The following is a 932,366-nucleotide window of genomic DNA, read 5'->3' on the forward strand; positions in this document are numbered from 1 at the left end:
TGGCAGAAAATAGAATATTCTGCGTCTCTTTGTTGCTATCTGAATTTTTATAGCTCAGGTCTACCAGTATGATCTTTCTTTCCATTTAGGATAGAATGAGGTTGAGGAGAATTGAGGTATTCCAGTGAAGGGAAAGTGGTGAATATGTAGAAATGCCCTTATCATGAGTTCCAATTTCTCCAGACTACTAAAGAATTTGCTTCTCCTCTCCTGTTTCAATCATCATGTAACCTGCAGTGATGGTTAAAGGAGATGAAAAAAGCACCTGATTGTAAAAATTGATGGTGTGATAATGATATCAGTTTTACAACTCCCAGTGCTATTTTTAATATAAAGTAATGTTTGCATGATATTCAGGCAGCTTCAGCTTATTGCAAATACCATTTCTATGGTGCTGGAGAAGATTCCTCCAAGTCCCTTGGACTGCAAGGCAATCAAACCGGTCAGTCCTAGAGGAGATCAACCCTGACTGCTTCTTAGAAGGCCAGATCCTGAAGATGAAACTCAACTACTTTGGCCACCTAATGAGAAGGAAGGACTCACTGGAGAAGAGCCTAATGCTGGGAAAGATTGAGGGCAAAAGAAGAAGGGGACGACAGAGAACGAGGTGGCTGGATGGAGTCACTGAAGCAGTAGGCATGAGCTTAAATGGACTCCAGAGGATGGTAGGGGACAGGATAGTAGGGGACAGGAAGGAATATTGTCCATGGAGTCGTGATGGGTCGGACACAACTTCGCAACTAACAACAACAATAACAACAAATTTCATCTTTCTTATAAACAAAAAACCCTAAACACTTGAAATTCCCTTTAAAGGAAGAGATTTCACTTATTCCTTTGAAAATGTTTGTGCATTTTTTTCCACAAACAGAGGGACCAACAATTATTACAGATACTAAAAGCACACAAGAACAGTGTGTGTGCTAGCAGTTTATTTCCTTTTCATGTGGTATGTAAGGGGAGTTCACACTTGGATAGGGCACTGTTTTAATGGCCTTTCTCTACATGCTGTATTGACCAGGCAGCTGGTTGAGCTCATGTTTTTCAGCATATTCGTAGTATTCCTGGTTCTGAAGTGAAAAGTGAAAGGTTTTTGACACTTGACACTCCTAGAATTTTTAGTAATGTCTAGAAAAATACAACCCATTTGAAATAAAGCAACTGTAATCCCTGGTTATCATTTTATTTACCTAGACAAATGCGTAGATATAAATAATAAAAGAGCAACTGGCACGCATACTAGCATTCAGATTTCAATCTGCTACAAGAACAATTACATTTTATGAAGCTACAAATCCTAAGATAGAAGAAGACCAAAAGAAGAAGAAAAAAAAGAAAGTTTCTCATGTTAAGAGATGACTCTCCGGTATCAAAATCAAACAGCAATTCAGCAAATTAGCTGTAATTGAATTACCATTATAAATTGTGAAATAACTTTGTACATGGGTATATTTACATAAGACGTTAAATAAAGCAATTCTTCTGAGTCAGGAATATCTCAGATACTTCCTCATGGAGAATTTCAAAAGTCTGTAAGAGTTCTTTCCGGGATTTATTCAACAAATATATATACTACACAGCTCCTAGTAAAGCCAGACTGCTGTGATTAGCAATGGGAACTAATCAACCACAATAGTATCCAATTAAATGGCTTTAAAGATAAATAAGAATAAATAAACAATACACAAAAACAAAAGCATCATCATAAAGTTAGACAACCTAGCAATTATCAAATTCCTATAGGGCAGGGGTGTCAAACCCGCTCATATCGTGGGCCATATTGTGATGTATCGTGATGTTTTTTACCTTTGTGGAGCCGGGGTGGGCGTGGCCTGTGCAGGCTGCCATTTTGACAGGCCTGCTATAGGGAAAAATATAAAGCATATAGATAAGGGGTATTTTTAAGTTCTTTTTAAAGTAGTTCAAAGAATGTGCAGATTTTACTTCTCTTGATTTCATTCCAGTTTATTTCTTGTCTATGTTTCAGTGTCTCACATAATGTTATTATTTCATATTTTCTCCAGTAGTTTTCTGAGCAAAAGAAAGAGTAATTATAAAGAAAATACTATATATCTGAGCTTAATGGTGCTTTGGCAGTGTTGTATGCCATAGTTCTATAAATGCAAAGATAAATAGGCTATCATATTTCATTAGCTAGTTTCATATTAAAACATCCTTTACACACCTCAAATATTCCAGACAGAAGCATTCTGGAATTACTTCTTTGGGCTATGCTTTAAATTGTCATTTATGGCTTACCTAATCTCCTTCAATCATACTATCACGTAAAGATTAAGTTATTTTATTTTATGATATTTGAGCATAGAGATCTCCATGTGTCTTTGGTCTCTGGAATTTTTCAAAGATATGCTCATTATTTTATTGTGCCATATAATAAAATTATCTATTGATTAATATTTCCTATCAAGATATAAACCCCAATTTAGATATTCATTAGAATATAGATAAATACAAGGTATATAAAATCTGTTAAAGTATTGCTACTTTTACTTTTAAATTGGTGTAAAACTTTCTAAAATAACATTGACCAGGTGGCATTGGAGTGGGGTGGGAGTGAAAATTTTACAGTATCCTTCCCCTGCCACACGCACCAAGCCACACCCACCAAGCCATGCCACGCCCACCAAGCCACACCCACAGAATTGGTAGAAAAAAATTTTGAAACCCACCACTGGACTTGGGAGGCAGAGAATAGGTGGTGGCTGGGCCAGTCAGAGGTGGTATTTACCAATTCTCCGAGCTACTCAAAATTTCTGCTACCAGTTCCCCAGAACTGGTCAGAACCTGCTGAAACCCACCTCTGCAATATACTAGTCTTTATGATAACTTTGATTCATTGTTTATCCACCCTTAGCTTATTATTTGTACCATGTTTCCTATCTTCTTACATGTTCTGCATTCCTTTTTATTTATATTCTTTCTTTTTAAAAAATCTGAAAAAAGAAGAAAAAGATACAAGGGAGGGTTACTAACTTAATCTAGGGTTATCCAACCAATATTATGCCAACGTTATAATAAATAATGAAGGCAGGCTTTCTATCACTTCAGTTATGCTTGAGTGATGCTGGAAGTAGAGAACCTGCCAAAAACAGGAGTCCATGCTATAAAATATTTGGCTGATTAAAGTTGAAATTAAATAAGATGCATTCGAAGAGATGTTTCTCTAGACAATTTAAGCCTATATTTAGAAACTCCAAATGGCATATTAGCCCCAACTTTGCTTATATTTGATCTGCAAACATTGTACACTAGCAATTTGACATATGCTGCAGAGACTTCAACAATGGTCGGCCAACTATCACCCAAACCTCCCCATATTTTAATAAAAAGTTTAATTTTAGTCTTGGAAATACTAAATCTTCAGCTTTCTGATAGGATTTGCACAAAATTATAATAAGCATTCATAATTAGCATATTAATGAGAATGCGATCAAGCAGGTGCACCCTTTCTAATACTCTTTGGTCTGTTTTGTTTTATCTGTTTCCTCTCTGTTGTGGAGAGAATATTTCTTATATCTGGCAAATATTGCTCAGCATAAACTGCTTTAAGCTGTTTTATATTGCAAACCATTATTGAGGTTCCCAATTAGCACATCTTTCTTCAAAAAGGGCAGCCACACATCAGCCATGAGTTAAACCACTTGTTTTAACTGACTTTTTTTCCCTACAGTGCAACCATCAGAACATGGAGACAATGGTTATTTGAGGAACCATCAATTCTATAGTTGTTCCTTCTCTTCTTCGTTGCCACAGTGATCCTTCCACCATGTCACTAAAAGCCAAACCACAGTTCAATTAGTCAGGAGCAAAGTGATCTCTGTGGCAACAGAGAATAGTCCAGGGCAAGAGCTACTGTTTTCCTCTCTTCACCATCTGTTCTTTCTGCTTACCCTCATAATTGTATTGTTTGGCTGTGTTAAAGGCTTTACTTGAGGAAGAAAGGAAGGAGGGAAATTATAGCTGAAATGCAAAGAACAATATCATGAATATGCTGCTTTTGTTTGAGTCATGTGCAGTTCTTGCACATTTATTTGGGAATGGTCTGCAAAAATTTATTTTGGCAACAATTAGGCATTCTAAACAGGATGCATGGAAACTGACCCATTTTTGAACAACTTAAGTGGCATGTGGTCAGACTAGCTATCATTATAGGACAAAATGCTAGACCAATTTTAGAGTATTGTTCAACTGTTTGGAATCCCCACCATATATCTGACATCAGTACAATCGAGCGAGTTCAGAAGTACTTCACGAAAAAAGTCTTGCACTCTTCTGTACACAATAGAATTCCTTATGCTACTAGGCTCAAAATTCTCGGTTTGGATAACTTAGAACTGCATCGCTTGCGGTCAGACATAGGTATTGCATACAAAATTATACATAGTAATGTTTTCTGTTTTAATCGCAATAATACGTGTGCGAACAACTGCTTTAAGCTCAATGTAAATTGTTCTAAATTTGACTGTAAAAAACCTGATTTCTGTAATAGAGTTGTCAAAGTCTGGAATGCCCTACCTGAGTCAGTTGTCTCAGCTACAAATTTTCACAGTTTCAGTCACAAATTTACTTCCGTGGACCTTACCTCATACTTAAGTGGTCAGTAGAAGAGGGGTGTGCATAAGTACATTACCGTGCCTATTGTCCCTGTCATTGTATTTTTATTCTCTTATTCTTGTTCTCGTTTTTGTTTGAAAAATTCCAGTAAATAAATAAATAAAATGGAATCAAGGACTGCTACCAGTGATGTAAAGAGGGCATGTTCCTTGCACAGTCCCCAATAGGTAACTGGAGTGGAGCAGTTGGCACACAAAGAAGTGAAACACAGCCAATAACCTGGGAAACTGAAACAAACTGGAAAATCTATTTTTGATTTAGAGCAGGAAAACAGAGTTATGGGGGAATCAAAGATAATATTGTTCATTTCTATTTCCAAGCAATAGTAAGTGGTCCATACTCATATAATGGGGCAACCCGGCAAGCAGAATCAACCCTGAGAAAAGAAATGGTGGCCAGAGCAGGAGGATTCTAAGCAGTGGTGGGATTCAGCCAGTTCGCACCACTTCGGGAGAACCGGTTGTTAACTTTCGGAGCAGTTTGGCAGACGGGTTGTTGGAAGAAATCATTAGGGCAGAGAACCGATTGTTAAATTACTTGAATCCCACCACTGGTTCTAAGTGTAACATTGCTTTCAGTTTTTGACATGGTATTTCTCTAGAATTGTTCACTAAACTTCATTCTGCCTTCACCAGAGGGAAGGACAAGAAAACAATGCTTGGAAACTAATCAACTAGAGAAGCAATCTGGAATTAAGGAGAAACTTCCTAACAGTGAGGAGAATTAACCAGTGGAACAGCTTGCCTTCAGAAATCATGGGTGCTCCATTACAGGAAGTTTTTAAGAAGAGACTAGACCCGTGATGGAGAACCTATGGCACGCAGAGCCCTCTTTGTGGGCACGCGCACGCACACTGTTGCCAGCTGCTCTTCCGGGTTCTGGCACGCGCATGTGTGGTGGTCAGCTGGTCTGGCATACATGCGCATGATGGAATCCAGAAGAGAGCAGCTGGTCCAGCGTGCATGCACACAATGGAACCCGGAAGAGAGCAGTTGGCCAGCACGCATGCAAACAACAGAACCCAGAAGGGAGCAGCTGGTTGGTGCACATGTGCAACGGACCGGCTGGCCAACGCACATGTGCATGCTGGAATCCGGAAGAGAGCAGCTGGCTCACTTATTTGAAATAGTAGGTTCTCCTGCTTGAGCAAGGGGCTGGACTAGATGACCTCCAATGTCCCTTCCAGATCTATTCCATTCTATTCTATTCTATTCGCTAGATGTGATGGTTGCTAAACAATCTTTTGGCTTCTAAGGATATTTTACAAAGTCCTGCGCAAAGTTTTGAATATAGGGAAAGTGTTTGTTTGAATTCTTTTCTAGACCTGATCTTAAGGGAACAAGAGCTATCATTAGTGTTGTGCCTTATATATAGATTGCATCACTGTCCTATTAGAGTGTAAAAATGGACTCTGGATGTGTGGATATGGATGTCTTTGCTGATATGAATGTGGATGTATTCAATCTTGGGTTTTCTTTTTAATGGAAATTAGTCACATATTTCTAAATCAATAACATGAGAGACATGAGATGTGCTACTAAAATATTATGAAGTAAACTCCATCTTCAACATTAAAGTAATATCAGTTGCTGATGCTATATGATTACAGCTCCTTTGATTTCTGTGCTTCCATTAGCAAGTCAGTTGTTCTAAAATAAGTATCTTTGAATCCTTTCTCCCAATAAACTGATCTGAGAGACATAAACACACTCGTTGAGACTACTTTTTCCCCAGAAGTAATTATCTTGTTTATCAATCTAAGAATTCTTTGCCAAATAAAACTCTTCACAAAGAACATTTTTCTTGGGCAGATAAGAACACGTCCTCTCATTTTTATTCTTTATTCAGACTAGCTCATTGAAAGCCTGCTTTATAACAGAACTGAAAAGCCCTCTTCAGGGGGTTACTTGAACAGGTGAGGCTTGGAGGTAGAACATAGAGCGGGACCGTGACCTCCAGCAGTTCTCCTCTGTGTGCAGCCTCCACACTGACTGGGTAGCTAGGCAAAAGACAGCTATTTAGCAGAAGCAGTTTTTCAGTGCTTTACTTCTGAGTAAAGAGAAGTAAATCTCTTTACTCAGTAAAGAGATTTACTGATGTGGGCAGAGTACATCTGCCCATACCACAGAAAAGTGAAAAGATCCATACCACAGTCACTATCGCAGGAGTGTTTTTTTTTTACCACAGAGTTTTTACCACAGTCACTATTGCACTATTGCCACCTCAAGGAGCAGAAGCAACTTATATCATGTTCTCAATTTTTTCAATTTATTGATTTCCAGAATGATGCACGTCAGTGTCTTTCTAAACAGAGGTGGGCAGCATTTCTGTTGAGAACAATGTTGCCTCAAAGATAATTTGGAAATGGGCATGATGAAGGGGTTAAAGCAAGCATGGGTAGGACTGATGCCAAAAAATAGTTCGGGATATCGATTATATCCCTGGCATCCTCTTGTTGTTGTTTTTTCCTTTCTCGTATGCTCTTCCCTCTTCTTTCCCTTCTAAGCAACTGGTTTCAGGGAGTGTACACCAGTGGTGGGTTGCCCCCGGTTCGGACCAATTCACAAGAACCGGTAGTAAAACTGGTGGGAGGCTCTGCCCACCAACCTCGACATCATCGGCCCCATTGCGAACCAGTAATAAAGGTAAGTAGAACCCACCCCTGGCGTACACAGATCTAAACAGAGATCTGAACTACTCTCAAAAATTGAATCTGAAAAAGAAGTATGAAATGACATTGCGGAATCTCACTACCTCCCTTTCACTTCTCAAAGGAATAGGCATCCATAACGCTTATCTGAAATATTCGATATTACTTAAGCCAGCAAAAATATTATTAAAAGCCTTGATATACTGCCATTTGTTTGTTTGTTTTTAAGATTGAGCACACCCTGATTGGAAATAATAATGGAAGTTTTTATCATGTACAGGTAATCCTAAATTTATGACCAGAATTGGAACCAGAATGTCCCTTGCTCAGCAAGGCAGTTGTACAGGGAGTCAAGTCATGTCTAATTTTACAACCTTTTTTGTCATGATTGTTAAGCAAATTACCACAGTTAAGTGAATCACACAGTCATTAAGCAAATATGGCTTCCTCCATTGACTCTGCTTATTGGAAGCTGTCCGGGAAGGTCACAAACAGCAGTCACGTGACCTTGGAATGCTGAAACTGTCATACATAAATGCCAATTGCCAAACACCCTCATTTTGATCATGTGACCATGAGGACGCTGCAATGGTTGTAAGCATGAGAATTAGTCACATATCATTTTTTTTCAATGCCACTGTAACTTCATACAGTCACTAAACAAATGATTGTAAATCAAGGACTTCCAAGATTTTAATGGAAGGAGAGTCCGTACCATCTCGTCATTCTCCCTTTCTAGCCTTCCTATATTTCTCCATCATTTCTTCCCTCTTCGTATACTATGAAATATTATCTTAGGAAAGGAAGGCATGCAGTGTCTTCTGAATGGTAGTACAAGGCAGCGCCTAGTGTGAGGCACTTTGAATATCATGAATACCACAGAAGCTTGGATGCAGGAAGTCATTTTAGCCTTCCAAGTTGGTACTCAGGAAAGACAAGAAGGTAACTGGCTGGCACCAATGTGGAACAACAGGGAAGGAGGAGATCAATTTGACATGGTTAATTGGGCATTGGTTTCCATTATCTGATTAGGCAAAACAATCACAAACAAGATAACGTTTTAAAATGAAGAAGTGGTTACACTAAAAAAGCAAGTTGTTTAAAAGGCAGCGGTCAGAGGGAGGGAACCAATTTAGAAAATTGTAAAAGAAGCTCTTAACCATTTCCTGTTGCTTCTATCTTCAGGTGGACAAGAAATCATTATTATTATTTTATATCACAAACAGATCAGGGCTTTTCTAAACAAATCAAATGAATATATCTGCTTTTAACTAAATATAAAGATATAAGAAGGAAAGTGTTGATCACGTTTTAGATTTGTGCATTTTCAATCAACAGGCCAGCCCAATATTATTGGATGTTAAAGCACCAACTCTTTGGTTGTTTAGCTTCCATTTGTTTTGAGGAATCATACAGGGCACTAGGATTAGAATAGCGTATCTGACATTTTTTGATCCTTGGAATTTATTTCAGAAAGTGTTGTGGAAATGAAATTTACTTTTCTGAGCTGACCTTCTGAAAATAAATACGGTCAAATCAGGAGGCACACCATGAGGAGAGTGAAGTTTACATACACTTGTTGGAGAATGTTTTTATTTTTTTAAAAAAAACCTACAACCATCCTTTTGTTATTGAGTTCATGGTTCTCCCACACTATTTGTACAGTGTGTAAGTAATTATATTCTCCCTCAGTATTTGTATAGTGTGTATGTAATAGTATGTATTGTATTTATACATGAAATGTATACATTTATGCTTTAAATTACACCAATAATGCACTAAAAAGAATCTATTTGCTTACTATCTAAATAATGTATAATGCTCTGTCTCACTTGATACTGCTTAATAGCAGATTTCTAGAGCTGTTAATTTCAAAGTGTAGCCATAGTAGCATTGGAAGATTTTTTTTCAGGTTCTTCAGTAAGAAAACAAATTTTGATAACCAAGACTCTTTTAGAAAAAACACTTCATTTGCCCACCAAGCACACCACTAGTGTCTTTTACATGGTGAAGTTGAAGAGAGTATTCAATTTGTTCAATTGGGGTGGGCAAATCTTTTGACATGAAGTAGCCATGTCAATCTCCAGATTCTAGCATTTGGAAGTTTGTTTGTTTATCAAATTTAGAAACTACCCATTTCCCTCACAAAAGTCAAATGTCTTCGCCAGAATCAGCAACCAGATACAGCTTCCAAAAAGGTTCACAACCTTGAAGAAAGATACCGCCTCTTTCTTTCTTTCTTTCTTTCTTTCTTTCTTTCTTTCTTTCTTTCTCTTTCTTTCTTTCTTTTCTTTCTTTTTCTTTCTTTCTTTCAAAGGCTCCATTCATCCCCAGAATCTTGCGCAAACCAACAGATACAATATTAAATGAGAGACTTTTAAAACCCAGTGACTTTTCCCAGAAGGTGATGCCCATCAATAAAAGTAATATCAGTATGCAGAATACAAATATTGGCACACAAAATTGATTTTTAAAAAAGGATTCTGGATGAGGAAGCTAAAGGGGGAGGATGGAAATTACCGGTGTCACTTTGCTTGTTTAATCAGCATATCCATTCCTTAAATAAAATATTGAGTATTGAGAATTGTATTAGGATTAATAGTTATATAGTACTGATTCTCAGAAATGGTGTATTTCAACATAAAGATGCATAATATATCAGTGATTTAGAAGAAGCTTTTCAACTTTTTTCTTTTTCAATTTTTGATCCAAAATTTATCTATTTTCAAGAAAATTTGGGAAACCTCATCTGGTACCCAAGACAAGATTCAAAGGCCTATTGCTTCCCTTAACCAAACAGCAGTAGTGATAAACACTTCTGCATATGAGTTTTCTTATGGATCTTCCATTTATAATCAATTGGAAAATATTATTTTATAATTTTCTGTAGGTTGGTCTTATAAATCTCTTAGATTAGCCTTCTCTGATTTAGATACCCTCTGATAACAAGAAGTTCAACTCTCAAAAATGGGTAGGCTGACTGGAAAATTCTGGGAGATGAAATTCACATATCTGGCCAGCATCCAGTTGGGAAAATTTTATTTCAATAACTTTAGCTCTTTTCTGGAATGTCCCTCCAGATGTTGATTCAATAGCTCCCTGAGTCTTCACACCTATGGCCTTGATATCTGTTTAGAAAACTTTTCTTTTTCCTGTCTTGCCATGCTCCAAGAACCAGAATCTGTTTTCCTTTCTGCTTTAAGCCTGAAGTCACAGCAGACCAGCATAAAAGCAGAGGTTGTTTTAAAAAAAAAAAATTGAAAAGGTATTATACTAGCAAGACACACATGATCTGGTTTACGCTCTAATTTTTGAGGTGCATAACTAAGAGTTGTTGTGTAGCTAAAAATAAAATATATAATGATACAAGAAACCCAGCATATCACAGCTTTAAACAAGTGTCCTTGAAAAATACACATAAAGCATGTGTATTATTCAAATATATTTATCAAAACACTGAGATTCGCTGGAGTAGCAAGCTGAGTATGCATTCAGTGGCCAAACATAAAAAAGATTTGTTGCTAAGCAGCAATGAAATGGCCTTTTAAATGGAGAGTAGGTGGAAAAATAAGTTAGCATTTCACATAGCTACCCAAATGCTATTTTTGCTTAAATCAGTCGTGATTTATTGCAAATTCTCACTGTAAAATATATCAGTAATATCATCAACTTTTGTTCAACTTTTAATCTAAAATAAATATACACTTTTAGAGTGGAACTTAAAATGCACTTCCAGTTGAAAATACAAGCTTTTTGTTTTAAGTATACAATTACTTCAGTAAGTATAATCCTAAAAGAAGCATCACTTACATGCTTAAGAAAACAATACCTTACTCCCATCAGACCCAAATGCATTCTGAACAATCCCTCCTATTCATAGTTTAGTACAAGAAGCCTTCAAGAGCCTACAGCAGCTAATTCTACTAACAGCAAGGACTCTTGGATGCTGAGTACACTTCCAGTTGTTTCCTTGACAAGCTTTAACCAAGAAATGCCAGTGTCTCCCTGTTTCTAACATAAAATAACAAAAAAAATTTTATCTCTCTTTTTTTTCTCCCTCCCTCCCTCCACCCTGTCTCTCTCCTTTTACAGATTGAAATGCAATAAATATACTAAATATAAGACCAATGGTTTTTTTCCTTAAAAGAGGAAATTTTGAAGGAATTCGATGTTTTATCAAATCTTAATTCAACTATAGTAGGTCTCTTAGGGCCAGGCAGCATGGCTTGAAAGAAAGCACCAGACTGAACCTATGGATCACCTGTCTGCAATTTAAACAATGACAGGCTCAAACAATGTTTAAAGATCATCTTCAGTTCTTAGGAAGCCAAACAGATTCTGTTATATACTGCATTAAAGCAAGATTAGACAAAAGATTATTTTGTTTCTCTCACTTTCTCCCAGAAGGTGTGAAATGTTCAAGGGGTGGAGTGGGATGGGATTGTGATATGAAGGAAATTGTGCAAAAGTAATGGTTTCATGACTAAGTTCCTGCAATGTTCCTGAGACATTATATTCTTCTGAGTTCATCAACTCTTTTTATCTAATAAAACCACTCCAGGGATCAAAGTTCAAGAGAATCAATGATGCATTTGAGTATCCTAGCGTGCAATAAGCCACTCCTGAGTGCTACCGTTTATTGGGATGTAGAAGGTCATCCTGTGAATTGTTCAAGGCCGAAGCATCAGGAGATGCAATCCATGTGACTGCACACCTTATAACTTTTAAGAACTGCACATACTATTTTTATGGTATGACAACTTTTTTTAAAAGAAGAGAAACCCAGTTTTAATTGTTTTATTCAGCATTACTCATGAATAATATAAGCAATAAAAAAAATCCAGAGGTCTCTGGCCTCTAGATTTTAGTCTGTACTTTTAGACATTTAAAAAAACAAGAATTTTACTTGGGATATGCATATCAAAGCAGAAGTTGTTTTCTGGACTGGTTATTTCCTGGAGCTTTACTTAAACTTCTACTGCCCCATTGAAGATGGATTTGCATGATCACATATATATTTATCCATTCAGGAAAAGTATCCTGTTTTCTCCATTATTTCTTTTTCCCAGGTGCCTACATCACATTTCATTTAACTATCCTTTGGGAATCTCCTCCAGCTTCTGGGTGGAGATATTCATCCAATCCAACGCATGCTTCAAAAGGCCAAAGATTCATAACTACTTAAAATTAACTGTCTATAAAATAAGATTCTTTGCTAATTGACCCACATCTGCAATATTTGAAGCTATTTGCACCTCCATAAGTTAAGATAACTATAATTAAGCAAGAGAGGCTACTCTTAACAACCATACAATATTAAAACATCCTCCTTCTATTAATTAGTAGCAAATCACTGAACCCTGGATTAACAATTAAACAAAATGATCACATGCTTGGGGGACCAAAAGTAGGGGGATACCACAGAGGTTCTTCTCCTAGCTATCATGCCCTTAATTCTTTCACTGCCACACTCAATTTTAGTCTATGTTTTTGCCATTGTCCTTATCAGCCATGTACAACTTTAATATTTGTTTAAAAAAGGAATTTTCTATGGCATGATGAGTAACTAAAGTTAAAATTTGATTTGAAGGTATTGTCAGATATTATAGATATTACACTGTGAGAATTTTGCTTCGGTCAGGGGCACCATGGCTTGTCTATTCTTAGGACATCAGTTGGCCTTAATCTAGCCCCGAGTTAATAGCATTAAATCCTAAAAAAGCAAAATACAAAATACACTTGGGAGTGGGAGGTGCCAAGAATGAGCTTTCCTCATCAAGCAATTATCATAAAATCCACTTGCTTACTTCCATTGGTGAAAGCAAACACTGAGGGAAACTTTATGGTCCTCCAGCTCATATTTTGAAGCATCCCCAGTTCACATCACTGAACTTCAGGAGAAAAATAACTGATTTTTACTTAATGGGCTGGGGAGAGTAGAGGCACAGATATTTTAGCAAAAGTAAGATGGGAATAAGTTTGATGCAGTGGTTAGGACAGTAGACTAGAAACTGGGAGACTGTGAATTCTAGTTCTGCCTTAGGCACAAAATCAGCCAGATAACTTTGGGCCAGTCACTCTCTCGCTCAACACTAGGAAGGAGACAGGAAAAAACTTTGTCCAGAAAAGTGCAAGGACTAATCCAGGCATCAACAATATCTCTGAGGCACATATACAACAATAAAGAGTGGAGAAAATATGTTAATTCTCAGTGAGGAAACCATATCAATCTCGGCCTGAAATGTCTAACCTACAAAAAATTGATTTCTTACTAGGCATTCATCCCATGACATTGCCATATTACCAGACTTATATCCAGCATATCTGAGACAGCATAATCCAAACAATTTATTTAAACTACATACTATGAATTGGGAAAAGCTGAGGAATATAGGTGAGGATATTGAGCACTGCAATTAGAAAGCACAATGGTTAAAAAACAAACTTTTAAAATAGCCCAAATTTTATTCCTTACAAATTGGAATGCATCTGTTAAGGATTAGATCAGACTATCAATATTTTAATCTGGGCAAATAATTCATGTCTCTATTTTTAAGACATCGATTTTAACCTTAACAGATACTAAACCAGAGTTTATTAAATTTATGAAATGGGTAAAATGGATAAACAGATTATCATCCAGGGAATAAGAACAGGCATACAGAAATGTGTAATTGAGGAAAAAGTTCCCATTTTGAATATTTTATAGTTTTTAGGTCATGCTCTGCAAGAGCAGTTATTCTAGGATCAATATGCAGTGATCTAGTTCTACAAATACTGGGGCGGACTGTTACCAGTGTTATAAACCCCAGCAGAAAAGGTGAAGTGTTAAACTTCCCTCATTAATTAATTGTGTTTCACACAATCTTGTCAGTTACTTTTGAAAGGTCAGGTTGATTTCCTGCCTGGCTGATTCACAGAAAGCGGCATGTGTAAATATCTAATTTAATACACCGAACAAACAGATTAAGCATTTTCTCTGCTATAGTTTCTGGCCACGGTTTAGTGAATGCTGCACAGAAAACTCCAAGAAAATGAAATTTTTAAGAAATAAAAGAGGGGGTTTTTTTACCATTTTTTGTTGGATGTTGTTTCTAGTCATTCCAAAATGTTTTGAGTTTTTGTTTACTTGCTGTTTTTTTAAAAAAAAGAAAAGTCACAAGTTCCCTGCATCTAGAAATCACATAGAAGGTTACCCGTTTCAGATATTCCTAAATCAACAAGATATGTAGTAGCTATAGCCATACTTACCATCATTCCAATCTTACCATCTCCAGCTTCTTTCTCAAGATTTATTAGAAATCCATGGCTTAAGTCAGTCTTCTCCAAAGTAGAGCCTCAAAATGTGTTAGACTACAACTTTTAGAATTTTCGGCTGCTGTGGTCATGTTGTAGAAGGTTGTCAAGGTCTTTAAATTTCAATGTTTCTCGGCCATATTAAGATGCGTTGACTTCAACTCCCAGAGTTCCCCTGCCAGCATGCTAGCTGGGAAACTCTGGGAGCTGAAGTTCACACATCTTAAAATGGCCAAGGTTGAGAAACACTTGTCTACTCTAATTAAATAGACCTTGGCATAGAAGCAGATGCATGTTTCCATCATTCTTTTAATAAGAAGAAATATACAAAGCCAATGTACATAACTGAGCAACATTACTAATTTCAAGTGTATATTACATTTTTTTTTTCTTTTAGCGACTCTGTAACTCCTTACATCGGGGTGGAGTTGGAGCGACTAAATAGAGCTGAACTTTTAATGGCTGTTTGTCCTTCCTGATGCCTGTGCAGAGTTCACAGAAAATTTCTCTTTGTGCCCAGAGAGAAAAATATCTGCAGTACCTAGGACTGAACTCACAGCCTCCTGATTGTGAGGCAAGAGCTCTGCTTCTAGGGCTAGGCCATCATGCCGCTCACATGTATTATACATATAAATTTAATAAATAAATATATTTTTTTAAAACTATGGTATAAATCTGTTAGAAATAGCACTTTTCTTATGCCAAAGCACAACAGTTCCTCTTATTCAGGGCCATCGTATGCCACAATACTAACCAGTCTGCTTGAGGAACTGAGTGCCACTGAGGTAATCTAGTTAAGTGCAATTAATTAGACCTCCATATCTGAAACAGCACAACTCCTTATATCAGATCACAAGATATGATATCACCTTCTACAAAAATGTTTTTGATAGTATTATTTTGATTTGAATATGTCTTTTGCATGCAAGAGCTCCAACTGCATTCATGGCAGGTATAAAAAGATATTTGTAGCAGTGGTGAAATTCAATTTTTTTTACTACCGGTTCTGTGGACATGGCTTGGTGGGCATGGTGTGGCTTGGTGGGTGTGGCAGAGAAGGATACTGCAAAATCTCCATTTCCACCCCACTCCAGGGGAAGGATACTGCAAAATCTCCATTTCCACCCCACTCCAGGGGAAAGATATTGCAAAATCTCCATTCTCACCCCACTCCAGGGGAAGGATATTGCAAAATCTCCATTCCCACCGCACTCTGGGACCAGCAGAGTTGGTATTTGCTGGTTCTCTGAACTACTCAAAATTTCCGCTACCGGTTCTCCAGAACCTGTCAGAACCTGCTGGATTTCACCCCTGATCTGTAGGCAAGAAATTACTTTACATGTTGGTATAAAGGAAAACAATATCGTTGGATTGCCACATACGGAACAAATATCCTACAGGGGTTTACTGATACTGTACTTCTTGACATGAGTACATAAATACTTGTATATTATCTGGAAATTATCTTATTAAACCTATTTAACCAAGATGTTGTAAAGAAAAAAGAGAATTGACCTTTTCTTAAGCTCCTGGAAAAAGGCAGAAAATAAGTGAAATACAAGCCAAAAAAAGTTGCATACTTATTAACACTTTCATAAGAGTAAGTCTATAAAATGCAGATATGTGTGTATGCGCGCACGCACGTACACAATACATTTATCTGCCATAAACTAGAATTCAATTGTGATACATACAGACATTCATAGCTTCTGTGCTCTTTTACAAGTGTAGGAACGAAAATGGGAGATGTCAGTGAAGTGGCTCTTTCTAATGGCAAAGGTGTGTCTAAATTTCAAGATTAGTGACAATGTTATATGAAATTACCAGTTAAAAGACCATCCTAATTGAAATCATCCCTTCTTAAGCATGAAGCATGTCTCCCAAGCTTTCAGAGTGGTTTTTCCTATGTGCAAACAGTACAAAAGAAAATAAATCAGCGTGTGAATTCTGAATTGTGTCTATGTTCCTATGTTCCAAGCTATGGGTAGGGATCTGAGCAGAAAAATAGATGAACATAATGATGTGCCTTAGGCTAATCATGAAGAACTTTGAGGATAACTCATCGCCAAAGCCTTTTGTTTCTCTGTCCATTATAATCCTTGTGCACAAGGAAAGTGGACTAAGGGAAAGCAATAATCACTTGTACTTACAGATGAAAATCAAACTTAGATTACACAAGGGCTTCAAGCTACGTTTCAATGGAATTTATGATTTTAAGAAAGAGGTTTACTGGTGTCAGTTAACAGCTTGAAGAATTTCTAGTAATGGTCTTCTTAAATAGCAATTTTTCAATTATTTATTTCGAATAGTTTTTAAGTCATTTCATTGTCACAGCATTCCTCCACTTAAATACATCATTTTCTGCATTTAGCTATTTCCCACATCAAATATATCTTTGAGCATCTCTAGTACTATTACCGTATTTTTCGGAGTATAAAATGCTCCAAAGTATAAGATGCACATTAGTTTTTGGGGAGAAAAACAAGGGAAAAAAATCTGCCTCTGCCTACCAGCATCCATTGGTATTCATCTGGCTAGCGTCCTTGCAGCAAACAGCAAACAGCCTGGTCAGCTTCAACACGTTATCGCAGCCTGATTCAGCACAAGCAGCTGATTGGCGGTTGGATCGGCCTCCCGGAATACTGCCAATCAGCTGTTCCAGGCTGCAGGGATCGCCACAGCCCATCGCCACCTCTGCGCATCATGTTTTTGGCCTCCGCACACTCCATTTTAGACCCGTTCTAGGCTGCTGGGATCACCACAGCACGTCACTGCCGGTCGCCGCCTCCGCATGTCATGTTTTCGGCCTCCATGTGCCGCATTTTCGGCCTCCCCCCCACTCCATTTTTGGCCTCTGCACATCACATTTTCAGCCTGTTCTAGGTGGTGGGGATCACCGCCTCCGCCGCTGCCGATCTCTGCTGCCTGGAACCAGCCAAAACACGACACGTGGAGGCTGAAAACAGTCGAAGGGTGGGGGCCAGTGGGTGGGCAGGGCTTCGGCAACATTTGCTGTATAAGAAGCACAGACATTTCCACTCACTTTTAGGGCAGAAGTGCGTCTTATACTCTGAAAAATATGGTAGTTAAACAGGTAAATGCTGGTGATATAGGTTAGAATAAAGTAAAAGAAGAAGAAACAAAAGAGAATATACTTCTTACCAAATTAGGGCTTTATAGATTCATTTAAATATGCGCCTATTTAAACCTCACATACAGAGGTGATGGGAAGGGCACATTCAGGTTAATATTGATAAAAATCACAAGCACAATTAACACTTTCAAAACCTGTTGATTCCCAAAAGAGGATTTAACACTTGCCATGTTTAATCTCTCTCCCTGAAAAAAATGCCTTGCCTGAATGAAAACCACTCTCTCTTTTTTCCCTAAACCTGGAACCTTCTACCTCAGGGGTCCCCAAACCTCAAGCCGTAGCCCGGGACTGGACTGCAGCCTATTCAGAACCAGGCCACACAAGTGGCAGCAAAGCGCAAGGAGCTCATTTGCATGAGTGATGGGCACACACATATGCCTGCTACACACAGAGAACCATTTCCTCTCTCTCCCCATCAGTCCACAAATCTGGAAAGGTTAGGAACCACTACCTCAGTGGTCCCCAACCTTAAACCTCCCACAGACTGGGCACCAGCAGTAGCAAAGGGGAGAGGATGATTTCACATGTGCAACCTAATCCCCCGTGGACTGGGAGTTGGGGACCCCTGCTCTACCTGATTTCATGCATTGCTAAAACTGTTACATCCAACCTCAACATCAACAGCTTTCAGAAAAACACTTTTATATTGTTATTATACTTATGAACATAAAATATGTGTTTTGCAATACAGATACATTCCAAAATTACAAGCATCAACTTCACTGCTAATTCCCTCCCAAATAATGGGAAGGGAGAGAAAGAGAACAGGCTATGGAAAGCAACCTGACTTGGATTTGCCAGAATTTAACATTAAGCAATGGAAAAGTTACAAAATATCCTAGTCTCAACTTGAGGGCAAGCTTTCCAGAAAATTATCCACAACCAATGTATGAATCAAAAAAGAGTTTGTATTCTCTGAACAATGTAGCTTGGATAGTTCCTTCCTCCACTGAATGTCTCAGGAAGGAAAGCAAGCAATCACCCAATCAATCAATTTTGGCTTTTACTCCCTGAATCCATTACTTTGGTGAACCTCAGTGGAAACTGAGAATTTGCCATAGGCTGCCATGCTACCGGTAAGTTTAAATAATGGCTGATATCTGGAGCCTGTGTGTCATTTCACTGACTGATAAATGATGCTTGTACTATTTCACAGACCACACTAGAGATAATTCTTGTTTACACCAAGCCAACTTCAAAATCCGCTGTCTTCTGCCTAGCATTCTTCATTCCTGACAGCTATTGTTGGCCCACTCTTAGTTGCATTTGTTTATTTTACAGGACTAATTTTAGAGGTTTCTTTTCTGTAACATAGAATAAAATAAGAATCTTCTTGTAATATGTTACATGATCATTCATAAAGAACCACCATTACAGCTCCCCTACAACAGAAGGTTCCACATCTTATAGTGCCTAATTGTTCGTGGGCTTGAACCTATAAAATGCATATGTACATAAGATCCATATCATCTAGAAATTTAATTTCTAGCCATTTCAAAAAAGGAACTTGGTAATAAAAATTAAATTCTCCAAGAGGACAAAGTAAGCCTTGCTGTTTATTCAGGATATAAACCTTGAAAATTGGAATCCTCCTTAACAAATATAGGAAGATGTATTATTTATAACTGTGATTTTTTTTAAACCAATAATACTCATACCAAAAGTGGGATTCAGAAGTACATTAGGTGAGTTTCAGAGTAAATCCCTGAGATTTTAAATAAGTTTTTAAAGTATACACACATGAGTGAGCATACACCCTTCTTCAGGAAAAATATTTCTTTTTGTTTTTTTTTATCATGATGGAACATTGGGCTTTTGATAGACTTCAGTTCTTTGGTGAAATTTAAGACATATAAAGAAATTGAGTACAACTGTACTACAATTTTATTTTATTGTCAGAACCAGGCTCATGAAGGCAGGGGAATGAGTATTTTCCTGAAATTCAGGACAGACAGGTTGCAGTATAATTAAGTAGATTTTGAAAGGAAGAATATTATGTTACACCAAGAACTGTAGGTTTTTATTCTTGCCAGTCTTTTCTGTCCACCAACAGAGGCAAACTAGTTGCAACAGCCAATTTTAAGTCAGAAGAGACAAAATACCATTATCACCTGAAAACACAAGGATTTAAATGCTAAGATTTTGGAAACAAAAGCCCATATAAGTATAGAATAATAAGAATAAGAATAAGAACAGAGTAGAATAGAATAGAATAGAATAGAATAGAATAGAATAGAATAGAATAGAATAGAATAGAATAGAATAGAATAGAATAGAATAGAATAGAATAACAGAGCTGGGGGGGGGGGCTTTGGAGGTCTTCTAGTCCAATCTCCTGCTCAGGCAGGAAGCCCTATACCAGTGATGGCTAACCTTTTTGCCATTGCATGCCAAAAGTGGGGGGAGCACGGGAGGTCACACACGCACATGCCCACACCCATAATTCTACGCTCCCCACAACATCCCCCACACACATGCACGTGCGAGCCCCCCTCCGCTCCCCACGCTTTTGGCACATGATGGCATGATGGGCCCAGTAGGCCCATTTTTCGCCCTCCCCAGGCTCCAGAGCCTTTCTAGGAGCCTGGAGAGAGCAAAAAAGGCCTTCCCCACCCCCCATCCCCGGAGGCCTTCCGGAGGCCTGAAATGGCCCGTTTGCTGCCAGAAGTCTGAGCTCGCGTGCCAATATGGCTCCATATCGTGCCATAGGTTCGCTATCATGGCCCTATACCATTTCAGACAAACGATTATCTCTTCTTTAAAACTTCCAGTGTTGGAGTGTTCACAAGTTCTGTGGGCAAAATGTTCCACTGATTAATTGTCCTAACTGTCAAGGAAATTTCTCCTTAGTTCTAGGTCGCTTCTTTCCTTGATTAGTTTCCATCCATTGCTTCTTGTCCTGTTCTCAGGTGCTTTGGAGTATAGCTTGACTCCCTCTTCTTTGTGGCAACCGCTGAGATAAGAAATATCATTAGTTCCCAAAGACAAGGAACCATGTCAAAAGGGGGGTGTCGCCCTGACACTCCTCCGAATTAAGGGATTACAGGATTGTAAAAATGGAGCTTTTTTTATCTGTATCACTTATAAATTTAACAGGTAGCCTCTTCTGTCTATAGAGAGAAATCAACAAACTAAAAACGTATTTTATTTTATTTTTTTAAATAATAGCTAATGCTCTTGTTGTTGTTGTTAATATTTGAAAAGCACCAAGGAATTGTAGGAGAGGCAGGAGGAGAAAAAGAGAAATATTATAATTTATGTCAATCCAAATCAGTATATCTGGTCACTATTTCTTTCGCTTGTTATTGAAATGTAGTGAAGCTGGCACATGCAAATATGCCTATGCTTATATTTAGCTCCTTAAACCCTGCATGTTCACAGTAACGTGAGAGAAATAATTGTTTATGACAAATACTGTATTCTTATTGCTTATTGAATTTGTTCCTGTTTTTACCCTCTTCGTAACTATTGCTGCCTCTTTCTAAGGACCACCTTCAAAATGTTTTAACAAAATCTTAAGTGCCATAGTGACCCCTGGTGGCTATTCTTGTTCAATCAACCCCTTGACTGCTCAGAAAAAATCAAATTAAAGTGGTAAGTAACTGAGCCCTGATCATTATCAAAATGTGACATACTGAATAGGAACCAGAGACAGAAGATTCATCCACCACATCTTGGATTTACATCAAAGCTGAAATGTTAGCTGTATTATCTCTTACACTAGGGAGACTTGACTTTAAAGCGCTCATTATTGAATCGCTCTGTTAGCAGTCATATCTTAATTAAAATACAGCTGACAGTGCACCTGTCTATAAATCTTCTTAATAAAAACCCATTCATTTGAAGAAGGTGGGTAAAAGCAAGTAGCTCCCCTCTCTTCTTCCTAAATTGAAAACATTTTATTATTATTAATTTTATTTCAGCACAGTTTGAATAATTCATGAAAGCATTGAACATTAGGAGACTGAGAAAGTTTACTTAAGAACGATGGACACTTTCAAGTAATTTAAGAAGGGGAGGGGAGACAGGTGAGGTCAAAATTCCAGCTGCTAACTCTTCCATGCTTACAGGATGCTGATCCTCCTGGGAGAATATCTGTTTACATTATGACTCTCTTCTAAGGTTGGTATGTCATATTCTTTTGTTAAGTCCTTATTTATTATCTCCCTTTATATTCTGCTTATGTGTCTTCCCAAACTCTTCCTTCCTGCCTGGATACTAAAATAAATAATTAAATCAGAATTGTCACCAAGCAGCACACAAGAACAAAAAAAAATAGTCTCAAGATGACCAAATACAGTATACTTTTATAAAATTGAGATCAAGCCTTTTCAGCCTCCTTCGGAGACTATTATTTAATAAATCAACAACAAATGCTATTTTCTTTTTTTCTTTTTTTTTAAACCCTACATTAAGCAAACCAAAACTTAGTTATACTTCCTTTAAAGCATTACTTATGCACATATTGTAGAATTTCAGAAGTACGGACCAGTATTTGCCACAGTTGGGATTCCCTGGAATGTTGCAAACAGATTACCTGTAAAGAAATAACAAAGAAATGTACAGTAGTGGCCAAAATTGTGGAAACCTTTTTGGAAAAGTGTATTTTCTAAAACTAGCTAATAACACCACTTTTTTTTTTTTTGGAGTAGTACCATAAAATTATATATCAATGGAAAGATAATTTAATCAAGAATGTAATGCAATAACTTTTATGAAGGATTTGCTATTAGAATAGCAGTTACAGTATAAAGAAGAAAAGTGAAACACATAGAAAAAACCGAGATATACAAAAATTATCACCATAGGAAAAATGAGATATATAAAAATTATCACCATGTCAGTTAATACTTAGTTGGGTAACCTTTAACATGAATTATGGCCTTACAACGTCTTCCCATGGAGTGAACCAAGTCTTTTAGTTCTACAGCTGTTATAATGTGAAACCAAGATTGAATGATTGCTTCTCTTAACTGGGTTTTATTGCTGGGTCGCTTCTGACTAACAAGTTTCTTTAGTCAGTTCCATAGATTTTCAATTGGGTTAAGGTCTAGGCTATTCCCAGACCATTCCAGCAGTGGAATATGATTATCTTGAAACTCAAAAAAAAAAAAAAAGTGGTGTTATTAGCTATCAAACCTCAAAAATACACTTTTCCCAAAAGGTTTCCACAATTTTGGCCACTACTGTAATAGGTCATTCCTTCAACTTTTTAACAGACGCTCTATTTGCATTTATGAATATATCTTCATGCTGTATTCAGTGCCAATATGGGACTTGCACACAGTCCAATCTCCTCTAACTCTCCTTTGACAAGCTTAAATGTCATGCCCCCCAGCATATAATTTGTGTATATACTGTTGTTTTCCCTCTGGCCCCATCTAGTGGCCGGGGCCAAATACCAATCTTTATCATTTGAAAACTGATCCGGCCATTTAAAATCTTCATTCCCATCACCCCCCGTTCCAAAAACAAATGCATCCTGGAAAGTCCGATACTATTTTCTTTTAGCATTCTAAGGAAACAGAAGCATCAAGAAGAATCCAGCTTAATCTGTAACATACATTCATCTGAAGACAAAAATCCACATACCATACATGCAGCATCACTGGTAAGATTTAGATTTATCTGTATTTGTTAATTGTTATGCTCACCAGCAGCTCAACATCGCTTATTTTGTATTTGGGTTCTTATTGTATGTATTTCTATTTTTCCCACTTTCACCCATCCTGTTCCTTTAATAAAGCATCTAGATCAGAGGTGTCAGGATCCGGCCCATGGGATGCTTAGAACTAGCCCGCGGGGCCACCCTGGAAACAGCAAAGGATTGGCTCTGCCAGCAAAAATGGAACTCGGGAGGACCCCACACAGCCCTCCCGAGATCCATTTTCATTGGCAGAGGGTTGCAGGAGCCTGTAGCAGCCAAAAACAGAGCTGGCAGAACGCTCAAACCACCATAGGTGCCCCCAACATAAGTGATGTGGAGCTAGCCATGCCCATCCCGGCCCACCCAAGGCCAAACACAACCCTGATGACGGCCCTCAATGAAATCGAGTTTGACACCCCTGATCTAGATCTATGCACATGGGTTTTTTTTTAATCGGAGGATAGGTAGGTTTATCTGCATTGCAAGCTGCACAGAGAGTAACATGTAGTGAGAACAGAACAGTAGAAGTGAGTAGTAGTGTCATTAGAACTGGTCCCTGAGCCTTAAATCAACATTTCCCATTCCCACAACCATGATGAGAAGAGCAAAGTGGCCCAACATTGATGGTAAGAAGGGAAATCAGGCACCGATATAGGCACAGGTGCTCTTTTTATTAGTTGCATTTTAAGTAGAGGCTGTTCTTTTTCTCAACAAAATCACAATTCCGTCTAACAAAAGATGGTCATCTAAAAGTGGGCTCAGCAGAACTATCTATCTGCACTTTCTTCTGCAAAGAACCATTAAGCACAATGTCACCACCCCATTATGGAATCATCTTGGCTATGGCTTCCATATGCTGCTCATGTAGCATCAAAATCAATATTCAAAAGATGCTCGGAGTGTAAAGTGTACCACTGAAGAAAACTATCTTGAATCAAGAAATATGCATGGTTAAATTTCAATTTTGCAGATAGTTCTAGTTAATGATCCGTTATAAATGACATGGTCATATAGTGCAATGTCATATGAGTGTGGCACTTAACAATAGCAGTTCCAGCAGTCCCGATTGCCATTGTTAAATGAGGACCGCACATGATCATAACTTTTGACTTCCTGAAGGCTTCCCAATTAACTTTGCTTAAGGAAAGCCAGCAGGGAATATCAGAAATTTCAATCATTCGACGGAAGCTCACTGCAACATTGTAATCACAATCCAGGCACCGAATGCCAAGCTTGTGATCGTGTGACCACAAGGATGCTGCAATAGTCAGAACTATGAAGACCAGTTGTAAGTGCCAATTGCCAATGTACTTACATACAATGAACCGAGGATTTTCTGTATCTGCATAGAATTGTTATTGAATGCTAATGCTTTTATAGATACAATACAACAGTTTTAAAATGTGATTGAATGTGATAGCAGAGCTACTAAGATCTAAGGATAAAGGGAAATGGGAGAAACATGTTACCCAAATTTCAGATTCTCAGTCAAGACCAACCTTCAGCATTTTTGTTCTTGGAGCAGAGATTTGAAATGACACATGTCTTCTTACTTGGGCCCAAATTTTGAAAGTACTGCTTTCTTCGTGTTCTACTCCTCTCAAGGCAGAGGTGAAATTTAGCAGGTTCTGACAGGTTCTGGAGAACCGGTAGCGGAAATTTTGAGCAGTTCAGAGAACCGGCAAATACCACCTCTGGCTGGGCCCAGAGTGGGGTGGGAATGGAGATTTTGCAATATCCTTCCCCCAAGAGTGGGGAGGGAATGGGGATTTTGCAATATCCTTTCCCTGGAGTGGGATGGAAATAGAGATTTTGCAGTATCCTGCCCCTGCCACGCCCACCAAGCCATGCCCACAGAACTGGTAGTAAAAAAATTTGAATTCCACCACTATCTCAAGGTATCATTCCACTACCACTATCAAATCAACAGTGAAGCAAGAACCATTTAGCATGCCTTGTTCAAAAACTCTAAATAACTTGCAGACAACTAAACGTAAAATGTAAGTTTTCTTGCATGCACAATTGAAACTGGCATCTTTATCTGAATAATCAAAGCAATTATTTTTTCCTGCTATCTTGCCTGCAAAAACCTTCATGAAATCCCCAGGCCTGGACCAGCCTAGTTTCTAACAAGATGATTGTTAAAGGTTGACTATGCCCTCTGTGTCTCTCTGGAATGTAGTTGTGTTATTAACTTCAGCTTGAAAAACCTACATTCCCCACTGGTAACTCTTCTAGGAAGTATTAAATGTATGTACGAAACCACAAAAGGATGTTGAAAGAGGTCAATCATCTTTCTTGTGTACATATATTAAATGCCACTTTCCTTATAAGATAAGGAATTATAACTCTCACATTTTGTGGGGCCTCTGAATATAAAACAATGACTAAATGTCAAGTCTTACTTCACTGCTCAGAAAAATAAAGAGAAAAAATATCACAGCGAGTCCATTATTTTGTGATTATTTTTATCTAGCACTGTTTTAAGAGACAAAATCCGAGTATTCAGAGGTGGGACAAGAACCAGAAGAGGAAGGCTGTAAGAATAAGGTGTGCCAGTATGACTTTGCTTTCTCCAATTGTTACGTTATTTCAAATATAACAAGATCAACACCTGGCAGTCTCCTGCTTATATTTATTTCAAACAGTATCTCATGCCACTAGACTAATCTACACGGAAAGTATGTTTTTCAGATAATTCATTTCCCCTTGTCGCTGTTTTGTCATGAACCATTTCTGCCAAGCATTATCTCCTATAATGACAACAAGGACACCATCTATCTTCCACTTTGATGTTTGATGGGCTTTATAGCATCCTCTTGGCTTTCCATCATATACTATACAGTGGTTTCAATGTCAAAGAGATGTTTCCAGATTTTGCTTCACAGTTTGCCACCAAAGGATCACACAGATGTTTTGAATTACTTTAAAACATTTAATAACCTGATCCAGAAGCTGATCTAGCATCGCTGACATCAAAATTCAATGAATGTTTCCTAAGATATTTCGCCTTTCCTCTTGACTCTAACCCTATATCTCCTGTCTTAAAGTCAATCCATCCCAATGAAGATATCCCAGAAGACAATTTCCTAAGTGCCAGTTACTAATATAATACTTACAAGAGTAAACAGTGATTCATAGGGAGGGATGACTATAAAATAATATCCAGGAAACAGGTCTGCTCTTTTCTTCTTTCCTCCTATGAAAAGACCCATTATATTATTTGCTTCTAATTTAATTTGCTTCTTTTGCTTTAACTCAGTTGGTTAAAAATATTAAATCCATTGCTGAACCTGTAGGAAAGATATGGTGAACTGTAGACAGCTGTTCATATCAATTACTGAAATGCACAAAATGACATTAAACATAACACTGGAAATATTAAAGGAGATCTTCCAAGAATGGAGCAGGAATTAGTAACTACAATATCAATGCTGTCAGTAATGATATCTAACTCTATGGATAGAGCATATCTAAGAGGTGTTAATGAAGGAATGATAAATGCAGACAAGACGGAGAAAATATCAAAAGTGGAACTAGAAATGACAGGCCAAGAGAATGATTTGAAAAAGAACACTTTACTGAATGTACAAAGGAAACTGGCTAAAGTTTTAAAAATTAAAAGAGAAACACAGATGATAAACCAGAGTGATCTGGAAAGTGCTTTTGTATTGGATGTGCAAAAGAAACTTGTTAATGCCTTGAAGAAATCTGTGCAATAGGATTAGAACTGAAAAGAAATCAAATCCTTTGGGAATATTTAATTCAATTAAAGATTAACACTATTAGAAGTAAAATGAAGGAATATAAAGTTGATTTATTTGATCAAGGTTAAAATACAACCTTTTTTAAAGTTCTGGCAACCCTTTATGAACTTTTTGCTGACACCAGGATTGAAAGTTGACATTTTATCAATTTGTTTATACATAAGAAAAGGGAGAGGAGATGAAGAAATATTTATTTAACCTCATAGGGGTGAAGTTATTAAACGTGGTTATATTTGTTATGATGAAAGCTAGACATACACACACACACACACACACACACATACAGAGAGAGAGAGAGAGAATATATATATATTCTTTTTCTTCATTCATTTTTATTCTTTCTTTCCATTGTCTTTTCATTCTCTAAATTTAGTATTGTAATTAAAGTTAAAATTATTATAAAATTAAAATTATTATAAAAATAAATTTTAAGTCCACTGTATTCTAAATTCTCATCAAATTAAGATGGCCAACTACAATGATCTTCATACCTTCTCCATAGTAATGAGACATTGTTTTACTTCACTTATCTTAGCTGGGTCTGCTACTTGGTAGATCTAAGTTTTGAAAGTCTTAATATTGGGCAATCTGTAAGTGAATTTATGCTATTAGACCTAGTGAGAATACTTTCTGCAAAACAAGAGATTCAATTATACTGTTAAAACTTATCTACTTAACTTTATTGTGACATTAACCAGCACAAGAAAATTGGAATTCAAATATCCAAAACATCCAAAAGTAAATTGACAATGTCAGGATAATTAAGAAAAGTACATACAGACAAAAAAAAATTAGCTAAAAGATCACATTAAACCAAAATATGCTAAAGTGCTCACTCAGGCTATGCATATGCAACAAGAAGAACTTAAAATTAACAATCTGGATAATATAAAGTAAAAATTGCTTGTATGGTTGTTGATATGATTGTTGTATCCTGTTTTGCTAATCAGTTATGGGGTAATTAGAGCTTTTCAAAGTTCTGTTTTAAAACTGACAATATAAAACAATATGTCCAATAGTTTCTACCTGTCCTGAGCTGCAAAGACATACTCTTAATGAATATGGGATATTTTTGTATCTTCCAGCTAGACATGCTGAGAGCATTGCATGGGGCTAAGATTAAAATCCCTTCTCTGATTTGGGATGTTAAACTGTGTAAGATATATAGCTGTACCACAGTTTATCTCCTGCTGTCTGACATGGGATGCTGAGTGATATTACTGGCATCCATTTGAGTTAAGAACATCCATGTGCTGTATTAATACTAAAGCCTTGGAGGAGCCCTGGTGGCACAGTGGTTAGAATGCAGTATTGTATGCTAACTCTGCCCACAGTCTGGAGTTTAATCCTGACAGAGCTCAAAGTTGGCTCAGTCTTTCATCTTTCCAAGGTCAGTAAAATGAGGACCCAGATTGTTGGTGGCAAGATGCTGACATGCCACCCAAAAAGTGTCTCAAGTGTGCTTTTTCAAAAGGCAACTGGACTGTTTTTCCTTCAGAAAAGAGGAAGAAGAAGATGTTTCGTTTCTCTTCCAAGAAGCTTCATCAGTTGTGACTGGATGGTGCGGGGATAGAAGGATAGATTCTGACTGGGGGGAGGGAATGGAAGGATTTATTTCTTTGCGGTCATCTAGTCATTAGCATTTTCTCTGAGAGCCTCTGAGGCCACTTTATCTGTGCCCTCAGGGTGACCTGAATCAGAGCACAAATGGGTGTGGAATCTTTTTGGAAGAAGCTGATGAAGCTTCTTGGATGAACAGCAAAATGTCTTCTTCTTCCTCAAGGAAAAATAGTCCAGAGACAACTATGTCCTGGATGACTGAGAATCTCCAGTCTATGACATTCACTCAGAGAGTGCTATAAAAGCACTATGGAGTGGTACATCAGTCTAAGTATTATTGCTATTGCTAAAACCATTCTAGGCCTCTGTGGACAAGTGGTGCTCCAGGCAAAACTTTGGTTCTGGAGAACTGATAGCAGAAATTTTGAGTAGTTTTACCGGTAGTAAAAATTTTGACTGGCCCCGCCCCATATATTCTCTGCCTCCCAAGTTCCAGCTGATCGGAAGGAAATGGGGATTTTGCAGTATCCTTCCCTTGCCATGCCCACCAAGCCATGCCCATCAAGCCACATCCACAGAACTGGTAGTAAAAATTTTTGAAAGCCACCACTGGCAAGATGGTATCCTTCCCAGAAAGCTGTTGTTCTTGAAAGAATAATATGACTCTCGTTGAATGCGTGCTAGCTTCTGTATGAAAATGCAGCATCCTGGCTTGTATGAAAGCCAAACCATCTCTAACTATGCTTAATAGAAGGATGTCTGGAAAACTTGATAAAGTGACATTAGCAGGATGTTACCCAGATTGCATATATGAACTCTACATGGGCAGAGAAAGAATGCAAGTAATAAAAATAAAAGGTAATCACAATATGAGATTGAAAGCAATAAAACAAACATCAGCTACTCTTTTTCTTCATTCTCTCACTCGTTCATTCACTACCACTTTCATACATACAACATGCTAATCTGAATGTGGAACATTAATCCAGAAATTACACACACAACATTTTTTCCAAGCATTTTGAAAAAGAATCTGTGGACAGAAGATGAAGACACAAGAAAACTTTTTCTCTGTTTACTGCTGTTGAGCTCACATATGTGTCAAAAGATGCCAGATTGAGCTATATTTTAGAGAAATGTATCATGCACACAGCATCTTTATGCCCTGTGTTTTACTCCTTGAAGAATAATTGCTTCTAAAATAGGAAATAATTAGCAACAATCATCCAAGTTCAAAAATAAATGAGGAATAATTAGTTAAACATCCATCCAAGTTCAAAAACTTTGTAGGTTTATTTTTAACGTATATAGAGACAGGCAAGAGACGTGTTACAAAGAGAAAAATGACTCCATCTTACTGCATATACCTAGATATTAACAGTTTGAACTTAGACAGGAAGACAGAGAGTGGCGTTGTTAAAATTTTCCAAATAACAAGTGAAAGGAAACAATTGGAAATTCCAGGGCATGGCATTGATACAAATTGTGAACTGGGAGGAAAAATAAATTTATGCCACTAACAAGAGCACAAACATGCATTGGTAAACATTTTTAGAGGATATATCCTCATGAGCTTGCCTCCATTTCATCCCTAGTGCCATCTTCCTGGCACCCAAAATTGCTGTTCTTGTTTTTAAAGTAGTGTTCTTCCCCTTGTTCTAATGCAATTTATATCACACAACATGCAGAATACAAAACAAAAGAGTTGGAAGGGACCTTGGAGGTCTTCTAGTCCAACCCTCAGCTGAAGCTACTCATTGCCAGTCCTGCCATTCCCTTAAGAACTTTACCTTTGGGGCAGTGATGAAATCCAATTTTTTTTACTACTGGTTCTGTGGGCGTGGCTTGGTGGGCGTGGCTTGGTGGGCGTGGCAGGGGAAGGATACTGAAAAATCTCCATTCCCACCCCATTCCAGGGCAAGGATACTGCAAAATCCCCATTCCACTCTGGGGCAAGCCAGAGGTGGTATTTGCCAGTTCTCCGAACTGCTCAAAATTTCTGCTACCAGTTCTCTGAACTGCTCAAAATTTCCGCTACCAGTTCTCCAGAACCTGTCAGAACCTGTTTTGGGATACATGGAAATTGGAATGACAAGAGTTCCCTCTTTCCTTTAGTCTGAGTGGCAGGTCACTGGCACAGAAAAAGGATGTGGGAAGAAATAAAAAGAGACAATCCAAAGCACCTCCCAACCCTTCCAGTGTATCGATAAGCTGTCATTTGGGCTATTTCTGGAGAGGAGTGTAGCAGTCTTCTCGAAAATCACTTAATTGTGTCAAAATTAGCCTGGCATATATTGGTAAAGTAGAGGAAAAAAATGCAGGACAAAACAGGACGTATAACAGAAGATTCTATCTAGTTTCAGCCAGCACCAGCGATTTGACACTCAGAAACTTGAAAAGCAGCTACAGTAAATCCCTCCTCTTAGGCACCCAGCCATAGTCACCCAAGTACATCCATCACAGATGCATGACAGTGATTGTTGGCTGTTTCTCCTGCTGTCAGGTGATGCTACACAGGGGGAAAAAGCAGCCAGGAGAGTCCACCCATTTGCTTTTTCCCAGTCATCAGCCTCATCACTCATGCAGAATGAAGCTCGCTTATGAAGGCATACTTTTCTGCCAACACAAGGACAAGAGGCACGAATATGAATGCAGCCATGGGAAAGAGCCTCTCAAGTGGAAACAATTGAGCAGAATGTGCATAATTATCATTATCATTGCCAGGAAGAATGACAACAAAAAGACCCCCACTCCATGTCAATATGAACACAATGAGTTTCAAAAATTATTGTGGGCATAGTTCAACTTTAAGCAAAATTCTGTAATGGGAAAATTTGCCCTATTTTTCACACCTTGGAATACAGAAATCAACAAATGGAACACTCGCCGATGCCTGATAGAACCAAAGATGTACCACCATGCCAACTAAATCAAATATAAATACATTTAAACATTGCCAGAAGATTAACATGATCATAAAGTCTCATGATATAGATAGATAGATAGATAGATAGATAGATAGATAGATAGATAGATAGATAGATAGATAGATAGATAGATAGATAGATAGATATAGATATAGATATAGATATAGATATAGATAGATATAGATATAGATATATTTCAATCTTGGTACCAGAACCATTGAGCAAATTGTAAAACAGTGCCTGGGAAAAGAATAAGTTCTGTCCTTATAAGATCCTAGACCTACCCTGACGAACAATTCTGCGGTACACAAAATAATGCACATTTTTTGGTGGCATTCAGGGTGAAATCATGATTTGTGGTATGTTTTCATTAGCCACTATAGCTTCGTTTCTTATCTTTCATGTCAAAAAGAAGGCGTGGCTTGCTTCAGTTATCCCAGCATTCCAACGCAGCATTTTTAATTTTAGTGCAGAGATTAACCAAAATTTATTATCTTAAATTTAGAATAGAATAGAATAGAATAGAATAGAATAGAATAGAATAGAATAGAATAGAATAGAATAGAATAGAATAGAATAGAATAGACCTCAGAGATCTTCTAGTCCAACCTCCAGCTCAGGCAGGAAACTCTATACCGTTCAGACAAATGGTTATCCAATCTCTTCTTAAAAACTTCCAGTGTTGGAGAATTCACAACTTCTGGAGGCAAGTTGTTCCACTGGTTAATTGTTCTGTCAGGAAATTTCTCCTTAGTTTTACGTTGCTTCTTTCCTTGATTAGTTTCCACCTATTGTTTCTTGTCCTGTCCTCAGGTGCTTTGGAGAATAGCTTGACTCCCTCTTCATTATGACAAACCCTGAGATATTGGAAAACTGTTATTATGTCACTCCTAATCCATCTTTTCATTAAACTAGACATACCCAATTTCAGCAACCGTGCTTTATATGTTTTAGCATCCAGTCCCCTAATCATCTTTGTTGCTCTTCTCTGCACTCTTTCTAGAGTCTCAACATCTTTTTTACATCGTGGTGACCAAAACTGGATGCAGTATTCCAAGTGTGGCCTTACCAAGGCATTATAAAGTGGCTTTACCACTTCACTTGATCTTGATTCTATCCCTCTGTTTATGCAGCCCAGAACTGTGTTGGCTTTTTTGGCAGCTGTGTATAGTCCAAAGTGGCATAACACCCAAATCCGCCAATGCATAATCAAATGCAATGTGACAAAACCCAACTGCACTGGATGCCACACTATTTATAGTGGAGAACGTATCATGCAGCACAAAGTGGAAGCAATTCCTAGTAGAGGGCACGTATAAATTGCACACCAATGAAAATCTAGTATATAATAAAATGAAGTCAAAGATTTACAGGAGATGGGAAGGTTACTACCAATTTCACTTTGAATTATTTTACGGGTATTTCTTGCTTGACTATTTATTAGGACTGTAACAAACCAAGCTCCCATTGGAATGTATGATTCAATCTAACAATTCAAGTCCAGTCAAACCCTTGATTCAAAACATCAATCAATTAATACAACAATTTGATGAAAGTATTTGCCCATTCAGAAAGGTCCATTAAACCTTAAGATCGATTCAGAGATTCCTGGTTTAATTAACAAAGCAAGCCAACTCAGTGATCTAACTCAAAGATTTAATTTGAAGAAATAATTTGATTGAATCGTCTTTGAATGAAATCAAATTAAATCACACTGCAACCCTATATACAATAGGATATCACAAGTAGGTAGGAAGGGAGGTAGAAGATACCTCGGGCCATTCCTCTCTCAAGGCATTCTCAGGGTTAAACCAGGTGTAAAATCCAGCAGGTTCTGTAGAACCGGTAGCAGAAATTTTGAGTAGTTCGGAGGACCAGTAGCAGAAATTTTGAGTAGTTCAGAGAACTGGTAAATACCACCTCTGGCTGGCCCCAGAGTGGAGTGGGAATGGGGATTTTGCAATATCTTTCCCCAAGGAGTGGGGAGGGAATGGGGATTTTGCAGTATTCTTCCCCTGGAGTGGGGTGGGAATGGAGATTTTGCAGTATCCTTCCTCTGCCACACCCACCAAGCCACGTCCACAGAACTGGTAGTAAAAAAAATTGGATTTCACCACTGGGTTAAACTGGTAAATGTTAAATGAATAGCTGTTTTTCAAGCTGACCTAAGGATTTCAATCTTATGATGGGCTGTGCATTGTCCTGGTGAGTAGGGAGAGCTTTGTTGTTCAGCATCCTTGACCATACCTGAATGAGAACTTGGGGTGGTATGTTATTGCTATGTACTGATAACCAGTGCACAGGAGGGGGATGCAATGTGCCAGAGATGATGCTCATTTTCTGGCAGAGTTGGAGATTGACCATTTGAGTGTGGGCACTGTTAAGCCATATGTTGGCACAATATTCAGTTGTGGAATAAACCAAAGCCAAGGGGAGCAATAGTCACCCATGTCTGTAGCATTCCTTAAGCTACATGTGGTCCCTGGGTGGTGCTAAATGGGAGACAATGACCAGATGCAGCCGTACTGCCCTTACGACTATCACAAACAGAAGTGCACAAAATCAAATTCAAGGTGGTTCAAGGTGGTGAACACACACAATACTCCTGCCTCCTATTTTCCCCACCACAACAACCATGTGAGGTGAGTTATGCTGAGAATGAGTGACGGACTGAAAACTATCCAGTCAACTCTCATGCCTAAGGCGGGGCTAGAACTCACATCTTGTGGCTTCTAGCTTGTTGCCTTAACCACCAGACCAAACTAGCTCTTATGATTACAAGACTGCAAACTTGCACTTACGATTGCAAGACTACTACGATAGGATTATCCAGGGTTTCAAGACAAGGGTAGAAAACTTGAGCTTCTTAACTAGTTCCTTATTGTTGTGGTCCGCCAGCAGCCTTCAGACCTAGCAGTAGAGTCGGACAGTGAGGAGACTGGGGAGGACAATGGGCCAGTCCTGGAGTCTGGGGAAGGCCCAGACGAGGGCTCTGCATCAGAGGCAGAGCGGAGGCCAGGGCCATCTGGGAGCGATGCGCAGACTACGGAGCCTCCAAAGGTGGACAACAAAGAGGCAGAGGAGCAGGCTCCTCCTGTTCCTAGTGCACGCATGCGAAGAGCTGCCAGAAGGCAAGAGCAGCTGAAGAAAAAAGGACAACTCAGGAGTAAGATCAGAAGAGGATTGGCCACTCCCATAAGGCTTAAAAGAGCATCAACGAGCCATTGGGTTCTTTGTAGAAAAGCAACGTTGATTTCCGTGCTTCTCGTCAGCATCTCTTGAACTTTGTGGGGGTTTTGCCAAGAAAAGCCTTTGGCAGGTTGCCAAAGACATCAAAGGTTGGTGATAAGATCGACGGACTGGTTATTAAGAATTTTGTTTTGGAATAATTAATTCATTCTCAGCTGTTTTAATAAAATAAGTTTGTGGAGGACTGAATTGTGTTTGACAATCACTACTTGGGCCTTGGTCACAACATATATAGCCTTTGCAGTAATTTCAAATCCTTCCTTCCAAAGGAATCAGGCCACTCTTCTGATAAGTGCTCCCGTCTTTTCTTGTAGCTTGGAAGAAAAAACAGATGATGGAAACATAGTTCTACCCACTGTGTTGCACTCAACAGATCTTCCCTCAGCTAAAGGGGGTCAAAGAAGGATTGTTCGCCTCTTTTATAAGAGATTAACTCTTTTCTTTTGCATTTTGTATAAAGTGATTCCATGCCATTCCTATCCCAAGATCCTTGACCTTCAGCTTCTTAAGTAATCTCCCAGCAGGATGCTCCCAAGATTGAAAACTTGCTCTGACTTCAAATTGGCGATTTGTTCCTTTTCCCAATGAACAGCCATTGCCAACTGACCTCCCCTTGTTTAATGTATTGAGTGTCTCTTTGAAGATTACTTCTCACAGTGACTGATTAAGACAACATCAGCTCACTAAAGTACAATGCAAAGTGATCAGTTCAGCTTCAGGCCTGTGCACCCTCCGCTTCTTCATGGTGGAGAAAAGGAAGAAAACTAGGAAGAATAGGCAAGGGTGAGGAAAGAGATCTTTGACTTACTGGAACTCTTGGCTAAGTGGCAAAAATCTCCCCTAGTATGTAAGAATGTAATTTTTTAACCAACAGAATCCACAGCAGTGGTGGGTTCCTCCCGGTTCGGTCCGGTTCGGCCGAGCCGGTAGCGGTGATGATATGACATCACCGAACCGGTTCTCCCCCCGCCCCGCCCTCCCCCCCCCACGTTATTCTTACCTTTTATTTGGTCCCACCCCCAATCTATTGCTGCCTCCTGAGTCCCAGCTGATGACTAGAGGGAAAAAAATTGTTTAAACTCTTGCCGCGGGGCTTCAAAGGGCCGCCCTACAGCTGATCAGTGTTAAAAGCAAACAAATGAGTCGGGTCATAAGTGCGAGGACTGGTCGTAAGTGCGAGGACTTTCCAGAAATGACTCTGACCAGTTAGCCACGCCACCTAATCACATGACCTCCAAGCCACACCCACAAAATAAGCCACGCCCACAGAACCGGTAGTAAAAAAATTTAGAACCCACCCCTGATCCACAGCATGCCTTTCCTGCCTGACTGGGTGAGATTGGTCGAAATAATTGGGATGAGGTGGTTCCTTGGGTAACCTAAAGCTATGAGGGGCTTTAAAAGTGATAAACAATACTTTGAACTGGATCTGGAAGCAAATTGGCACACAACGTCGTTTGCATAGCAAAGATGTTACATGAGGAAACTTAGGGGTTCCCAGAACTATTCATGCCACTACATTCTGCACCAGTCTTAGCTCCTGGATAGTCTTCAAGGATAGCCTCATATAGAGCGCATTGCAGTAATCCCTCCAGGAGTGATTGAAAGGACGGCTTCTCAAATCAGGAAGGGGCATACCTAGCACACAACCTGAAGTTGAACAAAGGCCTTCCTAGCCACATCTGCCACCTGCTCCTCAAGCAGGAGTCATGAGTCCAGGAGGACTCCCTAGATTACACACCGGTATATTATCAAGAAACATTTTCCAGTTGTCTTAACTTTCATTCTTAAGGAATAGATTTTACTATGCATACAGATTTTGTGCAAGAAATGTACATCTGTGCTGCCACCTTGTGGAAATGTGGGAGCCAAGCAAGATGAAGCAATGCACTGAAATAACTTTAAAGCTGAATTAGTTGTCAAAAACAAAACCAAGAGCCTGGGACATCCATCAGATGCTTACCTAAACACATTTTACTTGTGCCTTTTCTGCTTGTGAGTCTTGTCACAGTGTCCTAAAAAACAATACCACTTTATACAGCACTTGTAGGACCAATAAGATTTTGAAAATTGTATTTAAAAATACTATTGTTGCTCAAAAATACTATTGTTACTCGTATCTTTCTTTAGATATGAAAGAGAGTCACAGAATGAGACTGAAGGATTTCAAGGTCTGCTATTCAAATTATTTATTTGTTGTTCCTATCAATTTAGAAGTTATACCTCTTGACTTGGGTTCAGGTCAGTGGTGAAATCCAAATTTTTTTACTACCGGTTCTGTGGGCGTGGCTTGGTGGGCATGGTGTGGCTTGGTGGGCATGGCAGGTGAAGGATACTGCAAAATCTCCATTCCCTCCCCACTCCTGGGGGAAGGATATTGCAAAATCTCTATTCCCATTCCACTCTGGGGCCAGCCAGTGGTGGCATTTGCTGGTTCTCCAAACTACTCAAATTGTCCGCTACCGGTTCTCCAGAACCTGTCAGAACCTGCTGGATTTCACCCCTGCATCTTAATGTACAACTGTTATTTCGTGACTATTTGAAATGTCAATGGATCTGAAAAAAGTGACTTACGACAGGTTCTTGCACTTATGACTGCTGCACTATCCCTGTGATCAATGGGGGAAGCCAGATTTCCTTAATACTACGGCAAAAAAAATCATAAAATCAGGTGTGGCTCCCATAACAACTGCACTGCTTAGTGACGGTGTTTCCAGTCCCAATTGTGGTTGTAAGTTGAGGAGTACCTGTGTCCAGCAAAACATACCAGAACAGAAAAATATGTTCCATTTTAACTTTCGAGTTCTGAAAAAAATAACTTTTTTATTTAAAGATAGTAATGCTTACTCCAATGTGTTATTTGTACCCCTAGGTAGGCCCAAACCAGGGGTGCTATTCACTTACCTTTGCTACCGGTTCGCGAATATGAATACGTGCATGCGCAGAGCGTCAAAAATGTGGATAAATGGGATGTGATTACATCCGGGTGGGTGGGCGGAGCCTCCCGCAGCCGCCGCTACCAGTTCACTGAAACTGGATAGAGCCGGCTGAATACCACCACTGGCCCAATCCAACCTCCTGTATAAAACAGTCCTTTGCCATTCTTTACCACAGCATTGTCTAGATGTTTTTAAAAAAGAAACTGTGGAGGAGTAGAAATAATGAAAATAATGATAGATGCCCCATCACATCCTATTTGGATGGAAGGAACAGAGTCAGAGTCTGGGCACCATGGGAACCTCTGCCTGCATTTATACCATTAAAGTGCACAGTCATCTTTCAATGGGTGAAACAAAATTGATATTGTACATGGTGACAGCAGCTAGGTTACTGATTGGTCAATATTGGAAAAGGGATGTTTTGCCTACTATTGAAAAATGGACTTTGAAGGTGGCCAGTTTTGCAGAAATGGCGAAGATATCAGCATACTTAAAAGACCGGACTCAAGAGACTTATGTATGGGAGTGGAAGAAATGGATAGATTATGTGCAGAATAAATACCAAACTAGGAAGTATCAGATAGCTTTTAGTTGAATGTTGTGTAGAAATGTATAGTATATAGGGGGTAGAATAGTTCAGTGTTATGTAGAAATGTATAGTACACAGGGGGGAGATTAGAAGGGCGGTAAAGTATGATATAATATGATGTGGATTTGGATTTCACCTTGGGGAAGTTATGGGAGGAGGGGAGGGCTAGGGAGGGTTAGGGAGGGAAAGGGGGGGAAATGGGAAAATTTGTACTTGTAAAACTTTTTCAATAAAAAAAAAAGTGCACAGTCATCTATTCAAGTATTTAAAGTCCAGGTTTTGCACATGAAAGAGAAATAATATGGCTGGAATTACTCTTTCTATATTCTCCAAACCTGGATCTGTGAAGGCTTTGTACCAGTAATGACAGTTTAAATGCTGTGGTTCACATTTCCAAGCAGCTATGAGAAGGTTAAGTAAATAGATTTATTGCAAAGAATAAGGAATCCCTCATTTATGCAGTCATTTTATAACTCCTACTTCCAAAACTCAAGGTGGTTTATTGAACACACAAGTCACTACTGTCTAAAAAGGTTTTGTGTAACAGCTCCTAAAATCTTGTCTCCTATATGTATATTATGTATATTAGCTCCCAGGTTTAAATTCTGGGTCTCTCCCTCCATTTTCTTTAGTCAACAGCCACAGTGACATTTTTTGCCAACTGCCCATGTCTACAAAAACAGTTTTCCTTAATGTGAGGATTAGTTATTCCTGCCTCCCAGTTTCAACACTTTCAATAACTGTGGGAGGAATCTTGGGGTCCTAACGGACAATTGCTTAAATATGAGCCAACAGTGGAAACAAAAAATGCCAATGCAATCCTGGGCTATATTAAGAGAGGGATAGAATCAAGATCACATGAAGTTCTAGTACCGCTTTACAAAGCCTTAGTAAGACCATATTTGGAACACTGTATCCTGTTTTGGTCACCACAATACAAAAAAGATGTTGAGACCCTGAAAAGAGTGCAGAGAAGACCAACAAATATGATTAGGGGGTCTGGAGGTTAAAACATATGAAGAAAGCTTACATGAATTGGGTATGTCTAGCCTAAAGAAAAGAAGGACTACGGGAGACATGATAGCACTGTTCCAATATTTCAGGGGCTCCTACAAAGAAGAGGGGCTCATGCTATTTTCCAAATCACCAATAGGCAAAACAAGAAACAATGGTTGGAAATTAATCAAGGAGAAAAGCAACCTAGAACTAAGGAGAAATTTCCTAACGGTGAGAGCAATTATCCAATGGAATAACTTGCCTTCAGAAATTGTTGGTGCTCCATCACTGAAGGCTTTCAAAAAGAGACTGGACAACCATTTGTCTGAAATTATATAGGGTTTCCTGCTCCAGCAGGGAGTTGGACTAAAAGACCTCTGAGGTCCCTTCCAACTCTTTATTCTATGTTCTAATATTGTGGCTTGTTCGTTGTTCTATCTGGGTCTTAGTTTTAATGATGAGTCTGAAGAAGATGAAAATGTTAAACAGAGGAATATGAGCCAATATGATAATTAAATAGCATCCCTTTTATTAAGGAAAACATGAAGCTTTAGAAGGGTGTTCATTTTTTTAATACATCCCAATTCCTGACAGCCACTATAACTATTACAACTATTAAAATTCAGTCCTGGTTATTACTTAATGGGAATTAGCCATTACCCCCTACTCCTTTCCAGAAAACATGACAAGCTTTGGATATAAATTTAATAAATAAATAAAAGTTGATAAGGCAGGCAATTGAGTCTTCCTTAGGCATTATCAGTGGAATAGCATTTATCAGAAGTAAAGATACATAGCCCACTTTCCTGCACACACAATATGTGTTGCCTTGAAGCAACCATCTCTCTCTACTTTATCACAGCAGGTTAACCTGCCACCCTTGAAATAATCAAAATATCAATTGAGAATGTAGGGTTAACCTGGCAGTTCATAACTTATTCATATAAAATCATGCAACTGAATTTTAGTTTTATAATAATCATCATCACAGTAGCCTGGATCTGTTGTTAAACTGAAATGTTGATAAGAAATAAAATATTTGAGTACTCCAGCAACTTTGCACATTCAGAAGTGGAAAATCAGGCAAATTAACTTGCTTGATTTTGATCCTATTACATATTTCCTTAACTTCCTATAACTTTGTTGGTTGTATCTTAGAATTTACGTTGATTGGATATTTAGTAGCCTATGACTATCACAGTCATATATCTTATGATTTATGATTATTGTATTTTTTTATTTATGATCATGATTTATCACTTGTTGCTTTTATGTACAATGAGAGCTTATGGACTAGAGACAAATTCTTTATGTGTTCAATCACACTTGGCCAATAAATAATTCTATTCTTTTCTATTACACTGGCTAATTATCAACAACCAACAGGCAGGATGTATTCATTGGAGTTGTTTTGGCTTCTTCTTTGCTCTAAACAGGGTTATATTTAAACTAGGAAAATCAGAAATCATTTCCAGATGGAACATTTTTTTGAATTGGTCCACAAACCAGTTTTCACTTTCCAGTCTGAACCGCATGGCCCAGATGATGGTGGTATTATCCATACACAAATGATCAAAGGTTAGAAGCAGCTCCTCCAGGTAAGGATGGTTGTATACAACATCAGCAGCCAATATATAGTCAAACTGAGATGAAGATCTGGGGAAATTCTTCTGCAGGTCCACCCCCCAGACCAAAGCTTTCACCTGAGGCTCATGTTTGCATTTCAGTTTTGTGTTTCTGACAAGATTGTACTGAAGGTTTCCTAGCACTTCAGGCAAGTCAGTGGAAATCACATGAGCACCTGTGACAAAAGGGACCACAATGACATTATTTATTGAGGAGAGTTGATGAAACTAGTGCAAATTCTTTTTATAATTCCCTGTGGCATAAGCAAAAATGATGAGCTGTGGCCCATTGCAGGAAACACAATATTCTTATGTGTTCTCCAGTTCCTTACTTGATGAAATTCCAGGGCAATTTTGGATTATAGTTTTGTAATACTTATTCAACTTACAACTGTAAGCAGAACAAACTTGAGCAGAAAGGCACTCCACAACTGTACATTAAGTTTGTAGGCTCAATGAATCACTATGGGCTTAGGGTCACATTGCCAAAGTACTCAGGAAGCTCACTAGATAACTTCAGACCATTTACTACAGGGTCTTCCGTGTAACAGGACTAAACCGCTACTATCCAAGATGGGAGAGGTCCATGGGAATAAAGCCCATTGCTCCCCATACTAGAATTTGATCCACATCAGCCCAAGTACAAACACCTAAGCAGTTTACTTTAGAAACTGATGAACCCCACTGCTCCGTATGGAGAACCGGGCAGGCAGAGTCTGAGGCTTGGCTATTTAAACACAATATGTTTATTGCTAACACAACAACAGCTAACAAAACAAGGCAACTACCGCTCCGCGCGAGCGGTAACACTGACAGAACTGTTGCCGTCTGACAGCTGCTTAAATAAGGAGCTGTCAGACGGAAGGAACCAATAGGAGAGCAGAGATTTCCAACTGTTTGGCTGCTCGCGTCTTAGCCAATCAGGGATGACCAGCAACAGGGCAGGCTTGGGCTGAGTCGTAACTGCAAGGATTTAACACCCACAAATACTAATTTCAAGATTGGTGTCTTGTTCAAAGAGGCTGTGCTCTGAGAACAAATCGATTTTGCACCTGTTTTTTTCCCACCTGTTTTATGTCCTTCAAGATACCAGTATCACATGTGCTATTTTTAAAACGGAGGGCACAGCAGGAGATACTACCACTTACCTAGCAAGCTGGCCACTACAGACACAAGGCCTGTTCCAGCTCCAATTTCAATAACATTTTTGTCAACCAAGTTACAAAGCTTCACATTTGTTTCCAAAAAATAGCACAGAACAAGAGCCTGAAAATGAAAAAGAACAAGAATAAACTGACAATTGGCAATTCTGAAAAAGAATAATGAAACAATGCCTTTCGCTCCACGAGGCCACCCTTTAATTACTATTAAGTAACCAAGAGGAGAAAGAAACTTCAGTTTATATGAGCAAAAGTATCTCTTGACACAAAAAGTATGTATGAAAAGCATGAATCTTAGGAAGTTAGAGAAATATTGAGAAGCTCAAGGTTGTTTTAAATGAACTGGTTTTAGACAATTGGCCAATCTAGGGTTTTTCAGATTATTTGGATTATAAATGCTCCATGATTCTTAATCAACATGCCAGGGGATGGTGAGATTTGCAGCCCAAAACATACGGAAACCAATAGTCATCTGCTGTAAACTGTAAAACTGCTGTGTTAATTACAAGGGGAGTTTATCTGGCCTGTTTAGCAAAGGGTCTTCTACAGGGGTGGGCTGCTGGGCAGTGGTGGGTTTCAAAAAATTTTACTACCATTTCTGTGGGTGTGGCTTTGTGGGCAGGCTATGGCTTGGTGGGTGTGGCTTGGTGGGCGTGGCAGGGGACGAATACTGTAAAATCTCCATTCCCTCCCCAATCCAGGGGAAGGTTATTACAAAATCTCCATTTCCTCCCAATCAGCTGGGACTTGGGAGGCAGAGAATAGATGGGGGCAGGGCCAGTCAGAATTTTTACTACTGGTTCTTCCAAACTACTCAAAATTTCCGCTACCGGTTCTCCAGAACTGGTCAGAACCTGCTGAAACCCACCTCTGCTGCTGGGGGTTCACAGGGATTCAGGAGAACCTCTAGCTAAGATTCTGTGCAGTTTGGAGAACCCCCAAATCCCACTCTTGGCTCACCCCACCTGCCCCGCCCTTCCCAGAAGTCCCCAAGTGGCCCATTTTGGATGCAGGTAAGTATGGAGGCTTCCCTCCACATGCAGAGGCTTGGGGAGTGCCTACCAGAAGTTCAGGACCTTCCGGGTCCTTCCGGGCCTACCGGAAGTTCAGGAAGGCCAGAAACAGGCCCATTTCTGGCCTCTAGAGGGTCTCCGGAGCCTGGTGAGGCTGTTTCACCCTCCCAGAGGCTCAAGGAAAGACTCCAGAGCCCGGGAAGGGCAAAAATGCCTCCCCACCATGGTGCAGGAGGCCGACAAGGCCATGCCCACCATAGCCACATCCACCCAGCAACTGGGCAGAGAACCCCTTGTTAAAATTTTTGAAGCCCATCCCTGGTCTTCTAGCACCATGCAATTAATTCCTGACCATGTCTATTCTAAACCTTCCCAACATTGTTATCGGTGCCATTCTGGACAGCTAGCATGCTACTGCCAAAAACGGGAACTAGGAACAATATATTTCGCTTCTCATCCAAAGCTGAAGAAGCTTCTTGGATGAGAAGCAAAAAGTCTTCAAAGAAAAAAAAAACAGAAACTCCAGTTGCCTCTTGGAAAAGCACCTTTGGGACAGCCATGATCTGGAAGACTGAGAATCTCCATAATATTTAGGAACAATTCCTAATTGTTCAGAATTAAAAGGGGCAAAAAGCATGCATACCAGTGGTGGGTTCCTCCCGGTTTGGTCCGGTTCAGCCAAGCCGGTAGCGGTGACGATATGACCTCCCACCCTCCTACCCACCCACGTTATTCTTACCTTTTATTTGGTCCCACCCCCAATCTATTGCTGCCTACTGAGTCCCAGCTGATGACTAGAGGGAAGAAAATTGTTTAAACTCTTGCCACGAGGCTTCAAAGGGCCGTCCTACAGCTAATCAGTGTTAAAAGCTAACAAATGAGTCGGGTCGTAAGTGCGAGGACTGGTCGTAAGTGCGAGGACCTTCCAGAAATGACTCTGACCAGCTAGCCACGCCCACCTAGTCACATGACCTCCAAGCCACACCCACAAAATAAGCCACGCCCACAGAACCGATAGTAAAAAAAATTAGAACCCACCCCTGATGCATACCATGTGAGGGATAGTATAAAACTAGACTTCTTGAGATTTACAGTATTTTTCTCCTTTTTCTTTAAATAAATAAAATGCAATGTGAACCACTGATTTCGATAAGAGAATGGAACTGTCTCCATCCATTATCATTCCATCTAACTGAATCATGGGTAACAAAGCACACATGAATAACTTCCAGGATCAAATATCTTTTCACCTTAAGCCAACTGCTAATAAGGTAATTGCTATTATTTTTGTTTCATTCTTTTTTCATCCCTTTGTTTCAACTGTAAACTTTAGTAGTTGGCAGATGAAGATTTGCTTTGAAATAACACCTTTTACCCTTGGTAATTAACATTTTTAAATTACAATATAAATGTCACACAGTACATTATTTTCAGATTCTGATATCTTCTTTAATAAAATGTTTAGGATCATACTAACCCATTACACAAGTTGCTTGTGCAGGATTGGAACAAAGGCTTATCTAAATCAGGTTGAATTTCTGGAGTGATGAACCAAATGTCTATTGGTATATATTAGTAAAATATACTGTAAAGATAATTATCATTTTAATATCACACACTCCTAACTGTCTGGGTTTGTATATCTCCATGCACCCTTGACCCATTCTTTTACAATCAGGATGATGTGCTGAAGTTAATATTTGGAGCAAACTGGTAGAGAATGATATTATCTAATTGCAAAGGGCTGTAATTGGGGGAAGTTGGAATCAAATGGGGATAAGAACTTTCAGAAAAAGCAAATAGAAGATGAGATTAAGACAAAATGAATTGTTGCTGCAGACAAAAAGTTGGACAGTTTAGAGCAGTGAAAGAATATAGAATTGGAAACTTCTTGATGTGGAAGCTAGTTGTCCCAAAGAGTAAACTGGCATAAAAAATATTCAGAAATTAGAAAACTGTAACAATGAGCTGTAGAGCTGGGACTGGAGAAGAACTGAAGAGGTTTAGTCTAGAACAGGGGTGTCAAACTCAATTTCATTGAGGGCCACATCAAGGTTGTGTTTGACCTCGGTGGGATGGGGTGGGTGTGGCCAGAGTGTGGCCAGCTCAACATCACACCCATAGGGGCTCCTGTGGAGGCCCGAGCGCTCTGCCAGCAAAACCAGGCTCCTGAGCTCCGTTTTTGGCTTCCACAGCCTCCTGCAACCCTCTGCCAATGAAAATGGAGCTCAGGAAGGCCCTCCTGAGCTCCGTTTTCACTGGCAAAGGGTTGCAGGAGGCCGTGGCAGCCGAAAACGGAGCTTGGGAGCTCATTTTCACTGGCAGAAGTATCCTGCAGGTCAGATCTGGCCCCCGGGCCTTGAGTTTGACACCCCTGGTCTAGAAGGTTTCTCTAGAAAGGGAGAGCTTAAGGAGAAAAAAAAAAGGCTACTTGAGAGTGAATAAGAGATAAAGTGGGGGGGAGGAGTACAAGGCTTCTCTCCCAACAGCATTCTGCTCAGCTGGGGCTCCATATTTGCAAGTGTATTTGGAAGTACACATTATCGTTGGCAATTCTCAGTCAATGGCAAGAGAGTGGAAGGCTGATGGATTGTCACCAACAAGGAAAAAATCCAGTGGGAAAAGCACCAAAAGGAGAAGTGGACAGAGTTAAATGGGCCAGAGGAGGGGAGGTCCAACCCAAATGAAGCACTCAGACAGTGAGATTTGGATGTTACAACAGAATTAAGTATCATCTAATTAATGATTCATGGTTAAATGCTTCTGAAAATGCAACATGTGAATGGCATACTTTTTAATTTGAAATATAGGCAATGGTCATAAAGAGCAATGTAGAGCAAATAAAATATGTTCAAAATCTGGACTGAAACTGCCTAGGAGCATTACTGATAAAAGAGAGGTGGGCTATGCTTTTAATAAATCTAAGATAATTTCACGCTTCTGACATCTGATAAATTACATTGTCAAAAGATTCCCTTTTGATCCGTGAATATTAAATCTGTATCTGCCCAAGAATAGAGATGTGGAAGTCCTAACCTTAATATTCCACTGTCCAAGAATAGAGATGTGGAAGTCCTAACCTTAATATTCCACTGTGTGTGGACTTTCCACATTTATATTTTTGAGCATTGTTTTTTTCAAATTTTACACAAAAAAATCCAAATACATGTAGTGCTTGTTTAGCAACCAGAATGGGGATCAGCAATTCTGTGACACAGTTGATACATGGGAAATCACATGATGCAACTGTGCTTCCCTTTTTTCCCCACTCTCCTCACCTTTGGAAGGCTCACTCCAGCACTGAGATAATTAGCAGGAATGGATTTAATGGTTGTATTAACATTCATTGGAGAGGAAGGGACAACAAGAGAGTAATCAGGTACACAATGGGAAATATACATCGAAAAAATGTGTAGCATCATCTGGTTGCCTAGTATGCTTGGGGTTGGGAACTGCAAATGTTCTAGGCAAACAGCTGGTACTTACTCATTCCTTTTGATGTGCCATTTTGATTTCCCACTGTGTGCCTGTTTACTCCTTTTTAATCCCTTCCTCTCCAATTTCTCTGCTCTGTGAGAAGGGGAGGAGAAAAAAAAACAGTCAGGCCCAGAAGAGAGTATTTAGGTACCTCTCACACTACAAGAAGGGTAAAAGAAGAAAAAGCAGGTGAGGCACAAGATACGTGCGAAAGCAGTATAATGAGAAACATGTGACTGAGAGAGAGTGGAAAGGTCATAAATATGTACCTTGGGTGCAAAGGTGTGGTTTTTTGTACCCTTATAGAGGCAAATGGCCATTGCATGAGGCATTTGATAAGCAAGGTCTACCTGTATTTCATATATTTAATCATTTTCCTTGTGGCCATAGGTGATTAGGAATCCCATGGGACGTGAGTGGAGTACTGCAGGAAAGACAAGACTCCATCCTGGTCAGCCAACTTGCTTGCTTCCTGTGCTAACTACAGAGGATAGGTTCTTAGCCCAAAACTAAATCAGAAATTCAGCAGAATGATGAAGGGAAGTCCCCTCTGCATTAACAAGAAGGAAGCAAGGTAAGCTAATTACTTCTAGGGCAGTGGTGAAATGTAAAATTTGTTACTACTGGTTCTGTGGGTGTGGCTTCGGCTGAAGAGGTTGCAGAAAAAAATGCTTTTAAAAGCCTCTGACGATCGGGCAACTCAGCTGGGATCTCAGAGGCTTTTAAAAGCATTTTTTTTCTACAACCCCTTCAGCTGAAGAGGTTGCAGAAAAAAATGCTTTTAAAAGGCTCTGACAATCCCGTCTGAGCCGCGTGATCATCAGAGGCTTTTTTTTTTTTTTACTTTTAAAAGCATTTTTTTGGCCGAAGAGGTTGTAGAAAAAATGCTTTTAAAAGTAAAAAAAACAGCCTCTGATGATCACGCAGCTCACCTGAGCATGGGGGGGGGAGTGCAGGGATTTTTGCTACCAGTTCTCCGAACCACCCGCCTCCATCGCTACTGGATCGGGCAATCCGGTCCGAACCGGGAGCATTTCACTCCTGTTCTATGACCTTATTTCCAAGGCAGATATAGGCCTGTACTTTGTTTCAGATACCAAAGACAATAATATTGCATGGCAATACCGAAGGCCAAACCACAGCTCCATAACTGTCTGTAGCTTCTGTAATCTTGATCCTGTGGCCAGCAAAATTGAATTCTTCCCAAGTATGGGTGGTTATCAAAGAAGGACAGAAACGTCGTCCCTTGATCTCTGCAACTATGTCTTCATCTCCATTTGGTCCTAATTTAAAATAATAACAAACATGTAACAATGACAGTCAAAATTCTTCAACCTCTAGGAATAACAATAGCCCACAAACCCATAACCATACTCTGCCAGGAATTATCCAGAACCAAAGACAAGATATAGAAGGATGCAAGAAACAATGTAATTTACCAAATCAACTGTAACAATTGCAAATAACTTGGGAAAAACATCATATCAATTGAAAACAAGAATCCATGAACATTAGCTGGCACCACAATCCCAAATTCCTAATTGCTACCTACACTGACACCAAAAAGCACCAGTTTGATATTTCCTATTTACAAATCAGAGAAATTAACACCGTTTTTTAAAAAAAATAGTAATATGTTATATGGTATGGCATGAATCAATTTTCAGAGAAATTGCCTTGGGATGTTTTTTACAAAAAATAGTCATAATTTCTTTGAACTCTGCAGAAGTCAGATTATGACTGCAGGAAAGCTTTTCTGTTCTAAAGGTCTGTGAGATTTACTACTGCAGAGAAGAGAATTGATTACCAAGCTAAACAATTTTAAAATAAGACTCATGCTCTTGAAGGCAATCAATGGCTAATAATCATTAGCTATATACCATGTTTCCCCAAAAATACGGCCGCAGAAGTCAAGCAGCAGCACGACAGGTGTCAGGGCATGGGAGGCGTGGCTGCGGTGGTCCTAAAATAAGCGGGTAAGACATCCCCCGAAAATAAGATCTGGTGCTTATTTTTGGGCCGAAAAGAAAATAAGACCCGGTCTTATTTTCAGGGAAACACAGTATTACCTGCAGCATCTAGAGACAGTCAGTACCAGTTGCTGAGAAAGACAATGTGCATAACAGGAGTGGGTTCCACTTACCTTTACTACCAGTTCGCAATGGGAGCATGTACGCAGATCACCCATGATTACGTCGTGGCGGGTGGGTGGAGCCTCCAACCGGTTTTATTACCGGTTCTATAGAACCGGACCAAACCAGGAGCAACCTACCACTGGTACATAGGATTATGAAGTTCATAATCTGTTTGTAGATTTCTAGCAAGTCTTTGATTGGCTACTGTACTTAGGGAACACATTAGCCTTTGGACATATCTGGTGTAACTCTTCTTATACAAGAAACTGATCTTAGGGTAAATTTCAGCTTTTACTAGATGTTAAGAATTAACCTTGATTGAACTATGCTTGTTATCTCAAATTAGTTTTGGTATCCAATTGCAAGTAAACAATGAACATCAAGAGGACCTACTACCCTCAAAGATGTCATCAAGTCTCCTCCTGAAGCATTCTCACCTGGTACAATTAGAGAAAGCCTATATTGTGGCAAGGTGTTGATGTGATAGAGTTGGCTTCTTGGCCACATTCTTTTTCTAGATGGAAATGACCAATGGTCTATACAAAAATTGGACAAATTATTTTCCAAATATTATGCATTTAAAAATGTTTTCAATGGGTTAAAAAAAGTCCCGTTTCAATGGACGTCAAGCTGAAATGAAGGGAAATTACCCGTTTTTTGCACCATTTTCTAGTTAAAATCATACCTATAACTTCTAATTTTCCCTCAGGTTGTAATTTCACTAGATTGGAAAAATATAGACTGAACATTCCTATACCTAATATGACTTGAAAAAAACATACATATGGTCACTAGATGGCAGCCATGAGATACAGAAACTGTTGCATATCCAGGAAGTTGAAGAGTTCTGATTAGCTGTTAGAATGTCGTTGTTCTCATTGGTTGTTTCGTTGACAGCTCTGCTATATAAGGAGCTGTCAAGTGCGGTATGGTCACTAGATGGCAGCCATGAGATACAGAAACTTCCACTTTTTCTTTTTTTTACTGACATCTAGTGGTCATCTTGATTTCTAACCTTAGTCTTGTGTCATATTTGTATAGCTTGGCTTCAAAGAGTTTCAATTAAAACTATGGTATTTTAGACCTCAACTGTGTCAGCCTGATTGCCCTTTAAAATATATTTTTAATACCCAATCAAAAACAGTCCTCACAGAAATGTAAATGTGAGATAGGTTGACCTGTGTGTGGCTTTGCAAAAGTTAAATTGTAGTTATCTCTCTCATATTACACACACATACACATACAGAGCTGGAATAAATCCCTTTGAACTCTGTAAAATCTGGTTCTACGTCTTATATAATAGGGTACAATCAAGCAAATTGAAGTTGATTGCTTTATAAAAGGAAATTGAGGATCAGAATAAATCACAGATACCGGGTTTTTTTGCACATGAATATTTAAACCATCAATTAACAGCTTAGAATGTTAATGTTTGCGCATATTCTATTCCATTTTATCAGATCCTATTAAAACCCTATAAACTAATTTTCTATCTTATTAGATTGCTCATCCAAGCATTTTTCTTGTATAAATCTGTCTTCTTTTTTTTTTTTCCTTGTTTCTATTCTAAGGAAACTGAAACCCTTTACATGCTAAGTCCCCATTCACTATATCATTCTTCAGTGAGTCTCATTCCTTTCTAACGTAATAATCTTTTTTTTTCCTTATCACTTCAACAAGTACATTCTAAAAGCTGCATCTCTCTGGGTCATCATCCTAACAAAGTGAAATGATAGAGATTTCAGCAAGTGAGAACATCTCTACAAAAGTGAACGCAACACACCCTTTGCAAACACTGAAATAGGATACAAGTGTTACAAGATGAACCTTTTTTAAATATTGCCAAGGGAAATGATACTCCTGCTAAGTCCCTGATGACCTGGGGACCTTAGTTGCTCTTTTCAAGAGTCATTCCTTCATAAGCATATTGTTCAACCTAACCTTGAATGTATGCTATGATTCCATCTCTTTCCCCTGACCTAGCAATTACCAAAAAGTCTGAACAACCATCCAGCATGTTCTTAAAGGAGATGATATTATTGGGCATGGATCTGGGGTGAAATCCAACAGGTTCTAACAGGTTCTGGAGAACCAGTAGCAGAAATTTTGAGCAGTTCGGAGAACCGGCAGCGGAAATGTTGAGTAGTTCAGAGAACCGGCAAATACAACCTCTGGCTTGCCCCAGAGTGGGGTGGGAATAGAGATTTTGCAGTATCCTTCCCCTGCCATGCCACCAAGCCACACCCACCAAGCCACACCACACCCACCAAGCCACACCCACAGAACCGGTAGTAAAAAAAATTGGATTTCACCACTGGCATGGATAGGTAATAGTCTAATTCATTGAGGAAGGGCAATATATTTGCAACGTATTAGTTGTTCATCTCTATTATAAAGCCATTTTCACAGTCTTGCTTAGGGTATACTCTGTGCTACTCTGCTATTTCATTAATTTTGTCTCTATTCCCCTAATTGTCTCTTCCTGACTAAACAGTGGGCAACAGTGATCATGGGACATGAATTTAGTAGAGGTAGTCCTTGACTTAGGACCGCAATTGTTCCCAAAATTTCTGCTGTTATGTGAGACAGTTGTTAAATGGGTTTTTTCCCATTTTACAACCTTTCTTGCCACAGTTGAATCACTAAAGTTGATGCTAGTAACCTGGTTGTTTAGTGAATCTGTGCCCCTAAAAATTTTATTTTATTTTAGAAAATTTATATAGCTGCCTACTCGCTCATGGCAACTCTAGCAGCTTACAGACAAAAAACAATGTACAAGAAATAAAAATAATAAAAAATAATAAAATTATAACCCCCCACTCCTCCTTGGTGACATCACACACTCAAATCCGCCATTTAATGGGCTCCATCCCACTCTGGGTTCCTCAGGCCCACTGGCAAAACCACATCTTCAAGGACTTCCAAAAGAGTGGGAGCCATCTAATTTCTGGAGGGATGATGTTCCAGAGGGAGGGAGCCACCACGAAGAAGGCCTTTCTTCTGGGTCTTGCCAAATGTACCTCCTTAGGGGACATGATCCACAACATTCCTTGCCTCTACTATATTCTACGATAATATTTTGAGAACATGAAAATGATGGGTGACTATAATCCAAAATTTTGTTTGGAACTGCATTCTGTGACTCATACCACAGACATTAACTGGGGAGAATAGACAGCATCCTGGGAGGACCAGAATGAGTCATAAGAACATCCTCACTATGTCCTCCAATAAATGGCTCCTTTGTGATATCATTTAAAGGTGAAATCTCTTTTGCATCAGTTTTATTTCTTGGTGATTTCATAAAGACATCCACATAATTTTCTTGGCAAAAATGAGAGTAGGTGATTACTCTCATCTTCTACACTGTTTTTAGGCTTCCCAGCCTAGTATTCCCTGATAATTTTCTATCCAATACTAACCAGGCTTAGTTTCCAAGCCCAAAGATAAGCAGAAGCTATCATCCACAGGTAGTTCTCAATTTATGGTTGATCCAGTGGTGAAATGTAAAATTCGTTACTACCGGTTCTGTGGGTGTGGCTTGGTGGGGGGTAATGTGACTGGGTGGGCATGGCCAACTTTTTTTTTCCTTTTAAAAGCATTTTTTCTACAACAAAAAATGCTTTTAAAAGGCTCTCATGATCCCAGCTGAGTTACCTGATCATCAGAGGCTTTTTTTTCTTTTAAAAACTTTTTTTTTTACAACCTCTTCAGCCGATCATGTCCGAACCGGGAGCATTTCACCCCTGGGTTGATCATATTATGACCTTCCAGAGTTATAACAACCTCAGAAAGGCCATCATGAAATTTTGCACATGCCCCCCTGACAGTTATCTGACTACATTTTGGGCACTTGGCAACCAACCAGCCTTTACGACTGGTTGCAGCAGCCACCAGCAGTGAAATGACCACAATTTGTGGTGTTTTTTTGCCAGTTCCAGCAAAAAACCACATTTGTAAGCATGGGTTCATTTAACAGACACATCACTCACTTAATGACTGCAGTGATTTGCATAACATTCACTGCAAAAAATATCCAAAAAATGGTTCATTTACATCGGTGCCTCAACTTATTATCACAATGATTTACGACCGATTTCCAGTCCCAACTATGGTTCTAACTTGAGGATTACCTGTACTGAGAGACTACTATTTATCAGAATATTGAAAATAATACATTCATCTCTAAATATCAACATGTGGTTATCAGCTAAATTTGTCTACTACTGTTGGTGGTTTTGTTATAAGGTCTGTTATATCACCAGTTACAAATATGAAACATAGCAAGCTTGCCACAAAACCAGGTAGAAGAATGGGTAATATTTACCTTTGTTATGGTCTGGCTTTCTAGGTATTTCATATTTTTGTTGAGAGGATTTTGAATCCATGTCATACAAAGTCCTGGGTTAACAATCCTAGAAATGAAACCAAATAACACCATGTAATAATATAAGAAGTAATAATTAAGTCAAATCTGATTCTGTGAAAAAGTAGAGCTCTCCCATTATCTTCAAAAATCATGCTTTCTTGGTTGATAGGTTAAATAAATAAGAATTTTCCTGTAATGGTCAACATCCAGTGATAATTTGGTAGTTAGATTATTATTAGCTATTGACAGGAATGGCTCCAATAGCAAAGAACAAGTCTAAATTTATGTTGAGGAAAGCCAACTTTGTGGACACACTTTGTGGAGCTATGTCACATCTCAAGTTTTCACAGATTTCAGAATATCTCAAAAAGAACTTAACCTAGACATGTAAAAACAAAACAAAAAACCACTAACCACCACCCCCAAAACATCTGAGATAAATTCCTACTCAACAAAAGTGCAAGAACTATCAAGAGGGAGTTATGACAGTGATAGGTGTGTTTCTGATCTCAAATACTCTCCATATTTTCAAATCTGCACATCATAAAAAGATGTATCATTGGGAAAGTGTTGAAAAGGTCATATTTAGAAAACTAAATCCATGTATTTAATACTTAATAAAATGTATACAAATTGTTTAGGTTTTAGAAAATTATAAATGACACAAGTTATTTATAAATCTAGATCGATATTCAAAGTCTTAATTGAAACATCTTGACTGATATATTTGTTTTATTTGTTTTACTAGCTAATTTAGTTCACATGTGAATACTGACATCTCCAGGTTGTATAAATGTTTTGTTATATATTGACAAATGCTTCACAATAATTGTCCAGAAATATATCTCGTTAGTGCACTGTCAACATTATTATGAAAACTTAAAATTGTTAAAAATATCCCTGTAATAAAAAGTATTGAAAGAAGATGGGCTCCAGTGCAAATCCAAAAGCTCCGAAGACAAAACCTCTGATTCTGGTAACCGACCCAGACTGGATCCTGCAGTGATTAAAGAATTACCAAACAGCATATACATTAAATTGAATGGGAAGAAATGCAGGAAAAAAAATAAAATATAAAATAATAACAACATAGAAAGGATATGTGTAAAAAGATGATTCTTCAATAGCAGGAGCAGTGTAATAGTAGATGCTCCTGAAATATTTCAGTTAATAGGTACCGTGGCTGAGAAATCTGTAAGTAACACATAATCCACATTTAATGACACCGCAATAAGATCTCCCCAGATTATTAGTGATCATGCAAATTTACACCAGGGAAGGTGATCTTTGTGTCCTTGTTTCAAGTTGACTAAGGCTTCCTATGCCTTATAAAGTATTTAATATTAAAATATCAAACTTGACCAATATCTAATTGGTAACCAATTGTTTTTGTCCATATGAACTGAAGTTTCTTTTTTTTTTCGTTTTATTTAAATTTGTATACCGCCCTTCTCCTGGTGGACTCAGGGCGGTGCACAGCCAAGTAAAAAACATCCAATACAAAATTTAGAAATTTAAAAGAATTATACCTTTTGGCCAAAAATTAAGAGTGAAGAGAGGCAATTGAAAGAACAGTCTAAGCAGGAATTAGAAAACGTGCAAGGTGCAGAAGGAGGTTTTCTGAGTGAGCCCTTGTTGGATTCTTCTCCAATTTTGGATTTGATTCAGTTGACAGAAGTTAAAGATCAACGTATAACTAGAGCCCAATCCAAGCTACTTAAACAACAGCAACAACAACAACAGGAAAGACAAGACAAGAAGGCAGTTAAGAGTACCGTACAAGAGAGTGGAGCTATGGGAGGAGCGAGATCGAAGCTCTCGGATGAACTTCAAATATTTTGCTCTGTGCTCCAGAAAGAGGCTGATGACCTTTAAGTGTCTATCTTGGAATGTCAATGGGTTGAATTCAGCACAGAAAAGGAAGAAATTATTTACATATTTGAAACAATTTAATAATGATATAATATGTTTACAAGAAACGCATATCACAACTCAAGATCAAAAATATTTGATAAACTCAAAACTAGGAGCACATTATATATCTTCAACTTCGCAGAAAAAGAATGGTGTGGTTATTTATGTAAATAAAAAACTAACAGCGAAAGTTATAGAAGCAGATCAAGATGGTAGGTTTGTAGCAATTGAATTGCTCACAGCAAATGGTCAAATTCTTTTGATTGGAATCTATGCTCCCAACCAACAACAGGATTATTTTTATAAGATGTTACATACTAAAATATTGCAATGGGACTATAGATCTATTTTAATTATGGGAGACTGGAATGGAGTAATTGATTCTAAACTAGATAAAAAGAGCTTGGCAAAGTCTAGAATTAGACTACCACAGACTTTTTTTGATATGAAAGAAGATATGGAATTAAAAGATGTTTGGAGAATACATAATCCAAATGAATTGGACTACACTTTTTTCTCGGATAGACATAGATCTTTTTCTAGGATTGATTTTATCCTGTTGTCAAATGATCTACTTGTTAAGACAAAAAGAACAAAGATTTTTCCAAGAACTCTGACTGACCATAGCCCTGTATGGATAGAAATTGAGATGGATAAGGTTGAGAGACGTTCTTGGAGATTAAATGAGAACTTGTTCAGATATGAAAAAAATACAATAGAACTTAAAAAGCATTTGAAAGAATTTTTTGAAATAAATTTGAATAAAGGTACCCCAATTGAAATTGTTTGGGATGCAAGTAAAGCTTATATGAGAGGGGTACTCATCTACATGAATTCTAAACATAGACTGTTTCGACAAAAGAAAAGATTTGAGTTGGAAATGGAAATAAAGAATAAAGAACAGTTACTCATTAAAAATCCAACAGATGAAAGAATACGAAATGCTATAAAACTTTTGAAAGACCAATTTCAAATGCTTATGGCGGAACAAGTTGCAACAAGTTTACAATACGCGAAGCATAATACATTTTGCAACGTTAACAAACCGGGCAGATGGTTGGCTTACACATTGAGGAAAAAACAAAGTATACGGACTATTGATAGTATTGATATTGGAGGGAAAGAAATCTTTCAACAAAAACTAATTAAAGAAGCTTTTGTGGATTATTATACTAAACTATATGCTAAAGAAGAGGTGCAGAATGGACTTATAGAAAAATATTTAAAGGATAAGAGAGTTACAAAAATTACTGATCAACAAAAGGAAAGAATGAATTATCCTATAACAGAGGAGGAGATAACAGCAGCAATTAAACAGCTAAAAACAGCCAAAGCTCCTGGCACGGATGGTTTGACCGCAGTGTATTACAAAACTTTACAAGCTGAAATGGTGGGACAACTTAGAGATTTATTCTGCAATATTCAACAAGGGGGCAAAATACCCCCATCTTGGACAACTGCTTATATATCTTTGATACCAAAAGAACAAGTTGGTCCTAAAAAACCAGAGAACTACAGACCAATATCTCTTTTGAACACAGACTATAAAATTTATGCGAAGGTATTAGCCAACAGGTTGATGCCAGTAATCCAAAAGGTGATTCATGCGGACCAAGCGGGATTTATTGAGGGCAGATATATGAAGGACAATGTAAGGCAAGTAATAGACTTATTGGAATATCTTGACAAGAATAAACAGATCTCTGCAGTGCTGGTTTTTTTGGATGCGGAGAAGGCCTTTGATAGAGTGGATTGGAATTTTCTACTAAAGACTTTAAAAAAGATGGGCTTTGGGGACCAATTTATACAGGCGATCTCAGCAATTTATCAAGAGCAAAAAGCACAGATTATTATTAATGGAAGTTTGACGACAGAGTTTAAAATTGAAAAAGGAACAAGACAGGGATGTCCGTTGTCCCCACTTTTATTTATTTTAACATTGGAAGTCTTGCTAAATACAATACGGGACTCAAAAATTTTGAAAGGCATAATGATAAGGCAAGAGGATTATAGAATAAAGGCATTTGCAGATGATCTGGTGGTTACCCTATCACAACCAATGGAATCAACAATCCTGATGAATGACATTATACAAGACTATGGTAGAGTTTCAGGTTTTAGACTGAATTCAAAAAAGACTAAAATGATAGCTAAAAACATGACACAAGATTGCAAACATGAGCTTGAAAGGAGGGCAGGTTTTGAAATTGTACCTAAGGTAAAATATCTTGGAGTTCAGGTTGCAGAATCAAACATGAAATTGTTTCAAAATAACTATGAGGTGTTGTGGCGAGAGGTTCAGAAAAACATGGAGACTTGGAAAAAGCTGCAACTGTCTTTACTTGGAAGAATAGCAGCAGTTAAGATGAACATTTTGCCAAGATTTCTGTTTTTGTTTCAAATGATTCCGGTGCTTAAAAGTGATAAACAACTGAAAGTTTGGCAAACTGGACTTAATAAGTTTGTCTGGAACGAGAAAAAGCCGAGAGTGAAATTGAAAATTATGCAAGATGTTCCAGAAAGAGGAGGCCTTAAACTTCCAAACCTACAGTTATATTATGATGCAGCAGCTTTAACTTTAACAAGTGATTGGTTTGGAAGTAAAAAGGCTGGAATATTGAATGCAGAAAGTTTTGATCTTGAATTTGGATGGCATGCTTATCTATTTTATGATGACAAAGTTGATAAAGTATTTAAAAGTCATATACTTAGAGACTCTTTGATGAGAGTTTGGAAGAAGCACCGACTCAAATGGGATTATAAAATACCGCTATGGCTGGATCTTGGTCATACCTTGTGGAATACAAATATAATGTCACTCGGGGGGTTTTTATACAAAGAGGTTCTTTTTACAGATGCGGGCAGATGGCAGCTGAAGACATTGCAGACACTGTTGGACGAAGGGATTAATTTAACCTGGTTACAATATAATCAATTACAATTGAGATGGAAAGAGGACCAAAAAACTGGTATTATGTTGCATGAGGAAGAATTGGTTAGACATATAAGAGAGAAAGGTCCAATGCATATTAAAAGGCTTTATAATGTTTTGCTAGAAAGGGATTCAGAAACGGAATTAGTTAAAGATTGCATGATTAAGTGGGCACAAAATTTTGAAGAACCAGTGATGTTGGAAACATGGGAAAAAATTTGGGTTCAGAATGTTAAATTTACACAGTCGCAGAATTTGAGGGAAAATTTTTATAAAATGTTTTATAGATGGCATTTAGATCCTAAAAAGTTGTCATGTATGTACCCTAATGTTCAGCCAAAATGTTGGAGATGCGAATGTTTGGATGCTACGTATTATCATGTTTGGTGGACCTGTAGGAAAGTTAAGGCTTTTTGGATAAAAATATGGTGGGTCATGCAGAATGTTTTGAAGAAAAAAATTCAATTTTCTCCACAATTGTTTTTATTGGGTATAGTTAAGGGTTTCACACGGGGTGAAACAAAATTAATATTGCATATGATAACAGCAGCAAGATTGTTGATAGGTAAATATTGGAAGAATGAAGCTTTGCCTACAATCGAGGAATGGACTTTGAAGATGGCCAGTTTTGCAGAGATGGCGAAGATTTCAGCATATTTAAAAGATTGTTCACAAGAGACTTATGAATGGGAATGGAAAAGGTGGATAGAATATGTTCAGAACAAATACCAAACTAGAAAGTACCAAATAGCTTTTATTTGAAAACAATGTATTAGAAATATTTTAATGTGAAGAGATAAAGAGGGAAAATTATATAGGGGGAGGGATGGGTTCAGGTATATATATCAGTGTTATTAGTTATGAGTACATAATAGGGAAGTCTGGGGGGGAGGGTTAGGGAGGGTTAGGGAGGACGGGAAGTTTGGGGAGGGAGGTGGGGGGGTGAAAAAAGGGGTGAAAATGTAATTGTAAAACTTTTGCAATAAAAAAAAAAAAAGAACCTTACAACTAAAACCCATCAAACAATTAAAAATCTAATATCTCAAAAACGGGGGGGGGTTGCTTCAATCTAGATGAAATATGTAGATAGTGACCCTCAGCACAGTCTACATCAATTGCATCTTCTGCACTCAACACAAGAGTAGTTCCACAAAGAGGATACAGGTGCACAGACAACAGTTTTTAAGCTATCCATGTCTGACTGAAAAAATAACTGAAACTAGAAATAGGCATTCTCAACCTAGAGATCACTTGGGCCTTTAGTAACAGTGATAGTTCTAGGAACATCGAAGGCACGGGTGTCAAACTCAATTGAGTCATGTGATGTATCATGATGTATCGCAATGTTTTTTGCCTTTGTGGAGCCAGGTGGGCTTGGCTGCATGTGATGCATTCAGCCCATGGGCTGCCAGTTTGACAGGCCTGACCTCAGTGGTGGGTTGCCCCCAGTTCGGACCAGTTCTATAGAACTGGTAGTAAAACCGGCGGGAGGCTCCACCCACTGACCCTGACATCATCAGAAGTGATCTGCGCATACGCAGAAGCAAGGCGCGTGCGTGAGTGAAGCGAGCGCGCACGTGCGATCCCATTGCGAACCAGTAGTAAAGGTAAGTAGAACCCAGCCCTGCCTGACCTAAGGCATATTTCCTGTGCTGAGAGTGCCTCCCCATTAAGAAAACTCCCAAATTCCTATACCAAGGATCCATTCACTCACATACATCCACTGACAAGATTCAATATTGATTTCTTTGTTCTCATCCAACCAATTCTAGATACCACTTTGGAGCATACATATATCCTACTGAATAACAATAGCAATAGCACTTAGACCAGTGGTGAAATCCGGCCGATCTATCCAGCTCACACGATCCGGTAGGGCCGGCAGCAGGAGGCTCTGCCCACACGCCAGAATGTCATCATGTCCCATTTTTGACCCTCTACGCATGCACAGAAGGCTCTGAGCATGTGCAGAAGAGGCGCGCACGCTCACATTTCCAATCCAGTAGCAAAGATAAGTGCAGTTTACCCCTGACTTATATACCACTTCACAGTGCTTTACAGCCCTAAGTGGTTTACAGAGTTGGCATGTTGTCCCCAAATATTTGGGTCCTCGTTTTACCCACCTCGGAAGAATGGAAGGCTGAGTCAACCTTGAGCCTGATGAGATTTGAACTGCCAAATTGAATCAGATGTCATAGACAGTATCACCAGCATATTGATGGCAACTCCTAATGGCTGCTGCCATAGAGAACAAGATAAGGTGCCTTATAATATTGGTAGCATAACTGCCCAGATGTCAGAGCACAAATTAGTATCAGATGATTAATAATAAAATTTACTGAAAGATCCTTCAAAACCATAAAAGGTCTATTTCTTTCCCATTTGAGATCATTATCAGGACAATGAAGAATGATTCATTCATATACCCATCTCTCAATCCAGACAGAAGTGGATTAAGATACTTTATTTCTTTGTGAAATGTTGCCTGTCTTCTCTAAGTGTCCAAAAGGGGTCAAATTTGTAACTGGGCAGTAATTGTTATAAATTTCTGAATCCTGTAAAAATTTTTCTTTAAGATGTGGATGCATTACTACCTTTTGTAAGATTAGCAGTAGCACTTATTACATAAAACATTTTTACTCATTGGATCCACTAGTCTCACAGATACTAGCTGCATTGAATAAACCAAGATGGGTAAGGCTCAGTTGAACAGACTGTAGGCTATCTAGCTACCAGTGTCTTGTCTATGTTCTCCAGCCTCAAAAATTGAAAGGAATCCTACATCCGGGGTCCCCAACCTGTGGGCTGCAGTCCACTAGAGGGCCGTGAGGGCTTTGCAACTGGGCTGTGGAAACAGTCAGCGAGCGTGCACGCATGCACGTCCTCACTTGTGCGAGCGGCAGGTGAGTCCATGCACTTCATTTGCATGAGCGGCAGGCGCTTGCCAACAGTTTGCGCATACCATCCCCTCCCCTCCGCCAGTCCACAAAGCCGGAAACATTGGGGAACTCTGTCCTACATAACTGGACCAGAGAATGCTTTGACTCCATCACTAGATATTTATATCAAGGGAAAGATACAAGAATCCATTGGAGTTGGGCAACTTAAGGATGGAAGATGGATGGATGGATGGATGGATGGATGGATGGATGGATGGAAGAAAGATGGATGGATGGATGAAAGATGGATGGATGGATGTGGGGGAGGGAGGGAGAATGATAGATAGGTAAGGCACAAGTTCCACCATGAGATCATTCACAACAAATGACAATATGCCCTTAACTATTCCAGAAAGCTCTGCTTGCTGTGTACAGTATTTGCAGGATCTAAAACAAATCTTTTTTATTCTTATGAAATAGGCATGGCTATATACATTGTTATATTTGTCCAGCTGTCCTCAGAATAGGTATTACACCATTTATACTCCAGGTGTCCCTTGGCCCATTTCATTGCTTGGAGCTCCTCAGAAAAGCAGGGGGCTTAGGATATGAAAAAGCCAAAAAAGGGCATTTGGAGACAACTTTGTTCATTTTGTCTTACCTTCTGAAGTTCAGCTAAGACTTTGACAGACTTATCAGCTTTGCCTTCTGAAAAATTTCCCCAAACAATTCAAGTATTTCTTGCATTCTATAAAGCTCTGGGAGGAGCATCTTAATGTCCTCTGTTTCCACTTATCCCATTAACACAGCAAAGCAAGTAGCAGGAAGTACAGCATGTTTGCCAAATGCTTCTAAAAACACAAGTGCATGCCAACAGTAGGCTTAAACAACAGTTACAGAGAACCTTTTTTCTCAGGTTTAACACGTTTCGAGAACATTTTCTGCCATATCATTGGAATTGGTTTGAGCCTCTTACAAAAGCTTATTCTTATATAGTAACTTCTAGATTTGCAGAAGCAACGTGTGCATTCATTGACTTAAGCTAGCAAAGCAAGGCTGAAGCTATAAAACCAACAAACAAGTATAGTAGTTGCATCTATATAGAACATAAACAGATTTTGTGATAAATTTGTGATAAGCAAGTTTACGCAGAATAAACAAACATATTTAGATCTAGTTCATTGTAATAGTTGCAGTGGCAGGAAAAAAATTATCAAAGGAATTTTCTGCACTGCTCATTCCTCAGTTGTAAATAAATTCCCCTTCATTGGTATTTCACAAAATGTTTTTTCTTTTCCATATGATCTGGTGATCTGTAATCTAGAATGGCCTGCAAAGCCTAAAAAAAGAGTTAGTTGTCCAGCTGTTGGATTGTTTGCTGTTTTGACTACAGTATTCTAGCAACAATTGCATTACTAAACATAGTTCAGAGTAACTTTAAAAACTGTTTCCAGAATCTGAAAATGTATCCATGCAATCTATTCAAGCAACATACCTTTTGTTGTTATTTATATTCAGAAAAAGTAGAGGCAAAATGAGGCAGGATGAAAAAGCTGTTAATTCTCACTACCACTACCCCCAGCATTAACTACCTGATGAAGCGCTAGAAAGAAATAACGGATCAGTCTGAATTGCAATCTGTCAACAACTCCAATAAGAGAATTAGTAAAACCAACAGCTGCCCTTGAATTTCATTGGGAGAAGAAAGCCGACACAAAGTACGCTTACGTAAAACAGAGGGGACAGTGATGATGACAACATGCAAGCCAGACACTGACCTCAAATTAGCAAAATCAGACTGGAGTCCTACTGTGTATCCCAAGTTGAAGACGACCAACTCAGTACGGCATAATTTTGAGTTGACACCTAGTTTTACAGAATGGTGTTTTAATGCCTCGTATCCCACAGATACACCATACTGGGCGACAGTCTTTGCAGAAATACGATTCTTTTCTTATTTTAGAACGTACAAGGCAAGTGTTGAGTGAAACTGAAATTAAAGCATCCTCACAGTCCAGATATCATTTTTCTCAAGAAGAGCGGATACCAATATGCAAGAAAGATTTAAACTGCCACGTTTTAAACTGTTTTGAAATGCCTACATCAGCCTTTCTCAGCCTCATGCCATCTTTCAGAACTACCAAACAATATGGCTTTGGTACAATGGCTGAAGTTTCTGGGAACTGTCATCCCCATGGCATCAAGTTGGAGAAGGTAGGAGTAAATGGGGGAAAAAAATAGTAAGAATCAAGGAAATGGATGGTATGGGATGGTATTAAGCAGTATCCAAGACAATAGAGTGATCATAGAACTGGGATAAAACGATACTTGTACTTTTCCCTACCTGTTGTACATCAGCTGTGTTAATTCCATCACCCTCAAGATTCGTGTTGGCTAGACATTATGTATAAAGGCTGGTAAAAATGGACTATAACACCCCTCCATTTCTCTTCCGAATTTAATATACACCAATCTGGGCGTAGAGGAGAAACATGAACAGAGAAATTTGCTATCCCTTACTTCTTCTTCTCAGAGGCAATTCTGGTTTTGTCATATCAAATAAGCTGAAATGTCACGCAAACATTTAATATGTAATGCTCCAGATCAAAATATTGCATTTAGTGATCATAGGGACGAAAACAACTAAAAGTTAACATCTCTCTATCCTGTGAGATAACCAGAGTTTCTGTCATTGCATCTTTTAACACTTCATTGTAGACCTGAAGCAGGAAGTCAAGATGTACAGTATTCCAAGTTCACATCCAATTTCCAACTCTCAGCTGTTGTTCACCAAAATTAAGCAAAGTTAACGATTCTTCATCCCATTATTTGCTTGTGGTACACAACACAGCCTATTCAATAACTAAAACCACTTTTCTATGTCACTGTAGAATAAAAAAAGGAGGAATATCACTGCATTATCATAGCTAATATCTTTTCCTAATTTAATAATTTTGCAAGTACAATAAATGAAAGCAATAAAAGAATAAAAAGAACAGAAAATACATTAAAAGATGTACAAGTATTACAGTTAGCTAAAATTCAAAACAACATTAATCTAATTTGCATGTTGGAATATCTCATTTCAATCTGAAATATTATATTAGTAGTTTCTCTTTGAATTGAATAAATATTTCTTGTATTAGTAGTAAAAAAAGGCAATATCTATGTTCAATACATTTAGATCACCGTACAATTATAATATTATATAAAAGAAAACCTAAACTTTGGATGTGATCTGAACCTATTTGTAAGAATTATAATTCAAACAATCATAGTTTCTACATTGTGGTAAATTCTGTATCAGATTTATTGTTTATACATAAACTTAATATTGACATTACTTCATCCCAATTCAACCATCAGTTTAGCAGTATAGCGCATTATATTAATTGAATTATATTCAATTAATATAATGCGCTATAGCTCACAAATGTTTGGTTTTTAATAAAATTTCTTCATCTGAAAAAGATCTACCAAACTGGGTTTTGTTTTGTTTTTTTGCTACAATAGACTGACAGAGACAGTAGAATATACTCCTACAATTTGCTTTCTCATTCTTCTATGGAAGAAATTGTATTTTCAGTTGAAGACATACAGAGGGATACAAAATTCTTGCAGCCCTTACATGTACAAACCCAAATCAGTATACCTTATGGGAATATAAAGTTTAGCAATATTAACAAAAATCTGACAGTCTGGAATGGAACATTTATTTCATTCTATTATAAATCATTTTCCACAACTGTTGGACTTTACACGACATAACATCACACAGGAAAAATGATCCAGTATCATTAGCACATTTCCAGGAATATTTTAAGAATAAATTGTCTAATCAACACTAGAGTAAAACACCACCAGTAAAATATCTGATAACCAAATTGTTGTAGTGGCTAAGGCATCAAGACTAGAAAGTGGGAGACTGTGAATTCTAGTCCTACTTTGGGCATGAAGCCAACTGGGTGTCCTCAGGCAAGTCACTTTCTCTGAACCCTAGGAAGGCATTGGCAAATCACTTCTGAAAAACCTTGCCAGGAAGAGTCTCTGAGAATCAGATATGATCGAATGGAAGGAAAAAAATCTGATACCAATTTTCTCTGAGGATAGTACTGACTAAATATTTTTATCCCGTTGATATTATTGTTGCATATTGATCGTTCTCTTTAAATTCTGCATTCATTTAATCACTCTTTAACTTGTTCACTTTGTGAATCAAACTTCCCTGCAATTTATAGTTAAGCTCTAATAAATGGTCTTAATTAAATATAATACATTTTGAAACTTAGATCTCTAAGCATTTTCTTTCGTTTTCATAATTCTTTTTGGACACTAGTGGGCCAGGAGGTCCTAACTTTCCTAACTTGAAATAGTTAGCATTATATTTCTCTAAGTCTAAGTAATTATTCTTAAATAAATCTTTATTATTTTTTGTTAAACAAATCCCCAGATAAATGATCTTTTTAGCAATGATGTTAAAGCTCCTTGTTTCAGGAAATAGATTTCTTCCTGAAATAAGTTTCATACCCATATTTGGATCTTGTATTTATTAATCCAATAGACTGATAATGAATCATACTGCTGTATATATTCTATTAAGCTTTATTAAGAATCCTTTGGATAAATAATTATAAATTCAACATAATCTCATATAATTTTGTTTTTGGTTTGACAGTTTGATTTCAAAATGTCTATTATTCTGTTGCATCCTATAACAACCATCTTTTTAGTGATTAAAGTTTAGTTTTGTATTTCATCTGCTTCTTGTGTGTTGTTAGATGAATGTAAGTGTGTTTGGACAGAAAACTGAAATTCAGTTAATATGAGGAATTCAGTTAATGCAACAAATGTACAAAGCATTCATTTTATAAAACAAGAAATGAAAACAGGAGTTTATATATTTTGCACATTTTTGTCTACAAAAACTGTGTGTGGAATTTCCTTTATATTGGGCATCTGAAGGATGAACCAGACTGACACAGCAGACTTCATAATTTAACTACACAAAAATGAATTTTAAATCTCATCTAAACTTTGAGCCAAGCTTTGCTTTTCTTCAATTTATTTACATCCCTTGTTTGGTATCTCATTTCCATTTCATTTGTTTAATATCCATTTGTAGTAAGATAAAAATGATCAACTCTCTTTTTTCCATTGAAGTTTCTTTGTACTGCAAAATGCACAAACTGATGTTTAATGTAAGTGGGATGGCAAGATACGAAGGAAGTTAGGCTGTCCACATATTTCCTGCTAATGAGCTACAAAAGCTCTGAACTGCAGGGCACTTGTGTGTTTTTTTGTTTTTGTGAAGTGTGAAGCTTAATGTCAGATGAGAAGTACCATACATTGAATTCATTTTCTTTCTTCTTTTTTTTATTAATATTTTTTCATTGAATTCATTTTCATTCTGAAAATCATACAAATCACCTTCAGATAATTCTCAAAACTGACAAACCTTAGCAGAAGCTTTCTTGAGGAGAAAACAGATGTTTCCTATTTAAAAAGTTTTTTAAATTCATACATGCTGTTATTAATTTTGTGAACAGTCTCAATGTATTCAAAATTAAATGAGATGGGGATTGATAAAGAAAGTGGAAAATAGTATCTTTCTAGAGAACCAAATATTTGTACGATAATGCAGTGCTTCTTAATCTTAACAGATTAAGTTTTATGGACTTCAAGTCCCAGAACTCCCCAGCCAGCCTTGAAGTTTATACATCTTCAAGTTACCAAGATTAAGATAATTTTTAAAGCCCCATATATGTTTCCAGCTAGCATTATTTCTTCTGTCTTTTCCTTAAAGTCTTGCCTCGTGCTTTTTTGCCCTCAAACACTGGCCTGGCTGTCACCATCTGCATTTCTTCCTCTGCACTGGAGCTGCTACTCCTTGCTTCACTTTGTGCAGATGCAACTTCTAGGCTAGTTTTGTGACTTGCCATGTTCGTTTCGAGCATCTTTGCATTCTCCCCTTTTCTGTGCTTTCTGGAAGCTTCATTCTCCAAATCATCAGCTGAAGACTCGCTGGATGCCTCCGAGAGCAGAACCTCTCCTATGAAGCCACCACACAGAACGCTCTGTTGCTCAGATGGTGGACATTTTTTCCGTTTGCTTCCTCGTTTCTGGCATCCAGCCCTTCCTTTATTGAATGCCTGCCCTTTCTTCTGTTTCAATTCTTTTTCTAGGACAGCAGTTGCCTCCTGGACTTCACTGTCGTCTTCCTCCTTCTCTTTTCTCCTCATGCAGGTCACAGCTCGGCGAACCCTCTGACTCTTGATGGCTTGTTTTTCATGTTGTGCCAGTCTGAAGAAGGAGTCAATACGCAGCTGAGTCTACAAAAGAAAGAAAAGTACCCCTGTAAGATTCTGTAAGGGTTATGGCGGATACTATCTGCAGTGGAGAAAACATGCAACAAAATGCACATCCTTGACAAGAGAATATTTGTTCAGAGCTCCGGCTGCTTGTGCCTAGTCCTGATACATTTAAGATAGGGTAGGGACTATCTAGCCCTCCAGCTGATGCTAAACTACAGTTCTCAGCAACCTCATCTAGCACTGACAATGGTGAGGAATGCTGGGAAATGAAGTTCCACAATACTTGGATTGCCAGATATTCCCTACCATCTCAAGATGTTTTATGGAGGTCAAGCAGGCCAATTCACTCCAAGTCTATATTCGGTTTCCATTAGGGTTCGGCCAATGTTCTAATATCCCACCCTAGTCTCTTAGTAGCCCCATTTAGGTTCCATTTTTGTTGATACAGAAGGATTCCATTGAAATAAATAACAGATTCATGTCCTGTAGATGTTTTGGCTCCAGTACAGGCTGCAACCGGCAGTTTGCTCTTAGAGGTACCTATACAACTTTTTAAAAGCTTTCCCAGGGCTTGATACCAGACTGCTTTTATAGGTGGATAGCAACCTGTTTATTTAGACAACTTTTAAGAAGCAATCATTTTGTACAATCTGCTGTTGTTTGTATTGCTATTATGTCATTAAAATATTAACTCTTGATGGCCACATGTTTACTTTATGCTTCCTGTCAGAGTTTACTTGGAAAAATTACAAATTACCATGTTTTCCCAAAAATAAGACCTTGGCTTATATTTTTTTGAATCCCGAAATAAGCGCTTGGCCTTATTTTTGGGGAGGTCTTATTATTTTGGGGCGTGTGGAACAAGATGGGGCTCCTCTTGCTGTCTTACCTGATTTCCAGTTCTGCGGTTAAATATTTTCGGGGAGGGTTTATTTTTGGGGAGGCTTATTTTAATGCATGCGCTCAGAAGCCTGATTGGGCTTATTATCAGGGGATGTCTTATTTTTGGAAAAACAGGGTATTAGAAAAAAACATGCAGATTGCAAAATAGCAGCAACCAACAACTTATACAATTGTCAGGACTGTTATATTTTTGTGCTTTTTCTACATATATATTTGCCTAGATTTGACCCTAACCAAGTCTGGGATATAGAAAATCAGACTCCCTTCATCTAGAATCTTTTTTGCCATTTCTAATCAGCTACTACATGACTGAAGCCTAGTCTTTTGACAATGAACCCTTCATCTAACCAATTCTAAATGCTGGGATTATAAACACTGTGCATTCAAACAGTGACTCTGCCATTCCCTATGGTTGCTTTCAATCTCTGAACAAACAGGAATATTCTGGGGAAAATAGCCTGCTTTATTCCAGGACACTGACCCGTGAAAACAAGTGGTCTAGATATAACTTTTGTCTACTCAGTATTAAGATTCAGTACTGCTCTTTTCAGACTGTATATAAAGTAACAGTTCTGAAATAATGAAACACATAGCTTACTTCCTTATTATATTTTCATCTGATCCAACCAATTTTTATACCAAATTCTAATTACTCATCTGCTTTTTAAAAATTTATTTTCAGAGATGTTTCAGTTCCCACAACTGATATAGTATGATAACTTAAATATTAATTATATATTTTGTGGAAGGGAGAAATATAAGCTGTATTCATTATTACACGTACAGATAGTTTTGTAAGTTTACGGCAAATCTGACCTGGACACTTCAAGTCTACCAAGATCACTGTCAAAGAAAAGGTTTCATTTTCAGTAATACCTGTTGAATATTCAGTTGTTTGAGAACAGGAAAGAGAACTTCGTCCGTTTTTAACTTAGTCCATCCAAAATGACTTTGGCAAAATATGCAAACAGTTAAGGACCAGTAGTAACAAGCAAGCATTCGCGAAAGATTTCTAAAGATGTGTCTGAATTAGACATTTTGAAGCCCTTCTGCTAATTTTGAACTTACATTACTTTTCACATGCAAAAACTGTATTCCCAAACTATTTTGTACTGACAATTGCACCAGGCAAGTAAACAATGATCACTTTTTAAAAAACCAATAGACCAAATATGGGGTTTAATATGCTGAGCTTCTTAATTTTATTTATACTAGGGTAGAGACTCTGCATCAACCAAACATATAACAAGTAATATATAAGGAAGTGCTACTAATTAGTATTCAGAAAAATTAAATTTGCATTAGCCAAATAAGTAATTTACTAGCTATAGAATCTAGAATTCTTCCACTCAAAGAAGGAAACAAGAAACCACCATACTGAAACACAGTTCATCTATGCCAGGGGTGTCAAACTCAAGGCCCATGGGCCAGATCCAGCCCATGTGGTACTTAGATCTGGCCCATGGGGACCCCCCGGTCTCAGTTTTCACTGGCAGAGGATTGCAGGAGGCCGAAAATCCAGACCACCACAGGCTTCTCCGACACGAGTGATGTCAAGCTGGCCACACCCACCCCAGCCATGCCTATCCCGGCCACACACACCCCGAGGTCAAACACAACCCTGATGCAGCCCTCAATGAAATTGAGTTTGACACCCCTGATCTATGCAAACGTTTGCACTAGAATATCTTTTTTTTTTATAAACAATTTGTTAAGAGAACAAACGGTGGAAAGGATATTCTCTAATTTGTTCCACATTAGGTCTTCCCCAAGCAAAGGATGCCTTTGACTCATCCACCACAGGGTGCAAATAAGCTTCCGCCACAGAAAGATTTGGGAAACCAGGAGCAATTTCTATGTGCCGCAGTTTTTTCTTCACTTTAGTATCATATGGATTAGGACGTATTTTCTTATTCTTTTGAGCCTCAGCCCACCATTCCCTAAAAAAGAAGAGAAAGAGAGAAAAAGAGGCATATTTTAAAAAATGATTTGACTTAGGCTTTGGAAATGAAAAAAATGAAAGCCGCACAATGAAAATTGCCTACAGGAGTTTCAAGAGAGGCTCCAGTCCACGTCCAGGGAACTCATTCAAAATCTCCATTGCAGTTACATAGCCAACGTTAGGGATGCCCTCAGTGTAGTCGCTGCCCAGGAGATAGGCCAGATTAATCAACTTGTTTCGATCCAAGCCTGAGGGGGGGAAAGGAAGTGATCATGTGCAAGTTTCTTATCAGGTAGCAGAAAAAAAAGAATTTCTTTCTTTCTTTCTTTCTTTCAGGGATTCAAACAAGGTAACTCGAGACAGAGTACAACAAAAACAAACAATAAACAAAGGAAGCTAACTATACAATGTTAAAAAGAACAACCCAATATAGAAAATACAAAATGATGACCCACGGGGATAATTAGTCAACTAAAAGAGGATATAAATACCTTGGGGGGGGGGGAGTTATAGCCACTTATAGCAAGCAGAGTTGGGACCTGTTATATATTGGAGAGAGTTTGTTCCTATGCACATATCCTAGGAGCACACACCCCCAATGAGAATTTATTTGGGTAAGTGGAACATACTTATATCCGTTTTGTTACATGGAAATTAGCATTGGGAATGTCAGAAAAAACATAAAAGTAAATTAGTTTATCGAAGTATAAAATACAAAGAAAAAAAACATGGAAAAGTAAGAATTCTGAAAGGAAGGGAAAAAGAGGAGGTATAGAGTAACTAATAAAAAACTAATAAAAAAGTTTAAATTTGGAAGAAATATAAAAATAAATTAAATGAAGCAGGAATAGCAGACTTTAGAAATATTTAGGGTACACCAAAAAGAGATGTTATTCTGTAAGAATAAACGGGTGCGCCAATCTTGAAGACTGAATATAAAACTGAGAGATCACGTATGTTGAAGTTGTTTGATCCTACAGGTGAATAAAGGCCAAATCACAAAGAAGTATATGGAGGAAGCATTAATAAATCAAGAGGGAGGGGTAAACTAAAAACGTTGCATTGAGATGGTGCTGATAAGATAATCAAACAGAGAGAAATAATAATCTGAAGAATAAAAGGGAATGTATAACAAAGTGTACAGATAAAATGGAAGCAATACTTTTTTGTAAGGCAGAATGGTATGGAGAGGAATAATTATTAGTTTGGCATAAACTAGATTTAGCCTCTTCTTTATCCTTATCTCATGATTCAATTCCTTTGGCTTTCTATTTCTTCCTCATCGTCTGCCCTTTGTTTACAGTTGTTTACTTCAAAAGGGAGTAGTGTGATGAGTGTGCGAGTTTACCACTGAAATTAAGTTATATCTTTGGAAAAAGATAAAAGAAACCATGATTCAAGGTCTCATATCATGAATTACCTAGCTGATTTTGGAAGTCCACAAACTGATAATATTCGACGTACTTGCTTTGATTGAAGAAGTTTTTGTACACATGACGTCCTCCAAACAACCAAATATCACTGTCATCTGTGATTGTCCCAGAAGTTTGATCAGTAAGATCCAAGACAGCACACTGAGCTTCTGCTTCCATTGGAGCCTCGATGTATGGAATGCCAAAGAGGCGCAGAAGTTCCTGCGAACAAGCAGGAAAAACCATTCCAAAATTAGTTGGTGGTGAAATCTGCTAAGGGTCGGTTCATCCATCACACATGCTAATTTCCTGGTGATGAATGGACTTGTAGAAGATACATCTTTAAAACTGTTCTTCAAAGCAAGATTTGGGCATTATTTTTATAATTAGTCAGATACATTAACCAGTTCGAGCAATAATTAGTGTAAATGAATCAGATGCAATTTTTTTCAGATACTAAGAGCAATAAAGACTCTTAGTATTTAGTAAATTCTTTTTTATTTTGCTTTATTTTAAGATTTCTAGCGTAGAATATGAGAAAAAACAAAGGTTTAGGGTCTAACAATAGAATATAATTGGCAGAAAACATATTTGTTTTTGTTAAAAACCTAAGAAGCATAAGCTAGCTGCAATTTGAAATGTATTTTATTCAGCCTTCTATATATATTATGTTAATTAATACTGATTATGAGTTACAGGAACAATTTCAAAAACTATTAAATTTGCAGCATTCCTGATGAATTGAGATATCTAGGAGTAATTATTGCTAAAATTGGCACCAAGTAAAAAATAAAAATCTAGTTTGGTGTTGTGATTAAGGCATCAGATTAGAAACCAGGAGACTGTGAGTTCTAGTCCTGCCTTAAGCATACAGCCAGCTGGGTGACCTTGGGCCGGTCACTCTTTTTCAGCCCGAGGAAAGACGTAATGGCAAACTACTTCTGAAATCTTGTGCAGAGAAATGCAGACATGTCCATGCAGTTGCCAGGAGTGATTCGAGGATATGCCTCACCCTCTTGATAGAATCGTGATATATGCCTATTTTTATTTCTAAAACACTCAATTCCATCACCATGTTTTATTTTCTTTAACAAAAAAAATGATAAGCTATATCATATAAGCAAAACACATCTAAATATGAAATATTGTTTTGATGGATTTTATTAATGATAACTTGTATCATTAGGAATTCAAATAGAAGCTTGTGAAGCACTACTGCTGTTTGTATTGGAAACGCCTACCAAGGAAACACCTTTCAGGTTGAAAGGATTAGCCAGTGACATTGACCTGTGCCCAGGGGATGACCGAGGCGGCTCCCTTCATGTCTCTGTCATTTTCCCATCAAAGTGGTCCTTTCGGTTCAGTTCTGAACAGGAAAGGCACCTTTGGGACAACCATGACCTGGATGATTGAGAATCTTCATAGACAATACAATGCTACTATGAATATTTTCTCAAACAACACTGTTCGGGCACTTCACATCCCATCTAAAATACAGATTTCTCTAGATAGTCTTGCCAAATCAACACTCTCATTTTCCTCTTCTATATAATAGGCCGTCTCCATCACCCGCTGAGAACAAATGAAATAGATCATAAACACAAACCTGACTCTCTAAGAACATCTGTCCTGTCACAGTGGCAGCTGTACGTTCCTGCTGCTGTTTCTGAGCTTGAAGTGCTGTTTGTTCAACAGACAAATTTGTTTCCAAGACCTCCAAATCCTCCTACAAAGATACAAACCAAAACATTGTTAAATCTAAAGTACTGAGGTCTGTTAACTGTCTTCCTTTAAGCTTCTTATAGGTATAATTAGAAACCAATTCTCTCAGTTCCTGCCAAAGGACCCTATAAAAATTAAATCTAGGAGAGTTATGTCATAGGTGGTAATATTAAATTAGGTGTGCTCCCACCAACAAATCCACAATTTTCATCTTTAAATGAACACACATATACACACACACCTTTTCCAGTGCTCACAATTACAGGGAAAAGTTATCCCTACGTATTTTTAAGTCATCTCATTCTTCATTATTTCCACGTGTCTCCCCAAAGTTTCCAAAATAAAAACGGTTCACAGCTCATAGTTCTGCCTTGTTATTCCTCAAATACAGATAGTTGAAAAATAATTACCATATTAATATTCTGCCATTCATTAATTTCAGCTTTCTCTGTGCTTTCCATTCCAGCATTTTGTAGCATAGCAAGTTCTGCATCTTCACCATTTTCTGATTTATTCTCTGTAGCATCCTCACTCCCCTCTTTCATTTCCAATGAAGCTTCAGACGCCACTCCAACCTCCTCTTCAGTGGAGGCAAGTGATGTCTCAGATGTTCGATCTTGTTCACCACTTGGTTCAGTCTCTACTTCAATGAAACTACCTATAAAAATATTGCATTATATATTACATATCATGTTAATAGTGCATAACTGATTTTGTTGCATTATGTTAGATGCCTTCTTGCCATCGCTTGCCACAATATTCTTTGCATTTTATCACTATTTAGTTAATAAACTTTGGCTGCTGATATAATATACACATCTATCTGTATTTTTAAATGGGCTTTACTTTTTTTTATGAAATGAAAACATTTTTCAATATTAAAAAATAGCACTAGAAGCCAACTTAAAAAATGAAAAATGCATGCCTTCCAAAACCAAACAGTTTAAAATCAATCTCTGAATTACCTGAACATGCATATTCACAAGCCAACTTGCCAGGAAAGTTCATAGAATTTCTTACTTTCCGACTTATATAATTTTAAAATTATTCCAGTTAATGTTAATGTTTAATGTTACATTAAAACTTACATACCATCAGAATCACTTTCTTCAAACCGTGATTGATGTTCCACACTCTCTTCAAGTTTAGGGATATTGAAAGGAAACAAAAATTCATTCTGTGTACAGGACACATTTTTTTCTGAATGGCTAGCCAATTCCTTTAAACACTGAAGTTTTCCAGTTTGGGCTAACTCTGCAAAACCTGAATGACTTGAGCCAACTGATGGAATTGGAGACAAAGACATTTCTGGCTGCTTTATGCTGTTGTTTGGACTCTGACATGGTTCAGGGCTTACATCTATTTGAGAAATCCCGGTTTCTACACTTTTTTCTTCATTTTCTTCCTCAGGCAAAAGTCGTTTTTGCACAGCAGGAATGCATGGGCTTTTTTTAATATTTCTACTTTCCAATTTCTGTACTGGTAAAAGTTGTTTTTCATTCTGCTCTTCAGGAACTGCTTCTTCTTCATCATCTGAACTGCTAGCAAGATGGTCCTTCATGGACGTTCTTTCTCCTTGAGTAATATTAGTCCTATTGATAAATGGTGCTGTGATAATCTCCTCCTCCTCCTCCTCCTCCTCCTCCTCACATAATGCCTGCTGAATAGCCTTGATTGTTCGTGGAGACATGTTACCTTTGTCTACACTGGGCGTGAACTCAGACTTGTCTAAATTAAGGTGGTTCTTGTTTCCATCTTCCAACTCATCTTCTGAGCCGCTTCCCAAAATAGCAGCCTGGATAGCAAGCATCGTTCTGGGAGAAGGGGGCGTTGCATAAGCACTACTGGTTGATTCCATTGAAAGCTCACATGTGACTGGCTTAACTTGCATGTCGTTGATATTTTTGCTAGGTTTGAAATCTTTCGACATTGTAGAAGAATGGATTGCAGATGTCACAGAACTAGAAGTATTTCCTTTGGACTGGGTACCTGAAAGAGAAAAGGCATAAACAAAGGAATTTTATTCGTATGGTAAAAGAGATGGAGTAAAATTTAAATGCAATTTTTAAAAACATTATTTGAAACTACGCTACAGTAATCAGTTATTGCGGAACTCTCAATAGTACTCTGAATCTGTTCTGCCCCAGCTACAGATCCCGAAGAATGCAGCACACACAAAGTCTGTACAAACCTTAGTTTACTAAATTAAATCAGTCTTTTTCAAACAAAGGCTGTTAATTAACTTTCTTAACAGCCTAAAAGACTCCAAAGAATAAATAATCATAATCTTACTAGGATTGGCAGAAAGCCCAGAAGTAATTTGCAGGTAACTGATAAAAGAACTAAGATCAAGACACGAAGGAAAGTGAACTAAGTTGTTCCCTGCAAATTGCCTCAGTCATCATCCATCCTTAAATAGGCTAAAGGAGTGGCCAATTAGCCCCAAGCCTTACTCTCGAGGAGACCTTTTCCTGAGGAGCCACTCCTGCCTTTTGGCAGCTCTGCACACCCGTGCATCGAGAAGAGGCTCCTCCTCTTCTTCCTCTTCACCCATGGAAGCTTCTGGAGGTTCTGAAGGCCCTAGCTGAATCCCCGCCTCTGGCACCACATCTTCTCCAGCCTCCTCACTGTCCAACTCAAATGCCAGCTGGACAGGCTGCTGGCGCAACACCACACCAGCCTCCTCACTGTTGGAATCAGCTACTAGCTGCACAGGCCACTGACGGGCCACAACAGAATCTGGAGGATTCCCTTGATACCTTTTAATAGGATGTAATGAGAGGTATCTTCAGATACAACCCTCCTGGTTTCCAATTCTTTCAAGAAACCCCCATCTTCTTCATACTGGTGCTGGATTTGGCCAGAGTGTTGTTCATTCATCTCCTTCTGCACTTTTTCTATGTGTCGATTTAAGCTGCTTTTCTTAAGCAAACCCTTGAGCTGATACTGGGAGAAGTCATCGGATTCCTTGAAAGAAATAATGGAATTAAATGACAGTCTGAAAGAACTAGACTTCCTATATTTTTAGAATACATGTATTGACAAAAACAGGATTTGAAACAAGAAGGATTTCTAGAGGCAAAAGCAACATCATGTTTAAAATTTCCTCAAAGGATTTTATTTCATTTTTTAATAGTACCAACATTCTGGGTCTTGGTGGGATGAACATATTTAACATGAAAGCACATCTACTGACTTTGAAATACTTGAACATGAGTAGGAATAGTTCTTCCCCACATATGACAAGTCCTTACCGTAGTGTCACACAGGTATTCCTCTGGTTAGGACCACAATTGAGTCCAAAATATATGTTGCTAAGTGAAACATTTGTTAAATGAGTTTGCCCCAATTTACGACTTTCTTGCCATAGTTGTTAAGTGAATCAATACATTTGTTAAGTTAGTAACATGGTTGTTAAGTGAATCTGGATTCCCCATTTACTTTGCTTATCAGAAGGTCCCCAAAGCTGATCACGTGACCCCAGGGCACTGCAGCCGTCATAAATATGAACCATTTGCCAAGCCTCTGAACTTTGATCATGTGACCAGAGAGATGCTGCAATGGCTGTAAGCATGAAACCATTAATGAATTGTCACTAAACCAACTGTTGTAAGTCAAGGACTACCTATACTAAGTCCCTGGCTAGAGACACTGCAAGTAGAGAGCAAGGAAGGTTGCATTCTCTGTGACCACACATGCCCTATAGAACAGTATCCCTTTGGAAATCCAGGTGGCCTGTTAGCCTTTGGTAAGGCACTGAAGAGCTGTCTGTTCTCCCAACCATAACAGATCGGGCAGGTTTCGCTGCTTTTATGAGGTGGGTTCATTGGTTTGACCTCAGAGGTCGTAGTTTAGATGGTTAAATGAAATACACAGACACATAAACACATGCTTGTGTATGTTTGTATGTATGAGAGCGAGGACATCATCAGTGCTGTCGTTATCCATACACTGGGCATGATGATGTTACCTAGTTGGGTAATGAAATGTCTGCAAGCAAACAACCAAGCTCAGAGAACACCAAGAACTCCACAGTCCCACCCTGAGTTAGATATTCTCTTCTGAGTAGACACTCACAATGTGTCTGTCTGTCTGTCTATCTATTTGTGTATCTATCTGAAAAACAACTCACCAAGGAGACACCAAAACTCTCCTTTTGCTACCATGTTTCCCCGAAAATAAGACCTCCCCGATAATAAGCCCAATCGGGCTTTTGAGCGCATGGGCTAAAATAAGCCCACCCCAAAAAAATAAGCCCTCCCTGAAAATAAGCCCTCCCTGAAAATATTAAAACGCATGTGCAGCCGGTCCCCGCCATTTCCTCTGGTTAGGGCTAGGGAGACAAAGCTGGAAATCAGGTAAGACAGCAAGAGGAGCCCCATCTTGCTCCACACGCCCCAAAATAATAAGACTTCCCTGAAAATAAGGCCACGCACTTATTTCAGGGTTCAAAAAAATATAAGACAGGGTCTTATTTTCGGGGGAACACGGTATTACTTTTACAATTGGTATTTTAACTGTTTACACTAGGGATATTTGAATTTTACTTCCTAATAAATGTTAAATACGAGGTCAGCTGCTTTTCTTGTTTTACAAAACAGCAAGATAAAAATGTAACAAGAATCTATAGATAAGTACAAACCCAGAAGTTAAGTGCACAAATAAGGAAATCTGCCTGAAAGGAAACTTCGCTTACTGTAAATTGTCATTCAAACTATCCAGAGATGATAAATAATAACAAATATCCTATTTCCCAAGATATCCTCATTTAAGCAGTCATAGTATGAATGTTCTACTATTGAAACACTGTTAAGACCTGTATACTCATAATTATCACCTAAGTCCGTGATAGCGAACCTATGACACATGTGCCAGAGGGGGCACGCAGAGCCCCCTCTGTGGGCACGTGCGCTCTCGCCAGCTGCTCTTCTGGTTTCTGGGGTGCCAGCTGGTCTTCACGCGTGCTGGAGTGCCGGAAACCCAAACACGTCTCCGGCATTCCGGTGTGTGCCCACATGCACGCGTTCTGGTTTGGGCACTCGGTGCCGAAAACGTTCGCCATCACTGACCTAAGTATTTTCAACATTATTACTTAACAAAAATACAGGATTGCCTAACAGGGATTCATCAGCTCCAGACAAGGCACCCTTCTGCTTGAAAAGGCAAAGGAAAGCCTGTCCATTACCTCAGGCATGGCTTCAAATAATGTTCTTCTTCGTTTAGTGAATTCCTTCATGTCAGTAAGGATCTCGTGTTTTATTTCAGGAGGCAAGCTCAAGAAATCGTCTGATTCAACATCAACGGAACGAGGGTTTTCCAGCAATTCTTCCTTTGCAGAGGAGGGAGGAGGAGCACAAAAACATTTTATAAAATGAGTGGCATAAGATATGCACATAGATTAGGCAAGGACCATAAAAAGGACTAACCAAACTTCCTTTACCCTGATTGAAGATGGTTTTCTGAAACAAGGAGCAGAATGTACATTAGGAATTTAGTGGATCAGCATTAGAAAAGAGTCCATCCGGTATCAACCTTTGTCAATAAAGTCCAAAGTATACCTCTGGTATATGGGGTGGGGGGTGGGGACTAAATCGCAGTGTTTTCAGATTAAAGAACAAATCTGCCCCTTATGTTTTCATTAAAGTCTGAGACAAAATTTGCCCTTCTAAGAATATTTTTTATTATTATAAGAGGAAAAATCAGACAAACTTTAGGGCATCTCTGATGCCATGCCAAAGACCACAAGATGAAAGTATCTATGAGATATAGGGTCTTCCTGCATATATAAGGAGGAAAAGCCAAGAGATCTGGCTTGTTATCACCAGGATCTTTGAAAAATCAGTTTCTACCGTATTTGTCCTCACAAATCTTCCTCTATGAGCTTCCCAGGAATACTTGGTTGACCATAATGGGAAGACGCTAGAGTAGATTGGACAAAAAATATATAATTATAGCAAACATGATTAATGAAGTCATTAGAGTCAGCATAAAAACCTTGTTCCTCCTGATTTGCAGCTTAATCCCTTTTTGGCACACTATCCTGTCCTTATTAATTGCATTATGAAAGTTAAGTTTTTAAAAAATCCAGTATTTTATAGCTCCGAAAGTTTATGCAGAAGTTCCTTACCTACAGATTGCAAGCACTTCCCCTTTCCTCAAAATTCTTCTCCATTTATGCTATTGCCTGAATCCTGAAGCACAATAAACTGAACTTTGGACACTTTCCAAAATAGAAATAAATTTTATTAAATTTCAGACAGCATCACAAGCCTCTGAAGTTGCCTTTTAGAGGGTTAAACCTCTGTTTCAACGAGACCAGTATTGTCTGCTCTGTCTAGAATGAGCTTCCAATGATCTCATGCTAAAATCTTTAACTGTTCCACTGCTTTTAAAATATGTAATCGTCTTCTAACTTACAACCACACAGCAAGCCAAGAGCTCCGCTTCAAAAATGAGCATGCTCAGGACAAAACTACAGGTAGTCCTCAACTTAAAACCATTTGTTTAGTGACCTTTCAAAATTACAACGGCACTGAAAATAGTGACTTATGAACGTTTTTCACTCTTATGACCATTGCAGCATCTTTGATCGTGTGATCAAAATTCAGATGCTTAGCAACTGGCATGTATTTAACATCTCGAGGTGAAGTGATCACCTTTTGTGACCTTCTGACAAGCAAATCAATGGGGAAGCCAGATTCACTTAACAACCGTGTTACTAACTTTACATTGCACTGAATCACTTAACAATTGTAGCAATAAAGATTGTAAAATGAGGCCAAACTCACTTAACAACTGTCTTGCTGAGCAATGGAAACTTTGGACTCAATTATGGTTGTAAGTTGAGGGCTACCGGTATGTTCATTTTAACTATAACTGAAGTAAATGTAACTAAACACAGCTAACGTTGGTTCCTCCACATATGTAATACGTATCCTGTCATTAAAAACAACCATTTGGAAGCAACTTTTGGAGCCATCTGAGAGAATCCCACTGAAGTCATTCAAGGCTTATAGATCTAGCATTATGTACAATGCGAACAACCACAGTTAAGAGAAATTGTGGCTTCAAATTCTGGCATATTAGAGGAACCATGATTCCTGACCCAAAATTAAATAAGCCATGGGAATAAATTATTCAAAGTTCTAGTTTACTGTGCCATGTAAAGTGGTCTAGTGTTTTTCAGTGTAGCATATAGACCCCTTGATCCTTATAAATCACAGGGAGTTAGGCAGCAAATAAATGCAATAACTTTTAATATTATTATGTTTGGTCATACAGTCAACCAATTGCTTAGACTGGATTTGACGTTTCAAACGGTTAATGAAGTTTTTGGGGGGGAAACAGTTTAGTATGGGTTTGATTATTATTATATACACAATGTGAAGTCACAGCTGCCAGCTCTTTAGCTGGTGTTGGCCTTCACTCGCACTGAGTTCTTCCAAAGAATCTAGGGTGCCATAATGTATCAGCATAATATATCTACAAATCCAGTGTGGCTGTTTATAAATGATAGATGGAAATTTGGCCAATATGGAGATTTTCTAAGTACTGTTCAAGATCTTTTGGTATGGCATCCAGTATGCCAGAACCTCTGGTATCACCATTATTATTACTATCCATTTGTTTTCAAAGGATTGCAATGTAATATAAAATATATAGGGGCCTTACTTGCAATATTTTCTTCTGGGTCATCCTTTCTTCCCACTCTTTTTCATCTTCCTCTTCCGAGCTAGGCCATAAAAATACAGAACTAGTTTGCTAAATGTCAAAATTTGTCCACAGAAAACAAAAGACTATTTTAGATTCTATTGCTTCTTAATGTTTACATAATAATCTAATTTTTAAAATTTGTTTCACTCACCTATTTTTTTTATCTTCTTGTAAGGCAGGGAGCACATAAATGTCATCCACCTCTTCTCTTCTCACCTCTGCAAGACTAGGAAATTCAGCATTGCTGGGAATACAAGGGTATTTCATGTTAGGGAAACCAAAATACTTAAAAATTGAAAGTTCCCATAGGCATTTATAAACAGAGGTTTATAAATAAGGTTGTTCTTGCCTCTTGCCTGCTAAAGCAGCCTTGATTGCTTGTCGTTTCAGGAAGGTTTTCAAAAGCTTCTCCTTGGTTTTCTTTGAATCTGTGACTGCAGCTTCTTTTTGCTGCTTTCGTTTAGCCTGCAATAACATTGAGTAAAATACTTTGTAGTCACTGCTTTTATTAAAGCCTTTATTTGTCTCTCACCTTGTTGCTAGCAAGGCTGCCCCAGTAACTTGGAGATAAAGAAAAGGCAATTCTTGTCCTCGGAATTACCACTTTAAAAACACAGAGAAGAAAAAGGATTGGGAAGAGTCTATGGAAAAAGGGATATTCAGCTACTGATTCTTAATGATACACAAATCTTGTAATTACTAGAAGAGATTAGTGAATAACCCCACTGAAGTGGAAATTGCTCGGAGGAAAAGCCCCCAATTAGTGGTGGCTCATCTGGATGAGGGCATGACCCTATTCCATACTGGAATCCTAATGTAATCATTGTTGGAAGAAGCAGCAAAGCCCAATGAAACTAAATTCGCTGTGGTAATTTTCCTAAATTTAATTTTCATTTCAATGAAGACAGTAGATTAACAAGAGCCTTTCTTTTTAAAGTATTTCTTAGATTGCTGACTGTGACTGTGGAAGACAACTGTACTGGTCTGGAGATTGAAATTACTGATCTTTCTATGAGTCCCTGTATCAGATCACTTTTCTTCTGCATCCTCTTGCACAGTCTGGCCATGTAAGCTTTAGATTTCTTAAAGAAAGCCTTCGAGAACTTCTTTCTCCCTCTGCCCCACCCTACATCTTCTGATGTAGCCTAGTTTAAGAATATTCTTTCTTCTTTCTAGATAGGCAGCATATAAATGTAATAATGGTTCTGCAACCCAACAAGACTTCAAAGGATAATTAGAACCGCAGAAAAAACAATTGCTACCAACCTGCCTTCCATTGAGGACCTGTATACTGCACGAGTCAAAAAGAGGGCTGTGAAAATATTTAGACCCCTCGCATCCTGGACATAAATTGTTTCAACTCCTACCCTCAAAATGACGCTATAGAGCACTGCACACCAGACCAACTAGACACAAGAACAGTTTTTTCCCAAACGCCATCACTCTGCTAAACAACTAATTCCCTCAACACTGTCAAACTATGCACTAAGGCTGCATTACTATTACTAATAGTCTTCTCATCGTTCCTATCTCCCATCTCCTCCCACTTATGACTGCATGACTGTAACTTTGTTGCTTGTATCCTTACAATTTATATTGATATTGTTTCCTAATATGATTGCTTATTTGTACCCTATGACTATCATTAAGTGTTGTACCTTGTGATTCTTGACAAATGTATCTTGTCTTTTTATGTACACTGAGAGCATATGCACCAAAGACAAATTCCTTGTTTGTCCAATCAAACTTGGCCAATAAAGAATTCTATTCTATTCTATTCTATTCTATTCTATTCTATTCTATTCTATTCTATTCTATTCTATTCTATTCTATTCTATTCTAATAAATAAGTGGCTTGCCAAGGTAAGTCACTGGCAGGGAGGTTTTTGTTTTGCTAATGCTCTCTCACATGTTTTGTTAATTGATAAGTAAGAAGCCTATGTAATAAATGCACTTAACCAAAAATATGAGTAATGGTAAAGGAATACTACATAATTTCTGGGACTCCTCCTAAAGTTGAGCTTCTGTTATTTTAGGAATAACGCTATGCTTTAGATGAAATAATCTGGGCAACAGTTTTAAAAAGGATGAGATTCCCGGTTGGTGAGGGATGTGAGATGCTCCTCTACAGAAAGTTGCCATGTTGTGTTTTATTTTTCTGCCTAAAAGTATACTTTTGCTTTGTTTATCAAATTTGTCCCTCCAGTTTCCACCTAATTTGTATATTCATTGTTTTTAAATATGGGCTGGATTTGGGGTTTTGATTTACTGAGGGACAACCCGGAATTCTCAAATTTGGGTTTTCCCAGATGTGCCAGTATACCTACTCTAATAAATGGAAGATTTGAGATGCCTGTCTCGGAGTCTTTGATTCTGGTTAGTGTCAACATTCCAGAACAACCCAACTCCAATCAAAGACTCCGAGATAGGCATCATCTCAAATCTTCCATTTCTTAGAGTAGGTATACTGGCACATCTGGGAAAACCTGAATTTGAGAGTTCCGGGTTTTCTCTCAGTAAATCAAAACCCCAAATCCAGCCCCTGCACCCATCAATCCATCACATGGCCCAATCACCATCCGTCCCAACTTGAGCCACCACTGCAACCACTCCTCCTCCAGATGCAGAAACACCATAACCTTGATCAAAAAGAAGAATGCTATTATGCCTAACCACAATCTCTCTAATAAATTCCCCCTCCTACTGTCCCAAGCTCAAGAAGGTGGCAGCGTGGAAGCTCCTGGTGTTAATATGGCTTCCAAAGCTGACAGCGCCCACATTTTGTTGTGGCAAATCAAGTTATTCCAAAATTAGACCATTATTTTTAAAAGCAAGTAAAGAGGGATTAAATACAATAGTCTGAATCATTAAGAAAACAAGATTTTAATTCCAATCTCTCCTATTCCTTTATTCTATTTTATTTATTCTATTCTAGCAAGTCACACTTGCTAAATTCTCTAATCCTTGGTTTACTAAATTTGTCTGAAAGTAACATGCACTGAAATTAGTAATTCCAATTTCAATGTGGCTTACATACCAAAGTTTGCCTCTTCAATAGAGGAGCTTCTCCATCAAAAACAAAAATGGGGCGGATCCGAAAGAAGAGCAGTTTGCAAAGTCGGCGAAACAATATGAGGAGATGAGCATTATGGATGGAATTCCCATGACGGTCTCTTGCTCCTTTAATAGCTTGATTCAACCAAATACTAATATCTTACGAAAGCATTTAAAGGAAGACAACAGAAAAGCGGCATATACAAAGAAGCATTGAGCTGTTTAAGCATACCAATCATTGATGCTTATATAACCAGCACTTTACAAAGCACACTTTATTACAAAAAGCTTATACTATAAATTTTATTTGGGTTTGAGATGTTTTTCCTTATTTTGCCACTTCTGTATATGAGAGGCTACATCTCTCAGAAGAGCCAGTAGAGCTATCTGACATTATGAGAGTAATATAACTGCTACGCATCATGTTGTGTGCAAATAGGTAGAGAAAAAAAAATACTACACTGCTGTTAATTTTAGCTGATGTGGTAATTTTCCTGAGATCGTAAAACAAATATATCAGGTAAATTTAACAAGAAGACTGAAAATAAAATATTGGCTTTCAAATATTTATTGATTGAAGAAAATCAGCAATTATACATACAATCTATTAAAAAGTTCTTAAGGAAGCTCATTTTTTAAGGATACCAACAGCAAGAATTTTTCCTTCCAATGTTTCTGGGTTTACAGGTCTTCCTGAGCATTCCAGTAACTTCCAAAGCCCGTGAACTCCCATTATTTGTTAGCTAATATAATGAAAGTGAAATCTGTTGGAAGTAATAAAGATATTGATCAATTGCTTATATATTAAATATGACAATCATAACATCTTACTGTATCTAGTATTTGCAGAACTGCAATCTTGCTAGACAATTTAAAAATATTTAACTCAACCTTTTTCCAAACTTGTGCCTTCCAAAGAGATTGTTTCCTTCCCAATTATTAGCCATATTGAACAGTGACAGAGTTAAGAAACCCACAGATAACTGCACAATTTGGGGAAGGCCTGATTTACCTGAACAGGAACTTTAAACAATACCTTTAAACAATACCTATTAAAATGTCAGTTTTTCTACTAAAAACATTATGAAAATAGTACATAGACAGATAAAATAGCTTAATGAAAAAAAACTGGTCAAGAACACCCTTCCTCGCATCATTACCTATAAACCAATAAATCAATAGTTAAATCTTACAAGAAAAGGAATAATACTTATAAAATATTGCTTTCTTCATATATATTTTCATTTAATCAAGCCAATTATGAAGATTGCTTATAAATGAGCAAACATAGTTTTTTAAAAATAGAAATAATCCCTGCACCAACTACAATAGTATCCACCTCAGGATGGCAATCAGAGCTACATGACCTAATCAGCATTAGCATTCACATGAAAAACTGTGTAAAATAAATATATTATAAATAACCGGGTAAAATAAAATTACCCTGCAGTTTTAATAACGTAATTCACTCTCGCTCCATTTTCTCAACAAGATGGCAGTTGACAAGCAGAATAGAACAGTGAAAGGGTTTGAAGTGTATTTTTTAAATTAATCCTGAATTAGCACTGGTCTGAATTATTTAAAAGGTTTATTCCCCCCCCACAAGGACAAATAAGAGATCTGGTGCCATTAAAGCGCTGGTAAGGCAATTTTTCAGGTAGTCTTGGAAATGCTATCGAATGTCTTCGTTTTAAAGTAGGAAATCCAATCCCAACTCCAATTCTTTTAACTGCCTTGCCTTAACTGCGCAGATACAAACCCTTAACTAAACTGGCTTGCATATTCTGCATTTCTCCTCTGTGCTTTAGGTCTCCTAAGACAAATTCCCCACTGCAATCTTCTTCTTTTGCACTTTTTCCTACAACTCCATAAAGCCATTATGGTCCTTGTGTAATCGCTCCTGCTGCCTTCCTCCCTATCGATTTCCGACACCGAAACCAGAATTCACATGGGCGAAACTTCTAATAAAGGGAATTGCTGCAACGCAGGGCGAAAAAAAAACCAACGAACCTTAATTGGTGTAAAGCGAAGAAGATAAGCTTCTTTGGGGGCGGGGGGGGACGCAGGACGAATCCACCCGGGAACCTAGAATATACAGGGAAGAGCATTCGAAAGCAAAGCGCCGCTCATCCAGCCAGCGCCATGTTATTACGTCACAGACTGCGCTTCCCGCTGGGAAATGTAGTTCTTACACAGAGGCTGTGAGAGTATCAGGACGAGAAATATTCAAGTACTTCTATCGTTTTTGCAATCGCAGCAGAACTGTCATTTCTTCATTCTTTCTCCTGCTGTTCCTTAACATCGAAGGAAGAATTTTGCTGAGAAAGTAGGATCAAAAAGCAACTGGCATAAATTCGTGTGTCCGTCTGTACACTGTAGACACGCACAGTTACCTAGAAATTAGGGTAGAGGTCCAGGTGATTTTTTTTTTAGCAGAAATACTAATTAATGTCATTTGTTACCTCCTTTTCCTGGTTCCCCCCCCCCCTTCTTATTCCGAACCTTCTGGCTTTCCCATTCAAACATTACCAGTTTTGTCCTATTTTAAGATCAGGCTAGCAAGCTGTTATGAAAGCCTGAACTACTTCCCAGTAAACATGTGCATTCCTCCTCCCCCTTCCTTTACCATTGGAGAGTGAGATGCTAAGGCTTAAACAAAAACTGGAATCAGAGTAGGGTGTTTTTTTCCCAAGTGTTTCATTTTGTAGAACCCCCCCCCCAAGAATGAAATATTTTGGGAAATATTAAAAAGGCAGGATAAAATATTTCCCAAAGGAGAAATAAAAAATCTGTAAGGGAGGCAGAAACCAGCCTACCCCCACCTTCCTTATTTCCCTGCCCCAAGCAGAAACTGAGGCCAGCTTTTAGAAATGCAGATTTGGTAATCCATTCAGAAAGACTGGGTCAAGACAGAAACTCAGACAAGCAACAAACAAAAGGTTGACAAAATTAGCTCAGACACCTGGGATTTGCATTTCCTCTTTTGCCTATAGAGCCAGCTATGACCCCTACATAACCCTACATGACCCACATAGGAATCCAGAAGTTATAAAAACCCACTCACTCTAAACTCCATTTTGTCAGCTGCCCAGAACCACAAACCCTGGTGGTTCTGTTCACCAATAAATGGATCTTCTTTCCAATCAGCTTCCAGCCTCAATTTATTTCCAGCATCTTTCTCCCAGCTTGGAACTGTACCAGATGGATTTTCCTTCCAACAATTTCATTGCCTTTAGATTTGAAATGTTAGTTATTTTCCATATAGGTTGTCCTCAACTCACAATCATAATAGGCATTAGAATTTCTGTTCCTAAGCAAAGCAGCTATTAAGTTTGCTCTGCCCAATTTTAGCAACTTTTTTGCCATGGTTAAATGAATCACTGTTGTTAAATGAATCACATGATCATTAAGCAAATCTGACTTCTGCCATTGACTTTGCTTGTCAGAGCTAGTTGGGAAGGTTGCAAATGGTAAAATATGTGCCCAGGACATTGCAACAGATGTAAATACATTCTGGTTGCTAAGTGCCTGAATTTTGATCACATGGCCATGGGGCTGCTGCAAAATGTGAGAAACAGTTATAAGTGTGAGAACAAGTCATAAGTTACTTTTTTAGTGCTCTTGTAACTTCAAACAGTTGCTAAACAAATGCATTTAAATCAGAGACTGCTTGTAATCATTTAATAAGAATAATAAAATGGTTCTAAGCAATGTTGACTTTTAGCAACAGATGGCAGTAAGGAGTTGGAAAAAATTTATTGAGGAAACTACTGAATTAAATATAGCTGAAATTCCTTACATGATTGGGGAAAAGCACTAAAATCAAATAAATGCATTAAAATGTGAAATTTTTCTTCATTATATTTTGAAAGATCTTGGATAAGTGTATATACCAGTCATTGCATTAATTGTTGAGAAGAACATATCAAGAATCTTGAAGAAACTGTTTTACTATCATTATCATTAGATAAAGTTACTGTCATTCATCTATATAATTATTGAAAATAACATTCAGTTTAAACTCTTTGAATGTGAACAACTACCAACCCACTATCTATTCCCAGTATTTTGAATCATCCTCATCTGTAAACCCATTCTGGTAGTATACTATGTTCGCATTTTGTTCTTTAAAATATTTACTAACAATTCTCCATACAGTTAATAATAGTTGGCCTAGAAAGTCTGCACTGAAAAACTGTAGTGACTATCTGATATTACATTTTTTATATGATAAAAATATTACATTATTGATATTACATTATGATATTACATTATTTTAAACAGTTTTTAGATTTTGTATGTTTGTATGTATGTCTTGTTTTTACTTTGGCTGTTCACCGCCCTGAGTCCTACATTGGAGAAGGGCGGTATAGAAATTTAAACAAATAAATAAATAAATAAATAAATTTAATCTGAAGCAAATAAATCCTATTTTTAGATGCAATTCCATTTCTATATCATTATATTGTCATGCCAAAATAGGTTAAAAACTGAAAGACTTTGTAACTACCAAACTAACTTTCACTTTAAAGAACTTGTTTTAAAAGAAAGTTGCTGGTCCCACTTAAAAGATTACTTATTAATTCAAGCATGTTAGTCATTTTAAACAGAAAGGGGCTTAATCACTAAAGTTTAGGCATCATAAATAACATTAACAATGAATAGCTAACTATTGCAATGAGATCAGTAAAGTAGCCTAATACCTACAAAAGCTATTTCTGCAGAATTCCCATAAACTCATAGATGCCAGATACGCTTCCATCTTTTGCTATTTTTCTGTAGTCTTGCAATCATTCTGTTTTAAAGCAGATTATACAACGGCAAAGCTGGGCCGAGAATTGCTCACTCCTCTTAATAATTGTTTATGCTACAAATTGTTAATTAGATTGAATACTAAGATTTTTGTAACCAACAATATTGTCATTGCTGACTGTTTTATAAAGTTTAGAACAGATAAAGTTAAGCTCCTTCCAAATATAACAAAGATGTTACCATTTTATGTTCCCCAAATGCTCTTGGGCTTTAACAGCTGTCACTTTACTCTTCAACAGGGATTATTAACCTGATGTCAACAGATCCCTTGGGGAAGGAAGGATACCTGCTTTTTTGTCCATGGAGAAAAAATTACAACCATATTTTCACCAACTTCTAACAAGTTTAATTTTTCATTCAATAGCATATGCAAATAAAGTAATTCCTGGCTTCCAGAATTCCAAAAACATCAGTCAACATCCCTAATTCCCCTGAGCAAATAATATAAACCATAGGAACCAATGATAAAACTCTGTCATATTTTATTCTTTTCATAAGCTGTTTTCTTCAAAGCTTATAAATGTAGGACTTACACAGCAGGCTTTCTGAATGTGTTCCTGTTATGTTTGTTAATCTTCAAAGATTAACAAAGATCCTTGCTTGAATCTATACTTATTCTTCCTTTCAGACATGCTGCACCTGTTTTATAATCATTCAACTGTTCATACAGTATTGAAAACAACTTTCATTAATTGAGGCTAAAAAATCCTTAGAAATTAGGTTCCTTATTTTAAACTTGGTTACAACCTCAACCATGCCCATAATGCAGCTGGCTGGCTATAATTGCCATATTACTTTTCCTTTCGCTGTTTATTGTGTTATGCCAGAGACCTGTTAACTAGCCGGAGAGATTAATTATGGAAGAGGAAGATCTCCTCTCTTGCACATCTGTACACTCGCAGACTCAGTCACGAGGCAGGTTACACAGATTTAAATATTTTACTGTAAAACGTTTTCTACTCAAAACTACAGCTTCCGTTTCAATCCACGAAAACGCTCCTGGGAATTTCCAGTCTAATCGTTCGGATGCTTCGAGATATGCAAGTGACGATGACGAAGCCAGGCGGGTTCTGCCCGATACGGTCGCGCTCAACTCATCCGGGGAAGAGCCGATGGGGAAAGATCTGCCTTGGCACAGAAACCCCACCGCCACCACCGCAGCAAAAAGGCGCCTAACCTAACCCTTCCTCCTTTCTTTCAAAGGACTCGCGCCCCCAACACGCAACGTGGGAAGCGGCAACCCAGGTCATCATTTCGGCAAACGTGTCGAGCCAGGCTTTATGAGGGTCCCGGGAGAAAAGTAGCGGAAAAAAGACTCGAACTGCGCCAGGGAGCCTCTTCTGGCTCCCCTTGGGAGCCCCTCACGGGCGCGCATCCCGGCGCTTCCCTCCATTGGCCGAACCCCCACTTCCCAGCCGGCGTTTTTCCCGCCACCAAGAGCTCGGCTATCCCCAACCCCCCCCTCCCCTCCCCTCCCAATACCAGCCCTGGCCGAGGCTGCCCCCTAGGAGAAAAAAAAAAAGCGTTGGAGTAACCAGAGGAGAAAGGGAAGTGACCTCACAATGGGTCTTTCCCGCCCAATCATAAAGCCCCTGCTTTCGCCGCCCAATCGTAGCCCACGCCCGCCAGACCGCAGCCAATGAGCGCGCGGCATTCCGGCGCCGGCAGGAGGGGTTTGTCTAGCCGGGAGGGAGGGGAGAGGTTCCCAAGAGCTCGGCAGTGGCGGCGGCTCCGCCTTCCTGTGGTCGGTGCGCGGCCTCGCGTCCCCTTCTTCCTCCTCCTCCCCGCCCGGCTGGCCCCTCTCTCTTCGGCAGCCATGGCGGTGGCAGCGGAGCAGGAACAGCAGCAGTTCTACCTCCTTCTCGGCAACCTGCTTAGTCCGGACAACGTCGTCCGCAAACAAGCCGAGGTGAGTGGCTCGCGTGGCTCCCGCTATGCCCGTCCTCTCCCTCCGGCCGCCGCCGCCGCCGCCGCGCACGAGGTTTCGCCTCCTGGCCTTTGCCTGTCAGCAGTGGACGCGTCGCGGAGGGCCTCCGCCGGGCCCACGTGCTCCGGCCAAGCCGGCGGCCGTTACAGCCGTTGGCCCGGGAACTAAGAACACGGCTCGGGGGAGGAGAGAGGCCACCAACTGCTCTTCCCGCTAAACTCCGGCCGGGTCTTCTCCTCCGCCTGTTCTCTTTCGCCCATCCTCGGCTCCGATCCCCCGGTTCTCTCCACCCCACCGATCCTTATGGAGGCTTTCTCTCCCCTTCCCTCCGATGGGGCTTCTTCCACTGGTCCGCTGGCCTTTCCCTCCCCGCGCAGAGCCGGCTTCTCTCCTGCTGGATCCCCATTTTCTCTGCCTTTCCCCAACTCTTCGCGGCCCCTCTCCTCTCCTCCCCTCCCCAATCCGATGCTTCGCTTTCGGTCCTGACCCTTGTGATTCGGACAACGACAACCTCCCCCAGCTCTCTTTAAGAAGTGCAGGAGGAAACCCTTAAAAGAGTCTCGCTTCTTACTTCTTAAAGTATGTCTCTGTTCCCGCCACCCCTCTTCCCCGTTTGGGATGAATGAGAATGATATGCTGTACGTGGAAGAGCTAGGGTTGCAGCTGATGAGTAATTAAATGATGGGGTGGGGTGGGGGGTTTGTAGTAAGTTAAGTAATACATAACTAAGGAGGGGAACTCCTCAGTTGGTAGGCGGCCCAGTTGATCTCTTGTTTCTAGGGTGCTTAATAATATTTCTATTATGCCGGGCTTGGAAATCACTAAGCTAAGGAAGTGAGGAGTCAGAACTGGTCTCTTGGCTCTTGTCCTCTTGTCCCATACTCAACAGTAGAATGAGCATTGTGACTAAGTTCATTTTCTGTAGGAGTTTCCAGTTAAAAAAAAGCAGGGAAATATTTCTGCTTCCCAGAATATTCTGAGCTCAAGATGCTGGCTTTGAATAAAGGAATGATGGCAATAGGTTTCCTTCAGAAACTAGCTGAACTGAAAATTATATAGAAGGGTAAAAGGGCTGCTGTTTCCCACGAATTATACTTGAAACCAGGGTTTCTTTTCATAGTGCAGGAACATGCTATACCTAACTGCTTTATTACTCTTGTTCAGAATAGCCTTTTTTTATTATAAGTTACAATTCCAAACTACAGGATTTCTCTATAATTGGTATACAGGGATAATACTTTTTCCGCTCCAGACTGCTTTTCATTCTTTGTTATGAAAAAAAAAAATAGTGGGGAATCTTTGTCCCTTGAAAATAAATGCCGGTGTCTGGGTTAGGGTTTTCTCATTGTATGGCTGTGGCTGGGCTTTTATCATTTACATCACTTGAGTGATCAGCAGAGTTCAGCACATTCTTTCACTGTGAATAGTTGTACAAAAAGCTGTTCTCAGTGCCCAAATGTAAAACAATATGGTCTGATTTTTCTTTCTGGATCTGAAATAGGCATCCATCATTCAGAGTCAAAATTCTGCATATCGCTGCAATCTGTTTAAGTATTGTGGGTATCAGATCTGCTGAAAATTAGACAGAAGAAGAGGCAAATGGTGGAAGATATTATTTTGAGTTAGTACGACCAGATTCTAAAGAATTCTGTGAAATAGGATGTAGAAAAAGGCATTATTTATGTATGAATAAGATGGCAACTGATAGGTATAAATCTTGCCTAATTGTGATAATATCCCAGTTTTACTGTGGCAGTGTATACAAAGTTCCACATTCTGAGTTCCATATCTGAATATTTAAATGTTAGATACAAAAAGTAGGGGATTGTTCCCTGGTTAGTCTTGAGAGTTTCCAGAATCATTGGCTATATAAATCCTATTCATTACCATATAGTTCTAAACCACACTGGAGGACATCGCTGTAGTGAAATCCTGAAAAGCCAGATCGATAAAAACCTTCAGATTATATGAATAGCAATATCATCTGAAGAGGTTTGTGAGCCACTATAATGATCATCCATGTGTATGTTAAGAGAAGGGAGAGTTTTGTCTTTTTTCAGCAGTGACAGCTGCTTCATTAATACCATTAGTGTAAGTTTATGGCTGTTTGTGCAGGTTACTGACATCATAGATTCCACAAAACAATGATGCTTGTATGAGACAGGAGCGTCTGTGCACTAGCATTTGCATTTTACACCATGTAGCTGGATAACATGTATTCACAGACTTTGTTAAAACACATGTATAAAAGATGAGATCGTGATTGCATTTATATAACTATTAAAACTACAAATGACCATATTTATAAGTCTCAGCAACTTTAAAATTTGATTTAAAAAAGCCAGTTGTTGAGAAAAGCTAACCTGGCATGTCTGAAATCTTTTTAAGTTGTGCACCTCTTATTTACTGAAGTAATAAATTTAAGCAATCATTTCTAACCACTTTTAACCATTATAATTATTTCTTGAGTAATTTAATGATGACTTTTAAGCTCTGGTTGCCAGAATTCCACAAGATCCTACTGCCAAAATGCAGCAGTAAACTTCCCTAATAAGAGTAGTATGACTTTAAAAAAAAAAAAACAATAGTTCTTGGACAGAAATAAAAGCTGTGTTGAACTGTAATCAAATAAAGACACTGGCACAGTTTGGTGATGCTCAGAGTTCTGGCTATCACTTCAAGGCATAAGACCTGGTTTTTGAGAAGCCACCTGTGCCCCATAGTTTTCTGCTTAACCCACATGATCTGTCACCATGCTTGAAATCTCACTTTTAAACATTGTCATCCAACAGGACTCTAGAAGTGGTCTTTTCTCTCATGGCACCTACCATCTAGAACACTCCTGCTATTATAGGAGGAGTGACAGAACCCAGGACAGAGTTAAAATAGGGATCACCATAGGAGTGACAGAACCCAGGACAGAGTTAAAATAGGGATCACCATAGAATCCCTACATAGCCACAAGTAAACTAAGTCCCCCTCTCCAATTATGTAGATCCTTAATTAGCTGCAAGCAGGTGTTAACTATTAATTGAGAAGATTCCTGCGCAAAGGTTGTTTAGCTATAAATCAGTTTAATTGGACCTTAAACACCCATCCTCCTCCTTAAATGAACCCTTAAAAGTATAACCCCTAAGACCTAAGTCAGAGTAGGTGATGAACCACTTGTGTGATGTTTTGATTTTTTAATGTTTGTTGCTTATTTTCTGAACTTTCTGATTTTCATTATGTACTTTCGTTTTTTTTAAATATTGCATCTGGTAAATTATCTAGAGTTGTAACAGATTAGGGTGGCCTTTAAATCCCATAAATAAATAAGTTCTATTACTGGTGTATTGAATGTGGCTTTCAGTGGCTGAAAAAAATTAAACTGTAGCCTCTGGATGGCAAATGTTGCCCACTCATGCTCCCAAATAGCTGGAAGAGTATTAGCACATCAGTGTTAGAACATTTAGCGACCTGACACTTTCCAGAAAACCTGGGCTGTTTTCCAACATTTGTAAAATTTACCCTGATGGGTACAGCATATGAATTTATTGTCAAGTTCATTTGAAGATCACCAGGTTGATACCATTCTGACATATCATAGCTAATAGTGTGGTACTAAAGTGTTGATAGTACTAAAAAAAAGATAAATTTTGTTTTAAAGTGTTCTAGGAAGAAAAAATAGGATTAAATACAAGAAAACAAAGTTACAATTTCTTTTAACTAGCTGCTATATATCTTCATGTATTTCATTAGCAGGATAATAATTGAGATGAAGAAAAAGGCTGAATCTACATGAGTAAATTCAATATATTTCTCTGAAGCAGAAGAAAATCTTTTGCTGTCTTCCTCATATGCTTTAAAATATTTTTTGTGGATTGAAGGTTCCTTTCATATTATAATTTCTCTGCTGTTTGAGATTTGAGATCCTGTATCTATCCCAATATAGTACTTCATATTCCTGCTTTGAGTAAAATAACTACTGTAATAGATTTTTTTTTTTTTTGGTAAATCTTAAACAGTTGTCTACTTAGAACATATTAAGTGGCTGTTTTAATGTTAAAATGTTTCTGATCTTTTTTAGGAAACATACGAGAACATACCAGGCCAGTCTAAAATTACGTTCCTTCTACAGGCTGTCAGAAATACTACGGTTGCCGAAGAGGTATTTTTCACCTAAGGAACTTAAAAGAATTGCAGGAATGTTTTTTATGTTGTAAAACATTGTTTTGTGATTGTGACTCATATGGTCATACCATCTAAAGTGGAATATATTACTAACGCTACAACTTCATTAAAGAACCAAATGGTCAGGAAATTACATCATTAGTGTTTGCTATTCCTATATTGCTAAACCGTAACTCATCACATATATAGAAGTTTTCATTCCTAGTTTTGTAACAAACCAGCATTTCACTTATAAAGTTGATAAATTTGGTTTCAATTTGCTTTTCATGAACAGAACATGGCTTTTCTGCTTTCTGTGGCCCCTTGTACTTCCACAAAATCCATTTCAACTAGGTACAAGGGCTTTGAGATAAAGGAGTCAAATATGTGTTACATTCTTTATTTGAATGGAGAAATGCCTTGAGCTATAACTCTATGATTACATTAAATTTCTAAAGAGATACAAGAAAATAATAGTGGTTTAAATGTAGTATGTGTATATTAAATGAAGCATATATCAATTGTACAGGTAGTCCTCAACTTAAAACCACAATTGAACCCAAAATTTCAGTTGTTGAAACATTGGTTAAGTGAGTTTTGCCCCATTTTACGACCTACCTTGCTACCATTGTTGAGTGAATCACTGCAGTTGATAAGTTAGTATCCTGTTAAGTGAATCTGGCTTCCCCATTGCCTTTGCTTGTCAGAAAGTCTCAGAGGGGCATGACCCTGGGACACAGCAGTGGTCATAAGTATGAACCAAGCATCTGAAGTTTGATCACATGATTACAGGGATGCTACAAAGATTGTAAGTGAAAAGTAGTCATAAGTCACTTTTTTCAGTGTCATTGTAACTTTAAACAGTCACTAAATTAATGGTTGTAAATTGAGGACTACCTGTATAGTGGATAGGTTGTCTAATCTTGTCTTTGGAAGAACACAAACAAGAATACATGACATGATGATGATAATTTCTATATACTACAGGTGGAGATTGTTAATCAGTTCTCCAAAATTTCCAATTATGTGATCTTTAATGCAATAATTATGTTTATATTTTGGCTGTTTATTTGATTAACTGTCTTCTTTCCCTGTTCCTATAATTTACTGTAATGTTTTAAGCTTAGGTGGGATACTGTTACCTAATTGTGGGCTTTGTATTTATTTAGCAGTTTAGTCTAACATGTGAAGATTAATTAACATTGAATTAAAATAGCTGATATTTATATTGTTACAGCTGCGATTGGTAGTCAATGTGGAATTGAATAATCTTTACTCAATTTTTTTTAATTATTAAATTTATGTTGTCCATCTCACTATCCAAAGTGTCTGTTTCTTCTATCGTTTGTTATTGAACAACACTTTCTGTTAAAAAGTTTTATTTTAGTTCTAGAACTTGAGTTTTACTTCCTTTGCATTTTTTCATATACTAAGTCATTCAGTTATTTTAAAATAACATACCTTATTCCTCTACATTAATAGTTTTTATATTGTCCAGAAGTCATGTTTACATTTTAATGTATAGTAGAATGTCATTCTTTAATTTATTACTACGTGCTTAGTTCATAGTGCTTTTGCTATAGAGTCAGATGACTCATTTAGTCCTTATATTAGTTATGGAGTGAAATACTTGAGGGGGATGGAATAACTAAAGATACAAAAATAGATCAGCTGAGTCAGCATTTTGGCTCAGCTGCTAAATTTTTATATATGCAAGAAAAATGTCTTTACAAAATCACTATTAGGTTTTTTAAAAAATAAAAGAAACCGTTTACCATGTATTTGTCTTAACAGGCTAGACAAATGGCTGCTGTCCTTCTGCGGAGACTTTTGTCAGCTTCTTTTGAGGAAGTTTATCCAACATTACCTTCTGAAGTCCAAACTGCCATCAAAAGTGAACTGCTTGTGATTATTCAGTTGGAAACACAATCCAGTATGAGGAGAAAAATCTGTGATATTGTAGCTGAACTGGCCAGGAATCTAATAGGTATAAAATCTTATTTTGGTACAGATGCATAAAGGAAGAATATTTTAGCTGACATGATGGTTGTGTAAAAAAATGCTTTTCTGTATCTGCAGCTATGTTGATAGATTGTGCTAAGTCATAATAGGGTTCATTTGTCTTTAGATTAGCATGTTGGGTGAACCAAGTCAATTGTGATTTATTCTTTAAAGTTAGCCCATGACATAATATAAACACGGTTAAGCCATGACATAGTATGTGTCTGAAGCTGGAATTTTTATTTTTCTTGTACTCTTTATCATGCTTTGGCTCCATTATTGGCTTTGAATGAAGATAACACTTTTAAATAATGATTAAACATCTACCACTTTAAATATGCATTTTCATATTTAGAAATATTATCTTTAGATATGCTGCGCAAGCCTTGAGGAGTATAGCAATCCACAACCTTATGTGATCTCTGTGCAGCCTTTTCTGTTTGACATTAGTGAGTATGGCATCTCTGCACGTGACTTTTCTGCATTGGTGGAATGATCTCTTCTGAAATAATGGGGTATTCACTCAGATTACTTTTTAGTTTAGCGAAACAGTATGCAACCACTGTCCTTTCAGTGTATTATGCTTCATGGGTGCTTTACTTACTCTTTTCCATTTGCTTTTTCAACAGCCAGTATAAGATCAGTTGAAATCACAAGTGAAAGGGTGGAGGTTAAAGTGCAGATTTTCTAAGCATTGTGAAATTTTTGCAAATAGACAACCAGGCTAGGATGTGAAATTTTAGGAAGGAAAATTCACTGTGTTCATCAGAGTTCAGAGCTAACAAGACATTGAAGCAGAAGAATATGCATCAGAGTTCATTGATCTAATTTGGTTAAATGCCATGATTTCCATTTTATTTTTATTTAATTTTAAAAATTGTATACCTTAAATGTTAATTTTCTCTCTCACATAGATGAAGATGGCAACAACCAGTGGCCAGAAGGTCTGAAATTCTTGTTTGACTCAGTCAGCTCTCAAAACGTGGGACTGCGTGAAGCTGCTCTACATATCTTTTGGTATATAATTACTCTTAAATAGTTCATGAGGCCTTTATATACTCTGATAGAAATTGTGAAAGAAGGAGAAGTTGTCAGTTTGTTTAAAAGGATTGTCGCTGGCTCACACACATTATTCATTACATCTGGACAAAGTTTCTTTGTTTCAAGCCCGTCAGTCCTGACCATTATTTCACAATATGTTCAGAATGAAAAATTGATGACTAAAACAGGAGCGGGGGCTGTCAGGGGTCATCTGTGCCTAGCTGGGAAATGCCTCTTTACTATCAATGAATAATTAGTGCAAAATTTGTATCTTCGTCTTGATTAGTCTTTCATTTACATTGCTTCCCAGCAGGGATGCACTTCAGATCATAGAACTGCAGGATATTATGGTTTAGAAATTTATATTAATATATTTTAATCCGTTTTTTTTTTTAAATCACTAAAAGGACTACATGTCCAACAAGCAATGTTCAAAGACTTTGATGGCTTGCAAAGATAGTAAGACAAAATAGTGATGATAGATTTAGTTTCTTACATTTTCCATGCAGAATAGTTGCAATATTGTTTAGATGGGCACTGAAATTCATTTAGATTGCTTGTGTTATTATTGGGTCTTCATCAGTGAAATAAGTAATGACAAAGAAACAGCCACAAGTGAATTTTTAGTACATTTTAATAATTCAATAAGTATTTATTTTATTCTCTGTTTAGGAACTTTCCTGGTATTTTTGGAAATCAACAGCAACATTATTTGGAGGTCATCAAACGAATGTTGGTGCAATGTATGCAAGATCAAGAGAATCCAACAGTAATTCAACATTTATTTAATTTTGTCTTTTAATGCTGTTGCAAAAAAATTGTCTTGTTTAAGTTCTCCATTCTCTTTAGTAATTTACATGAAATAACTACGTTGGGATCATTTTAGATAAATGCTTCTGGGGAATTATTGTGATCTGTTCTTCATGGAGCTGATGTTTAAGAGATTATTAGTTCAGAATACTGACCTTGGAATCACGTAGACAGCAGTATTTTCTTTGCCAAATTAATGGAAATCTGGGTGATGTCAGTGTGTTTCATTACTTTTCATTGGATTTGAACAGCTATATATATCCCCCTCCCCTCTCTGAGTATGTCTGATAGATATTGAATAGAATTAAGCCCCATACTGTACTGACTATTGGTTTTCTTTCTAGATCAGGACACTATCTGCTAGGGCTGCAGCTGCATTTGTTCTTGCTAATGAGCAAAATCTTCCCCTTCTTAAACATTTTGCAGACTTACTTCCTGGAATTTTACAGGTAAAAATCTCATAAAATTATGGTGACTGAAATGCTAAGCTTATTGTCATTATTTGTTGTACAGTGGGTGCCACTCAAAATAATAGGATAGTTTTTAAATATCATTTAGTACAGGCAACAATGCAGCTTGATTAAACGATGCATGGGACTTATGCAAGAGCAACTACTACATTCAAATGCTGCAAGGAATGAAGTTTGAGAAATCAAGATGGTATTTTTGTTGATCTAAAATCTAAACCTTTAGTTTCTAACTGTACATAGCACAATATGCAATGTAAAAATGGTGTCCATATACTAAGCTTCAGGAAGAGCTGAAGTACACACATAAATATATTTATTGTTTTTACAATGTTAATTACAGAAAATCCTTTTGAAACTTGCAAACAAACTTGATTTAAAGAGTCAGTTGAGAAAATCAAAAGCATGAACTGTGTTGATAAATAACATGAAATATCCAGCACACAATGTACCATTTATTCTAGCAGCCCCCAACCCTTCCAGCTTGGCAGACCGACGGGGAGAGAAGGGGAGGGTTCTCTGAGTAGTATGCACTCTGTACTCCCACAATTGGAGCTTCATGTCACTTATAGAAATGAGCTTCACACACGTGCTCAGCCTCTACTTCCACGGCCCAGTTCCGAATGTGCCATGGCCATGGAGTTGGGGACCCCTGATTTATCCTATTGCTAATGACAATTCCCAAGTTTTTGCATAGCTAGTTTATTCTATAAGATACTCAAAAAAGTGAAATTATTGAAATTTATTATTATATACAACACTGCAACTTACCAGGTAGAAAAAAAATTCTGAAATTCTAAGCAAAGCTAAAACCTCTGTTATTTTGAGAATATATTTGTTTTAAAGTTACACAGATACTGTCTGTTGCCTGTAGGTGTAACGACATAATTCTGAAAAAACTAGGGCACAGTTAAAATAGATGATGGTTTCTCCAGAAAGGTAATGATATGCAACAAGAAAAAAAAATAATAGAAAAACAATTATTGCATCAATGAGTTATAGAAGAGGTGAACATAAATAAGTCTCACTTGATTAGCATGTGCTAAAACAGTGCTTCCCAGACCTAGCTGAAATTACCCAGAATTGGGTAAATGTGTTTTTTTCTTTGGTAGCAACTTATGAATTCATTGCCAAACTCCAAAAGGGACAGTTAAATTAAAGTGTTTTACCTACATTGGATAAAAAGGACTTTCTGATAAAATAATTTGGGATAATGAAAGAAAAAGTTTGGGAAACACTGTGCTAAAATTATATTACCCATATTAAGGGGAACGTTTGATGCTAACTTCAAATGTCTTTGTGGTGGAAGTTTGCAAAATGTTGAGTGGTTGCCTGTTAATGCTTTTGAGTGCAAATTACAAGGGAAAATTACTGTTTTTCTTCAGGCAGTCAATGACTCGTGTTATCAAAATGATGATTCGGTCCTAAAGTCTCTTGTAGAGATTGCAGATACAGTTCCAAAATATTTACGTCCGCACTTAGAACCTACATTACAACTGAGTTTGAAAGTAAGTTTGTATTCTAGCACTTCAATTTGACATATTTATTTGTTAAAGCTCTGGCCTTGATTTTAGAATTTTCCTGAAATATTTTTCAATTCCAGCTATGTGCAGATACAAGCCTCAATAATATGCAACGTCAATTGGCCCTTGAAGTAATAGTCACATTATCAGAGACTGCTGCTGCTATGCTGAGAAGACATATCAACATCGTTGCACAAGCTAGTAAGTAAGCCATTTTTGTTACTTTAGTCAAATTTCTAACACAGGTAATCCTCGACTTATGACCACAATTGAGCCCAACATTCATGTTGCGAAGTGAGACTTTTGTTAAGTGAGTTTTGTCCCATTTTATGATCTTGCCACAGTTGTTAAGTGAATCATTGCAAGTGTTAAATTAGTAACACAGTTTTTAAGTGAATCTGGCTTGTCAGGAGGTTGCAAAAGGTGATCACATGACCCTGGGACACTGCAGTTATCATAAATATGAGACAGTCGACAAGCATCCAAATCGATGGTGCAATAGCTGTAGATGTGAAAAAACAGTCATAAATCACTATCAGTGCCATTGTAACTTTGAATGGTCAATAAACTGTTGTAAGTCAAGGGCTACCTGTATATAAAAAGAGGATTTTTTTAAAAAAAGAAAGTCTTATGTTGGAATTTAAAAGCCAAAATCCTGATGGTAAAGTATAGCAAGTGTTCCCAACCTTTCTGGCTCGATGGACCTGCAGGAGTGGCAGCAGGGAGAGGGAATGGTTTTACGCACGCAGCCTAGCTCCTGCACATGTGCAAATGAAGCTTTGCGCGCCTGCCCATCACTTGCATGGCCCAGTTCCCAATGGGCCGCAGACCAGTACCAGTCCACGGACCAGGTGTTGGAGACCCCTGAAGTATAGAATAGAATACTTCATTGCCAAGTGTGGTTTCAAAGTGCTAGCCACCCATATCTCTCATGAATGAAGGCGAATATAAGTATCCCAGGATAATGTTGCAGGATCCAATCAGGGTTGGCAACTGGTAAAGAGAAGTTCCCTGAGGATGGGCTCCAACACGAGTCAGAAAGTTCGGAAGACTAAACCTCTGATCCCAATGACTGACCTGGATTTGATCCTGCAACATTATCCTGGGACATCTATATTCGCTTTCATTCGTGTAATAATAATAATGTACAAATTATAATCAAATCTTAATTGCCTCCCATGACCACCAGTGCTCCAGAAATCCCTGTGGAGATTTATAACCAAAGTCAAGGCTTTTAATTGTTACTACTTCTTTATTTACACAGAGGCTAATTAAGTTCATAGTTTAAAGTTAAAGGTACATTTTCATTTGCTGTTTAAAGCTATCCAAAATCAGACAAACACTAGATTGCAGTGCTGAAGCAGAGAAAGCATAAATGTATAATGTTTAGGAAAATGTATGCCTATAGAGATAAAGGTTTCCCAGTCCAATCAAGTCCGACTCTAGGAAATGGTGCTGATCTCCATTTCTTAGCTGAGGGAGCCAGTGTTGTCCAAGAACATTTCTGTGATCATGTGGCCAGCTATATGCCAAGGTGCACAGAAAGCTATTATTTTCCCACTGAAGTGGTACCATGTTTCTCCCAAAATAAGACATCCCCTGATAATAAGCCCAATCGGGCTTTTGAGCGCATGGCAATAAGGCCAAGCGCTTATTTCAGAGTTCAAAAAAGTATAAGACAGGGTCTTATTTTCGGGGAAACATGGTACCTATTTATTTCCTTGCATTTGCATAGTAATGGGAACTCACCCCATTGCACTTTTTTGGGTATTGAACCTGGGCTGTCAGCTTTTTTAACCGCTGAGCCATTGCACCCTCATCTAAGACTATACATTTCTTCAAATCAGGAAATGTCAGTATTCTTCATATACTTTCTGTAATTTCATATAAACCATATCTTTGTGGATTTATTGATAAAAAGAGCTATTGGCTAGAACGGTTATGATAACTAATTGGCTGAAATGCCAAAATGAAGTAAAATCTTCAGAACTGAAACATTTTATATAGCAATAGCACTTAGATTTATATACTGCTTCATAGTGCTTTACAGCCCTCTAAGTGGTTTACAGAGTCAGCATATTGTCCCCAACAATCTGGGTCCTCATATCATGATACTATAAGTCTAACTTGGACTTAGCTATGTTATTTCTGATTTTAAATCTTTTTTTTTAAATAAATATTGCTTAGGACAGTATATTATTAAAATATGTAGGTTCTATGTAGAAGATTTTTGGAGACCTGGTTTCATTGCCTGCAAATTAATAAAAGAAAAATGATTTAAGTATGAAATATAATATTAGCAATTGCCTATTTAATCCCTGTTATTCAAATGTCACTCAGTGTATTGAAGCAAATCTTACATCTGAGTTTAGATCTATTAGCATGCTTGAATTGGAGACACTGCAACCTATCGTATTTTTTGGAGTATAAGACGCAGTTTTTGGGGAGGAAAATCTGCCTAACAGTATTCATCTGCCTAACTGGTATTCATCTGGCTAGCGTCCTTAGTCTGGTCAGCTTCAGCACATTTGTTTGCTGGTTTTGAGCGCACGCACATGCGCTTTTTATCCCCTGCTTGGGGATAAAAAACAGCTTCTAAAGCAAAGCTGATCTTTGGAGAGAGAAGCAATGAGAAAAGTAGGTGAAGCTCGGAAGATCGTTTCACATGCTAGCTCCTCGTTAGGGTATTGCTTCAAGCTACTACCTCGTTAGGGCTGAAAAAAAGCTTCCAAAGCACAGCTGAGAGTCAGAGGGAGCAGTCCAAGCGGCTTCACTCGGAGTATAAGACGCACCCAAATTTTCAGCCTCTTTGGGGGGGGGGAGTGTGTCTTATACTCCAAAAGATACGGTAATTTCTTCCTTCCTGTAGGTTATTTTATGGATTTATCACTTGCTTCTTTCTAGAGTATTCTGAAACTAACATCTCTGTTTAGATTATAATGATCATGTATGGTGTCCACACAGGACTGCTTTTTAATCAGGTTCTATTCTTAATTATGACTTCAGAATGTATCTTATCTTTGATTTTCTGCATATCTAGAAACCTGGTGTTTGTTTCAGTAGGGCTTTTGTCATATATTAAATGCTTTTGCTATTGTTTGTTATTGCTTTCATCAAGAACTTTCAATCTCCTTTCATTTATTCAATATGTGGCTCTTTTCAGCTCTGTAATTTTAAACGAGAAGCAAAATATGTTACTTCTAGCCTAGCCTAGCCTCCCACTCTCTTCTCTTTTCAAAATGTAAGCTACAAAAACATAAAGGGAAATGGATAAAATATCATTTTAGATTGAAAAGCAGTAAGTATACACACTTGCACAAATCCTGTATATCAAACATATTCATGATGAAGGCATAGATTAATGGTTGTAATTAAGAACAGAAAGAAGTAGTTATTTTATAAAATTCTAACATTTGTGAACCATTTTGTTTTAACCAAGTTCAAACACTAACTACTCACTAGTATCTTTTATCTGAATCATTTAGTTACCAATTAGATGAGTATGGCTCACCAGGATCTGCAAATATAGTCTGTACATTATATAGAGAGATTGTATATAAAATGATAGAACAATGAGATGATCAAGAGCTTGGAACAAGCCATTTAAAATATCAATATTTTGTTTCCGGTTCAGAACAAATGTGTTTTGTGCTGAGGATGGGATAAAATCAATATGTTTTGTTTTGAGTCTTGAAAAATGTTGGGAACATGCATGTTCTGTTTCAACTTCAAAGTACTCGGAATATATTGCATATCCTTATTTTACTTTACTTAGCTATAATAATTCCAAATATCAAACTGATCAGCAATTTTTTCACAAATTGTGTCAATGTATAATACAGTAAGTGAAAAACCCACATTTGTTTTTGAGATTGTTAGAGACTGTTAGCATCCAATTCATTGTTGGAAATTTGTTAATAAGCACTATTAAATTTGTTTTAGTCCCTCAGATGTTAGCAATGATGGTTGATCTAGAAGAAGATGAAGATTGGGCAAATTCTGATGAATTAGAAGATGATGACTTTGACAGGTAAAGATGGCTATTTTAGAAATTAAACGTAGGATCCTTGATTTTCCCCAGGATTATTTTGTACTTTAATCTGTGTTGACATTTAATTCATGTCAAGGCCCAGCCCTAAACGTTTGGATACACCATCCATTTCAACTGGTTAAGGTTCAATAGTAGACACATTTTCTTTCTCATTAAAAAGATGTACAATATTCAAGAAATTATATTGAGAGGAGCCGTTGTTTGTACTGAAAAATAAAAGTTTAATCCATTTGTTTAATGAAGTATAAAGCGAATCAAAATCATCCTCACAGAAAGAAAAATAATAATTTCCAATTTGATAGAAAGAAGGATCCATACAGAGAATGAATTTACTCTAGAAATCAAGGATCACATGTCCTAGTTCTTTATCATATGAAATTCCTAGAGTTTCCTTCTAGTTCACTTCAAGATTCATGGTCACAATTCATTGCGTTTAAAAACACTTTGTTATTTGTGAAGTAGTATGGCAGTAGGTTGACAATTTTGTAATGGAGGGTTTTTCAGAATAACTGACCATCATTTTATGCTAGAGTAGTCACTGAATTGGGGAGGGTGAATTAAAATCTATACAATATATACAGTAAGAGACAATGTCCAGGAACAGAATATTGAAGATGAGATGAGAGATAGAGAGTGAACATCAGATGGCTCCGTCTCTGTGGATAGAATGATTTGCCACAGGACATGGAGTAATGCAATGATTTAAAAGGAAAATGCAAAGTTTGCTGAAGTTCATAGCATTCCAAAGCAGAGTCAAAAGTAAATTGGATGACGCCCCAGGAACACATAATATGTATAATAAATTAATATGGAACTCATCACAATGTGGTTTGAAAGCTCTCTGTCATAACAAGAATGCAGTTGAAGCAATTCTATTGTCAGTAACACCCCCAACGAAATCAAATTCCAAGGCTTGAAGTTCCTTAAAGCTAACTTTTATTAGGGATGTCATATTGGCACATCTGGGAAAACCTGAATCTGAAAGCTTCCGGGTTTTCCTCACCCACAAGAAAGTTCAAGACCTTGCCCACGTCTCCCAAATGTCCACACAGCTTCAATCAGTTCTTTCCCGAACAGAAGACGTCCTCCAATTTCTTCTTTGCACAGCTGCCGGACACCATGGCCTTGAACATCTCTTAGAGAAGTTTGTTATGGCTAAGCTCTACTTCACTTATACAATCCCCCCTCCCAACTTCCCACGGTATGATTGTGGCAGGCCTGGATCGTCAAAGCACACAGGTAATATGACTTCCAGGCATGACATCTATATTACCTCCAGGAAAGCAGTGGTAGATAAGATGTATATACTATGCAGCGTAAGATCTTCTGGAGGTTCAGATTTCATTTAGGAAAATGCGATGGATAAGCACAAAATTATTCAAGTATTTTGATATAAAAATTGTATTTGAAACTCTATGTTAAGCAGGATTTTCTTTGAAACAAAAGTCTAAAGAATAGGAACATAGCCTAAATATTATTCTGATTGATTTTTTGCAAATTTTAGCAATGCGGTTGCTGGTGAGAGTGCACTGGATAGAATGGCATGTGGCCTTGGTGGAAAACTTGTCTTACCTATGATTAAAGAGCATATTATGCAAATGCTTCAGAATCGTAAGTAATTTTGTTTTGGATTTTGAGCTACTGTTAAATGATGTAAAAACTGAGTGGTTAAAAATGGGTTTAAACAAATTTATAGTCAAGTAACCCTTGCATGAAAACTAATTTGGTATTGCAGTTAGAGCACCAGGCTAGAAATTGAGAGTCTTGAATTGCAGTCCCACCTGTAACACAAAGCCAGCCAAAGTGACTGGATGACCTTGGGCCAATCATTCACTCTCAGACTTAGAAAGCAAGCAAGAACAAACCGCTTCCAAAAATCCTGCCAAGAAAACTGCAGAGATTAGTCCAAGTAGTCCCCAGGAGTCAACACTGACTTGAGGGTACAAATATATATAAATGTATAATGGTTACAGAGTGTCCAAATCACAAGCATGGAGGCAGTGCATGGATCAATCATAATATCACTTTTTTTAGCACTATCATAATTTGAAATAGTCACTAGTTGCAATTGAGAACTGCCTGTATCATGAAGATTTCTTCCAATTCATTGAAATAGACGCCCATGACCACACACTGCACTTCTCTGCACCAATTTTACCAAATTGCCAACTGGGATGCAAGAGGGGGGAGTATAGCCATTCTGGAATGCAAAAGAAACTAGTTTGAACAGATTCATGTTGTGAACAAAAACATATTGTTATCTTTACCTTTTTTCCTGACTCGGAATTCTTCCATTTAATTACAGCTGACTGGAAATGCAGGCATGCCGGCTTGATGGCTCTATCAGCTATTGGCGAAGGCTGCCACCAACAAATGGAGGGGATTTTGAATGAAATAGTTAACTTGGTATTGCTTTTCCTTCAGGATCCTGTAAGTTGAATAGCATTTTCCTCTTCCAAATGTTTATTTTGGTGCTTTATTTTATGATCTTACTAATTCAGTATAAATATTTCAGCATCCACGAGTCAGATACGCAGCTTGTAATGCGATTGGCCAAATGGCTACAGACTTTGCACCAAGCTTCCAGAAGAAATTCCATGAGAAGGCAAGTATGAAGCTTTGTATTGCGCAGTTATTAACAAAGCTTATTTAGGGACCTGTCACTCATGGTTGCTATCTTTGTTGTAGGTAATTGCAGCTCTTCTGCAGACCATGGAAGACCAAGGCAACCAACGTGTTCAGGCTCATGCAGCTGCTGCTCTGATCAACTTTACTGAAGACTGTCCAAAATCACTGCTTATTCCATATTTAGATAACTTAGTGAAGCACCTTCATTCCACTATGGTATTAAAATTACAGGAGGTAAAGATATTTTAAGATGAAATGGAATAAATTTAAGTTACTGTTTCAGCAAGAAACAATTTTATTTTTATTTATTTGCCTCTTTTTTCACAGTTGATAGAAAAAGGTACCAAGCTTGTTTTGGAACAAGTCGTTACATCCATTGCCTCTGTGGCTGATACAGCAGAAGAAAAGTTCGTTCCATACTACGATTTGTTTATGCCTTCTCTGAAACACATAGTTGAAAATGCTGTGCAAAAGGAACTTAGGCTCTTAAGAGGCAAAACTATAGAATGTATCAGCTTAATAGGCCTTGCAGTAGGCAAAGAGAAGGTAGGTATCAAGTTAATTCTCTGCTATCTTCAGCTTTGTAGGTACATTGAGTTGCTTCTGCATTCATAAATTGAAACCATTCTTGGTTTTTAGCTTCAGCTTTAATGCTTTGGTAATTTCTATATCTTTTTTTAACTTACACTCTTCAATACATTATTATAAAGATAATAATTAAAAAACTGCCACAGCTTGATTTGGGTTCTCTCTTTTTTTCTAGTTTATGCAGGATGCATCTGATGTGATGCAGCTCTTGCTGAAAACACAGACTGACTTTAACGACTTGGAAGATGACGATCCTCAGGTATGTGAGAGAGAACATCTTGCTTTGGTCCAACTTTCTAAAACTCCACATATTTGAGTTGATTCAAGATTTCGCAATACATGTATGGTAGAAATCTACATTTTACCCAGTGACAGCACAGTTTTAATTGACATACCACAGTAGGGATAAGGAAGAATTTTAGCTCCAAACCACCTAAAAGCTTACTATGCATAATCAGGATAGGCCTGAAAAGTTTGAAGTTTTTCTCCAAATGCACTCAACATCTTCCAGGCTTTAGCAACTTCTGCAATTTCAAAATATTTTTAGTTTGCCCATTTTACTCATGCAGGTTCTCCTTAGGTAACTATTACTCGTTCAGCAAGCATTGAAAGTTGCAGTGGCACTGAACAAACAAGTCCTTAAAACCAGTCCTTAAAGTTCCGTCTCTCACAGTACCTCCCTACCTCCTTCCATAGTGCTCACCTGTCCCCCCAACCTGCTTACAAGTCACCCAGGACTTGAAACTTCAACTGGCTTCCTCATTGACTTTGTTTGTGGAAAGCCAGGAAGAAGTCATAAATTGCGGTCATGTAAGGTTCTCACTTAATGACCTGTGATTTTGCTTAGCAGCAGCAGTTAGCAAAATTGCTCTCACTAAGCAATGTGTTCTCACAACATCACACCTTATTATTGCATCACTTAGCAGTGGCAATTCCAGTCCCAGTTACCATAGATACATAAGAAACATGTTCATGTCCAGAAATTATTGTACAAAAATGTGCTTTATCCTTTAATGTGATAAAATCTCATTGGATATCTTTTAGCAAAGTGCTGTTGCAATGCTTATGCCAAGCCTCTGTAATGGAGATTTCATATTCCATAGTTATTAAAACTGATCTATGAAAGTTTCTTTTCTCATTTATGCCATGAATTTGTTAGTTCAAGCCCAATTAATTTTTGGAGAACACTAATATTTTCTAATAGTTTTGTAAACATAGTCTTTTTTGAAGGGCATTTCAGATTTTTCAAAGTACTACACAAATCTGTATAGTTACCTTTAAACAAGTTTGTTAGGGTTTTTATATAATCCCAGCTGTAATATAGCTTTATAATCATTCTTGAAGAAAATGAAATCTCATTTTATTAATTTACAGATATCATATATGATTTCTGCATGGGCTAGAATGTGCAAAATTCTTGGAAAGGAATTCCAACAATACCTTCCAGTTGTTATGGGTCCTTTAATGAAAACTGCATCAATTAAACCTGAAGTGGCCCTTCTTGACAGTAGGTTCTGATATTTTAATTTATATTTCTTAGTTAATAAGGAATGATACAACTTTACTAAAATTAACCTTTTTTTTTACTAGCTCAAGATATGGAAAATATGAGTGATGATGATGGCTGGGAATTTGTAAATTTAGGGGATCAACAGAGTTTCGGTATTAAGACTGCAGGTCTCGAAGAAAAAGCAACTGCATGCCAGATGTTGGTAGGTACTATTTTAATTAATTTTTTAAAATAAAAAATTGGCATCTGATGCCCAAAATGTTTGGGAATGAGACTCCTCAAAGTTGAAGAGTTTAAAAGCAAGATGGAACTCTTTGAAGGGAAATTATTGAAACACCCACTACTCTTATGAAATATATGTTAAATTACTAATAGCAAGAAAATATTCTTGTATAAAATACATTCTTCCATTATTCATTTACAACGCTACAATTTTCTTTTAAATGTGTAGTCTATTTATGTTCAAAGAGAATTTCACAATTTGGGAAAATATATTTATTTATCTGTATTCTCCTTTATTTGTATTTATTTATCCATTTTATCAGTTTTAAGTCTACCACTAGTAGTTTGTTTATTCATGATCCAGCTTGCTTTGCTGAAGAAATTTATGTTTGGATTTTAGGTCTGTTACGCCAAAGAATTGAAAGAAGGATTTGTGGAGTACACTGAACAAGTTGTAAAGCTAATGGTTCCTTTGCTGAAGTTCTACTTCCATGATGATATCTTTTTCTAAGTCTATTCTATTTTCCATGATAGTCCTACGAACTATTAATGTGACAGTTTTTAGTGTTTATTATCAAATTCTTTGCTGCCATTCTATATATAGCTTATTCAAGAAGATGACAATATTCCATCCTTCTTATTTGTCCAAGTAAATCCTTTTGTTGCAAACCCAGATATGCAATTCCCGCCGTTTTATGGTACAAATATTTTTAAAATGTAATGTGAGACCTAAAATAGAGAATGTGGCTTGTATTTTAAAAAGCATTCTCAATTTCACTTGATTTCAATCTGTGTTAGTTAAGCAAAATTAAATTGTAACAGTTATACTGCTTCATCCTTAATTGTTACTAATATTTATTATTAGTTTGGTCTAGTGATTGAAGCATCAGACTAAAAAGCCAGGAGGCTGTGAATCCTGCCTCAGGCATGAAAGCCAGCTGGGTGACTTTGGACCAGTTACTTTCTCCCAGCCCACCCCACCTTGTGAAGGAAGAGGAAGGGATATGGTGTGTGTTCATGCCTTGACTTTTAAACTAGAAAAGGGGGGTGTGGTACATTGATCCCATTTTCTGAAATCTTTACATTGCTAGAAAATTATAATAATTTCCCTTAATGAATTTAACGTGTTCGTGTGGCAGCTGCAGAATCAATGCCTTTACTTCTGGAATGTGCAAGAGTTCGTGGCCCAGAGTATCTCACCCAAATGTGGCATTTTATGTGTGATGCTCTTATCAAGGCTATAGGAACAGAACCTGACTCAGATGTCCTATCAGAAATAATGCATTCTTTTGCCAAGGTAAAAAGATGTTATACGTGGGTAGCATTTTGCTTCTGTTAATAATAGCTGATCTCCTATGACCTAGGATCTTTATTGAGTAGAAATAAAGTAGAATATACATAATTATTCAGAATAATTTAGCTTATGTTTATTGGCTTAATTTTTCTATCCTATTATTCAGATATTCATTAAAAACATGGATAATTTTAATCTTCCAACTCCCAGAATGGTTCTGCCATTTTACTTTTTCTTTTGTATCACAGTAATTCAGTCCACTGTTGCATTGAACTTAACATAAAGAAAACTTTTTTTACCATTTCATTTCCTAACATGGGGGGGGGGCAGATTTCTAATCTTCTTCCCCTTACAATGTAAAGAAAGGAGGAAAATATGAATTTAACCACAGGTTTCTGATCTTCTATTTCTTTAATATAATCTTTATCTTGAAATTTCTACATGTGGATAGAACAGTGTTTATCAATGGGAAGAACTAGATTTGTCCTTGTAATTCTATTCCAGACAAATGTGATCAGTAGTTTTATGTGCATTCATTGAAAGAAGGGCAAATATTTCCTTACTTTTAATCAAAACCCTGAACTTCTATTACCCAAAACATGTTTCACTGCAACATGCAAGAAGGAAGCTACTTTCCTATTTCATTATTTGTCACTCAGTAGCAGAAGTTTTATGTGCTATATAAAAAAAAAATTTCAATCTTGCAAAATCAAGCTGCATTTTTATAGTACTTAATTATACAAGATGCAAGAAATTACAGTGATGGCAATAGTTATTGTTAAATATGTTTTCAAATTAATGTTATTTCTTTAGTGTATTGAAGTAATGGGAGATGGCTGCTTAAACAACGAACATTTTGAAGAACTTGGAGGAATATTGAAAGGAAAATTAGAAGAGCACTTTAAGAATCAAGAATTAAGACAAGGTAAATCAATTAAATGTTGCTAGATATTAATTAAATATGCATTTCAGAGCAAGAGTTTCAAAATGTAAACACACATTTATCCTACCAAATTCCAGTGTTTTAGGGAACTTAAAATGTAAATACTTAAAAGAAAAATGATAGCTCACACCTAAGGTTAAAATTGCAATCTGGGCAATTCAGAAGTTTTTCCAAAGTTCTTCCAAATATGTTCCAAGAACTTCCAAGTTCTTCCAAATATGCTTTGAAGTTCTGCATGAACTTATTACAACACTTTATAAAGAAATTAGGAATAAATGCAAGTTCCTCCTTATTTACACTATTGCTAAGCAATATTATTAATTTATTATTAATATTAATAATTATTAATTATTAATATTAATTAACTGATAACTTTGTGATATTTCAGTAGAACAAGAACTCCTCAAACTGCGAGATTCCCCCCTCTTGCAGGCTTGGCCCTCTGCTCTATCGAGGGCCTATCTCGATGACGGACTTTGGAGTCCGGAGAGATGGCATACAGCAAAAAGAGGGTTATGGGGTTTTTAGGGAAATTTTTAAATAAGATTTTAAGGGATTCTGGGAGGAGGGTAGGTTACGTGGGTTTGGGGGAAAACCCGCGGGGGAGGGTATCTGGGCCAGCTGAGGGGCGCTGCATGGGAGGTGCGGACTCAGGGGTCAAGAAGGGGGTTAGAGCTTATGATGCAGATGGCCATGACATCAATACTGTAGGTGGGAGGGGCAGATATGGCGGGAGCAGGGGGCCACATCCTTTGGTGGGAGTGCGTCCTCGCTGGTTGCAAGCGGTGGCACGCTCCGGCCCCCAAAGCTCTTCTCGTTCCCCAGGTTGTACGGGCCCCAGGCCTTCGGCTGATGCTGTGCAATGCCAGGTCCGTGGTAAATAAAGCCCCCCTCATTTGTGACCTTATTCAGGAGGGGGGTGCGGACCTGGCGGGTATTACGGAGACCTGGTTGGGCCAGGAGGGGGGAGCCCCCCTTGTTGATATGTGCCCACCCGGTTTCCGTGCATTCCATCAGCCAAGGTCACGGGAGGGGAGGGGGGTGGCGGTTGCCATTAACGAGGATCTTAGACCGAGGGAGGCCACTGTTCCTCAGACGGCTGGATGTGAGTCCCTCCTTGTGAAGTGGGTTCATAGGGTGCAGTTGGGCTTGCTAGTCACGTACCTGGCTCCCTGCCACGTGGCAGCAGCCCTGCCCGAGCTCCTCGACGTTATAGCCGCGGTAGCGGTTGACACCCCCAGGTTTATGATCATAGGGGATTTTAACCTGCCATCAGTCGGCGGGACGTCCAAGGCAGCTCGGGAGTTCATGGCTTCCATGACGGCCATGGACCTGACCCAGTTAATTTATGGCCCTACTCTCATGGGGGGACACACACTGGACCTGGTTTTTGTCTCTGGACAGTGGTTGAGTGATCTTGAGATAGGGGATATAGCGATTGAACCCTTGTCATGGTCAGATCACTCCCTCCTTCGCCTGGACCTTCGAACCGCCACACCCTGCCGCAGGGAGGCGGAACCGACCAGGTGGTTCTGCCCCAGGCGCTTGATGGATCCTGATAGGTTCCAGATGGAGCTTGGGCCATTTCCTGAGGTTCTGGCACACGACTCGGCTGAGGACTTAGTAGCCGCCTGGGATAGAGCGACTGATGGGGCTTTGGACCGAGTCGTGCCTTTGCGGCCTCTGACCCGGCGCCGGTCTCACCTGGCTCCTTGGTATACTGAGGGAGATGAAGTGCCGGAAAAGACGCCTAGAGAGCAGTTGGAGGGCTAGTCGTTCTGAATCCGACCGGACACTGGTAAGATCTCATATTAAGAATTACCTAGTGGCGATAAGAGTAGAGAATAGTAACTACTTTTCTGCTCTTATTGCGTCATCAGATAATCGCCCAGCCGCCCTGTTTAGGGTGACCCGCTCCCTGCTCCACCAGGGGGCGCAGGAGGACCCCTTGGAGGGTAGAGCTGAGGATTTTGTACAATATCTGTATGACAAAATTGCTCAGATTCGGGAACAGCTGGACTCTGACTGGGTAGATCCAAGGGAGATGACGGGGGCTGGTCCTGAGAATATTATATGGGAAGAGTTTGATCCTGTGACTCCCGAAAGCGTGGACAGGATACTGAGCAGACTGAGTGTAGCCACATGTTTATTGGACCCGTGTCCCTCCTGGCTGGTGCTGGCCTCCCGGGAGGTTATACGAGGCTGGCTCCAGGGGATTATAAATGCTTCTTTGAGTGAGGGTGTCTTTCCCGCCGCCCTGAAAGAAGCGGTGGTGAGGCCCCTCCTCAAGAAGTGGTGGTGAGGCCCCTCCTCAAGAAGTGGACCTGGCTGTGTTAGCAAATTATCGTCCTGTCTCCAACCTTCGCTTTGTTGCGAAGGTTGTTGAGAGTGTGGTTGCACGACAGCTGCCTCAGTAGCTGGATGAATCGACTTATCTAGATCCGTTCCAGTCGGGCTTCAGGCCCGGGTACAGCACGGAGACGGCATTGGTCGCATTGGTTGATGATCTCTAGAGGGCTCGGGACAGGGGTTGCTCCTCTGTCCTGGTCCTATTAGACCTCTCAGCGGCTTTTGATACCATCGACCATGGTATCATGCTGCACCAGTTGGAAGGGTTGGGGGTGGGGGGCACTGTTTTACAGTGGTTCTCCTCCTTTCTCTCCGACCGGTCGCAGTCTGTGTTGACAGGGGGGCAGAGGTCGACCCCGAGGCCCCTTGTATGTGGGGTGCCGCAAGGATCGGTCCTCTCGCCCCTTCTGTTCAACATTTATGTGAAGCCGCTGGGTGAGATCATCCGTGGTTTTGGGGTGAAGTACCATCAGTACGCTGATGACACCCAACTGTACATCTCCACCCCAGACCACCCCAATGATGCCCTCGAGGTGATGTCCCGGTGCCTGGAGGCCATACGGATCTGGATGGGGAGGAACAGACTCAGACTCAACCCATCCAAGACCGAGTGGCTGTGGTTTCCAACGTCCCGATATAGTCAGTTGGCGCCATCACTGACTATTGAGGGCGAGTCGTTGGCCCCCACAGATGGGGTTCGCAACTTGGGCATCCTCCTGGATTCACGGCTGTCTTTAGAAGAGCATATGGCGGCCGTGGCCAGGAGGACTTTTTATCAGGTTCGCCTGATTCGCCAGTTGCGTCCCTTTCTGGATCAGGACTCGTTACGCACGGTCACTCACGCCCTTGTCACCTCACGCCTGGACTATTGCAATGCTCTCTACATGGGGTTCCCCTTGAGGAGCACCCGGAAGCTCCAACTGGTCCAGAATGCGGCCGCGCGGGTGGTGACGGGAGCGACGTGGCGCTCCCATGTGACCCCCCTCCTGCGCGAGCTGCACTGGCTCCCAGTGGTCTTCCGGGTGCGCTTCAAGGTTTTGGTTACCACCTTTAGAGCGCTCCATGGCTCAGGACCAGGATACTTACGAGACCGCCTTCTGCCACCAGTAGCCTCTCACCGACCAGTTCACTCCCATAGAGAGGGGCTCCTCAGGGTGTCGTCGGCCAAACAATGCCAACTGGCGGCCCCCAGGGAGAGAGCCTTCTCTGTGGGGGCACCTGCCATCTGGAACGAGCTCCCCCCGGAGATACGGAGGATCCAAGACTTACGCATCTTCTGCCACGCCCTAAAAACGTTTTTATTCCCACAGGCTGGTCTGGCCTAACTCTCCCTTTTAAATTGGGTTTTAAATGTTTTTAGATAAATTGGATGTCTTAAATTGGTTTTTTGAGCCCAAATTATTTAATCTATTTTTAATAGTTTTTAACTTTTGTATGTTCTTTGTATTTTTATCTTGGCTGTTCACCGCCCTGAGTCCTCCGGGAATAGGGCGGTATACAACTATGATAGATAGATAGATAGATAGATAGATAGATAGATAGATAGATAGATAGATAGATAGATAGATAGATAGATAGATAGATGATAGATAGATGGATGGATGGATGGATGGATGGATGGATGGATGGATGGATGGATGGATGGATGGATAGATAGATAGATAGATAGATAGATAGATAGATAGATAGATAGATAGATAGATAGATAGATAGATAGATAGATAAAGGTATTGTGATATGCTTTTAAAAATCTCTTTCCCTGGCACCTTCCTATTATATTACTGTAATAAAGAAAAATTATGAGTAGGTTATCAGCTGTGGGGGAACACATTTCAATTTTAGTACCCAGAATAACTTTTTGGACATATTTATTTTCTGATTTTATATGTATGTATTATCTTCCTTGACTCTATTTTGAACCAAATTAGTTTCAAAAGTTGAGGAGGCCTACAAATCTGAGCCTACATGATAGCTTGGTGATAATTTATCCATGTTAACTAGGATGATAATACCAAATAATTCCCCAGTGTTCCTTTTGTATACCTTTCTTACAGAAAGCCGGAATATTTATGAAAATAAGCCATGCTAATACATTATAAATTTTATTTTTTAATTAGTGAAAAGGCAAGATGAAGACTATGATGAACAAGTTGAGGAGTCCTTGCAAGATGAAGTAAGGCTCTTATTATTTGTTCCTTGTTGAAGGTATAATTGTTGAAATGTATAATTTCATGTGATAAACGTGAGAATTTGAAAAGGAAACACAACTTTCGAAGGCTTTGCTCATGTATCTCTACAAAAATTTCATGTGGTCAGAATCAGTGTATATACATCAGCAGTATCAGCTGTTCAGCAAAAAAGGAAAAGATTGTCCAGTGTATAGTAATTTTTTTTAAATTCTCATGTTATTAGGTTCAATATAGTGACAGAAGTCATTAACAGTATCTGGAATGTCAGATTATTCACACTTGCTTTGACCTGCACACAATTTTCATATTTATACCTAAAAAATAATTTGTTTGCAGAAATAGCAGAACATAAAATATATAGCTTACAGTGCCAACTTGGGCAAATCAATTAAAAAATGTTGGCAGAAAAATTTAGTTTGATCTCCATTATCACCACCATACTGCCTTAACACCCAATAAAACTGTAGCTAATCCTAGTAGCGCTTTACTTGCTGCAGAAATCTTATTTTCCAAACAAGTCATGAAATAAATTTATATTAGAATGATGAATATAGCTCAGGCAATGAGGAATTTCTCATTCTCAAACATTTATGTTGGGATAATCAATCAAAATAACAATGAGTAGTTTAGAACCATGCTTGTCTTTGAATTTTTATCCGATGGACCAGTTAACCCAACAACCACAACTTACAACTGGAGTACAATTTAGCGCTCTACTTTCTGCCAAGCTAATTCAATATATTTTTTGAGATTTTCCATAAGTCATTAAATCCTTGCTGGCGGCAGTGTTAGAACTTTTGTATTTTGAGCCCACTAATGTCCTTACTCAGACTGGCCCATTTGTCAATTCTTCCTCTTAAGAAACAGAAATTGTTTTAAACACAAAGCTTGTGAAATATATAACATTTAAGAGAGTTACAATTATTCAAATACATAGAAATTTCCCTGTCAGTCATATCTGACTCTAGGATGCAATTATTTAGTACTGATCAAATTTCACTTTTTTTCCTCTTCATCAGCATGACAGTGATGTCTACATTTTGACTAAAGTTTCAGATATTTTGCACTCAATATTCAGTAGCTACAAAGCAAACGTGTTACCATGGTTTGAACAGCTGTTGCCACAAATTGTCAACTTAATTGTAAGTAATCTGTATTGAGCAGTAAAGTATCACTTTAAGACCAATAAGAGAAGGGGGGTGGGGGAGTGCATGGGAATGATACTTAACTTTGTTTATGTTGGTTTGCCTATTTATTTTTACCTGGTAGTAATGCCATCAATGCGAACTTAGACATGTACAATATATACCATGCTAGTTGCAAAGCATCCCAGATAACGTGGGAATATTCCATTTCTTCTCTGGATCAGGTCATTTTAAGAGTGATCTGGCAGTTTTCCAAAAGAAAAAGCGTCTCCTGCACGAAAAAACATTAGATGGTAGATTAATCTCCTGAACAAATGAATGGAAAATAGACATAAGGAAAGATGATATGGAAACTGCATGGAAAAGAGAAAAATACATGTTGTAAAATGCTACACAATTGTGGATTTATGCTAAGAAGAATTATGAAAAATAAGAGAGTATTTAAAAGGAGTGGTGCGGTGGCCTAGAGGTGGAGCTCTCGCCTCACAATCAGGAGGCTGTGAGTTCGATTCTAGGTAGAGACAGATATTTCTCTGGGCACAATGAGGCTATATCTGCTGAATATAACTCCGCATTGGCAACAGGAAGGGTATCCAGCCAGTAAACACTCAGCTCCATTCAGTTGCCCAGGCTCTACCCTGCAAGGGATTATTGGGTCATTAGAAGAAGATGAATATAGTACTTAAGAGAATTATAAAGTGAAAGAAGCTGTGAATGCATGAAATAAAATGCTTACTGCAAATACATAATACATAATACATAAATGGAGAGGAAAAGTAATAAAAATTTATTAACAAGACAGCAAATAGAGGTTAAGAAAAACCAGAAAATGCAGACCAATTTTGATGGAAATAAAACATAACTTTTGAAGTTGATTAAAAGGTCCAAGAGGTTCCATCAGAATGAATGGGATTTAACATAACTTTGATGAAATTATTTGAGATGAAACTGAAGTGACACAATGCTGCTAGGAGTACTTCAGAGATTTGTATGAGAATGAAAGTTATATTTTGAAGGCTGCTTGCCATAAATGCTGTAGTCCAAGAAAGAATGATAAAAAGAAAGTAATAAATGCTTGTGAGAAAGTTGAAAATGATCTAGGTACAGCTCCTGTTGGACCAGAAATAATTTATTTATGGCATGGCTGTGTAATTTGCTTAATATGTATATGAAAACTGCATCCATCCTTCATTGTTAGAAGGGAACTGTCATTTTTTCTTCTACAAGGGAAATAATAATTATGTACTTTACATAACACTACTTAATCTGAAAGAGAAAGTACAGCAGAATGTATGTACTCTTCTGAAATGAAAGCATTTCATGGATGCTTCCATTTCAGCATTTCATGGACAACACATTTCCAGAACCCTATGAACTTCTGGTTCAGGACTAACTTTGGGAAACATCTGATCCACACCCAAACTTAGATCAACCTGGCGAAATGGCATATTCTGAAATATGAACTATTCTTCACTGGATCAGTAGGCTTTATCCATCCCTAGCAATTCCTTTGGTCTGGAATGATTTCCCATATTGACTTTAGAAGAATATGTTCATCCACAATGATTTAAAAACCTATAGAATGATATTGAAAAAGGCAAAAAAAAAAGTCAGGCTTTGTTTTGTAAATATGTTTTAACATGTTTATTGCAATGTGATTTTTTCAGATCTTAGCAATAAATTGTCGTATGTTCACATAAACCACTTAGGAAAAGTTTGTATGTATGCTGTATTCAGCAATATGTACAGCTGAGTAAGCAATAAAGCTGTTAAAATGGCTATGCTCTGACTTATCACAAGAATATTGAAAGGCATTTCAAGCAGCAGGGAGACTACTGTTCATATAGGGTGAGGTAGGATGGTAGAGATACACTTTGAATAAACAAAAAGCTGGATATTTATTTCTTTGTTTTTCTTCAAAGTGTCCACATAGGCCATGGCCTGACAGGCAGTGGGGTTTGTGCATTTTTGATGATGTCATAGAACACTGCAGTCCATCCTCATTCAAATACGCAGAATACTTCTTGAGACCTATGCTACAGTCTGTGTGTGATAACAGTCCAGAAGTTAGGCAAGCAGCTGCATATGGTATTGGAGTTATGGCACAGTTTGGTGGGGACAACTATCGGCCTTTCTGCACAGGTATGCACTTTTAATGAAAGATATTTCTCAGCATGATCTAAATAAAAACATCATTGACCAATGTATTTCTTAAAAAATGGTGCTTTATCATGTTTAGCATATAGAATAACCAATAGAATGATGCATTGCTTCATGCTTAAGATTCATTGTCTATATTCAGACATAGGTATCTGGATATAGAATCTGTCCCTGTTTAAAGTTTATGTGCCCTGGCACTGTGTAACAGGCATGTAGGATATTTCTAATCTCGAACATGTTTGTTGGAATGTCTAATTCAGTCAGTGATGAGCATGCTGAATGGAAAAAATGAAATTTGTATACAGGTTACAACCACTTGTTCAACAACTGGCAGTGGTGACAAATGAGGGGAACTTTGATTTCTGGCCATCGCAGTAAGCCATGATCATACAATCATTATTTCCAAAGTCCCCTGCTGATTTCCACAAGCAAAGTTTATGGGGAAACCAGCAGGAGTCAAAGTCACAGTCATGAAGTCCTCACTTAATATTGTTCTCATTTATTGACAGCATCCCTGACTGCTCCTTTTTCACTTTTTTAAAAGATTATTGAGAAGAATGTATGTGACTATTTTTTAATTATGTTGTGCAGTACCATGATTAGAAGCCATATTCTGGCTGGAAAAGGGCACTTTATTCTCCAGTATTCTCTTGCAAGCCCAAGTAGCCAAGAGGGCTTTAAAATGCTATATTAGAATGGTGATATTAAATTATTATTACTCAAGGATTTTTTTTTTCAAATTTCATTTTATCAGAGGCACTTCCGTTACTCGTACAAGTAATTCAGTCAGCAGAGGCCAAAACCAAAGAAAATGTCAACGCAACAGAAAACTGCATTTCAGCAGTGGGGAAAATCATGAAGTTCAAACCTGACTGTATAAATGTTGAAGAAGTTCTGCCTCACTGGTTATCATGGCTTCCTCTTCATGAAGACAAAGAGGAAGCTGTCCATACATTCAATTACTTGTGTGACTTAATAGAGAGGTAAGAAGAAAACTATTTGTTTAATTTGATGGGCATATTTGAATGTTGGGAATTTTAAAGCTTTTTTTTCCTTTTTGGAAAAATAATTAGGGATAATTTACACTAGTGGTTCTCAACCTTTTCTTCACCACACTCACTTCCCCCCTTTAAATATCTTTTGTGGCCATGGACCACCAAGACTTAACTCAAGATTTAAATAATAACATTTCTTCAAACCTTCACAAGACCCCCTGTGATAACTTTGCAACCCCCAGGGTCCACGGACCCTGGGATGATTTATACCAGGGGTGTCAAACTCAAGGCCCACAGGGCCGGCCTGGAAATATCAGAGTACCGGCCCACGGTGCCTCTCCCAGACCCTTGTAATGCCCATTATTGGCTGGCAGGGTGCTGCAGGAGGCGTCCATCCCACCTCTTTCTCTCCCCTCCCCCCCCCCCCGGCCCACAGAGGGGAACTACAATGCTGATCCGGCCCTCAAAGAAATCCAGTTTGACCCCCCCGATTTACACCATTGATTAATGGACAAAATAATACAGTTGCAAGAAAAAGTATGTGAACCCCTTGGGATTACGTGGAGTTTTGCATGAATTGGTCATAAAATGTGCTCTGAACTTCATCTAAGTCACAACAATAGAAAAACACAGTCTGCTTAAAATAATACTACGCAAACATTAGATGTTGCCATGGTTTAATTGAACATAACATGTAAACATTCACAGTGCAGGGAGGAAAAAGTATGTGAGCCCCTAGCCTAATGACTTCTCCAAGAGCTAATTGGAGCCAGGAGTGAGCCAACCTTGACTCCAATCAGTGTGATGATATTTGATGTGTTGCTGACAGCTATCCTGCCCTTTAAAAACACACACCTGTTTTGGGTTTACTGGTGTCAAGAAGCACTGTCTGATGTGAACCATGCCTCGCAGAAAAGAGCTCTCAGAAGACCTACGATCAAGAATTGTTGACTTGCATGAAGCTGGAAAGGGTTACAAAAGTATCTCCAAAAGCCTTGATGTTCATGTGTCCACGGTAAGACAGACTGTCTACAAATGGAGAAAGTTTAGCACTGTTGCTACTCTCCCACTGTGGTCGTCCTGTAAAAATGACTGCAAGAGCACAGCGCAGAATGCTTCATGAGGTAAAGAAGAATCCTAGAGTGTCAGCTAAAGACCTACAGAAATCTCTGGCACATGCTAACATTTTTGTTGACACATCTACAATAAGGAAAACATTAAACAAGAATGGAGTACATAGGAGGACACCATGGAGGAAGCCATTGCTGTCCAAAAAAAATATTGCAGCACATTTGAAGTTTGCAAAAGAGCACCTGGATGTTCCACAGCACTACTGGCAAAATATACTGTGGACAGATGAAACCAAAATTGAGTTGTTTGGGAAGAACACACAACACTATGTGTGGAGAAAAAAGGCACAGCACACCAACATCAAAACCTCATCCCCACTGTAAAACATGGCGGAGGGAGCATCATGGTTTGGAGCTGCTTTGCTGCCTCGGCCTGGGCGGATTGTTGTCATTGATGGGAAAATGAATTCCAGAGTTTATCAAGACATTTTGCAGGAAAACATACGACCATCTGTCCGCCAACTGAAGCTCCGCAGAGGATGGGTGATGCAACAGGACAATGACCCAAAGCATACAAGTAATTCAACAAAAAAATGGCTTCAACGGCACAGAATACGCCTTCTGGAGTGGCCCAGTCAGAGTCCTGACCTCAACCCGATTGAAATGCTGTGGCATGACCTTAAGAGAGCGATTCACACCAGACATCCCAAGAATATTGCTACACTGAAACAGTTTTGTGAAGAGGAGTGGTCCAAAATTACTCCAGATCGTTGTGCAGGTCTGATCTGCAACTACAGGAAATGTTTGGTTGAGGTTATTGCTGCCAAAGGAGGGTCAACCAGTTATTAAGTCCAAAGGTTCACATACTTTTTTCCTCCCTGTACTGTGAATGTTTACATGTTATGTTCAATTAAACCATGGCAACATCTAATGTTTGTGTAGTATTATTTTAAGCAGATTGTGTTTTTCTATTGTTGTGACTTAGATGAAGTTCAGAGCACATTTTATGACCAATTCATGCAAAACTCCACGTAATCCCAAGGGGTTCACATACTTTTTCTTGCAGCTGTATATCCGTATCTCCTAGAAAGGATTACTGATTTCATTTTAATGAATGAAATTATTGTTTAGCAAATGCAACTTTATATTAAATTATCCTTATATGTTTTATAAAATAGAATCTAATGAATTTATTTTGAATTCTTATTGCTACATTTGTTTCAATAAAGCTGCTTTAATGCATGCTTTCATAGATACAGGGTCTCAATTGATAAAACACTTTTAACATAAGAAATTTATGATTATTAGATCAAGAGATCAAAACTATGTCCAATTTTTATTGAGTATTTAGTGCATTTAGTACTGTTGTTTTGAGAGATCTAGTAAAACCTGGTTTATATTGGCTTGCCCTTTTGTACATTCTTCAACTTTTTATCATTCTAATGAGAAAAAGACAAAAATAAGAGCAGTGTTGATCAGTTTTCAGATGATTTCTGGTGGGAGGAGCAAGGGAATAGTGTGTTCATCCTTGCTCTTGACCTACCGGCTTTCAATACCACTGATCTTCAGCCATAGCTGCAGAGGTTGGCAGTTGGGGAGAGAATCTTTTGCTCGTTCTTCTCCCTTCCTCTTGGTCTGTTCCAGTCAGTGTTGATAGAAGTCCGAGATTGACCCCCAAACCCATTTCTTTGCAGGCTGCATCAGGGCTCAGGGCTCTCTACACTCTTATTTAACATGTACACAAAACCACTGGACAAGGCCATTCAACAGCACAGGGTGAATTATTATCAATATGCTGATAATAATCAGGTGTACATTTCTCTTAAGATCTGGCTTTTATCCCAGATACATGGGTTGGAAGATTAGGTGATCTTAAACTTATTGTCATTGCTGATGGTTATTTTCAGTTTGCATTAACATTAAACATTTGCTTATATTCTCAACAGTAATAATCCCATTGTCCTGGGTCCTAACAACACTAATCTGCCCAAAATATTTGGTATAATTGCGGACGGTGAAATTAGTGAAGCAATCAAGCAAGGAGATCCATGTACCAAACGACTGGCAAATGTAGTTCGACAAGTACAGGTAAATGCCGATTAAGATATTGATAGGCAGATTACTGTATTGTTTGATATAATTCTACCTTCATTTCCACCCTCCTCAATCAGTGGGTGGGGACTATAGATAAAGGCAATTTTCAAATTTTATTTCAAATAGCAGATTCAGTGCTTTTGTGTTCTAATCAGCATATAATTGCATTTTAGTAGTAGCAGATAGAAAGAAAGGACTGATTGGGATGAGATTGCATTTCATCAAGCATAAGCAGCCTGCCTGAGCGATTATAGGCAACACAATTGAGATTTCAGATTTTCAGATTTGACTAAAGGCAAAAAGGCAACAAAAAAAAACCCCTTAGGAATAAGGAAGAGAATGTGCTGTGAAAATCAGTTTTGGTCATCTCATTTAGTGTCATGTGGACACTAAGTGAGATGACATGTGGACATGTTTACTCAATTGCCCTAGCAATTTTTAAAAATTCTTTATATCACTACATGTATTTGAACCCAAAATTTTCTATCTATTACAATTCCACAAATCAGTAAAATGACCCTTCTTGTTGGTTTGCATATTGGTTTCCTAATTTCCAGCACAGATTTGTTTTTTTATATGTTTTACGTAATTTTTCTGGTATCATATACCAATGGTACATCGTTTTTAAAATATCAGGACCCAGATTGTTGGGGACAATATGCTGACATTTGTAAACTGCTCAGAGAATGTTGTAAAATACTATGGAGCGGTATATAAGTCTAAGTGCTATTGCTATTCTATTAAAAAAAATGTAAAAATGTCATTTTAAGAGCTTCTTTTCAGTCTTCTATAGTAAAAGCACCTTACACTTTCTCTAAAATGATGAATTTTGGGAAAAAAAATAGCTGTTGATTATATTAGAGAGATTTTATTATTTCTTTCATCATATAAAATTGTCATATAAAATTGTTAAATCTGTTTTGGATCACATTTAAAACTAAGATGGGATATCTTAAACATTGGAAAAAATTAACAGAAAATGTCATTTCCATGTTATCTTGTTTGAAATACATTTTGGATATATTCTTGGTGTTGTGTGGATGGATTTTCCATTTTGTTCTTTAGTTTCTATCTATTGCATATTGTTATTTAGTTCTTTTTATCTAATGAGCCACCCAGAGTTGGTTTGGAGTTGGTCAAAAAATAAATTTTAGGCCATGTGTAGAGTGCGCACATGTTCACGCTTCATTTATCTGTTATCTCTCTTTTCTTCTGTAGACTTCTGGAGGCTTGTGGACAGAATGCATATCTCAGCTAAATGCAGACCAGCAGGCAGCCATACAGGAGCTCCTGAACTCTCCATAAAGGGCCTTAATTATCATCCACAAAAACTCCAAATAAACATTTACCCTTCGGTTTAGGTTTCTTTGTTTTGTTTCTAAGAGAAAACTGCAGTGCATGTAAGTCATTCTGCAACCTACATGCTGTAAGCAGCAGGAAGAAGCAGTTACAAACGGTGTTGCTAAGAATTTCTACCCCATCAGCACAGACACAATTCCCTTTAAATCCTGCAATAGCACTGAAGAGTATTTTTCTAATGGTATGAACCAACTATATGGCAGTGAAAGGGAAAAAAGTTGAAATTTCTTTTAAGCATAAACTGATTAAGACAGCTTTAAAGCAGGTATTTCATAGGGTCCCATTATAAAACAGATTAATGCATTTTTACCCTCTAGTGTTGAAACATATTGGAGTGTATTTTTGTAGGGTAGAAAACCTCCTTTTGCCCACCAATCCAATAGATTAAGGATCTATAAATTGAAGGCGCCATCAAGCATGAAGACTTCATTGATATCAAATTCAGTTTTCTGAAGCAGGCTCATATAGTGGCTCAAGAAAACCATTGAGTTCTCAGCCTTGAATGTGAAGTGTCTGGCATGTCTGACGGTATCTCATCCACTCCCTCAATAAATGACATTGAATACAATCAGAGCTTGTGTGAAAATCAAGTGCTGTGTGGTTTCTTTTTTGCTTTCAGTAAAAATAGATTGTTTCCAAATACATATATTATCCACATCCCAAATAGTTACTCTTTAATCACTCATGTTTTTACCCTTCCTACTACACTGTAAAGCTATGGAAAGCCCATTTATGTTTGTGTTTCTTTTTGTATTCAGCTTTCCATGTTGGCTTAATTTCATATGCCTTCTTAAAGTGATATAAGATCGAATCTGGGTAAATCACCGGGACCAGATATTTATTCTTCCTAGTTTTTGGACTAATACTGGAGTCCATCTTCAGGGAACTACTCTACTGGAATATGTTCCTTAGGCTCTTCTGTGAGTCGTGTTTATGTGGTGCCTTCATATTCCTATAATGTGTCCCTTAACAGGAGTGCTGATTTACCACCAGCTTATCAAATACCTAGGAGTCAAGGACTTGACAGCACAAAGAAATAACACAATAGCCAGCCATCAACACACCAGTCAGTAGGAAGGCATCACATAAATACGACTCAGAACAGTCCAAAGCATGTTTTCAGTAGAGAGTGGTTCCCTGAAGATGGTCTCCAGCATGAGTCCTAAAGCTTAGAGTAAATCACTGGTCCTAGTAACCAACTCAGATTTGATCTTGCATCATTATCCTGGGACATACATTTGCCCTCAAAAGTAGTATAGTCAACCTAACAAATGGTTCTGGTTTGATATGTATATGATTTGTCAGTAATTTACAACTGATAAGCATGCAGTACTTCCTCTCTAGGAGTTAATAACTTATTGTGGAAAGGAGGTGTGGCCCAGAACAATCTTGCCTACCAGTCAGTTCATGTGTTTGTTAATTCATGGTTTTAACTACAACACTACATATTGTGCTGTAGCATTCCAGGGTTCAGAAAAATTCTTCCAATTAACTGAAATCTCTCCATGTCAATTTAGAAATAAGCACCACTAACTTCGGTGAGGTTTATTCCCTGTAAATTGATAGCTGCATTGTTTCCAAGGGTAAGCCATTTTAGAATGATAAAACGGGTTTTCTGTAAGTTCTATTGAAATACTTGGAGTAATAAATATTTTTGAGTGAAGTGACAGAGGGCACAGAGCGGGATCTGTTTTGTTTTCTGAAACAGTTACTCCTGAAGACCAAATATGTTAGTCATTATAGGATATTACAGAACAAATCTAGATTCTGTGCTATTAGTTAATTTCCAGTGAAACTTGGAAAGTGTTATCAATTAAAAAGGGGAAAACCCAATTCTCTTTACTTATTTTCTGTGTTAATTGATTCTGCAGATACTCATCTTTGTTTCTCATAATTTTGTGGTTCTGTTTTAATGGTATCCTGTTCTGGTTTTCAGAGTTCTCTGGCACATGCCAGATTGGTCTGGGCAATCCATATTCTGCAGGCTGTATGTTTGAAACTTTTGGAAGCAATACTAAGAATTTACAGAGGTGGACCTCTATGAAATGCTGATGGCCTTATCAAAACTTTTCAACTTTCTGCAAAATATTTTCCCTTTTTTTTCCCCCTCTCGTAAAATGCTCTTGGTGACAATTCTGTATTGCTTATTGCCACTAGATGGAGGTAGTGCAGTTTAAGAGAGGTACCTTACTTGGAAGAACACCCCCTATTCTATTCCATACTATCACACAGTATGGAAAATACAGATGAATGAACAAAATATTTCTTTAAGAATATCTGGCTAAATATTCCACTACAATAAAAAGTGAGGATTGACAAAATAAGTAAAAATGGGATTTTACCAATGACAGCAGGAACAGATTTGTTTCACCCCAGCTATATCCATAGGATGCCTTGTTAAATTTTATAACAACTATGTTGCTGTTTGCACACCTGGACAAAGTAAACCACCTGGGACAGAATAAAACTTGACAACCGATACTGGGAGATCCAAACTTAACTTTGCTGGTAGGAGAGAGAGAAGAGAGCTATTTCACCCTTAACCTTTGGAAGAAATGACTAGCTCACCTCAGCTTGTGGTCAGTACCTGTCTGGCCCTACCTAGATTTGGAAGCTAAATAGGGTTGGCTCTGAATGAGAAATCACCAAAAAAATCCTGATCTAGACCGTGAAGTTGATAAATATTCTGGAAGAAGGCAATGGCAAATCATTTTTGTGAGCTGCCCAGAGTAGCCGCATGGCAAGATAGGCAGCAAGTAAATTTAACAAATCAGTAAGTAAAGACTACATGACTGCTCATTAAGTTATCAGGATTCTAATTTAACTTGAAGTAGAAATTAGTTTTATTTAAGAAATGTATACGCCATCTGGATCAGATTCTAGATGATTTACAAGGAAAATTGTTGTTAGTTGTGAAGTCGTGTCCGACCCATCGCGACCCCATGGACAATTTAAACTCACGCCGACGGCTTCAGTGACTCCATCCAGCCACCCCATTCTCTGTTGTCGTCCTCTTCTTTTTCCCTCAATCGTTCCCAGCATTAGGAAAATAAAACAATACAAAATAATACCAAACATCAAAAAGTTTGGTTCATCTTCACCTCAGGATGAAGACTCAGGGCCATGTAAGAACAGCAAAGAAAAAACAATTTCATTAGAACTGGTAATTTTCAAAACAAGAAAGGAAAGCCAATAAAATAACTGACATGCCATACAGTCACATTTTTGAAATTCTGTTGTGGTTCAACAGTTTTTATTCCAATGAGGGCAAGACACTTTAGTTAACACTGGAGAGAGGTATTAATGGTCCTTTTATGGTTTTATGAATATCTCTCTTAAAACACAATGATCTCCAAGGCCCAATTGCTTTTCCATAACTACTTCTTACATTGCACTGATACAACAGATTGGGCCTTCTGTATTCCTCAAGGAAACCAATTTTAGATCTTTCTAAAGCAAGAACAGCTTTCTCCCCGTTTATTAATTTTCTGTTAGTATCACAGACTGATATTCAGATTCCTATTTTTACAGCTCTCATTTTAAAGACAAGACTAATTTCAAAAATTGCAACTACGAAGAATGCACATATATTGCAATAGTTATAAATAACTAAGCACCATATAGCATTGAGCCCAGCACTTTAGCCTTAAATAATTTGACAGCTGCTGGTACGTAGCTGTTACCATTTTGATATGCATATTTAATGATCACAAAGAATGCTTTGGGGGCTTTTACATGAAAGTTACTTGATTGATCCAGTGAGTAATTGATTGAAAGTGAATGCCTGCATACTTAAAGGTTACCACTTGCTCAATAGGTCTGTCATTAATCTTCCAGCTAATCAGTGACTTGAAGCACTTTCTGGAAAAAATTAAGACCTTTGTTTAGGGTGATTGACCTCAAGCCATTTCCTATGGCAATAAGGAGAATACTTCAAGGCATCCAAACAGTCTCACCTGGGTTATGAAAAGTATGGAGGTATCATCAACATAGAGAAATATAAGAAATAGTGCAGCGGGAAATTCTAGTTTAGCAAAAGTTTCAATCACATCATTTATATATTCATTTAACAATAATGGGGTTAGAATGCAACCTCTTTTTATACTTTTAGCTTAAGGATAGATTTAGTTAGTTTTCCTTTACAATTTATCTTAACTTGCATGGTACTTTCTATAGTCATATTAATTTAAGATTATGATCAATGTTATAGCTGATTTTCTTTGGAGTCTCACATGCTATAGAATCAAAGGCCATCTTTAATTCTATGAAAGCCACAAAGACTGCCTTTGGTAAGGCTATTTCTGTTAGCTAATGTACTTTTCTGCCTTGGTCCAAGGTTGAACAGCTGGGCATAAATCCTGCCTGCTTTGGTGCCAGGATGTTTTTGGAAAGCCCCAAATCAGTAAGTTTATAACAGAAGAACTGGTATATGATTTACTGATTACAGATAAGGGACTGATATGGCAATGGTTTGCACAATGATTTGTCTGTGTATGGGAAGAATAATGGAATTATCACATAATTTGGAAAATTAGGGTAGTGAAGAAAAGAGCTAAAACAGATGCCATTGGATGAAATTGAATTTTAAGAATTTGGGTAAAACTGTTAACCCACTCTTTGATTAGGTTAACTTTGTTATTTTTCAACTGAGAAATTAATTTTTGAACTTGTGTATATGAGACCAGAGCCATTACAGTTTATTATTATTTTCAGATAATTTTCTTGTTTTTATGATGATCTGGATTGCTCTGAACATTCAGGAATATGAAGTATTCAAAATAAAGGCATATAAATAAAAATAAGGGTCCTCTCCTAGTTTTCCTTATAATACGTATTTTTTGTATTTTGATATATTTTACAGCTCTTTGTGCTGTAGAAATGACATCACAATGAATCAAAATAGGCTACTAGCTCAATGCCTAGTTTTCCTTCTTTGAAACTTCTGCAATTCACAGTGTGTGTTAAGGTAGAAAAACATTCCCCTTTAGGAAATCTAGTTGCAGATAGTTCTTGATTTACAACCAAAATTGAACCAGGGGTTCGGACCAGATCGCCCAATCCGGTAGCGATGGAGGCGGATGGTTCAGAGAACCAGTAACAAAAATCCCTGCGCCTCCCCCCCCCATGCCCAGCTGAGCCACACAATCATCAGAGGCTTTTTTTTTTTTCAAGCATTTTTTCTACAACCTCTTCGGCCGAAAAAATGCTTTTAAAAGTAAAAAAAAAGCCTCTGATGATCGCGCGGCTTAGCTAGGATCATCAAAGGCTTTTAAAAGAAAAAAAAGCTTTTTTTCTTTTAAATGCCTCTGACGATCCCAGCTGAGTTGCCTGATCAGCAGAGACTTACTTTCTTTTAAATGCTTCTAACGATCAGACAACTCAGCTGGGATCGTCAGAGGCATTTAAAAGAAAAAAAGTCTCTGCCGATCAGGCAACTCAGCTGGGATCGTCAGAGCCTTTTGAAAGCATTTTTTACAACCTCTTCTCCAAAGAGGTTGTAGAAAAAATGGTTTTAAAAGAAAAAAAAAATTGGCCACACCCACCGTCACATTACCCCCGCACCAAGCCATGCCCACAGAAGTAACAAATTTTAGATTTCACCACTGAATTGAGCCCAACATTTCTGTTGCTAAGTGAAACATTTGTTAAAATGAATTTTGTCCCATTTTACGACCTTCTTTGCCACAGTTAAGTGAATCACTGCAGTTGTTAATAACATGGTTGTTAAGTGCATCTGGATTCCTCATTGACTTTGCTTGTGAGGTCATAAAAAGTGATGACTTGGGACACAGCAACAGTCATAAATATGACAACTACAGTTGTCAAGCATCCGAATTTTGATCACGTGATCATAGGGATGCTGCAACAATTGTGAAAAACAGTGATATATCACTTTTTTCAGAGTGGTTGTAACTCCGGTCACTAACCGAATGGTTGTAAGTTGAGGACAACCCATATTCAGTCAGGCAAAAGGATTTCCTTGCTAAATTGCACATAGGCCCAATGAAGCAGATTAGTAGCTGATCAGGGGAAAAAGCAAGTGTATGCAAAATCCTAAGATTTGTCAGATCCAACACTCACTGACTAATCTGACCGGTAATTCAGTAGCATTGATGTTCCCAGCAAGAAAAGATGTATTCAGAAAACCTGAACTGCTACCATTTTATTAGATTTGCAGCATACATTGATTCAGGAACTCAAAGTAGTGTACAGAATGCCCTACCCTCTCACTTTTCCTCACAACTCTGTAAGTTAAGTAAAATGAAAATAATTGAGAATGAGCTCCATTCTCCTAGTTTTAAGATTTTAACACCTTAACCATTAAGCATAACAGGGTTTTTTTTTATTGCCTACCCTAGGGGGAAAAACTTGAGTTCTTTATAGTTGGTTTTCAATAATATGCTGAACAATATGCTATTATCTCCAATGCTTCTGTATATCAGGTGTTAAAAACAGGAGAGAATTGTTTTCTTCGATTTCTGATTTTCTTTAGATACTGCAAACTGTTGTGAACAAGATTTTTGGTTGATAATTTATATATGTTCGGCTACAACACTCATTGGATTCAGATGTAGCATGTTTCTTCTAGGTAAATTGGCATTCAATTGCAGCCTAAAGTGAGCTTTTATTTTATCAAGCAAAGCTACACATCCTCATCCTGAAGCATGATTTATATTGCAATAAATTGATCCTCAAAGGTGAGATGCTATTATGCAGTGAAGGGAAAATTAATAACCATTTACAAACATATATAGGTTAAATATCCAATCACTGAAGAAATGTACAAAAGTGCTTCCATTTCTTTTCTTTTCTTTTCTTCAATTGAAGAAAATGTGCTTCAATTGTACTTTAATTATAGAATTTCACAATGGATTCAGGAAGCATTTTTTTTAATTAGCAAACTTCGCTTTCTTCGACGTTCTTCCATTCTTCTCTGCAGACAAACATTGTTAAAGAGAACAAAACAAAACAATTTCACCACACCTTTTGGGCAGTGCTATCTAGAACTGCCATTCTGAGAACATGTCAGGCCAGGGGATTCTGGACAGCTCCTGGCACAATCTAAAAATACTTTAACCACACTACTGCTGTGGAGTTACACATCCATGTATCCCTTAAATAAATAAATAAAGTAGCTTAATGTATTTTTCAGTATGCATGCTTGCCAATAAAGCTTGTATGGGGGGAACCAATCTGCCTCATTCTCAAACCAGACACTGCTGCTTTCCAGTCACCTCCCATTTCCTACCCAGTGCAATTTTCTCTTATCACAGATCATTGTTCGGGAAGGAAATCTTGGCAAGCCACACACACACACACACACACACACACACACACACACACACACCCCTTGGGACTGATAATTCTAGGATCTGTCGGTGTAGAAACTAAAAAAAAAAAAGCGGGAAACGTCACCTAGGGAAAGATACGCTACTCTGGACCCCTTGTAACATTCTGGGAGTGTCAGACGGTAAACGACCTTCGCTTTTCAACAGCGTTAGAAGTAACATTTTGATCGGGTTTCCTCCAGAGGAGGTGAGGAGTTTCTGTCGGATGGGTGGTGGTGGCGTCTTCAGCCAGGCTTGCGGGACCCGGAGCCGCCCGCGCTGACCGTCCCGATCCGTTTCCCTTTGTTCCAGCTTTGTACCGGATTCAATCCCGCGCTGCCCCCTCTGTAGAAGCTTGGCACACTTGTAGCCGCCGCCACGCCTCTTTGCGCAGGAAAGGTGCACACCTTAAACACCGTGGCCGTCCAAGGAGCTCCGGAGCCGCCACGCTCCCCCCCCCCCGCCCCACTCCCTTCCTCTCTCCCTCCGCGGGCTGCCCCCGAGCTTGGTCCAGCGGGAGGAGGTGGTTTCCACGGGAAAAGAAGACCCAGCCCTTCGAGGCTGAGGCGGCGCTGTGCTTCTGGGAGGAGGAGGAGGAGGCGGGGGCCGAAGCTGTGCAGCGGGGGCAGGACGCGCCCACGGACGCTGGAGGGGGCTCTACACCGCCGCGGTTTCCCTCCCCGCCTCCCCTTTAGGCGGGGGCCGGAGCGCTAGTGGGAGGAGAAGGAGCGGGAGGCGACCACAGCCACAGCCACCCGGAGCTGCTGCGCCGCTTCCCCACTCTTGCCTCGGCTGGACATCTCGAGCTCCCGCTCCCGCCCTTTTGGCCGGGGCGCCTTTTGGCTTTCCTCTCGAGTCTCAGCCATGGCGACCTCGGTCCCGTCGCACCCTCGGTGTTGCCCCCGTTGCCCTCCTGCTGCTGCCGTCGCACCCGCCCCCTACTCCTCCTCCTCCTCCTCCTCCGTCTCCTCGAGGACCCTTTAATGGCTCGGACCCTCCAGAGACCGCCACCCCGACTTGTTTGCGCCGCCGGTGGCCGCCACAACGAGCAAAAAAAAAAAAAAAAGCCCGAGAGGAGCGCCGCGAACGGTGAGGGGGCGCAGGACTTGGAAACAATGGGAAGAAGCGGCTGGGGTGCGCGCGCGTCCGCCGGCTGGCTGGCGAGGAGATGGGGAGGGGGATTTGGGGGAAGCTCCGGGGGCGCGCGGGGAGAGGGGCTGGTTGGCGGGGGTCGGCCTGGGGCGGGGAGAAGCGGACGGCGACACTTCAGCGGCGTGTGTGTGTGTAGTGGGGGGGGGGGCAGAGGGAGGAAGAATCTCTTGCCCTGCAAATCCGCTTTAAGCAGGCTAAGGTGTTTGCGTTGGTCTCTTTTCCCCCGCTCTCCAGAACATCCCCGCCCCGCCCTGGGCTTGGTAAGCAAAGACTACTTTGCGAAGTTGGTGCCTTTTGTTTCTCTGGGATTCGGAACTTGTTCGCGGGAAGGGCCTTCGCTCCCGGCTCCCCTGACTTCGCTCTCCCCGCCCCCTTTGCTCTTTGCAGGATAGACCGCCGATGGGTGGATTCAGATTTCACAGAGTTGGAAGGGACCTTTGCAGGTCATCTAGTCCAACCCCCTGCCCAAGCAGGAGACCCTACATCTGCCTCTACCTAGGATCGAACTCACAACCTCCTGATTGTGAGGCAAGAGCTCCACCAGGAGGAGGGGGCGACATCATCCGAGCCTCCCTCTTTCCCCCCCCCAAGTCCTTTACACCTGATCACTCTTCAGACAGAGACACACACTTATGACCATCCTGACTATTCCCCCCTCTTCGGTCAGAATAGAATTGAATAGAATTCTTTATTGGCCAAGTGTGTTTGGACACACAGGGAATTTGTCAAGTGGGGCTGGGCACAAAGGAAGGTGAGGGAGATTGTCCTGGGTGTGAGAAACCAGACCTGGGTCTCTCTGTGGTGTCATAGTGAAAGGTTGACTGTCGACTTCCCTGGGAAGGGAAGCTGATCAGGACTTTGGAAAATGTGTTGTGGGAAGGGCAGAAGTGACCCTGGTAGCGGGGCTGAGCAGAACTGGCTTTGTACAGAGAGTCAAGGTAAAAGGTGGACGGTTTGGGGCCAGGTCCTGTGGGTGGTTGGAACTTGAGTGTTTTTGGCGGGCAGGAGAAGGCAAAGGGACATAACATTTGTGAGAAGTTTTATATCCAAATATATTTTATTCTTTATGCTGTTTCCATCTTCCCTTAAGATATTAACAGGATCCATAATGGTCTGAGAATCAGTGTCCTTGCTGGATAATTGACAGTCAAATTTGAAACTAAGTGAATCAACTAAAATTAGCAAACTTCCTCAAACCCCAAACAAGTTACCCAGATCCAATCTGCATATCAATTGCAAACACAGTTAATTAGGTTTTCCAAAGGAACTGCATGTTCACAAGAGTAAACATACCTACACACACATGCCCCTCAGGTGTCACATAGACACTTCACCCTGGACAAGCTCCCCCTCTAAAAATCTGCTGCTGTACCCCATTTCTCTGCAGCCTGCCACTAAAGGCAAACTGTTTTGCTTTTAGGAATAAATATTTCTTCTTTCCTCACAGCTGTCTGGATCTCATTTTTATTTATTCTTGTGTAGCCCCAGCTGAAGTTGGAATCCCAAATTATTGTTCTGACATAATGAAGATTTTGATGTTCAGGGCCAGGACACCTCAAATATATATCAGATGTTCTGAGTAATTTTCTGGTGGATTGTGTCTCGCTTTGTTAATTATTAGGCAAAAGCTGCATTGGGTTATATTCTGCTTCTGGTATTGAAACCTTTTAGCTTGACCTTGAAGTGGTTGACCAGAAGCCAAATCTTTCCTTTAAAAAAAACCATTCTATCCTGGGGAAGCAATGGTGTAACCTATTAAAAGTGCAACAGCTTTCAGTTTAGTGAAAGACATCATATCTTGATATTTGCACCAGGCACTTAATACCAGTGATATTTGTGAATTTGAAAACTGAGCAGAACAATGGTGGAAGTTACAAAATGGAAGAATTCCTGTAATTGCATGCAGTGGACTAGAATACACGCCTATATTCTAGTCATAGGTATATTTCAGATGTCAGTAGAAATGAAATATATTTCATTGGGCAACCCTTCTGAACTTGATGCCCTTCAAAAGTTTTGGACAACTCCCTGTTACTAGATTGCATGGGAATGAATAAGAATTGAAATCCAAACATCTGGAGAACACCAAGTGAGACTGTACACATTATATGAATTGTACTATGATACACAGCTCCTAAATTAGATGAGCTACTTTCAGATCCCTCACAAATAAGTTTTTTTCTTATCACTCAATTATTCTGTGCCTAATGAATTAAACTGATTAAGTGGATATTTTATTTACCTAAGTGACTCTGGGAAGTTTACAGATAAATGAGTAGAATGGAAAAGCACTGTGACAAGAAATAATATGATATTTTTATTAGATGCTGGTAACTTAGTATCATTTGTAAGTTATCAATGCATTCTTATGTTTTGGATGCTTGACATTTGTCATTTATTTTATTTTTTTACTGGGGTTTCTATGCCACTGTAGTCCAACAGGATTGTTGGAAAACTCTGCTGGCTCTTCTCCCACTGAAACCATATTATCTATTTCACTCTTTCTCAGCTGAATGCTCTTCATCTGACCTCAACCTCATCCCCAACAGTGTGACGGGCAACATTCGGAGCATAGTAGATTAAAGAATACTGGAATTTTTAACACTATTAGGCATCCGGTTAATTCAATACATTCACAAAGAATTTCATGTTTCTCATCTATCAGTGAACAGGTTTAAGATAGCTAGAATGTTTTGAATTAAGGTATTTGTTGTGCCACTATCATTGATATGCCTATTCTGTGGATGCAAGTCATACGTTTTGCCATTCTGTGCAGCCCTGCTCCTTAATAATTGATATGTTATGATGACTGCTGCATGTCAGAGATACATTCCATGAATTAATCCTTTTCCACATATATTTAGCTAGTAAGTCAGTGTAATTGCAGTTTGTCATAACTAGGATACTTCCCATACAACAAACTATCTAATGAGGCACAAATATTACAAACTGGATGCAAAGAAGTTTGAAAGCGAGCAAGACTAGAGTTTCTAGGATGGTGCAGACTAGTTTCTTCACAGCCAAAATGCACACAGGTTTTGAATCTCTTTGAAACGAATTCCATTTTTGTTCTCTTGAAAAAATAAGTGGCTCTAGATTTGAATTCCCTTGTACAATTTGCTATGTGACTGGGTCAGTCTCCCTTCCTTAGCCCAACTTATTTTGCAGCATTGTTGTTTCAAAAATAAAACCAAGAGGAAAGCCTCTGTATAAATACCTTCAGAAAAGGTAGGATATAAATGCAACCGAGAAAGTACTAAGTCAGGACAACCAGTGAGTCTATTGAATTTGCTTTTGGGAGAAAGGATGTAATGAAGAGACAAAGGTCTTCTGTAGGACAAAATAGAGAAACTCAAGGAAGGGCCAGCAAAGTAATTGCTTTCATGTGCTATGCTGGCTCCTCTGGAAGGACAGAAGGGACTTCAGTTTGTAGAGTCCTGTCAAGGCATTGCTTTATGAAAGGTATGATTGAAACAAAGCACCTCTCGGAAGTTTCACACATACATGATAGTTATTTCAATATGAAAAATAAAGATTGTTTAGTTTTATTCCCTTCCTTTTAAAAAAAAGCAAAAAAGCATTTATTGCTTTTGACATTCTTTAACCGAAGCATGATACACTGAATGTAATGAGCTTTTCAGTCATGATCTCAAGGTTACTTTCAAATTAATAGGTCTTTGGGGAATGAGAAGATAACTACCGGTACTTAGGCCCTAGGATTATTTGATTATTTGTATTTTAACTTTTTAGTATGCATTCTTGTTGTAAAGCATCCAACATAAACCTTGGGAGAAGCCGTTGATGTTGGCTATGACCCAGTTTAAATAATATTACAATGCTGTTTTTTAACAGTCTCTCCAAATTCTTTTGCTAGTAAAAGTATGGCAAACAGTAATGTGCTCACATTAAAAATATTACTCTGCAGTTTGATGTTTAAGTAATCAGATTACATATAATGTAGTATCATGGGTCTTAAGGAAGCTTAACTGAATTAATTAATTAGTGTAGCTGAATTCAGTGTTTAATTGGACTGGAATCTGCATTGACTATATAATATATAATCTTCCAGCAAACCAGAACTGGAATCTTGCTTTAAAATGACTTCATAAACCTGGACTCGTGCTTGCTGCTTTGATGACTAATACCTAAAACCATTACTCTTCCCAGGAACAGTAGCAGAAGAAACACAGCAAGACTAAGGAGATGAAAATCATGACTAGCTATAGATTGCTGGATTCGACAGAAAGTCCAAACATGGTTTGCGCTTTATTCTGTCTCTGGAGCAAACCACAGCCTATTGCAATGTATGAATTGAGCAAACTGAATGGTTGAGGATAGACTGGTGTATAGTCAGTATTTCCTTGAGCATCTTATGAGCATATGAAAAGTTGCCCTGATAATATTAATTGTACAATATGTGTTTCTTGAGCTTTCTCTGTTTTTTTTTATGTTATTTTATTATAAACATTGTACAAAGTGGGAGATCAAAAGCAGAGATAGATATTATATCATAAAATATATTAAGAAAATTAAGTGAATTTTGCTCCATTTTACAACCTTTTTTGCCACAGTTCTAAATGAATCACTGCAATGGTTAAAGTTAGTAACACAGTTGTTAAGTGAATCTGGCTTCGTCATTGACTTTGCTTGTCAGAAGGCCACAAAAGTTGATCCCGTGACCCCAGGACACTGCAACTGTCATAAATATGAGCCAAGCCTCTGAATTTGGATCACATGACCTTGGGGTTGCTGCAATGGCCGTAAGTGTGAAAACGGTCATAAATCATTTTTTTAAATGCTATTGTAACTTTAAATAGCCACTAAAAGAACTGTTGTAAATCCAGGACTACCTGTAATTGTGTTTTTGTAGCAGTCACCACACAATTTCTCTAAGATCGTCCCTGTAGCTCACCACACTGTGATAGAAGAACTGCTAACAGATCACAGTTTCTTCATGGCTCAGATTAACCAGGGTATATAATGGGGAAGAGTTTTTCTTTTCCTTTCTTTCCCTCCACCCAACTGCAGATTTTGCATCTCTCTCAATCTTTTCTGGAAGTAAAGTATTTAGAAGGAATGTGAAGATTTTTTAAAAAAATTGTATTACATTATTTACATCTATTTGATATAACTTTGGAAGACCACGACACTCAATTTCCTATTGATTGCAGCATTGAACTTGGTATTATCTAATTCAGTATATGTACTATTGATGTAAGACTGATGATTATGACAGTTAGACCCACTGTTAAAAACCATTTTCAAGCTTATTGGTAATAATGGCAGCTAAGATTAATCCATCGTCGTCTAATGAGAACCAGTATTTTTTATTTAGGTCTCCTCAGTAATATAAGAATGATACAGATATCACTCTAGTGTTACTTTCATTTTGCTGATGTTTAGTCTTGAAGGACTATTCTAGGATTTTAGAGGATTCAAAATGACAGCTGACACTCACCATGGGATTACATCAGTGGTGGGTTTCAAAAATTTTTACTACCGGTTCTGTGGGCGTGGCGTGGCTTGGTGGGCATGGCAGGGGAAGGATACTGTAAAAAATCCATTTCCACCCCAATCCAGGGGAAAGTTACTGCAAAATTCCCATTTTCTCCCAGTCAGCTGGGACTTGGGAGGCAGAGAATAGATGGGGATGGGGCCAGTCCGAATTTTTACTACCGGTTCTCCAAACTACTCAAAATGTCCTCTACCAGTTCTCCAAAACTGGTCAGAACCTGCTGAAACCCACCTCTGGATTACATACTGTCGGAATGCTTCAATATTGGTAATTTATGTAGAGGTGATGGCAATCCAAGTGAAACTCTATGTTCCCCAACACTATGTGTATAAATTCAGCATTTCCCCCCATATTTCAAACAAGTGACATTACAAACAAGTTACACTGAGCTATCTTTTTTGGACTATATGCATGTTTTCTAAATAATGTATATGCACAATAGACAGAAGAGTAGTGCCAGGAGGCATGTAATGGAATTCATAGCCCAGTACCTGATCCACAGAGATAAGCATGGAAATGAACTTTCCTGTGATACGACTCTCACTGGACTTAAAATTGCTTAGTTGAAGCAAGTGCATTACCTTTAATTATAGCATAGAATATGTTCCTAGCTAGTTCTTTAAGTACATTTGTCCAGTAACTTGTGTTCTTGCCTGGTGATGTCACTCTTAAGTGCTCCATTATCCAGTATGATACATGTGAAATGTTTACCTCCAAAGAGTCCAGGTTTTTATACTCTTAAAATGCAACTTATATGGTAGTCTTCCTTTATGAGTCTTTATTTGAAAGTTTCATTGCTCATTTCTCAGTGCTACTTTTGATACATTACTCCCAAATTATTTGATAACTGATTAGTAGCCCAGAACATCCTTTTAATTGTTGTGGTATGCAGAGACAAAATATGTGCTGGTGCAGTTTTTATTCAAATAGTGTTAGCTTTGTGTTTATATCCTGCTTATATTTGTTACTGATTTGCAATGTTTTGGAAATCTCTAACTATACAAAGGATGGCAGAGATCTTATACTGGTATTCCTTAGTTGGAGGCTAGAAGAAATCAAGATGAACTGAGTGTAACCATATTTCCATGTAAAGCATGCTTATGATTTGTGGAATGATATTTTCTAACCTTCTCAATCCCTTTGGTGTGCTTGGAAGTTATAGAAGGAGGAAGAATTGGCTGATTTCCCCCTGCTATTGTGTAAATAGAGGTCTTGGAATCAAACACATATCTTTTCTGAATCTTAATGAATGAACTGATTTATTGCTCTGGCTTGCTGTAATTTTCTGCAAATTCCAAACTTCTTTCAACAGAAACTGTTATAAACAACGGCCACTGAACCAAATATCGTTTTGGCAAGCTATGTAACTATAGGACGTTACAGACAGCTTTGTACGCTACCATTAATGGTGAAATGTTTTTCCCATGGCATACTTTGATATTGGTGAAATGAATAAAGACATTGTGTGCTACTTGGATAGAGAGGAAAACTAGCATCTTAGTGGTATCAGAATGTGAACTTCGGGTTTTCTTCCCATGTCAGGCTGACTTACTGTTCTTGCCTTTCTTTTGGGTGCTCCAGAATTCATATGTCACAGCAACCCTGGCTATTTAATAGAAGAGGCTGGAGTTGTAATATAGCTAAATGCAGATTATTGAATGCAATAATTTTTCTAAATTGCTACCCATGATTATGAAACTTGGACCCTAAAAAGGCAGATAAGAGAAAGGTGGATGCCTTTGAACTATGGTGCTGGAGGTGACTATTACAAATCCCATGGACTGCAAAAATAACAAACAAAGAAGTCCTAGACGGAGCCTCACCAAAAATATCACTTGAAGCCAGGATTGCCAAACAGAGGTTGTTATACTTTGAGCATATCATGCGAGCTGACTTGAAAAGTCAATCATGCTGGGAGTGATAGAAAAAGGAGAAGGAACTACTCTAATACCCTCTTGTTGGACACTAAAGAACACTGGGAGGACCATGACAGATCTGAAGGATGCAGTGTGACAAAGAAAGTCATGGAGATTGCTGATCCATAGAGTGGCTGAGGGTCACACCCAACTGAATGGCTGACGACTATCCTTACAACCAAGGATGGAATGACAGTAATACCATCCTCATATAGTGCCAGACACTTTTTTTATTATTAAAAATGTAATATAAATGAATTAGAATACCCCTGAGAAAATATTGTAGCTTTCCAAGAGGTGAAAAGAATTGAAAGAATTGATGTTTGGGATCATTTTCCATAAGGAAGTTTTCCAGGATATTATATTTCAGAAATTTGTTTTACAAAAGGATGGGAAAAAAGGAAATATGTGCACTGCAGAAAATAATGTCTCACAAACCTATTATTCATGAGATGTGATCTGCATTCTGTTTTGCCATTTATATTTTATAATACTTTCCCTATGTTTTTAAAATAATTTTTCAATTTTTTTTGTGTTTGCTTTTTGATATGGTGAGCTAAAGAAGTCCTATTATACTAGATAAATTACACTGTAAGTGTTGAGGAAAAGAATATAATTGTGTGAAACAGCTGTGTTTAGTCAAAGGATACTGACATTTTTTGAGGTCACATTTTGAAATGAAAACATATTTTCCAGGAATTCAAAGGAAATACTCAATATGACTGCCAAATTGGACATTTGCAAACACACTCCCATACTTATTGTATGGGATAGAAAATCAATCCAGATTGAATTTTGAAAGGAAGTGCTGAAGATGATCTTCATTTCTTACTAATTTTTAAAACATTGTGAGATGCTTTTAAAATTTGGGGCTTATTTTTTTTTTCTTTTGTAGAAAACGACTTCAAATTGATTTCTGAATTTTGCAGAACATGATACCCATCTGGGCGTTTTCAAGTGGTTCTGTTGCCACTAAAACTATACTGAATGATGTGAAAGATCCATCTTTTGTTTTGAAAAAAATACAAAAATGCTGCTTAAAGAAGTGATCAAATATTAATTTATTGTAGGACTTGGAACCAATGTACATTTAGTTTGTAATCACTTTGTAATTAATCAGATTACAAATATATGAATCAAATTTACTTGGCTTGGTGGTTGAGAAATACAAATAGGCTAACTTAATAAAGGAAAACATTTCAAGTTTTAAGGCTGGGGAAAACTAGTACAGTACTTTGTATATGCTGTAGCTTCTTTGTGGGCTAAACAGCACATCCTGTAATAGAGCACATGCTTTGCATGCCAAAGGCCCAGATCAATCATTAGGATTTCCAAACAAGGTAAAGATAAAGACTTCCTTGAGTCAATCCTAACCACAGTTTGCTTGCTCCTTTGGAAGTGCATTGTCATTGCCTCATTCCCAGATCCTACCCCTTCCCCCCCAGTTTAGCCAGTAGCTTTAGGATTTCAAGGAATGTGGTAACTTGATTCAGCTTAGTTTTCAGGATATAAGTCAAAGTTTGCTGAATAGAGCCACCTATTCTGAAATTGTAGAGTTTTTCTACTAGTTCAGATAAAACAACACAAATTTTCCAGATGTGGACTCTGACATCTCTAGCTTTTGTATAAAAAGAATAATTTGGCAATATATAACTAAATAGATTGACAATATGACTGAGTAGAAAGCAAATTTCTATCTCACGGTTTGTTGAGTTACATATAGCACATATGCATCTGAATTGTACACTTCTTGTACACCCAAATATTCAAAGTAATTATTTATTATAATGATCAGAAAAAGAGTATGAATGGGAAGTTGTTATCAGGATTATCAGATCAGACTCCAATAGTCAATATATTGTACAAACCGTATTCAGAATTTTACAAAAAAATTAGCAGGGCACTTTTCTTAACATTTAGGATACAGATTTTACTTTAAAAGCATCTTAGGCAGAATGTATTGATTTTTTTTCTGGCAAAAATCTCTGTAATTGGGAAATACTTTTCACTAACATTTTAGATAAATTTAAAATAACTATAGAATTATTTGTCTTGTTTTTTAGCATTTAATCAATGTCTCTTATTATGCAGTTATAGATTTCCTTTACAGTCAGAAAGAATGAAATAATAATGCGTGATTAGATGTGTTCATTAGCCACCTAATATAATCTACTATAAAAAGAGTTTAAGCAACTCATAAAATTAGCTGCAAATGTGGCATCACTTTTCCAGCAAGAATGATTTGTATAAGGCTACAATCCTGTTTGGAGTTTCCACTGAATTTCCAAGTTTGTCACGTTTCTCACTGGCATATTACAGCATACCCAGAATATTTGGAGAGTAACCTAGCCAGATGGTTATGGATACTGGTCTTAAAAGCCAAATTTGCATTTGTATCCATCCTCATAACACTTAATTAATAATGCATCCCATCAAAAATATTATATGGGACTTAAAGAATTTTTAAATGGATGCAAATTTGGCAATATATAGTGTAGGGCTTGGTAGCTGGCTTTTATCCTTTTGCAAGCTTTATTGATTGATTTCACACATTTTAAAATATGGATTCATTTTACATCTTAACTCTTTTAAGTATCATTTTAAGGGATACTATTAGAAGAAATACATTGCAGTCTTTTTTTTCCCTTTGGGGAAGGGAACATCCAAATAAAATAAAACAAAGGGAAAGGAGAGAAAAGATTTCCCCTTAATTTTTTCCCAATTTTTGCTTCCTGAATTTTTACAGTCAAGGGGAGACCAAATTTTTGGGCTAGTGATTATTACAGAAATCTTGAAACCACAGTGACTTCCCTCAGGAGGAGGAGAGCATGGCAGTCTAGAAAATGTCTGTGAGGTGACTGTGGAGAACAATAGATCACCAATTTATCATAAGACAAATAGCTGAGTTTGCACTCTATTATCTGCTCTGAACTTACTTTGTACCTCATTAGCTTAGCTTGTCTCATTTTATTTTCTAAGAAAGGCCTAAGATGGTGTTTTTAAAACATGGCAAGTTTAAGGTGTGGACCTCAACTCCCAAAATTTTCTAGCCAGCATGCTGGCTTGGGAATTCTGAGAATTGAAGTCCATTACTTCTTAAAGTTGCCAAGTTTGAAAAACATTAGTCTAAGGTACCTATTTTGGCTGAGTAGCATTCTTACAAATAACAATATGCAAGAGATTTAGTCTATCAGCTTCCAAAATATGGCTTGAGGAATTCCTAGGAAGAGACTTGTAGATGCTGCAATGAAGGGATGAGCTATTGCTCATGCAACCTTCTGACATTATACCTTTTAGCCTTTAAATTGCTTAATCCTTAAGGATTATTGTAGTGTTTTGCAGCTGCAGACTAAAATAACCTCAACAGACTTGAGTGAATTAATAAAGGCAATCATTTCAGATTGGAACAAATATTTTACATAAATCTGCGTATTTGATAGGCAATATGTAGCCTTCCTGATGATATTGGATAGCTGTTCCCATCAGAAGTTGAAAGGAGTAGTGCTAGAAAGCAATGAAGCCAAATAAAATTTTAAATGGTGCCAACTTTCTTGTATTTCCAAAATTGAAAGTAGTCTTGAACTGCCTCCAAGAATAAGTTTTGGCTGCTTTTGTTTTTTCTTCAAAATTAATATGTTTCATTGGGGTTCTTTTTCAAATTGCTGTTCTTTAGCACACTTCTGGAAGACACCAGGTCTATATTTCAAACATTAGTATCACAAATATATATGTATCTACAACTTGCAGCTTGTGTTATTGTTGCAGAAAACTGAAATTAAGTTAATTTTTCTTAATTTAAATATTCTTGCCTTTAAAGAAAAGTGTTTATATTATACCTAGGGAGTGAGCATGCTTATTTCAACATGCCGTGAGTTCTTTTATTGAGAATTGTTAAGAAATTTTTATTCCTTTATCTTCTATGACATGTAATTTAAAGGACTACAGGTAGTTCTCAAAACCATAAAACCATCCATTTAGTGATCAGTCAAAGTTACCACAGCATTGAAAAAAGTGACTTATAATCAGTCCTTTATGCATACAGCCACTGCAGCATCTTCATAATCACCTGGTCACGTATTTTCAATGGTTGCAGGCTCCCAGGGTCATTTATGACTTTCCCAGCTGGCTTCCAACTATTAAAGTAAGTGGGGGAAGCTGGATTTGCTAAATGGCCATGTGCTTCACTTAATAGCTGGAATGGTTCATTTAACAAGTACGGAAAAAAATGTTGTAAAATAAGGAACTCACTTGGCAGCTGGCTTGCTTAGTAGCTGGAATTCCGGTCTTAACTATGGTCATAAGTCAAGAACTACTTGTATGTAGCTGAGTGAATGATGTTTTCCAGCTGGTACAAGAATTTTATTTTTTAATGGGGCGTGCGTTACAGTTTTCATATATCTGTGCTTTTGTTAATTTCATTAAAATGGAATTGAAAGTGTATCCAAGATTCTATTCATCTTCTCATATTCTGGAATAATTGCAAGGTACTTATTGTAGCTCATGGGTTGTATTAACTACTCAGCTGTCTGAAAGTGGAAATGTGTGCTTAAAGGTATAACCTAAGAGCATTCAGCCAGGAGTTTATTTATTTTATGTATTAAATTTATATGCTGCCCAGCTTGCTAACAAGTGATTCTGAGCAGCTGAGATCCACAGAACTCAATGGATTATAATTAAACATTTTTAAGCCCTGTAAATGGCTTACTTTGTAACAAAATATGATACTAAAGAAAGATTAAAATATTGATCATTTAGAATTAAAGTCTTTTAAAGTGTGTTTTTTCAAAGAGAATTAAAATAATATACTGTGGTAGTTCTTTACATTTGAAATCATCAGGACATGAAGCAGTATGTTAATATAGATTTGAAAATTATTTTTCTAGAAGCTATGTAAATAAAATAAACTAGTTCCCTTTAAACCAAGAAAGGGCAGTTTTAGCTATCACTACCTCCAGTAAGCTTGAAAATTGTTTAACTGCTGAGCAGATTGTTCTTCATGTAATCATTCTTCTATCAATGCTACATTATTTCAAATTAGATAATAATGAAGTCCACTACCATACTGCATTGATTAGGAAATTGGGGTAGAGTTCTTCAATGGTTAAAAAAAATAGACATAAAATACGTTACCATTTAAAATGTCTTCTATTCTCAAACTGGGAAATACGGTAAGACTTACATTTGGTTCCTATATGATGAGTGTTAACACAAACTCATTTAATAAATATTAGGTTTTTATCTATGTTCTGTTGAATAGCTAGTTCTTCACATTGCTTGGATGTGTGCCATGGACTTACTCTGATTTCCTCCATATGGATAAACTCTTACCAGAATTTGTACTTCTTTGATTTCTCTTTTATTATTTATTTTCCATTTCTAACCATGTTTGTATTTCAGAGAAATATTCTATGTATCTGATCATTTTAGTACATGAAAGATTACTCATAGATAAAACTCTGTTACTGTGAAGATGCGTATTTTGACAGATAAATTTACTCCATTCATCTGAAGAAATAGCCTTGATCCATGCAATCTTTATGACAGAATAAAATAAATTTGCTTTAAAAGACCCATCAGTGTCTTTATTATTCTTACAGAAACAAACTGCTGCATGAGACAACTTTTTTAGCTTCCAGTTTTAAATAATTTCACTCAAATAACTTGGTGACATTTAGATAATTTGCATCATATTTCCCTTAAGGTTGGCTATAGTTATGACATTTAGGTCTGGTGGGACTTGAAGGTCAAAATTTATGGAAGATATCAGGTAGCATATTGCTTATACAGTTGAAATGCTATAATTAAGAAAGAGAGCATAGCCTAATATTTTGCAATAGGCAATCACTCCCCCATATTGAATGTTCCAGCTGGCAAGCTAACCTCTACGGTTTTTGTTCTATGGAAAGTTGCAGACCAGACTGAAGTCCAGGAATGTAGAATGGCTACTCCCACACCTCCAACAATACATACATTGGTCTAAGTCAGTATTCAAACTTGTCACCGTATAGGGGAGGTGGGTGACATAAAAATTAATAAAATAATAAATAAAATTTACATCATCATCATTTTAGCCATTGTCTATCCACTCCATGATGAAGGCCTCTTCTGCATGTTTCCAGCCAATTTTCCAAATATGGAAAATTTACATACATTCCTCTAAATCAGTATTTCTCAATACTGACAGCTTGACATATATGGATTACAACTCAACATGTGAGCTGGGGAATTCTGGGAGTTGAAGTTCACACACCTTAAAACCATCAAGATTGAGAAACCCTGCTTTTATTTAGCTTAAAATGTATTGGCAGTTTCTTCCTCCATCAGAGTCCACTGGGCATTTGCCAGCTCTGGTTAACACACATGATCAACTCTGTAACTAGCCAAAAGAACAGACTGATATACTGTATATGTTACCAATAGAAGAGAATAGGTAGTTCAGGGTTGAACTGTGAAGTCCTTGGTGCTCTCTGAACTTGGTTGTTTGTTTGCATACATAGCCAACCAGATAATATTGGTGCAAGCATGTTTACTCCTTGTTTATATAAAGAAGTTTGCCCTGTCAATGTTGGTGGGGGTGTGATTTTCTTGAAGGATATTTTCTGTTTGATAGTTTGTCTGTGTTAATCTCTGCTTAATTCAGTTGGCTACTGAAGAGGATGTGTTCTGGTTGGTTGGTTTGCTGCCTATCTTTTTTATGGTCTCTTTTGAATGGTGTGTAAATGTGTCTGGTTTTTATCTCTATGTGCCTGTTGGTAACTGATACGCCTGAGTGACAAGCTTCCAGGAATACCTTAGCATTTTTGCATTTAGCTTGGTCTAAGATACTGACAGTTTCCCGGTTGAAAATATGATTGAGACTACATATATTGTGAATAAAATGAGATTGAGTAAAATGACAGGTAGTAACATTTGTATAAATTACTTTCTTCTTAGGCCAGCAGTAAACAGAACCTGAGAATATATGAGCTTTACATGAGTCTCAAAAGTATCTTGCTTTACTGTTTCTGGACAGTGAAGCTAACTAAATCAGTAGATCTTTTAATCATAACAGATATAGTTTCTTTCTTTTGCTATTCTTTTCAATATTTGTTCCTCTTTATTTTTCTTTGTAATAAGTCATTTCGGTTAGGTACTTTTCTTCCTCTATTGTATTTTTTCATAATCTCTGTTTAGGACTTCATAAATATGACCATTGAAGCCAATATTATAATTGGCAATCACATCTGTAATAGTTATAGGAAAACTTTGTCCTTTGTTTATATAACAACACAAGGCTGGCTTTAGCTGCTGTGTCTATAATATCATTTTTTATGATCAGTTCATATTATCTTTTGGTGACCAGAAGATATTGTATTTGTATTTTTCCACTTGTAGAAACTTAATGTTTTGTACATGTCCAGCTTCTGTAAGAATTATTTTCCAAGATTCTGGAGACCATTGGATAGGTGGACCCAAGTGAAGTGATAAAACTGCCTCTTGGAATGAATGAATGAATGAATGAATGAATGAATGAATGAATGTCCAAAATTTTCTACTGTAATTTCCATGAATCAGTTCTAAATGGGAAATAGTTTAATTGCTGAAATATTTGTAACACAATTCTTCTCAAATAAACCTTGTTAAAGAGACTGCTACCCATCCCTCTCACTTACATTTGCAGCTTATTACTGGAACTATCAACAAGGGACAAATTTGAGGAGTTTTCTAGCTGAGAAGGGAAAGCTTAAATTACTCTTCCCTGAATACCATTGGACTTACTCCAGAGTAAAATAGAGAAGTACATTCTGAATGATTAATATAAGATGTAGTTAGATACTTGTTTCAAGACGTTTTCAAACATTGTTTATTTCCTACTCCTCACATATTGGAATGGCCTTGGAATAAATTTAATCATAACAATCTCTAAGTAGTCCATGTTGTTTTCTTGGCAACAACGTGGAAACTGTTTGCCACTGTTTTCTGCTGGGATTTATTTTTACGCTTCTCAATTCAGGCTACAGCCCTGGAATTTTGAGCCAAATTCAACCCCAACCTTTTTGAACATCAGTCAAACTCAGTTCTATAGTACTACCTGTTCAGACCTTGCTATAAATAGAAGAGAATAATCAACGTTAAGTTTCCTACAGCAAATAGGATACAATTTGACTCAGAGAGATTAAGTAAACTTAATGGGGAGGTTAATAATTTTGTGTCCTCATGCTTCATTGCAGGAGGATGTGCTTCATTTTATAGCTATCAAATAATTAGCTTAGGACAAGGGTGTCAAACTCGCCATGTCACGTTGCCATCACATGACGTTTCACAATGTTTTTCCCATTCACGGAGGTGGAGTGGGCGTGGCCTGGCTGTGACGCATCCGGCCCGTGGGCCACCAGTTTGACACCTCTGGCCTAGGATAATATGTGGGAGGAAAATAATATCCTATTAAACCTTACTGAAGATGCCATTTGTTTCAGATACCTATTTAATTGCAGTGAAGCAAATATTTATTCCATAGCCTTCGGTAACTTCAACTTCATTAAACACAGAGGCAGAAATCAATTAAAAATATATGTCCTACTGGCTAAGAACCTTTTCCTTTTTTTAAAACACCTAAATTTGTATAGCTAATTATGCAAAATAAAAAACCCCAAAAGAACTAACATCCAACTGATAGTCAGCCTGCAGCGAAAACATTCACAGTAATGAATATTTTGAAATATGAATGTTTTCAGAAGTTTTTTGTATATTAATTAAACGTGTGATTTTCAAAAACAGTGCTTGTGATAAATTATACTTATAAGTGTGCCAGTCAGGAAAACATTTTATTTCTTTCATATCTTTCACTTTGTTATGTCTTTAGGAATTATAGTTCATGAATGCATAAAAGACATAAAGGATGGCTTATGAGCAACAGCAGAAGACTTGAACTAAGCTTCATTTTGGCTATCAGAAGAGCAAAAGAAAAGATGAAATAATGATCTGGTATATCAGACAAATAACATTTACATCCATCAGTTACAGTGCAGTGTTCCATAGAATCATCTTAACTGTTACCCACAAAGAGTAGAAAATATATAACCCTGCTTAAAAAAACAGAAAGTTCAAAAACCAATTAACTTACAGTAAAATCATTGGAACAGTTCCTTGACTGGAATTTCTTTTCCAGAATAAATTAATTGAATTTGCATTAATTAAAAAAGCAAATCACTATTTTGGGCAATATTAAAGCCAAAAAATCCTGATCATACCTTCATTAATTTTCATAATTTCTCTAGGATTCCAAGCACATTGCAGCCAGTGACTGGCTGTATCATCATCACTCTTACTTTACATATTTTTGAGTAATTTTTGTTGTGAAGACTGATTAGTGAAAATATGAATAATTCACAATCCATTGTCATTTCAGATAAACAATTTTATTGGGAAATATTTCTTTCCCAATAAGTGTAGCCTACAAGTAATTCTTGACTTACAACTATTCATTTAGTGACTGTTCAAAGTCACAACGGCATTGAAAAATATGACTTACAACCAGTCCTCACACTTACAACCAACCTAGCATCCCCACATGATCACAATTTGGTTGCTTGGCATTCAGCATGTATTTAAACTGGCTGCAGATTCCTGGAATCACATTATTGCCATTTGGAACCCTTCCAGATGGCTTCTCATAAGCAAAGCCAATGGGAAAAGTCAGATTTGCTTAAAGATTGTGTGACTCACTTAGCGACTGAAATGATTCACTTAACAACCATGGCACAAAAGGTCATAAAATTGGGCATGACTAATTTAAGAACTGCATTGCTTAACAAAGAAATTCTAGTCTCAGATGTGGCTGTAAGCCACTTGAAGTTTCAGAGTAATTGAAATAACATGATACCATATTTTCTTTTTCTTTGCCCCTCTCTTAGAAGTAGAAGCTTGTCTCTTCAGATATGGGCGAAGTGGAGCAAAGAGCGACAACAGGATCTCGGCTAGGAGTACAGGAGAATGCTGGCATCAGTACTCTGGAACATGGACAGAAACTGCCGTCAACACCTACAGGAAAACTTATTTCTATCAAAGTCCAAATGCTGGATGATACACAGGAAACATTTGAAATTCCGGTAAGGTGATATTCTGAGTTTACGATTCATTCTTGGCTGGGGACTAGGGGGGCACAAAAAGTTCACCCAGGCAGATCTGCCTCTAGTTTTGTGACTTTGTATAATGTGATAATAGCCCACATATGAGAGCAGTATTAAAAATCTTAATATTTAAAAGGTAGTTAAAATTGCAATAAGGGTACAATATTTCATATGTTCCTGGTATCAACACAAACTATTTGGAAAATAAATACTTTTTAGGCTGCTATAATTATCTAAATCACAATCTTTTAACACTAACTGAAACTGTCAGTTGCAAGATACACTACCATAAACTAAGAACTATGAAATAACTGAATAATTAGCCTTACAAAGAAAAAAATCTAATACTAACAACTTCAGTTATTTCACTTTAACTATTCTGTAGATACTCTAAAAGTAATTTCGATCTTACATTTTAAATCTTAAGTATTGTAACTAAATAAGGCGATTGCATTCTAACTGGTACATAATTAGTGCATTACCACTTGTTTGATTTTCTTTATATATTTTGAGAATTTCTTTGTAACAGAATGTGCCTATCTTTAATTGCCTGAAATCACTGGTTTTTAAAAGTTATTTGTACATTTAAATCCATCTTGTCTCTGGCAGCTCACGGCTATATATAATAATTCTCTTGCAAAACCTACAGTAGATCTGTGAGATAATATAGCCAGCAAAATGAATGTAAATATTTATGTTTGGGAAGTTAGGACTGACTTTGATTAAGATGCATATTATCTATACGAGAGGGATTTCTGAATTGCTAAGATGTATTCTTTTATATTCTCAGTTAAAGAGAAAGCATCCCTATGATAATTGCTGAGAATGCAGAATTAATCAAAGAACTAATAGATTTTATATCTGTTTTAAACAAGCTCAGCTTTGGTAATCATGTTGTCATATTATGAAATTTATTGTAATTTTTAATATGTTAGTTATATGGTTTATTTAGTTATATGGTTTATTTAATATGTTAGTTATATGTTAGTTATATGGTCCATTATGCCATAAGATTTTAGACTTTAATCTCTATCTCAATTAAAGGTTATGCTCAAACAAGCATCTGCAAAAAACAGTAGCTGATGTATGAATTATTTGATCCATTGTCATCCAGCACTCATAAGGACATTCACTTCATTATTCTCCTACATTAGTCAACAAAAGTCAACAATTGTCATTAGTAGAAAGTCTGTGTTGTTTGTACCTTGATCGGTTCCTCATAAATGCATTCTCCTGATCTATAAGTGAAGATTTTTTTTTCTATTCATAAAGAATCTTCTGCATTTTTTCATCCTGAGCATTAGTATATAATGGAAAGAGCCTTTAGCTTCCCACATGAACTGGCCGAGAACTAATTCTTAGAACTAGTTCAGTATTTTTAATCAGACAAGAACTCTGATTTGGGTGGGGAGTTTCTTCTAGATGCTCTTCCATTACGGTGTGTCTCTCCATAGTGCTCTTGATAGTATCCCTTAAGGACTAATTCTTGTGCTTTTTTTAAAGCAAGACTAGGGAGGTGGGTGGATGGGAGAAGATAGGATTGATTTATGTCTGGCTAATGACATTCAGTGTCAGATGAGATGCCATTCTAGTATGTAGGAAAACCCTAGATCAGATTAGTATGTTATGGTTTATGATGATAATTTTAAAACTCCTATAGTAAGGGTAAAAGTATAATCAAGTTTTTGTAGCAGTGGACAAGGATTTTGAGTTAATATTAGAGGAAAAAACCACTCCTCAATCCCCAATTCCTATAAATAAATGCTCCAGGGACAGATTGCCTTCTTTGGGTATGCACATCTGTAACAAATCTGTCCTTTTAGTATCACATTAAGGTTCTCCACTGCCAATTGTTCAAACATGCTTTTTGCTGGTTTAATTTTTAGTAACTCTCCATATGGATTTTTAAAATCTTCTTTCCTTGTATCACTTCCAGTGTATCAACTCTTATATTGTATGCCAACCTGACAGTGCTGTTGAAAGAAGGATACTTTCTAAATTGATTGAAATAAACTTAGAAAGCTTCAGTACATGGTTATCCATTTGTGGGATCAGTTCAGCATGAGACATCAGGAGTGTCAAGTCATTTTAATGTAATCTTTGTTTGTGTCAGATATTGTGGTAGCTAGGCTCAGTAGGGTTTTTTTTTGTTCATGTCATTTTTCTCACTTCTTATCCTCTACCTGCCCTGTCAAGCTTGAAATTCTAATTTGGCAAAACTATCAAGTAAAAATTTGTGAAAAACCCATGAAGCAATCTTTTAAGCTTTCCCTACCTGTTTCATTGTGGTGTAAATTGATTCTCACTCTAACTTTAGACATGAACAGTAAAACAGGTTCCATTTTTGTTTATCTTGGGCTTTATTTCACCATGCCTGAAAGAATACTATTCACACTCTCCCAACAGATCAAACATTAAAATAATTATGAAAGCAGACCTGAGAACAAGTTTGGCCTATGAAATTAAGAATAAAACCATTGACAATTTTTCCTGTTTATAACAGGGACTGTGTTAATATTAATTCTCCTTAGAAGCACATAATAGATTTTCTTTAAAGATTGATTTTTCACTAAAAGTTAATTGTCTCACTTAAAATGCAGATAATTTGTGCCATATCTTTTAAAATGTTAGTAAAAAACATGTAGTATTGAGAGATTTGATTGTTTAGCTTCATTAGATATGGCAGCATTGTTTTAAATAATTTTATGGTCAGGGAGGCGTTTCAGAATTGATGTGTAAAAAGGCTTCAATAATTTTCTGTTGTTATCCCCTCTGATTTTCTTTTACGATGGTTCTAGCTACTACTATGGACAAATTATTGTTCCCATGCGCATGATAAAGAACGCTTGGTAAAGCCATAAATTAAGATGTAAAATGATATCCATATCATAGGATATATCTTGCACAAGAGATTGTAGATAATTTTGTATGTATGTTGCGGATGAGAAAGATGGCAGCTAAGTAAACTGTAACAGACAAGTAGTTTTTTATTGTCAGCATTATTCACAAACAATATCCGTATTATAGTACAAATAGCAAATGTTAGGTTGAAATTTGTGCCAGTTAGCATCTTAATGCCAAATAGAATGACATGCATAAAATTAGCTGACAAAATAACAGCTGCTTTTTAAAAATTTTCTAATCTCTCCCCTTTATCATAAGGGTTTGTATCTTCCTCATTTACATGGATTAATTCTGTTTCTCAGTTGTTTTTTATTGATCCACATATTTCTCATAAAGTTTGTAAAATGGAATTGTTTCACATTAATTATAGATATTATTCCTATTATTTGAATAACTATTATTAGAATTAGTTTTTCCTTCTTGATTATGTTTTTAATCTATATTATGCTGGATCCTCCATCTGGATAGGGAATTTTCCCCTGTTCAGTCTTTAAATTCCACATAGTATTTGGAAATGGCTGCAATGTCGATATAACACTTGAATAGATTCTTAAATGATACCATATTTTTGGATACCAAGGTTGCTCTGGGCTAAATAATAATATTGGGTTACATTCTTGGAAATCAGCAACATTTATATATTCCTGGATATTTATTTTAGTTTTCTCTGTATAACCTTGATTTCACCTTTTGTAAGTTTTTCAGTGTGCTGTATATAAACATGTTTTATAACCCTATATTGTGTTATATTATTTTAAAACCTTTGGATTTGATCTAAGAGCCTCCATGCACTTGGTATAATACAGTGAGGGGTAACCTTTAGGCACTGAATGCTGAAACTGGAGCACGCACCGGAACCCAGAAGAGAGCAGCTGGCCAGTGCTCATGCACGTGACGGAACCTGGAAAAGTAGATGGCAACGCCGTGTGGGCCCACAGAGAGGGCTCTGTGTGCCACAGGTTCGCCATCACGGCTTTGTTGTAGCATTGTTTGCTACAACAATGCTACAACAAACATTGTTTGTAACAATGCTTTGTAGCATTGTTGTATATGATTTACTGGGCTAAGAATCCTGTGTTGATTTCCCTGTAAAATATATTTTTATGGTGGATGGCAGAGTTGTGTAACAACCTAATATTTAAATTTACTGAATATATCTACCATAAAATTAGACAGCATCATAAACTGCAGCTTTAGGTAGGCTTGCACTATAATGCACTAGGCTAATAAAATATAGTTATTGTGAACACAAACATGCTGTGCTCAAGCAATTTGTCGGGTAGATTATAGGATTATATGATGTTTATACACTATGCTAAGGCAATAGCTGGGTTTCCATGCTAAACCATTTTATCTTGTTCTAGGATGCTATGTAAATCCAGTGGCATTTCATCTATCAGAATGGTATATACAGAGTATCTTCCTTCAAGGTTTCTGAATAGAAAATCTTCATTTAGTGATTGTAATTGGCAACTTGATAGTTAAGTAAAGCAGTTGCTAAATGAAAATCTGATTGTGCTTATGATTTTACTTCAATTTTTCTTTGCTTCTTGCTACTTTCTTTAAGTGAACAGGTGAACTCTTTGAGGACATCTTGGTATGGGGTGAATATACCTGCTGTGAAGGTCATAAATGTGAGGACTGGTTGCTAAGTTGTTTTTTAGCATCATCATAACTTTGAATACTAGCTAAACAAGGCAGTCGCTAAGTGAGCACTATCTCCATAAATATTGTATTTCTGAGGGAGAGAGGGTCTCTGTGTTTATAGAGTGTAGACCCTGTATGTTTTTTTCAGGTTTCAGTAGTGCTCTCAGTTGTCAGTATAACCAACAGCATTTAACAATCACTCAGTACTTCTAGGTTTTAAAATCTCCACTCCTTATTTACTATAAGTTATGACAAGATACAAAATAAATACAAGTTATTTTATATGCTAGTTGTTTCAGATCATTCCAGGAAATTCCTTTCTGTCCGAAAGACCAAAGCAAGGTTTGGAAAGTTGGCAAAGTATATTTGTTTCCTCTACAAAACACTTTTTAGAAATACGCTGAACTGTGAGAGAAGAACGTATCTAAAAAAAGTATTGGTAGAGCAGAGAATACTCTGGTTGCTTTCAGTTTTAGGGTGCTGAATTAGTGCCTGTTCTCCCAACCATATAGTCATACAAAGAGGATCTCTGGATTGAGTTGGACCTGGAATCAATAGTATAACACAAATGTAAAATAATCATGGTGATGCCAGTGTGTGTGTATGTGTGTGTGTGTGTGTTCTTTTGTTGATTCTGAGAATAATGAGAAACTATTAGTTCCTTGACGGCAGCCTGTGTAGTTAGTTTTATTTAGATTAATCCCAGATAAAAGCAACTCAGCACTCATTTCTTTGCCAGAGCAGATAGAATGAAGCCCTTTAAGGATCATGAGCAGTTCATTAGTTTATTTATTTTTTCCCTGACTGAAGCTATTATTGGGTTCTCTTAAATAGAAAATGAATGAGAAGGGAATGAGATTCTGGTTGAGAATGCAGAACGAATATATGGAACCATAATTTGGTAAATTGAGACTGGGTCAGGTATACTACTTAATGAATCATATAGGCTTGGAATGTAAATGGGGCTGTCCCTTATTAAGGGAAGTTGGAAAATACCCTGGAACAGGACAATGGTGAACTACTTTCATGTTGCTGACAATGAAATTACGTGGACATGTAGAGTTCCAAGAAACCAATTCAAAGGAGACATAGTCCAGCTAGATAGCAACACATAGCCAATCTTGACTAATCCAGAAAGCTAGAACAGGTTAGTATTTGGAAGGAAGACATCCAGGACTGTGGGATTGACAGTTTGAACAAGAATTCTTGAAGAAGACACTGGTCAATCATCTCTGTATCACCTTTAAAAGATTGCATGGATTTCTCCTTGTAAATCACAAGGAGTCATGCTGTGAAGATGATTTGATTTTATTCTAGGACCAAGAAAATAAAGGTTTAGATTCTCACTTAGCTATTCTCTGGGTAGCTTCTACTACTCAGCATGCTCAAACATTCTCTGGTGAGAATAATAGGGGAGGCGTAGTATAGCACACATTGCTTTCAGCTCTTAGAAAGAAAAATGAGATGTAATTGACATGAAATAAATCACGCTTCTTTCCTTGTTTCTTACTTCCTTTCTCACGCCACCTCATGAAAAAGAAGCAGTGATGTTCTGTTTATGGACAGATAATTTCTTCCCTCTAGCTTTACAAGATGCTTGACAATAAGAATTACTTCTGGACCATGCCATGATAATAAAAAAATTGGCAATAATTATTAACATAATTAAACAAAAGTTCCATGTTTGATTATCTGCTGCTGATAGGAAACAGCTTCTGGCTACTGTTTAATGGAGGCAAAATGTGGAACTAGGTTGGTCAGCCAAATATAACCTGCAATGTAATTCATGAAGTTGTGACAATTTGTGTAATATATGATCAAACACTGAATTATCCAACATGGGAACTTTGGAATCCTATCCTACCAAGGTTATGCGAATTCTGAATGTGTATGTGTGTGCCTTCAAGTCAGTGTCAATTTCTGGTGATTGCCTAGACAGGTTCCTGCAGTTTTCTTGGCATAATTTTCAGAAGTGGTTCCCTTCAGAAGTGACTTATTTAGGGCCACCCAGCAAGCTTTGTGCCTAAGGCAGGATTAGAACGCATGGTCTTCCATTTTCTGGTTCCCTGTCTTTGCCATTATACCAAACTGTCTGGCTATCTTGTAACAAAGAAAATACTGTATATAACACATAAAACTGTATTGTAGCTCTTAATGTGTCCTGTTTATGGAGCTATTAAAATTCAGTACCAGTTTCGACAGAGCTTTATGCCCATGGATGCCTTCTCTGCTTCAAAGTGTGTCCTTTTTGTCCCTTTCCTCTGAAGAAACTTGAAATAATTTTTGATGTATACTTTGTGAGTTTTACAGCTGCGTTAGAGATTTCCTTTTTTTCCTCTGCCCTATAAATATGTGAATAAAATAACTTCTGTTCTGATGTTAGATATTTCTGTCTTTCTCAAGGCTTCCTTTCTGAACTGCCACTGAGTCCAGCTGGGAATTGGAGAAAGATTTTCTTTCAAAAATAAGATGGTGACATTTGAAAGATAGTTCAGGCTATTCAGTTAAAGTCTTTTTGTTTATTGTTTACATTAAGCTTTACTTTTACAAGTCTATAGAGAACTTGATGTTTGGTATCTCTATTGCTCATATAAATGCCTTGTTAAGATTTAGCTTTAATAGATCCCATCTGGTGGGGTTTTTTTTAAATTTAATTTTTACTCTCTATATTAAAAAAAAGACACAGGCTTCTCTTCCAGTGTTTACTTTTGGGATATACTTCTCTATAAAAAAATCCTGGTAGACTGGGCAGTTTTTCAGTTTTGGTTTGAGTGTCTCTTTTTGCTCAAACTAGAATCCATTGTAGACTGTTCCATTTTATAACATCAATAAAAAAAGGCCTAGGAAAGCCATTAAAGTCAGCATTGTCTTCTTCCTTGAGGACAATCAGTAATTGAAAAATGTAAAAAAAAAAATCTCTCAGTACCTGGTCATTCTTCCCCTAGAATATGAAGGATAGATTTAATAAGTATAGGTGTTGTGTCAGGTGCAAATAACCAGGAGCTTTTATTGAGTTCAAACCACAGAAGAGTTTATTATTGCTACCTCTAATGAAAGAATCTTGTGAACTAATGGTCAAAGCTAAATTGGTGCTAGATAAGAGTCTACAGAATTCATGGGAGGTTGCACTTGGGTCTTTTGTGGCAACGCAATGACTCTAAGCATATGACACATTTAAGTCCACCTTCTCTTCTCCTACATGTGCTTGAACCTCCCCCCCCCGATGATTCGTTCTGACATATGGTAATAAGGCTACCATCTTATTTAATCTTATTAATGAGTCTTTGATAAAACTTTAGAGTGCTTATGGCAACATGTTGTTCTTTTCACGTAGTAATTTTTTCACGGTGTAAACACGGGAAAAAATCCTTTCATTAATCTGAAATTGTTTTCCTTCACTGTACGCACATACATTGTCCACAAACAGTATTACAGGAAGGACGCCCCATGAGATGGTGATGCAGGAGGCTGTACATATATAAGCACCATCTGATATTTTAAATTTTATATCATAAACATTGGGTAAGTAAAAAAAAAAATTGTAGCATTCAGTATCAGCTGTGGTTTGACTGCAAAAAGCTTAGCAATTGTAGAAGTGTGATGTTCTGATAAACGAACAATGTAAACTAAAGATAGAACCCTAAGCCTCTTATCTCCCAAAACTCACTTAACTCCCCTAATGGCAGCCTGTTAGTAAAGCTGAGAGCACTTACTGCAGGAGGATAGAAGAATGATTGATAACAAGAAGAGCTGTTGTTGTTATTTAAATACTCAAAATGGCCCTCACAAGAAGTGGCTATCCTCAGCTCAGAATAGGACATCACATATTTTTTTCTGTCCATCAAACTACCTCTTGTTTTAAAGGCCCATTGCCCCAAATGAGGCCCTACAGAGTGAAGTCATTCCACAACTGGTCATTAGGGCACTATTGTATGTTTACGAAAGAGCTAGAGGAAACCTAGCCAAGGAATTTGCCCTCATGGATCAACAATCTTATATATTGACAACAAATGACACTTTCATAGAGAGGAACTGGACTATGCTGTGAAGTAAAGAGACTGAGAATAAAATTGACCCTCCAACTAGAAGATTAACCATTGAAAATTCTAATGAATCGTTAATATTAGGTTTATTAATCTTAACAGATATACAGTATTTAGCAAACAACAATCAAAGCTAAATAGCCTAGCATCCACTTGGGCACAGGGCATCTCCATGATGGAATTCTTTTTAGCAGAATGTAAATACTGACTGCAAACATTAATGGAATTGACTCTTAAAACAATATATGGAAAGAAACGAAACCAAAAGACCACAGAACCAGAACTGGAATATCCACAATTACAGTAGGCTATATTCCTAATTTTGAAGGAGAGGTGGTAGAAATAATAACCGGGAAACAAAAAATAAAAACATCCAAAGGAAGTATTAACCCAGGATAGAAGACTAATGAAAAAGGAAATCAACTCAACAAAAGTAAAAACATTAAAAACATGGAATCTCGTAGATCAACAAAGAAATTCAACCTAAACAAGCTACTGCATATCATGGAAACTGAATGCAAAAAGGGAAAATACAGGTAGTCCTCCATTTACTACCACAATTGAGCCCAAAATTTCTGTTGATATCGATATCAACGATACCTCCCGCCTACTGGACATCTGGAAACTAGCCCTAGTCAACAGAAGAGTCCCAGCCACGAAGATTAACACCTGACCCAAGATAACACATGACACCATCACCAATCATCCTCACCAGATTCAAGCCCAAACCCATCCCATAAACGAAGTACAACCACCATCCAGAAGCCAGACCATGGTGGCATCACCAGCTGCTGCACCCCCCTCTGATCCCCACACAAAGCAAACTGACACATGCCATGAACTCATGGCAAGACCTCAAACTTGGAGCCAAACCAAAGCCTGGGATGTGGCATCACAGCCATCTGCTCAGGACATTACATCAAAAAACTCAGGATATCATAACACTAGAACTCAGGATGTTAACACACAGCCCATTACCCAGGTCGTTAAAACACAAAAGACTAATGGGCACACATCAAGGACCTCACCCGTACAGGATGTTACGAAACAGCTGACTAATATACAAACATCAACTCATCAAGATGTAACAACACAGGCAACCAATCCACTCACAGCAACAAAGCCAGCACCCCACACCTCCCCACCAGTATTTATAGAGAGACGGCAGCTCCAATCACGCTTTCCTCCCACAAGCACGAAGCCGAAGACACCAGCCTGAAGATGACGAGTGGGACCTTGTCGAAACATCACCAAGATTCTCTCAATCTTACATGGGAAAAGACCCAAATACACTAAAACTTGCATACCTCTACCCGTGAAAATCTACGAAAACTGCTTGCCACTGTTGTTAAGTGAATCACTGCAGTTGTTAAGTTAGTAACATAGTTGTTAAGTGCATCTGGCTTCCTCATTGACTTCGCTTGTCAGAAGATCGCAAAAGGGGGTCATATAACCTGAGGACACAGCAACGATCATAAATATGAACCAAGTGCCAAGCATCTGAATTTTGATCACATGACAATGGGGATGCTGCAGTGGTCATAAGTGTGAAAAACAGTCATAAGAAGTTTTTACAGTGCCCTTGTAACTTTGAACAGTCACTAAATGAATCGTCGAAGATTACCTGTACAGGGGAATAGAGAGAAGCAGATATCACAAAACAAATTCAAAACAAAGAGTAGTAAAGGCAAACAAGTAAGCTCTATCCAACTAGGAGACAATAAATGCATAGAATTTCATGTACTTAATACACAATTCCACTGAAGCTTCCTCTTTAAAAACTAATTAATATTGTGATTGAACAAAATACTTGACATTTACAATTGATCTTTGTCAAACTGACCTGTCATAGTAACAGCTCCAGACATGTAACGTGGAATGAATTTAAATTAAGAAATGGAAGATGGGATCTACTTGCATAAAACAGGGGGCTACTTGCATAATAGGATAAAACCAAAACTAACAGTATATATGGCTTTCTGAGGGTAGGGTTCTACTCTGGATATTATTATGCAAAATAATTACACTATGATAGATAAGTTTATTTCTATTCAGTATTTTTTTTTAAAAAAATCACAATTTATAATTTATAATCCATTTAATTTATATGGCTGCCCAACTCACTCTCCATGATTCCTGGTGGTTTACAAAGATAAAACCCCAATAAGCAATAACACCCACCCCTAGGGCAACAAAAATCAGATGAGCCACTCGATGGGCTCCATATGCATCTGAGGTCCCCAGGCCAGTGGTGGGTTTCAATTTTTTTTACTACCTGTTCTGTGGGTGTGGCTTGGTGGGCATGGCTTGGTGTGCGTGGCAGGGGAAGGATACTATAAAATCTTCATTCCCACCCCACTCCAGGGGAAGGATACTGTAAAATCTCCAGTCCTTCCCCAATCCAGGGGAAGGTTACTGCAAAATCACCATTTCCTCCTGATCAGCTGGGACTTGGGAGGCAGAGAATAGTTGGGGGTGGGGCCAGTCAGAATTTTTATTACCGGTTCTTTGAACTACTCAAAATTTCCATTACCAGTTCTCCAGAACTGGTCAGAACGTGCTGAAACCACCAAAGGCAAACCACCTTTGCCCCAGGCCCATTGGCAGAATTGGGGCCTTGTGAAATAGTGTCAAAGTGGGGGCCAATCTTAACTCTGCAGGAATGATGTTCAGCAGAGAGGGAGCCATCATGGAGAAGGTTCTTCTTTTTGATCCCACCAGATGCACCTCCTTATGAGAGGCAAGCCATGACATTTCCTGCCTCCCTGCTTTGGTGTGTCTGGTAGATATGACTGAAAAAATAAACTGTTCCCAAACAGATTATAGGGCTTTGAAGGTGACAACCAACATGTTGTATTGGACCTGGAAGCAGCTCCCTCAGGAGAGAGGGTGCATGTGCAAATCTAGATTTGCACAAAACCATGTGGGCCACTGCATTTTGAACCACTTTCCGGATACTGTTCAAGGACAGACCCTTGTAGAGTACATTGCAATAGTCAAGATGAGAGGTGACTAGGGTGTGGGTAATTGTGAGCATGAGTCCAGAAAAAGGCATAACTGATGCACAACCCACAATTGCACAAAGGCCTCCTGGCCATGGCTGCCACCTTCTCCTTTTTTTTTTTTTTTATTTGATTTATATGCCGCCCTTCTCCGAAGACTCAGGGCGGCTTACAATGTGCTCAGCCTTAAGGAGGAGTCCAGGAGAACCTCTAAATTACACACTAGGTCTTTCTGCAACAGTGCCAATAGTGCCAACCCGTCCAAGACCAAAGATAGCAATACTCCAAGGACCAAACAGCCCCAAGCCCAGAGCCATTCCATCTTGCCAGGTTCAGTTTCACTCATCCACCTGTTAATAGTCTAACAGCATCCATGCACTGAAAGAGGGAGGTCATGGCATTGCTTAAATCACCATGGACTGAGTCGTATACCTATGTATCATCAGCATATTGACGATATCTCACCTTGCAGTGGCAGATATAGTCCATCTGTTCTTGGATACAGATAACCAGTCTCTGTGGGTTCTTTGGTCGTTAAATTGATTGAGACTGGTTGAAGTAAAGAGCATTCAATTAGATTGATTGGGGCTGTTTTAAGTAAAGAGCATTTGGTATGCTGATGAAAGAAGGTCCAATCTTTATCGTTCATTCTTTTCAGAGGAATTTTCCCTCAAAACTTCTCTGACTATTCATTTCCCTTTCTAGTTTTATGGCAACACCATGTTTGGTGGCTTGAGAATTAAATTTGAAGAAGAAAATATTGCATGCCAAAATTCCCTGTATTTCAGCTGCAGCTGTGGAAGCTTATGAAGCCAAGTCTCTGAGGACTGGAGGCAGCCAATTGGCGGCACAAGAGGAGATGCTTACTTTCCCCCTTGACCTGAAAGGAGGGAGGGTAATAAGCCAAGTGAACTGTTCTTCTCCTGAGAAAACGAGAAAAGGAACAGACTCCTTCTGCATTCCAAAGAGCTTGAAATAATCCCTGAAGTCAAAGGAACAAAAACAGGGCTCCATAGAAATGTTGTCCGTATTCTCTTTTCAGATTTTTGCAGTTCAACTGGCTGTTGTGTATGGCCTTCCTTTGTATAATTGATGTTAATACAAGACTTGAGATTTTATCCATCTTTGCAAACTTTCAGTTGTTATCTAGACAAGAGGAAATGATGAATGGGAAGATAAAAAGGATGGATGGATTTGCCATAGGAGTATACAGGCATGGGCAAAAGGCCTCATATTGAAAAGATGTGCATTTGAGTCTTGTGTGAGTAGCTTGAACTATTATTTTGTTGTCTGTGCAGGCTTGTGACATTTCCCAGGCAATCTTTTTTTTCCCTTTTGGTGTCATTTGAAGATTATTGCATGAAAATACAGGTGTTCATTTACATCTTTTCTGCCCTAAACAAACAAGTAATTTTTAAACTATTAATATTGACTTGAATACTGATGACTAAGAACTGTCAACATTATTTTCCACTGTTGAAAGAAAAACTGTATTTTTTATTTACACAGTTATTTTATGAGTATACTATACAATTAAACAAGCAAATTGTGAATGTACCTTGTTAAGGATTGCTGGGCAAAGTTCAGTTAGAATTGCTAACAAAAGAAAGAGCATTTTTTAAAACATGAAAGAAGCCACTAGCAGTCTGTAATATTGTAAAAATACTGGATCTTTGTGGACTTACATACAGATTTACCAAACAGTATGTTTGTCAATTTAATACCAATCAGTTTAAGGAAGTAGATTCTTGCTATGCCAGTTCTGTTCAAACTCTAATGAGCAAATTTTTCAACTGCTTTGAAATTTGAACTGCCTGAGACTATTTGGATTGAAAGGACAGTGAAAGGTGACACTTTCTTCCATACTAGCTTAAGTTCTATTGATTTCATTGATATGTCTGTGGACATAAGGCACAGAATTTGCAGACTTATTATTAGTCTGAAAATAGATGGGGGAGAAAAAGCATTTATAATACTCCCTGATATGATTTTAATGTCAGTCATCAGTTTTGCTTGTTTTAAAACACACACACCCCATTCTGCTATGGAATAAAAAACAAAAATTGATAAGAAAACTTTGTAACTATTTTAAAATCAGGAATTTATTCTAGAATCTAGATGAAAAGGTATGCAATATTTTTGTCAGCTGAGATCTGTTTGTTTGTTGGTTTAATTGAATTAGAATGTGCCCATCTTTCCATGCTGTGATGTATCAATATTTAACCAGCATGAAATTTGCAAGTTTTGTGGAAGATGAGATGGCATAAACAACCCAAATCATTTTGCTGAAATTGAGTGGCAAACTGCTTTAAATTAATTGATGTGGGAGAAGAAGTGGCAGAACATGGGGTGGAATTAAAAGAGGACTCAGCCTAGAATCCCTCACATAGCCACAAGCAGACTAAGTTCAACCCTTCTTGAGTGCTGTTGACCCTTATTCTAACTCTAAGCAGGTGCTATAAGAAGATTCTTGTGCATAGGTTGTAACAATAAATCACGTGTGGACCTGGTGTTTCATGCCTGCCATTTGTGCAGTTTTCTGCCAAATACTGGCAAGGAAACAAGTGAGATATACTAAAAACTAGTTATTGGTTTTACAGTATCATGGGATCCTCTCAGTCAAAAGCCATCCTTGCTTTCATGATTATCTTGTTCCCAGCCTCCCTGATTCTATTAACATTTTAGTTCCTTCAACATTACTTACTTCCCGGATCCTTAGGAAGGGAAAGATTTATTATCTCATTTTTAAAACGAAAGGCTTAAGGAATTCAAGCAGTGGAAACAGTTCCCTTGAGCATTTTGTTCTTCTTCTCCTTTCCAGCCACTTTAAATATCTTCATAATCTCAGTGAAAAAAAGAAATTAGACTAGAATACCAGTTGCAGCAGGGGTGAAATACAGCAGGTTCTGACAGGTTCTGGAGAACTGGTAGCAGAAATTTTGAGTAGTTTGGAAAACCGGCAAATGCCACCTCTGGCTGGCTCCAGAGTGGGGTGGGAATGGAGATTTTGCAATATCCTTCCCCCAGGAGTGGGGAGGGAATGGGGATTTTGCAGTATCCTTCCCCTGGAGTGGGGTGGGAATGGAGATTTTGCTGTATCCTTCCCCCAGGAGTGGGGAAGGAATGGGAATTTTGTAGTATCCTTCCCCTGGAGTCGGGTGGGAATGGAGATTTTGCTGTATCCTTCCCCCAGGAGTGGGGAAGGAATGGGAATTTTGTAGTATCCTTCCCCTGGAGTCGGGTGGGAATGGAGATTTTGCAGTATACTTCCCCTGCCACACCCACAGAACCAGTAGTAAAAAAAATTGAATTTCACCACTGACTTGCAGGATATTTGATGAGAGAATACAACAAGAAGTGACTGCACTGGATAAATTCCAAGGACCTCTACGATTTTTCAGGAAAAACAGACTTCTTCACTTCTTTTTACTTTGGCAGATTTTGAGCTTCAAGGAAGGAACTAAAATCAATAAAATTATACAGTCCTTGTTCTTGGCCTGTTTTTAAAGAATTAAGAACAGCACATTTTTTTAAAAAAATATATAAATGTGAAAGTCATAATAGATATTACACCTGATGTTTAGTGAGAACCTAGAGTAGAGTATCTTCAACAATGAAACCTATTAAAAACTGCCCAGTTTTATTTAATTCAAGCCCCCTCTTTCTTCAAATTGGTATTTTATTTTTGTAACTTTTAACAACTTACTTTATTTAAGCAGGAAGATTAAAATATCATGGCTGTTTTGTTTTGGGAAGAGCCTTTCCTTTCCCACAGAGTAACAAAACATTTAGTGAGGAAACAAAACCAAAGATTTCACACAGGCTATTAAAAGAGATTAATGTATCCTGTTAGATTTCGCCTGTGGAAGTTAGCATCTTTTGTGGCAAAAGAAGACCCAGAACAGCAGTCTTTTTTTAGCTTCTGCAGGTGGTAAAAATAACCCTGTTTCAATAGCTCATTCCTTCAGTTAAGTAGGAGACAAAGTAAGGCACAGGTTGGATCAATTTATTTTAAATGTAAAGAACCAAACAATTAATCCTTAACTTTTCAGACCAGCCAGAGAGGATGATTGGGACGTTGCCTGTAGCATGTTTTTTTTCTGGCATTTTGTGTTGTGGAAGAAGCTCATATTCAGTCTCCTCTTGAGGTGCGAAAGGTTTAGTTCTGCAGCTGTCAACAGTGCTTCAGATCCTGCAAGAACACAGCAATGCATTTTTTTCAGGGTTCAAATTGCAGGCTCAGGAAAATGCATGTTTGAGTTGAGAAAGCAGCAGGAGGATCATAACCTTTGGTTGTATCTTGTTGCCACCTCCACAATGGACCTTAAACTCGAATGTGTAGACTGATAGTGGCATGCAGTTTGTCATGCACAACATTGTTTATTCAGGTGCAAAACTTTGCATACCCAGAGGGAATATACAAGGACTGAAAGGCTCTTCACTATTGCCCAATGCGCTTGCAAACAGAGTTTGTACTTACATAAATAAATCCTTTTGGGCTCTTTTGCCTGTTCAGTGTAGCTCGCCATGCCTCCTCCCACCCCCCAAAGCTGCTCTGCATTTCCTCCTTAGGACTGGTATAGCAAGTACCGGTAGTTTTAGCCAGAGAAATCTCATTTATGTTGAAAAAGCCCTTCATTTTGCTTTTAGATGTTTTTCCTCGTGGGCCTCACATTTCTTGGACCTCACATCCTTGCCCTAAAATTCCTGGAAGGCTACCTGATAGCCCTATTTTATCATCACCCCCAGTTGTAAAAGTTGCTGTCAGATTGTAATGTTTGGTATGAGAAATAGGGAATATTCCTATTAGCAGTACTTAATTAATTATATTTTAACTTTTAAATTCAACATTAGTTCTAATTCGCATAACAGTCATAAGAGAGGGAGATAGGAAATATGTATTTATTTATTTATTTATTTATTGGTTCGATTTATATGCCGCCCTTTTCCAGAGACTCAGGGCAGCTTACAATGCGTTAAGCAATAGCCTTCATATTTTTGTATATACCTGCTTAGTAGGGCTTTGCCCCCCCCCCAAGCGGTGTTCTTTTTTATACAAAGTCAGCTTATTGCCTTCACAAACCGGGTCCTCATTTTACCTACCTCGGAAGGATGGAAGGCTGAGTCAACCTTGAGGCTGGTGAGATTTGAACTTGCAGTAATTGCAGGCAGCTGGTGTTACTTAACAGTGCTTTAGTCTGCTGCGCCACCAAAGCTCTATCCATATTGCTGTATCCATATTGCTGAGTCAGACCCACCTGATATAATTATTTATTTTAAATTTAGAAACCAATTTTGTGGAATCCTATCACACAGGAACCTGACTGAAACACCAGTGATGTTTAGATGTCTGTCTTATTTCAAGAAAGTTTACATCATTGATTAGCTTTGAGCTGCGATATTTATAATCTGATGCCCTCCAGATGTTTTGTACAACAGTTCCTACAATCAGTTGCTATTGGCTAAGACTAATGGAAATTTAACCATAGCATCTGGAAGGCATCTGGTTATGTATCTTTCATCTAAAAGTACAGACTACTGCCAATGGCTGCTTCTGTTTTTAATACCAAGAACAGGACTACTGCAGCTGAGAAATCAGTCAGTTTTTCTTCCAAGACTCATCATCTTGCCTTAACTAAAATGTTGTATGTCATTGTTTTATAAAGATATCAACATGTAATTAAACTAATTAATGTTTTGAAAGAAATTAATTTTTGTGGGTTAGATGCAAGAGCCACCATATTAAGCATATTTTAAAATTGCATTGGTGTTAAGTACTCTTAACACATGTGTTATGCTGTTATGTTAAGAGTATTTTGGTGCATTCATGACACAAAAACATAATGTGAACTTTGTCTGTTTATGGACTCATTAATTAGGACTTGACTATATATGTGTTAGACTTCTATGGCTTATTCAACAAACAGTGGACTCTTGCCTCTTGAATTTAGCTCTGTTTTGATTTTCAAAGCCATAATGTGGTTTGTCTGGGTTTGGCTCTGTACCCTGTATAAATGCCACTATTGTGTCCATGCCATTGTTTATGATTAAATGCTACGTGTAAATCCAGCCAATTATGGTATGGTTAAATGATTGTTTAACATGAAGTTTAAATCTTGCCGTTATGTCATGAATCTATGTGACAGAGTAATAAGACATTAATATCACTGTCATTTATTATTAGTTGTTTTGTAATAGTAGTAGAATTACTTCAGAAATTAAGATTTGCCACTTGTCTTTTAGTAACCGCTGCTTGAATTTGATTTGATGGCATGTTGATCTTAATTATGTTGTACTAACAGCCACATCACAGGTTATTATTGTGTCGTGTTTTATTTCTGAGACAACTGATAGAAGATTATTTGTTCCACTACTAGCCATGCTGGCTAAAATTTTGTTGGTTGTCAGGGTGCAAAAACAAAATGGGAGGGTTGGCATATTAATACCACTACATTCATTTTGCTGAAAACACCAGTGGAGTTAATGGAAAGCTTTTAACTATGGGTTTCATCTCAAGAGATGGCAACATCTGGATGAGACCTGAGCTGAAATTTTCAATTTTCAAATCTTTATTGTCAGTGCACAACATATATATGATGAGATTGGTTGAGCTCCCTCAGTGCACCCCCCCAACACAATACAATTCAGAGTGAAGACAGAAAATCTCTAACCCAATAAATCATATTAACAAAACACCCAGTCCTATTGCACCAGTGTGAACATGTTACACGTTGCGCCGGCCCTGCAAGTCCATCGTACTACGTAGTTATGATGTTCTAAGAAGGATCAGGCCTGTTTAATACTTCAGTGGGACACCAACAAGGGATACTGAAGATCTGGAAGCTAAACTGAAGGAAAATTCCAGAAGATGGGATATTGTTGTAATATTTATTATTCAGAATTTGAACACCCTAGCCTGAAGAAGTGTGAATTAGAAAGTGCAAGTGTATGTGTATATGTATATATCAGTGGTGAAATGTAAAATTTGTTACTACTGGTTCTGGGGGCGTGGCTTGGTGGGAGGGTAATGTGACTGGGTGGGCATGGTCAACTTTTTTTTTTTTTTTTTACTTTTAAAAGCATTTTTTCTACAACCTCTTCGGCCGAAGAGGTTGTAAAAAAATTCTTTTAAAGGGCTCTGACGATCCCAGCTGAGTTGCCTGATCATCAGAGGCTTTTGTTTTCTTTTAAAATCTTTTTTTTTTTTTTTTTTGCTTTTAAAAGGGAAAAAAAGCCTCTGATGATCAGGCAACTCAGCTGGGATTGTCGGAGCCGTTTAAAAACATTTTTTTTACAACCTCTTCGAGTAGAAAAAATGCTTTTAAAAGTCTCTGACAATCCCAGCTGAGCCGCGTGATCATCTGAGGCTTTTTTTTTTACTTTTAAAAGCATTTTTTTTTTAGAAAAAATGTTTTTAAAAGTAAAAAAAAAAAAGCCTCTGATGATTGCACAGCTCAGCTGGGTGGGTGTGGGGCAGGGATTTTTGCTACCGGTTCTCCGAACCACCCACTGCCATCACTACCGGATCGGGTGATCCGGTCTGAACCGGGAGCATTTCACCCCTGGTATATATGTGTATATACAGTATACATGTGTGTGTATGTGCAAGCAGTTCATATCCTTTTATTTCCAAAGCAACAATTGCTTTTTTCACAGTTCTATTACATTGTTACATAAGAAGAATATTATAAAAAAATGTTTAAGTTTTGGGGATAATAATGTCTTGGTGTTTCTATTGGAAGTACAATTTCCAGAATTCCCAGCTAGCTATTATTATTTTGTTCTCCTTTTCTTGAAAGTAAACAAGTTTGTTCATATTCCAGAATAACACTACACAGCAGCTATAACAAAGTTTCGTGATGAAATGACAAAATACTGGAAAACTCTTGTTGCACAATCGTATTTGGTTTTCTTGCTGCCCAATCAGTCACTTCCTCTATAAATCTGTTCTTTGCCTGTCCATCCCTTAGAATTCATGTTGTCTTACTGATGGCGGAATTATTTCTATTTTTTTGTTTGTTTGTTTAAAGAACCCTAGGAATCCTCTAGGCAGCCAATTAGCTACAGAGAAATCACTCCTAGCAGCAAAGCAGAATTGTGAATTCTCAGCAGTTTTTGGAATTTGTGCTTTTGTATTGGTTCTATTTATATCAAAGTTCGATATGAACAGCTGCTTGTATTTAACAAGTTTTTTTTAAAGAAAAAAATTGACTGAAATATTCTGTTGAGTTGGCAAATAAAGATTGAAAATGTTAACACCGTATTTCGTAGGGTTAATTCACAGCATTTTTAAATAAATTATACCTGGAAACGCTTTTACATTTTCATGTGGATATGATCTCCAAAGATCCCATTCCAAAGAACTTTTTTCCTCTTGATGGCTAAGATTTTTTTTAAATAGAAATTTTAAAACCGAATCTAGAATTATCTTTATTTTTGATTTATAACAGTTGGCCATATCGCTTCAAACTTTAGACAGATGCATTTTGCCTAATTCCATTTTCAATGCTAAAACTATTAGGCAGCTTTAAGATCTGTTTCATTACAGATACCAAAATTAAATAAAGTATTCCACCAGACTGTAATGGGTATGTAAGGGGAGGGACAGACAAGAGAAAATTGCCTCATTGTAACACAAATCCCACAGTTTACTTGCCTGTGATATTGCAGTACAAATACAAAAGGGTGGAGGTTGTATCATAACATCTTGATACACTTTCCATTATTTGGGGGTCATCATAGTTTAGAAGGGCACATGTGATCCAGTGATAAGATAATTAATTTCAAAAGCAAGCAGATTGTGTTTTTAAATGATGCAATACTTCAGCTTCAGAATGAACTGGATCAGGGATGGGCTCTAAATTTTTTTACTACCAGTTCAGTGGGTGTGGCTTACTTTGTGGGTGTGGCTTGGTCATGTGACAGTGGGAGTGGCTTCGTGGTCATGTGACTGGATGGACGTGGCCAACTCAATGTCACCCACGTCAAGGGGTCCCTCGCCTGGCCCCTCCCCTCCCAGCCATTCCTTGTCACACCCAGCTCAATGTATCTATAGTTCTGTAACAATGTTGTTCAACTTTTTTCAACTTTATTATCTACATACTATAGATGTACTTTCATGGACCACTGAAAGAAGGAAATGGCTCACATGCTTTGCCCAAGAGTGTCATAGGCAACAGGCTTTTAAGGGGCGGCCAGAAAGAATGTATAGGCAATGTATTTTCCAAAGTACCACAAGGAAAAACAAGAAGCAGTGGATGGAAACTGAACAAAGAGAGAAGTTCGTTTTTCTCCTAAAACTAAGGAGAAACTTCCTGACAGTGAGAACCAATATAGGTGCAGAAATATTTCAGTCATAATTTCACATATAAAATAGCCATTCGTGCATATTGTTCAAAACAGTAATTAGTATTATGGCTGATGTTTGATAGCAAGCGTAAAAGTCAAAGATCACAAGAGTGCTTTTTTCTCTGTATGTATACAAAACATCACATACTAGGAATAGCATATTAAGATGGACTTACACAACCTGATGTACAAAATAAACACACACATATTTATGCTCTGGACTATAGACATTGAATGCATGTAAATCCCTGAAAAATATGTGGTAGCCCTGGGCAAAAGAAAGGCAGTAAAATCACTCTAGGTGTAGGGACATGATAAATAATGGAACAATTAAAAATAATAGCACAGAGCTCTCTCTCTCCCTCCCTCCTTTCCTTCCTCTTTTTCTTTTTCTTTCTCTTTCTTTTCTCTCTCTCTCTCTCTTTTTTTCTCCCTCTCTTTCTCCTTTCTCCCTTTCTGTGAAGAACCCCAGAAGATCTTTGATAGGAGGAAGAAAAGCCAGACGTTTTGAAACTCAGAACATGCCCATTGATCATCTGGCATTCTTAGAGCTCACTATTGATTAGTGTCTTGCTAGGCACCCCGGTGCCCCATTTTGGGCTTAGCAAGCCTCCCTGCAGCCCCTGGGAGCCAAAATGGGCCTCGGGGGGGGCACTGTGGCCCCTGCCCCATTTTAGGTTTAGCAAGCCTCCCTGCAGCCCCTGGGAGCCAAAACGGGGCATGGGGGGACTCCTGTAAGGGGCTGGGAAGGTAAGGTCATGAGCCTGGTGGGGGTGGTGCAGCATGCTCGGGGGGGGCTAGCGCGACTTACCTGTAGGCAGGAGGAGGCAGCTCAGTTGGGGCGCAGGGCAGGTACCACGTGGGAAGGCAGCTTAGGCAGGCAAGCCGCCTGGGTGGTGGGGAGGAAAAGGAAGTGACTGGGCGGGGCGGTGACCAGGGGACCGGTTCGGGGGCATGTCCAGCCAGCCATTAATACCGGTTCTGCGACCCTTGCCAATTTATTGCTACTGGTTCTCCCAAACCGGTGCAAACCGGTAGAAACCCACCATTGGACTGGAGGGTGAGCCTTTGACCATGAGCTGAAATGGCCAGGTAAAACTGTAAGTCTCAAAAAGAATAGTTAATATTATTTTTTATTGTTTTTAGGGAAGGAACTGTAAAATCGGATAAAAGAGCTGGTATTGTATCGGAACCAGAAAACAGTTCTTCATTCCAGTTTGCTCTCTGCAGCATTGTCTCCTAATCAAATCTGAGTCAGTTCTTTTATCTCACACTTGTATGAGCCATGATTGGCTGGTACTTTGTGCCTATATATTTTTTGTTATTTAAATATGGAGCACCAAAGCTGCAGATGAGGGGGAATAAGTAGTTGTAAACATGCATTAGCCAGAAAACAACAAAGGTAATTTCTTTCAATCATTTCAATTGACCCACTTACATTTTTATGCATAAAACTTCATGCACACATTTTAAATAGCATAGTCTCTGTTGAACATCTGGAAATGAATGCCATCTGTGTTTTCAAAGAGACTGGCTTACTGAAAGAGAGCTAATATATATTAGAGAAATATATTTTAAAAGTACTGGGTCTATACAGAAAGTTAAAAGATATATTTTTAAATGGTCTTATTGTCACATTACTCACATCCCATAATGGCATTTGCTGTCATTTAAAGGTTGTCTGGATTTGTGCAACCAAAATAATTTTTCTAGACTAGTTGCTTTTTTTGCACCTTCAATCGGGGATGAAATCCAGCAGGTTCTGACAGGTTCTGGAGAACCGGTAGTGGAAATTTTGAGCAGTTCGGAGAACCTGTAGCAGAAATTTTGGGTAGTTCGGAGAACTGGCAAATACCACTTCTGGCTGGCCCCAGAGTGTGGTGGGAGTGGATATTTTGTAATATCCTTCCCCCAGGAGTGGGGAGGGAATGGGGATTTTGCAGTATCCTTCCCCTGGAGAAGGGTGAGAATGGAGATTTTGCAGTATCCTTCCCTTGGAGTGGGGTGGGAATGGAGATTTTGCAGTATCCTTCCCCTGCCATGCCCACCAAGCCACGCCCACAGAACTGGTAGTTAAAAAAATTGGGATTTCACCACTGCCTTCAATGTATTACATAGATAGAGCTTTTGTATCACATCTTTGGGTGTTCTAATATAGTGTTTCTCAACTTCAGCAAATAAAAAACATGTGGACCAACTCCCAGAATTGCCCAGCCAGCATCAACACATTTTAAAGTTGTTCAAGGTGAGAAACATTTTAAGGCTGAGGTCCCCAAACCCTGTGCCACAGCCCACTACCAGGCAATGGCCTATTTGAAATTGTGAGCCGCATGTGCACACAGCTCAACTTGTGCATGATGGGCTGGTGGGCAGTTACACACATACATGCTAGCCTGCTACTTATGCAAGGGCTGTGCACATGCGCTGGCCCACCGCTTGCGTAGTCCAGTTCCCCTCTTCTCCCACCACCAGCCCCCCTCAGCCTGGCTGCCAAGCTGCAAAGATTGGGGACTGCTGTTTTAAGGGAGCAATTGTTTACATGGAAGCACAAAACTTTTAAGTACACTGGATCTTGGAGTAGCAACTGAAGTCAGGAAGTTGGTACCTTGAATTGCACAATTAATCCATCCACAATACACTTATCTATCCTGGAGTACCACAGTTCTTTTTAAACTCCTTTCTCCAAAATCTTTTTAACTGTACAGGCATCTGTATAAAAGCATTTACTGCCAGATAATTTCTTTTCCTATAGTAACCCAGACAAGCTCCTACTTTTTAACCCTTGATTAAATTATGCTAATAAACCCAAAGTCATTGAATTTATTTCATAATTCTTTAAATAATTTAATGATTAATAAAAATTAATAGACAAAATAAATTTATTAAAACAATTTAATAAAACAACTCAATGATTTAAATTATATAACGATTGAAGAATCTCCAAGTATCTAGACAAATTTCTGAGAATCGAAACAAAATGGTTTGGTTAAAGGATAAAATGCTTGATAGATTAATTTAATTAATATACTATAGGAATTCCAGTTTTCGGGAAAGATTTGTATAAATACTATACTCTAGATTCAGTGGCATTGACTTGCTTCCTCCAGTTTTGAGAACTCTGCTAGAGAAAGATCTTAATTCATAAAAATAATTAAATACTCTTGAGCAGTTCTGAGATAAAACATGCTAATTGCAGATCAGTTGTGAAGTACTAACTTCATTCATTAAGAATCTGCTAATTGGCAATTAAGTAACTGAACAAAGATTTTTAAATTAAAAGTTAAAGCTTTTAGTATGACATATCTAGAGGGAAATAATAAATGGCACAAATAATGAATAAATAAAATGAATAAGCAAAGAGTTATATTTTGTTATTCAACAAAGCCTCAACAGGCATGTATGCTTTGTTAATCCTTCAAAGACAGGAACTTGGAGAGCAGGATATCATGAGTACATTATGTGCTCCTCCTCTCTTTCCATGGCTTTGTCTCATGACTCTTGATTTGCAGTAGGCCAGAATGCCCTTGATGAACTCTGAGTTAGTGTCTATTTTTTATTAACATTAATAATGTTAATAAGGTACAGAACAATTAGAGAAGGGCAAATAAGGAACATGTCAGGGTAAATGTCTAATTCTCCCAGGCAGGGGCTGGCACCTCCCCATATCCCATCATATCCCCTTACCTCAGACTCCTCCCCTGGTATATAAAAGGGTCCTACAAGTGGGCATCCAGCAGTTCCAGATGTGTGCCTGCAAAGACAAGACAGAGGTCAGTGACCTTTACCCTGAATTGGGCCTAGGAGGACTCCAGGCCTAGAATAAAGAATCAATGAAGAGATTCCATTGTCTCCTGTGAGTTATTGGGTTAGATCCATCCAGCATTAACAAAATGGCAGCAGAGGATGGTTGCTCTGCTGCCAGCTCAGTGTCTTAGCCATTGAGCCACCACGTCCCCTTATCCCACAACATATACCATTATGTTTAACAGGAATATTGAAAGAACGTTAAATTCTGAGATTTGGAATGGATGTTGTTGGAAAGTGCAATGTATGAATGTACTCTCCCAATAACTTCTTACTCTTTCTTGACACAACTATCAAGTTCTGGGCACTGAATTTTAAGAATAAGTTAGAAAAGTTGGAGCAGGTATAAGAGAAGACTATAAGGATACACAGGAGACTGTAAACAGTTTTATGAGAAGGACCTGAAGCAATTTCTCTATCCTTGAGAAAAAATGATTGAAAAGGTTTCCAAGCACCTGAAGAAGCATAACAAAGAAGAAGGCAATCTCTCTTGATGCAAAGTGCAGGCAATGCGATGATAACCTTTTCTTGAACAATTTGACAGTGGTACCAATAATAATAATAATAATAATAATAATAATAATAATAATAATAATAATAATAATAATAATAATAATAATAATAATAATAATAGTAGTAGTACAAGGAGATGAGCTCTCTTTCATTGTGCTGGAAAAAATGGCTGGCAATTACTAGCTGTGGATGCTTTAATTGGGATTCCTGCCCTAAACAGAAAACTGGTCTTGATAAATTCAGTGGTGACTGCTAACTCTGATGGTAGGACTCAAATGTTAACATAATAAATGTTGCCTGGAGGAATTCATTCAAAATTTGGTTGTGGGCCTCTGGAGAAAATATCAGTGGATATTTAATAACTTTCATTTATAGATTAATAGGTTTCACCAGTCAATTGTTCATAGAATTATAGAAGAAAAAAAAGAACATTTTCCAAAAAAAATTGCCTACAGTTTTGCTCAGCAGCTATTCTTTTTCACTCCTTTTTCTTTTTTGAATTAGCAAAGTTTAACACTGCCTATATGTTGATTCATTAAGTCTGGTGCACTAGACCGTAGATAATGGTTTAGATTGCAGCGACTGGACTCACACAGTCTGCTAAACAAGAGCCAAACCACAGCATAATTCAATGTGAGCTTTGAACCAATGATGATGCCTAATAATATTTTTTTTCTTGAAGTGATTAATCACTGTTTCGCTAGTGCAGTTGTCTCCTTACATTCCATTCCCCATGTATTATTAATTATTTGCACAAGTAAATTATTGAAATATACCTACTGGGGCTGGAAACTGTCAAACATTGTTACCAATTGCAGAAAAAACAGCCATACCCCTTTCCAGAGTTTCAGATCAGAAAGAAGTTGGTAAGTGCAACTGTTGGGATAGATTATTGTGAGCAGCCCATCATATTTCAATTGCTTGTCTTTCTGATGATCATCCAGAGTGATCTTGCTAGCTTTAATGTCAATGTCATTTACTGAATAACATGTGATATATACTTCTTGAACCTTGGACATTCTTGATTATAACCAGGAGTCTCCAAACTTGACAGCTTTAAGACTTTTAGACATCAACTTCCAGAATTCCTCAGCCAGCATGACTATTATAGCCAGATCCCTGGTTATAACCAATGTCTTTTATCAAACCAAATGGAGGATTATAAGTGCAAATGTATAAATTGAAAAATGCACACTTTTAAAAAATGTTTCATCCCTCCCCTCAAAAATAAATTGATTTCCCCCTCCCCCCAAATATATCCAGAGGTTGCCTAAGGAAGGTGTTTACTTTTGCCAGCTGTAATTAACTTCCCTGTTGGATGACGTTAGTTGTTTGCAGGAAAACCATATATTTTCTTATTTCAATAAAGTACTTGTTTTGTTTTCTCATTGAAAGGTAGAAAGATTCTAAAAATAATTTATTTACTTATACCACAGTAAATTGGGAAGAAAATGGCAACACTGAAAATGCTTGACACCAAAAGATCATATGAAATTATTATGATCAGAGCACCTTTATTATTTATTTAGTTATTAAGGCTGGCTTGCTGTTCTAATCCATGGAGATTTATGGCGGATTACAAACCCTCTCCAGTAAGAGGATTAAAAACAATACATCAAAGTAACAAAAATGAAGCAACAGATTACAGTTACAATAAACTTTATACCAAAGGAATTAACCAATATCAACACATGCTGTAGCAGAGGATCTTCACCCCAAATCATCTGGAATAGCCAAATATTAATGGCTATTCTAGAATATGTACAAGAAGAAACTAGGTTATTTTAATTATTTGGGGGGAGAGGGGAAGAAATGCTATTACAAAGAAAGAAACGAGGACACAACTGAGAAGGCTGGTCTCCAAGATCCCTCTGATGACATCATCTTAAAGAAGGGACTCCAAGAGAGCCCACTCTTCAAGTCTTATTGGGTGGACAGAAATGACAAGACTAGGCCATCTCAAAGACATCCCATCCCATGCCATACTTCATAAATGATGACCAGCACCTTGAATTGCACCTGTACAGTGTAGCTCCTGAAACAGAGATATTACATGGAAAATCTTCCTGGTGCCTATCACTAATTGGGTTGTGGCATACTATAGCACCGTGATGGCAAACCTATGGCACGTGTGCCGGAAGTGGCATGCAGAGCCATCGCTCCAGGCATGCGAGCCATTGCCCGTTGTTCTTCTGGGTTCCATCGTGCCGGTCAGCTGGCTTTTACATGCATGGGAGTGCTGGAAATCAGAAGAGCAGCTGCCCGCTGTGCATGTGCATGCTGGGAAGATGATCTTCCGGTTTCTGGTACATGCATGCGCACCGGCCACCTGGTCTTCCAGTTTCCGGCATGCATGCACATGGGAAGAACAGGTGGCTGGTGTGCATGTGCGCATAGGAAACCAGAAGATCATCTTCCCAACGCATGCATGTGCGCCGGGCGGCTGTTCTTCCGGTTTCCAGCATGCATGCGCACTGGACAGATGGTCTTCACACATGCATGCATGTCAGAAACAGGAAGACCAGGTGGCCTGTGCACATGCACATGCTGGAAACCAGAAGATTCATATCTTCTGAAAACCAAGCAGATTCATTGGAAGGGTTGACCAGTTTATCCTCCCTGCAGATGATCAAATGTTGCTGATCATTTCCATAGCATCAGTCATTGATCTGACCATGACAAAGGATAAACATTACTGTCTCCCACACTCAATCATATCACATTTGTCTCAGACAAAACACAGGTCTAATGTGTAGCCTCCCACTATGATGACTTGTGACATGCCGGTGATTTTCATGATGGTCATGAACTCACATTGGCCTTCACTCCCTTCGTGTATCTGGATAGTTTCATCAGTTTTCCAGAAGTGAGGTTGAGCAACCCACTGAGGAATGCCATTGTGCAGCAGGTGGGATGGTACAATGGCAGCACCAGTTGTCACTTTTCCCTGGGACTTAATTTTATGAGTAAGAAATTATGCCTGGATAGCCTTGGAAGGGCACTTCTAGTCACTAGTTCAGTCTTTTGTATGACAGTAGCCTTTCCATCTTCACCATTCTGAGCTCAGGGCTGATGACATACCCAAAATCTGGATAGGCATATTCCATAATTTTGGTCACCTAGATCTCAGGGATACGGATAGACCAGGCTTACTCTCAGTCATTAATTAATTACAATTAAATCATGAACATCAGAGAACTTGGCAGCCTGGCTCTTGAGATGAGACTGGGGTGGAGAGGCTAAAAGATGAAATTGGGCTCAGATACACAGTCCCTGCTTCCACAAGAGCACCTATTCTCCGCCTTCTACCTCATATCTCCCTCTGGCCATCATAATCTTTACTTCCATCCCTTTCTGAGCTTTTCCTGCTCTGAGCTAGTCTCCACTACACCAAAGCAAGACTTCACCATTATGCCATTTTTAGCTGGGAAATATAATATCAAAAGTATTTTTTTTTTAAGTTTCAGCTTAGTTTTAAAAACAGAATCAGAACTTCCCACCAAAATCCTGGAGTAGGGAGACCACAAAACATCACATGCATGATACATGTCCACTTAATCTTACCATTCCTACAGCCCTCACCTTCTCCTAAAATGTTGCAACTAAATCACTGTCCAATCCTGCCATAAATCCTGGTTTACAAATCACAATGACCAGCTTTATGTAATACAGTAACACTAAACCATATTATTGGTTGACATGATACTATAAAACATTCAGCTGTTTTACTTTTCCCCTTGTGTCTTACTATGACTTTCAGTAGGTTGTTGCTAGCCGAATGAAGGTATTGTTCAACTATGTACTCACGTTGGGATTAAGTTACTCACCTAAACAAATATGCATATGTAATAGACTTTTTAAATTGATAACCCAGCAGTTTTTATGATTGCTCACCATCTGTTACTTCTTGCTGTTTTGCTTGCTGGTGCTGTTTTGTAAACAAGAATTCCACTTTCCCAAAATAGGTTTGGAAGGAAGAGGGGGAAGAATATTTCATTAAGAGAGATAAAGAGAGAGAGATTTATTTATTTCAGAGATGAAAACTAACGTGTAACAGCAGGTACTGGTACACAAACAAGATATTCTGCTATTCCTCCTCAGAAACACATTCTTTTCCTGGATGACTAATGTCTGTTTAGCTATCAGCTGACTAGTAATCTTAAATACTCATTACATCCTATACTTAACCAAGAACTATCCATTCTACAACAATTTCAGAATGTTTTAAACAAATGTATAGCTAGTAACTGTTAATAGTTCAAGACAGCATTTTCTTAAAAATACTGCTGATTAGGAGGAATGCAAATTCAAGTTGGATTTAGGTAAAATAAAACCTGAGGCAACATTTTTATTATATGCACTAATAAGCTGCCATTCGTAGGCAGAATTGTTTAGCTGGCCTCATATTTCTGCAAAGCCTGACTATTGTGCTAATAGAGATGGTATAAATATCTATGTTTAGCAGAACACTTGAGTAATGAAAATGAGAGGATTATAGGAGTGTGAGATTAACTGTCTAGACAACTCTCCCACTCTTTAATAATTTCATTCTGGGCATACCAAATTTGTATGGTTAATTAAAATTAAGCTTTATATTTGATTGCGTAGTACATTGATTTTCTGCTTTCCTAAGACTTCCTTTCAGTGTCATAGTATTGTAAAAAAAAAAAAAATAAAATAAAGACCATGGAGAAAAAATGACTATGGAGGTTCTTCTCATTTATTTAAAATAAATGCTTACTTGTCTACTTGTCTGGATTCTACTTTGCTTTTATGCTGTAGAGCATTTAAGATATCTTGTGGAAATTTGCAGTGGATATCAAATGCCATTATTCAAATCTGTCTGTTCTTATAGTACAAACAGAAATAACCAAGTTAAAAAAAAAGATTTGTAGAAGTAGGAAATTCTACATTACCTCAGAATTGCATTTTGCTAGCTGCTGCTATAGAAAACCAATGAAATTAATGTTAAGGCTGATTGTATAATGTATTTTAACACTGTCAGCTGTAGAGTTCCTTTAAAAGGAAATTCAATCCTATATGTCAGTTACAGAAATCATGCTGGATAAGAGAAAAACGTTGAATCAAATGCTTTTCTTTCCATATGGATATCTGTAAGAGATCCACAAACAGAACATGAGCACCAAAATGTTTTTGTTCAGTTGTTTTCAACTGTTGAAACTTGAAAGGCTTACTATCTGATATTAGAGGTACTTTATGAATTCCATAGTTTAACAATATACTATGTGATAAACTCCCTTTTATCTTTCTTGTGCCTTTGACCACCCAGCTCATGGAATGACTTTGAGTTTTCATAAGGATTCTGAATTGAGAATGAGTAAATGGCTTATTCCAGTTTTTGATGGAAACAGGTTGTTTTAACCAGCTGACTTTTGGCAGGCATTATGTCATGAAGCATAGATGAGTAAGTTCAGTATATCTCTGCCAGACAATAGTACCTGCTACTATTTAACCCTAAGGCCCTTTGGCAAAATCGATTAATATATGTAAACAAAACACTCATACAGGAAATTTTATGATAACAATTATAAATATAACATAGTAAGTACTGAGTTCACAATGTAGTAATTGCTATAAACAAGTGCATACTTTTTAATGGTCACATTAACATCTTTTTTACTAAAATGCATAGACATCTGAACAGCTATGTAGAAATGTATTTTTAAGATTAAAATGTTGCATACTTAGCCACAGTTGCACATTTATGTGCATTGAAAATTATGTGTGTGTCCACCCCCAATATAAATTAACCAGCAATTTTTATTATCACATTATCAGACCATAGATTTCTATTTCCAGTTTCCTAGATCAACAGTCCCCAATATTTGCAGCTTGACAGCCTGACGGGGTGGGGAGAGTGAATGGTTCTGTTTGAGTGGCACGTGCACACACAGCTCCATTTTCAAGTGGAGCTGCGCATGTGTGCATGCTCACCCACCATTTGTTCCGAATGGGCCGCGGCCCCGTAATGGGCCACAGCCCAAGAGTTGGGGACCTCTGTACTAGATCATTACTTTTAACCGGGGAGACTCAATATTAAAATATTCATTCAGGTACGCTCATAGGATAGTCATTGGTAGGCAATCTCAGTTAATTAAGAGCCTTGATAGTACAGTCGTTTAAGCACCCTGTTATTAACACAGCTGCCTGCAATTTACTGCTGGTTCGAATCTCTCCAAGGCTCAAGGTTGACTCAGCCTTCCATCCTTTCTAAGGTAGGTGAAATGAGGACCCAGTTTGTGGGGGCAATAAGCTAACTTTGTATAAATATACAAAAGTATGAAGGCTATTGCTTAACTCATTGTAAGCCGCCCCGAGTCTCCGGAGAAGGGCGGCATATAAATCAAATTTTTAAAAAAAATTGATGGGTTTTCTAATAAAATGTGGAAATTGAAAAATGAAGTAATTATGTATGTTATTCTTAGATTCTTGGAAGAAGGGTGAAATACAAATAAATGAATATATTGTTTGATGGCTGCATCAATATTATATGTATTCCGGGAATAAATGTTACCACACGAAATATAAAAATGACTATGTATAAATAATTAGACCAGTAGTAAGAAAATTCAACAGTGATATCTATATAACACCTTGAAATTACAGCTTTATCCATTCTACTTACAAATAAATTCCAGACAATTTGATGGAATTGCACTCTAGCAAATGAACATAGGATTGTATCTTTAGATATTTATAGACACCCACATTATTTTAGTAAAACATTCAGACATTAATAGCAATAACATTAATAAATCTTGCTGATAATTTCTATTATTATCTTATCCTTAAATGTTCAAATTATTTCACATGAAGGGTGTAGTCATCTTTGTTACAGAAATCTTTCGAAGTATGTCAACAGTATTATCACTCTGCTATAAATGGAGTGGGAATTTCAAAATCTGATCTAAGATTGAAGCTTAGTTTAGGCCATCTAAAAACATCATGGCTAAGGTACAGATTGAACATTGCACTGGCCAATTTGTTTTGAAAATGTTAAGCAGAGTTAGACTTTGTTAAATTTTAAATGAAAGATCACTAGGAAATCCTTGGATTTAATTTAATTTAATTTATTTAATTTATTGTTCCTGTTAAAAGAACATTGTGAAAAAAAGTAGTGGCAATCTACTTTTTGGCAATCCACTTCTTAGCATGGATGTAAGTACCAGGCGACCAACTATTTGTTGGTTTTAGTTTCTACTAAAATTGGGACTTTTTGATCCACAGCCTATCACAGTGGCCTTTAAACTGAGGGTAATTATCTCCCCCACGCCACAAGACACTTGTGCAAAACAACAGAATATTTTTTTGTGGAGAGAATCTCAAAGGTGCTTTTCCAAAAGGCAATTGGACTGTTTGTTCCTTGAGGAAGAACAACACCACATTTCACTTCTCATCCAAGGAGCTTCATCAATTGTGATGCTGGGTGATGGAAGAATAGTTACTGATCGTTGAGATTGGATGGTGGGGAGGGATGGAAGGATTGTATTTTTTTGCAGTCATCTGGTCCTTAGCATTCTCCCTGAGACCTCATGAGGCCACTTGGAGATTTATCTTTGCGCTCAGGGACACCTGAATCACAGTGCAATTGGTTATGGAATCTTCTTGAAATTGTTGAAAGGGCTGTGTTGTAGACTGAAGATAGTTGGTGTCTTATCCCTCCCCCTTGTGACATTGAGACAGGGCTGCTCAATGTTAACATAAATGGCCTCGTTTACCCCTCTTTAAAACCCATCCCCCACACTATCCAGTCTCAATGGTCAGTACCTATCCTTCCATCCCCCCTCCCCCTACTTCACAACTGATGAAGCTTCTTGGATGAGAAGCAAAACATTTTGTTCTTCTTCCTCAAGGGAAAAACAGTCCAGTTACCTTTTGAAAAAGCACCTTTGAGACAACTATGACCTGGATGACTGAGAACCTCCACAGATTTGTGAGGAGAATGACCTTATTGGACACTGATAAAAGGAATAAATCAGGTCAAACAATGAAAGAACCACTGGTATATCACTTACACACTGTGCATTCTCTTGGATACAGATATTGCTGTTTTCAAGCTCACAATGCATGGAGTTTGGCTTTGACCATCTCAGGTAGGATTTAGCGTCATGATTGCACTTTGTCTTGTTATATTACAGTAGAAGAAGGAATGGCAGAATCTTGGAGCAGAGTGAAAAGGTGCATCAGCCTAGAATCCTTACATAGTCACAAATGAACTAATTCCAATCCACCATTGACTGCAGTTGACCCTTATCTAACTCTAGCCAGGTACTGATCGTTCCTTGAAAAGATTCCTGTGCATAGGTTTTTAGCAACAAATTAGCTTAAAGTATGTCTTTTGTGCCTGATAATTACCATTCCAATTTGTATCCAGATTGTATTGTTTTCTAAACAGAGGCTAACCTCAACCACATGAGGCACTCAGCATTCGTCCTGTTATTTGAAATGCTGACACTATGGCACTCACTAAAAGCAGAGATTCCTTTGTTCAACCGATCATGCATAGCTTCCCAGCAACAGAGCAGACTGTCCATACTAGGTCATAATCAGGACAAGTCAAAAATCCCAACTCCAGAGTCAGCAAGTGAGGGACCTACCAGCCGCTTATTTTTACTTCCTCCTTGCAGTCTTGCTGTGAAATTGAAACCAAACTCACTCAATCAGGGCTGAATTTAGTTGCCATGACAGCAGATATGTCACAGAGGAGGCTTGTGTGATAATACTTCCTGCCACACTATTAGATTATTTTTGCTGCAGATAAAAGTCTGTTTCACACTAGATACTAATACAAAGTGCACAGTGCAATGTTGCATGTTAGACAATATAGATAAAAACATAATTTACTAAATAAATGGCAATTTACAGACATAATCCTTTCAGTAGATAATAGAACTTTTCAAGGAAAGCTTTTATATTACACTTCCAATTCCCTCAAGATGTCATGGTTCTGTTTGCTGCAGATATAGAAAGAAGTACTGAACAATAGTGGGTGATGTCCATTGATACTTGGTCCTGGGTTGACAGAAAATAGTAAAGAGACTTCTTATTGTGAGGGGTCCTTGGTGTTCTCTGAGCTTGGTTGTTTTCTGGCAGATATTTCATTACCTAAACTTGGTAACATCATTGGCACTGATGATAATGTTACCTAGTTTGGGTAATGAAACATCTGGAAGAAAACAACCAAGCTCAGAGAGCACCAAGGAGCCCTCTTTTCAACCCTCATCTACAAATATTCTCCTTTATTGGTGGTACTTCTTGTTTTAAGAATTGGTCAGTTCTAGCGTTAACCCAGTGCTTCCCAAGCATGGGTAAATTGCCCCAAATTAAAAGTAATTCCTTTGGGTAATGCTTTGGGTAATGCTCATCACACCAGGGACATTTAAATTTAAAGTGAGAGGCCGTGAGTTCAGGTTCTGCCTTAGCCATGAAAGGCAACTGGGTGACTGAGTTAGTTCAGGGGTCAGCAACCTGCGGCTCTGGAGCTGCATGTGGCTCTTTCACACCCCCTGCTGCGGCTCCCTGTCACTCAAAATATGCATCACAACTGCCAATGTGCAACACCCGCTGGCACACGATTTATTGAGCTTTTCAACATCCAGTAGGCCAACCATTGATAAATCCAAGAAAAGGAAAGTTTCAGAAGAAAACAGAATGTTTCATTCAACTACATATGCTATTTTTGTGGCCGCTCAAGAAATAGTCAGGCACGGGAAGAATTTTGTGGCTCCCGGTGTTTTTTTTTTTTCCTGTGAGAAACAGGTCCAAATGGCTCTTTGAGTGTTTAAGGTTGCAGACCCCTGAGTTAGTTAGTCACTCTCTCTCAACGTAATCTACTTTGCAGGGTGGTGGTGTGGGGAAAACAAGTAAATGAATCTGTATTGGAACATCACCTTGAGTTACTTGCAAAAATTATAAAGGCAGGATACAAATAAATAAATATAATTGACTTAGGTTGCCATATGTACCAAAATATATTTGGAAATCTTATTTAGCATTCCTAATATCCATTTTAAGTTCTCTTGGTTAAGACAAAAATGATGAAATTACCAATGATAACATTGAAATGACATAAACTTCATTCAGTGATATCCTTTTTATAATTCAGGTAGTCTTTAAGACGTGACTGGCCCTTGAAGTTTGATAAGACCATTTTTGGAGCCCTCAAAGTCTCTTATCATTTATTGTGGTCACTCCTGTAAGGGACTTGATGCTTCTGAGTGGCAGAGGTTAGCCTTCATCATTTCGCTTTGTAGCTCCCATATAGAACAACAGTTGTTTTCTCCTTATCCTGGCCCACACAGTGCTTTAGTCATGCCTGAAGGGCTTGTCCTCTACCCTAGTGAACAAGGCCTCCTTTATTCAAGTGTGTAACAAGTTTTTAGCTTTTTTCTTTAATGGCACCATATAAAAACAACAACCCACAGTCTAGCCTAGCTGATTCCTTTTTTAAGTCTCAAACATTCTCCTTTCTAACATGGTATGTTAAAATTGTAAATGAGATGGCTGAAAGAATTTTTTAGAGAAATAAACTAGTATAAGATGATTCAGTGTGGCAATGTACATAAAAAGGAACACATTTTCAGTTTTAAAGCTGGGGTAAGTCTGAAAGAGGATCTTGTTTTATTCCTATGGTGCAGTCAGAGAATTCGATGGTGGGATTTTGATCCCTTATTAAGAGATTCCCTTGAGGGTGTGTCCTGCAGAAGAAGATGGCTCTATTCCCATTCCATCTTCACTTTGCTTTGGGGAATATAGCAGGTTTATAAAATGTTCATTTGACCAGTCAAGCTTCCAATCCCTAGATATTTTTCTTATTTCATGCCTTAAAAAGTGTATGCTTGTTTCCTTAGTTCATTTTTCTTTATAAAAATATTTTAAGACTGTATTTCTTTACCATACTATGTATATTGTCCCTGTATTTTTTAATCAGCAATTTACCTCTGTGGGCAGGGGTGAAATCCAGCAGGTTCTGACTGGTTCTGGAGAATCGGTAGCAGAAATTTTGAGCAGTTCGCAGAACCGGTAGTGGAAATTTTGAGTAGTTCAGAGAACTGGCAAATGCCACCTCTGGCTGGCCCCAGAATGGGGTGGGAATGGAGATTTTGCAATATCCTGCCCCCAGGAGTGGGGAGGGAATGGGGATTTTGCAGTATCTTTCCCCTGGAGTGGGGTGGGAATGGGGATTTTGCAGTATCCTTTCCCTTGGAGTGGGGTGGGAATGGAGATTTTGCAGTATCTTTCTCCTGCCGCTCCCACCAAGCCACACCACGCCCACCAAGCCACGCCCACAGAACTGGTAGTTAAAAAAATTTGGATATCACCACTGTCTGTGGAGGTCTAATTTATGCCAACTAGATATATACAAAGTATTATGGTATTTTAATTTTAATGTTAGTAAAATTATTACACAAATATATTGATAAATTGTGTCTCAGCTTGTTCTTATTATGTCGTTAGGTAGGTTGTATCAGCTTGTTCTTACTACGGTACGGTAATTAAGATCATCTTTTCATTGCCTCAAATGTGTGTGCACAGATATGAAGTAGTGATTTAGTAAAGAAATGACTAACTAGCCAGGAGTTCTTTTGTCAAGGAGATTAAGTTATCTATAATAAAATTATACACATGGATTTATACTATAGTCTTCAGGCGCAAGAGTCTTTTTCCTGAATTGGGATATCTTCCTGCCACTTTTCTATGAGCTAAATTCAAAAATTCTTTGTGATGTTTTAGCATTAAAGCTCTCTCGGGAATTTAGTGTCTGGTCTGCCTGAAGTACCTTGTCTGCCAGCTTTCCATTTGTAATTTTGTAATCCTTCTTAATTGAGATTACATTTGGTCCCTGGGTTGTCTGTCCCTAAAAAGCTTTAAAATAACCCAAAACATAGCATGCTGTATAGTTTTGTCCAAATCGAAGTCACAAGGAGACTTTGTTAGGAACATATCAATCTATGATTCACAATGTCATGTTTTCTATAAAAGGTCAGTTTGTGAAATGCACAGAGGAAATACCTGACATTGTTTGCCTATAAAACATAAAAATAAATCCATTTAATGCATGTTAGAAAATAATTGGACAGGAAACTTGTCTGGCAGTAACTTGCAGCTCATTTGTTTTCATTTCAATATAAACACTTGCAAAATATTTTTTCTTAAAAGTACATTCCTTTTTATGGCTCTAGTATACGGAAAAGACAACAAGAAAAATATGATTTATTGTATATCTAGAAAACATCTTAGATCTTAAATACAGCATAAAATCTACAAGACACCAAATGATATTGATTAATCTTTCAGTTTTATTGATAAACAGCCAGTTCATAAACAAAGACATATAATAAGTCCAGGATGGTAATCCTGAAATGACTCTGCCCGTTTGCCTGCCTGCCTGCCTGCCTGCCTGCCTGCCTGCCTGCCTGCCTGCCTGCCTGTCTATCTATCTATCTATCTATCTATCTATCTATCTATCTATCTATCTATCTATCTATCTATCTATCTATCTGGGGTTTTTATACAATTTGAAATCACATTAATATTTTTAAACTATTTTATTTTCCCCCAAAACTAATTTAGAACATGGACCATTAATGAGCTATACCTGTTTCATTTGTGTATGTGTGTTCCTGTATTCCTGAAATATATGAATCATCACTTATCTCCTGTTTCAGAAATGGTTTAAATGCTATAAAAGAATGGTTCAGGAACTAGGAAATTATAGCAGTCTTATTGTACCTATATTTCATTATGTTGTGCAAGATATATGTGTGTGTGTGTATATACTTTAATAATATCCTAAATACTTTTTATATTCTATATCTGATTAGTTCATATTACATTTTGTTGGAAATTGGAAGGTTTAAATATAGAAAAGTTTATGGCTATTATATAAGTACATTTAAAACTTAACAACTCTTGCTTGTTATCTTGTTATTCTCTTCATTCAATATGCTGGCCATTACTTAAAAATAGGAATTTAGAAGATATATGTTAAACAAATTGTAAAAATTTACATATCTTTCTATGGAATAGGTAATCTGGCAAGTCAAATGGATTTTTATTTCCACTGTGAGTATAGTCCCATATAGTTACATGTAATATATGATTCATATTTTCAGGAGCTGGGAAGATAATTCAAGCTATTATATAATAATCTTCACACTCTTAAAGTCTCTTTTAAGTTTCTTTTTCTTTCTGGAGGAGTTATATTCAAATGTTGGCCTCTTCCAATCTATTGGCCATTGTGTCGCTCTCCAGATTTGCTGGCATGGCTTGTTTAGAATTATTACTGATTCTCCCCTGTTGTTTGCCATATTTTAGTGGGGATTTCATCAATTCCTGTAGCCTTCTGACTTGATAATGACTAGCATGTTGATCTAATTTTATCTTCTAGTACTAGAGGTCCTTGAAAGTATGGAACATCTTCTAATGTATCTTGATTGACATCTCTAATACACTCATGTCCTTTATCATAACAATTTAAAGCTGAAATCTCCTGAGTTCGAAGATCTTTTGGAAATCTTCCCGTTTGTCTATGTCTGTTTCCATCATTTTGCTCCACTGATGGTCTTAGGCAGAGGTGGGCAACTATGGCCCTTTTATGACTTGTGGACTTCAATTCCCAGAATTCCTGAACTAACATGGCTGGTTCAGGAATTCTGGGAGTTTAAGTCCACAAGTCATAAAAGGGCCATAGTTGCCCACCCCTGGTCTTAGGAATTCTTTGTTAAGTGCCTTCCTAAGATCTTTTTCTCTGTTTTGTTTTGTTTTGGCTTCAATTTTCAGAATTTGTTTTGAGATCACTTTCTTTTGTTTCTTGCTCTTTGGCTGTCTATTTTCACATTCACCCTTGTCAAGTTTAAATTCATGCTTTGTTCCTCTGGCTGTCCAATCAATGAAGTTCAAAACTTTAAAGCAATTCCTGATGTTTTCCTTGAAAATATTGGGTATATACTCAAGATCATATCATGGAAACTGATTGGCTTCTTATTCTGCTTTAGCTTAACTTGAGTTTGTACATGAGCCATTTGTGATCCATTCCATTAACTTTGCTGTTATAATTGAGTATGGAAGGGCATAGTTTTTAAACAAGTTTGCAAATGAGATCAGTATTACCATCTTTTGATTAAAAATGATACTTATATTGACATATCTATTGTAATGAATTCATCACAGATCTGCAGTTCAAATATATTCTAATTCAGATATCATTGACACACAGTGCTTCCCAGATATGTCAGGATTGCCATTTCCAGAATTCTCAGACAATATCTCATTCTGACAGTGAATTTTTGGAGTGGATAACTATGCTAGTTATCACCATGTGAATATTTATCATCCCTCTGAGGTAGACCAAGGAAAAGAGGACACTACAGTACTTATTAATATAAACGGAAGTTAATGGTATCTTGAAAGCCTGACAGAGTTTCTCTTTCCCTCCCTCTCATATGAAGTATAAGGAAGGCAGTGCAGTCTTGAGTTTCTTTCTCATTATGTAAAGAGATGCTCTCACCATGGCCCAGGCATTTGCAAGTATTAGTAGTTGTTAAAGGGTGAGATTAGGGATATATTTAAAAGGCAGCTAATTGTTTGTCTGTTTCTGAATGGCTTCATACATTACACTAAGCTGTAATATGATTTGATTTTGGCCTAAATGCTATGTGAAAGTGACCTGCTGCAATTTATTTATTTTTTTAAAAAAAAACATATATACATGTGGGTAGTGCCATGCATACAAATAATCTCACTGTAGTTATCATGCAAAAAGTAAAATTCCATGACTTTTTTCCCAATTGTTTGTCCATCAGTTCCAAAAGAAAAACCTCTGACTTCAAGTATATACAGGTAGTTCTTGACTTGTGACTGGTTTTTAACAACTGTTTTTCGAGTTATGACAGCTTCAGAAAGGGTCCTTCACAGCATATAAAGCATTTACAGGTGACATAATATGTCACACCATTTCCTCCCCCCAGTCACATGACTGCATTTGAGTTGCTTGGCAACCGGCTCACATTTATGCCTGGTTGCTGCACCTTGTGTCACATGACTACAATTTGTGAGGCTTTCTGCCAATTTCCAGCAGAAAAGGCCTAATTCAGGAGAACGGGTTTGCACTTAAAGCACGTGTTTTGGACTTATGACTGTGTGATTTGCTTAATGACCACTGTAAAAATGGTCATAAAATTGTGTTATGACTGTCACAACTTGATACCAGAATCCAGAACTCAGAACTTTCTAGCTTTTTTATACCACCAAACAAGAATTGTTTGTTCACATGTTCATGTTCACATTTCCAACAGCTGAGACAGTAATTTTGATTGTCTGAATGGCCATCAAAGAGTTAAGTGAGGATCTTGATGGAAGGAGCCCCCACCCTATCCAGTCCTGCCATATGCCATCAACAACCATAGTCAATGTCATTTCAGTATGGTGCCCAGGCCTGAAAACCAACTGAATGGGTCCAGATAGTGTGCTTCCTCCAGAATTCTCTGAAGCAACAGACTGACCATTTCGTTGCAAAAAGGGACTTGAAAATGGGCCAGAAATGTTCTAATGCTGGCTTCTTGAGTTCGTTTGTCAAATGGAGCATTTCCAGCAGTGCTCAGTTGCTAGTTTCACATACCAGCTATTGGTAAAGACAGATTAACATGCTCTAATTGAGGGTTACTTTATAGGTACTGCTTATTGCATTTATGAGAAATCCTGTTGTTTTCTAAGCAATTGTATTCTGTTCAACTTTTTTTGCCTTTCCCCATAGCTGACAAAGATATTTCTTTCTGAAATCCTATGTAATGGCTGCTAATAAATGGTTAATGGTTGGACATACCCAATTGTCTGCATTACCATTAAACCATTTATACTCCTGGTATTTTTAATGATTTTAAGACACTTCTTTCAAAGCCACGAACAAGAAATTCAATATTTTTATGAAGTTTGATACTACCATTATTCTCTCTGACAGAGTGTACATACTTCCTTTGTTCTGTTTTTTCAGCAAGCAGACAAATATCAAGAGAATCTAAAGAGCTGTTAGCACAGAAAAGCAACTCGTTAATTTTGCGCTGAAGCAGAAAGCAAAACTCAGCAGTGCAGACTAATTCCTCAACTGGTTCTGCAGAAAATCCTTCGGGGCTGAAATGTATCACATTTCAGTCTATTCTAATATTGTTTCATTTCCATTGTCAAGAGAATAGTGGTTTTACTTTGTGAAATGCAAAATCTTGGTTCTTCTACAGCATGTCTCCAGATATATATAATACACGTACAGGCCTGCCATGTCTTTTAGTATAGCATGTTTTTTTTAATATAAAATAATAACAGTTTCTCTTTTTTTGAAAAAAACAGAACACTTGAAAGAGAGATAATTTCTATGATGGATATAGATTGTTAACTGAGAAACACAGCAAAGATTCCTTTATTTTTTTTTAAACTGCGTCCTAATTGTTCCACTTCTCTCTAATTGTCAAATAAATTCATGCTGTGGAGGCAGTCTAATTGCAGAAAACCAGACTTCTGTGCATAATTCAGTTGGATGTTCTTCAATTATATTGGACTCTTGTTTGGTTTGCATTTACTCAGTCATTTCTGTCATGTTGCAATATTTTTAGGATCAGACTCAATAATGATAATAAAGATTAGAGGTTCAAATATATCTCTTTTTAATCTTAACAGGCATTCTATATTCACTGAATATTTACAGATAGAAGCGAAGGAAAAGGTGAGGGTGGCTCCTTATATATACAGGAGGCGGAGTCAAGGATGGGAGTGGTGAATTATGAATACATTAGGAAACAAAGAATAAGTTAACCCCTGATACCCCATATATACATTATTTACAGATTAGGGAATAAGGCATTTACATCTGACAAATCCCCCTCTAAATGCCGGTTCGCTATACAACACCAATTACATTCAGATTCAGGACAATATAAGACATATAATTTTGAAGTTAAATATTTGTGCTGTTTAGAAGGTAAAGGCTTCGTTAATATGTCAGCTAATTGTTCAGAGGTATCACAATGCACTGCTTTGATAAATCCATCTTGAGACAATTGTCTCACATGTTTGAACTTTATATCTATATGCCTGGATCTTTGTCCAATGGCATCGGATCTGGATATTTCAATGGCTGCTTTATTATCTTCATGCATAACAAAAGGTAAAGCAGGTTTTTTCCAGACATCTGAAATCAAATCATTAAACCATACAAGGTTATTTGCAGCTTTGGATAAACAAACATATTCCGCTTCTGTGGTTGAAGTGGCTACCAGTTCTTGTTTACCAGTGTACCAGTAAACTGGACAGTTATTTAATAGAAAAATATAACCAGAAGTGCTCTTTCTGCATGATATATCTCCAGCCCAATCCGCATCTGCGTAACAAGTAAGTTTTGGCTCTTTGTCATTACTAGGTTCTAATACTAAACAAAAATCTAATGTACTTTTTAGATATCTTAGAATTCTTTTGACAGCTTCCCAATGATACATAGTTGGTTTACTAACATGTCTTGACAATAAATTGAGAGGTAATGCAATATCTGGCCTGGTCCAATTAGATATATAAAGAAGTGAACCTATGACTGACCTATAGAATGTATTGTCTTTAAATTCAGGGGAAGACTCATCATTGTTTCTAAGGAAATCAGTTTGCATGGGAGTATCACATGGTTTAGCGTTGTTTAAATTGCATTTGTTTAGAAGTTCAATAATCTTGTCTTTCTGAGTGAGTTTGAATCCCCTTCTAGTTTTGTTAATTTGTACACCAAGGTATTTGTTTACTTTACCTAGAGATTTCAACGAAAAATGTTCGTTTAGCTTATTTACAAAGGTTTCTCTTCTCTCCTTGTGTTTTCCTATATATAAAATATCATCTACATAAATTAACACGAATTCAATGTGATCATCACTTTTTTTTACAAAGAAACAGTTATCAGCGGTGGTAGCGTTAAAATCCATGGTCTTAAGTACTTTTACCAAACAATCATACCATCTTTTGCCAGATTGTTTTAACCCATATAGACTTTTGTTCAATAGCCAGATTTCATTCTTATTAGTGTATTGACTGTGTGGTGCCCTTACATATATTTCCTTATCTAGTTTCGCGTGTAAGTACGCAGTCTGTATGTCATATTGGAACACATCAAGATTGAGTGCAGATGCCACTACCAGAGCTGTTTTAACACTCTCTGTTCTCACTGTGGGAGAGTATGTGTCAGTATAGTCCTCCGGATATTTTTGTGCATAACCTTGTGCAACTAATCTGGCTTTGTATAGAGTATTGCCTCCTTCTAGATTCTTAATTTTATAAATCCACCTAGTACCTATGATTGTTTTATCTTTAGGTGCGGTCGCAGGTGTGAATACATTTAATCCTTGCAAACTTTCCATCTCCTTTTTCATAGCTAGTTCCCATTTTTCTTTTTCTTCATAAGGGAGTTTTAATACTTCCTCATATGTATTAGGTGTTATTTGTTCACCATCCATATACATTATATAATCTCTGTATTTACCTGGTATTTGATTTCTATTGTTTCTAATAGCTCTTTTAGGTTTGCTATGGTTGTCATGCAAATATCTTGCTTCCTTTTTTGTTAATGTGTCTGTCTTTATTTTGTGCTGACTATTTGTCCAAGTTTTGGTTTTGTTTGTATTTTTGTTGATATTTTGATTCTCTATTGTTCCTTCCTCACGAGATTTTGTATCTTTGTATTTATCTGGAAATATTTCATTAAGATGTAATTTAGACCAATTTGCTTGTTCATGGAACACAGCTGTTCTGGAGACTATAAATTTGTTACTATTATCAATGAATCTGTACCCTTTGGTGCCAGTTTCATATCCCATAAATCTTAATCTTCTGGATACGTTTTCTCCCTTTCTTCTCAACTGCTTAGGTATATGTACGTCTGCAGTGACTCCAAATATGTGCATGTGTGCTAATTTGGGTTTCCTATTATACATCACCTCATATGGTGTTTTATTCACAATACTGGACCAGGTTCTATTTTGGGTGTAATTTGAATAATGTAAGGCTTCTGACCAAAATTGTTTGCCTAAACCAGCATCCTCTAATGTGCATCTAATCATGGTTTGCAGTGTGGAATTTTTTCTCTCTGCAACCCCATTTTGGAATGCAGAAAATGGACTAGACGTGAAATGTAGCATTCCTCTATCCTTTAACCATTGGGAGAATTCTTTAGACATGAATTCACATCCCCTATCTGTCATAATTTGTTTTATCCTGATATTATGTTGTGTTTCTATGCGTTTGTAGAATTCCTTAAATTTCTGAAAGGTTTCATCCTTGTGTTTTAATGTGTAAACAAAACCATAGCGACTATAGTCATCTACTATTGTTAGGAAGTAACGCTTTCTATAAGTGATTGATGGAGTTAATGGACCAACTAAGTCCATATGTACTAAGTCAAAGATTTTGTTAGTCGATCTGTTGGATTTTTTTGGTCTGGGACTAGTTTTTAGTTTAGTGGATTTACATACTGAGCATTCCAAATAATTTTCACAATTTTTTATTTTGACACCTTCTGCGTGTTCAGTCATTTTTTGTACTACAGGAAAACTTGCATGTCCTAACTTCCTATGTAATATGTGAGCACACTCATCATGAATTGGTTTACCTATTCTTGGTCTCTTCTCTTTGTGTGTATTTGTGTGATCATGAGATATTTCACATTCATCATTGTCACTGTTACTAACATTTTCATCATCTGCCTCAATACAATCCTCCATATTTGAGTCAATGTTATGTAACCATCTTTCTTTTGTTACTAGATAGGGTAGGCCTCCTTTAATCATCACAGTACCTACATTTGTTTTGTTCTTCTCTAAAGTTGCTTTCCCCTTTGAGAAAACTATATTGATATCAGAATCTCTACTTAGTTTTACGACACTTAGTATGTTATGAGGTATTTCAGGGATTAACAATACCCCCTCTATTTTTCCTAGACCAGGCAATGTTATGTTTCCTCTGCCTAATACTTGAACTTTTTCTTGATTAGCCACCTTTATTACAAACTTATCTTCTGTAAACGAAGATAGAATATTTTTGTTATTAGTGGTGTGATTGGTTGCCCCAGAATCGATAAGCCAATTATTGTTCTCATTTTGTTGTGTTTTAGTGTTGTCTTGTTTATTTAGTCCATTCAGTGAACCAGATTTTCTCTCTTTTGAATTTTCTCTACCCCCTCTACTCTCTCTGTAGTTTGGTGGGCTTCTATATTTATATCTATCTGTGGAAGACTGTCTATAATTGTATCTGCTTCTATATTCTGGTCTATGTCTCTCCTTTGATATTTTGGGACAGTCTCTTCTATTGTGTTCCCTGGACCCACAATTGTGGCATTTAAAAGTTTCATTGTATTTTTCTTGGAAAGCTACCTTCCTAAAAGATTTGTGTTCTGTGTGATTGCTAGAACGATTTTTTCTTGAATTGTCTTCAGCTATCAATTTGTTAGATAGACTCTCTATGGATAAATATCCAAGATTGATGGTGTCTAAGTGTGACATAAAACTATCCCATGATGAATCAAGTGAATTGATAATAACACTTTTCATTGTTTGATCTGAAATCACTTCCCCCCTCAGATGCAGTTCAGCTCTTATTTTGTTTAGAGATATCAAATGCTCACTTATGGAAACCCCTGGTTTTACTCTAGAAGAAAAGAAATCCTTAGACATTCTCGTAGTGGTAGCTACACTGTCGCTGTGGAATAGATTAAACATGCATTGAATTATTTCTGAGACAGTTAGGTTTGGTTTGATACTATGATACATTGCAGGAGATACGCTAGATATTATTAAGAAGAATGCTCTATGATGTAAACAATCTATTTTTAAAGTCCAAGGTCTTCTTGGAGGACTAGTGATAAAGAATAGTAAATTTTCTTTCATAAAGACAACCTGGAGCTGTTGATACCACTCTTGCAAATTAATGCCATCAACTCTAAGCTTTGGGAAGTCACTGGGTAAGTTTCCCACATTATTTTGTCCATTACTTACAACCTGAGGTAGTCCGTGATCTCGCAAGTGCAGGAAATTGCAAAACGGCATAGGGATGCTCGCAACGAGTCTGCGCGGTTCTCTGGCCAGTTCAAGTCTTTCCGGACCATCTGCGTGGTTTCGCACATGCGCGCTGCTCATTTCTTCTTTGGCATCGTCGTGGAAGGTTCTCTCCATTTCAGCTCGTTCGCTCTGCTCCTCTTCAGATGAGTCGGTCTCTGGCTCGGTTTTAGGAGTTCTGATGGCGGCGGCTGTTCTTCTCTTTCTCCTGTGTGCGTTGATGTTTGATCCGGTCTGCGGCGTGGGGCGGAATCGGCATGGCTCTCTGGGCTCGGGCGTCGTCGCTCTCGAAGTCAGGATGGGAGCGTGTAGGTCTTGAGGTATCGGCTTGTTCTTTTGCTTCTTCGTTGGCGCTTTGGAGATTTTTAATTTTGGCCCAAATGCAGCAAAAAGCGTCTTCATTGCTGATTTTATTTGGGATTTGGCAAAATCGTCTTCGCTATCTGATTCGGGTTCTTCTGGAGATTTCGAATCTTCCTTTTCGCTTTCGTTGTCTGATAACGTTTTTCGCGCCAGAAATTTTGAACTGAGCATTTTGATTGGCTCTGCTTCGCTCCCTTTGGAGGCTTGTTGAAACCAAGATGGCTGCCATTCAAAATTTCGCGCGGCATCACATCTTTTCTTTTTCATAACGACTTTCTCTGTAGTCATTTCACTCACAGTTTTTTGGTCTTTGGGTTTCTCTTTGACGATGTTTTTCTCTCTCGCTGCTCCGCTGTTTTTCAGTATTTCTTGGAGATTCACGATGATACTTTCATCATTCTTCTGGCTTTTTAATATCTTTAATATTTCTGACCTGAGTTCGTTATTTTCTATTTCGATTTCCTCCTGGTCATTATTTTCATTTATTAGTTCTTCTTCTTCTGTGGTGTACTCTTCGGATTCTCTCGAAATCGCGTTTGTGGATTCGTTGATTATTTCTTGTTCAGTTTATATTTCTTTGCTGTAGGCCCTGGTGTTGGGCCTATCTTTCTTAGACATTTTTAATTATTTATTGAGTCAATTAACCATCCTCTGCTACCAGTTTGTTGCAATATTTTTAGGATCAGACTCAATAATGATAATAAAGATTAGAGGTTCAAATATATCTCTTTTTAATCTTAACAGGCATTCTATATTCACTGAATATTTACAGATAGAAGCGAAGGAAAAGGTGAGGGTGGCTCCTTATATATACAGGAGGCGGAGTCAAGGATGGGAGTGGTGAATTATGAATACATTAGGAAACAAAGAATAAGTTAACCCCTGATACCCCATATATACATTATTTACAGATTAGGGAATAAGGCATTTACATCTGACATGTCAGTTAGGGGATCAAATATTTATGGAGCCGGCAGGAAAATTTCAAGAGCTGATCAGAATTTTTCTCCTTTAAGATAAGAACTTACACTTAGCCTGATGCAACATGTTTGCTAATTTGTGAATGTAACAAATGTGTTTCCTGAAGTGAAATTTTAATTCAATAGAGTTGGAACTGATAACTAGGGTAGTGCTCTGATCCTTCCTGTGACTTGAATATATATTTCTGTTTTATAACTTTCCAGATTTAGTACTGTTCTTCAGCTACTTCTGGTAATGATTGTTAATCATTAAAATCTACCATCACCGAAAGAGTGTTAGGCTATAAATGATTAATCCAATTTTTAGAAGGTTTTCAACCACATGACTTATTATTTGACATTTACAGTAGTTGTTAACAATAGTTTTCACATTGCTGTCAACTGACTGTTATACTTGGTGTTTTAAAACAACAAAATATCTTTTCGTCTTCTTTTGGTGGTGTAGGCTGGTACCCATGTCTTTGTTACATTATTTTTAACACAGACTGTAACCCTAGAAGTTGTTGTTGTGGTTAGTAGGTTGAAAATTGTACATTATGAAAAGAATGTAGAAAAAGTAAAAAAAAAAATCTAAAAAGGTCAGTATTTATTTATGAAATTTCTATTCTGCTTTTTCATGATTAAAAACAATCCCTAAAGTGCAGTTTGTTAAAAGATGAGAAAAATCTCTAAAAACATGTCTAAGGTCTTAAATTGGTATTTTAAAAAAATTCTAAACATGGAACATACTCAACGAAGCACAGCTGCATCTCCAGAAGCCTAAATCATGCCACATAAAGCTGCAGATATGCGATTGTGTGTTTGTATGTCGGATTTTTTCCATAGCTAAACCGCATTTAAGTATAAAATTAGTATCAGGAGAAGGAGTTCAGTTTAAATCAGGCATGTGTGCAATCCATGAACTGCATTAGGTGCATATGTAGTCCCTTGTGACATTTGTGAAGCTTACCTGCTTTCCTGTTCCCCATCCCTGCCATTCCTTAATTCTGGAGAAAAGACCACACTGAGGAGTATCTTGTTGGAAAAAAAATCACATTTCAGAAGAGGACCCAAAAGGAGAGACATTCTTGGATGTGATCTTTACCATAGTAGAATTCCTGCAAAATGGAAGGGAATCCAGGTACAATAAGCACAGGTACAAGATATGTATATTAAGTGTACTTGGCTCTCTTCATCTCATATTAGACTAAGATTAAGATTTAAGACTAAGCAGGTTGCCCATCCCATTATATTTTCCTACTTTATTTGCTGTTTTCCTTTGAGTATTAAGAGAGGGAGGGAAAAAAAGCTTTTCTTTGTAGGGAAAGCATTAAGACATATTTCTTGTTGGAACAATTTACGTTTGAAAAAGCCATTACAGTTTGCTGCTTTAAGAAATTAACTTTTACTTGCTTTAATTCATGGAAGTAAAAGCCTTCCTACTACTACTACTACTACTACTACTACTACTACTAATACTAATACTAATACTAATAATAATAATAATAATAATAATAATAATAATAATAATAATAATAATAATAATAATAATAATATTTATATACCGCCCTCCTCCCAAAGGACTCGGGGCGGTGTACAGCCACAATTAAAACATAAATATACAATATCATAGTTAAAATTAATTAAAATCATTAAATAGTTTTGGCCGAATTTTAAAACCCAAAGTTAAAACCCAATTTAAAATCATTCAATTAGACAGCCCTGCCTGTCAGAACAGTAGGGTCTTGAGGGCACAGCGAAAGACCCGGAGATCAGAGATGTTACGAATATCCGGGGGCAATTCATTCCAAAGGGCAGGGGCTCCGACAGAGAAGGCTCTCCTCCTGGGTGTCGCCAGCCGGCATAACTTGGCCGACAGCACCCTGAGGAGTCCCTCTCTGTGGGAGCGAACTGGTCGGTGGGAGGCTGTTGGTGGCAGAAGGCGGTCCCGTAGATAATAGCATCATACAATATTATTTGCCTATATAATTTATATTTCCCAAATCTAAGTAATACTGCATTCCTCAGAACTTTTCCTAAGCCTCTTTTCAGAAAACCTGAATTTGTATGCTGATCCTGGTTTAGCTTTCATATTACTAGTAAAATGTAACAGTTGGCAGAATATTAGACAGATTACTGTATTTAGCTCACAAGATTTTCTCTATAATGTCAAATGCCTTTTCCATAGCATACTGGAGATAGGGAAGGTTGCAGAGAAGAAATGAAGAATTAAAATAGTATCATAGCTTCTGTTTTGAAACTGGCCAAAGTTAAGTACATCTTGAAAGAGAACGCTGCTCTTTTATGGTTAATATCTGATAAAGGAAACAGAATTACATATAAAGCATGTAAATTGAGAACTGAGGCTCTGAAAACATTATTGATTTTCCTTAAGATAATCTGAAATATCTTTATTTTAAATGTTGCCTCTAAAGAGTAGAAAAAAAACAAAAGATTGTTTTAAATTCTGCTTCTCAGCACCTTAGTAACCCAATAGTGATAAGCAAGAAGACACATCAATCTCACTTATATTATACCAAGTTAAATAAATGCTGATTGGGTTAAAATTATCAAATTCTCCTTAATTAATCCTCACCATGGCAGAAAGTTTTTGATGATGGTGGGGAAAAGTTTTCTTCTGGATTCATTCTTCTATGTTATTGTCATTTATTTACACCAGCCTTTCCCAACTTACTGCCACCCATATATGTTGGCCTACAACTACCACATTCTTAGTTTGCATATGTGATGGGAGCTTATGTAAAACCAATAAATAAATCTTTATCTCATCCCTTTTTCAGGCATGTAGTCAGTGTTATGGAGGGTACCAGATTGAAGGGAATTTTATTTCTAAAAAGAGTAGAGATGTCATCCTCAGATGTACATCTGATGAGGACAACAGAAAAGGACCTTCTCAGTGATGGCCCCTTCTGTATGGAACATCATTCCCCCCCCCAAAAAAAGTGTAGTTTCCCTCCCCCCCCCATTGCTTTTCCAAAGGCTTTAGCGGTTTTGTTGGCGCTGGTTTATTCTCTGAGCTTGCTGTTTAATTTCGAACATTTCAGGATCAGGCTAGGTGACATACTAGTGGGACTTCAGTTGAAGTATCTTGTTTCAGTTCTTCACCGCTTTTATTGTGGTCATGTGGTCGGTGGGTCATGTGACCAGCTGGTAATGCCATGTGACCTTAGTGGTTTTGTTAGACCTGGGGCCATGAATGGAGAGGGGGCTGCACCAAGTCAGAAAGATCTGGGACTGTCTGAAGACATGATGTTGTCTTTCTTTCAGTTTATGGTACCTTCCCTTCAGAGCATAACAGTTCTGTCACTTTTCCTCTCAAAGTGTTTTCAAATATCACATATTTCTATGACTCACAGAAGAAAGTGGGAACTGAGGTGGAGGTTAGATGTGTTTATGTGTAGACAGGATTTCAAAAAATAGATGAGGCTACATTAATCATGTGTAAAGTGCTCTCACCAGCTTGGAATCTGCAAGGTCATCTTTTCAGACTATGGAAAATAATTATTTAAAGTGTTTAAGGTTATTCAATGGGTTGCTTGAGTAAATTAAATTGGCAGAGCGCATCATTCCTGGCAGTCTGCATTTTAATCTCAGAAAAAACTACAAAGCATATTGAAAATGAATTCTTAAAACCAGTCAAGAACTCACACTAAGGAATTGATTCCTTAAACAGCATCTTTCTTTTTTTTAGTCTCCTCTCAAGGGCTAGAAAAAGCTGGGCTGTTTTAATGCATAGCAGAGCATTCACATGAAGTCACAAGGGCTTCTTCCTAATCATTTTCAAAGTGTACATGGCCCTTGTTGAAATATTTGATCCATTTTATAACTATCTGGGTTCTGGCAGTCCTAACCAATTTTAACACAAGGCTTGGCAAAAAAATGTTCAGCCATAAGGAACAACAGAGGGAGAGAGAGAGAGAGAGAGAGAGAAAGAGAGAGATATATATTTCACACTGGAATGTTACAGTAGTGATTTAGGCAGTACCATGACATCGGGTGGGTTCTAAATTTTTTTATTACTGGTTCTGTGGGTGTGGCTTATTTTGTGGGCGTGGCTTGATGGTCATGTGACAGTTCTTTAGGATTTAGCAGAGGTACTGGTCTACCAGGCTTTTAACTGCTTGCAGCGCTGTACCGGTCTACCCATTTGTTTTTGGAGGCACTGGTCTACCTATTTATTTTTGCAGGCACTGGTCTACTCATTTGTTTTCTTTTAACACTGATCAGCTGTAGGGCGGCCCTTTGAAGCCCTGCGGCAAGAGTTTAAACAGTTTTTTCCCTCTAGCCAATCAGCTGGGACTCAGGAAGCAGCAATAGATTGGGGGTGGGGCCAAATAAAAGGTAAGAATAATGCGGGGGGGGCAGAACCGGTTCGGTGATGTCATATCGTCACCGCTACCGATTCGGCGGAACCGGGAGGAACCCACCACTGCATGGCATATATGTTCTTATAACTCTTAAGTTAGTTGGCATTTATCCATGGTGGTTTGCATGGTCAGTCACTCTAACCCTAATATAAATATTTAGCATTACATAAATTGGTGTCTTTTTGATAAGATAAAACTAATAACTACTGACCGTCGGTTGTTATTATCAGAAACATTGCTCATGTGTGTTCCAGTTTCTGTGCATTTCTGTTACAGTTCCAAGTCTGCTCTTGGATAATACCATACCATTTAAGAAGTAGTATTTGATAGCACCTGCGTTTGCAGACCTGGCTTTTCCTAAATGTCTTTTAGCCTTGCTATACCTCTCATGTTGTGAAAAAGAATGTCAATGCAGCTTTTGCAAGTAAGAGAACTAAAAGTATTTGCGGATAAAGCTACCTACACAACATTTCTTTTTGCCACTGGATGCTCCAATTACTATTACCTATTATAATCTTGCATTTCTAATTTGAGACTCTTAGACACCAGCGTGCCTGCCTGTAGCCGTTGACTTTTTACATTTAAAAATAATGTTAATATAAAAAATGAAGCTGGAACCCTACAGAGTAAAACAGAAAAACCCATTTTTATGTCCAACAATATTTCTACCCCCCCAAATGAGTCCTGTTAGCTTTGCTAGAACATAAAGTTGAGTGACTGCAGACCACTTTTCTATTTTGAAATACAGGTAGTCCTCGATTTACAACCACAATGGAGCCAAAAAATTCTGTTGCTAAGCAAGACAGTTGTTAAATGAATTTTGCCCCTTTTGCCCCAATTTACGACCTTTCCTGCCACAGTTGTTAAGTGAGTCATTGCATTGTTTATTAGTAGCATGGTTGTTAAACAAATTTGACATTCCCATTGATTTTGCTTGCCAGAAGGTGATCTCATGATCCAGTACATGGCAACCATCATAAATATGAGTCAGTTGTGCCAAGCCTCTGAATTTTGATCACGTGACTATGGGAATGCTGAAATGGTTGTGAGTAAGTCACTTTTTTCAGAGCCGTTGCAACTTCAAACAGTCACTGAATGAAAGGTTGTAAATTGATGGTTACCTGTGTGCTCGTCTGTTCTAAAAAAAAGATTAAAATGCACAAACCATTTGGAAAAGAAGTTAGGCAGGGTAAATGAAGCATATTTGTGTCTTGGAAGGTCCGCCATCGCAATCATGTTGTCAAGAGTGACTGGGAGATGCTTTCAGAATTCCAGCCTAGCACTGATGATGTTATGTCTGCAAGAGAGCATCCAAACTCAAGAGAGAACCAAGGACCCCTCATTTCAATGTTGAGCTATAAATATTCTCCTTTATAGATACTACTCTGCTAAAAGGCTGCTCTGATTAGCACCATTTATACTAAGAGCTCAATTAGATGCTGTCTTTCAAGAAATAAAAATGGATGGAGAAATTTTAACATGTCAAAATACCAGCGAAAAGTGGATAATGGGTTCTGTTGCCAAGAAAGATTGTTTGTCAAAAGAAGCACAAATGTATATACAAAAGCATTTTGGCCCATTTTGATATATGATAGTATTTTAGGAGAAATTATGAATTCAGGGAAAATAGGTTGCTTAAGTGTAGGTGGTTAAAGAAATGGATTTAACCTATAATGAATGGGTCTTAATAAATATGGAATATATGGAAAAGTGAGTGACCAGGATGAAAGAAATACACAGAAGGGATTTGGTCTTGAAGACTGAATGAAGATTGAACTGCAAAGCAAATAAATGAAGGGACAGTGAATGGAATGAGGCGATGGAGAAGACTAAAAGAATCACAATTATACAGAATTAGTGAGTTCTTCAGAGCATAGAAGTGAGGAATTTAAAGAACAAAAAGATAATGCATTCAGTGTATGGGCATGATGGAGGCAGGATTTTAAGGCATAGGAAGTATGAAGAGAAATAATGTACGCAGGCCTGCTGCTCATGAGGCCTAGTTTCCTCCCCCCCCCCCCCCCCCCCAGCCAGGCCACCAAGCCACAAAGGTTGGAGACTGCTGCTTTGGGAATAGGGAGGATAAAGTGAGGGAAGGAGGGAAATAAATTTAAAAACCTCCAAAGTAGTGTCTTCCTTTTTTTTATGCAATAAAATACATAATAAAGTTATAATGCCAACTTTTTAGTTATGCAAAATAATAACCCCTAGCCATTTCTGTAACAATAATCCACTTATTTGTCAAAACCCAAAATCAAATTTTCATTTTTTCCCCCCTCTTTCATGCAAAGTCCAGAAGTGATTTCAGTTTCCAAATAACCACTAAACTATTTGCCATCACCACCTGGAGAAACTACCAAGCAGCCACTTATAGCTATCCAAGGAAGGTTGAGTTACTGCTCTGTGGATTATTGGCTCCTCTGCTCTTCATTTTAGTCTCTTAAGTTCTTAACAGATGCTAAAGCTGGTGCTCTCCCATTGATTTATTTTTAATTTGCAAAAATAAAGTCATACAGGATAAGAAGTTTAAAGGCCCCAAGGGAGTGGACAGCACAATGTCTGTCTCTGGCACTTCCTTTCAAGAGATAAAGTGAGCCGCGGTGGTGCAGTGGTTAGAGTGCAGTACTGCAGGCTCCTTCTGCTGGCTGCCTGCAATTTGCCAGTTCAAATCTCACCAGGCTCAAGGCTGACTCAGCCTTCCATCCTTCCGAGGTGGGTAAAATGAGGACCCAAATTGTTGGGAGCAATATGCTGACTCTGTAAACCACTTGGAGAGGGCTGTAAAGCACTGTAAAATAGTATGTAAGTCTAAGTGCTATTGCTACTGCTAAAGTTAGTCAGAAACAAGAAAAATTAGGATGATCAGATGGGGAGGAGGGAGTGATTCTCGGTGATGAGTCTTTGTATCAGAGACACACAACTGAGATCCAGAGTGTCTGAAAACCTGAAAGCCATGGATGTTTCTTTATTAAAGTTGATACTACATTTTAATATTTGGTGTGAGAGGAGTGCATACTCGATTGTGAAATATCCAGTTGGATGGTGGTATAACGGCATTATATTAATTGTATTGAAATTTTCCAAAATTGGTCCTTTTGGATGTTATCTAAAAAAACAAATCAGATATGGAGATTTGGAAATTCTAATGATTATCTTCTTGACCCAAAGTTGAGTTTTTCACTTCAGAAAAGTCGCAAATGTCTTTTACAAGGTCTCTGAGTTGCTTCTTGTTGGGGAATGTTAGGAAATCTAGTTAATAAATTCTTTATTACAGCCATTGTCTGACCAGATTTTTTCTTACAGTTGGATGGAATTACATCAGTCTTCTGCTATCTGTTCCTGGGCTAAATGCCAAAAGTAGCTAGCAATTTCCACAGGGAGATTGCTGGTTTATTGATGGCCTTTAATGCAGAGATACAGATGTTGGATAATAGTCCCAGCTCAGAAATCTTTGGATCAGGAGGACCTGTTGCTGGACTCTACTTAATGTCAGAGACAAACCTGAGTATTTTATGGTACATCAGCTTTTTATTTTGTCTCTGATTTTCTGTCAAGCTGTTGCTAGTAATCAGGAACATTGTCATAATAGTTTAAAACAGTGTTTCTCAACCTTAGCAACTTTAAGGTGTGTGGACTTTACAACTTCCAGAATTCCCCAGCCAGCATGAAGTCAAAGTCCATATATCTTAAAGTTGCCAAGGTTGAGAAAGACTGGTTTAAAGGAACATAGTAGAATTTTTTAAAAGATGCTATGTCTGCCTACTTGTTTTGTCTTTCACTATTATTAAAATTTTAAGTGCAGGTGGTCCTCGACTTAACAACATCGTTCAAAGTTACAACTGCACTGAAAAAAGTGACTGATTGTTTTTCACACAACCCTTGCCGCATCCCCATCGTCACGTGATCAAAATTCATATGCTTGACAACTGACTCATATTTATGACAGTTGTAGTGTCTTGGGGTCATGTGATCACCTTTTGTGACCTTCTTAATAAGCAAAGTCAATGGGGAAACCAGCTTCACTTAACTGTGTTATTAACAACTGCAGTGAGTCAATTAACAACTGTGGCAAAAAATGTCATAAAATGGGGCAAATTCACATAACAGCTGTTTTACTTAGCAACAGTAATGTTGGGCTCAATTATGGTTAAAAGTTGAGCCCCAAATCTTGTATACTTTAAATTGCAATTTTATATCTGTTTCCCAGACAGCAGGTCTCCTTGAGTGAACTTGCTTTTGAGTGAACATACATTGGATAGGGCTGCTAATTTATTTCTATAAATGGCAAATAATATCTCTATTTTCATGAGACCAATTGCCTTTGATAATATTACACTACCTCTTTGTCAGCTATTTGAGATAGTCCAGGTCAGAAAACAGACATTGCAAAGATTAAAGGAATGCTATTAAATTGTTGTAGGATATAATTACAGAATCTTGAAATCTTGCCAGAGTGTCAAGCAGGGGTTATTTTATTTCTCATGCCGTCCCTTTTCCAGGCATGGAGATTGAGGTTTTTTTTTCTCTTTAACTGCTCCTAGAGATCCTTCAGCAAGATTATCTTCACATTCCTCTATGTGAGTTGTACTGAGTTGCTTAATTCTGGAAGAAAGGATGAAGTCTGGAGGATAACTTGTGTCCTTTCAGCATTTTCTCCCATTTTGTTCCTCTCAGCACACTTTCTTTGCATGTTTAGCAAACACTTTGTAACTTTACGAGCTCATAGTAGCTACAGGAGAGGAATAAGTATGTGGAAGTGATAAGTAAATACTTAAGAAGAACAAGTATTTGAAGTAGTGCAGTAGTGAAATCCCCGTTTTTGAATTATAGCACTAATTTATTCTGTATGTACTAGGATGTGTAAATAGATGTTGTTTCTGCTTTTTAAAAATTATTTTTATCCTGTTGTTTTTATGGTATTACAGGAACAAGACTGAAAAGAAAATAATTTTAAAAGTATAAATATAAGACCTATTTAATAGAAAAGAAATATATAAATTAGAGCAAAATATATTGTTCTTCTCCTACTTGTATGTATACAGGTAGTCCTTGTTTTATGACCACATTTGAGCCCAAATTTTTTGTTGCTAAGTGAGACATTTGTTAAATAAATTTTGCCCAATTTTACAACCTTTCTTTCCACAGTTGTTAAGTGAATCACTGCAGTTGTTAAATTAGTAACATGGTTGATAAATATATTTGGCTTCCCCATTGACTTGTCAGAAGGTCACAAAAGGGAATTACATGACCCCAGGACACTGCAACCATCGTAAATGTGAGTCAGTTGCCAAGCATCTGAATTTTGATCATGTGACCGTGGGGATACTGCAATGGTCGTAAGTATGAAAAATGATTATAAGTCACTTTTCTCAGTGCGGTTGTAACTTTGAACAGTCACTAAATGAACTGTTGTAAATCAAGGACCACCTGTACTCCGTTTCAAATATTCAACAATTGGGGGAAAACCCTTTTTTGCACAGGCTTAGTATAAAATAAGTCTGCTTGAAACAAAAGCAAAAGAAATGTAAAATAAGTGCAATGGAATACCTAATTAGGAGAAGTTTGTGAGAATAAACCCTGGATTAGATATTTGTACGTATACCAAGTTTGTATATTTAATTAAATTTGTGTCAAGATATTTTTGCAATTGGATTTATTTTTCTCTCATGTTAGAAAATAATTTAGTAATCTGGAGAACTTGCAGTTCTTAATCAGCATCTTCTTGTCTTAAAGTATAGGTATTCCTCAATTTACAACCAGTCACTAAGCCCTATAGCATACAATTGGTTTATGTATAAATATCTAATCCATTGTTTAACAACTATGGCATTTTCTTAATTACCATGGATTCATTTAATGACCATGGTAATTTACTTAAAGACTTCCACAAAAATGTAAAATCAGATTAGTTGCATGATGACCCCTTTATTACCATCATGACTTATGGGCAGGCTCCATTGCAGTTGTAAATTGAATACTACCAATAGTTCCTACTTCCCCAGTGTCAAGTGATTAAAATTCAGGTGCTTGGCAATTGGCATATTATGATGGTTGTGATAGTCCTGGGGTCCTGTAATTGCCATTGGCGATATTCCCAACCCAGCTTCCCACAAGAAAAGTCAATGGGGGAAGCCAGATTCACTTAACAACCATGTTATTAAGTTATTAAGCCACTGTGGTGGTGCAGTGATTAGAATGCAGAATTGCAGGCTAATTCAGCTCACTGCCAGGAGTTCAATCAGCACCGGCTCAAGATTGACTCAGCGTTTCATCCTTCTGAGGTCAGTAAAATGAGAAACCAGATTGTTGGGGGCAATATGCTGACTCTGTAAACCGCTTAGAGAGGACTGTAAAGCACTGTAAAACGGTATGTAAGTCTAAGTGCTATTGCTGTTAACAACTGCAAGTGATTTGCTTAACAAGCATGGCAAGAAAGGTTGTAAAATTGGGTGTGACTCACTTAACAGCTGCCTTGCTTAACAGCAGAAATTCTGGTCTCAGTTGTGGTGGTAGAGTGAGGAGTACCTATGTTTTAACCAACTTTAAAAGATAACCATATAACAGGCTCACCCCATAAAATAGGCCTAAGCAGTATTTGACTTATTTAATATCCTAGCTCAGTGCCTGGAGGAAAATCTGAGTCTATGATTTTTTCAGAAGACCAAGATAATTGGGACTTTTTTGTAACATTGCAAGTTTTATTGATTTTTTTTTTTGAATGACTGATTGTTATAACACAATGTTCTAACTCTTTTTACAAGAATAAAGTATCAATAGTGCAACAATAAACTAAAATAAGACTGTAAAAGAACATCATCATTCATTTACTACCAGAGTCCTTAAATGTAGCAGCAGCAACAAATATAAGAATTAAAGAATGGGGTAGCTAAAGCTGTAGACTGTGCAGGAGATTAAAGGTGTTTTTATTGAACAAATTCTGTGTACATGAATGGGTCCATCATAAAATGGATTTAACGGCTAACTTGAATATGATTGCTTGTATGATAATTAAGATAGTTAAGAATTGCTAAAACCATAAGGTTCAGGAAAGCATTATTAGTGTAATTTTTGCTATATCATAAGTAGTTTAAAAAAAGTGAGACAGGGAATAGCTTTTGTAATATTTTGCTCTAAAACAGATGCCTTAAAAAGAATGTAGTTTAAGAAAACGCTGCCTTTTAAAACTTTGAAATTTTTACATGGCATTTGGTTCCTAAATGATGTCTCAGAAATACAGTAAAGTCTTGATGCCAGAAATTATTTAAGGCTGATATGTCAAATTTGAATTGGATGTAAATTAACCAAATATAAATATATACATGTCCCTTGTAACTGTGACCTATTGAGAAAGAGAGATTGCAGATGTGGTGATACCTAGTGACCACTGCAGTTTTCTTAGCAAATTTTTCAGAAGTGCTTTGCTATTGCCTCCTTACTAGGGTTAAGAGGGAGATTGGCTCAAAGTCATCCAGCTGGCTTTGTCCCTAAGGCAGGACTAGAACTCATGGTTTTTCCAGTTTCTAGCCTGGTGCCTTAAACTGTGCCAAACTAACTCTTTGGATGAAGGATTATAACAATTGAAATCCAATATAACTGGTTGTTAGAGGAAGGCTGATAGGCAGATAACTATAGATTTGAACTCTGTTCAGGAATTGTTCCAACTTGTTTGTAATTATATTATGCAATATTAATATGGAAGCAGAATGATATCATGATTTAATACTGTTTTAGTGGATGGATGTATATGTATTTATATCAAAAAATATCAAATAGGATATAATTTAACATAGGTACAGCATCTTTCATTGCACTCTAGTGATGACTTTAATGCTTCAAGTTCAATCTGTTTTACTCTACATATATTAACATTTGTATGCAAAAGGGATGGTATTGTTTGTCTAAAGAATTCATGAGCATTTAAGTATGAGCCAGGGGTCTTTTTTTTGCAAGTAGCAGTTCAGTCCAACTGAAACTGAATCAATTTAGAGTGATTGATGAAGTGAATTATAGTAAAAACAATATAGCATTATAAATGGGACTTCTTCCAATATTGCTTAGGATTTGGAACAGTAGTGAAATCCAAAAATTTTTACTGCCGGTTCTGTGGGCGTGGCTTGGTGGGCATGGTGTGGCTTGGTGGGCGTGGCAGGGGAAGGATACTGCAAAATCTCCATTCCCACCCCAATCCAGGGGAAGGATACTGCAAAATCCCCATTCTCTCCCCACTCCTAGGGGGAAGGATATTGCAAAATCTCCATTCCCACCCCACTCTGGGGCCAGCCAGAGGTGGTATTTTCTGGTTCTCCGAACTACTCAAAATTTCTGCTACTGGTTCTCCAGAACCTGTCAGAACCTGCTGGATTTCACCCCTGATTTGGAAACCTAGTATTAAGTCTAATTAATGAAATGGTATTGATATAGGGTTTCCTGCCAGAGCAGGGGGTTAGACTAGAAGACCTCCAAGGACCCTTCCAACTCTGTTATTCAGTACTATCTCAAAGGTGCTTTTTTCTTCAAAAGACAACCGAACTGTTTTTTCCTAGAGGAAGGAGAAGAAAAAAACGGTTCACTTCTCATCCATCCATCCATTTTCTTCTTCTTCCTCAAGGAAAAAACAGTCCAGCTGCCTTTTGAAGGAAAAAAAAAACACCCTTGAGACAACTGTGTTCTGGATAACTGAGAATCTCCACAGACATTAATTCAGTATTAGCTTCTCACCAGCCACTTCTGCGCTACTATACAATAGCAATGCTCTAGGGGTAGCAGCTTGATTTTCTAGCAAGCTGATCTACTCTCAGCTGCTGAGTGAATACACTGTTCACAGGGTGACTCAAGGTTGAAAGAGGAGGAGGAGGAGGAGGAGGAGGAGGAGGAGACTGAGACGGCAAAATAATTGCTTTGCAGCTGTTCCCACCACTCCCCCTTTAGGAGGCATCAACAGCAATGGCACACTTTTTGCAGTTTATTTGAGTATAGCTCAGCTGAGAAAAAAAAAACGGTGGGAGGGATCAAGAAGTAATTAGAGGATGTTTGCCTGGTTGCCTGGTAACCACACAAGTAATTTGAGTTTATTTTCACCTTCCCAGCCTCTCCAGCATTAACTCTTTCTCAGCACTTGAAAAGTGTTATTACACCGTCATGTCAGACATCCACCAATTTATGCAATAGTTGTAGGAGTATCATTAGAGTGTTTAGTCAAAAGTGTGTTTGATTAAACACTATAACAATACAGGTAGTCCTTGACTTATGGCCACAAATGAGCCCAAATCTTACATTGCTAAGTGAGAAATTTGTCAAGTGAGTTTTGCCCCATTTTACAACTTTTCTTGCCACACTTGTTAAGCGAATCACTGCAGTTGTGAAGTCAGCAACATGGTGGTTCTTAAGTGAATCTGGCTTCCCCACTGACTTTGCTGACCAGAAAGTTTGAAAAGGTGATCCCATGACCCCGGGACACTGCAACCATCTTAAATATCAACCAATTGTCACGCATCCAAATGTGATCACATGACCATGGGGATGCTGCAAAGGTCATAAATGTGAAAAATGGTCATGTTAATTTATTGGTGCAATTGTAACTTCAAACAGTCACTAAATGAACTAAATCAAAGACTACCAGTAGTTTTATAGTGTTACAATATACCGTATTTTTCAGAGTATAAGACGCACTGGAGTATAAGACGCAGCTTAGTTTTTCGGGAGGAAAATAGGGGGAAAAAATCTGCCTACCAGGTATTTATCTGGGTAGTGTCCTTAGTCTGGTCAGCTTCAGCACATTAGTTTGCTGGTTTTTGATCCCCTGCTTGGGGATCTAAGGCACAGCTTCTAAGTTTCTAAGGCACAGCTGAGAGGAAGCAGCAGTGAGAAAAGCAGGCAAAGCATGGGGAGATCGCTTCACTCAGCTAGCGCCTAGTTAGGGCTGAAAAAAAGCTTCTAAAGAATAGCTGAGAGTCGGAGCAAAGCATGGAGATCGCCTCCCTCGTTAAAGCACAGCTTAAAGCACAGCGGAGAGTCGAGGGAGCAGGCAAAGCTGGGAAGACTCGTTAGCGCCTCATTAGGACTCAAAAAAAGCTTCGGAAAAGCTACATTTGGAGTATAAGACGCACCCAAATTTTTAGTTTCTTTTGGGGGGAAAAGATGTGTCTTATACTCCAAAAAATACGGTAAGTATCTAATCCTCTTTCAATGCAGGAGGACGAAGCTGGAAGAGTATGTTATGTATAGTTAAAGAACAAGCTATTGTAAAACTATAAAGAATATTTTGGTGCTTTCCCATCTTTTCAGTCTTTAGATGTGCATCGACCTTGTTTATTTTACATCGTAGAGGTCTTGAATTTCATATTTGTGTCCTCTAAATATAATTTTAGGTGCTATCAAATAAAACAGTAACAAGAAGCCATGTAAGGAACTGTTGCTTAGCTAGTGTTTTTTAAGTCAGTCAGCGAGGTAGATTCTGCTCCTATCCATTCTACTCCAGATTAGCAGTTTTTGATGGACCTGTTTTCATGAATAATAGTAGAGTTGTACAGTTCTCATTTAAATGTAGGTGCCTTATATATAACTGAAGGACCATCTCTTGCTGGTCACATCCACCCAACCCACTAGAGTGGGGAGGCAAGTAATGTTGAGTCCCATCCCCTAAAGAAGGTACATCTGGTGGGATCCAGAAGAAGGGCCTTCTTCATGGAAGCTCCTCCCTCTGGAACATCATCCCTCCAGAAATTAGGCTAGTCCCCACTCTGACCCTCTTCCAGAAGGCCCTGAAAGCGTGGTTTTGCCAGCAGGCCTAGGGAACTCAGAGTGGGATAGAGTCCAATAAATGGCTGGTTTGAGTGTATTGTCACCAAGGGGGGGGGTATTATTCTATTATTTTATTATTTTTATTATTTTATTTCTTTTACATTTTGGTTTTATTTTCTGTAAGCTACCTAGAGTTGCCATGAATGAGTAGGTGGCTATATAAATTTTCCAAAATAAATAAATAAATAACAACTCCCTTAGATAGTAAAAAAGAAAAAAAAGTACTTTTGTCTTAAAAACACTTTTAATTAAGTTGGGGGTGAATTCAAATGATTACATTACCTGGTTATAATTTCTGAAACTTCTATGTGCAATCAGTTTACAACTTTTACTTCTGACCAGAATCCAGGTTGGTATTCATAAGGGCTTTATAACAGAAGTCCCTTAAGATCAGGGGTGGGCTGTTGGGGGTTTGCAGGGGTTCGGGAGAACCTCTGGCTAAGATTCTGTGCAGTTCGGAGAACCCCCAAATCCCATTCCTGGCTGGCCCCGCCCTACCCACCCCTCCCAGGAGTCCCCACACGGCCCATTTTGGATGCAGGTAAGTGCAGGGTGCACGCGGAAGCTCGGGGAGGATGAAAAATGAGCCTACCAGAAGTTTGAGCCCATTTCCAGCCTCCAGAGGGCCTCTGGAGCCTATGGAGGCCATTTTCGCCCTTCAAGCCTCCAGAGTCTGGGGAGGGCAAAAACACCACCACCATCACCTCCCCCCCCCCCCCGCTGTGGTACAGGAGGCCGACTAGGCCATGCCCACCATGGTCACACCCACCCAGCAACCGGGCAGAGAACCCCTTGCTAAAATTTTTGAAGCCTACCCCTGCTTAAGATTATCAGGAAATAAAAGAAACAATAATTAGAAACAAATTCTTCCTCCTCCTCCTTTCCCATAGAAGGGAGGTGGTCTGCATCTTGACCTTGCCATCTAATCTACTTCTGTTTTCTTCTCAGATAGGTATTCGTCCAAAGGCTAGAATCTAATACTGAAAATAGATTCAGTGTGATTAGAAATGTGACTAGGCTAACATTGTGCTTTGCGCATTTATTCAAAAATAATATGTTATCTGTTTAACAGTGCTTACTCTCATGTCAAATGTAGGAGGCTGCAATCTTAATTTTTTGGTTTGGGCAACGTTTTCATATTCTGAACTTGGATTTTATATTTTTCCTCTACCTCAGAGTAAGTTGCTTTGTGCATAAAAGGATATTAAACACATTTTAGGATTTAGTTTTTTGTTGTTTTCTTTTTCATGATGGCAGGAAACATTGTTCTCAAAAGGTAGTCCAGAGATTTCAAAAAAGGAGGTTTGGGATTGGGTGTACCTCTTAAGTTTCAAAGATTGTCTTTCTGGTTGCATATATTCAGGAGACCCCAAAGAGTTAATTTTTCTTACTTACTTTCTTACTTATTTATTTATTGGGGGGAGGGAAACCTAATGTAACTGCCTATTAATAAATGTTCTATTCCATAGGACTTCACCCAAGTTGTTATTGTCAAGGTTTAGTATGTGATTTGTGGTTTACTAATCATATGTTTAAAACTCTGCGGAATTGTACTCTCATCTAGTTTCTTAGCTTTTAGAAATGATTGGTTGCTGTGAAACTTTCAGTTTGAAACTGAGTTTAGAACAGGGACGTTTTAAAGTTTATTTCTTACCTGCTGCTTCTTTTGCTAGAGTTGCCAGGTGTCCACTATTTGAGCGGACAGTCCACTTTTTTCACATTATGTTCACTATTTTTTTTCACAAAATAGTGGACTTTTTTTATTCAAAAGCTTTATGATGAAATGGTACGTAATCTAAAGCTGTACAGTCTAAGAGAATAAGGATAGGAGAATCGCGTTTTGTCTTTTTTTTCATAAGTTAGAATGAGACAAAGATCGAATATCCATTGAACTTGATTCTCCAAAAAAATTAATGATGAGATTAAAATAAAAATATATTATAAAATTATGTACAGTTCACATTTTTAAAATGTATTGTAGCTTGTGTCGACTGACCTAAAATGGCGTCGAGTGATGAGAGTGACAACGGCGAGATTTCGAATTCTTTAAAACAAAAGAGAGGAGTGTGCAAATACACCAAAGACTGGGAAGCTACTTTTGCATGGATTACCAACAACGAAACCGATAGAACAAATACGACGGCCTACTGTAAATTGTGTCAGAAATAGTTCACAATTGAATATAATGGTATAAAAGCTGTCACACAGCATGCAAGCACAAAAAATCATTTAGATAAGGAGAAAATAGCTTCCAGCAACAAGCGAATCAATTCGTTTTTCATTGTTAAAGACTCCTCTTTCAGTGAGAAAGTGACTGTAGCTAAACACCGTATTTCTTTCCTGGCTCAAGATTGCAGTATTAAGTTAATGAAGCAAATTTTTGATGATTCAGAAATTGTAAAAAAGAACCAAATCATCAGCTATTGTCAATGAGGTTTTGTATCCTTTTTCTATTGAGTTGGTTCTCAATGATCTTAAAACTGGAATTCCATTTTCTCTCTCCACTGACGCATCAAACAAGGGAAATCGCAAAATGTATTCCGTTGTTGCACAATATTTTACTTGTGAAGAAGGACTGTGTGTGAAAATTTTAGATTTTTATGAGGAGTCTTTCGAAGATTCTACATTAATAAAAAATCAGCTGTGTCGAGTTCTTAGTGATAACGAATTGGAAATAAATAATGTTTCAGCTTACTGAGCAGATAATGCATCGGTCAATTATGGAGTGAACAAATCTGTTTACCAAAAATTATTGCTGGAAAATGACAATATTGTAGCTGCTCATTGCAATAATCACATTTTACACAACAGCGCAAAAAATGCATTAAAGCAGTTATCTTTTGATATCGAAAATGTAGTGCTGAAGGTTTTTGCCGAATTTTTGAATTCTGCGAAGAAACGAGAAGACTTGAAATCATTTTTTGAGTTTTGCGAGTCAGAATTCCATGAAGTTTTGCGCCATGTTCCAACATGTTGGTTAAGTTTGTTTAAAGCGGTTGAAAGACTTCTTTTAAACTGGATACCTCTAAAATCGTATTTTATTTCTCTTGGATCTGATGAGTGCCATAAGGTTATCTGGAACCTTATTTCGGATCAGGAAAATGAACTCGCGAAGGACGATGAACCAACAATTTCAGAATTGTATTTATATTTCACGCACTTCTTCATGTCAATAATGCAAGACACCCTACTGAAGCTGGAAAGCAAGAAAATTCTTGCATGTGATCTTCACATTATCATGGGCGTGATTCTTTGCAAAAAAAATACGATGAGCAGTTTTTTGGAATGAAAGTTTTATTTGCCTTACGTAAAAAACATTTGCCTGAGAATGCTGTGCAAAAGTTCAAGAAAAAAGCCATCAACGTGTATCAAAGAGCCATTGTGTACCTAGAAAAGTGGTATAATTTCACCGATTCAGTATATGAGACGCTAAGTTGTTTCAATCTAATTGATCGCAATAATCTTCCAACTTTAGAAGAAATGACGAACATCTGGTTATTATCACCATGGCGAGAAGAACTTCCACCCAACACTCTCTTCGATGAAATTTCTGCCTTAGAAGAAGTTTATGTTCATCTGCAGGGTGATTCATCCCTTGATAAGTGGACGTACTTTTTCAAGAAAGAGCCAGCTCCGAGTTTACTGAAACTGTTCCAGTATTATGCATCAATTCCGGTATCAAATGCAAACATTGAACGAATTTTCAGCGTCATGGGAAATTTGTGGACTGACGAACGTAACCGACTGCTTGTACCATCAGTTCGAAGTGAACTTTGTATATTTTTTAATATTTCTCAACGTTGTACTGAAATTAAAGAATTATTCCTTAAACACAAAGAATTGATCAAAGCTGCGCAGTCAAATAAAAAATACACACGACAGCAAAGTAAAATGTAATTTAATATTTTACATATTATTATAATGTATTTGATGTTTTGAATTTTAAGTAAAGTTTGGAAGTGATTATTTTAATACGTGTTAAAATGTTTGTAAGAAAATATATAATTTAATTGTAATTTTTTTTTATTTTTTTACTACTTAACTCTCTCCCCCCCCCACGCTTGTCTGCTATTTTTTGGAAGCAGACCTGGCAACCCTATCTTTTGCTATGAAGTGTACTTTTCAGTAGTATTTTGTAGCTGCTGAAGAACAAACTGATCGTTTTGACGCAAACTGCCAGTAAAATGTATAGTTCAATTTTCAAACAGAGTGCTTTTCCTTTAGCTGCTCATGGTAACATGCATAGCACTCCCTTCTCCCATTTTTCCCACAACAATTCTGTGATTGCGTATGTTGTGACTTTGTGGAAAAAAAAACATTGTTAGGTTCTTTCATGTCCTCGGCAGGTTATTTTGGGGGATGAGGGGTAGGGAGGTAATAAATGCTACTTCCTCTGACATTTAGACTTCTGTACCAGCCTGATTAGTGAAAAACGGAATGACTGCATGCAGATGAATGGAGTTTATATCAGCACCTAAGGGAGAAGTCTGAGGTTAGCTCTTATCTCTAACTTATTTTCATGTTTAATGTAGCCTCTACCATGGTTCTATGAAAAGCAGGCCTTCCTTTTCCTTTTCCCAGCAATCTGTTGTTAGTACAAAATGTGATATGGTGTCATTTCTTCCCTCTCATAGCTGTTATTTACAGGAAAAATTCATGATATTAAGTATTACATTTCATTTATACTCTTACAGCAGATGAGAAGGGAACCAATAAATAAAGAAACATGTACACATATACACAAATCTACTGTATATACACACAGAGAGAAACACAAGCACAAGCATAGCAGCAGCAGCTGTGCCATCTCCACTATATCTTCTTTTATTTATCCTTAGTTCTGCTTAGTCAGTGCTCTGTTACTTCCTCTAATAATTTAATTGCTGGGTTTAGGTGACTGCAGTAATCTTAGTGGAATCAATCAAAAGAGAAAGTGAGACAAGAGAATGATAGGCTAAGATCTAACCATAGAGAAATCATTTATGACCATTTAGTCAGGCTATAGACACTCTATAAAATAAACCCACAGCAAACAACGCCCAAATTTTTGTCCATCAGATTCATATCTTGGGGTAGGAATGAATAGGAAATTTCCTGTGCCTCTTTATACTATGTTTGCTGCATAGATACACTGAACTGAATGGCACTATTATATTATTCCCCTGAAGTTACGAACTATGAAATTCAATCTCAGGTTTTCCTAATAAACATTCTGAAACTTGTTTTAGGTTTAGTGAAAGAAAGAAGGAACATAGTGTACTTTTGACTAGCTTGGAGACCAGGGGAATACATTTTTTCCCTCAGTACTGTCAGGAAATACTGAGGAAAGAAAAGAAAAATGGTTTGTTGTTTGTTGAAGCCGAATATGCTTGTTATGAAATCAGCACTTTTGGGGGGGGGGGAATAAAATGTAAAAAAATAGGTTAATTGAAATTGTCCGGATTGCTTCTTGGAACTGAACACATTTCCTTCCAAATTAAGATGCATAAATATCACTTCATCTATTAGTGCAGAACTTCATGAGAATTATTATTGATCTCTATGTCAAGGGAATCGCTAACATTACATAGGTAAGGCAACCTGTCTTCAGATGCCAAATGTTGGGCAACAACACCTCTTCACCCACTCCTTTTAATGCTAGTACCATTCGTGAGTGGCAAGTTTCATTAGATAATTTTTCAAGAAAGCATTCAGGAGATTCCTTTTCCATCTTTACAGTCAAAGGCATTCATAGTCAAATAAGTCAGGATCAAACCCTGCTTTTGTATATGCACCCTTGTTTCCTTCCTGTTGGAGTGATAAGGATTGGCTGATGATTGTGAGTCTTTTAGGCCTCTTCCTTAATACTCCGAGGCTCCTAGGAACACATGAGTGTCATTTTTTAAAATCTATCAATACCGCTGTTATTGACCTGAGGAAATTCCTTTGCCATTTCCAAGTAAAAAAGGATGCTTTTGAATATGTACAGATGGCCTTAATTATGGTCTTAATTATGAGACTCATATTGTTACTCCTTCTCCTTATTCTTTAGCAACTGGTGGATAGATGGAAAGAAATAAATTACATCCAAAACTTTGAAGTAGATTTGGCCTTTGGATATCACAAACCTAAGATTTCAAAATTATTTATTATGCTAATGATTAGGGGAAGGACTGACAGAACCTGGGGGTGGAGTTAAAAGAAGGATCAGCATAGGATCTCTGAATAGCCACAATAGGGCTAAGTCCAACCCTTCTTGAATTCTGTTGATCTTTAGCACTCCTAACAGGTGCTAACTTTTAGTTGAGAAAATTCCTGTGCATAGGCATGAGTAGCAATAAATCAATATAGTTAGACCTTCATGTGTGGACATGATCTTTGGTGCATGACAGATGATAGTATTATACATAACTTTGAGAATCTGAAATTAAGTCCATATTGTATTTATTTATTGAAGAAAGATTGAAGCCATCCATCTCCCTTATAGAGGGACTATTTCATATGATAACCCATTCATATGGCTTACTGTGTGCATTTCATTTTTTTTATTAATCTATAGTATGCATGAATTTCCCCCATAATCCATTTATATAGTCACAAATAGCAATCAATATTGTAATTAAAAGTGCAGGAGCTCAATGAAAATGAGAGAGAGAAAAGAGAGAGAGGAGGAGGAGGATTCGATAGCTATGAAAAAACTTTCTTTTAGTTGGTTAAATTACTTTAGTTGGTTAAAAGCTTCTAGAATATTAAATGTGTTTATTGGTAGTTCAGTTTGATAAACTTTATGATATATTTTCATTTAGAAATCTTTTACTTGAAACAGATGATAAAAAATTGAAGGTCATGTGTTATATCAACATTACAAGTTTTTTTTTTCTCTGTCTCAATCCTTTCTTTATTAAAAGTTCACATTAAAGAATGTAGCACATACAGCCCTGTCTAGAGTAGTAGAGCATTTGTTTATTGATCCGGAATTTCTTTAGGGTGAGTCAAACATTGAAAGTACTGTAATAGAGTCTAAAAATGTGATGTGCAATGAAAGAAGAATGAAAATCCTTATTCCAAGAGAGTGTTAAGGAGAAGGGAGGGAATGAGGAATGCTGGAGGGTGCAGATGAAAAGCAAACTGCAGGACAATAATCGGAAATAATACCGGGAATTACATCTGAACAAATTTACATAGACTTTTATGGTAAATCCTGAAAACCTCAATGTCAGCACTGGTGTTTCAGGGTTTATATAGGGCAGTTTACAATTACATTGTCAATAGACTTATCTGAAATGGAAATTTATGTTTTCCAAAACAAAAAACAAAAAGAGTTGGGAGGAGAGTTTAAAATATGCTTAATTTCAGATTATTATAGTTGTTGGGGGGATTAGAATCTCTTGTTGGCTATTGTTGCAATTGTTCCTTTTTTTAAAGAGGTGTGTGTCCATCCCAAAGGTGCTTTTTCAAGAGGCAACTGGACTTTCTTGTTTTTCTTTGAAGACATTTCACTTCTCTTCCAAGAAGCTTCTTTAGCTCTGGAAGGTGGTGATTGGAAGGATTTAAACTCCTTGCAGATAGCTGGCCATTTGCATTCTTTTAGAGAGCCATTTAGGCTACCTGGAAGTTTATCTGTGTTGTCAGGTTCACCTGGGTAATGCAAATCGGTCTGGAGCCTTCTTGGAACAGTTGAAACTGGATTGTTGTAGACTGGAGATAGATGATGTTGTATCTCCCCCTCTGTTGAGAGAGGGCCATTCAATTTTGACATAGATAGCCTCTTTAATCACTCTTTCAAACCAGCTGTTCTTGCTGTTCAAAATGTGGACTTTGCTGTCTTCAAAAGAGTGGCTGTTGTCTTTTAAATGTAGATGGACTTCTGAATCTTGTCCTGATGAATTTGTTCTCCTATGTTGTGTCATGTGCTTATGAAGTGGTTGTTTTGTTTCCCCAATGTACAGAACTGCACATGGCTCACTGCATTGTACTGCATATACCACTCAGTTTGTGTCTGAATGTTTTATCTTGGCATGTATGTTGTGTTGGCTGAAGATCCTCCCTGAGCTTTTCCGATATTCCTGCAACATATGGAATAACAACATTGCTTCGTTTATTTGGGTTTTGATGAAGGACTTCTTGGGATAGCCACATGTTCTGAGGCCTTCCTTGATGTGTTTTAGTTCTCTTTCTGTCTCATTTTTGCTGGTAGGCAGGCCTTCAGCTCGGTGGTATAAGGTTCTGATAACTCCCATTTTGTGCTCCAGTGGGTGGTGAGAATCAAAATGTAAAAATTGATCTATGTGCTTGAGTTTTCTGTAGACTCCAATATTTTCTGTCTTCTTTAATATGCTTCTGTCTTCTTTAATGTGTACTGCACAGTCCAGGAAGGCTAGACTATTTTCCTTAACATCTTCCCTTGTGAATTCGATGTATCTGTCCATAGAGTTGATATGTTTGGTGAATGTTTCCAATTCCTGTGTTTTGATCTTGACCCAAGTATCATATGTGTGTGTGTGTGTGTTGTGTAAATTTCAAACCTAGAAATCAGTTGTCCCCTTTCCTCCTATTTCTTAAAGGGAAAATAGCTACTTGGCAGCTGACGAATTAAATGGAAGAGCATGCAGCTAGCTTACTTGGTGCCTTTCTGTCCACTTTTCAACTAACTCATTGTATTATATAGTAAAGCAGAGACACCATAGAGCCGTGATGGTGAACCTATAGCACACATGCCCAAAGTGGTACGTAAAGCCATGTCACCCAGCATGTGCAGCCTTGCCTGTTTGTCTTCCGGGTTTCTGGCGCGCATGCACACATGACGATCAGCTGTCCTTCGTGCACGCGGCAGTGCCGAAAACCAGTGTGTGCATGCGCATCAGCCAGCTGATTATCAGGTGCACATGTGCGCCAGAACCTGGAAGTTCAGCTTTTCCAGAGCGTGATAACTTTGCACGTGCAGCAGTGCCGAAAACTAGTCTGCGCATGCGTGCCAGCCAGCTGATCGTCGGGCGCGCATGTGTGCTGGGACCTGGAAGTTCAGCTTTTCCGAAAGTGCAGCCCCAATGAGCAGGCATGCACGTGACATTTCCATGCGAGTGCCAAAAAGGTTCACCATCACTGCCATAGAGCCTTCAGTACTTTGACATTCACCTAAAAATAGACTGTACACAGGACTGTTATCTGCTCACCTATATGTGAGAAGACAAAATAACTTGAATTTGAAATGGATTTTTAATGTTAGTTTTTCATTTTCGCATATAATGTATAATCTTTGTTTTTCAATACAGCAAAGAGCTCCAGGAAAGATTTTATTAGATGCAGTCTGCAACCATCTGAATCTTGTTGAAGGTGATTATTTTGGCCTTGAGTTTCTGGATCATAAGAAGGTCATGGTATGTAAAGATATTTTGCCTAAATCATCTCTCCCATGATATCATTTTATAATCTTTTCATGCTCCTAAATGTTTGCCACTTCCTACCTGCCTTACAATATTTTCTATTTTTCTCACTAGAAAGCAAAGTAGATAAGCAAGAGCATATGAGTAAATATTCTTGTTTCCCAGCTCACAACCAATCAATCAGAAATGTGCAATATGTTTGTCCATAAATAATATACACAGCAGTAGAGCGAAACATACTGTTCTAAATAGACTACAGAACTTACACTTGTTATATTAAAATGTGTGCACATATCTATTGGACAGGTTTTTTATTATTTCAAGAATAAAACCATTCTTGATGGAAAGATAATGAATCGTGGACTGAGTGATAGCTGTCCAGTTCATTATGCTTAACATTATGAAAATAACATCTGTTCATCCTTTTCTTCCTCTCTTCTGATGGAAACAAATCTGTTGTACCTAGGCAACTGCTGTGTATTTTAAGCTTTTCTAAAAGTATCACTTGCTACCACAGAGGAGTGTAGTCTGTGCTGTTTTCTTTCTGAGTTTATCATTTCTGCACCAGAAATAACATTGTAAAGCCTTTTACTCCTGTGCTGGGTACCCATGCAATTATAACTGGGTTGTATTTTAGTCATTCTTTTCAGAAATTTGGCAGAGCACACATTTTTCAGGGTGCCAAGTGTGAAGTTCAAAACAAAATATGATTACAATGCCAAGAAATATCAAGATCTGTTTTTTAAAAAAAAATCTAAAAATTGTGTTTTTTCCCAGATGAACATACTGTAAATGACTAAGACATAGATGTTTTTATTGGCTAACAAAAACAATTTTAAATTAATAGCTTTTTTCCTCAAAATAATCAAAACACATTAATGGGTCAGAACTTGGACACAGTTTTTTGTGTGGGTCCTGAGTTATTTTTCTGAAAGGAAGATATGCTTTTAACTTGGTGAAACAAAGAGCTATTCAAGTTTTGTCTTGAACAAATGTACGATTCTTTCGAGCTTTCTTGTTCAGGACAAAAGTGAGTTTTCTTTTTGTGAGAGAAATGTTTGCCTTCTTACTATCTAGGAGTTTAACTCCGTGGGAATCTGTGTGTGTGTGTGTGTTGTTTTTGTGTGTGTGTGTGTGTGTGTGTGTGTTGCATCCACAAATACATTAGTATGAATACAATGTACAGTGGTGCTTAAAAGTTTGTGAACTCTTTGAATTTTCAATATTTCTCCATAAATATCATGATCAATACCAAAATACCAAAATGATCTGTTCTTCACACAACTATTAAAAATAAACAAATGAGTCAAAAACATTATGCTTGTTCACTTATTTATTTTTTAAAAAATGATCGAAAGATATATATGTGTGTGTGTGTATGTGTGTGTGGCAAAAGTATGTCAACCTCTTGGAATATCAATTTATTTGAAAGAGAAATTGGTCAGTTATTTTAATCAAAGAGATGATAATCAGGTATGAGTGTGTGAGGTCCTGCCATATTTAAAGAAGAGAATTCTGGGCGTTTACTATCAAGGACGTAAACAACAACTATCATTGTTACATTTTGCATGTAATACTTCAAGATGTCTTCAAGAGCCCAGGTAATGTCTAAAAAGTAATTGTGCACTTGCATTGGAAAATGTTGATATTCATGAGACTGCCAGCAGGGCAACACTGAATAACAATGGTGAGCATGGCAAGACTGCAAGGAGAAAGCTACTATACAAAAAGAACATTGCTACCTATCTACAGTTTATGGGGGAAAAAAACCATATGGATTAACAAGAAGGCTATTGGAAGAATGTTCTGTGGATGGATGAGACAAAAATAGAAATTTTTGGCTTAAATAAAAATTTTATATTTAGCGAAAGGCAAATACTGCATTCCAGCAGGAGAACCTTAGCCCATTTGTGAAACACAATGGTGACAGTATCATGGTTTCTTTGCAGCCTCTAAACCAAGATGGAACTTTGAATTCTGAATTGTTCCAATCAATTCTGTAAGATGTTTGTAATCTGGAGCTCAAGAAAAAGTGGTCATTCAGCAAGACAGTGACCCAAAGCACAGAAGTTGTATAAAGCAGAAGAAAGTTAATGTTTTGGAATGGCAAGTCAAAATCCTGATCTTCAAAATATTGTTGAAGGATCTGAAGTAGGTACCCTGTTTCCCAGAAAATAAGACATCCCCTGATAATAAGCCCAATCGGGCTTTTGAGTGTATGCGCTAAAATAAGCCTCCTCCCAATAATAAGCCCTCCCTGAAAATATTTAAACGCAGAGCTGGAAATCAGGTAAGGTGGTAAGAGGAGCCCCATCTTGCTCCACGCGCCCCAAAATAAGGCCAAGCGCTTATTTCGGGTTCAAAAAAATATAAGACAGGATCTTATTTTCAGGGAAACACGGTAGTTCATGCAAGGAAACCCACCAATATTCCAGAGTTGAAGCTGGACTAAAATCCAAATCAATGAAGGACTGATCAAGTATTATCAGAAACTTTTAGTTGCAGTTATTGCTGTCCAAGTGGGGCACAGTTACTAAAAGCAAAGGTTCACATTATTCTATCACACACCAATATGCAGCTTTGGATCATTTTCCTCCATAAATAAACAAACAAGTATAATGGTTTTGACTAATTTGTTTAATTGGGTACTCTTTATTTAATTTTAGTACTTATGTGGAGAACAAATCATGCTATAATTATTTTGGTGGGGGTTTTAGCAAGATATCACTATTCTGAACATGTTTTTTCCTCTGAAAATTCAGTTTAATACAGTTTATATCCTACTATGTGTATGATTGCTCCTGGAGTTTGTAATCCAGATTTGTGCCTCCTGTCCTGGTTGCACTCTGTCCAATGAAATTAGCTGTTTTCACCTTCATCTTAAAATAGGTCTATGAAATCTAACCTGGATAAAAAAACTAGCACGATTATCCATTGATCATCCAAATTTATACATTTCAGATCTGGTAAAATGATGCAATCTAGGAATTATTGGATTAGAAATTAAATTGCGGAGCTCTTGTTTCTTGCTTTAGCTGCACCAGTGATTATTTTTCCTTTTTCCCCAGGTTTGGCTGGATCTTTTGAAACCTATCATAAAACAAATCAAAAGTAAGTGTTGACAATTTTTTTTTTTTGATGCAAATATAGACCCAGTTTCATACTTAGCCTTCCCTGATTTTATTTCAACTAAATGTATAGACAAAATAATGTGTCTAATTTTGAATTTTACATGCATAGGCCTTATTTGAACATTGCCCTGATTATAAATGTTTGAGAATGTTGGAGTTATAACAAATGTACCAAATAAAGAAGAGTAGATGCAACTATCCTCTCAGCAGATGGTTAGGACGGAGAGTGTCAATGAAGACTAGAATTTATTTGATTTAGGATAGAAAAAAATTGTTATTTTTGAATACTATGTATTTATTAAATATATACTATGTATTTATTTATGCAGTCTTTCTGCCTGCAGTTACAGCATACAAACTTAGGTGTGAAGTTTACTCCTAGTAATATCTTCACTAAACCAATCCTGACTAACAGAGTAGTGAAACAAGTTTATTAATTGTACATTTTCCTTTTAATCAATTAAATATTTAGTTGAGGAACTACCATAAGTAAGAAACTGCACTTTTGAGCAGAGAATTTTTTTCTCTATGTAGAGTATAGGAGAAGAAAAACCCTCAAAAATCAGAGATTAGTATTTGCAAGATAATTTCATATAAATTGGTTTGCCCTTCAAAAAAAAATTTTTTTTCAAGAGTCTAGGATTATTAAGAGTGGCTACATTTCTTTTACTCTGAGACGTAGTTGGTTTAGTCCATTATATTTGATTTTGCATTCCTTAACTTTTCATTAATATTACATAGTTTATGTTCAGCCACTTAAGTCTTACTATGAATGAAATATTTGCATGCTATATATGTAAACAATAAATTGGTGACGTTTGTCATTGTTGTGCCTCATTTTGTCTTTTAGGACCTAAGCATGTCATTCTAAAATTTGTGGTAAAATTCTTCCCACCTGATCATGCTCAGCTGCAAGAAGAATTAACAAGGTTGGTGTAAGCATCCGTTTTAAATTCCTCTTCATCAAGACAACAAGAATTGGAAATATTCATACCAAATTTTAAAATAAACCATATTAAGGTGAGGTCAGGAGTTTACTTGAAAGGATTCCAGGCTTTCAAATGTCTGATATAAAATTTGGTTTAACTTGTTCTATTGTTATATTCAGATTTATTTTTTAAGTGGGAATGAAGCTGATTTTTATTTCCATACCTCAATATCTTCATACTTTAAAATGAATTGTCAGTACTTGCTAATATTATAATTTCATCTCTTAATCCATAATTGTTTATTTTATACTGCTGTTACTCAGCATGCTAGATTAGTAACAATGAAAAGACAGTTTTTTTCAGGATAAAGAAGGGCAACTTGTATTTCATCGTTGACTGAAATATTTGTTGGTATTTTTCCCTCTTCTAAAAGGGCTGAATCGATGGTCACAATAGGGAAAATAATAATCTATGGTGCTCATAATTTGTAAAAATATTTTGTGATGTTTGTTTTTGTAAGGATAAATTAGTGACATTTGAACAATATACACATTCAGAATTACAAATAATAACATAAAAATAAATATTTAGAAATGGAAACATTGAAATAGTTTACACAAAAAAATAGGGAGAGGCTTGACTGGTTACCACAAATATTCTAATAGTGTCAGCGGTGAGACTTCCGTAAAGAAGGTATTCCAAGGTGCTTGAACCAAAAATGTGTAGGCACACTTTATATGTAAATAATGTATCAGGTTCTCAGAGAAAGACCCTACCTGATAACCTTAATCTATGGGCAGGTTGTTCATCCCAAGTAAACTTGTTAGCAAAGGATATGTAAACATTCTGATTTTACGAACACTCCATAAAAGTGTCAGTAATATTTTCTTTTTTATATGCCCTTTCAGGTACTTATTTGCATTGCAAGTTAAACAGGATTTAGCACAAGGAAGACTAACCTGTAATGACACTAGTGCTGCTCTCTTAATATCACACATTGTACAGTGTAAGTAAAACTTTTTCATTTTTGAATTTCTGCATTTTGAACAGTATAATGTTAGGTAATATTTTTCTATAGATTACAAAGATGAAAATAAAACTGTTCCCAGAAGTTTATTTTTTGTTTCTTGTATTCTTGTATCTCAAATATTATGCAATATTTACCTAAAATACTTGTTCAGTGGTAGATCTACAATGTCTACGTTTAGAGGGGGAAAGGCTAGCAATTTCTAATAAACTGTTCCCTTGTTTACAATCAGGGTTACATTTGTTGACTTCTAAAGTCACCGACTTTATCCCCATAACACTAAGGGCTGAAGCTGTAAAAGTGGGAATACATTCAATCTTTAAAAATAGAATGTGAAATAACAATGTGGGGGGGGGGGGGAATGTATAACTCCCTTAGCCAAATCCCAGCTTTTTCTTATTGGAGCTCGCTTAATTTTTTGGAGGGAGGGGAGGGAGTTTTTTCATTCCCCTCTCTGAAATGGCCAGAAAGATTAGCTGCTTTGAATTTAGATATGCAAGTGTAAGCACAAACAGGAGCTACTGGAAACAATCAAATAAAAAACATTTCTGTGTTCTGGCAAAAATCTCTGTTGTACTAGAAAATAGAATTTTAGATTAATTTCAGTGTCTGAATGTAGATCAGATGGCTGCTACAAATAGAGTCAGCACAGCTGCTGTATATGTATGTAATTTTATTGAAGCCCATATCAATAGATGACATCCAGTGGAATGCAGAAGAAAAATCTGTGATTCCATTTTTCAAGTCTTCTTTTCTCCATATTCCAAGTATCCCAGTCCATGAAGAGCTTTAAATTGATACATGGAGATCCATCCTCCTTTTCTTAGAATAGCAATTTTGAAAGTTTGGAGACCAATTCTCCAAACTTTCTCTAAACCAGCCTGGTGGTGCAGTGGACTAAACTACTGTTAAAGTAGTATTTAGCTGCCAGCTGCCTGCAATTACTGCGAGTTCATTCTCACCAGGCTCAAGGTTGACTCAGCCTTCCATCCTTCCAAGGTAGGTAAAATGAGGACCCGGTTTGTGGGGGCAATAAGCTGCCTTTGTATAAAATAGAACACCGCTTAGGGGTGGCTAAAAACCCTACTAAGTAGGTATATACAAAAGTATGAAGGCTATTGCTTAAAAGCATTGTAAGCCGCCCTGAGTCTCCGGAGAAGGGGCAGCATATAAATCAAACTAATAAATAAATAATAAATAAATTCTATTGGGATTAATGAAACAAAGTGAAAAATAAGCTACATGAGGTGCTGGGAATCAAAGTGCTCCTACAAAAGAAACAGTGATTCTTCAATTTCACTTTTTTCAGTGAAAATATGAAGGACAAAGAACAATGTTGGTCTAGTCATATCAGAGACCTGAAATTTCAAGACATTCTAGAAAGTAATCTTTTTAGAATGACATTAGCAACTGAATATGCTTTCAAAAATGGTTCTTGTTGGCAAGAAGATTTTATCTATTATACCTGTCTGGTATCATATTTATTAGTTAAGTATGCAACTTAAAATGATATTTCTCAAGTACATAAGACAGTACTATTCTTTAAAAATCCTATATACTTTTGATAATTTTGTCAATGAAGGAAGATGACTTAAATATCTGACAGCATATGATAAACTCATGATCTAACGATATTCTTTTTTTATGTAGAAAACATTGTCTATTTAAATTTCTCTATTGTGTGTATGCATACCAATCCATAATGATGTGAGTGTCACAAAAGATTTCTCTTTATAATACTTGTTAGTCTACATTGGATCAAGCCTTGTGTGGTGTCTAAGTGTCTAAGACATAACAGGTTAACCACAGATAGCTAGTATTTGCATTCAGAGTTTCAAATGGAAGTCTTCAAGATGTGTCTTAATGATATCTGACAATACCTACTGAAACTCTAAATGTTGTAAAGAATTAGAAGGACTTGGGGCATTATAGTGGTTATGGTGTGTGTGTGTGTGTGTGTGTGTGTGTGTCCATGTCCATTTGAAACACTTACTAATAGGTGTAGGGTTTTTTAAAAAAAATTAAATTCATGTTAGCTGCAGTTGCCCAGTATTTTATCTTTGTGTTTTCACACCTTCACATGAAAAATACATTGTGCCATCTTGAGAATGAAAATTGAAAACTCTGGAGGGACATCCTATTGAATTAACTACAATGTATTGCTAATGTTTATAGAATCAGGATGATTTATACTTTCCAGTGGAAGTCTCCTCTCTAACCTAGATTTTTATCCATTGAGTATTTTTTTCCTTTAGCTGAAATCGGGGATTTTGATGAAACCATTGATCATGAACACTTAGCAAAAAACAAATATATACCTCAACAAGAAGCTTTAGAAGACAAAATAATGGAATTTCATCATAATCATATGTAAGTATATTATACTTAAGCGTTACTATTAAGTAATGTTGGAATGCCAATATCAGACTTGATACAGTAAGAAATATATCAAGTATAATTTTTATTTTAATTCTAAAGTATGTCTGAGAAATATAAAAGGGTGGTGAAGAGAACTGGATATGGTAATAGATAGAGTGGGGAGATTAATACAAAATATTTGCCTTATCAATGAATAATCTTTTTTTAAAGTAAGCAATTAGTATCTTCCAAATTTGAAAGAAGCATTAGGTTACTTTGCAGAGGAATGGGAAGACAAGGAGATTATACTTCTGGTTTATTACTCTTGTATATGAAACTCTCAGCTCTGTTAAATGGTATATTCTAGTGGATATTGTGCTGGACAATATGACTTATAAAGTCAACTTCTGTTTTACAATGAATAACAGAGCATGTTGAGGAAGAGATAGTATTTCCTTGGAAAGGCAGGTTCTTCAAAACTACTTTCATTTTACCTTGTGAAATGCATTATAACTCCTTCAGTGGTCAGACACCAGCAGAATCCGATTTCCAGCTGCTTGAAATTGCCCGTCGTTTGGAAATGTATGGAATCCGGTTGCATCCAGCTAAGGACAGAGAAGGAACCAAGATCAACCTAGGAGTGGCTCATACAGGCATTCTGGTGTTTCAGGTCCGTAAATGGTTCTAATTATAGTTAATCCAGATTGCAAACAGCAAAGGTTGGATTGTTGTGACTATTCCTCCAGATCATAAATCACTGGTGAAATCTGTGGTAGAAGGAATATGCAGAAGGAATATGCCATGCAGAGGTGGGCTGCACTTTCTTTAACAAAAATTTCGCTGGTTGTGAGCACACACCCCTTTGGGAGAGAAACGGAGCTTCAAACAGGCTCCTAATCAGCTCAGGCAGGTCCGGTGAGAACAGCAGGGGTGGCGCAGAACACAGCTGGGCCAGCCAACGAGCCAGAAAGTAAGTTATAAATGGATAGCATAGAACAGGGGCAGGTGGGCAGGCCCAACCAGCAATCAGAGCTAAGGGTTCACCTGAACCCTTGCGACCATGCAGCAACCCATCACTGTCTTTGTTAATTGGGTATGGTTAACAAAATCCAGTATCAATCTACAGTACGAGGGAATTTTTGTTTGTTTTTTGTTTGATGTGGGCCAATAATGCAAACTGACTAGCAAATACCTTATTCTCTTTCATTATGTATCATAATTAGGGTTACACGAAGATAAATGCATTCAACTGGTCTAAAGTTCGGAAACTCAGCTTTAAGAGGAAGCGTTTTCTTATCAAACTACGGCCAGATGTAAATGTAAGTCTCTTGAAGGGCAGACCCTCTTGGCATTTTAGTATTTTAGGATACTTTTCATTACTTCCTTAAATCAAGTCCTCATTTATTCCTGGTGTGTTTCTGTGCCCCAGGTTTTTCTCCAGACCACAAAGGTACAAGGCAAGAGTAACTTTAAAAGGCACTGTTTTCCAGATCAACTTTCTGTCTTCCAACTCCTACTTCACCCTGGCAACACTTATTATACCCATGTCCAGTTCATTCTCGAGCACAAGGCAGAAATAACAATCAGACTCCCAATTGCAAAACATACTGTACATTTTTCTCATAAAGGATAATCGAATATCCATTTCACAGGTGGGAAACTAGTGCTAGTGCAGAAAAACACACAAGCAAAGCAACACCCAGTCTTCATTTTCAAAAACATGACTGTCCTTCAGAATGAGCACAACACAGAGCAAAAGCAATTATCTCACAGGTGGAAGAGACCTGAGAAACACAAACTCACAACTTAAGCAAATTGCAGAAATACATTAGCTACATGATCACATAAAAATAATTCCAGGCACCCGACAGGAATATTCTTCGTCTTCCTCCCAAGAAGCATGCATGGCCTTAAAATGAAAGAAAAGAACATGAACAAAATAAAGCCAGGTACCAATCTTTAAAAAGACTGCCATAAATGAAATACAGAACACACAAGGCCAAACATATAGATGCAAAATAGCCTTTTATTGCTGCTGGGATTTTGAGAGAACCTAACAAAAGAGGTTGAGGTAGAACAAATTTAGAATTGATAAAATGTAGTAGTAATATTTTCACACCTCTGCAAAACTGCATCAGGGGAAGATAACCTTAGCCAGTAATTAAACTTAAGAAGCGTTGCTTTAAAGAAATGAAAATGGTCATGTTAATATTGTTGGGATTTGCACAAAATATTCCTTCAAAGGTCACAGGTCCATTTTGCTTTTCATCTAAAAGAATAACAGGAATAATCTATTATTTCACCTGGATCTTGTCTGGATGCTATCTACACTTAGGAGGAAAACAAGCGTAGATTCAAAGAACCAGTCTCGTAACACATAATTATAAAGGTTTTCATCTTCATTGCAGATAAAATACCGTGTTTTTCGGAGTATAAGACACATCTTTTTCCCCCCTAAAAGGGGGTGAAAATTTAGATGCGTCTTATACACCGAATGTAGCCCTGCCCACCCACTGGCCCCCACTCTTTGGCCTCTGCCTCGCAGCAGTTACCTCCTTGCAAGCAAACAGCAAGAAAAAACAGCTCCTTTCAGCTTCAGCACAGCCTAATTAGCACAAGTTGATTCCATCAGCCTCCCGACTCTCACCTGATTTGCTCTCAGCTGTTTTGCGCAGGGCTCTGCTGCTTGGGGCAAAGAGGTAAATTGCTGGAGCAGATTTTTTTTTTCCTTGTTGCTAATCAAGCTATGCTGAAAACGAAAATGAAAGTAAAGCAGGCTGTTTGCTGCTTGCTGCAATGAGGCAAAATTGCTCAGAGGCAGAGGGAGATTTCTTTTTCTTCTTTTCCTCACCAAAAAAGGTAGGTGCCTCTTATACTCCGAAAAATACGGTATGTTCTATCTTTAAGTAAACCAGACCGTCAAAGCAAAAATGCTTACTTCAAAGCAAAACAAAAATCTCTCTTTTTATTCCTTTTCTTTTTCCAATACTAAACCAAGTTTTATTATTTTTTAGAGTAACTTCCAAGACACACTGGAATTTCTAATGGCTAATCGGGATTTGTGCAAGGCTTTTTGGAAAATTTGTGTAGAACACCATGCCTTCTTCAGGCTGTTTGAGGAACCCAAACCCAAACCTAAACCTGTTCTTTTTACCAGAGGTTCATCTTTTAGGTTCAGGTAGGATTTTGTTTTTCATTATCATAATCACGAAAAAGTTTGTTCATTCCTTTTGAGACAGAATGGATTGGTTCAAATATAATTCCCAACAACCTGCTATGTTAAATTTTAATGGCCAAACTAACTTTTCCCCAATTTGACTTAAATCTACTAGGAATGCTACAGGTTACCAGATTCACAAAGTATTTCAGTGTTTTTCCAGAGTCAAAATGAAAACACATCTAGATAATGTCAATTGGGGCTAGAATTTCCATCACTAAGTGACACTGTTATAAAACACAATGCCACATGACTGCCCCATTTAGTAATGACAATTCCAGAGCTTCCAGTTGCCATCATTAAGGAAATCTCACACTGTGATTAAATGAGGATGTCATGTGGTCACCATTTGCCTCCCCATGGGCTGCTTGTAGGGAGTCAGCAGAGAACATCACAACTGGCAGCCATGTGACCACAGAAAGTTCTGATGGCCAGAACTTCAAGGACCATTGTAAGGATCACTAATTTAGTGCTGTTGTAAATTTGAATGGTTGCTGAACAAGTGCTTCTTAAATAGATGTATTGTATATTCTCAAGGATAAACTGAGACTCTAATGTGCCAAAATAAACACCCAAATTGGATTCAGTTTATCCATTATATATGGTAATTCCTTTCACAATTAGCTATATATTCCACAAATTTACATGTGCATGTAAGCCCATCCATGACTAAGCAGACCCTCAAAGTACCATGGAAAAATGTGGTCAGCATATCCATAGGTGATCGCATTTTTCATGGTATTTGGGTTAAAAAATTGAGGGTCAGTTTATCCACAAATATGTGGATAATATGTGGTACATCATGATGTTATCACAGAAATATGGTAATTATATGCCTGCATAATGAAGTTTGATGTAAGAATGCAAGTTGTAACATTTGTACTAATGTCATGATGCGCATTCCATCTTTGTCCCACCTTTGCCACCACCTGGATACAAGTAGATGGGCAGGGGATCATGTCTGCCTCATTAAATCTATGGTGATGACAGACTTTTCTTATAAATGTAAAAAACAAAATCACTGTATAACTATTGGAATTTACAACATATAGTACTATTACCCATCTCAATATTTTTTTGCAATATTTCGTTTTTGTTTTTTCTGTCTCCTTAGAAAGTTTATGAGCTCCCTAAGGATGTAGCCAAAGGATTGCATTTAACATTAAGGCAGACAATTATTGCCAGTGTGTACAAATACCATGTTTCCCCAAAAATAAGACCCACCCCAAAAAGAAGCCCTACCTTGATGGTTTGAGGTGGGCCTAATATAAACCCTATCCCAAAAATAAGCCCGGGAGGATGGGGGTGGCCAGCACGAAAGGCGGTGAGCACATGGAGGCCGACGGTGTCCGGAAGCAGTCGCAGCCTACCAGCTCCTTGGCGCAGCACAAATACCAATAAGTCTGAGCATGGAGGGGGAGGGAAGAAGACAGGCAAGCCAGACGTGCTGCACGGCTGCCTGACTCACAGGAGGCTTGCACAGCGGCACCGGCAGCAGGTGGAGGCAGAGGGATGGGGGAGGCAGGCGATTCCGATGCCCTGCATGGCTGGCTGGCGTGGCCGCAAGCAAGCCGAGAGACGGTAGGACAGAGTGGGCAGCATGTTGGGATCGCCACCTGGCTCTGCTGTGCACTTTTTGCCCTGAGGGAGATGAAGCTTTGTCTGCTTGCAAAGGGGACACTTTGAAATGGAGCTAATCGCTCCATTTAAACCGTCTCCTTTGCAAGAACACAAAGTTTTGAGTCTCTGGCATTTCTCCATCCAGGCGAAAAGCGTTTGGCAAATTGCTCCGTTCCCAAGCGCCCCATAGGCGACCAAACACTTCACCCGGGTGGAGAAATGATGGAGACTCAAAAACTTTGTGTGCTTGCAAAGGGGATGGTTTGAAACAGAGCAATTAGCTCCGTTTCAGAGTGTCCTCTTTGCAAGCAGACAAAGCTTCGCCCCCCTCTGGGTGAAAAGTGTTTGGGCAGCTACCACCAGCCCTGCCCTTTCCATCCCACTGTCTGTTTGCCTACAGCCTCAATCAGGGCCAAGCTCTCAGCAGGCCCTGGCCTCCACCCGCCCTGCCAGGAGGGCAAAGAATCCCCGTGAGGCCAGCAGCAGCATGGGCAGCCGCTTGGTAGCCAGCACGGCACCCGCCATGGCTGAGAAGTGTCCAGGCAGCAGCTGGGCCAGCAGGGTGGGTGGAAGCCAGAGCATTCCAAGAGCTTGGTTCGTTGCAGCCACAGGCAAGCAGACAGTGGAATGGACAGGGCAGGGCCAGCGGTAGCTGTGCTCCCACTCTTGTAGGCCCCCGCACTCACCGCTTCCTGCACTTAAAAAAAAATAAGACCTCCCTGAAAATAAGCTGAAGTGCTTATTTTCAAGCCCAAAAGAAAATAAGACCAGGTCAGGAAAACATGATAGTATAATTAATATTTGAGCCTCTTAAAAATTATAAACCCAGTAGACCTTCTAATATTATTTTTAGAGTAGTTGACTCAACAGCACAGAGGCTCTTTTCAGAGCCATAATTGGGATGACCACAATGAATGCTGCACTTTTCATCCTTTTTTTTTTCCTGACATCAACTGCTGCCCATAAGAAAACAAAATGCAATAGGGACATATAGGAATGAAAATTACAAAACTAATGTATTAGTTATTAATTTTCTGTTTTTTTATAATTGTTTCTTTCTCTCCCTCCTTCTCTTCCTCTCTTTCCCTCCTTCCTTCCCTTTAGTGGCCGTACTCAGAAGCAAGTCCTTGACTATGTTAAAGAAGGAGGACATAAAAAAGTGCAATTTGAGAGGTTTGAGATACTTTTTGATGATGATGGTGATGATGATATATCTTTTGCTTTTGAGATCTTTCTCTTGTGTCAGGAATCCTGATTTTTCTGAGTTAACCAGTTGGGATTGAAGTTGATTGCATATTTGCTAAAACAAAGGCAACCAGAATGCAGGAAAAGAGCATTGTATATTTTTCCCCATCCACAAGCCCTTAGATACTTGCTCCTCTAGCAGAAATAGTGGTATTTTGACTCTGAGAACATTTGTTCAGTGACTAATTATATTGCTCTTTGTCCCCTTTGTTGGAGTAAATACTTCCAACTTGCCAGCTCCTGCATGTTACCTTTCTATTAGAATCATCCCTTCTGAAACTTTTAGTCAGCTTAGTGCTTCTGCTGGGAGACTTGGCTGGCAGAGAATTACGGTAAGAGCAGAAAAGGTTTTCTGCCTAAAGAAGGTAGCTCTGATGAAAGATGTAGTTGTTCCAAAACATCTCTTTGGATTATAGCGTTAATAATGTTTAGCGTTTTTCTGCCTTAAAAAAAAAAGTCAGTTTGACTACTGGTGGTGAAATGTTAGACAGTAATAGAGTAGTTTTTGGCGTGTCATTTTTTTTTTTATTTGATTTATATGCCGCCCTTCTCCGGAGACTCAGGGTGGCTTACAATGCGTTAAGCAATAGCCTTCATACTTTTGTATATTTATACAAAGTCAGCTTATTGCCCCCACAAACTGGGTCCTCAATTTACCTACCTTAGAAAGGATGGAAGGCTGAGTCAGCCTTGAGCCTGGTAAGATTCGATCTTCCTTTAATTGCAGACAGCTGGTGTTAAATTACAGAGCTCTGTCTATTGAGCTATCCAGGCTGCCAAATGACCAAATCTGTTTCCAAAGCCCTCTAACATTGTGAGTTAAAACTTGATTTTAGCCACAGGTTTTACATTCTGAGTCAGCTTTTGGAATCAGAAGTCCTTTTCTTAAGTTTTTGTAATATGTTCAGTGAGGTATGTATCTGTCACCATAATGATACACCTCACATAGATACCCCAAAAGAATATGTTTGTTTGGGGTTTTTGTTTTCCACAATTACTACAAGAGTTAAGGAAATTGAGGGATTGAGTGCAAATATTTTTAATTTTGAATTAATTTTGTGGATTAATTTTATAGTCTACCTTTCTTCCAAAAGCTCAAGGCAACACCCAAAACTGTCTCTGCTTCAGTGGTTCTTTTTCTCTCCACAGAAAACACAGCAAGATCCAGTCTGTTAGGAGTCTGACTCCAAAATCTACAGAGCAACTTTCTGTGGTGCCAAAACAAGTCAGTTATCTTTCATGCTTTTTTGCTAACTAAAAATCCAAAAGAAAAGTTTTGTTCTTTGTTGTGTACTGTTGTTTAAGGAGGGTAAACAAATTGCTTGACGGAAAGTATTCTTCCCTCTGGTTTGGAATGCTGCTGAATAAATGGAAAATGCAAGCAGACAGAAAGGATTTAACTTCAACAGGCTTTACCAATGAAAATACTGAAACTGTGTATCTAGCAAATTCATACAAATCTTTTGGGAGGTCTAACGGGTTTGAGGCATTGTTTGTAAGGACAAAGAACAAGAGGAGATGTAGACACATGCCCAAAATCAATCTTGGAGAAATGTTTAAACAAAGAAGGTCTAAATAAATACAGTTGAAACATTGTAGACAAAATAATGTAAATGCTTGGAAATGGATGTTGGGGAAAGAATAGATCAAAGAGATAATAAAAGTGTCAAGAATAAGCAATGATGACAAATTAAACGAAGGAGAAAGTATGTCAATCTGTTCACTTATAAGAGGATGTGCCATTGTGCGAAGGCTAAGCAACAATGATGTGATACTGTAAGTGAAACACATACTTATTTTTTACTCCTCTGTCTTCAGCTGTGTCTTCAGTCATTGCGACCGAGGCAAATAATAGGAGTGTGAGCTCAAGGGTCACTCGCATTTTAAAACAGAACAAATGATCCCTGAATCTTGTTCTTTTTCTCTTCAGTCCTTCCTTTCCCTCTCCTCCTCCTACTCCCAACCCCGCTTCATTCCTTTCTATGCCATGCAATTTTACGGAAGCAGAGTTTTTTTGTTACAGTATTTTTTTTTGTTATGGTATTACCTTTGGTAGCTTCATGGAAGGGTTTAACTTGGTCTAGGGTGGATTGAGTCATTTGCTGTACTTGAATTTTCTGTCAATGTTTTCAGTTATCCTCATCTGTTTCCTTGCTTATTCAAAGGTTACTCCTAAAGCCCACAAAACGGACAGGTGTGAGATTACATTCACCCATTCATGTTGTAGTGAGATGTGTTGCTTCTACTCTAGATGCATATAAAACCATAGTTAATTGCTTTTTGTATTTTTATCTGCTATAATTTCGTGCTTATTTTTTTCATATTGCAGTAGTAAATTACATGATTGGGGTGTATTTAATCTGCATGTTCTGATATAATTTCATGAGAGTTAAAACTATTTTCTTCCAGTATTTTAGGGAAAGGACTAAGCTATTACAGAAAGAAAACTAGGGAATGAACACCCTAGATGTTAATATCAAAGGTGGTTTTAATGGAGGGCAGCTGAAAATAAAGAGTTTCTTATACTGAATAGAGTCCTATTTATGTTGAATTTGTAAAACAGTTGCTATAAAGATTGATGATAATTTATTGCCTTCTGTATCACATTTCTTCCTTTCTCTTTCCAGAGTTGTAGTTTTACATATGGAGATGGTGCTGATTCCCTGGTTGTGCAAAGCTGCCAACAGGGAAAGGAATTAAATATTTCAGTGGAAGATGGTGGACCACACTCAACTCCTTCCCTGAAAAAAAGCCCTAAGGAAGGCCAGGGGATAGATGGTACTACAATGGCAACGATGGAGGAGGAAGAGGAGGTCGTAAAGGACAGGTCACAACTCAGCAGATCTCAGAGGCAGCAGCCAAGCACAGGTCCTGCATCTCGAGCTACTCATGGCAGTAGCACATCAATACCTTTTATTGACTGCAGTGACGTAGATAGCGAGTATGATCTCCTCAGAGGGCAAATGAGTCAGTCACATTCCCAAACAAATGACAATTATGAGGGTGATTTAACCAGTGGAGTCTATGTTGATTGTAGAGGTGAAAATCATAATAAAAATAGGTACAAGGAATCTTCTACTTCCCCTATAAAGGCATTCTACAAGGTTATGGAAGACTGCATTGATAATAGCTCTAGTAATATGTCCTTCTCTCTTGGTGAGAATCTCAGATTCCCACAACATAGTACACTGGTTGAAGAAATGTTTAATGGCCCGGATATCCGTAGTCCACTGGCTACTCCCTTACATTCGAGCAGCAAAAGATCAAGTCCGCTCATGAGTATGGGTAGTCCAGGTACTCAAATCTTTGAAGAATGTAGGGCAAAGAGGAAAAATAACGATGGACATACTTTTAGCTACCATAATTATACCAGGTTTTCCCCAGCTTTGCAAAGACCACAGTTGCAAAGGTTTCAGAATGCTTGTAACAAATCTGAAACAGATCCATTTATTTTGAGCCAAGGATCTTCAACTCTAGATCAAGAATATACAGCAGAGAGGTTTTGCAAAAGGCAAATGGTTAAAATGGTCCCTTTAGAAGGCAAAAATATGGCAAATGGTATGCCAGCAACTGCACCATCAAAACGAAGTCCCATCATGCAATCTTTGTATGCTAGGGGCATGATGGACCGCATGCCTGCTGTACAAATGACAGAAGGGTCTACAAGCAGTGGAACAGAGTCTAGTGACTCTGATTCAGAAATGGTCAATTCTTTCACACAGCCTCTTGTGTTTAGTAATCCCATAGTGCTAAATTCATCTCCAGGGTCCAGGAATAAGTATCCCTCTAGCAGCCTTCAATTGAGTGGAGAAGCTGAAGATGACAAAGAGGGTGCTCATGTCTTCAGTTGTTGAGATTCTTGGACAGTCTTTCAAAGAAGAGGTTAAGGAATATCCAGTCAAGTCACTGTTGGAGTAGCTTTCCACAGCTTGGCATTTGCAGATATATCCTGTCTCAGTAAGAGATTAACTATGAGTATAAACTTTGACTGGGAATTGTCCAAGTTATATAAAGGATATCATGCTGTTATTTGATTATCAAGCAAAAAAACATACTGACCTTTAAAATATAGAATGATCTTGAGATGATAAATGAAGAATTTGATATGGTAGTTTAAAGTGGTTTACAATAAAATACAATGATGGCATATTCATTATTTGTTTTTGAAAGATAATATAGTCTCAGCAGTAGATTTTTCATTAAGGAAAAGGACTCTATTGCTATAAATGGTGCACTTAATGAAGTCTAAGCAGGATAAACGCAAAGAGATGACTTGCAGATCAGTAATGTTGGTTCTTATTTAGAAATAACTTACTACTTTTCTCATTAAGATTTATCCGTGAGTAGATGTGTTTAGGGCTGCAGCCATTGCTGTTTTTGAAACAGCATAATATTATATAAATATATATATTTCTCTCGTACTGAGAGGAATTTACAATTCAGTGCCTCTATTTCAAGTTTTATACTGCAGTCAAAATGAAAGAAATTTGTTATTTGAGCAAATACTTTTTATAAGGTTTGATTATGCCTCTTTACAAGAACTAATGCGATGTTTTACCAATCAACATTATATATCAGACATACTTCAAGTATTACAAATGTCAGGTTTTTATTCTAAACATTTCTAAACAACAGAAAAGAGAAAAAGCAGAGATTTTAAAAATGGGACCCTTGAGCAATTATTTGAAAAGCCTCATTATGATTTCTAGAAGTTTGCTACAAAATTAATCTCGACAGAATTGATTCCGCAAAGTTCTCAGCAATAATTAAGCCAGGATTCAGATGGGAGTTAAAAACATGACAATAATTTTCACACATATATTCTCAGCTGAGTGAGGAACCATATCAGTGGTGTCAAACTCGAGGCCTGAGGGTTGTAATTCAACTTTTTCAGGAGAAAAGTAACAGAATCACCATCCTATGTCTAGTCAGCATAACAGTTTGCGTGTTTACATGTCAAGGCATAAAATATTATTATCCCAAATCACATTTAATGATTTAACAAATGCAGGAAGAGAAAGCATAAACATTCAGGAGTTCATTAAAGGAACAGCATTTTAAATGAATCCTTGCATTTAGATGAGCTTTTTTGATGTAAATAATTATGCCCAGGCAGAATAAAATGTTTATTATCTGCCCTTAGCATTATTATGAACTGTGTTTTTGTGGGTAATACTGAGGGGAAAGCATCAGAAATAAGAAATGGAATTGGCAGGTTTTTGCTGCATGTTGTTGATTCTACACAGTTTTCAGAATTGTTTTAAAAGCAGAGGTTTAATGGCTTCATGGGTTTATAGAACACCCAACAGGAAATGTTGATAACTATTTCTGATGCCTTCAAAAAAGAAATAGTAGGAATAAATCTGTATAAATATTTGGACTGAACTCAGTATATAGATACCAAATGTGGTAATGATTTAACTCTTAGGAGGGTCAGCCTTTTTGCACTAAATTAGCCTTCTCCAATATCAGACGATCTCCTGTTGGACTTCAGTTTATATGTGTTTCAGCCAACATAAGAAATATTGACATCTTTTAAGCAAAATTATCTCTGTAGTTAATGCAGGCTGACTGGAAACTGAAATTTTCAGATTTCTGTAAAAATCTCGAAGTATTAGCTTTTAAAAAGAATTTTACCTCATGCTGTCCAGCTTTGGGAATGTAGGTATATACATAGGAACATTTATTGTGCTTATACTTAATAGGTTCTCTTTTTCTACCCTAGTAACTGCTTAATATGGGTGCTGAACTTATAGGCATACAGTTCAGATACTTGTTTAGGCAGTAGACAACAAGAAAATAGATGGGCAAATCTACCACTCTGGTTAGAAAAAAAATGTGAAGATTTTATTTCACATCAAGAGAATCAAATTGGGGAATAGTTTGTCAAATAATTGCCTTTAATTTCCTAAATTTTTGCTTTAAAATAGATCTAAACAAAAATGACAGTAGAAGTATAAATCTAGTATCTTGTATGTCAAACATTGGTGGATTAAGAATTCTTGTTACCACTAGTTACGACAATTATTTCTCCAAGCATTTTCAAGTGTATAATTTCCCTTTTAGGAAAAAAAAAATAATTCCACAGTTTCTGATTACTTTAATCAGAACTGGCAAACCAGATCCATGAAATACACGTCTAATATTAATTTTATGTGACTAAGAATGTTGATAAGCAGCTGCAGTTGCATTTAGCAAATATTGTAAGAAAGATTAAGAAATATATGGGATTTTACATGTAATGCAGCATTCTGGCCAATTTAGTCATATAAATGCCAGCCATGCATATTTTTATGTGATAGACATTTCATATTCAGTATGCAAAACAGAATCTTGTGATGTAATTTAAACAGCTCCTTTTCTGTAATTGAAATAAATACACTCACTTCGTTATTTAGATGAATGTGCATGATAATAATAATAATAATAATAATAATAATGACGTCCTTGAGAAGAACTCGTTAGGTGGATAAAAATGCCAAATCCAGTTTGAAAATCTGGCTAACTGTGCAACAAACTATAATAATAGTTCACCTATAATCTTCTGTCAGATGTTCTTAATTCCAGCAAATGCTGGTTTGGGGTTGGGTAAGTGTATTAATATCAATTTATTATTTCTAATCCTTTTTTAAACTTGGGTCTTTGACACACCAGCTAGTGTCTAGGTAAGCAAGTTAAAAACTAGAAAATATATGAAAAGCAGCCTGGCATTTTGCAATGATGCCATAAATATGTAGGACATCTTTGGCATAATACTTAATACTTGTGGAACTGATGCATGGAACAGACATGAGTACTTGATGGTAGCAAATAAACAGTTGTCTTCTCTCATTTAAGTTTCTTTAAAATCACATTAAATGTTATTGCTAGCATAAAATTATGAACCATATCAAGAGACATTCATTAGATTACTAACCGACTCAAAAATATAAAAATTAGAGTCTCATGGCCATTTCCATGTCTATACTTTTCGCGTCACTTTGATGGATTAAATATTGAAATTCTGTAATAAAGCAATAAACATATCATTTAACAGTAGGGAAAAGATTAAACTTTGATCATTCATGGAAACAGCAGTCCTATCCTAACAGTTTCCCTGGGTGATTTTTGGGTGGGGGGAGATGAAAAATAATTGATATGTCTGTATGCGTGTCTGTGCACACGCCAATGGTGGGTTTCAATTGGTGTAACAGCCAGTTGAAACGCATTGCATTTCAGAACAGCTAAAGTCCGGCAATTTGCTCTGCCGCACCTATCAGCTGGGCTAAAAATGATGGAATATAGGTAGGTATAGCGCAGGGGCAGGTAGGAGGGCCCAGTTGATGGTCGGAGCTAACGGGTTCGTTCTCAGCTCACCATCGCCGCTACTGGTTTGCCCGAACCGGAGCGAACCGGTAGAATATATATTCCAGAGGGAAAGAAATGCATAATGATTTTCTTGAAAAATCATATTCTAGAAGGAGAGAAATTCATTTCTCTATTCTCCCAGAATACATCATTATCTTTTGTTGTTTCTATGGAATATATCAAATAATTCTCAATTAAAAATGATTTTTCAATAATGTCATTATTTACTGACTCTTGACACGCTTAGTGGTCCATGAATGAACTGTTGCCTGCATGTTTATTTCCTAATGAGGGGGAATCTTTCCGTGGCTATTGTTTCTTTTTTCTCCCCACTTAAAATAGTATACATGTTTAATCTGTCTGGTAATAAGAATTAAGGTACTATATTATTTATTATTTAGAGGGTCTGTCCTCCCCATATACCACTGATTTTAATTTACTCAGACATCAACCATTATTAGAGGGATGTGTGAATATAGTAGTTTTTATAAAGGATAAAATGAAAACATTTTTAAAATTTAAAAAAGCCAGTTTGGTCTAGTGATTCAGGCACCAGATTAAAAACCAGGAAACTGTGAATTATAGTTTGAATTTAGGCATGAAAGCCAGTTGGGTGACTTTGAGCAAGTCATTTTCAGCCCAACTCACTCCACAGGGTTGTTGTTATGGGGAAAATAGGAAAGGGGAGTATTAATTATGTTCGCTACCTTGAGTTACTTATAGAGAGGAGGATTTAAGAAAAATCTGAAAAAATAGGGCTATTCCCAATAAAATCAGTATGATCACTCTTTTGGGTTTGGGCAAAAAAAAATATGTATCTACTGTAGTGAGATAACTTACTATTTATTTGCCAATGTTCTTTCCAGAGGAGTTCTCTGGCACGGCTTTTCTCCAATTCTGCCTCACCCCCAGAACATTAGCAATTAAAACAAGTTTATCATATCTCTTTTCAAAACAGGGAAAACAAAACTCATCTATTTTATCTGCATATGACCATTAGAAGCAAAGTGTCATCATTCATATCTTTAACAGATTATGTTAAAGAATGCTGAAATTCCAGTGTGAGTAATATGGATTTTGGCTTCAAAAGAATCATGAAGCACCTATCAGTTTATAGCTCTTGCTCATTAGAATTTCTTAGGCTGCCCATCTTTTTTGACAAATGTTGAGCAACTAACAAAATCTGAGATACAAATTACTGCCTTATTTCTATCATCCATTTCTTTTCTGGTCATATTACAAATTCTAAATCTAAGTCTAACATTAAGATCGTTTTAAAAATTGCTGGGACTTTCATGCTCATTCTTGTCATTTGTTTAATAAGGTTATAACTTTTTTTTAATTATTTCACTGTTTGCATTGTTTTATCAGCATGTGCCTCTATGTAAGGAAGAAGCTTTTTTGCACTATTCTATCTTTATACTAAAAGCATGATATATCTTATGTTCTTTGCATTGTTTATCACTCACCCCAATATCCCTTACCTAGAGGGAGAAATAATGCAGAATGGAAAGACTTCTTTTTACTGTGATTCATCTAAAATTTTTCAGTTTGTGAAAGGATCCAGCTTTGCAAAACTCAAAAGTGAAAATCAGTATGATGGGCAATAGTGACCTCAGGCACATATTGCAGCCATATATTAACTCTATGGAACACTTGGTCCTTCATTTCTTAGTAAAAGAAACATTAAGAATAATTGAAAACTTATTTTAAATGTAAACTTTCTCTTAAGCAGAGTCACTGCTGTATTGAGAGAGGTTAAGCCAAAATAGACAATAACTATACCTGAGCGATAGTTTGGGTCCATTGCCCATTGTGCAAAGATAAGCACTGTTTAATGTGTATTTATTTTGTTTGTTTTTGTATTTATACTTAAAGAAAGGCTCATCTTTTTCTCAGTTTTTCTCAGTGGTAGAAAAAATAAAGATAGAAAAGAGCAATACCATATTCTTTTAAATTCACGCATCCTATTCCGTTATTAGAAAGTTTGCAATGCCCTGTCATTTTTTTTTTTCTGTCAAAAGTGTTCAACTATACTCTAAACTGCTGTGGTTACTGTTCAGTTTTGTACTTGCCACTGTTTAACTCTATTTTATATCACTTTATCCTGAAATTTGTATTCAAGAGGTGGTGTTACTGGCTGCGAAATCTAGTTATGAATTTGGTGATTGTTTGTAAGCATGTCAAGCCAAAGCTATTTATTCACCTATATATGCATGATCTTAAATTTGTTTTGCTTTCTGTTACTTGTACTGAAGGTTTTCCTCTCTTTCTGGCTGGTATCTTGCTTTAAAACACTTCTTTGCTTATTGTGCTCTCAAATTATTGGCTGAATTGCTTGACCAAGTTAAGGGTCTGTGTTCTTAGTATGATTTTCCAAATTCACATACAGTATCATTCACCATCACCATTACCGTGATTATCCTTTTTAAGCTAGGAATCCAGCTTTTTCTTCCTTCCATTTTTTCCCTGTGGATAATAACTACATAATTTCCAGAGCAGCAATTGTTATTAATAATAATATAGTCAGAAAAATGCATTCTATTCCTTTAACAGTGTAATAATTTTGCCCAAATTGAATTTCTTTTTGAGGTGGTGAAAAAAAAAACATGAACACTGTTCCCTACCTCCTAACATGATCCTTTTTCTCCACGGGAAGATATATTATGTCATTCTGATTCAGAATACAAATATTGATTCTTAAATTCTATAGTCCTTTTTATCCCTCCATGCAGCTTCCTTGTATGATTGAATTAGGAAGAGATTCAATAATAATAACAATACTGCACTCAGAATTTACTACAGACTTATGATCAGAAACATAAAGGATGCCAGCTTTTGAAAGCTGATTTTGCATCTTCATTTTTCTAATAGATACTTTGTTGAATGTGTCTGCTTTCCATTCATCTTTGAAAATGTCTGTTTGGAAGTTAACAAAAGTTTTGGTTTTGGTTCTGGTTCTTCGTCAACTGAAAATAGCTCTACAATAGACCTGTGCAAAGTCTATTAAAAAGATTCTTGAGCACAATTAAAGCATCTCTGTTCAAATGGTTAAAGCACCACACTTAGTATACATGCAGTTTATGAAAAGATGCATGCAAATTGTGTGGCTATTTTAACCCCTTTCTAATACTTTCCAAAGCCATAATGGTTAAATCAGTGTAACCTTGATTCTACCTTCCCAAACAGAAGTTTCAATTATTGATTGGGGAAAAGAAAGTACTGATGGTGATATGCGGCATCGTAAAAACACAGCTTATTTTCAAATCACAGCACCAATAAGCTGTTTGATTGGCAACAAATTACTTCATTTGCTATTTATAAACATGAATGTGAAATGCATTTCCATTTCTCTCTTGAGTTCATATCAAGCAAAATTTGAAATAATAAATATTTATGAGGTCTGTAGTAACATAATCTAGGAATGCTCAGAAATATTCTGATTTAATGACGTCTAGAAGTCTAAAGGAAAGCTTAACCCTTGATATACTTGCTAAGAATTCTTTTAGGGAATGTGTTACCCATTATCTGCTATATTCTTCCGGACATCTGATTTTGGGGAAAGCCTTGTTGTACAATGAAACAGCTTCAGTCCTGTGAGTAAAGTAAAAGGTTAAATGTTAATTCATATAAAGATGCAGCCCCTCAAAGGAATTAGCACCATTTTTATCACTATGGCGTAGTTTTACAGCAGAAACATGAGTGTAATAATGTATTAACAAAAAGTTCTCTACATTGCTTACAGGGAAAATAATGCACATTATATCAATTTAAACGAGGTGTGATTCTTGGGGGCACTAAAATATCATTTGTTTTTTATAAAAATTTTATATTTGTGCATAAAAATATGCAGAGCATAGCAAACTTTTCACACCTTCAGATTATAATAGTATAATAATGTTTTGCATTATCAGTTTTTTACAGTTTTTAAAATTATTGCTTTTAAGAGCTATTCAAAACAGAAAAAAATCTCCTAAACATAGGAGCTTTCTCCCTTTGAAATGTTTTTCTTAGACGGAAAGTGGAAAACATACTGATTGATGTGCACAATCATTTTGATACATACAAAGTAATCCATTTATTTGGCATACAAGGTACAAAATATTAATTTTGTTAGAAATGCATATTTAGAAAAGAAAAAAAAATAGAACCTAAAAATCTATTATAGTTGTTATCTTTCGGCCTAGAATATATTTTACTCACCATCTCTTGATTCCTAGATATTTTGATAAGTGATCAATATTGAGTAAAACCTCTAGAAATGCAATCCAGATACATTTGGATTCATCCATTAAATTGAGCCTTAACTGCTCAATTACTACACAGTCTCCAACCTATCAGCTTAATCCAGATAAGCACTTAATGCCAATTCTTACTATACTTAGTCTGGGTTGATGGATTCCTTAGCTCCAATTTGGATTCCTGTATGTGGGGTTCCTGTGCAGTCCCAGTAGGATGGTGAATCTGAAAGTTCCCCAAAACCCTATATAGCAATGCCCCCCCCCCACCTTTTGGGCAACAGGGACCTCCTTTTGGAGAGAGGCTTTTCCGTGAACCGGAAGGAGTGTGGTTTCATGTGCTGCCTGCATCCCGCTTTGCTTGCTTGCACGGCCCAGTTGCTGGTGTGCATCAGCCTGTTGCCGGTCCACGGCCCAGGAGTTGGAACCACCTGCTATATGGGATACTATGTGGTACGAGAGCTTCTGAACAACTTTGGGGTACAGCTTCTTCTTTTTTTAAGCACTTCCCAGATAAATAGAAAATGATGTGCATCTGCCATTGTTTAAATTTTTCTCTGGCAAGTTTATAAAACTTTGAAATTTGGACTATGTTTAATTTGGGTAGTTTAGATATTTTCCAATGAAATGTATGTTTTCATCCTGTAATGAGACCACTATAGCACCAGAATTCCTGCCTTTTTACTTTCATATTTAAAACGACACCTTCGTTTCCGTAGTAAATGTAGTTTGAATATGTACCAGTTATAAACTTAGAAGGTATCTTTTCATGAGTATAAATCCTTTCCTCTCCTTTTTCTTATATGTGGACACTTTATTATGAAAATATTGTATAAGGTTGTGTACTAGTGTCAATAAAATTGACATTGTGTTAACAAGCTGTGACTTTTCTGTCAGATTCTTAGTATATTAAGAACAAAAAACTTTAATGCAGGCAAATCTCTCATTGTAATTTGGGGTTTGATTTGGTGCTGGAAAAGATAATGGGATGAATATGAATCTTGGGGATTTATTTAAAGACGTATTAATTACACATATTACTGAAAAATAAATTACTCCCTGATCCTGCTCTTATCTAATGCACATTTCCCTAGTATTTCTATGCTCAGGTCCAAATTAAAATTCTAACTTTATTTTCTTTTCTTTTTTTATTTAAAAAGTTTTACAAATACATTTTCTCCCCAGTTTCCCCCCCAAACCCTCCCTGACCCTCCCTAACCCTCCCCTCCCCCCATGACTTCCTCAAAATATAATCCAAATCAAAATCACATTTTATAAAACTTGAACCCTTCCACCCCCTGTATATTATTCAAATCTTCATAAAATTCAATTATTCTATCCCTATATAATACATTCAGTTAAAAGCTATCTGATATTTCCTAGTTTGATATTTATTCTGCACATAATCTATCCACTTTTTCCACTCCCATACATAAGTCTCTTGAGTCCGATCTTATAGATATGCTGAAATCTTCGCCAATTCTAACTTTATTTTCAACAAAGAAAAAAATATTTATGAGTGTGAAACATTGCAGAAATTTCACTTGCATTTTAGCTTTGGGTCTTAATAACATCCTAGTTGACTGCATATCCACTTTTCTAAATTAAAATTCTGTGGAAAGTATGGGATATAAGGAAAAGTTATATAAAGAAATAGCTGGAATCATTATAAAAACCTCCATAGATTTTTATGCTATGCCTTTGCAGAATCTGTAACCCACTTGCCTTCTAAGGAAAGGGAATTGAAACTTTTTTTTCACTGTTGTGTATTTCACATTACGATAAATGTGTACTATCAGACACTTAACATAACTCTGCACATTTGAAACTGTCCTATTACAAGCTTTGAAATAATCCCTCTTCTATTATTTGCAATGTAGCATTTCTATCCCAAACAATCAAAGGAGCAACTCATCAAGGTATACTCTACTAATTTTCTTGGATATAGCCAGAGGGCGTGAAATAGTTTACTCCATATGTTCTAGATGTGACTTTCTCCTAGTCATTTCTTTAGCACCTTGTGCAGTAAAATTGACAAACTGCATTAGGTTTTTAAAAAATTGCAGTAATGCCCTGGTTGTTTGCGATATTAAAAACTTAAGTAAAAATCTGAAAAAATAAATTACAAGATCTTTAGATGTGATTCTGTCCCCTCACAAAGCTGTACACACATAGGGAGCCTAGGTTGCCTCTAGGAATTATGGGAAGTAGGGGCTGAAATTACCGTAAATATCCCATTTAATCTAAATATGGCTTCTCTAATCATATGACTTCACCCACTTTTCAAGGAATGGATCAAGTGATAAGGGAAATGTGTAGAGAAGATGGAGGGTTACCTGCTCCTACCTTGCGTGTAATGACTGGGATGGGGCGGGATGAGTAAATCACAGTTTCTCAATGATATAAATTAGATAGTAATTATTAACTGGTGATAATAGTAATCATATTTGTAGAGAAATGTGACTTTTGTTACTTACAAATGATTTTTTACTCAACTTTAGTTGCAGGTAAGTAAGCATAAACAGTGCAAAAGTTCATATTCCTTTCTTTTTTTAAAAAAAAAGGTGCAGTGTAAATTACTTAGCTGTGGTTTTGAGTAAGCAACCATTTCCATGATATCTGGTTACATAAATATGGTTCATCTCATTTTAATTAGTTGGCAAACCATGATAGGAAAATTGGGATTTAACGTGGATTGGTCATTGAACACATCAATTGTTTTATTTAGGTATAACTAAACCTAGTCCGTTGAAAACCATAATTAGAAGCCTTAATTTTTTCCTGCTATGCATGAAGAAGGAACACAATAGGAGAAGTGTTTGAGGACAAGTGTAGCACCTGCCCTGTTTACAACAACGTGTTTGTTGTGTGAGATCTAAGAAAGGCTTATACATCTTCCATAACTATTCATGAGGCCTAGAGCTGGTTACATTCAATTCAATAGAGGCTAAGAAAGATTTTTTTCCACTGCTACAAGCAATGTGAAACTTATTCCAACCAGTTGTCTGTATTCAGAACAGATTATGTTACTACTTAGAGAACCCTGCCAAAAAGATTGTAGTCATTTAAATGCCAATAGTTCCTCTGAATCTTATGATGCCCTACTACTTAAATGGGTTGAGGGGATTTAATCTTCATATCTGCTAAATTAAAGTTTTCTGAATTTATCGTATTGTTCCTTCAGCAGGCTCTCTTGCTGGCAGCCCTCACCTTTCAGAACTGTCAATCAATTCTCAAGGTGGACCAGCCATAGCAAATGCAACTTTGTCTCCTAATTTGAGTCCTGATAATAGGCAAGCTTCTCCATTGATCAGTCCCTTGCTGAATGATCAAACTGGAGTCCGCGCTGATGATGAAGAGGAGGTCAGGAGAAAGGTACTGATGTTGGCTCTACCTATTAGGTATGCAAAGGACATTTAGCAATTTTTCTTTGTTTTCAATTGACGACTGTTTTAAAAACTTCCATGCTGAAAAAAAATGGCTACATAAGCAGTAGGGACTTAGAAGTGGTGACAGAGTTGCCTCTATTCATATGCATACATACCACTTCTGAATATAGAATTATTTTGTAAATTTTGTATTTTTGGAATAAAGCTATTCCTATTTGCTGATCTTGGGCATTTTTCCTTAATTCTCTGTAATTTTGCAGCATCCAACTCTTTTAATACCCAAAGCTAACTATAAGAGTCCTATCATTGTCATTTGAGTACAGATTAAATCATTTTGTCTTCTGATTAATTTCAGAGGTTTCCAACTGACAAGGCATACTTCATTGCTAAAGAAGTTGCCACTACAGAACGGACTTACCTGAAAGATCTTGAAGTCATCACATCGGTATGTTTCTTTTCCCCCCCCTTAAATTAAAAATTATGGAGCCCATCTTTCCCTAAATATCTTTCTTCCTGTCTTTTACTACATCTTCCACTATCCCCAGCAACATAATCTTTAATCACAGGTGTACTCAATCACAAAATGTATCTGATGAGATTGGAATTTCATCTAAGTTACTGTAGCAGAACCGAAGATAAAAATTTAATTGTGTGTGTGTGTTTGTTTAAATGCACAGATGGATCATTTAATTTCTGATAGTTTTGTTCTCTTTGTTGCAGTTTTAATGCTTTGTATTTTGGATCTTTATCTTATTTCAATATACCCACAAAGCAGCGTCCCTATTGTCATTTGTCATTACTGTTATATCACTTTCAGCAATACTTTAAAATGGGAGAAAATCAAAGGATGCCTGCTTAATAAGCAGAAAAATTGATTAAGCAACAGTATCCCAATCTGTCTGAGTTCCCAGAGTGGATATGTTTAGCTTTCTACAATTGAACTCAACAGAGGCTGTGCAGATAATACTTAATTTGGGATTCTATAGCCTTGTCAGTTCTGTCTACAACATCTTGTTAATGGAGTAAAAACACCAAATTAACTGAAATATTGCTCAGCTGCTCTTTTTCAGTAGAATCCTAAAGTGAATTATTTTTTCACAAGTACTTTCCCATAGATTGTGAACTTTATAGCTTTCCTGGATTTGAACTCAAGGCTCTGCATTAGGATATGCTTAGATATACCATGAAGAGCACCGAATGGGGATATTCTAAACAACATCTTTAGAAATCTTTCCTTTTCCGAAATTACAGTGCTAAAACAAATACCCCGAAGAATCAGGAACCAGCGTCAACAATACCAGTTCCTAACAAATCAGTTGAATAAATACAAAATAACCTTTAGATGGCTAACTCCGGAAGGGATTTTGGCCACCTGGGAAGACAAAAAATATAAAATAGACATGCTAGAAAAAGCAAGGGAATTCTACAATGCACATTTTAATCAGGAAGATGAACAGGAAAGTAAAGAAGAAATAGAAAGTAGAAGTCAGGAAGAAGAGCAAATAGAAGTGGTGCAAGAAAAGGAAGTAAGGACAAGCCAAGAGAAAGAAAGGGAGGAAAGAGGGTGCAAGAACGAAATCACGGATGGAAACAAGACATACTAAAAAACAATTACATTAGGCAATGGATGAGGCAATGAAACTTTTCTCTGTAAATATAAATGGCCTGAATGCACCAAAGAAAAGATCTCAAATTTTCACAAAATTACAAAAAATAGGAGTAGATGTGACTTGCCTTCAGGAAGTACCCATTAAAAAAGGACACCAAAAAATATTAGAAAACTCAAAACTAGGGAAATTATATGTATCCCCGATTCAAAAAAAGAAAAGAGGAGTAGCTGTTTATGTTAAAGATAGGATTCAATCGAAATTAATACATGCAGATGAGGATAGTAGAACGGTGATAGTTGAGTTAGTACTGGAAAACAAGAAAATATTATTAGTAGTAATATACGCCCCTAACCAAAACCAACAGGAATTTTTCAAGGGATTACATAACAAAATGGTAGAATTGGATTACGAAGATATTTGTTTAATTGGAAATTACAATGCAATAGCAGATGTGAAAAAAGATTATAAAACGAGTAAAAAGAATAAGAAAAAAAAAGAAATACTCCCAAAAGAATTTTTTGATATGGCCTTGGAAATAAATTTGAGAGATGTTTGGAGGGAAACCCATGAGGATCAGAATCAGTTCACCTTTTACTCTCATCCCCATCAATCCTGGTCCAGGATTGACATGGCTTGGATGACTGCGAATATTAGAAATGGGGTTGAAAAAATAGAGATAGAAGTAAATCAATGGGCAGACCATAACCCAATTCTGGTAAATTGGAAAGGAGAAAAAAGATTTAGGAGGTGGACAATGAATCAAAGAATTTGTAAACAAAAAGAATTCAAACAGATGTTAGAAAAGGAACTAGAATTATTCTTTAAAATAAATAAAAAAGAGTACACTTCCTTACAGAATACTTGGGATATGGCAAAAGCATATATAAGGGGCTGACTATCGCATATATAGGGAAAAAGAATAAAGAAAAGAAACAACAGTTAGACAAATTGTATCAAGAATTTAAAAATATAGAATATAAACTTCAACAATATCCCCATAGTAAAAAAATAAAAGAAGAATGGAAAACAATTAAACATAACTTAAACTTGATAAACCAAAAAGAACTAGGTCAGAAAATAAAAATGGCCAAACAGAATTACTTTGAGTTTGCGAACAAAACTGGTAGATGGCTGGCCTACAGATTGAAAAAAGATAAAGATAAAAGGATGATACACCAATTTAGAGATGCAAATGGAGAAATCCACTACAGCAGGAAAGTGAAAAAAATTATCCAGACATTTTATGCAAATTTATATAAACAAGAAGAAGTAGAAGATGAAAAGATAAAACAATATATAAAAAGATCAGATATTCCAGTAATTACAGACGAACAAAGAGAAATGTTAAATAGGCCAATAACTAAGATGGAATTGGATGCTGCACTGAAAAACAAAAAAATAATAAAACTCCGGGACCAGATGGCTTACCGGTGGAATTATATAAAACTGTACAAGAAATAATAGGAGAGATCATGCTGGAGCTGTATAATGAGGCCTTAGAGAAGACAAAAATCCCGCTAACCTGGACGGAAGCAATAATTACAATCATACCTAAAGATGATACTGATCACCAATTAATTCAAAATTATAGACCAATATCTCTATTGAATACAGATTATAAAGTATTTGCAATAATTATAGCGGAAAGAATTTAAAAAGTACTGAATAATTATATTCATATGGACCAAAATGGATTTTTGCCGGGCTGCCAAATTAAGAACAATATGAGAGTAATAATAAATGCACTTGAATATTACAAAGCACATCCGGAAAAACAAGCTTCACTGGTTTTCCTTGATACCCAAAAAGCATTTGACAACTTAAATTGGAAATTTTTAAAAGGGCAATTAGAGAGTATGCAATTCGGAACAAACTTCGAAAAAATTATAGGAGAAATATATACTAAACAAACAGCAAAAGTAATTTTGAATGACGACACGACCGATCAATTTGATATAACAAAAGGGGTTAGACAAGGCTGTCCACTTTCTCCACTATTGTATATTTTAACATTGGAGATTTTGCTAAAAAAAATTAGGGAAGACCATGAAATCAAAGGGTTAAAAATAAGACGAGAGGAGTACAAGGCTCAGGCTTTTGCTGATGACCTTGTATTTATAGCAGAAGAGCCATTAGAAGTAGTACCAAAGCTGTTTAAGAAAATAGAAGAATTTGGGGAGGTGGCCGGTCTAAAAATAAATAGGAATAAATCAAAATTAATACTAAAAAACCTTACGAAGATCCAAGAGACAGAATTGGAGAACAGGATACAAATTCAAGCAACGAAGAAAATAAAATACTTAGGGATCTGGCTGTCACCAAGAACCTCATCAATAAGAGAAAACAATTATGATAAATTAATGATACAGATAAAAAAAGATTTGGATAATTGGAAAAGCCTACAGATCTCATTAATGGGAAGAATTTCCACTATTAAAATGAATATTTTACCAAAACTGCTATACCTGTTCCAGGTTGTGCCAATAAAATTAGAGGAAAAATTATTTGAAACTTTAAATAAGATGATTTCTAAATTCATATGGCAGGGGAAACGACCACGAATAAAATTGGAAGTTACTCCAGGACACTAAGGACAAGGGAGGAACAGCATTCCCGGATTGGGAACTCTACTATCAAGCGGCAGTGTTATCATGGGTTAAAGATTGGATGGAACTGAAAAACAGCAGAACATTAACAATAGAAGGTCATGATTTACAAGCGGGCTGGCACTCCTTTCTATGGGACGAAAAATATAAAACACATACTTACTTTAAAAGACACACAATTAGGAACACATTACTATTAATCTGGCTCAAAATTAAAAAAACAACAGTATATAAAAATCCCGATTTGGCTTTCACCATCATAAGCGCTAAGGCATCCAAACATAATAGAACCCAAAGATATAATTAGATACAAAGACTTAACTGATTATCAAGGGAAATTGAAAACTAAACAACAATTGGAAACAGATTTAAATAGAGAAATTGATTGGTGGACCGTCTCACAGATTCAATCGAAACATAAGGAATATATAAAAACATACGAAATTTACAAAGAAAAACAAGAATTAGATTAAATCATACTAGACTCAGAAGAGAAACTAATTAATAAAATTTATAAATTCCTGTTGCTATACAAGATGGAGGAGGAAACAGTTAAGAATACGATGATTAAATGGATGCAGAACTTCAAATATACAATAGATCTGGAGAAATGGGAAGAACTTTGGCAACTGAACATAAAAGTAACATTAGCGGTGGCATACAAGGAAAACCAGCTGAAGATGTTTTATAGGTGGCATATGTCGCCCACAAGATTGGCTAAAATTCATCCGAAAAACAGCTCACTATGTTGGAAATGTAAAAACTCACAAGGTACCTTTTACCATCTATGGTGGACATGCCCGGCGGCAAAAAAAATTTGTTCCAATATTAAGAAATGGCTGGAACAAATTACTAAGCTACAAATAGAGAAGAAACCAGAAACTTTCCTGTTAGGAATCTTCACCAAAACATATCCTAAAGAAATAAAATATTTGTTGATACATATTCTAACGGCAGCGCGGATAACATATGCCAAAAACTGGAAACAGGAAAAAATCCCAATGAAAGAAGAAGTAATGGACAAAACTACACAGTGCTTCGAAATGGATATACTAACGAAAGAGTTAAAGGAAAAGGAAGAGACAGAGTACTACAAAATATGGAATAAGTGGTACCAATGGCATAATGCCACTACCAAAGAAATACAATTAGAAGAAGGATAGAATAAAAATGTAAATATGTATATAAATAACTTCCTACGGGCAGATAAATCTGTAGAGGGAAATTTAAAAAGAAAGGGATAATCCAAATATATAGTATATAGATTAATAAGGGGGAGTATTAATAAGTGGAATATTTTCCACTTATTTTGGGTCAGGAGAACTTTAGCTTGGGGTACAACCTTCTCCAAAAGTAAGTCCTAGCTTGATTTTTACACGTGCGCCCAATATAATCCCTACCCCCAAAATAAGCCCTAATCAAGACCCCGCCCACTCCAGGGTGCACAGGTAAAAATTAAGCTAGGGTGGTGATGGGGGTTGGAGCTACTCTTTACTTACCTTCAGACAGTTGCAGCCAGGCTTCACACACCTCAGCCCATTCATTCTGCAGCCAGCAATGCTTTCCTGAAGGCCTCTGTAGCCGATAACAGAGTTTCGGATCAATCCATAACTCTGTTATTGGCTGCAGAGGCCTTCAGGAAAGCCTTGCCGGCCAAAGAAGTTCCTGAAAGCCTCTGACAGCAAAAAGGAGTCCGGGGGGGGATGCACACAAATGAGATGAGTCAGTGGATGACATCCCCCTCCCCAAAAAATAAGACTTGATGCCTTTTTTAGTGGCAATTTATATATATATATAAATAAGACAGGGTCTTATTTTCGAGAAAACACAGGGTAGTAAATGTAGAAGCATTCCTCTTAAATAAAAGAAGCTCAAAAAACCTAACTTCAGGATTATAATACTAATTTATTGGTAAGGCTATTACCATTAAATAAGTACTGTCTGATTCCCCTATATACATATTCTAACCAGGAATGTCTGTGCCAAGAGTTCCTCTGATTACTATGCTTGGCTTTTCTAGTGGTTCCAGAGCACAGTAAGTAAAGATGACTGCATTCCAGAAGCATTGAAGAGCCTCGTCTTTTCAAACTTTCAACCTTTGCACAAATTTCACACCAACTTTCTAAAGGAGGTAGAACAGCGAATTGCTTTGTGGTAAGAATTCCAGCAGTTATTTTAATAAAATGACATTTTGATGCTAAATATTTTACATTCTGTTCTACCATGTTCAATCCAGAATGGATATACTGTCAATTCCAGATTGATAAGAACAGAACAGAATTCTTTGTTGGTCAAGTGTGATTGGACCAGGGGCGGGTTCTAAATTTTTTTACTACCGGTTCTGTGGGTGTGGCTTATTTTGTGGGCGTGGTTTGATGGTCATGTGACAAACAATTCTTTAGGATTTAGCAGAGATACTGGTTTACCAGGCTTTTAACTGTTTGCAGAGCCGTACCGGTCTACCCATTTGTTTTTGGAGCGCACTGGTCTACCACCACACTGCCTTTTACTGCTGATCAGCTGTAGGGCGGCCCTTTGAAGCTCTGTGGCAAGAGTTTAAACAGTTTTTTGCTGCTCTGCCACCACCGAGAGCATCGGAAACCGCTTTCAGGCAGCTTGGCCTCAACACAGAGCCTTGGTAGTACAGGGGTTTAAGGCACCCTGTTATTAAGCTTATTAAGACCAGCTGCCTGCAATTACTGCAGGGTTCGAATCTCGCCAAGGCTCAAGGTTGACTCAGCCTTCCATCCTTTCTAAGGTAGGTGAAATGAGGACCCAGTTGTGGGGGCAATAAGCTGACTTTGTATAAATATATACAAAAGGATGAAGGCTATTGCTGAGCACATTGTAAGCCGCCCTGAGTCTTCGGAGAAGGGCGGCATATAAATCAAATTAAAAAAAAAATTGCCAATCTACCACCACCGAGCGGTTTACAAGGAGCGGATCGGTTCTAGCTGATCAGTTGGGAGGCTTCTTGGCTTCTCAATTTAAAGCTAAGGTGTCCTGTTTTTTTTTTTCTTTTCTTTGTCAAGTGAGCCTTGATTTTTTTCCTTCTAGCCAATCAGCTGGGACTCTGAGAGGCAGCGAATAGATTGGGGGCGGGGCCAGCAGAGGTGGTATTTACCGGTTCTCTGAACTACTCAAAATTTCCACAACTGGTTCACAAGAACCGGGGAGAACCAGTAGCAACCCACCACTGGATTGAATACACACACGGAATTTGTCTCCGGTGCATAAGCTCTCAGAGTAACATACAAGCAACAAGTGATAAATCATGATCATAACCATAAATCATCATAAAGTCTTAGCGCTATAAATTAGATTTTAAAACTGCAGCAGATTCCTGTATGTCTGACTGTTCCTAGATATTTTCTTTTAATAAGTTAAATTAGAAGAATTTCAATCTCAGTAGACACTTGTGTCAAGATATTGTTATTTAGAACTATTAAGCTTTTGCTTGACATTTGCAATACAGAAGTACACATTTTTAAAGTATCTTAGTAAATTAGTTTCCTTTTCTTTAGTACATACCACAGACTTAATTTCAAGTTCTGGAATAATAGTCCAATTTAGAATCTACTTTGATTTCATCCCATCAGATGTTTATATTTAATTCAGTTTTATCCATCTCCTTTTTTCTTATTTATTTTTTATTTAATTTATGTGCCCCCCCCCGCCACCCATCTTGCTATCAAGAGCGACTCTTGGAGGCTTTCTTTCCCCCTAGAGAAAAATAAATATAGAAGGGAGTATGCCTCACCAAAAATAAAATGTGCAGTGGCCTTCTAATTGGGTATGTATTCACTGCACTATGAAACAGATCTATTTTGCTACTTCTTTTTGCTAAATATGTTGCACCACTAGATAAAGAAGCTATCGAGGCTCTAAGTTCTTTAAAATAAAGGAAGAGTATAAGAGAATACAGATAATTGAGGTATGTGAGTGGAGGTCCTATGAGTCGATCAGTGTAATAAGCCATAGAAGACTATGTCGGCTGGCGACACCCAGGGGGAGGGCCTTCTCTGTGGGAGCCCCAGCCCTGTGGAATGAACTGCCCCCGGAAATACGTAAGATCCCCGACCTCCGGGTATTTCGCTGTGCACTGAAGACCCTGTTGTTCCGCCAGGCCGGGCTAGCGACATGATAATTTTAAATTGGGGTATTTTAAATTTCTGGGGTTTTAAATGGAGCCAAATTTATTTAATAATTTTACATTTTAAATTGATGTTTGTCTTGTGTTTTTAAATAGGCTGTACACCGCCCTGAGTCCCTCGGGAGAAGGGCGGTATAGAAATAAAATTATTATTATTATTATTATTATTATTATTATTATTATTATTATTATTATTAACCATTTTCCATCTACTACATACATTGCAACAAAGATCAACTGATTTGCAAATCTGTAACCAATCTGGATTCCTTCTAATGTCAATATTTCTTTGCCAGATCCCATATTATGAGTTCAAAATGATAGCTGCCAAGAACCAGATAATGAGGTGTAGTTGCCTATATAATACAGGTAGCCCTCAACTTATATCCACTGGTTTAGTGATCATTTGAATTTATAATGGCACTGAAAAAAGTAATTTATGACCGTTTTTCACACTTATGACTGTTACAGCATCCCCACAATCAGGTGATCAAAATTCGCTTGGCAACTGACATGCATTTATGACTGTTGCAGTGTCCTGGGATCACCGTTTGTGACTTTATGACAAGAAGAGTCGATGGGGAAGCCAGATTCGCTTAACAACCATGTTACTAACTAAACTGCAGTGATTCACTTAACAACTGTGGCAAGAAAGGTCATAAAATGGGGCAAAACTCATTTTTTTAAATTTAAATTAAAACTCATTTAATAACTGTCTTACTTTGCAAAGGATATTTTGGGCTCTATTGTGGTCGCAAGTTGAGGGCTATCTATAGAAGCATTTTCTTTAAAAAATTCTTCCACTGAAGTTAGTGGAATATGAGCTTTTAGATTTTAATACAATAATACAATGGCATTGCAGATAGGGCCAAGCGCTAGTAAGAACAACAGATTGCACAGTATAGGTACCTTTCTAAATTACAAAGGAGCCTTTCTAAATTATTTTTGTTGAGTCTGTATTCTCAAATTCCCAAATTATTTTCTGAGTATTTGATTTGATTGCATTGCTAATAAACAAAAGAGTTGTTACAGGTTTTAAAATTAGCGTCTAAAACATATTTTGATTGCTTTGTTGTATTGATTAAAAGAAAGATAGCAGTAATAAAATCTTAATAGTCTAGTGAGACATTTTATTTGTAATAAATATTTATCAAAAGAGACCTTCTTTAATCAATTAGCTAAGCACATTTAGAATTCCATTGCTTTTAATAAGAATCTCTTTATTCTTTCATCTCCGTGGATTAGGAGAGGCTGTTTATTTTCATTCCTGAAGCCGATAGTTATATAAAGGAACAATAATCTTGCAATCTGAATGACTGTAGATTACAGAAGAAAAGAGACTGCTCTAATTCACTGTGCTTTAATCATCCCTTCCAAATAAATCCAAAGAAGGAAGTGTAACAGCAGGATGCTGTTATTTATTATATGATACATTTTAAGCCTATGAACTCACCAATAGTGTGTGCATCTATTATCACTCCTTCAGTTACCTATTAGTCATAGACATAATTTTGACTAGAAATTTTTCTTCAGACTGTTTTGGTCAAGAGAAACTATGATCTTTAGATGTAGTTTTTCATCCTGTTCCAGCAATCCTTCCCCAGGTTTACCACCCCCTCTTTAGCAAACAGGGAACCTGATTCCCTGCTTGTTGGCTATTGATCATGATCTGTTCATGGTGGGTAAAGCAGATGGATTTTGCTAGTGACAGAGTCTCTGAAAGCAACATGTTGACCACGTCTGAGCTTTTTGTTGTAAGGCAGCAATGATATCAACTGAGGAAACAGGAATCTAATTGAGCTAATATATTACCTGAGTGACACAAGGGAAACAAGATTTGGCATGCCAGATTTTAAACATGTGGGCTACTTTTATCATTTTTTTTTATCATAGAATGGCTGTACTTGTGGATCCCCATTTTCCTTTATTTGCTGTTATTTTGGATTTGTAGAGTTATCTCATTTTGGCTGTAAGTGACAGTTATGATTTATTTGCCTTTCATTCAATACTTCCTTGGAAATTGAGGCTTCCCTCCCACACTCTTCTGAATGTAGGTTTAGAGCTCTTAAATTATTCCTTACTGTCTTTTTACATTCCACCTTTCTACCATGATTCCTGCTTTTGAGACATGGCTGTCACTGGATGTGCTAATTTTGACTGTCTCAGCAGTTGAATTGACTGGCTGTAAGCTTAATAAAGGTCTCTTTTAGAGCTTCCGCCTTGCTGTTAACGCAGTTAGAACTTCAAAATTTGACAATACAGTTTGTGCTGTCAATGGGCGTTGTCTGGCTATAAAATCAGTAACATTTTCCTTTTTAAAGTCCTCATCCCCTTGTTGTACCAGCCAGACATGGAAATGGAAAGATTTAAAATTGGGAGCAACTCCATTTGTAGATTCCACATAATTGGGTGATGTCTTTTAGAGAAGCTATTGGGAAGAGTAAAGAGGGAAGGCGCTAGTTACTTACAGCAAATAATTGTTTGCTTTTTAGGCATCTGTCAACTTTTGAGCTGTCTGGTAGGCTTAACTGAAGTTTAGGAAGCAGAATATGACGACAGCCTCTTTTTCCTTTTCCTTGTAGTACAAATATAGATCTTGGCTTTGATCTCAGAGTACATCCAAAACTCCAGCAGAACAAAAATGAAAATAAAAGCAAAACAAAAGAGCAAATTAAAAATTGATTTTAGAGGGAGCTCTTAGCAATAGATACTACCTGAACGCCAGTTTTCTGGCTACTTAAAGATCAGCTTTAAATAGAGAATTCACATATGTTTGCATGTGCCTTTTTCTAAATACCTTGGGGAAAAAAGTTAGTACTTTAATGTATTCATCAGATGATTTTCATGAATGTAAGCAGGTTTGTTGAGCTTCCTCCAATCTTTTATTTATTTATATATACAAACAAACAAACATTTGGTCTGGTGATATTATTAGTTTAAATATGGGTTCAAAAGGTAAAATTACAGAATTACAGAATTCTATTAAATGAATTAAAATGTGATTTGATTTGATTTGATTTTGATTTTGATTTTATTATATTTTTATACCGCCCTTCTCCTGAAGGACTCAGGGCGGTGAACAGCCATAATAAAACAATATACAAGACAAATTTAAAAACCATATTAAAATAATTCAATTTTTGGCCGAATTTAAAATTCCCATTCTACAACCCTTATAAAACCATGTTAAAAACCCATATTTAAAACCCAATTAAAATTATTGTCCCATCAGACCAGCTTGCTGGAATAATAGGGTCTTCAGTGCATGACGGAAGGCACAGAGGTCGGGGATCCTTTGTATATCCGGGGGCAGTTTGTTCCATAGGGCAGGAGCCCCCACAGAGAAGGCTCTCCCCCTGGGAGTCGCCAGTCGACATTGTTTGGCTGACAGCACCCTGAGGAGGCCCTCTCTGTGGGAGCGTATCAGTTGGTGGGAGGCAGTCAGTGGGAGCAGGCGGTCCTGTAAATATCCAGGCCCTAAGCCATGGAGCGCTTTAAAGGTAGTAACCAACACCTTGAAACGCACCCAGAAGACCACCGGGAGCCAGTGCAGCTCGTGCAAGAGAGGCGTTACATGGGAGCGACGGGTCGCCCCCATTATCACTCACGCGGCCGCATTCTGGACCAGTTGGAGCCTCCGGGTGCTTCTCAAGGGGAGCCCCATGTAGAGAGCATTGCAGTAGTCCAGACGGGAAGTGACGAGGGCGTGGGTGACTGCGCAAGGCACAGTTCATTACTAAGCAGAGTATAAAAGTGATACCCAAATGATGATATGTAGCATGAGATTTGTGGGAAAGAAAATTATAAGGGAGAAAATAAATCGACCCATTCCTTTGCAGAAGCCCCTTGCCCACCCTAATGCAGACTTGTATGCTTGTTTTCCAACAGTAGAATTAGTCCAGATTTATTGTGTCTTATTTCAATGTTAAATATTTTCATGAAGGAACCAGCAACTTGGGACTGGCAACAATTGGGACCGGCAATTTAGTCATTAAGTGAAGCAGTTGTTAAGTGAAACCACCACTGGGCATATAATTTCCTTCAGCTTTTCTTTGCTTTACAGACCTTCAAAGGTTGTAAGTGCGAGTACTTGTTGTAAAGTTATTTTTTTATCACTGGTGTAACTAAAAATGGTTGCTAAATGAGGACTCTACTGTACTGCCTGTACATCACATTGACTCTCTATAATTTCATATTTTATAAAATTTGAGATATTTTATACTCTGAAGGTACGTTTAAATCTCCTATTTTTCTTGTTTCTTACAATCTCGAATATATGCAGATCAGGCGTCAGTGCCTTGACGGCAGCCCACTCACACTGAAGTCAAGCATTATTATCTTCCAGTTTGCAGTTAAATAAATATTACCACATGTTTCTCCAACTGTTCAATTTTATTTATCCAAAGATTGACTACTCTAATTGTTGGAACCAAGTTAGCTGACTTACTGATTTCAGTGAGGCGATATTTCATGTTTGCAACAACAGTAACAAAAAATAGCAAACTATTTGTGTTTTGCTGTTCTTCCAGTATAATCCATTAGCATTAAAGATCTAGATGACCGTATTTGGGAAATAGAGTGGAGTTTTGTAGTAGTTTTTCATGGTTTCAAAAGAGTCCACCTGCTATATGCAATAAACCACCCCTGGTTTCAAAAGATGCAGGCCTTATATGTGAATATATACAGCAATATGCTCACAGCAAAACTAGGGTTATTTCACAAGGATATTTTGCTGTGCTTGGTAGTGTTTTAGCCAAGAATATATTAAAAACCAGGTCTATCCAAGTTTACTCTTCCTGTGTAGAGCTATTTCTTGTTATTTTCTAAGTTATTTTGGCCAAAGAGGTTGTAGAAAAAATGCTTTTAAAAGCCTCTGACGATCCCAGCTGAGCCGCGGGATCATCAGAGGCTTTTTTTTTACTTTTAAAAGCATTTTTTTGGCCGAAGAGGTTGTAGAAAAAATGCTTTTAAAAATTTTTTAAAAAAAAGCCTCTGATGATTGCGCGGTTCAGCTGAACATGGGGGGGTGGGCACAGGGATTTTTGCTACCGGTTCTCAGAACCACCTACCACCATCGCTACCAGATCGGGCGATCTGGTCCGAACCGGGAGCATTTCACCCCTGGTCCAATCCCAGGTTTCATTAAATGAGTGCTCATCCAGGTTTGCAAATATTCATTACGAGTACATTTTGGAATAGATTTATAAACTCTAAACACCAGATGTTTGACTGCTTTGATCACTCTGCTGAACACCTAACTCCCACAGCCTAAAGATATTTACCCATGTAGTAGGCTGTATTGCTATTATTCTTCTCATCTTCTCATATTTCTAATCTCATCTTTCCTACTATCTTCTCCTATTGGTTTCTTATGATTAATTATTGTAACTATGATTATGACCTATTTTGTATGTACACTGAGAGCTTGTGCATCGGAGACAAATTCCTTCTGTGTCCATTGTGATCCATGCTCTGAGGTCCATGGACCTGTTTTTGGAAACATTACCCACAGTTGGGTATAGTTGGAAATATTTTGGATTCAAATGCATTCTTGGGATTCTTAAAGAAAATATCCCTCAAGTCAAGTTCAGTTCTTGGTCACACCATTAACATATTTATCTAGTATTCTTGGCAATGATATATAAATTACTTATTATTGACTGCCTTTGGGATTTTTTAAGAAAAAGTTCCCAGTCTAACTTGCATCCCTGGAGGTTGCCCATTTCTGCACTTCCTATGTCCAACCCTACTTAGCTTTTTCAAGATCAGCCATTAACAGTTTCATGCTGCCACCTGCTGTTAACAAAATTTGGCTCTGGCCTTGGGGCTAGAACATTTACCTGAATCAGTAATTATAACATAATACAAATATCATCCAGGTTGTCTCAAAAAAGTGCTAGCTTTCAGAGAATCAAGAAAGAAGAAATACCTATTTTCTTCATTATTTGGATCCATATGCAAATAACATAGTTCATTTTGTCCAACCCAAAAGTCTTCTTTCTATTACTTGCCATTATGTAAGAGTATTTGTGGGGAAATGGAAGGGTAACCTTCCCTCCTCTTTCTCCCTTTGCTTCCATTGTTTTGAGATGTTCCATCTAAAGCAGGATTTGAGGTGCTCCTTAGGAATAGCACATGTTCCATTGCCACACTCTTTGCATCTAGATATGAAGTTGTATGTGGAAGGAATGCAGGGCGGAAGGAACAGAAAAAGGAGCTTCTCTCTTCTTCTTCTTCTTCTTCAGACATTGGTCCTTCTTCAGGAGACTGCTTGGCAGGAGGAAGGGATCTTTTATTTCCTGAGCAACTCTAATTGACCTGGGAAACAAACTGATTTGTTTGTCATTATATGCATGAGTTGAGGGAAAGGGGAGAAATCAGTCGTGGTTCTTTAGTACTTCAAGATGTTAAAATCAGTTATTAAATGTGTGAAATGTGTATATGAACTCTCCTGCTATAAGAATCTTTATTTTCTGGGCTTTTTTTCTAAACTCTCTTTTTTCCTTCATTGTATCACAAATGACAGCCCATTTTGGCGCCATCTGCTACTTCCAGTTACTTGTCAAAGAGGGGTCAGGTCTCACATATACCATTGCAATTGCCATCTTGCCTCTTTTTTTGTGCCCATTTCCCATGAATTCCCTGCTTCCAGCATTGCCTTATTATTTACCATCTCTGTTCTGTTCATTCCATAGATGATTTTCTAAGATTTGGCTAACATGGATAATTCTATTTTTGGCAGGGAAGGCCGTTCTAATGCCCACTTGAAAGGAGATTTCCAGAAAATTGGAGATGTTATGCTAAAGAATATTCAGAGCATGAAGGTATGAACTAGATGCGATTATGTGCTAGCTGTTTCTTGGAATGATAATCATGCATGAGCTTCTGCTCTGTTTGCTCACTGAAATTAAAACAAGTCAATGTATTTCTGAACATTTGGTCTGAAGAGATAACAAATCTGTCTGTGTGGAAGCAGTTCTTCAATTCTACTTCGTTCCAGCCTGATTTATGATCCAACACAAGCATTGAGTGCCTTTTTCCTACACGCTATCTCCCCAAGGCCTTCCTAATCTTAGCTGTGCTCGGTCATTCTATGGTAGCTGGATTCACATATTGATTCATGGTTTGTTTTAATCATGATTAAATGAATAAAAACATAGTGCTTGAGTTCCCACAGAAAATTAAGCCAAACAGTCAAATTGTACTAAGCTTGTTGGGAATGGAGCATTGCACTGGGAAGAGGATGTCTTTAGGTTAATTCTGCTCTTTGTGGTGGCCATCACAGACTTCAAGAGTGTGTGACAAAGAAGACTCATAGGGCAAGAGTAGAAAATTTGTGGCTCTCTTAATATGGTTGGATTATAATAATTATGGTTCCTGGCCATTGATTACTTATCTGCGGCTGATGGGATTTTGATTCCAATAATATGTTAAGAATTCAGGTGAGGGAGAAGTTCTGTAAAAGATTCTAGGTCTAGATCATTTCTGTGAGTTGGTTGCCCTTCTGCATATCCTGGGAACTCTTTGTTAGAAAAGCAAAAGGGTCCCACCCTTTTTGCATCTTAAAACTGGACTTTGACAGTCATCCCAAGCGTAATTGAAAGTATAGCTCCAGGGGTTTCACTTAGGAATTACTATGAAGGGGCAACCAAAGATAGATCCTTCTCAGTCGGTCTCCCACACACACACTTCTAGAATCTCCTTGTGAAGGCTTGCCTAGCCTTTTATCTCATCTTGTTGCAACAGTGAACAAGATTCTTCTCAGACTTCTAATACCTGCTGAACCCCCTTGGAAATTACTATCATCTCTTCTATGTTTGATTAATTGTCATATTGTATTACAGTCTGGCTTTTATTGTGTTGTTTTTTAAATCAAAAATTGCATCACAGCAGATATTGTGTGGAAACAAACCTAAATAAACAAAACTTACCCTCTTTTTTCTCTTTCTCTCTCTCTTCTAGCAACTAATGGTTCATTTGCGAAAGCACAGCGAAATTCTGCTAGAACTGGAAAATGGAATCAAGAACTCTCGCAGGCTGGAGGCCTTGTGCAGAGATTTTGAGATGCAAAAAGTCTGCTATCTTCCCCTCAATATCTTCCTTCTCAGGCCACTGCATAGGCTGATGCACTACAAGCAGATAATGGAAAGGCTCTGCAAACATTATCCACCCAATCATGGGGACTTCAGGGATTCCAGAGGTAAACGTGTGAACTCTTCCTGCAGCAATTCTCTTAATTTTAAATTTTGGATGAAGTGACTTGACTGTTTTCTTGGAGAGCAGGAATCTAACCTGAGTAACAATGAGTACTTTGCATCTTTAACAGAAAAAAAGATTAGTTACAGAGAATTAAAATATGCTTCCCATGTTATTTTTGGGGGGGTTTTTTGTATTTGCTTTATTGTTTCTGTTGAGTTTTAGTTGTAAGTTCTGAGCCTTTTCATTTTGGCAGCATAAATTTAATAAAATAATAACAACAATCACATAAAATGGGAGGGCAGGCAAAGCCTAGCTCTAGCTAGCAACATTAGGTAGAGAGTCAGACAGTAAGTGAGCCTGGAAAGAAATTCCTTGAGATTAGCAATCTTACAGAAAAGAGCAGGCAGAGTGAGGAAATAATCAAGGACTATAGAAGAAAATTCTAGATATCTACAACCAGTCCAGAGTAGAGTAGCTTTCAGGCGTATGAGCATGATTGAAAGAATCTTGATAAATGCATAAAGGTGATAGATATGTCTAGTAATTTATTCTTTTTTTTATTGAAAAGTTTTACAAAAAAAAGAATTCCCCCCCCCAATATTCCCCTCCCCTTTCCCTCCCTCCCCCCCCCAGACTTCCCAGAGCAAGATACAGGGTATTTCAATTAACAATCATAAGCTAAATTAACCTCTACTCTGGACTGGTTGTAGAGATCTAGAATTTTCTTCTATAGTCCATTGTTATTGAATATTGTTAATAGTAACATGGACCAAATCAGTTAAGTCTGTCAAATAATTTATATAGTTCACTAGCAAACATCCATGGAAACTCGTCATCTCCAAGTGAAATTCAGGAATATTTTGAGGGGGCAGATTGAACTGGAAACTGGAAGTCTTGTGGCTATAGATTCTATTTCATTGTTCTCAAAATGTTAAATATTGCATGTTTGTTCTTCAGACTTGTAATAGAGTAGCTCTATTTGATGGCACAGTTTCTTTGTTTGTTATTTTTTTTCCCCTTTCACAGCTGCTCTGGCAGAAATTTCAGAGATGGTGGCCCAGCTCCATAGCACTATGCTAAAAATGGAAAACTTCCAGAAACTGCATGAACTGAAAAAGGACTTGATAGCTATGGACAATTTGGTGACTCCAGGAAGGGTAGGTATTTGGAATAAAATATTTGGCTGAAAAAATGAGAGTTGTAGGATTCTAGTCAGAATGAGATTGCATCTTGTGTTGCTGTGGGCTGTGGGTATGTTTTCTCTAGAACCTACCAAATTAATTTTTTAACCATGTTAGATTTGAGAAAATCTGTTGATTGGACCTGTGCTTAAGTTCAGCATGTCCAGAACCAATGACATATCATCATATGGGAGGGAGCATACTGCTTCCCTTTCGCCTTTCAGCTCCAATCCAGAAGTCCTCATATTGGGGTAGACCAGGTGCTTTGATAGAAAAACACTTAATCTCTCCCCTGGCTCAAGATAATAAAGGGAGGAGAACTTGTGGCTTAGAGGTTAATACAACTGCCTAATATGCAGGCAGCCCAAGTTTGAATCCGAGTAAGGGTATGGCTAGCAGATGAGAGCTAAATAGCTTGAAATAGTTCTATACTAGTCTCCCTTTATTTCTTTATCAGCAAAATATAAATTTGGTATAAAATGGTTTGTTGTGAATGTGACTGCTTGAGGGCTCCTGGATTGGAGCTGAAAATCTCCTCAATGGCATCGTATCATTAAGTGAATGATACAGCATTAATGAATGGATCTAGGAAAGATTTATATTCATTTCCCTACCCTTTAGAGTGGGGAGGCAAGGAATGATGTAGGTCTCGTTCCCTAAGGAGGTACATATGGTAGAACCCAGAAAAAGGGCCTTCTCTGTGCTGGCTCCCTCCCTCTGGAATATCATCCCTCCAGAAGTTAAATGGCTCCCATTCTGACCTCTCTCACAAGGCCCTGAAGACGTGGCTTGGCCAGCAGGCCTGGGGAACCCAGAGTGGGATGGAACCCATTAAATGGCTGATATGAGTGTGTGTTGTTGCCAAGGGGTGGGCTGGGGGGGTGTTATTATTTTATTATTTTTATTTCTTCCACATTGTTTTTATTTTCTGTAAGCAGCTTAGAGTCACCTTGAGCGAGTGGACAGCTATATACATTTTCCTAAATAAATAAATAAATTTCCAAAAATATCCTTTGGAATTCAGGGGGCACAAATACAAAAACCCTGTCTACAATGCTTTAAAGTGTGTCTTTTTCCAGGATCACAGGACAACTGAAAGGTTTTGGGAAAAGGCATAGGTGCTATACTGTCTTCCAAAGCACTTTTTGGGGAACTGAATTTCAAATGCTGCCGGCCTTATTAATTACCACGCATGCCAACGTTCAGCCTGAGGTTTGATGTTTTCTGTTTTGTGTCTGTTCCTCCACAGGAATTTATTAGGTTGGGTAGTCTCAGCAAACTGTCTGGAAAAGGCTTACAGCAGCGGATGTTCTTCTTGGTAAGTGACAGGAACTGCTTAGAATGTGTGCAATTAAATACAATTGTGCCACAAATGTCAAGGGAAAAGGAAGGGGAGGAAATTCACAGAAACAGTAAGATGCAAATTGTGGAGTAATCTAAGAAGAGACCTGCAGCTTTCTGTTCTCCTGGATGAAAGGAAGCTCAGCCAAATGTTAAATAAACCAACAATAGATGGAATAAATATAGAGTGATTCTTAAGAAAACAAAATCTGCATTCACACATCGTGCATTTTTGCTGCTCTTCCTGAGAATTATGAAATATATGCAGCCCAATACATAGATATCAGAAAATGATGCATTTAGGATTAATTTAATAGTGAAACTGTCAGCCGTCCCATCTAAACCAGCAGTCCCCAACCTTTGCAGCTTGGCAGCCCCATTGGGAGGGTGAATGGGAACCAGGCCGCGTAAGTGGTGGCCAGGGAGCACATGCACAGCTCAACTTGCACAGGCAGCGGGCCGGTATGCACACGCATGCATGCACAGCTAAGCATGCACAAATTGAACTGCGGTGCATGTGTACATGCACTGACCCACTGTGGGTGCAAGTTGAGCTGCGCATGCATGCGCACAGACCCACCGCTCTCGTGGCCCCATTGTGAATAGGCCATGGCTCGGTAATGGGATTGGAGACCCCTGGGTCAGACAGTCAGTAGATCATAGAGGTTTTTTTATTAACTAACCTACAGGACAAAGCTGATTATAAAGCACAAAGTGTTATCACACAGCAAAGAAAAACCCCTTTATAGATATAGCATGGCTTCTGATTAGACATCAGCTAGTTGGAATATAACATGAAAGCATTTGTTCTACATAAAGAAGAAATCTCAATACAGTGTAGAAAGTAGGAGAATGAGTTGAATCTTCCCAAGAGCCAAACCAGGCCCTGTCTGACTTTGGCCACTAAATCCTGACATTAAAAGCTTACAATATGAGATAATTCTTTGTCATTCAAATCTCCCATACAAAAGAAAGATCTGCATGTTTTATCTCAAGGAAACGAAGCTAGCTTCCAAAATACCAGCATATATTATTACACTTTTTTCAGGAAAAGCTCCTACATCTCTAGTGAACAGTGATGAAGATATGTATTTGTGTGTGCTTTAAGTGGTTTTGGAAGAAAATGGGAAGCTATTGTATCATTATAGGTACTGGATAGAATAGAATAGAATAGAATAGAATAGAATAGAATAGAATAGAATAGAATAGAATAGAATAGAATAGAACAGAACACAACAGAATAGAATAGAATAGAATAGAACACAACAGAATAGAATAGAATAGAATAGAATAGAATAGAATAGAATAGAATAGAATAGAATAGAATAGAATAGAATAGAATAGAATAGAATTCTTTATTGGCCAAGTGTGATTGGACACATAAGGAATTTGTCTTGGTGCATACGCTCTCGGAGTACATAAAAGAAAAGATACATTCGTCAAGAATCAGAAGGTACAACACTTAATGATAGTCATAGGGAAACAGTCAATAGGAATCTTAAAGATACCAGGAACAAGGATGGAAAAATTCTCAAAATAATGATTGGATGAGTATGGTTTTCTCCCATGTTCTTAAGAGTCAGTTCCTATGATTAATCCTCTGAGTTAAAGTAGATATACTGGGATATGCATTTTATCCTGCGAAAAACGTAGCTTGTTTATTAGATCTAATGACAACAGGGCTGCAAACGCCAATGATCTCATGTTCATAATGTCACATATAGAATATTAGATGTATTTAGAGTTCTCTGTTTACTTTGTTCTGACTATATTCTTGCCTGCTATGTTTCAGTTCAATGATGTCTTGCTGTACACAAGTCGGGGCCTAACAGCATCAAATCAGTTCAAAGTTCACGGGCAGCTTCCACTGTATGGCATGATGGTAAGTAAATGCTTAGTTGAGACTGGATTGGTTACTGCTGAATCTCTTAAAATGTAAATGGTGTTTATAGAAATGTACACCTTCTCAATTACTGTACTCTGAATAGAATAATTAGAAATTTGAAGGAATAAATGTAGCTGGGAGGAAACGGAAAGTTTGAAAATTTAATGGGTTTGACTTCAATCATAGCCATCTTTTCAGATTGTGGGAATTGTTGCTCCATAGTGCAGCTTTTGTTAATCTTTTCAGATCTGAAGAGCCATTAGGTTCTAGATCAGTTCTTTGGTGACTTGCATAGGAGGGTTTATGTGAATATTTGCTTTTGAATGTTTACACCCGAACATCACCCCCCTACCAATACATATTTATTCAGACGATAACTCACAAGTGATGCATGGGATTTGTGCACAAATGGAGATGTGGAGGGAAATGAAATTTCCATTTGCCACAGTGATTTGAAACCCCTTTGCTGGCAAAAAACAAGCCAGAAGATTCATGTCTCCCTTCCAAGAGAGTGGGAGGAAACTCATTGTGACCTCAGTGCAAGTCCTGGCAATTTTTGAGCTCTCTTGTTGAAGGGGATAATCAGCAAGACTGGTCCCTTCCACACAATGGAGAAGAGCAGTAAAAAAGGGTGGAGATCATCACCCTGTTGCTTCTACTAGCAACAACAATATGAAGCCACATTTTCTTTGCTAGAAAGAATGAACTTGATAGGATGCTGCTCAGATAAGAATGGCAGCAGGCATAGATGACCCACAGATTCTTCCATACCACATGCCAAGTTCCAGCATTTTTAAGCAATGCACCCTTTGAAAATATTCAGAACATTTGCCCTTAATTTGACATCTACCATAGAAAATAAAACAGCTGCCTGTATTTCAACCCTGAGGTTGGCCTATCTTATGCCAAGGAGGTGGTGTATATGATTCTGATGCCCATATTCTCTCTTTGATTGATTTATTTTTCATTGTGGTTTTTAATGCATGTGGACACACTCCAGATCTAACTAGAATGAGTTTTCCCACCCCTAAATAGCCTTGCATTTTATCTTATCCACTAACTCTGCATACTAGCAGGAATGGCTAGTAATCTTGGAGCAACAGACTTTAAATAGCTACTATTGTGAAATCCTTTGTGTTCTGTGAGCTTAGTTATTTACTTGCCCAACTAGGTAACCTCATCAGTGCTAGTGGTTGTGGGGTATGCTCTCTGTTTCTACACAATAGCTTGTCCTGCCCAGTATTAGGGGTGGGTTTCTCCTTGATAGTTCCATGATGAAGGTATTGTTTTCTGCTTGATTGTTTGTCTGGTATTGTCTGGGCCCTACGAATCTAGATTTCGGCTGCTTGAAAGGATGTGTTCTGCACTTTTTGCTTCCTTCTTAACTTTTTTATTGTCTCTTTTAAATGGTGTATAAACGTGGTATATGAGTCTATTGATGGCTGATTTGTCTGAAAGTCAAGTTTCCGGTCTAGGATGCTTACAGTTTCCCAGTTGAAACTATGGTTGAGTCTCTTCATGAGTTATGAAAGTAAGGAGTTTTCATTGTATCTTCTGATTACTAGTTAGTGTTCATAGATGTGCTCTGCTAGTTTTTTTGTTTGTCAGTACTAAATAGTGGCTGTTACATAGTAACAGCTATAATTATTTCTTTCCAGAATTTCCATATTGGTGAAAAGAAAAAAAATTGTTGCATTTCTAGTGAAAAACAATCAGACGTAGTAGCTTGCATTTTTGTACATTATTGTCTACATGTGTTTGAAAATTACTTTTCCTATTGTATGATGATGACTATATTTTTATTTTCTCAGATAGAAGAGAGTGAAGAAGAATGGGGGGTTCCTCACTGCTTTACACTTAGAAGTCAACACCAATCCATTGTTGTTGCTGCGAGGTAATTGCCTTGAACCATATGCTTTTAGAACATCTATGTAGAGATTTGAGACAGTGATGCCTGTACCATAGAAGATAGGCTTTGGATTGTTGTAGGTAGCTAGGTACAATGGTCATTCTGAATTCATTTGTAATCACCCTTTTGTAGTAAATAAGCAGTAGTTAATATAAAGTAAGGTAAACTTGCAGAATAGGAGGCGATAGTATGCTTTTTTGTAATTTTATCTGGCCTGGTTACAAAAATGTTTACCCCCCCCCCTTAATATTGACCAACGTCTGAAGTTCACTGCTATTTGCAATGAAAAAAATCAAAATCTACCCTTTCAGCATTCACAGGGGGCTGTGAAGATCTTCCCAAAAGTATTGGGCTAGGATAGGGATAGAGCTAGGAGGATGTGCGGCCTGGCACCTGAGGGAAGGGTACTTCTGTTTTTATCTTTGCTTTTATGTGTTGTATGAGCTGCCTAGAATTGTTATATGTAAATAAACAATAAATAAACCTCTATTATTTTCCTAGTAATCGCATTGAAATGGACAAGTGGACTGAGGACATACAAATGGCCATTGACTTGGCAGAGAACTGTAATGATCCTGCTTCTGAATTCCATGGAAATAGCCCACCTGATACAAGTAAGTCCAGAACCAGGAAAGGTGGGGTAAATCCTACAGTTCCAAAGTATCATTATGCATACAGAACATTTTGCAGGATGTTTTAAAAACAAGGAATATCTGTATGGTCTTTTCCTATCTAATTTCAGTTCAGATAGATTACATGGCAATTGATTTGTGGGTACCAAATCTATATTAAGAATTTGAAAAATGTGTTTAATAGCAGTAAATGGAATAGTATGTAAATAGTATGTAAAGTAGTAAATGATATAATACTGAAATTAAAGAATGCCTTCTGTGTCCCAAAACAATACACTTAGTACACTGAAGTGTGTACTAAATCACTCTATTTACAGCACAGAATTACCAGGGCCCAAATTATAAATCAGTGTTTCACAACCTTGGCAAATTTAAAACTTCAGTAGCTCCCAGAATTCCCCAGCCAACATGATCCATGCTGGCTGGGAAATTCTAGGAGTTGAAATCAACACATCTTAAACTTGCTACGGTTGAGAAATACTGTTATAGATAATAATAATAATGTTCCTGTGCACAATCCTATATTGGATTATTGATTAATCAATTGGTCATTAATTTCTTGTTGGGATGCTTTCCTCAGGGAAAAAATACCTTTCTCTTTCCATATTCCTGTTTTCCCTACACAACCAACTCAAAACACTAATATGGCTTCTTCAACCATTTTGGAGATTTCCCCATATCAGAGACAATCTTTTGCTTATGATTTCATGCTCCGTATACAAGGGGGGAGAAAAAGAGGCTTTTTCCCTGCATTTCGTAGAATCCCCTGAGGAGCCCACTGTAGACCAGGAATCGGAAGACGATCTCAATGCATCCCGCACCTCACTTGAACGTCAAGCTCCTCACCGTGGCAACACTACGGTGCACGTCTGCTGGCACAGAAATACCAGTGTCTCCATGGTCGACTTTAGTATTGCAGTGGAGGTATCTGGCTCAAAATGGCTTGGACTGCAGCTCGAAAGAACCATCTTCTTCAGGCACCATTTCCTTTCCAGTCATTGCCCTCTTGGTTAATTGGAAACTATTAGGTCCATTCAAAAGACATGATTTTAACAGGCGATTTATGAATAATTTGGATTTCCATGTGACACCTTTCATACTTCTAAATTAATTTCTATATATTGATATCAAGAGGGGTTCTTCTGAGTATTTTTTTAAAAAAAAATCCTCAGTGTATTTGGAAAGGGCAATAAGTCTATCCGCTGCAGTCTGAAATGTGCATTTCTATGCAACTTGTTTTATTTTCTGCTGTCTATTGTTCTCTGGAGCCTTACAATATTCTCCTCTCAGCCTCATCTGCCTCTCTCATGTTTTCTTTACCAGAGGAAATCTCTCTGTGTATTTTTAAAGATGCATTTTGACTGTAGCTAAACCAATTTGACACAGAGTAACGAGGTATGGAATCCAAAACATTCTCATCTCAAATCAGGGAAATTTGCATGGAAAGTATTGCATTCTCATATCAACTCATGTGAGTTCTTATGTGGAACTTCAGTGTTCAATTTTATCAAAGGTAAAGGGGATATTTGTGGAGATCATCATTATTGTTCTGCTTTCAGTTCTTCTTCATAAAGTAAGGCTCCATTCAACTCTGTTGAAAAGTAGAAGGAAACAGTTCTTCTGAAGCACTTACATTTTCTATAAAATTGAGTTCAAGAGGAAAAAATAACATAGAATTTCATTTAAATTAGAAATTGGTTTAGCTTCTTTAAGGTACCTGCAGACACCCATTTCCAAAGGAATGCCTCTAGGTTGTTTTGTCTACATGGGGGAACACATTGGATATACATGCCTTAATTTTATAGAATAAAAGGTTCTATAGATTTAAAAATAAAAATTTTAAAGAACTAAATCTTTCCCTTGGATTCAGACACACTTGGTTGCAATTTCCTCCAAATACATTTGCTTCTGAGAGTGTGTGTTGCATGTTCTACCAGTATCATCCTACTACTTCACCTCTGGAGATCAAATGTCGCAGCCAGATCTCCCACTCTGGAATTTATCCCATCAAACAACCTAGAAGCAGATCCATGTGCACTCACACATCTGTCTTTAGTTCCACAGCTTTTCCCATGACCAGCAAGTTACAGTCCTACTTTCCTAATTCTGTGTTTAATGTCACATCAGCATTATAGTTTATGCTTTCTCTCTGTGTCTTTCCTTCTTTCCCTCCTTCTTTTCTCTTTTTCTTGTGGTAGAAGACCCTCTCACTGTCAGTGACTGTCCTTCCCCACCTGTTGGACTGATCAGTGATCAGCGGCCTGTTTCCATTTCATATGTCTGCTGGTACCGAATGCAAAGCCTGTCCTTTTATGATACCCTTCAGAAAATGAGGTAACCAAAATCAAAAAGTAGAGAATTGGGACTACATGTGTGTTATGGTAGCCCAGTACACACACATCCTTGTCTGGTTTTTTTGAAACTGGAATGGTTCAAAATGAAAGCTTTCAAAATGCAGTAAAATGCTTGTTAGCCCTGTTGACAATTTGGAAGGCAATAGTGTTTCCTTTTAGCTGTTTTGATAAGAGCGTAGTTCATTATGCTGCTAATCGTCAAGCAGAACAAAAAAGAATAATAAAACATTTCCACTAAGAGAACAGAGATTCAGAAAGATTGATTATTTTTAAGCTGATGTGTGGGTTTATCTCCCCTTTGTCATAATCATTGGATGTGTTTGATATTTGGCATCTAGCTTCTTTCAAGTATATGATAGGCACACATTGAATCCAAAGCACTTTAACTATTTCACACACCCCAAAATTTTTTTCAAAAACTTAATTCAAAGCAAAGCCTCTTATTTATGCAAGTTTACAATCTACCTATGTTTTACCTATTAAAATCAGTGGGGCTTAAGTTATTGTGATTAAGCTACCTTTCTAAAGATGACTTAAGAGAAATGTATTCATTTTTCTGGACCCTTTTAAATAGTCGTGTCAGGTGAAATATTCTTTATAAATTTCCCCACCAGCACAAAGAATTATAATTTAGAATCATAGTAAAATTGTCTTCTAACCACACACCCTTAAAATTAAATACTCCAGCATCAAATCTGCTTCAGCAAGTGGCTAGATTTAGCTAGTCTTTGCTGATCTCTGGAGCAAAGCAGCCCTGGTAACTAGTTGGAAATGTTGGAAGCCATGAATTTTAGGCCTAGAACATAAGACGGGAAGTCAAGAGATCATTCTGGAAAAAAGGGCAAGGGCAAAATACTTCTTTAACTTTGTCAAGAAAATTGCATGTCTGCCAAACCACCTCAGTTTGAGTGGGGCTTCTAATAAGGTAACAGCAGATAATTTATTTCTTGCTAGCTCAACTTACAAACCGATCTCACTCAGAAGCTATTACCGTTTACAACAGACAGAAATTGTTCCAATTTAGGCCGGGAAAAAATGCCATTCTACATGAGCCTTGCCTGCTTTCCCTCAGCTTGTTTTACCATCTCCGTGTATTTTATTTCGTTTGTTGTACTATTTCCCTCCTTTTTTCAGAACCAACTTTCTGGAAACCTCCTGCGAAAATTCAAAAACAGCAATGGGTGGCAGAAGCTTTGGGTAGTGTTCACCAACTTCTGCATGTTTTTCTACAAATCTCACCAGGTAATTGATTCTTCTGAAAGCAGAAAATAATCTTTATGTTAGGTTTTTCACATTAGAGGATTGAAATGCAGGATTGATTAGCCTCAGGAGAGCTAGTATCGATAGTCCTTGAGTTATGACAGCAATTGGGGTAAGAATTTTCATTGCTAAGTGAGGTAGTTGTAAAGCCTGACTGTATCACTGAACAATGGCAATGGCAGAACAAGTGCTGGTTATTACAATCATTAGATGAGTTAAATTCTTGCCAGCTTCCCACATCCAACAGTCTTGGGAAAGGCGGAAGGAAGTTGTAAGTCACTCATGGGCAGGAGAGTGGCTGTTGCCAAGTGAGAGATGGAACAAGGGGGTATGGGGAAGTTGTCAGAGAGAGTGTGTGTGTGACAGTGCAAGGGATTGTGCAAGAGGTGTCACATGGGTTGTGGAGAGTGAGAGGGGCTGTGTGGATCGAAAAAGATGGTAGGTGAATGAGAAGTATGGTGTGGGTCAAGGAGAGTGCAAGGGAGTGCGCTGGAGTTGCGTGGGTCAGGCAGAGTGTGAGGGGATGTGCAAGATATGCATGAGGGGCATTGCATGGATTGGGGAGGATATAAGAGGGTCCATGAGAGCTGTTGTGTGGGTCAGGAAGGATAAAGGACTATGTGAGAGGGTACATAAGAGGTTTAATGAGAGTCAGGAGGAGTGCAAGGGGTGTGCAAGAGGTGCTACACAAATAAGAGACAGTGCGTGGGGGCAGTGTGGGTTGGGGACGATATGCAGGATGAGTGGCTGACACAGTGCAATTGCAGAGGATCTGGGAGAGGGTACACAAGTGGGAAGACTTACCTCAAGTGACTGGCGTCCTTCCTGCTGGCTTTCCCATAGATTTTCTTAGGAAGCCAGCAGGAAAGGTTGCAAAATGGCAATTGCATAATTGCACTGCGTTTGGCAACCAGTCATAAGTGCAAGTGGAGTTGCCAAGCACCCAGATCGTGATCACATGACTATGGGGCTGTTGGGACTGCTGGAACGCCCAAGGACTGGTTGTAACCACCATTTGTTCAGCGCCATTGTAACTTTGTTGCTGATAGTTACTGATTTATTTATTACATTTTAATCCTGCTTTTATTACTGTTTATAAGTAACTCAAGGTGGTAAGCATACCTAATAGTCCTTCCTTCTCTTTTTGGGGTGTGCTGAGAGAATGACTGGCCCAAAGTCATTCATCCAACTTTCATGACTAAGGTCAGACTAGAACTCATAAGTCTCCTGGTTTCTCACCTGGTGCCTTAACTACTAGACCAGTGATGGCTAACCTTTTTGCTGTTGTGTGCCAAAAGTGGGAATGCCGGGGGGGTCACGCACGTGCACGTGGGTATAATTCAATACCCACCACGCCCCACCCCCCTGCACATGCATGCGTGATCCCCTGCGCTCAAAAAGTTACCAATAGGCCCGTTTTTTGCCCTCCCCGGGCTCCAGACACTTTCTTGGAGCCTGGGAAGGGCAAAAACGGCCTTCCCCACCCGCCTAGAGGCCATCCAGAGGCAGGAAACGGCCCATTTCTGAGTTCTGATGGGACCGGAAGGCCCAAAAATCAGCTGGCCAGCATGCACATGCACACTGGAGCTGAGTTAGAGCAACGCTTGCGTGCCCACAGATATTGCTCTGCGTGCCACCTGTGGCACATGTGCCATAGGTTCGCCATCACGGTACTAGACCAAACTGGGTCTTAGCTGAATGAATGTTGAACGGTTTAATCAGGTGGTTTGAATGGTCATAAGTCAAGGACAGCCTGTATTAGAAATTTCTGCAATGAAATTGTGCACTTCCATGAGTGCTGTTTGAAAGCAGCTATTCTGTTAATGGTGGCTTTGGTTCCTACATTTCATTTCTCTGAGGAAGGGTACACCCAAGGATATTTGAGATTAATTAATATGAAGCACTTTACAGAAAATGGATCAGCTGCAGGGAAAATTAATTATGGATAAACAACTTGGAGAGAAAAATCAGCACTGAATTCTACAGTTTATTCCAAAGGCACTTGATGGATTTTTGAGAATTCCAAACGCTTCAGTATTTCAGAATTGGGGGGTTTAAGTGGAAGTGTACGATTAATAACCCTGCAGATAAAACTAATATAATTTTTATCTGCAGAAGCCTGCACCGCTACAGAAATCTGCTGTCCAGACCTCTACTTAACTTGCAGAGTTGTTAATCCTTTAAAAAAAAAAATAGGTACATTCCTGCTTGCCCTCAAAAGAGAAGTTTATTCTTAGTGTGGTATTTTGCTACTGGAAAAGGTTAAATTTATAGTAAGAAAGTAGCAGTTGAAATGTGATGTCCAGATTTACATTGGCACAGATATGGCTATGTGTGGAAAACAGAGGAACCGAACAGATTGTGAGCAGATGGAGCACAGAAAATCAACGAGGGAACACAATAAGCAATGCGGCCTCATTCTTTCTGCTTCTTGCCTTCTTGTTCCATCCAGTGGTTTCTTTATGGACTCTGTGCATCACACATAAGAGTGTAAGCCTACAGAGCCCCCTCATAATGTTAGACTTTTCAGCCCTCTTTCATCTATTGCACTAACAACAATGTAATTCTTTGCTTCATTACTATACCATCGTTATCTTGAAGATCAGAGCAATCGCCTGAATTATGGGCCTTTTCTTGAGAAAATCCTTATTCAGCTATCTTCAAATATAGTTGTGATGTCAGCTAAGCAGGAGGTTCAAGAAGAAGATGGTGCTCTCCCTATTTCTCCTTGTGCTTCCTGTCTTATATTAAGATACTGTGCCACAAATGTATGAAATGCTGTAGTTAATTACTTGCCTTGGACAGAGATTTCTTGTGGAAACTATATGTGTGGTGGGCTTTTCTTAATAGTCCAAATTTCATGAAGCAAGCCCACCAAAGCTAGTACAACTAGTCCAGAATCCCCATCATTAAGCAACATAGTCATAAAGTTCAACATTGCATATCTGTGCCATTTAGCAATGGCAGTTCCTGCAGTCCCATTTGTCATTAAGGGAGGACATCATGTGACTGAGACTTCCAAATTCCTTCCAGCTTCTTCATTGCCTTTGCTTTTGGGAAGCCAGTAGGGAACATCAGAAATTGCAGCTATATGACCGCTTTCTTGTTAACTTGCACATTACATTATTTTTCATGTATAGAAGAGCTAACAGTTTATTCTCAGTCTCTTCTTCTGTGATCTCTCTGCTCTTCCCTCCTTTGCAGAGCAAAGAGATTGGATAAAAAGAGATTTCATGAAAATATTGCAAGCTGTTTGCATAGTGCATTTGTGGGTCCTAGCTCCAGGCTGCCAGTATAATTGCATTGTTTTTGATGTGTAGAAGAACAAACAGCTTACTCCCTTGCAACCCTTCCTCTTCAATCCCTCTGCTCTTCAAGTAGATGGGAGAAAAAAACCACAGGTCAGATTCAGAACACAACATATTGACTGTAATGGTATTCATGAACTGAGGGATTCTTCAAAGGTAACAAATGGTCATCAATTGATTATATAATTATTTTTTCAGCACCTTTGAATGGTTGCTGACTGAGTAGTTGGTAAGCAAGGACCAGCCGTATGTACTGTGGAAACTTTGCTTGCATCAACTCAAGAAACTGAGATAAGGAACAAGGTTGCCAGTGGATGAAGGTAGTCCTCAAAGAGTCTACCATGAACCATACAATATTCTAACCATCCTCTCCATTCCATATAACTCACAAATAACCACTGAATGATGAGCAGCCATTCCTTTCCACTTATACATCTGGCCAAAAATAAATACAGTAGACAACAGGAGAATGAGAAGCTATGTTTTCAGCCATCATGTTACAGGGAGTATAGTAATTGTCCCAGGAGTGATTCACATTTAGGTGCAACTTGTGTGGAGTCCCTTTCACAGAAACTCTTCTCAGTTCCAGTGAGATACAGAATATGGGGAAGAGACTGCCTTCTGCATATGAGAGTAACCTTTTTATAAAGCACTAAAGACATGGTTGTTTCCCTAGGACAGTGATGGCTAACCTTTTTGCCATTGCGTGCTAGAGGGGGCGGCGGGGGAGGTTCTCTTGCACACGTGCCCACACCCATAATTCTATGCGCCCCATCCTGCGCATGTGCGTGCAATCCCCCTCCCCCCTGCTCCTGCATGCGATGGCTCGGTAGGCCCGTTTTTCTTTCTCACCTGGCTCCAGATCCTCTCTATGCATCTGGGGAGGGTGAAAACAGCCTTCTCCACCCCCTCGAAGGCCCTCCAGAGGCCTGAAACAGCCCATTTCCCAACTCCCAGTTGGACAGGAAGTGACTTTTTTGCTGTCCCCAGCTTCCAGAGCCTGTCTAAGAGTTTCTGGAGGCTGGGAACAGCAAAAAATGTCACTTCCTGTCCAACTGGGAGTTGGGAAATGGGCCGTTTCAGGCCTCCAGAGGGCCTCCGAGGGGGTGGGGAAGGCTGTTTTCGCCCTCCCCAGACGCATAGAGAGGATTTGGAGTTAGGTGAGAAAGAAAAACGGGCCTTCCCGACCTTCCCAGGCCCTCCAGATGCAGGAAACAGCCTGTTTCCCTACTTCTGGTGGGCCCAGAAGGCCCGAAAATCAGCTGGCCGGCATGCACATGCGCGTCAGAGCTGAGCTGGTGTGCCCATTGATATGGCTATGCGAGCCACCTGTGGCAGGCATGCCATAGGTTCGCCATCACAGCCCTAGGAGGTTAGGTAAACTCTGCTGTTGATTTTTATGAGCAGAGTCTTTGTTTTATCCTTGGGTGCTGCTCAGAGTCAGCTGTGTGAGATGAGCAGTCATATAAGTCATGTAAATTCCTTCATTCACTCACTGGGCTCTGAGTGTAATGGTGAAGGTGCTGGCCAAGAAACCAGGAGGCAGTGAGTTCTAATCCCACCTTGGGCATGAAGAAACAGCTGGGTAACTTTGAGCCAGGCACTCCTTGTTAACTCACCAAACAGGGTTGTTTTTCTGGGGAAAATAGGGAGGGGAATTGGCATGTTTGCTGCCTTGAGTTGTACATGAAAGAAAAGATGTGATTAAAAAAAATCTAAGGAAAGGGAATCTTGGGCAAATCCCAGCCCCTAGGCATGTGCACAGTGCAAGATAAGAAGCCAATGTCTTTTGGGGGAGGACATTCCTGGGTTGTCTTTTGCTTGAAACATACTGGGATTTGATGTTAGGAAGGTAGTTTTAAAGTTCTTTGCATGTAGTTTTGTCAATTTTTGAAGCGGGGCCTTTGCTATTGCCACAACCTCTCTTGCCTTTTGTTTTTAGGACAATCATCCCTTAGCTAGCCTTCCTCTGCTGGGCTATTCTCTTACCATTCCTTCTGAATCTGAGAACATTAATAAAGACTATGTCTTTAAGCTACATTTCAAATCCCATGTGTACTATTTTAGGGCGGAGAGTGAATATACATTTGAAAGGTATGTTTGTTTACTATAATTTTACTACATACTACGCTGTTAAATTCTATCATTAAAAAAGGATGGGTAAACAAGTACTGTTATAATCCAGCCAATTTAAGTAAAACATGAAGTCTGTCAAAGAGCTAAAATATCAAATTGTTTGTTTCCTGCAAAATGTAAGTTGGATACAGACTTCTCCAGTCTAGATCCAGGAATTTTCCAAGATTACTAAATCACATTTTATTTTGCTTATCTCATGAATCATTTCCAAAATCTTACATCGTTCTTAAGACAAGTTGTCACAAGCATTTTAAAAAGCACTAAAATCTGGTAACATCTTGTGAAAGAATATCAAAATGTTGTGAAACTGAAATGTGCGGTATCTAAAGTTTTGAAACGGGGAGTAGGGATTGTAATTTTAAAAATTCCCCAAATATTTGATAGCTCTTTAAGAGAATACTAAATCAATATAAAGAATTTATCATATTTGTAACATGTGCAGAATTATTCGCCCAGGAAAGGAAATATTGTATAAGGCCTCTCATACCCCACAAGCTGTTACAAGGGATTCATTTTTGTTGAGAAACAAAAGTTATATAGTTCATACTAGAGGTGAACAAAATGTTCTGTGCATGACTTAGATCTAAGCTAGTTTGTGTTTGAATCCGGACATGTACATTTAGGATATTATGGCCCATAGATTGTTTACTTACATGTACAGACTGAAATGTGATTGTGCAGGACAGAAATTATTTGGGATGGGATTGATAGGTAAGAGTAAGAAACAGCCAAGAACATTAACAATCTGAATAATCATTTCCATCTAACAAGAAAGTGAAAAACGTGGTACTGGTCTTGTAAATTTTCAAACGTTATATAGTGAAACTTAAATATTCTATAGCAAAATGCATTTAAATAAATGTGTCTTGCTCTATAATATAGGTAATGTTTAGTTTACAAATGGTAGCTGAGTGCAGGATTTCTCAAATTCCAACTACTTTAGTGTGTGTGGACTTTAATGCTGGCTGGGGAACACTCATCTTAATCCTGCTGAGGTGAGAAACCTCTTGCACGGAACCACTACTACACTCTTTTTCCCTCTACCATCACACTGTTCAGAGTTGAGGTTTTAAGCTCTTCCCATATGAGATCCCATCAGAATTCCCATGCCTAGTTGGTTATCCCAGAGAAATGAACTTGAAAAGGGTGGAACAAAGATTGGCATTCCAGTTCACTTTTTTTTTCTGTATCCCACTGTGGTCCTCTTAATGTTTAGCAAGGCTATTAGGATGGAAAAAGCAACCTATGTCTTTGGGACAACCTATGGGAAGAGTTATCTTCATTGTTCTTCCCCAACTCCATACCATTCTGGCCAACCAGATCAGCTGTTGGAAAAACAGACTGGAATAGAATTGAGAAAGAATATGTTTTGCAGACTGGAGATCTGTTCCTTCCCTTTTCCCAACCTACTGAGCTCTCCCAAACTCACCTAATAAACAAACATCTTCTGTGAAGCCACATCCACAACAAAAAAGCTTCCCACCTGTGCAGTGTAGCAAGTCCTGATGTTTGTCTTTCTTCTTGCTTAGGTGGATGGAGGTCATCCGAAGTGCTACAGGCCCAGCCTCACGGGTCCGTGTATTAAGTCATGAAGAATCCCATGTTTATTGATGGCTGAACTCCAAATGGTTCATTCCAGCAACTGCTGCTTTTTTAGAGGATATTTGAATTTACTTTCCCCTTTTAAGATTTAGTAAAATACAAATCTATTAAAAATGTTTTGGATCAGCTTTTGAAATAATGCCTCAGCAGATTCGTTTACTATTATCAGCCACATGAGGGTTTCATGTCTTGTATTTGTTCTTTAGTGTGGTTTTTTAGCTTGTGCCAGTATTAAAATATTGTTCCTTGGAGTGCCAAATGCCAAAAGATATTTCTTTGCCTCAAAAATTTGCACCTGAAATATATAGACCAATTTTGTAGCAACTTCATTTTTTTGTATTTCCTTAAAAACAAGATGCCTCTTCTTTAATATACAGACCCTCACAATGAGCTTTGGACTGATTTTTGTTTTGGTTATTTTTATCTTCTATTCACTTCACCACCTCAACATAAATCTTCAAGGTAAAAGTTCTTTTATTTTTCATGTTTCTACACAGTTTGCTTGTAAGAATTAAAACTGGCAGCCAAATATGTAGTTTGTTCAATTCATCTCACTTCTGGAAGTTGGAAATATTTCCTTCCTTTACTGTCAGATGGGTTTGCTTGCTTTTTTCTGATGAAAATTCGTATTGAGATAGAAAATCATGCCTGAAAAAGAGTTTACATATTTTACCCCATGAAATACTCGTAACAATGTCTTAGGAAGTTTAAGATGGTATAAATAATTTGTGTAACAAAATGTCAATATCTGTGTTCTACAAGGATTGTGGCATTAATTTTTTGTCAAAATTGGTGTTTCAATAAGAACAGGTGCAGGTGCATCTCTTCAAAGGAAACATTTGTTTCTGTAATGTTTTGTCCCAATATATTCTGTGCTTCTGCACCTTTATAAGTGGTACTATAAATCAATTCATATTTTGTCTGTACAAATTTGGAAGCAATTAGATAGCCTTAAATATGTTCATTTAATCAATGTCCAGCCCACTTAAAGAGTCCAAAACAGCCTTTCTCAACCATTTTTCCCCCTGGAGGAAGCCTTGAAATAATTTTCAGGGCTCAGAGAACCGTTGCATAAAAATCGTTCTATCTGAAGCTCACGGTACATTACTATGATTAGCGAGCTGGGTTGCAACATATAAAAATTCCAACCTTTGGGAGTATTGGCATTTAATGGCACACAAAATTTAAAAAACAGTATTTTTTTCATATAATAATGACCTCTCATGGAACCCAAGTTGAGAAAGGCTGTTCTAAAGATTTGACTGAGAATATACACTTTCCAGCAGTTGAAATAGATTTATTGTGTATTATTAGGTGTAATATGGATCCCAGCACATTTGTCACACATTTTAAGAGAAATGGTTACCACCGTATCAATCAATCTCTTGCTTTAAGAGCAAGTTTGCCAAATATAGAGGCTCTGTTGTATAAACATGTTTTAAGATTTGCTTACTGAAAAGGGAATAAAATACCTCAACAGCTTTAAACACTGTATAGCTTTGAGGGTTTCTTTTGAGGATGTTTGTTTCTTGCCATTTACAAAACAAGTTATTTTGAACGTGCATAATTGATAACACATAATTTATATGTGTGCAGCTGATTTAGGCAACTTAACATAAGTTCATCAAAATGAGCCCATGAAACGTTGTCCAGCCACATGCATGAGCCTTCCTTTGGCCTACATATCCCAACATGCATTTTGCAATCCAGGTTTGGTTCAAAAGTTTTTCTCTCCAATACCTCTTCCCCTCTCTCTCTCATACACACACACCCCCGCCCCCAGGCTATGTTTGATTTTTCCAGCTAAACCATGAGATTGAAGCTGAATCCTGGAAGATCCTTGTTGCTGTAAAAAGAGCCACTCCTTTTTAATTGTTGTTTTGTTTTTAAGTGGTGGAAAGAAGATGTACCAAGTCAACTAGGCTGCTTCTGACCTCATTATGTCTCTTTGAAACCTCCCCAGCTTCTTTTGTTTCTTAGAGAAGTAAACAGCTACAAATAGATTGGGGAGAAGAAAGAAGTAAAACCAAAAACAGCTGGAACTATAGTTAAAGAAGGTTTTGCATATAATTTTGAGGGTCATATAAAATCATCATGCAAACTTATGACCATCTTCCTTATTTACTACCGTAGCTGCAGCTTTTAGCTTGTGCCTTTTCTGTTCAGCAAGGTTTGCAATGGTCTGGATTCAGGAGCTGGATTTGCTTCCTGGGAAGTCACAGTATTGTAATGCTAACGGTGGCACAGGTTTTCAGCTTTTGCCATTGTCTGTTCCTCAGGGTATAAATACCATGAGCACAAATCACTTATTCACTGTTTTCTATTACCTATCAGAGACTCTTGCAGGAACATTGCTTTATAACAATTTATTTCTGCTATTGCTATTTAGATTTCCATACAAAATATAATAATCACACCTCCTTTTTTTAACATTGTTCCTAAATAAAGCAGCAACAGCACTGAAAGTGGATGTAAAGGTTTTCCCCATTTTACTCCAAAGCTATACCTTCCAGATACAATATGGATGCCAGGGGTGTCAAACTGGCGGCCCGCGGCTTGGATGCATCATGTGCAGGCCACGCTCACCGCAGCTCCACGAATGGGAAAACGTCACAAAACATCACGTGATGGCAACGTGACACCATGAGTTTGACACCCGTGGTTTATGCACTTCTATGTTTGGTTTCAAATAATTAACTGAAACAGTTTGTGCCAATTGCATTGATATATATATATGATCAAGGAAATATCAATGCAATTGGCACAAACTGTTTCAGTTAATTATTTGAAACCAAACATAGAAGTGCATAAACCATGGGTGTCAAACTCGTGGTGTCACGTTGCCATCACGTGATGTTTCATGACGTTTTTCCCATTCGTGGGAATATATATATGGAATTCTGTTTAATCTAGCCATGATTGGGGGGAAAATACTCAAAATTCTTAGGTAATATTTCCATCTGTACACAACCTAACAGTTTGATAAGAATATTTACATCCGTTCTTCCAGAACACTGCAGCCATAACAGAATTTGGACTTGCAATAACACAATAGCTTATGATTCTGTTTTTCCCTTTGTCACTAAATTCTGAAGTGTACTTTCTTGTAAAGTATGTGATATAAATACGCTGCTCAATGACATATCAAAATGGTTGTATTTCTTTATTTCTGTGTCATGAAACATACAAGGTTTTGAGAATAGGTTGATATCTGACATAAGCAAATATACTGTATACAGGTTATAAACAGCAGAATTACAGAAGTAAACAGAGCCTGATCAAAGAATAGGTCTTCATTGCATATGTCACTTGATGGCTAAAAATGGGACCTCCATGGATAGAGATTTTAAAAAGGCATTCCCAGATGCTTATGAAAAAAATAAGCCAGATATTAGACTGCTATGTTGTGCATTTCCAAAAAGCAACTGTTGGCCAGAGTTAGACCTTTGCTATAATTTAGCAAGGAAATCATAATTTTATGCTTCTCAAAAAAAAACACCAAAAAAAAAAACCATCCAATTCATAATTAGAATATTTTATCCAGCTACTGTGAATTCCTCAAGTATGTAGATGTTTTGTATATTCAGACTCTACTAAAAGTTATTAGATGATAGAAGTATACAATTACTGCTCTCTTTCTAGTATCAATAATTTTAAATCTGAAGACCTTTAAAGTTGATTTATGGCTCTAACAATTAAACATCTCTAAGAACATTTCTAGTTCACCATAATGTACAACAGTAACTATGCTAACCTAAAAAGAGCAAAAATAATGTCTTGTGACATCTTAACCAATTTATTATGGCATAAATTGGATTAGAGATCAGAGAGATTGATTTACTACAGTGTTTTGAATTGAAAACTTTCCAGGAAATATTCTGGGATACTTAGTGTAATTTTCTGAAATATTACAAGTATTCTAGTGTACAGTGTTATATACTCTTTATGTTGTGTATATAATGGGAAGGAGGATTTTATATGCTAATTTAAGCACTTTCAATGTTCTATGCATCATATATGCACATATCTTTGCTAGAATAGCCTCCACCTTCCACCCTAAAACCCCTGTGTGAAATGACTTGTTTGGACATAATGAAAGAGCCATAAGTTACATTGCTAATTCATTTTATAAATTTTGAAAATGAAAAGCAAAGAAACAAATCCTTTCCACATTGCTGGACTAACCTTCTACTTTGTCAGGTGCACAAGTGTTACTAAGATTTTGTATACATCCATATACATTATGGGTGCCAAAGGGGGGGGGGAATCAATAGATGGAAAATCCACCAAATTCTACATGTAACTTTGCAAAATTAAGTTATTTGCATTCTACAGGTATTTCACAGCATTCCATACCCCCAATAAATAATTGCTGACTAGTAAAATTTCATTCGTGTGATAAAATGGACTCCTGCACATGAACATTTATAGTAGTATATCAGGAAGCCTTTAAAATGCCAAAATAATTGCTTTGCCATTTTGTGTTATTTACGACTTCAATTCAGTAGCAGATTGACAAGGATACAATGAAATCTAGTTTTATGTTTGTGCTTTGGCTCACTGCCTATATATAAGGGAGGAAACCGAATTGAGGACTTTGTATCCCAACATACCTGTCATCTTTCAACTTCCAAAATTAAATCCTTCCATCCATTGATACATATATAAGCCAATATACAATACACCCCCGTTTGCACTAATGGCTGCAAAATTCCACTATTATCGAAAGCAACTTCAATAGGTTCTAAACTATTACAAAAATATCAATACTGAAAATTATGTAACATACAAAATGCTTCATATACTGTAAGGGTCAAGAATCAATCAAAATACAGTGCAATGAACTCGGGGGTGGTGGTGGAGGGTGGCACCTAAATGATTGTGAGTAAACAGAAGCAACTTCTCACAATTCCACAAGAAAAATCAGTGGTCTCAAGAGTTCATTTACAAGTGTGTGGCTATAATGGAAATATATATTCTAATTAATAGTTAAAAAGTGGCCCAACAGACCCAGATAGAAAACCTTTGCAGTTTGAAAGACTTGGCTTGCTTTCAGATTGTTTAGCAATTTCATTATGAAAAATGGGAAATTTGTCCACTCTACACCAGCAAATCTTGGTGCCCTTTAGTAAAACGAAATATTACCTTATTTAATATGCAGGAAACTGCTATCAACCGCCAAAGACTAATCCTGAATACATACAACACTGCAATGCTGGATTTTTTTAGGACAGTTCTAAAACAATACTTAAAGGCTCAATAAACAGTATTGTAAAGTTAAACAGAGTAAAAACGGACTCGAAACAACAAAAGGTGTTTTAGAGTTTAAATTTGGTTACAATATAATGCAAAGACAATTTGCTTTCACCAAGTTGTTTCATTTATACCAAACAAGATGTCATTTTGAAATTCTGCATATTTACAATTTATATGGGATTAAGTCAATTAAACTGATATTTAAATAAACTGCACTGGCTCAAACAGCAAACTGGCAAAATAGTAATCTTTTAACTGATTTAAAATAAACAAGCGTTTGTTGGAAAAACCATGTCTGTAAAAGAACATAGCTCTGACAAAATATTAATTTACTAATTTTAAAAGAGCCAGTCATTGAGGTCCTTTTGGTTTCCATTTAACAAAATCTTTCAGTCAACATTCTTGCAATCCAAAATCTTAAAAGGTTACCAGATCTGGGACTGCATACAAGCTTAGCTGAAAATTCGAGAGAGATTTCTCACCTACCTCGCCCTAATTCAATGTGTAGCTTACTTCATGCTACATTTCACAGACTGTAAACACTGGAGTAGAGACTAATACAAAATCCATCCAGTTAACATCACGTCCATTCTAATGGGATGGCAACATGGCTGACTCAAACACAAGGCAGTAAAATATTATTTCCACTCAATTTAGTAAATTGTTCAATCTTTACATTGATAAGAGGATATTACAGGTTCTAAACATTCAGTGAGTTCATTTCCATTGACACAATGGGCCCATCCTTTATACCATTATTATACTTTTCTCAAAACAAATTAGAAAGGAGATTTTCACCAAAGGCTTGGTCATAGGGTTAAATCTTCTACAGCAAGTTGTCTTTTGGAGTTACTGTGTTATTTATTTTTTTAAGATTACAATACAGATTTCATATTGAAATCAAAACAGTGTAATAATATTGAAAGCATTAATTTATTGTAAATCAACAAAGAGCAAGCCCTTTCTAAAATTCTTGACTAACCACAACCTTTTAACTACATTTTTATTCCACTTTTCTCCAAATACCTCAAAATAAAAATTCAGATGGGATTTCTATCATGTAGTTATTTTAACAATAGATAAGAGTTATACTGTACTAGTTCTTACCTATTAAAGTGAACTGTAGTTTTCTATTTTAGATCTTAACGAAATTTCATATATCTTCCTCTACCACACAATGAATTTCAGATATTAAACTAAGCCCAAATATTGATTTCAATGATTGTAACTAAAGTTGCTCGCATTTTTAAAATTCTTTTTATAACCAGTATTTTGCAAAATTGCCATTATTTATCCAGAATTTCTAGGAAGCATATAAAAAAGTGCCTTTTTCAGTTATATGTTAACATTAATTCCAAAAGAAAACTATTAAAAACAAATTTAAACTTTGGATTGGCACAATTTTAAACAAGATATAAAACCATGAAGATAAGCAAAACTAGAGAACTGCAAAGAATATGATATCCTAAATTAAAACAATCAATTTCGTACCATGATTAGAAACAAAAAAAAAAAAATGCTACTGTGTAACACAAAAAAAAAAAAACTGCATCTGAGGTATAAACTGGATTTTTATAGCACGGCTTTATTTCTGACCTATAAACAAAGGTCAAGCAAACCCTGCTATAATACAATTTAAAATTTTCATAGAAACAAAGACAAGCCTATAATAAGTTGATCTATCTGTCAAAATATTTACCTCACTAGTATCATCTACAGAAGCTCTTGGCAATTTGTACAGAGGAATCCGTATGCATGTCAAGCAAATTTCAGTAAAAAAGTGACTATATACAAATTTGTACACAGAGCCAATAATACATCCAATTCACAGATTTTTTTTTTTTTAACTTAAAGAGGTTGCCTTCAATTCTTTTAAACCCCAATCCATGTTAAATGTAAACGTGGAACATGGGACTGAACTCCAGACTTCCATTTCTTTCTTAAAACAAAACCTTAAAACAAAGAAAATGGTGGCAGTGCCACTAGTGCACACATTTCAGATTGAAATGCCACCCACCTATGGATCCTTGAGCTGAAGGCCAATGACTTAACACAAGATACCTGAGATTTCACAATAGCTTTAGTTCCTAACTGAAATCCTAAATTTACATCTCAGAAATGTATAAAGATACCTCCTTTGAATATGTGCATTATTTTTTAAAAAAAAAACCTATACAGAGTTGAAAAACAGTGCTCTTGCTAAAACACCTTCTTCTGTTGATGCACTTTCAGAAATGTCCATGTGATTGCCTGCCAATTGTGGAAGACCAGCCTGAGAACAGGTGCCTGCAGGCGCCCCACTGAAGTAGCAAAAATGGCCACAGGGTCAGACTTCAGTGGGATGAGCTGCTCCCTCCAGCTACTGAGTACCTGGGAAGGGAAAAAGCATGTTGTTAAAACAAAAGTAGTGAACAAAATGTTTTACACAGAAAATAAAAATAAATGTATCTCAGTTGCAACCTTTTAGAAAAATATACTCCTGCACTTAAAAGCAGAGTCTTGAGCAAGAATTACGATTGGGAACTAGCTTTCCAAAGCTACCTTTCTTATAGGTTTTTTTAGAAAACTACCAATTTTCTAAATATGCAGTACCAATGACCAACACATGCATACGCAGAATATAAAACCACTTTCACTATCAAAGAACGTTATGAGCTTAGCGGGTGTTTTTCTGAGTTTATATTATCTGAAATAGATATAACCAAAACATATTTGCTATTCTGGAAGTATCTATGACTTTCAGCTGGCTTAACTTCACCAACATCAAAACAAAAAGGCAAATATTTCCATCAGTAAAATACATGTTGTTCCTATTCTGATAGAAACTAATATTTGCTATGGTCCAATAGGAACAATCCAATAAAAAATTAAATCAAAACTGCTTTAAGTTGATATTGCTATTTTTGATACACTAATAAGAGTTCTAAACATTCTAAGAATGTCATTATCATCATCATCATCATCCTTTTTATAAAGATCCAAAAAACACAGTTCCAATGATTTTAATATGAATAACAAGGATAGGAAATGTGTGTAGTAACTCTGTCCAAAGGGAATGTTATTGTTAACATTATTGTAATTAATACCTCTGAAGCCGCTGTACTAGCTCAGACACCATGGTATCTGAAATTCCCGGGCAAGCTTCTTCAGCTAAATAAATAGCCTCTCTCAGTTCTTCTATGGAGCCCATGTTTCCCCCACAAGCTTGGCTTCTCTCTTTCAACTAAAAATCAGAAGAGGATTAGTTCTAAGCATCTGAAACGTTTGCAAAAAAAATGTGTATGGATAAAAAAAAAAATAACAACAGAGCTCTGCGCTTTGTAGAGATTGTGTGGAAACATACAGGGTGCATATAAACCATTTTATAGAGTCTGAATAAGCCTTAAATCAATGCAAATTAGAAAATACACATTTTCTATGGAACTCTAGGAAGTAAATGAACTTCAAATTAGCAACTGTTTGTCAATTTACATAAGAGATGTAATCCAGATGGTTCACCACTAACACAACAGGACCATTTCTGTTATTTTGATCACAACTATTCCTGCTCTTTACCACTTCTCTTTCCCTACATTAGAAATCCTTTTTATAAGTAGAGGAGAAAGTAACACAAGCGAGGCTGAGGTGTTTAAAAAAAAAAATTACACTTCATCATTTACACTACATCAAAAATCCTACTAGCATTTGAAACTATCTTATTTTAAATTGCTTTTAATTTTTATATTGTTATGGTTTTATTTCTGGCTGTACACCACCCTGAGTCCCTCGGGAGAAGGGCGGTATAGAAATGTAATAAAATAATCAATAATAATAATAATCTTTAGGGAAGTGAATTTCCCCTGGTACAAGCCGAAAAGAAGGTATTTTTATTGCCTTTTTAAAAAAGAAGTCCTTACTGATGCCCAAGACGCAGCATGAATAACAGTTTAAGAAATGGCAAAGTAGGAACTGCATCACTAAATGCCTAGTTAAGTCTGTGTGGAACAACTTCACATAGGACAACCCACATCCTCCTTCGCTGGGAGCTGTTTTCCCCCTTGTGGCATCACAAAGGCGCCAGGTTCTTCCACTGCTGCTGCTCCCAGACCAAAGTTGCTGGTTTCTCCACCCACCCTGCTCTCGGCTGACTTTAAAGCCATGGAAAAGAAGATGGTTCTCCTTTCTTGAGAACCAGTTCCACTTAGAAGAGAAGTGAGAAGTCTGGCCCTAGCCCCCTGCGTGTCGGATGCCTCAGAGCTTGACAGCCTCCTCTCTCCTACTTAACATTCACATGAAGCTGATGATGGAGGTCATCTGGTGACACAGATTACTTGGCTCCCCTTTCACCCAACTAATGTCTTCAAGGTTCCATCTCCATTTAGAAGGCTGGGTGGGGTATGGATGGAGAAATGGCTCAGGCTCAGCTCTAGCAACATCAAGTGCTGTGCGATTTAGGATGACAAGATCATGGAGATCTTCCATCTTTTTTTGTGGAGGGGACTGGGCTGCCTCAGTCACAAATGGTATGCAGTTTGGTCTTGCTACTTATGCTTCTGGAGCAGATGAAAGTCTTGGTTAGAAGGGCTTTTGCCTAAATCCATCTTACATGTCTATGGCAACCATGCCTAGATTGGGAGGCTCAGCTATTGCACAGTCATACCTTAGTGACTTCTTTACTGCATTACTACAAGGCATTCTAGATGGGACTCCCTTTGAAGAATCCACAGTTCAGCAGTGCAGGTAATTATGGGCATGGTATGCATGTAACACTTTTTACCAGAAGGTTTCTGGCTATAAAACAAGGTACTGGTTATCTATCATGCATAAACTCCTCCATGGTACAACCAGAGGATATTTAAGGGACTGTCTATCTCCAAGGGTTGCTGCCCACCCAACAAGTTTGGATCCCATCTATTGAACTGTGCATCAGGTGAGTTTTGGAAAGTCCATCGTTGCCCCGAGATCTGGATGCTTCCAACCATACTGGTTTTTAGTAAATGCCATGGGTCTTCCTTTGGATTCAGGGCCAGGAGACTGCATGAACCATTAATGTGTTGATATTAATGCAAAATTAACTTTGACCTCAGCACTACAAGTTTATATACTCTTTGTTTTTATATATCTGTTTTTCCTGGATTCTTACTTATTTTTATTTCTTTACTGTTTTTATGTTGTAGACTGCCCAGAATTTTTTTGAGTGGGTAGCTCTATACACTGAAATAAATATAATTAAACTGAAACAAATAGGTGCTGTCACTCCAACACGTGGCACTTGCCACAATTTTGCTGTGACAATCACCACGTCAAGATCAGTGTACCCTCCTCCCTCACCTTACACCTTTGGTGGAAGCAATCATGGAGTCAATAACGTGGATGGCCCCCTTTAAAAAATCCCTATCCAGGATTCCCACCTGCTCTAAAAAAAAGGTAAGTCATGGCCTTTCTGAAGACATCAACATCCCTTTTATTTATATTTATATGTCTATTTAAAACTTTTATATAGTTGCCCATTCAATATCAAATTTCGGATGGCTTCTAATCAAAAATTAAAACAATGACCAAAAAAACAACATAAAAACCATACCAAAATCTATTAAAATCGTAAGCATTAAAAACTTGGCCCAAGTTAAGCTTCCAACATGCAATCATTCATTAAATGCTCTCCCCATGCATCACAAGAATTGAGCAGCTTCTCTTTCAAAAATGCTTGAAAGATTCGCTCATAAGAACAACTCTGACTGCATTAATTTTCCCTTATTTTCTCCCAACTTTTTCATACAATCTCTAAATGGGAGAAGAAATGATTAATCCAATGATATTACCTCTGTGAATAATGGCGATATAATTGTAGATAAGCTTCGAGATGCAGGGCGCCTTTGAATGGTATTTTCCTTTCAGAAAAAATATATATATATTGCAAATTAGTTAAAAGAGAATATAAAGACTTGTAAGAAGCCAGATTGCCTGTAAAATTGCTTATTAAATTCTTAAGCTACAAACAAGATAATAGATATGTATCAAATTATGTGCATGGCAAAAAGCCTGCTGGAATTGAACAATGCATTCAAACCCTAACCGAAAAATTAAATGTAGCAAAATACATATATCTGATGGAACTTTGGAATGAGCCAATGGAATAAGTCAGAAAGAGAAACAAAATAAGAGAAGGGAATACAAGAACATAGGTTCACACCCTAATTGTACAACTGCTTTGTTTTTTCCCTCTCCAACAATAGCTCTTCAAATGCTTAATCAAGGATTCCTTTGAACCACATCTTGAGCTTTTCATTGGAATGGGGGACAACGAGTGGCTGTGGCTGCCGGCGTCCCGGTATAGCCAGCTGGCGCCATCGCTGGTTATTGGGGGCAACTCATTGGCCCCCACGGAAAGGGCCCGCAACTTGGGTGTCCTCCTGGACGCACGGCTGTCTTTAGAAGGGCATACGACAGCCGTGGCCGGGGGGCCTTCTATCAGGTCCGCCTGATTTGCCAGTTGCGCCCCTTTCTGGATCAGGACTCCCTACGCACGGTCACTCAAGCACTCGTCACCTCTCGTCTGGACTATTGTAACGCTCTCTACATGGGGCTCCCCTTGGGGTGCACCCGGAGGCTCCAACTGGTGCAGAATGCAGCCGCGCGGGGGATTATGGGAGCGACGGGGCGCTCCCATGTGACTCCTCTCCTGTGCGAGCTACATTGGCTTCCGGTGGACTTCCGGGTGCACTTCAAGGTGTTGGTGATCACCTTTAAAGCGCTCCATGGCTTAGGGCCGGGGTATCTACGGGACCGCCTCCTGCCACCAATTGCCTCCCACCGGCCAGTTCGCTCCCACAGAGAGGGCCTCCTCAGGGTGCCGTCGGCCAGGCAATGTCGGCTGGCGACCCCCAGGGGGAGAGCCTTCTCTGTAGTAGTACCCACCCTCTGGAACAATCTACCCCCAGAGATACGAGTGATCCCAGACCTCCGGACTTTTCGTCGGGCTCTCAAAACCTATTTTTTTTCAGTTAGCCGGGCTGTCCTGATTTTATGATTGGTTTTAATAATTTTGATATGGCTTTTAATTGGAATGTTTTAAATTAATGGGCCAAATTTATTTAATTATTTTAAATTTATTTTAACTTTTGTATACAAAATGTTTTATTTTTTGGCTGTTCACCGCCCTGAGTCCGAAAGGAGAAGGGCGGTATAGAAATTTGAATAAAGATAAAGATAAAGATTCTCAAATCAGGTCTGAGAGTTTTAGAAGATTAAGCAGGGCCAGCATTTCCATTTCTTGGGAAAAGGGAGGTTCGGTGGAATTTGAGGATGATAAACGTGCAACCTTTATTTTGGCCCTCAAAAAGAGGAAAAACACTGCCGCTGAAAACTTTTGCTAACTTTTCAACATATTCTTGGGGAGGGAAAGATTTTGCTGCTAAATTGCAGGGACAGTGATCTAAGGATGCTTTGTTGCAGTGTTTTTCAAATTTGGCAAGTTTAAGGTGTGTGATTCAACTTCAAGGCAAACTACAAGTTTAAGATAACAACTCCCGGAATCGAAGTCCATGCATCTTAAACTTGCAAAATTTCAAAACCACTGCTTTAGGGACTGCAGAAACAAAGCTGGAGACAATTGGGCTCATGGACTCAGTGGTGGAATTCTATTTTTTTTACTACCGGTTCTGTGGGCGTGGTTTGGTGGGCATGGTGTGGCTTGGTGGGCGTGGCAGGGGAAGAATACTGCAAAATTCCCATTCCCTCCCCACTCTGGGGCCAGCCAGAGGTGGTATTTGCCGGTTCTCTGAACTGCTCAAAATTTCTGCTACTGGTTCTCCAGAACCTGTCAGAACTTGCTGAATAGCACCCCTGTTCATGGTGTTTTGGAGAACATAAGCAGACTCCCAGTTCTTTGGATTTCAGCCGCTGCTGCCCTTTCAACTGATTCTAAATAAAATGATAACTGTCCAGACTTTCCAACTTGCAGGATAGAGAACATGTAAGAGCTTACTACAGGTAATCAAACAATAATTCAGACTGTATTTCATGCTGCTTTGCAGCTGCCAACCACTGTTGAGAAACCATTTGTCTCAAAGAAACAACAGCCTTGGGTTTTACATTTGAGTTTTCAAATTTCACCAGGCTCAAGGTTGACTCAGCCTTTCATCCTTTCGAGGTAGGTAAAATGAGGACCCGGATTGTGGGAGCAATAAGCTGACTTTGTATAAAAAAGAACACCGCTTGGGGGGGCCGAAAGCCCTACTAAGCAGGTATATACAAAAGTATGAAGGCTATTGCTTAACGCATTGTAAGCCGCCCTGAGTCTCCGGAGAAAGGGCAGCATATAAATTGAACCAATAAAATAAATAAATCTGCATAGAGTTAGACCTCACAATTTAGAAGAGACTTCAAGATAAGTCAGCCATCAAAACAGGCATTACTGTTTAAAATACTACATTAATGCCCCACAATATTAATAGTAAAATACCTTGTTTCTTTCCCACTCGTGGAGTTGGGTCGCTCCGTTCTCCAGATTCTTCGGATCTTTTTCTCGGATCGTGAATATCCAGTCACCCGAGTCACTGCCACCTGATGCCTGCTCATCTGTTTCACTTTAACACAAATAAATTTCTGACATTTACAAGATGGTCTTGTTATTTATGAAGAACTGATGACAGTACAAAACTGGCATATTCAATCATATTTGAAGGCAACAACAAAAATCTAACTTATATTAGAAATAAAAATGATACAAGGGATGTTTTTACTAATTACGAATTAAGGCTCCTTAGTTTAGCTCAGATAACAACCTTTGTATCTCTTGGAAACTTGTAGGAAGCAAATTAAAGCAAACAAGCAATGTATTTGTTTATCCCACCCTCATTTGTCTTGATTAAAATGTTAATGTTTGTTCAAGTTAAAATAAGTCAAGTCTGTGAGCGGACAGAAAGATCTTTTAATAGCAAGTCAAAATCCTACAAAATGTTAAGATAAGTAGTATTTGTATTTGCTTTATCAAATTTTGTATTTGACAAAGTAGACCACAACCTACTTCTTGGAAAAATGTGGGATAGACAGCATCACCACCTGGTGGATTTGTAACTGGCTAACAAACCATACTCAATGTGTAGTCCTCAAAGGAACTACATCCACACTGAGGGAAGTAAGCAGTGGAGTACCCCAAGGTTCCATTTTAGGCCCAGTACTCTTCAATATCTTCATAAATAATCTAGATGAGGGAGTAGAAGGGGAACTCATCAAATCTGCAGATGACACCAAGATGGCAGGAATAGCTAACACCTCAGAAGATAGACTCAAGATCCAGATGGATCTCAACAGACTTGAATATTGGGTCCTGTCTAACAAAATGAAATTCAATGTAGATAAAAGGTTTTACACTTAAACAAGAAAAACCAACTGTACAGGTATAGACTAGGTCAAACCTGGCTCAATGCCAGCAACTATGAGAGGGATCTTTGAATCCAAGTGGACAATCACTTAAATATGAGCCAACAGTGTGTGGCAGTAGCCAAAAAAGCCAATGCAATTCTAGGCTGCATTAATATAGAATCAAGATCATGTAAAGTATTAGTACCATTTTACAAAGCCTTAGTACAGGCACACTTGGAATACTGCAAACAGTTTTGGTCACCACAATATAAAAAAAAAATGTAAAGACTCTGGAAAGAGTGGAGAAAAGTGTAACAAAGATTATTGGGGGCTGGACACTAAGACATATGAAGTTGCAGAAATTGGTTATATCTAGTAAAAAGAAGAACTAGGAGAAATATAATAGCAGTACTCCAGTATTTGAGGGGTTGTCACAAAGATTAGGGAGGTAAACTACCATATTTTTCGGAGTATAAGACGCACCTTTTTTCCCCCAAAAAGGGGGTAAAAATTTAGGTGTGTCTTATACACCGAATGTAGCACCGCCCACCCACTGGCCCCCACCCTTTGGCCTCTGCCTCCCAGCAGTTTACCTCCTTGTAGCAAGCAGCAAGAAGCAGCTCGTTTCAGCTTCAGCACAGCCTAATTAGCACAAGTTGATTGGATCGGCCTCCCGACTCTCAGCTGTTTTGTCTCAGCTGTTTTCCATGGGCCTCTGCTACTTGCTGCAAGGAGGTAAATTGCTGGAGCAGATTTTTTTTTTTCCTTGTGCTAATCAAGCTATGCTGAAAACGAAAACGAAAGTAAAGCAGGCTGTTTGCTGTAACGAGGCAAAATTGCTGGGAGGCAGAGGCAGATTTCTTTTTCTTGTTTTCCTCACCAAAAAAGGTAGATGCGTCTTATACTCCAAAAAATACGGTATTTTCAATAGCACCAGAAGGCAAGAAAAGAACCAATGGATGGAAACTAATCAAAAAAAGAGAAGCTACCTAGAACTAAGGAGAAATTTCCTTACAGTGAGAACAATCAACCAGTGGAATGTCTTGTCTTCAGAAGTTGTGGGTGCCCCATCAGTGAAGGCTTTCAAGAAGAGACTGGAAAGCCACTTGTATAAATTCTTCTGCTTGTGCAGGGAGTTGGATTAGATGACCTCCAAAGTCCCATCCAACTCTGTTATTCTATGTGCTATGTATATTTGTGAATACATGTTTAGTGCCCAAATATATAGTAATCAATTTGTTCTTTCAAATAGATTAAATATACAATAGAGAATAACCTAACATTTATTCTGTTTTCTCCTTCCCACTATAGAGTATATATTTATTCCCTATATTTTCTTCTCAAATGAGAAGATCCATTTGCATGATTCATGGTTAGAATCAGTAAGAAAGAGAATTGGATATGGCCAGTGGAAAGACTAAGGTTATGGAGAAAGCCTCTAAGAGAAATTCAGGAAAACTTTCAAGACCTTGAAGACTCTTCAAAATCAGGGATGATGGTAATGATTTTTAATTTCTGTATATAAAGTGGTAACAGAATTGCCAAGAATTAGAAATACTGAGATAAGGGATGATATTTGTCTAAAACTTTGCATTCTTAGAATGGTAGAGTATGCACATATTTACTTGAACATAATTTTCGAGAACATTACGTTGGCTACAAATCTTTTGCTACTTTTTAAGAGATTGATTCAGAACACATCTAAGAATAGACTTCTGAACCTCTCTGTGAATCTCATCCATCGTATCTGAAGTACTCCTTCATCCTCAAACACCAAACTGATAACTTTTGGGCTCACACTCACCCATCTGAATCTTCAGAGCTGGAATTATCATGATTCTGCTCGGCCTTCCATCTTTTATGTCTGTCAATGAGATCTGTCAAGTAGGAAGTTTTCTTTGCATTTCGTATTATAAATTTGTGCTTCAGGAGTTCTTTGGCCGTTGGTCTCTTAAAAATAGAAAGTAAGTTTCTTTACTAAACTGATTGTAACTATTGTAACTAATCAGTTACAATATGGCTAAATTTATTTATTTGTTTATAAAATTTATTGGCCGCCCATCTTAGAAAGAGTGGTTAAGAGTTTCCACAAATTTTGAAGCAATGGGGAGGAGGGATCAATGAAAATAAAAGTGATATTACTTGTATAGCTCTTATTATCAATCCTATTGATCTCACCTCCACCCATTTATCCATGCCTCAGAATCTCATATATTTGTAAAAAAAATGTTCTGCAATTGCTCTTTATAGAATAGATTATGTATAATTCATTTTTCTTACTAAAAGTACATTTTTCATATAATGGAAAAGTAACATTTATTCAAACAGTAATTGTGTTTATTTTGAATTTACATTATAATGTTTTCATTCTTGTAGCAAATTAAGTGTATAAACCCAGGAGCTTCTCTTTTTGTTTAATATGTGGAATAAGAAACTATCAATGTTGACTTCTGGTTGACACTGCAGTGAGATCAGACACAAGGAGTGGGTCTTCGCACTCCTGTGCCAAGTTCTCACTGTTGGTGGGCTCCAAAAGGAGCCAAAGCCACCCTGTAGTGCTTAACTACAGGGTGTAGTGTATGATTAACAGCGCTATTTTTATTTGTACTAAAATGTATGATACCCAGATGCCACATTGTTCATGCATTGATATGGATATATTGTAAAATAAAATAAAAAACTTGAAAAAAGAAAGAAAGAAAGAAAGAAAGAAAGAAAGAAAGAAAGAAAGAAAGAAAGAAAGAAAGAAAGAAAGAAACTTATCAATGCTGTAAATTAAGACAGGTTATTTCTGTAGAAAGTGTAGAAAGAAAAATACATATTTTCCAAGTGAAACAATCCAATTTGTCTCATGTAATGAATCTGAAATGTTATCATTACCATCATTTATTACTTCTCATTCTTTATTATTTCATTTTCATGAATTTCTATAAATGTTTTACATAAACTGTATTTATGCAAATATATTTGAATATATTTCTCCACCTTTCCCCAATCAGTTTATTTCTTTAGTTGATATATTTCTTTCAAGTCTTAATTGCCTTACGTATCATTAAAAATAAAATATTAATATTTCATAATCCTTTTTTTAATTTCCCGGTTTTGGGGAAGGAGGATTTCTGAAACTAGAAAAAATAAAAATGTTTTTATTTCAGGTCTTCACTATTTCAAACTTTCAACAAGTTTTCAATTATGGAACAGTTCCAAATATCCTCACTATTTTATACAGCACTTGAACAAAATTGTGAGTAGGACAGAAGTAAAGTAGGTAGGTAGGTAGGTAGGTAGGTAGGTAGGTAGGAAGGAAGGAAGGAAGGAAGGAAGGAAGGAAGGAAGGAAGAGAGAAAGAAAGAAAGAAAGAAAGAAAGAAAGAAAGAAAGAAAGAAAGAAAGAAAGAAAGAAAGAAAGAAAGAAAGAAAGAAAGAAAGAATTCTCTTTGGCCAAGTATGACTGGACGCACAAGGAATTTGTCTTTGGTGCATATGCTCTCAGTGTATGTAAAAAGAAAAGATACATTCGTCAAGAATCATAAGGTACAACACTTGATAGGTCATTCAGTGTATACACTATATACACTTAATTATGTATATATGTATACATTAAATATACAATAAATGCATACTTCTTCAAATGAAAAGAAGATAGTACTCCATCCTTGGTTTTGAGTAAGGAGCATAAAACAAGTTTAGATTTAACTCTTAGATAGTATACTTATTATTTTTAAAATAAATGTTAAATGGCATGAAAATTCATGTAGGTTCATTCCTAGGGCTCTGAAAAACAAAGACGGAGACAGCTCTTCTGCTGCTACAACATGCAGAGACACCCACCAAAATCTAGTAACTTACAAAGCTGGGATCTTTGTTCAAGCAGGCCTCAACGAACTCCTTTAAAGGTTTGCTGTAGTTTCCTTCCAACGTTGGTGGGTTGTTCTTTGGGATCAGAAATAAAACTTTCATTGGATGTAGTTCAGAATGTGGTGGTTCTCCTTTTGCAAGCTCTATGGCCGTTATGCCCAGGGACCATATATCTGCCTATTAACAGAGGGATGAATTTATAATTTGACGGAAATGAAAAAGTGAAATCATTTACATCTTTTTTTACCAACTGTTCATTTTCAAATGTACCTGTTTTCCTCTCTGCTTCTTAACTTTAGCTACAAAAACAGCTGCTTGGAAAGAAATGCCCAGGGTTGCAAGCATGAGCAAAGCGAGCTTGCCCTTTACATTAACCTCAGTCAAGGAACATCATATTAGTGAAAAAGATGAGAGTTTTAGCCAAGGGTAGAAATGGATTAATATACACATTTCACAGAGGTCAAATCTACTTCTCTTAGCAGACCCGGTCTCACAACTTTTTGTACCTTCTAGAAATGAATCAACTGTTCTCCAATGCTTTTCAGGATTCTTTTATAATGAGCAATCTACATAAATGGCAGCTACACAAAGAATTTTTGTTGTCAGTCGCGTATCAGGTGATATAAAAGCTGCATTATTTTAGCTGGTGCAAAAAGTAGCAGTTAACGATAACGGAGAATATTTGTAACTCAGGTTGAAATGAGGTGTCCTTGGTGGTCTTTGAGCTTGTTTTCTTGCATATGTTTTATTACCCTAACTAGGTAACATCATCAGTGCTCTGATGATGTTACCTAGTTAGGGTAATGAAATGTCTGCAAGAAAACAAGGAAGCTCAGAAAGCACTAAGGGCCCCTCAGTAGCAGTTAACAATAACCAAAGAATTGAGTTGGCGCAGTGGTTAGAGTGCAGTACTGCAGCTACTTCAGCTGACTGCTAGTTCAGCAGATCAGCGGATCAAATCTCACCGGCTCAAGGTTGACTCAGCCTTCCATCCTTCCGAGGTGGGTAAAATGAGGACCCAGATTGTTGGGGGCAATATGCTATTTAGTATACTGTCTTTGGTGTACACGAGACAAAGGTGGAACTCTCTCCTCATGTATCACTCTCCTCGTTGCGTGTATCTGCATTGTAGTTCTCCGTGTAGAGTTGAAGAAGACTGATTGCTTGCCTGGTTTTGCTTAGCATGTGTATGCATATATACTGTATTTAACTTGTATATAAGCCACTGTTTGTAAAGACAAAACCTCTGTATCCTGTATTTTGCTCCTGGGTTGTCTCAAAATAGTAGTCACACTGTGAACACTCTGACACTTTCTCCATTTTTAATAATAGTCTTTATTTCAAATAAACGTGTATTGGAATCCACAGGCCTCTTCTGTAAAGGTCACCTACATGGACCAGCTCTCAAACTCCTACAATTTTCTGCCACTCAGATTAAGCTTCTAAGTATTCTGGAATGTGACTGTAAGCAGAATGCAAACAAGTGGAAAATGCACATCTTTTCCAGCATTCCCATATCATTCCACATGTGAAAATTACAATTGGAAACCATGGAATGGCCGTGCTCTCTTTTATAAAAATTCCCACGGATGAGTTGCCAAAATGCACATTTACACATCTCACAGTGCAAAATATGTTTCCGTCTGAGTGATGCCTGAAAATATTAAGTAGCACATTAATCTTACCTTTGAATCATAAGCAGATTGCTTTATTACTTCTGGTGCCATCCAAAATGGTGTGCCCACAAATGTATTTCTCTTTATTTGTGTATCAGTTAATTGTCCAGCTACACCAAAGTCTGCTAGCTTGACTTCCCCTTGTTCTGAGAGGAGCACATTAGCAGCTAGAAAATATTTTAGAAGAAATTTGTAATTGGAAAAAATAAGCTTAAATTGTTAAAATGCTAACAGAGCCCCAATAGGTTTTTTTTACCTTTAATATCTCTATGAATTTTCTTTTCTGAATGCAAATAATCAAGTCCTTTCAGAATCTCTCTTAATATTGTAGCAATCTGGATTTCATCAAGTGAACCTGGTTCTAACTAGAATAAAATACATTATTTTCAGGACAAAACGCCAAATAATTAATGATCAATAACTTGAAACACTGAAGTCCAATAAAGTACATTTTTATTTATTCTAGTTTTATTTATATTTGTTATAATGCTCAACAATTCTGTCAAGTCCAGGGATATCAACTGGCACAAAGTCACCCAGAAGCATTCTTGGCTGAGAATGTACTTGAATTTAGGCCCTTCAGACATGTTAATCCCTCATATATTTATTTTTGGGGATAGCAAACACGCAGGTTTCTATGAGGCCCATCCATGAATAGAATTTCAAGGTATGGTTTGGATGTGAAAGACTCATCCATCTGCACATTTGATTAGAAAAATAAAAGCTGTAATTGGATACCCATAAGCTCTAAATGCACTTTCAAATACGTTTCCAATATTATTCAACCAAGATTTTTTTCAGTATATAATTCTTCCTTATTACATGAATAATTAAAATTCTGTTTGTGAAGTTTACAGTTCAGTGGCCATAGATCTATTTTTATGATATACATAAGACACAAAAGCTGCAAGATAATATTTAAAAATTCAGATGAATTATAGAAATTGAAATAAAAACTGGTTACTTACAAGGTCAAGGGCAGATCCACCACCAAGATATTCCATTATTATCCATAATTTTGTGTCCTGTTAATGTATACAAAATGACATTCAAATAATGAAAAAAACTAACATCATCATAATTTTAAGTGTTTACTACATTATGCCTGCCCCTTATCATATCTGTATCTTAATAACTCAAAGAAAGCACATAGAGAATGATAAAATAAATATGATTTGCCACCATAAATAATGGCTTATTTGTCAGAATAAACAAACAGATGTACCAGTTACAGGTAGTCCTCAATATATGACCACTGCTGTGATCAGAGCTTCCGTTGCTAAGCAAAGTAGCTGTTAATTGAGTCATGTCTTATTTCCCAGTCATTTTTGCCACGGTTTAGCAAATCACTGTGATTGTTCACTAAAGCATGTGGTCATTAATTATATCCTGCTTCTTCCATTGATTTTCCTTTTTGGAAGCTGGCTGAGAAGATTGCAAGTGACAATCGCATGACCTTGGAATACTGCAACCATTATAAAATCCATGCCAGGTATCAAAGTCCTGAATTTTGATCATGTGGCTGAAGCACTGTGAAGGTCAGTCAATAAGTGCAAGGACCAGTCAAAAGTAACCATTTTTGGTGCCGCAGTAATTTTATATAAGCCTAGCAGGTCTTATAGAATTAAAGGACAAATTTGGAACTTACAACAAGCCCTCAAAAATATCTTCGAGCTATTCAAAGCAGTTTTACTATACAACAGAAGCAACTAAAAAACCCTGGATTTCAAAAGCACAGAAATGTTTATCTTCTGCCAAATAATCTTAGATACAAGTCCTAATTTAAGTGATGAGATGCAACCACGCTTTGGACTGAAAATGCCATTGAAACTGCTTTTCTAAAGAATGTGTATTTTAAGCAACAAAGAAGAATTGGTGTGAAAAGGCAAGTTGCCCTGTCATCTCATTCTCTGGCCTTGGCCCTTCACTTGCCAGAATGCCTTTGGTCTCAGATCAGAAGGACAGACCAGCAGGAGGCTAGGCAGGCAAAGGAGGAAAGGAGCCAGGCAGGATGGAGGAAGGACAGGACATTTCAGGGATGGGATAAGCTGGCTGAGTCACCTTAATGTGGAGGAACCTATGAATGGGTATGAACATGGTTCATTTCTACAAATTTGTGTTTTTGATAGGGTGAGTCTTTAGGCTCAGCCATATAATAAGTGTGCACTAGGGGAACACTAACCTTGTGGAATCACTTGCATTATTTGGGAAAAATCGTTTATCGTTTTTTAGCAGCTGTATAGAAAAAAACATGCAACTTACTCAGCATCTGCACTGCTTTATTGATCTACAAAACAGCCATTCACTGGACAACTTTGATTACAATCAAAGGAATGGTATTAGAAATGGCTCTATGGCTGGGTTTCAAAGTTGAAAAATTCAGTGAAATGCCATCTATTCTGGAAATGGTAAAGTGGAATTGTGGCATTAAAAATACGTGCAGGCTAATATAAAGCAAATAAGAAACTGGAAGGGACTGAAAGCAATACAAAGCTGTAATAAACTATCATTCCAATGGCAAGAGATCAAGTAATTCTTGCTTATTTTTTTACTGAGCATAATAAGAGTGAAGACTGTTCAGAGCTCCGATCACATCCTTGTATGGGTAAAGGTTTAGTATCATTTAAAGAAAAAAAAAGGAAATTATCTTTAAAGCCTATTGACTATGGCTTCAGAAAAATAGGAGGGAAGACCTAGAACAGGGGTGTCAAACTCACGGTGTCATGATGGCATCACGTGACATATCACAACTTTTCCCCCTTCGCTAAATCGGGCATGGGCGTGGCCAGCACGTGACACATCCAGCCTGTGGGCCGCGAGTTTGACAGCCCTGACCTAGAAGATGGCCTTATTCTGACTATTTCCTTCCTACTGCATCTATATGTAATATGAACATCTCTCTCATAGGACTTTATCTATCTAATGAAGAGGACATGAACCACAAAATAAGATGCCCCAAGACTCCCTGTTTTGTTTTTATTGAAAGGATCTAATCCCAGACAAGAAATGAATCCAGTTTTTTAGCTATATTGGAGAAAAACTATTGAAGCTAAAAACTGAGACCATGGCAATAAATTGCCTAAACCCACTTGAATTTCTATGATCAGGTGTTTTCTTTTGTTTGGTATGGTACTGTATTGTTTTACAAAAATCTCTAGATCTTTACTAACTTGATAATACAAAAACTCAATGGCAAAGAAATCAGCTTCTAAAGTCAGTCAATTCTGGGGGGGGGGTTGTCATTACAACTGAAAGCCTTACATCGATTTACTTATCCCTCTACTCTCACTTCAGCTTTCTTGATTTTCACAATCTGAATTAGGAAGGTAATGTTTTTCTCTATTCTTCTCCCCAGCTAAATCACTGATCTGGAAATCCTCGCCAATCTACAGCAATTGGCCAAAAATATACCAGTACATTCAAATTTATTTTAGCCTGTTCTGCACTAAAGAACATGTCCAACAAACTTTAACTGAATTCTTTCAGATTGACTTAGTCCATTAAGCTATAGCTAAAAGTAGCCTCAGGACACTTACACGTCTCAGTTCAAGGGCATTCAGTACCGAAATTAAAAGTAGCCAGTGCTAGACAGAATTCTTGTTCTTCAAGGTGACATTTGTAATGACTTAAAATATCTGCATACTCAATTCAGTAAATAAGGGTTCTGAAAACTAAGATTAATAAAATGGGCTGGCAACTTATGGAACAGCATTCCCTTAGAGCAGGGGTGTCAAACTCGCAGCCTGCGGGCCAGATGCGTCACACGCTGGCCACCCCCACCCCCGGTTTAGCGATATATCACGTGATGACAACGTGATGCCACAAGTTTGAAACCCCTGCCCTAGAGATTCAAATACTCATGATCCTATTAGTCTTTCACAAGGCGTGGAAGTTTTCCTCAAGATTTGGGTCAGGAGGTTAGCTGAATTCTGTTGTTACTGATGTGTTTTTTTATGAACAGGGACACTGTTCATTCTTGGGCACTACACTTATGGTTTTCAAGTTTTTAAATCTGGGTGAGATAGCAATCATATAAATAAATAATAACCTGCATGTAATCCTAAAATCTCTTCTTCAGTCTCCAAAACACAGCTTCCTAGAGCATATTTCACATTTTTAAGTCAGGATGGGGTTCACCCATTTTTTAAAAAAGAAGACCCGCACTGCAGCTCTTGGAAACAGTACAATAAATACATTTGGTTGTGTGGTTGTGCGCTTCCACAATAAAGGATGTGTGGCAAGACTTTTTTGAGAAACACAAACTGTTCATGACACATCTACCAAAGAAAAGATTTCATAGGAATTTAATATTTGGCTTCTGTCACCTTAGAACAATTTCAGTATTACTATTAGATAATATGCATATATATGTGTGTGCGCGAGTATCACATACATACAAACATGTTTACCTTAATCTCTATTCTCAATTTATGAATTTTGACTGAGGGCAATACTGGAACCTTTCATGTAACATCTTTACAACAACAAAATGCAGATTCATTAACAAATATTTTGGATTACAAAAAGTAGGTTTGTGTTTCGAAAACAGGAACTGTTTCTTGTAATAATAAACTCAAAATAGAATCTTAAAAATCCTCAGAAACATAAGCATCTGCAGGGAAGAGCCTGTTTTGCCAGAAGAACAAGTAAAACCTGTGTTTGTTCAATTGCTGTTGAAGCTGCAATGAGGTCAAACAGGACAGGCAAAAAAAGGGAACAGCAAGCATTTATGGAAACTTCTCAGTTCTGATAGAGTGGTTCAGCAGGACATCAAGAATTAATGCCAAATGAGAAAGCTGTTTTACTTCAAATCCAAGTGCCAGTAGGGTCTTTTAATAACGTGATATGAAAAAACTATTTTTCTCAATGACTGAATTTATCTTGTCAATAATTGTGCAGTAACTTTAAACATTAAAAAGGTTTGGAAACTGAAAAAAGTTATACATGTTTGATCATTTTACTTAACAATACTCTTGAGATAGCTTTAATCTTTATTATTATTTAAACCCTGGGTATCATGATGATCAACTGTCCTCAGATATTGGTATATTTTTTTGAGGGGAAATACAGATCAACTTCCAATTTATCTTCTGAATGCTAATCCTTGCAAGAAAAGGAATATTAATGTCTGTCATGTTTAGTTTTCCACTCAGCTACAAGGAAAATGCACATCTTAACTATGAAGAATATATTTGGCAAAACAAATTGTAAGATAATTTACAGTTGGGAGACAACTAAGGAAGCTGTAACACAAATAGCTTCAACGTGATAGGAAAGTAATATCCATATATAGGTTTATTAGTAAAACCAGTCAATTTGTTAAACTGGATTCTTAGTCAGATTTTGAATTTTATCTACATTATTACTGCATACAAATCACTGCAAAAGACCTGATCTGTCTAAACAACATATTTTTACATATCTGTATCTTTCTACATTACAGTAAAATATACAGATAGGGAGCTGTAGACTTAAAAATTATAGTCTTTATGCGTGACTATAACGTACCATACAATTGTTGCTTCTTCTTTTTAAGGATTTCAGAATTTGCGGCCTGTAACAAAATTGGCCAAAAGTGGAGCCAGCCCTACCATTCTGACATTTTAAATCTCATAACTCATTGGACAATTATTTCTGTGCTACTTTTCAGTTATAGCATTCGGCTTTTATTGACAGACGTCATTTCTTTCTCTTTTTTCCCCCTGCTACAAATACAGCAATATTCCATTAAAGGTAGTCCACATTTAGTAGATACAATTCAGACCAGCAACTCTGTAGCTAAGCAAAAGATTGAGTTATGATGTCATTTCCCATTTGGTCATTAAGCAAATCACCATGGGTTATTAAGCAAGACATTAGGTGACCATGACTTGTGATTTTACTGCCGGCTTCTCCATTGACTTGTTAAAAGCTGGTTGTTAAGTACACAAATAGCAATCAAATTACCACGGGACACTGCAGCAGTCATAAATGTGAGGACTGATTGCAAAAGTACTTTTTCAGTACCATCATAACTTCAAACCATTACTAAACATAGTCATTAGGGGAGATATACCTATAGTACAATCCCACAATCAATCCTACATAACCAATCCAACAAATTTGGAAAGTATCTATTGTACTTCTAACTGGAATATAATCAGCCATATATCCACAGAAAAGCAAAAAATAAAAAAGGAAAATAAGCAGAAACAAACTATATCATAATCAAGATAATACTAAATTTGTAACAGTTCAACTATTTCAAGGGTGTCAAACTGAAGGGTCGAATCTGGCCCGCTGGGTGCTTAGATCTGGCCCACAGGCCACCCTGGAAACAGCGAAAGACTGCCCCACAGTGCCTGCCAGCAAAAACGGAGCTTGGGAGGGCCACACGTGGTCCTCCCAAGCTCCATTTTCAGCTGTGATGGCCTCCTGCAGCCCTCTGCCAGTGAAAACGTCCACGTCCATCCTGGCCACGCCTCCCCCAGCCCACTCGAGGTCAGACACAATCCTGTTGCGGCCCTCAATGAAATAGAGTTTGACACCCCTGAACTATTGTATACATAACTAGTTTTTTTTAATTCTCTTTAAGAAATGAGCCTTTATGGAAGACTTATAATAAAGGATATAAGAAGAGGTTATCTCAACAGTCCCTAGATTCTACTTCTGTAGCGACAGCATAAGCCATTCACTTCACTCTGAACATCTATCATTATGTATCACCCGCACAACTGTCCTTCCAAAGCAACCAAGAGTCTCAAATACTTTTATTCTGCAAGCTATCATACATTTCCAACATGGGTCTCTCTATAGGTTTTCAGATATCTGACTCATTTGACTTTGGTAAGCCAGGGTTTTGTGCCATCTGGATTCTGAGAATATTTTATTTAGCATCTGTTATCTTCTGTAAATTATATTTCTAAAAGGTTTGTGGATATTTTGAGGATTGCTTATTTTGCCTATTTTTTTTTCCAAGGCTCTCAGCGCGCATTTGAGAGCACAAGGCAGTTTGACATTTTAGCGCCACCTTCTGGGAAAATAGAAGAATGAAACAGAAATAATGATCCGTTTCTAAAGTCTCATTTAAAGGACAACTATACTGCAGGCACATGTTCGATACTGTTTGAGGAAAGCCATGAAATCTCACTGTCTCTTGTTGGATTAGTGCAAAAGGAAAAAAATATATTTGAAACCAGGAATTCCTAGTCACTGTGGTGGTAGGGAAAGCAACAATGATTCAGCACCTAGCCCATCCATGCTATTGCCATGCTGATCCTCTTCCTAGACTTAGTTTAAATATAGACTCTTAGACTACACAGTGTTAGTGTACTATAGGTGCAAAACAAAAATCAAATAGTAACTAAAATATCCTTGTGCACTGACATGATTCTCCAGGACAGATCTAGTGACCTTCAAGAACTTTTATCTAATTCTACAAGCTGAGAACATTTCGTTCTCCAAACTACAAAACTCACTCATGCACTGTTTCTTTTAATACCAAACTTGGCATCTCTGTGGAGTTTCTACAGGAAAATGCAGCGGCTTTTCCAATTTATACCGAGTTCTGGTTTCTACTCTCACAGGCCCCCAAACGTTCAGGGCAAGTTCTTAAAGACTGAAGTACAAAACCTGGATACACACAGCATTCACATTATTAGCAACTGAGAATTACCTATGGTAACTCTGCCTCAGCTACTATCTCTCTAGATATATGCAAAAAGAAGAACCACCCACATTGCATGGATCATGGACACTGGTACCTGATGTCACATGAGCCCTACAGGAATTTCCAAAATCCAGAAACCAACTCTTAGACTTCTGACCACCTGTCTGAAAAGTCCACCATGGTCCATTCCTATTCATTCCTAAGTGTTAGACTAGGTATCATCTAAAATTTATTGGATCAAGAACTACTAGGAGCTTCTGCTTTGCTCCTTCAATAACCACATCAAAGTTATTATTTATTTAATTTATATCCACCTTAACTACCTTAGTTAAAAATATCAATCTAAGTAAAATTTAATAAAAGCAGTTACACACAACTATTCCCTTAGTCTGATGAACAAGAGCTAAGCTGGCTAGGAAGACTTTCTTAACCACAGTAATATTTGGTACTGAGAACATCTCCAAAGAGAAGTACATTCCATAGTAAGAAGCAAGATGAGGGAAAACCCTCTTCTGGGTATCCACGAAACAAGTTAGGAAAACTTTTAAGAATCTTTTTGGCTGATCTTAATGTCCAGAAAACTTCAACAGTGAGGGAGATAGTTCCTGAAATTGTCATATCATAAGCTATTTAAGCCTTTAAAATGCAACACCAAATCTTCTGAGGCTTCCCAAGCTAAGGAAACCGTCAGTGTTGGTGAAGGGGATTGCAAATGGAAAGAGACAAGAAATGAGAGTTGTGCAAAAGAACTTCCCTCGCTGCGGATAAGATGAAGGAACAACCTGCAAAATGAGTCAGGATTATCTTGCATTCTGGATGCTTTCCAAATGACAACTCCCAAGATTCTTCATAAGAAAAGTAGTAATTAAAAGGTTAAATTAGCACCAAAGTTGTATTTATTCATGAAAAAGTTATGTGTGGGGATATATCACCCCGCATAACATACATACATGTATGCATGTATATAAACGTATATACACCTTCTCTAAATATTCTGACTTTATAAGAACACATGTACTTCAATATTATATTGATCAGTTTTCAGCATATATTGATGTCTCTATATAAATAAGCAGAAAGGTCTTACAGAATGAATGAATGAATGTTTCATTTTGTCTAGGCTTCCAAATGTCAGAGGGCTTCATTATAGATGTTTTACAAATACTCCGATTCATAAAATAGGCACACTGTGAAGAAAACACTTACCTTTAAATAAGACCCATAATATTTGGTGACATATGGACTGTCACACTGACTGAGTACTGTTATTTCTTGCTGTATATCTTCTATTTCATCTTCAGCTTCTTCAAGATCAATGATTTTTATAGCAACAACTTTCTGTGTTCGATTGTCAATGCCTTTAAAAACTTCACCAAACGAACCTTTGCCAATCTTCTCCAGTTTTGTAAAGAGTTCTTCTGGATCTGCCTTCAAATTCTGGAAGAAATATTTCAAGGAACATAATAAATAAAGCTGAGGTTCCTGGATTCATGATTCTTCCACTTAAAATGGAGGAAATTCCAGAAACAAGAAATATAAAAGACTCAAAACAAAGGATCCATGAAAAATAAAGCAAAAGTAGAAATAAAATTAGATTTGGTTTTTAAAAATTATAGATTATATTTGGGGGGTTTGCAAAACTGAAGGACTTGAGCAAACAACCAGGATGTTGGTTAAAAACAAAACAAAATTGGAAGGGGAAGTGAGGGACAAAGGTAAAGAGAAGACAAGGGTATATTATCTTCTGTTTTGGCTATTATCTCTGCAATTACTTTGAAGACTAAGATTTACACACCATTTGCGACCTATCTCATCAATTTAAAATTCAACCTACAAACATGATAGCATACTTTAACTTCCTTTTTCAATAAGCACCTAAAATTACAACAGAAATGCAGTTTCACACTGTGGAGTCTAATATTAAATATACTAGTGCTGTAATAAATCTTTTTATTATAAACAACAGGGAGCAGATTGATCACAGTCAAGTATAACTTGAACATTACACAAAGTTAACACCATTATTGAAGTTCCATTATTACTTAAGATTAAAACACCATCCATATTTGGATGGGTTACAAATCTTCATAGGTAACAGCCATAAATTGAAATAGTGGGAAAGGATGAGAGGCAGCTCAAGAAAAAATAACAAGCAATCATCACTCTGGAATAGTCTGCCACTGTGACTTCCACAGAATTGATCCACATCATCAGTTACTGGAAGATGTATTTTAATTAGTCTGTTTTTGATTTCAATATTTTTGCATAGGCACAGAATGAATATATTTGATATATAATTTAAAAAGTACCTAAGCAGTTTAACTCTAGTTTAGTTTGGCTGATGTCAAGAAAATCTAAGCAGGATTGAGACACCGTGAAGTCCCTATGGTTTTGATGGTGAAACAAAAAAAAAAAAGCACTTCCTGGAAGTAGCAATAGTAAACCATTATTGTCAAAATAATAACATGATCATACTCATGAAATCAGCAACAGTCAGTTTACACACCAGAAAGTATTTTCCTTCTATGGTTCTGTGCCATGAACCTTTTGGAGAAAAGACTGCGAAACCTACAGATTTCCAACCTCTTTTCAGGAAAATGTATTTAAATGCATAGATCTAGGCCGGGGTCCCCAACTTTGGCAACTTTAAGCCTGGCGGACTTCAATTCCCAGAATTCCTCAGCCATTTTATTTTCTTCATAAAGATAGTCCCCAACTTACAACCACAAATGGGACTGGAATTTGCACCCCTGAGCAATGTGGTCATAAAGCAAGATGCCATGTGACTTAGAAACCGCAATCCCAGCACTCCCTGTTAACTGAGAACTGCAGGTCATTAAGCGAATACCCATCCTTATCCAAGATACTTTGGGCATGATTTCTCCCAGTCCCAAATCTCAGTAATGTGTTGTTTCTAATTTCCTCCACCTGCCTACCTCCCCGCCATCTCTGCCCTTCTGGCTGCCCTGCACCCTGCCTAGTGGGTAGAGGCAGCCCCCCCAAAACATGCAGCACTGAGACTGTAGTGCAGGGAGAAGCCACAGCCACTCCAGTCCGCTCTAGAAGCCCAGCGCCAAACCGCAGTGTCTGGGAAGCCCAGTAAGCACCAGCATTTGTTCGCCTAGTTGCCTTCTCTCCCACCTTCCCACGCTATCCTCTTACCATTTGTGCCAACCATCACAGTTGAAGCAGAAGCACCTCACTGCCTTTGCTGTCTTTTTGGACCAGCTTGTATCCACTTCTCCAGCAAATGCTTCCTACATGTGCCCGCCCCCCTCCCAACCCTGATCTAGCAGCCTGGCAAAAATAAGAATGCCAGCCAATGGGGAAAGCCAGAACTAGTTTCACCCAGTGGAAAAACACAGGTGGTTGGCTCCAGGAGCCACATGTAGGAAGTATGAACCAACCCTATGCCAACTTGCAGCGTTTTCCCATTGGGTGAAATCAGTGGTGAAATCCAAATTTTTTTACTACCGGTTCTGAGGGCATGGCTTGGTGGGTGTGATGTGGCTTGGTGGGCGTGGCAGGAGAAGGGTACTGCAAAATCCCCATTCCCTCCCCACTTCTGGGAGAAGGATATTGCAAAATCTCCATTCCCACCCCACTCTGGGGCCAGCCAGAGGTGGCATTTGCTGGTTCTCTGAACTACTCAAAATTTCCGCTAACAGTTCTCCAGAACCTGTCAGAACCTGCTGGATTTCACCCCGTGTGAAACCATTTCGGGCCTTACCCCACGGACTAGAATTCTTATTTGCACCATGCTACTGGGCCAGACTGGGGACACACATGTAGGAAATGTTTGCCAGAGATGCTGGAGCACCATGGTGGCCCCAGGTCCAAAAAGGAGACAGCAAAGGCAATGAGGCAAAGTCAAAAGTGGATGTGGGGAACTGGAGGAGAAGGCAGCTGGGTGAATGAATGCTTGCTGGTGCTTCCTGGGCACCGAGGTCTGGTGGCAGGCTGGGTTGGCCATGACTTCCAGGGGCTTTGTACCGTGCTGCGACTCAAGATCGTCTTGCAGCCCTAAAGGCACAGGGTTCTGTGTCTGCTTGCAAGGCAGGATATAGGGTGAGGGTGGCCCAAAGGCAGAAATGGGAGGGGGATGGAGGGGGGGAGATATAAGTGCAAGTGAGCTGCCCAGCAGCCAAATTTTGATCACATGACTGGAGACACTGCAACGTCCGTAACTTCAGAGAAGGATCATAAGTTGATTATTTTTTTCAGCACCATCGTAACTTTTTTTTTTTTTAATTTATATGCCGCCCTTCTCCGGAGACTCAGGGTGGCTTACAATGCGTTAAGCAATAGTGACTTTGAACAGTCACTGTACAAACACTTGTAAGTCAAGGATTCCAGGTATTGCTAAAAGTCAACAATGACCCAACCCAGGCTGGAGGCATCATGCATAGGATGAAGAAAGCCTAAGTCATCTCTCAGCCCCTAAACCCTCTTATACACCATGAAGAGGGAGCAGCTCGGTACAGGTAGTCCTCGAATTACAACAGCTCATTTAGTGACCCTTCAAAGTTACAACAGCACTGAAAAAAGGGACTTATGATCATTTTTCACACTTACGACTGTTGTCCCCATGGTCCCGTGATCAACATTTGGATACCTGGCAACTCGTTCATATTTATGACGGTTGCAACGTCCTGGGGTTATGTGATCTGCTTTTGCGACCTTCTGATAAGCAAAATTGATGAGGAATCTAAATTCACTTAACGTTACTAACAAATGCAATGGTTCACTTAACAACGGTGGCAAAAAAAGTCATAAAATGGGGCATAACTCACTCAACAAATGTTTCGCTTAGCAACATAATTTTTGGGTCCAATTATGGTCGTAATTCAAGGACTACCTGTACAGTCAGATGCATGGCTCCACTTTGTGGTTATTTCTAACCTCATTTCTTTGGAGAATAAATGTCTACTTAAGCATAAGCATCAGTTCAGGTTTAGACAACAATCTGTCTCACAGAATGTGGAGAAGAATGCCGAGAATTCATCCTGAGAGCCAAATTTGTCTTAGATTAATCTGTGTTAGATTAAACACTGAAGCAAGCAGTATAAGGAAACAAAGGGCAACTGAGAATGGAAAATTGATAAAGCATGAAGATGATATTGAAATTGTGACTTTGAACAATAATTTATAACCATACTGCATGAAAGACTATTAACAGGATATAAAATTCCATATTCAATAGCGCTTTTTGGCGCTAATCCTAATACTGTAGATATACACAAAAATCCAACATGCCAAATATAAATATAATGCTTTGATTGAGTTGACTATCTATACATGTGTGTGTGTAGGTAGGACATCATGATGATGATGATGGTGATGATGATGATGATGATATATCTAAATCCCAACTTTCCTCTATCATAGTTTTCAAGGTTAATATGTAGGCAGAACCAGGCCCACATAGTTTCAGCAAAGTTCCTGTATTTTTAACTTGCTCTTTCATTAATCCTATTTAAAAGTAAATCCTATTTAAAAATATTAAGAGCCCAAATTAATTAAGCAGCAACCACACACTGAAAAGTCCTGAGCAACTGAATAGTTTGTTCCCTTTCCTCAAGACAACTGGAACACAAAATGATTCACCTCAATCTGACAAAATGGTGTTGGAACGGAATGTACAGAAAATCAGTTAAGTATATCCTATATTCCCTTTAATTTTGAACAATGACATTATGATTCTAGACACAAGAGCTATACACAGCATTTTCAAGAGGTGTTTCCCAGAATACTTTAAAATAAAGCAAGGATCTCTCTTTGGAGCATTCAACTAGCTACATCTTTTGCAAAGCTCACCTGTCCCTAACCATTTTAATGTCTGTGTGCATAAGCAACACTTCTTGCTAGTCCCAGTGAAACTGTTCCCTGGAAATGCCCACACAGGCAACAGGGGACAAATAACAATGCATTTAAAGATTAGTGCTACAATAAAATAACCAGATGCATTTTCTTTGGACAGGCAAGTCTTTTTACAAGTAGTAGTAACTTTTTACATTTTAGTTTTAGCTAGAAGTGCACAGAATCCTAGGGATGTGTGGTTGAAATAGCAATAAAAGTAAATATATATATATACAGATACATGATCATCCCAGAAAGAAGGAAGTAAATGAGTCAAAAGGAAGCAGATTCATCTATCACACTGATTTTGCCCTTTTTGTGCTTCCCGAAATGTAAGAAATTATGCTATGAAAAGTCACTTAAAGGCCACTAAAATGAAGCTGGAGGGTTAATCACAGTCCATCTACATTGTGTGCTTGATTTTATTGTACTGGCTGTTGACTTGTTTAACTACATGGGTTGGCTTCACTGCGAGCCTCTGAAATATGTAATTTTAATAAATAAGCAAACAATGCTGCCTTAACCAGTTTGATGTCCCTTCCAGGTATGTTCAACTAAAGTTTCTATCATCCTCAGGCAGCATGGCTAATACTGGTAATTAGGACAGGAACTGCATTACAACACACCTGGAAAACATTTGGGAATGACTACATAGCAAATTATTCCAGATGAACAATAGGGAATCTTTTCCAAAGGTTTAAATTGTAAGGATTTTCCCCCTTTAATTTAACTAACATAAGAAGACATGCAGACTAGGAAGTTTTGAGGAATTGAGAGTTTCAATTTAAGATAGTCCAAAAGCCTTGTTAAAAATACAATACAGGTAGTCCTCGATTTACAATCATTTGTTTAGTGACCATCTGAAGTTACAACGGCACCAAAGCAAGTAACTTACGACCATTTTTTAAAATCATGACCACTGCAGCATCCTCATGGTCACGTGATCAAAATTCAGACACTTGGCAACTAAATCGTATTTTTTATGGTTGCAGTGGCGGGGGTGATGTGATCACCTTTTGCAACCTTCTGACAAGTAAAGTCAATGGGAAAGCCAGATTCACTTAACAACTTTGTTACTATCTTAATAACTGCAGTGATTCATTTAACAACTGTGGCAAGAAATATCATAAAACGGGGCAAAACTCACTTTACAACTCTCTTGCTTAGCAACAAAAATTTTGGGCTCAATTGTGGTCCTAAGCCGAGAATTACCTGTATAGACTATATTTGCAAAGAACTAAGACAATAAATTAAAAATGTAAACTAAAAGGACTTACTATATGACAATATTGTGGAATAGTATCAAAAACTCTTTTTGAGAAATGATTCAGAAGAATTGAGATATAAAGTGCTATTTACACAATTATGCTGTGGAGGATAGAAGACTAACAGGTAACCTATATGCAATTTTCTGATACAACTTGATTCATCCACTGGATACAAGACTGATCCAATGGGAATAAGGTGACTTTAAGTAGTCTTCTCCCATTTAAAAAAGCATATTTAAATATAGCTGTACTTGGATAATATCATACTGTATTTGTCAAAGTTTTAAATCTCTTTTGATGATATTTTGAGATAGGTTAAACTATGAATTACATTTTTATAAGTAAAAATGTCCTATTTTTACCATTTATAATTCAACACCAGGGAGTCCAATCACGGTAAATCTCACTTTCACCAATAATTATACCTATATTTCAAACCATGTAAACTACATTGAATTCACACAGAAATCCACTCCCACTTCCACTACCCAAGAAGCACCTGGAGACTTTTGTACTATGATCCTGGACCCATCACTATAATGGACTTTTATCTGCCAAAAAACAGCTTACCTGCCAGGTAAGAGCAAAGTAAGTAGTCATAATTTATTTTGGCCTACTTTAAAACAAAATAAAATCCCTTTGTTTTTGTTCCTTGTTTTGTGCTAGCTTGACTTGCATTGTACACAATGCTGTAAGAGGTATATGATATATCTGATATGTGTATATCAGATATATGCAACCCTCATTTATCAGAGCTCTGCTGTACAGTTATTGGAGGAGGCAGCACAAAATGAGAAATAAGCAGAAGATGGGGAAAAACAGAAAACATGGGAATCTTTATAACTTCTACTTCTTAGTCAAACACTGATAGGACCTAACTTCAGCGTACGATTAATGTCTTTTTAAAAGATGAAGAAGGTGACCTTTGAAAGGAACTACCGGTATGAGAAAAAAATCAATGATCTGAGCAGAGGATCTGGACATACAACAATTTTGAGGTCAGAGAAATTGGATAATATTCTGAATGCTATACAGAGTCTGTTAGTTAATTGAGGAAAAACTCAGCATCTTTGGTTCAAAACTCTCCTCCCACTTCCATTTTCTGATCTACAGGGTATAAGGTAAGGTCCTATACAACATTTCAGAGCTCTGGAATTCATAGGGCCTCCTAAAGTGAACAAGTCATTGAGGATTTGAGTTATCAGGCCCAGCAAGTCCTAGAATTCAAAATAAAAAGATACAGTAACCTGGAAGTCCACTACATGGTTTTTTTTTCTAGCTACAGCTTCCCAATTGCCATTCAGTCTCTCAAATGTATATGCACAGTCCAAATACCACTTGTAAAACATAGCCATCAAAGTAGAAGAGCCTGAAAGGATCCTTTTCATTAGTAATTTTCCTTAACATGTAAATTTTAAACTCTCTACCCACCCCCAAGGATTACCTCAGGAATGCCATCCCAATGCTGCCTTCCTGCATCTTGATTTTGTTAACCAACATTAACCAAAAGAGCAAGTGAAGATATAAAACATTTAAAAGAGAGAGGGAGTGTTTGTGTGTGTGTGGGGGGGAGAATAGGGTGTGAGAAAGAGAGAGAGCTGAGAGGGTGGGAAGGACAGGGGGAGGGGAAGGGAGAATAGGGGTGAGAGAAAGAGTGTGTGGGAGACGGAGAAAAAGGAGGAGAGAGGGAGAGAGAGGAGAGGGGGAAGAACAGGGGAAGAGAGGGAGGGAAAAGGGGAGAGGGAGGAGAAAAGGGGTAAGAGAAAGAGTGCATGGGGAGGGAGAGAAAGGAGGAGAGAGGCAGAGTTGGGGGGAGAGAAAGGGAAAGAGGAGAGGGTGGGAAGGACAGGGGGAGGGGAAGGGAGAATAGGGGTGAGAGAAAGAGTGTGTGGGAGAGGGAGAAAAAGGAGGAGAGAGGGAGAGAGAGGAGAAGGGGGAAGGACAGGGGGAAGAGAGGGGAGAGGGAGGGAAAAGGGGTAAGAGAAAGAGTGCATGGGGGAGAGAAAGGAGGAGAGAGGCAGAGTTGGGAGAGAAAGGGAAAGAGAGGAGAGGGTGGGAAGGACAGAGGGGAGAGAGGGAGGAGAATAGGGGTGAGAGAAAGAGTGTGTGGGAGAGGGAGAGAAAGAAGGAGAGAGGGAGAGGTGGGAGAGAGAGAGGGAGAGGAGAGGGTGGGAAGGAAAGAAGGAGAGAGGGAGGGAGGGAGAGAGATGGATCCCCAAATAACATCTGCGGTGTCCTCTACAAGTCAGCTCCAAATGAGAAGCTGGGCACGTACACTAGGGAGCAGCGCAGGACGCCTGAAGGTCAACCCTTCTGCCAGCAGATCAAGAGGGGTCCGCAAAGGTTGTTGTTGTTGTTGTTGTTTTTGCCAACCCCACTTACCCCAGGCAACTTAGTGGGCAAGAGAGGAGGCGAGCGGGGCGCTCTCCTCGCCCTCCCTCGTTGCCAGGGGCGCAGATGGAAGAGTGGCTGCACCAGCAGCCCCCGCCTCCCCTCGCCCCCTCCCCGCACGTGCCTCCTCGCCCGCCTCTCTCCCCGCCTGCTGCCGGCGCCCCTGCCGGGGCTGACACCCGCCGGGCGAGGAACCTCGTGCCAGCCCCCGACCAGATAGCCGCAGCGGACCCCCACCCCCACCCTCCCTCAAAAGCCCTCCTCCCGCCAGGACCCCCGAGCAGCTCCAAGCCCAAGCAGGGAAAGCGAGGGAGGAGGCAAGAGAAGGCCGGTGGGGTGGGGAAGGGAGGGGGGAAGCGGGCTGCTTGCTCACCTGCATCCCCGGCAGGCCAGGCTGCTGGACAGGGGAGTGAGCCATGATGACGGAAGCGGCAGAAGCAGCGCTGCTCTTCCTCCTCCTCCCCTCCTCGAGCCCCCCTCCCCCTTCCACCAGCTCCAGGCAGGACCCGAAGGATTCACATCAGCCTCCGCTCCGCACAGCGATCCTCCGCTCCCCTCCGGCCCCCACCCCCCCCCAACACACACACACACACACACACACACACACACACAATCACGCCAGAAAGAACCAGGGACCGAGTACGGAAGGAACGTGCGAGAGGAGGCTGGCTGGTTGGTTGGTTGGTTGGTTGGTTGGCTGCTGGGCTGCGTGCGCGCGCGCACAACAGCCGGGTGGGAAAGGAGGCGGAGCCAGAGCGGCCCCGCCTCCTGGCGGAGAGTGTGGGAGGGGGGTGGAGGAGGACACGCCGCGAGTGGGGAAAAACGTAAGCGGGAGGAGGGAGGAGGGCAGCGCGCGGGGTTTTCCGGGTCTTTCTGCCCCCCCCCCCCCACCAGCTGCGCCCTGGAAGGACCTTTATTATCATCATCATCATCATCATCATCATCATCATCATCATTATTATTATTATTATTATTATTATTATTATTATTATTATTATTATTATTATTATTATTATTTCTCGATCAAGGTGGCAGCGTCTTCTGCAGGAGGCCCTAATCCCGCCGTGTCAAAGGAGGCGGCAGCAGTGCGGGGGCATCTTTAAAGCTCTGGATTCCCAACCACGTGCTAGGGACGCGTGGAAAAAAAAAAAGCCGAGGGAGCCGCTTTGCCGTGTCTCGTTCCAGGGCGCTTTCCTGGACTCCCACCGCTAATCCTTTCCGGGGAGTCCTGGTCTCCCGAGGGCCCCTCTGACCCGCATCCTTTGCCAAGGTCAGCTCCGGGGCTTCGCGCTCCCTGCGACCTGAAAGGCTGTGTGTGTGTGGGGGGGGGGGGATTGTAAGGGAAGGCCGCCTGCGTCTTCTGCGAGAGCCGCCCGGAGAGGCTTTGCCCTCTAATGCGGGTAACGGCTCCGTCCTCCCGGTTCCTGCCTGCCCCTCGCTGACCCGCGGCCGGAGGAAGGCGGAGCGAGCGCCCTTGAACGGCCGAGAGCTGGAAGGAGGAGGAGGAGGGCCGGGCCGCTTCCTGCTCTCCTCCCGCCGCCTTTGCCGCAGAGGGCGACCTTGGCCGACTCCCGCCTCAGCTGCAGATCCAGCCCCAACGGCCACCTGCGCCTGGCCCGGGGCGCCCAACTCGGGCAGGTGCGGATGAGGGGAAAAAAACCAAACCAGATTATTTCATTTGCCTGAAATCCCGATAGTAGGCATCTTTTTTTCCAAGGACCTTTCCGGTTCGACCTGATGACAAAATGAGCCTCCTCAGTGCCGGATGTATTTGGGTTTTTTTTTTTTTTTGTTTGTTTCTAATTGACCAAATTCGGAATAAGATCCCTTCACCTACTCCTTGGGATGCAAGGGCCTTAATTTGGCTTTTTTAAAGTGTGAGGTACAGGTAGTCCTCGGTTTTACGACCACAGTTGAGCCTGAACTTTCTGTTGCAAAGTGAGATATTTGTTAAATGGATTTTTGCCCTGTTTTACGATCTTTCTTGCTCCAGTTGTTAAGCGAATCACTGCAGTCGTTAAGTTGGTGGCAAGGTTGTTAAGTGAATCTGGCTTCCCTGTTGGCTTTGCTTGTCATAAGGTCGCAAAAGGATGACCCCAGGATGCTGCAACCATCATAAATATAAGTCAGTTGCTAAGTCTCTGCATTTTGATTACATGACATCACTTTCACACTTACAAATTCATGCTGCAATGGTCGTAAGCGTGAAAAATGGTCATAAGTCACTTTTCAATGCCATTGTAACTGAACGGTCATTAAATGAACTGTTGTAAATCGAGGACTACCTGTATGTTACTGCAGTCCCTTTTTCAAATATCCTGTGATAGTTAACTACTGATGTGTTTGTATTTGTTTGCGCTTTAAAATACAAACAAAAATTACCAGTTTGCTCTTTTTTTACTTAATAACAGAATGGATGGATAGAGATGTCCAATTCCCAGGTTGCTTTGGGAGAAAGTTTAATTCACTGTTAGGCACCTCTGCTTTGTTTGGATCTGTCTTCATTATTAAATGCGTGATTTTATCCTGTTTGAGAAAGTTGTTAATGTAAAGAATGAGGAGAGAAAACTAGGATGCTGGAAAATCAAGGGTACTTCTTATTGAGATCTTTTTTGTTAATACAAAAAAAGAAACTATCTTCATTATTGATGGGAGGATTTTCTGAGGAAAAACTGGGCACATCCTGGTAGAATTGGCCCACTCAAGTACTACCATTTCTTTAATCTGTGTATCCCTGCAGAATAGTAAGCATGTGCATCATAGTTCATATATTTTCACAGACAAAATGCAGCAGGGTAACATTAGGGAGTAATTTGATGACCAAAGACATGCTTTGATTTTTTCAAATTCCTGGGAACCATCCTAAAAGTATATTTTACCTTTTCGATCTCTAGGTTTTGCCATCTGATTTCTTCAGTATATTTTCAATGATCTGGGGACTGCAAAAATAATAGATATCAAGTGGTGGTGTTACAGGGTCTGTCTGATTAAAAGCAGTACTGAACTACATGAGTCATGGCATCTCTCTCTCCCACACACACACACACCACACAAACCAAAGAGGAAAGCCTTGCATCACAAGACCATAGTTCCCGATTTTGTCATTCTGACAAAACATGGTCTGAGAGATTCCATAGTTGGCCCCATTCCTAGCTATGGTTTGGTTTGGTTCACCCATTGCACAGTGGTGCTTAAAAGTTTCAATTTTCAATATTTTTGCAAAAATCTGACCTTCAGTGTGATTAGTTCCCTACACAAATCCTAAAAATAGATAAAGATAACACAAGTCAAAAATAATAAACTTCATTTATTTCTTGAGGAAAATTGTTCAAAGCTATACATTTGCTTATATGGATTAACAGTAATTAATACCAAAAGTAATTAACGTGATGTAATTTGCATGGTCCTGTTTGTATACAGTTTTCCTTAAAATATAATTGCAGGTAGTCCTCGACTTAAACCGTTCATTTAGTGACCAAAGTTATAACGACACTGAAAATGTGACTTATGACCACTTTTCACAGTTAAGACCTTTGCACCATCCCCATGACCATGTGATCAAAATTCAGATGCTTGGCAACTGGTTCATATTTATGTCTAGCGCTGTATCCCATGGTCATGTGATCCCCTTTTGCGACCTGACAAGCGAAGTCAATGGGGAAGCCAGGTTCACATAACAACCGGTATTACTAATTTATCAACTGCAATGATTCGCTTAACAGCTGTGGCAACAAAAGTCAAAAAATGGGGCAAAACTCATTTAACAAATGTTTCACTTAGCAACATAAATTTTGGGCCCAATTATAGTCGTAACTCGAGGACTATCTGTACAATCAGAGGCACAGCTCCATTTTGTGTGACCCATTGGGTCATTATTTCAGAGATATTCCCTTACCAGAGTTCCCCAACCTTTCCAAATTTGCGGCTCCTCTACCAGAAGGCAGGCAAGCACATGCATGCAGCTCCATTTGTGTGAGCAGCAGGCATGTACGCCCACCACTCACGCAAATAGAGCGCGGGCACACACTCATCTGCTGTTCGTGCACGTGGAAATGCATGTCTGCACACGCTTACCCACCACTTCCATGGCCCAGTTCCAGACGGATCAAGGCCCAGTAGTGGACTGCGGCCCAGGGGTTGGGAGACCCCTGCCTTACCAGATTCCTCAATTCCTTCAACAAATTGCAAAGCTAGTCTATTGGAAAAGTTCTCAAAAATTCAGGGGGATACTCAGAGATGAATCTGCCTTGAAAGTAGCCCACAGTGAACAGTATAGCATAGTCAAACATCAGAGGTTGGCCACAGAAAATGTTTTATAAAATTTGCCAAATTTCAATTCAAGGAGAATCCTGGGTTTTGGATGCTTTACATTTAGCTCATTTGAGATACCTTGGTTGAAAAGGTTTTGTCTTGTGATGCACCGGTTTGCCCAGTTACAGACATGAGAGTTTTAGCAGTATACAGATGATCCAGTCATTGTCACCTCTTAGCAACCACATACATAGATTTCTTCCACGACAATCTGTCCCTAACATGGTCTTTCAGGTCTTCTAATGGTGCACCCATCACTCTTGTAAACTGAGTCAATTGCTTTTCTACTTTTTCCAAGCTTTCCCAGCATTAGAGCCTTTTCAACAGATCTAGATCTTCTCCTAAATTGTCCAAAGTAGAATCATTTGAGTTTGAATATGCAATAGACTTGGATGAATATCTTATAAGACCAGAGTATAAGGTTTAAATCAAAAAGAAAAAGACACCTGAGGTTCCAAGGATTAGAAGCTACATAATCCCAACGATTCCATAAAGTAGTGGATTCAATTAGAAACAGGGTACTTCTTGATTTCTTCTGAACTAGTCACTGCCTGTTGAGGACTATATATAAACTTTTTTTGGATATATCTCCAGCCACTTGAAGATGCTACTTCAGTTCTGGGCACTAGCCACAATATGTACTGTACCTACTGCAAAATCTCTAAGCCTCTGCTTCTCTGGCAGAAGAAAATGTTTTTCTTCCACCCTATTCCATAAATGGATTATACAAGGTCATCCTAGGACCTAGGTTGTGTAGATGCCTTAGATGCCTGTCCTACAGTCCAGCTTGAGAAAAAACTGTTTTGTGTGTTAATTAAAAGACAAAAAGGAAGAGTGACAGTGTATCAGCTGACTGATCCACTCACCAAGAATGAAGTAGAGCTTTTCTTCCATCTGCAGCATTGTGTAATGGTGCTCCCTGATTGCTCAGGATAATTCTAAACATGTTTGAGGTCCCTGAGTGGTGAGGACAAAGTGGAGAAAGACATGCATTGAGTTTAAAGGGCCTTTGGGATACTTTGCAAATGAGCAGATAATGATGTGGCGGAGCTCGGTATGTATATTTAATTAGACAGAAAGGGTGAAGGAGGGATGAGTAGACCAATTTCTCCTGCTTGTGTAGTGAATGTAGAGTCTGAGGACCTGAAAAAGAGAGATTATCCACTAGCAGAGACATAAATTTATAAAGCCATCCCCAAATTGTTCGGAACAGTGGGAGTACTTGAAATTTTAAGAGGTGTGTCATGCATGCATTTGCAAAATGGTTGCCAATGGAGAAGATTGCTTATCAAGTCACACAAAACAGTTGTCATCGTGAAAATCATATCATGAGACACTTAACATACTGCAAAGCGAGAATGTAAGTTGTTGATAGCAAGCAATGTCCTTTTTGGGGGCAGCCATTATTTTGATGGGTTATGAACATGCGCTAGCTGATCTCAAAACAGTGGTCTTTCCAGTTCTACCTAGAAACACCTTGAACCATTCTGCACATCTTCTCCAACCAGCTAGGCATCTTAGCCATATAACAATCCCAAAATTCAGGAGGATTTTACCTTTGGTATGCCCTCTGAACAGCTGTTACTGAAAGAAAATATGAGAAGATCCCCTTTGAACAGAGACGCTCCATGTGGTGGTGGAATAACTGAACTGAGGGAACACATCATTCTGTATTGCCTCCTCTGCCCAGATACTCACCAGGAACTTATCTCCTTTCCTAAATATCTACCTGGGAAGTGATGGACACACTTCCCAGGACTTTGGGAGGAAAATGTGGAGGTGTTCAGAGAGGTGCTTCTGAGCACTATTTTAGAAATTCCAGTATTAGAAATATTTACATGAATCAATTTACAGGATGTGGTTGGACTGGAAAAGGGTAAGATAAAAGTAATTAAAAATGTAAAAAAAGAGAGAGAGCAGGCAGAATAATGATGCAAGAATGGAGACATTTAGACTGCAAAGGTCCAGATGACCTCTAGATCAGTGGTCACCAACCGATGGTCTGCAAGAAAATGTTGGTGGTCCACAGAGAAATCTTTGCATTTTTTATATTGCACTTCAGCGAGCACTCCTCAAGAGATGAGAGTTTGCAGGGGGCCGATCTAGCATCTGGGCAGACTACAAGAGAAACGTTCATTCTCGGTCATATTTGAGATTTCTAGCTGCAATGAACAGCAAAGCTAGGGTTGACTCCGGCTGCTGGTTTCTGCTGTAGTGCTTCCTGGATGCGGTTTACCACTCCAAACCCCAAGCAGCAGGAGACGAGGGCTGCCTTGGGGCCACCAGCTGGTGCAAAAATACTGTGGCAAAGGCAGAATGCTGATGCCGCGCAAATGTAAGTAGCGCTTTGCTCTTGCACCTTCCAGTCATTGCTACCGCCGCTTGGGCCACACACATACCCCTCCACAACAGCATCATTACCTCGTTCCAGCTGGTGAGGGCTGCGCTCCTTTTTGCATGTTGCACCACCTGTGAAGTTGCACATTGCACGTGCCACCCCCTATGGCGGAGATTTCCAGCCCCACCACAGGCTGGTTCCATATTCCAGAGGTATAGTAGTCACAGGACTGGCCCTTTGGTCATCCCGGAGCAGCTCCTCCATCCAAGTGCAGTCCCCTGCAGGCCAATGCACCCCGTCACAGTGCATCCTGTGACTACTACTACACCTCTGGAATATGGGACCGACTTTCCCACCAACATCAGCAAGCCACCGTCAGTCTGCCCATCTTCGTTTTCCTTCACTCAGATTGACCAAGCTTCTTGAGGAAGGAACACAAAAGACGTTTCCAGGCCGTGTGCCTTGACCAGGCACTTTCTCTTGGGCCTCCCACCCGGAGGTCTCGCAGAAGCAGAGAGGTAGGTCTGAAAGGCGGCTGAGCCTCACCCTCCCAGTGGTCCGCAGGACTTAAAATTATGAATTTGGTGGTCCCTGAGTTCCAAAAGGTTGGAGACCCCTGCTCTAGATGATAGCAGGAGATAAGAAAACCTAACTCTGCTTCCATCTAGTGGTCATCTGAATGTTTGCAGTCCAGATTTGGTAGCTAATGGGGAAAAAAAATTATAAATATCTTGGACTTAACATCATATTATTAATGTATTACTAACTTACAACTGCATCAAGATCAGGGAAGATGAGAGATGTGTGGAGTCCATTTTTTGTGAGTCTGAAAATTCTACTTGAATTTTGGCATGGGTCTTTTTCAGCCAGTCCCCAGAGATGAGAGGAAATCCTCTCAGCAGGTGGCAGTAGCTTTTGACCTTTCATGCCAGCTTCCCCCATTCACTTTCTGGGGAAGATTGTGAATGGCAATTACAAAATCGTGAGGCACTGGCAACCTATTGTAAGAATGGGTTGCCAAATGCCCAGATCATGATCATGTGACTAAGGGGGAGCTGCAACTTCTGTAACTTTGGTCATAAGGACTACCTGTATAGATACTTATTTATTAAACAGACTTATATGGCTGTCCAACTCACACCTTATGTATTCGTCACAAGTTCTTGCTAAGGCAGCCACACTCAACGTCCACATCTGAAGTGTACAAAGAAAAATGTTCTGGAGACTCCCCATTCAGAGATATAAAAATAATACCTGGAAATATTTCTATGATCAGTATTTCTATGATCAGCCCCTCCTCCCCTTTTGTTGTTTTATTTTGATAATCTAAGCCACTCTAAATTACTGTGTGATGTGTGTGATCTGGTGTGATAAATCTCTCTCTCTTCAAGGATGGAGCAACATTGGTTTAAACAGAAATGAGGACTGATTTGAGTATAATATTAAGCTAATGAGTTTTATATTTAAAAAGAAGCTGTTGCAGCTTCTTCACTACAACTCCCAACCAGTTCAGATGAAGTGTAGCAGGGTAGAGCTTTAATTATGTTATTCAAAAGTAGACTGCCTGCAGATGGATAATAACAAAAGATAAAGCTTGATTATCTTCTTCTGAAAAAGAAAGCTTGGACTGTAATGGTAAGAACCAAGTTTTATTTCACTTGCCTTAATTGTCTCACAATGCAATTTTCTTTTTTCCCCATCGCAACCACAGCAGCTGTATAAAGTTAGGCTTGGCAGAATCCTTTGGCAGAAAATTAAGGTGTCTAGTGCAGTACCTGACTGTAAACATTTAGCTGGCTCAGATCGGTCTCCAGGAAAAAGTGTATATATAACATAAACATTATAGGTACAGCAGCATAAAAACTTGCAAATCATTGGGCCTTTTTATAGCAGGAGACATAAATGTCTATTTGCTACGAGTATTTACTTTCTTCCATATAAAATTAAAGTAGTTCTGTATAAAAATAATACTCTGAATGTCTTTCCACAATGGCCAAGTGCAACTAGATTCAGATTTTATCTAAGTGCAGCCTTCTGCTGACTAAGAAAATGAAAATCTCTGTTCTTCACAGGAGAACTGATTTCTTAATCTTCAGCCACAGGCATGGGTGTTCATTTTATGGTACTCTTTACTCTTTCCTGTTCAATAAGACAGCTTATCCAGCATGTCCCTTATGAATTCTTATTCTGATTTCAAACATATTTTCACATCGTAGTTTGTAGCTCAGATTCAACTTCATTTTCATATATCTGTTTCTCTTTTTCCAGTTGATCTTTTTCTTTCTTCTTCTCCTCTTCTTCTGCAAACTGTGCTTCAACCTCAGCTGGATCCACATAGGTGTAAAAATAGGCCATAATAGCAAAAATTATAGTAACTGCAAACAACAATGCTGCAAAGAGAATATATTCTGCCCACTGTGAAAAAAGAGAAAAAAAAGAAAACAGTATATAAACAGGATTTTTGCACATTACTCATTGCTAATGAATAAGCATGTCTACATTGGTTTAGAGAACAGAACGGTCTTATCTTCTCTCTGAGGCGAAAATTAGTGTTTTTTAGGCTTCAGAATAACTTCAATTGAATCAAAATGGTACAAGTAAGAATTTGAATTCTAAGGTACTTGCAGGAACTAGTATTAATATGGAAAAATAAAATGGTGTTTCATATTTGGATCACATTAGAAATCCTTTCCATTTTCTACACTTTAGTAGAAATTTTCCATACTTTTCTTTCGTTGTTATATCTAAAGCACCACTAGTTGTATGCATGTACAATGTCCTTCAGTACCTTACAATCACATAGCTGGGGGATGATATCACATTGCACGATTCATTTTACACCATTCAGATGGCACTAGACTTGTGAAGTTCACCTACAACATGTTAATCATTTCTAGATATTAAGAGGTCTTCAATTTCTCACTCAGCAGCAATAGCACTGATCTTCAGTCCATGATATTTACACTACAGCCTGCAGGCTACCTGGTATGAGTCAGATTTGGGGAAATTCTGACCCAGTAACAATTCTCAGCTTCTGATCATTCAATGACATCTCTCAACATTGGACATTCTGCCTTAGGCTTCAGGTAATGCTAGAGCATTGACATCAGGAGAACGTGATTCCCCTAAACCAGGGGTGTCAAACTCAAGGCCCACGGGCCGGATCTGGAAACGGTGCTTAGATCTGGCCCATGGGGCCAACCTGGAAACAGCAAAGGAGCGGCCCACTGTGCCTCTGCCAGCGAAGAGAGCTCCATTTTCCCTGGCAGAGGGTTGTAGGAGGCCATTGTAGCTGAAAACAGAGCTCGCGAGGGCCATGCACGGCCCTCCCGAGCTCAGTTTTCACTGGCAGAGGGTTGCAGGAGGCTGAAAATGGAGCTTGGAAGCTTGTTTTTGCTGGCAGAGCGCTCTGGCCACCATAGGTGCCCCCAACATGAGTGACATCAAGCTGGCCATGCTCACCTTGGCCACACCCATCCCTCCCAATGTCAAACACAATCCTGATGCGGCCCTCAATGAAATCAAGTTTGACACCCCGTCCTAAACCATGATCATCCTATGAAATAAGGTTCAATTAGAACATACAGTTAAGGCAAACAATACATATATTCTTTTGGACAACTTTGGCATGCACGTGATGACATTTTTAAAGGGATTAAAATTTACTGGGCAGTAGAGGGAAAAGTATCATTTGGAAAAGACTTCAACTTTAGTTCCTTGGGAATAGATATCTTGATGGAATTTTCAGCAATCATGCCTAGGATTGTACCATTAGTCTTTTGATTAAGATAGGGAATCGCTTGCCTAGAGATATGTCCTGTCTACAGCTTTCCCCAATGGTAGAGCAATTAGGTTAATTTTTTTTAATGTTCATTTTTGCAAATAGAGTATTTTAATATAAAAAGATCATCACTTGCCAGCTTCATTTAATGACACTATCTAGAAGGAGACTGTCTACCTGCAGTGGTCAACGCTGTCATAATCTCTCATTTTGATTACTCGAGTTCTTCACTGTATATGAGATTCTCTTTAAAACAGTCTAGAAATCTAAAAAAATAACTTGTAGACCTATTTTTTAAAAATAAAAAAGTCTCAGAAGTTATATTCATAATATGTTAGTCTAATATGTTAGTCTACTATGATTTCTTATTTGTTTTCAGGACCAATTCAGTTCAATGGGTTGAACAGTAAAGTTTTCATAGGTGAGATTTTCATATACTAAGAGAAGAACTCCCATACCTTATTCATAGCTTATCATTTTTTTTAAAAAAAGTCTCTTCCTTCTGGATCTCACATGTAACAACTAGGAGGTCTTTTTTGATAGGTATTTTGAGATACCCATCCCAAGGAAGTCCAACCACAGTCAACATGACTCTCTTTTTAGTCCTAGATGAAAACATTTTTTCTAGGATTTAAGATTTTTTTTTATGTTCTTAATGCTATTTGTGGTTTTGTTTTATTGATTTTATGCAATATATTTCCTTTTACTGTATTTTATTAATAAGTAAAGTAGTTTATTGAATAAGTTTCCAGACCAATTCAAATATACCGCAGGTAACAACAATGCATGCATATCTTAAAATCAAGCACTAAAACTAATAAATTACGGAGATTAATTCTGTATTCTTTGTTGATTACCAAAGTTTATCAAAGTTTTGTTTTGTTTAATAATTTACCTGTTCATCGAGTTTTGAAGCACCAGCTATAATAAGAACAATGATATTGCCAAAGGCCACAGTCAGTAGCCAGCCAGCTTGCAACACAGACTTCATGTTGGTAGGCGCCTACAGAAATAAGATATACAATTCAATAGTTTCAAACCTTGTTTCAAAATCTAGTAAGGCATATTTAGTTTTAAGGATTTGCAAAGTACTTCAGTATCAACATGGTCCTGAGATCTTCATTGTAAACAAAACTCAACCATCTCAAGATTGCCTGTTCTGAGGAAACCATTTTGAAATGGGTTGTTGTGATTGAGCTGAGGTTTCTCTCATGACAAACCAAACCCTACATTCATTTTTTTCTGATAATATGCCTTATGTTGTCAACAGCACTCCACAGTCCAACAGCAGGACGGTTGTAAAGCCAAGTGAGTTACCTGTGAATATGAAAATTCGAGTCCAGTCACTGAGAAGACAACTTCAGCACAAGTAATAATGAAATACTGGGGGATTTGCCAGGCCATACTGATTGTGTTGGCTTGAATATCTTCAATGTATTTAATGTTTAGTTGCTTTTCAGTACACTGAAAGAAAGCAAAATATATTCATATTCATATAGTACCTTTTCCTAAAATAAGGAAAAAGATATCAAAATTAATTTCTTTTATTGTCATTGTATCATATTTATCTGAAAGGTAGGCAGTCTTGAACTGAACCTAACCTCCTTTCCTTCCATAAAAGAAGAATAGGAATTGAAAAACTCATCTATCTCCATAATCATATTGTCACTCAATCTAAGCAGACCTTCCCATTTTAAAGGTGCAGCATGGAGGGGGAAATCTGTCGCCACCTCAAGATTATATAATAATCTCATATTCCCTGTGTCAAGTCATATAGAACCCAGAAAATCATAAAAAATGAACAGTTTGTTTTCCATATTTAAAAAAATCCTTCAAATTAATTAATTAATTATGAATATCACACAATTTCTTTGGGCAGATCACAAATCATAATATAAAAAAAGAATACAACCCCAAAACAAGATAGTATCTGAGCAACATGTTCTCTTACAAACCTATGGAGAGATTTCTGACTGTTATCGGGGAGTGAGTCAAAAACATCAAGATAATGGCCAGAATCAATATTAAAAAATGGCAAGGTTTTGATCACACTATTAGGGGCACCATTTTCAGGTGATGACCAAAAGTTTTTGTATTATAAAAACCCACTCCTTATTTACATTGCCTGTATTTTCCATTATTAACCACAACAAAACTTTCATGAAAACACATCTGCCTATATATTCGTATCCATTTCAGGTATTCATAATCATGTTTATACTTAATATCTTGTTATCTTATACATGCTTGACAAAATAAATAATTAAATAAATAAACTTTAGTCCTTTGCTCCTCTTTTATTTGACACCTGTGATAGTGTAACAATCATTAAAATAAGATGACAATGCTAAAAATTCAACTAAGACCTTATTATAGGGGTTTAAATCTTTGACTGGCTATGTAGTAAATATTTTGTTTATTTAGTATATTTATTTTGTATATTTAGGCACAAAGTTTAGAACTTACCCCTGTGACTATAATAGTGTAAGCACTGCCATAACCAAATGGCATGGATGGAACTGTACACTCTTTATTACCAATTTTAGCAGTAATATTTTTTCTGGAAAAAGCAATAAGAAATATTAGGTACTGATAACATAATTTCTAAACATAACTTTTTTAAAAAAAAAAATACCCAAATTTTGGAAAGAATGTCAAAAATAAATGTAAAGAAACCCTATTCATATTATGAGCATCAGCCCAAAGTAGGTTTGCAAACTTTAATTCCTGATCGTAAAATAGGTGTAGCACAGTGGTGGGTTTCAATTTTTTTTACTACCAGTTCTGTGGGTGTGGCTTGCTGGGCATGGCATGGCTTGGTGGGCGTGGCAGGGGAAGGATACTGTAAAATCTCCATTCCCACCCCACTCCAGGGGAAGGATACTTTAAAATCTCCATTCCCTCCCCAATCCAGGGGAAGGTCACTGCAAAATCCCCATTTCCTCCCAATCAGCTGGGACTCGGGAGGCAGAGAATAGATGAGGGCAGGGCCAGTCAGAGGTGATATTTACTGGTTCTCCAAACTACTCAAAATTTCTGCTACCGGTTCTCCAGAACTGGTCAGTACCTGCTGAAACCCACCTTTGGTGTAGCAGGCACTTTTTAAGATAGTTTGCGACAATTTCCAACACGTCATTACATGTTCCTGCTACCTGTAATCAACCAGCACAACATTCTTCCAAGTGCCTAATTAGAAACAGAAACTTGCCAAGCTCTTTTACATAATCACAGAAAGAGCATGCAATTTACAAAACAGGCTGGTTGAACAGGCAGAAAACAAGCCGTCTGCTGCCAAAAGATCCCAAGCAGGCAATAATAGTCTACAAACCAGGATCCAATGAACACCTAATAACTTTTCCTAACTCTCTTTGAAAATCAGCTGTTGCTTTCAATATTTTACCAAAGTGAAGATGTTGGTAAGCCTATATCTAGGATTCTTCTCAAATCTTCCATTAACGAAGTAACAGGCATCATTTGTTTCGCACTTTCCATGAAATGTTTTCCTCTCAAAATCAACTAGAATAACTCCTTTTTATTTCAACTCAAATGTTATCTTGCTCATGTAAAACTACATCATTGATTTAAATTATTGTTCTACTTTAGAAGTCCAAATGTGTTTTGCAAACTTTTAAAATTCAACAATTAATATTGGTAAAATCTATGGTTGATATTCAGTGTTCACCAATGTTCACCACTTCACCTATGATGTAATGGGCATAGATAAGAAAGTTTAAAAGGAGTTCTTGTCTCCCTCCATTCCTACTTTTTTTTTTCTTTTCCTTTCCCACTTTTGACTGTCCTCAAACTTATTTCTCAAAGGTTCATTAGTTTCATTATTCATCGTTTTCATATTTGCTTTCTTCTGTTTCTTAAACCATTTTTTGCCACCTGTGACAGTCATAGCAATTTTACCTACTCATATGTGATGCACACTGAAATGTTTCAGGCCAAGATAGGGAAAATGGCAGCCATCATTTCTTGGTGGAATTGCCACTGTGTTAACCCAGAATGCCTAGAGACCTTGATGATTATCTAAATCAAAGGTTACACTCCTAAGATGTCATTTTCTTCCCCAAAGGCTAAGTACAATTTTAGAATCCAGTGTAGATAAGAAAGATGAGACATGAACTCTTCAGCACAGTTGTCAATCAACCAGTAGATCATAGCTTAAATTATAAGCTTTATTACAGGTAAACTTACTAGTCTATTCTGTGAGATGTATACATTAATTGTACCTAATTTTTTTATGGACTAATTTTCACTTTCTATCAATTCCATCTTACCAGCATACTTTCCCATACTGATACCCTCCAGAAATATTGCAGTTGCAATTGTAAGTTTTGAGAACTGAAGTCCCAACACATCTAACAGCACCAATTGGAGGAAAGCTGCTCTATCGTAATGTTAAAGAATACTTACGATCCACTTAGAAAAGGAGTGTAGTTAGTGATTGAGGAATTCACCTCTCCAAAGACCACATCACCCATAGTGATATTAATGATTGAATCCAAACTGTTTATAAATCTTTAAAAAGTTAAAAAGTTGCATTAAAAAAATTGAAAGGCATTTTAGCCATTTATTATCATTAACTGGTATTTCCTTAATACAGGTAGTCCTCAACTTACACAACAATTGAGCCCAACATTTCTGTTGTTAAATGAGACATCTGTTAAGTGAGTTTTGCCCCACTTTACCACCTTTCATGCCTCAGTTGTTAAATGAATCACTGCAGTTGATAAGTTAGTAACATGGATGCTAAGTGAATCTGGCTTCCCCATTGACTTTGCTTGTCAGAAGATCGAAAAAGGGGATCACATAACCTGAGGACACAGCAACGATCATAAATATGACCCAGTTGTCAAGCATCTGAATTTTGATCACATAATCATGGGGATGCTGCAAAGGTCATAACTGAAAAACAGTCGTAAATCAGATTTTTAAGTGCTGCTGTAACTTTGAACGGGTACTAAATGAACTGTTGTAAGTCGAGGACTACCTGTATTGACATTACATTCTTAAATACTATTAACAGAGATTTTCAAGTATTTAGAGTAATACTATAGCCAAAGCTTTCTTACTCCAAAAATTCTGTGACAAGATACAAAATTTAGTTATACAGCTAAAGGTGTTATAATTTAGACTACAGTAAATCTAAAAATTTTCAGTTCCATTGCCTTAAAATAGTACAGCACTCCGTCCACCCTCTCCCACAAACAATCAAGAGGTCCTCTACATACAGTACATGATATCTCAACTTCTCTTGTCTTGTTTTTGCAGGTGACAGGCTATTACAATGGAGTCTGGTGTGGGTTTCTGTGTAAGACAGACCTGGAGACAAACTTGTGGTTTGCGGTGTATCATCACACCTAGATAATAGATCCTACCAAGACTGTCTTCACTGTCAAAGCAACTAATCTCTGCCACAATATTTAGTTCCAGGCTCTTATCATGTAGCTTAATAAAATTAAACATTAACCACAATAAAATATAAATCCACACAATTCATTTTTATTACCTGATCATATTATTGCCTTGTTCTGGTTTTTCCGTGATGCCATCTATAGACTAAGAGGGAGAAATAGCTTGAATAATGGTAATAAAATCCACACAGAACAGTTATGTAAACAGTTTCTTTACACCATAGGCACTTTCATGATTTTTGCTCACAAACATACTTATATCTGAATACCACTAATATTTAAATGTTGTATACAGATAATGACTAAATCAAACAAATACAACGGTTGTTAGTTTGGATTGATGTATTCTTGTACAGTGCTTTCAAACCCTGAACTTTTTGTATTGTTTTCTGAAGTGCACTGCATGAATACATCAATCAATCTTAACTATGTATATTAAACTTCATTTTAACCACAATTAAGGTCAGAACAAAGTCCTGTCAGTCAGGATTTCAAGCCAGTCCCAACCCTGATATAGAAAAGAGACTGATTAACTTTCACTATTATAAAGTCATGAGATTATAGGAATAATAAGGCACACAATATGCATACTTGTTCCAGGTTTGAAAATACATAAACACATACCATTCATGTAAGCAGGAGATAAAAGGAAATATCTAATGAAATCTAATTTATGCTGACATTAAAATATATCCACACTTTTCTGCTTCTGCAAATTTATCTTGCCACCATTTCATCTGCATTTCCCTCATATTGCTATTATATTTTTATTCCATTTTTAACCTTATCTTTATTAATAAAGTTCATAAAAGAATACTATGTATAATATTAAAATAGTCCTGTGTATTTTTCAACACATTTTTGATATATTAACTTTTCTATATGTATCTTATATAATACTTCATTTAACTATTTACCAAATGTTGTGGAAACTGATTTCCAGCATTCAGCTATTGTCAATCTGGGTGCAATCTTCTCTTTTTGATTCCATCTAGCCACAACTTTTCTGATATTTCCTTTTATCTAGGCTCAATCAGTCTCTTCAGATTTTTGTGTTATGTTTCGCTCATTCATTCTCTCCATTGGATCAGACCACTTTAATACCTTTCTTTTGTGTTGATTTTTTAAAATTTGATCTATATTCATACATTTATTCTTGACCTTATCTCTTCATGCTTTACTGCTTACTTAAATATCCCACCCTACTGCAGTCAACGTGTATGCTTCCCCTGATATACCATAATCAACACTAATTTCCATATAACATTGGCATTCTTCTTCCTATGAATATACTCTTTATGTTTCAGTGTATCATGCTAAATACAAATTCTCACAAATGGAAAAGCAGAAGAATTAAGCTATTACTTAGACAACATGAAACCTTATTTTAAATATGGTTCTTTTGTGATCTTTTATCAAACTTATTCTGCTTTTGTTGTTGTTTAATTCATCTGGATAGAGTTTTTTATTTAATTTTTGTAATTATTTACATACTATCCCTATGCCCAAACTCTGCGTATATTCAACAGCAACAGTCCTATTATAGCCTCTATCACATTTACACATATTGTAGCTCATACATTTAGTGCTAATATTTAATAGATAATAAATGATTTAAACAGAACAAATAATCTTTAAATAAATTTACCAGATGTGCTTCAATTTTAGGCTTATTTTTTATTATAAGAGTGTGGCGTTGTTTCTCCATATTAATCAAGCTTTTTATTATAGAGCCATTTGGATATGATATGTCAATATTGTTTGATGTCTTCATTTCATATGTGATATATTCCGTCTGTAAATAAAAATAAAAAACAATAAAACAACTGGCATCGTTTTCATGTAACTGAATAGTTTTCATATCTGCCAATCAATAATAATATTAATTATATTTTCTATTTTATGGTTTTGATACCTAGTCAAAAAAATCCTGCATTTAGTCAATTAAAATTGTTGAAATATGATCAGATTTTTACTGATATTAATTTCCTTCTAACATTTTATCTTCCCAACCATTTCAGCTGTGCACATGAAATTTAACCTCTGAATAACTGGCTTCATTTCCCTTCTGTGATGTGTGATGCTGATAAGAGGTGAAATCCTCTGCTTGCTTTCCTAGGATGTATACAAATAGGGCTCATCCAACTATGGATGACTGTATTGAAGACAAAGAAAATATAGAAAATGCTGCCTTGAGGTGCCTTACATCAGGGCATGAGAGAAATTATAACTTTATAACTTTGTAAGAAACTTAAAGTGGAGCCACTTCATAAAGCACCATGCATGACTAATTACTAAAAGAGGGTAATATGAATGGGAAAACAGAGTGGTGTTGTTCTAAAAATTGTTAATTCTAAATTTCGTTCTATATAAGAAGTACAATAGTACAAAGCAGTACAATAGTTATAAATAGTGATTTAAAAATTGATGAGAAATTGTTTATAGGCTCCAAAAGATACTAATTTTCATGCCAAGTTCCAATTTAGAAACAGGCAAGTTTAGGCATGGTAAACACATCTCAATTGGGATAATGTCCCAAAAGTGCTTTTTCAAGAGGCAACTGGACTTTCTGGTTTTTCTTTGAAGACGTTTTGCTTCTCATCCAAGAAGCTGAAGAAGCTTCTTGCATGAGAAGCGAAACGTCTTCAAAGAAAAACCAGAAAGTCCAGTTGGCTCTTGAAAAAGCACCTTTGGGACAACCATGACCTGGATGACTGAGAATCTCTATAGACAAAAAGAGATTTCAGAAATTGTTAGTATTAAAACAGAAATCGTTCTTTTTTATTTATGATGGTATGCAATGTAGGAAATCGTGGTTGTGGAATTGGGATTGTGAAACACCCAGGAGCATAGAAGAGTTCAGAGGCAGATGCATAAATAAATGTCTTAAATGTATTTATTCATATGATAAATCATATTAACTATGTACAACAGAGTTCAAGTCTCATGAGGAACAAACATGAAAAGAGAGAGATGGAGAGAGAGAGATGGAAAAGGTTGGAGGGGGTTTTATACTCAGGGTAAGCCCCTCCTTTCCACATAGGGGTGGAGACACTCTCTGCCTCCACTGGTGTCTATATGACACATGTGCCAATGGCTTGCAAATACTTGACAGTGGTCTATGCATGAGAAGATGTATTCCCAAACTGTATTTTGACTAATAGTATATTTACTAATTTCTAATTAATGCTGAGAAATTTTATCTCATTGAAATGCATTTGTTTTGAAACTGGAATAAAATTTAAAATGAAATCCTAAAACATACCGCATTAAATGGACTCAAGGAAATGCTCTCTCCAGCAGTAGCAATATTTGCTTTAGTGTCTCCCAGATTTATTATTTTGACTTGAAATTGGTTTTCTGAAGGAAAGACTGGAAGAGTTTTCTGTGGTAGACAGTAACAAACAGAAAGTGCTATTATGCCACCTTGAAAGTATCTTCAGAACTAGTAACGTATATTCACATCCACAAAATGTGCCTTTGTGCATTACTAATGGCAGTTTACATTGTTATTACACAATCCCCCCATCCAATTTTGAAGGAAACTTCCTATGAAAATCGCGGTCTAAAACAGAGGTAGCAACCTGCAGCTGTGGGCGGCCCCAGCATCTTTCTCTGTGCTCACTGGGACCGCTAGTCTGAGGAGAAGGACTGGGGAAGTCTTCTGGATGTAATTTTGCAAGACAATGGAGCAGATGCACCAACCAATATTATGTTACTCATCTGCAAGACTGATTTTTTTAAAAAATCATCAATAAAACAAATCTTTCCTTACTTTTGTCTTAAACATAGCTAGAGTGCAAATGACAGGGAAGCACTAAATTCCTCCTGTTTCTTAATACTCACACCAATTCTTTGTCTCTCCAGTCTCTCTCCACTTTTCAAAAATAAACCTTTGTCAAAGACTTAGGCCTAATCTGAACCATAGATTTTCAAACTTTTTCAGGCCATGAAACCTGTTTGTTAAAAAATAATAATAATGAAAAAGCCTCAGTCCAGTTTGGTGGGGCTTCTGAAGTTTAGCTGACGAATTTGCCCTTCCTGCTATACCATAGTGACCAAAGGGATGAATATCTCTCCTTAAGAGACTTAGGGAGCCTTATAATCCCTGGCAGAATTTTTTTTTTAATAAAATAAATGCACCCTCTCTGCAATGGACGGGGGGGGGGCGATCTCTTCCAGGAAAAATTCTGATGTAAAGAATATCAAGTCAAGATCCTTTTATCTAAGCCACGGGTGTCAAACTCGCCGCGTCACATTGCCGTTTCATGACATTTTTTCCATTCATGGAGCTGATGTGGGCGTGGCCTGCATGTGATGCATTCGGCCCACGGGCCACCAGTTTGATACCCCTGATCTAAGCCATTTGATTGCACAGTATCTTTAAATGATATCTATCCCCCTGTATAAGAAACATATACAGGTGATCCTCATTTAATAATCATAATTGGGACAAGCAACTCCATTGCTAAGCAACATGGGCATTAAGCGAAACATCATATGACCATGATCTTCAATTTTAATGCCAGCATCTTCATTGACTTTGCTTGTCAGAATCTGGTTGTGAAGTTGCAAATGGAGACTATACGACCACAGGATACAGTGACAATGGTCAATGTACACCAATTGCAAAGTGCCTGAATTGTGATCATGTGACTGTGGAGATGCCACAATGATTGCTATGTTCTAGGACTGGTCATAAAGTCATGTCTTCAATGCTTTTGTAACTTTGAACATTTGCTAAACAGGGCAGTTAACTAAAAACTATTCTATATAGCACTTCCCCTTCCCATATAATGTAAAATCAGGATTCTAAATCGCTTAAGAGATTCATGAATAGACAATGCCCACCACTTCAAAAGTTTAAGTCTTATAATTTAAAACACCCCTGGACAGAATTTGACTCTATTTTTACTTACATCAATTTCAACTTGTACCACAGCAGCAACAACAAAAGCCAAAGCTGCCAGTAACATGCCAACCGTCATCTTTCTCAGAGGCCTGGAATAGAACAAAGGACAAGGAGCTATTCAGGAACACTTTAAAATAAATACTACAAACATTAAAACAACATGATTAAAATAAAAATAATTATGGGCTTCGAATTATTACAGTAAAAAGAATACACCATAATACATAACTAATTTACATCTTCTTTAAATTCTCCTTTTCATTCAACCACTATTGAGAAAAAATATCTCCTAATTGATTCTAAACTTTTAGCAAACCAAAGCAAATCTTTCCAAATTAGTTTTAAAAGCAAAATTGATGATGATGATGGTTAGTCATACAGTCAGCCATATGTTGGCTGCATTTGGCATTTTTGTCCACCTATCAAATCTTTCCCAAGCACTTGAAATAGGCAGACTATGTGTAGGTAATCCATGGTTATTTTTACAGACTGGTGGAAACTTAATTCAAGCCTTAATCAAAGACCTAAGAATTATTACTATTATTCAGAACAATGTGAAGACACAGCTGCCTGTTCTTTAGCTGATGTTGGTCTTCATACACATCAAGTTCTTCTCAACATAGTAGACATGTGGATCAAGCAGTTAACAGATAGAAATTATATCAATGTGCAGATTTTTTAAGTGCTGTCCATGATTTTTTGGTATAGCATCCAGTGTGCCAGTAATGGCTGGTTTATGCCATAATAGTTCAATTTTGATTTTCAGATCTTGATATTTTGTGGTCTCCTCAACTCTTTGTCATTTATTATATTATCCCCTGGATAGTATCCCCACATCAATTATTCACACTTTTATCTTTTCCACCAGAGTTATATCGCTAGAGCCTAGATTTTATGTGTTATGAGCCTAGATTTCATCAGTCTGTCTTCAAAAAATCCCATAATATTTTAACCTACTCAGTTTCAACTATTGTTTCAACGATGTGTTCCCAACAATTTTTCATTAGTGAGACATGTTAATACTTTAAGATGTTCCAGTGAATGGTTTGAGTGAATATGTTATGTCATTACTTATAATCAATTTGTACAATCTTCTTGTCTGAGTTGAGTATATGGTCAACCATTTCTTCTGCTTCTTTGCATAATCTGCACTTTGAATCGTTTGATTTTTTTCAATCCTAACCTTGATTGCATTGGTTCTAACAGCTTGCTCTTTTGCAGCCAAAATGAAGCCTTCAGTTTCTTTTTTTAATGTTCCAGTTATAAACCATTGCCAGATTTCATCTTTGTTAACTTCCCCTTTTGTAAAAATTAACCATGTAATGCTTTTCCTTGCCAGCATTCTGTTCATGTTTTTATTATATTATTTTGATTTTCATGTTTTGTTTTCTGAACATTTACTAAGCTCCAATTTTTAACTTGCCTTAAGAGCATACCCCATTCTCATGCGGCCTCCATAGCCACAAAAAATTCTGTGAGAACAGGGGTTCTTTGGAGAATAGCTGTTTTTGGGTATTGGTGAATGCTGGCATGTCACCCAAAACATCATGGCATGTCACATGTGTCAGGTCGCCATCAATGCCCTAATATGTCTACTGTCACAATAAGTAGTGATGCATATATCTTATCTCCCTAAAAACATATTTCCACTGTTGTTGGGTCTTCATGCCGTTCCTCAAAACCTGTAGTAAAGTATGTTGCAATGTTGAGGAATACATATGTAATCTAAAATGTCGTTTTGCAAAACTGGTGCCTTTCAAACAAGTTGGAATACAATTGTAATAACTCCTGAGATCAAAGCCAAATTAGATGAATTAGAGTCAAATCATTTTGAATCAATACATGTTTTTTTCTTTATCCACTATTAGACCAACACAGACTTAATAACTGAATACTGAAAGAAATTTAGCAAGATGCCTAACTTAATATTATCATTTGACACAGGACAAATAATTTTGAGGTGCAATATTCACTTATGTTTAACAGATTCTAGCACAATCAATTTGTTATATATAAAAGTTGATACAAATTTTGATATTAACAGGAACAAGCTTTCTCACATGGGTACATTGAGCACATCTTATATTCTTCTCACCTGCAAAATACTATTAAATTAAGATTGTTTCTTTATAAAGTTACAGTGCTTTAATTATTCATGAAAATTATGTTGAATGATGCTTGTTTTTTTTATCTACTGCTTAGTTCTGTTTGTGCCCTACCATTAGAAGAAAAGTAGTTATTTTTCATATAAAAGTATTTTTTTACTAGTTATGTCTTCTTTATACTTTGATTTGTAAAGTAACCCAAGTCGTTCATGTTACCATCACTTCAGGATACTGTTAAATTTCATGCATTAGAATTTGATAAAATTTTCTACTTACAATTTTTAAAAGTCCATATTTACTTACGTGAAATTTAAGTGACACTTTTTAATTAAAGGGTAAATAACAGCATCTACAATGGGGACCATGATTACAATGAGAATTGGGTTTACAGTCTGTTATAGGAGAAAAAAATAAGAAAATTAATAATGTTCAGGAAAAGCTAAAATGATATTTGAAAATAGCTCAACCCCCACAAAAAGTATAAAAAATCCATCTTGCTGTACCTGCATCTGGTCTGGCTGAATCTGAATAGAACCCTAAAAGGAAAGAAAAAAAGAAATGGATGCATTTCACTTATAAAAACTCATAAAAACTTAATTTAATAATTTGATTTAATTCAATTTAATTTAAATATCACTGCCTTAATCTAGCAAGGGGAATATACATGGATATCTATCAATTGAATGCTTATCACTTGCTGGGTGAGAAGCTACAGATAACTTTTAGGCAGTGGTAAAATCTAAAATTTGTTACTACCGGTTCTGTGGGCGTGGCTTGGTGGTGATGGGGTAATGTGACTGGGTGGGCGTGGCCATTTTTTTTTCTTTTTAGTTTTAAAACCATTTTTTCTACAACCTCTTCGGCGAAGAGGTTGTAAAACATGCTTTCAAAAGGCTCTGACGATCCTAGCTGAGTTGCCTGATTGTCAGAGGGTTTTTTAAAAGTTGCTGATCAGGCAACTCAGCTGGGATCGTCAGAGCTTGGATCGTCAGAGACATTTAAAAGAAAAAAAGCCTCTGATGATCACATGGCTCAGCTGGGCATGGGGGGGCAGGGATTTTTGCTACCGGTTCTCTGAACCACCCGTCTCCATCGCTACCGGATCGGGCGATTCGGTCCGAACTGGGAGCATTTCATCCCTGCTTTTAGGTAAAAATGCATAATAAAGACTCAGAATTTGATTGAGGGTTCATGAGTAAGAAACAACTTACAAAATTTCCATCCATAGTTGTGGCTTGCAATGTCCATCGAGATCCCTTCAGAACAAAAAGTACAAGCAAAAATCCTAATTAAACATTAAATAGTAAAAGCACATTTAGTATCTGCACTATATTAACAATATTTACATTGCTGTTACACAAGTCAGTGGTAGAAGGAAAAAAGTTTAAGAGCCCACATTGTTATCTGGAAGTGATAGGTGAGAACAGGTCATGAAAATATAAAAGTAAATTGAATGTTACATAAGAAGCTTTGATAAAATCCAAAATATAGGATCCAGAATGAAAAAGGAATGAATGAAATATGAATTGAATACTAAAGGGAATGACCAAAATGAAATAAATACTTTAAGATGCTTTGATCATATGGAGATAACTGATGAAGATTGAATTATAAAGCAAATATATGAAGGAAGAGTAATGGATCAAGAGGAAAAGGAAGTCATGGTTGGGTAGAATTGATGATATCCTCAAAACGATACAGGTAAGAATTTTAAAGAACAAAAAGGTACTGTGTGGAGCACTAAGGCATGGTCCCAGTGGAAGTGACAATGGTTTGCAAACGTACCCAGACATAGACTGAATAGTCTTTAGTTAGATTTTGTCTTCTAACTTGTTCCTAATTTTGTTTTTGCTTACTAAGGTAAAGGTAAAGGTTCCCCTCGCACATATGTGCTAGTCATTCCCGGCTCTAGGGGGCGGTGCTCATCTTCGTTTCAAAGCCGAAGAGCCAGCGCTGTCCGAAGACGTCTCCGTGGTCATGTAGCTGGCATGACTAAATGCAAAAGGCACACGGAACGCTGTTACCTTCCCACCAAAGGTGGTCCCTATTTTTCTACTTGCATTTTTTACGTGCTTTCGAACTGCTAGCTTGGCGGAAGCTGGGACAAGTAACGGGAGCTCACTCCGTTACGTGGCACTAGGGACTACTTTATACCTATTTTTTTGTGCTTTGTATAAGGTACTCTTTTCAAAAGGGAATACTGTAGGATGATGGGAAGTATGGAAAGATGGATGCAATTTTTATTAACACAATAAAAAGACTTAACTGAAGAATGAGGTATAACATCTCTAATATACAATCACATTGGATTATGTTTTATGTATTTTATTCCACTGTAATAAAACTGTTGACATAGAGTTTTTAAAGTCTATATCCAATACTAAATCCTAATGTATAATTCTAGCAAGCACTGCATGATCATATGCAGAGGAAGAATAACAATTTTTTCTCACAACTTACCTGCTGATCAAAAAGGGCCCAAAACATTGGAAGAGGAATGTATAGGAACAAAACTTTCAAGACCATCTTCACTTCAGTAATAAGCCGTTTCTATAACAAAAGAACAAAACAAGAAATGTTAAATAGGTATCTTCCTTATTCGTTTGCATTTGTTAATGTGTCAAATATTAAATATTTAAATTCTGCAAAATGAGGCCATATACAGATTGAAATAAGCATCAGCAATGCGTCTAATCTATTAAGAGGTACCAAGAGATAAAGAAAATATGATGAAGAATAGCAGTAGGTATGGAAGAGGACTTTATTCATAACCATATTATAAAGGTGGAATGTTTCTCCCACCCCCTCAAAACACACTACACTATAGAGGTAGTTCTTGGTTAACAACCATTCATTCAGTGACCATTCAAAGCTACAGCAATACTAAACAAATGGTACTGATGCCCAGCTCCTGAGGTTATGGCCAATGCAGCACCTCTGCAGTCATGTAATCAGCCAGGGTCTACTTGGCAGCCCATCAGCACTTTCCTTCAGGAAAAGAAGTACTTCTGCTTAGTGGATATTGACATCTGCTTGATTTGCTGTCAAGGGGAAATAGGTAAATTCATGGAAGCTAAAATAAGCTGATCCTGCCGGGTAGACATTATTTCAGTAATCAAAACCAGTATTTTTCCTCAGCATCAGTGTTGACTTAGTGGGTATTAGTTAATTATAAGATACCTTACTTGTCATTGTAACAATACTGCCTCTATTAAGTGCTTATTTGCACAAGATCCTAAGTGTTATGATTGCTTATCTCAAGTGGGCTTGTAAACCATGTTTGTAAATCCACCCCCATTTGGTTAATTTAGCAAACTCAGAAAATAAATAAATTCTACAACCATATTGTGTAAATACAACCAAAATTGGATTAAGCTTTATTTTTATGCCTGTAATTGAAACGTAGGTGAGTCATAATTACATAATTGATGAAGCAATGCAGGGATTATTTTTACATCTCAAAATTGCGTAACTGAGAATGAATAGTACATTGCCTGATATAAACAAAAGACATGCATGATCTCTACAAAGAACAGAATGCTGTTTTTTTTAAAAAACAGATTTGTCCAAAAGTTAATCTGAAAGTTAAACTAATTAGACCCACATTTTTATTCTGATAAATACAGTAGATATCTACAACTGGGTAAACTGCTTTTATTTTAATCAACCTAGTCAGCCTATTGACTTATTGAAAAAATATTAAAGCATTATTCATTTGTTCATTTGTTATTACTATTCTTATGCGTGTTTTCAAAATAAACTGATATTAAATCTAACTGCCCTAATGATACAGAGGACGCTTTAACCTTTATTCTGATCTTACTTGTTAAAATTTCTGAAGTTTGGGGGTTTCACAGCTATTGTTTTTAAATTATATCTGCTGTCATGTTTATCTTTTTGAAGTTACAAGCAAATTTTTAAGGCTGCCATGTGTGTGTGTGTGTCATAAAATTAGACATTTGGCAATGGCACAATGATAGCAATCACTTAATGAAAACAGGTCAATCCAAAAAGTAAAACCTAAAGCAAAGCAGTTGTTGTTATAGTAGCATATAATACAATTCAATATAGCCAATAATACAACTTACATCATACTTTTCAGTAGCCCAGTCCAACCAGTGTTCTCTCTTGGGAAATTGTTTGCTGCGATGTTTAAATCTATTTCGAATAGCAAACTGGAAAAGAAATAATTTGCACATTATTTTTCTTTTAATTACATTCATAAATATTTTTTTGGGGGAAAGAACCCCAAGTTAACTGCCAAAAGTTACCAAATACCAAAATTTATGGGAATAGAAATGGTGCTAACTAGATGAGAACAAAGTTCTCGATCCAAGAGGCAATCCAAGTCCAGCCCACCTCAAACTACCTTAACTCTTATTTAGTGCCAGTTCAGTGCTGACAATTAGTTGACTAGGTTCTTGTGTACAGGTGTAAAAAATAAGTCTTCTTAACTGGAACTTAATGTGTGGTCCTGATTCTTCACGCCTGACAATATTAACTATGATAATAAACAGTAAAGAGAATACAAAGTACCATTTCCAGAACAATCAAAGACAGTCTAAGCTACCTCCTTGAATATCCTCCCTGATGCTCTTCAAATATGCTGGGCTGACATTCTTATTCCCCTTTCAGCTGGAAATGATGCGAGTTCCAATATAACACTTTCAATTTCTTGATTAAAGAAATTGGAGGAAGACTATTTTTTTTACTTTTTTTTACAAATACAAATGAAACAGTGGTGGGATTCAAATAATTTAACAACCGGTTCGCCCAGGGTCAGGTTGGCTGTTGTGGGAAGCATGGCCCATCCCCATCCTCCAGCTCCGCTGCACATGCGGGACGAGCCTCCCACGACGGCCAACCTGACCCTGGGTGAACCAGTTGTTAAATTACACACCCTTTGCTATCAAACTGGAACCTGGGCGCTGTGCTCAATGGAGAAACGGGCAACAGAGTGGCCAGCACGAAGGAAGGAGGAGGGCTTTCTCCTTCCCTCATGCTGGCCGCTCCGTTGCCAGTTTCTCCATTGCAGCGCAGTGCCCAGAATCCACTTTGATAGAGGGGGATGGGTGGGTAATTTAACAACCAGTTCACTTGAACCGGTGTGAACAGGTTGAATCCCACCACTGAAATGGAACAAAAACTTCCAGGAAGAAGATAAATTTAAGGAACCCAAACAGTTATTTAAAAGCTGACTCAATAAATCAATGTTTCTCAACCTCAGCAGCTTTAAAATGTGCGGACTTCAATTCATGTTGGCTGGGGAATTCTGGGAGTTAAAGGCTGCACATCTTAAAGTTGCTAAGTTTGTAATAGATGCTTCATTCAGAATATAAAACTTCCTTGTTTTTATTAGGGAACTGTGTCAAATTTTTGGATAGCATAGTAGTGACCCCAAAGAAGCTGGCATGTTGATCCCAGATGGAGTTCAGTTTGTTTTCGAAAAATACTTTTCCTGTTAAACGTTTTAATGCTATAGCATAACTAATCTGCACTTTAACCATATTCTCATAATGTCTTTAGGACAAAGAAATCACTCAGTGGATAGCTGCTGATTATCTGGAATATTTAGCACGAGTTCTCCCAGTGATATTAACATTCATTTATTCTCCATTTTCCAGAAAAGATAAATATAGTCCTCAAGAAAAAAGAAAAGGGAAAAAGAAAAAAGAAAAAAGAAAAAAGAGCAAGAGTGCCATCTAATATCCAATTAGGAAGCCAAGATGCAGCCTTTAAAATACTTAAAGCTAAAAACTTTTTTAACCAGGTAATAAGAACTGGTTTGACTAGGCTGCCTACACATCTTAAAGAATTCTGCATATATTTCTTTCCCCCTGCCCCCAATACTTTTTGCACGGAAACATTTGGCTTAATTGGTTGAATAAGGTAGGGGCAAATTTTGTTCCAGTTTTGCTACCCAAAGCACAGTCTTTTCTTCTTGGATTTCAGTTTGTCAACGTCTGTATTTTTGGCTTTGGATAGGAAGATCTAAACTACCTTCCTGTTTATTTTTCCTGGAGATGAATTGAAGGGAGAAGAGCCAAGAATTCTTCATATGGAGCATAAGGAGGTTTGATCTGCATATTATAATTATATATGCAGATCAATTGCATAAGTATAAGAGCCATGGTGGCGCCTTGGTTAGAATGCAATATTGCTGGCTAACTTGGCTCACAGCCAGAAGTTTGATCCTAACCGGCTCAAAGTTGACTCAGCCTTCCATCCTTCCGAAGTCAGTAAAATGAGGACCCAGATTGTTGGGGGCAATGTGCTGACTCTGTAAATCGCTTAGAGAGGGCTGTGAAGTGGTATATAAGTGTAAGTGCTACTGCTATTTTTATTACTATATTTACCAAAGAACCCTTGGAAGAAGAGGCCTGCCAGGAAGCTTTTTACACTAGAATAGAATAGAATAGAATTCTTTATTGGCCAAGTGCGATTGGGCACACAAGGAATTTGTCTTTGGTGCATACGCTCTCAGTGTACATAAAATAAAAGATACATTCGTCAATAATCATAAGGTACAACACTTAATGATAGTCATAAGGAACAGATAAGCAATCAAATCATATTAGGAAACAGTCAATATAAATCGTAAGGATACCAGCAACAAGGTTACAGTTATACAGTCATAAGTGGGAGGAGATGGGTGATAGGAACGATGAGAAGATTAATAGTAATGTTATTAATTTATTTATTAACTTAATAATTAACTTAATAATTAGTTTGACAGTGTTGAGGGAATTATTTGTTTAGCAGAGTGATGGCATTCGGAAAAAAACTATTCTTGTGTCTAGTTGTTCTGGTGTGCAGAACATTGTTTTCTCCTAATTATTTACTATTATTATTAACTATTAATTATTAACTATTTCTCCTAATTAACAACTCTGCCTTCATAAGTGCAGATTAGATTTCAGAGATCATGAAAAACATGTTAGGCAAGAATCAGGAAGAGGAATATTTCTGATCAGCAAACAATCAGTCTAGACTAGAGCTAAATCCCAAACTGTAATTATTATAGATAAGGAACTAGAATTGCTATTCAGATTAAGGGTTTTTATGTAGTTCAGAAAAAAGGAGAACCCTGAGACAACTAGTATGAAAATCACTGAATACAAATTTATTTCAATGTCAAGTTCAAGAAAATAAACTGCCCTTGAAAATGTTCGTCTTGCATTATATATTGCTTACCGAAATGCATTTACCAACTTGGACCATAATGTTGCCTTCTGGTTTCACTTTCTTGTACATTCTGCTTCCAGCTATGAACACAACTGCAGAGAGAAACCAAAAGATAGCAAATTTGGAGAAAGTGTTTAAGTTTCAACAAGGGAGGTTGGGTAGAAAATCAATTTATAGTTTAAGAACTAGTGCTAAATAAGTAAGGCGAGGGGGAATCTGCTATTAAATTTAAGAGCTATGTGTTTTCTGATAATCTATTATGCTTTTGAAAGTTATCTCTCATGCATAATCCATAATTGATCAATATAGTCAGGAAACTGTCATAATGAACCAGAACACATTACAGGTAGTTGCGACCACAATTGGAACTGGAATTTTGGTCGCTAAGCAGTGCAGTTATTCAATGAGTCTTTTTATGGCTGGACCTGATTTTATGACCATTTTTACCATGGTCATTAAGCAAATCACATAGTTGTTAAGCAAATCCAGCTTCCCCAAGTGGCTTTGCTTGTTGGAAACTGGGTGGGAAGATTGCAAATCATGATCACATGACTTCAATCCTCTGCAACCATCATAAACCCAAACAAATTGCCAAGTGCCCAAATTGTAATCACATGACTGTGGGGGGGGGGTGTACAAGGTTGTAACGTCAAGAACCAGTTGTTAGTCAACTTTTCTGAGACCAGAGGCCATCCTAACTTGAACAAATGGTCCTAAGTTGAGGACTACCAGCACTATTATATCACTGTAACAAAATTAATCATATGGGAGTAAAAAAGATCAGTTCTGACTTACACAGTGCAATAGCCATTAGGGCAGCAGGAACACCAAATGCCAGAGGATAACATTTTTGTTTGTCGTGAATTCCACATTCCACTCCTGTACAAAACAATAAGTGGGAGGCATAGTTGTGGTTGTTCTGCAACAGTAGCCAGAAAGGACAGGTCTTCCCTGTCCATTATTCAGTGAACTAAATTACATATTATATTTCAACAAATGTTTATATACAGTATGGGAGTCTCATTTGGAAATATAGGCAGCTTGTAATGATTTATTGACTTCTTAAGGCATATCTATAGCACATTCTTTGACTGTTCTACTGCCCTATCTCATGCTATCTTGATACTAAGCTATTCTAAGAAAATTCTCTCTATACAGAAAAGATATTTAGTCTCCATGGTGGACTTTCATGATTTCCCTTTAGACAGTTCCCCTGTTGCTGTATCCCCCACCCTGGGGAAAATAATTCCATATTCATTTGTTCCTCTGGGCAGAACTACCTGGAGAGATAGAGAGAGATAAGAGATGATAGAGGCAGAGACAGAGACATAGATATATGCACACATATACAGGACACACGCACATAGTTTTTATAGCCAGGACATTTGTATTCTGACTTACATAAACCAATTTAATTGTTGCTATTAATAATGTCCCCACTATTACTAGAGTCTGTGGCTTGGATTCCAAACAGGATTCTTATATAAATCAAATCCTTATATAAACCAGAAAGGACATTTGAGCTGTGTCAGAAACAATAGGGAAAGAAAATGGATATTTATGTTTCACTTGCTGGGATTTATGCTTCTGAGTATTTCAGAATAACAGAATCGGGACCTTGGAGGTCTTCTAGTCCACCCCTCTGCTCAAGTTGGAGACCCTATACCATTTCAGACAAATAGTTGTCCAATCTCCTCTTAAAAACCTCCAGCGTTGGAGCACCCACAACTTCTGGAGGCAAGTTGTTCTACTGATCAATTGTTTTCACTTCAGAAAATTTCTTAATCTAGGTTGCTTCTCTTCTTGATTAGTTTCCATCCATTGCTTCTTGTCCTGCCCTCTTCTTTGTGGCAGCTCCTCAGATATTGGAACACTGCTGTCATATTATCTCTAGTCCTTCTCTTCATTAAACTACTAGACAAGCCCAATTCTTGCAAATGTTCTTCATATGTTTTAGCCTACAGTCCCCCAATCACCTTTGTTGCTCCTCTCTGCACTCCCTCTAGAGTCTCAACATCTTTTTTATATCATGGTGACCAAAACTGGATGCAATATTCCAAATGTGATCTTACCATGGCATTATAAAATGGCTCATATTTAAGTGGTTGTTCATAAGACTCCAAGATCCTTCTTGCAGTTGCTACTATTGAGCCAGGTTCCATCTAGTCTATACCTATGCATTTGGTTTTTCTTACCTAAATGTAGAACTTTACTTTTCTCACCCCTGAATTTCATTTTGTTAGATAGGGCCCAGTGTTCAAGTCTGTCAAGATCCTTCTGTATCTTGAGCCTATCTAGAGTATTGGCTATTCCTGTCAGCTTGCTGTTGTCTGCAAATTTGATGAGTTCCCTTTCTATCCCCTCATCTAAATCATTGATGAAGATATTGAAGAGTACTGAGCCTAAGGCAGAGCTTTGGGATACCCCACTGCACACTTCCCTCCATGTAGATGCAGTTCCATTAAGGGCTGCATATTGAATGTGCTTGGTCCACCAGTTACAAATCCATCCCATAGTGATGTTATCTAGCCCACATTTTTGTATCTTGTCAAGTAGTAGGTTATGGTCTACTTTATCAAATGACTTATCGAAGTCCAAGTAAACGGTATCCATAGCATTTCGCTGGTCCACTAATTTTGTCACTTTCTACTAATTTTGTCACTTCAAGAGTAGATAACAAAAGATTAAAACAATCATAGGTTGCTTGTAATCAGAAGCATACTGGTTTAATCACAAGCACAGACCAATACAGACCCCTCCTAAATGGCTACCCTTATATTTGTGTGTTTAGCAAACCCATGCCTATATCAAGACAAACTTATCAATCTGATGTAGAAAAATTTACCTCTAAGTATTGGGGTGATGATAGTAGAAAGAAGGCTTCCAGCATTAATAGAAAGATAAAATATAGAGAAGAACCTGCTTCTTTGTTTTTCCTGAAATACAAAGAAGAACCTTATTATCAATTAGTATTTGACATTCTTCTAATATAAAAGTATAGGGTGTCTATAAATAAATATGTTTTGCAAAATCATTTATCATATAGTTTTTAAAAGTTTCATAAAAGAATGTTTAGAGGTAGTCCTTACAACTATTTATTTAGCAATGTTCAAAGTTACAAAGGCACTAAAAAAGTGACTTATGATTGGTACTTGCACTTATGACTGTAGCAGCATCCCCACAGTCACATGACCAAAATTTTAATGCTTGGCAACTGGCATGCATTTTCATTGGTTGCAGTGTCCCAGAGTCATATGATAGTCATTTTAAACCTTCCTGGCTGGCTTCTGACAAGCAAAATCAATGGGGAAATTGGATTTGCTTAATGACTGTTTGATTCACTTAACGACTTCAGTGATTCACTGCTTTTCTTGGCAATGGAAATTCTGATCTTGAATTGTCATAAGTCAAGGACTACCTGTATTTTTTAAAATCTACATGGAAATGAGTTAGACAGCAGACGATTGCTGGGACCCAAATCACTACATTTGTTCCTCAGGAGAAAGTTGCCAAGTGTAAGTTTGGTTAAGGAAATTTCAGCCAAACTGTAGCTGCGGCAAAGATACTGTACAATACTGAAAAAGTATAAGCTACATGGTGAAGCAGGTGAGAAAAAGGCAAAGAACAAGCTTTTCAAGTATTCTAGACAGAAGTTGATGTGAATTCTGAAATATTATGAAGATCTGTTATACTTCCATTGAATCTTGTTGCATATTGTAAATAGAAAGTCAGAAATCTCCATAGTGACACTCACACACACACACACACAATTCAAAGGAAATCCATTGTAGCTCCATTTCTTGATCCTCCATTTACTTCCTTATGATCCAATATGGCAACAATACTGTCATACAACCAAAAATTAAACCAAAGGATGGTAGTTTACAATATTTGTAAGTAATGAAATAAAACTGATACCTGGTCTTCTTCAAACTGATCTCCACCAAAGGCTGCAACACATGGCTTGATGCCACCAGTTCCCAGAGCAATAAGGACCAAACCAATCATAGAGAAAGCTCTATAACAACAGAGTAACCATAATAGGTGAGTGATGTAAAAGCACCCTGGTCTTTTCACATGTATTTTTCTAGCTACGTTTTACTTTGAACATTGAGATGTACTTGCTAATGGGTTACAAGAGCAAACAGCTGAGGCATATAATAGGATCTCTGGAAATCCCAAAGGGATCGCAGCACAAAGTATATCTAGTCACCCTGAAGATGACCCACTGTGAAAATAGGATTTGGAAAACTGGAATTAAAAAATACATTATGAAACAAATACATGTTGGTTAATATCCTATCCAAAGCATATTTTAATATGGTATAGATTTACACCTAGCTTACCTTCATAATGGCGATTATTGCAATACATTTCAGATCCAAATTATAGGCACATGACCCATAAACTAAGGTGACCAGATTTTAACATTGGTAAAGAGGGACATTGTGGGCGTGGCTTATTTTGTGGGCGTGGCTAGCTGGTCATGTGACTGGGTGGGCGTGGCTAGCTGGTCATGTGACTGGGTGGCCATGGCTATGTGTATAGGGTAAGGTGAACAGATTTTAACATTGGTAAGAAGGACACCATTGTGGGCGTGGCTTATTGTGTGGGCGTGGCTTGGAGGCCATGTGACTGGGTGGGCATGGCTAGCTGGTCATGTGACCTGGTGGCCATGGCTATGTGTATAGGGACTACTCAGAGGGCTGAAAAGTCATTTCTGACAGGTCCTCGCACTTTTGACTGGTCCTCACACTTATGACCATCCTCACATTTATGCCCGTGCAGCATTCTTAACAACCATGTCACTCATTTCACAACTGCTTCTCTTCACCATGATGACAAGATAGGGCAAAAATGTAAAATGTGAGGACAGTCGTAAGTTTGAGGACTGGTCAAAAGTGTGAGGACCAGTCAAAAATAACTTTTTCAGCCCTCTGAGTAGTCCATATGCACAAAAGGACTAACCAGAGGGCTGAAAAAAGTCATTTCTGACAGGTCCTCGCACTTTTGACTGGTCCTCACACTTATGACCATCCTCACATTTATGCCCGTGCAGCATTCTTAACAACCATGTCACTCATTTCACAACTGCTTCTCTTCACCATGGTGACAAGATAGGGCAAAAACGTAAAATGTGAGGACAGTCGTAAGTTCGAGGACTGGTCAAAAGTGCGAGGACCAGTCAAAAATAACTTTTTCAGCCCTCTGAGTAGTCCATATGCACAAAAGGATACAGCAATAGAGAGGGATGAAGGAAGGGAAGGGAAATTAGAGTAGGAGTGACGGTAAGAGAGGGAGGAAGAGAGGAGGAGAAGGAGAAAGGAAGAGGAAATAGGGAGGAGAAGAAGAGGGTGGGGGGAAGAGAAAGTAAGAAGGAAAGAAAAGAGAGGTGGTAGGTTTGAGGAGAAAGATTGCTGTACAATAAAAAAGATGAAAGGGAAGAAAGCCAACCCCAAACAAATATAAAGATATTAAGATAAAGAATGAATTGTTAAACTTTAAAGAATAAAAGAGAACAAATATGAATAAATAGCAATAATTAGAAACACACATACAAACATACAATGTATTTTCTTTGAACAGAATATTTGGCTGGTTCACAAATTTAAACAGTGTTTAGTCATTTCAATTAAATTTACAATTTCTATATTTCCTTTTTGCCATATTTATTCCTCATCTATTTTTTTAAAAAAAACAATATTACCCTTCATCCTCATCTCTAATCTTAATCAAATTCAATTTTTCCCTTCTATTCTATATTATACCCCTTTCCATTGTCATCTATTTTTATATCCATCCTCACATTGGTTAATTATGTAATTATGTAATACAGTTGTTTAATACAAATTCAACATTTTAATATAAATCAATTAGTTATATAACTATCTTTTTTGTATATTAATATGAACATAAATATTCCAATTATTTCCATGCAATCCAATTTCTTACAAATCAATTAATTATATTTACCAATAATAATAAACCAAATAATTTCCCCCATATATTCCTCCAAACCAGAACTTAACCATTTCTGCTTTCAACACAATATACAATTATTAATAGTATCTCAATTATTACAATTCCCTAGTTAAAAAGAGCTTTTTTTTCTTTTGTGTTTTAAAATCTTGAACTCTCCTCTTTTGCCCTAAATAATTTCCCATTGTTTCCACCTACCTTTTTTGGTGAGGAAAAGGAAAATAAATCTGCTGCCTAATTTTCCAACGTTGCAAGCAAACACCAAAGCCAACAGCCTGTTTTACTTTCATTTTCGTTTTGAGCTTGGTTTGCACAAAGAGAAAAAAAAACTGCTGGAGCAATTTAGGAAGAGCAGAGCCCTGCGCAAATCAGCTGAGAGGGGGAAGCCGAGCTAATCAACGTAGGGCGGCCCTTTGAAGCCCCGCGGCAAGAGTTTAAAGAGTTTTTTTTCCCTCTAGCCATCAGCGGGGACTCAGGAGACAGAATGAAAAATCGGGACTTTTTTAAAACGCCGCGGGACGCGGGACAAATTGCTCAAAAGCGGGACTGTCCCGCCAAAAGCGGGACGTCTGGTCACCTTACCATAAACCCAAAACCAACCATGACAATAATAAATACTAAGATGAGCTCATTAAACTGAAGCCTGCCAATATATAAAGAAAGAAAACCCCTGACCCAGGAACATCTGCATGGCAAATATACATCCTTAGGAAAATAATGAAGACATAAATAAAATTATAGATCAAGAATGAAAACTGACATACAAACTGCTATGCTAGACAAAAGCAATGCAATATTACAAAATATTAAAAAATGTTTCTGGATATACAGAATTTTCTGGGATAATCTGTAAACATGTAAAATGTTCATCCAAAACTCTTCCATGTTGTTTCTGTGAACCACCTAGTTTTCCTGTCCCATGTACACATTTATTACTATTATAAAGTACATTTTTGAAAGGTTAATTTTATAATGGACAAGCATCTAATCTAGCAATTAGTATTGGGCAGAGAGAGGATTATTTCCTAGATAGTAATTTAGAAGGGCAAGAATTAAAAAATTAGCTTGTATCTAACAATCTTTAACAATGTGCTGTAAAATTAGTAATTTTCTTTGTAAATGGAGAGTACAAGCTGACAAAGTTTCCATTTTGAAAAACCAAACAAACTCTTGCAAATGTTTTTTCACAGCACAATCAAAACACAGCAATGGAAGCACTTTGTCTGTAAAAGCAGATCTGCGATCTGTTGCTACATCAGACAAAAGCTCCTTGGACTTTGCCACATGATAGGGTCATAGGATGATAGAAAGGGAGGAACCAAGGCTACAATAATTAAGCGCACAGTAAACAGATTTGTGGTACATTGAATGCCTAATAGGTCCCAATATGTGTTCATGTAGAAGATAAAGATAAGTGCAACTTACATGGGAATGTTAATGTCATCTGGAGCACCATCGTGATTTCCATCCATCAAGTCATTTATGGAACTTATCGACAAGACTGCTTGCCCAACTGTGTACACAATGGACAAGGAAATAATGGTCCTACAATGAAAGGCGCAGACAGAAGATGTATTTTTAATGATGTCTCTCTCGCTCTTTTTTTAATAGAAGAATGCTACATTGGTTCACTCAGTTTAGCACAGTGTGTAATAATAAAAAAATGAGCATACTCAATTGCACATATGTAAATATTACTGAATGCTATTCAGTATTTGATGGTTTTTCTATTTGGGTTGTCAGTATTAGTAGCTCCTTACGGGGAGATGTCAAATATGGATAATGGAGTGAAAAAATAGTAAAACGGTAAAGACTGTCAAATAGAATTTATCTCCTGGGGACTTTAGGGACATGATTATATAGTTTTCTTGACAGTAATATATGGTTTGCTATTGTCTTTCAAATTAAATTCTAAGTATAGAAAAATAAGCAAAATAAATCAATTGAAACTGGGTCCCTTTGAAATTAATCCTGTTTGCACAGTGTATTCACACACAGAAACACACTTTCACATACATAGTATGTGTGTATGCGCACCCATTACTGTATTAAACTTTCATATAAATGTGGCTTAAACCTCATGTATTAATATATGCAATGAAGAAGCCTTCTGAAAAATCTTATTTTCTGTTCTCTAAGTACAGTATATTTGCTGTACTCAACAATCTTCAGTAAAAAAAAATCTAGGAATGTTAAACAATAAGTACACTTTTAATCTGGTGTTTAAAATAACTGTCCGAAGTCAAAAGTCTTTACTGTATTTATTTTGTATGTGATTTATAAATTTATAAATTTCCAATTTCCACTTTTTTAAAGTAGAAAACATGGAATTTATAAAATTTATAAATTTCCAATTTCCACTTTTTTAAAGTAGAAAACATGGAATTTACATAGCATGAGATCATTTGTTCATTTATTGTTCATCTTTGCATGTTTGATTAGATTCTAAATTGACAAGTTTAGATGTGCCTTTTCAGAAATAAAATATCTATTCTTCCTCAATCAATGAATGTAAACATTTACTGGTCATATGCCACACTGGAAAACAGATAAGGGAAATATACCGAGTTTTCACTGTTACAGTAATAAAAACATGAAAATCAGATATATCATCTCTGATCTCCCATGAAACCAGTATTCCCAGAACAACAAAGTGCGGAATAACTTCCAGGTGAAACCCTGATAGGAAACAGAAACAAACAGCGAATGGCAATATGAAATCAAAACATTTCTTTAATTAATGTGATTAACCTACTTGATACTCATTATAATAGTTAACAAGATCTTACATGTAAATTACCTTTGACATAATTTTGTAATTTTTTTAAATAAAACTTTTCTCTGAGAAGGATAGCTTAGCTGAATTTTATAACTAAAACAAAGTATGAGCTGAAATTTAAGATTTGTGGGGAATATAAAAATATTACATGTTTCCTAGCCATTGTAATCTTTGTTACATGGTGTCTAAGTTGACACTGACATGATCAATCAGTGGCTTTTGTAGAAGCAAAAAGTGGAAGGCATGTGATAGGTATCCCTCCAGCAGTGCACCTTGATTAGGGCAGCAGTTTCTGTGATTTGAAGGGGAAAATATGAGGGCATGCATATAGGAACTGTTACACCTGTCTGTAACTTGTTGAAATACCTAGGTTTTCTCCTGTGTTCATGCAACTGCCTTCTGAAGTGGCAGTACAATCCTGGGAGAAGCTGTGTTTGACTTAAGAGTTGGTAAGAAGAAGTAAATATGCATTGTTTATGGTCGAAACCAACTTTTCCCCTTAGAAGCCAGAGAACTACACTGCCATAATCTTTTTAAGAGGAAAATTATATTATTCACTTGGTAAGAATTGAAAAATTGCAGCAAAATGTACTTCCTTAAGTGTTAAACTAAAGGTGTGTAAACAAGGGACCTACAAGCCATGGATATGCCCCCCCACCCCATTTCTCAAAATACTGAATTGTAATTTTAATATGACAGAAGCAGAATGATAGCTATATTTAATTAATTATTTTAAATATATTAACTTATTTTTCTGCCTTTAGGCCTGCTACTACCTATTTACTGGAGTACACTGAGCACACATTATGCCTTAAAGAAAATTTCTCTATTTAAGTCAAGCTTCTGAGCTTTCATATAGGATCCTGGATGATATATTGATGGGTTAATGGAATGTGCCATAACTTGATCCAATTCTGAATTAAGGAAATTAATCCCACCTTCAAATTCCCGAGGGAAAGAGTTTGAATCTCCTAAGTGTGCTTTCCCACCGATATACACTCACTTGAACTTTCCCAGCCAGGAATCAGCTATGAGTGCTCCAAGGATAGGCGTTAGATAGCAGAGAGCAACAAATGTGTGGTAAATAGCAGTAGACAGATTATCATCCCAGTGAAGAAAAAACTTGAAATAGAGGACAAGCACAGCTAAAAAGAAAAGAAAAGAAAAGAATAAAAGTAGTTAATGGGAAAATCAGCGAACAGGTGCATCAATAGCAATTCCAATTTACAATATAAATTTTTTAAATCACCTCGCATTCCATAGTAGGAGAATCTTTCACAGAATTCATTGATGACTATGAAGAAGATACTAAGCGGGTAGCCAAAGCAACCGGCCTGAGGTAAGACAAAAAGAACAATAAAATTAACAGTAATGTTTATAAAACTAAACAACTTTTTTACCACATTTACTAATATCCTTCAAGGAAAAGAAGTTCTGAAACTACACAATATATATAAACTGCTCCCTCTCCAAGTACATTTGGCCTAGACATAGCAAAGATTCAAGAGTCACTAGGTAGTATCGTGTTTCCCCAAAAATAAGACCCTGCCTTATAGTTTTTAAACCCCGAAATAAGCACTTGGCCTTATTTTTGGGGAGATCTTATTATTTTGGGGCGTGTGGAGCAAGATGGGGCTCCTCTTGCCATTTTACCTGATTTCCAGCTCTGCCTCCCTAACTGTAACCAGAGGAAATGGTGGGGACTGGCTGTGCATGCGCTTATATATTTTCAGGGAGGGCTTATTTGGGGGGGGGGTATTTTCGAGGAGAGCTTATTTTAGTGCATGCGCTCAAAAGTCCAGTTGGGCTTATTATCCTGGGAGGTCTTATTTTGGGGGAAATAGGGTATCACTCTAACTGCTCTATAAATTAAAATGGAGAGGATGAAGAAAATAGAAATGAGCAGATAATGCTTCATGATTATTGGAATATACTGCATGCTGATGTCCAGCCTCCGACAGGATAGTTAAGTAGTACAGACAAATTCATTAGATAAATCCACTAACACCATTAAAACCCCTAATAAATCCTAGTTCATCTCTGGGTTATACTCTAATTAGAGAATATAATTTTTGCTAGATTTAATTAAAATTCAAACATGTATTTTAGCCATAGACTAATCATAATAAGTTAATCAGAAAAAGATTTGTAACGCTGTGATGTAATCTCTCTTTTTTGCTTTCCAAACTACTAGTAAAACAAGTCAATAAATATATACAGATTGTCCTAGACTTATGAGCATAATTGAGCCAAAATTTATGTTGCTAAGGGAAACATTTGTTAAGTGAGTTTTGTCCCATTTTACCTCTTTTCTTGCCACTTGTTAAGTGAATCATTGCAGTCGTTAAGTTAGTAACATGGTTGTTAAGTAAATCTGGCTCCTCATTGACTTTTCTTGTCAGAAGGTTGCAAAAGGTGGTCACATGACCCCAAGACACTGCAACCATCATAAATATGAAGCAGTTGCCAAGCATCTGAATTTTGATCACATGACCATGGAGATGTTGCAACGGTCGTGTGAAAAATGGTCAAAAGTCAGTGCCGTTGTAACTTTGAACAGTCACTAAATGAGCTGCTGTAAGTCGAGAACTATCTGTAAAGGCTACATTCAAAGAGATTAGGTTAACATAACCTTATAGGCAAAGACCAAAATCAGCCCTGAATTTTGCATTAGAAGCCGTCAGAGATTATAGAGTGCAAATAATGTGTTCTTAGAAAAAAGAAGAAAAAGAGTAGGCAAGAACAAAGTTTCCATGTTTTTCAGCATTAACACTTACCTTACTTTTTCCTTTACTTTCCTCTGTGTGGAAAACAAAAACAAAAATGAAAAATAATAGTAACAATACAGCGCAACAGTACAAAAGTCATTTCTTACCGAGAGGATGTAATTTTAGCTATGTTTTTGTATTACAGGCATTATACCAGCAATATTTAAAGCTGACCCTCTATTACATATCTATAAAATATAAATTTAAATAGGAATACTGTAACATGAAAGATCTACGGAAAAACTGAAAGATAATCATACTTTAGTTACATTTCCAAACTGCAGATTTGAAAAGCCTACCCTTAGAAAATGCAAAGCTGATTTCTTTACTTATATTAACCCTTCTCAATTACCACCTGTTCTGGATAAGTAATTATACAATATATTAGGGGAACACCAATTTGGGAGCACCTCTGTTGCAGATGTTCCGGCACATCTCTGGCTACACTGAGCTTTGTTTTCCTGGAGGACTAATGTCTGCATAATTCTAAAGCAACCTATTAATCTTGGTTCATATAACATCTGCCACGCTCAATTGTATTTAACTAAGTTTAAAGTATGATTATTGTGATGTATGACCTCTCCCCTAATGTGTTTCCGAGACCAGATAATCAATCTCGATGCCAAATGAAAAGTGAGATAGTGTAATAAGACCTGTTGTAGCAAGAGAAACAAATTGAGCAACCTTAACGAGCCTTACATCTTAGGACATATCTGAATCCATGCAATATTATAGCAGTGATTATGACATGCTCATTCTTAGCTCAGAATTCATATAATTCTACAAAGGTATTCAATCCTGCAGTAGCAAATGGTGTGGTTCTTATCTGTGCTGAATATTGTCTCTCAGTGTCACTTTAAGTACAGTTCCCCCCCAGGATTGAGACTATAGAAGATACAAACTTGTTATCTACATTATGGAACAGACAAAAAGAGCCCCAATATTGATTTGTGTCACAGTCATTGTTTTGCTTCTTTCACTGAATTCTCTAGAAGTCTGAGCAGTGCTGGACCCTAGAAATTATCACATTATATATATCACTTCAGAATTTTAAAAAGTTGGGGCAATAGCAGAATTCACGTCAGCATTTCTTAAGCACCTTTGCCCCCTGCTTTACTATCTTGAAGATAAAACCTAAGTACAAGGTGGCTCTGTACTTTAGAACACTGATTTGTGGGATAAGCATATCTATAGTTATTACAGGTCTATTTGTGATTATTCTAATAGCAAAAGGTTCATGGTTCACAATGCATGAAAAAACTGACAGCGCTGTTAGCTACTGTTAAGCATCACAGTTGCTCCAAACACAAGAAATCAACTGTCACAAGTTATACAACTGTCAGAAGTTATAAGCACTCCATAGCTTAGGACCGGGGTATATACGAAACCGCCTTCTGCCATCAACAACCTCCCACCGGCCAATACGCTCCCACAGAGAGGGGCTCCTCAGGGTGCCGTCAGCCAAACAATGCCGACTGGCAACACCCAGGGGAGACTGGCACCAGCCCTCTGGAATGAGCTGCCCCTAGAGCTTCGTCTTAGCTCCGACCTGCGTACTTTTCGCCGCGCCCTTAAGACCCTTCTGTTCCAGCAAGCCGGACTGGCCTAGTACGAATTTTAAAATGGGTGTATGTGTGTTTTAATTCACGGGCCAAATTTTTATACTAGATTTTAATTGGTTTTAAATTTTATAAATCTATATGTTTTAATATGGCTGTACACTACCCTGAGTCCTTCGGGAAAAAGGGCGGTATAGAAATCTAATAAACTTGAAACTTGAAACAACTAAGTCTTTAGTGGCATCTGTTGCAAAAGATTTGCTAAAATCAGTTTTCATTCATTTTTTACTTCTGCTGGATGAGGTCATCCAGTGGTTTGGAGTGAAGCTTCATCAATGATGCCCGGCTTTATATCTCCATCGCAGGTCACCTGAGCAACGCTGTAGATATCCTGTGTCAGTGCTTGGAGGCTGTAGGGATCAGGATGGGGTGCAATGGGCTTCAAACCATGCAAGACTGAGTGGCTCTGGGTATCTGATGACAAGGTTCTTCCCTCTTTGGTCCTGGATGGGATGGCTCTGATCGAGATGAACCCAGTGTGTAATTTGGGAGTCCTTCTGGACTCATAGCTCCTGCTAGAAGAGCATTTTGGGCAGCTATTGCTAGGAAGGCCTTTGAACACTTTCAGGTTGTGCACAAGTTGCACCATTCCTGTACCAGGAGGCTTTACTCATGGTCACTCACATCCTTGTGACATCGTTTTGTTTCTTGCAATGCATTCTACCTGGGACTGCCCTTGAAAAGCATTCAGAAACTTTAATTTGTGCATCTGTATGGGTAATAAATAGTGTCAAATATTTGTCACATGTAATACCATTACTACATGAGATGCACTGGTTGCCTGTGTATTTCCTGGTGCAATTTAAGGTGTTGGTTTGTCACCTTTAAAGCCCTTCATGACATGGGATCCTAATACTTAGTGGCCATCTTTTCCCAGTGGTTTCTACCCATCCAGTTCTATCAGGCAGGTTGGGCATGATAAGAGTCCCATCAGCCAAGGAATTTCGAATGGCAAAAACTCAAAGATGTGCCTTCTCTTCTAGCCCATCCTCTAGAGCATTTTCCTTCAGAGTTGAGGATGACTCAACCCTGTAGGCCTTTCATAAGGCCTTGAAAATTTGGCTTTGTGCCAGGCAGGGGTGGGTTCTAAAATTTTTTACTACCGGTTCTGTGGGTGTGGCTTATTTTGTGGGTGTGGCTTGATGGTCATGTGACAATTCTTTAGGATTTAGTAGAGGTACTGGTCTACCAGGCTTTTAACTGCTTGCAGAGCTGTACCGATCTACCCATTTATTTTTTGCAGGCATTGGTCTACCCATTTATTTTTGCAGGCACTGATCTACTCATGTATTTTTGCAGGCACTGATCTACGCATGTATTTTTGCAGGCACTGGTCTACTCATTTGTTTTCTTTTAGCACTGATCAGCTGTAGGGCGGCACTTTGAAGCCCCGCGGCAAAAGTTTAAACAGTTCTTTTCCCTCTAGCCATCAGCTGGGACTCAGGAGGCAGCAATAGATTGGGGGTGGGGCCAAATGGTAAGAATAATGCGGGGGGTGGGGGGCGGGGGGGCAGAACCAGTTCGGTGACATCATATCGTCACCGCTACCGGCTCGTGAGAACTGGGCCGAACTGGGAGGAACCCACCACTGGTGCCAGGGCATGGATGTGAAGGACTCTGTTTCCTGGTTATATTGACATATATGGTGACATTTCTTCCTCTGCTGCCATATATAATTTGAACTATATTATAATTGTTTGTATTTTATGATTGTTTGCCATACAAAGTCACTTGCTTGAGATGGGCAGCTATAGAAATTGAATAAAATAAAAAATACCGTTCTGTGCATCCTTCAGCACATGAAGGACAAAAGGTCAACTTTTGCAAGTCACTGTCAATGGTCAAACACAACTGTGGTTACCATATGGTTAAGAGACAATTAAACACTTTTTGTTATCTATAATTTTAAACCAACTCATTATTTTCCAATAAAAACTAGAAATACAAAACCACCTAGTATCTTTCAAAAAGTGGAAAGAAGATACTATTCAGGTGAGTGCTTATCTCCAACTTTACTATAATTTTCAAGCTTTTTCTTTGATCTGATGGCTTCTTTTGTTCTGATAAATGGAAGCATTAGATCTGAATGTGCATGATTTGTAAAGTATGATGTTCTGAACTGATGCAAGAAATTTGAAAACAATTTAATTGTAAAGGGAATAATTTCAGCACAAATGGGAACAACAATGAGCTGACAAATTAAAAACAGTAAGTTCTAAATGATGAACTCTTACTGGGCACCAGAACTGAAAACATTCTGAAGTGGCCATAAGGTGGTTCAAAAATAGTAACAATGGAAGTCTTGAACCCACATTCAAAGTTCTACACCCTTTGTATATGCATCAACTTAACATCAGGCATGGGTACAAAATGGCAATGCTTCAATCATAAGCTCTCAACTACCGCATCATCTTCACTTTTGGGACCCTGTCTTACATATGCAATTATTTCTAATTGCAGATAGATATCACTATATCTATCTAACTATCTATCAATCAATCTATCTATCTATCTAAAACAGGCTGTTGTGACCCCGGCCCCGGAGGCTGATTTATCTTCGCATGCTGATTCGGAGGATGATATGGAAGAGGAGGAAGCTGTCACGAGCTATGTGCCGGAGGGGCCGTCTTCACTGGTGAGTCAGCAAGAACTGACAGTTGCTGACGTGCCTACGGACCCCAGCCAAATTGAGGAGGAAACAGAGGCCAATAACGACGAGGGGGAGCCCCTATTGGATGCAAGAGAGAGACGTAGAAGACGTCGTAGAGAACAGCTATTGCCACGTCCTAAGAGGTGTGGACAGGAGACATAGGGCCACACCCTACAAAGTATAAAAGGGGTGTGACTGGTCTGGAAAGGCGTGGTGAACAATTTGTTGGCATTTTGGATGCAGTGGAGTTACAACTGTTAATTTGGAGCTTTTTACAAGAGTTTGCATTCCTGCATTAGCCTGCTGGCTAATGGTCTGCCAAGACCTTTGGAACATTGCCCAGTAACTATTGGACTGATATACGCTTTGGAAGAGAACTATTTATTAAAGGGCCAGCTTCAGTCTCTCTCGCCTGTGTTTGTTACTGCCGGGCCATTTGAGCCTCTGCAAGGCCACTCGTGGGAGGGGACAGAACACAGGCCTTCTGGTCCCACCGGAAGTTGGGAAATGAGCAGTTTTCAGGCTCCGGAGAGCCTCCGGGGGGGGGGAAGGCAGTTTTCATCCTCTCCAGACTCCAAGAAAGCCTCTGGAGCCTGGGGAGGGCAAAAAACGGGCCTACCGGGCCCACCGGGCCATCACGTGCCAAAAGCGGGGGGAGCACACACTCATGCATGGGAGCAGGGCACATTGAATTATGGGTGCGGGCACGCGTGCGACACCCCCCCATGTTCCCCCTGCTTTTGGCAGGCGATGGCAAAAAGTTAGCCATCACTGACCTAACCACTTGCTTTCTGCTGCAGGGGAAAAGGCTTTGTCCTTGAAAAGACTGAAGGTGAAAATGAGCAAGAAGACATATGCCTGTGTCTGAAAAGAGGGGAGGAGTCTAGTCAGCCTCTGATAAAAAATATACCATACAATTACTTTTTATTTTAAAATTATGTGTGTTTAAGTCCTTTATATGTTTCCTGATAGTTTTCTGTAAACTCAGCCCTTGCATATTTTATATGAATCTTTTTTGTACTAAAGTTTGATTCTACTCATCCCTTGTGAGATTGGTCTACCTGCCCATTAGCACAAGAGGAGGACAGATCAATTGGCTCTTAGCCAAACACATTAGTGCTAGAGGCAGAAGGTGGTGCTATAAAATTTATTTCCTTTTTATTACTTATTTTCCTTTCATTCGCCAGTAAGCAATTCAGAATGAAGCTTTCTTCTCTCATATACAAGTAGTCCTTAACTTACGACCACAATTGAATCCAAAATTACTAAGCGAAACATTTAAGTGAATTTTGCTCCATTTTATGATCTTGCCATAGTTGTTAAGTGAATCACTGGCAGTTTTTCAATTATTAACATGGTTGTTAAGTGAATCTGGCTTCTCCATCAACTTTGCTTGTCAGAAGTTTGCAAACCTTCATGACCCCGGAACATTGCAACTGTCATAAATATGAGTCAGTTGTCAAGCAGTTGAATTTTGATTACGTGACTATGGGTATGCTGTAATGATCATAAGTGTAAAAAACTGTCATAAGTCACTTTTTCAGTACCATTGTAACTTTGGTCACTAAATGAACAGTTGTAAGTTGAGGGCTAGCTATAACGGGATCAGAGAGGGAGGATGCTACATAAAAGCATTCCCTTGGAAAACAGGTGGTGGCAGGAGTAGTAACCACATCAAGGCAGGAGATTGTTCCAGAGGATTTTTGAGGAAGAAATGTAAAACCTCTAACTTTACACTTTTTTCACTGAATTTTAGGCAGATTAATTTAAGGAACCCAAGATGTACATTAACTTACAAGCTGATATGTAAAAAATAGTGACACCCAGGGTAGATCTCTTTTATATTTGTAAGACTTGTGACCATAGCAGACTCCAAAACATTTGGGATTTTTGGTATACTGATTGATCAGGATTATGGTACACTGAACTTGGTCTCGTATCAGGTGGATCAATCTTCAGTTACCAAACCCATTTTATAATGAGAAGGTACTGCGGAAGGAAAAAAAGGAAAACATTACCTCCAGCATCCCTAGCTTATTTAAGGATATTCAAATTCAGCTAGCCTTGTAGAAATATGAATAAGCAGCAAAATTATAAAGATTAGCCAGTTTATCTAAGCTGCTTTAGTTTCTGGAACCTAGTTTCCATAAGAAATTTATGGACTCCTTAGGCGACTCAGGGCACATATAAAAACTATAGCAAATTCACCTGAACAGCACCAATTTTCTAACCCTAGACATTTGCCTCTTGATCCATGGATTCCATTAAAGTAGGCTTTCTGGTTCGTTTGTGGCTAGGTACTTCACAAACGCAGAACATTGGCTTAGGAAAGGCTAGGAGAGGCCGACTGCTTTCTCAGCAAATGTAATGTCAGTTTGGCACGGTTTTATCTTGACACTGTGCAGGCTGCATTCTGAAGATTTAAAGATAAGATTTAAACCTTATGCTCTGAGCATCATTTAAAAGCCTGCCTAACAATTAGCTAACTTTGTTGATGAAACACACCCTCTTCCTGCCTTCTATTATCTAGTTGCTTAGTAAGCGAGACCAAGAGAAAGGCATTTAAACTAATTGCACCAAGTCCTCTTATGAAACTCAGTTCAATAGTCCGGTCCTTATTGGGGAGCAATATCCATAAAAAGCACAAGCATTATACTGAAACTTCTGGCACCTTTAGGAAAAGTGGGTGCATATATAGGCGGTCCTCGACTTACAACAACTCGCTTAGTGACCGTTCAACGGCACTGGGAAAAATGACCTTTGACCGTTTTTCACGCAGCATCCCCCGTGGTCACGTCATTTACATTAGGATGCTCGACAACTGACTCACATTTATGGCGGTTGCCATGTCGGTTGCAACCTTCTGACAAGCAAAGTCAAAGAGGCAAGCCAGATTCCCTTAACCACCACCTTAATACTAATTTAACAGCTGCAGTGATTCCCTTAACAAATGTAGCGGGAAACGTCGTAAGATGAGGCAAGGCTCCCTTAAATTTTGTCATTTAGCAGCCATCAATTTTGGGCTCCCGCGTGGTCGTAAGTCGAGGACTCCCTGATATAAATGGGATACATCTGCATCCCATTTAAGGGGCCATAAAGCGAGTTCCTGGATTCCAAGCGCAGCCATAGAGCGCCTCACCTTTTGCAGCTTATCCCCTCAGAGACCCCTTCCTCCTCCTCCTCCTCCTCCGACCCCGCCCTCCCCTCTCCGGCCGAGGGTCAGGTGTCCCTCCGCTGACCAGGAGCGCGCGCCTCTCCCCAAAGGGCAAGAGAGAGAAGAGGAGTTTCGGCTCACGAGCGAGAGAGGAAACTGGCGCGCAGATTAAAGCAGCGCCTCGCCGCCCCCAGTTTAGCCTCACGCGCCGGGCTGCGATGCGTCCCGCCCAGAAAAAAAGAAAAGAAAAGAAAACCAGGGGTGCATTATTAATGAAGCCACATCTGGCTGAACTTCGGGTAAGTGGGTCAAGCGAACCCAGCCGGGGGCGAGAACCAAGGCGGTTGGGAAAGCTCCGCGGGGAGCGTCGGGACGTCGAAGCAGCCGCCTGCCTTTTCCAAACGCGGCTGTGCTTGTTCGACGGAGTTCCTCGACTCGGCAACGACAGCAGCCGACGGACCGGTATTGTATTGCCCTCCCTCTCCCACCCCCCCACTTCGCCAGACTCCCTTCTCCACCGACGGCCAGTTCTGTTGCACACGAACTCCGGCCAATCCCTTTTCGCTCCTCGAAGCACCTGGGCGCCCGCGAGCGCTTGCGGTCTCGCTCCTTTTTGCACGGCGGGCTGGCGGGCGCCCTCGTTGCTGTGCGAGGAATCGACTTGAGCGCGCGCGGGGTGGGGGGGGGATTTAAAAGGCGGTCGGTCACCTTTTTCCCCTTTATTTCCGGGGAAGGGGACGTTTCTTAAGCAGGTGCTTTCCCCCCCCCCGCCCCCCTCAAGAGGCAACCGAACTTTCTGTTTTTTCTTTGAAGGCGTTTCGCTTCTCCTCCAAGAAGCTTCTTCAGCTCTGAAGAAGAGCTTGAAGCGGCTTCTTGGAGGAGAAGCGAAAACGTCTTCCAAGAAAAACCAGAAAGTCCAGCTGCCTCTTGGGGAAAAAAGAATTAAAAAGCACCTTTGAGACAACCACGATTTGCATGGCTGAGAATCTCCACAGAGTTTTTCTTAAAAGCTGGGATTTTCTTTTCATTTTGCCGCCCACGGTTGGCCACTCTTGTGGGGCTCCCTGCATGCGCGCCCCACGCCCCGCTTTACGGGGGAATATAAACCACCATCCCCGCTCCCCGGGACCTCCTCTCGAGAGGGAGAGAGATAACTTTGGGCTAAAACAGATCCGGGGAACCGCCTGAGCTTCCTCAACCCCACAGTTGTCCCCTCAGAAGGAACTTTCTGTGGGGCTTCCCCGCCAGAGAACCGGATAGAGCGGAATTGCAGCCTAAGGGCGCAGAAGTGCTCCCAAGGCGCCTTAAACGCGAAGAGACGCCTCCAGACCCGGCGAAGTAACGGGGGGAGGGAGAGAGAGACGCCTGAGCGAGGGAAGCAACCGGCAGAGGCTGCTCGTCGAAGCCGGGAGACTTGGCTCCTTTGGGAGACCCAGCCGGTGACCCTCGGGTCCGGCCGCTGCGCCAACCCCTTTCCTTTCCCGTACGTACCCATTTGGGCCGCCCTTGGTGCTGCTCTCGGCGGTCCTACTTAGGGCAGGTGCTGAGGTGGAAAGGGAACGGAGGCGATGGAGGTCGGTTTCTTTAAAGCCTCTGCCTTGGCCGGACTCCAAGTCCTACCCCTACCTGGCCAAGAAAACGGGAAAGGAGGTAGGCGGCGGGCAGGGAAGAACTGGGTCTACCGCCCTCACTCTCGAGAGCGAAAAACACCCGAGAGGAAAGAGGCGAACCGCTTTCCTTCATCGCTGCGGGAGGAATTTGTAGGGCAGGGAGTGGGAGGAAAAGGCCGGCTCTCGACCTCCCTGCTCCTTGATTTGGCACATCGTTAATAAGAAATCGATAAGCGCCGCTGCTTTCATCCCTTGGTCCTCCTGTGCCTTTATATGTAGGGTCATGGGACAGAAATCCAACAGGTTCTGCTTCTGTCTCATTTGCTGCTCAAGAGGCACCTGTTGAATCCCAAGTCAAATTGTTGGATGGGAAGAGAATTGAAAGTATTTTAGGTGGGTTTTTAAAATGCTACCCACAAAGGGATCAAGATTGAGGGGCGGGAGGGAGAAGAGAGAGTTGTAGGAACAGGAGATGATGAGGCAGGGAAGGGAAATGTGCTTGGAGACAGCAAACAGAGACTTAAGGAAAAATACAGAATGAGTAAGAGATATGTATAAACCGTTTGATAGAAATAAAAGGCAGTGGGATAAAGATATTTTGTTTTAGCACTTTCAATTTCTTGGCTTGAAAGTAAGGTAAGTTTTTTTTAAAAAAGCTGATAGGAAAAATACCGGACTTTTGCATTCTGCTAATGTAGAAGCTCTTTTATTATAGAATAGAATAGAATAGAATAGAATTTTTATTGGCCAAGTGTGATTGGACACACAAAAATGCTACCAAATTTCTAGAAGCCTGGCACTCTTAGACTTAGAATAACTTTATTGTCACCTTGAATGTACACTAATTGGCATACATTAAAATGAAATTTCATTGCATACAGCTCTCAAAAGGTCATCACTTCCAACATATACTACACAAACATGACAAAATAAATAAATAAATACAAAATTATACACATACCCACATATGACACAGAGAAACATCACAGTCTAGTTTGGATGTAAACGTGTACATGGCGAGAAAAACGAATCTTGCAAGTTTACCAGACGGATGGCATAGGGAATGAAGCTGTTACAGAATCTGGTAGTCCTGCTAGAAATACTTCGAAACCTCTCTGACAAATTAGCCATCAGTGGACATATAAACATAAACAATATCTACTTATTATGCAAAAGAGACAATCAAAAGCAGAACAAAAAGACCAAAATACCTCCCCACCAGCAATCAGCACCCAGACCAGTGTAGATTAACTCCAGGATTAACATAATACCCCAATCAAGAAAATGCCAAACCAGCCAGCAGTAAACAGCCCAACCAAATAACCTCTAAGACCATCTTCACTAACACTGACAGGGCAAGCCACTAGAATATAAACTGAGAGAAAACCCTACTCCTTACCAGCACTGATGATGTTATCTAGTTTGGGTAAACAAATATAAAGAGCACCAAGGACCCCTCAGTTAACAATTAAAAGCAAAATCAGAAAACTAAAAACAGAAACATAAAATAGCAGCTGAGCAGCAACACAGAACAAATATCCACAATCACTGCAGCAAAGAAATGGGTCCATCCACATTACTTGCAGCACTTTCTTTGATGTACCTAAATGTCTGTAGAGATTCTCAGTCATCCAGGTCATGGTTATGTCCCAAAGGTGCCTTTTCAGGAGGCAACTGGACTTTGTTTTTTCTTTGAAGACGTTTTGCTTCTCATCCAAGAATTGATTCCTACTCCCTTTGAGACAACCATGACCTGGGTGACTGAGAAGCTGTACAGACTTTTAGCTATACAATTTGGGATGAACACCCTTTGAGTGGTGTGGGAGTAGGAATGGATTTCCAGAGAAAAAAATTGCAGACTACAGGAACCAGGAGCACTACTCAGGTGACCCTGAGGACACAGATAAACCTCCAACTGTTCCAAGGACCTTCTAAAAGGCTGCAAATGACCAGCTGTCTGCAAGGAATATAAATACTTCCATTCCCCACTATCCTTTCAGAGCTGAAGAAACTTCTTGGATGAGAAGCAAAATGTCTTCAAAGAAAAAACAAGAAAGACCAGTTGCCTCCTGAAAAAGCACCTTTGGACTAAATTTAGTGTGCACACACAATATAAATTTGCTTGTCTGAGATTTGAAAAGTTGAAAATTTACTCAAAAGCCTACATAACATTTTAAGAAAATACATAGTGTACTTTTTACTATTTGTAGATAATAAAATGAACCAAAGTCCCATTAAATTCTATTGCCCCAAATTGCTACATACAATTTTTCTGGCCTTTTGTTCTTTCAACAGTCTATTTTAAATTATGTTGCTGTATCTGTAGAAAAAGTTGTTCACTCCGAAATGAATACGGAAGTCCCTTATTGATTGTTAACACATTAAGATTCCACAATAAGATGGGTGTATATATACACACACATACAAGCAATTCAGGCTAAATCATGGCACAAAGTTTATACTGTATCTGACTGATGTTATATCCAGTTTCCACTGAGGGAGGGAGGCAGAGAGAAAAGAATGCAACCACATAAACAAGCTTATGTTCTTTTGAAAAGGATATTCTAGTTATACAAATCTAATATGTTATCCAGCTTAATGTACATTAATTAGCAGACCTGTTTAATACATGGGATTCAACTCTGTAAGGATCTGCTTCCTCTATTCTAAGGTTGAAAATAAGGACTTAGGTAAGTTTACAAATTTGATAGATAAATATATGTAAATTTAGGAATAGTACCCTTTTAAGTTGATATTAGCAATGGGGTGCCAAAAAGTAAAAGAATAATATTGTGGGTGTATGTTGTTCTGCTTAGTGATTTCTAAGTCATAATAAGTACCGTATAAGCAATTTTTAAAGGAACAACAATACTTTTTAAGAGATGTACAACTTTTTGCATAATTAAGAAACAAGTGATAGCTGTGGTTTACCATATGTAAAGAAGTACTTGTAATTAATGATGTAGACTATCTAATTAAGCCATATGTTTTGGAAATGTTTTGCTTTAGATGCCAGAGGACTTATTGGACACTTCCACAACTCCACTATTTCCACTTCCGAATTCTTCAAAAGTTAATCTGAAGGTGATCTATGATTATGTTTCCTTTAGAGGCCTCAGAACACTGAGAGAAAAATAATTGCCTAAATTCAAGTTGCCACTAATCCAGGAGTAAAAAAAAACTCTCCCATTTCTACAATGCACAAGAACATTTTTTAAAATGGCTTGTACTCCAGTATCACATCCAAGGTATATTTCTTTGGTAACATGCTAAATAAGTCACTAATTAAAGGGCTTTTTTATGGAGAGTTAAAATGGTGTCAAGTCATTTTTATTGTTGGAAAGCAAAACTGGGAAGAAGGCTGAGGAAAAGTCATATAGATAGAAAACAGAGCATTCACAAGCAGTCTTAGAAGTTAGGAGTTAAATTTGCTTTGTTTTATTTAATATTTATGTATGTATGTATGTATGTATGTATGTATGTATGTATGTATGTATGTATGCATGTATGTATTTATTTATTAGTTCGATTTATATGCCACCCTTCTCCGGAGACTCAGGGCAGCTTACAATGCTTTTAAGCAATAGCCTTCATACTTTTGTATATACCTGCTTAAAGGTATAATTTTTGGCCCCCCCCAAACTGTGTTCTATTTTATACAAAGTCAGCTTATTGCCCCCACAAACCAGGTCCTCATTTTATGTACCTCGGAAAGATGCAAGGCTAAGTCAACCTTGAGCCTGGTGAGATTTGAACTCGCAGTAATTGCAGGCAGCTGGTAGCTAAGTGCTACTTTAACAGTAGTTTAGTCCACTGCGCCCACCAGCGGACGTTTCCATCATGTCTTTTGACTATTAGTTCATGGATGCATTCTGCCTGGATGTCCAAGAACGGTAGTGAGTTGTTGTTTTCTTCTTCTCTGGTAAAGTGGATTTCTTTGAAGATGCTGTTGATGATTCTCTGGGTGTTCACTAATTGGTCTTTTTTTTTATTATTATGGTGAAAGTGTTGTCTACATATCTGGTCCATATTTTGGGTTGTATTTGTGGAAGAGCTAAAAGGTTGTGCACAAACCTTTCATAAATGTTATGTCCTTATAAGGACACCCGCCGGGGATTGGCTAATCCACCGGCGGGAGATTTAAACAACTGTCATTAGGCGGCTGGGTCTGCCGGAGCGTATAAAAAGAGCCCTGGCAGCACAGCCACTCATTCTTATTCTTGAGCTGAATAAAGGTTCTGAAGGAACCACTGCTGGTCACGTCTTTTTTTCCCTGCACCGATCCAACACTGGCGACGAAGGATTCAAAGAACCAAGCGACGAACCTCATGGCACGGAGCCAACAAAGTAGAGCTAGTCACTAGAGCTGAAGTCACACATCGAACTACCAGCAACATGGCATCACAAGAGACCGCACTGCTGACCCTTACCCCTTTCCGGCCGGGAAGGGAGAAGTGGTCGTCCTACCAGTTCCTGAGAGGCAATAACATCAAGGACGTAGACGATGACCGGAGAAGAGGACTATTTCTAGCCCACTGCAGCACCGAAGTCCTGGAGATGGCTGTTGACCTCGTATCGCCAAGGGACATCGAAGAGATGCCGTGGGCTGACCTGCAACAAATCCTGCAGGACCACTATGCACCGACCGGAACGCCAGTGGCAAATAGTTTCACCTTCCACCAGAGAGACCAGAAAGAAGGTGAATCGATCAAAGAATTCGTGGCCGCCCTACGCCAAATAGCGGCCAACTGCGAATTCGACAATGTGGACAATGCAATCAGCGACCGCATTGTTTTTGGAATGAGGGACAGAGCCTTGCAGAAGAAATTTTTGAGCAGAAAAAAGTTGGTGCTCAAAGATGTCGTGGAGGAAGCCACAGCTGCCGAAACATCTGAGAAAGCGGCAGCCGCGATGTTAAGGGCCAAAGGGATCCACAAGATCCACAGACCACCCCTATCCTCCACGGAAGAATCGGCAGCGGGATCGGAGTCAGAGGAGGAGATGGCCGTGCACAAAGTCTCCAGACCCCCGAGGCAGGAAACCGCTCAACATGGCGACCGGGGGGAGCATTGTGCCAGCTGCAGAGGGAACCATGCCAGGGCTAAATGCAGATGGAGGGATGCGATCTGCAGACGCTGCAACAAGAGGGGTCACATTGCCGAAGCCTGCAGAGCCGAGGATCCACCCCCAGAACCATCCAGCCATCGCCTGCGAGAAAATCGTGAAGACTACGCGAGGTCATCTAGATGGTCCTCCTACCAACCCAGACGCGGAGAAAGCGACGGGAACCGGAGGAGAGCAGTACACCAAACAACCATCGACTTCTCAGATGACAACGACACCACCACCAAGTGCCACATGACCGTGCACATGGAAGGGACACCATGCTCCATGGAGGTAGATTCGGGCTCGATCTACTCCATCATGGACTGGCAACAGCTAAAGCGCCTCAAGCCCGAGGTCAGAAAAAAGGACCTGAAGCCTCTACGGTCGACTTTGGAGGAAATCCGATTGGAGTCCTGGGGAGAACGTCACTCCAGATTGCCTACCGCGAGTTCCAAGGCACCCTCCCCATCACCATTGTGGAACACAGCCGCCCGAACCTACTAGGCATGGAGTGGTTCAAGCCACTAGGGCTTGAAATCAAAGGGGTCAATCAAATTCGGAAGGACGAACTCGACACCCTCCTCGAAGAGTTCAAGGAAGTCTTCGACGGTAAGCTGGGGAAATTTGTGGGAAAACCCATTTCCTTCAATTTAGATAAGTCAATTACACCAATTAGACTTAAGCCCCACAGAGTTCCATTTGTCTTGAGGCTGAAAGTAGATGCTCAGCTAGATAAGCTGATAGCCCAAGGCGTACTGGAGCTGATTGATCATGCGACATGGGAGACCCCCATTGTGACTCCCATGAAGCATGATGGATCTGTGCGCATCTGTGCCGACTATAAGTGTTCAATCAACAAGGCTTTGCAACAGAGTGCATACCCAGTCCCAGTGGTGCAACATCTGCTGCACTCACTCGGGAGTGGGACAATATTTGCCAAACTGGACCTGGCCCAGGCTTACCAGCAACTGCCAGTAGACGAAAAAACAGCAGAGGCTCAGACTATTGTCAACCACAGGGGCGCCTTTAAGTGCAACCGCCTCCAATTTGTAGTCAGCGCAGCCCCAGGAATTTTCCAATCGCTGATGGAACACCTTCTCCAAGGCATTCCAGGAGTAGTGCCGTACTTTGGTGATGTCTTAATCTCCGGGCACTCTAAAACCCAGCTGCTTGAGCGATTGAAGCAAGTTCTCCAGCGCTTCAAGGAGAAGGGTTTGAGAGTCAGGAGAGATAAGTGCATCATTGGGGTCCAGGAGGTCGAGTTCCTGGGCTATCTCATAGATGGCACTGGCATACACCCCACCAAATCAAAGGTCAAAGCTATCCACGAAGCTCCAGCCCCCAAAAACAAAGCGGAGCTTCAGGCCTTCTTGGGACTACTGAATTTTTACAGTGTCTTTTTAAAACAGAAGGCAACAGCTGCTGAGCCACTCCATCGCCTGTTGGGGAAAGCGGTACCGTGGAAATGAGGGAAAGAAGAGGAAATGGCTTTCAACGCCATCAAAGGGCTATTTTCCTCAGACAGCGTGCTCATCCAATATCACGAGACGCTACCACTACTGCTAACCTGCGATGCCTCACCATATGGAATTGGAGCAGTCCTAAGCCACAAACTCCCAGACAGCTCAGACGCTCCAATTGCATACTTCTCAAAGACGATGTCCAGCACCGAGAGGAACTACAGCCAGCTGGACAAGGAATCCTTGGCCATCGTGGCTGGCATCAAGCGCTTCCACGAATACCTGTATGGCAGGACTTTCATGGTCATCACGGACCATAAGCCACTATTGGGACTACTGGCAGGGGAAAACCCACCCCGACCTTCATGTCGCCCAGAATGACACGTTGGGCAATCTTCTTGGCTGGCTATGACTACAGGCTGACTCACAAACCCGGGACATCCATAGGGAATGCAGACGCGCTAAGCAGATGCCCCTCCAAAGACCCTGTAGAGGACCCCGCACCCACGCTCAGCCTCCTCCACATCGACGCCGACAGAGACTGTCCAGTTACATCAGCTGACATGGCAGCCCACACCCAGAGGGACCCATCCTCAAACAGGTCACCTCCTGGGTCCTGCGAGGCTGGCCAACTGAGAAACCAGCAGAAAAATTCAGCCCATTCACACGGAAGCAAAAGGAGCTGTGCACGATGAAAGGCTGTTTGCTATGGGGAGATCGAGTGCTGATTCCCAGCTCCCTGCAACGAAAGACGTTGGAAACGCTCCACAACGGACACCCTGGCATCGTGCGGATGAAAGGACTGGCACGGAGTTACGTCTGGTGGCCATCCCTGGACAAAGACATCGAAGAATGGGTCACCAGATGTGTCGGAATGGGAGACGCCTAGCAGCCCTTGGGCAAGGGTACACATCGACTTCGTGGGTCCAATGCAAGGGCAGTACCTCCTGATAGTGGTGGACGCATTTTCCAAGTGGCTGGAGGTCATCCCCATGGCATCTACCACATCTGAAGCCACCATCAGGGCGCTCTGGCGCCTATTCGCAATGCACGGGCTGCCAGATGTCCTGGTCTCGGACAACGGACCTCAACTCACATCCAAGGCCATGGAGGAGTTCCTGGCCGGACGGGGCATCCGTCATGCCCTCTCAGCACCTTACAGGCCAGCTGGCAACGGGCAGGCTGAGAGAATGGTGAGACTTACCAAAGAAGCGCTCACCAAGATGGGCACGGGCGACTGGCAGGAAAGAATAGACAACTTCCTCCTCACCCAGCACATCACGCCGCATGCCACCACCCGAAAAAGCCCGGCCGAACTGTTGATGGGCAGGCGGCTGAGGTCACCTTTGGACCGGCTACACCCCCAGTACAACCCAGAGGTGACAGCAACGGCCAGCCGCCCGCTTTGCGCCTTCGCCATAGGGGACCAGGTCTTTGCGCTAAACTTCCACGGCTCTCCGAAGTGGCTGAAGGGGAGAATAGAGAGCACAACCGGCCCGAAGTCCTACCGAGTAGAGCTGGAAGATGGACAGGTCTGTAGACGTCACATCGACCAGCTCCGGAAAAGGTGGAGGGAGACGGGTCGAAACCAACCCGACGAGGTAGGCCTGCAACACCCCGAAGAGGTAGGCCTACAACAACCCGGCGAGGTAGGCCTACAACAACCCTACGAGGTAGGCCTGCCACAACCCTACGAGGTAGGCCTGCCACAACCCTACAAGGTAGGCCTGCCACAACCCTACGAGGTAGGCCTGCCAGCCCTGGACGAGGTAGACCTGCACCACCACGGTGAGGCGAGCCTTCGACGATCAAGGGAAGTAGACTGGTACCCGCAGCCCGAGGGGAGCCACCACCGCACCGACCAGAGGCCCAGCCATCACTCCAGTGAGGGAGACCTCCACCTCGACGACAAGGTAGACCAGGGACAACCCAGGGAGGGAGAGCCACACACCCCCTGCAAGGTCGATTCACAACGCCTCGGTGAGGGAGACGGGAGCCGCAGCACGGTAAACCGGGGACATCGCAAGGAGGGAATTCCACAATGCCCCGGCAGGGCCAGCCTACAACCACCCGGGGAGGGAGACCACCACCACCCCGACAGGGTCGACCAACACCACCCCAGTGAGGGCGACCCGCACGGGCCCGACAAGGTAGACGGGAGACCCCCCCCGGCGGGGTCGGCCACCTGCCGCAGCAAACCGGTAAGCAGAAGGAGAAACAACAACAGCAACAGCAACAACAACAACAACAGCAACATCAGCAACAGCAACGACCCAAACATCAGCCGAAACCGCAGAAATTAAAAGAAACACCAAGGGACTTACCGGACATCAGTTGGCACCCACCGACCGTCAGCGATGTCCAGCCGCGAGGTTCCAGAGATTCCGGTCAGGAAAAGGACCAGAGCCACCAGTGGGTAACTCCAGATGTTGCGGCCGGAGGTGCTGGGACAGGGCCCGCACACTTGATGGCTGGACCCCGGGCCGCCCCGGATCGGGAGCCGGAGAGGTCGGAGGCCCCGCCTGCCCGGGTCGACAGCGAAGCACAGATTGAACTGCGCAGGTCATCCAGGACCACCAGGCGTCCCGCCTACCTGCGTGACTACGTAGTGTTGATTGACTGTAACGGACGTTTTTCAGACTAGGAGGGGAGGAGTGTTATGTCCTTATAAGGACACCCGCCGGGGATTGGCTAATCCACCGGCGGGAGATTTAAACAACTGTCATTGGGCGGCTGGGTCTGCCGGAGCGTATAAAAAGAGCCCCGGCAGCACAGCCACTCGTTCTTATTCTTGAGCTGAATAAAGGTTCTGAAGGAACCACTGCTGGTCGCATCTTTTTTTCCCTGCGCCGATCCAACAATAAACATATTAATTGCTAAGAACTATATTGTAAGAATTTATCATCCTATGATTGTAGATTCAGCATTCTTGAAAATGTGTAGAAAATTAGCATCCACCCCTCTCCTAGAAGAATACAATATTTTGAGAATATTTAATAAAATATTTAAAAAAATAAAATATTTTGAGAATATTTAAAAAGGCAGGATAAAATATTTGCTCTAAAAGTGAAATAAAAATTTTAAAGCAGCAGAAACTCGGAGCCCCAGCTCCCTGCCCCCAAGCAGATACTAAGCTGAGGCCAGCTTTTAGAAATGCAGATTTGGTAACCCATTACTCCCTGCAGCAAGGTCTGAACAAAGGTAGGGTTAGCCCTCAGCCACAATAGGAATTGCCCAACAAGCCCCTTCATTGCATCACCCTCCAAACTTCAACCAAACTTAGCTCGGACAACCTACAGAGCCAGCTATGACCCCCTACAACAGCCAATAAAATACATGTTCTAGCAGAGGAACAAGGAAGCTCAAGTGCAAAGCCCAAGAGAAGATATAAATACCCCCCCCCAACTCCATGTGGTCAGCTGCACCAGAACCACCAATGTGGTTCTGTTCATCATTAAACTATCTTTCCAATCAGCCTCCATGTTTCCAGTGTCTTTCTCCTGGCTTGGAACTGAACCAGATGGATATTTCTTCCGACATATGTATGAGAGATAATGCATTGTTCATTTTTTAAAAAAAATGAAAAATGGATTAACAAATTGTCCTAAAAATGGCTGAAAATATTTAATTCGTTGTGCTTATAATCCATTTCAACATATAATATGCATCTTATGCTGGAATGTGTTTGCTTTTTGCCAGACATTTTTCATTCAAGTCAAAAAGTTATTTTTTTTTATGTCATCCATCCAATAGCTTCTGACTTATCCACATGGTCTTTCATATTACCACTTCAAAGTAGCCCAGAGAAAACACACCAACCACATATAGTAACACTATTTTTTAATTCAGATTACAGTAACAGAATCAACTATAAAAGTAACTCTCCCCTCAAAAGAACTAAGGAAGGTCCATTTTTGAGATGTTTTTTTCTACCCTCACTCTTCCTTTAGACTCAAATTTTATCGGACTATTATCCTTGCTGTGACTTTTCCTCCTGCAAATGTTCATTCTGGCAGCAATGTTCATTCTGGAGACTAACCGGCTTTCTCCTTACAACTCTGCCATGCATGCTATTGTCCAGGGTTCTCCTGCTGCGAGTTTCATGAACTCCAACAAGTGCACCATTAACTTTTGTAGACATTACATAGACTCTTGGAGACCTCCTGGAATATTAAACACCTTGCTCTTGGTGTGATCTTGGTCGATTGTCCACTCCGAGGGAAGCTAACAATAGTGTTGAATTGCCTCCATGTGAACACAATCTGCCTATTACTAGATTGGCTGAGTCCAAATTTCTTGGAAATAGTTTTCATAATCTTTTCCAGCCTGGCAAACATTTACAACTGGGTTTGTTTTTGGGTTTTTTTGAGCAGTCCCCAGCAATTTCCTTTGTTCAAACCATGACTCAGACCTGTGTTGTAAAATCAGCTTTTGACAGTGAATAGCCAGAAATTTGTTTGTTAAATAAGTCAGGACCTCCCACATTCACACCTGATTATCATCCCATTGATTGAAACATCTGACTCTAATTTCCCCTTCATGAAATGAACTGATATTCCTAGAGCAGAGGTCTTCAAACTTGGCAGCTTTAAGACTTGTGGACTTCAACTCCCAGAATTCTCTGGCTGGGAGAATTCTGGGAGTTGAAGTCCACAAGTCTTAAAGCTGCCAAGTTTGAAGACCTCTGTCCTAGAGGTTCTCATTATTACTCAACAATATGTAGTAGCTTGGGATCATTGTCCCCAATAAATAAATGAACAAGCATAAATATTTTGAATCATTTGTTTAATTTTAGGACTTGGTGGAGAACATATCATGTTTTAGTTCATATTTATGCTGAAATATTAACAATTCAAAAGAGTTCACAAATTTTAGGCACTACATATGTGTCATCAATCTTTCTTGAGATACTTTGAATCTATTGAAATTGAGATCTTTTTTCTGAAAGCTAAATGGTGAAACTTCCTACATTTTTCTACTTAGAAGCTTCAGCTGGTGCAAAATGTAATGGCCCATTTGCAGGTGGGCAGAGTTGCAATGTGTATATAAACAAGCTTTCCAATATTTGGAGTGACCCTCAAAGGAAATATTGACTGATGTTTGTCCTGACTACTCTTTAATTGGATCTGTTTTAGTGACCTACTATTACCCCAATCACTTCGTACTTCTAGCAGATAGTGACCACAGGAACCTCTAAGAAGGTAATTTAAAGGCACCCTCTAAAATGTACACGAACTGGAGAGAACACACAGCTTATACTTCCACATGGCAAAGAGGAATGATGTGACTTTAAATGGCACTGAAAGGCTGGAAACTTACCCTGTCAAGCAGTCTCTGATGCACAAGTGAAACAGGCACAAAGTACGCAAAGTTAACTTTACTCTTTGGCCTTGAACTACACCCATGCCATTAACAGTAGCACATAGTAAATACCCCAGCCCAAAAGAGAAACTTGGAAGAGAAATCATAGTAAACAACTGGCAAACAATGGGTTATAAAGCCTTTGCAGCAGGACCTTAAGGTATCATTCCAGGATCAAAGGTCTGCGAATGAGCTCCGTTGCTATTGCAGTACAATCTGAAGTACTGGAAGGGTAAGAGAATAATGGGAACTTGGAGGAAGGGAGAAGAGATAGATGGTCAGGCATTTGTCAGAAAACCACTGTGAAGGCCTAGCTATTGATAGTGTACCAGGACGATGGGAATCATGGAGTTATAGCTGCAATGAATGGAAATATTGTATCAGGAAATAAGATTCCGTTTCTGTGCTGTAATACTATGAAGTTTTTGTGTCTTTTCAGCCTTTTCCTTGTATCCACCAGATATTTCCATGTCTGGAGTTTTCTTAGGCCCAATTGTCTGCTTTCATTTTCAATAACTTAAAGGGGAATATATGGCTTCTTTTGGACTTCTTTCCCCTTATTTGCCTCTTCTCCTTTTCAGATTTTTTAGTAAAAACATGTGAGATGGCCTTGGGGTTTAAGAGCCAATGAATGCAGATAACCAGGGACCACAGGAAGCGTCTTTTCTTCTTGCCTTTCAGAATGTGTTGCAAGGCCTCTGGTTGGTGGTCTGCAGTCTCCTGTTCATTCCTGTATAAAGGTAAAAAGTAAAGGTTCCCCTCGCACATATGTACTAGTCGTTCCCGACTCTAGGGGGCGGTGCTCATCTCTGTTTCAAAGCCGAAGACACAGCACTGTCCGAAGACATCTCCACGGTCATGTGGCTGGCATGACTAAATGCCAAAGGTGCACGGAACGCTGTTACCTTCCCACCAAAGGTGGTCCCTATTTTCTACTTGCATTTTTTATGTGCTTTCGAACTGCTAGGTTGGCAGAAGCTGAGACAAGTAACAGGAACTCACCCTGTTACGCGGCACTAGGGATTCGAACCGCTGAACTGCCAACCTTTCGATCAACAAGCTCAGCGTCTTAGCCACTGAGCCACCACATCCCTTTCATTCCTGTATGTACCTATCAATTGATATTACTCTGCTCCAGGAGTCATAAAAGGTATGTTTCTTCCCCAGTGATGCTTTTTCTTGTCCTGGATTCTGGTAGACTAATTGTCTTGCTAGTCTTGCTTCCTATGGTGCATTGTAGATAACAAGACAGGGGTTTCTTATCCATTGCCTTTTGAAGCAGAGCTTTCGTTTCCTCATGTCCCTCTCCCAGTTTATTTAATTTTTATAATCCTGCCTTTATTATTTTTTACAAACAATTCAAGATGGCGAACATATCCAATATACCTTCCTCCTCCTATTTTTCCTACAACAACAATCCTGAGATTGCCGAGAGAGAGTCAGTGGCCTCAGATCACCCAACTGGCTTTCATGGCTAAGGTGGTACTCAGGCTCATGGTCTCCTCATTCTAGCCTGATGCCTTAACCACTAGATCAGACTAGCTTTTGGCAGTTGAGTATTCCTTGTTGCATTTCTGTCAGGAGGCTATGTGGCAGGAATGACATAGTAACAGAAACCAATAACCCACTAAAAGGATGCTCTTTGTCTCCTAAACCAGGACAGAACCTCGGTCCACCTGTTCCACCTCTTCCTCCTCCCTTTCTCATCTCAAACTTGAGCATCAGCTGTCTGCTACTTTAAGAGGTGACCTAAAAGATTGCAGGTTGTTGGCTTGTGGGATATCTGGAATGCTTTGCAAAGTAGGCCAGGTGCTGGTGTCTCCTAGAGTTACCTGCAGGAATATTCCCCCCTTTTTGCTTTGGGGGAGTCCAGCCAGGATTTTGAGAAGTGGACACCCCAATCTGACAAAACACTCTGTAGATACAGCACATCATAGGAATAGATACCCTGTTGCACTGATTGTACCCCATATTGGAATTCACTTTTAGAGCTTAAAACATTTTAAAACATAATTGCAATTACATAATCATAATTGGAGATAAAGGTATGACCTCAGAGCTGTTCTGCGGAGGCGGAAGACAAACAAAAACATGCCTCATGCACATAAATAAATCCTACTCGCCTAGTAGTGAATGTTCTTGCTCTCAGTCAATTGGCCATTCCCCAAGAGCAACTGCAGCCAGCCGCTTCTATTCAATTAAAATCAGGGGAGAATTGTGAAAGTATGCCTATGCAGCGTTGCTTTGGCACAAAGAAGAGAAGCATGCTACTGTAGGACTGGTTAGCGCCTTGAAAGCCCACCCTGCCTTTTAATTGATTCTTAATATTTGTCTCTTTTAAATTTTATATGCTGTTTTTTATGCTTTTGATGTTTTATTTGTACACTGCTCAGAATCCTTTTCTGAGGATAGTTCTTAAACATGATAAATAAATTTGGAGCAGGACAGGATGTTTGCTCATCATTGTCAGCATTTCAAGCTTGACATATCAGACATCGATAATGGATCAATTTGACTGCTTCAGATAGAGAATGGAAGTGTCCTAAAGATAGAATTACAACTCCCAGTTCCCTCTCAGTCCTGGTTGGGAAATGTAGGTTCAGCAAAACCTGAAAGGTTAAGAGGCTGTATATCTGGAAAGTGGAGATAGAATAAGGAAAAGATAGAATAAGGGAACACCTAGGTCCATGATGGCGAACCTATGGCACACATGTCAGAGGTGGCATGCAGCGCCCTCTCTGTGGGCACGCAAGCAATCGCCTCAGTTCACTGGTTCACTGGCCAGCTGGTCTTTGGGTCTTTGCTACGCATGTGCGTGGGGTGGGGTACATGCAGGGTGTGTGTGGACGGCGGGGCACGTGCAAGGGGGCCACGTGTGCATGCGTGGGGGCACTCATGTGCAGGGTGGGGCAAGTGTGGGGGCTGTGCACGCATGCACAGGGGGCGTGTGCGGGGGCACGCGCATGTGTGGGGGTGGGGCGCATGTACAGGGGCGGGCGCGTATTGCATTTTGGGGGCACTCGGTCCAGAAAAGGTTAGCCATCACTGGCCTAGATGCTAGTTGGAATTTAGAATGTCATGGATGCCAGCAAGAAGAACCGTGTTAGAGAGAAACCAGCAGAACATGTCTTTCTGGGATTGTAATCAGTACGGAAGATATCACTTCCAGAGAAAGTCACTACTGCACCATCTCTGCCGAACATATTACGTTGTTTCTTAAAACCCCAGAGAAGTGACAATAAGTACTGTAAGTCAGATGGATGTCCCAGAATAAGAAGAAATCCATATATACTGTACAACTGATTAGATGGGGGGAGGAAACTATTGATATCCTACAAGTGTCCTGGATTTGTGAAAACATTTGGATGTTTTCTACATTTTGAACGAGAATATAACTTACTAGAAAAGAAGTCATATGCTGCATTTGCTGAGGTCAAGGTATCACTAAATTTTCTAAAAATTAAATTAGGAATTCCTCTTTCAGCAAAGCATCAAAAAAGTTTTTGAAAAAAGCAAAACATTTCAATGAGATATCACCATCATGAAATTCCACAAGCCTGTACTTCAATACATAGGGTTAAATTTAACCTAAATTTAGATTTCCAGCTCAGGTATAATACTAAGAATACTAAAATTCTAAGAAAAGCTTAAAGATCTGCATAAGAGTTTTAAAAATCTCTAATAACTGAAAATGAAAACACCAAATGTGAATCACTATTAAATTAAAGGTTATAGAGCAAGATGATGGGCAAATTCCAGGAAATAACTGAGTTCTACTTACCTACATTCTAAAAAGTAGGTCTAATAAATTTATAATTACGTGTTCTTTTTAATTCTTATATAACGGTTAAATATTTATCTCAACTTGTTTTTAATTCTGAAGAAAAAAAGGCATCAGATAAAAAAAGAAGCTAAAACAAATGTTAAAATCTGAATTGTCTTTCCAATATATTTCTAGTTAAAAATGACTAAACTTTACAAAATATATTATCTTATACACGTCTATTGTTTTAAGTATATTCCAATCAAAAAGTGTAGACAATTTCTTCTGCAAAAAGGTGGCTAATTGAACTTGGAGTATGCTTCCATGTCCTTGTATTTCAAAGGTAAATATGATAGAGTTTAATTAAACATAAAAAAATGATTTTTGCCTTAAAATCCTAAATATGAGTTTGTACCATATAAAATTTAGGTATCTTTTAATATAAAGTTTTAATTGCTAGGCCAGAATTACTATAAGTTTTTAAAAAATTTATTTAGCATATGGCATATATGATTTACGCTGTGCTATTGTTGATATTTCTATATTACTTCCACTTGAACAATAATTTGTCATGACAAAGTTGTTATATTTTTGTTAAATTAATTAAAGAAATATGAAAACATAGCCTAATTCTATGATATATGTAAATTTTCTGCATCCTTTTTGTGCTTGAGTTTACCATTTTTTGCAAGATTGAATCTGGGTCAATCACTGGGACCAGAAATATACTTTTCCGAGCTTTTGGACTCGTCATAGAGCCTATCTTTAGGGAACTTCTCTTGGAATAGTAAACCTCTGGTACCGGTGACTGACCCAGATTCAATCTGGCAACATTATCCTGGGACATGTATATTTACTGTTTTTTGCCTTTTTTTTGTACAATGTCTACTTTCCTTTGAAAATGCTTAATGCAAATATAATTTTTAAAAATATAAAAAAGTTATATATTTTTTCTTATGATCCACTCTTGATACTATTGAAGTGTTCCACACTCAACACATTTCATTACTCTTGTATCATTAATTTTCTCAAATTTTGCTCTCAATGAAATCAATTATACTTTTAGATTTATAATAATTCCTTTAACATGAGCATGTATATTATTATTGCTTTGACATGAAATATTATTATTATGGTTCATCATACAGCCAGATTTTTACACTGGATTTGACATTTTTATCCATCTATCAATTCCTTCTCAGGAACCTAGGACAGACATGTTCGATGGTGTTGAAGGTATTGTCACAGGGTGTCAGTTATTCCAAGTGAAGTTGCCTTTTGCAGTTGACCGATAGGGATTTTGTCAAAGCCAATAGTGTTTAAGTGGTGCTCCAGATATTTTGAGATTGCACCATTATTGGTACTATCTTTGCTTTCCTTTGCCACAATCCTTCTACTTATATTTGCAGGTCTTTATTGTTTATGATTTTCTCCAGTTCTTTCTCTTCTATTCTGCTGTTTCCAGGTACTGCCACATTCAGACTTTTTTGTCTTCCTTATTGACAATTGTTAACATGGCAGGTGCTTGTCTGTTTGAATTAAAATCATATATCACTTTAGCTTCTTCATCTTCTGTTACTTTATTTTATGGCCCCACCAGCTCTTGCTTGCAGGCAAATAGAATTTCTTGCAGATCTTCCAATGCACTGCTGTTGATTGTCATGTCATTGTAGATAGTCTTGAACTATTAAATTTCCACCAATCTCACAGTGAATCCTAGTGTACATTACCCATGCATAATGATAATAAACTCTTATCGGTACATTGGGTGTCATACCAAAAAATCTTGGACAGCATTTAGAAAATACTTGCATTGAGAAAATTTTGATCTGCCAATTATAAAAGGCCAGACCACTTGGATCTGCATATATAGTACATCCATATATTGTAGGACCCTAGATTCTTAGGAAAAATTTGATGCATATGAAGGACAATACCAGTTAAAAAAAATATAACTCTGATTTCAGATTTTCATCATCATCATCATCATCATCATCATCACCTAGAATGCTGGCAGCAACCTGTATCAACTATTAGCATCAGTCAATGGTATTTGTGATGCATTTTTGAATGTTCAGTTTCATGTTTAATGAATAAAGTATATAATAATAATGCAAAAAGTTAGGCTAGGTCAATGGTTCTCAACCTATGATCTGTGGATCCCTCAGGGCCCTTGATATTGGCGCAGGAAATCCATGAAGGCTTAAAGAAATGTTACAATTTAGAGTTAACTCTTGGGGGTGCATGGCCATGTTCCTTGGACACAAAAGATATTTAAAGGGGGTCCATGGTGAAGAAAAGGTTGAGAACCACTGGGCTAGGTATTGGTACTTAACCTTGATCAGATTCCTTTCTTTCAATATTGGTGGCTAATGAGAAAAAAAATACAGGTAATCCTCGACTTACAACATTTCATTTATAACTGTTCAAAGTTACGTAATTGAAAGTTACTTCTGACCATTTTTCACACAACCATTGCAGCATCCCCATGGTAATGCAATCAAAATTCAGACACTTGGCAACTGACTCATATTCATAAGGCAAAACTCATTTAATGTCTCACTTAGCAACAGAAATGTTGGGTTCAATTCTGGTCATAAGTTGAATATACCTTTATTGCTGGTAGCTTGAAATTAAAGGCAAAAGCTGGAGCAGTAAAGAAAGGCTGGGGAATATACTGTTGTTGAAATATTGAACAAATTAACTATATTTTTTTCCTTTGAGGTATGCTTAGTATAATCAAACTCAATAAAAAAGGCAATAACTCCCAATATTGTTAACCCATATGACTAATAATAAGTATTTTGTATTTTTTTCTCTTTAGGTTTCTATCAGTCCATGTAAATAGATAAAGATTCAATTCAATTCAATTCAGCTCGATTAGTGTCAATTTAAAATCCCCTTCCCTTTTTTCGTTCAGCCTTTGCATAATGAAGCAGAAAACAGCCTCTAGTGTCTAAAGTCAACATCAGAGAAACTAAAGATGTAGGACAGGCAATATCCAACAACCAGTTTTGCCTGTCTAGATGTGAAATACTTTGAAGGGTGTGCTCCTTCTTAAAATGTGTCAGTGAAACTGCAAATGTAAGACTACAGTAATGGATCAACAATAAAACAAGGACAACAGGCTGTGTGTGTCACAACGTATTTGGACACCTGCTGTACTACACTATCAGGTAACCCAGTTAACAGAAATCCATAATGAATTTTGTCATTTCTTGTTGCAATTCAAAATATTTATAGCTGAAAAAGCCCTTTGTTATTTATATTCCTGTCCATATAACGATGATCATGTATGCAGAATCAATAGGGCATCAATACTGCTTTTAATTCAATTGTGGCATGCCATGGGAAGAACTGGGATTTTCACCTGAGGAAACTGGAATCAAATCAAATTTGTAATTCAATTGTTGTGCTTACAAATACCTTATTTGCCTCTGCCTTATTTCCTGATCTAGCTGTTTCTGATTTAGCCCATGACATTGAGCTTTATTTTCTGAATACCTCTTTAAAAACTTACCGTAATTTCCTGCTCATGTTCCATAAACAAAGTTCTGATGATTCCTAATGAGATTATTAATTCTCACTTATATTATCATTTAACTAGCTTGCTAGTCAAAACATTACAAGGATACTTTTTCAAATATTTTTCTGAAACTATCTGTTAAAATAATTTCACAAAAATGAGTTTAAGAAATCTGATAAGATTTGTTCTAGTATTTTCTAGCAAGAAAATACATATTGGTCAATATCTTATGATCTGCTTTGGAAATTTCTTAGATCCATATCAGAGTGAGCAATCTAGTTCTCTAGATCTTCCTTTTTCCCATTTTTGAAGATTGTGTTTGAATTTCATTCATTGTCCAGGATCAAAATGTATAAAGTTCAACTAGATATTCAGTAAGTTCCTTCAGTGTTCTGTTAATTGAGCTGGATCTGGGCTCTCCATTTTAAAAATATAAGCCATATAATGGTAGTCAACACTGAATTTAGTGTACTGTGTGCACAAATTAAAGCTATTCTAAAAATAGAATAATAGGAAATCATTAAGTTTCTAATGCATACATGAAGGAACTTAACTAAATATCTTAAACGTCAAGAAATCTAGCTATGGTAATAATTTCTATCAACAGCTCTATATAATAAATCAGAATTTCCAAGTTACGCATGAGTAGTATCATTTATTGCAAATCTTAAGAATAGCACAAAACCTAAACCAAATATTTATGTCAAAAAAAGAATATGAAAATATTATTTATTAAAATAATGTAATACTTGATTTTAGTGATACGTTTTGCAAAATAAAAAGATCCAAATAAATTGCACATAAATTAAACTTTTTTAAAAATATAGATGTTATACATAATGTTTAATTACAGCAGGACAGTGATTCCAGTTAAATAAAATTAAAACCTTTATCTTTCTCAGGTATAAAATTATTCATGACTTCAAGCAACACAGCAAAAGCCTTAAATTACATCACCATTTCCACAGTAGTTATCACCACTTTTATATTCCATCACTTTGGCAAAATTAGGTGGTTGTTGTTTTTTTAAAACAGTGCATAACGTTACAGAAAGTGTATACAACTTCATATTGCACTTTATATATACAAATAAAATGTAAAAGAAAATAGAGCATTTACTTGGAATGAACATGAATCCATCACAATTGTAAAAGGATGAAAGTGAGTATGAATATTAAAAATATTTAAAATGCAATACATTTATATAGACCTTATAAGCTGTATTAACAAACTTTTACATTTATTAAGATAATATCATGTAGTCACCATTGATTGGAAGCAAATACTTGATTCATTTTAAGCTTATAAGCTCTCCAAAATGCCAGTAAGTTATAAAATAGAGCACAACTGTTAGTCGACAATATAAAAAGCTACTTCTACTTACATTAACACCTCTGTTTAGTGCTTATTTAGTTCATAGTGGTTAATACTTTAATCAGTTCATATGTGCATAACTTCAACACACTCATAAGTTCGTGTCCACACACATGTTTCAAATCTGCCTACATTGTGCCATTCACTTCATGAAATCCTTATGTGATCAGTTTTCCTAAATACTTCTCAGAACATATAATATTGCAAGCATAATATAAAAATATGTGCATTTTTGATGTCTTATTTCCTTATACCTGATTGATACAATAACTAGAATCTGCATAGTTCTTTCACAATTTTTGATTTCATCCTGAGTTAGCAAGCTATCCCCAAACCCTCTTGTTCCAAAGTCAAGGTACTTTCATGTATAAGACAGTTATGCAATTGAAGAAGAGCTGGGCATCCCATGAACTGTTGTGCTTGTTGCTGTCCCACTAATGGCATTGAAAATGTGTAGTGAGTTGGACATTACATTGGCCTTTTCTTCCACAGCAGTAATCTTAAAAAAGAAAAAAGGGTGTCTTACACACAGGCTGAGAACATTATAAAGAATAATAATCTTTGTAAAGATTAGGGTATCAGCCAATTATGAATAACCCTTGCATAAATTTAATTTTTAAAATGAGAACAGCATATCATCCCTCTATGAACTTTAGAAAGAGACAAAATGATTTATCTGACAATATATACCCCAATTATTTAAAGGGACTATACATCCCATATATATTATTGCAATGAAGGTTGGCTGACTTCTCTAGTGACAAAACAGTTATGGATTAATATAAGTCTCTCATTGCCAGTCACAGAAATGAAAGACAACAATGGATTATGTAGCATGAAGGTACATTAAATAAAGCCCACTTCTATATTGAGCATATTTGCTATTTTTCCCCAAAGAAAATAACTTATTTTTTTTTAAAAAATAAAGCACATTAATCTTATCTAACTGATAATTTTTCAATTACACAATAACAAAACATGAAAACTGGATTAACTGGTTCAGAATAATTTGTAAAGACAGAAATTAGTCAAATGAAGTGGGAGATATTTTATTTCTGATATCTAAGCCAGCTAAATTTTTTGAGTAATTGAAAAACATGCAATGTCATACAGGTTTTTAGAAGCTGGCTTGCTGATATCAATCACAGTTAATATTAACTATTCAGATTTGCACAAGTATGGCAACATATGATTAAGCAAAAGTGAAAATAAATGTCATGGAGAGGAGTCAGCACACAAAATGAAGTTTTTCAGAACTTATTTCTGCTTTTGTTACCTGATCAAGTATGTTGCAGATAGCTCTGACTGCAATTTTTACCATTCCTAGTCACAATCACCAGTAATTATGCTGGCTCTGGAATGGGACAGCTCATCATGGCGAGCTTGCCACTACCAACTTGCCACTGTGAAGTTGCCTCTGCCAACCCACTACTGCCAAGTTACCACAGGTCAACTCCACATGGCCAATTCACAATGGGGACAATTTGCTGCAGGCAGCCAAAAGAACAGCTGAGTGAGTGACTTGGTGGGCAGAGTGCAGAGTAGCGGTAGCTTCCCATTTTTACCTCCCTGGCCACCATCCCCATTGCTGTGGAGCTTTGGGCCGAAGAAACCAGGGATGGCAGCGGATGATGGGGAGGTGGCGGTAGCCAGGGTTGTCCGATTTTCACACCATCTACTGCCATTGCCCCATGTTTCTTCAGTCCCGAGTTTGGGGTGGTGGTGGCAGGGGGTGTGAAAATGGGAAGCTCTCGCCCACCTACTTGCTCGCCCGGCTCTCCCTCTGATCACCCATGAAGAATTGCCTCACTGAGTTGGCTATCTGGAGTTGTCCTGCAATGACTTGGCAGTGAATTGGCAGAGGTGACTTGGAGGTGAGCTGGCCATGCCAAGCTGCCATGCAGAGTTGTCCTAGATCCTGTTGGCTAGGGATTTCAAGAGTTGCAGAGCATAGTATCTTGAAGTTATTAGCTTGGGGAAGACTGCCTACATTATCTGTATGGTAAACTAGGGCTAGAGAATGAGAAACTACTTCATTTATTAGAAACAAATCTAACATGCAATATAAACAAGGGTAATGCAATTCGTCTTGTATTAATAAGTTAAAGTCAAATAAAACGTAACTAAAAGACAAAGAGAAAACTAGAAAGAAACTAAAAGATATTACCATCCCAGCTGATCACATTTTCAAAGCAGCATAGGGGAAAAGAAAAGGAAGAAAGAGAGATGCCCATTAAGGTTTCTATGGAATATGATAACACTTCTCAAAGAAAATCTGTTTATTTTCTTTAATATGTATTTAGGAAAGCAAAATAGGTATTTAAACTTTGCAAAAAATTAAAACTTTGTAAAGGGTACACCCTTTAAAATAATAAGGTAAAAATGTAAGGTATTTCAATAAGAGATCAATAGATGTTGGTTCCCCACTTTTTTCAAATACAAGATTATTATTTCATGATTGGAAGCCTCTAAGGACCACCACATAGAGTTGAACGGCTTAAATCTTCCAAATTGCAAATCTCATGAGAAATTTGTTGCTCTACTTCCTCCTGAAATCTTGAGAGATGTTCATAAACTATTGGCACTCAAGCCAGCCACCACCCAGAGTCTGTATCATGCAATGGGATCAGTTATATTAAGAGTGGCTCCAATTATAGAAGGATCTAAATTGGTTTTGGAAAAGCACACGGGTTGCATAGCAGTGATGGCAGGTCCACCCTTCTTGTAGCGTGTGATACTCTAATGTGATTGTCTGAATTCCATTCACACATTCATAATCAAATATATGCAGATTTTTTCAGACATAAACCTCTCCCTTCTAATACTGCTTCCCCACATAATAATTAGACTTATAATTAACTGTTGCTTTACAGTACAAGACAAATACTTAATATTTGTTAATATAGTACAGTTCCAGTGCATGGGGAATAACGCATTTTCACCAACTCTCTTTGAAAATGATCCTCCACCATACAAAGTAGAGTTTTTTTTTTTAAAGTGGTATCATCAGATTGCGAAGTAATAAAAAGAGTTGTTCTCATGTCCAAATATCTCCTAATCAGAAAAAAAAAAAGTTCTATGATTGACTTGGGGAAGAAAGTGATGGGCTGAACATGATTGGTTGGCAATTTGATCCATGTCACAGAGATACTCCATGCCTATTGTAGGAAAATGATGTTTTTAAAATTATGTTGTATGTTTAATTTAAACATGTCAAGAAATAGCAAACATACAGTGTGCTATTGCTGAACATGTGCTTACATGTTGTACAAACATACTATTGGCAGAAAATATTAATTTTACTAAGCAGCTGATCACAGAAATGTGACTAATGGCAATCTACTATTACTGAGTAGTTATGCTGTAAATGTTACCATAGCTCATCTTAGAGCCTATTGTTTATTTCCTAGCAGGACAGAATTGGGGAAAGCAAGAGAAAAAGAAAGTTGCCAAACTTATTTTTATGTCAGCTTTAAGGAAAAAAGTAAAATAAGGCACAACCTCTCTTGTTCAAATGTCTTTTATATATATATATATATATATAATATGTTTTTGTCTGTACTAGATACACACATACAGCCAAGCAAACAAAAAACAAGATAGGCAAATTCTGAGTGAGATAACTGGCATGGAGATAATGCTTCTTAACCATAGGATAATCTAGAGTATCTTGAATGAAGCTCAGTACATACTTGCTCATGCATAATTTCAGAGAGTTCTTTTGCCATCTCTCTATAGTTAGCTTTCATTTCTTCTTGATATTCTATCTGGTCTTCTTTTATAAGCCGTTCATTTACTTCTAGAGCCTGCCCACAAGTTTCAATAAACTGTCTGAAATGAAAATGGAAGTAAAATAAAATGAAAGTTAAAAGCATTCAAGTATCTTATGTCCAAGGAAAAAAAAGTATCTTCAGAATGTTTACCTGAAAATTTCCTTCAGTGATTTGACTTTATTGTCTGGATATCTTTTGGTGCTTGTATCATCCAAGAAAGCTCTGGCATATGCTAATGGACCAGCATTAACCTAAAAGAAAAATTGCAGTTCATTAATATAGTTTTTTTGTCCTGTAATAATATTAGATGAATGTCCTGAATCTCCTACAATACATGTTATACCCTGTGGAAAAATAAATAACGTCACTGACAGTTGGAAGCATTTTTCTAACTAGACCAAAACTCTGTCCATTACCAATCACATGCACACAAGTAGTTGAAGGGGCCAATCCATAGCAGGGAATCTGCTCGGTTTCTCATGCAGCTCTTGTGTGATTTAGAATAGGATGAGATGTATCATCTGAATAGGGCTACTTACAAAAAGGATGTCTTGTTGTAAGACATTGTGTGACTCAATTTGGACCAGGTCAAATCCATTCCTCTTTTTTAGATTAGATTTTGATTATTTGGGTTATTATTTTAATATAATGAATAGCAGATGTTGAAAAATAGGAAATATACCAAATGAAAAATGTATGGCACTTACCTGGACACTAACACTACCCTGCAGCTTTAATTGAAGTTTGATCATATCAACTTCAGTTGATGAACAAAGTTGTCTGAGTTCTGCGTTTTTTTTATTCATTTCATCAATGGCTACCTCAATTGGATTTAAATCTTTGTACTGTTGATACATTATGGGAATCCGCTTTTTTACATATGGAAAACAATTGATAACTAGAGACAGAAAATAATTAATATGATTAAGTATGTGGTTAATTTCAATCACAAAGTTTTGAAAACAAAAAAACTTTTTTTCTTTTTTTGCTGATAATGCAATTCTTTTTATATTGGGACCAAGTAGATTTTGACTAAAATCCATATTCTAAAAAATAACCAATTTGGAAATTACTGCTCCTTTTTGTGTCACTTCTGCAGACAATCCTTAACATAGCTATCCCTGAATAGCAATTAAGAATCAACAAATGATGTAATGCTTTTTTAAAAAATGCTCTCCTTATTTAGCATTTTTCCCATGAAAGGTGCTGCTGCTATATTTCAGATCCCAGTTGCAAAATGATGAAACTCCAGGGAGAAGCATTTAAAAAGCCACGGTGATGTCAAAATCATCTTATAAACATCATGATGCCATCATACAGATGCCCATGTAAATGCCCTTGAGCATGTAATCCCCTATAATGTTTCAGCTGTATACTGGGTACCATATTATTTCTTGGTGTAATTATATCCTTTAAGGCAGGGGTCTCCAAACTTGGCAACTTTAAGACTTAGGGACTTCAATTCCCAAAATTCCACAGCCAGCATGACTAGCTGAGGAATTCTGGGAGTTGAAGTCCACAAGTCTTAAATTTGCCAAGTTTGAAGACCCCTGCTTTAAGGTCACAATAGCTGTGACCAAAGTAATAAAAAAGTCTCCTCCCATGTTAGTCTGCACATTGTAAGATGAATCTTTTGTAGAGCACTCTGAGTTAAAAGGACTAGCATGAGAAGATTATAGTCCTACTTTTTTTCTAAAAGGTTAGATTGCTTTGGTTTTTATCTTTCTTCTATCAAAACATATGCTTTTTTTAAAAAAAACTATTTGATTCTACTGCTGCTAAAGTGTATTTTTTTCTTTATTGTCTTATCCTTAGTTCTTGTACTTCATGGTACTTTTTCCTGAACAATATATTCTCTTAATTTTACTGATTTTCATTTCACTGATTTTTTTTATTTTTATTTTCTTGAATTGTGTTTTTTTATATTAATTTATTTATATTGATCAGCTGGTTCAAGTATATAAAAATTGAGAACAATTTACAGATTGTCATCTAAGAAACTAGGATGTTTTGGTTGCTTGGTGAGAAAGAAACATCCCTAACAGCTATCCAATCTTACTTAAGCAATCAATCATGGTGCAAGGGTAAGTCATGAGTCAGCATATAATCTGGCCTTGACATATTTAGTAACTGTTATAGCAATTGAGAGGCAATAAAAACTAAGTTCTGTAGCAAAATCAGCTCTTTGTAAGGCTACATTTGTTTAAAAGGACAGGACATGAATAAAAGAGGAGATTCAAGCATGCACATAATGTGAATGTCTCACAAACTACCATAAATCAAAATGAGTTTAAAAATGTGAAAAGACATAAAACAGTCTTTTCCACTAGAATTGTTGCAAATGATGCTTTAATGCCTGCCACCTTAAGGCACGTAGGTAGCCTGTTCCAGAGAAAGAAAATCTGAACTATAAAATTCAAAATAATAGCATTGTTTTTGCTTAGAATATTATAGAAGTAATCTGCGTTTATCACAGAATGCTCTCGCTACAGAGCTATGACCAATCCCAGCATAACGTTTAATGAACGTATTGTGATGATAAAATATTATTTTCAAAAAAATGATACCTCCTTTTGTGATTGTAAAATGATATCTTAAAGCATATATTATCTCTAACATTTTCTGGTGATTTTGCCTAGGGGGATTGGTACTAATTGTAGCTTCTATTAAATAAAATATCTTATTAGCTCAGTCCTTACACCTTGTTTGCACTGCCTCTCTAAGACCCTAATAAAACATGCACCTGAAAAACTATATTCATATTTACAAGAATGTGACTCTAGTTTCCTTCAGGACTCCCAGCTAAACAGGTCAAACAGCATAAAAGTAGAAAAATGTTTACAACGTATCCTGTATTAGTTTCTAACACTCATATATTTATAAAAGTGCCTGAATAGAGTTAATATGATTGAGTCAATCCTACTTATCCTTGGTAGGAAAAAAAAAACCTATACCAATTTTCTGCCAAATGGCATTGTTAGAGTTGGTAAGCCATAATCACATCAAACCTTAATAAGACACAGATTGCTCTGAAATTTGAGGGAAAGAAAATAAGTTCAGTGGGTGGGTGGGTGGCAGGAGAAACAAGAGCTGCATTTTCTCTGCACTACCTGTAAGAATGATGCGTCGCTTGCACTGCTCTTCCACCATACCTCGTCTTTTACCCAGCTGAGTAAAAGGCATCTCGAACATAAATCGGCGGATGTTGTGATTTTTTTCAAACTCCGTTTTTCTTTCCTGCAATTCCTTTTCTTCAAAATATGGAACTACATGTGTAACTTGAATATAAGCATATTTTGAATCCAAATCCTTAGGATTTACCTTCAAAAAATTGTAGACAATACAATGCTCAAGTTATGAATATGTAGTTATTTATTAATTTAAGGCTTGATATCATATTTTCATGAAAACTAAAAACATACTATTTTGTTGAAAAATTGACATTAAAATGTTGACGTTATTCAGTATTACTAAGCTCAGACTAGCTTTATTACAATTATTAAACCAAATGAAGATCTGTAAAGTCTTATTTTATTCTATTTAAACAAAGACAACAGAAGAGATGATTCGATTTATTTGTTTAGGTTTACTGTATTTAGATTTTGTTACAATTTCTTCAATTCTTATAAAATAATATGTGGTCCTACTTTGTCAGAATCCTGGATCATCCTGACATTTTCAGATCCAAATTTATCTGAGTAGAGCTTTTGTAGCCTCTGGGAAATTTCTGAAAGAGATGTGAGCTTAGGTTCTTTGTAAATATATTCTTTTCCATCCTCATCTTCAAAGAATCCCTTTAGGGAAAAAAAACACAGAATGGTTAAATTCTGATTATATCAATATTCAGTATTTAATGAAATGTCAGCCTTTAATGTCAAGGAGTGTGACATGAGAAAAAAGAAGAAAAAATATTGAAGAATAAAGCAATAGTGAGGTTGCATTAAAATGAATACACACAGCTATATAGTGAATGTTGTAATTATATGTGATGTTAAGGTTAATGCTTTCAGGAACATACATTTTTTTTCCAATACATTGTTTGTATGCCTGTTTCACATGCCAAAACACTAGCCCATGCTTAAAAAATTTGTGTGATTTTCAAGTTTAACAAAACACTCTATAATGTTTCATTTCATCATGTCATTCAATACAACCCAAGTTAATTTTAAATCAAAGTTAATTTAGCTGAACTCTATCTTATTTTTAGGGAATGCTATAGATCATCATTGTTCACATACTCGCTGATTTATTTATTTTGAATAGGTTCCATGGAAGGTGAAACAGGTGTTTTCATGTAGAAAGCAGATCTATTTTATAAATTACAGAAATAAATATCCGTATCTGAAAATGAAATGGTGCAGGGAATACAACATAGCATGTTTAAAATGCAGACTAAATCGACAACAATATCCACACCAGATTAAGCTTGTATGCAGTGATGTTTACTGCACTGCTCGCTTTAAAAAGCAATATTTGTAATTACCTCCACATCTGTTTCACTGTCTGTAAACTGGTATTGCTATAGTCATAAGAGACAATAGAATAAATGGAGTGTTATATGTTTCAGTCCTGTCATAATTTAATTTCTATCACCAACACATTTTTTCTCCAATAAATGAACATACACATATACTTATATACACAATTTACTTTATTTGGTTGCAAAGGAGATCTATATATCATGTTAAAAGAGTGAGTATGCCTAAGTATAGACATCTTTTTCAAGTGAAATTATATTTCACAAAAACTGAAACAAAGATCAGGAAAAAACCCTCTCCATATCAAAACACCAAATAATGTGCTTAATAATTTATATTGATATGATTAGAAAACTTACCGCTGCCTTAAGAAAGTAATCATAAAGAAAAAAGAAAAAAGCATAAAGTTTACTGATGAAGAGATTGTCCTTTCCAGAATACAATTGTTAGTTCTATAAACATTAATTGAAAGTACATGCAAATAGAAATAGACACAACAGATTTTGAAAGCATGCTGTTAGAATACAGGTAGACCTTGCTTAACAACTGCCCTGTTTAGTGACCATTCAAAGTTACAAAAGTTGCTGAAAAAGTAACTTTACAACCAGTCCTCATGTTCTTGATCGTTGCAGCGGCCCTGCAGTGGCATGTTGAGCATTTGGGCACTTTGCAATCAGCAGGAATTACCATCAAGAACATATTATGGTCACATGATTGCCACTTGTGCTCTTCACAATCAATTTCCAACAAGCAGACTCTATGGTGAAGTTGGCAGTAAAATCACAAGTAACTCTCATGTGTTGTCTCACTTAACAACTGGGGCGAGCTGTTTAACGACTGAATGAGAAGTGAAGTATGTCCATCACAATCCTATGATGTTTCATTTAGTGTCTGCATCACTTAGTGATGTAGTTGCCAGTCCCAATTGTTGCTAAGTGAGGGCTACCTGTAATGTTGCATTCTTTCAGGTGTTTAGTTGGCGTTGAGCAAAAGCTACGGCAGATAGTGCTCACCTGTCCAAAAAAGGCAACTCTGAAATACGTTCCCAACAATCTCTTTCCTGTGTGCATAACTTCGGTAACTTTGCTATATGCCCGGTGCAATGTGTCATACAGATGAGCTAACTTCTAAAAATAGATGGGAAATGTTTTTTGTGAATAAAGACATGAATACATTTGGGTTATTAGAAACAGAATAAAATGTATTATCTACTTAAGTGTTAAAAATTCAAAACTAGGTTTTCTTAAAATAGAACACAAAAGGGTTTCATGTTAAAATAACTTTTAAATTACTACCGGTGACATCTGTTGAAAAATCCAACGATCCCAGTTTCATTAAATTAGGCAGGACTATATAACAACTGAAAAAATTAGCTGTAATTATCTCAAGTCTATAAAGATATATAGAAAAAAGATAGTCTTCTTAATATGAACTTTGACTATATGATAAACTTATGTGCTCAACTAGGAAGCCAACTCACTGCACTGCAGTATCCCCATAGTCTGTCATAAATGTGAATTACCACAGGAGCACTGCATCTGGCATAACTTTGAAACAGGTTGGTATGTACTTTTAGGGGTCGCTCATTTTGAACAGTTATTAAATGGCCTGTCATTTCTCAAGGACTACCTGCTAGTCCTTGGAACTGGGCATTATTTTTTTTCAAGTTGAATGTACTATATCGGGTGTCAAACTGGCAGCCTGCAAGCCGGATGCGTCACACATATGCCATGCCCACCCTGGCTGCGCAAAGGCAAAAAAGTTGTGATACGTCACGTGACACGATTGAGTTTGACATCCATGTATTATATCATTAAACAGTATAAAAATAAGTTTCTGAAGTATTTATAGATTTAAATGAATACCTCAAAATCTCTTCGTTTTTCATAAACAGGAATTATAAGTTTATATATATCAGCAATCAGTTCATAACGTTCAGCCTTCCATAGACCATCTGCACATTGTTCCAATAATTCCATCAATATTTCCTAGTTACAGAAAGGATGACAAGCAAATTGTCATTATTAATAGAAATTAATCTCTACTAATTTTATGAAGAAAAAATAAAAAATATAGACACAATTTTTACACTATTTATTGATACATCTATCTACCTCATATTTAAGCACCAGCAATGTACAGCAAACATTCGAATAAAATTTTGCTCCAATATTCAAGAAGCAAACAGGGGATGTCAATTAATATTCAAAATGTATTTGATTTATATTTTTAACTCAGTTTGATCTTTGCTTGATCAATATAATTCAATATTTTTATTTTAATATCAATTAAAATAATTTCCATTTACCTCCATTCTCTCAGAAACAAAATGGCAGAATCATAGTTATAATACATATTAAATTAACTGATAACATTCATATCAGTGCATTTTTGTATTGGTTTGTCACCAACTTGATATCAGTATTCCTAGAAAATACATACATACATATATATATTATTAGGGGCTAGAGTTCATCTAATTATCATAAGATAAAGTTCATGAGTTAAAAACGGCCTCAGCAGAGTACATGCAATAATTATCAGCTAAGCTAAGCAATTATTCACTGTGGCAAAATGTAATAATCTGAAAATAATAAGCAGTAGTTCTTACAGAAAGATCAAATTCAGATATTTTTCTAGAATAATGGATAGCAATGTTATTTTCCTTTTGGCAGCATGTTTACTTATACAAACTATTTCTCGATCATATAACAGAAACTGCTTTAACATTCTTAAGGACAGCACAGCAAACCATGGGTTTATACTCTATGCAGTATTAACAATGTGGAAATGTGAAATTTTCATATTTCTTACAGGTTGCATTAGTCTTATCAAATCAGCTAATTGATATGATAGAAAAAGCATTTTTCTAAAAAAAAAAATGTTCCCTGCCTTATGATTGTTTTCAGCCATAAATGTACAGCTTAGGACAGTGATGGTTAATCTTTTTGGTGCCGAGTGCCCAAAGTGCGCATGCATGTGCGAATGCATGCGCATGTGCCCCGACCCCTAAAATGCAATGCGAGCGCCCCTATGCATGCACTCTGCCACCACACATGCATAGCCCCTGGGCATGCGACCTGCCCCCCCACCGCGCCGTTTTGGATTCCAGGTTGGTGCAGGCGGCTTTCCAGGCCCAAAACGCGAACCCCAAAAATGCAATGCATGCACCCTCCGCACATGCGCCTTGCCATCCGCACATGTGCGTGCGTGCGTGCCTCCTGCATGCACCCCACATCCCACGCATGCGCAGCAGAGACCCGAAGACCAGCTGGCTGGTGGCAGGAGCACGCCCATGCTCGGCTGAGCTGGGGCGACGGCTGGCGTGCCAGGCGACATGGTTCCGCGTGCCACATGGACACGCATTCCATAGGTTCGCCAACAAGGGCTAAGGAACTGTAATAAATGAATTTAAAAATGTAATGTTATTTGACAACCCTATTTGGGCTCGTCAATAAAACAGATATTTCAGAAGTCAAGAAAATCAAAACAATAATGCCTTGTAAGTATCTATAAACTAAGTTTCCATACTTCATTAAAGTGAACACCTTGCATCCCCACATCTTCCATCATTGAGGCCTCTTCATCTATATTTGGAGTGATTACTCTGAAGCTGCTACAACCTTGCCTAAACATTCCTAAACACATAGGAAAAAACATGAAGAAAAATGCACAAATTAATCTGGGGAGAGAGAGAGAGAATGTAAATCCCACAGATGAATAAAAATGGTCTAGACAGATACTGGTAAATAGTTCAGTTGTGAGTTTTGTATAATTGTGTCAGGATATATTTGGAAAGCAGTCTGTATCAGATTGGGAGTATTAAAACTTTGTACCATTTTCTTCCAAAAAATGAGCAGTTTATTTCATGGTAACAAGAACAGCAACAAGGAAATTTTGGCAAAGGATCAACCTATCAGAAATGACCTTCTAAGGTATCTGAGTCTTAAGTCAAGGACATCTACAAGGACATCTACTAGTTAACTAACAGTCCATGATCTTTCAAGACTAAGACTGAACAATGGAAAGTCCTTTTATATGATAGGCAATTTGGGAGGTGGGTTGTAGGTGGATAGTTTTAAGGTTCACTCCACCCAGAAATACAGGTATTATGTTACTGTCATAGCCAGGATTGTGTGAATTGTTTCTGACATAATATGGAGGGGCTTTAAGCATTATGGCTGCATCATGTTGAAAAATAGTTGTGAAAATAATGCCTCAGTGTTAGCTATTTTCCTGTAAACTTTATAGTTAAGTAAAGAGATGCACCAAATTTAGGAAAATAAAAAACAGTCTTTTCCTCTCTTGCTCACCTTTATGATCTACACTTCTCCATGTGTTTACCACAACTTCTGTCTAATCTGTGTTGACCCATATTTTCTTATTTTAATATATAGGCTTACAAGGGTATACACAACCTAGGTTTTTGCATTTGGCAATGTTTCGAAACCACTAATCCTCAAAGGATTCTTTAGGATGCTGTATAGCCATGATTTAGCTCTGTGTTGACTTGCGGTCAATGTTTTCTACCCTTGTTCTAAATAGGAAAATAATATTGCCATATTTCAAAGGGCACCTGAAATAACTCCTGAAATAGAAAAATGTGTTTTACAGAAAGTAAAGAACTGACTTTTGCTTTTTTTCTATGTAGCCATATGGGTTTCAGATTTATTTATTAGACTATGTGATGAACTATGAAACCAACCAATTGCCTATGGATTCTGCAAGGCCAAAATAATTCTAATTTAATTTTTTTTAAAAATGCAGATACAGATTAACAGAATTGGAAAGGACCTTGTAGGTCGTCAAGGTCCAATGACCTATTGCCTAAGTTTTTTGAAAAGGCTGGCATGAATATAATAAACTCAACATTCTGTATTATTTTTAATATATTTTAAAATATTTTACTGCCCCAAAATAACAATGATGCATACCTTTCCGTAGAAGGTATTCAGCCACCAAAGCTGCTACATGAACATAGCACATTGCTGCCTAGATTATGAATAGAAAGAAAGGACAATTATGATAAATTCAGGATTGTAAGGTTTACGTAATGGAAGAGGCAAATAAGACTAAGCTATTTATTTGTACAGGAATTTATTTCGGGGGGGGGGGGAGAAATCACTATTTCCACAGATAAGAGCAGACTGTTCTTCAAAGGCAAGTATATAATGCAACTTTTCTCCTTAAATTGAAATGAAGTTTCTCACATTTTTAACTTTCTTGCTGTTAAATAAAAGATCTAATTACTTCAACTTTTAAAAAAATATGAAACAGTTCTATGAGATCATTTTAAGGTACTTTCTTCTTGTTTACCTCTGAAAAATCTCCATTTTTAACATGAATTTTTGCCATGCTGTCCAACCATGTTTTCCTCAGCTCAGGAGTACTAGCGTAAGACTTTGCCAGACTATACTGAAGATCCACCAGCATTTCTGGATCATTCTCGTGTTCCTTCATTTGTGCAGTGGCCATTAGGACTGTACGGATGCGTTTTGTCAGATCTTTTACATCAGAAGGAAAGGTAGTGTGCTATAATTGAAATAACATGATAAATGATGTGAGCACAAACAAGGGCCACAAAAGATGAGTAAACTGCAAAGTATGCATCCAATATAGTTACAAGTCAGCTTTAGGCATTTGCCTGAATGCACAAAATGAAAAGCAGAGGAAAGTTGGGTGCAAATGCTAACTCCACTCCATACTCTCCTCAACTTCCATGTGTTAAGTTGTACTCTGAAGGAAACAACTCTTTGCATGATTCAGAACTTTGCAGTTATTAGAAATTCAAATCATGCAGATATTCTAAATACATTTAAGAAACTTCATGTAAAGCTTCTCTAGACTGGATTTCACAGTCTATAGAGACTCCTACAGTAAATAATCAGAGCTGTACGTTCATTTACTATTATGCTGGGTTGTAAAGTTATAAATTAGTTCACAAATTTTTGTCAGAGTTACAGTCAGTCAGGCATTTGCAGCACTGAAGATTTCAGCCAACAGCCCACATTCAATATCAGACTTCAAAGAATGAGACTGTGAAAGGTAAAGGACGGTAAAATGGAACCTTGACAAGAACAAATTTATCTTTGAATTTTCTCACTGTTTGGAGGTATTTAAGGCTACAAATGTCAAAGATTAACTTTGTCAATATGGTAAATTTCTCTCAGTAGGACTGAATTTCCATATGCAAAATAGTTTTAGAGACCACAGGATGTAGTAAAACTGACTGTACTACTGTGGTTCAGACTGACATATAGTACTTGACATAAACATTACATTTCTAGATGTCTTATTGTGTTCCTTCCTCTCAATTACAAGAGGGCTTACCGTACCTAACCACCTGGATAAAGGGGAATAAACTTCCAATAGTAGTTTGCAAGTTCCTTCACATTACATGGTACTACTTGAGTAATATCAATTCACATATTCTACATTCCACATTTTACAAACCTTAATATATTTATCACTGTTTGCACAGTTGTTAATAATGGAAAGAGACTGCTGAAATCTGGTTCCTCCAATTCCAGCAACATCTGCAATCAGCTGACTCACAGAAATGATAACCTAATAAGATGCAAAATCACAATTTTGGTTACGTATCAATATCCAAAATTCAAGAGTTTGTAAATTATCTTACAATTTCAGCTGGAAAGCATTCAGTATAATTTAAATTAGCAATCATAATTTCCAATATAAATACTGCTTTTAAAGCAATTTCAGCCAACAGCAATTGCTTTCAAAGCAATATTCATACCAGAAAGCAGGGCATTTATTTTTTTTTCCTGCCACTTAGCGCTTATTTTTGCAAATGTCATTGCCACATTATCAAGACATATCAAATCTTACTTACTGAAATTACATTGTTACAATTTGAAGACAGAATTTAAAAATGGATAAAGTAATCGACTTTCCAAATGATATAGAAGAAATTAAAAATATACATGAAGTAAAGCTAAGTAAGATCCTGGCCTCCTGAATATATCTGACCATAAACTCTGTATGCCAAATATCAAACTTGGGTTTTCTGCAATGAAATATCATAATGCAAGGCCTCCCTTCCCTTCTCCAAAAAACCTCTGCAGTGTTGCAAAATAAATTGTGTGGTCACTAAAACATCAAGTAAGGTAGCCTATGCTATACTATATAAAATCTATTCTGCAAATTGTCAGTTATCAAACTACGTATCAAAATTCTTCCAAAGTTTTACAAAGAATGATGTATATATAAAACTTAATGCTTGATTAATAATAAGGATTATCCTTCGATATTTGTTGTATATGACAACAAAGCAACTTCTGATAGAAAGTGTGCCTCTTTTTATGTATAGGTATGCATGCTCATAATCTATGTATTTTAGGAAAGATAAATTCTCAGTTTAAATTCTTCAGAAATTTAAAGATAAAGTCTCGTTGTTTTTTTTCTTTATGAAACAAGTGAAACAACAAAGTATACCAACCTGTAAATGTGTCCTTACAAATGATCTCTTTTTAGTATAATCAAAATTATTCTTCATTAAGAAGTAAAGGAGCTGTGAAGCTTCAGTTCGAATTGAACTTAGTTTGGAATTGCAGCACTTCAAAATTTCACAGCATAGTGAAGAACACATATCAGCTCGCCCTTCATAAAATGTAGAAGGGAACTGTAGAGCAGAAAAACCATTTATTCTGTTAAAACCAATTTAATAAGACTAAGATGAAATAAAACCTAAATCCAAATAACATTTTTTATATTTCTAAATGCACTTTCATCTTTACTAAAGTTGAGCAAAATAAAAATAATGTGGGACATTAAACAGAAGAGAAATTAATCAGCAATAGCAATTAGCATTTAAGCTTATATATCACCCATGGCACTTTGCAGCAATCTCTGGGCAATTTATAATATAGAAGCATTATTTGCACACTACCCCCAACAATCTGGATCAAGTTATTCTGCTATCTAAAAGACAGACCTTGGCATTTGAAACAGAGGTATCTTTCGATTTAACATGTAGATTTATGATACGGGGAAAAGCATTTAACTGATTCCTAACCGAGAAAATAATAAAAAGTGAAACCATACAGCAATATAACATACACTATCAAGGAAATAAAATTAAAACTACTTACCTTAAAAATTAATGTCCTTAAAGCATTGAAAACATTTTTTAAAGCTATTTCGGACTGATTTTTTTGTAGAAAGCAAATGTATACATCAAATACTTTTTTCATCAGAGGATTATGGCCATCATCCTTCAGCAACTGATTCTTAAAATTAAGAAAATGTGTATTTTGGGAAAAAAAATTATTTACATTAAGGCATCTGTATATAGATCTGCTAATCAATTATCTTCACAAAGATCTGCATACAAAACAATTCAAAAATTCTTAATTACTACCATAAATCAAATTTGCAATATCCTGATATTAACAATATCCTGATATATTATCAAATAACATTTTCAAAAAGTTTATTTTTGACTAGATCCAGAGATGTCTACAGATAGTCCTTGACTTACAACCAAAATTGGGAGCAGAACCAAACAGTTGCTAAACAGTGCAGTTGTTAAATGAATCATGCCCGATTTTGCAATCTTTTTGCTATAGTTGTTAAGTGGGTTCTCTCATTGGCTTTGCTTATTGGAAGCCTCCCAGACTGGTTTCAAATGGCAATCCCATGATTTTAGGATACTGAGGCCATTGCAAAGCACCCAGATTATGATCATGGGACCGAAGGAATGCTGCAATGGTTATAAATACAAGGATTGCGGGTTGTAAGTAACTTTTTTCACCACTGCCATTACTTCAAATAGTTATTAAACAAATTGTCGTAAGTCAAGGACTATCTGTACCTCAGCTTTTGTGTATCCAATATTAGCTTTGAGTTGTCTATCTGAATAGCAATTTGACTTACTATGTGCCAATGCACATAGCAAACTTTTTTTTCTCAAAGCAATTACTAATGGTAATTCAATTAATAAACAGAAATATTGATTAATATATCAATTGCTAAACTTTCAGTTAATGAATAGTGTGACTTTTATCAGATTTCTGAGGGGGAGGGAAGTAGAACAGCCTTTAAAATATTACACAGTATAATACAGAAACCCAACCTTTAGGAATACCAACAAGGAAGCCTAAACACAATTGTAAAAGAAAGTTCTGGAGCAGGAATATTTCTATCTGTAAAATAGTACTGTTAAGACACTGTCTTTATCAATATTAGTACACAACTGTACATATCTAAAACATACCTTAAATGCCACTGTGAACAAAGATAAAGTATTCAGAATCGTAAGACCCACTTCAGTGGCAATATTGGCTTCAAGTAAGGATTGGTGAAGAACATCTGCTTCTGAATGGCCATAACCTGCATAAATTTGAAGTAGCTTTTATCTGGATCAATTTTATTTCAATTAAGTGGTATTTATGTTACAGAATAATAGAGCTGGAGATACAGATAGCAACATTAACAAGACAGTGCATGTAATATAATGCAAGTAACATCCATTTACCTTGATTTCCTTATTTTACAGGAAACAATGTATTTATAATTCCCTAAACAGTAATGATAACTATTAATATTTCTAGATTACTTTCTGTTTTGCATCTATCAGGAAATGTTCTCAAAAATTATGAGAAACACTCAAATAGTCCTGTAGCTTAGCTTTTCTTTTTTATTTAGCTAGAAAATGAAGACTGGATAAGAGTTGAAGATTTAATATTAGTTTATATAGAAAAATCTTTATGCTGCTTACAGCATAATTTTTAGACACATAAAACCAGTCACCTTTAGAAGATAGTTTTTTAATTTGATTAAATTAAATTTATTAGTATTATTAAGAAGCCTCTGACAGCAAACAATTTTACTTCAAATCTCCAAATATATTTAATTCTATTGAAGATGAAATGAAAGAAGGAAGGAATGCCATAGCATTGAAACAAGAAGAGCCTCCTTGACTGGGTTATTTTATTTTACTTGTGGGACTCACTTAGAAATTGAACTGCAACAGAGTTTGAGCAATTCTGGCCTGGTTTCATGCCTAAACTGCTAATGATCAAGAATTACCTTGTTTTTTTTAGATAGTTAAAGTTATTGCCTTCTATATAAAACAAAGCAATTTATGAAATGAGTAAACTTTCGATTAATTAGCTTGCAATTCCTCTATTACAAATTCAATAGACCAAATCAATTCATTCATAGATTTATTTACTCATTACTGCACTTAACTTAATGGCCACAGAATTTATTTACTTTATTAAGATACTAAAATAAACAAGTAAAATATAGCATAGATTAACAACATAGTTTATTCAATTAATATAAACATATGCATATAAAAATAAATCAAAGAGAAAATGCAATTCTTCAAGCTGGCAAACACAAAAAGTAAGACATTTTATGAGCCACGTGGTTACATTTGGCATTTTTAAAGAGAATCAGACACAATGAGGTTCTGGATTCTGGACTAGTCACAGAGTTGCTTCCATAGGATCCATCTAAAAACAAAAATATGGGATTGCTTCTGTCTGCATTTTTTCCTAGCAGTAGAGGCTTCGGAATTTTAAAAAAAACAGCAGTGAAGTTTATTCCTACTTGATATTATTACAGGCATTTTGTGTGAAACTTTCGTTCATCGAAAACTATGGTTTGATGATATGAAAAACTGCAGCTTGGATTGTTAAAAAAAGGAAACGATAAAGAACATAAACTAAAATGAAATACATTAATTTGAAATACAAATATTAATGAAACCTGAAGCCTTTTTTCTAGGTATTATGGACAAACCAATAGAAAAACAGAATAGGACGCTATTTCTTAACATGGTGACTGCTGAAAAGATGGCTTATGCTAAGGAAAAGGGGATGCTGACTGTCAAAGGCTGGATTTTAAAATTGACTGAATTAGCAGAGATGGCAAAATTAACTGCTTTGGTTAGAGACAAGTTTATAAGAGACTGGAAGCCATTTCTGGACTTTCTACATGTTAAATACAATAACAGAGGGTTAACAGAGGGATTTGAAGATTAGTTTTATCTTTGGGATTACCTGTTGACTGTTTCGGTTTATATATATATACCGTGTTTTCCTGAAAATAAGACCTTATATTTTTTGAACCCCGAAATAAGCGCTTGGCCTTATTTTCAGGGGGGTCTTATTATTTTGCGTGGAGGAGGATGGGGATCCTCTTGCCATCTTACCTGATTTCCAGCTCTGTGTTTAAATATTTTTGGGGAGGGCTTATTTTCGGGGGGAAGCTTATTTTTTGCAAATGTGCTCAAAAGCTCCATTGGGCTTATTATCAGGGGATGTCTTATTTTCAGGGAAACAGGGTATATATAGTTATCAGACATAGGGTCGATTCGATTATTAGACAAATAAATTTCCAGATATTTATGTAATATAGCATTTTTGTTAAAGACCTGTTATGTAAGGGGAGGAGAAAATATCAGATTTTGGATTCATCTTTCAGAATTCATCTGAGGTGGATTTTTTTAATGCTTAATGTAAAATGTTTAATGTAAGATTTGGGGGGGGATTGGTACACATGGTGTTTTGCTCTTGGTGTCGGATGATTTTTTCTTTTTCTTTTGTATTTTTGTATTTTATCTTTGGAGATATGTCAAAAGAAATACATTAACAAAAATATAGATAAATTATATGTTTGCGAAACTAAAACAAAAAGGATGTTAATGTAATGTATAAACCTAAGTGTATAAGTTATTATGAAAGAATAGGCCATTGAGACATATATAAATGAATATTTATTGTAATATTAATTTGTAATATTACAAATTACAAAGAGCATGATAAAAGGATGAGGCTTGAACTGCAGAATATTTTGTTCAAAAACTGTTGAAAATTGATTGCTAAAAAGAGCCTTGATAGTACAGTGGTTTAGTGCACCCTGTTATTAACACAGCTGCCTGCAATTTCTGCTGATTCGAATCTCTCCAAGGCTTAAGGTTGACTCAGCCTTCCATCCTTTCTAAGGTAGGTGAAATGAGGACCCAGTTTGTGGGGGCAATAAGCTGACTTTGTATAAAATATACAAAAGAATGAAGGCTATTGCTTAACGCATTGTAAGCCGCCCTGAGTCTCCGGAGAAGGGTGGCATATAAATCAAATTTTAAAAAAAGAAAGAAAGAAAGAAAAAAAAAATGATTGCTGAATATGGTCAGAGCAGTATACAGCAGTAATTATGCATATGCAAGAATAATTGGAATTGGAATGCTTACCAAACAGTTAAAAATGATGTCCCTTTAATGGTTTATATCTATGGCTAAGTGTTTAAGGATGCCTATAATGATAGTAGGATGTGTGTATATATATATATATGTTTGTACACAGATGCTTCTGCATTATTGGCTGTAAAGCAGAACAATTTGCAGTGAAAGTTAGAAGATAAAATACAACAAAATTAATGTATCAAAGGAAAATAATTTTAAAATATCTCTCTATAAGAATATGCCTCTGCTTATTTTGTTATATATATATATATATATATATATATATATATATATATATATATATATATATATATATATATATATATATATATATATATATATATATATATATATATATATATATATATATATATATATATATATATATATATATATATATATATATATATACACACACATATATATGTAGGTCTTTGGTTATTCGGGTCTTCTCCCACGTAAAATTGGAAGTGTCTTGGCGACGTTTCGACGAAGTCTCATTCGTCATCTTCAGGCTGGTATTCTCGGCTTCGTGCTTCCACGAGACACTTCCAATTTTACGTGGGAGAAGACCCGAATAACCAAAGACCTACATACAAACACCCGCGAAAACCTGACAAAACATACATATATACACACACACATACACACACACACACACACACTTTGTGTGTGTGTGTGTGTGTGTGTGTGTGTGTGTGTGTGTGTGTGTGTGTTGTGTTAGAATTGGCTATGAAAGGAAAACCGAAAAGTTCAGTTGAATTAAAAGAAAATGGCATATTGGTGTGCGGAGAGTAACAAATAGAGGTCAAGAATCCTTCTCGCAGTTTTGGTACTTAGGACAGATGCTGTATTCCAGCCTTATGTGCTCTGGCCCAATGCCTGGTCATCAGAGCCTCAGGGGCTATCACTTTCTGGCTGCTGTTGTGGAATGCATGGTCAGTCTATAATAAAATTCCACTCATCCACAACCTTAACCGTTGGTGAAAGGGCTGACCTTGCATATATTAGTGATACCTGGTTGGGCATGAAAAGGAGACTTCCCCTGTTAGAAATGAAGTAGGAGCAATAGTGTCAGGTGACAGAGAGTAGTAGCATCCAAGAGAATTGCTTTCCAGATAACTGTAAGTGAAATCCTGTTTGTGAAGTTAGGCTCCAGGATCGGATTAAGGCTGCTGATATCATACTAGACTCCCTCCTACATAGCAGCTCCCTACCTGAGCTGCTTGATGCAGCAGCCAGATTGACAATGGAGTTCCCAAATGTAAGGCACAGGGGAATTTCAATTTGGCCCAGATTATCAAAAATCTGACTCACAGCAGGCTCACGTACAAGACCTCTTTTTTATCTCAGCATGGTAGCAAACTATGTGAAAGTGATGGATGTTACTATCATCTATGGTCTGATTACTCCCTATTGATCTTGAAGTTCTCTCCAGCAGCACCCCCACCACTGGGAGGAATGATCTATTCAATCAGACTATTCCAGGTGTCTAATGGATGTAGTTGGGTTTCAGAGGAACGTTTGAGTTGTTTCTGAGCATCGGGTACGCGGTCCACCTGAGGCCTTAGTCTTTGCCTGGAACGAGAGTATGACAAAGGCCCTCAAATAGATCACATGTGTAAGAACTCTGTGCAAAGGTATCCTGGAGTGCCCCCTGGTTTTCAAAAACATTCTGGATGATGAAGCTGTGTAAGAAATCCCTAGAATGCCCCTGGAGGAAAACAAAAAGTGAACTCAACTAAACATAGTAAAAATCTTTGTTAAGGCTGATCTTGTGGCAATAAAGGCAGCAAAACATTTATTTGCCCATCCTTATTTCATCTGCAAAAAACCCTCTGATGGTCTTGTTTAAAGTGAACCGATTCCTCCTGGCCAAGGAGAAACCAGGGAACATATAAGAGATATTGTGAGGATTATTCCAGGAATCTGTTGGATAAACTTGTTTGGATTTTCTCACAGCAAGAGTCTGGCTATCTCAAGTCAAAGTCCTATAGAGTTGACTGAAGCATTATTTGGTTATTTGGGAAGAGTTGGCCTGATGAGTTTTAAGACTGTGAGTTCAGCTGCCTGTACTTTAGATCTATGTCATTTCTGGTTGGTTATGGTTTGGGGTGATTCTCTTCTTTCAAGATTGGTTCCAGTTGGTGTTGGTGACATCAGGGAGAGATCTAGCCATAGTTTTTTTAAGAAGAGATAGGACAACCATTTTTCTGAAATGAGCAGAGGGTTGGATTAGAAGATCTCCAAGGTCCTTTCCAATGCTGTTATTCTGTTACTCTTTGCAGGTTACCACAGGGCATAACTGTCTTGCCCTCATTTTCAACATCTACCTGAAACTTCCAGTGAGATTCTGATGCATTCAGTTGCATACCTCTCCCTTAAGCAAATTAAGTGAGCTCTGAACTTGGTTGTTTGCTTGCAGATGTTTTAGGATAGTTATTGCTATTGGCACGGCTGATGTTACCTAGATGGGTAATGAAATGTCAACAAGCAAATAACCAAACTCAGAAAGCCCCAATTCAAACCTGAGCAACTTACATTCTCTTCTCTTGCAAGTGTTCCCAATGTTTGGAAGTTGTTAGGGTCTGAATGAGGAGTTGTTACGGTCTGAATGAGGAGACTGCAGCTCAACCAAGGCAGGAATAAATAGCTATAGGCTTTGAAGCCTCCTGCATCCATAGATTTTTCATCATCTTTTTTTTTTTTGATGGGGTGGTAGCATTCCCACTGACTTTGTGCAATTTAGGGAATCCTCTTAAATGCAGGACTACTGTGAGGAGCAAGTGGCAGCTGTGGCTAGGAAGACCTTTGTCCTGATCAATCGTGTGTCAATTGTGCCCAAGTGGCCCAGAATGCAGTGGTATGGTCAGTTTGGGATGTTCTATAGTACATTATTGCAATACCTCTGCTCTATGAGCTGAACTGGGTCTCAGTTATGTTCCGGTTGAAATTCAAGTGCTGTGTGTCACCTATAAAGACCAAGATGGCATAGAGTTGAGTTATTTGAGGGATCACCTGCCTCCAATTGTTTCTGCTAATCCTCCCAGAACTGACAAAATAGGCATGCTCCAACTCCCTTGATTAAAGGAGAGTCATTTAACGCAGGGGTCTCCAACCCCCAGGCTATGTCCCACTACTGGGTATTGACCCTTTTGGAACTGGGTTGCAGAAGTGGTGGGGGATGTGTCCCAAATGGAACTGCACATGCTTGACTGCCACTTGCACAGCCTCCCCTGTGCCAGTATGCAAAGCTGAAAAGATTGGGGAACTCTGATCTAACGGGATCCAGCAAATGTGTTTTATTTGTTATAGTGTCTGCTCTATGGAATATCATTCTACTCAGAAATAATGTGGACCACTACAAAGAGTATATGCATATGATTTGATCATGTAGAAAGAATGATCAAATTGCAAAAGAAATGTATGAATGGATTGACAGGAAGAAGAAAAACTGAGAAAGCTGGATTTTGATAGAAACCCTCAAAGCAATTTCATTAAGAAGTTTGAAAAATAAAAGCAGTTACACGGACATAGTGAAAGCAAGGATAACAATAGACAAATATGAAAAAAAATCTATCAAAGAGTCTTAGTATAAACCATTTTTAGCTAGGTTTCCTTTTCTTTTTCTACACCCTGACCTTTAATTTCTTTCATTTTCTATTTCTTCCTCTTTTTTATATTCTGCTCAATGCTGTGCACTCTACAAGGGAATAATGTGACCGAAATATATGATTTATATTTGTGTGCATCTATGTGTATATGTTGTCGTTATCATCATCATCATCTTAGCCATTGTCTATCTACTGCAGGATAAAGGCCTCTTCCATGTTTCCAACCAATACGGTATGTGTATATATACATATATTATTTCAGCAAGATACCTGATCTTGACTTGATATTTTATTTTAGTCAGAAATTTTAATTAAAACTAAAACTAAACTTTTAGATTTTAAAAAAAATGTAAATTATTTTTAATATATTTTAATTGAGACACGGACATACTGAGAGTGAGGATAGATAAGGAAAAATCTAGCAAATAGTCTTGGTATAAACCACTTTTAATTAGGTTTCCTTTTCTTTTTCTAAACCCTTGGCTTTAATTTCTTTCATGTATTATTTCTTACTGTTTTTAATGCTCTTGCTCAGTGCTGTATACCCTAAACATGAATATGACCCTAAAAATGAATATATGAGTGTATAAGTTTGGGAGTCTATGTGGATATATGCATGTGTTATTTCAGCAAGCTGCCTGTTCTTAACTTGATCTTTTCTTTTTTTAAAAAAAATTGTCTATTGAATGCTCTTCTTACTAATAAAATTGAAGTATTTCCAGAGATGATTATTTCAAGCCGTTCCAACAAAATCTGACTGTAACCTCATTTTCTTACCATTGTCTACAGAAATTCCAAGCAAACTTGATATTTTTCTCACACTGAAAACACAGAAAAAGTCACTTAATTACTGTGTGCTTCTTCACATCCAAACTAAATCATGGACTTTACATTTTCATAGTATTTTCAAACTACTGCAAAAGGTTTCTCTTAAACTCTATGTCAAAACATGGTCACATAATCAGCTAAGCACATTTCCCCATTTTAAGAGGACTCAGAAACTGCAAACTGACACAATTCCCAGCAGCATTGGACACAATAAAAAGCTTTCAAGGTAAACACCACAGAATGTAAATAAAGTCTGTAAAGAGTATTTTTGATATGTATGTATGTATGTCAACCATGTTTAACATTGTGCTTGCATTTGGTGTTACTGCTGTCCAGTGAGCAGATTCATGTTTTGGTTTGACCTAGAAAACTAAAGTCCATGACAGGCTCTGGTGTGGGTTTTGATCTGCCCCTGGTGTTGTGGTACCAGATGAGATTTCAGCTGTTATGATGTCATGGAACTTACTGTGGCTAAATGAGAGAGAGTTATCCAGGCTGCTCAGCTGCTGTAATCTGGCATGCATCATCCCTGTTCTGTTACGGGAAACAGGCAATGTCTGAGATTTTCGATCATGAACTATGGGTCCCAACCCCTCCTGGTTCCTGCAAGATGAGTGAAATTGGACAGAAGCAAAAGTTAAACATGTTGCACTGCAGCATGAGAGGGAGAGAGTTAGTTAAGCAGCTCAAGCAAAAAATTCCACTAGAGAATGAAAATACAAAGTAGCTTCTTGTGTTTTCAGTTAATGTCCATGTGAACAAATCTAGCCAGCCAAAGCAATTATATATGGCCCACACTATATAGAGAAGGTGGCCAATACAATTAAATTCCCAACTGGAAATGTTGGATGGTCTTCTAAAATGTTTAAATGTTGGATGGTTTTCAGATAGTCAGCCACGGTAGTCTTTAAAACCAGACTCAGTCAACAAAGATTAACTGTTTGACCAGTTGGTCCTGAGCTGTTTTGCATTGATTAGCACAAATAAAAAGTATTTTGCAAGCATTGTAGGAGGTTGTTTTAAGTTAAAATAATGTAAAAGTTAAAATATATTGTGGGTCATACACATTTGTGAAAAGAAGTTAAAGGAAAGTCAACAGGTCTTTAATAAGCACGCATGCAATTAAAGCAGAATTACGTGAAAAATGCTAACACCTATATCTTACCAGGCAGGAAGGGAGTAGAGCCATATATTTTGTTAAACTTGCCAGCAATCAAATGAAGGAAATAAGAAAATGATCGGAGTTAGCAATCAGTACAGACTAACCTCCTAGTGTGTACCACCACCAGAGCTGACAAGAAACGAAAACCAATACCAGAATTACACACTTCTCTGTTACTCTTAACTATAGGGTGTGTAAATATTGCATGCAATTTCTTTGCTAATACATTCCTTTGGTGCATTTCAATGTGTAGAGTTAATATTTGTTTGTGAATTTCTTTCAACCCCATAAAATCAGAAACATGCATGTTTTTAATTTTAATTTCAATTTTATCACATGCTGTCTGGATAATATATTTTCTGTGCAATAGCCATTATTGTAATTAAATAAACTAATTTTTTTCCTTTTTGCAATACAAGAACAAATCAAGGGAAAGATAGATTGAATTCACAGAAATTATCATTATATTTTAATACAGATAGTCCTCAATTTACAACCATAATTGAGCCCAAAATTTATGTTGTTAATGAGACATTTGTTAAGTGAGTTTTGTCCCATTTTACAACCTTTCTTGTCACAGTTGTTAAGTGAATCACTGCAGTTGGTAAGTTAGTAACTCGGTTGTTAAATAAATCTGGCTTCCCCATTGACTTTGCTTGTCTGAAGGTTGCAAAAGGTGATCATGTGACTCCAGAACATTGCAACCATCATAAGCATGAACCAGTTGCCAAGCATCTGAATTTTGGTCACATGATCAAAAATGGGGATGTTACAAAGGTTGTAAGTGTGAAAAATGGTCATAAGTCACATTTAGTGCTGTTGTAACTTTAAATGCTCACTAAATGAACTGTTGTAAATTGAGGACTACCTGTATACAATATGATAATGCAATAATTACAGTGATTTGAGTCCACTATGTTCTCACCCCGAATTTTATCAGCACAAACATTTACAGACCCAATTTTCACAATCAGGAAGTATGAAGTCTGAATGCAAATCTATTATCTTGAACTTACAACTTGAGATTGCAGGTGAAAGCTCTAGTGTTGGAAACCAGAAATTATTTATTTATTATTAAATTTATATGCTGCCCATCTCAATATTCAAAGCGGCTTACAATACTAGAATGTAAACGATGGGTACCCTAAACATGCTCCACGTATATTTCTTGGATGGTGTACACCTGCAATCTGAAGTAATAATGCTACTTTGGCATCTCTGCAATTTTATAAAAACAGACTTATGAAGCTAACAAACATAACTGAAAGAGACCCAGTATTTATTAAACCCAGTGTCTATTTTCAAATAATAATTAACTTCAGAAAACAGTAAATTCTTGCATCTTTATTCTTCCTCACACTTCTAAGAAATTGATATTTGTGTAAAGAAAAAGAAAAAAATCAGCAAAAATTCAGATAGGATTGTTTTAAATGTATTTTGAGCACAAGAAATGAAAAAAAAAAAGAAGAAAAAGAAAGCAATACATGTTTGTATTTAGTATATCCAAACTAAGTCTTTAGAAAGTGGAGTGTGCCCTCTGCAGTATCACTATCAGTACCACCACTTCCCAGTTGGATGACAACTAATGAGATGGTAGGAGATTGGATCTGAGAGAAAATCCATGCTTCATTGAGTAAAGGGGTATTTCCATTACTTCTGAAGAAGACTGTGGTGTGCCCCCTGTTCAAGAAGCTGTTGTTCAATCCAATTGTTTTGGGCAACTTTTGACGTGTCTGCAAGTAACAGGTTCATTCCAAATTATCCAAGAAGGCTACTTTTTCAACATTAAAATGTTCTACTATTTTATTTAATTAATTAAGTAAATTGATATCAAAGTATAAAATATCAGCCTTAACAGTGGTCAGGAATGGGAGACACACATATGATGATTCTCTCATACTTCCTAAAGTGCCAGGAGAATACATAAAGCAGAATGAACAATTTAATGCAGGTGTCAAATACTGTATAAAAATATGCTACTTTCCTTAGCCAAATATCCTGTAATTTTTACAGCTACAATAATAATTAACAAAAAATTCTGTGGCATCAAAAAAAATGTCAAGGTGGAACCGAAATGCATTCAGTAGCCACAGATAACATGTCAGATAACTAAGTCTAATTACTTACCTCTTTCTTGATATGCACTTTTCCAAATGTTAGATGGATATTAGTCAATCATCAAGATTTTAAAGCACTCTGTTGCAATAAAATAACACACTTGACTTATACACATTACCTGGCAATGTATCGCTTCCCCATGTACTGAAATTGATGCAAGCATACTCTGAAAGAAGACAGTAAGAATTATTATAGATGTTATCTTCCAATATTAAATGCTAGCCATATACTATAATGAGAATGCTTTATTTTTGGGCTGATGGAAGGAATCAGGTACAAAAATAAGATACATTTCATTTGGTCTTCATCAGAGCTTTCCTTATTATTATTATTATTCTTTAGGGATGACTGAATGGATGAATTTACTATTTTAGGTTTCTGAATTATGACTTTTTATATTCTTGCAAGATTTCCTATAGACACTTCTAGAATTATAATAAGCTTAGTGATTATTAAAATAATAATATTAAGCTGGGTTTCAATAAAATGTTCAGGATATTTTATACCTACATAAAATTACAATAAAAAGAGGTGTTGGCCTAAATGAAATTAAAGGGGATCAGCAAAATGAATTTCAAATTGAATTTCAGAAGGACATAGGCTAAAGGAGATTTATCATGGAAGCGTAATGGAAAACCCCAAAATATAAGATCAAAATGGCAATGGCTCAGAGTAGAGAGCAAAGAAGTCACCCTGACTTAGTTTAGTTAGATCTGGTTAACTATCCACAAAGTGTGCTAATGTTACAGCCAATAATAAGGGATAGATCATATGCTATCTCTTGAATTTGAGATTATCTCCCCATGTACAGTAGATACTTTTATAACTGAAATGTTTATGATATTACAACATCATACACAATATTTAGAGAGTCAGTTTGGTATAGTAGTTAAGGTATCGGGCTAGAAACCAGAGACCGTGAGTTCTAGTCCCACCTTAGACACAAAGATAGTTGGATAACCTTGGACCAGTCACTCACCCTCAGCCCTAGAAAGGAGGTAATGGTAAATCGTTTATGAAAAACCTTGCCAAGAAAACTGTAAGGACATGTCCAGGCAGTCTTCAAGAATAGGACACAAATTAACAGAAACAGAAATAGCACTTAAGACTTATATACCACTTCACAGTGCTTTTACAGCCCTCTCTAAGCAGTTTACAGAGTCAGCACATTGCCCCCAACAATCTGGGTCTTTATTTTACTGACATCAGAAGGATGGAAGGCTGAGTCAGCTTTGAGCCAGTGAGACTTGCAGTCAGCAGACTTAGCCTGCAATACTGCATTCTAACCACCACACCACCAAAAAAATACAATGTTTATCTTGAAATTTACATATAAGATTTAGATTGTGCTGCTAATAGGGTAACTATATGATATTTTAAACTTACTCCGAAATAGTAAAAAAATCCATAAGTTCTGGTGTTGAGGCCTTGTTCCAATACGTAAACAAAGCATCTACAAAGTACAAGAAAATTAAACTGTAATTAGAGCAATTTTTTTTAGATTTAAGGAGCTACAACGTAGCTATAATTCTGCTACACAATGTGAATCCTCCATTAAAAGCACTTACTAATCAATTCTGAGTATGTATGTACAATATAGATACCTTTACTGAACAGTTAAGAATCAAATTCAAACTTTTCTCCAGAAACAAATTGAGTTTCTGTGCTACAGAAGACTGAGCAGAATTTATTACTGATTGACCGAGACCACCAGTACTCAGAAAGTTTTAGACTTGAGGTTGACAATAATATGAAGTTAAATAAATCCGTTTCTGAGTACCGGTGGTTTTGATCAATCAGTAATAAGTTATTATTAAATTATTCAAAGTACCGTAGAGTGGATATTCATGGAGTAATTATCATTATACTTATGTAGAAATACATATAAGTAGTGTTGGGGACTGTATGGAACATAGTTATAATAGTGACAGAACTGTTAATTTTGATCTTGAGAATAAATTTCCATGGGGAATATAGTCTATGGACGTCCCATGGATATCCTTGAATCTGATTACCCTCAGCAACAGAACTCAAGTAGAATAATGGAGACCAATCACTGATGCAAACTGATGCTTTCCTAAATGAATAGGCTTGAACCATACTTTACACACAGTAGATGTGCTACTAAAACATCTTGATATTTTGGTGCTGAGGAATTAGTCACTCCAAATCTTCAAATTGACTGCAATTGACCTGGAAGTAACTGATACCAAAAATGAGGTTGAAACAGTACTAAAGAAATAAGTAACACATCAACACATTTGTGTGTGTGCGTGCGCATGTGCATTACAGTGGCTAAAAAAATTGAGATAATATGAGTAACTTAGCACTGGGCATGTGCAGAGTTATAAGGATCCTTTCTTGCCGCAAACAGCTAATACAGTTATCCAAAAGGTTACTCCAAATGTATTATGAAACATTTAAGTTCCCTTTACCGTCTGTCATGCTTTTTAAAACATGAAGGAAGCACATCAGTAAACTCCTTATCTCAGCTTGATCAAGTTTATCACAACGAACAACAGAACTTCCTGAAATGCAAGCCTGCTGGTTCTGAAAAACAAGGCATTTAACATAAAAAAATAATGCAAGCATCCCAATCTCTCAAAAAGAAGACACAATTGTATTCTAACACTCATATGAGAACAGTACAGATGATTACAAAATTCAGCATACCAAAAAATCAGACAAAACTGAATTTTATGTTTACATGTTTCCTACATCAAACTTCCTTAAATATGATATTTATAATGATATAAATATGTGATTGTATTTAATAATATGAGCAAGCTTTTCTGGGTCATTTCCTACATTTGCAAGGCTGGAAGCATCCATCTATCATCTAGCCTTTCGATGCTCTTTTATATAAAATTCCAGATTTTTAATATTACCTTTGTATTTATTTTATTCATTTGTTAAAGCAATTTTTCTTTCTCCACAATCCTGTAAAGCTGAGAAAGACTGACTGGCAGAAAGTCACCCAAAAAAAAGATGGACTTGAACCAGGAGTCCTCATTCACCACTTTAATCACTGGCCTTCTTTGCTTTAAAAAATCATCAAGGAATTTTCTTCCCTACACTTTATAAAAGAACATAGTTAGAAGGGACTCTAGAGGTCTTCTAGTCCAACCAGTCAAGCAGAAGACCCTATACTATTCCAGTCAAGTGGCTGTCCAGTCTCTTCTTAAAAGCCTCCAGTGATGAAGCACCCACTGTGATGAAGCACCCACAACTTCTGAAGGCAAGCCATTCTACTGGTTAATTGTTCTCACTGTTAGGAAATTTCTCTTTAGTTCTAGGCTGCTTCTCTCCTTGATTAGTTTCCATCTATTGCTTCTTGTCTTGCCTTCGGAAATTGCTTTGGAAAATAGGTTGAGCCCCTCTTCTTTCTGGCAGCCCTTCAAATATTGGAGCACTGCTGTCATGTCACCCCTAGTCCTTCTTTTTCCTGAACTAGACAAATCCAATTCCTGCAACTGTTCTTCATATGTCTTAGCCTCCAACCCCCTAATCATCTCTGTTGCTCTTTTCTGCACTCTTTTCAGAGTCTTTTTATAATATGGTGACCAAAACTGGATGCAGGATGCAGTGTGGTCTTACGAAGGTTTTTATAAAGCAGTACTTCATGTGATATTGATTCTAATCCTTTGGTTAATAGAATCAAGATCAACTTATATAGCATTTTTCTCTATTTCAAAGAATCAAGGCACACAAGGAGAGACTGATATATCTAAGAGGATGAATGCCAATCTGACCCAAAGACTAACAATTCCCTACCCATAATCTATAGATCGAGCCATAACTCAATGTTTATGTATTTCATATGTAAGACAAACCATGAGTTGTTAATTTTGAATTGCATATTTCAGTTGCAAAACCAGAAATATATACACACAAAATACCAGTCAGTGCAGGATGGAATTAGACATTATAAACAAAGCACAGCAAACATGAAGAACAGAAAGAATCCATCATAATTATTCACAAACATTGTAAGAAGTAAGATTTACTTCAGTAGGTAACTCAGAATATCTGACAGAGATGTTCACAACACAGTATAAAAACTTGCATCATGCAAGATAAAGACAGTTTGACAAAATCCAGTTCGAGCACATATATGCTTCAATTAACCTTCATTTGTCTCCCCTCATAAATTTGAATTTATTTTAATTTGGATTATCTTCGTCTTCAGTGATTATTTTTTTACTCTATCATTGTTCCGATATACTTATTTTTATTATGTTTTTATTGATGTTGTATACTGTCCAGAATGTTGAGTGAATTGGAGAAAAGTCTCATTATATTTAAACAAATACATTAATTTTTCTTTTTATCCTGAGGATGAAATTATGCTTCTGAGGTAACCACACAGTCTCATTTCTCTATGCTGTAATCACTTCCTACTATATTTGGTGCTGGAAGAAAACTGTGTCCTCTATCTTGCACCAACTGGAGAAATTTAACTTAAATATATCAACAGGTAAGTTAAAAACATCAAAGAGGCTATAAGATCAATTAGTAAACCTAACTACCACTCTGAAAACATACTAAATAAAAAACATTTTAAAAGTTTGAAAATCTTAATACTATAGTCAATTGTTTCACATTAGAAATTAATCCATTAGCAAGAAGTGAATAGATTTAATGACAATTTTATCATTTGCTAGAAGCAGTTTTAAAAAAGATATTTTAAAATATAATTTTGTTTTATTTACATTTCCGTATACGATTTTTTAAAATTTACATTTCCATATACATACATATATATGGTGTTATTTATTGATTATTTGAGCTATTTTCTCTTCTAAAAATCTGCTTCAGTAGTATAGCAAAATTGTCAGGACTCACTGCACTCTTACAGTCAAACCAACCAATCATCCAACCAACCACACAAAAAAACCCCAAATTCTACTTGTAATGGAAGAGTTGCATGACAATTTCTCTCTGGTAAGGACAGAGCTGTCAGTACTGAAAAATCCACTGTGACCCGTTTTTTCTTGGACGATAAATAGCGCTCTTCTACTCCACTTTTATACACTGCAGATGAAGAATGTCTCCTGAGAGGTTTTTCCCTCTGCCACAAGGCAGGTCAAGGAGAAAATTGATTAAACCATTGTTTTTTTTAGCATACAAGAATTCAGTCCTAATGCTAAAAGTAAGATGCCAATTAAAGGATAACTGTATATTGTACTATATCAATCAAAATATGCTTAGGCAATCAATCTGTAATATTTAATGACTAGATTTGTGCTACTGAAGACTTAATAAATATTTTATTAAAAAGGTAAAAATACCTTTTTAACTATGTTGACACTTTTTAAAAACACATTGTTTCTCTTGCAAGGTTTTTAGAATTAAGACAGAAATATGCCACACACACAAACTAAAGAGATTGGTTACAATATATTGTAAATGTAATATTTTTCCAAATGAAAATTTACTTAAATTTGTATAAGACTGTGTAACTGTAGCATACACAGCATCTTATTTATGACAGAAACGAAACAGTTAGCCTCTCTCTTTGGCAGAAACTATTTATTTAATTATTTCAATCTAATTGGCCACCCCAGCTCAACTTAATGACTTTATTTATTAAATTTAGATACTGCCCACTCACAGAGTGACTTGGGCATCTAACAATGTTGAATGAAAATGTAAAAAATGGGGGGGGACCCCAACATGCATAGAAACAGCAGCTGAGTTAACAACAGACCTAACAGTCAGAAGTCAACATAACCAAGGTACAGGCTCAGCCATCCCTCCTGACTTCCCAATTCGATGACAAATCCTTGTTTGTATGAAAGGCTGACTGTCCTGACACTTGTAATAGAACAAGAAGATGCTGTGTATTTTGTTAATACGTACAAATGCATTAAAAGTTCATACCTTGTCTAGTGAATTGTTCTTTTCACCATGTTTTTCTGGGAGACTGTTTCCTGAGTCTGTACTTATAAGAGAACCTCTCGAATCTGCATTCCTCACATAATTAACATTAGGAGTGGAACAAGTATATGGGGGTGCTGAATAATGAAATGTACACAAAAGGGATGTGTTACAGTCTCAACTGATGAAGAAAAGTATTCTAGAGAAACAGAAATTCCAAAAATATTTTTTTTCACAGTGACATATTTTCTATCATCTCCTGTACCCAGTCTAGCAATAGCCACACAAGATTAACTTGACTTAACATTTTCCTCAGTCATTCACCAAGTTAGGGATAAACAGTTGACCTGTGCCTACTTCTATGTATGTTGAAATAGGGGTGAGGGGAGTATCAGGATTAGGTGTATATTTAATACTAATGAGTAACATTGGGATTATCAATGGAAGAAATAGAACCTCATAACGACACAGCTCCATTTTCAGTAATGGAAGTTATTGCTTCATTTTTACTTTTAGGATTTGAAATCAAATAGTTATATGTCCCATTTTCTCCTGCCAAATACTTGATTTCAACTTCAACATCAAGTGAAGAAATAAATTAGCTTCCTAGAGAGTCAAACGTGTTCCTAGTCAAAAGCTTCACAGCAATATGAGAATTTAAGATGTCACATCCCAACTTCAGTCATTATAAATATTGATTTTGTTTCTCATAAGCATATATGTTGCAAGTCACTAAAAGCTATATTTAAAAGTTTCTGAATTCCATATATGGTTACCAATGCCTGATATAGCACCAAACAAATCTTTCTGAAGGCTGCTGTCAAGGGCATTCACAGATTTTTGTGGCGTCATCAATGGATTTGCAGCTGGTAAATTAAGTGATTCATCCTTTGCACCCTGTTAAAAAAATGCAAAACATTTTTTCATCCTTTGATATGGTTAATTTTTATATTAAAGAGATATTTGCACACTGGGATATATGATAATTTTATTTTTTTTTAAAAAATGCTTACACTGCTAGAAGCATTGATAGGGAAGGGTGAAATATCCTTGACATCAATTCGATGAACATTTTCTATCAGTAGACCAAATATTGGCAGATACAAGGTAGCTATCCTTGCTTGATGACTCTGTAAAAGAATATTTAAGTTCATTATTAAACCAAAGTAAAAGCACATTAAATGTCCATAAATTTGATCAGATGTCTTCCAGTTTTAAGTTGTTCATTTAGTTATAACCATCCAGGATTTGATGTTTAGCATTGAGAATCTACATGAATGCATAGTTACCAGAGAAGGATTTTAAATTAGATTCACAGATCTCTCTCTCTGTTCCTTGATACCAGTAGCCAATCTGATTAAATGCTTTAAGAGGTCAACACATTTCCAATTCCTAAACATCTGTGAGATTCATGTATCTTGGGAGTGCTGAAGTGATAGCATTTTCCAGATGCGGGAAAGAGAGCTGCTAATTATTCAATGGCCTGAGGAAAAGCAGTACAAGAATCCTATCCAAATTTAAGTTTAAAGAGTACAGATAAAACTGTGTTTAGTATTCTTCTAGAGCAAATCACAAGTTTAAAGTTTACTCAATTATTGGGTTACTTTGTAAATAAATATTATATTATCTGTTCATAATAAATTCTTCTATGAGAATCCATAAAAGTTAAAATTTCATTAGTAATTTGTGCTCTTGTTTTATTATGTACTTATTTATTTATTAAATTTATTTGTTGCCTATCTCACTGTGGGACTACTCTAGGCAGCTTATAAAAGTAATAAAAAGGAAGAAAAGGAAAGGAGTGCAAACAGAACAGAAGTTTAAAAAAACCAACAAAATAAATTATGACAAAGGAATACAATGAGAATCCATTAATATTATATTATTCCCTCTTCCCCAATTTCTATCACCAAATAAAAAGCATAAATATATGTAAGCATATTAAAGAAAATAAATCAACCAATTATAAACAAACTGAATAATTTTCAGCAATGTTTTCTATGGAATAAATAAGTATTCTCTAAATCCTGAAATCATTTGGGGGCACTATTAGGGCCAATTTGATTGCTTTGTAAATGCCTTCTGATAATCTACTGTCTAAAATAAATGATTTAGTTTTAAGTGAAAATTCCAGAAATGTATGACACTTTGATTACTTTTCAGATATTTATATTCCTCTGTAAATGTATAGGGCTACTCTTTTATGGTTGTGTCTTGTACTTCGGACAGCAATACACTAGATATTAAAACCAATCAGCTCTTTCCCCCTCATTATATAGTGTTATCAATTTATCGATACTGGAAACGAATCAGGATGTTATAGGTTTAGAAAGATCTCCCCAAGGACTAGACCCGTGATGGTGAACCTATGGCACACGTGCCACAGGTGGCACGCGGAGCCATATTGGTGGGCACGCGAGCTCAGCTCCGGCACGCTGATTTTCAGGCCTTCTGGGCCCAACAGTCGGCAAACAGGCCATTTCCAGCCTCTGGAGGGCCTCCAGTGTGGGGGAGGCCGTTTTCGCCCTCCCCAGGCTCCTAGAAAGGCTCTGGAGCCTGGGGAGAGTGAATAACGGGTCTACCGTGCCCACTGTGCCATCACGTGCCAAAAGCAGGGGGAGCATGGGAAGGTCGCATGCATATGTGTGGGGGGCAGGGCGCATAGAATTATGGGTGTCGGCACACGCGCATGACCCCCCCGCACTCCCCCCGCTTTTGGCACGCGATGGCAAAAAGATTAGCCATCACTGGACTAGACCATAAATATTTCAAGATTTTGAATACCATAACATTGAAAGTTTAAATTTTAAGATCTGGGATTCTATTTCAAATTGAAAGGACAGCAAATTTAGTCTGGTAAGAACTAAAGGCAAAATATTTTCTAATAGTCATTTCCAGACGGAAAATGATATAAGGGCACAAGAAGAGGTTTGGACATTCTGTAAGCCTCCTACTAAGTACAATGTTTAAATCACAGCAGCGCAGATCTACTATATATACTTTATATAGTGAGTGGAGAAGCCAATAGTGCCTATAACATCTTTACCATTAGAACACAACAGTACCTGGAATTAGATCATGTGTAAAAACTTCTGTAAATTCTCAATGTAATTAGAATCTATTAATAATTAACTTTCAAAGTAAACATTTTGGCAATCTGCTTACCTTTAAAGCATATCTGTCATCAAAAGAATGTTTTATCATTAGATTCTTCAAAACTCCGATTGCAATTTGTCGTATCTCTCTGAATTCTTGCAGTGCATTTCCCACCTCTCTGAGAAGCAGTCCCACCAAAAAGTGATGCTTGCAGAAGTCATCCGATAAGGAGTAGTCCAGCTGAAGATCTGAAATCAAGCATCACACAGTTTTATTTTATTTCTATGCTGGTCTTCCTCTTAGATGAGTCCAGAAAGGCTGAATGGGTACAAAAGAAGACTGAAAAATCATTCACAATAAATTCATCAATGCCTATAAACACATACACATACACACACAGCCCATTTAAAAAATGACATAATTTTAGAGAAAGAGAAAACCAGATAAATAACAATTTTCATATGACCTCTGGTAAGTTTAAATAGCTGTAAGTGAATCTTTGTCTGCTGGGGGGGGGGGGTATCGCTGCATCTGGGAGTTTATCATCTTTGGTCCTGGATAGGATTGCACTATCCTAGACAAGTTATGGTGAACATTTTAGGCACTGAGTGCCCAAAGTGCGTGTGCATGTCCAAACTTCAAGGTGCAGGTGCAGGTGCAGGTGCATGCGCACTCCACACATGCGCGAGCACCCCACGCATGCATCTGTGCCCTTCCCAAACTGCAAGGCACAGGTGCACATCTGCCCCCCCCCACATGCACACCTGCCCCCCGTGAATGCATGCTCGCCCCCCATGCATGCCCTGCACATGCGCGGCAGAGACCTGAAGATCAGCTGGCCAGCGGGAGGTGCCTGTGAATGCATGGCAGAGACCTGAAACAGAGCTGGGGCAATGGCACATGTGCCCACAGAGAGGACTCTGCGTGCCATCTCTGGCATGCGTGCCATAGGTTTTCCACCACTACCCTAGACAGACCCAGTGCGTAATCTGGAGATGTTCTTCTGCTCAAACAGCAGGTGATAGTTGTGGCTAGGAGGACCTTTCTTCAACTTGGCATTGTGTGCCAGTTACACCCCTTGCATATATTCTCACAGGCTCAAGGTTGATTCAGCCTTCCATCCTTCCAAAGTTAGTAAATTGTTAGGAGCAATATGCTGACTCTATAAACCGCTTAGAGAGGACTGTGAAGGCACTGTGAAGTGGTATATACCGTATTTTTCGGAGTATAAGATGCACTTCCCCTCCCCAAGAGGCTGAAAATTTGGGTGCATCTTCTACTCTGAATATAGCTTTTTTGAAGCTTTTTTTTCAGCCCTAACGAGGCGCTAGCTAGCGAGTGAAGTGATCTGGATTTGTCTGCTCCCTCCAACTCTCAGCTGTGCTTTAGAAGCTTTTTTTCAGCCCTAACGAGGGGATAGCAAGTGAAGCCATCTCTGTGCTTTGCCTGCTTTTCTCATTGCTTCTCTCTCCAAAGATCAGTTGTGCTTTAGAAGCTGTTTTTTATCCCGAAGAACTCAAACCCAGCAAACTAATGTGCTGAAGCTGACCAGACTAAGGACGCTAGCCAGATGAATACCTGGTAGGCAGATTTTTTTTTCCTATTTTCCTTCCCCAAAACTAAGCTGCGTCTTATACTCCAAAAATACAGGTAAATCTGAGTGCTATTGCTGTATTACAAACCAGGAATATCAGCATCTGAAAAAGCTAGGTGTCCGTAGATATATTTTCTTACAAATAGCTGAAGTTTGAATATCTCTTCAAAACAGGTCTGGAATCAGGCAGTGCCAAAGAGGAAATAAATAAACTAATGGTTTTAAGGTTTTCCAATGCAACACAAGAACCTGTTAAGATACACAGGCTTGAGGCACAATGGATCACAGAGAATTATTTGTGCACTTCTTCAGAACCAGCTTTATCAAAACCAGATGTAATAAAAAAAAAAAGTAGAACCACTACTAGCTGGTTTACTACTGCTAACTAGTTACTAGTCCTTCAGATACAGTTGCATGTGTGAAACCTGTAAAAAATGGGTGGAACTTCAATTACACCATACTGGCTGTCATGTTGAATTTTTTGACTACACCCTGTGATATCCCTGACTTCTAGGTTCCCTAGCAAATGCTACAATAAAGAACATTCTGCATTTTATTTTTTTCAGTTTATTGCAATATATTTATGCATTTTCATTTTGTTTCCGGTGAAGGCCGATATGTCATGTTTTAAATGTTTCTTTTAATAAACTTTAGCATGACTCAAGCATGAAATTCCCACATTTGCTTTTCTATATACATTATTATCATTTCTAAAATCAAAGTTTAGGATTGGGAAACACACTTCACACCTACCTCCAGGAATATCATACGACTCCACTGTAAGGAAAGCTAATTCAAAGAAAAAAAGAAGCAAAGATAGACAAAAACTAGCATATTGTCGTCCCCTCATGCCTAACAAAGAAAATAAGAAACTGAATTACATATTAAATTACCTATGAATTTTTACTTTATCATTGTACTGCCTACAGAACTGAAGCAGGAAGAAGAACTAATTATATTTATTGGAGTACAGAATTCCAATGTATATTTCTTAGGATATAAAGGATTTTTTAAAGATATGTTTACTCTTTTAGGAATCTCAATTTAGCTACATCAAATATAAATTTACCTTGATATCTTTGAATCCTGCCTGTTCCAAATGGCATAGGAAGATTTAAAGGAATGTAGTGTTCGTGATTGCATACTGCTCGGAGAAATTCAAATTTGAATTCAAAAAGAGCCTGTAAAACATGTTATTGTTATAAGTTATGATCTAGTAGATATTAATCAAAAAAGGCAAGGAAATTAATCTTTACATCACTGGCTCAATATTCTAGATATAAGCAAAGCAATGGCTATATGTCCAATATATATAATCTTAAAGAATTGTATGGATGTAAATACCTGCATATAAACACAATAATTATGGATTATTTGCCCATTCTTGATTCATTTTCTATTTCTGCTGCAGTTGCATAGATTGTGCACCAAGTATATTAACAGCAACTTCTAATAATTTCTGAAACTGGTTCAAATTAAGTTATGAATAGATTTTGCAATTTTATATTTTGCCAGTGGATGGCAATATACAATGATATTTATTTTCTAACACAAAAAATGAAAAAAAGCCTCATCATCTAATAATTGATTTAAAGTAAAAATCCCATCATCTGTTAAAATCTTTCATATAACAGGTTTCTAAAATTAACTTTTTGGTCTGGATTACTGCATTGTATCAATATAGTATTAGAAAAAAGACCAAGGCAATTTTGCAGAACTAACATGCCACAATTCAGTCTCATATATTACATTTTAACCCTTAACAATTAACTAAATCTGATATAGATGTGAATATACCAAAAATATCCCATAAAGCAGGGGCCCCCAACCCACGGGCTGCAGTTTAATTATCCTTGCTGGTCATAGTATTCTGAATAAACAAGTTTTTTTTCCTGATTAGGGAGGGAAGGTATATTGTGGACACTGTCAATTAAACAATTCCCACTGGTGGGGGTCCAAGAAGAGAGTCTCCTCTGTTGTTGCCCTGCCCTTTGGAACATTCTCTCACCAGAGGTGAGGTGGGTCCCCAATCTCTAAAGACCACCTGGGACTCACAGAAGAGCACATAGCCATGAGGCTGGTTAGCACCCTGAAAAACTACTCCACCTTTTAATTACAATATTTTTCAGACTATAAGACACACCGGTGTATGAGACACACCAAGATTTCAAAGAGGTAAGTAAGAAAAAAAGGGTTTTGCCCTCTCTGGCCGCCAGGAGCACTCTGCAGGCCTCCCATACCCTCTGCGCGCCCTGTTTTTTGCATAAACAGAGGCGTTTATGCCCTCCCCAGCCCCTAGGAGCACTCTGCAGGCCTCCCATACCCTCTGCGCGCCCTGTTTTTTGCATAAACAGAGGCGTTTATGCCCTCCCCAGCCCCTAGGAGCACTCTGCAGGCCTCCCAAACCCTCTGCGCACCCTGTTTTTGCAAAAAACAGTCCCATTTTTCGCAAAAATGGGACGAGTGGGGTGGGGCTTCGGGAGACCAAAAATGGCTGTATTTGGTGTATAAGATGCACCAACATTTCCAACCTCTTTTAGTGGGGGGGAGGGAGTGCGTCTTATATTCCAAAAATTACGGTAACTTTTAATGTTGAAATTAACTATCCTTGCCTCTACTTTAAATTTTTATATTCAGTTTTTATGTTTTTAACATAAAAACAGCGCCCACAATCCCTCTGTGAGGGAGATGGGCGGTTTCTAGTTTTAATAAATAAATAGTTTTCTGGATCTACATTACATAGGAAGAATTTGCAGGTAATTGTATTAATGATATTCCTATTAAGCTCATTTGTTAAAAGTTTATTGAAAAGTTCTTAGATACCTAGTTACACTGTCTGTTGACTTTCTAACCGAAACTCAACATGTTAATATGTTGAGTATTCTTGAAGATAAGAATACTCCTATCTTGAAGATAAGAAGTCCAATTCAATTTAGTTATTGTTTAGTTACTGCAGGCTGCAACAAGTAAGAAGATTCTGTGTAGATTACATGCAGTCCTCGATTTACAACCGCAATTGGACCCAAAATTCCTGTAGCTAAGTGGGAAAGTTTTTAAGTGAGTTTTGTCTCATTTTAAGACCTTTCTTGCCACAATTATTAAGTGAATCATTGCAGTTGTTAAGTTAGTAACACGGTTATGTGAATCTGGTTTCCCCATTGACTTTGCTTGTTAGAAGGTTGGAAAAGGTGATCACATGACCCTGCAACATTGCCACCATCATTAATATGAGTCAGTGCCAAGAATCTGAATTTTGATCACGTGACCATGGAGAAGCTGCAATGATCATAAGTGAGAAAATGGTCACGAGTACCTTTTTTCAGTGCCATTGTAACTTCGAATGGTTACTAAATGAACTGTTGTAAATTGAGGACTACCTATACACAAGAATGACTGCAATCTCATAAGATTGGGGTTCTAAGAAGAACAAAACAACAGTCTTCCCTGAATTTACAAAATGTTAGCCCCATTGAAAGTTCATATATTTAAATATCCCTAAACATAATAGGAAAATACTCTCATTATCTCCCAATTCAGGAATTGTTTTTGTAGTACCTTTGGATCTCCTGGAGCAAAGAAGCTGATATAGTTGTTAATTTGCTTGAATATGAAACCTCTGTCCATAAAGGTAAAACATCTCTGCAAAAGCAAAGCAAAAACAAAATAAAACAGTCCCTGATAGTTACATTTCTTTATATTTCTTCGATATTTGGGGAAAATAAATTAGTCTAAAGGGCAAACAATAGCTAAATATTAGACCTTTTCAAAGTACATACATTTTAGATTTGTAAATCAAAATACTCTAGGTTGAATAATTCAGTTCAAGGCCACTCAGTGTTAACTAACAAATATTATTAAAAATAGAATGTACACAACTGGATGAATGCAGAATGTTTCATTGATTATAGAAAATCCTTTAATTGTATTGATCACATCATGTTGTGGGAAAATGAAAAATGAAAATCCCAGATCATGAGAAACTACAGGTCAGAACCCACAGTACATATAGCACATGGCAAAACAGATAGGCTCCGGGTTGGCAAAGAAATGCAACAAATGGAACAGACTCTCCTCTTATTTATTCAATCTACATGGAATATATATTAAGGGAAGCTAGATTTGAAGAAGATGAACATAGTTTTAAAACTGAACAAAGAAACATCAATATCCTGCACTATGCTGATGACACTTTCTAACAGTAAAAAATGCAAAGGATCTGCAAACCCTAGAACCAGAGGTGGGCTGCTGGGGGTTCGCAGGGGTTCGGGAGAACCTCTAGCTAAGATTCTGTGCAAAGAATCCCCAAATCCCACTCCTGGCTGGCCCCTCCCACCTTGCCCCATCCCTCCCACGAGTCCCCACGCGCCCCGTTTTGGATGCAGATAAGTGCAGGGTGCGTGCAGAGGCTCGGGGAAGGTGAAAAACGGTCCTACCGGAGGGTCTCCAGAGCCCGTGGAGGCCATTTTCATCCTCCTGGAGGCTCGAGAAAAGTCTCCGGAGCCCAGGGAGGGCAAAAATGCCCTTCCCCGCCGACTAGGCCATGCTCATCATGGTCACGCCAACCCAGCAACCAGGCAGAGAACCCCTTGCTAAAATATATGAAGCCCACCCCTGCCTAGAACTCAAAATCAAAGACCATGGGGAGAAAATGGGTTGAAAATTAAATATAAATTAGACCAGAACTAATGACAAGAAGTAGAACAATCAACCTTAGAATTGACAATGAAGATATTGGAGAAATGAATCACTTCTGCCTTTGTTCAACAGTGAAGGAACAAGCAGTCAAGAAACACGTTGCAGACTAGCACTTGGTAGAGTAGCCATGAAAGCGTTCAAAATTATATTCAAATGCCATTCTACATACAAAAAATTGTACATGGTATTTCATGGAAGTGGAAGTTGGACATTAAAGAATAAAGGATAGGGAGATTATTGATGCCTTTGAACTTTGGTGTTGGAGAAGACCTCTGAGAATACCACAGATAACTATTGTGAGATTCTTGTAAACTGCCTAGTGAAATAGAAATTATTTCCCCACAAAGATAATATATCTGAGCAATTCACAGCCACTTGGAAGAACTAATGAGGACATACATACAGTACACTTACTTTTATGAAGACAGCAAGGCTATAGTTTGCATTCTTTGAAGCTTCTGGATTATCCTTATATTTCTGAGTAATGTGGGGCATCAGCATATTGACAACAGTTTCCACGGCATGATGAAACGATGCTGGAAATCTCTGATTTCTCAGCAACTAGAAACAGACAAATTAGAATTTACAAATGGGAACACTGCAAAATTATCCTGTTCATCCATAATGCGTGTGTACAGTTTTCAATTCTGAAACAACTGCAAGAATTTGGTAGTGTTCAAAAATATTGAAATAACTTTATCTAGATATCTATGAAGCTATAAGAAATACTACTCTAAAATATTTATTCAACTAGTTTAGTAGAAGGAATAGTACTAATCACTTCTTGCAATGAAAAGTTACAGAAAATGTAAGTACAATATCAAGAGAATATTTAGAATTATAAACCAAAATAGATTATATTTCAATAAGAAAAATAGATACGTTTTTAAGTAAACAACTTCCCAATTGCTGCAGCTTTCTACAACTTACTATCTGTAGAGTACAATTCCCATCATCCTAGACAGCATTACCACTATTTTGTGGACACTAAATGGCAGTAGGGATTAGAGACAGAGACAGACAGATCCATTTTTAAAGGTCAAAAATGGGTATTATAACCTCTTGGAGTAGCAGATCATTTACCTTTACTTTAGCATTTTCCAGTAGGTGCTGGGCCATTGATTTGATCAAAATTTCGAAAAAAAACCAGGAATACTATTGAAGAAACAAAACAGTAAGTAAAATTAGATTTTTTAAGTCTTTTTTTTCTATAACCCTATATAACCCTTCTATAAAGCAGCGAACATATATCCTCAATTTTCCTCACAACAACCTTATGAGATGAGTTGGATAGAGAAAAGTATCTGGCCCAAACTCACTAAAATGGCTTTCATGCCTAAAGTGAGACTATAATTCACATAATCTACTGTATATACATAATACAATTATATTAATAGGTAATACATTGTTTAGTATGTAAAAACAATATTCATTTATATCTATAACTTATATAATTGTTATTGTCAATTATTAAAATTATGAAGTGCTAAAATTCTTTTCAGATCTGAGAAACTCTTCAATTGATGATACAAACAAAACATCATTCTTCCTTTTATACCTTAAGCAGCTTGTTGCTTGTGAGGAAGTCAGTACATGGCTTCAAGATCGTTGTCATGGTTTTGGCAAGTTCTTCATGTACAGTTTTATATTCTGAAGCAATATAAGTTTCTCCTTTAAAAACGTACTTGGGATAAGAAAAATAAAAGAGCTTACATTTTGCAAAAAAAATATTCAGAGTTACGTTAATCATGCAATTTTTAAACAAAGCACATTTATATGATTGATACCTTGACATAGGATCTCAGATAGCTATCCAATCCTTCTTCATGACACTGGGCAACCACGTGGATAATAACCCTAAGTAAAATAAAGTTAACAATAAGAAATCCTCACACTATAAATATTTTTAAAGCCAGCAATTGGCACAATACAGACAGTCCTCAGTTTACAAGCCACGGTGGCACAATAGTTAGAATTAGAATGCAGTATTGCAGGCTAATTCTGCTGACTGCCAGGGGTTCAATCCTCACCACCTCAAGGTTGACTCAGCCTTCCATCATTTCCAGGTCAGTAAAATGAGGACCCAGATTGTTGGGGGCAAAATGCTGATTCTGTAACCATTTAGAGAGGACTGTGAAGCGGTATATAAATCTAAATGCTATTGCTACAATCACAATTGGGAATTTTCATTGTGAGTCATTTGAGGTTGTTGAGTTGAGTCGGACCCCATTTTACAACAATTTTTACAGTGGTTAAGTGAATCCAGCTTCCCCAGAGCTTCTGAAAGCAAATTCCCAGTATATGGGGGTTGTTGTGTGGTGAAGGAAAAGTCTCCTTATAAATAAGCCATAGCAACAGAGTACGAGCATCTACTAAGTCTGTGCTTGCTGAGCATAAAGGCTGCTGTGAAGAAGAGTCAAGTGTGAGAGGTTGGAGAAGGTTAAGGGAAGTGTGCTTTGCCCAACTCCAGTTGGTAGGCCAGCTATAGACCTACCAGAATGTAGACCATCCTGCAAATGTCCCATTTTATTATCTGTATTTCCTGTTTCTATTAAGTTTGGGTGTAATTTAAAAGTACCTATTTCCTATAAAATCCTATGTGGCTTGGTTATTTCACTTCCTCCAACCCATATTGATTCACTTGAGCTATGCATACTGGAAGTAACTTTTGAGTAACTCCCATTTCCATGCAGGAGGGAGGGCAGGGGTTTGGAGGCATTAGTTTTCAGGGGAAGTGCATATACTATAGAGTAGTCTCCCTCTAGATACTAGTTTGATTTTAACTGTATTAATCTTTTGGAAACTAAAACAGGGTGAAGTATATTACTCCAAAGAATTTACATTAGGTGCTAGGCTGTCCATAACTGTTGCTTTTACTTTACATTAATAGTTTTATGGTTCTCTATGTGTCTGTTTTAGTCTTAAAGTTTCCTTTTTGATTTTGTTGCTGATACTTGTAATTATTTTAAACTGCCAAAATCTGGTCAATTATGTTGCATAAATAAATAAATAAATATGTTAAAACCCTTTTTACCTTGTCACATTCACTGCAACATCTTCCTGAGTTGCTCTTGTAAGAACTCTAAACAATTGGTTTAAAATAGTAGGCAGAAATGCTATCATGACATGTCCCTCCATAGCATGAAGGCTCTAGAATAAAAATAGGGATACAAAGGGACTTTGTTTCTAACATACTTATTTTCAAAACTAGATCAAGAGTCTACGGTTATAATTCTCCAGTTCTACCAAGACTGACAAGATTCACACCAAACTGAGAATAGTTTAAAAACAGAATACAAATTCGGCAACATAAGCAAGCCAATTTCTATGTTATTTCATAGCTTTCCAGAAGAATCAAGACAGATAAGAACAGGTAAGATGAGAAAATACTGTTTTACCTACATACTTTTACTCAAGTGATAAAACCAGAAGAAAAGCACCATGCTGCTGTACTGTTCTAATATAAGCTGAAAGATTGCTGAACAGATCTCATTAAAATTATTGTTGAGTATTTTAAACTAACCTTCTAAACAGTAAATACTCACTCCTTATTTAACAACTACTTTGGTTAGCAACCATTTGCATATACGATGGGGGTAATAAATTCATTTTCCAACCAATAAGCATTTATGATTGAATTTTGTGTGCTTGACAACAATGCATGGTGTAGTGAGAGTAAAACTAACATAGCTGCACAAGAGAACTTTATCTGAATGAGGCAGCAGCAAATAGTGATATTTGCAAGCATCTCTATCTCTGTCTTTCTATCACATGTTCATTTAATGACCTGATTGTTGGAACAGAACTTGGTTGCTAAATGAGGAGTGAATTTATTCAGCAATAGTCTTACTTTGTTTATATTATTTTATAATATGCTACAATAGAATACAATAGCATACTATAGTGTAGCATACAATAGTGTGGTTACTTTGTTGTCTATCAAATGAACTTTGCAAATCATGATTTCAAGTTAGAGCTCTAACTCCACCATATCAGTGAATCTGTTTAAAGACTGATACAGGTATACAGGTAGTCCTCGACTTACAACAACTGAACCTACAATTGAGCCCAAAATTTCTGTTGTTAAGTGAGACATTTGTTAAATGCCTTTTGCTCCATTTTACAGACCTTTCTTGCCACAGTTGTTAAGTGAATCACTGCAGTTGATAAGTTAGTAACCCAGTTTTTAAATGAATCTGGCTTCGCCATTGATTTTGCTTGTCAAAAAGGTTGCAAAAGGGGATCACATGATCTTGGGACATAGCAATGATCATAAGTATGAGTCAGTTTGCCATGCATTTGAATTTTGATCACATGATCATGGGGATGCTACAAAGGTTGTAAGTGTGAAAAATAGTCTTTTTTCAATGCCGTTATAACTTTGAACAGTCACTAAATAAGCTGTTGTAAGTCGAGAACTACCTGTACATCTCTAAACCACCCTTAGCCTATCAGTCTGAAAATTAAAACTATGCTTGATTTGGCATCATGTCTACATAGAATGGAATAAAACTATCTTCTTTCTAGGAAACCAATTTGAATTTAACAGCAAATTCAAGATAACTAGTTGCATTTTCACACCAAAGAATCTTTTATGGACCTAACACCTGCAAACATAAAGATTCGAAACAGAATATTGAGTAACATTGTTCCACAGCTTATTGTTATACTTTAGGAGTACACTACATAAATAACTTTTGCCATGACTAATTCTCTGCCATGAATATACAGTGCTAATTGTAGCAAAATTTGGTTTTCGTTCAATCCTGTCTATCTGGTTATGATTTATTTTGTTGTAAAGTTGTTATAAAACACATATTCTGACTCCCAGAATAGTGCACAGAAACATGAGTAGGACACAATTTGCTACCCATTTTGCATGTTGGTATGACAAAGTTCTCCTTATTAATATATACAACCATTGTATTTTGCTCATTTCAAAGTAATTTGGTTGTTCCTAAACTACCAGGATTGGCCTGGAGAAGATATATGTGTTCCCTAAGAGTTGCTACCATCCTGATGGCAAATCAGTTAATCAAGTCATCCAGACCCAAGATTGACTTAAGACTTATTTTTTTACATGTACGGTTTTGAGATTTAGTTAGTTCTTGGTTGAATGTATTTAAACAGGCTCTGATCTTCATTTGTGCCCATCTAGCGCCCATCTTTTAGTCATCTTATAACAATTTCATACCTTAAGATACTTCACGAGGTCAGCTCCTAAAGCTTGAGCGCCGGACATAGTTTTTTGACAGTAATGGAAGAAATTGTTTAAATGCTGGTCCTAGTAAAAGAAAAGTAAACTATTTATATGAAATCACTACTTCCATTTATAAAGGTCAATACAGATAAGGGGGGAAATGTTTTGACTTTCAAGAACTCAACAAAATTGAAAAGCTAAAGGAACTTGGCCTTCCCTGTTGAGTTCTCATACAGCATGTAATAATGCAAGTTTATTAATTTCAATTATGTAGCACTTATTGCTCCTGAGCCTTCATAATTCTTGTACAAAATACTTGGAAGTTTTCATGTTTCTATTATTTCAAACACCAAAAATGTTAAAATATGCAAGCAAAGACCAATTCCTCACTTTGGATTTTCAGTGAGTGTATAATACTGTAACTACAAGTGGGATCTCTGAGATGTACATTAGGCTTTTCTATTTCTGTCTATTAATTACTTGGTAAGTACTGTATATGATCTCATTCCAAAGGTTTGCACGAATTCAAAAGTTTGGCTCGAATTTCCTTGGTATTGCTGTTCCATAGCCCAGGCTAATAATAGATTTTGAAGATTTTTATGCCTGTAATTCATTATTTTACATCATGAAGGTTATGTTTAATTAAGATTTAATACTAATAGTAGCATCCTCTTGACTATAACCTGCAATGAGTTCCTCCCTTCAACATATCGAATTGATACTTGCTTGAAATTCTCATGTTTTCAGGGGAGTAGGGTGCAAGAAAGAATAGCGAAGCCTAGAGCAAAATATGCTCTCTTGGTCCTCCCTTTGTATTTTCTTACTTGTACCAAGTCCCATTACATAAAACTCATAATTTTAATTTTGAAATGTTAGCGTTGGACAGATTTGTTTATCCCATGACCTTTCCCCCAGAAAGTCAGAGTATTGTCCTCATCTTGTGCTAATCTAAAAGCCAGCACAAAGACAGGAAAATCTGTTATATATTCTTTCCAACTCTACGCTTGGACAGTTTTACTCTAGTTGGAGCCCTGTCATGTACAGAGGGAAGGCTACATGAGTTTACTTCCCTTTACTTCCCTTTCCTACACTTAGGCAAAGATTCATACATTTCCTTCTGCCTTTTGTTCTTCAGGTTGATTGCTATAGTAAAATGTGCAAGCAAGATAATCAAAACTTGATTGAGTCATATTTTTCATAACTTACATTTTATAATTATAGAATTTTAAAAATATAAGTTATTTTCAGATGAAATAAAATCAACACCTTTGGTAAAAAGTTACAATGTAATTAATACCAACCTGTGTATATACAGTGGAAACTAGGTGAGTTGAAATTGTCAACAGTGGTTTGCCTCCATCTACCCATTTAATTTCAGGGCCCGAATGCTGATGTAAAATAAAAAGTTGGTTATTTAATGTATTAAATACAAACTAGCTTTATCGAATAGCAAAAATAAACAAATAAGATAGATATTATCTTGGGTTTTTTACTTTGCTCATGCCTGATTCTTGACTGTTAAGATATCCACTTGGAAGATAAGCAGATACTGGTATATGTTGTTCATTTGTCACCACTCTGCCATCTTTTAACAACTGAAGCCAGGAATATCCAACTAGAAGGAATGTAAAGAGAAATGATATCTTTGCTGTATTCTCTAAGAAGTGTTTATGCTTAATTTTAGCTAAATATATCACCTATAAAAAACAACTGAATCAAACCTTGTGTTTCAATTATGTCCTTCTTCTTGGTGGTCCCTTTACTTGAACTGTCACAACTAACATGATAGAAGGTAAACAATAAATGGTGTTTTTCATGCAGCTGTGTGGGCAATTCTATTTTTACCTAAGAAGAAATAAAATGCAAGTTTTGGTTTGGAAAGTGTCTTCTAGCAGTAGTATATATAGTAAAAAATTTACAATGTACAACACGTCAGCATATACACATTTACCACTGGACCAGATTTAAGAGATTTTGTATTAACCTATAAGACCTTAAACAATGAGGGTCCAGCATACTGCCAAGCAAGCTAGTTCCTACTGTGACCAATTCAAGATTATCTTATTGTACCACGTTTTATCAGTACTTATTTGGGGTGAAGAAGGAAGACAATCTTCTCTGTCAAGGCATTTTAAAACACTAACATAATAATCACTTAGAGTTAAAACTAACACAATCTTATTTCAATTTATGTTCTTGTTCAAAATATTTTTAATAAGGTTGGCATGTGATTTTTCATCATTGTACTACTATATTACTTGTGGTTGCTGTGCTTTTCTGTTTTGTGAATTTCGATTGGCTGGAGAACAAACTTTAAATAACAATTCTTCCTACAAGAATCAGAGTGCTGCTAAGATGGAAATTAGAAGAAGAGAACTGAAATACTGCTGAGTTTACAAAAATGAATAAAATGTACATTTTACATTTTAAAAAATAGGGTCGAATGCATTTCCCCATTAATTATCATCTGATCTGGGTTTTTTTTTTTGTTTTTTTTTAAATTTGATTTATATGCCGCCCTTCTCCGGAGACTCAGGGCGGCTTACAATACGTTAAGCAATAGCCTTCATACTTTTGTATATTTATACAAAGTCAGCTTATTGCTCCCACAAACTGGGTCCTCATTTAAGCTACCTTAGAAAGGATGGAAGGCTGAGTCAACCTTGAGCCTGGTGAGATTCGAACTTATAGTAATTGCAGACAGCTGGTGTTAATCACAATGCTTTTTTTAGTCTGCTGAGCTACCAGGCCCGGTAGTATCTGTTGCTACTCTTTGTATTTTCTTTCTTTTTTTTAAAGAAATAAGAAAATATCATAATATTTTCCTTAAAGAAAAGCACCCAATCCCAAAAAGATCTTGCATATTTGTCGCACATAATCTTACAGAGTTGGAAAATGAGTTGCTATCACTGTGTCATTTTATGGGTAGAAACCGAGGGTAGACAGTAGACAGACTTATCTGCCTACTTCTGAATAAAAATGCTTGACATGTTGCAAAGCGACTTCTTTCCTCTTATCCCACTATGTTTCTGGAAAACAATTAAAATGGGCAAGGATTTTTGGAGAAAGGAAAGAAGACAAAATTACCTCATCATAAAACTCTGGGTTTTGCTGGTGATGCAGAACTGTAACAAATGCTTGTCTTGTAAATATTGGACCCCCTGGTCTGCCATAGATGCACTAGGAATGAAACAGAAGAAGTAATGGCTGGTTTATACTGATCCTATTTTTATAGATATAATTTCTGAAATATTTCATGTGAATTTTTTTTTAATGTTCTCTCTTTTTTAAAAACTCTTCTACCAGATAATGTAAGTTAGCAAAGCTTCTCCTTTAATTATGTCTCAATGGATGAAAAAATGCTCAGAAAATATTCTGCCGACTATTGCTATATTTAACAATACTTAACAGTATGGATGTGAAGCATTTTGGTAGGGGTAGGTGAGCCCTATCAGCTTTCAGTCTAAAGTGCTTCACATTCCTACTGTACAACTTCTGGCATGTAACAAGAAACACTCTGATATATGGAATATATGATAAAAGGATTATTATTTCTTTAGAGATTGATTCTGATTGTACCAGAGTCTGGAGTGAATATGTGAAGCAAGGGGAGACAGCTTTTGTACTAACAGAGCAGAGTTCAAAGTCTGCTACAATTGCTTTCTTCAAGGGGGAATTCCTGGTTTTTACTGATGTCATTTCATTATTCCTATGATGGATTTACAACTTGTACTTTCCTTGAACCTGATAACAATTCAATGGGAAGCAACACAGAGATGAGAAATAAATTGAAAATGTAAAAAACAAGGCAGGGTGATGCAATGTGCATAAACTGAAACTTGCTAAATTGCTTTTAACCCTTATTTAATGTTTTTATATCTCTTAAAACAAAGGGTTTTTTAAAATCATGGTATTTCTTATATAATATTGAAAACAGACTAGGAAAGTTATTAATAAAAAGTAAATAGAGTTCTTTGTATCCGCTTTTCCCTATCTTGAAATTCAATTCTAAATACCAAAGAATATGCACACAAAACAAAACAAAAAAAACAGCTATCTTAAAGGGATGTACATTAACACAAATTATGACCACATACCACTGTGAATGTTGCAATTTTTAAAACTTACTGAAATATCTTTTTTGTTCACTACTATTCCTGAAATTTTGTATCTTTAAAGTCTGAGATCAAATCTTTGTTAAAACACCTAATGGGTAGGAAAAGTATATTTCTTACATAATTGCACCTACTCTGATTTAAACTAGAAAAGTCACTGCTTTGCCTCAGTATGAAAAATAACTTTGCAAGCAGTTGATTGATTCTAATTTTAGGCAGCAAACTTTTTAAAGATGGCCGTTACCTCTTTTGTTTATATTTTTACATATATACAGAAAATAAGTTTAATATAACACAGAAATCAAATTACTTAGCAGCTATAGTTAACCTGATTTCTCCTTATCTTCCTGTATTCTTTCACTGAAAAACAATTCCAACTCCATTTATTTCTATGAAAAAGGCAGACTTTGTTCTTGTAACCAGGTTTACTTATGCTTATGTAAAACCCAGAATATAATATTAAGGAACTTGAGGATGTATCTTAGATATTTCCCCATCATCTGTACTGTAAATCGATATTAATGACTGAAGAGCCACAAGTCAGATCAACATACCTTCAGCGGCCGAGAATCTTCATCATCGGAATCTCTGAATTCTATGCACACGGCAATATTTCTTGCCTAAAAAGAGCACAGAAATTAAGTTTAATTAATTTTTTATTATAAATCAAACTTCCAGCGAGATGTGTTTTTACTCAGAATCAATTTAGCTTTGAATCTGAACATAATTAACAGGCACATTAACTCACCTTTGCAAATGACTTCTGACTGTCATATTTCAAGTGATTTGGATAAACATAAAGGTGATTGTTGTAGATAGTGAAAGGCTGAGTATGTTTTGGTATACAGGGAACAAATTCCTCTACTTCAAACGTTACTACTGCCTTGGAACTGTTTTCAAACTGTTTCATGGGAATGTATGATGAATTAACAAAATCTGGAAAGTATATTAGAAATGAATTAAAAAATGGAAAAATAAAGCCATTGTAGCCACTTTTACAATAGTTTTTTAATACTTACTTGGTATGTCTGGAGAAACATTATCAATTGTTATGTCTAGGTTTCCTAAAATAACTGGCAACTTAGCCATCTTTTCAGGCCTATGAGAAAAAAAACCAAATATGACCTAACAGAAAAATAGTTGAGACAATATATTCAATCTCAATTATGAAAAAATACAAAGCATGCTTCAAAAAAGAATAGTTCAGCTCATTTCAAATTAACACAACAAGCAGTGGGCTCTGGGTCACTCTGAAAGAAGGGATGTTTACAGAATTAGCCTTTCTCTATCTCATAGATTGCTGGTACTCCAGTTTCCCATCCCTCCCAAAAGTCCCCAGAGAATCAGAGGGTCTGTCCAACAGTGAGTATTACCGTATTTTCCGGCATACAAAACGACTTTTTAACACATGAAAATCTTCTCAAAAGTCGGGGGTCATTTTATATGCCGGGTGTCGTTCTCCTGTAACCAGGCAGACCAGCCCAAAAGGCTCTGACGAGCCAAGCTCTGACCATCCCAGCTGAGTTGCCTGCTAATCAGGCAACTCAGCTTGGATCATCAGAGCTATTTAAAAGGAAAACACTTTTTTTCTTTTACATGGCTCTGGCAATCCAAGCTCTGATGATCCCAGCTGAGTTGCCTGCTAATCAGGCAACTCAGCTTGGATCGCCAGAGCCATGTAAAAGGAAAAAAGTTTTCCCCCTCCAGCTTGCTTACCTTAGCTGCTAGTCGCAACACTTGCCTTGCTTCGTTTGCCTGCTATCCATTCCATCAGCAAGCAACTCCCTGCCTGCAATCAAGCAGGCAGGGAGTTGTGGACTTCAACTCCCAGAATTCCTCAGCCAGCAAAGCAAAGCTGGCTAAGGAATTCTGGGAGTTGAAGTCTACAAGTCTTAAAGTTGCCAAGGTTGGAGACCCCTGTTCTATTGGGTAAGTTTTTTTCCCTTTGGGAGCTTTAAAAAAAAATAGTTAATTGGGGTTTTTTTTAGTTGTTCTTTTTTAAACCTAGCCATTTAAAGTTTAGGAAGTTTTAAATTTAGCTTTCATATAAAAATAAAAATAAAATAAAATAAAATAATATTTGTGCAGCTTTCTGAGATTTAGTGTGTTTCTGTAGTGTTTCACTTTAACTACACAAACACACAAAATTTCACAAAGCTGTATGTGGAATTTTGTGTGTGTAAAGTGTGAAAGTTGGGTTTTTGGGCTTTTTGTGGCTGTATGAAGTTCCTGCTTGTTGCAGGGGCCATTTTGGGTCTAGCACAGCTGCTTTTACATTGTGGGTGAGCCAGTTGTGTTGTGTTGTGTGTGTGTAAAGTGTGAAAGTTGTTTTTTTGGGCTTTTTGTGGCTGTGTGAGGTTCCTGCTTGTTGCAGGGGCCATTTTGGGTCTAGCACAGCTGCTTTTACATTGTGGGTGAGCCAGTTGATGTTTTTTAATTTTTATTTGGTGTGCGTTGGAAGAGGGGTAGTCTTATACGGCGAGTATAGTCCAAACTCTATATTTTAACAGGAAAAGTCGGGGATCGTCTTATACGCCCAGTCGTCTTATACTCCGGAAAATATGTTAAGTCTTGCATGGTATAACAAGAGCTTTGTGCATCGTTTGCACAAAGTTCCTGGTGTTATGCTTTTCTCTCCTTCTGCCTGCCTACAATGAATGGTAAATCCTTGACCTTTGGAGAGGCTTTTCAGAAGGCAAACAATGGAAAAAGATAATCTAGCAGATGCTGAATTGTCCTCTGTCGGAGATGCTCCGGAGGAAGCTGCATTGAGTAGGAGATTGGACTAAATGAGTTCTAAAATTCCTCCCAAATCTACAGTTCCATGAAATATATTTGCGTTTTGTATTCTAGAGAAAGTTTTCTCCTATTGACATAATGTACAATACAACTTTATATCTGCAAACCCTAATGTGCATATTCATGCAGCTTTTAATTCAAAACATCCACAAAATGTTTTCACAAATTCCACAAATATTCACATCCACAGACTTATCTTTGCAATTTTTAGTCTTTTCAAAAAATGCCTTCTCCTACAATATTTTTACTTAACCTGTATGTTTGCAAGATGATTTTCATTTTTTTCTACATATGACTTTTTATAGTTTCAGACAACAGGAAGTCTTTTCTCTTTAATTTTGTTTTGTTTTCATTTTACCAGTAAGAAAAATGTATAAATAGTATCCACTTTTGCAAGGAAACCTTCAGAACTCATGAGTCAGGTTTCAAACTCCTAATTCTTCCAGAGTGCTCTTAATACTATTTTACATTAAATGTAAAATTGTTGATTTTAAACTTTTAAAACATGGAATACTGTATATATCGGTACTTAAGACTTATGACATGTATATTTAAAGCCATTTTTGAATAAATCACATAGACAGGATCAGTCATAAATAAACTAATTAAAAATCAACATAAAATACGAAAGAGGAAGATTTGGAGAGCTTTGATTTACCATTTCGCAACTCTTAATTCTATTTGAGACAAAAAAAAAAAAAAAGCAGCACCACACTATTCCAGGCAATACATGTGACACAAACCAGTTTATTACAATTTGAATTCATGTGAATAATTTCATTTTGATGTAAAACAAAACACTCACTTTCTGAAATCAGCTAACAATTTAAGCATGTCTTCGTTTGAAAGTTTGTTACTATCTTGTTTGTAAAGTGCAGAGAATCTTGCACTTTTGTCCAGTGTTCCAGCCATATCCTTAAACAGTGTTCTGAAATACAAGTTTTTTAAATCAAAAATATTTATATAAACTTCATAGTGGGAAAATAAAGATAGGAGGCAGTTTAGAAAACATTAACACGTGAATTTACTGAAATTAGTATAAATGGTTGAGCAAAAAGCAGTACATTCCAATTCTAAATCATTTATCACAAATATTGGTTGATGCCAAACTAGAAATACATTTAAACTATTACTTTTATTCAATAGGAGAGGGCACTCCCATAAATTAATTTACCAATATAGGAGATCATAACAATACAAGTCAGAGAATTCTTGAATTAAATCAAGAACACTATCATGCATTACCTGGCTGCCCATGCAAATGGCATTCTGTATTGCCCTAGTCGTTGGCAAGCCTGTTTTGCATTTTTCAGAACCTTTTGAGCAACCTGTAAGCAATCAGAAAAAGAACTAAATTACAAGTCAAAATTCTCCCACATACATCTCTGCAATCCCTATTCTTACTGAAACTGAAATTTCTTCCGCTCCCTTTTCTTAACTACTTACCAAACTACTATGGGCATCAAACTCTCAATCTAATTTAGCCTTAACTCCTAACATTTATCTAAAACTTTGTTTCCCATGCTTTTTATTACAATTAAGTTCTCATTTTCCAAACAAATCTTAAAACTAAAGCAATATTTGAGACTCCTTAACAGATTATTCAATAGTTGATTTTACAATCTTTTTTTAGTCTGCTTTGGCAATTAGTAAACAAATTTCAGCAGAGAAGATGCAACTTTGCCTACAAACTGTATTTGCCTATGTCTGCCAAATGTAGGAATTAAACTGATAGCAAAATCTAGCAACTATGTCTTGAATATGTGCACGTTTCAGTTTGATGTTGTTGAATTACCAAGTTATAGACAAATTCAGAAATTAGAAATACCCAACAATCAAAGCAAATACCTTAGAAGAATCAGAACTTTTCATATATGGCTCAGCACAATGAGTAATGCTCCCTTGTAGGACTTTTTCTATTCTGGCCACTAGAAATATATCCGGGTGTGGACACGTTACTGAGAATATTCCCTAAAGACAAATTAATTGCTTCATTAATTCTTAAATATAAATATGGGACACCGATTTGTAATGAAACACTATTTTTTCCTTACTTGTTTGGGATATTGTAGCATAACATCTGAAATAATATCCTGAATTGGATGTAAGCAATCACTACTCCCATTCAACAACTCCTGTGATGTATTAGCTAGCATATGTCTCACTGTGCTATGATTCAAATCAACATGGAAATCTGATGAAATCTTCCGATTATGCTTAACATCGAATAGTGACAGTGAGATGAAAAATGGCTCTACCTGGACATTAAAAAAAGAAGACATGAACATAATAATGCCAAATGCTAATTTACTTGTAACAATAGATAGCGTAGAACTGCCGGTAGAAAAAGCAGTTCTTATACTGCACATTAACGTTTACATGATGAATGCCATTAAACAGAATAGTACCTTATGCTCCATATATTATTGTCTAGATCAGGGATTTCAAACTGGTGGCCCGCTGGCCAGATGCATCACATTCAGGCCATGCCCACCCCAGTTCCACGAATGGGAAAAAACATAGTGAAACATCATGTGACGGCAATGTGACATGGCGAGTTTGACACCCGTGATCTAGATCATACTTATACTTCTTAAAAATTCACACGCGCACCTTACTTAAACAAAACATAATCCGCTCTATATAACTTCTAATTCCATGCTGCGGTAAAACCTTGTCATTCAATTTGTTCTTGCACTGGATTGTAAAACTCTAATAAATTTTCAGATGAAATTATATTTTCTCAGAATGTCTTGAGTCTTAAATGTCAAAATATATATTAGGTATTATTCTTGAAACATTACATGTGATAGATTCACCATTGCAGCTTACATTCGTTGTTGGTCCCTCTTCATTTTCAGCCACACAGCTTTGTAGATTGAAAGATAAGTCGTTGCACTTCACCAGGATTTTCTTCCCAAACTTCTCTTCAAATGGCTTAACTTCAGGCTCAATACCAGAGAAGTCTAGTTTCTTTAAAAGAAACAAAAATTGAAAATAATCTTTAAATACCCAACATTATTTGAGTATTAAGCTTTGGATTTTTCCCTGCAATCAGTCTTACCTGTGCATCTGGGTCCAGTGCAAAGAGCTTAACCCTGCTTTCATTTTTGAATTTGAATTCAGAATCTCTGCAACTCTACAAAATGAAATGGCATTTTTAAATTAATAAACATATTTTTTTAATTTTTCCTTCTTTCTTTACGGTAATTTCTGCTAGACTAAATGGAACTCTCAAGAACAGATGTTAAGTCCTCTGTAGGAGTAGTGATGATAACAATATGAGACGACACAGGCCAGTTTGGGCTCTAGAATATTTCTCATAGTATGGCCAACTGATTTTAGTTTTAAATCTTTCTTCCAATTTATCATCTCTAGGCATATTTCTATGTTCTTTGGATTATTTTAATCATTTAATCAATTAATTATAATATTTGTCTCATGAATAGCACATTAATATACTGATGTGTAACAAGGAAAAATAAAGAATTGCAAATAAAACCAGTGTAGTCACTTTCACATCCACCCCAATTCCCCTGACAGCAATTCCATCCTTTGATACTTTATACATCCTTCTTTCATCTTAATTCCAATCCCCATTAAATAATCTTTTCTCCTCCTCTTCTTTTCTTATTTGTAACCTTCTCAGGCTTTAAATTTCCACTTTTATTCACCCCTTTTCTTTAATTGAAGGAGGAACTATAGAAGCACTTGGGGCTGTAACTTCTGAGCTGGGAGATTGGCTCCAACAAATTCCACGAGCAACTTCAGAGCTCTCTGTCCAGAAGAATGCACTGCTAGGACAGCTAAGATGCTGCATAGAACCCTTAAGCTTGCAGGCCTCTGGTGGAGGACCCAAGATTGAGGAAGACACAACCACCCATAAGGATAAGAAGGCATTTTTTAAATACACACACATGTATGTATATATGTTTATATGTATATGTCTGCGTGTATTTATGTTTATAAACACACATATATACAATACTATAGTTAACTTTATGGTAAGAGAAGTTTGACGTTGTGTAGTAGGAAATGAACAATACAGTAAGCATACAATAACAGATTCAATCTGAAGTATAAAAATATGGCAATTCTTTAATATGCTAGTATATTTCATTCTGCACTCTTTTACAAAAATAGAATCTATTTCTGTAAATTTTACTTGCTTTTGTAGTAAAATATAACCTTTCTCACCAACTTTATTTCCTGTCTAGAATTATTTTGGTTCAGAAAAAGAAGATGATATTGATAGACAAGCCTTCAGTATACCAAGAATGGGATGGCAAGTATCTCCTGCAAAGATTATCGTGAAACAGAACAGGTGACCCTGTCATGAGTAGCCAACTTTTTAAAATGAATGAAGACAGCATCTCCAACACAGAGAAATACAATTGCCAAGCCATTCTGTAGTGTTTGTTTCTACAGAAAAAAATATATAAGAGACTGATGCCAAGAAACGGAGCATAATTCATAAGGGCACTTATATTTTTGAAACCATCCAGAGATTAAACAAAATTAATCTTACTGTAAATAGCAACAAAAAGTACACAGTTCAGAATACAGGGAGAATAGAACCTAAGAAAAACATAAACCAAAATAGCTGCTGGATCTTAAGGAAACAGGAAGCTGCATTTGAAGCACCAAGATTAGATATAATAAGCAGGTGTCCTGAACCTCGAGGGACAGTCAAATTCCAGTCACTTTCTATAGAGTTCAACATTTCCTTTTTCACACTGTATTTTTAACTGAATTTAGAAAGAAATAATTTTGAATGCATCTCCTAAGTACGTATTTAGCTTCATGTGCATCAGCGGCTAAAACTATATACCATGCATAACCATTTGGTCATGCCTATATCATAGACAAATCCCATTTTGCTTTTAATGACCATAAAAGACATTTCTAGAATGAAAAGTATGATGTGACTTCAATTAATTTAAACTTCACCTTGTAGAAAATTGTTTAGTTCCTTTCCCAGTCCCAGAAAAAATGTTGGCATTCAGTCCCAAAGGTTTTTTAAAGGCTGTCCTTTATTGATATAACTGTAATGTCCCAATACCTGATAATATTCTATCAAAAATTATGTTCTAATTTTTACATGGGATTTTGAGATGCAGTCAGATGTTTACCTGACCTAAGCAAAATTTTCAAGGGACAAAAGCATACAACACATTGCAAAGAATAGAGTTTTTTTAAACAGAGAGCCAAATAGGAGCAAACGTTCTGTCAAGAAGAATTAATCTGATAGTAACAAGTTAAGATAAAACAAATAAGAACTAAAATATGTTCCATTGTTTCAATTATTCCTCCACCACATGGACACAATCTCCATTCTAAAAGGATCTTTTGGTATCTCCTTTTAGTAACAGCTTGCTTTGAGCAAAAAAGAGCTCAAGGCACGCAGAATGCTACCCAGAATGGGAGAATGCTTAATGTAATTCTGGGAATTGAAGTCCACACATTGAAATCCACACATCGTAAAGTTGGCAAGGTTGAGAAATACTGAACTAAATTAAGAAGGAGAAGGCAAGAGATTTTAACTATGGATTTGTCTGTTGTGGAAGTCTGATCCTCAACATACTGCTTTAGTATATCACTCTTACGGCTAAATCAGACTATTTTCTTGAGTGTAATTTTTCTAAATGTAAAACACTATTAAACTTAAAGGCCAATGAAACTATTCTGACAGAAATATTTACTCCCGTTAATTTCTTATTCTATCAAGGATTAGATCTACTTAAAGAAAACCGTGATCGTTTAACAATGATGAGTATTAATTTTTTCTCTATATTTTGCCTACCAAGAAAAACTAGCTTGAAATTATGAAAAAACGAAAACCCAACTCAAAAAACATTCTTTCTAGCAACCTAAGTTTTATTTAACAACTATACTTGAAAAACAAACCTTCCTGGTAAGTGTCAACATTCTTTCCTTAGTAAGGTGTATAAACTAGCAATTTGCTAAATTCACTTGATTTAGAAATGAAGCATTCCAAATAACCATGGAATGTTCTATTCCTGTCATTGATCATGACAAACACCTTCGGATCCTGCTGTCTCAAGTGACTGTTTAGTGACATATTCCATCCTTCAAACCAGAAACAATTCGAGGTGTTCAGAGAGTAGTTTGAACCTTTAAAAAAAACCTGTTTCATCAAGAATACTATGCCCTGGATACTTTAAACCATTTTAAATTTAAAGTATTTAACTCTAGAAATCAACATACTACTGCTGGCATGATAGTTTGATACAGATCAGAGGGGCAATTGTACATTCCAGAACGTTCTATTTTTGCAGATTCTATTACATACTGTCATTGAATTTCATAATTTAAAAACAAAATACACAAGACTACCTTTGCAATTTCAGGAAGGTAAGCATCTAAACCAGATGAGCTGTCTATCCTGTTTTGTTCATCTTCTGGAAATTAAAAGAAAAGAAGTTATAGAAGTCCATTGATCACTATAGAAAAATGTTACAACCAAGAATCTCACAAGCTTTCAAAATTCTGGAAATTGGTAATCTTTCACACTATTCAGGAACAAAATTCAAATGGGCAATTTTCTATGTTCTGTTAGGTACTGCTTAATGTTGGACTGTATCTGATTTGTCACTAACACAGCATTCTGGCACTTGTAAGAAGATCCACCAATTGATTCTTAAGAATCACAGCAGCCTGATTTGTAAAAACTAAATGAGATTCATTGTGGATATATTATTTATATCTATATATGTTATTTTGACAGTAAATGTGTCTTGTTTTTAATATATACATATCTGTATGGGCTACCAAAAACAGAGTAAAGTACTGTATAAACTCCCTTTTTACGACCCTGCAGTCCCTATTTGGAGTAAAATCAGGGCGGCTAGATGGAATTAAGCATTTATTGGCCAGATGCCCTTTTGACACCTACATGGAGTTCACAGCAGATATTTTCTCTTTGTGCCCTTGAAAGAAAACATCTGCTGCTACCTAGGATTGAACTCTCAACCTTCCAAGTGGAATGTGAGCATCTTCACCATTAAGCTACCATGCCACTGTTTGAAAATTACTTATAACCAATTATTAATTATAGAGAAAACATTTATTTTATTGAACAGCTGGAAAGAAACCTGAAAATAAGCTGCGTTTACCCTCATGGGAGTCTTCATATCTCTTTTCTTGCATTGCTGCTTCAAAATTTAATTGGAGAATTTTGTTTAGAGTTGTAATCCATTCTTCCATTTCTACTTCACTGTCTGCAGCAAGAAGATAGCTACTCTTGTCCTGCATCTTGAGCTCAAAGGCAAAACGTCGGACTTTATTGTTCTGCAATATAATGAAAAAATATTAATCTAGCAGCTGCAACAGATTTTCTTTTCTCCCTCACCCTCTAATTTTGCATTGCTAAAAAGAAACTACCACTTTTAGGCCTAAAATAGTGAACTGAGGAAATGTGTTCACTCTCAATGTTTGAATGAATAATGAACAGACTGAACAATATGATTCATTCATATTGGCAGGGTTTAATTTCTTGTGTAAAAATCTATTTGTCAACCCTGAAGAGAACCTGGCTGAGGCCATCTTTGTGGCTTCAGAGTTGCCACAAGGCAGAAGAGGGGACAGGGAGGGGGGAATAGTTAACTAAGGTTTTGCAGTCAAAACAAAAAGTTTTCCTGTGGAACCAAGGTCATTCCAATAGATGGTTGGGAGAGGAGGAGTGAAGTAACCAAGCAACTGGCCAGCATCTCTATTGGACAATGTGGCTGATGACTTGGGGGAAGGGGAAAATTTTCTCTTTTTAATTTGGTGAAAACCGTGGGAGTTTCAGAGTGAGTTTTCACCAGTTGTGCCAATATGATGTATCCAATAAACTGTTCTTTGAGGACTCTACCTCCCTCGGAGTTCTACTTTCAATGGGTGCATTACTTGGAACGCTGACACTATTGTTTTCTATATTTCTATTGTAATATCTATTGTGAGGGGGTGTATGTGTGTGTGTTTGTGCTTTGTTGAATTTTTTTTACTTTACATTTTTTGTATTTTTTATTTTTATTGATTTTATTGATAGGGAATATGAGAAGGAAAAAGTGAGACAGTGGCCTTTTATAATATCTGTCTACTTTTTTAGACATAATTTTTAAGATTAAATATAATAAAATTATACATATACAAAAACCTTTTCAAGTATTAAGAACCAAAAACTTCCCAAATGATAGCTTGTCTATCTAGCTCAATTTAGCAATATTAGAACTCCTTTTATATTGCCAAAAAAGAAAAAGAAGTCAAAACAGGTCAGACAATTAATAATTGGGGACTTCCATAGATTTATTCTGAACATATTGATTACAAGAAATTATGCTATTGTGAATGAAGTCTAGGAAAAAGACATTCATTTTAGGAATTGTGATAAAAGAACAAAAACTAAAATATTTTCCATCTTCAGTTCAAGTATTTCTAATTAACTCATGGGCAAGTTTTCCAAAATATTCTGCCTGAGAAGTATTATTAATTTATATAATAATGTAGAAGAAGGACCAGTAATGAAGGATGAGAAGAATCCCATTTGCCAGAAAATGTAAAATAAAATATTGAAGGTTTCAACTTATATTTTGCCCTGATTTTTGAAGAACTTTAGCGTTTTGGTTATTAGCTTAAAATTATAATTAGCAAAATTCACACAAGAGATATTTCCAAGGAAAAAATGTACATACTGATTGTGTTCACATGCAATATTAAATTATGGTTTAGCACTATAAGCAGAATACCCTGAATAATGATGGATCACATTCTTATTTTCTTCTTGCAATTCAGGTAGACTTCAGCAGGACTGGAGTTCAATGTTTTCAATGAACACTAAATGAACACTAAAACCTGCTGTTGAGTTTTGAAGTTGTCTGCTGGCTATAGTACTGTAATTCAAGATTCTCTAAAAGTGAAAGTAAACTCTTCTGAACTATTCTCCCAAATGTGCCCAAGAAGGAAATGGAGAATGCATGATCATGAAGCTTTATTCAAGTTTGCTTGCTTCTAAATATAATGCTCAACCAAAGTTTAGTGGTTGAGATAAACCAGATTACTAAAACAATTTTATATTAAACTATTAAACAGAGGGGAAAAATCTGAAAGCAATTAATAAGCGTGCATAATTCCAGGTTTGTTACATCAGAACAAGTTCCCAGCATTCTCTAAGCTTACCACACAAATGAAAAATAACCGTTTTTTGGCCTTTCTGGTGAGAAGATACTTTTTTAGTCTGCATCAGTATTATTCAAACTTGGCAACCCACTAGATGCTCAAAAAGATAAGTTTCATAGCAACAAATGTAGTAGCACCAACTTGAATATCTTATTTCAAAAAAACATGATTCTAGATTTATTAATTCAACACTTAAACTGGACCTGTGTTATTATTGTTAAACTCTTATGAAAACACACTATTTTATAATACTTGCTCACTAAAAACATAAAGCCACTGTAATAAAAAATATATATTTCTATCACCCAGAGGACCAATAGTGCAATTCTAGTAAATTGATTAAAAATAATCCCTGTTGCATTTAATGAATTTACATTCTATACAAGTAAAGAAGTATGAAGATGTAATTCCAAAGTATTAGAAGAAATACTATAGGTTTTTGCAAGAGTTACACATCATAACAAACAGTATAATTCTCTACTTACTTGGACAACGCCCATGCAGGAATCCAAAAAAATTGACCCTTTTGGTTCTTTTGATATTTTTTCATCTTTGTAGAAATTAAGATTATATGATCCATCACCAAGTTGAAGGAGATGAAAAAATCTTCTTTTGAATGACTAATTTACGAAAAATTAAAATATATTAAAAACAAAAGCAATGTGACACAGAGACCAAAAGCATCGCTTTAATTGTAACCACAACACTGCAAACCTTTTTATACATTAAGAAGTATTGCTGAAATCACAGTCAATGTGCACTTGTACATTATATAGCATCACAGTATTTTATGAATAGACAAAAATTATACATACCCGCATAGTAACACTGATTGCACTGTTCATGTTCCCTTTGTATAACCATCCTTGTTTTGTAAGCCCACCCTTTTGAGATCCTAGAGATGCAGCATCCTATTAAAAAATAAACTTCACATAAACTCATGAGTAATTTTTTTAAAAAAAACCCTATAAATAAATAAAATAACTAATAAACAAGTGCTTTGATCTAATTTAAATATGAAGAAAGGTTTCTTATGCTATAAGACTATTGAACATAATTCAATGTTGTCAATAGAAGAGAAACATAGTATTGTAACGTTCATTCATTATGGTTTCCCTTCCGTTGTGCAATATTAGATCATAAAAGTTAAAGTAAATTCTAAAAATACTGCTAAATCTCATTAATGAAATGAATAACCTACTCCTGTTGTCAGGTTGAAACACAGGAAAAAATTGAGTTAAGCACATTATTTAGCAATTTTGTAGGTGATTTCAGAATGCTTTATCTTTTAGGAAAAGGTTTATATACCATGATCAGCCAGGCAATGTCTCTATTAAGGACTGGATTAGCTAGGATTAATTATCCTGTCCATTCTATTAGGGTGTCCCATCTGTTATAGGGCCCTTTGGAACAGCAGCTCCTCCCAAGATTAAATTGTCCCATTGCTGTTGGCCTTTCACAAGGCCTCAAATATGGTTTTGTCACTGAGCGCAGAGGTTGAGATAAGACACCTGGTAGAGCCTATGCAATAGTTTGATTTGCTTTTGTAATCTCAGCTACTCTTAAATGGGTGTTATTGTCTTTTTTTGTTATATGTTGTTATTGTGCTTTTAACTATTGTTAGCTGCCCAGATGCATGAATCTCGGATTGAAATTAGAAACACATAAACCAAAAGTTTTAGCTTGACAATAAAAAAGTATATAAAAGAAGAGGTTAAAAGACTCTCCTAGAGATAAATCCAGTGGTGGGTTCCTCCCGGTCCGGTCCGGTTCGGCCAAGCCGGTAGCGGTGACGATATGACGTCACCGAACCGGTTCTCCCCCCGCCATCCCCCCCCACACCCCACGTTATTCTTACCTTTTATTTGGTCCCACCCCCAATCTATTGCTGCCTCCTGAGTCCCAGCTGATGACTAGAGGGAAAAAAACTGTTTAAACTCTTGCCGCGGGGCTTCAAAGGGCCGTCCTACAGCTGATCAGTGTTAAAAGCAAACAAATGAGTCGGGTCGTAAGTGCGAGGACTGGTCGTAAGTGCGAGGACCTTCCAGAAATGACTCTGACCAGCTAGCCACGCCCACCTAGTCACATGATCTCCAAGCCACACCCACAAAATAAGCCACGCCCACAGAACCGGTAGTAAAAAAATTTAGAACCCACCCCTGGATAAATCTATAACGTGGAACTGGTCTCTAAACAAAGCTGTAAATTCTTGTAGGTCAGCATAACCAAAAGACACACTAATAAACTATTAATTCCCAGAGAGTTGGAAGAAGCAAGGCAATGTACTATTTCTCTAAAAAGATTAAGGAAACTAGATTCTTAAGGGGGGAAAAGGAAGGAGAAAGAAAGCATATAGAAATAGCAGATGGTATTAGAGAGAAGAATCTTTCTTAAAAATATAGTAATAATTTTAATCTTTTTCACAATCTTTGCTATATAAATTCATCTGTTCCTGTTTTTTTTCAGAGTATGAATTCATATACTTTTGAATATTTTAATTAAATTCTTAAATTCTTGTTTTATTTATTCATTAGGTTTATATGCCACCCATTGATATACATTCATAGTAGCTTACAAAGATAAGGTAATTTATGGTGCGTGTATTTTAAATTTAAATAATATTTTAATATTGCATGCCATCTGGAAATACACAGAATTATAAGATGGTTTTAAAATAATAAACAAAATACATAAGGAACTATCGTGCACCTCCATCTACAAACTATTTAAAATTATTATGCCTAATACAGATCACTGGGGCAAAGTAATATAGTATTCAATATATTTTAAAGATTTCAGGATAAAGTTACTTCTTATTAAATATAACATTTTGTTACTCCCAAAGGGGCCTATATCATAACAACTTTAAAATGAACTGAAGTAAAATAATAAAAAAAATAGACTTGCCTCATCCTTATCAGCTTCTTCATCAACTTCAAAAACATGAACTGGAAGCTTTTCTAATCTGTTCCCTTTGCTTAAAAAAAAAAAAAAAAGAACCATAACACACAATAATTATTATAGGGTCACACACTGCAACAGCTTGCCAGTGTATGAAAGTATGACTACAATATATAGCATGAGAGACTCTAAAAGAGAATGCCTATATGAAGGTAATAATAGTTTTGATTTGCTTTTTCTTATTTTTGTATCTTGAACGCAAATGTAGCTAAGATTTGGAAAGGATTTGAAATTTGTTTTGCAAATGCAGGGAAAATCATTTAAACACCTGTTAAACTAATTGTTGACATACTTGCTATAATCTATCAATATTAAATTTTCACCTGCTAAAAATGAGAACTTACAGCATATTTATTTATTTATTTATTATTTAAATTTTTATACTACCCTTCTCCCGAGGGACTCAGGGTGGTGCACAGCCACAATAAAACAACATATATCCATAAAATTTAAAAACAATTTAAAACATATTAAATAATTTGGCCCTTATATTAAAAAACTAAAAACTAAACATCCATTAAAATTCGTTATTTAAGCCAGCCCAGCCTGTTGGAACAGTAAAGTCTTAAGGGCACGGCGAAAGGTACATAGGTCGGGGATCATACGTACCTCCAGGGGCATGTCATTCCAGAGGGCAGGTGCCCCCACAGAGAAGGCTCTCCCCCTGGGGGTCGCCAGTCGACATTGTTTGACCGATGGCACCCTGAGGAGTCCCTCTCTGTGGGAGCGTGTTGGCCAGTGGGAGGCTATCGGTGGCAGAAGACGATCTCATAGGTACCCAGGTCCTAAGCCATGGAGCGCTTTAAAGATGGTAACCAGTACCTTGAATCTCACCTGGAAGACCACCAGGAGCCAGTGCAGCTCGCGCAGGAGAGGTGTTACATGGGTGCGCCGTGTCGCTCCCATAATCACCCGCGCGGCTGCATTCTGGACCAGTTGGAGCCTCCGAGTGCTCTTCAAGGGGAGCCAAATGTAGAGAGCATTACAGTAGTCCAGACGGGAAGTGACAAGGGCATGAGTGACCATGCGCAAGGCGTCCCGGTCCAGAAAGGGACGCAACTGGTAAATCAGGCGAACCTGAAAACAAGCCCGCCTGGCCACAGCCGTCATATGATCTTCTAAAGACAGCTGTGCATCCAGGAGAACACCCAAGTTGCGAGCCTTCTCTGAGGGGGCCAAGATCTCACCCCCAATAGTCAGCGATGGCGCCAACTGGCTATACCAGGACGCCGGAAACCACAGCCACTCGGTCTTGGAGGGGTTGAGCCTGAGCTTGTTTCTCCCCATCCAGATCCGCACGGCGTCCAGGCACCAGGACATCATGTCAAGGGCATCATTGGGGTGGTCCGGGGTGGAGATGTACAGCTGAGTATCATCAGCGTACTGATGAAACTTCACCCCAAAACCACGGATGATCTCATCCAGCGGCTTCACATAAATGTTAACAGGAGGGGCGAGAGGACTGACCCTTGTGGCACCCCACAAACAGGGCGCCTCGAGGTCGACCTCTGTCCCCCTGCCAACACAGACTGCGTGCGGTCAGAGAGGAAGGAGGAGAACCACCGCAACACGGTGCCCCCATTCCTAACCTCTCCAACCGGCACAGCATGGTACCATGGTCGATGGTATCAAAAGCCGCTGAGTAGTCTAATAGGACCAGGACAGAGGAACAACCCCTGTCCCGAGCCCTCCAGAGATCATCAACCAATGCGACCAATGCCGTTTCCGTGCTGTACCCCGGCCTGAAACCCAACTGGTACGGATCCAGATAGACAGCTTCATCCAGGTATTGGGGAAGTTGTCGCGCCACCACATTCTCCACAACCTTCGCCACAAAGCGAAGGTTGGAGACTGGACGATAATTCGCTAATACAGCCGGGTCCAGGGAAGGCTTCTTGAGGAGGGGCCTCACCACCGCCTCTTTCAGGGCGGAAGGGAAGAAACCCTCACTCAGAGAAACTAATAATCACCTGGAGCCAGCCTCATGTGACCGCCCAGGAGGCCAGCACCAACCAGGAGGGACACGGGTCCAATAAACATGTGGCAGTGCTAAGCCTACCCAGAATCCTGTCCACATCCTCGGGAGTCACAAGATCAAACTCCTTATTTCTTCATTGAACTGACATTCTGCCTTTATAGGAAAATAGTTAACACAGCCTCATACATTTCTGCAACTATCTGTATATAGTACTGATATAGCATTCAGATTTCAGATTTCAAAATGGAATTTTAAAAATTAATGAACAATTATGAATAAATCATGAAAAAACAAACTGCAAATGCTCTTTCCATGTTGTTTTTGTGAAACCCATACTGCAGGACTGAATCATCCTAAGAAATTAAACCTGGAGGCCAGGAAAAAACATGTTTCCAAATCTGGCATGTTAGAATTGAAATGGAAGTAATTTCCAAGAAACTACCACATTAAATATTAAAAGTTAATAAGCATTACTAAGCATTAATATAAAGCTTAAGACAAAAATTACTTACTTTGGAAGCTGCCGAAAGTCTCCTGAGTAATCTTCATGTTTGAAATTGACAACATGCCAATCAGAGATGTATGTCTTAATACACTTTAAATCAGGACAAAAAATAAACTTTAGGACACTTCTTGTAGGCAACAATACATTTATCTTAGTAATTTGAGTAATTGCTGTGATCACACTGCTATATCTATGCTAATTAAAGAAAAAATGGAATTTTCATTACAGGAAATGGACAGGATTCTTGTCGATCTTAATTCAGCTACCTCTTAGATCCATGCCCCTCCTGGCTGGTCAAGGCTGCCCAGGATAGGATGTGTGATTGGGTGGGTGGTAAGCTTTTCCTTGAGGGAGGGGGAATCCCTCCGTTTCTGAAGAAAGTGGTGGAGCATCCCCTTCTCAAGAGACCATTGCTTGGCCTGACCAATCTGGACAACATCCAGTCTCCAACCTTTCCTTTTTAGGGAAGATTCTGGAAAGGAGGTGGTCACACTTTAGCTTTAAAGGACTCTGGATGAAACAGATTAATGGATCCCCTTCAATCAGAATTCAGGCCAAGGTAAGGGACAGAGACAGCATTGACTGTGCTCTTGGATGGCCTCGGGGTGGGGGGAAGGCAATGGGGAGTAGATCATTCTTATTCTTCTTGACCTCTCAGTGGTTTTCAATGCCATTTTCATAGTATCCATGATAGGTTCCTATTGTATTCCTTCACCATATGTTTGGAGTGATCAAAATTGAAAATTTATGCCTTTTTTCCCCTCTTATTAGTTAAGGTTATTTTCCCCCCATTGTGGCTTAATCGTTGTGATTTTAATTTAAGCCATTACTTTGATTCATCTTAGGGTAGCAATTGCTAGATGTAATCCTGATGTTGGTATATTAAGATGCAGAGGCATCCTTTACGCAGCATGCCAGGGACTTGGAATCAGACTTGGCTGTCATACTCGGAGGTGTGTTCCTGGGCAGTTATTCACCTTTTTTCAAGCCAGGTTGATTTTTAAACCAAATAGCAGCTCCCAAATTTCAGAACAGCCCTAATTCTGGCAAGATTTAATGCCCTCGCAGGAGCTATTCTTCAGGGGAAACTCATCCCATTTGAATAAACACTTTGCCCCTGTATTGAAGGAGTTCTGAAACACTAAACCATATTATTGTATTTTTATATTGCTCTTATTACAAAGATGTCCACTTAAAGCTAACAGTAGCCCATTTAGCCTGATTGCCAGGCCCTCCAGTTCAATTTTATTTATGGTTATTATCTGTTTACTGTGATTTTATTTCTCTTAACTTGGCTACATTTTGTTTTACAATTTGAAAAATATCCTAAACTTTAACTTCTCTAATACTGTACATGTTTTTCTGTGGTTTTTATTTGCTTTCTTACTATTTGTTTTCCTTTTCTTTGTTCTTTGGAGCTGATCATTAGCTGCAATAAAGTACTGCTACTTCTATTAAATTATGATGAATGACAAAAAGTTCTTTACTCCTATTAAAGTCAGAAGCAACACGCTCTTTAACTAAACCACACCTGTAGAGTTTATTTTGGCATTCAATTTCCTAAAACATTCTAAAACCATTCTAAGAAATGAGTATTTCATAGAAAGGAGAGTTGTACTGCAATCTCCCTATAGGTCTGTACTACTGTATGAATGAACAAGAAGTCTGCCAGAGTGATTTAAAGAGACATAATTGTGAACAACTGACAGCAATAAATAAGTGCGAAAACTGACTTGCTCAACCATCTAGCAATTTAATTAGACTGAATTTAGAATGGAGAGACAACTGGATTTGGATTGATATAGATATATCATGTGAGGTTTCAAAATATATCCTCCATGAGGAATTTAGAAGAGGAAAATCTCCACTTCTACTCTTTCACTGAAACACAAAGACTCAAAGTAAATGCTGAGGTTCAAGATGTAATTATTTTTTTAAATTTGATTTATATGCCGCCCTTCTCCGGGGACTCAGGGTGGCTTATAATGCGTTAAGCAATAGTCTTTATACTTTTGTATATTTATACAAAGTCAGTTTATTGCCCCCATAATCTGGGTCCTCATTTTACCTACCTTAGAAAGGATGGAAGGCTGAGTCAACCTTGAGCCTGGTAAGATTTGAACTTGCAGTAATTGCAGGGAGCAGATGTAAGTGATGCTAATTAGTCTGCTGAGCCAACAGAGCTCTATATTATATTTTATGCTATATTTATTAAACCAACAAAGCATTATTTTCTTTTCCTCTTTCTTTGTTCCTGAAATACTAAGTAACGAAGTAAATCAAAAAGTAAATCTGTTCAGAATATTGAAACAGCCTATTTCTTAAATATCCAACACACTCCAAACAGCTAGTTTGGAAGGAAATTTTACAAAACTCCAAACAGCTTCTAAAGTCTTACTGAATAGTACTTCAAGACTGCTACTCTAGCCAGCTGGAGCTCTGAGTAAAGGGTGGAGATGAATCGGAACACTTTATTGTTGTTCTGACTGGTTACAATAACAAAGCAAATTGTAATATAGACTTAAGTAACTAGGCATACCACCTCTGGACTGCAGAAATCCAGATGAGCTCCAGATGTCTAAGAGATATGAGAAACCTGATGCCATCTAATGACTATTTAGATTTTTGTAGCCCAGAAGTGGCGTATGTTAGAAAGATACAAAAAAAAAATTACCTCTGTTACAAATAAGCTGTAAGCTTCTTTCTCTGCATTCTCTGGAATTGTAGAACATACATACTGGTGTTGTCGTTTCAATACTGCAGTCTTTATTGGAAAAAAATACAGTCAGTAAGAACTTTATTTACAGGAGTGGGGTTTAGTCCTTATAGTTCTAACATATAAAAAAGGTAACCAGCATTTTTCTGCCAATTAGCACCCCATAATAAAAACTACTAAGTGATTCTGGACCGATCATTCTCTTTCAGCCCAACCCACATCAAAGGATTGCTATTATGGGGAAAATAGGAGGAGGAAGGAGTGTTTGGTATGTTTCCTGCCTTGAGTTATTTATAAAAATAATAAAGATGGAATTTAAAAAATGATTTTAAAAAAATTAGTTGAAAGACAAGCAGGTTCTAGAGCTGGACACATGGTATTAGATCATGCTCTGATTTGTAGCATCTAGTTGGGAAAATATACTTCTAGACCAGGGTTTGCTAAAACCTTCAAATATATCTTCAAATATATTAAATACAGGGCACATATATAGTCTGTTGTCTAAAATGCATAGAAGTCACAACAGCACTATATAGTAGTCCTTTGATTACACTAGAGATGCATCATCCATACCTATTGTCCTAAAAGTATTCTCGGCTAGAGCGCACTTCCTTCACTTCTTCATTCAAGTCATTAATAAAAATATTGAAATTTTGCTCCACTGTGATGACATCCATGAAAATCCTCAGAATTCTTCAACTACATTCTTTATTAATTAATGTCCTGTAGCCATACATGTATTTACTCAGCCTATAATCAGCATGTCACAAGTACTATTGTCAAATGCTTTGTTGAGATCAAGGTCTATTATGTCTACCTCATTTCCATATTCTAAGTAACAAAGCAATCTGATCAAAGTCCAAGATAAAGTTAATTTGGAAACAATTGCTCATGCTGGCAATTACCACAGTGTTTTTGAAATCTGCTCACTTGCTTTATGATCTGTTCTAGAGTCTTTCTAGGTATTGATGTCAGACAGAAGGGACTCTTAATCCCTCAAATTCCCTCCTTATTGTTTTTAAAGATAGGGATATTTGCATTTAGTTCTCCAGGATTTCCTAAATATAATGCATAAAGGTTTATCGAGAAATCAACTAAGGCCTAGGAAGCAATTCATCTGTCCTGGACATTTAAACTCAAAATCAGTAGGAATCTCTGAGTAGATTTTTAACAGTTTTATCTTTATTCCTATTTTTCTCATTGTTGTCATAATTTCCTCATAGAACTAAATTTTCTATTAGAGAAAAGAGAACAAATATAGAAATGAATTTTGCTTTTTAGCATTTTGCAGCAGTAGATATACTGAGTCCCTTTTTTGTCTTTTAATACCTTTCAGCATTTTCAGTGCATTTTCAGTTTTTGCTTTCCTGACATTTCTGTTTCAGTTCTGGTCTACTCTATGTATTTCTTTTGGTGACCAGGTTTTCTTTCCATATTCTTTGTGCATTATTTTTAAAAAATCAGAATTTTTTATTTGTTAAGCTTCCTATGGATTTTTAAAAATATTTTGCACATGGTGATAGTGCAGTTTGCTGTTTTCTCAAACATACTTAGATATGTGCATATTTTCTGAGTTTTAAACTCATTGCAATATTTTCAAAAGAAAGCATGTAAGCATATATTTAATTCATTAATTTATTCAACAGATATCATTGCATATTTTTGCAGCAGTTAATTAATTGTATATCTCCCAATCAGAATATCCTAGTTGCATTCATATAACATCATTGGTCATACATTAGTTCTAAACTTAAAACTATAAGATTATAAAAATAATATGTAAAGATACTGCAATACTGCCATTATGAATATTTCAGTGTTGATTTCTAAAGCTTTATTGGACAACCTGTGGCCCATTTGGTCAACATTTCAGAGAGATATCGCCTTAACTAAATAAAGAGAATGACCACAGGTGGGCAAAAAAAGCAATGGGAGTGGGAGTCTTTTGATTTCCTGCTGGCATCCCCATTGATTTCCTTTGTGGGAAGCTGGCAGGGAGTGTTGGAAAGAACAATTATGTGACTGCGGGTGATCGGAGTGGCACAACAATGCTGGAGCATCTACAACTTCACAAATTACAATCTCATGGCAGTAATGGGCCCTAGATATTGGATGCATTCTTTATGTTAGCCCACTTGTGGTACATTGATTCAAAAATTATTGCCTTATGATGTATTATTTTGCCTAACAAACATTTTATAGTAATATTATTTGTTCTGAGAAGTATATTTTATATAATAATAATTTAAATTATTATTATAGTAATAATTTAAATAATAAATAAATATACACATATATATGTAGTCCATGATTAATAACCATTAGTTTAGCCACTGTTTGAAGCTCCAAAAGTGCTGAAAAAAGTAACTTATGATCAGTGCTTGCACTTACATACATGTTATTATCATGTGGGCCTTCCCAGATGGCTTCCAACAACCAAAGCCACGGGAAAATAGACAGAAAGTTGCACATAATGCTTACATGATGTCTCACTTAATGACTGTAGGAAATTTGCTTAACAACTGTAACCAGGATTGTTGGACCTGCTGCCGCTAAACAGGACAGTCATGTGTTGTCTCACTTAATGACCACTTTGTTTAGCAATTGAGTTGCCAATCCCAATGTACTTTTCAGTACAAATATTATTACTATAATAAAAGTATTCAGAATGTAAATATTAGAAATCTTCTTAGCTACAGCTGCCAGAGTAATTTGGGAGCTGGGCAGCATATAAATTACATGAAAGATTATTTTGATATCATAGAGGTTTTTTTTCTCTAAAGGAAACTAGGGCTGTTTTCATATGACGGCTTTTGTCCTACCATCTTTTTTTTCCACTTAACGAATTTGATGCAAAAATTAAAAGAAAGATTAGAAAACAGAGAATTATAAATGGAACATTAAAAGATCCCTTTCTTCCCCCTACTCCCCGTCTCTGAAATACTGCATGGAGGAGATAGAGACACTTCATAATAACAGCCAAATTTAGAAGTAACTTAAGACAACGTTAAATTTGTAGAGGGTCAATGTTCTGGTAATAAATTCCAAGATGTTTGACTTTTAAAGTACATATGCACTTCCTATTGTTTATAGTCACACCTGTTTCCTGCATTTGATGTGGTTCCTTCCATAAATGTTCAACATATTTCTTATTGGATCTACTAAATATAGTTTTCTCCACACACACAGGTAAATAGTTCAATTCCTTTAAAAGAGGAACACCCTTCTTTAAAATACACTTTAGGCAAAACTAATCATATGTAAAAATGAAAAGTTTAACTCTACAATAAAGCTGTTGTTTTAAAAAAAGTGTTTCCAATTACATTTTTTTTCAAAGACTGAGAACAAATATAACCAGGGATGTATATAAAAGTATGCATGCCATATAGTTTGAGTTGAACAGCCACATAGATGTATCAATTAATTATCATTCATGTTATTTATTTTATTCTGAAAATGGTCATATTTCCAAATAAAACAGGTAAAAAAATGATATTCCAAATAACATTTCAGATTTTAAATTGTACCATACCAAGACATTTTAGAATGTCATTCTAGAAAAACTACTCTTTTTTTAAATGAAGTAATTTCATTAAAATTACAATTAGAGCAAATCTAATACCAATTTGGAAAAAAAAGTGCAGAAAAGAAAAAAAACAAAAATAGAAGAAAAAATAGAAAAAATAACAGTGAAAAAGAAGAAATATATAAAGAAATGATTTCTCCCTTCAACACAAGTACAAACAATTTTAGTAACTTATCATATCCTCTTAAAATAGAGCAGATCATATCATCTTCCCATAGCTGATCTCCGTCTATTAACAAATCCTTAAAGGATTGTCATTTCAGTCCTGATGTCCCAAAGGTACTTTTCCAAAAGGTAACTGGACTTTCTAGGATTTTTTTCATTGAAAACATTTCACTTCTCATCCAATAAACTTCTTCAGTTCTGCTTTTTAGATGAGAAGCAAAATGTTTTCAAGGGGGGGAAAAACCCCCAAGAACGTCCAGTTTCCTTTTGGAAAAACAATTTGGGGGCAACTATGACGCGGATCATTGAGAGTCTCCATAGATATTCAGTCCTGGCATAGCAAAAGTCCATTGAAGTTTACCAGAAGTTTACCAAAAGTAACATATGTATTTTAATCTTGATTAAATAAACCAACTTTATATTTCTTCCTAGTACATCTAACAATCTGGATCTTTAGCTATTCAAATAATGTCCTAGAATGTCTTTTTTTTTTTGTCTATTCTTACAAAATTCTTCAAAGCTTTAACAATTTATGAATCCAATATAGGAAAAGTATCCAGGTTACTCTCTTTGTTTGTTATTTGTATATCTGTTTTAATTCTTAAAATGTAGGCCAGTATCCAGTGTGATATCTTTTTCTATGTCATTCTTGTAGCCAATCACTTTTCAATCCACTTCCAAATCAGTCTCTGTTTTGTAATGTAAAAGTTGCCCTTTTGTATAACATCTTTTAGAGTCTATCTATAGAGGCAGAAACTCTTAAAATTAACTTTTGGATCCACTGTTCAAAAATATTCTTCAACATGCCCAGTGTTAAAATATTTTGGGTTTTTTTCTGTATTTGTAAGTTGTATTTGAATGTCTTCTCCTTTAATCGTAATCTTTACTTCTTTATGGTTTTTGCTTTGTCTAATTTTAAAGTTGCTATTTTAAAAAAACTTCAGAACAAAAGCATTTTAATAAGTAATTCCAAAAATCTTTGTTTCAAATTATCTGGGCCCCCATGTGGAACTTTCTAAAATCAAAGTTTTAATCACTCTTTGCTGTTCATTCCAAAAAACATAAATCCTTAATCTTGAATTTAAAACTTCCTTCACTAAGAATTCAAGGAAACTCATCTGGTGCTATAAAACCTGTTAATCCAAAATTCCTAATAAAGGCTATTAACAAGCAATTTCTGAAAGTGATTAGAAAACAAAATATGTGAACCCAGTGTTCTTTCAAAGGCAATGACTGTAGTTTGAGCAAGATCTTTATTCCCTCATCTCCCAGACCTCTAAACCCACTAGAGACTTGTTATTTGTGGTCTCCTCACAAGAAGCAATTGTCTGGAGAACTTGTTGGTGATCTCAAGTACAAGAGGAATTATAAAAGAGCTGGTCATCTATCAGTAGCTGTTCATCATGTTGCAGTTGTCAGGTCTGCTTTTTGCAGAGCTGTCTTCAGTCTGCCAATTCTTCTCCTCAAACTACTATTGACAGATCTATAAATTCCTATCTCCCACTGCCTATATTGTTTCATTATTTATTGCTATTTATTCTATTGCTGCTTCAGACAGTTTCTAAAATATTTTAATTGTATTGTTCAATCTTCTTAATCATTTTCCCTCAACATAGCAAGAATGATGGTCATTTGTAACATTTTTAAAATGACTAAATATCAATTCAACCAATTACTTTTTCTACTAACTACTACTAACAACTTGATTTTGAAGTTCATCTTGACCTAGAACTATTTGTTCATTCTGTTTACAGATTCTTCAAGCTATACAAAATGATCATTTGTTTATCTATTCAAGCAGTGACATATAGTTTGGCACTGTTAGACTGGTATGATATCTTTGGTACTTCAGTCATATTTATTCAGGTAGGTTCTCTGCCTGAAGCAATGACACCAACAGGTATTTGTATTGTGCCCTGCTTGAGGTTGCAGCCACAAATCAATACATACTTTTGGGGGGAGATTATGAGTTTTACTTTCAAGCAACAGCACTGTAGCAAGCAATGTCAAACACCACAAAGGCTTGCCTGTGAAGTTTGTTTTCAAAGAGGAGTATGCAGAAGAGTTATCTAAAGTTTCAAGAATCTGTCCAAGTTGTCAGCTAGTCCAAGCATCTAAGATCCAAGAGTAGAATTCATACACAGGAGTCATGCATGAACCAGATATTGTTTCCAGCAAAGAGAACAAAGGTAAATCATGTCTTTTTTATAGCCTGCAGCCAGCTGTCACTAATTAGAATGTTTACTCCATTGCTTGGCAAGTAATCTAACTTACTCTGCTCTATCTTCTTTCCACCTATCTACTGCAAGGACTGGGAGACTTTATGTCATCATCACCTGACAGGTCCAGCTGTTCAGGTAGTGCTTGTGATTGATCAGCCTCATGTGATGTCCGGTTCTGTCCCTCCTGAGGCTGACAAGGCATACACTCACCTGGAGCAACTTCTTCAACTTCAGATTCTGAATCTGAATGTAAGGTCTGGGTCATGAAGTATTATATATTAATAAATGTTTTAAAGATTCAGTTAGGTCCAAGATTTTTCTGTAATTCATCGCTCCAGCTCATAGGTAATCAATTTCAATTTTTTGAAGTTTTTCCACTTCTGATTTTCGTAGGTTGCACACTTCACAACCATAGGTCATCACTGTTATGTCTATGATACTGAAAATTCCATCCTTGCTTTCTGTTGGATGAAAGCTAACTCAAATGATATCTCTTCATCAATTCTGTCTGTGTACTGAACACTTGGCCAAAGTAGATGTAAGAGTTGACACTCTCTACTGGCTCAAAATCTGCTTAGATGAGTAAAAATAGTTTCATAAGCCTTGGGCCTTTTTTTCCTGTTAATTTTTCAGCCCAACTAGTCTGCTTGCCATACTGAGCATTTAAACACTCCTTGTCTCTTTGGACATTCTTTGTGGCTAATGATCACAATGTCATAAACAAATTGGAGTTGACTTTCAAAACTATGATTAACGATGAAAATCAGATTTATATCAGAATATACAATAACGCCAACATAGATATATAGACCAATATGATCATGTCCCAGGAAAAAACAAACAAACAGCACTAGGAAAATAACCAACAAACACACTTATCCATCCACTGTTAAGCTATCTGTTTCTAAAGGCTGTGTTTAATAACTGTGTTTCCACATCACATAAAAACCCATAAGTGACTTTGGGTTAATTTCCCAAAGAGATGATTGGATTTCCAAAACTGAGAAGGGATATAAAATGAGTCATATCAGGTAATCTAGTCCTATCCTGTTTAAGACTTTAAAAGAAATAATTAACAATTAAGTTAAGCTCAAAAATGGAAAGATAACAATACTTCACCAATATCTACAGATTATGACCAGTGAACTAATAAACCCCTTGAAATTTACTTAGACTTGATTCATTTTTTCAATTTTTTATGATGTACCTAAACCACACAGCTGTAGAATATTAGAAACTGGTAGATCTATTTTCTTTCAAGTCTTAGTATTATAGTATTGTATAATAAATCTAATTCAACATTCATAAAAAATAAAAAGTACCTGGAAATCATCATACGGAAAAAGTAGCAGCTCACGCAAGCCATCGTTGATTATTTGAGTTTTCTTCTGAACAATTACATTTTCATAGTCTATTGGCTCTATTACCTTTGGTTTTGCCTGAAAAGAGGGAAAATTTTTGATGATTAGAGATTTTTATGCTTATATTAAAATATATTTTAAGATGCAATACATATTCATAAACCTATGCAATACAATCCCAGATATGACTACTCAAAATTAAATACCATTATTTACATTGGATTTATTCCCTAGTTAAGAGTGTACAGAATTACTGCTTTTATCAAGAAAGGATGGTTTTGAACTATCCTTTCTTGATAAAAGAAAGGGGGCAACAACAGGGAAGGGGGCAACAACAGGGAAGGTTTCTAGGTCCCACAAGATGGAAATGTTTAATGATGTGGACTTGGAGCACAGCCATTCCACTGGAATGCATTGAGCGGGGCAGAAGCTATTGGAGACAATCAGTCTCTCAGAAAGCCAGGCTCTTTGCCATATTCAAGTTCTCATGTTCAAGAGAAGCTGAGTAAAGTCTACTTCACAATTCTAAACCAAAGGATTCAGGGAAATCTGTTGTGGCTGTACTTGATGTATGGGTCTAAATATAATCTTGCATCTTCCATATTTGATATAGAGCTTGAACTAGTATTATAATGATTGGTAGGACTAGGTACTAAAAACTGTAGAAACATACTTCTAGTTTCTTAACATAAAAACCTCATGCTAATAGCTTGAAAATTACTATAAAACAATCTAAATTATTTATATATAGAAACTATTTCTATTACTCTTCATCTTAAAGGAAGGTTCTGTTTTCTAATCCTTAGATCATGAATCTAGACAAAATATTATGGCATCAAACACAATTATATGTTTTGTTTTGTTCTTGGTATTAGCTACAAAGGCTATTTTGATGTAACAACAACAAAAAAAGAACAGTTTACTTTTGAGCTTGTAAATTTCTCCAAATACCTAGATGTCTTTAGAGAAAACTATAGGAAACCTTAAGTTCCAGCAATTAGAATTGCATGGAGAATGTGAAATTAGATTTAAAATATATTACATTTCCATTCTAGATTGAAATACAATTCTAATTTCTAGGGTAATGATTTCTTAGAAAAGTGTTATAGAAACACAGTGATCTGCAGATAGGTTGGTCAAAGAAGATTACTTCACATAGTCTAATGCCTACCACATGGAGATATTGTCTTTGAATAATGTTATTGGAAGGAGTTCAAAAGAACAAAAGGTTACGTTTTGAAAGATTCATTATGAAGGAGAGGCTACAGAATTAAGACTATGAAGCAAACTATTTTTTTAAGACTGCAGACTATGTATTATTATAGCAAGAAAATATGCTTTGTTGAAACAGCAGAGTACACTTAGTTCAAAGAATAATAACACCCACATTTAAAAAAATATATAAACAAAATTAATTTTGGAAATACTAATTTAGCCATTGCAAATACTTAGTAAAAGAGCAAAATATAAATAGAGGATACTAACAATGAAAAAAAAAACCAGGAAATACACATCTACATTTTTTTTAATTACAAAGCATGTTGAACATTATATTCAACAAATTCATTTAATTAATTTAGTTCAGAAAATGTACCAAGACAGTTACATGTCAGTTCATATGACATGTAAGAAATACTTTCTTTCATATGACATGTAAATACTTTCATACTTTCATATGACATGTAAGAAATACTATAGAAATACTTTCACAGAAACGAATACTTAAATCTAAGTCTTCTGGAGATGGATAATTAAGCATAAAAGCTGTTAAACATAGTTCAACAGTTATTGGCCATTATTACAACTGGGTAAGAAATAAATTATCTTGCTAACTAACAATGAAGTAATAGAGGCAACAAGAGAAAAACGTAAGTTAGAACCTTCAATAGTATTTTATTACTGTCACAATTCCCACCTACAATATAGTAGCTTTATAGGTAATCCTCGATTTACAAGAGTTTGTTTGGTGATCTTTTAAAATTACAAAAGCACTAAAAAAATGTGTTTTACGACTGTTTTTCACAATTATGACCGTTGCAGCATTCTCATGAAGTTGTGATCAAAATTCAGACACCTGGCAACTGGTCCATATTTTTAACAGTTGCAGTGTCCTGGGGTCATGCGATCACCTTTTGCAACCTTCTGACAAGCAAAGTTAACGGGAACGCCAGATTCACTTAACAACCATGTTACTAACTTAACAACAGCAGTGATTCACTTAACAGCTGTGGCAGGAAAGGTCGTAAAATGGCACAAAAGTCACTTAACGACTGTCTCACTTAGCAACAAAAATTTTAGGCTCAATTGTTGTAAGTCAAGAACTACCTGTATTAGAAATAGCTTTCTAATATTTATAATAAATATTTAACAATTAAATGAAAATGTAAAGAATTTTCACCAATGCTTTGCTACTTCCCTAATATGATGAATGCTGTAACAAAATTTGGATTGACGTTCTTTTTTTCAAAGATAGTTTAGTTTTACAAAGACAATGAAATCTAAAAGATTAATGTTCTAATGTTAATATTATTTTGAACCATTTTATGATTATTTAATTATGTTTAGGCAATAAAACTATTAATATTTTGTTCACTGTCAGTCATATTTAACTCAGCCTATTTTGTTTCAGTGTTTAACTTTTCCTGTATTGTGTTACATCTGTTTGTATTTTACAATTCACTAAATATTAAAAAGGCAAGACCTTATACGGAAAAAACAAGTTCTGAAGTTCTTTTTTTCAAAGCACAAAGAAATATAATTTTATTTTTTCTATGCTACTGAATTGAATATGGGTTGGCATAATAAAAGGAATATTATTATATTATAATTTTAAAATATTCTTATAAAAGACTCCTTATCGTCACCCAAACATTTGATTAAAAGACTAAAAACATTGTGGAGTCCTTGCTGTTCTTTGAGTTTGGTGGTTTTCCTGCAGATGTTTTCATTACCAAACCAGGTAACATCATCCAGTGCATCATGAAATATCTGCAAAAAAACCACAAAGCTAAGAGAGCAGCAAGGATGCTACAGTTCAACTCTGAACTACAAATATTCTATCAGTACTAAATACATTGCTTTTCACAATTTACAACCCCCCACTATATTTTATAATATAAGAATTGAAGTCACTGTTCAATAACAATTTGAGAATACAATTTGGCAATCCAAATTCAAATGTGTAATGGCTTACATTGAGCTGATGCAGATTTTCAATTAACTTTCTTTCACTGAAGTAAAAAGTCAGCAAATGAAAGAAGTGGGGAGACAGTAGGCTATGGGCCTTTTTTACAAAAATACTAGATTTAACTCCAAACTTTGTGAGAGACTTTTTATACTGCAACTTCACATTATCAATATACAATGAACGAAATGAAAGCAACCTCCACAGAGGCACACCCTTTCCTCCAGCTATTTCTCCTCCAACTGCGGATTGGCAGTCTTTGGGATTTCTCCTCTAATTCCAATTTCAATAGTTATTGAAATGTCATCAAAACAAGTTTAAATCATGGAGATTACATGGACAAATGTTCTTCATCTTGATCTGATTTTAGTAATAATTAACAGCTATTCCTCAGGACACTTTAATCATCTTGCTAATCCAGTACCTTCATCTCACGTGTTGCCTTTTCCTTGTTTTCCTTCCCTCAGTTTTACCAAGCATAGTCTGAACAAGCCTTTACAGCAGTGGTGAAATCCAAATGTTTTTACTACTGGTTCTGTGGGCGTGGCTTGGTGGGCATGGCAGGATACTGCAAAATCCTCATTCTCTCCGCACTCCTGGGGGAAGGATATATATATCCTTTTGAGTAGTTCGGAGAACCGTCAATAAATTAAAGCCATATATATATATATTATATATAATATCTTTAATTTATTGACGGTTCTCCGAACTACTCAAAATTCCCACTACTGGTTCTCCAGAACCTGTCAGAACCTGCTGGATTTCACCCCTGCTTTACAGTCAAATCCCAAACAAATCAGAAGCATATTTGAAGCAATATTCTGTTTTTATGTTGTTCTGGATCAGGGGCCCATGCTGTCAGCAAAACAATTTGAAAGAGCAGTTGGTCTATATTGTTAAGTGGAAAGATTTTCAACACACATTATTGTTTTTGCATATGCTTCCTGAAAACTGTTTCCTGACAGTATCAAAACAGGCCATGTTATGGAAAAGTTCATCATAGTAAAGCATTTGGTTAAGAAAGCTGTTTCAAATTGTTTTGTTGATAGCATGGACCCCTGATCCAGAACAGCATAAAAATATAGCTTCAAATATGCTTCAGATTTGTTTGGGATTTGACTGTAAAGACTTGTTCAGAATATGCTTTGTAAAACTGAGGGAAGGAAAACAAGGAAAAGGCAACCTGAAACAGCAACACAAAATTGAAATATTTGCATGCTAGTTAAGTGTGATTGCAAGTCCAATATATTCCTATCCCAATTGGATATTAGTCAATTTTTTATAATCATCAATTTCTTTCTTCAAATAAATCATACGTTCAGAAATTTTTCTTGTTATACTGAATATATATCCTCTGAATTTCTGTGTACAAGGAAAACTATGTAACCTCACAGCAAGGCCTTGTAGTAGTTTTTTTTTTTCCTGTTTCGAGTAGAGCAGCACTCACCAATCTTAGTGGCTCCGCAGACTGGCGATGACGGGAAGGGTGGGGATTATTTTTCATGTGCAACCTAATCCTACATATGCACAAATGGAGCTTTGCACACTTGCCCACAGTTTGTTTGGCCCGATTCCCAATGGGCCGTGGACCGGTAGCAGTCCACGGACTGGGGGTTGGGGACCCCTGCTGTACAGCATTTGTTGTGTTTCATAGACAGGAAGACCAATAAACTGTCTTCATACCTGTCAATATTCTCTTATAGTTTTAATTCTGGACCATTTCCCCCAAGCCTTTCCAGTTTCTCAGATTAATCCTGAAGAAGTTTTAAAAGGTTGGGAATGGGAAAAAGCAGCAAATGGGATTCAAATGCCTCTTAGTATTAAAATGGATATACACATTTCAGAAAACCATTATTTCCTTGTAAAATAGGTTTTCGTGCTTAGCCCATGAAAGCTTTATGTGTAGAAATTGATTGATAGCATTGGATTTCTGTTAGTACTGTAGATGCTAGTTGTAAAATCTATTTGACATTATGCAAATTTGACACAAACTTAAGTGCAGGATATATTTCCACCTCAGTTAATTCAAAACCTGCTAAATTTCAGAATAGCCAAATCAAAATATTAATCATTCTTATGCTTAAGACAGAACAATATTTATTGTCACTTCTTTTTTTTTTTTTTGAATTTTTATTTTATTTTATACACAAACAAACATTTAATACATCAGTCATTCCTTCCATGTGACATCTCGGTGTTTTCTCCATGACTTCATCTTTTTGTTGTTTCTTCTGTCTTCATTTTCACTTAATCTATTACAACATTCCTCCAAAAGTACAATATTCTAATTATACCATTTTCTTACATAACTATTAGTTTACTTATCTATATATCTTTTCTAACCAATGGTAAAATTGATCCCATATCTTAAAATATTCTGAATCTTCTCTTTCTTTAATTATCAAAGTTAATCTATTCATTTCTGCACAGTCTGAAAATTTTTTAATTACTTCTCTTCCCAGGGGTATTTTCTCTGCTTTCCAGTTTTGTGCAAACACAATCCTTGCAGCTGTTATTACATGTATAATCAAATAAATATTTTCTTTACTATTTTTTTCTGGGAGGATACCGATTAGGAACAGCTCCGGTTTTAAATGTATAGATGTTTTTATTTTGGCTGTTCACCACCCTGAGTCCGAAAGAAGGGCGGTATAGAAATTTGAATAATAAATAAATAAATAAATAAATATGTTGTTGTGTCATTTCTTCTAACCAAGTCTTAATTTTATTCCAATAGTTTTTAGCTTCTGGGCATGTCCACCACATATGATAATAAGATCCTGGTAACTGGTGACATTTTCAACATTTAGCTGATTTATCTTTAAACATTTTTGCCAGTTTCTCAGGGGGCATATGCCATCTATAAAACATTTTATATTGATTTTCTTTATATGCAGCAGACATTGTCAATTTGTAGTTCCTTTCCCATAACTGTTGCCATTTATCTAGATCAATTGAATATCCAAAATTCTTTGCCCAAGCTATCATTATTTCCTTTACTTGTTCTTCTAGCTCAATGCCAAGTAAAAAATTATAATTTTTTAAAAATTAATTTGTCCTCTGTTCCTGTGATATCCTATCCAACTCTGTCTTTTCTAAGTAAAAACCATATAGTTTAGCATCTTTTTCATATCTTGTTTGTATTTGCATGTACATATACCAATCCATCTCAATCTCGTTCTTCCAGTTCTCGTTTCCCCTTTAATTCTCCCTTATTTGTTAATAACTCCTTGTATCTAACAATATTTCTAAAATTAAAAATATGTTGTCACTTATTTCTGTGAACACACTGACACACATTAAAAAAATGAAATTCTGATGCCCACACTCAGAAGAAAATATACATACCCATACATGCACATACACATACATATCACACACACACGAACACACATATATATCCATATAGATATAGATATCACAATCTTTTTGAATACATAGCAGAAAAAAAAGTCTTGAAAGTTAACAAAGATTGATACTATATGGTATAAAGTTATTACAGAAAAGCTACTATTTTTATTAAGTAGAAACTTATATTAAGATATTTAATATAGCAAACATATTTTCTTCAAATGATGTATTTTAAGGTTCAAACATTGGACATGTTAGCCTACGAAAATAAATCTAAGATTCATGAAATAATTGCTTTTTCATGCCCATGTATGTTGAGCCAATGATGATTCATCTTCTCTTTTTGCAATTGTATAAATTATTGCCATTTGTTTTCTCTAATGAAGTGCTATTCAAAATGTATTATTTCAGAAGTATTACTAAAAATAACCTTGTATTTTCAGTAATGTGGTGTTTTCTTTTTCAATTCTTAGCTTTTCTTGAAATAGTTTTATTTATTTATTTATATTTCATATTACCAAAACCGCTCATCTCGTTTATTCAAAATTTCCCCTGAAAATAGCATGTTCTCTAATGCTTTATATATCTACATTTAGATCTAACAATGGATTTTAAATTAAAGTAATTAACCTGATTGAAGAAACTCTTGTGAGACATTTGCTCCAAACTCATCTGCGAGTTCAGATCTACAAAAAGAGGAAGGAAATTTCATCATCCCTAACAAAAGAATACCAGGACAATATATTGACTTTGGCATTTGCTACATTGATACCAACACTTTTACAGGAAAGCAGAATCTTTCTTTCTCATATTCTCTTAGAAACATTTTCCATTTATAAATAGTTTCACCACATGAGAAAAAGATTCTACTCTAGAAAAATTATAGATACTGTAATACTACATCTATAATAATTTTTTCAGCTGTTAGTATCCCACATTGTAATCACTTCCTTTTCCTAAAATAAACAAAATTTTAAAATACAATTATAAAATCATATAGCAATTTGAATATTGTGCCAGAAATCAAGGCAACAAGCTGAAATTAAAAAGGGTAAACCTGGAGGGGAAAAAAGGAACAAAGAATATTTTTTTCCTAAAAAGTAATAATAATAAGGGGACCTCCTTAGGAGATCTTCCCTAATATTATTCCCACAATAAAAACACTAAGATAAGTTGGCCTGAGAAAGACTGAATTATTTTTTTAGTGATCTCCATGGTTAAGTGGACAAATCCAACATCATTACACTTTGTGGTTTTCCCATTTATGCTATTTAAAATACAAGCAATGAGAAGCAAATAGATATGTTCCTTGCTATTCAACACCATAAGATTTATCAGAAAGTTGTACAGACTTTGTTATAATCATAAATTATAATTACCAGTATGTATTTCTTCTCATCAACATGTCTCCAATAGAAATCTATAATCTAGATTTCTACATCAATTGGCCCTATCTTTTTCTTGAAAAGTTGAATAAGTTGACAGACTTGAACATTGGACGCTATCTAACAAAACGAAATTCAACAGTGAAAAAAATAAGGTTCTACATTTAGGGAAGAAAAACAAAATGCGCAGGTATCATATATGTGGTAACTTGCTCAATAGTAGTAACTGTGATCTTGGAGTCCTACTAGACAACCATTTAAATATGAGCCAGCAGTGTGCAGCAGCTGCCAAAAAAGCCAACACAGTTCTGGGCTGCATAAACAGAGGGATAGAATCAAGATCACATGAAGTGTAAATACCACTTTATAATGCCTTTGTAAGGCCACACTTGGAATATTGCATTCAGTTTTGGTCGCCACAATGTAAAAAAGATGTTGAGCCTCTAGAAAGAGTGCAGAGAAGAGCAACAAAGATGATTAGGGGACTGGAGGCTAAAACATATGAAGAACGGTTGCAGGAACTGGGTATGTCTAGTTTAGTGAAGAGAAGGACTAGGGGAGATATGATAGCAGTGTTCCAATATCTCAGGGGCTGCCACAAAAAAGAGGGAGACAAGCTATTCTCCAAAGCACCTGAGGACAGGACAAGAAACAATGGGTGGAAACTAATCAAGGAGAGAAGCAACTTAGAACTAAGGAGAAATTTCCTGACAGTTAGAACAATTAATAAGTGGAACAATTTGCCTGTAGAAGTTGTGAATGCTCCAACACTGGAAATTTTTAAGAAGATGTTGAATAACCATTTGTCTGAAGTGGTGTAGGGTTAAACTCTGTCATTCTATTCTATTCTATTCTATTCTATTCTATTCTATTCTATTCTATTCTATTCTATTCTATTCTATTCTATTCTATGTGAAGAAATGGAACTATATACATCAACAGAAACCGAAATATACCGGTACTATCTTTAGAAAGTCTGCATTTAAGTTTGAGATGTCCAAAATGACAGATGTTAGTAGTAACATAAAGATAGTACCGGATAGTATTTGGAGAGAAATAGAAGCAAATAATATATTCAAGAACAATGTGCAGCACTGTCCCCAATATGGAAATTGACAACTCATATTCAACTCTGTTATCAACACCATCAAAAAATTTCATCTTTCATGTATTTTTAAACCACTGAAGTCATTCTACCGTTATATTGGAACACTAATAAATAGGATATGAACTTAGAACGAGAAACAATTAGTAAAAAAAAAAAAGCCAGATATAATGAAAATGGATCCAAGACTGCATTATAGTAACCCAAAAAAGAATTAGACTAGATAAGGTATTGGAGATCTATGACCAAATATTTAAAAAATCAGTATAAATTAAAGAATTGAATTGACTCTGAATTGAATTGTAATCATAATATGACAGAAAGAAATCTAAAATTTTATGATTAACAAAACCTCAAGGACAGGAAAAAACAAATACAAGTAGTTCTCGACTTATGATCAAAATTAAGCCCCAAATTTTTGTTGCTAAGCGAGTCATTTGTTAAGTGAATTTTACCCCATTTTACAACTTTTCTTGCCACAGTTGAATCTGGCTGTCCCATTGATTTTGCTTGTCAGAAGATCACAAAATGTGATCACATGACCCCGGAACACTGCAGTTCCCAAGCGGTTGAATTTTGATCATGTGACCATGGGGATGTTGCAATGGTTGTAAATGTGAAAAACAGTCATAAATCACTTTTTTAGTGCTGTTGTAACTTTGAACAATCACTAAATGAACCATTGTAAGTCGAGAACTACCTGTACATAATAACTGTCTCCTAGATCTCCACAGCTGACAGAAGAGTAGGTCCTGAAATACATATACATATCACACCATATGTCATTCTAATGAGTATCAATCAAAATTGCATTAGAAATGAGAGAGTCTGTTTTCAGTTCCATAACAAAGCGGAGTCAACAAATAATTCAGCTTCATAATAAAGTCCAGATAAATTCAATTAAAAAACTCATATTAAAGAATGTGATAAGAATCTCACCTTGCTCAATATGATAAGACTACATAAATTTATATCAATAAAATCTTTATTAGGGTTATAAATTAGCATTTGTATGATTCATATTCAAATTTCTGCATTTGTTCCATTATTTAAGACTATGGAAAAACAATCCCAAATGAGGTCAACAATAACAATGAAGTTTCTTTGGGTGTCACAAAGGAGTTGACATTAACAGATTTTTGCAAAAGAAATATTCTTAAATCAATACTTCTCAATACCCCAAGTATCTGGATTAGTCTTTACCCTCCATTAATATAAAATTTCACAATGCTTGTTTAAAATGTACAAAATCACATCAAATATTGGTCTACAGAACTTCTATTAAAACATTTAGCTTGTCCATACTAAGGTCAGAGACATAGTCTACCATAAAGAAATTTAATGACCATTCCAAAGGATAGCTGAAGCACAGAATGGAGACCTGGATGTTATGTAGAACACACTCCCAATAAGTACTGCGCTGGTTGGGTGTGGCTCACATCTCTGTTCAAATTTGTTTCCAATAAACATTTCCTTTGGACTTCCTTTAGTACATGTACTCATGAATTCTATACACAACATTATCCCTTCAAAATCCATGAGAATCTTTTTCTGACACAGTCTTCATATTTATTTTGCCACAGAAAACATTTATAGTTTGATCCAATAGACATCTGTATTTTTTTTATTCCTAAGGAATGCACCTAGGTCTAACATTAACTGCATATCAATTGTAACCAATATTGACTTGCAGCTATGATGTTTCAAGTGTCTGACCAACAACTGAAGAATTACATTTGGTTATCAGAGTGACTCTCCTGGTAGTATGATCTACATATAACTTCTGGTATCAGGTCAGAAATTATTGAGACACAATATTTTCCTCTTTCCATTCTCTTCCCTATTTCAACAACTAATCCAAAATTTACCAAAAAAAATACATGTCAAGATTCACATACTATAAAAATTGCCTTTCGACCTCTTAACCACATAAAGCAAAACATTTTCATTGCTCCTTCTGAATATATATTCTACAGCTTGTTTTTCATTGCAGAGATGTACTTAATCAAAGTCTAAAATTTTGAAACTGTGCACCTTAGTTTACAAGATAAAAGTATAATAATTTATCCATTTCAAATATTAAATATAAGCATTAAAAGTTGAACTGGGCGCAGTAGAACATCAGTTTCATCATAAACTAGTAAGCTAGGAAGACTTTCTGGTTTAAATGTATTTAAGTTCAACCAATACTGGCAGTCCACTTAGAAAAGTGCTTTTCTAAAATATAAAAGAGCAAACTATATATACATTCATCAGAAATAACACAGCAGGAGACAGAAAGAGGGCATTAGAAGGTAGAACTGTTCAATCTTAAATGCTATAATCTTTTTTTCCCTTTCTCCCCTCAAAAAAACAACAACACCAAAACCAAAACCCCACAAAGACAACCAGCAAAAGAAAGAAAACAAACACCTTACCAAAACCTGTACTGGAGTGTTCATGTCTGTTTCAGAGGCTGCTGCATCCAAACATTTTTTAGAAAAGTCTGTAAGTTCCTTTTTAATATTTTTACTATTTGTTCTTGCCAGCATTCTTATCCAGAATATTTCACACAAATGTAAATCTCAGCAACTTTATCTTCTAACAGAAGCATACCAATGATAGAACAAAAAGTAAAGCTTCTGCCACCCTTAAAACTGCAAAGAGAGTAGTTGTGAGAGTACTCTGCTGAAGACTTAAGTCAAGTTATGGTGGGAATGCATGACAGATAAAGGCCAGCCCTTGAAGGGGGAGGAAAGAGAGTGTGGGAGAAAAGGAGGTGGATCCATTTCAGCATAAAACTCACCAAACAGTTCTTCTCCACTCTCATAAAATGAAGCTAATAATCATATATTTTAAAATATTCTAAATCAGTAGTTTCTAAACAATTAAATCCAACAATAAATTGTATTTATGTGTGTAGGGCTCTTTCAGTCAGAGTACTTTTAATATGGTTTTTCTCTTGAGAAAAATAGTTTTTCTCATGAAAATAAAAAGAGACAAGAGAGATTCTATGACAATAGAATATGTGGGCTCTGCCAGCTTAAGTATTAAATGTTAGTGATTTTGAAATGGAATACAAAATTATTATTTTATAGATTCTGATATGGAAAGGTAACGTGACCAATTTATCCAGCTGATGTTGGTGATCTGATTAGATGACTCTATAAGTACCAATACTTTGGATTATATCAAGAATCCGTGATGTGTTGTGATTGGTGAGTTGGATCTGGACAGAGGACACCCAGATCAAGTTATCACTTTTCTATAACTTCACGGGATAACTTTGGACAAACAGCTTTCTTCTCCCAGGCAAACCCACTCTTATGCTGATATTGTACTGTATTGAGAAAATTGGGAACAATCTTATATGTAACTCCTTGGATTTCCAGAAAAATATGTGGACAATAAATAATAAGTAACCCAGAAGGATGGTACCTAACATGCAGGTAAGGTATCCAAATACTCTCAAGAGTAAAGAAATAAAGAATTCAAGATGGTAAACCTAGGAACTGGCCTTAAAGAAAAAGGCATACACAATACGGCAACAAGCTCTATTGCATCCAAATCATAGGATGAGAACTCATTTAGGCAATATCTAACACTCATCCTGAAAATGTCTAGAACAAGAATCAGGATAGTCTGGTGAGTTTCCTGAATAATAATCGCTACCTAACTGTAGAGTTAAATGGAAAAAGAACACTTGAATTAACTCTCCGTTTATTCTCTCAACACATGCATATTTCTTACATTTGTATAAAAATATTATCAATTTTATTATAAAAGCGAAGATTACAAAATAATAAATAATCTCTATAATCAGAGTTTTGCATGAAATGTGATTTTTTTTTTAACGGTTCAACTGTTCCAGTGGAACACAACTTTGGCATATTCAGGAATAGGTAGCTGGGCTGGCAGTCCAAGCAAGAGGGGATGGGGGGTGTGGTGTCACAATGGTTTTTCAATCTGTCTGATGCCTGTATGCTCTGCAAAAATGTTACTGTTGTGGCTTTTTTAACTGGATCATTGTGCCTGTTTTATTAATTCTATCAGATTACTAGCTTCCCAAATCAGAGGAGGTCCATCTTTTGCTTTCCTTTGTTAAGTCTACATTCAAGCCAAACACTGACCCCTTTCTCAACATATCTTTGTTTTCAGGGGTGAAATCCAGCAGGTTCTGACAGGTTCTGGAGAACCAGTAGCGGAAATTTTGAGCCATTCGGAGAAACCAGCAAATATCACCTCTGGCCAGGGTGGAGTGGGAATGGAGATTTTGCATTATTCTTCCCCCAGGAGTGGGGAGGGAATGGCGATTTTGCAATATCCTTCCCCTGGGAGTGGAATGGGAATGGAAATTTTGCAGTATCCTTCCTCTGCCATGCCCACCAAGCCACGCCCACCAAGCCACACCACGCCCACCAAGCCATGCCCACAGAACCGGTAGAAAAAAAAATTGGATTTCACCACTGTTTCTCCTCCTATTTTCCCCACAGCAACCCTGTGAGGCGAGTTTTGTTAAGGAAGAATGACTGGCTGAAGTCTCCCAGCTGGCTTTCATGGCTAAGGCAGGACTTGAACTCACAGTCTCCCACTTTCTAACCTGGCGCCTTAACCACTAGAGCAAATTCCACTGTTATAGTAGCTACGCTGGTCTTCCATTTTGAGAGAAATTTAAGTTGCAGATTATCACCTAACCCTATGACTTGGGAACTGCCTTTTCCAAATAGATTGTATAAGCAAAACATTTATAGTTTGCTACTGCCGACTTCCAGGATGTTTTTTACTTCTGTTTATCTTGATATACCATGGAATTCTCTCATGCAAGTACCAAGCAGTTCATGTCTGTTTATATTCTGAGCCCAAACTCTGGAACAATACATGCTACAATTTGAGGAAGGATTTCAAATATTTAATTAAAAAATAAAATTCACATCAATTTTTTGGGTTCCAGACACACACACACACACAAACTCCACTCTACCAGCAATACCTAAGAGCCCACGTGGCACAGTGGTTAGAATGCAGTATTGCAGGCTAACTCTGCCCACAGTTTGGAGTTTGATCTTGACAGGGCTCGAGGGTGACTCAGTTTTCCATAATTCCAAGGTTGATAAAATGAGGAGCCAGATTGTTGGAGGCAATATGCTGACATTGTAAACTGCTCAGAGAGTGCTATAAAGCTCCATGGAGCAGTATATAAGTGCTATTGCTAATACCTTCAGTATTTACTAGTAATGCAAAAGACAATCTAATTCAACCCAAAAGAAAAAGAAGAGGAGGATGATCAAGCAGCAAGGTCAATAGACTCAATTACAATGGTGATGAGTCAAGCCTTAGAAGACCTGAAGGACTGGGTTTGACATAAACAGTCACGATGAAAATCTATCTCTGTATGTTATGTGTTAACCAGAGACCAAACAGGGTGCACTGAATAAGATAACAAGCCTCAAGTACAAGACTGTAGCCTCTTTCCGCTTTCAAGCAATCAGTATTAAAGGCAGGCTACCTATGATTCAAGAGCTAGTAAACAGTCATCAACATGAATAGTTACTGAAAACCTGATTTTCCATGAGCTTATCCCTTTTAAAAAACATCTTTTTTCAACTATGTTTTTAGGCTAGGGTCTTAAAGAGTTGTTTTGTTTTTTAGGGGGTGCTTTTGAATCATTCTGTACTTCTTGCCTTGCCTTTCTTCTTGGACTTTACTCTTTGGCAAGTCCATAATATTTTCTAGTAATGGTGAAATTCATTTTTTTTTACTACCGGTTCTGTGGGCGTGGCTTGGTGGGCGTGGCAGGGGAAGGATACTGCAAAATCCCCATTCCCACCCCACTCTGGACCAGCCAGAGGTGGTATTTCTGGTTCCCCGAACTACTCAAAATTTCCGTTACTGGTTCTCCGAACTACTCAAAATTTCCGCTACCGGTTCTCCAGAACCTGTCAGAACTTGCTGGATTTCACCCCTGTTTTCTAGGCAATTTTTTGAAAATGGTTTGCCAGTACCTTCTTCCTAGAGCTAAGAGGGAGTGACTGACCCAAGGTCACTCAGAGTGTGGGTCAGGGTATGGTACTATCCCATTCAGAGCTGATGTTCAGTTTGAGGATCATCCTAGGCTCATGACTCCTGCTTGTTGAGTAGGTCGGAGCTGTGTTAGAAACCTTTGCACTTTCATTTTGTATGCCAATTGTGCCTTCTTAACCAGGAGATCTTGCTCATGATCATTTATGCCTTGGTCATTTCCTATTTACATTTACTGCATTGTATTATGTACGGGGCTGTCCTTGATGACCACCTAGAAGTTACAACTGGTCCAAAATGCAGTAGAGGGTACCATGTTGGATGCCCATTTAACCCCTGTTGTGTGAGCTGCACTGGCTCCCAGTCTTCTTCAAGGTGCAATTCAAGGTGTTGGTTATCACCTTTAAATTCCTACATAGCATGGGACCAGGTTAATTATGAGACCATTCTCCCTGAATGTTTCTGAACAAAGGGTGAACACATTCCTTCCTTTAAACATTGTGATCTTATGGGTCCTCAGAAGCATGTCCTCTTCACTGCAGCTCCTACCCTACCCTTCCCCCTTGTGATCCAACAAGCCTCCATCCTTTTAATCTTTAAGTGAACACTTAACATCTGAATTTTCCTCCACGCACTGAGATTGAATGATATATACAATATAATTGCATATATTATTTAAATCTGGGGTTGTAAGATGTCCATAGTTTAGCTTAAAATCAGTGGCTACATAAATATGTTAAATAAATAAAACTAGAGGTAGAGTCTTAAATTTACCACAGGTGCTCTGGAAATTAGTAAAAGGAGAATGAAGGCATAGGCTGCCGCTAAGATGGAGCTAAAGGGCTCTGGCTTTTAAAGTGCTATGGGTGCAGTGAATTGGGCAATATTTAAATTGTTAGTTGGATGATGACCTGAAATTCACAAAAAGACGGTAAGCCCTGGAGACCATTAAACCATAAAAGAAGGAAGTGCAAGTAGAATTTGGCTCCTCAACATAGATGATCCCTCAGGGATTGAAGATGACAGATGATCAAAGGTTTTATCAACCAGAGAACAGCCAGCAGCCAGCCTAACTCACAAAGCGGAAACTGCTACCAGTATCTATATGCTCTTCCTTAATTTGAAATTAGTAGGAAGTAAAGTAGATGGGTAAAAAGTTTACAGTTTAGTATCTCAAGTCATTGTGCCTTACTTGGAAATGGGAAGAAGGAGGCAAAAGAACTCAATCTTGGAGTCTCTAGCCATAAATAAACCTTGTTTACTCTTCTAAGGAATGTAGCTTGGAAACTGAAAGTAAATGATTAGCAAATATTTGGGTTTGGTCTGGTGGTTTGAATAAAAGAATATAACATTTTTGAAATGATGCTTTGTACTGAGTTTCTAATAAAACTAGAAAACCCATTGAAAGCTTTTGTGCTTCTGGATGATAGCATTAAAGCAGGACATTATTCAAATTGACTGCTATTACCACAACTGGTAATAGCCAATTGCACAATTTAGCTATGTGCTATGGAAAAGCCATAAACCCCCAGAATCTAATTTCATATTTATAATTTAACTTTATGGCTAAACAAAGAAAACAGTGTGTTTTCTTTTAAAAAAATCAAATGCATTGTTTTATTAAAATGATTTTAATTCTTTTAAATAACTGTGATATGCTTTTTGTGGAATTAATTTAAAGACTATTTCTGCAGTTGGTGCAAAATTGTTCTACATACAGGTACTATTCGACTTACAACTGATTACTTAGTAGCAACCATTCAAAGTTACAATGGACCTATCTGGTAGCTACTTACAACCCAGTTTCAAAGTTCCAATACCTTCCCTTCACAGTCACGTGACTGAAGTTCAGGTGTTGCCAACTGGATGACATTTACAGATGTTTGCAGCATTCACATGACCATGTTTTATGACAGTTTTCCTGAAAACCAGCATTTACTTTACATTTTCAGCAAAATCATGCCCACAGCAAACCCTTGGTTTATTTAATTATCCCAGCATTCACTTATCAACTGTTGCAAAAATGATCATAAAATTGGACCAACCTGTTTTATGACCATCATGACTTACAACTGTAATGGGCAGGCTCCATTACAGTCATACGTTGAGTACTACGTGTACTGGATTGCTCTCTATAACAGTGATGGCGAACCTTTTCGGCACTCAGTGCCGAAAAGGGAGCGCTTTGCGTGCGTGCTTGTCAGAGCCGTGACCAGGAAGAGGAGCTGCCCAGGGGGCATGCGCGTGCCGGACAAGGTACTTTCAGTTTCTGGCGCATACTTGCTGGCCAGCAAGTCTTCTGGTTACTGTCGCACATGCGCACATGCCGATCAGCTGGCCGACGCGCATGCTCACGCCGGAAAATGGAAGACCAGCTCTTCTGGTTTCTGGCACTGCCAAATGCACAAAGGCCAGCTGATCGTCGCATGTGCATGCACGCCAGAAACCCAGAAGAGGAACGGGCGCCGCCACACATGCCAGGCAACATGGCTCAGTGTGCCACTTTGGGCACACATGCCATAAGTTCACCATCACAGCTCTATAATATACTGCTTGTAAATTGTATAGAACTATTTGTTTAGATTTTTTTTAATCCTGCCTTTATTATTTTTATAAATAACTCCAGAGAGAGGCGGGGAAGGGAGAGAGGGAGGGGGGGGCTAAGTCCCCAGTCAACTTTTATGGCTAAGGCATGACTAGAACTCTTTCTCCTGGTTTCTGGCTGATACCTTAGTAGAGCAAACTGGCATCATACTGGATCATATTTATAATATATACAAATGATACTTTTCAAAATTTAAGGTAATTGGCTATAAAGTTTGTAACCAGGATACCCCAAAATCAATTCACTACCTTCTTCAAACGCTTTGTCATACAGGTGGTGCTTGCTGAATGACCATTCAAAGTTACAACAGCCATGGAATAAGTGCTTTAATGACCCTTAAAGTGCCCCTGATTCCGTGTTTACATGACAACATGCCAAGTCAGCTTTACAACCCATAGAAGCATTCCATGATCACATGACTGTGATTCATGGGGGTGGGGGTTTTGCCAGTTTTTGGCAAAAACAAAACAAAAAACACCCATTCAAATGAATAGGCCTGTTTCACAACTGTGGCATTTGCTTAATAACTGCCACAATAAAGACATAAATTACTTCCTGTCAAATGGGTGTCTCGACTTACAACTGGAATGGCTTATGACGGTAATTCTGGCCTCAATTACGGTCATGATTCAAGGGCTACTGGCAAACTACAGCATAAGAAAAGTTAGTGAAATGGTTGCATGGATGCACCAAGATTATAACAATTCTTAACCAAGTAGTAGATGGCTTTTCTGTTAGAAGAGTATCAATATTGTTTCACTTGAACTGGTTTAAGAGATAGTTTACATTCTGTTTTTTTAAAAAAAGTTTACTCTGTACGTAACATAATTATCTTATTTTTAAAAATTATATATCTTCGTAAGAATGACTTTGGTCAGAAAGGCAGTTGATAATCATCTTAATAAATATTATAACATCTATTCAAAGACTTATTTTACATTCATGGATATGTTAATGCTCAGTGCATCTTTTCTCAAAAATATTGTTCACATAAAGTAAAACATAAAGTAAAGAAAATATTGGAAGAATTTAAAAATAATTCATAAAAAAGGTTTTGTCTAATTAACTTTCCTTTATGTTAACATGTATTTTTTGTCAAATCTTAATAAAATAGAATAATCAGTACTGTACTATATTCATTATTAATGTCAGAAGACATTAAAATGCATACTTATTATGTACTTGGATTTTCTGCACTAATAAATGTTACATTACCACTCCCTCAAATGCTAATACAATACACCCAATGCCGAGATACATCACAGATTGCTAAGAATGCACTATTTAACAATTGCTTTATGCTATATATGCACTTCATTATAAAAATAAAAACATACTTGAAAAGCTCTTTCTTCTAAATGCTTTGCTTATCTTTATAGGAATCACTTCATCTTTATAGAAAGGAATACCTTGTTTTACTGTATTCTTCTATCTTCTACAACAATTATAATATCTCCTTTTTCAGACATATGCTTTGGACATTCATAAAACAACAATGAGAATGCTAAAAATAGTACTGCATAAACATACTGAGAGAGAAAAATCAATGTTTTACTAAAAATATTGCTTACAAATAGTATCATCAGCATTTTAGCATGTTATACTATTATTAAAACAATAATAAAGATTCAACAGCAACAGAATCAGAATGGATGGAGAATTTCAAAAGCATCAGATACAAAATATATAAAATAAATTTAAAATATCTTAATGAAGCACATCAAAATTTACCAAAAATGAATGGATCAGTATCCCAGAGTCTTCTTTTGTTAAGCTATTTGCTGTATATTCCAGAGCTTTATTTTCTCTTTGATATTTGCAAATATATGAACAGTTTCTGTCAATAACTGTACGAATACCTTTAAACAAAATAACACTAGTTGTACAACCCATTACAATTTCTCTGCAGCCTTCCAGCTAATGTATTTCTTTCCAGAATATATTCCTTTAATTCACAAGCATGGTTTTCTTCAGCCACTCCAGCAGTATATATCTATTAAGATTTAATAGCACTATATTCTAAGCTTATGTAGAAGAATGCCAAAAATCTTTTGAAGATATCAGCAGGAGCCACACCTCATAATGCAGCCATGCCTCTAACAGAATCCTTCCTAAAATGCTCGAAAAACAAATAGATAAAAAATGCAGCATTCCTAACTAAGCTGCCTTGATTTCCATTTGTCAATGTTCTCAAATTTTCTGAAGCCAAAAAAGAAAAAGAAAAAAAGCACCCTGCTGCAGCTTCTAGTGCCAGGCACAAAGAATTCTCTCCTCTCCGCAAGAAAAGCATTCTCCCAGAATGCTTAGCTTAGCATTTGCACCAGCAGACAATTTTTTTTTGTCAACCTAAATATTGAGGTGTTAGATTTGGAGTGGGTGGGGGTGTTAAGATTCCTGCTGCAAGAACATTTAACCTTGCACAAAAAGAGATGGAGGAGATATGCCCATCTGTTGCTGCTATAGGAACTATTCGATACGTGCAACTGTGGAAGCTTATTTTAAATATCCAGATATGCATGTACTGCAAATAGTAAACCACTAGAGAGCAGACAACAGAGCATTTTTAAAAAAACTTTTCTAAATGAATTCAGTGTAAGTAGCATTGCAGTTACTGGAATATGAAAGAATATAGGTCATTTTTTTCATTCATACATTTCCAAATAAAGAAAACTGTAAGAGTCTATAAATGTTAACTGAGAAGCAATTTCTACAGAGTTCAAAGAAGCTTAATTACTGTTTACAGAGACAATTCTATACCTGTGAACCCAGGAATAACCCTTAGTAAATTCATTTCTAGGTGGATCTGTAGAGGATGCCATTCTTTTTCAAATCACACTTCAGTATTTGAAGATCTGGTTTGCGGAATAGGTCACAACATCTGGGTTTTCACCTAACACTATCCATATACCAAAAATACATAAACCACAGTGGCTGGTCTGACACAATACCCAAAGCTAAAACCAAGCCAACCACATTTGCTCTTTTCATAAAGGCTCAACCTAAAAATTGTTTGATATAGCTGATTACAGTTTGTATAGCAGAAACATACATATTTGAGGTCAAATATGAGCTTGATGATTTTTATTTCTTAGAGCAGAGGTGTCAAACTCAAGGTCTGGGGGCAGGATCTGGCCCATGGGGTGCTTAGATATGGTCCGCGGGGCCGCCCTGGAAACAGTGAAAGACCAGCCCACAGTGCCTCTGCCAGCGAAAACAGAACTTGAGAGGGCCGCTCCATTTTCGCTGGCAGAGGGTTGCAGGAGGCCATCGCAGCAGAAAACAGAGCTAGGGAGCCCATTTCCACTGGCAGAGCACTTGGGCCACCTCAACATGAGTGAGATTGAGCTGGCCACACCCACCCCAACCACGCCCATCCCAGCCCCCAAGGTCAAACACAACCCTGATGCGGCCCTCAATGAACTCGAGTTTGACACTCCTTAGAGAATGAGTTATTTTCAAACTATCAAATCACCTTTTATATTAATATTTTCACTATTCAATTTGCAGATCTGATTCTGACAAATTTTTCATTAATGATTCAAATGAATGTTTGCATTAAGCACTTCCTCTAATGTAATTATGTAATAAAATGAAATTTTAACTTAAGTTTTACTTTTTGGCCTAAGTAATTTATACCTAACATAGATTATAGCCCAACATACAAATTTAATGAAAATTACAGAATTATTGTATTACAAGTAACAATAATTGTCATTTATATCTTCAAAGTTATAATCTCTGCCATAAACAATTTGACATAATTTGTTATTTTACTGTAGTCATATTCAATCCAGTGTTTTTGACTATTTTGTTCTGATCAAATTGTTGGGTTGGGTTGTGTAATGCTATGTTGGTCAATGACCAAATTAAAATTTTGCTTTAAATTGATTTGTTAATACTAGCTTATTAGAAATGTCTAGCTAGTGTATTAATTCCAATACAGTGGAGACTACAATTTAGTCTGGCCAACTTCTTCAGAGCTTGGTCGAAGTCCTAAAGTCCACTTAGGAATTGGCGTATAAGAGAATTATGTTATTTCTCCAACCAGTTGATCACTACCATCTTAGCAGTACTCAGCCAGAATAACATTCATACTTTCTACCTGATTGTTGAGCTTGCCTAGAATTCAGTACTAACAGTATGCATTTATGTAAATCAAATCTATTTGATATTAAAATCTATATCCCCTACTTGGGGGTATAGTGACCAGAGTTTTATCTTTAAGACTTTAATTTGAATTTGACTTTAACTAAGACATTGATTTTTCTTAATCAGTTAATATAAATTGTTGCTAAGAAAAATCAGCATTCTTTCTTTAAAAATGTGTTCTGGATTTCTCCATCAATATAATAATGATGATGATGATGGTGGTGATGATGATAATGATGATGATAATAATAATAATAATAATAATAATAATAATAATAATAATAATAATAATAATAATAATAGAAATAGAAAACAGTAAAAATAAAATAAAAAATCAGCAAAACACCAGAACAGGGTAACATAAAGAAATCATCACAGCCTCAATCAGTAATGTTTTTTTCCCATGTTTTGCCATGTTTATGTAGTGTATATTGGAGGTGGAGACCCTTTGAGAGCTGTATGCAACGAAATTTCATTTTAATGTGTGCCAATTAGTGTACATTCAAAGCAGAGGTGGATTCTACTTTACTACTGGTTCGCATCATGCGTGTGCATGCATACGCAGAAGCTTCTGCGCATGTGCAGATCACCTATGATGACGTCCGGGTCAGTGGGTGGAGCCTCCTGCCGGTTTTACTACTGGTTCTTGCGAACCAGTCCAAACCGTGGGCAACTCACCACTGATTCAAACTGACAATAAAGTTAGTCTAAGTTTAGTGGTTAAAAATGATTAACCAGTATGAACATTTATAGGATTTTAAAGATGACCTGATACTTCAAAAACATATTTTATAGAAAGTTTTGGGGGGGGTATGTTATTCATTGTATCTCTTAAAATGTCCTTAATTAACCTTTTTCTAAAGAGACCTTTTATAGCAATAGCACTTAAGACTTGTATACTACTTCATAATGCTTTACAGCACTTTCTAAGCGGTTTACAGAGTCAACATATTACCCCCAACTATCTGGATCCTCATTTTAGTGACTCAGAAGGATGGAAAGTTGAGTCAACCTTCAGCCGGTCAGGATCGAACTATTGGCAGTGGACAAAATCAGTCTGTAATACTGTATTCTAACTACTTGCCACCACAGCTCTTTTATAAAAAGGTTGTTAGCAGATATTTTCAGATATCGGTCCTTCTGCTTAATATTAACATTTTGAGAAAGGGAGAGACAAATCCTGATAGATAGCAAATACTGTATGTAAGAATATTAATATAAACTAGCTGGACGCCCGTGCTTTGCTATGAAACTATGTGCTCGGGCTTGATAAATTGACACTTACAGCCTGAAACTTAATGTAGAATGTGTAACTCTGTAGCACCAGAGTGTGTTAATATAATGCAACTAGCAGTTAGAACAGAAAGGGAGGGGGAGTAGAATGTCCCAGCCCACAGCATCCTTTACTTTACTTTACTTTTATTAGATTTCTATACCGCCCTTCTCCTGAAGGACTCAGGGCGGTGTACAGCCATATTAAAACACATAAAATTACAAAACTTAAAAACCATTAAAATCAAATATACAAAAATTTGGCCCATCAGTATTCATCTGGCTAGTATCCTGTTAGTGTGTGAGAGACTTGAGGGGTGTTTGGAAACTCAAACAGTATTTGCTGTGTGAGCAAGAAGGAGACAGGAAGTAGTTATTACCAGACACAATCAGTCCTAAACAAACATATTTTATTAGAACAGCTGAGAATTACTTCATTCTCAGGTTAGCCTAAATTAATTCCAAAACAAATTTTTCATAAACAGTCCTTCGGCCTTATCACCAACCTTTGTTTTCTTTGGCACCTGCCAAAGGCTTTTCTTGGCAAAACCCCATTAAGATCAGAAGCAAGAGATGCCGACAAGAAACAAATGTAGCAACGTTGCTTTCTTACAAAGATCCCAAGAGCCATTGCTGCTCTTTTAAGCCTTCTGGGCGGGGCCAATCATCTCCTGAACTTACTCCGGAGTCATCCTTTTTGCTTTAGCTGCTCTTGCCTTCTGGCAGCTCTTTGTATGCATTCCCTGCCTCTCTGCTATCCGCCTCTGGAGGCTCCAGAGTCCATGCATAGATCCCAGATGGCCCTAGCCCCATCTCTGCCTCCAACACAGAGCCCTCGTCCAGCCTTCCCCTGACTCCAGGGCTGGCCCATTGTCCTCCCCAGCCTCCTCACTGTCCGACTCCGCTGCCAGCTCCGCAGGCTGCTGGCGGACCACAACAGGAAGGAGGCTGGGTATGGCTCAACTGTTCTGTAGTAAAGCTGCTTGCTGCTGTAAAAGTAAAACAAAATGAAATTCCTCTGCTTGTGTTTTGAATTTGGAACAGATTTCTTTTCAGGTGGAGAGGGGGAGTAGAACTCCTTAGCATCAGAGGGCTGTTTGGAAAGTGAAACAGTATTTGCTGTGTGAGCAAGAAGGAGACAGGAAGGAGCCTGGCCGTGGCTTAGCTCAAGTGTTCTGTATTAAAGCTGCTTCCTGCTGTGAAAGTAAAACTGAAATTGAAACTCCTCTCCTCTGCTTGTGTTTTGCATTTGGAACAGATTTATTTTCAGGTGGGGAGGGGGAGTAGAACTCCTTAGCATCAGAGCGTGTTAATAATAATATAGGAAATACTAAAGCTCTGATGGTCAGTTCGAAAAATCCTTTCTTAGTGAGCACCTAGAAGCCAAGAGGAACATACGTGGCAAATTTCAAGTTTGTAGGCTTTATGGTTTTGGAGATTTTGTTATTACAGCGTGAGTGGTTTTTGCTTTTAGATATATAATAGTACAAAAGTTAAAAACTTCAAAATGTCTTAAATGAAAACTAAAACTAAAAATTCTCATTTTAACTAATGGGAGGAAGGATACTCAACAGCTTGAGGGAGCAAATCTATAGGAAGATGATAGTAAATAACATGTATTAAAAACCTCTCTGAATTGCATGTGACTTGATAATAGTGCTTTATCGGTTGATTATGTGTGGGAAGTAAAAAATCAATATTACTTTCTAAATTCAGCCATTTATATTGCACATTATAGAGTGAACACATAGCATTAAAATTGCTCATCCACAAGACTATAAAAGACATTCTAATGGATACCTTTAAAAAAAAACAACAACCAGAGACTTAAGATGTTTTTACTTTTCACCAATATTTTCAGTAAGAAACTACAGTATATGAGTTTCAGTAAGAAACTGTATTTTTTATAAATGTTTAAACTTTTATAAACATGTTCATAAAAATATATTAAAGGATAAGCAAATTTTTCACTTTAACTATAAATTGTATAAATCTTAAATCTCTCAAATTTAAATCTTAAATCTTTTAATTGTATGAAACTATGAAATAGTACTCCATCTAGTGGTTAGACTTTATGCATATATTTAATTGTATATAGTTCACTTTTGTATGTTTTCTTGAAACTTAGAAATTCTTTCCTTCACTAGATACTAACCAATACGGAAGGCCCAATACTAGGAAACAGAAATAAGATTATGGTGGAAAGTGATTATGTAATATTCAAGTAATTGATTGTAATTTCAGTTGAACACATATCTTGGATTGAAAAAAAAGCATATTTTAATCAATTGAGAAATAGGAATAGGAATAAGAGAACCTAATGGAAAAAGGAGCTCAAGATGAATGAACACTGTTTTAAAAAAGGAATAATAAAAACACAATTTCAAATTATTCCCACATGGAAAAAAATATATAGCAAAAGTACCAATGTGACTATTCAGTGTAGAGGGGCAAAAAGGCTAGATATAAAGAGGCGGAAAGAGATTCTCAAGAAGGAGTACTGTACACACCAAGTAGTCCAGAACTGTAAAGAAGGTATCAAGAATTGTAACATTCCAGATGAGTGGAATGTTGCAAAGAAGAAAAATGGGGAGCTTCTTAAATAAGTTCAAATAGAAAAGAATCAATATACTTGGTACTCAATGAAGACATTAAAATACCATCAACCTCTGTCAGTGTTCAGTAAAAAAAAGTATAGGTAGTCCTCGCTTAGCAAACTCATTCAGTGAATGTTCAAAGTTATGACAGTGCTGAACAAGATTTACAATTGCCCCAAGTTGCAGCCGTCACTGCTTTCCTGCAATCACATGATCATATTTTGAGTGCAGTTTCCCACAGTCACGTGATCACCATTTGTATCCCTCACTGCCAGCTTCCATCAAGAAAAATCAATGGGAAAACTGGTAAGAGGTCACAAATCACAATTTACTGAATGATTGCATCCAGAACTCCTAGAACTGCCATCGTAAGACAATGTGGTCAAGTGGTTTTTCACTCTGCAATCATGTTGCTTAACAATGGAGTTCCTGGTTCCCAATTATAACAAATAACTGAGAGCTATCTATCTATATTCTACAGGGGGAGTCTGAAAAAAAGGATAAAGAGGCACATATGTAACCTGGAACTAACTGAAACAGGATTATAGAGTATCTCTACTCTGAATGAGTTTAAGTCCTCAAAACAAAATGAACTGCATGCTACAGCTCTAAAGAAACTAATTAATGGTTGTCATTTTATATAGTAACTTTGAGATATCTGAGATAATGCAAATGTTTTTTCTAACATTAAAAGACAGAGGGCAGATATAGAGAATTAAAGCAACCTCACGTTGCTATTTGGGAAAGTTAAAACAGATGATATAGACAGTTTGTTTGTTTATTTATTTATTTATTTATTTATTTATTTATTTATTTATTTATTTATTTATTTATTTATTTATTTATTTATTTATTTATTTATTTATTTATTTATTTATTTATTTATTATTCAATTTCTATACCGCCCTTCTCCCGAAGGACTCAGGGCGGTGAACAGTTAAAATAACATACATATAAAATGTGAATGTAAAATGATTAAGCCAATTTGGTTCATCGGTTAAGAATTTTCAGCATAAAGATTTAGAACAATTAGAAGAGATTTATGCCAACCCGGCTTGGTGAAATAGAAAGGTCTTAAGTGCAGTTATTTGTAGACAACCTAAAAACAATATAATATTTATCAGAAATCAGCATGGATTTTGTCAAACACAAATCTCTATTAGCTAATCTTATTTTGAATTTGACAAAACACCCATGACATTCTATTCAGCTAATTAACTGTGGTTGCATGGCATAGCAATTAACTGAATACATAGCTGGTTCAAGAATTAAGTTCAGAATGTGTTTTTTAATGGTTCCTAATTAAACTGGAGTGAGCTAATGAATGGGCTGAGGATAAAAGTCAGTCCTGGAGAAAAGGGTACAAAGAATGTTTATCAAATTAGCAGATTACATAAAATTGGGTAGGATAGCTAATAGCTGTAGGATAGAAATAACATAACATAAAAACCATCATGAGATACTATCTTGATCAGGGGGAAAAGATGTTGACAAATGAAAATTAATTTCCAATAGGAGTCTGCATTGTGATCTGACATCAGAAAAGATAAATGCAGTTTAGAATGCATCAATAGAAGTTTTCAACATCCATTTTTGTCAAACACCACTTCAATTATTATGTCCAGTTCTGTGTACCCCTCCTTAAAACAGTTTGAAGAAAATAAAGTGAGACTATCCAGGAAATTAAAAAGTTAGTCCTATGAAAAAAGAGTTAAGGAGCTGAATTTGTCTAAAAAAAGATGACTGGATGAAAAAATGAAAGTACTCAATTATTTGAAAGGATGTCACAGAGACAAAGATTTAAGGCCCATTCATTATTATTTCACAGTATAGAGATAGGATAATAGACATGTTCCAACTAAAATCTTGGAAAAAATATTTCCTAGCACCAACAGCAATTTTTAATAGAATCCACAACCCACATTACTCACCTATATTCATGTAGAAGGTTGACAGACATCTGTCTGATGTGAATTATAAGAGCCATGATTGCACAGTGGCTAGAATGCAGTATTGCAGGATAATTCTGCCGATTGCCAGGAGTTTGATTTTGACCAGTTCAAGGTTGACTCAATCTTCAATCTTCCATTCTTTCGAGGTCAATAAAATGAGAACCCAGATGGGAGCAATATGCTGACTCTGTCAACTGCTTAGAGAGGCTGAAAAGCACCATGGTGTGGTATATAACTCTAAGTGCTATTGCTATTAATTTGAACATTTACACAAACAAATGCTTCAGGAAGTGGCTACACTTAGCTTGGAAGCCTGAACAAGGGCAGGCTTGTTAGTATTTGGATAGAATACCTGGGTTGCAGATTGGAAAGTTGAAAAAACATCCAAGAAAGGCAACAGCAAAGCATTTCTGTCATGGTCCTGGGAACTCATCTCTAAGCATAAATTAATTATTGGTCTACAGTCAATGTTACGTAATTATTTAATTAATAGTAACCTATTTGTGGTTATGGTCTCTAACCAGCTTTTGTAAGTTTAGCAACATAATAAATCAAACCAAAAAATGGCTTTAAGTTTTATGAAGCAGTAAATATCACTAAAAGAAAACCTACCTATTTGTCCATATTCTCATATAACTTTAAGGATTTCCTACACTTTTATGTAGGGCCTTCCAAGTATTGTAGAAGCAAGAGAATTTGTTTTCTTTTGTTTGTTTGTTTGTTTGTTTTAATTTAACTAGCTTGGTATAAATTTTGAAGTCCATACAGATCAAGGAATTCAGGATAGTTTGAAAATCATTTGTAGCAAATTTTATACCTTTAATTTCCTTTCTGTGATTCAAAATTCTCTATGACTTATCAAATCATTGTTAAACATAATTCCATCTTTATTCTAAAAATACTTGGAGAGACTGGTAGAGCAATTGTGGCAATTATTATTTTTTTAATTCCAAAGATTATTCTGTTACTTGAAGGAGGCAAGATAAAAGCATCTATAATTGTGTGGCTAATTTCATTTTTCAACAATAAAATATGAAATTTAGGCATTCTTTGAGCAAAATGAAAATTTATAATCATGAATGTTCAAAAATTATTTAATTTAAAAAGCTATAAGTCTGTTTCTGATTAACCATGTGTTGGCAATATCAAAATACCCTGATACTTTTTATTGGAAAGGCTGTGGCTTGTTTCAGATTTAATACTATAACTTTGTATCATGGATGTACTATAGGCCCTTATCCCCATATTTCTAGGTCCAGTTTCCTTAGCTGATAACACTATAATTTATTGCCTTTTATCAATTTTCTGTTTTTAGACTTAAAATAGTTAGATTTCCCTTCATGATGATTTGGGTTACACTACCAATATTAATTTATTGTTTTAATATATACATGGCCACCCAACTCAAATTCATAACTCTGGGAAGCTAGCAGTTAAAAGCACCATAAATCAATATATAACAATACAAGTAATGCATATATAATTGGCAGTTGAGGCAAAACTTAAGACAACCAGCAACAAATTAACACAACGACTGCAGTGATACTTCCAAATTTTCAAGGTTGGTGATAGCTTAAATTATTTAGAGACAGAAGACATGGTAAGCTAAAATTAAGCAACAGAAGACTAGAATATTGGTTAGCAATGCCCTGATTTCTAAATGAATAAATCTAATATGCTGAGTGTCTTGCTGGCTCCACATTTGATAAAGAAAAATATGATGGCCAGGAAAAAAGGTGAAAGGGCTACTGTATAGAGTTACTTCTAGAATAGATGGTTAAAAACTCTGGGTGTGCATAATACCTCTGACACAGCAGAGTATAATTATTTGTTTTACTTGCTCAGCAGGCCTGTATCATTCACTCTGATGAAAAGTCATCTATGAAATTTTGAACAAGTATTAAATAGGCTGACTGTTAACGATTAGAGGATGGAAAGAATTTAACTTTTCCTCTAAAACAAAACAGTCCTTAAACCAATTAGGAAGATGAGATAACGATGAAATGTCTTTGGATAGGATATGAGGATCAGCTTTTATCACACAAACCTCTTAAATAACCCATCACATTGAACTTTTAAGTTTCTCTTCACAGACCCAACTTTCACTTCCATGTAATGAAGTGGGCAGAAGCACAATCTATACACAGCCATTTTTCCATCTGTCAAGATTCATTTCTTGCAAGAAACCGCATATTGCCTATCTTTTTACCAGCATTTGATCTTCACTATACCCATACAGTCTACTATACGCTGTAAATAATTTGGTTCTAAGCCAAAAATATTAACACTCCCCCCACACTCTATATATTCCCATGTCTTCAACCAACAAAATCTAATGTTTTTATAAGCATGGTGTATATATGTAATCTAAAAATATTAAACAATCAGGTAAATAACACTCATTTTTGTTTTATTCCATGTTCAACACATTTGCTAGGCACTCAATTTAATCTCACACCAGTTATACCTCAAAATCATACTCCTTGTGTTGCACTCAGGAACCAACCTTCAAATATTCACTAAACATATCCATTGAATTATTGAATTCAATAATTCAATCCTATTTACTTTATCATATGCTTTCCACAATCAATAAATATATAATAGATTTCTTTTTCAAATGTATACAATTTTCAGTGATCTCCAAAGAACAAAAATCTGACCTGCACATATCTTGCCCAACTCAAAGCTAAACACTTCCAACATTCTGCTTACTGATACCTCCTATACCCCTTTAATAAAAAATTTCCCTGGCACAGCAAAAAAAAACCTAATTTATTTACTATCTTGATCTTAATGTAATAGAACAATAATAACAATTCTTAAGAATTTATTTGGATAAAATATAAAAAATGCAACCTCTACTTGTATTGCTTACCCTAAACCAAGATAACCCCAAGTACAAGTCTTCTATCATAATGTACAGATCTAAACATATGATAAGCAGAGTCATTCCGTAAGCAAAAAACAGCCATATTTTAATATGTTTTCAGTTATAGCTGCAGTCTTACCATTTTACAACATTTGCATAGGATTTATGACTTCATTATTTTTCTCATGGATGCTAACATTTCTAGCATTGTCTTCAAACCTGCTCTTCAATTCCACTAACATTTCTATGCAAATCACGTATATATTCCTTCTGGCAACTTCTGACTTCATTTTCATCTCAGATAATTTGATCCAGTAATGCTGCTGGAGGCTCCTTATTTTTTTCTCATTTTCAAAACAAACTTTTAGGGAACTTGTTGTGTATTCCCTCTACTACTTTTTTGTTCTCTCTTTATATCTTCTACAACTATCTTCCCTCTCTACATTCTAGATTTTTTAAATGCATTTTTTAATTCACAGTCTCTTTCACTTGGTCATTCCACCAAGCATTATTTTTCATATTCCACTTTATCATAACTCCATATACTTTTATGTGGTACTCTGAAACATAATTCTGTTCTGTTTTATGCCTTCTTTCCTTGTGATAACTTTCCATTTTTTTCAACTGGGAAACTAATCTATCTTGTAATAATTTTTCATAAAGAAAAAATGCTATTTTTCTTACACACCTATTTTTCATCAAGATCTACTTTTGATACTATAATCTACCTTCAGAATCATGAATCACTGCTCTACCACTATTTCTCTTAGCCATGATTTTCTATTCATTTCTTTTCCATGTGTAAGCATGAAAGGAATTATCTTAAATCATGCATTTAGAATAATATTTTTCTAAAGATTCATCAAACACTCACAAATTAACATTCATCCTTGCATTGCCAAATCACTTAATTGATTTTTGTAACTCTCTATTCATTCCTATTTATTCATGTTACTTAGCAAAGTAAGTTTCCTCAGATCACTTTTATGCAGAATGTTATAGTTTTAACCAAAATTCATTCTTCTAGTATGACAAATGGCAAGCAATAGTCACCAATCATTCCTAATTAAACCTACATCTTTACTTTCTTGAATATATTCATCAACTTCACAAGATCAGACCATCTCCATTTAGCTCTGTTACACCCTTTTAGTTTCCCTAAATTTCATAGAAATGCATTTTTCCTTCCTTCCTGTTCCAAGCATACTCACATTCTTGTCTGCAAGCTAGGATTTCTAATCTGGAGACTGTAAAAGACAATACCACTATGTGAGTCCCACCAAGTGGAAATACACACAACATATAGACACATAGCCAAGATGTAAACAATGCTAAACTATATCAGTGTAATAGAAATATACAACCAAATCATTACTGACTAGGTTACTCTCAACTTACAAAGGTTGAAACCAATATGACCAACCGTATCAGCACTAAGATCCATAAGAGATTTAATCCTAAAACATTTTGAAGGAACCAGTGCTGCATAATTTGAACTTTTTACCAAGAAAAGTAAGAGACAATATAAAATAACCTGCAACTTGCAATAATCAAAAACACAATCATGTAATATATCTGTCCTTAAGTACTCTTAATAAAATTATTCCAAGTCTGCAGTCTCAATTAGAAAATTATCCATTTATCTTTAATATATCTGCAGCAATGCCTATCATACCTGAATTACTACATATAGAAATTACCTAATGAGCTGAAAACTATTTGATTTATATCCTATCTTGAGTTAAAATTATGAACTATAAAGTCAGGGTCAGCTGTTATTGAGTACATAATCCTTTCTTCTATTTGCCCCCACATCAAGTGAGTGGGTTGGGATGAGAGATAGAGACACTCTTATTTTCTCCAAAGTCACTGAGCTACTTTCCATGCCTAAAGAAAGACTAGAATTAACAGTCTCCAAAATTCAAAGTAATTAAATTTCTATTTTTAAGGGCTAGAACTATATCAAGTGTTCATGGTTTCTTTCACCACTCATCACAAGGGAGTAAGATTCTTTATTCTGGGACATGTACATTTGCCTTCATTCGTAAGATTCTTTAATATCACCATCAAATTCTATGATTTACCCAATCATGAATAGCTTCTACTGTATTGTACTTTTCTATGTGTGCCTTTGACTTCTGGCAAGTACCTGGACAAGTACCTGGACAAGTTTTCTTGGCAAGATTTTGCCACTGCCTGCTTCCCAGAGCTGAGGGACAGTGACTGGCCCAAGGTCACCTAGTTGGCTTTGTGCCTAAGGCAAGACAAAAACTCACAGTCTCCATGTATTACTCTAGATACAGATTTATCCTTAACTTATATGGGTGAAAATGAGCAAGCAGCTCTTTGAACATCATCACATTGTAGGAAAAAGAGCTGGAGACAATCAAAGCTGTCAGAGTGGTATTTAATTTCTTGTATGTCAAAGATCTATAACCTGCAGTCTCAGGACAGCCTACTTACAATACATACTCATTCCCACAGAAAAAGAATAAAACACTAACTCTGTTTGAATTGCTTGATTTAAACTGACATGTTAATGTATCAAGATTTCACTCTCACATTTGTCATCATTCTACCAGCTTCTTTCTTCTGGTCCTGCCAACTTTTTAAAGACAAACCGTCTAAAACCTCTAACCTTGTTACAAAAGGTCCATGAAACATTTCAGTTGGTAACAAAATAAAAATAAAACAGAGAAGACAGTAAAAAAAAAATTGGATTAAAGAGAAAATACAATACTAGGTTGGATATCCCCTCCTATTTTTCATCTTGTCATCTTTCCTATTGTACGTCCAGACTTGAAGACTTGGCTGTTCAAACAAATAGGCTGACTCTGATTCCGGGTTTTATTATTTACTATTGATTAATTATTTGGATTAAAATGAGATTTTATTGTACTTGTTTCTTAACTTGTGTTCGCCGCCCTGAGTCCTTCGGGAGAATGGCGGCATATAAATACATGTAATAAATAAATAATAAATAAATACTATCTTCTCCTACTGGTTTCTTATGATTTATCAATTGTTGTTTGTAACTTATGATTAATGATTGTAACTATGACTTGCTGTTTATATACACACTGTGAGCTGGTGCCCTGGAGACAAATTCCTTGTGTGTCTTATCACACTTTGCCAATAAACATTTCTATTTCTCTTTCATTCTATTCCTATTCTATTCTGAGCATAGAAGCTTAAAACTTAAAAGATTTAGTGCTTTATTATTATTTTTCCAAAGCAACCGCTGAAGGTGTTTTTGTGACAGCTACCTTTTTTTCCCCCCTGCCCCTAAACTCCTGGAATCCTCTTCCCTCCCAACTTTTCCAACCACTCATTCATTCATAGATATCGCGGGAAGGAAACGAAGGCGGGTCTCCTTGTGAATGGACGGAAGTTTTTACAGAAAAGGGAAAACCCGAACGTCTGGAGCCAGCTGCTGCAGATGGGAAGGGATCGCCCCCCCCCCCTTTCCCCTCCCCTCCTTCCCGTTCCTGTGTATTCAGTATTTCGAAGCAGCGAACGGGAAACAGACGGATTCGGAGAACGGGAAGCAGGTCTCCGCGGATCGGGAGGGAAAAAGACAAACCAAAGGTGGGGAAAACCGAGCCGGAAGCAAGGCGGTGTTAACTCATCTCCCCCGAGCGGAGCTTTTTATTTTTATTTTATTTTTTTCCTCGAACCAGCACTTGGGAATTCCAGCACGGCGACTCGGTTCGAAAAGGGATCTTGCCATTCGTCGGGACGGGGAGAAGCGAGATCCAAACTGAGCGCCTTGGCTGTGCCTTTCCTCCTTCCTGGTAGAGCGATGCTTAGACACGCTTCCCAGGACAGAGGCGCGTGGAGACACGTCTGAAGGGAACAACCAGGGGCACCGACGGGGTGGTATACGGGTGAACCTTGCCCGCTTTCAGACAGACCCGCGAGGAGGGCGGAGGGTCTGGCCACCCTTCTCCAAACGGGACAGGGCTGGGATGAGCAACTCGGGGGGGGCTGCTGTCCTTCTCCCCCCCCCCCCACCATCCCCGTCCCAAGCAAGCGAGGGAGGAGGGGAGCAGAAGCCACCGGAGGTAAGAAAACCACCCGCTCCGCTCCAGGGACCTTCCCGGGTTCCGCCGGCACTCACCACAAGAACCGAACCCCGCACCACTTCGGAGACGCTTTGCCGCAACTCGGCGGCTGTGCCCGGCTTGCTGAGCGCCCGCGTGAACTTCCGAGTCTCTGAAGAGGAGGCGGCGGCGGCTGCGGACTGTAGAGACATCGTCGCCATCCTTCCCGCCTCGGTCCTCCGCTCTTTCCTCCCGGTTCTTCCCGGCGTCGTCGTCGTCGTCGTCCCCCCCGTCCTCTCGCCGCTAGGAGACCGAGCCCGGCCCGGCCACCTCTCAGGGCGCTGCCTCGCCGGCGCTCGGGCGCCCCATCCTCCCGCCCCCCCCCCACACCCAACACCACCTCCCCAATCCCTCGTCAAGCGCAGCCGTCCGACCCGCCCGCCGGTGCCTCTCGTGTCGCAATTGGCTCGGCGCCGGCTGGCCTCGCGCCGCCGCTCCTGTCAGGTAGCCCCTCCCTTTCGCGAAGCAGCGCCCGCCGACGCCGCTCCCCTGGCTCCAAACACAGGCACGCTCGGGAGACAGCGATCCCTCGGAGGCTGATTGGCGCAAGCGGAATGGAGGAGGCGTGGCCCTGCTCTTTTCTAGTAAGACGTGGTGTCGCTTTAAATAAAAGTGCGCGTTGTCCGCCTAACCCGTTTCCTTACAGGGCCTCTGATTGGGCAATCCGTTTACCTGTGCGGTTGCCCCATTACGCCCATCCTAGTAGTAGTGCCCGCCCCCTGCTAGGGGTTGGGGCGTGGCCAGCGAAGAGCGGAAATTCCATTCCCTCCCAAGCAATGACCTCGTTTTCCCCAGTCGGACTTTTCGTGATCTGGTCATTTAGGGAAGGAGAGCAGTGGAGATGGGTCCTTTTCACACAACCGCATCTTTCAGGGTTTCTTTTCCTGCCTCTTTGAGCAGACATCAAAAGAACCAACTATGAGGGTTCAATTCAGCGCACCGAACTCCAAATATATGAAGATCCCATGTGGACTTAACGTAAATGAATTTTTTCTTTCTTTTAATAGGGGCAAATATTGAGGCAGGGATTTAAATATAGTGGGACTTCCAAATCACATAAATACCCCCTTTAATTTTTTAAAAATCAGAAGTGGCATTTTTAAAATAGGCGTTTTAATGCAATATTTGTAGGCGTTTGCAGAAGTTCCATTTTCATCACCTATCACGAAGCGAGTTCTCACAAGCAGTGATCCTTTGACAGCTCTGGTATACATATACTATTATTACTACTTTAAAAATTTAATAGAGCCGGGTCATGGCTTTGATCTATAATAATGTACACTCTATTGTTTAAAAAAAAACATCCTAATCTACCGGAAAATCTACCAGGTAGTCCTCAACATACAAGTTCATTTAGTGGCCATTCAAAGTTACAACAGCACTGAAAAAGGTGACTTGTGACAATTTTTCACAGCTCTGACCTTTGCAGCATCTCCAGATGCTTGGCAACTGGTTCATACTTATGACCATTGCTGTGTCCCAAGGACATGTGATTTCCTTTTGCAACTTCTGACAAGCAAAGTCAGTGGGCAAGCCAGATTCACTTAACAACTGGGTTACTTACGACCACAATGAAGCCCAAAATTTCTGTTATTAAGTGAGACATTTGTTAAATGGGTTTTGCCCTTTTTTAAACTTTTCTAAACTGGAGTGATTCACTTAACAACTGTGGCATGAAAGGTCTAAAATAGGGCAAAACCGACTTAACAAATGTCTCACTTAATAACAGAAATTTTGAACTCCATCGTGGTCATAAATTGAGGACTACCTGTACCTTTCCATGTAATAAAAATACATTTTCCTATTACTCAACTGTAATCCTATTTCCTATTACTCAACTGTATTATAGAACTGAAATAAGTAACTTCACTCTTTCATATTGCATTGAGATATCATACACAAGCACATAAGGGAAAAACATTGTAATATCATAATGCACATTTTGTCATTTTGATAAAACCTCTGGTTCATTGGAGGGAACACTATGTTGCGTTTCATATACTTGTAAACTTCTATGAGTTATGCCATTTTTTATGCCATATAAATTAATAAATTGATTACCATCAAGTTGGTTCCAGATCTTCTCAACGATATATATTTTCTCTGTAATGACCTGTCTCTGATTTGATTTTATGGTGTTCCAACAGTAAACTCATTGCCACTGTAACTGAGTCCACCCACTCAGTGATATTTTTTTCTTCCATTTTTTCTTAGCATTACAGCTGTCTCTAAAATAAACTAGGTCTTTGCATGTGTCCAAAATAAGAAAATTTGAGCCTGGTCATTTATGCCTGAAATGAAATTCTTATTGGTGTGATCGATGATCTGTTTATTTATTTTCTTGGCTAAATACATAAGTAACTAGATTATTACATCAGCTTAGAGTGTAGCTAACTGGAACTGGCCCCACTTTTCATGCATCCAGCCTACAGGATATCTGCTGTTTCAGAACATATTTATTAGTTCATTGAGATCCCATCACCTCTACTGGACTTTCACATTAACCGAAGAAGGGCAGAATGAAATAAACCTCCCCTTATGAGTGATGTATAGCTTCTTATAGACTCACCTGGGCAGCTCTGTGGCGATAGAAAGTTTCTCTTCATTACTGATATCAATGGTTGGATGATGCAGCAAGATCCTATAAATTATTAGAAGTAGAAATGGCCATACGCTGGTAAAAAATATATATATGCTTCATACTTCTCTTTTCCCAAATGATAAGAGAATTGAAGTTTAATTCCTCTCTCAGTTTCTTCCCGTCTCCTCTTGCCTTACTTTGAACAGACTTCTCTCAAAGAAAGGAAATGGCATAGATTCTTGGTCACAGATTCCTGCTTGTGGAAAGTTCAATTCTTCTGCATGGAGTGCGATTTCTGCTTTATTAGATTAGAATACAATAAAAGCAGTGGTGAAATCCAAATTTTTTTATTACCGGTTCTGTGGGCGTGACTTGGTGGGCATGGTGTGGTTTGGAAGGTGTGGCTTGGTGGGTGTGGCAGGCGAAGGATATTGCAAAATCTCCATTCCCACCCCACTCTGGGACCAGCGAGAGAGGATATTTGCCGGTTCTCCGAACTGCTCAAAATTTCTGCTACTTGTTCTCCAGAACCTGTCAGAATCTGCTGGATTTCATCCCTGAATAAAAGATGCAGTAAATGAACAGTAAGTACTGTTTAAACCCATAAAAAGATTCAGAGTAGCTGTTGCTTCCCACAGGAAAAACATAAAGCCAAAATCTGCCAACCTTCAAATGGCCACCTTGAAATCCTTGGACAGTGCTTTTGAACTTACTATGAGTACAGGTAGTTCTTGACTTATAACAGTTCATTTAGACCATCGAAGTTACCACAGCATTGAAATCAGTGACTTATGAGCGTTTTTCACATTTATGACCGTTGCAGTTTGTACAGCTTAAACATATCTGCAGAAAAGTATTTCACACAGAACAGTTGACTAAGCTTGGGTCTCTGCCAGCAAGCATTTTTTCTTTTACATTCTCAAGTCAAATCCTGTTTCTTTTTAAAGTGGTAGTGCACACACTGGCTGTTATGTATCTTCTCCAACAAGTAAGTTATAATTGATTCAAAAATAGAGATCCTGTATTATGTTTGCTATTTTTAAAAATCAGGTATTTATTCATAAATAACTGACCTTTAAAAATGTTTTTCTTCTGGTAGAAAAAAACACTCTGCTAAACAAAGGTTTTCAACCTATTGGTAGTTTCCTTTTTTTTTTTTTTGCCATGTGTGTACATGTAGTCCTCCATTTAGAACAGTTCATTTAGTGACCAAAGTTACCACAGCATTGAAATAAGTGACTTATGAGCGGTTTTGACACTTATGGCCGTTGCAGCATCCCCATAGTCATGTGATCCAAATTCAGACGCTTGGCAACTGACTCATATTTATGACAGTTGCAGTGTTCCGTGTTCATGTGTTCTGGGTTCATCTTTTGGGACCTTCTGACAAGCAAAGTCAATGGGGAAGCCAGATTTACTTAACAATCATATTACTAACTTAACAACTGCAGTGATTCACTTAACATTTGTGGCAAGAAAGGTTGTAAAATGGGGCAAAACTCACTTGTCTCATTTAGCAGGAGAAATAATGGGTTCAATTGTGGTCAGAAGTCAAGGGTTAGGCAGGGAAGTTCTCATGGAGCCAGCCAGCTCCATGGTTGTATGGGCCTCTGTGTTCTCCATGCAAGGCCGCACAACCAAATTTTGATCCCTTTGCGGACGTCCAAGAGAGCGGGGGCCTGCCTCATCTCTGAGGGCAGGATGTCCTACAATGCAGGGGCAGTGGCAGAGAAGGCTTTCTTCCTAGACCCCACCAATCAAAATTCTGTAGCATACCCTCCCTGCCTGAACAAGTGATACAGGCTGATATAATGGGACGAAGGTGGTTCTGTAGGTTACCTATTTAAATTATAATATTGATATAAACCAGGGATGTCAAACTGGTGGCCCATGGGCCAGATGCATCACATGCAGGCCACACCCACCCAAGCTCCGCGAAGGGGGAAAAATATCGCAAAATGTCACGTGACGACAATGTGATACTGTGAGTTTGACACCTATGATATAAACGAATGTGTGCAAATATGATGCATTCATATTCTCTTAGGCAATGTGTACATGACACAGCCAAGCACAAGCTAGGTTTTCTAGAGTTTTTCTTCTCTTTTGACATCAGAGAAAAGATGGAGAGCCTTTCCCATCAATAGCTGTTTAGCCAGAGCCATACAATAATAAAAAAGATACTTTCAATAATAATGCATTAGATTGTCTTGTGCCTGAAGGGATCCGAATCTGCAGAATTTGAGCAGAGCTAAATTTAATTTTAATAAAACAAAAATTAGTATTACATGAATCTGCTATGGTTTTCCCGGCAGTAATGTATGGCTGTGAGAGCTGGACCATATGGGAGGCTGAGCGCTGAAGAATTGATGCTTTTGAATTGTGGTGTTGGGGAAGACTCTTGAGAGTCCCTTGGACTGCAAAGAGATCAAATCAGTCTATTGTAAAGAAAATCAATCCTGACTGTCCTTTGGAAGGACAGATACTGGAGCTGAAGTTCAAATACTTCGGCCATCAAATGAGGAGAGAGGACTCATTGGAAAAGACCCAGATGTTGGGAAGGATTGAAGGCAAAAGGAGAAGGGACAGTAGAGGATGAGATGGCTAGATGGTGTCATCGATGAAATGAACATGAATTTGGAGGAGAGGGGAGCCTAGCATACTATGGTTTATTGGGCCACAAAGAGTCAGACACAACTTAATCACTGAACGACAACAATATTAATCTCTGACAATCGTAGAAAGAAAATCAGTTTAGTGTAGTGGTTCAGGCATCAGGCTAGAAACTGGGAGACTTGAGTTTTAAAGACAGCTGAGAAACCTGGATCAAACCCGTTCTCTTAGCCACAGAAGCAGCAGTGGCAAACCACTTCCGAAAAATCTTGCCAAGGAAACTGCAGGGACTTGTCTGGGCAATTGCCTAGAATCAACACTGACTGAAGAACACTAATTCCCTCCCCACCCCCAAAAAATAAAGATTTTTTTTTTAAAAAACCCAAACCCTGTGTAGACCAGATGTGACAATTCACATTTTGCTAAATTGTGCTGGCTAAAATAGTTGGTAGCTTAGCAAAATGTGGAGACGGATAGGAAATTTAATTAGTGCCTTTGCAGAAGTAATATTTAGCAAACGTAATGAGGTTTACTCCCAGATAATTGAAAACAATATTAAAGTCCTATGTGCTCTTTTGGATGGCCATAAAATAAGAATTTGGGACCACAAAAATGTAATAAGCATTGTTTTAAAAAAGTAAATTAACAATTAAAATCAGACAATACTACAAAATCCTTTAAAGTCTTAATTCTAGAGAACCGGTTACTTTAAAAAGATTTGCAAATCTTGAAAAGTGTGGATAATTATAAATAAGCACGTAATTATAAATAAAATTATGCATTACATATCTAATGCACATTTTTAATAACAGTTCAGAATATATTCTTGATCTGATTTCTTTTTGACAAGAAGCTCTGCTTTAGAGCAATATTTCTATATAACAGAGAAAGGTTGACAGATTCCACTTTTGGGAGTTGACTGCTGTAGACTGACCACTTGCACTCTTGCACACAAGTGTATTTCCAAAACACATACAAATATTTATATACTTCTGAGTAAATGAAAACACACATTCATTCAGCATGCAGGAAATTGCACTGTAAATCATTCTGTTGGTGGTGCAAGAACTGCTCATAGCTAAACAATTAACTGGGATCTTGTCCAAAGAGCACCACTCTTTTGAAGTAGCTAGTAGCAATGCCTGAAAATTTAATTCTCACAGGTTCTACCTATTACTCTCATGTTTGCACAATTTTTACTTAAATCAACTGGATTATACCATAAAGTCCATCTGCCTTAACAGCTCTTTTAAATTTAATCCAAAGCAAACCCAAAACAATAATTTCTTCCCAGATCAGCATTTTACATCCATTCTATCCATTCTGGTTTAGCATTCTGTGTGAAGCAAGCTCGCTTGTTCAGTAAAATAGTATTTAAGAATCCTGTCTTTACTGATGTGTAAACAAGGCCAGTGAGATTTCTTTCCAGTAACATCCATTGCTCCACAATTGTTCAAAAATTATATAAATGTACTGTACATCTAAAAGATTGTATTTTATACCAGGGGTCCCCAACTCCTGGTCTGTGAACCGGCACAGGCTGTGGCATGCCAGAAACCGGGCCATGCAAACAAGCGAAGCCCCATTTGCGGGATGCAGGAGGCAGCATCCAAAACCACGTGCTCCCCCCCCCATCCGCGGAAAAACCTCTCTCCATGGAACTGATCCCTGGTGCCCAAAAGGTTGGGGGACATTGTTTTGTACTGTATGTGAAAGCTCTTTCAAATATGCTTTTAAGATTAATATTTTCTTAGCAGATAGAGGCATCCTCAAGTCAAACACAGCGTCTGATGACTCTGTGGACACACCTTCTGTGTGTAGATTTCTTGCAAATGTGCATATGCCATGCCCTTTTCTGGGATACTTTTCACTCTGATCTATAGTTTTGGTCTTCTACCCTGGCTCTGCTTAGGTTCCAAGACTAGCCAGGCACAGCCACATATGAGACAAAATACTCTTAAGGTATTATCACATCCTTATTTTGAAGTAATTAATTTATACTGATTTAATTAAGCACTATCATTGCATATACCCAGATTGAAAACCAATAATACTAATTACTATTAAATAGGGTACACTTAACTGGTCTTATTCTAGAAATTGTAGTTCAAGAATTTCCCAACTTGATCTGTATATGATGCTGAGCTTAACTGGGGAGTTTGTGCAAATAAGTGCGGGGGAGTTATGTGCCCACTGCAAATTCTGAAATCAAATCTTTCAGACAGGACAAATCATTCTGGATAACTCTATTATGTAACAGAACACTATGCAAATTCAGAAACATCACTTGTGTTTCATCTGCATTTAATTATTTTTGATTTATGGAGAAGACAAGATTGAGCAAGTCAGGATAATATTCAGCTGCAAAATCTGGCAGTTTGTACAGTTTAAACATATCTGCAGAAAAGTATTTCACACAGAACAGTTGACTAAGCTTGGACCTCTGCCTGCAAGCATTTTTTCTTTTACATTCTCAAGTCAAATCCTGTTTCTTTTTAAAGTAGTAGTGCACACACACTGGCTTTTATGTATCTTCGCCAAACAGTAAGTTATAATTGACTCAAAAATAGAGATCCTGTATTATGTTTGCTATTTTTAAAAATCAGGTATTTATTCATAACTAGCTGACCTTTCAAAATGCTATTCTTCTGGTAGAGAAAACACCCTGCTGACAAAGGTTTTCAAGCTATTGTTAGTTTCCTCTTTTTTTGCCATGTGTGTACAGGTAGTCCTCAACTTATAACAGTTCATTTAGTGACTGCTCGAAGTTACAACAGCACTGAGAAAAGGGATTTATGACCATTTTTCACACTTATGACCATTGCAGCAGCCCCATGGTCACATGATCAAAATTCAGACCTATGGCAACTGACTCATATTTATGACATTTGCAATGTCCCAGGGTCATGTGATCACCTTTTCTGACCTTCTAACTAAGCCCAGTTAATGGGAAAGCCAGATTCACTTAACAACCACGTTACTAAATTAACAGCTTCAGTGATACTTGTCACAAGAACTGTGACAAGAAAGGTTGTAAAATGGAGCAAAACTCACATAACAAATGTCTCACTTAGCAATATAAATTTTGGGCTCAATTGTGGTCATAAGTCAAGGACTACCTGTAATGTGAGTTCTTAAATTCTTGGCTGATCAGAATTTAGACGAGATGGATTGAGACATACTGGAAGTGCAATATGATTTATTCAGATAATTTGCAGGATTAAAGTCTTGGTAGTTTTTTCAGACAATGGTGTTTAAGTTAGTCATCTCTTAACCTCCAACTGTAATAACATATAAACAGAACCACATTTACTATACTTACTTAATCTCCAATACAGTGGTGGGTCTCAATTTTTTTTACTACCGGTTCTGTGGGCGTGGCTTGGTGGGCGTGGCATGGCTTGGTGGATGTGGCAGGGGAAGGTTACTGCAAAATCCCCATTTCCTCCCAATCAGCTGGGACTTGGGAGACAGAGAATAGATGGGGGCGGGGCCAGTCAGAATTTTTACTACCGGTTCTCTGAACTACTCAAAATTTCCGCTACCGGTTCTCCAGAACTGGTCAGAACTTGCTGAAACCCACCTCTGCTCTAATATTTTAGCTAATACCAATAGTATTCTTTATATAATTGAACAAAGGCATAGAAATTGTATCACTGCTTCATTAATTGTTCCCACAACAGTGTTCAGGACACTGTTTAGAACAAACTCTGGAGCGTTTAAAAGCAACTTGCAGTTTAGTAGTGTCTTGTGATTAAGTATTTTGGCTGAGGTGTGGTCTATATCTTAAAAATAACAATCTGGTCTGACTACTATCCTAAGGATAGGCGGCTGTGAAATCCTTCTCCTTGTAGTAAAGTGTTGGAAGAAAAAACTTAACTCCCCACTGCTCCAGCCTTTTCACCAGATGGTGTCAGTTTGCCATATGCAATTCTTTTTTCACAGCTCAGCTTTATTCCCAAAGTGGTTTTATGTTTACTCCCTATTGCAGCCAGATACTATATTTCCTTTACTTAGAGAACAGAGAAACAAGACCAACCCCAAGTGGTTCATCTGCACCAGATATAGAAGTGAAATGGATTTGTTAGATTTATAGTCATACCTTTCTTCCACCAGCGCATAAGCTTCACAGTTCCTAAGAAAGGGTGAGTCTGATTGCAGTTTCAAAAATATTTCATCTGAGTCTGAAATAAATCAGATGATTTGCCAAATAGAGACAACGTCATGAATTCATGCTGTCTGGAGCTGTTTTCAGGGGAGTAGAAAGCAATCTTGGAAATGACTATAGTTTAACAGAGTGAGAGTCTTGCTACTTCATTTATTTTAGTTCTAATGGATTCATCCAATTTACTTTTTGTGCACACCGGTGTTTTATTTTTTATCCTTTGGATTCGGGAAAATATTTTCTGATTTATTTTTTTTTACAACAAACCTTTCCCTAGAATTATTTCCTTCTTAATTTCATTTTTCTATACACCAACGAAACAGGAAAATTACTGCAAAGAACACCCAAAAATATGGGTGAAATTCATTTGCAATAACTGCTTTCTTAATACTTTTGGCGTACAGAAGCCTATGAGGCTAAGTACCTGAGGTTAGAGAATCAGCATAGCATGAAAAAACTGAATAGAACTCTATGCAAAATGTTCAGGAAAAGCTGTGAATCAAAATTCCGATACAGCCTTAAGTGATCTGTAATCTGCCCTGAATATTTCAGCAGTTTGTAGTTTCAGTAGTTTCAATGGTTTGAAGACAGCAGAAATTCTATGCAGCTCAAACTACAAAGGATAATTCTTTTCTTTAGTCCACAAATATCTTTGGATATTTTTGCCAAGGTAACTTCTTTGTTTCTTGACAACTTAAGTATACCGAAACAAATCTACTTCCTGAAAGTCGGGATTTTTAAATCAAACATTTGATTTCTGCTGTCAAACAAACTTGAAATCTGTCTGCAACCCATTTACTCAGATCAGTTCTTAGTTTTGTACTTAAGTTTTGAAATGACAGAGTAGCAGTAAATCAGTAAACATGCAGAAAAGCTATTTCTGAGGTTTACAAAAAAGCCAACAAACCAATTACAATCAGTTACGTGCCTAAGAAATGTAACTAAAGGTCTAGAAGTTTTGTTCAAACTAATCTCACGTTGGCCTCCAGAACATAATGCCACAACTCAAAGGTTCTTTTTTGGCCCTTGGGGAAATTTCTTAGCAGCTTTTTTTTTCAAACACAACTTAATTTTCAACCATTTTTCTTTAACCATGTTAGTGAACAAATGACAATAATAGAGTGATTTCACACAATGCATAATAGTTAACTAACAGTAGTGATGGAAAGTTGATTTGAATGGTTTTATGAAACTGGAAATTTTCATCTTGTGGCTTCTTTAACTAAAATATTACAGCAATTAACTATTGTTCAGCATCTTCAGGCATTCTTATTTTAAATTTTACTTTAGTACTTTAGAGCAGGGCTGTTAAACTCCCAGCCTGCGAGCCAAATGCATCACGCATTGGCCCGGTTTAGCGAAGAGGAAAAAAGTCCTGATATGTCATGTGACGCTGCCGTGACAACATGAGTTTGGCACCCCTGCTTTAGAGAGAATTAATACTGTAGAGAGAATTAATGGGCTTAATATGGACTTTGGAAACAGCTGCTAAATTGTCAGCCATGTCTCTTCCTAAGAAAATTGCAGATAAAGAACCTGAACGACAAAGAAAAAATGGGAGATAATTCTACTGTGGCTGACTTCAAACATTGCTTTAACTGTGGTTTCATGAGTACAGCCCAGTGGCTGGGGTTATACAGTGCTAAACCATAAACTGTGATTTCAGTGCTAAGTCATAACCAAACAAATGACATTATATCTTACGATCCCAAATACATTTTCCATATAGATATATACTAGTAAGAGGAGAGGCTATGAACCAGTGAAAAAAGATCAGGGCAACTCAGGAAAAGCATTAGCTGGAAAAAAAAAATCAGTGCCTTTATTTGTTAATAAGCCTAAATGTTACTAAATAACATAAGATATAATCTTTAGTCTTTCCAACAGATATTAGACCCAAGAAACTGTCCCTTGGCATTTTTCACATAGAACATACCGGTATGTCCATTACTGGCTATTTCCTGCTTACTATGAGGCAAATCCCATTGATATCAGTGGGACTAACTTCCAAATAGAAGCTGTTAAGACCATGGTGATGTTTAGTACTTGTGACACCTAGAAACCAACCTTTAATCTCTGGTTACCAAATTATTCTTAGAGATTTATTTGCTCATTAGTTACTCAGACAGTGTCCAATCATTATTAGAGCTGTGAACACTCATCAAGATGATGAAACAAGAGCAGACTTAGCAAGTTAATTGGAAATATAATCATGCAAGAATTACTATTCTGTAATATATATCTGTAAGAATGCATGTGTGCAATTAGTGAACATGTTCCTAACAATAAGTGACTGTATATCTCACAGAATAATTCAGTGCGATTATATTAGAAGAGTACAAGTGAAAATGTCTGTTAAAATGAGCGTGGGAGATGTTTGTCATGTCTTTCTAATACTACTGTAGACTTCATGAGGTGATCTTTGAACTTCTGAGCAGCTGAAATGTCCATAAATACCTCCACAGCTGAGATAACAGAACTTTCATATCTATCAGCTGAAGCTGATGACCCTAAATGTTTCAGTAATTGTTTCATTGTTCCTCTAATTGGGTGGTGTGGAGGTTAAAAGAAAATCTGAATTTTAGGGCTCACTGGGTCCAAGACTACAATTTTTGTTGCTGCGGTTTTACTACCCCAAACAGATCCTATACATAATCTGGGAGTCCTCCCAGACTCACAATTTCTGCTTGATGAGCAGATGACAGTCGTGGCTAGGAGAGCCTTTGTATAGCTTCATGTTGTGTAACAGTTGCTCCTGTTACTGGATCAGTAGGCCCAGTTCACAGTCCTAGTCACTTCCAGATTGTACTATTGCAATGCACTCTACATGGACATGCCCTAGAAGAGTATCTGGAAGCTTCAACTGGTACAGAATGCAGTCGTGTAGGCAGTTAATGTCGGTTCCTAAAACAGCGCATGTGACAATACTGCTTTACAAGTTGCATTGATTGACAGTTTTCCTCTGAGTCCAACTCAAGGTGCTGGTTTGACCTTTGTAACCCTTCATGGCACAGGCACAGGTTCTCTCTTCACCTAGGATTTGTATCTGTTTTTATAGTATTTACTTTTAATACTACTTTTTTGTATTTTTATCATTGTGGATTATATGTGTGGTTTTATCCATTTCTTCTTTGCTTCAACCAGAGATGCCTTTGGTGAGCTGGGCAGCTATATACATTTGATAGATCAATCGATCAACCCTGATCAGAATCCATTTTTTCAATTACTATATTCTGGTAACAGTTTAGCCTTCATAGCTGCATTCAAAGTTTCTGTGCTCAAAGCAGGTAAATAGTGTACATTCAACATATTTTCTGGCGATTAATATACTTGTGCTTCTTTGTTTCATGGGGGAAAGAGATACAGTCAATTTTACGTATATAAGCTGTATTTAATCACGGTCCTGAGGATATCAAAAAAAAGAATAAAATGGTGTTCTTCTGTGAAAACAGTGTGGCCAGCATTTTTAATCAAACTTTGATGGTTGTGAATAAATGAACTACGAAGCTAGCAAAAAAAAAAAGAGTCAGCCACTCTTCTTCGCCCTTTGCATTGACCATGAAATATATTATGTCTGAATCTTATTATTCATTGGAATCATATACAGCCTTTCAACAAATTAAGTTAAGCCAATGGATTTCACATTTCTTACTTCATAGAAACAGCCGGCATTAGAAAGAATGAGAAGAAATGCATGGAAGGAAGGAGGGGCAGCAATATCTGAAATCAGGTTAGTAAACTGGATTCATAAGGACCACAGCAGGTGTTCCACCTTCAGGGGAAACCCAAACAAGGAGCAACATTTTGAGGAGTGAGGCTTGTCCCTACACATGTAATAAGAAACACTAAAGTGCCATTTTTTGTGTGTGCCACAGTACCTGGGGAAGTAGCAGTGGCATGGAAGACAAAGAATGCAGTCAAAAGAACAGTGCTGGAGATGGTGATGAAGTTGAGGGAGACGAGCAGTGATGCCAATCACTCAGAGTCACCTTGAACCGTAAGATGGCAGCAAATAAATTTGATAATTAAATGAATAAAATGGCAATGATAACAGATTGAGTTTAGGGAGCATCTTAACCAACTGACTCAGAGCCTAAACTGAAGGTCCTACACCAGCTGACACATCACAAACCACAAAGGGTAAAGGAAGGAAAGTTAACCTGACAACTCAAAAGAAAGAAATAGACCTAGGAAATTACAGTAGATATCTGGCAGTCAAAAGGGGACAAACGATTGACTCGCTTCTTGTGGCAAATTATGTCCTCTTTCCTGAAGCTCTCTTTGCATGCTGAGTTGATTTACTGGCTCACCTGTAAACTGGACATTGACTGCTCTTGGGCCTTCCCTGAACATATGATTTATTCCTCTGGACTCTTGGACAAGTAAGCTGTCCTGTCTACACTGAAACAGGAAGCTTTAAATCTTCAGTGTGCTTTTATGCAACTTCAGTTAAAGATTTAAGACTGCAATAAATACCTTGAATTTATAGCAGAACAGAAGCTGTCTGTGGTATAATTGGGAGCACATAACAACTTGTATAAACAACCACCCACATTGATCTTGAGTGGTCATTCGGCATATCAGATTTCTGGTATTAATCTGAAAATGGGCTTTTCTTTATATTGACCATGAAGAAAGAAAATAAATCTATTTCCCATCCCTTCTTTTCTTTTTATCATTCATGCAGAACCATAATTGTTGAGCCACTTCCACTGTGTCACAGTAGAATTTGTTTGGGGTTTCCAGGTTAAATTTCAAGCAATAAATATTATTTACTTTATTTATTTATTAGATTTATGTCCCGCCCGTCTTGTCTAATACACTTAATGCTGAGTGAACAAGTATTATGGTAATTTAAGATCCTATAAATGGTTTTCCGTATGGAAAAATATAATGAATCTTATATTATACAGTACACTATTTCCTGATGTTATGTAGTCTGGGACATCAATTCTCATAGGCACCACAGTTGCTTTCCCACATTGTTGGCACTATCAAAGTGAAGATGCTGTTTAGGTGTATAGAAAGACTCACTACTAAAATTTTGTCTCCTGTGAAACTGCTAATGTCGAGCCCGAAACCCTGCTCGACAATACAGGGCCGGGATGGAGGAGTGGGGAGAAACACATTAGGAGATATAGATACGCACATGATCGGTGGTGGTGGCACTATAGGTAGGCAGTCGATCTCGGGGCCAGTGAGCACCGGGAGTAGGGCAGGGAATGAGGTTGCTGCTGGGAAGAATCCGGATGGAATGGGGGCGTGCAGACGAAACCAGGACTTGCTGCCGCTGCCAGAGCGAAAAATGTTATACTGGACATACAAAAGAAACTGGGAGATATCTTAATAATTAAAAAAAGACATACAAAAAACAAACCAAGACAGTAACCCTGATATCTTTTCTTAATTGGATATACAAATAGGCTTATTATCAGTCTGAAGAATTTTGTGAGAAGGGACATAGAACAAATGAAAAGAAAGTTCTAGAACATTATTTGAAGGAATTAAAGATCAAGATTGTTAGAAATAAAAGAAAGACTATGCAATTGGTTTATTTGATCAAGGTTAAAACAGATATATCTTTGGTAGGCCATAACAGACTTTTGCTGACATTTGGACTAAAATGATGAGGTTTTGTTGATTTGTTTATAGATAAGAGATGGAATATGGGGAAAAAAATGAGAGATAGTAAAGAGAAGGTGATAAGGTACTAAAATTGTTTATACTTGTGATGAAGAAGAAGTCACTTCTTTATATATTTCTTTTTCTTTACTATATTTTTATTTTTCATTTTTTTCTTTTCTGATTTTTTTCTCTTCTGCACCAATCATTTCTTTTTATTTCTTTTTAATTTGTATTAGCTTTATCGTTGTAAATTGTAATCTTTAATAGAATCACTATTTTTAAAAAACTTAATATAAAGCAGTACATGTCAAATATACATATGGATGCAAAGTTGGAATTAATTATAATTTTAATAGAAATACCAGACATTTCATCATGAGAAATAAGAGCATGAAAAATTCAGACTGCTTTTGAAATGTTAGGTCTTAATAAACACCACCACCAGTTGTCTCTTACAATTTTTCATCTTTGGCTTGAATAAAATGAAATTATATGTAAGCCTAGTAAAATTGTGTTAATGTGTCTTTACTCAGTAGTAAATTTGGCTGAGAAGTGGATCAGGGGTGTAGCTAAAGGGTTTTTTATTTCTTCAGTAATTCTTATTGTAGAATCTATTTTGTCTTTTAGGCGTCATAATACCCTAACTATATTTTACAACTTTATCTACAGGAAAGTTTTCTATCAGAGCTTGAAAAGCTGACATTGTTTTATCATGCAAAATTGCAGAAAAATAGATGTTCATGTTATTTCATTGGACAGAAATAATACTGAATAATTAGAAATTCAGCTATAAGTAGTGAGTGAACAAAATATAGGTTACCTTAACTGAAACAAGCTTACTCATCTCAGGCAGCTCACTTTAAATAATTGGATAATGTATTTATAGATTTTGATTTGAAAGAAAGCCCAGATTTCTGCCCCAATTTCAGTTAACACGATTAGAAGTTATATCATTTTCAAACAGCGTGATTTTCAAACATTGAGCAATCAACTCAGAATGTTTTCTTAGAAACTTGAAGGAGGCAAGCTTTATACCTGACCAGCTTTTAATGAAATTTGACTAAGTTTGAGGGGTTTATTTGATTTGATTAGTCTATTTAACACTCCTTTTATTCCTTTCAATGCACACCCTGGACCAGTGGTGGGATTCAAAACTTTGTCCTACTGGTTCTGTGGGTGTGGCTTGGTGGGCGTGGCAGGGGAAGGATACTGTCAAATCTCCATTCCCACACCACTCCAGGGGAAGGTTACTGCAAAATCCCCGTTTCCTCCCAATCAGCTGGGACTCGGGAGGCAGAGAATAGATGGAGGCGGATCCAGTCAGAGGTGGTATTTACCGGTTCTCCGAACTACTCAAAATTTCTGCTACCGGTTCTCCAGAACTGGTCAGAACCTGCTGAATACCACCTCTGCCCTGGACTTGATGTTATTCCTTGGTTGTGCTTTTTTGATGAAGCACAAAGAAAATGGATGTAGGAACCGACCTGTTTTACTGACTCATTTCACCTGACTTTTTCATTAAGAACCATTCATTGGCTTTGCATGATTAAATATATTCATCTCTCTGTATGCCTATATGGTAAATAATTTTTTTTAAAATGTAATAGATAGTATAAGTATATAAAATATAATAAACATTTTATGTAAAATAAAAAAAGAAATGTTTCATATATAATTACCAGTACTTTTTTAGCAGCTATAAATTCTTCACTCTTCAACAAATCCCGAAGCAGAACCAGAGAATCGACAGCTGCGTAATTTTCAGTCCCAACAACTACCCCTAGGCTGTGGAGAACTAGAGGGCAATAAACTAGGTCAGCATTTCTTCAGTTTTTGTTATGATAGTGCCCAAATAACCATAATCTCCGGTAGGCAGACAAATTAATATAATAGATATTATTGTTTATTAAAGTTATTATACAGCTGTTGTCTCAGCAGATCACAATGAAAGATAAAGTAAAAATTAAACTAGCAATATTGAAAATGTGGAATGAACTCCATAGGACGGTGTTCCATTTAAAATCGTGGCAGAAGGAATGCTTTATAAATGCCAGTCAAAGTCTTCTGAAAGTGCTTTCCAGAGCCTTGGAGAGCTACATAAACAACTTGGCAGCAAGCCCAAGACTTTTAGAACAGGTATAAGGTGACTCATGAATTGATCCAGCACACTTGTCAGTTTCTCAGCACTGTTCATCAAATATTGAAATATCCCAGAGATGGTAAGTAGGCTAGCAAATATTCAAATTGGCCAGTAGTTTTCTATGGCCAATCTTCTTAGAATTGAAAAAAACCATAAACCCACCTCAATTTATTATGAATAAGTGAGAGCAGGAAATCTATCTCAGGGCCTGATCTGGAACCTGGACATTTTTCAAAAGTGGGCTACCCAGAAATAATCCAATCTGATTCCATGTTCAGATCTAGATTGCAATTCAGAGAATTAGAACTCAATTTCCCAAAATGTAATGTTTGTGTTTCACCAGAATTACACGGACTATGGAAATTCCTTTCCTTATAGAAGATAGAATGTGATGGAATTTGCAATGACAATAGATCCTTTTGTGGGAAATGTCTTAGTGGATTTCAAGCAGAAGTGATGATCAGAAGCATTTCTACGGAATAAATTGGATTGAATTACAACAGTTCATGTGGTACCATTCAAAGTTACAATGGCACTGAAAAAAGTGATATGATCGTTTTTACCCTTATGACCATTGCAGCATCTCCATGCTCATGGGATCAAAATTCAGGCGCTTGGCAATCACAGAGATTTACAACGGTTGCACTGTCCCAAGGTCATGTGATCACCTTTGCGACTTTTTGACAAGCAAAGTCAATGAGGAAGCCAGAATCCCTTAACAACTGTGTTACTCACTCAACAACTGTAGTGATTCACCTAACAACTGTACAAGTAAGGTTGTAAAATGGGGCAAAGTTCACTTAACAACTTAGGAACAGAAATGTTGGGATCAATTATGATTGTAAGTCAAGGACTACCTATATTATAATGGGATGATTAATGGTATTATGATAATAAATGCTCTCCTGTGATCACAAGAGACGACTCTTGGCCACTCAAACCAATACAGGTAGTCCTCGACTTACGACCACAACTGAGCCCAAAATCTTAGACATATTTCTTATTTCCCCTTCTATTTTACAGTGCTGTTGCAATGCCTGCAATAGATTGGAACTCTGAAATAACATTTCACAGCTGTTTATCTCATAAAAATGAACATTTGTTATAAATTATCTTACTCCATCTTGTTATTTGGGCTTTTTCCCAATCTGAGATACATTCGTAGCAGGGAATAATATTTCTCAAGCATTTAAACAGCCTGAAGACCAGAGACAATTAATAATGGTACTTTTAATTGTGCAGATTTTAAGCAAGCTAGATCCACCTTGTTTTTTATTAGAACATCAAAGTCCATTATCCAGGTTTCACTGCAGAAGAGTGAGTGTAGGTGGTAAATGAGGCGCTTGCTATTCCTTTCTTTTATTGTGACACTGCATACACATATAAAAGGGATAAAGATTGCTGCGCACAGCACAATGCTCTTTTTATTATTTTGCCAAAACATTGGATCCTTTACCCGCTTCTGCAAATATGTAGGCAGGTTGACAGCCAATTACCAAACAGCACAAGGAAAGAGCTAGACACTGTACCAGGGGTGAAATGCTCCCAGTTCAGACCAGATTACCCGATCCGGTAGCGATGACGGCAGGTGGTTCGGAAAACCGGTAGCAAAAAATCCCTCCCCCCCCCACCATGCCCAGCTGAGCTGCGGGATCATCAGAGGCTTTTTTTTTTTTTTACTTTTAAAAGCATTTTTTCTTCAGCTGAAAAATCAGTTGGGATTGTCAGAGTCTTTTAAGAAAGGTTGTAGAGGTTGTAGAAAAAATGCTTTTAAAAGTAAAAAAAAAAGTTTTTTAAAAAAAGGTTGGCCACGGCCACCCAGTCACATTACCCCCCCACCAAGCCACGCACACAGAACCAGTAGTAACAAATTTTACATTTCACCACTGCACTGTACCAACCAGATCCAAGTGATTTATCCTCTACTAAAATGCAAGGGTTCAGATAGTCATCCTAGGAAGCCGTAAGAGATTGTTTCCAGCACTGGCTTACTTTCAAAAGGTAAATAAATTTATTCCAGAGTTTTCATCCTCTACACAGCATGCTTGCATCTATTTTATGCATCATATAGATCATCTAGAGCAGGGGTCTCCAACCTTGGCAACTTTAAGCCTGGGGGACTTCAACTCCCAGAATTCTGGAGACCCCTGATCTAGAGCGCAGCTATAGCAGTAGTCCTTTACTCCAAAAAGTAGCCTTTCCCTACTGGCACACATTTTAGTTCCACTTAAGCTTTTAGTCCTCCTGCCACCAGTGCCTTCACTTTAGAGACTTCTTAATCAGAATCTACAGCTGCAATTCTTGGAGTCACCAACTCCCTCTCTGTGCTAAACGAAGGCTTTCTAGGCCTTCATTGGTTTGTTGAGATTCTTCAGCTCTTCTTTTCCTTCACGAATCATCTGCTGAGACTTGCTGAGAATTGAATGAAGGAAATCTATGATTAATGGATATGTCCAGGTGTGAAACTTGGCAACTAGATTCTGGCATTACTAGCAAATCCACAAAAACTTCATTTAGGTATGTTATATCCACTCAGCCTATGTCAGTGGTGGCGAACCTATGGCACGAGTGCCAGAGGTGGCACACAGAGCCCTCTCTCTGGGCACGCACGTCGTCGCCCCTGCTCTGTTTCGGGTTTCTGCTGTGCATGCGCGCACGCCTCCCACTGGCCAACTGTCCTTCGGGTCTCTGCCGCGGATGTGGTGCATGGGCACATGCGCCCCCGCCTTTCAGTTTGGGGCCACATGCGTACTTTGGGCACTTGGTACCTAAAAGGCTCGCCATCACTGGCTTATGTCATCTTGATGGAATCAATTGATCGCTGGATTCTATGTTCATATCCAATAATTGACCACACAGAACCACTGTAATTCACCATCAACAATAACCCCATCTCAGTTTAACCTTCCCCTTGCATTTTTTAATAGTCCTTGGAAGGTATTGGCTTTGGGCTGACAGTCCTTGTACAGTATATTTACTGAGATCATGTTGACATTATCTTTGATTTACCTTGAATTAAATGCATAACTTGCAAGGGTCAGAACTTCAACAGTCATTGCTTGTGACACTCAGTGGCTCTTCTCCTCCAAATATTTAAATACTATAATGTATGGTATTTGGGGAAATTGTGATGGAATGTTGTGCAGCTTCCCAGGAGGAAGCCAGTGCATTCCAAAGAAGCAAGTAGCATCACACTTTAGATCTTTTGTGTGGGAGGAAAAGGGGGAAGACAATTCCTCCCTAATAGTTCCCAGAGTATGTTTTATGGTGCAAATAGTCTGCTTTAGTTTGGCAAAATTCCTGTCTGTAGATGAGGAACAATAAAGGAAACTACTTTTCCTTTATTTCATTGTGAGAGAATTTCAATGTGTCTTTCTTGGATTTTGGAGCCTAACAAAAAATAGAAGTCCAGATTTTGCTCTCCATTAGCCCTGTTTTTGTAGAAACAATCTTATTCTACCACTCAATGTATCATCCAAAAGAATTATGCCAGTCTTCCCTCCTTGTCTTTTGGTTTAAAAACTGTTAATCCAAGGACCAAAAATAACAGACCTCCAGTTAATACTATTTTTAGAAGGAAAGGAAATGTTATACTAACACAAGAATTCCAATTAGCACTGTACTTTCGGATGACACATCTATATATAGGCAATTTAGGGCAGCAAATCTCTTGTCTTTTTTCTCCTGCTTGCAGTCATAACTATCAGAAGGCAACTGAAGTAGCTTCAGGCCTAATGTCAAATTCTTTCACCGATGTGCCAATTTGAATTGTGGGAAGGTTCATCCAAGAGAAGCCTGGCAGGTAGCACCATTATACGGAGACAGTTAAAAGGCACTGCATACATGATATTAGAGTCACCCAGCCACAGAGGCAAAATCATTAGAGCATCCTTTGGAAAGACGATTTAGGCAGCCTCTGGACCGATTTCTGAAGAACTTTGTGGCAAGCAGACTAAGCATGAGTAAGAACTCATTTATATAAGAATCACAATGTTGCAATAAAGGTGACAAAATTGTTTATTTCTAAGCTTTTATTGCATATGCTGAAAGCTGCCCAATGGCCCCATTTAAAATTACCTGATCTCTGTGGAGAAGAATGGGCTACAGTGGCTGCAAGGCCAGTGCAACAAATGTTCTTTCACCGGCTACTTGTTATATCTGGGTGTTCTCCTAAATACAGTTAAGGCTGCCTGGCAGGTGGTATCACCTTCCTTCAGAGTAGTCAGTCAACTTGGCCTTGAAGGAAGCATTGGTGCACCCTGGTCATCAATTAGCTTCCAGGTGATTCAAGGTGCTGGTTCTTCCCCATAAAGCCCTTCATGGCATAGCTCCTGGCTGTTTGAAGGACCATTTTATCTCAGTCTGTTTCTGCTCATCCAGTAAAATCATGCAGGATGGATATCTTTTGACTCCCATGTATCAAACAATGACATCTAATAGGACCCAGGAATTCAGTGCCTGCACTTTGGAAGGATATCCAGTCCACCCAGAGATTCACACAGCTCCCACCCTAATGTCATTTAGGAAATAACAAAAGACCTGTTCTCCCAGGCTTTGGGATAACATGGTTGAGGAGTCTGCATTAGATAACTTTGGTTTTTATGGTTGATTGTATTGAAGAGATATCTACAGTGTGAACAACTGCATAGATATGCAGGTTTTTAACAAAACTTCGAAGAAACAATAATTCTCTATTAAAATCAGTGGTGGGTTCCTCCCGGTTCGGTCTGGTTCGGCCGAGCCGGTAGCGGTGACGATATGATGTCACCGAACCGGTTCTCCCCCCCCCGCCCTCCCACCCCCCTACCCCCCCACGTTATTCTTACCTTTTATTTGGCCCCATCCCCAATCTATTGCTGCCTCCTGAGTCCCAGCTGATGACTAGAGGGAAAAAAACTGTTTAAACTCTTGCCGTGCGGCTTCAAAAGGCCGTCCTACAGCTGATCAGTGTTAAAAGCAAACAAATGAGTCGGGTCGTAAGTGCGAGGACTGGTCGTAAGTGTGAGGACCTTCCAGAAATGACTCTGACCAGCTAGCCACGCCCACCTAGTCACATGACCTCCAAGCCACACCCACAAAATAAGCCACACCCACAGAACCGGTAGTAAAAAAATTTAGAACCCACCCCTGATTAAAATGTAAGTCCTCATTCCTTGTACACGGTAGAATTGGTATTGGTTTCTCTAAGGCAATATTCTCTCACATAATTCTTTCTGATTTTACTTCCTTTTTTCCCAGTCTTATTGAAGGCAAGACAATTTGCACAACTTCAGGCTTGGCATTATATTTCGCCTCCTCACCTCCTCCACACTCCCCACACCTTGCCAACTCCCTACATTCCTTTTCCTAGTCTCTCATGATTACTCCTTTTGTTTCTCACCATTTGGGCTTCATGAATTATTTCATTTACTTAATTTATATTCAGAACAACATTTTTAGCAATGACTAAATAGCCTCTCCCCCTCTTTCTGAAGAAAAGCTAAATAAGCATCTAGCGCATGAATCATGCATACTATAATAAGCCAATTTTGACTGACAATATATTCATTCACCATAGTGCAAAAAACCCAATGAAAAATAGTGCTTTATACTAACTCAGAGCAATAGACTAGGTAACCTGATATGATGCGGTATTGGAAGCATTCTAAAGTTTTCTTTCTTGTTCTTACTTGGAGATGTCAGGACTGAACCTAGGCATCTATGGATGCCAAGCACCTGTGAACACCTTGGATCATTTTGTTTGATGCTTGTTATTTATCTGGCATCTTTCCCATCATGTAATCTGATTGTCAGTTTTTCATACTGATAATTATTTTTTTTCCCTGTGCTTTTGAGTCAACTTTGACTCCTCTTGATTAGTCTCTGCAGTTTTAGCGAGATATTTGGAAGTGGTTTGCCCCTTACTTTTTTCCTAGGCCTCACACAACTGGTTTTTTGTCTGAAGTAGGACTAGAATTCACTGTCTCCTGGTTTTTAGCTTCATGCCTAAACCACTAAGCCAAACAGGCGCTTTAATGATCTGTACTCAGATAAAAAAAAGTTTCATCTGGAGCCTCAGAGAACCTGGTGAATGAGATGATACCACGCAGTGAGCAATGACAATATTAGATGAAAACGGGTTTGACAATTCTGCACAGTGATTGTTTATGTGTCTTTATTCTCTTCTTTGGATGTGCCTTATCTTGCACCTCCAAAATTTAGTGTTTCCATTTTTAAAGTGTTTATCTGGATGAAAAAGTTAATAATTGAACCACTCTGAGAGAGGCTTCCCGGAGAATATTCATACTAGTTACCTCTATCCTTCATAATTATTAGCCAAAGTGCCAAAGCCATATGGAATGCGTCAGATTCAAGAGATATTGTAAGCACATACATTTCCAAGCCAGCAGCTTATTTGTGGCCATTTAGCTCTTTTCTGGGTTAGCACAATACACAGAATCATGAAATGACTTTATATTAGATTGAGCCTCACTAGTTTGCCATGACTTTCCTTACATTGTTGATTGAAATATTTGAGAGCATCCACTTGAGGAAAATTGCCTAAGATGAGCCTAGAAGGGTTTTAGGTGAATTTGCCTGTGAATTTCATCTAATACTTGATGAAAAAGCCACCTGAAAGAGGCTTTGGAATTCTAGAGGAAATATGACAAGTTTCAAGGGTCTCTCCTTTTTATTCATATTTATGTATAATTTCTTTATTGCATTTATATGTCAGGAGGCATACTTAGGCTGATAGTCTAACTACGTTCATCTCAGCAAGTGTTCTAGTGAGTTAGGTGAAAGGGTTTTAAAAATCATTCAATAAGATCCATGTTCTGTTTTTGTCTTGATCCCAGATCTCTCCAATCCAAATTAGTTAACCATCATCCTGCACTGGCTTCCATATTTGTCATATTCCTGGTAATAGAAGGGAATCTATTCAATCATCTCTTCGTCCCTACTTGTTTTTTTTTTTCTTTTCATTCTTTCCCCGTCTGCCTATTTGAATCTCTGAGATGTTACATCATAACTGTATTACTGCATTTTGTATTATGTCCCAATCCGCATTACTGCATTTTGTATTATGTCCCAATTAATTTCTTGATAATCTTGTTCTGGACCATCCGTCCCCACCAAAACTTAATAGAAATAGAAGAAATGTCAGTTTGCATACCTGTTTTCTTCCTAGGCGTATATGAAATACTTTACTTGGATGTGAATAACACATTCTTGCAATACTCGAGTGTGGTAAAATACACAGGGTGTTGCCCTTAGTGCAATGCTGGCAGTAATACAAAGATAAATTGTTCTCAGCCTAGTCCACTTTTTCATAAGTCACTTAATCTTCACTGGCTAATAGCTTGGGTTCCCAATTATGGTGAACCATAAACTAATCATCCACATTTTAGCCAGTGACGGCAAAACTTTTGGGTTCAACGTATCAAAAATTGGGGAAATGCCTAACTTGACTCTGCTAGTGTGTTACCATCCACCTCCCATGAATAAATGAGAAACAGTTCTTTACATATTATTTTTAAAATATACGGTCCGATCATATTACCTTCAGGCAGAGTTCTCTTCCTGTTGAACATCCCCCCCCCAAAGCCTACCGAAGACAATTTTGGGTGGCATAAGGCCATCGTTCTTGAAGCAGCTTTGGAGAAAACTCTTCCGCGGCATCTGCAGCGTCCAAAAACCATACAAAAGCACTCCCTGTTCTACTTTTGGAGGTCCAGAAGTCACATGAAAGCACAATCTGGAGGCTGCATGAGAGCACAACCCATTCACACACAGCCTCTACAGCCCCCCAAAGTATGTGAGAACAAGGTATGCTTTCAAGAATAGTTGTCAGGTTCTGGTGAAAGTTGGTATGTCATCTAAATGTTGTGCTGTGTCATTTTGACATGTGTGATGTACATTTGCCATGATTTTTTTGGTAGCCATATGTTATACAAATCCAGTTTTTCTGATTAATTTGCAACACAGCCAATTGTGTTAATCCCACAAGCTATAGTTAATTTAACAAAGTTAAATGGGTTGCATGAAACACTGACTCCTTAGATGAAATATAAGAACTGCATATGATTGTTGCAGATGTATTAAAAGTTTAAAAATATAAAATTTAAAACTGTGGACAAAGTAAAGGTACCCTGAGAGGGAATATTCTGACCTCTCCATCCCAATTATCTTAACATCTTGGATTTGTTTACTGATTTGTCTGGGTAACTTTTCCTTTCAACCAAGCATGGAATTAGCTACGTCTCTCTGATTTTTTAGCATCTTTGTCCCAGTGCAAATTAGTGCATAATATTGCTTCCAGGTTCTTCAGTAACCGATTATGTTTTAAGCATGCAAACAACTTGTACAGACTGGAACTATGTTAGCTGTGTTAGCACTTGGCATAACTCCAGCTGTATGTTGTGCCAAGTCTGCTAATACAAATGTTTATTAAAGAATGGTAAATGCAACTTCCAAAGTAAACAAATATCCTGGGATCTTTGACAATGATTGTTTTTCTTTTTTACCTAAGAGACAAATTTTTGAATTTCAATATTAATGAAACAGGTTTGTCACCAATAATAAAGATAGGTATAAGATAATCAATAATTAATAAATAAACTTAAGTAACATAGACCTCTCCCTTGTGATCTAAAATCCAGGCAAAGTGAACAGCGAAGAAGCAACCCAAAACTGCTATTAAAAAGAGAACAATCCATGCTTGTGGGTTTAAAATTTTTCTTTTTAAAACTTCCATCATTTTGGATGGAAATCATATTTCTCTCATAAAAAAGGGAATACAGGTGGAATGCCATAATAAGGTATTTTATATTTTAAATATAAAAAATAAGGCACAAATGTTTAGATAATATATTTACTTTTAGCAAATCCTCGAGTTGTGATTGAACAGCTGCATGGTGTAAGGGGATAAAACTAAGGCATTCTCATTATCCAAACTAAACAACTTACCGTGTCATATGAATATTTTCAAACTATGCCAGAAACTCAAGTCAGAATTAAGCATTCCATCTTTGCAGTCTGTCAACTATTAAGCTCTTTAAGTGTCTCAGAAACACCACTGAAATTCCTGATTTTATAATGTAACAAGTGCAAATACAGGAGAGTTTCAGTAGTGAATGAGACATGATTGTGTTCTCCAACCTTTTTTTTTTTTTAATTGCTATAGTATCTTATCATTAGCTATAGTCATCTCTTTAAGAACTTGAGGAAGCAAGATCTAAATACTAAGCCACTCGGTCGTACAATTACTATGCACAACACAATGGCATCCTCCATCATTGCAATTATATGTGGTTTAGAAACAAATCAAGAGGCTACTATAAAGCCTCTTTTGCTTGGGCCATTGTACTGAAAAGTATTGGCTTTTTGTTTTCTGAAAGCCTCTGAATAGCTATTCATGAGCATCTGTAGCCAGCTGATTGCATCCCTGGAAAGGGCTATTATTTGGATGTTGTGTTTAGCCTCAAAAGGTCAGGAGTTAACAAAAAGGAAGCGCAAGTAATTTTTAATGTTATTTTTGCATCTTCTTGTCTTCTAACAGCAGCAAGATATACAGCATGTCCATTTATATGAGACGCACTTGTGAAGAGGATGAACCTAGAACCAGAAAGAGTTCTGAAAATTGTGTCTATGTGAGTGATGAATTTGAAAGGGCATGTGCTGATATCAGTTACAGAAAGAGGCCTTGTATTCTTAATAGTCACTAAGCTATTGTTATCTCCAAGATGTCTTGGAGATAGCTGGAATAGAAACAAGTGTCTTGTTCAATAATATTTGCTTGTATGTAGTCGTTAACTTTCTCAATAAAAAGGAAATAGTGGAAACCCAGGAGACACTGAATTCATCCTAGAAAACCATCAGGCTACCCATCTCCTTTGCAGAGTTATCAGCATTATATGGCATTTTATTGTTTTCATGACTGAAAGGGCTAATTTTCACCAGCAAGTCCTTGTCACAGGATATCCCTGAAAATATAGCAATAAAGTGTACTGACTTACAGGTTGAATTATCCATGCATTATATGGAATGTATATAGATATACTCGGCTCAAGCATGAAGAGAATTATTACCAATGACATGGTCTACAATTTTATTTAGGTCAAAGTCTTGTATTATAAGGCTATTATTATAAAAATATTGCATTTATATTGTTCATTTGTAAAAAATATAGTTTCAATATTTATCTCAAACTCTCTATAATGTAGCCAGCATTATTATTATCCATTACTAATACATTATACAACTCCTCCTCCAAGGAAATCTGAGTAATGTGCATAGCCTGTCATAAATTAATGGAAAGGAAGGATTTGATTTCACTTGTTATTCCTAAATCCTAATTCATTTAGCCAGATTTAGCTCTGTGTCCAGAAAAGCCCCCAGTGGCCTAAATTATCCAGGAGCCAGCTCCCATAAAATCGCCTTGACAGGTAGGCAGGATTTTGTCCTTAATTCATGTTAGTGAGTTGTTACAAATAATTATTGCAATTATCCTATTTCATTCCAATAATTAACAGTTTTACTTTTCTTTGAGGCATGCATTAATTTTACCGATTTAGATGTCTTTTGTATGTTGGTTTTTAACATAAAACAATGGAGTCCTAAGAAGGAGGGAGCCCTTTTGTATTATATCATGCCCCAATATATAAAGTAATATCTATATTGCCCTGCTATGACAGCTTAAGAGAAGGTAAACTATATATACTTATAAAATTAAAAATGGGAGATATTTATGAATCGTGGCATGAAAATTTGTGCATGTGATGATTTCAATTCTTTAATGAGACACAGTAAACAAATGTCATTTTGCAGCCCAGTTTGACTAATCTGTGTATCCCCTTACTCATAATTGTTAACACAGATAGGAATCTCCATTTCGGCCATTAGCACACTTCAGAAGCTCAAGAGCTACAGGCTTCACATAGCACATTAAGTGATTAAGCCCTATTCAGGTTGTCCTCAACTTACAACAGTTCATTCAGAGTTACAAGGGCACTGAATAAAGTGACTTACAACCATTCTTCAGCTACAAACTTTGCACTATCTCCATGGTCATGTGATCAAATTTAGATGCTTGGCAACCTATTCATGACCGTTGCTGTGTCCCAAGGTCATATGATCCCCTTTTGCGATCTTCTGACAAGCAACATCCATGGGGAAGCCAGGCTCACTTAACAACTGGGTTACTAACATAACAACTTCAGTGATTCACTTAGCAACTGTGGCCAGAAAGGTTGTAAAATGGGAGCGAAACTCACTTAACCAATGTCTCACTTAACAACAGAAATTTTGGGCCCAATTATGGCCGTAAGCCAAGGGCTCTCTGTAGTTTACAGCAGTGTTTCTCAACGGTGGCAACTTTAAGGCAGAATCAGAATAGAGCTGGACGGGACCTTGGAGGTCTTCTAGTCCAGCCCCCTGCTCAAGCAGCAGATCCTATATCATTTAAAGACAAGTGACCCTCATACAGGTGAAACCTGTCAAGGCAGGTGAACCTCAATTCCCCGTCTGCACCCAAACGACCGTGCAACCACCTCCACAATTGCAGGTTTTCTCTGCAAATACACCGAGGTTGCACCTTAACTTCCAAGGCTTCAGTTCCTCAGCAGAGGGCAGCATCCCGCTGACCTTGAATACTATATGCAGGGTCACAACAAGGGACGACTCCTGGAATCTAGGGATCGCCCAGGAAACCCCAAGCACGGAGGTTAGACGGGGAACCAGAAGGGAAACCACAGCCGGCCCTTCCGCAGCGCTGCCATTGCCAAGGAAACGACCATGTGCGCGCCTGCAGAGTCACCGGCGAGTCTCCACGGGATGTTCCCCTGTGCATTTCCAAGCAGGCCGGGACTCCTCTCGGGCTCAACTAGGCCGACTTCAATCCGAGCCCCACATCCCACCCCACAGATGCAGAAGCCTATTTAGACGGAGACGTGCAGAACCGAGTGAAACCCCACCCCGGCCTTGCGCGTCCGGGAAAAGGACGAAGCAGCGGCTCCGGCAGGGGGCGCTGTGCGGGGTCTCTCTGCCCTGCCGGTTTTGACCCATCCCGGCCGCCTTAGTAGGAGCTCCCGGCCCGGCAGTCTCCGAGGCTGCTCGGCCTCCGGAGGGGGGGGAGGGAAATCAGCGGAGCGGCGGCTCTCCCGAGGCCAGGCGCGTCGCCAGGGCAACCGCTTGCCCCCCTCCCCGCCAGGGATCATGTTCACCAGCACGGGCTCCAGCGGGCTGTGTAAGTATCCACGCGCCCGGGAGGAGGGGCGGCGCCACAGGGCAAAAGGTCGGGAGCTGCGCTGCACGGTGAGGCGGCTCCTCACCTTCCTCCTTAGCTCTCCGTTCAGGGGCTGAACCTCCATCCCGGAGCTCTTTCCCGGCCCGAGCGGGGCGCCTCTTGACTGCCAGGGGAGGGAGCTTTAAAGTCATATCGGCTTAGGGCAGGGGTCCCCAACCTTGGCAACTTTTAAGACTTACGGACTTCAACTCCCAGAATTCCTCAGCCAAGCCATGCTGCAGGTTGGATACCGTGCTGGCTGGCTGGGGAATTCTGGGAGTTGAAGTCTGTTAAGTCTTAACGTTGCGAAGGTTGGAGATGCATCTGGTTTAGGGAATATCTCGAGCGCCTCTCGCGGGTCGGTTAAGTAAATAAGGGAGTCTCCAAAGTGGCTGGGGAATCCTGGGGGTTGAAGTGTACAAATCTTAAAAGTTGCCAAGTTTGGAGACACCCCCCCTTCCCCGGGTTAAATTAATCTGAGTAGAGGTAAAGCCGCTCTCTCCTTTCTAGCCAGTCATGCTACTTTGCTGTATGCTTTCAGCGAAGATTTTGCTTGGTGTGCTTCCCTCAGGACTTAGAATACTTTATTATCACTTTGAATGTACCAGGGGTGAAATCCAGCAGGTTCTAACAGGTTCTGGAGAACCGGTAGCGGAAATTTTGAGTAGTTCGGAGAACCGGCAAATACCACCTCTGGCTGGCCCCAGAGTGGGGTGGGAATGGAGACTTTGCAATGTCCTTCCCCTGAAGTGGGGTGGGAATGGGGATCTTGCAGTATCCTTCCCCAGGAGTGGAGTGGGAATGGAGATTTTGCAGTATCCTTCCCCTACCATGTCCACCAAGCCACGCCACACCCACCAAGCCACGCCCACAGAACTGTTAGTAAAAAAAATTGGATTTCACCACTGGAATGTACACTAATCAGCATACATTAAAATGAAATTTTGTTGCATACAGCTGTCAAAGGGTCTTCACCTCCAATGTACACTACAATCTTGCAAGTGAAGAGAAACTTAGCTCCTTATCTTTCTCTTCTTTATAATTGAATTTATACAAAGTTAGTCCTCGACTAAAACCACAATTGAGCCCAAAATTTAAGTTGCTAAGTGAGATATTTGTTAAGACAGCTTTGCCCCATTTTACAACTTTTCTTGTCACAGTTGTTAAGTTAGTAACCTGGTGGTTAAGTGAATCTGGCTTCCCCATTGACTTTGCTTATCGGAAGGTTGCAAAAGTTGATCATAGGACCCTGGGACACAGCAACTGTCATAAATATGAATCAGTTGCCAAGCGTCTGAATTGTGATCACATGCCCATGGGGATGCTGCAATGGTCATAAGTGTGAAAAAGGCTCATAAGTCACTTTTTAAAGTGCTGTTGTAACTTTGAACAGTCATTAAACAAACTTGTAAGTTGAGGGCTACCTGTACTCCATCTTTTCACTCTCTGACCATCCAGGTGCAAAATGTAAACAGAAGAGTTAGAATTAAAATCTAACATTTAAGTAACAAACACTTGGTGCAAGAGATGTGGTTTCCCCAACTTTCTAGTTTTGAGAGTCAAGTGGGTGACCCTAAGGGTTTCTCAACCTTAGCAACTTTAAGAGGTGTGAACTTCAACACCCAGAATTCTCTAGCCAGCTTGCTAATGCAAACCTATTCTTGCATACCAGTAATGGAATGTCCAATAACAAGGGTATCTTCACTTTTACTAGTAGTGTTTTAGTGGGAGAGATAAGCAGTCCCTAAGCTGTAAAGTCAGGCCTTATAGAGCAGTATGGATACTTTGAATTGTAATCAGCAGATAACTGCCTGCTAGGACAGATCTTTCAGTGCGGTATCATGATACTTCCTGTATACTGTATCTTGTCAGCAACCTAGAAGTTGCATTTTGCACAAGTTGTATTTTCTGGATCAACTTCAAGGGAAGCCCCATGTGCATTGCTATAATCAAGTTGGGTGATAACAAGGGCTGGATAACTGCTGCTATAATCTGGCTGGTTCAGGAAAGATTGTAGTTGGCATTCTGATCATAGTTGTGTAAACATGCTCCTCATCACAGCTGCAAAATCCAGTTACAGCTGGGATCAGGGAGTACATTCAAACTGCAAACTTGCTTCTGCTTGGAGAATACATACTCATGAACATACTCACACCGAGTAAGAATTCCATTGATTCCAAAGTCCAGCTTTTCGTTACCAACACTACTGGTTCTTTTTGGATATAAATTCTATTGAATAAACCTATTCCGAACAATCATGCATAGGATTGGACCAGCAGGGATTAAAATAAATTTTAACTGTGACCTAATTAAATTGCCTAGTGAATGGTTTTAAGCCACTATAAATTGCTATGTTTGCATATGTACATTAAACCATGCACCATGGTTTAGAAACCATAGTGACAGGGTCCACAAAACATTAAGCCAAAACCAGATTAACTATTTTAAAATTCAATGTGGTGTATGAATCAAGCCTGTGACTACATTTTCATGACTCACTGAATACAATTGCACAACACCTTTTACTGGACTATTTCTAGCCCAACATGTTGAACAAATGTAGAAACCTGCCAGTTCAGGTGAGAAACAGTTCTAATACCTTTCCCCAATTAAATGATATTGTACAACCCAGGAACCTAGTAACTTTGAGCTGGTTGTACACTGCTCAATTAGTTCTCCAGGTAAATTAAGCACAAGTGAAAAGTGGCTAACAATGCAAGTTAAAAACTAGAAGCTAAGTGCTCTGTAGAAAAAGAACAACTATATTTCTACAATGTGGTAATTAGTTGAACTTAGCAATGGTCAATTTGATATTTCCTTTTTTGATAATTATCTTGAGCTAAAATAAACCACAATGTTCATATAAGAATGTGGTTTATTAAATAGAATGTCTTCAAGTTTCTGCATGGTTAGTGAATTGTATATGAGCCCACTGCTTATAGTGTATTTACAGTGATCTAAATTGGACCAGTTTTAAAAAAAGCATTCATGAAGATTTGAAAGAAATCTTAATACATGATGCTTTCATAGAAAGTGCTTGTTTATGCAAATAACATATTATATGAGGATACAAATTCACTAAGTCTATGTTCATATCCACAAGCAGAGCTTGTTTTAATCCTGATTTGTTGCAAATGTTGCAAATGTTGTTGAAAAATTGAAAATGAAAATGAAAATTTGTTGAAAATGTACAAGAGCTAAGCTCATGTGTTGCAGTAAGGCAGGGATGTCAAACTCGTGGGCCAGATGTGTCACGCACTGGCCACGCTCACCCCCGTTTTAGCGAAGGGTAAAAAAGTGATACATCACATGACAATGTGTCATTGCGAGTTTGACACTTCCGCACTAAGGCTAAACAAGAGCAAAATAAGAATAACTTGGTTTACACATTGTTTTCAAGTAGAGCTTATTCATTAACATCTGTATTTAGATCTCTTAATATCAAAACATCCTTTCTTAAATAGAGGGGAAAATGTTTTTTTTTTCCTCTTGGAACTATTAACATTGATGCAGTTTTAAGAAGCATTTTTTAAATAGTATTTTTCTACCAGTCTGTCATTTTTATACCATTCTAAGAAATCAAAATATATCTATTGCAATATTTCTTAAATCTTTTAAAATGGCATGTATTCATACTTTAAAATGTTTTTTCTAATTTTGAGAGTGCATAACAAAAGGACAATTTCTCTTTAATTCAGTTGTTTAATTTATACAGTGGAATAGTGCTATTCTAAAATGGAATTCATGCCACTTTCATTTATATGAGAGCTGAATTTGAGTTATTCAGTGGGTAGAATGTGGAATGTTGTATGTACAAGAGGTTAGAATATAACAATCAGAATGTTAAATTGCAGAATTTTGCATAAATTATTAAATACATCTATATTTCTGTATACAAACTATTAACAAAAATTATTTTAATAAAGTAACAGGAAGTAAAACACCAGATAAGAACCATGGTGTTGTAATAGGTAGAGCATAAGGTATGCATAAATAAAGAAGTAAAATTAACCTGGAAATATTGCATTCATGGTAGAAATTAATATGGATATTTATCATTTCTTCTCACCTTCCACATTAAGCCTATGATTAGATGTAAATCCCATAAGCTACTTTTTCTTCCCAGTTAATTAAAGGAAGCTGGGGTATTCATTATGTATAAAAATGCCCCAAGCTACAAAGGAACTTTCCAGGCATTCTTAACAAATGGAAATGGTAGCTGGCTATAACCCAACGCTTTGCCCAAAGGAATGCTACTAATCAAGAAAAATGAAAACAAAACAATTTAGAAGAGCGATAGGGATCCTCCAGTGATGCTTGACAGCATAGCAAAGAACAATCGCAGTGATTTTGTGATTAGGTGAGCCTTCCCTGGCAGTTATTTTGCAAGAGCTCCAAAAACATGTTCTCAAATTCCTAAACACACTCACTGACTTCCACAAGTAACTTATTCCTACCTTAATGACTAGTGGTATATTTGGAAAGACAATAGATAGATACTGCTGTCAGATCTCTTCCTTGTTTTACAAGTGATCCGCCTCATTCAAATTACAGCATCTCAGACGGGTAGTGAGGACATTGGGGAAGAAAGGAAAAACATACCATTTACTCCATTGTAAATGTCTCCCCCCCCCTTAATTCATCTTGTTTTTTTTCAGAGCCCAGGTTGATTTCGCCTAACAATTCACTTATCTTACAGAAAGAATAGAAATTCATTCTTACAGTAGAGCATGCTTTGATAATAAATGTATTCTGTTTCTATTCTGTGATCTCTGTGCTGTTGGGCTAAGCATCCTCCCCCCCCCCAATGCTTATGCTAAAAACATTGAGTAGTCATCTATATGAAAATAACAATATTGTAAGCAATTTATTTTCCTTTAAATCACATTTTAAAAGTACATCAGGTATTTTGTTAGTACACTTTACAAAGCTCTAACTTGCTTGTGTGCTTCAGTCTGATTTCTTCTAATAGAAGAAAAGAAAGAGAAAGTTTTTATATTTCCAGGGCATTCCTATAGGAGACTGGAATTTTGTTTCTTGCAGACACTCTCTGGATTCAGGCACCAGGTTGGACTGAATTTTCCCAGAGAAACCCAAAATGCCCCATCATTTTCTGGCTTAGTTTGAGTATTTGAAATGAATTAGGTCGTTCCTGCATGTGGCTAGTTGGTTTTGTTTTCACAACTTGAACCAAAATTTGGGTAAGATGAGGTGGAAAGTTATTTTAGTAATTTAATAGATTTAATTGTAAACATATTTTTTTTAAAAAAACTTAGTATACAGCATGATTGGTTTTTAAAGAATCCTCAACGTAACTTCATTGGATATATGTGTATTTTGTTTTCTTTTGAAGATAAAGCACCTCTGTCAAAGGGTCTATTAATAATACCAAGCATCTTCTCGCTACTGCTGGCTCTACTCTTTCAGCATTATCAAAAGTTCTTTACCTACAATCTGCAAGCAGTAAAAGAGGAATTTCAGGTAAGCAGCAATTGATTTATAATATTGTGACATGGGATAAACATGGGGCTGGTGTTCTTTAATTTTTTTATATGAGCTGTGGTGTGAATATTTTGAACTTTAAATTTAGAATGATGTAGCACTCGATACCACAACCAATAGCAGAGGAACATTCATGTAAAATGTAGATATGTGAGAAATTAGTTGTGGCTGCAGTGTGGGAAGGAGGAAGTCTTTATTTTCTTGTTAGTTTTGTTAACAATTAGTTAACTTGTGTTCTGTTAAAACTCTTCATAATTAAAATCAGATAAAGTTTTTTTCAAAAGTGATGAGGTACATCCAAAGGTTATGCTGGTAACTGTGGAGAAAAACATTGCTCCAAATGTATTTCAGGTGAGGGGAACTTGAGTTGACAGTAGTAATACTGCTAGATGTTGTGCTTTATACATTATACTAGGCAGCATCTCTAAACGCAGGACACCAACCCCTGTACATCTTAATTCATGGGGTTATGATCTATTCCAGACAGACTTTTCAGCAAAATTCCTGGCCTAAAAATAAGTGTATATTTGCACACAAATTTTTGGGAGAAAAAAAGCTTATTCGTTGTTGTGTATTAAAACTGAAAGGCTGGGACTATGGGCTCTTCTTATTTTTCTTTTTCTCCCACCCTCAAATTGATATAGAGATAATGAAATTATATTAATACTTGTGACAGTGATAACTTGTGCCTTTAAGGAGAAGTCCCAAGCATTTAGAAAGTGGTTAGAAGGAACAAGTGTTGAGGAATTGGAGTCTTCCTAGTGCCAGTTTCTTCTTGTCTCTCAATAGTGGTTCATTTTACTTTCTTTCTCTATTCCCAGCTGGACTTAACTTAGAATGCTTTGGACTCTGGATGAATGAAAAATGATGCATACAGCAAATGGGGGAAAATCCTCCTTGTTTCATATCAGACAGAGATCTGTTCCCTCTCCCTGCTGTGTTTATAATTGAAACAGAAAAAAATTATAGGATCAGCTGCATATAGTAGGGAGCTTAGTCTGAAAAGAATATTTGATATTAGGACTGCAAGGAAAAAAAGTTAACATGGGCAAAATATTTATAGCTACCTTTAAGCATACTTTAAAGCCTGAGTAGCTGAAGCATGCTAACATTCTTCATTTACTTGTATCTTTAAATGGAGATGAAAGGTAATACTTGTTCCAACAATAGCACTGTCCTTGCTAGAAGGATTCTTTTTGACAACTATTAACAGCATGTTGTGACCTTGTGTGTTTTACACCTTTACTGTGCTATGGGCTGGTGGTTTTTGGAGTGTAGGAAGAACTTCTGTAGGTAAATGGAGCAGAACTATAACTGGAAAATGTGACTTCAGTTAACATATAATTTATAAAGTGAAGGTTATAAGGAAAAGAATCTATTCATATAAGCCCTTTCTTTTGGTAAAATAGCTTAGGGAAAAGAGTAGTTGACATTTGGAAGCTACATTTTGTCATATTTCATTATGACACAAACATGTTTTGGAACTGGCAGGAGATGGAATCTGCCTACTGTCCCTGGACAGAAATGGGGGAGCTGAATTTTAGTGACAAACCACCAGCAATGCTGATGCTACTTCCTGCCATTTCATGAGAGAAAACTAAACGTTGGTGTTTAAACATATATTTACTTCATTGTCTTCAGAAATACAGAAGGAAATTTGTAGAAAAACTTGCCCACCCCCTCATTGCAATATCATCCTGCCTGCTGCACCTCCCCCCTTTTTTTAAAGTTCATCTCCCAGCTGCTAAAGTTTGCCTGCTATATATTAAATTTCCATAAAATGCAAGTGGAAACTATGACTACTGTTTATTACCTTTTAGATTTGGAGGCTGCTCTGTGGACGAACAGTGTGTCTTGATCTTAAAGACACTTTTTGCAGTAGTTTACTTATCTACAACTTCAGAATATTTGAAAGGCGATATGGCAGTAGAAAATTTTCAGTAAGTTCATGTTCTGGTTTTGTTCTCCTATTTCATAAGTAATATACTTATATTCCTTATTTGTCTTTCTTTTTCCTATTCCAGTATTTAACACAACAGGTATGCAAAAATTCTAGGGTTTTTATATTTCCATTTTAAAATGGACTTTTAAATAATAAAGTAAGCAAAATGATTACTATTTTATTAGCTCAATTAATTTAATTTTAGAAAAAGGACACCTTCTAAAATATTTTGAACCTCACACAAAATGTGATAGTGGAAAAGCTTAGTCTGCTTGTAAGCTAATGTTTGCTGAGCTATGCAAATATATCATGAGAAAAACAAGCGGAAGCCCAGAAATGTGTGTGGAACCGTACTATGGAAACCTTGCCCCCAAATTCATGATGCTCCAGTCTTGTTTACTTTTTGCAATGCAGTAAAAACACCCATTTTGGGGAGCTCTAAGTGGAAATAATGAACCCATGCTGCTTTTATAAATTATTTTTTGCAATACAGATAGTCCTCAACTTAACACAACTGGGATCAAACTCTTGGTTGTAGAGGATAGTAGTTAAGTGAGATGTCATCTAATTGGTTCACTCAAGAATTGCAGTCATTAAATCATCTTGCAGGTCATTAAGCAGACAAGAGTCTCAAATAAGAAACATGGGGATGGCTTGGGGATAGGGAGACTATGGGAGCCCAGTAAGTAACTCTCCGCTTAAGAGCTGAAATTTAATTTAATTTAATTTAATTTAATTTAATTTAATTTAATTTAATTTAATTTAATTTAATTTAATTTAATTTAATTTAATTTAATTTAATTTAATTTTTTAATTAATTTAATTTAATTTAATTTATCGAATTTCTATGCCGCCCAACTCCCAAGGGACTCTGGGCAGTTTACAGCAAAAAATAATACAACAAAGAACATAGGAAAATTATTAAAAAACATTTTAAAAACATTTTTAAAACATTAAAAGCCCATGCACACCATTCATGGTCGGATCTTGCAAGATTGCAACAGCGAGATCAACGGCTCCAGGCCTGCCAGAAAAGCCAGGTCTTCACTGCTTTCCGGAAGGCCAATAGGGTGGGGGTTGTCCGGATCTCAGGAGGTAACTGGTTCCAGAGAGCTGGGGCAGCCACAGAGAAGGCCCTCCACTGCGGGCCCGCCAGCCAGCATTGTTTAGCTGACGGGACCTGGAGGAGACCAACTCTGTGGGATCTTACCGGTTGCTGGGAGCTATGCGGTAGAAGGCGGTCTCGAAGATAGCCTGGCCCTGAGCCATGTAGGGCTTTAAAGGTAATAACCAACACCTTGAATTGCGTCCGGAGACCAATAGGGAGCCAGTGCAGCTCGGGGAGAATTGGTGTAATGTGGGTGTATCTAGGTGCACCCACGACAGCTTGTACAGCTGCATTCTGGACCAACTGTAGTCTCCGAACACTCTTCAAGGGTAGCCCTATGTAGAGCGCGTTGCAATAATCTAACCGTGAGGTGACAAGGGCATGAGTGACTGTGAGGAGAGCCTCCTGATCCAAGTGGAGTCGCAATTGGTGCATCAGGCGAACCTGTGCAAAGGTCCCCCTAGCTACAGCTGCAAGATGTTGCTCTAAACTTAGCTGTGAGTCTAGGAGGACACCCAAATTGCGAGCTTGTTCTGAGGGGGGACAATCTCCCCCCCAGAACCAAGGATGGACAGTCGACATAGTCTTCAGGAGGCAATACTCACAGCCACTCGGTCTTGTGTGGGTTAAGTCTGAGCCTGTTGACTCCCATCCAGACCCTCACAGCCTCCAGGCACTGGCACAGTCCTCCCTGTTAAAATCGAAGCAGAATTTTCAGCCCCTGAGCAAAGAGAAACTTGCACATGGCCTGCACTGGACCCCTTAGGCTCTCTTCCAGCCCCCTGAACTCCTTACCTTACTGTGTTCCCTCTCTGGTCATGGGCTGAAAATCCTGCTTGGATTTTGGCTCCTCCTTGCCCTGGGAACTGGCTGAAAGAGCTCCGTGCCCAAGGACTTCAGCCTTGTGCCTGCTTGGATTTTGGCAGAGTTCTTTCAGACTTCTTGGCAGAGAGCAGTAGATTGCAATCTTCTTTGACTTCCCCATTGATGGTGATCATACGATCAGGTGCTTGGCAACCTGTCATAAGTGCAGACAAACTGCTAAGCACACAGATCACAATCATGTGACCGTGGAGAGGTGGTGCAACAGTGAGAAGTGCTTTATACCAGGGGTCCCCAACCTCTGGGCTGTGGCCCACTACCAGGCCGTGAGCTGTTCAGAAGTGGACCGTGGAAGTGGCAGGTGAGCACATGTGCATGCATCCCCACTTGTGTGAGCAGCAGACAAGCAAATGTGTGCAAGCTCCCATTTGTGTGAGTGGCATGCGTGTGTGCCTATCACTTGTGCAAATGGAACTTGCACACTCATGCGCATGCTTGCCCACGACTCGCACGGAACCATTCCTCCCTCCTCCCCCCCCAACCGGTCTGCAAAGCCAGAAAAGTTGGGGAACTCTGCTTTATATATTGTAAAGCACCCTTTCCAAGGCTGTCATTAATTTGGATTGTCATAAGGTGAACCATCATATGTTGAGAACTACTTGTATAATGTTATACATATATTTCATTGTTTTTATTTGTATCTAATATATAGACTAGCACATAGCAGCCCGAATGAATAAACGGCCATTTCTATTCTAAGGTAGCAGTTGAAGATGCATTCTCTGTGTGAGTGCATGAGTATGTACTGACGTGTATAAATTGGGTCTTGGTTTGCTCCTGTTCTATCCAGAAATCCACAAGACGATACCTTTAGAGATCAGTAATAAAAGTCCTGGACAGCAGGAACTTGGATAGAAATCAGCTAACAAAGCAATTTGCTCCTAGGTTTTACGAGTTACGTATATCCTCATCTAACGTGTATCACTTACCTCAAGTGCTGTCTGCTTGAGAATAGGTGTAAATATTCAAAACCAGCTCTCATTTGTTGAACTTCATATTCTATTTCTGATGTGTTTCTGGGGAGGAATATGTTGATACTTCCTAAAAAGGAGGAAGGCTTGTTTGTGACGTTACTGTATTGTAATTGCTTTTTGTTGATTCCAGGCCAGAGTATAGTGCTCCATTTTCAGGGGCTCTAGATTATTATTATTTTCTTAGATTAGTAATTATTATGATTAGGTCCTGGCCTGATGTCAGTTTATGCAGATAATGTACTTTGTAGCTCTCCGTGTGTCTTCCTGTGATCCCCAGGTTTCTCTGAAGCCTTCCTTACAAAGCTATGCTGTGCTTATCAGTTGAAACCAGGGCTTATGACCATTTTGTAGACTAATTCCATATATTTGTTATAATTCATAAGCAATACTGTTACCTTTTTCTTTAATTAGCATTAAAATAATTCAATTAGCTTTAAAAGCACTGTAGTTTTAATAAATTTCTAGATGAAAATGGCATGTAACAAAATAATATGCTGCTTAAATATTTTGTGAACAGTGTAGATCATGGTTGTACAACCGTTTGGCTTGCCAGGGCGCATTGAGTGAACAAGATTGTCTTGTTGCATATAAAATATATAGTTAATGTATATAAATAACAAATTTCCTTTATTTTTTATTATCTTGTGGGGCCACATTACTAGCTGTCCAGGGCCGCATGTGGCCTGTAGGCCACTTGTGATATAGATATAACTTACCTGGACAGTCCAGTCCATTCCATTGTGAATGCCATGGAAGAGTCATAGATAATTTATGCATTGTATGTGAAATTAATGCATAATATATATCTGGTTGCAGAATTGTGATTCTCAGAAAATGAAAACTCTCGTCATCAGCCATTCATTTTTGTCTGACCCTCGGTCACTCTATGGAGCAGCACTCTCTATGCCTCTCTGCCTTACTCTGTCTCCTTCAGATCCTTCATGGTCATCCCAGTGTCATCTTTTGTAGTGTCCAGCTAGTGGGTGCTAGGATGGCCCCTTCTCCTTTTTCCAGTGATCATTCCCAGTATGATTGACTTTTCAAGTGAGTCAGCTCTCAGGACATGACCAAAATATGACAGCCTCTGTTTGGCAATTTTGACTTCAAGTGATATTTTTGGTGAGGTTCAGTCTAGGACCGTGATGGCGAACCTATGGCACGCGTGCCACAGTTGCACATGGAGCCATATCTGTGGGCACATGAGCATTGCCCTAGCTCAGTTCCAGTGTACATGCGCGCGCCAGCCAACTGATTTTCGTGCCTTCCGGGCCCATCGGAAGTTGGGAAATAGGCCATTTCCGGCCTCCAGTGGGGAGGCGGTTTTCGCCTTCCCCAGGTTCCTAGAAAGCCTCTGGAGCCTAGGGAGAGCGAAAAACGGGCCTACCGTGCCACCACTTGCCAAAAGTGGGGGGAGCATGGGGGAGTGTGTGCACACACGCAGGAAGGCAGGGCGTAGGGGGCATTGAACTGTGGCTGTGGGCACACGTGCGCACTCCCCTCCCCCATGCTCCCCACGCTTTTGGTATGCAACGGCAAAAAGATTAGCCATCACTGGTCTAGGACTTCTTTTTTATTTTTGCAGTCTATGGGGTGAGCTGCGGTGGCACAGTGGTTAGAATGCAGTACTGCAGGCTACTTCTGCTGATCACTGGCTGCCAGCAGTTTGGCAGTTCGGGTCTCACCAGCTCAAGGTTGACTCAGCCTTCCATCCTTCCGAGGTCGGAAAAAGGAGGACCCAGATTGTTGGGGGCAATATGCTCACTTTGTAAACCGCTTAGAGAGAGCTGTAAAGCACTGTGAAGTGGTATATAAGTCTAAGTGCTATAGCTATTGGTATTGCATAATAGTCACCTCCAGCACCACAGTTCAAAGGTGCCCACCCTTCTCCTATCTGCCTTTTTCGTAGCCATAAGTTAACAATTGGAAACAACGCCGAAGAGTTGGAACCACCGCCAAGGAGAAGAAACCACCTTCTGGTTGGGCAAGCAACTGTTCCTGGCTATTGAATGGAGGCGTGGCCCGGGGCTGGAAGATGCCTATAAAAAGCTCTGGAAGGCAAATGCTCCCAGCACTGACTTTTCCACGGACTTGCTATAAAGGACTTTTTGCAGACTCATTGTGTGCCAAGACTTTGGCCTAAATAAACCCTGTTTTCTGGTTCCAGAGCGAGTAAGCTTCTGTTTTGTTTAGGTCTGGTACTTGAACCATTGAGACTTTCTTTTCTTGATGTTAACAAGCAGTCTGAATTTTTCACTTTCATCTTTGACTGTCAGGATTAACCACTCCACATCTTCCTTGCTTTCCACAAGCAATATTGTATCATCTCCTCAACCCCAATGGTAGATTCCTCCAGATGTGCATTTCTCATAACTATTTTTGTGTACATGTTAACTAGTATAGGTGACAGCTGTTCTGACCTAGGCTTCCTGATACAATAAAAGCACACAATGAGTCCCAAAAACCCTCTTTTTATTTCCACAGCTGTGAGTTCTGCTCATTCAGAGCCTGTTCATTCCCAATCTGTTCATTCACAGAGGAGTCCCAAATAATTGTAAAGAGTCCGACAGAAATCTGCCACAGTTCTTTGGCATAATGGTGATAAACACCCACCTTTCTCTCCCTTGACATGCTGCCAAGACGTAATTGGCAATTAACTTTGCAAAGCCACATGGAACACAGAGTCAACACAGAGCTGCAGTCTTGAAACCGGCCAGCACGAACAATAGTTGCTACCTGCAAAGGGCTCACGTGTCTTTGCTCCTCCTTTATGTCTTATGGGAGGGGCCAATCATCTCCAAGCTCTACTCCTGAGTCATCCCTTTTGTTTTAACTGTTCTTGCCTTCAGGCAGCTCTGCGCATGCGCGCACTGGGAACAGGCTCCCCCTATTCCTCTGCCTTGCTGATGTCCGGCTCTGGAGGCTCCGGAGTCCACACATAACTCCCAGGTGGCCCTGGCCCCATCTCTGCCTCCGATGCAGAGCCCTCGTCCAAGCCTTCCCCAGACTCCAGGACTGGCCCATGTTCCTCCCAGCCTCCTCACTGTCCGACTCTGCTGCCAGCTCCGCAGGCCGCTGATGGACCACAACAACAGGATGCCACCTTGCCACAAGTGCCTTTTTCAATTCTGAACTATTTTGTGTGTCTGTATTCCTGGCTGCCTGATCACAGTAGAATGAATGAATGAATAGGATGTGGTCTGGTGATATTCTCAGTTCTTTGAGGTAGTTCCAGAGCTTGTCATGGTCAACACAATCAAAGGCTTTTGTGTAGTTAATGGAGCACATGTAGAGATCTTTTTGTATGCCTTTGCTTTTTCCATCATCCATGTGTTCTCCCTTTCTGAAATCCTGATTTTACATCAGGAAGTTCCTCCTTGGTGGTTGGATTCAAACATTGCTAGATTATTTTCAAGAGAATTTTACTTACCTGTGATATCAAGGCTAAGGTTTGGTGGTTGAAACAGTCTTTCATATCACCTTTCTCTGGTATTGGGTCTTCTGACCCAAGTCACACAGGCAAGACAGGTCTGTTTATTGCTCACTTACCACAGTGACAAACCACCCACCAATGGAGATGGTGAAGTTTCGCCCAAGCCCTCAGGTTTTCCTGGATTCACATACTAGATTCCAGCCAACCCACAAGGCAAGAGGGAGGTAACAGTATCAATAGGTCCAGAGTTCCAACAATCAAAACACATTCCAAAAGTGCAAAGTCTGAGAGACAAGTCCAAGTCCACAAGTGTCCAAGGTTCAGAGTTCAAAAACATAGTCTGAAGTTCAAGGAACAGGATCCAGGAATGCCGGGAAGAAGCACATCCAAAATGAACAGGTGTTTCCAACAAACTCCTTCCCTCCTCGTGAAGAGGGGCAGGGCTGCTTCCTTGCAAGCAGCCTTGCTGACGACCTCTGTGCCTCTGTCCGTATCAATTGATACGTATTGCCATAATCTTATCACTGACTGCTTGAAAACTTTTTATGGTTCTTTTTAGTATGAAACCCACTGCTCTTCTTCTGATGGTATCATTGCCAGAGTAGTATACGATATGACCATCGCAGTTGAAGAAGCCACAGCCAGTCCAATGAACTTCAGCTAATGTCTAGTATATCAATGCGACCCTGGACAGCTAGTAATGCAGCTCCACAAGATCATAAACTTTTAACATTAATACAGTATGTGATTTATATATGTTAACTATATTATATCTTTTATATGTGATCCAAGATCCAACCCTCATCACTCAATGAAACTGAGGCAAGCCAAAAAGTTGGACACCCATGATTTAAATGTTGATGCCATTAATGTTGCTATTATATTCTCTTGATATTTATTAACTCATTATTATTTTCCACTACAATCCTGTAGGACTTTCGTGGTGCACAGATAATGCAGCATTAAGACTTATTGCCTAATATGACTGACCATTAAGCAAAATCAGATACAGTTCCTGCAATAGAAATGCTCATCAGTAGCCTGAGCATTCAAATTTGCAGGTTCATTACTGCAAAACCTTTGTTCGGTATAGTGTAGTCTAATTTTGCAATCCTAATTTCTCCACATAAATGTTGTATTTTTAGATTTAGTTCTTTGGGTACCGTCCATTTTCTGTGAGCATGCGGAATAGGTATCCTATGCAATATTTTATTTTTAATGGATATTATTTTTGTTATAAAAGATGGACAGTTTGTGATTATGAATTTTTATTTTTATTTTTTCAGTCATTTTTACTGGGTTCCTGGATGCTATCAGTGATGTTTGATTTTGTCCTGGTAGAAGCTATTGAATATTCTTTTGGCCTCAACATCAGCAGCTTGCCTTCAGGATTGTAAGTTTACTGTTAAGAGACATTCATATCTCTTTGTATCTTAAATATTATTTCCAGGGCTATTGAAATTTATAAAAATGAAATGTTTGATATTATTAATTTGGGTTGTGTGAAATTCAGCCATTCAGCAACTGAATGTTCTTTAGACCTATAGAACACTCTGTTCTCTCTTTAGAATTTCAGAACTTGCTGCTCTGGAGGTAGTTTAGCAGTTCTCATAGATAAATCTTCTGAGTCAGAAATAATTCAATCTCCTGGACACAACAAGTCTGTTAGGGGCTCTGACCAACATCTGGCTTGGAAGTTTTATTTCTGGAAACTGCCAATTTTCCCCAGAATGGTAAGGTCTGGAGAAGCTTTGGCCTCATCCAGAAGAAAAATGAAATTCTTCAGAATGCTGCATTCCCAAATAGGAGTTTAATGTATCTGTACTGCTAATGATTTGAATATGTGTGGCATGTTCATTGATAGATGTTCTGCTTTTCCCCTTTGCTGTCCACATATTTATTTGTTTATCAAATTTGTAAGGCCACCAGGCAGTCTCTCAGATCTCCTCTGAAGAGTCATCTGATTCTTTGGAGCAGATTTAGGGTAAATACACATAAAATGGCACAAACTCGAAGTCAGATTGACTGAGCTATTAGTTGCCAACCAGGCTGCAAACTTTTTAGTGCATTGCCTTTTTATTTTCTAGAATATGTTTATTTTATTTTATTTTATTTTATTCCACACACACACCTTACCCCCATGAACTCCCATTGGGGTTTAAGAGTTAAATTCAGCACTGTGTTTAAGGCTGTATTTATTTACCTCCATACATGTCTCTAGAGTAACATTCCCCAATCTGGCATCACCTATGAGTGTTATATTACAAGCTTCTTTAAATTCACAGTAAGTGGACTGATTATAAAGAGGATATAGTTGTATTTGACAGTGACAAAAACAGCTGATAATTTTCTATTATACTGACAGTCATTTGAGGACACATAGGTAATTTGATGGTAAACTGGTGACACCTGTATTGTATCAGAATTTGAAATACCAAAGGCTTCTCTGTGAGTTTTTTTATTGCTTCACCAGCAAGGTTCTGTTCTAGGATGGAAACCCTTTACATTTAATAGCTTGTTAAGTGTTATTTAACTTTTCTTACTCAGAAGAAATGTTTTTATTTGATGAATCGTTAGTCATTTTCTTCCATGCCTCAGTTTTAGCTGTGCTACATTAAGTATCACTTTCTTTATTTTTTCATATTACTTGGCAGGAGAAAGAGCTTCGGTGTTCAGTTCAGCATTACTGCAGATGCAAAGTACCTTTAGCCCAGACATTCCTCTCTCTGCTGTTAAATAATAATTATAACAAAATCTATATTATAAGCAACTAGATACACAGTAACATATGCAGTGTGCAATAACACTTTAATATGCATTGGCCTTGGCACTTATGACTTAAAATAATATCTCCCCAAGTTAAACACATCTCCGTATCATTTTATTGCCACTAATACAGAAATAACTTGCTATTGCCTTTTTCTGAGATTTTTTCCGCCCTATTTTTCAATAAGATTTACAACAGTGAATTTCCTGATGGTCCCCCGATGTACAAACTAAATCAGTCTGACCATAGCTTTGAGGAGATAGCCACCTATTTTGACAAATGAAAGCACATGTAAATGATTCCCAGAAGTAATTTAAAACTCATTAGCATGTTTGGGGATCTTTTCATTTTTGCCTTAAGAGATGTACATGTTAGACTTAAATTTTATTAAAGATGAAACGCTTGATTTAGAAATACGGAATTCCCACCCCCTCCCAATACTGTAAACATTGAAATCATGTGATTTTGAACAATGTTTTTTTTTTTTGTATCACTCTCTTTTCTTAATAAATTGTGCAATTCATAGAAGTTATGGAGTTGAAACCTCAGTAGCAAAAATAATGCTAGAATAAATAATGAAGGAAAACGGAATATATTGTTGTGGTCTGCCAGCGGCCTGCAGAGCTGGCAGCAGAGTTGGACAGTGAGGAGGTTGGGGAGGAACATGGGCCAGTCCTGGAGTCTGGGGAAGGCTCAGATGAGGCAGAGAGGGGGCCAGGTAGTTAGTTATGTGCTGCCTCCAGAGCCTCCGGAATCTGACATCAGTGAAGCAGAAGAACAGTGTGAGCCTGTTACCAGTGTGCACATGCGCAGAGCTGCCAGAAGGCAAGAATAATTCAGAAAAAAAAGGGTGACTCAGGAGTAAGGCTTGGAGATGAGTGGCCCCTCCTATAAGACATAAAAGAGGAGCAAACGGACGTGAGCCTTTGCAGGAAGCAATTAGTTCATATAATCAGTTCAAGCTCTGAGAAGTCCATTTGTGCTCAGTTTGGCCTTGCAAAACTAATTGACAATTAGGTCTCTGGCAGCGTTTCAAGGGAGATAAAGGTGGGTGCTTATCAACATTACCCTGAAAGACTGTGTCAACAGCAGACATCTGTCGGAATCTTCACAGACTGTTTGTGAATTATTACGGGCTGTGAATGACCATAATTCATAGCCATCTCAATAAAAGAGGTTTTTTAGGACTAAGATTGTGATCTATGCTTTCTCAGGAAGCCTAAGTCAGAACATATATTAATATTAAAGAGGCAGAAATTATTATGCATTTCAACCTAGAATAATTTCTTTTTCAAAGAAAAACAATTTAAAAGAGGAATAATAAAAACTCCCTTTTAACATAATACATTTATTGGAAATGTGAGTTCATTCTAAGATTTACGTAATGCATGTATATGGTATCACTTTGAAATGTATTTATATTGTATTGTATTGCTTTACTTACTTTATATGATCTCACTGTTAATATTACTTAATGAATGCACACTACCAGATCGTATACTTTTTCTCCGAACACTTCGAAGATAATTACGATAAAGCATAACACTGATAACTCGGGCCTGAAATTGCTTAGAAACTAGGTAGTAAAGGATTATATCTAGACATGTGCTGAGATTCATGAGGAAGGTGGTAAATGCTCCCCAAGGATTGTAGCTTGCTTCTCCATTTTGCAGCATCAGAAATGTAAAACAAATGTGAAAAGGCACAAAACATACAAGCACTTGGGTAATTAGTGTTACAATGATTCTGATCGATCTTTCTTTAGCCTTTGGTTTCAGCTTGGAAGTTCTTCCACGAATTATACTATAAATGATGACTAGATAACAACCAAGCATATTAAATATGGGAATCAAGAAAAAAAATATTAACCGACAAAAATTTAATACATTGACTTCCTTTAGGTAGATAATATCCATCATCTTTATGCAGGTAGTGAAATTTGAAGTTTTGTCTGGATCAGAATATAAGAAAAGCAGTGGAGAAGTTGTCACAAGAGTTAAGATCCAAAGTGTTGTGCAAGCCATCAGAGCTTTGTTTGTGTTCTTGAGTTCCTTGGCATATTTGGGTTGAACTACAGCCAGACATCTATCAATGCTTATAAAAGCTAACAACCATATTGCAATGCTGGGGTAAAAAATAGTGAAAGCACTAAGAATCCGACAGAAGACATCTCCAAAGATCCAAGAGCGTTTCCCATAATAATGCATTCGAAAAGGCAAGGTGAATATAAGCAACAAGTCAAGCAACGCAACATTCATCATGTAGATAGTTATAGTTGTTTTCTTCTTGGTGGTACAGCTGAAGACCCAGAGAGCTGTAATGTTTACAACTAAGCCAGTTGTAAAAATGAAGCTGTAGAAGACAAGTGATGAAATTCGGTATTCTTCAGGATGGCTATTTTCAACCATTGTAATTAGACTGTGATTGTAGTTATTCATAGCTTTCTAATACGTTATCTAAGAATAAAATAGGAGAAAGATCAAGTTTAACTACCGATTAGAACAGTTTTGCATTATAAGGAGCACTGAGGTTCCAGGTTTGTACTGTACAGAGGGCACTTTAGAAAAACTGAGTGCATTAATCTTCAAAAACATGATTCTCAGTATTATGTTAAATTGAGAACTTAACTAGCCAAACAGTTAGTGGGCCTGAGGCCTGAATTTGCTGTAAAAGAATTCCAGCAAGTTTTATTTTATTTATTTATTTGTTAAATATATTTGCTGCCCATCTCACTATGGGTCTACAGCTTACAACAATAAAATGGAAAAAAAGATTAAAAATATAAACATAACAATAGCAAAGGGATAAACAATATAAATAAACAAGGGAAGTACAATAATATGAAATTAAAAAGATGGACAGAGGGGGAGCAGGAAGCACAGGGAGGAGCTGGAGTTAGCGAATTAGTTCAGTAGCTACCTCCAAAGATGTACACTCCTATTGAGTCCCCAGGTCTCCGTCAGGGCCAGGTCTTCAGGCTGTTGCAGAAGGGTAGGAGAGTGGGGATAAATCTCACCCCAGGGCACAGGATGTTCCAGAAGTCCAGCACTGCAGCAGAGAAGACTCTTCTTCTGGACCTTCTCTGGAGTTCCTTGACCAATGAGGTCTTCAGCAGGCCTTCTCTGCTAACACGAGTAGGACAGAGTTGTCTTAGCAAGACAAGACGCGTCATCAAGTAATCTGGTCCTGTGCCATGGGAGGAGTTTAAAAGTCATAATCAACACCTTAAACTGCACCCAGAAGCAAACCAGCAGTCAATGCAGTTTGCAAAGCAGTGGTGTAACATGGGGCTTTCTAGGGGCCTCCAAAGACTTCTTGTGCTGCCAATTTTGTATAAGTGGAAGCTTCCATGTAGCCCAATGTAAATTGCATTGCAACTATTTAGACGAGATGACTAGGGCTTGAGTGTCTGAAGGCAGGGAGTCCTGATTAAGGAAAGGCTGCAACTGATGTATAAACCAAAACTGTGCAAAGGCTCTCCTAGTCACAACCACCACCTGATCTTCGAGCGGGAGTCACGAGTCCAGAAGAATCCCTAAGTTGCGAACTAGGTCTGAACAGAGTAATGTTCAACCTGTCCTGAACTAAGTATGACAAACACTCAGATCCTGAGGCTCCATGCACCCAAAGTCATTCAGGACTAGGAGGGACATGATAGCAGTGTTCCAATATCTAAGGGGCTGCCACAAGGAAGAGGGGGTCAACCTGTTCTCCAAAGAACTAAAGGCAAGACAAGAAGCAATGGATAGAAACAAATCAAGAAGAGAAGCAACTTAGTACTAAGGAGAAATTTCCTAACAGAACAATTAACCAATGGAACAACTTGCCTTCAGAAGTTACGGGTGTTCCAACACTGGAAGATTTTAAGAAGAGACTGGACATCCATTTGTCTGAAATGGTATAGATTTTCCTGCCTGAGCAAGGGTTTGGGTTTGGACCAGAAGACCTCCAAGGTCCCTTCCAACTCTGTTATTTTATTAGTGCTCTAGAAAAAGTGCTGAGCATTTCTAATTAATATCATCGCCAAAAAATCTTTGCAGTTTGTTAAATACAAGCAATTTGATATATTAAACATTGGGCAATTACCCATAAATAGCTCCCTTTCTGAAGATTTAGGGATTGCTTTTATCAACTCATTTTCTTTCATGTAAATGACTCTTGGTAAAGATGAATCTTCTCTAACTGTAAAATAATTAAGACAAAACCGATATGATGAAAGTGGAGGGTATTTGACTTTAAAATGATGCAAATTCGTTTGGTAACATGGTTTGAAAGAGGAAGCTGGTCAATCATATTGAAAGAGAAGCTGTGCTTCCCTTGCTGTTGCAGGTGGGCTGCAGATATTTGCTGCTTTACATCTGCACTGACTCACTACCTCCTTGGCTTTTGTGGGTGAAAGAGAAAGAGTTTACTCTTTCTTCATCATTCCTGTGTCTCCACTGCTCAGAGAGTAAAATGTGTGTTGTTTTTTAACATGGCCATCTTCTACTCTTGCAGAGGTTATAGCCAGATCTGCTGTATCCACTTTATCATGATTAGACTTGAAAGTGGGGCCAGAAAGCTCTGAATGATGAAGCACAGCAAGACTATTTAAAGGACAAAGAGAAATAGAAATTAGTTACCTTCTCTCACTATTCTCAATTTAAAAAGATTTGCGGCTATCACAAAAATAGCTGCTGTACTGCAGTCTTTACTCCAATTTAGAGTAGAAATTCCACTATGTAGGGTATAGTATCCAACTTCTCTAGTAGCTTCCAAAAGTATCACGTCCTTTCCCATAAGAATAGTCTTGTAAAGCTTTATTCTACTTTTCAGGAGAACATCCTTACTCAATATTAGTGGCTACCTAGGTTAGTATTTGTAGGCTTATTCTAATGGATTTTAGAAGAAGACCCTGTTCATATGACATGCTTGCATATGCATGTTTATAGAACTACGGGCTCGTGTGCAGTTTTCTGGATTCTCATGACTCAGTATCTAAATTATTTGCACAACAGCCTGAATTGAGATTTGCTGGTATGTGGTTGATGTATTTGTGAATTTAGCCAGTGCAGTCAGGATCTCCACTGCTTTGGATTCAATTCCAGACAGAGTCTACAGGAAATATCCCTTTGAAAAGAAATAGCTACTGTAATGAAATGCAAACAGCTACTTTCACATCTCCCAAAATACCTTTTAGAAATCATATCAAAAACACTATAAAGGCCTGTTGTGCAAATCCTGCAGTGTGTTATGTGAACATACAGTAATTTGTGGTTGGCTGAACAGACTTAGATGTTGTTAGTATTTTTCACTGGCTGAGATGGTGAAAGAAAGTGATAGTGAAGCTATTCGTCCATTGGTTGAGTTCTTACAATGTGCTGGCTATATTTGCAGGAAAGCTAACTCAAGATTAATTGTTCCTTGATTTGCTGAATAAATACAAATTTATGTAACTATGAACGAAATATTAAGAATTGAACAAATAAAATAAAACCACTATTTGAAAAGTTTTGAAGTAAGGCAAATGGATATAAAGAAAACTACCATAATGGATCTTCAAATATTACAGTTTTTTTCCTGTCTTTATTTTTTTTTTTTATAAATAACATAAATAAATAAATTATGAACATACTTAGTACTCTTTCCTCTTCCTATTTTCCTTACAGTAAATCCTGAGTGGTGTATTGGCCTGAGACAGCCTTACATTCTGAATCAAATATTCTGCATTGTATGAAAAGTCAAAACCTCATTTCCTATCCTCAAATTTTTAGGAATATCCAAAGTGGTACTCATGGTCACACCCTTACAAGTGTACTATATATACCCATGTAAGAAATAGCTGTATTTTCCATTTTGAACCTGTTAGTAATTTTCAACTTATGTATTGGTACCAATGCCTATTTATTTAAACAGATAAGTGAATTTATTTTATTTTATTTTATTTTTATCTCACATATTCATTACTTCAGCTGTTTTTTTACTTCATCTTGATTGGTCTATAAAAACAACAGGGATTTTTAGGCTTGCATATAGTTTTAAAAGATAGCATTCATTCGATACATAATTCTGTAATATTCAAAGTCTTTAGCCAATGTTCCATTAATTTGAAAACATAATTCAAGTTGAAAATTTGAAAATTTTCAAAATGTGCATATATGCTACTACATAAAATAGACGTTTTCTTACCTTTAGCTTTTCAATGATGTCTTTCATCAACCCAGGCAAGCAAAAGATTTGTTTTTGTCTCAAGACCTGTGATCTAAAATAGAAACCTTTTTATAATCAGGAAGTGTCATAGTGCAACTAGATTCTCAATTGGTTCTACGGGTTTTTTTGGCTGTGTGTAAAATTTGTTGCAAGAACAAATTATATTTCTCATATGTTAGCTGACAAAATGTTTCTGTCTGTAAGTGTAACATCCTCTTCAACTGTCTGACATAAAGTATACCTATGCTGAAATATTATAAAGAAATACTGTAAGTGTTACAATTTGCTATATTTTATATAAACAATTTATGCGATGACCATAGACTATTTGAAGGGTTATCTGTATAAAATTATCCTTAATTCTTTGCTTCTGTTCAGTCAATTGAAGTGTAATCTTCAATCCAAGATGAAATTAAACTGAATGCAGAGGAATTGCCATCCTTTTCCTCCTTGTCTTAGTATATAGTATATAAATAAGTTCAGTTTAATTTGTAAATTATAATTTAATGTCTAATGTATAGAAATCTTATTAGGGTTAGTGACTGTTGAAACAAACAACAATAAAAGATAAAGAACTTCAGATGGAACCAAATTTTATTGTAACAGAATTCTAAAATTTAAGGGAGTTAATTCCTGCATAAATCAGTGGTGATTAAAAGAAACCTCTTCTAGACATATGAGGATTGCTGACTGACAATAGGAAGTAAGTGAAGTGATCCCCATAATTTGCCAAAACCTTTTTCCATGTATGAGTGTCATTGTAATAATGGATTCCTATAGAGTAATTTCTATAGAGATTCTCAGTCATTCAGGTTATGGTTGTCCCAAAGGTGCTTTTTTGAAAAGCAACTGGGCTTTTTCTTTGAAGATGTTTCATTTCTCATCCAAGAACAGAACTGAAGAAACTTCTTGGATGAGAAATGAAACGTTTTCAAGAAAAAATAAAGTCCAGTTATCTTTCAAAAAAGCACCATTGGGACATCTCTATAGAATAGTTCTCCCCTCCCCCATCCATCTGCATTGCATCATCACAGCATTTATGTGTTGTTATGTGTTCCTAGTGGAAATTAGGAAAGAAAGCCAGGAGTGTATATCAAAGTCTACTCACAGCAGGGCATTCAAGCCATGAAAATAATTCAAGTTATCCATCTAAAGCAACTAAGCTCCTATATTGACAGTACCAGTATAGGAAGATGCTGGAAGCAGATTGTTGTTTAATGACGACAACAATGCCATAGTTTCATATTGTATGGAGAAGGCAATACTAACCCATTCTTATATTTTACTGAGAAAACCACATGCACAGGCAACATAAAATAATTTACCCTATGGTGCCTATAGAGATGATGGCCTCTCTTGCAGATTCTTTTTTGAACCACCAATAACCAGATTGACCTAGGCTCAATAGACAAAAAGCACTGGAAATTTGGAAACAGGGTGGGTGTCTCCCTTCAATGGCTGGGGAAATACTTTTATTTTACAAAAGGAAAGCTCATCAAAAAAAGGAAAGAACAAAAAAGATAGTAAATTATAAATAACTTAAATTCTTTTTCACTAATTTCTAGTTTTAAACTAGAAATTAATCTTAATTAAACGTATATATTTATCTATTTTCTAGAAGCTCTGTATCTATCTTATTTTCTTTAAAGTCTAATTTCACTATATTTTTACATCTTTCTATTCTGTATCTCTAATGCACTTGTGATTCCTATTTTTCACCCCAAGCAGCACATCTTATTCCTATGAGCTGTTATTTTCAGTCTGAACCTGAGGCCAAACCCCATTAAATTTCTACATTAATGGTTGGAGCATAAACTTGTATAACCATCATATTAAGGGGCTGCTGATAGAATTAGTTATTATTCGGTCACTCATTGCATTATACCAAAATACTTTCTTCATTTTATTCTTCCTGACTATGAAAACAGCATTGTTACTTTTTGTATCCTGAGCAGTAATCACAGTGATCTTGTACTGAAAATATCAAATTCCAGTCCATTTCAATTCACCGATATCTAAGATATTAGTATATAGTTGATTCATTACATCTTTCACTGTGTTGAGCTTTCCATGTTCATTGCTTCTTACATTTCCTGTTCCCATTGATTCTGTCTTTGCAGATTTGGCTTTTCTTTTCCTGCATAGCAACGTTAGTAACTGGATGCCCAGCATGCTTAATTTAGCCACATCATAAATGCCATTAGTACTTTGAAAGATCCTCAGTTCTTCCTCAGTAGCATCTTGAATGCCATCCAACCCGAGAAGCAGTAAAAAGCCTGACAGATTGTAAGCACCCGTGCTCCTTTCTCTCCCTCCTAACTTTGCTTCCCCTATTGTCTCAGCAACCCAGCTACCAATCAAACAGCCGCATTGGGTAAGAAGCTGGGGCACAAAATGGCTCTGCAGCTATAGGCTGCATGAGAAATAGCCTGAACAGGGCCAAGGCTCAGGAGTAAAAATAAAACAAAAAGCTAAAACAAAACAAAAAAACTAACAAATTTGGAAATTGTAAGGAAGAAAACAGCTGGACTGTATGGCTTACAAAACCAAAATGAAGCAAGAAAATAATTGTTGATGCTTGTCAATTCTGTGATTTCTTCATTGCCAATCAAACAACATCTGTATACATGGATATCACCAGGTGGAACACACAGAAATTTAGAATAAAACCACCATATCTAACCATACTTCACAAGACAAAATTTTAAAAAATGAATACAGGTTCCCCCAGCATGTAAAATTAAAAAAAAAACCCATAATGTTAAAGTTAAAAGCCCCTCCTACTCCTAGCCACATGTTTTATTTACTTTAGCATCCAAGTGCAATGGAAATCTAGAATCGTTACCAGACTCTCTCTTTCCTTTCTTGAAAGAAAAACAATTTCATCCATTATAAGTTGTACAGGTAGTTCTTTCATAATGACCCTAATTGGGCTGGGAGCAGAATTTCTGTTGCTAATGAAGCAATTGTTAGGCAAAATATCATGTGATCACTCTGATTAGGAAGGACAGTTCCTGGCTGTGAATATTGGGAGAGGATGTCATGTTTCCCCTGCCTTGCCATGCTCATCTCCACTTCAACTTCCCCTATCTGCCCCCCATCTCTAATCTTTCGGTTATTCTGCCCTTTGCTGCCCTGCCACTCCTTTGCCTTCTTCTTCCTCCCACTGCTGATGATGGGTGCCTGTCCGAGTCAGCTGCTGGCCCTTCCCAAGGCCTCCCCAATACCATCCCTCACATGGCCTCACAAAGCTACCTTAGCTGTACATGCCTCATCAGAGCCATGGTGGCACAGTGGTTAGAATGCAGTATTGCAGGCTAATTCTTCTGCCTGCCAACTGTCAGCAGTTCAGCAGTTCAAGTCTCAAAGTTGATTCAGTCTTCCATCCTTCCAAGATTGGTAAAATGATGACCCAGATTGCTGGGGCAATATGCTGACTGTGTAAACCACTTAGAGAGGGCTGTAAAGTACTGTGAAGCAGTATATAAGTCTATAAGTCTATCAGCAGTAGCGAGGAGAAGGAGAAGCAGAAAGCAGAGTGCAGGGCAGCCAGAAGGGCAGAGAGGAGCAGGGAGATGTTGGGTGGAGTTGAAACACATTTTGTATTCAAAATGTGGGCAGGCCAAGAGGCCAAATTTTGCCAAGCACCCAACATTTGATCATGTGACTTCAAAGGTGCTGCAATATTTATAACTTCAAGGAATAGTTGTAACTGCTATTCAGTCAGTTTTTATTATTTTTTTATTGCATATTGGCAATAAAAATCAGACCATCAAGTACAAGCTGGCCGGAAACTATTTAAAAGATGAGCCACACTCTGTCAAGGACCTAGAAGTACTCATTTCAAAAGATCTAAGCCCCAGAGCTCACTGTAACAACATTGTTAAAAAAGCATTAAGAGTTGTCAACCTTATTTTACGAAGTTTTCTCTCTGGTAATGCTATACTTCTAACTAGGACATACAAAACCTTTGCCAGACATATCCCTGAATACTTCTCACCTGCCTGGAACCCACACTGTATTTCGGACATTAGTATATTAGAGAGAGTCCAGAGGTATTTTACAAGAAGAGTACTCAACTCTTCTACTCGCAATTAAATTCCTTTTACCACCAGGCTTGAAATTTTAGGCCTGGATAACTTTGAACTACACCGTCTACGTTCCGACCTAAGCTTAGTATACAAGATTATCTACCTTAACGTCCTACCTGTTAATGACTACTTTAACCTCAACCACAATAACACAAGGGCTATCAATAGATACAAACTAAATATAATTCGCTCTAATCTTGATTGCAGAAAATACGACTTCAGCAAAAGAGTATGTCTGGAACACTCTACCTGATCCTGTTGTTAGTTTCTCTAACCCCTATACCTTTTGCCTTAAACTGTCTTCTGTGGACCTTACACGTTTCTTAAGAGGTCCCTAAGGATGCACCAGTGTGCCTACCATCCCTGTCCTACCATCCCCATTTATATGTAATCATTTTATGTGTTTATGGCTATGTTTTGCCTATTTATATCCATTTATTTGTGCCATTTTTTTCATATGTCTATATCTATACTGATACTTGTTTCCTTGTACTTGTTGACAAACAATTAAATACAATAAATAAACAAATAATAAATTTGGAATGGTTGATAAGCATTCTACTGGTAGGCCAAACCTAGATCAAAATGTCTATTTTGCAAATGATCTTAGTTGGGTTTGAATCTCTTTTCTACCATGTGTTCAATGATGATTTAAAAAGAGCCTTTAGATACCCCATGGCTGAATGTAGAGGAGACTGAATAATAATTCCCTATTGTCTCCTTCTGGCAAAATTCAGTCAGCTGGATCTGGATCCTTCAAAATGCCATTCTCCCATTGGTATTGAAACCATTAAAATAATAAAATATTATACTCAAAAACAGTCTTCTCCAGTTCCCAGTATAAATCATCTACAGGTAGTCCTCAACGTACGATTACAATTGAACCCAAAAATTATGTTGTTAAATAAGCCGTGTTAATTGAGCTTTGCTGCATTTTATTTTTTGCTACAATTGTTAAGCAAATCATTGTAGTTACGAAGCAAATCATGTGGCCATTAAGCGAATCTTGCTTCCCCCATTGACTTTGCTTGTCGGGAACTGGCTGGGAAGGTTACAAATAATGATCACATGATCCTGGGACAGTGCAACTGTCATAAGTACATGCCAGTTGCTAAGTGCTTAAATTTTGATTACATGCTACAAGGATTGTAAATGGGAAAACCAGTCATAAATCATTTTTTTCACAGCTGTTGTAACTTCAAATGGGCACTAAATGAATGGTTGTAAGTTGAGGACTACCTGTATAAATACTACCTGTATAAATACTGTATAAAACTAGATCTGAATCTGATCTGCATGACCAATTTTAGTTAAATCTGGAATTGCATTTTGTGGGAAACTAAGATTGGACCCAGGAAAGTTTATTTGGTTTCTTTAGCCAGGTACTAGACTATTAAACCAAAAGATAGCTTAAATTAATTTATATATTGTGTATTAATTTAAGCTATCATTTGATTTGCTTGAACTTGATGTAGTGAGTTGTATAAAGCAAGCCATGTCTTAGTGTGTTGTGTGAGTATTATTAAAATTGTCTCTTTAGCTAGTACGTTTTTGGCAGTTACAACCAATCAGAAAGAGCAAGCATTCAAAATACAGGCAATGGCATTTTTTCTTAAGAATTTATTTCCTTTATATAATAATTTTAAAAATATTATTGGTGTGAATGTATGAATGAGCAAAATGTAACATAGTTTACTCTTGGTTTTAATAAGGCAGTATTCCAGTCTATTCATTATTTTAGTTTTGTTTTTAGAGAGTAAGAAAGTTTACAACTATTGATATTTACCAGAATAGATTTTTTAATGCATTTTCTCATAATTTATCTACTTGATAATATTAATTGTAAGGGTCCCCGTGCAGTGAGATAGGCAGCAAACAAGTTTAATAAATAAATAAAATAAACTTTTTTTTAAAATTCAAGTTTCATTGATATCTGTCTGTTATATTAATGTTCTCAAGAGTATATTTTTAAAAATAGTAATTTAGTCAATGCAGGTTTTTTTAATTACAACTTCTGTAGAAATGTACATCCAAGATTTTCCTATTGCTAATTTTTGATTAAAGAAAAACTCCAATACTAGAGTCTTTGCTTAATGTTCATGCCCATGCAATTAGAAAGTCAATTGGGAGCAAATTTCTTTCATAAACAATTCCTTGTAGTAATGTTGTAATTCATCTGGTATAAATATAGATGTAGCACTATTGCCCTCTACTGTTTAGTACCTACTATTGACTTTGCTAATAGCACTTTTCCTTGTGTATCAGTCTAATTTTTGATGTAGCAGATATTACTTATTTGTGCTTTTGTGTCTACCCAAGACTGCTAAAGCTGGTGATAATAGGTGAGTGCCAAGTATCTAGGGGTTATCTACATGGGGTTGCCCTTGAAGAACATCTGGAAGCTTCAGATGATGCAGAATGGTGGTGGTGGTGGAGTTATGTGAGCACCAAGATCAGCACACATTACATCCCTGCTCTGTGTGCTGCATTAGTTACAGCTGATTTCCAGATTCAATTCAAGGTGCTGATAAGGACTTATAGAACCCAGTATGGCATGGGGCTTGGATATTTGAGAGACCGCCTCTCCCTAATCATATTTACCCTTCCCAATACATCCAACAGAAAGGACAAATTATGGGTCCCATCCACAGAGTAATGTCATCTGATGCAACCCAGTTGGAGACCCTTTTCTGCCATAACACCCAGTCTCTGGAACATCATCATTCCTGAAGTTAGATTGGTCCCAACCTTATTGGCCTTCCAAAAGGGCCTGAATATATGGTTTGGTCATCCGGCCTGGAGATTTGGTAATGTTGGTGTAGCAGAACCTGCAAAGGATTGTTCTTTTAGGGAAATAGATGGTACTGTCCTGGAGTTTATCTTTATGGCTTTTAAAATAGCTTTATTGTTTTGTTTTGTTTTTTATGTTTTGGGATTTAAAAAAAAATATTTTTGTGTTTCTTTGTGTTTCTTTGTAACCACCCAGAGTCACAGAAGTCAGATAGGTGGCTAAATAAATAAATAAATGACAAGAGGAGATTAATTGGCTTTTGTTTGTTAGATATGGTTGTTATACTGCTGTTTTATTTTTGTAGTTACACAAAACCAGTTCTATTCCCTGATAGGCACAGCTAATGCACTTCAGGCATATCTGTGTTTCTCAGTAAAATTACAATAATATAGTGTGACATGACTGTCATAAAAGCAAATGGACTCTTAAACACTACGTGAGTGATACTGTTTCCAAGCCTCAAGAGATAACTGTTCCACTTATTTTGTGTTGGTTAAACTCCATCTTGAGTGTTGTGTTGTGTTCTGAGAACCACACTTTTGAAAGAATTGAGACAAAAGCAAGAGTTACAAAAAAGGAGGCAATAAGGATGATCTGTAGCCTGGAAACCCAAATCCAAATGCTATGAAGGACGATTGAAGGAATTGTGAATGTTTAAACTTGAGGAAAGCTTGAGAGAGGATAAATATCAGCACTTTTCAAATATTTGAATGGGCATCCTATAGAAGAAGGTTTGTCCTGTGGTCTGCCATCAGTGGTGCAAGACACAGAATCATTAACATTGGTTATAGGGCAGAAGATTCAGACTGAATTTTAAGAACAATTCCCTAACGATAGCAGTTCATCAAGAGCAATTCCGGTTACTAAGAGAGGTGGTGAAATCTTTCCTGGTTGTGTTCAAGCAGAGGTTAAACATCTATTGGTTTAGATACTCTTTGGATTCCTACTTAGAATGGGGAAATAAATGTTATTATTTGAATAGTTTTGATTTGCTTACTGAATTAATCCATTTTTGCACTGAATACGTGAAACTGTACTTTGAATACACTGAAAACATTGATTTGTATTCAAACAAATAAACCGTGCCACAAAAACATACTGGGTTAGGCAACATTTATTACAAATCAAGCTTAACTTGTAAATCTTCAAAGGCTATGTTTATGTGATCTGGTCTAGCATATTGTACAAACCAACACATTGACATGCTTAACACTTTGCATCTTCTTTCTCCAATAATGTAGGTCTCATTAATAAAGTGCAAGAGTTACTGTGTTATGCAAATTCAGACAGGCTACAAGGACCATTCCCATTTAGTCTTGGTTTTGAATTCTGTTAATTCAAAATGGTTTTTCACAACAAAAATGTATCTCAAATTTTTTATTGTGCCAAACAGATATGTAATTCTGTTTGACTTCCATCAATATAGTGCCTTAGCCCAGTTAGTACTGACACGGAATGTGGCATACCAATTGCTTTATATCAGTAACAGCAAACCTATGTCAAGTGTGTCAAAGTTGACACGCCAGAAGGTTTTAGATGACAAGAACCCCCAACAACGTCTATTCTTGAAAGTGTCAGGCCTGGAAGCCATCTTTTGTATTAGGCCTTCAGACCTGCCATGTTTACTACTGTAAACTGAAACTGGGAGGGGGGATTGTATGGAGCATGGGTGATATATAGTCATAATAACATTCCTTTCTCAAGAAGTCAAGGACAACTTGCCTTGCACCTGGAAGACTGGAACTGGGAGGCATCTCCAGTTGGAACAATATTTGATTGGGCTATGTGATGGACTTGTGGGTGTTGGGCAGGGACTTGAACTTTGGGTGGGGAAAACCTGGAAACTTTCAAATTTGGGTTTTCCCAGATGTGCCAATATGACATCGCTAATAAAATGTAGCTTTGAGGAATTTCAAGCCTCGGAGTTTTCTTTCGTTGGGGGTGTTGGTTGGAACCCTGACAGAAAGTATGCCCCTGTCCTTGGACAATTTGCAGAGACTTCAAATAACACAAAAGGACCATGTTTTCATCCAGCCTCTAATGCCTTCGAAAATTGCACAAGATAGCCCGTGATTTCACAGTTTTCAGAAGCTGCAGAAGCCATGGAAGAGCATTCACCAAAGTAGCTTCAAGAACAAAAGCTTAATGTGACCTGAAGCTGCCTCAGGTAGGCCTTGGGCCTGTTAAGAGAAAGAGAACACACCTGAAAGTACATGGTCTGCGGCAGATTCTGGGGAATCACATGCATGATTGATTCTTATTTTCTTTAAATAAATGAATATGTAAAAAAATGTTTCTTTACTTAGGGTGCATGCGTGTGTGAAACAGACAGACAGACAGACAGACAGACAGACACTCCAGCAGAGTCAAGTTGGCATTTTCTGAATTTTTGACAGACCGAGCCCAAAAGGTTCACTATCACAACTTTATTCAGAACAAATTCACTTCCTTTTCTTGTTTGCTGCAGATTAATATCTCCTTATAAATGATACAAGGGGCATGATCTTTTTGCAGTTCTCAGAAAAGATTTGAAACTCAAACCACATCCTATTGCTATAGCTACCACATAACCTATTACGGCAGAATATTTAAAGGATCTCCAATCTGTGCCATCTAGTTTTCTATAGGTTTTGAGGGGCCCTATTTAGCAGAGAACTTATTCAGTTAAAACACTAATTTGTAATTGTATGAGGAGAAAATATGTGGAATTTGTGTCTCATGCACACCCGTACATATATACACAAACAAAAGAAAATGTTGAAGCATTGTTTGAAGTCTTTGGCTTTCTCTAATCTCGGCAATCAACTTTTGTATCCTGGATCCTTAGTGATCACATGATGTGTTGAACTAGATCATGGGATGATAGGGGCAACATGTCATAGGAATAGGAAGAACAGGCAGATTAATTCAAAGAATCCAGAGAAAGTTTTGGTTCTAATCCCAGCAGACCTCTGTTTATCTGGAGCAAATTAAATGTGGAATTCAAAGAACTGACTTGATGGTTAACTGTCCTTCCTGTGATTGTGGCAAATCTTAGAGAAACTCTGCAAAAATGTGGCCTGTTTAGATCTTCCATTTCTGTCACAGTTTGAATTCTTTTCGCCCAAATCTCACAAGATGAAAAACAGTTGGATAGGTTGAATGCACTCCCTCTATCTTTTCCCACAGAGCACTAGCCACAACAATGTTCTTTTTTTTTCACTTCAGAAAAAACAAAATCCCTCTTAAAAGGAAATATTAATTTCCTTTGCAGAGGCTGGGAAACCTGAGAAAATGGCTGTCAGGATAGCTCTAATGTGCTCCTGACTTGTGTCCTGCCAACATATGAGGTGAGTTAATTCACTGGGAGAAGAAGATTCAGGACGGTTTTGTTTGGTAAATATGGTCATTGACTTCTTTTTCAGTATTTTGGCTGCTGGTGATAGTATGTTCCTTTTATTTAATTGTTTTTCTGAAGTTCTTTATAAAATTATTTCTGCAGACCTTAAGGATTGTCCAAACAATTCTGATGAACCCATCTTAAGCAGGTATCATTTAGAAATAACCTAGGATTCTTCACTTTTTCAATGATCATGTTCTTAATTGGATTGACTTCAGAAAGTTGATTTAGGACTTGAGCATTTTTTTTTCTTTAAACAGAGGGCTATTACCCCATAGCATGTCTCAAAACTATTTTAAAAAGATACCTTTGTTTCAGAACATTTTGATGTGAAATACTGTTTTTTTTCAGCCACAACAAACAGCTTAAAGCTTAGTTACGCTATGGAGCTAATTGTGTAAGGTAGTCAGTAGTCTTGCACAATTTTGATTACTGCGCATCACATCATTAGTTATTTGTGCCATACTGTATATGGTACAGTTAAATCAGGTATGTATTTGTAAAAGGTACAATAATACAATATTTTTAAGGAATAAAACTGCAGACTGGAAAGAACACATTAGAAGAGATTTCTTCTCCTATAAAAAAGAGAAGAGGAAATGGTTCTTGGACAATTATCCCTACAACATTTAAGCAAAATTAACATTTTTCAGTTTCTCTGCAGCAGAAATGTATGATTGATAACTTGATATTACTACTGTAGAGAATAAAATTTTCACCTGGGTGGGAAGTATGGAAGGGAATTGTGTGCTTTATTTTTTATATGTAAAATGTGTACAGGCAGTCCTTGACTTACAACCATTCATTTAGTGACTGTTCAAAGTTACATCAGCACTGAAAAAAGTGATTTATAACTGTTTTTCATACTTAAATCATTGCAGCATCCCCATGTAATCAAAATTTGGGCACTTGATGCATATTTATGATAGTTGCAATGTCCCAGGGTCATGTGATCACCTTCTTTTCCAACCTTCTGACAAGCAAAGTCAATGGGGAGCCAGATTCATTTAATAACCATGTTACTAACTTAACAACTGCAGTGATTTGCTTAACAACTGTGGCAAGAAAGGTCATAAAATGGGACAGAACTTACTTAACAAGGAAAATTTTTCTTGCTTAGCAAGGAAAATTTTGGGCTCAATTGTGGTCTTAAGTTAAGGAATACCTGTATTAAGCTTCACAGAGGCTTAATGTTCCTATTAATTTTATGTTCCACTATCCCCAAATAGGAAAAACATTGACATTTAGATATACAATTAGTGATGGAGCCACACAGAAACTGGGAGCAGTTCATGGACTACAGATTGTTATATGCAAATAAATACAGATTTAACTGCTAGCCAGCTGGGATTAATGACTATTGTACACTTAGTAATTAGTACTACTGTGCTGATTATTAACTTGTCTGTAGATCTGGTTCATTGATCACAGCTGAGCATACTGCTGATGTTTTGCCAATTGCATGTCTATATTTGGTTTTTCTGTTTTTCAGGCCATCTCCTTTCTGACAGGATTCGTCATTAGACTTCCTTCCTTTTTTCATGCGTGATGAAACCATAAGGGACAGTTATAAAATACTGCTTTCAGATACCAGCATTTTGCATTCCTTGATACATTGGGATATCATTTAAATTCTGGAAACCTTTTGGAAAAAGTGTATTTTCTAAAACTAGCTAATAACACCATTTGTTTTTGGAGTAGTACCATAAAATTATATATCAATGGAAAGATAATTTAATCAAGAATGTAATGCAATAACTTTTATGAAGAATTTGCAGTTATAGTATAAAGAAGAAAAATGAAACACATAGAAAAAACAAGATATACAAAAATTATCACCATGTCAGTTAATAGTTGGGTAACCTTTAACATGAATTATGGCCTTACAATGTCTTCCCATGGAGTAAACCAAGTCTTTTAGTTCTGCAGCTGTTGTAATGTGAAACCAAGATTGAATTATTGCTTCTATTAACTGGGTTTTATTGCTGGGTTGCTTCTGTCTAACAAGTTTCTTTAGTCTGCTCCATAGATTTTCAATTGGGTTAAGGTCTGGGCTATTCCCAGACCTTAACCCAAAAAAGTGGTGTTATTAGCCATCAAACCTCAAAAATACACTTTTCCCAAAAGGTTTCCACCATTTTGGCCATTACTGTATTCTACTTCTTTGCTAGCATTATCAAGAAAATGAATAGTAGGCAAATGGCTGAAGCCACTACATTTTATTTACATTTATAAACAGTTACCTATCTTAATGGTAATAACAAAGGGCATTGTCAAGTAATAGAAATACCTAAAAAGAAATCTTGTAATTATATGTTAAATATGTATCCTTTGGCTAGTTTTTATGCTGCTTGTCTGAACTCTGTACCAATGGACATTTCTCCAGTTCTGACAAAAAATTACCAAATAAAATTTATGTTTGAAGTAGTTTTTTTAAAAGGAGCAAGAGTAAAATGCTGATTTCTTGTCCATATACTGTAGATGAGGCAATATGAGCATTGGCTTTATAAAGTTATATCTCACTGTTACTAAGTCTAACTGCCTTAGTTTTTAGGTTTCTTTCTTTTTTAAAACAAAGAATAGGTTGTGATCATTGACATCCAGAAAAATAATAGAATGAAGATAATTTCTAAAAAACTGTTAGATGCTTTATTTTGCTTTATTTTACTTTTTAAATCTATGGGCCTGATAACATACCATTACAGCATTTTTCAGACAGTTTTTGATATGAAAATTTCAACTCTAAGTAGTTCAAATATCCATAAAAGATTAAACATTGCATTAATTTTAAATGATACTTTCTTCAACATAGTATTGGCCTTTTCTAATTGAGAACAGATGTTTAGATACTGGCACCACCCCTGACATTCAATAAGAGGAAAATGCAAGATGTAACAACTGCATTGATTTCTGTTCCTTTGTTTCTTGCTGCAGGGCTACACCTGCAAAGACAACGGTCCCATTTTTGTTGTTGAGCAACCAATTTTAGGTACAATCCACAACTATTTATTACATCAGAATAAAACACTCCCTTCGTGAAACATGCCAGTAAATTTTTACTGTGCCATAAAACATTTTGTCCCAATTATTGCTTTTTCCCTCTGAGCAGTTTAACAGGAAAGTCAGGAAAATTAATGTGTTGTTAAACCAACTACTACTCGTTATCATAGTAATTTGAATTTACGGACAGATCTTAAATATGGTATTAATGATAAATATGCAACCTGTTATACATTTGGTCATCATTTCAGAGATATTTTTTTACCTAAACAGAGAAACAATGACAATAGGGTGGATTTAAAAAATTAGAAAAAAACAGTGGGAGTGGGAGTGACTTCCTGTCATCTTTCCCATTGAGTTTCCTTGTGAGAAACTGGCAGTAAGTACTGGAAATCTTCCTTTCCTTTCCCTGCCCTGCCCTGCCCTACCAGCAGGTAAATGGCTGCTGCCAGGTGGGAGAAGGAGCAAGGGAGTGCAGAAATGGATGGCTCAGTATGAGTGCAGAGGGCCTGGACCATTTCTCTCTTGACTTTGTCCCTGCAAGCTTCCCACAAGCAACAACTTTGGCAAGAAGTGTAGGAGAATTGGCAATCATAACCGTTCCTTCTGCATTCTCCGTGGCTTGTCGGAGGCTGTAAGGAAACATTGAAAATGGGGATTTACATGAATGCAGTTGATCCTGGTAGAATGGCAGCAGTGCTGAGGTGGCAAATAATTCCACAAATTTCAATTCCTCAGGAGTAATGAGTCTCAGGCATTCTGTAAGTTGGTCCATTTGAGCTAACTTGGCCTTTGTTGGCAAAGTTTTGCTCTATATTGCAACATTTGCCCAGGTGAAGGTTACAAAGTATGAAACAGAGTTTTACCAATATACAGATAAAATCACTGTTATGTCAGCAATTGTCTTTCTAGGTTTTCCCACTTTATTGAAATTTTCAATTCATGCATAAATTTGAATTTTGCACCTAACCACTCAGGAACCAATCTATTCTTTTATGAAATACTTGGAACTTTTATAAAACGCTTACTTTTTACATCTTATCTCTCTTAGTCCCAGTAAAAACAAAGCTCTCCATATATATATATTATTGGGTTTACAAGAACAAGGCCACCCAAGAAAGAATAACCTTATTACGAAAGTGAAAAGCACCATATAGAAACATAGAAGATACAAACAGTTCTATGATTAAGACAAACAGGAACAAACTGATGCAAAAGGGACGGGTATTAAAGATTGCAACAAAGAATTCTTGACAGAATATTGCAGAAGATAAACAGTTACCCATCCTACTTCTCCATTTTGTTTGTTACATAATTATAGAAACTAACCAATTACAGTTTTTCTGTTAGATAGATCACTGACCCACTTCCCACTAAATAGGGAAAAAGGTATTTTCTACAATACTATCTTGGTACGGTTTCTTTTGATTGCTTAACATCTGTCTAGATGTTCTTAGCTCTATGTCAGCATGTAGCATATTTATAGATTTGAATACAGCATATGTGTAAAATACATTTCTCATCAGGTGCATTGTTGATAAATAGGATCACCATATTGGGGCTGAGGAAATCAGTAGATGGCAGGAAGGAGAAATGAACAGCTTTTCCCTTTGCTGCTGTCTAGTACAAGTAGCCTTTGACAGATGACAACAATTGAGCCCAAAAGTTCCCTTGCTAAGCAAGACAGTCGTGAATTTTGCCCCATTTTACGACCTTTCTTGCCATAGTAATTAAGCAAATCACTGCTGTTGTTAAGTTAGTAACATGGTTGTTCAGTGAATCTGGCTTCCCCATTGACTTTATTTGTCAGAAGGTCACAAAAGTTGATCACATGACCCCCGGGACACTGCAATCATCATAAATAGGAGTCAGTAGCGAAGTCAGTCTGAATTTTAATCAAATGACACGTTACGCACGGTCACTCATGCCCTCGTCACCTCCCGTCTGGACTATTGTAACGCTCTCTACATGGGGCTCCCCTTGAGGAGCACTCGGAGGCTCCAACTGGCGCAGAGTGCGGCCGCGCGGGTGGTGATGGGAGCGACGTGGCGCTCCCATGTAACGCCTCTCCTGCGCGAGCTGCACTGGCTCCCGGTGGTCTTCCGAGTGCGCTTCAAGGTTTTGGTCATCACCTTTAGAGCGCTCCATGGCTTAGGACCTGGTTATCTACGGGACCGCCTGCTACCACCAATAGCCTCCCACCGACCAGTACGCTCCCATAGAGAGGGGCTCCTCCGGGTGCCGTCGGCCAAACAATGTCGACTGGCGGCCCCCAGGGGGAGAGCCTTCTCTGTGGGGGCACCTACTATCTGGAACGAGCTCCCCCCCGAGATACGGAGGATTCCGGATCTGCGTACCTTCCGTCGCACGCTGAAGACGTTCCTATTCCAGCAAGCCGGCCTGACCTAAACTTCTCCTCTTTTAAATGGGAATTTTAAATTTGGTTTTAAATTATTGGGGTTTTAAATATGGTTCAGCCAAATTTATCTAACTTGTTTTATTTCTATTTTAAATTTTGTATTGATATGTTTTATTTCATGGCTGTTCACCGCCCTGAGTCCTTCGGGAGTAGGGCGGTATACAAATCTAATAAATAAACAAACAAACAAACAAACAAACATGACCATGGGGCTACTGCAGTGATTGTCAGTGTGAAAAAGGATTATAAGTCACTTTTTTCAGCGCCATTGTAACTTTGAACAGTCACTAAATGAACTGTTGTAAGTCAAAGACTACCTGTAGTTATGCAGACTTTGTAGCCCAAGAATAATAGCCCTTTGTTAGGTAATTAGACATTGTTCTCATATTCCTAGATAGGCATCATATTTTCAGTTTCCTGACTATTAACATAGTAAGAATTTGAATTCTTTATTAGCCAAGTGTGATTGGACACACAAGGAATTATTTGTGTGCATTCTTTCTTGGGGAAGAGCAACAGAAATCTACCTGAAACAAATTCTTGCCAGGCATTGGTTTGGCAGAATGGTTATGAAGGTGGAAGGGAGGGGAATGGTGACCATTAAGTTTGATGCAAACAGACTGACCCTGTTTCGACATGCTAGGAATATTAAGAAAACTTTTGTCCTGAGGAAATAGGTTACCTGTATAAGTCTAACCAAAAATCTTTATGAAGGTTAATTTTCTTATTGCTGTGAGTCATCACTGATGGAAGGCACATTCACACACATGCTACATAAGTCTCTATATATATCTTTATAATCTTTTTATACATATCCTCAGGTTGTACATGGAAAAGTAACTTCTCTTTAGAATCTTTCTTGATCTGTAATACGCCTTTGAAACTTTCTCCAGTACTTTGCATAGATTTTAAAAAGTTTATTTGCAGCAGAATAATAGCACCCTGTGATCTTCTGAAAGCATTTTATCTGTACATCCACTTCTCATTTAGCGACTATGTTCCATTCTAGTGATCAAGTCATTAAACGAAATGATCACTAAGTGAACACATGATAGAGAAATCACCTATTGCTGTTGTTTCATTCAGATAAAGTTTTGTTGCACAGCTAAGCCAGTGTTACTGTCACTGGCATGTGTTGTCAGGAGCACAAAATTTGATTGTAAATGCATGCGTTGGTCAGAAAATGAATTTTATTACCTTTTTATTTGTGAATAGCTGCTAACTGAGGTCACTAAATGAGGAGTGGGTGTATTTCCTTCTTGCAAAAGAAAATGTTGATACTTGAAGTTGAAATGTTCTACACTTTTTAAAATAATGTTTGATTTTGTTTATCTCTTATGAGATTGGCCTGATTTCCCTCCCCCCCCACATCTAAATGCTACCACATCTAAATGCTACCACATCTAAATGCTAAACCTTCTAGCCACACACCTTTTCATTGTTAAACTAGAAAGCAGTACTATTCAAATTATTTCATCCATTTACATTTTAACCTTTTTAAAATTATTTTTATCTTTTAATAGACAGAAAGGTGGTAGAGGTTGTAAAATCCTTACATTTCTTGTTTGGGAAAGGATACAAAGTGAAGCACTCACAATGGCAGAAATTGCAAGGCACTGCCTCAAGAGAGTGCCCATTTGTGAAAACCCAGAGGGCTGCTGTGAGAGGAGGTTTGAGACTTTCAGCCTTCCCTCCTAGAGGTTCAGCTGCTTTTGTTACATATGACCTTTAAACTATGTAGGTTATGTATCTTAAAATTATCATGGAATAATCAAACCAAACATAGGATCCAGTGTTCAATAAGTTATTTAAATGCTTGGGGATTGTTTTCTAACAATATAGTAAATTGCCTAAAGCTATCTATATACCTCCTCCTGAGAAACAAAACTGTTTATAATTAAATGATTTTATATGGATTGTTATATAAATAAATGTATTTCATATATAGATATGAAAAAGAAAATGTTAAATATTCCCTTTTGCATATCTGTCACGTGTTATTTTGCCAATCCAAGGTATATTGTTTAGAGTCCAGTTATTTAAACCCATTAAACTGGTTGCTTTTCTCCTGAGAACTTGGGTAATAGGATCCCAAAATAGAGGTACACTGACATGAGAGAAAGATAAAAAAAAGTAATATTTGGAAAACCCCAAATATTATTAAATCAAGTATCTGTGGTAATGATATGTTGCATAAGCCATCCTCCGCTTCACTCCTGAAAAATCAAGTGGCTACTTCTTTTTAAAAAAATGTACAATTGGATTTTTCTCTCTTCTTTCTTTGCCTGTCTTGCTGTGATGATTCTTGCTATTTCCAGCATTTTTGAAATCAAGATTCTGGAGGCATGTTCAAAATGAAAGGGCTTGTGTTAACCTTTTTCCATTTAAAGTTGCTGAAAGGGGCGCTAGTTGTGTGTCTGCAGCATCCCGGGAGCTTTCATCGGGAGCAGTTCTGGCAGCACTTGATTCTGAAATGCTTCCTTGACGCCTCAGTATTTTCATTATTGTCCTTTTGTATCCTCTGCAAGCAAAGAAATAGATGAAAGGATCCATGCAGCAATTTAAGTTCATCAGGAACACAGTATAATGGAGCGTCTTTTGAAAGATCTTCTGATTGCTGCAGGGAATATTTCCTTGCACGAGCTTCTTAATCATGTATATAATAATGGCAAGATGATAGGGAGTAAGGCAGATTACAAATACAACGATGATGAAGATAATTATATTAATTGCCTTTTTGTTTGTTCCTGATTTTTCTGCTAATGGGTTTTGCTTTGCATTTTGACAGAGTTTGTAACTGATTTTTGAATAACAGATTATTGTAATTCCAAGGGGAACTACATATCCAAGTAAACAGGCACCTAGAAGCATCAGAGGGAGTTGTTTAATTTTTTCAAAGTTTGGATATTCCATGCACGTGGTCCTTTTTTCTTCTTCATGTGACATGGGTAGTGTAAGCAGTGGGAGAGTTTGGGCAAGTACAAGACACCACACAAAGCAAAAAATATATGTGGCACTTTTAACTGTTCTGAACTTGGTTTTTAAAGGATGAACCACAGCTACAAATCTATCGATGCTCAAGCATGTCATAAAATTCACAGCTGCATAAATGTTGATATAAAAGAAAAGGGCTGTAATTTTACAGAGTACCTCTCCAAACGGCCAGTGAAAACCCAGGGCATAGTATGCTATTCTGGTAGGTAAAGCTGTTGTAAAAAGAATGTCTGACACAACAAGATTTGTTGAGTAAATAGTGGTTGAATTGATTTTTTTCCTATTTTTTACAATCACAGCGAGAGCAAGTCCATTTCCAAGTACGCCAATTATGAAAATAACACTGTAGAAAGTAGGCAATAAAATTCTTGCTGAATCTTCATGTTCATATAAATCACAAGTTTCGATTTGAGTTTGATTTGTTACAGAAGATGGAGAGATTGTTGCCATGGTTAATATGACTCAGAGTTCAGAAGGCCTAGAAAACGTGACAGAAGAAACAGAAAAATGTTAAGGTGAATTCATATGTTCCTTTTTTTTAAATAGCTAGCTAAGCATTTTAGAAGTCCAGAAATTAGATAGTATGAAATTGTCTGTTCATTTCAAAAACAAAATAAAATTCCATCTTGTTAATATGCAAATGATTTTTTGATTGAACCCTAGTAGGTAATCATACGTAATTTTTAAAAAAGATGATAGCAATAGTTTTGAACAGGGGTGTCAAACTGGCGGCCCGCAGTCCAGATGTGTCACACGCACCTCCTCAGCTCCGCGGAGGGGGAAAGTGTTGCGAAATGTCACGTGATGGAAATGTGACACCGTGAGTTTGACACCCATGGTTTAGAAGCTGAAAACAGCTGGGCCATAGTTTCTTAAGTATTAACACATGTGCTCTATTAGGTTCAGCTTAATAAAGGTATAAAGTTATGAATGGAAAAATATGCTTTCTGGAAGTGAAATATCACAGATATCCCCTAAAAAAGTCATCTAAAATCAGTTTGGAAATGTATGTCACCTACATTGAATTAAATAAAGGGAGAAATAATAGGGAGAAAATGATTGGTGATTAAAAACATTAGGGCAGTAATAAAAACACTATTACATATTGAAATTCTATTTTGTGCTGTCACAAAAATTATGTGGTATTTTGATTTTTTGTTTGCGTTAGTGTTAACTTTTCTCCATTGACAGGATTTCAATATTAGAAATATTTTACACGCTTAAGAAATTGATTATGTGTGTCCAAATTAAAAGCCTCTGCTCTTTATAATATTTATCAAAAGATATCCTCTTTCTATTATAAAAACTAATTGAGGCGGCTTACAATTTTAAAGCACAACAATAAATAAATCTAAAACTAAAAATATCTTCAAAAATAAGTTACATTGGATTAGTAGACTGACCAACAGCACCCAATGAGTTTTCGGTCTTTTCACTTCCAGGTTTTCATGAAGTTTTTTTATTTTGTTCTATCTAGTGTACAGTTAGCAAACCAAGTTGCTTAACAGTATTACACCATTCTTAACAGAATAATTAATGTAAGCAGGATATTAGTCCACTTTGTACTGAGTTTACTTTTGAACTTACCCATCATAGTTATGTATTCTGGAATAAAGAACAAGGCTGTTGAAATGAGTGGGCTTGCAGGACTTGTATTTTATTACAACATATTTTTAAATTAAATATTAGTTTAGGAAAAAGTGAAAAATAAGGAAAACAGATAGAGAAAAGTAAGAAAGGGGATATATTGCCATAGCTATTCTAATTTGGGACATTGGATGCTCTTAATGTAAAACATGTTTCAAGTATGATATAGGACTAGACTGAGTCCGAGGGAGAGGTCAAATGCATCATAAGTCATCAGTCCCTGCGCGCTCACAAGAGGGCTAAGCCCAGCCCACTTTGAATGCCTTCTTATTCCCATGCATTTCCCTTGGCCGTTGGTACATCAGATTTTTGTAGGGAGCTTAAGCTTGCAATAGATCTTTATGCTCTTTTGAACTGCCTGAATCTCCTGATTTCCTTGGCATTTGACATATGCTGCTTTCTCCAAATTTTACTTAGAGTTAATTCTAATATATGGGATTTTAGTAGTTGTAATATTAGAATTAATGTTGTTGCATAACAGTAACATGTCAGCTCAGTCTGTTAGCTAACATAGAGCCTTGGTGGCACAGCAGACTAAAGTGCTGTTAAGTAGCATCAGCTGCCTGCAATTACTGCAAGTTCAAATCTCACCAGACTCAAGGTTGACTCAGTCTTCCATCCTTTCGAGGTAGGTAAAATGAGGACCCGGATTGTGGGGGCAATAAGCTGACTTTGTATAAAAAAGAACACCACTTTGGGGGGGGCGAAAGCCCTACTAAGCAGGTATATACAAAAGTATGAAGGCTATTGCTTAACGCATTGTAAGCCGCCCTGAGTCTCTGGAAAAAGGGGGCATATAAATCAAACCAATAAATAAATAAATAAATAAACTGCCCACCCAAAAATCATAAAGGCAAACAGGAGCCAGAGTGGCAGGGAGCCTCTGTGCTTTCCTATCTATAGCCTTCTTTTGCTTGTTGCTCTTCTTTTCAGTTTTTCAGCATAAAATTTTTATATCAATTTTTCATACACTGCAATTCCCTTAAAGCCAGTTACTTTTTATTTGGTATTCGGACATTTTTATTTTACGTTTATGGCTTTTAATTATTCTTGCCTTGTTGTATTTTACCCAAGCTCAAAATGTTAATAAATCAGTTTTATTTAAATTTCAGAAGCAGATCATTCTATTTGCTTTTATATGGAAATGATTGATGAGAAGAACATGCATCTTGTTTTAAATCTTTGGCCTGTATTACACTTGTGTTTTTAATATTAATAGCTATGGAATAAGAGCCCTGGTGGAGCAGTGATTAGACTGTACTGCAGGCTCATTCATGGCTCACTCCAGGAGTTCGATTCTGAACGGCTCAAGGTTGACTCAACCTTCTAACCTTCCGAGGTCGGTAAAATGAGGATTGTTGGGGGCAATATGCTGACTGTTAACTGCTTAGGAGAGGCCTGGTAAAACACTATGAAGTGGTATAGAAGTCTAAGTGCTATTGCTATTGCTATGGGATACACTTCTATAACCTAAATGTTAATTAAACTCTTAAACTGATACTTAGCTCTCAAAACTTGAGCCTCATGATTTTTTTTATAGTAGTAAGAATTTCTTGAAAGATAGATTTGTAGTTTTGTCAGAATAAAATTCCATGAAACTATACCATATGCATTGAAATTCAATTCTATAAACGAAAACTGTTATTTTGGAAATGATAAATGTTAACTTAAATGTAAAATATATGTGATATAGTGCATTTTAACTGTTTTAATTAAAATTAAAAAAAAACATCAGAAAAATAGAAAAAAAAGGAGAGGAAAATATATTTTATATAGAGGAAGTCAGTAAGACCTTCATTAGTCCTTGATCATGCATAATAAGAATGATTAAACTTTCCATTATACTGTCAGAAAACAAATTAGGCAGAAGTATTTATATGTAATTGATCCAAGATGGTAACCCTGGGGTTGCACTGCATTTTCAGCATTGTATTTGCAGCATCTTTTGCTGGAAATATCAGTTGGGTAAAGGCATAGCTCTTAATATAAATTCCAAATGCTTGGTATACAGTTCAAGAGTATATTTCAATCTCTAAGCCATATTGTAAACAACATATTATCTATCGGTCTTATGGATATTAAACTAAAATGGGTAACATTGGGAGAAGCTTGTATCATAAGTGAATGTGTTCCCTCAACCACTCTGCACTTTCAGCATATTGAGTTTGACCGCTAACTTTTTGAAAACATTCTCTGAGGTGTCTAATAAATCTGAAAGTTGTTTTTTAAAATTGTTATAACATCACAAGAAACATATTTTGTATTCTTTTAAACCCCTACCTATTGAATTTGTTTCCACTTGTTATTCCAGAGTTGTTGCTCGTATCTACCTTAACTCTATTCATTAATTTTTCACAATTAAAGAAAGTGTAGTTGATACTATGCAAAAGATTTACATACTAACATTGACAATAATTTTGGAGTTTATATGTTGCTGGTGCATCTGGACCAAATTGTGAAATCAAGATAGACTTTAAGCATACTCCAGGGGCAATTTTCAGCACTCTAATCTGCTCTGACAGGAGAGTTGGATGAATTAAATACTTGTTTAGCAATAACCTGATCCAAAGATTGCCTGCTTTTTCATGACTTTTTCCCCAAAAGAATATTTACAATTTTCAAACTGGAGTTATCCTAAAAGAGAAATTAGTTAGGTAAATAAATGTCACCAATATGCTTCATCCCAGCATGTTCCCAAAAAAGTGGAATCAGCCACCCATAAACTACTGCCTTTTTAATATCTTTCAAGTACTTTTGGTTCAATTAACTATCCAGAGAGATACTACAGGAATTCAGTTAGTCCAGCATATAATGAGACCAAGACCAATTAAATGGGAGTAGACAGCACCTTGTTCAAGGAGACATATTTCTGGGCAGAACTTTCACTGTATACAATATTCTAGAGAAAGCAAGATGACTTTTCCAAATGTTTAATGCCATATAAACATGAAATATCATAAAACATTTTAATGGAGGAGGACTGAACTATATGACATTTTAAGCACTGAAAGGGAATTCCAAAAGTTGCCTTTTATTTTAATAATGTTTATCTTAGAGCAAAGCCAAAATAACATAACACAAATTGTCTCTGTGACTATTTGCTGTGTCATATGATGAATTTTTTTTAATAGTTGGATGTAGTTAATCCTTATATTTTTGCTATTAAAATAAAATAAAATAAAATAAAATAAAATAAAATAAAATAAAAGCTAATTATAATCCCAGAATAAAAGTCTGCTGCTCATTTGTTTGCTTTGATGAACTACTGATGCTTGATAAATATTAATACTTTACAATAATTAATCAATGGAAAAAACAATATCAGCTATACTTACGTTTTGCTACTTCATTAAGTCCTCTGCTGTGTTCTTTGTGGCGGTACATTTCATATGCAACTGTTTCCCGTTTTGTATATTGTTCTTAAGACTGATTAGGTCACACTCCCCCTTTATAGAGATGAGGGCATTTCCTCTCTCTCTAAACCTGAAGTAACTAGTTGTAAAAAAATTCAGGTTAACACATCCCAGATAAAATAGTAGCCTTTGTAGACATAAGAAATGCAGAGAGAAGGAGCAGAATAAAGAACAGTTTCGCAAAATAAGGTGAAAGTATATAATGTTCAGTGTGTGTTGCTGCTGTTGCAAGCATTGTGAGCTTTTCTCTGATGTGAGAGAGATTTTTTCCCAGTCCCAATCTTACAGTGGTAGTATCTTTTGAAAACTAAAGATCAAACTTAGGTGTAATTGGGACATTTGTGCGTTTCGTTTTAATATACCCTGTCCATTCGCATTTCAAATTTCGCATTTCAGCTGACAGTTTTTCTTGAGATTTTTCTCACTTCCTGCTCATTGTTGGGGGGGGGGAGTGTTGAGTGTCCCTTCCTATGGACCAGTTGTATTTTTAAACTAAACTCTGCATTTCCCATTTGTATGGAATTATATATGAATGACACATATTTCTAGGCTATATTACCAAAGGCTATTGATGGAAAAAATGTTATGTTAATGCAGAATAGTTAATTGTATAGTTGGGCAAAGATAAGACACAAAGTCAGTTCAGGAGAGACCAAAAGAAGTATGCTGCAACGAGAATGAAAATACCTAAAATGCAGCCACTGCAATATAGTCTAGTTTCCAGGAAAGACAATGGTAAGTCACTTCTATAGTTTTGGGGGTGGGGAGGAAACCACCTCTATAGAAATGGAATTGATGGCATCCATGAAACCAGCAGAAGTTATAAGCTCAATTTGTTTCTTTGCTGTATTCTGTAATATGGAAAGGGGAAGATACGTGAATAGTTTTAGCTTTATCATTCAGTAAGTTTAGTTTAGTTTTTTTTAGTTTTATTAAATTTGTATACCGCCCTACTCCCGAAGGACTCAGGGCGCTGAACAGGCACAAGATAAAATACAGAAATACAAAAGTTAAGAACAATTTAAAACCAAATTAAATAATATTGGCCCACAACAATTAAAATCCCAATAAATTTAAAACAAATTAAAATTTAAAATTTAAAATTTAAAAGAAAGGGGAGAAAAATTAGGCCAGGCCGGCTTGCTGGAATAAGAGGGTCTTAAGAGCACGGCGGAAGGTGCGCAGATCCGGGATCCTCCGTATCTCCGGGGGGAGCTTGTTCCAGATAGTAGGTGCCCCCACAGAGAAGGCCCTCCCCCTGGGGGCCGCCAGTTGACACTGCTTGGCTGATGGCACCCGGAGGAGACCCTCTCTATGAGAGCGTACCGGCCAGTGGGAGGCTATTTGTGGTAGTAGGTGGTCCCGTAAATAATCAGGTCCTAAGCCATGGAGCGCTTTAAAGGTGTCACCAAAACCTTGAAGCGCACACGGAAGACCACCGGGAGCCAATGCAGTTCGCGCAGGAGAGGTGTTACACGGGAGCGCCATGTTGCTCCCGTAACCACCCGCGCGGCCGCACTCTGCGCCAGTTGGAGCCTCCGCGTGCTCCTCAAGGAGAGCCCCATGTAGAGAGCATTACAATAGTCCAAGTATTTTGTTCAATGAAATTTGAGATTTTGTGAGACAAGGACAATAATTCTTTTCTATTGAACTGTTACATCAAGTTTCACTTGTGGCCTTGGATACGAAATAAAGAAATAAATGATATTGTGTTTTTGTGTTTTTGTCAAGGCTTATTCAGATCAAATCAGATCAAATCAAATATTTATTATGGGCACAGGCCAGAATACGTCAGAGTTCCAAATAACACTCCCAACAAAAGAAAACTCAGAGGTTTGAGTTTGAGTTTTCTCAAAGTTACATTTCATTAGAGATGTCATATTGGCACATCTGGGGAAACCCGAATCGGAAAACTTCCAGGTTTTCCCCACCCAAACGAAAGTTCAAGTCCCTGCCCAATACCCACATGTCCATCACATGGTCCAATCCAAGCACCGTCCCAACTGGAGCTGCCTCCCAGTTCCAGCCGTCCAGGTGCAAGGCCAGATGACCTTGACTGTCTGAGAAAGGAATGTTGTTATTACTATATATCACCCTGGTTCCATACAATCCCCCCTCCCTGTTTCCCACAGTAGGAAGTGTGGCAGGCATGAAGATCCAATGAAAAAGATGGCTTCCAGGCCTGACACAAGGTTTAGAATACTGAATTTCAGTGAGACTCCCCAGCAGTGCACTTCAGTTAAACAATGAGGATAGAAAAGCATTATACATATTGTGAAACATAAAAAATAACTCTTAAATAACAGTTTCCAATATGATGGGTTTGTATATTTTTTTGGAAGTACAATGGTATGTATATAATTAGGCATATTGGGCAAAGATTTGTCTACATATTTTTATCAGCAGTGTGGTACTCTTGGCAACACAATAACTACCAGAGCCCTCAACAACTTGATATTAATTAATATTTTTTAAATTTAGGAAATTGAACTTTTTAATGTTCCAATTTCCTGCATGTCCCTGACTCTGACAAAATCCCAGAACATTTTTCAGATGAAAAGGACCAGCTAGAGTTTTGTTGCTCGCTAGCCACCAGGCACTAAAAGAAAAGAAATCTAATTAATCTGGAAAAATGTATGAGTAGTCTTGTTTTCCGGGTATATATAACTGAGTCAAAGAAAGAGGTGGTGTGATATATGAACTGCTACATTTATTAACAAGTTTGAGGGGTTAGTTTTAACCCATAAGCGGTTTAGGGTTGGTGGAACTAAACCTTTGTCAGTGAGTTGTGTTATGCAAATATGGATAAGAGGGTTAAATCTAATGTTGACAGATAAAATCATAGATTGACTCACAAAAAGAGGATTGCTGTACCAACACTGTTTCTTTTCCATATTACTTTTCATTCTCCCACTGCCCCATGGATTGGGAAATAAGGGCAGAAGGTTAGGAAAATAGTAAGCCACCTCTTCTCTATTGGCAGGCCACTGTGTTGTTGTTTTCTAAATGGTCCATGAAAACCAACAATGGTGGGAAGTGACAGATTTTAATTGCTTCTGTTTGACCAATGTCATGTACTAGGTCCCCTCCAGGATCCTTCCCCCTAGTGGAGGAAGAGAAATGTTACCTCATTCCTGATTGGCTAAGCCGTTTGACAGCTAGTATAAAAGAGCTGTCAAACAAACTCAATTGCTCTTGTTGTGACTGTTGCTGGAATATTAGCATCTTAGAATAAATGTTACCTATTAGCTCGCGTCTCACCTCAGTCATTGCAAACCCCTTCCAGGATTGAATTTAACACTGGCGATGAAGGTGGGATCGCCAATCTGAGGTAACAGACAAAATAGAGCTGAGTTACTAAGAGCTGTCACTGGGCGAACATTCTGTCAGAAGCCACGAGAAGTTGCACGGCAACAGTCACACAGAGCGAATGAGTCCCCAATTAATTGGCGGGAATGGTGTCCTCACAGAATTTCCCTCCATTCAACCTTACTACCAAATCGTGGGAAGCTTACGTGGCGAGATTTGACTGTTTCCTCATTGCCAACGTCTACACAAATCTGTCAAGCAATTGTAAACTAGCATATTTCCTGAGTTTCTGCAGTACAGAAATGTTTGATACTGCCATGACGCTAATGGCTCCCAAATCAATCCATTCGGGGATGTGGGATGAATTCATGAATAAGCCGAGGAAGCATTATGCCCCTGTGCCCCCTAGAATAGCTTGCCGCCAGCACTTCTACCACTGAGATCAGGCCTCGGGGGAGTCTATTAATCAATATGTGGCAGCTCTGAGGAGAGCAGCGCGACACTGCGAGTTCGTCAATCTAGACGACTATCTCCTTGACAGACTGGTGAGCGGCACACGAGATGAACACCTCAAACGGAGATTAATAGCCAACCATGAACTCACATTCCAAATGGCATTAGATGAGGTGTGTGCCGCAGAACTAGCCACACTGTCATTAGCTGAGCTGCCTCGGGGACATAGCCTGCCAATACTGAAGGAGATGGCCATTTCAGTGAGACCGAATTTTTTGATTTGGACAATGATTTGGACGTCAATCGTCTTAAAGAGACGAAGAAGTACAATTGGGCCGGTTACACCAAGCCTGCTAAAACTGGTTATCTGAGTTGCGGAGGGAATCACCCGAGAACCTCCTGCAAATTCAAGGGTGCTATTTGCCACTGCTGCGGCCACTGGGGTCATATTGCTAGAGTGTGCTGGTCAGCGCAGCCCCAAAGTATGCCTCAATCTCAACAAAATTCAGAGAAGTAGAAACCATATGGTTCCAGCTCCCTCGGTTAAGTATGTTATGTAGACACTTCTACTAATTTCTCTAAGCTCTAAATAAGTTCACATTTTCCCAGCCATTACACCAGGGTATGGGCTCAAGTCAGATGAACAAGTATGCAGACATAGCTCCAATCAAAGATTTCCCACAAGACCAGTTTGACAATAGAAATATTCCTATAGAGCAGACCTAAACAACCAATGGCCCACAGGATGCATATGGCAGCCCAGAGGTTGTCAACCTTGTGAGATAGTCCACTTCCAGAAGTCGTAGCCCTAATGTTATTACAGATGACATTAACAGAATCTTGCAAGTCTGAAACTACACCTCTCCCCCAAGAAACTGGGGAGGCCTCCTTTGAGATGTTTGCCATGCCCCTGTTCTATCTGGGGACTCAGATATCACTTATCTGACTAATGTCTAATCTACGGATCTTCTCTTGTCTTCCAAGGTCATCCCACCTACTATTACACCACTAAAAACTAACCAATCAATCCACTGCCATCAAACATCTGGTAGGAAGGATCTGCTAATTCTTTGCAGTTTCTTCCACCACAAAAGATATGCTGCCAAATACTTTCAGGTCTAATGGATACTGCTAGCAGCTGTTGCTGCACTGGTAGTCTCCAAACAATTGATCAGCACAGCAACTATTCCTCTGTGACCCACAATTATTTTTGAGATATAAACCTGGCCTTTCCCCATGTATGAGTTTTGTTGGCCTGTGGTAGAGTGATCTCTCAGGAAGAGAATGGTCAGCTACAAAAGATCAGGAAATGTAAGTCTGCGGATATGTGACAAGAAGTGTGACAAATAAGAAGAACTGGCTTCCCCGGGTTTCTTTTCCTCATTTTTGGTAGCAGCTTCTCCAGCTTCTTACAATGAAGATGCCAGGAATCATAGATCAACAAAAGACATTAGCCTTTTGTGATGCTGGGGAATGTATTAATGAGAAAGATCTAAGAAATCTGTTTTTATATTTGCTGCACATTTTTGTTTGTGTGAAGCAAGAGGGAAAGAGATAAAAAGGTTATTTTGATGTTAAAGTAGAATAAGAATGCTGTGGTGTTAAAAAGGCTATCAGAATCAACAATCAGTCAGTGGAACTTTCCCCTCATTAAGATGAAGGGTTGGGGAAAACTTCCTTTTTTAATCTTGTTGAATATACTTGACATTTAAAACTTATGAAATATCTGAAACTATCTATTATGCAGAAACAAAAATAAATTAAAATTATTGTCTTAATTCAACACAGTACAGAGAAGAGGAAAAGATAGGGTTTAAAGGCTTTCTAATGTACTGTAGTAGCAAATCATTGTTAGTTCACATATCAAACTAAGCCTTAATATATAACTTAGCAGTACTTCCATAATACGCTAACCAAATTGCTTGGGTTTATGCAACCTACTGAACCAAAGCTTGACCCAAATTGGTTAAATATGAAAGCATCAGGCTAGAGGGAGATTGAAGCCAACATATGTACAAGGATGTGGTAGGGCTGGGATACCATGAGATGTGATATTAGCATTACTGACTCACTGGGTGAGTCACCCAGTGTTATTGTACATAAGATGGATGGCCATATAAGTATTTTAAATAAATAGACAGAATACATTGAGAAATAAACTAATAAGCCAAGCATATTTAAAGCAAATGTGTTGTGCAGATTCAAGTCAATATCTCAGTCAATACGTGCCATAATGTTACATTATATCATATGTCTGTAATAAATTTACTGTTCTTCACAGTAATTCATTAATATTTTGATGACACTTCTTATTAAGGATAGTTTTACCTTCACTCTAAAGATGTACTTATTCTTGGTTTTTTTTAAAAAAAAAAAGCATGGCAAAAGTTGATTTCTTAATTTAATATAATTAATTTTAGTTTGTTGAATTATGCATGTCTGAATTGTAGCTTTCTGCATCTGTTTGAGAGGATATTTTAGTATTCTGTCAACACAATCACAGTATTTGTAGGAACAGAAATGTCCTTGAAAATAGCTGGCAAAAAATACTTATTTAAAGAAGCATTTGTGGATTATGTTTGAGTTCAGATGGATGCTGAGATTTTTGAGACGCAATTGCCTTCAACTTGAATTTGAAATATTGAATAATTAAAAGAAAATACCATTTGCACTGATTTTCATTGATTTCTTGCAATATTTACTTGTGTGTCAAAGTAGCAGCTCAATATAAATTATCATTTGTGGAGTCACTGGTGGTCTCTGACTTTGGTACTTTGGTTGTTGCTTGCAGACATTTTGTTATCCAACTAGGTAACATCATCAGTGCATCCCAAGGACTCCACAGTTCAAGCCTAAACTACCATGTTTCCCCGAAAATAAGACCCTGTCTTATATTTTTTTGAACCCTGAAATAAGCGCTTGGCCTTATGACCATGTGCTCAAAAGCCCAATTGGGCTTATTATCAGGAGATGTCTTATTTTGGGGGAAACAGGGTATCTATTGTATATTCTCTTCTCTTAAAACTATCGTTTGTATACAGTATTCAAATGTATATTTCTTCTCCTGCTTTTATAAAACTGAATACTTTCTAGACTATTTATATGTATAAATCACTCCTAATATTTGTCAAGAGTGATCAAGAAGAATAGATCTTGCAGAAGATAAGACAGAGATGTTATTCCTACCAAGTGATTGAGTATCAAATGAAGGAAGAAGGAACTCATTTTCTAGACTTTACTCATTGAGGAAAGCATTTACTGTAATTATGGCTTATTGGATGGTTTAAGTAAGAAGCAGACAAAGAGCCCTCTTATTCTGAGTGCATTTAATTTTAAATTAAAAACTAATTTAAACAAAAAAAATGTGATATTAAAATATGTAAACCTGGATACAGTATTTAATACTTTAAAATGTACTAAGATGCATTTGATTAATCAAAATAATTAAGGAAGAGAATTAATATTTTCTGTAAGAATTATGTTGATATTCCATTTTTGCATATATTTTGTCTCAACAGCTTGGGGCCTGTATTTGCTCTTTTTGTTCCATTTTATACCTCCATTCCAAGAGTGCAAGTGACACAAATTCTAGGACAATTTTCCATCACAAACAAGACGCTGGTTTATATATTGGGTTTGCAGGTTTGTATGTGTTAATTTGTTTTGCCTTGATTTAGCAGTTCTGCACTTTCCATTTGCACCTGCTATTTTCTAGAAACTTCTGGAACAATAATATTTGTCCTAAAAATTCCAAAACTATTTTTTAACAATGCACTAAACACTGTAGCATAAATCTGTAGATGTGCAGTAAATTGATAGCAATAGCAATAGGAGCTTAGTGATCATATTCAATACATACATATATTGTCTGTGAGTGAAAGGTAAACTTTAATACATCCCATAGCTTTACCCCACTTTTAATTGCTAGCAATGGGGAAACCAACCTTCAGTGTGCTTTTAATATTTTATTTTGTGATAGATTTTGGTTAGACTTTTTGTTGGACTTTGGTTCAAAATTTCTTGTAGAACTCTAACTTCCATCCTAACCTAGTGAATTCATTTGTTTATTATTTATTCCCTTATTGATAATGTGTTATCTACACTTCTATTTTTTAAAAACATACCTGAGGGAATATTTTATGTTGGGGGCATGCCTGGTTTGGTAAATACTAGGATCTTAATCTTCTGTTTCTTCCATTTTTAAATAATTATATAACACTTAGGTAATCAGTTTGACAGATAGCTACTTTTTTTTTTTTTTAATTTGATTTATATGCCGCCCTTCTCCGAAGACTCAGGGTGGCTTACAATGTGCTCAGCAATAGCCTTCCTCCTTTTGTATATTTATACAAAGTCAGCTTATTGCCCCCACAAACTGGGTCCTCATTTCACCTACCTTAGAAAGGATGGAAGGCTGAGTCAATCTTGAGCCTTGGCGAGATTCGAACCCTGCAATAATTGCAGGCAGCTGGTCTTAATAAGCTTAATAATAGGGTGCCTTAAACCCCTGTACTACCAAGGCTCTTCAATAATAAAACTATGGCTTTTCATTGGTAACCAAGCTTTCCGCTCAGGCTATTAATATGGTTTTAGTCTGGATGATACTTTTACACTTCCCTAAATATTCAGACCAGATAAAGAATACGTTTGTAACTCCTGTTACTTTGATTAAGCATTTCCATCTTACAGCAAAGACAGAGCAACTCTTGACATTTTTCTAGATATTATCATAGCTTCACTTTCTTTGCTTTGCTCTCCAATCTTATCATAACAAGCTGATAGGTGCCGTTAAATAATCGCTCTTTCATTCTGCAGGCAATTGAGATCATGCTAAATTATTATCTCTCTTGCAGAATAATTAAATATCTGATATATGATAAATTTTCAGATTGCTGAATTTTTTTGATAAAACAATGTTCAAACTTATAAAATATTATTAACCCTATGTTATGCATTTCAAGTTTTTTTTTTTTTTAAAGGAAGATGTACACAATATAGCTTGGATTTTGAGGGTAGAGTGCAAAGTGATAAACAACCCTTCCTAATTCTCTTCTGGTAACCTGAAAAATGCAGTTGACCAATTTTAGTTTGTTACATGCTCATTTTCAGTTCTTTTTGCAGCAATGACAGGGAGAAATAAATAGTTGCTTCATTGCATGTGGGATAGATAGACAGACATCCCTATTTAGTATTGCTCTATTTGATATAACCATCATAGTATAAACTAAGTTAAAATAAATTTGTGATCAAGGATATAGTTCTTAGTATTTTTGTTGCCTGATTTGTTTTTAAAAGCTGTTTTTTTCCCCTTGAATATGTAGATGGCTAATGAAAAACAAAAGCATTTTTTTACTTGTTTACGGTAGAAGTTGGCTTTCATAATAGATTCTGGAGAAAATAATTTTATTAAATCAAACTGAATTTTACAATTTAAAAAAACTTAGCAAACCCTAGAAATGTTCTGCTCTTTTTGTTCCACTTTTCCATTCAGCCTTCATTCAGATTGTTCTAAACTCATGACAACATTTAAATAAATACTTGAGCCCCTTTTGTTGCACAAAAACAGAAATGTAATTTATGATATTCTCTCCTCTACTGTATTTGAATTAGTGTTGAAATAATATTAGTGTAAGGACTGTGCAATCTAAATTCCATTTTAAATTACACACTTTTTGTTTTATAGCTTTTAACCTCTGGGTCTTACATTTGGATTGTAGCCTTAAGTGGGCTGGTAAGTATAATTATTTTAATTACTGGTTTGATACTTTTCATTAAAGTATAATAAAGTATCTATGGGATGTGTTTTTTCTTTAATTCTTACTTCTCTGTATTTTTTTCTTCTTTCATATTTACATCTTTTGCCAAAATCAGTTTGCTTTAGGAATATGCATGAACAGCAGTTTCTTTGAATCTGGAACAGTCTACTAACAATCCTTCCTACAATTACTCATGTCCTGATCACCTCAAGGCTTGACTTCTGCAATGCAGTCTACATGCACTGCCCTTGAACCACACTTGAAAGCTTCAAATGGTCCGGAACAAAGTTCTGTGGGCATGATGGGCATACTTTGGTAAACCATTTCCTTTGTGAGCTGCATTGGTTGCCTTTTTGTTTTGGAGTAGAATTCAAGGTATTGTTCATAATCTATAACGCCCTTCATGGTATAGAACCTGGTTACCCAAGACTGCCTATCTCCCATACTATCTGCCTAGCCTACTAGCCCAGCTCCTGGGCCATGGCTCACTACTGAGCCGTAGCATATTCAGAATTGAGCTGCTTGAGTGGCTGATCGGAGCATACATGTAGCTCAACTTGTGGAAGCAGCAGGCTGGCGGGCAATCACGTATGTGCACACTGACCTGTTGCTCACACAAGTTGAGCTCTGTGCCTATGCACACGGATAGGGTTGGTATGCTCCATCTTTGATTAAACAATGACATCTGTTGGATCCCAAAAGTGCATCTTCTCTGTAGCAGTATCTGTGCTCAGGAATGAGGTTCCTCCAAAATCTGGACATCTCTCAACCTACTAATGTTTTGAGGGGCATTGAAGACTTTGCGCTTTGCCCGGGTCCTAAGTAAACATGAGTGAAACCTCCTTTGGACTGCATTGGGTTATTTCTTTTTTTTTTCTTCATTTCTTTGTCACACTTTGTCATGCTTTCCATCTTCACACATTTTTGTCTTTTGTGCTTTTTTCCCCTTTGCTTTTAACACTGAAACTGCCCAGAATTGTTGGGAGTTGAGTAGCATATACCTTTAATAAAGTACATAAATAATAAAATAAATGTTCTAAATTTTCTGCTGAACTATGGCTGGAAAATCCCCTTGAATGACTCTAAATTTTGCCATGTTTCATTGATGCAATTGTAGCAAATGTTTTTCCTAGCCCCATTGTTATTTTCACAGATCATATGAGTGGATCATTTTCCTGGTCACTGGAAACTTTATCACAAGATCCACAGAATATTTTGCTCTTTTCTGGTGTGTCTATCTAATTCTTCAGTAAAGTTCTAAGGCAACTTTCCTATCCAAGTATATAAACTAAAGGGCAGAATACTTAAAATTCAGACTAAAAATAGACTATAAAACAATTTAAAGTTTCATAACAGAGGTAATGAAATCAAATAATTTTATTGAAAAATTAAAGAAGTTTAATGAAATGTAAGAAATTTATTTTATAAGGAAGACCTCACAAAAGCCATGTGTTCCTCTTGATTAAAATATCTGTCTACAAAGGAAAGTGCCTGTTTAAACACATACACCCACAAGTTTTATTTTGGGCAATATAAAACAATGTTAAGGAAGAGGAAAGTTTTGATTTGTGAATCTGTTTATATAATATTTATAATAGGCATTACTTGTTCAGTGTTCTCAGCTTTGATTAATTATATATATATATATATCCTTTTTTAATCTTTGTTTACATTTTATTTTACATTTTTAACATAAACAATTAACAAAACAATATTTAAATTTAAAGTAAAAAATAGAAACAAAAGAAGAAAAAACAACTCCCAAAAGACTATAAAGAAAAACAAAGAACCCCAAACCCTACATATTGTATTTATCAATACAGGTAGTCTTCAACTTACAAGTAGTTGCTTAACAACCATTTGAAGTTACAACAGACTTAGAAAAAGTTTATGACCCTTGAAGTTATGAGTGCCACACCCGACAGAATCATTTGATTGCATTTCAGGAATTTGGCAACATGTTTGCACTTAAAACTGCCAAGTATTTTGCGAGCATTTGATTGGCATTTCAAATCTTCTCTGCTGGTTTCCTCAGAAAATCCTTGGGAAAGGAGGCAGAAAAGTTTGCAAGCTGTTGCCACCTGCTAAACACCTCCCTTATGTGCATGGGGGTGAGGGATTTCTGCGGCAGGCTGGAAAAATTAAGCTCAGATTCCATGCGCAGAAGGGAATTTCAGCACTGGGCTGGAGAAAAGAAATGCAACTGTTTGTCATCCAGGCTTTCTTTTTTGCTGCCAAGTTCTGGAGTTTCTCCGGGCTCCTCTATGTGTAGAAAGGAACTTCTGCACTGGGTTGGAGAAAAGAAGCTTACAACCTGAAGATCAGCCTTTCTTGCCTTCAGAAACACAGTGTTGGTTAGCTTTCTACTCAGAAAAAAATTAGCAAATGCAAAGTTTCTGAATGGTAGAAAGGCTAGTGCCTGGAGGAGAGGAAAATTTCTGTGGCAGATGCGGAAGTTCAGATCTCAAAATCTGAGCTTCCTTTTTCCATCTCAGTGTAGGAGTTCCCTTCACATATAGAGGAGAGGAGAAGGCCTGCAATGGACTGGAGAAACAAAATTTAGGCCTTAGGGATTTGAGCTTCTCTTCTTATAGCAGGCAGGTCTTTCACTCTGTCCATTTAATGACCCATGCAGTCATTTAACGACCACAGCTGGGAATGAGATTGCAGTCGTTGAGTGAAATAGTTATGTGGGTATTTTGCTTAACAATTGCAATGACTTATGATCCAGATTCTTGGTCTAATTGTGGTTGTAAGTTGAGGACCACTTGTAGTCACTGGTTTACTAATAAATACACTAATATAACCAATACAAAGTATTAACTGTAAAATATCACAGTATCTTTGCCGTACTAACATATATTGCTGTATCTTTTGATTAATAGAAAATACTGCCTTTTCCCAAAATGTGGAATTGTGGATCTGTGGTGGAACCACCAGATAAAAGGGAGGGGATTCTGCCAGGGGAAATAAAAAAAACATTCCAGTTTAGAGTCAGTTCAGAGGAGGAAATGTCTGAGATCAAATCCTTAGGTCTATATCTGCAGGCTGTCTGTCAAAATTCTTGTAATATAAGTAATTAATAATAAAGTATCTGTTTGGGCCTATCCACAGGTGGATTCTGGTTGATTGCATCTGACAAGATCACAAATTTCTGGTCTGGAATAATATCACTTTCCAATTTGTTAAACAGACTTTTAGCCACTCCTATGCTTGATAGAACCATAATTCAGTTTCCAATGAGATATATTCCAAAGTGTTGCTATATAGTTCAACATCACAATACCTCTTCTTTCAAAAACAGTCTCTGGGGAGTCCAATGCTGCCTAAATACAATTTTTGATGAAAATTCATGATAGCTGCTGAGACTACATTCCAGCAGACCCGCGATGATATAAATGACTATTGCATTGATGAGATGGGAGGCATCTCATCATTTATTTAGTAAATTTATTTATTTATTTATTTAGTAAAATAAATAAATCAGATCTCCTCAATTCTGTGCCTTTCACATTAATTTACTTAATCTGCAGCCAATTTAGTCATTGAGATTATGGGATTTGAAACCCAACTCATCTACCAAACATGAAGTCAGGAAAGCTGATGTTGCATAGACATTATATATAATCAAGGGCTTGGATAATTTTATTTAGCTACTTGCCTGAGGAAATGTCTATGGGGACTCTCAGTCATCCAGGTCATCGTTCTCCCCAAGGAAACAAGCATTAAAAGGCATGTATTTTGTAAGTTCACATACCAATTTTCGTAACTGAAAATTTCTGAAAAATCATATACATACACACTGGCTGCAATTTTCTTTTTGGCAGCATTGTTTCAAACATAACATGGTAAAATGTCTGTGGAGATTGCTAATGAACAGAAAATGCAGCATGACAGTAGCTGTGGTTGCTTGCCTCTATTTAGAATGCGTATCTTTTCTAAGTCACCTTCCTTTTAGTAAATTCCTTCACTTAAATAGAGTGGATTTTTATAAAAAATCCAGACTGGGGTCTTTCCCAGAATGTGGGAAAGTCCCTCATCTGCCGTAGTCATAATCTTCAATTTGAGTAAAATAGACTTGCAGTTTACTGTTTTTAGTTCAGCAACTACCTCCTCTATTCTCCTGATCATAACTATAATTAAAGGATTATAATTATAATTGAAAGCACTCCTACTTTTGACAAACAATTTGGGGTTATAGTTTCTTTTATGACAATCATTTTTCATCACTGTACTGAATTGCTCTCTCTCTTTACTTCCCCTTACATGTTATATAAAGCTTTCTTTAAAATAGATATGCAGTTTGCACATGTCAGCAAATGCAAAAAAACTGCAATCTCTGTTTGGTTTTCGGTTAACATGTTGTTGTTGCCATGCAACCATTGAGGGGAGGTAAAGAAACGAGGAATTGGTGGGGCAGGATCTCATATATATTTAAAGGAGCAAATGGTATAAAATATCAGGATTTGGAAATGTAAGAAGTTTTTGTGACAAAGGAGTAATGCCATTCAGTGAAGACCAACCATGGCCCTGACATTAATTTTTTAATAATAATATTTTAATCTACAGTATATACCATAGAGGTTTTCAGACTTTGGATTTGTACAGGCAAAGTGGGGGCAAAACTCAGGATTCTGACAATGCTAATGTTTTACCTGAGTAAATCTGATCAGATTATTTTTAAAATTGTTTTGAGATGATCATAGTTCTCCACAATTTTAAAATTCCCAAGATAGGGACTACATCCATTTCCCCAACAAAATTTAGGAATCTCATGCCATCAAAGCTTTCCAAAATGTATTCAGATAAAAAGAGCAGGAAAATGGAAGCAGATAAGGTGAAATTAGTTTTTTAGGGGATGGGGACAGTGATATATAGATTCTCACACTGGTATGGTACAATAGTTATGGTGAGTTCTAGTAAACTGTGCCCTGCATGGAAAAATATTTGTTGTATGACATTGTTCTCAAGCATGTACAAGTAAGAGTGTATACAGAAGTTCCTTAATTCTGAATTTTGTGTGTATACACAAGCTCCTAGGTCATGTAGACCTATCACTACCCTCAACATACAATAGTCCCTCATATTCTCAGTGCATTTGACACTAACTCTCATAGTCATACATGGAAAGGTTTGTCCCAAGTGCTACTATCAATGATGTGTAGGACATACAGTACCTGCTGTCCATACCTCAATACGTTCCTCTCCTTTGGAGTACTGTGATTCAAACAGCAACAACCTTGAAGACCATTCTCTTCAAGCTAACGAATGTGGACTGATTGGCCAGAATTAGACCCTATTTGGACAGTATAGTACTGAATTCTGTGGTAGCTCTCTTGTGTTGCTTGGGCAGGTCACGTTCCAGAGAATTCTTGACTTTTACAGAATCAGCCCAATGACGTGGTTCAAATACTGGCTTGTGAGTGCTAAAATAATAGGTTCCATTACCGAATGGGGGAATTTAAACAAAGCACAGGTTCTACTTGCTTTATGCTAGGTCACATTTCCTGAAAACATAAAGCAAATTTGCATAAAGCAAGTGGAAAAAAGCAGGTGGTGGATGCAGTGTACATTTTGTAACCCAGATAAATTGACAAATGTCATACATTTTTAGAACCTTTTTCTTAGCCACCATGTTAGCCAAATACATTTTATGTTCTCTGTAGCATGAAAACCTTTCTACATCTTTCGTAGAGCTGGATTTCTAATGCACTTGATATAAGAGGTAGAATGCATCATGGCATTATGAATTTTATTAGCATAGATTGTTAGGTTGCCCACATGTAGATTTTTCCAAGTTAAAAACTTCTTCTGTGACTAGCGATCTTTCTCCAATTTTGGTGTCCAACTTTTTTTCTGGTATTACATCCTTTTCCTTTCGGGTAAGAGATTGGATAAGATGTTGAGGGCCATTTTAGTAACAGTTGTTCAGATATAGAGTTAAGTGTAAGACAGGAAGCAAAACCAGAAGAATTATATAACATGATGGTAAAAGTATAAGTGAAGGCAGAAAGTGATTTTGGCAGGAAGAAGGCTGGGGCTGCTTCTAGATCTTTGGCACAAATTGACTAGGCTGGCACAAATCACATAATAGGTTTTTTTTTCCCTTTAACATAAAGCCAATTCTCAAAAGAAAATGATCAACCACATAATAGCAAATTTGCATAAAGTGAGGAAAACCTGTATAGTCAGATCTGTTTAATGACTGGAGAATGTTGTTTGACCTAGCTGACAAGTTTGTGGGGCAGAGAACAATGTGGGGACGGGAGTGTCAGGAAGAAGATCACAAGTACATTAACAGAACCTCTCCTTTACCATCCCTCCTACACTCACTGGCCAGGATTTTTCAGTTTGATTTTTTGAATAAATAAAAGAGGTTTGAGTTCCACATAATGCTGAATTCTAATGAATTTTCACATCCTAGTAAGTGAGAGACATGTCACCATAGTAAAGTATGTGAACTAGTTTTAAATGCCAGTAAGAATTCCACAGATCTGAATTGAGAAGTTCTTGCACGTAATTACATACATACATTTAGCAAATACAGGAAGTATTTCCAAAACAGAGAGGAAGTGATGATTATTACAGTGCTAAGCCTTGTTGTAAAGGTGAATATATAATAGCATTGTGCCTTGTCTTGGAAATACTTGATGTCAGAATAATCCTTTTCATTACTGTTCTGACCTAGGCTTCCCCAGCAGCACGAAGCCGAGTCCTCATCCCGATAAATCTTTTATTTAATTTACAGTGAATTTCTCTCCAGCAAAGTCTTTCCTCTCCCACAGTCTTTCAAGATAGCTCACAATTACTGACCTTTAACAGGCCAGGCCAATATCTTTTAGACTCCGCAATACTTGGCAAGAATGCAATAATGAACTAATTGTCTCCTGCAAACTCCACTCCCCTTTCGCTCCTCTTTTATTCCCTCTGGCAGGGGCCATTCATTGTCCACCTGTGGCCTTACTCCCAAATTGACGCTTGTTCTTTAGCTGTTCCCTTTGAATGGCAACTCTGTGCATGCGCACACTGGGAACAGGCTCCAGCTGTTTGTGTGCCTCACTGATGTCTGACTCTACAGGCAGCTGATAACTGGCATATGCTCTGGCCCCCTCTCTGCCACTGACACAGAGCCCTCATCAGAGCCTTCCCCAGACTCCAGGACTGGCCCATGTTCCTCCCCAACCTCCTCACTGTCCAAATCTGCTGCCAGATCTACTGGTCGCTGGCGGGCCACAACAGTTACAAGGATCTAAATGTGGCTAGAGATGAAGAAAAAAAATTAGGTGTCTCACAAACTGTTCCAGGTATTTAGTAACTTTTTTTTCAGAAAGTCACTGAGAAGAAAAGTAAAATGAGTGAATATTTCCATCTTTTTATCACTCCACATTTGTATATGTTTAAACATTCTTAATTCAGTTTTCAGGATTTGCCTAATTCAGTGAATCAGAACCCAACCATATGAGTTAACACATCATATTAATGCCACAGAAATCTGCTCAAATTACTCAAGGGTAATATTAAAAAAGCATGTTGTTTAACTGGATATATTCCATCTTTTAATGATGTTGGTTAGGTTATTAATTGAACAAAGCATGTTTGCTAAAAAAAGAAGAAGAAAGAAAGAAAAAATGTTTCATTTTTTAAAAAATAGCCAGATGGCTCTACCACCATTCTGGACCTATTCTGACCACATGCTTAACCTGCTCAGTTGGGTTGACTAGTTGCAGTGTTATAACATTATAATTATAATGTTTTGGTACTTCTGTCAACATATAGATATACAAACTTGATCAAAAATAACTCCTTGGGGAATTTACCCATGTTCTCTCCTGAGTTCTTGTGAAAGGAAAATACCAACAAGATTCCATTAATAATTATCCTTTTCTGCCATATGGAGGCCATCGCTTTTTCTTCAACTCTTTTTCTTAGTTTAGGTAAGCAAAATAAGATTAAAGGATTGGAGGAAATGATTGAATTTTGTGGGGTTCAGTTTAGCAGGCTCTTTTTGATATTCTTATGCATGTGAACCCCCAATTACATACTTAATGTAAGAATGTAAGTGAGAAAGTAGCCTCCATTTCACTGGTCTTAATTTCCCTCCACCTCGGATCATAAAATTTTACACAGTTGTGGCTATGGACAGGAAATATCAGTATAAATCCAGAAAAAAACAACCAGATATTTCCTGTTATTGGCAATAAGCTCATATATTCTATCATATCTATCTTTATATCTAACTGTCCCACCTCTTAGATGTTATTTATAAATTTACATCTATGGTTTCTTAATAATTGGTAAATCTTAGAACCAGGGATAACAATTTCTAAAGGAAGATTTGATTTTATGTTATCAGTTTCCCGTTCAGAAGTCAGACACTCTCTCTCTTGCCAGGCTCCATAACATTGGGAGAGATGGCTAAATGTCCTAATATCACTCCTTTTCATCCCGCTCCCCAACATCCATTTATTTTTACAGGACAATGTGAGGAAACATCACTATCCAGCTTGCCTTGTTTGAAATTGTTTTGTCTTGTGTAAGGTAGTTCCTGCTAAGTACACTTTTTTCTCAGGGGGGAAAGATAGTGTGTGGTCAAACATGCAATAGAGCTGCCTGAATGTACTTTTACCAGAATTGTCTGACGTTACTTTTCTTTCTCACGGACGTAAGTGGTACCTGGTGATTCTTTGAAAAAGAACAGAGACCTATGTCTATTGGCAGTTCCCCATCATTGTTTAATGTTTTTTTTTCTTTCCTTAAACTTTTCTGCTTCAGTCTATACATCTTTCATTTAAGAATTGTATATTAGACTTTTATTGTTTAATAATTTAGTTCATATTAAGTCAGCACTGCATTATTTGTTCTGTTTTATTAGCTGGTTGAAAACTGAAATGTTTGCAGGAATGAACAACAAAGTTAAGGTTTTTCATTTTTGTTTTTACAATAAAAAATGCTTATGCTCATTATTTGGACAGATGAAAGGAAGCAGTCATCTTTTGATATATTTTTTAACAGATGTTGCTTCCTTTGTGTGAGAGGCAGGAGCCTAGAAACTGATACTGCATAGTGCTTTTGGCAGGATTTCAAACTACCCTAAATGGTATTCTTCAAAGATTCCCTTGTTTATATGGGAATCTTTTCTATTTAAAATATTTTCTAATATTTTAAAAGAAAATAAAGCTTGTTCATATCATTGCTATACATTACCCCATCAAAAGTGGTCTTGTTTAACTTTTTCTACATAAGCCACTTAGAATTCCATAGGTTCTTCAAAAATAAAAAAAACTTTTCTGTTGATTTTTGAATGAAGAACATACTTCAATTGAAAAAAATAACAAAACGATTATATTTCTGAAAGTTCCCCGTGATAATGGAGAGATGCCTTAGCACTCCCAAATTTGTTTATACAATAACCAAAGAACTAGTTTTATCTATCATGAATAACTTTGAAGTCAAAATTTCCTGCATTGTTTTGTCTGCAATTTTGCCTTTTAAATTCAAAACGCAAAATTCAAATTTTGAAACTTAATATCTAATTATGTATATACCAAATGACTGTCCCTTATCAAATGACTCATTAAGTTTTCATTTTATGAAAATAAAGCATCTGGTAACAGATGTTTTAAAAGTACAGTTCATGGGTAAGAAACTACGCCCATGTTCCTCCTGGTTAACTAAGGTTTCCTGAAGGTAACATGGGTGCTTTCTGGCAACTGTGAACACATCCTTGAGAGAGGCTGGTCCTTTCAATGCTTAAGGAGGAGATGGTCCCTTCTCAAGAAACCATTGCTAGACCCCAGTATGTTAGATGACTTTTGCTTGATTCCAAACTGTCCTGCAGCTTCAGAGGTTCCTAGATGAAACAGATTTTCTACATCCCTTTCAGTCAGATTTCATGCCTGGATATGAGACACAATCCAGAAATGGATATGTAACACAATTGAGACCTAAAATTTCTGTTACTAAACAAGGCAGTTGTTAAGTGAATTTTGCCCCATTTTATGATCTTTCTTGCCGCAGTTGTTAAGTGAATCACTGCAGTTGTTAAATTAGTAACACAGTGGTTAAGTGAATCTGGATTCCCCATTGACTTTGCTTGGCAAAGGTCACAAAAGGTGATTCCATGATCCTGGGACACTGCAACTGACATGAGTTAGTTGCCAAGTGTCTGAATTTTGATCAAGTAACTATTCTGCAGAGGTTGTTAAGTGTGAGGAATGGTTGGGGTTTTTTCAGTGCTCCTGTAACTTTGAACAGTCATTAAATGAACCATTGTAAGTCGAGGACTACTTGTAGCATGTTCCACATGGAGATGCTATTGAAGAATATCTGAAGGTACAGTTGATGCAGAATGCAACAGTGCAAATAATTATGGGTGTCCTTTGGTACACATAGGTTATGCCTTTGCTTTGGAAGCTGCACCAGCTCCCAGGCAGTTTCTGAATGCAATTCATTGTGCTGCTTGTCAATTACAAAGCTGTTCATGACATAGGCCAGGATATTTGAGGGATTGTCTTTCTCCAGTTGTCTCTGTCTGCCCCATCTGCCAGAAGGGGCGTAGTCTGGGACATAAGGAGAATCATCTGATAAGTTCAGGAAGCATGCCTTTCTGTGGTTGCATTGCCCTTGGGAACATAATTCCTAATCAGGATTAGGTTGGCCCTAAACCTGGTGGTTTTTCAGAAGGCTGTCTTTTCTCCCAAGCATGAGGGTCAAGTGGTTAGGTGAGTCTGTGTGTTGTTATCATTAGAGTTGATGGTTTTGGCTGCTATCCAGATCCAAGACTATTTGAAGATAAAACTAGACTTTTACTATCCTGTTTTTAATCAAAGTTTTAATGTGCTTTACTAACTTTAAGAATGTCGAATAGACAAAATTGTTTACTGTTATTTCAGGATTGATCGTATTCCTCTTGAGGTGGCAAATTCTAACTGTAAATATGTTTATCTGCACAAAATATTTTAAACATTTTGAAAACATAAATACAGTGAATATATGGAAAGTAACTTGTACTTAGTCACGTGAATGAAGGCAAATATACATGTCCCAGGATAATGTTGCAGGATCCAATCTGAGCCGGTCAGCAGGACCAGAGATTTGTTCTTCCAAGCTTTTGAACTCATGCTGGAACTCCTTCCTCAGGGAACTTCTCAATCTCCAAGATATGTGCACTGGGCAGTTCTATGCATAGTATTTATGTGGTGCCTGGTTTTGTGTATCTTTCAGTTGTTGATTTGGTATTGATAGTTAGCTATTAAGTAGTTGATCATTGTTTCTTCGTGCTGCTGTGCCCTCAGCTCCTAAGTATCTGGTAAACTGGTGCAAATCAGCATTCCTGTTAACAGACAAGGGGCCCATTTCCCAGGCTTCAATCATTTCTCTGGCTATTTTTGTCCCTGCTCAGCCAGCAATCTTAATAGCTGCGAGCTGTACTTTGTAGCTGTACTTAGTCAACTTAGCCATTCGCTGAATTGTAATTGCAGAAATAGCAACATAAATTTTTGGTTCTCCAGTGAAGCAATTAGCAGTCCAGTAACTAATGTTGCATGCTTGATGATTGCTTATTTATTTACTCATTCAGCCAACCATCTCACACAAGAAACTTGGGCAATGAACAGAAATAAAACAACATAATCATCAAAAAAATAATACACAAATGAAGGTGAAAGTTTTATACAGTCTGAAAAGAAACCAGTGTATAATCTGAAAAAATGGTTTGCCAAAGTTGTATGACTTGGACTAAGAGCTAAACATCACATGGGAGGATTTTAAACACTCTATCTTCTATATATATATATATATATATTTTGATTTATATGCCGCCCTTCTCCGGAGACTCAGGGCGGCTTACAATGCGTTAAGCAATAGCCTTCATACTTTTGTATATTTATACAAAGTCAGCTTATTGCCCCCACAAACTGGGTCCTCATTTAACCTACCTTAGAAAGGATGGAAGGCTGAGTCAACCTTGAGCCTTGGAGAGATTCGAACCAGCAGTAAATTGCAGGCAGCTGTGTTAATAACAGGGTGCTTTAAACCACTGTAGTACCAAGGCTCTTATATTTGTTTATACCATAGTACGGTACAACGGCACTGAAAAAAGTGAGTTATGATCATTTTTCACACATATGACTGTTGCACCATCCCCATGGTCATGTGATTTATATTTAAATGCTTGACAAGTATTTATGATGGTTGCATGTCCCAGGGTCATGTGATCATCCTTTGTGATTTTCTGTGACAAGCAAAGTCAATGGGGGGAAGCCAGATTCACTTAACAACCGTATTACTAATTTAACAACCAAAGTAATTCACTTAACTGTGGCAAGAAAAGTTGTAAAATGGGGCAAAACTCATTTAACAAACTTCTTATTTAGCAACATAAACTTTGGGCTCAATTGTGGTCATAAATCAAATACTATCTGTATTGAACAGTAGTTGAGTTTTAAGAATACAAGGAGGAGTAAATGTGTTACTAGAATAGAACTTATGAGTTATGAGGAATGTGCTGAAAATTTAAGATAACGTTTTGAGAGGGCAGGGTTTTTTCATGCACACAGCAATGGCTTTGCCACAATTTAATTGCTTCTTCACACTTATTTAGAAGCAGGTGGCTAATTCTAACTGAATAAATGACACGGATTTATTCAAAAGAATTCAAGTGGCATCTCTGTCCTGTACCATGCAGTGGAGAACGTCTGTTTGATTTATCGGAAGTGAAAACAAAGCCACAACCACTTCCTTTTTTTTGTAGGGTTAAGTTTGGGGTGGGATGGTATATACTATAGAACATTTGCGTGTAAAATGTTTATTAAAATAAATATATATTTAGTTCTGATGAATAGGATAAAAAAGTGAATGAAAGAACATGAACAATGTTCTCAATTTTATTTTCTTCTTTATATATAGCAAGAATTAATAAAATTCAAATTAATTAAAATGTGTAAAATGGTAGAATACCACTCTCCTTCATATACTATTCTGTTAAATTAAAATATACTTTATTAAAATAACAGCATTTAATCAGTAGTTTCACGACATTAAAAAAAGTTAACTTGTCACATCAAATAATTTCCCACATCTTTTCAGGCATTAATATTTCTGTGATCATACATGATATACCCACCTCCTTTTTTTGTGCAGCAGTGACCTTCTGATTCTAGTCTGTATCCTATAGTTCTCTCTGTTGGAAATTTTAATCAACAGCTAAATCATGAAACAATAGTAAATAGAGGAATTTCTGATTTTTAAAATTCAAATGACATGGCTGTTTGTCCTGTTTCAATAACCACATTCATTTATTTTTATTTATTTACAATACCCAGACTAGGTCATAGAATTTAAGAAATACAGAGCACCATTAATGCATGTCTAAGTAATTATACATAATCCATAAATATATAAAAAGTGGAAACCCTATAAAATTAACATTGCATAGAAAGGACCAAAAGGTTTCTATAAGTTAAGGCTATAAATGAAAGATTTGGTAGTCCTTTCAAAATACCTGGGTGTTGGTCACTTAATAAGAATATCTCAAACACAAGTGGAGTTTCAGACTAAAGAGGCACCAAGGCATAGGCAGTGAGCACTTCAAAAGGGTGTATGAAACAGATTCAACCTCTGAATTCAAGGAGATGCATACCTGAACTTTTGGAAGGTTGGCATGTCAATCAGCTGTCTTCCTAGTAGGGAGAGCATCTATATGGCTAGAGAGAAGAGCCTTCTATGTGGGCCATACAGACTCTTATAGAAATTATCAGAGTGCTCAGGGTAAGATTTGCCAATAATTAATTTGTGTAAGCAATTGGAAAGTTTGGCTGTGTCCAACCTGAATGTCTGTGTCTCATATAATCTACAGGGTTTTTTTACGCCTAAAGCAAATAAGGCTGGTATTGACAATTCACAATGTACAGATTAAGTAAGGGGGGGGGTAGAATACATCCTTATGTATTGGAATAGAATCACCAAAGTTCCTCAAAAATAAAAAGCTCTCCCCCCCACCCCCCATGTTGCTATGATAATTATGTTGGAAAATTAATGGCAGACTCATTGAGCAAGTGGATAAATACCTGGATATTCATTTCCAATCTTCAACATGCTGTGGTCATCAACTCTTAAAGCACAAAAAGGATTTCTAGCAATCAACAAATTTGCTAGTTGGCAGGGGAATAATATTGACTCTGCAGCAACTGAACTATTCAAAGGCAAAGTTCTTGGCAAACTGCAAAATGGATCTCAGATGAGTATTTACAAAAACTTCTCAGTTCTGGAACAAACAAAATTCTTATAATCAATAATACATATCTCATACTCTACTTCTAATACCATATTAGGACTAGATTGCACATTTATCATAACATGATTCCTTAATGTGGGGGACAGAGAATACTAGCAATGTGGAAGTTTTGCATTGGAATTAGAAGTAATACATTTTTGACATCCAGTAGATTTTGCTGAGGGAATTAATCCTAGTCTCTGAATTTCCCTGTCAATATGTCAATTTTTCAATCTGTTTATTTCTCTTTGCTCTTAGATTTCTGGAATGTGCTACAGTAGTAGTCTTTTAAAAGTGTACTGCATACTTTGTATTCCCTCTGGCATAGCAAAGATATTTGCTCGGACTCTTGAACCAATTTTCTCATCGGCGGAGCCCTCTAATGAATTTGGAGTTGGAATGGGAGCAACTATTGATATACAGAGGCAACAGCGGATGGAGCTACTTGATCGACAGATCTTGGTCTCTCAGGTTGCTCAGATGAGGCGACAAAGACAAGTAAAGTCCTTTTTTTGTGGGATGTAGCTTATTTGTGAAATGGATTTATGCATATATAAAGTTAATCCTTCATAAAATTAACAGTCCTTTTACATATTATGGATATGTTCTATTTATTCACAAAACATTCTTTTTTTATTCCTAATAAATTAATTAGATAAATTCTTAATGGATTCATTTGTACAACATGTCAAATTTACTTTTCATTAATGTTGGTTAGACTTTATGTGTCCGTGTGTGCTTCTTGCTTTAGGATGTTGTTCAAATTCACACCATTTGATCAATTTATAGTTGATTTTATTATGTGAACTCATATAATGGTTTTTCAATAACCAGGTTAACCTTATTGGATGATGTTTTATTGTTTACAATGTTTATAATTTTGTTTACGTTGGCTTAATTATACATGCAAATGTCTAACAGTGTGTCAGGATTTTCCCTTTCCTCTTTTCTAAAGTTTCCCAGAATTTTAATTTGTAACTTGTCCCAAGGGCACAAACATGGCTGTACTTGTCTTAACAAGGACAGTTCCATTGGTGGAAATGTCATTTACACAATTCTACATTTGAACAATGAAATTTTAATTGGCCTTTGTGCATATTTTATATGCCTATGTACACAAGCAACATATAGAGTAGGGCTGATCCAAAAATCGAGTCCCACCATTACTTTTTGGGGTGAGGGGGGCATAGGGTACAGATAGGACATTAAGATGAGTTGAATCAGAGGACATTAAAGGGGATTTGAACTCAGAGGACAAAAGTTTGCAGGTGCTTGGTGGAAAATTACAGTTTGGTCTCTGACTTCTTGCCTGTGGCTACCTGTGGCTAACTCTAAATGCCATTGCTCCCACCCTTAAAAAAATATCTTTGCGTGAATTTACCCTTAATCATGTTAATTCCATGTGCCATGGGGAGATTGAATGGGGATAAGAGTGACTTCAATGTGATCATTAGCTGAAACAAAAGGAAGCTTAAAAAAACTGATAAATATAGAATTGTTCATGGGACTCATATCTTCCTGATTCAGAGGAACTTAATTGCAATGGTCTGGTCTACATTAACCTCAAAAAACTTTGGAGTGGCCGTGGCTTTTGCAATCCAGCTTTAAAATGATGAAATAGTTTCATACTTCCCCTTACAAATTCATTTTCCAGATTCCCTTCTTCTTTCATTCATTCCAGTTGCCCAAGATGCTCCTCACCACTGAACGTCTTGACTGACGTAGAAATATAGGAGGCGTATTTAAGTTAAAAGCATATTTATGAAACACTGGGAAGATTCTGCTTCTTTTTGGATCCAGTTCAGAAGGGTCTTAAATTCTTACATTGCCAATCCTTTGCAGTTATCTCCTCCTTATCATCAATCCTATTTTTTCCCTTAAGTATGTCGTGTGCTGATGTCTCAAACTCCTTTCTGGAAGGTTGTTCTATGATGGTTGTGTGCTAGGATCATTTTCTGTTTTATTGTCATGTTGTTTTAGCACTTCCTTCTCAGCTCTGTAAGTTTCTTTATAGAGACCAGTTTACACTAATCATTTCGAAATGGTTGCGGTCATCTGTGGAGAGAGTATGAAAAGTATTTGAATTTGCAAAGGACTTTTATCACTTTGGGGTTTTGTCATTTCTTAGAGACAATAGGCAATCTCATTTTGATAGTGTCTCTTTAGCATATGGAAGACATAGAAGAGACGGGGGATTAATACAGTGTTGTTACAGAGAGAAAAAAAATGCTTTCCCATCCAATAGTTGGAAACTTAGAGATGGTCCTTAATGACTTGCAATTCAGAAAATGGCTTTACCAGGATGGGAGATTAAAGGCATATAGTATGGTTAACATAATTGAAGCAGAATCCAGCATTGGGGACTCTGCAACAAAAGAAAACAGGATGTTGCTTCTTTTCCTGTCTACGGTTCTTGTATACCGCTCTTGAAACAAACACAGTAGAAGTTTAGGGGCCAAGAGGGTTGTGGTACATATTTCCTTTTATTCTCCAGCTTCCTCAAACTACCAGAAGGATCAAAGCAAAGTTCAATGTAATAGATCCTTATTATTTGAGACTACTTGGTTTTTAAACCATGTAAAATTTCACTGGAAGCTTCCATTGTGACAGAATGTTCAATAATAAGTAGAATGTTCAATAATAAGTATTAATCCTTCCCCTCATCAAAACTCTTTCGTCTATTAATGGGTTAAGGATGTGTGATGAAATGGATAGCTGAAGAAGTGTGCGGGGTAGGGTGGAGTAGTAGCATCCAATATCTCAGAAAGGAGGCAGCACATTCCAGAGAGGGGCCCAAGACAAGAGACTGTGCAGTCCTGAACGGGATGGGGGAGGCAAGAAAAGGTTCAAGGTAGTCACACACTAGAATCAACCAGGGTATATCTATTAGGTTAGGTTATAACTTTAGTCTGGTAAATTCTATTAGGTGTAAGAAATAAAGAATTGCACTCAGTTGGAGCTTACTGTGTCGTCTCTGACAGACTGCAAGATATCCTTCTGAGGAACTACTTAAAAGCATGTTATTTGTTCAACGAATTGTTTTATACAAAATTGTCTTTCAGGATATATAGGTAAAGCTCCAATCATAGGAAATCTCTCATATTTTAAATGCTTGCAGCTGCTCCCTGTTCTTAAGGAACCAAATAGCAGCATTCAGTGGCATTCTGAGCAGTAAAGGGCCTGGACCTCTTTCCATATATCCGTAATTTAAGCATTCCTTGAGAGAAGTCACTCTTTTAAATCCATGGATGATTCATTGTGTAGACTGTCGTTTCTACATGGAATCTAAATTGGATTTTGGCAGCTCTAACCTGTTTCCTTTGAGCACGAGGCCCGATACATATGCTGACATGTTGTCTTATAGACATGAACTGGAGGTTGGCCAGTTTTACACTTTTCTTTGATTTTATGTTTTATGCCCAAGTCCACTATTTGATCCCGAAATTATTTCCTTTTCTCACTTTTGTTGGTGATGTTACCCAGAATTCACAAGAACAACTGATTACTTCCAGGGAGGATATTCACACACTCCTCTTTTTCAAAGCAGATCTTTCTAACAGAGGCATGGTTGAAGATCACCTGTGCAGTGAGATTGTCCCAAGCCCTTCCCTTTTTGATAGAAAACTTTAAACAAGAAACACAGGAACCAAGTGTGAGAAGAGAAATGGGGATTATTCCATCTTCCAGCAGACTCCAAATTAACTCCCTCCAACCAGGGGCGGGTTCCAAATCTCGTCACTACCAGTTCACTTGTGTGTGCACGCATGTGCGCGTGCATGGCGCTTTTGTGCCACTATCGGTTCGTCCGATCCAGTGAGAACCAGTAATAACCCACCACTGCCTCCAACCTTCAGAGATAATGGAGGAGAAATCCAAGAGGAGGAATTTATTTTTAAAAAGCTTTTTTAAAAGGATAAATTAAAGCAATAACTAGAAATATTGGGTAAGGTATAACTTTGACTGTATGTTTAAGTTTAATATGTTATCTCTGTACTAATTGTTTTTCATTAGAAATCTTTTTACAAAGCCATTGCCTTATATTTTGCTATGATTTGAGCAAGATGAAGTGTCCACCCTGAAAATAGGTGGTTAAGTTTCTACATCAAGGGAGTTGTCTAGACCCACAGGCCTGACCCACAATTGTTCAATAGCTTTTTCACTTCCTTTATTTTGGCCAGTTATTTCATATCCTCCATTGACTAGATAAGTTCAGAATACTGAGTTTTGCTTGGAGAGAAGAGTAAAAATTTAAATATCTGTGGCCTCCTTGATGACTTCTTACAGGGCTGTGTACTGGTATTAAAAAATATTATTTTGAGATTGATTGAGGGTTGTCAGAGCTTATTATCATAGTAGGCCAGCAACATGGGAGCTTTTAAAGTTTTATTACTAGGATGACCTATACAAGTAATGATACTTTCCCAACCTTTACAAGCAAGACAAATATACCCTTTACAAATGGTAACAAAATAGGCAACAATAATTTAAAGAATTCTAGGAAGCTCACCCCCTGGTACTTTTGCTCTGTTACATCCTGAAAAGACGGATGGCCTGTGCAAAGCTAGAAGGAAGCGGAAACTAACTTACCATGAATTCCTGTTATCTGACCTTTAGATAGAAGGCAGGTAATTAGGTCTCCCAAAAATAGGAGCTTATTTTTCCATAAATGTTATCCTGTTGTTTTATAAAATGAAGGTTTAATTATTTAACTTGTGTCTTCTAAATTTCCTGTAGTTAGATCTAGTTTTATAAAATTACCCATTCAGGAAAAATATCACTCTTTAGGGGTTGAGGAGCTCTCTAGCTCTTCTTCACCTGGACTTTAAAAATGAGAAATTGGATCTCATTTCAGAAAGAAATGCTATTTATTTATTTATTTATTTATTGGTTCGATTTATATGCCGCCCTTTTCCAGAGACTCAGGGCGGCTTACAATGCGTTAAGCAATAGCCTTCATACTTTTCGTATATACCTGCTTAGTAGGGCTTTCGCCCCCCCCCCCAAGTGGTGTACTTTTTTATATAAAGTCATCTTATTGCCCCCACAAACCAGGTCCTCATTTTACCTACCTCGAAATGATGGAAGGCTGAGTGAACCTTGAGCCTGGTGAGATTTGAACTTGCAGTAATTGCAGGCAATTGGTGTTACTTAACAGGGCTTTAGTCTGCTGCGCCACCAAGGCTATCTTGAAGTGACAAAAACCTTCAGTAATGGTTCTTCACAGGCTTGCTTAGCAAGCAGTCTCTTAGTTCTGTCAATATTGTATGTCTGTTTATTATGATGATCATTTGCCCAAAGTAGGACAAAATTCCATTGCAGACTGATAAACTGGTCATGGATTGAAATATAATTATCTAATCATCATGACAGAAGGACAGAATTCAAAGTGAAAATAAAGTAAAATAAGACAGTAAACAAGTGAATAGCATCCCTCCCCCCCAAAAAAACAAAAGATTTTAAATTTAAATGTAAAAACGAATCTAAAAATTAGGGAGACTTAAATGATTAATTACAAATTTGATTGAATCCTGTATATTATAAAAAATAATTTTTAAAAACCAGAGTGAAAATTTAGTTTTTTAAAGTAATTTAGAGTAATCAATAAAGGAGAATATTTGTAGCTCAGGGTTGAAACGATGGGTCCTTGGTGCTCTCTGAGCTTGCTTGTTTTCTTGCAGATGTTTCATTATTCTAACTAAGTAACATCTTCAGTGCTAGTAAAGAGTGCGGTTTGCTGTCAGTTTATATTCTGGTGTCTTGCCTGTGTAGGTGAGTTTAGAGTAAGAGAGTAAATATAAACATTGATCATCTTTTTAGAATATCTTAAATGATTGGGAGGATATTTAGTGAATACAGTATATTGTGGTAAAAATAATTAATGTTTTGGAAGCCATTTCACAGGCTATTTGATGAATTAAGAATAGGGTGGTATACAGCACTTTTTCCTTGTTAAACATACTTTAGCAACATTAATATGGATATTAGATAAGGTAAGATAGATGTATTATTCCAATAAAGTAAAGAAGGCTAAGCAGTAATAGAAGTAAATCATTCTGCCAATTTATCATAGAAGATTTGAACTTCCTGTTTAGTAAAAAAGGTTTGTTTTTAGTGTTTTTGCTGCTTAGTAACAGTGATTACATAACATAAGCTATATCTTCTTCAACCAATTGACTGAGAAAGATATTTTGCAAGAAATATATCTAGTCCGAGATATAGAAATGGTTACAAGATCTGTTTCTCATGTTGTGGCACTTCAGTTATCGTATACTTTACTGACAGAATTTTCATCTGGCTGATATTCTCTGATGTCTAAACTACGAGTAATTCGAAATTTTCTGTATAGGTTTACTTTAGAGCAGGGGTGTCCAACCTTGGCAACGTTAAAAGACGTGTGGATTTCAACACCCAAAATCCCCCAAACTGTCTGGTTAGGGAATTCTGGGAGTTGAAGTCCACAAGTCTTAAAGTTGCCAAGATTGGACACCCCTGCTTTAGAACATATTTGAAAACTGCAATGGCTGCCTTTCCCTTGATGATAGTACATAATTCAGCAAGATGCTGAATCTGTTTCTGATTTTTTTTTTGATGTTACAAATGCTATTCAAGCAGTGACAATATTCTTTTCTTAACATCATCTTATATCTGTGATGGCGAACCTATGGCATGCGTGCCACAGGTGGCATGCAGCGCCCTCTCTGTGGGCACGCGAGCCGTCACCCCAATTCAGCTCTGCCGCGCATGTGCGCATGCCTCTCACCAGCCAGCTGCTTGTTGGGTCTGCTGCACATGCACGGGGGGCGGTGCACATGCGGGAACCCCACATGCACATGTGCAAAGGGCTGGGGTGCATGCGGCCCACACACACATGTGTAGGGGCAGGGCACATGCAGGGGCCCATACATGCAGGGGCGGGGACATGCGGGGGGCACACACATGAGCGGGGGTGGGCCATGTGCATGGGGCCTGCGCACACATTGCATTTGGGGGGTTTGGGCGCGCTTTGGGCACTCAGTCCGGAAAAGGTTAAGCCATCACTGTCTTATATTTATTCTAAAAACGAATGTGCTCTGTGCTTGTTTAGTTTGTTCCAAGGACAGTATTTACATTTAAACCAAGGGTGTCCAACCTTTTAGCTTGTCTGGGCTGCATTGAGTGAAGAAGAATTATCATGGACCACATATAAAATACATAATAAAGTTAATGTATATAAATAACAAACTTCCTTTATTTTTTATGATCTTGTGGTTTGCATTGCTAGCTGTCCAGGGCTGCATAAAGCCCATGGGATGTGGGTGGAACACATCTGATTTAAACCTGTTGAAATATCACTAACATGTTTTCTAGCCATGACAGCCTAAATTAACCTTTCTCAATTTGGACTCTTACTGATGTTTTGGTTACTTGCGATTTGAATATTCGGCAAGCATGACCCTTCTCAGAGAGATTTGTAATGGTAAACATACCTAAAGAGTCAGATTGATGAAACTTGATCTGAACTAGCAAGAGGATTATATAGTTAATAAATTCAGAAGCTTCTTAAAATTATTTTGAGTTATAGTGATGGTGAAATTTACAAAAACATGTGCAGTAGCACAACATCACACATACAGGTTCAGATGTATATAGTGTAACTGCAGTCTTAGAATTCTCTCAGTGCTAAGGAGAGAAATATCCTTTCTTATTTGTCACATATCTGAAGATACAATAAGAATGTGTTTTGGTGACATGCTATTTAACATCTCTCTAAAGGTGTTGGAATTTTGAAATGAGGCAGCATATTTACATTCCAATTCATTACAGATGGTAAGAAAGACAGTGAAAAACAAAAACAACATAGAATTTAAGAACAGGATTCCCTGTGCTGTTGTAGAATCTGTAAGGATTGTAGAATCTGAACTATATTTTCGATCATTTCTCATCATTGGCAATGAATTATTGGGCGCAGTCATTCAGCAACATCTGAAAACAGACACATTTTTACATTTTAAGATAGATCATTTTCCAGTTATCATAAGGGAATACAATTTAAGAACTCAAAATTTTTTCATTGGTAACTTAGCACGGAAGTAAAACAACACATCCTATAATTTTTGTCTACAGCTATGAAAGCAAGTTCTCATGCACTAACAAGCAAACGGCTGATACCCGTTCAGTTCAATACCAAAACAAGAGACAGGTAGAAGCCCTCTCTTCACCTGAAAGAGAGTAGCTTCCACTTCATTGCATCACTTTCACAGAAGAAAAAGGGACAAGAATTTGAACCTTGATTTCAATATAAATAAAGCTCACATTTGATACACAGCAGGTGCTGGAATTCCTTCATAATTATTTTTATAATGTTAGAAGAAATCTAGAAGTAATTTGAGTTTTGTGTCTTTAGTTTAATCTTGCAATTTCTTGCCTAGCCATCAAGAAACTTAACAATGATAATTTCTTTATCATACCAATTGCAGTGTTGGTTTTATCTCTTGACAATGTTTTATCACGCAAAATGTGCCTTAGATAATTTCCAAGCTCTTACACAATCTCAAGTAAAATCAAACCAACTGTTTTAAAGTGGGTGACCTCTATAATTGCCACTGCTTTAAAATTGAAAAAAAGAAATGCTAATCTTTATTTTGCTCTTTTATTAGTATTCAGTTATTTGCATTTATAACATTTTGGTGAACTATTCCTTTAATTGATTTTAGAAATGCTTATTTTTTTAATTTGAACCTTTGAACCTTATATAATAATTGTAGAAAATGCTGGTCTGGGACTATAACGATAAAAATTACAGCCTAGTGTATGTTCCTTAGAAATCATTAAAGGCTACATAGCTGCTCATTATGTGTTCACATTATGTTTTTTAGTAATTTAGCAAAGATATAGAGTAGTTTACCAGATTACTTAAAACTTATCACCCAAAGGGAACATAGAAACAAAATTACAACTAAATGAGATTCTCTTAAGGAGTAAATGCTGAAAAACAGGAACTTATTTTTATCTAGCATCTTCAAAATAATGTATCCCCTAATTGATTTTAATGGAAGTTGGGTGGCAATACAATATTGAACTGCTAAGCTGACAAACTTGTGGTTTTGTGTTAAATAAACATCCCCTATTCAGTGTGTTAATCATGAAAGTATAGGAACCAGGATCATGAGTTGTAGCAACAGTGTGTTGACTTGCAAGGTAGACTCCAGATTGAACACAATAGGGGGACAAAGATTTTAGTTGTACTTATTGGATATTGGCTAAAATGTAGCAAAAATTTGGCATTATCTTTATTGCATGTGACACAGAAATCTAGTAAACTAGTCTATATCTTTGATAAATTACTAAAAAGCATTATATGAAAGCATAATGAGCAACAGAAGTCATCAGTAATGACCACAACATATGGAAGAATGAGAGTTAGAATGCATGAAGTATAAATGATAAAGTGGATCAGGGGTTAAATGCTCCCGGTTCGGACCAGCTCGGGTGAATAGGTAGCGATGGCGGCGGGCAGTTCGGAGAACCGGTAGCAAAAATCCCTGCCCAGCTGAGCCGCGCGATCATCAGAGCTTTTTTTTCTTTTAAATGGCTCTGACGAGCCAAGCTCTGACGATCCCAGCTGAGTTGCCTGCCGATCAGGCAACTCAGCTGGGATCGTCAGAGCCTTTTGAAAGCATTTTTTTACATGGTTTTACATGTAAAAAATGGTTTTAAAAGTTAAAAAAAAAATTGGCCACGCCCACCCAGTCACATTACCCCCACACCCCCACACCAAGCCACGCCCACAGAACAGGTAGTAACAAATTTTAGATTTCACCCCTGAAGTGGATGATTTCATGAATGAAATTAAAAATAAATATGTTATAGGCTTATGAATTAAGAGAGAGTAGAATGATATAAGAGTGATGAGATTCTGAATGAAGAGATCCTATTTCTTGAACCTGAAGAAATGAAACCAAATGAGAAAAATTGCATGCGCATGGAGCAAAAAATTAGTATAAGAAATTAGTTTAAGAGAGTTTGTATAAAAAGAGAATTGCATAAGAATTAAAGAAAGCACAGAACTGTTGAAATTGAAACAATTAAAGTGCAGATTGTAAACTATTAATAGTAAACTATTCTGAAAATGGGTAAACAAGGAGGAAATTGGTAAACAAAAGGCTAAACAAGGAGCCTCTGACAGACTGAATTGAAATAAACATAGTGATGAAATGATTTGAGAGAAACCCAAAAGAAGGGAATGCTGAAAAGTGTATTGAATGATAGTGCTATGCCAAAAAGTGGAATTGAAATAAATGATACATGTTTTGGAGCCCAAGAAAAAATGATGACAAAGAAGTTTTAAATGCAGTTAGATCATTGACAGCCAATGAGGCTGCAGCTATAGATGATATTACTGGAGGAATATATGGTTTGTATCTAACGTGTGAGAAGAATGTGTTGGACCCAATGATTATTTTTCCACTATAGAAAAGGGGATAATATTATTAAATATGGTTTGGAAGGTATTTGACATTATTCTGATTGAAAGATTACAAGATCTGAAAGTGAGCAAATTTGGGAAGTGCGGTGTGACTTTATGCCAGGTACATCAGATTTTTGTTGTTCGAAAATCAAAAACTATACTGTATTTACTCTTACTTACATACAAAGCTTATATACCATTTTAATCACAAATTATTCTGAATGGGTGGAAGGTTGGCTGAATAGTTTTTAATTCAGAGAGAGCATATGATTCTGTGAGTAGGGTTTAATTATGAACTGTTTTGAGGAAACATTAAAATTGCCTGCTGAATGAGAAGAATGGTGTAGATGGAAGTAAAACATTCATGAGAACGAATGAAAAGTTTAGCTAATGCTGTAGTGTTAAACAGAAAGTAAACATTCCTTAAACATTTATTCATAATGCTTATCTTAAAATAAAACAGAAATGAAGAAATGGAGTGGATAGAGAATGTGAAAGTACATGTATTTTTTGTACTTGCCTTGTTGGCTAATTTACAGTGAATATTACACTGTACAATGCAGTGAGTAGTGTGGATCTGAAAATTAATGTATAAAAGACCAAGCTACTTGTATTTGATAGGGAAAATGGAGTGGATATTGGAGATGACAGTTAGGTATGTAAGAAGATGTACATAAATAAATTGTATTAAGCTGCAATGGGTTACTTAAATGTGGGTAATAAAAAAGAGAAGTGGTGGAAGCAAGGACATCATTAAAATTGGAAAGGTATGGAGAGAAAAGTGAAATGCATATTGCCCAAGACTTTCCATTAGCAGAACATTATACAATCAAAGATATTTTTCTATCTCCTTGAAATGGAGCACATGAAGTGTACAGGTAATCCTCGACTTACAACAGTTTGTTTAGTGACCGTTTGAAGTTACAACAGCACACAAAAAAGGGAGTTCTGATCATTTTTCATATAACCACTGCAGCATCCCATCATCATGATAAAAATTCAGATGCTTGGCAACTGACTCAAATTTATGACAGTTGCAGTGTCCTGAGGTCATATGTCAGAAACTTTTCTGACAAGTCAATGGGGAAACCAGATTCACTTAACAACCATGATACTAACTTAACAACTGCAGTGATTCATTTAACAACCGTGACAAGAAAGGTCATAAAAAGAGGGCAAAACTCACTTAACAAATGTCTCTTTTAGCAACAGAAATTTTGGGCTTAATTGTCATAAGTCAGGGACTACCTACTCCCAAATGCTGAAAGTACTGCCATAGAAGCTTGAAAACCAAAGATGAAGGATACACGGATGCCAAGACTGCAACTTTCTGAAAAAAGGAGAGTTTAATGGTCAAGTGTAAGGAACCTATGATTTATGCATTCTGTAGGCCAGTCCTTCACAGCTGAAGGAACCAAACCAAATCTACAGAGAAAGAAGGAATTAACCATGAACTTAGTGTAGGGATCTTCCACTGGCTCCTAGAAAGTGTTGATTTTATGGTTGAGATTTTGCAGAATTACTTCAGTCACTCATTTTTACACTGTTCCTATAATTTGCTGTTAGTTTTTAATTTGAAAGTTAATTCATACTCAGTTGTATTTTTGTATTTAAGAATAATGTGAGAATATTTCATTGCAGGGTGGAATGGTTAATTGGAATCGTTTCTTTCCTCCTTTACGTCACCGACCTAATGCAAATTATTTGGATAATCACCCAACTGTGCAGGAGGGACGGCCTCCAGCCGAAGTTTCTGAAGAACAGGTAACATCTTTTTATGAAAACCACAGTATCCTAGACGCATGATTCTGCTAAGCATAAGCACATTAACTGTTTTCCATGCTTACTGCTCAGTTTTATAATATATGAGTAACCACATTCTGCTTAATCACATGACATTTCTTCACTAAATATAGGGAAGCAATCATGCACATTATACAACGGAAACTATTCCAATGTATGCCTAGCACCCACAATAAGAATACATCTGAACTGCCAGATAATATATCAACTTGTGCATTACGTTTTCAGGTGCTAGAATAGTATCTTCTTTAAATGTTCCATCTACTCTGTACACTCAGAAACAGGACTGTTCAGTTACAGCTTCTTTTTCAAAGTTTACCTGCTTTCAAGACCTTGTGTTGAAAGGAAAAATAATTGTGCATTTAATAGACAAAGAATTGTGAAAGCATCATATAGAAATATTTACCCTACTTCAGGTAGTCCTTGATTTACAACAGTTCATTTAGTGACCGTTTGAAGTTACAACAGCACTAAAAAAGTTATATATGACCATTTTTCACACTTATGACCATTGCAGCATGCCCAGGGTCACATGATTTACATTCAGATGCTTGACTCATGTTTCTGATGGTTGCAGTGTCCCAGTGTCATATCCCTTTTGCAACCTTCTGACAAGCGAAGTCTATGGGGAAACCAGACTCACTTAACAACCATGTTACTAATTTAACAACTACAGTGATTCACTTAATAAATGTGGCAAGAAAAGTCGTAAAATGGGGCAAAACTCACTTAACAAATTTCTCACTTGGCAACATAAATTTTGGGCTCAGTTGTGGTCGTAAACTGAGGACTACCTATATTCAGTTGTTAAAAAGAAAAGGATGGCAACTATTCTGAATGACAATATCAAAATATGTGAGGTATTTAAGGGCTTTATTTAAGCTTGGTCACTTATTTTATTATGATTATATACAGTCTACCAAGCATATGGGTAAGTTTTTCTTTAAATGCATTATACTCTAGCAGACCCAGTGCAGAGAGGAAAGTTCCCGGAAGATCCCGGACCTGCGCACGTTTCGCCGTGCTCTCAAAACTTTTCTATTTCAACAAGCTGGCCTGGCCTAACTCCCCTCTTTTAAATTCTTAAATTTTAAATTTTTTAATTCGTGATTTTATAAATTGGGTGTTTTAATCTGTGTTTCGGCCGAAATATTTAATAATTTTAAGGGATTTTTAATATTTGTATTGTCTGTATTTTATCTTGGCTGTTCACCGCCCTGAGTCCTTCGGGAGTAGGGCGGTATAGAAATTTGATTAATAAATAAATAAATAAATAAATAAATAAAGTGGGGGAAGGAAAGAGAAAAAAAATAAACAAGCTATATTTCTATTCTTTCATAAAATTATACAATGAAGTTTTTCATTTGAAACTGGGGAGAGGGTCAACTGTTCCTTGGCATTAGCTGGGACACTGGAGGGGGCCTTATTGTTTTGATTCTCAGGGTTTATTCAGCTGGAAGCCTCTGGTAGAGCTGAACACAAAGCCCTAGGACATGAACTTCCTAAAAACGAAGTAGCAGTCTGGCAGTTAGTCCTAGATGAATTGATTTGGGGGCTTCCCTGCCTCACTTGTCTCTGTGATTCATTATTGAAATTGGAGAAAATGAAACTTGAGGACAGTAAGAAATACCGATCATTTTCTGTTCTTTAAAATTTCTTTTAAAGAACTTTACAACAAGACTCATATTGTCTTCCTGGAAATTTTGAATCATTTAGAAATACATTTTCTGTTTGAGAATTATCCATTCTTCATCACGAAATGACAAAATAGAAAGGAAAAAAACCGTTTAACAATAACAAAATAATAAACCGTTTAATGGGAATTGGAACTATATCTGTTTTTAAAAAAAGGTTTAGAAGATGTTAAAGGTCTAATAAAAACTCTTTAACAAAAATTGAAATAAACTCTTATTAAATATTACAAAATTTTTTTTACAGAAGGTGATTATACATTTAAATAATCACAGATGTGCCTGTTCTGGAATTTTCCAGTTAAAGAATTTCCAAACAACCTTCAGAGAACACGGCACTGTCTCATTTTTAAAAACAAAACAAGTTGAGGAACTTCAGGAAACCACTTGCAAGTTTTTCATATTGGCATTCTGAGAAACAAAGCTTGTGATTTGTGTTTATGACTCTAGCTGCTCACAAACTTAATATTAAAATGGATTTTCCTTAAAGGAAATTAAGAGCCTTGGTAGTACAGTGGTTTAAAGCACCCTGTTATTAACACAGCTGCCTGCAATTACTGCAGGTTCGAATCTCACCAGGCTCAAGGTTGACTCAGCCTTCCATCCTTTCTAAGGTAGGTGAAATGAGGACCCAGTTTATGCGGGCAATAAGCTGACTTTGTATAAATATACAAAAGGATGAAGGCTATTGCTTAGCGCATTGTAAGCCGCCCTGAGTCTCCGGAGAAGGGCGGCATATAAATCAAATTAAAAAAAAAAAAAAATCCCCACCGTAGATTTGCTTGGTAAGGGGAAGCTGAGCCAGGTCATGAATTCTGCAATAATTTCAATATGCATGTTGTGATAGGTACTTTGTTAAGATTTGGGGCAATATGACCAATAACACCGAACTGTCTGGGGAAAAAAATGAAAAGGAGATCCGTTTTACTTATTACATCTCATAAACTTGGGGGAAGGAATGGTAGGAAGAGCAGAACACAACCAGGATGGCTCCAACAATTGCTCTTTCCCTCCTTATTGATTTGGTTTGCTTTCTTCTTTTTCTTTCAAGAGGTCAAAATCAGAGGTGGGTTTCAGCAGGTTCTGACCAGTTCTGGAGAACCGGTAGCGGAAATTTTGAGTAGTTCAGAGAACTGGTAGTAAAAATTCTGATTGGCCCGGCCCCCATCTATTCTCTGCCTCCCAAGTCCCAGCTGATTGGGAGGAAATGGAGATTTTGCAATATCCTTCCCCTGCCACGCCCACCAAGCCACGCCTACCAAGCCACGCCCACCAAGCCACACCCACAGAACCGGTAGTAAATTTTTTTGAAACCCACCACTGATCAGAATGGAGTAAGATAGAGTGATCTGAAAGGGAATGAGTACAGTAGCCCAGTCTCAATGACACCAAGGTTAAGGTGGACTTGGATCGGTATCTTCTCACTCCTAAGGAAATAACCGTAACGCTACTCCACACTGACTCTTTGGAGTTCTTTTGTTTCTACAATGCAGAATAGGCTGACGGAAAGGGGGGGGGTGCTGTTCATAGTGCCCCTGCCCAGCCAACCCAGCTGATACTGGGTTGAATAGCATGGATGGCTGCCCCATGCAATTAATTCTGATTTTATGGGTCTGTTTGTCTTTTTTTTTCTTTTCTTTCATTTTTCATTTCCTCTCCTTCTGCATACGCTGGCAGTTATAGAGAATAATTCTGTAATCTTTGTTTTCTGATTCCTTTTATACATATCCAAAATAAAGTATCCAGGCTTCTTAAGCAAACTGAAAAAAAAAAAATATGCAGTTGCCTAAAACTGAACACATGCCCTCTTTATGACTCTGGCATCATATGATAGTTGTCATGTGCTAAGCTTGGAAATTTTAAAGGGATTTCCCCAAGTTTCAGGATTTTTTAATAGCTGTGCTCTCAAAGCAAATTCAGTTATTGTATTGCTTCGTTGTTATACCCAGATAAATATTTATTAATATCTCCACATGGAAACCTGATTGTTGCTTCTTGCCATATCTTGGTGTATTCTTGAAAACTGTGGCTTGAATTTTCACATTACGGTGATAGGCAGTCTAAATTGCAGTGTTCCTTATTCCTGTACTGGTGACATTGAGAAGCCTCGGATTACTGTGTCTCCCCTTACAAACCAAGCTCTAGAAATAAGGTCATTATATGAGTTGCATGTGGGTCCCACCCCTAAGACATACATCTTTACTATTGCTCTAAGCAAGAAAGAATATTACTGCTCCTATGATAGGTAGATAACACAACTATTAAGTCTAGTTTCTTAATATGAGAAGCAGTGATGATACTGCCAGCAGAGCAGTTCATCTACCTAAAATGGAGGTGGAGTTTCATGAATCCCCGTGCTGCTTGATAAACTAAATTGTTGATTTAACTTTAATATATTTAATTACAAGGAAAAAAAAAATCAATCTCACCAGCTATGTTATAGCTATACCTCACCTGTTTAGAATCAGTTCTTCAAAGCACGCTGCTGGGTTGGCTGCTTGGTATGAATTTTAATATTTCTCCCCCTCTCTCTTATTTCTCCATAGGTTGCACGGCTCATGGAAATGGGATTTTCTCGAGTAGATGCTTTGGAAGCTTTGAGAGCTTCTAATAATGACCTTAATGTAGCCACCAACTTTCTGCTGCAGCACTGATGAATTGAATACCTGCAGGGAAGAACTTAAGTTGACACGTGTCATGTGCTTTCCAGAGGGCTGTAAACAACTGCAGGGTAGACACTTGAATGTTTAAATCAAGAAAAAGAAGCTGCCTCTTCACATGCAATATATTACTGCAGAAAAGATGGCTGGCACTGGAAATATCTTTCCCTTGAATGGAGTATACTAGCCAGGTTGCACTGGAAAAGTGTTTGCAATCATAAACATATGTTATATAGCAATATTTCTTTTGCAAAATCGGGTTTATGTCTTGCCCCCCCACCCCCAAAATCATCATTACATGTTTGATCATTTCTGATAACAAAGAAAAAAGTTTTTTTCTTAAAACAACTGTTTAACACCCCCCCCCAAAAAAAGTCTTTTGTTTACATATAGCCAACAAAGCAACATTTCATTTTCTTTTTTCTTTTTTTAAATACTGCATTTCATTCATCTGCTTTATCAAAGCTTCAAGAAATGTGCAAACTTGGCCATGTAATTTCAATAAAGGGAGAAAGGACTGAAATGTATTCAGAAGATTCTATTCATACTTCTTTTTTTGAGGGTTGGGGAGAGCACGTAAAACATGGCTTCTGGGATTTTTTTCAACCCCTTTACAAGCCGTGTTTATGTATGGCCTGTGGAGCACGAGGCAGGCTGCATCTGCTCTGCCTTAGCTTGTGTGACCAGGGAGAGGGGGAATAAAAGAATTTAGCAAGGAGCAGATAACAACTTTCTAGGCTCCCTCTCTTAAGAGGATGCATTGGGACAATCTACCTAGTCATCTTCAACCAATTTTTGAACTTGGTCTAACTTTGGTCAGCTTCCCTGCCTTGAACAAGAAATCTTCCCTTCCAGCACTATGATACCCTATGGCAAAATTGCTCATGTTCTATTCACTTTTGGAGAACTTTCTCACTGACAAGTCAATAGGCACGTAGGTAGACTCCTGAGCAACTTTATATACATGTAGTCCTCGATTTACAACAGTTCATTTAGTGACCGTCCAAAGTTACAACGGCACTGAAAAAAGTGACTTATGACCATTTTTCACACTTACAACCTTTGCAGCATCCCCATGATTACAATTCTGATGGTTGGCAACTGGTTCATATTTATGATCGTTGCTGTGTCCTAGGGTCATGTGATCTTTTTTTTTTTTTTTTGCAACCTTCTGACAAGCAAAGTCAATGGGGAAGCCAGATTCATTTAACAACAACAAAGGGGGGAATTGTATATAAAACACATTTCAGAAGATCAACTGGATGGGAATGAGGGCATGGGTGGTTGTAACTTGATCCTCCTGCATTGCAAGGTTACAATTGGCGCACAGCTAGCAGGGAGCCCTCCCACCAGGACTTCCGCCTATTTAATCAGGAGCCATGAATCCAGAAGGACCCATAAATCGTGAATCTGTCTTTCATGGGTAATGGTTGCTCATCCAGAGGTAACACTGATGTCTACAGAAAACCACCTATCCAGGTCAGCTCAACACTGAGGGTGTTGAGAGCATCTCCCCAACAGCCTGGGCAGGCAATGTAGTTGGGTAATGTTAGTGTAGTGATGATACTGCTGTACCCAAAGACTTTGGATGACTTCTCCCACTAGTTTCATACAAACCTTAAGAGAATAGGAGAGAGACCAACCCCCTATAGAATCTGACATTGCAGAAACCACTACAATTCCCCTCCTTCCCCCACCATAAACTAAAATCACCCAGTGAGGAAGGAGCAGTTTATATTGTAAAAAAGTATTAGAAACTCTTTTATTCCATTTATTTTCTTTTCAGGGTAGGTTTTTAATCAGTTTCCCTGAACAGAAATAACTATTTCTTGTAAATAAACTCAGATGTGCATGTCACAGTTAAAACCAGAATATTAAAAAAAAGTCTTTCTATAGAATGAGAACTGTAAAAACAACTAACCCAAAGAACCCCTTCATACCGTCTTTCAGATAATAGTTTTTCTTTTGTGTTTTTTCAGATGCTTTGTTTGATAGAACCTTTCCATTGTTCAGATTTTGTCTTGATAACCTTTCAGATTCTACTATATAGAATCAGCTTACTACGTAGTCTCTCCTAAAGATAAGACATGTAATTTCAGAATCATACTTTAAGCATGCTTTCTCACGGTAAAGTTTATACCAAAAGTAACATCGCTGAGAAAATAAGAACAAAAGAGCGAATTTTACAAAATCCCCATCAAGAAGGTTACATCTTTTTTTTTAAATGAAGGCTCAACTGTGTATAACTGTGAATAATCTTTGAATAATCAGCTATGAATAACTTTTAAGACACCATCGAACCCACCAGCAACCTTCTTTGAGGTCATGGCTCAATACTCCTGATCTTCAGTTGACTTTCATAGCAGGAACATTCACTCCAGGTTAGGAAAAAGGTTCATAAAGCTGTTGGCATATTTTTGTCCTTTCTTATCCTTGTTCATTCTTTCTATTTTTATAAACTTTAGGTGTTGCCAGATTTTGTTTGGATTTTTAATTGGTGCCTCTGCTATTTATCCTTTGGGACAATCCTCTTCTCCCATCTACCCCCTTTCCTAGTTAGTTCTGTTTTAAGAATAGTCATAGTTTGTATTTTGAGACACAATTATTTGGTGGATTGTTTCATCAGATTTTTGGCGGTTGCTGTTACTGATATCACTGCATTTAGATAATTTCCGCATACTTTTTATTTCCTTGACTGTATTACACCCAATGAAGGTCTCACCACAAGCTGTTTTCATTATTATTTTTTTTCACTGCAAGAAGTATAGGACTGAATAACAAATAGAAAATAGTAAAAAGAAAAATGGAAAATTGATCATTTATAAAATGGTTACTCATTGAAATATAATTTCAGTAATAGTAATTTTTACTGATTTTAGACATCATCTGTGCATTTGCAGAAATAATATCCACAAGCTTTTTTCATATCTATTTAATATATAGTATATATATAATCATATATCCTAAGCAATATCCCAATTGAACAGAGATGAAATTAAGCTTGCGTGATTGTCTTAGACACATTTCACAGGGTTCAATCTTAGACACATTTCACAGGGTTCAATCCTTCACACTGTTAGTGAGTTAGATCACTATCCTCCTGCCAATTATAGTTCTCCACACTCAGGGGAAACCACAGCTTTAGCATTGCGTATATTTGTATTATGCATTTGGTGCAAACACTATTGTAAATTACATCCGCATGCATTTGCCATCATATCTTTGCCTTTTTGTCATACTTTTGATTTAGTGAAATACTAAAGAAGATCTCACTTCAGCAGAGCTTGTATTCAGTTTATATAAACACTTGTATAAGTATAAAAGCAATCTGTAGAGTTTTCAGGGACTTCCAAGATAAGGAAGTCCTTCACGGATGAAGACATGAACTCAATACAATTTTAAAAAATTAAGTTGGGTGAAATGAAAAAAACTCTTTTCCCCCAACCTTTAATTTGTACATTTCAAGGTAGAGTACATAATGTTTTCCCCCATAACAACCACCCTATGAGGTGGGACTGGGCTGAGAGAAAGTGGCTGGCAAAGTCTGAAGCTAGCTTTCATGCCTGAAGGAGGGCAAGAGGTCCTGGTCTCCAGATTTAAGTGCTGCACCCAATTGGCTCTCATATATGAGGGTTATATGAGATGAACAGGCCCCATCCTCTTAGTTTTTCCCTCCCAAAGTTCTTTTAGTTCAAGATTCCTTCAAGGCAACTGCAATTTTGAGGTAACATTTTGGCTATTCCATCACAGCCAACAGCGTTCCATCACAGATTGAAATGGAAAGAAGAATAATACAGGTAGTCCTCAACGTATGACAGCAATTGAACCCAAAATATATGTTGCTAAGTGCGAAGTTTGTTAAGTGAATATTTCCCCATTTTACGACATTTTTTGCCACATTTTACCAAATTTCTTGCCATATTTGATAAGTGAATCACTGCAGTTGTTAAATTAATCTGGTTTCCCTATTGACTTTGCTTGTCGGAAGGCCCCAAATGGGGATCACATGATCCTGGGACACTGCAACCGTCATAAATATGAATCAGTTGTCAAGCATCTGAATGTAAATCGCATGACCATGGGGGATGCTGCAACAGCCATAAATGTGAAAAATTGTCATAAATTTTTTTTCAGTGCCATTGTAACGGTCACTAAATGACCTGTTGTAAGTTGAGGACTACCTGTATTGGCTTGTATGACAGAAATGTTTTAAATATAGAGAAACAAAGCTCAATAAAGACATCATGTTAATCTTGAACTAAAAACTTCAGGCTGTGCCGGAGGTTTTTCTTTTCAAGTTAAAGATGCCTGCATACAGGTACCACAGCTGATGTTTCATGCTTCGTAAACAAGAGTATCTTCAAAAAAAGAGTAGGACTAATTATATCCTTTTTTTTTTTTGTTGCTTAGCTCTGTCAGGAATGTTTCTCCTACGTGAAACTGAAAACCAGATTATGATACTGGAAAATCCTACTGATAAATTGCTCTCTGTAGCAGAAAGTGCGTCCGTGTGTGCACAAAAAGCTAACCTGCACCCTCTGCAGGCCATCCTTTTCCAGATCGTATTAAGTTGGTAGTTATTTATGTTGGACTTTTGCTTTGTGCTCATACAACAGAACTATATACCCTGGAACCTAATTGGAAGATGAACTCCAAAACCCTTCCAGTTGCATTCTCTTTGCCTGCTCCTACACTTTCTTCTGCCTAGCCCCATTTAGGAGTGCTGCTCTTTTGTCAATCAAAGCAGGAACAACTGGTAGGAGGAATTCAACCTTGTGTATGCCCACCAGGGCAAGCATTTTCAGAGTTGGTGAATTCAGGCCACCTTAGAATATGCTTGTATGTATCTGAACAGAATGGAATTCTACATTTGGAGATTGGCAAGGTTTCCTTTGATTGTCAGGATCCAATGGAATTGTCAATGAAAGATGAGATTCATGCTACATGGGGAAATTCCCAATAATATGTGAGTCATGAGCAAAAGAAATAACAGGCTATATACGGGGATTTCCTGGAGAGCCAGTCCTATTTTGAGTCAAAGCTTATAGCTTGAATTTGGCTATGAAGTTATGCGAGTTCTCTATGTTTGGCTACTGTGCTGTGGAAAAGGAAAGGGCATAAACTCCATCTAGATTCTCATTTTTATCTCGACTATAATTGTTCTGAGTTATTGTTATTTAGTTAGCTTTATATATCATCCATCTCTTAGGACAGCGGTCCCCAACCTTTGCAGCTTAGTGGCTGGGGGTGGGGGGAGAAGAGAACTGAGTTCTGTGTGTGGCGGGCCGGTGCACACAACTCAACTTGCATGAGGGCTAGGCTGGTGTGTACATGCATGTGCCTGCAGCTCCACTTGTGCAAATTGAGCAAGCCGGCTCGCACTCACACGTTAAGCTGTGCACGCACCAGCCTGCCACTCACAGGGCCCGGTTCCAAACAGGCCACAGCCAGTGGTGGTATTCAGCCAGTTTGCACCACGTCGGGAGAACCAGTTGTTAACTTTCTGAGCAGTTTGGCAAACTGGTTGTTGGAAGAAATCATTAGGGTAGAAAACCGGTTGTTAAATTATTTTAATCCCACCACTGGCCACAGCCCAGTAGTGGGACATGGCCCAGTGGTTCGGGACCCCTGTTTTATGAGACTGAGAATCCCCACTGTTGCTATTAACTGAAAGCAACACAAAGTTACATTATATAAACTATCCCCAGTATTTTTCTAAAAGTAATATGGTCAAAGTATTTTATGAGAGTTAGTACTAAAAGGAAAAGTTAGAGTCCAGCAGGAGGTTGAAATAAATCAGCATTTAGACAGCCAGTCTAAAGATAAAAAGATAAAGTAAAAGTTCAAAAAGTGAAGTTAAAGCCCAGGCATGCTTAAAAAACCCGAAATGTCGAAAAAAAGATAGACGCCCATGATTTTCTGACTGCTCCCAAAGAGAACTGATATCTTCAAGACTTCCCTTCCCAGTGATCCACGTCTGTCCAAAAGTCATCATAGATCATTCGTAAATGCTCCCATTCAAATACAGGAAGCAGTATTGCCAGAAAACCAGCTTTGGCAGCAAAATCAGCAGATTGTTAAGCAAGAGAGAAAAAGCCTCTTACCATTCACCACTCCACTTGGGGAGGAGTTTCCAATAGGCTTTTTTTTTTTTTTTTTGGGCCAGAAACTGGAAGTAAATGCTGAAAACCAGCAAAATAAATAAATAAATAAATTGAACATCGCAGCCAGGTGACTATAGGATGTTACAAATGGCTGTTTAGGTGATCCTCTTGCCAAACACCCAAAATGTAATCATGTCACTGAGGAAGATTGGGGCGTGAATTTATTATACTTAATTGGAAACCACTTCTACCTGGACTTTGCTGGGAAGATAGACTGATTGTGGAGATTGAATGTATTATATTTAACTAGACAATAATTGATAAGAGGCATGAAGAAACAAACATCGATATTTGATCCAGGACGAATAACTCTTAAAACTCTTGGTATGATTTGGGATAGATAAGAAGCTGTGGCAAACTTCCTACAAGTTGATTATAAAAGAATTTAACAGAGGGTTTTGAAAATTTAATTTTGTCCTTTTTATTATTATTGTTCTTCCTGTTAACTATTTTGTCATTAATATAGCGTATAGATGACAGGTCAATAATTTGCAAATAGATTTACTAGTTTAAAACATTGGGGAGGGCTGTTTGGCAGTGGGTGAGAACCAATATTGCAGTACTGTAATGTATTAATCAGTGTTCAGTTAGGGGGGATAATATGTGTATATGTACTGGGTTTTTTCTTTTTAATGCTCTTTTTTAATGTCTTGTTTGTTTTATATTTTTTCTCTGTTCTTGTTTTGGGGTGTGGAGTTTTTTGAGGTTTGTACCTTAACCTTTTTTCCAAATAAAATAAAAATGCCTGGATAAAATGGACTTGCTTAAGGACTGTTGTGTTTACTTAACAAATGCTGCAGAAAAGGTCATAAAATCAGATGCAGACAAATGGTGACCTGCTTAACAATCACAACAACTTACGATTGTAATTCCAGTTGTAAGTTGAGGACTGCCTGTAGTGATTTACAAAATAGTGGTGACATTAACCCAATAAGCTAAGCCAACACCAAGCTATTTATATTATGGCTTAGCACAATTCTATTTATTTGTTATTTGAAATTTGTGTTATTTATCTGTTAATGTCCAACAGCTTGAGCCAGTTTTTGTGAAGTTCTCCCTTAATTTGATCTGCAGAACAATTGAGTGAGAGAGAACATCCCAATGCAGAGGCAGCCGCATGTTAAAAACCAGAGTTTCAATTGCACCACTGCAGTCACCATTCTGACTTTTGAAACCACAGCTTGTGGACACCCTGACTCAGAGTTACTTAGTGAATTTCCATTTCTGAACCCGGTCCTAGTTCAGCCCTTAAATAGTACACCACAAATATGTAGTGAATGAAGCCAGTATCTCAATAAAATCTATTTCCTCAAGCAAGAATTAGTTGATATAATAGAAATCTGCTAAATTACTGGCTAAAGAGCTTTCTCAGACATAATCCAGCAAACAAGACCTCTTTATGTGATAGCCTTTAAAACATGAGGCGCCCTTCTCCCTCTGTGAACCTCTCTGATTCACAGGAAAGATGCTGCATTGCCTCCTGGGTGAATCCCTGGCTCTGGAATTCATTTCCTAAAAAAATTTAAAGCATGCCAAACATTTGCGAAGATGGTTAGAAACCACCCCCTTCATCAAGTTTTTTAATGGTTAATTATTTAATATTGATTGTCATTTCTCTTTTAACTATTAATGCTTTGCTGCAAATGGCTATGGATTTTAAATAAACAGAAAAGTGCAACTTTTATTCAATAAAGCAATAACAAATGAGTATGCCGATCATAAACCATGGCGGGATTTATACACAACCCCTACATCAGAAGCAAACTATGTTTTGGATTTGTGTGATGTGTAATCCCCAGCTCAATGTCACAGAAGGTTTTGTTCATTTCAGAAAGCTGAAGATGCTGCATCTCTCAGATTAAATAGGTTTATGAAACAATATAAAAGCCTATTAAATTTGGGAGGTGAGGAATAGGGTGTTGTATTTAATCTACAGACGATCCTGTCTCAATCTTCTGTTCTGAGAAAGCTGTTTAGTATAAGAAAGGCAGAGATGAAAGAGACAATTGTTTAAACATGAGCCAGTAGTGTGCAGCAGCAGCCAAAAAAGCCAATACAATCCTTGGTTGTATAAACAGATGCATAGAATCAAAATCATGTGAAGGATTCATAATGCTTTATAAATCCTTACTGCATACAGTTTTGGTCACCACATTACAAAAAAGATGTTGAGACTTTGGAAAAAGTGCAAAGAAGAGCAACTAAGATGATTAAAAGCATATGAAGAACGGATGCAATTCTTTTCTTTAGTCTAAAGAAAAGAAAGATTAGGGGTGACATGATAACAGTATTCCAATCTTTGAGGGACTAACACCAAAAAAATAGGAGGTCAACTTATTTTCCAAAGCACCAGAAGGCAAAACAAGAAACAATTGATGGAAACTAATCGAGGAGAGAAGCATCCTGGAATTAAGGAGAAAGTTCCTAGTGAGAACGATTAACCAGTGGAACAGTTTGCCTTCAGCAGTTATAGGTACTTCATCACTGGACATTTTAAAGAAAAGACTAGATACCACCTATCTGAAATGATACTGCTTGAGCAGAGGGTTGGACTAGAAGACCTCCAAGGTCCTCCTTCTGTATTCTGATTTAAGTGTGGCGTGGAAAGAAGTAAAGATTAAAAGAGGAGAATTTATAAAGCAAGCAGCAATACAGTTTTGCATAGAGATCAAAAGGAAGGTTAATATAAAAGTTTATATAGACATCGTGAGAAGAAAGTTCGAATCGAGATAGGTCATCTAAAGAAAACATAGGGCGCGTTTCTTGGAGCAAAAGCAGAGCTTATTTCAACAGCATAATGTGCAGTACAGCAACTGAAGGTTGCAACAGAGCAGGGGTGAAATCCAGCAGGTTCTGACAGGTTCTGGAGAACTGGTAGCGGAAATTTTGAGTAGTTCGGAGAACCGGCAAATACCACCTCTGGCTGGCCCCAGAGTGGGGTGGGAATGGAGATTTTGCAATATCCTTACCCTGGAGTGGGGTGGGAATGGAGATTTTGCCACACCCAGAAAACCGGTAATAAAAAAATTTGGATTTCACCACTGCAACAGAGTTACAGTTTTCAAGTAATTACTTTTATACAGTACCTTTCCTCTCAGAGGTAGAGCTGTCCTTTAGGAATTATTGGAAACTTTAACTAGCTGAATGGCCAAAGTGGGGCATTTAGCGGTTAGGCACCTTGCTGAGTGGGAGGAGCTTTTCCATTAATTTACCGTATTAACTGGTTTCCTGCTTAATTAGAACTGCAGCTGGAAGAGGCAATCACAGAGGAAAGGATTTTTTTCCCCTTTATTAAGAGACATGCTATGTGGTATTTACCTGAATGGCCTTGCAACCCTGGGCCAACATCTTTGTGTGTGTAAAGGATTTCCATGTCCTGACAGATGAAAAAGAACAAAAGAGCCATAACAGATCATGCTCCTTTTTAATTCTCTTTTAGAAAGACGTCTGCATCTATCTGCCTTACTGCAATGCAGTAACTATGCCTTTGAAAAGCCGTCAAATACTGCCATTGATACCAAATGAGGCAGCTTGTATATTAGTTCATTAAAGTTGCTCTAATGATGTAACCACAGTTTGATGGGTGCTGCAGAAATGACCAAGAGCCTTCTAGGTATAATTCAAAAGGCTGGGTTTGGCCTATCGAGTCCTAAATGGCTTGATGCTGAGACTGTCTTCTCCCCATCCAAGGCACACTTGCTATCAACAACTTTTAACAGTGAAGGTGAACACTATTTGCAGGACATGATGTTCAATTTGAACATACAGGTAGTCCTTAGTTAACAAACATAACTGTGTGAGAAGCCCCCCCCAAAGAATGAAATATTTTGGGGAATACAGTATTAAAAGAGGTAGAATATTATATTTTCTCAAAGGAGAAATGAAGAAACATGCTCTTAGAGGCAGTCTTTTTTAATAGCCTATAGCAGATGCCCATAAAGAAATCCTGGGCCAGCCTATTCCCAAACAAAATACCTTCACCTCCAGTGATGGGATTAAAATTTACATACTTCTTCGCCCAAATTCTGAGAACAGGACATGACCTTTAGGACATAATAGGACCTTGCGGTTTTAATTTGTAATTGGTTTTAATTGGGTTATTTTAAATTGATGGCCAAAATTATTTAATGTCTTTTAAACTTTTTTTAAATTTTATATGTTGTGTTTTACCGTGGCTTTCACCGCCCTGTGTCCTGTTGGAGAAGGGCAGCATACAAATTAAATAAATAAATAAATAAATAAATAAATAAATAATAATAATAATAATAATAATAATAATAATAATAATAATAATAATAATAATAATAATAATAATAATAATAATAATCCTTTAGGATTAACCCACCACCATTAGAATAGCAAAAGACACAGAGCTCACTACATTGCACAAACTCTAGGGGCATTTCAGATATTGCACAACCCCCAGAACCATTTCAGAAACTGTATAAAAATCCTTCACTCATCAAGCTAATTTGTCAGCTGCCCCAGAACTGCACACTGTGGTTCTGTTTATCAATAAACGGACCTTCATTCCAATCACCCTCCATTTTATTTCCAGCACCTTTCTCCCAGCTTGGAATGAACCAGATGCATTTTTCTACCATCACTAAACAATGTGGTCATAAAGTGAAAAATTACATGACTGCAGCAATTTATGACAGCAATTTTGGCAGTTGTTCTTGCAGTTATTAAGCTAATTGCACATAGTTATTAAGTACAATATCATGTGACTGTGACTTTTGATTTTCTGCTGGCTTCCCCACTGATTTTGCATGTTGGTTGCAAATGCTGTGAAGATTGCAAATGCTGATCATATGACTGAGGAGATGCTGCAACACAATTTCAAGGGCTGACATCTCCTTGTTCTGCACTGTCATAACTTTGAACAGTTGCTGGACAAATGGTCATTAAGCAAGAACTACCTATGTTATATATAGTCTCTGGAAATTAAGAGTGGCAACTTCACTGTTGGCCTTTCAGAAGTTATTGAAGGCAGACCTATTCTGGAGGGCTCTTGGGAATGTCCTTATTATATTATAGTAATTTGTGCTTTTATTGGTTTGTATGGTTTCTGATCAAAATAATGATGTATAGGTAGTCCTCGACTCACAACAGTTCGTTTAGTGACCTTTCAACGTTACAATGGTACTGAAAAAAGTGACTTATGACCATTTTTCACACATGACCATTGCAGCATCCCCATGGTCATGTGATTTACGTTCAGATGCTTGACAACTGGTTTATAGTTATGATGCTTCCAGTGTCCCAGGGTCATATGATCACATTTACGATCTTCTGACAAGCAAAATCAATGGGGAAACCAGATTCACGTAACAACTGCATTACTACTTTAACAACGGCACTGATTCACTTAAGAAATGTGGCAAGAAAAGTCATAAAATGGAGAAAACTCACTTAACAAATGCCTCACTTAGCAACAGAAATTCTGGGCTCACTTTTGGTCGCAAGTTGAGGGTTACCTGTAGTTTTAAAATTTCTGGAAGTTGTTATTGGAATCTGGAAGTATATAAACACAAATAAATAAATAGTTCTAATGTTTGTATTTGACAGCCAGTTTGGTGTGGAAGTGGTTAAGGCTAGAAATCTGGAGACCATACATGTATAAATATATGTGTATATGTTTTATATGTATATAAAAAAGCAGGAGAGTATATATTGATGATTTGTGAAAAATAAACAATTATTTATTATTATTATAGGGAGTAACTTTTTCTTTCCCTTTTAACCCCTATGAAAACCTGTACATCCTCTTCTTTTGTCTCATTAAAGAGTTTTTGCAAATACTTAGATATTGGTTCTAATATCTAGTGGCTAACCCTGAATCAGGAAATTGAGAAATTGGTTTATAGTTTATTTACTTTTGACAAGTCATCACTGTGTAGTTTCATGCTTATGAGTGTTCAAAGTTGATGTGGATAATTTTATCCAATGTCTTTAAGCAGCTTCCATTTGCATTAGCAAATACTTTCTGCTTATTATGACTCAAATTTCATTATACTGTTGAGGGCAGTTGGAAAATAAACTAAGTAGAACTTATTGTAAATTCTTGTAACTGGAATGCAGAGATGTGATGTACATTTTTAAAAATATGCCTGATGATGTTTCCTTCATCTCATCCTCAGTCTGCCATAAAGTCAGCTTTAGGTGATATTTCATGTTCAAGTTTTAAAATTGAGCTCTTCCTCTTCTCCCAAAATATTTTTAGCTGTGAATATGACTAAGACACTTCCCCAAAACAGTGGTGATAAAGCTAGCAGTGGCAGCAATCTGTCACCATATTTTGGACCAGCTTTAGTTTCTGAGTGGTTTCCAAAGGCAGCCCCATATAGAGTACATTGCAATAGTCCATTTGAGAGGTGATGTTTAGGATATCAGTGTCTGAAGGGTTTCTCCATAACCTGAAGCTCTGAGGATGTTGGGAGGCAGCCTCCAAGCAGTCGTTTTTCTCCCTGGATTTTTGTCTTTGATAGTGCTTTGTTTCCCAAGTTTCTTTGAAAAACCTGTTTTTCAAAACTGAACTCTTTCCAAGCTTTCAACAAGTGGGATAACAGCAGATCTAGTTTTAGTTAGGGGAGAAAAGAATGGATGGATGGATGGATGGATGGATGGATGGATGGATGGATGGATAGATAGATATGTGAGTGTGTAAATGAGTTTACACACAGATAGGTATATATGTATGTAAACTCATTTACACTTTAAAACTGTCAGTATTGAGAAGAACTATATCACCTACATGATCAGTCCTATCTTTTTATGCCATTGAGACTATTTATATTTGGTACAAGCAGCCTGGTTTTTTAAATGTTTGTGCACACCTTTTTTTCAATTATTAAATAGATACTGTAGTTTGTTAACCATGAGTTATTGATTCAAAGGTCAATTGTATGCTTTAAGTGATTGGCCTCAGAATATCTGCAACCTTCTGGCAGGGCACAATGTGAGAATCAGTAACAAATCACTTGCATGAACCACAATTAATCCAACAGGTCAACCTAGCATATTACAGTTAGCATTTCTTCAATTAAATCCTCATAGTTTTGCAACCATTGTCCATTTAGGAATGAAAATCAGTCTCATTAACCATGTTTCCTGGTTAAACTCGTAGATCCACACAGCTGGGGTCCAACTGAGTATAATGTAAATCCTCTGGGATCTGTAAGCAGAATTAAAAATGTTTATCCTGGTGATAGGTCACTTCTAAAGGGATAGACATAAGATAGTTTTCTGCATGATAGTGTCATTCTCTCTCCAAGAAAAACTTGCTTAATTTTGATTACTGCATGTTTAAACATTTATTGAAGACAGCCCTCTGAGTGGTGCAGTGGCCTAACCTCACAATCAGGAGGCTGTGGGTTCGATCCTAGGTAGAGGCAGATATTTCTCTCTCTGGGCACCATGAGAATTGAATATATAATATAATATGCTGAATATAACTCCACATTGGCGACAGGAAGGGCATCCGGCCAGTAAACACTCAGTTCCATTCACTTACTCAGACTCCATCCCGCAAGGGATTATGGGGTCATTAAAAGATGACAATGATTGAAGCCAGCCCCCTAAACTAAGATGCCCTCTTAGGCGCCACTTCCATCATCCTCAGCCAAGAGAATGACAGTCCAACACCTCTGGAGGAGGGCACCACACTAGGTAAGGCAAATCTATGCTATTCCTTTCCATTATTTTATTATATTGCTTCCAGGTAGCGTTTGCTGTTGTTATTCCAGGGTTGTCTACTATTTTAATAAAGATGGATATCATCATCATCATCATGAGTTTCGGTTGCTGCTGGACGATCTTCCAAAATTAAAAGGGATGAATACACACCTGGGACCAAATCTTTCCGAGCTGTTATTCCTCCATTTAAATCTCAGGTGGTGATTTTTATTTAAACTTTCCCAATTTGGCAACTTTTAAGAAGTGTGGATTTCAACTTCCAGAATTCCCCTCAGTATCACGACGTCGGCGGGGGAACTCTGGGAGTTGAAGTCCTGGCTTCTTCAAACCGCTGTAGAGTAGACGTTGAACTTCGGAGCTGCGCCTTCACTGGACCACGCCTTCCTTAGCCCCGCCCAGTCCCGCTGTAACCATGGCAGTCAAGAAACATCCCCCACCCACTCACCCACCCTGCCTGTCCGCTAAGGCTAAGCGGAAGTGACTCTTCATGCACTTCCTGCGAACACCGGTTGACGTGTCTGCCGAAGCCGGAAGTAGCCGCCGAGGAGGCTCGGAGCGTCGGGGGGCCGCGGGGTTTTGTTTTGTTTTGGCTTCCTCGCCGTCCTCGTCTGGGTCGCCATGGCGGTCGCGCGGCTGTTGCTGCTTTCCGCACTCCAGGCGGTTCTTCCGCCCTTCGCCTCCTCTTTCTACCTGCCCGGCCTGGCTCCCGTTAACTTTTGCGAGAAGTCGAATACGATCTCGGAATGCAAGGTCTGTGGCTGAGGAGGAGGAGGAGGAGGAGGGTCCCTTGACTGGGAGAGGGGCGGGTCGGGACGGGGCTGGGAGGATCGGGACGGGCGAGCTATCCTCCCCAAGTTCTCTGCCTCTGGGGCGGTTGCTGGTGATAATAGAAGGTCGGCTTGGCGGGTGGCTCCCTTCCTTGGCCATTATTATCCTCAAGGGCTTTGCAGTACTGGGATTTTTTTCCCCAATCAACAACACTGTCAAATAATTTACTAAAATTATTACTATTGTATTACTATATTATTATTATTACTAATAATTATTACTATCATTCTCTTCCTTACTAGTATCTATCTCTTCCCACTTACTATGACCATGTTGCTTGTATCTTTATATATATATATATACACACACACATACATATACATATACATACATACATACATACATACATACATACATACATACATACATATTTATATATTTTGCTTTAATTTATATGCTGCCCTTCTCCGGAGACTCAGGGCGGCTTACAATGCGTTAAGCAATAGCCTTCATACTTTTGTATATTTATACAAAGTCATCTTATTGCCCCCACAATCTGGGTCCTCATTTTACCTACCTTTGAAAGGATGGGAGGCTGAGTCAACCTTGAGCCTGGTGAGATTTGAACTTGCAGTAATTGCAGGCAGCAGATGTTAATAACAGTGCTTTAGTCCACTGTACTATCAGGCTCTTACATATTGTTTGTATTGTTATTTATATTTATATTGATAGCTTATTAGTAACCTTAACTATCACTAAGTGTTGTATCTTTTTATTCTCGATGAGTGTATTTTATTCTCCTTATGTACACTGAGAGCATATACACCAAAGACAAATTCCTCGTGTGTCCAATCACACTTGGCCAATAAAGAATTCTATTCTATCTCATATTGTCTGCTAAGATCTGTTCATCTGCCATCCAGATAGACAGACAGACCGACCAATCAGGTCTCAGCCTACTTAGCATCATCTTTTCCTTCTTCTCCTCCTGCCAAAGGCGACCAAAAGGGCTATTCCCTGTTGCAAAAATCAAAAAGTTAACCCCCCCCTTCATTGATTTCTTGAATGGGTCGTGTTATTTTCTTTGACCGTAATTACCAAAGTGTGATTTTCCATTTGCTTCTTCTGGTTTGTATAGTTGGGCTTTTGACTTTCCTGACCTTGGCCATCGACCTGGCACTTCTCTCGAGTGTCTACTGTCCTTTAGAATTCAAATAGTTGAAGAGGAAGTTTAAAAAAAAAAAGTTTATTATCCAGTCTTAATTTGTATTTTGCCAACATGAAGCCGAACTCAAGGGAGTAGCCATCCCACCCCCTTTCCAATTTGAATGAGCAGATGAGCTTTTTAAAGAAAGAAATCTGGTTGAGATTTGAGGATAATGTTTCAAACACAAATGTATTGTGGCTCATCTGTTCTCTGATCTCACCTGTAATCTTGAGAATTGATCCACCAGTAAGGTTTTTTTCTGAACCAATTTCATTGATGTCCTGCTGTTTGAATCACCAAATGACTGTGGTAGACAATGCATATTGAAGCTTCATGGAAAAAGAGATGGTGTTTTTCTTAAAATTTTGCTATTGATGATTAGTAAAGCTTAATTATGGCTTAGAATTATGTGCATAGCTGTAGATATTTAATAAATGGTTAGAGGAACCAAGGCTTAGCACATTCTGTAAATTTAATCATTATTTACATTAAATAAATTTTAAGTTCCTGCTGGAGCCTTCTAGATGAATGGAAAATTTATTAGTGCGTGATTTGAGAAGAGGAAAAGCATCTTAATTAGTTCAGTTTTCCTTTCTGTTCCTAGAGATGTCTTTTACATATTTTATATATTGTCATGATATGTGAACCCAGCCACTGATATTTATTTTTCAAAGTATGGTTTATGGCAGGGGTGGGCAAATGTGGCCCTTTTACAACCTGTGGACTTCAAGGAATTCTGGGAGTTGAAGTCCACGGGTTGTAAAAGGGCCACATTTGCCCACCCCTGGTTTATGGCTTAGCTCTTGGTGGATCATGTGTTTGACATCATGGCATGTGCAATAAATTAATTAAATTTCAATTAACTTAAAATAAGTTAAGTTAAATTACTATAGTATATTAGTAGGTAAGAAATGCCATTCTCAGACTGGCATTTTCCTCACATTCCTTTGTGGCAATTGTACTATTTTGACAATCCTAAATAAATAAATATAAATCTATCCATTGTCATTTATCTCCAGAATGCAGATAAATGAAATCACTTTTGTATACATTGGATAATCAATATAATTATTACAAAAATTGATTATGGCCCCCTGTTTTTTGTGCCTTTAGAAAAGATCACTTAGAACTCTAGAAATAGATGTCTGTCTGGTGCCATCTGCCATTATAATCATCATATTCAGGGCCAGAATGCTGAGAAGAGGGAATAAGAAACCTATTGAATTTGTGTTTTATCTGTTTGCATAGAGCTATTTGGAAGGTCATTGTCAGATACAGAAAATTAATCTGATCTCATTGGAAAAACTATAATAATACATCATGTTAATTAATTATTTTTAATGATATGTGTTTTCCATGTTGGGAAGTTTATTTTATACTATCAATCCTACTATATTTCTTCCCATGGGCTACATGCATTGAAAGTTGTAACCTTGTGTACCAACTTCCTAATTTGTTTTAGGAGCTGTCAGCATCCACATGCATCACATGTAGGAAACATGATTTTCCTAAAGAGAGTGAGAAATTCCTATTACTAACTAGATCTATTTGCTGTTGGAAAACAGAATTCAATAAAAGCACATTTACTTTAGACTTTAGTTGTTCTAAATAAAGTACTATGTTCAAAATACTTTAATTACATTGTCTATAGCTAAGAAAATCAATATGGGTTAATTTAATTATCTCTAATAATGTTTTCTTACTGTTTGCAGTCTGCGATAGAACTATTTGTGAATAGACTGGATTCTGTGGAATCAGTTCTTCCTTATGAATATACTGCGTAAGTATATTAAATCTTATTCCTAATTTGGTTTGTAACATTGAACTATTAGTACTTTATAAATGCTTTGCTAAACTAAAAAAGGAATAGCTATCCCAATTCAGCCACGGTGGAAAATTACCTTTGCCCTTTGGATTAGTTGCTTGGTGCAATATGTGACTTGCTAAATCCTATTCTAAGTATTTGTCCTGAGGACAGTATTGCATTGATTTGCTAAATTGTAGAAGTTAATTTTATAATTTATCTCTACTATTCTAAATAAACATGGGGCATCATTTTGTTCCATAGTATAGATGTGATCATAATGCATATCTAATAAAGGTTATTTTAGTTGTGTTCTATTGTATTTTAGAATCTCATAACTAAAAATGTTCAAATTGCTAAAGTAATTAATTTTAAATATCAGTATTTATTAGATTTCCTGTACATCTTAATGCACAAATACAATTCTTTTGGAAAATATAATATTTTTTCCCAAGCATAAATTTTAAACATCAAAGATGGAAAAATTATGATATCTTACACAAGAATGCAGATCTGATAAGATATGACACTCATAATATTTTGGGTTATTTTTACATTTAAAAAGCTTAAAACGTTTTTCCTTTTGTCTTAATATTTTTTTGAACAAAGGTTATCATTTAGTATTATGGTTAAGGTTTAAGATTTAAGGTTTATTTGGATTTATATACCGCCCTTCTCCCGAAGGACTCAGGGCGGTGAGCAGCCAAAGATAAAACACATACAATATAAAATTTAAAAAACAACTTAAAACATATTAAACAAATTTGGCCCATACTAATTAAAACACCCCTTTTTTAAAAACCAAATTAAAAATTAAACCATTAAAAAGAGTTAGGCCAGCCCAGCCTGTTGGAATAAAAAAATCTTGAGGGCACGGCCAAAAGTGTGTAAATCCGGGATCCTCCGTATCTCCGGTGGGAGCTCGTTCCAAAGGGCAGGTGCCCCCACAGAGAAGGCTCTCCCCCTGGCGGCCGCCAGTCGACACTGTTTGACCGACGGCACCCTGAGGAGCCCCTCTCTGTGGGAGCGTACTGGCCAGTGAGAGGCTACCAGTGGCAGAAGGCGGTCTCGTAGGTACCCAGGTCCTAAGCCATGGAGCGCTCTAAAGGTGGTAACCAATACCTTGAAGCGCACCTGGAAGACTACCGGGAGCCAGTGCAGCTCGCGCAGGAGAGGTGTTACATGGGAGCGCCATGTCGCTCCCATAACCGCCCGCGCAGCCGCATTCTGGACCAGTTGGAGCCTCCGGGTGCTCCTCAAGTGAGGTAACATGGTGCTTGATAAAGTTGCGTTGGTTGGTTGATTATGTGTCATCTGTTTGTTTGTTGTAACCCTAACACTAACCTCTTACCAACCACATAACATGACAAACATTTCTAATCTTGTCCTTCAAGTCTTCCAATGGTGCACCCTTCACCAGTACATCTACCAAGCTACCTACCATCTTTTTCTCTTCCATCTTTTCCAAAATTAGATCCTTTTCCAGAGAACTAGGCCTTTGCATAATGCATCTGAAATATAATAACCTAAGCTTGGTGTTTCTTAAGTGAAAAATTGGGTTGATTTATTCAGTGATCCGTTTGTTTATTTTTTGCCTGTCCATGGTTTCTCAAGATTTTTCATCAACAGCAAAGTTTAAAAGTGTCAAAACTTTATCCTGTTTCTTTTAAATCCAACTTTCACTTTGATAGCGTATCAGAGGGAATACCATTAGTGTTTTGCTAGTGGCCCTCAATGTAAGGCTGGGAGAATATTAGGTATAACCACACTAGATTTGAAGGCTTGATCCCTCTGACATTAGTAGATAATTGCAATGTGAGATGGAAGAGTCTAAATACTTAATAGAGAAGTTCCATTTTTATTATTTTCTAAGGCCATTTTTTTCTGGGCATGGAAAGGCAGCCAGACCAAAATATATTTTAAGTATTTGATTCATGCTTCTTTAGGTCTGAAGATACTTAAATTTTATCCCAATTTCCAAGCTAAAAAGTTCTCTAATATTAGCTTGGTTTACTGTCCTACCATTGACTGTATTTGGAAGGTAGATATAAGAAAATACCCTATACTTCCTAACTGTGCCCCTGCAACACAGGCATTATAAAATCCACTGCCCATCTCTTACACATTCATTAAATTTGAATGGATGCCAATTTCACAAAAAGCAACTCTGGGCAATGTCAACAATCCAATAAGATAACACACATATAAGTATGAAATCTATAAAAATATAAAAATGCACATTAAAAGATAAATATTATAAAAATAAATATGTAAACCCTATGCAAAGAGAGGATAAGAATAGCTACCTCAGCAATGGAGCCATCTAAGCATGTCTCCAGGTCCCTGGGACCCCAGGCCTGATAACATAACCAGGTCTTGAGGGGCTTCAAGTATATCAAAAGGAATGAATAAATCCCTTATTATATTATAGGATTTATAGAGAGTCTGGAACTTGCTCTATCTATCACGTAGAAAAATATCCAAGGATACTGATTCTTTCTGCGTGCAGTTTCTTCCACCTGACTAGTTGAACTCTTGTTTCTTTGAATCTTGCCAAGTTTGGTTATACTACCATCAAAATAAAGTGGGAATTGACATATTCACAGACTGAAAAACATAAACAAATGGATGATAAGGAATTCTGTTGCTATGTAACCTAGAGGGTGTACGCTTCCTCCTTGACTACAGGCAATAGTTTTAAATTCAGAACTTTGGTGACATCAATATATTTTCTCAGATTCCAATTTTTAGCTTTTGTTAACTGTATAGTTTTAAACAATATGTTTTTAGCTTTACGATATCAGCTTTGATATTAACATGTTAAAATATTAATATACATTAATCATATATTTGTGTATAGGATGTCACCTAAGATGATATTCTCTGATGTATTATTTTATGTCTTCTTTGCTTGACTGCCTCTGTTTTATTTGGGTCGTTGACTAAAATGAAGGATTGACTTTCTGACTAGTTCTTGTTGGTGAGATATATTAAAATAAAACAGTCCCAAAATATGATTGAAAGTGTTAATTTCTGAAAACTTATAAACTTCTTAAAATTAATTTAAGTAAAAAGTGATGTGCAGAGGGATATAAATAAAATAAAATAAAATATTTTAACTCATATTGAGATGTTGGAATTTTATAAATCTGTATTCTTCCATAGATTTGATTTTTGCCAAGCAGAGGGAGGAAAACGACCTTCTGAAAACCTTGGTCAAGTATTGTTTGGTGAGAGGATTGAACCATCTCCCTACAAGGTATAATCCTCATTTGAACAACTGAACAAATGTAAAATTGCAAAACAGAAAGCATGAATCTCACCAAGATGAAAACCTGAGCGGAATTGTTGCATGGGAAGTACCAGTATGTAGCATTCTTGGGCCAATTTTAGAGACTTGGGAGGAACCTACAGATGCTAAAGCCTGCTCTGATTTTTTTTCTTTTCCTTTTTTTCTTGCTGCTGCTAGGATTCTAATCTAAACAACATTCTAATTCAGTTTAATGATATGGCCTCATTTTGCATTTTTCACAGTACAAATTCTTGATGGAGATATTGCATTAAAACTAATTTTCTGGTATCGTTACTGTAGTTGTCGTGTTGCAAGGTTTACTTTTATTTAAGCTTCACTCTTCCACTCTTCCAGTGGTTTCATATTGTCCTCAAGCACCTTCTGGTACAATGAAGAATTCCTAATTGATTCTATGATGCTGAGCTTCCAAACCCTGATGCAGCAAAGCACCCCAAATCATAACATTTCCAACACTAGTTGGTATCTGATGAATGTTTCTTCTGGTGAAATGTTTCAATAAACATGTCTTCTAGTACTCTGGCCAAATAACCCTATATTTGTCTTATTTATTCAGAGCACATTATTCCAGAAGTCCTGGTTTTGCTTTGCTGATAATGAGCAAACTTTAATATTGCCCTGATGTTTTGTTTTTTTGGATGGCAAAGGTAACCTTCTGACATACCTCTTATTTAGATTTAATTTGTGCAGCTCTTCTCTAAAAGGTAGATTCATCCATTTTGACTCAGGTATGGTGAGAACTACCTATAGGTCACATGATGAAATTCTGGGTTCTTAAGAGACTTGTTTCAGCATCTGTTCTGAGATTGAAGTTGCCTGGCCTAGGCAAGTTGGCAGTTGAAATCTTCACCATTTGTAGGTGAAACAATGGGCTACAAAATAGAAGTGATGCATTATATTTGTTATATCCCATTTATCGATATTATTGACGTGAAGATCAAATATCTGTTTGTTGAAATATATTGAACACTTTTCAGTGAGGATATATCTCTCTTCAGTGTCCAATTTATGTTTTATGGCTGTAAGATGCTCAAATAGTGAGAGAACAGTTTGCGCTGTGAGGACACATTGTTTTGTCATAAACTCAGTTGAATTTTCCCTTGGTACCTCTCTACGTTCTGATTTTTCTTATTATTTTTGGACTTCGTTTCAGCTCCCTGAAGTAGATACCTAAATTGGTTATTTGTAAAGGTGACTGGCTATCATTTTGCTCTTCCCCAAGAAATGAGGAAAGGCCTAATAGTTATTGTTTTGCCAGCTCTGTTTGATGGTCCCATTCCAGTGCTGCAAATTTGTTAGATTTGGGGGTGGATGGGATTTGTTTTACTTGCAGTTCTCTGTCCTGCGAAGTGCTCCTCAATTCTTGGCTGTTTTACAGATTTCAAAGGAGGGAGATGTCCTGGGCTAACACCATGGGGTTTCTTTCTTTTCCCCATAACTATCAATTCTGGGCAAAATCTGTTATCTTTGTATTTGTCTTCACTATCGTCTCCTCCAAACAAAGTTAGTTAAGTAAAAATATAAGTCCAGCAAAAGTACTAAAAAATTAATTATATAATAAAACTGAGCAGAGCTGCTGTAAATGTTTGTTGCAGTTCAGATTCCTCTCCCAGTGGGGTTATATTTTTTTCGCACGACTGTAACTATGCTGCTGAATCCATTTCCATCAGTCATCACTTGTCTTATCAGCATACTGAACTGTTGTATGCCTTTGGTCAGCCCTGGTACTGCTTTTGCCTGACTCAGTCTGTTTCTGTTTTTTTTAGGCATATAATTTATCTGGGCAGACACTGCTTTCTGTGATTAGCCAGAAGGCGACATGCAGCACAAGCAGATCCGAGGAGAGGTGGTTTTAGGCAATAAAGTGGAAAAAGCCCAACTTTTAAAACAGCCAAGTTTTCAAAAAAACTTTTTTCCATCTTAACAAAGTTGTTTGGCTGCATAAGAATTGTAGATTGGAGTTATAGGCTAATTTATTAATTTAGGAATGCTTGGAGGTTACCGGTAGTTTGTCTTCTTGTATATGTATATCATATACAAGAAGATTCTTGTTAAGTTAGATTGTTTTTTTTTCATTGGGCAATTTTAGGCCACAACTGCCACATGAATTACCAGGGCAGTTTTGCAGACTCAGTGTGGAGTTACGTTTTTAGCATAATTTAAAATATAATGAGTGTTTCTTTTCATTGAGGTATAGTGTTTCTTTTTGCAAAACTTTCTCACTAAAATGCTCCTGACAGATACAGCAGATGTATTATCGTGTTAAGGCTGATCATATAACATTTATGTGTTCACCTAGACCTTTCTTTTGCAGACTCTATGTCACTGAGTACATTTTTTCCCTCTAACCTGATGCTTTCTAGATACGGTGAAATACAATTTCTATTATCTCTAGTAGCCCTTCTGATAGGAATCATGATGCAATGTGTCTGGAAGGTTGTGCTAGAATTATTCTGTACAGCCATCCTGATATTACCTTCTGTTTTTAACATTGATTTTATTATCTGACTTTTGCTTTGGTCTTGATGGGACAACAGATTTCATTAAATGTCAACTGATATTTGGTGCTTACTGCGGCCCTTCCAAAATAGAGAAGCCTAGGTATGAAAATGCTCCTCAGATTTCATTATTGTCATGTGTTTGCAATTCTATCAGCCTGTTTTTGGAGGAATCTACCCTATAGAAATAGGGACGCGGTAGCTCAGTGGCTAAGACGCTGAGCTTGTCGATCGAAAGGTCGGCAGTTCAGCGGTTCGAATCTCTAGTGCCGCGTAACGGGGTGAGCTCCTGTTAGTTGTCCCAGTTTCTGCCAACCTAGCAGTTCGAAAGCACGTAAAAAATGCAAGTAGAAAAATAGGGACCACCTTTGGTGGAAAGGTAACAGCGTTCCATGCGCCTTTGGCGTTTAGTCATATTGGCCACATGACCACGGAGACGTCTTCGGACAGCACTGGCTTTTCGGCTTTGAAACAGAGATGAGCACCACCCCCTAGAGTCGGGAACGACTAGCACATATGTGCGAAAGGGAACCTTTACCTTTACCCTATAGAAAAGTGTAACTTAGCTGTTAAACTGTAAGATGAATCCTTCTGAATTGGAAATCTGATTTCTTTTTCCATAAAGATTCAAGAAAGGTTCATATTCTTGTTTAAGAGAAACAAATGGTCATAGAATAGTTGGACTACAGTTTTATTTGGCTTAAATTAACAATTGCATTAGAAATATGAATTTATACAGAAGAGTTAATGCCACTTTTAGTGATACTTTTAATTACATGCATTGAGTCAACAATAGTATGAATCCGCAGCTGTCAACTAGTCTATTCGTATAAAGTTTCTGTCTTAACTTTGCTATAGATTTTAAGATAGAATTCCTCATAACCTGAATATTTTTCATTTTTCACAGTTCATCTTTAACCACAAAGACACTTGCAGACATGTTTGTACAAAAGAATATGATCTTAATAAACCTGAACAAAGGCAAAAATTACAATTTCTGAAAAAAAGTATGTTGTTAAACTATCAGCATCATTGGTGAGTTTACAATTTTAATGTATGTGGTTTAAATTTTATCAGAAATGAAATTATTTTATGGTAAATGGCAGTTAAAATAGAAGCAGTGGTTTTTTTATGTTAAGTGCTGTGGATTGACACACAACTGTCAATCCACAGTTAAAACCTTACTTAGCTAAAGTAAAAGACCATGGTATAAACAACTCTTACGGCACTCTAAAGAATAATTTTTATAATGTAAATGCATCAGAAATTCATGCATATTTTTTTTTTTTTGTTAAACAGCCAGAAGATTCTTCATTGGTTTTTTTTGGCTACAAAGTTCTATTTGGTTAATCCCCTGAATTATTTAAAATATGCAATTTGATATATTGACAATCAAAATACAAGTAAAAAATAAATAAAATTTATATTATTTGTTCACCTCAAACTGCAAACTGCTCAGTTTGGGAGGCCGCCCTACCCCACCTCGGTGCTTCCTAGTTAGGAATGTCCTCTATTGGTCTGGAGTCTAGTTTGTAATATTTTTCAATGTGAATTTTTTGCCTTTGACCTTTAAATATTTATATTTATATTTAAATATTTATTATTTAGCTTTAATGTTGTTTCCTGAAGCATTTCCTGAAGTACTTTTATTTTTTTTATAGGATTGTGGATAATATGCCAGTAACATGGTGTTACGAGGTTGAGGACAATCAGAAATTTTGCAATCCTGGATTTCCCATTGGTTGCTATGTTACAAAAGATGGACATGCCAGAGGTGCCTGTGTTATAAGTGTAAGTTCCTTGAAAGTTCACCTTGAGCCACGCCAATCTGTCTACATTTTGACACCACAATCTGCAAACGTTTGAACTGTGACTAAGTTGCTTATTTTTGTCTCTAATTGAGTGAAGACTTTCAGGGCCTTTATTAATAGGTTACTGTTTGGTTTAAACAGCTGACATTAAACTTATCAATGTAAGGATTGCCCCACATATCTTTTAAACATAATAGGTTTTTATTTCACGTGTTTGGTTTTTCTTATGTAAGAAGGCATCTTGTGTGCTTTGATTTAATTCTGAGTCTTTACAGATGAGTAGAGCAGGATGAGGAAGGCATTCAAAGAATAGTTCTAATCACAGCAAGGCAGTCAGTTTAGAATTATGTCAGTTAGTCTGATAGTTATCTGTGGCCTGCTAAGATTGCACAGTATAACTAAACATTGAATTATTTTTTGTATTTTACACCTATTATCACAGTTAATTTATAAGTAAAATGATTAGGAGAACTTGGGTTTTCAATGGAAGAAAACTTGCTTTTAAAACATGAGATATAATTCATCTTTACAATTTATTTTGCCTGACTTTGAAACAATTTTGTTTAGCACCATAATTATTTCCTTGTTTTAGAAAACAAGACTTTTAAATGTTCCTAGCAATTTTAATAATTTGTATCAAAATAAATGCAATTAGATACTGGTAGTTAATTGTACAGATACTCCTTGCTTAATGTCTACTCATTTAGCAACTGTTTGAAGTTACAATGGCGCTAAACAAGGACAATTTACAATGGATCCTCATAGTTCTGGATGTTTCAGTATCCGTACAGTCATATTATCATATTTCAGGCACTCAGCAACTGACTTGAAATTACAATGTCACAATGTCAGTCATGTGGTTGCCATTTGCAATTTTCATTGCTGGCTTCCGACAAGCAATGGGGAAGCTTTCATGAAATCACAAATGGTAATCACATGACTCTGTGGGCTTTGCCTAACAATGACATATGGAACTGCCAGAGCTGCTGTTGTAAGTCAGCATAGTTATATAAAGTTACTCCTTAAACCAGCATTGCTCAGTGTTGGAGTTCCCAGTCTCACTTATCCTTGGTAAGTGAGGATTACCTGTAATTTGAACATTTAAAATTGATTTTATTTGATAAAGGTACTTTGTTTAAGATGTATCCTAAATTTGTAAGTAATTTAGCTTGATTTTTTAATTCTTTATTAACAGTAAAATGTAGCTCTAGACTTTCCTATTGATGACATGCTATGTATTTTATGCTCTAATTTATTTTATGCATTAAAAAGCAGCACTGACAAACAGTACCTGAACAGTTTATGAGCTAAGAGTGAAACTGTAAATTAGAAAGCACCTTATTACTTGACTTTATTCAATTATAATAGTAAACAATACAGTTAGTTCACATATCGGGCACAGACTTAATACTGATAATAACTTTATGCCCTTGTGGTTCCATCTGCGAGTAGGTGTATAACTGATAGCTAACAAATCATCTGCAGCTTGTTAACATGACATATGAAGATGGGAATGAAATGAACAAAGCCAGAATCTTGTCTCTCTATTAACAAGAGATTTGTGAATGGGCCTGTTCATAGCACTTACAGCTTAGTGTTAGGAATTGTGGTAAGCACTGGGTTTGTGTTTTCCTTTCCTTTGAAGGTAGAGAGTTTTCCAGCTTTCCTTTCTGTTGACCAGTCCTCAGGAATGATACATTATTAAATTATTGAAAAGTTGCTAACAGTACTTAAGAATGATTCTCAGCAAGAAATCCAAACATCTGAATCAGACCCAGTCTGATTTGATAGTAGTTCTTCAGTTTGTCATCTTAAGAAATCTTCAAGTCTTGCTTTTGGTAATGGTTTAACTGGAAACAGATGTGAAGCCCATTATGGTGGTATTTGCATGTAGGAGATAGCACATAATCTAGAACAGGCCTAGTTTCTTCAATTTAAAAATAATATCCACATTCTAATTTACTTGTTCATTTTTTTTCTTTAGTCAGAATTCCATGATGCAGATACTTTCTATATATTCAACCATGTGGATATTAAAATAGTCTATCATGTTGTGGAAAATGAAGCACCAAGGGCAAGACTCGTGGCTGCTAAACTTGAACCAAAAAGGTGAATATTGAGTTTTATGTAAGAGAACGCAAGATTATGTGGGATGCATGATGCAAATGAGATTTTTGATAATTAAAACAAACTAAGGAAACTTAATGTGCCATCCATTTTTTTATAACTTGGCCAGATAGCTGAAGCCAAAGAAAATGTGTACATAAACAAAAAAAAATATAATATTTATTGTTGCATTTATGCCCAAGTTTTGTCAGAGAGTTTGAGGTGACTTAATGGGTCTCCTTCAATTAATTTGATTCCCATCATAACAGTTCTATGAGGTACAGTTATGATTGTGAGAGAGTGACTGGCCCAAAATCTCTTGGGGAGTCATTCATTCATTCATTCGTTCGTTTGTTCATTCATTCATTCATTCATTCATTCATTCATTCATTCATTCATTCATTCATTCATTTTGATTTGGCATCTCCTGACTCCAGAGTGGCTCTGGACAGATCACAGTAAAATTTAACAGAATCAACAATAATACAGTAAAAACCTCTTCAGCCACATGAGGACTTGAACCTGGTTTTCACCATTCAAATCAACATCTTGATTACTGTGTTACAGTAGAAATAAAATACAGTATATATTGGTGAACTCTGTGATTGCATCTTTATTCTGCTAAATCTTTAAATATTGTATGCCGCCTTATGTTCTTAGGAGTTAGTAGCCATAATGGATTGAGTAGAATCTTACATTGTAACAGTGATTCTGCTTGAAGGATGATAGTTTTGACTTTGTAGTGTATCCATTCTTTCTTATTTTTATTTAACTATTTCAGGCTGTTTGAAGTTTTATTTTTCTCTGGACAAATGTATATAAATCCATGGCCAAGACTTCCCATCTAGGTCTTTTACTTTCTATGTAATCATGCTCTCTTCTACCTTTCTTTTGTTGATATAATTAAATTTGTCTCTTCATAAGTTAGGTTTCTAATGTTATGATTATAAAATATTCTATTTTGGGCTTTGATGTTAAAACATGGTTAAGATTGAACGTGCATATTGTGATTCTACCTATAATTTGCTTCTTTTTTTCTTAGTTTCAGGCACACAAATATTGACAAACCAGACTGCTCAGGACTACCTATGGATTTAAAGAACACTGTTAATGATGGAATTGTCAAAATTGCTTATACATATTCAATTAGTTTTGAGGTTAGTACAGATACGTCTTTCCTCTTGTGGCAGGGAAATCAAATTATGAGTATGTGGTCACAACATATTTTAAGTGAAATAAGATGTTAACTCTGATTAAGCTGTTTATTCATCCAAGGCATCAAACAGCATGGCAAACTAATCAGCTGTGATTTGATGGCTATACTCTGTTGGGGGTGCTCTATTGTTGGAAATCTTCCACAGATTGGACAGTCATTTGTCTGGGATGGCATAAAGTCTACTGATCTAGGCAAGGGGTTGGATACCTTCAAGGTCCCTTTCAGCCCTGTGATTCTATGTCTATGTCTATTTAGTCAGCAGGCTAAATAACAGTAGAATAGAGTTGAACCTTCCCCTGTCATATTTGGGTCCCCTTTTCACTTTCTCTAAGAGGGGGCAGTGGAGTTGGAACAGCCTCAGATGCTGGAATGGGAAAAAGTACAAGTTGGCTCCCATTCATTCTTGGATATCACATATCATGATCCACATAAGTTGCTGTAGAATAACTCATGAAAAGAAATCATGGTTACGGTGCTCAGCCATAATTAATTATGGTTTTGGTCCAGATAGTACACCAGCCTAGCCACATTATGACTTAGGAGACAATATATTTTAACCTTGAATTTTGTACATACTCTGTTTCTGTCTTAATTTATATACAGGTAATTCTCGATTTATGAGCACAATTGAGGCCAAAATGTCATTGCTAACTGAGATAGTCGTTAAATTTATTTATTTATTTATTTATTTATTTATTTATTTATTTATTTATTTATTTATTTATTTATTTATTTATTTATTTATTTATTTATTTATTTATTTATTTATTTATTTATTTATTTATTTAATTTTATTTCTATACCGCCCTTCTCCTGCGGGACTCAGGGCTGTGTACAGCCAAGATAAAACATTGCATATAAAATTTAAAAACAATTTTAAAAAAATTAAATAATTTCGGCCCAAGATTTAAAAACAACCCAATTAAAACCGAATTCAATTAAAACTGAGAGGATGGGATCAAGCCAAATGAGTTTTGCTCCATTTTACGACCTTTCTTGCCATGGTTGTTCAGTGACTCACTTAAGATGTTAAGTTAGTAACACAGTTGTCAAATGAATCTGGCTTCACCATTGACTTTGCTTGTCAGAAGGTTCCAAAAGGTGATCACATGACCCTGGGACAACCATCTATATAAATATAACCAGTTGCCAAGCATCTGAATTTTGATCACATGACCGTGGGAATCCTGCAGTGGTCATAAGTGTGAAAAACAGTCATAAGTACTTTTTTTCAGTGCTGTTGTAACTTCAAACAGTCACTAAACAAATGATTGTAAGTCGAGGACTACCTGTAGTTTATTTATGTGGTCACCAAACTCGCAAATTGTGACTCCAGATGCTAAGATTAGACTAAAATCAAAACCAACCAGCAATGTAAAATCAATAGAGAAAAAATACAAGGCATAAACATTTTAGCTGTTGCAAACAGGCTCACCCAGTGAATTGGCTCAATAGCTGGAGGAAAAGTCTGATCTTCAAGACTATATAAAAGGCCAGCAGGATTAGAACATTCAACATCTCTAGGGTATTCTGCACTATGACACTTCCTGGGATTCTCCAAGTAAATAGTTTTATACAAGGGGCCCAGAGCACACCCATCCAGTCAAATCTTATGGGATGGGCAGAAATAGTAAGCAATACATGTGCCATGAAAGGCTTTATATATGGTAACCAGCACTTTGAATTGCAACTAAAAGCTTTCTAGGGGGTAGGCAGCTCACAAAGTAGTGGCGTGCCTATTAATTGGCTGCACTGCTGCATTCTCAGCTATTTGCAGCTTCCAATGATCTTCAAGAGCATCCCTGTGTAGAGCATTTTATAGTAGTCAAACCAGGCAGTGACCAAGGTATGAATGACCGTGAGTAGGACTGCCTGATCCAGGATTAGTTTACAAGATGGATTTGTATAAATAAGGGAGATCAAACGGGAGAAGAGACGCCTGAAGGGCAGTGAATGGTGAATCTGATTAAGCGCCATTCATTCATTCACTCACTGGTGGCTCAGCAGACTAAAAAGCATTGTGATTAACACCAGCTGTCTGCAATTACTGTAAGTTCGAATCTCACCAGGCTCAAGGTTGACTCAGCCTTCCATCCTTTCTAAGGTAGGTTAAATGAGGACCCAGTTTGTGGGGGCAATAAGCTGACATTGTATAAATATACAAAAGTATGAAGGCTATTGCTTAACACATTGTAAGCCGTCCTGAGTCTCCGGAGAAGGGCGGCATATAAATCAAATTAAAAAAAATATTCATTCATTCATTCATCAGTTTGTTCATTCACTCAATCGATCTCTATGGCTGCCCATCTCAGAAATTAGAACCATAACCCTATTTTGTGATAATAAGTACAATAAAACCTCAATATTTTTCTGTCTTTGTGTCCTTGATACATCCACATTATATTTTGCTTTGCAAATTGTGCTGCTTCCAATGTACTTCTGGAACAATTTAAGATACTGGCTGTTATCTATAAAACCTTTTATGGCACCGGCTGGTCTGTTTAGAAATGGGTCTTTAATGGTTTGGACCAGCATGAATTCTGACAGAATTTTGGGAGTGACAAAGATTAAAACCTACTAGTAGGTAAAGTTTTTGAAATCCTGAAAAAAATGATTTTCATTTGTTCTTTTGCTATGTCCAATATTTTCTATTCTCTGAAAACCCAGAAATCTATTTCTAAAATTTTAAGATGGATAACTTATTTTTTCAGGAAAATAAGGAAATCAGGTGGGCATCCAGATGGGATTACATTTTAGAATCCATGTCCCACACGCACATACAGTGGTTCAGGTACGGCCTACTTTAATTTAGGTAATTTAAAAAAAAAATTATAATTCAAAACAATTTTATAGATAGATATAAAAATGAAGAATTCTAATAGCAGGTTGCCTTGTTTTCCAGTATAATGAATTCACTGGTGATTGTCCTTTTCCTCTCTGGAATGGTAGCTATGATTATGCTAAGAACTCTGCATAAGGACATTGCAAGATATAACCAAATGGATTCTACAGTAAGTATACAATTGTTTTGAAAAATTCCTTCCTTCCTTCCTTCCTTCCTTCCTTCCTTCCTTCCTTCCTTCCTTCCTTCCTTCCTTCCTTCCTTCCTTCCTTCCTTCCTTCCCTCCCTCCCTCCCTCCCTCCCTCCCTCCCTCCATCTCTTTGTGAGAAATTTTAAAGCAGCAAGGTCTCACATTGTATATTAGGTATTTAATTTATTTTCATAGCTGAAGGACAAATGACGACTTGTTGAAGTAATCCAAGTGGATGCAACCACATTTTTTTACAGGGACTACCAAGTGTTGTTGTTATTATTAGTTGCGAAGTTGAGTCCAACCCATCGCGACCCCATGGGCAACGTTCCTCCAGGCCTTCCTGTCTACCATCCTCTGGAGTCCATTTAAGCTCACGCCTATTGCTTCAGTGACTCCATCCAGCCATTTCATTCTCTGATGTTCCGTTCTTCTTTTGCCCTCAATCTTTCCCAGCATTAGGCTCTTCTCCAGTGAGTCAAAGTGTACAAAGTCTACAAAGTGTAGCATTAAATCAGATTAGTGTTTTTTTCAGAGATGGGTGTCTGCTTTGGTGTGTAAGGCTTAAACAAAAGCTTTTTGTTTTTCTACCCCAAACACCAGGAAATTGCATTACTGTTTCTCAGTTATTTATTGTTGAAATTTAATGATGTGCTTTCTGAAAGCTGCAAAAAAGGGGCTTTAGGGTTAACCACCCTGATAGATTAGATGACATACAATAGCATGTTATACATTTAATACTCCTAATTAATAGTTCTAACATAATATGAGTGCTTTTTCCTCGGTGAGACTCTGTTCTTCATAAATATATTTGCAATCACACTGTTATGTGGACTATGTCCAATTAACTTCATTTTAGGTCAGCTCAGTTGTATAGAGGCAAATAATGTTGATTGTATTGTAGCTGTTCTCAAATTGCATAAATGCACTTGTTTAACAGTAAACTTTAGTAATAGAATTTTGTGTAATATTTAATTCTTAAAGAAAAATAGTAATACAGATTCTTCCGTGGGTGTGATTCAGTATCAAAACTTATTAATAGCAGATATTAATAGAGAATATATTGTTTGTTGCACCATCATCCCCTTCAGCTGTGAAAAAAACACGGCAGGATGTGTCAGTTGGAAACATCTTTCTTCTCTCCTGTACCTTTTGGTTACTTTTTGTCATAGATATAATTTTTAAGAAATGAAATTAGTCATTTGAAGAACAATCTCCTTTTTTGCTATGCTTATTAAATAATATCTGAGAGTTAGTTTATGGTTATGTTGTGTCCACAATTTAGGGAAACTGGTGGGCCCATTTGAAAGGTTGAAATTCAACCACCATGGAGAATGTGACCAGTTTACCAGAAGACAAACTCAAATGAAGCTAACAATTTCCCAATTGTTAACGATTTCTGCTTGTAAGGAAATAGAAATGAGGTCTGGGCTCCGAAAATCAAATCTCATATTTGTGCATATATAAGCAGACATATTCCTAAATGAAACAGGTTTCTTGACTGTTGTTTGAGTATAAAACCAGATACAAATGGAATATTTAACAGTAAGAATGCAACCTGGATATACTCATAGAAGCGCATCTCCTCCCAAACACAAGCAAAAGTGTAAATCATGCATGCTGGAAACAAACAGTCTGTAATGGTATGTGGGAATGATTCTGGGAGACTGAAGAAATGTTGCCTAGTGAATGGTCAGATACGAGAGAGCATAGCCCAGCGGTCCCCAACCTTTGCAGCCCAGCAGAGGGGGGGGAGGAGGGAACTGGGCCACGCAAGCAGTGGGCTGGTGCATGCACCCAGCTCTTGCGTGAGTGGTGGGCCAGCACATAGGTGCACAGCTTGACTTGAATGAGTGGCAGGCTGCCACACACATGTGCAATTGCCTGCCAGCTAGCAAAGCAACTCAACACAAGTTGTGCATGCATGCAGATGTGCTCAGCTAACCACACATGCGGCCCAATTCCAAATGGGCATGGCTTGGTAGTGGGCCATGGCCTAGTGTTGGGAACCCCTGGCGTAGTCCACAGTTGTATAGTGGGTGAGTGGCTTAGAAGGGACCTCCCTAAGTTATTTGAGCTGCAAATGTGAGAGCAGGAGAATTGTACTTGATAGAATTGTACAAATCAGATTTCATATGCAAATCAGGAAAAAGGAGAAAAAGTACATGGAATAGGATCCCTGTGTGGACTGAAGAACATATTTGCAGATACACAGAAGTCCACCATCCTTGGGGACCTCAAATTGTTTATTGATTGATTTGATTGATTGCTATAACCGCTCATCTCAACAAGTGACCCAGGGTGGCGTACATCATTAAAAATTGTGATTCTGGAATGAGGCCAAACACATGCTGAGTATCAGTGCTAGGGGAAAGTACAATGATTTGTGTCCCAGGTATAGCTATTTACTGTGGAAAGTCACATTCTTGCTTGTAGGACAAGTTGAAAATTTTTATCTTTACAGGTTAATAGAAAAGTCTGAGATTCATATATGATAGGTTTCTGATGCATGCTTTTGAATGCTTGGAGAAGCTTGTATTTCCCATCATTTTGGAAGATTATGTGAAATGATTAGGATGGTTTTATTTATAGCACTCATTGAATAAATTGAAACATTATTGAGACTGAATAAATAAAATATTGCATATCTGAAAAGGATAGATTAATAAAGTATAATAAATAACAGAGTTGGGAAACCTATAATTACATGAATCAGCCAGATCATTGTCATATCCTAATCTGATTATTTTCTTTTCAGGAAGATGCTCAGGAGGAATTTGGCTGGAAATTGGTTCACGGTGACATATTTAGACCCCCACGAAAAGGAATGCTGCTTTCTGTCTTTCTGGGTTCTGGAACTCAGATTTTAATTATGACATTTGTTACATTATGTAAGTGCAGTATGAATACTGTTAAAATATAGATTCATTTCCGAAATCTAAACTTTTTAAGCAGGATTTCAAGATGCTCTCTGCTCTTAAGCTCTTCTTTCTCCTTGAAAGTAGACGTTTTCTACTATCGCCCTTCCACCAATTTTAAAAACAACTACATTTAGAACTGTAAAAAAAAAAAATTATGTCATCTTTTCCCCCAAATAATTGCTTTCAACTAATTTGCAAAGCTAGCAATCTCTCTTTGGTGCTAAGGATTACTAGTAACACTCCTTGTGCCACGAAAGACCTGGTCTTGTGCAGAAGGCCGGGGTGGGGGAATTGTAGGTGCTTCCATATATTTGCTAATATCTAGAAACCGGGTCCTTCTGTCTCTTATTCCTAAATTTTATACAAGTCAGCTAATCATTGTGAGAATATAACAAAACCCTTTTAAAATAGTTAACTTGCGTGCCACCCATCTTGCCTTTTTTCCTTGCCATCTCTCCTCCCTTTTTTTTTCTTGATATGTATTCTAAGCTGTAGTCACAGAAGCAATGTTTCTTAACATGGACATCTTTTAAATTTAAATTGCTGTGCCAGGTAGTTGCCAGGGTTAAAAAAATAACACTGTTTTATGGACTGATTATCTTTCTGGGAGGTTTTTAGCTGTAGATCTGGAAAAAATACTGTTTTACAAATGGTTCCATTATGTGCAGCCATTCTGCCCAGTAGGTGTTGTTCAGGAAACTGGGCTGAATATTCCAATTTTAATCACCTTTCAAATGTGTGTCTACTTTTAACAGTTTTTGCTTGTCTGGGATTTTTATCCCCTGCAAATCGAGGTGCATTAATGACTTGTGCCGTGGTCTTGTGGGTGCTTCTTGGAACTCCGGCAGGTTATGTTGCTGCCAGGTTCTACAAATGTAAGTTTAAAACTTTATTTAATCTGACAGCGCTTAAATTCATTAGTGTAAATTATCATCACAGCAGCAGTGTTTTCTTCTGTAATGTTTGCCTTCTGGCAAGATGGAGAAATGTTTCAGATTGAAGGCTGTGTGCCACTTTACATCGTTCTGCTAGCAAACTTTCAGGTTGGCTGGGTTATTTTGTAGAAATTCTCTGTCAGTTGTTCTCATTTTGATGTATTTGAAAGGAAGGGAAAGCTGTGGAAAGTGACCACTATTAGGTATGAAAATGAAGTTGTTGATGGCTTTTGAAGTTGCACTATGTTTGACATGCGATGCTTACATTGTTCTGTTGTTTTCTTTAGTGTGGTGTCACTTGAAAAGAAGCAAAATACCATATTCACTTTATACTTTATGACACTCTGCTGAGGTTCTTGATCAGTGATTATTTTTATTTTAGTAGATACGCTATGGAAGGAGTACATTGTGCTTGTAAGCCATTTTATTGAAAACAGTTGAGACTGAATTTCACTATCCACAAATAAAAAATTAAGAGTTATTTAAATTATTTATTTATTCATTCATTCAATTTCTATAGCTGCCCAACACAACCAAGTGACTTTGAGTGGCTTACAATTATAAAATTATAAAACAATAAAAACATCCATAAAATAAATAAGTACAAACAGCAGCTGTGATGATTAACCAACTAACAGAAATAAAGTTTAATAATTTTAAGTAGAAATATTAAATACTGGATGTGATGTTGAAATTTTCTTCTTTCTCTTTCTTGCTATGTTATAAGATGGGCTTTAAAATATAATTTTCTCTGGCAAGTAAATTAGCCCTTTGAATTGCTAAAATTGGAGAATAGGATAAGAAAATGATTCTTTCCTTAAAGTCATAATAATTCAATTTTTGCCTAACGTATTCAAATGTATTTGAGCATACCTCCAAACTACGTTTAACTGGTATTTTTCCTTGTTGGCTTCATTTTTGTATAGCTTTTGGGGGAGAGAAATGGAAGACAAACGTTCTCCTAACAGCTTTCCTTTGCCCTGGGTAAGCAAATGCCTATCATTAATGTTAAATTATACATAAAATAAGCTCACCTTAAATGTGTCAGTCCTCAAAAACATAAACAATATATCTGCATATCATAATACACCAGAGCTGTGTATATATATTTTTTTTTCTAAAAAAGTCTTGTTTAATTTGTACCAGGGAAATGATTTAACAATATCAACCTGGAGAAATACTTTATAAGACAATCTTGTTCCTCACTGACCCTTGGTTCTACTCCTTAGGCTGCTTTTCAGATCTCAGGATAGTTGGCCTTATGTGTTGTCATACACTATACAGCTCCTGTATTCCATCTTTTGGCTTAATCACAGCAAGCAGTTGTCCCCTGAAGTGCAGAGATGACAGACAGACATTTGAAGCTATTTAGCTGAAATGTCAACTCCTGCTGGAGTTCAGTTCTATTCCATTAAGAGAAGTAGACTTCCTTGACCTATTTGCCGGATCTGTTCTGCCTGTGAATGTGGCTTAACATTACATTAGACAAACTGTAATATGATTTCGGTAACATAGAACTCCATCAGCTTTAAAATCTTCTCTCTTTTAGCATTGTGTTTGCAGATTTCTTCATCATGAATCTCATTCTTTGGGGAGAAGGGTCCTCAGCCGCCATTCCATTTGGCACTTTGGTTGCTGTTCTGGCACTTTGGTTTTGCATATCAGTACCACTGACTTTCATTGGGGCTTACTTTGGTTTTACAAAGAATGTAAGTGGCTTTACCCGAGTACATTTTGTATCTTTGACTTGTTTGCAAATTAAGTGCTGAGCCTCATCTCTCAAGAACATGTTGCCTCTAAATGAAAGGCTTTAATATATAATAGACACACACACACACACACACACACACACACACACACACACACACACACACACCAGTACATACACACACACACACACACACACATATACACACACGTGTGTATGTGTGTGTATGCAGGGTTTCTTCAGGACTGATCTCACCTCAATGGGACTAAGTCTAGCCAATTGTTCCAGCGGAAGAGGCCTACTTTACATCCTTTCTGCCAAAGAATTTGGGCTGGCAATATCCAGGAAAAGAGCCTTTTCTACTGTTGCCTCGGCCCCTGGAATATTCTCCCACTGGAGGTGAGGTCCACTCCCACACTCCTGGCCTTCTAGAAGAGCCTGAAAACGTGGCTCTGCTACATGGCCTGGACCCTAACACGGGTGTGTTATGTTGAGGGTGGCTGACAGGGTAGAGAAGATCCCCACGCTCAGACCACCCATTGTCTTGCTTTTAAGTTTCCTATTTATCTGTCACCCAGAGCCACTGAATCAGTGAGATTGGTGGCATAAAAAATTAATAAAATAAATAAATATAAAGCATGATCAGATTTCTATGACAGATACTTAGATTTCACTTGACAAGGCTATTTTGAACATGATCAATTTTATTACATAAATTGTGTTGGAATTCTGGTTTCAATTTACTTTCTGTTGTATTTTGAATGTATACAATTGTAACTAGCTTTAAACAGATTGTTGCTCTAGATAAGGGCTGTCAAACTCCTGGCCCGATGTGTTGTGTGCTGGCACACCCACACCTGGTTTAGCGAAGGGGGGGAAAGTCCCAATACATCACGTGATGCCGCTGTGATAACGTGTTCTGCCCCAGCTAAGGATCCCAAAGAACACAGCACACACAAACTCTGAACAAAACTTAGTTTACTCAAATAATACAGTTTTAGCAAATGCTGGCTGTTATTAAGCATTCTTAGCAGCCTGACAGAATTCCACAGATAAGATAGTCAGAGTCTTACTGGAGTTGGCAGAAAGCCCAGAAGCAAAGTTGCAGAGAAATCCCAACACGATGATTAGCGAACTAAAGTTGTTTCTTGCAGCTTGTTGCAAGCTGTGTTCTTTCTCAAGTAGGCTAAGGGAGTGGCCAATTAGCCTCAAGCCTTACTCTCGAGGAGACCTCCTCCTGAGAAACCACTCCTGCCTTTTGGCAGCTCTGCGTGCCTGTGCATTGAGAAGAGGCTCCTCCTCTTCATCCTCTTCACTTAAAGGAGCCTCTGGAGGTTCTGAAGGCCCTGACTGAATCCCTGCCTCTGGCACATATCTTCTTCAGCCTCCTCACTGTCTGACTCGAGTGCCAGCTGCACAGGCTGCTGGCGTAGCACCACACCAGCCTCCTCGTCGTCAGGATCAGCAACAATCCGCGCAGGCCACTGGCGGGCCACAACATAACATGAGTTTGACACCCCTGCTCTAAGATCAATCTTTCTCAAGCTTAGTGATTTGAAAATGAATGAACTTCAACTTCCAGAATTCCCCAGCCAGCATACTAGTTGGAGATTTCTGGCAGTTGAACTCCACATATCTTCAAACTGTTGAGGCTGAGAAACATTACTTTAGATTGTGTGAAATACAGCTGAAATTATTGAGAACCAATTCCTCCCCCCCCCCTTTTTTTTTAATACCTCTAAAGGCCATAGAACATCCAGTCCGTACGAATCAGATTCCTCGCCAGATTCCAGAACAATCATTTTATACAAAACCACTTCCTGGAATTGTTATGGGAGGCATTCTGCCCTTTGGATGCATCTTCATTCAGCTTTTTTTCATTCTTAATAGCATATGGTGAGTTTTGAATACATTGTAGTGCATAACTATTTTTTTGTTTGTTTTAGGTTTGCACCTCTCTCTTGCATTTTTCTGTCGGGTCTGGTGGGCAAAGAAAACTGTTGTGAACATGTTACTCATACAGATATGTTTGCTATATAGTGATAACTTAAAGGACCGATTCATATAAAAGAATCTGTTGGAGACCCTGAATGTTACAATACACCTGGTTCCCAGTGGTTTGAATGTTCTGATGTGATGCAAATCTAACTTATCTGAGTGTTTTTATATTTGTGCATTTTAAAATTCATAGACGTTTACTTAATTTACAAATCAGTGCCATTTTAATGGATGCAGATAATTAGAGCAGCGGTAGATGATCTTCCTAGAACCGAATAAATGAGGCTTATTCCTTGTTTTTGCAGCACTTTAAATAGAATGGCATTGTAGGAATTAGTATAAACTGATTTTCTTATGAATTGCCCATCAGCTATGGTCTTAGTCAGAACCACCATCACAGGATCAAGTGCTATCAGTGGTGGCGCAGTGGTTAGAATGCAGTACTGCAGGCTATTTCTGCTGACTGCCAGCTGCCAGCAGTTCAATAGTTTGATTCCCACTGGCTCAAGGTTGACTCAGCCTTCCATCCTTCCGAGGTTGGTAAAATGAGGACCCAGTGAAGCAGTATATAAGTCTTAAGTGCTATTGCTATCGCTATCAACATTTGATGAATGTTGATACGTTTAACTACACATACCCCAAAACAATGCATGTTACTTTATTAAAACAATCTAGAAAAACTTATTCTAAGGCTTTAAGGTCTCTGCAGGATGATGTTCTGCCTTCTTCTAAACAGAAAAAGAAATAAATTGGTGTCTTTGAATCTTTGTCCAGTAACTGTTTAGACAAGTGTTTTTGTTTTTTTTGAAATGGTTTGCTATTGCTTGCTTCCTAAGGCTGAAAGAGAATGTCTGGCCTAAAGTCACCCAGCTGGCTTTGTGCCTAGAGTAGGATTAGACCTTATGATCCCCAGTTTCTAGTTCAGTTTAACCATGAAATAGTTACAATGATCATGGGGAAGATTCTTCCAGTCAGAATCCCTAGACCAGTAAATTGCAAGTGAGTTTCAAAAAGTGCTTATATAATCAGAAACAACCTGTTGAAATGCTTTTCACCCAACAGCAGGTGTCCACAATATATATAATAAATTTATATATTTACAAGGCTATAACTAATATCAGTCCCCACCCCGTGTTGCATAATATCATTTATTATTAGTTTGATTTATATGCTGCTCTTCTCCGGAGACTCAGGGCGGCTTACAATGCATTAAGCAATAGCCTTCATACTTTTGTGTATACCTGCTTAGTAGGGCTTTTTTGGGGGCCCCCAAGCGGTGTTCTATTTTATACAAAGTCAGCTTATTGCCCCCACAAACCGGGTCCTCATTTTACCTTCCTTGGATGGAAGGCTGAGTCAACCTTGAGCCTGGTGAGAATTGAACTCGCAGTAATTGCAGGCAGCTAAATGCTACTTTTAACAGTAGTTTAGTCTGCTGCGCCACCAGGCTCCTATCATGATGTAACGATATTCTAATCAGTTTGAAATAATAATGGATGTGATTATAACTTTGAACATACAGGGAAATAAGTGAACCAGTTTGACAAACAGAACTTGTTCACCCAAAGTAGATACTGGAATGTATCACATCCACAAGAAAGAGAAAACATTGGGGCATAGGTATACCCCAAAGAGGTAAAATGTAAGAAAGATAAATGAAAATCAAAAGAAATACGGAATAAAACAAAAAGTTACTGTTAGTTGGATAAAATATCATGTAGCATGTAAATCTAATAAAGCAAAGCATGATTGAAAGTCCAAGCTTTACAGATGGAAACTGGGAAAAATGGCAAAGCTCCCAAGCAGAAAGAGCACGTGGCTACTCTTTGTGAGGCCTGTATACCTTAATGGTTAGGCTTGTGGGTTGCTAGCCACAAGAGATAAAGGAAAAACTATACTTCGACCAACCACTTAAATCAGCATAGCTCAAAAAGAACAGAGAAAGCAAACACAAGACACCAGAAACAAGAATGACAGCATTCTGTAGAATCAAATGTGATAATATTGTACAAACAACAACAACAACAAAGGCAAGTCAGCTAAGGAACTGAATACAAAGCAAAGTCAAAGCTATAACAGATTAAACAACAACCAGATCACCTGGATGAAACGCCTGTTATCTCATCAGGAGAGGCCAAAAGCAAAGTCACATTCATCAGGAAGTTCAGATGTCAAAGGCCAAGAGCTTGCTTGTCACAGTATGGATCCTATTTAATTTAAACTTCTGTTTTCCAGGTCTCATCAGATGTATTACATGTTTGGCTTCTTGTTTCTGGTGTTCATTATTTTGGTTATTACATGTTCTGAAGCTACTATTCTACTTTGCTATTTCCATTTATGTGCAGAGGTAAGTTTCCCAAATAGGTTGTCACAAAGTAATCTATGTTTTGCTGTGTTTAATTAAAATAAGATAAGAAAAGAGGATGCATTTTCTACTGACTGTCTCCCAGAAGGAGAATTTAAAGACTTACCATAGGGACAGTGTTGTGGGGCTAGAAAAAAATAACAAGGATTTATTTATTTATTTATTTATTTATTTATTTATTTATTTATTTATTTATTTATTTATTTATTTATTTATTTATTTATTTATTTATTTATTTATTTATTTATTGGATTTGTATGCCACCCTTCTCCCAAAGGACTTAGGGCAGCTCACACCAATAAGAAACAGAAAATACAAAAGTTAAAAGACAAATTAAAGCAGAATATCCAATAAATAGGATTAAACGTTGGAATACAAATTCAAATTTAAGATTTAAGAATTATAAAAGCTACAAAATCAGTTTAGAGATGGGGGGAAGGGAAAAATATTTCCCAAGTACCAAGAAGTTTGTTCTTAGCAGCTGGGAAAAATATCTGCAGAATGAATGCTTAATCACTGAACTTGAATACTATATTCCACGGATATAAAAGAATAGTTTTAGTTTGGCTTTGTTCAAATATCCTAAACCAGATTTTATTACGGCTTGGTGAGATTAATACAATCTGGTTTGCACATAACACTAAAACACTCCTAGATTCACATATCAAACCAGAAACAAACCACATTAGATTTGTAAACCAGATTTAGATTTGTGTATGAACCATACCTTTTATGATCTTACTAGAACAGAAGAACAGAGAATCAGAAATTGTCTGTCATAGTTGAAACTGTTTAATAAACAACATCCAAGATATATTTTGTTTTGTTTTGCCAATTAAACCAAGAACCCCAAATACAGATTAGCAAAGTATTATATAGAAGAGGATATATTCTCAATCATGGATTACAGTTTCACAGGCAGGAAAAGCCTCTAACTCTATGTCATGAATAATCACTCATTCTTGCTTTCATCTCTGATCAACATTCCTTCACTGTTATAGAAGTATTCTAAAATGTTCACCCCTTTAATGCTACATTTAGCTATAACTGAGAACGTGTCTTAACACGATAATTGCAGATGGTGGTGTCCTCTTAAACCTCTTAAAAAGTTCTAAAAAGAGGCATGTTCAGCATAACATGAAATGGAATGTGATATATAAAATAGATTTAACTGCACCCGAGAGCTCTGTATTTTTAGAAGCATTTCTAACCTGTTTCCCTCTTTATTGTAGGACTACCACTGGCAGTGGCGCTCCTTTCTTACGAGTGGTTTTACTGCTGTTTATTTTCTAATATATGCAGTGCATTACTTCTTTTCTAAGCTTCAGATTACGGGTACAGCAAGCACCATTTTGTACTTTGGCTACACCATGATAATGGTCCTGATCTTCTTCCTTTTTACAGGTAATGTTGCTTGATATACAAAATGCCTGCAGAAACACTAAACTGGTAACTAATTTGAAACGAAGGACGTGATGAAGCCAGACACTGTGTATCAAACATTTTTATTTCATTTAAAGCCCTATATGTAATCTAGAAATTCTGCATACTTGTGCTGGGGATCACATCTTCTGAAATCAGGCCAGGGATAAATTAGTATTTATGCTTTTAAGTTTAGATTCTCAAGATTTTTAATTTGGCTGTCAAATAGCCACTTTTCATTTTTGTTCTTGTTTTACAGTCTGGGCTGTATCACACAATACATGTAATAGCTGTCATGTCTAAAGTTATGAAATATTTTAAATAATTTTTGTTCCATTAAAGAAGAACCCCTAAAAACACAATAGCTTGATAATTTCTGTGTGGGAATGGTTCCTCAAATCTCCTGCAATACAGGTAGTCCTCGAATTACGACCCCAGTTGAGCCCAACATTTCTGTTGCTAAACAAAACATTTGTTAAGTGATTTCCTCCCCCCTCCCCCATTTTACGACCTTTCTTGCAACAGTTAAGTAAATCACTGCAGTTGTTAAGTTACTAATACAGTTAAGTGAATCTGGCTTCCCCAATGACTTTCCTTAAAAGAAGGTCACAAAAGGGAATCACATGACTCCAGGATCCTACAACCGTCATAAGCGAGTGAGTTGCCAAGTGGCCGAATTTTGATCACATGACCATGGAGATCCTCAAATGGTTGTAAATGTGAAAAAGTCATAACTATTTTTAGTGCCATTGTAACTTTGAACAGTCGCTAAATGAACTGTTGTAAGTTGAGGACTACCTGTAGTGTTAGGATATCTTCCATTGTAGTTAATATGCTTTAGTGTTCATACCTTGACTTGCTTCTGTACTGTATTGCATCTGCTCTGTTAGTTGCTATGTGCAGGCAATTCTTGAAAGGTAAGTTAATGCTATCTCTTTAACTTTTGACTTGGTAAATGTAAATTCCTTTTCTCTTACAGTGTAGCATACTCCCAAACTTTATTTTTAGAGTTACGAATATTTGAAAGTAAACTGATAATATGTCCTGTATTTAAATGGATACACACTGCTTTGCAAAAGGCATTATTAAAATGTAATTTTGCCAGGCGAATGTAATAATACTTAGAAGTGTAAAAGAAGCTAATTTGACTCCCTTAGAAGGGGGAAAAAAATCTTTTTTTCAGATTTTATGTTGGGTCTTTGCTCAAGCTAAGGGTATCTGTAGAGTATGGTAAACTAAAAAGTCAAGATGGCAATATGGTGGTGTGATTGAAGCTTTGCCTGTTTTCTATGGGTGATGCACATAATAAATGGGCCAAATTTTGATTACATTATGGGGTTGCTTTTTGCCTCTTTCGATTACACCTGTGGACACCTTTTTGCTTTTGTACCACAAGAGACTTGGCAACAGTGAATCTTCTGCTATTTCACCATACTGAATTAAATACCAATTCATATAATGGAATTTTTGCTCCCACAACCCACCTGCAATTGTTCATGAGGAAAAAAGGTTGTATATCAAAAAGCACATCATAAATTTCACAAGGCTAAAATGAAACATCCTAGGATATTCAGTCCTAGAGGCATTTTAAGTTCCTGTCAAGTTGATATAAAAGCCAAACCGAGGACCTCCTAATTGCTGTATCCAAATGATTATATTGCTGCTTACTCATCTGTTTAAAATGGTCAGCCTCAAGAAGGGTTTTGATGGTGCCCTGCTGTCACTGCAGTAGAGCACATGCTTGGGGCATTTGCTTCTCATATGGCATTCTGGGTCATTGATCTGACACAGCAAGCAAGTTGCTGGAAGCTACGCGACAAATCCGATTCACAGCTAGGTCCACAACTGTGTCTTTGACATAGTAAATGAATCTGTTCAACATCAGTGGCTGAGCTAATATGAAAAAAAAAAATCAATGCGATATCATTCAGTTTTTGCTGAAATATTTATAATGCGTAAAACTATTGTGAATTTTCAAACCCTCCAAACTGCCGTTAAACGTATATGACATATGAGGCCTTTCAGGAACAAAAGGAAATGGTGCTTGTCCTTAATCATCTTATTCTGAAATTAATAATTTACTCATTACTCTCTGCTATATGAAACAGGATTTAGAATTTGTACATATTCTGTGAAGGAGATCTGAAATGCACAGAAATGTATATTGGCATCTTTTAACTATTTAGCAGCTTGTATTTCAAAGAGTTGTTTGATACTTTAAACCAGTAGTAGTTTACCTGAGCAGCTGGTTATTTTTTCAACCATGAACAGCTATCAAATGTTGTTTCTCTCTAGAATAGCTTTTTGTTTCAAGAACTGGTCAGTGATATGCATTATAGTATAGAAGTATATATCAGCCAAAAATTGTGAAATCAGGAACCAAACCATGCATATATTTATCCACAATTCTTTTAAAAGCCAGGACCATCTCTTTGCCTCTTTTCCAAATCTCATTTTCTCTGCAGAGATGATCTTATTTCATTAGGGTTATTCCCAGTGGTGGGATTCAGCCAGTTTGCACCACTTCGGGAGATCCGGTTGTTAACTTTCTGAGCAGTTTGGCAAACTGGTTGTTGGAAGAAATCATTAGGGCAGAGAACCGGTTGTTAAATTACTTGAATCCCACCACTGGTTTTTGTACTGACTCAGGTTTCTGCTTCCAGAGATGAAATAGTTCTATTTTTGTATGTTACCTTTTTTTTCAGGCAAGCTGACTCTAAGCAAGGCCGTTCCACCCTTCTGAGTGTTTGGGCTAGCTTTTCTGTGGTGCCTTACCAATTTTACAGAATTTTGCCACAGCAACATAAATTTTCTTTCATTTTTTTTGAATACATGACAAAAATGGTTTCTTCCCAAATTCAGTGGGTGCTGATACTTTAAAACAGTAACCAAGGACACATTGGATGCAAGCGCCTGTAAATTTAGGAGATCTTAATTCTGAAGAAATAGGGATAGGTTGACACTTTGGGGTGTGGTTATGACAACAACTATAAATTGCACTTTCCAACTTCAAAAGTTAAAATGTAAGAAGGTAGCTTTAGTAAAGATAAATCAGGACCCGAGAATAAAGCTGCCAAGTAACAAGAATATTTACAAAAGAAAGTATGATGCTTCTAACTAACAATAAGAGATGCAATTTAATATTTCAGGCTATAAATAATATGAAAACCTGCCTATAGATAGCTTTTTTTTCTTTTTACTATTTTCTCTTTTTTCCTCTTGTTCTGTTAAATGAACATTTTTTTTAAAAAAGAGTGGAAAAAGGATTGTTTTCATGCTCAGGCAGAAGAATGTATGGAAAGCTGAGGGTACATATTCAGTTTTCTAATCTATACATGGAAATGCACCACAGAAAGAAGAAAAGTCATTAATGCACATTCCTATCTAAATGGTTATTTTTTTCCAAAGCAAAAATCCCTGTGCTATCTTTACCTCATCCTCCTCCAGATGTGGGGAGAGGTTTAACTTTAATGACAGATGGTCTGCATTCTTGCTCCACAAAACTTCCTCTTTCAGGAAATGCAGATAGAGCTCAGTTTATATGGCAGGGGTGTTAAACTCATGGCCCGCAGACCGGTTGCATCATGTGCTCCGCCCGGTTTAGCAAAGGGGGAAAAAGTCCTGATATGTCACATGACACCGCAAGTTTGACACCTCTGCTATATGGCAAGCAAGCTGTCTTTGGCACTGTGCCAATTTAATGTTGTGGCTCTAAATATAAATGATTCCTGAAAAAGTAATCACGATGTACTGTAAGAGAGAAAGCATTAAAATAGACACGCTAATGTGCAAAATTATAGATTTTTGTGGCCTATTTTATTAGTGTAAGATGACCAGGTATGAATATTGATGCAGTTTTTTGTTATTTACAGGAACAATTGGATTTTTCGCTTGCTTTTGGTTTGTGACCAAGATATACAGTGTGGTAAAAGTTGATTGAAGATACTCAATGCAGACACTATCAAACTAATTTAAGTACATGATTTTGGAAAAGAATGTAAGCTTTATCGAAAGTACTTAGTACTTTCTGAATGATAAATATACATTTTCTCTCATTCAAATATTTGTATTGTAATTTTGCAATCTGTTTTCACTTCGTATTCTTAATGAAGACTGAATATAAATGTATGCATTTGTAAATATTGTTATATTGGGACTTTTAAATTCTAATGACTGGTTATAAGTGCTGCTTTGCAGGATTTAATAATTCTTCTGAAAGAATAGTTGTAAATAAAGTTTTCTAGGTTTGCTGAATGGGATTGATTATTTTTTCAAAGTAAAGAACTTATTTCTATCATGCTTCTGAAGGTTGACTCAGTGTATTGCTTGTAGTTTGAATGTTTTTGTTTCATATGAAGCCATGGCCATAAATCCATCTCCCCCCCCCCCCCGATTCTGTTTGGTTCTAGTGGTGTTGGCCTTTGAGATTCTGTGCCTCCTAAATTATGCAACCTAAACAATTCATAATAAATGAGCTATGTTCAGTTGATTATTACCCATTATAAATAAATAAATAAAATCCTGTAAATAGAAATATATTGATAAGTTTTAAATATGTAGATTGGGTTATGTTTTTTGAGTAAATCATGCTACATAAATGTAATATTCATGCACTACTTAAAAATGACATTTCATAACTATACTATAGTCTCTCTCTTAATCCACTACATAACTAAATTAAGAGTGGATAATATGATGGAAAAATCTGCAAGATGTATTACCAATTGTGTTCCCTGCAGATTTTAATGATACATATTATGCAGAATGGACTATGGATTTTTTTAAAAAAATAGAACTTTGCTTCAATTAAAGAAGTAAATTTGTTAGATGAATTAAAATTAATCCACTTGCATCTCTGAAAATTGCAGTGGAAACTTGTTTACTGTGTTGAGTTGTCTGAGTTGAGCAATTTACCTGTTAATAATCTTTGCATGTTTTCTAGAAGAGCACACCTGTTGCCATGTAATTGCATGTTTCAACAGATCACTCTAAGTTTTTTTTTCTAGTATTTCTAAAGAGTATAAACTGATGTGTGAATATTAAAATCCAATAAAATATCTTTTGTTAATAACCTGAATTTTTAATTTGGTCCTGTAAGCTTCCATTTACACAAATGTTCAATCCAGAATACCTTACAGATTTTAACAAGCCATGCCAACGTTCCTCAGATTTTTTAACAGCCAGTCTAAATATTTGCTAAATAATTGTTATTGCAGCTTGGGTCCTCTTTTAGTAAAATTATTTGTGTAGTTATACCAGGGCTGGATGTTGGTTTTAGCTGCTATAAAAGTGAAGCAGCATCCTTGATTGAGAATGCTAGCATAAAGTATCTGGCTTAAAGAATTCCTTTAATATATTCAAATTTGTATGTCAGGTTTCCGTGGAGTCAGAGAATAATTTTAAATGGAAGACTCCTCTGGCAGAATAGATCTCTTGACTACAGGTAGTCCTTGATTTACAACAGTTCATTTAGTGACCATTTAAATTTACAATGGCATTGAAAAAAGTGATATGACCATTTTTCAGTTACAACTGTTGCAACATCTCGATGGTCACATGATCAAAATACACATGCTTGGCAATTGACTCACATTTATGACGGTTGCAGTGTCCTTGGTCATGTGACAAGCAAAGTCAATGAGGAAGCCAGATTCACTTAACTGCGTTACTAACTTAATAACTACAGCAATTCACTTAACAAATGTGGCAAGATCGTAAAATGGGGCAAAATTCACTTAGTCTCACTTAGCAACAAAAAATTTGGGCTCAATTATGGTCGTAAGTTGAGGACTACCTGTGCTTGTTTTTTGTTTTGTTTTGATTTTTTTTTTTTGCTTACCCTCCCTCAAACTCTTTATATGAATGAGTGAGTGAAGCAAAGGGAAATGCAGGAAGCTATTGTAGTTTAAGGGCCTTGAATAAGGGAAGGTCCTTTTATATTTATGCAGGACTGAAGACATTTCTTTCATTTCTCAAGGAGGCTTCCAGTAAAAATGCTATGCAGGAGAAAAAAAAGAGACATGCAAAGCATCTCTATCAAGCACGAAGTGCCTCAGTTTGAATTTCAAGTAGGCTGTTCCAGCCGTGTTGAAAGCATGCAAATTTTGAAACAGGGCCGATCTTGTATCTTAAAAAGCAGCAGTTCTCAACCAGGAGTTATGGTTCCTTGTGTACTCTAGAATATTTCAAGAGGATAGCAGGTGAAATGTGGGCCCTAGCATGTGCTAGGAAGCCATAGAAAAGTCGTCTTCTTGTTGTGCCATATCCGTCATTGGAGGTTGGCGATCATGTTGGCAATCCTATTTTTGTCAACAGCCGCATGAAAAAGTGCTGCTGAGTTTTGTCCAAACCAGTCCCTTAGGTTTTGAAACCATGATGTTCTTCTTCTGCCTGGACCTCATTTGCCTTCAATCTTTCCCTGGAGGATTAAGTGAAGGATGCCGTATTTTTCTGGGTGTTGCAACACATGTCCAAAATATTTTAACTTTCGCTTTTTAATGGCTGATGATTTCCCTTTGCTTTCTCAGGTGGCTTATTACCTCATTTGTGATTTTGTCAACCCAGTTTATACGTAACAGCCGTCTGTAAATCCACATTTCAAATGCTTCTAGTTTCTTCAAGTGGTTTTCTGTCAGAGACCAACTCATTACTCTGTAGAGCAGGATAGAAAAGATGTCTTAAAAGATAGAAAATCTGACAAGCCTGATTTTCACTCTTAGGCTTATGTCGTGACTGCAGAAGACCTTTTTCATTTTGAAGAATGCTGTTCGAGCTTTCTCTATCCTTGTCTTTACTTCACTGATCATGTCCCAGCTGAAAAGAAGTATACTGCATTGCAAAAAAGAGCCTGGTGGCGCAGCAGACTAATAGCCTGTTATTATCATTCAGCTGCCTGCAATTACTGCAGGTTCGAATCTCGCCAGGCTCAAGGTTGACTCAGCCTTCCATCCTTTCTAAGGTGGGTAAATTGAGGAGCCAGTTTGTGGGGGCAATAAGCTGACTTTGTATAAATATACAAAAGTATGAAGGCTATTGCTTAACGCATTGTAAGCCGCCCTGAGTCTCCGGAGAAGGGCGGCATATAAATCAAATCAAATCAAATCAAAATACTATTTTGCCAATACCAGATAACGCACTAGTTACTGTTCTATATCTGTATCTGGTAATGGAACCTACAGATGGGCCACAGGAGAAAAACAAGTTTGGAAGAGCAGCATGGGCAAAAAAACTTGAAGGCTGTACAGGTAGTCCTTGACTTACAACAGTTTGTTTAGTGACCATTCAAAGTTACAAAAGCACTAAAAAAAGTGACTTATGACTATTTTTCACACTTATGACCATTGCAGCATCCCCACGGTCACATGATCAAAATTCAGGTGCTTGGCAACTGGTTCATATTTACGACGGTTGCGGTGTCCTGGAGTAATGTGATCCCCTTTTGTGACCTTCTGACAAGGAAAGTCAATGGTGAAGCCAGATTCACTTAACCACCAAATTACTAACTTAGCAACTGCAGTGATTCACTTAAAAACTGTGGCAAGAAAGGTCGTAAAATCAGGCAAAACTTACTTAACAAATGTGTCACTTAACAACAGAAATTTGGGGCTCAATTGTAGTCTTAAGTCGAGGATTACCTGTATTATATCATATGGCAAGGGAGATGGAAATGAAGGAAAATACTTGAAAACCTTATTCTAAAGGAACTTGTTTCATTTTAAAGAATTTGTACTCTTCCTGATAAAATACAAAAAATGTTTGATGAAAAAATGTACGTTTTTCAGATCTGAAAGAAAAATAGTTCTTTCCGTTTATCATTTGGTAGACATGTTAGAAATTTATAAAATTTATATAACTGCCCATTTCAATACTTGCCATTCACAACAGCTTACAAAGTTAACAGCAAAAACAATACAAAAACCAAAATAAGCGCCATCAAAACAATAACAACTATTAAAAAACCATAAAACCTGCTGACATTTCTTTTCTAACATGCAATCAATTTGCAGGCTTTCCACCAACCTCACCAGATCTCCAAGGTAAGATAGCAAGACCACATCTTCAAGTGCCAACAGAGCCAACATGGTTAATGCCAGTCTACCCTGGAGTGGGTGGGAATGTTGTTACAAAAAGCAGGCACTGCAGCAGGAAAAACTGGATGTTAGGAGCAGAGAGAGTATTTAAAGTCTGTGGCACCCTACATAGTAGGGACTGAGGGTGGGATCTCTCCTGTCTTAACACCAACTGGAACTGGTCACAAATCAATTTAAGATAGGGCTGATATTGTAAAGGATGTGGATTTGTTTAGCTATAAATTGTAATAGTATGTGGGAGTAACCTTGGGAGTTTCTGCCAAGGGAATAGTTAAGTGGCAGAATAGCTTAAAGGCAGATAGTGGGTCTAAGCAGTGGTGGGATTCAGCCAGTTTGCACCACTTCGGGAGAACCGGTTGTTAACTTTCTGAGCAGTTTGGTGAACTGGTTGTTGAAAGAAATCATTAGGGCAGAGAACTGGTTGTTAAATTACTTGAATCCCACCACTGGGTCTAAGGTTGTAAAAGGGAGGGAACTGAACTTTTGTCTCATAAGATTTTGCCACTTTAGCTTTACAATGAAGTTGTACAATTAGTTGATCTGGTTGTGTTTCTTATCTGGAATGCTCTGCAAGGCCAACAAACATTTTCCACACAATTTAGTGACATCTGCTTTTGAACCATCAAGTTTAGGAATTACCAAATCCTTAAGTATCTGTTAACCTACAAGAATGTCCTTCGCTCAATATCTTAGTTAAGATTTAATGGCAGATTTCCTACTCTCCCTGCAATCATGATTATGGGATAAGGCTGCTACCTTTATGGCTAGTTTGCACACTGGTAAATTGGGGCTTAAATGCTTTGGATGAATGCCATAGTGTGGTCAGTGAACAGTTCCAGGCACGAGTTAATTCAGTCAACCACAATATGAGATGCGTTTCTGCAAATGCAACCTGCGGGATTAAGGCATCAGATTAGATCGTGAGTTCTAATCCCACTTTAGTATATAAAGCCAGCCAGGTGACCATGGGTTAGTTACTCAACCCGAGAAAGTAGACTCTGGCAAACCGCTTCGGGGGGGGGGGGGGAACGACATTGCCAAGAAAAACTGCAGGGTTTTGTCCCGATAGCCTCGAGAATGGGACACAATTGAATTGGTGGAAAGGAAAAGCCAGGACGATCCTCCTTCCCTATCCAACAACGAAAAGATTAAAGAGAAAATAATCTGTTTTATTTTCACTCCTAACGACACCGCCCCAGCCAGGCCCTCTTTTAATTTTGCAATAATAATAATAATAATAATAATAATAATAATAATAATAATAATAATAATAATAATAATAATAATAATAATAATTAGTAATTGATTAGTAATTATCAGAAAGGGAGCTCCTTTTGATGGTTTTTTTCTTCCTTTTTATGCGCCGCAAATACTCATTGCTTAGTTGTCGCTTTTTTTCACGCCTTTCCCTAATGTATTTTTTGCAGTTACTCTCGCACGCGTTAAGTATTTAGGAGATAACCTCGGGCGTTGCCGTGCATCTTTATCACGGAATAAGCCTCGTTGACCTCGTTGATGGTTTCTATTAAAACTTGCCCGCAATTCTTATTCTCCCCTGCAACTCTTCTGCAATGCACGCAGTTGCGAGTTTATTCAGAGCAAACAAATTCCCTTTTGTTTAGCACGGCCGAGTCACTATCAGGATCTGTCCCGCGGCTGTTCTGGCACGGAAGATTCACGTGCAGACGAGCTTCCGCGACACGCCTCCTTCCTTAGTTCCTCGAAGGGGCGGGGCAAACAAAAGGGGCCGGATTTTCCGCGCCTGCGTATCTCACAGGTGGCGACAGGACTTCTCCACCAATAGGAGAGGACGAGGGCGGGGCCAAGGCGAGGCGAAGGACCGGAATGATGGCGTCTGCGGGAATGGGACTACGGCGGCTCCTGGTGGCCGGTTCGAAAGCGAGCAGGAGGCGAGTGTGAGTGTCGCGATGGAGGGGATTGCGCGTGCGCTTTCCGAGAACGGCACGGGAGGTGGCGGGCTTTTCCCCCCGTTGTCCCCTTTTCCGTTGCCACTTCTTAAAGCCGTCTCCAAGGCAGCTGATTCCTGATGTTGCGGAGCTGCTCGGGATAGTTTTGCTACCCCTTTAAACTGTGGGAGTGCACAACACCTTTAAACTGGGTGGACTTCGACTCCCAGAATTCCCCAGAGCCAGCATGAGAGTTAAAGTCCACCCAACTTAAAGGGGCTGGGACTGAGAAACCCTCAAATGTAATTACGGTGCATATGTTCCAGTGAATCGATCTTGACTGATTTTGCAATAGCTGAGCAGCATCCAGCCTGGTTTGCCCTTGGAGGGGAAACCCATCTGGAAGCCCCTGGTTTTACAATTAGATTGGGAAGTCACACTGGAAGAAGATGGTGGCGGATGACTTGCATACTGCTGCCCAGAAAACAAGATGGACAACAGTCCTTTCATGCTGCATATCCTTGGATCACCAGAAACTGAGTTCAACTAGTGGGGACACTTTATCTTATCGTCATTGTGTGGAGATTATTTAAAGACGGTCACCTGGTCCCTCTAGTTTTCTTCGGTTTTTATTATTATTATTATTGTGCCTTGGAGTCAGAGTTGACTTCTGACAACTTCGTAAACAATTCCCTACAATTTTCTTGGCAAGGTTTTCTGGAAGTGGCTTGCCATTGCTTCCTTCCTAGGGCTGAGAGAGGTTGACTGGTCCAAGGCCACACATCTGGCTTAGTGCCTAAAGTGGGACTGGAACTCATGATCTCCCAGACTCAAGCCTGGTACTTTAACCACTCTGGCTCTGCAATTCTTAGGATTCTAGATCCCATAATCTTCAAACAGCCTAGTCTAAGCTTGAAGAAGGTGGGATGAAAAATGACAAGAGCTGTCCATGCTTACTTAGAAGTGAGGCCATGAATTCAGAACACCACACTGTGATACAGATCAGAGGAATAATAATAGTAATAAACGTACATACCGCCTGATTCCCAATGACTCTGGGCAGTTTACAATTGCTAAAAACATTTAAAAGCAAAGAGCAGCTGGGCATAAAAGGCAGGGAATTGGATTTCTAGGGAATAGAGAAGCAGAGAGGAATGCATTGTTAGGGCAGATCTTGACAAAATCAGTGGCTTGCTCAGTGAGATAGGACTTTTGACAAGCTAAGTAGTGGCATTTACACCCCTCTGTCCTTCCTGGTGTGTTAATGTGAGAAAGAATTATTTTTTCTTCCATGAATGTCCTTTGTTTAAATTAAGGCAGTCCTATATCATGGGTATTTAGCATGAGCATGCTGGTTGGGGAGTTCTAGAAGTTGAAGCCCATACAGCTTGCTGAAGCTGAGAAACACCATAGTGGAGAGTCCAGCTGTCTTGGAATCTGCTGGTTGCTGAACTATTTTACACAGATTTTGCTGATGTGACACCTGACTTCAGCCTTTTTTCAGTGGAGGCATTCTGTCTAATGTCCGTCAGGCTGGTCTTTGCAGTTGGAAATAAGCATTTTTGACAGACTTCATTTTGCTCTTTTATAATTTGTGTTATAGGCAAAGATAAATGGTGGGGACAAAAAATATTTCAACTTTAGCCAAATTTCTCCTTATCTTAATTAATGGACTGGCCCTGAAAAAACTTTTTACATTGATTACCACTTATCTATGAGTTGCTTTTTCTGAACACTAGATGGAGCTAATGTAATGAATGAAAAAATATGACCAGTTAATCAGACTGAGAAAAAAATTCTTGTCTTACAATATTTTAGCAAACACAATTTTTAACAAATCTAAAATATAAATGACCAATAATATTGTATCTTTCAAAATGTTGCCAATTGCTTTTTAATATGTAAATTGAGTAACTCTTGCTTTTTTGTTTTAATTGGAAAATTAATTGAAAAAAATATTTCTAATTGGAAAAATGGAATCTTAATACACCAAAAATTATTTGAGTAAAATGTTGTTTCTATAAGATTTGAGGTTTTTGAAGTTTTCATCTAAGTTGCTTTTATCCATGCCTGTGTCAAATGTTTTTGAATGTTTTGCTTTTGTATTATTCGTATTGCTTTGCTTAAACTTTTAATTAAAATGCTTGTATTTGCTGAAAATGATAACGATACTTAGTTGCTAATTGGATTTTGGCATCACCCAAATGTTAGCACAAACCAAATTCGGTCTTAAGAAAATTGGTTTTACAGAATGAAGTCAATTGTCAGTTTCTTAAGTATCTTGCTTGTTAATGAATTGGGACTGGCTTGGACATAAAACCAGAAATTAGAATCAGTTTCTGCCATCTTCTAGCCATTTGAGTGCTAGAAGATATATGGTTGATTGTTATGCTGTGATATCATATTGGAAAGTGGTGGGAATGGGAAGACAATATAATTATAAAATTATACTGTAAAAGTTATGGGGTAGATGCTCCAGTTCCTGGCTTACCTGAACGAGGATGAGCCTGTTCTTTTGTGGCTTGCAGTGTTGGGTGTGCTTATTTAAATGCTACAAAAAACCATTTTTAGCCCGCTCATAAAGTTCTGAGGATTTTTATGGTGGGTAATTTGATGGTTGAGGGTTGATGGAAAGCTAGTTGCGTTTTAACACTAAAAAAATCTTTTCTTAGATTGTGAAAGGCTTTCCTTAAGATTGAAGATAGTGAAGTTCTTTTGTTGCAAATTGAGAATTTATTTATGTATTTATTATTTTTATAAACAGCTCAAGGCGGTGAACATATCTAATATTCCTTCCCCCTCCTATTTTCCCCACAACAACAACAACCCTGTGAGGTCAGCTGAACTGTGTTGGCTTTCATGCCTAAGGTGGGACTACTAGACCATGTAAATTTAACAAATAAATAAATAACCTTCTTGGTGCCCTAATAGCAATAGCAGTTAGACTTATATACCGCTTTACAGTGCTTTACAGCCCTCTCTAAGCAGCTTTACGGAGTCAGCCTCTTGCCCTCAACAATTTGGCTCCTCATTTTACCCACCTCGAAAGGATGGAAGGCTGAGTCAACCTTAAGCCTGGTGAGATTTGAACTGCCAAATTGCAGGAGCCGGCAAGCAGCAGAAGTAGCCTGCAGTACTGCACTCTTAACCACTGCACCACCATGGCTCAACCACTAGACCAGCTACAGGTAATTTTTGGTTAAGGAATGCCCTCTTTAACAACCATTCAACATTATGACCATCCTGTAAAAATAGTTTTAGTGGTCCTCACATTTAAAACCTTCACAATGTCTTGTGATTGTCATTTGCAAGATTCACAGCTGGCTTCTGAAAACAAAAATCAATGGAAAAGCTGACAGTTGCAATCCCATGATGTCTCACTTATGACGAGTGGAACTGATGTAAGTCCAGCACAGTTACATGTTTTGCTTAATGACTGTTGTTTAGTGACAGATTTGCCCATCCCAATTGTGGTCATTTAGTAAGGACTACCTGTATTCTGATAAGCAGATAGTCTGCTTTTTAAGTGATTCTCATTAAGTCTGATTCTGGAATATAGTCTTTGAATAATTTCTATAATGGTTGGTGGGGGAGGGTAGATAGAAACAAGTGATGAAGCGTGGTTACGACATCATGGAGCGAAACCTGTGATTTGTGTCGGATGCTGGGATGTAAGTACATAAGCAGACACGACATCTGTATCCCCAGGCCACTGTTTTGATGTAATCAAAGTTTGCAGCAGATGGTTTGACTGGGGTGGGTGGAACGTAAGTCTGACCATTCCTCTTTCTCCCTCTGCCCCACTTACTAACTTTCTTCAACCTGGTGCTCTTCAGTTGAGAGTACATTACAGTGCTCATCATTTTTAGGACACTTTCTCCTTCCTCCTAAGAAGTAGGAGAATGGAGTTAAGGGAAGCGTTTCTTGAACAAAAATAGGATACCACATAGTTATATCTATGAGATTTATTTTCATAATCCTGGAAGGCCTTTTTGAGGTCTTTATTTCTGCTTCCTTTTTTTATATGAATTGATTGTTATAGAAATAAGTGTCTTGCTTCTTGGTAAAATGACTGTTCACTTTTGTATAAGTATATTGTATAAGTCTCTTATACAATAAAAAAAAAAACAGGAGAAGAAACTCAGAAGCCTGCGACAGGCCAAGCCTGCTTTATAAAATATAGGATCCCGATTGTAGTTAAACATTTTAAGAGAGACATTTTATCCTGAGTTTTCAGGTGAGCTAATTTCCCCTGGTACTGTAAATTTAGTTTTTTTACATCTGCACCTAATTTGTAAAACAGATTTAATGAGAAACTTCAAATAGTTTAAACATCAGTTACAATGATGGCAAGGTTTTAGAGGTCCAGTAATCTGTCCATGTTGGTCATTGAAATGCGATCCCAGCTGGATATAATTAAGGACAGATGTCATTCCAAGACTTGAAAATGAGGGCTTTACAGTTGATGCTAGGAAGCTACTAGGCTGATTGTTATTACTCTTCATTTGCTGTGCAAGAGTACAGTTATTAATTTCACATAATGTGGATAAAGTTTTCAAACAATGATACATCTGCATCTCCTCAAAATGGCTTATAAAAGGTTTAGTATTGTTATTAATTGCCATTATTCACAGTGAATGTAAAAAGATGATTTTATGGATTGTTGGAATGTCGAATAAAGTTACTAGAAAGGAAAAAAGGGAATGGGCAGCATATCATGCAAATACAGGTAATCCTAAACTGATAACCACAATTGAGTCCAAAATTTCTGTTGCTAAGCAAGACAGTTGTTAAGTAAGTTTACCTCATTTTACAACCTTTCTTGCCACAGTTGTTAAGCAAATCATTGCATTTAACCCGGTTTGTTAAGTGGATCTGGCTTCCTCCTTGACTTTGCTTGTCAGAAGGTTGCAAACGATGACCACATGACCCTGGAACACTGCTACTGATTTGAATTTTGATCATGTGACCATGGGGATGCTGCATTGGTTGTAACTGTGAAAAACCGTCATAAGTCGCTTTTTTCAATGCTATTATAACTTTGAACAGTCACTAAATGAACTATTGTAAATCGAGGACTAACTGTGTTTAACATTTCTACCGACTTCTCTTTTTATTTGAGCATGTCTAGCTGCTGATTTTTAACTAAAAACAAAAGCTCATTAGCAGTATTATGGGCATGTCACAAGTCATTAGAGTTGAAATATTTATAGTCCACAAAGAGTTTTGTGATTAAGAACATTGTTCTGAAGAGCTCTTCACCTAAATGAAAGATTTCAAGGGTTGCTTGTACAGAGCAATTGAAACGACTGCATTTGTTCTTTATGTTTTTAGTATTATGCACATATGAGAGGGCAAATATCTTTTGCGTTGTAACATTTCCCCTCAGTTTTAGGCAAGTACACCTGAAAAAAAGGGGGGAAACACCTTATTTTGTGCTGAATAGTTTAATGAGTTCTTTCCTTGAAGATGACAGCATGTCCCGATCTGTTTTCACTTCTGGATAATTTTGCTATTTGATGTAGTCCTATTCTAGTGACTTTGGGGCTCAGGACTTTATTTTGAGAAAATTTGATGCAGTACTCAAGAAGCGGATAGGAAAATTCCCCCATCCAGAGGTGGGATTCTACTAGTGGTGGGTTTCAAATTTTTTTACTACTGGTCCTGTGGGTGTGGCTTGGTGGGCGTGGCATGGCTTGGTGGGCATGGCAGGGGAAGGATACTGTAAAATCTCCATTCCCACCCCACTCCAGGGGAGAAGGATACTGTAAAATCTCCATTCCTACCCCACTCCAGAGGAAGGATACTGCAAAATCCCCATTTCCTCCCAATCAGCTGGGAATTGTGAGGAAGAGAATAGATGAGGGTGGGGCCAGTCAGAATTTTTACTACCGGTTCTCCAAACTACTCAAAATTTCTGCTACTGGTCTCCAGAACTGGTCAGAATCTGCTGGAACTCACCTCTGGATTTTACCGGTTCGGACTGGTTCGGGCAAACCAGTAGCTCCGACGATCAGCTGGGAGTGAACTGGTTCACTCCGACGATCGGCTGGGCCTGCCCCCCCCGCCCCTGTGCTTTACTTTTATCTTCGTAGCTGAGTAGCACGGCAGAGTAGATTGCTGCACCGCAACTGTTTTAATTCCCTAGCAGTAATGCAGAAGGTGATTTTTCATTCAATTATGCACGTGCGTGCAGCAAAGCGTTCGATCACCGAACCGGTTGTTAAACCGGAAGGATCCCACCACTATCCCCATTCCCGGGAAGCTCAAAAGAACAAAGTTGAATTTCCCTACTGCTTCGTCAGGGTGCTTGTTTCAGGATGATATTAAAAATATAGTGGGATTCTTTTTATATGAGCTGAGCCCTTTAGGGACATTGAGAATTTGGTTTAGCGGTTCCCAATTCTATCAGATGCTGAAAGGTGCTATTTACAACCCAAGACTGTCTACCAGAAAGCAATTCAGGTTTGCAGATTTAAATTCTATCCCTGCGGGAGTCCAAACTTGTATAGCTTTTATCAGCTATAAATGATGCAGTGTGCAGTTTTTAAGGCAAATAGGAGAAGCTGGGAAACATCTGCCTGCTTAAAGTAAACAGCATTTCCCTTTATTCCAGTGTCTTTGATGATACAACAGTGTCTTTCATGAAAAATGCATACAAAACTCTGAGCTGCAATTTTGTGAGGTATTTTAGCATGATCTTGTTCCAGTGGAGTTAAATAATATTTCCTTGAAAGTTTTCCAGGTAATTCAACAATGAGATATGTTTTGTTCACAAGGGAAAGCGGGGTATAAATTAGTTGCAGTAATAAAGAACCCGTAGTCATGGCTTACAAACATTTGCTTTGGAATCACAAAGAGGAAGATGTTATTTCTAGAATAGTTTTCCACATTCCAATTTGGCCTTATTTCCTTCATCTTCTCAAGAAGGCATTGTAGTCTGAGAAGTACTAAAGTGTTTTTAGTGACAGATTTCTGATCCAGTAAACAGGAATATGAACCTAATGTCCAAGCCGGTAGCCATAATTCATCTGCTGTTCTCTCTCCCTCTCCTTCTCCCTCTCCCCCTCCCTCCCTCTCTCTCCCCCTCCCTCCCTCCTTCTCCCTCCCTCTCTTTCTCTCCCTCCCATTCTCTTAATATTTTTATTCAAGATTTTTAACCTTTAAAATCACAATTACACTATTACAGCTTTCCGTTATCAGAATTTTTTCTTAATTTCAACTTATCTACAGACCTATTGTTTTATACATATACATTCTTATTTCATAGTTTCTCTCTCTCTCACTCACACACACACACACACACACACACACACACACACACACAGAGAGAGAGAGACACCAAGCAGCAATAGAATTATTAGGGAGTAAAATTACATGAAACTTTCCATCTTATTCCCAATATCACATGGTCCTACAAATGGTTTGGCTTCCACAACTTTTTCAAGAACAGACAGTCCTCGACTTACTACAGCGGCACTGAAAAAAGTGACTTATGACGGTTTTTCACACTTATGATCCTTGCAGCATCCCCAAGGTCGCATGATCAAAATTCAGACACTTGGAAGCTGACTCATATTTATGACGGTTGTAGTGTTCTGGGGTCATGTGATCATCTTTTGTGACCTTCTGACAAGCAAAGTAAATGGGGAAGCCAGATTCACTTAACAACTGTGTTACACAGTTAGTAACTTAACAACTGCAATGATTCGCTTAACAACCATGGCAAGAATGGTTGTAAAATGGGGCAAAATTCCTGAAACAAATGTATCACTGAGCAGAAATGTTGGACTCAATTATGGTCGTACGTTGAGGACTAACTTCCTCAGTTCATGACTACAATGGAGCCTGCCCGTTGTGATCAGAAGTCATGCCAGCTCTTAAGTAACCACCTCACTTATGACCCCTGCATCCCTGCTCTCCCCAATGTGGTTAAACGAAGCACGAAGTACCTCAAGGGCCCTGGGGGACACCTTGGGAGGTCTAGCACAGGCCCTGCCCCATTCTTCCCCCGCCCCCCCTGAGGCACCCCATCTCCACTTCCTGCCCCTCGAGGCAGTCACTCAGAAAATGGTAGCCACTTCCGGAATTGCATCATGCAGCCCAGCAACCGTGTAACCTGTCCTCATTCCCTAATCTGAGCTCTAGAGACCTTTGAAGGGTAAGTGCGCGATGGGTGACACGGGGTGAGGAGGAAGGTACGGGGTCTGCTGCATGGGAAGGCAGCCCAAAGCCTGCGGGACCCAGTGGGGGATGAGGGAAGTAAGCGGAAGGCACCACAGTGTTCCTGCATTCAGTCCTAGGGATGAACATCTACAAGGCGCTGCAGCGGCATAACTTTGGCATCGTGTTGTAAGAAGCTTGGGGGGGGGGGAGGACCTTTTATGAAGTTTCTGTAATTTCCAGAAGATAGGACTGAATGAGTGGTTGTGTTCAATTACCTGAAGAAATGACTAATATCAGGCTTTATTTTTCATGACCTGCGGAAATGCATTTCTAACCTTGAAATTCTCAGCTTCTGCTTTCGACAGATATATAATTTTAGTCTTCATGAGTTGTCAGCCTAAATTTAATAATCTGGCAATGGCAATGTGCAAGAATAGAGCAGAATAGTCAGTTATTTAAAAAAAAAATTCATATTTGCCCTTTAATCCTGTTACTTCATAACATAGCCATATTGATTGTTTGTGACTTCATCTGTGAGACCTGCATACAGGCCCAAATTAAGTAGCTAGCAAAATACATACAGAGATTACTTTGTATTGTCTAATGTTCATGCAAATTGCACCCATGTTTTGTATGTACAGTATCAGGAAACTGAAAAATACATATTTGACACAGCTTTCAGATTTGTGATTTTCCTGACGTTTGCCTGTTTGTCGAGTCCTGCCGGAGCTCGCCATCGATGGGGTGTGTGGGAGACGAAGGAGTGGAGATAAGCAGCCGCAGAGAACACACAAACAGTTCCTGGATAGCAGCATTCAGGGCAATGATTGATGACGTTGCTGGGCCTCTCCGATTCTGCTGTCCTCGCTGCTCGCAGCTGTTACTGTTAAGGGAGTGGGGGGTGCTTGATTGATAATCACCGGATGTATGTTTAAGGGGCTGAGTTTTTGTTAAATAGCGCTGTGGTGTGATTACACCCAGCGCTGACTTTGAACCAAAACACCGACTTGTACTTTACTTTTGACTGCAAGCTTATCATTGCCAAAGTAAACCCTGATTCTCTGTGTGTTACTGGTGATTATTTCCTATCGCAGTTCTGAACGAACGACAAGCCGAGAGAAAGTCAGCGCTTGGTTCTTTTTCGCAAGAGGTGAGGAGTCCCTGTGGCTTTGCAGCAAAGGGGGATATGGCAGAAGGGACGGCCTTGGAAGAGCAGGAGTGTGGTGGAGATGTGGAGGGGGAGGAACCACTGATAGAGGAGGTGAAGGAGAGTGTGGAACAGTTGGCAGTGAAACCAAAAGTCAAGCAACCCAAGAGCGCCCCGCCCCGACCGGAGGAGGAGAGTTTTCCAGGACAACGGGCTCGGACGGGGGATTGGTGGCACAGCTCTGTTCTCCTCGGGCCACGGATGCCAACACCCCCTCGCTTGGGAGCATCTTTCCAGGGCTGGAGGGAGAGACGATGGACTGAGGAGGATGAAGGGGATTGGGGGTATCCTGCCTCATCCGGTCCCAGCACCATGGATACGCTACGTGAGCGTTTTGGGGAATCTGGATTTCGTGACGCCCCATCCTGGCAGCCCTGGGTTGCAGGGCTGGAGCCTCCAGGTTCTTCTTGGCAGGATACAGGGGTGACCGCTTCGGAGACCCAGTTCCGGCTCACAAGTCCTAAATTGAGGATGGAGCGGACCTCTAGACGATCCATGGACCAACCCCCTCCAGAACAAGACCAAGGTGCCTCGTCGGGAGACCTTGGAGCCGGTCCTGAGCCCCAACCAACGCAATTGGCAGGGGGCTTACCTGTTGGGGGTCGCGGGGCGACGAGGGACCAACCTAGGCAGGACAGGAGAGCGACTGGAGCAGCGAGGACCCCAGGCCCCATGCCTTGGCCTCCGGGGCCCCCGCCGGGGCTGTGGGTCCCGCAGGCCGTTTGGGGACCACCTGCCCTGCAGACTTCCTTTGACGGAAACCCTGAACGAGTGGCTATTTTCTTAAGCCAGGTGATAAGCCATATGGACCAATATGGACAGTGGTATCCCTCCCAGTGGGCTATGGTGGTTGCTGTTACAGGGGTCCTGACGGGAGAAGCAGCTGAGTGGGTGGCAGGCCTCCATGCTAAACATGCAAGGGAACTCGTGGACCTGGGACGATTTCTGGAGGCTCTTCGTGCCAGATTTGAAGACGAAACAAGCGCCCAGGTTGCAGAGGGGGATTTGTTTGCGCTTAAGCAACGGGGCGTACCAGCAAAGGAATATGTACAGGAGTTCCGAAAGATTGCGGCTCGGTTGGTGGGGTGGCCAGAACGTCTTCTGGTGCACCAATTCCATAAAGGACTAGACCGTGATTTACGGCAAGCCTGCGTGTACCGGGGCTTGCCCCCCAAGTTGAGTGTGTGGTACAAGGCAGCCATCGAATTGGACGTCGGTCTCCGAGAATTCCGTATACGGGGTGAAGGGGTTGCAAGTCAAGGAAAACGACCAGCAGAACGCACACAAACACCCAAGGAGACTAAACCGAATGCTGGCTCCGGCTTGGGGGAAAGGATCCAGCGGCCTGCGTTTCGTTGCTTCAGATGTAATCGCCTTGGTCATCGAGCAGCCGACTGTCCTCATCCCATGCCCCGTAACTTGGACCAAAACCCCCCTCCTAGAGCTGTGTTGAGAGGCAGAGGCCGACCAACATCCGAACGGTCCCAAATGACTCAAACATCCTGTATGGAGAGGGATCCCCTGGCTACAGATACTAAGAAAGTGGTGGCGGAAAAGTTCCCGATTGTGGCTGGGGATAGTGATGACGACGATGAGGACCCACATGACCCGATGGTGAGCGACCCCATCCGACCTTTTGTGGTACCAGTCGTACTCCGAAACCCACGGGCCACCACTGGACGCCGATATGAGGCATTGATTGACTCAGGGTGTACTCGTTGTTTAATTCGTAGGGCGATAGTTGACGAACTTGGGCTGCGGGTTGTGCGGTTGAGAACCCCTATTACCTTTGAACAAATGGATGGTTCATTGCTGGGAGGGGCACCAGTGACTCATATAACAGAAAAGGTGCACCTCGATATTGGGGAGCACACCGAAACTATTCGGTTTATTATAGTGGAGAAAATGTTAGAACCAGTGATTTTAGGATTAGCATGGTTGGACAAGTGGGCTCCTACGATATGGTGGGAAGGGGGTTTTCGCAAACTTCGATTACCGTTGGGACCTCCCCCTACCAAGGAGGAAAAGGAGCCAGCAGGGGGAATAGAAGCAGAGAGCCCACCAGTAGACACGACGTATCCTGATGTGTATAGGGATCTCGCCAGAGTCTTTAGTGAGGAGGAATGTGAGACCCTGCCCCCTCACCGGCCTACGGATTGCAGTATTGAGTTAATACCCGGGGCGAAGCTACCCAAGCCCCGGATGTATTCAATGACACAACCCGAACTAAAAGAATTACGGAAATATATAGACAAGAACTTGGCCCGGGGTTTTATCACACCTAGTCGATCAAAGATGGCTGCCCCTGTCCTGTTTCGTGGGAAGAAAGACGGGGGTTTACGCTTATGCGTTGACTTCAGAGGTCTCAATGCAGTGTGTGTGGAGCCCCTCTATCCACTTCCCTTAATGAAGGACCTGTTAGCTGCCCTAGCCACCGGTCGTATCTTTACGAAACTCGACCTACGCGAAGCGTATTATAGGATACGAATCAAACCAGGGGATGAGTGGAAAACAACATTCAATTGTCCCTTGGGAAGCTATCAGTTCCAGGTCATGCCGTTCGGACTACAGGGCGCCCCTGCGGTGTTCATGCAGTTCATCAATGAAGTGCTGCATGAACATCTGTACAGGGGTGTCCTTGTATATTTGGATGACATCTTAATTTACACGCAAACTGAAGAGGAACATATATCTCTGGTCCGACAGGTCTTAGACAAATTATTAGCTGCTAAGCTGTACGTGAAACTATCCAAATGTGAGTTTCACAAAAAGAGGATAGATTATCTAGGCTATAGAATATCAGAGAGCGGGGTAGAGATGGATCCCAGAAAAGTCCAGGCAGTGCTTGAATGGCAGGCCCCTAGAACCAGAAAGCAATTACAGAGCTTTCTAGGCTTTGCAAACTTCTATCGGCAGTTCATTCCCAGATTTGCTGAAATAGCCCTACCACTAACGGATCTGTTACGGACCAAACCGGCCACAGCTAAACCAAAGCCGGGACAAGCGTTGACGTGGTCGTCAGCGTGTCAAATGGCTTTCGAGCAGTTAAAAACACTCTTTGCTCAAGAACCAGTACTCAAGCATCCAGACCCAACGCAGGCATTCGTAGTCCAAGCAGATGCTAGCGACGTGGCTGTAGGAGCAGTACTCCTACAAAGAACACAGCAGGGAGGGTTACAACCTTGTGCCTATACGTCTAAAAAGTTAACCACGACAGAGCGGGCATGGGCGATCTGGGAAAAAGAGGCATTCGCGGTCCGTTGGGCGTTGATGACATGGCGACATCTCTTGGAGGGGGCGTCTCATCCTTTTGAGGTATGGACGGACCATAAAAACTTAGAAGCCTTACAAACGCCCAGGCGACTATCTCCCAAACAGATAAGGTGGGCACAATATTTTCAGCGTTTCTCTTTCCGGTTGCGGTATGTTCCTGCTGGGAAAAACTTCCTGGCTGATGCGCTGTCCCGGATGCCACAGTATAATAGCAAGCGAGAGGAAGTGATAGAACCTCTAATTGCACCTTCCCAAACCCTATTGAGACTTACAGAAGTAGATGGTCACTTACGTACCGAGTTTAAAACAGCTTTACAACAGGATCGATGGGTAATCCAAAACCCCTCTATGGTTAGCTATAATGATGGAATAGCGTGGAGGGAGAATAGAATATATGTTCCAGAACGTTTACGGAACGTAGTGTTATGCAGGTGCCATGATGCCAAATCAGCAGGCCATTTTGGGTATTTAAAAACTCTACACCTTGTGAGGAGGCAATTCTGGTGGCCACGAATGCGTAAGGACATAGAAACATACGTAAAAGGTTGTACAACCTGTGCAACCGCCAAACCCTGGTCTGGACGACCGTTAGGACTATTACAGACAGTCGCGAATCCTAGCAGGCCTTGGGAAGAGATAGCTATGGATTTCATAGTCGATCTCCCCCCTAGCCATGGCCACACTGTAATTTGGACGGTGGTAGATCTGTTTTCGAAACAGGCCCACTTTGTGCCATGTAAAAGCATACCATCCGCGCGACAATTAACCGAACTCTTTTTGCAACATATCTATCGTCTCCATGGAGCACCTAAGAGGATTATATCCGACCGCGGTGTTCAATTCACCTCTAAGTTTTGGAGACGATTTGTCCGTTTAATTGGGTCCTCTCAAGGGTTAAGTTCAGCATTCCACCCGAGCACTAACGGGGCGGCTGAACGGGCCAATGCTATGGTCGAAAGATATATCAGATGCTACGTTTCATACCAGCAGACGAATTGGTCAGGACTCCTGCCTTTCGCCGAAGTGGCATATAACAACATACCCCACCGCAGTACTGGGTTCTCCCCTTTCCAAGTAATATATGGCCGAGAGTTTTCAGCCATTCCAGAGTTAGATCCCCCTATGACAGACGGTGATACGCCACGCAGTTGGGCCGATAAAATTAGTAATGTATGGCCAAGTGTAAAAACAGCATTACAAAAGGCAGCAGACGAGTATAAAAAATATGCAGACAAGAAAAGAGCTGATCCAAAACCATTCCGGATAGGAGACAAAGTATACTTATCTACGAAATACCTTAAACTCCGACTGCCCAGTAAAAAATTAGGACCTAAATATATAGGACCATTTCCCATAACACAAGTCATCAATCCTGTAACCGTAGCTCTTAAACTTCCCCCTCTGTTCAGTAGGATACATCCCGTATTCCATAGCAGTTTGGTGAAACCGGTGACGATAGAAAGGCCAGGTACCTCAACTACTCCACCAGGTCCCGTGCATACCAACCAATATGAGATAGACCGAATATTGGACTCCAGGGTTCGTAGGGGGATGTTACAATATCTTGTGCGGTGGAAAGGATACCCTGTAACACAGGCCTCGTGGGTGGCAGCACCCGATGTTCACGCTGCCCGATTGATACAACGGTTCCATCGGAAATACCCAGCCAAACCTAATGCAGGATCGTAACAGTGACTAACATCTGTATGCTGTCTATTTATAGGTGAGCTCCTGGTAGGGGGGGCCGCCTGTCGAGTCCTGCCGGAGCTCGCCATCGATGGGGTGTGTGGGAGACGAAGGAGTGGAGATAAGCAGCCGCAGAGAACACACAAACAGTTCCTGGATAGCAGCATTCAGGGCAATGATTGATGACGTTGCTGGGCCTCTCCGATTCTGCTGTCCTCGCTGCTCGCAGCTGTTACTGTTAAGGGAGTGGGGGGTGCTTGATTGATAATCACCGGATGTATGTTTAAGGGGCTGAGTTTTTGTTAAATAGCGCTGTGGTGTGATTACACCCAGCACTGACTTTGAACCAAAACACCGACTTGTACTTTACTTTTGACTGCAAGCTTATCATTGCCAAAGTAAACCCTGATTCTCTGTGTGTTACTGGTGATTATTTCCTATCGCAGTTCTGAACGAACGACAAGCCGAGACTGTTTCTGAAGTAAGAGCAAATATGAAAATTTCAAAATTTCCCTCAGTCTCTTTTTTTTTTAATTTTTAAAAGAAGAATGGAAATATTTGTGCATCGGTAATCTAATAATAATAACAGAATAGCAGAGTTTGAAGGGTCCTTGGAGGTCTCCTAGTCCAGCCCCGTGCTCAAGCAGGAGGGCCTAAGCAGGCATAATGTGGTCCAAACTTTCCCACTCTGGGACCTCCAGAGGTCTGTGGCTTTGACTCCCACATTTCCCAGATGGTCAGGAAATTACATTTGATATTTCCAGCTTTGTATGGAAACCATTTCTGGACTTTGTGCTTGAGACAGAAAAAGATGAACCCCTTGACATTGGGTTGTACTGGTTAATATAGTCTTTTACAGAAATGGCTGGTATTTGTTAAATTGGTAAAGTAAAACGTTTATAACTAACCTTATAGTTAGGAATAATTACAGTAATTTGGAAGAGTGATTGTAGTGTCAGGGCTAGTGCCTTGAATTCTAGCCCTCCCTTATACCTGAAAGTTGGCTGATGACTTTGGGCCAGTTATTCTCATTAAACCCAACTTACCTCATAGGGTTGTTGTTGGGGAAAAAAAGAAGCTGGAGCAAGTATTTACATTGCCTTGAGAAGTACAAATAAAGATAGGATATCAATGTAATAATACATTACATTGATATCCTATAATATCAAACTATTATATCAAAATAAACTATTGAGATAATTTTGTTTGTTGCGTATTCAAAATGCTTTGCTTTTTTCCATCCCAAATACTTTAGAGAGGTCGGATTCGTTTCTGTAAGATTGGTTGGTCTCTGGATCTCTGGGGATTCTTCAAGACTCTTTCTGATACCCATAAAATTCAAGTTATTTGCCCGCCTGTGTTGAAAATTAATATTAAATCCCATCAAACAATTGTGAGAAGTAATTGTGGAAGCAGGTATCTCCATTTTAATTTTTAATAAGATAAATAAATGCAACCAGTATAAACAAAATCTCTTTTTAAATGTTTAAAAGTGGAAAGGGGTCCTGAGATGGAAACGTTTAAGAAAATATGCAGGCTAAGCCTTCTTCAGTTCTAGGAAGTAGCATGAATACCGGCAAAGAGAATTGTTGCTATATGAGTTGTTGCTGAAATCTTTATCTAGTGCAGGGGTCAGCAACCTGCGGCTCTGGAGCCGCATGTGGCTCTTTCACCCCTCTGCTGCAGCTCTCTGTCACTCAAAATATACGTCACAACCATCAATGTGTGACACCCGTCAGCACACAATTTATTGAGCTTTTCAACCGCCAGTAGGCCAACCATGGATAAATCCAAGAAAAGAAAAGTTTCAGAAGAAAACTGAACGTTTAATTCAACTACATATGCTAGTTTTGTGGCCGCTCAAGAAATAGTTAGGCCCGGGAAGGGTTTTGTGCAGGGGTGAAATTCAAAATTTTTTCCTACTGGTTCTGGGGGCGTGGCTTGGGTGTGGCAGGGGAAGGATATTGCAAAATCTCCATTCCCACCCCACTCTGGGGCCAACCAGAGGTGGTATTTGCCGGTTCTCCGAACTACTCAAAATTTCCACTACTGGTTCTCCAGAACCTTTTAGAACCTGCTGGATTTCACCCCTGGTTTTGTGGCTCCCGGTGTTTTCTTTTCTGTGGGAAACAGGTCCAAAGGCTCTTTGAGTATTTAAGGTTGCAGACCCCTGGTCTAGTGCCACCTTTAAAGATAGTCCTTGACTTATGATTGAAATGGACTTGCCCATTACAGTCATGAGTTGTGTTGGTTATAAAGTGAATCATCCATGTGATCAGTCTAATTTTACAAACTTTTTTGTGGTGGTCATTAAGCAAATGCCATGGTTGATTAGTGAACACCACACCACAGTTGTGAAGTGAAACCATTGTTCACTGTGGGGCAGTTTTCAGCAAAAAAGTCACAAATTGTAATTATGTGACCGCGGGATGCTCCAGACAGCCATAAATGCAGGTCAGTTTCCGAGTGTTCAAAATACAGTCACATGACCATAGGGGGAGGAGCAGCCATCAGAATTTCAGAACCAGGTGGTAAGTATCTTTTGGGGAGTCCATCATAAATTCGAATGATTGGTAAGTGATTGGTTGTAAGTCAAGGACTTTCTATACACACAGCAGCAAATCTGAAGACTGACAACGGCATTAAGCATTTCATTTCTGGCTTTACATATTCACAACACCCTCAGTCTGCCATGTTGGGACATGAATATTTAAAGAGTAGCTGAATTTTCATAATGGAGTCAAGGCTGGAGTTGGTGTGTTGCATGAAAGCAAAGGACCAAGAATTTTAGTTTTAACCTGAAACACTGTAGATTTAAAGTAACCCATAGTGGTCAACCATGTCATGTGAATGCCGAATGATGATGATTGTGTAATTGTATAATTTCATTATGAGAATGCTTTTATTGTTTTGAGCTCCCAAAGTCATGTGCGATATTGTCTATTATTATGGATCTAAATAGTTAAATGAGTAAACTAAATAAATTGCTTATTGACTAAGTCATGGCTTGTACAGTTCTGTCCCCTTATGAAGTTATATTGATTATTAGTGAACAACTAATTTTTTTAAAAAATGTAGTTCAGTCCTTTGACAGATACTTTCAGAGTTAGGATTAGGGTTAGGGTTAGGGTCATCTAACTGACTTTCATGCCTAAGGCAAGACTAGAACTCACCGTCTCCTGGTTCTCCACTATACCAAACCGGCTCTTTTGATCTGTTTTCCAAAATGTATCTTCCAAATTGTATTGGCTTCATTCCCTTTTTTTTCCCTTTGGTTCCTGCACCCAACATTTATCTCTTAATGAATATGTCGCCTTTTTATAAATGTTTGTGCATGCAATTATATATGAATACTTTGTTAGATACATTGCTCTGCGTAGTTGGGATTGTTCGATATCCACAAACAATTCTTGAAACAGCTTGGTTTGTCTTTGATGCTCAGCACTTGTAATGAGAAGTCATTTACTATAGGTCAGGGATGTCAAACTCAATGCCCACTGGCCAGATGCAGCCTGCAATATGGTCGGATCCATCCCGCAGGGCCGTCCTGGTCTACCCAATGCAAAGAGGAAAGATCAGGCCAGCATGGCTTTGGCCCAGTCTACCCAATACGAAGATGAAACATGCCAGCAGTTTAGGGAGTGGTGTCAATCTGGCCATGCCCACCCAATTGGCCACACCCACCCAGTTGGCCACATCCACACAGTTGCCCAAGGTCAATCACAGCCCTGATGCAGCCCTCAATGAAATTGAGTTTGACACCCCTGCTGTAGGTGAATATAATGCAAACTTGTCAGAGTTTCTTGCAAAAATCAAATCCAGAAACACACACAGATAAACTGATTCAGCAGGATTCATTAACTTCTTTATATTCCCAATAATATATGAAGTAAATTTACAATACCAATAGTTGATTCTTCTTCAACATAGTAGTAGTTACAACACAAGGCAGGAGAGAACAGTTAGTTTCATTTTCATCAGAGCATGCACACACACTGGTTTCAGTTTTGTTTCTCTGCACAGAATCAGAAGCTGCAGACTAAGACACGCCCTGGCTCCAGTCTGTCTCAGCTCCCAATCGGCTGATTTAGCCCTATTTATTGGCTGACCTTGTTACCATGTCTTCCCCATCATGAATATTCTGACAAAACTGGAAAGCCTATTCCCTGAACCTATAATTAGTTTATAAATTATTGCTTCATTCCTACAACCAGCTCTGCATGCGAAGCCTTTGGATCATTTCAAATGTTTGGTGTTTGCTTTTAGGGTCAAAGTGATGCTTGGAGTTGCAGTACAGAAATGTTTTTCTTCCAGTAGGATATGGATAGAGACTTTTCAGCCTGAGCTGCTTCCCATAGCTGGCTTTTGGGCTCTCAAATAAATGTGAACTTCTCCAGTTGAATTTGACTCCAGTTGAATATGGTGGACAATTTATGGATAGCCAAACAGGAGGTGGGGTTGCCTTTGCTTTACCGTTTTCCAGAATGCTTTAAATAATAACCACACCCCTACCCAAGTACTTGACCTTCTACATCCTGAAATGCTTGAGGAACTACCGTACTTACTTTGTAGTAAGCCCAAAGATGGTTTGTTTGATTCTGGCCTAAAGTGTTTTGCAGACCAACTTGTGTCAACCATGGTTTATCCTTAACATCCATACTGTCAGCTTCAGCTGTTGTTGGTTTTTTTTTGTGTGTGTTATTTTTATTATTCTCATTCTGTAGGCATCATTAATGTAGCTGATTTTATATTTTATTCTTAGAGACACAAGAGTGCATGAATCTCTTACGAAGTATAAAGAAAATATACATATAATTCGGCTTGCATTTCAAATGTTTTAACATTTCTCAATAGTGCAGTACCTACTGTTACATGTTGTATTTTATATACCAGGTCCTCATAAATTGAGTTAGAGGTCTGATAATATTATTCTCTAGGTCCCCAGACAAAGAAAGCAAGAAAGAAAATTAATCTTGGGAAGGATTTGAAACATACTGTTTCTGCTTTACTTCCATCTGGAATATAAAAAATATTCCTTTCTCCGTAAGACTTTGGTGCAAAGACAGAAGCCTCTTTTTATGTTGAAAGTTATTAGAGGCCTTTTGATGTGCACTGTGTGAATACACACATATACTCACATGAGTGTAATTTTTTTTTTTTTTTTTTTGGAGAACTACCTGTTTGGTTCAGCCTGTGATAGCAAAATCTGTCTGAGCTCTTTTCTATACCCAAAAACAGCAAATCTGAAGACTGGCATGGCATAATGCATGTAGTTTCTGGCTTTACTTAGAAGCAAAATCAAAGGATTTCTGAATAATGGCATTTAAAATTGAAGTGCACGGGAGTATTTCTCTTATTTTTTTTTCCCCCTTACTTTTTAAAGGCAGCAAGTAAGAGCTCTCCATTCTGTTGTTTGTGTGCTGTGCTGTCGCCCAATTATCCATTTCCTTGCAGAAAAGGTTTCATAGACTTGCTGCCTTTGGTGAGGTCTATGGACGCTATTCTTTCATGAGAAGCTAACAGGCCTGAACTTTCCATACAGGATTGAGACGATCATCGGCCTCTGCGGTAGGAAGGGCTGTCCAATTACCAAGTATCATTAATAGGCTTTGATACAGAGTAGGTGGCATTAGAGTGGACACAAAAGTTCTGGGCGGCCAGAGTCATTTTCCACAGGTATGGATAAAACAAGACTGCATCGTAGTGTTGGGAGCAGTTGTATCCGCAATATCACTGAAAGCCGAAAGCTTGAAACGGTTGGAAGCTGATCATCACTCCCTTTGTGTCATCTGAAACCCAGCGCCATTTAAATTCATTGGGAGTCTTCCTGCTAGACAGAGTGCCGATATTGCAAAGCTTGGCTATACAGGGTACATTTTTAATAGTCAATGGAAATGCCAACTTGCACCCCATTCACAACAAACATGAAAGTCTAAAACGTGATGCCAACCCCTAATTGGCAAGAAGTTCAATATGTTTAAGGGGCCTTTGTTTTTCCTATTTGCTTTTGGAAAAACATGGGCCTAATAACGAGAGGCGTAAACCAGTCTGTGATTTTCTTACAGAACATTAAGCCTCTCTCCCCCCCCCAAATCCCCCAATACATTCACTGGTTGTTGAGCTCTTTGAGAATCTTTTATCTTTTGAAGTTCAGATGTATCCAAAAAATATTCTTGCTGGGGGGGAAAAACAGCAAAGCAAAAGACTGATTACCATTAATTACCACCAAGCATTAATTCTGCGGGACTTAATTCAGTATTAAACTAAAGAGGGAAGTGATGTTGGTGATATGAACCATTTATGGGAAAAAAAGGTTATCATTATTATATTCCTTTGAGATTAGGTAAAAATGGAAATTCAGGAGCGTAGGCCTATCAATAAACATGGTGCCTCTTGTAGCCTTTGTATTCAAAAAGCCACTTTGATTTTCCAAGCCTCACTTTCTTCTCCAGCAGTCTTGAAAAGAGACAGTTTGGGATTTAATAAAACATTTGGTATTCTGTTTGGTGTAGTGGTTAAGCCATCAGGTTAGAAACCTGGCAACCACGAGTGCCTTGGGCACAAAGCCAGCTGGGTGACTTTGGGCCAATCAATTTCTCTCAGCCCTAGGAAAGAGGCAATGGCAAACCACTTCCGAAAAACCTTGCCAAGAAACTGCAGGACTTTCCAAGGAGTCTTTGGGAATTAAACACAGTTGAATAGAAGAAAGAAAAAGAAAAATGAAGAGTATATTTTTAAATTCTTGATATAGTTTTAAAAAATAAGGATGAAATAGAGGAAGTCTACCAAATTGTAGCAAATGGCTATGTCCTAGTTCTGGATTTTGCAAGATTGATCATGAAATGTCACGTTGCTTTTTCATACCTACCCTTAAGCAACCTTGAATAAGCTTTCCATCTGATGCATTTTCGATGGGTGGACTTAAACTCCTATAATTCCTAGAAAGCATAAGGAAAAGACTTTTTGATTAGTATTTGCCTAAGATGCATATTTTGTTCTAGTTCTTATATTGGCACATATACATTTTATCCAGACTCAATAGTCTACTGATACTTTGTGTGATTTGATTTCTTTACACACACACACACACACACACACACACACACACACACACACACACCCACACCCACCCAGTCCACAATTAACATACCGGTAGTTTATGACACTTTTCCATGCTGATTTTCTAGGCAATTGTGATTAGGTTGTACATTATGTCAGTTCTTGGATCTATATATAATTGATCTTGTCGTTTTGACTAATAAAATACTATAATAAAGTACTTTTTCAAAGAAGCCTTTAGAAAGTCTGCTAGTAATTGCACCGGGTGCCAGATTTTAATTACTGTTGGCATTTCTGTGTGTATTGCTGGCAATGGAACCAGTCTTACTGAAAAAAGGCATAAATTTTGACACTGGCAATATGGGAGCTCAGCGTAAGAGACTGTAAGCCGGGTACTGTTCTGCTTTAATGTACCGATTAAAATATTCAGTGTTAAGTGCAAAACTGTGCTAATCTCAGGCTTCAGTTGTGTAATGATTCAGATTGTTAGAAAGCAGCATATGTAATAGCTTCAAATAAGGATTTTAAGAGGAGAAAAATAGGATGCTACATCGTAAGAAATATGGTTGGCATCTACCAGGTTTTCCATTAAGTTCCAGGTCACAGACAAATAAAGGAAGCATGTTAAGGGAGGGGGGAAAATCCCCTTTTAAAAAATAATTAGGGAGATGTCTGTTTTGTTCACCAGATGGAAAATCAGTACTTGTGGGTGGTCTGTGCTGGATGGGGCATCTCACAATTGGCAGAAGTATGCCTTTAACTTTTAAAGTCCTGGGACAAAATGGAAAAGTAATTGACTGCTGGAAACACTCCTTTTCTGGATACATTTCGGTCTTTTTATACTTGAAGGCTGATGGAGTTTCTGTCATTTCTCATATGAATTCCCTGACTTCCAGTTCTTTCATTCACGCCTGGCTTTTATTTCGTGGGATTGATTAGGAAGCAGTTTGGCTCAAGTTTTTCAGATCCAAAGCTTTATAATGGCTGCCCACACATTCATCTTGGTCCTCTTTGAAGCAGCTTTACAAGCCTCTACTCTAGGTTACAGTTTTTAAACTTTAAAAACTGAAAGACTTTTCTCAATCACAAATGTTATCAAGTATTTCAGAAAGCATAACTTGTTTTATATTCTTATGAGGAATAAAACAATATTTAAGTAAATGTATTCAATATATACAAATAATTATAAAATTATGAAAATAGACCTGTGTTAATCAAAATTTAGAATAAAGCTATGGATTCCAGTGAGTGTTAAAGCTGTGCTTGTTTAATGAAAAGCTTCTGTATGTGTGAGTTTTATATATTTGAAAAAGATATTGCCTTTTTTCCCATTAAAGAATGGCCAATCAAGTGAAGAGCCAATGATCTTAAGTATACTTGAAGTCTGCAGGATCTAATCTGATCTAGTTAGTCACCAGGACCAGAGGTTTTAGCCTCCCAAGCTTTCAGTCTTGTGCTAGAGTCCATTCTCGGAGAACTTCTCTTTCACCAGAATATTCACCATGTTTGAAGTCTCTTTTGCCTTGTCTTCTCCAGTTGGAAATTCCAATTATTTATTCCATAAGATTGAATTTAGAAAGTAAGACAGTTGAACAATTGTCAACAGTTTTCTCATTCAAACTGCTTCCAGGACTAAACAAAAATAACTAGTTTCTCCCACACTTCATCATATTCAGTGTGGAGAACTATGAACAAATCAGCAATAGTAAAGTAGTCCTGGGATCAAGAATAATAATAACCACTAAAGCAATGTTTTCAAACTTTATACCCTCTATGAGTGTCAAACTCCCATAAGTACAACTCCCATAAGATTTGGACATTATAAACATGGTAATCCACAACATCTGTCTGACAGAGGATGACTGCCCTAAGGGAAATTCTTCATGGGGCTGACTTGTCCTATAAATCAGTGCTGCCATCCTGGATTGCAATTGATTATACATTGCCCTGAGGCTGGAGAATCAGTGATCCTCTCTATATTCCTAAACTACAAATCCCAGCATTCCTCTCCATTGTTGGACCTGCTTGATGTGATGATTCATGTCAGACTTGATGATAAAAAAGACAGTAAAACAAAGATAAAAGATAGCATTTTCTTAAACATCTAGAAAAAAAAAGTCATAACTACTGTAGAAGCCAGCATGGGTTTGTTAAAAACCAATCATGTCAATCAATCTTATTTGGTACTTTGGCAAAGTGACTAAATTAGTAGACCAGTGAAATGCTGTGGCCATAGTATATTTATATTTCAGTAAAGCATTTGACAAAATAGGCTACAACCTACTTCTTGGTAAACTAGAAAAATGTGGGATAGACAGAATCACCACCAGATGGATTTGTAAGTGGCTGACAAACCATACTCAACAAGTAGTCCTTAATGGTACTACATTGAGGGAATTAAGCAGTGGGGTACCACAAGGTTCCATCTTAGGCCCAGTACTCTTCAATATCTTCATAAAAAATTAAATAAGGTAATAGAAGGGAACCTCATCAAATTTGCAGAAGACACTAAGCTGGCAGGAGTAGCCAACATCCCAGAAGACAAGCTCAGGATCCAAAAGTATGTTGACAGACTTGAACAATGGGCCCTATCCAATAAAATAAAATTTAATGTAGAGAAAAGCAAGGTTTTACACTTAGGCAGGAAAAACCAAAAGTACAGATTAGGAAAAACCTGGCTCAAAAAATGTAAATATGAGAGGGACCTTGGAGTTCTAGTGGATAATCACTTAAATATGAGTCAGCAGTGTGGTAATACAATCCTTGAATGAATAAACAAAGGCATAGAATCTTAGTGAACCATACCTGTAATATTGCATCCAATTTTGGTCCCCACATTACAAAAAAGATGTTGAGACTTTGGAAAAAGTGCAAAGAATGGCAACTAAGACAATTAAGGGTATGGAAATAAAAATATATGAAGAATTTGTGCTTGGCTAGTTTGGGGGGGGAAGGAGTAGAGTTGATATGATAGCAGTATTTCAGTATTTGAGGGGCTGCCACAAAGAAGAGGGGATCATCTTATTTTCCAAAGCACCAGAGGTCAAGAAACAATGGATGGAAACTAATCAAGGAGAGAAACAACCTGGAATTGAGGAGAAACTTCCTAACAGTGAGAACAATTCACCAGTAGAGCAGCTTGCCTTCAGAAGCTGTGGGTGCTTCATCACTGGAAGTTTTTAAGAACCACTTGTTTGAAATGGTATAGGGCTCTGATAACTGAAAACATGAGGGGTTTTTTGTCACTGCCTTCTTCTTAGATGGTTCCCCTCCCCCCCCTTTTTTTAACTTCTCAGACTGGTCCATATCTCTGGAATTTCGAGATGATTTTCATCTAAGAACTAAGATGTGTTGAAACCCTGCTTAGTTTCCAAGATGCAATGAGTTTAGATCGTGTTGGTGGTGCCATAGGCATAATATGTGCATATCCCTACATTGTTGACATCTTTGACTGAAAGCGCCCCTCTCCTCAACGGATAAACTCAGCATCTCCAAATCTGATGCTCTCTAGAGGTATTGGACCAAGGACTCCCAGAATTTGCAGTCTTTGGCCCCTAATCTGAAGATCTCTTTATTGCCTTAGCTGGAGAAAGTTATCTTAACCTTTTCAACCATGAAACAGACCAAGGATTGTCTTGTAAGGTAGGTGTTAATATATTTGTTTATGGTCGCTGTGTTTAATGTAGTCATTGAAATTTGAATTTTTAATCAAAATTAGGCTGTGCTGAAATACTTTGGCAATAAAATTAAATAATAAAAATGTTTAATTTGTTACTCTGTGCCATTCTAAAAGTGTAATTGATCTTATTACTAAATAAAAATAACCAGTAACAAAAATACTAGGGAAACTATTTCTGTTATGTGGAAGAAAAATGTTAATTAACAAAGCATTCATAAGTGTTCTTAGAACAGATCTATTGAAATTATTTCCACCAATCATAAGTCATAATATTTTTGCTAGAAATAGCTAATATCTTTCAAGATCTGCCCTAATATTTTTGTAAGATAATCATACAATGGAGAGGAGGGGAAAAGATTTGCAAATTGGTAGCTGATTCATATTTAACTTTTGATCTTTATTTATGTAATTGTATTTACTAAAGGTTTCTTGTATTAATATATACAAAAACTTAATTTTTAATTTTTATGCCAAAGCACTATGTATTAAAAAATAAAATAGCTAATATTTTATTTCTGTTTGAACTGAAGTCTTCAAATCAAGAAAGAATATAATGTAGTATCCAGGTCAAGGAGCAATATTTCTGATTCCTTCCATCTCAACTATACTTCATTTATTAAAAATGCAATTATTTGACGGTTCCATATTCTCTCACTCTTTCCCTGTTTTCTCCCCTTCCATTCCCCCTCCCAATATCACAGATGCTTCACAGTCTGTCCTCCTTCCTTCTGGGCACAGCATACGGATTTTTTCAAAATAAAACTCAATTTTTTGATGTGTGTGTTGTACTATTAAAAGCATAATTTAGACACTCATGATGGTTCACTACCAGCAAAAGACAATGGTGTGCTTGGAAGTAACCAAGACTGTGAAAATGTTATTTAACAACTTTTACAAGATACGGAACAAAAAAAAAACATTTTGTGCTTTTTTTTTTTTAAACAACAAGCAACTCTGGATTTACTGTTACAATACCTTCCCCCTCCCCCCCAAAAAGTAGGTATGAATATATTTAAATTAAAATAGAGATTAGATTTAATTGGAAATCTGTGGTCTCCGTGCCCCCTTGGAAGCTTGGGAGAAGGAAAACTAGTAAAATGTAAAAACATAAGGCATAAAATGCAAGCAACAATTCTCAGAAAAAGTAGACTATAGGTGAAATGGATAAATAATTCACCAAACCTCAAAAACAGAAGAAAATGGAATATTAAAGAAACACTGAACTGATTGGTTCAGACTGTCATTCTGGTAGTGGAAGGTATTTCTTGCATACACTATCTTTGTGTTACCTTGTTAATTCCTTTCTCTGTGTACTGTATTCTGTAAGACAGGAAGTCTTCAATTAATGGTCCTCTGTTACATCTCCACTGAAAAACTATGTGATTAGATTTAGGACAGGGAGAATCCTAAACCATAATTTGATTTCTGAAGGCTCTAACTTGTTCCAAGTATGATAGATCTTGGAGGTCTTCTAGTCCAACCTTATGATCAGAGCATATCAATCCAAACAAATGGCTGTCCAAATTTTGCTTGAAAATCTTGAATGATATAACAGCCACAACCCTAGGCTATTCTACTGCTTAATAGCATTTATGTTCAGGATATCCTCCTCAATTTGAGGATGGATTTCTCTGTAATGCTTCTACCCGCTGGTTTTTGTCCTACATTTGGGCACTATGGAGAATAATTCACATTCTCTTCTCTGTGACAACCCTTCAACTATTGTAAGGCTACTATCAGTTCTTTCCTTAATGGTTTAATCATAACCAATCCCTTTCCAAGCAAATCCAATCCACAGCTAGCATTGTTTAAAGATGGACATATAGTTCTAGCTAAATTCTGTTTTCCATATGAACACAAATGTAGCATGCAATCCTTTGGCTTTTGTATTCTTTAAAACTGGCAAAGTTTGTTCTAAATAAAGTAAATATTCTTTAATTTGGTATTAGTAACACTGCAACATGTATAATTTACTTCTGTGATTCAACATTGCAAACTGAACTCATTTTCATATAACCTAACGCCTTTTGAAAGCACTGGTTTCTACAACTGAGTAAGATCATAAAACGACAGAAACCACAGTAATTAAATGCATGTGTAAATTGACCCTGTTTATTGGTATTAATGGGATTTGCTGGGCTTAAATCCAATTCTACTGCTTTTAATGAGCTGGAAGCCAGTCATATACACACTTGTTCAGAAATAGCAAAATATCCATAGTTTTAGAATAGATGGTTAGTGCTGTTTCACTTTCTGCAATATATGCATTTTCATCAGTATACTTGTGTGTGCAAGAAAGTCATTTATTAACAAACAAAAAAAAAACCATGTACTTTTCAACACTTGCCCATATGCACTGTGTAGTCTATTGAATTTCTGAAGAAAGGGATACTGACAGGAAATCTTGGAATATACAGTTATTGACTTTGCTTATGTGTTACTTAAACTATACCTGCCTTTTCAAAGATAGCAAGATAGTTTTATTATATTCAGTGAGACTATCTCAAACATTAAGCTGGTCCAGTTCTCTGGTTGTTTGTTAAGTGCAAGAACATTCATTGGATGACTTGATCACAAATAAGGTGTAATTTGCTCTTCAATGTAAAGGAGATGTAAAGTGACAGCAGCGGTTTCAATTTCTACTGTTGGGAGTATTTGGAAACATGAATCTGACTGGTCTTTCATTGATTTATCTGATACAGGAAGACAAAGGTTCTATGATTATCCTTTACTGCTGTGCTGAAATATTGGGAATAAGTAGGGGAAAGGTTCAGATTAAACCCTAACTAGGCAGAATTCATTTCAGTTATAGAACTGTGCTACTAATGAGTCAAATATAGATGAGTTACTTCTGTTACCAGGATCATTCTAGATATGGTGATGACCTATATCACACATGGATGATGATGAGTTTCATTATCTCTTGACACAAGAGATAAAGAAGTTGATCAGTGTCCATCCATCTGAAGAATTCCCAATTCGGAGATGTTTTTAGCTCATCAGGTGCACTTGTCTAGATCTAATGCACAATTAATTCCAAGTCCACACAGCCTCATCTTAACTCAAGATTATTTGATTTTGCCAGTCTTCGTTCAAGAAAACAACATTCAGGCACGGCAGATAGTGTTTAGTCTTTCCTATGATTCAAAGAAAACAAATGAGAAAGAGCTTTTATAATCTCTTTTAAGGAGACTTAGTAGAAGAGATATCATCAGCCTACTCAAGCCGCATGCTGAGGATGACTCTAAAGGATGTGAGAACCAGCCAGCATCCGTTCTGCATCCACAGGGGGACAGAGTTAGGCTCCTTTCCCCAACTAAAGCCAGATAATGTATCACCCTTCTGTTCTGATATTGATAGTTCTTTTTCCCTCCTAGAAGATTCACTTTAATACTTGTACAAATGTGTCTTTGGAATAATATAAACTTGTGTAGATCCTTCAAAATAACTAGGGCTGTATTATGTGAAACTAAGATGCAATCTTAAAAAGGGATGCGGTGGCTCAGTGGCTAAGACGCTGAGCTTGTCGATTGAAAGGTTGACAGTTCAGCGGTTCGAATCCCTAGTGCCACGTAACAGGGTGAGCTCCTGTTACTTGTCCCAGCTTCTGCCAACCTAGCAGTTCGAAAGCACATAAAAACTGCAAGTAGAAAAATAGGGACCACCTTTGGTGGGAAGGTAACAGCGTTCCGTGCGCCTTTGGCGTTTAGTCATGCCAGCCACATGCCCATGGAGACGTCTTCAGACAGCGCTGGCTCTTTGGCTTTGAAATGGAGATGAGCACCACCCCCTAGAGTCAGGAACGACTAGCACATATGTGCGAGGGGAACCTTTACCTAAGATGCAATATTATCAATTTGATGAAAGGGCACTATATTATAACGTGTAAACATGTAACATATCTAGCTAATGTAAAAATGAATTGTATAGCAAATAAGTAGCTAATACTGTTTAACCTGAAAGGAATTCCACTTCTTTTTCCTTTGACAGTTACTGTATGTTTAGGTTGCCACTAAGACTGGAAGACTTCCAAAGAATTCTTATAAAATGAACAAAACAACAGGAATCAACTGGAACAGTAATTGCAAGAATATCCAGCAACTCAACAATAGTGTTTTGATTTGTTTTTAAACATGAATAAAGGTACTTAGGTCTTTGCTAACGACCTGCAAAAAAGAAACTCTTCTAAACTCTTGATGGAGCTTCATCCTTGTAATGAGTTCTTAAGAAAGTCTGTCAAAGACATGCATTTGAGAAGAAACGCTGGCAGCAATATAGAGATATTTTAGAAAGGCCTCATTTTTGGGCAAAGCATTTTTCTCACAAAGAAAATCCAAAGAGTTTGTTGATCATCTAAATCAGATTTGGGACATGGGTGGAACCGAAAGATAATGCAAACTGATAGGGATATCTACAAAAAAGGGGAAGGAAAAAAATCAAGATGGAGGCCGAACCACATGATGAAATTCTGCCCCATTTTTAATGTGCATTCTAGTCTCAGATGAAGCCTTTTGAAAGAAATGTAATTGGTAGGTTTACAAAATTAGCAGTAATCATAATTTTATAAGTATCCACTAGATGGCAGTCACACCTTTTCATAAAAGCTAGATTGGAAACCAAAAATTCTGGGAAAGCTTGGATGCTTTTGGTCTTTAACAACAACTATCCATTGATTTTTACTACACATCGACTTTTTTTTAAAAAAAAATCTATTTTGTCCCTTTGAATAAATGGAATGCAAAAATAACAAAACATTCTTTCTCACTGTGTTAGTGTGAAAAATCGTATTTTGAGTAAAAGTGAATATTTTGATGCAATTATTCAGTAGTTGATAGAGGCAAAGAATCATTTGCTTCCTTTTCGATATCAGTAAATTAGAAATAAAGAGGTGTCAGTGAAGAGTAAATTTACTTTCTATTATTTGGCATACGTATTTTGCAATGAAATGTAAAATGGGAATCTTAACAATCAGGTACATGATTAATTGCTGAAGTGGTGTTACCATTCATGCATATTAGTACCAAATTGAGAAGTCTTATGTAGATTCTCTGGTATTTGTATGGTTAAGGATAGTTCAGATATGTAAAGAATTAGAAACCCCTCTGTGATTGTTGAATATTGTGTTTCTGCAAAGGATTTTAGAGATATTTGCTTCTTCCTAGTCCAGCACCACCCAGACATCAGATAGGATTTCACAGCATGTTGTTTCATCATGTTTATTTGAGAAAGTGGTGCCAAAATAAAGCAAGCCTTAATTTATCATAAAAGGAAAATGTTGTTTGTGATATCCGTATCCTTCATAGCATATTGGCTTTTATAAATGCTAAAATAAGACTGTCTCTGTACAGGCTGCGAGCAATGGGGCAAATTTCCCTACTGTTGCAATTATTGTAATTCATTTCTACTTGTATCAAATGAGTTGAACTTCTCTATTGCCCACTAACATATTCATAACCCTGCAAGAGAACCGACTTTCTCCTGGAGTTCTTGCTGTAATAAGGAAATCAAATATAATTTGATTGTTGTAATTTCATATTTTATTAAGAAAGCCTGAGAATGAAATTTTGGCCTCTAGTTACTTGAGAATAAACTTGATTAATAAAAGATGGTCTTTGCCTCCTCCTCCTCCTCTTCCTCTTGTGAAACACAGCATATACATAAACCTAATTCAACTCTGTGTTTCTTAGCTGTGATAGCAGCCTTCCATGCCCGATTGCAAAGGTTAACCTGTGCACTGCATAAGGATAACAGATGGAAATGTTCTGCCATTGTGTGTACTTGTCTCTCTCCCTCTCTGCCAAACACACTCACTCTCTCTCTCTCTCACACACACACCCTCATTCCAAAGGGAAAAAGGATCTTGTACTTCTGTGTTTAAACCTTTGATCTTCTTTCACATTTAAGGGGAAGAGTCCTCCTTTTCACAGGAGACACATGGCCATACATCTGTAAAAACACAGCTGTGTGTAGCAAAACAACAAACCTAGCTTTTAAAAGAAAAGACAAAGGCTTTGCTCTGCCAATTCAAGTATTCATATTAGAACTTTTTTTTTTAGATAGCAGTGTGTTGGTCCTTTGGATTTACACCAGGATTTGCTACCACTCCCTAAAGCAGGTTTTAAAAATCATAGCGTTGGTTAACATGGGGTTCAGCTGCTGTTGTGTGGTGTTTTTTTTTAACTAGGTGGGCAGGTAGAACTAACTCTTCCTAAATGAGTGGAGTGAAGCCACACAAGCATGGTCAAAAAGCTCTGACAAAGGAGTAAGATTGTGACTGTGTTTTGTTTTTGTTTTTTTTATCCTCAGAGGATTTTTGGGATCTTTCCAGAAGATCCTTGTAATCTCATTAGGCCTATATACTGCACACAGGGCTTTCTTATGCATGCACTTCTCCTCTGCTTTTGAGACATCTCCATCTTCCTTGATCACTTTTGGCTTACTTTCCTTTCGGGGGCAGTTGTACTTTTCGCTATGGCTTTAGATGGAATCTGGTCAGTGCTCAGTGGCAGAGCAGATTCTTTGCACCCAGCAGATCTTGGGAGTAGATCCTTCTGTATTCAGGTCGGGTCTTGATGGATCAATGACTCAAGCTCAATTCAGCGCAGCTTCATATGATCATATACCTGCTGTATTTGTTTCTTAGGGCAAGATCGGTATTTTGTTTCTGCAAGGCACCACTCTTACTCTTCCTTTTTAAAAAGGCTGGCATTTCATGAAAAACTCATATTTTGTCCTTGATTGTAATTTCAGCTTCTGTCTGTTTCCTCCTGCATTCTTGTGAGACTGTTTCCCAATACGTATTGTTCCGCCTCAATCCATGGCAGTAAAGAGCCTTACAATATTATCCCTTTATATTTTTTAGATACATAATTTTATCCTTATCTTGTACGAATTAATATTTTATTTAATGTCCATCATAACTTGTCGTGCCCATTATTTGATTTGTTCTCTTATAATCAGATGATTAGTTGTTTGATTTACTAATTTTTTTTTGTTTTAATTTGCATTTTTATGTTTTTGATTTTATCTGTCATTACCAGATAACAAGTAAGCCCACAAGGTATCTAACATGCTTTTTACAAAGACAGGCATAAATTTCTAAAAACGGTTTTTCATTAGAGCTGCTTCAGACTGCTGCTGTTGAAAATATTTAATTTTGAATTTTCGTTCGATATTTTGTATGGTCCTTGGGAAATAATCTATATTATTCTTTCCCAATTATTAATCTTTAAAATAGAAAATACTGTTTTTATTGGCCTCACTGAGTTGCATATTTCCTATATTTGCTCACACAGGGTGTATGTATATGCCTGTGTGTAAGGTACTTGTGTATTTGTGTGTTGTAGAGCCTTACAGATGGGAGTTGGCTTGACAGAAAACATTTTGATATTGAATAAATCCAGCCAGAATTTTATAATGTGCACAAACCGCAGGGTAGGAAATGAAAAGGGAGACAGCAGAAGGCTGTTCATTGTAATCTTGCGTGCTATAGATATTTTTAATTTTCTCAGAAGAAAACAAATTGGGGAGGGGGCTGCTAGCATGTGAATTCCTCCTCCCACCACCTACTGCCTCCTACTTCTCTCCAGTAATAATGGCAGCTTCATTAGCAAGCTGGCAAAAAAAAAAAAAAAAAAAAAGAGGGAGAGGGGATTTTATTCATAATAATCCAAATAAGTAAATAAAGAAACGAAGGCAGCAGGACAACAAGTTGGGTCTTTGCATCAAGCAGAAAGTTTCTCCTTTGAAGTGGCTTATTTCTCTCCTCACCCTCTGGGATGGAAGGGGGAAAAACAACAACCGTAAAGATCTAAAGCAACCCGAGGAATGCTGAAGTGATGCCGCCTCCCCGCCCCCTCCCCTTCCCCCACTCCCAAGCATTGAGATGAGAAGAAGGCTTAAGGGACTTTGGAGAGCAAGAGTGCCCTTGGGCTGCAGTCTCCGAGGATGGCCAGTAGGTGGCAGTATTGACACAGAAACTAGCCAAGGAGAGGTTTATGAATTGCCAGAGAGAGAGAGAGAGAAAAAATGCACCCGAGATCCAGAGTTGGTCCCTATGCATTTTGTTCTAGGAACAGTCACCCCTCAGCCCCTGTTGGGAGGACCATGCAAAGCTTTCAGAGCAGGGGCTCTTCTTCTTTTTTAATCAGGTGGACCCTGAAATAAAGCTTCCATTTAGAAATGGGAAAAAAAAATGAGGGGTGTATGCAAAGTGTAGTCAAAAAGGTCAAAATGGTGGCCACTGCATCACCATTCTATCCATTTTCATATACATTGCACATTAAAAAAAAAAAAGTGTAGAGCATCATTTGCCCTCATGGACTCCATCCTGACTTTCGTGACTATGCCCTGTGGAAAATGCCGTTCATATTTCATGAAGAAGAAGAAGAAGAAAAAGATTCACACTTTTCACTTCATGAGTTTTGAGAGTTAAATGTTTGGCGCTTTTTAAAAAAAAATTCAAAAGAGAGTTCTTGTGGAAAAAAGAGCCCGTTTCCATATGTAACATAGTCCTATTTTAATGGATTTTTTTTAAAAAAAGTATATCTATTTTTTGCTCTCATCTTCTTTAAAGAAAATATTTGTGCGGTTCATTACTGGCTTCGTGCTTAATCTTGTGTAGCTTTCGCAATATATATACATACTGTCTCCCCTCACAATGCTCTTTTGATCTATTTTTCTGTAACAATCGACCCAGAGTTTGTATGATCACACTGTAGTTTGGGAGCTTCCAAAGGGTTCTGCTTTGACTGGATTGTGTCCGTTGTCATTCTGGGATAATTAGCTGCCAAGAATTACAGCCCAATCCTGTACCTTTTTTTCCCTCAAAAAGAAGTCCCACTGTGTTCTGTGGCACTGAGTACCAAGTAAACGTTCATAAAATATGTGTCGCTTTTCTTTCTCATCCCATACTAAATGTTTATCTCCGTTCGCTTTTCCCATGAAGTGGGAATTTTGCAAGGTTTCAAATAAAACCCACTGCCCCTTTCTCCCCCACCCACTCCCCAAAAACCTCATTGAGATGCACAGCTATGTTAAGAAGTAAGAAGACTCTTCAGTTTCACTGGATATGTTAAAAGCACAGCTTGACTTTCTCCACCGTTTGTTAATCGCATCCTGTTCTCCACTGTTTTGTTGTTTGGTGGTGAGGAATGTTAATTTATTTGAAGTGAAGAGTGCTGATGTTTCCCTTTTTTTTTTTTAGAATGAAGCATGGCCCCCTTTTAAACATACCTGGTCTACCTATGGATCTTTATTGCAACAACCTGCATGAATACAAATGCTTAGCAAACAGTTGTTATCACATGACAACTGAAAGATCAACTCCTCTTAAGTGTACGGTAGTGGAAATCTAGAGAGTATAATTGGGAGCTTGTATATGAAGCATTTTATTACTCTGCCCTTTGTCTTTTGTAGAGGGGGGAAAAAAAGACAGAAGAATAACAAGTTCCCATAAATCACATATTCTTTATAAACCTGAAATTAACACAGAGATGGTTGAGCATAATCGGCGTGCTTTGAATGAGAAGTGGGAGGTGATTCCTCTAGTTTGAGAATACGAGACTTCTGAAAACTAAATTATTTATAAAAGTGTACTAGCTGTAAGAAATGATTTTATGAAAGAAAAATGGAGAACAGAACTTATGAGGTTGTTATGGCAACTGAACTACTTACCCTGGGATGTGTACATCCTGAATATAACAAATCAGTACAAAGTCACTGTATTTTCTAGTTTGAGGGAAATAAATTAGAATGGGGAAGCCTGCCCCTTTTGGTCATTTTATTTATGATTACTGCATCATTAATCTGTGTTTTCATGGAGGAAAACTATGAGATTGCTAAGAGTCAACAACTATTTGATAGTTAATAAAAATAGTATAAATAATATTCATAATATGTTTTTGTAGCATCTGTCTTAAATCCAACTTTATGGAAGCAGTACCTTATATATTTTTCTGCTATCATTTGTATGATAGCATAATCCTAGAGGTTTTAACTTGGATTATTATTCAAGCTTTTTGTTTATTATGGAAAATTGAAGACAGATTACACTGTTAAAAGCTCCAACAATGTTTGAATTATAACTCTCAATTTTGCTTACAAAATCAGGTTTAATTTTATGAATTAAATCCATAGAACTGTCAACTACCTAGGATTTTGTACCTTGATTTGAGAGTAAGTTCTTTTACTTAGTGGTTCTTCCATGTAATATGATTTATGAGGACATTCATCTATATAAAAGGCAGTATCATCCGTGGGACCGAAATTCATGGGATTAAAAGGCACCTTTTCAGTCAGATGATTATTTATTTAAAAATACCAATTCAGTATTTAGAAAACAGCAGAGTTCTCTAACAAAAATAATTCATTGCCCCAATCCATAAGAAATGTATTTGCAAATGGTTGAGTTCCCAAATGTCATTCAAATTCTATTTGTATCTATGTAAATGAGGTATTTATATTCATGCAGTGTGTGTGAGAGAGAGAGAGGGAGAGAGAGAGAGAGATTATTTTCTCCTATCATGAGTTTTAAAACATTTAGTACTAAAACTTTGTGATTAGGAACAGTAAGCTTTTTTTCCACACAGTGAACTTATTTTCTTGACACATAGTTGAAAGTTTTCCTACTTTATTGCACAAAATTACTTGATATTATTTAATTGGACATGAGGGTGTATTGCAGGAATTTCCTCTTTTTGATGGATTAATTGTTTTCCTAATACTTAAAAGGCTGAGATCCAAATATTTTCCTTTCTGTTGCAAAATTAACTGCAATAAATCTGTCAGACCCAATTTATTCATGGAGCATTTCCCTTTGATTAAGTCTGCACATTTGTGTGTGTCTGAAAGAAGCTGTGAAAGGGAAGGAGAGAAGTAGAGGAGCATAGACAGACTCAATCATATTTACATTTATTTGGGCATTGTAAAGTGATATAGGAGTCCAAAAATATATGGCTGAAAGGGTCAAAGACAGAGTAGAGATGGCTTCAGCCCACCTTGTAGCTAAAACAAAGTTCATGAGTTTACGAGGGTGATCCTTTTGTGCTTGTGCACGTACAATTTTTATTTTTGCAGGGTCTTCTAGTAGATTGTTAATGTTTTCAAGGTCCCTAAACAAAGTCATATGTGTTAACAGTCTTATTAACAATGTTAAAATGGAATTAACAGCTTGTGGATACCCCTAGAGTACAATAGCATGTCAGCCTTCGCTGCCCCCTTATAAATTGTGTCCTGCTGTTTTTCCTTTTGTTTCTTGTCCAATCAGCAAACTCAACTCCTGTTGAAGCCTCCAGCAATTCAAGTGTGTTTTGCTCCATGCAAAGGGTGGAGCTAATGTGGAATTGATCACGGAGTCCATCCCAACACGCAGGTTAAGAGATGACCTCCACCTTCTGAAGAGCAGCGCTCTTGTTCTGCTGGCTGTCTGACCTCTGCCTTGCCACTTGGTCAGTTTTAAAAGGCTTTTTCCTCTGTTGTAGTTTACTTTTGTAGTTCTTTCAGCAAAGGAACAAAAAGGTTTTCTTTATTCCGAGATGCGTTTTAATTTAAATTTCTATTAATCTTCATGATTTCAGAAAGCCTACTCTCCTGATATGAGCTTGATAACTCAGCTGGAAAAAAGAGCACTGTTAAAGAAAGAATTGTTTTGAAAGAAAGGGTTTCTCCCTTTTCTTTAACTTTAACAAGTTGTTAAAACACACACCAATCTTGAATTGATTTTGCTGTCCCCCACTCATTTCAGAGGGAAGAAATTCCTGCTTCCAAGGTTGTTTTGTGTTTCAGCATTTCAGCATCTATATTGGGATACGAGATGAGGAAAAAAATGTATATGAAAGAGAATGTGTACGAGTGTGCATCTCTGTGTGTGTTTTAATATTTTTTTCTCACTTTTGTTGTTGAGATCTCAAGGAAATGCCGCCAACCCCCTCCCCCATGAAAGAATTTAAAATTTTATTCTGTTTTGTTAGCAAAAGCTGATATTAGTCATTTGAGTAAGTCACTAACATTGTACATACAGTTGAAGATCCTTACCTTGATCTTAAAAATAAACATTGCTTGTGGAATTATGTATTTTAATGAATTTGGAGCAGCTTTGGTGCAATATTCTGTGCAATTTTTCACTTGTCAGTAAAGTTCTATGGCACTTACTATAATAAAATTTATCAAGCTCTAAAATGCAAAGAAACATTAGACACTTTCAATAAGAGATATGCAAGAAGGAAAGGGAGAATTTGCTACCTTTAAGGAGTCTGGCTCCCCCCCCCGCCTTTTAATTGAAATGATTCTGAAATGTTGCAGAACTTTTATATGAAAGTTACACCTTTATCAGCTCCTTGGAATCTGTCTTATTCGAAAGCAATTGTTGTTAACAAAACGGTGCTAAACTAAACTTGCATGCATTTTACCCTGCATGGGCTGAGAGCACAAATTCTTAAGGATCTTTTCTCTCACATGAGAACATTTTTCACCCCCTAGTTTTTTTAAAATTTTAGTTGGAAGACATTGTCTTTGTTCTCTCTGCGGAAAGGTTAAGTTTTTGCAGCAGCGGAAGCTTTCTACAGAGACTCTTCTTTTGGAGGGTGCCCCGCAGTCAGGAAATTCTCTTCCAAAGAAGACAATTTTATCATCGTTTTCTATTTTCTATAAACCTTTATGATTTTTTAGTACACAATTTTCATTTGGCTACCTTTGAAGCTTTGCTCTAGAAATGCCTAATTTCAAAATTGTGCTCTCAGAGACCAACAAGACATTTTTTCTGATTAAGCATCGGGAGGACTAACTCAGTTTTGTGGTTTCTTATTAGATGCCTAAGTGACTTTGAATAGAAAGATAAACTAAGACTCCTCCCTCAAAAAAGTCCACAAAATAAATATTTTTTGTTAATAATATGTATTTATTGAAGGCATCAAGTGTATATTGATATCCTGAATATTCAAGATAAGTATATACTGACAACTGCAGTGTATATCTTGTGAGTGTTTTATTTAATATGACTGTGTTTATTGTTTTACACTTTTGTCATTGTTGCTATTGTTGTATGTGCCCAGAGTCACTTAGTGTGATATGGAGAGCCATATAAATTTGATAAACAAATAAACAAACAAAATATTCATGTCATTTAAAATATAAGGGGTTCCACTGAGAAGGAAGTTAGACATATTAAAAATAGTGAGAAATAAATCACTATTGAGTAACTTGTTGATATTTTAAAGAGACTAAACCATAAATAACTTCTGCTGGATCTAAACTAGTATAATTTTAAAATAATTTTTAACATGTAAATTCAGATTGCTATAGAATGGAGACATTTGTATGGAATTAAACATATTGCAAAAAAAAAGAGGCAACAGCTTTTAAAAGCCAGTGAACAGAGATGAGATTTATTAACGTAAGTGGCTTAAATGTAGAGCTTGGATGTGCTCTAAAAATGCATAGCCTATGAATTAAAAGACAAAGACATCTCTACACAAAATGAGAGATTTATTTTGATGAAATGATTGCTCTGTGCATACATACACAACTATTTTTAAATTAAATATTTTTGCCTGCTTTTCTTAATGATTCATTATGTAGAATAGTAATACATGTGAAATTCAGACATTTATATGATTGTGTGAGTATTTTATGGGTGTGCTTCTGAGAGTTTCTTTTTTATCCTGCATAAAAGTCAAGCAAACAAACAAATGAATAAACATTCTATTGCAAAATAACTCTGTGGCTATAAAACTCTTTATTTCTGAGTGGCAGTAGGCCACACATTATTTATTGTTGTTATTTATTTATATACTGCCTAATTCCCAAGATGGGGTTGTTGTTAGCCAGCTTAATCTTTGAGTAGAGAGCACGGCTTAACTTTTCCCATTTTCTGCTATGTACATACAAAGTAAATCTATTTCTCTTTTAATGTTTGATTAATGAAACTGTTTTTATTCATAGCAGATCACATTTTCATTTGTATGACAGTTGTATACCATTCAAGGATGGTACACCCCAAAACCATATTTAGTTGGGAACTTTTTAATTTTATTGATTTATTAATCAAATTTATATGGCTGCCCAACTCATACATAGGTGACTCCGGGCAGCTTACAACATTAAAACTCTACAACTTAAAAACCCATAAAACTCTGCACCTTTTTTTTTTTTTGCATGTTGTATTGCTGCTGTTTTTTAAACGTTCATTAATCCTGAGACTAATTCTGAAGGTTTTCTCTGAAGATTTTCATAATTTGAATGTTTGGTCGCCACTTTCAACATGAAACCTTCCTTTTGGAATCACTGGCTCTCAATGGGCTTTGACATTAATTGCATGTAGCCTGGTGGGAATTGTAAACTTCTTTTGGCAAAATGTTGAAATTTGCATCCAGTAAACCATAACTGAATAGCAATGAATTATCTGTTTTCCTGCACTTCTCTTACTGCTGTGCAGCATGGAAAAGCAGCTAACAGAAAAAGCTTGATATCTTTGCATTGATGAGAATGTTTTGTGGGTACAGCTGAAGAGTACAGCTGTTGAGGGAGTCAAACTATTCTCCAAAGCGCCTGAGGGCAGGACAAAAAGCAACGGATGGAAACTAATCAAGGAGAGAAGCAATGTAGAACTAAGGAGAAGTTTTCTTACAATAAATCAGTGGAACAACTTGCCTCCAGAAGTTGTGAATGCTCCAGCACTGGAAGTTTTTAAGAAGAGATTGGATAACCATTTATCTGAAATAGTATAGGATTTCCTGCCTAAGCAAGGGTTTGGACTAAAAGATCTCCAAGGTCCCTTCCAACTCTGTTATTCTAAACTCACCAGGGCAGAGAAAGGAGGATATATTACTGGGGCATGTGTTTGAACCAGTAGTGAAATGTAAAATTTGTTACTACCGGTTCTGTGGGCGTGGCTTGGAGGGGTAATATGACTGAGTGGGTGTGGCCAACCTTTTTTTTTTTAACTTTTAAAACCATTTTTTCTACAACCTCTTTGGCTGAAGAGGTTGTTTAAAAATGCTTTTAAAGCCTCTGACGATCCCAGCTGACCTGCCTGATTGGCAGAGGCTTTCTTTTTTTAAAAAAAAAAGCCTCTGACGATCCCAACTGACTTGCCTGATCGGCAGAGGCTTTTTTTTTTAAAGCCTCTGACGATCCCAGCTGACGATGCCTGCCTGCGCAGCCATGAAGCAGGATCTGCCTGGCCAGTTCTTGCCTGCAGCATTCCAGCGAGGATCAGATCAGAGCTGCTGCCACTGCCGCCCAAGATCAGCAGGCCAGATTCGGTGAGCTGGACGCATCGCTGCCACTCGGGAGAAGAGAGAGAGGAGGCGCTGTGAGAAAGCCCATTTCTGATGTTCTTCTCCTCCTGAGCGGCAGCAGCATGTTCATCTCCCCGAATCAGGGTTCGTGATCTCGGCCCGTGAGGGGTAGTGGCAGGGGTGGAGGGGTGGGGAGGCGGAGAAGTGAGAATTCTGCGTCTCGCCAAAACCCCAGATCTCCTGTTTGCCCTGCAGGTTCTTCAAGAGGAAGGCAATCGAGCTTTTGCAATCCAAGGCAGCGCTTCTTCTTCTGCTCTCCTTTCCTCCCCTCTGGAGCCGAAGCAGAGAACAAAAGGATGGCTGGGAAGAGTTTAAAAGAGAAAATCCAAGGTGCTGGTTCTCAAGTTACATACTGCTGGGGGAAGGGAGGAAAGGGGAGCAGGAAAAGAAGCCCTAGCCCCCCACCCAGCAGTGTGTAACTTGAGAACTAGCACCTTGGATTCTCTCTTTTAAACTCTTCACAGCCATCCTTTTGTTCTCATGCAGCGCCTCCTCTCTCTCTTCTCCCGAGTGGCAGTGATGTGTCTGGCTCACCCAATCTGGCCTGCTGATCTCGGATGGCAGCGGCAGCGGCTCTGACCTGATTCTCGCTGGCAATGCTGCAGGCAAGAACTGGACATGCGGATGCGCAGACAGCCCACACCGGCCACTACTCGGAGCTCTGGCGCCAGTACTCCTCCCCCCAGGTTGACAGGGCTAGGGCTGGCAAGAGCTTGTTTGCGGCCGCCACTAAGAGAAGGGGCGCACAAGCTACGATTTGTGGGAGCGGCCTCCGCAAGGCCATTCCGGGTGGATGGCAGGTGCGTATGGGGCATGTTCTCCCACTGTTGGCCCCCCCGCCTCACCTCACCTCGTGCTGTTTGCACAGGAAGCAAATTAAAAGCTGCCACGATTGCTGGAGGCAGCGGCCTGAGCGGAACCGGCAAAGCAGCTGGTCGGCACCCCAGTACCAGTCTCTCTGCAGCGGGCCTATGTTTAGGGGCCTCCTGCATCTGAAAAATAATAAGATCCTCCCCCCCCCCCGATAATAAGGCCAAGGCCATATTTTGGGAGTCAAAAGAAAATAAGACCCTGTCTTATTTTTGGGGAAACATGGTACTAGATCTTTCTTAATGGTGCACTAACATTGATATTTTACTACCACTATATCCCAAAGGTGCTTTTTCAAGAGGCAACTGGACTTTCTGGTTTTTCTTCGAAGGCATTTCACTTCTCATCCAAGAAGCTTTTTCCAGTTGCCTCTTGAAAAAGCACTTTTGGGACAACTGTGACCTGGATGACTGAGAATCTCCATAGCCATTACCACTATAATTTCAGCCAATATGCTACACATAATTCATATAGCAACAAAATAATAACACGGGCAGAATCTTCTGGATAGGTAGTGTTGCAGCTTTTAAAACTTGATAAATTGATTATGGGATGGATACCAATATTAGCACATAACCAAATAAATAAAATAATTCAGCATTCTACCATGTAAATTAGAAATCAGCCCTCTGGGGACTCATTTCTTGTTCTCATCTGTGCATGTACCTACAGTTGCTATTCATGGCCAACAGAACATTGGACGCACTGAAAGAATTAGGCCTTTACCATTTTAGATGGAGTCAAAACTACCCAAATCATGGCTAGATGGTGGGTAATATTCAGGAGAAAATCGGAAACATGGACCTGGGAACCATGATCAATGCCCAATAGGAATCCACAGCCAGCTAGGATTGGTTGACTATAAGTACAATGCCAGTTTATGTCCTCAAGTTCCTAATTTAATTCCTGATACTTTATTTTCTTGATGTAACTTCATTAACGGTGATTCTAATGCCAAAAATAAAATAAAATAATAAAATAAAATAAAATAATAAAGTTTTATTGTGTCCTTCAGCATAGTACATTGTTGTAACAAAAAGCATTTACTATTATTTCGGCTTTTTATTCTATATAAATATTCTGTATTCTTGAAAAAAAATGAGATACAACTCATCTTTTTCTAAACGAATAAAGGGACATTCTAGATCAGGGGTGTCAAACTCACATCGTCATGACGTGACGTATCAGGACTTTTCCCCCTTTCGCTAAACTGGGCGTGGGCATGACCAGCGCGTGATGCATCTGGCCCACGAGCTGGGAGTTTGACAGCCCTTTTCTAGATTGTAAAAAGGCTTTTCCTCTATCAAGAAAGATCAGAGCTGCTTTTTTGTTGTTTGATTTTCCTTATTGATAATACTTAATTTTTTTTTTCAAAAGTTTTGCTTCCTGAAAAACTTTTGGTGATTATGATAGACCCCTTCAAACTGAACACAAATATAATTTCAGAATGACTGTATTATGTAGGAAACTTGAGAAATGTGAAATATTTATTTGTAATAACTATAGTGCATTTAATCGTATAATGTTTCTGACACACTGCATTAGTTCAGCAAGGCTAAAAGTACAACAGTACTTGGTATATCCAAGCTGCATTCGAAACCCACAGAGCCATTCCAATTGCACTTGGCGTACTAGATGTGTTTCAGTTCCATGTTTTTGTATATTTTTTTCATGTGTGCAGCATAGTCAACAGGTACTGAAAGGTATACAATGCAGTAGTGGCCAAAATTGTGGAAACCCTTTTGGAAAAGTGTATTTTCTAAAACTAGCTAATAAAACCACTTTTTTTTTTTTTTTGGAGTAGTACCATAAAATTATATATCAATGGAAAGATAATTTAATCAAGAATGTAATACAATAACTTTTATGAAGGATTTGCTATTAGAATAGCAGTTACAATATAAAGAAGAAAAGTGAAACACGTAGAAAAAAAATGAGATATACAAAAATTATCACCCTAGAAAAAACGAGATATACAAAAATTATCACGTCAATTAATACTTAGTTGGCTAGCCTTTAGCATGAATTACGGCCTTACAATGTCTTCCCATGGAATGAACCAAGTCTTTTAGTTCTGCAGCTGTTATAATGTGAAAACAAGATTGAATGATTGCTTCTATTAACTGGGTTTTATTGCTGGCTCGCTTCTGACTAACAAATTTCTTTAGTCGGCTCCATAGACTTTCAATTGGGTTAAGGTCTGGGCTATTCCCAGGTCATTCCAGCAATGGAATATGATTATCTTGAAACTCCCCCCACCCAAAAAAAAGTGGTGTTATTAGCCATCAAACCTCAAAAATACACTTTTCCCAAAAGGTTTCCACTACTGTACATTACCTTTGTGTAACAAGACAGCCACGAGGCTTAGCACTGATGATTGAACAAAAAATATGCCATTCTAATGAGTCATACTCATAACCCAAAGCTGTGAACAAACTATAAATGTCTGCACAGAAAATGAAGTTGTCAACCTATGCAAAGAAATTTGTTAAATCATCTTTGCAATTTCAAAAGTTAGAAATATTTATATTTGATATTCGTTTTTGATTTTGAGAAACTTAAGTCCCTCACTAGTCATTTAATTCTGACTGTGTTATGAGATGAAGCTTACCAGATATACACAGTTCAAAATCTGGATTATTGTCACTGTCGATGCCTGTCTGGTGCACTGCAAGCATCTTCATTTGTTTCATCTAAACTCCATTTCTCTGGTGGCTTCATTATTGGCAGATTGTCATCATGTGAGCTGGTCTCATGGCTAAAATCAGATCAGGTTATTTAATTGAATTCCTATTTTTAACAGAGAAACGAGCAAAATTAATCAGAAGTAACAGTATGTCACACAATCATTCTGTTCTCGCCATATCATTGGGACAACAAATGGCATTGACTTCCTAGTTCCTCTGAGCCAAGCTCTAAGTTCAATAGCTCATCTTGCACAACAAATATTAGGAGCCCAGGCGTTGCCTTGATCAGCAGTCCTAAAACCAAAGTACAGCTCATACACTTTCTTAAGAAGTCCAACCATGGTGAGTCTTTGAGGCTTAAGCGTGTACTTGCACATATGTAGCAGAACATATACGGCTGTTCTGACATTGGCAAGACATTTCTGCTGTCACCAATCGTCCTATAGCAAGTCTAAAACTTACTTACTTGCTATATAAATTACATGTACATAGGCAATGCTATGCCTTGAAACAATTGCATCAAAATACATAGAAACTGATATTAATGAAATGAAAGGCATCTGTGCATGTATGCTGCTTTTATAGCCTTTCCAGGCAGCATCCACCTAGCCTAAACATGCCTTTTTGTTGTTGTTGTTAGTTGTGAAGTCGTGTCTGACCCATCACGACCCCATGGACAACATTCCTCCAGCCTTCCTTTCCTCTACCATCCTCTGGAGTTCATTTAAGCTCAGGCCTACTGTTTCAGTGACTCCATTCAGCCACCTCATTCTCTGTCATCCCATTCTTCTTTTGCCCTCAATCTTTACCAGCATTAGGCTCTTCTCCAGTGAGTCCTTCTCATTAGGTGGCCAAAGTATTTGAGTTTCATCTTCAGGATCTGGCCTTCTAAAGAGCAGTCAGGGTTGATCTCCTCTAGGACTGACCAATTGGATTGCCTTGCAGTCCAAGGGACTTGCAGGAGTCTTCTCCAGCACCATAGTTCAAAGACCTCAATTCTTTGGCACTCAGCCTTTCTTATGGTCCAACTTTCACAGCCAAGTCTAAACTGTACCAGTTCCATCAACTTTTCAATCCTGATGTCAGCAAAAAGTCCATAAACAGTTGCTAGAACATTATGTAAAAAACAAATTTATTTTCATTTTGATCAAATATACCAACTTTATATTTCTTCCTTTTATTGTTAATGGTCTTAATATTTTATTCAATCAAATATTATCATAGAATTTGATTTTTCATCAATTCTGTATCCTGTCACATAGGTTTCTTAAAGGCTTTAACAAATCTCTTTTGTAGGTTCAATAAAAAACATTTCCCACGTCATTCTCGCAGCTTACCATTTATATTTTATTTTTAATTTTTAAAACTTTAGCCAATTTCTTTTGTATATCCAAAAAAGCATCCTTTTCAAATCATTCTCTTGGTCTGTCATTTCTGGTACCACATTCTACACTTTCTTTATCTTGTCAGATTTTTTCACCCATGTCTACCATTTCTTCATTAACATTTTTTGATGTGATCTGTCCATAGAAGTGGACTTCATTACTGACATTGATATTGTAGTTACTCGTTTGTTGCCATTCTGCAAAGATCTCCTTTAATATTTCCAATCTCATAAGATCTTGTGTCATTTTGTAAGTTCTAGTATTAATTGACATCAAAAACAAGCTTGTATTTTTTTCTTCCGCCTAAAATCTTTCATCCCCCTTTAATATCCAGTTTCTTAAATTATCACTTACCTTTTTTATTACTTGCAAGAATCAGGAGAGGTAACATAAGTTTGTTTCCCATGAGAAGTTCTTAACTTTTTATAGTTGATTCCAAAATCTTACAGTAAAAATAAGATTTTAATCCATTTATAACTTTCTTAGATCAAATCTTATTAAGCTTTTTGTTGCTTATTTCAATTTTTTAACATTCTTAAGCTTATAATTAATTTTGTTCAAAGTTGAACATAAACTCACCCGATGAAGACTTTTCAAACTGGTTGTTCTGAAGATCTCTAATAGCTTTAAGATGGTTAATAGGCAATTTCAGAAAATCATTAGAAAGTGAGATTTGCGAACTTAGTGTCTTTTAAAAAGCTCCACCACTGTTGTGAGCAAGATGGCTTTCCTTAGATCCCATTATCTCCTGGGATTCAAACCTACAATAAACCACTGTCTTGCAGTCTCCTTGCGCAGAGTCGCTATTTGGACCACATGTCACCAATCTCTCATCCTCTCCTTAACTGCAGAGATTTCAAGAAACCAAGCTACTCATTGGTTCCTTAGTCTTTGCCACCGTAGTCAGCTCTGTTTTCTCAGAGCAACTTCAATTCACCATACCTCTCCCAGGAAAATATTTATGTCAATGTGTCTAATGTCTCTTGAATATCTCCTCAGAGCATATTCAATCTGATCAGAATGTATCATTTCAATTTTTAAAAAATATCTCTCTGTATTTCTGTGAAAAGCTTATAAAATATATGGCTTCTATGGTGAGTTGGATTGTTTTTCTTCTTTATTAATTAAAGAGAGAAAGCCGTTTTCTTTGTTGAAGGAAGTTGTTTGTGTTCCTGACTCTTATTCACTACTTAAATTAAAGGTTTAAACACATTTCTTGGAAAGTGTTATGGTATGTTGCAGAAATGGTGTCAAATTTTAGAGCTTTATTTAATTTCAGTTTTTTTATTGCCTTGTTAGTTTCATCTTTGATTATGGGTTGATAACAACTTTTTATTGATCTGTGAATTTAGTACTTAAGTAATATGGGATTCAAATGTTTAAAAATCTTTTCTGGAACAGATGGCTGTTTAGAATTAGTCTAAATTATTATTCTAATTTAAAATAATAGTTAACAAATTGCTCCATTATCTCTTTCATTGTAAAAACATGTTTTGTTGTATCCCAAATAGATATAATAAATCTTTTATGCTGTTCCTTAAGCCAACAATCTGTTAAATAAATTTCAGTTTCTAATACCTTTGATTAACTACCAATAAAGCTAGTTGATTCCATATTGCTCTAATCTGTTGTTCTGTATCTGTACCTGGATTAAGTTGATGCCTTGATTTTAATTCTGTTTCAGATCAGGTAGCAATATATTTTTCTGTTTCTGCATTGATTTCTTTCTAATTAATGACAAAGAGATGAATAAACCTCTCTTTAAATATTTTGCTAGCATTCCATACTTATAATTATTCAACCGGTGTAACAACCGGTTCGCTGGGCGCTCGCTTTGCACACAGGCAGTGCAATTAAAAAAAGCTCTAAAACATGACTTCTACTTCAGCCCTGGTGAGTGAAATAGCTGAGGCACAGCAATCCGCTCTGCCATGCCGATCAGCTGGGTTTCAAACACAGGAAATAAAGGTCAGTATAGAACAGGGACGGGCGGGCCCACTTGATCATTGAAGAGAATTGGTTCACTCTCAGCTGATCATCGGAGCTACCAGTACGCCCAAACCGGTGCGAACCGGTAGAATCCCACCACTGGGTTGGGTGTGTTATTGGGTGGTGGTTTTAAAGTATTAATTACTATTAGCGATGTTGGCATGTGATTGCCTCTGAAGGCCATCTATTGGGAGACTAGTGAGCTTCTTCGTACAGTTGATTGGCCACTTTGAAAAGAGGCTCCTGGACTAGATGGGCCAAGAGTCCAATCCAGCAGGGCACTGCTTAATGTTCTTATCCTAAGTTGCTTAGGTCTTTATAGACCAGTGTTAGTATACTGAGTTTGTCTTGGGAGTTCACTGGCAACAAATGCAATGCTTTATGAATCAGTAATATACATTTTCCAGAATGAGGGAGACTGGTATAAATGAAAAAGCAGCAGTTTAAAGATATCTAACAACATCTAGTTTCTATCCAAGTGTTAAAATAATTATGACGATCATGTTAAAACAAATCTAAAGAAAGCGAAATGAAAGAAAGAAAAATTTTAAAAAACAGTTTGTGAAAATTCAGGTTGGATTTATGGAAACTTGTCAATGAGGAGATGGACTTTTCCCCTCCTGTTATATAAAATGGCTAAAGTGTCTGATTGATTCATTTTTAGATAAAACAGATGGGACTCTCAGATCATGCACTGTTAAGCCTTTCTTTGGAATTGGTGCCACTGTGACCAGAAAGTCCAGATGGTGCTTAAATCTGTTGTTTTTTAACAACCCTACTTTTTTTTATTGTTATACCCAAACACATTGAGCAATTCTTAGTCATGAATTACTGATCCAGTTCTGTCGGTTGGTACTATGGCTTACCAAAACGCACCCCAAAGAAACGAAGCAATGTGAGAAGCTTGGGAACATGAATCAAAGCCAGTGGGGGGGGCAAAATGCTTCACACCTAATAACACTTCCTAAGAGCTGTTTCAACTTTGCAGACTGTACTAGAACAATAGTGGCCTCATCGGAACCAGAAAGTACAGCACATGTCACAAGAACTTTAAAAAATGCAATTTGTGGGAACAAGACAGAGCAGCAGGTAACGAAGGACACGAAATGGACTTACGTTGCAGCTAAAATATTTCAGGGGTTTTAATCTGCTGTTTTCTGTGCCAGACTGTGTTCTAATCAGTGTCATTGTGGCTTGTGAAGTCAGTGCTTGCTCAGTTGATTTCTGTCTTGGAAGATCAACCCGACCGAGCAAAGAATAAAAGTGGTGCATAATTCTTATGAGAGGCCACAGCAGATTGCAGGTTATGACTTGTCAAATCAAAATCAACTACACTCTGACTTGAAACTATTTATGTTTCCATGGGTTAGCCACAATTTTGTTTGTTTTTTCTAAATATTCAAATTTAAATTACCGGCTTCTGGATGGAAAATCCAATTTCCTATATTATACCCTGTTTTCCTGAAAATAAGACATCCCCTGATAATAAGCCCAATTGGGCTTTTGAGCGCATGCGCTAAAATAAGCCCCCCCCCTGAAAATATGCCCTCCCCGAAAATATTTAAACGCATGCACAGCCAATCCCTGCCATTTCCTCTGGTTTCCTCCATGCATCCCAAAATAATGACCTCCCTGAAAATAAGGCCAAACGCTTATTTTGGGGTTCAAAAAAATATAAGATAGGGTATTATTTTCAGGGAAACACGGTATTAATTTTAAAACATTGTGTATACTGTTGGGCATTGAAGGAACCAGGAATTATAATAAATATTATGGCTTGTGATACCAGGCTTTGAATGCTGTATAATGATATAAATAAATAATAGGGCCTGGGCGCTATTATTTTCATTGATGCTTCTCTTAGTGTGAAGTTGCACTAAAATATTTCTCCTATACCAGCCAGTCGCCAGAACAACAATTCAGAATGTCAGCTATTTTTCTGGCTTTTGCTTAATTTAAAAGACTATTAAAGAGAACTTAATAAAATGCAGGTAGACGGCGCTGAAACTTTTTCTGCTTGGTTCCACAGAGAAAGGCTACAGTATATCATGGAGGAAGGAGAAAACAAGCTACATCAAAGCTGTTTTCAATAAAACTATGGCTTGTGGTCTTACATATCAATTAATACTTTTCTTGTTGATTCTATACAGGTAGTCCTTGACTGACAGCCACAATTGAGGCCAAAATTTTTATTGTTAAGTGAGACATTTGTTAACTGAGTTTTGTCCCATTTTACGACCTTTATTCAGTGGTAAAATTCAAAAATTTCCCCTACTGGTTCTGTGGGCTTGGTGGGTGTGGCTTGGTGGTCATGTGACTGGGTGGGCGTGGCTTGGTGGTCATGTGACCAGGTGGGCGTGGCTGCAAAGCTGACTCACACATAATGCAAAAGCAGCTGGACTTCACACAAAATGGCCCCTGCAACAAGCAGGAACCTCACAGAGTCACAGAGAGCTCAAAAATCTATCACACTTTACACAAAAATTTTTTTTATTATTTTTATTTTGATTTATATGCCGCCCTTCTCCAGAGACTCAGGGCGGCTTACAAGGCGTTAAGCAATAGCCTTCATACTTTTGTATATTTTATACAAAGTCATCTTATTGCCCCCACAAACCGGGTCCTCATTTTACCTACCTTAGAAAGGATGGAAGGCTGAGTCAACCTTGAGCCTGGTGAGAATTGATCTCACAGTAATTGCAGGCAGCTGGAAGCTAAATACTACCTTTAACAGTAGCATTAGTCTGCATTAGTCTGCTGCGCCACTCAGGCTCTTTCCATAAATTATTTTTCCACAAAAATAACACAAAAGCTACCCAACTGACTCACACACAATGCAAAAGCAGCTGGACTTCACACAAAATGGCCCCTGTAACAAGCAGGAACCTCACAGACAATCAGACACAGCTGATTTTCTCACAGCTGATTGATAGTAAAAAAATGCTAAAAAAAAAAGTTTAAAAAAAAAGAGTCCTGACATTGTCCAGCACAGCTGATTGTCGCACAGCTGATTTTTGGAACCTTTTAAAAACTTTTTTAGCATTTTTCTACTACAGTTTGGGTGAATAGGTAGTAAAAAAAATGCTAAAAAAAAGTTTAAAAAAAAGTTCCAAAGATCGCGCGTCACAGCTGATTGTTGTACTTTTTAAAGCATTTTTTTATTACCAGTTCGGGCAAATGGTAGCAATTATTACTACTGGTTCGGGAAAACCGGCCCGAAGCGGTAGCATTTCACCCCTACCTTTATTGCCATAATTGTTAAGTGAATCACCACAGTTGATAAGTTAGTAACCTGGTTGTTAAGTGAATCTGGCTTTCCCATTGAGTTTGTTTGCGAGAAGGTCGCAATAATATGACGTAATATTTACAGTCATAAATATGAACCAGTTTTCAAGCATCTGAATTTTGACCACACATGATCATGGGGATGCTACAAAAGTCGTAACTGAAAAACAATCATAAGTCACATTCTTCAGTGCCATTGTAACTTTGAATGGTCACTGAACAAACTGTTGAAAGGTGAGGACTATCTGTAGCTTTGCTCCACAGTAAGGAACCTATTTTCTGGACTGAGCCTGTGTTCAGAAGGACCTTTTCTTTGCAAGGGTATGTTCCCACAGCACACCCCACATTTTCAGTATTGGAGGAAGTCCTCATGCCTGCACTTTCCATGGCTTCCTAAGGAACTCTTTGTATTGCATGGGGAAACTCAATAGCAATGTTTGGGTTTCTGTGGAAACTTTACAGATCCATCAGGAAAGCAGAGATGGTTGATTAATTAAGAGGTAATCCCACCTCTCTCTCTCCCCGTGTATCTGGCTCTCTTCTTTCCCATCTTGGGACCATGATTTTATTTTTTATTGTATTGTTATTTTACTAGGTTAGCATTATTTATTTCTGATGCTTTTATTGTTTTTATGTGGTAAGAGCTGCTTTGAAATGAAATGGACAGCAAATAAATTTAATAAATGAAAGTAGCATTGAATGCTACTTTCAATGAGCGTTCAAAGTAGCATCGAATGATATGGTTGCTTCAGTGAAGAAGCCACTGGGGAAGATACAGTTGGTGTTGTTTTCCATCATACTATAAATTATGAATAGCAAATGGTGTGTTAATCAAGACTAGCTTGTCCTGAAAAAAACCTTTAACTTTAACATTGAGGAGAAAAACAAATATGAAGAAAGAAATAATCATTGCATACCAAAGATCAATGTGCCTATTCGAGACACCCTTCCAGTTTCAATTTACAACTCCTTACAAAATCTGGCTTTTGTAAGATTTTGGTCATCTTTTCCTTTCTATAATTCCACTCACATCTCCTTCCTCAATTTTTCTCCCTTCAGGATGCTGTGATCATAACTGAAAGGAAACAATTTTATCCTGAATTGATCTGTAAACTCTCCCATAATATATTTCCAAGCGAGTTTTTTTGGTTATAGATATTAATGCTTGTGTATTTGCAATTTCTTTGGCAAACTGCCTTGAGGAGGGAAGATAGAGGATTTTCTTGGAACATTGCCCAGTGTAATTTCACAAAAAGATTGCAACTGTATTTGTTGGAGAGTTGTAGTTGATGTAACGGCGTTGATTCATATTCTGATTTATGGTAGTTTTTCACTTTTTCATATTCCTTTGATGAGGAGCTTTGATGAATGAACTATGGTACTGACTCTCTGAAAAAGAAGAAAGACCCTAAAATAGGTCACTTACCCACAATCCATAGAATACACCCAAATATCTTGCTGTTGTGAATGATATTGGGTAACCTTTAGTCACTCAACCTGGATGTCTTCCAGACAGGTTGTCTGAAGGTCTCAGAATTCTCTAAGGGCTATGATGAACTGACACCTCTATAAGGGAGATTAATCCAATGCCATATAGACCTGATCTACTTTTATGGTAACAGCTATGATAACAGAATCTTGCAAGTTTGAATGTGGTCCCCACCTCCCTCACTTTATCTTCATGTGAAGTAGAGAGAGGCCAAGAGATTTTCTCAAATTACTTCCTTGGAATGATCTCAAACAAATTTTTGAAGTGGTATTTTTAAGAAAATAAGGAAGGGAATCTTTAAGATCGTGGGCATTTATAATCTCCAAATTATGTCTGAATTTATGCCTGAAATTCTGCACAGTTTAGGATTCCAATTTTTTCAAGACTTGCCAATGCCCCCCAAAAATAAGCTATCAGTCCAGAAACCAAATAAGAATAATTCTTTGCTTAGTTCTTGAAAATGGAAATGATAGAATTCCTGTTCTTGCTTGTTTTTTTGTATTTGCAACAAGAAAGCTGAGCCTTTGTGTGACATCCCTAATAATGCATCCTAACCTTAAACCTTATATTCCCATTTCTTGCCCTTCCGGATATTAAGACAACACAACAGCTTTAACTTAAACTGTATTAAACTGCAGATATATTTAACTCATAGTCTTGATATTCTGATATAGAAACAAGTTGATTTGTCACACCTTTGATTATTCTATCCTTTAACTATGCGTAGGAATTAGGATGGTAACAGCTATCAATGACTACCAAGCTTGTTGATTATTATTTATTTATTTAATTTAATTTTATTTATTTATTTATTTCTTTTTCACTTGATCAAAAGATGTGGACCTTAGAAACTGCTCTGCAAAGTTTAGTTCTAGGAGATCTTTGACAGATTTCTAGTGCACAGATACTTTTTTCCTGTGTCAAAAGATTGTGCAAAGATGCTGCTCACTGCATTTTAACAAGATATGGTGCCATCTACAAAACGGTTTTCTCCCCATATAACCAGCATAGAAATAGTACATTTTTGGTTCTTAAAGTCAGAAATTCTTAGTTTAGTTTAGTTTAGTTTAGTTTAGTTTAGTTTAGTTTAGTTTAGTTTATTTGATTTGTATACCGCCCTACTCCCGAAGGACTCAGGGCGGTGAACAGCCAACAATAAAATACATAAATACACAAAATTTAAAAACCCGATAAAATCAAATTAAATTATTTGGCCCAGACAAATTTTAAAAGTTTAATTATGGGGGAAACTTCAACATATTGCTGAGAAGATTAGATTGCATCCCCAAAGGTGAGATAAAAGACATTTTAATTTTAAACTAATTCACACCAATTAAAAGATGCAAAAGAATGTTGTACCAATCAGTTGTTAATTATGCATCACTTTTACTTTCCCTGGGAGAAAAAAATAAGCAACTTTTGTTTAGGATGTAAACAAGTAATTACATACTAATAATTATTGGGGCAACACCTCCCCCGCATGTTACTATAAATATCCCAGATGGAGGAATGGGGTTCAAGAGGTATTTGCTATAGAGTAAGTTTCTTCCTTGAGTTCTTGTTGCTCTCTTCAATCTTTTTTCCAGCAAGAAACCCAGTTTTACCACTTCAGAAAGGCTTATTCCTGAATCTTGGGGTATATATGTCAGAAGTGTAATTTAGCACCAAAAAATTCAATTTATAAAGTACCCAATACGCTACAAGGCGCTACAAACATAAGAAACAAGAAACAATAATATGTATAGTTCATATACTTACGTATAATTAGCAATTACTAACTGTGGACATTGAATAACACATTTGTTTAAAGGTAACACTCTCAGAAGACCAAAAATTAGATTTATGGATAGGAGTGTCTGGATTATATGAAAGATGAGTGAAATGAGAATTAATTACAAAGGCTGTGAATTAAGATGACCGGGATGTTTTTCTGATTTGTAAAAAGTGAGGATGTTAATGATAAATAGTGACAAAGTTACCAAAAGATGTAAAATAAACAAAAATTAGCATTTATGCTAATTTTAAGAAGGTGGGGGGGGAAAGATCTATACATTTTTAAGACTTCCGTATTTATATTATATTGCACATCAGATAAAAATACAAACCAGAAAAAGAAGAAACACAGAGACTTCGGTTTTATTTTATTTTTTTTAAGAAGGGCAGTGCTGGCATATGGTTAACTTTCTCAACTAAATCAGTTGCTTATTTTTTCTAGTTTCTAGACAGATTTTTCTCCCTGGCGATCCGAGAAGAACTTTTGGTGGCTGTGGACATACTGTATTCTGTAGAATCAAGTTAGAATCAGAGCATTATCTATCTATAATTCCCTTGGGGTCACTAGTGAGTATATATTCTGCAATTTGGCTTATGCCGTGCTCTATCTTTTGCCTAAGGTTCTTTCAAATTCGCCATTGATTAAAATGATAGGAAAGGAGAAACTCAATTTTTCCACCAAGAAAGGAAGAATATGGAGATTCTGTTGCTTTGAAATCCCAATATAAAGAAGACCAATCAATCAATCAATCAATCAATCAATCAGAATAGAGCTGGAAGGAATCTTGGAGCCTTCTAGTCCAACCCCCTGCTCAGGCAGGAGACTTTATACCATTCCAGATCAGCGACTGTCTAGTCTCTTCTTAAAACCTCCAGTGATGAAGCACCCACAAGTTCTGACGGCAAACTGTTCCACTGATTAATTGTCCTCGCTATTAGGAAGCTTCTCCTTAATTTCAGGTTGCTTCTCTCCTTGATTAGTTTCCATCCATTGTTTCTTGACGTGCCTTCTGGTGTTTTGAAAAAGAAATTGTAATAACTTCTTTCATGGTAACCTCTCAAATACTGGAATACTGCTATCATGTCCCGTCCCGTCCCCCCCAGTTCTTCTTTTCTTTAGACTAGCCAAATCCAATTCCTGCAACCATTATTCATATCTTTTAATCTCCAGGCCTGTGATCATCTTACTTGCTCTTCTTTGCACTTTTCCCAAAGTCTCAACATCTTTTTTGTAATGTGACCCAAACTGGATGCAGTATTGCAGGTGTGGTCTTACTAAGGAAGCAGTAGTAATACTTCCTCTGATTTTGATTCTATGCCTCTGTTTATACAACCGAGGATTGTATTAGCTTTTTTGGCTGCTGCCACACACTGCTGGCTCATGTTTAAGTGATTGTCCACTAAGACTCCAATGTCCCTCTCACAGTTACTGTTTTTGAGCCAGGTTTTTGCCTAATTTGTACTTGTATCTTTGGTTTTTCCTGCCTAAGTATAAGCTTTTCTCCACACTAAATTTCATTGTTTTGGATAGGGCCCATTGTTCAAGTCTGTCAAGATCTTTTTGGATCCTGAGCTTGTCTTCTGATGTATTGGCTATTCGTGCCAGCTTAATGTCATCTGCAAATTTGATGAGTTCCCCTTAATTGAATGAAAAGTAATGCATATGACCTTACAAGTCACCAACAGAAGAAAATACTGATATGCTAGATGTTCTGACATATTCTTTAGCATCTATTCTTTCACTTCATTTGGAAGGGAGTTGCTGTGAAAAAAAGTTTGGATTACTATTGTTTGTGGAATAGAAATCTGCAGTGAGTACTCATCAGTGTGCCTTTACCAAAATCCCGTGATTGAATTTTTGACTGCCAGAAGAGTTCAAGGCACACTTGAAACCCACTACTGAATGTAAGTTGTTTAAGAAAGAATTGGTTGATGTGAATACTGTGCATTGCTGGGCCAAAAAATGTAAAAGGGTGTGATCAAAAGTAAAATGGATGGTTTTTGACAACAACTAATCACAGGAAAAAGCTTGGTAAATTAATTAGAGATTGTCAGGTCACTCAATGGGAAATTGCTGTCAAGGTTGGCATTTCACAGGAATACACTGTGTGCACAATTATTAGGCAAGCTGTATTCTGGAGGATTAATTTTATTATTGAACAACTACAGTGCTCTCGGTCAATCCAAAATGTTAATAAACCTCAAACCTGAATTTTTAAGAAAGTAAAAATGAGGTTATGGCTTTCTTAGGAGAATATCTATGTGTGCACAATTATTTGGCAACTATTAGTGTGCAACTGAATGAAAAATGAAAATTTTCCAATCTCATTTATTTTCATCTGTTAAAGTGAGAATAATAAACAAACAACTCAATATTTACAAATAAACATTTCTGACAGTTCAAAAAAAAAATCAGTGACCAAAATAGCCACCCTTCTTTTCAATAAGAGTCATAAGCCTTCCATTCATGGAGTCTGTCAGTTTCTTGATCTGTTGACGATCAACTTTTTGTGCAGTAGCAACCACAGCCTCCCAGACACTGTTCAGAGAGGTGTACTGTTTTCCTTCACCATAAATCTCCCATTTAAGAAGGGCCCACAAGTTCTCAATAGGGTTTAGGTCAGGTGAAGAAGGGGGCCATGTCATTATTCTTTCATCTTTAAGGCCTTTACTGGCTAGCCACACAGTGGAGTACTTTCATGCATGTGATGGAGCATTGTCCTGCATAAAAATAATGGTCTTCTTGAAAGATGCAGACGTTTTGTTGTACCACTGCTTGAAGAAAGTGTCTTCTAAAAACTGTCAGTAGGTATGAGAGTTGATTTTGAGTCCATCTTCAACCCAAAGAGGTCCAACTAGCTCATCTTTCATAATACCAGACGAAAGCAGTACCCTACCTTCACTTTGCTGGTGTCTGAGTCGAAGTGGAGTTCTGTGCCCGTTACTGATCCAGCCACCGCCCCATCCATCTGGTCCATCAAGAGTCATTCTCATCTCATCAGTCCATACAACCTTTGAAAAATCTGTCTTCACATATTTCTTGGCCCAGTCTTGCCGTTTCAACTTATGTGTCTTGTTCAGTGGTGGTCAGATTTCAGTCTTCATTACCTTGGCCATGTCTCTGAGCACTGGACACCTTGTACATCTGGGCACTCCAGGTAGGTTGCAGTTCTGAAATATGACAGCACTGGAAGATAATGGGATTGTTGTGACCCAGGCCCATGTAGTTGATATTAAATGCAAAACAGTTCCAAAAAAACAAAACAGATTTTATTAAAACAGCTGAGAATTAACTCATTCTCAGCGTATTCTAAATTAAATGAAAGCAAAGTCCTCAAAACTCCAGTCTTTAGTTTATCTCTGAACTTGGGATAATTAGGCAAACTGCCAAAGACTTTTCTTGGCAACAGTTCAGGAACAGAAGAAATAACTACAGCCAAACAAGAAGCAATTATCTCAAAGGTTGTTTTCCTGCAAAGAGGCCAAGAGCCGTTGCTGGTCTTTCAAGCCTTATGGGAGGGGCCAATCATCTCTTGGCCCTACTCCTGAGTCATCCTCTCTGCTTTAGCTGCTCCTGCCTTCTGGCAGCTCTTCTCATACATGCACTAGGAACAGGCTCCTCCTGTTCCTCTGCCTCTCTACTGTCAGCCTCTGGAGGCTCCGAAGTCCCTGATGGCCTTGGCCCCATCTCTGCCTCCGACGCAGAGCCCTCATCCGGGCCTTCCCAGCCTCCACGACTGGCCCATGTTCTTCCTCAGCCTCATTGCTGTCCGACTCCGCTGCCAGCTCCACAGGCTGCTGGCGGACCACAACAGTGCATCTTTTTTTCTCAACACGTTTCTTGCAACCCTGTTGACTATTTGTAACAAAACGTTTGATGGTTCTGTGATCACACCCCAATATAATAGCAATTTCAAGAATTTTGCATCGCTGTGAAATACTTTTTACAATTTTTGACTTTTCAGAGTCAGTTAAATCTCTTTTTTAGCCCATTTTGCCTGAGGAAAAGGAGCTGTCTAATAATTATGCACACCTTGATATAGGATGTTGATCTCCTTAGGCCACACCCTCCCTCATTACACAAATACACATCACCTGATCTGCTTATATCCACTAAGTATTTAAGTTTATACAGCTTGGAGGTGGAAAATATGCATACAAAGGATGATATGGTCAAAATACTTAGTTGTCTAATAATTGTGCACGTGGTGTATATTGACATGTTTGATGGCAGAGATGAAAACTTCAAGGGTTAAAATTTGCCAAGCAATTGTCACACTACCAGAATGAAAATGAAAAATTTCTTCATAGCATTAGGACAGCCAGTGAAACATGGGTTCATCATAATGACTCAGAAACAAAGGGTCTATCTATGAAATATTATTACAATGCTTCACCTACAGGGAAAAAAATTAGAATCCAGGTTTTGGCAGGAAATCTCATAGTGGTAGTTATTCATATAGCCTTAGGACCACTATCAGCTAAGCAACATGCATTGCAACACCGAAAACTTTGAAAAAGTAATTAAGTAGAGTTCAGGCGTACAAGAAGGAAATTTTGCTGCAGCACAAAAACTAAGTCTCACACTTCATAAGCCGCTCAAGAGGCAGTTGTGAACTTGGATCTTACAATTTAGATTTGTGCCATGTGATTTCTACCTTTTTCCAAAACTAAAGAAATATTTTCATGGGCATCTGTTTGATTGAAATGAAAAGGTGGAAAGGACTCTCAGCACCTGACTGAGGAGTTGTTTAGATCTTTTGTGACAATGGATGGTGGTGACAATGTGGAAAATTAAATGTAGGTAACAAAAGAGCTCATTTCAAGAATTATTTTCCATCTATTTTCATCTATGTATTAAAATATTTATAAGTAAAGTATTTACTTATAAAATATTTATAAGTAAAGTTACAGAGGCAATATTTTTCATAACAATTCTTGTGGAAGCTTGACTGATCTTGAAAAAATTGAATGGCTTGGATGAGAAACCACTAGGACAAGGCTGTCAAACTTGCGGCCCGTTCACACATTGGCCAAGCCCACACCTGGTTTAGCGAAGGGGGAAAAAGTTGTGATACAACACATGATGATGCCATGATGATGTGACTTTGACACCCCTGCACTAGGAGATCCCAGAGTTGTAGGCTAGATTGGAAGTTGAAAAAGCCTCCCAGAAGAAAGCAATACCAAATTACTTCTGTATTATTATTTTAATTACCTTTTAATTTGGAAGCACAAAAATCTAGTTGTCTAGCTGGTTTTGTATATATTATATATATATATAATGCAGATTTACAATTTTAAATAGATTTTGATTCTTGTACCACCCTAAAGAAAATATATTCTTTTCCATCTCTGATCTACAAACTATTTTTAAGCGAAAAGAGGTTTTCGCTTGAACTTGTCATTCTGGGGAACTTGTGGCTCTGTTGATGTTGATGATCTTCAATTTGCACAATGTCTCTCACTCTCCCTGATTGGTTTGGGCTGCTGGAAGTTGTAGCTCAGCAACATCTGGAGAATCACAAGATCCCTATTCCTCGTCTAAAGATAATCTCAAGTGGCTCCATTACTTTTTATTCCTTGAAGCATTTTTTGATAATTTGATAATCCAAGGGAAGAGTACAAGACATTTACAAAGTCATTAACATGTAAACAAAGAATTCTCTTTTCAACCTGTATCATAAGGATTCTCTTGAATGAGCTCTTTTCCTCCCCTATTTTATCCATTTTCTATTTGGAAAGCAATTTCAGGGGGTCGGGTCATAGTTCACATTAAGTTATACTTTACCACTCCCTGTTCTAGACCCCGGCCATGACTAATGGAGTCCCACAGAGAGGTTAGATGAAGAATATTGCTGACATATTCTTTTCAGCAGGCATTTTAATGATAAATTTAATTTGCATCTCAGTGTATGTGCCTAACCTGCTTTACAGCCTCAGTGGAAGACAGAATTGTACTCAGTATCCCAGTTTTTTTGTTTTTAAAAAATTTGATTTATATGCCGCCCTTCTCCGGAGACTCAGGCTGGCTTACAATGCGTTAAGCAATAGCCTTCATACTTTTGTATATTTATACAAAGTCAGCTTATTGCCCCCACAAACTGGGTCCTCAATTTACCTATTTTAGAAAGGATGGAAGGCTGAGTCAACCTTGAGCCTGGTGAGATTCGAACTTACAGTAATTGCAGACAGCTGGTGTTAATCACAGTGCTTTTAGTCTGCTGAGCCACCAGGCCCTTGAAACAGATATGGCACTACCCAGTAAACACTGTATAGGAAGCAGACTAGGATTGTTTTTTGCTTTGCCCTATATTCCTTGTCTCTTTTAAGGCTTTTTTCCCCAGTCCATTTTTCCATTCATTGTGTTACAATGCAAGTTGATTGAAACACTCACAAATAATCTGGTTCATCTCAGATCACAATTGCATAACTGAATTCCAGCTTTGCCTACAAAAGTTCCCAGGTCCAGTCCCTGCATTTTCAGGTAGGCTAGAAAAAATGCATTTTTGAAATGCCAGAAGCCAGTGGCTATTCCTTACAACAGAGCTAAGTATTCATATGTGTGAAGGGGCAGAAAACCCTTGTCCCAAACAAGATCTAATTAGACACAGGTCCAGAACTGTCCCAGAAATGCACTACAGCTGTTTTTAAAAATGAAAATCTCTAGGGAATTGTGTGTTGAAGTAGCCAAAGCAGAGAGAGTCTTCTCTAGTTCATGTGTTACTATATAGCCCCCAGAGTTGGAAAACATCTTAGCATGGTTTGGTGTGTACAAGAAAAGAAACTAGCCTGAAGTACCAGATACTCCTACTGCTCAAGATAGAATGGCCCCAGGAGACAATTGCAGAGAGGCTGGAAGTGTGGGACACTTCACTCACTTCAATCCAAAGTGATGGTCAGTTAATGCCAGGCCAGCCTCACTCCACATGGGGGTACCTGATTACATCACTGAATGGTTGATGGAGCATGTGAAGTTGTACCCAGGGTAAGACTACTATGGTTGTTGCCTGCTTAAAGTTAGCATTCTACTTTAATGCTCTAATAATAATAATAATAATAATAATTTTATTTCTATACCGCCCTTCTCCCGAAGGACTCAGGGCGGTGTACAGTCTGTTTAAAAACACAAAGAAAACAACAATATAAAATTTAAAATAATTAAATAAAGTGGCTCAGATTTAAAACCCCAATAAATTTAAATATCCCAATTTAAAAACTATTGTGTTGTTAGTCCGGCCTGGCGGAACAACAGGGTCTTCAGTGCGCAGCGAAACGCCCGGAGGTCGGAGATCTTACGAATTTCCGGGGGCAGTTCGTTCCACAGGGCTGGGGCTCCCGCTGGGTTGGGGGTAGGCATGATCACAGTGGGCATGTCCATGGTGGATATGGCTGGGGTGGGCATGTCCATGGTGGGTGTGATACCGGACTCATGTCGGGGGCACCTGTGTTGGCCAAGTGCTAATGCAGGACTTCCCTGAGACACTCCCTCACTCTTATTATAATCTCCTTCCTTCCTTCCTTCCTTCCTTCCTTCCTTCCTTCCTTCCTTCCTTCCTTCCTTCCTTCCTTCCCTTTCCTTCCCTTCCCTTCCTTCCTTCCTTCCTTCCTTCCCTTCCTTCCTTCCTTCCTCCCTTCCCTTTCCTTCCCTTCCCTTCCCTTCCTTCCTTCCTTCCTCCCTTCCCTTCCCTTCCCTTCCCTTCCCTTCCCTTCCTTCCTTCCCTTCCCCTTCCTTCCTTCCTTCCTTCCTTCCTCCCTCCCTTCCCTTCCCTTCCCCTGCCTTCCCTTCCCTTCCCCTTCCTTCCTTCCTTCCTTCCTTCCTTCCTTCCTCCCTTCCCTTCCCCTTCCTTCCTTCCTTCCTTCCTTCCTTCCTTCCTCCCTCCCTTCCCTTCCCTTCCCTTCCCTTCCCTTCCCTTCCCTTCCCTTCCTTCCTCCCTTCCCTTCCCTTCCCTTCCCTTCCCTTCCCTTCCTTCCTTCCCTTCCCCTTCCTTCCTTCCTTCCTTCCTTCCTCCCTCCCTTCCCTTCCCTTCCCTTCCCCTTCCTTCCTTCCTTCCTTCCTTCCTTCCTTCCTTCTTTCCTTCCTTCCTTCCTTCCTTCCTTCCTTCCTTCCTTTCCCACAAGCCCCATTTTCAGTGGCAGAAGGCTGCAGGAAGCCATCATGGCCAAAAATGGGGCACGGCCCATGCCCCATTTTCACTGGCAAAGGTCTACAGAAGGCCCCCCCTCCCCAAGCTCCATTCTCGCTGGCAGAGGCACCGCAGACCGGTCCTTTGCTGTTTCCAGGCTGACCCCGCAGGCTGGATCAAAGCACCCAACGGGCTGGATCCAGCTGATGGGCCTTCAGTTTGATAACCCTGCTCTAATGGCTAAAGATGCCTTTAAAGCCTATCAGGGTCAGATTAAGGCAAGGTAGTAAGGAGAGAAGAGAGAGGCATTGTGTGGACATGTTTATGTTGTGGGTAGCACAAGAGGGAAAAGGTAAAGAATTGCTTGACAGAGAGATGGGTAGCAGATACATTTAATGAATAAATAATAAAAGGCTCACTATTGCTTTAGGGTAAAAGTACTGGCTCAGTTTAAAAGGCATTGATTGGGAGCATTTTCCAACTGTGAACCAACTGCAAAGACTGAGTCTTAAACCATTTCCTTAGTCAAAAGGCATAAGGATCAATTTGGGAGGTATTCTTTGTTTATCTTGATTGAGAACTTTAAAAACTGAGATTGTTTTCCAGGACAGCAAATGATAGCTGTATTATCATATGTGTTACTTATCTTACTGTACGTATCCTTGTTCATCCCATGTTGTGATGTGCTGAAAAAAGTGCCTGAGGTTTTTAACCATGGAAAACTAGCTTGGCATTGTGTTCGTTAGCATGCATTGTAGACATTTGATCAATCATTCTTGAAAAGCAGATGCAATCATGTACATATAATCTACCCTCCTTCATTTAGTTCTTCAACCTCTCTTGACCCTCTTATAGAAGCAGAGATTTATTCTGAAGTGTCAAAATGATGCATGGAGATTTAGCTGTGTGATGCCCATTAAAGTCAGTAGGAGCTGCGTATGTAAAGCTGAATACAATCTGCAAAACTTATTCCTGGTGTGGTTGTAAGAAGTGGTTTAATTTTCCAGACTTGGCAGTAGAATGCTGTGTTTATCTATACGAATGAATTTTAGACATGACTATGGATTAATAATATAAATCCCAAGTCCTTTGGGAGAAGGGCGGTATATAAATATAATATATATATATATATATATATATATATAGCCACTACTTTGGTAGAAAAAGTGTTGTGGCCCCGCCCTCTGAGCCTATCTCATCGGAGGAAGAAGGCTCCGAACATGAGGGAGAGGAGTCAGCCACGCCTCCCTCTCCAGGCCCCTCCCCTCTGGCACTGTCTCAGGTGCCGGCCGAGGAAGGGGAGATTAGCCAGGAGCCAGGTGTCTCTGATGAGAGCGAGGAAGGAGAGCCGTCATTCCTGGATGCACGCCAACGAAGGCGTGATAAACAGTTGCAGCAATTAAGGAGGTGTGCTAGGGATTATAACTGAGTCACTGGACCACACCCCAGAGACTATATGGCTGGTAAAACTCTGTGACGAACAAAAACTAACTCTGGCTAGTCACTTGAACAACGCCTGAAGCTGTCGAAGGGATATTGTTTTGCTGGACTATTTACAATGCGTATGTAATTTTATGTTATCTGTTGAAGTAAAGCTCTTGGCAGACGGTGCTTATATTGTTGCCAAGTTTGAAATAACGACCTGTGTGCGTGCCAAGTGCTTTCTTAACCCTCGGCTGGCTGTGTTTGTGTGTGTGTGGAGACGGGGACAGAACAAAAAGAGAATTGATCTTAAAATTGATTAATCAAGCCGATATATTTAAAAACATACATAAAACGATAGAGAATCCAGACTATTTTCAAGCCAGAAATAGATACCGTGTTTCCCTGAAAATAAGACCCTGTCTTATATTTTTTTGAACCCTGAAATAAGTGCTTGGCCTTATTGCCATATTGTCAGGGAATGTCTTATTTTGGGGGAAACAGGGTATAATAGATTAGCATCATAATACTAGATAGCATAATAGATAGCATCATTAATACATGTAAAAAAACAAAGTTATCTGTGTCTCTCTGCCTCTTACCCTACCATTCCTTTCTCAAATTCCTTGCCAGGACAGAATAAATCTAGCATTGGGTATCACAACAATCCTGTGTTGCTGATCTTTTTCCTACTCAGTTTCCTTCATTGCATTTCCCATAGAATATGATAGATAGGAAGCTGTTATAACAGTGTAAGATATGTACAAATGGAGCAGTATTTATCTTTAATGCCCTATCTGGCTTGCAACTGAATATCTGAAAGCGGGCCTCTCCCAGTTGCAAGCTGTCTGCTTCTTAAGATCATGATTGGAGAATCCTGTCCAATAAAGAGAAGGGGATAAGAAAGACCATTTGTTGGCAAAGGAAGATCATACTCACTAGGTATCACAGCCCGTTTCTCTGGGTTCTGGATGCTGCAGTAGAAGGGAAGCATCTATGTGCTGATTGGTGAAATAGTATGAGAGAAAGACCTTGGGAGATGGATGAAGAGATGCTGCCTAAGGAATGGTCAGATTACAGGAACTGGGTATGTCTAATCTAGAGAAAAAAAGGACTAGGTGTGACATGACAGTAGTGCTCCCATATTTGAGGGGCTTCCGCAAAGAAGAGGGGGTCAACTGTTTTCCAAAGCACCTGAAGGCAAGATAAGAAACAGTGGAGGGAAACTAACTAAGGAGAGAAGCAACCTAGAGCTAAGGAGAATTTTCCAAACAGTGAGAGCAATTAGCCAGTGGAACAGCTTGCCTCCAGAAGTTGTGGGTGCTCCATCACTGGAGGCTTTTAAGTTGAGACTGGACAACCACACGTCTGGGACGGTATAGGGTCTCCTGCTTGAGCAGATTTCCTAGAAGATTTCCAAAGTCCCTTCTGTTATTCTGTTATCATCAGTGCCTACATTTCTCTAAGTACTTTTGGTGCATAATATTTCAACTAAGAAAGGTGCTTTCTCTGTTGTAGTATCCTGTTCATAAACCCTTTATCATTGGTAGCTGGTGAAGCCGAGATGAAGATAGCAACCTCAGAGAAGCCACACAGGATATGTGTGTATGAAAGTCAAGATGGTAGGTATGATCATGTCTACTTTATATATATATAATATCATATATAATATCATATCATATATATACAGCTCTGCCCAGGGTTGGGTTCTACTTACATTTACTACCGGTTCGCAACGGGATTGCATGCACAGATCGCCAATGACGACATCCGGGGCGGTGGGCAGGGCCTCCCACCAGTTTTACCACCAGTTCTTGCGAACCTGTCCAAACCAGGGGCAACCCACCACTGGCCCTGCTCCATGCAACCATCCCTCCCTAACTTTGTGTGGAATCAGGATTCACAAACAAATTTCAAGAAGTGAGACCATTCAAAATACTGTACTGTACGTCAATTAGAAAACAGGGGAAGAATTTAATTCATACAAGAATATGAAATCCATCCCTTTGTTGATGGGATATCTCCAACATCAAATAACAAAGGCTGTCATGTGAGGATATATTTTTCAGCTATTTCCCACTGCATAAAAAGGCAAAGCGAGACCAATAAATAGACTGAGATAATGCATATAAAGTAGAAAGGGATAATGGATCGTTTCTGCCCTCATTTTTTCTGCTCTAAGTCCCCCTAATCCATTTCAGAAACAAGACAAACTGAGGAATAAATTTGTTAAGGAGGTAATCTGCTTTTAGGAGGTGGCTGCTCCTTTTATTTTCCTTCCATTGCCTCCAGAAATCCGGGAAGTAATAGAAATAAAAAGAAGCAACCTCATACTCTGGTTGTGGATGTTTTGAAGGGCTGCCCTACGAATGACAAAGAAATGTCTGGGTTCTGATTGGTTCTGAAGGATTAGAAGTGTGTGTGTGGGGGCGTCTGTGTCTGGCTGTCTGCATGAATTTGGCTCAATTAGAACCAAATACGCGAAACCAAACAATAGGACCCATATAAGAAGAGACGAGAACTGATCATGCTCACAACTGGACTACATGTTATCCTCCGATGAAGATCAGGAGAAGGCGACAAGCAATTAGAATGACTGTCGCTTTTCTGAGACAAGAAAGAGGATGCATCTATTTGATAGATTATTTTTCCCCTGCCCATTCCAACCTTAATAAAATATTTTCCTTGTTTCCCAGTCAGGATGGCCTGATTGGTACATGCATTCCATCTTATTGGTACCAGTTTAAAATCCTTTTTGGCATTTTCAGTGAATTAATCTTGGACTAGTTGTCCGGTGAATCAATTTACTGTATTTCCTAGCGTTTCTAATGTTATGGATGTTGTTTTCTTCTTTTCTTCAAGGTATTAATATTATATATTAAAAGGGTATAAAATGTTTTAAATCTTTTACTTTTATTGAAAGAAAAATAGTAAATAAAAATAATATACAGTATATAATTAATCTATTCCCAGTAAACATTCAACATTTTTCAAACATTTAGAACATGGTCTTCCCCGCTTCCCTCTGGTGTCCATCATTCTCTGTGTGCACATGAAAAGGATTGTCAAAACTTTATTTAAATAAAGCTTTCTCATAAAATAGGAAAGGGTTAAACATGTTAAATATCATGCCTTTGCATATCAGCAATACAGTGAAATCAACACGCGAGTAAATGTGCATTTTGTGTGTGTAAATCCTAAATATGTGGTGTTTTATTTAATTCGTTTTGACTAATGTTTGTGAGCTATTTTTTAAATTTTCAATATAATAACTTTTATATACAGTAATTAAAGGATAAAAAACCCAAATAATAACAATAATGAACCTAGCGTAATCAGAAGTGTAGGGTGCAAATTTTATTTCCAGTGAATCTTGTAGTCCTGTCGGCATACGGCATTTTTTAGTGTCAAGATATTCAAAATGGGCATCAAGATTTTATTTTTCATTGCCCTAAATCCTGATAGTTTCTCTGAAGAGATTATATATTGATGTTAAAAACTTGATGTTAAAAACTGTGCTGCCAGCCAAATGTATACCTGTCAACTTGTTATATCTTTCTTAAATTCCTTTCCTTATAATGTGCCACAAAAGGATACCCTTTTAATACAACATTTAAAGAGAGCAGCTCAAATGCTCCACCAGGCAATCTGAATTCCATCCTTTCCTCAAAATTTTTCTCCATAAGCACCAAACCATGGCACAACCGTGAGCTGGCAACCTCTTCTTTTGGCTATCTCCCCAGGACATTGACTTCATCTCATCCCACACCCATAAGTGAGGCACTCTTGAGTCATCTCTAGCCAGATTTAACTCTTCTTTTTATTTGGTATAGAACAGGGGTTTCAAACTCACATCGTCACGGTGTCGTCACATGACATATCACAACTTTTTCCCCCTTCACTAAACCAGGCAGGGGCGTGGCTGGCGCATGATGCATCTGGCCATGAGCTGCAAGTTTGACAGCCCTGGTATAGAATCTCTGCAGTTTTGTCAACTATTACGTTGGGTCTGTGATGGCTTTGGGCCCATCACAGCCAACTTACCTCACAGGGTTCTTATGAGGAAAAATAAAATGGAGTGAACACTGTCTTAAAATGATCTCATTTGGAAGGGCTTATTTATTTGTTTATTAAATTTGTATGCCACCCATCTCGCTATCCAAAGTGATTTGGAGGGCCGTAACATGTTCTAGATTAAATAGCATGTTCTTAGTCAAGATTTCATTCTTCTTAATTATGACACTTCACGTCAAATATATGTTATATGGCATGGTAGAGTTTAAACTGAGCAGTTCAGGGCCTTTAACTAGGTAAGCATTTATTTCCAATTGATCGCCAGTTGGAGATACCATAAGTGATCTGTAGAAGGTGAAAAGGCAATTAATGCAGTAATAAATTTGCAATCTAAGTAAGGGTCATGACAGCAGTTAGATTGTTCAAAACGAAAGTGATCAGCTTTCTCCTATATCATGCATAGATTTCCCCCCCCCCCACTTATAAGGTCTTAGAATCAGCTCAAACCAAATTTCTGAGAACTCTGTTATATGTCTCCAAAGTAGCAAATATAGTCTTCCATCTAGTGCTTTGGCAGAGGCCCGATTAAAATTATGCTGGTTGAAATATTGATTGGAAGAAGTATTGGAAGAAGTATTGACCCAGCTTATTCTGGCTAATAAATGCAGCTCCTCTTAGAACAGTGTTTCTCAACCTTGGAAGCTTGAAGGTGGGCTGGCTGGGGGATTCTGGGAGTTGAAGTCCACCCACCTTCAAGCTTCCAAGGTTGAGAAACACTGTCTTAGAAGATATGAATTCAAAGCTTCCAAACTCAGTCAGTGGAACAGAAGTTGCCTTCAGAAGTTGTGGCTGTTTCTTTAAGAAAAGATTGGACAGCCATTTACCTGAAATGATATAAGGTCTCCTGCTTGAGTAGGGAGTTGTACTAGAAGACCTCAAAGGTCCTTTATTATTCTGTTAAACTACAGATAGTCTTCAACTTACATCAGTTCATTTAGTGACCGTTCAAAGTTATAACGACACTGAAGAAAGTGACTTATGACCATTTTCCACACTCATGACCTTTGTAGCATCCCCATGATCATGTGATAAAAAATTCATCTGCTTGGCACCTGGTTCATACTTACGACCGTTGCTGTGTCCAAGGGATCACGGGATCACCTCTTGCAGCCATCTCCTAAGCAAAGTCAATGGGGAAGCCGGATTCACTTAACAACCGTATTACTATCAACTGCAGTGGTTCACTTAACAACTGTGGCAAGAAAGATCGAAAAATGGGGCAAAACTCACTTAACAAATGTCTCATTTAAGAACCGAAATTTTGTGCTCAATTGTCGTCGTAAGTGGAGGACTACTTGTAATTGAACAGTGGATTCTCAATTATACTTTAATTATGCTGAGTGTAGAAAAGGGCAGATTTGAGATGAAACAGAGGGAGCATAACATCTCGAGAATGAGAGAGATGAAACATCCCATTATTGTTATATTGCTAAGGATTGCAGTTCATATCTTTACAAGCTGTCCCTCTGCCACCATTGCTTGCATGGTGCTTGACACGCAGAGCTAATCTCTCAGTCAGATATTGTGTTTTCCTATTAAAAATATGAGTCTAAGAAAATTCCCTTGAAAGTCACAATTGTTGTTAAAATATTTAATGGAACAGAATAAATAGCTACATAAAAGAAAATAGGAAGAAAATAGAAGAACATGGTGGGTAAAGAATAAAATATCACCAAATAAACAAAGAGTTTACTATTATCGCAAAATTAAAATTCATTATTTCATCATTCATTCATTAAATGTATAGAACTAAGTTCATTATGTCATGTTAAGAGTAGAAATCTCTATAAAACTCTGAACATGATATTGATATCACCATATTTGTCATTGTTCTGAGGATAAATGTACAAAATCATATAAATGGAAATGGAGGAAAAATGAAGAAGAAAAATTTCCCCCACAAAATGTTATTCCAATGCAGTTGCAATTAGAAGTCATCAGTAGGCGGTTTTTTAAAAACCCGCCTACAATAACTACATGGTTTTCAAAGCTTGATAAATTCCCTCTTTTCCCCTTATCTTTTTTTAATATTCACTATCAATCCCCTGCTATGAAATATATATTAGGATTATTTCCTCTTCTGCTGAGTAAAGTTGGACTTTTCTTGACTAACCTGACAAATGTTGAATATTATAAGCTGCTATTCACTTGCCATGCACAACTGCTATAGATTGTCATGCAAATGAAAGTGAATTATGAAATATAAATCTTACACGTTGTGTAGTGTCAAGCTTCTCCTGGAACTCCAGAAATTCTCATATTCAAGAGACTTATTTGGATTGACCCAGCCAGAATATGCATCATAATCTTAAATGCTACATCATAATAATTTGAAAATGCCTATTTTGTGACTCTGTCATCTTTAAAGTGACTTAGAGAGACCATTAGAAAAAATCACATCTATACAGCAAAAGAGAAGGATTAAATTAGTTCCAGGGAGATTTAGAGAGAGAAAAGAGGATGAATATGCTCCTTGTAACTGACAAGTGAGAAAGAGCTGTATAGTGTAAAGTCAGATTTCCCCACTTCACTTGCTTGAGCCTTGACTAACTGCTTCTTGAATCACAGTTCATGGGGATATAGAGCTTGTTTTTAAAATATGCATTCAGTGCTTATTACTCAGTTGGGCATTTTGGTATTAGATATGTTGGGTTTAATGTATCACCTCAAAATTCTAATGAACTTTTGTGCGAGGCTTCTGAGCCTATGAACAATGCAGTTGGAATTGCCCCCTAATGGTGAGGAATGGAGCCCAGATGGCCCTTTAAAGGTGATAATTAGGAAATACAGCATATTTGAACGTTAGAAGAGAAATTTGTTAAAGGCAGTCAATCTGTCTAAAGCATTCATATTTTCTTAATTGTTTGTGTGAGCCTTAATTTGTTTTGAATGTAAGAGTCATATATTTTTAATATTAAAACTAAAACCCGCTGATTTTCTCTGTTCTGATTTATATTTGTTTTAATTTTGTCCTTGGTATCTTGTCTCCAGAACATGTGGGTGGAATAATAAGTATATAGATTTGGGTTTATCTGCTGGGCCATATTTACTATCTGAGCTCAGTGTCAAAATGTTATTAAGGCCAGAATGTTTGAATGAAAATCAGTTGAGTTTCGTAACTATCACTCAGACTACATTTCTGGAGTTGTTAAATGTGTTTTTGCACTAAATATCAAGTGTGAAATTTCATGTAATATACAAATGGAAATAGTATATGCCCCATCTTATTTTTAAAATGCAAACAATTCTTTATTAAGTGGCTGAAAAGTATGGAGTTGTGAAAATTTGTTAGCATTGCTTTAGCGTGTTACCTAGTCCTCTAATTTTACATAGCTGCTGTGTTCCCTGCTTAAAAAATAAATCTTTGATCTTTGATTTAATTAGAAGAAGAACAATAAATCTATTCTTTTTCTCACCAAATTAGAAAGCAGAGAATGCTGGTATGGAAATGATTTTCTCAAGCAGTCCTTGATATGCTTGCCGTGGGGTGTCACCAGGCCACCTGGTGGTTAGGAAAGCACTGGAGAGAAAAGTAGGAAGATATATGATTATGGCAAGATTTTAGGAACCAGTCTGCCCCATTTTGGACTCTGGTAAGCTCCACTGTACTCTCTACAAAACACAGTTGCCTCCAAATCAGATCAATTTTCTTCTGTTTTTTTATTATGCATTTAAGGGTTCAAAATGGGTATCTTTAAAATCTCACCAAAGCCAAGAAATACCAAGAAGAAAAAAGGACATTAGCTCTATTTACTTGGATGATCTTCCTCTTTGATTTGCACTTGTACACGAACTTGTGCAAAAAAAGAGAAAAGACTGGTAAACTGCTAAATCAAGAATTTTGTGCCTTCCTCTGATTAAGAACCAAAAAAAAAAAAAACACGTTTATTGAGGAGGGAAATTCTGCCTTTACCAAAGTGTTACCAAAAAATAATAAAGGAAACTTAAAAAATAAAATAAGAAAATATAGAAAGGGGCTGGCAGGCCTCACCTACAGCCTTAGATAAACTGTGTTTGGCTAGATAGATAAAGTTAGTTGGTGATGCCATGGAAGCCAAACAGTAGAATCAGGGGTGTTAAACTGGCGGCCCGCGGACAAGATGCATCACGCACAGGCCAGACCCACCCTAGCTCCACGAAGGGGGAAAATGTCACAAAACATCAGGTAACAGCAAGGTGACGCAGCGAGTTTGACACCTGTGTAATAGATAGAAATGTAACTGCATCTTTACTTTTAGGACAGTGATTCCTACAGAGAGAGTATTATATGCACAAAAAAATGAAAAGATTCCGCATTACCTACATGGAGGAATAAAATTGACAGAACTGACTTCTTTGACTAGGGAAAGATCATTATTGACATTAATCAATGAAATTGAAAAAAATGGAATTAGTAAATCTAATGTGCTGTCAATAAAACCTCAAGGGCATGTCAACATAACCAACAGAAGCCAAACTATAAGAGTCTTACCTTTCCTTCTTTTAATCTCTGCATTCTCCATAATCAGGCAATAGTTCTTTTAATTAGATTAATGCTCACTTGTCCATGTCTAATGATTTCTGAAGGCCTCCCTCCAACATATGAACATTTCCATGCCCATTTCACAGAGTATGAGAAGGTTCAATAAGAAGATTTCAAGTACTTCCCATCTTTATTTGCTGGTCTTGTAGTTTGCTTTTCAAAACAAACTGTAACCTTTTCAGCCTTAAACTTTAAGCCAAGTAGTTCATGAGCAAACTCACAGAATAATGCAGAGGAAAAAAATGTTTGGATAATCAGATTTTATATTCAACCTATATTATTTTATATTCTTGCATTGCATCAAGACCACTGCATTTCCCCCCTTCCAGTATGAAATGCAAGGCAGAAAATGTTGACTTGAAAAAAAATCATTCATGATCTTCTGTATAAATAGCTGAAGAATGATTTTAAGGGGGAAAAAAAACTGGAACTGGATAAAGACTTTTATGTTGTGCTTTTTAAAAATATATCTTATTAAAAATGCTAAGAACGCTGATAATAATAAGAACCACATCAAACTAAATTAGAATAGAAAAAGTGAAGAGGAAAGAAATAAGAAAAAGCTAAAAGTGTAATAAGAAAAGAAAATAGAAGAAAATAGAAAAAAAGAACAACATATAAAGAACACATATAAAGAAAGATATAAAGAAGTGACTTCCAATGTTCCTCAGAGTAGTTACAAATACAATTATATTTCAACCTTTTTTTCTAAAGTTACATTATAGCTCTCTTCTTTTTATTACCTATCCTGTCTAATCATTGTAAAAATGATTGTAAAATGAAATTGTAAAAAAAGAGAATTAGGGTTGAATAAAAAGTCTAAATTAAATTAATATTTTTAGCCTGAAAATAAAACTGATGACTTCTAACAGATTTCTCATATTTAAAATCATGATGCATAGTGCTAATTTATTACATTCACTGTAAGGCCTTAAAATAAAAAAGAATAAAACCTGAGGAATTGGACAATAAAAAAGCAAACCATGTTCTAGGAAAAAGCTTTTATGTTTCAGTTCTATATTTTTATCTGTTCTATGGTTTACTATTTTAATTCATTTCTTGTTCTATGTGGGTTTTTAAAACCTATTTCTTCTGCATGAGTACACAAGGTGTCAGATACACGATATTAAAATGGCATATTTAAAGGTATTAGTGCAAGCTGACAATTTGAAAGAAAGGATATAACAAGTCAATTTAATTTTGCAGAATTTATAGGACAAGTCAGAATTGGGCAGTGACTTTGTTCTGGACTGAAAAAGTTATTGCTGCACATTTGCAATAAAGGTTTGGGGAAAATTAAATTATGTTAACAGCAACACATAATTCTGTGCTGATATTATTTGATGTACTTGGATCCCTATTTGGACTGTGTAACTATAATCCCATGGGACTTCCAAAGAATTAATACCAATTTTGCTTGTAAAATTCCAAGCTCAGTTTCTTGAACACAGTTGTTCTTTTGTTTAAATTGAATTTATAAAATAAACTCATATGTTTCTGACAGTTTCCTTCTGTGTCAGGATAGAAGGAGGGGAATAAAGCCAAACACTTGGAAATAGATTATTACTTCAGATTTTATTTTCCTTCTGAATCTCTTCTTAGCTTCCATTGGCATATAGCCCATTTACAATGAATTAAAGCTATACGTGGTTACTTTAATACACAAATTCAGCATTGACAGATTTATTTACTTATTTAATTTATATCCCATTTTTATTTCAGTACAGTCTCAGATGGCATAGCTGATGCTCTCACCTCTTATTCCCTCCGCAACAATATTCCTAAGGAATAGGCTTTAGGATTGAGAGAACAACTGGCCCCAAATCATTTCATACCTAACACGACTAGAATTCCTGATCTCATGGATACTAGCCCAATACTTCAAGAACTTCTCCAAACCAAATTTCACATATCATATCCTTCTGATATTCTAAAGGAGCAGTCTCCAACCTTTGCAGCTTGGTGGCCCGGCTGGGGGGGAGAGGGGAACCGGGCCCCACAAGTGGCGGCCTGGTGCTCATGTGCGCACAGCTCAACTTGTGCGAGTGATGGGCTAGGACACATGTGTGCAGCTCACTTGCACAAGTTGAGCTGTGTGTGCGTGTGTGCACAAGTGCATGCCAGTCCAATGCTTGCACAAGTCAAGCTGTGCAACGTGCACATGCGCCGGCCCACTGCTCTCACGGCCCAGTTCCGAATAGGCCACAGCCCGGTAGTGGACTCGGGGATTGGGGACCCCTGTTCTAAAGCTCATGATATAGGAAGGGCCTAGGACTTTTGTTTATTAGTAGAAGGTTACTTCAAATCAATTTATTTACTGTAGTAAATTGAATTTCATTCAATAATAATAACTTCAAGTGATGCCTTTCCTTTCTATTTATTGTGACCCTCAAGGCAGGGGTGAAATGCTACTGGTTCGCTCCAGTTTGGGCAAACCGGTAGTGATAAAAACTACCAGTTCGGGTGAACCGGTAGTAAAAAAAATGCTTTAAAAAGTAAAAAAAATGTTCCGATGATCACAGCTGTGCCATGCAATCCTCGGAACCTTTTTTTTAACTTTTAAAAAGCATTTTTTTACTACTGGTTCGGGCGAATAGGTAGTAAAAAATGCTTGGCCATGCCCACCCAGTCACATGACCCCCACCACCAAGCCATGCCCACCAAGCCACGCCCACAGAACCGGTAGCAAAAAAAATTGCATTTCACCACTGCCTCAAGGCATCTTATAATAATAAACCATGCATCCTATAAAACATAGCAAAAGAAAAAAACAGTGTTAAAATAAATCCAAAGTGACTGTGCAAAATAATTTCAGAAAGATAACAGGGATGCCTATCAGTCTGGAAATAATTACAAGACTATTTCTAAACCTCTTTCCCAGCTGGCACTGCCTGTCAGAGAGCCTGGGATGAGATGGGGTGGGGTGGGATGGGATGGGATAGGATAGAAAAAGTGGTGGCTTCTAAAGACCCGGTTCTGTCCGGGTCTTTAGAACCGGTAGTAAAAGCGGCGGGAGGCTCCGCCCACCTGCCCGGACGTCATAATTTACAATCTGCGCATGCACAGAAGTGTGCATTCCTGTTGCAAACCGGTAGTAAAGGTAAGTAGAACTCAGCCCTGGATAGAAGGGACCTTTGAGGTCTTCTAGTCCAGCCCCCTGCTGAAGCAGGAGAGCCCATGCCATTTCAGGCAAGTGGTTGTCCAGTCTCTTCTTAAAAACCTCCAGTGATGAAGCACCTACAACTTCTTTTTCACTGTTTAATTGGCCTCACTGTTAGGAGGTTTCTCCTTAATACAGGTTGCTTCTCTCTTTGATTAGTTTCCATCCATTGAAGAAGAGAAAAAAGGTCCTAATTCTAATGTCAATATTAATTAGATAAATGCTAAATAAAGCCAAAATTGCTACACTGCCTATTACAAATGGCAGGGAAGGGATGACAACTCAGGCTCATCTCTTTTCCTTAACATCTGGGTTTCCCCTCCCAACAGGAAAGTAATTCAACTCTTTGCACCCTGGAACAGTAGAGTACTGAGAGAATTTTCTCAGTATTGCAGTAGCTGGCTCTGAGGTTTCCTGCTTTTACTACATTTTCCTGACATATTATGAATGATTGTACCATGACTAGTGTAGCAGTCTTAAAGAAGATTGTTTTTGGAATTCCAGAAATCTTAGCTCAGTTTTTAACCTCTACTTTGGATTCAGGAACAGGAAGAATATGCCAACTTAACACTGGTGTCTATTTCTGTGGTCGCAATTGTGAACATTGTACAGGATGGCTAAAACTTAATATTTTAGGAACTGTACAAGCTTAAAGCAGCAATTTTAAAGCCAGTTACAATATATTTGACTCAGGCTCAGCAGTGAGTTCTAACATCCTTTTTGCTTCGGATTTTAAAGTTGGAACCAACCTACAGTGAATTAGCTTCCTTTGATGCTATAGTATAGTATTGACTGAGGGGAGGGACAGACAGAACAAAAGTCCTAATTGCCTAAATTTACAATAGGTTCCCAGCAGCAGCTGTCACAAAAGAAATGTTAATGCAGTAAAAAAAAGGTAAATGGAAGGAAGCTAAATCCAACTTAGGGACAATTTAAACCCTACATTGAGTTATTTTAAAGTCCTTCCTGCACATTGTAGGTACTTCATTTGTCATGCCCAGGTTTTCTCTCCCTCCTCCCCCCATCCTCAAATTAGTCACCACTCTTCTTGTCCTACAGTACTTTCGAATTAAAATCAGAATGGGCAAAGGGCACACATGGTGCCCATTATTTTGGTTCAGCTTCCTTGAAAAAAGGTTCGATGCAACAATCAATTTCTTCTGCATGTTTCTTGCGGCTTTTAGAGGAGCATTGTTGTTATTTTCCTACAGATAAAGATTGGAATATCTGCAAATATAACAGATGGCCATCATTTTTTCATGCTTCAGCCATGAAGCAGGGGGCTAGGTGTCATCCAATGAGATTCCACCCAGCCATCTATCCAACCGCATCAGAGTAGTTATCACTTTTATGCTTGCTCAATTTTTTTTTCTTCCAGTACCATGTACAGACATAATTTCTCTTCTGTGCACAATCATCTCTCCTGTATTCCTTTTTATAACTGCAGCTCCCAAGTTTGATGTTGTAATTAGTTAAAGCATCCTATAAAATTAAATTTGTTTTTCAGGAAACATGTGAAGAACCCATTTCAAGCTGTGAGGATCTCCCTTTAATTAAACACATTTTAAGTGTTTTTTTTTTTTAATTTCTTCCATACGTACTAAATACTGTAGTATTACATTTTATGATAATCAGTGCAACTGGGAATTGCTGTTTCGGCTATTCAGGCTGATTTGCAGAGAGTTCTTTGATTTCATGTTTATGTTCAGGGCGTAGGGTGCATTCCATAAAAACTGCTAATTTTTTTTATCTGGATCCAAATCAGAAATGGGTGTGTCTGATTAAAGTCACTTCTGGGGCTGAGCAGATTCATGATGAGAAAGAATATAGAGCCTAACAGCTAAATATGTCTTTTTTGGCAGCTGTAGCCCAGCAAAGTATGTATTTGTTACTGTTTGTTTATGTGACTATGTGAACTCATGTATGATGAATGAAGAAATGAAGGGTGTGAAATACATAGCAGCTGATTTATGCATTGTTCTTCAGTGAAGCGAAGAATAACTACCTCTTAAGAAACTCAGACAACCATCTTCAAATATAGGCTTTAATTTAACAAGGGCAGAGGTTACAAAATAAAAAAGAGCTTCTACCTAGAAAGAGAGAGGGAGGGAAGGAGGTGTGTGTGTCTGTTTGTGCATATACGTATATGTATATATTTCTCTTTTTGCTTATTGCATATTTATGTGGAATGCTGCCACACTGTTTGAGTTGGGCCGCCTTCTTAATCTTGAAATAAATAAATTAATACGATTCACTTCAGTGCTTTTAATAGCCCTATAATAGAAGCAACAACAAAAAAGAACTTACTGAAGCTGCCATTTGCTAAAGAAGAAGATGAAGGATAGGAATGGAAAGGAAAGACTTGCTATGGGACTGGAAGCCAAGCACTGAGGAATTAGTGGCATGCCGAAAGAAAATGGAAAATTGAAGAGAAAGAAATAGATACATAACTGGCTGTGATTGTTTTATATTGTTGTATGTTCGTTATATTTATATCTCTCTTTTCCTCTCAAATTCAAGCCGGTTTATTGGGGAGGGACTCTCCTATACTTTTTACTTGCAACAACTGTGAAGTATGTTGGGCTGAGAACTTGTGCATCTGTGGGGCAGGGGATCAAAACATTCAAGATAGGGAGCATTATGATTAATTGGCCCCTCCCTATTGTATATAATCCTCAACTTATGACCAGCATGTTCATTGTTAAGAAAGCAAGCAAAGCAACTGGACAGCAGATACCTACATGAACAATTCAGGCAGAATGGGTACCCACAAGCATTTATCACAAGATGACTATGCAACATGCAAGAGAAAGAAAAGAAGAAAGAAGGTACAAGACCAACTATATGGTACACCCTGCCATACATCAAAAACGTTTGGAAGCAGTAGAATACAGCTTCCGAGATCTGTAAGTGGGCATCACCCATCGCTCAGAGGCTACCATATGAGGACAAATCATTCAACACAAAAATCATTTGGAGGTGGAAATAATTTCTAATGTAATCTACTGGATTCCTTGCATGAATTGTCACTGTGACTATGTAGGAGAGATGGGACGGAAGCTAACCACCAGACTAAGAGAACATGAGCAAGCAGTTAGACGAGAAGACCCGAACTCATTGGTAACCTCCACTGCAGCGAACAAGGACATGCATTTAATTTCGCAGCTACTATGATTGTTGGCTGAGCAGGTACAAAAATAGCCAGAGAAATAATTGAAGCCTGGGAAAGGAGCTCCTTGTCAGTGAACAGGAGTTCTGATTTACCACCAGCTTATCAGGTGCTTAGGAGCTGAGGGCACAAGAGGCACAAGAAACAACAGTCAGGGACTTAATAGCCAGCCATCAACACCCTAATTAACAACTAAAAGCAATACACAACCAGGCACTATATAAATACCATATGTACTGTAGAACAGCCGAGTGCAAATATTCTGGAAAAACAGAGGTTTCCTGATAATGGGCTCTAGAATGAGCCTGAAAGCTTGGAAAAATAAGTCTATGGTCCCAGTGACTGACTCAGATTGGATCCTGGGGAAAAAAAACCCACCACTGTTTCTGAAAGTCTTTCAACTTTAAAACTTTAAAATGTTATTTTTAAGGTGCTTCCAAAAGAACCGCTTGCGGCCTATCAAATAAAGATTTTTGTGAGTGCAAACCAATATTGGGCATCTTATTTTCAAATCTTTTCCTAATGTCAATCAAAGGGGAACTGCTGTCCCTGGTCTATCTACCAGAGCTCCAAGATCAGTTTTCTGATTAGCCATGACTCCGTCAGTCTCCATCAGCTTATACTTTACAAACCTTTGGTGGGTTGCTTTTTGTACAATCTTTCATTATGAGAACTGATGATTGAGTCTTTCATTTTGTTTTCTTTAACAGAATAACGGAATAATAGAGTTGGAAGGGACTTTGGAGGTCTTCTAGTCCAACCCCCTGCTCAAGCAGGAGACCTATACTGTTTCAGACAAATGCTCTTCTAGAGTCTCAACATCTTTCTTATCTCTTGGCCACCAACTTTAACTAAACAGTGATTCAAAAAAAGAATTTCTTTACTCCGACAGTTGCTAAATTTGCTTAAGAGTCTTTTGGGGAGGCAATTCGTAAAAAATTAGATACCAGTGAACAAAGAATATCAAATTATCCCTATCTTATGCTTGATAAATCTCTGAAGGAACTGTACAAATGTAGTGAGACAGAAATTACTTTTTATTTATTCATTAAATTTATATTGTGAGATATATGCTATCTCACAATAGAGCACGGGTGTCAAACTTGCTGTGTCATGTTGCCGTCATGTAACATATCGCAATGTTTTTTTCCTTTCGCAGAGCTGGGGTGGGCATGGCCTGCACGTAACGCATCCAATCCATGGGCCACCAGTTTGACACCCTGCAATAGAGTAATACTGGGAGGCTTTTAAAGAAAATGTTGATTTCACTTCAGGAACCTTAACCTTCTGTATACTTGGTATCTGTAACAAACCTCTTCACAAATTTAAATGGTTAGAATATAAGCTAATCAGCTGGTTATTTTCTTGGAGCCCCCTCCCTTCACCCTTGGCTTTCTTTTTTGGCCAAGAAGCCAACACTTAGTGTAATGTTAATTATATAGCTTGAGGATTCCTGTTTGAAAGGTGAATAGCATACATATTGAAGCCTTGGCCAGCAAAGCCATTTCTTTCATTGTAAAGACCTGTTTTGAAAAGTGACAGCAGGAAACCATATTGGTTTAATGCTGGAAAGAGCAGAATAATAATCTCTCTCTCTGGAACCAGCCAAATTACTTCAGTATGGATGCTTTCAGATTGAGTGCTCCTACACTATCAATCAAAAACAAAGATGTTTGGCCTCCTCTAAAACTTCCACATTTGAGGCAGGTAATTATGGAGTCCTTGGTGTTCTCTGAGCTTAGTTATTTTTCTACAGATGTTTTATTATCAAAGTAGATAGCATCTTGGAGGCAGAAGGGAGTGGGGTTTGCTCTCAGAGGTAACTGAAGAAGTTACCTAGTTGGGTAATGAATTGTCTGCAATTAAATAACCAAGCTCAGAGAGCACCAAGGACTCCACGGTTCAATCCTGAGCTACAAATATTTTCTTTCATTGGCAGGTAATTATGGACAAGCTCTCATAAAGAAACACATCATTTTAACGGAGCTCGGCTCAGTGGAGGCATCTAAAGCTTCAACATGTTTCTTTAGCTATGCATCTATGTAGAAATGGTTTGCGGTAGCTCTGCACATCTATTACACATATTTATACAACAATAGGCATAATAGATGCACAGACCTATTGCCAACCATTTCTAGAGGGATGGAATGTTTTGCATATAGTTATTTTATATCTCAGAATTGCATTTTTTATAATTTCACGTTCAAAAGTGACTTCTAAAGGCATTTTATACATTTACCTTATGGATATAAAATAAAATATGGAGTCTTCTTTCACATTAGTCAAAATGGGTAATCTTTGGCAACCTCAGGATGATCATCTAGGTCTGTGATGGTGAACCTATGGCACGCGTGCCACAGGTGGCACGCGGAGCCATATCTGTGGGCATGCGAGCATTGCCCTAGCTCAGCTCCAGCGCGCAGCGGCCACCTAATTTTCGGGCCTTCCGGGCCCACCGGAAGTTGGGAAACTGGCTGTTTCTGACCTCCGGAAGGCCTCTGGGGGTGTGGGGAAGGCTGTTTTTGCCCTCCCCAGGCTCCAAAAAAGCCTCTGGAGCCTGGGGAGGGAGAAAAACAGGCTAAAAGTGGGGGAACGCGAGGGGGTCGCATGCGGGGGGCAGGGCGCATTGAATTTTGGGTGTGGGCACACAAGCGTGCGACCCCCGCATTCTCCCTACTTTGGGCACCCGACGGCAAAAAGGTTAGCCATCCCTGACCTAGGTCTTCAGTGGCTTTGCTATCATCATAGATGGCAGAACATATGGTAAAATTATTTACTTCATTGTGGTTCTTTTTCTAGTCATATATCTGATTTGGCTCAATAAAAACACACTAACAAAAAAGTAGTTTATTCATATTGGATGGATTCACCTTTCATATTTGGGGCAGATACGCTGGCAGTGCTGAATGGCCAATTTGGATTATCCTTTTATTTTTATCTATTTATTTATTTTATTTTGTTGAATACATATTAGATAATATATATAAGTATAAGCATGAATTGAATACATAAAATGAATACAATTAAAGGGAACATTAAGACAGGGACGGTAGGCACGCTGGTGCTCTTATGCATGCCCCTGGATCATTTCTGATTCTACAGTTGTTAGAACGTAACCTCGCCACAGACAACAGGATTTTTCTTTCAAGATATATTAGGTGTTCATCAGCTGCTTATATTTCATTCATGATAGGCTGCTATGTCACCTTGAATGATGTTGCTAAATTGCAGTTCAACGGGCTGTGGTCTAGTTATGACAAGTCAGAGGTTAAATGATTTGGGAATAAAATGTCATTTCACAGAAGACAAATTAATCCCCTGAGGCTTGCAGAAACTCTTAGTTTCTTTTCAGTTGTAGGTTTAGAGTTTACTAATTTTATTAACTGAGGAAAAGAAATAAACATGGTTTGTTCACGTTTCCATCTTAAATACAAATGTTATTATCTGCTGCATTTAAATTTTTTAAAAAAATGATTAGCTTCAGCCACAAATACAATAGCATTGGAGGTGTTGTTTCCTTCCGCAAGTGTCATTTAAAACACTGCATGGGTGGTTGAAAAGATTAATTACTGTTTGCTGTAGAGAAGGCAAGTGTTTTAATATGTTTTATATACTCAGTTTGCCATCCTCGTAAAAGTTCTGTACCTCAAGTGTGGCCCTTTTTTTTTTTTCACCGTCTGCAAGGTTCACATTTTATAGTATATCACCGAATGTGTTAATGTGTATTCCAGTTGGTGCTTTAATGTTTAGAAACGTGTCATTCACAAAATAACCCTGATGATCTTGGGAGCTATGGTTTGGAAAACCCGAATCCTTCTGACTCATTGAGACATTTTGTAGGAACAGAAAATGCCTTTAATTAAAACAGTGCTGGTGCACGTTGTACTATTAAGGACATGAATTATGCATCAAGTATTCTTTTGCACATCATGTGTAGGCGCGTATGTATACATACACATTCTTGTTAGCTACCTTAAAATATTCTGTGCTTCTGGGCGCTCAAAGTATTTCAGATATGTTACGTCCATAATCTGTTACGTCATCTTCATTGGCAGGTCATTATTATCCATTGCAGGAATTTAGAAAAGGCTGAGAGGTGATGGATTATTACCGATCTCATGAACTTAATGTTTTACAACTGTAAATTATAGAGGCAAAGCATATATGATAATTACTTCAGCCTGATTTGCATTTATATAAAAAAAAATTTGCTCCTATCCATGATTTTTTCCCAGGGAAAGTCTTATGGTGGCAGACACTTATTTAAGAATAATTTAATTTAATAATTTAAGAAATATTTAAGAATAAAATGAATAGAATAAATAAAGAATAAAATAAAAGGGCATATGCCGAGATATCCTGAGGAATAGGTATGAGAAATGAAAGGTATCCATTGTCTGCAGTGGCTAATTGCTCTTCAGAATCATATGAAATAATGAATTTGCTATAGATTAAAGCTTCTATACGCAGAAGTCTCTCAGTTTAAAAAAATGAAGCACTCCCTATTATTATAAAGCTGAGGAATCATCAGTCTTCAAATTATATCCAGCATTTTAGGATCTCAGTTGGTCTTGGTGAATCAGGAAACTATTTTTGATCTTTCAGCAGTGGTGAGTTCCTCCCGGTTCCGTCCGGTTGGGCCGAGCCAGTAGCGGTGACGATATGATGTCACCGAACTGGTTCTCCCCCCGCCCCTCGCCCCCCCACGTTATTCTTACCTTTTATTTGGTCCCACCCCCAATCTATTGCTGCCTCCTGAGTCCCAGCTGATGACTAGAGGGAAAAAAACTGTTTAAACTCTTGCCGCGGGGCTTCAAAGGGCCGTCCTACAGCTGATCAGTGTTAAAAGCAAACAAATGAGTCGGGTCGTAAGTGCGAGGACTGGTCGTAAGTGCAAGGACCTTCCAGAAATGACTGACCAGCTAGCCATGCCCACCTAGTCACATGACCTCCAAGCCACACTCACAAAATAAGCCACGCCCACAGAACTGGTAGTAAAAAAATTTAGAACCCACCCCTGTCTTTCAGGGTGGAATTCAGGTGGTCCTCAATTTACAACAATAATGGAGCCTGTTCATTACTGTCAAAGGTCAAGTTGTACCTAAATGAAATGCATAATTAATGATCTCCCCACCCCTGCTTTCTCCAATGCATTCATTAAGCAAATGCACCCATCGTTAAGTAGAACTTAGGGTGACTCCGGGGTGGGAGAGACCATGGGAGTTCTAGTGCAGGCACAGGTGCACCCGGAAGACCTCCCAAGGCCTTCCCCTTGAGATATCTCATGCTCTTCTTCCTACCCCTTGGGTTCCCAAAATCCCTAAGTGTCTCATCTGTACCCCACCACATATCAATCACACACTTAGCTTTTGAGGGTATCCAGAGCTCAGGACAATGGAGTAGGGAAGACCACTCCATTGCTGGGGCCACGTGGCACAACAGAGGAGAAGAAATGTTGCTGCTTTTGCTCCCCTCGCAAAAGCAGTTGCGTTGGGGAGGAATGAATTGCAAGGGGAGCAAAATCAGCAGTATTCCTTCTCCTTGACTGGAGGCCCTCTGGAGGCCGGAAACAGGCACTTTTCTGGCCTTCCTGAACTTCCGGTAGGCCCATTTTTTGCCCTCCCCAAGCCAAAATGGGCCGCATGGGGACTCCTGGGCGGGGCAGGTGGGGTGAGCCAGCCAGGAGTGGGATTTGGCGGTTCTCCGAACTGCAGAGAATTTTAGCTAGAGGTTCTACCGAACCCCTGCGAACCCCCAGCAGCCTCATTCATGGCTCATTCATGTCTTCTCTCAGACTCTTCCATGTCTTCCTTAAATGCTTTCATATGCTCCAGGACAACTTTGGGAGATCAAGGCCAAAGTACAGCACAGTCGTAATCAATTTATATCAACCTGTCAAATTTTATGTCCTTACTCCTATGTTTAATAGGTTAGACCGCTTTCATAGCCACATTAGCTAATATGGCTAAACAGAACAGCAAAAAAGAGCCTAAATGATCTATATGGAAGCCATATCCAAACAGCACATTTGGCCACATAATTTGTGACACAGAGTAGGTGGTTTTGAATAGGTAACCTGAAAAGAGGAGAGTATATGGCTAGAAATTGGCAGGTGCTAAATATTCTAAATATTGAGATTGATCCCGCTTTGAATAATGTCTAATTCTTTTTAGATAAGGGGGGGGAAAGGAAATTGGAAAAAAGTTGTATTCAATCAATATTAAAAAACAATAATGAACAAATATTTTATTGAGGAATGTATATCAGACTGCTTGTCTGATATGTAAGATTTATATACCACCTATGTTGCTGTGTGGGATGACTCTAAACCCCAACTATATAATTATATGTATAAAAATGGAATTAGATTTTCATGTGTCATATTGTAATACATAACAATCATATCAAGAGATCATGCAGTAGTATTTATTGAATTTCCAGTTCTTCCCTCATTATATTTTATCATACTGTACACCCTTTTGTTTCTTGGAAGAATAGAAAGAGAAATACAGTTCCGTTAAAGAGCTTTTGTTTTTATTCAGTTAATTGATTCCATATGTATGTATGTGAGGATGTTTTTATTCTTTAGCCGAAATTCAGGTATAGAGGGAAAATCTGAAGCATAATCCACTTAGCCTTTCTCTCTGAAAAGTGCTCTTGGTACTCTGATTTGAGACATGGAAAGAATCTATTTTGCATATAAAAGTTTTAAGAAACCAAGTTATGAAGTTGGTATTTTTTAAACATCATTTTAGTAATTCTACACTAAAGCTGAAATCAGAGTAACAAATCTGGTATTCGAATTAAGTATTTGTACAGCTCAGTAAAGTTTAAATCATAATCCACCAGTCACTTACTGTCTAAATCCATTAAGTGGATTTGTGCATCTCATTTTCATACAGCTGCTCCAAGCATAACACAAATAACTATTCAAGCATGCACTCGCCTTACACAATATGTACAATGCAGGAGGAAGAAGGGAGATTGAAAAACCATGGCCTTCCTTCCGGGATGCCATTTTTTACCCACTGGGAAGAGAAGTCTGATTTTATATGAGAAGTTGGTAAGAGAAAAGCAATTGATAGGAATAATAATAATAATAATAATAATAATAATAATAATAATAATAATAATAATAATTGCAATGAAACAATAAGAATTGGTAAAATAGAGAAAGTCATAGGAAATGCATAAGCTAAATACTATTAATATTATTACTACTACTACTACTAAAACAAAATTTGTGGTTTGCAAATTGAAGTTGAGCGATTATGGAAGAAGAAATCAATGGTGGTACCAATAATAATAGGAGCCCTTGGACCAATGCCCAAAGGGCTGCCTAGATATACAGAAATTGCCTTAAAATCCTTTTTTGCTTGGATAGTTATCCTAAGTATAAAATATAAATCTTTAGTGGCCAAGTGTGATTGGACACACAAGGAATTTGTTTCTGATATGTAAGCTCTCAGTGTACATACAAGCAACAAGTAATAAATCATGATCATAATCATAAATACAATAATCAAAAATCATAAGATACAACATTCAGTGATAGTCATAGAATACTAAATAATCAGTATAAATCATAATAGGATACTAAATAAAAGCAATCAACATAAATCATGAGATACAAGCAACAAAGTTATAGTCATAATAAGCTAAGGAAATAGGTAATAGGAAAGATGAGAAGGATAATAGTAATAGTAATACAGCCCTACTACGTGGTTTGACAACCCAGGGCATAAGTCAGTGTTGTGGGAATTAGTTTAGCAGAGTGTTACCATTGAGGGGAAACTGCCAGAGGTGGGTTTCAGCAGGTTCTGACCAGTTCTGGAGAACCGGTAGCAGAAATTTTGAGTAGTTCGGAGAACCGGTAAATACCACCTCTCACTGGCCCCACCCACATCTATTCTCTGCCTCCCGAGTCCCAGCTGATCGGGAGGAAATGGAGATTTTGCAGTATCCTTCCCCTACCATGCCCACCAAGCCACGCCCATCAAGCCATGCCACGTCCACCAAGCCACAGCCACAGAACCAGTAGTAAAAAAATTTGAAACCCACCACTGTAAACTGCCTTTGTGTCTGGTTCTTTTGGTGTGCAATGCTCTGGTTTATAGAGTCGTCTTGAGGGAAGAAATTGAAACAATTTATGTTCAGGATGGGAGGGGTCTGTAGATATTTTCACAGCCCTATTTCTGGCTCATGCAATATACAGGTCCTCAATGGAAGGAAGGCTGGTTGCATTTTTTTTTTTTTTTTTTTTGCAATCCTAACTATCTGTTTAAATCTGTGTCTGTCTTCTTATGCTGTGCCAAACCAGACAGTTATAGAGTGCAAATGAGAGATTCAATTATTCCTTTCTAGAAGTGTATCAGTAACTCTGTACTAATTACTAATTATACCAACTAATAATACTAACTCCTTACTAATAATCCTTACTCCTTAGATTTCTATTCTAAGTAATCACTTCTTGTCCCTCCGGTGTCATTTTCTGCTTGTTTTAAGATTGAATTCTAGATCCAGTGAGTTGCATTGGTCTAATGTTTTATAGTCACTGAAGGATCATTCTATGGGTAAGAAGCAGGGAGTATTGGATGATTTAAAACATTATGATGGACCCAACAGCTTTATTAATCTGGAGTTGATGTATCAAGATTGACAAAGTATAGATGTTCTGACACATCAGGTTTGACATTTAGCTATGGCTCCATTGCTTCACTTCTCACCAGTGCCTGGGTCATAGACATAGTACTATTAGAGACGGCCACTTGGGGATGACAGGGAATAGGATAGAATAGGATAGTATAAGATAGGCTAGGCTAGGCTAGGCTAGGCTAGGCTAGGCTAGGCTAGGCTAGGCTAGGCTAGGCTAGGCTAGAATAGAATAGAATAGAATAGAATAGAATAGAATAGAATAGAATAGAATAGAATAGAATAGAATAGAATAGAATAGAATAGAATAGAATAGAACCTTTATTATCACTTTAACGTACACTAATCAGCATACATTAAAATGAAATTTCATTGCATTCGTTTCTCAAAAGATAACTATTATGCAAATACCTCCCCCCCCCACACTCATATATGAGACAGAGAAACATCTCAGTCTAGTTCAAATGTATACATATACATGGCGAAAAAAATAATCCTGCGAGTTTACAAGTTGGATGGTATAAGTCTCAAACCTGATACAGAATCTAGTAGTCCAGCTATAGATACTTCCCCAGAGGGGAGCAACAGAAACAGGCTGTGAAGTGGGTATATGGGGTCTGTAACAATGCTTCGAGCTCTAAGCATATAGTGCCTATAAGCAGTATCCTGAATAATGGGAAGTGAACTTCCTATAATCTTCTCAGCTGTCCTTACCACTCTGTGTATGGACCTTCTACCTGAGTCACTGTTGCCACCAAACCAAACAATGAGGCAGTTTGTTAAAACACTCTCAATTATACCTCTGTAAAAATTGGCCAGGACAGAGTGGAAAGTGTTCTCCCTAGTGGCACCTATCACAAATAATCCATGTTCTTTAGTACTCGGTGTCTAAACAGTGATATATTTTAGGCATCTTTTAAAGCTTCACATTTTTAGTTGCCTTTCCTAATCACTTACTCTCATTAGCAATTCCCCTTTAATTGATTTTTTTACAAAAATAATTCTGCTTTTTATTGGGTTTTTTTTAAATTGGATAATGCAAAGGATTCTTTGCATTAAGAACAATTCATACTTCAGTCAATCAATCAATCCATTAAGACTTTCAAGCAAGGTTATGATTAGAAAACAGCATTATATCCATCCACTCTTTCCATGATATGCCAAGACCTGAAAGCTAAACTTGAGAGAGCTTTGAAACTTGAGAACTCTTTGGAGAATGCATACCTTAAAATGGCACCTCTATGAGTTGCTGTTCAATTCCATGATTGTTAGATGTATTTGCATTCCAACAGACACGGGTAAATGTGTGGATGCTGTTGTTAGCAGCATTATAAAATTAGATTTAGTATCCATGTAGTTTAACAACAGAAGAAAATTAGTTGCGTAATATTTGTATTTAAATAATTCTGTTGAAGTTCTAAGAAATCATTCTATAGTATAGCAACAGTTTATGGCTAATATTGTTTATGCTTCTATTTGGGGAAAATATATGTATCTTGCTATGTATGAACAAACCGACTGGAAAAGGAATGATGGTTTTCGAAATTCTTTTGTGGTGCAAAGCATCTGCCCTGATATTATTTTTTTTAGGAGCAATACGAGCAAAGGAAAAGATATTCCAAGTGCATTTTTTCTTCACTGCCATGAAGTTGCAAGAATCTTTATAAGTGGAATGTTGATCACCCATTTAAACCTGTAAATTGCGATTTTTCCACATCTCTCTTCAATTTGCAAATGTTTTGCCTACTCAAATGAGAAGATGCTCCTAATTAAACAAGATCATTGTTATTATGCATCCTGCCAAATTGATTGTGATGTCATTCAGTAACTTTTGGTAGATTACACATAATGCATGATCCCTGATTGTTCCACAAAGTAGGAAAGAATTCTTCAGGAAAATTCTCACCAGCAGAGTTCCACTTCTTGATTAGACCATGCTTTTGAGAAAAACTATTTTTCCAACGTACACTGGATCTTTAAACTTTTGTTCACAAACTTCTATATTAAAGGTCAATATTAGAATATACATGGCCACCAAAGCATCTGAAGCATCTTTTGATGATATCAGTGACAATCATTAAAGGCCAAATTAATGCAAGGAGCCACGAGTTATGAGCTTTCAGTGTTCTTATATGAAATTTCAAGTAATAATTTTCAGTGTTTCACAGGCAGTCATATTAAATCTTGAGGGTAAGTTATTGAAGTTTTCATTTAATATATATTTAAAAGGAGGTTTAAAGGAGGTTTAATCATCTTCTCTGCAGTCATATTTTAATTCCAGTTTTGTGTTTTGGAAACTGGTGGCAGAGAGTAACTGGTTAATAAGCTCCTCATGTTGAATATCCCTGTATAAACCATTTCTATTCTTCGAAATCTTATCACAAAAGGTAAAGTTTAGTCTTTAGTGGAACGGCTTGAAGAACCACAGGAAATGTCACCTCCTTGATTGTATTCTTTAACAGGTTGTACTTTTGGACTGTTTCTCTCTTCTGCAACTGAAATGCAAGATGTTAGGGAGTTCTCATGCCAGTATGATGCAAACAAGGTGAATGGAGCAGCATTGTTCAAGAACTGACTTTCCACAAATGCTGGCCATAGATATGGTTCAGAAATTTTATATTTAAAGTGGCTAGGGCTTTCACTGGGGCCTCTTGGTTTCAGCAAGCCTATTGCTCTCTCTTCAATAAATGTCATATGGTGTCACAGGTTAAAGTTAGTTGGGAGAGAAATAAGTCATTCTACCAGGAAAGTTTTAAATGCAACCTGGTGCAGTTGTGTATTTAAATATTGAGCTCATTTTTTCTAACTCGCTCTTCTAGTAAATGAATTGAAACATTTTGAAGATGCCTTTAAAAAAAGCATTAAGGCATGAATTCATAGAATCTTTCTCTAGTAGAAAATTAATTAAAATAGGTTTACAAATGGTAATGCAAACTGAAAACAAGAGCAATCAAGTTAAAATGTGAAATCTGAAATATTGGAACGAGACAACTTGCTGCAACCATGGACAACTTGCCACAGGATAATTCGCTGCAGAACAATTCAACTATTCAATTTAATCATTTAAAATAATTTTAAAAATATTTTATTTTTTGACATTCACGTTTCATTTTATCCCTCCTTTGGCATCCTTTCTTTAATGATTTTATTCCACTATTTTTTCAATATTAGTGTAATTCTTGTCCCTGAGTGAGTTGTCCCACAGTGAGTTGGCCATAGCAAGTTGGCTGTGGTGTGTTGTCATAGACTCCTGAAACATAGGCTGGTCATCTGAAGCACTTCAGTCTATAAGGGCTTTGAAAAGGAAGGGGTGATGCTAGAGATGCTTTCTGAGAGAGGACATTAGTTGAGAATAATTGAAATATCTATGCTTCTTTTGTCCATCAACCTCACAAGTGATACTAATGGATATGAGCAACTCATCATTGCTGATCATGCCCAGGACAGGTTCATGGAAATAATTAAAAATGCTGATTCCAAGCCATTGATAGTTTTGAAACTCAGCACAATTTACTTTTGGCCTAGAAACAGGGCCAGCAGCAATTAAATCCAACTAAATAGGATTTCACAGGCTTCATAATTTATCAGGTAGCTATTTTCTACTTTAGCTGAAGATACCATTTTCACTAGCATCTGAGATATCACAGCAAGCCCAAAATGTCAACCTCCATGCAGTGGCATTATTATGGAAATACTGGCACTAGTACCTATGTCATGGTGACCATGTGTCATTATTTGCTTCTTTTGACCATGCCTCCAGATACCCATACCTGAATGGTCCAAAGTTATCCAATGAGTTTCCATGGCTAAAGATGGACTCGAAGTAGATCTACCTGATACTGTTCTAGCATCTTAACCACAACACGCACTAGCTCTCCAAGGCAGCATGGCTGCAAATACCACGTGCAGGAGAATAATGGCAAAGTCTTGATCTCCTGCTTGCAAGCACCAAGAACAACTGGTTGACCACTGTGAGAAACAGAAGTCTGAACTAAAATTGTCTTTGGCCTGACCCAGCAGGGTTCTCCTTATGTTCTCCTTATGTTTTATGCATTCCTACAGTTAAATGGTTAAGAAGGGAGAGAACCCCATTGTAAAGTAAATTTGGGATGTTGGGCAGAGTAGAATTATTGTATAGCTATGTTATGGACGCAACAACAATGTCTAATCCCATTCATGTCTTTTTGTCTAAAAACAATTGCTTGACGATGTACCAAGAGGGGAATCTCTATTGAATCCAGTGGGATTTGCATCAATATGAATGTGCATGAAAATCACAGTTGTACCATATATCTAGGGATTGAGCAGCATGTTCAACAGAATCTTTTGGTGCCTGTAATGTTAAATTGTGCCAGGCCAGTGGGGGTTTGCTTTTCTGAATGATCTGCCTAGACTCTATTGTTTTCAAAAAGAAGTAGACTAGACACCTTTTCAACGTGCTAATTTATTATATGCAGATAGGGAGGAGAGCAGTTGCTAATATTTAGGAATATTTCAAGACGAACTTCTATTCCAGAGTGGGTCATCTGAAGACCAGCTAATGCTTTGGACTGTAATTCCCACCTGCTTAGCTAGGATGGGCAACGATCAGAAACCATATAATTTCAGAATGTAATCTAATTCTTGCCTATAAAATAACTACTGTATGAATGAATAAAGGAGCCCAGCTTGCAGAGATTCTGTGCTTTGCCTCTCCAAACTTTTTGGCTTTGCGGACCAGCATGGGGTAGGGTAGGGGGATGGTTCTATGTGAGTGGCTGGCAAGTGAGCACGCACACATGTGCAACTTTATTTGCATACGTGTATGCGTTCGCTCACTGCTCATGCAAGTGGGAATGCGCATGCACATGCCCTCACCCGCTGTTTCTGCGGCCCAGTTGCAAACAGCTCACGGCCCACTAGTGGGCCTCTGCCCAGAGCTTGAGGACCCATGCCTTAGAAGACTGAAAGTGTTTTATTATACTTTTCTAAACTATTAATTAAATTTGTTTCTTAAGATTAATATATAAAATGGTACATTTTCTAACTTGCTAATCCCAACACAGCTTCTCAACCAAATATTGGGCTTACTGTTTACTTGCTAATCCATGTATTTGTTCAGCAATTGGGTGTTTCTCTTCTTAAGAAGGTCGGCATGTTTCTCTGTCTGTCTATCTCGCTCCTCCCCCAAATATGCTTAAAGGTAGTAAGGTAAAGGTTCCCCTCGCACATATGTGTTAGTCGCTCCCAACTCTGGGGGTGGTGCTCATCTCCGTTTCAAAGCCAAAGAGCCAGCGCTGTCCGAAGACGTCTCCGTGGTCATATGGCTGGCATGACTAAATGCCAAAGGTGCACAGAACACTGTTACCTTCCCACCAAAGGTGGTCCCTATTTTTCTACTTGCATTTTTTACCTGCTTTCGAACTGCTAGGTTGGCAGAAGCTGGGACAAGTAAGGAGAGCTCACCCCGTTACGCAGCAATAGGGTAGTAGTTTATGGTAAAAGAAGCATTTTTGTGGCTGAAGGTTGACTTGAAGCTAGATCCTGTAGGAGGTAATGTGCCTCTTAACCACGGCCCCTGTTGTAGTCCATAGCAAGTAGCACAACCAGGCAGCATTATTGAAATCTAAGTAGGCTGTTGATCCCTATGTTGCTATTGCTTGTTTTAGCTCTGGGTCCCTAGAGATGTGGAGGCTTGCTCTGTATAGTATTGGGTGAAACAATCTGTCAAGAGGGGCACTGGGGGCAAGCAAAATTTATAGTTCTCAGCAAGCATAATGGCAGGGCCTTCAGAGTCAACCAATGAAGGAAGCCTAGAGTATCTTTGAAGAGATAAAGGAGTGAAAGGATAATGGAGTCCTTTAACTGCCTCACGTAGTTTGAAGGACGAAGGTGGATTGATGAGTTGTTCGCATAACATTTTTGCTGGTGGTTTAATACATGACATCCTTACCAAAAGAAAAGACTGAGCCACTCAGAGGACAAGACCCTGGGCTGAAGTTATTATTTCTTTCTGTTTTTAAGGAAAGCAATTCTTAGTTGAGATATAGCTGCAGGCAATGGTTTTACATTTTATGTCAGCTTTCTTTTGTCAAGAATTCAGTATTGATGCTGTACTCTCCGTTTTAATTCACACTTCCCTGCTAATCAATTACAGCGTTTATCCATTAATCAGGTATCCTGACAGGGTCAATAACTGCTCTTCAGTTCGGTTGGCTGCTGCATGTTCTCAAGCTAGTAGCAACAAAGCAACAGTCAATAGTTTAGTTTAGAGCACCATTGTATTTGCAGGCGAGGGAACATCTGGATGGGTAAACAAGGTCTCACAAGCTTTCCAACAATTACCCTGTTCTCCTACTGTCTTAACAATTTTTTTTTTTTTGCTTTGTTGCAAAAAGCCACTTGTGTGTTAGGAAAACATCTCTTGAATCGTATGTTCGTTCTTCATTCCAAGTTAGCTATGCATATATACCTTCTCACATATGCCTGTTGAAATTTATAATTGATAGCCAATTCTAATATGGCAAATTAACAGAGAAGTTAAAAGTTTTTTTTTCTTTTAGGGAGCGGTGTAGATAAGAGGAGGCAACCTTTAATTGGAGAGCTACAATTTTGGTAGTTAAATTGCTCTCCATAATGCTGGTAACAGGTTTCAATTATCCTTTTTATGACAGATGTACCAACATTTAATTGTTTCTCATCAAGTGTGGAGAGCGAAGGCACTTCTGTAGATTTTTCCATTCTTCGACATGTCACTTAGCTGTCTACACCATTCTTTGAGCTTTTTTCTCTCATCCCTTTGGCTGCAATGAGTTGTGTCATTCCCTCATGATCAGCACTTTTGTTGTCTTTGTGTTTTGCTGCACCTCAGAAGTTCATCTTTTCTTTCATCTCCTTCCCATTCATGCATGAGGGAACAGTTCTGCTCTGTTGTGGGGATGTTCCGCTGGATTTCAAACAGTGGGGTTTCCTTTTATTCTCTTCTAAGTAGTACAATGGGGCTGAATGTCTGTTGCAGAATGCCCACACTAATATGCTGGGTTATTTGGTTTTTAAGAAGTCAATAAAAATGGTGCCTTTGGTTGCAATGCTTGGCTTGGTTTTTTTCAGTTACGCCTTTCCATCTTTGGTTATAAATCTGTTTGTTTGTTTCTGGTTATATAAAATGCAATCTTCCAAATTAAAACCAAGCATGGAATCAACAAACATTTCGGGAAGGAAAAAATATCCAACAACCCAGGTTACTGGCAGTGGAATATTTTCACACTCGCTGATTTGGCAGTCTCTGATAAGGAAGTGAAAATTCTGCCAGCTCTAATTAATGGGAACTATTAACAGGAAGGATAACATAGGGAATGATGGAGTCTGGAGTCGATTTTGGCAAAAACCAAACCTCTTGGAGACTTTACAAGGCTCTTCATTTAGAGAATGGAAAGAAAACAACTTTAGGGGATATATTTTCATCCTAGATTATTTCTCCAGGACTGTGTATGCTTTCCAAACATCTCTTCAAAATCCAGCAGTGGAGAGGAAACATAAGGATCCCAGCAATATAGTGTTCAGAGACTTTGTTTTAATATTCAGGAACAATCTTCAAAATCCTTCTGTCATAAAAGGGAAAAAATGAACAAGTATTACTTGTGTACCTCTCTAAGACATGACACTGAGGTCACTTACCATTTGGTTATCCCATTTGAAAAGGGATTGGAATAGTTCAATCAAGCATTACATTAAGAGAGAGACTTTGATGAATTCCTTCTTTTCTCCATTGTGTTGCAGATATTTTGGGTAAATTTGGGAGATTTTCTTCTTAGTCAGAGTTGACGGTTTAAAGTTCTTGATGTGTCATGCTGGCTGTTCACTTTTATTAGGCCCTTTTAATTCGAGGAAAGAGAAGTGTAGGCTGTAAACAGCCTTCGGTAATCTTGGACCAGTGAAGCCATTCCTTCAAGCAGGACAGTTACCTCAGAACATATGAAGGGAATTCTTCAACATTGGCCATGGGGATAAATGCGGCATTAAAAGTGGAAGCTAAAAAAAAAACAGTAAGTAGGAAAATAATTAAGAGGGGCATTCATTTGAGCATTAGTCTCAGATTTGTCAGGCAATTCAATAAAAACAGTAAAGGCAAAATAAAAAAAACATCCAACTTCTTATAATCCTTGGTTTTGTTTTAGAAGGAGAAATGGAATCTGGATTAAAACGTAGTCCATGACTGATATTGAACGCTAATGTGCTGCTTGCTTAATATGAACTAAGTATCAATTTGTTTTTTTATTTTTAAATTGCCTGCATTTAAAATGCTTTTTTTAAAAAAAAAATGGATTTATTATTTCTAAAACTCTGAAGGTTTCTTACAAGTTTTTAAACTTCTTTAATTTTGCATGTTTTCACATCAGAAATGCATTCACTGCTTAGGAAAGTTTTTGTTTTTCCCCTCATTTTCTCCAAAGTCCTTGTTTTTGTTTTGAAACTGTATGCATTATTTACTCTAGAGACTGAGTACTATTAGATATACACATATATGGATGCTTTTTTAAAAGTGGGGTTTTGACCTATGGACCGTAACGGCTCCCAGGGTACCTCTATGGTCATTGTATAAATCTGTCTAGTATTCATTTTACTTACTTGATTTACCGTAACGGCTCCTAGACCTGTAATAGACCATTGTGTTAATCCAGATGCTATGTATGCATGTACTAAAATGAAGGGAAAAAAAGAGATGGAAAATTTAAAATATTTTTTTTTTTTGCATGATTACAGTTCATTCTTAGAATTCTTTCTCCTTTTCTAACTGAAAAAGAACAGCATTTCCTTTTACGAAATAAATGTAATTTAAAATTATATGTAAATAAATAACTAGGGATTCCAGAAAATTCTCTATCCTGGGATTCTTGATAATCTTCCACCCGCTTACTAACTAGATATGAACTTGCTTACTTGCTGATCCCCAAAAGACCAGCCACCTACTGCCATTCACCGAAGCCTATGAGATGATCCACAAGTAGATAGGATTTATTCAAAATCAAATGAATTAGGATTGTGATATCTGATATTTGAACCAAATGAGCGCAGCCAAATGTTAGGGTTGGTCAAGTTATGAGCTCCAAATCCAATAGGGTTACACCTATAGTGTATTTCTTGAGAAATATGACCAGCAACTCCTATAAACTGTCAGTGAAAGAATTAGCAGTGCTCTGGCCAGACAGAACCATTATGTAAGCATTGAGTACGGTAGGAACTCTAAAACACAAGGCTGGGAAGAAAATTGTCCAAAGTCTGTCATCTTCACCGGGTGAGAGGGTAAACCATAGGAGTTAAATTCTGGGGCTAAATATACAGCAGTGACTCCAAGGTGGGTAAGGAGAAGGGATTAAATGATAAAGACAACATCACAGATTGCAGTACAAGCCCTGCCCCTTGTCTCTGTGCATCATAGTGTCACACCAGCGCTCGAAACAGAGAGAGTGCATAGGTTTGATTTCTCTTTTCTGAAGTGGGTAGATTTTCTGCATAGAGATAATTTCTTTTTTGCCTGCAGTAAAACTTGCCTACCCATGCCAAATTTGAGCAGCTTTGAGAAACTCAACCTCACATTTGAATGTGAGGTTGAGTTTCTGAAGAGTGTAGCTCTATTAATCTTTCTATATAAAGTTTGACAAACAATAGTGACATTCTCTGATATTCTTCCGTTTTGTTTTGTTTTTTTAATTCACACAGATAAGTGAATATATATTTTCTCTTCAGGTTAGGGCCTGAAATTTGCCTTTTATATAAACTAAAAACAAAAATAAACCAGAATTATTTGCAATTTTAACAGCTTTTTAAAATCTTTTTTTAAAAAAAAATCAAATTGGCAAATCCATCTTACATTAATCATAAAAAGAGTGTGCACGCAAAAGCTTCATTTGCGCTTGTGCAAGATTTAGGTTGTGCATGCAAAACTACTCCCCTGCCACTAAAGCCGCCACCACTACCATATCACAGGACCAAAAAAGTTGTGGACCCCTGGTATACATGACTATATAGGAGGAAGCCTATACTTAAAGCTAGTAAGAATGTATAGTCATAATATAGTAGAATAGAATACAATAGAATAGAATTCTTTATTGGCCAAGTATGATCAGACACACAAGGAATTTGTCTCCGGTGCATTAGCTCACAGTGCACCTATAAACAGCAAGTAATAGCAAGGTCATAGAACGTAATCTTAGTTACAATCATTAATCATAAATTACAAATAACAATTGATAAATCATAAGAAACCAATAGGAGAAGATGAGAAAAAAATGAGAAATGAGACAGTGCTGTGGGAATTAAGTGTTCAGCAAAATGATGGCATGGGGGGATTTTTCTTTGTGTCTAGCTGTTTTGGCATGCTATGCTCTGTAGTGGTGTCCTAAGGGGAGAAGTTGAAATAGATTATATCCAGGATATGAGGGGTCTGTAGATACTTTCTCAACCCTCTTTCTGGTTTGTGTAGTATACAGGTGCTCAGTGGAAGGAAGGCTGGTTGCTATTGTTTTTTCTGCCGTCTTAACTATGCGCTGAAGTCTGTACCTCTCCTGTTTGGTTGCTGTGCCAAACCAGACAGTTATAGAGGTACAAATGACAGACTCAATAATTCCTCTGCAGAACTGTATCAGCAGATCCTTGTGCAATCTGAGCTTTTTGAGTTGACGCAGGAAGATCATTCTTTGTTGTGACTTTTTAATGACGGTTCTAATGTTAGGTGTCCATTTCAATTCCTGGTAGAATAGGAGAGCCTCTTCTAAAATCTATTATCATCTCTATAATTTTAAGAGTGTTCAGCTCCAGATTGTTCCAGCTGCACCACAAGGCCAGTTGATCTACTTCTTGTCTATATGCAGACTCATCATCCTCCCGAATGAGACCGATCACTGTTCTATCATCTGCAAACTTCAGTACTTTAACAGAGAGATCCTTCAAGATGCAATCATTGGTATATAGAGAGAAGAGTAATGAGGAAAGCGCACATCCTGGGAGGCTCCTGTACTAACTGAGCGGGTGTTTGATGTGATTTTCCCTAGTTAATAATAATGTAATGTCTACCATTATATCTATTAAATTACAATTACTCACAAATTATCACAAGCAATATTTGAATTTTTTTGGTTACTTTTATATTGTGGATTTTTAAATGTTGTCAGCCACCTGGAGTCACCTATGTATGAGTTGGACAGCCACAAAAATAAATAAATAAATAAATAAAAATAAAATAGATATTTTTCTCCTAAACTATTGCTATTTATCATGCACATTGCCTGTTTTTGTCACAGAGAGCACAGGCTGTTACCAAATAATTAAATTAGTATCTATTTGTGGAATTTAAGAATTAATTTCTAAACTTGTACAATTCACTTGTTTGCACACTGATCTCATTACATCATCAATAGTTAAAAATACTTGAAGGAGGGTTTTTTTAAAAAACGTATTTATTATTGAAATCCCACCTTTCTGTTCAAAAGCGAACTGAATGGCATGATATTTGTATAAATACCTATATATTTCTTGAGTTCTGGAACATTCTGTTTTAAAGTAATTGTTATTGGTTTAAATGAGGAGATAGTTACAATCACAATTCCGAAAAGCAGGTGGTTTGTCCATTCTGTGTATCCTTTAGACTCAGTCACATCTAGATTCAATGATGAGACCAAACATTTGGAATGCTATTACAGGTAGTCTTCGACTTACAACTGTTTGTTTAGTGACTGTTCGAAGTTACAAAGGTGCTGAAAAAATGACTGATGACCAATTTTCACACTTATGACCGTTGCAGCATCCCCAAGGATCAAATTCAGAAGCTTGGCAACAGGTTCATATTTATGATAGCTGCAGTTCCTAGAGTTCTGCGATCAGCTTTTGTGGCCATCTGTCAAGCAAAGTCAATGGGGAAATTAGATTCACTTAACAACGGTGTTACTAATTTAACAACTGAAGTGATTCTCTTAACAACTGTGGCAAGAAAGGTCATAAAATGGGCAAAACTCACTTAACAAATGTCTCACTTAGCAGCATGAATTTTGGACTCAATTGTGATCATAGGTTGAGGACTATCTGTACATCAGACATCTCTAAACATAAAGCTGTAGTCAAATAAAGTCAAATAAAACTTGTTAGAACTAAGCCATTGTATATTATCGGGGTAATATTAATTAAAGAAGAAAACAGTGATATCACCGTATATGTGTATTTAGAAATAAGTTCTTTTGTGTTGTATATAACATTGCAGTTGCTAATCTAAACTGTCAAGGGTCAGCTGAGCCAAGATAATGGTGAGAGAAAGTAATCTGTGTCCTAATCCTTAGCGGTCATAGGGTGGCTGAAGAATTGGAACTAGGATTTTAAAAGATTAACTGAAAATAATTATCTAGGTGTAAGAAACTGCTATATCCATTGGAGATAGAAATAGATAGCAACTCAAGGAATGTAAGAGTAGAAATCATATGCAGAACAGAACAGAACAGAACAGAACAGAACAGAACAGAACAGAATACTTTATTGGCCGAGTGTGATCAGACACAAAAGGAATTTATCTCTAGTACATAAGCTCTCAGTATACATATAAACAGCAGGTAATAGGTCATAGATCATAGGTCATATAAAAATGCAAATCAAAGTACTATACAACAAATAATGTATGAAACATTGGGGAAAATGACCCTAGTTTTTATATAAAAAATACAGGCATTTTAGAAGTTAATATAACTTGTGTTTGCATTTGGTTTATTCTCATATATTTTGCATTTATTAGCTATGAATGTAATGTCTATTTACATACACTATGAGTGTTCTTCAATTAATACTGAGGGTAGATGACACATCCCTGTGTATGGAGAACTTTGCATCCATCTACTAAATTTGAAAATGTCTTCATTGTGTATAACCATTATTTTCTAAACTTATCCTTTAAAACATTGGGAAATCCTACCAGTGACTTGAAAGAACTGGACTAAAAACAGTCCTGAGACACTGATCATAGCAGCAGAAGAAGAGGCACTAAGCACCAGATCCATAGAAACAAAAGGGCCTCAAAGACAGTTCAACACAGGATGTAAGATGCAGGCAATGTATACTGAGTGATGCAACCACGTAGCTGGCATTGTGTGCAGAAGCATCTGAACAGTGTGTGGGCCCTCTCAAGTCCAAATGGGAAATTCCATAGTAAGTCTTGGAGAAGAGCAGGGCAAAGGTCCTGTGGGACTTCTAGATCCAGATGGACGGGCAGGTACTGGCCATTCAACCACACCTCATAGCAGGAGGCAAAGATCACTTTTGCAGGACATTTAAGTAAAGTTTCATAAACCTTCAGATATTCACCTGAACTTGTGAGAACTTGAAAGTACATAAAAGATGAGGAGTGAACATTTAGCCATTTCATCAGTGACTTTCATGCATTCAGCAAAAGGCTTTGTTTCCTCGGAGCCCCAGATCACAGAGAATAATGCTCATATACAAGCAAGCACAAGCCCAGATCCCTTCCAGACATCCTCTGAATGTGTGTAAATTATAAAGATTGAGGAACTTCCATCCACTTTGAAGTTCACACACACATTCAAAACAGGCTTGAAAAGAACTGTAGTCAGTTTCAGTCTTGAATTACCTTGGAGATGATTACTCAAATAGTTATTGTGACCATGTAAAAATTGAGATTTTGGATGGGATTCGTATTTACATCTTTCTACATACCAATTACATGGGATATTTGGTTCCACTTCCACATTTTTGAAAATCAATTTAGGTACATTACCATGTTTTAGAAATAAAATTAATATTTTATGAACAGTAATAATCGTGAACAGTAGACAATTAGTAATATATACTGTACAGTTGATAGTATTTTCTTATTTCCTTTGATTTTGTCATGGAAGACAAGTTATAATTATGCTTTTTGATTTAGGAAAGCAGAATAGAAATGCTTCAAAATAAATAATTAATACTCCTATTTATTCCTATAGTCCTCTAACTGGTCTAACAAAATAACACTGAAGTACAGGTAGTCCTCGATTTACGACAATTGAGCCCATAATTTATGTTGCTAAGTGAAACATTTGTTAAGTGAGTTTTGACCCCTTTTATGACCTTTCTTGCCACAGTTGTTAAGTGAATCATTGCAGTTGTTAAGTGAGTAACATGGTTGTTAAGTGAATCTGGCTTTCCTATTGACTCTGCTTGTCAGAAGGTCACAAAAGGTGATCACATGATGTTGTAAATATGAACCAGTTGCCAAAAGTCCAAATTTTGATCATCTGACCATGGGGATGTTGCAACAGTTGTAAGTGTGAAAAATAATCATAAGTCACTTTTTTCAGTGTCATTGTAACTTTGAATGGTCACTAAATGAACTTTTGTAATTCAAGAACTACCTGTATTGACAAGTGTTCCTGATTAGTAAATCCACTCTATCGGTAAAAGTGAGAATAAATTAAAATGAATATTCCGTGTTCTAGATTAAAATCTAAATAGTAAAGATTTATGTCACCTTAAATGCAAGCTAAGCATTTTTTTTCCAAATAGTAGATTGTAGATTACATGCTTGAGCTTTGAAGCGTATTTGCTATTTGTCATCTTCTTTCATACAAAAGATCATTGCAGCCTCTACTATCTTCACAATATAAAGGGTGCAATTATATTTTTCCCCATTAATCATCATTACTAGGCATGCTGACTTTGATTTAATCTAAAGGTCTTTGGGAGAAGCAGATCCCAGATTGCTAGATAGTGATGCCACATTCAACCGGTTTGTTGCTTCCATAATTGCCTGTTCCTGACAATAAGTTGAGTCCCAGCACATGAGTAAAATAATGTCATAATCACAGATGAAGTGAGACCAAATCCCTCAGCAGTGAGATGCTTGGGGTTCAGCATCTGTACCGACTGAGGAATTGGAACATAGCATTCAATCATTAACAGCAAAAAAAAAAAAAAAGTCTCTCATTATGAGAGAAATTTACACTCATGCCAAAAAATACTCAAAATTGGTTTATCAAGTTTGATAATCCTTTTGTGGAAGCTAGAGAAAACCCGTAGCATCAGTGCAAACAAAGAATTGAATGTCTGTCTTAACTTCTGAGAGAATTGTTTCTTCTTTTCTGAAGAACAACTTATAAATAAGATCCTCTTTGTGGTGTGTGGGTGTGGGTGTAGATGTGTGCATACGTATTTCAATCTTTTCATAATAGTAGCTAAGACAATAACAACTGTCCCTTTTCACAAACCATAAAGGCACATTTAAATAGCATGTTATATTTGCAAATTATTTTTCCTTCAAGCAAACATTAGAATGTTTTCTGCTGAAATTGCTCCAAGGACAACCCTTCTTTCTTCACTGATATCCTTTAGTTAGTAAGCAAAAATATAGATTATTTTTGGGGAAAAATAGAAGAGGCGGAGAGAGGGAGAGAAAAAGAGGGAGAGAATCAGAAAAGAATTTCTTTCCTCACTGATATCCTCTAGTAAGAAAAAATATAGATTATTTTTGGGGGGGAAATAGAATAGTTATATAATACGGTATGTGTCATGGTGGTCTTGGTCAGGTGTAAAATGTTGTGAATGAATTAGGGCAGATGATGATAAAAAAAACCTTTCCCAGAATTGATAGCCCTGAATTGTGATAAGAATTTTGAACAATTCTTTAGATGTGAGTGTTGTCTAACTTTTGCATAATTACCGTAAACCCTTAGAATCCTGATCACAATGGCCAGGAATCTAAGAATTGAGCATTGTGATAGGAAAACTGTTCAGTGCCTATGGACAAAAAGGAAAAATATATGTCATAAAAATAAATAAATATTCTAGTAAGGACAGATGCTTTCCATGATGGAAGTTCCAGTGAATTTCCCTGAAATTAGGCTGTAGTTTCAATCATAGTAGACAATGTTGATCTGAATAAAAGAGCTTCTTTGATTCCTTGGCTTTAAGCCTGATGAAAATGTGTGCCAATCCAATGATAGGTGAGTCTTCCACAACTCCACATTCCCCAGGCCTTATCAGAAAGCTCTTTGGCAGCTCTTTCACATATCAAAAACCTGAGCTGTTCATTTCAAAAACTTCATCCCAAAGCCCCCTGAAGCCAGTCTGTCCGTTTGCTTGAGGCCCTGGAATTTACTTCCCTGTTGAAATCATGGATTTTGTTTCCAAGGACTTCAGAAATACTGGGGGGGGGGGCATCAGTAGCGAGATTGGAGTTGAATAGCTGCCAGTCGCCTTGCGTTCTTTCTGCCCCTTTTCTTATTCATCTGTTAGCCATTGCCACGCTTTGCCCACGCAGAGAGTGACAGCGACTGCCTGAAATGCCTCTGCCCTGGAGAGCGAAGAGGGGACCTTTTCACAATTTTCATGGGCCAAATAGTTGTATCTTCAGTGTAATTATGCTCATCTCTGTCTTCTTGACTCCCAGCCTCTGTGAAACATTGTGCAGAAGAGAAGGTTGGCTTTGCAGATCTGCCTGTTAAAAAAAAAAAAACCTGAAATAATAAACAAACAAATAAACAAACCAATAAATAAACAAGGCACCTGTGGTGCTGGAAGATGCTGATGTTGAAATTCTCCCCCTAGATTAAAGTTTTTCAAAGGGAAAGAGAGAGGATTCCAGGAAACCGAGGCCTGCTGAGAACAGCACACCTTTGGGTTCTTAAGTTTCAAGTTTCAAATGGTTTTATTGTATTGCTCTGTTGCCCAAATGGATGTGGCTGGCGGCAATCACAGCCATATAAGTTAATGGCACCTGTGAAAGATAGATAAGAAACTCCTACTGTGTGCACACGCGTGTACTTTGTAAGCTGATACGCAAAATGGCTTCTGGGAGCAGGTTGGCCTTTTTAACTGTTTAGTTTTATTTTAAAAATAATTGTGCACAAAAACAGTATTTATTTATCTACTCTGGATTAAAAGCACGGAGAGAATTTTTAATTTGTTCATTAAGCGTTTTTAAAAAATCAGGAGGCATTTATCTTTATGATTGTCCCTTTAACTGACCAAAGCTATGTTTAAGGTTAGCGTTTTTAAAAAATCAGGAGGCATTTATCTTTATGATTGTCCCTTTAACTGACCAAAGCTATGTTTAAGGTTAGTGTTAGTATTAATCCCAAAGCAGAAACTACAAGCTCTTAGCTTGGAAAATACTTTTTTAAAAGGCTGTTAGGCTCTGTTACAGGTTTACCATTGCTTCCCATTGCTTAAGTCGGTGTAGATTGAATTGTAAATGCTGAATGCTGATTGCAAGGTCTTATTTTCTCAGGTGCATCATCTGAGTTGAGAAAAGCTGTTGATCTACTTACAGGGTATTTCTGAAGGATTGAAAATGGATGATAATGATGATGATGATGACGATGATGATGATAATACCATTTAGGTTCTCAGTGCCTCACTACTAGTCTAACTGGAATTTAGAGTTCTTAATGCTGCATGCTCCTTTAGAAATCCTAAAGGAGCATTGAGCCGAGGTGGCACAGTGGTTAGAGTGCAGTACTGCAGCTACTTCAGCTGACTGCTAGTTCAGATCAGCGGATCAAATCTCACTGGCTCAAGGTTGACTCAACCTTCCATCCTTCCGAGGTGGATAAAATGAGGACCCAGATTGTTGGGGGCAATATGCGATTTAGTATACTGTCTTTGGTGTAAGCCGCCCAGAGTCCTCGGAGAGTGGGCGGCGTAGAAATATGACTAATAAAAATAAAATAAATAAATAAAGGAGAGAAGAAATTGGAAGTATCATTTAAGTCATGAGAGAGAGAAAGAGAGAGAGAGAAGGGGGGTTTGCCATAGAAATCCAAGATAAAGCATTCCTAACAAGTGTCATTGAGCCTGTGATTGAATAGATGTAGGTGTAAAGGTAAAGGTAAAGGTTTCCCCTGTCCAGTCATGTCCAACTCTAGGTGATAGTATTCATCTCCATTTATGTCAGACCTGCCCCAGCTAGGTCCCTAGGAAAGAAAGACCCTCGATTCCATTTGGTTAAAGTGCTAGGTTCTTTTACTAAGGATTAGTGGTTGCAGCAAAAGCAAGGCTAGATCTGAATATTCCTGAGGTGCAATGAACACTGTTACCTTCCTACCAAAGTGGTACCTATTTATCTACCTGTATTTGCATGCTTTTGAACTCTTAGATTGACAAGAGCTGGGGCAAGAACGGAAGCTCATCCTGTCATGCAATGCTCAAGTCTCAAAACTAGGCTGTCAGCTTTTCAGCCGACAAGCTCAGCTACTTAACCATTGAGCCATTGCCCCACCCAATTCCCCAGATATAGATAAATATAAAACCATGATTTCATGTTCTTGTATTTTAATAGTTCCACTAAAAATTTAGTCCTTTGATATAAAACTTTTGTTGTCTTGATCTGATTTCTTCCGATTCTGATGATGAACAAGAAGACATAGGCTGACTTTAGTTCAATTTGAAACCAGGCTTATAGTAAAACTTAGAACATAAATTCATATATCACATTAAAGTGTGGCTTTTTAACTATGGTTTATTAAATAAGCCCATTTGGTTTACTTAACTTATTAAGACAAACCATGCTTTATAAGCCACAGTGGCTAGCTTCACACATGAGAAAAAATTAAACTGGAATCAAACTAATTGCATCAGATCAGTTATTTTGATGGATTTGAACTCTAAATATAAGATCCAAGGTGGATTGGATCTAATCCACACAGAGCCTATTTCTCCTGATTATTTACACTTGATGCTTTGTTATTCAGTGTTTGCAGATGTTTTTACATTTATAATTTCATTTCTACATCAACCTTAAATTAATATTAAACATAAAATATTTCTTCTCATGCTGGGCATAATTTAGTTATTTAGCTGATTTTATCTTGAGCAAATTGAACATTCCAGTTTTGGGTTGTTTTGAAAAAGCAATTGTCTGCATTCTGGGTCTTTAGTGAGAAAAGTAAGGATAAGAATCATGGCCCAATTATGTTGCAGCAGCAATTACTCTAAAAATGGAATAAAATCATAGAAAATAAACCAAAAATGGTGATGAACCAGCAGAAAATTATTTGAAAGCACAATAGCACTAAAAGTGCCTCTTAATTCAGAGTTAAAATAATGCAATTTAAAAGTCCATTTAAAGCAATTATAAACAACAGAACTAAAATAATACTTAATAAGTCTTCACTGGATCTAAATAAAGAACCACTATTGCTTCAGTCTTAGAAAATAGGGGCAATGTTTTCATCCCTTTCTCAAGAGGAATTCAACAGATTTAAAAATATATCTCAGTTTATCAGAAATCAGTTAATTAATGGATAAAATATTTTAAAAACTACAAGGATGAAGTATGACCTTAATGAAGTAAAACAAAAAAAACACCATAGAAATCTATGTAAAGTTGTCTTTCATAAATACCAGACCGAAATTTATACATATTTGGAATACAATTAATTCAACTTGCTCTCTAGGATATTCCATATATTAAAATGCTTGTTTTATGATAATCATGGTTACATGTTTATTTATATTCTACTTTTATTTTAAGCAAACATAACTTGCTTTACTAAATATGGACAAGTTCTTAATATTTGCAATCAAAGTAAGAATTATAGTGATAACCTATTTAATGAATTAATGAAAAGTGTTAATGCTTTTAGGAGTGTTAATGCTCATTTGATAGAATGAGCCTATTTATCTGTAATAATAGTTCATTATTCAATACTTGAGCCATATTCTTTTAGAAATGTATCAATTACATTTTGGTTTTTGTGTTCATATATGACTTTGAAAATATTTTCTTTTTCCTCTCTGGCATTTATTTTGAATTGTTTTTACTATGGCATTAAGAGAAGAAATACTTGAAAGATCGCTCTGAACAAATGTATATGTAATTAGATGTCCTTTTTAAATCAGAAAATTTAAGATGAATTAAAATGCAGTTGAGAGGTTGCAATAATGCCACAAAATATTAATAAGATTAGATGATGTCTTTGATGAATTAATACAATTACTTTTCAGTGTAGGCATTCGCCTAGTATGTTATATACCTGTTAAAGAACATGATATCCATGAATGTCTAATGCAGACATTTCAAATGCTATTCTCAGGTGTGATACAATCCACCTTAGCTATTGATTGTAGATCATCTCTCCCCCTCCTCCTTCTTTTGGCTTTTCTAGCAGGCGGTTGCTCAGCTACCTACTCTAGTCTCTTCCTTTGAGAGCCAAGACCTGATGTCATTCATTTGATTATTTAAACAGTATTGTTAGTTCTTTTCACTCTTCTAGTGTGAGCTGTTCACACTGAGTATTTTCCCAAGAGCCTTGTAATTTGAACTGAGACAGCTTGAAATAGAGACACTGTCCTTAGTGCTGATTTGACTTGCAGTAGGCTCAACCTGGGTTTCTCCACCACCTTTTTGAGTGTGAATCTTTATACAAACTTAAACGTGATCAAAATTGGAGCTTATATGAAGGATAGAAATTTTTGTTTCCAAAGTTCTACTTCTTTAAAAGTTTAAAAGCTCTTAGAACCATTTGTGGATCTATCAAGCAATCCAAATATTGCACATTCAGCGATTTGTGGTTTTTCTTAAATATCATGGTAAACATTTAATTAAAAAAATCAATGTACAGATTGTATTGGATGTCTAGACTGGCATGATTGCCGTTCAGCTTAATTTACTTTTCCTGCACTTACTTGAATCAACTTCTGAAAGTGTGAATTGTGTGATTCATTAATTTGAATTCCAGCGATTTATGGCCTTGAAATTAGCTGTTAAAAGTAGTGGAACAGTATTTAAGAAAATCTCTTTCAGGATTAGGAGTAGATGTAGAAGAATAACAATAATCCTTTAGACAAGAAGAGATGCTTTTCTGCATTTTTCGTATGATAATAGTTCCTTTATTCCAAAAGTAAAAACAAACAAACATCATATTCTAAATAAAAGGGATGATTCATCTTGATGTTAGTTTTTGATTATTGGAAGTGACTGAACTCTTCTTTAAAACACCAGCTTTTCTGCTGTTCTTGATATTTTTATTTCCCTTTCATGTAGATGTTTGTAAGTTCTTGTCACTTCAAACAGTAGAACACCCTCCTCTATTCTTTTGCTTTACAATACACACTAGGAGATGGGGCTCTTCGGACACCCCTCTTTTCTTCTTCTTCTTCTTCTTCTCTCCCTTTCTCTCTCTCTCTCTTTGCATTTTCCTCCTCTTGATCTATATGATACTGTAGCTGATCAGGTTTAAAACACTACAGTATTTAGGATCCCTGGAGTGTCGTTTTATGTATTAGTACCAAGAATATGCCTCAGGCAAATAACCACCTGAATTTCTTTTAATTATACAATATAGCTGCATTTACTTCAGGTTCTTTTTGACTAAAGCTATAAGGCAATTGTAACCATGGATGATGGGATTAAGTGCCTCTTGAAGTGACTTTAGCTCCTTGTGTGAACAAAGGGAATGAAGAGAACACTTAGCCCCTTTATGGGTAAGAAGCTTTTTCCTCCCCTCCACCAGGGTACAAAAGAAGTACAATTAACAAACATTATCCCCAGAAGTAAATTGAAATGTGCATGGGGACAAATGTATATGCAATTAGACATATATGATCTGGGCTATTTTAGCCATTCATCATTGCTAATGCTGTGAAAAACAGCCAAATGATGTAAAATGTTACATCAATAACTGGGATTGCAAGAACAATCCAGATGTTTTGCAGCTGTATCAATGAACGAGGAAAAGTACATTTGGATTTTTATTTTATTCGTTCATTTGTAGAGCCAGTTGTGTTTGTTCAAGCTCCAGTTGTTTATGGAAAATGTCATTCTTTTCATGAGAGAGGATATTTAATGGGATTTTGTCATTTCAAAATCATACCATCGTTATCTGTAAAATCTGTCCAAGCAAGAGGGAGGGGTGGCACTAACGCCAAGGATACGCATTATTTAAAATCGGCAAATGTGCTTAATTTGAACGATTGCTACAGGTTGTAGAAGTCATTCTGGAGAATATTTGGTATATTAGAATGTTGTCATCATTGACATTAATATGGTCCTCATAGATGCAACTCTTTTCACATAATTGAATGACAGGAAGCAGCTCAGATAGTGGTTTGGAATTCAAGAATAAGACTCCAAGACAACAGAGAATGTCCCTTATGGACTTTTTGCTGACACCAGAATTGTAAAGCTGATGTTTTATGGATTTGCTTATAGATTATGGATGGGTTATGGAATGAAGAGATATCTGTTTAACCTTATAGGAGATGAAGACTTACTAAATTTATTCATTTTTATTAAATATATATTCCAAGGTCATTCTTGGATAGTTTATACTTCTTGTGATGAAGGTTGGAAATCATTTCCTTATATATTTCTTTTCTTTTTTATTATGTTCTCTCCTTTTCTTCTTTTTATCTTTTTTTTACTACCAACCTGCCTTCCATTGAGGACCTGTATACTGCATGAGTCAAAAAGAGGGCTGTGAAAATATTTACAGACCCATCGCATCCTGGACATAAACTGTTTCAACTCCTACCCTCAAATGACACTATAGAGCACTGCACACCAGAACAACTAGACACAAGAACATTTTTCCCCGAACGCCATCACTCTGCTAAACAAATAATTCTCCATTGAGAGTGGAGACAGCAGCCAGCGTGGGTAGTGCCCATCCAATCAGCTTGAAGGACTGAGCCTGTCAATTTTTCTTAGTCCCGCCCTGTTGCCGGGCATGCCCAGTTTTTGGCTCAGTCCTTCAGCGCTGGCTGGTGTGTGGGACTTCTCTCCAGCTAAAATTCTCTCTTTATCTCTTCGTGTTAAATATCTCCGTTTTTCTTGGACCTGGACTGTTTGACTGTGCTCTGGCAATTCGATTTGAACCTTATCTGTTTTTCTCCAGCTGACTTGGACCGTCCTGACTTCGAGTTTGCGAGTCGTGAGTAAGGAAGTGGACCCTTGTTAACTTCGTTTTCCCCTGGCTCTGCCAAGGGCGTGGGGATTCCTGCCCTAGATTCCCCTTAAGGGAGAGCCTATTTAGACATCGGATCTTCGAGGGACAATTCCTGGCTGTTGCGCCCTCCTCTCCCTCCCTAGTAAAATCCTTCTTTTGCCCAGCGTAGTTTCGGCGGGCATTCTATCAGCGGCGCCCGCCATTTTGGGCTGCAAAGTTCCCGCCGTTGGGGGGGGAGCACCAGATTAGCGGCCTGCAATTCTCTATTACTGCTGGAATGAGCCTTTTACGGCCGCTCACCACAGAGGTTTAATTTGAATGTGAAAAGTGGCGGGCTGAAGTTTTTCTGCTGAGGAGCCTCGCGCCCCCTCCCCTGTGATTCTGTAGCCGGCAACTGCGGCTCCTTTTAGACTGCCTCGTGGCCGCTCTGCACAGTCTTATCAGATTGCTGGCTGCGTTCTTGCAGCTGAGGAGCTTCGCGCCCCCCCCCTGCCTAGTTTCGCTGCAGTGGCCTGAATCCGGTGGTTCTCAAGTTACGCCCAGTGGAGCTTCATGCCCCCTTACTCTGTTACAGATAATTGGGTTTAAGCACTAGCCACCATTAAATTTAGTGGAGCTTCACGCCCCCACAAGTGCTGTTACTTTCAACGGTCACAGGACTGTGGCCTTAATTTGTTTTTGCTGGATTGACGGATTGCCTCTCCTCCAGCAACGCCTTGCAAGACCCCCCTCCCCCCCCACCTCACTTTCCAGTTAGTGGAGTTTTTTACGCTCCCAACTTAATCTGTCTGGCCTTGATTGTATTATTTCAGTGACTATTCTTTAAGACTATCTCCCGTGGAGTTCCTCTCGCTCCCTTCATATATTCAGAGTTGAATTATTGAGGCACAGTCTGGTGTGTGGGGGGTTACGCTTCCAACCTTGTTGTCTGCCATGCCTAAGGCCCTTTCAAAGTCTAAGCACGGCCGGAAGGCCAGTGCAGGTGAAGTTGGCCAATCAGACTCCACGTCTGTTACCCAGCAATCTACCTTGGAAGATTCCAGGTCTCGTTCCAGGTCTTCCCAACTCTCACGTTCCCATCACAAATCTTCCACACGTGGCTTGTCTTCTTCTTCTTCTAAAGTGGAACAACGTCGAGACAAAGTTTTGACCAGATTATGTGACAAGGCCTGCGCCCAGTTGCCTCCTCCCACTCTGCAACCACCTGTCCCTTCTAATCCATCCACAGCCCCTTTACCTCATTCTCCTACTCCTGACCAGCTCTCTCTCCAAGATTGTCCAGTGACTATTTCCGAGGAAGATTTGTGGGGCCCTGACTCAGTTTCTCAACAGCCAGTCCCTGATCCAGCAACAGTACCGGGGGCTCCTTCTTCTGATCCTGTACCTGTCTCTTCCTTGAATTCAGTTGTTCCTCCAGATCAACTGCAACAAATGATTGAGGCGGCGGTTCAACGATCCTTGGCCACCCGTTCGGGCTCCCTCAGTCAACATGGATCGGCCAGAGACACCTCTCCTTTTTCAGCGGACCACGGTGAAGAAGGATGTTCACATTCTGTTCGATCCGCCTCCCCTACGTCATCTCACTACAGTCATCCTTCAGCCTTGATCGATGAGGGAGATCCTGATTCTGACCTATCAGAAGATGAGAACCTTCCTCCTGATCAGCCTGCTTTCACAGGTCTCTTTCCTCAGGCCTTATTCAAATCGTTGCTGTTCAAGGCTGTCAACACGGCTCGTTTATCCTCTCCAAACGCTGATCCAGTACCCCCTTCTTCTTCCTCTGCATCGTTGGACCCGATGTTCGCGGAACCAGCTAGACCTATAACTTCCGTTCCTACTCCTCCTCTCTTTCTGGATGTAGTGAAACGACAGTGGGAGTCCCCAGCTTCTGCTCCCCTCCCTTCGTCTAACGACAAAAGGAACTTTCAAGTATCCTCGGACCTCGAAGCTCTTCTTCAAATCCCTTCGGTAGATGCTCCAGTGGCAGCGCTTCTTCCTAACTCCAACGTTCCGGGCGAGCCGGACGAAGGACTCCGCCCTGATGAACGCAGATCGGATCAGGTTCTTCAAAAGGCTTTTCAAAGTTCTTCCTGGGCGATTAAAGCTACCACCACAGCATCCTTCTTCAATCGGACAACTTTGCTGTGGTTGCGTCAATTACAAGACAAGCTAGCTCCAGGAGATGCTCGTATCAGGCAAGACCTGAATAAAATTGTGGCTGCCGTGCAATTTTCAGCCGATTCTACTCTGAATGCTGCCAGGTTCTCCGCTAAATCTTTGGCTTCGGCGGTCACGGCTCGTCATCTGCTGTACCTCCGTCACTGGCAGGCGGATGCCAGACACAAGTGGCGTTTGGCTTCGGTGCCCTTCAAGGGCACGAAACTCTTCGGAGATGCTTTAGAGCCTTTCCTCACAGAAACCAGGGACAAAAAGAAGGTTTTAGCTGCTGCTTTCCGGAGAGGAGCGCCCCGTTTCTCGCCTTATCCTTCTCGCTCCTTCTCTCGAGGTGCGGATGGGGGGTCCTCTTCCTCTTCTCCTTTTCCCACATTTAGGAGAGATGGGTCTTTCAGCAGACAGCGGGGTTCTTCCGATAGATCATTTAGAGGGCGCTCTTTTAATTTCAAGCGGCCCTTTCGAGGGGGAGGAGGTCGTTTCGCCCGTCGCCGTCGCTGATTGCCCTTTGAATCCTCCCATTGGTGGTAGATTGGGTCTCTTTGCCACTGTCTGGGAAGAATCCACTTCGGACAAGTGGGTCCACGCCACCTTAAGATCTGGGTTGGCCATTGAGTTTATTGCCCCCCCCCTCGTGCCTTTGTTTGCTGCCCGATTTCTCGTAATCCCGCCAGGAGATCCCTCATGGATTCTTCGATTCAGCATCTTCTATCTATCAGGGCAATTCAACCTGTACCTCCGGGTCAGGAAGGATCGGGATTCTATTCAAGGGTGTTTCTGGTCCCCAAATCCTCGGGGGGGTGGCGCCCTATCCTGGACCTCAAACGTTTAAACAGATACGTTGTGTATCGAAGATTCAAAATGCAATCATTGAAGTCTATTCTAGACGGTGTGCGGAGGGGCGATCTCCTCTCTTCCATTGACCTAACAGAGGCTTACCTTCATATTCCTATCCTCCCATCCCATAGACAGTTTTTGAGATTTTGTTATAACGGAACTCACTACCAATATAGGGCCCTTCCATTTGGCCTGTCTTCTGCCCCTCGCACTTTTACGAAGGTGCTGGCTGCATTGGCGGCTCGACTCCGTCTCTGTTCCGTCCGCCTAATGTGTTATTTAGATGATATCCTTCTGCTGTCCCCTTCTGTACAACAGGCTGCCCGGGATATTCGCCTGACGGTTGAGACACTAGCGGCTCACGGCTTCTCTGTTAACTTGGAGAAGAGCCACCTTTCCCCCTCCACTAGATTAGTACACTTGGGTGCCCTGATTGACTCCCTTCAGGGCAAGGTTTTTCTTTCTCCCGATAGGCAAACTAGTCTGAGGCAGTTAATTTACCAGGTTGAAGGGAGTCGGGTGGTTTCCCCCTATGTCTTATCTCAACTCTTAGGTAAGATGATATCTGCGATAGCTATTGTTCCATGGGCCCAACTCCATGCCAGGGAACTCCAATGGTTTCTCTTACCTTTGCAGAAGGCTGGCAGAGGCACTTCATTGAAGCCGATCCCACTTCCTCCGGCGGTACGAAGATCCCTCCGGTGGTGGCGCTCCCCTGCTCTTTCGGCGGGGTGTTCCTTCCTCGAAACCTCGAGGGTAGTGGTGACGACAGATGCCAGTCTCCTGGGTTGGGGGGCCCATTGTCAGGGTCAACTGGCTCAAGGGACTTGGACAACCTCGGAAGCTCGTCATCCCATCAATTGGCTGGAATTGAAGGCGGTTTTTCTCGCTCTAAGGTCATTCCGTCACCTGGTCTCCGGAGCCCACGTCCTCGTCCTCACGGACAACGTCGCAGCAAAGGCTCATTTGAACAAACTGGGGGGCACCAGATCGAAGTCTCTTCTGACTCTGACAGTCATGTTGGGTGTATGGTCAGAGCGCCACCTGTTTTCCCTTCGGGCGGAACACATATCCGGGGTACAGAATGTTCAAGCGGACTGGTTGAGTCGCCAGCGGATAGACAATGCGGAATGGCATCTCCTTCCACTTCTCTTCCAGGAGCTGTCTCGCCGCTTCGGCCATCCAGTAATCGACCTGTTCGCAACTCACGAGAACGCTCAACTTCCGCTGTTCCTTTCTCGGTATCCACATCCTCGAGCGGCCGGTGTCGACGCTCTTCGAACTCCATGGCCGTCGGGCCTTCTGTACGCATTTCCGCCGACGACCCTCCTTCCCAGGGTCATCCGCAAGATTCTATCCGAGCGAGCGGAAGTGATCCTTGTTGCACCTCATTGGCCTCGGAGACCCTGGTTTGCGGACCTCGTGTCCCTATCAGTGACCCCATCGTGGCGCATTCCTCTCTCGGACAATATGCTTTCGCAGGGCGCTCTGAAGCACCCAGACCCGGCCTGGCTCAATCTAACCGCTTGGAGATTGAGCGGTGCACTTTGAGGGAGGTTCAAGTCCCGGCAGATGTTGTACATACCTTATTATCCTCCCGTCGACCTTCTACAGAACGCATTTACTCTGCCACCTGGAGGAGTTTCTGTAACTGGTGTGATCAAGTCGGTGTCATACCTCTACAACCGTCTATTATACATATTCTGATGTTTTTGCAGAAAGGCCTTTCCCAAGGCCTCTCCCCTAACACTCTCCGCCGACACATTGCAGCCTTATCTTTGGTACTCACCTGCGGCTCCTTGTCGTCTCTCGCTCATCATCCATTGATCCGTCGGTTCCTTCGGGGAGCAAAGAACTTGTGCCCCCCTGTTCTGCATCGCTACCCTACCTGGGACCTTCCTCTGGTCTTACAATCTCTTACGAGTCCTCCATACGAGCCTCTTCAGACTACCAGCCTCAGACTTCTCACCTGCAAGGTTGCTTTCCTGGTGGCCATTACTTCGGCTCGCCGCATTTCTGAGCTCGCCGCCTTGTCTACTCGTCCAGATCTTTGCGTTTTCCACACAGACCGGGTGGTGCTCCGTTTGGACCCGACCTTCGTGCCAAAGATCAACTCTGTGTTCCACCGTGCCCAGGAGCTTATCCTGCCTAATTTCTGTCCCCGGCCGACTCACCCTCGGGAACGTCGTTGGCACTCTCTTGATGTCCGACGGGCACTGCGGGTTTACCTGAAGAGGACGGCTCCCTTCCGTCGTTCGGAGTCTCTCTTTGTATCCTTCTTACCTATTTCTCAAGGCAGTAAGGTCTCGTCTTCAACCATCGGTTGTTGGATTCGCCAGACTATCGCCACGGCCTATGATGTTAGATCCCTTCCGCGACCTTCAGGATTGACAGCTCACTCCACCCGCAGCGCAGCTACGACGGCAGCTTGGGCGACGCAGGCTTCGTTGCTGGAAATTTGTAGGGCTGCCACGTGGTCTTCTCCTAGCCCCTTCATCAGACACTACAAACTCGACCAGTTTGCGTCAGCTGAAGCCTCGTTTGGTCGCCGGGTTCTGCAAAGAGTTGTTGCCGGAGAGAACAATGCGGTCCAGCGTGATCCCCCCCTATTATCGGGACAGTGAACTTGGGTATGTCCCACGCTGGCTGCTGTCTCCACTCTCAATGGAGAAGGATCGTTGGTCTTACCTGATACGTTCCTTCTCGTTGAGTGGAGACAGCAGCCAGACCCCTCCCTCTTTTTCTGCACGCTGGACTTAAAAAACCTTTCTGCATTTCTGTCTTGTTTCCTTTGTCCCACACACCGAGTCTGTCTTCCAGTCTTTGCCAAAACTGGGCATGCCCGGCAACAGGGCGGGACTAAGAAAAATTGACAGGCTCAGTCCTTCAAGCTGATTGGATGGGCACTACCCACGCTGGCTGCTGTCTCCACTCAACGAGAAGGAACGTATCAGGTAAGACCAACGATCCTTCCCTCAACATTGTCAAACTATTTACTAAGTCTGCACTACTATTCATCTTCTCATCTTCTCATCGTTCCCATCACCCATCTCCTTCCACTTATGACTGTATGACTGTAACCTTGTTGCTAGTATCCTTAAGATTTATATTGACTGTTTCCCTATGACTATCATTAAGTGCTGTACCTTATGATTCTTGATGAATGTATCTTTTCTTTTATGTACTCCAAGAGTGTATGCACCAAGGCAAATTCCTTGTGTGTCCAATCATACTTGGCCAATAATGAATTCTATTTTATTCTATTCTATTCTTATATTTTTTATTCTTTCTTTCTTTCCATTCTCTTTTCTTTTTTAACTTTAGTTTGCATTAGTTTTTACTACTGCAATTAAAATTCTTAATTAAAAAATTATATTTTAAAAAATAGGAACCAAGAGAGTGATAGTAGCTCTCCTGATATAATTTTTCTTTCACCTCTAGGAATTAGCTCTGATCAACTTATTGTCCAAATTGCACATTATAATGTTCCAAGCCAGTGTTACCACAGATCTTTTTATTTTCAAAAAAAATTCCCAATTACATCAGACATTTTGGCTTGAGATTGAAGAAGGGTAAAGTATGAAGTAACTTGAAATCACTCAGCAGGAGGGACATCTGTTTTATAGCTTTAGAAGGAAGATGGGCAACTTCCCAGACCAAAAGATATGTAGGTACTATGTCTGGTACTGAGAAAGGGATGCTTTCGAAGGCATGGTCAAGAAGGAATTCTCTGGTGGGAATTTCAGAGACACCTGGTTGACTGTTGAAGGAATAGAATGCTCAACTGACCAAGTCTTGGGTTTCATTCTTGTAAGATCTTGCCAGTCTTATGCAATGTTCTTTGAAAAGTGGAATTTGAATAATGAGATTTAAGCTTTATCACTAAATAAAGCAAGCACTCTAGCCATTTAAGAAGAAAAAAAGTTGCTTAATATTGTCAGTCAACTAGCCAGTGCAATTTTTAACCCCACTTTTTTTCCCCTTCTGCTGTTAAAGACCCTCCCACTGTGTCAATGTTTGCTTTCCAAAGGATTGTTTTGAACTCTATTTTTTATTGTGAATAATTGTTGGTCTTTAGCATTATTGTGAACTGCTTTGGGATTCTGTGGGGTGAGCAGCAATATATTCCATATAGATCAATAACTGGAAAACTCTTTTTTACAGGGCCACTTCTCTCCTACCTGTAGTTTGTCCCAGGGTTCACTATCATGTGACACCATCTTGTAACTACATACCCCGGAGAGCTGTTCTCTATGTGCCTGCAGATGATGTAAGAAAGATACAGAAGATCCCAACTCTCAACGTTGATTGTGCAGTGCTAGATTGTGAAGATGGTGTTGCTCTAAATAGAAAGGTAATGAACATGTTATCTGTTGAGTTTGATGAAATTAATATGTCACCGTGAGGTATAATACAATGTAATGAAACCATGAATTGAAGCCAAGTTGGGATCACTATACTATGTGCGTTTCTTCTGCCAATCTCTTCTGCAAATAAAGGATGAAATTCAGGGGTGGGTTCTACTTACCTTTACTACCGGTTCGCAACGGGATCGTGCACGCTGGCTTTGCTCGTGCGCATGCCTTGCTTCGCATGTGCAGAAGCTTCTGCGTATGCGCAGATCACCGATGACAACATCCGGGGTGGTGGGCGGGGCCTCCCGCCAGTTTTACTACCGGCTCTTGCGAGCCAGTCCAAACACCACTGATGAAAGTACCACAGCAGTTCAGTACAAATTTCACAAAGCAGCCACATAGTATTTTTCCTCTCCTCCTATATAAAAGTGAAGTACATAACATCTTTCCCTAAGAATCTCTTCTCCCTAGTGTTCCTTGCAAGTTGGACTCAATTATTGAACGGGAGTCCAACGGGAGCGCACCCATTACGCAGCACTAGAGATTCGAACTGCTGAACTGACAACCTTTTGATCGACAAGCTCAGCGTCCTAGCCACCTAGCCACCACGTCCCTACATTAATATATTAATATTAATATACATTAATATATAGTGAATTGAATATACAAGCACTTTCTGGGAAATATGTGTATGTTTGTATTAAAGTAGCCATAATATTAATATAATTGTAATTTTGAATACTTGATGATTCAGATGCAAGGGAGCGGGGGATTTTTAGACTTTGTCCTCATACTAAATGAAAAGAGACTTTTCTTGCCAATTGCCAAGTAGATCATTGTCAATGCTTTCTGCTTGCTTTCTTCTTCCAAAATGGACTCAACGGAGACTTCATTATTCATGCCTTTAGGAATCAAACCATCACATCTTTGAGAATGCTTACTTTTTTAGGACAATTTCTTCCTTTTATTTATTATTTATTACTATTGCGATTTATATGCCGCCTTTCTCCCTGGGGACTCAAGGCGGCTTACAAAATGACAAATTCCAATACAAATCACAATGAAATAAAATTAAAATCAGCAACCCTATTAAAAACAGTTTAAAATTATGACAGTGTACACAGTGACAATGTACTTTTGTTATAGTTGAGTCCTTTAAAGAAGTAAAATGTTATTTAGCAGGTCCTGTATAAGGCCACATAGCAAAAAATATCTAGGAAGTTAAAAATAGGCCTGTGACATTATAGCCCTCTTTGGTTACTTCAGTAAACTATAAGCAAATACCAGAATTAGTAAACACAACTGCTTTTGGAATGGGGGTTACGATGACGTGGAACTCTGCAGACTGATAATGTTAAATGGCTGGAAGATAAATCAGTAACAGACAACTGTAAAATAATAGCTGTCACTTCCTTTAGAATAGATTCCTTCCATCCATTGTCTCAGGAATGTAGCATGTTCTTTATATGGAAAAGTTCCCAATCTGTAGATCATCAAGAAAGGGAGAGAAATGCCTTTTCGGAAACCTGGAGGACTAAATTGTATAACCTGTGGCCCCATGATCATTTATAGTTTTGGGTATAACCCTCAAAGACTTTCCAAAACCACCAGCAAATGGCCATGTGTAAAGGACCTAACTTTTAATTGTCCTTTATTTAATTCTAGTTTGTGTCCTAGCTCAGCTGTCCCCAACCTTTCTAGCTTTCTGGATTGGCAGCAGAAGCAGCAGTAAGGGGGGTGGGGATGGCTTTATGCATGCTACCTAGCTACACATATGCACAAATGAAACTTCACACTCTTGCTAGCTGATGGCACAGACCGGTTCCCAACAGGCCGCAGATTGGTACCACCAGGCTATGGCCTGGGGATTGGGGATCCTTGTCCTAGCCCCATTCCTGTAGTCCCAAGGATACCACCCCAAATGTGGCCTTCAGCCAAAAAAACCGTTGTGCTCCCACACTGGATAATACTAAACGAGAGGAACCAATTGTCTTGTCTAATGTACAGCAATTACAGATGTTTCTTTTGGCTTGATGTCACGGGCATATTTAAGATGCATCCTCCCCCGCCTTTTTTTTTTTAAAGAGAAACAAGAATTATACAATTAAGTACCAGCATAATTGAACATGACATCTATATATCATGCAGGCGAACAGGTTTATTTCTCAATTGTGCAGCAACGGTATAGTGACATGAAATGTTCATTTTGCACAGCAGCCTTGCAGTTAGTTCTTATCTCCCAGAATAATCAGGAGTTTTCAAACTACCTTTTTGTGCAACTTCAGATCTCAAGATCTTGTCAAATGACTCAGGTCCTTGCCAGTGAACAGTACTTATTAATTTCAGGCAAGATAAAAACTATTAAATGCATGCGAGGTAATCCTCCTCCCTGTATTTAATTAATTCCATGTAATGCCAAATAATGCAGCCTGTGGGGAACTGCAAAACAAAATATGAGGGTGCTAAACTTCTGCCTTTATTCTCCCCATTATATTAATGTGAGGCTTTCAATAGGATTCAAATTTGATTTTTATTTATTTATTTATTTATAATTAAATTTATATACCGCCCTACTCCCGAAGGACTCAGGGCGGTGAACAGCCAAAAAAGTAAAATATACATAATACAAACGTTAAAAACCATTTTAAAATACATTAAATACTTTGGCCAGATTTAAAACACCCCAATGATAAAATCAATTTAAAAGCAATTAAAAAGGGAGGTTAGGGCAGACAAGCCTGCTGGAATAAGAATGTTTTGAGGGCGCAGCGGAAAGTGCGCAGATCTGGGATCCTCCGTGTCTCCGGGGGGAGCTCGTTCCAGATGGTGGGTGCCCCCACAGAGAAGGCTCTCCCCCTGGGGGCCGCCAGTCAACATTGTTTGACTGATGGCACTCTGAGAAAACCTTCTCTATGGGAGCGTACTGGTCGGTGAGAGGCTATTGGTGGCAGAAGATACCCCAGTCCTAAGCTATTCAAGTGGAATGAAATTTAGTTTGGAAGTAAGCATGGTCTTTAGCAGGTCATTCTAAGATGGCAGCCATTACCTAGAAATGATGCTAGAGACATTGTCTTCTTGGGTCCAGGATCTACTCCACAATCCTTGTGTACCAGCTTGCCCACTTGAGCTTTTCTTTGGAATTTGAATCTGAAACATCTCATGTCAATAGATGGGAGCAAATCATGATTAAAGATAGAGCTACATTGAGTGCTTCTTCAGATGCAAGTTGCCCTGAGCTATCAGAATGTGGCAGATTTGTCCACAAATTATCTGCAAACTGTTTTATTGACATTGCTTTAATTAAAATCAAATTGGCTACTTCTGGAAAGAATGACATAAAATGTTTATGTAGTTTCATGAAGAATTGGGGCACATATCTCAGTACACTCAGTATCTTTTGTCAGCCCCTTGGTCAAAGCAGGGTCTCTGTTCTCAGGGTCTCAGTCATATAGGGCAATGTTTCTCAACCTTGGCTACTTGAAGATATATGGACTTCACCTCCCAAAAGGTGAAGTCCATACATCATCCTTTTGGGAGATGAAGTCCACATATCTTCAAGTGACCAAGATTGGGGACCTTTGATATAGTGCCTAGGAGCTGGCCCTGTTGGAACATATGTATTTATTGATTACAGGACCAGCGGCTAAAGCTTCTATTGGGCTTTGCAAATATTTGGATACACTTATCAAAGTCATTTTCTTCTGTAATCTGATGATTTATCACAAAGCCAAATGCTTGTTTATTTGTCTATATGAGGTATTTTTCTTAACTTATTGTAAGAATTTCAGCAAGGAGAGAGAATAATGAATTTTTACAAGACTTTTGTTTTATTTGTTTTCTCTTTGTTGTAATATCTAAGGAAAATATAATTAATGATTAATCATATGTATGCCCATGGTCAAATCTCAGCTCTTCAAAAGATACAGAACACTGCAAAGAAAGTACTATTTTCTTAGGCGTCTTACCATTATTCAAAGGTTCTGTAGCCTGGGGAAAAGTCTTCCGTCAGATTTGACAGATCCAAGCATCAATCTGTTAAAGCAGAAACAAGGTGATCTGTACGATCTCTGCAGGGCATCTCTTATCCAAGAAGACAGTTGGAGTATACAGGTTTTCATAAAGACTAGTATTTCTACTGCATTATTAATCTACGTGTGGCTATAGACATCCTGCTACTTCTGAATGGCAATAGTAACAATACATGTGACAGTTTATGGAGTTTTCAAGGTCAGACTTTTATTCTTAATTAATTCCAGAATAATCTATTTAATTCTAGGGTGCTTTGTTTTAAGGGAGGAACTCATGTTACAGATTTTTTTTTCAATATGACCTTCTTAGAGTGATTGAAAATCCACTGATGGGGATTCAGTCAAAAAGATTACTTGGAATGTCATGAATAAAATGCCTAAGTACATTTAATAAGCCATTCTTGTGGACAACCAGCTCTTTAAATGCATTCTTCTGTTATTGTGTGTTAGACTTTTTATTAAAACAAAAGCGTAGAAAACTGATGATGACACAAGCTTAAACACAACCACTTGCCCCATATTATATCTGAGCCAGTTACCTTTAGCAGGAGAAACATCTTTTCTGTTTAGCCTTTTGGAAAGCCTGAGGAATGGCTGTCAGTCAGTTCAGATTACAGTTGGGAAAGCTTTGTCCATATTACTTGCGGAACAACATGTTCAGCATTTGTCACAATTGGCCATGTTGGCTGCAGCTACTGAGAATTGTTCATTAAAAGGTCACAGATTCCTGCTTCCATGGGGTCAACTCCATGTTAACAGACCAATGGCTTGACTTGATGCAAGTCTCTATGTTGATGACCATGCCCATATGCTTTTGATCATTTGGGGATATAAGATGCGATATGGTCTTCCCCAGGCTGAATAATTGTCAAGCACCAATACGTGATTCATGGACAGCAGCTGGCTTTCAAATTTGGCCATCTTGCTAGACCAACATGTTCCATGTTCTTTAAGCTCCAAAGGGATGGAAAGGGGCTTACATTGTTGATCATATTGAAGTTATATTAGCAGAAAATAAAGATTAAACTGCGCCCTTAAATTTAAGTTTTTTAATGAGTTTATTTATTTATTTATTGGTTCGATTTATATGCCACCCTTCTCCGGAGACTCAGGGTGGCTTACAATGCATTAAGCAATAGCCTTCATACTTTTGTATATACCTGCTTAATAGGGCTTTCGCCCCCACCACCCCAAGCGGTGTTCTTTTTATACAAAGTCAGCTTATTGCCCCCACAATCCGGGTCCTCATTTTACCTACCTCGGAAGGATGGAAGGCTGAGTCAACCTTGAGCCTGGTGAGATTTGAACTTGCAGTAATTGCTGGCAGCTGGCAGCTAAGTGCTACTTAACAGCACTTTAGTCCGCTGTGCCACCAAGGCAGTTAATGAATGCCCATATAGTAAATGTCTCTAGGCATCTTGCACAAGATAAGGAAGCTGAGAGATGGAGAGAGAATATTGGGTCTGAGTGAGTGGGAATTAGCCAATCAATATTTGCATACCTGCAGATACACTTTTGATTATCTTTACTCTTAAAATCTTATTCTGTTCTTAAATTCATGCTTATTCCCAAGATAACATGCCTTGCATTAGGACAGCAGAGTAAGCAACTGTTTATCCTTGTAATTTTGAGGCTGGTATGATTTGAGAATTTAAAATGAAAACTTGAAGTTACAGGGTTTTTTTTTTAAAATACCAACAACAAAGCCGGCAAACAATTATTTTCTCATTTTTTCCCCAACATACCAGAACTATGATAGTAGTAATGGAGCTTACACAGCAAAGCAGTGGAGGAAGAAGCATTAAATTTTGTCATACCTGAAAAAATACATTAGTGGAACTTTCCGCAAAGCTAATTAAGTTAGAGATTTAAATTATGGTCCCTTCTTTTCAAATTGTTTTAATACTGTATGCTGTTCAAGTTATTTTGGCACCTGAAGCAGAAAATCAAGAAGCATTTTGATTTAGGATCCTCACCTCCGTCTCTCAGAAGTAAAATTGTAAAACCAAAGTCATAACAGATTGGGACCGCCTGTAAATCTCATAAATATTTGTTATTTGTTTAATTTTTGCAGCAGCTGCTCCACAGTGCCTAATGGCAGAACCTTGGACACAGACAAAGAGCCTGACTGGAAGAAGGGAATATTTTCTGTTTCTGCAACTTCATGATCTTGTCCTTCCTTTTAAAGCAAAGTTAACTTACTTCAGCAGAGGCAAACACGTAATTCATTATATCAAAAGCCTCAACTTTGAACAATAGTAATACATTTGCTCTCTGAAAATAAGAAAAAAAACATTTATTTTTAAAAGACTTTATTTTAGTGAGGCTTCATTCACACCCATCATTTCTCTGTGTTAAAGCAGACAAAGCCACTGCTGTCTACTTGGTTATATAGTCTTGTGGTGGGTACTTAGGTATTGCAGTGATTTAGCACTTCAAAACAATAGAGCAGAGAGTAATACAAGGTCATTGTATGTAATGCTGTAGTGCTTTCTATGTCTCGGGTCATGCAAGTTTTGGAATAAGTTGAAGATATACAAGAAAGAGATTCTATTTGGAATTCAGGGCATGTAGTAAATTGGATCTCTAATTTAATTACAGCTTGGATGTTATTTGCTTTTTTTGGTAATTTCCAGGAGTTCAGAAACCTACACCGTAATTAAAATCACATGAAGTATTAATACCACGTTATAAATCCTTATTAAGAACACACCTGGAATACTGCATCCAGTTTTGGTTACCACATTACAAAAAAAGATGTTGAGACTTTGGAAAAAGTGCAAAGAAGAGCAACTAAGATTATTAAAGGCCTGGAGACAAAAGCATATGAAGAAAGGTTGCAGAAATTGGGTATGGCTTGTCTAGAGGGGAAAAAAAGATCTAGGGATGACATGATAGCAGTATTTGAGGGGCCGCCACTAAGAATAGGGGGTCAACGAATTTTCCAAATGGATGGAAACTAATCAAGGAGAGAAGCAACTTGGAATTAAGGAGAAACTTCCTAACAGTGAGAACAATTAACCAGTGGAACGGCTTGCCTCCAGAAATTGTAGGTGCTCCATCACTGCAAGTTTTTAAGAAAAGACTGGACAGCCATCTGTCTGAAATGGTATAGGGCAGGGGTCTCTAAACTTGGCAGCTTTAAGACTTGTGGACTTCAACTCCCAGAATTCTCCAGCCAGCTGGCTGGAGAATTCTGGGAGTTGAAGTCCACAAGTCTTAAAGCTGCCAAGTTTGGAGACCCCTGCCCTATACCATTTCAGACAGATGGCTGGAGAATTCTGGGAGTTGAAGTCCACAAGTCTTAAAGCTGCCAAGTTTGAAGATCTCTGGTATAGGGTCTCCTGATTGAGCAGGGGGTTGGACTAGAAAACCTCCAAGCTCACCCAGCTCTATTCTGATTGATTGACCCTGTTAAATATGTAGCATCGCCATCCTGTTCAACCAACACATGTACAAATCCACTGCCAGACCACCTGACAAGGCCGGGGACGTGGGGACCACCAAATCCATTTTTCCTATTTGGCCATGATGTCTGTTCAGGCTGAAAAGCTGAGACTGCAGCCCTCCAGTTTTTATCTTTTTACATATCATCCCACTCTATTCCTTTCTGCAGGTTTGTGTACTTTTAATTTAATTGTATTTAATTTATTAAATACAAATTTAACGGAGATCAATGCAGAGAAGTATGTTGCAGTATTAGGAGAAGTACAAAATCTATCCCTGGCCCAACCCTGCCTGATTCACAGGTTACTCCAGAAGTGGGGCTCAGGACTTATGCTTTTATAAGAATGCCCAAAGATAGGGCTCCTCAACAAGCCTAGAATCCACTAATGCTTTTTTCACTTTTTTGAAGGAAATGTTTTGATGAGCTGCACCTCTAAATATGTGAAGGCTGCCAGCCATTGCTTTTGTCCAAGTATTAAGTGGGGAAATTACAGCCTAACTCTCTTCCTGTTTATTGTAAACAACGTGGCCAGCCTAGCAATGGAGTCTGATTAGTCCTTTGCACCTTTTGTGAAAGGATCAAGAGAACCCTACTGTTTTCGGTGTTTGACTCCAATTTGCATCTTTAAAGAGGCTTGACTGCATTAGGATCCAGATTTCAATTTCTTGAATGCTGGACATAGTTGGTACAATGCATCATACAATTAACCAAGATCCCCATTGTAATACACTTCTTTTAATGCAAGCGCATATTCATGCTATTTTTGTGATGGCACTTTGAAAAAGAATAGACCGCCTGTCCCTCCAAGAAGTTTTCTGGTTTTTGGTTGGGGGGGGGATATATCTGTGCCAGGAGAAAGCATTTTGAAGAGAGAGTGGGGTGGGATGGATAGAGGGGTGCTTCTTTCTGAAAAACTACCTTTGTATTTACCGTGCGTCAGGATTACATGCAGCTTTTGGATTCATACTTGGTTTAGCATAAATTGAGCCAATCTTGAAAGTTTGGCTTGCAGGGAAGAAAGATTTCCCTTCCTCGATTTGAGGTGGCTTTTACTGATCCTAGGGCAGAATGGAGATTATGTGTGCCAGAAATAACAAGATATGTTGGTTGTTCAAATTGACTTCCTTTGACTTTGGGGTGGGGAGGAGTGGGTGGGGTGCCTTCAAGTCGGTGTTGACTTCTTATGACTGCCTGGACTAATCCAATTTTCTTGGCAAGGCTTTTGGGCAGAGGTCTTCAAACTTGGCAGCTTTAAGACTTGTGGACTTCAACTCCCAGAATTCTCCAGCCAGCTGGCTGGAGAATTCTGGGAGTTGAAGTCCACAAGTCTTAAAGCTGCCAAGTTTGAAGACCTCTGCTTTTGGGAGTGGCTTGTCATTGCCTGCTTCCCATGGTAGAGAGACTGTGACTGGTTCAAAGTCACACAACTGACTTTGTGCCTACGGTGGAACTAGAACTCATGGTCTCCCAGTTTATAATCCAGTGCCGTAACCACTACACCAAAATCTCTTTCCTTTTATGAACACAGGGTATAGCTTATGCTATCCTGCTTCGTTCCTGTTCTGTCTCAGTAGTAGCACTACAATGAGGAGCATTTTCTCTTTTGTTTTCCATGAGCTGACCTCATTATGGATTTGTTTTGTTTCAAGCCCTTTCTTTCTCCTCCATTATATCACCTTAAAATTGTTGGTTTTCTTTGGGAAGCAACTCAGGCACCATCCTGGTAGTTCCAGACCTATGGCCTTTGACTCAAAAGCCTTCAGATGCGCTGTCTGTGTTTGGGAGAAGGACTTCGTAGGATACATCTTTCTCTCAAACTGGCAACCAAATTAACATTAATTGGAATTCTTCACAGATTTACAGACCTTTTTTTAGATATGAGCAGTAAACTTATGGTTATAAGACTGATTTTCCAAAAAGTTTTCAGAATTGATATCATCAAATAAATAAGAAAATACATATTATCTAGCTACTAAGTACCTAGAAAAAAATATCAGCAAGCAAATACTGTGTTTTCATAAAGGGGAGGCACAATATATGAAATGCAAGCAAAAGAAATATTATATGCTGCAGCAGCTGCTAATTAGTATGTAAAAGGTATACCCTAATTCTGCAATTAGTATGTAACTTCCTGAGGTTACAGTGGTGTAATAATTTAAGGCAAAAAATGATGAGATGCTTGAGTGTCTGATCGGTTCTTCCTACAGAGAGAATATGTCACTTTTTAAACCGTGCCCCAATCTGGTTCTTGTGGTTTAGCTTGAGGGACTCTATAATAAAAGCACTCCCTTGAAGCCCCTTGTGGAGTTTATTATTGCTGTCATTTGGAAATAATGGATTTTCCCCCCATAGTGATGAAATATTAGCTTAGAACACACACGGCAAATCTCTTTGGGTGAGTTATGAGGTCCTCAATGTCAAAAGGTTTCCTGGGACCTATCATGGTCACTCTTCTGATACCTCTTCAAGGCCCACAGAATCTCCACAGCCCCTCCATTCCTGGATCTCTTTGTGCTCTTGGTAAGGAGGAAGACCCCAGCAAAGCACTTACTGGAGAAACCAGTTAGTTGAATTCTTAGGTCATATAGAAAAGGTGTGTGTTTTATATATAGGAGTGTATAGAAAAGTACATACCGTATTTTTTGCACTATAAGATGCTCCAGACCATAAGACGCACCTAGCTTTTGGGGAGGAAAACTCCCAGCAATTTGCTGGGGTGATAGGCGGTGGCAGCGGCTTGGAACAGGCCAAAAACAGGATGCGCAGAGGCTGAAAATGGGGCATGGGGAGGCTGAAAATGGGGCGTGCAGAGGCGGAGATGGGCGGCGGCGGCGGCAATCCCTGCAGCCTGGAGCAGCTGATTGGCGGTATTCTGGGAGGCTGATCCAACTGCCAATCAGCTGCTCGTGGTAAATCAGCCTGTGCAGAAGCTGACCAGGCTGTTTGCTGTTTGTTGCAAGGAGGCAAATTGCTGGAAGGCAGAGGCCGAAGGGCGGATGAGCAAGGCTTCGGCAACATTCGCTCTATAAGACGCACAGACATTTCCATCCACTTTTTTGGGGGGGGAGTGCATTTTACAGTGCGAAAAATACAGTACATGGAACTGATGGTTGTAGGAATTCAGCAGTGCATCAGCCCATCCCAGGGGAGGTATGTTGAGACCCTGTCAGTTAAAGAACTCTGGCTGGCGGGATCTAGAAGGGGGGCTTTTTTGCTGTTAACTGTGTAATGTGGAATATTCTTTGAAAGGCCCTCACTCTCTTGGCCTTCTGAAAAGGAGTTAAAACATGGCTCTGCAGCCTGGCATGGGAACTCCAGGGAAGCATGCAGCCATGGGCTGGTTAGTCCGCTGAGAGCCCTCCCTTCGCCTTTTTACTAATTTTAATTTTTTGCCTCCTTTTAAATTTTTTAATGTTTATATATACTGTTTTATATTTTAACATTTTGTGGTACACTGCCCAGAGTCTCTCTTTGAGGGAGATGGGCAGTTCAGAAATGTGAAAAATAAATAAAAATGAAATTCTGCTTTTAATAAATAGCAGTTTGCAGAAAGTTTCTGAAAAGCTGCCATCAAACAGCTGCCTGAGCAACAAGAGTCACACAAGTGTGATGAGTGGTGTAGAAATTTGGTAACATAAATACATAATCATCTCCCATCATGTATCTCCCATTTCTACTGTTCAGAGATACTACCTCTGCCTTGGTAGTTTCATTTACCTAATTATCATCAGCAGACCTATATTCCATTGGTTAATTCCAGTGAATTATTATATACCTTTCTTTTAAAAAAATGTTAGAATATATATTCCATTAATAAGATATTCTAAACTAGGAAACACAGTGTAGTAACGGTGGATCTTTTTTTAGTGAGCTCTCCTAATTTACTTCTCTGTAAGTACAGGAACATTTCTCTCCTCTTTAATCTCTGTTCCTTTCTCCGAATATGTTTCTTTAACCTATTTCATTTTTCTTCTAATTAGACAATAAATTCTCAAAGTGTTCAGTGGGAATATTTGATGGGGAAGTAATTCTTCACTTTTGCCTCTTTTCTAGCTTTAAACTGAAAGTATTATAAAATTAGTGAATTTATCCAATTTAAAAATTTACACAAATACACAAATTTATTGAGGTTATTCATGAATATTATTCCATACTAAGGATATAACTCAATTTTTTTCATTCGCATCTTAAAAAGAGAATCAGGTTTTATTAATCCTAAACGCTTGTCATTCCTCTCAGTCATTGTGTACTGTGACATAGGACTAAGTGTTATGCAAAAAGATTTAACTTTTCAGCAGATGATTTATCCTAGAGAATCCCTCGCCTAGGCAAAGTACTTTTTAAGAGATAGGAGTTGAGTTTTTAATCCAATTTAATATGCCTATTGTAAATTCAGTTTCACTTCTTAATTTTGGATCTTTTCTTGCTGTTCAGGTTTATCATTTCTGACTTGGACAATTTGGCAAAGGTTTTGCAGGAAATGAGTGATATTGGATTACATTTTGCACGTATAGTGTTTTTTTAATAATAGAAATCCATGGCCCTTCAAGGCAAAATCCAGGATCTTTTAAAATCCATGGAAATTTTACTGTTGATTTCAAAAAGAGAGTGAGTTGTAATTTGAGTTCTTTAATGTATTATCTGAGTGGGGAAGAAGAATGCAAAATCTCTGTTATTAAGTCTTTCTATTTTAACTAATGCTCAGACACAATTCAAGAATTGCAAACACACACAAAAACAAGGTCATATATAAATCAACATTAAAAATATATTAAATATACAAGCAGAAAATTTCATGCAGCAGTTGAAATGCTGGACCAAAAAAAAAGCATTAATGAAGGTATTTATGTACTTACTTACTTACTTACTTACTTACTTATTTATTTATTTGATCCACTTATGTTGCCACACATCAGGGGTGGTATTTAATTACCTTTGCTACCAGTTCGCAAATGTGTATGCGTGCCCACTTCTATGCATGCGCAGGGCAATCCGCGCATGCGCAGAGCGTCAAAAATGTGGATAAATGGGACGTGATTAGGTCCGGGTGGGTGGGCAGAGCCACCCACAGCCACCACTACCAGTTTGCCCGAACCGGCTGAATACCACCACTGCCACACATGTATATGGTGGTGAATATTCATAACAATAAAACAAATACATGTACAAAAATTAAAATACACAGCAGCCAAGAAAACCAGCCATCATCCACAGAGTCAAGAGAACAGATATCTTCATAGCACAGAAGGTCTTTGAGACCTTATAGAAGGCCAGGAGGGTCAGAGTCAACCTAATCTCTGGAGGGAGAATGTTCCAAAGGGTGGGTGCAGTGGCAGAAAAAGGCTCTTCTTCTAGACCCCACCAGTCTGCACTGCTTAGCCAATAGGACCTAGGGTATGCCCATTCTGCCAAACCAGATGCAACAGGCAGAAACAACTGGGAAGGACCAGTCCCTTAAGTAGGGATGTTACATGTACTGAATAGCAGGAGCCATTAACTACCTTTGCTACTGCATTCTGCACCAGATGAAGCTTTCAAATGCTCTTCAAAGGCACACCTTTCTAGAATGTTTTGCAGCAGTTCAGATAGGAAATAATGAGGGCATGAATGACGAAGAGCAGGTCTTCCCAATTCAGTTCCAGGTGCAAACAGCACTAATAGAAAGCTGTGCAAAGACCCTTCTAGTCAGAACTATCACCTGGTCTTAATGCAAGAACCATGAGCCCAGGTGGACTCCCAGATTGCACACTAGGTCTGTCTGAGAAAGTGCCACCCCATCCAAAACCAAAGATGGAAGGTCACTGGCACCAGGAGGTCCAAACCCCCAAAGCCATTCAGTGTTGTTTGGGTTGAGCCAAAGCCTATTGTGCCCATCCAGGCCTTCACAGCCTCCAGGCATTGGGATAAAACACTCACAGCATCCCTCAGATGGCCTGAGGTGTAGCTATAAAGCTAAGTATCATCAGCATACCAGTGATACTATACCCCAAACTTTCAGATGATCTCACCCAGGTTATCATGTAGATGTTAAACAGGAAGGTAGAAAAAATTGAGGCCTACAGCCAGATCTTCTCACTCCTCATCAATACCTACTGGAACCAGCTCTGTGGGGAGAAGGAGAACCAGCACAATACAGTGCCTCCTACGTCCAACTCCCAGAGTCAGCCCAAAAGAATACCCCGATCAATGGTATCAAAAAGTTCAAGAAGAGCCAGGATGGATGCAGTGCCTACATCCCACTTTAGAGGTCAGCCAAAAGTGTGATCAGTGCCACTTCAATCCCATACCCTAGCCTGAGATCCAACTGAAAGAGGTCCAGGTAAATCAATTTATTCCAAAGTCCACTGAGCTGCTGTGCAGCCATCTTTTCTACAACTTTCCCTAAAAATGGAAGATTGGAAACTGAATGACAGTTGTCCAGACTAATTTGCTTGCATGATGAATAACAGTTGTTGTGACATCAAGTTTTTATTGATGGGACAAATAAGATTATGTACGTCATATATTTTATGTAAAGCACTCCTGAAGATAAATTTATGAACATGTCAAACAAGCCTTCCTTGTTTCAAAAAAGAAAGTAGTTTCTGCAAAATTAACACATTTTATTAAACTAGATTTCCAAAAACACTAACAAATTCATAAATAGGATGACACATGAGGAACTTTGTACTCTCAAAAATTAGAAGCGTCTTAGCCAGGTTTGCAAAACAATAGCCATGTAATAACAAAATTGGTTGTCTTTTGGACAAGCAGTTCATTGAAGAGCAGAAAGTAGAATGATAGAAACAAATGGCTTTTCACAATAAAAGAATATTATTCATCCATACTTTGTAGTAATGCAACCATTTTTAAAATAAATGAATTTAAAGGAAAACAGAAATGAATGGATATTAAAAAGGACAGTTGGCTATAAGCATAAAATAATCCATAGGGCAGAACTTCCCAAATTTTTCCTTCATTATCCCAAACTATTTATCAGATTTGAGGACTAGTCATAAATCCATTTCTTCTGCACCATCATAACTTTGAGCAATCATTTAACAAATGGTTGTAATTTGAGGACCACCTGTATTATAAAAACAATATTATTGAATTATCTTTATGTCACTTCCAACAAATTACCCATGGCAATTTCATCTATTTTAGTCTTAATAAGAATGTTGTAGGAGATCTTCAAATATAGTTTAGTACATGTGGCAATCTTTAAGTCAATTTATTTATTTATTTTGAAAATTTATATAATTTGCTCACAGCAACTCTAGGTGGCTTACAAAAAATAAAAACACAATGTAGAAGGAATAAAAATAATAATAAATAATAAATAATAACCCCCATTGCCCTGAGCAATACCACACATTCATATTGGCCATTTAATGGGCTCCATCCCACTCTGGGTTTCCCAGACCCACTGACAAAACCACGTCTTTCAGGACCTTCCTAAAGAGTGTCAGAGTGGGAGCCAGCCTAATTTCTGGAGGGATGATGTTGCAAAGGGAGGGGGCCACCATGGAGAAGGCCCTTCTTCGGGGTCCTGCCAGATGTTCGTCCCAATGGGTTCATGCGTCATAAAAATATGTCAAAAAACCCACACTACTTTTAACCAGTTTAGGGTAATTACCCAGCTTTGGGGAGGGATGACATAGGGGATCAAAATGTCTTAATTTTACCTATGTCATGATAAAGTTCAGGTTAATGCAGGGGTGAAATGCTCCCGGTTCGGACCACATCGCCAGATCCGGTAGCGATGGAGGCGGGTGGTTTGGAGAACCGGTAGCAAAAATCCCTGCCCCCCCCATGCCCAGCTGAGCCGCACGATCATCAAAGGCTTTTTTTTTTTTACTTTTAAAAGCATTTTTTTCTACAATCTTTTCAGCCGAAAAAATGCTTTTAAGTGTTAAAAAAAAAGCCTCTGATGATTGTGCGGCTCAACTGGGATCGTCAGAGGCTTTTAAAAGCATTTTTTCTACAATCTCTTCGGCCGAAGAGGTTGTAGAAAAAATGCTTTTAAAAGCCTCTGACGATCCCAGCTGAGTTGCCTGATCATCAGAGGCTTTTAAAAGCATTTTTTTCTGCAACCTCTTAAGGTTGTAGAAAAAATGCTTTTAAAAGTAAAAAAAAAAAGTTGGCCACGCCCACCCAATCACATTACCCCCCCGCCAAGCCACGCCCACAGAACCAGTAGTAACAAATTTTACATTTCACCACTGGATTAATGTTGTAATGAAATGGTCAACCACATGCAAATGTTGATTGAACAATAAAACTGCCAAAATGTGTCTATGTTACCTGTGAAGCAACTATTTCCAGAATATGATGCAGGTTCTGGTTCATGTGCCTTAACAATATGCATACACAAGTACACAAAGAGGGAAAAACCAAAATAAGGACTGGAGCAACTTTCCTATAAGATGGTCAGCTTTTTCATTTGAAACATGATTTGAAGGAAACGATACTATACTATGGAGAAATAGAGAAATGTTTCCTCAGAATTATTTGATGCAGCTGAACGATACGAAATCCAGAACAGGAAAAATGCTTCCTCACACAATCTGTACTTAAACTATAATATTTTCTTCCATGAAAACCTCCAACTTAAATGGCTTCTGATCTTCACCACCAGATGTTGCAGTAGTAGCGGTAGCCTGATCCCAAATGCTAATTGCTGGGGTACTTAAGGTAAAATACAGCTATTGACCCATCTCTGCTTCTCAGAAACACAGCTAATGCCAATAACAGGCCACTTACTTTGGGGTTTGAAATTCATCTGCTACTGAGGCAAAAATAGGCCCAGAAATGTGGATCTTACTATAAGCCAAATGAATGATGTGGACAGCCATGCTAAGCTTGTGTGCAAATCCTTCAGTGATACAAGATTTCCATTCTTTATCTCCAAAATGTTTACATCAATGACTCTTTTGAAGGCACCTTCCTTGTCTTCCCTCCCCTCCCTCCCTCCCTCTCTTCTGCCCTTGCTATTCATGCTGTGCTTTGAGGTGACGATATAAAGGAGGACTCATTTGTTTGTACAGCTTGGCTTTATCTATTAATTTTCAGGAGGGAGAATTCTACTTTAATCAGAACCGATAATTTTCTCTTGGCAAGTAAAAACTGTTAATAGTTAGAAAGTTATGTTTTTAGTGAAGATGGTTAGTCAAGCACGCCTCTTCCTGCCAAAATCATCCCGTCCAATTATCAGCAATCCTCCCCTGCTTCGCACTCCCTCGGCATGAGTTTTCTTCTCAGAGAACCAGAGTCACTGCTGGCTGTTTTGTTCAGCGATTCTGTCAAAAAATATTTTCTGCATCTCTAATTTCATTAAGATACGCTTGACTGAAATAATCAAACTCACTAGGAGAGGAAGATTTATTTCGAAATTTCTTTTGGCTCATATTGTAAGCGGTTGAACAACCCGAAAGAAAAGCATCTGAGAATTATGTCATTCTGGTTATTATGAGTATGCAAGAAACGGGGGGAAAGCTTCTTACTTATTGCGGAATATAATTGGTTAGCAGATGAATGTTTGTGAATGTCAGGGTGTTAAGATTTGGCTTGTTCGCTTTGACTAGGGTTTTATGGCTGCCAACTTCCAGGCTCCTAGGGTTTCTCACAGATGAAGGAAGAGAAAGAGACTTCAGGTTGTTGGAAACATGAAGAGTTTGAATTCAAAGTCAGCTGGTCTGGATAATGAAAGCCATGTATCTCATCCAAACTTTTCACAAGAATTTGATTTACAGGTTATACCATTTCTTTGCCCAGCCAAGGATACATGGAAGCTAAATACAGATTACACTAGCATAAGGTCTTATTGATACACAAAGTATATTACATACCGGTATGTTCTTCCCATGCTAAATTACCGTGGAAGATTTGGAGAGTTGCAGATGAAACTAGTGTTTAAGGCATCAGGCTAGAAACTGAGAGACTCTGAGTTCTACTCCTGCCTTGGCATGAAAAGCAGTTGGATGATCTTGGGTTAGTCACTTTTTCTCAGCCCGACTCACCTCACAGGATTGTTGTTGTGGAGAAAATAAGAGGAGGAGAGTGTTGGATATGTTCACCTCCTTGAGATATTTGTAAAAAAAAAAAAAAAAGTAAAGGTAAAGGTTTACAGGTGGGATACAAATAAATAGGTAAAGGTAAATGTTCCCCTCGCACATATGTGCTAGTTGTTCCCGACTCTAGGGGGCGGTGCTCATCTCCGTTTCAAAGCCGAAGAACCAGCGCTGTCCAGAGACATCTCCGTGGTCATATAGCCGGCATGACTAAATGCCAAAGGCGCACGGAATGCTGTTACCTTCCCACCAAAGGTGGTCCCTATTTTTCTACTTGCATTTTTTACGTGCTTTTGAACTGCTAGGTTGGCAGAAGCTGGGACAACTAACAGGAGCTCACCCCGTTACGCGGCACTAGGGATTCGAACCGCTGAACTGCCGACCTTTCGATCGACAAGCTCAGCGACTTACCCACTTTACAAATAAATAATAAAATAATAAAATAAAATAAATTGCAGAACATTTTCTTTTTTCACAACTGCAGACTAAACTTGGGATTTCAATCCTGAAAATTTTTTGTTAGAGCCAATCTTATCATACCTCTATGTATCCAGCAAACAATTCCCAGATGAAAGTATAAATTGCCTATAATTAAAAACAATGTTTTCAGCCCAGGTCTCTTCTTCTGTGAGTGGAAAGCTACTTCTGCTCATGGGAAAGCTGCTTGCAGCCTAGCAAAACCTAGCTGTGAGGGGGAAAAGTGGAATAAAATCCATGTTTTTCTAATTGTACAAATCCTTGCTTAGTTCTTTAGACAGGATGACCTAACAATTTTTCTAAGGGTTTTCTTTAACTGTTCATAATTAAAACTGTGCATACACACACACACACACACACACACACACACACACACAGAGCTTTCTCATCAGAGCAGCTCAAAGCACCAGTCCATCAAACTAAGTGCACCAATTTATTACTTGGCCTGGAAATAAATGGCTTATAATGTATTTTCACATCCAGTTAAGACAGTTATTGTGGTAATTCTGGATGACCTGAAATTCCCAGGTACAGTATTTTTCAGGAGCAGATTCATCACAGCCACATAATTATAGTTATTTAGAGATCCCAAAGAAGAGACAGAGAAAGGTACACATAGATCACATATATACAATGTGTTTGATGTGAACATCTTTCATGGATTCTAAATATAGTATCATAAATGAATACTGCCTCCTTTTTCAGTGTTTATCATTTCCCCTCATATCCACATACAAACAGAGAATGTAGTAGGCTAAAAATACCCTGTAAATCTGTGGCAAATATGCCCAGCACTGGTAGCTGTGTAAAATGTATACAAATATATATACTATATACAATTACATCTCTTTATGAAGAATTGACCACATACATGAAAGCAGTTGGAAAGCAAGTGAGATGTGTCACATAAAATTATGGAAGCACAATCACAAGCTTGGTGGCTTGATGGCAAATAGGTAACATCTATACACAAACAGAAAGCCCAAGAGTTTAAAAAGAGCTTTGTGTATTGATCCTGCAAGATAGTCCAGACAAAAGGTACCAGCTTCATTTTTATTGTAAGATTATATTAACAGAATTTTGCAAGACTGAAAGTACTTCTCCCTTCCTTTCTTTTTACTCTCCAGAAATCCCTTGTAAAACTTTTCCCACACCCTTCCTCCTTCTGTGGGCTGAGATATTTTCACATCAGTTGTCTGGTTTGTGGCTCTGTCTCCCAAGGCCATTCCCACAGACTGTGGAATTAGATCAAAGGCCCGTGGGTTCCAGCATTCTTTGCATATAGTGGCCTCTTGTATGATTCAAATCTAAAGCACAAAGAAATCCAAAAAAACCTTCCTGTTTCCCAACAAATTTATAGTAGGATATGTTTGTAGCTGAGGTAATACACAGCAATCAAATCTAGTAGCCATTTCATGATCTCTGAGACCATATCACAGATGACTAAGAGTAAAAAAAAAAAAGCTAGATAAGGACTTATCTTCCTTACATAAGACATACAACAATAAGGAACTTCAAATTCTATCAAGAAAAAAACTAACTCCAGTGATACCTTATAACTGAATTATGTAATGCTGATAATTCATCTCTAATCCTGTACATTCCTTGTGCTATATGCAGACTAGCAAGACATTGGGACTTTTATTTATTTTTTTATAATCAAAAATATAAATGAAAACAGGATAGTTGAAAGATTCACAAGTTTGTGTCTTTTATATTTCTTGAATATTATCAACACAGTAATCTTTCTTTTTAAAGTTTTTTATTGATTTTACAACACAACACAACGTACATAACACAAACACATATGTGTTTCTTTTTACATATCAGTTTCGTTCCTCTTACTTTCTACTTTATACATTCCCCATTTTCCCCATCCTTTATTATCATTATCTTTATCGTCCCTTTATATCTAATTTTATTCATTGAGAATATTTTACACATTTGTCACATTCTCCTCTCCATCATTTATTCACATTTACTTTCCCTAATCTCGAACCAATCATACCACTTATTCCATACTTGATAGTATTCTGTATCTTCCTTTTCTTTTATTTCTTTAGTTAATTTGTCCATCTCTGCACAATCCAGAATTTTCTTAATTATTTCTTCCTCTGTTGGTACATTTTCGTTTTTCCAGGACTGTGTGTAGACTATCCTTGCAGCTGTAATTATATGCAAAATACATCTCCGATCATGCTTTGCTCGCACAAGCACAAAGACGAAGACACCAGCCTGAAGATGACGAGTGGGACCTTGTCGAAATGTCACCAAGATACTCTCAATCTTACATGGGAAAAGACCCGAATACGCCAAGACTTGCGGGTGTTTGTATGTAGGTCTTTGGTTATTCGGGTTTTCTCCCACGTAAAATTGGAAGTGTCTTGGCCAAGTGTAAGATTGAGAGCACTTTGGCAACGTTTCGGCATAATCTCAACTGCCATCATCAGGCTTATGCAAGGGATCTTCTGCAGCAACTGCCGTTACTATTTCAAATCTGGTGCTGGTAGTCTGCTTTGCTGAGATGGCTCCACCTCTTCGTTCTGACATGTCACCACCACACATCCACGCAAAAAGCAAACCAAAACCCACACCGATGATGAGGCATGACCACAAACCAGAAGCCAGACCACAGCTGCATCATTAGCCACTTTAAACCCCTCCAATCCATACATGAAGCAAACTGACACCCACCAGGAAGATGTGGCACAACCATGAATGCGAAGCCAAACAACTGCAATGCAGCTCACCAGCTCAAATCCCCCTGCAACTCAGACTAACCCGAGCACAACCAAGCCCCCACCCGAACAAAACACCCCCCGTCCAATCAGAACACAGCCAACCCCCATCCAATCAGAGCACAGCCAAGCCTCCAACCAATCAGAACACACCTCCACCCAATCAGAACACAGCCAAGCTCCCACCCAATCAGTTCACACCCCCACTGGCAGTTAAAAGGAAGAAACAGCTGCAATCACACATTGCTCCTAGAAGCACGAAGCTTCTATACAATTTATAGAATTTATAATTATATATAAAATATAATCAACACAGTAATCTTTGATTTGATTGCTATAAAGAAAAAAAACATGTTATCTTGGAGGAATAATTTGCCCAGTCTTCATCACCAGCAGAGGTGATTTATGCAGATGATCATCTAATAGATCCTGGATAGCTCTGCAGACTAAGCACTGTAATTTAACACCAGCTGTCTGCAATTAAAGTAAGTTCGAATCTCGCCAGGCTCAAGGTTGACTCAGCCTTCCATCCTTTCTAAGGTAGGTAAATTGAGGACCCAGTTTGTGGGGGCAATAAGCTGACTTTGTATAAAATATACAAAAGTATGAAGGCTATTGCTTAACGCACTGTAAGCCGCCCTGTGTCTCCGGAGAAGGGCAGCATATAAATCAAATTTAAAAAAAAAATAATGTAAGAAACAAATTTAGTGGCCTGGTTTTCTGCTGAATTAGAAGAAGCTCAGGTAACTTTGAGGCACATCATTTCTCCAGTCAGGGCAGTTTTAGGTCATAAAAATTATACTTAATCCATGCAAACATAAAGCATATGCTAATTTCTCTTATGGCTAGCAGGAATAATAGTTTTCTACAATTCTGCAAGTCAGTCCATTTCCGATGAAAGGGAGGTTGAGTAGATTTCGTATATAATGCCAAGCATTCTCATTTATTAAGACCCCTTTGCATTTTGACACCCTGTTTTTGTAAGGCAAGTCTAAAATAAGGCAAAACTGTGAATGAGGCTCTGAGAAGATCTCCATATGGGTCTTGCCGTCTCAAATTCCTGCAGATGTTCCCAATGGCTTTTGGTAGGGAAAACAATAGAGTTACAATGGACCATCAAAAATGGACTTTTTGAAGCTGGGGCTCAAGGATCTTTGCCAAGTCCATCTACCTTCCAGCCAAGTTGACATGGATATACAATTTGCCTGTCAGTCCTCTTCAGCCCTGTTCTCAATCAACTGGAGGATAATGATGCAAAGCCTTTGAATCTTGCCCCAAAGACTGACTCAATGGGTTATGTCTAGATTTCTCACAAGCCCTGCCAGCTCAAAGACAAGACTGACTTTAGCAATGGAAATCAAATGGTGGTGGGGGGTTTTGCTGCATGATTGGGCAACATATATATATATATATATATATGTAGGTCTTTGGTTATTCGGGTCTTCTCCCACGTAAAATTGGAAGTGTCTTGGCGACGTTTCGACGAAGTCTCATTCGTCATCTTCAGGCTGGTGTTCTCGGCTTCGTGTTTCAGGAGCAATGCTCATTGCTCCTGGAAGCACGAAGCCGAGAACACCAGCCTGAAGATGACGAATGAGACTTCGTCGAAACGTCGCCAAGACACTTCCAATTTTACGTGGGAGAAGACCCGAATAACCAAAGACCTACATACAAACACCCGCGAAAACCTGAGAAAACATATATATATATATATATATATATATATATATATATATATATATACACACACACACACACACACACACATACATACATACATACATACATACATACATATATATGTATGAACAGCATGTGATGTTCTAAATATTGTATATGTATATATATATATATATATACATACATACATACATATATATATATATGAACAGCATGTGATGTTCTAAATATTGTATATGTTTGGTTTTCCCAACATTGGGTGGATTTGTTTCATTTGCTCCTGCCTCTTTCTACCAACAGCATGGGTACACAGAGAGCACTTGTTGATCGTCCAGTGACCTAGAGGTGGTGGGTTTTGAGGTTTTGGCCGTGTCATTCTCATGCTTGCATCACTTTTGGTTGAACACAAACCTCCTACTGTGTTTGAAAAAAATGTATTACTTGTTACCTGAATTTATAGTTTGAATAAAGCATAAGGATATTTTCATTTTTCAGATTTACATTTCAGTTCCAATATGTTATGATAGAGAATTGGGAGCTTTTCACTGTTGGCTTCTTCTTCAGGCAATGCAGATCAGAAGTCTGAGGTTAAAGTACTATTCAGACAGATAAAAAAGAATTTAAGACGGTGAAGAGAAGATCACCACGCTGATGAAAATATATATCTAGTATTTCTACAGACCTTTTTATCTGTCTAATTCAGCTGCAGCACAAATCTTACAACCTTGTTTAAGCTGATAGCAAAGCTGAGCTATGGAATTTTATCTAAAAATTAACGTTTGGTAGAGGCATCAGTATCAATCTTGTATTGGAAGCAAGTCCCTTCTTGGCAGGTTTCTCAAGAGAACAGAAAGAAGACAAAGAGTGAAAACCCCAAGAGGGATTGTGACACTGGTGAGAGCAACATTAGAAATTATGTTTATTAAGAAAAACATTGCTTAGAGCAGTGCGTCATTTGCTACAGACACAAGGCAAGTAGAGATCAGATCTTTTCATTCTGTTTTCAAGGACACAGAAGCATTCCTCCCACTTGCACTTAGTAAACTAATTCCTACTGGTAGTAGCCATAACATAGTTCTACTGAACGATCTAATAGTGTAAACCTCTTCCCATAGATAGTATTCTGTTTAATCAAAAAAGCGAGATTATTATTTTTATATGTTTAAAACAAGATAGAGATAGTCCTCAACCTATGACCATTAGTTCAGTAAACATTCAAAGCTACAAAGCTGAACAAATGGTGGTTATGACTGGTCTTCGAAGTTCTGCCCAGCCCAGCACATACAGTCACATTATCATAATCAGAGCACTTGGCAACTGTTTGGAATTATGACTGATTGCAATGCCCTACAAATCACATGATTGCCATTTGTAACTTTGGCTGCCAGCTTTCCCAGAAAATCAGTGGGGAAACCAGCAGGGAAGATTGCAAATTGCTGCGATAAGTGTCCTACCTATGCCCTCTGCACCTGTGCTGTGCCAAACACTCACAGTCAGACTCTCTCTGACTGTGTTGCAACCTTGTACAGCTTCTCCGACCCATGCTGCGGTCTTGTCCATCCTTCTTTGACCATTACATATCTTCCTGAACTCTCACCCAACCTTCACCGTGCCTCACTCAACCGCCCCACACACACACTCATTCCCCCCCCCTGTATTCTCCCCAACTGTATTGCATACCTGTGCAATTTCTCTGATCTGTACTGCACTCTTGTGCATCTTTCAATGATCCTTGTTGTGCCTCTCATTTACCTCCTTACACCCTCATGCACCTTCCCCAACCCTCACCATGCCTCTCTCGAACTTCCATGCACCCTGTCACTCTCTCCCGCACTTGGCGGCAGCCGCTTACCTGCCTGCCAGTCTGAGACTTGCAACTGACTTTGGTTGTGGGAAGCCAGCAAGAAGTTGCCTCACTTAATGACCATGAGATTTGGTTACCTATGGCAACTGAGGCTACAGGGATTACCATCGCTAAGCAATGGTCACACTTTGTGATTGCATCATTTAGCTATGGCAGGTGTGTCAAACTCAAGGCCCGCAGCCTGCATCTGGCCTGCGAGGTGCTTACATCCAGCCCGCGGGGCCAGCCTGGAAATATCAAAGGACCAGCCCGTTTTTAGCCGGCAGAGTGCTGCTGGAGGCCGAGGAGGCAGAAAACAGGCCACTTGGGGGCCTCAGGAGGCCTCTGCATGGCCCATTTTTGGCCAGCAGAGTGCTGCTGGAGGCCATGAAGGGAGAAAATGAGGCCGGGGGGGCACACATGGCCCCTCCATGCCCTGTTTTGGCCGGCATGGTGCTGCAGAGGTGTCCATCCCATCTCTCCCCCATTCCCTGTCCCTCAGCCCGTGGAGAACTACAATGGTGATCTGACCCTCGAAGAAATCCAGTTTGACACCTGAGCTATGAAAATTCTGGTCTCAATAAGTCAAGGACTACCTGTATGCTCTGAAAAATTATGAAAGGATAATGATCTATGCATACAAAGAAAACAACATTCAACATTTCTTAAATTACAGAAATTAGACATTAGGTGTGAACAACAGAATGTTAATGTTACTTCTAAGCAGAAAACAGCAAAATAAAACAGTGTAATTAAAAAAAACCTGTTGGAGAGCAACAGACTTGCTATGCTTTTTGCCAATATGTTGAAATCAAGCAAGTTCCATTTGGAAAAATATAGCACAGAAGTTAAGCAACAAACAACTTTATGGATTTTTAATCATAATAGAATTTATTAAATACCTCTTTAATATCAAGGCAACTATGTTAAAATTTAACCAGAAACAATAAGATTTAATCAAGAGAGTAGGAAGAGCATGTGAATTCCATAATCAGTAGTAATTCAATGTTAGATTAAATCTGTAGCATCCCTGAGAAGAATTCATCAAATCTTTAAAATAGATTTTGAAGAGATACATGTTGAAGATTAGTGATTGAATACGTATGTACTGTCTTGCCATTGGACAAAAGTCTGCTACGTTTGACATTTGGTGAGCATTTTAACAGTGATGATGGTTCCATGATTTTTCACTTTATAGTCTGATCCTCAAATTATGTGTAAACTAGTTCTAGAATAGTAATAATATTAACCATTATTTAGTACAGGACTACTAGAAAAATGAATATAGGAATCTGATTATATGCATGAAAAAAATGTATTCGGTGCCATTTGGAGGTCTTCTAGTCCAATCCCCTGCTCAGGCAGAAAGCACTATACCAGGCCTGTCAAACTAGTGGCCCGAATGCATCACACACAGGCCACACCCACCTCAGCTCCTCAAAGGCAAAAACGTCACCATACGTCATGTGACGCTATCGAGTTTGACACCGGTGGCCTATACCATTTCAGACAAATGGTTTTTCTTTAAAAACCTCCAGTGTTGGAGCATTCACAAATTCTGAAGGCAAGTTGTTTCACTGATTAGTGATTGTTTCACTAACTGTCAGGGAATTTCTCCTTTGTTCTAGGTTGCTTCTCTCCTTGATTAGTTCTTTGCCCTACCTTTAAGTGCTTTGGAGAATGGTTGACCCCCTCTTCTTTGTGGCAGCCCTTTAGATATTGGAGCACTATCATGTCACCCCCTAGTCCATTAAACTAGACATAACCAATATCCTGTAATCGTTCTTCATATGTTTTTGCCTCCAGTCACCTAATCGTCTTTGTTGTTCTTTTCTGCACTCTTTCTAGGGTCTCAACAATTTTTTTATATCATGGCAATACAATATTAACCGAAGGGCTCATTTCCTGAAGAAAAATAGCAATGCTACATCTTGACTTCACTGTCAACATTATGTTGCACCAAGACAATAGTAATTTCCTCTATACTTATTTCTGGTCTTTTCTGTGATGACACATCACAGAAGAACAGCAAAATTTGCTTGCAAAATGTCCAAATTACAATAATATCACCCCCACTCAAGACCATAACACTGGCAGATGGACAGAGGAAGAAGTGTATATGTAGTCTCATTTTCTGCCATTGTAACACAGGCCCTTTCAGATTGTAGCAAGCAATTTGCCATCTGCAAATTGCAGTTTTTTAATTTCTGTGGAGGCACCGATTCAAGATTCGTAATCTTCCAAAAATTCTTGCTGTTGTATGATCATTAAAAAGAAATAAATCTAAAATCTGCCAAATGAATGTTTCTTCCAGCCTCATCTTCAGAGTCCTTTCTGCAACTATCTGGTATCATTACTAGTCACAGAACTGTAACAGGCAAGGAGAGCCAAAAATCACTGTTGTAGCTCATTCGGTTTCTGTAATTCCATTTGCCGGTTGGGACCGCAACTCCAGAATTGTAGCCTATAATGGTTTTGGTGGTTGGGAATTCTGGGAACGCAGTGGATATATACAGACAATGAACCTCTGGAAATAGGTTTTATATTCTTTTTAAATTTAGGTTTGCAGCCAATGTCACATTTTTATTTTCATGCTTATTAACCAGGTATTGAAATTGGCTTAGAACACTGGAATCATGAGGGCAAGTGGCATTATTAAAACTGTTTACCTTGTATCATTCAAGATAATGGTATAGGGAGCTTTTCATTGCAACATTATCTACATATGGCTTAGTGTTATAATGGTTTATGAAGAGTGTGTTGTGATTCTTAGGATTGACAGACAAAAGACAGCATGAGAATACTTTCTTGTAAACTAGGTCAATTTTTCTCTTCTTATTTATAGCATATCAAGCATAGAAACCCATTAGTTTTTCTATGAGATTGACCCTCTCTGTCAGATAATTATCACAGTAACATTCAGCTATTTATATTATTTTATTTTTATTTTATTTATTAAATGTATATGCTGCCCATCTCACCAGTATGATAACTCTGGGTGACTCACAAATGATAAAAATATAAATATAAAAACATTTAAAATTTAAAAGTTACATAAGAACTAAGACCAAGGAGACAGATCTCATGTTTTTTTCTTGTTTCACCAGTATCTCCAGCCAAACCCAGATTTTTAAGGCCTCTCCAAAGGCCAGAAGGGTAGGAGCAGATGGGTCTACAACAATTCACCACAGCCAACTCACCATGGCCATTTCGCTGCAGCCAACTTGCTGTGGCTAACTTGTTGCAGCCAACTCGCCATGGCCAACTCGATACAGAACAACTCACCGCAGGACAAGAGTTACACTAATATTGAAGAAATAGTCAAACAGAATAATTAAAGAAAGGATGCCAAAAGAGGAACAAAATAAAATGTGAGTGACAAAAATTAAAATATTTTTTACAATTATTTAAAAAATAAAATGGAATTGTTGAATTGTCCTGCAGCAAGTTGTCCCATGGTGAGAACGCCATGGTGAGTTGTCTTGTGGTAAATTGGCTGTGGCAAATTGGCCGTGGCGAGTTGGCCAAAGTGAGTTGACCATGGAGAGTTGGCAGTGGTGAATCGGCTGAGGCGAGTTGTCCCATTCCAGGAGCAGATCTCCCCTCCAATGGTAAAATGTTCTACAGAGTGTGACAGCAGAAGAGGCTCTTCTCCTCAATCCCACGAGCCAAAATAGTTTAGCAGATGGGGTCTGCAGTAAGCACTTTCTAAAATACTTTTAGAGAATCAACATAGTATAGTGAATAGGATGAGACAAGTTTAAGACCACCTTAAACTGAAGACAGCAAACTTTCTGAGGCATCCCCCCTCTCTTAGTCTACCTTACCTCACAGGGCTGTTGGAGGCAGGAATGCTATGTTGGCCAACTAGTTTTCCTAGAAGAAAGGGGAAACTGCATGGATGAAGGAGATTCCCATCCAAGTCCACCTGCTTCACTTTTGCACCAGGGGAGGGTTCTACTTACCTTTACTACCGGTTCACAACGGGAGCGCAGATTGTCCATTATGACGTCCGGGCAGGTGGGTAGAGCCTCCTGCTGCTTTTACTACTGGTTCGCAAGAACCGGACAGAACCAGGAGCAGCCCACCACTGTTTTGCACCTAAGTAATATAAATAAGTAACATATATAATGTGTAATAGTTTTTCAACAATGTAAATGTAGACTTACAGCTTTAAAGAAACCTAAAAAATCAATAAAGCACAACAGGACACTCATTGTTCATTTTTCTACTATGACTTAGTCTTGCTTTCAACAGTTTTTAAAAGCTAGACCTCATACTCTGAACTGTATTTTTCACTTATTATTACTTCAAAACTTTATAATTTTGCATTGTTCAAAATATTATTAGTTCGCCATCTCAGCTTGATTAAATATTCTTAGCAGTTCACACCTTCTGTTTGTTAGTTTGTTAGGATAACCTCATTTGTGTTTGTGCATGCATAATGAAGTAAGCCAGCTGAATGTTTACAGCCTTGATGCCTTAGTGGCACAAATGCTGGGTTTAGATGGAGAATATGAAAAACACTGTATTTTTATCTGTTTATTTAACCTTATGGTGTATGTGTGCTATGAGTGACCTCTGTACAAGGTTCTAGACCAACTGGTAGGGTCAAAGCCTAACTGAATTTCTATGTAGGGGCATAACATAGTTGGGGCTGTTTTAATTACAGTTGTTATGGGTGGCTTGAAGCTGACAGTTTGAAACAATTCAATGGAGAAAGGTCAATTAGTGGCACATGATTGTCAATTGAAGAAGGACTGAAGGCACAAATCTTAGAAAATGGGTGAAACAAAATTGGCAGTGAGAGAAACAGAAACTTTGCTGTTGGATTGTTCAGACAGTGTGCTTGGTAACAAAAGGCTTCAGGCAGAGAACTGGCCTTGGGAGATCTTAACTCTTGAGACAGCTGAATGATTCTGAAAACCAGAAGCAGTAGAAACAACCTGAGATAGAGATAGTGACTGCTACTCATTTTTGTTTCTGTGGATGAGGAATTCTCATTGTTCTTACAACTAGCCAGGTTTTGAGTGAGAACTGTATATTTAGGAATTTTGAGGTTCTACTACTTGACCATATCATTTTTTATGGAAAACAACTCTTTTAATGATTATCTTAATTTTGGAAGCCATTGTCTCAAACAACGTATTCTCCTACCTCTCTTGAGGGTAGTAACACTGTTTTTCTATTAAGAAAAAAGCATATTGATTGGGTGGATTACTTCCTGTGTTCTCCTGACATTTATCTTTGAAGGGATAGAGCAGCAATACTGCGTCATGGCTAAGAATAAATATTACTCAGTCATTTTTGCTAGCCTTTGGTACTTATCATCAAAATGTCTCAACCATTTGCAGTATGCATCTTAGACTTTGTCAAAAAATGTCTGAAGAAGATGCATTTTTATGAATATTTTTTTATTAAAAGAAGTCATTACAAAGATTTTAAAAACCTACAAAAACATAGAAGAAAGAAAAAGGGGTTAAAAGAAAAAGTGAAGAATAACAAAAAAAAAAAAAAAACACCCAAGAAAAATAAAGATATCTAAAGAAGCAGCTGAAGAAGATGCATTTGAACCATCCAGATGGATTTGCCACATGGAGAAGTATTTGCTTGTTTTAGCAATCTGCATTAAGTTTTTGGGGGAGAACATTAGACCAATGAGGTAGCTCATAATAAAAGAAAAGAAAAGTACGGACCAATTAAATGATTAAAAACTCTACCCATCGTTCAAACACCAATATCAAGTTGATGTTAAAATGTCAGCAGCATTCAGATGTAAATTCAAATTTAAATTTTACATTTGCAAATTCAACAACCATGCTAAATAAATATACAAAACTTGTTTGGGAATACTAAAAATAAAGGAAGCTGATGGACATATTAGAGAAGGAAGTTCTAAATGACAAGGACCAAACAAATTAAAAAAGCTCCATCATCTAACTTTTGATGGCTGCACATTTGGCATGGTTAGGTTGATCTCTCATCAAAAGAAGATTATGTCTATTGTTCCTAAGTCCACTAAAACAATGATATGTATTGTTTCAAGTGTTTTTGAGTGTGAAGAGACTAAACAGAGAAGTCACAATTCCATTTATAGCTGCTAGCATCCAAGCAATTAGGAAGCAACTGACAGAAGTACTGTCAGAAATGGATGGTCCTTTTCAAATCATTTCCGTACTTACATCTTTTTAAAAAAGATGGACCTCAAAGTAAATTGATTTGCTAATTTTAAAAACATAATGGTTATTTTTCTTGTGGTAACTCTACCTTGTGAGAAAAAGCCCAGCATTTTTATTTTATTTCCTCCACTGACACTGATGAAGAAAAGTAAGAAGCAACATTAACTCCCAGGTTACAGTTGTGCTCATAAGTTTACATACCCTGGCAGAATGTATGATTTCCTGGCCATTTTTCAGAGAATATGAATGATAACACGAAAACCTTTCTTTCACTCATGGTTAGTGTTTGGCTGAAGCCATTTATTATCAATCAACTGTGTTTACTCTTTTTCAATCATAATGACAACAGGAACTACCCAAATGACCCTGATCACAAGTTTACATACCCTGGTGATTGTGGCCTGATAACACGCACACAGGTTGACACAAAGGGGTGTGAATGGCTATTAAAGGTAACCATCCTCACCTGTGATCTGTTTGCATGTAATTAGTGTGTGTGTATAAAAGGTCAATGAGTTTCTGGCCTCCTGACAAACCCTTGCATCCTTCATCCAGTGCTGCACTGATGTTTCTGGATTCTGAGTCATAGGGAAAGCAAAAGAGCCTTGGTAGTACAGTGGTCTAAGGCACCCTGTTATTAAGACCAGCTGCCTGCAATTACTGCAGGTTTGAATCTCGCCAAGGCTCAAGGTTGACTCAGCCTTCCATCCTTTCTAAGGTAGGTAAATTGAGGACCCAGTTGTGGGGGCAATAAGCTGACTTTGTATAAATATACAAAAGAATGAAGGCTATTGCTTAGTGCTTGTAAGCCGCCCTGAGTCTCCGGAGAAGGGCGGCATATAAATCAAATTTAAAAAAAAAAAGAATTGTCAAAGGATCTGCAGGAAAAGGTAGTTGAACTGTATAAAACAGGAAAGGGATATAAAAAGATATCCAAGAAATTGAGAATGCTAATCAGCAGTGTTCAAACTCTAATCAAGAAGTGGAAAATGAGGGGTTCTGTTGAAACCAAACCACGGTCAGGTAGACCAACTAAACTTTCAGCCACAACTGCCAGGAAAATTGTTCGGGATGCAAAGAAAAACCCACAAATAACTTCAGGTGAAATACAGGACTCTCTGAAAACATGTGGTGTGGCTGTTGCAAGATGCACAATAAGGAGGCACTTGATTGAAAAAGAATAAACACAGTTGATTGATAATAAATGGCTTCAGCCAAACACTAACCATGAGTGAAAAAAAACTTTTCGTGTTATCTTCATATTCTCTGAAAAATGACCAAGAAATCATAAATTCTGCCAGGATATGTAAACTTATGAGCACAACTGTATGAGAGGAGGAAAGGGTCAGAGAAGGAGAAAAGGCAAAGGGCTACTATCTGGACAAGGTAGATGAATCACAGGTAGGTGAAGAAGACTCTACGTTTTATCTCACAGCTTGGTCTGTATCTTTGCATACCATAAACACAAGATCAGCTCAAGTCATTTTAGAAAGTACCTAGGAGAAGAAAAGTATGGCACTCATGGAAAAAAGCAAAATGAAGTCACTTATTTTATCAGAGCAGGAAGAACTCTTGATATGTTTGTGCAGGACAGAGGTTGGGGCTTGGAAGCCAGCTGAAGGAAACTACTGAAAGAATTCTTGATGCACTCGATGTGGTTGGGATATTTTAAATCCTGGTTCTCTAGCAACAGAATATCATTTTGGGAGCTTTTTTTTTTTTTTTGCAAACTGTTTAGTGTTCATGTGTCACTATCACGGCTGTGCCAGCTTGCACCTGGCATCAATATAAACAAAGCTTTGGCAAAGGCTCTTTCCTTTGGGATGGAGACATCTGATTTTCAAGCTGAAAACATGTCATTGTTGCAAGACACTCCAAATAGCCTGCTTTTTTTAAAACCAGTATAGTAAATTAACCCGCCTAGTGTCGTGTTAAATGCTTTGCAAACACCGACTGCAGGCAAGGAGGAAAATGGGAAAAACAAATAAAAACACTTCAGTAAAGGGTTGGCCTGGCCTTGCCGAAATAGCAGAAGCTGAAATAGGATGTGGGAGCTGGTGAAGAATACAAAAGACAGAATGGCACAATTGAAAGGCATCGTCTTTGAGCTTCTGCCGGCTTTCCCAGATCCCAGAACTAAACAAGACATTCAGTAGAGCAAGGCTGGATTTAATCAATTCTGCAAAAGGAGGAACAGGAGATGTTCTGACAAGGGGTCCAAACCTTAACAAGCAACTGAAAATTAAATTGATGTCATAACTGGTGCCCCAGCACGTAATTAATGGTGTGGCTCTTACAAATGTTATAAACCTGTAAGAACAGCAACCCAGGAAGCATGAAATGGATGGAGCTCGAGTGGAGCTTTTAGGTCAGCTGGAAAATGCAGTCAGAATAGATTGCAAATCTGTGGGATAGAAGGGGGTTTCCTCTCTTCCAACAGTCTTCTCTTATACAGCAATATAAAAATGCTGCAAAGAGAGTAAACAGTGTTGAAGTGTTGAAGTATAAGCATTGTGTTCTTCGCATCCCTGTACTAATAGTGATATTGATCTTAGGTTCAGAATACATAGAGTTCCTAGTCTAAGATTGTTATGTTTTCAGATCCTGCCTTGTGCATTTGGGCTTGAAAAGGGAATGAAAAATGCCTATTGAAATCTCTATTATGAGCCTGGTTTTGCAGCTCACCAGAGGAGCGTATAAATTGACAAGATGAATATGGGTGGAGACGTTAAACATAGCTGCTCCATTCCTACTGCAATAGTGAGTCACATGAAAAAATACACCAATATAATCACAAAAAATCAATAGACTAAAGACCAAAAAGCCAGTTAAACAAAAGAGAGAAACAACCTTACAACTTAATATACAGTACATCTTAAATGTTGTGGGTATCAGCTATTATATGGCTGGTAACATCGTCAGCCAGATGTTTAGACCGGATTCGGCATTTTTACCCAGCTATTGTGTCCTTCCCAAGGACCTGGCATAGGGAATGCTGTTGTTTGATGGTGATAAAGGTATTGTGGCAGAATGTAAGTTGTTCCTAGTAAAGTAAAATCACTGATGGTGATTTTGCCAATATTGATGGTGTTCAATGGTGCTCCAGACGTTTTGGGATTGAACCCAAGGCTCCTGTTACTATTGTATTGGTATTATCTTTGCTTTCTTTTGCCATAGTCATCCTATTTACAGGTGTTTGTATTTTCTACCTGTTCTGCTTTAGATACAACCACAGCCACTATCCAGACTTTTCTTTGTCTTTCTTATTGACAGTTAAGTTTGGGGTCTTGTGTAGCAGATGTTTGTCTGTTTCAGTTCTAAAGTCCCAGAGCACTTTAGCTTCTTTCATTTTTGATTCTAGGTCTTTGTATTTTGTTATCTTCTCCAACTCCTTCTTTTCTATTCTGCTGTCTTCAGATACTGCCACATTCACTATCCAGACTTTCGCTTGCGGACAAATGGCATTGCTTGCAGATATTTCAAGGCACCATTGTTGCTACTTGGTCATGCCATTGTTTGTAGTCAGTGTGTGTGATCTTCTTGCAGCCACTAACTAGATGGTCCACCATCTAATTAAGTGATCTACTTCAGCTTCTTTGCAGAAGCAGCATTTATTGCTGTTTTTTCAATTATTCTTATTCTTGTTATTAATTCTAGAAAGCAAAAAGTAGCGCTAAATAAATAAGGTAAAGGTAAAGGAGTCCCTGTGGATTTTTCTCCGTTAGTCGTTGCCAACTATAGGGAATGGTGCTCATCTCGTTTAAGGCCATTGAGCCAGCGCTGTCTAAAAACATTTCCGCAGTTTTATGGCCAGCATGATAACACAGTGTTGTTACAAAAGTGCTACCTGTTTATCTACTCACATGTGCATGCTTTTGAACTGCTAGGGTAGCAGGAGCTGGAGTGAGAACAGAAGCTCACCCTGTCATATGCTGCTCGGGTCTCAAACCTGGGCTGCCGGCTTTCCAGCCAACAAGCCCAGTATCTTAATTACTGAGCCACCATGCTGCCAAGCACTAAATAAATGCCTGAAGATAATTTATGGTGATGATTTTAATGTTTAAAACCTAACACGTCATAAAGGCTGACTAGCCTGTCTCAATCTGAACCTGCCTGGACTTTAATTCAGCTGAGAAGACTCTTGAAAGACCGCCATTTGTTGAGCTGAAATGCTCTGGCCTGTGCTTTGTCTAGAACAGATCTGAACTTTCTATTTTTTCACTTTCAGAAAATAAGTAAATACGGTCATCTTCAGCCAGGCCTCTTTGACTGCAGTAGCAAATATTTTAGTAGTTTTGTTTTAATTTTCATTCATATTGGTACATTGAATCCCAAAATTGGGATCAGAATTCCATCATTAAGTCAGTGTGGTTGTAAAAAGAGTCAGCACGTGTCCAGATCTGATATTATAATCATTTTTACCATGGTCATTAAATAAATCACACAGTCATTACATGAATTGTGTAGTCATTAATCAAATCTGACTTTCCCAATTGAATTTTTTTGGTCATAAACCAGCTGAGGTTTCACGATTACATACGCAGAAGATGCTACAACCACTGTAAAAGCATGCCATTCGCCAAACTTTGTAATTTCATGACCACAGGGGTGGTGCAATGACTGTAATTTTTAGGACAGGTTGTAAGTTACTTTTTCCAAGGCTGTCATATCTGTGAACCATTGTTAAACATATGGTTATCAGTGGAAGACAACCTGTAGCCATTCTGAGAACATGGCTTTTAAAAAAGGGATATAAATAACATGGTAAATAAATACATGGATAAACGTGTGATTATATGAGCAGTCAAAATAGGGAACCACTACCAAGGTTTGTGTAATGTGTCAGAACTGGGGTCCTTGGTTTGTTGTTGTTGTCCAAGCATTGGGTAGTGAGTCAAATCTTATCCATAGAAAGCCAGATTCCTTTTGAATTTGGAAGTAATGTGTTACATTGATTAATCAGTATCACTGATTATAATTATGCATTCTCTCCTCATTTAGTACTAACAATAGTTGGTTGTTAAGCAAAATGGTTGCTAAGCAAACAGGAGATAGAGGGGGGAGGGAGGGAGGGAGAGAGAGAGAGAGAGAGAGGGAGAGAGAGAGAGAGATGCTGGTTGCTGCTGTTTCATTCAGATAAAGTTCTTTCTTACAGTGTCCTTGCCTGACCTGTTTTTTTTTCCTCTTCTTTTCTTTTCTTCTTTTTTTGCTCTCTGTAAGGGCAGAGAGATTGCTGAAGCAAACTATCTCTGCCTGAGTTGCTTTTCTCCACAACACAATGCTTCCCTAAAAGGTGCTAACCACAACTTAACAAGTTCAGCTCTCTGACATTGATTAGTTGATTAGAAACCTTCCACTGGCTCTTGCTGCTTCCTGAAACCGACCAGACCTTAATCAGTTTCACACTAAAGGCTTTTGTTGTAAGGCATGTGAAATTTGGTTGTAAATGCAATCATTGCTTGGAAAATTTTATTGTTACTTTCTATTACCATTGTATTTGTGAACGGTTCTTAACCGGGGTACCCAAAGATGCTTTTTTTCAAGAAGCAACTGGACTTCTTTGTTTTTCTTTGAAAACGTTTCACTTCTCATCCAAGAAGCTTCTTCAGCCCTGACTGACTGGTGGGGAATGGAAAAATTTATATTCCTTGCAGAGAGCTGGTCATATGCATTTTTTTAGAGAGTCATTGAGGCCACTTGGAGATTTATCTGTGTCCTCAGGGTCACCTGAGTAGTGCAAACAGGTGTGGAGCCTACTTGGAACTGCTGAAAGGACTGTGTTGTAAACTGGAGATAGATGATGTCATATCCCTCTCTTTCTGTTGAGAAGGAGCTGTTCAATTTTGACATCAATGGTCTCTTTGACCCCTCTTTCAAACCAGCAGTTATCTCTGTCCAAAATGTGGGTTTTCTGTCTTCAAAAGAGTGCCCTTTGTCTTTTAAATGCAGATGGACTGCTGAATCTTGTCCTGGTGGGTTTGTTCTCTTACGTTGTACCATTTGTTTATGAAGTGATTGTTTTGTTTCCCCATTCTTGGAGGATGGCTTTGTCTATGTTACTATCCAATAAAAGTTTCAAAACATATTGGCTCTTGGATCTCCTGAGCCCCTCGACATTGATTTGGAAAATGCAAATAATATTTCCAATCTCTCTTGTCATTGAAAAAGTCCGTTTTTTGTTTTTGTTTTTGTTGCCATGTATTTTGAAAGTCTACAGAATAGACTGACTGCCAGCAGTTGCTAGTTCATTTAGTTCAGGCTATTGTGCTAGCCAGGATGCACCATGAGGAGTAAACTGTCAGAAAACGCTCATATACAAATGTAAGAAAATAAGCTGGACAGCCAGGATCAGAATGAAGGCACATGCAATCCAGCTGTCTGTCACAGTAGCCAACTCATTGCTTCAATAAGCCCAAAATTAGGATATAAATGATTAACAGCTTTTTAATTATGATCCCCAACAACTAGCATTGAAACATATTGAAACAAACATAATTAACCATTATAATAATCAAAGTCTTATCATCAGGAAGTAAAAAAATTAAAATATTAGAATATGACATGAAAAATTTTCCAACAAGAGAGAAAAAGAGCTCATATTACAACAAATACATCTGGTGAATAGATAGACTTTCAACCAGTGCTTTAGAAAAAAGCATTAGCGAAACATGTTGAGAATATATCCAAGATAGTCCCAGTTTTTTAGATAATCTATCCAGAAAACTTTGGTAATTAGGTGACTTTAAAATACCATCAGCATCATCGACATTACCTTAACAACTCTTAGGTCCTTGGTTAGGACTTGAACTGTTAAGTTTTTACCAGTCCCAGACTGTGAATCGAAGATTAAATCAATAATCATAATCATAATCATACAATTTATTGATATCGCTGTACCAGGAGTTGCAAGAGTCAAAGAAAAAGAACTGGAAAAAAAATCATGAAATATCGCAACCTGGCCATCAAAACTATGTGACAATGGATGAAACATGTAACAGTGATACCCATTGTCATCGGGGCACTTGGTACCATGTCCAAGAATTTTACAAAATACATCAAGAAACTGCAGCTTCCTGCTATAATACCAGTGGAACTGCAAAAAACTGTGCTACTCGGAACATCATACATTTTAAGATGATACTTGATTAATACCTAGGATGCTGGCTGCAACCCGTATCAACCATCAGCGCTGGTCAATGGTATTTGTGATACATTTTTAAATGTTCAGTTGACTGAGTTTCATGTTTAATGAATAAAAGAGATAATAATAATAATAGTTGGAGTCCCACACTAGAAGTCTTTTTTTTTTTTTAATAATAACCACCCACCTCAATCTGTTTGGTGGAAAATAGATGGATCAAACAGGAGTCTATGAAGGAAGCTAATAATCCAAATAACCCAATCAGGGTTTTAGAAGTTAAAACCAGCATTTTATAATACTATGATATTTTGGAGAATATCAAAGTTGGAAAATGTAAAGCGTTAACATACACAGATGAAAAGTTTGCTCAAGATGTGCAATACAATTCCCTAATGTCTCTTCCAGGTAAGAGTTGCTCTATGATGGAGAGGGGCAGTTCCTAAATATGAGAGGGAGAGAGGGAGGGGGAGAGAAAGAGGGAGAGAGATGCATGTTAGAATAAGAGATTACAAATAAGAGGTTCAGAATTGTAGTCTGTATGGAATGTGTTTCTAGAGCTTACAAGGTTGTTCTAAAAAAATGTTGGTTTGGTTTGAATAGCTGCCCATCTTAGTAGCATAACCCTGGGCAGTTCACAAACAAAATACTGGAAGGAAGATTCAAGAATGGTGATAAAATAGTAAATCAATATGTGTGATACTTATGCAACTTTGAGACAAGCACAGAGTAAAATCACCGTATCATTACTATCTTTCAGTCACCATTAGTTAAATTTTAAAGAATAAATGTTTTAAATTATTGGAAGTACAGGCTGCTAAATACTATTCATATTTAATTTAATATTTAATTGGTATCCAATTTGTTTTGAATTATTAGAAATCAATCAGGAAATTATGTGTCAAATGCTCTAGAATCTCTCCTTGTACCAGCACAAAAAATTAAGTTCCTTTGTTAAGGATTTTTTTAGTAGTGGCAATGATTATACAACATATTGGAAGACTTTCCTTCCATGTTGCAATGGCTACAAAACATTGCCGAGACAGATTAATTTTGTTTGAAAAAGGACATAATTAAGGGTGTGAAGAGGCCTTTTGAATGGAAGTCACAATTGCTATGTTTTTTTTCTGATTACAAACTGTGCAAATTAAATATTGCATTGTAAGACTACAAAAACTAATTTCAAAAATAAACTCAGTATGAAGCAATACTCAGTGGTTAGAATCGGACTACGTGCTTTTGCTAAACAGCCCAATGAAACTAAGCTAAACATGTTTCAAACTTCAACAGCATCTCTAAAAGTGGCAATGAAATTTAGGATTGGCCTGTGGTTTTTCATGCAAAGACACTGCATATATACACATTTTAGACCTTGGGTTCCTTTGTGGAAGGTAGTACTTTTCTTTGAATGAAGCAGCATTCGAACACAGAAACAGCCCCACTTGCAGAAATCTACAGGTAGATTTCACAGTGAACTGGGGTTTCTGTTACTCTCGGCTTAGGTTTTATGGACTAAAATTAAGCATCTGTGAATCCCTTTAATCGGACTGATACACAAGCTGAACTACAATTACAATTCCATGATGGAGTTTCTGGGCTACTTGCATTTATGGCAACTATTTCATTTTGGAAACATATGGAGACGAAGTGCATTGAAATATTACAGAAATTGATATCAGCACCTCTCAAAGCTATTGAAGAGACAATTTAAAAAACCCCAAATAAAAAATACCATCTTCCCGAAGTACTAAAATTATTTTGTGAGGGTTTTTTTTTTTTTTTTGCTTATGGCAATGATTTGCTTACATGCCTAAATTAGCTAAATATACAGAAAAGCATGTACTGCAGGCAGAATGTGAAAAACATCTCTGTAGGAGAATCCAAATGGCTGTAGGAGATGCCAAATATAACAGTGTATTTGCATGCTTGAGGATGAGCTTGTGTGTTGTCAAGAGAGAGCAAGTGCTTGCTAGGGTTACCATATGTCCATTGCTTTCCTAGAGATGCCTCCATTTTGATGCTTAAAGCTCTACCCAGCTGGATTTTTTTCCACATAACTTTAAAAATTATATGGTTCTGAATGCCAACTGTTCCAGTTTCTTGGATTGGTGCCTCAATCCAAGCTGGTTGATGTGGTGGCTATTGCAGCAAGATAGCAGGATCACAAGAAACTTGGGGGGACTGTTTGCAGAGAAAGTACTCCCCAGCTGGGCTGGGCACGTTGCAATTACTGTCCGTGGCCACTATACCAAGACTGTGAAGATGCCTCTCTTTGCAAGCTCTCTAGCTGAGCTCTGGAACTAGCAGGGCATATCAGAGTGACTGGAATTAATCCACCTCCAGGGCAATGGCCAAGCAGAAGATACTGGGAGAGAAAGAACCAAGATCAGACTCTTCAGAGGAGCCTTATAGTCCAGAAGTTGGTCCTTGCAGATTTTGCAGCCACTTGGAAACACCACAGATCCTGCCAACTCTACCACCAGAAGCACTGGCAGCAGTGTTAAGATGAGTCACCTTAATTAAGCAGATTAACTTTATCAATGATTTGTAAAAATTTGAGGCTTGGAGGGGTATTGTAAGAATCCCACCAAAGGAGATGCAGAAAAAGGAACACCATAGGGTCTGTTCGTTTTGCAATAGCAATAGCAGACTTATATACCACTTCATCGTGCTTGACAGCCCTTTCTAAGCAGTTTACACAGTCAATGTATTGCCCCCACAACAACCTGGGTCCTCGTTTTACCGACCTCGGAAGGATGGAAGTCTGTGACAAACTTGAGCCAGTGAGAATCAAACCGCTGGCAGTGGGCAGAATTAGCCTGCAATACTGCATTCTAACCACTGCGCCACCACGGCTCTTAATTTTTTAACATTTTAATCTTTAGTCGAATGAATTAATTCTTACAAAAATAATCCTGGGGCTATCATACCGGTAGTATTAGGTGCCTAATTCATTTTTTTACCTTGTTGCATTCATGAAGAGACAGATGTGAAATAAAAAGTGGGAAGATATAATGTATATAGTTGATGGGTACACATCAATAGGATGCCATAGTCTTTATTCTGTAATTAATTACATTCGGAAGGCCCCCAAACATTTCTTTGCCATGTTAATTATTCCCATTTGTGGAGATGGATCTTTAGGAGAAAAAAACATATAGATATATTAGCTGGAGGTATTTATGTGATATGTCTTTGATGTGGTTATTTAATTAGTCATTTTTCTGGTTTCACATAACACATTAACCCATAAACTAGCTAAGCTTGCTAGTTTCAAACAGAAAGAAAAGAAAAAGACTTATGTCAGTTAGCAGCCACTCATTATTTGGACACATATCTTGGTCTGTTGAATTATCACAGACCATATCTTGGTCTGTGATAATTCAACACTGGTAATTCATGTCTTTTCCTGTTGTATCTGTCCTTTTAGGACTTGAAATAAATAATGAGTGTGGGCTGGGAGTGAACAGGCCGTAGAGATAAATAAATGTTGTGTCCACCTGAACTATAGAAAGGATATTGAGTCGAAGAATCCCATCTCCAAAAATCCTGATAACCTTAACTGTTCCCAAAATTAAAATCTTGAGATTAAATGCTATATTTCAAAAAAGACAAAATTGCCTCTGAAAATAAATCCTAATGTTATTATATCTAATGTTTCTATTTCTGGTAAAGTAGTGATGGGGGGGGAGGGAGAAGGGAGGATTTTAAAAAATAAAGGCGGTGTCCATAATACATATAAAGAGGGGGGGGCATCAAACATGTGATTGTGATTTTTTAACCCCATGGAGGTGGTAACTTTATATTAGAGAGGGACCTAGGCTCCACTTCTACTCAGTTTTTAGTCTCAGTTGGGTTACAGGATTTTAAAAAGAAAAAAAAATACATATTCAGAAAAGTTTTTTTTAATTAATTGGACAACTGTAATTTAAATATGAGAGAAATAAGATGGGTTGTTTTAATTGGAATATGGAAGGCTTCCTTAAATCCTTCCATGCTTACAAATGTTGCATATGTAGCTTTGGATGAAATGCAGGGTTGATGTCTGTTTTTCATTTGTTAAAAAAGGAGGAGTAATCTAACAAAAGGAATGGATAATCCTGCCTTTCTATTCTTTGCTAGAAAAGTGGGGTTATTCATGCAATAAATACATCATTTATTTTATTTGGGGCAGAATCTCCAGATTCAATTTTGACTGCTTCCTTAATATGTTTTTTAGCTTTGGAGAATAGGAAAGAGCCATTACAAACTACATTTCAAGATGCTTTTTTTAGAACAAAAGTGGTAGCTAAATTGTTCTCATTATTTGCCTTCACCCACCTATTCCTTTTGCTTTAAAAAAAAACAAAAAACAGTAATGTGATTATTTGTCCCAGTCGCATTCTCAGCAGGGAAATGGGAAAGAAAATGACCAGGCTGTTTAGACATGGCATTTCTAGAGAAGGGGCATCAGCTTGTTAAATAAGTTTTGCTCTTGGCACCAAGTAATCCTGCAGGACTAATGGCCTCCTTAAGAAATATGTAGGTTGCTTTTGACAAAGAAAAGCTGAAATCCAGAGTATGGTGACTCTTGGTATAGACAAGAGACAAAAGCCTCAGCAGTGTCAGGCTGAATAAACAAACCACTACAGGGGCTAACATTAAATCATAATTGCATGTTTTATCATGTCAGTCCTGTCACAAAACAGCTAACTCTAGCTGCGACTACAGTAATTAATTTTCTACTGCCATCTGAAATATATGGAGTTACCCTTAACTATCAGGCAGAAGCTACAATCTGCTTGCCAGTATACCAGATCAGATTTTTTAACATTTCATGCACTGAAAGGTACTGTAATTAAACAGTCTTCTTGGGGTGCTGCTTTGCACAGCCATTCCAGCTCACATACCCGAACAAAGCTCGATTCCGATCTATGCCTCTTTGTTATATTTAGCACCATTAATTTGTCCATTACTTTCTGATGTTTACTGGCATTTACCTCTGCAAAAGCCGCATGTCATAGAACAATGATTTTTTCCCCCCTTCTTCCCCCCACCCTATGGCAATAGCAAGGAAAAAGGATGGGGGGGGAAGGAGTCTGCCAGCATTTGGACTACAGTGTGGATGGTCAACTCCTCCCGGTACTAACAAAGAACCACTATCTCCATTATTGCCGGTCCAGTAAAAAAAAGAATATATTTACCAAAACAGTTTTTATCCTTGCAACCTCAAGGCTGAAAAAAACAAAAATTAATCTTTTTTTTTTCCACATCTAGGAAAAATGATCAATAAAGATATTGTTACTGGCATACTGATTTTCTTTTCATGTTCCAGTTCTGGGCCCATTTCTCTGATTTCAAAGGGGAGGACACGTCTATGCTAAGATCAGTAGTGTGACTTCTTGCTTAGGGTGCTAATTCAGATATTGTGCGATCGTGCTGTTAGCTTAAAGCACGAGTAAGTGCTTTAAAGCAAAAGTAAGGCATTTGTTTTAGGGTGTTTATATTTGATAGTTTTATAAATAAGCCTACGAGGCTTCATCTTCAACGTCCTTTTATTCCCCAGTCTGTCTTATCCTATCTGACTGTAGAACTGAGATCACTTTAATCCCTGAAAGTTTGGAACTAATGAAATAACTGCTGAGCTGCTGCCACTGAGCCTGGTCCCAAGCTATACTGTACTTCACACTCGATTTATTCTCCAGATGGCAAAGTCTGTGCAGTCCCGCTGTGAGGACCCACCTCATCCATTGGAGTGTAAAAGTAGATGGATGTTGTTTTCTTTGCAGATGATTCAGAACTAGTAACTTGTGAAGATGCTGGTTATTAGCATTAATGGTTGCCAATTGAACCAAATGCATGTATATTCCTTAATTTCAATCTCTGTTTATTGTGGTGATGCTTGATTCATCAGCAGTGCATAGGTAGGGAAAATGGCTACATTTCTACTGTGTAGTAAGAGACATCACTGTGAACATTAGGTCAGAGATAAATATTAAAAGGATATGTTTAATAGCAAACGCTTGCATTTTTAAAATATATTTCTGAGCATTTTGTGCTTAAAACAGATGTATTCATCAATGTGTTATCATACTATTATTAGAGTTTACAGCATACTTTTTCATCTATCTCCATGCAGTCAACATAGAATCTAGATGTTAATGTTCACTTTTGGATTATTCGTTGCTTGAGCAAGTGACAATTCAAACTCTAAAAGACATTTGAGTTATACTACTGTAGTAGGAGCTGAAGGAGCTTTAAAATAAAGACATGCTAAGCAGAAAAACATTCCTGTAGCATAGAGAGGGGAAAGGAAAGCTTAATTGAGAACTAACACTTAAGTGCATATGATATATTCTTATGTGTGGCATATCCTGACTAAAGCTGCAGAGGGAAAGAGGAATAATTATATGTTTGTACACATACATTTTATTAAATGCAAAAAAATGTTTGCATGAACCATTGCATAGCATTGATTCCAAATCGCGGTAGTAGGGTCCCATGAGCTTAGCATACATAAGACTGGGCCTAATCAGTGCTGAGAAGATAGACTGGCCTTATGCCTTCAGGGGAAAAATGGTGAGATAGAACATAATGAACAAATAGTGAAGTAAATGGGAAATAATAATAATACTATTATATTGAATTAATAAATCCCTAGAACAGTTACTATTTCAAAAGAAATCTTAAAGACGAGGTTTTTGCAGGAGGCTGGGGTGATGGGGTCTGATTGACAAAAGCAGCATTGCAACCTTGAAATGTAGCTCCACATTGTACATTGCAATTCACAGCATTCTGCAGTTATTACTCCTTGAAGAGGCTTGATGTAGCCCGACCCAAGCATCAAAAGCGCAAAATGGTTTATTATTTATATTGGTTATTTTGTGTGTGCACGTACTAATTTTCACTTTAAAAGGGGGTCCCTTAGACAGATCTAAAACTTCTTCTTCAAGCAAATTTGAAGAGCATTTATAGCATCCCTGGGGCAGGGCGGGGGGGGGGGCAAGCAAATAGCAAAACATGAATTGTAATGTTACAATGCAAACTCCATCCTTTACGCCCTGTCTGTGGCATCAAATGTAAGTAAAAAAGGACAGAGCTCGTGATATTACAATACGCATTTTATCACCTTCGTATCCTTGTTGTGAATGAGAGAAAATGTTAAACATCTCTCTAGTTTTTCCAGGGATGACTCCCAATCCTAAACATTTAGATCAAGAAATGAGTTGCATTGATTTTTGTGGCATGTATTTCCAAGTAAATGTGTTGATTTGACACCGCTTAGGGGGCCCCGAAAGCCCTACTAAGCAGGTATATACAAAAGTATGAAGGCTATTGCTTAACGCATTGTAAGCTGCCCTGAGTCTCCAGAGAAGGGCGGCATATAAATCTAACCAATAAATAAATAAATAAATAAATAGATTGCTTCCTTTCTGTATTAAGCTCAACTTAGTCCAGAATTCGGCAGACATTCAATTTGTAAGCAAAGCTCATTCATCTCTGCGGGGTCTTTCTTGTGGCAAACAAAGGGGCTATTTTACATGGTCGATGTAGTCCAGGGGTCTCCAACCTTGGCAACTTTAAGCCTGGCGGATTTCAACTCCCAGAATTCCCCAGCCAGCTTTGCTTTGCTGACTGGGGAATTCTGGGAGTTGAAGTCCGCCAGGCTTAAAGTTGCCAAGGTTGGAGATCCCTGATGTAGACTTTGTCATAGAATGTAGGTTTTCATGAGTAAATAGGTTTTCATGAGTAAAACATATATTCACTGGGCCTTGATGTGGAGTTAATAGCCAAAGTATGCAGTTTTCCTCTGAAATATCTTTCACAAAAGCCCCTTGTGGTAACTGAATAAAAACAGTTCTACTGCTATAGGATTGGTAAACGTGAATGGCCAAGATGGTTTCTTTAGACTTGATTATCTTTCACGAATGAAGGTGAATATATTTGTCCCAGGATAATGTTGCAGGATCCAATCTGGGTGAGTCACCAGGACCAGAGGTTTAGTCTTCCGAGTGTTCGGATTCATGCTAGACTGGAGCCCGTCTTCAGGGAACTTCTCTCTAGCTGTGTATGCTTTGCACTATTCTGTGTATTTGATTATCTTTCATTATCTTTTACTCACAAAGATTACCTTTCCAAGGAGCTCCTAGCACAGGGAGAAGCAACTAAGATTAAAAACCCTTGTAAAGATTGAACACCAACACTGGATTACAGGAAGAGATGAGAAAAAAATGTTTTGATGCATTGCATCACACAATATTGTCAACTAAATTATTTTCATTCCATTGCTTTATATTGTTCTTTTGTATGGATGTAAATAATTCAGCATTTACTAATGGGCTCAAGTAGATTCATGTTCATACTCTACCACAAAAAATTCACTTGGGACTTTGGGCCAGTTACACTCCTTCAGTCCCTGCCTATTTCACTGGTTATTGCTGTGGGGATACAATGAAGAGAAATTCTCATGCGAGTCACTCTGTGATTTTAGACGAAAGACAGAAACCAAATACATAAACATAAATGTTGGGTTGTATGATAGGAGAAAACAGATATTGAATAAAACTCTGTGCTTTTATATACTACACTTTGGTCTCCAGAGATGGTAACACCCAGCTGGCTTTTTACCTGTTTATAATTACGCAGGTTTAAGTCTGATTAAATATTTGGATGGGATTCTTCCAGATAATACCAAAACTAGAGGCTAGAAGAAGGCTAAGCATTGTTGCCAGAAAATTAGGCAGACAGCTGTGTCACTGAAGTTGTGAGAAGACAGAAGTTACATTTTTTCAAATTAAGGACCTAAAACATTCCAGTAATTGAAATGGTAGGGATGGCAGGAACACTTCTTTATTCCTCCTCCATTTTTATCTGAAGCTAAAAAGAAGTTCTATAATTTGTTAAATAAAGAGAAGGATACTATTTCATGGTCTTTCTGACCATACACTGATGGTGGCGCAGCAGACTAATAGCCTGTTATTAACATTCAGCTGCCTGCAATTACTGCAAGTTTGAATCTCCCCAGGCTCAAGGTTGACTCAGCCTTCCATCCTTTCTAAGGTAGGTAAATTGAGGACCCAGTTTGTGGGGGCAATAAGCTGACTTTGTATAAATATACAAAAGTATGAAGGCTATTGCTTAACGCATTGTAAGCCGCCCTGATTCTCCGGAGAAGGGCGGCATATAAATCAAATTAAAAAATTTAAAAATTTAAAAAAAAAAAACACTGATTATGCGTGGGAAGTTAAGACTATTAAAACTCAGTGCCCTTATTGCTGTTAATGATGAAAACTTGAGCTCGGTGATCTAAAAGTAATAAAATAGAATAAATGGATGCTGAAAATGACGACAGCTTCTAGAAGTACCAAATGTGCATTCCTTGATTAATTTTTGATTAAAGCCTAATAAGAAAATATAATAAAGTGTGACTTGGTGTTGCTAAAGAATCGTATTTCCTTTAAAACGGACATTACTAGAATGCAATGGTTCTATGAAATATCTATCCTGCACCCAACAGATGGCATGAGTATAAAATCTCTCACAGTAACACATTTTTCTGTTGAAATATAGTGAAGAACAGTAATTTCATTGCTGGTTGCTTATTTTGAGCTGTGTTATAGAAAAGGAACATATTTGAAGATTACCAACAGCAACAGACTGATGGACAAGTTCTCAGTAAGGTGGTTAATCTGTGTCCAAGCTTTATCACTTGTGATTTCTGGTGGGTGGACAGGGTTCATCCCTAGTTGACGCTTCTTTGTAAAAGTAATTATTTCTATATAGAAGACAGGTAGTTCAGCAGCATTTAATTGCTTATGTAGTCCAATACTTCCAGGCTTAAAACCTATCTTTGATTAACAATACAGGCAGGCAGGCAGACACAAAAGGAGAACAACTCACTCAGGCTGTTTTCCACCTTTTTCTCCATCTTCTCCAAAACCCTTTCAGAGCTGGGGCTTTTATGGACAGTTGGAGAATGGGGGTAAGTATACAAAATGGGAGCCCCCTTTTTTAGTTCATCACCTTTGCTATCTTGGCTTTTTTTTATCCATCCCAAGTGGACAACACTGCATCAGAACGTTGGAGAAGCCCATCAAATGCTTCCACTGTTTCTCTGGGAGTAGGAAATCATCCTCTATTGGCAGAGGCCCCTGGAGAAAATATTTTGCCTATGTCTGTTAAATCCTGCAATTTGGCTTCATGTGGGGACCTAATACTTCATTTGTGGATCAATTATGTTTATATTGCAAAGTAGAGTATTACCTGCTTGAAGCTGTTGAAATCTAGCCCTAGATAGCAGAATTAACTTTTGCAGTGTTTATTGAAGAGTGATTGAAGGCTCTTTGGGGGTCCCCCTAGATCAGCGGTCACCAACTGGTGGTCCACAAGAAAATTTGCTCCATTTGCGGGAGCAGCAGGGGTTCGTGCATGCTGCATGCACAAATGGAGCTGCGTGCACACGTGCTTGCCAGTTGCACCTGTGGAACCTTCCTCCCCCCCCCCCGCTGGTTTGCAAAACTGGAAACGCTGGAGAACTCTGCTCTAAGTGATCTACAAAATCAAATATTTTAGTTTGCAAAAGTTTAAAACAATTGGCACTCGTTATTATTTTTTGTTAAAAATCATTTTTTTAAATAAAAAATATGTTAACATTTAATCAATTTAATATTGTTATTTTTGCGATTCTATAAATAAATAATTTTTTCATATGATCAATTTAATCAATATGCTAAATATTGATCAATGCAAGCCATACAAACAAAATCCTCCATAATTTAAAAAAGTGGCTAGGGGTCGTGAGAGCAACATTTTAAGAAACGATGGTCTGTTGTCCCGTTCCTTAAAGTACAATAAATTTTTCAGTTTAAGAAGGGGAAAAAAACACCATCTCATAGTAATTTTGCAAGAATTCCTTATGTCCCACATCCCTCTGTGCTGGGAGAGTGAGGATACTGTTCAAAGGAGACCACAGTGGAAGTTTGAAAGAAAATCTCCCAGTCCCAGGAAACCACAAAAAAGTGCTCCTAATTCACTAAGAAAGTGCCTAGAAATCTCCCCATCTGAGGCATATTGAAGTAACACAGATAAAGGGATGGTAAATCTCATCTGATGATTGTTTGTAGAGTCATTAACCTTCTTCCTTTTTCACACTTTCTGACAAGGGGCATTGCTTTCTCCTCTCTAAACTTACATTTGTGCCAATATTTGCTCTCATAAATCAGTGCATCCTAACAGCTGTTTTATACCAGTCTTGTGAATCTTATCCTGATCAGTCCTGACAACTGTAAACTTCTGTTTTCTCAGACTCTTTAATGCAAAACACATTTTAAAATCTTTTCTGTCTCCATTGCCAAGGCTGGGTTGAAGTCTTGTTTCAACCTTAATATTTTATGCTGTATTTTTTAATTGTTTTGCCCTAGATACTAATAAAACACATGAGAATTTACTGACCCTATATCTCCAATAATTAATTATTTTTTATGCCACCCATCTCTCCAATAAGGAGATTTAGTGCCTTATAATGCCAGCTGGCTTAGTGCCTGAGGCAGGACTAAAACTTTGATCTCTTGGTTTCTAGCCTGATGCCTTAACCACTACACCAAACTGGCTCTGAATAATATATTGCCCTGTTTCCCCCCCAAAATAAGACATCCCCTGATAATAAGCCCAATTTCAGGGTTCAAAAAAATATAAGACAGGGTCTTATTTTCGGGAAAACACAGTATTAGTGTATCTAACATAGTATAATGTAAGAAATGTTCTGTTAACTGTAAACATGATTAATCGTTTCATGATTGACATTCAGTTATTGGGATTATATGTTAGCTAATGGACTAAGTTAGTTCCTCTGTCCTTAAATTACATTTCCCATCAGTACTTGGCCAAAGTTAATGAATAATGAAGATCAATCGTGTATGTGCAGAGCTGCTTTTCCACTTCTGGACCCAATCATATTTTTTATTAGATCAGTAATTATCATGATCCCTTTATAAAAAAGAAAGTCTCTTTCAAGATGATTTTGACCTCTGGTCACTCTGTACACACACACACACACACACATTTATATTTCGCTGATAAAGAAATAAAGGGAGACTAGTATAGATCTATTTCAAGCTATTCAGCTCTCATCAGCTAGCCATACCCTTACTTATACATAAATTTTTATGATAACACTATGGAAATAGCCATCTATTTATTTTATATATGTATTTATTAAATTTATATGGCTTCCCATCTCTTGAAAAGTGACTCTGTGCAGTATAAGCAATAAAACTACATATTAAAAACACACAGATACAACAAATACAAAAATCACATTTAAAGTATCATAAAAACGAAGATTCTAAGATTTTTGGGGAGGGGGGAGGGAGTTATTTTCCACCTTACTGTATAGCTTTAGGCTAGAGGGCCAGTTTGGTCTAGTGGCTAAGGAACCACGATAGAAACCTGGAGACTGAGAGTTCTAGTCTCGCTATAGGCATGAAAGTCACTCTCTCTCTCTGAGCCCATGAGTTCAAGCTCAGGTGACAAGCCAGTCGTCAATCAATTCCTGTTGCAACCAAATGGATCAATACTCAGTTGATCTTTCAAAAGTGGAACCTGCACTTGTGAGAAAATGCTAGGAAGAAAAAAAATATATAGCCTTAGGATTCTTCAATGGAATTGTCTCATCCAAATGCCAATCAGATCCAACCCTGTTCAAGTTAAAGTGCTCTAGGTGCTACCATCTGCTATGACTCACAAATAGTTGATTAAACACATTAAATTGTGGCTAAGCCTAATTGCTTTTATTTTAAAAAGAATAGCACCTGAGCAGGTGTGTCCACAATGTATGGTCAAAAGGATCAAGATAGCATATACAATGCACGGGGGGAGGGGAGGACTGAATTTCATCATCCGGATTTTTTTGACCACATCCCAGGGATACCCTTGCAATTATGTGACCTAGCCCAATCTTACTATATCATGATCTGTAATGCAGGTGAATTTCCCCACTGTTCACTTAATTAAACTTCATTTTTAAAAAGTTAGTTCTCAGTAAAACAATGCATTTGGTTTCTCTTTATCTTTTTCAAAAAAAAATAGGCAGAAGCTAGAATAAAAACTGTGGAAGCCCTTGAGAACTTTGACTTTGGTCAGACGGAGAAGTGTGTTAGGATCAATTCAGTGTCTAGTGGTCTTGCAGAAGAAGATATGAAGGTCATTTTGAAATCCAAGATTCTTCCTACTAGCCTGATGCTCCCGAAGGTTGACAACCTAGAAGAAATAAAATGGGTGAGTTTTATCTGCCATTATCTCAGATAAAGGCTTGCGTCCAATTTCAGAAGGGAAGAAACAAAATGATATCATGAAGCAGATATGAAATACTTCTGCTGTTAGTACTTGATTCAGTTCATCTACTGTATAATTTACCCTTTTTGTTTTGGAATATCAAAAAGTAATTTATCTTCTCTTAAGCAAAACCTAAATCAGATTTGAGAATTGTGATGGTTGTCCTATGCAGTTCTAAGATATTGAACATAGTAGACTTTCTTAGCAGGGGAGAACCAAATCACATGAATACATTTAAAACTCTATTTTCAAGACCCACAGGACAAAGAGAATAGTTTGTAACCGCAGATGCATTATGTATGTATAAAAGGAGGTGGATTTAGAAATGCAATATTGATATATTATGATTCAGTTTGGACAAAGTAAAATGAAACAAAAACTGTTAAGAATCAATGCTTCTGTTCATTATACTTGAAGCCTAACAGTCATGACATAGAATTTATTTTCCATGTTAGAACATTTTGGTGGATGGAGGAAGCATTTTACCAACATGTGAAGAAATTATGGTGGAGATAGAAGGAAAGGTCACTCCCAAGGGCAGCCCAAAGAACAAACAGGAAGCTTTTAACTAGTGTTTTTAATTAGGAAAGATATTATTTCCTGTCCAGCCCTCTATGTCTTCCTTTTAAATTGCTGGCAGGTGTGTTTGTTTTTCATGACTGGCTTTTCAGCCAATAGAAACTGGAGATTGTAAATGATTAGTCTGTCAAATTGCATAAGAAAATGCTGAAACGGGCCTAATTATGCTATAATTGTGTTTACTATTGAAGAAGAATTTTCATTTCATTTTACCATATTATTTCTTGAGAATATTATTGAAGTCAATCAAGCTTCATTTTACTTTGTTTTCTGAGCCTGGTATAGGGATGAAGACAAGCACACATTAAATATAAAATCCATAAAGGAAAAATATGAGGATAAATAGATTCTGAAGTTCAATCATGTGTCCTCACCTAGTCTTCTATATCCACTAGTATTAAGTGGCCATAGGTTCTTTATAATTCTTGCCCAGTCAGCAAGTCAGGAGAGTATTATCCAGTAATTGAGTCTACTTCTTAATCGAATATCAGTGAAAGAAAACATTCCAACATTCATAAAACCTAATGTCCAGTATGTTCAAGCATACTCACAAGGAATTATTTCATTATTTTATCAGATTCAGTGGCTCTTTCAGACAGCAAGATTTACATTTATAATTGTATTTAACACCTGCTATAAAGAAGATTGGAAACTAATTCTATCTATTTTTCTTGCTTTGTATTTTAACTTTTTTTCCTTTCTTGCAATTTTAGCTTTCTCTTTGATTTCTTTTTCTGTTCATTTTCTTTCTTTACATTAGTTTGTGTTAATATACTGGTGTACACACACACACACACACACACACACACATATATATATAAAGTTTGTACTCTATATTTAAATATACAAAAAGTGTATTTTGTAGATATATAAAAGGAATATGTAAAAAGACAGCAAAATCTAAAGGCCTTTTGTTGATTGAACAAACAGCAGACTAACGCATTTGAGAGTTGGCTATGCATATTCATATTTCCACTCTATCCAAGGTTTTAGAATGGTTCAATAAACATTCTCTTGGTGTGAGTGGACTGGAGCCTCAGCCTTGCCTTTTCCTGGAAGCAGAGCCCATCTTTCCTTCCCCAGCTCTTTCCTACAGGCGCTCCTCTCACTTTGCTTTTAAGATGGCTATTGCTATGGAAAGCTTTTGGCTGTTTATTTTTGTCCTTCATTTTGATTTATGCGAAGCCTAAAACCTGGAGACTGATGCACAACTAAAAGACGGGCTTACTTGTTCCCTTTTGTGTGAGAATCTCTTGCTCTCTCTTTGTCCTTCAGATGGGTACTTGTTTGACTGGCATGGCTTATTGGACTATAACAAGCCTAACTCTGGCTCTTTTGTTGTGGGACAATCCGCCCACAAATCCTGAACAGTGGGCATTCTTCCCAACACACTATCGGGTGTGCACTGGAATTGAAAGAATGGCTAAAGCCTGCGCCTTCATCCCCTCCCCAATCTTTGTTTTCTGTCTCCCCCCTTTCCTTTTTTCCAGCCCTCTCACTGAAATGAACACTTTACCAAGCCGGAAACATTTAATTGTCTCCTTTTGAAAAAAATTAATTGAAACTTCTCCACTAGTTGCCTTTTGTATTTGGTGCTAATAGTACTTAAAAGGGGAAAAAAGGAAGGAAGGAGGAAGACAAAAATAATTAAAATGGGAAAAAGAAACATTATTGGATCCAAACGTTACCTGATGGTCCTAAAATGCAAGACATAAAGATTTCAGCAGATACATAAAAGTAGCTCAGGGGAAGGGGGGGGGGCTTCCATTTTTTTAACCATTTAGCTTACAAAGAAGCTCCAATGTAAAATTTAAATTTTGAGTATGAACCAATTCTTGCCTGTGAAGTTATTAGTTATTAGCTATTAGTTATTAGCTTTGTTTAATTATCACACTGTTGGGTCTAGCATCAGATTGTGGCTGTGTCCATTTAATTGGAAATCAGGCCATTGGCCCTTACTTCTGAGTAGGGAGGTTGATAGAGGGTTGGGCTTCCTTCTTTTCCTTTTCTTGACTTTCTCCCCTTAATTCCTTACATTTTGGGGTTTACAAGCTTAGTGTGAAAAGATCGGAAAAGCAGTGGCAGTGGTGACAATGATGACTGTGCATGAAAAAGAGGGAAGGATGGAGAATATGCAGAAAGAATGTTTTGGTTTATTTTGACCTAATGTAAAGTTACTGCAAAGTGCTTAGAACCCTTTTCAAGATGCTGTGGTTCTATTTTCCTTTTGTTTTGGAGAGGGGTGAAATTTGGGGGGGGGGAAAGAGAAGCGCTAAAAGGGGAAATAACACCTCTAATCCAGTTTCTGGTAAATAGGCTGCCAGGTTTCAAAATGAGTTTCCTTTATATTAGTCAGAATATTATGCTAAGCCTTAAGCATTAGTTTTTTATGTTGCCATAGCAGCCTTATTCCTGCAGGGTTGTGACCTGTGATGATTACAGTACAAAGCTTATAGGGACTTGAAACCCCCTTTGAAGATGAAAAGTCTTTGATGGTTTATATTTATGCAAATCTCTTAGATATGATTTACCCAACTGAGACTGAATGGAGAGATGATTAAAATTCCCTTTCCCTTTGATACCCATTAATGGTTAAATATTCCTTAAATATAAAAATGATGCGAGATTTTTTTCCCCTCCTGTCTTTATTGACTAAAATTTACTTAGCATACCTGTGATATGTTTATCTCCCCACACATTGCTAGATCTGGACAGACATAATAGATTTACAATATACTGAGGTAGTTTCTCCCCCACCTTCTCTTTTGAAAAGGGAAAAAGAGAAAAAAAGAAATCTGTACAAGAGCTTTTGTATGTTCCCAGATGATAGATTTTGGAATCAGGGGTACCCCACCGGCAGCTCAGAGCTAGCTGTGAACTGCTCTCATGGAAAAAATTGGAAAGCTTTGGTCTTCAAAGAATTAAACTTCCTTTTTAAGGCCCTTCCTAGGTAAGCTAAAAAATATGAAGAAAAGGCCTCCAGGACAAAGGGTAACAGGGCCGTGATGAATAATGTGGATGCCACTTTGGAAGGCTGGAAAAAATACACAGGCATGTCAGTGTCAGACATGAAAGAAAACAGAATGTCAGGTATATCAATCCTTCCTTGTTTTACAGATCCTGCTTATTTGCATTTAACAAAGGCAGGGTGATGATAGGTGTTAGGCAAATATGTGTGCAGCTAAACCTGTAGTGCTGAAAACAAAGGAGTAATACCAGCATTCTTCAAGATAGGCCTATAACAACAGACTCAAAACACAGGGGCAGAGAATTGGGGCTAGCAATCTGGACTCTGGATTGCCTGCTTGGTTGGTCTGCAATTTTGTGCAAAGAAATTACAGACCATTTTTGTAGAGGTTTTAAAAAGCCCAGGCCTTAATATTATGTCCTCTCTGTAATGTTCCTAGTTTATAGAGAACTGTGCGTGGCATTTACAAGGCCGAACACTCATAGAGCCGATCAATTTCATTCCTTTTGTGGAAACTGCAATGGGTTTGCTCAATTTTAAGGTAAGAACGATCTGTTTAATTTAGCATGCGTGAATACAGTCCTAGGCTTATAGATTATACGTTCCGTTAAAGAAATAAATAACACCATCATAAATAGAAATGGGAAAGAAGCAAACTATTACGTTTTAAAAATTATATTGCTTTCATATTTTATATAAATCCATTCATTAGCCCTAATTATTCAGCTTTACATGACATAGCTGCATCTGGCATAACTGCTTTCTTCTGTACTGCTGCAATTACTTTAAGCTCGTATTAATATACTGTATAAAAGACACGCAAGTCTCAAAAATAGCCCCAAATAGTTAAAAGTGTTTCTAAATATTCTAACAAGTCTCATGATTTATTTTCTCTCATTTGCCTTTGAATTTTAGGTATCATATTAAATATTTTAAAAGCATTTTAAAATGTAATTGAAAGAATATTGGAGATTTATTTTTCTCCAATATTCTTTCTTAGATTTTTTTTTTAATGTACATGCTCAACTGGCCCTAACAGTTAAAAAAAATACATGAAAATTTCCAGGATGTAATATCTGCATGACATGACTCTGTGCACAATCTCTTTCTCTTCTTGGCCCCAGAAATCCATTTTCTACCTCCTCCCCCATCTCAATGGTGATGAATGCATGCAGATAACCTATTTTTGGCATCCAGCCTGCAGTTTTCTGTGGAAGAAAGATATTAATGCTGAAATTGAGTGCAGCCCAGTCAAGCCAAGATTTTTTGTAAAAGTTTGGTGTTATTCGAAGGAGCTGCTGGGAGGCCCTTGTGGCTAGTGTGTTAATATAAATCCCAGTTTCAGAAATTTCTTTTTCAATATAGGCTAAAGAAATACTAATTATACATCTTAATGCAAAAAGTTTAAGTACTTCCTCCTCTCTTTTAATTAATATTATGCCTTTCCTCAAAAGTGAAACCCAAAGGAAAAGAACAATTAAATTCTGCCCTGAAAAATATCAACTATGATTTCCTATGTTTAGGAGTTGTAGAGATTAAAGTAGCATCACAGGTACTGATTATGTCTGCTTAACGTATTGCTTAAAATAATAAATACAAACAACTGAAGTTATTTTAGCACTGGTAATTCACAAGAAGATCCTTGCCAGAATTGCATTATTGCTGTCTACCAAATTATATTTCTAAATAAATAAATATTTTATTATTCAAAGCTTGCAATGATACTGGGATTGGTGCATTTGGAAAATCCCCAAGGTATCATTTGCTTTTCATTTTCTATGCTACTTGTTGCATTTTATATCTCCTGTAATTATATTAATTTGAAGATATCCAAGGAGCATCAGTTGATAACATACCATATGCTGCCTATTAAATTGTGAGTAGTTGCAATCTCCATCTGCAGTGTATTAAACCAAATATGCTTCAGTTGTGTTTCTCTGCAGTGCTAAATATTTTGGAATCTTTTAAAAAGTTCCATACTGTAAACACCATGTAGTGGTTTTTATTTTTTTTATTGCTTTATTAAATCCAAAAGTAGTTGCCACATTGGAAAACTTTATCAGAAAAACTAACAGGGAAATAAAATACTATATTCTGCATTTTAATTTTAATTATACGGCATTTTTGCATCCAGAATATGTATTTTTTTTAATTTGTGTGTGGCTATCATTTGTTATTATTTTAGGATAAGGAATATAGTAAAAAGTATATTTTTTATTACAAAACTAATTTTTGAAATGCTGCTTCTTGTATTAATATTTGTGTTGCACTTACAGGCTGTTTGTGAAGAAACTCTGAGAAGAGAACCACAGGTTGGCCTTCATTTAGACGCTGTGGTATTTGGAGGCGAGGATTTTCGTGCCAGTATAGGTATTTCCTTTTTAAAGGAATATGTTAATTCAGTAGTAGTTATGATACTGTGCTCCATTCAGTTTTCATAAACCTACTTAAACCTACAATAAATATATTTGACTATATCTGATTGTAATTCTATGATAAATGTTTGCATTATCTTTATAGGCTAAAGAGTACCAGAATTTTGTAATTTTTGCAAAAAAAAAAAAAGAAAATAGAAAATTCTGTTTACTGGCTCATAAAAAATAATGTAAGATTTTATGGGGGAAGTTAATAATGAAACCATCTCTTTATATTGCACATTTAACATTTTTTTAAAAAATTCTCGAAGTAATATTAGTGTGTATATGATGTAATATTTTGGTGTACGAACTATGAACTATTCTTAATATTTTAGCAATCTGTCTTTATTTGCATGTCTATTTTATTGCACACATCTTAACATATGTGCTTGCTGCCTGGGGATACAAGAGTTGTAAACCAAGACATATGGAGGGTACCAGATTAAAAAAAAAAAGCCATGGGCAAATAATTTATTTTTATTGCCTCTGTATCTTCAGATGCTGTTTATCATTTTTCAAAAAGTAAACAAGGTCAGCAGCTTTTCTTTTTACTATTCACTTATGGCAGGTGCCTAAGTGTGAACTGTATTGCCTAATAAGAACTCGTGGATTATTTTCCCACAATGCAGGATTCCATATTTAATTGACTATAGCTTGGGGAATTAACTCAATTTCCTAGATCCATACTGAGTTATAAACTTATCACGTTGGGTGCTTTCCACACACACTAAGCCACAGACTAGACAGTCATATTCTAGTCTGACATGTGGACCCAACCTCTGATCACAATGCAGTTTAGAATCAGTCCTTCCAAAAGAAAGGAATTCAATATATAATGATGAATAATAAGATCTTCAGCAGATTTCTTGTGAATGCTACAAAACAGATCTCAAATATTCCACAAGGTATTACATATAAACATTCTTCCCAAGTTAAAATTTTAAATTTGAATAAATTATAAGAGAAATTAGTATACTTACATAAGTGTAATGTATTTAACCAAAAGGTTTCTTTATGATATCAAAAAAAGAAATTTTAGATGCATTTAGTGGCACTACTCTGGATTAAATGAGTTCAGCAACATTTAAGGATATTTTCTTAATGTTTGTGTATGTTTTATTATATTCATAACTTTGTAGTGGGCCTTTTTAACAAATAAAAATAGATGATAGCAAAACTAAATGAAAATTATTAAAAAGAGACGTAGCAAGAAGCTTTTGCAGAAAGCAAGTGTCTGTGAGTTGAATAATATTCTTTCAGCCATGTCTTTAAAATTGTGATCACATAACAAATATCTTATTGTCTTTCTTTTGCAAATGAAAAATAAATGTATTCTTAACTAAAGCTCTGTTGCAAACATTTGTAATATAAGAATTAAATTTATATCCACAATGTGGTTTTTTGTTTCAGGTTCAACAAGTAGTAAAGACACTCATGATATTCTTTATGCACGGCAAAAAATTATCGTCACAGCGAAGGCTTTTGGCTTGCAGGCCATAGACCTTGTCTATATAGACTTCCAGGATGATGATGGGCTACGTCAGCAATCAAAAGAGGGTGCCTCAATGGGTTTTACTGGTATGCCTTTTAGTTAATATTTCAAATATGTTAATCTTCTTCTTAATCCTAGACTAGATACGATACTGGAGTTTGCTTCATAAATTAAGCCTACTTGGTGGATGGTCAAAGAAGTCTAAACACTATAAACTTTTCAGAATTTATGCTTGTAAAACAGCAGATGAAAGACTCAAGGTGGAAAAATTAAGCTCTTAAAATTCTTTCAACGTATCACACCCTGGTGTCATTCTTTTATTAGCAAAAGTACAATATAAACAATGCGTAGTCTCCTGCCCTTACCATTCAGGCGAGACATAATCTTGGCCAAAAATCTGGGCACATTCCGTTTTCCCATTCAGCGAGCCTGCAGGCATACTTTCATGCTCAAAAATTGTTCCCACCGCACTTTGAATGTCAGAGGTTTTAAAAGTCTTTAGCTGATTTGACCAAAACTTTCTCCTATATACAAATAGCTATTATAGATTCAATTGAATAAGTGGGGGGGAAATGTTGAGAGCCAGCGTTTTAATATATGAGAAGCCCCCACCCCCACCCCGTATGCTAATTCAGCTTTGATAGCTATTTTCTTGTCAGTCTTCTCTGTGAGCTGCTGTCCTGTATTCTGACTTGTTTCCCAGTAATTGCCTGTTCACCTGATGACACCTACGGGAACTGGCAAGACTGCACAATCAAGCAAGCTTCTTACAGCCAGCCACTGTAACCTAGGCATTTCACCCATGATTGGTACACTAGATCATACAAGCACCCCTGTGAGATGCGACACATAACAAAGATTGCAGCTTCGTGATAAAAATCAGCTACTTAGCTCACACATGCAGTCTTTAATGTGCTTTGAAAAATAACAGCACCAACATTGCAGCAATACATTTCATTTGTTTTAGATAGAAGATATGCAGGTTTTAATACCAGGGAGTTCTTAATCTAATAAGAGGCAAGTTTTAAATGAAAAGATCTGATTCCAAACATGATATCTTGCTGGCTTCTGGGGAAATTAAAACTGAAAGAACTGCCTGAATTGCTAGGTGGCATGGAGAATACTTATCCTGAAAAATACAGACACAAACACACACACTCACACAAGCTAGTTGGATTTGTTTTCCATTCTTCTAAATAAGAATTTACAAAAAGAATCAACCAATGAATTGATTAACAGCAAAATTTGTGCATGTTTCCCACTCGCTTGATTAAAATTTTTTTGCTAATATTATTTTATAGCAAAAAGATAAAATCTCCCTCAAGTTGAATTTGACTTCTATGTCTGTCTTGTTCTCTTGACAACATAGAAGTGGTTTCTCATTGCCTCCTTCCAATCTGTGCTCCAACTTTCTAAGCTTTGATGGTCGCCATTAATTAGAACTTTTGAATATTTCAAGATTGGTCCCAGTGACCTAAGGATCTACTTACTCTTAGCAAAAGAAAATCTTTCCTTGAAAAATTGTTTGGAAAAAGACCTTTTCACCTGCATTAAAGCTAGCTCAGTGATAACTAATCTAATTTTTTTAAAAAAATCATAGGAGTGGCCCATCGCAATGTTTTTTTAAAATTTCATTTTTGTGCTACCATTAGCATTTGCTGTTACTGATGTATATCTTTTTAACACATGATGAGTATTTCCTATTGATATTATTAGGTTTAAAGTTGGTCAGCACAATTACAGCTTGCTTTGCTTGTTGCTGTGTTGTAACACAGCAGCTATAGAATTTTCCCCATGTAGTTTAAAGTATTTCAGCTTGATCCTACAAACCTTATTCCATTATCATATTTGCTTATAGCCAAATTACAACCTTTTATCAAACAAACAGTTTTATAAAAATGAGTTCAATGATTGTTTAGAAGAAGGTTGGATCTTCTAAATAAGATCCTATCTTATTTGAGAGTCCACTCAGAAGCTCATTAGCTACTTTAAAGAGTTCTTGCTATATGACCAGGATTGAATTTTTAAAGAATAAAATGCTCTTCCTAATTCAGTGGTACCCTGTACGTGATTTACAGGCACAATGGCTTAGGTTATCAACATATCATTTTTAATCATGTGAGCATTTTCTCAAAAGAGAAAGAGCTTCATCAGTTTTAAAATTCAGCTGAAGAGAAGGTTGGTTTTGGTCAAATGGGAAATTAAGTATGGAGGTGAGGGCCAGAGGAAAATTCTGCAACCCATCTAGCCAACGGATCTTTACTTTCCAGAAGAAGGAAATAACAAACCAATTTTTATTGTTGCCTATCTGTAAGAACATGGCTGAAGCATTCAAACAAGTTCCAGGTATATACTATGGATTGAATGATGATGAATGATTAGCATCACTTAGCGTCAATAAGAGTGCCAGGATGCTATGATCTGGAGAGCATGCAGCCAGAAATAAAAGATTCAGTACACTTACCTTTGAAAATAATTGGAAGAGATAGGCAAAACTGAAGGGGGGGGATCCCAAAATTTTAAAGACAATAATAGCTGTCAGAACAACAGCTTTCCTTAAAACTGAAAAAAACTGGAGAATGGGAAGAACATCTAACTTTAAATGCCAAGAAGAAAGAATAAAAGAATAAATACCTTGTTCAAGAATATCACCAAGCAGAGGGAAAGAGAAACACGAGATGTAGTTTTAAGAAAATCTTGAGAAATCATAGGAAAAAGTAAGGAATATTAATTACAGTAGAGATCTATTACAGCTAATAAAGGTGAAAAGGCTGTACTGAACCCTTATATAAATTAAAGTACAAAATGATAATGACAAAAATATGCTTATTTGAGACAGAGAGCACTGGAAAGACACCGGCCTAGAAACTGGAAATAATTGGAGGTTACACTGAACTGAAGAAATAAAAAGGAATGTACAAATTTCTGACTTATTGTACTGATTCCTCACACCAAAAAATTTTAGCTTATGAACTTAGAAAAAAACAAATATGGAAAGAGAATAAAGCCAAATGAACTATCAAGTATCAAAAAAGGCAGAGAGACACAAGGTCAGAAAGTGAATACTGTAGAACGTATATACTAGATGGAAGAAATGAATACAGCAAGGAAGTAGAACTTGCTTCATTGTACAACGCAAGGTTATAGATTGTAAAAAAAGGATATTATCCCAATTCTATTTAATTTACAATGATTATTGTGATAATTTACAGTCATTGTGTGTGAGTATTTGGGACTCTAATATGGATTGCAGACTTGGAAATTATGTTATCTATATCAGAGTCCCAAACACTAACTATTAGAGATATGACATTATTGTTTAAGCCAAAAGTAAGCAAGACTTAGAAAAACTTATTATGAAAATAAAAAAAGAGAAAGTGAAGAATCAGACTTAAGGTATAATATTGCATATGCAGTTAGTGTCAACCAGCCTACCTAATTATAAGTTCACTTAAACCTAACAGCGAAGAAGTGAATTTTGTTGAAGAAAATATGATGAAGAACAAGGATATTTCTATCTCAGCAAAGAACAAGACAGTTAAAGCACTGGTCTTCCCAGTGGCCCCTGGCTATGAAAGGTTGCACATTAAGAAAGAATGAAAGAAGATGTTTTCAAATTATCAATCTAGAGATATTTTCTGAGGGTACCATGGAATGCAAGAAAAACTCCACATCAAATGAAAACTGATAGTTCTCTTGAAGTAGGAACAGCAAGCAGAAATTCACATACTTTGGACCTGTGATTCAAGCTGATAGATAAGGGACTAGAAAAATCAACTATGCCTGGCAAGTTTGAGAAGACAACAGATAATAAAGAAGATGGATGAATCAAAGAAATTACAGATCTGTCCCTGGAAGAGCTACAAGTTGTGACTAAAGGCAGATCAAGATATCAAGCATTTGTCCACATAAGTACCATAAATTTAAAACTTGATAACACATAGCTAACTGGGGAATTAACACCAATGGCAGGCAAGTCCAGATTATATTAAATTTCTAATACATTCCTTTATACAATCCTTTATAATACATTCTCAAGATGGCCACTTTACCTCAACTTTACCACTGTTGGTTCAGAACCTTGAAATGATTAACCAACCAGCCATCTGTTGGAGAATCAAAATCAAATAAATTACCCTCAATATTTGTTAGCATGTACCTCCAAGTATCAGTTTACTATTTTATCCCCAAATAAAGGTTATATAATAACAATCCTATCTGGTTCTGTATAGGATTGGGCTAAGTATTAATATACGGGTATAGACTTGGTCAATTTCACAATGGATTTTGCAGATTTCTAAACACTTTACCTATTCAAGATAAATATGAAATCTTAAGACAATTATGTTTCGTATTTCTATAGGTGGGCAGAGAGCAAGATGTTGACAATAGTTGATTTGTAGAGCAAATTGAGCCTAATCTAGAATTTCATAACTCCATGCTATTTCCCATTTGAGGTTTCTCTGAGTTATGGGCCTCATGTAAAATATATAGAACCCAAATTCAGATTCTGAAATGTTTCTTACACAACCTGGCAATTTTTCTTCAAATTCAAAAAGTCCTAGCTTTCAGCTTTTGTTGCTTTGTTTGATAAAACCATTTCAGGATATTTTTGAATGCAGAAGTAGATAGATGAGGATATGACACCAGGATAATTTGTGGAAAATATTGAAGAAGAGCTGAGATGGTTTGCTATCATCTAACTTTCTCATCTAACATACTGTTTAAAATTTTGTTTCTTCCAGCTTCCTCTTTAACTTTACACTGACAGCATAAAAAAAGCAGAAAACAACAAATTTGCATATTAGCATCTACTTGACACAACTTCTTCTATTTAAAACTAGACTTGGAGCAATATTATCAGAAAAGTGTGATAGCTTTTACCATGGCTATCAATAATGTTCGCTAAGAATGACTTTGATAGGAAGGATCCATATGCAGGCATATACGGGAGAAGGAGTATCAACAAAGTTAAGATGACAATTTCAACTGTATGATCAAAGCCTTGTTCCTTTATTGGAAGAATCCAAAACAAAATCTCTTATCATTGAACTAGTGCATGAATACATCCCTCAAGGCTTTTTGCCTTCATGTAATAAAAAGTATGCATATACACATATTTTTAAAAAATGTTGACATTTAATATAATTTTAGAACCCATAATTTCTCATACAGTTTTAATTTTTTAATATATTTTTATTAAAAGTTTTAAGAACTAATAAGAACTACAACAAATGAAATTAGAAAGAAAAAGTGAAAAATAAAAAAGGAACATAAAAAGCTAAAAGTGCAATAAGTTGATAGGCATTTCCAGTCACCAATAAATGTGGATATTGTCTTTTCGCTAATGAAAGATGCTACTTTATCCATCTCAGTAAGATTTGTCAATTTCACTAGTCATTCCTCCATAGTGGGTAGCACCAACCACTAGTCATCTACTGTCCTTAATGATAATCTGTAGTTCTTCACAATATAAAATGTATTATTGACTCTTTATCCATTTAAAATCTTCCTGAATCACAATCGTGTTCATTCCCAGAAAAAGACAACTCACCAAGAGTCTTGAGAATTTTTGATCTTCTCTCCTGTTCAGAATATCTCTCTTAGATTGTAAATTACTAAATTATATGTCTGTAAAGGCTGCTTAGTTGTTAAAGTCATGCCGATAATCTCTTGACTCCTAAATCGTTCAATTTGCAATCTGCCACAAGAAACTCAATTCCTGTGGTCTCCTTGGGAGGAGAAGCTCTGCTAGGGCAGAAGTGGACAATCCTCCAAACTCTTCTTCTTTTTGAAAGATTTTTGCAAGCCAGAACCTGGCTCCTGACCGCCAATTTCACTGTGCTGATGTCCGTGCTCATGGAGCCGCTCATAGGGACATCTAACTTACCATAGGTCCTCATCTGGAAGTCAAATTTCTTCAGTTCCAGTTAAAACGTTCTTATGAAAAACATTCATAATGAACTTTTCAGAACTACTATGGTGAAGGAAATGTAAGATGACTTCCAGTTTTCTTTTCATATTCATTCAGTAATAAATAAAAAATTTAATTTCATACAAATATACAAAGTACAACTGATCACTAACTCATAGTACCTCTCTGTTTTGTAATTCTGCACGCCCCTCCAAATTTATTTGACACCAAAAATATTTGTTTTTTTAAAAATATCACTGTTAGTTCCTACCAAAGGTTCTTAAATTCCTTCTTTTACCTTAAAACTTTTACTGTATAAATAGTATGAATTAAGTATAAATCCCATATTAGTCTTTGTTCTGGATTGCCCTAGCAATGAAATAGATATAAGATCCCAATGCTTATAGCTTTTATATGCATTGTATATTATACATATTTAATCAACATTCTGAAATGCATTGTAGTTTTTTAAGGCCATGTTTGATAACTGTTAATCTTTAGAGCCTAGGGATTTATATTAAGACCTTGGGTTTAATTCAGATTTGGCCATACTAACAGGAAACCATTTAAGATCAATGAAGTCTATGTTAGTCGTGACTGTCTCCAGCGAATTTGTTGGACACTTAAGAACACAAGGTATTTGGATATACAAGGAACAATAACATGCAATTGCAGCTTTTTAGTGTTTTGCTGATCTTAAAAGATTGAAGGCCTTTTGCCATGTATATAATTTTAAAATTCCACCCACATTTTATTAAAAAAAGTCTCAATTTAAAATTTAAAATTAAAGTTTAATTTAACAATAATTTTGAGATCCCTGTTTTCAAAAACAACGCTTCTTTTGAAATATATTTTATTGGGGCTTTCATCATGAAATATTTGTGCAAAATTGTTCTGAAATTATAATTTAATTGCTTACAAGTGTAATAGAGTGCAAATTCAGTACGTCAGTATGTTGTTCATTCTTGTGACATAACTTCAAATATCTTAATTTGGAAAAATCAAAATTTGAGCAGGACACTAATGTTTTTAGAGCAATCATTTGTTTTACAATGTAGCCATAGAACAGCTGAAAATAAATACCTGAAAGTTATGGAGCAGCTGAATCTCACATTACAAATACCTCAATTATAAGTGATAACATAATTAAAATCTGAAAAATAATGTAAATTGTGGTTTCTAAAGGGTATCTTTAGCTTAAAACAGATCTCTATATTAATACATTCCTGTAGACGTGGACAAAATTGACCCTAAATCTTTTAAAAGTGGAAGCAAATCATTAAAAATAGTTTTCTTTCCCCTTAGAATTTCTAAAATAAAATAAATAATAATCTGCACTCTACATATAAAATTATGACTATACTATGGATAAAATTAACCACTATACTATTGAAATTCAAAATACTGAAATAATTGTATATTCTTTCCTGATGAATAATTTGTCATAGTACTTCTTGAAAGTACATGATATCATTTAATTATTTTTAATTGTTTTGCTTGTTCAAGAAATATATTTCAATCATTTTTCAGTATTTCCAAGTACTGTATACTGAAGACACTTTTTTTAAAAAATGAAACACACGCTATATTGTAATTACAAAATTGTGAAGAAAAAATGTAAAATGTTAATTCGTTGAGCACTTTCAGTTAAATTTTATGTACAGTAGTTTGTCTTGGCTGGCCAAGCAAGAACAAAACGGTAGTCACATTAGAAAAAATATAATCCATGTTGCATCATTTCATTAAGAAAGAGAACATTTGCATGGATCCTGTCTAATATTTGTGAAAGTCTTCATTTTGATATGGAACAAGCTATAAATAAAATAAGTCGCCATAAGTCTGTATTGATATTAACTACATAAGGAATATTTTCAATGAACTTATTTAGAATTATAAAGTATTACCCTGTGCTTTATGTTTAGGTATAGAAGTTCATTTCAGAATTAATTTAAATTCTGGTTTGAATAAAAATTTGCCAAACAGGTTAAATTTCAAAAGGGAGCTAATTTTAAGATGATGATGATGATGATGATAGTTCTAGTGGTAATAATAATAGTAATGGGAAACTGTTAAACATGCATATGCATGCAGAACTAGCAATTACAACATTTTGCTAGAACATCTGCTTGTTAATGCTGATTCTATGGTTATTAATCTTGTTTGTAGGTAAGCAGGTGATCCACCCTAATCAAGTTGCCATTGTCCAGGAACAATTCTCCCCAAGCCTTGAAAAAATAAAGTGGGCACAGGAACTGATTACAGCTTTTGAAGAACATCAGCGTGTAGGGAAGGTAAAAGGTTTTCTTCAAGACTTAGAATGTGGATTAAAATGAAAATCAGTGTCAAGTGTTCCTTGGGGGGATTTAGATGAACCTGTTAAAAGATACAGTAACACATATATAGAATACATTGAATAATAGTATTTTTATCTAGGACACAGATGTTGGGAAACAGGGTTGTGTCAAAATTTATGCCATCTTGGCTTTAAATAAAAACAATCTTCCTGAAATCATTGAATTTCTAATCTTTTAAATAAATGTAGATTACGTATTTATCCTCCAGTTAGTTCATTCCACTAAGGTTATACTGAGTTTTATCTTACTAAGATATTTGTTAAGGTGGTAATTGAAAATCAGTGCTTCTTTCTTCACAGTGAGGGATTCTTTGCAGTCTTCAGTCAAATTTATAGGGCAGCTTACAAAATACCCTACTAATTTCAAGAGCATTATTTAATTATACACACTTGTTTTAGGTTTTTTTAATTACCTGCTCTGCCCAAATAGCAGGTACCAGTTATTTTTCTAGTCACAAACTACAGTGTTCCTGACAAGGTGGAGGCACTTTTATTGCAAAGTGAAGTCAGAATACATGAAAACCTATTTTTTTTGTCTGAAGGTTCTTTTAATATTAAAGACGGCATACTAGCACTCATATATGATTGTTCCTAATTTAGTGCATCATTGAATCTCGTGTTGCCTGCTCTGTGGGTTTCTGCTATGTAAACATTGTGGTGATAAAGCACAATCTGTCTTCACTTTGTGCCAGTAACACTTAAATTAGGGGTCGCCTGAAGGAAAATTTTATGCTAGCTACAGCATTGTCAGCTAATTATCTTAAAGGTTGTTTGCTAGAACGTAGTTTACCACTTGGGGGGGGGAGTTGAAATTAAATGTGCTTCTTTTAGAAAGAGCCAAATCTGACATGCTTATCAAGCCAGCAAAGTTGTCCAGAAGTGCAGAAGAAAAAGTGTGATCCTTTTGGTGCAATTTACCCAATATTTGATTGCCAAAATACAATATTCTTAGTAAAGCCAAGTACACACATACAGAGCCACAGAAAACCTCACAAGTGCATATGGATTGCTGGCTGCCTCTTATACAGCCCATTAACACTAAGCTGAGCTATGAAAATATATAGTGTGCTGAATAGGAATTGCATTTTTATGTCTTCTGTTCTCTGTTTTAAAGAAATACTTAGAACTCATAAGCTATTGACGTTTTATACTCTTTTGTATTGTTGAAATGTGGACATATTCAATATCAAACTCTTCCGGAGCTATGGCTTAAACCACCACAGTATCATTGCTAGCATTCTAGGATGCTAGGATAACTAGCATTCTCATAAATAAAACATTATCAAGTAATTCCAAAGATATTTTAGCTACAGGTCCCTTCAAACTATTGGTGTATTTAACACTGCAACTTACTTAGCATGATTTTGAAATAAATTGAGATAAATTATCTACAATTAAGGACAGATAAAGACTCTTTTACAGAGTATCTTACCTACTTTGCAACTGCCTATAAAATGTAGTCATGGAAATTGAAGGTTCTGTGTGACCTGCTATTAACACTGAATATTATAAATATGGCACTGGATATTCATTCTGGATTAAATGCCGACCTCATTAAAGAAAGTGAGATGGTTAGCACTGACTTCGGTAACAGCTTAGCGTCATTCAGTGGATTGAAGCAAAATGCTGTTTAAGCAGTGCTTCCTGGAAATCTTTAATCAAAATTGGAAAGTACAAGGCGTAAAAATCTGACTCTTGAAAAACCAGCCCAAATCTGACTACTTAATTTCTCCAAAGAACTGCCTTTCACTTATGGAGATGGCACTAATATTTTCATCACAATTTTCATCACAACTTAATTTTGAAATGTTCCATTTTAACATAGATAACTAAATATCTTAAACTGAAATTGTGAGTGTTGTCCTCAATTGTATTAATATATTACTCTTGTTTTCTTTGTAAATTTACACACTAATATTAAAATGCCAGCTTCTCCACTTTGTTTCATCCTATTTTTTTTATTAAGCTAAAGCTTTAAATTTCAGTGAAGCAGGAACAGAACTTTAGTTTGATACTGTTAAGCCTTGCATGAGGAGAAAAATGTGAACATGTTTATATATGTGTGTGTGCATTAATCAAAACTGAAAGCCTGGAAAAAAATGAAACACAAAGAATTAGAATGACTAGTCTGCTCTCTGATAAATTCTAATCTTCAACCACTGAAATTACAGCTTGTTGTTAATTAGAAATTCTTAGCAAACTAAGTTTGATGCCAACACTGGACAATAGTTTATATTCACACGAAGCAAACAGTTCCCGTTATTTGTCATAATCTGGAGAGTACAGAAATATTTGCTTTGAGGGAATCTGAAATATGATAGGATATTTTAACTAAGGCATTCTAACATTATGATCAGTTTGAAATTTTAGACATCCAATAAAATCAAAATGTTTTGCTTTATTAAAAAAAATTGCTAGTAAAAACATTCAAAAAGAGTAATAAAGTAAGGCATATTTTATTTAAATAGTATGCTATATATCTTCTCTTCATACAACTCTTCACACAACTATAAAAAGCTGAATTAATCAACATTTAACTGAGATTCTTCAGTTATATGTTTTTGCTAAGTTTTCATTCATAAGAAATGAATGTAGAATTCTTTCAAAACATATTCTAAAGAAGCATATATTCATTACACTGTATGTTTCTTGAGATTTAAATAATACAATAACTACCTACTACAATTTTTAAAATTTAAATCTGTACAATTTTTATCATTTTCTAAAATATTCTCAAAGCAATTCACAGTAAAATATAAGTATAATGTGATTAATTTGCTCCAAAGTAGCACATTATTAGTGCATTAAACTTTCATCTTTATTTTATAACATTTTAAAAAAATATTATTGACCTTCAGCATCAGTTTTGAAATACATTTTAATGGATTTAACTTTAAATAATCTGTTAGTAATTTAAGCAGAAAACAGAAATATCTTTACTAGCTAAGAGGAAGATACTAGAAGTAAGAGCTTTTGTGTGTTGTACAAAGAGCCACTTCGTGTATAAGAATCATTACAGGCATAAAACAGCTAAATACCAAAATGAAATTTTTCTGTCTATCATCATTGTACATCTTTAACTGCATCATTTGTTCTGATAGCTGTTTAATGTGATCTTGCATAATATGCTAGTACTTTATTTTATAGAGACATGTTAAATGATAGAATATTGTCAACCTTCTACTGGTATTGCATCTTTTCTAACATTCCCTTTACAATTGATGATTAAACCTGCTTTGGATTTCTCATTTTCATCTTGCTACTAATAGTAGGAAGGTGCTGATCTTTAAAGTTGAAGGGATCTTGTTGTTACTGTTATCATTATTTTTTTTTAAAAAAAATATTTTATTAGTTTTAAAAGTAAAACAATGGACATTGCTCAACTTCTCTGGTTTCTAACATTTGCGTCTAAATCAAGTTAATAAGTAATCTATTCCTTAATCTATATACAAATTTACAGATCTCCTATTTCAAATGTTATCGTTATTATTATTTAATATTTGACATAATAGTTGGGCACATTACTATATGCTCTGAATATAGCCGCCTGAAAATTTAAGGTTACCAGTTCTCATGATTGCAAGATTTGCTTGAAAATATCTGGACAATAGCTAATAAAATTGTCTAAATAGAATTGTGTGTATCAACCAATTTTTTAGTGCTCTGGGAAATAAATTGTAGTTGATCCAAAATAAATTCTGCAAATTAGTAAAATAATGCAGAATTACCTTTTTCTTGTTAAAGTAAGACTTTTAAAAGTGTAAAGATCTTTGGATATAAACTATTGATCAAAGGTTGATCGGAAAAACATGGATTTCAATCCCATCTCCACCAGGGATTCTTATCTTAAGGCCTGAATATATATTAGCAAATAATCTACAGCACAGTGCTACAGGATCAGTCACCTAATATGCAATATAATCTTAGCAGGTCCTTTATAAATTTTGCTGCTACATTTTCAAAGGGTCAGAGGTTGCCCAACTGTTTACTTCAACAGCAAATTGGAGCTATTAAAAATGAAATAATTTCATTTAACTGCATAATTAAAACATAAATTTTCACATGCATATCCCTAGAGGATTGCGGTGCAGTCTGAAATAGGAAATGCATTCTTGTTTCTACAGCTGAGCTGGTGTTTATTTGAAACCCTGAGAAAGGAAAAACGTAAAGGGGTATGTGCATATGTATATTTTGCTTCCCTAAGAAGAAACAGACATTTTGAACATATGTTATATGCAACTATTTCAACATTGTTTTCTGAATCATCACAGATTTGAAGTAGCCTAATGGGATTCTGAAAAAATTAAGAGGAAATATAATCAAAGGAAAACAAATACTTCTTGTCTAATAATGGAATATTTTAAAACATTTCCTCAAATTAGAGTATGTGTGCATAAGAATGTGCTGGTGGTATGATAAACCTCAATGTGGAGCCAATATTTTTCACTAGAAAGGGAAAATATGAAGCTTCAGGAGCTTGAGTGTGAAGGAAATAACGGTAAAATGGGGCGGGGCATTAGGATTGAGAAGATCAAGATGTGGCTTCAGTTTATAAACTGTGACTGCCTTAACTAATTACTCCAATGCAAATAATTTTCACTATAATTAGGCCTTGGGCCATGTTTGGGAAATACATACTTCGATTGAAAGTGTTATACAGAATATCAAATTATCAATTTTTTAAAAGACCATTTCTTTATCCCTTCAAAGAATAAGATTTAATCCCTGGTGACTATTCATACAGTCTGCTGTGCAGTATTTTGCTTTCAAAAATGATTTTTTTTAAAAAAAACTTCCTTACAGTTTTGAAATTCTCCAGTGATCTCCCTTCCAAGTTCTAAGCAGGTCAAAGCCACTGAGAAGCCAAAATCAGCCAAGGTTGACTAGATACTTCTACCTGTGGAGGTTCCTCTCACTACGCTCTGATAAGCACTGATCAAGAAGGGAATATTTTCCACACTAACAAATACCAGGAAACTGAAGCTTTAATTGGCTCAGGGAGTATTTCTGTAGAGTACTTAGCCTAATTGTTCATTCAGCCTCTGGTCACCAAAGTGTAACCTGAAGTTGCCTCATATCAACTAAAGCTAATGGTTAGACTGGGGAAAGATTTTTTTGAAGAATTGAATAAAATGGTGTTAAAATATATTCTCTTTGAGTACTTAGGCATATCTGAGACATCCTTCCCAGCTTATACAAAGATAGTGTATGAAAACAATCACTTTTTTATATCTGATGTTATTTGATCTATCCTGCCCCCATCAAATTTTCAGATATGAAAAGATGGGCAGAAGGTTGAAAAATTCTGTCCTTCAGATCCAACTCAAGGTATCACATGCCACCACAGAGCATGATAGGATGAAAAAGACCTTGTAGCAAGAAGACTACAAAGCCATATCTTCCAAATCTTACCTGGTGCTCCCCCACCTTTGGGGCTCCAGGTGTAATGGGGCTCAGCTGCCTTCTTTCTTCTCCAGAGCAGGGCAGAGCAAAAGAGCTAATGTTCTGGCCAATATGGTCATCTCGGGGTAAACCAAGAGCATTCAAAGGAAAGCTGTACCACCTAAATATCATTTCAATTTATTGAAGTGGCAGCAGTCCCACATTTTGTTTCACTGTAATTGGCAGGGATTTTGCTAGAATTAAACCGCTAAAGCTTGGCTGAAAATTATTCATTTTATCCCATTCAGTCTATAGGTAAGAGACATGAAGAAAGAGAGACATTTGACATTGTCAATGTAATTTTACTTCCTTCACATCCTTCCTGGCTTACTTAATTCTTTAGCAACAATATCTCCATGAACCTCCTTATCCTGCAGCTTGACCAAGGCCATGGTCTTTAAGAAAGTACAATACACCTCTATGACCGAAAAAAATCTTAAATTTGTTTACTCAGAAGTAATTTCAATTTATTTCATTTGTGCTTATTTTGAAGTAAAATAGGTTGAGGCCTAGCAATATCAGCATCAAAAGATTTGTCATTCTTTCACATATTACACGATGTTGGCATTAAATTTCCCATAATAAATATACCTTCTTTGGAGCATACTATACTAAGATAAGCAATATTAACAGGTTAGGGTAGAATACTGCTGGAAATGTTAACTGAAATAAGCATTTTTACATGTCATGTTTTTTTTAATTTAGCAAGGGCTGAATTAAATATTTAATTTGGAATATATATATATTATGTCAATGGTATCAGAAGTTGTGGGTGCTCTAACACTGGAGTTTTCTAAGAAGAGATTGGACAACCATTTGTATAGGCAGGGCCAGATTTAGATGAAAAGAGGCCCTAGGCTATTCCACTTATGAGGCCCTTTCACCTATAGTGAAAGTGTAATTTTAATTTTGCTAACAATTTGAATGTAGGGAATGTAGGCCCCTCTTGATCTTGAGGCCCTAGGCTGAAGCCTAGTTAGCCTATAGGAAAATCCGGCCCTGTGTATAGGGTTTCCTGCTTGAGCAAGAGGATTCCAGCACCAGCTTGAACAAAGCTGAACTATCTTTCCAATGGCATCTTCATTTTCATACTTTAACAGAATAACAATAAAAAGTGAAAGGAAGTCTTCTAGTCCAAGCCTCTGCTCAGGCAGGAAACTTTATACCATTTTAGCAAATGGTTTATCCAATCTCTTCTTAAAAACCTCCAGTGTTGGAGCGTTCACAACTTCTGGAGGCAAGTTGTTCCACTGATTAATTGTTCTGTCAGGAAATTTCTCCTTAGTTTTACGTTGCTTCTTTCCTTGATTAGTTTCCATCCATTGCTTCTTGTCCTACCTTCAGCTACTTTGGAGAATAGGTTGACCTTCTCTTCTTTGTGACAGTCCCTCAAATATTGAAACAGTGCTATTATGTCACTCCTAGTCCTTCTTTTCATTAAACTAGACATGCCCAATTCTTGCAACTGTTCTTCATGTTTTAGCCTCCAGTCTCCTAATCATCTTTGTTGCTCTTCTCTGTAATCCTTCTAGAGTCTAAACTTCTTTTTTATATCATGGCAACCAAAACTAGATGCAGTATTCCAAGTGTGGTGTTTTCAAGGCATTATAAAGTGGTACCAGCTTCCCTGTTAATTAAGTAAGACAATCCCATAGCAGCTGGATTTACAACTCCCAATTATAGCAAGATGTAATCAGGACATTCAGCTATTTTTTTTCTGAAAACAAAATAAAATATTCTTTGGAACATCCAACCCTCTAAGGTAAGATCTGCCCCCATTTTGTACAAGAGCTTGAAGACCTGGCTCTGCCAGTTGGATTGGGGACAAGATGGGGGTTTGTGAAGATGAAGGTGGCTGCTGAATTGATGGCAGATTCCACCTCCCCCTTGCCCTCTGCTCTTCACCCATCCATCTTTTTTTTTAATCCTATTGATGTATTCTCTTTGTGTTCTTTTTCATTTATTTTATTGTTCTATTACAGTATTTTACTTCTGTTCTGTTTGCACTCTTTTCATTTCTTCCTTTTCATTGTTGTAAGCAACCTAGAGTAGCCCATGACAAATGTAAGCTACAATCCTGCACATATTCATTTCGAGTCAATGGGATTATGTTTTAGTAAATAAATATGCATAAAGAAGCTGCTTCTTACATGTTGTCCATGACCTTGCGAACTTTGAGGATGCATCAATGTGGTTTTCCTGGATGGAGACAATGTAGAACTGCTTTGATATTTTAGTCCATGCTAGCCACCAGTCCTAGCATTGCTGGGTATCTCACATCCAACTACTAACCAAGGTTAACACTGCTTAGCTTCTAAGCCTAATCAAAGTCAGCCAGGAGCTGCCACCTGAGACAAATAATCAAGGGACTGTGGTATAAATAAAATTAATAGAAGCAGTAGAAACAAAATTCATTAATAACATAAATATTTTACATGAGCTATGGAAATATTGGCCTATTTGTCAATGTAACACTACAGATTAATGGTTGGAACAGCATATTGTTTCTTAGGATTTTCAGGTCATCTCAATAAAAATCTAAACTCATCAGCTAAAGTATATATATACACTGCTCAAAAAAATAAAGGGAACACAAGCAGAAGACATCCGAGATCTGAATGAATGAAATAGCCTTATTAAATACTTTGTTCATTACATACAGTAGTTTTGTGTTCCCTTTAGTTGTTTGAGCAGCGTATAAACTACTGTATGTAAAGAACAAAGTATTTAATAAGGCTATTTCATTCATTCAGATCTCAGATGTCTTCTGCTTGTGTTCCCTTTATTTTTTTGAGCAGTATATTTATCCCCATTTGTAATTTCATAGGTATTTTATACACCAGATTCCTCCTTTAAGTTTCCAACTAATTGTTTTTGCAGTACAATTCCAATCTGCTTTTGGCATTGTTACTACTATTATCTAAAATTAGTATAAAAATTTAATAAATAAATAAATAATTTTCACTGTCCTCGTGCAAATAAATGGTTATAATATCTCTTCCCATCTCTGCTACTGGAGTGAGGCTCTTCAGCTAAATTGACCTAATTATAAACAGTATTATACAAGTGAAAATTTAAGCACTTTGTTTTCTTTGTATTACTAGTCCTAATAATATCAGGATATTTTTTGTCATTGCATTAGCTTTCTTCAATATACTGTAACATGAACCACTTCTCTGTATTCAAACATTGATTATATTTCTCCTCCATACAGTATGTTTGTAAGATTTTTTTTACTATTTGTTCTTTTTCAAACAATTGTAAATTTTGATATTGGAGTGGCAATTGGTCTCTCTTTTTATTTTTTACTCTTCAAAAACCTTTGTATAATCTTACCCACGGTTTTCTAAACCACATCAGAGATTCTCCAATGCTGGTTAGAAACGTGACCAATTTCTCTGGTCTAGTTTATCTATCACTGTTGTCATTTTTTCCAGTAACAGAAAGAAGTGCATATGTGGATCTTTTGGATAAGATTCTGTTCTAATATTCACAATTGCTAGAATCCAGCACTCATCCTCTTCTGTAGATGGACCTTCTTCTATCAACGGAAACTAAAGAGGGCCAGCTCCATCTTCTCTCCCCTGCATACAACCTTAAATCTTGCTTCACACTGTTCTCAGAACACAACACAAACCCTTTTTAGTTCTCTGGTATCAATATTGAGGATGAGTTTTAATAGGTTTTATAGTAATACTGCTTACTCAAGACTGTGATTTAGCAAAAAGAAAATATTCCTTGTGGATACCGGTATTATAGTGCCAAACAACTGGAACCTGGCAAAATTGTTATAAGTGCAAAATGAATTGTTGGGCCCACTCTCCGTAACATTACTTTCATTCATGCAGCTCAGGTTATGTCTTCTTATGTCTTTTCTGGGAGCAGAGAGGAAGAATATTTTGTCTGAGAGAAAAAAGTTAACATTTCTCTGGTTTGAGCTTGATTCCTGATAACTACAAGGACATAGACAGGTTGCTTTTTCGGCAGCAACATAGAAGTAGTTGGCAATTGTCTTCAGGGCTTTTTTTTTTTCAAGTTCACATTCTACTTCACAGTCCTGGAATTCTCTGAATTCCCATTCAAGACCAAGCCTGACCTGACCTTGCTTAGCTTCTGCATTTCTTTTTCTCTTTTTAATTATTTTATCATTGTACCCCTGGGCTCTTTCTAAAACAGGTAGAAGATATCTCTGATTCATGTGGGATGTAATGATTCTTGGCTAACAAACTAAGTATTATAACTAACTATAGCCTGAAATTTTATTTTCCCAAGATCTCTTTTGAGAATTTTCTTTTTTTCTTTGCAGGGCGCCTTCACGTTCCATGGCAGCATGATAGACATGCCGTTACTGAAACAGGCCCAAAATATTGTTACACTTGCTACTGCCATCAAGAAAAAATAATCTGCTAAATAAACTTTTCCCCGAAGAGTGATTCCAGGAGCTTCTTCAAGAAAAATTACATAACACTGAGAGAAAGGACAGTGCAATGCTTTACATTTCAGTCCAATTCAGAATACATGTCCAACAACTTTGATCTATTTTTCTTACTGAATGTCAATGAGAATGGTAAGATTGGAGCCTGTTTCCTATGACAAATGAGTTGTGACAGACCTGAAAGCAAAACTGTTTTCTTTGGAAAAGTGACCAATTAAAATCAATCAGTGATGTGTACAGACTTCAATTAATATTTGACTCAGAAAATTTTTTGTGAACAGCAGAGTTGCCAAAGGAGGAAAAAGTTCCTTATCTTTCAGGGGTATGTAGAAAAGGGGCCCTTGGGAAGCATATTTTGTTATGCAAAAAAGAAAAGAGCTGCTCTTTGCTTAAAATTCTACACAAGTAGTCTTAATGGAGGTTTTCCAGAGTTTCAGAGACTTGACACATACAGTATTGAAGGGATCCATAGACATTCCTTCCTCAACTTGTGTTCCTGTTACTTTAAGAGTTATACTGAAAGCAAACATTCCAAAGTCATATTTTTTCCAGCTGAAGATAATAAAATACACTTCTGGCACTGTTCTGTGTGACTTTTAAAGGTAGAACCTCCTCTCTGACTAGATTTCCAGCTTAGCTTCTTTCAGTCTGAAGAAGCATTGCTTTTAGAATATTTAATCTAAATTAACAACTGTGGCCCAATGGATTTTGCTGCCTGCAGTAGAAAGTGCAAGCTCGAAACCATTTAATATGGCTTAGTTAACTTCTCAAGAAGTTTGTAGTTAAACATTTGTATGCATCAATTAGGAGCTCAAACCATCTTCTGTAACTTTTTTCATATGTTTTAGAAAATTAAATAATTAGAAGTTTTCCCATTTCACTGTGCAAAAACAACTGTCATGTGGACCTCTTCCCACCTAAATGAATACCTCTTATTTTTTTTTCCAAGTGCAATTGGATATGTGATTTATAAATATGTGCAGTTTGGTAAATCCCTGTAATCCAAGTGCCTATGGAGAAGGGATTTGTCAAAACTGCTTTTTTTAAAAAAAGCATCTCACTGTTGAATCAGACCACTAGTTTTTCTTCAACATGCTCTGCACTGCTTTTAGTATCATCACAAAGGGTGACAGCAGAGGAATTATAGATTGTAAATTTCAGGAAGCTTAATTTTTTTCTTTAACACTCAATGATAGTGCTACTTGAATCCCTGCAGATAGCCATATTACAGCATTTTCAGCCCTGCAGAAATCAGTTTTGAACATGACCTTAAAGAAGGGGTTAGTTACCATGCCTTTTATGAGCATATTAATAAAGTCTGGTTTTAAATTATAATGAGAAGAAAACTGGATGTACCGTAATTCCGGAGAATGATTAATCCAAAATTGCAGCTTGTGTATGTACTTAGAAGGATTCATGGCAGAATTATAGGTCCATAGACCAAATAGATACATGATTTTTTTTTCAGCCTCAAATTGTCCTCATGCACTGGTGACCCATTTCCATTCTCTTCAGAAAAGATCGTTCCAGCTCAACTACAGAGATATTTCTAACAGAACTGAACATAGAAAGAGATTTATCTAACTGACAATGAACAGCCTTTGGTCCAGTCCTGGGCATGTCTGGGAAAGATTCCCCTTGTGAAACTAAGAGAAACTATACTGTTGAAATATACCAAGATAATATACTGTTGAGATGACTTGGTATTTGGATATGGTGTTTCTTTCTATTTATATCAAAGAAGTCCTTCATTCATCTACTCCTCTTATATTAATCTATTTAATCTACTTCACTTTCCATGGTGCCACTTAAAACCAGGGGAGACAGCTTTCTGGACTGGTGGTGGGCATCTTTAAAATGTTGAGGCCATGTTGTGAGCACTTTTATAAATTGGCTCACCTATTTGCAGTAAAGCTGCACTTATAGCCATGTCTTATGATAAAGAGACCCATTTAACAAACCAGTGTCTCCTTCCAGTCTCCACCGGGGGCTCTCTACATCACAGTTTATTGTGTTGTTTTTCCCAAAGCACAATGATGCATTTTCAAACAAAGCCCTGGGTGGAAACCAATAAATATTCCCCTCTTTTTTTTTCTTTTTTTTTGAGAAGTCCTATAGGACGCAGGAGCCAATCTGCAAAACATATGTTAGGTGACTGCTTCTCTATAGCTTCAGCCAAGATGATGATGATGATGATGATGATGATGATGATGATGATGATGATGATGATGATTCCCTAAAAGAGTATACTGTTATTGCACAGACAAATATGTTAGAGACAATAACTATCTTCACATATTTACCTGTCCTAATTCACTTGAGATCATTTTGGGGTTTATGTATCAAGCTGAATCTTAGACTAACCATGGATCCCACCACATGTGATTGGCCAGGTAGCAGTTCTGCGGCTCATGCGAACACAGCTAAGGAGTTAGTAAAATAGGATACAGGGACATTCACAGGGAGGGAGGGAGTAATGATGACTGATTTAACTACACAATTGGAAGTCCTGCTTAACTCACATAAAGAGGAATGGAACTTCAATCACACCATTGCAGCCATCTTGACTTTGCCGAATACATACATATACCTTGTGGATGCCCCCAATGGCATAGTAAATCCTGCAGGATATGGCTTAGGACTCAGATATACACCCTGTCATTGGTTATATGATATCCTGATTAATATGACTCTGAAAAGCCATCTGACTCAAATTAAAGCATATTGCATTATGTCACCCATTATGTACTTTTCTACCACAGGTTTTCAGCCTGTATTCACATTTCACACTAAATCACAATTTACTAAAGAAATCCCATCTGGATGGGCTCCCGGAATATGCTACTCCATCCTCCCATTCAGCGTCTTTCAGCCCAGCTGAATTAGCATCAATCCTCCTCTTTTTTTTTTGCTTCCGATGATCAAGCCTTCCTCTTTTTTTAATGGACTGCTTTGGAATGGGTGAGCTTGGTCCCTGTTGAAATTGAAAGCAATTTTCTTTTCCTGTTTTATCTGAATGATGGGCATCTCCGCTGGTCAACTATCTTGTCTAGCAAAGTGAATAGGGCAGGATTTATTTCCGCAATGGATGGAGAGTGGTTTGACTTCCAGCTGCACACAGGCTGCCCCTTGGCATAAATTCAGTGTGGTGGGAGAGGGTGGCCTCGAGAAGACTCGTTTGCATGACAGTGGCCATGAGGCAGCAGCAGCTCATCTGGGCTGGGCAGCTAACGGGCTTAACCCGGCTGTTTGGGAGAGGTTAACCCAACTTGTAGGCAGGGTAAATAAACAGAACAAGCTGTCTTTGTCCTCTATTCAGACCAGCCTCTCCTCCAAAAGCACGCTGCATTGAAGGCACAGAGTTCAGCTTGTGGCTGCCAGAGGGACTCCCAAGGCAGTTGTGAGCGCCAACAATCAGCCAGTTTGTTTCTTTTCCTCATTAAATCATCGCCTTTTGTGCGGGGGCCCGCAACTTGTGTTTCTTAAGAAATTAACAGAATGCGGAGTTGCAAACCGGGCCTCAACCTTTTCGTGACCTACAAGATGCTCTTAGACGGGCACCCCAGGAAATCAGCACTGTTTACTTAAATGGGTAAATAGAAAACACTTGTGGGAGGTGAGAGAGACAAGGAGTCATTTAAGCCATCCTCTTAATAAAATGTAAGTGTTTGGATCCTTATACCATGGAAATGAAAGCTCTTTTTGAGCACCAGAAGTGGGGTTTAGTGACAAAGGTCAACCCTGAATTATGCAAACATTTCCGGCCAAGTACAGAAATCTTTTCAGTAATCAATGCCTAGATCTTTAAATTAAGCGGTGGGAATTTCAGGGGTGGGGGTGGAGCCAAAAAACTGCCCCAAGATAATCCTCTGACTTGTTAAATCTGGAGGTTACTTGCATGCAGTCTTAGACATCCCCCTCACCGCCCCCAATTGCATTCCATGTGAATCCAAGTTATTCTGTTGTACAGAAATGTGTGATCTGGCTCTCAAACTCCTCATCTCACTAAATTAGCCACCCACTTTTGCCTTATTCAAGATAAAAAACCTATACACCAACTTTCCCATTATCTCCAGCCCTCACATTATCTAGATAATGGAGACTGTAGTTTAACACAGGGAGAGGGCAAAATGGAAGGTTAGAAGTCAATACTTGCATCAGGTTACCCAGTTTGGAATAATGATTAAGTCCTGTTTTTGAATTCTCAAACAATTGCTAATTCCAGAAGTTATTATTTTTGTTAGGTTTCTTTTTCCATACATGTGTATAAAATAGATGCATGAATGATGTGAAAGTTCACAAAAATAAGCATCCAACTTTCAAATAAAAGAGATGTTGGCTTTTCTTAAGAGATTTGATTCATTACTTTAATGTTTTCTTTTTCATTTCTATTTTTTTAATACAGTTTTATGTGCAGACAAAACCCTAATCCTGTTTGTTTATGCCAGGACATTTATTTCTGGAAAAAAAAGGCCAGCCTATTCAAGCGCAGAGTCCAGTCTACAGCATGCGCCAAGCAACACCTTCCAACACTACCACAACCATTACTCACGGTTTACAAATCACAGTGGCTAAAAAGCCAAACCAAATAAGCTCCTTATCAGGCCAACCCCCTCAGCAATAATACAATTGGTTTATTTTGCTGAGCATACTGGGGTTTTCCTATTGCTGGTTTTAGCGTGATCTCCAAACAGCAGCCGTGCATGGGGCAGGGTATTATATAACTAAATGTACCTCCTGGCTAAGAAAGCCCTGCACATGGAAAACTAGTAGGCCAAGCAAAGCTAGGCTAGATGCCAAGTACAACATAGAAAAATCACTTTTTCAAACCAAAATTCAGATTTCTTGCTACATTAGGTCTTAGATTAGGGGGTGAGTCCTACTAATACTTCACTTGAGGTGATGGGAGTCATCTTCCATCTATTTGGAAGCACCACTTTGGTAGGACCACACCTAGGAGATGGCACAACTTGACTCAGATTTTGAACCAAGCTCTTTGCGGACAGGACTGCCCTTAAATGGACAGGAGCTCATCCACTCCGGTCAGATGTTCTGTCTCAGCTCCACTCAATCATGAGAGTAAAGGCCATCCCTTAAGCAGGCTTCGCTCCCTGGAAGCTGCCAGCACTGAAATTCTCCTTCAAATCCAACTCTCTCCTCCTCTCTTCCTGGGCAAGCCCATGTAGTTTTCTTCACAATGGGAGGGAAGGGTTTTGCCACTGCCTCTTTCCAGCAATGTTTTAACTCCTCTGGCAAGTCTTATCTGGATCTATTATACTTAACTTCCAAGCTCAGACAAGTTCTACCCAGAGAGAAAAAAATAAAAAAGAAAGCATTGCTCCCAACTTTGGTTAGTCCAAACAGCTGAAGTGATCAGTCTGACAGGCCACTAGGAAGCAGTGTAATGCCCGCTCCTTTCCTTCCCATTGCAGACTGCAGGGTAAGAGACCCCAGGGATGGAAAATTAAAATGGATTTCTCTATTCCCCCCCTCCCGATTTATTTCCATTATTCCCCATCGTACCCTGGGAATAAGGATTCTTGTCTTCTCTTAATCCTTGGCCTGGAGGGGTTTTTCAAACATAATGTCTTCATTGTTTTATGGGGAATTTAATGACAATCAAGGATAGCCCTGGTTTAATTGCTGAAGCAAAGATGGTGAAAGAGTCATCCTGGAATCATGGTCAAGTGGAATTTGAGGAAGGGGAGGGAATTTAGCCTTAGTCTGGGCTGTCCAGTTTTGTCTCCCTTCACAACAAGACCTGCACTTTTACTTATGGGAAATCCTAGCTGAGGGTTTATCTCCCTTTTGGGGGGGCAAGGGGGTTTAAAACATAACTAAAGTCTTAGTGACAGGACTGGCCTGAATATGAAGCATTTGAATCCCTTTTTCTCCCCAAATTCTTTCTCTTAAGTAGGACATTGAATATATGTATTTCTGAGTGGGAAAATATACCAAACATGGAATGGAAGAGAACAAAATCTTTCCCAAACTCTTTACAGGTTTACTTAATATATTCCCAGGACTTGGGTTATATTTGAAATAGCAATATATACGATTGTGATTCTAAATTCTTTATTTCTAACAGATTTCAACAGGGAAAGTGTTAAGCGTGTTTTTTTTTCTTTTATCTGTTTGGATTTGTTAGTTAACCAGTGTTTTTTATTCCAACCTTTCAGTATGTCGCTGTAAGTGGGTCCAGAATGATTTTTTTTTCTTCTTCTCTAGGGGTGACCCTTTCTGAAGATGACTCAATAGGCAAGTGGCATTACATCTGTATAGCGTCGGTTGTTAAAAGGGATACAACCAATCCAGCTGGTGAACCTGAGCAGATTGCAGAACTGAATTTTATCTTTTAGTGAGGTTCACCTCAATACCTGGAGGACAGCGGAGAGACTGCCGCATCTTTCTAAGCGACTCAACATTAAACATCTTCTCCACTAAGACATTTGGCAGGTTGCTTGTCAACTAAATTAAAAGCCGATCTGTGGCGGCTGATCTCTTCCTAAAGCGGGCACTTTAATTCTCTTTAAAGTTTCTTCTCCCCATTGCCGATGGGGGCTAACGCTGCCCTCGACACATTGAGAAGGAGGAGGGGGAAAAAATCATTAAAGCAAACGCCCCCCACCCCCAATCCCCACCCCACCCCGCTTCCCATCTAGGCCGCTTTCGTCCTTGCCGAGTCTTAACAGGTCGACTTCACGAAAGGTGGAAGGGAAACCCGTCGGCGAGTGAGGCCGCTTCCACGCAGCCCGCCCGGATCTGAGTTTGCGAGACTTTCAGAAGAGAAACGCTTCAGCCCGGCTTGTCGAAGGCGGCAAATCCTTGCAGTCGATGAAGAAGCGGAGGACGCGGGAGGGAAGGCCTAAAGATCCCAAGACTCGCCGCCTCTGTTTTCCTCGCAAATGTCTTACCGTTAAACCACGCGGACCGTGCAACAAGCCCAACTGTAGAGCCCGCCAACCGGTGCAGCCACAGGAGTCGCTTCGGCTGCCGAGAAAGCCGGCAAATGAGGCCCTGCCAGAGAGGCGGGAGGCGGGGTCCTCTTTTCCGGCAGTTCCCGCCGAAGCGGGGGGGGAAAAGTTTCCCTTCGCTCGGCGGCAGTTCGGCTGGTCCCTCCAGCCCCGACCCGTATCCCGCTGCATCACAAAGAGGCTCCGGTGACCGCTCGACAGGCGGTGGCAGCTGGCGCGGCCTGGCGGAAAGCAAGCGCCGAAGCCGTCCGGAGTGGGCCGCCTTCGGTGGGGCTGCCCGCTTGAGACCGTCGGTGTTGCTGCTCCGAGGCCTTTCGGTGGGTTCCTGTCCCCTCCGCCTGTCGAGCCTGCCTGGGATCCTTCCCGTGCAAAAAAAAAAAAAAAAAAAGGCTGGGTACGGAAAGTCCTCAGCAAAGCCCGGTTTCCCTGGTGCCCAGCCGGGCTTTCCCCGGGGGCAGCATTTCGCCAGCCAGGGACCCCCGTTGCCCTTTTCTCCCCGGGGTCTCTGGCTGGCTGGCTGCTCACATCAGAGAGTACAAACACCCATCCTTCTCCAAGCAGATGCTCTCCAGACGGCCCCGGGTATACAATTTCCATCATTCCCAGCCTAGCTCACAAATTGGAGGATGGGGACACAGTAAGGGACCTGGCGTGCAACCGGGCTTTCTCCCACACAACATTTCACCAGCCAGGGACCCCCGTTGCCCTTTTCACACACAGACACACACACACCCCGGGGTCTCCAGCTGGCTTGCTGTTTCCATCAGGGAGTACAAATACCCATCCTTCTCCAAGCAGATACTCTCCAAACAACTGGATCTAAAATTTCCATCATTCCCAGCCCAGCCCAAAAATTGGGGTTGGGGACACAGTGAAGAGCTGCCCGTTCACTTGCTGAAGACCTCAGATTGGCCTGAAGGTCACTTAAAGGAGCTCACCGGTGTAGATGGCACCCTCACTCAGCCCCGTCTCCTCCTCCACAGGGATGTTGTGGAGGTAAAAGAAGAGGAGATCCAGTGGATGCTGCTCTGGGCTCTGAAGGGAAAAGGTGCCTAGCAATATAGGTAGTCCTCAACTTATGACCACAATTAAGCCCAGAATTTCTGTTGCTAAGGGAAACATTTGTTGAGCTAATATTGATCTAGTACAAGAAAGGAAAATTCTGGAGTTGGATGCACATTCAGAATCCTTTTCTAAGGGTTTAGGTATACCACGGTTCAAAATTGAGTAGAATTGTTACTTCTATTCCCTTGTCCTGCAATGGGAATTAGATATAGGAATTAGGAATTTGGCTTTCCCCAAAACTATTTTTATTCAAGAGAACGCTAGCTTATTTTGAAAGAGACAATTTCCTGGGTACAGAAATAGAGGTAGTCCTTGACTTATGACCACAACTGAACCCAAAATTTCCACTGCTAAGCAAGACAATTGTTAAGCGAGTTTTGCTCCCTTTCACAATTTTTCTTGCCACAGTTGTTAAGTGAATCACTGCAGTTGGTAAATTAGTAACTCGGTTGTTAAGTGAAACTGATTTCCCCATTGACCTTGCTTGTCAGACGGTCACAAAATGGGACACTGGACACTGCAACCGTCATAAATATGAGTCCGTTGTCAAGCATCTGGATTTTGATCATGTGACCATGGAGATGCTGCGATGGTCGTAAGTGTGAAAAACGCTCCTAAGTCACTTTTTTCAGTGATGTAACCTTGAACGGTCACTAAATGAACTGTTATAAATCAAGGGCTACTTGTAAACTCGTCAAATGCCCTTTCTCCTTCACAACCGAATGCTACTGGTTTTAAAGGCGTTAAGTTTCAGCGACGCGGTGCTCAGAAGGTCGGGTTTATTTGAATTGGCGCCTCCTAGTTCGGTTCTCTAGGTAGATGAAAAATGTCTTACCCACCGGAGGAGCCGCACGACGAAAGGCCACGCGCGAATTGGCCTTTATTCTGCAGCGGAGATTTGAACCGGTGCAGATCGGATGTCTCTGCTCGGGGAAAGCGGAGCTCGTGCTTTCTCTTTTTCTAGCTCGGGGTCCAGCGAAGTCGAGCCCCCTCCCCGACTTCAGCGGAAAGCGCCGAAGCTCTCATGAAATACCCTAAGCTTAGCGAGCCCGCCTGGCTTCGCCTCTGCACCCGCACCCTCCAGCACTGCCGCGCGGGGAAGGCGAGGACGCTCGTGGTTCTGGAAACAGAGCCGTCCGCGTGGCTAAGGGGAGGAAGGGGCTTGGGGTCGAGACAGAAGCCGAGAGAAAAGCCTGTGGAAACAAGGAGACCGCTTCTTTCCAGGCTACGATGTCCACCCGAGTCTTTCCTCAGACTTCCCGCGTGACCGTGAAAGAAAGCAAAGGGGTTTGTGCGACGATCACGGGTCCAGGGTCAAAATGGGGACAATCAGAAGCATAACCGCGCTAGGGCTTACTCTGGCAACTAACACCAGATTAGTCTTTGGATTTAATTTAATAAATGGATCCCACAAAACCCTGTAAGATTGGCTGGGTGTATCTTAAAAGGGAGGGATTGAAAAGGTTGCATCGGGACTGAGCTGACCAAACTTAAGTCAGGATTAACTGGCCCCACTGATTTCACTGAGAAGTAAATTTTGACAAGAAATCCCTAAATTCTGTAGGGAATGAATCCTACAGAAGCCAGTGGGTTCACTTTTGAAGAGATATGAAGAGGATTCTGCTCATCCCATCTTTTGTGTCAAGACTTTTGTGTGCAAGAGTTCAAAAAGCAGTAATTTTTTTTTAAAAATGCCAGGAAGCTCTAGTAAGTGCCAGACAGGACCCACACCTTAAGCAGTGATCATGATATTACAGCTCTGTTTCTTTTTCCCCTCTCAAGCCAAGTAACACATTTAATGTTTACTGCTTTAAGGTCAAATTCAGGCCTCCTCAGGCATACAACTACAATAATAGTCTTCCAGGTTCCTGGCACATAAAAAGCTGGCTTGTAACTCAGGCCATCTAGCCTCTATTTGGTATTGTTGAGCTAAGTGTCATTGGCTCTCGAGTTTCAGGGTGCAGCTTTTCACCTCCCTCGTTACACATTTCCACAAAAACACCCAAATATTAACCTGTTTTTTCCCAAAAGAAGGAAAACTGTATTTTGCAATGAAGTACTTAAAAGACAAAACGGTGTCCTACTGAAAATAATGTCCTTGCTTTGCTTTTTCACAATATATTCTTTTTTTTTCAACAGGAACTTATTTTTTTTCCCTAGACATTGCTGCAAGAGAACCAGATTAAGTCTATAGTAGCCAAAAATATCAAAGAGTTTGATATTGCCTTTTCTGATTTATCAAAAGGAGCTGAAAATGTGCTACCAGATTCCTTCTGATCATTAGCTTTTTAAAATATAGATCTAACTGTACTGGTGTTCTTCGTTAATTTTTAATTTAAAGTGTTGATCAAAATGAGATGGAAATAGCTTGCAATTCCCCTAACGTGAGTAGTATTTAGTTAGCATATTTAAATAAGTTATAATGGTTTACACTTGCTTTACAAAATAGTAATTTTAAAAATACATATTTAAAGGATATTGAGTGTGGGTATGTGATTTGAGGTGGTCCAAAGTTTATTGCAAAATAGCTTCAATTTTTTAAAATCTTTCCTATGTTTTTACACATTGTGCACAATACTTGATAGTACTTTAAACTTAGAGAAAGTGTTGAGCTGATGAGAAGAAGTATGATTTATGATACTCTCAACCTTAGCAAGTTTAAAATGGGTGCACTTCAGCTGTCAGAAATCCCCAGCACATGCTGCTCTAATGCTTATTGTGAAGGACACAAGACTCCTAATATTACTTTAATATATTTTGGCTTATATGGATCTAGTACAAGTAAGAAAAATTCTGGAGTTGGATGCAATTTACAGTAATCACATTCAGAATTCTTTTCTAAGGGTTTAGGTATACCACGGCTCAAAATATATTTGAGTAGAATTGTTACTTCTATTCCCTCTCCTGCAGTGGGAATTAGTTGTAGGAATTAGGAATTTGGCTTTCCTAAAACTGAGTATTTTTATTCAAGAGAATGCTAGGTTACTTTGAAAGAGACAATTTCCTGGATACAGAAATAGAGGTAGTCCTTGACTAATGACCACAATTGAGCCCAAAATTTCCATTGCTAAACAAGACAATTGTTAAGCGAGTTTTGCCCCCTTAGAAAAGAATTTTTCTTGCCACAGTTGTTAAGTGAATCACTGCAGTTGTTAAATTAGTAACACAGTTGTTAAGGGAATCTGGCTTCTCCATTGACTTTCCTTGTTAAAAGGTCACAAAAGGTGATCACGTGACCCCAGGTCACTGCAATCGTCATAAATATATGCCAGTTGCCAAACATCCGAATTTTGATCACGTGACCGTGTGGATGTTGCAACAGTCCTGACTCTGAGAATCAGTCATAAATCACTTACTTCAGTGCCATTGTAACTTTGAATGGTCAGTAAATGAATGGTTGTAAGTTGAGGACTACCTATACATAAGATTAATGTTCTATCTGCCTAATCTAATACAATGTTTAGGCTAACTTTACATGCATTCAGATGACTGGTCTGGCAAATGTGAGGGACTGAATGTGATCTGAAGGCCAAATTCAACCCTTACTTGGCTGAAGGGTATCAGGGAGGGGAAGGAAAGCTCACCTCTTGACATACCCATTTTCTCCATGCAGCATGATCTCTTTCTGTCTCTTTCACTGAAAAAGTTTCTACATTCAGGATAAAGCAGGGAGCCCAAGCTTACAAACCTCTTGTAAACTCCAGAGATCTGACTCAAACAGTAATCCAGTGCCTCCTTCCCATTGACTCTAGCATCTTTTCCCTTTCTCAAAGACATTGTCATTTGAGAATGACAGGATGGAAAGCAAGAGTACCTGCAAAGCAAAGGCTAGAGAGCAACACCATAGGAAAAGAACTATGGAGCATAGTAGTCTCCCCAAGGAGCAAGGCTGAAAGAGAAGTCCTAGGCATTCAGAAGGACTACATGTCTCCAAGTAAAAGGATCCTGTAGCAAGTGATGGGAAAGACATCAGCCTAAGATTAGGCAGAAGCCCTGCCAATCATCTCTAAATAAATATATCTTGCTCAAATGGAACATCTGTGCTTTAATTTATATTTATGGTTCTTTCCTCTCTACTTCTATAAAGACCTTCCTCCAGGACCTTCTCAGCTGCCCAGAACAATAAAGGAAGCAGGTTATTGTACAGGTTCTAAATAGATAGATAGATAGATAGATAGATAGATAGATAGATAGATAGATAAATAGATTAATAGATAACGTAATTGTTATTTCATTCCCATTTCAAGAACTTTGACCAAGGGCAGATGAGGGTGAGGACATAACCAAAAAGAAAAAGGAAGGTTATGCATTGACATGGCACGATGGAAGGAGAAGAGGGTTGTCCTCTTCTCACCCATCCATGAAGCTGGTGTACCTTCTGGGGGCTCATCTTCTGGGCAGCCAATGCTGCCTTCATCGCACAAGTGCCAGTGGCCTCCATCTATCTGCTTGTCTCCGTCTTGAGGGTAATGGTGGGTAGATCAAAGGCAGTCCCTGCCCCTGCAGAGCCAAGAACAATCCAACCACTTTTGTGTGCTGTTGCTAGGAGCCCAGAAAACTGAAAGAAAGGCTGGGAGCACTTTAATCAGACTCGTTACAGTACAACAATAATGTCTCTCTCCCGTGACATACTCTACCCCCATCCCAAAGTCGGGTAATGCACCCTTGGGTTGGTTAGGAGATGTTCTCCAGACCGGCGCCAAGTAGCCCTACCTTTTACCTTATACCCCCTCACTTCCCAATGTGGCAGTCCCCATGTAAAAGATCATACATCACATTGCTTTAGACTGTCCACCTGCACTGACTGCCTCGTTCACTAACACAGATTCTGTTTATAAACACGTTAACAAGCAGGAAATACCACCTTTTCATTACAGGTTAGCAGTCTTATTGCATGGATGTTTGCAGGAGTGATGGGAATACATCAACAAGGAACACGGCAGGCCTATGGTCATAAATGAATGCTATTACAAATTCTAGGACAAAATTATTTAGAATAAGAGTGTGATTCAATTGTCTGTCTTTGAATCAGCTTTGGGAAACCAAGACCAGACACTATGATTCTGTCAAAAATCCAAATTATTAATTCATTAGGTCTTTACTGATAAATAAATATGCTTATGTTTTAAAACATCTTATATAATATTTATTCATTTATTTTATCCTGTAAACTGTGTTATCTTGTGCCAATTTTTAAATTATATCTGTATTTTGCTATTCATGTCTTTTGCCTATAAATAGAAATAGCTATTGAATAAATTTCTTAATTTCAGGAGTAGTTTACATATAATATATATTGTGCATCTACTAGAAGCAGCTATCTAAAATATGTATTTTAAATATTTAAAATGTGAAAAATTATGTATATATTTGGTTAGTAGCTTCCCTCTGCAATTTTGTATTTCTTTTCTTTGGTATTTCTTTGGTGTTAACTCTAGTATTGTTAGTAAAGGTTTCTTTAAAAAAATATACAGCTTTTTTAAATAGCAGATTAGGTTTTTAAGCTGCATAGTTTTTAAAAATATAGTAATATAGTTATATAGTCAGACTGCCATCTAGTAAATATATAACCATACAAATTAATTTGAAAAGAAAAGCTAATTGTATTTTTTGAAGTTTAATTAAAAAGAAAAATAATTCATTAAGAAAATAAAATAATTTTTATACAGTTTTTGCCCTTTAAAAAAGCTAACTGGTCTCAGATGGGATTATATGGCAGAGCCAATGGAAGGGCAGTCTACAAAAATGAAGTCAAGATTATGCCTGGCACATTGTCCTTAAAACCAATAGATGAACAGATGAAGCCAGAATAAAGTAATAAAGACAGTTGAAGCAGGGCTGAAATTTTCAAGCTTCTTTAAAAGTAAACTTACTTTGCCCACTCCCCCGCCACTCCCCAAAAAAGTAAAAACAATTCACTGATACATCTGTAAAAATTATATGTTCCATTAATGAAAAATTGGTGAGAATATATAGTTGGGAAATTAATTGAAATGAGCAGGCTAAAAGATTGTGGGAAAATCTATTCATTGACAAAATTTCCATCTATCAATTATAAAAGGCTACACTGTTTGGATTTTCATATTTACTATGCTAATATTTTATAATATCCTAGGTTCTTGAGAAGAACTTGATCCATACAAAGGCCAAAACACCAGCTAAAGAACTGGCAGCAGTGATTTTGCATTATTGCATAATACAGCAAACGTCGCCTCTACAAAAAAGCTGAAGAAACAGTGGACTATCTGATTAGCTGCTGCAAAAAGATTGCACTGGCTACTAACAATGGCATGGCAAAATAGCAACAATAGCGCATCGGAATATCTGCAAGAAATACCATTTGTCTGCAAGCAAGAAATGGTGGACTCATAAAATAAACAACAACATAAAAGAGCCTTGGTAGTACAGTGCTTTAAAGCACCCTGTTATTAACACAGCTGCCTGCAATTACTGCAGGTTCGAATCTTACCAGGCTCAAGGTTGATTCAGTCTTCCATCCTTTCTAAGGTAGATTAAATGAGGACCCAGTTTGTGGGGGCAATAAGCTGACTTTGTATAAATATACAAAAGTATGAAGGCTATTGCTTAACGCATTGTAAGCTGCCCTGAGTCTCCGGAGAAGGGCGGCATATAAATCAATTTTTTTTTTAAAAAAAATGTAATAGAAAATCAAGAGGTTAACATGTTCTAGGACATTAAAATTCAGGCAAGCACCTGCCACATAGCCCCCAACACTTAACAATTGTTGATAAGCAAGAAAAAAATCTGGATAGTGGATATTGCAATATCTGAAGACAGTAGAAGGGAAGGGAAGAGAAAGTACTGGAGAAAATCACAAAATACAAAGAACTCCAAATAGAACAACTGTGTCAAAAGAAAGCAATAGTACCATGGGCAGGTTCCAAATCCCATCGCTACTGGTTCATTCGTGCGTGTGTGCGTGGCACTTTTGCGCGTGTGCACATGGCACTTCTGTGCATATGCAGAAGCATCTGGGCAGGTGGGCAGAGCCTACCCTGCCATCGCTACAAGTTCGCCCGATCCGGTGCGAACCGGTAGCCCCCACCACTGAATAGTACCAACAATAATAGAAACCTTGGGTGCAATCCCAAAACATCTGGAGCACCATTTGAACATCATCAGCACCTACAAAGTCCCTATCAATTACAAAAGGCAGCTTTACAGTGGTACCTTGGTACTCACCCTTATTTGATTCCAGGAGGCATGATAACTACCAAAAATGATGAGTGTCAAACATTTTTTTCCGATAAAGAATAATGTAGTGAGTCACAAGACAGCCGATACCAACAAATTCTAGCTTGTGCATTGAGTACCAAACAACCAATAGTACTGGGACAAAATTTTTCCGTCAAAATGTGATGAGTAGGAAATTTGAGGTGCCACTGTACTTCGAACAGCTTACATCCTGCAACGCTACCTTTAACATCATCAAACAACAACATCTGCCCATCTCGGGTCCTTGGGAAGGACTTGATAGATGGATAAAAATGCCAATCAATATACATTGGGCTGACTGCGTAACCAGCCATAATAATTGTATATTGCCTAATTCAAGAAGGCATAACTACATAAGAAGCAAGAAGCCACAAAGCCTACTGAGTAAATTAGGACCAGACTTAATATTTTAAGATACCTCATAGTATAATTGCTAGCTTGAGATTCTTGAAGCAAAACTTATAAAGAATAAACAGGTAAATATAGATGACCATTTATGTGTATGATGTTATTATATCATTCTTCATGCCAAGTATTATGTCAAAGAACAATTCTCATTTCCCGGATTTTTATTACATACTAGAAGCTTAAGATTTTTTTCAAGCCATCGTAGAACAATTGAGATAAGGAATTGCATAGTAGTTCCATCCCAAACATAGTAAGTGAGATAGTACACGGTACTTTGATAGGATAATTCCAGAGATGATGACTGCAGAGAATCCTGAGTCCAACAACTGGCGCAGGAATTTTTTATTATTTTCATTGATATTTCACCTTTCCTCCACAATACTTTCTCCCAGTTTTATTCTTAAAAGTCAATGAGAAAATCAGTATAGAAGGACTGGCAGAGCAAGAGAGGGAATGAAATAAGGGATCAGCCTAGAACCACTAAGTAACCACAAACACTAAGTAGCTAAAACAGTCCAACCCCTCTTGATCGTTATTGAGCTTTATCTAATTCTAACCAGGTACTGACTATTAGCTGAAAAGTTTCCTGTGTCTAAGCTTTTAACAATATTAAATTTTAATTTAAATCAGTTAAATTGAACCTTCACATGTGGACCTGGTCTTTCATGCCTGACAGTCACTGACTAGGCTCTAGGAAGCTTTATGCCTGTAGAATGCAGTTCTTTCTAGTAATTTTTCAGTATTTGTTTTTGTTAATATGGTAATTTTTACATAAGGAGCTGTAGGAGGCCCCCCACCAAACAATTCATATTTTGATAGAAATATCATAAATTGGAGATTATTTTTTTATTAAAAAGTTTTATCAAGTATTACAACAATTTTTTCCCATCCCTCCTCCCCCCACCTCCAACCCCACTCCCCCACCCCCACCCCGGACTTCCCAGAGGAAATACAGGGTATAACATTTTTTTTTTTTAATTTGATTTATATGCCGCCCTTCTCCAGAGACTCAGGGCGGCTTACAATGCGCTAAGCAATAGCCTTCATACTTTTGTATATTTATACAAAGTCAGCTTATTGCCCCCACAAACTGGGTCCTCATTTAACCTACCTTAGAAAGGATGGAAGGCTGAGTCAACCTTGAGCCTGGTAAGATTCGAACATTTAACAAACATAAACTAAAATATGCTAACTTTCTGTAAGTTCCAAACTCCCTCTTGCTCTTTAACTCCCCTTTCAACTAACAAAATATAATTCAAAAGGAAAATGTTGGTTTCATTCATAGGCTATTTGAAACTTTTTAGTCCGATATTTGTTTTGAATATAATCAATCCATCTTCTCCATTCCAATATGTATCTTTCATTTGAATGGTCCTTCAAGTATGCCGAAATTTTTGCCATCTTTATTAAATTTACTACTTTTAATGTCCATTCTTCAATAGTAGGTAAGTCTTCCTTCTTCCAATACTGCGCCACCAAAAGTCTGGCTGCTGTTATTAAATTTAAAATCAATTTGGTCTCTATGACCGTACATTCTGTAATTATACTTAACAAAAAGAACTGTGGAGTAAATTTTATCTTCTTTTTGAGAATGTTTTGGATAATCCACCATATTTTTATCCAAAATGCCTTAATTTTTTAATTAAAAAAAAGTAAATTGGAGATTATTAATGGGTTCTTAGTCAGAGTATCAAAGACTCTGTCTACTGTGTTAGTCAAGCTTTGTCAGCTTCCCTGACAAAGTTGACGGAGTAGTGGTAATGGAAGTGCACTTACAGCCGCAATGTTCAAAGAATCTCTCCATGATTCACCAGGAACCATCGTGGCACAGTGGTTAGAATGCAGTATTGCAGGCTAATTCTGCTGATTTCCAGAGGTTCAATCCTCACCTGCTGAAGGTTGATTTCATCCTTCTAAGGTTAGTAAAATGAGGACCCAGTTTGTTGGGGGCAATATGCTGACTGCTTAGAGAGGACTGTAAAGCAGTATGTAAGTCTAAGTGCTTTTGCTAGTGCTACCCTATGCTGTGACATGTGGGATGAAGAGAGACTTGTCTGATTGTACAACATCCCACCCAGATTCTTCTAGGTCCGAAAGCTTAAGGAACAACCTGTTGACCTACATATTTCTTTTCTAATATACCACACAAACGGCACCACAAGGAAATGAAAATTGCTATTCATAAGATTCAGAAGAAAATAAGATAGACATTTACAAAATGCCGAAGTGGGAGGTCAGGAAGAACCTTGATTTGTCTATAATTATAGTTGGTGTGCAGAGGTACTTATTTAGAAAGGAAAACTTTAAAAGAAATATATTTTTCAAACACTGAGAAATGACCTATGTGGCCAGGTGAAATGTGTAAAGTTCTGTCTACTGCTCAGGTGCTGTCTCAACAATCTAACCTTGATTGGGCAGACCTCAATTAAAGAAACATCATCTGTAAAATAAGGAACAGATACACTCCCAGAAAAAAGCTTCACTTAGAGCTAAATTAAACAATTTGTGTTTCTGTTACAAAACAAAAACTGTTTTCTTGAGAAACAAGCAGACAACATATATTTAGGTTCCATAACACTACAGCTGAGCTGGTCAAAATGTGACTTACCATGCAGTCCTCTGTGAATTTATTCATTTGTATGTCCTACTGTGTTTATCAAATTGTACCTCCACATAAGCGTGAATCAGATTTTGTTCCCATATGTTGCAGTACAAGAATAGGCAACATGTCACTGAACTACAGCTCCCAGGATCCCTCACAATTCACCATATTGGCTGGAGCTGGTGGAAGTTAAAATTCAGCAATATTGGAAGGTTTGATGCATTGCCCACTCTTGTACTACAGCATATGGAGCAGCAATCTGATTCACACCTATCTAGATGTAAGCTGTGTTGAGCACAGTATGTAATGGAATGTGTGAATGACCTTGGAGAAAGAGGGGAAGAGATGCTGCCTAGGAAACAATCAGACAAGAGAGGCAGCAGCCTCCAGTGGTTTAACCGTCGGAGAAAAAAACTTAGGAAGGAACCCCTCCCCTTAATGGAGCAAGTAGTTAAAAAGGATGGTGGGAAGTTTGTGCCACCAGACTACAAGATTCTATTAATGTGGCCTGACAGTAGAGTAAAATCAGTTCATCTAATCATGTTTTTCCTAAATCATGTCGGGTTTACGTTCTTCCTGCAAGTCCCATCACCACTTTTACCTTCAATATTCTCCCCCAGAAGATGCATGGAATTGTATTCCTCATCAGTCAAGGCACCTAAATACCCAGCTGCTAGTTCATATGGATGATGCAAAAGATGGGAATGTTTAGTACTTACAAGCTCTGTGTGTGTATAAATATAAAGTCTGTGGCAGTATCTCCACCGAGTGCGTTTGTGCAACCTCAGGCCAAGGGCCAATTTGGTATAACTATCAATATAACTGTAGGACCACGGTGCAAAAATCATTTGCTTGGTTCTGCTTTGTTTCATTTTGCAAACATGCTTTTTGTATTTTAGCAACCCGCTGGTGAAGTTTTAATATTTCCTTTGGTTTTTCGTATCAGGTATTCATTGATATTTCACTGAGCTAGATCTTGGACATAATGAATAGCAGTGGACTCAGCAGGTACAGCGAAGGGAGAGTTCCAAATACTTCTATACAGCCAAAGACTCAAAGGCATTTTTCAATAGCTCAGGCAACAGGTTGCAGCTTCAAGCTCCAATTTATTCAGTGGGAGTAGGACAGGATTTGCCAATTGCTAAACCCCAATTTTCTCAGCCAAAGGTAGAAATATTTCAAAATTGTACAGCATTCTATTTGAACCTCGAACCAGTTAGCAGATCTCCAAAACAGTCCTGATACTATTAAAAATAGGCGTGTCAAAGCATTAAAAAAAATCTATGTAATATAGCTTTGTAACTGCAATCTAGTATACAGTATGAAGATACCCTGTTATCTAACTTAAAATGTATCCGTTTCAACTGAATTGTCCTCTAAGCAAATCATGTCAGGGATCCATTTTTTTTAAACTGAATTTTATGGAGGAAAGTAATAGAAATCCATGTAAGCAGTGAGGGTTTTTGTGGCACCTTATATGCCTTTCTTGAAGTCAGATCTGCAGGTAATGCCGTTCATATGTACATGTCCTGATACCCCATGCATATAATTCTAAGGCAGGTCTAGTCTTGCAAACAAAAAGGTTTGTTCCTGTGAGATCCCTGTCTGATGCCCAGAAGAGATAACTTGGAAATGAATAAACTAGGTGTGAACCAGGAGTCCACATTCAAACATATTGTCAAGCCATGCTTAAAAAAAATAACAACCATAGTTTCTGATTGTGGTGTATTGCTAAAAAGAAGCCAATTTTTTTTTTCAAATAGTTAAACATGTAATACTAAGCTTGAACCAAAAAATGTCTTACCTGTGGAATATTCTGATTTTCCTTTCTCCTGCCCAGAAAATCACTCAAGGTGATAAAGGATACTACTCAATGCAGCAATTCTGAGAGCAGGAATGTCCAGAAGGTTCTGGTAAAAGATACTCAAGATGATGGGCGTTATGGTTGAAGCTCTGACTTTTATGTACGTATAAAATATAAGACACATGTGTTCATGTGTTGTGTTTTCATGTGCTTCGGTGATCACACCATCATGGCATCTATCTTTGACTGTTTTGACTACCTCCTGCAGATGGACGGACGCACACACATACAGACACACAGACACACACACAGTCTGAGAGTAAGTCTCATTAAATTCAGTGGCGTTTCCTCCTGAGTAGAGAATATACTCTAATCGTTATATTTGTGTTAATTTGTCAAGCTTGAACTTGTCATATGAATGACACAATCATATGAATGATTCAGATTATATTAAAGTCATAATGTGCTCATTTTGGGGATGAATGGTCCTTCTTAGACACGTATCAAGAATCAGCCCTATCCCAGAAATTAGTGAAAATCTAGTTAAATTACAGATCAGGATGGATTACAGTATTAGTCAATCCAAAAGGATGATGATGGATTAATAAATAGCATAAAAGAAGCTATAAAGCATTAAGAGGCCTTCTTAGTGATCTGACCCAAAAGAGAACAAAAAGGAGCACAAGCAACAGCCAAACAAAGAAATGCTGAAACAAAGCAAGCAAAGAAAAAACAACTCCGAGGAGTGGATTAGTAACAAGATTAAGACCAGGAGTAAGATTTTTTTTAAAAAATATGTCACAAAATCAGATGGGTCAGTGATTGGACTAATTCCAAACCATGAAGAAGAATAAAGGATTTTTCTAGAGAAAAGATTATGGAGAACATTTAGGATTTACTAAAAATTAAAAAATAACACGGCAATAGACAAAGAGGTTTCACCATCAGATCCTTAAAGAAGTATAATGTGATGCTGCTTTTTTGTTTTTTACAACCATACAGATCATGGGTGTCAAACTCATGACATTACGTTGTCGTCATGTGATATATCGCAACTTTCCCCCCTTCGCTAAATACCCGGGGGTGTGTATGGCCCAGAGGCGGGATTCACTTATCTTCCCTACTGGTTTGCAAATGCACGCACCACCTCTGCACATGAGCACAGCCTTCTGTGCATGTTCAGTCGCGTATTACATCCGGGCGGGTGGGCGGAGCCTCCCACAGTCACCGCTACTGGTTCGTGTGATCCAGAGAGAACCGGCTGAATCCCACCACTGGTGTGGCCAGTACGTGATACATCCAGCCCGTGGGCTGTGAGTTTGACACCCCTGATATAGGTCATTAAAATCATCTTCCACATCAAAGATCTGGGGAGAACAGGGTGTCCATATAATGCAATAATTAGAAAACATGAAAAGCATTCTGGAAATAAGAAATTACAATAATCAAACATATGGTTGAAATAAGGGAAATGGGAAAAGGTAAATCATAAGTGAATAGATTTATGAAAAGAGATTATTATGTATACATAAGCTTCTTGGACCTTTAGAAAGTTTTTAATAAAATCCCTGCCTAAAGGCTCCTGAGTAAACTTACAATCAGAATAAATAGACAGAGTTCTCTATAATTAGAAACTTGCTATACAATAGAACGTATAAAAACAGAATAAACAAGGTCTTCTCGCAATGAAAGAAAAATTAGAAAATGGACCTTTCAAATCTATAGTGGATCTAGTTCTGTTTAAGTTCCTAAGTGAACTGCATACAATGAAGTGTCCATGGCAGCAGAGGGTAACAAATTACTTGAATGGAAAAAATACAAAAATAAAGCTTTCCACCAAAAAACAGTCCCCAAATTTGGGTGAATTGGCAACCAATGACAAATGGGATTCAATGTGACTGTAGTAAATGAAAAAAAATCAAGAAAGCAAATGTAGGCATGTTACATGAAAGTGAAATTCCTACTTTGACCTGCACATACATATCTGCAAAGGTAATGTGGAAAAGATTGCACTCAGAGGTTTGAGAGTTTATCCTCAGCATATCCTGGATGGAATATTTACCGGTATATAAAAATAAGGAATTCCTAAAACTCCAGATAGAAAGCATGTGAATAAATACTAGCCTGTGCAATTTGCAATTGTGCCTGATATTGATTTAATTACAATTATATTCATTTATTCTCTTGCTCCTAGAAAGAGCTCCTAGAAAGAGCGAAATACCTATTCAGTGTTTTGCGCTACATCCTACTAGAACCTAAGTGCAAATTATGACACTTTTTAGTATACAGTAATTTTATCATCTTTCATCTCACCATTCAAGTTAAACAAAACAAGTAAATTAAAACTGAGAACATATGTACCGAAAAACAAATTCAGCAGAAAACCAACAGAAAATCAGCATGTAAAACAGCAACAATTTATGTTAAAGCATATAAAATATTGTTCGCCAAAGCCTTGGCCCCATAAACCTATTAACACAGAACGTGCCAAGTGAGCCATAGCAGAGATCATGTTTTAGGTTTAGTTTCAAAAGGCCTTATCTCCAGTCCACAGTTGTCCAAACTCTGGAGGTACCCATGTATAGAGCAGTAATCAAAGATCCTCTGAAGATGACATAATTAGACAGGCAAGAGTTATATGTAAGCTTAAACTCTTGGAACTTTGTTTAAGGCAGCGTTTCTCAACCATGGCAGCTTTAATATCTGTGGACTTCAGTTCCCATAATTCCCCAGCCAGCATGCTTTGAAAACCACAGTTCTAAAAGTGGTCAAGGTTGATAAACACTTATCAAAGGAATGTTTACCTTGTTTTCCTTCCTTTTCAAAAAGAGAAGCTTACCACAGTGTTTAATTCAAAATATGGACCTCCTAAAGATCACAACCAATCACCAAAACCAATTCAGATACTAAAATCAAGAAAATTAAAAGAGAAGAAGAACGACACAACACCAATTACCAATATATTAAATTAGGTATCAGTAAAGCTAAATTTTCAGTTAACAGAAGCCACTTTCTCTTCATTTGCAAACAGACCACACCTAAAGAGCAAAGTATCTTAATTTCCTCAGATAGTAATTTTTAAGCCATAGCTGCTTTTACTAAAGCCTTCTTTTATATTTCTATAACTGGGCTTTGGAAGTCCATAACTCCTACAATAGCAAAGAATCTTAAAAGATGGCATAGATCATTGTGTGATGAAGAAAATGTTAAGAAGCCAGCTTGGAAGCTGCTGAAGGCTTTAAAACTCATAGTAGACCTTAAATGGAGGAGGTTAGCAGCACACTGAGTAAGTAAGACAATGATCCTAACATTTGTCCCAGCCAGAATTCTAGCAGCAGTAGCAGCTGAGCTGTCTACACGGGCTGAAGTTTTCTACTGATCATCCTCATGTCCAAGTAGTCCTTGGGTTACAACCATTCATTAAGCCACCGTTTCAATGCTATCCTGGCACTGAATCTGCGGGACCAGTGGTGGGTTGCTCCTGGTTCGCCCCTGTTCAGGCAAACCGGTAGTGGCGACGGTGGGAGGCTCTGCCCACCCACCCAGATGTCATCAAAAATGCTCTGCACAAGCACAGAAGCTCCATACACTCACAAAGCGAGCAAGCGTGCCTGCGCACTACCAATAGTGAACCGGTAGCGCAGGGATTTGAAACCCACTACTGGGCGGGAGCAGCGGTGAAATTCCCCTAGTTTTATCTGGCTCGCCGAACTGGTAGCGCTGGCGGCGGGAGGCTCCACTCACCCACCGGGACATCATTACATTCCATTTTTTTACCATCTGTGCATGAGCACATTCTGTACCATTTGCACAGAAGAGCGCACACGTGCATAGAATGTGCATAGCGTGTGCATGCTCCCGCGCGCTCCTGTTCCCAAACCAGTAGTGAAGGTAAGTGGATTTCACTGCTGGGCGGGATTTACAAATGGTCCTGAAATTGCAGCCATCGCAGCATTCCTATGGTCTCACAATCATGATTTGGGTTCCTGACAACCAGATTGCAATTATGACTCCTCAAGCCTTCATGTCTACACCATCCCGATGTTGTCCTTCTTAGGTAGCAAAGTTGGTCCTTGTACTCACTTGAGATATCTTGCTGAGAATTCAAGTTTAATTCGAGTGAATGTAAGTACAGACCTGACTTTGTTGCTGAACCTGGCAACGGCAGAAACAAAGGGGCCTCAACTGATTTGTGTGGCCCCATCTCTTTTGCAGGGGTGTGAGGCTCTTAAACAAGGCTTCAGTCAGGGGTGTGTGTGTGTGAGTGAGTGAGAGTGAGAGAGAGAGAGAGAGAGAGAGAGAGAGAATGAGAGAATCAAAATATGGCTGTTGTGATCAAAGTCTCAACAAAGCCTTTTTATATATTTGTCACATGCATGTACGAAAGGTGAGAAATTTCAGTAATGGAATTACATTCCACAGATTTTGTTCTCACCTGCCGCCACCTCTGGCTTCAGTCTCTCTTTTCTGTAGTGATTTCCCTTTTCATGCTCAAAGGTCCCCTGTAGTTTTTGCCAACTTTTCTCAACTTTCCAATGTGCTGTAGTTGCAGTTTTGTATTTTCACTTTCTTTCCTCCCAGCTTTTTCGCCATTACTTTTCTTATTTCCTTCCAGTCTGCCTTTTATTTTCTCTATAAACCACACATTATGCACGCATGGCACACCTTAGAAGAATAGCTACCAAAGCATTTTGTATCGATATCATCCAACTGTATAGCATTTATCAATCAATAAGTTTTCACAGCCATGCTGCCCATTTCCTGCACTACAATTCTTAGCAGAGCATAATTGAGAAATCGCCTTTCTCACATTCCTTTTATTTTTTAAATGCTACCAAATGCAGATTATGCAGTTTCCCACACATGTAACAAAACATATAAAAGCAGCAATATTAAAATAAACCCCTGAGAGGGAGGGAGAAATGGAGGCAGGCAGTATTTGTTTTGAATAACTTCTTATTCTTCAGGGCAAGTTCATATGTCAGATTGACAAGTCCAAAACTACAGGGAGTCTAAGATCAGACAAGGGAGGCAGCATCGTATTTTTCTTAATTATTTTTGCAGCTGGCTGGAAGAATATAGCAATTGACTCCACAATTCATGGAAAATGAATTTGCCTGACAAAACTTCTGAAACAGATTATTTCCCCCAAAATACAGCATATTTGCTGCCACCTGGTTTCCTTGTTGCCAGGCGAACTTCTTGAGTATGACGATGCCTCCACTAACTGTGGAATCCATCCAAAGGTCTATTTGGCAACAGTTTAAGCGGAGCAAATCCAGCTGAATTTAGCCTGAACTTTGGAACTGTCTCAGAAGAGGCTGGTTACAACTAAAACATTGAGGATTCATATACAGGTAGTCCTTGACTTACAACCACAATTGAGCCCAAAATTTCTGTTGCTAAGTGAGTCATTTGTTAAGTAGGTTTTGCCTCATTTTACGACTTTTCTTGACACAGTTGTTAAGTGAATTGCTGAGGTTGATAAGGTAGTAACCCAGTTGTTAAATGAACCTGGCTTCTCCATTGACTTTGCTTGTGAGATGGTCGCAAAAGGGGATCACATGACCTTGGGTTCATGGCAACGGTCATAAGTATGAACCATTTGTCGAGCATCTGAATTTTGATCACATGTTCATGGGGATGCTGCAAGAGTCGTAAATGTGAAAAATGGACATAAGTCACTTTTTTCAGTGCCGTTGTAACTTTGAACAGTCACTAAATGAACTGTTGTAAGATGAGGACTACCTGTTTGCATCTATAATTCTGAGTCATCAAAATCATCATGATTGTAATTTTAGGAACTGTAATCCAAGACATTGGTTGGTTGGTTGGTTCTCTAGTCAAATAATGGCCAATAAGTACACCTGTAAATCTGTTTTCCCCTTGTAACCATCTTTGAGGAAATCTAATCAAATAATTATTTCCATTAGAAGAGTTGGACCAATAGTGTCTGTGAAAAATGTTGCATTATAGCTCTATCCACTACAACAGTTCTGTTACATAAGATTCCAGACAGCTACTCAAGTCAGGCACTTCCTCCTCAGTCCTCTAGTTTTCCGATTTTTTCCTCCCCCAGTTCCATATATCTGCTGTTGCATGTTCAAACTGGAATGATTTGCAGATGAAGTTTCCTTATCCTTGTTTTTTATAGGAATGTTTCTGCAAAACTCAGGAATGCTAAACAGTAGGACTGACATCATGCAGCGACATTTTTGATGCTCCCTGCAGACATCCCTGATCACAAATGGTAGAAATTGCTATCTATCGAGTTGGGGGGGGGGAAACCAGAGCAGCTTTTGCTGGTGTAACTCACACGGTTCTTTTCCAAGCAGGGTTGTCTTTCAGATGACTATGGGGAAAGGATATAGCGTGGTTTGGTACAGAACCTCCCATGTAGGTGTCAATGCATTTGTGAAGCTCAAAGATAAAATATCTAGGTTGGAATTTTTGGCTCACTTTCAATTCCTTTTCCCTTTTTCCTCATAGCGTACAGTCAAAGTTTTAGGGCTTTGTTTCCTATTTCAGGAGATATAATTCAAGGGGATGTGCCTTTGATTAACTCTGAAAGACCACAAGAGGGGAGAAAGACATTTTCAAAGATACTTCAGGATTTTTGCTCCACTCTCATCCTCTTTTGAAGCATCTGACATGACTGGGGTTAGGAGAAAATATTGGGGGTGGGAGGGGTGTTCTATTTAGGGCTTTGCTTTTATCGTGAGCCAGTCTGGACAAAAGCAGCTCTTGTTATGGACCGTCCTTCTGGTTCTGGAACATCTTGATGTCCTCATTCTCTACCAACAGAAAAGGATTATGAGAGCAAATGGGCAGTATCCAAGGGGAGCATTCCAGGGAGACAGCAGTGAGCCCACACAGATAAAGATCATGGCCAAGAGGTAAGTGGTGGGTGCCACTTTTCATTCATGGATGGCTGTTGTTGTAAGTAGAACACATTACAGAAAATAAAAGATGGCTACAGGGGATATTCTGGAGTACGTCACAGGTGCCCCAAGCTGTTGCCAGTACACAATGCAAAAGCAGCAAACAGCTTTGGACAAGAAGATGGACAACCCGGGAAATAACGTGTACACAATTTCTTGTTAGCCAATTTTTTTAATTGCTCTATCAGTGGTTGTTTGCTTGTACTTGAACAAAAGGAAACTCTACAGTTGCTGTTTCAAAATTTTGAAACCAGAAAGAGAAATGAAGCACAGGATAGCAAAGATGGAAGCAGAGAATAACTGTCAATTATGAACTTCAACTTTCGCATATCTTCGGTTGCTCATCAGATCTGAGAAAATTATGAGAAATTCATTTCTTAATGTTCAAACCAGAACAGTCTCGTAGCTGGCGTGCATTTTGCCATTTTGTGGAAATAGTGTGACAGCATTTTCCTCTGAGGGCAAAAGATATTTCTTCGAACAAACTCACACCCCTATGCGGTCATCGCCTCAATGATGCAATGGACAAAACATCCCAAAGAGGTTGCATGAAGGATCAGAAACCAGTTTTCTTTTTGCTTTCCGAGCATACAGAAAATGACTCTTGATGTCCATTTCACAAACTTTAGGTGTCACAATGAGCTTTTAGATCAGTTTATACCATACTTCCACTAGAAATGAAAGCTAGCAACGGGACTGGGACTGAAATCAGCTGAGAGGAGTAGGAAGCAGCTTCCTAGACATAAATATCTGGGGAAAGAACCTAATGTTATTAGTAGTGCTAATGTTAATGGAAACAAGCCACACTAAGGAGAAAGCTTGGATGAAACAATTCTCTTCATATTCTAACATACAAGAGCAGGGGGTTGGACTAGAAGACCTCCAAGGTCCCTTCCAACTCTGTTATTCTGTTCTGTTCTCTTAACCCACATAACTAAAATGGTACACTGCAAAGAAAGCATGAGATTCTTATGAAATTGTATGAACATTGTCACATGTGAAACGGCATAACCCAACAATTCTGGCACCCATCCTGCTACCATTGGAGAATGAGTCTAAGCTCCTTCTGCCAAAGGGGGATGTGAGACTATACCAAATTTAACATTAACACAAAATTTAACTGCTGGATCATAGATCAGAAGTAGCCACATCTCCTCCCTGGGTACTTTGTGTTCCACTACTCAATGATCACTAGTCCTTTGCCTCATGTTTTCTTAGGTTCCACAAAAGTAGTTTTCCTACCATCTGAATTAGCTTCACAGATTCGATCATTTCTAGACTGAATTTTACTCAGTCCTGACTCATAGCAGGACATGCAAACTTAAATATATTTACTAGAAGTAAATCGCATTAAATTATTCTCCCATAAAAGTGTGTTTAGAATTGTGGTTTCAATTTCATGCACAAATAACATCTTTCCTAGCCAGCTTTCATATGGACTCTCCATATATAGCAAAAATGCTAAATTTTCCCCATATGTTTACAGACCCATTTCTAAGGCTGCAGTTCTCAACATACACCTTTGGACAGGCATTCTACTGAAATCAGAAGAATGTTAGCTTATGACTGTAGCATAAAAAGTCCTCTTCTACTATCAGCCTGGAGTTTATTTTCAGTGAAAAAAATTAACAGAGAACATAGTCATAATCCCAAATGCTTTGCCAATTTGGAATTTGAGCAAGAATTCTCTTCCTTAAATTTGTTCAGCACTACTTGAAAACAGGGACTAGAACAGATGTCATAGCAGAAGCACTGGCACCTTGCCTTCCTGATTAGGAAGGACAAGAGTTAGAAGCAGGAGCTTCTGGGAGATATTTGAAGTTTAATAGCAGAGGATGTTGATATCTGAGATTCAAATATTTCTAAGAAATTATTCTACTGGCTTTAAAATCTCTATCACCCACATATGAGCAATAATAACACACACTCTACAAAAGCCACATTTCATCCCCAGACTTTCAGAACACAACACTCAAACATTAAAATTAAAATTCAGGCTTAACATTCTTTTTCCTTTTCCTGTGACTATATATAAATCTGAAAAGTAAAAGAAAAATCACAGGGAATCAAAAAAAGGATTTCTGAAAATATTCTTTATTATTTCTACAGAGCCTTCAGCCGAACTCTGTTTAATATAGCTACCTGCTGCTATCCACCAAGTGCTATCATTTAATCATGTTCTTAATACTTTTAAATTTAGGGATGTCTTAAGTTAATATTTTTATTTCGCCTTTTGTCCTAAAGGCCTGGAAGTACACACTTGGCTTCTTTCATTTTATTTTTGGAAACCAACCGGTAAGAGGAGTTAGAGGAAAATAAAACAACTGGCCAAAGGCCACTCCTCAAATCACAACCCAATATTCAACTATTTCACCAAACCAACTGTCATGATTCCAGCTAATGTGTTGGCTTTTCCAGAACAAGGAACATTTATCCCATCATCTACAGCTGCAAGTATGCAACAACTAACTTCCCAGTTCTTGAGCTAAATAATAGATTAGATAGAAGATAGATAGATAGATAGATAGATAGATAGATAGATAGATAGATAGATAGATAGATAGATAGATAGATAGATAGATAGATAGATATAGATGATAGATATGGATAGATAACGGATATGCCATCTCAGGCGATAGAGCCATGCAGCTATTCCATTCTCAGCGTGAAACGAATTGTCCAAATGTTTGTGTCAGCAGCACCTCCTTCATGAAATGCGGTGTGGGCAGGTGATATTACTGGCTTACATTCAGAATCTTGCCACTTTATTCCTGCTGTTTCTTTCTATTTTCTCTTAGAAAGGGGAACCATTATGGCAAGTAAGAGAGTAAGAGTAGGCTCCATTAGGGAGAGTAAGGTTCTCTGAATAGTCTCACTAGGGGACCTTCTGCCTGAAGGAGTCCCCCATTTCACAGGTAAACAGGAAGTGTCTGTGATAAGGAAAATGCACCAGAGCTCAAAGTCATCTGTGCACTACAGAAGCTGCCTTCATGAAAGCAATACGAGAGATGCACAGCAAAGAATGGGGAACTCCAAACAGAAGTTTCCTAACCCTCTACATACATTTGATCTTTGGTCCCATCAGCAAAAAGAGCCAGCTATGTCTCCTCCCTCCTGCCCACCCAGCTCTTCCTGCTTACCTACAGAGGCAAGATAGTCTCCATGACTGTCTGTATAATAGTTAATGGCAATCCATTATTGCCGTAAGTGATTAGGACAATGAGTTGTTAATTTTAATAAAGTATTAGTGCCTTTCCCAGACCACAGGAAATTATTAGACCTTCAGAGTAACGAGGGGAAAATCTTGGCCATAAAACCACAACCCAAAGCCAAGCAAGATTTCAGAGAACAGATGTCTAGCTTTGCAGCCCATCATTTTTTTCCTGGACTTGGGGATGGGAGCAAGGCATTTGCTTTTTTAAATGGAATGGTATGTTTGTATGTGTGCACACACACCAGAAAAAAAGACATTTCTATTTTGTTTCCCATTGTTCCCTTCCCATCTTTGGTTATTTGCTTATTTTTGTAAGCATCTTTCCCTTCTTCCATTTCCTTGCTCTGTGCATCACCCCTTCCTCTTCTTTTGACTGTTGTTTGAAGTCTCTGTTACCGTTTTTTTTTTAAAAAGCTCATTTTATTATTTCCCTCCTATTTTCTAGCTAGATCAAAGGAGCTTCTCTTGTAAAAATATTTACTTCTCTTTTGGCAATTAAGTCACTGTGTGTGAGGAACAGGGGGGAAAAGAGAACTGAACTAAATGACTTGCTTTGCTGAACAGCCCAGCATTCTCCTGGCCTGACTCACTGAGAGGGGCAAATCTTAAAGAGATACATCCCTGTAAGGCTCAGTGGGCCTGGCTGTCGCCATTCCAGGGAACAATCATCTCTTGGGTTCAGCCATTGGAATACTGGAATGGGACAACTCGCCACGGACAGCTCGGTGCCGACAGCTTCTCATCGGCAATTTGCCTCTCCCAACTCACTGCCACCAAGTCGCCACAGGACAACACCACATGGCCAACTCGCCACGGGGATAACTTGCTGTGGATGGGCGAATGAGCGGATGGCCAGAATGAAGAGAAGCAGCAGCAGCTGGAGTTTCTCATTTTCACACCTCTGATGTTGCCGCCACTGTTGTCAAGCTCCCGGCTGAAGTGGGAGAGCGGGTGGCAGGAAGGTGATGGTGTCCAGGATGTCCAATTTTTACACCTACTACCCATTCTGCTCAGAGCTGTCACTCCTGTCACTGGCCTCTTTGACCCAAAACTCGGTGTAATAGCAATGATGATGGCAGCAGAGGGTGTGAAAATGGGATGCCCCTGGCTGCCACCACCACTCTGCATTCTGCTCACCCGCACATTCACCCATGGCTCTCTCTCCAGCTGCTTGCAGGGAGTTGTCCCTGTGACAAGTTAGCCATGTGGAGTTGTCCTGTGGCAACTTGGGGGTAGTGAGTTTGCAGAGACTACTTGGCCACGCCGAATTGGCTGTGGTGAGTTGTCCTAGACCAGGGATCAGCAACCCGTGGCTCCAAAGCCGCATGCGGCTCTTTCCACCCTGTGTTGCGGCTCCCTTTTGGCTGATCCCACCCCTGGCTGGCCCAGGGGTGGGTTCTAATTTTTTTTACTACCGGTTCTGTGGGCGTGGCTTATTTTGTGGGTGTGGCTTGGAGGTCATGTGACTAGGTGGGCGTGGCTAGCTGGTCAGAGTCATTTCTGGAAGGTCCTTGCACTTACGACCAGTCCTCGCACTTACGACCCATTTGTTTGCTTTTAACACTGATCAGCTGTAGGACGACCCTTTGAAGCCCCGCGGCAAGAGTTTAAACAGTTTTTTTCCCTCTAGTCATCAGCTGGGACTCAGGAGGCAGCAATAGATTGGGGGTGGGACCAAATAAAAGGTAAGAATAACGTGGGTGGGTGGGGGGTGGGTGGGCGGGAGGGAGAACCGGTTTGGTGACATCATATCGTCACCGCTACCAGCTCGGCCGAACCGGACCGAACCGGGAGGAACCCACCACTGGGCTGGCCTCTCCCCTCCCCTTGCAGTCACTCCTCGTCTGGCCTGAGTAGGTATGCTTATTGGCTCCCGGTGTTCTCTTTTCTATAGAAATGGGTCCAAATGGCTCTTTGAGTGTTTAAGGTTGCAGACCCCTATTCTAGACCCCGGGAATACTATTGGGGAAAACATGCTGGCAATAGAGCCTCCATTCACTACTTTAACCTGCCTTATTGCTACTGCAATCAGAATTTTCGGTCTCCTAAGACTAATTTTGAGGGTCTGCGGTTCATCCTTGTCCCCTCTGATACAAGCAATATAAAATGTGTCAGTCAAAAGATGTTATTATGGGGGTTTAAGATGCAAAGCTTAAAGGAATCTGGTGATTGGTCTCTTGTATTCTGTTGCAAAGTAAGAACAAATATTTAAAAGAATTGTTTCAACTAGTAGTGCCAGTATCACAATCAAAACACCTCTAACAATATTAAATGCCACCCACAAATGCTAACAGATTCTTTTGAATTTTAAAAAGCAAGAGTCTAATTTTTCCACAAATTTTGAAGTGCCCTAACTACCAATGTATATCTTACAAATGTGTCAGCTATTTAGGCTGATATATTAGGTCTTACACAGAGCTTAGGCTCTTGAGCATCTGCAGTACTATTTTTGCATAGTCTTCTTTGAATATGATCAGTGTGAGCTAAAGATTTAAAAAGCCATAGAATAGTAAAATGTAAAGTCAAAATAATGTCTTCCAGATGTGTTGGAATAAAAGTCTCTGAGTTCTTATCCTGGAAGGCTCAATACATTTGGGAAAGATGGTTCTAAATAATGCTGGTATTAAATTCAAAGAAAATTCAAAGGAATATTTGACATAGAAGATGTACAAATATTTCCTTTTCCTATGATGAAACTTATGGCAGAATGCACAGGGTTTATTAACGTCACCAGTGTTATGTCACATGTTCTTGCGATGTGATCGAGCAGCTTTCTATATCTTTCTATTTCTCTTAGCCTTTATATGATGCATCTGAAGAACCCAAATCTCACTGTAGAAGTTCTCAAAAATCTTAGAGAACATTTTACATGCTACAGAAGCCAGTTACAATGTTGTTTCCCATATGGAGGATAATTCAACATTTATATCTGCGACATAATCCAAAATGTTTTGTTCTCATGGATAATTGGCTATGTTTGTTACTACCTAATGTCCAAAGTGCAAGTCTAGGGGTGTCCAGCATGCTTCGATGCGTAGTTAGGACAAGACTAAAGCGGAAGGAATTGGGGATCACCAAAACCCCAATAGGTTGTGTACAAACATAATCTGTAATCCCATCATAATTGGCTTTCTTCCTCTCAACAATAAGACTAACTTCACTCATTTTCACAATGCACAGCATAAGCATATTGTAAGTGGATGAGAACAATATTGACTCAATGATTAATCCTATCTGCCCAGAGAATTACAATGGACTGCTTGCTTTTTAAAAATGCATCTAAAAGTGCAGTTTGTACATTTCTACTAAACACACATGCATTGGCAAACAAAATCCATTTTCTAAAAAGTTGAAAAAAATATACTGCAGGGAAAGGGGATTGTGAGGTCACAATGACCATCAATCACTGCTGTGGCCAGAGCAATGTTTCCCTTTTATGTTATGTAAATTATACAGAAGGGTTTTTTGTTTTTTTTTAAAGGATGTTCCTCTTGATACTAATGGTGAAAATGCCTTCTGCTTACTATCTCCTTTTAGGAGCAATTATGCATCTTTTCTATTTTCTCTCAATATTGCTTTTGTCAGGACTCTCCTGCCATATTGCCTTCTTGGCAGGGAAATACTGATGGTGGAAAGCAAATGAAGAGAAATTGCTTTGAATTCTGGAGTTTGTTGGCTGCCAAGCATCCCAGAGAAAGAAGAAGCAATCAAGAGGAAGCTGGGTTGAGTTCTGAGAACTGATAATTGGTTATATTTCTCCTGCCTCTGCAGGATATAACAAATGACAAATGCATCTGACATGTGAATGCTGCCAGCCTTGACAAGGGAAACATGAGTGCTAAGAGAGTAAGTAAGAATGAAAGAGGCTCAGAAAATATTCTTTGCTCTGGGGTCCTTATAGGGGAGAGTGAGATACATAGGGTAAAAGTGACCCAGGATCTTTAGTGATGAGCTGATGTAAAACCTAAGATAGAAACAAAATAGAGAACCAAGCCAGAAATGTCATAGCAGTGGGAACCTTGAGCACCCTGCACATGTGACAGTTATCTTTGACTGACCATCAGCACATTTCTGGCTGGGAGGTTCAGTCAAAGCAAGCAGAAATACTCCAGTTGAGGGCACCAATTAGACTTTGAGGGCGTACCAACCTATTCTAAGCTACCTATGTACTTATTTCAAAGGCACATGCATTTGGATGGTTCTGACGCTTTAAATTAAAGGGAAGGATATTTGTTTCACAGTTAACTGTGCATCTATATATAAATGCAAAGCCACCTGGGTGCACAAATGTATCTGCTAATTTGAGTAATACAAGTAGAGATGAACTAATTGCATTTTTGTGGGTTTTGGATAGGGGTGTAAAAAACCATCAGAAATACGATAGAATTACATTGACATGGAAAGAAGGAACTGCTGGGCTACCCCCAAGGTTCCGTTTTAGGCCCAGTATTCTTCAACAACTTCATAAAGGATTTAGATGAGGGAATAGAAAGGGAACTCATCAAAGTTGCAGATGACACTAAACTGGCAGGAACAGTCAACACTCCAGAAGATAGGCTCAAGATCCAGATGGATCTTGACAGACTTGAACACTAGGCCTATCTAACAAAATGAAATTCAGTGTAGAGGAAAGTAAGGTTTTACACTTGGACAAGAAAAGTCAAATATACAGGTAGAGATTACATGAAACCTGGATCAATAGCAGTAACTGTGAGAGGGATCTTGGAGTCCTAGTAGACAATCACCTAAATATGTGCCAACAGTTGTGGCAGAAGCCAAGAAAGCCAACGCAATCCTAGGTTGCATTAACAGAAGGTAGAATCAAGATCACATGAAGTATTAGTACCGCTTTATAAAGCCTTAGTAAGACTACACTTAGAATACTACATGTTACCATGTTATTAAAAAGATGTAGAGACTCTGGAAAGAGTGCAGAAAAGAGCAACAATGATTAGGGGGCTGGAAGCTAAAACATACAAAGAACGATTGCAGGAATTGGGTTTCTCTAATCTAGTGAAAAGAAGGACTAGGAGTGACATAATAGGAGTGTCCCAATATTTTTGGGGATGCCACAAAGAAGAGGGGTCAATCTATTTTCCAAAGCACCAGAAGGCAAGACAAGAAACTATGGATGGAAACTAATCAAGGAGAGAAGCAAGCGAGAACCAAGAAGAAATTTCCTAACAGTGAAAACAATTAGGATGGCTTGCCTTCAGAAGTTGTGGGTGCTCCATCACTGGAGACTTTTAAGAAAAGACTGGATAGCCACTTGTCTGGGTTGGTATAAAGTCTTCTGCTTGAGCAGGGGTTTGGATTAGAAGATCTCCAAGGTCCCTTCCAACTCTGTTATTCTGATTCTGTTTTTCCAATTTCTTGCTGGCTTTCCCATTAATGTTGCTTGTGGGAAGCTGGCAGGGTACATCAGAAATCAATCCCCTTCCTCAGGCTGACCCATAGAACAGCCTGCCACTTTGCTGGGGGAGGGGAACAAAGGAAGCTGTGGATTGTGAGCAGAGTGATTTTCCCTACCCCGTTCAATAATGTACTTTTCACATGAATATACAGTATTTAGATTAGCTAAGCCTATAGTAAAGGAGACAACTGTATCGATGGCATTTTAAATTTAAGGTCATCTATCAGATTAAAAACAATGCATCATATATGATGTGATATAACAAGAATTAAGAGCAGGAGCTGTTTTTTAGGTGTTTGAATTTCTGACTAGAGCTAGGGAAATTCAGTTCACATCCCTGCTCATCTATGAAACTACTGGGATAAAGGCCAAGACAGATTGGAAACTAAATCAAAAACAAAAAGAATAGCATATTTCAATGTAATATTTATAGTCAACTGCTATTTCACTGAAATACGTATTTATTTATCTATGTATTATTGTTGCTGTTGCTCTTTAGTTTGTTACACTGTTAGTCAGATTTTCAAATTGGGTCTGGCATTTTTGTCTTCCTTTCGAGTCCTTTCCAAGGATCTGGGAGAGGCAGATCTGGATGTTTGATGGTGTTACAGATATCGTCGCAGGATAGAAGCTGTTCTGAATAAAACTTTTGTAATTGACTGATGGCAAATTTGTCGATATTGATGGTGTCCAAGTGGTGCTTTAGTTGTTTTGGGAATCATTGCACCCAAGGCCCCTATTACTATTGATTCTAGCTTTGCTTGCTCTTGCAACAGTTGTTCTATTTCTATTTGCAGGTCTTTGTATTTTGTGATCTTCTCTAGTTTTTTCCCTTCTATTCTGTTGTCTCCAGGTACTGCCACATCCACTATCCAGACTTTTTTGTCTTTATTATCGACAATTGTTAAATCTGGGGTGTTAAGTGGCAGGTGGCTCTCTGTTTTAATTCTAAAGTCCCAAAGCAATTTAGCTTCTTTGTTTTCGATGACTTTCTCTATTTTATGACCCCACCAGTTCTTGCTTACAGGCAAATGATATTTCTTGCAGATCTTCCAGTACACTATTGTTGCTACTTTCTCATGCCATTCCTTGTGGTCAGTCTGAGTGATCTTCTTGCAGTAGCTGACCAGGTGATCTACTGTTTCTTTAGCTTCTTTGCAAAGATGGCATTTGCTATGTTCTCAATTCTGGCTTTGTATGAATTTGCCTTAAGGTTTGGTTTTGTGCAGCCAGAAGTAACCCCTCAGTCTCTTTCTTCAACTATTCTGCTCTTAGCCATTGCCAGGTCCTCTTATTATCTGCTTTTCCTGCTATATTTTTTATGTGCTGGCCATGGAATGTCCAGCATGGCCATGTAATATCTTCCCATGCCTTCTTTCTCTTCTTCATTTGATCTTTCTTTTACCCCAGTTTGGTCTCTCCAGTATTCAGTATGTCTTCCTAATATATTAGTTTCAGCACATCTTCTTCAATTATTCCTCCAATGCCCCTTTTTCTTCTTCAGCCATTTGATATATGGTACTTGCAACATTCCACGCATTTATAATATTTTGTATTATAAATTGACATCTAACTGCTAGCCTCTGTTCTATTATTTCTGATTCTGGAAGATATTCTTTCCAGAACTGGTGCATTCGTTTCGAATATCCTCTTCTTGTTGGAGTTGATCTGTAATAATAGCTCATTATTTCTTTGTTTTCAAACACTGTGTATCTGTGACAGGTAAACATATTTTCTTCCAGTAGTTCCACAGCTGCTGACCCTGGTTGCTCAGCCAACAGTCCTGAGTCCTATAGCCCATTTTTCACCAGATGTCCAGGAACTCCAACATCTAGTGCACTCCTTATTAATTCAGGTGACTATCGAGTCGCACAAATTTCTGTAATTTACATCTCACCATATTTGTATGGAAGAGTTACTCTTTGTCTGACTCCTCTGATGAGACCTGTTGAACCTCTGGCATAGCTCTCATTTTCCTCAGAGCATACAAGCCCTACAAAAATGTCAAAGTAGTGTCTCACTGGGGAATAATGATGATGATGATTAAATTGTATGCCACTCATCTCGCTAGATTCTAGGTGACTTACAGACTTCATTAATATGAAGAAATATACCAAGTAATACTAAATATATTAATATAGTGAAATTTCCCCACCCTCTAGCAAAATCTGAACAGATGTGCTAAGACTGTTTGCAATCAGGGAGAAGATCTTAGTGATAATGCCCATCATCCACAGTAGACCTGCCCATGAAGGGGTTCGTGGAAGTGTTAGAGCAATTGATCTAGAGAGCAGTGGGCTAAGGAAGGCTGATATAATCAAATACCCACTCAAAGTAGACTTGCCTCCCACCTTCATTGTAAAATTTCTGGAATCTCACAAAGATTTTAATTTATCCAGTTTATTGATTATTGTTCAGTGTTCAAGAGAATTTTACATACTGAATAATTTAATTCTGCTTTCTAGCTGAGTTTGCTTAATAGAACCAACATAATAAATGGAGTATGATAAACACACCCACACTTTGGTGATTGATATTTTCTTTCTTTCTTTCTTTCTTTCTTTCTTTCTTTCTTTCTTTCTTTCTTTCTTTCCTTCCTTCCTTCCTTCCTTCCTTCCTTCCTTCCTTCCTTCCTCTTTCCTTCCTTCCTTTCTTCCTTCCTTTCTTTCTTAAATTTACATGCCACCTGTCTCCTCTACAAGATGACTCTGGGTGTATTACAAGATACATGCACACACAAACATACACGCATACATATATTATATATATAAAAGCATTGCTGCTTTATCTTTTGGGAATTTACTTCATTTGGAGGGGGGGGGAATAAATCCAGAGTTCAAACAAATATAAAACCATGAACAAAATATTTAAATTGAATTTATTTAGTAAATAATTTTAACAAAATGCCATAAAGAAAACTTCAAACAACTGCTAACATAGCCTTCAAGATAAGCCATTTATTGGATAAAATTATTATTGACATGTTTTCACATTTAAATCTCTGAATTCTCATGGTGTGTCCATGGCTATTATTCTATTGTTTTCAGATGCACTTTGTTATTTTGGGCATCTCACTTAACTTTAGAGAAATTGAGGCATCCTACCAAATGATTAATTTCCAATCTTTGTCTAAATTTTCCATTGGGGAGCAGCTTAAAGCTGGTTTCATTATCACTTTGCTTCTCAGCCCCTGAAAAGCCATCCACTGCAGAGCAGATTCTTGGAAGTCAGAAGTAAGTTTAATTTCTTAGAGAGCAGCCAAACAAATTTTGGCCGGCTGGCAGGCAAAACAGCTGGAGTTCTGCTGTTTTCCTTACACAATCTGTAAGTCTAAAACAAGTCTGTAGAATGTCCTTTGGGGTTTAGAGTTGTGCCTATTTTGTGACTGTTCAGAGAGGAAAATGAAAGCCAAGGCTATTTTTTTCCAGTCCAGATTAGACATTAGAAGACAATAGAACTGCTATAGAAAACATTGTCTAGTATTCTAGTCAACTCACAAAACTTCTCTTCAGTCCCACAATATACAATAAACAGCAATTCTCCAAGAATGTAGAAGTATTTTGTTAACTGTTATTTTTTTTAAAGACTAGAGATTTTAAAGAGCAAATATTTAGATATACCCATAAGCTCATGTTTTGTTATTTTGCTTTATAATTATAATTTTAAATGGGAGACACAGGTCAGTTTTATTGACATTTTTGTGGAATTCCAATATTTTCTAACTAGGGCTGCCTCTCTACAGAGAGAAAAGATAACTTTTAATTCATTTTATTTTGCCATTTCCATATCTCATACTTTTAATAACAAGGCAGAGTAATGTTAAGCAGTTGATGAAAAGGAAATTATATGGAAGTTCAGTTGAAAGGATGAAGGCAAACATTTTAGCTTTTTTGTTTTACCAAGTAAGCAGTAAAAGGTATAAAAAATTAATTCTTGATTCTTAATTTATTTTCAGAGAGAAAATAAAATTTGAAAGTTTTTTAATAAAGAGGAAAAGTCGTTCAATGCAGGGATTCTTTCTGTTCTCCCTTAACTGCTTTCTGTTTAATGTTGGAAGGAAACTCACTAGATATATATTTATCTGTTTAAATTGGAAGGGAACGGTTGAGCAATTGAGGCTTATGGATTTTATTACAACTTCAACCTTGCTTCACCCACCATTCATTTATATGCCAGTTGAAAAGCTTTCCAGATCAGACAGTGGTCGGGAGCATGACCTTGTGTAAATCTCTGCCAAGTAGTGGTTTTGTGGCTCCTGGTTGCAAGAAGACAATGAGGTAGAACTGAAGAAGCTTCTTGGAGGAGAAGCAAAACGTTTTCAAGGAGGAAAAAAGTCCAATTCCCTTTTGAAAAGGTACCTTTGGGACAACCATGACCTGGATGACTGAGAGTCTCCATAGACACAAATGAGCTAGACTTTGACAGGCTAGTTATACGCTTCGAGCTGGCTCCCCATCCCATAATCCGGATGGATCTGCCTTCAATGCCTTTTAGCGCTATAAGGGTCAAGAGTCAAATTTCCAGGAGATACCTCAACAAAGGTAATAACGTCTTTAATCACACCTTATTTGTTTATAGAAGTAAATTAACCCCGTCCCAGACGATATACTCCAGCTTCCAGACTGCTTGGAGAAAACTGCGTCTGAAATTTGAAAATACCCGCTGACTCGATCAGGGCAGTATTTAGCAATATCTCAGTAAAAAATATCAATACACTGAAAATGTAATATATATATATATTACAGGCCAGGAAAACACGGACGGATATAGTTGGAACATGCCAAAGTAACGCGTATTGTTCCTTTTATCCTGAGAGTTGGACCTTCGATCTCAAACCGTTTTGAGTCGCTTCGGAACCAAAAAGATTCTCCAGGCATTCCGCCACCGACCGGATTCCCACCAGAACAGATCCCCGAGTCGGAATTTCGTGAACGATCGAGATTACAGCGAAGAACTCGGGCGAGAGACAAAAAAACTCGTTAATCGCCCTTTAGAGGAGTCCGCGGCAGCCGTCGATCGCTCCCCTTCCCCGCCCTCCCATCGCCTGGTCCCGTTAAAATCCCATTTCTTAGTCGGAGTTGCGCCGCTTTCGGAATCCGAAATCGACGCCTTCGCAAAACGCACAGAAGAGGGCCAGGACGGCAGCCGGCCTGCCTGCCTGCCTGGAGAGCCAGCGGCTCTTGCGCGGATTTGCGTTTCCCAGCGCTTTGGGTAACAGCAGCCGCATTTTTGTAAAAGGTGGGAGATTTAAAGGGGTGAGGTCTGTATCTGAAGCAATCAAAACGAACTCCTTCTGGTTCCAAGAAAGGGAATTTGCGAGATCTCAGGACCGACCCCTCTGCATAGCGGAGCGACTGCGGGAAAGGTGCAAAAACGCAAGAATCGCCGTTTGGTGAAAGTTTCGTTTGGGTTACGCGTGGGGGTGCGTGGGGGTGTAATTGGCCGCTCAAAATATAAAATATAACCAGTCATATCAGGATCCAGGCCAGGAACGGAAGCGGGTGGCCCCCAAGGACGAAAAAGAATCGTGTACTTAAAACTTTTTTCCCTTTGGGATTTCAAAAGTGGACTAAAGTGTCCACTTTTGTACCCATTGCTGCGGATGGTAACAACAACAACAGAATCCGCCTGATACGGTATAAAGTGAGTAGGAAACGGCTTTTCAGGCCAGGGCTGCTGCTCCGCTACACCCCACGTAACAAACATCCAATTTAATTCCTCTTGTTGGAGGTGGACTGGATCTGAGTTTGTAAGCATTTCCTTTTTCTCTCTCCTGGCACGGGAGGGGAGGGGGGTTGCAAAGCAAGACTCCCCTAACCACCCCCGCCGGGCAAGGCTTCCCCAGAGCCGCTCCTTCTCTTCAGGCCTCTTCCCCCAGGAAGGGGGGAAACGGGAGTCCCTAGATGGGGCAGGGGTCTCACTGACCCCTTCGTCCCACTTCTACTAACGGCAATGAGGAGGAGAAGGGGCAGAGGGCAGTGCCTCCCCACCTCAATACCAGTTTCCCGAAAGGCCGCTTGAGCCAAGTTATTTTGTCCTCTGGTGTCACCCCTCCTCTCTCGTTCTTTAATAGGGAGAATTCGCTTGGAAAACTCGATGTTGGTATTTAGATCAAATCCGAAAATTTTGGAAAAGTTCTCCCCGAAGTGATGAACGCGTGTATCACCTTTAAAATATCCTCCTTTCCGGCTCGCCTCTACTTTCCTACCTTCCGATTTTCCGGTGACCTTTATTTCCTAACAAAGATTTTAAGACAGTTTTTAACTTTATCGTTTAAATGATGTCCTCCCTCCCCCAACTATAATCAACCGTTTCCTTCTTTCCACCTTTCGCATATTTACACTGGTCAGATCCACTCACTCCCATTTTTCTATTCTCGTGTCTCACGCAAATTTATCCTGAAAAAGAAATGACAAATAAACACGAATAGAATCGGGGAAAGGGGCCTTCAAACGATTTTAGCACATAGGAATTCTAGCGCGCATGTCACGCTAACCGTCTGAATCGGAAACGGCTTTTTCTTTCTTGCTCTTCCCCCGAATTCTCGTGAGACACGAACGACTTTTGATCCCGTTCTGATTATTTCGGTGTCAGGGCACGTGACTCGGGTGAGAGCCGACCCGGCCTCGCTCCGATGGAAGACGGACGTCAAAAGTTCGCGAACATTTAAGTCTCGTTTTTCCCGGATTCTGAAAAACGATCGAACCGGTGCAGAATGCAAGCCAAGATCACTGAAAGGTTCAATCTCCACGTCTGTCTTTCTTTCAAATGTCTGCCTGCTTTCATTTCCAGAAAACTGGAAATCCCAATCTGAATCCGAATCGGATTAAGAATAAAACAGTAAACCATACAAAAGGGCGACAGGGAAAAAGAACGAAAGGAAAAAACCTGAAAGGGAATGAAATCATATATATATGATATCAGGCGTCAAATACGAATTCCTAAATTGCTCCTTCCTAAAATGTTAAGCCTCTTCCTCCCCCGTGTTACTATAATGCTGCACTGCATTTGTTTTAATTCACACCTATGTTATTCTCATACTGGCTTCTTTAAAGTCGGTCGCTGACCTAAATCAACAACGAGAACACCTCTTCCCCATTTGTGCCGGCCCTTCCAGGTGATTCGATCGGTGGTGAGAAAGTTAATTTTAGGTACAATATTCCGACCAATTTGATGCGGCCGCCTTTCTATGAAGTGGGAGCGCAGGTAGGCGCAAGACTTCTCTTTCTTGCCAATCTTGCTTTCAAAGACCTTTACGCATATTTGAGAGCTGAAGCAGAGAAAAGGGTTTGGTTGAGGAGCTTCGGCATGGGGTAAGGAGCAACCCATTAGAATGGACCTGATTGGGCTCCCAGCAACTTTCTCCGAAGAGCATCTGATCCATCTTTCCAGATGAAGGTATCAGCCAAATTAATTATGTAGATGATCAGAAGTGTCCGCTTTGCCCTTCACAATCTTGTCGCGTCCGGGCCACCGGGAATCAAAAGGCAGCGCTGGGTCTGGGCGTCCCACCCATTGAAACCGGCAGGGGAGGGGACGAGGGAGTACCCCCTACCGCAGGAAAGCGAGCTCACTCTCTGAGTTTGCAGGCACCGGGGATTTTGCTCGGGGACCTGAGAGGGGCCCCCTCCCCAAAGAGTCATTGGCTGCTCCCCAGGGAAGGTGCGTTTTTTTTTTTTTAGCAACCGACGCTGTCATTGGTGGAAGGGGCCGTGCTGCTACCCTGAGCTGCGGGACAACCCGGTTCAAATGGGAAATACTACTGAGCCCGTTTCACAGCGCAATCGCTCAACCACTTCCCCGTAGTCATCTGGGTTTAGCCGGGGAACACTTTCTGCATTGCTCCATGGCATCCAGATTAAGGAGTCTGAGAATCCAGTTGAAACTAGTGCTATTGTAAAGCCCCCCCCCCAATTACAATTTGGCATCTTACAGACTCTCAGCTCTCCCCACTCTTATTTTACCCCCCCTTGGGTCCCCATCCTGCGCGTTGTTCAGAAGAAGGGAAGTCTGGTCTTCCCATTGCATTCTTCCTGCAAACTATTGGAAATGCGAGGAGCTCTCTTGAAACCTAGAGTTCCTAAAGAAACTGACCTCCTAGATATAGGTAGTCTTCGACTTACAACAGTTCATTTAGTGACCCTTCCAAGTTACAAAGGCACTGAAAAAAGTGACATGACCATTTTTCACACTTAACAACCTTTGCAGCATCTCCATGGTGCCATGATCAAAATTCAGATGCTTGGCAACTGACTCATATTTATGACAGTTTTGGTGTCCTGGATCATGTGATCACCTTTTGCGACCTTCTGAGAAATAAAGTGGAAGCCAGATTCACTTAACAGCCCCTGTTACTAACTTAACAAATTCAATGATTCCCTTAACAATTGTGGCAAGAAAATTTGCAAACTGGGGCAAAACTCACTTAACAAATGTTTCACTTTGCAACATAAATTTTGGGTTCAGTTGTGGTCGTAACTCGAGGATTACCTGCAGTTGGCTGGGCGGCCCAGGGAACTGCTCCCCTCGCGGCGCCAGATTAGTATCCTGGTGCAACGCGCGCCTGGCGGCAAGGCAGGTAGTTTCCCCCATAGCTGCGCAAAGGACTTTCCCAGTCTCGACTGCATTCAAAGTGGAAGGAGGGGGGATCTGTCCCTCAAACAGCTCCCGTCGGTGTTTCCCGCTGGCAATTTTGGAATGAGAAATGTTGCACCCAGGTTGGATCAGTCCTAATTAATCTGCTAACTTCTTTCCCGAGACTCAGCCGTCTGCATTTAATTTTCTTGTTCAGTTCTAATAGTGCAAGGGATTAAAGGGGGAACCTTAGTCACTCACAGAAAGGCACACACCTGAATGCGGAGCATGGGTCCTCCCCACCTTTTTTCCTCGCTAGAAATGCATATCTTTCAAACCTTCCTTCCGTTGATTGGGGACGCGCCTTAAATTCTAGCCTAGCCCACAAATTACCGGATAGCGCCAGAAAAATAAATGTTTTGACAAAGCGGTGGATTGCTCGACTCTACAAGGAGGTGGGGGGCTCATATAGACTTAGAAAAGAGCCTTTGACTGGACAAAACCAGGTGAGCTGGCTCGCAGTTAGTGACGACCTCCCCAACACCGTGGGTGGAGCACGTGCACCTAAGCCGCCTTCCCATCCCACGAAACCAGCCCTGGCCCGAGTGGGTTCCCTCTCTCTTGCAAGCCCAACGCCGCCACTCGAAAGCAGGAGCGAGGCGTTCGAGGCACGCGTGTTTCGGTGGCGACGCAACTTCTTTCAATCTTGGCCAAGCTGGACATCGCTCTCGGTAAGGAGATGGGCAGATCTAGTTGGTAGGTAGCGGATCGGGCCCAGAGACAGCCCGATCAAAGTTTCACTTTTTATGGAGGGAAACGATCCGGGGCAGCTTGTCCATCAAGTTGTCTTGAGCGATCGCTCCTTCACATGCTCATCAAGCCGGGATTCTCTCTAGCGAAAAAACAGACGTGGTTGACCAAGGCATCTACCGTTCAGAGACGCCAACTCGGGGAATTGTCTCCCAAGGAAAAACAGCGCGGGAGAAGGGGGGAGAAGAGAATGGGGATACACAAGATACTTTTGGGACGTATCTCATATCTCCTTCGTAGAAGCCTTCTAAACTTTCACCCCATGAACAAGATGAACAATTCTGAAGAAGTGAAGTGTTGGTAAGGAACTCACACCTGGAGCTGAGGCGCGAGAATACAGATGGTACTCTAGCTCCCGCCTCCCCATTACAGGCGGGGCTGTTTCTTCCAGCTGCTGAAACGACCCCAGCTGGTCCCGGACTAGCAGCTCCACGCAGGCCGAAACAAGCGACGGGAGGAACAGAGCCCTGATTGGTGGATGCGGCTTCGTTTCGCGCCTCCCGTTTTAAGTTGATGGACAGCCGGGTTGGGGGGGGTGCTGTTTGCGAGCGGCTCCCGCTCTTTTCCTTTCTGTTTCCAAAAACCCTCCCCGGCCTTTTGCTTTTTCCGCCCCCCGATTCCCTCCGGTAGTTGTCATTTGCTTTCTTTCTTTCAAAAAATATACAGATACACGAGCCTGTGCGTTGATGAAATCTAATTGCAAAGAATTTTGTGTGTGTGTGTGTGAGACTAGAGGGATCTTGCACACCGCTCTCTATCTCCGCAGTAATAACGGATCTCTCTCTGCCCCCCTCCTCGCCCCGTGCTGGGTCCGCTTGGTCCTCATACCCCCACCTCAACCCGGGCTTCTATTCATTCCCTAGATAGCTTAGGCGGTTCAGATGGGACGTGAATACTGGCAGCTCACTTCAAATTAAAATCATTTCTGGGTCATGTAACGGGGCCACTCTACACCTGAAGAACGGCCGGCTGCAAAGACAGCATTCGGTTGTACGTTCGGCTAAGATTCCCTCGGTTACAAAGTGAGCTGATTGAGAGCACCTGATTTTGCAGGATCCGGCCGGAGATTGAAGATTGAACAGAACCTGTGTGTCTCTCCCGACCCACTCCCCACATTCAGGATGTTGGCAGGTTGAGTGTCAAAAAAGTCAAAATGGCGGTTGCGGCCACGCGATTGAAGTTCCTTCGGCTTCTTGAGGGAGCTGGCCGCCATTTTAACTGTTTTGACGACACGCTGCTTCCTTTCCCCGGTTTGCCATTGGCTCTCTTAGAAATCTACCAGCGGGGCAGGAGAGAAAGTACACGCGTATATCTGTGTATTCTCCTGTGGATAAAAAAATAATGGTGAGATTGCGACGGACGGGGTGAGAAAAAAGACCCCCAAATGTGCTCTTGTTTTGCTTCCCTGTCCATTCTCTGGATCAATCTCTCGGGGCAGCTTTTGGCCGAAATCGTCCAGATTTCCCTCAGCTGAGGGAGAAAGACCGTCCCTAACCTCCGCCGTTTGGGAGGGCCGTACACATTGCTTCTCAAAGGAGACCTGCCAGGTTTTTTTCAAAAGTTCTTCTGAACGCCTCAGAGGTCCGTTGAAGTCCAGAAACGCCTCGCGATTTGGGGCGCAATCAAATGAAGGACCCGCATCTCCTCGCCAGATCCCTGCTTTTTCGGCTCCTCTCATATCCCGAAACTTCCTCGGGGTTAATTATGCTGAAATAAGGGATTCCGAGGCTCGCGTTGGTTAATTGGTTAATGACGCTCTTTCAGGCGCTCAGAGAGAGAGAGAGAGAGAGAGAGAGAAAAGGAGGCGTCGCTGAAGTTCTCAGACTCCCCCAACTGTTAGCAGGGCCACCCTTGAGCTGTGGCAGGATTGCCTCGGGTCATGTGCAGAGTGCCTTCACCGTTCAACTCCCCCGCCTCCCCCCTCACAAGGTTCAGATTAGGATTAGGCCTTTCAAATCAGCTCCAGAGCAATAGGAAGGAGAAGAGGAGAGGAGGACTCTTTAGCTTCGCCTTGGCCCTTCTTCGGCCCAGCTCCCTCCCGCCCTCCTGTGCCGCGGGGACCTTTCACACTCACCCCGCTTCCCTGCCGCATTCCCACGAGGACCGCTCCGGCCTCTCCTTTCGGGAGCCCGCCTGAGCTCCCTTCTAAGGCTAGCCGAGCTCTGCTGCCTCCTCTTCCCCTCTTCCCCCCCCCCGCTCCCCAAACCAGCGGCGGCAGCAGGTAAAGGGAGGTCGGCTGCCCTGGGACTTTGGCAGGGTGCCCGGAAAAGGTCTGGCCTGGAGAGGGGAGGGCGGCGGTGGGAACCCCGCAGATGCTGAGACCTTCCCTCGCCAGAAGGGCTGGGCTGACCCGCTGCAGGGACGAGGACGGCGGGGGTTGTATATGGGCCAGCATGTATGTGTGTGGGTGTTTGTGTGTATGTGAGAGAGAGAGAGAAAATGAGTGTGTGTGTGTCTGTAAGAGAATGAGTGTGTGTGTGTGAGAGAGAGAATGAGTGTGTGTGTGTGTGAAAGAGAGAGAGAATGAGTGTGTGTGTGTGAGAGAATGAGAGTGTGTGTGTGAGAGAGAGAGAAATGAGTGTGTGTGTGTGTGTGTGTGAAAGAGAGAGAGAATGAGTGTGTGTAAGAGAGAAAGAGAGAAACTCGGCTTGCTTCCCTTCTGCTAAGAAAAGTTTGCAGTCGCTCTCAAAAGTTCAGTTTGTCCTCCAATTGCCTTCTAAGTAGTAAGTCCTTCTAAGAAGGAGTAGCTCCTTCTAAGAAGAATTCACTGTCTTTGTTGGGGTTTGGGGCCACAAAGGGGAGCCTTTGCCGTATTTCTTCGTCTACAGCCCCATCGGTGTTTTCTAGCAGGGCAAGTACAGCTGAGCCCAAGGCCTCTGGGGTTGTCAGCCCATCCCCCCTCCCTCCTTCCCAGTCCTCAACCACCCCCACCCGCACCCGCACCCTCACCCTCACCAAATCAGGTTCTCTTGTCCAGCGAATCCAAGGCCCTGGGAGAGGCTGCGGGGGGGGGGGGCTGCCGTGCTCTGCCGCTTCTTTGTGGGGTGAAGTGGGAAGATGAAAAGGAAGAAAGGAGATGGACCAGCCTCTGTTTGTACAGATAGTCCTTGACTTACAACAGTTCATTTAGTGACTGTTCAAAAGTTACCACGGCACTGAAAAAAGTGGCTTATGACCAGTTTTCACACTTACGACCCTTGCAGCATTCCCCTTGGTCACGTGATCAAAATTGGCAATGGGTTCATATGATGGTGGCAATATCCCATGGTCATGTGACCACCTTTTGTGACCTTTTGACAAGCAAATAGGGAAGCCAGACTCACTTAACAACTTTGTTATGAATTTAACAGCTGTGTTGGTTCACTTAATAACTGTGACAAGAAAGGTCGTAAAATGGAGCAAAACTCACTGAACAAATATATTGCTTAATAATGGAAACTTTGGTCTCAATTGTGGCCGTAAGTAGATTACTACCAGTATTTATTTAGCTGGCAAAGAGCACTGATTGACAGCTGACAATTCCTCCTCTAGTCCTTGCCCTGAAATACTTTCTATTGAGTCTTCCCTCCCCCCTTCTTTTCCTCTGTGGGCACTGATGAAAGCTCCCGCACTCTGGCCTCAGGGCCCAACTGCAGGTCAGCCCCTCCTGGCCTCAGGGCCCAACTGCAGGTCAGCCCCTCCGCCTCCCTGCCTCTCCATCAGAGAAGTTGGGAAAAGAGCTTCTCCAATCCTCAGGATTCCTCCCCAGCCTTCCCTCTGCTCTATCCTCCATTGCCCCAAGTTGATTTGCTCCTTGAGCTTCCTAAGATTCAGCTTGCCTTCCCCTCCTACCAGGGGTGAAATCCAGCAGGTTCTGACAGGTTCTGGAGAACCAGTAGCAGAAATATTGAGTAGTTCAGAGAACCAACAAATACCACCTCTGGCTGGTCTCAGAGTGGGGTGGGAATGGAGATTTTGCTTCCCCTGTATCCTTCCCCTGCCACGCCCATCAAGCCACACCCATCAAGCCACACGACACCCACCAAGCCATGCCCACAGAACCGGTAGTAAAAAAAATTGGATTTCACCACTGCCTCCTCTCTGCTACTACTTCTGTTGCTGCTGGGGGGGTGTCTTGTCCAGGGATAAGCCTGCTAGACCATACTTCCTTGACTAGGGATTGAAGCCACTGTGTGCGCTGGTTCTCATTCCAGTTGCCTAAGCACATTTCTCAGGAAAGAAATGTCAGGACATGGTCTGGGGGTTTGCTTCCTGCCCACAAGCAGGGAATATGCCTTTCATCGAAGAGATTGTTTTTTAATCTCTAATGGCAACGCAGAGAGACAGTGTGGTTAGTGGTTAAGACACCAGGCTCAGTGGTTGGTAGCTACCGGTTCGCCCAAGTTCAGGCAAACCAGTAGCAGTGGCAGTAGGAGGCTCCGCCCACCCAGACGTCACCAATTACAATCTGCGTATGCGCAGAAGCTTCTGCACATGTGCAGACGGGGCGCGCGCCAGCGAAGCGGTAGCAAAGGTAAGTGAAACCCACCCCTGGCCAGGCTAGAAACCAAAAGATTGTGAGTCCTGCCTTATGCACAAAACTTGCTGGGGGACCCTGAAACAGCCATTCTCTCTTAGGTCTGGGAAGAAAAAGGCAATGGCAAGCCATTTCCAAAAATGTTGTCAAGTCCACCTTGCGGAAACTTGCCCAGGCAGTCACCCAATGATTGGAAGGAATCTCACAACCCCAACCCCACAAAAAATAAAATCAAATGTCAGCATCCTGCCAACCATGACTGACCTGTAAAAGAGGACCGGGGCCTGGCTTGGACTCCCCTAGGAAACTATCAGGAAATCTCAGAGCTGTTAAACTAGAACTGGGATTTTAAAAAGTAAATCGTCCCAGAAAAGGCCACAGCAAAGCAATTCCATATTACCAGAACTGAAGGTGCCCATGAAGTCACCGGGAGTTCAGCTTAACTAAAAGGCAGAGGTTACTGTAGAACAAGTGTGTCCAACCTTGGCAATTTTAGGACTTGTGGACATCAACTCTCAAACTTCCCCAGCCAGCCTGGGAGTTGAAAGTCCAGAAATCTTAAAGTTTCCAAGGCTGAGCACCCCTGCTCTAAAGTATGTTTGAGTTGTGATCTGCCACGGCCTAAACTAATATTTTCTAGGGAGGATTATCTTCTCTTTTATGTTCTTAACATAAACAAAATTGGGTATACCTCACAATTTTTCAGGGCTTCACATGAAATGGCTGAAAACAGTGCCACCATTTTCAGCCCTCGTGCCCAGCCCTGTTCTAGAGAAAGCTTGGAGTAAACACACTGTCCTAATCCCCAAACCACATAACCCATTGTTACTAACCAGACGGATAGAGGATGACACCATCTTTTTTCCTAGCGTACCCAGAAGTTATAAAAATGAGCTTGTGTGATTCTAAGCCACTTTAGATGTTCTCTCTATATCCCTAATTGGCATTTTCCAATCTTGATCATTTCATTCCAAGAATCCATCAAATGCAGATCCGGAAACTTCAAATCCTCTGCAAACATACTGGATAGTAAAGTCCTCAGAGTTCAATCAATTATATATCAACACTAAATATGGCCATTTGCTCATTAGTGATTTATCACATCACATAACTATTATTGTTCCCCTGTAAATAGTAATGAATTTCAACTGCCTCTGCACAGCACTGGCTGGGTGATACTACAAGTTACTATAAATAAGGATTAGCAGTCTTACCTGGAGTTCAGTTCTTTTGCAGTGGCTGGAAAGTTGGGAGAAGGAACATAAGGTTCCAAATAATTGCACAGAGGATCAGAATCAAGGGATTGGTTACTAGAAAATATATCACAGTAAGTTAAGTGCTAATAGAATGAGTGCATTATTATAATAGGTATCACTTCTCAGCATTCAGATGGACCCTTTTGTCACCCACAACATCACATGGCAGCTGGAATACCACCTAACTCCGTATTAAACGCATTAAATAATTTCATACCTGAAGAATATCAGGATATGTGAATAGTTTATAGAAGCTGTATTTTACAAATCTGTGATTTAACTTAAGTGGTAAATTCAACCACTATTGTAAATGTACAAGAGACTTTTAGGCAAGTGGCTGGTGCTCAGGGGAGAGTCACTCACACAAGGCTGGTCTTAAGATTGTGACAAAATTACAGGTAGTCCTCGACTTACTACTATAGTTGAGGCCATTAACATTTGTTAAATGAATTTGCCCTATTTTACGGCTTTTCTTGCCACAGTTGTTAAATGAATCAGGGCAGTTGTTAAGTTCATAACACAATTGTTAAGTGAATCTGGCTTCTCCACTGACTTTGCTTGTCAGAAGGTCGCAAAAGGGGATCATATGACTCTGCAACGGCAACTGTCATAAATATGAGTCAGTTGCTAATTTTGATCACATGACCATGGGGATGCTGCAACAGTCGTAAGTGTGAAAACTGGTCATAAGTCACTTTTTTTGGTGCCGTAATTTTGAATGGTCACTAAGTGAACTGTTGTAAGTCGAGGACCACCTGTATTGTGAAATGATCCCAGGATTTTAAAATGCCTGATCAATGAGGTTATTCCTATCATTGGAACTAGCTACTCTTGTGTTTCTTTCAGGAAGTAGAAGCTAGGGAAGTAATCAAACCCTCAGGTAGGTAGGAAAAGAGGACTCTGGAAAGAGGCTGCCCCGGGAATTCCCTGAGGGGAGAAAAGTCTTCCACACCGACAAGAACAACTCTCTCTTTCCCAGTCCATGAACTTCCATCTCAAAGGAGGAATCTATCTCCTGCTTTCTCCCTGTCTCTCTTTTTTTTAAGCAACCCTAATAGAAGACCTAACCCAGAGGTGTCAAACACAAGGCCCACAAACCCGATCTAGCCTGTGATGTGGTCAGATCCGACCCATGGGGCTGTCCTGGAAAATGTAAGGGGCAGGCCCACGTGTGTCGCTTCTGCCAGTCTAACCAGTGTGAAGAGGAAAACATGCCAGCAGTTTGGGTAGTGGCGTCAAGCTGGCCACGCCCACCCAGTTGGCCACACCAGTCGGCCATGCCCAGCTGCCCCCCCTCCCCCAAGGTCAACCAAAGCCCTGATTTGGCCCTCATTGAAATTGAGTTTGACACCCCTGGCCTAACCAGTAGCACAGGCTGATCATGTGACTATATCTGACCAGTAACATATGCTGGAGCAGGTCTGTCTGCTGGGCAAGGTCACAAAAGTTAAGATTATTGTGACCACGATTATGCTGTCATGTTTCAATATGGTGCACACAATGGAGATAAAACAGGAGAGGAGCTTCGATGGTAGCAGTATTGTGGACACCATCTCAATTTTGGGGATCTTCCCAGGCCTATAGATTTGAGAAAAGTTGGGGGGTGGAATCAGCTGTTGTCTGCAGCCAAAAGTGAGGTGGACCCAAGGGAGAAGGAAGCTGGGGTCACCTCTGTTCTAAGAGCCTTTTCGGGCCTTGATGTGTCAGCATGCAGGAGTTGCCAGAGTACCCAGCACTGTGGATTTCTAACCTGAATGAGTGGGAGGCAGGCAGACAGCCCCTCCAGGTCTGATGATTCAAGGCTTGTTGAGGGAGAGGATCAGTCTGAATTGATTTCCTTGGTCTCATCAGGATGAACAAATGCGCTGAGCAGTTGTAGCTTGACTAGGTGATTGAATTGGTTTCCCTCTTTGCATTGGAATGCTGGGGACTTTATTTAAGAGAGCTGGAGTCACTCCAAGAGCAAAACAATGTTGCTGTTGATTAGTACTTGGTAGGGACGCCATCAGGAATCCTAAAGCGGGAGGTTAGACTGGGAAGCTGGAAAAAGAACTTGGATGGAAAGGGTGGCAAACCACTTCCTTAGCGTTGCAAAACCAGAGTGCAAAGGATGCAGCCCTCAAGACTCAAACGCTATCCTGTTTTCCTACAGATAAGAAGTCACCATGTGCAGAGAAGCATCCAGGGAGAACAGACAGGAAAGATAGAAGGCAGCGGAGCCTTTCCTGTGAGAGAAGCAGCAAGAGCTTGGGGAAGGGAGTGAAATGTGAGTGAATAAACTCAGCATTCATAGGAATATAGAGAAAAAGACCTGTATGCATGTGGCGAGTGACAGAGCCATGCCTTATGCACAATCCACAACACATTTACTCTCGCCTGGTCAGGGCTTAGGGAGAGTAAATAGGCCGCTTCCAGTGTGAGAGAACTGTGAGAGGGTGAAGAAAAGAAGGTGAACAGATCCGATGGGACTTTCTGCCTTGGATGCCCCAGTCACTTGGCTGCTCTTAGGTAGTGTGCAACCAGGATATTGGCATTCACCCATCTTTCTCAAGCAGCAAAATATGGAGCGCAAGTCCCAGGGAAGAAGGGAGGAAGATGGCCATGCCAATGCCCACACCAGATAAAAAAGGCTGATGGGGACAGAAGAGGGATGGAAATAAGCTGTCTAGATCTCCTTAGGTTTCTTGGCTTCACTTTCCTAAAATCTTAGTTAGGGTTATACAGCAAGTCCTCATCTTACAACAGTTTGACCATTCAAAGTCACACGGCATTGAAAAAAGTGACTGAGTGATGACTATTTTTCACACTTACAACCGTTGCAGCATCCCCACGGTCACCTGATCAAAATTTGGATGTTTGGCAACTGGTTCATGTTTATGAACATGTCCTAGGGTCATGTGATCCCCTTTTGCAACCTCCTGACAAGCAAAGGCAATGGGAAAATCAGATTCACTTAACAACTATGTTACTAATTTAACAACCACAGCAACTCGCTTATCAACTGTGGCAAGAAAAGTCTTTAAATGGGACAAAATTCACTTAACATATGTTTCGCTTAGCAACAGGAATTTTGGGTTCAATTGTGGTCTTAAGTCGAGGACTACCACTTTGTCACCCGCTCTAGCTCAGATAGAAAGATCCCTTGGACCAGCCCCCAAAAGTGAGTGTTGAATGTGGGAGTGTGGTAGAAAATTATACCTGCATGTCCTTCAGAATAGCAGGTGTCTGGGCTAAAGTGCAAACCCCAATGAGTGTAATAGCGTAACAATAACTCGGGAACCATTCTTACTTAAAAGCCGTCACAAATTTCTTAAGAGCTTTCCAGGGTTGGATCCCATGGAAAAACATGGACCTTCTCTGTGAATTTAAACTGACCAGTAGAATCTAAGACAGCCTTCACAGGGGAGACCCCTAAGATGTCTGGATAGCACTTTCCACCATTCTCAATCAGCAGCCCAGCATGCAAGTAACCCCAACATGAGTGAGATCCTCCAAATTGGGGGAGGCCGCTCTCTGTCCTCCGGGTGGGAAGGAAAGTGCTTGTCTCCCAGTCCAGTGACTCTCCCACCCCGGTGCACCCCCAGATGCTCTCCTCCTCCCCCTGCCCCCCCCCATCCAGGTCCCGGCTCCCATCCCCCTCCCTCCTCTCCCCCCCCCGCCCCCATCTGTCCTCAGGAAAGTGGCGCCTGCAAGTCTGAGCTCGAAATTGGTGCACCTCTGAGGCAGCCCCCACGCCAGTCATTTCTGCGGGCAACCGAGCAAAGGAGAACAAATCGGGGACAAAGGCGAGCGCTTTCCTTTCAGCCGCGTCGTTAGGGCAACCCCAAGTATGCCGGCCATAATAAGGGCCACTTCAAAGGCTTTTCTCCCTCCGCCTCCTTCCTCTTCGCAGCCGCCGCCGCCTCCCTCTCCTCCTCCCCCCCCCCCAAAAAAAACTTTATGTATGCATTTATTTATTTACCCGTCCCCCTTCTCTTCTCTTCTCTTCCCTCCTCTCCACCCATCTTTCCCTCGCGGGACGGAATCCTGGGTTTGATTATCTTTCACGTGTTTATGGCGCACCATTCAGGCTGGCTTGTATTAGAGAAACAAAGGACAACTGCGTATCAATAAAAGTGCCTAAAAAGAGGGAGGGGTGGAGGAGGAGGAGGAGGAGGAAATGTCAGGAGAGGGGTGACTTCCCCCTTACTTTCGCTATTGATTAACCAGGGGTTTTTTTGTTGTTGTTTTTGTTTAATGGATGGGGGCAATTGAGGGAGGGAGGGAGGGATGAGAAAATGGGTTAAGAGATGGGCTGGACCTCTTTGCGGAGATTGGTTTCTTTTGTACACTCTTGATTTTAGGCCTTTTACCCCGCCCAGAGCCTGTGTGAGTGGAGCGGGTTAGAGATCCTGTAAAGTTAATGCTAACCTAAATATTTAAATCCAGGCCCAAGAGTGCCCTCCCCAAGTCGTGATCTCCTAGATTCCCTTACGCCCAGAGCCCACAGGGCCATGCTGGGGTGAACTGAGAGGGTCTCCCGTTTGTTTTAAAGAGCGGTTTTGAACAGGGGAGGCCAAGAAACGACCCCTCTTCCTCCCCCATACACACACACACACACGACTGTGCGCGCCGAAGACCCGACCAGATTGAAGGAGCGCCAATTGACTGAACTAACAGGCCGTGAAACGCGAGGTCACCGAAACTGTCTCTTAATGGGGTGTCGCGAATCGGCGCTTAGTCGGAGCAACGCGGCCGCTTTCCACGCCGAAAGAGCCCGCCTTTGAACTTCGCCTGTCCTGAATCGGCACTGGCGGCCCCCAAAAAGAAAGAAGGGGGACTGTTGAGGATTCCCCGAGGGTCCCTCTGTGGGAAGTGGGGGGGGGGGAGAAGCGCTGAAAGCCCTGCTCTCCGAGAAAACCTCGAGAAAGTTGGAAAGTGGAGAGGGTACAGGAGAAGGAGAGAAGGGAAGAATCGGGGCCCTGAAGCCCAGCGAACGATGCCCACTCTGAGCATCAATTATTAGAGTGAGGGAGGCCGGCCTAATCGATACTGCCTGTTAACTCTGCCTGCCGAAGCAGAGTTACTAATTAAATGCACCTGCCTGTCCCCAGAAGCGCTCGTTCCCGCGTCTGTCAATACCGACCCGACCTCCCGCCCCCGCCCCCACCCTCAGGTATCCGTTTTTCCTCTTTCGCCAACCTTGAAATTCATCTATGTTATATATAGGCCGCGCACACACGCACATCCCAGGAATTTGGGTGAACGACGCTCGCTGGGGAAGAAGGGAAGCAACCCAGCCGAAGGCTGCACCTCCACAGCCCATTACTGGATCCAAGTGACTGGGAGTTTTTAGCCCGGCAGATGGATTCCATTTGTGGGTTTGTGCCGCCACCTCTCCTGCCTGGAGCTCCTAAACCTTCTCGGCGCAGAAGACGACGAAGGCTGCTCCTGGGATTAGAGATATATATGTCTATAGCTATCTATCTCGATATAGATGATAGATAGGTAGGTAGGTAGGTAGGTAGGTAGGTAGGTAGGTAGGTAGGTAGGTAGGTAGGTAGGTAGGTAGATAGATAGATAGATAGATAGATGATAGATAGATAGATAGATAGATAGATAGATAGATAGATAGATTTATATACATATATATTCTCCTTCCCTCCCTTCCTTTCTTTCTCTCTCCCTCATCTCTCCCTCTTTCTCCCTCCCTCTCTTTCTCCTTCCATATATATATATGTATGTATCCTCAGCGCCACCGCTGCCGAAGGCATAAAGTTTTATATATATTTAAGTTTGCTCCCCGCTCTGCTTCGGATCCCCTTCGCTTAGGCTGGTTCCCTGCTTGTCCCCTCTCTCCTCATCCACGCTGAGGCTCAACCGCTGCGCCCGCCTCCTGATCGGTTCTCCTGTAGCTCCAGAGGGAGCGGGAGAGCGTCTACCATGAGCAGGAGAGAGACGCCTTTGCCGGCCTCTGAAGTTTTCCAGGGCTCTTTGTTGCGGTAGAGACAGAAGGAGAGAAGGAGGCCCAGGTTTGAACCCTGATACTCCCCCCACCCTTTTTTTATTGTGGCCCCACTGACTAGGGGTGTGATCTCTGACACCCGTCCAAAGACTCCGAAGGACCCCTTGGCATCGGAGAGACCGTCTAACCAAATCAGTACCAATGGGAGACCATAATCCCTTCCTAAAATATCACCTTGTGATTCTGATTCTAACCAATGTGTATCTAGATATACACGCATAGCAGCCCCTATAGTTCTCCCTCACGTGACTATCTGCCTTCTTATGGAGCCCCTTCCATAGAGTATAGACAAGATAAGTAACCTGATACCCTGCAGGTGTTTGGGACTACAGAGCCTCTAACACTAAGGAGCGGATGGCCTAAATCCTCTCTCTAGCTGACAATTCGTCTTGTTTTTCTGGATCAAAGAGGGGGGGGATTTCCGCCCAAACATATACATTCAGAATTGTAATTCTGGAATTCTTCTCTTGTATCCATATGTTATTTCCCTCTTTTTATTATTTCAATCCGCATGAGGCCCGGACGTCGGTTCTTTTTTTGCAGTTCATCATCTGACGATGGCAAGAAACTGTTCTCTCGATTTAAGCCCTCCGAAATCAAACATACACGCGCTCAACCACAGAAAGAGCTTTTCCTAGCATATAAACGCCGTTATTTTCAGTTGGGGTCCATTCAAACATTTCCAAGCCATCAAATGTTGAAAAATAGTATTGGCGAGATGAAGTAGTCTAAGCTGCCTCTTTCTCCCTAACTCCTAGATGGGTGCAGTAGGGCTGGAGTTAGTTCACAAATGCTTGAGCATATATTGCTCGGTGTCTAAATACACTCGAAATTGTGTAGCGGTAGATCTGAAATTCTGTTCTGTAGCTGAAGGTGATGGGTACCGTAGTTCTGTATATAGGAGAAGCGGATCTATTCACAGGCTCAAGACAAACGGTTGTGCCAGGAGTCACAAGTGGGGCAGCATTCAACACGAGCTTTGTTCACCCAAGCCACGTAAACCTGTTTATTGAACTAACTCATACGGTAGCTTAAAGTAGCTAAATGGTCTGGGTGTATACAACACGAAACCACCTAGCCAGATTATCCAAGCGAAGCCGAACCAACGTGGTCTGGCGTGGTCTCGAACTGGCTCTGTTAAGGATGTAACTTGGAAAGAACCTGCGGGGAAAAAATATTTGGTCCTTGACGCTCTGTGAAGAGCCAGGCCGGCTCTCCGTTGACGCGGCGACCCCTCATTCCATAAACATTTGGAGCAAATTAAGCGGCCAATTCGGATTCTGCACCGGGCAGAGGCTGGATCCCCTTGGCTTCCTTCGCTCCTTCCAGCCCTAAGACTAAAACCGCGGGGTTTAATTGGCAAACGGGATGGGGTTTCTAGGCCGCGCGCTTCCGTCTGAAACCGAGCCATCCCCAGCGCACACAGCAAGCGCTTTAGAACTCAGGGCCAGCAAGACCTGGACGGGGAGGGCCTTTGTTTGCGATCCCCTGGCCTTAAAACACACACAGGCGGCCAAGCCTTCGGGCGGAAGCAAGAAAGTCTCGCCTTCTCGCCAGTGCATCCTATTTCTCTCTCTCTCTCTCTCTCTCTCTCTCTCTCTCTCTCTCTCTCTCTCTCTCTCTCTCTCTCTCTCTCTCTCTCTCTCTCCCCCTCCCTCCCTCCCTCCCTCCTCCTCCTCTCTCTCTCCCTCCTCCATCTCTCCCTCCCTCCTTCTGTCTCTTTCTCCCTCTCCCTCCTTCTTTCCCCCTCCTTCTCTCTTTCTCCCTCCCTCTCTTTCTCCTTCGCTTCCTCCTTCCCTCTCTCTCTCTTTCAATCTCTCTCTCTCCTCCTCCCTCTCTCCCTCCCTCCTTCTCTCTCTTTCTCCCGCTTCCCCGTCTCTCCCCCTGCCTCTTCCTTCCTCCCTCCCCGTCTCTCTCTCCCTCCCTCCTTCATTCCCCCTCCTTCTCTCTTTCTCCCTCCCTCTCTTTCTCCTTCGCTTCCTCCTTACATCTCTCTCTTTCAATCTCTCTCTCTCTCCCCAGCACCAACGCTACCGAAGGCATACATTTTGCGGAAGAAAGGCAGGAAGGCCCACCAAATGAAAACAAAACCAACTCTGGGCCTGGCAACGGGCTCGAGGCTCACTTCTCCTCCCCCACCCCACCCCACGCCCCGCGTGCCTTCTCTTCCCCTCCCCCGCCGGTCTAAAGACAAAGTGGATCGCGGCTAATTTAAAGGTTGGTTTGTGTGCGAGCGAGCGAGCCACCGCTTCTCCCCCGCCGACAAGAGACGAAGGCTTTGAAGGTAGCCAGTTCCTTGTCAATAAGTGTCTTTTGTCTAAGCCATATTCAAATGGGAAAAGCATGGCTCGCCAATCGCCATAGAAAGCTTAACCCACCATGAACATTGTCCAAGCACCGAGCCTTCCGCTCCGGCCAGAATTACTTTGAAGTGGGGCACGATGAGCTGTAGTCAATTTCAACTCTATAGACGGGGGTGGGGGGACGGGGGAGACGGGACGAAGGGCGTCCCCCCAGCAGAAAACAAGGAGGAGAAAACTTGTTTTAGCCTCCTCATTGTCAGATACCTTTCATCTCTGATATATTTCCCATAAATGATTCGGGGGTGGGTGGGACTTTGTCCTATCCTCGTTTTCACCACAGACTCCTCCTCTCGACTGCAGCCTCACCCAGGACCCCCAGTTCATGACTTCCCCACCTTTACCATTTTGCCCCCGCCCTTTCTAAAAAATTTTTTCCATGAAATCTTCTTTACAGATCTCTTTTAATTTCGGCCATTTCAACGTCTCAGCTGAAAAAAAAAGCCCTCCCCTCAGAATTACAGAAACATTCGAACTAGGCATCTTTAGGAAATAAGTTGGGAGAAGCGTATTTGTGTAAGGCAAATTGTAGGGAGAGAGGTACGTTCTAGCCAATCCCTCCTCTTTCCTCAAAATAAAACCTTAATCAATCCCCAAACTTCTCCAAGAGTCTCTAAGAGTGATCTCCCATTGTTTACGATCCCACTATAGTTAGATGGAAACCTAT

At 38.0% G+C, this 932,366-nt stretch overlaps 12 protein-coding genes and 8 long non-coding RNA genes across 45 annotated transcripts; 9 read left to right on the forward strand and 11 right to left on the reverse strand.

Moving 5' to 3' along the window:
* Positions 1-39,915: 39,915 nt before the first annotated feature.
* On the reverse strand, positions 39,916-63,010 carry LOC117667159 (methyltransferase-like protein 21E). The gene is given in 6 exon segments (XM_034420377.3): positions 39,916-40,827; positions 40,830-41,210; positions 42,183-42,300; positions 47,810-47,967; positions 53,147-53,234; positions 62,409-63,010. Coding segments are annotated over 5 exon segments (771 nt in total). The 5' UTR covers positions 53,208-53,234; positions 62,409-63,010; the 3' UTR covers positions 39,916-40,774.
* LOC117667169 (uncharacterized) lies at positions 41,956-51,625 on the forward strand. Its single transcript, XR_004591983.3, has 3 exons — positions 41,956-42,466; positions 44,362-44,478; positions 47,075-51,625. It is a non-coding gene; the product is annotated as an uncharacterized LOC117667169 (long non-coding RNA).
* Positions 63,011-63,834: 824 nt separating the features above from the next.
* ERCC5 (ERCC excision repair 5, endonuclease) lies at positions 63,835-86,363 on the reverse strand. 2 transcript variants are annotated; one of them, XM_087871494.1, is made up of 16 exons: positions 85,981-86,363; positions 84,616-84,734; positions 83,954-84,129; positions 81,266-81,381; positions 81,068-81,160; positions 80,875-80,935; positions 78,389-78,532; positions 75,963-76,170; positions 74,296-75,192; positions 73,614-73,861; positions 73,088-73,207; positions 71,490-71,703; positions 70,173-70,317; positions 69,865-70,067; positions 69,004-69,086; positions 63,835-67,242 (listed from the first exon to the last, which is right to left on the reverse strand). In XM_087871494.1, the coding sequence occupies exons 2-16, from the start codon at positions 84,701-84,703 to the stop codon at positions 66,691-66,693; spliced, it is 3,348 nt and encodes a 1,115-aa protein (XP_087727620.1). In that variant the 5' UTR covers positions 84,704-84,734; positions 85,981-86,363; the 3' UTR covers positions 63,835-66,690. The 2 variants fall into 2 exon arrangements, with proteins under 2 accessions (XP_087727620.1, XP_087727621.1); XM_087871495.1 differs by lacking the exons at positions 81,068-81,160; positions 81,266-81,381; positions 83,954-84,129; positions 84,616-84,734; positions 85,981-86,363 and having other exon boundaries at positions 78,389-78,528; positions 80,875-80,924.
* A 4,103-nt stretch (positions 86,364-90,466) lies between these two features.
* IPO5 (importin 5) lies at positions 90,467-125,297 on the forward strand. The gene is made up of 26 exons (XM_034418566.3): positions 90,467-90,691; positions 94,779-94,859; positions 96,656-96,848; positions 97,777-97,879; positions 98,576-98,672; positions 99,058-99,162; positions 100,566-100,688; positions 100,784-100,904; positions 104,646-104,733; positions 106,259-106,365; positions 107,060-107,184; positions 107,270-107,359; positions 107,443-107,616; positions 107,710-107,928; positions 108,146-108,229; positions 109,345-109,477; positions 109,561-109,682; positions 110,103-110,199; positions 110,827-110,999; positions 111,810-111,921; positions 116,406-116,461; positions 117,497-117,619; positions 119,545-119,764; positions 120,537-120,765; positions 123,794-123,935; positions 125,160-125,297. Exons 1-26 carry the CDS (start codon positions 90,599-90,601, stop codon positions 125,244-125,246), a joined length of 3,297 nt encoding a protein of 1,098 aa, XP_034274457.1. The 5' UTR covers positions 90,467-90,598; the 3' UTR covers positions 125,247-125,297.
* A 7,259-nt stretch (positions 125,298-132,556) lies between these two features.
* Positions 132,557-287,709, forward strand: FARP1 (FERM, ARH/RhoGEF and pleckstrin domain protein 1). Of its 6 annotated transcripts, none has more exons than XM_087871498.1 (27): positions 132,557-132,836; positions 151,105-151,299; positions 223,435-223,539; positions 226,614-226,656; positions 227,527-227,605; positions 228,514-228,611; positions 230,888-231,002; positions 231,513-231,660; positions 232,214-232,309; positions 234,005-234,168; positions 236,932-237,000; positions 238,222-238,297; positions 239,700-239,940; positions 251,845-252,032; positions 252,402-252,491; positions 258,283-258,416; positions 267,158-267,239; positions 268,378-268,615; positions 269,641-269,771; positions 271,045-271,113; positions 272,929-273,018; positions 274,833-274,915; positions 275,432-275,544; positions 276,323-276,486; positions 279,051-279,158; positions 284,427-284,578; positions 286,150-287,709. In XM_087871498.1, the coding sequence occupies exons 2-27, from the start codon at positions 151,129-151,131 to the stop codon at positions 286,229-286,231; spliced, it is 3,129 nt and encodes a 1,042-aa protein (XP_087727624.1). In that variant the 5' UTR covers positions 132,557-132,836; positions 151,105-151,128; the 3' UTR covers positions 286,232-287,709. The 6 variants fall into 6 exon arrangements, with proteins under 6 accessions (XP_087727624.1, XP_087727623.1, XP_034274179.2 ...); XM_087871497.1 differs by having other exon boundaries at positions 132,819-132,836; positions 227,527-227,611; positions 251,842-252,032; XM_034418288.3 differs by lacking the exon at positions 132,557-132,836 and adding an exon at positions 133,237-133,717 and having other exon boundaries at positions 227,527-227,611; positions 251,842-252,032.
* On the reverse strand, positions 166,902-185,272 carry LOC117665994 (uncharacterized). 3 transcript variants are annotated; one of them, XR_004591552.3, is made up of 4 exons: positions 181,498-181,587; positions 180,476-180,509; positions 175,949-176,015; positions 166,902-167,108 (listed from the first exon to the last, which is right to left on the reverse strand). It is a non-coding gene; the product is annotated as an uncharacterized LOC117665994 (long non-coding RNA). The 3 variants fall into 3 exon arrangements; XR_009621148.2 differs by having other exon boundaries at positions 180,476-180,532; positions 181,498-181,577; XR_009621146.2 differs by lacking the exons at positions 180,476-180,509; positions 181,498-181,587 and adding an exon at positions 185,200-185,272.
* Positions 287,710-289,364: 1,655 nt separating the features above from the next.
* STK24 (serine/threonine kinase 24) lies at positions 289,365-324,268 on the reverse strand. The gene is made up of 11 exons (XM_034418393.3): positions 323,896-324,268; positions 315,211-315,441; positions 307,325-307,381; positions 306,613-306,721; positions 306,366-306,523; positions 304,672-304,857; positions 302,628-302,773; positions 299,922-300,045; positions 297,280-297,348; positions 294,565-294,701; positions 289,365-293,848 (listed from the first exon to the last, which is right to left on the reverse strand). Exons 1-11 carry the CDS (start codon positions 323,938-323,940, stop codon positions 293,812-293,814), a joined length of 1,299 nt encoding a protein of 432 aa, XP_034274284.1. The 5' UTR covers positions 323,941-324,268; the 3' UTR covers positions 289,365-293,811.
* Positions 324,269-331,799: 7,531 nt separating this feature from the next.
* Positions 331,800-374,091, reverse strand: SLC15A1 (solute carrier family 15 member 1). The gene is made up of 23 exons (XM_034418335.2): positions 374,015-374,091; positions 365,110-365,132; positions 363,582-363,666; positions 363,336-363,477; positions 360,979-361,098; positions 357,493-357,592; positions 356,420-356,510; positions 354,370-354,453; positions 353,584-353,666; positions 350,478-350,564; positions 348,850-348,939; positions 347,601-347,645; positions 346,893-346,925; positions 346,693-346,781; positions 344,292-344,373; positions 342,638-342,757; positions 341,021-341,167; positions 339,468-339,517; positions 338,372-338,476; positions 336,419-336,512; positions 335,270-335,416; positions 334,848-334,955; positions 331,800-332,586 (listed from the first exon to the last, which is right to left on the reverse strand). The coding sequence occupies exons 1-23, from the start codon at positions 374,016-374,018 to the stop codon at positions 332,377-332,379; spliced, it is 2,139 nt and encodes a 712-aa protein (XP_034274226.2). The 5' UTR covers positions 374,019-374,091; the 3' UTR covers positions 331,800-332,376.
* A 19,899-nt stretch (positions 374,092-393,990) lies between these two features.
* Positions 393,991-510,088, reverse strand: DOCK9 (dedicator of cytokinesis 9). 14 transcript variants are annotated; one of them, XM_087871509.1, is made up of 54 exons: positions 509,550-510,088; positions 474,922-475,038; positions 467,585-467,674; positions 464,918-465,000; positions 462,374-462,443; positions 460,282-460,377; positions 459,952-460,086; positions 457,423-457,597; positions 456,644-456,708; positions 453,351-453,425; positions 453,119-453,259; positions 452,341-452,544; positions 452,135-452,257; positions 451,532-451,614; positions 451,092-451,214; positions 448,507-448,586; positions 448,236-448,423; positions 448,042-448,107; positions 446,460-446,552; positions 445,094-445,217; positions 444,866-444,987; positions 444,674-444,760; positions 443,367-443,456; positions 441,207-441,322; positions 439,960-440,029; positions 439,731-439,856; positions 439,256-439,327; positions 438,587-438,733; positions 437,033-437,116; positions 434,547-434,658; positions 431,953-432,131; positions 429,801-429,917; positions 429,564-429,684; positions 428,791-428,924; positions 425,343-425,457; positions 424,294-424,360; positions 423,026-423,073; positions 420,094-420,161; positions 412,210-412,325; positions 411,086-411,223; positions 410,434-410,616; positions 409,428-409,541; positions 408,291-408,506; positions 407,909-407,966; positions 406,506-406,612; positions 404,840-404,962; positions 403,988-404,101; positions 402,980-403,015; positions 402,144-402,290; positions 401,607-401,817; positions 399,204-399,394; positions 398,647-398,747; positions 398,416-398,554; positions 393,991-395,222 (listed from the first exon to the last, which is right to left on the reverse strand). In XM_087871509.1, exons 1-54 carry the CDS (start codon positions 509,691-509,693, stop codon positions 395,100-395,102), a joined length of 6,267 nt encoding a protein of 2,088 aa, XP_087727635.1. In that variant the 5' UTR covers positions 509,694-510,088; the 3' UTR covers positions 393,991-395,099. The 14 variants fall into 14 exon arrangements, with proteins under 14 accessions (XP_087727635.1, XP_060542572.2, XP_087727636.1 ...); XM_060686589.2 differs by having other exon boundaries at positions 420,094-420,230; XM_087871510.1 differs by lacking the exon at positions 509,550-510,088 and adding an exon at positions 494,319-494,546 and having other exon boundaries at positions 429,582-429,684.
* LOC117666013 (uncharacterized) lies at positions 508,829-537,393 on the forward strand. 3 transcript variants are annotated; one of them, XR_015728279.1, is made up of 4 exons: positions 508,829-509,017; positions 512,642-512,697; positions 522,551-522,621; positions 536,195-537,393. It is a non-coding gene; the product is annotated as an uncharacterized LOC117666013 (long non-coding RNA). The 3 variants fall into 3 exon arrangements; XR_015728278.1 differs by lacking the exon at positions 536,195-537,393 and adding an exon at positions 522,767-522,853; XR_004591568.2 differs by lacking the exons at positions 508,829-509,017; positions 536,195-537,393 and adding exons at positions 510,351-510,510; positions 522,767-522,853.
* An 867-nt stretch (positions 537,394-538,260) lies between these two features.
* UBAC2 (UBA domain containing 2) lies at positions 538,261-626,360 on the forward strand. 2 transcript variants are annotated; one of them, XM_034418436.3, is made up of 9 exons: positions 538,261-538,879; positions 544,272-544,399; positions 546,241-546,360; positions 554,043-554,149; positions 592,727-592,850; positions 594,892-594,939; positions 609,495-609,734; positions 621,325-621,447; positions 625,724-626,360. In XM_034418436.3, exons 1-9 carry the CDS (start codon positions 538,849-538,851, stop codon positions 625,829-625,831), a joined length of 1,029 nt encoding a protein of 342 aa, XP_034274327.1. In that variant the 5' UTR covers positions 538,261-538,848; the 3' UTR covers positions 625,832-626,360. The 2 variants fall into 2 exon arrangements, with proteins under 2 accessions (XP_034274327.1, XP_034274337.1); XM_034418446.3 differs by lacking the exon at positions 609,495-609,734 and having other exon boundaries at positions 538,301-538,879.
* On the reverse strand, positions 556,203-558,288 carry GPR18 (G protein-coupled receptor 18). The gene has a single exon (XM_087871517.1). It carries the CDS (start codon positions 557,959-557,961, stop codon positions 556,969-556,971), a length of 993 nt encoding a protein of 330 aa, XP_087727643.1. The 5' UTR covers positions 557,962-558,288; the 3' UTR covers positions 556,203-556,968.
* Positions 571,867-581,005, forward strand: LOC148113546 (uncharacterized). The gene is made up of 2 exons (XR_015728282.1): positions 571,867-571,923; positions 580,815-581,005. It is a non-coding gene; the product is annotated as an uncharacterized LOC148113546 (long non-coding RNA).
* On the reverse strand, positions 578,164-585,442 carry GPR183 (G protein-coupled receptor 183). Its single transcript, XM_034418407.3, has 2 exons — positions 585,369-585,442; positions 578,164-580,864 (listed from the first exon to the last, which is right to left on the reverse strand). Exon 2 carries the CDS (start codon positions 580,834-580,836, stop codon positions 579,742-579,744), a length of 1,095 nt encoding a protein of 364 aa, XP_034274298.1. The 5' UTR covers positions 580,837-580,864; positions 585,369-585,442; the 3' UTR covers positions 578,164-579,741.
* Positions 616,445-625,843, reverse strand: LOC117666005 (uncharacterized). Its single transcript, XR_004591566.3, has 2 exons — positions 625,632-625,843; positions 616,445-617,198 (listed from the first exon to the last, which is right to left on the reverse strand). It is a non-coding gene; the product is annotated as an uncharacterized LOC117666005 (long non-coding RNA).
* Positions 626,361-640,089: 13,729 nt separating the features above from the next.
* Positions 640,090-673,871, forward strand: TM9SF2 (transmembrane 9 superfamily member 2). The gene is made up of 17 exons (XM_034418348.3): positions 640,090-640,449; positions 643,387-643,454; positions 646,644-646,737; positions 650,194-650,321; positions 650,948-651,077; positions 653,082-653,206; positions 654,246-654,360; positions 657,131-657,210; positions 657,322-657,430; positions 660,210-660,342; positions 661,128-661,247; positions 662,234-662,291; positions 662,857-663,016; positions 664,760-664,911; positions 667,249-667,360; positions 668,611-668,782; positions 672,673-673,871. The coding sequence occupies exons 1-17, from the start codon at positions 640,318-640,320 to the stop codon at positions 672,738-672,740; spliced, it is 1,956 nt and encodes a 651-aa protein (XP_034274239.1). The 5' UTR covers positions 640,090-640,317; the 3' UTR covers positions 672,741-673,871.
* Positions 673,872-678,675: 4,804 nt separating this feature from the next.
* On the forward strand, positions 678,676-872,773 carry CLYBL (citramalyl-CoA lyase). 2 transcript variants are annotated; one of them, XM_087871516.1, is made up of 8 exons: positions 678,676-678,806; positions 795,838-796,027; positions 846,677-846,865; positions 850,909-851,010; positions 852,746-852,839; positions 854,297-854,464; positions 862,459-862,583; positions 866,770-866,937. In XM_087871516.1, the coding sequence occupies exons 1-8, from the start codon at positions 678,736-678,738 to the stop codon at positions 866,920-866,922; spliced, it is 1,092 nt and encodes a 363-aa protein (XP_087727642.1). In that variant the 5' UTR covers positions 678,676-678,735; the 3' UTR covers positions 866,923-866,937. The 2 variants fall into 2 exon arrangements, with proteins under 2 accessions (XP_087727642.1, XP_034274310.2); XM_034418419.3 differs by lacking the exon at positions 866,770-866,937 and adding an exon at positions 872,394-872,773 and having other exon boundaries at positions 678,677-678,806.
* On the reverse strand, positions 772,626-774,496 carry LOC148113547 (uncharacterized). The gene is made up of 2 exons (XR_015728281.1): positions 774,374-774,496; positions 772,626-773,776 (listed from the first exon to the last, which is right to left on the reverse strand). It is a non-coding gene; the product is annotated as an uncharacterized LOC148113547 (long non-coding RNA).
* LOC117666028 (uncharacterized) lies at positions 778,248-879,797 on the reverse strand. The gene is made up of 4 exons (XR_015728277.1): positions 879,437-879,797; positions 824,260-824,395; positions 799,994-800,060; positions 778,248-782,213 (listed from the first exon to the last, which is right to left on the reverse strand). It is a non-coding gene; the product is annotated as an uncharacterized LOC117666028 (long non-coding RNA).
* Positions 879,798-924,854: 45,057 nt separating this feature from the next.
* On the forward strand, positions 924,855-925,635 carry LOC117666002 (uncharacterized). Its single transcript, XR_015728280.1, has 2 exons — positions 924,855-925,223; positions 925,488-925,635. It is a non-coding gene; the product is annotated as an uncharacterized LOC117666002 (long non-coding RNA).
* Positions 925,636-932,366: the final 6,731 nt, after the last annotated feature.

This window comes from Pantherophis guttatus, chromosome 5 (assembly GCF_059756535.1).
Source record: "Pantherophis guttatus breed Tessera chromosome 5, ASM5975653v1, whole genome shotgun sequence".
NCBI classification, from domain to species: Eukaryota; Metazoa; Chordata; class Lepidosauria; order Squamata; family Colubridae; genus Pantherophis; species Pantherophis guttatus.

Coding starts and splice junctions, on each gene's coding strand:
- GPR18 (XM_087871517.1), bottom strand. CDS start 557,961: ATGAATAACTACAATCACAGTCTAATTACAATGGTTGAAAATAGCCAT.
- UBAC2 (XM_034418436.3), top strand. CDS start 538,849: ATGTTCACCAGCACGGGCTCCAGCGGGCTGT. Junction 592,851..594,891: donor TTTATATATTGGGTTTGCAG/GTTTGTATGTGT, acceptor TTTGTTTTATAG/CTTTTAACCTCTGGGTCTTA. Junction 609,735..621,324: donor AGATGAGGCGACAAAGACAA/GTAAAGTCCTTT, acceptor ATTTCATTGCAG/GGTGGAATGGTTAATTGGAA.
- CLYBL (XM_087871516.1), top strand. CDS start 678,736: ATGATGGCGTCTGCGGGAATGGGACTACGGCGGCTCCTGGTGGCCGGT. Junction 678,807..795,837: donor AAAGCGAGCAGGAGGCGAGT/GTGAGTGTCGCG, acceptor TCTTTTTTACAG/GGCCACTTCTCTCCTACCTG. Junction 846,866..850,908: donor ACCTAGAAGAAATAAAATGG/GTGAGTTTTATC, acceptor TAATGTTCCTAG/TTTATAGAGAACTGTGCGTG.
- IPO5 (XM_034418566.3), top strand. CDS start 90,599: ATGGCGGTGGCAGCGGAGCAGGAACAGCAGCAGTTCTACCTCCTTCTC. Junction 100,689..100,783: donor CATTACAACTGAGTTTGAAA/GTAAGTTTGTAT, acceptor TTTCAATTCCAG/CTATGTGCAGATACAAGCCT. Junction 107,617..107,709: donor TGGTATTAAAATTACAGGAG/GTAAAGATATTT, acceptor CTTTTTTCACAG/TTGATAGAAAAAGGTACCAA.
- ERCC5 (XM_087871494.1), bottom strand. CDS start 84,703: ATGGGAGTTCACGGGCTTTGGAAGTTACTGGAATGCTCAGGAAGACCT. Junction 78,533..80,874: donor CCCAGAAGAAAATATTGCAA/GTAAGGCCCCTA, acceptor TCCTCTGCAAAG/GAAGAATTGCTGGAAAACCC. Junction 75,193..75,962: donor TCATTACATCCTATTAAAAG/GTATCAAGGGAA, acceptor TTTCTCTTTCAG/GTACCCAGTCCAAAGGAAAT.
- TM9SF2 (XM_034418348.3), top strand. CDS start 640,318: ATGGCGGTCGCGCGGCTGTTGCTGCTTTCCGCACTCCAGGCGGTTCTT. Junction 646,738..650,193: donor TTGAACCATCTCCCTACAAG/GTATAATCCTCA, acceptor CATTTTTCACAG/TTCATCTTTAACCACAAAGA. Junction 657,431..660,209: donor ATAACCAAATGGATTCTACA/GTAAGTATACAA, acceptor TTTTCTTTTCAG/GAAGATGCTCAGGAGGAATT.
- SLC15A1 (XM_034418335.2), bottom strand. Junction 357,593..360,978: donor GATGACATTAACATTCCCAT/GTAAGTTGCACT, acceptor CTGTTGTTATAG/AGCTTTCTCTATGATTGGTT. Junction 334,956..335,269: donor TCGAATTTTCATATTCACAG/GTAACTCACTTG, acceptor TTATTTCTGTAG/GCGCCTACCAACATGAAGTC.
- FARP1 (XM_087871497.1), top strand. CDS start 151,129: ATGGGCGAAGTGGAGCAAAGAGCGACAACAGGATCTCGGCTAGGAGTA. Junction 279,159..284,426: donor TTTTCTACAAATCTCACCAG/GTAATTGATTCT, acceptor TTTTGTTTTTAG/GACAATCATCCCTTAGCTAG. Junction 284,579..286,149: donor AGTGAATATACATTTGAAAG/GTATGTTTGTTT, acceptor CTTCTTGCTTAG/GTGGATGGAGGTCATCCGAA.
- STK24 (XM_034418393.3), bottom strand. CDS start 323,940: ATGGCTCACTCCCCTGTCCAGCAGCCTGGCCTGCCGGGGATGCAG. Junction 315,442..323,895: donor CTGGCCTGCCGGGGATGCAG/GTGAGCAAGCAG, acceptor TATTTCTTCCAG/AATTTGAAGGCAGATCCAGA. Junction 297,349..299,921: donor ACGAGTGGGAAAGAAACAAG/GTATTTTACTAT, acceptor TTTTTCTGAAAG/GAAAATACCATTCAAAGGCG.
- DOCK9 (XM_087871500.1), bottom strand. CDS start 494,480: ATGGGTTGTACAACTAGTGTTATTTTGTTTAAAGGTATTCGTACAGTT. Junction 428,925..429,563: donor TGGTGCTATATCAGGCATTG/GTAACCATATAT, acceptor TTCATTATTCAG/CACCCCCATATACTTGTTCC. Junction 407,967..408,290: donor AAAATGGAGATTTTTCAGAG/GTAAACAAGAAG, acceptor TTCATAATCTAG/GCAGCAATGTGCTATGTTCA.
- GPR183 (XM_034418407.3), bottom strand. CDS start 580,836: ATGGCAACAATCTCTCCATCTTCTGTAACAAATCAAACTCAAATCGAA.